This window comes from Pleurodeles waltl, chromosome 3_2 (genome assembly GCF_031143425.1).
Source record: "Pleurodeles waltl isolate 20211129_DDA chromosome 3_2, aPleWal1.hap1.20221129, whole genome shotgun sequence".
NCBI classification, from domain to species: Eukaryota; Metazoa; Chordata; class Amphibia; order Caudata; family Salamandridae; genus Pleurodeles; species Pleurodeles waltl.
Genome location: NC_090441.1, coordinates 153,182,078 through 154,144,914, shown reverse-complemented (window position 1 = coordinate 154,144,914; position 962,837 = coordinate 153,182,078). Strand labels below are relative to the sequence as shown.

Below are 962,837 nucleotides of genomic sequence, written 5' to 3'. Positions count from 1 at the left end.
CCCGTCGCACATTTTACTGCCCGTAATTCGGGCAGTGAAATGCGTGATGGGGCTGTGCCTGGGGGCCCCTGCACTGCCCATGCCAAGTGCATGGGCAGTGCAGGGGCACCCCGGGTCCCCCTTACCGCCAGCCTTTCCATGGCGGTGTTTACCACCATGGCGTGAAGTGAAGACACCACAGGCTGGCAGTTGGGGGGCTCCTGGGGATTATGACTGCCAGGCCGAAGCCTGGCAGTATAGTGAAGGGGCCAGCGGTATGGCCGTGGCTAATGCGCCACAGTCATTATACACTGGTGGAACAACGCCAGCCTGTTGGCGGTATTACCGCCAGTGTGCCGCCGGCCGCCAGGGTCATAATGAGGCCCTAAATCTCCAACACCACATATCCCATTTTTTTCAATGGGGAGATCCTCACATGTGTAAGTTTACGACAGAGAGAGTGGCTTGAAAACGGGGAATACTTACTACTAAATGAGGGGGGTTTAGATAGGACTTGGGAGAGGTTTAGCGAGGGACAGACACCCACCTACAAAAGAGTAAACTTTTTGCAATTCACCAACCATTTCTAAAGTTACTCCAGCCAAAAAGGACCCAAAACATTAGTAAATGTACTCCTCCTAAGACATCGAGTAAATCCAGTGCCACATTTAGCCAGCTTCTGGTACTGCAGCACCTCTCCCCTCAATAGTCAATAATGAAGTCAGGGACATACAATTGACCCCATAGGAAAAATTGTTAAAATACATACATTTATTTAAACTTTTAAAAATATATATACATTTAATTTAATGTCTATAAAAATAAATAAAACTTTTATGATTAAAATTTTTTGGTACATTTCTAATTTAAAAAGAAATTAACTTAAAAAAATAGATTTATTTAAATTTTATGCAGAACGTTTTTGTAATTTTTAATACATAATAAATAAACAAACGTTTCACTTGAGGTATTTTTAAGTGTTAAAATGTACTTTGAATGTATCTAAATTAAATATTTAATTGAATATTACAGTTGCTAGTGCTTTAGCATTTTTTATGTAATTCTGCATTTAAATTAAACACATACAATTAATTTACATCACTATTTAACATGAACAGGTTTTTTTTTTTGTTTATAAAGCTTAATAAATGTTCTACATTTCCCTGTAGTTTACCATAGGAAGAGGTGTGCCGTGGCAGCTGAGTACTCCACCTACATATGAAAAGTTGGTAGTAGTATCTTTACACTAGTAACTATATTTTGAATTAAATATTTAATGAAGTTAAATGTATTAAACTAAAAATATTTTTTTAATATGCACTAAAATCCCACCTAAAGTAAAATGTTGGCATTTACTTATTGTGTATTTAAAATTACAAAACGTGCATAGAATTAATTTAAATTAATGTAATTCTTTTTTTAAAGAAATAGTTCCATTTATGTTTACATCAAAGCTATTAAAATATTTATTAAAATAATAATTATTATTTGTTATATATACATATTTTTACAATAAATTAAATTTATATATATTTTCAAAAAATCAAAATAAATTATCATTTTTAACATTATTTGCTATGGGGTCCTCTTTTTAGTCCCTTCTTACGTTATTTTATATGGGAGGGTGTTGCAGTACCAGTGGTTGGTCGTGAGGTTATACTTTCGTATTCGTATTTATTTGGATGTGGTTTTACATAGACAATTATTTGTCCCTTCACAGGTGCATTCAGAATTTGGAGACGCTCTCTCTTGGGTTTTACCTCCAATCCTGATGAAATTGCCCCTAATTATTTGGCACTGTCGACCTGTCTTTCCTGATGGTCTTAGCAAACCTCATTGTTTTTAATATGCACTAACTCCTTTCACACATTTGTAACCTTCTATAGAAGAAGAAAAAAAAAACGGACTACACCATTATTTTTGAGTGACTGGGTATTCCACATATTTTCATATTCGACTTAATTCATAGTCAGATACCTGCAAGTGCTCGTAACGTCCGCTGCTTTTGAGGATTCTGTGGGCGTCAGTAAGTGGTGCTTTACCACATAATTCTGTCCAACCTGCTGATACCAAGGAGTTTGAAACCAATGAAGAGAATCCCAAGACACAGTAGTTCCAATTTCTGTGTTCCTACGCTATAGATCCTGTGATAAGTCACCTCCAAGTTTTGAGTAGTTCTGCTTCTTCTCTGGCTTTGAGCTACTAGTTCCATTTTCCACTCATTATTGTAGCAAACCTGCATACAGTGTTTTTTTGCTGCTCCCTTAAAGGGATGCAGAAAATTAATATAGGTTTTGTCAGGTCTCTGGCCTGGATGCAGATTACATCCAAAAGTCCGACTATGGTGAAATGCATAATGGGTCCTGGGAGACACCGATCTAGGCCCTAATTATGAGCCTGGCGGGCTGAAAAGGCTGCCCGCCTAACTCCTGCGGTCGTGTTACCGCCTATGCGGCAGCCCTCCCATAGCCCCTATTATGAGTTTCTCGCTGGGCCGCACAACAACATTGACGCCGGTTCATAATAGAGCCGGTGGCAGTGCTGTTGTGCATCGGGTGCACCAGCACCCGTCGCGCAAATCACTGTCTGCTTTGCAAAGCAGACCGTGATTTGCGCGACGGGGCTGGCCAGGGGGACCCCCAGCACCCCATCTCCACCAGCCTTTACATGGCGGTGAAGCCGCTATGTAAATGCTGGAGGAAAGAGGGGTCGTAATCCCCAGGGTGGCGCTGCTTGCACTGCCAAGCAGTCGGACGGCCAAAAAGTGTCGGTCCCGGCGGTCCGACCGTGGCGGTAACACCACGGTCGTAATGTCGCAGTCTGAATACCACCAGCCTCGTAATGAGGGCCCTAGTGCGTGTTCTTAAAAGAGGGCAAATTGGGAAAGATCTTAGCCTGCTATTTGGAACTGCCATTTTGTGCTGGATGCAATATGTCCTCACATAGGAGACCATTCACACGTTCTCTATTCACTCTGCTTGTAGGAGAAATCTCTGCATACACTCCTGGGTAACTCAGGTATGCCTATTATTAGAGGTTGCACAGGTTTCTCGAGCAGGTCAGTGGACACCGCTAACACCACTGCCAAGAGCACAAATAAAAATAAAATTAAAAAAAGTGTCCTCCTCTGTACATTAGTTTGCTGCCACCAATTGTTAATCACAAGATAGCTTAGTGAGGGGACAAGAGGTATGCTCAGCTATTAGAATTGCAGTGTATCCCTAGCCTAGTGGAGGCTGTTTCTCAGGTAGGGTACAAAAGCCCATTGTGGATTGCATCTCTGGCTTCGAGCTTAAAGACTGCTGGTCAGATGAAATGGGGAATTCAAGAAAGTACACAATTATTCTTGAAGGAATGCTGTCCCTACAAACGGCATTAGAGCTTTAGCACAAACATTACTTGAGCCATAGACGTATTTGTATCAGGTCTCTCTGCCTCAGACTTATCAGAATCCAGGGGCCTCTGAGATGGCATGGCTTGCTGTAGAAAGGGAAATAACAGCAAAACACCTGGGGAGATCTTCAAGCATGTGAAAACTCTCTCTCTTTTGATGCCCAAAGTAAATTACTCAAATTTTATGGCAATTGAACATTCTGCTGCTCACTAATGTTGAAGTGGATTCGGAGCACTAGTGAAGTCCAATTTTGAACCAACTCTGGGCCACCAGAAAAGTAAAAGTAACACAGGAACTGGCAAAGGCAGTAGGTTAATCTTTGCAAACTGGTGTGATACTTGCATATTTTTATTGTGAGCATATGCAACAAAATAAAGGGCAAAAAGTGCCACCTTGATCATGGCTGGCCATATGCGTACAATAAACATTTTAAAATAAAACAAAAAAATTAACTATAACATCATTTTTATAGAACAGTATAGTTTTAATGCACATCACAGGAAAATATGATTCTTATTGGGGCAAAGAAAATCTACTTTTGGCTTTGGGTTACAGCAATCTGAAGACATAGCTTAAAAACACTGACAAAACCAATAAAGAATGGAAAGAATAACGCATTGGCAAAGTGTTGGCCCACCAGTGCTGGCATTGAAGTGCGCTTTTTGTTAGGCAGGTGTGCACACGTGATACAGCAAAATGCCAATCATTCACAGTGTGAGAGCGAGTGGCAGAAGTGAACAGGTTCCATGCTGTATGTTGTGGTGGGAGTAAATGTGAATAACAACTGAAGAGACCAGTGGATGAAGAGGGCTGTCCCTAACGTAGTCCATGAATGCATAGATGTATGTTTTTTTTTTTTTATCAATGACGTTTTTGATTTTGTGAGGCTGTCGAGACCAAATGATGGTTGCCATTGGCTCAGATGAGTTGTCCCAGTTTAGTATGTTTTCCCATGGTTTATTCAGATGTCTCTGTAATGATGATTATGCTGTTTGGGTCACTTGTTTTAGGGTACCTCACCCATCGGCTGCATTAACATTACCAGGAACATAGACATAAGGTTGCAAAAAATACTACTGGCAAACTAGAAATCACAAAATTATTGACATATATTTTATTAATATAATAATGTTTAAAGATAAGTGAGTGTTGGAGCAGCACAGGAAAAAGAAAAATATCATTTTAACAAATATAAATAAGGCAGCACAATATTCAAAAAATACAATTTTACAAGACGTATTAATGAATACAAGGATTGCACAGTGGTATTTTTCACATCATCTAGCGCTTTATAGTACATTCTGTAAAAGGTAGTGCACAGGTGACCTACGCCCCTTAATGCAGGATTCCTTTTTTAAAATTTTGTTTCTTTTTTGGTAGTTTTGAGGTTGAAGAGAGTGAAAAGTTTCATTCCATGAACATAAAAAACATAAAGTTGCGGAGCATAATTCCTTTAAAAAAACATGCGTTCGCTCCAGTACATCCAACATACGAAAACAGTTGTGACAGATTCAGACAACCAGCATGCCAGAAATGCATCCTCAAAATAGTGTATCATAGGACAGTGCGTTTGTTTCCACAATGTGGGCAAATGTAGATTTTTTTCAATGATTTTGTGTTGGGAGTTTTGTGACAAAAAGATGGAATCGTGCTCAGATCACATCTAGAGTCCTGACGAAAAGGCTGAGTTTAAACAGCTACAATAAAGCCAATGAAAGTGGGACTATAGGCATTGCCTCTTCTCTCCTTGACAAATAGAATTCACTGGTATCAGCAGCACTGCTCAAAGATATCTAAACTGGAGGGGTGGGGTTGTTGCTTTCTGTACCAATAGTCTCTCAACAATGTCTTTCTTGATAGGTCAGTGTCACTATCCTTACAGCGGGGTCTTGCCTGATAGATGCCAGTGCCTCATCGTGGACTCTCCTGGTAGAACAGTTTCACTGAAGCCTTCCTGTTGCTTAGTATTTCGGTTTGCAGACTGTTCTCTGCTGGCTGTGCCAATGAGAAAGGATCCGTAGGGGGTAGGGAGGCCTTGTGATATTCCTAACCCCATGTGAGGCAGACAGGGACTTCACACTTTTAATTATCATCTACACCTGTGTTCTCTTCTCAGTTGTGTAATAATTAGACTCTAATAATGGTTAAATTACACTGGTGGTTGGAATACCCAAGCTTCCCATTGTATTGATCATTAGTTGTCATGTTTATACACCTGACAATTTTTGATGTCATCTCACCTCCCACTCATCTAGAGGGCAAAAGCATGTCCTGCAGGGCACTGGTCTGCACTAGGAGTGAAGGTAAGATGGAACCGGCTGCCCTGCTGCTTTTATCACATTCATTGCAATATTTGTAAATAAACGAGAGAGATTTAGAAGAGAAAATTATGGAATTTAATTTCCCAATTTCTTCCACTGATGTGGATGAATTGTAAAGCAGAAGAAAGACATACTTTGGGATATTTGTCTTTTACCATATTGTGAGTCTTGCGTCTGAATTGAAGTGTTGGCATGTATTAGATAATTACAGCATAGGAGGAAATACACAGGTGGCTGGCAGTGCCTGCCAAGCTTTTAAATATAACCAAAAACTCACTTGCTTGATTAACAGCCATTAATACCTATGCAATTTTGCATTTTTAAGCTAAAGTTTGTTCCATTGTACCTCAGTTGTACAAATTAAATGCAACAACTCGTCATGTTTAGGATTATAATTAATTGCATGTATATTTTCTACCTCTCAAGCCTGTTTTTTTTATATCTATAAGTGGTCCAAAGTATTTCAGTTTCAAGGTTTACTTTTGAGCGCCCCACTATATTAGTGTTTCTAACATATTTAAATAGGGTTGGTTCTATGACAAAGTAAGACCGGGCAATGGCCAAAAGGAGCACCCAGCTGAGACAATCAATACATGCGCTCTCCTTTATTTGTAGGTAGTGACCCATTGCCTGTGGGAGAGACATTTAAATCATGACCCTTCAGGTTAAGAATAGATTAGAGGTGAAAATTTTACATTGTGGTGCCAATATAAAAAAATAAAAAAAATGCACTAAAATATGTCAACAGCTAAACAAATGTATGGGTTCTCCAAATCAGTTCCACATTTGCTGGCTCCAAGCAAGATTTACAAGCTTATTTACTGATAATTTAAATATTTAGGGACATTATTTCTAAAAGTATCTTATTTTGGTCTCTTAAAAATCTGGCATGACTCTAGACTTTACGGATAAATGCTGGAGAGCCTTTCTCTGAGCAAACTTAGTTATTCTTATGTTTTTTTCAGTTCATCGCCAAGATTTGATGTATACTTTAACAGTAAAACATTAAACAGCCTCCAACCGTACAGAAATCTTTATATTAGCCATATCATGGATATGTCTTTTGATATGAAGGTAGATAACACGAGATATGAAAACTTTTACTGCCCGTGCCAGAACTTCCAAAAGGCAAGGGAAGGGAGCAGCGGGTTGAAAAAGGCACAGATTTTGTCAGAAGTGCATTAAATCCTTGCTCGAATCTGGGAATCTGCTAACCAATACAATCAAAGTGATATGTTTTGAGTGTTACAAGACAAAAGGTTCATGGCAGAGGAACTGTCAGATTATTTCTGTGGCAATTAGACACTATTCTCATTTGTCACTGAAAAGTGAGTTTCCCTTAAATATGACAAAATAATATAATAATTTGTAACGTGTTTGTTATTAAAGATGTTTGCCATTTCATAGCACCGTAAATAGCCGTATATTAAAGGGAAGTTCCGCCCAACATGTTTTTTGGGCACGGAATAGCAAAGAGTACAAAATCACAGATTCAAGACATTTTTTTTTTTCGATATAACATCTGTCAATTTTTCCCGCTTAAACAGCTGAAAGTTAACATTTGGCAGCTGCCATATTCACCCCTCTTTGCTATTCTCAGATGCATTTCAGGTGGTATTTGTTACTTTATATGAATGCTTTAGCATGAGTGCTCTACATAGAGTAACAGACACATTTGCCCCTTTCCCTCTTCAAATGTATCAGAGATGGAGAAAGTCTTACAATGTGTGTAACATGACTTTGGCATAAGGTTAATATTGTTGTAGGAAGATGTTTATATTAGGTTGAGATTTAGTTAGATTTTGGAGTGTAATGTTTTCTCAATATGTGTTTGCAGTTCTTGTTTTCATGTGGAGTCATGGCCTGCCAAGCTGGATCTTCCTATATTCTGTTATTTCCAAATATATGCACATATCAGAGGGTAGCACAGCCACCCGGATTCTTAAACAGTCCAGTTGGGGGGACCAAGGTTCAGAGGAAGGGACTCAAGAACACTTTTAAGGGAAAACACTGGCCATCAGTAAATTTAGGAACACTTCTAAGGCTTTTCAGCTGGAAACATTGTTGTAAATACACTGCATCCTGTGCAAGTCTTTGACTTCGTGGCTCTTTCCAGGCTAAAAAACACCCCAAAGAGAGCGTACCTGAAGCCCTGCCTACTTCAAACTAACACAATTGTATTAAGACATTGACTTGTCCTGAAATGTACAGTGGCGTGGGGAACACCTTTCACTGCTGCTGAACAGTATGGATTAGGAAACTATTCCCATCAGTTAAGACAACATGCTTCAAACCTTGCTAACAAGAACACATATTGCTGCAGCCCTATTTGTACCTAAATTCTGCTTTTGCTTCGTGTTTCTTCGTTCATATTTCAAACGTATGTGTATTTGATTTTTCTGTTTCAGCATTTATTTTCAATCAAACATTTTTTTTGGTGCTTTGTCATTTGGATTAGGTGAGTGCTACCATACTGCCCATGTCTCCTGTTCTCAGCGTCCCTGCAAGTCACTGCTGCTATTGTAAATGTACTCCCTTGTGTGGATCACTTCTGCCATCCTAGAACTTTGCATAAAGATGATTACTTTCCAGATGCTTTTTGGAGCCCACAGCTCTGCACCGTTTGTGGGCTTCTGCTATAATCATTAACCAGCTGTTCACATCCCTCTGTATTGTGAGGATTTGGATTGGATTTTTTTCTGCAGTGCTCTTCTAGCCATTAGGCGCCCACAGCTGCTTGCCCCTATTACAGATATTTAGCAAATTGTCTCCTTATATGATCCATCAACTCGTAATTTCTCACTGTGCGATAGAAATATACCTTTAGTTTACTGCTGAGAAACTGTCCACTATAGAGGATATTTCCCTGCCTCTTCTAAAATACCTAAGCCCTGTGGCTCCTCTCCCAAGTTCCTGAATGAATCCCAGGATAGTACATCTTCAAAAGGACTGTGAATGCCTTATACACACCCAGCAGCTCCTATTCCACTCTGCTGTGAGAATCCTTGAAGATTAACACTGGCAGCATCCCCTCTAAAGCTTTCAAAAGGTCGGTTAGTGAAGTCCCTAAAATCTTAACCATTTCTCTCCTTTGACTAAGTCAAAAATGATTCTGAAGTTGAATTACTGGAAACATAACATGCGAATTAAAAAAACAGAGATCGTTAATTTCCCTTCCAAGTTCATTCTTCTATTTCGGTCATTGATGAAGGCTTGCATAAAGACCTTGACCTGACCTCTTGGAAGGTGTTCAAGAACGCTCTAACCCTGAGAAAGATGAAAAGGAAGTTAAAACAATTATGTCAAATGGGACTTCTCCAATTTAACTTTAATAATCTTAGTTATAAAGTGGAGCAGCATTTTACCTGCCATGGACTTCTAAGGGAGATACTCTGAAAATAACCATAATTTAACTGACGTGGAAAACTATTTTCTAAGTCAAAAAACTATCCGGCAACCCAGAAAGTGTGCTGTTGTACCATATCATTTATATAGGGATTCCTTCCCCTGACAGAGCCGCAAAGAGTTGCAATTTGCATTTGCATCTGCATGCTGGCTGTATCTGCATACTGGCTGTATCCTTGTGTTTAGGGCTTAACATGGTGTTTGTTGTAATTAGGCCTAAATGAGAACTGGGTGTGAGGTTTGGTGACATTTTGTAAACATGGTACCCCCAGACATACAGGGAGTGCAGAATTATTAGGCAAATGAGTATTTTGACCACATCATCCTCTTTATGCATGTTGTCCTACTCCAAGCTGTATAGGCTCGAAAGCCTACTACCAATTAAGCATATTAGGTGATGTGCATCTCTGTAATGAGAAGGGGTGTGGTCTAATGACATCAACACCCTATATCAGGTGTGCATAATTATTAGGCAACTTCCTTTCCTTTGGCAAAATGGGTCAAAAGAAGGACTTGACAGGCTCAGAAAAGTAAAAAATAGTGAGATATCTTGCAGAGGGATGCAGCACTCTTAAAATTGCAAAGCTTCTGAAGCGTGATCATCGAACAATCAAGCGTTTCATTCAAAATAGTCAACAGGGTCGCAAGAAGCGTGTGGAAAAACCAAGGCGCAAAATAACTGCCCATGAACTGAGAAAAGTCAAGCGTGCAGCTGCCACGATGCCACTTGCCACCAGTTTGGCCATATTTCAGAGCTGCAACATCACTGGAGTGCCCAAAAGCACAAGGTGTGCAATACTCAGAGACATGGCCAAGGTAAGAAAGGCTGAAAGACGACCACCACTGAACAAGACACACAAGCTGAAACGTCAAGACTGGGCCAAGAAATATCTCAAGACTCATTTTTCTAAGGTTTTATGGACTGATGAAATGAGAGTGAGTCTTGATGGGCCAGATGGATGGGCCCGTGGCTGGATTGGTAAAGGGCAGAGAGCTCCAGTCCGACTCAGACGCCAGCAAGGTGGAGGTGGAGTACTGGTTTGGGCTGGTATCATCAAAGATGAGCTTGTGGGGCCTTTTCGGGTTGAGGATGGAGTCAAGCTCAACTCCCAGTCCTACTGCCAGTTCCTGGAAGACACCTTCTTCAAGCAGTGGTACAGGAAGAAGTCTGCATCCTTCAAGAAAAACATGATTTTCATGCAGGACAATGCTCCATCACACGCGTCCAAGTACTCCACAGCGTGGCTGGCAAGAAAGGGTATAAAAGAAGGAAATCTAATGACATGGTCTCCTTGTTCACCTGATCTGAACCCCATTGAGAACCTGTGGTCCATCATCAAATGTGAGATTTACAAGGAGGGAAAACAGTACACCTCTCTGAACAGTGTCTGGGAGGCTGTGGTTGCTGCTGCACGCAATGTTGATGGTGAACAGATCAAAACACTGACAGAATCCATGGATGGCAGGCTTTTGAGTGTCCTTGCAAAGAAAGGTGGCTATATTGGTCACTGATTTGTTTTTGTTTTGTTTTTGAATGTCATAAATGTATATTTGTGAATGTTGAGATGTTATATTGGTTTCACTGGTAATAATAAATAATTGAAATGGGATATATTTTTTTTTGTTAAGTTGCCTAATAATTATGCACAGTAATAGTCACCTGCACACACAGATATCCCCCTAACATAGCTAAAACTAAAAACAAACTAAAAACTACTTCCAAAAATATTCAGCTTTGATATTAATGAGTTTTTTGGGTTCATTGAGAACATGGTTGTTGTTCAATAATAAAATTAATCCTCAAAAATACAACTTGCCTAATAATTCTGCACTCCCTGTATGCATGTGTGAGGAAAATATTAATTCCTACATGCAGATACCTACTCCTATTTAGGGATTAAATTAGAACACAACAGTTATCGAAAAAGGAAGAGTCTGGTTTCTAGTACACTCTGGAATGCAAAATGGTTGTAGATTTTTCTTATTCCTGTAGAAACTTTGTTTCGTATTTTAGCTACTTGAACTGAGGAGTTTCCATCAGTGAGATTTATTAGAGGAAGGAAATGTCTAGAGTGGAGCCGACTTAAATTAAAGCGCTCTGGTGTGGTGGTAGGTACAGAGTTTTTGCTGAAGGGAGTGAGAGCCTGACCCTTGCGTGGTAAGAAGAGCTATGCACACGGCCTTGGAAAAAAATATGCCTAGCTACAGGCAGCCGGTGTACGTGAAGGGCTAGACCGGAAAGCAAGGTTTCCGAGTTGTCTCAGAGCTTAGTCTCTGTAGCTTATTAATCACTTGGCCAAATGCCCCTAAGTGTTTCCATTGGCATAATGTTGAAAGGAGAGAGTGCTATGTTGACGGTGGCCTGTACCCTTGTGATATCAGACTTGCAAGTGAAAAGGAACAAAGTTTGGAATGCCAATGATGTGGATCATTCATTGGTTAAAAAATGAAGTAAATAGAGAAGAGAACATAACATCAGTATTGTAAACCCCACAAATTTTGTTAAGATAAGCAATTTCAGGTTTGGGTCTAAAGGTAGGTTTGCAGAAAAACATCTTTGCCTTGAAAGTGAATTATTGATCTATTTATAAGTGTTTGTACAAATGTAGTTTCACTTTTTATTTACCAGCTTCCCCTAACCTCTGCTCACAATGTTATCCCAGGTTTCCTCCCACATAGGAAAGAGTGTCATCAAGAGAGTTTTGAGAGTTTTTCAAAAATAATATTTCGCCCTCTTACCTCGACACCACTCCGGTCTGTGAAAGTGCTCATTTAGGTGTAATGTTAAGTCCACAGGTTTTCAAGGCTTCTTTCCTGTCTCCAAGAACGAAAACAGTTTCTACTCGTGGCATACTGTAAACTAGTCCAAGGCCTCTGATACACAGACGTTCCAAGAGGAAGAGATTGCACTCCATAAGAGGCATACTACTTCGCTCAGCTTGGATCATTCATCGAGAGTTGGGAAATGCTTCTTTCTGTCTGGATTTGGACACCATGGTTTTGGTCCTCCCACAATACCTCTGGGCATGATAACAATAGTGTTTTCTCTCTGTTAGTCTCTCATCCTCACCGTGATGTTCCATCAGTTGGTGGAAGGCAATCATCACAGGACAAAGAGCTGGTGAAAGTACTGATAATAAGACATGTAGACAACCTGCTTTTCTTTTGACAAGATCACATAGATTGGCCCGTCTTCTAAATAATGTAATCTTTTGTCTACAAACTTTGGTATTTTTAATTGGCAACAAAATCTCTGAAGCAGTTTCTCAACAGAATAAAGTTTTCAGATTTATGTAAGTGTTTTTCAGGTTGTATCAAACCACCACATTGTAAAATTGAGTATCATGAGAAGAGAAATTGGATCAATACTTTGTTAAAACATTTTTCTTAAAAGATCTATCTCCTAGGAATGTTCTTGTTCTACCTTAATGTCTCTTTCGTAAAAAACAAAATAAACTCTGCCAGCTCGTCATGTCAAACAGACTTGTTTTTGGATGCTGGGGAAGAACTTCAGGGGTACCTGAAGCATGCAAAAGGAGGATCTTAAAGAAGAGACATATTTGGATAAGTTCCAGATATAATGATAAGAGTTTAATGCCTTTGCTGCAAGTTGGGGGGGATAAACTATGAGGGAGTAATAGTCGGAAGCAGAGTGACTCCAAAAGATAGACTGTGTACATGTGTTGGCATAGAAGTATGACAGGAATTGAGTACTTTTCAAAATTAACAATATTTACCAAGAGAGATACATGAATCGCATAGGTACATCTTGTGGCCACCTAGTGGCTAACCTGGTATTTCGGATTGGACAACAAAACGTCTGGACAGGAAGAGCAATCAATGTCTATAGTTATGAAATGAAATCAAGGACAGGCACTCTGCATATCAAAGTCACAATTTGCCTTAGTGGGTCTGATCAACATTCCCACTTTTTCAGCTGGAAACTTGATCTGTAAGGCAAGATCTGGGTGTCTGACTCTAAGATTAGTCCCACTTGAGTCCATACACTCCCAGCGTTTGCTTTGATCCCTAGATCAATCCTCCATTGTTTAGGGTCTGGATACTTCTTTTGTGCAAATAAACCTAAACACAAGATTCCAGGCCTTGTTTGTGCCTTCTGGGATCATTTTTTGACTTTATGTCAAGTACTGGTAGGCAATTTCTACACCCTCCTGCCAGTACCCCTACACCTGATAATAAACATGCAATGGCTTCCCTTAGAAGAATCCCAGCTAAGCATTAACGTTTTAAGTTTGAACACTTGGGAACCAGAGAGTTTGAGTATGTTGCTGTATAGGAACTGCCATAGATTCCATTGCAGTATCTCTCAGAGGCTGTCAACTTCCTTGTGGGTATGCTCAAAGATGGGTCACATGGAACTGGCATGCATTTAGCTAGTGTTCAATCATATTATCTTATTATTAATCTTTCCCTGCTGGGAAAACTGAAATGTTCTGGTTAGAAAAATATTTCAAATCCTACAGACTGTAAAATTGACTTTCTGTGCTGGTTATAGATGATTTAGAATTATATAAAGTGCCGTGACCAGTAGTTTCCACTCATCTTCAAGGTAAACACCTGGAGTACAATCACTATTAGGATTTTTTTTTAATGTAAAACCTAAAAAAAAAGTCTTGAATAATAAATTAATTAGCTTTTTCTTTCTTCTGCGGTGTAATTTTTTTATACTGTAACTGCTAACTGTATTCAGCAATGAGAAAGTGACAAGAAATAGTGTTCTATTTATTTCTTACTGTCCATATACCTAACTTCCCGACACTGGACCTTTGGACCTCATTCACAAAGTGTTTTTTGTGAGTAAATTTGGTTTGTTCCTAACTTTCTCCTTAGTTTCCAAGAGTAAGGGCCTGATTAAGAATATGGCGGTCCTGGGACCGCCGTACCCACAGTGGCAGTCCGACTGTTGCATCCTCGGTGGTCAGACCACCAGATTTTGAGGATGGTGGTTGGACCGCCATGAGACCGCTGCAACCGCCAGGATCACTGATCCCGCGGTTCGAAGCGTTGTGAAAAGCTGTGGTCAATTATGGCGGTGCCAAAGTCTGCACCACTGTGCTGATCACGACTTGCCTTTCCGCTGACCTTTTCATGGTGGGGAGACCGCCTTGGAAAAGTCAGCAGAAAGGCAGAGAAATGACTACATGTCGTGGGCAGTGCAGTGGGCCCCTCTATCAGTACAGTCAGGATTCTCACTGTCTGCAATAGCAACAGTGCTCATGCCGACTGTGAACGGTGGAGACAGTTGCGGCATAGGCCTTGGCTAACCCTTAGAGCCAAAGCCAATGCCACCGCACTGTCTGCACCGTTCAGCCCCACAGGTACATCATAATACAGTGGTCAGGAGACTGCCAGCTTAGTGGCAGCCTCCCGACAGCTGTATTGGTGGTCCGACAGTCGGACCGCCAAAATCATAATCTCCCCTAAGCCACATATACACACAAAACAATTTGTGGAGCAGGCCTTTGATATGCACACCATATAGAAAATGCCTTTTTGTCTCTTCCAGATGAAAAAGGAAGTATAGAAGAAATACAGTATTTTTTTTTCTCTCTAAGAACTAAACCTTTTCTCACGTTGATGGAGGACAAAAACTAGCACACAAATTGCAATGAGAAATGAAAACTAGGTTCAACTTTCCTGGACTTCATCAGCCACCCTTTAAGCCTGAGCAACCGCACAGCCATCCACACTCTAACTTTCTCAGCCTCTCTTTTGTCTGTTTCGTAACATTCCCAGCCTTCTATTCAGTTCTCTCTAGCCTTCTGAGTTAACTGTTAATCAAGCGAACCTCTAGTCGTTTGATCCAGAAATCTTCTAAGCTTCTGATTCTCCCATTTGGATATTTTAAGGACCTAGCCTCCTATTCATGTGGAGTCTAACCTTCCTAACTTCTCCTGCAACTATTTCTGACATTCATGGCTGTCCCTCTGTCTGTTTCACAACCTTTTCATCCTCCTGATCCCCAACTTATGGAAACACCTATGCTCCTGTTTCCTAGCTTTCCACCCACCCATCATTTAGCCTATGAGGCCCCACATTCAGCTATTTTATAACAATTGTTCTGAGTCCCTGGTCCTCACTGTCCTTAAACATCACCACATTATCAGTCTTTAATTCTCTGTTCTGCTGCAGGTGTGCACTTTAGATGGGGTCCTAGATGCCAGGCCTGCACATTTCACAGTTTAGCACCAGAACATTTGCACATCTGCACAATTTTATAATATTTCACTATACTGGATCTGTGTAGTCAAAATATGGCACTTTAAATAAATATAAACCTTTTCCTTCTCTCACACATGTAGGTACAAAGACATTTAACGTCTAGGGATACAAACAGTGGTCTTCTTTGCTATGCAGAGAAAATGTAGCAAGTGGTCCCGAAATTGTAACCTCGATTTCAGTTGAAAAATGTTTTTTGTTTAAAAGTCCATTAGAAATCTTGGAATTTTTCTACATCGTATGGAAGATGTCTTCAAAGCATCCGTTCGAAGTTGCAGTGCAAAATAGGCGCAATTTAAGTGCCACGCAACAAAAATGCCCTTTTAAGAAAATGTCAGAATCTTCATTGGCCTATGTACTGCGATCACTTGTTTTCTATCAGGGTCTGGACTTTGTAAACCAGGTCTCGCGCTATCCGCAGGATAAGTTGGACATCATGATGTTCAGCCATTTCTATAACAAAGAGGAGAAGATATTGTGAGAATATGACAACATGAACTGTTCTATCTCGCAACCTTCAGTCGTGTCTCGTTTGATGTTCCTGTGGTCAGATTAATTAATATCCACAGAGCACCTCAGATTCAAGATGAGGACTCACTTGCAGAGGAACAGATATGGTTAGGCAGTTCACTTCACAATGATTATATATCCAGGCCAAACACCTACTGTAGGAGTACCAGGGAGAATTAATTCTACATAGTAATTTCTTCAGGAATATCTAATAATACCCAACGTCTACTGTGTATACTTTATGGAATGGCTTCTAGTTGCACATCTATTACCTGATCTTTAACAGGTGGGTAAGTATGTTTACATCAAAAGCTGATATGGATTCAGGGTGACCACTATTAATAAAGCGGAAAGTATGGACCTATAGCACCGGAGTTAGGAGGGGTTATATGTCAGACGTCTGCCTGTGACCATCAAGCCGAAGACAAAAGTTTGGATACCAGAGGCAAAACCTTTTTACCTGCTAAAGCACTTCTATGAGGCATACATGAGCAGCATAATGCACGTCAAAGGACCTCAATGAGGGATGCATGGGGACAATGTGATGCATCTCAAAGGACATTATTGAGGTATACCTGAGGCCATATATTCTATCTCAAAGAACCTTAAGGTGTTCACGAGCCAACGTATTTCACTTCAAAGGACCTTAATGAGGAGGGCATGGACTTCAAGGGCTTTTAATAAGGCATGCCTGAGTCAACATATTCCACCTCAAAGGACCTTAATCAGGGATGCATGGGACAACATGATGCACTTTCAAAAGGACCTTAAAAAGGTATGCTAGAGGCAACACATTTCATCTCAAACAGCCTTAATAAAGAATGCATGGGACAACATAATGAATCTCAACAGCCTCAACAAGCAATGCCTGAAGCAGTATATTCCACCTCAATAGACCATGTTGGGGAGTGCATGGGACAACATGATGCACTTCAAGGGAGCTTAACAAGGCATGTCTGAGGCAATATTTCCACCTTAAAGGCCCTTTATGAAGGTTGCTTGGGACATGATGCACCTTCAAAGACATTGATTTAAGCCATTAATTGGGGATACTTGTGGCTGCATTCCACCTCAAAAGAACCTTAATAAGGGATGCATGGGGAAACATGCTGCACTTCTGTTGACCTAAACAAGGTATGCCTGAGGCACCATTTTCTGCCTCCAAGGACCTTAATGACGGATGCATGGATCAACATAATGCACCTCAAAGGACCTTAATGAGGGATGCATGAATCAACATAATGCACCTCAAAGGACCTTAGCATCGTTTGTGTGAGACAACATATTTCCCCTCTAAGGAGCTTAATGAGGGATACTTGGGACATCATGATGCACCTTGAAGAACCTTTCTAGGAGACATAATGCACCACATAGGACATAAATAAGCGATATGTAGGGTGACATATACCTCAAAGGGCCTCTCTAGGCAATATCATGCAACTCAAAGGCCCTTGAAAGTCGTACAAGGTATGCATGAGGCACCTTATGCCACTACAAAGACCTTACTGGTGTAAGCATGGGGCACCATGATCCATTTTAAAGACCATACGTAAAGTATGTGTTTGGCAACATGATCCACCCATGAGGCCTGCAGTGAGGTTCCTGTTTTTGGCTTCACGTTTCAAAAGCCTGGATCACAGTTCTAAAACTCTTGCAGAATGTTGGGCAAATGTCTTGAAAATAGACCCACCCAAAAAATACACAAAGCAGGTAATTATTCACGGACCCCAGATACCAATCAGAAAGTGACAGGTCTACATATGCAGACAGCCCCCGTTCACATTTGTGACACTACTTTCATGTCTGTGCAGCTTAAATGTCTCTTTTGCTTAAAAATGTTTTTTTCAAGGAACACTCAACAATCAGAGAACCATTTTCTCCTTTTGGAGTTTGTCCATGTGATTTTTATGAATGTGAACCCCTTATAATACAAACAAAAAAATCAATCTTACCATTAAAAAACTTGATTATGTCAGTGAAGTCCATGTTGTTGTCGCGTATAATTTCCCGGTACACCTCCACCAGCGCCAAGGCAATGAAAAGGACGAACTGTGCGGAGGAAATGTGCTTCGCTGCCCAGATGACCTCCCACATTGCAAACACATCTTCATATAGCAGCTCTAATTAGAAACAAACATCAAAATCATGGTTACTTGGACTAATTGACAGCATTCCTTTCATGTAGAAGATACAAAAATATTCCATTGATTACAAAATGTATTCAGTTTCCAACCTTATTCTCACATGACTACCCTTGTCTGTCTGGCTTCCTGAAATGTAGTTCTCCAGCTGGCACCAAATGCATCATCTCTTGGTTTCACCCTTGACACTAACCTCTCCTTCAAGAAACCGACTCCTAAGAATACTAAAACAAAATGGTACCAAGACTTCCTTCTAAAGAAAGTGAAAACTTGCTTACGGTAAACCAACTTCAGAAAAGCATTCCAAGCCCTGGTCCATGTGCAGTCTCCCTAAGGTTAGGTTCCCTAATGGAACTATTCTGACTTCTCCTAGCGGGCCTCATCTTGAAATATGTAGCATCGCATACAAGGCCTCCAGCATCTGCATCACTTCATAGCTGGCAGTGAAAGTTACTACCTCAAGTGGACTACACCTCATCAGAAGCCAGGAAGCTGACAAACTGGAGAACAAAAACTGCAAACAGAGAAAACCAAAAGGCAAGTCTCCATCTATTCTCCCAGGATCTGTGAGAACATCCACTTCAATACCAGGGCTACTCAAAACCTTCTGCAGTTTTCAAAGAAGCTGAAGTCCTACATCTTCAGAGAACCCTACATTGCTACACGATAATATTCACCAATTCGAACACCCTGTTTAGGCCACCCGACCTTGTTAATCGCTTTGTTGCTCTTCAGCTGGGTTCTCTGACCACAAATACTTGTGCACACATACGTATATGATCAAAGCAGATTAAGGTTAGGGCTCAATTCTTCCACCACAAGAGATGTTTTTTTCCAAAGAATCTCCATATTAGTGAGAAACTGATGCTAAAATATGGAACTACAGAAAAAGTCAAGTCTGACTGCTCGAACACCTTCTTATAAAGAACCTCACCTCTTCCAGGACAATTCTTGCAAATGAAGTCACAGTATGTATTTTCCACCCACCCTCTCAGTCTACCTTGTGGATTCTTCCCCTGGCATCTGTTGTCCTGTAACACTGTAACCCTTCAAAGCCTCAGTCTAGGTCATTTAAACGTCTAGTATTGATAGCCACTCCACCCCCTCAGAGCATCATTACTACTACAACTCAGTTGTTCTTGTGGCACTCCCTCAGCCACTAATTAACTGCTGCTACCACGCATGCTATAGATCTGATTACCACCAATAACCTACATTTAGACATCACCATATCCATATGCTTGATTTTGACTGACTTCCCATTCATCTCCGAGATCAGCACACTCAACACATACTCAGCCACTTTACACCATCCTCTATGCTGCACCATAACATGCCTTCTTGTGCAGCTAAGTAGTGAAGAACAACTGTGAGATAGCAACAGTTAGGGTTCTTAGAGACTTTGAGGCTTGTACAAACACTTTTTCCCATAGACACAGAATGGGTAAAAACCTTTGCTACATCTGGCCCTTAAATCCTGATTAATGAAAAGTTAGCGCTGCCTTTGTGTTATTTTTTTATATAATTATATTTTATAGCATGTGGAACATTTCGGAGTAAGATTAGTATAAATACTGGCTTCAACTCTTATATTTTTTCTTCTATGTTTTACAGCATTGCTCTTCCCAAGTGCCTCAGTCACAGGCCCTAATGTGAGTGGAAATATATTGTATTGTGCACCATGTCAGTATTATCTAAGTGGAGGAATGGCTAAGAACCACAGCTTATTGCATCCGGGCAACCAAAACAAATCACCGGACTGCGACGAGCTTGATCACAAGTAGAAGTGGTGAAATGGTGTCATGACTTCGGAGGCGTAGCTGATCTAGGCGTATTATTGTACTAAGACATACTGGATGCTGAAAATCCATTATAACTATTATAATAATAATAATAATAATATTAATATAGCATTGTGCTTGCATTTTGTAATTAAAGACTTCACTCAATTGGCTACTAAGTGAACTTGGCCTAGGGCAGAGGATGAAGATTGTATGGTGTCTGTGTGAGTTCACATTGGATGGTGTTATTGGAATCGTAAGTGTGCTTGTGCACGCGTGAGAGGGTAGATATGCAGTCTACAACCTAGTTGATAATGGAGGAGAGTGAAACAGGACAGCACGCTGAGGGACCACTTAAAAGCTGCTCTAAGGAGAGAGACAGAGCTGAGATTGCTGATTTTTGGGATCCGTGTTCTTAAGCCTAACCATAAAATCAATGCCCCAAACATATATTTTTTCCATAGTAAAGTAGGGACCTCCAGTCTCTGCAGCTCGGTGTGAGGCATGCAGCATTCATCCATGAGACCTATCATGGATGTGGGACTGAAGCTCTACACTGAGGTATCAGTGCATAGGTAGGATCCAGGACTACTTAAGACTGAGTACTGAAGAAATCGGATGTCCGATTATCAATTTGTGAAGATAAGTTTATTCTTCTAAAGAGCAATCCATCAACCTGTACTCTCCCGTACACTCTCATCTCTCACCACCCTCCGCTCCAACCGTCCTTTCACATGCCTCGCTCTCCGTTGCCCCCCAACATTCTCTTCCCTCTCCCACATTCTCAACATCATAATACATACTTAACATTAAAACACAACACACCTTTCCCCTTAAAACTAAATACTAATCAATATATAAATAACGATGAAGAGAAATTGCAATTGAAGAATACACAAAATCTTTAAATAAAAATAAACTAACATTAACTACCAGTAATATTGCATAACATTTAAAAATGCAAGCAATTAGTATTTAACATAATCTGACAATTTTACTGGACAATCCTTGACCCTCAAATGTTTCCTTAATTTATCCCTTAAATATGAATTAGCTAGAAATTCAATTCCTGCAGAACAACTTTTACCCCGCTTCCTGATGCTGTTGATTAGAATCATTACTAGTCCCAATATCTCCCTGAGACACCAAATCATTTTTGGATTTAATATCCATCTCGTTGGCTCTCACAGAATCATCATTATTTTGTATATCCAAGAAACAATTGTCATCCTCAACTACACAAACCTCTTTTTTTTAACACAGGCATCCATGCCATAGCCTGTTTCTGTAGATACCCTACCTCTATGCAAATATACTTCACTCAAATTCCAAATTTTTTCCTCCTTGCTGCCTTGCTATATACTTGTATTACTCTCATGGGATCAGACCACTTCAGAAGTTCCTTTCCATACACATTAGGGGGCATATTTATACTCCATTTGTGCCAAATTTGCGTCATTTTTTTAAAACGCAAATTCAGCAAAAAAATAACTCATATTTATATTTTGACGTTAGACATGTCTAACATCAAAATATGGGAGTTTGCACCATTTTTTAGATGCCTGAACCTACCTTGGGTCAATGAGATGCAAGGTAGGCATTCCCATCTAAAAGATGGTGCTAGCCCCATATTTATCCCTCATGCTAAAGTGATGCAGGGGTGGGAGGAGGGGCTGAATAATGGTGGAAAGTTTGCTTTGCACCATTATTTAACGCCTGAGTCAGACCAGGCATTAGGGGACCTGTGGACCCATGTCCATGGTTAAACACCATGGAATGGGTCCACAGGTTCCCTCCTCAAGCCCCCGGAATACCCTCACCCACACCAGAGGGACACCGGAAGATGGTAAGTAGAGGTAAGTATTTTTTCTTTTAAATTAAAGTGCCATCAGGGACCCAATTTGGGGTCCCCTGCATGGCACAGGGTGCAATGGCCATGCCCAGGGAACACTGATCCCCTGTGCCGGCCATTAGGGTGATGGGCATGACTCCTGTCTTTTATAAGACAGGAGTCATGTGGTATCGATGGTTTTGCGTCAGAAAATGATGCTAGACTGGTCAGAGGCATTTATTTTGCTCCTAACCAGCCTAACGTAATTTTTTGGTGCAAACCCCCCTTCTCCCATTCCCCCACCCGGCTAACGTCATTTTTTTAAATGCTAGCCCACCCTTTGCACCGGCTTGCGCCATTCCATAAATATGGCACCCGGCTGGCACTCAGGAATGGCGCAAGCTGGTGCTGAACGTTTTGATGCAAAACTGCGTTAGTGCTGTTTTGCATCAAAAAGTATTAATATGCCCCTAGTTCTTTTTTTTATACAAACTCCATCTCCTATCTGTATACTACTACCCGATTTTACTGTTTTATTTTTACCTAGGTTTCTCTTCATCCTCTCTTGATTCCTCTTTCCACTTCCCTGATTTCTCTATAATCTATGCTCACATCAGAATTTAAATACTTATTCCTTAGCCACCAAGGAGCCAATTTTGATTCTGGTTTTCTACTGCGCAGTAATTCAAATGGATAACATCCTGTAACAAAACGGCATGGTTCTATAAGAAAGTAATGTAGCCTGCAATGCTTTCTTCCACGGCAATCCCCCTTTACAGGCTAATTGTATAGCTTCTCTAACTACACGGTTGAATCTTTCAGTCCGACCATTGGACTGGGGGTAATAATTTGCAGTTTTCTTATGTTTAACCCCACACCTTAGCAAATAATCTTCAAAAACTTTGCTCACAAACTGAGTTCTGTTGTCCGTAACTAATTCTTTTTGTAAGGAACTCACGTTCCTTACAAAAAATATAATCTAAAAACTCAATAATAATCTCTGAAGTTCTTCAAGAAATTATCCATTAGTACTAAGGCAAACGCTTATTTTATTTTGGAATAGTACAATAAGGACCCAATTTATCCATTCCCAACTTCCTCCAAGGTCCTGGAGCTAGTTCTACAGGAGTAAATTCATTAAAACATGGTTTCATAGATTTTTCACTATTAGCACAAAGCTTACACCCAATTATCTACCGAACTATCCATAGTTGGCCACCAATAAAAATTCACAAATTCTCCTTTTAGTAGCAGACATGACCTTCATGACCTAATTGAATAATGTTATTCTTTAACCGTTTTGGTGGAATAATTTTATTGCATCCAAGCAAACAGAAACCATCATACATTAACTCATCTCGCACTGTAAAAATTCTGTTTCCCCACTCAGCTTTCTCTCCGCAGGCCAACCTTTAGACACGTTCCTGGAGTAGGAGCATCTTCGATGGCTTTGATGTGATTTTGCTTTGGTTTGATGCCATCTTTAGAAATGCTATGACCCAAATACTCTACATCATCACATTTCAACTTGAACTTGGATTCTTGTAGGGTCAAACCCTTTTCTCACAACCTCTGAAGAACTTTCCTTAGATTTGATAAATGTTATTCCTCATCTTTCCCACAGACTAATATGCCATATTGGAATGCGATTGCCCCCTGCACTCCTTCTAAAGTTTCTTTCATCAACCTTTGAAAGACAGATGCTTCACTTGCTAGACCAAAAGGCATTCTGCAGAATTGAAACGGTCCTTCAGGAGTAATAAACGCAGTCTTGGTGGTATGCACTGGCCTGGTCCAGTGTGGAAAACACAGTTGCTCCAGCCAACATGGACACTAATTCCTGCAATTTCGGCAAAGGGAGTTTGTCAATCCAAATTTCATTTTTGAGGCTTTGAATGTCCACACACAATCTAAGGTCACCTGACTGTTTCAAAGGTATGACAACGGGTGACACCCATGGAGAAAATTCAGTAGGTTGAATCACTCCCTTTTTACACAGGTTATCCGACATTTCCTTCAACTACGCTCTATAAGATATGGGAACATTTTGAACTTTCTGCCTTACTCGTACAGCATTATCGAACAAAATTATTTTTTGTTTGAAACCAAGAAATTTCCCTAATTTCCCACAGAAGACATCAGATAAATATTTCCTTACCGTTTCTGTTGATTTATCCTTCTCTATATCTTTGACAGCATACACAGGTGGCTCTGCATTAGGATCAAGTTTCATGTTCAATTCTTGTTGATGAGGCCAACCCAAGATTGGGTCTCCTTTTGAAGCTACGTATATTTTCCCACAAGTCTTTCTATTGTTAAAACTAATGTTGGCCCAAAAATATCCAAGTAAGTCATTCCTGTGACCTTAATAACCTCCAGGACGTATATCCGGCTCCAGTAATTTTTCTTCTTTCTAATTCAGTTGACATAAATCCTTACTAATGATACCATACCATGAACATGAGTCTACCATGACCTTCACATCCTGTCCATTTATGTTGACTACACATTTTTGATTTTTTTTTTTACTTTGGAGTCCTTAATACACAGTACAGAATTTGGATTATATTCCTCTTCACCTTCCTCCTCTGGAACGAAATTGACATCATTTGTAGGCTTACTTTTGCATACTCTGGCAAAGTGTCCTTTCAGTTTACACCGGTTACAATTTTTGTCTATAATAGGACAAGTTTTAAAGTTTCCAAGATGAAAATTGCTGCCACATCTGTAACATATGGTAGACTTTTTTGTTTTATAGTAATTTCAAGGGTTCTTCATTACGGAAAATGTTACTACCTCTAATATCTGGAACAGATTTCCCTGATTGCTCAATACTCTTTACAGTACTAATCGTGGCACTCAGTGAAATATCAATACCCACCCAGAGCCTTTCTTGCACCTTTTTACTTTTTGCCTTCATCATGACCTGATCTCTTAAAACTTGGTCATACATTATTGTTTGAAACTCACATGTTGCAGCAAGAGCTCTAAGTGCAAATACATATTCTTCAATGCTGTCATCATTATTTTGCATTCCTGAATACATTTGAACCTTTCCATAACTATATTAATTTTTTCTATAACAAATAGATAACTATTTCACAGCATAATCAAAAACATTCATGTCATCGGCATCTTCTAGAGATGGTAATGTTTTTAATTCATTCAGACCAAATCCACCTAATGTTTGTTTTTAGCAAAGCAAGCTTCCTTTGGGGTGAACATTCATCTTTTTTTTATTACATCAATATAAGCTAAAACATGGGAAACCATAATTTCCATTCTAGAGGTGGTTCTCCTTTAGTTTGTAGAAATAATGGTGGTGGAGATGTACTGGACATTATAGAACCAGTTAATACTTGAATAATATGCAGAAGATAAAATAAAAATTGCAAGCAGTATAATTCTAAGATTTGCAAGATGTCAGGATTTACTGTGGTAACATGGTATAGTTAATATTGTTCTCACTGGAAGAGTAACACCGTTCGTAGAATAGATGACTGAGACAAATGTGAAAAATACAAAACGGCTGCTCGTTTTCCTTTTGTTTCTAAAGGAAATCAAAGAAGTTGTAGGTATAATTCCTTTCAACAGGCTATAGAAGTAGCTATCGACCGGTGGCCACACCCACCTTGTTTTCTGAAAATTTATAGCATTCACTGTTTAGTTCATGCTGTAGAAAATCCAGGAATCCTTAACAAGGTGATGCTCTGGTTCCGTTTTGATCTATTGCGATCTTGCTGCTCTGCGGGTATCAATGCGTGGATAAGGATTGCTTCTGCTCCCTCTCGTCACCAAACATGAAGAAAGAATGACGTCCGATGATCATTTGTGAAGATAAGTTAATTCTTCTAAGGAGCAATCCATCAATCCGTACTCTCCTGTACACTCTTGTCTCTCACCTCCCTCTGCTCCAACCGTTGTTTCACACACCTCCCTCCCCCTTGCGCCCCAACATTCTCTTCCAGCTCCCAAATTCTCATCATTATAATACAGACCTAACATTAAAACACAAGTACCATGTAGGATATCATCACTGAGAGTGGACTAACTGGAGCTTGAGTGAGACCAGTGTGTGGTTGTGTGGATGTAACATGTGTTTCCCAGACTGTGAAAATGACAGATTTATTTCACACAAAATGCTTGCGCTGAGATGGTGGGTTGACATTGCAAGCAAGTCATTAAGGTTCTGTTCCACTATGCCCCAGAGGAGAGGCTGTTCTCTGTAGGACATAGACATTAACACATGAGAGGAAACTTGCCCTCACCTAGGGAGTACATTCATGTATTGTAGAGTTGTGACTCTGACAGCCATGTTAGTAGAATAAGGAAATCACACCATCTCAGCACAAATTTGAAGGTAAGGTACAAGTAACGAAATAAACAGCAGGTTAAAGCAGTCATTAGCGATTTTTTTTTTAACATACCCTGATACGGTTGCACAAACCAGTATACCAAAGAGACAAGCAGCCCAAGTCTCATGAGCTGCATTAATGTAATTATATGAATTCCTTCTATCATAGGAAATGGGAGCTTGGAGGGGGTTCAACAAGGTGCATTAGTACATTAACCAGTGAATCTTAGGTTGTGATGTATTTACAGTATATTACAGTAACTTCAAGCCATCGAGGGTGGCAGGTGGAGCTCTCTTTGTTCAACGGAATGGCAGTAAAACTGAAGCTACATAAAAGTACCCAAAGAACAGTCTAAACTATTCCAGTGAGATTTGCTGTCATGGACTGGATGGAGTTATCTATGTAACTAAGAAGTGCTGTGCATTATATACACGAGCTACTCGTGAGCCCAGGTATGACAACAGTATTAAAGAAGAAAAGCGGAGGCACTAATGTTAATAACATCACAACAAAACAGCGCAGTGCTTGTCGAGAGCAGGTTGGACACTAACGTTCCAGGCTGGCAAAGCTCACCAGGGGAATCAGAGGGTGAGAGGGACAGATCAGAAAGAAATGAAAAGGAGGCCATTGTTAGTGGCTATAATTTTTGTGAATACTGCATGACGTGATTGATGTAACTCAACCAGTGGTGTTCGTGCATACTGGACACTGTTCGTCTAGCCTTGTGCGATTACCTCTTTTGAAATCGAGCAGGAACCACCGGTAACAGAAGTAGAAGTGAGTGTAGTCTCCATTCTGGTGCATCAGCTCAAACAGCTCGGAGTCCAGAATCTGGCAAAGAGGACGCAGATACAGTGAGTCTTAGTAAATGCATAGTTCGAAGCCACAGTAGACAGTAGAGGATAGTCATTCATTGGGATGATAACCAATGGAAGTTCACAGACCATAGTGAGATTTCAAAAGTGCTTTTTTCATTTATAAGAATCTTTCCCTGGCTCTTCCTATTTTTTGGTTTTAAACAGTCACTGACTTGCCCAGATGCAACAGGTTCCAGTGCAATGCATTTGGTGACCCTTTCCATCTCTTAGGACATGGTTCTTAGGACAGAATATTGGATCTCAGTGAAAGAAAAGGTCTCAAACGGGCTCAGCAGCTGACTTAGGACATCAAACAGATCCCTGGGCAAAGGAAAACTGCACTGTGGCAAGTCTGTGGAACCTGATATTCCACTGACCATACTCCAGCCATACCAGCTGTAAGCGAACAAAGTGGTTCTAAAACGTACTGATTCTCCTTCAGGCTAGGTCGCCCATGAACAGCCACAGACATGCACTGTGATATGACCAATGCAAACTAACTTACCTGAATTAGAGATCGCATGTTGGCGAAATGGGTGTCCATGGCGCCCCCGTTGGGAAAGTTCTGGCTCATTCGTTTCATCAGTTGGGAGAAGCAGCTGTAGGCCAGCTGATCTGTGGATAAACAAGTGTTAGATAGAGGTCTTCTCATTAAACTTCATCACATCTGTCACAGTTGAGTGTGGGTTGGCATGTGAAGGGAATGATGGGTTGCAGCCTTCAGTGAGTGCCCTCAAGAAGACTGATCCCATGCCCTTCTCTTCTCAGTTTTCCACTCCACAGCCCAGATCTGACCATCTCCTCCTCTGCTCCACTAATACTCAACATTTGTAATCTACTTAAGATCAATGGAGAGATTTTTGTAAATTATGATCTACAATGTTTTGTTGCAGACACTAGAAACAAACACCTTAAAAAAGCAGCACGCTCATAGGGAGTATCCATTAATGACAAACATATTGGATGAAAATTGCTTGGCAGTCTACCATATATAATGGTGACCACCCTAAGAAGATACTGGGCCATATTTATACTTTTTGACGCAAAACTGCGCTATCGCAGTTTTGCGCCAAAAAGATTAGCGCCGGCTAACGCCATTCTGAAGCGCCATGCGGGCGCCGTATTTATTGAATGGCGTTAGCCGGCGCTAGCAGACCGGCGCTGCCTGGTGTGCGTGGAAAAAAACCACGTACACCAGGCAGCGCCGGCGTTGGGGAAAATGGCGTTAGGGCATCTTAAAATGGGGCAAGTCAGGTAGAGGCAAAAAAATCGCCTCCACCCGATTTGCGCCATTTTTAACGACGCACAGACGCCATTTACATGACGACAGGAGTCATGCCCCCTTGCCCAATGGCCATGCCCAGGGGACTTATGTCCCCTGGGCATGGTCATTGGGCATTGTGGCATGTAGGGGGGCACAAATCAGGCCCCTCTATGCCAATTTTTTTTTTTTTTAAACAAAAAATTATACTTACCTGAACTTACCTGAATGTCCCTGTGATGGGTCCCTCCATCCTTGGGTGTCCTCCTGGGGTGGGCAAGGGTGGCAGGGGGGGTCCCTGGGGGCATGGGAGGGCAGCTGTGGGCTCATTTTGAGCCCACAGGTCCCTTAACGCCTGCCCTGACCCAGGCGTTAAAAAGAGGCGCAAATGCGGGGTTTTTTGCCCCGCCCACTCCTGGGCGTGAATTTTGCCCGGGAGTATAAATACGACGCATTTGCGTCGCAGTCATTTTTTTAGACGGGAACGCCTACCTTGCATCTCATTAACGCAAGGAAGGCGTTCACGCAAAAAAATGACGCTCATTCCTCATACTTTGGCGCTAGACGCGTCTAACGCCAAAGTATAAATATGGAGTTAGTTTTGCGTCGAATTTGCGTCGAAAAAAACAACGCAAATTCGGCGCAAACGGAGTATACATATGCTCCACTGTTACTGCCATAATAACTATCACTTACGTTACAACAATGTTATAACATTGGACGTGTACTGACCTCTAATGCAGGCCCACACCCCGTCTTCAGCTATGTACAGCTATGTACATACTACCAAGCGATAGAGGACACAAACGGCCTGATTTATAAACAATTAGGGCCACCTTTAAGTCATTTTTTGACGCAAAAATGACATAAAGACGGCGCTAAGTTTATAAATCAGGCCCAAAGTTTTTTACTATTTGCTCTAGACACTTCACCAAGGGCAGAATTTGTAATTTGCAATTACAGGGTGGCCCAATCAGATTCAATGAGTTTTGTAATTGTGAGAAATAAATCTACCTGAAACTATATGTAGTGAAGGGTTCTGGGACATTTGTGGACTGGGAACATTTTCCTACACTTAAATGTGTGCTATTCGTCTCACTCTACAAACAAATCGTTCCTTTGCGAAATGAGTGAATTCTTCTAAATTTTGGGGGAATTGGGTTAATTTGTGTTACATTTTCGGACATCTATTTTGTTGTGTATGGGACTACTGAGAATCCTCTGGCATGCTGCATGATATGGTTCTTTTTTCACTAACCGTTCAATGGTGCGGCTGGTGCAGCGGCACCGATGCCCAGGGATGTGAGTGGGCCAGTGCACCTCCATTTTGCTTGTATTTCATTTAGGGGGGGCATCTACCACGCCACCCCTGCTACTGCACTGGTCCCAGAAGTGGCTTGCATCACTGCGAGAACCATTTAAACATAACCTTTGTTCTGCCGAGTATAGTCATAATATATTGACAAAACATATGAAGTGAGAAGACCACAAATTGTTTTTTTAGATCAATAATGATTGTTTTGTTGGTTTCGAAGACGCTTTCAAAACGATCTATTGCCTAATTTAGACATCATGAACCAGATTCACAATAGTTCTTACTTCCTAAAGTACAACCTAACTCCCTAAAAAAGACATTTGTGTGCACAACACTGCAGTCTCAGCTTACAAAAATAAAGAAAGGTGGGTTTTTGTGTTTACAGGTTCCACTCTGAACGTGTGAGGTGTGCACCTATGGAAAAAGTGCAGCATTCTGAATTTTACGATGAGGAACAGGAATGTGGGCCACTCTGTGATGAAAATGTAGTGCATGGAGGTTTATGATTACCGCTTCTGAAAATGCAATTTATTTATTTCGGTTGATTAGTGCTCTATACAAACAGACGTAACATAATTAATTCAGTTTTTGCAAACCTTTGAGAACAAATGACATACAAAAACAGAGCTTGCATCATTTTTGTGCAATCTGCAAGTCCCCGTGATCAGCACTTCCCAGACTGTCTGGAGCCAAAGGCAAAGTTAAAGCTCCTGCTGTTCGATCACAGACAAAGGGGGTTATTACAACTTTGGAGGAGGTGTTAATCTGTCCCAAAAGTGACGGTAAAGTGACGGATATTCCACCAGCCGTATTACGAGTTCCATAGGATATAATGGACTCGTAATACGGCTGGTGGTATATCCGTCACTTTTGGGACGGATTAACACCTCCTCCAAAGTTGTAATAACCCCCAAAGTCTCCACCCAGGCTTTAGGGACCCAATCAGCTAATGTCTCTAATGCTGACGCCAAAGGGTAGTCTTGGCCTTCTCCTTACTTGGATGTTGAATTAGGGGTGGGCAGTGAAGTCCGCTTCGCTTGTGGAGTTTTTCCCACTCCACGCTTCGCTTAGAGTGAGGAGTTCCGAAAAACTCTGCGGAGAGGAGTTTTTCCCTCTTTCGCGACGTTAAGTTGGCGAGCAAGGAAAATCTTACCCCAGACCACTATACAGCGAGGTTTCTCAATGAGGGCAGTTGTAGATGGTCATTATCACTTGCGCTTTGAAACCTTCCGTTCACGTTGAAGAAGCTGCCACTGGAGTAGAAAATCTACTCGAGCAGCAGAAAAGAAGCAGTGCCCTCTTGCGCTGCGGGTGGTGCCGTTCGTCCTGATTTTTCAGTGCAGGACAAACACCCGGCACCAAAAATCAGTGCGAACAGCACAACCTAACACACTTCGCCGCTTGTGGAACTCCCCGTAGAGTGGCAGAGTTTTTTGGTCACTTTGCGAACTCCGCCCAGTCCTTGTTGGAATTTGGAACACAATAGTTTGCTCTAAGAGCATGAACCCTTACTTTTATATTTCGTCTGTGCCAGGGATACTGATGGGATCTCATTATACGGCCCTACCCTGGAGTAGAGGGACCAAAGTCATCACTCGCCCAAGCAGTTCATCTCCCATCCAGAGTTAAACCAGAACCCTTGACACTGCTGGAAAAATGTTGATCTTGAAGACCGTCTGATCCTAGATGAGGTACTGAGAAAGGCTTTGCTATTGTGGCTATCATGCAAGCTCTACAGGTACCGCAGACAGAGGTCCAGGAAGATGACCCTATGCTCCAAACACAAGACATAAACCCAGAAGGTCTCATTCTCCGTTTGTAAAAAATCCTAACAGTTCCAGTAAAAGTCTTGTTGTCACATGACCACTAGAATCACTGAAACTCCTTAAACTTGTGACGCAGAAAAGACAGAGGCAGGATTGGGCCCAGTAGCACCATCCATCACAGCTTTATCATTTCCGCGAAAAGTTTAATTCACTTATGATTCAATTTCTTTGAAATGACATTGTATTAGAGAATTAGAAAGCCTTTACCCAATGATACGCCAGCATCAGATAAAAATATTCTAACTTTAGTATCAAAATATTTGGGGAATATGCTTGTCACGGTTTATACGGTAAAGTGCTGTAGATAAATTGCTATTTCATTAAAATAACTATTATAGATTGTTTGAGCCCTCGTCCTCATTACACATTCTAAGCATAGAGCCCTTCATTCTGCTGTTCTAGTTTCATAACAAAATGCTACTTTGATTGTTTTTTCACAAACATCAAGTTACATCTATTGAAGTAAATGTGTTCCAGACTAAGCATACAGCTCAGATTTACTAGGATTTGTGTTGCAGTGTTGTCACGTTTGAGGTGCAGCCCCCAATGCAAAATCCTTGTTGGCATTTAGTAAGCCACACAAAGTTGATTCGCATGGCTTGCATTACTTTGCGTAGGGGAAGCCTTACATGGGTGGAGCGTGTGCATTCCAATGCATCAAACCTGTGAATCGTGACGCAAACCCAGGTTCACCAACACAGGTAAACCTGGGTTTGCGCCAAAATGGTTCACCCAACTCGACAGAGGCAAAATAAGAAATATTGTTATTTCTCCTTATTACTTCCTCTTTCAAGGTGTGTTGCATTCTGCATCAGACATAGAAAGAGGACTATGCCTCCAAGCATGGGTGCCTGCATGGTGCTAGACAGCGGACACTCTGCCAGCGCCGGGCGAGAGCTGGAGTCGACCACATCTTAGCAGATATGGTGCATTTCTCTTCTCTCCCTTTCATGCACTGTAGCAAGTTGCTTGCTGCGGCGTGTTGCCTTGCTGCGCAGCGTTGCGCTGCATTGCATGAAAGAAAAGTAAATCTAGCCCCCAGTGTTTACAAATAGTTGGAAATCTACACCTACTGATTTCCATTCTCACATTGGTGCAGATTTCTGACAGGCTTCCTATTATAAATGTTCCTTAACTCCGATGATGTTCTTTAAGAAATAATTTATTGGCAAGATGAATTAACAACAGCCTCCAGCCACAACCGGTAGCGAGCATTTCTCCTCACAGCTGTCAACTGTCACAGGAACAGTTATAGAATGCTGGTAGGAACCAACTGGGAAGACAAGGGGAAAATGGGGAGGAATGGAATGTTACACTTGGATCCCTATGGGCAGGTGGGTACACAATGAAAGTAAGGGGAAAATAGAGAATGTACATTTTATACAAAACATTACTTATGATAAATTACAACACTTCTCCTTCCCATAAAAGACTTTCATAGAATGTTTGAAAGTAATATCCTGTTGGAAAATCAAGTGAGCATGTAATCTTTGTGCCAGACAGGAACTGCACGAGCCCTAGCTCTGCGATTGTTCCCATCATATTTCAATACATCCTTTGGCTTTCCATCCATACCTGAATACTTCTGAGATGGACAATGGGGTGTTAATCTATCCATGCTCCACGTTCTGCCATCCTCTAATGTTACTACATTTTTCTTCACCTCTGTTATTTTTATAGGTTTGGAGAATTTAGATTGTCTGGTAGTTTAACCATTACCCAATCGCCTACATTCCATCTTCCTAACTTGGAACCATGCTTTTGGTCATATCTTTTCTTGTACCCTTCCTGATGTGTTTTGACTTGATTCTTCATTTTATCTCTATGAACCCATTTAGGCTCTCCTCCACCCAGCCAGTTGGGGGTCAATTTGGTGCCTGGTAACCTCCCTTTGAGTGCTAAGAAGGGTGATACCTTGGTAACCGAATTAGGGGTTGTGTGATAGGACCAAATAATTTTTTGAAGTGCTTTATCAGGAGGACTCCTTGATATGTGTGCGGTTTGCATACACTCTTTGATCATACGGTTAACGCGTTCCACCAAACCGTTTGCTCTAGGGCAATACAGTGCTGTTTTGTGATGTATGATAGACAACCTTTGTAAAAACTCACGCATTTCCTCAGAAGTGAATTGAACCCCGTTGTCTGTTACTATAGTGCTAGGCACACCTTCTGTCATGAATGTATCGGTTAAGAAATTCACTAGAGATTGGGTTGTGATGCTGCTAACTACTCTGATGGTGATCCAATGAGAGTGATAGTCCACCAGTACTAACATAAATTTACCAGCCCACCTGGAAAGTTTTAATGGACCAATAATGTCGAGACCCAGTTTATCCCAAGGTTTGGATGGCACACTCACGGGGGATAGTGGTGCGCACCTGGTATTCTTGCTTTTGTCGCTCATGGCACAAGTCAAACAATCCCTGACTTTATTTTCCACAATGCGGTCCATGCTCGGGAACCAGTACGTGGCCCTGACTTAAGCCTTGGTTAAGCTTCTACCTAAGTGACCTTCATGGGCCAAATCCGTAATCCTATCCCACAAGCCCTTCGGTGGTACTATCCTTTCCCCTCTCATGACTTTGTCGTCAACAATACTTAATTCTTGTCTCACAGCCCAAAAATGTTTTAGATCCTGATCTAAGCCATTAGACTTTGGGGGCCATCCTTGGACTATCCTTACCTTCACATTTAATAGAGTATGGTCATTTTCCATGCAAGTGTTCCATTCCTCCCTTGTAATACTAGGGATATCAATCATTAATACAGGCTCTTCAGATTTATTTGCATTTTCCTCCTCCTGTACACATGGTAGCCTGGATAGACAATCCGCTACAGAGTTTTTTATACCAGGAACATATTCGATTTTGAAATTGTAACCTTCCATACCTATGAGCCATTTAGCTATTCGAGGAGTGGTGGTCTCCCTCCCCTTTGTTGAAAATATATAAATCAGAGGCTTATGGTCAGTGCGTACAGTAAATGGTAATCCCCAAAGGAAGTATTTAAAGTGTGAAATAGCCCAAGTACATGCAAGTGCTTCACGCTCTACTGTGGAGTAATTACATTCCGTATCTTTTAATGCTCTGGAAGCAAACGCTATGATTTTTTCCTCGCCTTCCACCATTTGAGTTAGGGATGCTCCAATTCCTTTCCCACTGGCGTCAGTAGTTAGGATGGTTTTACGTCTGGTGTCAAAATTTCCCAAGGAAGGGGCACTAACAATGGCTTTTTTGATAGACTCAAAGGCTTCATGGCATTCCCCGTCCCATTTGAAATGAGTACCTTTTTTTAAGAGGGCTCTTAATGGTGCAGCAATATCTGCAAAATTCTTGATGAATTTAGTCATGTATTCAACTAACCCTAAAAAGGATTTTAATTCCTCCTTATTTGTTGGAGGAGGAGCATCTTTTACAGCGTTGACTAAATCAATTTTAGGTTTAATTCCATGTTTGGAAATCGTATGTCCTAGGTAATCAACTGATTGGACTCCCAACTGGCATTTGTCTTTTCTTATGGTTAGACCTGCTTTTTTGAGTGCTGACAGAACTTCCCTTAATGAGTTGTCATGATTAGTTGTAGAATTACCATATATAAGTATGTCATCTTGGAAGCATAAAACATTCTTTATCCCCTCCAAAAATTTTTGCATGACTCTCTGGAACACTGCAGCTGCTGAAGCAAGACCGAATGGCATTCTGCAGTACCTGTATGCTCCGAATGGAGTTATAAATGAGGTTAAGGATTTGGAATCTTCGTGTAATTCTATTTGGTGGTATGCTGAGGAGAGATCAATTACGCTAAAATGGTTTGCCTCTCCAACTACGCAGATCATTTCATTTATTCTGGGCAGAGGAAATCTATCCACCCAAATATTTGCATTGAGATCTCTTAAGTCGACACAGAGACGAAGACCCCTCCCTCAAGACTTTTGGGTGACTACAATTGGAGCGAGCCATAAAGAACTTTCTATAGGTTCTATTATTTTCTGCTTGACCAGTTTATCCAATTCTTCTTGTAAAGGGTCACGCATTAAATGGGGAATTGGTCTTACCTTATGTATTACTGGTACTGCGTTGTTTTTTAGTTTGATTTTATGTTGGAAATTTTTAAGATGGCCTAAATCATCATTAAATACTTCAGAGAATTCTTCACATAGTTTCTCATACCGTCTTAAGTTCTCTCTTCCTTCCAAAATTGATAACACAGGTTCTTGGCTGTTAGGATCAAGTTTGATTCCGAAAGCTTTTTGGTGAGCCCAACCTAATAAATTAGATCCTTTTTTTGTTAGATAGATCTTTCCTGCAGTGGAACGGTCCTTAAAGGTTATATTCATATTCACCATTCCTACTAATGGTATGGGATCCTTGTTGTACCCCCCAGGTTCTACATCAGGTTGTAAGATAACATACGTTTTGTCCTTAAATTTTTCTTGAAAATTGTTGTAATCGATCAACGTGTAGGGAGAGCATGAGTCAGCATACTTTTTGAACGATACTCCATCCAACACAACGTCACAAGTGGGATAACTACTCCCAGTAGTAGATACTTCACTTACCACTTGGAAAACATATTTGTTAGTACATTCCCCCACATGTCCCACAACATGTACACTTTTTCTTTCATCTTTTAGGTTTTTACATAGTCTAGCATAATGCCCTCTCTTATTGCATTTCCTACAGACTACGGAACGTGCAGGACAATTGATATTGTTGGCTAAATGGTTAAAATTTCCACATCGAAAACATTTTAATTTGTCTTTTCTCTCTTCTTCGAATGTCTTGTTATTGAGAGAGTCTGGAATTTTCTTCCTTTCTCATGTGTCTTGTACTTCTGGGTGATCTTTCACTAAGTGGATAGTGTCTGAATTGTTGTTTTGTTTCATTTCTCTAATGCACTCTTCTGTGTGTTCTATACTTTTAGCTATTTCTATTGCTTCTTTTAAGTCTGGATTTCCTGCTAATAGTTTTTCTTGAATCTTGTGGTTGTTCGTGCAACGAACTAGCTGGTCTCTCATTAAGGAATCACACAATGGGCCAAAGTCACACATACTAGCCAAACCTCTAACCTGCTTCTCTCACACCGTTTCAGGCGTGATCATGAAAAACGCATATGAATTCCTATTTTGCACGTGTAAAACACACATAAATACTTTTGCATGTTACAAAAATGGAGCATGTGGAAGCTGTCCTCATTCTTTCTCCAAAGGGAAATATTTTTCCTCTGGAGATACCTCTCCAACAGCACCCTTCTCCACCCCACACATTGTTGGAAAAGGATTCCTCCTACACTTGAAGCAAATCTCTGACAGTATCGAAGGCGGGAAGGGCTAGGTGAGAAGTTTGTGAATGCCCAATAACATGTATGTTTATGGTTGTTGACAAATTCCAGGGCATTCCCTCCTGGAATTCCCCCTTTGCACCCACAAGAGGCTATTCATTCACAAAGGCACCTCAGGTGGTAAAATCTGCTACATGGTGAGTGTGGATCTAACAATTACAAATGTCCTGTTCTACTCATAAAAATATGTACGTGTGCACGTACGTCAAACTTGCAAGCGCAAATAGCTTTGTGAAAAGCGATTTATGTTATTGTCATACTTCTTTTTAAGCAATATATATTTTTAAACAATTTTCAAACTAAAGAACAGATATTGACGTTGGCACTTCCAGGCAATGCTGCATCAGTGACACACCCTGGAGGATGAGGCTCATTTGTCCTGTCCTATTTGAGCTGAAGAGGTTTTCCAGATTCCCAGTCTGGCAGCATGAATATTTAAAATTCAAAAAGTCTGCCTACGAAATAGCATCCATTAGAAAACCAAAGAAATAACCTATAATGAATACAAAAATGAATTTCAAATTATTTTTATGTTATTATTATAATTAAATATTTCCACTTACCATTGTCCAGAACCACCATAAGCGGTGCAAGGAGGTCACACATTCCTTGTACATAGCCCACTTCTAGATGCTCCCAGACATAGCTGAAAGAATTCAGAGAAAGGCCAAGAGCAGAAAGAGGTCAGTGGGCAGAAATAAACCCTCAGGCTGCTTCACCACTGCTGAGTAAGGTACCCCTTCCCTTACTAACACACTGCTTTCGGCTGCTAGAAGTGGTCGGTCTCTGTGACCATTTCCAATGGAAGTGTTTATACTTTTTTAATATAAAATAATAACAATCAGCAAGCATTGTTGTCATAACACCTACTGTGTGATCTCTCTCCACCGACTGAATACAACATAAACGTGTTAAGGGTCTTTAACATCTCTCTAAATAGGAGAAACTGTGAAGCTGGGATCTGGCAGGAGAAAGAAATGCATCATCCTTTAAGATTTTGGAGGAAACTCTAAGGCCCATATTTATACTTTTTTAGCGCCGCATTTGCGCCGCTTTTTGATGCAAAAGCAGCGCAAACCTACAAAATACAATTCTATTTTGTAAGTTTGCACCACTTTTGTGTCAAAAAATGACGCAAATGCGGCGTTAAAAAAGTATAAATATGGGCCTAAGTAGTTAACAGTCCGCTTACCACGTGGAGCCAGATGCAACATGTAAATTACTCACAAGTGTAAGTTACCTTTGTGAAGAGCCCAGAAAGTCTTCAGTTGAGCGCGGTGGCCAGGAGCCTCCGCACAGCAGTACATGCAATGCCAGTTCCAGCAGGACAAGTTTCAAATACAGAATACAACCAATCTGCCCATTATCTGAGCACTCAGGAGTTAACCACTGAATTTGCAATGATGCGCCCTACATGTAGACTACTATCCAGTCTGGCCTTTCAGTCCTAATTATAATTGGTTAGTTGATTATTCTGATTTAAAAGGTAATACTGAGTAAATAGGTTGGTACAGGGTCTCCTTCCCTTCACCTTAAACTTTATTCCATCTCCCTTTACCCATAACTCTTTATTGCTACCTGTACCCTCGTCAATTGTTTTTTAATCTCCTAATTTTATTTCGAAGATATTTTTGTATCCACAGGTAATTAACTCGAAACAATAACAGCACCGTTTGTAAACAGTTTAAAACTATTGCTGCTCACAGACTAGTTTATTCAATTATATGTGAACATAGACTTTTTTTTTAATCAAGCTAAACATATTTAAAGAAGACAGTTCTCAAATGAGAAAAAAATCAGATTACAGATGGTCTACCTCCATAGTTTACTGTAGTTCAAATGCAGACAGCAATCTGTTGTTTTCAAATGACACAAACATCGATTAGTATCAGGTGATATGGAAGATATTTTGAAAATGGCAACAACACAGAGGCCCATATTTATACTTTTTTTGTGCCGTATCTGCGTAATTTGTTTACGCCAAAGCGGCACAAACTTAAAACATATAAGTGCATTTTGTAAGTTTGCGCCGCTTTTGGGTGAAAAAATGGCGTGAATGCGGCGCACAAAATGTATAAATATGGGCCAGAATGTGGTAAGGAACAACGCTTTTTGAGTCTGACGAGACAGGCAACACCCTCAGCCTGGCGTTTACTGTATGTTTGCACCTGCACATGATGTTTCGCAGTTTCTCCAGGTTGCTCGCTGTGAAATACCAGTAGTTACGATCACATCTCTGGACATCTTTATCAATCCGGTGTAAATTTAAGGCAACTGTGTCCAATAGCTCTATCTGGAAGACAAAATATTGGTGAAGTGGAGCTGAAAGTTAAACTTGGTAAATGTACTAGCCAATCTAGAGAAACAAGGATTTTTAGCAACAAAGCACCCATAGCTTGTAATGAAATGAAAAAAGTTAAAAGCTTTCTGGAAATGTCTTGTTCTCCAGTAAGTGACAGTAAGCGACAGTTGTATACACAAAAGATTGTTTCATTTTAGTTGCCTTCCTGTTGAAAGAAAAGTAGGCGAGGGTGAAATGTTCATTACGCTAGCCAAATCTTGCATAATTTCCAGCATTTAGTATCATGCTTGCTATGTGAATTTCTCGAAAGTCTGTTTTGGTAAAAATTATTTTGGGGAGCACAAGTACCACACAAACGAAAAAAGCACGAGCAGCTGTTGGTCATAACACTTTCAGCTACTACGCCCTTGCATCCAAAATGGACGCAAAGATGTATTTCATGTTAAAATGTAGTGCTTAAAGTCGGATTTGAATTTTTTCCAGAATTTCTGAGGAACACCCCTAGTGAAGAGAAAAAAATGTGATTTCAAAATGGCAAGTCCAGATCATAGCCTGTGGGTCCTAGAATGCAGGTTGTGTAGGAGCACTGACCCAAGTGAGTCATACTTCCTTTGCTGTTCGCATCCTTTGTCCCTCCTGAGTCCGTTTCAGTGCTTAATTTGTGCTTGTTGTTTCCGGTGCTGAGCACCGGCACTTATTTGTGAGGGCTGACGCTTATTATTCTGCCTCAAGCATTTGCTGCGAGCAAAAGACACATATGGGAAAGACGGAAGAAGGAAAAACTAAAAAGCGTCATAAATGGAGAAAGTAGAAAGTTGCGGGATGAGCTGAAGGGGCAGGTGTGGCCGTTAATGGATTGAAGAGGCCCGAGATGGCTTCAGGATTCCTCTGCCTCAGTATTCAGTGCTGGCAGATTTAATTACTGCAGTCTCGTGTTCAAGAGAAGGGCTTTGAGCCCCGGCACCTCTTTATTTACAAATTAAACACTGATCCGTTTACAACATATTTTGGGCCATTTGTACGAACACATTTTCCCATAGACACAGAATGGATAAAATCCTTTGATATATCTGGCACTTTGTTCCTTTTGGCATTAGTAACTCTAGAAGGGCAGTTTGTGAATAGCAATGGGCTTACTCTTTGGTGGATTGGTGCATGCCCCTCTTTAAATTCCTCCCTAACTCTCTCTTAACCCCGCCTTACTCCCCTTTTAGTACTTCCTATTTAGCAGTAAGCATTTCCCATATTTTAGTCACTTTTCTTTGTCTCTCCCTTATTTACTACTAAAATGTATACTTACGTGTGCAGAGATCTCGGCAGTTGGGGCGGTGATCTCTGCATAGAAAAGATATGACAGGCGGAGACCTCCGTCTGTGGGAATATGAATAGCATTTCACAGTGTGTTTGTAGTACTATTGGAGTACTTCTAAACGTACCACAAAATGCAGTTTGTGAGTAGGCCCCAATGAGTTTCTGCAGATACACAAGAAAGGGCACAGTGTAGGGGAAACGTGGACCCATTTCTCCAAAATGCATCAATAATGTTAACATTTAGTTGAGGCAACTTTTCTTCAAACTTGGCCCTTGCAGAAAAAAATCACCCATCATGTGTAGACACCTAAGAGCTGTAGCCGTTCGCACACAAGTGACCGGTAAGTGTGGGTAGGAGGTGGTGATATTTGGACCGCAGATGCTGCTTCCTTCGCCGATGCTGTGGGGCGCTCTTGAGCAGTTTGTCCAAGGAGCCTGCCTGAAACAACTTTTCTTAGGAGTGGTGAGGAGTTTGGAGGTGAAAATGAGGAAAGAGCGGTCTAGTAGCAGTGACGGGGCACTTGTGTGCAGAGTGCTGCCCTGCCTATCATGTCAAACTTCCCATAGTAACAGCTCAACTATCCCAGCCTGAATAAGGCTCTGGAGGAGGCGAGCAGCTCCTGTGGTCCAGCGCGTAAGGAAATGATGAGAACCAATCACGAACAGTGCCTGCAAGGGGGAGAGGCTGAAGTTAAAGTCCAGTTAAAATCTATGGTACATTAGAGGACTGCATAATCACTGTATGTGGTTCAAAACATCTTTCCCATTGGCTATATGCGGACAACAGAATGTGGGATCAGGGGCTCTGTTGCCAGACTGGGCTTCTTCTTCTACAAATAGATGTTTCTGTTCTCATTTATGCAAGCTGTCGGGTTGGATACTTTTGAGCTTCTATTTACCCTGTATGCGTGCATTCTTTCATTGGAACGGATGATTGCCTCTTCCTGCCGGTCCGTGACATCACCCTCAGAATGCACATGTGCTGTAGTGTCCTCTGTACCTTCCTCAGCGCTTCAGGGCTGTAAATCATAAATAGCCACACAACTGCTGGGGTCGGTTTTGCAGCAGTGCTGCAATATCGTCCCCCAGTCACAAAAGCAGTAAGCAGGTGTTCCCAGCCTCCTGGGGCCAGGCAATGCTCTCCCCAAATCCCCTCTTCCCCAGGGGCTGGTCTGAGAAAATTGCCAGGGCTGCTTTGGGTTCCCAGTCCGGCCCTGTTTGGCTCCTTGCTTGACACTACTGGCCTGTCCCAGAGTGATTTAACGAATGCACACAAATTGAGGCTGAAATCATCCTTGCAGCCCTCCCCTTTAGCTTTTATTAGAGGCTATAAGCCAAGTCCTTTTGGAAAGAGCATCTGAATCTGGAGACAGCCTGGATGCTTCCCCGGCCCTTCAGTGACCGACAGCACTCTGAGCCACGCAGCATCTCATCCTGTCCCCACCTGCGAGAGCAGAGGTAGAGATTGCCCACTCAGCCTGGCTCAGGTTGTGGGAAGACGGTCTTTTGCCTGTCCTCTTGCCATAAGGTTGAGGCATCTTGCCAGTGACTGCCATGGTCCTCAGGCGAAGGATGTGGAGCTCAGCATAGCCCAGCCAAGCACTGAGCTCAAGTGACAGAGGGGCATATTTATACTTTTTCACGCACAACTGCGCCAACGCAGTTGTGCGTCAAAAAGTTCACCGCCGGCTAACGCCATTCCAATGCGCCATGCGGGCGCCTTATTTATGGAATGACGTTAGCTGGCGCTGCGGATTGGTCTGAGTAAAAAAAAATGACACACACCAGGCAGCGCCGGCCTATGAGAAAATGGGGGTTGTGCGTCAAAAAACTGGTGCAAGTCAGGTCTGAGGCAAAAATCAGGCCTCAAACCGGACTTGCGCTATTTTGTTTTACGCACAATCCCCATTGACATGACTCCTGTCTTACCAAAGACAGGAGTCATGCCCCCTTGCCCAATGGCCATGCCCAGGGGACATATGTCCCCTGGCCATGGTCACTGGGCATAGTGGCATGTAGGGGGGCCCAAATCAGGCCCCCCTATTCCACTTAAAAAAAACGTTAAAAAATACATACCTGAACTTTCCTTTAGTTCCCTGGGATGGGTCCCCCCATCCATGGGTGTGCTCCAGGGGTGGACGAGGGTGGCAGGGAGTGTCCCTGGGGGCAGGGGAGGGCATCTCTGGACTCCTTCCGAGCCCACAGACCTCTTAACGCCTACCCTGACCCAGGCGTTAAAAAACAGCGCACATCAGGCTGTGCGCCGTTTTTTAAGGCCCACCCCCTCCTGTGCATCAAAATGACGCTGGGGTATAAATAAGGCGCACAGGCCTTAAAGTCATATTTTTGGAAGGGAACGCCTACCTTGCATATCATTAACGCAAAGCAGTTTCCCACTTCCAGAAAATGACGCACATGGTGGAATTTTGACGTCCGTGGGGTCGGGCGTCAAAGTTTAAATATGGAGCAGGGTTTGCGCCGAATGTGCGTCAAAATTGTTGACGCACGTTCGGTGCAAACAGAGTATAAATATGCCACAGAATGTCCTTCAATGAACAGCCAAAGACAATAAGCCAATCCAGACAGCCGTCCGCTTGGAGAGAGACCAAGATTAAAGGAGTCTGCCTCGCTTGACGCATGTAAAGGCCTCACCACCATTGTCCTACTTTGTAACGCGGCTGCCCACCTAGCCAGGCTGCAGGCCCTGCCTCAGACAGTATCCTTTGTAATGCTTTGTCTGCCATTTTGCTAGCCCTTCTCACTTTAGGCCTAACTCCTCAGCCCCACCAGGACAAATCCAACAGAGCCACCTTTTCAACAGTTGGTAATAAGAAAGAGGTAGAAGTCTCCTCTGGTTCTGGTTTAAAACACACTCACAGGATGTGTCAGGATGGACATTACATAACTGTGGACCAATTGCTGACATCCTGTAAATGTATAAAACAGAGCCTGCAACTATATGGGAATAGCTTATCCAGTCACGATTCCTTTACTAACATGCTGGGATTTGTAGTCTTGTTTAAGCTTTTATAAATCCTGGACTACAACTCCCAGAAGGCAAAGAATGTTCCTAGACCACAAGAGCTACTCACACAAGGGACTAGGAAATGTGGGAGCTCTATAAACAAAGATGCACCAGCCAAAAGTCCATGCATGTAGAAATGTGTTTTGAAAGGAAATACAAGTAAGGAGAGACTTGAGAGCTTTAGCTATTATGTGGGGTTTGAGTGAGATGAAACCTTCCACACCCTTCAAAAAAATGCATCATCTCCGTTGATTTCAATGAGCTCATCCTCCATTCCACCCTCCTTTGGGGTCCGATTAACTATTCCTGAAATTATATAAGGAAGCAGACACAACCACCCTACAAAAATGATAATGATGAAGATCATACTGAAAATATTATACATGTACCAGGTCTTGGTCCTTTCCCAATCCAAAACCATGAACAAAGAGCTGGAATTTTAATTTGCAGAACTGCCAATGTATCAGGGAGTCTGTGTTTTTAAGAAAATATATTTTTAATAAGCTATTGAAATCCACCATACATTTTCACCAGAACCACCAGCATGTCTGCATCTCACTTGGATCCATTATGCAGGGCTCTGAAATGTCCCAGGTCCATGCATGATTATCTAATCTTTCAAATGTGTTTCTTTGATTTTTCCCTGCCTGACTATATAATAGGATAAACATGAATACAAGTCAAGAATGCAAAGGGAAAAAAAACACAGAACAAGTATGTTTCTGGTGCATGGAGCATGGCATAAAGGGACTGATTACAACTTTGGCTGAGGGGGTTAATCCATCCCAAATGTGACAGATATCCCGCCCACCGTATTTAGAGTTCCATAGGATATAATGGACTCGTAATACGGCGGGCGGTATATCTGTCACATTTGGGACGGATTAACCCCCTCCGCCAAAGTTGTAATCAGGCTCAAAATGTTTAATGAGTTTGAGGGCTGCTTGAGGAAAATGTGCTACGGGTATTACCATTTTTGTTTTTGCTGCTATCAGTAAGGAATCATAGACTGGATAAAACAGCACAATCCTTTCATATTTATACATCAAAGTTTGAATACTGGGGCATGCCTCTCAACTCCCTCTGGATTGGAGGGAGTCACTACCCTTAGACTCATCTTCAGCTTCTCAGACCTGACCTTGCCATTGCCTGAGTCAAAAGGATGCTTATTAATCTAGCCAACACCTAGTGCAGAAAAACACAGTCTCACCCTATTCCTGGCCAGCTAGTGGCAAATTCTAATCATGGCACTCTTGCCAGTACCTGCCTGCAGTTAAATTTATCAGTGAATTTTGAAATTGTGTGAGAAAACACAATGCTCCACTACCTTTATTGTGATGAATTTGGGAAGATAGGTGCAGAATTGCCAAATGTGCCACCCCTTTGTTTAAATATCGAGGGGCGCAAGATATTCTTCGTTCACTTGTACGAGTAGGTGCCCAGGCATTTCTCTTCTGCTTCAGGGCAGCCTTGACCTCGCCTTGCCCTACTGACTCAAGTGGGTGTCTCTCTTACTGTTTTTCCTGCTAGCTACTCGTTTTGACACGACTCAGTAACTATTCTTTGTTTGTGCCATCTGTTCTATCTGCCCTTGTCACTATGTAACTGCTCCTTTTTCCATCCTTTGTTCCTCTCAACCTCTTTTTGCAGTGTTAGTTTTTCTTACAGCTCCATTTTGCATCTTTGTCACTTCTGTCAGATTTTGCTGCTCCTGCTGGACTTTCTCACGCTCGCCACTGGACATTTCCACTCTTGCTGATTCCTGCCACCCCGTGCTCCTCCCACTCTCCCAGTCCCTACTTAATGGAGGCCGCAGCATGCCTAAGACTCGCCAAAGGCAAGCCCATATATGCCTCTCCACGCGTGGACAGCATCCAGCACCAGGAACCCTGGTCCAAACATCTCCTGCAGCTGCACCGCCAATGAACTCCACCTGCTCAACCACGAACGCTGCCACAAGCATTGCTGACAAGCAGCACCTCAGTCCACGATGCACCCCTTTGCCTGCTCTCATTGTCACTTCACATGCCTCCACATTCCTGCTCCCACTGCCCACACACATAGAGCACCCCTCACCAAGACAGAACTCAAAACCCACACTCATACAGGACCACACACCCATTCTGCACACTTAGACCCAGATTTATACTCTGCACTGAATTATCGTCATTTTTTTACGCTAACTCAGCCCAAACCTAACTCCATATTTATATTTTGACACTAGATTAGTCTAACGTCAAAATATTGGCGTTAAAGTCATTTTTTGCTAGCGGGAAACTACCTTGCATCAATGAGATGCAAGGTAGACAATCCCGGGCAAAAAATTACTCTAAGGCCCTAGTGCCTTATTTATCCTCCCGTGCAAAAATGGTGCACAGGAGGGAGGCCGGCCTAAATAATGGTGCTAAACTTGCTTAGCGCCATTATTTAAAGCCTGGGTCAGGGAGGGCGTTAGGGGACCTGTGAGCCTATTTCATTGGTGGAACACAATGGAAAAAGCCCACAGTTGCCCTCCCCAGGGACACTCCCACCCACACCAGAGGAACAGCGGAGGATGGGGGTCCCCATCCCAGGTAAGTAGAGGTAAATATTTGGTTTAATTTTAAAAAGTGCCATTGGGGGCCCTCAAATGGACCCCCCTACATGGCACTGGGTGCAATGGCCATGTCCAGGGGATCCTTGTACCCTGTGCTGGCCATTGGGGTGGTGGGCATAACTCCTGTTTTTTCTAAGACAGGAGTCATGTGGTATGGTAGGTTTTGCATTGAGAAATGATGCTAGGCTGTCTAGAGTCATTTTGTTTTACTGTAACCAGCCTGATGTAATTTTTCTGTGCAAAACCGCCTTTCCTCATACCGCCACCCCCACCCGGCTAACGTCATTTTCCTTGGTGTTAGCCCACCCTTAGCGCAGGCTTGCACCATTCCTTCAATATGGTGCCTGGCTGGCACTCTGGAATGACGCAAGCCGGCACTATACTTTTTGATGCAAAACTGCGTTAGTGCAGATTTGCGGCAAAATGTATAAATTTGGCCCTTAATCCCTTGCATACTCCTCAACACACGCTTACTCAGCAAGCACTTCACTGAGATTTGGGACCTCATTGGCTCCAATACACTGGATCTCCTCTTCCTCATGGAAACCTTGCTGAGCCCCACATCGATGCTGGTCATCGCCGCAGCCATCTCTATTGGATACAAAATACTGCACCAGGACCAACCCCATAAGCCAGGAGGAGAACTCACCATCATCCACAAAGATGCCATCAAACGTACCTCTTACACTGACCCAGAAGCCACTTTAATGGAACTGATGCACTTCAAGCTTAAGACAGACAGTAAAATCACTATCAAAGGCACCCTCGCTTACCGGCCCCCAGGATCTTACACCCACTTCAGAAACCTCCTCATGGGCACCAAATACGTCATACTCCTAGACTATTTGAACTATCATACTGGAACTTTATAAAAGACGCAATAGTCTTACAAGCACAACATTCAGACCCCACATTACAGTGAAATACATTGGTTGGTGTACATTTTCAATCCCTTTAAACTTGCTTCTAGATCTCTCTGGTGCTAAAGTTGTGACCTCAATGTCCGGACAATGGAATTCTCCAATCCTCAGCAATTGTGGTGATGAAAAGGGGAAATCACATAGGTAAGGATTGTCAAGTTAGGCAACTTAAAAAAAGACCACCACTAAAAGACATTTTGCAAAGACACCTATGTTCTGATTGTATGCTAATTGGTGGCACTTTGATTTGATAATGTTTGCAATTTACTAGAAACCTTAGCTATGTTCAATGTGCCAGATGTACCAGGATAAGGAGTGCACATCCCCACAATTTAGTATATACTTCTTCCTGCAACTGTAGAACAACTTCCAAGAGTGGCATTTTGAAATTAATTCTTTTGACATACTCGTTAAGTAGGCGTATATCCAAGCCTGTTGTTAATGTACCATTTTGACCTTTTTGTTTACTAATAAGTTTAATGAGTATGACCTTATCCCCCTTTCTGTAGCGCTTCTTTCTTGATTGCCGTGTATTCCAATAGAGCAGCACCTGCTTCCAAGCTCAATGGTAGATAGTTCTTGTTTGTTTTGTCCCTGTGTCATGGATGATGTAATGCTAATTTTCTTGAGCTTGATGCAGTACATTTCCTCTATGGTGGACAGTGCCCACTGATTGAAGAGTATTTTATCTCAGGCAATACTTACACTAGATGTCGTTGACAAGTGATGTGTGATTGAGGGGTTATGAACAGAATAAATCGTATAAAACAAAGACGTTTGATAAAAAAATAACAAGACAGCAGTACTCAAAACATAAAGGGCCATATTTATACTTTTTGACGCACAACTGCGCCAACGCAGTTGTGCGTCAAAAATTTTAACGCCGGCTAACGCCATTCCAAAGTGCCATGCGGGCGCCTTATTTATTGTATGACGTTAGCCGGCGCAGCTGACTGGTGTGCGTCAAAAAAAATGACCCACACCAGGCAGCGCCAGCGTAGGGGACAATGGAGCTTGGGCGTAAAAAAATGGGGCAAGTCAGGTCTGAGGCAAAATATTGGCCTCAACCCGATTTGCGCCATTTTTTTTTACTCCCAACCCCCATTGAAATTACTCCTGTCTTAGCACAGACAGGAGTCATGCCCCCTTGCCCAATGGCCATGCCCAGGGGACTTATGTCCCCTGGGCATGGTCATTGGGCATAGTGGCATGTAGGGGGGCACAAATCAGGCCCCCCTATGCCACAAAAAAAAAAGAAAAATACTTACCTGAACTTACCTTAAGTTCCCTGGGATGGGTCCCTCCATCCTTGGGCGTCCTCCTGGGGTGGGCAAGGGTGGCAGGGGGTGTCCCTGGGGGCATGGGAGGGCACCTCTGGGCTCCTTCCGAGCCTACAGGTCCCTTAATGCCTGCCCTGACCAGGTGTTAAAAAATGACGCAAAAACGGCTGGACGTCATTTTTTCAGGCCCGCCCACTCCCGTGCGTCATTTTTGCACAGGAGTTTAAATAAGGCGCACATGCCTTAGAGTCATTTTTTAGAAGGGAACGCTTACCTTGCATATAATTAACGCAAGGTAGGTGTCCACGCTAAAAAATGACGCAAACTCCAAGATCTTTGGCGCTAGACGGGTCTAACGCCAAAGTATAAATATGGAGTTAGCTTTGCGTTGGATTTGCGTAAAAAAAAACGACGCAAATCCGGCGCAAACAGAGTATAAATATGCCCCAAAATGTCAAAGGGTAGGGATTAAGATGACCACGTTCTAGGACAAGAACAAGACAAGATCTTATCGTAGATAATCAACGAGCCTGAAGAGAAGGCATAGCAGTTGTGTATTGAAGGAAGAGTTATTGGGGTGTAATTTGGAACAAAGTTGTTGCCGGGGGATGTAGCACATGGGTATCACATTAAAAGAGAAAAGTAATATACTGTGAGAAAAAACCCTCTTGGCTTTTTATTTAAATTCAAATTTTGGTCTATTTTGAGGAGACCTAGTTGGGTGAGGTAAAACAAAACCACTTTTTTACTTAGACTTTTTGAGGAGAGGGAGGCAGTGGAAAAAAGGGCTATTATGATTTTTCAAAGAGCAATTTTTTGCCACCTTGGTGCTTCGCCATAGGGTCTCTGGAAAAACTATAAACCAACAGCCTGGCTGAAAACTCTGTAATAGCAGAGGATCTGTGATCTTTCTACTTTGGGGTAGATACAGTCCCTGACTCTTGTACTGTTTGTACGCCCTACTCCTCAGGACCCTACAAGACCATGTTTTACGTTCTATATTTTCATCAAAGAAAAGAAAATGTAGATTTACATCTGAAGCTTTTGGGATTTTTCACAATGTTGAAGTAACCCATGTACTTTTAGCCTTTAAACACTTTGTTAATCATGTTTATCTTTATGGAGGGAACTTAATTGATTGCACTGGTATTTCAGCTTCTGTTGACGTTTCTTATACACTACATACACTAAAATAAATTAAATTCCTTCCCTACATAACCTGCCTTACCAAACCTACCATTTCTATCTACCTACTTACCATAAGTACCAACCTGGTCTAATCAAGATAATCATGTGTTAAAATATGTTATGTTTTCCATGACCAGCTGTACTTGGACCATTTTCCTATGACTAGTCCTAGTTGATATCGGAATTCAAATATGTATTTCTTCTTCAAGATGCTCTGCAATGCTTTCGTGCATTTTTCTGGTCTGTAGTGCTGAGTTCTTCTCCCATTGTACAGTCCTAATACACAGCACTTAAAAACAGCTCTGAACCTGATGACCAAAAAAAAGTAATCCTGATAGGGTCTGCCTCCCTGTCATCTGGGCTTCAGGTGACATGATCACAAGTCACTGAATGTATGTCGGAAACAAAACTTCAAAAATACTAATAGTAATATTTCGAGCCATGTATCAGATGGCAAGAGAATTAACAGCATGTGATGTGCAACACATTCTGAAAACAGAATACTACAATAGTAAATGTTAAGAGTTAATAAACATGATAATTCAGTTGCATGTTTTGCACAATTATTCTTCAAATGTCTATACTACATGAGCAGGGTTTTCTTGTTCTTGTACTTCCCCTCAGCATTCCCCAATTCAATGCAAAGGGTCATAAAGATACTAGACAAAACTATGGCCTACTACCAGCACACACAAAGCAAACACAGGAAAACGCTTCAGGTTGTAAAACATTTTAGGGAATACATTAGCATAGTGTCTGTCCACAGCAAACTCATGCTGCACATACCTGGAGGGTTTAACAAGAAATTACAAAGTTGCTCTCCTCACAGCATTGCCTTATGATGAAGGATACATGTTGCATAGGTAAATGGCAGCCCTTTAGTTTCCAAATAAAAAAAAAGGGTCTGCAAATTAGGAAATGAAAATTACCTTATTGATGCACAAAGGGGCATATTTATAGTGCCCTAGCGCCACTTTGCGACACATTAACGTAATTGTTTTTTACGTTAATGTGGCCCAACAAAGCCGAACTCCCTGCGCCTTATTTAGAGAGTGGCGCAATGCATGCATTGCGCCACTCTGTAATCCTTTGCGCTACATTATGCCTGCGCCAGGCATAATGTATGCAAAGGGGGCGTTCCCTCATTGGGGGAGCCGGAAAAATGGCACAAGGAAATCTATGAGATTTCCTTACGCCATTTTTATGGAACTTTTAACGCCTGCTCAAGAGGAGGCGTTAAAAGGAGCCTTCCATTCTTTAGAATGGGGCCTATGTACTCAATAGAATCATGAAAAATGATAATATTTCCCCCTACCCTGCGCCATGGTACCGTATTTTAAATACAGCGCACACATGCTGGCGGTAGGGGGGTGCTAAGGGGCGCAGGGAAATCCACTTTTCATAAATCTGCCCCAAAGTTACTACATTTTAGTAATTCATAGAATCGTCCAAATAAATTAATTAGTCATATCCCTGTACTGTTTTGGTGCATGCTTGATAAAATTTATGAACTGTGATGAGAATATATAATTTTAATAAATCTTCTGAAAAAACAATAACGTACCGTGTAAGATGTAGGACACATGGACGAGATGTCCTCTCCAGTTGCTAGATACTCTAACTGGGAGCACAGCTGGTCCTCCGTCAGTGAATCCTGAGGCTCTGCACGACGCAGAGGTTTGCGCGGGTGGCCCGCTGACATCTCTGTCCGTTCAGACTCTGTGCTTGATTCTTCCTCTGCACCATCTTCGAAGCAGATACTTTGCCCATCATCAATACTGGAAAGAATACCTGAGGTCACAGAGTAGTTGCGAGAGGAAGGAAGACCAGAATCCGGCGAGTCAAATTCCACCGACTGTTGGTCAGCTCCTACGACAGCGACTGTTGCACCAGGGTTTCCTGTTGATGATGGGTCATTGTGACCTTTTACGTCTCTGTCGGGTACATCCATTTCATCTGAAGACATAAACACCTAAAAAAGTATTTTTAAAATAGGTTAGTATATATTGAAATCACATTGGGCCTGATTACAACTTTGGAGGAGGTGTTAATCCGTCCCAAAAGTGACGGTAAAGTGACGGATATACCACCAGCCGTATTACGAGTCCATAATATCCTATGGAACTCGTAATACGGCTGGTGGTATATCCGTCACTTTTGGGACAGATTAACACCTCCTCCAAAGTTGTAATCAGGCCCATTATCTGTAAAGCAGTGATAACGCTGCTATATAAGGTTCCTGCAAAAGTTCATTAAGAGCATCTCTGTTACATGTGCGAATGAGCTAACAAGTACTTCAGCTATTTCAAGATAACAAAATAAGGGGCTGATTTATACTCTTAGCACCGCTTATGAGTCATTTTTTGACGTAAAAAAGGTGCAAACTCACAAAATATAATTGAATTTTGTAAGTTTGCGCGCTTTTGCGTCAAAAAATGACGCAAATGTGGCGCTAAAAAAGTATAAATCAGGCCCTAAGATCATTACTATTGGCATTCAACCATGTTCTAGTTCTTCAAGCAAGAGGGCCACTTTCAAGCATTTTACATGTCAGGTTTGTTTTGGAAAAAGGGCCAATGAAAGTACTACATTCAATGCACACATTTTGGGGGTTGCAACGTATACAACAGGTGCACATAAAGCACCTTTGCAGAATGTATTTCCTACACCATGGTTTAGGATTAGTCAGGGATGTATATACCAAGACTTAAAATGAATTTTTTACATTCTGCAAAAAAAATAAACTTGCCACACATTTCGAAACATCTATGCAGAAATCAGCTGATAAAGATACGTGAATCCCCACAACGGAAACGACAGCTAGGAAACCAGAGAGTTTTAGTCGAAAATGATAACCTTGTTCTACCTGTCAGTGCATTAAAATCTCAAGATATTGCCTCCGATGGGCTAAACTCTTGATCTGATGTGACCTATATGATTAAGATGTAACATACAGTGAGTACAAATCCAAAATCCAACCACATCCTCCACCGTCGCTTGAATTTGGGATAAAAGTCTTCCAACAAATTTTAGATGAAAATTTAAGAAATTGGGTTATTAGTTGTGAAGTGAGTGCTGCACAAGTCATAAATCTATAATTGTGTTTTACTGAGAACCAAGTAGACTTTTGCAGCACTTGACTCCTACGTAGAGGGGGTGGGGTGGGATAGCAATCCTAATTCACTGGCACACAACAACATTCAATACTATGATTGTCTTGCCAGTGTGTTTTCTTTATCCTTTCCATGCGTCGGACGACTACGAGCCATCCAACGTCACGGTGCTCGTGTGCATCGCACGGCCCCCAGCTCTCCTTGCACACGAGCCGGGAAATCCCTGCTAAAAACAGCCCCAGGAGGTGGGGAACAGCCTCCTCACCTCCGACGATGTTTATGGTTTTTAGAGAAATAACAATAAGTGTGTGCGGGACTGTAACGTAATTTCTCGGAAAACGAAAGTAAAATGACTCTTTCTCTGCATCGGTGTTCGTGGGGCTATCTCAGCCCGCTGAGCAACGATCCAGACTGGAAAGATATTGTTGGAAAGGAAAGAATCTCCCCTTTCCAATGGTACCCCACCCAAGTGGATACCTGCTTGGGGATTGCCCAAGAAGGGTGATACCCAAGCAGGGATTCACTCCACTAGATACCGGGGAGGGGGAGGCCCCTTGGGCAAGGGCGTTTGCTCTTCCAGTGTTTTTATACACATTTTCAGTCTTTCTGTCTTCCCCCAACTAGGAGCCAAGGATTAATTTTTTATATACACGTAGGGGTGGGGGCTGCCATACATGGGCACTATAAAGCCCCCACCCCTCCCAACATTTGGCACAGCCCACTAGACACCAGGGATTTCGTTTTTTTATAAAAGAGGGTTGGGACTGCCCACCATGGCCATGCTCCCCACCCCTGTGGAGCCAGATGGGGGCAGCAGCCCTAATCTGCCTCCCTCCCCCGAGGGAGGCAGAAAGCCCACTAGACACCAGGGACTATTTTCTTTGTTAGTGTAGGGGTGGGGGCTGCCCAGAATGGGCATGGCAATGCCCCCCTAAAAAAGGCCACAGCCTTTCTGCCTCCTGGGGCCAAATGGGGATTATTATCCCTGATCTACACCCGGGGGGGGTGAAAGCCCACTAGACACCATGAAAGAAATGCTTTACAAAAAAAGAAGGATGGGGCATAGCCATGCCCTCACCCCAAATAAATGGGGTCAAACACTTTTTGCAGCCCTTGTGGGAGATGGGGTATTTACCCCCTATCTGCCCCCCGGGAGGCTGGTAGCTCTCTAGATGCCATGGTATTACAAAAAAATGAGGGGTGAGGGCTGCCAATACCAAGGCCGTGGCTATGCATCCCACCCCAAATTAAGGGGAGAAAAGTCCTTCTGCCCTCCCACCACCGCCCATCGGAACAAAGCATGTCATCTCAATGCCAAGCAAGAGGACTCTTTGGGGTTTTTATTTTACATATGGGCACAGAGAACTTGGCTAACTCTCAATATTGTCACACTTGCAATGGTGAGTGGTTGCACTTTTTGGACCTGTGTACGCTGCCACCTGGAACAACCTACCAGATCCAGACACCTCTGAAAACTATACATCTGGGGGAGTCCAGGGTGATGTGCTTCACATGCACCCCACACCATTTTCTTACCCACAATTCTCTGCAAATCTCCAACTTTTCCTGAAATCATGCATTTTTCCTACATTTCTGTGATGAATCCGCATGAATCCACAAAATTCCTACCACCTAGCATTGCCCCATCACTACCAATAAAACTTCTGCCCCACTTGTGTGGGTCACATAGCAGAGTCAGCCTAAAAAAATATGGAGGAAACTGCCCTTTTAAATCCGCTTTGGTTCCCCCTTAATTTCTACATGTTTTTGGACCTTCCCTGTTGCAGGCACTTGGCGCACCTACACAAGTGAGGTATCATTTTAATCGGGAGACTGAGGGTAACCCTGGGAGGTAAGAAATTTGTGGCTCCTCAGATTCCAGAACTTTCTATCACAGAAATGTGAGCAGAATGTGTTTTGTTAGTCTACGTTTGAGGTTTGCAAGAGGTTCTGGGTAAAACAACCTTGTGCAAGAGACACAAGTCACACCATCCTGGATTTCCCTGTGTGTCTAGTTTTCTAAAATGTACAGGTTTGCTAGGTTCCCCTAGGTGTCAGCTGAAGTAGGGCCCAAAAACCACTGCTACCCACTTTGCAAACAACAGGTCAGGTTTGCGTGGAAAAATCTGATGTGTCCATGTTGCATTTTGAGCTGTTTCCTGTTGTGGGCACTAGTCCTACCTACACAAAGTACCATTTTCCTCTGAACATGTAGGAGAATGATGGGTGGAAGTAGGTTTGTGGCTCTGTTCATATTCCAGAACTTTTCATCACAGAAAAATGAGGAGAATCAATCAATCAATCAATTTTTATAAAGCACGACTACTCACCTATGAGGGTCTCAAGGCACTGGGGGGGAGGAGAAGGGCCTCATCCAAAGAGCCACGTTTTGAGGTTCTTCCTGAAGATGGTGAGTGATGGGCTTTTTCCGAGGTGCAGGAGGAAGTTGTTCCAGCTCTTTGCTGTGATGTAGGTGTAGGATCATCCTCCGGTGGTGGTTTTACAAATGTGAGGGATGGTGGCCAGGGCCAGCTGGGCGGAGTAGAGGGATCTGGCGGGGGTGTGGAAGGAGACGTGGTGGCTCAGGTAGGCTGGTCCTTGGTTGTGTATGGCCTTGTACGTGTGGGTGAGTAGCTTGAAGGTGATTTGTTTCTCAACTGGGAGCCAATGGAGGGTCCTCAGGTGTTAGGAGATATGTTCTCGGCGTGGGAGGTCCTGGATGAATTTGGTGTGGCATTCTAGACGAGTGTAATTTTTTGGTGTTTCTAGTCGAGGTGCCGGCATAGAGGGCGCTGCTGTAGTCAAGCTTGCTTGTGACTAAGGCGTGGGTGACTGTCCTGCGGCAGTCTGCTGGGATCCATCTGAAGATCTTTCAAAGTTTGTGGAGTGTGTGTCAGCAGGAGGAGGCGACTGAGTTTACCTGGCGGGTCATCGATAGCGAGGAGTTGAGGATGATGTCTAGTTTGCGGGTGTGCTTAGTCTGTGCAGGGGCGGCGCTGAGGGATGTGGGCCATCAGGAGTCGTCCCAAGCTGAGGTGGCGTTTCCTAAGGTGATGAGCTCAGTCTTGTTGGAGTTGAGCTTGAGGCAGCTTTGTCTCATCCAGGTGGTGACGTCTTCCATTCCTGAGTGGAAGTTCCTTTTGGCCGTGTCCGGGTCTTCGGTGAGGGAAATGATGAGTCATCGGCATATGACACAATGTTCATACCATGGCTTCTGATGATGGCTGAGAGAGGGGCCATGTATACGTTGAATAGTGTGGGACTCAGTGAGGATCCTTGGGGGACTCCGAGGTTGACTCCTGTGGGTCTGGATGTGTAGGGCGGGAGACTGAACCTCTGAGTCCTCCTGGAGAGGAAGGAGTGGATCCATTCCAGGACTCTTCCGCAGATTCCTATGTCTTGGAGTCTGGTGCATAGAGTGCTGTGGGAGACTGTGTCGAAGGATGCTGAGAGGTCGAGGAGTATGAGCGCTGCGGTGTGGCCGCAGTCTCGGAGTAATTGCATGTCGACCGTGGCTACCAGGAAGGCTGTCTCCGTGCTGTGGTTGCTGCGGAAACCGGACTGGAAGCTGTCCAGGGAGCTGTTGGCCTCAATGAAATTCCATAGTTGTGCATTGAGTGCTTTCTCCAGTACTTTGGTGGGGTAGGGTAGCAGCGAGATGGGCTGGAAATTTTTGGTTTAGATGGGTGGGCCGAAGGTTCCTTCAGGAGAGGGTGTATTTCAACGTGTTTCTAGTCCTTGGGAAGGTGCCAGTGTTGATGGAGCAGTTCATTGTGTTTCTGACCTCGGGGCGATAGAAGTGCTGGCTCTGATGTGTATAAGGTGTAGGCAGGGGCCCATGGGGGCTCCAGAGTGGGTGCTGTTCATGATGCTGATTGTTTCCTCTGTGGTGAGCGCGGACCAGCTGTGGATGGTCTTGGTGGGTTCTGGGGGGTAGGTCATTCGCAGGTTCCGGTGGCAGGATTTTCTGGGAGGGAGCTGTTGTAGATGTCCTGGATCTTGCAGTGGAAAAAAGTGGCAAGTTTGTTGCAGAGGTCCGGTGACCGGGAGATGCTAGTGGCTTTGGAGGGGGGGATTTATGAAGTCGTTGATGACTGAGAAGAGTTGTGTGTGGAGGAGTAGATGCAATCCTGGAGTGCGTCTTTCCTTGCATTCTTGATGTTTCGGCAGTGGGTGGTGGTTGCAGCTCCGAAGAAGGTGAGGTCTTCGCAGGTTTGGCTGTTCCTCCATTTTTTCTCTAAACGTCTGTGGTATGTTTTGATTCATGGAGTTCGGTGGTGAACAAGCTGGCTTTCTTTGGCCGAAGTCAGCCGGAGGGGGGGCTAGAGTGTTGGCTCATTCAGTGATCCATGCGTTGAGATTGCGTGCTGCTGTGTTGCGTCATCAGAGGGAGAGATTTGGCAAGAGATGAGGTGAGTTGCTTGTTGGTGATTTTGTTCCGTTTCCTGTGGGGGCTCCTGGAGGTGCAGCTGCTGGGTGCAGTGATTGTAAAGTGTATGCAGCGGTGGTTGGTCCAATCTAGGGTGGAGATGGTCTTAATGGTGATCCGGTTGCTTGTGGTGAAGATGGGGCCCAGTGTGTGTCTTGCAATGGGTGTGGGTGTGGAGACCAGCTGCCTGAGGCCGAGGGTGGAGAGGTTGTTGAGTAAAGCAGTGGTGTTTGGGTCAGCGCGGCCCTCGATGTGTAATTTCAGGTCGCCAAGGAGGAGGTAGTCGCCTGACACCAAGGCCTGGGGGTAGCAATGTCTACAATGTCATCCATGATTGCTGGCCTGGGGCCGGGTGGCCTATACACCAGGGTGCCGCGGATGCAGGAGTTGTGGTTGAAGTAGACCAGGAAGTGAAGGTGCTCCGTGATGGTGCATTGTTCGTCTGGGACCGCCTTGACACATTGTGAAGACTTGTGTATGATGACAAGTCCTCTGCCCAGGCGGGAGGGCCGGTCCCTCCTTAGGATGCTGTATCCGTCGGGAATGGCGATGTCTGGTCCCAAGGTAGGGTTGGTCCAGGTCTTGGTAAGGCAGGTGATGTCTGGTCGGGCGGTGTCAATCAAATCCCGGAGTTCGGTGGCATGTTTGTGGAGGGAGCAGATATTCAGGAGCAGGCAGTTGAGGGTGTTGTGGAGGATGTTGGTATCCCTCTGTGTGGAGAGTACCTTCAGCTTGTTGAGGCTGGTGCTGAAGTTGCACTTCCTGCAGGTGAAAGGTCCGTGGGTGTCCTTGGGGGAGATGGTGCAGCAGTTGCTGAGGCGTCTGGTGTTGAGGCGGAGGAGGGTCTCCGTGTCATAAGGGAGGCTGGCCAGGGGGTGGTATAATGGAGATCCAGGCTAGGTGCAGAACGGGTACAGACGAGCTTGCCTTTGGCACCCCAGTGGCGCGCCCCTGCGCATGGCCGCACTGCAAGAAGGGGATGGAGGTGGGGAGCGGGAAAGGGGGTGGGGGAGCTGTCAGCTGGGAGGCAGGAGGGTGGGAAAGGTGTTTCGGGGGGGGGATGGGGTGGGGCTGCAGGGGCCGGAGCGGCACGGGAGGGGGCAGAGGAAAGGAAGAGAGATGGAAAGAAAAGGAAAAACAAGTGAAAAAAGGCAGAAAAAGCAAGAGTAAAAGAGAGACAGAGAGAAAATACTTACTTGTGATGGCCACTAGACCACCATTCCCTGAGAATGTGTTTTGTTAGTCAAATTTTGAGGTTTGCAAGGGACTGCAAGCCACACACGTCACTCCATACTGGATTCTTGTTTTAAAAAATGTACAGGTTTGCTAGGTTTCTTGAGGTGCCTGCTGAGCTAAAGGCCAAAATCCAAAGCTAGGCACATTGCAATAAAAGGGTCAGTTTTCATTGAAAAATGTGATTGTCCACGGTGTGTTTTGAGCTGTTTCCTGTTGCGGGTAAACAGCCTACCCCCACAACTGAGGTACCATTTTTATCAGGAGACTTGGGGGAACACAGAATAGCAGAACAAGTGGTATTACCAATTGTCTTTCTCTGCATTTGCGCCTTCCAAATACAGTGTGTAAGAAAGAAGCCCTCTAATCCACATGCAAATATGGGTACCTGGAAATTCAGAGTGCAAATAACCACTGCTTCTGAACGGCATATCTTGTGCCCATTTTGGAAATACATAGGTTTCCTTCATACCTGTTGTTCAATCTTTATATTTTACCAAATGAATTGATGTATACCTGGTGCACAATGAAAACCCAGCTCATTTATTGGATCTGGGTAACTTGGGTTCTTAGTGAACCTACAAGCCCTATATATATACACAACCAGAAGGGTCCAGCTAATGTAACGATATGGAAAAAGTTACAGATGAAAACGTAGAAAAAAATGGCTGTTTTTTCCAACTCATTTCATTTTTTTTTTTTTTATTTCAACTGTTACTTTCTATAGCAAAACCTCAGATGATCTACACAAATGATCCCTGGCTGCATTGAGTATTTTGTCTACTTTTCAGAAATGTATAGCTTTCCGGGGTCCACCATTGGTTTCACACTCATTTCTGTCACTAACTGGAAGGAGATTGAAAGCATAAAAAATAGGTAAAATGGGGTATGTCCCAGTAAAATCTCAAAATAGTGTTGACAATTTTGGTTTTCTGATTCCAGTCTGCCTGTTCCTGAAAGCTAGGAAGATGTTGATTTTAGAACCACAAACCGTTTGTTGATGCCATTTTCAGGGAAAAAACAGATGCTTTCTTCTGCAGCACCTTTTCCCATTTTTTCTAAAAATCCCAAATTTACCTTTATCCCCGGGATGATGGAAAAAAAAAAGGATGCAATTTTGTCATTGATAGCTTATATGGACAAAAAGGTATGGGGGTCTAAACGTGAACTACTCCAAATAGCCAAAAAAGGCTTAGCACAGGGGCAGAGGGAGACGTAGCTTAGCAGCGAAGAGGTTAAGAAAGGAAAATTATTTTTATCACACACACACACTTCTAAATAATGCGAGTTAAATTGCAAATAAGTACACTAGGTAAATTCAAATACCTTAGGTGACACCCTCATACCACCTTTTATCCCAGCGTCTGCTGAACATAATCCCAATGCCCCCACTTACACCAGAAGTAACATCAAACTATAAGGGTCTGTCTTTACCAAGCCACGGACATCCATTTTGCTTGGCTCTGCGTGGCTTGGTAAAGTTGGAGTAATGCGTGTCGCTGCCTTACGTTACTCTGGTGGGGTGTTACACTCTCCCATGTGTTCTGCAGCATTCCCAGACTTACCAACACTGGCAGACCTGGGCATTCTCCAGAACTGTAGGTCTTCCCACCAGAGGACCAATGAGGAGCAATATCCTTATTTCTCCTCGTTGTTTCCTCTTTCCAAGACCGCTATATTTCATAAAAACAATCCTGCCTGTAATGCGGGCACCATGGCTGCCAGGGTTCCTGAATTAGCACCATGGCTGTAGATTGTGTGCTAGCATAGGCAGTGGATTTCTGTATAGAAATGGCACATTCCTACCCTCTCCCTTTCATGGAGTCAGTGGCAGATGAAACTTGAGGGCCCCCCAAGCAAAGTACATGGGAGCACACTCCGTACCCAGTCAGGAGCTCTCAGACCATGGGCCCAATGCCCTTGCACAGTGCCGGAGGGGGACCCTTGGAGCTCAGAGGCCCCTTCGCAACCAGAGGATGCGGGGGCAATTGTTACGCCACTGCATGGAGCACGGACAAATGTTTTGCTGCGTTGCATGATAAAATAATAAATCTGGCCGTCTGTATGGACATTGTTGTCTGTTTTTTACTGTGAGGTAACAACTTTGTTGATGTCCCAGAAATGATGATGCATTTTAGCCACCAAAGAGATTCAAAGTATGTGCTTGGAGTGACACACGATTTTGCTGAGCTGCTTACTATTTTTACATTGAAGACATGTTAGACTGGATAGTTGCCTGATGTGCTATTTTTTTTAACACACTTTGCATGCCTGAACCTCCACTGTCAGTAGTTAGCAGTAGCCTACTGGCAGATGGATCTGCCAGTGCTTCCCCTTTACTGAGGAGTAAAAACTGCTCCCAGAGTAGAAACAATGACCTAGGGTGGCCTTTTCACATGAAGATCCGGGTGTGAGGTGTGTCACAGATATCAACTCAGGAAAAGCAGCTGGGAAGGGTTCAGAAACCCCATTAGCTTGAAAGGGACTGGGATGATACCTGCTGATTTATAGTTATGTATAAAGGGAGACCTGGGGAAAGGAAGCCTTTTGTTCCGTATGCCATCAGTAGGCCGTTTGGCCACTGCCTAGTGGGAGGGGGAGCTGGTTTCAGAACCAGTTGGTGCATCTGAAGAGGAAGGCACTGCTTATTACCCTAAACACACCCCTGGTTGGCATACTAGCTCCCTTCAATTGCAGAAATACTCTGCCAGGTTGTACTTGCTTAAAAATAATGCAGTGTGAGATCATTTGCAGTAAAACATACAGGATATGCAGAAAAAGTAGGAAGTCTGCCCCATTTTCCTCACTGGATAGAAAGTGTTGAAAGAGGCCTTTCTTCTGAAGTGCCCAGCCGGCCAGTAGCAAATGGATGGCCTCTGCTGGACTGAGTCCTCACGTCTAAGTATTGTTCCTGAGATCCTTAGAAGAGCCCAAGAGGAGCAGTGCCAAAAACTCTGAAAGGTTGCGACTTCCTCAATCAATCAATCAATCATTCGCATTTATAAAGCGCGCTACTCACCCATAAAGGGTCTCAAGGCGCTGGGCGGGGGGGGCTCGGGGGGCGTCTGTGCTCGAAGAGCCAGGTCTTGAGCTGCCTTCTGAAGGAGAGGTGTTCAGGTATGGCGCGAAGGTGGCTGGGCAGAGAGTTCCAGGTCTTCGCTGCCAGGAAAGAGAAGGATCTTCCTCCGGCGGTGGCTTTGCGGATGCGGGGTACGGCTGCCAGGGCCTGTCCGGCGGATCGTAGAGTGCGCGGAGGAGTGTAGAAGGAGACGCGGTTGTTGATGAGTTTGGGTCCGAGGTTGTGAAGGGCTTTGTGTGCGTGGGTGAGGAGTCGGAAGGTGATCCTCTTGTTGACGGGGAGCCAATGGAGTTTTTTCAGGTGTCCTGAGATGTGGTGGTGGCGAGGGATGTCCAGGATGAGTCTTACGGTAGCGTTCTGGATCCGTTGGAGTTTCCTCAGTAGCTTGGTGGTGATGCCCGCGTACAGGGTGTTCCCGTAGTCCAAGCGACTGGTGACGAGGGCGTGGGTGACGGTCTTCCTGGTGTCGGTGGGGATCCAGCGGAAGATCTTGCGGAGCATGCGTAGGGTGTTGAAGCATGCCGAGGTCACCGAGTTCATCTGTCTGGTCATGGTGAGGGATGAGTCCAGGATGAAGCCGAGGTTGCGCGCGTGGTCGGTGGGTTGGGAAGTGCTGCCTAGGGTGGGGGGCCACCAGGAGTCGTCCCATGCGGTGGGAGTGGGGCCGAGGATGAGGATTCAGTGGGACATTCCTGAGATTCAGTGGGACTTCATGGCAGCAGTGGCTGATTTCAAGAGGACTTTGTTGGATACCGTTCTAGATTTGCTTTGCTGGAGGATTCGGAGCACCATGAAAAGACTAAGGGGCATATTTATGACACCCTTGCACTGCCGTTGCATCGTTTTTTGTGGCACAATGGTGGCGCATTCCTTGCAACCAGGTCTGTGAGGCCAGAGAAAGCCACTTTGTGGGGCTTTGAATCGCCTCATAGATTTGGAGTAAGGCAAGGCAGCTGCACTGCCTTACTCTGAGCAAGGGAGGCATTCCATGGGTGTTGCAGTGGGTGTTCCCACGTGGCACCTATGTATTTTTATGCATCCCCAGACTTACCAACCGTGGTAAACCCGAGGATGCGCCAAAACCTTACGTTTCCCCACGTGAGGTAGAACGAGGAAAAATATCTTTATTCCCAATATTTTTTTGTGAAAGTGTCCCTTCTTGCACAAATACAATCCTGCATGCAATGCGGGCACCCTTACACCATGGCGCAAGGGTGCCTGCGTTGGTGCTAGGCAGCCCATTGTGTGCCAGCACGAGAGGAAAGGACAGGAATGTGCTGTAATCCATAAATGCAGCACATTCCTGCCCTTGCTAAGGGGCGCAGAGCAGCACGGCAGTGTCTTGCTGCAATGCGCCACTTTTTCGTAAATCTGGCCCCAAGTCTGAAGGTCGAAATCTTGACAATGCAAAAGCGCGCTTAAGGCGAGGACTTCAGTGGGCGTGAAAATTAAATTGCTTCTGTCCAGAGTTTTTCCAGCCACAACCAACAATTCAGCCAGACCGTGTCCAGTGCCCATGTGGCTTGGAGAGGACATGGTGGATAGAGCCTCCACTTTTTCCCAGCTGCTTTCAGAGGCTAAGGGGCTGATGTAGACCTTGGTGGATGGAAGCCTCTGTCTCAAACGTGACAGATATCCCGTCCGCCATATTACAATCTCCGTAGGATATAATGGGATCGTAATAAAGTGGATCGGATATCCGTCACATTTGTGACGGAGTATTCCCAGTCGTGGCTCCTCCATTGGAGCGGAGGAGCATCGCCCCACTTACATGCCCCCCAAAGCCCCAGAGATAAAAAATAAAAGGGTAGCTTATTACCCTTTTATTTTTCATCATCCTGTCTGGAACCGAGTGTCAGGACGGGCGGGGCCTGCTGAGTGGCAGCAGGGAGGAGTGGTGGCAGAGGGCTCCCTGTGCATTGTTTAAAGTTCACATGTCTCTTTGGCCGGCCGGCCTGTGACAGCTAGCCTGACGTGCACTCTTTAAACCTCTCAGCCCACCTGTCATAAGAAAGCTGGGTTGAGAGCAAGTGCAGGCCTACCGTGTGCTGTGGAGCGCAAAGAGAGGCCACTCCATCCAATGAGGGTGCCGCTCACTTGCTGGTTTACAGCATGTGAGCAGCGCCAGGATTAGTCAAGGGAGTTTGCTTTGGCCCGCACACCGTGCTTCAATCCCGGCAGAAGACATCTTGTGGGAGGAAGACTTGATACGTGCTCGTGCGCCCACATCCATGCATTTGTCCCCCCCTCCACTGTAGTTGCCAGCTGCCATGGAGTATTCCCCTCCACCAAGATCTAAATGAGGCCCGAAGTCACAAAGTATAATCTTTGCCCGGGAGGAACCCGGCTGGTGTAGTCGACCTGCTCTTCATCATGGTCAGCCTAAAAACCACACCTAGGTCTGGGTTAACAGTGAACAATGATTGACACTTTGCTTTTATCTTGGCACTTTTTGTCCTATATCTTTATAAATATCATATTTCCAGTTCCCATTATTGAATCTTTGAAATTTTGGTGTTGGTTTACTCATTGCATTTTCTTCCACTCTGATAAATTGGTTCTGGGATTTTTATTGTGTTGTGTTTTGACTTTTTAACAGCTTTGTAACTGCTGGGTTCTTTACATATTTTCCTAAGTTAAGCCTGTCTTCTCTGTACCATAGCTACCAGGATGTCGTGCCCAGGTTTAACTAATTGATGCTTTACTGTGACATGCTTGTGGTCTTATTGCTTATGCTGGCAACACGTCCACTCCAAATAATAAACCACTATTCTATGCTACAGACTTGTAATTAAAAGTTTCTTTGAACAATGTACTTTACAGTTATCATTACAGTTTGTCAACTTTGTGTGTAATAAGAAGGTCATACATCATTGCTGATCGTGGAATCCCGGTGGATCAAACGTTGAACGTGGCTGTCAATGCTGCTCCCAGATGAAAATTTGGCAAAAATAGCTGAATGAGACTCCTTCTCTCTCTGCTTTACAATCACTTCACAGGCCTTCCACTCTGCCATGACCTTCTGATAGTGGTTGGCAATCAGATCATCCACCTGGGAGAAAAGAAAACTCACAGTGAGTTCCTGCATTAACACGCGTCTTGAGAACATCTCGGGATCTATGTGTCCGGCTAGGGCCAGCAACAGTCGATGGCGGGGAGCAGCGAACACTGCCGATTGGGAATAGCATTTGCAGACATACACATATCTGTCAATAAAGCCTCACCACAAGCAGGTCGAATGTTTTAGGTTTCAGAACCACTGGCTTGTAGAAATAAGGCATCACTGGAAATGGCACCACGGGCCCTTTGGAAATCACATGAAACGCAATCCGGATTGAATGATCCATCCGGATCCGAACGATCACGGGACATTTACATCAATGGCGTCACATAAATTACATGACACTGAGGTCACTGTGGCCAGCCTATACTACATTTTTGTTGATGATGTACACCATAAACAAAAGGCACTTGCACAGCCAATAGGTAAAATGCAAGACCTATTAGCTTTGCCAATGCTTATTATACCACACATACAGTTATAAGGAAGCGCTGTGTACATAGAAACAACTTTTGTAAAGCATTGTAGCTCTTGTTCCTAAACTTGATTAATGCCTCTTTTTCTAAACTTTATTTGGGATGTTTTTTCAGAGTACAGCATAATCATTCAACTAGTACTACAAAACCTTTTACAAAGATAAATGCCACTAAATCCAATACTCCTCTGCATTTTCTAAAGTAAGAATAACCAATTATTGTAGATCAGCACATATCAGAAAGTGATATTTTTAATCTTCACACATAGGTCTCATAGTTTCCTCACAGACAACAGCCCTTATTCTTTTTATTGTGCCCAACTCTACACCATGGGGTCTGCACGGTCATCCTCCTCCCCAGAGGACAAAGAAGTCGAGGTCGGCACATTCCAGGCCTGTGCAGAACCATGGACAGAACCCAGGCCTCCTCTTTGATGATCGGTATTTTTAATGAGCGTGCGAAAAGGGGACCAGGTATTTTCCATTCTATTCATCCCTGTTCAATGGAAACAAGAACATTTGGGAGAAAATGGTGCACTCTACAACACATTTTTTTTAATATATTCAATTATTTTTTAAGAAAAATTTTGTTTTCATTTTCTGATTGCAGCAGCAAGTAACAGAACACACAGCTCAGCTTTTCAGTCTCATGGTAATGATTCATCGAAATCTTTGGCTCAGGGAGCGTAAAATCATTAGCAGGCTTGTAATAAGGTGGCAAACAATGAGTTCCACCCACGTCTCAACAAAGATTCCAGAAAGAGGCGTGAAGGATAGAGCATGGTGTGAACGGTACGCTATGATTTCCCTCATTCCCCTCAATTCCCACCTTTTGTGTACTGTGTGCCCTCAGGGTCTGCCGTCCCTCCCAGCTTGTCCAGCATTTCCCTCCACAATCCTAGGCCTCTTTCTGCGTTCTCATCCCTGCAAACCTGTTGCACCCTCTGTTCTTCTGTGATGGCCCAATCTCAGAGGCCTGAGATATGTCTGACACATCCCATCCAAACAGTCTCACATTCATGGTATTCCGTACACATCGGAAGGGCAACAGCACCGTGGGGGCAGAAGTTTTGCTTTTTGGGGCCTGCGCAACACACTTTAACTTGCCTTTTCCCATTTGTCAGCCACTTGTTGTAACATAAATGGATAATCCTTTGGGGCCCTGCACCAATCCTTGGCGAGGCTCCATTTCCCCTTCAGTCCACCCAGCGGCCTCTTTTCTGTTTTCTGCCCCTGGCCAACTGCATATTGTAGTGCCCCAGCTGGGTGGTACAGCTGGAGGGCAGGGAGCAGGGAGTCCCACCCCAGCCTTTGCCTTGCCAGTAAGATTAGCACAGTGTCTAATTCTTGAAACCTTTCCCTTGGTATTATACAGAACTAATTCTGAAGGACGTACAAGCACCGTTGTACTAATCGCCACCCAGCCCATCAGTGACAGAGGGAGCGTTTCCAGAACGTCATCATTTCGGAGTCCTGCCGTCACTTCTCCCATGTTCAGGTCATCCTGCTCTGCGGGGGTGGGGGGGAGGGGTGAGATACTTGTAAACACAAATATCGGAATGCCTCTAGCTCTAATTCTGGCAGCTCTACTCTGCCCGTCGAGCAGTCCCCCCAGCAGCAACAGCATCATCTTCTTTTTGTTGATGCATAGTCCAGCGCCTTCAGTAATATTGGGATCGAATGGTCCGGCTTACTCAGCAATGTGGAGAAGTGTGGCACAATGGTTAGAGCGGCAGCCCCTGATTCAGAGATCTGGTGCGGAATAGGGTTCAATTTCCCCCCTCTTGGCGAGTCTTGGGCTCAATTCCCTTGGACCAGCTAATTCTCGCCTCAGTGCTTAAACTAATTAATGGGTCGCACTCTGGGCAATAGCTTGCTTAATCTCCACAACCAGTGCTTGGATGCCTGGCTTTACCCTGGGGCTGTCCAGGAGTGGGCACCTCACAGGGAAAAGCCAGGAGGGGTTCCACAGTGGTATGCGTACAGCGCCTTGAGACCCTAATGGGTGAGTAGTGTGCTATACAAGTGCGAAGTTTACAGTTTTTACAGTGTCATATACATACAGTGACACAATATGTGTGCTATGTCCCACCTGCAGTCCTCAGTCCTGCAGCACATGCCTCAGGTGCACTGCCAGCCCAGCGGCCCCATGGCCAAGGTGAACAGGAGCTGGGCTAGGGGGCAGCCCTGCTCCATCCCTTGGGTACCGGCTATGATCTCCAATACCACACCACCCATATGAATCCTCTCCACGGGGCGGGTGTATAGCAGCCTAGTCCATTGTAAGAACGGTGGGCCACATCCCATCTTGTGGAGCAACCTCCATGGATATTCCCAATTAAGGGTGTAGAATGCCTTCTCCATGTGTGTTGCATCTTTTGGGTCATGTGCATGACAAGCGACAACCGCATGAGGTTCATATGTGTTTTCCTGCCGAGCATGAATCCTCTCCAATCAGGCCAGACATCCACAAAATGGAGAGTTGTCATAATCTCCTGTCGTTTAGCTGTCATGCTAGGCTTTGTTCCAAGTTTGGGGGTATGTCTGTCCATTTGGCCATCTTAAACATAGTTCAAATCACCCATCCATAGGAGTGGGGTGTCTGCATATTGGATAAGCTCTTTTTCTACTGCACCATAGAAGTCTTTATCGTCTGTGTTAGGAGCATATACAGGGAGTGCAGAATTATTAGGCAAATGAGTATTTTGACCACATCATCCTCTTTATGCATGTTGTCTTACTCCAAGCTGTATAGGCTCGAAAGCCTACTACCAATTAAGCATATTAGGTGATGTGCATCTCTGTAATGAGAAGGGGTGTGGTCTAATGACATCAACACCCTATATCAGGTGTGCATAATTATTAGGCAACTTCCTTTCCTTTGGCAAAATGGGTCAAAAGAAGGACTTGACAGGCTCAGAAAAGTCAAAAATAGTGAGATATCTTGCAGAGGGATGCAGCACTCATAAAATTGCAAAGCTTCTGAAGCGTGATCATCGAACAATCAAGCGTTTCATTCAAAATAGTCAACAGGGTCGCAAGAAGCGTGTGGAAAAACCAAGGCGCAAAATAACTGCCCATGAACTGAGAAAAGTCAAGCGTGCAGCTGCCACGATGCCACTTGCCACCAGTTTGGCCATATTTCAGAGCTGCAACATCACTGGAGTGTCCAAAAGCACAAGGTGTGCAATACTCAGAGACATGGCCAAGGTAAGAAAGGCTGAAAGACGACCACCACTGAACAAGACACACAAGCTGAAACGTCAAGACTGGGCCAAGAAATATCTCAAGACTGATTTTTCTAAGGTTTTATGGACTAATGAAATGAGAGTGAGTCTTGATGGGCCAGATGGATGGGCCCGTGGCTGGATTGGTAAAGGGCAGAGAGCTCCAGTCCGACTCAGACGCCAGCAAGGTGGAGGTGGAGTACTGGTTTGGGCTGGTATCATCAAAGATGAGCTTGTGGGGCCTTTTCGGGTTGAGGATGGAGTCAAGCTCAACTCCCAGTCCTACTGCCAGTTCCTGGAAGACACCTTCTTCAAGCAGTGGTACAGGAAGAAGTCTGCATCCTTCAAGAAAAACATGATTTTCATGTAGGACAATGCTCCATCACACGCGTCCAAGTACTCCACAGCGTGGCTGGCAAGAAAGGGTATAAAAGAAGGAAATCTAATGACATGGCCTCCTTGTTCACCTGATCTGAACCCCATTGAGAACCTGTGGTCCATCATCAAATGTGAGATTTACAAGGAGGGAAAACAGTACACCTCTCTGAACAGTGTCTGGGAGGCTGTGGTTGCTGCTGCACGCAATGTTGATGGTGAACAGATCAAAACACTGACAGAATCCATGGATGGCAGGCTTTTGAGTGTCCTTGCAAAGAAAGGTGGCTATATTGGTCACTGATTTGTTTTTGTTTTGTTTTTATATGTCAGAAATGTATATTTGTGAATGTTGAGATGTTATATTGGTTTCACTGGTAATAATAAATAATTGAAATGGGTATATATTTTTTTTTGTTAAGTTGCCTAATAATTATGCACAGTAATAGTCACCTGCACACACAGATATCCCCCTAACATAGCTAAAACTAAAAACAAATTGAAAACTACTTCCAAAAATATTCAGCTTTGATATTAATGAGTTTTTTGGGTTCATTGAGAACATGGTTGTTGTTCAATAATAAAATTAATCCTCAAAAATACAACTTGCCTAATACTTCTGCACTCCCTGTATGTTGAGGAGGTATATGTCACTCCAATCTAGGGTACCCTAGAGTGGACATATTGGCCTTCAATGTATGTTTTGAAGTATGGAAGCATAGAATGGAACCCCAGGGGCAAACCAGATTAAAACCACCCGTGGAGCTGGTGTAGGTTGAGAAATATACTCATCCCCTCCACTTTTTCCACAAGCGTCTGTTCCTCTCCATCGGAAAGGTGAGTCTCCTGGAGAAGGACTATGTGAATGCTTCAGCTGCTCAAGAATGACTGAACCTTATGCCTTTTCACAAATGTGTTTAGGCTCTGTACATTCCAAGTGACTATGTAAACAGTGTCCGTCATTCTGTGCTGACAAGTATGGTCCAGGTGTGTCCTAACACCTCCCCAAGGGGCTCCACTCACGATCTATTCAAGCCTATTCTATTCTACTCCGATTCATTTGTGGATACTGCTAACTTGGGTGATCCACTGACTCCTTCGCTAATGCAGATATCTTCAGATCTTGGAGGCTGTTTTCCTTTATGTGGGTCCAACCAATGAGAGTTTCTACCCTCCTCATATGTGCAGATCAGTTTCCTGTACCATTCCATTGCTTGCTGGGGCTAAGGACTTGAGGGTCTCAGTCTTCCAGGCCTCTACTGGCCCTTTCACTACAATGTCACTGTTGCCCCACCACTTAGACCTGCAGGTATGCCACTGGATGCATGTTTCAGAACAGGCCTGTGTAGTGCTCTCCCCTCCCAGTCCTGCCATCATTTTAGTTGACCTGACCACCTGGATCAGGGTCTTAGCCTCCTCTCTCTCGTCTTCTTTTCTTTGATGTCCAATGTTCCATCGTGTCAGACCACCGGGGTTTCCGATTGTGTATTTCTTCGGGTCCTGTGTGTGTGTCTGCCAGTGTAGAGGGTCCTGCATCTCCTTGGGATCCATGTGTAAGTTTCTCAGACTGCAGAGTCGGGTGGGCGGGCCTCCCTTGTGTTTCCATCCTGTCCCAGGCCTCTTCAGGTGATCAAAATATACTTTCTCCACTAGGAGCACTTTTCGCAGGTAAGAGGAGCATTTTTGCATCTTCATGGCTTTCATTTATTATATAGTCAATTGTATTAGCTTTTAAAGCATTTTAAATATTGACCTTACTGTGCAACAATATACCCAGTCGTACCCACAAACATTCTTATGGAGTCCACAAAAAATAAGATGCCAAGCATGATAGATACATATAAATATAATATAAGTGCACAGATTCACTATTAAGCACAGCCAAGAAGCTGAGAAAACAATGAACGACCATTTCAAGGGATGTTAGAATCATCCACCCCAATAAGTGGCACGTCAGGGTCAGCTTTATTGCTGGTTGCGCCCGGTGCAACAATATTTTTGGGCTCCATCTCCACGATTCCCTCACTATTACAGTCCAACAGTGCCCCTCATCACTCGATAGCTCCTCTCTCAAGTTTCATTTGTTTTATCAATCAATCAATGATTGATAGAGCGCGGCTAATCACCTGTGCAGGTACCCAAGTGCTGAGAACATTGCTGATATGAGGGGGCTCAGTTGAATAGCCAGTTCTTGAGTCCTTTCCTGAATTCCAGAAGTCAGGATTAGGTCCGTAGGCGAAGGGGGAGGTTGTTCCAGGATTTTGCTGCAAGGTATGAGAAGAGGCATCCTCCACTGTTGCTTCAGCGAGAAGCAGAGAGCAGGTGTCTGGAGAGTTGTTGGCAGTTCAGGCGATGATTGATGTATGCTAGTCTTTGATTGTGAAGGGTTTTATAGGTGTGGATCAGCATCTTAAATTGACATCTCTTCTGAATGGGGAGCCAGTGCAGCTTCTTGAGGTAGGAGGAGGGGTGAGCTGCTTAATTCTGTATGGTCTGTAGTCTCTTCAGTAGGTATGTGGGGATTCCTATGTAGACTGCATTGCAGGAGTCCAGCCGCCTGGTGACTAGGGTGTGATTGACAGTTGTCTGGTGTTGACAGGGAGCCATTAGAAGATCTTCTGGAGCATGCAAAGAGTGAGAAAGCAAGCGGAAGTGACAGAGTTAATCTGGTTTGTCATGGTGAGCTTGCTGTCCAAGATGATGCCATGCTTACCAGCGTGGACAGTTGGAGTGGGTGTGGGTCCTAGTTCAGAAGGCCACCAGGAGTTGTTCCACAGGGAGGTTTTGTTTCTGAAGATTAGCACTTCTGTCTTGTCTGTGTTAAGTTTTAGGCAACTGTTTTTCATCTAGTCGGCGATGCCCGTCATGCATCTGCAGATGTTGGCCCTTGTGGCGCAGGGCTGTTCTGATAGAGAGAGGATGAGCTGGGTGTTGTCTGCATAGGATATGATGTTCAATCTGTGGGTTCTATCTGATGATGTTGGGCAAAGGGGGGTCATGTAGATTTTGAACAGCTGAGGGATGAGCCCTGGAGGACGCTGCAGATGATGTTCTTGGGTACTGAGGTGAAAGGTGGTAGGCGGATTCTTGGGGTTCTTCCATTAAGAAAGGAGGCAGTCCATTTGAGGGAATCTCCTTAGATTCCAATGTGATGAAGTCTCATGATAAAGGTGTGGTGGGATAAGGCGTTAAATGCCACAGAGAGGTCAAGAAAGATCAGGGCCACTATTTCTCTCCAGTCAAGGAGGGTTCTAATGTTGTCAGCTGCAGCAATCAGATGGTTTCTGTGTTGTGGTTGGTGCAGAATCAGGATTCCAGAAGATTGTTGTTCTCCAGGTATTCTGTAAGTTGGCAGCTGATGGCCTTTTTCAAGGACTTTTGCAGGAAAAGGGAAGAAGAGAGATGGGATAATAGTTCTTGAGTTCGCTGGGTTCAGCGGATGGTTTCTTGAAAAGAGGTTTGACTTCTGCATGTTTCCATTCTTCGGGGAAGGTGGTCGTACTTATGGGTGAGTTGAAAATTTCAGCTACCTCGTTGCTCATCATCTTGCTCCCAAGGTTGAAAATGTGGGGGGGATGTGGGTCCATGGGTGCTCCTGAGTTCATGATGGTAGAGGTGTTTTGGGTAAAGAGCTGTTCCCAGGCGGTGAGCAGGTGATCAGAGTTTGAATCCCTGGGAGCGAGGAGGCTGAGGGTGTCAGCGGTGGTGGATTGAGGTTTCAAGGTTTTTGTAGATGGAGGAGATCTTGTCATAGAAAAAGCCCTTCAAGGTGTTGCAGAATTCCTGGGAATGGGTGATGATGTTTTCGGTGGCTGAGAGGTTGGAGAACTCTGATGATGTTGAAGAGTTCTTTGCTATGTTAGAGCCACTTCGATGTGGTTGGCTAGGGCGCTCCTTTTTATCTCATTCTGTAGTTGGTGTTATTGGTTGAGGAATGACTTGAAGGTGGCTTGGTCTGTTGGCTCCTTGCTGATGCGCCATTTCCTTTCTAGTCTTTTGAAGTTGCGTTTTGTGGCTTGCTTGCTGTGTCTTTTGAGTTTGATGAGCTTGATGGGGCGACAATGCTGTCACATTTGGTGATCCAGATGAAGAAGTTCTTGACAGCCTGTGTTAGGTTGGTTGAGGTGTTAGGGTGGGAGGTGTTGAGGGCGTCGGTCTGCTGACTCTGATACTTTACTCCAGCTGCAGTGTGAGGTGTTGGGTGTCTTGGTGGAGGTGTTTGGGGATCCAGTGATGGTGAAGTGGACTTTGGTGTGGTCTGTCTAGGGAAGCTCGGTGACATGGCTGTACTTGACTCTGACTCTGGCCATGAAGATGGGGTTGAGTGTGTGTCCTGCATTGTGTGTAGGGTCAGTAACTAGTTGGGTGAGGCTGATGATGCTCATGCTTTCGAGGAGATTGGCGTTGTTGGTGTTGTTAATGTCGTTGAGGTGAAAGTTGAGGTTTGAGGTCTTCGAGGAAGATCTACTGTTTAGAGTCAGTGGCGAGTGGGCCAATGAATTTGGGGACTGCATCACAGAAACTGTGGCGTGGTCCTGGAGGTCTGTAGGCAAGGGTGCCTCTGAAGGTGGCTTTGTCATCAGTTTGGAGTTAGAAATTGAGGTGCTCCATAATTGGGGTGGTGTTGTCTGCTGCAGTGATGCAGTGGATGGTTTCTTCGTGGATGATGCCGATTCCACCTCCCTGTTTGTTGAGGCAGTCCTGGTGTGCTGTTTTGTAGCCATCAGGAGTTGCTGTGGTGGTGTTGGGCATGGATGCAAGGCTGAGTCATGTCTCGGTGAGGGAGATAACATAGGGGTGAAAGAAGTGATGGTGTCCCAGATCTTGGTGGAATGCCTGCAGAGTGATCGTGAGTTTAGCAGGATGCAGTGGAGTTGTTTTGAAGCAGTCGTTGTTGGCTTGGTGGTGGTCGTCATGCATGCAGGTGCTTTGGTGTTGCAGGAGACGAGATAGTACTGGCAGGTAAAAGGACCTACCGTAGATCGAGGTGAGGTGCTCCAGGGCTTAGAGCTCAGTGGAGGTGTATCTGCAAGTAGGGGAGGAGTAAGGGTTCCTGACTGGGCATGGTCCAGCCATGGACAGGCACAGATGTGCTTGCTCTTGAAACAAATCATACCAGTAGCACCTCTCATCAGGGGTGATTCCTTCGTAATAGCGGAGGAGCGTTGCCCCCCTGCTCGGTCAGGCAGTGACTGACTGAGCCATGGGAGTCTAGGGCAGGGCAGGGCCATGGCAGGGAGAAGTGGTGGACACCTCAAACTGACATGCACACTTGCACTTCTTCAACCCAGCTGTGTTAAACAACAGGGTTGGAGAAATGGCACAGACTCCCTGTGCCTGAGTGAACATCAAACCAGCTTGCTCAGGCCAATCCTGGTGCTGCTCTCATGGTTGCTTTAGCATGAGAGCAGCGTCTGGATTGGGAGCCTGTGGTTTGTGCCCCAGTGCCAGGAAGATAGGAGAATCACAGAGGCAGCCGGCAGCGGGAGAGTCAGAAAGGTACATTTAAAAAAATGATTTGTAACCCTCCCCACCGACAGTCCTCCCCCACCCCACCCTTGATTGGTGGCAGCCGCAACTGCCTCTCATACCAGTGTAGGCTGTCAGAGCAGTTTACATCACACACACATAGACAATGAATCATACTTGTGCAAATCAGTGGACAGAAAATGGTACATAAGAGAAAGGTGACCACAAGGTGCAGTATTCAAATGCCATCCACACTGGTTGGCGTTTTTAAAGAGTGCTTGGGCTGGAGCAGCACAAACTCAGGATGCAAAACGTAACACAGTAGTTAGCGTTGGCTTTGCTAATAATAATTTATGTCTACCCAAACAAACCCTGTTTATCAACATGAGGATAATAAAAGACTGGGAAAAACATAACTTTCTAACCTGTATCATGTGAATTCATAACTCACTGTGCTATATTACAATTGTAACTTATGAACTGCAAGTAACAAAGGGATTTCCCAGACAAAAGCAGTAACCACCTCAGCTATCCACATAGCATGCGATCTGCAAGGTGCATGTTTTTTGCATCAGGCATGTTAACCCTCTGTGCTACCTTAGATGCTTCAAAACTGCCTTGAGACAAAACTCCGATCCCTCTCCAGAATGCACATTAATCACCAGTGTTATCTTGACATTTTTCTTGTTGCTGGAAAACTGCTGGATATAAAAGGAACTATGCAGTGGGTGTTTTTAACCCATAACAATTTGCAAAACACAATGCCCCCAGCTCAACAATACAATGACCCCGAGTAACAAAACCTGCCCCAAGGAGCAAAACTGCCCCCACCCTTCTAGCTTCGAGGGGAAACGCCTGATGCCCGGGAGAGCCAGTCCGTCCTTAGTAAGGCGACCCTGAGCAGAAGATCCATGAGGAGTTTGCCTATGTGGGTGGTCAATGGACATTCGAGACCTTCACCCATGTCCCCACAAAGCAGCGTCAAAAAGTTCATAGGTAAGTCCAAAGCCATAATTAATTTAATCAGTTTTTATAGCCTCCCTCCAAAACGATTGACCTTGGTCACAATGACACCATATGTGAGCCATTTGTCCCTTTACCCCCACAACCACTTCAATATAGGTCAGATGAACCAAACATTGCATGTAGCTTAACTGGGGAGAGCTACCACTCTAAAATAATCTTATAGATATTTTCTTTGTACAGATGGAGACCTTTGTTGTCCATGTCTATCTATCTATCTATCTATCTATCTATCTATCTATCTATCTATCTATCTATCTATCTATCTATCTATCTATCTATCTATCTATCTATATACACACCCAATACTCTTCATTTACTTGGATTACTAAAACGGTTTTCCATAAGGATATATTGGGGGAGTCTTATCGTCCTATGTTCGGTATTCAGCAATCTACAAATGTAATATCCCCCGCATCAGATAAGCCGCCTTTCAGGATGGATTCGAGTGGGGTGAGCTAGCAGAGTTGATTCTCTCTTTCTGCTGTTGAGCCCAGGGTGTTGGTTTTATATATGTTGTATAAAATCGAGATTCATGTTTTTTTAAATTGTTGAACAATCACTTTCATAATTGTGCTTAGAACTGCAAAATTACTCTCACAGGAGCAATGAATTTTGAGCCTTGATTTGAGCAGTATGCATATATCCACAGACACTAGTGAATATAACATAAAGCTTGCAATTCTGTCATAAATGTTAATGAGTAATTCCATAGCACACTCCAGGAGCAGCCAGATAAGTACCTGAACCCCAGAAGTCCCAGCTGCACAGGATGCAAGTCGAGAGACTTGGGGGAACACAGAATAGCAAAACAAGTGTTACTGCCCCTTGTCTTTCTCTGCATTTTGTCCTTCCAAATGTAAGTCAGTGTGTAAAAAAGACATCTATTTGAGAAATGCCCTGTAATTCACATGCTAGTATCGGGACACCAGAATACAGCTATGTGCAAATAACTGCTGCTTCTCAACACCTTATCTTGTGCCTATTTTGGAAATACAAAGGTTTCCTTGATACCTATTTTTCACTCTTTATATTTCACCAAATGAATTGCTGTATACCCGGTATAGAATGAAAACCCACTGCAAGGTGCAGCTCATTTATTGGCTCTGGGTACCCAGGGTTCTTGATGAACCTACAAGCCCTATACCCCGTAACCAGAAGAGTCCAGCGGAGGTAATGGTATATTGCTTTCAAAAATCTGACATTGCAGGAAAAAGATACAGAGTAAACTGTGGCGAAAAATTGCTATTTTTTTACCTCAATTTCAATATTGTTTTATTTCAGCTGTTATTTTCTGTAGAAAAACCTTGTAGGATCTACACAAATGACCCCTTGCTGACTTCAGAATTTTGTCTACTTTTCATAAATGTTTTGCCTTCCGGGATCCAGCATTGTTTTCACACCCATTTCTGTCACTAACTGGAAGGAGGGTAAAAGCACAAAATATAGTAAAAATGGGTTATGTCCCAGTAAAATGCCAAAATTGTGTGGAAAAATGTAGTTTTCTGATTCAATTCTGCCTGTTCCTGAAAGCCGGAAGATGGTGATTTTAGCACCACAAACGCTTTGTTGATGCCATTTTCAGGGAAAAAACTACAAGGCTTTTTCTGCAGCTCTTTTTTCCCATTTAAAAAAGAATTGTTGTATTTTGGGCAATTTCTTGGTCTCCTTCAGGGTAACCCACAAAGTCTGGGTATCTCTAGAATCCCAAGGATATTGGAAAAAAGGACACAAATTTGGCGTGGGTAGCTTATGTGGACAAAAAGTTATGAGGGCCTAAGCACGAACTGCTCCAAATAGCCCAAAAAAGGCTGGGCACCTGAGGAGGAAAAGGCCTGGCAGCGAAGGGGTTAGGCACACCTCAGCAGAGAATAATCCCAGTTCTTAGAAACTAAATTTAGAGGCAGTGTCTCTTCGAGTAGAAGAGAAGTTTTTCAAGGCATTGTCCTAGAGATCATGCCTTTCAGTGCAGAGATGTATATAGATAGAAATTCCTCATGTAAGATAAGATCAGTGGCTGTTACTATAGAATTTTCTTGAAGGGGCCACGGGGTGAGTGAGGAACTTCTCCCAGGTCACAGATGCAGATCACAGATGTGCTCAGCACCAGATTCCACCTTATCTGAGTCCAGCAAGACTCTGTAAGGCGCTGTGAAGCATTTTGCCCTCACTGACTGGTGCCAGGATTGTGGTCTCGCACAGACACCGTCTTCTTGCCCTTGTCCTTGAAGTAGCTGGCAAGCTATTAAAACCAGACAACAAATCCTGTTGTCCCAGGTATGCGCACTGCCTCCGAAACTCAAGAAACAGGCTTAATATTTATTCACCTGTTAGTACTAGCATAGCACCTAGAGAGTGCACAGTGAGGGTGTTCAGGGATACAAATTGTGATGTTACAATGTTTCTGTTGTTTTCACTCCCTGTCTTGAAATGCTTAGATGCTGTCAATTCTTATCTTCTGTGATGTTATCAAACAATATTGGGTGCACAAGATTCCAAAGTTTTAAAATAACTACTTTAAAATAAATATGTTACAATGCACATTTCACGTCTAGTGATCCTTGAGTATATAACTCATTAATGAACAATTGTTTGGATTATCACTACTTCCTGTTAGTAACCCAGAAAGCCCGGGCCCACCCAGGCAGGCATGCTCAGTGGGTTGTGTGGCACCACAGTAAGCGGCACTGTCACACTCCAGTGTCGATTCATTGATCTAAATTCAGGCATCTGTGGGGGTGGGGGAGGAGGCAAACCTTGTAGAGCTACGACATACACCTAGTTTACGCCACAGCGCTACTTATTGGTGCTAGGCAAGTGTGCTATAGCAGTGGTTCCCAACTTTTTGACTTCTGTGGACCCCCACTTTGTCATTACTGGAACCCGGGGACCCCTCTGAATCTTTATTGGAATCCGGGGACCCCTCCAATGAGTCATTACTGAAAGCTGGGGACCTAATTTGTTAATATTATATAATTTTCCATGCAGTCGCGGACCCCCTGAGGAGGCTTCGCGGACCCCCAGGGGTCCCCGGACCACAGGTTGGGAACCACTATGCTATAGTATTCTGGGTGACAGTTTGTGAAATTAGACGCGCATAGAGATGACTGCAACGAAGAAATCCTGCATAATGAAGTGTGGTTTTGTGAGTTGCATCAAAAGGACCTGGACCGAGGCAGACGGTGAGTGTATTTACACTCCTATATATATATGATCACTTTTTATGACCACTGCGTTGCTTGTACAGAGAGAAAAGTGGCTTTAATTCATTCTTTCTAATTAAGTATTGTATGGTGGTGGTTAGAAATGGCAAACCCATACATCTGATTTCCTCTGAACCACAAAGGAGATAACTTGCCAAATGAGTCCCATGGGGCAGTTGTTGTGTTACGTATGGTTACCATGGTCTCCATGGGCATATAGGGTTGTCCTTGTGTCACTTACACAGCGCTTGGGAGGAAAGCAGCAGTGCCATATCTTAGTAAGTATGGCCCTGTTCTGCCCTCTCCCTCTCACAGAACACAGGAGAGCAACCTCTGTTGCCTTGCTGCACTGGGTCCAATACAGATAAATCTGCCCTTAACTTCTAAGATCTTTGCTTGTAAGGCAGAAGAAAGAACAGAATTTAACTGGGAAAAGGCACTTTAATTAATGGAACATGCATATTTTGGTACGTCATACACCAAAATCAGCATTTTTTCCCAGAAACCTTTAATAGATGCTATTTATCACAATTTATGAGTTTAGACATCTGCGCTTGTGGCTTTCATCGAATGCAATAAATATTGCAAGGTTCTCCATGCCACCTATAATGAAGTCCTTATTCATAAATGAAATATTTGTAGAATATAGTGCCAGCAACATTGGTCAACACTTTGAGGAGGTGGAGGGCTGTGGGCCTTCAAATAAACCTACAAGAAAACATATTATTAAAATAGATCAGAATATGGTAGGATAAAAATACCACTTTCTGGGAGACGTGGGAGAGAACTGTGTTCAATCCAAAGATGCTTTGGAACGTGCCATGATATATTAAACCACACTAGCCAGGTATCTGTGTGAAACATTGACAGGATGGATTACCAATTTACACTAGGGTTTTAGCACACTTTGCAGTTTTCCATAATGCGCATAGCAAGTTTCCATGAAGTATTTTTTTAGCACACCGAGCAAGCTTCACAGCCCAAACTTTAACAGGGTATACAACGCTTATTACACACAATAACTGCTGGTTGCAATACTTTCTTATTACTTGTAGTGCTGATTTCTACACAAACAGGGGCATGCGCAAGGTTCGCATTATCCAGGACACTCGTAACGAAGGCCCAAAAGGTGTGTTGTGGTACAGTGCTCTATGCCTCCCTTTTAAACTGTATTTAAATTCCACATTTTTGTTTTAAATTTAAAGTAACAATCTTACTGTCCTAAGGCACAAAAAATGCACCATTTGCCGCTAACATGCCATAAATCTATAAGGAAGGGTAGCCTCTTACATTGCAGAGTGGTTGTTAAATCATTTCAGCATGGACCAGGTATTTTGGCACAATGTGGCATATTTACAAGCCCCTAGCGCCACCTTGTGTCGCCCTAGCGTCATTTTTTATTTTTTACGCTTAGGCGGCGTTAAGGAGGCCTTTCCCCCGGCACTATTCACATAGAGGTGCAATGCTTGCATTGCGCCACTTTGTAAACCCTCGCACCACATTATGCCTGCGTCAGGCATGCAAGGCATGCGTTCTGACACCAGGAGGATTGAAAAAATGATGCCGTGAGATTTACATTTCACTGCACAATTTTTTCCGTAATTTTTGATGCTAGTGCAGCAAAGCACCACACCAGCAGCAAAAATGTTGACGCTATTGTCCTAACAACCGCCATGGTGCGCCGTATTGGAAATACGGCGCGACCATGGTGTCGTTAGGTAGAGCAGGAGGGACGCAAGAAAAGTGCTGCATCAGGACTGATGTGCCTTTTTCTTTTAAATATGCCCCAAAGTTCTTTACAATTTGCCATTACTGTTCGACTATATCTTCAGAAGAACCCATGTCTAGAGTAGCTGGTCTTAGATACAATGTAATTAAGGTCATGGTGAATGCATGATATTATTCTTTAAATGCACATTAAATGCACATTATACCAGTAAATTTTCCTTTCCCCACAACTTTCAGTTGATTACTTCAAATCCAAGTGCATTATTTATGCATAATGTATTCATTATCAAATCAAATGAAATTCCAGTCCTTTTATAGCACATCATAGCATTCATGTTCTGTTGTGGTTTAGATGTTGCTCACTCTTTAGGCTGAAACAAAAATGTTACCCATTGCTTACAAAAAGGTTTAGGATGCCTGCTTTAGGTAACCAGTATGAACAGCTGCAAGATGCACCAGCTGGGTGACCCTACTCTGAAAATGACTATTTTTCAAGGAACTTGTTTAATAGACCTGGCCCTTTCTTCAGGGTCATTCTCAACCTTTTTTGCTTCCTCCTATATTTGCTCAATTTGTTTTTGTTGACTTTAGGACATTGGGAACTTTACCACTGCTAACTAATGCTAAAGTGCATGTGCTCTTGCCTCTAAACGTGGTAGTATTGGCTTATCCCCATTTGGCATATTTAATTTACTTACAGGTCCCTAGTAAAGTGCACTACATGCGTCAAGGGACTGTAAATTAAATGCTACTAGTGGGCCTGCAGCACTGATTGTGCCACCCACTTAAGTGGCCCTTTAAACATGTCTCAGGCCTGCCATAGCAGAATCTGTGTGTGCAGTTTTAAACTGCCATTTTGACCTGGCAAAATGAACCTTTTCCAGCCCCAAACCTTCCTTTTTAATTCATTTAAGTCATCCCTAGATTAGGCCCGGGCAGCCCTGAGGGCAGGGTGCAATGTATTTAATAAGTTGGAGACATACTTTTTAGTTTTAATGTCCTGGTACTGAAAAGCTCTTAAATTCTTTTTTTACTACTGCAAGGCCTATCTCTCCCATAGGATGACTTCGGAGTTGCCTTATTACAATTTATATGTATAACTGCCAACTGGGAAGAGATCATTCCTTCAAGTTTGGTGTCTCTGGACTCACAATTTAAAACTCTAACTAATGGCGAAATCAGATTTTAAATTGCAATTTTGAAAATGCCACTTTTATTAAGTTGGCATTTTCCTGCCTTAGCCATTTACTGCCAGCAATTACTCTGGTCACATGACTGCGTTTAGTTGGCAGCTGGGCTTTATGTATTCCCCTAGACAGCCACACCCAATGAGAGCTTAGTCGTGATTTGATGGGGATTCCTAGGCAGGATGGGAGGGAAGAGCTGGACACAGCCTCACTTATACCTGAAAAGGATGTGTCCTGTCCACACACAAAGAGCCAAACAACCCCGTAGGCACCTTGGAGCCAGGGGAGGGGAGGCAGGGAATTCCTTGCACTTCAAAGCTACTGTCTAGAAGTTTCTCCCCCCTTCCAGAGTAGGGGCACCAAGGTATAAATAGAGGACCTCAAACACCACCACCTCAGTACTCTTCTGGGCTTGTGGATACGCTGCTAAGTTGGACTGCTGTGTTGCTACAAGGTCCGCCACTATACTGAAATCCTGCTTTGCTGTGCTGACTGGTTGCCTGCTGCCCTCTTGCCTGGGATTGAGAAGGACTGCACCTGCATCTCTCCAACCCAGAACCCAGAGTGATTCCAAGGGCTAGTTGGCTAGGCTCCTGATCTGAAGTCTCAGAGACACTAAAGACTTCCAACCATCATCTTTCTGCACCTGGATTATACCATCTGTGAGTCTATCCCACCAAGTGGTGCCACCCCAGTCCTGCACCCTTGAAAGTGGACCTAAGGTGCTTACCAGTGAAACCGACGCATTGCCTCTGCTGAGCGGTGCATCTCTAAGCAGAACTGACACATCACCTCTTTGGATGAACGCATCCCTGAGCAGAACCGGCACATCCCCACTGCTGTGTGGATTGGGCCAGCTGCAACAGACTCGCATTGCTGCCGTATCCTGCATCCTGGGCCTGACGCATCTCACTTGTAACCACTGGCTGGGCAACGCTTTTCCCAGAGCAACTCTTCACATCCCTCATCAACAGCAGCATCAATGACGAAGCTGAAGCTCTGTACCGCACCTGGACCGTGCATCAGAACTGAAGCATCACCTCGACTGCACAAGCATCCCCAACTTCAGTCTTTGCATCGCAAACCCATCAATGGGATCCTAGGCATGGACGTAACAGGACCTTGCACCGCAGCCTTGCTGCATCTCAGAGCCCATGCATCGTCTTGGTGGTGCAACGCATCTTTGATGCAGACACATGCAATGCTCCACAATCAGGATTTAAGTCCATGTAGCTGGCCCGTGCTCCATCGTAGTCAGCCTGAACTTTTGACTTTGTCCCGGTCTGGTGCAACCAGATATCCCCGTTTGACGCAGTTTGCTTTTAGGTGCTATCCTACAATTTATTCTTTAAAAATTCATAACTCAAGTTCTACTGATTGCATTTTTGGCATTTTGGTCTTGTTTTATTTATTAAATTATGTTCTATATTTTAACCAGTGGGATCCTTTTGAGTTATGTTTCCAGTGTTTTACTGTTTGAAGTGTTGCACAAATACTTTACACATTGTATCTAAGTTAGATCTGACTCCTCTGTGCCAAGATACCAGGCGATTGAGCACAAGTTAATTGTTTTTAACGAATTCCTATTGCATTTCATGTTATCACAGCGTACACACATCACATTTATGTGAATTATGTTTACAATGATATAATTGGTGTATCCATCACAGAGTCATTAATTGTATAATATCACATCAATATCAGTAGGAGTCTTTGGTTCAGGCCTTACAAACATGAACAAACAGCAACAACAGAAAAAAGTAAACATGTGGTGGTGTGGAATCATGCTGTGTTATTATCAGCAGTGTTACAAAGGCTTCCTATCGTATCTAATGTCTTTAAACAGTAAAATCTGACAGTGACATCCGAATAAGTGCAGGGACCTTTAGTAGACTGTATGAAAACGCCATTGGGTGCTAGAGAATGGTGATGCCACATGCCCATGCACGGGCAAGGAGAGGTGCTGACAGGCTGTGGGGGCGGGAAAGAATAGGTCGTCCCGCAAAAAAAGGGAAGGGGGGTTACATCCCCACCATGGTGGACACTAGGGACGGTCACTTTTAGGTGAGTAAGCCAAATAAGAGCTTCCGTGCCTTACCCTGACTAAGATTGTGATTGTTGCTTGACCAGGGGTCACACCCCATTCAACCAGTAACCCAGTTTATAACATTCGACTGATATTTTGCAAAGACACACACTGGCATTTATAGTGATGTAGTTCCCTAGCAGCGTTTGTATATCTATGTGTTTTGAAGTGGTCTAGATGAGAGCGTTAGGTCATGGGAACAGGCCTGGTTGGGCTTGTTGGAGTTTTGCTGTATTTCTGGACTGGTGTTTTCCTTCTACCAATTGAATGTACCGCTGTTCCAACTGTAAATGCTATCCAAATCCTACAGTTTTGCATAAGGGAATGCATCTTTTGTATTGAAATTTGAAGTTGAAAGAAAAATAGTACTGGCAAAACACCTGGACAATACCCAATGTGTTTACCTAAATGGAATCTTTCGAGATTGAATGCTTGATGGTTTCCAGAAGACATGGTGGCATCTACAAGATTGTCTGTAAGAACTATCTTCCAGTTGGCCATGGTATCAGAGTATCATTTCTTTAAGTTGCATTTTTAGGATTTTAGAATATTGACACAATTGTGAGACCACTGTCTATCTCCCAGGTTATGAATAAGGCTGAAGTTCACCTCTCTCATTCTTGGATAGACATCCCTGTCTTGCCTCTACTTGAACAGCTTGTAGTGGAATCAGCTGTTCTGGTGTCTGGAACAGTATACAGTAGATCAGTGTCTCCCACAATGTGTTGCGACCCAATAGTGGATCGGAAGACAATTTTTGGTTGGTTGTGAAAAATCAAAGCAACAAATAAAAATGCCTTTAAATTCTGTTTTTATCTTGTCAAATTTGTTGCACTTCAAAGAGTTCAAATGTCATGTCTTCTGACAAACTGCAACTTTTGTTAAGATGGGAATTGATCTTTACCAACTCTTCTCACTTTGCAGTCAGTAAAAGAAAAGTAGAGTGAATTATGTGACAATCTTGCTGGGGTACCAGGAGAGTGTAAAACAAGTCTGTGGGATGTCAATTTTTGTAACACACAACAAAATATAGATACCTGTAAATGAACTGTTCACATTCAGTAGTTAGGAAAGCAAATATGAAGCACATTTGTTTGTAATTCTGAAGTGGAATGGAAACAAATATTTTAATAAGATCAAAACAAATCAATAAACTTTATTTGGTAATGCACAATTGATACATATTCACTGAAACCTGATTTTCAAACATTAACATTTGTGTGCAATACCGTTTTTTCAGTAAAGCTGTTTGTGCAAATTTTGTGTCTATTTCAATGGAAGATAAGGGACTATCACACAGTGCTTGAATTTCATTTAAAAATTGCCCACTTCATGTCCATTAAAGCTAAGTGGGTTGCAAAAGTTTGTTGTCCTCAAAAATTGGTTTGTAGTTTTAAAAAGTTTGGGAAGCACTGCTATAGATAGTCAATGGAGAATATGTTACCCTAATCTTGATAATTCTGTACCTCTCTATAACATTAGATGCTGAGAAACACCCAATCCTATCAGTGAGTTTGGCCTCTGTGTGCTTCCAACCTACTTACAACCTTTTAATTATTCTGTAAAAGATCCCGAAAATCAGAATGGTCCCCCTTATCTCCAATTTTCTGTTCCCTACTGCAGGGTATGCCATAATCACAGTCATATGCAATGAGGACATGATCCATTTACTTGACATTCAAGGTAGGATGCAAGAAATGTTAACACATGTTTGTGAAGGCCACTTACAACATTTGAGAGAAGACAGTATCATTCCACCTTATGTGAACTTTGACACCAGCAAACCAACTTCTCATGAGTTCTAAGATGACATTTTAAACAAACAAAAAATAGGGTAGATTGTTTACTTTCAAACTTGCTCATCATTCTGGCTCAAACTAAAAACTTGGCAGCACTAAGTGAATTAGCAGCAGATGTTGTATGAGTTCTGTTGCTGCATCTAACAAGGCACGCTTTCTCCTACGCCAACCTATGAATCAGTGGAAATAGGAGACAACAACAATAGGGCTCATGGTGGTACTTTGACATTGCCGATCAACAGAATATTTAATCAAAAATACAAATGCATTATTATTCAAAAATAACTCAGTCATACCAATCACCACAGATTCAGAGAGCAGTGTTGAGCTGTGTTAATATGTAAAAGAGGTCCACAATGCTGGTATGAGTTAGACCACAAGAAGATTTCGAGCCAGCTAAGACAGTTCGAGTTTCTATCTGAAAGATACTGGTCTAGGAATTCCATGTGACACACCATCATTCTATAAAATACACTGACATTCTATATTCAATGACACCTCATATGGCCTACTTGCACCCACCTCCCTTCCTTACAAAATGAAAAACAATAATATGAATCTAGAATGCAGTTTAATGTATACGGACACTGCCCCTATTAAAAAAAAGAAATGGACACATAAGTTAAGAAATAATAGCGGTAACACTACAGTAAATGTGAAAACATTATTCCATATACTCCTTTTAGATGTATGGGCCGGTTACATTTTCTCTCCTGCTTTTGTTCTATACGCTTCAAACCATCATTCTCTCCAAGCCCATGTGACAAGTGACCTCCTCCTAATATTCCGAGACCATCTCTGTTCTCAAACTCATGTGGAAGCATTTTTACCTCTTTAGATTCCACATTCAAGTGATCTCAGTCTTGACTGCATTGTTAAACAATTTTACAACTTTTATAGAGTTTGTATACTTGGAACAATATATTCCCAACCTTTAACTAAGTACCCTTCAGTGCTTTCCTCTTATACTATGGTATATCATGCCTTTCACTATATCTGTATCATTTTCACTACTCCCATACAGGTGAAATACCTTCCGTTGGCTTTCCTTCACTCATCCACCTTGGAGGCAGTATCAGTTGGGTTTCCTATTTTTAAACACGTCAAACAGTATACTTGGAGTCATCATATGGTAAGCACACATCTACATTCTTATCTTTGTGATGACTTTTTCTTTCTAATCTCTCCTATTGTGTCAGGCATCCAGGATTGCCTACTTTATAACCTTATTCAATTTCTCAATCATCCTGTTAGTTTCAGGATGATACAATGCACAATGTTATGCCTCATTTTCTTTTCGTTTCATTTCTTTGAACACAAAAATATTTCTTCTACAAAGCACCTCACCCAGGTCCTGCCAGCTCCGACAATTACAATCTGTTTCTGAAAGATGCTTGGATGGAAAAATTCCACATGACACACTATCACCCTACATTACACACTGCCATTCTACATTCCAATAAATCCTGATATGACCTATTTTCCACAAGATGTAATCATTTTCTATGGCCATAGTAGGTACACAGGCTCCTGAGACCAGTAGTTACTAAATATGATTCATTTGATTATGGAATGCAAAAGTTTGTTTGCATATTTTTAGTGTAACCAACACAGGTCGGTAAAGATTTCACGTATTGATAAATGGCATGGCATCAAATTTACCCTATTGGTACTCATGTTCATCACACCTAAACATTTGCTTTGGTAAATCTTGATTTTTCTTCATATTCTCATACATAATAACTCTTTTTCCAAGTTATCAGGTGGAGTCAAAATGATAATCCTTAATACATTAGGTGTTATTTCCAATCAAGTTATTTGTTAACTGCAGTAACTCCCCACAATTTTGAAGGCTCTTCTGTAATACATTCTAAATGCACATATTCCTGTTTAAGACCTTGATTGGGAGCATCAGTACCTTAAAAAGACCTTGCACGTTGGTTATGTATTTTTATATGGTTCCCTCCCAAGACCTGAAGTGACCAATGGCTGTATATTTTTCCAAAAATAGATATATTTTACTGGCAATTTTGGGAACTACTGTACGGTTATAAGCACAGAGCAAGAAGTGTAGTGATAAAGGTACAGACAACGTTTTTCATAATGTGCGAACAGATTGCAAAAGAGGTGTCACGAACAGTTGCGTAAGATAGTTTCTTTTTCTTTGGAAAGTGACAGGCAATGAAAAGAATGGTGAAGAAACAGATATGGCGTATGATATGAAGTAGAAACAGAGTTCTGGCTGCTGATAGTATCCAAAAAGATTTACCTTTTACAACTAAATTGTTGGTATACTCTAAAGGTGATATCTACAGTCCACAATTAAGCTGAGAAATCCATTAAGAATAGAATCAAGGTGGTCTGTCAAGTCCATGTGCAAATCAAATAAAAAATGTATTGTGATAATTGTTTTAAATAATTACTGTACCCATCAAATAATGCTTCTATTTTTAGAAGATGAAGTTACTATATACAAGATTATATTATTTTACTTTATACCTTTATTTTGAAGTAATGGGTGAGTTAGGTGGGTGGGGTATAGCACACCAGTGCCTCTGTATGAACTAACAAAATAGGCCAGTCAACTGATACAGCATACACATACTAAGAAATCAATGGAGACACTGTAATAATTTTATTTAACAAAAAACACAATCTTACAAAAACATGCATTAACCATGTACAATGTAGTGTCCATGGCTACTCTGTACAAGTATGTACTAACCTTCACTCCATGACCACTTACTCCCTCTATAAAGAAATGTTGGTAACATTGACACTCAGTAGATTGTGCAGAAACAATACAGTGTAGGTAATACATGTTATGTTGGGGGTGCATTCAGAAATGAGAGTGCTGCAAACATCTTTGCATTATTTAAGATCTCTGGTCAGGTTTGGGTATGTCTCAAGCCAACAATATAGGAGCATGAATGTACATTTCAGCCTTCAGTGTGATTTGCCAAATAGGCCATGCTTGACAGAAGCACCATGTTAGGCAATGACTCTGTGAAACACCAACGTGCTGGCACGCGTGACACCCTGTGTAAATCAGAGGAACTAGGTAGTTTGATGTGTCCTTAAGACTATGAGAACAAAACATCCAATGTAAATATTTTTAAAACAAGCAATCTATGGAATTTGGCTTGCAGGAATGCGACTGGAGCATGGAAGTGGAACCAGCCTAGCATTGAATGTGACAGAGAGTGGGTTAGGACTAGAAAATAACGATTGCCCAGAAACACGTCTTAGTACCAGTCCCTCCCAGGGGAGGTTAAGAGAAGCTATTCCACTAGGAAACCTTTTAAAAAAGGGCCAGAATCCTCAGGACAGTGAATGGAATGAAGTTGAGAATGATGCTTGTGGGTTAGTGAAATGGAGTGGTGCTGGGCATCGGGTCAGCGGGATGGTGAATGGGATGAGATAACAGGACAAGAGGACTGGAAGAGGCACAGTATTATTAAAACTGTGAGGGATCAGAACCAGAAGAACAATAACACAATTTTATGTCCTAAAGCATGTGGCATAATGCACTCCCAAACTGCAAGATCGCATCCATGGTGAGTACCTTGATTTTATTTCACAAACTATGAAATTTGGCTGGAAGACATTGTATATCATCAAAGAGGATAGAGTCATTCATTCTAAAGACTTACCCGATCCATCTCCTTTTTAGTTGAACCAAATTTGTAATGGCCGAGTAGAAATGGCCACACCTCTTTCCGGATGTCATTCTGTACTCCACCATAGTACACAAGTCTCAGTAATTCAAGCTCTTTATAATTCTGAAACAAGATATAACAGAAGGGGGTTGATAACAGTGTACTCATTAGTAGCACAGTGCCAGTGCAGTAAATATCACCAACATGTTACTGACACATTGCAGACCAAGAGAAGAAGAAAGGTGGCAGTATTTATGGCAAAGCCAACAGACCTGTCCTTCTATGGCTAACACATAGCCCACCTAGCAATTGAGAGCCAATCGGCAGACCCCGCTCGTCTTCGTGAACTCCTCAAACTATATAGCGAGGCCGAAATACGTCTACGTAAACATGACTACAAATTTTATCTCACGAGACTACACACAGAGGGCGACCGAGAAGGGAGATTATTAGCATGGCTAGTTTGCGAAGAACATCAAAACATACTCATAGGAGCCATCAAACTGCATGATGGCACAATGGCCACCACACAATCGCCCATAAACGAAGCCTTCCATGATTAGTAGCACTCTTGGGGACCCCGCCCCCACCTCTTTGCAACTGCAGGCATTCATGACTGGTGCCCCTGTATCCTGACTTTCTCCTGTATAAACAGCTGCTCTAGAGGAGCCCATCCGGATCAAGGAACTGTGCACAGCTATAGCTCAATCAGCCCGAAATAAAACACCGTGTACAGACAGCCCTCCAATAGAATATTATGCGGAGTACTCCACACATCTTGCCCAACCACTCTTAGAGGTTTTCCAGGAGGCATGGACAGAGGGAGAATTACCGGCTTCACAACGTGAGGCATTGATTGTAGTCTTACCTAAACTGGGACGGGATCTCACAGACGTACGGTCATACCGACCTCTATCCCTGCTCAATCTAGATTGTAAAATACTGGGTAAAATATTAGCAAATAGACTCCTTCCCTTGTCAAGACGTTGGTCATTGAAGACCAAGCTGGATTCATACCTGGCCGCAGTACATTCCTTAACATTAGGTGCTTCTTGCATATAATACATGAGACCCCTCCTGAGGTGCAAGATTGAGTTGCAGTGTCACTGGACATCGAGAAGGCATTCAACACCCTTAGCTGGAAGTTTATGTTCACGGTCCTGCACCATACAGGCTTTGGCCAAACATTCCTGAAATGGGTCAGCACGTTATATACTGAGCCGATGGTCAGGGTGAAAACAGGGCAGCTAATATCGGACAGCTTTCTGATCTCTAGGGGCTCTAGGCAGGGTTGCCCACTTTTGCCACTGTTATTTGCCCTGGCCATGGAGCCCCTAGCCTGTTATTTGCGCTTGCGTGCGAGGGAATGGGGGATCCTAGATATGGACACTTATCACGTTCTCTCGCTCTATGCAGACGACACACTGATATTTCTTAGAGAAGTATATACCTCTTTGCCAGACGTGATGAACTTACTGGATACTTTTGGGGGGCTTTCAGGCCTCAGGGTGAATTGGTCGAAGTCCTGTTTATTTCCTCTGGTCCCGATTCCCTCACACCCTAGGGATAAATTCCCGGAGCATGAGCTGCCCTAGGGTCATGAGTCCATCAAATATGTAGGTTTACAAGTATTCCACACTACAGAAGCTCTTAAAGACGGTAATCTGGGCTGCGCACTTCACTCGATTTGTGGCTCCCTTCCCTTTTAGAGCTCTCTACCACTCTTGCAACTAGGAAAAGTGGCGATAACTAAAATGCTAATATTGCCCAGATTGCTCTACTTTTTTTGCAGCTCTGCCGATATGGCTCCCTAGGAGCTATTTTCGAGAATTGAATGGCCTCTTACTAGAACTAATATGGGGACAGGGCAGATGGCGAGTAGCACTAACTACTATCCAACGCCCACTCACGGAGGGGGGGCTGTGTGCTCCTGATTTTGAACTTTATTATGCCGCAGCACTCCCACATATGTATGGCTAACTGACTGCACACAACAAATACAGGGTGGGACTAATCTGATGTGGATAGCTCAGAAGTGCTGGGATCGATTTGTGTGTTGCGTTCCTCCACACTTACCCTTTAATCCCTACATACCAGATGCCCGGGGGGGGGGCCTACCCTGACAACACAACATGACCTAACCCCATGGACCGACAGGGGAATCACAACACTAGGGGATCTCTTCAATGAGGGGACCACCATGCCCTATGTGGACATCATGAAGCTTGCCTCCTTGGGACCAGTATTCGACGATTACGGCGTAACACATGGGGCGCCAGAGATGTTGAGCCACCGCAATCACCCGTTCTGCACACATTGGTCTCTCACATAGGCCAGAAAATAATTGTATCACTAGTGTACACGGCACTGATCACTTGCACTGGTGCGAACATGGAGGGCGCACTTGCTAAGTGGAATGCTGTCCTTCCACAAAAACTAACCTTAGCAACATGGGCAGGAGAAAGGCGTCACGTACGGGAGGTCTCAAGCACCCCCGATTCAGGTTCACTCAGTTTAACTATACTACCAGGCCTACTTATCCCCCTACTGTATCTCTCGCATGTTCCCCAATTCCACACCTCAATGAACAAGATATGGCTTGACAAAGGCAGGATTTTATCACATGGTATGGGAATGCCCCCTTTGCTAAAGGCATGGCACCTAATTACCGCCCAGATTGCAGAGGCCACGGAACACCCATTGGCACCTACTTCTGATCAAGCCTATTAGGAGTTCGACCCAGAACCAAAAAGGACAAATACCTCCATAGAGTCATTGACTTAGCGTTTGTTTTGCTTAAAAGGCAAATAGCCATGCAGTGGAAGGCACCCACTCCACTGGACACTACTAAATGGTCCCAAATGGTCCTGAGATGGGTAACAACCTAGGACTGTGTTCTACGTTCGTTACGGGAATGGCTCCATCTGCTTCAGTTGGTTCAAAACCCACTTGTAAATGCACAGAGAGTTTCATACCCTACAACCAGTGACGTTACATGACTTTCAAAAGATCCTGATCTGTAAAATTATCCTGAATAGACTAATGAGATCCGAGATTCACACAAATATTCCTAGGAAGAGTAGGCAGACATAGCCCAGATGAAGCTTAAATTAGGGTGAAAGGCCCGGGTAACTAAAAGATTTCCCTAGATTAAGACAGTCGTAAAAAAAGAAGATGTCTCTGAATTTTGTAGGGTTTTGTTTTGGCGTAAGACAATCTTTAAAAAGGCCTTCTTAAGGTTGACTTGAGCCAGGAAAAAGTCCTTAGTAAAGCAGGTCAATACTTCAAGGTTTAAAGCAGTCTTAAAACTACTTTAGGAAATGGATCTTTAGTAAATCAGATCTCATTTGTGTGGCTATGTAAAACCAACTTTAAACTAAAGAAAAGAGAACGTTGAGCTTTAATGCATAATTTGCTATACCCCCATCTCATCTCTCATTTTTTCTCTATGCTAATGAGTTCCTTATATTTTATTATTTCCCTCTTTTTATGTTTCTCATTTGCTATTTTTTTTAATCTCTTGTCTTTTAGTTTGAGCAGGTGCACCACACCCGTTGGGTTAAAAGAGCTGTGTGTGTAATCTATTAACACAATCAAATCCTGGTTGGGGCACCGGTAGAAGAGGGACATGTATTTACAGCGATCTAAGACTCCAGCCTGTGACTATGCTAACCATCATTGTAAAACTATATTACACAAAGAATAAGAAAGGCCGCTGCAAATGTGCAAAGAGATTAAGGACCTCATTACAACCCTGGCGGTCGGTGTAAATGCGGCGGTGATACTGCCAACAGGCTGGCGGAAAAAAAAATGGGATTTTGACCATGGCGGTTAACACACCCACAGAAACCCCAAAACACACCCCCTACACGCACGCTCACACCACTCACACACATACACGCACATATACATGCAGACATGCACACATACATATACGTCACATTTCCCATACACACATTACACCCTCGCATGCATACACGCACTCACACAACCCCTCTACACACTCACACGCACACCCCCATGCACGCACACACCAGACAACATCCCCCCACCCCCCTCCCCTAACGGACAATCACCTTACCTGTTCCGGTGATCCTCTGGGAGGGAACAGGATCCATGGGGGCTGCTCCGCCACCAGCACCCCGTCACTAGAACACTGCCACACCGAATACTGGGACGTAATTCGGTGGGCGGTGTTCTGATGGCGTGGCGGTGGCGGTGGAGCAGCCTCCACTTCACCGCCGACCGCCAGTATGGCTGCTGGCAGCTCTTCGTCCGAAAAAGGGCGAAGGGCTGACAGCAGTCATGATGTGGTTGGCGGAAGACCAGCACTACTGGCGGTCTTCGGCCCGGATGAACCTTGGCGGTCTTAGAAAAAGACTGCTGAGGTTGTAATGAGGGCCTAAGGGGCAGATTTATGAGCTTTTCTGGCAGTACAGCTACCAAAGTTGAGGTGCTCTACTACACGAAAAGGTGCAAGCACAATAGCACCACATCTCATAAAATATGATGAACAGCACCACATCTACTTAGAGATGATATGATGCTGTCTTCTTCTGTTGCTACGCTGGCCTTCTTTAAGGCTAAAAGTACAACATAACTTGCTTATACATATTGTAACACTTTTCCCACTTTCTATATGTGCTGTACAGTACCGAATGCATGAAAAGTAGGGCACATCTGGAGAAACAAAAACATTTCTCCAGCTACATCTTGCCTCAAAGATGTGTTGTTTTTGGCACAAAGCATTGGTCTTAAATGTTAGTAGATAGGGCTTTGCATTAAAACCATGGGCCGTTGCAAAGGAGTGCTCATGTACCACCCATGAGAAGCTTCCTTGACGCAAAGCAGCGCAGATGCTCCTTTGTGTTACTTTAGGGATACTTTATAGCATAACGTTTTTTGCTGGACAATAAAGGCCAAATAACTGTTTGTTCTGGTTTGCTTGCTTTTCTGACGCAAAATGTCCTGACACAAATTGTTAGAAATTCTGCCCTTGCGTGTTTATGATGAAAAAGTGCATTAAAAAGATATATTTTAAGTAATATGAAATTGGATTGTACTTAAGCCAAACCTTTCTTAATAAGTTTCCATTATAAGGCCGAACTGCAGAACTCAGCTGATAACACCCTTACATTACTTATAAATAATAATAAACCTTTGTCACCATGAAGCATCAAATGACTCAATCAGCTAAAGTCATACATTGACACCCAAGCAGTCTTTAGATTTGTGAATTACTCAGTTGCATACATTAACGTTTCTCTCAGGTAGCAGAACCCTAGCATAATGATTTGTTTCTTTCTTCACGGTCTGCCTGTAAGAAAGTCATCCTTTTTGACCTGATCACCCTCATTTATGTGATTGATACTGGTGGTTTCTGACTCTGACTGTGCTCTGGGTTCTGCTAACCAGACCTAGGGCCAGTGCTCTATTTAAAATCTATATGGTAACTAGGCATAATTACAATTGTCATGGCAACCTACCTGTAAGTCCCTAGTATATGGTAGGGCATGTAGGTTTAGAGGCCTAGCAGATTTAGGCCCTCATTACAACCCTGGCGGTCAAAGACCTCCAGGTTTGAAGTTGCGATCGTACCGCCAACAGGCTGGCGGTACAAATCGCCATATTTGGACCGCGGCGCCACCCCGCCGGGACCGGCATGGTTGTCCTGGCGGTTTGAATCCGCCATGCCCTTGGGATTTTGACTCCCCTTCCCGCCAGCCTGTCCATGGCGGTAGAGACCACCATGGAAAGGCTGGCGGGAAGGGGAGTTGTGGGGCCCCTGGGGGCCCCTGCACTGCCCATGCACTTTGCATGGGCAGTGCAGGGGCCCCCAGGCACAGCCTCGCTGCGATTTTCACTGTCTGCCTGGCAGACAGTGAAAAGCGCAATGGATGCTACTGCACCCGCCGAACCGCCACATTGCCGCTGGCTCCATTAGGAGCCCGCTGTAATGTTACGCCGACATCCCCGCTGGGCCGGCGGGCGTAAACCCTGTTTCCGCCCGGCGGCCTAGCGGGGATGTCCAAATGCGCCCGGCAGGTTTGCGGCCGCATGGGCGGCCGACTGGCGGTACAACCTTGGCGGTCGGCCTCGTCAGACCGCCAAGGTTGTAATGAGGGCCTTAATGTTCGTATGTGTGCACTGCTGTGTGGCCTGCTATCAATTTAAAAGCCAGTCTTACTTTGAAGGCTGCTTTTAAATTAAATGTATATGCAAATTCGACTTTGGAATTAAACGTACTTCCAAAGTCTTAAACTACCTTATTTGTACATTATGTCACTCCTAAGGTCTCCCCTTGGTACCCCAGAGGTAGGGTGCCTTATACCTATAAGCAGGGACATTATAAAAGATGCTTTATATGCCCTAGTGAGGGAAAAACTGGCAATTTTGTTTCCCCCTATTGTAGTGCATTTGCTCCATAGGGTAACGTGTGAAATACTTTATACTTTATTAAATTCTAACTAATGCTAGAATGGGACTTATAATGACAGTTAGAATAAATCCAACAACTTTCCATGGTTAGATTTATTAGACCTATCACAGAAAGGTTGTTATAGAACTTTCTGAGGAGCCAAGATCCAGCCTTCCAGCAGATCTTCTCTGAATGGCCAGCCTCTGAGAGCTGAGCCAACCGGTCTGAATGAGGTATGAAGTGGCCTGCATTGAGACAACTGGTCATTAAAGAGGGCATGACAGTTAGGACAGGACACAGGCTCACCCCCTTACCTGCCACCCCATCCAGATGAGAGCCCCAGTAATTAGATTAGCAGAGGGGCTGGCGGGAGAGTGTTGAGGGAAACTTAGCCACACCAGTGGGACGGCTTAGCCAGATCTTAACCTTCAGAAGAAGATTTCTCCATTTTGGATTTTGGAAGAATAGTGCTTTCTGGAAGAAGATGCAACACTTTGGAGGAAATTGTCACACTGCACCCCCTTTGTCAGGGGATGTCACCCAGGGACACTGAATAAATATAGAAGAGCTGCCCTGCAACTTAGATCTCTGACTGAAACTACGAAGAGAAGAAGGACTAACCTGCTGGAATCCTGGCCTGCACCCCAAAAGACTGCACTCTGGATGACTGCCACTGCTGCACACTGGGGAACTACAGCTCTAAGGACTTTTCCTGGATTTCAGAAGTAAAGGAGTGGACTCCCTGAAAGCAACATGCATCATCTCCACCAAGAAGAACCCATCTGACCACCGTCAAATGGGCTTTTAAGGATATGAGAGGTGCATTCTGGGAAACGGTGTCTTAACATCTCAAGGACCGTCTCTGAGCTTCTGAACCCTTGGACTGGTGTTGTGGACTACTGGAGACCTAAAGGAGGACTTCTGGAAGAAGATCCAGAAGTTTGGAGCAACTTTGGGAAAAAAGCTCCTTAAGGCGACTAATCCATCAATGACAGTCAAGCCGCCGAAGTCGAACTGTGACCCAGCCGGCATTTCAGGTTCATCCTGCTGAAGCTCCACAGCTTTTCACCGTCAATGAGACCTACAGGGGTTGATCAGGACCTTGTACTGAGCCAAGCCACCGATGTAGCATCAAAAGCCGGCCTGACAAGGAGCCTCGTCCAACGACAAGAGCAAAAGCTCCAGAAAAGTGACTAAGTCAGAAGGTAAAGACTTGACCAGGCCCTATCGCTTAAGTGTTTCTGACCCGTGAACCATCTCGGTCAGCCTGAAACTTAGACTTTGCTGCGGTCAACTGCAACCAGATGTCCTAAAGTGGCGCTTTTGGCTTTTAGGTACTAGGAAACATTTAATCTTCAAAAATTCACATCTCCAGTTCCCTACATTGGAGTTTTGTCGTTTTGGTGTAATATTAATCATAAAAATGTTTCCTATTTTTATAATTTGGTGTGGTATTTTAATTGTGTTTTGTGTCTTACTTATTTAATGTACTGGTGTTGTTAAGTGCTTTACACACCTGTCTTCTAAGTTAAGCCTGCTCGTTGCCAAGTGTTGAGTAAGGGATTCATTTATTGAGACCTTGACTGGACTTTATATAGTGATTGTGGTCTTATTATTAGTGGTGGGCACGTACCAACCCCTACTAATAAACCATGTTTCAACACTGCCTCTCCCTTTGCTTAGCAGTAAAGGAAACCTGCCCCCTTTGTTTCAGCCAGAGGCGCTTAAAGGGCATATCAGTTAGGGAATGGTAGTTTTCGTTTTAAAAAGTATGGAAACTGTTAATGTAAAAAATAAATTAAAACTAGGGACATTTTTTCCAGTAAATCCTGCTCGTTTCAACCACTGACGTCAGGTTAGCATCAAAAGCCATGTACTGGTAGAGGGGCTTTATTTGTTTTTCATTGATTCTCCTGGTGTTGCACTCTTTGCCTATTCAGCCAACCTACAAAGTGATCGTAAGAGGAACGTGCTCTAAATGGGAATTGTGTAGAGCGTAATTGCCATGTGGAAACCCATTCCACACAATCATAAAAGGTCCAGCATTCGAACAAATAACCCTATTTCACAGACTGGAAAATCAAGCAGGTAAAATCACTGATGGAAAAGAATACATTGTAGCCAGGACCCTTTCCATGACCCCTGCCCAAACCTCAAATAAGTCACGCCTCCTACTCATTGTACATATTTACAACAGCGCCCTGCACACTTTTAACACCTGCCCAAAATATGTGGTAAATGTGTGCATCCAACCCCCGGAAAATGGGATACTATGTGGAATACCGCCAGGTAAATCTGGTACCACGCAGTAATTCTCCATTCTGTGGGGTATACCTAGTAATTGCACGGTATGGGTTATTTTTTACCGCACAGTACTGCTAACTACAGGTGAGGTGCTTGCACGCCCACCCCTCCACCCCCAATTTCCTCCAAGAGCGATGGAGTGCAATTTATAGTGCCTGGGAGAAGATTCACAGGTTTGGGTTTTGCACTGTTTTCAGTCCCTTTATGTTCTAGCTTCTGATGATGGGGGATGACGTCTGCTATATGTGTCTTCATGACATATTGTAAATTGGAAGGATATGCTTCTGGTAGACACATATGTGTGTTTTGACAACAGGTAATTCATTAATTACACTTCAGCTTCAACAAATGGCAGAGAATGCAGGATTCCATCAGAATGTAATATTGAGGATCTTGAAAAAAAAAAACCTTTTTTTAAGTCCGTACCACTAAAATTGTGTGCTTAATGCCGCCATAATTTTAGATTACAATATGCCAATGCTTACTATGCATGATTTTCTGAGTCAGCTATTTCAAAGCATTCAGAATACGGCAGCATAATTTGTCAAGAATTTCCAGGAAATTTGATAGGTTCTTCAAGACTCCCCGTAAGGTGCATTGGTTCCCAGCTTCTAAAAGCATCCATTAGATGGCGCTCTGCTTTGCCCACAGAGCCTATTATAAAACAAGTACGCTGCTGCCTATTTGTTTCCTTCCAAGTCTAAGCAAGCCCTTCATTTTGGCTCTTCCCTCTTGCTATCAGTATCCTGATATAGAAACAGCTAGGTGGGCGAGGGTGGTTAGAGGAGATGGCTGTTTGAGCAGTAGCAGCCCCCCCCCCCCAGCGCCTTGAGACCCTCACGGGTGAGTAGTGCGCTTTAAAATTCCCTGATTGATTGATTGATTGAGGGGATGCTCTTTTGTTGCTGGCTCTATTTGTAATGTCTTTACCTGTGAAAAAAAGAGAAATGTCCTATGTTTAGGAAGGAGTCTTAAAAGTAATCTGTTTTATTAATCATCGTAACTTCTTTTCTGACGCTGTTAGATTGGCACCAATAGGCCTTGGGGTGTTTATTGCAATTTATACGTAGCAACTCAGTTCAACTCATATCTTCCATGTATACATTTTCAATATATTTGGTGAGTGCCCTCCAGAGCTAAACTCAGGAAAGATGGCAAATTTTAGAAGAAATTGAGCAGAAATGATGGGTTCTAGCTCTTGTCCTTTGGAGTTGGAGCATTGCCCCCTGAGGGTTGGATGGGGTGTCTGACACCTGACCTATGGGTAGACAGAGAGATAACTGAGCTAAGTGAAGCCCGAGCATATAATTTATCTCTAACCAATAAAAACATTTACCATGAGTTTCTCAGAATGCATTGTAAGAAAGATGTCAAATTTAATTTAACAAAGGCATTATTGGTGGTTTTTCAGGATGGTGTCCATGCAGAGGTAGTAAGTCATTACTCCAAGTGTGTAGTCTTGGCAGCTCTGTGTCCTGCTTCTTCAAACCAGAGTAGTTTGGCAGCAACATGCTTGTAAAACCTTATTCTGCTGACAAACTCAGGCTGGGTCTGTCAAAAGTAGCATAATTCTCATATTGTGCATAACAAATGAATGATGCAAAAGTATTTCACAATGAAAACAATACTTTGTGCACTAAGTGTTCCAGAGCTACAATGTACAAATTGTGACAATGTTGTTGGCCTTATGACTCTCCTGAGGAATAAAGGTTGTCCCTTTGTCTATCCAGACCAGCCTAATTGCAATAATTAGTACATTTAGAGACAACCATTATAGAGAATATGGTCATTCTTTTCAAAGGAATTCTGGAGGAATGTGGAACAAATGTTGCATTTTATAATTCACATTGCGCTTGCAGAATTTGAAAACAGCGTTAATATTTTAGTGAATTTCACACCTTATGTGCTGGGGCTTTAGAACAAAAGTAAAAGCAAAGTTGTTGTTATTATAACATATTCTTTTAGTTGGCACTATTTCAGATTCTCTTAGAGTGACCTCTTGGCAGGACACCACCCATCAGCCACATATTCTATGTGTTCTGGAGCTTAAAGGAATGAATACTTCTGTCCTTTGTATGCTACAACACCATTTGTTGAAAAGTTATTTCAAGGTCAATAGCGTTTTTGTCAATTATTTATGTCTGGTTGCTTCTTCCATGGATGCAGCTCAGTTACCTTATATGAGAACTGCTCAATTTTTGGTATGACAACCCTCCATGCCAACCCCCATGATTCAGGCGGGAGACTACCGATTTCGAGGCCCGTCTCCTGCCTCCCGATTCCTGCATGCAAAAACCCGATTCCTCTGCAGTCATCAGCCAACAGGGACTAGATCTGTGCAACCTTGGGTACGCACTGACAGTAACCTGCTCCTGCAGGTGGGTGCACAACATGTTTGTCACGCTCTTTATGCCTTCCTTAGCTCCTTTCTGTGCTCCCGACAGTTAAGGAAAAAGCTAATACTTGCATTTCTCATATGTGATCCTGCAGCAGCACACTTTCAAGCCCCATAAATGCCAATAGATCTAATTCAGGCCCCAACAGAAGTCAATGGGAGAAACACATTCTCCCGATTAGCTTTTTTTCAATCTCCCACTTTCCTCTTCTAAAATGTTGGTATGCATGTACAAAAGCTATTTTGTTTTGATTTACAAGACTGCAGATTTCTGGCAGAGTAATTAACAAGTGGTATTATTGTCAAGTGATTGACACTCACTTAATAAATCTCAGGAGGACTGGAAGAGGAATTGAGAATCAAACCCGAGACCTGCCAGTCACTCACTCTGAAATTAGTTGTGTTAACCCACGAAGCTCACTTTTCTAAGACATGTACATGTGTAGCTTCAGACACGTACACGTTGCAATGTCCAGATGAGCAAACTGAAAACCTGGCTGTGATCAACAGCCAGACAGGAGCATCTTTCTGAAATGAAATTCAAAATATTTCACATGCTCATCATTTTAAAGACGGATTTTTTAGAGAGTTGGCAAAAGGGGTGTGATGTCTTGAAATAACTTTGGAAGTTTGGTTCTAAAGTTCATTGGACTGAAGTGTGTAGAATCTGCTTGTTGGTTTTCTCACCCATTCCCCTTTTTAAAGATCTCTGTGAACGTTGTCAAATTAACTGAAATATGTTTGCTATAAATCTATTGGGCTTGATCAGGGCAGGACTGGCCGTAGCGGGCATTGGGTGTTTTCCTAGGAGGTTGGAAGGGTGGGGGCCGGTTTAGTTACTGAGGGCCGGTTTTGCAGCAGTGCTACAAACCCAGGCCCATATTTATATTCTGTTCGAGCTGGGTTTGCGTCATTTTATTTTTATGCAAATCCGGCACAAACTTAACTCCATATTTATATTTTGGCGCTAGACATGTCTAGCACCAAAATATTGGAGTTAAAACAATTTTTTTGCCTGCGGAAAATTACCTTGCGTCAATGAGATGCAAGGTAGGCGTTCCCGGGCAAAAATCACTCTAAGGCCCTAGTACCTTATTTATCCTCCTGTGCAAAAATCACGCACGGGAGGGAGGCAGGCCTAAATATTGGCGCTAAGCCTGCTTAGCGCCATTATTTACCACCTAGGTCAGGGCAGGCGTCAGGGGACCTGTGGGCCTATTTCCATGGTGGAACACCATGGAATGAGTCCACAGGTGCCCTCCCAGACCCCAGGGACACCCCCACCCACACCAGAGGGACAGCGGAGGATGGGGGACCCCATCCTAGGTAAGTATAGGTAAGTAGGGGGTAAGTATTTTGTTTTCTTTTTTTAAAGGGTAGAGAAAAACATCTTCGCTTCCACAGCCACGCGAGAGACACTGAGAGCGAGGCAATTGGAACCATTGGCTAGGAAGCAGTCTCAAAGCAAAAGTCGTCAAAAGTGAAAGCAAGGAGAGACGTGGTAACGTCTGAGAGACGTCTGGTGAAAAGGGGTGGACACGTCAAAAAAACATACAGGTTAAAAAATAAATAATATAATAATAATAATTTTTTTTTTTTAAATATTTTTATTGATTTTATATTTCAAAATATAATACAAATTATTCAATTTGCAACCACAGGATAAACCAATACAACAACTAATATCTAGGTCATTTAACAATCGCACCCCCCCCCAATATGCACTTCACGGAACACTTCAAGTTTTACAGTATCATTTCTGGCTGCACCCTCCATGGGTTATCCTTTATTGTTTATTTTATATAGGCATTCGCTCGTGACCAGTGTGGGCCTTGTTTTGCATGCATGAGTTCCCTGGCTGCCTGAGGAGGGCACCATCTGGATTAGTGTATGCAGATAGCTACCCTGGTTTTCTGCTCCTCACGTGTCGCTGGGACTGTGGTGACGAAAATTTGATGAACAATTATTACTGGAGAGATGGGAGGAAATTATGTGTGTGCGCCACGGTACCTGGGTGCCCTATGAATTTTGTTTCCGTAATGGGGGATGCAGGGGAATTTATGTCGTGATTATCGCGATTGTATGTGCCCCAATTCAAGGAGGCTTCTCATCGTTTTTAGCCTCCAATTTTGTTACCAAATCCTCCCAAGTGGAGCATCCTGTGTGTTGTCGCCCTTCGCGCACCATTCTTTTTAGTACCTGGTATTCAGTGCGAGCCCAGCGTATTATTAGAGAGTACCAGGATTTCAGATCGGGTGCCTTAGGGGCTTTCCAATGCATTGCTATTAATCTTTTGTACATTAAAAAGGCCAAGTCTATAAATTTGTGCAGGTGTCTTTGTTTTTTTGGTCTCTTCCTCAGTCCCAGCAGGCAGGACCCAGGGTCTGCTAACAGTGCAAGTCCCGTTAGCCCAGATACCTCCCCTACCACCTCCGCCCAGGCCGTTTGTATATTAGGGCAATCCCATACCATGTGGTAGAAGGGTGCTGACGGTATTTTGCATCTGGGGCATGTTGGTACTGAATCAGGGAACATGCGCTTTAGTCTTGCTGGGGAAAGATATGTTTGATGCGTGTAATTGAATTGGGTATATCTAAATCTGGGATTCCTTGACACGCCTCTGATGTGAGACAAGGCCTTGGGCCAGTCTTCCAATGGGATCGGGGTGGGGAGTACTGCATTCCATCTACTCCATGCTTTCCCTGCCTGTGCATCAGGAGTCTTGTTGAGGATTCTATATAGATTGGATATTATTTTTGTTTGATCACTGTGTTGAAGAAGCTGGTGGAGCACTGGGGAGGTCTCTGGTTCCGAAGTGCCTATTCCCCATATTCTTCTGATTTCATGACATACGGCATGATATGTCAGGAACTGACCCGGATTTATCTCTGTGAGGGCCTGGAGAGCCTCGAACGTCATTAATTTGCCGTCTTCAAAGCAATCCCCTACTGTCTGTATTCCTGCTTCATTCCACAGCTTTACGGCTTGCATTCCAGCTGCAGTCCCCGCCAATAGATAATTTAGCGGTATGTGTGGGGAGTAAGGAAGCTTATCCGCTCCTCTTTGCACATATTTAACCCAGCACGCATGCGCGGCTGCAAGCAAAGGGTTAACCAGTACCACTTTGGGGGGCTTTGACGTCAGCCAATTTAAAAGGGGGGTCCCGTTCCGCCGAGGCTCTAGGCTCATGGGTTCCGCTTGCTCTGGTCTGTGGATCCAATATTGGACCCACTGAAGTTGTGCGGCAGCATAGTATCTTTCAAAATTCGGAGTTCCCAGGCCACCGTTATCCAACGGGCATTGCAATGTGGATAGCGCCACTCGCGCTCTACCACCTCCCCAAATGAGCTGCAGTAATGCTGTGTTTAAATTGCTGAAGAAACTTTTGGGAATGGTTATCGGCAGGGCCGCAAAATAATATAGGAGCCTAGGTAGAATCAACATGTTAGCAATCGCCACCTTACCCGGTGGCGAGAGCGGAAGCTTGTTCCAAAATTGTAGGGAGCCTTTTATGGAAGTTAGCGCCTTCCCCAGGTTCCCGTCTCTTAAGTCTTCTGTGGCATGATATATGTTTATCCCAAGATATTTAAATGTTGTCGGGCACCACTTTAGGTGCCCTACCTCTGGGGGGTCTTGGTTGTTGGGGGCCCTTTTTGCCAGGGGGAACACACAGGACTTCTCCCAGTTTACCACAAGGCCAGACAGGCCTCCAAATTCAGCCAATAAAGACATTACAGGTGGGATAGCTGCACAACCGTTCCTGATATATATCAAAGCATCATCTGCATATAATGAAATCGTGTGATGTAACCCATTCCTAATAATTCCCCATTCGTGCTCCATGAGGCGTACTTTTGCAGCTAACGGCTCCATTGCTATGGCAAACAGTAGCGGGGATAAGGGACATCCCTGCCGTGTCCCCCTGGAAATCGGGAAGCTATCAGAAATCACCCCGCCTGACTTCACCCTCGCGCTTGGATTAGAATACAATGTACGGACCCAACGAATGTAATTAGGGCCTATTCCCATACGGGCCATCGTAGCCATCAGGAAGTCCCATTCCAGCGTATCAAAGGCCTTTTCTATGTCTAGTGAGAGCACCATTTCCTCCTGTGCAGTCTTGGGGGTGTCTCCTATTATACTCAGCAATCTGCGAATATTTAGGAAGGTGTTACGCTTTGGGATGAAGCCATTTTGATCTGCATGAATCAATAAGTGCATGAGGGGGGCTAACCTATTAGCCAATATTTTGCCTAATATTTTGCAGTCTGTGTTTAACAGCGATAGTGGTCTATAAGATTTACCATCTGTGTGGTCTCGACCCTGTTTAGGGAGTACCACTATCATAACTTCCCTTTGAGATATAGGTAAGCTTTCTTTAGTCCACGCCTCCTGGAACACTCCTAGCAGATGGGATTTTAGGCTGGGTAAATAGGCTTTATAATACTCCGAGGGGAGGCCGTCTGCACCCGGCGCTTTGTTCCTGGGCAGCTGTGCAAGGGCTAGTTCTATTTCTTCTGTTGTTATGGGGGTTTCAATTCCATCTCTATCTGTTTGTGGTAGTTGGGGTAGGAAGGAGTCCGCCAGGAAAGCCTCAAGTTGTGTAGCTGTGCACAAGGTACGTTTAGTGTATAAGTTTGAATAGTAGTTCCTAAACGTCTCGTTTATTTCTACTTGTGTAGTAGCCATCTCATGCGCGCCCACCCGGATGGCACCTATCGGAGCTTGCTGTCTATCCTCGCGGAGTAGCCACGCTAGCATTCTACTTGATCTGTCTCCTTCCGTTTGCAACCTGGTTAAGTAATAGTTGTAGTCGTGGCATCGGAGCCTGCTATCTGCCTCATTATATTTTGAACGCTTTTCTTTGAGGACAGTGCTAGTGATTTCCCCCCATGCTACCGCTTTTTCCGCAATCCTTAGCTCCTTCTCTAGTTTACTAATTTCCACCTGTAAAGAGCGTCTCACTCCCCACGTAGTGGACATGCATACTCTGCGTGCTACTACCTTGTGGGCATCCCATTCTATCGCCCGGGTTGTTGCAGACATAGCGTTTGTTTCCCAATATTGGCCTATAGATTTCCCCAATGTTGCAGCGAATGCTTGATCTTGTAGAGCTTCCGCCTGGAATCTCCAAGTGGGAATTGCCTGACGTGCCCTGCCCCAGTTCAGTGTTACTCTCAGAGGCGCATGGTCCGAGACTGTCTTTGCCAAGTATTCAGATTCAGTGATCAGCGCCCCTATTTCGCGGGTGCCCCATACTATGTCTATTCTTGTGTGGGTGTTATGTGGGACTGAGTAAAATGAATATTCTTTTTGCTCTGGATGGCCTAATCGCCATACATCATAAAGACCCATAACATTTGCCCATTCTTGCAGGGGACTTACGGGCTTCCTACTAGTTGGTGTGCTCGAGTGGGCACTGGTTCTGTCCAATGCTGCTGATGGGGTACTGTTAAAATCACCGCCCCAGATGGCTCGAGGCATGGGGTGGGACAGCAACGTTGGGGTGAGAGTGGTAAGAAAGCCCGAGATGCCACTGTTGGGGGCGTATACCCTGATCACAGCCATTTGTCTGCCGTCTAGTCTGCCCTCCACTACTACGTACCTCCCTCCCTGGTCTATCTTGTGTGCTGACATGAGAAATGGAACTCCCGCCGCTATCCAGATCAACACCCCTCTCGCAAAAGCCGAGTATGTTGTGCCTATCAACTGGCCTCCCCACTTCGTGCGTAGGGCGCGTAGGTCCCCCTCTAGCATATGTGTCTCTTGCAGAATAGCGATATGCACTCCTAGTCTTTTAAGTCGAGCGTGCACTCTAGCCCGTTTGCTCAGCATCCCAAGGCCCCTGATATTCCATGTTAACAATATACTGGTTTTTCATATTATTTCGGGAAGACATCATATGGGGTACTGGGGATGTGTTGCTGTGTTGTGGATCTGGGCTTTAGTGTTGGCCCGCCTGGTCTCTGCCTTTCTGTTGCTGATATTTAAATATAGCGGGTGCAGGTCTATGTTTTGTGCGTTGAGTAATTCCGATTCTTGCATTTCTGCTAAACTGTTAGTCCCCACCCCCCAATTAAACCCCCTATACTACTTACAACTACAGTGAAACTACAAAACTTAAAAGTGTGTGAAATAACTCTTATCCGGTTGGATTTGCATAGTGGGATTCTCATATCGTGCAGATGTGGCTCTTGTAAGGGGCTCACATCGTGCCGCAGACTTAGTCTGCCAATATCGACAGGAGCCCCCCCTTGGCATAAATCCGTTCCCTCTGGCCCCGCCCATCCGCCATGTACCACCTACTTATGCCCCCAATCACTTAGCTTAGTGTTTATATCAAAGATGCATATTGTTGAAGGCACTTTATCCCCACATCTCGGCAGCGTCGCAGAGTCTCTGTAGATTTTCAAGTTTCAAGCATCGTCCCTGGTAGTCTCTCTGGGCCTGAACGAATAGTTTATAGTTCGTCAGCAGTTCTTGGGGTGACCTTCGGCCCACCTAGTTCTCCTGTTACCGTGGATGCGGAGCTGGCTGTGTCTGAGTCCGATCCCAGCTCCTCAAGACCACTGGCAATTGTATTGCGGCTTTGCATGTGTAACGGCGTCTCTTTTAGCACTTTTGCTCTTTCCTCTGCTGCTTGCCAGACATTGGGCTGGCCTCTGGTGCGCCGTTTGGATCTCTTCCTTGCAGCAGGTTTTTGCCATTTCTCGTCCCCCTCTTCGTCCTCCCGGGGGTGTGCAAGGCCCTTGGCGTGGAGCCATGTCCAGGCATCCTCGGGGTTGGTGAATATATGGGTACGGTCCTCCATCACTACCCTTAGCTTGGCTGGGAAGAGCAGGGCATATTTTATGTTCTGTTCTCGTAAGCGTTGCTTGATTTTAACAAAAGAATTGCGTTGGTTCTGCACCTCTTGCGTAAAGTCTGGGTAAGCGTTAATATTCGAGTCTTCATACTTGAACGGGCCCTTATTGCGGAATTGTTGCAATATTGCGTCTCGGTCTCTATAGTTCAAGAACCTGGCAATCAATGGCCTGGGGGACTGGCCGGGGGCCGGAGGTCTGCCCAGGATTCTGTAAGCCCTTTCAACTGAGAAAAACTTGGATGGAGCCCCATTTAACACCTCCTTGATTAGCCACTGCTCTAGGGAGATTTCTGATTCCGGTTGACGCATACTTTCCGGAAAGCCCAGGAATCTCACGTTATTTCGGCGTGCCCTACTCTCCATTTCCTCCGATCTTCTCCAAAGTATCTTCAGCTCCTCGTCCATGCGTTGAATCTGTTTTTGGTTCCCTTGCGCTATTGGAGTTAGATCAGCTATTTCAGCTTCAGTTGTTTTCACTTTTTCAGCTAGGCTTCGATGATCCACTCGTAAAAGATTCAAGTCTTGCGCGACTGCATCAATTCTGCCTTTCAAGGATGACTTAGGGGGTCATTCTGACCCCGGCGGTCATGGACCGCCGGGGCCAGGGTTGGCGGGAGCACCGCCAACAGGCTGGCGGTGCCCCGCAGGGCATTCTGACCGCAGCGGTTTGGCCGCGGTCAGTAGTGGAAAACCGGCGGTCTCCCGACGGTTTTCCGCTGCCCAAAAGAATCCGCCATGGCGGCGCAGCTCGCTGCGCCGCCATGGGGATTCTGACATCCCATACCGCCATCCAGCCGCCAGGAACAGGATGGCGGTATGGGGTGTCGTGGGGCCCCTGGGGGCCCCTGCAGTGCCCATGCCATTGGGCCCCCGTAAGAGGGCCCCACAAAGAATTTCACTGTCTGCATTGCAGACAGTGAAATTCGCGACGGGTGCCACTGCACCCGTCGCACCTTCCCACTCCGCCGGCTCAATTCTGAGCCGGCGTCCTCGTGGGAAGGGTGTTTTGCACTGGGCTGGCGGGCGGCCTTTTGGCGGTCGCCCGCCAGCCCAGTGCAAAACCCAAAATACCCTCAGCGGTCTTTCGACCGCGGAGCGGTATTTTGGAGGGGGGAACTCTGGCGGGCGGCCTCCGCCGCCCGTCAGAGTCAGAATCACCCCCTTAGTGTCCAGTATTGCCTGCAATACTTTCTCGAACTGAGCAGAATGTGCTAGAAGTGTGCTTTCCAGTGACTGTAGGGATGGGCCAGATTGTTGGTCAGTAGGCGTTATCGCTTGGGTAGTTCGGTCTGGGTTCTTGGTTTACTTGGCTCTGCCGGCCATTTTGGCTGTTCTGAGATTACCTCCCAATCTGCACTTTTAATCTTCCTGATTCGATGTTATAAACTTTTACTGAGTTGCCTGGGCATGGAGCGCACATCCGGTGTTGAGGGCGTGAGATTAGGCGGCAAAGCAAAGGGACATTTAGGGGGTCATTCTGACCCCCGCGGGCGGCGGGAGCCGCCCGCCTGGAGGGAGCCGCCATATGGCCGCTCCGCGATCGAAAGACCGCGGAGGCCATTCTGGCTTTCCCGCTGGGCTGGCAGGCGACCGCCAGAAGGCCGCCCGCCAGCCCAGCGGGAAACCCCTCCCCACGAGGAAGCCGGCTCCGAATGGAGCCGGCGGAGTGGGTATGTGCGACGGGTGCAGTGGCACCCGTCGTGTATTTCAGTGTCTGCAAAGCAGACACTGAAATACAAAGTGGGGCCCACTTACGGGGGCCCCTGCAGTGCCCATGCCATTGGCATGGGCACTGCAGGGGCCCCCAGGGGCCCCACAACACAACACCCCATACACCACAACACTCCATACCGCCATCCTGTTCCTGGCGGGCGACCCCCGGGTGTCAGAATCCCCATGGCGGCACAGCAAGCTGCGCCGCCATGGAGGATTCTGCAGGACAGCGGAAAACCGGCGGGAGACCGCCGGTTTTCCTGTTCTGACCGCGGCTGAACCGCCGCGGTCAGAATGTCCTGAGGAGCACCGCCAGCCTGTTGGCGGTGCTCCCGCATCCCCGGCCCCGGCGGTCCTTGACCGCCGGGGTCGGAATGACCCCCTTAGTCTTATTCTGACTTATTATGGCCTGGATATTCAATGACAAATGCTGCAGTCATTAATGGATTCAATGTTCCAGCTATGAGTTCTTGTGGGGCTGTCCTCCGGGCCCACCGGAATATGCGGAGGGTGTAAACGCTGGGGGAGTACACTCGTTTCTTCTTGTGTGGCGGGAGGGCTTGGTGCCAGAGGCTCCCTCAGATAGAGGGGAGAAGTGCTGGGCAGCCGGGAGAGGCGCGGGAGAAATCGCGGGTCAGGGCGATCGCAGGGCGCCGCAAATAAACTGTGTGCAGCTAAGGACAGTCGCGGCAGGGACCCATTGCAGGGGAGTCTAGGGCAGGCCACCCGCCCGCGGTCCAACCCAGCCATCCACTCTGCGTTGGTTGAGTAGTCCGAGCTCCCAGGAGCACGCGATCCACATCCATCTTGTCCTTTTGCGTAAATGGAGAGGTGGGGTGGAGGGGGGTGCTTGTCGTTCCAAGGGTTTTTCCCCTCAGCTTAGTTTTGGTGTCCCCCCCCCCTCGCAGGTGCCCTCCTCACCTCGTTTTTTTTTAAAATTCTGCACCGGGGACCGCCGCAGCCTGCTGGCCCGCCGCCGCTGCGCGTCTTCTTTGCTGGGCCTCTTCTTTGTCCCTCAGCAGCTTACACACGCGGCTGCTGCTGGGCCTATTCTTTGTCCCTCAGCAGCTTACACACGCGGCTGCTGCCGCGGCAAAATTCAAGATGGCGCCCCAGTTCCTCGAGCCGGCTTCACGCGTCCCGGGGCGCCCAGTGAAATCAACCGTGCAGTCCGCTTTTGGACACGTCTCTTCAGCCCTCCCGGCTGCGAGCAGGCGTGTAAGCGGGAGGCGGCCGCGCCCGGTGAGAGCGCGACCGGGGCCGCAGCTCCTCCCGCTCTGCGCCACACCCGGCGCGGACTCGCAAATCCCAGCCCCGCCTTGCCCGCGCACCGAGGGGCGCCCGTGACACAAGTTGGGTGCCCCGGTCTCCCCCGGTCTCCCCCGGTCAAGCCGCCGTCCCGGCCGCCGCTACCAGGCCGCGGGGGGGCGCCTTCCAGGATGTTTCGAGGTAGCCGGGAACGGAGCGCTCAGATCAAGCGACCTTCCCGGCCGCCATCTTGGCTCCTCCTCATATAATAATAATAATAATAATAAAGAAATACTCAAACGCTGAACTGAACACCTAAAAAAAAATATGTCAATTCGAACGACGAAATAAAACACTGAAAGGAAGAACCATTTTTGTTTACCTTCATGTCTTTCTGGTATTTGCTCCAGACTTCTTTCGTCAGGCCTCCGGACGCGTCAGTCGGTTTGTCCGGCGGCACAATGGAGTGGTTCACCAGGGCCGAGAGATGTGTCCTCACTGTGGAGAGGTGGCGGCAGTAGGCGAGCCCTGGGGACCGAAAGAGGAGAAGAACACCTGCGTGAGAGCTGGCACCAGGATCACACGATGAAGCAGCGCGTAGCCGTGCTCTGAGAGTGGCCATATGCACGGCAATCTTTCCCACTCAACCTTCCTGAGTACGGGTGCGCGCGCACATTTAGAGAAATAAATGGATCGACTTTAGTTGGATGAAAGGCTGAGATCGCTTTGCCAAAATTCTAGCTCATGCTAGAAGGCAGCAGAGAAGGTCAAGTTGCTGATACATCGGTATAAACAAGCATAAAGTGCCGACCAGGAAGAATTGATGTTGGGTTTATAAAAACAAGCATTGGCCCAGCCAACAGATATCACTATTTATTTAAAGAACACATTTGCATGTCCTTGAAAAGCTGCACTATGACATTTCCAGAAGTCTGCAGTGGCGTAGGGTGTCACTGAAGGCTCCTTGAGTCAGACACACATCTTTGGTGCTGCTGTACTTTAAGCCACTGATAGCTGTCCCTTCGATCAGACACACACACTTGCGGTAACAGCCTGCAGTGCCTTAGGCCAGTGTGACCCTCTGCACTTTCTGAGTGGGACCTGGGTGTTCCGAGTGGACCTTCTCTGTTTAGTGATATTTTATTATATACATGGTGAGACTCTACAATTTCTTTTAGTGTATTGACTGTATATAGTTGATATATTTTTGCATCAGTTGATGTGCATGGAGATGCAGCTCTGTCTCTCGTGCATGTGAGTGCTCTGTCCTAGTCGGCACCATTGCCTCAGCTTTCTTTCTCGGCTTTTCCAGTCGGGTCTTTGCCCGTGGCCAAGACAAGTCTCAGTAATGAGTGTAGAATCAGACACTCACTGTCCCTTTGAGTGGGGATTAAGGGCCTGACTTACATTTTGACAGACAATCCATCATTCCACCATGGAGACAGAATAAATGGCTCCATCTCCATGGCGGAGGGGCCTTACTCCCTCACAGCGGTTCCTGTCAGTGCATACCGTTGTTTGGTGCAGTGCTGCATCAGCATGACACAACTCCCTCTTCAGCGTGCTTCTTACATTTTCAAAATGAAAATCCAGATACCAGATTTTGTTTTTGAAAATAAAATAAGTAATGCTCCCCTCGCCATTGGAGTCATCTCCTTGGGCAGGGGAAGCATTATTTGCTTTCAATGGTTCCTGCCAGGTTTTGCCTGGCGGTGATGGACAGTAAAAAATAAATTGCCACATGTCCGCCCACCCTGCCCGCTGTGGGAGAGGCTTGGCTATGGCGGTGACAGAGTAACCGCATCCATAAGCAAACATACGGTCCGCCCGGAATCAAATCGGGTGGGTGGACTATTCTGCTTGCGGTGTCTACACATCACCAACACATAAATCGGGCCTTTAGTGAGGTGTGGTTTAGAAGGGATTATGAGGTCTATACTCAATAACGCAGTAGAAAGGAGGTATATGTACTAATGTAAATGCTATAATGACTGTAAGTGTGGATGTGAGGTGATATTTCGAACCCTTTGTTTAGGATGGGTTTTGCAGACAATGTGGTGGTTCCATTGCTTTTCTGATTGGCACAAGAAGCATTTAGGCGGTCATTCTGCCATGCAGTTACCGCCATTTGGCCGCTCCGCGGTCAAAAGACCGCGGCGGCCATTCTGGCTTTCCCGCTGGGCCGGCGGGCGACCGCCAAAAGGCCGCCCGCCGGCCCAGCGGGAAAGCCCCTGCAACGAGGAAGCCGGCTCTGAATGGAGCCGGCGGAGTTGCAGGGGTGCGACGGGTGCAGTGGTACCCGTCGCGATTTTCACTGTCTGCAAAGCAGACAGTGAAAATCTGTATGGGGCCCTGTTAGGGGGCCCCTGCACTGCCCATGCCAGTGGCATGGGCAGTGCAGGGGCCCCCAGGGGCCCCACGACACCTGTTCCCGCCATCCTGGTTCTGGCGGTGAAAACCGCCAGAAACAGGCTGGCGGGAAGGGGGTCGGAATCCCCATGGCGGCGCTGCAAGCAGCGCCGCCATGGAGGATTCCCTGGGCCAGGGGAAAACCGGCGGGAAACCGCTGGTTCCCCTTTTCTGACCGCGGCTTTACCGCCGCAGTCAGAATAGCCCTGGAAGCACCGCCAGCCTGTTGGCGGTGCTTCCGCTGCCCTCCGCCCTGGCGGTCAGAGACCGCCAGGGTTGGAATGAGGGCCTTAATGTTATGCTGATGTGAAAAAAATATATATTTTCCTCAGACATGGCAAACCAAAACATTTAGGCCCATATTTATACTTTTTTAGCCCTGCAGGTGCGTCATTTTTTGACGCAATATTGGCGCAAACTTGCAAAATACAATTATATTTTGTAAGTTTGAGCCGATTTTGCGTCAAAAAGCGGTGCACATGCGCCGCTGAAAAAGTATAAATATGGGCCTAAATGTTTTGCTGACGTGAAAAAAGTATTCACCATTTATTCTGAGGAAGGTAAAGAAGAACCGTGTATGTAGTTTTTGTTGTGGTGAATTGTAGTCTGCAGTATTCGGTATTGACTTCCAGGGTATGCAAGGGTCAAAGTGAGGAAAGTAATTGTGTTTTATGTTGTGCAATGGAATGTCACTGAGTGGTTGCACGAACCTGTTTGGTTTTCATGGGAACAGTTGTTTATTGGGACTGTCGTGTTTAATAACTCATAACAATTATTCAAAAGTGGTGTTACAGTGTTTATGCAAATGGCAACGAGCAATAGGTACCCTGCCATGGGTTTCTTGTGCCTATTTATAGTGTAGAACAGTGGTCTCAAAACTTTTTAATGCCACGCCCCCCCCAGTTGAAAAATAAAAATCACTGAGCCCCCTTTCAGAATTTTTTCTCAATTATTTTATAGAGATGGCAATGTTTAAATATGTCTAGATGTATTTAAACCTTGCACTTAAGCACTGTTACCTTTTTAAAAATGCAATAACATGTCTCTGCTTAAAACAAAATACTGTTATTTGTGTAATGACTCTTTTGACCAGAGCCTGGCTCCCCCCCCTAGGATCACTTGAGCCCCCCTAGGGCCCCCCCCCCCCCCAGTTTGAAGACCCCTGGTGTGGAATGTTCCTGTGCAGATTTTATACCTTGTACTCACTTGTGTGTATGTGATGCTAGCAGAGCGTGAACCCTTGTGGCAGTTCTGGTGGAAACTGGGGTGTTGTTCCAGATTGTGGGTGAATACATAACAAAGGCCTGCTGCCCTCCTTTTGTCTTTCTTACTCTTATTTCTCCAGTCTGAATGATCTACCGGGTGTGCTAAGATCCACCAGAGACGTGGAGCTTATCAGCTTATAGCTAGGAGTGGTGGCCGTCATGGCTTTGTAAATGATGCAGCAAGTTTTGAAGGTGATGCTGGTTGGCAAAGGGAGACAGTGGAATTCCATCAGGATGGGGGTGAATTAGACCATATTTCTTCAGGCACTGGAAGAGATGTACTCTGGGATGTAGGATGCCCAAAGGGTGCCAGGGTGGAGTCTGGGAGGCCAATGGGCAGGACATGTTCACCTCCAGTTGCAAGAGTTTCTTTGTGCACCACAGTTAACATGCTCTTTAACACTCCAAACCTCTGGAGCCTTCTCTGTAAGTTCTATATAAAAGAATACATTTCAAATTAACTAGAGGTACACATAAAATGAACTAAAGATACAAATACAATTCCCAATAGCACAGAATCAGACTATACTAACTGGGTCATTATATGAAGTTGAGCTCTAAAGTCAGCATTTAAGAGTGCCCGTAGATCTATATTGTGCATTGAGAGCGTACCGAAATATTCCAAGAAACTAGAGCATCACGGGTACTAAAGGAACCCACTTTATTTTTGTAAACATTTCCACCAGGCCGACTGGGCCTTTGGACTTCCCCTACCTCTTTAAACTAAACAGTTGTCAGCATTCAGTTATAATGTCTTGTCTACTGGCAGATCAATAGTAAAGTAAACTCACTGGAACCAATGAAATATAAGATACGTTTACACATCACACTGTCTATATGTCTGTGTTCTAGGTTACTTTACAACAGCTAATAGAGGAGGGGAGATAAACAGCAGGTTGAGCCCCCTTCGCGTTGTACACAGAGCATGGGTGTCTATGTGCGTAAAGATTGTGCAAGCACAGAATCAGACATCAGGACCCAATGGTCATAAATTCTCAATGCTATGTAATTAATCCTCTTCAGAATCCATCTTTCATCCAACAATAGACAAGCAACAGACCACTTACAACCATAGAAGGCGCGTGACACAATCTGCTTCTTCATGCTCTCACACAACATCTTCAGCGGGGTTCTGTAAACGAAAAGAGACGGTGAAAGATCACAATGTGCATGTCTTGTACTTTTGTGACAAACATTCACGCTTTATGATAGCACCAGAGCAAAAACCACTAATAAGTAGGTAAATGACAGTGTATCAACATTTGCACAACAAAACTATTCTTAAGAAGTTTCTGTATCCAGTTCCAAGAGGGTGTCAAATTGGCAGAAGTAATTGCATGAGTAGGCACAGCCAATAAGCAAAAGGCTGTCGCAGGATCTTATCAACTGAGCAGGACAGCTTGGCCACTCAAAAGAGGGAACATGCTTCATACCTGCTCCAAAGAAAGGACATGACCCAGGCTTTACCTGCAGCAGAGCACTGGTGGAGGGGATGTCTAGGACTGGGATGGTGAGAATCATGTCTCCTTTGGCCTGCTCAAGGCAGGGACCTTGGGACAAGGTGGACTGGACAAATACCATCCAACGATTCAGAAATCGAGGAGGCGGGCCATGTGGGGAAAAGAGGCAAGAAGGGACATGGATCATGCTCACTCTTATAACACAATTTGTATTTGTGTTTCTTTTTAAACAATATTTTCCTGTTATCTTTTTTTTATCTTCAACTTCATAAAAAGGATTTTTAGAACTTGTGTCACCTTTCTAAGCAAGGCCCTTGATCCAAGGCACATTCTTACAATTAGCCAGGCACAGCACTACAGCTGCTGGGTAGCTAACTTCTGTCTAAAATGAGCACCAGAGGACCCACTGTGTGTGCCGTAGGGTTACCATAGCCTCCTCTAACGGATTCTTTGAGGCCACTGTGGGTTCAGAGTGAATCAAGGGTCATTTGCAAAGTGCCACCAAATTCTGGGTCACTAGCTTGCTTCAAAGTGACTTTATTATTCAGGAGCAAATCCACTAGGAAGCAAATCTAAAGAGAATTGTAGTATAACAAAGGCTGGGCTTAAGTACAAGAGAATTAATCTCTAGAGACCTTTAATGAGAGAAGTCAACCTTGATGGCTGCACAGGACTGCAAACTAGCGTTGGTATAGATAGGTCATTCATTGATCTTTATTCTTTCGAATCTGCCTGCTTTGCCCAATTGATCATCGTATTGTGTTGAAAAACTCTGTATCAGTAGAAAGAATGGATCTTCTTCACAAAGATAAACATACATGTATATATTTACAATTACACCTATGAGTAAGACTCTGCATTTTACTTCTCTTTTGCTTTGTGTGGGCGTATGTGCAGCAGCTCGCTATGCCTGGATGTAACAATGTACCCAAAAATTACAGGCTAATACCACTATTAGATGTGGATGGAAAAGCCTTTGCAAAGGTGCTTTTACAAGAGTTGAAAAACTGGATCACTGATAACAACATCATCCCACTTTAACAGACGGGCTTCAGGCTGAACATCTCTACACTAGACAATGTGATAGCTCTTTCCTACCTTTGGGCCGAAAGCCAATGGAAAAACCCACGGCCCGCTTTATGCTTGTTTAATTGATTACAGCGCATCGACTAGAATATACTTTGAGCTAACCTAGCAGATTGGGCTATACCAAGGCAACTGCTTGCGGCCATTACAGCATTGTATACAGACAATGAGGTCTGGATCAAACTAACTTGTACCCATGCTACTGCAAAAGAATACACTAATAAGGATCGAAAGTTGGCACTGCACCCACCTTGTTCAATCTATATACAGCTGATTTAAGAGCAGAATTCATGAAATGAAATATTTTCTCACCAAAGTTAGACCACATCAAATCACCTAACATTCAGTGCGCGGATGATTTGGTGCTAATGGACCAGACACATATTGGTATGAAGAGGGCCCTGGGTATACTTTATTCATACAGTACAAAGACCCCCTTGTTTGAAAATGCTGCAAATATAAAAGTTTTGTTTTTTGGCCAAAGAACTAAGAAACACCAGCTGAAATGGCAGTGGGCCCCCTACATATAAGCATGACATGCAAATACAATTATTTAGGTGTCTGAGTTTCAGACTCCGGTAAATCCTCCTTGCATGCAAAGGCTGTGAAAGATAAAGCAGCCACAATCATGTTTGCATTCCCCAAACTCAATTATAATCTACAGAGTCCTGTGGTTGAGTGGATTTGCAAAGTCATGGGGATAAATTACTGCCCACCATAAGTTACTAACATCTTGCATTCCCTGGTATACTTGAAGGGACACTAGAGCGCTGCCACACAGCTGCATACGGGAAAGTATTCGGTCTCCCTGAATGATCGGGCGCACATTGATTCGTTTAGAGTTTGGTCTAGTCAAAATGGACACTGAGTGTAAAAAGGACTTACTAGAATATTACCATCAAGAGGCCAGAGCAGACTATGATTCAATGAAAGGAGCGTTGTGTGTGATATTCCAGGATCATAAGAGCAAGTGGTTAAGGTATCTGGGCAGTGAGATAGAAACACTGAACTTGACCACAGAGTGCTTAACCCACCCAGTCGTATCATTACAGCACACAACCTACAAAGAATCTTAAAAGAACAGGGCAAGCACTTATCAAGGGAACTGGATATTAGCATTAAAAACAATTCAGGGGCAAATGGTCTTGACAAATTACATGAAGCCACTAGTTGTCAGCCATATTTCAGAGCAGCCATGGGGAGACAAGCTCTAAAGAACATTCTGCTGACTAGGCGGCTGATGCTTGCCCTATGGGAATACAGGGCCCATTGGAAAAAGGATCCATCAGAACATAGACAGTGTAGGCTGTGCTCATATTCCAAGGAATCCGTGGAACACGTAGAATGTTGCTTCCCAGTTGTGCTCCCTCAGAGGCTTGTGCATCTACGGCCAACTTTTCTACAAGATGGAATAAGATTATGCAAAAAGCCAGTGACACTCATTTTTACACATGAGATCCCAATGAACTAGCACAGTTTGGCAAGTTTTTTGCTGTAGTCGGAAGGCTGTTGCGAGACTCTCACACACCTTCGGGCGCATCCCCTGATTCACTTGAGCCTAAGTGCAGAGTTGGTAGCTCACAGGATCGACACAGTAATTCAGCGATCTGTACCTTGAGTAGCTCGTCCTTCCAATGGTGCTGGCTCATGGGTGTGTGATGCGGTTTGTGACCCTACAGTTTTAGCCACCGGACTTCGCCTGACAACTTGCCAACTAGCACTTTTTGCATTTTATTTTGCACTTTTCTCTTATGCTGGGTCCTGGTGGGCTTTTGTTTTGCATTTGTACTTTAAAAAACATGCTCAACCAACCATGATGCTCTGTCTCGCATGTTTACTTCTCTTGCCTGCAGATCTCATACTATTCGTTTTCAATTTGCTCCCCTTCCTTTGCTTGGGTGATGGCAGTTCTTTGCTTTTGCACTTTGAAAATCATGCTCACCTAGATAGCTCAGCTCTGTGCACTTTGAAGATTACGCCTGCTCTCGCTTTTATGGTTTATGCTTGATGTCTTTCAAACCACCAAGATGCATTGCCTCTTTTGGCTGGAGAGTGCATACTATATGCGCTGCTTTCAAGTATATATTCCACATTTGCACTAGAAAATCAGCCTTGCTCTCTAACCCATCTGAATGGCTATTTCTCATATGTTTTAGAATTTCAGAGATGTTTGCTTCCAGTTGCAAATAGTTTTCCTGATGGGCCTTGGTGGGTTTTGCACTTGCACTTTGATTATTAGGATTGCCTTTTACCTTGCCTGAATGGTTGCGTCAGATGTGTTTTAAATGTCCTGAGATGCGTATTATGTCCTGTGATGCGTATTACCTGCAGCTTACCACCGCATTTTTGTCTGTACGCAGGCGCAAGTAACAGTATGCAGCACTCCCGCATCTTATTTGACCTATGATGCGTCGGACTTTAAATTGGGACTTTTTTTTGGTCTGGAGCTTAGTGTAATTTTTTGCTTCCTTTTATCCTGCATTTTAATTTGTTCTTAATATTCACATTGTGTGGGGGCAGTTTGATGGCATTGTACAGATTTTAAGCAATCTTACAATAATCTATTTACTTACTGACTCTCCATTTTTACTATTCACCATTTCCAAGTGTAGATTTACACCTCAGGGTAGACTTAAGTCTCGATTCCTTCAAATCAGGGGGTGGAGCATCCTACAACAAGATTTATGACTGTAAAGTTACTATTAGTAAATATAAATCACCATTAGTGTATGTACGCGTGTGTGTTTGTGTATAATAATGAACGTAATAATTTGTGCATAATTACATATAAGTTTTTTGTAAGCATTAAAATCTAAATATATACTGTAAGTGCTGATATAATTTAATTCATTTAACATTAGTTCCTATGGGGTGTTATTTTTTTCCCTGCCTCCATTGTTTCTGTGGGACAGTGTTGCAGGACCCAAGGAGTCATGAATACTGTCTATGATGTGCCAGAAAAGATTGAATCCAGTCTAAGACCTTACCCCTGATTCCTGTCTCTTCCGTCCTCGACACCAGGATATCATGACACACGTTGTTGAAGGCTACAGTGAGGTAAAAAAGGAACAGCTTGGTGGCATCACCTTTGTCCAAAAGCATAGATCATTTATTTTGGGCAGCTATTAAGGCTTCATCCATGCCATGTAGTGGCTGGAAACACACTTGAGTTGTGAGTTGCTCTCTATAAACTCTGAGCTATTGTGTTGATTATTTTTCTGCAAGCACAGCACAGAACGACAAAAAATATACTGTATTATAATTGTTTCAAGCCATGTAGTCCAGTGAGGGCTTCTACAGAAAAGGGAGGCTGCAAGTCTTTTTCCAGTTAGCCAACTTACTTATGTGTTTGCTGCTGAATGAAAAATACAGGATGGAAAAGGGTCAGATTTGATAGTTGCCATAATTTTGGATGTCACACCTAGGGTTAGCGATCTAAAATGAGATCCAATGAAAGTGGCGTACCCTTACCCTGCTCTAGTGATAGTATGAGAATTAGTTAGAGGGTCGATTTAAATACCTGAGTGCAATGCTGCACATTCTCAATCAGTCGCCAAAGTCTATAACGCTGGTCAAAAAAATACAAGAAAAGATGGTCGCCACTGCTGGGGTTGGCTAAAGAATAATAGAAGACTATGCATTAACACACAACGCAAATCCCCAAAGGTTCAAAAAATAAAAGCAGGTATCAGGTTTAAGAAATGAGGGTAGATGGTAAGCTCTTTTAAAATAGGAGAGAGAGAAACAATGACTAGCTAAGAGCCTGTAGAAAATGTAACGGTATACAACAATTACAAAATTAGTTCAGTTTCAAAGAACAAGTTATTTGGATAGCACTCTTTCTGGTGGACACTGGATCTAACTACAGATACCTCAACTCTGGAATATTCCTCTGGAGCCAGATTGGATCCAGAAGCTTTTCTTAGCAATACTGCCATGCACCGCTAGGTGGCACAGTGCGGCTCTGTGCTGGATCTGTACTGCCCTGGAAGTGAAGGGGTGGAGCAGCATATCAGAGCCATCCCTGTGTGCCAACATCAGTGTCTTGCTTGACTCTTTCTGAACCCTCAGATGCAGAAAATAGAACAGTGGTTGGTAGTAGTGTAGAGATTTGTGACTTGGGACCTCTTTAGATGGTAAAAAGAAGAGGCTGCTCCACAGAACAGGGAGGCGTGGGGGAAGTGAGGATTAGACAGAAGATCCAGCAGAAGGCGTGTTGCTGAAGGTAAGTAACTTGTTCTTCTGATGGATACTTCTAACTCCTGATTCCTCACTGCTCTCCCGTCTCTCTGTTCTGTCAATTGGTCTTGTACAGGTCTGTGACAGACATCTGTTTCCTGCAGTCGTGGCATGGTTTGAAACCTGTAGTTTTAGGAGGGGGCATTTTTTTCCTTGCACACTGGACTTCATTTTAGGAGACAAAGGGCGGCTGAGGATAGTAGGAGCGAAGCACTGGATCCTTTTCAGGAGCACCGAAAAGAAGGAACTGACAGGGGTGAGGCTAATATGCAGCTCCACTCTGTCTCTTCCGGAGCAGTGCAGAGCTGCACGGCGCAGCACAGAGGAGTATTGTTAGGAAAAGCTTCAGGATCCAATCTGGCCCCTGAGTAAAACTGTAAAGGTGAGAAATTTGCATTTAGAAGTATTCATCAGAAACAGGTGATTAATCTGGAAAATAAAATCCCGGCTATGGCCTCACATGTTGAATACATTATAATAATGTTCCCACATACATCTCTGTATTTAGCCTCATTCCATTTCCTCCAGCCTTATCCTGGTGGATACCCATTCATGGAATTCCTATGATATTTTGGAGAAATACTCCATCACTGATACATAAATGGGAAAAGGGTATGTGATAATTAGGTGAGTAGCGATCTCTGTGTCAGTCTAAATGAGCCTTCAGTACCTTGATGCAGCCATCTTAAGGGTTTAACACCTCTTGGAGTACAAAACAAAGTACACTTAGAGGAACAAAAGGTGATGTGTGGAATGCCTGCAAAATTCTTAAGGACTGCCAATGGCTTGGGGGTACATTACGGTAAATATTTTTTGCCCACTGCATGATTCTAGCAAACATCTGCAAATCAGAATTGGACCTGCAGTAATAGGAACAGTCCCACCTGAACAGGCCAAGCTACATCTGTAATGGTGCACCTTTAATCCCTTATCTCAGTGAGCACTGAGCCCATGACCAGGCATGCCCGCCACACTTAGGGCATCACATTAAACAACCAGATAGTGAAGATATGCGGCCCAAGCAAAGGCTAGTGATTGTGGTTAACTCAAACATTCCATCCATTATGTTTTGCTTTTTGTATGATAGATGCACTAGGTGCAATAGGTTTCGCAGGCGTGGGTCCCATACCCACTGTGCCATAGGGATCAGTCTGCGTTTCACTGATGAGGTCCAACAAGTCTTAAACTGGCCTGGGATCGCTTGTGTGGTTCCATTCAGAGGGAAAGTGCCCAGACAGTTCATGCTGGACTGTTCCTATTGGAGCAGAACCAACTCTGATTTGCACTTTGCCTGTCTCTGTCACAAGTGGCATAGTGTGCAAAAAACAATGGACTGGAATCTGCATTATTACAAATGGCTCAGATGAGATCTTGTTTCATCCGTAAAATGAGCTCACACAGCCACTTTGCATCTGCTATCCTGAACTCAGAGAGAATATATTTTTGTTAATGACTATCTTCTAATTCTTGTAATCTCATCAAAGCCTGCAAATTACCTCATCTGTGCTATGCTCTCCAAGCTGTACAAGCAATGTGGTCTCAATATCATTATCATATTCTGTTTCATTTGCTAACTCCAGACCACTGCATGATGAAGAACTGTGTTACAAAGCTTGCTCTCTCACTCTTCAGGCTAAAGAAAGATGAAGCTGGATCATGCAGTGCACAAGGAGTCCCTTCATCCATGTGCCGTAATATTCACAGAGATTCCCAGGTGTGGCTTACCTGTCGTGTATACAGCTGCAGCAGCTTGGAGGGTCATAGGGGGAGCTGCCGGTGGAGCAGGACAGGCAGGAGGATCCCTGGCTACAGTATTCTGCGAGCTGCCAAGACAGCAAACTGGCACCAAACCCTTGCATTTCAATCATGTCATTGGTGTCTGGAAGGGAAACAGAGAATTAGTCAGAAGACAAGATGCATATAGTGATGCTACCAGTGAACGACCACAGATCCAAATGTGGGCAATAGAATCTTTCCATACAGTTCTGCTTTGTTGTCTTCTCAGCAAGATAGGGGAATATTGAAAGAGTTGAAGAATGTCCAAGATGGCCGGAGAAAGTAGTAAAACCAAAGGAGAATCCTTATGAAAGGATGAGACCGCAGACTGATGTACATACGCCCTAAAGAAAATGTTTTTGATCTAATATCAGACCTGGCAGGCCATACAGGTAGTAATATTTTAAACTTGTGCAATAGACAAACAAGTAAGGCACACCAACTGGAAAAGGTATTCCTGACTGCACAAATACATTCTCTTCTAGCTTTATGGTCATGTGAAGTTCCAATAAACATTCACATCTTTGCTCTATTTCTAAGATACAAATTAGGTCCACTGGCGTAATTGGAGTAATTTGGGTAACTCTGCATTACTCTTTGATGCAGAATTACTGATAAGAATGTGACTATGCCTGCTCATGTTAATAAGAGTAATTTGGGGGGAAACAATCCCACATTTAGTGACCGTGAGCAGACGCTCGTGCTAGCTATTTGTATTCTGTTGCATTTAGCAATATCGCCTAAGCCGAAATGCATCCTTGCATCCATTTTGGATGCCAGGGTGCCTTTTGCACTAAGACAATAGTCCTAGATGCCGGGAGTAAGTTGGGAGGAAAATTCTATATCAATAGCAGATTTAGCACTATATCTTAGTGCAAAATGCCTTCTCAGCCCATTTAGGGTGCAATGGAGGCATTTTGCGATAAACTCTTTGGGTCGGAAGACAGCCACTCAGGTTTTCCTGGCCCAGCGGGAATCTACCCACAACATTGACGCCGGCTTATAATTGAGCTGGCGGAAATGTTTTTGTGAGTTGGGTGTGACAGTACCCGTCGCGCCTTTCACTGCCTGTAATTTAGGCAGTGAAAAGCGAGGCAGGGATGTCCATGGGTGCCCCTGCACTGCCCATGCCAAATGTGTGGGCAGTGCAGGGGCCCCCATGGCTCCCCCGGCACCCCGTCTCCGCCAGCCTTTGCATGTCGGTGGAACTGCTTGCAAAAGCTGGCGGACCTGGGACTCGTAATCTCCAGGGCAGCGCTGCAATGTGGAGGGCGAACCACGACTTTGACCACTGCGAGTCTGGAGGTCGTTGGACCGCCAGATTCCTAATTAGGGCCTTACCGAGGGCAAGAGGCCACTCACACTTGCTATTCGTGTTCTGATGCATTAGCACTATTTCGTAGCGGAAAATGCATTCTGCACCCATTTTGCATTAAGAAAAAGTGCTAAATGCAGAATTACTCTTCTTGTGTAATTATGTGTAGTCGGGCTGAATTTTTAGGTAATTCCACTACACTGAATTACTCGAGTTACACCTAAATCCTAAAATGTCAAACTTACAACAGAAAGGAATCTTTGCTGGGTGTGAAAATCAAAACAAAAATATGAAAGAGAGTTGTTATGTGGCATAAAGTCAGCAAAACAATTCCTGTATAAAGCTAACCAATTAGTTAGAAGATAGCATGACATTTAAAAATGGAGAATTTTACAGATTCGGTCATAGTGACTCTATGGTTATGGTTAGGTCAGTTTCCATTTAATTTTTTATTTTCTGATGCTAATAACTTTAACTCCAATAGGAATCTCCTCTCTCTGCTGGAGATAAAAAAATCACTGACTGAAATTTGATTGGATTGACAGGTTGTCAAAGAACAATTTATGTTGCGGCCACAAGCACCCACCACAGTGCACTGAGCAAGGTGTTAGAGAAAAAAAGATAGTGCAAAATGTTGTGAAGTGAGCATTTAATGATGCTGTGCTGAATATGTGATGGAACAACTAGGTCCTAAACAACTACTTGCCTAAACCACTACTATATATATATTAATTCTAACCAACTTATATATATATATATATATATATATATATATATATATATATATATATATATATATATATATATATATATATAATACATATATTTATATATATAATATATATATATATACATATATATATATATATATATACATTCTAAACAACTAATAAACCATAACAATAAAAAAAAAAAAATTACCTTAAAATTCGTTGTTCAGGCAATCGTTATTCAGGCAAAATCGTTGTTTAGGCAGTAGTTGTTCAGTACTTCGTTGTAGAGACTTTTTAGTTGTTTAGCAGTAGTGGTTTAGGCAAGTAGTTTTTTAGGACCTAGTTGTTCAGGATGTTTCCTGTTGTGCTTTTAGGTGGTGATACTCATTGCTGTAAAATTTTGGAGGTCACAAGCAATACCTTTGCTGTGTGAGTTATGGTTTTCATGGCTGCTATAATTAGGATTAAACACTACTTGAACTCCCAAAGTCTCTGTGGCAATTCATGAACAGATTGTAACAATATGTGAACATTTCAGAGACTTAAACACCATTGATGATAGGTTTGGTTTGAAGGTTGGGTCCTACGGGCATATTTGAACAGCACTTTCGTAGGATGAGGTATGAAAGTACCTCAAGTGGTCTTGATCATTTCTGTTGTCATTCTGTTGCTTATATTCTTGTCTGAGACTGTACTGCCCGAGGAATAGCCAGATCCATGAAGGGTATGTTGAGCAAGAAGTATATTGATTAATGGATGTTGAAGTCTTTTAGATTGTGCAATAAAACAGAGGAATAGGGAGAGTTGTGAAATGTTAAACACAATTGCCTGCTGCTGGCATCACTCTAACCTACTTTAGTCATTTTTTCTTGCTCATGCTAAGATTGGCCACAGGGCATGCCAGTCTCTGACATCGCTTTTTGGCACTCGAGACATGCAGTTGTGAATTATCTTGCTCAGGTGAAAACTGTTTACATTTTTGTTACTCATGAAGGGCATCTTCAAGTTCTCACGGGCTCAGCTCAGGCGTCTGCTTGTATCCCTAGTGGGAATTTTGACATCTGCATACTAGAAATTAGTTTGTACTAAGAGTATACTTTTGAGCCTTGCCTAGACTTGGGGAGCTTGCCTCCTCTGATGACTTCAGGGGATCCCTGGTCGGTTGACTCAGTGATTCATAGACTGTTATTTATTCTTTGTCAATAAATACTTTTAGACTTAACCAAACAAGAAACGCAGTTTTCTTTGACAATCCAAAGCTTGGATGGAGGTAGCGGGTCACCATGATGGACAGTGGTAGAGATTAAATGAGAGAAGAGTGCCGTGCCCAAATGCTCTCAAGGGACCAAAAAGACTTTGGGGCACTGAGCGAATGTGCAAATTAGTTCAGGCTTGTGAACACACACTAATGATGAAGCTGTACTGTCAAAGGTCTGTTACCATATCAGAGTATTCAGAGTGAACTAGTTTTAAGATCCTGAGATCTGAGGCACAAAGGGCCTGATTTAGAGTTGGTTGACGGGTTACTCCGTCACAAACATGATGGATATCCCGTCCACTGTATCACTATTTCCATAGGATATGATGGACTCGTAATACGGTGGACGGGACATCTGTCATGTTTGTGATGGAGTAACCCCATCCACCAAACTCTAAATGAGGTCAAAAGTATGTATGAGAAATGCAACGACGACAGACAAGCATAGACATCCCTTAGACCAGTGGTTCCCAACCTGTAGTCCGGGGACCCCTGGGGGTCTGCGAAGCCTCCTCAGGGGGTCTGCGACTGCTTAGAAAATTAAATATTATAAAGAGATTAGGTTCCCAGCTTTCAGTAATGACTCAGTGGGTGGTCCCCAGATTCCAATAATGATTCAGCGGGGGTCCCCGGGTTCCAATAATGATTCAGCGGGGGTCCCCGGGTTCCAGTAATGATAAAGTGTGGTCCACAGAAGTCAAAAGGTTGGGAACCACTGCCTTAGACAAATGCAGTGTCAGTAACAACTTGAGAAAGACACAACATCCTAAACTTAACAAAGGTCCATCCCTAAATGATTGCAACAGAAAATAAAACATAACACATAAATAATTAGTTCAAAAGAGAAAATATCACCATAGGCCCAGTTGATCGTTTGAAGCACAACTAAAAGAAATGGCCAAGTGATGGATGCCTGACTCAGATGGCAGCTGGTACCCGAGTCAGGGGTCATCCCTGTGAAAGAATGTGTGTAAATACTGCTTTAAGTCATGATAAACACCTCACCATTGAAGGCTTGTATGAGTATGACTCAGAACACCCATGTGCGTTTAAATACTAGGCTGTTATGTTCAGTTGTGGTTAAACAGACAGCTCAGACTAACAGCAACATTTAAAGGGCCTTTTTTGTTGCAGATATGTATTCATCCTTGCTGTGATGCTACTATTTAATATATACTATGCCTTATTCTCACTGTTGTTTGCTAATAATGACTATTTGCATCTCACCCTTCTTTGCTGGGTCTACTCCCTCCTGTCCTTCCATATCTAATTTCCATCACCTGCTTGTAGACATTATAGAAATGCTGACCAAATCAAGGGCAAATGGATGATGGGCATTGGCTCTGTGCTTCTCTTATGGAGTGGCATAATGTCAAGCTCATGACACTATAACCATCTATCGAACATGAACCATACAGCTTTGTCTTGGCAGATATTATGAAGGCATTGAAAAAAAACAAAAATGTAGATTGAACTTACAGGGTACAGGAAAGGATGTAGTCTATGGTCTGCCCTCTTAGGAGCATATAAAACCCTTTCCTATATGTTTCCTTATCTTGAACTCTTTTTGTCAAACTTCACTAGCACTTTCTGGTCTTCGAGGTCACTTTCAGTAGGATTGCCTTCAATGGTACATCCCTTGTGATTACTACTCCTCTTCTGACCCCACTCACGGCACGCAAAAAACACATAGCTGGGTTGCCAAAATGTTAAACATCCTCCTACCTCTTATGGGGGAGGTTTGCTATTTTATAGGCAATCCCCTCGCGCCAAGACAACCGTTGTATAATTTACGATGGGATGTCTTTCAAGAGGACACTAGACATATTTTTACTTGACAATGGAATCATGGATTTCAAACAGGGAAAGCCATGGACCCCTCTGTTTGTATTACTTACTTTAAGAGGGTCATGGCTGTCACGTTGAGGGCTTGAGATAATCTTAACTCACTCAGCAGCAGTAAGACACTTAAGATAATCTCATCGACTGAGCGCTTTGCCCCATCCTTTGTGCTGGAAATTAGGTTGTTAGGTGACTTGGGTGTGAGCCCTGCTCAAGCAACAGCCACAATTCCTTGCAGGGTGAACCACAAAAAGTCACTAAATTAACTTGTGCTTAACCCTGGGTAGCTTGGCACAAAAAGCAGCCAGGCTTAAATTAGAGGCAATGTGTAAAGTATTTATGCAACACAAAAACTGTAATCGAAAATACAACACAGGAAAAATCTCAAATCAATTTAGAAAAATAGAGTAAATTCTATTAAATTATTTGACACCAAAAGGACAGAAATCCAAACAGTAGAACCAAATTATGAATTTTTCGAGATTTTAGTGGAAATAGCGTCAAAAAGCACAAAGCGCGAACTATGGATATCTGGTTGTGCTGGACTGGGTCAAAATCACAAGTTCAGGCCAACTACAATGGCGAGCAGTTCGGCTACAGTCACCAGGTTAGGCCTCCCGGTGTTTTATCTTCTTAAATCCATGCCAAGAATCTCTTTTGTTGTGGAGGGGGCGCAAGGAGCCGCAAGAGTGTTGTGAGAGGCTGCCGGAGTAGCATGAAGAGCAGGCTGGCCATCGCGGAAGCCATTGCTGAAGCTTCACGTTGACAGTACCAGCGAGCAGTTAGTGCTGTAAAGCAAAGGCTTGGTCTGCTGGCGCTTCTTGCTGAATTGCAGTGCGAGTTGCAAGGTCTCGAGGCAAACAGGTCCATTTGCGGTTGCAAAGAGCCCAAAACCTTGAACACAGCTCTCTGAGCCACACCAAGGGTCCAGGACTTGAGGAACACCACTTGGGGGTCAGGGACCCACGTCAGCTGGGTCCAGGTGCTGGTACAGGATGTTGGGAAACCCTTTATGTACCTGAGGCTCAGATCAAGAGGTCAGCAGAGGAACCCTTGGGAGTCACTCTGGTGTCTTGCATTCAAGATGAAGTTGCAGGTCCAGTTCTTTTTCCCCAGGCAAGAGGGCAGCAGAGCAGAAAAGCAGGAATTCAACAAGGCAGCAGCAGTTCACCAATCCAGCAGGGAGGCAGTTCTTACAGAAGCACAACAGTTCTTCTTCCTGGCAGAGAATCCACAAGTTCAGAAGTGTACTGAAGAGCTGGCGTCTGAGGTCCTACTTTTGTACCCTGGTGCCCTTGTTCTGGAAGGGGGAGAAGCTTCTAGACATTGGCTTTAAAGCTAATGGAATTTCCTTCCTCCCCTGCCCTGTCTCCAAGCTGGCTACAGTGAAAATATGGGGTTGTTAGGCCCTTGGCATGAAGGCAGAGCACAGGCTATTCAGCTGCTAGTGGGGCTGTACTCAGCTCTGCCCTGCCATCATGCCAGCAGATGGACAATTCAGGCACACCTAATCACCCTCTTGTGTGTCTGTCTGGGAGGAATTCACAAAGTCTAACTATCAGTTACACCCAATGATGTGACCTAAGGCAGGCTACAGGCACAAAAAGACCAAGGGCAGAAATATGTGAACTTTCAAAAAGTGGCCTTTTAAAAATTGTGATGAAAACCCGATGTTACCATTAAATAGGGCTTTTCATCACAATTCCAAAGACACCAAACATGACAAAGCTTCCAATTGGAAATTACAGCTTATTAAATGTAATAAGGAATCCCTAATGTTATCCTATGGGAGGGGTAGGCCTTATAGTACTAAAAAAAAGAATGTAAAGTTTTTCACTACCAGGACATGTAAAACGTAAATGTACACGTCCAAGCTTTTATTTACACAGCACCTTGTTCTATTGGCTACCTAGGGCCTACCTTGGGGTTGACTGTGGATGGGGTGCAAAGGAAATCAGAAGAAGCATACAATAGGAGGAAAGGTGTGATTATGGATTCAGAGTGGTGATTGGGTGGTTGTATGGAAGAATGAGCTGGTTTGTAAGAGTGAGAGCAAATAGATAGGACCACATCAAGTCAAGGAAGTTAAGCGTAATGTAGTGGTGGTAGTAATGGCACTACTTGGAGCATGGGGAACATGTGCAAAGTTTACAACCCATAAACAGAAGACAAATCTCAGTAATTTAGACATTGAAAATGCCATGACATATAAGTTGGTTGTCAATTCTCTTATAATTATAATTGTAATGCAGTACTTTGGGCCTAGAGTTATTGTGTTTATTCTTATCTGATTATCAAATATATTTTATAATTATACATTTTATGTGAAAATGCTGTTACAGTCTAGTTTAATCCATGCATATCACAATGTTATTACTATTATTATAAGGGGAAGATACATGGAGATGTTATCTATGAGGGTCACCTTGGTGACCAGAGGGTTCTGAGATGTAGTTTAGAATGTGAAGGATGCTGCTGGTAGAGCTGTTGTTGAAAGGCTGTTGTTTCCTCACTGGAGAGGCCTAGTAAATAAAGTGTGACAAGGAAAACTGGACTTTTCTTACACTTTGTCACTGAGTGCTTGTGTGGGACAGAGTGATGGATCATGGTGTGTTGGTAGGTGTAAGGAGAGTGCAGATATGCCATAGAGAGTGTGTATGTGCATGTGTGTGAGATGTGCATTAGTAGGTGTGACGTGAGTGTGAAATATATGTATTGTCTTGATGTACGTCTAATATATTGTGTGTGTATGTATGAGTGGCAGTATTACAGCAAATATCACAGTACAGAGGATCTGATAGAAAGAGATATTTATTCTGGACACACGGTGGCAAGTGGCTCTGCTCTGCATCCTTCCTGTCTGCTCTAATGACTGTCTTGAACACCGAACATTACACAAGCCATATCAACTGTATGCTGTCACACACCACACTTCATGAGACTAGACTCTACCACATACATGTGCACAAATGGGACTGGTGGTGCTTGACTTCTCTGCCTCTTTTAACATTTTAGAATATGCTACATTAATCAAGCATTTTGAGCGGCTGGAAATCAATGGATTGGCACTACAAGGTTGTAAAGACTTCTTGGAAAAAACTGAGTTCATGGTGAAACCATCATCGGCTGCACCCACAGTGCACAAGATACGATACAGACATGGGACCACTGGCACAAGAAATCTGGGTTTAAAATGATCTCATAAGCAGATGTTTCAAAATAATTTCTCTGATGCGATCAGCCTAGGGGGTCAAGGTGTCTTTACCCTGCCCCTTTATACACCATCTCTAAAACTTTTTTAGGTCATGGCGACCAAGTCCCCAAGTCCTGTAACTGCTGCCACCACATTTTCTTCTCAGATGCTGGCAGCCAATCAGAAAACTCTTTGCAGTACCAAAATGTTGGGAGAAAAGGTTCCCAGAGCCATTCAGAAGGCCATATTTTCTTTTATTTGGCTACTACAGGACTCCTGTGGGACCTACCATTCATATATATATATTATTTTTTTTAACTCCTTTTCTCCAAGCACATCTTTATGGTTCAAATCTCTTTATTCGCATTTCCGAAACGAAAAAGGTCAGCAGAGCAGAGAGCGTCGCAACGCTCATCGTGATTACCATATTCATATCGAAAACAATAAACAAACCCAAACAGGACCCCCCTCCCATACCCTGCTCCCAAGGTACTCACCGTGATAAGTCGTATATGATATGACACTTTATTTTCCATCGATAATCATTCTACTTGGCCCTGTAGAGTGTTAGGGGTGGAATTCTAAGTCAAGCTTAAGAGGGTCAGGTACTAAGAGCATGTGAGTTCTCGGAATTCCATTGAGAGTAAGGTAATGTATGGGTGCCAGAGCTCCCTATAGGAGTTGCCTTGCGCAGTGAGAGGAAGTGTAATCTTTTCCATCCCTAGAATATGCCATAAGCGGTGCAGCCGCCCTAGATGTGTTGGAATGTGCACGTGCCCCGGGGCGTTAGAATGTTCTGAAGTGTCGCTCCAAAGGCCAACGTTTCTGACGCCCCCTGCGGGATTTGAGAGGGACTGTGGGTGTGTGAGAACCCCAAGATCGTGTTGGCAGGGAACAGTGGTAATTGCGTTTCTAGATGTGCATCAATATCATAGCAATGTAGCAATGTCCCGGGGGAGCCGCAACCCCTCCAGCAATTTGCACTCTGCATTGGATTACCCTTGTGTAGGTGCACTGGGGTAAGGTACCAGTACGTGACTATCCTGGTGGCGGTTTCGGTACTGGCTGTATTTCACGTGGTGTGTTGTGCCCTGTAATACACCTCCTCCCTTTCCTTCTGTGACAGCTGTCTCCCCAGTTCTGATTCCCACCTCCGTTGGCCTGCTGTTTTACTTGGTGATGTGGCCTGGCGGAGTATGCTGTATAGTTCAGAGACTAGACATCTGTCAGAGGTTCTTGTCACTAACCATTTCTCAAACGGTGTAAGAGGTCTCTGCTCCCCTGGGCGGATGGACTGGTGTGTCAGCCAGTGACAACCCTGGAAGTAACGCATTCTCTCCAATTCGGGTAGCTAATAGTCAGTGCAGAGCTGGTCAAAAGGGAGCAGGCCTTCCTCGTCGAACAGCTAGCACACCGGAGAGACATCCTTCTCACTGCCATGATAAGAACGCCACCTGGTCCATACCTGGTGTAAAATCCACATTGCCCACTATCGGGGTCAATGGGAAGGGGAACGAGGATAGACCATTATGTAATCCCACCTGACCCTACACTTCCATTGTGGCTTTAGTGACAGGGGAGGAGTAAAGACTCCTTAGACGGTGTTTTTTTTCAGGAAGGAGATTGTCTATAAGTGCTGCCGGATACTACCCGATTAATAGTCAGTGGTTCTCAGACTCCTCCCTGCCCACTCTACCGAGTACTGAAGTGGTGTTGCCTGATAATGTTGCAGGAGATTCTGGATGCCCAAGCCTCCTTCACTCGAGGGTCTGTAGCTTTCTTCCCTCTGCATCTGAGAGTGACCATAAGCCCAGACAAAGCAATTAATTTCCCCCTGTAAGCACTGGATCATGACCGCAGAGTGAGTCACCAGTAGAGCCTGGAACAAGAATAGAATCTTGGGCAAAATTGCCATCTTAAGAGCGGCCAAGCCAGGAAACCCTACAATGTTTCCACCGGGGGAGATCCTGCTTAATTTGCTGGAGCAAGGGCCCGTAATTTAGATGTGCAATTGTTGTAACTGAAGAGGCCAGTTGTATTCCCAAACAGGGGATAGACTTAATTGCCCATTAGATTGGATACTTGCTTGCAAGTCACACCACTGTAGCTGGGGACACGGAAAGATTAAGGACTTGTGATTTATGGACATTAACGTGAAACCCTGCCGCCTGTCTGAAGACCTCCAGTTAAGCCAAGAAAGCCGGAGGGCCGAGGTCGGGTTTTCTAATGATGAAGCTGAAATGAAGGTTTTACATTTATTAGTGCTTAAACGTAGTGCTGCAATAATCAAGTGTGACTTTAACCGAACTAATAAAGATTGTACGGGGACAAATGTGCCCTCAGAGTAGTTTGCCAACATTTATAAGCGTGCTTCATATAACGTGATGTATTAGAATTGTACTAGTTTGATATAATCGTAAACGTGTGCCATGATTTGCTTGGTAGAAATGTTTAGCTTAGCATAACTTTAGTGGAGGCTTTGGCCTAGCTGCTGTGTCTCACGGTTTAGATGCTCGTATTTTTCCAATGTGCTAATAAACGTGTATTCTTGCTTGAAGCTGTACTTTTCCAGTGAGACCGTTCACATGCTTATCTTTAAGGTTTCGTGCCAGCCTGGCATCTTCTTTTCCACTCCAAGGTCAATCTGCAGGTGCAGACAATGGACGCTCTGAAAGTGAGTTAATTGATAAAATATGTTGCAACTTACGTTCCCGACTCCAAGGATAATGTATGCTTAGGTAAAAGCTTGAGAACTGTTGTTTTTGATTGGACAATTTGAAGCTAACCTATGAACCCTCCAATGGAAGACCCTACTGGATTTGAACTGTTGTCTATAAAAACCAGGTGCACAAGGAAGAAACGGGCCATTACCATCAGACATTTTGCCTATCCTCTACGATGCCAATTGATGTTCGACGCCATTTTGAGAGACTTTGATGCTTTCTCTAATCGAGAGAAAGAGACTTTAAGTAATTCTCGCCCTAGAGACTTTAACTTTGATTTGTCCCTTTGCATGAAGTAGTAGTTTTATCTTGCCGCTGAGAGGCAATTGCCCTGTCCACCCTGCCCCTTTGCCCCCGTCCCATGCTGATCGGAACCGGTACCCATGCTGATCGAAATCGGTACCTGTGAGACGAAGACTTCCTTGAATGCTGATTGAATTTGGTAAATATGAAAGGAAAATTGGACAATTGCATTGTGTTTCTTTTTAGGTAACCAACTGCTGATTTTTGATGAGAGCCCTAGTTAGGAGTTTTCCAAATTAATGTTGCTAAATTGTTTTTGCATGAAGTCCCACATGCTGATGCTAATTTGAGGTTAGATGAGGATTCATTTGATGCACGATGCAATTTGAGACCTTGTTATGCTGACTAAATGTATGCAATTAGCCCATTACAGATTGTAGTTTTAGTGGTTTGCGTGGCCATTATAGAAGGCATTGTTATTCAGATGCTGCATAGATTGCATCTTTTCCGTCGTTATGGACAGCTATTAATGTTCATTTACATATATCATTTGGTGTTGAGACACATTTACATTGTGCTAGCTTTGTTAATATAGGGAAATAAATTAATTAACTTTGCATACACTGGTGTGGTTATTCATGACCGAAAGGTCATGGTTTCGCCGAAATGTATTCTGGATTAATTGTGAAGCGTTATGTTGATCGGGGAATTGCTTATGTTCGTTATTGATTATTGATTGTTGATTTTGATTGATTACTCCCGAGTACGGAGAGTCCCACTTGGCCAAAAGATTCATCGACCCAAGAGCGTCCAACTACAGGTAAATTGTTAGGCCGGAAACGCTCTATCAGTAGATGGTAGCAGAGGACGGTTTCGCCCTTTGGGACCCCGTACTTTTAAAAGTACATGGTGTTGAATTAACGGTTTCGCCCTTTTGGGACCCCGTACTTTAAAGTACATGGTGTTGAATTAACGGTTACGCCCTTTGAGACCCCACTCGAGAAGTTGAATTAGATTTTTCTTGGGTAAAACAGATTGACAGAATGATGATGGGCTAAGTCCCCCGCGACTTTCCCGGGATCTCGGAGCTTGCGAATGGAGAGAATGGAGGTGTGGAATCGGCGTTGGTGGTACTAGTGACGGTATGAGTGAAGTTAGGATTTTGCGCTTGCACAGCTTATTGCCGCAGATTGTGTGAAAAGGTTGCGAGGATCTTAGAGAATAGCGGAGGTGCGACTCCAAGTGTGAGAGTAGGGAAGTCGTCGAACTTCATGTGCGTGTGGCGCTTTGTGCAGAAAAAGGTCCACGTGGTTGTTGTTGTTGGGACGGGCCCTGCGAGGTCAAGAGACTCCGGAGTATGTTGAAAAGTGTATGAGACACTTGTTTATGTTGTGGTCTGGTCGGTTTAATAGGTTGATCGGGCGTGGTCAACGAGTCGGTACGTGTGTTAAGGGAATGAAAGAAACTTCGACTTCGGGCTTTGACAAATTCTAAGTGCACTAGAATAGATCATTGACAAGTTGAGAGCAGAGTCTGCGGGTCAGATTTGCTTGCGAAAGTGGGGACCGAGAAAGATGGAATAACTGCCGAGGCTAGTGAAAAATCCCTAAGGTCCTGAAGCGATTGTGTTACCCTTCCTGTAGTAAACCGACAGATCTGTTTTATTCTTTTTTTTGGTTGCTCGCGATACATGCTAGAAGTTGTTACGAGAGGAGCTGAGTGAAGGAGGACAAGCCGCGAGGCTTTGTCAGCCGCAGTGTGTGTGAGTGTGACGTCACTAGGAGCCACGCTGGGATAGGATGGTTGCAGAGAAGGGTCGCGCACGGATTGGACGCAGTCCGTGAGGCTCGATTGGAAGGGGAAAGGCAAGCGAAGAGTATTCCGGGAATTAAAGTCACCTATTGATTACAAATTTAGCGAAATAAAAGACGAGAAAATGAAATTTTTTAAGGCATTAAAGAGTGCGATGAAGGGAGAGTCTTACATTAAAGCGAGCGTAGGAGAGGAGACGCCACCCGAAGGTACACCAGCTTACATTGTAATGGAGGAAAAGGGGGTAGCTCCGTGCCTTTGGCTAAAGCAATGGCACAAGCTGACAGAGAAACATGGGAGCGTAGCGTTCCCGATCCATGGGACATTCAATATAAGGATCCTAGAGAATTTGAGATTTGCAATGTACGACATGAAGGTACCTCCAAGGCCAGCACAGTTTGAGGCTCTAGCGATTTGGGAACTAATGGCTAGACAGCAACAGCAAAAGAAGTTCGAGACCAGGATGAGAAAGGTAGAAAAGACACTAGCGGACACTAGGTGGGACAATGCACAGAAGGTGTGGAGGTCAGATGTATTGCAGGGGATAAAATTGTTCCCCGCAATTGCTAAGGAAGAAGAGGCGACAGGCAAGAAAGCTACCTGTAAGACAAATAGGAGGTGTTCCAAAGATAGAGAAGATGAGTCAGATGATGAGGAGTTCATCATGCAATTGCTGAACGACCGTCCACCACCTTATGCAGAGAGTGGACAAGGTCCAAGTACCAGTTCTGCCCCTCGGGCACCGGTACAGAATAATAAAACTCCGAATTCAGAAACGCCATCGGGATCTAAGGACCCGAGTTTACTGTTCACCCCGCAGATACCGCAGGTTAGGAGAATATATCCAGATGTGCCTATATTGAAACCAGCAGAAAATTATCAGCCGCAGGTCCCAAGGTACTACAGCAGTGATAACAGTACGGGAATGATTCTAGACCCAACCGTAATGGGAGTACAGAATGGTTGCAACCCAACATTGGCACAAGCTGAATCAACTCAGTTTTTGATGCCTCAAAAGCAGATGCAGGGGGGGACAGCACATGCTCAGATGACGGGGAGTCAGATGGGCATGCCGGCAATGATGACCCATGGTGTGGGAATGAACATGCCTCAGAACCTGGGGAATGGACAGAACCCAGATGCGATAACCCTACCCATTACTGTAGGTCCTCCGGTACCTTTGTACGTTCAGCCTAACGCAGGTATGAGCAGTCAAGGATCAATGCTGCAGAATGGGACGGAAAGGAGGTGCATAGAAAACACTCCAGAGACAACTCCGATAGCGGCTCAGCCAAATGGATCTGGGTCCTTGATGGAGTTTAGCCCCATATGTGCTCAGTCAACAGTGGTGAGGTCGAGTCCCCCACTGATAATACCGCTATCATCGAGCACTGAGAAGTTGCCGCAACCAGCAATGGCAGTCGATGTGAATGCGACACTGATGGGGTTGAATGCGCAACAGCTAACACAGTGGTTCAACAGTTTGAATTCCACACAAAGCTCAACAAGTGGGAAGGGAAAAGACTACCTGAATAGGGTAAGGTTGAGCATGGAAGCAGAAGAGTAGGTGGAAGGGACTATGGGTGTGAATAGGCTAGAGTCCTACTCGGAAGAAGAGCTGAGGTATCTATGTCCCAGGATTACGAGAGAAGTGAATAAGGTACACAGAAGGTTGCAAGAAATAGCTGACAAAAATGGGATTGAGATAGACAAGACAAAACACTTGAGCAGGAGCTATAGATTGGATTTCGGGACCACAGACTTTGAACACATGAGGTCAGCAGGCATGAAGACGCACCTTAGAGAATTGCTGCAGAGTGCACAAGTGTGGAGGTGCTTAGATAAATGGGAAAGCAGGTGGGCAAAGAAAAAGGAAAAGAAGAAAGACAGTGTCCCAGAGCACAAGGAGAAAAGACAACAGAGTAGTGATGCAGTAACCATGTTACCAATGAGGGAGACAGCAGGGGGAAAATTGATACATGTACCGTGGCACAGAAGCGACATTCAATCCTTTACGGATGATTTTCCCAAACTGAGAGAGAAACCGATTGAATGGTATCAACAGACTGATAGGTTTGTGAAGCTTGCAAAATGTCTTTGGGAAGACCTGAGCACCCTCTTTGAGATTGTGGTTCCGGCAGATTTGTGGGAGGAATGCAAAAGAGCTGTAGGTTGGCCGACAAGTGAACCAGAGAGAGACAGGGATACGGGTGCACCATCACCTATGGTGATGAGCTTGTACTATAAGGTGATTGAGCATTTGAAGACGAAGGTTGCCGCGAAAAATGTGGATTGGCAGAAGATTGATCGAACTGCCCAAGAGGCTAAAGAGTCGATTCATGGTTACTATGAGAGGTTGTTGAAGGCGTTCAAGAACTACAGTGGCACAGAAAAAATAGAGGCGAAGGACATGCTTCATTTTGTGTTCAGATTTGTGGAAGGGCTGAGACCAGAGATAAGTCAGATGATAAAGACGCATTTGATTTGTTGGCAGTCGAAACCTATTGATGCGGTGTTGAATTATGCGAAATACTTTAGTGACGAGATTGAGGTGAAACAGAAAAGGTTGAAAGAGAAAGTGATGATGATGCAGCTTAAAGCAGCTCAGACAGGTTTTCAAGGGTTGCAAGGGTTCCAACAGCAGATACCGCAGCCGCAGCCGCAGCCGCAGCTGCAGGGAAATATGGTGTTTCAGCCACAGGTGAGAGGCAGAGGCAGAGGAGGTTTTGTAAATAATGGTCCGGATTTGAACACTGTTGTGACTCCAAATGGTATGCAGGCAATGAAAAGGGTGATGCCGTGTCACGTGTGCGGAATCGTCGGACATTGGAAACGCGAGTGCCCAATGGTGGTGCAGGAAGGTGCAGGTGTTGGTCAGCAAAACAATGATGTCAATGCATTTCAGACAATGAGGGGACCGAAAATGAGAGGTCCAAACCCAAATTTTCAGACCATAAATCAGCTGCAAGGATTACAGCCTATGCAGCCGCAGCAGATGCAGATGCCCCGTATGCAGATGACGCAAATGCAGCCGATGCAACAGCAGTTACCAATGGTACCTAATCAGCAAATGCAAATACCTTTGGCACCAATGAGTCAGCAGCAAGTGATGGTTCCTCCACAGGTCTCGAGTCAGGTGATGGGTACAAACGGCACAGTACAACAGTTCCCATTACACAGTGAGAGTGGAATAAACAATGTATGGGAGAGTGAAAGTTCAGATGAGGAGGGAAATTGTGTGCTTGCAGCATCCTTGGAAGTTGATCAGAAGGGTCCATATGTGGAGGGAAAAGTTATGGGTCATCGTGTTTCATTCTTGGTGGACACAGGAGCCACACGTTCAACTGTTAGGAGCATTGAAGTACCAAATTTGCCCCTCTCAGGGAGAACAGTTCAAGTGGTGGGAGTAGCAAACAGGTACCTGACGAACCCAATCACAGATCCAGTACCAATTAGCATTGGTAACTACCAAGGGTTACATAATTTTGTGGTATGTGACTCAAGCCCGATAGCACTGTTAGGGAGAGACCTATTGTGCAAATTGGGATGTTCGATTATGTGTTCGTACGATGGAATAAGAATTCAGACGAGCAGTGATGGGGAAGAGGAGGACAGTGTAGAAGGGGACGAGATGGAAGGTGTCGATGAAAATTACCCTCTGATTACCCTTCTTCCGATGTTAACTGAAGAAGATATTCCAGCTGAATTACGGGAAACAGTCGGAAAAGAAGTGTGGGATATGACAGGAAAAGAGGTGGGATTGGTGAAAGGAGTGGAACCAGTGAAAGTGACCGTAAAGCCCAATGTAACCTTTCCTCAGACCCCACAATACCACATGGCACAAGATACCCTTATGAAAGTCGCCCAACTAATTGACGAATTCGTAAAACAGGGAGTACTGAAAGAAGTGTTGAGCAGTCCATGTAATTCACCAATCATGGGACTGATAAAGCCGAGTGGAAAAGTCCGAATTGTGCAGGACTTGAGGAAAATAAATGACATCATAGTCAAATGCTGCCCCGTGGTACCGAATCCAGCTGTGATAATGTTCCAAGTCCCTTGCGATGCCGAGTGGTTCCCAGTCATCGACTTGTCACAAGCATTCTTTTCAGTGCCTCTTCATGAGGACAGCCAATTTCTCTTTTGTTTTAAATTCTTGGACAGGGTCTACAGTTGGTGTTGAATTCCTCAAGGGTTTTCTGAGTCACCGTCAATTTTCAATCAGATACTAAAGAAAGACTTGGAAGCGTTAGAATTGCCATTCGAGTCAGTCCTAGTACAGTACATTGATGACTTACTGATTGCAGCTAAGACAGAAAGTGGCTGCACAGCCGACACCATTGCTTTACTGAACCATTTGGGAAGGAATGGACACAAGGTGTCTCCTTCAAAGTTGCAGTTCTGTCAGAGGAAAGTGAAATACTTGGGACATCAAATAGAGAAAGGGTCACGGAGAATAATGAAGGAAAGAATAACAAGTGTACTTCAAATGAGTCCACCAAAGACAAGGAGGGAGGTGAGGAAGTTTTGGGGGATGGTGAGCTACTGTCGCCAGTGGATTCCCAACTTCTCGACTCTAGCAAAGCCTTTACTGAAACTGACCCAGAAGGATGCATTGGATGAAATTGAGCTGAAAGGAGATGAAATGGATGCTTTCATTGAGTTGAAAGAATGCATGTGCAGGGCTCCAGCTTTAGGTATGCCTGATTACACAAAGGCTTTCACATTGTTTTGTCATGAACGTGATGCATGTTCTCTGTCTGTCTTGACCCAAGCCCATGGTGGCGTAAACAGACCAGTAGCGTATTTTTCAGCTACTTTGGATCCGGTCGCAGCAGCACTTCCAGGGTGTTTGCGCGCCGTAGCAGCAGTTGGTATTAGCCTCACTCAGAGTGAAGGAATAGTGATGGGACATCCATTAACAGTCATGGTCCCTCACTCAGTTGAGATACTTTTGACCCGCTCCCGAACGCAACACATGACTGGAGCAAGACTCACAAGGTATGAAACAATAATTCTGGGCTCACCGAATGTGCAGCTGAAAAGGTGCACTACGTTGAATCCAGCAACCTTGCTTCCTGGTGAAAATGCTGAAATTGAGAACGCTGAAGACGTCGAGCATGACTGCCTTCAGGTGACTGAATTTTGCACAAAACCCCGACCTGACATCAAGGATACTAAGCTTGATGAAAATGACCAAATTATTTTTGTTGATGGGTCATGTTTAAGAGATGCAATGGGAATATTGAAAGCAGGATATGCTGTATGTACTGTAACAAGTGTCTTGGAAGCGTCCTGGCTTCAAGGAGTATACTCCGCACAAGTAGCAGAGCTTGTAGCCCTTACCAGAGCATGTCAACTGTCCACATTGATGAAGGTTACCATTTATACTGATAGTCAGTATGGGTTTGGAATTGTGCACGACTTTGGGCAACTATGGTCACAGAGAGGTTTTCTGACTTCTTCAGGGTCCCCGGTGAAAAACGGGGAGAGAATAAGGGAATTGTTACACGCCATTCAAATGCCAGCCGAAATTGCAGTGGTAAAGTGTAGTGCTCATACAAAAGGACAGGACTATGTTTCCCTGGGAAATGCATATGCGGATCAAGTCGCAAGATTTTGTGCCTTGAACTGTATATTGCTCAGGGATGAATGGAATTCAATAAGCGAGCCAGAGCTTGAACCAGCTGAAGCATTTGCTTTAAAGGTCGTGGATACAATGGACGAACTAAAAGCATTACAGAATAGTGTCAGGGAGGATGAGAAGGCTTCCTGGATTAAATCACAATGTACACAGAGACCAGATGAGTTATGGGTTTCAAATGAGGGAAAATATGTTTTACCAAATTGTCTCTTATCGCAGCTAGCGCGGTTCTATCATGGGCAAGCTCACCTAGGGAGAGATGCCATGATAAGATTGTTCAAAACTGATTGGTTTAACCCCAGATTTCGTCAAGCTGCAGAAGCAGTTTGCCACCGATGTGTCATATGTCAGCAGATGAACCCAGGGAAGGGAACGGTTGTGAACGCGAGCCACATTGGCAGGGCGAGTGGCCCGTTCAGTAGAATGCAGATGGACTTTATTGAGATGCCTGTGCATGGAGGTCTGAAGTATGTGTTGGTGATTGTGTGCATTTTTAGTCACTGGATTGAAGCATACCCCACACGTAGAAATGACAGCCTTACAGTTGCAAAACTATTGTTGAGAGAGTTGATACCACGTTTTGGATTCCCGATCTCTTTAGAATCAGATAGGGGAAGTCACTTCAATAACGAGGTGATAAAGTTACTTTGCGAAGCGCTGAACATTGAGCAAAAACTGCATTGTAGCTATCGCCCTGAAGCATCAGGACTGGTGGAGCAAATGAATGGTACACTGAAATCGAGAATGGCGAAAATATGTGCATCGACAAATTTGAAATGGCCTGACGCATTGCCTTTGGTGTTAATGTCAATGAGAAACACCCCTGACAGAAAGACTGGACTGTCCCCGCACGAAATTCTCATGGGCAGGGCTATGAGACTTCCTGCAGTTCCCGCAAACGCGCTTTTGAATATTACAGATGATATGGTGTTAGACTACTGCAAAGGTCTGGCTGACGTGGTTCGCTCTTTCTCTCACCAGGTGGAAGCAACCACCTTGCCACCGATCCAAGGTCCAGGACACACACTGAAAGCAGGTGACTGGGTCGTGATAAAGAAGCACGTGAGGAAGTCGTGTCTGGAACCCCGTTGGAAAGGCCCTTTCCAAGTGATCCTGACAACCACTACCGCTGTGAAGTGTGCGGGAGTTCCCAACTGGATTCACGCCAGTCACACAAAGAAAGTGTTGTGTCCCACAGATGAGGAAGTTGAAGCGCTGAAACTGCCAGTACCGGATAACAAAGTGCCGAGCGCTGAGACAGAGCAAAACAGAACTAGAAGCGAACAGGCAGAAATAGTCGAGAGAGAAATATTCTCTGAAGACGAAGAAACAGATTCACTTGGGGAAGACCAAGGAGAAACCTCAGACAGCGACGAAGAAGTTGAAGGCAACAAAGAGCCTGAAGCAGCTGAAGGCAACAAAGAGCCTGAAGCAGCTGAAGGTAACAAAGAGCCTGAAGCAGCTGAAGGTAACAAAGAGCCTGAAGCAGCTGAAGGTAACCAAGAGCCTGAAGCAGCTGAAAGTGACAAAGAGCCTGACGAAAGCAACGGTGACGAAGGGCTCGAAAGAGGTGAAAAGGCAGGAGAGCCTGATCAGAGGAGGGCTTTCCCAGAAGCAGACGGTACAGAGAGGGAAAAGGAAAACCTGATTGACTCCCCAGAAAGAGGGGACAAGGGAGAACAGAACGAAACTGTTCAAACTTCTTCAGAAGAGATCGCAGGTCCATCAAATGGACATGGTGCAAAGAAAAGACAAAGTAGATCGCCAGTAAAATTAGGAACTAGAGAAAAATTGAATGACGAAGGGCCAAGAGTGAAAGAGAAAAGAAAAGAAGTGTCTGTCGTGGTACCAACCTCAAGTGAAGGAAAAGACTTGGCCAAAGAGGCAAGTACCAGTGAGGCAGAGTCAAAGAGAGATGCAAAATTGAAGAGGAAAAGGATACCAAACAGGAGATATTCCGGTCCAGAATGGGCATATGTAGTCCATGACGATTGGACTGACGAATTTGTATCTCTCAGCCTCGAGAACGAAGAAGAAGAGATACCAATAGAAAAGAAAAGTTTTATGGACACTGTTGATTGAAAAGCTGGTAAATGACATTGCTTGCTATAATATAACGTGATACAACCAGCTGAGACATTGCTAAACCGGATGAGACATTTGCTAACCTGATAAGACTTTTTGAAAACCTGATTGACTCTTAAACACGATTTGAGACAACGTGCCAACTGAAAAAAAAAAAAAAAAAAAGAGAGTGAGTTATTGAACTTTGAAAAAAAAAAAAAAAAAAAAATATGAGTTATTGCCGAATTGAGACTGAGTTATTGACTGAGTTATTGCCGAATTGAGACAAATGCTGCTAACCGATAAGTGACTTGGCTCCTGAAGAAGACTGTGTGAACATTGCGCTCGTTCAGCTTTGTAACTGAATTGCTAAAATCGTTTCTTTTATAGGTGCTTCTAGCTCTCTGATTCTATACAGATCATGACGCAAAACAGTAGAAAGAAATATCGTAAATATGCGTGTATAGGCTTGGTAATTGCATGTGTACTAATAATAATGGCAATAGTGCTTGGAATGCATGGTAAGGGTGAGAATGAGAAAATTGATGCTTCTACTTTTGCTCCTGTTACTGTCACTGAACTAACTGCACTAAAAAGACTAGAATTAGATGAGAGACACTTGCATGATAAAAAGGAGCTTTCGTATAATGTTTTCTATCGCTTGCTAACAGAATATGTTGAGACTATGGATGCGAAAGATTGTTATGTGTGTACACAGATACCGACATCGGTAACGGAAGGGGTGACTTATCACCACATGCCTCTTACATATGGGATTACATGTAGTATAGTGACTTCTAGATTTTATGGTCAAACTAACATACAGTATTTTTACTCAAATTATGATGTTACTTTTACATATGTTCCTATAATCACGCAGCTTAGCCAGATTGCTAAAGATTGGGATGCTAAAATAATGAGGGAATTTTTCGAGCCAATGCAACCTTTTGAAACAGCTCACGCTCATAGGGAGAATCTTACCTGCTCGCTATCTGCAGTAGAAATAAGCTTTTTAGATCGCACAGATGATAGAAGGGCACACATGAATGCGAAATTAGAAAAGGAGCTACATAAGAGGACTTCAGTAGATAATTATGCTTTTGCTGCAATAAGAACACAAGGGAGAATAGCTTTAGATGCTTGGCATGTAGGGAAGTTTTGTATATATCGAGGTGAATCTTATTATGACAACATTTTTGTAGGAGCGAGTGAGTGTAAACATACGTTTATCTTTAAGGCCAAATGGACATTCATGCTGAACGGACTTGACCCTGTCATACCGGGTGTATATTACATTTGTGGGCATAATGCCTATTATCGTCTTCCAAAAGGATGGTGGGGGAGATGTTATTTGGGTATAGTGTTCCCAAAGGTTTATCAACTGGATGACCTATCGATGATTCCAAAGACATCTGGATCGCATCGTATCCAGAAAAGAGAGACTGCAGCTGCTGTGGTAGGAGATATATTTGGAGCCATGATTCCTTCATTGGGAGTTGTGTTGAATTCCATCAAAATAAGAAAGTTGTCTACTATAGTGGATAACATGTTGACAAAGTTTTCAGGTGCTATAATCCTGATGGACGCTGAACTTGCAGCGGAAAGAGCTATAACTCTTCAAAACAGGCTTGCCTTAGACATTCTTTTAGCAAAGGATGGCGGCGTTTGCAAAATGCTTGGTGCACGACACTGTTGCACGTATATTCCAGATAACAGTGCAAAGATTAAAACAATGCTTGCTAACCTAACAAAAGAGAGTGCAGATTTGAAGGAATTGAAAGAACCAGGAGTGTGGGAGAAAGTTGGAAAGGGAATTGCGTCAGTGGGAAGTTGGCTTGGTGGCATATGGAATGGAATATTACTAAAAATAATACAGGGAATATTAATAGTACTGATTTGCATTTTTGGAATTTGGGGAATAAAAAGGGGAATAATAATGATCATGGAAAGAATTAAAAGAAGGAAGGAAGAGAAAATGATGAAAAGAATGGCAGAAGAATACAAAGCAAGAACAAGGGGAACTAAAAGGCAGAGAGAACTGACAGAATTTTAATGGAATAAAATTTGTGGGAATGGTTTTGTGTGATGACAAGTAGTCATCAGAGGAGGGATTGATGAAGCTGAAATGAAGGTTTTACATTTATTAGTGCTTAAACGTAGTGCTGCAATAATCAAGTGTGACTTTAACCGAACTAATAAAGATTGTACGGGGACAAATGTGCCCTCAGAGTAGTTTGCCAACATTTATAAGCGTGCTTCATATAACGTGATGTATTAGAATTGTACTAGTTTGATATAATCGTAAACGTGTGCCATGATTTGCTTGGTAGAAATGTTTAGCTTAGCATAACTTTAGTGGAGGCTTTGGACTAGCTGCCGTGTCTCACGGTTTAGATGCTCGTATTTTTCCAATGTGCTAATAAACGTGTATTCTTGCTTGAAGCTGTACTTTTCCAGTGAGACCGTTCACATGCTTATCTTTAAGGTTTCGTGCCAGCCTGGCATCTTCTTTTCCACTCCAAGGTCAATCTGCAGGTGCAGACAATGGACGCTCTGAAAGTGAGTTAATTGGTAAAATATGTTGCAACTTACGTTCCCGACTCCAAGGATAATGTATGCTTAGGTAAAAGCTTGAGAACTGTTGTTTTTGATTGGACAATTTGAAGCTAACCTATGAACCCTCCAATGGAAGACCCTACTGGATTTGAACTGTTGTCTATAAAAACCAGGTGCACAAGGAAGAAACGGGCCATTACCATCAGACATTTTGCCTATCCTCTACGATGCCAATTGATGTTCGACGCCATTTTGAGAGACTTTGATGCTTTCTCTAATCGAGAGAAAGAGACGTTAAGTAATTCTCGCCCTAGAGACTTTAACTTTGATTTGTCCCTTTGCATGAAGTAGTAGTTTTATCTTGCCGCTGAGAGGCAATTGCCCTGTCCACCCTGCCCCTTTGCCCCCGTCCCATGCTGATCGGAACCGGTACCCATGCTGATCGAAATCGGTACCTGTGAGACGAAGACTTCCTTGAATGCTGATTGAATTTGGTAAATATGAAAGGAAAATTGTACAATTGCATTGTGTTTCTTTTTAGGTAACCAACTGCTGATTTTTGATGAGAGCCCTAGTTAGGAGTTTTCCAAATTAATGTTGCTAAATTGTTTTTGCATGAAGTCCCACATGCTGATGCTAATTTGAGGTTAGATGAGGATTCATTTGATGCACGATGCAATTTGAGACCTTGTTATGCTGACTAAATGTATGCAATTAGCCCATTACAGATTGTAGTTTTAGTGGTTTGCGTGGCCATTATAGAAGGCATTGTTATTCAGATGCTGCATAGATTGCATCTTTTCCGTCGTTATGGACAGCTATTAATGTTCATTTACATATATCATTTGGTGTTGAGACACATTTACATTGTGCTAGCTTTGTTAATATAGGGAAATAAATTCATTAACTTTGCATACACTGGTGTGGTTATTCATGACCGAAAGGTCATGGTTTCGCCAAAATGTATTCTGGATTAATTGTGAAGCGTTATGTTGATCGGGGAATTGCTTATGTTCGTTATGTATTATTGATTGTTGATTTTGATTGATTACTCCCGAGTACGGAGAGTCCCACTTGGCCAAAAGATTCATCGACCCAAGAGCGTCCAACTACAGGTAAATTGTTAGGCCGGAAACGCTCTATCACTAACACAACCAATACATTATCTGCGTAAAGGCTAAAAGTGTGTTCCGCCCTACCAAAAGTGGCCCCGGTGATAGGATTGTTGCGAAATCATTTAGCCATTAGTTCCATGAAGAGGGCAAATAACAAGGGCAAAAGGGGGCATCCCTGTCGTGTGTGCCTACTTATATTAAAGGCTGCCGATGAATGTCCGTTCACCCGAGCTGATGCCCTTGGGCAGCCAAAGTTGCTGAGGACTCATGTGCGAAAACACTCACCAATGCCAACGTGGGTCAGCGTTGCCTCGAGATAGGGCCAGCGGACCTGATCACATGCCTTCCATCCCAGTCTGGCCAGTTAGGGCATCTGCCCGCTCGGTGGAGAGCCGAGACGTGCATGCCACTGTAAGGTTTGGTCCTCCCGGATCTAACTGCTGCCCCGTCTACAGCTCTTTATAAAAATCCCGAAAGGTGGATGCAATGAGGCTGTCTCCCAACATTTCTGAACCATCTGGGGTTTGGCGAGAGTGTACCCCCACTGCCTGCTTCTGTGCTCTCAGTCTGTTAGCCAACAGACAGCTACATCTGTCGCCCCCCCTATGTAAAATGGATGTTGGAACCGCAGTGCAGCGTATTCGGGCTTATCCAGGTCAAGACCCGCCAACTGTGCGTGTGCTGATTCCAAATCCTCGGAGAACCCGTACATTTGTGTATGCGCTCAAATTCCTGCACCTGCTGGGTTAAGCATTCACGTTTGTCCCCACGAAGTTGGTTGTCTGCCCTAGAGATGGCAATGAGCTTCCCTCGTATGATGGCCTTTAGGGTGTCCCAAATTGTGGTGATTGAAGTGTCAGCCGTGTCATTTATTTCTAAGAAGTCAACTGTTGCCTGCTTGACCATGTCCACCACCTCTTGGCTTCTGTATCAGGGTTTCCCGCATTCTCCATGACCGGGAGGGACATTGCACCGGGGGAAGATCGAGAGTGAGGGATACTGCAAGAGGTCTGATAGGGAATGTGGCTCGATCTCTGATGCTGTTGTTAAAGTCTGAAGTTCTATTGTCCCCAGAAAGTGGTCAAGGCGGGCATATGTTTTGCGGGCGTGGGAGTAGAAGGTGTAATCCTGCATTTGTGGGTCTTGCTCATGCCAAATGTATTTTAAACCAACCTCTGGTAGCCATTGTGCACGTTTTTGTGACAGGGCCCCAGAGTTTCCATAGTGCTGCGCTGACTTATCTAGTTCATTGTTGAGTACTAAGTTGAGGCCCCCCCACCCTCCCTTGAAGTACCATATTGTCTTGGGTAGGCATCACCTCAGTCACCGGCCGGCGTAAGAAACTTTATTGCCTGTCACCTACACTGACAGTGTGTGCTAACAGCCTACCTTTAATTTCTGCCACTTTTTGGCCCCTACCTTGCCACAAAAGGCACGGGAGACCGGTAGAGCTACACCCTCCGACTTGGTAGGAGCAGATGAGAAGAATTGTTGTGGGAAGGCACAGGACCTCAACCTCTGCTAATCACCAGCAATATGATGCGTCTCCTGAAGGAGGCAAACATCTACTCAAGATTGGTCGAGATAGGTATGGCGTTTGTTCAGATTATTGAGCCCCTTTACATTAAGAGTGAGGACCTTTAAGGTTGTGTGCATATCACAACGATACGAAATAAGCAGTGTGGTCCCGGGGTGGGGAGGGAAGGGTCCCCCGCCTCTCCCCATGATGCTCACCCTGGCTTGTGAAGGGCCAATGTGTGAATGTGTAAACGATGGAGTGCAGCCACATATACTCTGAGTACCCCCCCACCCCAATAACCATAACAACAACAAAGATTAACAGAAGCAACATTGTCTATGGGCTTGAAGCCCTGAAAGATAGGAATGTCCCTCTGGGAATAAAGTGTGCGGGTCCGTACAGTGTCTCATGGCATTCCTGGCCTCCGCCCCGACCCTCTCTCACCTGCCTCGAGTGGTACTGCTGTCTCAGGAGTCCCAACGGCACCACACTGCATCAATATAGACTGGGTCCCCGGAGAGTATTTCCAGGACCACTCTCCTCTCCATCGCTATAGTCTCCGGGTCAGGCCGTAGCCCTCCCGGTGTAGGTTTCTGTCTCTGCCAGCGTGAGCATGAGTACAGGCTTTCCAGTTTTGGGGGCTGGTATTTTGTCCCCCGTCAGTGGATTCCTTCATGTCAAGCAACTGGCAGGCCTCCATAAGCGATCAGATTTGGTGAAGTTTGCCGCCCAGGCGAAAGATGATCTGGAACGGATGCCCCCAAGAGTAGGAAATACCGGTATTCCGCAGGTGAGTGGTCACTGGACGGAAGTTGCAGCATTTTTGCAAGGTGATGGCCGCTAAATCCTGGTACAGCATAGGGATATGTCCTTTAAAATGTATTGGATGAAGGTCCCGGGCCTTGGGAAGTATGCATTCCTTCAACCGAAAATCATGGACGCACACCTATATGTCTGCTGGAGGGGCAGACTCTGATTTAGGTAGGCCTACTCTGTGGCTCCTGTCTAGTTTTATCTCCTTGTCCACTGGTGCTTCAAGTCTGTGAAGGAAAAGGTCCCTGACATATAGACCCAAGTCTGTACCTTCGCCTCTCGAATGTGTATGTTGTTTCACCTCTGCAGATTTTCCAAATCCTCAGCCTGGGCCTGTGAGACAATTTTTTCCCGAAGTCCGATCACCTCCTGCTGTAGCTGCTCAACTTCCTCGCCTTGGCTGGCTTCATGATCCTCGAGGGCGGAGACCCTCTCGCCCACCTCCTCTAGGTCTCAGCGGATATCTCTGAAGTCATTTGATAAGTCTTTTTTGCCCGCCTGGAGGTCATCACATAGAGATGCAAACAAGGCCTCAAAGAAGGACTGGGTCACTGGCCCTTCCATGTCTTCAGCGTCCGGTGGATTCTCTGGAACGGCGGTCGGTGGACGATCACCAGGTGAGCCTCCGGTCGGCTTGGTCAGCATGTTTTTTTGGGAGCAATTTTCTTCACCGTACCTGCCACCATGGCCATTCGGTCCGCAGGGGCACAATCCGAGACAGCAGCTTTCTAAACACCTCTCTCTGTAGGTTGGGCCCACCCTCAGCAGTGAGTTCGTCACTGTGTTATGGACCGCTTCAATGCTTGCTAGTGAGAAGAGGTAAGGGCAGTGTTACCCAAATGCCCCCTGTAGGAAAGTACCATTTTGCCTGGCATGTTACCCCCATATTTCACTGTATATATGTTGTTTTAGTTGTATGTGTCACTGGGACCCTGCCAGCCAGGGCCCTAGTGCTCATAAGTGTGCCCTGTATGTGTCCCTGTGTGATGACTAACTGTCTCACTGAGGCTCAGCTAACCAGAACCTCAGTGGTTAGGCTCTCTCTTTGCTTTCCAAATTGTCACTAACAGGCTAGTGACCAATTTCACCAATTCACATTGGCATACTGGAACACCCTTATAATTCCCTAGTATATGGTACTGAGGTACCCAGGGTATTGGGGTTCCAGGAGATCCCTATGGGCTGCAGCATTTCTTTTGCCACCCATAGGGAGCTCTGACAATTCTTACACAGGCCTGCCACTGCAGCCTGAGTGAAATAACGTCCATGTTATTTCACAGCCATTTACCACTGCACTTAAGTAACTTATAAGTCACCTATATGTCTAACCTTTACCTGGTAAAGGTTGGGTGCAAAGTTACTTAGTGTGTGGGCACCCTGGCACTAGCCAAGGTGCCCCCACATTGTTCAGGGCAAATTCCCCGGACTTTGTGAGTGCGGGGACACCATTACACGCGTGCACTGTACATAGGTCACTACCTATGTACAGCGTCACAATGGTAACTCCGAACATGGCCATGTAACATGTCTAAGATCATGGAATTGTCACCCCAATGCCATTCTGGCATTGGGGAGACAATTCCATGATCCCCCGAATCTCTAGCACAGACCCGGGTACTGCCAAACTGCCTTTCCCGGGGTTTCACTGCAGCTGCTGCCAACCCCTCAGACAGGTTACACCCTCTCCCTTTGGAAAAAGGTGTCAGGGCTGGGGAGGAGTAGCCTCCCCCAGCCTCTGGAAATGCTTTGATGGGCACAGATGGTGCCCATCTCTCCATAAGCCAGTCTACACCGGTTCTGGGATCCCCCAGCCCTGCTCTAGCACGAAACTGGACAAAGGAAACGGGAGTGACCACTCCCCTGACCTGCACCTCCCATGGGAGGTGCCCAGAGCTCCTCCAGTGTGCTCCAGACCTCTGCCATCTTGGAAACAGAGGTGCTGCTGGCACACTGGACTGCTCTGAGTGGCCAGTACCAGCAGGTGACGTCAGAGACTCCTTCTGATAGGCTCTTACCTGTGTTGCTAGCCTATCCTCCTTCCTAGGTAGCCAAACCTCCTTTTCTGGCTATTTAGGGTCTCTGCCTTGGGGAATTCTTTAGATAACGAATGCAAGAGCTCATCAGAGTTCCTCTGCATCTCTCTCTTCACCTTCTGCCAAGGAATCGACCGCTGACTGCTCTGGACACCTGCAAAACCGCAACAAAGTAGCAAAGACGACTACTGCAACCTTGTATCGCTGATCCAGCCGCCTTCTCGACTGCTTTCCTGGTGGTGCATGCTGTGGGGGTAGTTTGCCTCCTCTCTGCACTAGAAGCTCTGAAGAAATCTCCCGTGGGTTGACGGAATCTTCCCCCTGCAACCGCAGGCTCCAAAAGACTGCATTACCGGTCCTCTGGGTCCCCTCTCAGCACGACGAGCGAGGTCCCTGGAACTCAGCAACTCTGTCCAAGTGACTCCCACAGTCCAGTGACTCTTCAGTCCAAGTTTGGTGGAGGTAAGTCCTTGCCTCACCACGCTAGACTGCATTGCTGGGTACCGCGTGATTTGCAGCTGCTCCGGCTCCTGTGCACTCTTCCAGGATTTCCTTTGTGCACAGCCAAGCCTGGGTCCCCGACACTCTAACCTGCAGTGCACGACCTCCTGAGTTGTCCTCCGGTGTCGTGGGGCCTTCTTTTGTGACTTCGGGTGAGCTCCGGTTCACTCTTCTTCGTAGTGCCTGTTCCGGCACTTCTGCGGGTGCTGCCTGCTCCTGTGAGGGCTCCCTGTCTTGCTGGACGCCCCCTCTGTCTCCTCACGCAATTGGCGACATCCTGGTCCCTCCTGGGCCACAGCAGCATCCAAAAACCCTAACCGCGACCCTTGCAGCTAGCATGGCTTGTTTGCGGTCTTTCTGTGTGGAAACACCTCTGCAAGCTTCTTCACGACGTGGGACATCCATCCTCCAAAGGGGAAGTTCCTAGTCCTCTTCGTTCTTGCAGAATCCACAGCTTCTACCATCGGGTGGCAGCTTCTTTGCACCCTCAGCTGGCATTTCCTGGGCATCTGCCCACTCACGACTTGAGTGTGACTCTTGGACTTGGTCCCGTTGTTCCACAGGTACTCTCGTCTGGAAATACATCGTTGTTGCATTGCTGGTGTTGGTCTTCCTTGCAGAATTCCCCTATCACGACTTCTGTGCTCTCTGGGGAACTTAGGTGCACTTTACACCTACTTTTCAGGGTCTTGGGGTGGGGTATTTTTCTAACCCTCACTGTTTTCTTACAGTCCCAGCGACCCTCTACAAGCTCACATAGGTTTGGGGTCCTTTCGTGGTTCGCATTCCACTTTTGGAGTATATGGTTTGTGTTGCCCCTATACCTATGTACTCTCATTGCAATCTATTGTGACTGTACATTGCTTGCATTGCTTTCTATTGCTATTACTGCATATTTTTGGTATTGTGTACATATATCTTGTGTATATTTGCTATCCTCATACTGAGGGTACTCACTGAGATACTTTTGGCATATTGCCATAAAAATAAAGTACCTTTATTTTTAGTATACCTGTGTATTTTGTTTTCATATGATATTGTGCATATTACACCAGTGGTATAGTGGGAGCTTTGCATGTCTCCTAGTTCAGCCTAAGCTGCTCTGCTAAGCTACCTTTTCTATCAGCCTAAGCTGCTAGACACCTCTTCTACACTAATAAGGGAAACCTGGACCTGGTGCAGAGTGTAAGTACCCCTTGGTACTCACTACAAACCAGGCCAGTCTCCTACATTGGTTGTGCAGCGGTGGGATAAGTACTTGCAACTACTTACCACTTTGTAATTTTGTACTTTTCATAAGAGAAAAATATACAAAACAAGTTCAGTGTATTTACACCTAACCAAAAAGTTTTGCTTTTCTTCTCTTACTCTATTGCTAAGTGCTGAAAAGTACCTCTAAAACTTTCAAAAAGTTCTTAAAAAGTTGAAAAAGTTTTTTTGCTGTTCCTTAAAAAGTCCTGAAACTTTTTCTTTCTTTTTCTATCCCTTAAACTCTTTTCTATCATGTCTGGTACAGGTCAAACTCTGGATCTGGCCAGCACAGCTTATGACCACCTTAACTGGAAAGGTGTAAGGAGTCTCTGCATTGATAGAGGTTTAGGGTTAGGGAAGAATCCTTCTAGAGAATTGTTAGTTAATATGCTCATTGAAAATGATAAGGCCTTAGCTGGCACATCAGGTGAGAGATTAGCAGATGGTTCACACTCTGATTCTGGGGTAGCCCCAGCAAAAGTGTCAGATGAGAATCTTCCCAACCTGCCCCTTAGCAGGCCACCTAGCATGGCTGGTACTAATGTGAGCTCTCATCACAGTAGGGATGTCATTCCTTTAGGCCAGGTTGTTAGAGTGCCATCTGTTAGGGACAGGTCTCCCTCTGTCCATTCACACCATTCTTCTGTGTCTAAGCATGCCCAACCCATCCACCCTGATGACAGAATGTTAGAAAGGGAACTCAATAGATTGAGAGTGGAAGAGTCCAGACTGAAGCTGAAACAGCAACAGCTGGCTCTAGACAGGGAAACCTTTGACTTAGAAAAAGAAAGGCAGAGGTTGGGGTTTGGACCCCATGGTGGCAGCAGCAGTATTACAGATAGTAATCCTGTAAAAGAGCATGATTCTAGGAATCTGCACAAGATAGTTCCCCCTTACAAGGAGGGGGATGACATTAACAAGTGGTTTGCTGCACTTGAGAGGGCCTGTGTTGTACAGGGGGTTCCTCAAAGGCAGTGGGCTGCTATCCTATGGCTATCTTTCAGTGGAAAGGGTAGGGATAGGCTCCTTACTGTGAAGGAAGGTGATGCCAATAATTTTACAGTTTTAAAGAATGCACTCCTAGATGGTTATGGCTTAACCACTGAACAGTACAGGATCAAGTTCAGAGAAACCAAAAAGGAGTCTTCACAAGACTGGGTAGACTTTGTTGACCATTCAGTGAAGGCCTTAGAGGGGTGGTTACATGGCAGTAAAGTTTCTGACTATGAAAGCCTGTATAACTTAATCCTGAGAGAGCATATTCCTAATAACTGTGTGTCTGATTTGTTACACCAATATCTAGTGGACTCAGATCTGACCTTTCCCCAAGAAGTGGGAAAGAAGGCAGTCAAATGGGTCAGAACAAGAGTGAACAGAAATGTTCATACAGGGGGTGACAAGGATGGCAAGAAGAAGGATGGTAAGTCTTCAGACAAGGGTGGGGACAAATCTAAAAATGAGTCTTCATCAGGCCCACAAAAACACTCTGGTGGGGGTGGTGGGCCCAAATCCTCTTCTTATCAAGTAAAGAAACCATGGTGCTATTTATGTAAAGTAAAACGCCATTGGACAACTGATGCCAGTTGTCCAAAGAAAAGCACCAAGCCTCCCACCACTACAACCCCTGCTGCTACACCTAGTGCTCCTAGTAATAGCAGTGGTGGTGGGAGCAAACCTACTAATAGCCAATCCAAGGGAGTAGCTGGGCTCACTTTTGGTAATTTAGTTGGGGTTGGTCTTGTTAGGGAGACCACAGAGGCTGTGTTAGTCTCTTAAGGTGCCATTGATTTGGCCACCTTGGTTGCTTGCCCCCTTAATAAGGATAAGTACAAGCAACTTCCCCTAATAAATGGTGTTGAGGTTCAGGCCTACAGGGACACAGGTGCCAGTGTTACCATGGTAATAGAGAAACTGGTCCACCCTGAACAACACCTACTTGGTCACCAGTACCAAGTGACTGATGCTCATAACAACACTCTTAGCCACCCCATGGCTGTTGTGAATCTCAACTGGGGGGGGGTTACTGGTCCAAAGAAAGTTGTGGTTGCCTCAGATTTACCTGTAGACTGTCTACTAGGGAACGATTTAGAGACATCAGCTTGGGCAGAAGTGGAGTTGGAGGCTCATGAAGCAATGCGGGGCATTCCTGGGCATATTTTTGCTTTGACAAGGGCTCAGGCCAAAAAGCAAAAAGGACAGGGTGACTTGGATCCTGGAACAATGGACCAAGTGCTCCCTAAAGCTAGGGTTAGTAAAGGTAAAACACTACCTACTATCCCTCCCTCTACAGTAGATTCAACTTCTGAGGAAGAAGAATTTCCCCCCTGTGCAGAACCTTCACCAGAGGAGCTGGAAGCAGACACTGCTGAGCTTTTGGGTGGAGGGGGGCCTGCCAGGGAGGAGCTGAGTGTGGCACAGCAAACCTGTCCCACACTAGAGGGTCTAAGACAGCAAGCTGTCAAACAGCAAAATGGGGATGTCAGTGACTCTCACAGAGTTTACTGGGAGGACAACCTCTTGTATACAGAGGCAAGGGACCCAAAACCTGGAGCTGCCAGGAGATTGGTTATTCCCCTGCAATACAGAGAGTTCCTCCTAACTCTATCCCACAACATTCCCTTGGCTGGACATTTAGGGCAGATGAAAACATGGGATAGGCTTGTCCCCCTGTTTCATTGGCCTAGAATGTCAGAGGACACAAAGGAATTTTGTAAGTCCTGTGAAACCTGTCAAGCCAGTGGCAAAACAGGTGGCACTCCAAAGGCTCCCCTTATTCCACTACCTGTGGTTGGGGTCCCCTTTGAAAGGGTAGGGGTTGACATAGCTGGCCCCCTTGACCCTCCTACTGCTTCAGGCAATAGTTTTATTTTGGTGGTAGTGGACCATGCCACCAGATATCCTGAAGCAATTCCTCTAAGGACCACTACAGCTCCTGCAGTGGCAAAGGCCCTCCTGGGAATCTTTTCCAGGGTGGGTTTCCCAAAAGAGGTGGTATCAGACAGGGGTAGCAACTTTATGTCTGCTTACTTAAAGGCCATGTGGAAGGAATGTGGTGTAACATACAAATTCACCACACTTTATCATCCACAAACAAATGGACTGGTTGAGAGGTTTAACAAAACTCTCAAAGGAATGATAATGGGACTCCCTGAAAAACTCAGATGGGATGTCCTGTTACCTTGCCTCCTTTTTGCTTATAGGGAGGTACCCCAGAAAGGAGTGGGCTTCAGCCCCTTTGAACTCCTATTTGGGCACCCTGTAAGAGGTCCTCTAACACTTGTAAAGGAGGGTTGGGAACAACCTTTAAAAGCTCCTAAGCAAGACATAGTGGACTATGTACTTGGCCTAAGATCCAGAATGGCTGAGTATATGAAAAAGGCCAGCAAAAACCTTCAGGCCAGCCAAGAGCTCCAAAATCAATGGCATGACCAGAAGGCTGTTCTGATTCAGTACCAACCAGGACAGAAGGTGTGGGTCTTGGAGCCTGTGGCCCCAAGAGCACTCCAAGACAAATGGAGTGATCCCCACATTATTGTTGAGAAAAAGGGAGAAGTCACCTACTTGGTTGACTTGGGCACTGCCAGGAGTCCCCTTAGGGTGCTCCATGTCAATCGCCTAAAACCCTACTATGACAGGGCTGATCTCACCCTGCTCATGGCAACAGATGAAGGACAGGAAGAAGAGAGTGACCCTCTCCCTGATCTCTTCTCTTCCACAGAGCAAGATGCTCTAGTGGAAGGTGTAGTTTTGGCAGATTGTCTTACTGCTGAGCAGAAAGACCACTGCATAAATCTCCTGGGTCAGTTTTCTGAACTCTTTTCTACTGTGCCAGGCACCACTTCTTGGTGTGAGCACACTATAGATACTGGAGACAGCTTGCCTGTCAAAAGTAAGATCTATAGGCAGCCTGACCATGTCAGGGACTGCATAAAACAAGAGGTTCAGAAAATGCTTGAACTGGGAGTGGTTGAGCACTCTGAAAGTCCATGGGCCTCTCCTGTGGTACTTGTACCAAAACCTCATTCCAAAGATGGAAAGAAGGAAATGTGATTTTGTGTGGATTACAGAGGTCTCAACCAGGTAACTAAAACTGATGCTCACCCTATACCCAGGGCAGATGAGCTAATAGATACACTGGCATCTGCCAAGTATCTAAGCACCTTTGATTTGACTACAGGGTATTGGCAGATCAAGTTATCAGAGGATGCTAAAGCAAAAACTGCATTTTCGACTATTGGAGGGCACTACCAATTCACAGTAATGCCCTTTGGTTTGAAAAATGCACCTGCCACTTTTCAGAGGTTGGTGAATACAGTCCTGCAAGGGTTGGAGGCTTTTAGTGCAGCATATCTAGATGATATAGCTGTCTTTAGCTCCACCTGGGATGATCACCTGGTCCACCTGTGGAAAGTTTTGGAGGCCCTGCAGAAGGCAGGCCTCACTATCAAGGCTTCAAAGTGGCAGATAGGGCAGGGAAAAGTGGTTTATCTGGGACACCTGGTAGGTGGAGAACAGATTGCACCACTTCAGGGGAAAATCCAAACTATTATAGATTGGGTTCCCCCTACAACTCAAACCCAGGTGAGAGCCTTCCTAGGCCTCACTGGGTATTACAGAAGGTTCATAAAGAACTATGGCTCCATAGCAGCCCCTCATAATGACCTCACATCTAAGAAAATGCCTAAAAAGGTATTGTGGACAGCTAGCTGTCAGAAAGCTTTTGAGGAGCTGAAAAAGGCCATGTGCTCTGCACCTGTCCTAAAAAGCCCTTGTTACTCCAAGAAATTCATTGTTCAAACTGATGCATCTGAATTAGGGGTAGGGGCAGTCTTATCACAACTCAATTCTGAGAGCCAGGATCAACCTATTGCTTTTATCAGCAGGAGGTTGACCCCTAGAGAAAAGCGTTGGTCTGCCATAGAGAGGGAGGCCTTTGCTGTGGTCTGGGCACTGAAGAAGTGGAGGCCATACCTGTTTGGCACTCACTTCATTGTTCAGACAGACCACAAACCTCTACTTTGGCTAAAAAAAATGAAAGGTGAAAACCCTAAATTGTTGAGGTGATCCATATCTCTACAGGGAATGGGCTATACAGTGGAACATAGACCTGGGAGTACCCACTCCAATGCAGATGGACTCTCCAGATATTTCCACTTAGACAATGAAGACTCATCAGGTCATGGCTAGTCTTATTGTCCTTCGTTTGGGGGGGTGGGGTTGTGTAGGAAAGTACCATCTTGCCTGGCATGTTACCCCCATATTTCACTGTATATATGTTGTTTTAGTTGTATGTGTCACTGGGACCCTGCCAGCCAGGGCCCCAGTGCTCATAAGTGTGCCCTGTATGTGTTCCCTGTGTGATGACTAACTGTCTCACTGAGGCTCTGCTAACCAGAACCTCAGTGATTATGCTCTCTCTTTGCTTTCCAAATTGTCACTAACAGGCTAGTGACCAATTTCACCAATTCACATTGGCATACTGGAACACCCTTATAATTCCCTAGTATATGGTACTGAGGTACCCAGGGTATTGGGGTTCCAGGAGATCCCTATGGGCTGCAGCATTTCTTTTGCCACCCATAGGGAGCTCTGACAATTCTTACACAGGCCTGCCACTGCAGCCTGAGTGAAATGACGTCCACGTTATTTCACAGCCATTTACCACTGCACTTAAGTAACTTATAAGTCACCTATATGTCTAACCTTTACCTGGTAAAGTTTGGGTGCTAAGTTACTTAGTGTGTGGGCACCCTGGCACTAGCCAAGGTGCCCCCACATTGTTCAGAGCAAATTCCCCGGACTTTGTGAGTGTGGGGACACCATTACACGCGTGCACTGTACATAGGTCACTACCTATGTACAGCGTCACAATGGTAACTCCGAACATGGCCATGTAACATGTCTAAGATCATGAAATTGTCACTCCAATGCCATTCTGGCATTGGGGAGACAATTCCATGATCCCCCGAGTCTCTAGCACAGACCCGGGTACTGCCAAACTTCCTTTCTCGGGGTTTCACTGCAGCTGCTGCTGCTGCCAACCCCTCAGACAGGTTTCTGCCCTCCTGGGGTCCAGCCAGGCTTGGCCCAGGAAGGCAGAACAAAGGACTTCCTCAGAGAGAGGGTGTTACACCCTCTCCCTTTGGAAAAAGGTGTCAGGGCTGGGGAGGAGTAGCCTCCCCCAGCCTCTGGAAATGCTTTGATGGGCACAGATGGTGCCCATCTCGGCATAAGCCAGTCTACACCAGTTCAGGGATCCCCCAGCCCTGCTCTGGCGCGAAACTGGACAACGGAAAGGGGAGTGACCACTCCCCTGACCTGCACCTCCCCTGGGAGGTGCCCAGAGCTCCTCCAGTGTGCTCCAGACCTCTGCCATCTTGGAAACAGAGGTGCTGCTGGCACACTGGACTGCTCTGAGTGGCCAGTGCCAGCAGGTGACGTCAGAGACTCCTTCCGATAGGCTCTTACCTGTGTTGCTAGCCTATCCTCCTTCCTAGGTAGCCAAACCTCCTTTTCTGGCTATTTAGGGTCTCTCCTTTGGGGAATTCTTTAGATAACGAATGCAAGAGCTCATCAGAGTTCCTCTGCATATCTCTCTTCACCTTCTGCCAAGTAATCGACTGCTGACTGCTCTGGACGCCTGCAAAACCGCAACAAAGTAGCAAAAACGACTACTGCAACCTTGTATCGCTGATCCAGCCGCCTTCTCGACTGCTTTTCTGGTGGTGCATGCTGTGGGGGTAGTCTGCCTCCTCTCTGCACTAGAAACTCCAAAGAAATCTCCTGTGGGTCGACGGAATCTTCCCCCTGCAACCGCAGGCACCAAAAGACTGCATCACCGGTCCTCTGGGTCCCCTCTCAGCACGACGAGCGTGGTCCCTGGAACTCAGCAACTCTGTCCAAGTGACTCCCACAGTCCAGTGACTCTTCAGTCCAAGTTTGGTGGAGGTAAGTCCTTGCCTCACCACGCTAGACTGCATTGCTGGGTACCGCGTGATTTTGCAGCTGCTCCGGCTCCTGTGCACTCTTCCAGGATTTCCTTTGTGCACAGCCAAGCCTGGGTCCCCGACACTCTAACCTGCAGTGCACGACCTCCTGAGTTGTCCTCCGGCGTCGTGGGACCTTCTTTTGTGACTTCGGGTGAGCTCCGGTTCACTCTTCTTCGTAGTGCCTGTTCCGGCACTTCTGCGGGTGCTGCCTGCTCCTGTGAGGGCTCCCTGTCTTGCTGGGCGCCCCCTCTGTCTCCTCACGCAATTGGCGACATCCTGGTCCCTCCTGGGCCACAGCAGCATCCAAAAACCCTAACCGCGATCCTTGCAGCTAGCAAGGCTTGTTTGCGGTCTTTCTGCAAGCTTCTTCACGACGTGGGACATCCATCCTCCAAAGGGGAAGTTCCTAGTCCTCTTCGTTCTTGCAGAATCCACAGCTTCTACCATCCGGTGGCAGCTTCTTTGCACCCTCAGCTGGCATTTCCTGGGCATCTGCCCACTCACGACTTGAGTGTGACTCTTGGACTTGGTCCCCTTGTTCCACAGGTACTCTTGTCTGGAAATCCATCGTTGTTGCATTGCTGGTGTGGGTCTTCCTTGCAGAATTCCCCTATCACGACTTCTGTGCTCTCTGGGGAACTTAGGTGCACTTTACACCTACTTTTCAGGGTCTTTCCGTGGGCTATTTTTCTAACCCTCACTGTTTTCTTACAGTCCCAGCGACCCTCTACAAGCTCACATAGGTTTGGGGTCCATTTGTGGTTCGCATTCCACTTTTGGAGTATATGGTTTGTGTTGCCCCTATACCTATGTGCTCTCATTGCAATCTATTGTGACTGTACATTGCTTGCATTGCTTCCTATTGCTATTACTGCATATTTTTGGTATTGTGTACATATAACTTGTGTATATTTGCTATCCTCATACTGAGGGTACTCACTGAGATACTTTTGGCATATTGTCATAAAAATAAAGTACCTTTAATTTTAGTATACCTGTGTATTGTGTTTTCTTATGATATTGTGCATATGACACCAGTGGTATAGTGGGAGCTTTGCATGTCTCCTAGTTCAGCCTAAGCTGCTCTGCTAAGCTACCTTTTCTATCAGCCTAAACTGCTAGACACCTCTTCTACACTAATAAGGGATACCTGGACCTGGTGCAGAGTGTAAGTACCCCTTGGTACTCACTACAAACCAGGCCAGTCTCCTACACCCCCTCGCCTCGCCCCTCAGAGGCCTGGCTAGCTCATGTGGCCTACAATCATTATCTTGACCCAGCAGTCTTCAGTGAGCTCTGCATGGGCTCAGGGACAGTCCCCATGTGCACTTCCAGCTTTGTTGGGTTAGTATATCCACTTGCCAAATCTCTCAGATGACCCAGTGGGCTGCCCCCCTCATGAGTGATCAGGGTCCTCCCTGGTCTCGCCAGCAGATTACCTGGTTTCCACACTGGCCCGGCCCCCAGTGCCCTTGTGGAGAAGAAATGCCTCAGGGAGGTCGATGTCTGGGGTGTGGTGCGCTTCTCTCTGATGCGATGCTAGGCAGAGGCGTGGCAAGCTAAGTGTGGACCGTGGGGTGGGCAGCGCTTCCCTTCAGAGTGAGTTGACTCAACATTTCCTTTCTCCCCAGTTGTTGCATCCACGGAGAGGGCCAATGTGCTCGGGTCTCCAAGCGCTCCATCTGCTGTTGGTAATAGGCCTCCAACGGGGAGTTCGGGTTCTATGGGCGCCAGTGGCAGTATGGGCACCTCTCTGGAGGTGCCGTCCACGCTCACCTCTCTTGACTGCCTGGAGTTCATGCTTTCTCTCACAGATAGCTATCCAGTTCTTCTCCAAGGGCCACAGGGCACTCAGCATTAGGAACCATCCCCTGTTGCCCTGGTGGATGGTGTCCCTCTCCCCACTGAGCAAATAGCAGCACTCTGGGATTCTCTGGCACCCCTCAAACCCCATGTCGGTCCAGTAGCAGCACAGGGGATTACAGACGGCAGGGACCAGTCCGCGTCTGGAGGCTGTTGCGCAGGGCCACAGAAACATATTGTTGTAAGGCCCCAAGGGCTGGGTGATTGCAGCCTTCTCTGTATGCATGACGTACGTGCACAGGATCGCTCTGCTCCGCCCCGCCTCGAGTTCATTCTGAGCTTACTGGGCAGCGGTACAGGAGGGTGATGTTGCATTGGTGTTCCAGCCTGAGAGGGAGAGACAGTCAGGCCAGTCTCAGCCACGTTCAGCGTGCCAGCCACCATTTTAGTGTTAGTAGACTCTGCTGCCTGTGCGTGCCTTTTTCTGGGGCCGTCCTGCAGGGCCAGTGGTCTCTCCAGGCTCTCCTCACGGTGCCTCACCGTCTCCAGTATAGATGGTGAGACCATGGGTCCGCTTAGCGTGACAGGCAGGCCAGTTAACAGGGCCAGATTGATGGCAGGTCCAGAGCAATAGAGAAGCAAGTCCAAACCGCCCACCATCTTGGCCATGCCTCCAAGCACATCTTTAAACACAATTTTTTACAAAAGTACGCTTGCTGAGTAAAGTTGTAACTTTCTGTCAAATTTGGTGTAATTCTGTCCCTTTTTTTATGTTTCAGAGATAAAAGTTACGTATGGGAATTCACATGGGATATCACATGGGATATCAATATTTTAGGACCACCCACCACCTTTTTCTTTACCTCCACCTCATGGATTTGTGTAAAACCTCCATAAATGAGGGGAGGTGGATGAACATTTATTGGAAAGTTAAGTGAAGATTTGTCAAACTGTCCCAAAGTTGTTAGCAAAACAAAAACCGGTCCTCCTTCGCACATTTTTACACATAATCACAATTACAATTGGAGTAAATGCCCATTGCTCTCTGCACTCTGCAGAGAGGCCAAGGACTGGATAAGCATGTATTTGAACTTCTTTATGACCCACTGACAGACGTTGTGAGAAATCCACACAACATTCAGCCTGAACTCCACAGCTCTCAGTCTTGGCCCAGTCACAATCTGAACTCACACAGCTATATAGCAGTGACCCTTTTCTTGTACTACAAATGAATAATATGTTGCAAGAAAAACCGCAGAAATTATCTATCTTGGAAAATAAAAATACTCTTAGGAAATGAAAGAGTAAGTAAAAAGTAAAATGTGAAATGCAAGTAGAAACAAAATCACTGTTCACATGCTGAGGGCATTGTTTGTCTTTGCTAGGTGCAGCTGTTGCATGTGGTGGGGCACGAGGGGGAAGGGGGCAGGACATTTACAAATGTGGCATTTGCTCCACCAGATCCCACTGCCTCCCCCACCCTTAGCAACACCACCACTACATCCTTTCCCCCCTATTTATCCATCCCTCTCTAACTAAATTTCATCAGACACTACCTGACTGCTCTTACCAAAAACAAACTCTCTTCAACAAAAAAGGCCCCTTCCTTTCCTCATATAACAAAGACTGCAAATAGAGGCTTTCTCTGCCAGTGTCTGGCAGAAATAAGAGCCTCTAGCAGTGAACTAGAAACCCAGTGCTCTTTGAGATGTGTTTCCGGTTCACTGCCTGCCAGAGGCGGATCCTCCGCAAACACAGAGGAGTGTTGCCCCCCTGCTCAGCGCCAGCAAATGAAAAATAAAATGATAAAAAAACAGTTTTATTATCATTGTATTTTTCATTTCAGACTGAGCTATGCAAGTCTAGGGCAGGGCAGGGCCGGGTCACGGCAGGGAGGAGGAGTGGTGGGCACTGTAAAGTGCGCATGTCTGTTTGGCCAGCCGTCATAGGCCACCCAAACCGACATGCACACTTACATTTCTCCAACTCGCCTGTGCCTGAGCGAGCGTCAGTCCAGCCCGCCCAGGCTAATCCCGGTACTGCTCTCATGCTTGGTATAGCATGAGAACAGCATCTGGATTGGGAGCCAGTGCCCCAGTCACTGCTGGGAAGAGAGGAGCGATGGAGGTGGCTGACAGCAGGATCGGGAGATCTGCAACTCTGTGATGCAGGAGTGCAAATGTCGCCCTCCTTGCCTGGCCTGTCTGGAACGCTTTCTGTGCTCAGACTCCCTTCATTGGCTCCCATCGGTTTCAGGCACATCCTGTGACCAGCAATCACTTGCCTGCCAAGTGGGAATTCACATATGCGCGAGACCCAGGGATATCTTAAGGATTTTGGGAGCCATAGGCCAAATGTATTTGGGGGACCCCTATTTGGAACAGATTTGAATTTATGATCCAGTTTCAGCTCTTTAATGCCCTCTTTGGCCAGGTCACTGGCAGTGCACAGGCCCACTCGTTCCAAAGTCTAAATGTATTTACATCTAATATTCAGGCACAGTGATGTGGTTTTCAATATTTTAACAGAGCAACAGCTCAGTAATATTACTGCAAATAATCTCCGTGGCACCCTTCCAATTCTCATAAGTGAGGTACTGTTTTGATCTAAAAGAAACGTTTTTTATGGATGCTGCATGAAACATAAACACAACATTTGTCTGCAAAATGTTTGTAATAGACTCTCAGACATCACCCACATTTAAAATAAATTAAAGGAACTGCGATTTAAAACAATCTGTTAAAGAATTAATCAAGGTTATCAGGGTAAGACTCTCTCCAGAACAGAGCTGGCTCTATCAGGGGCCCCTACAAGGCTGGGGCCCTTGGCCAGAGCCTACTTTGCTCGTACCTCAAAAGTCTCTGGCGAGACCGGCCGTGTCCCTTCAGGTATGTACGATGAATATATGTCATAAGCGCATCCTGTGGACATCCTTTCATGATGAGTTTACATGTCTGAAGGGCAGCCAAAGGGTTAAAGAAGAGCCCCTTCTAGTGCATTTAAAGGGCTGAAATTGAACAAGGAGCCTCAAAAAGAAACTAGCATGGCCTTTATTCACTCCCTGCCTATTGATCTTATGTCAAATAAAACTATCATCCATGTAGTACCTGGAAGCCACACAAGACAGGATGCATTACTGACTTTGATGGAGATGCCAACACCACAGCACCAACACACACCTAAAAATGCTGGCACGATGAAAGAGAAGGAGGGGAAAACAAAGAACGGGGAAACACTTTGGATACTGTGGTAGGGCCACAGCCACAATGCCACTGAATTATGGAGACAAGGGGGTGCAGCCATAATTTAAATGAGAGTGGGCATGGTGTGAGTAGTTACCCTCTGAGCTCCCCACCTAAGGTGCACTTGCACAGGCCTGAAGCGTACCCCCATTTTATTGGGTCTCATTAACAGTACCCACATTAGGTACCAAAGTTGCAGCATGATGCACAGGGCGGATGGACTTGCTGCCACAGAGATTTCACTTATTTCAACACTGTCTTTGATTAAGTAATAGCCTCAGGCCTTAGAACACAGTTTCAGTTGTTGGGTGATGGTCTCAGTTCTTGGAGCACATCCTCACTTATTTGGCGTGAATCACACACCTTGGAGTACATTCTCACTTACTGGTTGTGAATTACATGCAATAGTTTCATCATTTGGTGTGAGCCAGACATCTTGGTGTCGGTCTTATTCCGCCATTGTCCTGCTTCAGGCATGACTACTCCTTATTGTAGGGACAGTCAGCCAAATATTAAAATAAATAACGGATAGAGGGGGACGAATGAAAAGAGGGCGTGGGGCAACACAATAGAAAAAATAAAACAGGGCTGATTATGAAAAAACACAGGGCCTCATTTACAACTTTTTGGCACAGGGCAGCACAACAAGACTGCTGCACTGCCCTGAGTCAAAAGGAGAGGGCAGGAATGCACCGTGAGATATGGCATATTCCTGTCCTTTCTGCCTGCACTGGCACACAGATTGGTGTCTAGCACCAACACAGGCACACTTGCACCATGGTGCGAGGGTGTCTGCAAAAACAATCAATGGAAGCGTTTCCCTCTTTCTGTGTGTGCTCCCCTCGGGAGGCGTAAGATCTTGACTCATTCCCAGGTTTACAGATTCTTGTAAATCTGAGAAACCATGGGTATTGCGTGGGAAAATCCACCTCAACACCCATGGAACGCCTCCTTGGCATAGAGTAAAGCAATGCGGCGGTTTGCACTGCATTGCCGGACTCCACATCTATGAGGCCATGCTAAGCCACGCAGAGTGGCTTTGCATCGCCTCAAAGATATGATTGAAAGGCATTTGCCACCGGAGCGCCATAAAAAGTGATGTTCCGGCAGGGCAGGCCTCTTGTAAATGAGGCCCACAGTTTGATAAAACAGAGGAGGAAAACCCACTGAAGCCATAATATGCAGGAACACAAGAGCCTAAAAGACTATACGTGATTGACTTGGAACACACCATGGATTCTTACAGTAAATGAGACAGCCAAGGGACTAGTGATGAAGCAGCTGTGGATGGTGTGCCAGTGCAGAGGAGGAGAGGCAACACAGGGGTATCACCCTCATACAAAATCACCAATGCCTACCAACAAAACATGTTTGCTGTGGTGTGCAGGAAAGGGCAGGGCCAGCCTACGTGGAGGATATGTTATAGCGGTAGATTAAGGGGGTGAGGCAGGAGCCCAATAAAGAATACAGCCCATCAATGATGACACTACCTGGCAGCTATGGAGTGCAGAAATGGTCATTATCTTAAGATGGTGTCAGCAGAAATAACAAACAAAAAGTCGCAGAAAAGGGTACCAAGCATCTAATGGTCTATGGCAGGGAAAGGTGAGACAGCCCACATGCTACAAGCCAAAATCTGAAGTCAGGTGGGGCACCAGCGCTGTAATGTCAGATGAAGCACCAGACTCCAGGCCGGTGCTGAGTACATTAAGTGTGGCCACCGGGAACCATCAGAAGTGGGATAAGTGGATGGTAGCTTAGGTTATAGCATCACCTTGCACAATGAACGCCAGGCTACCCTGTGCTTCTAACCACAAATAATACAGTTTTCTCTATATGTCAAAGTATTCAGAGTTACTTTACAAAAACACAGGTATTGACTTCTAATGAACAGGAATAAAGAGTGCATGATGAAGAAATATTTATTTTGTCATTAGCAACCCAATGGAGGCAGAAAGTGAAATTGAGGTGTCAGCTATTGTGCAAATTGCACTTAGTATTGACCTTAGTCTGCAAGCAATTTTATCAGCAATTGTTTTATCTTGTGATTTTAATGCACAACTAAGAAAGAAGAGTAAAGAGGCCTGCTCTAGACATCACATCACCCTCTCCTTGCTGGAGTGGTCCAGTTCTAATGGACATATCAAGGATGCTGGAGACCTCAGTTCGAAAAAGAACTCTAATTGAAAACAGTAATTGGATGTTTAAAATCAGATTCAAGTCTGCTGAAGTATATAAAGTCAAAACTTTTACAGAATTTCGTTTTGGAAGTAGAGGTAAGTAAAAGTATTTCAGACAAGCAGATTCTTCCTAGAATTGAAAGCGGTCACAACCTACTGGATTGATTCATCATCGTCAAACAAGGTAAATTAAACTGTGATTAATAACTGTAGCCATCAAATATTGTCGCTTTCAGATTATGTCTTTCTGAATTGACTCCCAGAGTTACTCCACAATTATTCTGGTAAAAAATGTACCTCGATGTAGAAGATAAATCCAATGGTGACCAATAACTGGGTCATCAAATACTGTCCCTCTGCAACAAAGTAGCCTTACAGAATTCACTCCTGGATCTACTCCAGAATTAATTTTGTAACCAATTTAACCTAGATGCTGAAGATAATCCAAGTGTGACCAGTAGCTTTGATCATCAAATATTGTCACCCTCAGATAATGTTATGCTTGTGAAATCATTCCCGGAGCTACTCCAGAATTAATCGATATGCTGAAGATAAATCCAATGGTAGCCAAAAATTGAGGTCATCAAATATTGTCTGTTTCAGATAATATTGTCTTCCAGAATTCACTCCCAGAACTACCCCAGAATTACTCTGGCAAGAAATGTAATCTAACTGTAAAAGGCAAATCCAGTAGTGAATAATAACTGTGGCTATCAGATATTGTTGCTTTCAGATGATGTTGTTTTCCTAAATTCACTCCCAGAACTACTCTAGAATTAATTTAATGAATAATTTACTACGAACCTGAAGAGGCTCAATGGCCAATATGACATTGGATCCACTCACTTCCCCCTACAGGGGTGTTTTAAGGCACTAGAACTGAAAAACGCATGACTGATTGGATCATTTGAGAAGGGGAGTAAATAGGAATCCAAGGCAAGATAAGAACGGCAATGGAAGAATGTTTCTAAAACTGGCTGAGTGTTGTGCTGAACTTTTAAGTTGATAAAAAAAATTCCGTTTTTTTTAAGGCACAGATTTGAAGAGAAGAAATTGGTATATTCCCTGAAGATTAACTGTTTGTGGTTTGACATGCATTGGAAAAGATAACTCATTCAGAGTCAGCATTGTGTGGAAAGTATGTTAAATGTAGTTTAAAAGAAAAATAAAGTGAATTAATGCTTCAAAAAAGAGATGTTATGATGGGGAATGATGAATGGACTATGAAAGGATAAGCAAAAACATGCACTGGGGTGGCATTCAAGCAAGTTACAGAATGTATGTATGGGTGGTTTTCAAAGTTGATGTTCTTCATACTAGATCCATGGTAGGCGATGACATGAGAAACATTCATTTGGCGGTCATGACACATAGAAACGTGTAGGATGGACAGCCCAGTTTAGAGCAAGATCTCCATTGTAATTTCTGCCATAATCCTTTCTGTGTGAGACCACATGGAAAACCCTGCAAATGCCCCCGCAGTTCTGGGAGAAACATCAAGTGTGTCAAGTACATTTCTTGGTGCAAATTTCCCGGACCCACATTTGGCCTTCAAGCCTGAAAGTATCCAGGGTGTATTAGCTAGATAGGAGTTGGAAAAAGGGCATAGTTTAGAGTAGTGGAAGGAAGTCATAAGGGATGGGTTGAAAATGGATTGTGTCCCATCAGTCACCAAATACATTTTTCACCCACTGCAGCATCCAACATGGAGGTGAGAGCCATCACAGCTGAAAATATGAAAATATGGCAGGAATCTCTAAAAGCAGCACACAACCCTGCAAAGTGGCCGAGGAGCTTCTTCACAACAGCAGGATTCTCTCAGTACTACCAAAAATGTTTAATCAAGCCCATCACAGGGTGAAACTGCAAAGGGCACCCCCCGTGGTTGTCCACGGCTGACTGCGGGTAACCATTGAGAACTATGGACAGTCAAAAAAACGTTATCAACCCAACATCTGTAAAACTTTCTTAAAACATATTCCGTTGAGGCATTTTTCTTTACTGCAACACATTTATTTTATATGTTGAGAAACAAAACAAAAAAAAACATCTGGCGTCAAGAGCACATCTGGAAAGCCTGACATTTATTGAGAAACTTTGCGCGAAACAAGCTCATCACACTCGATTTTCAGCTCACCCCATGAGATCAATTAAGGTCAATGATTCTTTTTATATGAGATGTTGTGGGGTTCATTCGAAACCGCCTGTGTCCATGCTTATTAGTGAAAACACATGTTCAAAGTAGATTCCTCACTCATTAGTAATCACACACATTAAAACAATGACCTGCTTAATAGTAAGGACATGTTGGTGGAAACTTGTAGGTTCCCCAGTGAACTTGCATAGTTAATGGTGAAATCTGTACACAGGACTGGACCACTCTAGAAGTTGTGTGCACCCCTCATGATGTGAATACAATAAAGGGCTCAACCTTATAGGCAGAGAATTTGGAACAGAGTGCTATCTTGTTGAAGGGGAAATAAACATGGATGGGACACTAATCAGCAAATTTGTAAAATTGGACAATAATAGATAGTATTTAAATTTTTGGAAGTGTCTCTTGGAGTAGTGAGCCAGAATATCTCTGTTTCTCCTATAATAGTTCACTATTGTGTACAGATTTACACCATTGTGATGCAGACATGCGTATTAGTAAAAAACTCCACACTAACTGCTAAGAATAAAGTAACACAAAAACAATGTAATTGTTGGGGAGGAAGGGTAGAATATGGACCAGTAACAATTTCAAGCAGTACATGCACAATCAAGTCAAGGTATAAGCGACATAAAAACCGCAAATCCTGACTTAAAGCGGGCCTTCAGCCAATCAATTGAAGAAAGCGCAATCTAAACGTGGGTGTGTCAAATACTAGTAAAGAAAATGTATTAGAAACAAAAACAAGCACAGGCACACGAGCATGCAAAGCAAACATGCCAAGAAAATGAAAGGAGAATGAAAAAATGCTCTTCACCTTAATTCTTCAGGGAGGGAGCTGAAGGAACGAGGGTTTAACACGACTTCTCATTGGATCAAATAAAAGGAGAAGGAATACCCAAGCAAGCAGCAATTTTGTGTCCCTTTAGATTGCATTTTTTCGAAGACCAAAAGAAAATGTTTAAGAAACAAACAATAAATAAATAAAATAAATGAATGAATGCAGCTAGCAGAACCCCACAGGACCTAGGCTCTGAGATGAAAGGTACGGAATAATTGAAGAATTATAAGTGAACAGCATCTTCATCTTAATAGTCAATTTATTTGAAGTTTTGGTCATTACACATCTGCACCTGTGGCCACATGCACAAGTCAAGCATGTTGCAAAAACGTAAAAGCAATGGCAAGCAAACCAGAAAACAACAGTGCTGACATTATGTGCGAAAAGTGTGTTTTTTAACTTGGCTATAAACTCTTAAACACTAGTCTAAAGGAGGCTAACATAGAACTACACTATATTTTTAACAAAGTATTTTCTTAAAATGTTTATCCCTGGGAATTTAGATGTGAAAATCTTGCTTCTTTCCCTTGCTGTGTATTCATCATATATCATTTACGTTTAACAGGCACAATATATTGTAACTGAAAAGGGATATTGATGATTCAGCTTTGGTGGAATTTACATTTCTAATTTGATTGTCGAGATGGATTAAAGCTAATTCTGTCTAAACTAATTGGTCTGTTTTCTTTAATACAATGGTTCTGGTATCCCCTTTCATTCTCTTTTTCCTCCCCACTCAAAACTCCTCTTCATGCCCACTGTCATTTTTTGTATTTTAATATGGCCGGCCCCTATTGAAGTCTACTTGCGTTACCCTCTGTCGTCTGGTCTTTCCTCTGTCCCATGTTGCCATTTTTGCTGAATGCATGTTTTAATTTTTTTTGAATACGCTTGATTATTTTATTCCCTGTCTTTATCCCATATCTGACCCACTTCTTCTTCCCATCACCAGCGCTTTGTTTTCCTCGTTACTAGTTTTTTGTCTCTTCTTCTTTCCACCTCTCCCACTGTTCCTCTTGTCAACTTTGATCACAAAAGAAATAGAAGAGAAACTGTTTTAACCCAACATCTTCTATTTACTATTCTATTCTCCTCTCTCCTCATCATTTCCTGTTTTTTTGTTGTGACTTTCAATGTCTCCTTTATAAGCATTTTCCGAAGGTTGGAATTTTTTCATCTGTTTTACTTTTCCTAATCTCGAACAAGGATTTGAGGTTAGTCTGTTTTTCAGCTCAATGGGCACTATTTAGTTAGGAATTTCATCTGTCTGGGTTCAGTGGTGTGAGTTTCTGCAACTCGGAAATTCGTCAAGATGACATCCATCCATATTCAATACATTTATGACTGGCAGTCCATAAATGAATGATACTTTCCGTGGCTGGTGAAGCTACTATGACAGAATGCTGTGCTAAGGGAGGTAAAATAATTTCTTAATTTCGAAATGATCGCTTTTTGGTCCAAAAGATGCTTAAGTGAGGTAGCTCACTAGTTAATGACCTAATGCTAATTTCATCACTTTTATGCCTTTGTATGCCCAACACCTCCTTCAACTAACTCAAGCCTCTTTAATGGCTACGTCGGATTATCCTGATGATAAAGAACAATGGCTAACTATACATTGAGAAAATCCTATCTCTCTGTTGTGGGCTCTGCCAAGTAATTTAATCTGTGTAAGGCAATCTTAATGAGCAACAACAGATTCTTTCTTTATAGTGCAAATTGCAATTAGCATGCATTTCCGAAAGATTGTAGGGTCTACTCTTTGTTTCAGGCTCCATGGAAGAGTATTCTACTCTTTTGCATCTAAAACAGACAAGGTGCAACCTCCAGTGCAGGCATTTTGACCTTGAGCACCACCAGGAGCCCGTGGTCAGCCCACCTCAGCAGACTTTCCAGACTTTCCAGACAGTAGAGGTGATATTTCCACTGAATAAAGTCTGAGCTGGGGAACTGATGTGTGCACCATGCAATATTGTAAAGCCGATCCTTTGTCATATTGACGCCCGTTGCAAGAAGTTTTTGGCTTGGGCAATATGAGCCAGCATTTAGGATCAAGCAATGATCCGGCTATTCCCTTGTGGTGTTACTAGAGTCATGCAGGTGCCTGGGAATGCCAAGGTAAAGGCTATAGGAACCACTCAACCTGCAATGGATCAACTTGGCAACAGATTTCACCCTGTGCTCGAATCTCCTATTGAGGGACATCTACTTCATGATACTTGGTTGGGAAAAATAATGAGGTTCCAGAAGCTTTTGAAGGCCTGGGTGTTAACGCCAGCTTTCGATTAGCCTGAGCTCTCTCACCTTTTCCTCCTGGTTGTCACAGCACCAAGTAATCCTTGGGCACAGACGTGCACTATACGTTTTCCTAACATAACAGCTTCCCCACAGGAGAGTGGGAAGAAATGCTTGACGGATGGAGAGTTGCCGCCCTGTGACGTCCAATGAGTTACTGAGAGATTTCTGTGCTCCCCACAAGGCAAAATGGCGACTTGAGTCCAATTTTCTCAGGAACGAAATACATTTAAAGTGTTGTTGAACAAAGTGTGAAGCAATATAATGGAATCTGACTTGGAGGTTTATTACAATTGGCTTAGCAGCATCAGTGTTGTGGATCTCACAGAATATGTGCCAGAATAATTTTTGTGAGTAAAGAGATATAAATTCTTCCTTTGAAGTAAGAAAGCTTTGCAGATCTGTTCAGCCTGAGGTCTCTTTGGTGTTGTTGCCAAGATAACTTTACTTCCAGTTCATATCAAAATGTTTATTTCTGGAACAAATCCATAAAACTTACAATACCTCCAGTTGTTGATTGTCGTTTAATTTACCTGTGAGGGCAGTTTTGGTTCTAATCAATTTTAGGCATTATTTACAAACATTTTTGTCTAGCATACGATGCCTTACTCAAATTGTTTTGTGAATCAGTCCAGTCATTAATTCGGTGAATAAAGATATGGGATAAATTTACTGACCAATATCAATTTTTTATTATGAACAGAAGTGGCCTCCTTCTAACAGTATGCAGTACTTCTTACTGAACATTTTTGGGGTAATTATGATCTGATAAATGAGCGTAATGTCTTTGGAAAAGACAATCACTCTCCATTCCTTGCAGGATCTGCCAGCGCGGGTGAACAATTGATCAATTTTTTGCTGTTTGATCAGGCAGAGTAAGAGCATGACATCCCGCTAATTGCTTTAAAGTCAGATTTCAGCCTACTGGCTGAGATTTTGATTTGTTGAAGGTAAAGAGGGAGTATCAACCGGGATGTTAAAATCTCCTAAACTAGTTATAGTTGTATGTTCCAAAATGAATTGAGCTATTACATTAGGCATCACCAGTGTGAACAAGGCCAAAAGAAAGTGCTCCATCTTTGGGGTTGAGATAGAATATTATACTCTTATCACTTTCACCTTCACAGGTGAGCTTTACGCACTACGCAAATTGCGTCATCCGTTTACTGTTGACAGACGCAAAGGAATACTGACAAAACTGCTACATTGACTGACTTCTCAAGATGTGAAACTCTGCTAGTCAGAAATTCTTTTCATGTGACATAGCGCCACGCCTGTGAGTTCCCTTCTGTGGGTAGATGCAAAGGGATACAGGAAGGACTGCAGCATTGAATGAATGTAGAATGCTGACACTCAGTAATTACTGTCAAGTGACAGTGCTCTTCCTGTGAGTCTTCTGCTGAGGTGGACAGTGAACATATGGCACGGGAGGACCTCTCCACTGCATGTCCTACTTCTCTGTGATAACTTCCTCTCTTTGCATCATAGTGCTCGTCCTGTAAGGCCCATTATTATGTTTCCATCAGATGGTCTGAAGCAGCCCATGTTCCTTCCAAATAAGTATAAAACTTAAAAAAGGATGATGGTTATTAGCAGTCTTCACTTATGGCTAACATGCTTGCTCCAGGAGCTGAGTTGAAACATGAGATCCTAAGTTCCATTATAGACTGGTGTTTTCACATAAGGCAACTTGAAATGTGTACCTAGGGTTGTCAAATGCTCCACTGCATGGGGGACATCTCACATGCCCTGTCAGGAAGTCCCCTTTCACTTCTTTATACGGCTTTCACTGTAACTCTTCCACATTGTGTAAATATGCTCAAAACAATGACTATAGGTTTTTGGTCTACATGAGACTAGCGTTTACAGCAAACCGGTCTGACTTTTGCATTTGAAAGGGAGCCAGGGCTATTCTCTTCCTTCTACCTAAAAGGAGGATCTATTTACCAAATAACAGGCAAAGAAAACAGGGCATTAGTGTTTAATGAAGTAGAACTTCCACTTTGGAGATATACATTTTTTCTTTGAAGTAACAAAGCTTTTTTTCTATAGAGTTTGGGGGTGACTTCCTCTGATGATGCATTTTTGTGCAGTTTCACAAACATTTAGTATACCACTACCTTGTGTTTTATAGGCATGTAATGACCTACACAGCTTGGACCAGCCAATGTAATTGCTGGAAGTCCTGCCTTCCAAACAGGAAGTTTAGGCTTCATAAATTGCCTATAGGAGGAATGTAGCCTACCATGGATAAAATTACAAGAAATTTGGTAGCAAGGTTATGTATGATTTACACTGTTGCTTGTAAATGCAACCTGGCATTCGCTTCAGAGTGAACAACAAAGCCTTTTATACGGAGAGTCAAGCGGCATTACTGATTGCCATCCAATGTACGCTGATACAGCAATATTGCCATTTTGAGTTGAGGTTTGCTTTATATACTATTTCCTTCACACAACACTGATTTTATCATACATGTTGTTTTAGTCTGAATTCTATATTTTTAATTCCTGCAGTAATTCTTCTCCTGCAAGTGGTATTTTTGGTCTAATTAGTGCAAACTTCCCTAGAGAAATGTACGTTCAAGAATTTGAAGAACTTTTAATAAAGTACTATCAGAAAAATCAGCAGAAAACTTTGGAATTAGAGCAGGTCTCCATTAAGCAAGCCAAGCTTACATTTTAGTTGCCATTTGGTATGCATTTTATGACTGAAGGGCCAGACAGAAACTGTGCAAAAGTGGCAATTTTCGTTTTGAGCAACTAGACAAAGTTCTAGATGATGCCATTCAAAGTTGAACAAATGTGATGTGCAAAACTACCACCAAAACAAAAACTGGTGCTGAACTATGAACAGATCATACCAATGAAAACATATGGTCCAAAATGACATAGGAGGCAAAAATTGGTATTGAATTTTTGTTCAGATATTTCATTAAAGCCATGCAACTTCACAATTTTGTGTATTCAGTTCGCTGAAGTAGTAAACTCGGCCTTGTTAAAAAATTTTGCTTTGTCGAAACTTACGTTCTTCAACTTATTAAAATGCCAAGTTTTGCTGTAATTGTAAACTGAACTAAACTTCAGCGGATTCCTAGAAATGGAGGTCACTGTATGAAATTCCAGGCGTCTGCATGTTATGTTAGTTCATTCTCTGAACTGCATACTCAGCTTGCTCAGCAGAGTGCTGAGTTTGAGAAGCCTACTCCATGAGACCCTACTGTGAAGACCTGCCATGAACAGGCACTAAGTGCTATCTACTATTGACTCTTGCTTTGGAAAGTCACACAACAACACAGGGGGTGACACCCACATCTTGGGCTCAGGTCCCAACAGGGGCTGATAGCGGGCATGAATTACCAAAAGGATGCCAAGTTTTCTTATTTTTTTCTGCTTAAAGCATGATCTAGACTAGCTGCATGTGGGATATGATCCAAGGAATCTTTCCGAATGGCCTTATTATGGGTAATTGCTGGCCTACACCATCATCTTCCTCTTAGCATAGATTTGGAGAAGATCAAAGGACAAATTGCATACATTTGCTCTGCTTCAGTGCAATAGGGTTTCAGTCCTTGTACACTGACCGACCAGTTCAAAAGTGGTATGTACACCGACAAACCAGCTAGTGCTGAGGAATACCCAACCGCTTACCTTAACCTTCAAAAGTGCTTCAAACTTTTACATAGTCTTTATATTTAAGATGGTTGGGACAAGCACTACTGACCTGACTGGACGTCTTACGAACTAATATCAAAGTACCCATCTTCAGCCTAATATTAAACCTTTTGGCCCTAGGTGAAGAGATGGAGGGTAATTGATCCTGTGCCCCAAAAAGTGAGTAAAAGGATTTTAATATTTTGCTTCAAGTATAAAAGTAGAGCACTGATTAACGTATTATAAAATCCACAGTCCAAATATTAAAACCACTATATAAATGTAATTATAGTTTTAAATTAAATTGTAAAACCTGTCCTAATAGTTTGGTTTATTAATACAAAATATTCTGTACACAATGGCTTTGCGAGAATTTGGGGGATGCCATATTTGGATTGATTATGAAGTGTAAAATTTCAACTTAAAGTAAGTGGTGGGCTTTCAGGTTTCTCAGTAAAACACTGCTAGGCCTTTGGAGGGTTCCCAAAAAGTTCCTTTCAGAGTCTAAGTAGGATCACTCCATTCAATTCTATACTTTAATGCTTTTTTGATTGCCCAGGTGCTGTGTAACAAATGTAACATCCCCAAGCTGTTCGATCACCTTGCTGGGACTGAGCTGTGGAACTGGTGGGTTTAACTGATTTCCAGGAGGCTAATAATACCAGCACTGTTGCCGTGATCGAAATGGTGGGTTGCCAGAGCATTGCAAAATTTGGGATCAGGGAAGGAGAGGGTAGGGGAGGGGTAACAACCTTTCATCGGATTGGGTGCTGTGAGGTTCCGAGAGCAGATCATGGACAGCATGGCGTGTAGCCTATCCTCTTCTTCCTCGTCATCGTCAACAGAGGCGGAGCGACTGGCACTTAAGTGGTGGTAGTTAATTGTGACTTCTCGAAGAGAATAAGTAAAAGGAGCATGAGAAAAATAAAAGATGTGGGTTGCTAACGTTGTTGTGACAGCAAAGGTGAATACAACAGAAAGTAATGTTCACAATTCAGGAGCAAGTCTTTCAGTAATACAGAGAGACGCTTGTCTTGCTTCCCATCCACAAATCAACAATAATATAAAATAGAAAGTCCAATTTCCCAAGACGTTAAGACCTCGCTGAAAGATTTAATATCTGAAAACCTGTGTACAAACAATTCAGAATTACTAGACGGTATGTTAGGAAATCAATACATTTTTAGGCATTACTCGCTATGTCTGCATATATTTTCTATTTGGACGAGCTCAAGGTGTCAACAAGACTGAAACATGTAGACACACAATGGAGTACTCTATTAGCTTTGCAGCTTGTTAGCGACATCACCACCATTTGCAGCTGCCATGTAAACTGGTCCTTCAGCTCAAAATATGAGAGAAGTTGCTAAAAGAAAATAAGAAGCCATCCTGCTATCACCTTTAGGGGAAACTGGGGCAGGTTAAAAGATATGATACTGTGTGTCTACTGTAAACATTTCTGCAATGTAGGTAATCAAATTATGATTTAAAATCCATAGTAACAGTCATTGTAGTATCTAAAGGCCCTGAACATAAAAAAAATGGATTTGCGGCATCCTTCTGAGGTCAAAATCAAGTTTGACTCCAAAGTAGTTTACAGTGGAAGGAACAATGCTGTGTCCTAGCAACAATGGGGCTTCTATCTGTAGGATTTTAGGGCCTGATTTAGAGTTTGCCAGAGAGGATACTCCACTGCAAGTGTGGCGGAATACCCTGCCAGTCAAATTGATGGTCTGCTTGCTCCATTTGAGTCAGGCAGACCGTCAAGTTTTTCGAAAGTGGTTGCCCTGCTGGCTCTGCCATCTTAAACTGTACACCCATGGCCCAAACAACTTGCCACCAGAGATGTGGAGGCATTAGACACTCCTTGTTTAGAGTGGTCAATTTAATGTACTTTGGGGCTGCCAGGGAGATCCTGAAAAAAAAATTAACATGACCCCACACCCTGAAATAAAACTCCCAGGGTGACAGGGCCATTAGTGGTTTTTTTTTTTTCAAAAATAAATTCCTATTTTGGGTGTTTGTTTTTGGAAAACAAAACAGTTTACTGAGTGATCACTTAAAACATGGCAGCAGATCAGAGGAGTTTACAGCGCTTTCACTGCCATGGTGGCAACTCCTCTGAAGGTACAAAGATCTCTGCAGGTCTAACCAAAATCTCTAAATATGGTTGGCGTTAGTCCGGCCAGGGTAGTGGATGTAATTACATCCACCCCCTGATGCATGGCAGGCATCCTGCTATAGTCTAAACCAGGTTCTTATAGCCTGATTTACTATGTGGTAGACACAGTACTCTGCCAGAAATGTTGGACAGTCATATTGCTGACATGAAGTCTTCTTCTTTGAAAGATGTTTCCTTCAGACGAGTCGCTGTAGCAGCAGCTTCTCTGCAGGCACAGAGATCTCTGTAGACCCTTAGTTATGGAGCATCTGAGCTCCAGCCAGCCTTTGGTCCTTCAGTGATGAATCCCTGTCAGACATGGCAATGTTCTGAGGTGCTCTTGATATAGAATTAAGGGCCTGATTTAGAACTCAGTGGATAGATTACTCTGTCACAATGGCAATGGATATCCGGTCCGCCGAAATCTAAAACCCATTGGATATATTGGGATTTAAATTTCGGCGGACGGGACATCTGTGCCCTTTGCGACAGAGTTCTAAATTAGGCCCTAAGTTTCATATGCATAGCTATGACAGCTGAAACACTTTATTGATCAGAAAAGAGGACATGTTAAATGAGAGGAATACCTTGAATGAAAAGCCGTCTGATCAATTATATACTGAGGAATGGAGTAAAATTTTGGATATCACCATCAAAATGACTAAAGATTTGCCAGCAATCTGCATGATACAGCATATCAGCAACACTTATCATGGACTTGTGAATCTCTTTGAGTTAGGTCTGTTTGAATCAGAGAAATGCTGGAAATGTGGTATCAATTTATCCAACTGCAGGCATATTTTTAAATAAAGCAGTGACGTTTAGGAGGGTGGCAATGAGCAGACTCGTGGATTATTTGTTAAGTAGGTAGTGTTGTATCACACTGCTTGAGTCGTCTTCACTTTTTTTAATTGTATTATAACTTCATGTGTTTTCCAACCAATACACTGTGTTGTTAATATGAAGCATATGATGCTGTCTCGAGGTTTTGATAATATCCTTCCATGTAATTTTATACTGCTAACTTTAATACTGTACTCTATTTATGACTACACATATAAAACAGTAGTTGTCAACAGAAGAAATAAATAACAAGATTATTGAAATTTGATTATTTTCCATCTAAGCTGTCAAAAGTCCCACCTGATGCAAGCTCTGCAATCTTCACAAAACTTGAAGTTAAGAGATCAATTTTAGAAAAAAGTCCCCCAAAAGTAGGCTTTGCAGGATAAAATCTCAGCACTCCCCCTCTTTTATTAGGTGATTTGTCTCACAAAAATGTGCTATGCAGAAAAGTGCCTGATAGTCTATCTATGAAGCAAAGTCTTGTGTCATGGTCATTGTGCATTTAATTTGTTATGTACGATAAAGAAAGCAAAATAATTCCTTTTGAGTTTTGCACTTTACTGACTCTGATCAAAGTCTCTTCCATCAGAGCAGTGGTGAAGAGTGGTGAGGGCTGAAGGAAAACGCCAGTGGATTCGCTTCCCGCTCGTTGCACACAAGGAGATACAAACGATAGATTTAATCATAACTTTTTCCAGCTGTGAAACCAGAGTAGATGCCAGGTAACCACACTCCATGCCAATGAATGAGATCTGTAGGTGCTAGACTGCTGTGACTGCCATCTTAAGATCTCAAAGTGGGAATCAGATCCGTTCTAGTTCAAACTTCCTAACTTATGTTCTTGGGAAACAAGCCCACTGTTAACTAGGACATCAACACTGAGTGATTTGCCTAAGCTTTATCATGCTCATAGTCCAGCCATCATTAATGCAGAACTGTGAGGTGAGATAACACAAGAGAATATGCTCCCAAACTGAAGCACAGAAAACATGAAGGCTCAGTGTTAAAAAAAAGTAGAAGAAAGCAGGTAAGCAGATATTTCTGCATCAAATTGTTGGTCTTTCAAAATAAAAACCGAGTGATCGGATGAAGGGTAACAACAGGTGTGTGATGAAGTGATGCTGGGCAGATTTCCACTTCATGGTTTCAGAATACCTGCTGCTTCCCACACTAAACACATTACAAATCTAGGGAGCTGCCCAAAGACATAAATGCCTATCCTTAGGAATAATATTTGACGGTGTTTGCTAAACGTCCAAACAGAAGCCAAGCTAATATAAATAATGTGATTTGTATGTGCTGCAGATTCAGCAGTAGCCTTTGTGTTTCTATTTCTACAATTCTATTCCTTCACTTAAGAAGCCTTGTCTGGAGAATGTATAGGTGTGTATGGGTATTTATATACTGCTTAGCTGTAAAGAAATTGAGAGCTTTATAAAAGAAAAGAGTAAAATGTGAGTTCAAGTAAGACTCTGCTGGTGTCCGTATGGAGAAGTTGTCACTTCTGGATGAGGTGGTCCTTGAAGAGATGGGGCTTCAGCTTTCTCCTGAAGCGGAGTAGTAAAGGTGTTTGTTGGACCTGTGTTGGGATGGCGTTCCCTATACTTAATGCGTATGAAGATAAAACATGCTTTTCCTTCTGGCATTTCTTAGTTTAAAGCATTACAATGTCCTGGCTGCATGTGCTGCACTCATCTCCTTAAATCTTAATCTTGTCTCCTAGTCAGGGAGGTGTGGTGGAGGTGACAAGTTTGAATTTAATGCAGTATATGTCATAATTTCTCAGTGCAGATGTGATTTAATGGTGTGAAGTGGGTCTTGGGACCTCTGCAAATAGGGCTTTGTCATTGTTTAGGTGTGATCAGATCATTGTCAGGACAGGAATGGTGAAAGTTTGTTCTGGGAGGTATGCATTTCCAAAAGTGACAGGCAGTGCTCACTATTTGTGTCCTGTTCTGGACATTGAAGCAAAGGCTACTGTTGCTGTGGAATTCAATGGATTTGGTGCTGTTTGCAATTTGGGCAGGTGGGGGGCGGGGTGGTCCTCAAGGTTCATTACAGTGAACCACTCATCTACATGAGCTTTGCATGACTTCATTTGCAATCATGTAGGACCCTGATGTGTGTTTTCATGGGGGTTTAGTTTCAAGTACGCCTTTGATCTCTATGGCTGGGTGGTGGAGAGCCTGTTCGTTAGTTGGCTAATGTCAGTATGGAATGAGATCTTCTGTTAGAGCTCTGTGTGAGCTGCATACTGGTGAAAGTGGATTTTCCTGCCACTAAGCAGTATGCCTTGGGGTTTCCTGAAGAAATTGAAGATGACAAGTGACAGAATGAAACGGTGAGGTACACTGTAGGTCACCGGGATGTATTCTGTTCTCTAAGGAGTAAGTTGGATGAGTTTGTATCTGTTGTTTCTCTCTGTGCCACATTGTGTTGTGTGATGGAATCTTGATGGGTCACTCTGGGGGCAGGTGTTGTTCTTCATTTGATTATGGTGTTGGTTTGTGACTGCTCTCCCAGTGATCTTGCTGTAAAAAGGGACGTGGGTGATTAGGGCTGAGAAGTTATCGAGATTGCTTTTTGTCAATTGAAGAATGAATGATCTGTTTAATCTTCAAGATATGGGAAGGGTATTTTCTGTTCATCTGTACCTTGAGCGTTTCAGTAGTGATGGATTTCACTGTTTAGGATGGGGTAATGGTTTTCTGAAAGGATGAGGCTTACACAACGTTAAGGAGGGTAGGCAAACTGTTGAGAGGGACACGTGTGCTCATTTGGGTGAGTGTTGCAGGTTGGGAGAGGTGGAGTACATAGCATGGTGGACTCAAAGTTTTCCTAATCTTGCCTGTGCAAGGTTGAAATGAAAACTCTAGAGAGGATGGGTTGAAATAAGACAATCGCTGAAGATCTTCAAGAGGGCTCTGCTTCTATTTGTGGTTGTTTGATGATGTTAGAATAGTATGTTGCTTTAGGTTTGGTGTTGACGTTTCACTTTATGGAATGAAATGTTTTCAGGGCTGTGATCTCTGGTTCTTCCTGCAGTGTCGGTGGGGTAATCAATGAATGAACAGAAGGTTTGTTTTGAGGGTTTTGGATGGCTGCACTGTGCTGTTTGAAATAGATGAGGAGTAGGGTGATGACAATATGGTCTCTCATGTGTAGGAAAATGGGGAAATCCCTTCTATGGTATTTCTGAAGGATACATCATTCATATTAATATTTATGTACACTCACTTTCTGTTAGTCCAGAAATTAGAATAATTGTATGACAAACGCTAAGTGATATTGATTGATAGAAACCAAACTTATTGTTCAGAACAGTAAATCAAAGAAAGAATGTGCATCTTTAAAGTGTGTTAAAAAGCACCCGAATGAAGCAATAAGTCGGTCCACAGCTAAATTATTCTTGAAATTCTGCTTGAATCAAACCCCTATTAAAAGTATTGCAGACACAATTGAAGGACTGAAAAGAGGAAACAAATAGTTTACTGTTTGGATGTACTCACTTTCGAGAGAAACAAAAAGTATGTAAAACCAATGTCCCTAGCAACAGAGCTGTGCACTTTTAAACCCCCCTGCAATATATGCAGTGTCTTGTTTTTTAAAGGATCCCCTACATTAAAACACAGCAATCAATGGAATAAACTGGATGGCTTTGTTTTTATTCTAAAATATATTTATTTAGCTGTGAGATTGTATTCTTTTGCAAATCTGCAATTTAAAGTGAAGGCAAAGCTGACTATTGAATTTGAAAACAAACTGAAACCTGAGTTTCAATACAAATATCAAAGTGATATTGGCTTTCTCGAATATGTATACACACCCTGTAGCTAATCTATTCATGCATTAATTACTTTATTTATTTACAGTATTTCTAAAGCACTTGATTGCTGCTGAAGGTATCCTGGTATTAAAACCCTGAGATTAGAAATGTCTTGAAGAGCATGTAATCCTTGGTTGCCTGGAGATTAGAAGGCAGAGAGTTCCAAGTGTGAGCTACTTGTTTTACAGAGGCACAACCCCCTGAGGGGTTGCTTTTTTCACCCCAGGGCCACTTAATGTGAGCTGCCGAAGAGCAGAGGTAGAGAGAACCATGTAAAGATCGACTTGGAAAGGGGTATGAAGGTTTTAAAACACACCTAGAGGCTCCTACAGATATCTGTTCAGGCAGGGAGGCAGTGAGGCTTCCTAGGATGTCCTAGGATAGAGAGATCTTGGGCAACTTAAGCAAGAGGAGAACTTAAGTAGTACTCAGCCAGTTGAAGATGTTACAAGGAAGCCCAAATACAGGCCATTTGCATAATCCAGATGAAATCCAGGCACCACGTGCAGGATATTAACATTCAAGCTCTGACACACAAAAGAAAGAAGAAACCTTAGAGGCCTGGGTTTAAAGAGATACTTCATCATCAATGTAAACTCCCAGAATTTTCCTCAGTCTTTCAGGGGTCAAGCAGTGAACCTAGCAAATATGGTCGCCAGGATGAAAACCAAATGAAGGAGGGCAGGTCCATGAAGCACATCTTCCATTTTGCCAGAATTAAGTTTTGGGCAGTGTAGAGTCATCCAGTCGGACTCGGGCTACTGCGAAAAAGCAATCTGAGGTGAAGTATTTTTCCTTGTGCACTGTGGGTTTTGAGGAGGGATTTCAAGTTATCTCAAAACGCCAAACATACACATCGAAGGAAAATAAATTGCAAACATTCATGCACAACACTAGATGGCAGAAGTGTGCAGAACATGTGATCTACAGCAGCACTTGCTGCAAAACATTATCTTCTGATTATACTTCTACCTGAAGGTTCCTCGCCTTTTGAATGGATGCCACAGCAATATCCCATCACAAGAGATGGGTTTGTAGCACTTAACAAGCAAAATGGCCATGCCTTCTCTTTGCCAAAATCAAGTAATAGTGGTTTACAAAAGAGTGAAAAGTAGTCAATATTGCAATGCCACAAATCTCTGCCATGAGAACAGCACTGGGGGTGCAGATGTTGAAGCCTTCGCTCTAGTGGAATGCACACGGATTCTGGAGGTTGCTTCTTAGCAAGGGACCACCATACTCGTAATGAGGGCCTCTGTCTCCATGTTAGACTCACTGCAGAGACACCACTGCAGAGCCCTCCTGTGCTAGCCTGCATGCGTGACCAGCGGAACACAGGAAGCCAGCAGACCTAACAGGCGATGAACCGACAGGTCTGGAACGTAAGCTCCCTCCCGGAACATCAGAATCATATTCTAAACGTCCCAGATCTTCTGAGGAAGGAATGCTCTCAAACATGTTGTATCCAGTACTGCCCCTATGAAAAGGAGTTGGTGAGAGGGCCACAGATGGGTCTTGGGCAGGCTGATAGAAAAGCCCAGGTTGAACAGCAGGGACACTATGACCTCAACTGGTCTGACACCAGCTGCACTGATGCCGCCTTGAGCAGCCAATTGCTGAGGTAAGGCAAAACTGAGATCTTTCATCTGCAAAGAGGTGCCACAACCACTGCTATCACCTTCCTGAAGACCCGGGATGCGTATTTTAGTTTGAACTGGAGGACCGCAAGGTGGTAGGGATGGAGCCTACCATAACTTGCAGGTACCTCCTGCGTGACTGCAGAATCAGTACATGGAAAGACACGCCCTGCAAATCGAGGGACACCATCCAGTCTTCTGCTTTCAGTGCCTAAAGTACCTGAGCCAGGGACAGCATCTTGAACTTTTCCTAGCAAAGTTAAAAGTTAAAGAACCTGAGGTCTAGGATCAGACACAGACTGCTGTTCTTTTTGAGAACCAGGAAGTAATGGGAGGAGCACCCCTTTCCAATATTGTGCTCTGAGACCAATTTCAAAGCTCCTGTTTGAAACCTGGCCGCCACCCCTTGTTGCAGAACCCAAAGGTAATCCACCGACTGAAGTGACTGATTGGGAGGGATTTGAAGAGGTGCTGCCTGGAAGGGTAGGCATTATTTACATTTTATAATTTGTAAGACACACTGGTCCATTGTTATGGCCTTACAGACCAGTAGAATGGCTGATAACCTCCCTCCATCTCTGCCATTAAGGACGAGGAGGAGTTGGAAGAGGGTTGGTGGGCCAGTTTACCTTTTGGCTTCTATCTGCCCCTATCTTACTTAAGAAAGTGATTAAGCTGCTGTAAGGGATGGAGGGATGGGGGGGAAAGGGGGGTTGGCACTGGTAAAAATGAAGCCATTGGAGTATCCACAAAACTTCCGATACTGCCTGTGAAATTCACAGGCAGGCAATGCAATGCCTAAAAACCTGGCAGTTGCTCAGTCAGTCTTGAAACGGTCCAGGTTTGAATCTACCTTGTTTGACTCTTTTTACAGTCACAGAGGTGTTTGGCCAAAATATAGAGTTTTTCATACAATGGTACATAAATATTGTGTCAAATATAGCATTAGTACACATATTGTGTGACAGGATATCATTGTCAATAATATTGTTTTTTAATATATGATATTGTTTTAAATCATATTGTCTTACTTAATATTCTTTACTTCAATATAGTTGTAAAAATATAATAACATTTGCATTGTAAATTAAATATTTAATTGATTAATAATCATCTAAATTGTTTAATTGTTTAATAATTATTCCATGTATATAAGATCAATGCATTATTTTTAATGTATGTTTACATTTTTTAATTTTGATCAATTATTTTAGTGTGCAAAGTTTTCTAAATGACTAATAGTTTTATATTAATGCTAGTTAATTTTGAACTGTTTACTAATTATGTAAATGATTATTATATATTTGTTATTTTTATTGTTTTAATTGTTGGATTAAATATGTATTTTACAGTACTTATATTTTTTTTAATTTTTGTTAGTAATTTATATTTTAGTAGCAGGTTTTTAGTTTTGTAAGGGAACAGGGTTGGGAGTTAAAATAAAGTACAAATAATTTGATTTTACTGGTAATTCATTTTTTAATTCCTATCTATTTAATGTATGGTTAATTGTGTAAATTGATTTATTTTGTATTTGTTCTATAATGCATTTTTTACATTTTACAGTATATTTAAATGTTTATATTCTGTTAGTAATGTATATTTTAGTAAAAGGTTGTCGGTTTTGTGCTGGAATTGGGTGGGAAGGTACTAAAATTAAAGTTGTTTTTAAATTAATTGTTAATAATGTTTAATTCATTAATTGATAATTAGTTATGTATCTTTTTAATGTTGGACATAGTATGTACATTATTTGTTTCATTTAATAAGTTTTTTTGAAAACCTATATTTTTTATTTACATTTTTGTTTTAGTTAAAGTAATATTTTGAAATATTTTTTGTTTTATTTATTATGTAATTTATCTTTCTTGGTGTTTCCTGTTTGTCTGTGGTAGGGAAGTACAATTTCTTTAAATTTACTATACTTGTTTTAAATTTTACTATGAATTTTTATTTGCTTGCTCTTTATAATGGGTATATTTGATTTATAATATAATTTTTTTAAAATTTTATTTTAGGTATTTACACGTTGTGTACAAAATGATTTGGAGGTGAAATTGTATTTGTAGTCTCTCCAATTCCTATATTTGCTCTCTTCTGCTGAGAGTGCTAGTCACTGCAAATGAGCCCACCCACCCGAGAAATAATCTAAATGAGTTCTGATATCGGGCAAAATGGCACACCACCAAGCCTTTTCAAATTAAGAGCCTGTTTCAGAATTTGACGAATGGGTTACTCTGTCACAAACATGACGGATATCCTGTCCGCCGTATTACTATTTCCATAGGCTAAAATGGGATAGTAATACAGCGGACGGGATAGCCATCATGTTTGTTATGGAGTAACCCCCCTTCCAAAGTCTAAATCAGATCCTCAATTTTTATTGAGAGTGCAAGTGCAGAAAAACCACCCAATGTGTTCTCCCCTCCTCAGGCCTTGTTCTGGAAAACAAGGCCCAAGGTTGCTGAAACGCGTTGGATTGCTGGTAAATGAATATTTGGTAATGATGTCTCCTTTAACCAGGTTTTAGTTAAATAAACTCAATCTAAGATCTGTTTAGAGATATAATGCCAGAGATCTCACACTGGGCAAGGCCGTGCATCAACTAAGATTAGATTGCAAGGAATTGTAATGTTTGGTATGAGATAGTAAAGCATGGTGCTTACCTAAGAGACAGCCTCAGTAGGTGGTAGAGCCTGCTATAGCTCACGGAGTAAGATCTTTTGCTTCAGGGGATCAAATCAGGGTGCTGGCCACGGTCGGGTAGTGAATGGTGCTCGCTCAGCAGTCACACTAATGCCCGGTTGTAGTACTGTGATGATTACTGTGATGATGTAATACATTCTGGTGCTGGGATGTGAGTGGGACCATTCTTGGAATGTGGATGGTGGAAGTGTTGGAGAGTTATTGTATGAACTGAAGATGCTCTGGATGTTCACTGGCTGTGCTGCTCCACAACCGTGTAGCCTCTACTAATAAACCAGTACTTATCTTCATCCCGTGCTCAGAGTACTTACTACACCGGTTTAAATAGCAACTAGTTACTGTGCACATGATCAGTGCAGAGGAATAGACTAGACTTGTTTGTAATAAGGCCAATCAGAAATCCAGTGCTGTCGTCACTGAAATGGGGTTGGCTGGGGTGTGGAGGTAGAGAGGCAGACACAGCAAACACACAAACAAACAGCAACTAAGATCAATAGTTAAAAACACAGTATAATGAGATAAAACATTGAAATAAAGTACTGGCAATAGAATAGAGCCCACTTAACAAATACAAAGTGTAAAAGGTAAACTAACAATACACAAAATAAAGGGATTCACTACTGGTTACAGAATAAATCGAGGAACCTCCAGATACCAGCAGGGTCCAGAACAGCCAAGCTCATTCGAGGTTTATATATTCCCTAATTCCTCTGCACACGCTAATTTTAAAAATCGTATCAACATAATTTCCTTAAAATGCTAGAGTACATGCGGGAAAGTGAAGCATGAGATGGCCACCCGCATTGTGTTTTCAAAGGCAATCTAGTAATTTCCGTTCCACCTTTGAGGCTCAAATAGTCCTGACTAGATGGGAATGTCAACAACATGGATAGTAGGGTAGTGGAACTCAATGCATAGGTATATCTATGCCCACGGTTAGTAAATATCTAATGTAATTGTCAGCACTTATACCAAGATGCCATCATCAATTTCTAATCTTTCACTCATCGTACAAATAATGGCTATCCCTTTGAGAATGGCCATTAATTCACAAAGTTTATCTACAGTGATAGCCATTGGCTTCAAACTTTATAATTAATATGATCTAGAATTAATATATGGTTATTGCCTGAACACCCAGTCAATTATGCTAGATATTTGCTTATACTTTATCTGTGGACTCAAGCTGCATGAAAGGGCACAAAAGTTGGAGAAAGTCTGAACTGCTATGATGAATAGAACAAAAGCAGAATATTTATTGAGAATTAGTCCCATTATTATTTATTGAGAATTAGCTGAGATTTAGTCCAATGACAATAATTATTTACCATGTGTTATGTAGTCTGGCAGCCCGGAACAAATGATATAATGGATGTGCTACTTAACTAAAGTTGAACACTGCAGCCTGCCTCGCGAGAATTGTTGTATTCAAGGAGATCCTAGTATTTTGTATGAACTAGCCACACTTTTGTATGCTTGTCTTTTGTGATGTTTTGAATCTTCAATGCTGTTTCAGAAACAATCTAAAAACAGGCCTTGATTATGAGTGGGTTGTTGTTTTCCGACCCATGCGTAAACCTCTGTCTGCACAATGGGTGGGAATTCCAAGTTGGGTGGTATTTACTGTATCAGTAAATTACAAGAGCCCGTATTACAGATCGGATGCACTTTCCATGTTTGCGCCACGGAGCACCTTAAAGCAGCTGCGCCGGGTGCAAACGTGTTAAGTGCACCCTATCAGAAAGAATGTGCTGCCCTTGGGGCAGCAGTGAACTCACGCTGCCCCAGGGCAGCGCCTTCACGAGAAATGCGTAGCAGCTGTTTAAATGTTGTGCCGGGTTTCTCTGTGCAGGTGGCAACCCGCCTGCACTAATAAAAGGGATTAGAGATTCCCTTGCAGGTGGGTGCAGTGCGTGACTGCCCCTGCCTGCAAGGGAATGTCCCGGGGGGTCCCAGGTACCACCTCTCATACCTTTAGAGGGCTGAATTTAGAACCACCTTTTTGTGGTGCACTTTCAGGGCACCTTCTAAACACATGTTTGCCTCTGCACCCACATTCGTAATACAGCGCGGGTGATGACGCAGAAACGAAGGTTTTACATTTATTAGCGCATAAACGTAGTGCCGCAATAATCAAGTGTGACTTTAACCGAATTAATAAAGATTGTACGGGGACAAATGTGCCCTCAGAGTAGTTCGCCAACATTTATAAGCGTGCTTTATATAATGTGATGTATTAGAATTGTACTAATCTGACATAACCGTAAACGTGTGCCATGATTTGCTTGTTTGAAATGTTTTAACTTAGCATAACTTTAGTGGAGGCTTCGGCCTAGTTGCCTTGTCTCACGGTTTAGATGCTCGTGTTTTTCTAATGTGCTAATAAACGTGTATTCTTGCTTGAAGCTGTACTTTTCCAGTGAGATCGGTTCACATGCTTATCTTTAAGGTTTCGTGCCAGCCTGGCATCTTCTTCTTTGCTCCAAGGTCAATCTGCAGGTGCAGACAATGGAAGCTCTGAAAGTGAGTTAATTGGTAAAATATGTTGCAACTTACGATCCCGACTCCAAGGATAATGTATGCCTAGGTAGAAGCTTGTGAATTGTTGTTTTTGATTGGACAATTTGAAGCCAACCTATGAACCCTCCAATGGAAGACCCTGCTGGATTTGAACTGTTGTTTATTTAAACCTGGTGCACAAGAAGAAAGCAGCCATTTTGCCATTACAGCCATTACGGCCATTACCCATCGGACATTTTCCCATCGGACATTAGACATTTGCCATTACCCGCCATTTGCAGGACATTGCGGCCATTATGGCCCATCTTGCCGACCTCGTCATTTTGCCATCTTCTACGATGCCAATTGATGTTCGATGAGACTTTGATGCTTTCTCTAATCGAGAGAAAGAGACTTTAAGTAATTCTCGCCCTAGAGACTTTAACTTTGATTTGCCCCTTTGCATGAAGTAGTAGTTTTGTCCTTTTATCTTGCCGCTGTGAGGCAATTGCCCCGTCCACCCTGCCCCTTTGCCCCCGTCCCATGCTGATCGAAACCGGTACCTGTGAGACGAAGACTTCCTTGAATGCTGATTGAATTTGGTAAATATGAAAGGAAAATGTACAATTGCATTGTGTTTCTTTTTAGGTAACCAACTGCTGATTTTTGATAAGAGCCCTAGTTAGGAGTTTTCCAAATTAATGTTGCTAAATTGTTTTTGCATGAAGTCCCACATGCAGATGCTAATTTGAGGTTAGATGAGGATTCATTTGTTGCACGATGCAATTTGAGACCTTGTTATGCTGACTAATGTATGCAATTAGCCCATTACAGATTATAGTTTTAGTGGTTTGCGTTGCTATTATCGAATGCATTGTTATTCAAATGCTGCATAGATTGCATCTTTTTCGCCGTTATGGACAGCTATTAATGTTCATTTACATATATCATTTGGTGTTGAGACACATTTATATCGTGCTAGCTTTGTTAATATAGGGAAATAAATGCATTAACTTTGAATGAACTGGTGTGGTTATTTATGGCCGAAAGGTCATGGTTCGCCGAAATGTTTTCTGGATTAATTGTGAAGTGTTCTGTTGACCAGGGCATTGCTTATGTTCGTTATTGATTATTGATTTGATTAAATTGATTACTCTCGGGTGAAGAGAGCCCCACTTCGTCAAAAGATTCATCGACCCAAGAGCGTCCAGATACAGGTAATTTATTAGGACGGAACGCTCTATCAGTAGATGGTAGCAGAGGACGGTTACGCCCTTTGGGACCTCACTCGGGAGGTAACGGTTTCGCCCTTTGGGACCCCACTCGAGAGGTAACAGTTTCGTCCTTTGGGACCCCGCTCAAGAGGTATATGGTGTTGAATTAGATTTTTCTTGGGTAAAACAGATTCACAGAATGATGATGCCCTAAGTCCCCCGCGACTTTCCCGGGATCTCGGAGTTTGCGAATGGAGAGAATGGAGGTGTGAAATCGGCGTTGGCGGTACTAGTGACGGTATGAGTGAAGTTAGGATTTTGCGCTTGCACAGCTTATTGCCGCAGATTGTTTGAAAAGGTTGCAAGGATTTTAGAGAATAGCGGAGGTGCGACTCCGAGTGTGAGAGTAGGGAAGTCGTCGAACTTCATGTGTATGTGGCGCTTTGTGCAGAAAAAGGTCCACGTGGTTGTTGTTGTTGAGACGGGCCCTGCGAGGTCAAGAGACTCCGGAGTATGTTGAAAAGCGTATGAGACACTTGTTTTATGTTGTGGTCTGGTCGGTTTAATAGGTTGACCGGGCGTGGTCAACGAGTCGGTACGTGTGTTAAGGGAGTGAAAGAAAACTTCGACTTCGGGCTTTGACAAATTCTAAGTGCACTAGAATAGATCACTGACAAGTTGAGAGCAGAGTCTGCGGGTCAGATTTGCTTGCGAAAGTGGGGACCGAGAAAGATGGAATAACTGCCGAGGCTAGTGAAAAATCCCTAAGGTCCTGAAGCGATTGTGTTACCCTTCCTGTAGTAAACTGACAGATCTGTTTTATTATTATTTGGTTGCTCGCGATACATGCTAGAAGTTGTTACGAGAGGAGCTGAGTGAAGGAGGACAAGCCGCGAGGCTTTGTCAGCCGCAGTGTGTGTGAGTGTGACGTCACTAGGAGCCGCACTGGGATAGGTGGGTTGCAGAGAAGGGTCGCGCACGGATTGGACGCAGTCCGTGGGGCTCGATGGGAAGGGGAAAGGCAAGCGAAGAGTATTCCGGGAATTAAAGTCACTTATTGCTTACAAACTTTGTGAAATAAAAGACGAGAAAATGAAATTTTTTAAAGCATTAAAGAGTGCGATGAAGGGGGAGTCTTACATTAAAGCGAGCGTAGGAGAGGAGACGCCACCCGAAGGTACACCAGCTTACATTGTAATGGAGGAAAGGGGGGTAGCTCCGTGCCTTTGGCTAAAGCAATGGCACAAGCTGACAGAGAGACATGGGAGCGTAGCGTTCCCGATCCATGGGACATTCAATATAAGGATCCTAGCGAATTTGAGATTTGCGATGTACGACATGAAGGTACCTCCAAGGCCAGCACAGTTTGAGGCTCTAGCGGTTTGGGAACTAATGGCTAGACAGCAACAGCAAAAGAAGTTCGAGACCAGGATAAGAAAGGTAGAAAAGACACTAGCGGACGCTAGGTGGGATAATGCACAGAAGGTGTGGAGGTCAGATATATTGCAGGGGATAAAATTGTTTCCCGCAATTGCTAAGGAAGAAGAGGCGACAGGCAAGAAAGATACCTGTAAGACAAACAGGAGGTGTTCCAAAGATAGAGAAGACGAGTCAGTGGATGAGGAGTTCATTATGCAATTGCTGAACGACCGTCCACCACCTTATGCAGAGAGTGAACAAGGTCCAAGTACCAGTTCTGCCCCTCCGGCACCGGTACAGAATAATGAAACTCCGAATTCAGAAACGCCATCGGGATCTAAGGACCCGAGTTTACTGTTCACCCCGCAGATACCGCAGGTTAGGAGAATATATCCAGATGTGCCTATATTGAAAACAGCAGAAAATTATCAGCCGCAGGTCCCAAGGTACTACAGCAGTGACAACAGTACGGGAATGACTCTAGATCCAACCGTAATGGGAGTACAGAATGGTCGCAACCCAACATTGGCACAAGCTGAGTCAACTCAGTTTTTGATGCCTCAAAAGCAGATGCAGGGGGGAACCGCACATGCTCAGATGACGGGGAGTCAGACGGGCATGCCGGCAATGATGACCCATAGTGTGGGAATGAACATGCCTCAGAACCTGGGGAATGGACAGAACCCAGATGCGATATCCCTACCCATTACTGTAGGTCCACCGGTACCTTTGTACATTCAGCCTAACTCAGGTATGAGCGGTCAAGGGTCAGTGGTGCAGAGTGGGACGGAAAGGAGGTGCATAGAAAACACTCCAGAGACAACTCCGATAGCGGCTCTGCCAACTGGATCTGGGTCCTTGATGGAGTTTAGTCCCATATGTGCTCAGTCAACAGTGGTGAGGTCGAGTCCCCCACTGATGATACCGCTATCATCGAACACTGAAAAGTTGCCGCAACCATCAATGGCAGTCGATGTGAATGCTACACTGATGGGGTTGAATGCGCAACAGCTGACGCAGTGGTTCAACAGTCTGAATTCCACACAAAGCTCAGCCAGTGGGAAGGGAGAAGACTATCTGAATAGGGTCAGGTTGAACATGGAAGCAGAAGAATTGGTGGAAGGGACTATGGGTTTGAATAGGTTAGAGTCCTACTCGGAAGAAGAGCTGAGGTATCTATGTCCTAGGATTACGAGAGAAGTGAACAAGGTACATAGAAGGTTACAAGAAATAGCTGACAAAAACGGGGTTGAGATAGACAAGACAAAACACTTGAGCAGGAGCTATAGATTGGATTTCGGGACCACAGACTTTGAACACATGAGGTCAGCAGGCATGAAAACGCACCTTAGAGAATTGCTGCAGAGTGCACAAGTGTGGAGGTGCTTAGACAAGTGGGAAAGCAGATGGGCAAAGAAAAAGGAAAAGAAGAAAGACAGTGTCCCAGAGCATAAGGAGAAAAGACCACAGAGTAGTGATGCAATAACCATGTTACCAATGAGGGAGACAGCAGGGGGAAAATTAATACATGTACCGTGGCACAGGAGCGACATTCAGTCTTTTACGGATGATTTTCCCAAACTGAGAGAGAAACCGATTGAACGGTATCAACAGACTGATAGGTTTGTGAAGCTTGCAAAATGTCTTTGGGAAGACCTGAACACCCTCTTTGAGATTGTGGTTCCGGCAGATTTGTGGGAAGACTGCAAAAGGGCTGTAGGTTGGCCGACAAGTGAACCAGAGAGAGACAGGGATACGGGTGCACCATCGCCTATGGTAATGAGCTTGTACTATAAGGTGATTGAGCATTTGAAGACGAAGGTTGCCGCGAAAAATGTGGATTGGCAGAAGATTGATCGAACTGCCCAAGAGGCTAAAGAGTCGATTCATGGTTACTATGAGAGGTTGTTGAAGGCGTTCAAGAACTACAGTGGCACGGAAACAAAAGAGGCGAAGGACATGCTTCATTTTGTGTTTAGATTTGTGGAAGGGCTGAGACCAGAGATAAGTCAGATGATAAAGACGCATTTGATTTGTTGGCAGTCGAAACCTATTGATGAGGTGTTGAATTATGCGAAATACTGTAGCGATGAAATTGAAGTGAAACAGAAAAGGTTGAAAGAGAAAGTGATGATGATGCAACTTAAAGCAGCTCAGACAGGTTTGCAAGGGTTGCAAGGGTTCCAACAGCAGATACCGCAGCCGCAGCCGCAGGGAAATATGGTGTTTCAGCCACAGGCGAGAGGCAGAGGAGGCTTTGGGAGTAATGGTCCGGATTTGAACACTGTTGCGATTCCAAATGGTGTGCAGGCAATGAAAAGGGTGATGCCGTGTCACGTGTGCGGAATCGTCGGACATTGGAAACGCGAGTGCCCGATGGTGATGCAGGAAGGTGCAGGTGTTGATCAGCAAAATAATGATGTCAATGCATTCCAGACAATGAGGGGACCGAAAATGAGAGGTCCAAACCCAAATTTTCAGACCATAAATCAGCTGCAGGGATTACAGCCCATGCAGCCGCAGCAGATGCAGATGCCCCGTATGCAGATGACGCAAATGCAGCCAATGCAACAGCAGTTTCCCATGGTACCTAATCAGCAAATGCAAATACCTTTGGCACCAGTGAGTCAGCAGCAAGCGATGGTTCCTCCACAGGTCTCGAGTCAGGTGATGAATACAAATGGCACAGTACAACAGTTCCCATTACACAGTGAGAATGGAATAAACAATGTATGGGAGAGTGAAAGTTCAGATGAGGAGGGAAATTGTGTGCTTGCAGCATCCTTGGAAGTTGATCAAAAGGGTCCATATGTGGAGGGAACAGTTATGGGCCATTGTGTTTCATTCTTGGTTGACACAGGAGCCACACGTTCAACTGTTAGGAGCATTGAAGTACCAAATTTGCCACTCTCAGGGAGAACAGTTCAAGTAGTGGGAGTAGCAAACAGGCACCTGACGAACCCAATCACAGATCCAGTACCAGTCAGAATTGGTAACTATCAAGGGTCACATAAATTTGTGGTATGTGACTCAAGCCCGATAGCACTGTTAGGGAGAGACCTATTGTGCAAATTGGGATGTTCGATTATGTGTTCGAACGATGGAATTAGAATTCAGACGAGCAGTGATGGGGAAGAAGAGGATAGTGTAGAAGGGGATGAGATGGAAACTGTCGATGAAGAATATCCTCTGATTACCCTTTTTCCGATGATAACTGAAGAAGATATTCCAGCTGAATTACGGGAAACAGTTGGAAAGGAAGTGTGGGATATGACAGGAAAAGAGGTGGGATTGGTGAAAGGAGTGGAACCAGTGAAAGTGACCGTAAAACCCAATGTAACCTTTCCCCAGACCCCACAATACCACATGGCACAAGACACCCTCATGAAAGTCGCCCAACTAATTGACGAGTTTGTAAAACAGGGAGTACTGAAAGAAGTGTTAAGCAGTCCATGTAATTCACCAATCATGGGACTAATAAAGCCGAGTGGAAAGGTCCGAATAGTGCAGGACTTGAGGAAAATAAATGACATCGTAATTAAATGCTGCCCTGTAGTACCGAATCCAGCTGTGATAATGTTTCAAGTCCCTTGCGATGCCGAGTGGTTCTCAGTCATCGACTTGTCACAAGCATTCTTTTCGGTGCCTCTTCATGAGGACAGCCAATTTCTTTTTTGTTTCAAATTCTTAGTCAGAGTTTACAGTTGGTGTCGAATTCCTCAAGGGTTTTCGGAGTCACCGTCAATTTTCAATCAGATTCTAAAGAAAGACTTGGAAGCGTTAGAATTGCCATTCGAGTCAACCCTAGTACAGTACATTGATGACTTACTGATTGCATCTAAGACAGAAAGTGGCTGCACAGCCGACACCATTGCCCTACTGAACCATTTGGGAAGGAATGGACACAAGGTGTCTCCTTCAAAGTTGCAGTTCTGTCAGAAGAAAGTGAAATACTTGGGTCATCAAATAGAGAAAGGGTCACGGAGAATAATGAAGGAAAGAATAACAAGTGTACTTCAAATGAGTCCACCAAAGACAAGGAGGGAGGTGAGGAAGTTTTTGGGGATGGTGAGCTACTGTCGCCAGTGGATTCCCAACTTCTCAGCTCTAGCAAAGCCTTTACTGAAACTGACCCAGAAGGACGCCTTGGATGAAATTGAGCTGAAAGGAGATGAGATGGATGCTTTTATTGAATTGAAAGAATGCATGTGCAGGGCTCCAGCTTTAGGTATGCCTGATTACACAAAGCCTTTCACATTGTTTTGTCATGAACGTGATGCATGTTCTTTGTCTGTCTTGACCCAAGCCCATGGTGGCATAAACAGACCAGTAGCGTATTTTTCAGCTACTTTGGATCCGGTCGCAGCAGCACTGCCAGGGTGTTTGCGCGCCGTAGCAGCAGTTAGTATCAGCCTCACTCAGAGTGAAGGAATAGTGATGGGACACCCATTAACAGTCATGGTCCCTCACTCAGTTGAGATACTTTTGACCCGCTCCCGAACGCAACACATGACTGGAGCAAGACTCACAAGGTATGAAACAATAATTCTGGGTTCACCGAATGTGCAGCTGAAAAGGTGCACTACGTTGAATCCAGCAACCTTGCTTCCCGGTGAAAATGCTGAAATTGAGAACGCTGAAGACGTCGAGCACGACTGCCTTCAGGTGACTGAATTTTGCACAAAACCCCGACCTGACATTAAGGATACTAAGCTTGATGAAAATGACCAAATTGTTTTTGTTGATGGTTCATGTTTAAGAGATGCATTGGGAATCTTGAAAGCAGGATATGCTGTATGTACTGTAACAGGTGTCTTGGAAGCGTCCTGGCTTCAAGGAGTCTATTCCGCACAAGTAGCAGAGCTTGTAGCCCTTACAAGAGCATGCCAACTGTCTACATTGATGAAGGTTACCATTTACACTGACAGTCAGTACGGGTTTGGAATTGTGCACGACTTTGGGCAATTATGGTCACAGAGAGGTTTCCTGACCTCTTCAGGGTCCCCAGTGAAAAACGGGGAGAGAATAAGGGAATTGTTACACGCCATTCAGATGCCAGCCGAAATTGCAGTGGTAAAGTGTAGTGCTCATACAAAAGGACAGGACTATGTTTCCCTGGGAAATGCATATGCGGATCAAGTCGCAAGATTTTGTGCCTTGAACTGTATATTGCTCAGGGATGAATGGAATTTGATAAGTGAGCCAGAGCTCGAACCAGCTGAAGCATTTGCCTTGAAGGTCGTGGATACAATGGATGAACTAAAAGCATTACAGAATAGCGTCAGGGAGGATGAAAGAGCTTCCTGGATTAAGTCACAATGTACAAGGAGACCAGATGAGTTATGGGTTTCAAATGGAGGAAAATTTGTTTTACCAAATAGTCTCTTATCGCAGCTAGCGCGGTTCTATCATGGGCAGGCTCACCTAGGGAGAGATGCCATGATAAGATTGTTCAAAACTGATTGGTTTAACCCCAGATTCCGTCAAGTTGCAGAAGCAGTTTGCCATCGTTGTGTCATTTGTCAGCAGATGAACCCAGGAAAGGGAACGGTTGTGAACATGAGCCACATTGGCAGGGCGAGCGGCCCGTTCAGCAGAATGCAGATGGACTTTATTGAGATGCCTGTGCATGGAGGTCTGAAGTATGTGTTGGTGATTGTGTGCATTTTTAGTCACTGGATTGAAGCATACCCCACACGTAGAAATGACAGCCTTACAGTTGCAAAACTATTGTTGAGGGAGTTGATACCACGTTTCGGATTCCCGATCTCTTTAGAATCGGATAGAGGAAGTCACTTCAATAACGAGGTGATAAAGTTACTTTGCGCAGCGCTGAACATTGAGCAAAAACTGCATTGTAGCTATCGCCCTGGAGCCTCAGGACTGGTGGAACAAATGAATGGTACACTGAAATCAAGAATGGCGAAAATATGTGCATCGACAAATTTGAAATGGCCTGACGCATTGCCTTTGGTGTTAATGTCAATGAGAAACACCCCTGACAGAAAGACTGGATTGTCCCCGCACGAAATTCTCATGGGCAGGGCCATGAGACTTCCTGCAGTTCCCGCAAACGCGCTTTTGAATATTACAGATGATATGGTGTTAGACTACTGCAAAGGTCTGGCTGACGTGGTTCGCTCTTTCTCTCACCAGGTGGAAGCAACCACCTTGCCACCGATCCAAGGTCCAGGACACACACTGAAAGCAGGTGACTGGGTCGTGATAAAGAAGCACGTGAGGAAGTCGTGTCTGGAACCCCGTTGGAAAGGCCCTTTCCAAGTAGTCCTGACGACCACTACCGCTGTGAAGTGTGCAGGAGTTCCCAACTGGATCCACGCCAGTCATACAAAGAAAGTGTTGTGTCCCACAGATGAGGAAGTTGAAGCGCTGAAACTGTCAGTACCTGATAACAAAGTGCCGAGCGCTGAGATAGAGCAAAACAGAACTAGAAGCGAACAGGCAGAAATAGAGGAGAGAGAAATATTCTCTGAGGACGAAACAACCGATTCACTTGGGGAAGACCAAGGAGAAACCTCAGACAGCGACGAAGCAGCTGAAGGTAACAAAGAGCCTGAAGCAGCTGAAAGTGACAAAGAGCCTGAAGAAAGTAACGGTGACAAAGGGCTCGAAAGAGGTGAAGAAGCAGGAGAGCCTGATCAGAGGAGGGCTTTCCCAGAAGCAGACGGTACAGAAAAAGAAAAGGAAAACCTGATTGACTCCCCAGAAGGAGGGGACAAGGCAGAGCAGAACGAAACTGTTCAAACTTCTTCAGAAGAGATCGCAGGTCCATTAAGTGGACACAGTGCAAGGAGAAGACCAAGTATATCCCCAGTAAAACTAAGAACTAGAGAAACGTTGAACGACAGTGAAGGGCCAAGAGTGAAAGAGAAAAGAAAGGAAGTGTCTGTCGTGGTACCAACATCAAGTGAAGAAAAAGACTTGGCCAAAGAGGAAAGTACCAGTGAGGCAGAATCAAAGAGAGATGCAAAATTGAAAAGGAAAAGGATACCAAACAGGAGATATTCCGGTCCAGAATGGGCATATGTAGTCAATGACGATTGGACCGACGAATTTGTATCTCTTAGCCTCGAGAAAGAAGAAGAAGAGATACCAATAGAAAAGAAAAGTTTTATGGACACTATTGATTGAAAAACTGATAAATGACATTGCTTGCTATAATCTAACGTGATACAACCAGCTGAGAAATTGCTAAACCGGATGAGACATTTGCTAACTTGATAAGACTTTGATAACCTGATTGACTCTTAAAACCGATTTGAGACAACGTTGCTAACTGATAAAAGACTGAGTTATTGCCGAATTGAGACAAATGCCGAATTGAGACAAATGCTGCTAACCGATAAGTGACTGGGCTCCTGAAGAAAACTGTGTGAACATTGCGCTCGTTCAGCTTTGTAACTAATTGCTAAATCGTTTCTTTATAGGTGCTTCTAGCTCTCTGATTCTATACAGATCATGACTAAGTACGCTACACAAAACAGTAGAGTGAAATATTGTAAATATGCGTGTATAGGCTTGATAGCTGCATGTGTACTAATAATAATGGCAATAGTGCTTGCAACGCGTGGTAAGGGTGAGAATGAGAAAATTGATGCTTCTACTTCTGCTCCTGTTACTGTCACTGAACTAACCGCATTGAAAAGACTAGAATTAGATGAGAGACACTTGCACGATAAGAAGGAACTTTCGTATAATGTTTTCTATCGTCTACTAACAGAATATGTTGAGACTATGGATGCGAAAGATTGTTATGTGTGTACACAGATACCGACATCGGTAACGGAAGGGGTGACTTATCACCACATGCCTCTTACATATGGGATTACATGTAGTTTAGTAACTTCTAGATTTTATGGTCAAACTAACATACAGTATTTTTACTCAAATTATGATGTTACCTTTGTATATGTTCCTATAATAACGCAACTAAGCCAGATTGCTAAAGATTGGGATGCTAAAATAATGAGGGAATTTTTCGAGCCAATGCAACCTTTTGAAACAGCTCACGCTCATAGGGAAAACCTTACCTGCTCGCTCTTAGCAGTAGAAATAAGCTTTTTAGATCGCACAGATGATAGAAGGGCACAAATGAATGCGAAATTAGAAAAGGAGCTAAGTAAGAGGACTTCAGTAGATAATTATGCTTTTGCCACAATAAAAACACAAGGAAGAATAGCTTTAGACGCTTGGCATGTAGGGAAATTTTGTATATATCGTGGTGAATCTTATTATGATAACATTTTCGTGGGAGCGAGTGAATGTAAACATACGTTTATCTTTAAGGCCAAATGGACATTCATGCTGAACGGACTTGACCCTGTCATACCTGGTGTATATTACATTTGTGGGCATAATGCCTATTATCGTCTTCCAAAGGGATGGTGGGGGAGATGTTATTTGGGTATAGTGTTCCCAAAGGTTTATCAACTGGATGACCTATCAGTGATTCCAAAGACGCCTGGATCTCATCGTATCCAGAAAAGAGAGACCGCAGCTGCTGTGGTAGGAGATATATTTGGAGCCATGATTCCTTCATTGGGAGTTGTGTTGAATTCCATCAAAATAAGAAAGTTGTCTACTATAGTGGATAACATGTTGACAAAGTTTTCAGGTGCTATAATCCTGATGGATGCTGAACTTGCAGCGGAAAGAGCTATGACTCTTCAAAACAGGCTTGCCCTAGACATTCTTTTAGCAAAGGATGGCGGCGTTTGCAAAATGCTTGGTGCGCGTCACTGTTGCACGTATATACCAGACAACAGTGTGAAAATTAAAACAATGCTTGCAAATCTAACAAAAGAGAGTGCAGACTTGAAGGAATTGAAAGAACCAGGAGTTTGGGAGAAGGTTGGAAAGGGAGTTGCTTCAGTGGGAAATTGGCTTGGTGGCATTTGGAATGGAATATTACTCAAAATAATACAGGGAATACTAATAGTACTAATTTGCATCTTTGGGATTTGGGGAATAAAGAAGGGAATACTAATGATCATGGCAAGAATTAAGAGAAGGAAGGAAGAGAAAATGATGAAAAGAATGGCAGAAGAATACAAGGCAAGAACAAGGGGAACTAAAAGGCAAAGAGAACTGACAGAATTTTAATGGAATAATATTTGTGGGAATAGTTTTGTGTGATGACAAATAGTCATCAGAGGAGGGATTGATGACGCAGAAACAAAGGTTTTACATTTATTAGCGCATAAACGTAGTGCCGCAATAATCAAGTGTGACTTTAACCGAATTAATAAAGATTGTACGGGGACAAATGTGCCCTCAGAGTAGTTCGCCAACATTTATAAGCGTGCTTTATATAACGTGATGTATTAGAATTGTACTAATCTGACATAACCGTAAACGTGTGCCATGATTTGCTTGTTTGAAATGTTTTAACTTAGCATAACTTTAGTGGAGGCTTCGGCCTAGTTGCCTTGTCTCACGGTTTAGATGCTCGTGTTTTTCTAATGTGCTAATAAACGTGTATTCTTGCTTGAAGCTGTACTTTTCCAGTGAGATCGGTTCACATGCTTATCTTTAAGGTTTCGTGCCAGCCTGGCATCTTCTTCTTTGCTCCAAGGTCAATCTGCAGGTGCAGACAATGGAAGCTCTGAAAGTGAGTTAATTGGTAAAATATGTTGCAACTTACGTTCCCGACTCCAAGGATAATGTATGCCTAGGTAGAAGCTTGTGAATTGTTGTTTTTGATTGGACAATTTGAAGCCAACCTATGAACCCTCCAATGGAAGACCCTGCTGGATTTGAACTGTTGTTTATTTAAACCTGGTGCACAAGAAGAAAGCAGCCATTTTGCCATTACAGCCATTACGGCCATTACCCATCGGACATTTTCCCATCGGACATTAGACATTTGCCATTACCCGCCATTTGCAGGACATTGCGGCCATTATGGCCCATCTTGCCGACCTCGTCATTTTGCCATCTTCTACGATGCCAATTGATGTTCGATGAGACTTTGATGCTTTCTCTAATCGAGAGAAAGAGACTTTAAGTAATTCTCGCCCTAGAGACTTTAACTTTGATTTGCCCCTTTGCATGAAGTAGTAGTTTTGTCCTTTTATCTTGCCGCTGTGAGGCAATTGCCCCGTCCACCCTGCCCCTTTGCCCCCGTCCCATGCTGATCGAAACCGGTACCTGTGAGACGAAGACCTCCTTGAATGCTGATTGAATTTGGTAAATATGAAAGGAAAATGTACAATTGCATTGTGTTTCTTTTTAGGTAACCAACTGCTGATTTTTGATAAGAGCCCTAGTTAGGAGTTTTCCAAATTAATGTTGCTAAATTGTTTTTGCATGAAGTCCCACATGCAGATGCTAATTTGAGGTTAGATGAGGATTCATTTGTTGCACGATGCACGATGCCATTTGAGACCTTGTTATGCTGACTAATGTATGCAATTAGCCCATTACAGATTATAGTTTTAGTGGTTTGCGTTGCTATTATCGAATGCATTGTTATTCAAATGCTGCATAGATTGCATCTTTTTCGCCGTTATGGACAGCTATTAATGTTCATTTACATATATCATTTGGTGTTGAGACACATTTATATCGTGCTAGCTTTGTTAATATAGGGAAATAAATGCATTAACTTTGAATAAACTGGTGTGGTTATTTATGGCCGAAAGGTCATGGTTCGCCGAAATTTTTTCTGGATTAATTGTGAAGTGTTATGTGTTATGTTGACCAGGGCATTGCTTATGTTCGTTATTGATTATTGATTTGATTAAATTGATTACTCTCGGGTGAAGAGAGCCCCACTTGGTCAAAAGATTCATCGACCCAAGAGCGTCCAGATACAGGTAATTTATTAGGACGGAACGCTCTATCACGGGCGCAAAGACAAAGTGATTCACCAACTTGCATGGAGCCACTCCCCTATGAAATGGGGGAACGCCCTCTAATGTTAGCGCTGGCTTTGTCTGTGCAACAGCGCTATTAGTATTACAAAAAGGGCTGCATAAGCATCTGCAACACCTTGTGCAATACCAAAGTGCCTTGGGGCGCTAAAAGACGGTGCAAGCGCCCGTTGCATCCCCAGGGCATATGTGTGATACGGCCCCAGGTATGTTAAATATCTCAATCTTCATTAAATGTTAGCAGGTCAAACCTGTTAGAATTTAACAAGGGAAAACTCTATGGTATTTACGGTACTTGCGGAGTTTGGTGCTGTTATTACCAAAATCTGCATGTTATTAAAAAAAACTCATACTAGGTCTTATTTATTGCACCAGAATAATAACATACCCTAGGATAGCATTATTTTTTAGACGCAATAAGAAGCACCTGGATTCCGACAAACTCTGAATCAAGGGCACAAATGTCATCTCTGTACATGAATGTCTTTCTCTATAGTTTTAAGGTCTCTGTTGGGAAAGTTGGCCACTCTGTTGAGTTGCTTCCACCATGTAGGTTAGAACAGCATCACTGTATCAGAGGGGGCCGGGGAGTCAGCCATTATCAAGATGGGGTCTCCACAAGAAGTGTTAGAAAAGCATCAAACGGCGCATTTAATATGTAGTTTTGAAAAAAAAATTGAATTGAAGCTCATAAAACAATAAAATACTCCAAGGTCTACCACCTCTGCCAGCATGATTATCCCTCTGCAGCATCAAATATACGAGGATGCCGGTCAGAAATTGTATGCCCACCGAAACATTGGATGCAAAAAGGATGTTTTGCGCACTGTAGACGCAGTGAACATCTAAAACAGTGTGCCTGATGCATAGAAAGGCCATAAAAGTATGTGTACTGAGGTAAAACATATTTTTAGAGTGCTTTCTCAGGCGACATGAGGAACCATGAGCCAGAAAATAAAATACCATCAGAATTTCAGTCAACATATGCCAGGATGCTGGTTATAAGCAAAGCCATCGTCTTTGAAAATTCAGAAACTCTAACTGTAGATCACCAGAAGAGGTAAACATAGGAGCGATCGCCTCTTCCATACAGGCTTTATCCCACAACTGGCTAAGACTATCAGAAGCCACTTCACAGGGATCAGGATTCGACAAGGCCTGGCACTGGTCACAGTGGAAAAACTCACTCATGAAGGAGATGACACAAACAGCCTATCAGAAGCCAGCGTGGTCCTGATGCAATTCTGCTACAAACACTTGTCAATTTGTAGTACCATATCCCCGCATGAAAGCTCAAAAGAGGTGTGTGCTAAGCCCGGCATCCACATCTCCCCAGGATGCAGAAATTCGGAAGCAGCCAGTTTTCAAACTCTCTCTTGAAGTAGATGACATACTGGAGGGAGATAGCCACATCTTAGGTATCTGAGTCCTTCTTCCATACACTGTCATCTATGATGGGCTCCTGCCACCAGGATAAAAATCATCTGCAGAATTAGAAATGCTCACAGTGTTCATGAGCAATTCGGGAGCCCTACCCTTGGGAGCTAACCAACTTGACTTTCAACTTTTTCAAATACTTGACCACATGCTGTTCTCCATAGTCTTGCTTCTATACATAAATAGTCAAAAAAATAAATTTAATAAAGCATGAAAATTGTTGGGTGAGGAGTAAAAGTCACTACCATCAAGACCTTCAGTAATATAGTTAGATCATTATATAACATTAATAATATGCTTAGTTGCCAGCTCTCTAATTTACTTTAGAGCACTTACTGTTATTATGCTTGTGACCAGCATAGATGATCCTGAAGACGTAATCTGTGGCAATCCCTTCATCGAACATTTCCTCCATATCCACTGATTTGTTGGTGCTGTTCCTCTTGCGAAGCTTTGGGAAGACCTTGCCCTACACCAATAGACAATGCTAGATTTAGAATTCACAACCCACAACTCAGAAGCTTCCTAAGAGTGTCATAAGTAGAGGGAAACATATCTTATATTAAATGACATCACATCAGGGTGACAACTAGCGATATGGTTCTGCCAGGGGATGTCCTGTTCCTTTTAGCAGATGTCCCACTTTACTAGGTCCATGCCCCTTTAACCCTGTGTCACATACCCGTGATGACACTCCTCTTTGTGAACCTGTAGAATAGTTGTCACCGTACCCCAACTAAATCATTTTAGCGACAATTAACTTTCTTTCCCAACTAAACCATACTAGAATCTCTACAATTGACACAACGGATTTTGTAGTGAAGTTCATGACCTACCCATCCTAAGCCCGCCAGAGTTTTTATGTGCTGAGTAGGGGTGGCCGAAATGGAGACAGAAAAGAATCTGCGCCTCTTCTTAGTATACGTGCAGATTAGTTTTAATTTGAGAAAACAACAAAATCAGCTCCAGAGGTGGTCTAAAAATGAAGGACAGTGTCTTGATCCAGTCATGGAAAGTTGCCCATGTACAGACTGCGGATGTATGTCACAACATCGATTGAAAAAATATCATCTTGCCAGAACATCATGTGCAGAATGTTAAATACCACTATGTCATCAAGGTAAGTATACATAGGTAAGTGTAGATTTACTGTCCCTAAATCCACTTCTACTTACTTTGAGGATATTTGTATTGCCAAGTTACGCAGATGTTAAGAATAGTAAAGCTGTATTTGTCTACGTAGTTACTTTGAAATTATAATTGTAGTCAGCGTTATACACTCAATTGTCCTACAGTACAATATTAAAATATCAGCATTGTGGTACCAAGTAAACAATCAGAATGGCTGAAGGGCAGTTAGTCAGAAACATTGGGAAAGATATCTGTGTCAGCATTTCTGATTTGGTGCTTGTCAAAGAATCAGAGTGGGTCCCTGAGTGTATGGTCAACCAGCACGTCGACGGCTCATGAATTAAGTATTGCAATGACAGGATAGTGGAGCTAACAATGTTGTAGTAAGTTGCTCCTAGATTCTGACAGTAACTACTCAGTTAACTCAACTTATGAGTAAGTTTGCTCTGTTGCCATAAACACTAAGTTTTAGTCAAAAACAGTTGCCTTCATACAGACTAATTCCTTCGACCTATATATTTATTGCTGTTATCATCAGACACCCCTTAACTTTTCCCTGTTCTGATGAAGACCCATGGCGTCATCGCTTCAGGGGCGAAACACTGACAGTTTAACAAGTGGATTTTTGTCTCCTAATAACCATTATTTGGTTGTACCCTATTAGTCAATTATTTGACTATTTGTACATATTGTTCACTTGCCACTTGTACATATTGTTACGCGCCTTACCATTCTATCACTTTTTCTGCATTTCACTCGTACCGGCCGCATAACTTCACCTTGACTACATGGTTGGATGAGAATATATAATACATTTGTGTACCTAAACAATGTGACTGAGGTAATTATTTTGGATTTCATAAAATGTATTTGCAAAGTAACACATTGTAATATCTTGGACATCTGTTAGTAAGACTTGAGTTTTATATTAACTAACTTATACAAATTGGATACAGACAATGGTTGCAGTATCCACAATTTTCTCAAAGGTTTCTTTTAAAAAAAAGGTTTTGGATGATCCACTGTTTTTGTTACTGTAAGAAAGTTCCCTCTTTCTTGACATGGTTACCCCGTTTTTCTGCCTGATGTTAGTGTGTTTGACTGTGTTCACTGGGATCCTGCTAACCAGGACCCCAGTGATTATGCTCTCTCTCCCAAAACTCTGTATTTCATCCACAATTGGCACATTGGTGCCCCATTATAAGTCCCTAGTATGGTACCTAGGTATCCAGGGCATTGGGATTCCAGGGGATGCCTATGTGCTGCAGCATATATTTTGCCACCCATAGGTGAGCCCAAGAAAAGGGTTCTGCAGTACTGCCATTGCAGTCTGCATGAAAAGGTGCAAGCACCCTTTCACTGTCACTTTTCACTGCATCAGGTCACTTATAAGTCACCCCTATGGCAGGCCTTCCAGCCCAGAGCGCAGGGTGCAAAGTACCTGTGTGTGAGGGCACCCCTGCACTAGCAGAGGTGCCCCATGAACTCCAGACCCATTTTTCTGGACTTCGTGAGTGCGGGGACACCATTTTATGCGTGTACTGGACATAGGTCAATACCTACGTCCAGCTACATAATGGTAACTCCGAACATAGGCATGTTTGGTATCAAACACGTTGGAATCATACCACTATGCTTTTGCAAGCATTGGTTTTGTGATCCCATGCACTCTGGGGGCTCCTTATAGTACCCCCAGTATTGCCATTACAGCCTTCTGAGGTTTTCAATGTAGCCCAAGCTGCTGCCACTTCCCAGACAGGTTTCTGCCCTCCTGTTGCTCGAGAAGCTCAAGCCCAAGAAGGGAGAACAAAGGATTTCCTTTGGGAGAGGGGTGTTACACCCTCTCCCTTTGTAAATAGGTGTTACAGGCTCGGGAGGGGTTAAATGCTTTGAAAGGCCCTTCTTACATAAACCAGTCTACACTAGTTCAGGGACCCCCAGCCCCTGCTCTGGTGCAAAGCTGTACAAAGGAAAGAGGAGTAACCACTCCCCTGTCCATCACCACCCCATGGTTGGTGCTCAGTGCTCCTCCAGAGGGTCCCTGGGTTTTGCCATCTTGGATTGAAGGCTGGCAGGGAAATCTGGGGGGCATCTGAGAGGCCAGTGCCAGCATGTGACGTCAGAGCCCCCTCCTGATAGGTGGTCACCCAACTAGGTGACCAATCCCCCTTTCAGAGCTATTTAGGGTCTCTCTCTTGGGTGGTTCCTCAGACTCGGATTGCAAGACTCCAGCAGGAATCCTCTGCACCCTCCACTTTGACTTCTGACCGAAGAAACTGCATCTGGATGCTCCAGGACCTGGCAAGCTGCAACAAACAAGCAAGACGCCTTCTGCAACATTGTATCCACGGCTCCTTCCAGCAACTGCAACATTTCCCCAGTAGTGAATTCTCTGGCGACAGCCCGTCTTCAGCCTGCATCAGAAGAAAGACTGAATCTTCCTTGGGGTGAAGGAGTCACTCCCCTGCTTCTGCAGGCACCAACTGCATCGACGACTGGCTGCATGGATCCCCTCTCCTGCTGAGTTGTGGTGGATCCTGTATCATGGGTGGTGGACTGAAGTGGTCTGACGGTCCTCATTTCCAGCTGTCCAACTTAGGGGAAGGTAAGCCCTTGCCTGCCAACGCAGGACAGTATCCCTGTGCACTGCGTCCTTTGCACTTGCCAAGGCTTTTTGGCATCCCTTTCACAAGATCTCCAGGCATCTTGAAGCTGCAGCCCCCAGCACTCCATCCTGCGACGCACAGCTTCCTGAGTGGTTCTCCGCTGGCGTGTGAGCCTTTGTCGTAGTGCTGCGTGGGCCTCTTCCTCGACCTTTGTGTCCCCGTCCTGTGGGACTCCTGTGGGTGCTACCTGGGTTTCTGTGAGCTCTCTGTGTTGCTGTGGGCCCCTCTGACTCACTCTCCTGAGTAGAGTCTCCCTGGTCCTTCCTGGTGCCCGGCAGCTCCACTTTCCGCTAACAGCGAGTTTTGCGTGTACCAAGGCTTGTTGGAGGAATCCAAAGACGCAAACTCGACTGCAATCCTCCTTCTGGCGTGGGACATCACTTGCATTCTCCAGGAGCTTGACTGTCTTCTTGGGTGCAGTGCTGACTCTCCTTCGCTGTTGACTCACCTCTTGCACCTTCAGTCTGGTGGGTTGGGGCTCCTCCCCTTCCTGGACTCTGCTGTTCTTCCTGGACTTGGTCCACCTCTTCCACAGATCATCTTGTCCAAGAATCCACTGTTCGTGTCTTGCAGTCTCTTCTGGGTTTTGCATAATTCCTCTTCTCTTCTGTGTGTGTGTTCTGGGAAACTTGCTGTGATTTACACCTGCTTTCCTGGTCGCTGGGGTGAGTTGTGGTACTTACCTTAGGGCTTCCTTAGTACCCCCAGCTCACCTCTACACACTACACTTACCTAGGAGGGGGGCTGACTTTCCCATTCTACTTTTTTAGTATATGGTTTGTGCTCCCCCTAGGCCTATTTCTCTCTATTGTGATTTTCAGAAATTGCACTGTTTTCAAACTGTTTTTACACCTATTTCTGCATACTAGTGTCTATAGTTTGTATATTACTTACCTCCTAAGGGAGTAAAGCCTCTGTGGTATTTTTGGTATTTGTGTCGCCAAATTAAAGTGCCTTTATTTTTGTAACACTGAGTGTTTTCTTTTATGTTTGTGAGTACTGTGTGACTACAGTGGTATTGCATGAGCTTTGCATGTCACTAGATAAGCCTTGTCTGCTCATCCACAGCTACCCCTAGAGAGCCTGGCTTCTAGACACTGACAACACTACACTAATAAGGGATACCTGGACCTAGTATAAGGAGTAAGTACCATGGGTACCCAACACACACCAGACCAGCCTCCTACAGTTACAGTTATTTGTTTTCTGACAGATGGTTGCCAAAAAAGGTGACCTCCTTTGTATTTCACAAATAGAAAACAAAAACAACTTTGCCCATGTCTAGTGCTGTGTTTATATGCATTGTTCAATGGAACATATTTTTCCAAGATCTTGGGAAGTCACTGGTTCAGAGAGTATTGCTCCCCACAATTTAGCACTCCAAAATTTAAACCAGGTGTGTAGAAAAATCTGAGTCCAAAGAGCTTTCAGCTTTTACCAGACCCTTCCCCACACAATTTAGCACTTCACACTAATAGTTCTGGGTGGGACCGAGGTATAGTTCTCCCAACAGATAGTTGGAAAGAGAGCAGATTGACTCTGTGAGAAACTGGGTTGTTGGTTCAGGGGGGTGTGAGCCCTCCTCAAGCAAAGCAACAATCCTTGTCAGGATGAACCACAAAAAGTAACTAAATTAACCTGTGTTTAACCCTCCAGTAGCTTGGATAAAACGCAGCCAGGTTTAACATATAGGCAACATGTAAAGTATTTATGCAGCACACAAACAGAAATAAAGTGAAAACACATAACAAGAAAAAACCCACACCAATTTAGAAAAATATAGTACATTTGAATAACCTATTTAGTACAAAAATGGCAAAAATCCAATCAGTAGAACCAGAGGTGTGCTGGCCGGATACAGGGACCAGCTTAGTCCTGCTGAAAAGATACCTTCTCAAAGTTGCCGCAAAGGGTGCAGTTTGCAGTGGAGGATGCTGTGAGGAGCCAGGGAGTGTTGCAGATGCTTGATGCTGAAATGTGAATTGCAGGCAAGACGTTGTGGACAGTCGTCACTGTAGTGCGAAGATCCTGCCTAGCATTGCAGGCGGTCAAGGGTGGAGTGTTGGTGGTCACTGTGGGCTGTCATTGCTGTAGTGCGAATTAAGGATCTCACATTTGCTGATTGTCGCTGGTAATTGCTGAAGTGTAAAGAGTCAGATCTGCTGGAGCTTCGTATTGGCATTTGTTGCAGGTGGCGAGATCTTGGTGCGAACGGTCCTATTTGCAGTTGTGAACAGCCCAAAACTTTAGGATTTCTCCTTTGAGTTCAGACGAGTGCACTCTGATGCCAACTAAAGGCCCATGACCTGGGGAGGCACCTCCTGCGGGTCAGGGACTCACTTTTGCAGATGTCAGCAGGGCTCAGGCAGGTTCAATTGCAGGTCAATGCAGGTTCAGTTGTATCAGGTCAGTCGGGCCTCTGGAGCTTTTTATGTCCCTGTTACTCTGAACATGAGGTCACTCAGCTGCTTCTTTGAGTCACTTTAGGCACCCAGGGATAAAGGGAACAGGTCTAATCTTCTTTCTCAGTCAGCAGGCCAGTCCTCTGGCAGCAGGACAGTCTTTCTTCTGTAGTATCCACAGGTCCAGAAGTGTACTGAAGAGTTGGTTTGAGAGTCCAATGTTTATACTTGGTGCCAGCTTTGAAACAAGAGAAACTTCTAAGCTTCTCTCCACATCTGGTTCTGGAATGTCCTTCCTTCCCCTGTCCTGGCTCTGAAGCACATGGGGTGACTATAGGCTAGTGTGAAGTCCTTTGTGAGTGCGCTGCAGCAGGCCCTTTGAAGTGCAAGTGTGGTAGGTGACAGCTTCACCCCTCCCATATTGACAAGAAAGTCAATTCTGCCAGCGCCCCATCCCCTTTCGTGTTACTGTCTGGGAGAAATACACAAAGGCCAACTGCCACCTACACCTAGTCATCTGACCCTAGAAAAAGGCCGCCAGTACCACATGATTAGGGCAAGAAAATGCCAACTTTCTAAATGTATCATTGTCAGAATTGTGACTTAAAATACAACTTTACCATAAATGAAGGTTTTAAATTACAATTCCTTAGACACCAGACATGATATTTCTACCTGTTCCCAAGGAAAAGTTCTCACTTATTAAATATTTTCCCATGGGTGAGGCAGGCTTCACAGTAGTGTAAAATGAATTTGTACGTTTTTCACTACCACCCAAATACATTGCACCCTGCCCTATGGACTATTTAGTGTGTACCTTAGGGATGACAGGTGTATTAAGATGGAAGGTTTAGGCTTGTCAAAAGGTTTATTTTGCCAGGTCAAATTGGCAGTTGCGCACAGGCTACAGTGCCAGATCTGAGACATGTTACAAGGGGCTACATAGGTTGGGCGGCACAATAGGTGCTGCAGGCCCACAAACATAATTTAATTTATAGGCTCTGAGTATGTGTACATGTAATGCCACTTCACCAAGAACTTATGCAGGCCCACAAACATAATTTAATTTATAGGCTCTGAGTATGTGTACATGTAATGCCACTTCACCAAGAACTTATAGGTAAATTAAACATGCCAACTAGGTGTAAGCCAATTTTACCATGTTTAAAGGAGAGGGCTCAAGCACATCAACACTGCTTTGCAGTGGTAAAGTGTACAGAGTCCTAAAGCCAACCAAAATGAAATTCAGAAAACAGTAGGGGTGAAGGCAAAACATTTGGGGGTGACACTGAGGAGAGGGCAAAGATCAACAGATTCCCTTGAGCAAAGATTTAGTAGGTCAGAGTTATCATTTAAACAGCAGTTCAGTATACCACATAGTTGAATCACCATTTTAAGGATTCACACATTTTACAGATGCAACCATGTTGTGGAAAGTCACACCAGAAACAGCGGCAACCTTTTTGTGAGGTATACTCTATCATTGGGCAAAACTGAGATGTGTTTTGGTATGCCACAGTTTTGCAGAAGAGCATGCTACCAGCCAAAGGCGTCATTTTCTGGGAAGCCTCAAAACCACACAAAAGCATAATTTAGTGGAAGGCCATGTCACAATGTCCTATGTTTGTGGGAATGCCACAATATGCTGACATTCTGAAAAAAGTTACTGATGATCAACACCACTTTGTGGTGAGTTACACCAAGAAACAAGGTCATCAATTTTTAGGATCCCACATCCTGTCCGCAAGGCCATGATTTTGTGGAGAGCAACAATAACACAGGATGCTTTGACTATGTTGGAGATCCCAGTGCTATTGTTTTAAAAAAGTGACACCCCCACCCACAAATGCTGCCAATTCAGCGATGATGCGGCATGTATCATAATGCTGTTTGTCCTTTTCTCCTGGAAAACAATACATCATCCCCACATTTCAGGGATGTTGTATGGCAACATATTTCCCCACAGTGTACTCACTGCACTCTTGTGGAACCATGAGCCATTTGACCTGATAGGCAAAGAGCTTATGTGTTTATTTACCCCCACTACATTAGTCTAATGGCTTCGTTTCAAGAGCAGAGCACCACTGTTGCATTCAGAGACATGTGCAAACAGACTCCTTTTTAGGTCAAAACCTCCAGACAGTGCAGCTGTCAGGTTTGCTAACAACATCTTGGAGATATTCGGAAAGCTTCTGTGGGAATGCATTTCACTCACTGCTTACCACAGGCTTTGTGGTTTGTAACTCCGATTAACTTGCTTTCTACCTGCTGGCCATATTGTTTTTAGGCTGTCTAACTTGAGTTCATCCCTCTGCTGAGCGTACCCTAGTTACCGTATTCTTCCACGAGTGCTTGCTTTCTGTAAACAAGCCTTTAAATATTGTTCTTATCTTTTCACCTTTGCTGTGCATTCAGAGACAGATGTCAGGGTCTGTCTTCCAAAGGAGCTCAGTGATTACTGACAACCTTGCTGTGAAAACAAAGGTTTTTTTTCTTGCAGAAAACACATTTTAAATGTCTGTAAAGAAACCATACATGTATTTCATAATATATCACAATTAAGAAAGCACAAATGAAGTACATCTTATTGTAATTCTGAAGTGTAGTGGAAACAAATATTTCAATACGATCAAAACAATTCAGTATAGTAGGTGATAACATTTTCACACGTTATCATTTGTGTGCTGTATACTTTTATAAGTAAAACTGTATGTCTGTGCAAATGTAATGGTTGTTTCATTAGAAAATGTGTTCTCTGTAATCTCAGTGTGGCAACACACCATGCATATTCCACATTACGCCACTCCACTCCATACCAATCCACTAAACAACACTCTATGCTCTCCAATCTACACTACTGTATGAAACTCTATACCATTCTATATCAACTTTACAACGCGCCACTCCATTCCATAACACTCCAATCCACTCTACGTCAATCTATGACATGCCACTCCACTGTATACGACATGCCACTCAACTCTCTCTCCGCAAGACTTGCTATGCCACCCCACTCTACTCCACTCCATAAGACACTACTGCACTCTATTCTACGACACACCACTCCACTGTATTCCACTCTATGCCACGCCACTCCACTATACTTTACTAAAGGTCCCTCCACTCTACACCTCTCGATTCTGTGCCACATCACTCTATGGCATGACACTCTATGACACTTTCCTCCACTCTCAGCTACGCCACTCCACTCTACAACACTTTACTCCACTCTATGCCGCTATATGCTACGCCACTGTATACCACTCCACTCTACGACGTGATATGCCCTCCAATCTATGACACTCTACTCTACTCCACAAAACTCTAAGCAACTCCCTCAATGCTAATCCTCGCCACTTCACTCCACTCTACACTATGAAGTACTACTCCACTCTGCCCAACTACTCCACTCTACACCACACTAGTCTATGCAACTCCACTCTATAACACTCCATTCCACCTATGCCATTCCACTCTTCGACATTCCTCTCAATGACACTCCACTCAATAACACTTCACTCAATGGCGCTCCACTCTACGACACTCCTCTCTATGCCTCTACACTTTATGACACTCAGCTCCACTCTATGTCACTCCATTCCATGGCACTGTACTTCACTCTATGCCAGTCTACTCTACAACACTCTACTCGATTCTACGCATCTCTCTTTATGCCACTTTACAACACTCTACACCACGCCACTCTTATCTACGACAATCCACTCCAACACTCTATGGCACTCCACAACACTCAACTCCACTGTATGCAACTCTCTCTATGCCACTCCATGCCACTTTACTCCACACTACAACACCTGGCCTACCTCAACCACCGCCTCACCTTCTACGTACTCAACAGACAACTCTGTTCTTCCCAGCTTGCCCTTGCAGCCATTCCCAAGATCCGGAAAAGCACAGCAGTAGGAAGATCCTTCTCTTACCTCGCAGTCCGAACATGGAATACGCTACCTCTCAAACTCAGACAGACCTCATCACTGAAGCAGTTTAGGAAGGACCTCAAAACCTGGCTATTCGTTTGAGCAGTACACCTGCAAAACAGTGCCTTGAGACCCCACAGGTGATTAGCCACGCTATAGATTTACTGATTGATTGATTGATTGATTTAACACCCTGTGCCTCTCCACTCTATGCCACTCCATTCGAGTCTACACCAATCTACTCCACCCTAAACCACTCTACTCCACTCTATGCCTTTCCACTCTACTCCCTTCACAACACTCCATGACATTCACAACACTCCATGACATTCTATGCCACTTCACTTTATGCCACTCCAAACTCTATGACACTCCATTCTACTCTTCTTCACTATATGCCACTCTACAACACTCTATTGCACTCCATGACACTCTATGCCACTCCATGACACTTTACGCTACTCCATGACACTTCCCCATTACACTCCACAACAATCCACTTTAAGCCACTCCATTCTGCGCCACTCACACTCCACATTCCGCCAGGCCATTAACTTTTAGCCATGCTGAACAGCAGCCACGCTGGTGTATAACATGGCAAAAACACATTGGCAAAGCCAACAGCTCTTGCACAGGTGAGATCTATTGGCTGGAGTAAAGTTGAATAAACAATGTGGAAGAATAAGGAATTTCTTCAAAAGAGTAGTCCCTCACTGTTGCTTTCAGAAAGATCTGCAAAGGCCCTCCTTTGCATGGTGTTCAGGCACTGCCTTTTGAAAAGTAGCAGATTATCAGATCCAGTCTGGATCCTAGCTGAACAATTCTCCCTTGAATAAATGATAGAGCTTGACGGTCCATGATTTTTACAGCAAAATAGGCTCAACACATCAAAACACTTCCCTGTATGTCTCTAGATCCTTGCTCACACATGCCCTTACCTAACTCCGGATATCTGTAAACGGCTTCACTTTGAAATGGCCCAGAAAACTACATAGCCTAGCAAAATACACATAAACCATAGAAAGGTGTTTGTTTGCAGGTCAGGGGCTCCTTACAAAGAGCATAGTTTTCACAGGAAGTGGATACCTTCAATATGGTCAACCTGGGAAAAGATATGGCCATTTCAAAACGTCCATCTAAGTATATGATGAGGACCACCATAATTATTACTACAGAAAACAGCAGCAAAGGATGCGGCATGGACAGAGCCAATGGGCATTAACTAGATTGGACATCAACCAGAGCAGACGTGGACACCAGTTTATTTTCGTGCAATCATTTAAAAGAAACAGTGCGATGCCCCTGGTTCCACATCTTCAAGAAAATGTGGTACAGATGCAAAATTGCTGACTTTCACAATTGTAAAAATTAATCTGTTATATTAGTGCACTGTGCCTCATTTTGTAATATGTTTAATGTTAGTAATATGCAGTCTGGCAGTTCCTCAATTATCCATTATGATCACACCTACTTTTCTGTAATCTCGTCTCAGCTGGACCCCAAACACTGTAGTGATTTAGTTACAGCTCCTTTGTGTTCAGTACGCTCTTCAAATAATATAAATATAATTTAGCTTGAAAAAAGCTACACCTCTCTAGGTCAAAGAACAAGTGACGTTCTCCCTCTGTAAGTGACTCCATGACAGGTGAGTTGGAAGAATAAGTTTATTCCATAAATAAAAGGCTTCATTCAATCACAAGGTAGTAGGTTATCTACAACTGTGGTTCCCAACCTGTGGTCCGGGGACCCCTGGGGGGTCTGCTAAGCCTCCTCAGGGGGTCCGCGAATGCTTAGAAAATTAAATATTATTAACAGAATAGGTCCCCAGCTTTCAGTAATGACTCAGTGGGGGGTCCCAAGCTTCCAATAAAGATTCAGTGGGGGTCCTAGAGTTCCAGTAATGATAAAGTGGGGGTCCACAGAAGTCAAAAGGTTGGGAACTACTTATCTACAAGATTCCCTACATGAACTCTCCACCCCTAACTCCTTTGTCCACAAACTTTACCAGTCATGCAGTGGTATCTTAGGTCAGGATACCAAGGACATGACAAGACCGCTGACCTAAGATATCACAGCGTGCTATATCAAGAACGTAATACCCAGCTATTGATAAAGTCACTGTTTTGCGTTATTACAGATGAAACCTGAGAGAGCTAAACAGAGGGGAGAGAGAGCAATAAGAATGATAGTCCTACTGCAGCATTGGGCAGATTGGAGTACCTAGGCCTGGGCTGAACTACTTTAAATAGAGCAGTGAGACCCATCAAACTATCTCAGAAGATTCAATAGGATTTGTGGGTTCATCCAACGTTCCATAAGATTCCGTCTTCTACAGTCTGTTTTCTGTGTCCAACAGAGTACACAGTAGAGCGAGGATAAAGGATGTAAGTGAACTCAATGTAGCTGCAGCTCGATAGAAATTTCTAGATTTTTCTACATTTGTAATTAAATCTTAAGTGCCTTTTCTAGGGTTGTCCTTCCTGGATGGCTGGGGGGAAGTAACGTACCATTATTTTGAGTACATGACATTTAAGGCTTACTTAATCAACTTCACCTTGTCACTTACCTTCACTTCGAAACCTTTAACTTGTTATTACCATGACCTCAAATGATCCAAGTTATGATAAGTATAGGTAAGGGACAGGTTTAGGGTTAGCGTAAGGATAAGAAAAGGGTAAGAGATAGATTGTGGGAAAACAGTAAATAGGAAGAACCAGATGAGGTAGAAGTGATAATAAGGTAATGACATGTTTAGTGTAGTGTCTTTACTGACAATGTAATGCCAAACAAAACAAAGGCAGTCAACAAGATAGAAGAAATTGTTATACAGATGGTGGGGAGGTTAAAAAATATAAAACAGCCCTCTGGAGAACTGGTCTACCCAGCAAGGTGGGTACCTCTGACACTTAGCGCCTGATTTAGACATTGGCAGACGGGTTACTCCGTAACAACGGTGCCGGGTATCCTGTCGCCGAAATTTAAATCTCCTTATTTCCTTTGGAATTTAGATTTCGGCACACAGGACATCCATCATCATTGTGACGGAGTAACCCGTCAACCAATATCTAAATGAGGCCCTTAGATTTCGAATAAGTCTGAGTGTCCCTTGGAGCACAATTCTTTAAGCAACCATTAAGTCTGATTATTTAGGCTTGTGTAGTTGCATAGGTTCGATTGAACCAGGACAGGAGTGTACACAACAGAAGTGGTTGGTGAGCGGAGGAAAAGAGGGGAAGTGCAGTCTTGATTAAAGATGTGGGTGCACAAGGATGGTAGAAAGCATGTACAGGAAGCAGATATTGGGAGAGAGAGGAATTATTAATGGGTGTTAGGTTTAGACTCAAGCATGCTAATACGTAGTTTTACCTTTCCCCGTTGCGTCCACAAAGGTGGTTCAAGTTGCCCCCGCGGTAACAGTCCATTTTCCAGGCAGGAGAGAAAGGCAAGAAGGTGTCCCCCTGGGGGAAAATGCAGGGGTGGCCTCTGGATCCCATCCTGGCTCACCAGCACCAACGTCCCGCCGTGCTCTGCTGTAGATGGTGAAAAAAGATGAGAGTGAGCACATCTTTCACTGGGGGATCTCTCTAAGAATTTGCATTTAATAATTTGACTAGGATCTCATGCAACCAATCAAGACTTGCATATTAGTGGCAAGAGTAATCCAGCGCGTAATAACTTCCAATCACACTTCAGATTCTCCCTCTGTAGGTATGATGAGGAAACCTTGATATGCGTCAGGAGTATCTATATAATGCACGGGGACCTGGCGTCAAGGAGAAGGTCTGCATTCAGGTTTCCATCAAGTAAGGTCCACTTCTAGATTATTCTGCCGTACACTTTGCAGCTTGAATCATAAAAGCAACATTTAGCTATTTGTACGTTCTAAAAGGGTTGGTAGTTTTCGAGTGGTAGCAGAACCGTGAGCCCTTAAATCTTGTCCATGCCATCGCCCACATCATTGTGCTGACCTACGCTAAGCGTTATTGTGGCTTTTCTCGTTAAACCTCAGGTGAATACTCCACCTGCCTGTGACCTGCATCCTTTCCTTTGTAGTAGGGGTGTGTACTGCACCCCATTTTGGTTCCATCCGAGTTTCCCATCATCAGCTTAGATGGAAACACTTGGAAATTGAATATCATGTATAATTTGTAAGGGGTAAAAGTTTAATTTTATTTCAAAAACTTAAGTCCCTCAAAACAGACCATAATTCACAAACAGAAAAGAGTGCCTTAGAGTAAGCAAAAACAAATAGCTAAACAAAAGGCACCGGTCCAGCCCCACAGTATAGATCCACCAGCAATGGTTTGCAGATGACAGCTGTAACTTGCATCAGGAGGAAGGGGCAGGACGCCCTAATGTTGTTACCTCCACTGGAAGGCAGGTCACAAATGTTATCCAAAGCAGCCGAGTGCCAGATAAACAACAGATACTCCCTAGCCCAGGTGTCTGTCCCTAGTAAACAGGCAGCAAAACAGCGCACAATTAATTCCCTCTGCTGTTTTTTCAGCATCAGTGCATGTTTTCTGCAATATGGCTCCTGGAGGCAAGCTAGACACGGCTGTTTCCAATGCATTTCGCACTGTATCAAATGAGGGCTCAAAAAAGTCCCCAAACACCACTATCATGTAACATGAAAGAGATTAACTGTTCTTTTGAATCTGTAATCAGGTCTGACTACCTCTATGGAGGAAGTCTAAGAGACATAATGTATTTAAAATGTGCAGACTATTTCTGAAGCACTAAAACCAATCTCCAGAGTAATATACTTTTGAAGCACACTGTTGTAGATATGGCAATATTCAAACATACAATTTTCTGCAAAATAATACAATTTGCTGCCACTTCTGTAAATGGCACCGAAGGCTGCAGCATCTTAAACACTCAAGTAGTCAATTGTCGTGCTCGTGAAGAAGTGGGGATGTAATTGGAATGGTGGATGAATATTATCAAAACATTGGGTCCATCAGGCATCGCTGGGTTGAGGAACTTGCAATTACATAGATTTGACACAAAATTCTAAGAGGTCGCTTAACAGAAAGTATTAAAAAGATTCAGGATCACCTGCTACCTACAGAAGATCCTGATCTAGAACCAGCATGGAAATTGTCAGATGAGCCAGCAATCAGAGTTGTGCTGATAGAGGTGAATTTCTGGGCACAATAAGGGACCGGAGGAGGTTGGCTACATATCAAAAATTAAACAAGATCTGTGAATAAAGCTAAACTTGTTCAAGATAAAAAAGACGACGAGGTCATCATAAAGGGAAACATTTAAAGAAAGAAAGGACGCAAAAGGACTTTTAGGCGTGGGTGTAAGATGCACAAGAGCAATACTAAAACGAGTCACAAGTATGCTGTAAGTGCAATAAGTGGACATTTTGCAGGGGGATGTAGGTCAACACAAAGTCACAAAAAGTAGTGTCAGCACATCTAAGTCTAAGCAAAAAGAATCTGAGGATTCAGACGGTGAAGATTATGTGTTGCTTGAAGGCGACAAGCGAGAGCAGATGGGGACGGTGGAACAAGAAGAGATGGGTGGAATTGGGGGTGAGGGAGGGGTAAACTAGGAGGGTGTCAATTGTCCAGTCAGGATAAATGGACAAAAGGGGAGGATCATGGTATGTTGAGGTTCTACATATATCTCAATATAAGAAGAGTCCTGTACCTTTACAGAAGTGGAGAAGTTGAAAGAAAATCCGCAAGTTCAGCTGAAAGAACAACGCATTCGAGTATCTACCTACGGGGCTTGTGTACAGAGATGCTAGGGAAGTTTGAAGCAGAATTGTTATTTGATGACAGTTTGACAGAAGGGGCAGTATGTAGTGAATAATGGAGGCCTGTTGGGTTGGGAAGAACAAGGGGAACTGTACATGGTGTGAGACCCCAATTTACCCCACAATGTACTATCTAGACCACAGGTGTTAGTAGTCAACCAGACAGGAGATGAGGAAACAAAGATGTAAAGTGGATAAAGAATTACCCAAAAAGTATTCAGTGACACCCATGGGAAGTTGGAAGGGTTCAGACATATAATAATCTTGAAGGAAGATGCAATAAAAGTGCACAGAAAGTTTGGAAAGTGCCCTTGGAATGGAAGAAAGATTTAAAAGGTGAATTGGAAATATTAAGAAAACTAGACATAATTAAAGAAATAGAAATTTCTGAGTGATTGGCTCTAGTGGTTTTGGCGCACAAGTCAGACAAATCAAAGTCTGTGCATCGACTTGCATGACCTGAATCAAAACAATTGGGTAGACCGCCAACCACTCCTGAACATTACAGAGATGATGGTCACCGTAAGAGATGCTGGGGTGTTCCGCTCACTAGAAATGTCAGCAGCTTATCCTTGACACTGCATCACCAGTCTCAACATCGCACCTGATTTGTCACCAGTGAGGGTGCCTATCACTATGAGCATTTAGCATTTGGTTTGCTTTCGGCATCCACAGTGTTGCAAAGAATTATAGGCATCGTTTTTAAGGGTGTTCCCAGTTTGGCATTCTTTCAGGAGCAACCTAATGAAAGGCTGAACATTGGATTAGAGTTTGCTTGAGATGGTGCTGAGTACCTGGGGCATGATGTATCACAAAAGGGGAAGAACCTAAAGAAAGTTAGCTACGAATGATCGAAGAACCACCATGCAGAACCAATAAGGACCAATTAAGGTTGTTCCTGGGGCTAACAGGATACTTTGCCAAATGTCCTCCTTACTTTCTGAGTAAAACATCAGCCTTAAATGAACTTATGAAAAGGAATGTGAAATACAAATGGAGTGGGGAATGTGAGGATGACTTTAATGAGCATGTGGAGCTTACACTGTGCGCCATGGCTGAGACTGCTTCCATGTAACAAGGGGCAAGATGGCGCATGCGTGAAGCCCGCTGTTGTGATGCTTCTGCTCCTCTGTTTCAACCATGTCACAATGTTGCAGAGGCCCAAGGCACTACCTGTAGTGCCAGTCGCATGAGAATCCCTTCTGGACAGGTGCCCAGGTTGCTTTGATTCCTGCGCTGACTCTGCACTGAGTATACTCCCAGAAGAATCACACTTCCTTGCAGCACGCTACATAGGAACCTCAAAGGCGGTGGAAGCGTGCAGGACTTCATGACCATATGGCCTCATGAGCAGCCACTCGTATTGTGGTGAGAGATACAGTAGTTGAAGTACGGGGGACAAGCCATAGCAGTTTTCCAGTACAGCAGATGGCGTGGGGGTGACATGATGCATGGCAACCTTTATGTTGAGTGGAGGTGGCAGTAGCATTGAGTGGAGTGAGGAAGAGATAGTGAAAGCTCACCGGGTATTTATGGCTTTCTAAGCATCACGGCACCAAGGTGACTCAAATCTAAGGGCTCACCTGTTTGGACCCATTAGGAGCCCCTTCAGGTGCTGGGAACTCTGGATGCATTGCAGTGGCTGTCTTTGTAGCAGCGGGTGCGGCTTGTGACCTCCTGGGGTACCCATGCATAGTCCTCAAGCCTGTCTCACATATACCCGACCTCTCGGGCCACGCACTGAAGCACCGTCAAAGGCATCGACTACAATCTGTACAAAGGTGCCAAGTCACTTGTAATGTTTTCTTCAACTCTGCAGACAAGTGCACAACTTACTTTCCAGGGACCAATGAAGCAACTCTCAAGGGATATTACTGTAAAAGCTCATGGCTGGGCAAAGCCACAAGGGGAACTAAGCACCACACCCACACAACTTCTGTCTCGATGCCGGAGACTAAAAGCTTTGAAGACCAATGGCAGACTAGCAGATTGACACAACTGCTGCAGGAAGTGAATGCTAAATAGCTAGGGGCCCTTGTATCTGGCAGCATCTGAGATCAGATGCAATGAATTCAGTCTTAATAGTGTCAACATCAGATTTGTGTCCAGATAGTCTTGACATTGATGAGGATAGACAAGCAAAGGATTTAGCTAATAAGCTTGCTGTCGATTCAGTGAAGGTCTCCGCAACACCCTCTCTAAATCTTGTCCTTCAGCTGTTCCCCAAATCTTGACTTTTCAACCTTGCCAGCATCCCCCGAACACCCCCATTTGGCGCTGCTACTATGCCCAAAAAGCTGCCAATGTATCCTATGTTTAGTGTCCCTGGTTCTGAGGGATCACTGAGGGAGGAGGTTGACCTAGTGACTGATCAGATCATAACCGAAGATACAGGTGAAGCTATGGAGAACCCCATCGACTCATGCCCCGGTCCAACTTCAGCAGCTCTCATTAACCCCATGGAGAATACAGCTCCTTGAAAAGGAGTGGAAACTCTGTATGGGAACGGAGATCAGTCATTCGTGGACCCTAATCTTCTACAGACCCAGCTTCCTGCCACGGACCAAATGTCTCTGCCTCATATGACACAATCCCTGTCAATTGAAGCAATTCTATAACAAATACTGGCTGAAATCAGGGCCAGATCAACATTAACCTTCAGCTACTCACCTCACGGGTTACGCAACTGGAGCAAAGAGTGTCTGATCTACAAGATTTTAAGAACAACCAAGACTCTACGGCCCTCATTCTGACAGAGGCGGTAAATGCCGCCTACCGCCACGGTGACAGCCGCCACAAGACCGTCACCGTTTGGCGACCAGAAGGCTGGCAGAATTCCGGCGACGGTCATGGTGGCTGACAGCGGTATGGTGGCGCTGCTGCTGCACATCCCGTCTCATGCCGGAGGACCCCCTGCAAGCAGGTAGGTCGGGTGCTCCGACAGGGGAGGGGGCTGGGGGCTGTGTGTATGTTTCTGTGTGCGTGCATGCGGGTGTGGTGCGTTTGGAATGCGTGTGTGCATAAATGGATGTGAGTGTGTTTGTATGTTGTGATGTGTGAATGCGTGTGTGCTTGTATGTATGTCAGTGTGTGTGGATGTGTGTGTGCATGGATGTATGCATACAAGGGTGAATGTAGGTATGCGTGTGTGTATGCGTGTATATGTCTGTGCGTGTAGGTGTGTGTATGTCGGGGGTGTCGGAAGTGGGAAAGGGAGGATTCTGGGGAAGGGGGGCGGAGGAGGCGCCTATCAGTGCCAAGGAAGGAATTCCCTGGCACTGATAGTGCCTACTGCCATGGTTTTCGTGGCAGTAAAAAAGCCACGGAAACCATGGCGGTGGGCGGGGTCATATAACAGTGGGTGGCCAGGTGACAGCCGCCAGGCTGGAGACTGTAGTCTCCAGCCCGGCGGTCATTACGGCCGTGGCGGTCAGTGTGGTATATTGGCGGTTTGGCTTTTGCCAAACCGCCAATGTCATAATATAGCGGTATGTACCGCCAGCCTGTTGGCGGTACAACCGCCACTATAACACCGACCGCCGGGGTCATAATGAGGCCCTACATCTCTAAAACTTCATTCAGAACTCACCAAATTATAGTTGAAACTCCAAGAAGTTGAAAACAGGTCTCACCGTTCCAACTTGTGACTTGTTGGGATCTCCAACGGTCAAGAAAACTGCCAGACTCTTACCAAATGGTCTCAGATTTAAATGTTGAGCATGGTGCTCCTGAGACAGCAGTCAAGGACATGGACCTCAATATTACAGAGGCAGACCTTGTTCCAGCATTCCAGTCCCCCAAGTCCAACTACCCACGAGCTGTCTTAGAGAACTTTAGCAATTTTCATGTGAAAGAATGGATTTTGTCCATTGCAATAAGGGGTAAATCATACCGTACCCCAGACAATTACTCTTTCAGATTTTTTTGGGATACGTCTTTATCCGCAGCATGGCACTGCGAAGAGTTGAAATCAATGACAGATAGCTTGAAGTATCAAGGGGCACCAGCAGGGATCATCCAACAGTCAAAACTAAAAGTCCTCTACAAGGGCCAATCTCAGATTTTTCACTCTGTGGAATAGGCCAGGGTGTTTCTACAATGTATTCAAAAGTCTTATGTAGGGGGGTTGTCGGACATAATTGACTTGGGCAGCTGTAAAAATACCCCTGGTCTTTCAATATGCATTCAGATTCATACACTGTGCTAGTCCAGATGCAGCTCACCCTTTTGCAAGCCACTCTGGTATGTTGGTGAGGTGATATAGCAGGCCACACACCCCTTTTCTTTCTATTCCAGTACTTCAGATATGGGTGGTTCTATTTTATGTGTGTACATACGCATTCAATACTATAATTATTGATTCAATTCTGATATCAATACTCTAACTTGTTCAACTTCATGTCTCCATATATCTCTTGCGATGCTAAATTACCTCATACCATTATTATTTTTATTTAGTTCATTCTCCTTGGTTGATGCTAGCGCAGACCTAGGGAGCCCAATCTCTAATAAGGGATGGTAAGCATCGCAACCACTTACAATTTTGTTTGATTCACCATACTTTATTTTCATAAGTGTGTATTGATTATTCACTGATTAAGGGTGACTACCACTGTTATTTGTTGAAATTGTGTGTGTTTTTTTTCTCTGCGTTGTCCACTGGCACTAACTGTTGTGTGTCTCTTTGATTATATGCAGGGCGACTGTACTGACCAACTGACTTAGACATATTTTGTCTTCTACTCTGTAAGTGACTATTAATGCACCCGATTAATGTCTGACACATAGGAGAAGTAGTTCAATAATCAAAGACTGTTTTTTGTGGGTCCTGAAGAAGCGTCACAGGATCACTTTGTGACCAACCTCAGACGCGAAACATGTTGACCATGTAGGATTAGGTTAACTACCTTCCCTAATTATAGAACGTTCTGGTACATTATTTCCAGTTAACATTCTTAAATCTCTGTTTTTAATCTTGGCCTGAACCCTTTCTCTATCACATTAAAATAATGGCGTAGGTTCAGAGCTAATTTTAAACATTCTGTCTTGTTTTCTACACTCTCCATTTCTTATTTAGTTTTTCCAGACCCGTGTTGTTAGCAATCTTACTACGGTTGAGTGCCACCCAGAATGCTGGGTTGCCCGCCAGGCATTGCAGCACCAGTCTGGCGAGGAGTAAGCCCGATGATGATACTGGTCACCCAAGTGGGTGCTTGAGGGCTCTCCTGAGTATACTCAGTATGAACATTGGTTGCCTTATTTTTCTCTTGTATGGAACAGTGCACTTATATTGATATTATAGGTTAAACTAGGGAGACTGTGCACTGGACCAGAAAATCTCCCAGTCCCTACTTTGTTTATAGATATAGCAGGCAAGACTGCCCCAATCATCCGAAGTTGCAGTCACCTGAGTGCCATGTCAGGGCACTCATTTAGAGGAAGGCTATTTAAGGGGAGGGAAGGTGGGCACTCATCAGTGGGTGGTGCTCCTGGGACAGGAGGGACTGTGGCGGAGGGGTAGAGTCACTGTAGGTCAGAAAGATTCAGGTAGAAAAGTTCAAAAGTGTTTTTTTCTCTTTGAATTTGCCATTGATGTGTTGATGTAGCATGTTTTTTGCCATGTGAGGCCATAGGAGGTCTGGGAAAGGGAGATCAAGCTTTCAAGGAGTTCAGAAACTATGCTTGCTAGGTGCTTGAGGATAGTTAACTGTAACAATAATGGCATTAATAATCACACCAAATTTAGGTCTATTTTGGCTTTGCTCAAGCCATTGAAAGCGCAAATTATTACTTTGTTGCAAAGACCCACCTCTAAGCCTCCGCTAAACAACCCTGGCCCTGATTTATACTTTTTGGTGCAAAACTGCACTAACGCAGTTTTGCACCAAAAAGTTTAGCACCAGCTTGAACCATTTCTGTGCACCAGCTGGGCACTATATTTATGGAATGGTGCAAGCCGGTGCAAAGGGTAGGCTAGCGTAAAAAAAAATGACGTTAGTCAGGTGTGGCTGGCGGTATGGAAGAAGGGGGTTTTGCACCAAAACATTACGGTAGGCAGGTTAGAGTAAAAAAAAAAATGACTCTAACCTGCCTAGAGTAATTTTCTGATGCAAAACCATCCATACCAGTCATGCCCACCACCCCAGTGGCCAGCACAGAGGACCAGGGTCTCCTGGGCATGGCCATTGCACCTAGTGCCATATAGGGGGGCCCATTTCAGGGCCCCCAATGGCACTTTAAAAAATAAAATAAAATACTTACCTGTACTTACCTATACTTACCTGGGATGGGGTCCCCCATCCTCCGCTGTCCCTCTGGTGTGGGTCCGGGTGTCCCTGGGCCTGGGGAGGGCACCTGTGGGCTTATTACATGGTGTTCCACCATGGAAATAGGCCCACAGCTCCCCTAATTCCTGCCCTGACCCAGGCGTTAAAAAATGGTGCAAAGCAAACTTTGCACAATTTTTTTACCCCTCCCGTGCTTGATTTTAGCATGGGGGGATAAATATGGTGCTAAGGCCATAGAGTCATTTTTTGCACGGGAACGTCTACTTTGCATCTCATTTACGCAAAGTAGGTTTCCACATCCCCAAAATAACTTTAACTCCATAAATTTGGCCCTAGACAGGTCTAGCGCCAAAGTATAAATATGGAGTTAGTTTTGCACCGAATTTGCATTAAAAAAATGACACAAATTCAGGGCAAAACAAGTATAAATATGCCCCCATGTTTCCCTGCATCTATTTCACATGCTCACTATGCATCCGCCAGCACTGTAGTAAAAGGGGGTGGCAGTCCTGATTTTGCAAGATCTTTTGTGTGAGGGCACAGTGGATTTTGGGGAGCCTGAGGTCTGAACGTTCAGCTCATCCACCTTATTAGTTATTTTGGTCCTATCAAAGATGATGATTCCTCTCTTAGTGAAGTCTATAATTTTATCCAGTCACATGAGGGACTCGTAGTATTGGGGGGGATTTCAACATTATCCAGGATATCAAACTGGATTGCTCAGGTATTAAGAAGCAGCAAAATAAGCAGAGGTCATTAAGTTTGTTGAGTAAATTGTGCAGCAATTTCGCTTTTTTGGATCCTTGACGGGCCAATCACATGCAAGGAAAAGAATATACTTGCTTCTCAAAACGTTATAACTCTGCCTGAGAACTGATTTCTTTTTGATCTCCCATATGTGGAGTAGAATCAGTTAAGGTATATTACTGAATCCCTTTTCGGACCATTCAGTCCCTTACGTTGAGGTATCTCCGAGGGATCCGAGGCCTGAATGGCCTCGTTGGTGCCTTGACATATCATCATTAACAGAAGAAAGATGGGTTATGATTATGATCTACTATAGATGAATTTTTCAAACGAAATAAAGGCTCAGCTTTTCAGTCTGGGGGTGCTTTTACAGTATTTATACAGGGCGAGGCGATTTCCTTTAAAGGTTAGATCAATAAACTTAGGAGGTAACAGGCTGCGGCTCTACAGCATGAACTCGCCTAGCCATGGTCCAAACACTGATAACTAAAACCCCGGTCCAACAAGTGGGCCAAAAAATAAAAGACTGTGTAGGAAACTGTCAATCAAATACTTGTTTTCAGAATTACTATGAGGAGAGTGAGTATGTAGGGCGCTTTTTGACATGGTCAGCTAAGAAAAAAAGGAAGAGCAAAGTTATCAAAGCAATCTATGGCGAAGCAGAGAGCCCAATGGTAACGGAAACCAGATCTGACAGGAAAAGTTTTCTTTGACAACTATACAAGGTTATACCCTCTAACTAATAGTTCTTCTCTTGAACATATTGAGGAATTTTTGCATTCCATTCAGCTACTGGTGCTATCTAGCGAGCTACAATCTACTGCCACAACACCTATTTCTTTGGCTGAAGTAAGAGATGCAATAAAACCTTCCCACAATGTTAAAGCCTGAGGGTGTGATGGCCTACCGGCCGATACCTATGAGGTATTCGAAGCCCAAGTAGCTAATGGCCTGATTACGATCTTGGCGTAATGGATTACTCTGTCACAAATGTGACGTATATCCCGTCCACCGTATTACGATCCCATTATATCCTGCGTAGATGGTAATATGGCGGATGGACTGCCAAGATCATAATCAGGCCCTACGTTTTTATTCATTTTCTTCAATGAGATTCTTGAATGGTGTAATTTACCCACTTCATTTATGGGAACAGTGAATATTAGTTTCCTGAAAAAAGATAAGCACCCCTGACAAACCAGATTCTTATCGCCCAATTAGCCTTCTGAATAGTGACTACAAAATCTTCACCCAAATCATTATGGCCAGGATAGCCCTCCTATCGTAAACTTTGGTCCATCTAGACCAAAGTGTTTTTTTGCCTGCTAGGTTGATCTCATCGAACACTAACTTCTTGCTGAAGGCGATTGACTCCAATAATATTACAAAGGCAGGTATTTTCATGCTTGATGCTGAAAAGGCCTTCAATCAGTACAATGGGCTGTCCTGTTCACCATATTATTGAACTTCGGCTTTCCTCTGTAAATGGTATGTTTATTAGAAAATCTATATAAGAAGGCTCAGGCTAAAACTATAATCAAACGGTGGGGTGTGTCACTATTAAAAAAGGCCCAAGGCAAGGGTGCCCTATGTCACCCATTATGTTTGCTGTTTATTGAGCCCTTGGCTGCTGCATTAAGGCAAGATTTGCAGATGAGGGCTCCCATTCTGAGCGCACTAAAGATAAAACTCTTTGCAGCTGATATGATTTTATATCTGCCCACCGAGGAGCAAAATATTCTCAATCCACTGGCCAAAATTCAGGCTTTTACGAATATTGAGGGCTATAAAATCAATCACGCCAAATCTGAAGCCCTCCTCTTCAACAGTGCCCCGGCAGTCTAACCCACCGCAATGAGACCTCACTATTTTAGTACTCTTGCCAATAGATACCTAGGCATCCTTGTTCCACAAACCTTTTCAAATCTATTCAGACTAAATGATACCACCACCCTTAACGAGGTGCATGGGTTACTACTTCAGTGGCTCTCCCTGCCGCTTACTATTATAGGACGTGTAGCTTTAGTCAAGATGGCTATTCTTCCCTATTTGTCTTTATTTTTTCAAATTTCATGATCAAAATTACCCAATCTTTTTTCAATGAAATTGATCCAAAGCTTTGTCACTTTTTATGGCAAGGGAAGAAACCTCATCAATTTGACGACTTTACAGTGGAATGTTGAAGGCGGAGGAGAAGAGTTAGGTCTCCCGCACCTTAATAAGTACTATCAAGCTGCGTTCCTCGACTAGCTTGTTCATGCAGCAACTATGAGTATTCATTCCGATTGCTTCTATCTCCGGCAGATGTTACGAAAGGCCGATATCGAGCTTCCGGTCTTTTGAAAAATACTGAACGCACTTGATACAAGCTAACTCGCATTTTGGGCCATATGTACGAATACATTTTCTCATTGACACAGAATGGGTAAAAACCTTTGATACATCTAGAGCTTTACGCGGGCTGACTCACCTTATTCTTTAATAGAGAGAAAAGCTCTTGTGATGCAGTAGGGAGTGCAATATTCTGAAAGGTTTATATGGAGTACAGAATTCAAATTAGGGACAGACCATAAACCTCTTGAGGATTTATTCAGTGCAAAAAGGGAGAGTGACTTTATGCATAGCCAAAGGGCAGTACAGTACCTCCTGGAATATGGTCCAGGAGCAAAATATTTTGCTGCAGATTTTAGTCACGGTTGCCAATGTGTGGAGATGAATGTGAAATGGAGAAAAGGAGACAGGAGAGATGCTATGTGAAGTGAATTAAATCAATGTGGTATCAGGTGGACCCTTTCAGGAGGAAGAATGAACAAAAGTGTGGGTAAGGATGAAATATCTTGTAATTTCAAAGATTACCTAATGGAAGGGTGGCATGTGGCCACATCTTGGGAGGGGGGCTTAATGATTGCTAAACATGGAGATAGGCAATTTGCACTATGGCAATCCTTTTTAGGGTCCATTAGTAGGGATTTTGTATTGCTTTGACAACTGTATTTTGCACATATTTGTCATTTTAGTATGGTATACCTGACGATTGCCATGTGGGACAGCTTATGAATCAATACAGTAGGTCTGAATTGCTTACGGTGACCAGCCAATGATAACGGTTAAAGGGTTGATGATTTATAATGAAAAGTTACAACAAAGGCAGTAAGCCTGACATATTGATTGTGAAAAGCATAAGTTAAAGTCAATAGGCATTTAAGAATAGTTTTTTATTAGTGTGTATTAAACCCCGCAGACAGGTATTTGGTTACGTGGAATCTTACAGTTTACCATAGTAGGGAAGTTTTTTACTGCTGGTTACTCCCGCTGACAAACTATGGGTATAGAAGATGTGTACTGTCAGAATCCTTGTTAGGCTGTCTTACCAGATATTGTATTTTGCTATGCCAACTATGATTCTTTATACTATGTAATTTTATGACTGTATGCTTGATGGTTGCCTTGTGAGAAAGCTTACGCTCAGTACAGGCGGCCTCAGTTAGTTATGGTGATAAGCCATTGATAACAGCTGCAGGCCTGATTGGTTCACAAGGATAAATATTTCTTTTGCCATACCGCTGATCTGTTAATTATGAAAAGTTAGAATAAACACATTAGACTTCACATATTGATTGTGAAAAGCATATGTTAAAATTAAGTGGCATTTAAGGTTGGATTGTTATTTCTCTGTATCAAATCCTACATATAAGAATTTTGTTACAAAATATGTCAGATTAACTTTGTATCAAATTATTTTGGTGTTAGTTACTGCCTCTGACACACCATACAGGGGAATTTTGACCACTGCCTACTCCTAAAAATGTTTCTGTGAACATTCTCAAAAGGGAGTGTTACCATCAATTTTGAATTGGTGATAGAATATAAATGTTTTTAGAACCACATTTCAGTCGCAAAAAATGAATAAATATCTAAAGGAATCCATATTTGGAAGTGACACCCTTAACAAACCCCTTCTACGTTTACTTAGACCATTGAACAATTCAGAAAACCTTTTTCAAATTGTTAATTGGGTTTAGTACATTACAATAAGCATTTTAGCAGTCAGAACCCTTAGATTTACCCAATTTGAGGGTTTGCGATTGTAAAAACAATTTGTTCATCAGGCCCAAAGTGTGTACACTACTCACTAATTATTCAAGTTAGTGCATGTCCAGGAGAATGCAAAGTATGGACGTCATTTAGGGGTCACCAGGGTTGAAGCTGTGACCCCTGTCTTGCCCCTTCGAAGCCCTGGCACCAACTTTGCGACCCCTGGCCGCAGAGGTGGCAAAATCAGTGGCAAGATAACATGGCTGGCTCTACACTCCTTATTTTCTGCCTGTTTCTCATTACTCTAATAGTAAATAATGTTCCACTGTTCATTATAAGTGTAATATAAAATAAAGCACCCATAGCTGGAAAGGGACTTTTGGAGGCAACTGCTGTAAGTAAAAAATGGTTTAAAATGGATTCTGTGTGCCTACTTGCAGATGGAAAGTGTGTATGTGTAGCACGTGTGTGTGTGTGTTTGTGTGTAAATCAGTGAGGAAGTCTGTCTGAGATTGAGGCCCAGATTTAATATTCTTTGCTGCAAGTCAACGCTGCACCACCAAAGTTGCTTCACAGCTTTGCATCAGAGGGAAAGAGGAAAATTAAGCTATATCTACCACAGTGTGTTGCATTTTTTCTTTCTCCTTGCCTTGGAGCACTTTTGGTAGTCATGTGCCAAAGCATACACCTTGCGTCATGGTGCAAGGATGAGTGTCTTCTCTGAAGCATGGGTTTTGTACTGGAAAGATTCAGTTCCAGTACACAAACATTTCTCCTCATTACGCCTGTCTTGAGGAGGCGTAAGACTTTGCTGTAAATTCCTATCTACAAATATTTGTAGGTACGGATTGCCACAAACCCCAGGGCTGGTTGCATGTAAACACCATTGGAATGCCCCCTTGGCGCGAAGTAACGCAAGCAGCACATACCGCAACTTTTTCTTACTTTGGGATATTATCCAAAGCAAATCCTGATTTGCTTTGGTTAGTAAATCCCCCCCTCACACACTTTGCGTCACAAAAGAGATGCAAACTCTGCGCAAAGCATTCGTAAACTTGGGCCTAAGTGTCAGTAAGTATGAGTGAATGAGAAAAAGTGAGATTAAGAGTGAATGTAAGTGAATGAATGAGAATAAATAAGAATACGTGTAAGGGGCTGTAAGACTGTGAGTGAGAATGAATGAGTGAGTATGAGTGAGAGAATATGTGTGAATGAAGGATCATGTGAGCAAGAATGCGATGTGATGGTTGCCAGTTTTTCATTGGCCCTGGGATACTGAAAGTAATTTTGTTTTATAGAGAGACCCAGGGCAAAAGACTGGTACTGGAATACTTGCAGCTATTCTGAGCATGACAGACACCTCTGCAATAATACTGGAACTGACACGCCAGGGATAATTCTTGGCATAAACTGCCCCAATGGTAAAATACTGATACTGATACTGAGTTAATTCATGGCATATAGGGCACCTGTGGAAAAATACTGGTCTACTTGGGGAAATTCTTGACATGTGGACATGGTGGTCATTCCTAGCATAAAGGTGGACAACCCTTGCACACGGGAGGGTGGCAACCATAACAAAATACTGGCCCTGACATACTGAGGTCATTTTTGAATAAGGCACATCTATGGTATGTGGACGGGATTAATTGCAGAATTCTGGCACAATGCAGTAATGTTTTGACAAATGGGGCACCCACATCTCATTTAGACAAAACTGTAATAAACTCTTAAAGATCGTCAGGATTAATTGGCTTGGCATTCCATTAAAATATTTGAATATGTAATGAGTTCCCTTTTGGGTCCTATTACACTGTAGCAAATATATATAAAAACTTTGCTTTAAAATGCACAACTTCACCCCATTCTTTAAAAATAATTCTTGCAGGGGTGGAGAAACCTGCTGGGAGAGTTCTGGCTTACTCATTTTGCTCACCCACTTTAATTAAAGACAAGCATTTCGCCCCTGAACTCTCAAAGATCAAGTCAGCACTATAATGTAGTTGGTATCTAAAACAGATATATGTCTGTGTTATGCTGATCAAGCAGTTAATATGGAACTTCAGCGATATCAATTGTTGGGATGTTCGGTCATATAATATGGCTTCCTGAAAAAAATCAGGATCAAGGTTTATATGATGGTACTTCCTGTGATGTCATTAAGGCCAAAGGGTATGTAATGTCTCTTAAGCTACCCTTGCCATTTTGTTGAATCTACACCCATGAAGCAAAGCTCAGTAATAGAGACAGGCAACCGCTGCTTACTCTTTCTGAGCTATACCGTCTGCAGCTCATAAACTAACGCAAAGCAATTCTGTTAAGGGTAAGGCTTAAGGCTGTGTAATCAATAGGCGCATGGCTGTCCCCTGTGGCATTTTAAACAGTCCTAAGGATTTTTAAACTGGGAACTTTGTAAATCTGAACATCTTTTATCATTTATATGACATAGTGTTTATGCAACAGGATAACATCATTGATTCACATTCTAGGCACACACGAGTCACTTTATCTCTCCTTGGAATACACCTTGGCAATGCACCCCTCCCTTATACTACAAAAAATTTAAGTGGTGAAACAAACTACTGATGCAGAATTTCAGAACAAACATATGGACTCGGTGGCCTAGTGAAGATGCACCAGAAACAAGGACCTGCTGACATAAAAACATAGAGCCTGATTTACAAAGCTTTTTTGTGCTTGCAAACGGCTCAATTAGCAGAATCAGGGCCGTGTGCCGCAGCAAAAGAAGCCTCTTTTATGTACAAACCCTATTTTGTGATTTGGTAACCTATTACCGAATCGCAAAATGGGTTTAGTATTAAGAAAGGACGTGTTAAGGGCGTCCCTTCCTATTAGCGACTCGCACTGGGATGTAAGAATGTTTACACAACCGAGGATTTTTAAACGTTAGTCTGTAGCCTTCCCTAACCTTGCCAGGTAGCACCTAGATGCTTCCGGGTATTTGTTGTGCTTTATAGATATGACAGTCAAATCAAATCAAATCAAATCAAATTTGTGACACACTGGGAATCGCTAAATGTGTCTGAGACACATTAGTGCATCACTGTTTGTGATTTCGTAATTAAGAATCACACCGATTTGCAATTAGGAAAACGACACCACATTTCTTTGTACATCTGGTCAATAGCGCCTTATGTATCAAAGGGTCTTCCCCATGCTGTGTTATTAGAGAAATGTGCAGTCACTGATGCCTAACGACTAATGCTGCCTAATGTAAGTCTACCTAGTGGACATTTACAGGTAAGAGCTACCTACATGCTCTCCTATGGAGTGCAGCTGTCATATGAGTGAGTGTGAGAGTTGAGGTGATAAAGGGGTTTACCCGGGAGGCATAGAGGTAACGAGGTGCTCTCATCTCACCCCTCTGAATGTCTCAGGGGCATGCAATGGTGTATGAAAAAGAAATGAAAAAGTACTCACGCTTCTGGTGACAGTGAATGCAGACGATCTGACTGATGGGCACCACCAAAGCATAATCCCAGAAGACACTGAAATGAACAAAAAAAACAGTGAGTGTCCAGAGGTACAGAGTGCTGAATGAACCTACCATCAGTATCAGCGGGGCTTGGGAAACACAAGGGAGATGTCTCACTGCTATGTTCCTCAGCCTGTAACTCTTTAGAACAAGAGGCTCCAGAGAATGGGAAGGGGAAAAGGGAAGGGTTGTGGAAGAGGGCAGGATATGGCTAGGACCCCAAACCTGCACCTGAGTCTCCAGAGTCAGCATGTCAATGGAGCAGGTCCCCTGTTAGACCTGTTGGCAACACAGGAGAGAGCACATGAACATCCCCTTGGTGTTGGGCAGGACTCTCTTTTTCGCAGGGAGTACTCTCATCTCGTCTCTGTGCGGGTCTGGTGGTGCTATGGAAGCAAAGCGCCCCCCCATCCCTGAAAATAGCTGTAGTCTCTGGTTCACACCGTTACATCGTCTGACCACTGCATCACCTGGCCACTGTGTTGCCTCCACTACTAACCCCTACACCACCTCCACTGCACCTGCCCACTACATTACTAACTACACTATCACATCCATAACTAACTACATCACCTCCACTGCTAACCTCTGCATCACCTCTACTACTGACCACCACATCCCCTTCATTACTAACCACCACATTACCTCCGCTACTAACCACTACATGACCTCCACTTCTAATCACCACATGAACTCCACTTCTAACCACTACATCAACTCCACTACTAACCACTACATCACCGCCACCACATCACCTTCACTACAGCTACAGCCAGTAGGGAGGTACTGTGTGTGTGGATATGCTATTTGAGAAAGGGTAGAATGTAGTTGCTTACATAGCTTGGAAACTAAACTTGGATGACAGGTTGTTGGATTTAGGACCCTCAAAGTAAGCGTCTAGAGTGCATGGCCTTGCCTCTGCAAGCTTTGTCTCCATTCGCCTCTTGGCCAAGTCTCTATGGAGGGGCATCATCCCCCAATGGTAGAAAACATTGCCTTACAATGGGTTCCTGTGACTCAGGAAAAACAAGGAGTCTATGAAGGGTGGAATCCAAGACTTCTCCCTCCAACTTAATGGTCTCTTAAGGTCTCTCATGGCTGTTTCCTTCAGAAGCAGGTAACCTTGAGTACACTGGAGTGGCCCAGTTTTCATTCAAAAGTATGAAGCAGAAGTTATTGAACCGAGTAGAAATTGGAAACTTTACCATACCCATGTCCTTCAACGTAAGATCAGTATTTACTGCAAAGCTCTTCTGAGGAATGACCCTCCTCCCTACCAGTTGTGGGTCACTACTGTTAAGGGCTATCCTTTTCACCACTCTTGCTCCCCCAAATACAGGAGTTATGCTCCTTAAGGTGCTGGCTGTTCAGACTTTACCATGGTTTCTTCCACCCATAACCATATCTCTAAGAGCAGCTACATAGATCTTATTCACTACTTATTTGTGCAGATATGCCATGAACTCAGGTTCTTCCTCTAACTCTCACATTGACATGAGTAAGATTTCTGTCCCCCCACACACTCCCAAGAGAACACTAACTACCTGAAAATGCAAGTTAGAAACTTCACTATTTGAAGAGTTCTCCCCGTGGACCAAGTATCTCTAACACACCTCCATGTACCTCTGAAAAATTGACTGCTTTCCTCCCTTAAGTATCACATCTTGAAACCCAAGGAGATTTGGGGACCTGCTTCCTTTCAATGTTTTGGGAACTTTGGAAGGCCCCAAACTTAGGTAGGCTGCTAGGAACTCTGGGCCTGATTTAGAGTTTGGCGGATGGGGTTAGTCCATCACAAACGTGACAGATATCCCGTCTGCCTTATTACGATGTCCACAGGACATAATGGAATCTTAATAAGGCGGACGTGATATCTGTCACGTTTGTGATGGAGTAACTGCATCCTCCAAACTCTAAATCAGGCCCTCAGTCTGAAAATGTGCTCTAACTGAGGTGCATTCCTCTGGATTCAGGCTGACTAGCCTGCCAGTTGACTAGCCTGCCAGGTGTCTTTGCAAAGTTGTAAGTGCCAAGCAGCTTTCCATCAGCTACATGTTAATGTACCTCTACTAAATAGATACACAGAATGTTCCCTGCAGGAATCAGAGGTTCACATATGCCAGATTATGCTTGCCTCAGCACTTCAGTAAGGTCAGGTCATGGTCCAATCAGGGAAGACCTCCTATAATGTCTGGTTACTATGCTTGGTACTGCAGCAAAGTTTTTCTAAAATTCTAATCTGGGGTCAGACGAAACATTCCAAAAAGAGGTGCTTTGATCTGTGAGCGACTGGGCCGTTTCTGGGATGCTGAAATTACAGTGAGACCCAATAATCTACCCACTAGTACCACCTCAGTGATCTACCTGAGGCATGGTGCAACTGAGGTCTAAAATGCTTTGGGAATGTGTGGTCTAGACTGCCATGATCTGAAGTGTTTCCTCCATTTAGACAGGAGTGTTGGAGGATGTGGGAGAGAGGGATGTGGTCAGCAGGGGAATGAAGTAGACATGTGGCCATCTGCTATGATCCTTCCCCAGTAAACCAGTTTGTACACGGTTCCTATTTTAGCAATCCTAGGTGGAATAACAGGTGCCAGAGACCTGGCAGGGATGAGGGGAGGCGCGCCTTAGTCTATTTATGTAAACAGGTGGGGGTGGATTAGGCCTTGGCTGGCGCTGCCACCTTCTTGAGGGAGCTGAATAAGTAACTCACTATCAACTGCCAATTGGGTCTAAAACTGGCTTTGTCTTTGTGGCTGCTGAAGGCGCATGAGCCTCTGGGGAGCAGCCTGGCGACCAGGTGATAAGGGCTCACCAGCAGAAGAGGTAGCAGAGCCTGAAGGAGTATCCGGTGGTGCCTCTAATGCTCTCAGTTCTCCCAGACTTGAGTAACCCTTTCCACAGACCACTGTGCCACTGGTTTATCCATAGACCCTCGGAGCAATTGGCTTGTGTGGGGGAGGGGATGCAAGGTCTGTAGGTGCGTTACAGTGACACATGCTTGACGGAGGGGGACCTGAGGCACCTTCCTTGTCAGGTGTGAGTGTGGGTAAGGTGGGCCTCACGGGCTCTTGAGCAACAGATAGACCAGATTTTAAGATTGGATGAGGCAATGCAGAAGCAACAACTAGGACTGCGAGAGTATGACTATCAATGGACTCTTGTCAAAAGGTGGAGCCTTGAGGAGTGGGGGAAGGACCATGAGGATTTGGATGGCTGTGAGGTGACTGACCACAGTAAGAAGTGGAAACTACGGGAGATGATTGGGGGCCTTTAGTGATCTGCGCTAACCCGCTTTAAATGGGCTTAAAAGGGGTGAAGAGTCTGTAAAATGGGTGTGGCCTAAGATGCGCAAGTAGGAATCCTATCCAAGGGGTGTGGCCAATATAATTCTGGGCGTGGCTTAAAACATCCAGAGAAAAATCTTGTGCTGCCCACAGTACCACCCAACTAGTATTGGTGTAGCATATCACACAGTAACAAATATGCACCTAAACCAAGCCAAACCTATTGTCTTTGCCAATGCTTGCTGCCAGTATCAGACAAATGAGTCAACAACTGAATACTTAGACTGAAAAATGTTTCAATTTGGAAAATATGAGTAAATTAAACATTAGAAGATCTGTGGAAGGTCCAATAGGTCCAATAGTCTTCGGAGTGTCTCCAGCACTCCCTTTCTTACGGTCACACTACTGTCCTCTGCAGTCTCACTGTTACACACCTACTCCCTTTTCTCCCTACATATATGTGAACTCTTCCATTTGCATATTTCACACCTCATCTATTTCCTCTTCAGCACCCTCTTTTCACCCTCTCCTGCATATATATCCTTGCGTGCACTTCCTTGCATCTCCTTCACGTCACCACTCCCACACACACTCACCGGTAAGGCACTGCATTTACTTTTACTTTCACACTGTCAGTATTCCCAGTACTGTGCACCTCCTTCACACACAATCCTAATTCCAATTGGCACACATGACCATTGGTTTGTGAGATATGCAGAGAGGCCAAGAGTTAGAAAGAAATATATTCTGAACCCCTTCATGACTCACCAAAAGGCTCTGGGAGCTCAGCCTCAACTGCAGACCTCTCTAATGTGGACTGCTACAAACCCCCACCCGCAACCTGAACTCAAAGAGACACCTAGAGACAATGTTAATATGATGCAAGCAAAATAGTGCAAATGCACATCATCATTGAAACACCAAACACTCTTTGGTAATGCAAGATTGAATAAAAGAAGTCAGATGTAAACAGCAGCAAAAACGCTGACATGGCTGGTTTTTACATTCATTGTTCACCCAATCAGTGTGTTTAGGCTGCAACGTTAAGGACATAATTATAAGAAAGGGGTGTGGCCAAGATGGCGACCGGAGCGGCAGCATAACCTGCAGCTCCGCTCCCGGCCGATTAAAATCTCCTGCAAAACGCCCATCTCCGGTCCTTCGGTGGTGTTTTGACCTTCGCCAGTCGAGTGCGTGACCGAGGAGGAAGAGCTGAGGGGGCTTGGAGAGGTGGGGCCTGCGGCGCGGTCGTGCGCCCCTGCTGCCGGGAGCGCCAGACACCATAGCAGAGACGGAGGGGGGGACTGGCTGACTCTATCGGAGTGTGGAGGTGCTGAGCTCCGCTCCTGCACGTAGACAGAGCTGCGCAGGGCTGCGTGCAGCCACACGGGGACGACGGACTCCGAGAGCGACCTATCTGCGGTGCAAAAATCCATGGTTGGGCGCGTCCCCTTGTGCGGACCGGTGGCCATTGGCTGTGGTGAGGTGAGGTGCAGCGCGGAGGGGCTGCGCTGCGTAACCGAGCCGAGGACAAAGGATTTGTGGTCTGTCATGGAGATGCTGGGGCCCTGAATTGAGTGCGTACAGCCCCATGCCCCCGTGCCGCTTTGCCCTGGAGTATGCGACAAGACACTCCTCATGATTATGGGCAGGCAGAGTTGACCCCATACGCCAGTAGCGCAGCAGTGCAGAGCCTGGAGACACCACGCGGCCTCACAATTGTCGAAGTGGGCCACACCCTGGGATTTGCCTTAGCCATTACCTGCCAGAAAGGGGTCCAGAGGAACAAAGGTCATGATATAAGGTGACGGGACCCTGTTGTCACTGTAAGGGGTCGCTGACCAGGGTGCTGGAAGTCCTCACCCCACGTTGTTCCTCTGGGCTGACGCACACACGGTGGTCCTGGACAGTGGGCCCTCCTCAGGGGACCTGCTCCACTGTCATAGGGGTCAAATGGGCAAGCCAAAGGCATCAAGAGTGAGCACGGGGTCCATGGACACGCCGGATGCCCCATCTAAAGAGCAGGACACGACCTTTCAGGCACTGCGGCAGATGGAACTTACTCTGCGCAATCACACTTCGCAGTTTGAGAGGGTGTTGCAGGCCATTGTGGACACCAAAACCACCCTGGAATCGAAAATCAGTGAAGTAACAATGGATGTCAACTTACTCCGGACCGACCATTGCGCGCAGGCTGACCGAGTTGCAGATGTGGAAAAAGACCTGGTTGAGCTGTCCCCGACGGTTAGAACACTACAGGAGAAGATGCTGCATCTGTCGAAAGAGGTGGACGGGCTGAAGCGCAGGGCCGAAGATGCCGAGGGCAGATCGAGACGGAACAACATCCGCCTAGTGGGGTTCCTGGAGCGGGTCGAGGGCCCTAATGCTGAACTGTTTGTAGAAAAATGGCTTGCAGAGACTGTCTTGTGGGACAAAACCCCAAAATTCTTCTCGATTGAACGGGCCCACAGAGTCCTGGGCAGACCACTGCCACCAGGAGCGCATCAGTGTCCCATGATAGCCAGCCTACTTAATTATCAGGACAGGGACCGGAGGTCACGGAGGAGGGCTGGTCGTCCCCCAAGGAGAAATGCAAGCGTGGTTCACGCTCGGGGATCAAGCCCACACCGGAGCAAGTGGTGGAGGAGCGCTCTTGTCTAATATGGGAGGCAACGCGATTTGTGGCCGACCCCCCAGCGGTGATGTCAGATCAATTGGACACTGAACCTGAACACGAGTCCCGCTCTGAATCTGCGTACTCCCTCTCGGGTTCGATTCTCACTCCACGCTCGGCTGATGACATTTAAACTGCACCCCTCGTTCCGGCATCTAGACATCCCAAGATGTGATGTGCCCTCGGTCTTCCGCGCGACTGGCTGTGGGTGCCAGTGTTGAACCAGCGGATGCGTGGTGCTGGACATATGGCACACATCAGGGGCCTCCCCCTCTGGGGTACGGAGCAGCGGGTCGAGCGTGACCATCCGTAGGGCTGGGAACCTGAACCCCCAGAGTTGGCCTACATCATCCGCGCCCCACTCCATATGGACCTGTTCAACCTTATGCCTGCTTGCAGGATCTGTTTTGCTCTTGCACATTCAGTGCTATTGTTTAATATTGCTGTTCTTGTTTCTACTTTTTCGTTGTTTTTCAATGGGGTTCTCCCATTGTTCTTTCATGGGTTTGTTTCATCACTGCCACACATCACACTTATCCTAGAAGGCGGCGAGCACGCTGTAGGCTCTTGGGGGCGAACACGTCGGGGTGGGATGTTCTGGATGCTCCTAAGGGGTCATCATGGGCTGGGCTCCTTGCACTCCCCCACCAGCTAACCTCTCCACATTTCTATGACCTTACAAGGACAAACACACACCCATGGGTGCTTACATGGAATGTGAGGAGGATGGCGACTCCACGCAGGCGACAGCGCATACACGCATATCTGAAACGATACCAGGTGCATTTTGCTATGCTTCAAGAAACACACCTGTCAGATGCCACTCTAGACAAAATGCGAATAAACTGGAAAGGGCAATTGTTTGGCACTGTGTCTTCGTCCTTTGCCTGTGGGGTAGCGATCTGGATCGCCCTAGGGGTGCCCTATGTGGTCGCCCGCACGCAGATTGATCCTGATGGCCGATATGTGGTGCTAGAGGGTAGCCTGGATGGTGCACCACTGTCACTAGTGGCACTATACACTCCCAATACTAATCCACACAGCTTTGTACATACATTATCAGCGGGGTTACTCCGAGATCTAGCAGTAGATAGTATCTGGGGTGGGGACTTTAATTGCGTCCTGGACAATCACATAGATAGGTCCTTCCCACCACTTCCGACTGCCCCGAGCAGCCAGATCTCACGCGAACTGGAGGCTTGGACGTTGAAAAAAGGCTTGTGTGATGTTTGGCGCTTAGGACACCAGACATAGGCCCTCATTCTGACCTTGGCGGGCGGCGGAGGCCGCCCGCCAAAGTCCCGCCGTCAGGTTACCGTTCCGCGGTCGAAAGACCGCAGCGGTAATTCTGACTTTCCCGCTGGGCTGGCGGGCGGTCGCCTTCAGACCGCCAGCCAGCCCAGCGGGAAAGAGGCTTCCACGATGAAGCCGGCTCGGAATCGAGCCGGCGGAGTGGAAGCTGTGCGACGGGTGCAGTTGCACCCGTCGCGTATTTCACTGTCTGCGCAGCAGACAGTGAAATACATGTAGGGGCCCTCTTACGGGGGCCCCTGCAATGCCCATGCCAGTGGCATGGGCACTGCAGGGGCCCCCAGGGGCCCCGCGACCCCCCCTACCACCATCCGGATCTCGGCGGTCCGACCGCCGGGATCTGGATGGCGGTAGTGGGGGTCGGAATCCCCGCGGCGGTGCAGCAAGCTGCGCCGCCGCGGAGGATTCAATGGGGCCGCGGTACACTGGCGAGACCCCGCCAGTGGTGCCGGTCCGACCGCGGCTTTACCGCCGCGGTCGGAATCCCCATTGGAGCACCGCCGGCCTGTCGGCGGTGCTCCCGCGGTCCTCCGCCCTGGCGGTCAAAGACCGCCAGGGTCAGAATGAGGGCCATAGTGTGAATATTCCTTCTACTCCCCTGTCCACAGCTTACACACCAGAAAAGACATGATCCTCACATCGCCGGCAATGGTACACAAGATACGAGCGTCGGATTATCTGTCTCACACCATATCAGACCATAGCCCGCTACGCGCAGTACTGGGTTGGGGGAGACCACGCACTCAGATCCCCACATGGCGCCTGCAGGTAGAAGCACTATCTGACACCCCCTTCTGTACTGACCTTGCCCAGTGCTTATCCACCTACTTCTCCCTGATTGATAATCCAACATCCCACTGAGCAACTGAGTGGGATGCCCACAAGGTAGTGGTGCAGGGCCACTGCATGGCTGCTTCAGTGGGGGTTCGGCAGGTATTGGTGAGAGAGATTGCGAGGTTGGAATCCAGGTTGCGTGAGGCGGAGATTACAGTAGCAGGTAATGAGATGCCAGTGGAGGAGCTGCAATCGTTGAGAGCCAGTCATAGAGAGGCAGATACCAGATTGAGCAAACAGGACTCTAGACATTATATGACACGTCAATACGCGGAGGGTGATAGGGAAGGCCGCTTACTGGCTTGGCTTGTTCGACAGACTACTCAGCCCTCGCCCATAGGCGCAATCCGTTTACTCTCAGGGTCGATAGTCAATTCACAAGTAGAAATTAACGAAGCCTTTTATACCTATTACCGGTCCCTATACTCGCCCCTTCCTCCCCGCCAGCAGAGCAAATGGTTGACTTTTTAATGGCCGCCCCCCGGAGACTTCTGCAGACCGCACAGGCGGACGCATTAGATGGCCCAATTGGTATAGAGGATATTTGTCTAGTGCTATCACAGATGGCCCGTAACAAGGCACCTGGGTTGGATGGACTGCCAGTGGAGTACTTGATGTCTCAAGCTAATCACCTTTTACAGCCATTGCTTTGAGTGTTCAATGAAGCATACGATAGGGTGCAATTGCCGGACTCGATGAACGAAGCTCTTATAGTTGTGCTTCCAAAACCCGCCCGTGACCCTCAGGATGTTCGATCATACCGCCCTCTCTCCTTGCTCAATTCAGACGGTAAGTTGTTGGGGTAAATCTTCGCAAACAGACTCCTTCCCTTTTTGCCACATCTGATCCATGAGGATCAATCGGGCTTCATACCCGGTAGAAATACCTTCCTGAATATCAGGAGACTACTTCATATAGTACACACCAACAACTCCTAGTCTCCCCCCGGTGCGGTGGCCCTGTCACTGGATATAGAAAAGGCGTTTGATACGCTGAGCTGGTACTTTCTCATTGGTTTGTTAGAAGCGATGGGATTTGGCGCAGGATACATTAAATGGATCAAGACATTGTATGCCAAGCCCACGGCCCGCGTCAAAATGGGGCAAGTCATATCAGAGTCCTTCCCAATAGGCAGGGGCACCAGGCAGGGCTGTCCGCTGTCTCCCCTACTTTTGGCAATAGCCATGAAACCACTGGCTGTCAGACTACGCATGCGGGCACATATGTGGGGCATCCCAGAAATTAATACATATGATATTATCACTTTGTACGTGGATGACGCCCTGATATATTTGCACGAGCATGCTATCTCCATGGTCAGAGTGATGGAGAGACTTGATACTTTTGCAACCATCTCTGGCCTATGGGTCAACTGGTCTAAATCTTGCATTTTCCCTCTCTCCCGCGCACCATTGGAGCTCCGCTTGATCCTACGAAATTATCAACTACCATGGTGCCACTCTACTATTAAGTATTTCTGTGTACAGATATATCACTCCGCAGATGATCTTAGGGAAGGCAACATAGACAGGGTTCTTCGTTCAGTCCGCGGCTCTTTACCATTCTGGGTGCCTCTTCCTTTGTCACCTATGGGGCGGGTGGCCATCGCAAAAATGCTCATCCTCCCGAGATTTCTATATTATTTCACAGCACTCCCGATTGTCCTGCCTTGCTCATTCTTCAAGTCCCTGCAGTCAATAACGACTGACCTATTATGGGGCAGGGACAGACGTAGAGTAGCGCTGTCCATAGCACAATACCCACTGAAGGAGGGAGGACTAGGCATGCCCAATCTCGAACTGTATTATGCGGCCGCCCAACTGCAGTGGCCGGCCTCATGGCTTGGCGAGACCCCCTCAGCAGAACGTACAGTGATAACGAAAACACTAGCGCCACTCTCAGTGCTAACTTGGCTGTTAGACGGATCATGCCGTTCACCACAAGGCTCCATTTCGCTAGAGGTAGCCAAATCATGCTGGCAGCGATATCTCCATGGCAGAGGCCCCCAGACGCAATACTCTCCTTTGCTCCCATGGACACAATTACCTAGGGCCCATGCTCTGACAAAGCACCATGACGTGTCTAAATGGCGCGAAATGGGTCTGGTGAACATAGGAGAGTTCTACGTAGGCTCCACACTGAGATCTTTTAGTGAGCTTATGGCGACTGTAGGAATTCATGTCGGCGCCTTCTTAACATACTGCACAATCAAACACTTGCTGGGCGTCACGTGGGAACAGGGTAGTGCTGAACTGCAAGAATCACAGCTGCTTACATTGATTCTCTCGGCTGGAAGTAGAAGAGGTGCAATTTCAAGATTATACTCGACATTATTAGCTCTGTCTGCCCCGAACAGACGCACGCTAAAGCCTGATGGGATGAGGTACTCCCATCCCCCCTGTCCCCATACGCCTGGACGGCAGCACTATCTGCTGTGAAAAATGTTTCTCGCAACACTAGACTCCGTTAAACTCAGTTTAATTACGTGCATCACTCTTATTTGTCCCCATCCCGCATAAAATGGATATACCCTGGATCGAACCCGCTACGTCCCAGATGTGCGCACCCATCAGCAGATTTCTACCATATGGTGTGAAAATGTTACCCATTAGCCACAGCCTGGCAACATATTACTGACACCATAGCTGATATCACAGATCATACTCTAAATATAGAACCTGAGTCTTGCCTTCTAGGTCTGCGCCACCGAGCCAAAGGGGACAAACAGTTACACAGATTTATCTATCTGGATTTCACAGTGTTTAAGCGCTTGATAGCAACTCACTGGAAGGCTCCACACTCCCCGGGATATACCAATTGGTTGCGGGACCTGCTGCAATACTCCCACGCGGAGGCTCAGACACTAAGCCAATTACCATACAGAGGGCTGGCCCCGGGAGGCTCTGAAATATGGGATGCTTTTATTGGTAATATGGAAGCCAAGAATGATACGTACCCACCTTGAGCCTTATGTCTATTTCATGGTACTGAATAGACAAATAGTCTCCTCCTACCCAGTGTCGTTTGCACCTCATCAGAGGTAACCTGCATGCCCAACCCGCCATACATTATTAGGCAGCAGCAAACACCGCACACATAGGACTCTAATTACAATATTACCTGCTCGTAAAAGACCTGGCCACGTTGAGGCTAAAATGGCCCCCGACTGACAAACTTCCCCACATATCTAGGAATACGAAATAGATCACTAATGAGCCCCCAATAAATAAATAAATACATCACCACGTCCCCTATACCAGACATGGATAAATCTCGCCGCCCCACACGCAATACAACCTCAATAATCGTTACTAATGTGGCACAGTTCATTGTTATGTTCACATGGCACATCAATATGTGTATCTCACTGTATGGGTTTGTATATATGTACATGATTACCTGCCTTTGTGGGCGACTGTTCCTGACAATCTCTATTATGTTCAATAAACAGATTTAAAAAAACAAAAGGACATAATTATAGGACCATTAGGACCCCGTTTCAATAGTCGATTTTAATCACTGCCAGATCTGAGATGTGGAGGGAACTGGCCCACTTAAAGCCCTGGGTCTCACAAAGCTGGACACAAGGAACACTTCCGGCCTAACCTAAGAATATCAATGGGTCACAATATCAAGGACAAACTAACAAAATAAAAATATTGCCAGGTAAGTATGTCTAGAATAACTATACCTAACTCAACATATATTTACCTGCTTAGTAATATATCTGCACGGAATATAGATGTGGAGTTACATTTAGTAAATCTATAGTTCCCAATATTCAGTAGTACAATCCTCTGAAAAGAAATAAAATCTTTCCACACAGGGCTCGAAGGGCGCATGCCTCGCCTTCCTAGGCAATGGGTGACAACAGGAGTTGCAGAGAGACTTTGAGATGTGTACCAGCAAAGTTGCCAGGAATGGCAAGCAAGAAAAAGCGTCAACCTCTATTTGAACCTCACCGGAGAGGGCAGCAGAGTCTCCATCAAGACTAGCCATTTCACATGAATATTTGCAACAATTACTCAAGAAATCAAAGAAGAGGTTGGCACAATCAGGGCTGACATCAAGAACTCCCCAAAGGAGATGCAGCAGGACAATACCAGGCATGACATTAGAATTAATTACTTAAAAAGCACTTTAGATACAAGGTCCAAGGAGATCCATCACCTGACCACTAGAGTCTTGGCCCTGGAGGAACATTAAGACTATCTAGCTGTTAAGCAGGAATCAATCAATCAATCAATCAAAGAAATTTGTAAAGCGCGCTACTCACCCGTGAGGGTCTCAAGGCGCTTCGGGTGGGGGAGGTGGTCCGATCACTGTTCGAAAAGCCATGTCTTGGGGTTTTTTCTGAAGAGCAGGAGGTCTTGGGTCTTGCGGAGGTTGAAGGGGAGGGAGTTCCAGGCCTTTGGGGCGAGATAAGAGAAGGATCTGCCCCCTGTGGTGGTGTGTTGGATGCATGGGATTGTGGCGAGTGTAAGGTTGGTGGATCTGAGATGGCGGGTGGGGGTGTGGAAGTTTATTCTATTGTTGAGGTAGGATGGACTGGTGTTGTGGAGGGATTTGTGTGCGTGGATGAGGATTTTGAATGTGATCCTTTTGTCTATGGGGAGCCAGTGGAGGGATTTGAGGTGTGGTGACATGTGTTTGTGGCGGGGGAGGTTCATGATGAGGCGTGAGGCTGTGTTCTGGATTCTCTGGAGTTTGCGCTTGAGTTTGAGTGTGGTGCTGGCGTATAAGGCGTTGCCATAGTCTAGCCTGCTACTGATTAGTGTGTGAGTGACGGTTTTCCTGGTCGCTGTGGGAATCCATTTGAAGGTTTTTGAGGAAGACTCTGACAACAGATTAAGAAGTAATATTATCAGAATTTTAGGTCTGCCTCAAGGAGCTGATGGCTCAGACTTGCATGCCTTTATGCAAAAGCTGCTTCACTACATTCGCAACTGCCCAGACAACCCTCCCATTTGCCTGGACCGAAACAAATTTGGGAGGGCAACAAAGACAAAGAGGCTTATATCAATGTTTTGACCCAAGTTCACTTCTTTGAGGAAAAAGAGGAATTAATTACCCTGACTGAGTTATGAACACTGAAGACACAGGCAATACCACCACCTCAGTAACCAAGAAGCATGTCAGCCTTCAATAGTTAACTGTGAACAGGAGCTGGAAAAACATTTCTCCATCTACCAGACATTGAGAGATCTAGACATGATGTGATCAGGGAGGTGGAGAATGGTGGAGCAACAGAAGATGGTTCCCTGATCAAAAATGGCCGTGGCTGGAGGGGAGGTTTTTTGAGGGTTGATAACATTTCAGGATGTTCATCACTGTCTCACACGTACCCTAACAAGGGTTTTAATTTTGTTTGGGCTGATGCTTCAGGTTCAATTTTATGACCCTTTTGTTCTAAAGGAGGCGATGTGGGGAGAAGGTCAACACATTTGAATAGTAACGATGGTGAGTTGCTTATGCTTCCAACTATGGACTTTACCTGGGTGCCCAGAACATGGTACACAAGCACACAGCAGCACACCCTAAATCATGAAAAAAGGTAAAGCAGTCATGATTAACAAGGGCTGAAAATCATCAGCTAAAAGGTTGATGGTTCTGAACGTTTAAAAAACTCCAGGGGCTGACGTGTTTGCTGCAGGAGACACAATTACTGGCAAAGGATAGACCTCGAATGAAATCAGAATATTTGCTGATTCAAAATTTTTCCTCCGTGGGAAGAAGGCAGGGATTGCTATCTTTTGCAGCCGTTTTTTTGAGGGGATGGTGAATACAGTACTTCTTGACAAGGTAGGGAGAATGCTAGGCACAGTATTCTAAGTGGGCACAAGAGACTATACCATAGTCAACCTAAATGGCGCCAACACAAACTAGGAATCATTCCTCAATCATTTTATAGGATAGCAATCTCCACAACACTGAGCATACTCAAGATGACTTATTTGTGGGTGAACCCGGTAATGGACCCAGTAAAATATTGATGGGAGGGATACTATCTCGACCTGCCTTTGTTAGTGGCTTGTAGAGATAGAGCTAATAGAAATAGAACAGGAAATCCATCCAAACAATGTAGAATTCACAATCTAGTCTTCAGCCCACAAGACCTACGTACATCTTGATCATTTTCTTATAAGAACCAGGTTTAGGGAGAGGTTACGTGTATGGACATTGGCTGTATCGTATCATGCCTCAATCGCGCTCATGATTGACATGGTGGTGAACATTAATATATCGCTGGGTTCATGGCTAGAGTAATTTCTCCTACATGACCCCGCAGTTAGTGCAGAGGTAGGGGAGGTGATAACAAGATATTTAAGTAAAAACAACATCCAATATGTTACCTCCACCTCTCTCTGTGATTCAAGGAAAATCTACACTGGGGGCATTTTCATCAAAGCTGCAGTGCAATATAACATGGTCCAAGCTGCTGCTGGCTCCGCACTGGAAGCATCACAAACTGAAGTGGAGAGAGGCATGAAAGGACTGCCTCAAATAAACTAATCCTTTTGTGTTGCTAAAGTTGCCCTAAGTGGGAAGGGTATGTGTTGTAAGTATAAACGACGGAACATCAGGAAAAGTACAAGAAGAAGATTTATTCAGGAAATAAACAACCCAAAAGGAAACGGCTGCTACTGGGCTGCCAAGCAATCCAACTGACACAGAATCATTGTTAGTGCCTGGAACATCAGCATCAACCAGGCTCCAGAACGTGAGTCTTGATGTCACCAAGGTTCCAGGCCCAGCATACACATGCTAGGAATAGACGTAAAACATTTAAGATCACAACAGTATGCCCAGATGTGGGTCCCTTGCTCACTGTGCCACTGGATTCAAGTTAGACTGGCTGATTAAGGGTGATACCCTGAAACCGGTCCCAGGATGCTTGTTTCCGGTCCAGGGAGGACCTGGCCTGGCAGTTCGGGCTGAACAGGGTCAAGATGGATTTGCATATGGTTAGGTCCAAACTGGGGTGGCATGGTGAGCAAAAGAACAATGGATTAAACCCAGATCTGTGACTGGGGGTGAGTGTTTGAAAAGTTTACACACTCCGTCCATCATCCTTTTGTGTTGCTCAAATAAACTGGCATGAAAGCTTGGCACTCATGACTGAGCTTAAGGCTCTATATCAGGACAGAGCAGAGTACACCCTTTTCAGAACAAAACCAAAATATTGTGGTGCTGGCAATAATGTGAGAAAAATGATGGACATCCAAATAGGACTTAAAAGATAATTGATAACAAGGGGGGCATGTCCCTAAATTATGAGACGAAAACAGAGGCCGTTAGGACATTTTATCAACAGCTTTAGTCCAAGGAGGAGGTCCCCTTCAATGAGATCTTGTCATAGCTATACAGAAACTGGCACTACACGCTGCCACTAAAACAGGGGGAGGCCATGGATGAGCCTAGCACTAAGCAATATATTTGCACTTGCATTATAGGCCTTTGCCGAGGCTATACTTGTGAGAAGCCCTCCTAGTCCACCTGCTGCCACATGAAGACCTACATAAGCTTATAAACATTCCTGTGGAATTCAAAGTCAATAAAATATTTGGGGGGGCAAAGTGGTCACAGCACATGTAGTCACCCTGAATTACTGTACTCCTTCTCCAGTACATTTGGAAAGACTTTAAGCCCAGCTTATGAAGGAATTTTCATGGCTAGCAGGATAGCAATAGTTAAAATGAAGACTCTTCCCCAGATCCTGTATATATTCCAAACTATGATACGCCTGCGCCACCCTGGATCTCAACAGCTCCTAGACCTGATTAATTCTTACAATTGGAAAGGCAAGGCCCTGTGAATACTCAATAAACTGTTGTATAGTTTTTTACCAATTCCACATATTATAGCTTAATACCAAGACTACATGACAGTGCTTGCCGCTTTGCACATAACACGCAGGCTAGTAAAAACCCATTGTAAAATCATAACCCATTGCTATAGGACACTGGATAAATTAGCAAATTGGAATACGGATAGGAGCAATCACTGCATACAAGAATGTGAGGACACAAATACTCTGCTACACATAATGTGGTTGTGGCCCAAACTAGGCAGAGTTAGTGAGGGATGGGAAAACAAAAGATCAACAGAGCCTTTGCAGTCCAAGTGTTGATGAATCCAAATGTACTTCTTTTGGGTCAATGCTTTCCCTCAGCCAGATACCACATATCTGTAAGAGGAAAGCACTAGTTATGGCTTTACTGGTGGCAACCCAAGTAATCCTGGCATAATGGAGAAAAACACTTTACCCATATTGCAGGCTTGACTAAATAAGTTATGGGTCATTTTAGCCATGTAGAACATCACCCTTTCCATGGATAACAATCTAATAGAAATTGAGACAAGCTGCAACCGTTTCATGAGACTTTTGGCTTGTGAATACAAGGAACTACTTTGCACTATGTATTTTAAGGTGTTGCGGCTTGTTCCAGTGGAGATTTCCCAAGTTATGTCGCAGTATAGCTTTTAGTTATTACCACTTCTGCGAGATCTTTAAATCAAATCAAATCAAATCATTAACATTTATAAAGCGCGCTACTCACCAGTGCGGGCCTCAAGGCGCTAGGGGAAAAAGGGGGGTTATCGCTGCTCGAACAGCCAGGTCTTTAGGAGTCTCCGGAAAGCGGAGTGGTCCTGGGTGGTCCTGAGGCTGGTGGGGAGGGAGTTCCAGGTCTTGGCCGCCAGGAAGGAGAAAGATCTCCCACCCGCCGTGGAGCGGCGGATGTGAGGGACAGCAGCGAGTGCAAGGCCAGAGGAGCGGAGGAGGCGGGTGGGGACGTAGAAGCTGAGGCGTCTGTTGAGGTATTCCGGTCCCTTGTCGTGGAGGGCTTTGTGTGCGTGGGTGAGAAGTCGGAAGGTGATCCTTTTGCTGACTGGGAGCCAATGCAGGTGTCTCAGGTGTGTGGAGATGTGGCTGCTGCGGGGTACGTCGAGGATGAGGCGGGCCGAGGCGTTTTGAATGCGTTGCAGGCGATTTTGGAGTTTGGCTGTGGTCCCGGCGTAGAGGGTGTTGCCATAGTCCAGGCGGCTCGTGACGAGGGCGTGGGTCACGGTTTTTCTGGTGTCGGCGGGGATCCAGCGGAAGATCTTGCGGAGCATGCGGAGGGTGAGGAAGCAGGCGGAGGACACAGCGTTGACTTGCTTGGTCATGGTGAGAAGAGGGTCCAAGATGAAGCCGAGGTTGCGGGTGTGGTCTGTGGGGGTCAGTGCGGTGCCGAGGGCCGTGGGCCACCAGGAGTCGTCCCAGGCGGACGGGGTGTTGCCGAGGATGAGGACTTCCGTTTTTTCAGAGTTCAGCTTTAGGCGGCTGAGCCTCATCCAATCTGCGACGTCCTTCATACCCTCTTGTAGGTTGGTCTTGGCGCTGGCGGGGTCCTTGGTGAGGGAGAGTATAAGTTGGGTGTCGTCGGCATAGGAGGTGATGATGATGTCGTGCTTGCGTACGATGTTGGCGAGGGGGCTCATGTAGACATTGAAGAGTGTCGGGCTGAGCGAAGAGCCTTGAGGTACGCCGCAGATGATCTCGGTGGGTTCTGAGCGAAACGGAGGGAGGTAAACTCTTTGGGAATGGTTTGCGAGGAAGGAGGCGATCCAGTCCAGGGCCTGGCCTTGGATCCCGGTGGAGCGGAGGCGGGTGATTAGGGTGCGGTGACAGACGGTGTCAAAGGCAGCCGAGAGGTCGAGAAGAATGAGAGCGACTGTTTCACCGTTGTCCATCAGGGTTCTGATGTCGTCTGTGACTGAGATGAGGGCGGTTTCAGTGCTGTGGTTGGTTCGGAATCCGGTTTGTGAGGGGTCGAGCAGGTTGTTGTCTTCCAGGAAGGTGGTCAGCTGTTTGTTGACGGTCTTCTCTATTACTTTGGCTGGGAAAGGCAGAAGAGAGATGGGGCGGAAGTTTTTCATGTCGCTCAGGTCAGCCGTAGGTTTCTTTAGTAGAGCGTTGACTTCGGCGTGTTTCCAGCATTCTTTAAAGTATATTTCCAGCATCTTTAAAGTATATTGTCGTCGTTGTCCTTTTATAATAGGCCACTACTAATAACTTCCTATAGTTTTAGTTTGTTCCTAGGGATGGGAAGGGGTTAAAGTGGGATATTTGATTTACACCAAATGTGGAATTTTACTGCTGGAACAGTTCTTTGCTAGCCAGGCGGTGGTAGGCAATGGTATGTGTCAATCAGAATCTCTGGCTGTCGTCTTCGTTGGTATTACACCTTTTCTATAGTTTAGAAACTTTGGCAATCCTGTCCAAGACCATACCGACTCTGTAAGTCAGAGTCACTCACAGCCCTCTCCACAAACATAATCCCTTTTTTCTAAGGTGGAATCTACTCCTACCTACAAGCATCTCAAACATAAGACTTCTTCTCTAGTGGTCCTAACTACGAGCATTACAGGCAAAAATCTTTTCTCTACTTTGGAGTCTTCGACAGTCCCAACTACAAGCATCAGAAACATAAGATATCATTTCCTCTCTTGAATGGCAACTTCAGCGGTTCTGTCTACTACGAGCATCACAAACATGAGACCTCTTCTCTAGTTTGGAGTCTTCAGCAGTCCCACATGGAGCTGAGTCCAATGGCATCGCACAGGGGTGCGTCCAGCACCCTGGGAATGCGCACTGTCTGCAAAGCAGACAGTGCGCATTCCCAGGGTGCTGGGCATAGGCCCCCCTGTGGCACCCAGCACACCCTTACCGCCAGCCTTTCCATGGCGGGATGACCGTCTTGAAAAGGCTGGAGTAAGGTGAGTTGTAATCAGCCAGGCTGCACTGAGTTCAGCACCGCCCTGGCTGAGTACACCTCAGACCGCCGCTACCCCATCGGAAACAATGTGAGTCGCGCAAACAGTGGTCTCCTGCCGGGTCCGCCCACCAGGTTGTAGTGTGGTGGTTGGACCGCCTCAGTTGTGGCAGTCTAACCGTGACCGCAAGGCCTGAGGTCTTTGGACCGCCAGCCTCGTAATGAGGCCCTTAGTCATATCTACAAGCATCACAAACATAAGATGTCTTCTCTCGTTTGGAGACTTCAGTAATCCTATCTACGAGCATCAAAACATAAGACCTTTTCTCTAGTTTGGTGTCTTCAGCAGTCCCAACTACGAGCTTCAGAAAGATAAGACCTCTTCTCTAGAGTGTAGACTGCACCATTCCTATCTCCAAGTACAACAAACATAATACCTCTTTTCTCGTTTGTATTTTTCAGTAGTTCTGTCTATGAGCATCAAAAACATAAGATCTTTGCTCTCATTTGGTGACTTCAGTAGTCCTATCTACAAGCATCACAAATATAAGTCCTCTTCTTTAGCTTGTATTTTTCAGTGGTACTGTCTACGAGAATCACAAACATAAGACCTCTTCTCTGGGGTGGAGACTTCAGTGGTTCTTTCTATGAGCATATCTATTTTCTAGCTACAAGATCCCACCCATGAGCATTCATTTTCCTCTGCCTCAGATATTCTGGAAGTCTTGTCTGGACACTTTACTGCTTCTCTAACTATGAGTTTCTAAAACGGTTATTAATATATTACCTTTTCTCTAGTTCAGAGTCTCCTAGAGTTCCATTCATGAGTTGGTTCGGCGTCCACTTTAAAGTCAAATGTTCGGCAGACTGATGCAAAGAGAGGTATCCAGGAAGTGCTTCCATATCTTCTTTCTTTGGTGTAAGGAACAGAAAACATAAACACTGCATTAAAGATTGATTTGGCATATCACAATACATTGATTGTAATCAGGCAAGAATGTCAGTTTGAACTGGCAGAAGGGCAGCATTTCAATGCTTTTCTAGCAATAGATTAACATCTGCATGTTTAATATCCAACATAACAATTTGGTGGCATTTCTTCATTGGACCAACCATTAAAGAAAAACACTCCAATAAATAATTAGTGCAGCCATGCCTAGTGTGTACTTCACAACTCGATAGAAATATCTGCAATAACTCATTCTTAATTGTATGCACTCATGAGCTATTAATGCCCAAGAGATCAAAGGGACATTGACTGTCTAGTGAAGGGTGCAAAAAGATTATCCATAAAAAGAGCAAAGTACTTACCTGTAAGAAATACTTGAAACCCATTCAGACAGAGGCATTTTTTGTAACCTAGGCGATGATTCATATCTTGGAGGTATAGATACTCTGTTGCAACAGCAAGAATGTGGTCCACTTGCCAAATGTACATGCAGGCAGACCTCAGTTTTAATCACTGTGGAGATTACTCTGTCCCTGCTGTGATTAAACACCCCGACAACCCTGTGGATAAAAGGCCGTCAAAGGAAGACCTCTCATTCCATCCCCCTGATTTTAATGGGAGGATTTAGATGTGAGTTTTCACTGCTCGTCACTACCAAGAAAACCCTGTCGGTAAAACTTCTAAATGCTCCCCTCACCATGGGAGAGCACGGTATACTGTGGTTCCTGTCAATGCTTTAAGAAATGACCATCTGCTCGGTGTCCACTTCTCAATTTTGTGGGTGGCACCTCCTTAAGGTTGACAGTGTAATGTACCCTATCTCACTGACAGAGAAACAGCCCGCCCGCCACAGTATAAATCAGGCCTGCAGTTCTTAGGGGCGCTTCGCTCGCTGTCAACTTTAATTTCATCTTATCAAGCAACAAAAGAAACCATCGTTTGACAAAAAAGATGTTATGAGCTTTGAATGTAGCTCAAGGAGTATTCTTCTCTCCAGTTTCTGTTTCAGGTGAGTGTGCGGTTAAAACTGCATTAATTACTGAAAGGTAATGCAGACTTGAACCTTCAAAAAATTTCTATCTAAATGGGATCATACTCAGCAGTAAAGGACGAGGTGGGTCTTTATTTTGTTTCTTATGGCTTGCTGGTGGCACACCTTCCCCAGTGAAGATGGAAATGAATGAATGTGTAGAATAAACAACAGATTCTGACAAAGTAACTTTAGGTCTCAGACCTGTAGATATAAGAGGTCAAAACAAAGGAGAAGAAAGGTAGTCAAACTTCAGGCGGTTGTGGCCTCTCTCCCTCATCCTTTGCACTGAACATTGATTTTCTTTAGATCACCCTTCTGCTAAGTAGCTAGACAAGGGCTTACACCAAAGAGATCAAGGCCATCCTCTCGCACTTCATGGATAACATGCTCCATTATATTGGACAGCCACATGTTGATAGATTGTGTATTATGATGTTCATTATGGCACTCATCAGCAGCTGAATATTCCATGCAGTTGATAGTGGAGGTGAGTACTGGCTCCAAGCACTCGTGTGCAGAGGACACACACATGGTGACATTAGGTGAAGCCATGATCTGAGCAGGACACAGTTCTTCAGTGCAGACATCAGTGCAGCATCGAGTGAGGGTGAGGTCTATGATACATGCATGCTCAGTGCCTCAGGCGTTACGTAACTCCATATGGCTTTTCTCAGATTGTTGGAAAGTACCCTAGGGATACTTGCTTTTTGAGAAACATTAAAAAGAGGCATTGATTTCTAAGCAGCCAATCAGGGGAGTACAGTTTAAGACGTATGCTGATTTTCTGAGAATATCCCATGAGTTTCGAGTCCCCCTAGCGCCTGGGCTAACATGAGAAAAGCAAAGATAACTTTTGGCTTTAAAAACATGTGACACGTCGGTGTTATTCCCCTCTCAAGAGCTCTAAAATTCCAGTGATGCCCCATAACATGAATATATTTGGGAGCCAGTATACAGCAGGAGGGCACAACTCCTTTAGAAATCTAATTTGCAACAACCCTGGGGACACGTGAGAATTAGATGCGTAGAAGAAATTCCATCCTATTGTCTATATCAGGCAAACTGCCAATCATTTAAATTATTGTGCTGCCCAAATTGCTAGCTGTTAAAGGCAATCTCAACTATCACCTCATGTCTACTCATCGCTACACCTAAATCCATGTTGTTGTAAGTGGTATGGGTAGAAAATGCAGCACAGATAGTTATATGGAGTGATACTTCCACATGTTTTTGAGGAAATATCACCCAGCACAAGCTTGAGTTTTGCTGGGTGTGGGAGCACACCTGGTAAAACCAAATACTTTTCTGCACACAATTTCCATTTTCTAAAATTAGCCGGAAAATGTGTGGGGAAAAGGGCCCTGAATTTGGGATTCCATACAGCAAAGACTCAGTAATTCTTAGAACAAAATGTTATTTCCTATTGTGAGCCAAATACTCAAACTGGGCTGTTACTAGGTTGGTGATATGGTTGGAATTAGTACCAAGGAAGCAAGTACTGCCCTCCCATGTTACCAGCCAACTCAAAACAAAGGTCATAGAGTTTCAATTCAGTCCCTCAAACGCTGCAACCCAATGCTCCCCCACTACCATATTTTAGGTGGCCCAGTTCTCATGCTGCAGTGTTGTTCCAGGTTATTGGTGCACCTTCCACAGTTGGAAGTGAAGTCTGCAGCAGCACCACAGAACATAGGAAATGGACCTAGAGCAAGGGGTAGCGTCCCCCAGCTGGAATTGATTCTGTGGAGAGCATCTACTAGGAGCATGCATGTATGTATGTATATAGTATTTCTATGGTTCAAACCTCGCCAAAAGGCAGAGCGTGCTGGGCAAGGTCAAAGACAACCATAAAGTCAACAAACAAGAGGAGATGAAGCTGGGCTGTGGGTGCTTTAAGCTGTGATGTAATATTCTTTATAGAGGAGAGTCTTCAACTCATTCTTCAATTGGAGCAGAGTTGGGGGTAGCATGAGATAGCTTGGAGGATTGGCAGCAAACACTTTTTTCCCATGAGTTGAGTGGTTTTGGGTTGTTTACATTTGAAAGACAAACAGAACTATGATGTTAAGACAGGTTATTCCTTGAAAGACTCAGAGTATTAAGCTCAGATTTAATACAAAACCACATGCTGATAGAATTTGCTTTCCAGGGTAACCGAGACCACTGGAATTTTTCCCATCAGAAGAGTACGCCACTGATCTCAAGATAAAGGTTTCGAATTACTGATGAGTAAACGGGAACCTATTTAAAGCCAACCAAACACACCTACTTAAAACTCCAGAGTCATAAATGATTGATGAGCACACCAGCTCTGTTATAATCTCACTGTTCTGTGAAGGAAAGACCTGCACTGCCAATAGAAACAATAGCTGTGGCCTTTGGCCAGATATGCCCATCCTGCATGTCAATACTTGCAATTCAGTGCTTCTACGCTGAGGCTGTTTGGACATTGCCTGCAGGATTAGAGTCTGTGATCTAGCCTCTCCATTTGGGATGACCAATGAAATTCGTCGTCAAAGAGTCAGCTCATTTTGTTTGCAAGGGTGGTAGCACTGTTTGCAAGGAAAGTAATTTCGCAAAATAGAAATTAAATCGTACTCTCCAGGCATTATACTTAGCAATAAGGTTTAGGATACTTTAACAACAATCATGATGATTCCTTTGAGTTTGAAAAAATAATCACACTTTTAAGAATAGCTGACCTTAGGGACTGATTTAGAGTTGGGCGGAGGGGGGTACACCATCACAAACGTGACAGATATCGCATCCGTCATATAACAATTCCATTATAGTGTATCAAACCTGTAATACGGCGGATGGAATATATGTCACATTTGTGACGGAGTAACACATTCGCCAAACTCTAAATCAGTCCTTTAGTTTTTGTTCATTAAAGCACTGATTTTGCTTCAGCACCACCTGAGAAACTGACAAGGGGAACTGAGTCCCTGCACCATTACTCTAGCACAAGTGACAGGACAGTAACAACCCTTTGCTTCCCTGTTCTCAAAAACCTGATTAAAGAAAGTGGATTATTGTTTGATGTAGGTGGTTGCCCACTGCAAGGAATAATAACATTAACTTGTTAAGGTGAATCCCAAAAGTCACTAAATTAACCTGAGCTCAGCTCCTGGTAGCTATGACACAGAGTGGGGGGACTTAACTTAAGGCAATGTGTTAAGTATTTATGTAGTACCAAAACAGTAAAGAAAGTCTATAAACAGCAAACATAAAAAATAGAGTATATTTTCATAAAAAAGAATGACACCAAAACAATTAAAAAAATCAATAAGGGGAACTGGAGATATCAATTTTCAAATTTTTATGTAAAAACAGAGGCAGAAATCACTAAGCGCCCATGATGGTCTATGAAGCAGATAAAACTGGGACCTAGGAGCGATTTCAGGCTGACCACGATGAAGCACAGTTTGAATACACAAGGAAGGTTTGTCCAGGTCAAAGATTTTACCTTCTGATTTTCTAAGCCCCAGCTTTTCAGGGTTTCTTGAAGAGCTCATTTGGATCACATCTGCGATTCCCAGGACTTCAGGAACAGTACATAGGGGCCAGGTCACACTTCAGCAGAGGCTACCAGCAGAGTCAGTCCAGATCCAGTTGGTACCGGTCAACTAGTCACTTCATTCAAAAAGGCCTCTTGTAGCTTGTTGTGTCCCTGTAGTCACACAGAAGGTCAACCAGCTGACCCCTGGAATCCAATTATTTGTTCTGGGTACAACAGGAAGCAGGTGCAGCCCTTCAGGGCTCCTCTCTAGGTAGAGGAAACAGGGCCCAGTCCTCTTCTGATCATCCACGTGTACAGTAAGTGTTCTGAGCAGGGTTCCCTGTAGTGCCACATTTAAGGTTTCCATTAGCCAGGGGGTAAGGCTGACTCCTGCTCCCTCCGTAACTAGTGGGATAAAATTTCCTATAGGTAATTCTGCCCACCTTATAAGCAGTTCCTGGTTACCCTGCCACAAACCATCCCAGAGAGCACCTTACTCCTAAAATCCAAAATGGAGGAACCCTAAGACTTATGTATAACCGTCCACCAAGAGGTTTGTCCAGAGATATGAGCCCTCCTCTCCCCGGTGTGCACTCCAAACTGGTTGTGGGGACAGCCTCCTTCCAACTGGGTTTGAAACTAGCCTGGCTAGTGTGGGCCTGCAGCATTCTTCCTCCCAGGTCTCTCCTTACAGTAAACTATTAGTGGGTAGGTTTTGCCTTTGTCCCCTCAAGTTAATGAAGTCCCTGAAACCTCCCCAGCTGTTCTTCTTGAGTCAATAGGGTTCACATGCCCCACACCTAGCACACTCTGACACCAGACCTAAGCCATTGTCCTGCTCTTGGAGACGTTTTCAAACTTCATTCAGGCTGGCGCAGCTGCTAGCTGGGCAGCTGCTCTCAGGCTAATGCAAATTAGCCTCCTGGTGCGTCTACAAGTTACTTTTCCTAACTATTTAATAAAACTCCACCCCCACCAAATAATTGAATTTTAATAAAATAAGGATATGAAATACTGAGTGTAAATGACTATTCTAGTCTGTCAAAATTTAAGATTACATTTTATCATCTGTAGTTTAACACTCTCTAGGATTCAGCTACAGCCTTGTCAGTGAATATAGTTTTTAGGTGCTAATCAGTGGAGGAACATACTAACTTTACTTCTGAAAATGTTCCACTTCTAAATCTCAGGAACCCTCCCTTGTGGGCAACAAGGTGTACTTAGGTGTGACATATTAATATTTCAAAGGAGGGTTTCCTGCCTTTGAGAAAGGGTTATTTTGACAGATTTGACAGCATGTTTAGGCTGCTACAGTCAGGCTACACATGGTAGGCCTGAGGCCATATTTTACAGTCCCATTCTAGAAGGCACAATAGGTGTTGCAACCCACATGTGCCATTTAACATCCTGGCCCTGAGTGTATTTACTATACTAAATACTAGCGATTTGTACGCAGGTTAAATGTCGATCCAGAATAAGCCAATTTAACCCCGTGTAAAGGGACTGCACAAGCATGTTACTCTTTTTTTAGCAGGAGACAACTGCACGGATTTCAAAGTCCATGAAAAGTAGGTTGCAAAAAAATCTTGGGTACCCATGCAGAAATGGTGGATTTGCTTTACTTGAGTAATGGAGGCACACTATCACACCAAACAAGTTCATGTACTTTCTTGATGTGATCTGGATTTCTGGTGAATGCATTGCACCATGCTGGTCTTATCTGAGCAGTTTCCCAGATAAGCAATACTAGATGACAAAAACAATTAATAAAGAAATGTTAATAAAAGATGGTGTGCGCTCGATTGCAGAGCTACCTAAATGACTCCCTTTTTGACCATCAGAAATATTCCATGTTATGACATGAATAAAAATTTTACATTCTCATACAAACATAAAACTTGATCTAAATTAGCTAAGAGCAATGCTTCACCCTTTTCTGTCTTGTGTTAAATTGGTGCCTTCAGACTAAATGTAAGCTAAAACTCCTGCACTTGCTTGGTTGCTTTACAAGATGCCGGATGGCGCAAAAGGCAGGAAATTGAAGACAGAACTGGCATTTGTACAAGGAAAGGCTTCAATTTGTTCATTCAGTAAGATGAGTTTGAACAGAGAATTTGGGGCCATATGTACGAACACATTTTCCCATAGACACAGAATGGGCAAAACTGTTTGGTACATCTGGCCCCAAATCTCTTAAATGTAGGGATAGAAAATCTCACCATTACATTTTACAAAATGAACTGATATATTTAACATCACTAGAGATGTCTTTGACAAGTTTCTTCATAAAAGATGAACATTCAGGGGCAGCTGGCCAAGATACACACCTTTATTGTTTGCCAAACCTCTATCTCTAGCTCAGAATCACTTGGGGAACCAACATGAGGAAACACTTACCTAGAGCCTCGGTATCGCAGGATGAACGAGGTTACAATGACAACTTGCTATCATGTTTGATGTTCCATTAACTCGCGGATTCTGGGGAACATGAATAATTCGAGGAAACTGCTCTGTTAAATGGGTTGTGTTGCTTTCAAGCTATGTTGTTTTATGTTTCTCATAATATATGATATATTGAAGTTAGGAAGCGTGTGAGAAAAGACACATTAAGAGGGCAACAATCACAGAAAAAACACAACACGCAGGCAGTGAAATCCTATAAAGGTGTTTGGTGGAAGAACATATTGATAGTTTCATCAAACTAGGGAGCCCTGCAGAGCTTTAAATAATTTTTGAAAGAGCAATTCCTAAAAGCCCAAGCTTAGAAAGCTTGCAGGCATTGGGCTTCTTAGATTTTTAAATATTACAACTCTTTAGATTTTTTGGAGTGAATGACTTCCATTGTAAAGTGTGGATGTTAATATTGTGGCACCAGTTGGAAGACTTCTCCCTTTAGCATTTCCAAATCTAAGATCAAAATGGGACTAAGGCAGATATTGAGGGTAAAGTGCTACGGTAAGCGCTTTCTAATTCATTAAGGGGCATATTTAGTGCAGCACCACTTTTCTTGCGCCCGTTAGCGCCCGCCCTAATGCCACCATGTGTGGGACGTATTTAATATACAGCGCACCATGGCGGTAGTTAGGGAACTAGCGTCAGAACCTTTGATGCTAGTTCGCCGCTTTGCAGGATTAGCAAAACATTTGTTGACACTAATCCTGCGAAGCACCCAGAGGTACATTGAAAGCAATGTGAGCCTCCTTTTGATGCCTGCTCTGAGCAGGCATTAAAAGTGATGAAAAAATTGACGCAAACAAATCACGTAGATTTCTTTGTGCCATTTTTTCGGCCTCCCCTCAACGGAGGAACACCCCCTTTGCATACATTATGCCTGGCACAGGGATAATGTAGCACAAAGGGTTGCAAAGTGGCGTAATGCATATGGTGCAGCGTTTTTGACCATCTAACGCCACATTAGCGTAACAAAAATGTGTTGTTAGAATGGTACTAGGCCCTCTTAAATCTGGGCCTAAGTATTTTAATTTGTAGCTTTTATTTTAGATTTTGTAGCTCTTTCCAAAGCACTTTAACAGTGGGTAAGGGAAGAACTGTAGCTGGTTGATGAGGGACAACTCAAAGAGTTCATCAAGCGTGTGTACTCAGAGCAAGTATTACTGGCCTTTGTAGCATATGATGCTTTGCAAAAGGGCAACACTGGAGGTGAGGCCTCATCAAAGCAACAGTGACAAAAGATGCATGTATGGTAACCTCAGTCAAAGTCAGAATCTGAGCAGTAGCTATTTTTGTGTGTGAATGGCAGGGCCTGCTGCAGAATCTGCTAACTGAGAGCTACCTAATGGATGCAGCCTGGTGACAGGAACCAGCAGATAAAGTGAGATCTCCAAATCATTAACAAGAAGCATTGACCTTTCGGCAGCCATGGAGGAGAGTACAGATTAGGGAATATCCCATATGTCACATTCACCCAGTTCCAGAGCTATCTTGAAGAAAGGGAAACTAATTCATCCCAAGGCTAGAATTATTTGTTTTATGGTATGATTCTGCACCCCAGTGAACACCTGACATATCTGGACTGAAGAATGCTAAGGCTTGTGGAGCGTCTGCATTCATTGGACTGTGGCAAGAGTTGGAGGAGCACTTCTAAGACACACAGTTCTAGTATTCTTTCTTCTTCTTCATCTTCTGTCCTTTCAGTAGATGTGAACAGCAGCTTTGGAACTGACTGGTCTTATGTATGTGGGCTTCCAGTGACAATATGCGAATAAAGACATTCTGAGATCTTACACAGACAGTATGAGAAACAAATTCTAATAGTACACAACCAGACTACACACCGTGAGCCTGAACCACAAAGGTATTTGTGCCAGTAAATTTTAAATTGGTGCCACACACCTTCCTTGTTGACACCACATTACCATTCACATTTGCCCCTAACCTATACATTCGTTTTGGTTCCCAACCTCAATCCTCCTTTATTGCCATATCATTTGAATTCTGTGTTTTAGAAATTACATATAAGAGCTCTCATTGTAACTAATCCTGCAGGGTTTCCCTTCTGAATCAAACTCCTCACGACTCACCAATTTCATAGTCATGGTTAAAGTGGTTAGCCCATATTAACATTTCTGATGAGGAGGAAAGGAAAGTACAGTCTTCCCACTTTTGGGGTATTCAATTTGTTGCCCCTCAAGGTTAGGGTTCACTGATGGGCAAGAGCAAACTCTTCCTTATTTACATGGGCACATGTTCCAAAGTTTATTTGACAGCATAAAGGACACTTGATTTCCTCAGCCACTGCAGTGTTTACGGTTAAGCCTTTTCTATGGGGCAATTCTAATGGTGCCGCAATACTCCCACCGGATAATCCATTATATAAGTCACTGGATATCCTGGCCCTTATAAATCAAACTATTCCCCTTAGAAATGAACAGAGATTGGTAAAATAAGGAGCTGGTGTCTCTAGGTTAGATTTCGTTTTATGTTAAATTCTTGATTAAAACATATGTTTCAGTTTACCGATCACTATGAATGGATCCATGCAAAGCACAATTTGCTTATACCATAATTTGTAAGACTTATTTTTTTTAAAAATCTCAGTAATCAGTGATGTAGTGTCACTCAAGATATCGAGCAGCAAATTGTTATGTTTGTTGCAAAGCTACTTCAACAGTGAGAAACCCAGATCTGAATGACAGTAAAACACAGTGAATTGAATTTTCAGAGTGAAACAACACTAACTTAGTATAAGTAATTTATTCAGAATTAAACAATTGTTGGACACATACCAAGTGGCAATTAAAACAGAGGTCTCCAGGTTGCAAGGGGAGCACTGAAGCCACTGTTCCTAATTCTCCCCTCTCTTAAACTGTCGTGTAAAATGGCAGCATCACTGGGGGGACTGCTGAAAAGGTTCTGTTAACCCTTAGGGCCTGATTTAGAGTTTGTTGGATGGGTTACTCTGTCACAAACATGACGGATATCCCATCCGCCGTATTATGATGTCCATAGGATATAATAGACTCGTAATATGGAGGACGGGATATCCGTCATGTTTGTGACGAAGTAACCCGTCCGCCAAACTCTAAGTCAGGCCCTTACTGTCTACCTCCAATTAAGGATGGATGGTAGACGTAAGTAGATGCCCTCTTCCTATTTTGCCAGTTTTTAAGAGTCATAGGGTAAGATGTCTCAAAGTCGGTGCGAGATGTGAAATGCTAATTATTGCTGTGACGAGCTGCTGACACTATAACCAGCTCCATGGACCAAGAGGGCTAGAAATCAAGAAAAACTGCACCAAATTCTGCAGGCAACAGGATACACCTACAGAGGAGTACTCCTAAGTACTTCCTTTTCTTCCATTTAAAAAAAGCTTTGATTAGTACAGAAGAATAAATGATAGCTTCATAAATATTTGAATGAGTTACCAACAACAAAATATTGATTAATGTATTTAGTTAGTTACTAGGTACAATTATTCTGCCCTTCAGAACGTTTACCTCTGGTAAGAGCCTTCTCTCTGAGATGGTTAGAAGCTCACTGCTTTATGGTACAATAATAATAGACTCATCAGAGCTGGTATGGCTTTTACACCAAAGCAGGGAGATGAGCTCAATCCCTAAAGAAGTCTTACTATATTTGTACAGTGGTTGATTTATGCAGAAGGCCACAGTGTTGGCAAAAATATTCAATTAAGTCTTTGAACAGTAATGTTGAGATTGTTCTGATACCACAGCAAGATCTAGGATGTGAGTTTCAGGAGCACCTCCTACACTAAAATGGTGTTGGATTTTGCATCACAGCAACAAAAACGACGATCCATGGTTCAAGTACAAGAGAATAGAGAGCAAGATTGTAACTACAAACCCAAGGGATACACGTAACTTGGTAGAGGATTAAATCATGCCAAGCAGTACAGGGTAAGATGCAGAGAATCCAACACGAGTCACAGAGCAATGTATCCTGCAGCATAACATGGGGTTGACTCAATCATCCCTGGAGCCCCTTCCAATTGTGGTCGAACAGTGAAGAACAGAGGTTTTTTCCTACAGATTTGATGATTTCATGGAAGCAAACAGTGACAGGATTCATATGTTTGCATACTGTGAACTTTTCCACATTTTATCTTATCCTACAGTCTGCGTCGAATACACATTTAGAAGCTGGAGTTGGTTCCAGAGAGGCAACTGGTTGTACATATCAGTACTACTGGCTTCCTGTTAGAAAAGGTTGGGAGTCATGTCAATCCAAAGAGGCCAGGCAGCCATGACCAACATGGACTATGTAGACCATATGGTCATGATCCGCAAAGACATGCAGGACTATGTAGAGTATGCAGTCATGTTCCACAGGATTATGTAGACCATGCAGTCATAATAGACAGGGACTATGCCGGCTATGTGGTCATGCTCCACAGAGATTATGCAGACCATGTGACCATGTGAACAGGGACTAAGTAGGCCTTGTGGTCAGGTTTCACATGACTGTGTAGATCAGACAGCCAGGATTCAGACGAACGATATACTATTTCATATGGTCATGATTCACAGGGACTATCTAGACCATGCGGTCATGACACACAGTGTCCATACAGGACATATTGGTCATGTGGCCATGAGCCACAGGAGATATGCAGTCCATGGAGCCATGGACCACGGGGACCATGTGGACCATGCAATCATGATCCACAGGAACTATGTAGACCACAGGGGCAATGTAGTCATGATGTTGCCCTTGTGGTTATAATCCACAACTGGCCATACAGGTCAGATAGGCCGTGTGTCCAAGATTTACAGCAGTAATGCAGACCAAGTGGCCATGAGCGCAAAAGGCCACGTGGCACAGGTGTTCGCGATCCACAGGGGACATGTAAGCCATGATTTCAATATCTATAATGCCAATGTAAGGTAGGATTTCACCATCCACAGGTGCAATGTATGCTCGATCCACAGAAGCCATACAAAGTTATGAGAACAGTGGTCAATTAGGATGTTTTTTTTCTGGAAACACTTACTGGTTGCACAAGCACATTGTTTTTGCCATAAAGCAGGTGAGTCCTTGAATTCTGGTGCAAAGACTCCACATACTCTCTCGCTGAGGCTGCAAATTTATCATCTGACGAGCTGCCACTGGACTGCCGTTTCTTGATCTGAAAGATACAAGGAAAGACATCTGTTACTACCAAGCACAATGTTTTCAATGCTAAAAAATTATTTATGTGATGCATGTTTTTCGCGACTGAGGCAAAGGCAAGTACAGACACTACCATGCCTTCACATAAATTAACATATGTTGGCATAATGCCATTTGGTGGCTGTCTGCTCCCATCCCACCCTGGCACCGCCCACGTATTTTCATGTATAGTAATTTACCGGCCTCGCTCACAATCAGAACCAATAGGCATTGAGCAATGTCTGTTTTTTGATGATGTCAGATTTAATTTTGAGATCTATTTTGACATCATTCACCAGATACCCCTTTTGACTGTAATCAAGGCACAGATATAACTAAACTCGCAGTAAACCAGTAAAATACTCATTTGAATTTCAACAGATCACTGCAATCAGTAAAATCAAAGTAACAGAGAACTGGAAATGAACTAGTGTGACCATATTTTGAGAAGTAAAAACCGGGGCAGGCGAGACAAGTCTCCTGTGCTTGTTTTTTTAATAGGCCCCCGGTTGGGCCAGGTCCCAGGGTCATTGTTAATTTTGTGTGGGGAGCATCATGGTCTCCTCCACAGCCCTAGGGATCAGCCCCTCCCCAGGGCTTCCATTAAAATATATTTGGGGATCCCATGGCCCCCCAATCCGAGGAACACTACCTCCCTGGGCTTTTGATTAAAATATATGCGGGGCCCCACAGTCCCCACATCCCTGGGTACCACCACCTCCCCAGGGCTTTGTTTTAAATATATGTAGGGGGCCCGTGGCCCCCTTGTACCTCAAGGACAACCGCCTCCCTGGGGCTTCAATTTAAATATATGAACACGTACAGGGAACACAGATTAAAGATTTGCTTCAGCAAGCAGGAGGCTGCTGTTAAAGCAATGGCACTGCCAGGGAAGACTTAAGGCCTCCCTCGCCATGCCAGATAGCCCGTAAAGGGCATTTTCTAAAAAGAAAAAGAAATAGGTATTGCGGGGGAGCCCCTGAGGGCTCCCTCGTGGTCTCAGACAGCCCATAAAGGCCTAAAAATAATTTTTTAAAGCAATATCTCAGTATGAAGGTCACAGGCCTTCACACTGAGCGTTGAGGGTTCGAGTCCAGCTGGACTTTTTTTTAAATACAAAACTGTAAGGCTCATACTAAAAAGTAATCATAATAACAAATACATTTTTCTTTATAATTTGTCCAGGAATATCTCATTCTAAGTATTTCATATATCAAAGCCTAAAAAACTATCTCTTTCCCTCTCACTCTCTTTCTCTCTCTGTCTCTCTCTATCTCTTTCAATCTTTTATCCACTCACACACCCACTCAGACATTTACGCACCCACCCACAGACCCACCCACTCAGACACTCACGCACCCTCTACAGACCCACTTAGACTCTCATGCACTCACTCTCAGACCCATTGACACCCTCATGCACCCACTCACAGACGCGCGTACGTAATGACGCACCCACTAAAACAATGATGTACGCAGTATCATACCCAGACAAATACTCTGACAGCCACTCTCACCCCTAGATACACCCTCTCATACCGATTCTCACACCCAAAGAGGCAGCGGCCATCTCCCGCCATGCACGGCCAAAGGGCCATGCACAGCATGGGGTTGGATGCCTATGGGGGTCGGCTACAGGGACTATCTGCCATCCACCCCTTGCGTGCAACCCCTACTGCACACGGCGAAGGCCGTGCACGGTGCAACGTTTGGTGCTGTAGGGGCACCCTAAGGTAACTATAACTCACGCCCTCACCATGCACAGTTGTCTCATCAATCATTTTATTGCAAATGTTGTAGTGTTAATATGAAAGATGGGATAGAAGATGTCATGTATGATATAATAATATGTGGAGTATTTTGCTGTGCATGGTGAAGGCGTGAGCTATAGTTACTTGAAAGAACTGTAATTATAACGGCTGAATTTTTTATGGTTTTGTACGAGTAAATTCAGAACCTAACTATAACGTCCCTGTGACCTTTGTTTTTTTCAGTGAGTATATATATATATATATATATACATACACACACACACACACCAACTCATGGGAATAACTTACATGATTTATCTCTTTCTATCAGGCAGCACAGGAGGTCAAATATCAATGCGGCCTTCTAAATGTGTGGCTATGTATATATAGTCATATATATATATATATGAATATGAATATGAGTAAATTGTTACCGGCATTAATGTTTTTGATTGTGTTTGACTGATTTAGATAACTGATGTATATAATTATTAACACTTTTTGTTTTGCCATACAGAAACTACGATTACCAGAATGCAATGTAATTAGTAATGAAGTGGCACTATAAATAGGATTCACCATAGTAACAACATGTGAACTCAAAGAAGACCAGACGGTCGAAACGCGTTGTTCTTTTTTGTTTTCAAGTCTTTAAAAGAGTAATAAAAACGAGAAGCTTTCCCTCGATGGAGTGCACTGCTAATTCTTGATATAAATTAATTCACATGGGATCGGCTCGCCCACAGATGTAGCACCGGTATTGTGAGAGCGCGGTGCCTTTGAATTGGAGTCGCTTTCATTTCGTCATATATATATATATATATATATATATATATACATATATATATATATATATATATATATAGTCATACATTTACAAGGCCATGTTTACATAAGGTTAACTCTGGCGGGACCTCCATCCTGAGCTCCTCTACTTTCCTCCTCACTCTGTCTTCCGCCTGCTGCTAGGACCAGTTGTCCTCCTCCTGTGCTCCCCAAAATTAGGTACTTAATTGTCACTTTAAATGCACCCACGGAGAACAAGTGCACACGTTTAATTTCTGCTTTGCAGAGCGAGTTGACATTTGTCCCAAAAACCGGGACATCTGTTGAAAATTAAGAAAACAGTTGTGACATCCTCTGAAAGCTGGGACTGACCCGGAAAATCCGGGACTGCTGGTCACCCTAAAACGAACGCCAGGTTAGGATTGCAGGATGTGTCAATTGCTTCCCCCCTCCCCCCCACGCCATATGCAAATCAGCCTTGATCCTGCTCCAATAGGAACAGTCCAAACTCCAGCCTCAGCTCCCAGGTGAGGTCCCCCCGAACCGTGTGTTCTGAGCCACACATGCTGTTCCTCTGTACCTAGGTTTTTCGTGATGCAAGCTTTTGGACTGTGCGTTTTTCGTTTATGTAGGTAATCCATCGACAAAGCAGTGACATCTCTAAAAGAGAAATTTGGGAAAGCACACATTGGACAACAGGAAAAGCTATGGGCCTCATTTACTAAGTTTTGACACAAGGCTGGTCTGCAAGCCTTTTCGCTGCGCTGCCCTGCGCCAAAACAGAAGGGCAAGAATGCACTATACCTATAAGATACGGCGCATTCATGTCCTTTTCCTCTGCGCTGGCGCACAAATTGCTGCCTAACGCCAACGGAGGCACCCTGGCACCATGCTGCAAGGGTGCCTGCGTTGTAGGGATGATTGTTTATGTGCAAGAAGGGACACCTTCCTGCACATAAACAATCATTAATGACGTTTTCCTCTTTCTTTGTGTGCTACACAATGAAGCATACATACAAAGAGGAAAAAACGGGGAGAAATATTGTTATTTAACATTAACACCACCCCTGAAGTGGCATAGGAATCTGACGCATTCCCAAACTTGTAAATCTGGGAATGCGTCAGATTCCATTGGATTCCATGGATGGTTGCATAGTAACAACCACAGTAACACCCATGGAATGACCCTTTCACGCAGTGTTATGTGTGAAAGAGGTCCACCTTTACAACTGAAAAGCCATGCAAGGTGGCTTTGCGTGGCCTTGTAAATATGTGCTGGTACACTGCGCCAACAGGCGTGAAAAAAATGATGCTTTAGTGGAGCAGTGTGACGCTAGTGCCTCGTAAATGAGGCACAATACATTTTAAGTGTATTTGTTAGAAACGTTGAAATCTGACTTTGTGTACGTTTGTATATATCCATAGAGGTATATTTAGAAATAGGTATATTCACACATACATACATACATGCAAGGTCAGATTAAAAAATGTTAAGCAAACAACACTGCTTTGCAATGAAAGGTATTTGGATAATTTAGTGTATTAGGCAAGGTGTAATGTGTTTTTTCCTGTCACCTTCCATACACATTAGGCTGCTGTGGTCGTAGAGAACAAGGAGGTGTGGGGGCCGGTATGTCAAAGAAAGCACCCTCTCATTGCTTAATTTGAGCTGGTGCTCTGCACACACACTCAGTTGCCAGCACCAGCACTGATGACAGTATGCCACCTGCTGGTGTTGACTGTCTAAATTAGAGATGAGCACAACAACAGTTGTTTATTAATTAAAACATGTTCAAATGACAAATACCTGCCCCCAAAGCCATTCCTATAGCTGTGAAAGCCAATAATATTCTAAATGATCACTCTCGTAGGAGTGCGACGGTAAGGAGATGTGTTGGTAGTGCTGGCAGGGCAATATGTGGTGCAAGCTGCAGTGGCCTCCTGACGAGGGTCCTGGCACTTAGGGCCTCATTCTGACCCTGGCGGTTGAAAACCGTCAGGGCAGAGTGCTGCGGAAGCACCGCCAACAGGCTGGCGGTGCTTCATGGGCAATTCTGACCGCGGCGGTAAAGCCGCGGTCAGAAAAGGGCAACCGGCGGTTTCCTGCCGGTTTACCCCTGCCCCAAAGAATCCTCCATGGCGGCGCTGCTCGCAGCACCGCCATGGGGATTCCGACCCCCTTCCCGCCATCCTGGTCCTGGCGGTAAAAACCGCCAGGAACAGGATGGCGGGAACGGGTGTCGTGGGGCCCCTGGATGACCCCCTTAATGTTTTACAAATTAAGCACTGCCCCCTCTCGAGAAGCTGTTGCAGAAGCAGCTTCAGCTCTCGCAATTGACTTGCCAGCTCGTTAATATTCAGTTCAGGGTCTTTAAAGTTCAGTGTAGCGATGGGCCTGACTCTCGCTGCTCATTGGTTGAGCGGTTCTCTACGGTTGCAAGCAGCTTCTGGGGGAGGGATTAGTGCTGCTCGCACAGACACACCCACTCCAGAAGAAGTTCACACAATTCAAGGGATGCACAAGCTTTGCCCGCTGACAGCTCGCGACTCCCTGGAGCATGAGAAGTCCTCCCTATGCCACAAATAAGTAGAAAAAAACATAAGAAGCCAGCAGCTTCATCTAGCAAGTTAGGTATTGGGACAGGGGGTGATCAGAGCATAAAGAGTTTCCAAGTGTCACAGATGTAGTGAAAGGAGCCTAGCAAGAATTCCATGGACCTCAATGCAAGAAAGGAAAATGGACCACTCTGCTCCTGGTCCGGGTAGTAAAAGAGGTCCATCAATCGATGGGGGACAGCGGAGCCCTCCTACCCTTGGTGACACTGCACCTGCTGCAAGGCAGCCCCCAAGAACAATACACTGTTAACAAGAAAAGACAAACACTTCCTCCTTTCATTTCAAAGATTTCCATGCAAAAGTACGTAAACATTGCACACATACCTAGCTTGAAGTGAAAGCTCCACCCACCTCCCAGCAGTCAGGCAACAGTAAGACAAACAAACCCCAAGCGGTTGCCACATTCCTCTCATCGCCTTTTGTGTATTTACAGTAGTGCACCTGTTCTTTTTCATTTCTTACAGGGAATTGTGAGTTGTTTCTGAGCAATCACTAATTGAACTCATTCATTGAATCAGTCATTGAAATGTCACCAGCAGATGTTGCCTCTGACAGGCTGGTGCAGTCAAACACATCCATTTTATAACTGCTTGTCCGAGCCTCAATGACAATCCGAAGTTCTGTAACAAGATGGCGCCCATGCAAAGCAGGAACAGGAGGGGTGCACCCAGTCAGAGGTTAACCACAGGTCGACTTGTGGCAGAAATCTTCCAGTTCCTGACCAAGAAACTGGGGCTGCGCCGGAGCAGACCTTGACAGTGCACCCTAAAAAGCAACACATAACCTGTTTACAGTGCAGGGGAAAACTCATGCCTGCTCCATGAACAACTAATAAGTGTAAGAAGGAGAGGATTTTTTAATCCACGTGGGGGGGGGGCCTTCCTGAGGTCCCCATGCTCTTCTCCCAAGTGGAGCCCCAGACACTGCATAGTCAGTGCATCTGAGATCAGCATCTTTCCCTCTGCACCCACATCTGTAATATGGCACAGGTGTGAATGCAAATAATTCTCTTATTTGCAAGGGAGCTACAATGCATAAAAACAAACCCCACCACTGACATCGCACTGGTGCACAGTTACTGCTGGCAAGACCCATGTCACAGGAGGGGCAACCCAAGTGTCTCTGTCTCCTTCTGTAATGCCAACGTGTCCTGGGGGTGCAAAAAACACATTTTTGTTGTGCCCAAGGAGGCACTTTGTAGAATACAACCCCTAGTGTTTATGCAAAGCGCTCATCTGAGACAAGGGATCCTATGGGTCAGTTTGCCTCTGCCCTACTGGGAGAGTGTGTTGCTCCACGGTGGGTACGTGTTATCGAAATCTATACACACATGACTCCGACTGTACACCTGCATGGGTCCTATCTCATCACTGGCAAGCCTTTTGCACACTGCCATTTTCAGCCCTGAGGTAGTACAAAGCTGCTAGGTAACTTTCTAAACATTTATTATAAGCAGTCCAGGCCTTTTCTAGGTAACAGGTTTGTCTAGTTTTAGTCCCTCTTTCTCTTGTCACAGAGACACCTAAGGATCTGGGGGCCCTGTGCCAAACGTATTGTGTGCCCCCTGTTTGGAACAGCTTCGAATTTATGATCTAATTGCAGCTCTTGGCCGGGTCACAGACACCGCACAGGAGCACTCATCCAAACTCTAGGTGTGTTTACATCTAAAATTTAGGGATAGTGACATGTTTTCAATATTATAACACAGCAGCATGTCACTGATATTACTGCAAATAATCTCTGTGACACCTTCCCATTTTGAGAGGTCCTTTTTTGATCCAAAGAAGAACCTTTTTTATGGATAATTCATGAAACATAAACACATTTCTCTGCAAAATGTATGTTATAGACTCTGACACATCACCCAACTCAAAAATAAATGAAAGGGAAACGGTATTTAAAACAATCTGTTTAGGAATTATTGAAGGTCGTCGGGGCAGGACACTCTGCAGAGCAGAGCCACCTCTATAAGGGCCCCCCTGAAAGACTAGGGTCCTGGGTCTACTTTGCCCATACCTTAAAACATCTCTGCCTTGTCACTGCTAGACATAGCAACACATTACTGAACAGATCCACGTGACTGCCAAGGGAGGGCTGGCTGTAGGTTTCCCTGGGAGGCTGGAAGGGTGGGGGCCGGTTTTGTTACAGGGGGCCGATTTTGTAGCAGTGCAGCAGTTTTTAAATGCAGAGCAGAGTTCCTTGTATGTCCAACAGTTTTCAGGCAACCATAAAAGTGCTGAGATAACTCTGATGACTAATGTACCTGTTGGAGAGAGATTGGGGTTTTGTCTAGGGGCAGTTTTGACTCATCTAAGGTAGCACGGGGTTAATATACCTGCTGCAAATTATGCAGATTACAGAACAGTATTTTATGTGCATAGCTCAGTGTGATACTGCTGTTGTCATAGAGCTCCTTTTGTTACCGTGCAGTTAATAAATTACAATCATAATCTAGCACTGTGACCGGTGAACTGCCATCAAAGAGCTATATGCAAACTGCATGGTGCAGGTTAGAAAGTCATGTTTTCCCCAGTCTTTGATCATCCTAATTTTGCTTAAAAGGGTTTGTTTGGGTAGAAATAAATTGTTATTAGTAAAATCATACCTAACCACTGTATCACGATCTGAATCCTGAGTTTATGCTTCCCCAGACCAAGCGCTCATAAAGTGCCTACCAATATGGACATGTGAATCCTACCCTGGTATTGCCCCTTTGTCTTATGTAACATTTTCTGTACACCAATTCACACACATTAATTGTCTCTATATGTGTGTGACGTAATGTGCTCTAACACTCTATACTGGTAAGAGAGGCGCTATAAAACAAATGAAGTACATGTGAGAGTGGCGCTATGGAGAGATGAGAGGCTCTGTTAGAGGACAATGGTGAGGGAATCATTGAAGAGCCCCAATGAAGACTGGCGTATGATAGAGCGTTCCGTACTAATAATTTTACCTGTGTTTGGACGCTCTTCGGGTCGATGAATCTTTTGGCTAAGTGAGACTCTCTTCACCCGAGATCAATCAATTTAATCTAGTCAATAATCAATAACGAACATAAGCAATACCCTGATCAACATAACACTTAACAATTAATCCAGAATACATTTCGGCGAACCATGACCTTTCGGCCATGAATAACCACACCAGTTTATTCAAAGTTAATGAATTTATTTCCCTATATTAACAAAGCTAGCACAATGTAGATGTGTCTCAACACCAATTGATATATGTAAATGAACATTAATAGCTGTCCATAACGGCGGAAAAGATGCAATCTATGCAGTATTTGAATAACAATACATTCGATAATAGCAACGCAAACCACTAAAACTATAATCTGTAGTGAGCTAATTGAATACATTAGTCAGCATAACAAGGTCTCAAATTGCATCGTGCACCAATGATTCCTCATCTAACCTCGAATTAGCATCTGCATGTGGGACTTCATGCAAAAACAATTTAGCAACATTAATTTAGAAAACTCCTAGCTAGGGCTCTTATCAAAATCAGCAGTTGGTTACCTAAAAGAAACACAATGCAATTGTACAATTTCCTTTCATATTTACCAATTACAATCAGCATTCAAGGAAGTCTTCGTCTCACAGGTGCCGGTTTCTCGATCAGCATGGGACGGGGCAAAGGGGCAAAGTGGACGGGGCAATTGCCTCACGGCGGCAAGATAAACTACTACTTCATGCAAAGGGACAGTTCAAAGTTAAAGTCTCTAGGGCAAGAATTATTTAAAGTCTCTTTCTCTCGATTAGAGAAAGCATCAAAGTCTCATTCAAAATTGCATCGGACATCAATTGGCATCGTAGAAGATGGCAAAATGACGAAGTCGGCAAGATGGGCCATAATGGCTGCAATGTCCTGCAAAATGGCTAAAGGCGGGTAATGGCTGTAAAGGGTGCAAAATGGCTCGTAATGGCTGCTTTCTTCTTGTGCACCTGGTTTAAATAGACAACAGTTCAAATCCAGTAGGGTCTTCCATTGGAGGGTTCATAGGTTGGCTTCAAATTGTCCAATCAAAAACAACAGTTCTCAAGCTTCTACCTAGGCATACATTATCCTTGGAGACGGGTACGTAAGTTGCAACATTTTATGCCAATTAACTCACTTTCAGAGCTTCCATTGTCCGCACCTGCAGATTGACCTTGGAGCAAAGAAGAAGATGCCAAGCTGGCACGAAACCTTATAGATAAGCATGTGAACGATCTCAGTGGAAAAGTACAGCTTCAAGCAGAAATACACGTTTATTAGCACATTGGAAAAACACGAGCATCTAAACCGTGAGACCAGGCAACTAGGCCGAAGCCTCCACTAAAGTTATGCTAAGCTAAAACATTTCAAACAAGCAAATCATAGCACACGTTTACGATTATGTCAGATTTGTGCAATTCTAATACATCACGTTATATAAAGCACGCTTATAAATGTTGGCAAACTACTCTGAGGGCACATTTGTCCCCGTACAATCTTTATTAGTTCGGTTAAAGTCACACTTGATTATTGCAGCACTACGTTTAAGCGCTAATAAATGTAAAACCTTCATTTCTGCGTCATCAATCCCTCCTCTAATGACTACTTGTCATCACACAAAACTATTCTCACAAATTTTATTCCATTAAAATTCTGTCAGTTCTCTTTTCCTTTTAGTTCCCCTAGTTCTTTCTTTATATTCTTCTGCCATTCTTTTCATCATTTTCTCTTCCTTCCTTCTCTTAATTCTTGCCATAATCATTATTATTCCCCTTTTTATTCCCCAAATTAAAAAGATACAAATCAGTACTATTAATATTCCCTGTATTATTTTTAGTAATATTCCATTCCAAATGCCACCAAGCCAATTTCCCACTGAAGCAATTCCCTTTCCAACCTTCTCCCACACTCCTGGTTCCTTCAATTCCTTCAAGTCTGCACTCTCTTTTGTTAGATTAGCAAGCATAGTTTTAATCTTTACACTGTTGTCAGGTATATACGTACAACAGTGACGCGCACCAAGCATTTTGCAAACGCCGCCATCCTTTGCTAAAAGAATGTCTAGGGCAAGCCTGTTTTGAAGAGTCATAGCTCTTTCTGCTGCAAGTTCAGCATCCATCAGGATCATAGCACCTGAAAACTTTGTCAACATGTTATCCACTATAGTAGACAACTTTCTTATTTTGATGGAATTCAACACAACTCCCAATGAAGGAATCATGGCTCCAAATATATCTCCTACCACAGCAGCTGCGGTCTCTCTTTTCTGGATACGATGAGATCCAGACGTCTTTGGAATCATCGATAAGTCATCCAGTTGATAAACCTTTGGGAACACTATACCCAAATAACATCTCCCCCACCACCCTTTTGGAAGACGATAATAGGCATTATACCCACAAATGTAATATACACCTGGTATGACAGGGTCAAGTCCGTTCATCATGAATGTCCATTTGGCTTTAAAGATAAACGTATGTTTACACTCACTCGCTCCCACAAAAATGTTGTCATAATAAGATTCACCACGATATATACAAAATTTCCCTACATGCCAAGCATCTAAAGCTATTCTCCTTTGTGTTTTTATTGCGGCAAAATCATAATGATCTACTGAAGTCCTCTTACTTAGCTCTTTTTCTAATTTCGCATTCATTTGTGCCCTTCTATCATCTGTGCGATCTAAAAAGCTTATTTCTACTGCAGAGAGCGAGCAGGTAAGGTTTTCCCTATGTGCGTGAGCCGTTTCAAAAGGTTGCATTGGCTCGAAAAATTCCCTCATTATTTTAGCATCCCAATCTTTAGCAATCTGACTTAGCTGCGCTATTATAGGAACATATGCAAAGGTAACATCATAATTTGAATACAAATACTGTATGTTAGTTTGACCATAAAATCTAGAAGTTACTATACTACATGTAATCCCGTATGTAAGAGGCATGTGGTGATAAGTCACCCCTTCCTTTACCGATGTCGGTATCTGTGTACACACATAACAATCTCTCGCATCCATAGTCTCAACATATTCTGTTAGCAAGCGATAGAAAACATTATACGAAAGCTCCTTCTTATCATGCAAGTGTCTCTCATCTAATTCTAGTCTTTTCAATGCGGTTAGTTCAGTGACAGTAACAGGAGCAAAAGTAGAAGCATCAATTGTCTCATTCTCACCCTTTCCACGTGTAGCAAGCACTATTGCCATTATTATTAGTACACATGCAGTTATCAAGCCTATACATGCATATTTACAATATTTCACTCTACTGTTTTGTGTAGCCATGATCTGTATAGAATCAGAGAGCTGGAAGCACCTATAAAGAAAACGATTTAGCAATTTGTTACAAAGCTGAACGAGCGCAATGTTCACACAGTTTTCTTCAGTAGCCCAGTCACTTATCGGTTAGCAGCATTTGTCTCAATTCGGCAATAACTCAGTCTTTTTATTTTTTTTTTTTTTTTTTTCAGTTAGCAACGTTGTCTCAAATCGGGTTTAAGAGTCAATCAGGTTATCAAAGTCTTATCAAGTTATCAAATGTCTCATCCGGTTTAGCAATGTCTCAGCTGGTTGTATCACGTTAGATCATAGCAATCAATGTCATTTATCACCCTTTCAATCAACAGTGTCCATAAAACTTTTCTTTTCTATTGGTATCTCTTCTTCTTCGTTCTCGAGGCTAAGAGATACAAATTCGTCAGTCCAGTCGTCATTGATTGCATACGCCCATTCTGGACCGGAATATCTCCTGTTTGGTATTCTTTTCCTTTTCAATTTTGCCTCTCTCTTTGATTCTGCCTCACTGGTACTTTCCTCTTTGGCAAAGTCTTTTTCTTCACTTGGTGTTGGTACCACGACAGACACTTCCTTTCTTTTCTCTTTCACTCTTGGCCTTTCTCTGTCGTTCAAATTTTCTCTAGTTCTTTGTTTTACTGGTGATATACTTAGTCTCCTCTTTGCACTGTGTCCACTTGATGGACCTGCGATCTCTTCTGGGGAGGTTTGAACAGTTTCGTCCTGTTTTGCCTTGTCCCCTCCTTCTGGGGAGTCAATCAGGTTTTTCTTTTCTTTTTCTGTACCGTCTGCTTCTGGGAAAGCCCTCCTCTGATCAGGCTCTCCTGCTTTTTCACCTCTTTCGAGCCCTTCGTCACCGTTACTTTCTTCAGGCTCTTTATCACTTTCAGCTGCTTCAGGTTCTTTGTCACCATCAGCTGCTTCAGGCTCTTTGCTACCCTCAGCTGCTTCAGGCTCTTTGTCACCTTCAGCTGCTTCGTCGCTGTCTGAGGTTTCTCCTTGGTCTTCCCCAAGCGAATCTGTTGTTTCGTCCTCAGAGAATATTTCTCTCTCTCCTGTTTCTGCCTGTTCGCTTCTAGTTCTGTTTTGCTCTGTCTCAGCGCTCGGCACTGTGTTATCAGTTACTGGCAGTTTCAGCGCTTCAACTTCCTCATCTGTGGGACACAACACCTTCTTTGTGTGACTGGCGTGAATCCAGTTGGGAACTCCCGCACACTTCACAGCGGTAGTGGTCGTCAGGACTACTTGGAAAGGGCCTTTCCAACGGGGTTCCAGACACGACTTCCTCACGTGCTTCTTTATCACGACCCAGTCACCTGCTTTCAGTGTGTGTCCTGGACCTTGGATCGGTGGCAAGGTGGTTGCTTCCATCTGGTGAGAGAAAGAGCGAACCACGTCAGCCAGACCTTTGCAGTAGTCTAACACCATATCATCTGTAATATTCAAAATCGCGTTTGCGGGAACTGCAGGAAGTCTCATGGCCCTGCCCATGAGAATTTCGTGCGGGGACAATCCAGTCTTTCTGTCAGGGGTGTTTCTCATTGACATTAACACCAAAGGCAATGCGTCAGGCCATTTCAAATTTGTCGATGCACATATTTTCGCCATTCTTGATTTCAGTGTACCATTCATCTGCTCCACCAGTCCTGAGGCTTCAGGGCGATAGCTACAATGCAGTTTTTGCTCAATGTTCAGCGCTGCGCAAAGTAACTTTATCACCTCGTTATTGAAGTGACTTCCTCTATCTGATTCTAAAGAGATCGGGAATCCGAAACGTGGTATCAACTCCCTCAACAAGAGTTTTGCAACTGTAAGGCTGTCATTCCTACGTGTGGGGTATGCTTCAATCCAGTGACTAAAAATGCACACAATCACCAACACATACTTCAGACCTCCATGCACAGGCATCTCAATAAAGTCCATCTGCATTCTGCTGAAAGGGCCACTTGCCCTGCCAATGTGGCTCATGTTCACAACCGTTCCCTTCCCTGGGTTCATCTGCTGGCAAATGACACATCGATGGCAAACTGCTTCTGCAGCTTGACGGAATCTGGGGTTAAACCAATCAGTTTTGAACAATCTTATCATGGCATCTCTCCCTAGGTGAGCCTGCCCATGATAGAACCGCGCTAGCTGCGATAAGAGTCTATTTGGTAAAACAAATTTTCCCTCATTTGAAACCCATAACTCATCTGGTCTCTTTGTACATTGTGACTTAATCCAGGAAACTCTTTCATCCTCCCTGACACTATTCTGTAATGCTTTAAGTTCATCCATTGTATCTACGACCTTCAAGGCAAATGCTTCAGCTGGTTCTAGTTCTGGTTCACTTATCAAATTCCATTCATCCCTGAGCAATATACAGTTCAAGGCACAAAATCTTGCGACTTGATCCGCATATGCATTTCCCAGAGAAACATAGTCCTGTCCTTTTGTATGCGCACTACACTTTACCACTGCAATTTCGGCTGGCATTTGGATGGCGTGCAACAATTCCCTTATTCTCTCCCCGTTTTTCACTGGGGACCCTGAAGAGGTCAGGAAACCTCTCTGTGACCATAGTTGCCCAAAGTCGTGCACAATTCCAAACCCGTACTGACTGTCAGTGTAAATTGTAACTTTCATCAATGTAGACAGTTGGCATGCTCTTGTAAGTGCTACAAGCTCCGCTACTTGTGCAGAATAGACTCCTTGAAGCCAGGATGCTTCCAAGACACCTGTGACAGTACATACAGCATATCCTGCTTTCAGTATTCCCAATGCATCTCTTAAACATGATCCATCAACAAAAACAATTTGGTCATTTTCATCAAGCTTAGTATCCTTAATGTCAGGTCGAGGTTTTGTGCAAAATTCAGTCACCTGAAGACAGTCGTGCTCGACGTCTTCAGCGTTCTCAATTTCAGCATTCTCACCAGGAAGCAAGGTTGCTGGATTCAACGTAGTGCACCTTTTCAGCTGCACATTCGGTGAGCCCAGAATTATTGTTTCATACCTTGTGAGTCTTGCTCCAGTCATGTGTTGCGTTCGGGAGCGGGTCAAAAGTATTTCAACTGAGTGAGGGACCATGACTGTTACTGGGTGTCCCATCACTATTCCTTCACTCTGAGTGAGGCTGATACCAACTGCTGCTACAGCGCGCAAACACCCTGGCAGTGCTGCTGCGACCGGATCCAAAGTAGCTGAAAAATACGCTACTGGTCTGTTTATGCCACCATGGGCTTGAGTCAAGACAGACAAAGAACATGCATCACGTTCATGACAAAACAATGTGAAAGGCTTTGTGTAATCAGGCATACCTAAAGCTGGAGCCCTGCACATGCATTCTTTCAATTCGATAAAAGCATCCATCTCATCTCCTTTCAGCTCAATTTGATCCAAGGCATCCTTCTGGGTCAGTTTCAGTAGAGGCTTCGCTAGAGTTGAAAAGTTGGGGATCCACTGGCGACAGTAGCTCACCATCCCCAAAAACTTCCTCACCTCCCTCCTCGTCTTTGGTGGACTCATTTGAAGTACACTTGTTATTCTTTCCTTCATTATTCTCCGTGACCCTTTCTCTATTTGATGACCCAAGTATTTTACTTTCTTCTGACAGAACTGCAACTTTGAAGGAGACACCTTGTGTCCATTCCTTCCCAAATGGTTCAGTAGCGCAATGGTGTCGGCTGTGCAGCCACTTTCTGTCTTAGATGCAATCAATAAGTCATCGATGTACTGTACTAGGGTTGACTCGAATGGCAATTCTAACGCTTCCAAGTCTTTCTTTAGAATCTGATTGAAAATTGACGGTGACTCCGAAAACCCTTGAGGAATTCGACACCAACTGTAGACTCTGTCTAAGAATTTGAAACAAAAGAGAAATTGACTGTCCTCATGAAGAGGCACCAAAAAGAATGCTTGTGACAAGTCAATGACTAAGAACCACTCGGCATCACAAGGGACTTGAAACATTATCACAGCTGGATTTGGTACGACAGGGCAGCACTTGATTATGATGTCATTTATTTTCCTCAAGTCCTGCACTATTCGGACCTTCCCACTCGGCTTTATTAGTCCCATGATTGGTGAATTACATGGACTGCTTAACACTTCTTTCAGTACTCCCTGTTTTACAAACTCATCAATGAGTTGGGCGACTTTCATGAGGGTGTCTTGTGCCATGTGGTATTGTGGGGTCTGGGGAAAGATTACATTGGGTTTTACAGTCACTTTCACTGGTTCCACTCCTTTCATCAATCCCACCTCTTTCCCTGTCATATCCCACACTTCCCTTCCGACTGTTTCTCGTAATTCAGTTGGGATATCTTCTTCAGTTATCATCGGAAAAAGGTTAATCAGAGGATATTTTTCATCGACAGTTTCCATCTCATCCCCTTCTTCACTGTCCTCTTCTTCCCCATCACTGCTCGTCTGAATTCTAATTCCATCGTTTGAACACATAATCGAACATCCCAATTTGCACAATAGGTCTCTCCCTAACAGTGCTATCGGGCTTGAGTCACATACCACAAATGTATGTAACCCTTGATAGTTACCAATGCTGACTGGTACTGGATCTGTGATTGGGTTCGTCAGGTGCCTGTTTGCTACTCCCACCACTTGAACTGTCCTCCCTGAGAGTGGCAAATTTGGTACTTCAATACTCCTAACAGTTGAATGTGTGGCTCCTGTGTCGACCAAGAATGAAACGCTATGACCCATAACTCTTCCCTCCACATATGGACCCTTTTGATCAACTTCCAAGGATGCTGCAAGTACACAATTTCCCTCCTCATCTGAACTTTCACTCTCCCATACATTGTTTATTCCATTCTCACTGTGTAATGGGAACTGTTGTACGGTGCCATTTGTACTAATTACCTGACCCGAGACCTGTTGAGGAACCATCACTTGCTGCTGACTCACTGGTGCCAAAGGTATTTGCATTTGCTGATTAGGTACTATGGGAAACTGCTGTTGCATTGGCTGCATTTGCGTCATCTGCATACGGGGCATCTGCATCTGCTGCGGCTGCATGGGCTGTAATCCCTGCAGCTGATTTATGGTCTGAAAATTTGGGTTTGGACCTCTCATTTTCGGTCCCCTTATTGTCTGGAATGCATTGACATCATTGTTTTGCTGACCAACACCTGCACCTTCCTGCACCACCATCGGGCACTCGCGTTTCCAATGACCGACGATTCCGCACACGTGACACGGCATCACCTTTTTCATTGCCTGCACACCATTCGGAATTACAACAGTGTTCAAATCCGGACCATTACTCCCAAAACCTCCTCTGCCTCTCGCCTGTGGCTGAAACACCATATTTCCCTGCGGCTGCGGCTGCGGTATCTGCTGTTGGAACCCTTGCAACCCTTGCAGACCTGTCTGAGCTGCTTCAAGTAGCATCATCATCACTTTCTCCTTCAACCTTTTCTGTTTCACTTCAATTTCGTCGCTACAGTATTTCGCGTAATTCAACACCTCATCAATAGGTTTCGACTGCCAACAAATCAAATGCGACGTTATCATCTGACTTATCTCTGGTCTCAGCCCTTCCACAAATCTAAACACAAAATGAAGCATGTCCTTCGCCTCTATTGTTTCCGTGCCACTGTAGTTCTTGAACGCCTTCAACAACCTCTCATAGTAACCATGAATCGACTCTTTAGCCTCTTGGGCAGTTCGATCAATCTTCTGCCAATCCACATTTTTCGAAGCAACCTTCGTCTTCAAATGCTCAATCACCTTATAGTACAAACTCATCACCATAGGTGATGGTGCACCCGTATCCCTGTCTCTCTCTGGTTCACTTGTCGGCCAACCTACAGCCCTTTTGCAGTCTTCCCACAAATCTGCCGGAACCACAATCTCAAAGAGGGTGTTCAGGTCTTCCCAGAGACATTTTGCAAGCTTCACAAACCTATCAGTCTGTTGATACCATTCAATCGGTTTCTCTCTCAGTTTGGGAAAATCATCCGTAAAAGACTGAATGTCGCTCCTGTGCCACGGTACATGTACTAATTTTCCCCCTGCTGTCTCCCTCATTGGTAACATGGTTATTGCATCACTACTCTGTGGCCTTTTCTCATTGTGCTCTGTGGCATTGTCTTTCCTCTTTTCCTTTCTCTTTACCCATCTGCTTTCCCATTTGTCTAAGCACCTCCACACTTGTGCACTCTGCAGCAATTCTCTAAGGTGCGTTTTCATGCCTGCTGACCTCATGTGTTCAAAGTCTGTGGTCCCGAAATCCAATCTATAGCTCCTGCTCAAGTGTTTTGTCTTGTCTATCTCAACCCCGTTTTTGTCAGCAATTTCTTGCAACCTTCTATGTACCTTGTTCACTTCTCTCGTAATCCTGGGACATAGATACCTCAGCTCTTCTTCCGAGTAGGACTCTAACCTATTCACGCCCATAGTCCCTTCCACCAATTCTTCTGCTTCCATGTTCAACCTCATCCTATTCAGATAATCTTCTCCCTTCCCACTGTCTGAGCTTTGTGTGGAATTCAGACTGTTGAACCACTGTGTCAACTGTTGCGCATTCAACCCCATCAGTGTAGCATTCACATCGACTGCCATTGATGGTTGCAGCAACTTTTCAGTGTTCGATGATAGCGGTATCATCAGTGGGGGACTCGACCTCACCACTGTTGACTGAGCACATATGGGACTGAACTTCATCAAGGACCCAGATCCAGTTGGCAGAGCCGCTATCGGAGTTGTCTCTGGAGTGTTTTGAATGCACCTCCTTTCCATTCCACTCTGCACCATTGATCCTTGACCGCTCATACCTGAGTTAGGCTGAATGTACAAAGGTACCGGTGGACCTACAGTAATGGGTAGGGATATCGCATCTACGTTCTGTCCATTCCCCATGTTCTGAGGCATGTTCATTCCCACACTATGGGTCATCATTGCCGGCATGCCCATCTGACTCCCCGTCATCTGAGCATGTGCGGTTCCCCCCTGCATCTGCTTTTGAGGCATCAAAAACTGAGTTGATTCAGCTTGTGCCAGTGTTGGGTTGCGACCATTCTGTACTCCCATTACAGTCGGATCTAGAATCATTCCCGTACTATTGTCACTGCTGTAGTACCTTGGGACCTGCGGCTGATAATTTTCTGCTGGTTTCAATATGGGCACATCTGGATATATTCTCCTAACCTGCGGTATCTGCGGGGTGAACAGTAAGCTCGGGTCCTTAGATCTCGATAACGCTTCTGAACTCGGAGTTTCATTGTTCTGTACCGGTGCCTGAGGGGCAGAACTGGTACTTGGACCTTGTCCACTCTCTGCATAAGGTGGTGGACGATTGTTCAGCAATTGCATGATTAACTCCTCATCCTCTAACTCCTCTTCTCTCCTTAACTTTTCCTCGTCCTCTCTATCTTTGGAACACCTCCTGTTTGTCTTACAGGTAACTTTCTTGCCTGTCGCCTCTTCTTCCTTAGTAATTGCGGGAAACAATTTTATCCCCTGCAATACATCTTACCTCCACACCTTCTGTGCATTATCCCACCTAGCGTCCGCTAGTGTCTTTTCTACCTTTCTTATCCTGGTCTCGAACTTATTTTGCTGTTGCTGTCTAGCCATTAGTTCCCAAATCGCTAGAGCCTCTAACTGTGCTGGCCTTGGAGGTACCTTCATGTCGTACATCGCAAATCTCAAATTCTCTAGGATCCTTATATTGAATGTCCCATGGATCGGGAACGCTACGCTCCCATGTTTCTCTGTCAACTTGTGCCATTGTTTTAGCCAAAGGCACGGAGCTACCCCTTTTTCCTCCATTACAATGTAAGCTGGTGTACCTTCGGGCGGCGTCTCCTCTCCTACGCTCGCTTTAATGTAAGACTCCCCCTTCATCGCACTCTTTAATGCTTTAAAAAATTTCATTTTCTCGTCTTTTATTTCACAAAGTTTGTAATCAATAAGTGACTTTAATTCCCGGAATACTCTTCGCTTGCCTTTCCCCTTCCAATCGAGCCCCACGGACTGCGTCCAATCCGTGCGCGGCCCTTCTTTGCAACCAACCTATCCCAGCGCGGCTCCTAGTGATGTCACACTCACACACACTGCGGCTGACAAAGCCTTGCGGCTTGTCCTCCTTCACTCAGCTCCTCTCGTAACAACTTCTGGCATGTATCGCGAGCTACCAAAAAAAAAAATAATAATAATAAAACAGATCTGTCGGTTTGCTACAGGAAGGGTAACACAATCGCTTCAGGACCTTAGGGATTTTTCACTAGCCTCGGCAGTTATTCCATCTTTCTCGGTCCCCACTTTCGCAAGCAAATCTGACCCGCAGACTCTGCTCTCAACTTGTCAATGATCTATTCTAGTGCACTTAGAATTTTGTCAAAGCCCGAAGTCGAAGTTTTCTTTCACTTCCTTAACACGCGTACCGACTCGTTGACCACGCCCGGTCAACCTACTAAACCGACCAGACCACAACATAAAACAAGTGTCTCATACACTTTTCAACATACTCCGGAGTCTCTTGACCTCGCAGGGCCCGTCTCAACAACAACAACCACGTGGACCTTTTTCTGCACAAAGCGCCACATGCACATGAAGTTCGACGACTTCCCTACTCTCACACTCGGAGTCGCACCTCCGCTATTTTCTATGAAGTTCGACGACTTCCCTACTCCTACACTCGGAGTCGCACCTCCGCTATTCTCTAAAATCCTCGCAGCCTTTTCAAACAGTCTGCGGCAATAAGCTGTGCAAGCGCAAAACCCTGACTTCACTCATACCGTCACTAGTACCGCCCACGCCGATTTCACACCTCCGTTCTCTCCATTCGCAAGCTCCGAGATCCCGGAAAGTCGCGGGGGACTTAGCCCATCATCATTCTCTCAATCTGTTTTACCCAAGAAAATCTAATTCAACACCATATACCTTTCGAGTGGGGTCTCAAAAGTCTAAACCGTCCTCTGCTACCATCTACTGATAGAGCGTTCCGTACTAATAATTTTACCTGTGTTTGGACGCTCTTCGGGTCGATGAATCTTTTGGCTAAGTGAGACTCTCTTCACCCGAGATCAATCAATTTAATCTAGTCAATAATCAATAACGAACATAAGCAATACCCTGATCAACATAACACTTAACAATTAATCCAGAATACATTTCGGCGAACCATGACCTTTCGGCCATGAATAACCACACCAGTTTATTCAAAGTTAATGAATTTATTTCCCTATATTAACAAAGCTAGCACAATGTAGATGTGTCTCAACACCAATTGATATATGTAAATGAACATTAATAGCTGTCCATAACGGCGGAAAAGATGCAATCTATGCAGTATTTGAATAACAATACATTCGATAATAGCAACGCAAACCACTAAAACTATAATCTGTAGTGAGCTAATTGAATACATTAGTCAGCATAACAAGGTCTCAAATTGCATCGTGCACCAATGATTCCTCATCTAACCTCGAATTAGCATCTGCATGTGGGACTTCATGCAAAAACAATTTAGCAACATTAATTTAGAAAACTCCTAGCTAGGGCTCTTATCAAAATCAGCAGTTGGTTACCTAAAAGAAACACAATGCAATTGTACAATTTCCTTTCATATTTACCAATTACAATCAGCATTCAAGGAAGTCTTCGTCTCACAGGTGCCGGTTTCTCGATAAGCATGGGACGGGGCAAAGTGGACGGGGCAATTGCCTCACGGCGGCAAGATAAACTACTACTTCATGCAAAGGGACAGTTCAAAGTTAAAGTCTCTAGGGCAAGAATTATTTAAAGTCTCTTTCTCTCGATTAGAGAAAGCATCAAAGTCTCATTCAAAATTGCATCGGACATCAATTGGCAACGTAGAAGATGGCAAAATGACGAAGTCGGCAAGATGGGCCATTATGGCTGCAATGTCCTGCAAAATGGCTAAAGGCGGGTAATGGCTGTAAAGGGTGCAAAATGGCTCGTAATGGCTGCTTTCTTCTTGTGCACCTGGTTTAAATAGACAACAGTTCAAATCCAGTAGGGTCTTCCATTGGAGGGTTCATAGGTTGGCTTCAAATTGTCCAATCAAAAACAACAGTTCTCAAGCTTCTACCTAGGCATACATTATCCTTGGAGACGGGTACGTAAGTTGCAACATTTTATGCCAATTAACTCACTTTCAGAGCTTCCATTGTCAGCACCTGCAGATTGACCTTGGAGCAAAGAAGAAGATGCCAAGCTGGCACGAAACCTTATAGATAAGCATGTGAACGATCTCAGTGGAAAAGTACAGCTTCAAGCAGAAATACACGTTTATTAGCACATTGGAAAAACACGAGCATCTAAACCGTGAGACCAGGCAACTAGGCCGAAGCCTCCACTAAAGTTATGCTAAGCTAAAACATTTCAAACAAGCAAATCATAGCACACGTTTACGATTATGTCAGATTTGTGCAATTCTAATACATCACGTTATATAAAGCACGCCTATAAATGTTGGCAAACTACTCTGAGGGCACATTTGTCCCCGTACAATCTTTATTAGTTCGGTTAAAGTCACACTTGATTATTGCAGCACTACGTTTAAGCGCTAATAAATGTAAAACCTTCATTTCTGCGTCATCACGTATCCTGGTGCTCTGTAAGGTTATCATATATTATTGTTCAAAGATGGATACAATTAAAAATATAATGAAAAATGTGTTATAGAATGCACCGTTTTTGTTATTTGTTTTCCAAATTTTCTTGGGGTGGGAGGAGAACTCCCCCCCACACACACACAAGCCCCATTGTAGTGACCAGGTTCACTTGCTATGTACCCTATTGGGGTTGGTCTGAGAAAGCTTGTCAGGACTGGTTTGGGTTTTCAGTCCGGCCATGAAGATTGCCACCGCGTGCTGTGCTCTTCGATACTAGGCAGCTAATAATCCTGTCCTGACTTAATGGGAATCTCCATCAATCAGAGACCTACATCTGAATCCTGGCATTCTCACTAAATTCAATTCTGGGATTGTAGGGCCAAGGTGCCTGAGAGGGGGAATATGCGCTTTACAAATGTTACAAAATAAAAAATAAATTAATTCCAGGCAAACCGCTCTGTCTCCTTTATTGAGAGTCTGCTTATAGATGTGTTTTTTTTTTAATTGTGTTTACAATTTGAAGACAGACTTTCATGTGGTGAAAACAAAAGGAAACTGTATTAAGTCATTTTAGCTAAAGGGACTAACTATCTGATCCATACCCGAAGAGTGATAGAATGGTATTTTTTATATCCCTCTTCTCATGTGTAGTTGATATTGAAAAAAGCATAATCGATTCATGAGCTGTGTCCTTGTCTAAGGTCATATGGCTGCATTGTCAGCCATAAGGTGAAATCGCCATCCAAACAAATAAGGAAATGGATTGAAGTTAGATTATGAGGTCAGGGGTTATCAAGACCTTAGAATTACTTGTATGATATACTTGCTAATGGGGGCTTTCAGCCAGCCCTCCTCTTCCATTTGTCTCTGGTTGTGTCATTCATATTTGTCTTGCTTTGTTTTGCAAACAGCTTGGGGCGATGGGTCAGCCCACTTTAATAAATGCCTAACATCACTGTGACTACATTCTGCCCTTTCACAAGGAGCAGGGGGTATTTTCTTGCACCCTTCTTGTGTATATATTGCGTGGGTCATTGAACCACAGTGACCGACAACGAGTTCCTAGTGCCATACCAGCATTTATCTTCTTGAGGGCCTTCATTCACACCTCCAGGGCTTGCCCAATATGTACACAAGCTTTATTGCTTTCTGATGCCAAAGCTTGCCTTTGGATATTGTTTCCCTGCAGGACTCTGAAGCAGCCTTTCAGATGGATACTCGGTGCTTGCCAGGGGTGTGGTGAGATCCTTTTAATACAGGATGTTAAGTCTACAGCACACACAGAGTGAATCACTGACTCTGGCCTGGAGTCTCCCAGCCTCCGTCTCTCCACACTTCTTAAACACCACTGTGTATCTCAGACAAGCCCTGAGGGCTGCGCACCTCAGTGTCTAACTGTGGGCTTTCTTTACGTTACTTCGATAATTTCAGGGGCCATTAAAGGACACATCTGGCATGTAGCATAAGTACGTTTCTTCCTATGTGCTATTTGGTATGTTTTGTAGTTTTGTGAAAATATTGTGTGTTGAATGAGGGGATGGAGAGGTCGATCTTCTTACGAGCAAATAAAAACACTGCCCGATGGGGTGAACTTTTGTACCAGATTTGATCTAACAGGTTGAAAAAGCATTCTTACCAGTGACTGACAAGCAAGGATGCACATTCGCGCCTGTTGATGGAGATTCTTGCTCTGATTGGTTAGTGTTATTGTTGGTGCAAAATTTCACTCCGCTGGTGCTAGTTTGACCCACGTGTCACTTCCACCAGGAGATTTTGCTTCCAGTAGTGTCCTGGTGATATAGGGCCAAGATAACAGAACATCACATACGAAGTGGGTATGTGCTGCCCCGTGCCTCACACAATCTTTTGTCACACTGGTGGCAGTGAGTATTCATTTTGGCTGCACTTGACGTGACAGCTGTTATTCCAAGTCCCAAGTCCAAGTCCCCTCTGTGGGGAGATACAGACACTGGCCTGGAATGTATGATACTGACTGGTTCACCCTTGAGTTATGGGGATTACACGCTTTTTTTCCTCAATAGGGAATAACATGTGGTCCTGGTATTACCAAGTTTCAATTCAGCATGTTTTTCTTCATTCCAAAGGATACAACAGGCCCAACTCGGTACACATTTCTAGTTGTTGGAGTTGGAAGGCGGCAGGGGGTAGCGCGAGGGCATCATCATACTGAAGCATGAAGGTGTGGGATGGGCCCAGGAGCAGCCCTAGCTGCTCCTCTGAAGGCTTTGGGTCCAGTGTTGCAGGGCCCTAAATTATTGGGTCCAGAGTTTGAGAATACTATAATTCTGGTGCAGGAGACATTTAGCCCTGATTTATACTTTTTGGTGCAAAACTGCACTAACACAGTTTTGCACCAAAAGGTTTAGCACCAGCTTGCACCATTTCTGTGCACCAGCCGGGCACCATATTTATGGAATGGTGCAAGCCGGTACAGAGGGTTGGCTAGCGTGAAAAAAAAAAATGACGTTAGTTGGGTGAGGCTGGCGGTATGGAAGAAGGGGGTTTTGCACCAAAAAATGACGTTAGGCAGGCTAGAGTAAAAAAAATGACTTTAACCTGCCTGGAGTCATTTTCTGATGCAAAACCATCCATACCACATGACTCCTGTCTTAGAAAAGACAGGAGTCATGCCCACCTTCCCAATGGCCAGCGCAGGGGACCTGGCCACTGGGCATGGCCAGTGCACCCAGTGCCATGTAGTGGGGCCCATTTCAGGGCCCCTATGGGCACTTTAAAAAGAAAAAAAATACCTTTACTTACCTACACTTACCTGGGAAGGGGTCCCCCATCCTCCACTGTCCCTCTGGTGTAGGTGGGGGTGTCCCTGGGGCCGGCACCTGTGGGCTTATTCCATGGTGTTCCACCATGGAAACAGGCCCACAGGTCCCCTAACGTCTGCCCTGACCCAGGCATTAAAAAATGGTGCAAAGTAAGCTTTGCACCATTTTTTGACCCCTTCCCCCCTCCCGTGTCTGATTTTTGCCCAGGAGGATAAATTAGGCGTTAGTGCAGGTTTGCAGCAAAAATATAGTGCCGACTAGCACCATTCCTAGACGCCGGCCGGGCGCCATATTTAAGGAATGGCACTAGCCGGCGCTAAGGCCCTGTTAGTGTCCTTGGAAAGGACGCTAAGAGGCGTAGGGGGAACCGGGGCTTGTGCACCAAAATATGGCGCTAAAATTGCCTTTAATCAGGGTAGCGCCATTTTCTGGTGCACAAGCCCCCATGGACATGTCTCCTGTCTTAGTAAAGACAGGAGCCATGCCCACCACCCCAATGGCCATGCCAGGGGACGAATGTCCCCTGAGCATGGCCATTGGGGCCAGCACCCAAGTCAGGGCCCCGAGCGGCGTTGGACAGAAAAAAAAAATAGCTACCCGGACTTACCTTCGGATGGGTCCCCCATCCGTGGGTGACCTCCTGGTGTGGGTGGGGGTGTCCCTGGAGACAGGGAAGGGCAACTGTGGGCAATTTCCCTGCCTACAGGTCCCCTAACGCCTGCCCATACCCAGGCGTTAAACAATGGTGCTCAGCAGGCTTAGCGTCATTATTTAAGGCCCCCCTCCTCCTGTGTGTGATTTTTGCACGGGAGGATAAATAAGGCGCTAGGGCCTTTGAGGCATTTTTTTGCCCGGGAACGCCTACCTTGCATCTCATTGACGCAAGGTAGGTTTTCACTGTAAAAAATGGCGCTAACTCCATAACTTTGGCGCTAGACGGGTCTAGCGCCAAAGTATAAATATGGAGTTAGGTTTGCGTCGAATTAGCATAAAAAAAATGACGCTAATTCGATGCAAACAGAGTATAAATATGGGCCTTAGAGTCAGTTTTTGCCCGGGAACGCGTACCTTGCATCTCATTGACGCAAGGTAGTTTTCCGCAGGCAAAAAATGACTTTAACTCTAATATTTTGGTGCTAGACATGTCTAGCGCCAAAATATAAATATGGAGTTAAGTTTGAGCCAGATTTGCGTTTAAAAAAATGATGCAAATTCGGCGCAAACAGAGTATAAATATGCTCCCAAAATCTTGTAGTTGCCTAGTTCAGTATTCCCGGTTTACCATCGGTGAGCTCAACAATCGTGCACACTGACTGGAGGTTGACTTGTGCACACTCACTGGGGGGTTGTTGTCATGTAAGGTAAGGTAAGGTGGAATTGCTGAGCACTGCTTGTCACCCTTGAGAGTATCCAGTCACTGAGTAGGTGAGAGTAGGTGTGTGGTGAAGCTGACCCCGAGTACAGGCAGTCTTGTTGGTCCCGCAAGAAGACTATTTGAAAACCCAGGGCTTCAGCTTCTTGCGCAATTCAAGAAGTAAGGAGTGGGCCCTGATGTGTTGTGTGAGGTTGTTCCAGGATTTCGTGGCTTGGTAGGAGAATGATTGACCTCCAGTTATGCTTCTGTGGATGTGGGGTGTATGTGCAAAGTGAGAGTGATGCTGAGTGAATTTGTCTAGTGGTTTGGTTGAAATGAAGTCGGTGATTGAGGCATGCGGGCCCGTGTCGTGTAGTAACTTGAATGCGTGTGTTTGAACTGGCAGTGCTTCTGGCTGGGACAGGAGTGATGTGGTGTGGGTTTGGCGCTGGAGGTCGAGGCCGAAAACGGTGGTGGCGTTTGGGATGGTTTGAAGTCTGTGAAGAAGATGGGTTGGGATGCCGGTGTACAGGGCATTGCAGTAGTCCAATCTGGTTGTGATTAGGACCTACGTGAAGGTATGTCTGGTGTACAGTGGGAGCCACTGGAAGATTGTAGAGTATGTGGAAGCATAAGGAGGTAACAGCGTTGACGTGGGACTTCATGGTGAGGCTTGTGTCCACAATGAAGCCTAGGTTCCTAGTGTGGTCAGCTGGGGTGGGTGTAGGTCCGAGCTCGGCAGGCCACCACGTGGAGGCACAAGGTGAGCTCTTATTCCCAAAGATCAGCACTTCAGTTTTGTCTGTGTTGAGATTGATGCAGTTTTCCTACATCCAATTGGTCACGCTGATCATACATACTTTGAAGTTTGTCTTGGTGGTGAGAGTGCCATCGGAGAGGACGAATGTGAGCTATAGGAGATGATGTTGATTCTATGGGATCTGATGAGGTTAGCCAGAGGTGTCATGTACATGTTGACATTAGACCTGAGAGCTATAATCTCGGGCTGAAGGAGTTCAACACTGCAGTGCATATTTACATTATTGTTAGAAATGGGGTCTTTGGTTGACAGTCAGCTTGCCCCCTGTTCAAGCAAGGACCCTCACTCTAGTCAGGTTAAAAGAGAATCACCCTCAGCTAACCCCTGCTTACCCCCTTGGTAGCTTGGCACAGCAGTAGGCTTAACTTCAGAGCGCTAGGTGTAAAGTATTCGTACCAACACACACAGTAACTTAATGAAAAACACCACAAAATGACACAACACCAGTTTAGTAAATTAGGAAATATTTATCTAAACAAAACTAGACCAAAACGACAAAAATCTGACATACACAAGTCAAGTTATGAATTTTTAAAGATTAAACTAAAAAATAGCGCTTAGAAACAAAAATGCTTCGATGAGATGTTAACACGGCGTCGTGACGGAGTCGTTCCCAACAAGCCGACACCAGCGGCGCCGGACACGGAGTCGTGTAGACCCCCAAGTACAGTACCTTTGGTGAAGAGTGAAAACAAGCCGATGCGCCAAGTCGGGGATCGCGGCATCTGTGCGAAACGTTGAATCCGTGCACTTCAAGCAGCATCTGTCACGACGTGGTGCGGCAACTTCCACGGAGTTACGGACTTCAGCGGGGCTGCAGCAGCGTCGGGCCTGCGAAGAGCGTCGCGTACCAGCGAAGGTCACGGCGTCGGGTGCAGGCGGCGTCACCGGATTCAGCAGCGCCATTGGTCCGGAGTCGATTTCCTTGGATTTCCACCAGCTTTCCTTTCAAGGGCCCAGGGACTGGATAGGGCACCACTTGTCAGAGCAGGAGTCTCTCCAGAGACTCCAGGTGCTGGCAGAGAGAAGTCTTTGCTGTCCCTGAGACTTCAAACAACAGGAGGCAAGCTCTAAATCAAGCCCTTGGAGATCTCTTCACAAGATGGAAGGCACACAAAGTCCAGTCTTTGCCCTCTTACTCTGGCAGAAGCAGCACTGCAGGAAAGCTCCACAAAGCACAGTCACAGGCAGGGCAGCACTTCTTCCTCAGCTATCAGCTCTTCTCCAGGCAGAGGTTCCTCTTGGTTCCAGAAGTGTTTCTAAAGTCTGTAGATTTGGGTGCCCTTCTTATACCCATTTTAGTCTTTGAAGTCACCTTTCTTCAAAGGGGACTCACACCTACTTGTGAAATCCTGCCTTGCCCAGGCAAGGCCTCAGACACACACCAGGGGGTTGGAGCCGGCATTGTCAGAGGCAGGCACTGTCCTTTCAGATGAGAGTGACCACTCCACCCCTCCCTCCTAGCAGAGATGGCTAATCAGGAAATGCAGGTTACACCCCAGCCCCCTTTGTGTCACTGTCTAGTGTGAGATGAAAAACAACCCAACTGTCAAACTGACCCAGACAGGGAATCCACAAACAAGGCAGAGCCACAAAATGGTTTAAGCAAGAAAATGCTCACTTTCTAAAAGTGGCATTTTCAAACGCACAATCTCAAAATCAACTTTACTAAAAGATGTATTTTTAAATTGTGAGTTCAGGGACCCCAAACTCCACATGTCCAACTACTCTCTAGGGGAATCTACGCTTTAATCATATTTAAAGGTAGCCCCCGTATTATCCTATGAGAGGGACAGGCCTTGCAACAGTGAAAAACGAATATAACAATATTTCACTGTCAGGACATATAAACCACATTACTATATGTCCTACCTTAACCATACACTGCACCCTGCCCTTGGGGCTACCTAGGGCCTACCTTAGGGGTGTCTGACATGTAAGAAAAGGGAAGGTTTAGGCCTGGCAAGTGGGTACACTTGGCAAGTCGAATTTACAGTTAAAACTGCACACACAGACACTGCAGTGGCAGGTTTGAGACATGATTACAGGGCTACTTATGTGGGTGGCACAACCAGTGCTGCAGGCCCACTAGTAGCATTTGATTTACAAGCCCTGGCACCTCTAGTGCACCTTACTAGGGACTTACTAGTAAATCAAATATCCCAATCATGGATAAACCAATCAACATTACAATTTACACAGAGAACATATGCACTTTATCACTGGTTAGCAGTGGTAAAGTGCTCAGAGCTAAAAAAAACAACAGCAACAGGTCAGACAAAATAGGAGGCAGGAGGCAAAAAGATTGGGGATGACCCTGCATAAGCAAAGAAGTCCAACACGACCCCCTATCAGCTTAAAGCCAGGGGAGAACAATCAATACCTTGATGTACTTCCCTGATTGGGGCGATAGAACAAGGACCCAGGCCCACAACAGCAGGGACATGTTCCAGTTCTACGCCTTCCTGACTCCAGTTGGATCCCTCTGTTCATACTCTCAGGGCCCACTAAGCTAACCCATGGGGAACCCTTCTCCACATCTGCAGACACCATCTGTGCAGCACCTAACTTTACTTTGCTCACAGATGTATCCCAATGGGCAGATAGTACCACCAGGGCCAACACAGTGGTGTTGCCCACTCCACCCCTGGGGTGTGACTCTTGTCCCCCCCCCCCCGGGGCAACTCTGTCCACCAGGACAGCAAGCCACGGTGGCCCCGGACAACTGTCAGGGATGAGAGCCCGACCTCAGGCCTCTCCAACCACTGTGACTGCGGAGAGTGGGGGGGCGGTAGCCCCAGGTGCCTGGCACCCTTTGACCACTCTCTCTTCCACCAGGTCAGGGATGACAACCTGACCCTGGTCCTCTCCTCTGGGGCTCTGTACCCTCCCTGCAGAAGCGGCACCCCCAGAGTCAAAAACTGTCAGGGTGCTTGTAGAAGCAGTCCTGCACAATTCTTCCACCAGTGCAGGGCTGTTAACCTGCAACTGGTCCGCCAACCTGGGGTCTGTACCTTCAGGTTGGACCAGGGGTGAGGCTTTCCTTCCCCTGCCCTCCCTTCTGGGGTCCTGCACCCCCCAACTAGGAGTGGCCCCCTCAGAAGACAACATGGGATGGGCACTGTTAGCAGTAGCCCCTTCGTCCAGGTCAGGGGGGACACCCTGAACCTGATCCTCCAGTCCAGGGTCTGTACCCACAGACTGGACCACCGCCTGGCAACCCACGACTTTCTGGGGGGCATGCCTACCCCCCACCAGGTCAGAGTTTACCCTCTGAATCTGGTCATCCAACCCAGAGTCACCACCCTGCAGTTGAACCACTGCCTGGCGCAGCAGGACGTCCTTGGGAGCACACCTACCCCCCATCAGGTCAGAGTTTACCCCCTGAACCTGATCATTCAACCCAGAGTCACCACCCTGCAGTTGAACCATTGCCTGGCACACCAGGACTTCTAGGGGGGCACACTTACCCCCCTTAAGGGACACACCATCCCCAAGGGCCACACAAGAGTCTGGCTGGCGCAGGTCTCCTGACCTCTGCCCATTTGACAGAGTCTGGATTACCCCCAACCCAGAAATGGTCTTACCAAGGTCATTCATGGGGGGCTCTGCTCTCAGAACTGACCCCTGACCCTCCAGGTTCTCCACTGGGGTCCGCAACCCCCTCTCAACCCTCTGTCTGGACTTCTGCACCCCCTCACTAGGAGTGGTACTGCCAGACACCTGAACTGGTGGGACGCTGGCTACAGCCGCCCCCCCCAAGTTCTCCTGACACTGTGGGGTCTCCCTCAACAGATGGCCCTATGTTACAGGCTAGGCTCCCCTCCTGGTGTTCCCTCATGGAACCCTCCAGGACCTGGGACCGGATCTCGGGCACCTTGGGCCTCAACCCATCCCCATTCCCTCTCCTCTGAGACTGGACATGGGGTCCCTCACCCATCCCACTACACTGGGACCTACCTGGGACACTACAATCCTTCCCTACCTCACCTGGTTGGGAACTACCTAGACCACTCCTCTCAGGAGCACCCCCAAATGCCTCTTCAGACTCTCTGGTACTCACCCAGAACTCTGCCTCCATTGTAAGCTCCCTGGGGTCAGAGAACTCACACTCCACCTGGTGTTGTCGTAGCTCTGGAAAATAAGGACTAGACATATGCTCTCCAGCAATTACATCGCTCAGCCCCTCACATGAATTAACCAAAGTAGCCTTCACCCAACCATCCAGTGACTCTGCTTTGAAAAAGCACCCCACATCACCCTCCTGAGACTGGTGAGACAGTACCTGACTGTCCCTGACACTCAACCCACTCTCTTCTGGGATGTCTTCATACTCTATAACCAGGACTTTTACCTGGGGGGAACCCCTCTCCCTGTCACTCTCACCTAGAGTCAGTAGAGTGTCCTTCCCACCAGTAGGAATATGACTCCCCATGCCAGTTCCCCAATCCACCTCAGGGACCCTGTGCATCACTGGAGCTACCTCATACCCCTGAACCTCCTGGCGTGTGCTAACTACCTCCCTCAAGTAGGGCACCACATCTCTGGGCATGTGCACTTCTTCAGCAGCACTGGATATAAAATTGTTGCTGCCACCATTCCAGCTGGACTCAGCCCTTATGACTTCCAGCTCCTTCATTTTAAGCTCATAAGCACAAATCTTCTTTTTGATCTCTAAGTCCCTCCTCCTTTCTTCCAACTCCTTCTCCCTTTGCATCCTCAACTCCTTGAACTTCAACCAGCGAGCCCTTTCTGCCTGTCTGTCCTGTAACTCTTCAGGAGTCAGACCCTTGGATGACACCCTGCTACCCCTCCAGGGGACCCTCCCCCCAGGCGTAACAGGTACCTCCACTACACCACTGTGTATCCTCTGCACTTCCCCACCCACATTCTCCTCCTCTGTGTGCCCTCCAGCCTCCTTGACTGTCTCCCAGGCCCTCTGTGCCTTTTGCAGCTCCCCCTCCCTGGTGGAGCTCTCAGTGGGACAGTCAAGATCTTTAAGGAACTGTTTCAATTGAGCAACTGAGTACTCCTTCAGTTTCTCTATTTCAAACACAGCTCCAGCTGTTGCATCTCCAGATTGAGGCATGATGGTCACAAGTGCAAAGTTCCAAAGGCAGAAAATAAGTTCCCAATGAAGTAAAAAGAATCCGTCAAGGGATCAGCAAAATCATGGAAGTAGAACAAAAAGGAGTCCTTAAGAGAAAAAGCAAAAGATCACCAAACAAGTAGTATGTGGTCACGTAGTGGTCTGCACTCAAAATAGTAGTGTACACTTAATTACTGTATGTCAAGTACAAATACAAGTCCAAATCCCAACCGCTGATCACCAATGTTAGAAATGGGGTCTTTGGTTGACAGTCAGGTTACCCCCTGTTCAAGCAAGGACCCTCACTCTAGTCAGGGTAAAAGAGAATCACCCTCAGCTAACCCCTGCTTACCCCCTTGGTAGCTTGGCAGAGCAGTAGGCTTAACTTCAGAGCGCTAGGTATAAAGTATTTGTACCAACACACACAGTAACTTAATGAAAAACACCACAAAATGACACAACACCAGTTTAGAAAAATAGGAAATATTTATCTAAACAAAACAAGACCAAAACGACAAAAATCCGACATACACAAGTCAAGTTATGAATTTTTAAAGATTAAACTCAAAAATAGCGCTTAGAAACAAAAATGCTTCGATGAGATGTTAACACGGCGTCGTGACGGAGTCGTTCCCAACAAGCCGACACCAGCGGCGCCGGACACGGAGTCGTGTAGACCCCCAAGTAAGGTACCTTTGGTGAAGAGTGAAAACAAGCCGTGATGCGCGAAGTCGGGGATCGCGGCGTCTGTGCGAAATGTTGAATCCGTGCACTTCGAGCGGCGTCGGTCATGACGTGGTGCGGCGACTTCCACGGAGTCGCAGACTTCAGCGGGGCTGCAGCGGCGTCGGGCCTGCGAAGAGCGTCGCATTCCAGCGTAGGTCACGGCGTCGGGTGCAGACGGCGTCACCGGATTCAGCAGCGGCGTCGGTCCGGACTCGTCCGGAGTCGATTTCCTTGGATTTCCACCAGCTTTCCTTTCAAGGGCCCAGGGACTGGATAGGGCACCACTTGTCAGAGCAGGAGTCTCTCCAGAGACTCCAGGTGCTGGCAGAGAGAAGTCTTTGCTGTCCCTGAGACTTCAAACAACAGGAGGCAAGCTCTAAATCAAGCCCTTGGAGATTTCTTCACAAGATGGAAGGCACACAAAGTCCAGTCTTTGCCATCTTACTCTGGCAGAAGCAGCACTGCAGGAAAGCTCCACAAAGCACAGTCACAGGCAGGGCAGCACTTCTTCCTCAGCTATCAGCTCTTCTCCAGGCAGAGGTTCCTCTTGGTTCCAGAAGTGTTTCTAAAGTCTGTAGATTTGGGTGCCCTTCTTATACCCATTTTAGTCTTTGAAGTCACCTTTCTTCAAAGGGGACTCACACCTACTTGTGAAATCCTGCCTTGCCCAGGCAAGGCCTCAGACACACACCAGGGGGTTGGAGCCGGCATTGTCAGAGGCAGGCACAGTCCTTTCAGATGAGAGTGACCACTCCGCCCCTCCCTCCTAGCAGAGATGGCTAATCAGGAAATGCAGGTTACACCCCAGCTCCCTTTGTGTCACTGTCTAGTGTGAGATGAAAAACAACCCAACTGTCACACTGACCCAGACAGGGAATCCACAAACAAGGCAGAGCCACAGAATGGTTCAAGCAAGAAAATGCTCACTTTCTAAAAGTGGCATTTTCAAACGCACAATCTCAAAATCAACTTTACTAAAAGATATATTTTTAAATTGTGAGTTCAGGGACCCCAAACTCCACATGTCCATCTACTCTCTAGGGGAATCTACGCTTTAATCATATTTAAAGGTAGCCCCCGTATTATCCTATGAGAGAGACAGGCCTTGCAACAGTGAAAAACGAATTTAACAATATTTCACTGTCAGGACATATAAACCACATTACTATATGTCCTACCTTAACCATACACTGCACCCTGCCCTTGGGGATACCTAGGGCCTTCCTTAGGGGTGTCTGACATGTAAGAAAAGGGAAGGTTTAGGCCTGGCAAGTGGGTACACTTGGCAAGTCGAATTTACAGTTAAAACTGCACACACAGATACTGCAGTGGCAGGTTTGAGACATGATTACAGGGCTACTTATGTGGGTGGCACAACCAGTGCTGCAGGCCCCCTAGTAGCATTTGATTTACAGGCCCTGGCACCTCTAGTGCACCTTACTAGGGACTTACTAGTAAATCAAATATGCCAATCATGGATAAACCAATCAACATTACAATTTACACCGAGAACATATGCACTTTATCACTGGTTAGCAGTGGTAAAGTGCTCAGAGCTAAAGAACCAACAGCAACAGGTCAGACAAAATAGGAGGCAGGAGGCAAAAAGATTGGGGATGACCCTGCATAAGCAAAAAAGACCAACAATTATCTTTTCCTCCTCTTCAAAATCAGTTGTCTTTATGGGGGGAGGTAACTCACCAGCACCTTTTTGATAGCCACAGATCCTCTGCTAGAGTGACACTAGTCAGTCCCCTTCTTCTTGTCAGTGATCCGCATACCTTATGAATGTGGCCTTCTGTCATAGGGTCATACACATTCTCGACTGACCACCTCAGAAGATGCTACAGAGACTTGGATTCTGCATTAACTGATCACACAGTGTTCATGGACCCTCTTAGACCGGAGTGGCTCCTTCAAAACTCAAAATGTGCAGGAGATTGGATTGGCTATTCCAGGCCATAAGTTCTGGGGTTCTCGATCAGTACAATCTTTCTCTACATTCAAGAAGGAGCTGTATATGTGTTTCTGTTTAGTGCTGTGTTCGTCTGTCCACACCTAACTCTATGTTGATCCTGCTGAAGGCACAAAGGGGCATATTTATACTTGTTTTGCACCAAATTTGTGTCTTTTTTTTTACACAAATTCAGTGCAAAACTAACTCCAAATTTACACTTTGGCGCTAGACCCATCTAGCGCCAAAGTTATGGAGTTAAAGTCATTTTTTGGACGTCGAAACCTACCTTGCGTCAATGAGATGCAAGGTAGGCGTTCCCATGCAAAAAAATACTCTATGACAGGAGTCATGTGGTATGGATGGTTTTGCATCAGAAAATGACGCTAGGCTGGATAGACTCTTTTTTTTTTACTCTAACCTGCCTATCATTTTTTGGTGCAAAACCCCCTTCTCCCATACCGCCACCCCCACCCGGCTAACATAATTTTTTTTTTACACTATCCCACCCTTTGCACCGGCTTGCACCATTCCATAAATATGGTGCCCGGCTGGTGCTCAGGAATGGTGCAAGCCAGTGCAAAACTTTTTGGTGCAAAACTGCATTAGTGCAATTTTACACCAAAAAGTATAAATATTCCCCAAAGTACTTCAAACTCTCTGAAGAAAGGAGCTTTCAGATGCAGAAAATGTTGACTGTGTGCACAGAGTGTCAGCGCTAACTGGAAAGTGGCTTCATTTTTCCACTGGACACACTGTGTGAGACGTATGAGTATAGCCAAGAAAGGCTACATGTCCCATAAAGCCAGAGGACTCTCATGAAGCTTGCAATGTTCGTTGAAATCATGAACTCTTATAGGTTCCTTGTGGTCCAGAGTATCTTTGGAGGCACTCAAGATACATAGGGGGTTATTCTAACTTTGGAGGAGTGTTAATCCGTCCCAAAAGTGACGGATATACCACCAGCCGTATTACGAGTTCCATAGGATATAATGGACTCGTAATACGGCTGGTGGTAAATCCGTCACTTTTCCGTCACTTTTGGGACGGATTAACACCTCCTCCAAAGTTAGAATAACCCCCATAGTTGTGTGATGTAGCCAGAACCTTGACGTTGGAGTTTTTGAAATTTTGCAAACTATCATTATCTTGAAAAGTTAATGAAAGACAACTTGATACAGAGAAGTATTTTTATCATTCAATCATTTACTCTTTTGAACACTATTTTCAGGAGTCATCAGTTGAGGATCATGAGCTTTGATAACATTTCCTAAAGAGGAACATATGGTACTACGGCATCTATGTAGGTGGAGATGTGATTGCTTGTTGTTAGGTGAACTCTATAGGTGAACTCTATAATTATAAAGGGGATTTCTCATGTTGCAGTTAATTAACCTAACACGTTGAAAGTAATGCAAATCTCAGAACATAGTAGTATAATTCTGAAGGTAGTTGTCCATACTAAGTAAGAAACACTAATAACACAGAGTACACCTGACATATGTTACAAAGTTTATATAGCTTTTCAGCTCTAGGAAGACACAGAGGCCCTCATTACAACCCTGGAGGTCGGTGTTAAAGCGGCGGTAATAGCGCCAATAGTCCGACGGTAAAAAAATCGGGAATTGGACAATGGCGGTTACCGCCATCCAAAACCGCAGTTTTCACACACCGTCCGCCAGGATGGTAACGGCTGCTGGGCTGGAGACTTCGGTCTCAAGCCTGGCAGCCATCACATTCCCACCCTCGGGATTACGACCCGGCCTACTGCCATGGTTTCCGTGGTTTCTGTACTGCCATGGCGGTAGGCACTATCAGTGCCAGGGAATCTGTTCCCTGGCACTGATAGGGGTCTCCCCCGGGCCCCACCCCCTACCCAGAGTCCTCCCCCACCCGCTCCTGCCCCCCGCACATATACACACCGACACGCGCACCCATATACACACATGCACACATGCATACCCACCACCACCCACGCATGCACACATACATACTCACATGCCACAACATACACCAACAGACCTTGACACACACATGCATCAACACACAACACTCACAATCACTCATTCATGCATGCATTGACTCACACCTGCATGCACGCATCCCAAAACATACACCCACCCACCTCCATACACACAACACCCCCTCTCCAGTCGGAGAACCCGACTTACCTGCTTGCAGGGGGTCCTCCGGCTGGAGAGGGTCCGCGGCGCTGCGGACAGCAGCAGCGCCCACCAGCAGATCACCGCCAGGCTGTCTCATTGCTCATGATACGGTCGCCGGTGTTTTGCTGGCGTGGCGGTGCTGCTGTCAGCAGCGCCGCCTTACCACTGACCGCCGTCATGACCATCGGCGGTGTTCCGCCGGATTTCTGGTGGTATATCGCCGGCGGTCATAATGCGCGTTGCCGGATGGTAGCCACGGCGGCGGTATGTTGGCGGCCGTCGCCGTGGTGGTAGGCGGTCATTACCGCCAATCTTGTAATGAGGGCCAGAGTTTCATCAGACCATGTTAGAAATGCAGAGATTGTCAAAAGATCAAAAAACAGTCAAAACAATATTACTACTAAAGGTTTCCCCTTATCTTTATATATTAACACCCCTGCAGTGCAACCCAACCCCAGCTGCACCAGCAGGCACAGAAATCAAGTGTGTCTATTTCTCTCTTTCTCCTCCTACCCCATGATGCCCAAATAGCTCAGAAGCTCCACTCATGTGTTAGCTTTTACAGAGGAAAAGTAAAACATTATTCTACATTAGCCATATCTTTGAATCTGAACTCCACTGATGGACTGTAAGGCAATAGCTGAGTTAAAGCAATTCATAACAATCAAGGACTACTTATGGATAACCCTATCATAAACAGTGTCCAAACAAAGGATACATACCCCTAAAGCAGGCCGCTTGCTGGGCGAGGAGTCCTGCCGGCTGTGTGCACCGTGGATCCTGTGCCGCTGCACTAGCTCATCAGCAGAAGGATCTGTCCAGAAGTGATCGGCCGTCTTCAGCTTGGTATATTCAAATGTGCAAGGTCCGACTGGGGACAGAAAAGAGTCACCTGGTTATCCCACAGTGAAGTAGGATCTAATTTTTAAAAAAATCAAACCATTTTTTACCAGATGGGCCAGTCAGATGCCTAAACCCAGCTGCTGCCTCATTATTCCAGACCTCAAAAGACATTAATGAAGGATCTGAGGATTTAATCTCACACCTCCACATAGTTGTTGAGGACACATGCTGGTAGACATTTGGCTTTCACTGGTTTGGATGATTCACTCCTAACTCCACACATGAACCTTTTGTTACATGTACCCACATCCAAAGTGGTCCAGTACTACCACATGATGCAATGCAGTGCTTTACAGAAACCCCAAATAAAATAAAATACACAATCTTGTATGCACAATATATTTGGACAACAATCCTACAAAGTTATCTGCAGCTAACAGTAAATTAGCAAATTTCATTGGGTAGCAGAGTGATATTTTTGTGTCTTTTGCAAAGGTTAAGATAACAACTTTCAAGATCCACTTATTTCTAATTGCAATCTATATTAGAGTAAAACAGGATATACTGTGTGTCACAATAACCACTATTGCTCTAAAGGAGACTTTGGGCCCAGTCGTGGACAAATTGACCAGCGTCAGATTGCCAACAAAGGGTATGGGAATTGCTAAGTTTGAATAATTTATCATGGCTCCATTAGTAGGCTCACATTAGGCAAACCTGGACTGAAATCTGGATTAATTCAGTTTGTGCAGGCACAAGTAGTATAAATCACTCTACAATGGCTGATTAAAGAGTGGTACTACCAAAAAATAAAGTCCGATGACTGCATGATAATAACTTATCATAGTCAAGTCTTGACAATATAAGGGCTTGCACAACTCTTTTGCATGCAGAGAGATTTGACAAGTGCAAAACAGGTGGCTGCAACATTGCTGATATGGTTTGGAAATGACAAGGTGTCATCAAATATACTTTTAGGGTTCAAGCTGCCTGAGTGAGAGATGGAGAGGCTATCAATCCTTCAAGCCATCAGTCTAGAAACTAAGGGCCTGATTTAGATATTGGCTGACGAATTATTCCGTCACAACATTGACGGATAGCTCATCTACCGAAATCTAAATCCCATGATAGTTTAAGGGATTTAGATCTCGGCAGACAGGATATCTGTCACCCTTGTGATGGAGTAACTTGTCTGTCAAAAGCTTAATCAGGCCCTAAGTCAAGGGAAGCTTGCTGAAGGTTAGGGCCTCTGCCTTGTTTCCATTCAGCTTCAAATGTTTTCTTCATTTAATAAACTACCACTGTCGTGCAATTTTGAAAATTCATCTTGACCTCGTTTACCTTTTTTATATGAATACCACTATTTGAGTGTCACCTGCTGAAGATTTCAGTATAAATCCGAAAGATCGCACTACTGTGACCGATTACGATACATAGATGCTGAAATGCGTGGGGCTGAGGGATAAACCATATGGTACCCCACAACTGAAAAAAAAGAGATTCAAAGGGAGGTAGAGTAACAGATTATTCTTTATCAGATAGGAATGATTCAATTCATTTTGAGGCATTGCCACTGTTGTCAATGTAAAAGCAGGCAAGTAGGGTCTCATTTGAGATGGTGTCAAATTCTGCCAAGAGGTTCAAAAGGCCCAAGGTGGCAAAGTCTCCTTGGTCCTTGGTCTAAGATCATTTTTAAGTATTCTGACATTCCTAACAGAGCTGTATCAGTTCTGTGGTTAGGCCTGAAACTAGACTAGGATGCTTCCAGTACAAAGTGGTGTTCAGTATATTTGCAAGAGGTATGTGTTAGTTCGAAATTAGACAGATCAGAAGTGTCGGCTGAAGGTTTTTACAAGAGAGGCCTGCATAGATGACTGGTTTTCAGGTTGGTTATGAGTGACATTTCCAGTGCTTAATTTGAGTTGGAGGTTTATGGTGCTTGGCACTGGCATTGGTACTTAATTGTCGCACCAGCACTTATGACAGTCCACTGGCTGTGATGGTGCTGTCTGTGTAATTTTAGAATGAGCACAACAGCAATTGTTTAGTAATTCTTTACACAATAAAAATCATTAATACCTGCCTCCCAAGCCATTCTTATACTTTGAGTGGCCTGGAAAATGTCTGACTTGTAGAAGTGTCTTGGTCAGTAGTTGTGTTGGTACAGTTGTTGGCAGTGCTGACAGAGGTAATGGATGGTTGTTGGAAAATGGCCCTCTCTGAAGGGTCACCCCAAACCTTTTGCCTTCCTCCTCCTCTTTTTCAGCCTTCGTTTTTGTTGGCTTTAGGACTCTGGGCACTTTACCACTGCTATCCAGTGCTAAAGTGCAAGTGCTCCTATAAAAAATGTGTATGTAATTGGTTAATCCATGATTGGCATAGTTGATTTACTAGTAAGTCCCTAGTAAAGTGCACTAGATGTGCCCATGGCCTGTAAATTAAATGCTACTAGTGGGCATACAGCACTGATTGTGCCACCCACATACGTAGTCCCCTAACCATGTTTCAGGTCTGCCATTGCAAGGCCTGGGTGTGCAGTTTTTACTGCCACTTCGACATGGCATTTAAAACTATTTGCCAAGCCTTAAAACTCCCCTTTTTCTACATATAGGTCACCGCTAAGGTAGGCCCTAAGTAACCTGTAGGGCAAGGTGCTATGTAAGTAAAAGGCAGGACATATACGTATGTGTTTTAAATGTCCTTGTAGTGAAAAACTCACAAATTTGTTTTTCACTACAGTGAGGCTTGCTCTTCTCATAGGCCAGCATTAGAACTGCCCTTATATACTTTTAAGTGGTAGATTCTGATGTGAAAGGAGTAGCCCTATCATGTTTAGTATGGCCAGAATGGTATTAGAAAATCCTGCTTACTGGTGAAGTTGGATTTAATACTATTATTTTAGAAATGCCACTTTAAAAAGTGAGCATTCCTCTGCACTTACTGCCTTCTGTGCTTTACAACCTGTCTCCAATCCACGTCTGGGCTGTGCTGGTTGATGCTGGTTGACAGCTCACCTTGTGCATTCCACCCAGACAGCCATAAACACAGGACACTCAACCACATCTGCGTTCATCTGCATACTGAATGGGTCTCCCTGGGCAGGAAGGGTGGAGGGGCTCTCACTTACACTTCAAAGGCTAGTGGCCTGACACCGCACAAAGGACTGATAACCCACCCACAGGGATCCTGGAAGAGAGGACTGGGTTGACCTTGTGCACTTCAAAACCACTCTTTGAAGTTTCCCCCCCTTCAAAAGCATTTTTGTATATATATACTGGGTCTCTGACCCCACCAAATCAGACACTTCTGGACCTACAACTGGCCTCTGTCAGAGGCACTGCCTGGTTACCCAAAGAACTCATCTGGAATGATTTGCTAGAAGGACTGCTGCCCCCTCACTCTGCTAGAAGGACTCTGCCTTCCTCCAAAAGTGCTCTCCAAGGGCTTGGACTAAGCTTGCTTCCTGTTCCCAAGTCTCAGGAACATCAACGACTTGAACCATCTCCACCTGGACTCTACAAGCTGTGAATCTGCCCTGCCTTGGAAGTGGGCCTAAGGTGATTAACCTTCTGTGGTGTTCTTCAGAACTGTTGTGAAGCAACGGAAAGCCACACAAAGCCTCCCCATGCAGCTGGCAGCCTCACCAGACTCCACGTTGGGAAGCGGGAAGCCACACAAAGCCTTGCCGCGCAGTTGCCAGCCCATCGGAACTGATGTACAGAGACGCCAAGCCTCGCAAAGCCTCATCGCACAGCTCCCAGGGATCAACGCTAAGTGACACCAAGCCCTGCAAAGCCTCACCGCAGAGCTTCTTGGAACTGACGCCGGGCGACGCAAAGCCTTGCATAGCCACGACCCTCAGACCGTGCACCAGAACTTAAGGTACTGTGTTCAGCGGGCCCAAAAGGGCTCTATTGCGGTCAGCCTGAACTTGTAACTTTGTCCCGGTCCAGAGCGACCAGATTACCACAGTTGGCGCTTTGAGCCTTTATGGACTGTTTTCATCTAAATCTTTAAAATTGCACATTTTAGGATCTACTTATTGGATTTTTGTCATTTTGGTCTTATTTTATTCAGATAAATACTATCTATTACTTAACCTAGTATGGAGTAATTTTTGTGGAGTTTTCACTGTTACTGTTTGAGTTATTGCAGAATTACTTTACACATTGCCTTCTAAGTTAAGCCTGCCTGCTCTGTGCCAAGCTACCAGAGGGTGAGCACAGGATAATGTAGGTTGTGTAGTGACTTACCCTAACTAGGATTGTGTTTCCTACTTGTACAAGAGTGTATACCTCTGCAACTAGAGATACAATTTCTAACAGTGGTGCAAGCTGCAATGGCTGACAATGGAACTGGCACTTCTATTTTTTCACAAATCAAGCACTGGGCATTTCCATGGATTCAGACTAGATATGAGTGACATTCTACTGCTAAATGTGTGACATTTTTGTGTGACACTTTCTAACAAGCAACATCAAACAATGGAGTACATGGAAAGACATAACTATCAGAAATTAGTTTTCATCCTTGCCTTGAAACTGCTGTAAAAACCTAGCAAAATGGATGTCACTGACTTAATTTGTGATTAATATACTTGCTGGAGAAATCTGTGTGCGGTCTAGCCACAGGTTTGACACATCATGAAAAAGTTTCATGCGCCTACTGCAAAACAAATTAGGTTGTAGATGTGTATTTTATGCAGACAGCTCAGCGGATTACTGCTTCTGCTGCAGAGATCCTTGTGCTACCTGTAGATTATAAATTATACTCTTGCCATATAGCTCACTGAGTTATTAACTGGCATCAAAGCACTGCATGGAGACTGAAAGGCATAGGTGCAGTGGGACAGTGGGAGAGCACCTGTCTCCTTATTCTGGAATCTGGGGGCAGAAGTTGATACCCAGGCTCATGATATGGCCCAAGCCACATGGTACCAGGAGGAAAATAGTTCCATGCAGATTAACATACTACACCCGCTGCCTGGGTGCACTCTGTAGCACTAGTAACTAGTAGTTATGCAACTGGCACTGGACTGCACGATGATTCCAGGTTGGAGTGGCATCACCCATCTGGGCAAGGCAGCAGGAGAGACAAATAGCCCCTCATTATGACGCTGGCGGTCTTAAGACCACCCAGCCACAGTGGCAATCCGACCGCCGCCAATGTGGCAGTCCGACATCCGCAATTACAACCATGGTGGCTGAACCACGGTTGGACCGCCAGCACCGCCACTTCTCCTCCACTGGAGGGGCTGGCAGTGCTTGCGGTCCTAATCTGCCAGGGTAGCGATGCAAGAAGCGCTGTCCGATGGATTACGACCCCCTCTCTGCCAGCTTTTACATGGCAGTAGCACCACCATGTAAAGGCTGGCAGAGACATGGTGCAGGGGTCCCCTGCACTGCCCATGCACTTGGCATGGGCAGTGCAGGGGCCCCCATGGCTAGCCCATCGTGCTTTTCACTGTCTGCTTTGCAGACAGTGAAAAGTGCGACGGGAGCTAGTGCACCATACGCAACACAACATTGCTGCAGGCCCAATTATGAGCCGGCATCAATGTTGTGGGATATTTCTCGTTGGGCCAGCAGGAAACTCGTAAAAGGGGCCGCGGGAAGGGGGCCGCACTGGTGGTATCCTGACTGTGGGACATCGGCAGACGGCCTTTTCCGTCCGCCGAAGTCTTAATTAGGGCTATAGTCTCCAAGACATTGGATCACATCTTGATGGAGTTGAAGAGTCTTCTGTAACATGAAATGAAAGTGTAAAGCTGAAGAGCTCTTTGATCTGCTGTCAGTGACCAGCCAACTTTTCAATGATGTGCCCAGTGACCTACAGCAAGTGCCCCTTTTAGATTGGCCATGTGCTATGAAACCTGGTCCTCATACCAGCTTCTTGTGTTTCATTCAGTGCTTAATTTGTGCTAGTTGTTTCCGGTGCTGAGCACCGGCACTTATTTTTGAGGGCCGGCGCTTATTCTTCTGCCTCAAGCATTTGCTGCGAGCAAAAGACACATATGGGAAAGACGGAGGATGAGAAAAGCAAAAAAGCGTCACAAAGGGAGAAAGCAGAAAGCTGAACGAGTGAGATGAAATGGTAGGGAGTGGCTGTAAATGGATTAAAGGGGCCAGAGATGGTTCAGGATTACTCCTCAGTATTTCGTGCTCCCACATTTAATTGCAGCAGCCGCGTGCTTAAGAGGAGGGCAGTGGGCACCGGCACATTTTTATTTACAAATTAAGCACTGGTTTCATTGTGTCTTTTCTTTTGCTCTCTACTTCTTTCTCCTCTCTCCAAACGTCTTCGTGCCTCTTTGCAATACTCTAGTTTTCATTTACTTTGCAGCGGTGGGGTGTAAGACCCCCAAGACATGATTCCCAACTCTTAGCTGTTGGTTTTACACTTAAGTGAAACAAGACTATAATGCAGCATCCCACGAACCGGTCAGTGCAATCCATAGAAACACTTCGACTCTACAATATATTTGTGTTTCTAAGGTATATTGACATGAGAATTCATAAACAGGTTTTTTGGTCTGGAGCAGGATGGCACACGGGGAGAGAACCGAAGGCAGTCCCTCTCCTCTGTTACTGTGCACCAGATAAAGTAAACAAGCCGGGTCCAGGCTGGGATGTGGTATCCATGGCAACCATTCACTGCTTCTCAACATGGGCCCACCTCAAACTCTGATGACTCTGCCTGGGGCAGCCAAGCAAGCTGCTGAGTACCACAACTCTGACAGCTGTGATACCTCATCACAGTTAACTCAAGACCTTTAATTGTGCGCGAGTAGATGGTTTCTATTTTAAACAGGCCAGGATGTCAAGGAACCTTAGCAAGGGACGAAGACTTCAGGGATTTTCAGTTGCTTCACTAGTGGAAAAAACTCACGCACTGGATTATTGGGGTTGCTGATGCAGGAAGGAAAATACACCGCTTCGGCCTCCTTTATCAGAAGTTTGTATATGACAGCTGTTGTCCATATAGTTCTCTCATATCAGAGGCACAGTTCTCCCTTCATTTTCTCTCCGGCTATTAGCAGATTTATCAGTGCTTAATTTGTAAATAAAAAGGTGCCGGTGCCCAAAGCCCTCCTCTTAAACACGCGGCTGCTGCTATGAAATGTGCGAGCACGGAATACTGAGGCAGTGTAATCCTGACGCCATCTCGGGCCTCTTCAATCCATATAAAGCCACTCCCTCCCCTTCAGCTCACTCTGGCAGCTTTCTGCTTTCTACCTTTGTGACGCTTTTTCGTTTTTCCCTTCCTCCATCTTTCCCATATGTGTCTTTTGCTCGCAGCAAATGCTTGAGGCAGAAGAATAAGCCCCGGCCTCAAAAATAAGTGCCGGTGCTCAGCACCGGAAACAACAAGCACAAATTAAGCACTGGTTTTTATCTCTGAGTGACGTTTCTTAGTAAAGCAGGGTACGATGGATTTACCTAACCGTTTCCTTCTTGCTTATAGGGTTGATTAAATTAAGCAGAAGCTATTCACACATTATAGCTGTTTTTGCTTCAAGTATCATTGTAGGTTTATTGAGTTGTCAGTACTCAAGGGCCTAAGTTCAAAGTATTAAACTTGTGATGAAGTCGGGTCTCTCCCGTCCTTTTACGAGTGGGCACGGATTAAAAATGCTCTTAACAAGTTCTGCTGATAGGTGCGGCCGCATGGTCCTGCCAGACTGAGGGGAGTGAACGCTACAGAGTCATCACTGGTAAAGACTGGTCCGGCGTATGGACCCCTGGTCCAGAATAGGGTCGCTGGTGAGCTGTAAGAGTCCTAATATGGACATGGCTTCCACAAGATCAATGGGGCACGATCAATGACATTGAAAAGGGACACTGTCTAAGGGACATAGAAAAGGGACACAAGATGAGCAGTAGCCAGATGGTCATCCTAGTGAAGCGGGGCCAGTGGAGGAAGAGAAGGTCCCGAGGGGACAAAGGAGGAAGAGCATTGCCAATGTATAGAAAATTTACTTCACCTGATTTGTGTGCCAAATCCTCTGTCCTCATCCACAGGACACCCCACAGCAACATACACATGTCTGAGTTTTCATTTGGCAGTCAGTTGCATTTTGGGAGCCAAAGTGCTAATCACCTCATCACCCACAGATCAATAGACCTGATTCCGGTGGGAAACTCCCGAATTTTAAAGCCCCGAATGGGTTTATTTTGGGTGCCTTCAGCCTACAATCTCCTTTGCTTCAATGTAAGCCAGTGGAGAAAATCAATTCCCCCGATTTCTTTTCAAAATCTCCCTCTTACCAGCTTCAAAATGTTGGCATGTATGCATTCACCATAAACCAAATAAACCAGTGCTTTGGATGACAATGGCTTCACGAGCACAGAACTGTGCTGGACTATGGTATCCCTGTGACAAGGAGTCACCTTTGTAACCTTATGTGCTCACCTGAGAACAGAAATCAATCTGCACCTTGAAAGTTGTGTGTTCTGCTTCCTACCATTTACTTATGTTATAGGAAAAGAATCCAAAAAGTAAAAAAAAAAAAAATAAGAGAATTGAGATTTACATTGATACTGTAATGAACACATTTATGGAAGGCTGAGCTGTCAACTTTTTAGGGTCAAGCCTGCGTGTGCATGCGCTTGCGTCTCGTATGCGAGACGCTCTTGTGTTCAGTAAAGGGCTTGGAGCCTGCCTGTCGCTCACCATTGGTTGGTTTGCGTGGCACTCTTCTTTACAGCCTCGTAATTCGTCAAGGCACGCCTAGCATCATTTCCGTTCCTCTGCGTGGAGCAGGGATCCACCACTGATTGATTTCAAGTTAATTAGTGCCCGACTGCTGCTCCCAAAGGTGATTGAGATACTATTTTGTTCTGACTTCCAGTGCGCCGCAAACAGAAGGCTTGTGAATGGCCAAAACGCTCCCAGCAGGACAAACAAAATTGCACAGTTTTATTTTTTAAAGCTACGTTTATTTTATTTTTGTTCAGTCGTCTTTTCTCAGTTTCAACTCATGTTTTTTTTGTTTTTTTTTCGCTCGTGGGCGCTGTTGTCAAAAGATGACAATTAACTAGTTCAAAATATGCGAGACCCATTGCATTGCAAATGCTTGTTTACTGTTGCAATTTAAGGAGCTCCGAATCTTCACCCTAAATCCAGGAGGGAGCAGGGCGAGGACACAAGAGCCGAGGGCATCCCTGAACCTGGTCCCAGAAGTGGGCACTACATTAAGGCATTTATGGGGTACAAAATAATGGAAACCCCGATGGTCGGCTGCTTGTCACTCAGACAACAGTTTCTTCGGCCGAGGGCTTTAACAATCATTGGATCATACAGAGGGACTGAGACAGTACAGGGATGGGAACCTACGACCCCGTTCATAAAGCCATTTTGTCCACCTATGTCTAATTTAAACGCACAGATGGCTCTATTTATGGGTGGAAAGTCTTCAGTGGTGCCTTTGCACTTGTCATCCCTTTAGCTCAAGCTCAATATTACCTCACAATATTGCTGTAAATCCAGGTGGGAAGGGCAAAAGAACAAATTTGGTAATCTGTCCATGGAGGAAATGAGGCTTCCTATGAAGAAGAAATACTGTGCCACTGCACAAAAGCAAACTCTGCATGCAGAATTAATGTTGTTGTGCAGTAACACTGTGCCCGTACATCGCAATTACAAGTTAAAGCCCACAGAATGGGGAATAACCATGTGGGAGTGGTCTTACCGGTCATTAAACATCATGTAATTCCACAAAGTTTCCTGCATAGAGCTGCCACCTGCTCTGAGCAGGTGATAGATCAATGGAGGGATCTCTGTGCGAATCAAGGGTGGACGCGGTGTGCTGCGTAAGGGAGGGAAGGGGAAGTATTCTTTGATCCCCTGCTGCGGACAAAGCCTCATGGGATTCTCCCGGGCAGAATTACCACCTGCCAAAATCGGGTCTGGTGATCCAACTGCTGAGAAAACCGGTTACAGTAACACCGGCCAACACGGGACGAGCGAATTCCATATGGAAATCAAGCTTTACCTGACTTATCAGTATCAGGGTCTTCTTGGCACGGGCAGAGCAGGCTAATGCAGTTCAGTGCGAGAACGACAGATACGCATCTCCTATGCTGTGTAATCAAGGTATGGTAGTTGATTGATGCATCGGCCTTGATGAAGCAGAAAATGAAGGTTTTGATTTATTAACGCATAAACGTAGTGTGAAATAATCATGTGTGACTTTAACCGAACTAATAAAGATTGTACGGGGACAAAATGTGCCCTTAGAGTAGTTTGCCAACATTTATAAGCGCGCTTTATATAACGTGGTGTATTAGAATTGCACTAATCCGACATAATCATAAACGTGTGCTACGATTTGCTTGTTTGAAATGCTTTAGCTTAGCATTACTTTAGCGGAGGCTTTGGCCTAGTGGCCTGGTCTCACGGTTTAGATGCTCGTATTTTTCCAATGTGCTATTAAACGTGTATTTCTGCTTGAAGCTGTACTTTTCCACAGAAACTGTTCACATGCTTATCTTAAAGTTTCGTGCCAGCATGGCATATTTTCTCTTTACTTCAAGGTCGACTTGCAGGTGCGGACAATGGAGGCTCTGAAAGTGAGCTAATTGGTAGACAATGTTGCAACTTGCGTACCCATCTCCAAGGATAATGTATGCTTAAGTAAAAGCTTGAGAGCTGTCGTTTTTGATTGGACAATTTGAAGCTAACCTATGAACCCTCCAATGGAGACCCTACTGGATTCGAACTGTTGTCTATAAAAACCAGGTGCACGAGAGATCATCGCGCCCATTACCCGGACATTACGCCATTTTGTAGACTTCGTAGCTATTATGGCCCACTTTGCTGCGACGCCATTTTGAGAGACTTTGATGCTTTCTCTAATCGAGAGAAAGAGACTTTAATGATTCTTGCCCTAGAGACTTTAACTTTGAAATGCCCTTTGCATGAAGTAGTAGTCTTACCTTGCCGCCGTGAGGCAATTGTCCCGTCCACCCTGCCCCTTTGTCCCGTCCCATGCTGATCGAGAAGCGGTACCTGTGAGACGAAGACTTCCTTGTATGCTGATCGTAATTGGTAAATATGAAAGGAAATTGTAAAATTGCATTGTGTTTCTTTTAGGTAACCAACTGCTGATTTTGATAAGAGCCCTAGCTAGGAGTTTTCTAAATTTATGTTGCTAAATTGTTTTTGCATGAAGTCCCACATGCCGATGCTAATTTGAGGTTAGATGAGGATTCCATATGTCGCACGATGCAATTTGGGATCTTGTTATGCTGACTAAATGTATGCAATTAGTTCATTACAGATTATCGTATTAGTGCTTTGCATTGCCATTATCGAATGCCTTGTGATTCAAATGCTACATAGATTACACTTGTTTCGCCGTTATGGACAGCTATTAATGTTCATTTATGTTTATCATTTGGTGTTGAGACACATATATATTGTGCTAGCTTTGTTAATATAGGGAAATAAATTCACTAACTTTGCAATAAACTGGTGTGGTTATTCCTGACTGAAAGGTCAGGGTTCGCCGAAATGTATTCTGGATTAATTGTTAAGTGTTATGTTGATCAAGGTATTGCTTATGTTCGTTATTGATTATTGATTTCAGGAAATTGATCGATTAAGAGTACAGAGAGTTCCCACTTAGTCAAAAGATTCATCGGCCTAAAGAGCGTCCGAACACAGGTAAATTATTACTACGGACCGCTCTATCAGTAGATGGTAGCAGAGGACGGTTACGTCTTTTGGGACCCTGTACTCTTAAAGTACATGGTGTTGAATTAACGGTTACGCATTTTGAGACCCCACTCGAGAAGTTGAATTAGATTTTTTTTGGGTAAAATAGATTGACAGAATGATGATGGGCTAGGTCCACCGCGACTTTCCCGGGATCTCGGAGCTTGCTAATGGAGAGAACGGAGGTGTGGAAACAGCGTTGGCGGTACTAGTGATGGTATGAGTGAAGTTAGGGTTTTGCGCTTGCACAGCTTATTGCCGCAGGGTGTGTGAAAAGGGTGCGAGGGATTTTTTTTTTCTTTTAAAGGATAGCGGAGGTGCGACTCTGAGTGTAGAAGTAGAGAAGTCGTCGAACTTCATAGAGATAGCGGAGGTGCGGCTCCGAGTGTGAGAGTAGGGAAGTCGTCGAACTTCATGTGCGTGTGGCGCTTTGTGCATAAAAAGGTCCACGTGGTTGTTGTTGTTGAGACGGGCCCTGCGAGGTCAAGAGACTCCGGAGTATGTTGATCCATGTTGTGGTCTGGGCGGTTTAGTAGGTTGATCGGGCGTGGTCAACGAGTCGGTACGTGTGTTAGGGAGTGAAAGAAACTTCGACTTCGGGCTTTGACAAGATTCTAAGTGCACTAGAATAGATCATTGACAAGTTGAGAGTATGTCTGCAGGTCAGATTTGCTTGCGAACGTGGGGACCGAGAAAGACGGAATAGCGGCCGAGGCTAGTGAAAGGTCCCTAAGGTCCTGAAGCGATTGTGTTACCCTTCCTGTAGTAAACCGACAGATCTGTTTTAGTTTTTGGTAGCTCGCGATACATGCAAGAAGTTGTTACGAGAGGAGCTGAGTGAAGGAAGACTAGCCGCAAGGCTTTGTCAGCCGCAGTGTGTGTGTGTGACGTCACTAGGAGCCGCGCTGGGATAGGTTGGTTGCAGAGACGGGTCGCGCACGGATTGGACGCAGTCCGTGGGGCTCGTTTGGAACGGGAAAGGCAAGCGAAGAGTATTCCGGGAATTAAAGTCACCTATTGATTACAAATTTTGTGGAATAAAAGTGACCTATTGATCATAAACTTTGTGAAATAAAAGACGAGAAAATGAAATTCCTTAAAGCATTTAGGAGCGCGATGAAAGGGGAGTCTTACATCAAAGCGAGCGTAGGAGAGGAGACGCCGCCCGAGGGCACACCAGCTTACATTGTAATGGAGGAAAAAGGGGTAGCTCCGTGTCTTTGGCTAAAGCAATGGCACAAACTGACAGAGAAACATGGGAGCGTAGCGGTCCCGATACATGGGACATTCAATATAAGGATCCTAGAGAATCTGAGATTCACGATGTATGACATGAAGGTGCCTCCAAGGCCAGCCCAGTTTGAGGCTCTAGCCATCTGGGAATTAATGGCTAGACAGCAACAGAAGAATAAGTTTGAAACAAGGATGAGGAAGGTAGAAAAGACACTAGCGGATGCTAGGTGGGATAATGCGCAGAAGGTGTGGAGGTCAGATGTATTGCAGGGGATAAAATTGTTTCCAGCAATTACTAAGGAAGAAGAGGAGACAGGTAAGAAAGCTACCTGTAAGACAGACAGGAAGTGTTCCAAGGATAGAGAGGACGAGGAAAAGTTGAGAAGAGAAGAGGAGTTAGAGGATGAGGAGTTAATAATGCAATTGCTGAACGACCGTCCACCACCTTATGCGGAGAATGGACAAGGTCCAAGTACCAGTTCTGCCCCTCCGGCACCGGTACAGAACAGTGAAACCCAGAGTTCAGGAGCGTCATCGGGGTCTAAGGACCCGAGTTTACTGTTTACCCCGCAGATACCGCAGGTTAGGAGAATATATCCAGATGTACCCATGTTGAAACCAGCAGAAAATTATCAACCGCAGATGCCAGGGTACTACAGCAGTGACAATAGTGGAGGAATGGTTCTAGGACAAACAGTAAGGGGAGTACAGAATGGTCACAATCCAACAATGATACAGGCTGAATCAACTCAGTTTATGATGCCTCAAAAGCAGATGCAGGGAGGAAACGCACATACTCAGATGACGGGGAGTCAGATGGGCATGCCGGCAATGATGACCCATAGTATGGGAATGAACATGCCTCAGAACATGGGAAATGGACAGAACCCAGACGCGATATCACTACCCATTACTGTAGGTCCACCGGTACCTCTGTACAGTCAGCCTAACTTAGGTATGAGCGGTCAGGGATCAATACTGCAGAATGGGACAGAAAGGAGGTGCATAGAGAACACTCCAGGGATAACTCCTATAGCGGCTCAGCCAAATGGATCTGGATCCTTGATGGAGTTTAGTCCCATATGTGCTCAGTCTACACTGGTGAGGTCGAGTCCCCCACTGATAATACCTTTAACATCGAATACTGAAAAGTTGCCGCAACCCTCAATGGCAGTCGATGTGAATGCTACACTGATGGGGGTAAATGCGCAACAGCTGACACAGTGGTTCAACAGTCTAAATTCCACACAAAGTTCAGCCAGTGGGAAAGGAGAAGACTATATGAATAGGGTCAGGTTGAACATGGAAGCACAAGAATTGGTGGAAGGGACTATGGGTGTAAATAGGTTAGAGTCCTACACGGAAGAAGAACTGAGGTATCTATGTCCCAGGATTACGAAGGAAGTGAACAAGGTACATAAGAGCTTGCAGGAAGCAGCTGACAGAAACGGGGTTGACATAGACAAGATGAAACACTTGAGCAGAAGCTACAGGTTGGATTTTGGGACCACAGATTTTGAACACATGAGGTCAGCAGGTATGAAGACACACCTTAGAGAATTGCTACAGAGTGCACAAGTGGAGGTGCTTAGACAAGTGGGAAAGCAGATGGGTAAAGAGGAAGGAAAAGAGGAGGGACAGTGCTACAGAGCATAATGAGAAAAGACCACAAAGCAGCGAGACAGTAACCATGTTACCAATGAGGGAGACAGCAGGGGGAAAATTAATACATGTACCATGGCACAGAAGCGACATTCAGTCATTTACGGATGATTTTCCCAAACTGAGAGAGAAGCCGATTGAATGGTATCAACAGACTGATAGGTTTGTGAAGCTTGCAAAATGTCTCTGGGAAGACCTGAACACTCTCTTTGAGATCGTGGTTCTGGCAGATTTGTGGGAGGATTGCAAAAGAGCTGTAGGTTGGCCGACAAGTGAACCAGAGAGAGACAGGGAGATGGGTGCACCATCACCTATGGTGATGAGCTTGTACTATAAGGTGATTGAGCATTTGAAGACGAAGGTTGCCGCGAAGAATGTGGATTGGCAGAAGATTGATCGAACTGCCCAAGAGGCTAAAGAATCGATTCATAGTTACTATGAGAGGTTGTTGAAGGCGTTCAAGAATTACAGTGGCACGGAAACAATCGAGATTCCTGGATTAAATCACAATGTATAAAGAGACCAGACGAGTTATGGGTTTCAAATGAGGGAAAATTTGTTTTGCCAAATAGTCTCTTATCACAGCTTGCGCGGTTCTATCATGGGCAAGCTCACCTAGGGAGAGATGCCATGATAAGATTGTTCAAAACTGATTGGTTTAACCCCAGATTTCGTCAAGCTGCAGAAGCAGTTTGCCATCGATGTGTCACTTGCCAGCAGATGAACCCAGGAAAGGGAACGGTTGTGAACGCGAGTCACATTGGTAGGGCAAGCGGGCCTTTTAGTCGTATGCAGATGGACTTCATTGAGATGCCCGTGCATGGAGGTCTAAAGTATGTGTTGGTGATTGTGTGCATTTTTAGTCACTGGATTGAGGCATACCCCACACGTAGAAATGACAGCCTTACAGTTGCCAAGCTATTGTTGAGGGAGTTAATACCACGTTTCGGATTCCCGATCTCTTTAGAATCAGATAGGGGAAGTCACTTCAATAACGAGGTGATAAAGTTACTCTGCGAAGCGCTGAACATTGAGCAAAAACTGCATTGTAGCTATCGCCCTGAAGCATCAGGACTGGTGGAGCAGATGAATGGTACACTGAAATCAAGAATGGCGAAAATATGTGCATCAACAAATTTGAAATGGCCTGACGCATTACCCTTAGTGCTAATGTCAATGAGAAACACCCCTGATAGAAAAACTGGATTGTCTCCGCACGAAATTCTCATGGGCAGGGCTATGAGACTTCCTGCAGTTCCCGCAAACGCGCTTTTGAATATTACAGATGATATGGTGTTAGACTACTGCAAAGGTCTGGCTGACGTGGTTCGCTCTTTCTCTCACCAGGTGGAAGCAACCACCTTGCCACCGATCCAAGGTCCAGGACACGCACTGAAAGCAGGTGACTGGGTCGTGGTAAAGAAGCACGTGAGAAAGTCGTGTCTGGAACCCCGTTGGAAAGGCCCTTTCCAAGTGATCCTGACGACAACTACCGCTGTGAAGTGTGCGGGGGTTCCCAACTGGATTCACGCCAGTCACACAAAGAAGGTGTTGTGTCCCACAGATGAGGAAGTTGAAGCGCTGAAATTGCCAGTGCCTGATAAAACAGTGCTGAGACAGAACAAAAGCGAACTGAAAACGGACAGGCAGAAGCAGGAGAGAGAGAGATATTATTGGAGAACGAAGAGTCCGACTCACTTGGGGAAGACCAAGGAGAAAGTTCAGACAGCGACGGAGAAGCTGAAGGTGACAAAGAACCTGAAGCAGCTGAGGGTAGCAAAAAGCCTGAAGCAGCCGAAGGTGACAAAGAACCTGAAGCAGCTGAAAGTGATACAGAGCCTGACGAAAGTAACGGTGACGAAGGGCTCGAAAAAGGTGAAAAGGCAGGAGAGCCTGATCAGAAGAGGGCTTTCCCAGAAACAGACGATACAGAAAAAGAAAAAGATAACGTGATCGATTCCCCTGAAGGAGGGGACAAGGCAGAGCAGAACGAAAAAGTTCAAACCTCTACAGAAAAGGTCGCAGGTCCATCAAATGGACATGGTGCAAAGAGGAGACTAAGTATATCACCAGTAAAACAAAGGTCCGGAGAAGGTTTGAACGACGGAGAAAGGCCAAAAGTAAAAGAGAAAAGAAAAGAAGTGTCTGTCGTGGTACCAACCTCGAGTGAAGAAAAAGACTTGACAAAAGAGGAAAGTACCAGCGAGGCAGAATCGAAAAGAGAAGCAAAATTGAAAAGGAAAAGGATACCGAACAGAAGGTATTCCGGTCCAGAATGGGCATATGCAGTCAATGACGATTGGACTGACGAGTTTGTATCTCTAAGCATCGAGAACGAAGAAGAGGAAGAGATACCAATAGAAAAGAAAAGTTTTATGGACAGTGTTGATTGAAAGGGTGATAAATGATATTGCTTGCTACAATCTAACGTGAAATAGACAACCAGCTGAGACATTGCTAAACCGGATGAGACATTTGCTAAACCGATAAAGACTGAGTTATCGCCGAATTGAGACAAATGCTGCTAACCGATAAGTGACTGGCCTCTTGAAGAAGACGGTGTGAACATTGCGCTCGCTCAGCTTTGTAACTGAATTGCTAAATAAGTTTCATTTATAAGTGCTTCTAGCTCTCTGATTCTATACAGATCATGACGCAAAACAATAGAAAGAAATATTGTAAATATGTGTGTATAGGCTTGGTAATTACATGTGTACTAATAGTAATGGCAATTGTGCTTGGAATACGTGGTAAAACTGAGAATGAGAGAATTGAGGCTTCTACTTTTGCTCCTGTTACTGTCACTGAACTAACCGCATTGAAAAGGCTAGCACTGGATGAGAGACTCTTGCATGATAGGAAAGAGCTTTCGTATAATGTTTTCTATCGCTTACTAACAGAATATGTTGAGACAATGGATGCGAAAGATTGTTATGTGTGTACCCAGATACCGACATCAGTGAAGGAAGGGGTGACATATCACCACATGCCTCTTACATACGGGATTACATGTAGTATAGTAATGTCTAGATTTTATGGTCAAACTAACATACAGTATTTTAACTCAAATTATGATGTTACCTTTGCTTATGTTCCTATAATAGCGCAGCTAAGCCAGACTGCAAAAGATTGGGATGCAAAAATTATGAGGGAATTTTTCGAGCCAATGCAACCTTTTGAAACGGCTCACGCTCATAGGGAAAATCTTACCTGCTCGCTCTCTGCAGTAGAAATAAGCTTTTTAGATCGCACAGATGATAGAAGGGCTCAAATGAAGGCGAAATTAGAAAAGGAGTTACATAAGAGGACATCAGTAGATAATTATGATTTTGCTGCAATAAAGACACAAGGGAAAATTGCTTTAGATGCTTGGCATGTAGGGAAGTTTTGTATATATCGAGGTGAATCTTATTATGACAACATTTTTGTAGGGGCGAGTGAGTGTAAACACACGTTTATCTTTAAGGCCAAATGGACATTCATGATGGACGGACTTGACCCTGTCATTCCAGGTGTATATTACATTTGTGGGTATAATGCCTATTATCGTCTTCCAAAGGGATGGTGGGGAAGATGTTATTTGGGTATAGTGTTCCCAAAGGTTTATCAACTGGATGACCTATCGATGATTCAAAAGACATCTGGATCCCATCGTATCCAAAAAAGAGAGACCGCAGCTGCTGTGGTAGGTGATATATTTGGAGCCATGATTCCTTCATTGGGAGTTGTGCTGAATTCCATCAAAATAAGAAAGTTGTCTACTATAGTGGATAACATGTTGACAAAATTTTCAGGTGCTATAATCCTGATAGATGCTGAACTTGCAGCGGAAAGAGCTATGACTCTTCAAAATAGGCTTGCTTTAGACATTCTTTTAGCAAAGGATGGTGGTGTTTGCAAAATGCTTGGTGCACGACACTGTTGTACCTATATACCTGACAATAGTGTGAAAATTAAAACTATGCTTGCTAATCTAACAAAAGAAAGTGCAGATTTGAAGGAACTGAAAGAACCAGGAGTGTGGGAGAAGGTTGGAAAAGGACTTGCTTCAGTGGGACATTGGATTGGGGGAATTCGGAATGGAATATTGCTAAAAATAATAGAGGGAATTTTAATAGTGATAATTTGTGTATTTGGAATTTGGGGAATAAAAAGGGGAATAATAATGATTATGGAAAGAATAAAAAGAAGAAAGGAGGAGAAAATTATGAAAAGAATGGCAGAAGAATACAAAGCGCAAACTAGGGGAACTAAAAGGAAAAGAGAACTGACAGAATTTTAATGGAATAAAATTTGTGGGCTTAATTTGTGTGATGACAAGTAGTCATCAGAGGAGGGATTGATGAAGCAGAAAATGAAGGTTTTGATTTATTAATGCATAAACGTAGTGTGAAATAATCATGTGTGACTTTAACCGAACTAATAAAGATTGTACGGGGACAAAATGTGCCCTTAGAGTAGTTTGCCAACATTTATAAGCGCGCTTTATATAACGTGGTGTATTAGAATTGCACTAATCCGACATAATCATAAACGTGTGCTACGATTTGCTTGTTTGAAATGCTTTAGCTTAGCATTACTTTAGCGGAGGCTTTGGCCTAGTGGCCTGGTCTCACGGTTTAGATGCTCGTATTTTTCCAATGTGCTATTAAACGTGTATTTCTGCTTGAAGCTGTACTTTTCCACAGAAACTGTTCACATGCTTATCTTAAAGTTTCGTGCCAGCCTGGCATATTTTCTCTTTACTTCAAGGTCGACTTGCAGGTGCGGACAATGGAGGCTCTGAAAGTGAGCTAATTGGTAGACAATGTTGCAACTTGCGTACCCATCTCCAAGGATAATGTATGCTTAAGTAAAAGCTTGAGAACTGTCGTTTTTGATTGGACAATTTGAAGCTAACCTATGAACCCTCCAATGGAGACCCTACTGGATTCGAACTGTTGTCTATAAAAACCAGGTGCACGAGAGATCATCGCAGCCATTACCCGGACACTACGCCATTTTGTAGACTTCGTAGCTATTATGGCCCACTTTGCTGCGACGCCATTTTGAGAGACTTTGATGCTTTCTCTAATCGAGAGAAAGAGACTTTAATGATTCTTGCCCTAGAGACTTTAACTTTGAAATGCCCTTTGCATGAAGTAGTAGTCTTACCTTGCCGCCGTGAGGCAATTGTCCCGTCCACCCTGCCCCTTTGTCCCGTCCCATGCTGATCGAGAAGCGGTACCTGTGAGACGAAGACTTCCTTGTATGCTGATCGTAATTGGTAAATATGAAAGGAAATTGTAAAATTGCATTGTGTTTCTTTTAGGTAACCAACTGCTGATTTTGATAAGAGCCCTAGCTAGGAGTTTTCTAAATTTATGTTGCTAAATTGTTTTTGCATGAAGTCCCACATGCCGATGCTAATTTGAGGTTAGATGAGGATTCCATATGTCGCACAATGCAATTTGGGATCTTGTTATGCTGACTAAATGTATGCAATTAGTTCATTACAGATTATCGTATTAGTGCTTTGCATTGCCATTATCGAATGCCTTGTGATTCAAATGCTACATAGATTACACTTGTTTCGCCGTTATGGACAGCTATTAATGTTCATTTATGTTTATCATTTGGTGTTGAGACACATATATATTGTGCTAGCTTTGTTAATATAGGGAAATAAATTCACTAACTTTGCAATAAACTGGTGTGGTTATTCCTGACTGAAAGGTCAGGGTTCGCCGAAATGTATTCTGGATTAATTGTTAAGTGTTATGTTGATCAAGGTATTGCTTATGTTCGTTATTGATTATTGATTTCAGGAAATTGATCGATTAAGAGTACAGAGAGTTCCCACTTAGTCAAAAGATTCATCGGCCTAAAGAGCGTCCGAACACAGGTAAATTATTACTACGGACCGCTCTATCAGCCTTTATGCCATTAATGGCTAACTCCCATCTAGATTTCATTCATTACAGATCAGGGAAATGACGAAGGATCCTGTCTGTCAGATATGGAGGGCCAGGTTTACAAGGACCTAGCGCCTCTTTGCGCCATACTAGCGTCATTTTTTTACACTAATGTGGCTCAAGGAGGCAATTTTCACTGTGCCATGTTTACAAAGTGGCGCAAGCATGCATTGCGTCACTTTACGACCTCTTGCGCCACATTATGCCTGTGTCAGGCATAATGTATGCCAGGGGGGGTGTTCTGGCATTAGGACGCCTGCAAGAATGGCGCAGTGAAGTCTACAAGATTCGCTGTGCCACTTTATGTGTCATTTGTAACGCCTGCTCAGAGCAGGCGTTAAAATGACGCACCCATTTTAACCTACGGGCCTGCTTGCACTTAGCTCCACTAGCGTAAAAATATTCTGACACTATTGTCCTAACGACTGCCATGGTGCGCCAGCATGTCATTGTATACTTTTGTTGAATATCAGAAGTTATCAAAAACACAGGGATGTGTTTATTTCTGTCTTACCGCAGATGATGTACCAGGACCCATTACATCAACCTTCCGGCCCTAGCCTAGCAGAGACACACACTGTTAGAAATTGGGTCTCTGGTTGGCAGAGGTATGCACCCTGTCCAAGTAGGGACCACAATCCTAGTCAGTGTAAGTCAGATACACAACCTAAATTAACCTGTGCTCATCCTCTGGTAGCTTGGCACAGAGCAGTCAGGCTTAACTTAAGAGGCAATGTGTAAATTATTTGTGCAACACTTAATAACAGTTACATAGTGAAAGACCCCACAAAAAGACTCCATATCAGTTTAGTAAAATTGAGAATATTTATCTGAGTAAAACAAGACCACACAACAAAAATCCATTAAGTAGAACTCAAGATATGATTATTTTAAAGATTAAGGGGCTTATTACGACCTTGGTGGAGGGGATTACTCCGTCCCAAACGTGACGGATATCCCGCCAGCCTTATTACAAGTCCCATTATATTCTATGAACTTGTAAAATGGCGGGCGGGGTATCCGTCACTTCTGGGACAGAGTAATGCCCTCCTCCAAGGTCGTAATCAGGCCCTAAATGTTCAAACAGTGCTTAGAAGTCACTAGCGGTCAAAGGGTTACTTGAGGTCACGAGGGACCTGTGCAAATCCAAAGTTCAGGCTGACCACGATGGAAGGTAGGCCAGCTACGGAACCCACACAGGGACCGCTGAAACAGTATCTTGATGATGCAATGCTGCAGGGCTAGTACTACCTGGAAGGATACTGCCATAATGTTTAGCCAGGGATGCCAGTCACAAGCCCAGTAGCAATGCTGTTCTTGAAGTGCATTAGGAAGAGTCTGCTTTCTCACCAAATAGTCTCTCACCATCAAATTACATATCCATAACAGAAGCACGGATGCTTGCGCTAGATAACTGATGGAGTAGGCTATAGTGCTGGTCAAGCTTAGACCACATTTGAAAATCTGTTTGATTGTTTCAATGCCAGTAAAGAGGGCCAGACTGCCTGAAACAAAGCTTTGTGCCTGGAGACTCACGTCATTTGAACTTAGGGTCCAGCATTACTCTAGGGAAAGCAAAGGGATTCAGTTTCACTGACGATGCTTGAACCTCCAAACTTTCTGAGCTCTGAGAAGAGGGCCAGCAAGAGACTGTTCCTTATTACAATTTCTACCTTCTCTCTAGCCACCCAAAGGATTTCCCCTGATTTCGAAGGTTGAGGTGGCACTGAATGCCAATGCCTTAGAGAGTGGTGGTGTGGAGGCCAGAGCCTGTTGAGACACAGAGTCAGGTGACATTCCGGACAAAGCTGATGGATTTGCCTGGTCTTCAGGATCTGGCCAACACTTTGGGAGTCAGAAGAAACTTGGGCGGGGGAGGAAAGGCCTAAAAAGGGGCAATAGAGCCTGTACTAAATGATGGCTCATCAGACAGAGGCAAAAATTTCAGCTGAAACTTTTTGAGAAAAAGAATTGGCTCAGAAGAAGAAGAGGAATAATTCAGCATCACTAAACAATATCACCAATTCAAACAAAAGGTCCCTGGACCGGAGCGCTTTTGTTTAGGACGAAGAAGACTAGTCTATTCAATGGTGTTTCTTGTGTGGTTGGTTGGAGGACCCTTGGAGTCTCACTACCCATCAGAAGGCTTACATGAGGGACAGGTTTGAAATCTTAGGAGGTGACATTCCACCGAGTCTGCCAAATATGTGTTGTTAGTTGCCTTGGGGGATTTGGTGAAAACTGTAGGCAAGCCCTGGAACTGCATCTTCAAGGTGCAGAGAAACAGGAACTGAAGCCAGAGACCAAGGCGATGCCATATATATTCTGGTGGACAAAGCAAAAGAATTGTAGTCATGTGGTGTCACCTTGTGGTGCTGGAGAGCTATTGCTAGAGAAAAGAGTTTCTGGATGTACCTAAGGGATCTGCTGGAAGAGGCACCCATAAGAATCTCTCAGCTAGGCTGGTGAGTAGGAGACAATTGCTAACCTGTCAGCTCTACTACGCAACACCAAGCCCCCGTTACACACTGAGGAGCATATTTATACTCTGTTTTGCTGGATTTGCATCATTTTTTTTTAAGCAAATCCGGCTCAAACATAACTCCAGATTTATATTTTGGCGCTTGAAGTTGAAGTCATTTTTTGCCTGTGGAAAACTACCTTGCGTCAATGAGATGCAAGGTAGGCGTTCCCGGGCAAAAAATTACTCTAAGGCCCTAGCGCCTTATTTATCCTCCCGTGCAAAAATCACGCACAGGGGGAGGAGGGGTCAAAAAATGGTCCGAAGCTTGCTTTGCACCATTGTTTAACACCTGGGTCAGGGCAGGCACTGGGGAACCTGTGGTCCGATGTCCATGGTGAAACACCATGGAATAAGCCCACAGGTGTCCTCCCCAGACCCCAAGGACACCCCCACCCACACCAGAGGGACAGTGGAGGATGGGGGACCCCATCCCAGATAAGTATAGATTAGTACATGTAAGTATTTTTTTTAAACTGCCATTGTGGGCCCTGAAATGGGCCCTACTACATGGCACTCGGTGCAATGGCCATGCCCAGGGGACCGGTCCCCTGTGCTGGCCATTGGGGTGGTGTGCATGACTCCTGTCTTTCCTAAGACAGGAGTCATGTGGTATGGATCATTTTGCATCAGAAAATAACTCTAGGCTGGTTAGAGTCTTTTTTTTTCACTCTAACCTGCCTAACATCATTTTTTGGTGCAAAACCCCCTTCTTCCATACCGCCAGCCCCACCCGACTAACGGCATTTTTTTTTACGCTAGCCTACCCTTTGCACCTGCTTGCACCATTCCATAAATATGGTGCCCGGCTGGTGCACAGAAATGGTGCAAGCCGCTGTTAAACATTTTGGTGCAAAACTGCTTTAGTGCAGTCTTGCACCAAAAGTATGAATCAGGGCCTGAGAGTGCTCTGCAAGTAAGAATGTTTGTAGTCGCCAATTATGTCTCGATGTGTGTCGGAGGGACCAAGTACTGTTTGATGAGCCACTTGGGTGCTGCTACCCAGGATGTGCAGAGCAGCTTAAAAGGTACTTTTCTGCTGTAAAGTGAGCATAGCACAGGATTGAAAATTCGTGATTTCGTGGTCTGACTTCTTTCGGTCCAGAAATAGTTTGCCTTAGTGTCAATTGTTTGTAGACTTTTTAAATATATTTTTGTGAGGCCTCTGTAACTGGAATTACAAATGTCCAAAGTACTGAGATCAAGATTGCCAATTGTATGTTCCTTATCGATAAGGGAGACAAGTGGGAGTGACTTGCGACTTTATGAATTTGGGACTGGATGTATAGGGTTCAGTTTAACAACACTCTGAAGCTACAGGCCTTTACTCACTGCATTGGTTCTCTGTTTGGAAAGAGTATTGGAGGAAGGAGTACAAGGAAAGGGGGCATGAAGAGGAGGTAAATCTCAGAAAGCTAGTATGGCTTCCAATATGGTTTCCACACGTGCACAATTTGCATTTATTCCTATTCGTTCCATACAAATAGCTAATGAGTCGTTGGATTAATGTATTCAAATTGTCATGAGTCATAGATAAAATGCCCTACTTCACATGCATATATACAGAAGCTGGCAAAGGAAAAGGCATGCCTTTTGGAGCACAGAGGCCCAGTGTGGTGATCCTTGCAAATAACTCAGTTTAAGGTTTCCTTTTCTGCCATTGGCACATTGGGAAGATTTATATTTCAGGCATTTACATACATAGTAGAGAACGTCTGCATCCCTCTTCAATGATTCCCAGTTCAGGGATATCACAAAGTATTTGTAAAGTTTTGACGTTAGAAATATTTTTCATTGCAACTGGAGCAAATAAAGAAAATATAAAGTGAATTACAGGCAGGGATCATTGAGGGTCCCTGCACTCCGGAGAAGCATGTTTATACATTAGCCTGCTACTGTATGGAAATGGGGCGCATTTGCTGGAGGCCTGAAGCAGTGAGCTGTTGTTTGAATAATTGCGGCCCTGAAACTGTCATAAGGAACTGAACGCATATCTAGAAATGATAACGGGTATGCAAAGTTCAGCATCTCGCTTGAACAATGAATCACCAGAAGGTCCACAGAAACAAGTGTCTACGCTCAGCATAGTTATCAGAAAACCATATGAATTATTCCCTGATGAAGAATGCATGAAATCTCAAATGGATGAAACGTGTTGCTTTTCAATTTATCAGACTTCATGTGCACTTATTAAAATGCTGTATGTATGCAAATGTGTGCTGAGCAGAAAAGAAGTTCTCTGGGGTATTCACTTCCGTATTACACCTGTCTGTTCATAAAAGGGATGTGTGGAGTTTGCAAAATGTTCTCTAGAAAATATATGTAATTTGCACAACCTTACACGTATTCGAATAATACACATATCTTGCACAATAAAGTCACTCAAGATACCGAAAAGAGCCCAGTTTTAGAAAAAAAAATATCTTGGTTAAGGAGAAAATGTTTCTCATCCAAGCATTTTCTACTTGAACTAGTCTCTCTTCGGGAAAATCAAGGCAAATTAAATTTTATGTGAAATGGTGAACATTTTGCATATTTTAGAAAATTAGAGAATAACCCAAAGTTACTCTGGCAATGGCGGTGTGTACATACCATGATACACAGAAGTGTGCAAGTGGGAAGGAGATGGTGATGTTGGCAATGGCGGTGTGTACCCACACTGAGATAGGGAAGTGTGCAAGTGGGAAGTAGAATGTGATGTTGGCAACGGCGGTGTGTACACACCGTGACACAGGGAGGTGTGCAAGTGGGGAGTAGAATGTGATGTTGGCAATGGTGGTGTGTACACACCGTGAGATAGGGAGGTGTGCAAGTGGGGAGTAGAATGTGATGTTGGCAATGGTGGTGTGTACACACCGTGAGATAGGGAGGTGTGCAAGTGGGGAGTAGAATGTGATGTTGGCAATGGTGGTGTGTACACACCGTGAGATAGGGAGGTGTGCAAGTGGGGAGTAGAATGTGATGTTGGCAATGTTGGTGTGTACACACCGTGAGATAGGGAGGTGTGCAAGTGGGGAGTAGAATGTGATGTTGGCAATGGCGGTGTGTACACACCGTGAGATAGGGAGGTGTGTAAGTGGGGAGTAGATGGTGATGTTGGCAATGGCGGTGTGTACACACCGTGAGATAGGGAGGTGTGCAAGTGGGGAGTAGAATGTGATGTTGGCAATGGTGGTGTGTACACACCGTGAGATAGGGAGGTGTGCAAGTGGGGAGTAGAATGTGATGTTGGCAATGTTGGTGTGTACACACCGTGAGATAGGGAGGTGTGCAAGTGGAAAGTAGATGGTAGATGGTGATGTTGGCAATGTGGTGTGTACACACCGTGAGATAGGGAGGTGTGTAAGTGGGGAGTAGATGGTGATGTTGGCAATGGCGGTGTGTACCCACACTGAGATAGGGAAGTGTGCAAGTGGGAAGTAGAATGTGATGTTGGCAATGGCGGTGTGTACCCACACTGAGATAGGGAAGTGTGCAAGTGGGAAGTAGAATGTGATGTTGGCAATGGCGGTGTGTACACACCGTGAGATAGGGAGGTGTGTAAGTGGGGAGTAGATGGTGATGTTGGCAATGGCGGTGTGTACACACCGTGAGATAGGGAGGTGTGCAAGTAGGGAGTAGAATGTGATGTTGGCAATGGTGGTGTGTACACACCGTGAGATAGGGAGGTGTGTAAGTGGGGAGTAGATGGTGATGTTGGCAATGGCGGTGTGTACACACCGTGAGATAGGGAGGTGTGCAAGTGGGGAGTAGAATGTGATGTTGGCAATGGTGGTGTGTACACACCGCGAGATAGGGAGGTGTGCAAGTGGGGAGTAGATGGTGATGTTGGCAATGGCGGTGTGTACACACCGCGAGATAGGGAGGTGTGTAAGTGGGGAGTAGATGGTGATGTTGGCAATGGCGGTGTGTACACACCGTGAGATAGGGAGGTGTGTAAGTGGAAAGTAGATGGTAGATGGTGATGTTGGCAATGGTGGTGTGTACACACCGTGAGATAGGGAGGTGTGCAAGTGGAAAGTAGATGGTAGATGGTGATGTTGGCAATGGCGGTGTACCCACACTGAGATAGGGAAGTGTGCAAGTGGGAAGTAGAATGTGATGTTGGCAATGGCGGTGTGTACACACCGTGAGATAGGGAGGTGTGCAAGTGGGGAGTAGAATGTGATGTTGGCAATGGCGGTGTGTACACACCGTGAGATAGGGAAGTGTGCAAGTGGGAAGTAGAATGTGATGTTGGCAATGGCGGTGTGTACACACCGTGAGATAGGGAGGTGTGTAAGTGGGGAGTAGATGGTGATGTTGGCAATGGCGGTGTGTACACACCGTGAGATAGGGAGGTGTGCAAGTGGGGAGTAGAATGTGATGTTGGCAATGGTGGTGTGTACACACCGCGAGATAGGGAGGTGTGCAAGTGGGGAGTAGATGGTGATGTTGGCAATGGCGGTGTGTACCCACACTGAGATAGGGAGGTGTGCAAGTGGGGAGTAGATGGTGATGTTGGCAATGGCAGTGTGTACACACCGCGAGATAGGGAGGTGTGTAAGTGGGGAGTAGATGGTGATGTTGGCAATGGCGGTGTGTACCCACACTGAGATAGGGAAGTGTGCAAGTGGGAAGTAGAATGTGATGTTGGCAATGGCGGTGTGTACACACCGTGAGATAGGGAGGTGTGCAAGTGGGGAGTAGAATGTGATGTTGGCAATGGCGGTGTGTACCCACACTGAGATAGGGAAGTGTGCAAGTGGGAAGTAGAATGTGATGTTGGCAATGGCGGTGTGTACACACCGTGAGATAGGGAGGTGTGTAAGTGGGGAGTAGATGGTGATGTTGGCAATGGCGGTGTGTACACACCGTGAGATAGGGAGGTGTGCAAGTAGGGAGTAGAATGTGATGTTGGCAATGGTGGTGTGTACACACCGTGAGATAGGGAGGTGTGTAAGTGGGGAGTAGATGGTGATGTTGGCAATGGCGGTGTGTACACACCGTGAGATAGGGAGGTGTGCAAGTGGGGAGTAGAATGTGATGTTGGCAATGGTGGTGTGTACACACCGCGAGATAGGGAGGTGTGCAAGTGGGGAGTAGATGGTGATGTTGGCAATGGCGGTGTGTACACACCGCGAGATAGGGAGGTGTGTAAGTGGGGAGTAGATGGTGATGTTGGCAATGGCGGTGTGTACACACCGTGAGATAGGGAGGTGTGTAAGTGGAAAGTAGATGGTAGATGGTGATGTTGGCAATGGTGGTGTGTACACACCGTGAGATAGGGAGGTGTGCAAGTGGAAAGTAGATGGTAGATGGTGATGTTGGCAATGGCGGTGTACCCACACTGAGATAGGGAAGTGTGCAAGTGGGAAGTAGAATGTGATGTTGGCAATGGCGGTGTGTACACACCGTGAGATAGGGAGGTGTGCAAGTGGGGAGTAGAATGTGATGTTGGCAATGGCGGTGTGTACACACCGTGAGATAGGGAAGTGTGCAAGTGGGAAGTAGAATGTGATGTTGGCAATGGCGGTGTGTACACACCGTGAGATAGGGAGGTGTGTAAGTGGGGAGTAGATGGTGATGTTGGCAATGGCGGTGTGTACACACCGTGAGATAGGGAGGTGTGCAAGTGGGGAGTAGAATGTGATGTTGGCAATGGTGGTGTGTACACACCGCGAGATAGGGAGGTGTGCAAGTGGGGAGTAGATGGTGATGTTGGCAATGGCGGTGTGTACCCACACTGAGATAGGGAGGTGTGCAAGTGGGGAGTAGATGGTGATGTTGGCAATGGCAGTGTGTACACACCGCGAGATAGGGAGGTGTGTAAGTGGGGAGTAGATGGTGATGTTGGCAATGGCGGTGTGTACACACCGTGAGATAGGGAGGTGTGCAAGTGGAAAGTAGATGGTAGATGGTGATGTTGGCAATGGCGGTGTGTACCCACACTGAGATAGGGAAGTGTGCAAGTGGGAAGTAGAATGTGATATTGGCAATGGCGGTGTGTACACACCGTGAGATAGGGAGGTGTGCAAGTGGGGAATAGATGGTGATGTTGGCAATGGCGGTGTGTACACACCGTGAGATAGGGAAGTGTGCAAGTGGGGAGTAGATGGTGATGTTGGCAATGTGGTGTGTACACACCGCAAGATAGGGAGGTGTGTAAATGGGAAGTAGATGGTGATGCTGCAATAGGTGGGACTTGGGAATGAATGTCAATCCACCTACGGAGAAGAGCAGTTTTAGAGTTGCATTAATCTGACATTAACACGCAAGTGTTATTAACTATATTTCAATCATCCTTAGAATCACCACAGCTAGTGTAGTCCTGTTTTTTAAAACGGCTAATGTTGCCATCTTGCTTCATGACACCCGTGGCGTAACTAAGGCCCCCGCAGCCCATGTGGTGCGGGGAGGCCCTGAGCTCCAGGGGGCGCCCCTCAGCACAGCACCTGGCCTGAGTGAGGGGGGAGGGAGCCACCATGTTCTTTGCAGGAGGGCCTCCTTCAGTTTTGTTATGCCACTGCATGACACATGAACTTTTATTTCTAGGCAAGCTGAATTTCGAATGCTGTTGAACACGGTGTTCTAGTTCTTACTCTTTCATGAGAAGAAATGTTTTATTTTTGTCACAATCATGGAATGTCATAATTGGAACTGAATCCAAGAAGCCACGTGCAGAATACAGGCTTGTTCATGCATCTCATTTTGCTGCAGATAATGTAAGTTTGAAGGTCGCAAAGAGAAGTTGTATTTGTAGGATCCTGAGAAGCTAACGAGCCTGTGATTGTATCTTTTCATTATAGCCTTATTGGTTCTTTTCATGAGAACTGTGTGTAGATGTAGCAAATGTTAGAACTGTGTGATCTCAGCTACTGCAGAGTAGATTACAGTTCAGAATGCACGGAGAAGGGCTTTGTCATTTCTCTGATGGAGCTCAGAGCAGAGGAGGAGCTTTGTCATTTCTCTGATGGAGCTCAGGGCAGAGGAGGAGCTTTGGAATACTCGTGTTATGGGAGAACTGACTTTACTTAAATCTTTCCTTTGAGGCGACTCTATCCAAGTGTGTCCTCTTTCGTTGTGACTTCGAACTTCATATTAATGGATCAATTCATATATTGATTACTGATTGATACTAACTTGACGATTTTACCTCTGTAAACGTTTAAACATAATAAACCTTTATGGTTTGAAACCTTAACCACTCTCTGTCCTCCTTGTGGAGACTAATGTGCTTCATGTTATTTAAATGTATTGATTTGTGGAACAGATTGAGTTTCAACTTTCTATTAATGATAGTCCTGAAATTTGCACATTTCCATAAGGTAAAGACCTAACACACCCATTCATTTACACGTGTCACAAGATTAGGTAACTGAGCAAAATAAAATGGGAGTTTGAGCATTTGTGTCCCACTGTAGTTATCACTCATACACATGTGTAAATTTTGGTGCATGGCATCTCCCATAGAGTACACATCAGTGGTGATGAGAGGTGCTGGACCCCAATCTGCTGCCATAATGTTGGCAATGTGATGCCGCAAGCAGGTGCACATGCCAACTGCATGCATCGATATCACTCTCTGTTTCTCCAGTTTTGCGGGAAGAGGCATGACCCTCTGTGTTGTGTCCCATCAAGGGACACTACACATCGCCAGACCTAGAGAAGAAAGGTCCAAGACAGCTACACTGAGGTCCTAACCGGTGCATCTTTGCTGAGCAGGCCTTCCTGCCTCTTCATCTGCAGGCTAGAAAGAACCAGCTTGACACAACAAGGAACATATAGTGTAGGATGCCAGCCCACCCCACGGCCGAACCAATAAATCAGCCCTGGGCCAAACCCTGTCCACCCCGGCACTGCCAGGGCACTGCTGATCCGTTCGGTGTAACTGAGGCTGTGTCCTTTACGGTACTGTGATGTCCTTGGTGCTGCATCTAGACAGACCTAGACAGTGATGCTCCTGCTGAGTGAGCTGTCCTGCCTTCCTCTTAACCAGCGGAGGACCAGCTAATCAAGAAGAAGCAAAAGGTTAGACATGTAGGTTCCTGCTTTAGTCTGGTACCCAACCTGCTCTGCTACTGAAACAAAAGAAGGACTGGATCCTGGTCCTCCCTCCATCCTACACAACAGAGGAGAATCTGCCTCCCTTGGCAGTGCTCTGTCCCGACACTGCCCTGTCTTGGTGCTCCTTACAATGCTAGTGGTGTGACGTCAGCTTGGCCACCACTCCGAAATAAATAAAGCTCACTTTGGATGGCGCAACCTGGCCTCACATAATGCGGGTGGGGTAAAAGACTGATGGCCCTGAAGGGGAGCAAGCACTGAAAGCTCTAACCCCAACCCACCAGGCAAGGATGGCAGCCGAGGGGGGGCAAGGTGAAGAAGGAAGCTGCCTGGGCCTGGCACCGCACAAGCACAGCAGCTCCTTTCCAACTGGTATCCCAGTTCCGGTGACCGGCAGGCCCCATACCCGCACTGCAGCTCAGCATTGGTAATGAGCCATATCAACACCTCGGGGGCACTGAAGTCACATAATTAGGGTGGCACTGTACCTATTGAGCCCTACAGCTGGACCACTGCTGCCAGGACCACCAGCATAGACAGCCTGCACAGGCTGCACACACTGATAGTACTTAACTCCCAACAAAGGAAGACCCTTGTTTCTCCCAGTGTGGCATTATATGTAAGGCACTCTAAACTACGCTGAAGCCAGTGGTGTAACGAAACTTGAGGAGCCCCCCCTACAAAGTACCTGGAGGGCGGCCCTCCCCCCAGACCCAGTCAGGGGGCTGCCACCCGTGCACAGGGTACTGTGCTGAAGGCCCCCCCTGGAGCTCGGGGGCCTCCAGGCACAGCGGGGGCTGTGTGGGCCTTTGTTAAGCCACAGGATGAAGCCTTCCTTATATTGCTGAAAGGATGTCTGGCATGAAACCCCCTGAGCGCGGTGAATGAACCGTTCATCCGAGATGAGAAGGAGAGAAGCACACCTCAACTGACGTCACACTCCCAGCACTTGGGTAATGGAGCCCCACGCCTAGGTCTAACAGCGCAGCACCCTACATGAGTGGTGGTCAGAACAGACAACATCAAGGTAGCCAGTGGGCCCCACCTCTGCCAGCACTGGCTATCTGGTCCCCAACTCCACCAGATGCCTTTTCTTCCCACACCTGATGTACACAGACAGGCAAAGAGGGGACAAGTACCTGACTGTAAACTAGACATAAGGAGGAGAGAAGGGAGGCCAGCTGCTGAAGACTGCCCCAAGCACATTCAAACCCACACCTCCTTATTAATATTATTCCAGTCCTGTAAAGCATGCAGCTACCCAAATGGGTTTCCCAGTGCTGAATCTTACGAAGCGAAGCACCCCTACACTAAGTCCCTTAGAAAAGCCAGGTCTTTAGGTCCTCGAGAAAGGCCATCAAAGACGGACTATTCCGCAAGGTCTCTGGCAAATCACTCCACACCTTATGGCCGAGACAGGCAAACGAGCGGCCGCCCATCCGCGCTCAATTAATTCTTGGTACTTTACACAAGGACTGCGAAGCAGATCGAAGCAAACGAGAGGGCTGGTCCTTATGTACCCATCCGCACAAATGAGCCCCCGTTCTTGTCACAGGGACCTTGCCAGCGCTAACATCAATTAATGAAGCCTGGTTAGTCCAACCAATTAGGAGAGCTAAAAGGGGCATCACCTGAAGAGAAGAACCCTGTGTTGGCCTCTGATCAGGCTTGTTCACATCTATAGACCTCATCACCACATTCATATTGTTCGCTGTTAATGCATCCATCGGCCCACAGACAGACAGGCCACCATCGGAAGCGCCAGTTACTTTTTAACACAGGCTTCGTGAGAGAATGAAGAGGAGGTCACCTACACATGCTCTGGAGTTTTTTTTATGCCTGGTTTTCCTTAGCGTCTGTCCAGACACCATCACTGGGTCCCTTTCATGCAATGAAGCACCAATGCACTGAAGGGGCTGAGGATATTGATCTATCACAGACCCACCACGATCCTACTACTATCAAGGAACCTCAAGCGTGCCAAAAGACATCTGCAACTTACAGCTTAGTTTCCAGGCGTAAAAAAGACACGACCAATGGAAAGAACTACATCACTCTATGTGTTCATATGTCCATTCACAAGATGCCCAACCCATGTACAAGGTGCAGTGTTTGTTACACCTCTCCCAAAGGATGGTTTCCTATGTGACAGTTTCTCCTTTGCAATGACCTGTTCCATCATGAAGCGAGATTCATCCATCATCAGACACCTAGACGGCACCGTTTTCCACCTGAATGACTATCCTACCACATGAGTACACCCTAATTATGGGAACATCATTTGGATCGAGATACTTTATACATGCTGATGTTTCAATAATGTAGCAAAGCAAAGACGTTTTAGCCCTTTAAGATGCTGCAAATAAACGTTGAGCTGTACACCAGGCATCTTTGCCATTTCTTTGGATTGGCCTGTTGTGCACCTTTCCGCAATCAACCACCATTTGCAGCAAATTCTAGACATGATTGTGAGGAGATGCCTGGCAGTGTGGTATTGGTACTAACAATGCCACTGGTATGTCCTCCTGATAGGTGAGCATCAAGGAAGAGAAGCCTGTGATACAGCATCTGTATCTGTTTTCCCTCTGTGACTCTTGGGAGGTGTCTCCTCATAATCAAGACAACCATGGGTAGGGGCTATGGTGTCCAACATTGCTGCTACCGTTGTCCAGTGTAGATATCTAGGCCCATATTTTTACTTTTTTAGCACCGCATTTGCGCAAAAGTAGCATTTTTTTACGCAAAAGTAGCGCAAACTTACAAAATACAATTGCATTTTGTAAGTTTGCGCCGATTTTGTGTCAAAAAACGACGCAAATGTGGCGCTAAAAAAGTATAAATATGGGCCCCAGTGTACAGCTAAACTTCTATTAACAGCATTCCAGAGAGATAGGACTTATTTATTTTGCAGCATTGTTAGGGTGCTCTTGCCTTCATCCCGCTCTTCTCTGCTGGAGGGAGGCAATAGAGGTTACAGTTTTTAAAAGAGGTAATAGAACCTACCACAACTGCTATCGGCCTATTGCCCTTAGGAAGGATTTTGGTTTCCAAACTTGAGGACTGCGCAACATAGAGTCGAATATTGCCAGAAGTACACCTTGGGTTTCGGGCAGTTGTAGGCACAGTCGAACAGTGACTTAACCACCATCTCATAACTGGGAAAAAGGTCAGTGCTAAGAGAGGATCTATCCATATGGCATTTATGGACCTTTCCTCTGCATTCCAAATTATAGGATATTGTGAAGGGGCTAGGTATTGACAAAGCACTGAGTGACTTGCTATGTCGCATGCACTTGGACACGTCATCTAGGATTCGTTATGGCACCAAAGGTGAACTTTCTCCTAGTAATAAACCTACTCAAGGCGCTCGCCAAGGCTGTATGATGGCACCCTTTTTGTTTTTATTGTATATAAATGGTCTAGACAAACACCTATACAGAGCCGGTAAGGATTTATCCTCCCTCGAAAACTGCTCAGTGTCAGTACTTTTGAATGGAGATGATGCAGTTTTAATTGCAAGAATGGCCAACGGGCTCCAAATTTTGCTTAATGTTTTCAGATCTGTTATGGAGGATTTGGGTCTAAAAACAAATCTAGGGAAAACATTTGTTATGAGTTCCTGACCAAAGAATCTGGAAGCCAAGGCTTCTTTCACTAACAGAGCAGAGGTATAAAGGTACATAATTTCACATATTTAAGTGTCCAATTCGATTCGGCACCAAATTGGGATCCCTTGGTCAAACATAGGGCACTCCACTTGCAGAGGACCACTGAGTCTACATTTCGCTTTGCATCTAGATTGGGCCATAAACCAATTAAGAGAATATGTATAAGAGCAAACGCGTTGCAGTTGGCTGTTATGGCGCAGGGATCTAGGGATATGCTCGCAATGACCAGCACCAAAGGGAGGAAAATGAATTCTTGTCTAAGGTGCTTGTTGTGCCTCAGTCTTCCTCTACCCCAATGTGCCATCTAGAGTGTTGGATGGGAGACCTGGAGGGAAACATTAAACTCACCCTCTGCTGCGCTGGTTGACGGTCTGTGGTACGCCGGGAGCAAGGCTTCCAAGGTTGATCATTTTTGACAGTCTATCTTTAGACAATGTGGCGACCATACCGAGACTTATGTATGTGAAAACAGCTTTTATTAACCCAGGGTTCTTCAAGCTCTTTTTTAACCTTGAAAGCATAAGAAAAGATTCGAAGTCCCTGGTGATGGAAGCTTTTTTTAATCTCCAACAGGAGTCTCACTTGTGTAAATTTGGTATCACAAAGTGTGGAAACCACTATCAATTGATAAAATTGGTAATGGGCTGAGAAATCTAATTCACTTTAACTCCCAACCCTCAGTATAGATTATTTTGCACTCAGCTTCGTTGTAACACAAGTCATTTTTAGTGGCTTCCCTCATCCAAGGGTCTTGGTTTGCAGACCTACCAAAATGACCCCGTGATGCAACAGAACAAAGTACGGTCCATTTTATACTCTTCTGTGTACTCTATAGGACCATTCGGCAAAGTTTTTTAGTACTTTAGTATTTTAAAGGATGCTAATATCAGACAGCATATAGCAGAATTAGTGTTCCTGCAGCAATTGAGTTCCTCTAGGATATGTGTGGCAAAACTGAATTTTATTAGAAGTGCACTGACTTCGAGTAAATTATGTAAATTGTTTTCATGCTGTCAACGTTTATATCAGACTAATTGTTTTTTTTCTCATGATACTGAAGAAAGACATGCTATGTTGTTTTTTGTGCTTTTATGGTTTGTTGTAAGCCCAATAAAGCTGGATTTACTGACTGACTGCTCCGTTGTGCAACTGGATGCTGGCATTTCAAAGCCACCGCAGACTCAGCAACACTCACCAAATGACATTCAGAGAAGTCTACCAACCTTACACCACCGGAAGTGACCCACATGGGATTCAGCAGCAGCTCACTGACAGTCTGACGCGTATCCTCATAGCAGCCCCAGCAGTCCTACAGCAGTACTGCTACAGCCTCTAAATCCCATTCGCAGGTCCATTGATGCTCTCAAAGGAAATGGGCACAGGGGACAAACGGAAATACATAGATGCTGCATCAACAAGGCCTTATACATGACATCACACCTTCATGAGCTAACCGCGGGCAAAGAATAGCTGTTCAATGGCTGTACGTTGTGTTGATTTGATTCAGTCCACTGTGCTTTCCCTAAAATACTCCATTAAAAATACACAGCAACAAGGCTGGGAAAGTGAGCCAAGAAAGCTCATCCACGGGCCATCCAGCCCAATCAAATCTTCAGGTCAAACAAAACCGGAAGTTGCAGGGTAGGTTACAGGAAATGCGGGCCTGTGTGCTAAAATGCTCTCATCCTCACAGTTAGGAGGGACTTTGAAGATAAAGAGAGAACACAGGTTGTCTCGTGTATGGAGTCGGAGCCAAACACTGTCACTTTTCTGCTTCTTGAAAACACTTCACACTCTGTCAGTTTCTGCTGATAGAAGCAATGATATTCAATTATGTGAAGAGCATGGCCTTCAAAGCAATCCACCAAGAGAAGTCAACAAAGCAAGGGAACAGAACTCCAACTATACAAAACCCTTAGATTTCCTGAGAAGGAGAGAGGTTTAAGAGCCACTGGGTTAGAACCCAGGAACAGAGTCAGACACTCTGCAAATGACCTGCATCCCAAGCAAAGCTCAGCTTGTGCATGCCCATAATTCATAATGCAGACATATTCTGCCTAGTGTGTAGCTCACAATCACTGATTTGTGCAATCCACAAATGTGTGTGGATGCATATTTTGTTCCATGCACAACTCGCTCTAGGCACAAGATAATAAATAAAGTATGCAGTTGATTTTTTTTTTAAACTTGCAAACATTAAAAATTAGCACCAAGGAAAAGCACAATTTAATTGTTATCATATTTTGCTCACAAATAGAAAGCAAAGACCTATGCTAGAAAGGAAAATAGGCTTTCGTATTATGTAAAACCAAAAACTATCAGCTTACAGTTTAAAAGAAGCTCTTCTGTTTGTTCATAGTCCGGAACTGCTAGGCTTGTGTGAAATGAATGAAACATGAATGTATCTGTACACACCTGAAATGTGTGCTACTCATTTATACATGGGTACATATCTCACTCCCAGCAGCATCACTACATATCCTGCTTTTAAAGATCCCCCGAAATCTAAATTTAAAAATAAATCACTGAACAATACAGACATACATGCTTACATACATTCATATATTGTTGGAAGTTCCCTGCTGAAAGACACAAATGCTGATACAGAAATATGCGGTAGTCACATCCCACCAAGTCTAACTGAACTTTAACTACACGTTTTTCTTTTTTTTCCTTGACTCTGTTTAGAATTTTGCATAAACCCTTTCGCAATTGTGATTGCAATGTTGACCGTATTTTTCATACCTCAATCAAAATGAATATACATTGCCTATATATTATATATATAAAAACATACATATAGCTACTGTTGTAATTTATCGTAAGTAATGTTTTGTATAAAATGTAAATTATCTATTTCCCCCTTCCTTTCATTGTGTACCCACCTGCCCAAAGGGATCCAAGTGTAACATTCCATTCCTCCCCATTTTCCCCTTGTCTTACCAGTTGGTTCCTACCAGCATTCTATAACTGTTGCTTTGACAGTTGACAGCTGTGAGGAAAAATGCTCGCTACCGGTTGTGGCTGGAGGCTGTTGTTAATTCATCTTGCCAATAAATTATTTCTTAAAGAACATCATAGGAGTTAAGGAAAATGTATAATAGCTACATTCACATATACATAAATATATACAATTTGATTGGCTTCCTCGCTTCTCCTTTGATTGGTCACTCACACAGACACCAGTTCATGCAAAACGGATGAAACAAATGGAAATTGGCTGGTCACACTCTGTGTTCCTTTCCGGATGTGAATTACCACTCCTTGCCATCCTGACAGCACCTCTAGGCCAGTAATGCTGCTCTATGTAATACAGGCACATTAAACACCCACATCATTCAATAACCCCAGTTTCTCTATCCAAGACAACAATGTGTCCCACGAGTTCACAAATACAATACCCCTCACCCCCTTTTCCGGCTTGAAAGAGTACACAGAAGCTTGTCTTACCCAGAAGAGAAGCCAGGATCGAACCACAGACTGGATCAGCCATCAATGATTCCTTCTCATAATATTTGCTGAACAGAAAAAAGAAACGCATATTTTGAAAATGTAGACTTTCTTTGAATAAACAATGCGTGTGGCAGCAAGCAAGATGGCAGGCCTATGATAACTGATTTCATTAGCATCTTATTTGGGGCACCGATTAAGCACAGGAATGAGGCATGTTTTATCAATTGGTCCAAGTGACTTCAACCTATTCACCATTCCTGGATGGACAGGTATGTCGGTAGCGACTGGATCAAAATAGAACCACTGGCAAAACCAGCAGAAGCTTCTTATGTGAGCAGCAGCCCTGCCACATTGAGCAGTCAAGGCATCCTGAGCAGCCCACCCCATGGGCTGGTCATTGACCACTGCAGCTGGTTTGAGCATCCTCTTGGCATATTAGAACTGCATACAGGCGGGGAGTTGCACTGGATCATGTTTGGTGAATGAAGCTGAAATCGGAAAACAGATTAAATACAGTGGCAACCTGTCAGAGGGTGGCAGCACTCTACCTTATTCTAGAAACAAGACCGATGGCTATAAATTGGCACAGGGATATTGATGGATATTCCATGTCTTAGTATAATATTAAAAATTGATGATATTCTTTGGGTTGGATGGACACTGCCTCTCCTGTTGCACAGATAATTGTCAACAGGTTGCTTATCGTCTTTGTGCCTGGCACCATTTTCTGACGAGCACATGGTTTACTGCAGATGCTGAATAATGCTCATGGGTAACGCAGCAGAACATTGTGTCAATTCGGACCTATAACCAGCTTGAAGGTCTGTAACCTTGGCTAGCTAATAGCCAAATGGGCTTGCTAAAGTCCAGCAAAATTCAATGTTTGGCCCCATATGTTGTCGAAATTCCATCATGGGAAACCTCTCACAATAACCAATTTCCCAAAGTTAGAGAAAGTGGAATGAAAAAATGCATCTTCACAAAACAAATCTTTACAGTATTTTTTGCTGATGTGGTCCACACAGTACACATAAGGGACACAACAGGTTTTGGGCACAGAGCATTGATTATTCATCATTGTGACCTAGTGTGCAGTCTTCAACGGGCAATTCATTAGATTCAAGAATCCTTCTAGCAGAAAAAATGCATGCATGTAAGTATGAGTGTATGTCTTAGAAAGTGGAACTCTAGTTAGCAGAGGTATACACTCTTGGCAATGAAGGCATGGCAAGAGGACGTCCCACTTACGCCTCATGGCCTCAGGTAGGTCTGCAATCCTACCCTTCAGATTCTTGGTGAACTTTTAACTAGACCATTGGATTGAGGTTGATAGGGTGTGGTGAACTTGTATCTTACCCAACATGCTTCCCACATGGACTTCATGTATGCAGACATGAAGTTAGTGCCTCTGTCAGACACTTTCTCTTTGGGGAAACCCCACATGGGTAAAAATCCACATCAAAGTTCTGGTCACCACAGGTGCAGACACCGTCTTCAGAAGGATTGCCTCTGGGTAGCATGTGGCATGGTCCAGCAAGACCAGGATGACCCTGTTACCTAGGGCTGTCTTGGGTCCCAATGGACCACTGGCGTCGATGCCCACCCTTTCAAAGGAGGTGCCAACGATGGGAAGTAGGATCAGGGGAGCCTTCAGCTTTTTTCCCTGGCCTGGCAGAATTGATCTGAGGCTGTCTTAATTCGGGGCCAATAGAAGTGGACGGCAAGCCTGGCGAAGGTCTTTTCTTGCCCTAAATGTCCTGTCAGGGGTATGTCTTGAACCAGACCAAATAGGAAGGCTCAGTAACACTGGGGGGGCACCAACACACATGCTGCCACAGCACCCAGAGCCTTAGGCTCACTATATAGATCATTCTCCCAGTAGATTATGTGATCTCCAGGGGCTTTACCTGCTGCATGGGCTGAGACCTGTTGCCTCAAGCCCTCAAGAAGGGGACACTCCTTCTGAGCTTGGCAGAATTCCTCCCTGGTGGGCCCACCCTCAACTTGCCAGCCAGTAAGCTCAGGTAGGTCACCTAGGGTGGCAATGTCCTCCTCGGTTGGCTCAAGGGCCTCCTCCTCAGGGACCCCGTCATCCTCCACCGCGGGAACTTCAGGGACTGGTTTCCCTGTGTGCCCTGTCCCTCTCCTTGGCAGCTGTCTGGGCCATTTTCCCAGGTTCCAGACACCCTTGACTCCCTTCCTGGGCAGCCATGGACCATGTGGTCATACAGACCCACTCATGCAACCCCATCATCTCCAAGTGAGACCAGAGCTCTGACTCCTTCCAGGTAGTGTGCTCCAGGTCATTGCCTAACAGACAATCTACAGGCATGGTAGGGCTCACCGCAACTTGCAGAGAACCAAAGACCCCTCCCCCCACACTTGACAGTTGTCATGCTGGATCCTGTCTCACCCAGAGCCACCACCCGTTGCCCATTAATGGTGACCCACAGCCTATACTTGGAAGTATTGGAAGGCATGTGGGCTTTTGGCACCAACTCTGCATCCCCAAGGGACACTAGGATTACCTCTGTCTGTTCCCCCAAACTATCTGGGACTACCTCCTCCCCAAGCACTACACTAGCCAACCCAGGTGTCTACCCACCAGTGGGGGGCTGTGCCCTCTTTGGACATTTGGAGTCCACATTAGATTGACCATACTTGGAGCACTCAGCACATTGGGGAACCCACCTTCCTGTCTTGTGATCAGAGAGCCCTTTCTTCTTAGGATCAGACTGGTACTAGTTAACACTACTCCTTGGGAATTATTTTGGGGGACTTTAGAGAACTCCTTATTTTTAACCCCCCCCGTCTTTCTTCTGTTGGGAACCCTGACCACCTTTGTGGGTGTCCTCCTGAGATTCCATTTTGGACACTCAGGTGCTAGCCCAGAGGTCTGCCTCCTCAGCAAGTCAGCTTACTGTCAAGTAGGTGCTGGCGCAACTCTGTAAAACAAGTACTAAGCATGTGCTCTCTCAGGATTTGAATTGTACAACCCAATAGAATCACTGACTTTGCACCCACCCATTCAATGTCTAACTGGAGTAATAAATGAAATCTACCCAGGATAGGTTGGGGAGCTTTTGACTGTCCTTGAATCTCTGGTGATACTTCTCAGGGGTCAGTCCAAATTTGTCAATCAAAATGGCTCTTGTGGGAGTGTACTTGGTCTGGTCCCCAAACTCTAATGATAGAAGTGTGTCCCTACCAAGTGTTGGCATGTGTTTCCACAGGCCCGCCCCCCAGTGCTCTTCAGGAACCCCCAAGTACCTTTAGTGCAACTCTATAAGCAGAAAAACACTTGCTAGTGTCATTTCCCACCACATAACTGGGCACCAAGTCCTTGGATATACAAACCTTCTTAACTCCAGCAGGTACTGTATGAATGCTGCCACCATCACTCCAGCTCTTTCAGACTTAGTTCATGAGACAATAGAAGTTTCTTCTCAGCCAAGGCCCTTCCAGCCTCAGCTTTCCTCTCCTCTGCCTCCATTTTTAGTTTTGCCAACTGCAGCCTGAATTCTCTCTCCTCTCCTCTGCAGTCAGGCCGTGACTTGAGACACTGCTTCTTTCCCTCACAGGAGGCAAAAATCCAGGGGTGTCGTCCTCAACCGCTGATGGCTGTTCCTTGAAAGTCATTCTTATGCTCCCCCAACTCACCATGCTCCTTGGAGCGGAATTCTGCCCAGGCCCTCAGAGCCTTTTGGTACTCTCCCTTCTTGAAAGCTCCATGGGCAGCTTTGCAAAAGCCGTCCAGCTGGGTAACTGTGTATTCCTCCAGCTTAGCCAAGTTAAAGTCCCTAGCTCCACTTGTGGACCCAGCGAGGGACATGATGTATAGGATAAAAGATGCATAGCAGGGAATATTGCTTCAGAAAAATTTAAATTGTCTTTAAATGTGGGTAGGTAGTGTATACGTAGCAATGTATGGCACTGCACAAACAAAAGTCCTATCCTCACCGCTGATCACCAATGTTAGAAATTGGGTCTCTAGTTGGCAGAGGTATACCTTGTCCAATGACGAACCCCAATCCTAGTCAGGGTAAGCCACTACATAACCTAAATTATCCTGTGCTCGCCCTCTGGTAGCTTGGCACAGAGTAGGCAGGCTTAATTTAGAAGGCAATGTGTAAAGTATTTGTGCAATAACTCATACAGTAACACAGTGAAAACACCACAAAAAGTACTCCACACCAGTCTAAAAAATAGATAATATTTACCTGAATCAGATAAGACCAAAACGACAAAAATCCAATATCCACAAGTCAAGATAACACTTTTTAAAGGATTAAATGAGTCTCAATCCTTTAGAATCAGTGGTTGTATCCTTTTAACACACAGTACCTAGGATGTGTCAAAAATAACGATGCACGGGGGTCGCAGAGGAGGAGATGCTTTGAAAAATAAGGTGCTGTGTTGGACTTGTCAGCGTGGCACAAATGATGTGTAGTTTCTTTCCACACTGCAAGATGATGCATTGATTTCCAGGAGCGCAGCCTTGGTTCCTCACTACAATGCGGAGATATTTTGACCCACAGGGACGATATGTTGAAAATCCTTGATGCAATGGTAAGAAGGAGCAGGTGCTGTGTCAATCCGGTAGGCGATGCGGCGATTTTACAGCCACGAGGCAGGTGCTGCGTTGATTTCTGCCGGCGTTGTGTCGATTTTCCGACACACAGGGATTTTCTTTTCTTCAGTGAAGTCTTTGTGGTCCTGAGACTTCAGAACAGGAGGGAAGCTAAAAGCCCTTGGAGAGCACTTGTGGGGAAGGCAGAGTCCTTCCAGCAGAGTCAGGGGTCGGCAGGGCAACACCAGATGAGTTCTTTGGGCAGCCAGGCAGACCCTCTGACAGAGTCCAGTTGTAGATCCAGAAGTGTCTGATTTTGGAGGATCAGAGACACAGTATATATACCCAAAAATGCCTTTAAAGTGGGGGAAACTTCAAAGAGTGGTTTTGAAGTGCACAAGGTCCCCATTCAACCCAGTCCTGTCTGCCAGGATCCCTGTGGGGGGTTATCACTGGCCACTGGCCTTTGAAGTATAAGTAAGAGCCCCTCCACCCTTCCTGTCCAGGGAGACCCATTCAATATGCAGAGGAATGCAGATGTGGCTGAGTGTCAGGTGTTTGTGGCTGTCTGGGTGGAATGCACAAGAGGAGCTTCAACCAGCACAGCCCAGATGTGGACTGGAGACAGGCTGTAAGGCACAGAAGGCAGTAAGTACAGAGAAATGCCCACTTTCCAAAAGGGTCTTTTTAAAAATAGTAATATGAAATCTAACATCACCAGTTAGCAGGATCTTCTAATACCATTCTGGCCATACTAAACATGACAGGGCTACTCCTTTCAGATCAGAATGTACCACTTAAAAGTATATAGGGACAGTTCTAATGCTGGCCCATGAGAGGAGCAGGCCTCACAGCAGTGAAAAACTAATTTGTGAGTTTTTAACTACCAGGACATGTAAAACACATAAGTACATGTCCTGCCTTTTACTTACTTAAAAAGCATCCTACCCTACGGGTTACCTAGGGCCTACCTTAGTGGTGACCTATATGTAGAAAAAGGGGAGTTTAAGTCATGTCAAGTAGTTTTAAATGCCATGTCGAAGTGGCAATGAAACTGCACACACAGGTGTACTTATGTGGGTGGCACAATCAGTGCTACAGGTCCACTAGTAGCCTTTAATTTACATACCCGTAGCACCTCTAGTGCACTTTACTAGGGACTTACAGGTAAATGAAATATGCTGATTGAATGGAAGCCAATGTTACCATATTTAGGGGAGAGAGCACATGCACTTTAGCACTGGTAATCAGTGGTAAAGTGTCCTAAAACCAGCAAAAACAGGGTCAGACAAATGGAGGGAGGCAGTCAAAAAGTTGGGGGATGACCAACCTAAGGCTGTCAGATCTAACAGTATGCATGTATGTATGTATGTGTTTATGCATGTGTGTATGTATGCAGATTTTTATATTGCAAATGTAGGGCCAGATCTTCAAAGCTTTTTTGAGGTTGCAAACAGCCCGATTCACTGGTGGATCACTAGCATGGGTCCATCATCTGGAATGTTATGTGTGGGTAAGGAATGCACCAACAGACATAACAGTGCAAGGAGATATGTGGGGAGAGCCTGTGTCAGGTGTCTGCACTGTTAAAGTTTGCTTTAGAAGCCACAGGCACCTGTGTTTCTGAGGGCCTATTATCATAGACGCTAATGGATAATTCTTCAATTTGTGGTGTAAGTGCTGCAAATAAAAATCTTGGATGAATCTAGTTCTGGAGTGCGATCCTCAATATTGCTCCTACTCCAAAGCATTGAGCCATAGGTGTCTCTTTGTTCATCTGGCACAGATAGTCTTCTTTTCTGATAGAATTTAAAGTATGCCCTATAATAAAAGCTTATTTTTAAAAAATGTTCAGTGATACAGACCTCCATGGCAAGTAGGGGCAGACAAGCATGCCGCCTCAGCAAGAATTCAAAGGTAATGCGAGTAGCATGGCAACATTTCAGCCATGCCAAAACCAATACATGAAGTAAGAAGTCATTCCATAGTGGCGCGTACCTGTTGTTTTCCACAATGTACTGCACAATCTTGTCCAGCACCTTCTCTATCAGGGCGGTCCGCACCCATATGTGCTTCAAAGCCTGAGGGGTCAGCGTCGGGGCCTTGCTTGCCGTCGATCCCTGACGTTTCAAGGATTCCTGCCCGTTCGATAGAGGCTTCCTGAAAAAAGGAAAATGTGAAAATATGTTCAGAATTTCCAGCAAAGCTGTTATTGTATTTCATAGGTTGGTGGCTAGATGTAGCTAACATTAGATTCTGCATGTTGGAGATGTGGACACACTGGTTGTGGCATAATACACACACTAAGGGCCTATCCCTTTTAAAAGAACCATTTGTCTAAACTCTGGAACGAGATGAGAAGGCACACAGCGGCAAACATTCCACTTAATGCAAAAACTGCATCAGCAACATGGTACGTCAGATATCCCAACATGTCCTACCACACAAGAAGAAGGCTTTCCAACTTCTAAAGTATCTAAGGAAGTAAGAAATCTTGGAATTACCATGGAGTCCAAGTTATCAATGAATGACTAAATGGACATCACTGATGGTGCTAATATGAGTATTGTGGGACACTGAAACTTAGTTTAATGAGAAACTCATTTATCGCTTGATTGATCATATGCATATTTATGAGGCTATGCATTGATATACCCTGTCCTGGTCTCTTTACCACCTCACGTGGGCAGACGTACATTGGTGTACTGGATTACAGTTGACAGTGACTACATAATAAATGCCAGTTTCCATAGATGTTGCGTTGACTGACTGCACCTTGTACTGGTATTTGCACCAACTAGTGCAAACACAATAGCTGTGCCATCTTGTGCAATTCCACAGCACTGGTGCACAGTTTACGCAAAGTGTCTTCTGGAGCCTGCTAGCCTGAAGCTACTACTTTCATGCTGATTCTCATTACAGGCTGATAATAGCCATGACTGGTACTTCATTTTACATATTGAGTCGTGAATGACAACCACAGTCGCACTCCCTCGTGTAAGTTCCAGTTGACACCTATTGCATTCTAGAACATGTTACTTACCTTGGAATTGTCTTTGTTTTTTTTCTTCTGGATAAATACTGCCCACTATCCAAAAATATAAAAGTTCCAACCAGTTCTGGGAACAACTATTTATATGTAAGAGGTCAACTGGAAAACATTAAACGTGGCCATGTTCAATAACATGAAATCTAGAGAACTCAAGCAAAAATGTGTTAACTGGTTTTTATATAGCGCTACAGTAGCAGCTGGTAGCTCTTCAAAGCGCTAGGTACAATGTGCGTAGTGGACTGGAATACTGTAGTCACTATTCCAAATGCCATGCTAGAACTGGGTGCAAAAACTGCCCGTGGAAATACCGTTTATATATGGTAGCAGGTCTTTTCCTGCCCCTGATACCAAGGTGTGCGCCGTGCAATGGGGACTTCTGTAAAGAAGTGACATTTGCAGCTGTTTTTAGGTCAGGCCTTTGAAACAACTTTGGCTATTTCGCCAGATCATTGCTTTTCCTAAAAAAAATTATATACAAAATATACATCCACAGAGCGGCTTTTGGCCAGTGGCGTTCAGTCAGTGGTCTGGTAAACTGTAATTCACATTTTGTTTCTGCCCATCACAGCAGGTAGCATGGGCAGCGGGTCAGCCCATTTCAGCTAATGGTTCTCTTGAGTTTGAGTGACTGCATTTTGCTTATGCACAGTGAACTGCCACCTAAACGTTTTTTTCAGGGCCATGGCTAGTGGGTCAACAACTCTTTTGTTTTTGTTATAAACGTTTTTATTTTAGGTTAAGCAATACTTTTTTCGTTTTTAGGTCGTGCATGCTGAGAGACATTTTGTTTACTTACAGTGGGCTTAGAGCCCACCCCATTGATTGTCATCACTGTCGGTCTCATTTGCTGTTTCTATTTTTTCAGCGATGATGAAATACTAAATGCCGATAAGTACTACTGGAACGTCCCGGCACAGGTGTCACCAAATTTTACACGTCGTGACCAGCAGGGAGCGCAGTTGGTGTCGTTGCTGGAATACCTCCAATTACGGGTCTTAAATGGAAGGATCCCGGGGGACTCTCCACCAAGCCACACTGTCCATGGCCCCAATACAAGGTCTATCCTAGACTACACCTTAGTTACAGTGCCTCTGATCCCTCTGGTACGGCAATTTAAAATAAAATACACCACATCCAGTGACCATTCCTCCCAAACACTCAACCTAAGGCCCTCCGTTCCTGTGCATCAACATGCCCTGGCACAAGCGGGCTCTATAGAGTCGACAAGCTTGAAGAGACTAGGCTGGTCATCTGACACAATCGAAGTCTTATCTTTATCTGCAAAGTTGCAGATGCTGGAGAGCCTCAAAATCCACTGACACATAATGGACACCTGGGAAGATTTTAGAGAGAAAATATTGGACCAGCACACTGTCCGCAACCCATCAAGGGCAGTTCCATGAATCAGCCAATCCACTTCGGCCCGCCTTTCAAAGCCAAGCTACCTCCTCAAAAAAGCTCAAAGGAAGCTGGCGAGACGTTTGAAGGCTCGCCCACGCAATCAGCTCTTTTGGGTACTACTGAAGAACTCTAAGAAAGATTATAAAAGGCAAATATGGAAAGAAAAAGACGAAGGGAAGAGCACTTTTTGGTTAAAACTAATACATGCCGCAAAAGAACAAGAACCCAGGGAATGCTGGGAAATCATTAACCATCTCAATACTCGAGGGAATTTATTAACAACTCAAACATCCCAGAAAAGGACTGGGTGAGCTATCTCAAGTCAACTTTCTCAATGAAGTGCCTTCCCTGTGGAAAAAACCCAATTGCCATCATGGACACCTACCTGCAAGGGCATATATCCTCCCACTGGATGACGAGGATATGACTGAACTCACTCTGTCCACTGACAGGACATAGCGAGTACTCCTTAAGGCCCGTTGGGAAGAAGCCCCCCGGGCCAAATGGCCTTCCACAAGCCATCTTTAGGGAAGAAGCAGTCTTATGGTCAGAAGTGCTGACCGCCCTGTACCAGGAATCAAGTCTAGGAGGAGGCATCCCAGAGAGCTGGCGAGGCTCTATAATCAATCCTATCTTCAAGGGAAACAATTCGGGTGACTATAGACTAATTGCCCTTATTGATGTTGAGGAGCAAAAACTGCTCCTCCATGAATTAACAGCATGGTCCGAAAAATATAACATCATTCCACCTAACCAAACAGGCTTCAGGAAAGGGGTGGGCACCATGACAAACTCCTAACAACCTCCTTTCTGGTAGACCGGACGGTGGCACAGAAACCTACATCTTGGCTTCACTAACTTTAAGGCCACCTTCGACCGAGTGAACAGACACCTGCTCTGGAGCAAACTGAAGCTGTGGGGTCTCCCGGCCCCTCTCCTGAATGCAATATTCGCTTTATACTCTGACACATGGGTACGAATAAAAATTGGGGATGGCACGAGGCTCTCAAGGAAAATCCCCACAACTGTGGGTCTGAAACAAGGCTGTGTGCTCGCCCGCACATGTTTAACTTATCCATGGCAGACCTGACTCCAGCTTTGAATGCCGGAAATGTTCAACCCCCCCACACCTGGGTGCGATCTCATTGTCACACTTATTATATGTGGATGACCTGGTACTGCTCAGCTGTACAAAGGTCGGGCTACAAAGATCCCTAAATATTTTGGCCAGCTATGTCCAGTCCAACCAGTAGGAAATGAATGTGTCCAAATCTAAAATAATGTGTGTAGAATGCAGGCACACTTTCAGACCAAGGATGGTTTTAAACAATGTTTCGTTAGAGGCGGTACGGTATTATAAATACCTTAGAGTAATTCTAGATGCCCAGGGCTCTTTAAGTCAACAGAAGACAAATATTGTGCAAAAAAGCCTCAGCATTAATATATGCTTTCTCTCTCCTGGCCAAATGGCTACATGGTCCACCATACTGTCCACTGCTAACAGACATTTCATCCAGACTACTCCCCACACTAACCTACACAAGAGTGGCTGGAAGAGCCCCTGATAGACAAAATCCAGCTTAAGGTATTTAGGCGAGTCTTTAAATTACCAAACACTGCCTCAGCAGCGCAGCTACGCCTTGAATTCGGACTTGTACGTCAAGACTTGGCTGCAAGAGCAGAGGGAGCTAGAACTTGGTATAAAAGCAGCCACTCAGCTGACAAATTGAAAGAGGCACTTTGGCGCACCTTGAAAAAAGACCAGCATTCAGCCTACAATAAGTACCTTCGGCCATCTATCAGCCGACTACGCCTCGAGGATCTGAGGGAGGCAGCTCAGACATATAACTCATTCCTAAGAGGGGTTAACAAATTCTGCTAACTGCTCTCGTCTATTGAAGATAAAGTCAAATTCAGTGCCAGGGCACATGCGTGGATGATCATAAAGCACTATGCCAAATTAGAACCGGCGGCCTTGTCTCTCTACTCCCTACACACCGCACCTGAAACGCAAGCTCATGATAATGAGACTAGGATACCTGCCAACCCTGGCCAACGCTCCGTCATGGAGGAACACTATTTCGCAGCAATGCAGGCACTGTTCATGTCAAAAGGAAGATCTACTACACATAATCTGCACCTGTCTGGGTTTTTTAGACCTTCGAAGAAGGCTCTTTAAGAGGATGTTCATCAACAGAGCCATACAGACTTGCAGGGGAGCTATAGTAGCCTGTTTTAACCCACACGATCCTCAGCTAAACTGTAAGTTTGTCAAGTTATTGGCACACGCGTTGTAACAAAAGGGTTATTCAGGTTTGCTACTGGCAGTAAGGCTCGACTAAAACAGCATGACTTTTGACCTCTCCCGGTTACTCTGATTTCACTCCAATCGCATCTAGATCAACTGAATTAAGGTATTTGTTTAACGCACAAGGTACAACAGCTCCCTCTAATCCCTAAACCTAAAAGCTTTTTTAGATGAGGTCCGTCAGCTTCTGGGGGTCGGGTAAGTCTCACACTTTGGAGTATTTATAAACTTTTTACAATAGGCTTAAACTCTATGGTAGTAACAAAACAATGAGTGTCATTTAAAACACTTTTACCCCCTGGCCCTGTACAAATTTGTATATCTTTTATTATAAACCAAGACCTTTTAGAGGATTTAATTGTGTTGGGTAAGTCAAAATGTAAAATTGGGTCTGGTTTTTTCTCTTAAAGTTTTCTTTCTTTCTTTTTTTCTCTTTTTTCTTATCTTTCTTCTTTTCAACTCAATTCTCTTTTTAAGTACCTTGTGTTTACTACCTAATTTATATTGGTATGCTTTTATCACTTTGTAAAATTGTTATGGTTTTAATTAAATGAAACAATAAATTAAATAAATCAATCAATATTGTGGCGGCTCTTGGGGGTCTAACTTCCTCTAATTAGGTTTGTCCCTCCCCTGGAGCATGGACTCATTACTTGTGTCCTTCGACTGCTCCATTTTCAGGTCCTACTTTTTATTTTTATGTTTAAGCAGTTCACAAGAGTGTGCATGTGTTTTCCTACTGTCTCTCTCATGTAAGTTTCCCCATCTGTCGTGCTTGCTGCCTTTGTGGTCCGCCTCCCAAAACCTTTTTCATCTGGTGCTTCCCTCCACTAGGTTATGCGCTCTCCTGTTCTTGTACTTCTCTGTTATGTACATATAACATTGTTATGTACAAATCGATACTCAATGAGTTGAATTTAAGTAACAACTTTAATATCTGAAGCCAATCATTACACGTCTGCCCCAATCTGGTGTCCGCTGTCTTGTGCCAGCGCTCAATATTCCATATAGAATGCTTAGCTTAGATAGTAACAGCAGAAGACCACAAAGGAGCCCAACACAACATTCTCTCTCTCTGTTTGCCCCCCAGGGAGAAAAATGAGGAGAAATCAAGTTATTTCTCCTCGTGTGGTATCCCCTAGGGAGGCGTAGGCTTTTGACGCATTCCCAGGTTTACAAATCTTTGCAAATCTGGAAATGTGACAACATCCATGAGTGTTGCGTGGGAAAACTCACTCCAATGCCCAAGGAACACCTCTTTGACACGGCGTAGGGCAGGGCAGATTTGCGATGCGTTGCCTTGCTCCATAGCTACAAGGCCATAAAAAGCCACGCAAAGTGTTTTGCCTGCGCCACCGGTGTGTCAAAATTAGTGACGCACCCATGATGCAAGCCACTTGTAAATATGCCCCTATTTGTTCAGGGCTCTAAGTGCAATGTCTTACTTCTAACCACTTTCACAATATATTTGTGATTTTATTGCAGTCTTCGTTGCAATTACGTAATTCTATAGTTTTTTATTCCCCAATGTCAGCTTTCGACTAGTAACATCGCAATTTTGCAGATAAGTCGCCTTTAAATAAGATATGAAATATTTTCACAAAAAATACGAACATAATGAAACTAGATCTCTTAAAGAAGCTTCCACCAACCTTTTCACGCTTAAATAACTACGTTTTCATAATTTGATTAATGATGTGTGTAGACAGGGCGAAGGTCCAGCTGGACTTTGTGTTCGTGTCTGTCTTATAGTTCACGAGTGTGCAGTTTTTCTGACTTAGATCAGCAAACAAAAACAAGCATTTGCAAGGCAACGGGTCTTGCGTTTGCTCGAGTTAGAGCTGTTAACGTTGTAAATTCCTAACTGGACTTTTCTTGCCACTTAAATTGAAAATGAAAAGTAAAACAGTAGTACATAAGCGAGCCGATTCAAAGTGCCACGGCCGCCATGACCATGAGAGCAAATGAGAGACACGAAAAGAAGTTCGCTCACAGTCAAAGGTATCAGCAAGGATGCAAGGGTGATGCATTGTTGGGTCAGCCTCCTTCAGCCATTAGCTTGTGGGTGTTAACTTACTTTAGCTATTGCCTTCAGACTGTGTCAATCACATCTTGGATCAGCGCAGAGGAGCGTACACCTGTGACTTAATTTCTCACTTTATGCTACCAGCTGTTTGGTGTAGGGTCCCACCTACTTAACACGTGGTTCGATTGGAATGCGCAAGGGACTACCTTACATTGGAAAAGTGCATTTCAGCATCACACTTCTGTCAAATTCAATCATGTCTTTCATACATGTATTCTTCATAAAAAGCAATTCTTTTTGTATATGGTTACTGAATATGCATGTCTTTGATGTGTTTTCAGGATCTGAATGCAAGCCTGACCCTAACTTGCCCTCTTCATTGTGCGCTTCTGTTTCACACTGGACAGCCATTTTTGGGTCACATGCTCCAAAGTTACTGACATCTGTTACTGTACATCTGTGATACTGTCTACATGGGCTTCCTGTGCTTCTAACTAAAAAACACCTTCCAAATAAATAACTGAAGAACTGTTTGATGTGCAGCGGAAGGAAATTTCCAAGTACCAATGTCTAGTTAATATTCTAATATGTCTTCGCCTTCTTCTTCCAGAGCATGTGGGACGGGCACTAGAGCTTGGATAATTACTACCATCATAACCTTGTAATTTCAGATTTCTCTTACCCAGAGACAACAAGCACATGTCATTAGACTAGTGAAAGTGGTTCTGCAGATATTTATTTGGAAGCTGAGTACTTTCCCTAGTCTGCCATGCTAAAAGAAAAATCAAAGTCTGTTTTTTGCCTCTGATTGTTTCACAGTTGTTAAAGGACAGCATCAAGGGGACTGCTCTTTCCATAATTCTCTGGTATCCTGCAATTGAGGGGGAAGTGGTGGACGCGTCTGGAATCTCTAACAATGGCTTCAGGTCCGCTTCAGAAAGGACTGACTCAGTGACCTCCGTAGCTAAGGTACTGCAGCCTACTACAGCAAGGACCGGTGTCTGACTCGATGACCGCGGTTGTAACTTACTATTAGCTTGTAGTTTGTGGATACCAAAATAACGTAAATTTACACAAAACTGCATGTTTACCTTTGTGAATCAACCCCACAGTTTTCCTGTCACAGGTTTAAGAAAATAAAATTAATGAAAAAAACTCCAACAAGGAAACTAGGCCACTTAATCCTACTGGGCCTGTAGAGAAATGCCACCGGAGGAGCAGATATCCTCGCGAGGTAGCAGCCACTCTATGGTGACATCTGAATGTTTTTGTACCAGGTGGTACAAGTGGTTACTAAGTCAAAGGTCAACTGCGTCAAACGTAACCAGCTCAAGATGCCAGTCGGCCAGACCTGTTGAAGACGGCAACCAGATAGATCCATTGAAAGCTGTCCATTGTAAGCCCACGGAGGACTTGTGCCCAGTGTGCGTGAGGGATGCTACGCTCTCCGATAGTTTGCCCACTCACTGGTGCATCTCTTTTCCCAGCCTGGGTTGGCACCGGATTCGGTGGCCGCCTGCAGCTCTAGAACAAGGTGATGAAGCATTCTTGACTGCTTGTGTATTGTTGACTGGACAATTACTTTTAGCCATTTGTATATAAACATTCACTGAGTGAGTTAAACAGGGCTGCAGCCTCTGTTTTTATTACTGAGTAATATTCAACCCAATGAACCCATAAAACCTTCTGGAGTCAAAGGGGGTGAGTTATGTGTAAACCTTTCTAGCCTAAACCCACCTCTGCTGTGTCCCAGGTCAGAGAGGGAGCTGGTTAGTGGATGTTTCAGAGATTGTGGCCTTGAGGTTGGAGCTCATGCATTCACCATGTGAAGAGAGGCTACTTTGATCTGGCTACCTCTGTTTCCTGAGATGTGGCCCTCGGTGCCAACCGACACCATTAATATTTGTTCAGTTGTTCCTGATCATTTCCAAAATACCTAGAGCACCCATGTTGCTGATTATTGCTTTCGTAGTGCCCTGCTCACAACAGCGCAGTTTACCAGCATGCACCAGAACTGTTCCTGGTTTGTCTCTGATTACAGCTACCAGCCATAGAAAGATGAATGCATGTGGTATTTATGTATCTGCAGCTGCCCACTTCTTCTGCAAGACTCGCTATAAGGGGCTGCACCGAAAGGTTGTCTGAAGCTACTTCAAGATCTGTGTGGAGGACTCTAATAATATAATTGGACTGCAGAAGGCTGAGGGAGGGTTTTATGTTAGAATATTGTTGCCAAAAATATTGTCTGACATAAATATTGTATCCTAAATATCATTCACCAAAATATTGGCCCTTAGGCACACATTGGGGGTCATTCTGACCTTGGCGGTCTTTTCGCAAGACCGCCGAGTTACCGCCGCGGTGAAGACCGCCGACCGCGGCGGTATGCCGCTGTGCGCATTCTGACCGCAGGGAGCGTTCCGCCGGAAAACCGCCAGCAGCCACACTGGCGGTCGGCGGGAAAGTGGAGACTGGTCAACCTCCACCGCCACGCCAGCAGAACACCGCCCACAGAATTACGACCCACATTTCTGTGTGGCGGTCTTCTGTTGGCGGTCTTCTGTTGGCGGTCACCTCCCCATGGCTCCTGTCACCTCCCGGAGGACCAACGCACAAGGCAAGTTGATCGTCCGTGAGGGGAGGGGGTGGGGGGGGTGTTGTGTGATGTGTGCGTGCATGGGGGTGTGCGTGTGAGTGTGTAGAGGGGGTGTGTGAGTGCGTGCATGCGGGCGGGGAGTGCTGCTGTGCCTATGGGCAATGTGTGTAGTTCGGCGGGTGCGCATGTCGGCATGTATGTGTGCGGGTATGTGTCCCCGTTGTGTATGTGTGTGTGTAGGGGGTGTGTATATGTGCATGTTGGGGGTGTGTGCATGTCGGGGTGCGTGTATGTGCATGTCGGGGTGGGGAGGGGGTTCGTACCACCTCTGGGGGGTGGCAGGGGGGTGGAGGGTGTGGGGGGAGGACTCGGGGGGGCAGTGGGGGGTGGGGGAGACCCCTATCAGTGCCAGGGAAGGAATTCCCTGGCCCCGATAGTGCCTACCGCCATGGTTCGCATGGCGGTTCCCGACCGCCAGAAACCGCGGCGGTAAGCAGGGTCATGATACCGTTGGCGGTCTTGGGTCGACCGCCGGACCGGAGTGCGCAGACTCCAGCCCGTCGGTCATGACCGCCGTGGCTGTCGGAGTGGGGAAGTGGCGGTCGGTCGCGGCGGTGACCGCCGCGGTCAGAATGCCATTTTTAATACCGCCGGTCTGTTCGCGGTCCGACCGCCGCCTCTCCGCCGACCGCCAAGGTCAGAATGAGGGCCATTATATTTTACTAACTCCATTGGGGTGATTTTTAAAAACTATATTTAGGGACACAATATTCTGGTACTATACTGCGAGGAACTGGCTGAATGTTCACTACTATGTGGCGATTCTCAGAAGAGGTGAGTTTTTTGCTTAGTCTGAATGACGAGACATTGGACTCTGTTGGGTGATTGGGCATTCCATACTCTGGCCCCAGATGCAGTTCATTTTCATCTCCCATGGTTGATTTTTGGTCTTGCTCTGTTGCTAATAGAGAATTCGCTGAGTAACTCTGGTTAAAAGCGAGAAGGTATGGCTTGATCTTTGCTGTAGGCATCTCAGCTCCTTCCACTATGGGATTGTCGCGCATCGGCACGTTGCGCGAGCCGAATGTTCGGCTCGGGACGTGCCACGCGGCAGTAGGACGCGTCGCGCCCCGAGCCTTTCCTATCTCTGTCGAGGCCCCAAATTGGTCATGGGGCCTCACTTCTACATTGGCACGGCGCGCCCCCGTTAGTTCTTGCATCCCCCAATCACCTTCTATTTCTTTTTCCTTCTTTTCTGTCGTCCTCGTTTTCTTCCTAACTTATGCTTTCCTTTCCTACCCATGTTTCCCTTCTTTTTCCCAGCATGCCTTCCTTTCCCTTCATGCCTTGGATCCTTATTTAATATGGTACTTTTTCTATAGAATTCTATGACATGATCCCATTCCAATATGGCGACTTTTACTTCCTGTCGGTCACTTCCTGTTCTTTGGGTATATAAGGTGTGTGATTCCTTTTCTCTTTGCGCTGCAACACTTCCTTTGGGTGGTGATCTTCGCTCCAGTTCTTCTGCGTCAGATATTGATTTTCTGTTCCTGTTCCAGCTTTTTCCTGGTTATTTTTGCCTTTTTCTTCTGATTTACTTTTACCTTTGTTTTTGTTTCAGAAGTTCCTTTTTTGAGGTTTTTCCCCTTTTGGGTTTTTTTCCCCTGGGACTCCTTCTGGAGGGCATGGTCTGCCTTTGGCGTTCCCTCCGTCAGCAGCACTGTGGCTACCAGAAAGGTTCGCCCCTATTTGGGCCAAGGCAGAACCTACAAGAACAAGAACCTCGCCACACTTCCAGTGGGCCACAGACACAGACTACGAGTAGGTCGTGACAGGGATTTTAAGATCTATGCTGCAGCTTTGAACAAGACTGGATTTTGACCAAGTCTATTGTTTTCATGATAGGGGTGTCATGATTAAATTTGGGGCTCTCTGTGATGACTGATCATGCTCCAGTGCTTTTCGTCTTTTGTACAGTATGTCACGGGACTATGTGATTGTGGGTGTTATTGAGGAAGCTATCTAGAGTGATCTGGGTGGACACGTGTGGTCTAATGGAAGGATTTTGGAGCAACAAGTATTAATGGAGATATGTTTGTTTCTATTAATTGTTTAATGACTGAAATGTGGCTACTGATGTGCACACGAATATGGTGTATTAATTGCTCGTCAGTGCAACAATCTGAGTCAGTTCACTCATTTTTCCTTCCAATTATCACACACTTATACTGGACCAGACATTTAACCAATCTCAGTACACCACAATCAAGCGCATTGAACTAACGACATGGAGGCAGTCAATTGAAGTCCCAGAACCTTACCAAAAGGGCACCAAGACTAAGAAACACTACACCGATAATAGAAAGTGCTATACATAAGTGAACAAGATATTATAATGTCTATTCAAATCTCAAAAACACAAAATATTTCCACAAATATGTCTCAAATGATCTTTGTCCATCAACAAGCACTTGACGCTCAGCTAACAAACAAGATATAGACTGAAAACTTCAGGATAGACGTCCACCTCCATTACCACCCATTGCCCACTCCCCCCTAAATGGGTGAATGTCACAATTCTGTATTCAGAAATATCGTCTGACATAAATATTGTTTCCTAAATGTTGTGTACAAAACATTGGCCCTTAGGTGAAGATATTTTATTGTTTACTCCAACGGGGTGATATTTCTTTAGAAGATATTTAGGAAAAGATACTCATGTCAGACAATATTCTGACAGCCATTTTATGGTACCAACCCCTCCCCCAACCTACCAAACCAGGATATTATGTGACAGTAACACACCTTGAACGACTGTTTCCTAGGAGATGAATTGTGTTCCACCAAATTATTGAGTTTTCTATACCAATTTAGGAAAATATCAAATCCAGACTATTGAATATCACTATATTGACACTGTAAGTAAGTGTATATATGCATACATAGATATATTTATATGAATATATATATCATCACTGAAAAAACAAAGGTTACAGGGACATTATAGTTTGGTTCTGAATTTACTCGCACAAAACCTTAGAAATTCAGCAGCTAGAGTTATTTCAAGTAACTGTAACTCGCGCCTCCCCATGCACAGTTTTTTCTTCAATAATTTGACTGCTAATGTTTCATTTACAATTATAATAATAATGATGTTATAGAAGTTGTCACGAGTGCTTTTAATATCTAGGGTAATTGGCGAGGGCGCGAGTTATAGTTACTCGAAATAGTATAGTGAGAATCCAGCCCCCGATTCATGAATCTGGGTTCTGTGGATCAACCCATGGATCTGCAGATCTACAGATCTGATGACAAACAAAATAATTGGGCAATTTTTCGCCTGTGAGGGGTCACTGAGGGACCCCTCTATGTGTCATATGTGTGTTTTTACTCACTTTCTCCAACACCTGAGCCTATGTGAAAAACAAAATGGCGGGCACAAGTTTTCTGTCAGGTTGCAGCTAACCAATCAGGACCTTGCTTTTCCCCTGAATTCGTGAATCAGAGAATGAGAGTATCCTAGAATCCGAATCAGCAGCGCTAGATATCTATATTTTTTAAACTCTAATATCTCAGAAACTAGTGAACAGATTTACACCAAACTACAGAAAGCATAATCTGTGGAACAGAATTTAGGTTTGTTCCACATTGGGTGTAATTCCGTTCAGCAGTTCGGGCTGAAAATCCCCATAGACACAGAATGGAGAAGTGACCCCACCTTTATTTCAGCCCCCTTCTCATGGATCACCACAAAACGTTCAAGACAGTAGCTGAACTGACCTAAGTATACGTTTTGAACATTTCATGAAGATTCATCAAGCATTGCCAAAGTTATTGGCAAAACAAAAAACGCTCCGTCTATGAAAACAATTGTCGTAACTATAACTACCTAGTGGCAACTGCCACTAGGTGTATAAATATATATATATTTATATATATGTATATATATATATATATATATATAAAAACTTTTGTTAACTCCACACCTACATACCTTAAGGTATATGTATTACCAAGGTATGGAGATTTGGAGTTAAGATTATCTATATTTACAATATATACTGCGTTTAATCATACAATGGCAATCAATTTTCTGGATTCAATATTTTTGTAGGTCGGTATTCTGCTTTGACATACAACTGCAAACTGGCTTACATTAGCCCATATATACGCACTCCATTCCACTCACCATACATGTGGCCTCTAATGTACAGGAATGCATAACACCCGGCACGGATAGGGTTTAAGCACCACCAGCAGGTGCCTGATCGGAGGCATTAGCAGACTTTAATACTGCAGTACAGCATCAGCGTTTGCCCAGGGGGCAATGTCTGGTGGCATGTCTGAGGCATGATGTATCGGTGTGAGATATGACTGCAATCATGTTGGGGGGGCTGAGGGTACAATACTATCTGAAGGAAATACCACTCCTCGGCTAATGATGTTATTAAATGGAAGTAATACTGGAAATACCCTCAGCCCAGGCATAGGTTGCACTTTCCTGCTCTCTACGCTAGCCTGGTTATGGTGAGCGAATATGCTGCCTGAAGGCCGAAGTGTGGCAAGCTAGGGGCATATTTAGGAAAAGTGGCTCTGCACACAGCGCAGGGCCACTTTTCTTGTGCCCTTTAGCGCCCCCCCCCCTACCACCACCATGTGTGTGCGCTGTATTTAACATACGGCGCACCATGGCGGGGGCAATAGCGTAATTTTTTTTACGCTATTGATGTACTCTGCAGGGGTAGCGCCAACATTTTACTCCTTCAGCGTACATAGGAGCCCATTCTAAACAATAGTGTGCCCCCTTTTTACGCCTGCTCTGAGCAGGCGTTAAAAGTGGCAAAAAAATTTTTTTCGGCCCCTCTAATGGGGGAATGCCCCTTTGCATACATTATGCCTGGCGGAGGCGCAATGTAGTGCAAAGGGTTACAAAGTAGCGCAATGCATGCATTGCACCACTTTGTAAATATGGTGCGGCCTTTTCGGCCTTCCTACGCCACATTAGCGTAAAAAAATGATGGCGTTAAGATGGTGCTAGGGGCTCGTAAATATGCTCCTTAGTATTAACAGTGGGGGACCAGAACACTCCGACAATATATGGTGCCCATGGACATAACCCTGGTTAATGTTTCACCATCTTGAACTGCTAGTAGAATTTACACTATTAAATGTAGAAGAAGTGCCTACTCAGGATAGGAAATGAAAGGGACCACCCCTCATATTAAATAGGTGATAGGGGTAAGAAAAGGGGTTTCTTCCTTTTTCGAAGAGGTGGTATTGTGCACTGTTGTGTAACCATGTAATAGTCAAGTTTCCAAGTAAATAGGAGGCGAAAGCTGTTCAAGCAGTGCTTTAGGAGAGATGATAGTCTAAATCAGGAGAGTCAGGCTGCCTCTGGTGTGAGCTGCAGTGGCTAGGATAGGCTTCTGTGAAAATTTGAAAAAAGCAAACTTACCCATTAGTTAAGTGTCTACTTGGACCAACTATTTAACCAGTAGCTGAAGGGCCTACAATACATTTATAGAATATTTTATTCTCTTTAGGTCTGGCTACGGACAGCTTTCTGTGTTTTGTTACTAACTGTTAAATACATACACTGTCTTACACAATGCTTTTGACTCCTTTGTGTAACATTCTGCCTTACATTGAGCACTTCCATTGCCGTGCATGGCAAACTGTTTTTCATTTGAAAATCCTACTCAATCATCACATACTCAGGGCCTGATTCACAAAGGTAAATTACACTTTTGTGTATATTTACTACTTTTCAGCATTCACAAACTGCATTTGCGATGTACTATATGCATTTGTAGTAACTTACACATTTGCTGTAAGTCCAGCACCGCAAATGGCCAACCACTAGTACTGCAACACCCTCCCATAGAAAATAATAGAGGCAGGGTCTTACTACAAAAGTGTAAATTACTACAAAAGTCTAAGTCACTACAAAAATGCAGTTTGTGAATACCAAAAAAGTAAAGTTACTCAAAAGTGTAAGTTACCACAAAATTGCAATGTGTGAATAGCCCTTTGTAGTAAGGTCTGTAGTGCTACAAAACCTACTAAAAAGAGCAGTTAGTGAATCACGCCCCCTACTCTTTATCTCATAAATGCATTGTTTACAGAAAGCATTCTTTTTTATTTATGTTTTATCTACTGCAGTAGGCCTTAATTAATGCTTTTGTCAAGACTGGAGTGCAAGCCTGATCTTAACACAAATGCCTAATTACTTTTTCATCTTTACACTTCGTAACTGCCTGACTGCAAAACAGCTGTCCAGCCTGCTCTACCCATTCCACCCTCATTGGTTCAGAGGCTGCCTCTCTCATCCTACTGCGAGGTATCTGTTGGCTCTTGGAGCGAAGTAGCTCTTGTGATGCTGTTGCATTGTGCATCCGCTGGGCGCTTTCTACCAGTGCTTAATTTGTAAATGAAAACGTGCCGGTATCCAAAGTTCTCCTCTAAAACACTTGGCTGCTGCACTTAGATGTGCGAGTGCGGAAAGCTGAGTCAGCGTAATCCTAAAGCCATCTTGGGCCCAGTTAATCCATCTACCCCCACTCCCTGCCCCTTCCACTCACTCTTGCAGCTTTTTGCTTTCTCCCTTCGTGAAGTTTTTTCCTTTTTCTCTTCCTCCATCTTTCCCATATGAGTCTTTTGCTCGCATGTAACTCTTGAGGCAGAAAAATAAGTGCCGGCCCTCAAAAATAAGTGCGTGTGCCTCGCACCAGAAACCACTGGCTCAAATTAACCACTGTTCCCTACATGTCAGTCCATCAGCTTTCTTTCACTCGCGCCTGGTGGCCTTCCTACAAATGGATGCTCCTGTTAGTTCTCCTGTTAGGGCCCCCTCACTCAGTTCATTAATAAACACAGGTCTCTACTTGCCATCTCTCTAGAGCATCTCACTCCCTTGGCTTTTGTTCTCCGCTTTATACACATACTACTACAATTAATATTTCCACTATTACCACCATTATCATGATCACCAACATCTATACATTTACTACCACCATTTACTACCACCACCACTGCCATTCCTACCACTGGCACACCACCTCCATCATTATCAACAGCTCCCATTACTACCTCCGCCATCATTACCACCACCATTGTAGTGGCATCATTACAACCACCGACATTATCACTGCCACCCCTGCCATAAACGCCTCCACCACCATTACCACCACCAGCATTACCGCCATCACTACTGCTACCACCAACATTACCATTAGCACCATTACCACCACCACCAGTATTATCATATCACCACCTCCATGGTAGTGGCATCATTACCACCACCATTACCACTGTCGCCACCACCACCACAGTCATTGCCCCAACGTTTGTGCATGTCTTCATTTGAATGCATTACCTACAAAGGTTAGACCCATTGGCTTTGTCAATGCTTGCTTAACAAGCCTCTGACACCACTGCCTCATGTTCTGAACCCACCTAAACACCACTCACACCACCCACTTGATACCACCATTGACTTTTCCTATCAGGTTTACTACCCTTTTACTTCACACTGCAACATCTGCTTTGAACCATGGCCAAAGCACAGCTGGCATCCAGTACTGGGAGTGCTGTCAGTCACTCTGCTTGCACAACCAGTCTGTACTGAAGACCAACTGTTTACATTTACTGCTGTGCACGTGACCTTCTGGTGCGCACCGTGCAAGACTCTGCCCAGTAGGACAACTGAGAAGGTTCCATAATGAGATGATTCCTTTACGCAAAGTGTCTGTAATCTCATGTTCCGCAATTTGAATAGATTATGCATGGATGCTATTTAGGGGTGGCCTGGGGCAGCAGCTGGTGCCTGTGCCTTATCCTTGGGCATCCTTGGCACTGCACTTGGTGTCCCTGGTTCCAGTGGTCATGTGGCTTCGACAAGGGCTCAGCCCTGTGATGTCAAGGAAGGTCCGAGGGTATGCCATGACATGACTGTCCCGTCCACTACCCCTGGCATTTTGTTCAATTCACATCCAAATGTGAACACAGGCAGGTTTGATTTTGCAGTTAAGGCGGCTGTAAAAAATATATTTGGATTCATGCTTTGAATTCTCACATGTTGTATTGATTAATCTCGAGTAGTTTTGGGATACCTTCAGAGAGCAGACCACACATACACACAGAGGATCACTCACACAGACACATATGTTCCTTGGGAAACAAAATATCAATTCCACACTTGTGGCTGTTTTTTTATCCCTCTGATGTTGTCCTTGCCTTTGATCATTATATCTCCTTTCATCTACCCCCCAAAATAAAAAATAATCTCTCTAATTTCTCACCCTCCACTCTCATATGACTATTAGAAGCGACTGCAAATCTTCACATTTGTATAACTACCTGGTTCTCCTACACCTTTGGTTCTTGTCTTACTCTTGTTGAAAACAATGTTCTCCAGCTTCAGGTACACGTTATTAAGTTACTGGCTGTACTATTTATTTAGGTCTTTAATATCAATTGTATTTTTTTCTTGTAGTTGTTAGACCTTACATCCTTGGCGTGGTATTCCCCCAAATATTTTTCCCTTCACTCCTCTTGCTTTCTTAATTCGTTTGTATTGGCTTTAGGACTCTGTGCACTTTACCACAGCTAACCAGTGCTAAAGTGCTTGTCCTCGCTCCCTGAAACATGGTAAAATTGGCCTATTCCTGATTGGCACATTTAATTTGTTTATAAATGCCTAGTAAATAGTACTACATGTACCCAGGGCCTGTAAATTAAATGTTACTACTGGGCCTGCAGCACTTGTTGTACCACTCACTAAAGTAGCACTTTAAAGCATGTGTGAGGCCTGCCACTGCAGTCAGTAGTGCAGTTTTAAACTGACATTTCAACCTGGCAAGACAAACCTTTTGCCAGGTATTAACCTTTTTTTTAATGCTTATAAGTCAGCCGTAAGGTAGGCCCTAACAGCTCCTAGCGAAGGGTGCATAGTATTTAAAAAGTAGGACAAGTGTACTCACATTTTACATGTCCTGGCAGTGAAAAGCTCTAAGTCGTGTTTTACTGTTGTAAGGTCTAGCTCTCCCTTTGGCGAACACTGGGTTACCTTAATACATTTAATAAATGCTAACTGGATTAGGAGCAGTCAGTCAGTCATTAATACTTTACTGAATAAAAATGTAATCTTAAAACTAAAACATGCATGCACAGAGATAATAAGCTAAAACGCTTAAAGAGTCATAACATTCTAAAACTAAAAGGTTAAGGACTTGCAGCATTTCATGACACATTTTAGAAAAGAGCTCACTGTGAAATAGGCGTCATCTCGCTTTAGTAACTGTAAAAAACACAAAGATGGTATACATTGTATAAGATTATAAGTTTTCAGCAAAGGAGAGAAGATGGAGTTCAAAATCTTTTACACCACATCTGATGAAAGTAGATGTAGCATCAAAAGTGCCCCCTGATTTAAAGCACCCCGTTCCAAGACACTTGGGAGTGGTTCATATGATAAGCAAGGTATCATTAGCTGTAGTGATTTGTTTAGCTACTGTCGCTCATCTTATGTCCGCAACAGCCATGTGTGATAATTTGTGTTGTAGGTCACCAGTCCGAGCTGCTACCCACACACCTTGCATTCCCACTTTCACTCTCACCTATATCTGTCCACAGTTATCTAAACTTCTCTGGAGGGATCTGCTACACCCATGCAGCCAGAAGAATGAACTTGTGCCGCACAGATCACACCAGACCAACCATGGCCATGGAGGACAAACCGCAAGGGGCTCCTGATGGCTTCCATGAAATCTGACAACATCAACCTCCTGCACAACAAGCCAACACCCCTGCACCCAGGAGGCTTCATCTTTAGGGACTGGTTTGTACATTTTCAGCTAACTGGCTCAAACAGGTCAATGTTGTAAAAGGTAGCTGTCAGATCAGTAGCAGTGAGTTCTGCCACTGAGCTTCCATGTTCTGTCGAAACTATGTGCCCTTATGTGATCTCCATAAAATGTGGAAACCATGGAACCACATCCCACTCCCCCAGCTTTGCTCAGTATTGTATGTTACTGATTGGGCAAAATATGTACAAGTAGACCAGCAGCTTCTTCTGTGATTGGGCGTGGGGAAAAAGGCATCCCTGCACAATGATGTGGGCACCCTATCATGGGCTTCATTTAACATATCCAGTGACTCTAGGACCAACATGCAGTTCAGTGGACCCACACACGAAGACTGTGATTTGGAAGGTGAAAGCCCATGACTGTAAGGTTGTACCGCCCGAGTGTCCTGACCAGGAATGACGTATCAACCATGAACAAGGTCAGACCAGAAATCAAGGGGCAAGATCCACAAAGCCATTTACAGCTGTAACTATATGTTTATGATTGAAAATGGCTCCATCTACACCTGGGAGATCCCACAAGAAGATATCTGGTAGGTGTAAACAGTCCTACTACTGAGTTATTCCTTGCCACTACTTTGTAACCCAACACAAGGGTGGGGGAGTGGCAGATCAAAGAACTGTTTGCCTTGGGAGTTTGTGACTGCTCACAAGCTTGTGAGTTTGTAGGTATTCACAAAGTCCTCTCCGACGCCTTTACGCTCCTGAAATGGTGGACATTTACTACTGAAAAGGGCCAGATTAGATCCCATCCATGGTTAAAAGGGGAACAGGATACCCCTAAACTTTGTTGGGGTGTAGAGAAAGGGGTTTCCCCACAGGTAAAAAATGTTTTTCCAGCTCACAAAAGAAAAAATGGAAAGAAATGTGCATTTGCACACGGGGCTCCTTTTCCCCAGTGCAGAGTTGAATGTAGCCTGTGCACAACTCAGCCTTGGGGAAATAGCAAATGTCAAATTATATTCCCAGTTGTATATCTGAAAAGCTTTACCCGGTCCAGCATTACAGGTGCCCTACTAGGAATATTTGTTAGTTCCCAAAGTCACACGCTTACTCAAGACTTAATTTGTGAATCAGGCTTAGCCAGTCCATATCAATCTTTGCATCACTGCCCAACCCCCAAGTGGCCCAGGCAGCTGGCACAATAGAAAACTCAGTTTATTTAAACAAACTGGAAGTCCCTTACTATAGTCCACCACATTTTCGGGGGGAGCTCCTGGCCTATTTCCACTTTCCAAAGGGATTTTCTCTTGTCCTTTAAAGGGAGTAAATCTCCAACCATTTCCATAGTGAGAATGGGTTTCAAAACCTATTTGCAAATATTCACAGAAATGTGAGTTCAGAACACTCCCTGGAACTCAAATTCTCAAACATCTATTCCCTGTCACAGGATTTACTCTTGAGTAATATTATGCCATTTACGTGTGAATGACTACCAATCTGGCATCAGATCATGGTGCAGCATGTATTACACTACCTTCCACATAGTAGACAGTGTCCTCCTGGCCACAAATGAAGATGGCCACATGCCCCATGGCCCCATGCCTCCTGATAATGCTGGAACTCCTTTGCTTCAGCCATCCACTGCCTCAAACACTGCCCGCACATCTTCCAAACCTGTATGGCCGGTGCCTACCAGAAGCTCAACCCAACCAAAACAGAATTCCTGTTTTTTTTAAACAAACCTTATTGCATTTTCAAGATATCGGGCCACAATACATAATGCTAGTTTAGTTTTGCATGCATTCCACAGTGTCAGCATCAATAAACATATCATGAGTGATCGTTCTGCAGGATCCTTATTTAACCACGGTCATCAATTTTGATAAATCCATCATTTTGCAATTTTCATGTATCAGAAGTACTGAATGCCAGACACCCTTAAACACACAACTAACATTGCCCATGAACCCATCCTCCCCCCATAGTGCATCGAATGATAGGGCTGTCCTGTTATCGCTACTCCTAGGAGTAGGCAATTGACTGATAGTTATAGGCTCATCTTGCAGTAAGTGGAGACAATCCACAGTCTGCCCTCTCCCCCCATAGTGAGGCCAGTTGAGTTGCTAAGGGAAGTTCTTTAGTCATCATCCACTGGCTAGTCTTCCGGATCCCTCAAGATGCCTACTAGGGTCACCCACGCTTGTGCCGCCGTAATGGAGCCTTTCCCCTTCCTCGCATCCTGGAGTCACACATTCGCCTTGTAGTCTGCCCATTTTCTAAATTCTCTTCTTCATGTATACAAGCTAGGGCCTCTCGGGTTGTTCCAGTTTCTAGCTATTTATATTTTGGCAAGGACATAGGCTAGGCCTTGCAAACAGCTGGTAACTTTATTGTTAGCTGTGTGTGGAAACCAGCCCAAGAGACATTGCTTCGCTATGCAAGGGACCTCCCGCTCTATGCTAGCAGTCAGTGTCTCCATGATGCCCCTCCAATAAGCGACCAATCCTGGGCAGTCCCAAAACATATGATAAAACTCTGCTTCTACCTCTCCACATCATGGACATTCAGCTTCTGCTAGTGGGAAGTATCTATTGAGTTTCCCAGGTGTGAGATACGCCCGGTGTGGGATAAAAGGTTAATGAGCTTAAATCTGGCATCTCTGGTCATCTTAGTGGTATTGTATAAGATATCCTCCCAGTCCCTATCACTTATGGCCATATCAAGATCTGCCTCCCACCTGCCTTTTGAGTAAAGGAAAAGAGGTTTACCCAATAACCCTACCTGACCTGGGTAAGGGAACATAGTATACAACAAAACTGGTCAAAAAGGCTGAGATAAATTATCCAATTTCCGAAAAAAGAGTGATTAATACTCTCTTTGAGAATAATTTCTTAACAGAATTTATTTAAGCATTTTGAAACAGGACGAAGCACAAACACATTGAAAATTAACTAAAAAAAGACGGGATGTCCCAATTATGTCAAAGCATAGCACAAACACCACAAATAAACAAGACATCAGCAATTCAAGAACACATAATGAGAAATCAAAAGAGAGAAATACATCATCTGGAGAATGTCCCAAATTAATTTCCTCACAAAGAGGTAGTGGTTACAAAGATCACTTATGGTCGTAATCCACTCAAATGCTATGGTTGTGGATTCCTGTAGCCACAAATGCCGAACACCTATCCATTTCTTCTTAGGGTTCCCTGCAATGTGTGGTGTAATTCTGGAGGGTCAAATACACTTTATACCCAACCTCGCCGAGATCCACAAAGTGTTGACGCGTTTCGGCCCCTCCAATCTGGGCCTCATCAGGACTACTAAGAGACAATACTGCCTAATAACAAACCAAGAGAAACACAATAAACTTAAGGCCTAAAAAGACTGACGAGTGCCAGAAAATTATAAGTGCAAGCTATGTGGCTACAACAAAGTCTAAAACCCCAACATGCAAAACTGCACAACAAAGCTCCACTCGCGGTGCCCATGTGAGACAAAGATATAACAAGAATTCTGCAAGTGTAAATCATGCACAAATCCCCTTTATGGGCATGAGGTTAAGCATGTAACTGTGTTAACATGCTGCATGGCTAGTGGGTCTATAGCTGTGGACAAAGCCTTATACCTTGGCTGGTCTTCAAGCTTATCTTGGCCCCGGGTCTTCTCGTCCTAAGGAAGTCTACACACACAAAAACTAGAGCAATAAAAATAATAATCACAGTGAGTCCTGCCGCTATTCGTCTCCCGAAGGGAACGAAGTTCTCATAGACGAACCACTTGAGACGGTCTAGCACTGTTTAGATAGCTACACTTACTGCGTGCAAAATGCAGAGGAAGGTCCTTTGATCGGCCGCGTAGCTGAACACATGCAGCGTCCACCCGGCACAGGAGGAAATTCTCCTTTCAATTGCGGAGTGTCAAGACCGGCCGGCAGTAGTGAAAAACTACCATGCACGGCCGGATCGGGAAACTCGCTGTTAAATAGCCGTCACATCACCAAGATGCGTAGGCTTAAAAAGGAAGAGAAGCCCTTCTCGAAAGATTCGGCTGCTTCGGTAGGGTGGAGCCTGCTGATCGGGTAGGACAAAAAATATCTAATCAGAAGGGCATGACAAACGAAGGAGTAGAAGGCCACGTAGTTCTACAAGGAATTCACATTCCAGTTCTAAAAATATGCACCACTGTAGACCCCTATCCTGTATTAAAACCAGATAAAAACACGTAAAAGACTCAAGGAATCGGGGGGTGTAACTACCTGAACTTGTGTGTTAGCTCCAACAAATCAGGGCGGAGCCAACCCTAGGGTGACACCATGTGTGGAAGATGTAGTGTCTAATCAAAACGAACAAGAAGTGATAATACGAGCGAAGGGGAAGAAAAAAAGAGAGGTACAGTTCTACGTTTTCTAAATCAGTGCCCGGAGTTCGTCAATGCCATTTAGCCCTTGGCAGGCTGTTTAATATTTTTCAATTAGCCTTGCTTCCACAATCTCAACAGTTTATCCGTTGTGGATTGTCCATCTGGCTTGGCTTGTACAACAGCCAACACGGCCCATCGAATGTCCTCTGTTGTGTGTTTCAATTCCGTAAAGTGTCCCACCAACGGGGCTCCTCTAGTTGAACATTTTATCCTCGATCTGTGTTGCAGAATCCGAGTTTTGACCAATTGGGAGGTTTGTCCAATATACACTTTTTCGCAAGGACACATAATGCAATAAACAAAAAATTTCAAACTGTAACACTAAAAATTTTGTTTATTGCATTATGTGTCCTTGGTAAAAACTGTATATTCCCACCTGCCTTTCAGTATTGTCAGAAGGGTCCATGATATCCCCTATGTAGCATCTCTAGAGACATGTGATTGCCTTATACGTCCCTGATGCTGTCAGAATATACTTGTAGTAAGATGTACCCGGCGGCTTCATCAGGCCGGTCTTCCAGTGTTTTCGAATGGCCGTGGTGAGCACGTTGTACAATAGAAGTGGCCCTGGGGGTAGGTCATATCTCAGCCATAGTTCTTCAAAGGACAGGTGCACTCCGTCTTCAAAGAGGGCTCCTACTGCAGTCACCCCCGCTTCCCACCAGGCCCACCCCAAATCCCCCCATGAGGTAATTCCTCAAGAAATCTGAGCTGAAAGTCTGGGGAGTATCGGAACCGAATATGCGCCTTACAAAGCTTGGGAGCCCTGAAGCGGTGTATGATTTGGAACTCGGTGGTGTCTATAGCACCAGGTGACGGAAGTCTAAACAGGGCCCCGGCCAACATCGTTGCCTCCGGAGCCATCAGGGGAATATCCCTGCCTGGTGACTGTCTGCTTGCCACCCACTGCGTGAGCCATTGCATCTGTGCTACTAAGTAATAAGCCTCAAAGTCCAGGACTGCCAGTCCACCTCCGTCCCTGGGCGTTGTAGGATAGCTAAGGCTATACTACATTGGCCCGAACCCCAGATGAAACTTGTTTCTATCTTATCCATGGCACGAAAATAGGAGGTAGGACCCAACCTGGAACATCGTGAAACAGTATAGCAGGCTGGCAGAGCTACCATTTTCAGTAGTGCCACTCTGCCTGCTGTCGAGAGCGGCAGTGTCGCCCATAAGGAGGAACTGATCCTAATTGCCCTGCCTATATTTTCCACTAGTTGGTCATCGGGGAAATGGTGTATCTGTCCCCTACATATTGAAAGGAATCAGGCTCCCACTATAAGGCTCCCAAGTCCTCCGGGGGTTGCCTTGGGGTTTGCACTGGGAACAGACAAGATTTGCACCAGCTAACCCTAAGTCCCCATAGGGATCCATAACGGTCCAGCGTAGGGCGGGCTACCCTCACATCGTCCAGGTCATCACAGAGTGAAAGAAGCAGGTCATCTGCGTATAGCGCAATATGACTGGTATAACCTCCAGCCGTGATGCCTCATTACACGGCTCCTGTTTGGGCCTGACATGCCAGGGGCTCCACAGCTGGAGCAAAGAGCAAAGGGGAGAGCGGGCAGCCTTGCCTGGTTCCCCTCTCTACTCCATAGCTCTCTGAGATCGACCCCCAAGTGTGGACTCTAGCAGTCGGATTGGCATAGAGCAGTCTGGTCCAGGATATAAAGTTCTCTCCCAGTCCCATCTGCTCCATGACGCTATATAGAAATTGCCACTCCAGACTATCAAAAGCTTTTTCAATGTCTACCGCTAAGATCGTCACTCTTCCTCCATCATGGGTGCTAGCTCCTACTATCGCACATAGCCGCCAGCTGTTATAGGCTGTATTGCACCCTGGCATAAAGCCCGCCTGATCCCTATGGATGAGGGCTGGCATATGCAGCAGAAGGCATGTGGCCAGAATTCTGCTCAATATTTTACAGTCCGTGTTTAACATTGATAACGGCCTTCGGTAGGCTCGTTTATCATAAGGATCATTTATCATATGGCTCTTTTCTGGGTTTCAAAAAAGGGACTATCATGGCTTCACGAGTGGACTGAGGGAGGGGTTATTCATGTCAACTAATTAGGGGGCCAGTGTCTCCAGGCATGTGGCATAGATTTCGGCGGGCAGCCAGTCTGTCCTGGGTATTTTAGTCCGAGCCATAGCCTTTGTGGCTGCTCCGACCTCTTGGACAGTAATCGCCCCCATAAATGATGTCTGCGTACTCTGGAGTGATAGCCGGAAGGCACAATGGGGTCAGAAACTCTGTTATCTAATCTGCATGGAGTTCCAAACAGAATTCCTGTTATCAAGAATAAGGTCAGTGACATGAACCTTGACTACTTTAAATTCCAGCTTTGACTTAATGCCAGGTCACTTGGACCCGGGACACCAACCTCACCCTCCAGGAACACACTGCCAAAAAAACACAAAGATGACCTCATACCTGTTCTCTCTTGTGAATAAAGTGAAAGTGTTTCCTCCAGAAAGTGACTTCAGAACTGCTGTTCAAACCTTCACACTCTTGCATCTGGCTGGTGGTAATGTCCTGCTCCATGGCCTCCACACCCCATAAGGGCATCATACATGTTGCAGCATGTCTTACCCAGGTCATGACAAAATATGATCACATCACCCCCATCCTGCTGGAACTGCTCTGGCTTCTCTTGCCTGCCCGCACCATCTTCAAAATCAGTGGCATCATTTACAAAGCCATCAAAACTAGAACCCCTAATTATCACGAAGACAAGTTCAAGCTCACCATCTCTGGTGGTTCTTGGCTCACCCGCAGCCAGGACACCAGCAGACTGAAAACAAAGAAGAATAAAAAAAAAGCCCAAGAAAAAGGCAACCAGCATTTTCAATCTATGAACCTAGGACTCGGATCATCACCCCCATATCCATCAGGATCAGCCCATCGATGCTCCAGTTTAGGAAAGAGTTGAAGACGCACTGCTTTAAAGAACACTACTCACGTGCATTAACAGTCCACAGATACCTTTCCTATAGCTCCTTTATGATTGTCTTTGAGCCTGTATAGCTCTGCACTGCCTTTTTGCTAGGTTTGCGCTACAGACATACCATATTTAATATGTATACATACATGTAAGTTGAACTTACATTCACAAACAGCTTTGACAGTCAGGTCTTAGAAACAGGGTGGTATGAAGAACTCAGTAGCCAGAGAGAAAGTAGAGACAGTTCTCAGCAACACTGCTACTACATTTTAAGGGCAAATTACCGGTACTTCCAAGCTTTACCGATATAACTTTGGGTGTGTGATAGCTACAGTTTTAATGGTTCAGAATTGAGTGGTTCTCAGTAAGGACAATAACAGTTTCTCAGCAGGCCTCCTTCTTGCAGGGCTCGAAAGCCATTCATAATTATTCTCAAAAGGACTGATTTGCTTTTTCAATGACAAAGTACTAACACAGGTTTGCAAACACAGTCGGGAGGCCAAGATTTCAATGGGCATTAGCTGAACTCTCTTCTCACCTTTCACATGTTATGTTAAACAAGACTTTTCTGTGTGAAAAGATTCCACAAATTGCACAATATTGACTCGTTTTTCTTAAGCCTGCAACTTTCATGACTTTTCCTATTCCTGATACATGAGCAGTTGTTACTGTCCCAACCCACCAGTCATTCAGAAGCAATGTCCAGTCAGGAAATCTCCAGATTCCAATGTGGCATATTGCCTTGATTAGCCTATTGGGCTGGGGAAGAGTCATCACCTCAGGTATGACTAACATCAGGCTAACATTGTTCCAGCCTGCAGCCTTTCCAGGCACACTGACCTGTTGTGAAATATAGCTGGCTAGATAATGTATTTGCTCCACAGATCTTTATCAGTCAAACAAAGTTAATGTGTCTGTTGCAGAGGCCTGCAAATAACCAAAAAAGCAGTAGTGTGAATCCGACATGACCCATCATAGCCTTCAATTTCACAAAGGGCTGCTATAACAGACTATCCTTCTAAAATGGTTTACTATCTAGATAACCCTGCCACCTTCTCCAATGTGAATTTAATACACAATATTGCCCTTATGTTCTAAAAAGGATCTTAGTGTAAGATCCAAACGTCACTTTGCATAGTGGTCTTTAAAGTCCCTTTAAGGTTTAACCATTGTTCCTTGATACACAGTGTGTTTTTTGCAAATTCCTTGAAGTGCTGGTGTTTTCTCTTTTAAGGCATATCACCCATGTCTAGTTTTGCTAGTATAGTTGCGAGAAAGTTCAACCTACTTGCTTGGAGGTCTACGTTCTGCTATGGAGGTGATGTGGGTCTTGTAGTCTGGGTATTGCAGTCTGGGTAAATGTTTCATAACATGAAGCTTGGATTTTTTCTGCACACGTAGTAATATCTAACAATCCCCCTGCAAGTAAATATTTTCCATGTTCATTCTATTCCAGTGGCAGGTTTGGTGCTTTCTACATTCACCACTCAGAAACATAGTGCTTGTCCAAGCACCAGGGTACCCTCATGGGTGAGAGTGAATTTTACAAATGCACATTACATAACATTTTAGCACATAGATGGTGCCACCTTCTATGTCAAGAGACTTGTGTATGTGAAATGGAGGGGAATGTCTATAGTTCAAGAACTGGAGAACTCTGCAGCATCCAAATGGGAGGTCCCATGCAAGCAGCATCAAAGAGAGAGGTTATCATAGAGCAGGATCTTAGATGCAAATTGTGAAACCACTACTCAGAACCTCAGAGGCCTTGTTGGTGCCTGCACATCTACTGCTCCCCTAACTGGAAATGGAACTTGTGTCATCCGCCAGGCCACAGGCCTGAAATGGACTAATAAAAGGCTCACACAATCATCCATCCCTTAACTTCCCCACCTGCCTTACTTGTGGATATCTGAGGAAGGTCTGAAGAAAAGCACTGTTAGTGCAACCTGCCTGCAACTATGAGGGGTGTATGTGAATATCACAGCCTGCTTTAAGTCCATGCAGTTTTGACTGGTGCTTTTGTTCAAATGTAATTCAACTATCTGAAGGAGGCTGTCTCTATATGTAGTATAGAAAAATGATGTGCACTGTGCAGAGAATCCGAGCAACCCCACGTTGGTTCACAGAGGTAAAAACCAGGTCACCTAATGCTCTAATTTTTGTGGTACCTTAGTTGTGCAGTTAGGCCAATCTTGGTGAAGTGCTGAGCCCTTGTTGTACTCATAGTATCAATAACTGTGGACACACACTCAAAACAATAACTCAAGGCCAATTTACAGAAATACTTCACATTTTTATAAAACTTTTATGACCAAGATCATCAAAATTGGGTAAGTCCTTTTTGTGTTATGATTTCTCAAAGTTTAGCAAAAATAGTCTTTTTGTGCATAATTATGCACCATAGAAATCAAGAGGAGAAAACTATAAAAATGCACATAAAATCAGGCAATGCTTTCAGAATTGTAACCTTCTGGTTTTAGGTTGACGTCATTGAGATGTCCTGTGGGCCAACTGGAGAAGTTTGGATGGGCAGGGCAGACGAGGAGGACCACTTGGAAATGCATTGCACAGGCGGACTTAAAGGTGAGTCCGTTGGGTCCACTTGAAGTGTAGAGGTTGCAAGGTGTTGGGGACCCCTAGAGCATGGTTGGTTTTCCGATGCAAGGGCCAGGGAGCCCTGGTGCAGACCAGAGAGGTCAGCCAAGAGCTGTGCCCAAAAGAGCCTTTGGAACCAGGGGGCAGCTCACTTGGAGGGTGGATTGCAGTTTAGCAGGACCACTCTGTGGGTGGTTCTTGGGTGTCCCGAAGTCTCTCGACTGGTGCTTGCTTCTGGTCCTTGGAGAGACTGGAATGGACTTTTCTTATGGGTGTCTGACTTTGGGGGTCCAGTACCCCTGGCTAATGCACGGTTCTGGCACTGGAGGTTGCAGTGCCACCAAACTTGACACAGTAGCAGGGTTTGTCCTCCGAGTACGTCAGGGAAAATTTGGTCCAGCTGCTGTGTCCGATTTCTTGGTCAGCAGACGGTCAGTGAACTGGACTTCACTGGTTCTTGCTTGCTGGTTGCAGGGAGGTTCTTGGCACTTTTCAGAAGGTTGAAGGTCCTCTGGGGTTTCTAAGAATCTGTCTGACGTCCAGTCAACCCCTCAACGGTGATTGTCGAGCCATAGGTGCAGCAGGCAGGGTTGGGCGCCTTTTTCTTCTTGCACCAGGACTTCTGTTCTCGAGCCTTGGATCTTCTTTGTCGCTGGTCTTCTTATGTCCGTCGAATCTGATCTGCAGGTCTAGGGATTCCCACTAAATACTGTATGTAGGGGGCATTTAGGGGAGTACCTGGTAGTGGCCAATGGGCTATCTACTTCAGGGTGGCTACACCCACTATGTGACCACTTCCTGAGGGGAGCGGTCACATCCATAACCCAGAGTGACTATTTTCCTAACATGCATGATGGAGGAAAATTAAATGAGAGGTCACCTCACCTGCTACACCTGAGGGGTGGTGCAGGCAGAGGGTGGCCCCTCCTCCTAGCCTTTGTACATTTCCCCACCGTTGCTCCTGCCAAAAGTGGGGGTTTGCAATGGAGGCAGCCATCTGCTGCTAGCAGCAGGGCTGGGGGTTGAGTTTCAAGGGCCACAACCCTTTGAAGCTCACAGGCAGGGCAGTGCACATTCCTGGGGAAGAAGGTGTAACACATCTGCCCAGAAAGAGCTTTTTTTTGTGGTCCCAGAGAGCAAAGGGCCCCACCCCAGGGATCCATAATCTTGTCTGGTGATGCCAGACTGGTTGGGACCAGCTAACAATTATATCAGGGCTAGTTAGCTTTGCCTGTGAGGCGGCCCCTGGTTACATTTTGCAATAAATCCAATACTGGTACCAGTTTGGATTTATTGTTCTGAGTTGTTTGATACCAAAGAACGCAGGGTTCAGAGTGGCCTTCATGTAGCTGTGAAACTCGTATTGACCAGTGTCCAGCATATGCATTTAAAATGGCTGCTCTGTACACTTACTAAGTCCCAGGTTTGGCAAGGACACAATAGGGGCATATTGCTCAGGCACCTATGCCCCCACATGCATTATAATGCCTGCCTTAGGCTGTAAGGCCTACCAGAGGGGTGGCTTACCCATATTGCATGAAATGTAATGGGCAGTTCAAACAGGCTGTGCGCCATGTCCTGTTTGCATTTTAGGATTGCACCAGGACACTCAGCCTTCAATGGCAGGGCTGAATGCACTTCGATGCAGGGTCCCTGAGGGTGGCATAATCTGTGCTGCTGCCCTGGGGGTCTACCTTTAGTACCCCATGCCCTGGGTACCTAAGTGCCATTTACTAGGTACTTAAAGTGGCAGCTGAAGGTGTTGCCAATTGTGCCAATGCATCACAACAGTTATGGGGAAGAGATCTGGCCCTTGGAACCTGTTTAGCAGGGGCCCAGGGCACCTACAACGTTTAAACCACATCATATATCAGGCAAAAATTGGGGGACTAACCATGTCAAAAGAGGCACTTTCTCACACCACCACCCCCGCCCCCCAAACAAAAGAGGATGAGACTACCCTTTTTTCTAGTGAGTCTTCATCATCTAAGTGGAAGAACTTGGAATGGTCATCTGTATTGGCATGGGCAGTCCCAATTCTGTATTCCACTTTAAAGTCCATTCCCTGTCGGATATGGACCCCCTAAGCTTCTTTGGGATTTTCACCTTTCATTTGTTGTAGCCATCTGAGAGGCCTGTGGTCTGTTTGAAGTATGAAATGAGAACCAAACAGGTATGGTTTCAGCTTCTTCAAGGCCCAGACCACATCAAAGGCTTCCCTCTCTATGGCACTCAATTTCTGTTCCCTAGGGAGTAGTCTTCTGTTGATAAAAGCAACAGGCTGATCATGTCCCTAATCATTTTTCCAGGCTAGGTCTGCTTCTACCCCCAGTTCTGAGGCATCAGTTTGGATAATAAATTGCCTGGGGTAATCTGGAGCTTGTAGAACTGGAGAAGGACGCATTGCATTTGTCAGAGTGTCAAAGGCCGTTTGACAACTCACTGTCCAGTTAACCTTTTTAGGCATTTTCTTGGAGGTCAACTCTGTGAGGGGGCCACAACGTTGCCAAAATCCTTCACAAATATCCTATAGTACCCAGTCAAGCCAAGGAATGCCCTGACCTGTGTCTGGGTTTTAGGAGCTTCTCAAGCCAGAATGTTCTGAATCTTGGGTTGGGTGGGTTGGACTTGGCCTCCACCTACTAGGTGGCCCAAGTAGACAACCTCTCTCTGCCCTATATAGCACGTATTGGCCTTGATAGTGGGGCCTGCCTTTTGCAGAGCCTCCAGAACCTTTCGTAGGTGGATCAGGTGATCCTGCCAGGTGGAGCTTTAGACAGCTATGTCATCCAAAGAAGCTGTACTAAAGGATTCCAGCCCAGCAAGGTGGCAGAGGCATTATTTAATCCAAAGAGCATAACTGTAAACTGATAATGCCCACTTGGAGTGCAGAATGCCGATCTCTCTTTTGCTCCAGAGGGCAAGCCAATCTGCCGGTACCCAGATATTAAATCATATATACCCAGATATCTGGCTGCCCCCAATCTGTCTATGAGCTCATTAGCTCCTGGAATTGGGTAGGCATCTGTTTTTGTGACTGAGTTGAGGCCCCTGTAGTCCACACAAAACCTCATGTCCTTTTGGACTAAAACTACTGGGCTAGCCCAGGGACTCTCTAAGGGCCCAATGACACCCAAATCCAACATTTTCTTGATTTCCTCTTGGATGCTCTCTCTGACATGGTCTGACTGCCTATAGATTTAGTTTTTTACAGGCAAGCTGTCAGCAGTGTCCACCTCATGGGTACACCAGTCAGTCCTACCAGGGGTCAGAGAGAATAACTGAACATACTGGTTGAGGACTTGCCTGTAAGAAGCTTGCTATTGGTCTGTGAGGGTGTCTGACAATATCACTCCATCTTGTGGGTTGCTGGAGAGGAGAGCGGAGAGGAGATCAGAGAGAGGCTCACTCTCTTACTTCTGTCCCTCATCTGTAACCATGAGCATCAATCAATCAATCAATTAGATACCTGTACAGCACCTTATCACCCCTGGGGTCTCCAGGTGCTGTTGTGGATGTAAGGCTAGGTCTTGAGGTCCTTCCTGAACTGCTTCAGCGTGGGGGCCTGTCTGAGGTTGAGTGGGAGCGTGTTCCAGGTCCAAGCTGCAAGGTAAGAGAAGGATTTGCCTTCAGCTGGGCTCTTCCTGATTCTGGGGATGGCGATGAGGGTGAGGTAGGAGGGTCGGAGTTGTCTGGCAGGGGTGTAGAAAGTCAGGCGTGGTTGAGGTAGGCCGGTCCGATATTGTGCAATGCCTTGAAGGTGTGAGTCAGTAGCTTGAAGGTAATACGTAAGTTGATAGGGAGCCAGTGGAGGTCTCTGAGGTGGGCAGAGATGTGGATGTGGTGGAGGATGTCCAGGATGCGTTTGGCTGCTGTGTTCTGGATTCTCTGTAGTCTTGCGTGTAGCTTCTTTGTGATGCTGGCGTAGAGTGCATTGCCGTAGTCCAGTTTGCTGCTAACCAGTGTGTGGGTGACCGTCCTTCCTGTCTCGTGGAGATCCACTTGAAGATCTTCTGGAGGAGACGAAGAGTGTGGAAACATAACAATGAGACAGCATTGACTTGACGGGACATGGATAGCGTGGAGTCCAGGATGATGCCTAGGTTACATGTGTGGTCGGTGGGGGCGTTATCTAAGGTGGTTGGTCATCCCAGGTAGAAGGGGTGAAGCCCAAAACGAGGATCTCTGCCTTGTCCGTGTTGAGTTTGAGGCACCTGGCTTTCATCCAGGCAGCAACTGCTCTCCTCCCATTGTGAATGTTGCTCTTGGCTGTTGCAGGGTCATCAGTCAGGGAGAGGATCAGTTGAGTATCGTAGGGGTAGGAGATAATGTTTAGGCCATGCTTCTCGACGATTTTAGGCCGTGCTTCTCGATGATTTTAGCGAGCGGAGCCATGTAGATGTGTAAGAGGGCCGGACTTAGTGAGGAGCCCTTGGGTACTCCCTAGCAAGTTTCTTTGGATGCTGAGGTGAACTGTGGAAGTTTGACACTCTGGGTTCTTCCAGTGAGGATGATTGGATCCATTTCAGTGCCTTGCCATGGATGCCAGCATAGTGGAGTGTGAGACTGTGTTGAAAGCGGCAGAGAGGTCGAGGAGGATGAGGGCGGCCGTATCTTTGTGGTATGGCACGGATGTCATGGCTGCGAGGAAGGGCCGTTTTAGTGCTGTGATTGCTCCTGAATCCAGACTGGGAGTGGTCTAGGATGCCGTTTGCCTCGAGGAACTCCGTTAGTTGCATGTTAATTGCCTTTTCTGTCACCTTGGCTGGGAAGGGGAGCAGAGAGATGGGTCTGTAGTTCTTCATCTCCCTTGGGTCGGCAGAGGGTTTCTTTAGGAGTGGATTCATCTCTGAATGCTTCCAGTTGGATGGGAAGGTTGCAGTTTCGATGGAGCGGTTGATAGTGCAGCACAGCTTGGAGGCGATGGTGGTGATGGCCAGGTTAAAGGTGTGATGTGGACACGGGTCTGAGGGTGCCCCAGAATGGATGGAGCTCATGAATTTCTGTGTGTCTTCTATGGAGATAGAGGTCCAGTGGCTCAAAGTCGGCTGCAATGTGGGGTCTGCGGTGGTGGTGCTGGTGGGTGGGCTTTGGTCCTCGAATCCTTCATATATGTCCTGGATTTTCCAATGGAAAAAGGTGGTGAGGTTGTCACAAAGGTCTTGAGAGGGGGAGTGGCTGAGTTGTCTGTTCCGGGGTTCGTTCACGGTCACATCAGTTCTGTCATATTAGGGCTTAAGGCCGTTGACATTAATTATCCTTCTGGGATGTATGGAACTACCAAGGTCAACTAGATAGTTGACCTCCCCTTTCTTTTCAAGTATGGGTTAATGCCCAGACCTCGTCTGTTGGCGAGCTCTAGGAGCCTCAGGCTCTAATACCCAAACTTTCTGCCCTGGTTGGAATTCCATCATAGCAGCTTTTTGGTCGAACCAGTGCTTTTGAAGTTCCTGGCTGGCCTGAAGGTTTTGGCTTGCATTTTCCATGTATTCAACCATTCTGGAACATAGGCCAAGTACATAGTCCACTATGTCTTGTTTGGGCTCTTTGAGAGGTCCCTCCCAGCCTTCCCTTACAAGACTCACTGATCCCCTAACAGGGTGCCCAAACAAAAGCTCAAAGGGGGAACCCCTACTCCCTTCTGTGGCAGTTCCCTGTAGGCAAAAGCAGACATGGAAGTAACACATCCCATCTCTGTCTGAGCTTTTCAGGAAATCCTCCAATCATGCCTTTCAGGGTTTGCTTCAATCTTTCAACCAACCCATTGGTCTGCAGATGATATGGGGTAGTGACCTTGTAAGTTACACCACATTCCTTCCACAAGTGTTTCAAGCATGCAGACATGACATTGGAATCTTTGACTGATACTACCTCCTTAGGGAAGCCAACTCTAGTACAACATACCTAGGAGGGCTTTGGCTACAGCAGGAGCAGTGATGGTCCTAAGGGGAATGGCTTCAGGGTATCTAGTGTCATGATCCACTACCACTAGGATATATCTGTTCCCTGATGCTGCCTGAGTGAAGGGGGGGCAACAATACCAACCTCTGCCCTTTCAAATGGCATCCCAACCACAGGTAGTGGGATTAAGGGGGCCTTCAGGTGGCCTCTTGCCTTGCCACTGGCTTGGCAGGTGACACAGGACTGGCAAAAGTCCTTCACCCTCTGTGACATATCAGGCCACTAAAAGTGATTGACTAGCCTGCTCTAAGTTTTGTTTTGGCCAAGATGCCCAGCTAGGGGAATGTCATGGGCTAGAGAGAGAAGAAGCGTTCTGTCTTGCTGGGGCACACCACCCTCCTGATTGCACCAGACTAGGGGTCTCTGGCTTCAGTAAACAGGAGTCCATCCTTCCAATAGACTCTGTGGGTACACCTGACATTACTCTGTTCTTCCAGTGCAGCTTGCTGTCTTAGGCATTCAAGAGTGGGACAGGTTCTTTGTCCCTGGCACAGATACTCCCTGGAGGTTCCCCTAGGCCTAGAAACTCTGGGTGGTAGGGCCCAAGCTCTGCAGGCTCAGTGTCCTTTGGAAATAACAAGCCCTCTTCCTGAGAAGAGGGGTTCTGACCTGTGATCTGTGTGGAAGCTGGCTCCCTAGTCTTCTAGCCCTTTCTCTTGGAAGGTTGGCCCCCTATTTCAAGGTCCAATACCTCTTTTACACCCTGAAGTTTGCTCTGTGCCCTAGTCTTAACGCAGGACCATTCTGGGGTCCCAAACTTAGCTGCATGGGTCTTCAGTTCTACTTCAGCCCAGGGTGAATGCTCCAGATCATTATCAAACAGACAGTCTACTGGGATGGATGGGGACACACTCACCTCCTTTTGTCCAACTACTCCCCCCCAGTCAAAGGTTACCATTGCTATGGAGTGGGATTTGGTTTTATTGTCAGCATTCGTGGCAGGATAAGTATGCTCTACCAGGAACTAATTTGAGTGGACCAAGTGTTGAGTCACCATGGTGACACTAGTTCCTGTATCCCTCAGGGCTTCTCCTTTTGTCCCATTAATCAGAGAATGCTGCCTGTATTTGTGCATATTACTAGGCCAGGCAGCACAGGCTAAACTTACCCCTCCCCTGTGACTAGTGTTGCCTCTGTTCACTTACATGGTCAGGCCACAACTGTGATCCCATCTGGATGTTGCCCACTGCATTTACTGCAGCAGGGCATTCTTTTTATTTTTACAGCAAGTGTCTCCACTTTGGTGTACTTTAGTTTTGTAATCATGGCACCAAGCCTTGTTGGGATCAAAGTGTCTATCCTTGTACCCACCCTTGGACTGTGAGGAGTCTCTGAGCCCACCTTCCTGTTTAGATTTTTGGGGGCCTTGAGAAGACTATTTGTTTTTATTGTGGATCCCATAGTTCCCTTGGGGGGAGCTTTTTGAGTCTTTCTTTTGGTCTCCCCCACCAGTGGTAGTTTTGGTCACCCTTGTCTTCACCCAGTGGTCTGCCTTCTTCCCCAACTCAAGAGGAGAAAGTGAACCTAGGTCTACCATGTACTGATGTAGCTTCTCATTATAACAATTACTTAGCAGATTCTCTTTCATGAACAGGTTATACAGCCCATCATAATCTTGTACCTTGTTACCAGCTAACCAACCACCCAGCATTTTTACTGAATAGCCCACAAATTCTACCCAAGTTTGGGTCTGGGTTTTTCTAGCCTACCTGAACTTTATGCGGTACTGTTCAGTTGTAAATCCAAAACCCCCAATCAGGGTACCCTTCACGAGGTCATAGGATTTAGAATCTGCCTCATTAAGTGTCAGGAGCATATCCCTGCCCTTTCCAGAGAATAACTTCCACAACAGTGTGCACCAGTGCTTCTTTTCAATTTCCCACCTAATACAGGCACTTTCAAAGGCAGAAAAACATTTGACAATAGTATATCCTTCTGAAAAATATGGGACAACTCCTTTGGTGAGTTTTAGGTTGAAAGGTTTTTCCTTAAGGATTTGTATGCTGCCAACAGAGATGGGTCCAAGGCCCAACTCTTTTTCTTAGTCTCTGTCTCCAAAAGCTGAGCCTCCAGGGACAGGCTTTTGGTCAGCCTTGGCTAAAGTCAGTTCCTCCTCTGTGGGTGCACTAGTGCTAGGGGAGAGAAGTTACCTTCGTACCCATTGTCCACAGTATTATCTTCACTCCCAGAGACCTCATCATCTACTTCTTCTCTGGGGTGTGCTTCCTCATACTGTGCCACTAGAAGCCTACAATTTTCTGAGGTGGCATGTTTCCCAGTATGAATCTTGTACAGCTTACAGAATTTCCTTAACTGGGCATAGTTATATGCCATGTAAGGGGCCAGGTTGAGCTCCTGGTTCTCTAAGTCTGACATGTTTAAGGCTACTAAAGTTGGGACCTTTTTTAAGAATTTGGAACCCTTTTTTACCAAGGCCAATTATTGTAAGGACTTTTAAACTCTAACTCCTGTTGTAGGGACCTAACCAGGGCCCTATCAGTTATTTAAAAATTTGCAAAAAACATAAGCTCAGTTGACAAAAATGCAGTTAAGCTAAAGGCAATTTGGAGGGATCACAAATTGACAAAGTGGTATCAGCAGATTCAAATTCTTAATATCCCAACACTAATACACCAAATGTAGGATGCAGGCTCTCTATATAGTGTACAAGAATGATGTGCACTGTCCAGAGAGTCCAAGTAACCCCAAGTTAGTTCACAGAGGTAAAAAATTTCTCTAATTTTTGTGCTAGCTTGGATGAGCACTTAGGCCAGTCTTGGAGACGTTCTAACCATTTGTTGTACTCACAGTATCAATAAATGTGGACATACACTCAAAAGAATAACCTGAGACCAATTTACAAAAATACGTCAGATTTGTATAAAAATGTTAAGACCAAGATCATCAAAATTGGGTAAGTATTTTTTAAGTTATGATTTTTCAAATACTTGCCAAAATAGTCTTTTGTGCGTAATTACGCACCATAGAAATCAATAGGAGAAAACTTCAAAAATGCAAATAAAATCATGCAATGCTTTCACAATTGTCACCTTCTAGTTTTAGGTCATGTTCATTGAGATGTCCTGTGAGGCAGCCGGAGACGTTCGGGCAGTTTGCAGGTTGAGCAGGAACAGTGGATGAAAGTCTTGGAGTTGGTGCAGGACAGGCGAGGGGGACCACTTGGAAATGCACTGCACAGGCGGACTTAAAGGTGAGTTTGGTGGGTCCCCTTGGAGTGTAGATATTGCAGGGGGTTGGAAACCCCTAGAGGATAGCTGGTTTTCCAATGCAAGGCCCAGGGAGGCGGGGTGCAGAGTAAAAACATTGGCCAAGAGCTATGTGCAAAGGAGACTTTGGAACCAGGGGGCAGGTCACTTGAAGGGTGGATTGCAGGGCAGCATGGCCACTCTGGGGGGTGGTTCTTGGGTGTCCTGAAGTTCCTCGACTGGTGCTTGCTTCTGGTCCTTGGAGAGTCCAGCGTGGACTTTTCTTCTGGGTGCCGGGCGTTGGGGGTTCAGTACACTGGCTATTGCACGCTTCAGCCACTGGAGGTCGCAGTGCCACCAAACTTTGTACAATTACTGGGTTTGTCCTCCGAGTCCGTTGAGGTAAATTTGGTCTGGCTGCTGTGTCTAGTTTCTTGGTCAGCAGCTGATCAGTGAACTGGACTTCACTAGTTCTTGCTTACTGGTTGCAGGGAGTGATGCCTTCACTCTGTAGGGAGGGTATTGGCAATTTTCAGAAAGTTGGAGGTCCTCTGGGATTTCTTAGAGTCGTCCGATGTCCAGTCGACCCCTCAGTGGTGACTGTCGAGTCCTGGGTGTAACAGGCAGAGTTTGGCGCCTTTTTCTTCTTGCAGCAGGACTTCTGTTCTTGAGCCTTGGCTCTTCTTTGTCGCTGGTCTTCTTGTGTCTGTTGAATCTGATCTGAGGGCTAGGGATGCCCACTAAATACTGCATTTAGGGGGAATTTACGGGAGAATATGGTAGTGGCCAATGGGCTATTTACCTTAGGGTGGCTACACCCAATATGTGACCACTTTCTGAGGGGAGAGGTCACATCCCTAACCCTGGTTGACTATTTTCCTATAATGCAAGAAGGAGGAAAATTAAATGAAGCGGTCACCTCGCCTGCTACACCTGAAGGGTGGTGCAGGCAGAGGGTGACCACTCCTCCTAGTCTTTGTCGATTTTCCAGCGATTGCTCTTGCCAAAAGTGGGGGTTTGCAATGGAAGGGCAATATGCTGGTAGCCGCAGGGCTGAGGTCAAGTTCAAGGGCGGCAAGTCCTTTGAAGCTCGCAGGCAGGGCAGTGTGCATTCCTTGGGGAGGAGGTGTAACACCTCTGCCCAAGAAGGGCTTTGTATTCTGGTCCTAGAGAGCAAAGGTCCTCACCCCAGGGATCCAGAATCTTGTCTGGTGGCAGCAGGCTGGTTGGGACCAGCCAGCAAACATGCCAGGGCTAGTTAGTTTTGCAGGGGTCACCTTTAGGGTTGCCCGTGGGCACATTTTGCAATAAATTCAATATTGGTACCAGTTTGGATTTGTTGTTCTGAGTTGTTTGATACCAAGCAATCCAGGGTTCAGAGTGGCCTTCATGTAGCTGTGAAACTCATACTGATCAGTGCCCAGCACATGCATTTAAAATGGCTGCTCTGTACACTTACTAAGTCCCAGGTTTGGCAAGGACACAATAGGGGCATATTGCTCAGGCACCTATGCCCCCACATGCATTATAATGCCTGCCTTAGGCTGTAAGGCCTGACTCAGGGGTGGCTTACCTATATTGCATGCAGTGTGTAGTGGGCAGGTCACACAGGCTGTGTGCCATGTCCTGTTTGCATTTTAGGACTGCACCAGGACAGTCAACCTGAAAAGGCAGGGCTGAGTGCACTTGGATGCAGGGTCGCTGGGGGTGGCACAATCTGTGCTTCTGCCCTCATGGGCCTACCCTTAATACCCCATGCCCTGGGTACCTAAGTACCATTTACTAGGGACTTATAGTGGCAGCTAAAGGTGTTGCCAATTGTGCCAATGCATCACAACAGTTTTGGGAAAGAGATCTGGCCCATGGAACCTGTTTAGCAGGGGCCCTGGGCACTTACAACTTTGAAACCACATCATATACCAGGCACAAAGTGGGGGGCTAACCATGTAAAAAGAGGCACTTTCTCACACTTTCCACCTTTTGTCACAACTTCATAGTGAAATTAATTGTGAGACCTTCCCAACTTCCCCTGTAACATTACATTTAGGTTGTATTTTGTTGTCATCGTTGTTGCAACCTTAAAATGTTTAAAACACACATTCACCTCTAATTATCCAAAACACCCTTGATTTGTAAGTTCCAAGCTCAAACTCCACCTGTACAAAGAAGGTGAAGTTCCCTAACTTTAGTTGAGGCAAGGATTATCCCTTTGGGTTTTCCAGAAGTGATGACTTCCTGATGCAGAATGTCCCAGGTAGGACATGTTCTAGCAAAAAAGTATTGAGAGCGGAGACCACTCATCGCTTTTGATATATAAAATCACCATCGGAGTTGTAAGAGAAATACTTTGGGTACTCAGATGTTAGATTTTGAGCCTTGAAAAAGTCAGTGAGGGCGAAACACGTGTTGGCTGTTTCTGAACTTCTCATATACTTGTTCTAACATGTGAACATGTGGATTTGAATTTCTTTGTGTGACGTTTTGACTTCCCATGACCAAGGATTAAAGTATCCTCTGCAAATCTAATCATCTTGGACTCATTATTTTGGAGTGCCCTGGTTGCCCGTTTTGCTTGCAAACCAGTGAATGTCCAGTAAGAGGGAAAATGACCAGTATGATGCTGCAGGGGGGGTGTGAGAGCATGGGGTCTCTTCCGCGCATGCGCAGCCTTACCTGCCCTCCACCTGCTGCTGCAGCTCCTGCACCTTCTTGCAAATGTCGCTCGCCGTCGCACACGTCTTGCCCACCTTTGTGAAGAGAGCAGCGACCTTGTCGCTCCGCAGGAAGCCGGCGGTCCTGCGTTTCAGCATGTGGAGCAAGCAGGCCTCCACCACCCCTGGAAAGCAACAACGCAACAGTGAATTACAATCCTCGATCAACCATGACAGCAGCGCAGACCAAGAGATTGAAGTACGTCTGGACAGTGGCACCAGATGCTGGTTACCTCAGAAGTCAACTGGCCCATGTTTTATAGCCAACAGAGCAAAGGATGCTGGGAATGTGTAGACCGAAGCTGGTCATAGGGAAGGTGAAACTGCAAGTCCCAGCAGAATGGACCCGGCAGATCTTGGGTCAAGCTCATTGCCTGGTTCAGGTGACAGCTATGGTCTCTCACAGATCTCATATAATAGACCTGAACAGGATGAAGCGCTGAATCCTCCCCAATGGGATTTCAGATTCTGTCTTTCAGGTTAAACATAAATCATTCCAACAGATACATTAAGCCACTGAGATGCCTTCAAAGGCAAAAGTACATGCATACAATAGCTGTGGTCAGGGCCAGTTTAAACACTGGTGGAGGCTGGTCTTTGTTGGTGACCCCAATAGCTTCCTTCTGCTTGGATTCACTCACTACCACCCTCCAACAGTGACCCTCATCTCGCCACAGACCCTATCTCACATGTATTTAATTTATTTTATAGTGATACTCAGTAGGATGTCAGAGCACACAGATTATACAGAGACAATGAATCATAAATGCGTCAAGCAGTATAAAGGAAATCTTCCATACGACAAAGAGAACTGCAAGGTGTGGGAGTCACATATCAACCATACTGCCAGGGAGTATATTTTAAGAGTGCTTGGTTTGGAGAACGATTACTAATAAGGATTTCTTTCTATCCAGTCAAACCCATTTTTGCGACATTAGGCAAATGAAAGACAGGGGAAAAACACAAAACGATCTTACCTATGCCTTACAGTTTGCATGACCCTCTTTGATAACAATTCGTAGCTCATTGTGCTATATTAGGATTATAACTTATGAACTGCAAATAACAAAAAGATCGCTCGACAAAGTCAGTAACCCACTGAGCTATTCAAATAAAATACAAATCTGTGATCTGCACACATCCGCTTTCCAGCAGGAATATTAACTCTCTGCATTACGTTATGATGAGTCAAAACTGCTACGAGACAAACCTTCATCTCGCTCTAGCAGATACAGTAATCACCATATTTATCTTGACATTTTTATTGTTGCCTGAAAATTGCTGGACACATAATGAACTCTACAGCAGGTGCTTTTAAACCCATCAGATACTTTAAAACACAGCGCCCCCACCTGACCTTTGCACCTGGTGCAGTGGCACCAGTCACACTGCCCTATATGCGTGCTAAATCTGGCACTTATTGTAATTCCTAACATGTATAATAAGGAACTCCTGCGTCTCTGAAGAAATATGGCATGTTCCTTCACGCAAGTGCAGAAGAAATAGAAGACCAGTGCACCAAAGACCATGGACCTTAATTTGAGTTTGGCAGATGAGATACTCCATCACAAACGTGACGGATATACTGTCTGAAGTATTACAAGTGCCATAGGCTATAATGCACTCCTAATGTCGGGCACGGGACATCGGCTACATTTGTGACGAGTATCCTGCCCTTCAAACTCTAAATAAAGCCCTGAGTCATGTATTACTTCATCCACATTACAGACCACAGAGTGCCATGAAGCCTAGGTTCACCATAATTTCCTCTGCTAAAGGCAGCCTGAAAATCTTCAGCATTACATTAAATAAATGCAAAAAAATGTCCTGTGCCATATTTACAATACGTCGAGCCCATCTTCCATGCATCTGCTACAAATAAAAAGTTTGGGAGATGCTAAACATGATTAAGTGTTGCTCTCGGGACAACTTTGGTTGCTATGGCTCTGTGTTTAATCCGAAGGGTTTTGGCATAGATCAAACCCCATTATACCCACTTCTCCTGGGCCAATGGGGTTTTGCATTCAGCATAACAAGGTCATTCAACGTTGCACTAGTGTCAACTTCCTGCATAAAATGTTCCCTTGACATACTTTGGCGTTTGCTCTGCTTTGTGGGCACCAGTGCTAAACATTAGTAAATCTGGACCTACATTTCACAGGAGAGATGCACTCTACTGGCCTTTCTCCTACCAAGCATCTTAGACCACATAATGGTCTCTATACTGTGAAATGTAATTTATTAAGTCCACCTTGGCCCTACACGTAATTAGCTCGCTTAAAAAGCTTTTCTCTTTTTTCATTCTACCTTACCATGTAAAACAAGATATATATCTCCTTTTATTGAAGTTCTGTGGATCTAAATAATAGAGTCAAAATGCTAGGTTCATAGAAATTTGAAATCTGTTTAAAAAAAGGTGTCTAAGTTATAAGTGCTGGTGGTGGCCTGAGGGTCCTGGAGACTGAGCTCCACCTTGGCCTGCTTCACTTGCCTTGATTAAATGTGGATCTTTTAAGATTATTCCAAATAATTATCCTATTTTAAATTTTGCTGCACACATCTACTTTCTATGAGTTTTTCTTGGTTTACAACTCAGGTTTTGGGGCGGGGTGTGCAATCGGTGGCAGCTGTTGCCCATTGAAAGTGCTGTGGTGTAATCCTTCGCTTGAGTATTCTGAATGTTAGTCTAAGTGTTCAGCGCTCACAGTCACTTGTACTTAGTCTAACTCTCTCACTCATTCTCACTCAGTTTCATTTACTCACTCTCATTTGCACTTGCAATCACTTTTACTTACTCTACCTCACTCAGTCTCACTGACTCACACATTCCCACTTGCTCTCACTCTGACCCAATCAGTCCCACTCATTCACATTTGTTCTGATTCACTCAATCTCACTCTGACTCACCAGGTCTCACTCACTCTGACTACTCTCTCACTGTGACTCACTCATTCTCACCTAATCTCACTCAGTTTCACTCAACCTCTCTCCATCTCACTCACTCATTCTCACATAGTCTCTCCCAATCGTCTTGATTCACTCGTACTCTTTGATTCAATCATTCCCACTCATTCTGATTCACTCAGTGTCACTGTCATTCACTCATAATCACTCAGTTTCAAGGCCAGCTTGGCCGGACCGGGCACAGGCATTTGCCTGGGAGGCTAGAAGAGTGGGGCACTTTTGTTACTGTGGGGCCAGTTTTGTAGCAGTGCTGAACTTTTAAAAGCACTGTAGAATTCCTTGTAACAATAAAAGGCCAAGATAATTCTGGTGAATAATGTACCTCTTGGAGAGAGTTTGGAGTATTGTCTAGTGGCAGTTTTGACTCATCTAAGGTAGCGCAGAGGGTTAATGTGCCTGCCGCAAAGAATGTGCACTATGTAAATCAGAGAACAGGATTTCTATGTGCAGTGCCCAGTGGGATACTTGTGCACAGAGTTTCTTTTGTTACTGTGCAGTTCATATGTTACAGTCATAATCTAGCACAGTGAGCGATGAACTGCCATCAAAGAGCACATGCAAACTGCATGGTACAGGCTAGAAAGTTATGTTTTTTCCCAATCTTTGAATATCCAATTTTTTCTATAAAGGTTTTTTTGGTAGAAATACATTGTTATTAGTAAAGTCAACCCAAACCACTGTGTTACATTATGAATCCTGAGTTTATGCTTCCCCAGACCAAGCACTCCTAAAACAATGCCACCAGTATGGATGACTTATGAATCCTACACCTTGTAGTCCCCTTTGTCTTATGTAACATGTTCTATACATTGATTTTCACATGTATGATTCATTGTCTATGAATGTGTGTGTGATGTAAAGTGCTTCAACCCCCTACGCTGGTAAGAGAGGTGCTATGAAGCAAACAAAATACATGTGAGAGAGGAGCTATGAAGAGAGAGGAGGCACTGTTAGAGGATGATAGTGAGAGAATCATTGAAGGTGCCCAATAAAGTTTGTCGCATCCTGGTGCACTATAAGGTCATCATTTACTATGCTTTAGAAACTAAAAAAATTGAATATGATATTTGCCAGGGCTGGTTTTGGTTCCCAGTCCTGCCCCACTCATTCTCACTCTACCACACTCATTATCACTCATTCTGACTCACTCAATCTCACTCAGACTCATTCAGTCTCACTCATTTGCAGTCTGCCTCAGTCATTCTCACTCAGTCACATTCATTCTCACTGACTCACTTAGTCCCACTCATTGTGATTCTCCCAATATCACTCTGACTCATTCATACCCACTCAGTCTCACTCATTCACACTCATTCTGACTCAATATCACTGTGACTCAGTCAGGCGTGTCTCCTTCTGGCTCACTGTGGCTATTTGCTGAGTGCAAGGTTCCATCTTAGAGCCCTGCTGACATCATTTACTCTATTGGGAAGGGACAAAAAGGGTCTCAATTTCAATAAACGTAGCGTTAAACGATGCTTGCAAACACTCCAAGCGCAGAACTTTCAAAATTCTCAGGTCGATGTTGAATAGTGCACCCAGTTCAGGTATTTTCTGGGTCTTGTAGTCTGGGTTTTACTCAGACAATTACTTATAGAAGAGACAGAACAGCAACACTGCTCTGCTTGTAAACCACAAGAGGACTGTGGGATCCCAGGCAAATATCAGCTTTACTCTAAGCAGTGAGATATTTTCCTGTATCTTCGGTACTTTGAAGATAGTTTTCTGTTTTACTTTGATCGGGGGTCTGCTAGGGATGGTTCTTACCAGTGCCTGGCCACTTCCCGCCTTTCGCATCTTACACGGTGCGTTGGTGTATGGAGCCGTATGAAAGATGTCTTAGAGGTGATGAGGTTTCTACAGAAAATATTTATCAAGCAAGACGTTATAAAGGAGGGCTGCCCAAAGGTAGGATCCTTGCCAGGCTTTAACCAACATATATGCTACGTTTACTTACAGTACTCTAAATGTAAATGTCTCTGGCCATCCTCAAAATCTAACAAGGATCCATCCTTCAACATACAATGGAAATGTCTGGTCTAAAGGGAAAGGGATCCCTGGTTTAACCTCTCATACCTATACTAACCTTAATCCGGAAGTATTCACTAGTATGCAACTGGGATATCTACTAGAGCGCAACAGAGAAGGGAAGGAGATATATACCTCACTACAGCTCTGAACTGATGTGGACATTGACAAGATATAAACTGGACTGGTGGCAATACCTCATTCAGATCGCTTACGTTTACTCTCTTGTCATAGGAAACAGAGACCTGAAGGTCAGATTTAGGATCTGGGTTTTGGAGCTAGTTGCTAAACTTGAGAGGACGTTAAACCTGAAGGGTAAGGAGTAGCTGGTGTAGATTAAAAAAATAACATATGGGTCATTCAGAGATTGAACAAGATGCCACTAGTGAAAGAGAAGATTCACAGAAACATAGACAGTGCTTAAAACTCTAGTAGGCCCGGGCACCATATGTCCTGTCTAGAAGCTTGGATTCTAATAGATATAAGCTATAAAATAATTGGTTCAACTGTTTAAAGTTTTGGTTGGGCTCAATCCATGTACTTTTTGTCTAAATCACATGTATTCATAAAAAGTTAATATTGTTTATTCTTCATTAATTTACCAAAAGGCAGACATGTTTAAAAAATACCAAGACAAATAGATTTTGCAAGAGATTTGTAACAGATAGTTTTTACCCTGATCACCCCAGCAAGCATGGGTCAAACCAAGCAGTGGGGTGAAGGCCAAGGGTATACTAGAAAAGTTGAAACGTGTATGCCGTTGATGTGCATCCATAAAGAGGGTGATAATCAGGGCACAGTGTTAACCTTAGAGGAATGTATAGATTATTTGAGACTAACTATCCCTCTGGGTAGTTGCATGGTCTTACTAATATACATAAACTAATTTGGCCTCAAGACTGGATGAAGGTGGTATACAGGTTACTTTGTTTTTTAAAAGTCAGGTGACAGGCTGTAGCTTTCAAAAAGCATTAAACAATCCTGCTGAAATCCCTCCGTATCGTGGGCAAATACAGGTAGTCGGTGAATCAGGGATAATGAAAAAATGTAGTTTAGGAAGAACTCGCTCCATTTTGCCCCTGTTGTTATCTGTCCTAATAAATGAGTCCTCTGCAGAAGGATGAGTGAAACACCGTGTAGCCAAACTAACTGCAACAGTTAATTAAGAGACGGACTCAGTTGGAAAAACCATGATGCAATCTAATACTGACATGAAAACAGGAAGGCTCATAGATAATTCAAGAATAAAATCCTCCACCCAAGCAAAATAATGTCACAGGCACTGATACCACTGAGTATAGAACAAGAGAGGAGACTATAGCGGGGTGTGCTAGACAGCAAACAACTGTACTAGACTGTAATAAAGTCAGTAATAAGCAGAAAAAAAGGAATAAGGACAGAGGGGAGGATGAAAACCAGCCAATGGCTATAGTCTTTTTAAACACAGGTGTCAAAGTTAGACACGGAAATGAACATACACAAATGTTATGATAATACATGTAATGAGATGCAAAGCCAAACAAAGAACTAGAAAACTGACTAAGTCACAACAACTTTCATATTTAGGGTTTAATGAAAGGAGTGGAGGCAGACAATGAAAATTACCAGTGTACACAGAATCTTTTAGTCAATGCCTCACCATTCTCAGGTGGGCAGTAGGATCCCAAAAGGCTGATGGAAGGCAGACCCAGAAGGTACACCCCCAAGTCACCTCCAGGTTCTCATTGGCCCTGCTGTGCTTTTTGATAAGATACAATTTTTGTGCCGCAAAGAACCAACCAAGAATCTCTTTGCACCTAGTACAGTGGTTCCCAACCTGTGGTCCGGGGACGCCTGGGGGTCTGCGAAGCCTCCTCAGGGGGTCCGTGACTGCTCAAAAAATTAAATTATATCATCAGATAGGTCCCCAGCTTTCAGTAATGGTCCAGTAGGGGATCCCCAGATTTCAATAATGATTTAGTGGGGGTCCCCGGTTCCCAGTAATGATAAAGTGGGGGTCCACTGAAGTCAAAAGGTTGGGAACCACTGACCTAGTAAATGTAACTGCAAACTGTGAAAGCACATGAAGATGAAAAACATGCATGTTGAATATTTCAGAATAAGAGGTGATTTTGAATGTTTTTATAGATTCTCTGGCGAGATGCTGAAAAAGACGTGTCTCCCATCCAAGAACATCAGAGGCGTGGGATGCTCCGTTGGTTGGCAGACTGTGGGAGCAAGGGGAAGCATACTGCTGAGGCCTGGCTGCCAGAAAAGATGGAACGGTTTCATAATCAGCTCTGTGGACATGAAACTCTTCCTGCAGTATCTGTAACACTGACAGACTCTGCAACTGGTTTGGCATCAGATTTTCTCCTTAAGTGTCCTGAAGAATTGCAGTAAAATGTTCCTGTAAAAAAGTAGGACATCTTTAATTTTGTTGGCGAATTTCACATAGAACACCAGCATGTAATCCAGAATGTCAGCTTCAAGGCCATAAGAGCTCACAGAGTGCAATGAACTCTCATTCTATCAGTGCCCTCTGTAGGTCATCATTCCTCTCCAAGCAGGTGTTCAGCTCCATCCCTCAACTGAGTCCCCCCCTCTTTCTGTGATGAATCCCTTGGCTTCTAGCTCTAGGCGGGGGCTGCGGAGGCCTTTGTTACGCCACAGCCCCGGCCCCCCAGATGGCACAGGTTAGACAGTGTCAGAAAGTCCGCACTATTTGGGGGTCGCTTTTTTCTGCCCAGATTCTTCATCACAAACAGGAAGCATCAGCAGTTACCCGTACGCTCCAGGAGAAACTTTCAAATGCATCAGTGCCATTGTTAGTTTGTGTCATAGAAACAGCCCCGCATTACATTTTTTCACCGAAAGCTACAGAAACACATCCAGTGAAAGCGCCCTGTCACACCTGCGGGGATCTTTACAGGTGGTGGGTGGGTCCCCATCGGACTTATGGAGGCGGGGCCTGCACCCCGAGCAAAGTCTGAAAGATCCCGCGAGTGCCACGTGACAGGGACAAAGTGAACACGTTCACAGGCAGAGAGAACAGGAGGCGGGGGAAAGGAGTCAACATGAAATTACTGGTGGGCGTGCAAGCAATGTGGGCGAAGTTGTACACGGAAAGACTGCGAGTTGTTGTAAAGGTATTGTAGTATTGTGGGGGAGTCAAGTGCACCCGCTTGTGCTTGTCGGTTGGATTATTCTATCAGCACATTTTGAGAGTGCCAAAAACCCAGAAGGGGGCGACCAGGCGCACCCCGGTCCTCTCATTAAATGCAGCAAGCCTGAAATGTAATTCTGTCACCCACAGCACCTGTTGGGATTTTTTCTCTTTGCGCAGATTTAATACGGGCTTTATCATTTTTAGGCCCTGATTACAAGTTGAGCAGATTTCCTGTGCAAAACTTGTAAGTGCTTTGATACTTACTGTGTTCATTCATGGAGAGGCGTAGCTTGGTCAGTGACATGGGGACGGGGATGGAGGGTTCCTTCACATTTCCTGACAGTCTCGTCGACACATGATGTTAAAATACATTCTACCACAAGGGGGCGCACGAGAGGGCTTAAGGGGCAGTGGAAAGGGAAAGGAATGACGATTGGCAGGGGCGCTAAGTTAGAGAAACACATCGTTTTGTGAAATAACAAACATTTTTGAAGCCTTTCCGAAGGAGGGTGTGTGAGCCTTTTTGTCTGTGTGTAAAAATTCCTGGTGAAATGCGACAGACGTCGCACCATACCCGACTGAAAGCACCAACACCCAACTATATCACAAAATACGTTTATTAGGGGGTGTCCCACTCCAACTACCCCCCCCCCCCCCAAACCCCTCCGAAGCTGCACCCCTGCAATCATGAGGGCCCACACTGTTTTACCAGCCGGAAAATCTGGTAAAATTGCTTTGGGAATGGGCTACACTTCTCCCCCTGCCAATCAATGCTGTCTCATTCAGTCTCCCATTCTCCCTCCACGCCCCAAATCCCCCACCCCCCAGCACGCACCCCCCTGCTACCACTCAACCCCCCCCCCCCCCCAAAAAAAAAAAAACAGGGCATGAGAGTTACTCCCTATGGAACAGGAAATGCCACGTACCTATGCAGGTAGTCCCCATTCCGTGGGGAATAACTTGTTTTGCACGGCTCTAGCAGGGTATTGCCCCAAGGTACCCTCGAGTACTGGCCAGTACTTGAAATGGAAAAATAGAAGTGCAGGTACTCTGTACCAGAGGACCTGCTTGTTTATGAGACGTGCCGGTACTCTCCAATTAAAAGTATTACGTTTTTCTTGAGAAGTGCCGGTACTCTCCTCAAAATAAAAAAGTGCCGGTACTCAGTACAGGACAGTACCGGACCATTTAAAGCATTGGTACTGGTGCATCAAGTAACTCCTAATCAGGGCATGTCAGCACTTGTGACGTCAGTGTGTATTAACATTTTTTTCTAAATTTGGTCTCCTCCTGTCAATGCCCACCCAAATTACAATTCCATCTGTAATTCGCTTCCGGTGTGGTCCGCCCAGCAGGGTCGCTGCCTGAGTCCGGGACGAGCCAGGCCAGGTTTCAGTCACACGCACAGATGTATGTAGTCCTGAACATTACCACCACACTCTGATTTACACTCCACCTTGGAAAATGACCAGCCTTTCATGCCACGTGTCTTCCGATCCGCAGAACTGCCTCACACGGCTATAATTTTGTAAATAATAGATTCCTCAAAGTGGCCTTAAGATGCCAAAACATCAAACCTCCCACCTCCGCGCGATGCAGGGCACTGCAGCCAGGCTAGAAGGAAGCCCTGATTTCATCGCCCTGTTCCCTTTGTCCGGCGCCCAAAGTACCTTCAAGACCCTCGTCCTCCCCAGCAGCAAGTGAGGCAATCTGGGGGGTCCAGGGAAGCAGCTGTTACCTCTGGGTTACCCTCTAGTACAGTGTCCCCCGCACCCCACCCCCCACCCCACTGCCCTTGCTATCCCTCTTCTTAGGGAGTCATGAAAGCAGAGGCAGGAAGAGAATATGCGGAGTTCTAAGAGTTCTGTTTACTTCCTATAGTTTCCCCTCCTTACCTCCCACCTAGATCCTCAGCAGCAAATAGGAGTTCTAAGGATTGTTTACTTCCTATAGTTTCCCCTCCTTGCCTCCTGTCTAGATTCTCAGCAGCAAATAGGAGTTCTAAGACTTGTTTACTTCCTATAGTTTCCCTTCCTTACCTCCCGCCTAGATCCTCAGCAGCAAATAGGAGTTCTAAGAGTCCCGTTTACTTCCTGTAGTTTCCCCTCCCTACCCTTGCCTAGATCCTCAGCAGCAAATAGGAGTTCTAAGAGTTGTTTACTTCCTATAGTTTCCCCTCCTTACCTCCTGCCTAGATCCTCAGCAGCAAATAGGAGTTCTAAAGGTTGTTTACTTCCTATAGTTTCCCCTCCTTACCTCCCGCCTAGAGCCACAGCAGCAAATAGGAGTTGTAAGAGTCCCATTTACTTCCTGTAGTTTCCCCTCCTTACCTCCCGCCGAGTTTTAAGAGTTCTGTTTACTTCCTGCAGTTTCCCCTTCATGCCCTCAACCTAGCCCCTCAGCAGCAAATAGAAGGATCCCCTGGGACTGTGGGTGAGATAAATGGGCGACCCTGGGAGGGCAGTGAGAGTAGAAGGCTGCAGGATATCATTCTGCTTGCCATGGCATGTTCTTGAGTTGATAACCAGTACCCACGAGAGATCCCCAAACAATGAGCAGCAAAATGCACCACTACACATCTGCTGAGGAAGGGTGAAGAGATGTGCAACCCCCAAAGACAAGGTGGCCTGCGCCAGGACCTGCTAGAACCCGGCTCTTCCTCGGTCCAGTTAACGCCACTTCGCAAGTGCACATTCTGCTGAATGGAAGCACTCCAGGGGCATGGGGGCCCGCAGTTGGTATATGTGCCAACTGCTGCTGCTGCTGAACTGCTAAGTGAACTGCCCGATGACTGCCTGATGTCGAAGGTGGATTGGGAACCCCAGCTAGCACGAAGAGGAGTCCGTCTTGAAGAGTTCAGACCCGGTCTGGGTCAAAGGTCATAGGCCCCCTGTTGCGCACAGGCCCTTCAATAAAATGCGGTGCGCTCCGCAGCCACTGGGGATGGTTTCGGAAAAGGAGCAACGCCATCCTCCCGCCGTGGCCTGGATGAAGGAGGTTGGCAGCACCATTCAGGACGGCCTGTACACACTTTCCATACACCCCGACGGCCTGTACACACTTTCCATACACCCCGACGGCCTGTACACACTTTCCATACATCTTAACAGCCTGAACACGCTTCCAATACATCCCAACAGGCTGTACACACTTTCCATACACCCCGACGGCCTGTACACGCTTTCCATACATCCCAACGGGCTGTACACACTTTCCATACACCCCGACAGCCTGTACACACTTTCCATACATCTTAACAGCCTGAACACGCTTCCAATACATCCCAACAGGCTGTACACACTTTCCATACACCCCGACGGCCTGTACACGCTTTCCATACATCCCAACGGGCTGTACACACTTTCCATACACCCCGACGGCCTGTACACACTTTCCATACACCCCGACGGCCTGTACGCACTTTCCATACACCCCGACGGCCTGTACGCACTTTCCATACACCCCGACGGCCTGTACGCACTTTCCATACACCCCGACGGCCTGTACGCACTTTCCATACACCCCGACGGCCTGTACGCACTTTCCATACACCCCGACGGCCTGTACACACTTTCCATACACCCCGACGGCCTGTACGCACTTTCCATACATCTTAACAGCCTGAACACGCTTCCAATACATCCCAACAGGCTGTACACACTTTCCATACACCCCGACGGCCTGTACACGCTTTCCATACATCCCAACGGGCTGTACACACTTTCCATACACCCCGACGGCCTGTACACGCTTTCCATACATCCCAACGGGCTGTACACACTTTCCATACACCCCGACGGCCTGTACACACTTTCCATACACCCCGACGGCCTGTACGCACTTTCCATACACCCCGACGGCCTGTACGCACTTTCCATACACCCCGACGGCCTGTACGCACTTTCCATACACCCCGACGGCCTGTACGCACTTTCCATACACCCCGACGGCCTGTACGCACTTTCCATACACCCCGACGGCCTGTACGCACTTTCCATACACCCCGACGGCCTGTACACACTTTCCATACACCCCGACGGCCTGTACGCACTTTCCATACATCTTAACAGCCTGAACACGCTTCCAATACATCCCAACAGGCTGTACACACTTTCCATACACCCCGACGGCCTGTACACGCTTTCCATACATCCCAACGGGCTGTACACACTTTCCATACACCCCGACGGCCTGTACACGCTTTCCATACATCCCAACGGGCTGTACACACTTTCCATACACCCCGACGGCCTGTACACACTTTCCATACACCCCGACGGCCTGTACGCACTTTCCATGCATCTTAACAGCCTGAACACGCTTCAGTGATCTATGAACGACCTGTGACTCGTACAAATTGTAATCCTCAGTGTAACACATCATCATATTTCCCTACACTAATCCACATCTAATCCTTTTTGGGTTCCGCAGTAGCGTGCTACTCGCTGAAAGGTGCATTCACACCTTGTCAGGGGTATTAAGCGATAAATAAGTATAATTGCAATTACATCCTGCACAATGATTTACACACTTGTATAATTTATTGATAATTTAAAATGTGTGTGTGTGTGATGTAAAGCATCCAGACACCCTAATTGGAAGGAGTAGCACTTTAAAAGAATTAATGTAAAAAAATAGTGGTATTTACATTTTTGTGTGTGTAAATACTCGTTCAGACCAATGCATCAGACATTCTTTAAATGCATGCGTATGTACAGCAATTGAAAAAAGTCAAAACCTTGCCTCCAAATCTGTAGCTTCGTTCAAATACTTGTGAAAAGATAACCTATGATTTTGTTTCCTCTAAATTGCATTCTCACCTATGTGTGAGGCTCTGCTAGCTCCCAGCCAGGATCATTCTGCAACAGCAACAGCAGGAGAGCTGATGGCCTATCAAACTCTGTCTTTGTTTTGGGCCCAGCTGGAATTTTAAACGTGAATCCCCCCTCTCCCTGCCTGCACGTTGCTGCTGTGAAGGGAAAACAGACAACTGCATACGCTGCTGTGTCCCGGTGTCCGCAAATTACAACGGGACATTTATTTTACTGGGGCCAACTTCTTGGCAGAGGGGACAGCGTCCACCCTATGAAATTAGTGGGTCCACCTACGTGTACCACCGACTTGTGCCCTAAGCTAGGGTCAGCACAAAAAAGAAACTCACCAATAATTATTTACTTACTGTAAATTAAGTTTTTTTGAAATTGTATTTTATATTTGTACCCCAGTATTTCACTACTGGAGCACTTATAGATACAAGTGCTACTATCATATTTACACATTGTGACAGATGTGTGTTATTATAGGAAAATAAACTCATAAGCATACACTCATCACCTTATATATTATTGGTGTATTGATCTACTTATATATGGATAAATATATATGTGTATATATATATATGTATACATACATACCTTTTTCTAGGCTCCAGCTTGATAGATCACCCCCAAACTTTCCAGACAGCGGCTCAAGTGAGCATAAAAGTGTTCTTGGAAATTTCCAGAAGATTCTTCAATCGGCGCCAAGGGTATAGGCTATTCAAGAAATGCTTTTTCTATAGAAATTAGGTTCTAACTATAACCAGCTAGTGGCGACCGCCACTAGGTAATATATGAAGCCAAATCCATTCAGTCACTTATTTTTGTTTATTTATTTGTTTATTTATGACTGTTTTAAATTTTTAATGTATTAATTTATTTTTCATGCCTCTAGTATGTAAGATACATACCCACTTTATTTTGTGTTGTTTTTGTTTTCATTAATTTATTACTAATATTTGTTTATATTATATAAACATGTATGATTTAATGTATTTGTGATATTTTGTAAGTTATATGTGCATTGAATAGTTAACATTTACACATACATTCTGTACAATCATGTTCATATGCTGTGATTTGTGTTATCATGGTAAAGAGAGACTCATTAGGATTTAGTCAAACACACATGTTATTTCTGTACCTCGCCTTAGGATAGGGGTATAGACTACTTGCGAATACCCCACCTTATTCGAATCAGCTTGTAATGAGGGTGTTTCTGCTCCCTCCATAGACAGCACTAGTACAAACCAGAGAGCGAGCTGCAGGAAGCCACACATGCAGGCATGTGCCCTGCTTGCAGTAAAATGCTGCCCAAAGGAGAGAACAGAGATCATAGGAGGATCACAGAGACCTCGAAAACAGCAGCTCTTAGGAAGCCACAATAGAGTCACCAGGCTGCACCAGTCGAAGGTCACCCGGATGGTAAATAGAGCCCTGGCCCTTAAAAGAATAAGGCAGGGCAGGGCTTCCGTCTGTCTAAATAGAAATACTTAAGAGTGTCCTTCAGTGCATTCCTAATGAGAAGACACATCTGGGGGTCTTCTGTTGGGAATGGTAGTAAATGCATTATCCATTTTCTTGTAATTCAAGCCCTCGTGGTGTCTAACAATATTGAATTACAGGTTAGGCTTTCAGAAAAGGAGGAACACAGAAACAGTTGAAAACACACTTTGCCTAGTACTCTCCTGCCAAATAGGACCAACGGAAAGTTTGAACAATCAATGATAAAAGCAGCTGATTATCAATTGGATCTAAGGGCCGTATTTTTAGGCCCCTAACGCCACAGGAGCATTACTTTCAGTGACGCTCCCGTGGCACTAAGCACAGCGCCGTAGTTACAAGGTGGCGTTAAGCCACTTTTTGTGGTTTAACGCCACCTTGTAAATACGGCCATTTCCCACACAGCACTGTGCGTGGAAGGGTCTTGCAATGGGTGTTGCTGTGGGCATGCCACAGCAACACCCATTGCATTATGACGCTGCCCCAGATTTATGAAATCTCGTAAACCTGGGGCAGTGCTAAAATCTAACATCACCCCTAGGGATGGCGTTAGCAGGACACAACGAGGAGGAATATTTTTATTCCTCCTCGTTTTTTGCTTTTTCTATGTGTGCTGCGTTCTGCTGCACGCATAGAAAAAGGAAAATGCCAGAAATAATTGTTTATGTGTGGGAAGGTGTCCCTTCCTGCACCTAAACAATCATTTAAAAATGACACTTTGGCACTTCTGTGTTTGCTGCATTGTGCAGCACACACAGAGGTGCCAAAGCGCCACTAGTGATTGTTTATGTGCAGGAAGGGACAGCTTCCCGCACATGAACAATCACACCCCTCAACACAGACATCCTTGCACAATGGTGCAAGGATGCCTGCGTTGGCGCTGGCAGCTAAATTTAGCGCCAGCGCAGGGGGAAATGCAGGGATGGGCAGTATTCCCTTAAATGCGGCACAGCGCGGTGCTGCCAATTTTCAATAAAGTTTTAAATTCTATTCAGTGCCTAACCAGCCTGTCCTTCCATTGTAGGGAGAATGACTGTCAGAATGACTTGTGAAGTACTGGAGAATATTGAAATAAAACATTTGCAGATATTGCTTAAAAGCCTTAGCCTAGCCAGGGATCAGCAGCTGGGCACCTGACACCAAGGACTGTCAGGGAGAGGACTAACAACCTGACACTGAGAGTACAACAGTGGTGTTTACTCCACCACACAATCCTAATGGTGGAGGAAATTCAGCCGGTGGGCGCTCCTTCACATTTATCACTTTGTCCAGAGACACTACAATAACACCTGCCTCAAAATCAGGCCCCTGGACCACTAGCCCACAAGGGAACCAAGGAAGTGAGTGAGGCTCTATCTGTCCTTTCCTGGTTACAGCACCTCCTCTCTTTCCTCCCCTCTCTGTCTTTGAGCCAATCTCCTTTCTTACTCTCTCCATCCTCTATCCAAACTCCTAACACATCCCTTCCCTCTACCATGCACTTCTCCCTCTCTACATTTCTTGTTATTCTCCTCTCCACTGCTGCTTCCCTCCCTCCTCTTCTCTCGCTCCCTACACCCTACCACGTTCACTCTTTCTGTCACAATTGTTTCTTCTCCTTCCCTCTTCTTCCCATTTTCTATCTTCTATCCCTTCCCTTCCCCTTCTCCTACCTTTCTCTTTTCCCTCGTCCCACCTTCATCTTTCACTTCTCTCTTTTTCTCCTTCTTTGCGATTTTTTTCGCTGCTTTCTTCTTCTCGCCTCTAGACGCCCGTCCTTTCTCCCTCTCGCGTCACTCTCCCTCCTCCATTGAACTTCCTTTCCTTCTTTTTCTCCTCCTTTCTCATACTTTACCTCTCCCTCTGCTCCATCCTTCCACCTCTCCTCCAATCCCATCACTGTCCCTGTGCTCTCTCCTTGCTTCATACCTCTGCCCCTCTCCTTATCTTGAATGGATTTTCTTTTGGAGAGAACCTGTTGCAAGTTTGACAGTCATGTGTCTGCATGCTTCCTGACACCTGCACATACATGTTATAGGAACCAAGCACTGGCAAAGCCAATAGGTTTTGCCTTTACGAAATCTATTGCTTTTGTCAGTGTTCTTACATGTAGACTGGAGAATGGCTTAAAGTAAAACAAAAAAGCTCCTAATGCGGCTAGACTTTCAGCTTCATAGTGCTTTTTTCATTAAAGCCATGTTGCACAGCAGCATGTGTTGCTGTGCAAGATTGGAAAAAAGGGGAGAAGGTGGCCAATGGTGAGTATAGGTAAGTAATGGGCGGGCTCTAAGCCCCTTTTAAGAATTCTTTTATACAAAAAGCTTTAGCTGACACTGCAAGTGCAAGCGCACTGTAGGTGAAACCTAAAAATCACTGACAAAGTCAATAGCTCAACCTTTTACCTGAAACCTATGATCTCTGCCAATGCTTGTTTAGGTCTGGCTTGACAGTATAGAGCAGTGGGTCCCAACCTGTGGTCCAACGACGGACCGTAGGGGTCCGCGAAGCCTTCTCAGGGGGTTCGTGACTGCTTAGAAAATTTAAAAATATTAACAGATTAGGTCCCCAGTTTTCAGTAATGACTTAGAAGGGGGTCCCGGATTCCAATATTGATTCAGTGGGGTCCCTGGGAACAAGAAATGATAAAGTGGGGGTCTACAGAAGTGAAAAAGTTGGGAAGCACTGGTATAGAGAGCTGTAAGACATATTGGCCCTCATTTTGATACTGGGGGTAAAAACCGCATACCACCACGGCAACGGCCGCCAAAAGACCATCGCCGCGACTACCAGCCGTCCGCCATAATATGACCACAGCCGGATTTCCGCCAAAAGGATGGTGGAAATCCGGCTGTGGCCATGCCGGCGGATGGCAGTGAGGTGGCACTGCTGCCACCAGCAGCGCCACGCCAGTAGACCGCCGCCAGCCGTATTATGATCCAATATACGGCCTGGCGGTGTTCTGCTGGCGGACGCTGCTGGTGGCAGCAGCGCCCGTCCCGTCTCCTGCTGGAGGACACCCTGCACACAGGTAAAGAAGGGTGTGGGGGTTGTTGTGTGTGTGTGTGGGGGTGTGTATGTTTGTGCGTGGATGCAAGTATGTATTGCGTGTTGGATGTGAGTGTGCATGTATGGAGGTGTGAGTGCGTGTATGTTGTGTTTTGTGAATGCGTGTGTGCATGCATGTTTGAAAGTGTGTGTGGATGTATGCATGTGTGGATGTTTGTGGGAAAAGGGTGTGTATGTCTGTGTGTGAAGGGGGGAGTGAATGTAGGGGGAAGTTGGGGGGGCTTTGGAGAGGCGGGGGGAGGGGTGAGTGGAGAGGGAAGAGGGGGGACCCATATCAGTGACAGGGAAGGAATTCCCTGTCACTGATAGTGCTTACCGCCATGGTTTTCGTGGCGGTAAGGAAGCCACGAAAACCATGGCGGTAAGCGGGGTCATAATCACGCAAGCGGAACAGTGACGGCTGCCGAACTGGAGATGTATATCTCTAGCCAGGTGGCTGTTACCGCCGTGGCGGTCGGAGTGGGACATTGGCGGGTTGGCTTCAGCCAACCCACCAGTGTCATAATATGGCGGTAAGTACCGCCAGCCTATTGGCAGTACTTACAGCCATGTTACCGCCGACCGCTGGGGTCGTAAGGACCCCCATTGTTACCAATGTTTTAAATATACATAGAGTGGGCTTTGGTGCCACCCGCAGGAATATTACCCTCTCACCTCATGCTGTTGGTTGTTTTGTGTATTCCTCCTCCTCTAATGAGGTGCTAGCACTGTATAGCATGAAGGATTATTACACACAATCTATGTATATGTGTTCGTCTGGCCATTTACAGAGCACAAGCCTAGAGATAAAACAACTGAGAGCTATACAAGAAAGCAGAGAACAAGGATAATCTTTCCCATAATTAATGGGACAGGTTCTTGACAACCTAAGACTGTTGTTTTTATGTGGTCTGATTATGCCATGTTCTTAGGTTCGAGCACCCCATTTTGGCATCGCCACCACTCAGTTAGCGCCTATGTTCAAACAGGCCAATGTGCAAGAATTTGTAGAGCCCTAAGCACAATAACATTTTGTCAATTGTTGCCCCTTATCCCCTAGCAAAAAGGTCCAAGTTTGAACCATTTTTGTAATCTGGCCCTCTCATATCGTTAAGTGAAGAAATGCTTCTCTGTGGCACCGACAGTGACGTCCTCAGTGATCTGAAGGCCACAAGTTCAAACATCTGTCAGGCAGACTCTGCCTTCCATACTTCTGAGGTTGGAAATGAGTCCCACTAAATTGGGTAATAGTAACATCTACTACATACAGTGCTTAGAAACAGCAGGAGGGTGGTATGACGCATTATATTAAAAAAAGCTATTATTGTTGTAGAATCATAAGGCAGCTACCTACAGTCTCTTAAATGTAGCCCTTGCTCAGCTCTTTAATTGGCTAAGAAGTCAGTGCCTGTGAGAGCTGTACTCCAAGATCTTTATTGAAAGGCAACGCACAAAGTCCAGGGGCATAATTATCACTAGCGCAGCAGGTGCTGTGGCACCAAGTCTTAGTGGTGTATGGGGTCCATTGCACATCAATTATGGCTGCATGTCATGCTCAGCTGGGGGCGAAAGGGGGACATTTTCCTTGCTTGAATCAAAGCCCATGGCATCCTTGTCTGTAACTAACACACACACACACACACACAAACACACACACATTTATGAGATTTGTGTGTTCATAATAGCATTTTTCTGTGGGGCCCCCAAGTACTGTTTGCTCCCCCATCAGTGAGCCAGACAGGGCAGACTTTAGTGCTGGTGGTGTCCTGTGCGACAGTCTTTTTTGGTGCCCCTCCTCCCCTCCACCCCGCCACACAGGACCTCCTCCATGGATTCCCTCACTACCACCCGGAAAAAGTGCCCCTCATCTCTCCATAGCGCCTCTATCACATACATTAATTTGTTTTAAAGCCCTTGTAAAGGCTGGCTTTACTATTCCACTCAGCTACCCACATAAAATATAGCTCTGTTCTTTGCATCACGCATATTAACCCTCTGCGCTACTTTGTGGCGACTCACAACTGCCCCTAGGCAAAATACCGGTCTCTCTCTCTTTATCAGGAACATTAATATCAAGAGTTATCTTGACATTTTAATTGCTTCCTGAAGGCTGGACACACAAGGAACTTTTCAGCAGGTGCTTTTAAATCGCATGCTTCGTAAGTTATTGCTAAACACAGCGCCCCCCTGAGGTCAGCGACCCCCCAATTCAGGTCTGCACTGGTCGCACCGCCCTAAAGCCGCCCCCGGATTCAGAGTTCCTCAAAAGGACCATCTACAAAACAGTCAGACAGTCTACCGGTACAATTCCAATCTGTGAATGAGGACCAGGGATTCCCCTCCCCCCCGAATCGTTTCGACCTTTAAGTAGCATATCCTGCGGCTTCATTCTCATTGTCGTAGGTTATCATGTCAGGGTTTTGTCAGCTCCCTATAAAATCACCTCAAAGCTATGTCATCAATTCCTTTTCATTGCTGCGCCTTGTTCCCTCGGATGAAAATGTCAGAGCGCATCCCTTGTATTCAGGGAGTCTTCATCAGGACATTAAATGGCACATTAGCCTTTATGCTTCTCTGCTCTCGGTATTAATATTTAAAGCGCCGCCTGCTGCGCTCCTCTCCCTTCTACCGCTCTCATTAATATTGCATTTGACTTATGAAAATGTTCCCCGGCAGCTCTGGATGTTTTGCGCGTGTGATTTTATTTCTAAAACCAAGTTATCTGTGGATCGCAGCTAATTATTTCAGCGCATACAAGTGTCAGCCATCCATTGTCTGAGGTATCAACAGGAACAGGCAAAGGGAGCAATGGGGAACCCTGACCTTTGACCTGTGTATCAAAGGCATCAAAAGGATTCCACGGACACGTGTCTGGGTATATATATATATATATATATATATTCACTGAAAAAAGTTACATGGACGTTATAGTTAGGTTCAGAGTTTCCATGCAAAAATTGAAATAGAGATGCTAGAGTTATTTCTAGTAACTAAAACTCGCAGAGGTTCCATGCAAAAAAAAAACATTGAAATTGAGCTGTTAGAGTTTTCTCTAGTAGTTAAAACTCGTGCCCTAAGGTAACTATAACTCACACGGCACATCGCACAGTTTTCTCATCAATAATTGTATTGCAAATGTTGCAGTGATAGTTTTAATTATGCCATAGAAGATGTCATGAATGATTTAATATGTGGGGCAATTAGCTGTGCATGGCGAGAGCTCGAGTTATAGTTACCTTAGGGCACAAGTTATAGTTATTTGAAATAACTCCAACTATACCAGCTCAATTTCTATGGTTTTGTGTGGGAAAATTCTGAACCTAACTATAACGTCTATGTAACCTTCGGTTTTTACCTGTACATTTCTAAGGCATTTTTTCAATGGTAAATCTTAACTATTACCTCCCTGTAACTTTTGTTTTTTTCTGTGAATGTCAATTTTTAATGCAGTAAGGCATTGGCACCCAAGCCCTCGGCTGTGCACGGTGGGGGGTTGGGCCCCAGGCCTGTGGCCAGGCTCTGAACCTAACCCTCCATGTGCAGCCAACCTCACACATGCAGCCAACCTTACGCATGCAGGAAAACTCACACCGCTCATGGCCCTGCGGCCAACCCTCCACGTAAACCCATGAGCGGTTGGTAAGTGAGTGTGAGTAGATGTATTTTTGTTTTCATTGGACGCAAATTTACACGGGGGGCGTGTTGAGACCTGCGGTGGATCTACAGACTGGCCAAAAAATAATGTTTTAAGCTAATTTTTGCCCATGAGTGGTACCTCAGGGGCCCCTTCATCTGTCTTATGGGGTCAAGATACCTCTATACTGACTGCTTCTGGCACTTTTCACTGTTATTCCTCCCCCCACCGCACTGAGCCAATAAATAAAATGGGGGCCCTGACTTTTCCCTCATGTTGCGGCCAACCAATCAGGGCAGTGCTTTGGTTCGTGGATCTGCATTCCTAGATGTACAAATTCATTTTTCCTTTAATAACTCTGAAACTACTGCATGGATTTGAACCAAATAACAAAAAGGGCTCTTTCTGGACGAAGAGTTAGCTTTCTGCTAAGTTTGGTGTAATTCCGTTCAGTGATTCAGACTGTAGTCATGTCTAAATTCCCTATGGGAAATTGCATGGGGAAAGCATGTTTTGTGACCCGCCCCCCTTTTTCTCTGCCCCCGTTTGACAAATCACCCCGAAACTCAAGACAGTAGCTGAAGTGAGTGGTAAACTGGTTTTGAAAATGTTATCAAGATTCGTCAACGGCGTCAAAGTTATTGGCAAAAGAAAAAATGCCTACGGCAACTAGGCTCCAACTATAACTATCTACTGGCGACTGCCAGTAGGTTAAATCTATATTTAGGTATACATTTCACTCTATGCTGCGGCTTCCTTATCCAGTGGTTGCAGCGGCAAAGGCAAACAAAAGGTGAGAGGAACCTAAACTGTGCAAAAATGTAAGGTTTTATTACAAACATTGTGTAGACACAAAACATGCAATGGTGCAAATAAAAAAATACGTAAATCATGGCTGATGCGTTTCAGAAGAACGCCTTCCACTGGGCCTGGGTTACAATCATGGTGGCCATTTTTTATCCACGTATTAGGAACGTTGTCCAACATCACTTTCTACAGCCCATATTTCCACTAGAGGGTGACACACTCATTCTAATGGATTTCCCTGGCATCCATTTTCCAACTTCATCGTCACAATATATATCAGAAACAGCTTCATGTTTTAACGACCTAATTCATTAAAACTCCATTTCTAAAAATCTTTTTCCCACGGTATGTATTCTCAATTACTTCTTACACAACACGGAACACATAAGAAGAATTTTCATGAAGGTATCCCATTTTAATACTTTTTTCTGAGACTAAAACAAGATTATATCCATTCCATGTGTGCGTGTTTTTTTATCCACACCATTAAATGACTGGTATTTAATGCACAATGTCATTTAACGCTCAGTCTATTTCTATGAACTAATGTGTCAGACCCGTTCCGTGTTTTTCTTACGCCAAGGATGAATCCTAAGGCACGTTTGAAGTGATGTGTCCTGGTGCCAAATTGTTGATGCCAAGGTAACCATTGCTCTATAGCCAAGTTGGTAGGTGAAAAGGAAAATTACCCTCATAAAATAAAATTTAAACCTGATTTTGGAGGAGAGAATAGTATTTTAAAGAGTAGCAAAGAAACTATTCACATCCATCATAGTTGATGATTTACCTTATGTGTATGATAATGGGTTCTCGTATCCTATGTACATCTTATACCGCACTTTTTCCAAAGTGAAGTGCCTGTGCATGGATGATTTACATGGGCGAAATATTGCACCTTTTCACAAATAAAGTGCCTGTGCATAAATCATTTACAAGAAGGAATGAGTGTGTACTATTAGTACTATGTATTTCCCATGTCATTTCAAGGGTCTAACTCATGCGCATATCTTCTATACACATGTTTTATATTGCTCTGTTTCACAAACAAAGCGCCTATGCGTACATGATAAGGTGCTAGATGTTCTCTCTAATTAGTTTATTGCACACCACGGTTCCCTGATGATGGCAGTAAGTACTTATTGCACTCCTGATTCTTCACTAACCACAAAGCCCCTACTGATGAATAAAATGTCAAGTGCTCATTCTAACTTTATTATTGAACCTTGTTGGTGCTGTTTATTGCACTGATCCTACTACAAAGTGTGAAACTGAACTTAACTTAACTTAGTCCCTTTAACAGATTATACACGTCTATAAGTAAAGTGCCCGGTGAAGTAGTTCCATAGGCATACTGCACATTAATTCATTGCAATTGTATTTAGGAAAACTATTAAAGTGCTTGGTGTTGCTGTAATTTGTATTAATATTAGGATAAAGTGCTCAATGTTCAATTAAAGTGCCAAGTGATCCATTAATACTTTTTCAAAAATGGGAATTCCTTGTCAGTTTCCTAATATTAATATTAGGATAACGTGCTAAACGCTTGATTAAAGTACCAAATAACTAATAAATATTTTATCAAAAAAAAGGGAAACACCGTATCAGTGTGAGAAGCCCACCAAGATACACATATCTCTCAACTCTGAAATAATGTAATATAGGCTAGTCCAGTGTTGTCCAACCTTTTTATCGCCGCGGACCGGTAAATGTTTGATAATTTTTCTGTGGCCCGCTTGTCCCATTGTGTGACAAGCGGGACACAGAAAAATGAACATTTACCGCCCGCCACAGTCGGGCGGCCCGGTGCCGATTGATCCACGGACCGGCACCGGTCCGCGGCCCGGGGGTTGGGGAACACTGGGCTAGTCCATCAATGTACACAACCATATATTCAAATCAGGATTTCCATCCATTCCTGACCTACATCATAATTGAAAAATAAATAAAGATCAATAAAACATGTTTGCCCGCGAGCCTTCACAATGTACCTTCATGGTTCAAAACCTATGTACAGAAAGCTCCACATCTGTATTGTGTCGCCACATACCTCTGTGCCCAAGGTCAAAATGAATCTTGACTCTTCCCTTCTCCGTTCTTTCTCTCTATCACCCCCTGGGGGATGAGCTTTAATATGTTGGATCTCATAATACTTAAATCCTGGTAAGGAACTCTGATGATGTTCTTCAAAGTGATAGGCCATCGGATAGCGCTTGTCCCCATTTCTAATTGCTCTCATATATTGGAGAATTCTTATTTTCAGTTTCTTGATGGTGCTTCCAATATACAGCTTGCCGCAATCCCATTCCAATACATACATTCTAAAACCCAGGGCCTCCTTCTGAAATGGTAGCAGGGACTTATTAGCTCTGATGATGCACTACTGCACCTTTGAAGGTGATCATGAGGCCATGAGATGAGAGTGGCCTTTGGCCTACCTCTTGCTTACGATTTGGTTACTTTTTGACTCAGTTGTCTGCTTTGGATTCGATGGCTTGCCCCCCTATTCCTGTGATTTTCGGGGCCCACGAGCATCTTGCTCTTACAGTAGTCTGAAAATACTGTGTGTATACATACACACATACACACAAGATGCTAGGGCCTATGTAGTTATAGTTAGGTCAGCCTTTCTATTGAAAATGTTTTTTTGCTAATACATTTGGCTCAGTTCAAAGAATCTGCACAAACTGTTCTAAACAAATCAGCCACTTTGGACTCTTCGTGGCAAGGTTTGTGCAGGCCATTCAAGCAGTGGCCAAGAAAAGAGGAGATGCCAAACGTAACATTTTCAATTTTAACGGTAATAGGATTCTTTGCTCCTGAATTTAGAAAAAACAGAATAACTAAATCAAACTAAACTTGCAATTAAAGTAGGACTCTACTCACAAAAGTGTCTTTGCTCACTTTGTGTAAATCCATTCAGTAGATTTCAGGAAATGTACATTTAAAAAGTGTTCGGATCTAAGCATGAAGAGGTCGTTCTATGCCTGTAGTGGACTGAGTGACAGGCCCTTTAGCCAACACTCGCCACGCACAACCTTTGCCGTTTGGCTATCTGCAGGGACATTTGGGAATAAAGTGTAGTTAAAAACCTTTGGAAATTCACTAAAAAAAAACACAGTTAAAAATGTTGTTATGGTTCTGGTTTAAATTTGAAAAGACTCTAAAACCTCAGAGTTAAGGTATGCAATGCCCACAAAACATGCCATAACTTGTCGGGTTCGCAATGTTTAACTCATCCTTGCTTACCCTTCTCCCAGGAAATTTGCAAATGGGTGCTTTGTGCATGCCTGTCAAAGTGAGTTATGGTGCTTGTGTACGTTGCATACCATAACCAGTAAATTATAGTGGATGTGTGTGTTGCATGTTTGTATCTGTATGGTATGTCTATAGCATGAACATAGCCAAAACGCAGCAGAGCTAGAACCATAATTCAGCTTTTAACTGTGCTTTTTTTTCATGAATATATATGTAGAACAACACTAATACATACCAACAAGTATACTTGAAAATAAATAACACTATATCCATTGTCTCATTGGTAGCGTTAATACTAATGTGGTGAGTAATTCTGAGCTGTAACTGTATACTTCCTGTATAATTACAAATGTCAAATTAAGGATGAGGTCATGAGCACTGGATTTGGTGTGCGAGTTATGGTTTGCAAGGCTGTTGTGCGAATTGTGGATTGCAGAGTTAACCATAACCAGAACATTTCAGTGGTTTCCATTTTAATCAGTAACCATAATCATGCTTTACCTGTGTTGTAAAGATTTTTTTTAAAGATTGTTTTAAAAGATGCTAAGGTATTATGACCTAAGCAAATCATGACTTCACTTTTAACCATGTTTTTTTCATTCTGTATACAGTTGCACTTGCTAACAATATGGGTAATATTTTCCCTGTGGAGAAACCCCTTTCCCTAAACCAATTCAGGAATGTTTCCACCCTGCTATGATCTGTATAGGGGATAAATTGCTGTTCGCGACAGGAGTATGTCTGCGACCATATCCATATGCCATTTTTTGTGACAACCTAAACCATTCTGCATATCTTAGCCTTGTTTTGGGCCCATTGGCCTAATGAGACTAATTATTACATGTGAAAAGTCCAGGACTGGAAAGAGTGTCCGTAGTGACATGAAGTGAGGCAGTGAACCTATACGCATCTGTACCCTGCAACATACCACATTCTGCTCCTTGGAGTAGATCTCCTCACCAGTAATATTACACCATGTCCTTTACATATTATATATGAGGACAAGCACTGACCAGTGTAAATTCACTTTAACGAACATGTAACACAAGTTTATACCAGTGACGTAATGAAACATGTGCGGGCCCCTTGCAGGATATACCTGAGGGCCCTCTCAAGACTGTCATATCTCATTCATAATCATAGCCTGATGGGTGGGCCCTTCTGCAGGGGTCTGTGTTACGCCCCCGGGAAATATTTATGTATCTTTCATACAGCGCTGCGAGCTATCTTGTGTGATAGGAAAAGGGCAGGAATGTGCCAAACTTAATGTAATACAATGCATTCCTGTCCTTCCTTTGCACTGGCACCGTTTTGGCTGCTATGTGCCAACTAAGGGACCCTTTAGCCGTGGTGCAAGGTGCGTGGGTTGCAGACAGGATTGTTTTTGTGTAGAAAGGAACACCTTTGTGCACAAAAACAATCCTCTGAGACTGTTTCCTCTTTCTATGTGTGCCGCATAGTGCATCTCACATAGAAAGAGGAAAAAACGTGGACAAATAAAGAGATTTCTGCTCGTTATGCCTCTCCTGGGGAGGCGTAGCATTTTGACGCATTTCCATGTTTACCAGTGTTGGTAAATCAGGGAATGCACTAAGGCCCATATTTATACTTTTTTGTGCCGCATTTGCGTCATTTTTCACGCAAAAGCTGCACAAACTTACAAAATATAATTATATTTTGTGAGTTTGCGCCGCTTTTGCGTCAAAAAAGGATGCAAATGCAGCGCAAAAAAAAAATCCTTGGGTGGATGCATGGTGACACCCACGCTGCACCCTTGGAGCGGCTCCCTGAGGCAGAGTACAACCAGCGATTTGTACTGAGTTGTGTTACTCCAGATTTATCAAGCCACGCAGGGCCGCGCAAGGTGGTCTTGTCCGGCTTCATAAATGGGACTTGGGTTTTGCGTCGCCCTGGGGCACCCTTGCGTGGCACAAAGGCGACGCCAGGCCTTCATAAATACGCCCCCTGGTTTGCACCAGAGTAAATATCTTGGTGGACGTGCTCTGAGGAAGCGCGGCAAGAAACCATACCTCGGATCGAAGGCAGCTAAACGCCCAGCGGTAATGTCAACAATAAATGCTTTAAACAACAAGAGTCAGTAGCCAATCGAAAGCCTGGAAGAGAAGGCCGCCGCCGCAGTGCTAGGCTCCTACTCAGCAGAAGATGATACATGTCATGTGTAGTCTAATAAACACCGCTGTGAGAGACGTGCGCCGCTCAGGGAGGGGCCGTCGGAGCAAGAGACGTCCCTCAGGCCAAGACGCAGATAGCAACACAGCGCCAAGCGCAAACCAATTTAAGAGGGAGGCCGATTACACCATCATTCATGCTGTCACAATATACTGTCTATGCTAAACTCCCATAATGAGGGTTTGAGGGGAGGGGAGAGAGGCAGGGGGCGTGTGAGTGCTTGGGGAAAGAGGGCCCAGCCACTGGCTCTCCTTGGGAAGGCGAGTGGAGAGGTCTTTGGGCGCGCAGGGCCTGCGCCATGGCGCACCACCCACCAGACTACTGAGCCCTCAAGGCCAGCTGCCAATGAAGAGTTCTCCGCGGGGTGGGGGCGCAGGCTAACTTGGGTGTCCAATTAGGGCCCCTTCCCTCCCAGTAATGACCGCCTGAGGCAGCGGCCGGCCCATCGACGGGGCTCGTTTGGGATTGATGACTGCGCCATGGCGCGCCTTTGATGCGTGCAGCCATTGTCGGCGCCGCGCCGGATGATGGACGGTTTCATTAATTCCTGATTTAAGGGCGCTCGTGCACGTTGCTAATTCTTAGGCTGACGCCTGGGGAGTGCTAAGTACTTTTACCGCAAGTGTTACACCTCCGCCCTCCGGTGCACGGCTCTGTGGTATCATCTTCTGCTACACTTTTTTTTTTTTTTTTTTTTAATTTCCCAAACACTTTTATATATATATATATATATATATATATACATATATGTGTGTGTGTATATTTATATATATATATATATATATATATATATATATATATATATATGTGTGTGTGTGTGTGTGTATATATATATATATATATATTTTATAAATGTTCTTGTAGGTTTCCCACAGCTGGGGAGCACAGTATGGAAGTTCTCTGCTTCCTTCCTTCGGGGTAATAATACACATAGTAGGGCACCGAAGGGTGTAGGCAGCAAAATGGAGCATGCGAGTAGGTGTGCAACTGATGCAGCAAAGTGCACATCGACTGAGCAGCGTGTGCCTGCGAGAAAATACATCTGTGCCTGTGCCAGTCTTGGCAGCGCCTACTGCAGCATTCCGCTGGTGGGAGGGCTTCTTGGATCACTCCCCGGAACCTCCCCTCGAACCGCCATCTGTCAAGCAGGGTGATGCCAGTTCTCCTTAGCTTCGCCTGCTGCCACCCCCGCACAATCACAAAGATGGCAGAGACAGTAATAGGACACTGAACAGCTCTCCTATTGCGCCACCGCAAGGGGCCACCAGATGGCGCCAGACTTCAACAAATGTCCTCAGAAAGCTTTGTTCCCGGGTAGAGGGAGTGCCCGAACGGCAAAATGTCATTGACGCAGATTCAGAGAAACTTTGCCTTGGGTCTGCCCTGCGGTATACTGTGCCTGGGTCCGTAGAATGTTAGGTGCGTGAAAAGAGCCTGAATGAAGGGACGCGGGTGGACAGCCCTTCCTTGCCAAACATGCTGTAGAGTTAGATGAGGTTGCCAAACACTGCACTGCCCTGGCCTTGTGACTCCCAGAGGTTTGTTCCAATGTAAACGCATGCCATTTCGGCTGGCGAGTTCGGCAACAGTGAATAAATTAGGCTTTCTTACACAACCATCCTTATAAAACAAAGGGGAGGGAGCACACTGCCTGGAATAGCAGCACACCAGTCACCCAGGTGCACGGTGGGAAATGCAGTACACGGTACCAGTCACGTCACATGAAAGCCATTAGTAGTCTCCATTCTTGGTGTGTTTCAGGATTGTTTGTGTGTTGGTATGCCAGGCAGTGTGCTCCCTCCCTCTTTTTTGATTGGCTCCTTGATGATCTCTTTGGGATGCATCTGCACTCTGCGAGTGGTCCAGAAACCCAGACGCATGTGAGCAGCATTGCCAGCACCTCCCACATTTAATGTATTACTCTCTTCTGAAGAAGAACAAACATCCAGAAACTCATGTCTAGAGACAGCACTGGCTGAACCGACAATGCCGAGAACCAGTGCCGTAAATGGAAATACAGAAGTGTTGGTACTCGTTGGCCAGAGTACCTATTTGCTCCTGAGAAGTGCTTGTACTTTCCCACTGAATGTATTGCAGCAGTGCTCAGAAGTGCAGGTACTCTCCATTTCAAATTAAAGAAGTGCAGTTACTCGGTACCGGACAGTACCTGCCCATTTAAAGCACTGTTGACTTTCAGCTGAAGGAATGTAATCAAGCACTGCATTTACCACAATGCATTTTGACAATGCTGATATGCCAGGCAGTGTCCACCCTGCCCTCTAGTAATGAGTCTGGTACTTTAGTTTTCCGAATCCTTACATTAGTATTTTATGAGCAATAGAATTTGGAAGCTCTAAAGGGGAAGGCGGTGGGACCTTAAATTGAGCCAGTGGCAAATTTAGTCTAAGTTCTTTCTAGTATTTGGAACACACGATATTCTGTAATGGGAATGAGTCCAAAATAATTTGTTTGACAGCATTATTAAATTACCAGAACTGGTATTCAATTAATTTCGCTCTTAGAGGTCAGCAGAGGTCTGTGTTAATTATGTAAAGTACTGCACAAGCAGGACTGAGCCGTTCAGAATATTTGACAAAGAATGGAAAACGTGTGCAGGCAAGAACGAAAAGCGGCCTTGCAATCGATCTAACATATTGTCTCGGACCCAGGTTAAAAATGAGTATTTGTTGGTAAGATCAGTAGCGTAACAAAGGACCCCGCAGTGCGGGGGGTAAGGGGACCAGAGCTCCAGGGGGCCCCCTTAGCTCAGTGCACTGTGCATGGGCCCTGTGTGGGTCCAGGGGTAGGGGGCTACTTTGCAGGCCCCCCCTCAAGTTTCGTTACGCCACTGGGTAAGATATCTATTTTACCTGTTGGTATGTGTAGTTACAGTTTGGGAGCTCAGTTATTTCAGAAACAGTGAGTCAAAGAGCTGGTTAGGCCAACGGCTCGATAACGTCGACAGGCAGTAAAAGAAAAAACAGAGTTATTGAGAGAGAGCTGCTGGTGTGCTTGTGGCTGTCCAACATCAGCATATGTTTCTGCAAGGTACTGAGTTCATCAGTGGCTGGGCTGGCTAAACTTGCACCAAAAATGCACCCATTTTGGTTTTGCATTGATCAGATTTCGAGGAGGAGCAGTGCTCAAGCAGATTGTATGTGCTGGTTTCCCACTGTTAGTGCTGATATGAAAGCTGAAATGAGTTTGTAGTGTGTGGGTATTTTCACCAGTAGGGATTGGGCAGTGAGTCTATGTTTCTGGGAAGTAATGTTGTACATCTGGAAGAAAAGTGAACAGGGGAAAGGGAGAAAGACCAGTGCTTTGGGTTCACTTAAAAAAAATGAGGAGGGATGGTTCCAAGGAGAAGTTAAAATGCAAAGCAGGGCTGCTTCACAAGGGTTGGTAGAACTTGCCCTTGTGAAAGAGGCACTAGTGCAAGGTGACATAGCTACCCCGACCTTGGTCTGCAGAAGGATATTGCTGTTATGGGTTATGGAGTCATTTGGGGATGTACGGGATCAAACAGGGGGGCATATTTAAGAAGGGTGGCACTGCATCCAATGCAGCACCACTTTTCTAGCGCCCCCCTAACACCACCACGTGGGCACCATATTTAAAATACATTGCACCATGGCATAGGGTAGGTCAATAGTGTCAACATGTTTGACGCTAATTGATGTACTTTGCAGGACTTTCACCAAAAATGTTGGCGCAAGTCCTGCAAAGTACATAGAGGCCCATTTTAATAAATGGTGCGTGTTAGAAATGGGGTCTTTGGTTGGCAGTCAGGTTACCCCATGTCCAAGCAAGGACCCTCACTCTAGTCGGGGTAAGTCACACACAATCCAAATTATCCTGTGCCCACCCCCTGGTAGCTTGGCACTGAGCAGTCAGGCTTAACTTAGAAGGCAATGTGTAAAGTATTTGTGCAATAAATCATACAATAACACTATATAGCACCACAAAAATACACCACAAAGTGTTTTGAAAAATATATAATATTTATCCGATAAGATGCAGGTCAAAACGATTAAAATGCAACAAGTATATGTTGAGATATCACTGTAAAAGTGATCTAAAGTGTCTTAAGTCTATTAAAAGCAAACAAAGGGGGTTATTCTAACTTTGGAGGAGTGTTAATCCGTCCCAAAAGTGACGGTAAAGTGACGGATATACCACCAGCCGTATTACGAGTTCCATAGGATATAATGGACTCGTAATACGGCTGGTGGTAAATCCGTCACTTTTCCGTCACTTTTGGGACGGATTAACACCTCCTCCAAAGTTATAATAACCCCCAAAGTCTCTTTTAAGCACCAAGTACCTGGTTCACGTGAAAAATCTCCGCAATGAACCGCAGAGGAGGAGATGCGTGGAAACAAAGGGGTGTGCGTCAATTTCTGGGGCCGCACACAGTGATGCGTCATTTAGTTTTCACGCAGGGATGGCTGTGCGTCCATTTCCCGCGCTCGGTCGTGGATCCTCTTCGGGTTACGGGATTTTCGGACGCTCCGGGGATGATGCGTGGATTTCCTCTGCTGGCAGGATGAAGTCACAGGAGCTGCGTCGATTCAGTGGGTGTTGCGTCAAATTTTCTACCGCACGGCAGGCGCTGCGTCGATTCCTCTCTGGAAGTCGGGCTGCGTTGTTCCGGTTCGGATGTGCGTCGTTCCGGTGGACCATGCGTCGAATTTCCAGTCACTACGCTGGCGCTGCGTCGATCTTCTCAATGCGAAGTCAGGCTGCATTGTTCTGGTTCGGCGTGCGGTAAAATTGTCACTGCAGTGCAGGCTGTGCGTCGTTTCTGGCAGGCTGTGCATCGAATTTCGCTGCACAGGGAGTCCTTCTTGTAGAGATGAAGTCTTTTTTGGTCCTGAGACTTCAGGGAACAGAAGGCAAGCTCTATCCAAGCCCTTGGAGAGCACTTCTTCACCACAGTCAGAGAACAGCAAGGCAGCAGTCCTTCACAGAAAGCAGACAGGTGAGTACTTTGGGCAGCCAGGCAGTTCTTCTTGGCAGGATGCAGGTTCTGGTTCAAGTTTCTTCTCCAGGAAGTGTCTGAGTTGGTAGGGGCAGAGGCCCTGTTTAAATACCCAAATGTGCCTTTGAAGTAGGGGAGACTTCAAAGATTGGCTTAGAAGTGCACAAGGTCCCCTTTCAGGTCAGTCCTGTCTGTCAGTGTCCCAGTAGGCGGTGTGGCAGTCCTTTGTGTGAGGGCAGGCTACTGTCCTTTGACATGCAAGTGTCAGGCCCTCCACTCTCCCAGCCCAGGAAGACCCATTAAAAATGCAGATGTATGCAAGTGAGGCTGAGTATCCTGTGTTTGGTGTGTCTGTGTGAATGCACAAGGGAGCTGTCAACTAAACCCAGCGAGACGTAGATTGTAAGGCACAGAAAGATTTAAGTGCAGAGAAATGCTCACTTTCTAAAAGTGGCATTTCTAAAATAGTAATATTAAATCCAACTTCCCCAGTCAGCAGAATTTTGTATCACCATTCTGGCCATACTAAATATTACCTTCCTACTCCTTTTAGATCAGCAGCTACCACTCAAACAATGTATGAGGGCAACCCCAATGTTAGCCTATGAAGGGAGCAGGCCTCACAGCAGTGTAAAAACAAATTTAGGAGTTGTACACTACCAGGACATGTAACTACCCAGGTATATGTCCTGACTTTTGCCTACACAGTACCCTGCCCTATGGGTTACCTAGGGCATACCGTAGGGGTGTCTCATATGTAGAAAAGGGGGACTTTTAGGCTTGGCAAGCACTTTTAAATCCCAAGTCGAATTGGCAGGAAACTGCACACACAGGTCTTGCAATGGCAGGCCTGAGACAAGGTTAAGGGGCTACTTAAGTGGGTGGCACAATCAGTGCTGCAGGCCACTAGTAGCATTTAATCTACAGGCCCTAGGCACATATAGTGCACTCTACTAGGGACTGAAATGTACATTGAATAGTCCAATTGGGTATGATTCAATGTTACCATGTTTAAAGGGAGGGAGCATATGCACTTTAGCACTGGTTGGCAGGGGTAAAGTGCACAGAGTCTTAAAACCAGCAAAAACAGTATCTAAAAAGTGGAGGGAGGCAGGCAAAATGTTAGGGGTGACCACCCCAAGGCTGTCAGGTCTAACAGCGTGCCTCCTTTTATGACTACTCAGAGCAGGTGTTAAAAAATGCCTCTAAAAATGGCGCAAAGAAATGTTTTCGATTTCATTGCGCCATTTTTTCACCCCCCTTGCATACATTATGCCTCGCACAGGCATTATGTGGCGCAAGGGGTTACCAAGTGGCACAAGGCACGCAGTATAACTCAGTGTCCTTCCCCGAAATTTAGCTTTAAATGTATCCCAGCCAATACTCTGCAGATTCAGTATTTAATTCAGAATTCTTCTCAAGCCACTGTCCAATATGTCAAATATAACCCGGTCCTTTAATAGGTATATATTAAGTGTCCACTTCCTCATAGGTTTACACATCTGGCTGTAATTAATTTCCAGAATTATTAGGTTGTGCTCAGAGATGGTTTTAGGTGGTCTAAATATCTGCACATCTAGTAAAGTATTTGGGGCCACATGTACGTACCATTTTGCACATCGCACACAGCGAATCGGGCCGTTTGCGATGTGCAAAATGCACTTTGACATGTACCAAACCATTTTTGCGATTCAGTAAAATGTTTACCGAATCGCAAAAAGGGATTGCAAGTCGCAATTAGGAAGGGGGTGTTCCCTTCCTAATGGCGACTCGCAGTCCCATGTATGATTGTTTTGTGACCCCAAATGGTGAGAGCTACATGGGATGGACTTTGAGATTTCAAGCAGCAGTCATAGTATGTAGCTAGTTGGGACCTACAGTGAGGGACTTAATTAAGAGTCCACCATTGGCCTGCAGTATGCGGCACAGCTGTTTCATTCCTGTTCAGTTGTAGTGGGTTGTTTATTGCTTTGGACTGGTACAGTACTGGGTGACAGATGTGACCTGTAGTAGTTCTGTCTTCTGTGAGTGTAAGACAATTTGTTATGTAGCCTGTTTGAACTACAATCATCTCCACAACCTCTGAGTGTTACAATATTAGTATTAGTGAGGGCCCTGGGGTTATCTATGAATTGACATTATTATGTAACACCCAGGCTGGATGTAGGTCAGACCTTCATAACGTACCTGGAACATAGAAAGTTCTGTACTGGTTGGACTGTTCCATATCTGTGGACTGCATACTATAGATTATATGTGATTCTGGGTTCTATCCCAGGGTTATGGGATGATGTCATTATCTTGGAAATAGCCATGCTTTCACCTCTCTTCTTAAGTGTAAACCTTCCAGTGCTTCAAATCTCGGCTGGTACTGAGTCCCAGAGCTTAGCGGCTTGCACAGAGAAGGCATTGCCTCCTTTGTGTTTCTTATAGTAAAGTATGATGCTCCGAGGTGCAAGGCTGGAGCGCAGTATCCTGTTTTGTTTGCATTGCTTTTATTTAACTTGTAGGTGTAGTGGTTCTTTTTCTTTGCAGACTCTGTGGACGGTGAAGAGTGCCTTGAACATTGCTCTTCTAGCTACAGTAAAGTGACTGCAGGACTGGAATCATATGTTCTCCTGGAAAGACGTGGAGGCACTAAAGCGTTTTGGACTTGTATTTTGAGTATGATGAAAGTGGGGACGGCACGGCTGTTGGTATAGTCAAGCTTGGTGATTACAAGGATAACTTGTATCTTTTGGTGGTATCGCAGATATAGGAAGATGCGTCATAGTGTTGTCTTTGTGTAATAGCTGGGACCCCCTGAAAGATGTCACATTGTTGACAATGAGGGGCTGATGGGAAAGCTGGTATGTATAACAAGCTTTGTCTTTGAGGAACGAGTCAATCCCTTTCAGAGCATTTTCATGTATTCTGATATGATGGATTCTTTAAAGCAATGTGTGGTGGTGTCTAGAAGCAACAGGGCAGTCACTCCATTCTTGTCTACTGTGAGTTTAACTAACTACAAATGGATACTGTCTGAGGGCCAAGAGGGCAAGCAGGGGTTGCCAGGCCCAACCATGAGAGTTGAGGCTTTTTTACTTTTGATGTCCCGAGGTCTGCCCTACTATGGCTTCTGAGCAACGGGCCAAGTACCCCTTCAACGCTTCACTCTCAGTAATGAGGAAGATGGGGGAAGTAAAGTAATGCAAATTTCCTGACACTGGTCTTCTGTCGTTGTGCAGGTTCGAGGGGGTCCCCACAGTGGCATTTTCTTCTCCAGTGACAATCCCAACCAGGTCACACTTTTTGCTTGGTCCGGTGATCCCCTCTGGCACATGGGGTCAGCATTTCTTGGCTACAAATGGGCTCTGACTTAATCAGCATAGCAGATTCCTTCACGGCAGCCCCTCCTGGCATATGGGGTCGCCGGCTCACCACCACACACATACTACAGCCCACTCAGCATGGCAATCTGTCCACACAAGCCCCTACTGGAATATGGGGTCAGTGGTCTGTCACTACACACAGGTGATGACCCATTCGGCACAATGATGACCATAACTCACTTCAAGACAGCCCACCCTTGCACACAGGGTCACCCTTCCTCACTGCACACAGACGATGACCCGTTTGGTACAGCTATGAGCAAGCCACATTCCACAGCGATCCTCTGCAATACGAGGGTCGCCAACTCTTTTCTTCCCACAGTACAGCAGCCGTCTCCTCACACCTTGCTAAGGGAGTCCAATCGACAAGATTCCCTACTGGGTCTTGCTCCCTCCAAAACTCTCCTTTTCCTCACAGGGCACTGGTTTTGGCACGCAGGCATGCCCTGGTGCTCCAGAGCAGGTGGTCTTGGATTCCCTGTGTGATGTCCGCTCACCCGCCTGAGAAACTAGTGGGCCTTGCTCCCCCCCCCAGTCCTGTCACAGTCAGAAGTCTTGCAGAGCTTCTCCTCCTCGCACAACTTGACTGACGGCTTTTGAGTTGGCAAGTTTTGTGGTCTCAAGCTCCCCTTCTTATGGTCCATTTCCAGGCACCAAATGTGATTTAGAGTCTCAGTCCTTGAAGTTTATGTTGGGGTCTGTTTCCTTTTGAAGTGCCCACGCCTCTGTCTTCTCTTCCTCCAGAAAGCAGTCTGTCACAGCCGGAGTGACTAGAGTTTGCACCTAGAGGTCAGCCAGTGATATGTGTATCAAAAGGATAGCCCAGGACCTCAGCCCTACACTTTATGATTCTCTAATCAGACCCATCTACTTCCTGAGATTTGCCAAGGCCCCTTCCTTGTGACCTCTCTCTGAATAAAACAGCACCCTCTGAAGTGTACCGGGGAGCCTCCTCTATCTTCTCAGGTGTGTCCTACCCAGCTTACAGGAATGCGGCAATGCACAAATCTGTCTGGGGTGGGGGGAGGGGGAGGTTCTTCCACCTCCTCGCTACATGTTTCACCATGCATCCCTGCGTCTCCCAAAATCGAACCCAGAGTCAGCCATGTACTGCCCCATTCACAGGGACACGTGCACCCAGCACATGTATACAGCATACATGCCCTGTACTACATGCTACATGTATTGGACCACTCACAAGCACATATACACCTAGCACATGCATATACCATACACACACTGCACAGTACTGCATTATCCCTCTATAGTACTATTCACAAGTACACATACACCCAGCACATGTAACCAAACATGCAGTGCACAGCCCTACACACCAAACTGGTGTAGTGAAGGGTTAGCTAAGCACACAGCAGCGGAACATGGAATGAGTGAGCCTGTAGAGCTCACTCCACCGAGAGATAAAAAGGACCGATCACTCCTGCTGATCACTACACTGTACGTTGCCACCATTGTGCTTGTGCTGCCTAACTCCGGGCGAAGGTGGCAGTCTTCCAGCACTACAAGGGTAGCGCTTTGGGTGCCCCTCCCAGTCCAACAAGATTCCAATCTGTGAAACATTCCTATGTCATGGCACACATGAATGATCCGTGTTTGCCTATAACAACAAAAATCATCTTTAGGGATCCAGCCATCATTGCAGTTGGACACTCGGCAAGGGTTAATGTCCATTACCATGAGGAGAACTTTTCCCTCCCAACAGATACAATTGACTCTGTAACTATAACTGGTCTGAATCAGGATTGTTGGTCTGACAGTGTCAGTTTCCTCCATAAACTTGGAAAGTTGAGTAAAACTGTTGTTTCAAATGACTTACCTGTGAATGGATCATTAGTAGTTTGCTGGTTCGGATGGGTCGAGGCTTTTCTTTGTTAGAAGTGGCCTCCAACTTCTATGCCAGCTGAAGCGTTAAACCTGCCATACGTAACAACGGAGTCTAGAACACGGGATACTGACCGCCTCACTTGGGGAGTTGCAACATATAGCCTTTTGTGGCAAAGATGACACACGTGTTCGATACATGTAACATGAGGATTCTCTCATAAACAAAACATAAATCATAAAGAGTGACATGGGACAGGTCTGAGCACTTGGGCTGCCAGCTCCAGCTGCCCAGATTCACACACACACACACACAAGCACATACACACAAATGGACACAATAACATATTCAACACCCAACCATCGCTCACATTACTTCTCACATGCAACTAACATGCTTCCTCTTTACAAGTGTCCGCGTTTTCTCAGAGGTGACTTCAGTGCTGCCTGAAATGGGTTTCTGTGGAATGCATTCTCAACAAAACATCCTCCTTGTTACACCATCTTAATCTCAGTCCACTTAGAGTAATAGTCGTCACACTAGTGGATGTATCTGAGGTGCCATGGGGTTGATCGCTAATTTATGCCATTGTCTCTGTGGGAATTCAGCTGACAGAGCAGGAGAGAGTTTTGGAGGGAGCAAGACCCAGTAGGGAATCTTGTCGAGTGGACACCCTTAGCAAGGTGTGAGGAGACGGCTGCTGTATGGCGACCCTCGTATTGCAGAGGACCGCTGTGAAATGCGGCTTGCTCATAGCTGTACCAAACGGGTCATCGCCTGTGTGCAGTGAGGAAGGGTGACCCTGTGTGCAAGGATGGGCTGCCTTGAAGTGAGTTGTGGTCATCACCTGTGTGCAGTGACAGACCAGTGACCCCATATTCCAGAAGGGGCTTGTGTGGACAGATTGCCATGCTGAGTGGGCTGTAGTACGTGTGTGGTCGTGAGCCGGTAACCCCATATGCCAGGAGGGGCTGCCGTGAAGGAATCTGCTATGCTGATTAAGTCAGAGCCCATTTGTAGCCAAGAAATGGTGACCCCGTGTGCCAGAGGGGATCACCGGACCAAGCAAAAAGTGTGACCTGGTTGGGATTGTCACTGGAGAAGAAAATGCCACTGTGGGGACCCCCGCGAACCTGCACAACGACAGAAGACCAGTGTCAGGAAATTTGCATTACTTTACTCCCCCCATCTTCCTCATAACTGAGAGTGAAGCGTTGAAGGGGTACTTGGCCCGTTGCTCAGAAGCCATAGTAGGGCGGACTTTGGGACATCTAAAGTAAAAAAGCCTCAACTCTCGTGGTTGGGCCTGGCAACCCCTGCTAGCACTCTTGGCCCTCATACAGGATCCATTTGTAGAAACTCACAGTAGACAAGAATGGAGTGACTGCCCTGTTGCTTCTAGACACCACCACACATTGCTTTAAAGACTCCATCATATCAGAATATATGAAAATGCTCTGAAAGGGATTGGCTCGTTCCTCAAAGACAAAACTTGTTATACATACCACTTTTCCCATCAGCCCCTCATTGTCAACAATGTGACATCTTTCAAGGGGTCCCAGCTATTACACAAAGGCAACACTATGACGCATCTTCCTATATCTGCGATACCACCAAAAGATACAAGTTATCTTTGTAATCGCCAAGCTTGACTATACCAACAGCCGTGCTGTCCCCACTTTCATCATACTCAAAATACAAGTCCAAAACGCTTTCGTACCTCCACGTCTTTCCAGGAGAACATATGATTCCAGTCCTGCAGTCACTTTACTGTAGCTAGAAGAGCAATGTTCAAGGCACTCTTCATCGTCCACAGAGTCTGCAAAGACAAAGAACCACTACACCTACAAGTTAAATTAAAGCAATGCAAACAAAACAGGATACTGCGCTCCAGCCTTGCACCTCGGAGCATCATACTTTACTATAAGAAACCCAAAGGAGGCAATGCTTTCTCTGTGCAAGCCGCTAAGCTCTGGGACTCAGTACCAGCCGAGATTTGAAGCACGGGAAGGTTTACACTTAAGAAGAGAGGTGAAAGCATGGCTATTTCCAAGATAATGACATCATCCCATAACCCTGGGATAGAACCCAGAATCACATATAATCTATAGTATGCAGTCCACAGATATGGAACAGTCCAACCAGTACAGAACTTTCTATGTTCCAGGTACGTTATGAAGGTCTGACCTACATCCAGCCTGGGTGTTACATAATAATGTCAATTCATATATAAACCCCTCGCTCTCACTAATACTAATATTGTAACACTCAGAGGTTGTGGAGATGATTGTAGTTCAAACAGGCTACATAACAAATTGTCTTACACTCACAGAAGACAGAACTACTACAGGTCACATCTGTCACCCAGTACTGTACCAGTCCAAAGCAATAAACCACCCACTACAACTGAACAGGAATGAAACAGCTGTGCCGCATACTGCAGGCCAATGGTGGACTCTTAATTAAGTCCCTCATTGTAGGTCCCAACTAGCTACATACTATGACTGCTTCTTGAAATCTCATAATGACAATCAGATATGGGATGATAGAAACAAAGTCCATCCCACGTAGCTCTCCCCATTTCGGGTCACAAAACAATCATACATGGGACTGCGAGTCGCAATTAGGAAGGGAACACCCCTTTCTAATTGTGACTCGCAATCCCTTTTTGCGATTCGGTAAATAGTTTACCGATTCGCAAAAATTGTTTGGTACATGTGAAAGTGCATTTTGCACGTCGCAAGGCCCCAAATACGTTACTAGATGTGCAAATATTTAAACCACCTAAAACCATCTCTGAGCACAACCTAATAATTCTGGAAATTAATTACAGCCAGATTGTAAACCTATTAGGAGGTGGACACTTGATATATACCTATCAAAGGACCGGGTTATATTTGACATATTGGACAGTGGCTTGAGAAGTATTCTGAATTAAATACTGGATCTGCAGAGTATTGGCTGGGATACATTTAAAGTTCCATTTCAGAAAGGACACTGAGTTATACTATCACGAAGCAGGCAGAATTCAAGACTTAGCTGAGCAAATCGTATATTTATCTAACTGTGCTAGAGCTCAAACACACTCACTTAAATAAGGATGAACAGAAGAAGCAAATACAGGCTGGAGTCTCTGTCAAGAAGACAGAATTACTGGGTCATTACAGCTGGGAACAAGCAAGTAGATATGTCGCTAATATGAACCGATATTGTGAATATAGTGATTCAGCGGGAAAGGATTTGACGCAAAAACACCTTGAAAATAAAACGAAATATAATAGAAGGATCGTGAACAAAGAAAGAGTCTGGCTTGGACCGTGGTAGTATAATTCCAGAGCTCTTCTGATTCTACCAGGGGCTTTGTAGTGCAGACATATAACTAATGAGGCAAGGATTAAAGGATATGTAAGGGGACTAGAGATGTCGCGAAACACAAGCGAAGATCAAATAAGCTAGAGATCACCCCAGAGGAGCTCAAACAGGGATTCTGCAGTCTACTACCTGGAAAGGCTATCGGCTCAGATGGCGACCCCTTGAGATATATTTGACTGTTATGACCAAAATAGGGAAACCCCTGCTTTTCTTGATGAGAGAAGCATAGACAGCAAAACTGGTCCCATCTTCATGGAGTGAAAGCAACGCTGACATTTGTCTTTCTGTGTTTGTATTAATCATTCAGCTATTACGGCACTTCAACAGTGTCTAATATTGTGATGTCTTGTACGTTAAGGTCATGTGACATCACTTCCTGGGAAGATCTAGGTCACTTCCTGTGATTTCATTAGGTTCATACAGTATGTGATGTCACTTCTACTAGCCCTAGCATTTCATTGAATCAACGTCCACGGATCTTTAGCTGCTGCGATTCGTGTGGAAATGGGCACATCTGCTAGGAGTCTACGTAAGTCCTGTACACACGAGTGTGCACCATGAAACAGGTCCTTTGCTCATTGCCCTGATATTCTTGTGATGTACGATGCACACGTCGGGTGCAATCACTGCTCTGAATCCTGCCTTTTACATTTCTGTATGTACAGAGTGTATCATGGTGCTTTGTAGATGCCAGAAAAGTGGCTTGATAGCACTATGTAAAACATCTAAATACATACTAAGGCCCATATTTATACTTTTTTAGCGCCGCATTTGCGCCGCTTTTTGACGCAATAGCGGTGCAAACTTACAAAATACAATTGGATTTTGTAAATTTGCACCGCTTTTGCGTCAGAAAAATATATAAATATGGGCCTGAGTGTTTTTGTTTCCTATGCTTCTAAGGCCTCATTGCAGTTCGAATATTTAACGTTACCGTTGCTACTGAGGAATAATTTTATATGCAGGTTGAGGCCTTTACTTCAAGGCTTTCATCACACCACCACCTTCGGACAAGCTGCAGAGTTGAATGCACTTTTAAGGTGGAATCTTACCAAATAGAGGAGCTGTCTGGTTTGCTAAAGAAATCTTGAGGACATTCAGAAAGCTTCCCTGCGATTCATTCCACCCATTGCATAGCATTGGCTTTCTTGTAGGTAGCTCACATTTTCTGGCTTTTTATTTGCTGGTTTTATTTTTGTTAGGCTGTCCATGGTGATCCTGTTCCACCAAGGAGCAAAGCCTTTTCACACCACCTCCCCTTGTAGTCTTCCAGGAGGGCTCCTTTCTGTAAACAGGCCTGAAAATCTTGTTTTATCTTGACACATTTGCTGTGCATTGAGAGACAGGGGTCAAATATCAGGCTCTATCTTTGAGGGAGCTTGGTGTTCACTTTTCTTTCTCTGGCTTTATGTTACGGTCTTGCTGGATATAGGTGGAGGGGAAGGATGTTTTCTAGCACACAACAACATTTAAATAGACTGTGCAAGTACTTCAGAATATATCAGAATTAGGAACACACAAATGAAGCACATTTTTTGTTAATTATGAAATGTGTACAGAACAAAACAAATCAATACACTAGGTGATGCCATTTCCACACACTATTGTCTGCGCGCTGTATAGTTTTATTAGTAAAACTGCATGGTAAAATTGTATCTCTGTGCAAATGTAATGGTAATTTCAATAAAAAAATGTGTTGTCTCTAATGGCAGTGTGCTACTACACCATGCATACTTCACTCTATTTTATTCCACTCTACTTTGTACAACTCCACTCCACTCCACTGCACTGTACTCTGCACCACTCAACTTTATACCATTCAGCACCACTGCACTCTGTGCCACTGCACTCTACTCCACGCTGCATCACTCTATGCCACAGCACTCTATGCCACTTCACTCTACGCCTCTGTACTTTACTCAGTACCACTCTACTCTGTGCTAATGCACTCTACACCACTACAGTCTAGGCCACTCCAATCTACTCTGCACTACTCTACTCTACACCACTCTGCAACTCTGCACTCTACACAACTGCACTCTGTGCCAATAAACTCTACTGCAATGCACTTTAATCTGTAACACGCAACTCTATGCCCCTGCACTCTATGCTAATCCACTGTACACTACTCTGCACCACTGAACTCTATGCCACTGCACTCTACACTACTTTACTCCATGCCATTACACTCTACGCCACTCTACTCTAAGCCACTGTACTCTTCTTTGCACCATTCTAATTTAGGCCACGTCACCATACTCTGAAACAATCAGTTCTACACAATAGCACTCTACTCGAAACCACTGCACTCTACACAACTGTACTCTACCTTACTTCACTCCACACTGCTGCATTCTACTCTGCACCACTGTACTCCACACCACTGCACTCTATGCCAATGCCCTCTACGCCACTCTACACCACTGCACTCTACGACACTCTACTGTCCAACACTGCACTCTCGGCAACTGAACTGTATGCCTTCTATTTTGCACTACTAAACTCTATGCCAGTGCACTCTATGCCACTCTACTCTGCATCACTATACTCTGCAATTCTCTACATCACTATACTCTGCAATACTCTACACCAGTCTACTCTACGCCACTCCATGCCACAGCACTCTACTCTATGCTGCAGCACTCTACGCCACTCAACTGAATACCATTCTATGCCAATGAACTATATGAAAATGCACTGTATGCCACACTACACTACTGCGCGACACTGCAACACTGCACTCTATGTCACTGAACTCTGCACCACTCTACTCTTCTCTACTGCAGTCTGTGCCAATGCAGGCCACGCCACTGCATTCTACTCCACTCTACTCTGCATCACACCACTGCACTCTGTAGCAATGCATCTACACCACTGCACTCTATGCACTGCCCTCTACTGCACTATATTCTACTCTGCACCACTGTGTGCCACTCTACTCTACAGAATCCTACACCACTGCACTCTGTGCCACTCTACTCTACCCTGCACCACTGTACTCTATACCACTGTACTCTATGCCACTCTACTCTGCACCACTCTACTCTGTCCTACTCCACACCACTGCACTCCACTGTGCAACACTCTAATATGTGCCACTGCATTCTACAAGGATGCATTGTATGCTGCAGAATTTTATGCCACCGCATTCTATGTCAATACACTCTGCCACACTCCACACCAATGTACTCTACACCAGTCTACTTTACGCCACTCCACTGTACGCCACTCTGCTCAACTCCACTCTATACCACTCCACTACATGGCACTCTATGCCACACCACTCAACGACACTCTACTCCACTCTGGCCATTTCACTCTGTGACACTCCACACCACTCTGCACTACGCCAGTGACTTTTAGCATGCTGAACAGCAGCCACACTGGTGCAAAAGTTAGCTAAAACTCATTGGCAATACCAATAGCTCTTCCATAGGCGAGACCTATTGGCTTTGCCAATGCTTGTTGTAAATCTGTGGTTTAGTTGTGGGAAGCGGACAAAGGCAGTAAAGTGAGGGAAGCTGGTAGAGGGAGCGCCCTTTCTGTTTGACAACATTTGCAACTTGCACTACAGTTCTTTACCTGTCCACAAGGTGAGCTTGAATGCTCTCTGATTTCCGGCTTTTTTATTTAAATAGTTTTATTGGGATTGGAAGATGTACAGAAAAGAAACTCCAAGTACAACCAGAATGCATAACGGAAGGGTAAAGAGGTTATACATATTCTTGTTTGCAGGACTCTCATTAGTGTGAATAGGTGGATTCTGAGTAGATTAATTCACTGCTAGGATGTAGCAACAGTAGAAACAAAACGTAATACTCCTCAGCCCCTCAAGTCGGCTGAAAGCAGGGGCAGATCCTTTGGGGGGGTCATGCATAACACAGTCATAAATGGGTAAAAAGTTAACTTTTTTCACCTCAGGGCTCTGTGTGAGCTCGAGTTGTCTATGATGTCACCCAGAACCCTCAGATGAAAAACAGCCTTTCATTAGCTCTTCCCCAGTTACAAATCTATATATAATATAGTAATATTAACAAGCAAGTATTTTGTTATGAAGACTTTCTGCATTTGATCTTTTTCTATTTTCACCACCCCTTTGTCTTCCTTTATATCAAATTACCTTTTGTTAGGTCTGGCCTAGAGACAGACAGACAGACACACACACACACACTCACACCCACACACCCTCCCCCCCCCACACACACACTCTCTCTCTCTTTTAATAAGCCCTCTACATCCATTGTTCCAGTTGTTAACATTTTGCATTAGGGAATGGATAAGTCCACCTGGTCCATTGGTTGCACCAAAGTGTAATTGATGGCATTTTGCCTTCTCACATGTGCACAGCTGCCTAAAAAAGAGTGCACTTCATGGACAAAATTGATGCACTTAGCTCGGGTGCAGGGCTGCACCTAGGCCCTGATTTATGCTTTTTCACGCAAACCTGCGCTAACGCAGGTCTGAGTCAAAAAGTATAGAGCTGGCTTGCTCCATTCCAGGACGCCAGCGGGGTGCCATATTAATGGAATGGTGCAATCCGGCGCAAAGGGTGGGCTAGCATCAAAACAATTTACGTTAGCCGGGTGGAGTTGGAGGTATGGGAGATGGGTGTTTAGCACCAAAAAATGATGCTAGGCTGGTTAGAGTAAAAAAAGCTGACTCTAACCAGATTAGCGTCTTGTTATGGTGCTAAACCTACCATGCCACATGACTCCTGCCTTAAAAAAGGCAGGAGTCATGCCCACCACCCCAATGGCCAGCACAGGGGACAAGGGACCCCTGGGCATGGCCATTGCACCCTGTTCCATGTATTGGTGTCCATATCTGGGCCCCTATGGCATTTTAAAAAGAAAAGGTAAATACTTACCTTTACTTACCTGTATCTACCTGGGATGGGGTCCCCCATCCTCCGCTGTCCCTCTGGTGTGGGTGGGGGTGTCCCTGGGGTGGGCACCTGTGGACTTATTCCATGGTGTTCCATCAAGGAAATGAGCCCACAGGTCCCATAACGCCTGCCCTGACCCAGGAGTTAAATAATGGTGCTAAGCAAGCTTAGCGCCATTATTTAGGCCCGCCTCCTTCCTGTGCACAATTTTTGCAAAGGAGGATAAATAAGTCACAAGGGCCTTAGAGTCATTTTTTGCCTGGGTACACCTACCTTACATCTCATTGACGCAAGGAAGTTTTCCGCAGGCAAAAAATGACTTTAACTCAAATATTTTGGCACTAGACATGTTTAGCGCCAAAATACAAATATGGAATTAAGTTTGCGCCGGATTTGCATTAAACAAATTATGCAAATCTGGCGCAAACAGAGTATAAATATGCCCCATAGATTTTTTATATATTTTTATGTTTGCCAGTTTTGTCATACATGCCATGCCACCTGGGCATTCTTCTCACATTGCTTTATACTTATTTTTAACAATGTAGCTGGCAAAGGTGGGAAATTGCTAAAAGAAGCATCAAAAACGTGGGGCATTCACATATTGCTATTCTAAGTGCCCCGCGTGATGGATCCAGGCCCACCACTCACTCATAACATTGCATTGATTCTCTGAATAAAAGAGCATTCATATTAACCATCAAAAATGACATCAGGAGGCATTTCGCATCACTTGTTTCTAGGTCTGACAAGAAAAGACTTAGAAGTGCTGAGAGCAGTGTGGACACCCAATTTCTCTGAATGAGAAGTGGAAAGTGGAATTTTATGAGCTGGACATCTTTGAAGTTCTAAATTTACCTCCTGCCATTGAGCTACAGGGATGAAAGGAGACGCTGACAGACTTCCTTATGCTGCTTGATCACACAGGAATATGCTTTCAGCTTCTGAGCTGCTCCAGGCTCGTTAGCAAGCAATCATTAAAGCCCGTTGGTGGGAGGAAGACAATAGCACAGAATGAACCGGGCCCTTTAACCACTGGTGCATACGATGCTTAGGTTAGCCAAGTTAAAGGGATTGTGTGGTCTTAATTGGCCCACTTTCCCTCACATATAGGCATTGAAAGTGATGGAGGTAAATGAACAGGGGGGCATATTATCTCCTTTGCTACCTATGTTTTTGGATGCCTATAATGGAGACAGTGATCTCCCTGCATAATAATATTCATAGGCTTCCTGAAGATGCCATGGGAGCTTATATATCTGCACATTTGCAAATGGGGAATCAGGATTTCTCTTTTGTGGTATATTTGAGATAGGTAATCATAAACTGTCTTGCTCTCTTTCATTTGCCATATGTGTGTGTGTAGATATGCCTAGTAATTTGAATCAGTTTTGTTTCTGTACTTTAACAAGTTTGACCTTTTTTTCTTATTTTTGAAGAAGCCTAGTATTCCAGTATTTTTCCACCTCCTGTGATCCTCTAGTGTAGACTGTGATTCCTCGAATTAATCGCATTTTCATCACAATGCCTCCAGGACTTGACATCTTTGGTCATATGTTTATAGATTGTGCACTTGATTAATGGGCAACCTTTTGGCAAGGCTTGCGCTATAGAAATGCCATATACATGTGTAGTTGCTGCCTTGTATAAAACTGATGTTTTGCTGTCCTTTCATCCCTGTTTTCCCCTTACACATGGTAGAAGTGTTTGCAAATACTCTCTCTACATCATACATATATTTTAAATATTCATGTAGTTAAACAACAAAAACCAAAGGGCTAAAGATAAAGACGATATAATGATTTGTAGATTCCAAAGACAATAACCCCGAGAAGAGATTCCAATCTGATGTCGTACAATGCATCAGACTGAAGGCGGTCTATTGCAATATAGTGCAATCGTATGCAGAGCTGTGACTTTCTCTATGTTGAGCAATTCTTCTGTCTTTCCTACAGTTTAATTTGATTCCTGTATAACTTGCAAATTACCTTGGCTTATGAGCATTTTCCATGTTATAAAGACCTCTATTAAGCACTTCCAGATGACATGATTTATTTATATATTCAAGTCCACAGAGTATGATAAATCATTATGTTCGCCAGTGCAGTCTCTTTAATTAAGTACAATATTTCCAATATATTGAAATATTTTCAATGCAGTTCACCGTGTTTTGTTTAATTAAGCTCCCGACATGTGTTTTGCACTTCTCGCTGCTCGTCAGAGGAGTTAAACATTTGTTTTTTTAATGCCAGAGCATACACAGTTATATTCGAAGGCTTAGCGCCTTAGGTGTTTGTTGATTAAACAAGCCATTGTGCTAGGAAGCATCTCCCTGGTGTGTTTTATCGAGACTCTAGGAGTCCTCAGCAGAAGCATCTCTAGCCTGAACAAATTAGCAGAATATACCCAGAGAAGACATCCTTTCGCCTTAGGTGGCGGACCATGGAAGCATCAATTTGTCATGTCATGGTCCTGCGGCAAATTCACTGGATATTGGGAACAAATTGTGTCTAGGCTGCGTAAAGTAATGGCAATGCCTCTGGAATGTACATTTAAACAATATTTGCTGAGCATAATCCCCAAGCCAGAACAAGAGCAATCAATCATACATTTTCAAAGTTGGGGCTAGAGCACAGGACACTTTTGGAGAGGGTATGGGATAAAGACATGATGGTGAGGACTACGATGGAGAAAATATGACTGAAAATAGTCAGAAGAGATTCAAAAGCTGCAGAGACATACTTAGTTTAGGGGTGTGGATGTAAGAGTAGTAGCTTGGTAACAACAGTTAACAAGGATGAACCATGCATAGCATCTTGGGCTTCCCTATTTACTAACACGGAATACACTGGGCTTCATGTGGTCCATCTGTCATCATAGGACGTGTCTGAAAGATAACTGTAATTTCTTCAATTTTCTTGTAGCCTCTTCCATGCGTAGCCGTTGGAGCTGCATTGTGCTGTAAACAGTGATGCTTTGTGTGCCGTATCTTTGATCAGGGTCGCTGGAATTATGTGGCAGGAGAGGGCCAAATTACATGGCAGGGTTGACTTAATTATGTGGCAAGAAAAGGAAAATTATGCGGCATGTTGTCTGATTGTATTTGTTAGACTTGGCATCATTGGCATGGTCTCCTCTTACTTTTTGCCTCTACTTCCCAGGTTGTTTCTGTGTACTGGACTCTGTCCTTGCTGTTTTTGTTTGTTCTGCACACTTCATCACTGCTGACCAGTGCTAAAGTGTAAGTGTTCCCTGTATAAATTGTAAATGTACTTTGGCTTATCCATGATTGGAAAATTCGATTTACTACTAAGTACCTAGTAAAATGCACTGGAGGTGCCCAGGACCTGTAAATCAAATGCTACTAGTGGGCCTGCGGCACTGGTTGTGCCACCCACATGAGTAGCCCTGTAAACATGGCTCAGACCTGCCACTGCAGTGTCTGTGTGTGCAGTTTTAAACTGCCAATTCGACTTGGCAAGTGTACCCACTTGCCAGGCCTAGACCTTCCCTTTTTATACATGTAAGGCACCCCTAAGGTAGGCCTTAGGTAGCCCCAGGGGCAGGGTGCAGTGTTTGTTAAAGGTGAGACATGTACTTATGTGTTTTACATGTCCTGACAGTGAAATACTGCCAAATTTGTTTTTCACTGTTGCAAGGCCTAGTAACATGAGGGCTGCCTTTAAATATCATTAAAGCGCAGATTCCCTTTGAGAGCATATAAAAATGTGGAGTTTGGGGTCTCTGAACTCACAATTTAAAAATACATATTTAAGTGAAGCTGGTTTTTAGGTTATGTTTTTGAAAATGCCACTTTCAGAAAGTAGGCATTTTCTTGCTTAAACCATTCTGTGACTCTGCTTGTTTGTGGATTCCCAGTCCGGGTCAGTTTCACAGTTGGGCTGTTTGCACCTCTCCTCTAGACAGTGACACAAAGGGAGCTGGGGTGTAGCCTGCATTTCCTGATGAGCCATCTGTGCTAGGAGGGAGGAGTTGTCACTCACACCTGAAAGGGCTGTGCCTGCCCTCACAGAATGCAGTCTCCAACCCCCTGGTGTGTGTCTGGGGCCTGGCCTGGGCAAGGCAGATCTTGAAAACAACAGAGACTTCTCTGTGAAAGAGGCCTACTTCAAAGGCAGAAAGGGGTATAAGAAGAGCACCCAAAACCCCTGAAAGTCAGATTACTTCTGAAACCAAGAGGAACCTCTGCCAAGGAGAAGAGCTGGAAGCTGGAGGAGGAGTACTGCCCCTTTGCCTGTGACTGTGCTTTGCTGGGTTGGCCTGCAGTAGCTGCTTCTGCCTGAGAGAGGACAAAGACTGACTTTTGTGTGACTCCCCACTGGTGAAGAATCTCCAAGGGCTTGAACTGAGCTTGCCTCCTGCTGTTGTTGAAGTCTCAGGGACATCAAAGACTTCTCTATGCCAGCACCTGGGCTTTCTGCTGAGAGTCCTGCCTGCCAAGTGGTGCCCTTTCCTGTTTATGGGCCCCTGAAAGGTGAAGTTGGTGGAAAAGGACAGAAATCCACACAAAGACTGCAGTGCCGGGAAACTTTTGACGCACCCCCGGCCTCGCGGCTCAAATCAACGCTTCACCTGCATCGTGGCTGGGAGATCGATACAACACAGCTTGAGAAACGACGTGCAACACCCACAGCGGCTGCTGTTAATGACGCAAGCCCACATGCAGCGCGGTTTCTTTGCACCGTGCGACTAGAATTGATTACAACATTGCTAGGCACAGAAAATCAACACAAAGCCTGCCCGAACCCGAGGTGCCCGTCTTGATTGAGGCATCGCTCTCTTGCGGGAGAGAAGAAACGACACACGCCGACCCGACCGGAGGAGGAATAACACCCGTTCTTGCTTGCGAGTGAGAAATCGACTTATCGCTGAACTTTTCCGATGCACACTCGGCCGTGCGGCTTTATTTTGATGGTACCCAGGTACTTTTGTGCGCTAGCAGCGTTCTTACTGTTTTCTAAGGATTTAAGACTCTTATTCTTTTTAAAATTCATATCTTGACTTGTGTATGTTGGATTTTTGTTGTTTTAGTCTTGTTTTGTTTAGATAAATATTACCTATTTTTCTAAACCTGTGTTGTGTCATTTTGTAGTGTTTTCACTGAGTTACTGTGTGTGTTGATACAAATACTTTACACATTGCTTCTAAAGTTAAGCCTACCTGCTCGTGCCAAGCTACCAAGGGGGTGAACAGGAGTTAACTGAGGGTGATTCTCCTTTACCCTGACTAGAGTGAGGGTCCTTGCTTGGACAGGGGGTAACCTGACTGCCAACCAAAGACCCCATTTCTAACAGCATTACTTCATTATTTTGTAATTTTTACACTTGTTAACACTCTCTGGACATAAGTTGCACCTCTCTTTAACGCACAAACATAACAATAAGTAAAAGAAAACTGAGAAGTCAGCCTTTGCAAAGGACCTCTAACTGTCCTGCATCACGTGTCACTGCGATTTTAGTAACTTTTGGACCGTTTGAGATAGAAACAATTTTTTGTTCAAATCTGAAGATTGTGTGGCAGATGATGAATTAGGTGGCAAATGCATCAGATACATAATTATGCAAAAAAACGCTGCAGCCGCACAATTGCATAGTTCCAGTGGCCCTGCCTATGATATGTTATGACAGTGAACTGTTTGCTGGCTTGGTTGTATGGTTTAGTCCAGTTAAAGGCAACCGAAGAACAAAGAATTAAAAACCTGACTATTGTAGTAGCTTGAAGACCATTGGGTATAAAAACATTATGGAGTAATACAAACTCATGTAAACCAGTGTCAAATAAATCTAATTTCTTTCGGGTCGGAAAAGCTCAGATTCTTGCTCGTGCGGCTCAAAGTATTCTTGGCAACCTGTAGTCAGTTTCTAAAGCACTTCGTTAGTTACTCAATTAAAGCAAGCTGGAGCACATCTCTCGGGACTTAAACTCAGGATGGCTGCCAGATCTGGCCTAAATGTTGTGCAGAGAATTGGCAGCACCAGGCCTTGCTCGGGACCTGCTTCCAAGGTTGATAATGCTGTACAGTGATACCTTCATACAAGTGCAAACAGCAGGGGGAGGCCAGTGCACTAGTCATTGTCCAATCACCAATGGGGGTGTCAGCCTCCCTTTTCTTTCATGGTCCTTTCTTCTACAGCAAAGGTGATTTGGAAGTCCAGAAAAGAGTTTCCCCTGACTGACTAGTAAACCCCCAGGGCACATAGCCCCATACAAAGCAGCATTTCATTGACCCAACAGTAGGACTCAGCACATCCTAGTTTAAAGGATAAAAATCATTTACTATTCCAACTAAGGACAAACTTGGACAAAACTCTGCATTGCTTCTAAAAGGAGAAATAAGGCACTAATGACTGAATCGCTGAATGTTTGTGGCAAAGTCTACTCTGCCAATGGTGCCAGCAATAGGGCTTCTATGTGTTTTATTGCTTAAGGATAATACAGACAGCCTGGGCTTCAATTCTTTAAATATTTTGGAGGACCAAAATTTAAGTTAGACGCTGGAAAACAATTGTGAGAATAATGTGCTGTTCTTTACTGTGCAAAATCCAGACTGGCGGAATCCGACACACCCGAATCGAACTGGTCGGTGGAGAAAGGGTAAAATTCCAGCAGTGTGGCCGAATATCTACATTCGTAAATCCAGGTTTACTGAAACGTTGCAAAATGTCTTTGGGAGAGTGCACATTTAAACAGTGGTGAGCACCCACAACCGTATAAGATAGTGAATAAGGGTAGAAGTAACTCCCAATAATTGACGGGGGGGTGTATGAGAAGGAGCCTCTCAAAATATCTTTCCATGGAGAAAGACGTGAAATCTACGAATGCACACTTGTGTTAAATTCACACTTAGGGACATCAGACGACTTTTAGTTCTACGTGCCCAAATGCTGGCACCTTGAGTGTTTATTGCAATTTTTGTTTGGGGTACAGATCTTTGACTACTGTTATTCTTTGTGACATTAAAAAAATAGTATTTTCACAAAATGATGCAGTATCCATGCGGGAGATTATTTGCAATTTTTTGAGACTCAGACCAATCCTCAGGGCAATGGATCCCTTAAGTACCCACTAATTGATGGTGTAATAGTCCACAAGAACTAATGTAATCACAAAGAACAGCCCTATACCAGGATGTAACTGAAATGATAACCGCAACTGTCCCGTGGGACGTTTCTTCTGGTGGCACCTACACAAAATCAATTAGTGGTACCTTGACTGAAGCAAAGTTATCAATCATAGTAGTTAATACAATCAACAAGCCCCATTAGTATAGATGCATTTCTTTTTCATATTTTTTTTAACATAACATAGGCAAAAAAAAACATACATAAAAAGTTTAATCTCATAAAAAGTGCAGATGATGCAGTGAAGGTGAGGTGTGCATACAATTATATACAGTTAAAGAGCAGCATTAAACAAATGATCCCTGGTCGTCTTTATATACAAGTATAGTCATGTTTGCAATCACATTTCATTTAGGCACCAATCTCATTAATTTATGACAAGGGGACCTGATGTCAACGTTTGACCTTTGAGTTATTTGAAGGGCCTCATCAGGACCAGTCATCTTGGGAACATCTGGCTACTTGAAATGCCTTTACACAAGACCCATTGAATTAATGAAGCCTAACTCAGGGTCGGACTGCCCGTAGCAGGCATCAGGCATTTCCCCGGGAGGCTGGACGGGTGGGGGCCAGTTTTGCAGCGGTGAAGGCCAGTTTTGTTACTGAGGGCCGGTTTTCCAGCAGTGCTACAATATCAGCCCCTAGTAACAAAAGCAGCAGTTCTTCACACTTGCAGCCCAACCCCTCCTCGGGCGTTGGTCCGGCAAAATTGCCAGGGCTGCTTTGGGTTCCCAATCTGGCCCGGGCCCAACTGCATTCATACCATTGCAATCACGTCCGGACCAAATCAAGACGAATAGTTGCAAGACTGGTAGTACTTCAAAATGCCGGGACGCGTTTCTGTTCACTGCTGGGTGTGCCTAGGGGCGGATCCTCCGTAATGGAGGAGGAGCATCGCCTCCTTAGTCAGTCAGGCAGTGACAAATAAAATGATAGTAAAATAATGTTATTTTCATTTTATATGTCATTGTCTGACAGCACATCTAGGGCGGGCCGGGCCATAAGGAGGAGGAGTAGTGGGCACTGTAAAGTGCACATGTCAGTGTTACACAGCCAGGTTGCAGAAATGGCACAGGCTCCCTGTGCCTGAGCGAGTGTCAGTCCAGCCCACTCAGGCCAGTCCCGGCACTGCTCTCATGCTTGCTTTAGCATGAGAGCAGCATCTGGATTAGGAGCCTGTGCCCCAGTGATTGTTGGGAAGAGAGGAGTGATGGTGGCGCCTGGAAGTGGCAGGTAGGTACGTTTTTTTTATTATTAATATTTTTAACACCCCCCCCCCTTCGAACGGTAACCCCCCCTGCCCACCACCATTGATCGGCGGCAGCCACCACTGCGAGTGCCAAGTAATGGACGAGCACGAAGATCACCTTTTGTTGGTATGAACACAGAGGATGAATGAATGAATGCACCTTAGTGAGGATAAGGATGAAGGCACTCCATAGAGATTGAGGAAGCAGGCACGTTACAGAAGAAGAATGTACAGTGAAGAGAAGTAGGAGCAAGGCAAGGCAGTTTATAGAAGACGAGGATGAATGCACTCTAGTGATGATGTTGTGGTATGTTACGTGTCTTTGCATAGCACACAACTCACCTAGAGGGTGTTTTGGCACTCTGTGATAAAGATGAAGGCACTGCACAGAGGATGTGAAAGCAGGCACATTACAGAGGAAGTGGAAGAGGGTACCCAGAATGGTGAGGATGAATACTAAGGAGCATATTTGCAACGAGCTGGCGTAGGGAAGGGCTGCATGTATTTGTGCTGCGTTACCCTGCGCCAATCTGAAAGGGCAGAAATGCACTCAGTTTACAAGATATGGTGAATTTCTGTCCTTTCCCTCAGTGCTGGTGCACAATGTGCCACCTACTGCCACGGTGCGAGGATGCCTGCATTGCATGCAGAATTGTTTTTGTGGAGCAAATGGCACCTTCCTGCACGAAAACAATCCTGGGAGATGTTTTCCTCTTTCTATGAATGCAGCACACATTGAAAGAGGAAACCATAACGGGAAATGAAGATGTTTCTCCTTGTCGTGTCTGCCCTGAGGAGGCCTACACTTTTGACAAATTCCCAGGTTTACAGATCCTTGTAAATCTGGGAATGCATCAAAACATGTTGGTGTTGCGTGGAAACACCTAATGCAACGCCCCTGGAATGCTTCTCTGACGCAATATAAGGCACTGCAGAGACTTGCACAGCATTGCCTTACACCATATCTATGAGGCCATGAAAAGGCACTCAAATTGGCTTTGTGAGGCCTCTGTGCCGGCAGAGCGTAAAAAAAAGTGATGCATTGGCATGGAAGAGGGCTTGTAAATATGCCCCTAAGGGCCCTACAGAAGATGCTGGAGTGTGGCCCTGGTTTAGATGCAGCAAAGCTCTCTAAACCCTCCACTGCAGCAGGCCAGCACTGGTGACGCCGGCTCAAGCATTGCTTACCAACAGGACCTCCCCGCTGCTGCAACAAAGGTGGAGAATAAAGTCACCTGGCTCGAAGAAGGAACTTTGCTTTTTATTGCACTCCAGGCTACGCTGACATTTTAAACCTGGTGGCAGATTCACACTGCTCATGAAGCAACAAATCTGGCTTGTGACTCAGAGGCAATCATTCGCAGCCTGATTTACATTCTGGCTTTGTTCAGGAACGTCTGCGGGGGCCTACAAGAGAAGTTTAATAGTTAGGAAGATGTATTTATTCGAGACCATTGCTGCGAGCTCTCTGGAGTAGTGAGTCTTGGCCAGGGACTTTGAGAGCTTCCATTCATCCCAGGCATGACAGGGCTTCAAATATCAATAACCCCCTCCCCGGGACGTAGTTTCTTCTTGGTAACTGGTGAAATCAGTGCTTAATTTGTGAATGTTGTTTCTGGTGCAGGGCACCAGCACTTATTTTTGAGTGCCATTATTTTTCTGCCTCAAACATTTACTGCGAGCAAAAGACACATATGGAAAAGATGGAGGAAGAGAAAAAACAAAAAGCATCACATAAGGAGAAAGCTGCAAGGGTGAGCTGAAGGGGCAGGGAGTGGCTGTAAATGGATTAAAAAGGCCCGAGATGGCTTCAGGATTAAGCTGCCTCAGTATTCCATGTACGCACCTTTAATTGCAGCAGCCGCATGTTTAAGAGGAGGGTTTTGGGCACCGGCACGTTTTTATTAACAGATTAAGCACTGGGTGAAAAGTGGTCAGTTCTAAAGCACCCAACTTCACACACGTCCCAGAGCAAAGGAAAAGTGGGGCCCCTCAGCCTTTTTCAGATGACTTATCTGGGACGTTGGCTCCCAATGCTAAATTTTACACAAAATATAAATGTTTTGGCTTGATTTTTGTTTTTGGTATCACTTCAGCCTAAAAGTAGCTTCGAACTTGATGGAGTATTACGCAAGAACTGTACTCTCAAGCCTCCACTCCTTGGCCCTTTTACAGTGACCCTGCCTTATAAAGACCTAGGCCCTTCTCCCATGGCCTCTGCATGGCCAAGCCCTCCAAGTAATCCTGACGTTGCATGTAAGGGTTGGCCAGAGTAGCTTCAGGTTGTGGAATGAGCTTTGGTAATCATTGCAAAGGTTGAGTAGTTTCTTGAAGAGTACATTTCAGGGAAAATATACAACAAAAAGATTTTGTGGATGAAAGGCTCAGCAAAACCCCACATTTAATAGAGAATTATCTATAAAAAATAATTGATGTAGGACATTCTTCTGTATGAAATTATTTGAGAAAGTTTTGCAAAGTTAATAAAACTTTGCTACTTTCGGCAAGTGCTAATTTGTACCTGTCACAAAAGAGTGGGCAAGTGTTACTGCCTTGGAAAATGTCCAAATGAATCTACTGGTAGAGAGAGCCCCTGCAGTACTGATGCTGCAAGGCAACCACCGGGCACGATGTGAATCTGGCCTCAAAGCTGATGGCAGCCAGTTAGGCTGGAGTGCTTGTTTCTGCAGTCTGACGACAGAAGGAAAGGATTGTATGCGAATTACGTAGAACTAAAAATGGCACTTAGACCTAAAAACCATTCCTCAGAACATGGTATACTTCTGCGTGTTATTCCCAATGGACAACATTTTGGTAGTATATTATGGAGGTACCTGGTCGAAGGGCCCAGTTCTTCCTGGTTCAGCAGATTTCCATTCCACTGGAACTCCTGTTGGGCCTCAAGGCTCTAGTGCAAATTTTCTGTACAGAGCTCCTCATCTGGAGTATTAAGTCTGCTTCTGGAGACAACATCTGGAGTAATTTGTCCAGTTCTGAAGGCCTAATCTAGGGTATTGTGTCTGCTTCTGCAAGCTGTGTCTCGAGTTTTTGTGTCTAGGTTTGGGGCCAACATCTGAAGTATTGCATCCAGCTTTGGGGGTCTCATCTAGAGAAAGGTGTTTGTTTCTGAAGTGGATACCTGAAGTATCAATTTAGCATTGAAGAAATAATTGGAAATATGGCACTGAGTTTTTAGACCATATCTGGGGTATTGTGCCAGGTTTAGGAGGCTAGTTCAGAAGTACTGAGTTTAGTTCTGAACACCACATCTCATGTATTGTGTCCGATGGCAGAGGCCTCATTGGTAATGCAGTGTCCAGTAATTTTGGAGTGATCACCTGGGTATTATGTTTGCTTGGACGCTTGAAGGGTTCTGGAGTATTATGTCTGCTTGGACGGATGACCAGGGGTGTTATGTCTTCTTGGAAGTTTGAAGGGATCACCTGGAGTATTATGCCTCCTTGGATACATGGAGGGATCACTTGGGGTATTATGTCTGCCTAGACTCTTGGAGGGATTTTCTGGGATATAATATCTGCTTGGACGGATCAGGTGGATTACTATGTCTGCTTGGATGCTTGAGGTATCACCAGGGGTTTGATGCCTTCTTGGACGCTTGGAGGGATAACCTGGGGTATTAGGTCTGCTTGGATACTTGAAGGAATCACTGGTGTATTATGTCAGCTTAGGATCTTGAAGGGGTATTTGAGGAGAATATACCCAGTGGAGCATCCACTTTTGGAGGTCTTAGCTGGAAAATGTGTCCACTTCTTGAGGCCACATGTGGAGAATATCTAATCAAGCACTTGGTGTGCAGTACTGAGACCTCCTCAGAGTTATTGTGCCCAGGTCTGGATGCAAGAACTTCAGAAGAATAATGATCAAAAGTAAATGCAAACAAAATGGTGCAAGGTTCGAATGATGTATCCCACAAGAAGAGACTCAGGCCCTCATTTATACTTTTTGGGGCAAAACTGCACTAACGTAATTTTGCACCAAAATGTTTAGCACCGGCTTGCACCAGCTGGGAACCATATTTATGGAATGGTGGAAGGCGGTGCAAAGGGAACAAACGGCGTTAGCCGGGTGGGGCTGGCAGTATGGAAAAAGGGAGTTTTGCACCAAAAAATGACGTTGGGCAGCTTAGAGTAAACAAAATTACTCTAACCAGCCTAGCGTCATTTTCTGACACAAAACCATCCATACCACATGACTCCTGTCTTAGAAAAGACAGGAGTCATGCCCATCACCCCAGTGGCCAGCACAGGGGACCAGTGTCCCCTGGGCATGGCCATTGCACCCAGTGCCATGTAAGGGGGGCCATTTCAGGGCTCACAATGGCATTTAAAAAAAAAATACTTACCTATACTTACCTGGGATGGGGCTCCCTCATCCTCCGCTGTCCCTCTGGTGTGGGTGGGGGTGTCCCTGTGGCCTGGGGAGGGCACCTGTGGGCTTATTCCATGGTGTTCCACCATGGAAATAGACCCACAGGTCCCCTAACGCCTGCCCTGACCCAGACGTTAAAAAATGGTGCAAAGCAGGCTTTGCACCATTATTTGACCCCTCCTCCCCCCGTGCGTGATTTTAGCATAGGGGGATGAATATGGCGCTAAGACCATAGAGTAATTTTCTGCACGGGAACGCCTACTTTGCATCTAATTGACGCAAAGTAGGTTTCCACGTCCCAAAAATTACTTTCACTCCATAAATTTGGCACTAGATGGAGTACTGCGAGTATTGCATTGGAGGGGAGTGCAGTATTTGTATAGCACTTCATACTCATGACAGGGCTGCAAAGCGCTCAAATGTGCAAAGGGTTCTTAATATGAAGAACTCATTTTACACAGAGTGGTAAGTAAATGGGTGAAAAGGAACCTATCACAAGGATGAGCCAACCCAGTAAATAGAATGAGAGATGCCCGGACAGACCACAAAGTAAAAGTACTGGCGAAGAAGGAGTAGAGCTGGAGACCCTTTAAGGGGTTTGTTTCAAGGAAAATACTGAAACAGGCATCTGGGGGGCTGGTGCTGCTCAGCTGGTATCGAGCTCTATGCACCTGTACCCCAAACAAGGCTCCCACCTCCAAGGCCTCTTGTATCTGGACTCCAGGCATCTCTCTGCTAAGGCATGCACGTCAATCATGCTGCTGCTACCCCTGGCTGAGCCTTTGGAGCACTTGGAATTCTCGTTCTTACCCCTGCTGTCAGGGTCATGAAGAAAACAGTGCTTAATTTGTGCTTGTTGTTTCCGGTGCAGGCACCACCACTTACTTTTTAGGGCTGGCACTTATTTTTCTGCCTCAAGCATTTACTGCGAGCAAAAGACACATATGGGAAAGACAGAGGAAGAGAAAAACGAAAAAGCGTCACACTGGGAGGAAGAAGAAAGCTGCAATAGTGAGGTGAAGGGGCAGGGAGTGGCTGTAACTGGATTGAAGAGGCCTGAGATGGCTTCAGGATTTTGCTGCCTCAGTACTCAGTGCTCGCACATTTAATTGCAGAAGCTGCATGTTTAGGAGGAGGGCTTTGGGCACCGGCATGTTTTTATTTACAAATTAAGCACTGGAAGAAAGTGCAGGGACAAAAAAATACAGGATTTCCAAAGTCCTGTTTATCTTCTGTAGATCCACCCCTTGCCCTTTGACATGGGATTGAGTGTGGGACCATGGGGGAAATTGTGATGTCATTTTAGAAAAGGCCAAACCTATGATGCCTATATATGCCAACATTCTAGAATAGGAAAGTGGGAGATTTTGGAAAAAATGGGGAAAACGTATCTTGCCTATTAACTTCTTTTAAAGCTGAGGCGATTTTAGGCGGGAGACAGAAAAAATAAAGCCATTTTGGCTTCAAAATGGGGAGTTTCCCTTGTGAATTGGGTCTGTTGGCATGTACGCATGCCACTTAAAAGGGTTTTGTCAGCTGTCGGTGGCATTCTTGGGACTTTACATCCTGGGTGTGTAGCAGCAACATGAAGTACAATTATTTCGTGAATTTGGCCCTCTGCATGTCGAAGACACAAAACTGGAAATCTGCCAACAAAGTGACACGTGCTTTATTCGCAGCCATAAATCCTTGCCTCCAAACGCCCCGTTAATCACGAAACATTTGTAATAAAATAGTACCTGGTGAGGACAGCCTCAGGAAGATCAGGAGGCAATAAATAAACACTACTGAGGCAGCGCTTTCATCACTTCTGAGTACTGGGGGGCAAGTAATAAAATACAGCGCCTCTTCTGCAAGCACAGCACTGCCAGCAGCAGAGCAGACTGTCTAATTACACAGGATTGATTACAGAAACCATCCGCACTGCCCACTCATGTCTCATCCCTTTCAAAATGGCCGCCGGGTATTCGACCCCCCTGTGAACAAAGATGAGTTTGGGAGAAACCTAAAGGTTTTGTTGTGAGGGCAGAACTTCACAGCAGGTTTCAAGGTTCTGACAGAGCTGTTTAGTGTCGGACTCGCCTTTGTGTCGGGACTTTGACGACAGTGAAGTTGAGGGCGGTGTGTCCGTTTATGGCTCCCTTGTGTGCAATGTTGATTGATGCCTTCTATTCAGTTTGGTGTGTACTTTGTTCTGGATAAAAGGTTTTGTAGTCTAGTCTGCCTCTCTCTGATCCTCGTTTTTGTACTGTTAATTGGCTTAGTGGCGTTGGTGTTTGGGCGCAGGAAGAAATCAGTAAAATGTGCTTTTCTTGTGGTTTATTTCGATTTGTTTTTTTCCTCACAAACGTTATTGCTTTTTCAGGTAGCAGACATTACAGAATAGCAGTTTGCCAACAGCAAATCGGTACAATCAGTTACAAGGCATGGTACATATATGTGCTACAATTATTAAGTTTGTGTTTCTTGTGGTTTGTTTCTAAGTGTGCATGCAAACTTGCTTTTGTGTTTTTTGGGACTTTTTTGGTTAGTGATCTCAGAGTTTGCTTTCCTGTGGGATGTAATTGTGCAAATATATTTGTCATCGAAGGGATTAGTGGCTTATTATGTGGTTGGCAAACTGCTGGTGCATTGGACGCTTGCGGAGACCATGGAGGTGTCACCATTTTTTGGGGGTCTTTTCTCATGAGATTACTCAAACATGACATGGAGCTCATGGTGACCTGGAAAAGACGTTCCTATTGTGTCCTTTGCACATGCTTGATTGTACAAACATGACCTACATATTATGGAGGTCTGAAAGGACCATCATTTCAAGAAGGGGGCTGTGAGCAGATGAGGGGGGTGTCACAATGTTCTGACTATTGAGAAGGGGTCCTTTTAGTTGCACCATTGCACTAAAATGCCTTGAAACCCTTAGAGATCTTGAGGCCTCACCATCTCCTGAGGTGTCCTTTGTTGCTACCAGGTTACACAAACATCTCAAAAAGCTGATGGTGACCCCAAGGTGCTTCTACCTCGTGATTGATGGAGGTACTTTTCTCTACCATATTACCACACAGGTTCCTGCATGATATGAAGGACCCTTGCTCCAGCATTGCGCCAACACACCTTGAAGCTCGGAGAACAGGAGGTTCACACATCTGATGACTACTGAGGAGGGGTCGTCGTTCACTAATACTACATTACACTAACATGCTGCAAAGCCCACGGAGACCAGTAGATGGCACCATCCCTTGAGTGGTATGGAGAACCCATGCAAGCACACTGCACAAACACAGTATGAAAGTCATGAAGGCATCGAGGTGACTCCAATTCCTGGGTGATACTGGGGGGCGGGGTGCTTGCTCCCACATTATTACACATGCATGTCAGAAGGCTTACAGAGATCTTGGGGTGTCTCTATTCCCAGAGGGATTAGGGGTGGGTGAGGGTGCTCTCACATTACTCAATCACGCTATGAAAGTCATGAAAATATTGAGGTGCCTCCATTTCCTGGGTGATATGGGGATTCCTTGCACCCACATCATACATCATACATCATACAAGCATAGCACAAGGCTCGTGGAGACAAGGAGCTGGGCCCATTCCCTGAGTAATATGGGCGACTGCTGCACCCATATTACACAGATACACACACACTAGATCATGGAGACTTTGAGATGGCTCTATCCCCTGGGTGACATGTGACACCCTTGCCCCCATATCACACAAGCATGGCACAAAGCTCATTCTCTGAGTGATATGGGGGACCGCTGCACCCACATCACACAGATACACACATTCTGTGATGGAGACCTCGAGATGACTGCATCACCTGGGTGACATGAGACACCCTTGCTCCCACATCACACAAGCATGGCACGAGGCTCATGGAGACAAGGAGTTGGGCCCATTCCATGAGTGATATGGGGGACCGCTGCACCCACATTACACAGATACACACACATTGGTCATGGAGACCTTGAGATGGCTCCATCACCCGGGTTGACATAGGACACCCTTGCTCCCACATCACACAAGCATGGCACAAGGCTCATGGAGACAAGGAGTTGGGCCCATTCCATGAGTGATATGGGGGACCGCTGCACCCACATTACACAGATACACACACATTGGTCATGGAGACCTTGAGATGGCTCCATCACCTGGGTGACATGGGACACCCTTGATCCCACATCACACAAGCATGGCACAAGGCTCATGGAGACCAAGAGGCACCTCGATTCCTTGGTGATGGAGGGGGGCCTTTAGTCCCACATTGCACAGCCACGCCTTGAAGCTCACGGACACCAGGAGGCGCCGCACGCTCTGGGTGATACAGCGGGGCCCGTCCCTGTACCAGATGGCCGTCTCCAAAGGTCAGGATGCAGCGCCTCACGGCGCAGAGTCCACATCGCGGTTCCCCCAGTAACTGCCTCCCTCGGCAACAGCAGCATGAAATGGAAAGCCGATTAGAGCCGAGGGGCGGAACAGCTAATTGACGGATAATTCACTTTGAACTCACTGATTGCCCTAATGTCTTCTCCGTGTCTAACTCGCATCGCGCTGCAGGCCAGACTGGGCGCGCGCACGGCGGGGCTGGGGCAGCCAGCCCCCGCTCTCATCCCAGATGCTGCTCACTTTACGGGTGGCTCGCGCTGGCATTCAGCTTTGTAATGTCGGTCCCTGCGGTCTCTTCCGCACCCAGGACCTTTGCAGTTAGTTTAATGGGTCGACAAGAGCTGCAATTCACTTGTAAACGCCACGGTGGGATATTCTGATAATGGGCTCGGGGCGATGTAAGTACCGGTTTTTATTCAGCAAATTACCTCACAAAAAGGGTCCGTCAGATGTCTTAAGTGGGTTAAGCATGCGAAAAAGCTGGAGATCTGAATTCTACTCCCGGCTTCTGCACGCGACTGAAAAAAATGTGTGATACTAGGCAAGCCATTTCAGCTCCCTGTGTCTGAAATAGTAACTATGTATAAAGTAAGTCTCCAAATGTACAGTGTATTACCCCAATTATATTATCTGTTTTCATCCCTCATTCCCCATCACATCCCGGTTTCTGTAACCCGACCCCCTGGGTGCCATTCATCACACTGTTCTCAGCCCTGTGATTTACATTCTTGTAATTAAAATGACCTCTTTGAAGCGGTCAACTGTTCCTTGTCCCTAGAGCAGAGGTGTGTGAAATACAAAGAGCTCAGTGGGATAATGCACCTCCCGAGGAGGGCTGCGCTCGTGCTCAGGGCTGAGCATTCGCATATCACTGTTATGGAGAAGGGCTGTTGGGAAACACACACACCTGGCCCTTATTTCCATAGTGGATCATCAGAGTTGAGATTTTTTGGTATTCCAAATATGCAGCGGGGGCACTCCTCACAGTTACAGTCTGGATTCCACTGACCCTCACAAGGGGCACATGTTTGTGTTACTGTTCACATGTAGGTTTTCTAGGTCCTGTTTGGTAATTCAGAGCCCTAGCATAGGGTCAGGGACCAGAAGGACCCTATCTGGTCTTCAGAGAGTCTCACGAGTAAAGCGAGACCCCATATCTGGGCCTGCTACCCTTAGAGTCTACCAACCCGAATGCTTTCCTTGTGGTCAGAATCTTTCGAGGGGCAGAGGCCTGAGGCACGGTGACTGTTAGGGGCGGCCCCTCCATTTCAGTGGAGGAGCATTGCCCCGCCAAAAAAATGCCCCCCATAACAGAAAAATAAAATGGTAATAAACTTTGTTTATTCACATTTTATTTTTCAGGTCCCTGTCCTGAACCAAGTGTCAGGACGGGGCGTGGCAATTGCTGCCCAGTGGCAAAAGCAAGGAGCTGTGCACTTGTTTAAAGTTTGCATGTCCTTTTGACTGGCCGTCTTTCGACGGCCAGATTGACATGCGCACTTCAAACATCTCTAACCCAGCTGTCTTAGGATCAGTGGTGTTTGCTGGTCCTGTGTGTTGGAGCTTGCAGGAGCAGGAGGATGCCACGAGGAGGACGCCTGCAGGTAAGTGACTTAAAAAAAAATATATATATATGTATATGTTGTTATTATTGTGCCACCACCCCAGCCCAGTCCCCCCCAGTAAACGTAAGCCGTCCTCCACTGGTGGCTGGGCTATGCCCTCAAGATCTGGGAGATGGGGCTGCACACATTCTTAAACAGGAGAACCTGCTGACTTTATCAGCCCCTTCTGGGTCCTCTCTGAAATCCCCACTGAGACAAATATGAGTAAACAGATCTGAGCTCCACAGTAGAATTTTAGGCCCTCACTACAAGCCACACATTAAATTGCAATATGTGGGGTAACTGCATATATTGCTGTTATGAGTTTTGTGATTTTAAATATCAGCAGATCAACCCTGCCAATATTTTTCAGTGGAAAAATGCCAGGTATTGACCAGAACAAGCAGATTGTGGCATGCAAAGCACCAAAATCTGTCTGTTATTGCCCATAAGAGAGTAATTCTGTGGTATTTATTGCGCCCAATAAGTTCTGACACTGAGAAGTATTTTATCAGGTGTGATAAGTATCACACCCTTTACCGGCCACTCATAATGGCAGATGCCAGACAACCTCCAAAGAGTGGGGAATGTCCCATCTCCTGTATTATGAGTGCACTCATGATAAAGGCACTCCTAATATGGTGGATGGGACATCTGCTACTTTTAGGCTGGTATCCCGCCCCATCAAACTCTAAATAGACCCTTAGAGACTAGGGTCTGATTTGAGGAGGGCGGTCAAGGGGGGCCCACCAAAGAGTGGTTGATTCTCCAGCTATGCCTCCAGCGGTCACACTGTTCAGTTTTGAGTCACCTGGATGGCAGATGTTCTGCTGGAGAAGGCATCCTTGTCTCTGCCTTAGGGTGTACCATGGTGCCCTGGTGTAGTGTTAAATATGTCAGCCATGGCGGAAGTGCCTCCATATTTGATGAAGACAGCTCAGCTAGAAACTCCTGCACAAAATGTGCCAACGTTCACAGAAAGGTAACTGTTGTGTTACTAATAAAGTTGGGAAACACCCAGAGAATCGTTAAAGAAGCAGGATCTATGGGCACTGAAAAGGCACCGCCATTTTCATGGACATTCTTTAGCCTCCACATTGGGAGTGGCAATGACCTTATCAAAAACTGGCGTTGGTGCCTTTTGCACCGGGAAATCCCCCAAAAGAACCTCCCACCACTGCACAAAAAATCACTTTGAGGGAGAAACCCCCAAGGCCACAACTCAAAATGTATTTGGAATGTCCCCATCAGCTGTACATCCACCATACTAATGGACTGAAATCCTACCAGCAAAACTCAATTTTTCAAATCTCAATATACATTTGGCAAGACGATTAAGTCTATATAAACTATAATTAAAAGCACACCCTTTAAAAAATAGTATTATTATTAAACCGATTGGAGGTAAAAAGTTTCCAGATGCAATCAAAGTTTGCAGTTAACTGTTCATCAAAAAATTGATAAATATATATATATATATATGTATATATGCGTGCAACTCCTTTACGTTGCAAGCGACTACTAAGACAATAGATGTATAATCAATTTGAAAAAAGCAAGTTAAAAGTATGTTTTCTATAACTAATAATGAGGATGAGTAGCTGGTGAACTCTTTTGGCATCAACAGAATTAGGACAAAGCAAAAGCAGGACCGTCACAAGGGGGGAGGGGGGCAGGAAATTAGGCTCCAGGCCCAGCACTTTCAAGGGCCCGCTCTCCTTCAATAACATTTATTTATAGATTCTTAATTGAAATCAAGGCTAATGTCCTCATTAATAATGATACAGCTTCTCTGTGACCAGGCCATTGATGACGATACATTTTTCAAATCTTTGTAGTAGGCGCTGCTTATCACATCTGGACAAATTGGAAGAAGCATTCAGAGGGTCTCAAGTTTTGGCCCCACTATAACTCCTGAAAAGCCACAGTAAAAGTTTCTGAAAAAAACTCTTTCAGAGCCTTACTGTCACACTTACATTTTTCCCTCCCCACTGTGTCCCTTTCTTTCCTGTTTTGAAATGTAGGCACTATTTGTCCAAACCACAAAAGCCGTCAACAGTGCCTAATAGCGGGGATGAACAGCACATAACCTGCCACACACACATTTATGTGGCCAACACCCATTTCCCTTATAACGGTGGTTTACATGAACGAGTGATGCTTTAATGCTAATAGAGGGCACATCTTCCTCAAACCAAAGTTTAGAAGAAATGTCCACGTTGTGCACCCATCTTAGTGATGTTTGCGGGCATGTTATTTTAGCAACTAGGCCTGCTGTCCGTGCCCTTTACCTTAGTCACGTTTCATTTTTTAAAATTTTTATTCTTTTAGAAATGATCACATTTGTGGTGATGTTTTATTTTCCTTTATCTTGCTGTCCTTTTGCTTATGAAAGCCTTTACATTCTTAGCACGACATTCTTTCACTCTGTGCTTTCTTCAAGGCTGCGACAAGATAGAATTGCTGGAACAAGTGGTACATCGCGTCTCTAACATTTCACAAAAACATAGGTATTTTTACGTTGGGACACTTTCCTCAGAACACTAGCTGTTTTAGTATGAAAACATCTCTCTGTCCCATGCATGTTAGAGTGGGTCCAGCCGGATGATGGCTATTGCATGCTGTCTGACTTCGCTACAGCTGCTTCCTGAAACTACCGGTTCACTGTCCTATATGGGGATGGTGTCTCTATAGACGACAGGCTCCTCAACTACTGTCATACTCAAATATGAGGGTTGATGTCCTCAAGGGTGGATTAGAGCTTATCCCACTGTGGTCTAACATAGAATATTAGTAGCGTAAGTAGGAATCACACATCTGTATAGCAACAGTATGGTGGGACTGTTCTTGTGTTTCACTTTGCTTGTCACCATTTTGCTCCTTGCATGTTATATCATCCTAATTACTGCAGTTAATGTTATTTTATCTAGAACGCAGCTGATTCAATAAATCTTATTGAACCATTTCCTGCCTCTGTTTGTCTTTGCATGTGTAAGACGAATGTAGCTGAGAGAAAAGGTTGAGATCTGATCCACCAAGATTTCCCTGATGAGTCACACTGTCATTCCCCTGGTTGTCACAGATCACCACTGCTTTTGGGCATAGGTGAGGCGCTGCTAGCTGGGCAGAAACCGATTAGGCCAACAGTTGTCACATGGTGTGCGATCAAACTCAGTTCCCCACAATTCAGGTGATGCTGCCACCCAAATCCAGCAGCCTCATTGGTACAATGAGAGCCAACGTGATAACCCTAATCAGTCAAGACACATCAGGATTACCTCTAACAGCAACCACAATCTGTTCCTCTAATTCATAGTTAATAAACAACCTACGTGGGATATAAGCCCAAAACCTTTCACTACTTAAAAAATCTTTCAAGCATAAGCTTGCTTAGGAGGTGTAGTCTCTCTTGAATGTCCAACAATGAACTTCATCCCCACAGTTACAGCCTCATCATTAACAAAGCAGAGCCTTAATTCCATACGCTCAGCCTCTATACCGACAATGTTAGCAACAGGAGTCCCCCTATCAAACATGTAGAACCAATAAGAGCACAGTGGTTCCTTTCAATATATCTAAAGCTTTTTTGAATAGTAGCATTTGGTGAACAAATTAAAAAGGATCTTAATCCTTATATTAGATACTGGTTCATAATTCACACACATACCAAACAAGCATTTACAATGCAACGGGTCTCGCGTTTGCTCATGTTAGAGCTGATAGCATTGTAAACTCCTAACCCGACTTTTCACCTATCGGGCAAAAGTGCATTTATGCACATAACCCGAAAAAGTGAAATTAACTATGTAAAGCGCTCGACTTCTGCCAAGCGAGATCGTGCTCGTAAATTAGAGAAAAAGAAGTCCACGAGCCCGATGGAAAACAGCGAGCCTCGCATGTTTTCTGTACTTGGTCGCTGCGCTCGAGTAGGGCTAGCCACCGGAAAAGGCATGACGTATGCGTGCCTTCGACTAATGAGAGCAAGCCCACGAACCAATAAAAAACACTGACGTGTAGTTGACAGGGCTCCGAGCCCTTTTCTAAATACAAAAGCGTCTCGCTGCGATACGCATGTGCGAGCGCATGCAACGCAGGCTCGGCCCTAAAAAGTGATCAAGTGATCACACAGTGAGAACAAACAAACAATGACATTGGATGTATAAACGTCATCATAGCATTGAATCCTGCCATTCCCTCTGCTACCCCGGCACTGCCTTTGTGACCCCTGGCATCAGAGGTGGCAAATTCACTGCCGGGGACACGGTGGCAGCTCGTCCTTGTGGACGTCAGTTGGGGATCCACTCTCTTTGTTTTCTGTCAGTTTTTTATTACACTAATAGTGAAAAATAGTTTACTATTCTCTATTAGTGTAATAAAAATGGAGTTCAGTTACCTGGAATATGCCCTTCCATGGCAGCCGAGGTAAGTAAAAAATGCTTTTAAATGCATGTTGTGTGTGTGCTTGCGGGTGAGAATATATTACATGGCAGAGAGAGTGTATGCAAGTGGGAATTTGTGTGTATGTGTAAATATGTGTGTGTAAGTAAAGGTAGAGGCCAAAGAGCAGGTGATGTCACTGCTGCTGGCATTTTAGTGAACTGACGTCCATGGTTGAATCATCGAAACATAGAGAGCTTCGTACAGGATTAGTCTATAGAATCACAAAACAGTTTGAAAACATCAAATGGTAATTTTGTGGCACCAACTAAGAATCGGGTCAATGGCACTTTGACCTGTGTTGAATTAAAGGGCCATCATTAGGAAAATGGAATTTAGACAATAAGCAATTTTAAGTATAGCGGGCCAACTGGTCCCTAGAATTATGAACTTGATCCATCACCTGGAGACTGCTTGCCAAATCAAACCTGACAATTCAGGCAAAGGAGACCATTACTTCCAAGCTTCCATTTTTTTAATGGAATGGATTTTCAAATTCTAAGTGCACTCTGCCCTATACACTGTAACTGGAGGCCCATTTCTAGAACATACCCCTAGCAAAGGTTTCACAGACAGGTCTCTAGACATGATGAACAGGATCTGTCAAGGTTCAGGGAGGAAGGAGGGCCACCCTTGTTTCTACTGCTCTATGCTGAAGGTGCCACCATTGTTTTGCTTTTAATTGTGTGCTGGGTTGTTTCGTGCCTTTCTACAATCTTATGAAGCTTTGCTTGAGTCCACCCGATAAATGTACCTAACATAACTTGTTAAACCCTTTTAAGTATTCATGGCCATTTGATAAACATTTCCCCTCTGGACTACCCATTCTAAGTTACTCCCATGTAGTTAAAAACACCCAACGCTTGAAAATTGTATGTTTTTTCAGCTGACACTAAACATTGATGCACTATTTCTCAAACACCACAAGGTGCTTTTTCAAAGCATCTATCATCAGCCTATTTGTGCTACAATATTAACTCGAGACTGATGAACGATGATGCTGGTTTGGTTCAGGCATGTCAGAAGCTTTTGTGGGGTCCAAGTCAACACATTAAAGTGGGGCTCCTCACAGGAAAAGGACCTACTTCGAAGTTGTTTAAAAGTGAGCTGCAGGGAAAAAAACAGCACAGCAGATCCAGCATTTGTTGCCATATAGTGCGAGGGGCTACGACCTTGTGATTAATGAGTGGGGGAGCATTGCTGTAAAATCTTAAAAAGATGTTTCAGCACAAGAACTGAGTTGGGAAAAGTGGTGGGTCCTTGGAACACTGACTCCCCCTTCTGACAGGCTTGTTGTGGTTTGATCCAAAAATACCTGATCTTTGGTATGCAAGAGCACATTGATATGCTGCCTCTTTTGCCTTAAGGTTTTTTAAAGGTAATCTTCCAAGATCTTATTTGATGAATGGTCCTTGTTTCTGCCTGAACCGTAGCCCATGTGCCAGACTGCAATACCTTAGTTAAACTCAAAAGAGAGAGGGGCATGAAAAGTTCCTCAAGCTGTTGCCACATACATTGTAAACAAAGTGACAAACAGTGTATCCAGTGAGGCTCTTCATGTCTCTAGTCTACAGCAATATACAGGCTATGGTTTATTTTGACAGCTCTGCCTTTGCTGCCAAAGCCCCAAAACGAGTGAGCTTCCTTTCCCTCTTGAATTGTTGCATCCATTTGAGAAAAAAACATTGGCTTTAGCAAGCCTTTTTTGATCCTTGGTGTAGCTTTATTTTTAGAGGGTTCTTTTTAATAGTCTCAGAAGTTGGTATCTTTATTCTTTGTCAAATAGGCTTGGAGAAACTTTCAAAGGAAGGCTCAGGGCACCCTACATTCCCCCTCACAAACCCATAAAATGCCTGTGGCTCTGAAGGCACCTCACTGACCAGGCTCTGCTCACTGCTAATGGTTACCCAGGTCTACTTGAGACCTGTCTTGCCACTTGGTCCTGATGCCCTGGAAAGACCCATAAGAGAACTATCTAATATATCTGAACTTTTCACATCTTCCCCAAAGATTTTAGTAGGGCATTGACTTTAAACTAAGTGTAAATATTGTTCTCAATTTTTCACCCATTCTGTCTTTTTAGTCCTATTTTACATATTGTGTGGCCTGAGCCCCTAAGTATTTAGTTTTTAACTTGTTTGCAGCGGCAATGAATGGGCTGTGCTTCCCCAGCACCTCTGGGTGAGGCAGGGGCATGATTTAGAGTTTAGTGGATGGGTTACTAAAACGTCCTTATTCTTCAATAATGATGCCTTCACATTCTGGATATTCAGATACTGTTTCTTTAGATCAGTGGTATTCAAACATTTTGATGCTACGCACCCCCAGTGAAAAAAACATTATCACCCCCCCCTCAAATCTTTCACAAGTATTCTATTAAATTGGCAATGCTTAAATATGTGTAGACATATTTACATTTTGAAGTTAAGTTCTGTTACAATTTTAAAAATGCAATCAAATGCATGACGCCAAACATACTATTCTGGTCAGGCAGCCTTACTAAAGTGTAAACGTTTCCAGAGTGTGATTATTAGAAGTGGGGTGGGGTTTTTGAAGAGTATTTTGAGTCCCTTCCTCTTTGACACATACTCCCAGCTTGGATATAATTGACAAAACATGTTAGTGATGGCTCATTACAGAGTGGTTTATTGCCGCTCATTTTTTCAACATAAAACAAAGCCCTGTTATCAGTATAGGGCTTCTTTTGGCCAGAGCCTGTGCCCCCTTGGAATCACTTGAAGACCCCCTAGGGTCGCACGCCCCCCAGTTTGAAGACCCCTGCTTTAGATCATAGCTCAAACGACCAGCCCAGGCTCCAGGCAGACACAACTGACCTAGAGTCGTGAGGTATCCACTGTTTTAAGTTCTTATCATTACATCATTGTCATGACAATACCTTGTCATGGCTATTATGCTATGCAACTTATAAAATCTAACATAGGTAATATACAACAGCTACTCCATCACAAACATGACAGATATCCCATCTGCCTCAGATAAGGGCATTATATTGATTGCCAGTTTCATACAGGATATCTGTCATATTTGGGAAAGACTACCAGTCTGCCAAATTGTACATCAATCCCCAAGTCTTTTGTGAGCTCAGCCGTTGCAAACCATATTGTGAGCCAATCTGCTATTCAAAGATCTGTTGTGATCCACCTTAGGTCCTAATTATGAGTTGCACTGTACTGGGGGTGATTGTATTGCACAGCAAAACTATGCAATTATGAGTAAAACCACTTGGGCTGGGGACTTACAAATGGAGCCAATTTTACTTGGAAAACCATTCAGAATCCTCAGTTCCATGCTGTTTTACTGCATACATTTACCACCTGTTCTGAGTAAATGTATGCGATGGAAGGTGCATGGAGGGAGGTCAAGGGTCGATGGCGAGAGTAGAGGATTGAAGGTGGATTTTATTTTTTGCATGGTTCCCCATGATAGAGAAAAAAACAAGCATGAGAATTTGCTGCTTCTGCCGTGGTCAGGCATTTCCATACTAGGTCCCATATTTATACTTTTTTTGTGCCACATTTGCATCATTTTTTGATGCAAAAGCGACACAAACTGAAAATACAATTATATTTTGTAAGTTTGCACCGCTTTACGTAAAAAAATGACGCAAATGCGGCGTAAAAAAAGTATAAATATGGGCCTAGGTTCATTTGGGTGAAGAAAAGCACTTTGCATGGGGAATTATCATTGCATTAATTTCTCTCCATGTCAATTGTCATCAAGCAGTTAGTGGGTAAACTCTGGATTCTGGCACGGTGGAGGATCACCTTAAGCTTGTTAATAAGGCTCTAGCCACTCTCACTTTTCTTGGGGGTCCTGGAGCAGCTGTGGCTACCAGGCAGTGCCATGTGGGGGTACTGTTGTTTAGCACCGGGTCAGCACAAGACAAAGGGAGGAGCGCGTTTTATGCATGATGTCCCTGACCGTTCTTTAGCACCGGGTCAGCGCAACTAAAGGGGAGGAGCGCATTTTACGCATGATGTCACTGACCATTGTTCAGCACTGTGTCAGTGCAAGACAAAGTGAGGATTGGGGTTTAAGCATGATGACACTGTCTGTTGTATAGTAATGGGTCAGCGCAAGACAAGGGGAACTCCTCCCCTTGTCTTGCGCTTTTTTCGGATGATGGGTTTTACACATGATGGGTTTTACGCATGATGTCTCTGTCCATTGTTTAGCACCAGATCAGCGCAAGACAAAGTGAGGAGCGGGTTTTATGTGTGATATCACTGTTAGGGGGCCGGCAGGGCAAAGAAAGAAAAAGAAATACAACACACAACTTCCAAGCCGGTTCCAGGTCATATAAGAACTGATGTGGGTGTCATGGGCACATCTAGAGTCAGTTGTGGCCAAAGCCCTGTACCGCTAAGACAAAGTACTGTGTTGTGGAGCAAAAGCAAGCAAACATGAATGAATGCACTGATAGTCAGTGGTTATGGAAGGGCTGGCCATTTTAATATAAAACTGATGAACCATTTGAGACAAGAAGCGAAAAACAATTTCATGTAACAACATAAGCTCCTCCACCAGCTGTGCGCCCATCTGCAGGATTTCAGCAAAGCCTCAAAGCAGAGTAAATACAGAGGTAAACACAAGCGTGCAGCAGAGAGATCTCACAGTCACATTGCCACCTGGTTGCACTCTAAAAACTAAGCAAACAATCCTGAAATAGATTTTTTAATACCTGATGTTGTCTCAGAGCCATCTCATGAATTTAGCCTGCTGTTATTTTTGGTTCACTGAGCGAAACCCATTTGTTTTACAGGTGAACATGCAGCCCACGGTTAAAAACAGTGTTAAGCAAACCAGACTCAGCCAGTGCTGGCAGGATCTAAAGCGTACAGGAAAAGTTAGCATCTGCACTCAGAGAGCTGCTATAAGACCAGTAGGGCCAGATCCAAGCAGGATTTCAAGGATGAACACTACGGGCCTCATTTAGATATTGGAGGATGGGTTACTCCATCACAACGGTGAGAGATATCCAATCTGCCGAAATCTAAATCCTATTATTCGCTATGGGATTTAGATTTTGGTGGACGAGATAGGGGTAACCCATTCATCGATATCTAAATAAGGCCCTCAGTAAATGAATTTCACTTATTGTTTGCACATTTATCTTATGTGGTCATCCTAAAAATCTAACAAACACAAATGATGAACAGAATGCAGAACCAATCAAAACATTCACCCCCGGTCACAGATCTGGGTTTAATCCATCAATTCTTTTGCTCACCCTGCCACCCCAGCCATATGCAAATCAGTCTCAACCCTGTTCCCCATGAGAACTGTCCAGCCCAAACTGCCAGCCAGGTCCTCCCTGGAACAGAAACAAGCATCCTGGGACCAGTTACAGGGTATCACCCTTCATCAGCCAGGCTAGCTTGAATCCAATGGCATAGTGAGCTCAGGACCCTCGTCTGGGCATACCCGGCACACTTAGGGCGACAAAAGCAAACAAATACAAATGATGGACAGAATGCAGAACCAATCAAAACATTCACCCCCAGGCACAGATCTGGGTTTAATCCATCAATTATTTTGCTCACAAAGCCACCCCAGTTTGGACCCAGTCATATGCAAATCAGTCTTGACCCTGTTCCCCATGGGAACAGTCTAGCCTGAGCTGCCAGGCCAGGACCTTCCTTGACCCAAAACAAGCATCCTGGGCCCGGTTTTAGTGTATCACCCTTCATCAGCCAGGCTAGCTTGAATCCAGTGGCATAGTGAGCCCAGGACACACGTCTCGGCAGGTCTTTGTGACTGGGAGTGAATGTTTCCATTGTTCAGCATTCCGTCCATCATCTGTTCTTTTTGCTTTTGTCGCTCTAAGTGGGAAAGGTATGCCCAGACGTGGGCCCCGCGCTCACTGCGCCACTAGATTCAAGCTAACCTGGCTGATGAAGGGTCCCAGGATGCTTTTTTCCGGTCAGGGAAGACCTGGCTTGGCATTTCGGGCTGGACTGTTCCCATGGGGAACAGGGTCAAGAATGATTTGCATAAGGCTGGGTCCAAATTGGGGTGGTGTGGTGGGCAGAAAATAATGGATTAAACCCAGATCTTTGTGACTAGGGGGTGAATGTTTGCATTGTTCAGCATTCCATCCATCATCTGTTCTTTTTGCTTTTGGCACCCTAAGTGGGAAGGGTATGCCAAAACGTGGGTCCAGTGCTGATTGTGCCATTGGATTTAAGCTAGCCTGGCTGATGAAGGGTGATACCTTGAAACCTGTCCCAGGATGTATTTCCCCCCAGTCCAGGGAGGACTTGGCTTGGCAGTTCTGGCTGGACTGTTACCATGGGTAACAGGGTCAAGACTGATTTGCATATGGCTGGGGCCAAACTGGAGTGGTATGGTGGGCAAAAAAACTATGGATTAAACCAAGATCTTTGTGACTGGGGATGAATGTTTGCATTGTTCAGTACTCTGTCCATTCTCTGGCATGGATCAGGTCCTCTTGCACCCACATTGAACACTTCTGATCTTGAAGTCTCCAAAGGAGATTGGTAATAGGGACTGCAGAGACAGCACAGCATGTGACGATCCGTGGTTAGTGGTGGGAGAAAGAACGGGGGATTAGTCACATCCACAGATCACTGTCCGGTAGCCTGCGCAGATGCTCCCCATAAACTGGCTTCATACTCTAGACCACATTCCTTACCCAGACGTCCACCCATCTAACTGGGATCTCAATGGTCTGAAGGTACTTCACATGTAAATGGATACCAGTAGATACTAGCAGAATCCCCACCTATCAGGAAAGGTTAAGCGAGGAGTCTCTTAATTCAATGTGATTTCACTTTGCACCCTGTGCTTTTTAACGCTCCTTGGTGCAGGTACTCTCTTAACCAAGGAAACATCAGTGCTTAATTTGTAAATACAAATGTGCCTGTGCTCAAAGCTCGCCTCTGAAACATGCTGCTGCTGCATTTAAATGTGGGAGCACGGAATACTGAGGCAGCATAATCCTGAAGCCATCTCGAGCCTCTATAATCCATTTACATCCACTTCCTGCCCCTTTAGTTCACTCTTACAGCTTTCTGCTTTCTCCCTTTGTGACACTTTTTCATTTTTCTCTTCTACCGTCTTTCCCATATGTGTCTTTTGCTTGCAGTAAATGCTTGAGGCAGAAAAATAAGTGCCGGCCCTCAAAAATAAGTGCTGGTGCCCCGCACTGGAAACCACCGGCTCAAATTAAGCGCCGGTAAAACATAGATAATATTGAGGGTAGCAGGGAAGTGGAAGATAAGATACAAGCAAACGAAATGATCATGACACTCATAATAGTAAAGAGCACAAACAGATTGAATAACGGAACCATATATCTTAGCAGATGACGTGCTTTCACTGTAAATGGAAAAGAAGATGGCCGCCCCGTCTCTAATGGAGTATAGAAGCTTGCCGGCGAGAGCCAATGATAATGCTAGATACACTGATAAGACTTTATAAAATGTTCACGAAAGAGAGAGCTCATGTTTTACCTATCATCCAGAAGAAACAAACATATTTAGAAATTTACCACAACTAATGGGTAAGGAGAGACTGGACAGTAAACAAGGAAGTGTCTTCATTTATGAAGGGTTGTTTGGAAAGTGACTTTCCGAAGACTACCAGAGGGGGTTTAGTTATTGTACTATCTTTGGATAAACCACTTTGGGTTGTATGAATGGATTAATGATCCCTAGGCACAGTTTTTGAATTGGGGTATTGAGAGAGAAGAAAAAGAGCATAAAGTTCAAAATGAGTCGAGAGATCATGGAACGACACAGTGCAACAAGTTATGGTACTTGCCTACAAAGAAAATGACTGACAACATTTTTAATAAAAATCAATTCTCAAAAATAGAGTCCTGATTTCTCCTTTTAAATGAGTGAACTACCACCAAGGAAAAACACCCTGTATGGCCAGTAGACTACATTAACCCTTAGCATAGCGGAGCACTAGTCATAGCACAGGACAAATGCTTAGAGTGCGGATTGCATTTATTTAATACAATCGGAGGGTCTCGTGTGAGTGAGCATTGGCCAGCTTGAGTGTGTGAGATAACTGAGATGATGGTTTTACTTGTGTACCATTTTGGTGGGCACTGATGCGAGTGCATGGATACCCAATCAGATGGGATATTTGAGTTGTGTTAGATGGGTGGAAAGGATGCTGCCACATGTGTTGAGATGAGTGTTTGTTGTTGCTTGGGGGGGGGTGTAAAACCCACATTTATAGCTTCTGCGATCAGTGATCTGACCAGTAGGTGCTAGAGAAGACATTTAGATATTGGCTGCCAGTTATGGGGGTGTACCTTTGGGATCTGACACCCCATTAACCAGTATTTGAAACATTCACAATAATTTTTTTGAAAATATCAAAATTATTAAAATTGTTATGCAAGGCTACCATAGGCAGCATCTATCAGTTATCCCGGATTATATCTCTGATAACTTGTTGCTGACTGTTGTTATGATATAAAGACCCTCAGGCCTGGCTGTCGGGGCTCTCCGAGAGTCTGTCGGTCCAGTGCTGCGTGTCTACCTTGACTGAAAGCAGAAAGGACAGCTGCAGGAGTGGGAATGAGGTTAAGAAGGGAGGTGGGTCTTAGTTAAGGATGACATTTAAGGTATTGATTTTCACATTTGAGTAAGCGAGGCAAGGCCATGTCATGTATAGCTCCCGCATTACTCCTCGACCCCTACGAAGCAGCTGAAAGCAGGGGCAGATGATGTCGTCGACCATACAAAACATAAAACTATAGATGGGTAAAATGTGAACTATGACGATGTTTTTCACCTTGGGGTCTCTCAGAGAAAAAACACATCCGTAATACACCCTTACCCATCTAAAATTCTATATGTAACCATCTTCATATATTTCACCTATTTTCCAAATACTTAAGAGTTTTGGTCTTAGATAATATATTGCTCTTTCCAGGACATTTCAGTAAGATGCTCATCGAAATTTGGCTGAGAGAGTTAACTTATTTGTTGGGAAATTAATATTACTTCAGGTAAATCAGATCAAACCAACCTGGTTGGATTTGGTTTGAAGTAGTATAGATGGCTGTGTCGTAAGAACTAGTCCACGAGTCGAACACTCTTGGCTTGCCTTTGTCATTGCAGTGGGCTGCTCTTCTGCAGTTTCCTTCTCGTTTCCTTGAGCTGTCGTTTTTCCTTCTGTCTGTTTTATAAATGTTTGTTTGGTGTTGAATTGGTTTAGGTGGTTTGATGTGATCCTACACGTGTACGCCATGTTGCTTCCTGCTGTATGCTCTGCTTATGGTGGCTTTTATGTTTGTTCCAGTTACTCTTCAGGATTATGGGTTCTGTATTAGGCTAGGGACAAGAAACATATTTTCCTAGTTTGTTGTCATTAGTGTTGCATTTTGGGGAAGAGGCAGGTATTGAACTTTTTCCCAAAGGTGGAGTGGGCATGAATGGATTGGAAGTGCCTTGACAGTGAGTTCAGTAATTTTTTTGCTTTTTTTAAGAGCACCTTTCCTCTGACTCTGGCTCTGTTGGATTGGGAGGGGGTGAGCTTGAGTTCTTATCTTCTAGATAGGGTGGTATCTCGTTAGTTTTCTTAGTAGTAACTTGGTGGGCTCTTGTTTATTGCATTGTGGGAAATTTGTGTATCATTCTTTGGTTGAGTGGAGATATTCAGTCCCTGGCATGATATTCAGTTCCTGGCATGATATATAGTCCCTGGCATGATATACAGTTCCTGGCATGATATATAGTCCCTGGCATGCAGGTGCAGTATGAGTTGGGCTCCCACATTCTGCACACTTTGGAGCCTTTTGACCAGATGGATGGAAAGCCTAGGTACAGACTGGTAATATAATCTATGCCTGAAACTGCTATGGTTATTTGGGCAATGATGGGAATTGGAAAATCAGTTTGATAATTCTCAGGTGGGGGAAGCATTTTTTGAATTATTTTGTTTGTTTGTGGTATTAGGAAGAAGAGATTGGTGCTCATAGAGGCCGCCCAGGTTTTCTACTGTCTGAGCATGGAGGGGATAGGCTCCCATGAGATGATCGGGAAGCAGAGTATATCTGTCAATTAGCATTGCTCAGGTTTACTCAGGTGGTGATTTCAATTTCATCAGCCTAGTTGTACCACGAGTGACTAAATGAGTGAGTGCAGTTTGCAGGCTCAGGTAAGTGCTGAATGAGTGTGGCAGAGTAGATCCTTGGGGAGGGACTGTGGTGAGAGGAAAGCTGATCTAGGGTGAACTATTGTTTATTTAACAGAAAGGATTAAAAACCACTTGAGATGTTTTTGCTGCCTGAGTTTTTGAGTCTCTTGATTAGGATGTTGTATTAAAGACCATGGAAAGGTCTCTATGGAGATGATGGTAGCAACATCTTTAGTCGCCTGCAAATCCATGTCATCTCAAACTGGAAGTAGGGCTGATTCATTGCTTCTAAAGTGTCTGACCCCCACTTGAGCATCATATGGTCACTGCTGGGAATGGTAAGCCTGATGTCGGTCCATGGTTGTTCCAGTCTTAGGGATATGAGGAGCTGTTTGAATAGTAGTTCAAAAGGCACAACTTTGAATTCTGGCGGCACCAGCCTGTGTTGCAGAGCGATATTATAAATGTCTAGATTAGCAGTGATGAGTCTGAGGACAGCTATGATTTCTGGGGGTCTTGCGTCTGTTGTAGCTCCTGCGCTCTTACTTTAGAGTTTATTAGTAGCTGCACTTGTCGGGGAATGATTGGCAGGAGTCTCTCTGCAGCCTGCATGGTTGTGTTTGGAGGGAGATCAGGGGAGACTCATGAGAGGAGGTTTGCATTAGGCATTGAGGTTTAGTTTGGATTCAACATATTTATAAATGTTTGAGAATTTAGAGCGTTTTCCTAAATTATAGCAAAGCTCTTGAGCATGGACTCAAAGATTTTCCTAGGAGCTCACCATCAGTACTGCGGAATCCCGTCTGGGAATATCAAGTATGTCTGGCCTTGATTAAACCTCATGCCTCTTTCGTTCAAACATACACTTCCTGTCTCATTATTTCACTCTTGTATATTTTTTGCAAACCTGCTTCACTGGCTGTCACTGTTTTACTAACCTTGTCTTCCTACTTTTTCTCCCTCTTCTGTCTTTCTCTCGCTTACTCTGAGTCAAAGTCTGACTACGAAAAATCAGTCCGAGTACAGTGCACAAAAAGAGATACTCACCACCTGCAACCTCGAGCATAAGTTAAGCAATGGTCAGAAATACAACATTGACACTTACTGCTCCCACTTTATCTTCACCAAAGGAGTTGACCCTATCTGCAAGGCCCTCACTCCATCTTTCAATGACAGCCACTTTCCCAGACACCTGGAAACACACCACCATCCTCTCACTCCTAAAAAAACCTTGAGTTAAACCAAAGACTCTGGTGAACTACAGACCCCTCTTCCTCCTCATCTACCTGGCAAGAGTTGTGAGAGAATTTTTAAACTGGCGACTAGCTGGCTACCTCAACCCAAACCATCTCATGGACCGCTCTGACTTCAGACCTAACCACAGCACTGACACTGCCCTCATCTCCACAACCAACAACATCCATAAAATCATTGACAAGGAGGACACAGCAGCACTCATCCTACACAACCTCCTTTTCACCTTTAACACTGACTCCAATCCCATCCTCATGCAATACCTCCACAAGACTAGAATTCATGGACTAACACTCTATTGGAACAGCTTCTTCTTAACAGGACTCACCAAATCAGTTAACCTCACTGTGTACGTTTCCTCCATCTCTAACCTGGCATCCCACAGGGATCCTCACTCAGCCCACACGCTTCAATGTTTACATGGTCCCACTCACCAGTATCGTGTGATCCTACAGACTCAGCATCATTGCTTCTGCAGACGAGACACAACTCCATATCCAAAAACACATTCAGCATCACACAAATTTCATGTCTGAAGTAGCAAAATGGATGAGGAGCAACTGCTTGAACCTCAACTCAGACAAAACAGAAGTTTTGTCTGAGTTGGAAAAGACACCTTTCTGGTCCTCACCCTGGTCGCCCTCAGAACTAGGAATGGCACACAGTCCCTCGAACTCAGCCAGGTACCTAATGATCATGACTGACAATCAAATATTGATGTCTAGACAGGTCAACGGGATCACCTCATTCTATCTCCACACTCTCAAACTACTCAAAAAAGTATTTAGACGGCTCCCACTCAACACCCAAATAGCTTTCACTCAAGCCCACATCGCTAGTAAACTGGATGACAGAAAAACCCTTGTCGTTATCGTTATCATCAGGGCCGGCTTTAGCGCTGTGCCACGCAGTCCGACTGTTTGTTGGTGCTCCCCAATGACCTCCTTCTTCATGAAGTCCCTCACTATCACCCTTTAACAGTGACCCTCAAGTCTCCATAACCACTCTCTCTCACACATGCTTTTCTTTTGTTTTATAGCGCTACTCATCCAAGTGAAGGGTGTCAGAGCACTTTACAATGCACACCCGTTAAACAGAGACAATCAGTCACATGTATGCAAATCAGTGTACAAGGAATGTTACTAAAGAAAGAGGACTGCAAGGTATAGGAGTCACATGTTACCCATACTGGTAGGCAGCATAGATTAAGAGTGGAGAAGTACAAACTCAGAATTTAAAACATACCACCATGCTTGGGGGTTGTTGTTATTAACAAGAATTGATTTCTACCCAAAATAACCCTTTTTGCAACATTAGGACAATGAAAAACTGGTCAACATTCATAATGTTCTGAACTGTACCTTGCAGTTTCCATGCAACTTTTGATGACAGCTCAGGGTTTTATATTAGGATATACATTTATAAATTGCAAGTAATAAAAGGATCTCTCTGACAAAAGCAGTAACCCACTGAACTATTTATTTACATTATATGTACGTTGCAATCTGCATGGTACTGTGCTTTGCGGCAGGCACATTAACCCTCTGCGCTGCTTTATGATGAGTCAAAACTTCCATTCGACAAAACTCGATCTCTCTCCAACAGGTACATTAATAAGCAGAGTTATTGTTGCCTAATATTGCTGAAGGCAAGGAACACTGAAGCAAGTGCTTTTAAGTCTACAATATATTTGGGAACACAGCACCCCCTGAAGTCAGTGCCCAGTGCAGTGGCACATCTCAGCCCTAGAGCTGGTCCTGGTCAGGATCACCTTGCACCTCACTGAGAGAGTCTAGATCAATCAGAATGCAGCAACCAGACTCGCACCCGAACTCCCACTCCACAGTCACATATCCAAACACCTCAGTGAACTCCAATGGCTCCCCGTACGCAAACGTGGTCTCTTTAAACTGCTCACACACAGAACCTATTAGAGCATTACAAAATAGCACTACTGCATACCTGATCAACTGATTAATCTTTCACACACCCAGAAGACACCTCAGCTGGGCCCATCTCCTGCTCACCCACATCCCCACATCAGTAGACCCAGGACTAGCGGACACACCTTTTCTTGCCTGGTCCTAAAGCCTGGAACGACCTCCCCCTTCACGTCCTGGACCTTCGCAAGAAACTGAAGTCCCGACTCTTCCCACTGGCCCCGGGTGACACATGCACCTCACAAATACACATAATATAACTATTATTGCATAAAATTGAATACATTCTCTGTGAGAAACAAAATGTCAGGCAGTACCAGGCAAAATATGCTGTATTCTGAAATGTATTCCCTGATACAGAGGCGCCTAAACAGGTGCTCTCGATCTGCAGGTGTAGTAACGAGACCTTTACAATACCAGCAATAGAACCACCTAGAGCGCAGGGTTCCGGAATACAATAATTACTCGTACAGGGGATCACTCACTTTACAATCAGCCCTGGATAGGGATTCACCCGATTCACCTGGACTGGAGCATCAGTTGCCTCCCTGTGAATCCTAGAAGATTCTCTCACCATTCCTCATGTTAGCCCAAGATACAGCAGCTGAAGAGGCAAGCTAAGTCTGATGACATACTAGTAGTAACTATCCATCACTCCTCAATTAGTTCACCAGCATCTGTGTTCCAAAGTAGTCTATCGAGAAACCTAGGATAAGTTCTATATTTACACCAGATCTAAAGCAGGGCCCCCTGGTCAACACAGCGGAGTAAAGTCTAGTCACTGTATCCATATCCAACCCACTTGGGTTAGTGGCCCTACAGTGGTGATCAGCCTTGGGTTTCCCATTTAGGGTCATACCAGTAGTCCACAGGGTTTGAGTTTCTTTGACACAGTCCTAGATCCAGCTGGACTGGCAAGCTGTGAAGACAGATAGGGACCGGAAGTACCCAGGGAATCTGTTCGCTAGTTGGCTTACATCCTCCTTATGCTGGTACATCCAACCCTAAGGACTCTGCCCTGCCACCAAGACTGCCCTTCTATCTGCCAGAGAATTGTCTGAGAATTCCTTGAGGACAAAATTCCCAGGCACCCATTAACTGGAAATGCAGGTTCAGAGGTCCAGTCTCCACATCACTTCAGAACATTTCCATATCAATCACACACTGTTACACATCAGCAGATATCAACCATTCTTTATCTAGTCCACACCATCAGCCAAGCCAGGCTCATTCTCTACTTTAGTCAAACCAATACTTTGACCCTGTACTAAAATTGCCTTGAACTGCAGTAACGTAAATAAGTATGATTATGTGGTAGAAAGACAAACTGAGTTACTTGGTAATTCACCTGATGGAGCGGAATCTGCCTGTCTCTATGGACCGAGGAAGACACGTGTATGTTGGTCTCAGTACTCTAGTATAGAAGGTGTACAATTCAGGAAATAAAATATGTGCAATATTTCAAAAATATCCTCTACATTTAAATATAGAAAACGCAGGAGAATAAATGAAAACAGTAGATCGGCGTGAATTTTTTATTGCACCTGCAAAATGTGCATTTTTTTAGATTATGTTACACTCTCAAAATCCACAAATTTCACAGCCATAAGATTTAGCACACTTTTCCTCTGCAAGTGGCTGGTATGAGCAAAAAAAAACATGCAGGAGAAATGTTCTCATTGGACCAGACTACTTGTCCGTAAATCATGTCACTTTTGAATGCAAGGGATCACTTAGCCTGCTTAGCGCCATTATTTAATGCCTGGGTCAGGGCAGGCGTTAGGGGATCTGTGAGCCCATTTCCATGGTGGAAACCACGGAATAAGTCCACAGGTGCTCTCCCCAGGCCCCAGGGACACCCCCACTCACACCAGAGGGACACCGGAGCATGGGGGACCCTATCCCAGGTAAGTAAGGGAAGGTAGAGGAAAGCATTAAAAAAAAAAAATTTAAGTGCCACTGGGGGCCCTAAAATGAGCCCCCCTACATGGCACTGGGTGCAATGGCCATGCCTAGGGGACCCTTTTCCCCTGTGCTGGTAATTGGGGTGGTGGGCATGACTCTTGTCTTTTATAAGACAGGAGTCATGTGGTATGGTAGGGATTGTGTCAAGAAATGACGCTTGGCTGGTTAGAGTCATCTTTTTTAATTCTAACCAGCCTAATGTAATTTTTCAGTGCAAAACCCCATCTCCCATACCGCCACCCCCACCCAGCTAACGTCATTTTCCTTGACGTTAGCCCCCCCTTTGCGCCGGATTGCACAATTCCATAAATTTGGTGCCCGGCTGGCGTCCTGAAATGGTGCAAGCCAGCGCTATACCTTTTGACGCAAAACTGCATTTGCACAGTTTTGCGTCAAAAAATAGAAATCTGGGCCTAAATACCTTTAGGTTGCAGCATGTTGGGGGACACTTCTTTTCACATACCAGTCCAGTCTTCAACTGAATCCCCATATGTGCACTATCTGCTGACTCTATTGGTTCCAAAACTCAAGGTTCAGAAGGTTGCTGCAGGAGTGACCTGTAGATTCTCAGTGACTCCAGGTGTTGCCTGTGGGACACATCATAGGTTCTGCAGGACAGCCATTGCTCACACCCAGCAGCACATTGTTTTGAGTATTGCGCAAGCTGGGGTGGTAATTGCTTAGACAATAAAATACAGCAGAGTGCGGTCCGGAGTTTCAGACCTCAGAATGGGGAATATCATGATAAGCGGAGGATGAACTTGCTCGGAATGTGAGCAGTTTGGCAGCACGACTTGCACCTATGCAGGTACACTGCCACGAGGGGTGCAAAGACTGCATCTGCTGGAATGCGGATAGCGCCTCGAAGAGAGGCTGCGTCCGAACTGGCGGGGTTTCGCAAGGAGGATGTGAGTCTTTTTATATGGAACGGATTTTACGTTTGTTTATATCATGCACTACATTAATACACCAGGCCACTTCCATCACGTAACACATAACACACTTGAGGCTTTTTACAGCATGTACCTATTACCACTCCGAACCTACATTAAGAGGCTGCCACATGTAAAGCTAATCCCGGGGTTCTGTAAAGACATAAACAGGCTGTGCAAACAGGCCGAACAGATTAGCATCCTCCCCAGTGTGTGCTGAGGGCATCGTCTGTTGTCATGGACACGGCTTCTGTGATTGCGGCGCGCGCCTTGCTGCAGACTGCACCACCATCCATTTATGCAACCTCCATCCAATAAGAGACGTTTTAAGGCATGAGCAAAGTGGGCTCTGGCCCAGTACCACTGCATTTCACGGGGCCCCCTGATAGAGCCAACTCTGTATTGCAGACTCTTGCCCTAATGACCTCGAATAATTCTTAAACAGGTTGCTTTAAATACCCTTTTCCTTTAATTTATGTCAATGTGGGTGATGTGTGGGAGTCTGTTTGCAAAGGAATGTGTTTATATTTCATGCAACATCCATAAAAAATATTTTGGGCCCAAACAGGGCCTTACATATGTGAAACGGTAGGGGTCACAGAGATTATTTGCAATAATATTAGTAAACTGCTGCTGTGTTACAAAAATGAAAGCACGGGTCACTGTCACTGAATAGTAGATGCAAACACATTTAGAAAAAGACCTAGTGCGCCTGTGCCCTTTCAGTGACCTGGCCCTAGAGGGCATGAAAGAGCCGAAACTGGATCATAAACTAAAACATATGTGGGACCCCAAAATAGTTTCGATCAGGGTACCGAAAATACTTAACAAGTCTCTGCCTCGAATCCCTTTCTTTCTTTAGGGATGATGGACCAAGAAATAGGCCCGGACACCCTTCTCCCCCCCAAATAAAAAACATTTCTGAACCATTGCTTCGCTAGCATCAGCAGGTTAACTTAGGGCCCAATAATATTGGTCTACACTACAACCCCCCTTTATACCGCTGCAGCTCGCCTGCAGGCCTCCTGACGCCCATGTACAAGTCCCAGATATATCCTTCTCATCCATCGGTCCCTGAATAAGCTGCTCACGAGGAGGTCCTGAAAGGCTCAGATCCCTGAATGCCCTGCCCGTCATCATGCAAAGCTCTCATGCCCTTTGTTAGTGATCCACACTTCTCACTGACCAATAGGGGGATGCAAGCTCTCCGGTCTGGAGGCTTCTGTTCACCATCAGGTACTCCTGGAGTGTCCTCACGCTGAGGCCTTCAGGCTTCTACTCTTGTCCAGGTCCCAAAGTTCCCACTCACTCTTAGGCAGGGCCACTGGAATTATGCGGTAGGCGAGGGCCAAATTTCACGGCAGGTTAACTAAAACATCCAGCAAGAAAAGGCAAATTATGTGGCTTGATGCAGCACATTTTGTAATGGTATTACTTCATTATTTGATCCTTTTTAGGGTCGAGCCTGCGTCGCATGCGCTTGCGCATGCGTTTCGCTAAGCGACACGCTTTAGTAATTAAAAAGGGCTCGGAGCCCTGTCCACGTCACATCAGTGTCTGTCATTGGCTTGTGTGCTTGCCTGTTAGAATCTGCTTGATTTCATTAGTCGAAGGCATGCACATGTCATGCCTTTTCCGGTGGATAGACCTCCTCGAGCGCATCGACCAAGTACAGAAAACATGCGAGGCTCGCTGTTTTCTGTCTGGCTAGTGGACTACTTTTTCTCTATTTTCCCAGCACGATTTCGCTTGGCAGAAGTTGAGCGCTTAACACAGTTAATTGCACTTTTTCAGGTTATGTACATAAATGCACTTTTGCCGATAGGTGAAAAGTCGGGTTAGGAGTTTACGTTATCAGCTCTAACACGAGCAAACGCGAGACCCTTTGCATTGCAAATGCTTGTTAAACTTGGTAATACTCTCTGAGCATTAATTGCACCTCAATGGTGCCTGTTTAACATACAAATATAGTAATAAGCAACAGAAAGGTGTGCAGTCCAGCATTGCACAGGGCCTTCCTCTAAGCAGCGATACATGTCATCCCATTTTAAGTAACTTTTGAACCATTTGAGCTAAAAACAATTTTTTTGTTAAAATCTGAAAATTATGCTGCAGATGATGGATTATGTGGCAAATGCAGCAAATCTTTAACTATCTGAAAATCGCCGCGACTGCACAATCGCATAATTCCAGTGGCCCTGCTCTTAGGTTCCTAGCAAAGGTCTTATTAAAGGATATTCCTAATGCCCTGGGTCACCCTTACATCTTCAAGGGTTCACTGCGAGCAGTGTGAAGGTGCTATGGCCCTGATTACATGCTGGGCGGTGCAGTGACCCAGAACTACTGGAGCCGGAATTCCTGTTTCTGGAAAGGACAATGGCCCCTCCCTCCACTATCCGATTATATGTTAAACAGGCTGGAATGGAGAATAACTATACAGACCTGTTTTCCTGGTTAGATTATGTGTACATTTCCTCAGTGCTTTATTTGTAAATAAAAACTTGTGGGTGCCCAAAGCCCTCCTCTTAAAGACGCGGCTGCTGCAACTAAATATGCGAACTTGGAATACTGAGGCAGCGTAATCCTGAAGCTATCTCGGGCTTCTTTAATCCGTTTACAGCCACTCCCTGCCCCCTCAGTTCACTCTTGCAGCTTTCTGCTTTTTCCCTTTGTGACACTTTTTCGTTGTTCTCTTCCTCCGTTTTTCCCATATGTGTCTTTTGCGTGCAGTAAATGCTTGAGTCAGAAAAGTAAGTGCCGGCCCTAAAAAATAAGTGCTGGTGCTCCGCACCGGAAACAACAAGCACAAATTAAGCACTGCATTTCCTAATTCTAGCCTGTATTTGCTCCCATTCAACGTGCACTGAGAAGGTTGTGAATGGGAGTGGGGACCGTGGCAGGTTACGGGGTCAGGTGGCTGCCAGGGGTCTGCCAAATCTTACTGAATGGCTGGGTGGTCCTGCTGGTGCTCCCCCAATTGTGTCACTGGTGTTCAGTGCCAGATTACCAAATAGGCGAAGTAGGCACCGGCCTATGGGCCCCACACCTTTTAGGGGCCCCACGACAAGGGATCTAAATAATATTGATTTGATCTTGAAAGAAAATTACAATCAAGCATTCTTAAATTGTTTCCAAAAGATAGAAAAACTCAAAGGAATGAAAGCTTTACATTAAAGACTGCATAGAGAAAATACTGTATTAATGTAATGTACCTTATTAACAACTTAAAGTACATAAACCATGGACATCAGATTCACATAAGTGTGTCTTTTAAAAGCTCATCTGTCTGCTGTCAGTTTGTAAAACAATTTGGTGCAAACTATGTACATATAATGTTTAGTTTTGTGTAATAAAATTGGTTTATTAAAACTGTTGTTTAGTAAAATTAAAAATGTATTAGGAGATAATTTGCATGGGGAGCCCCGAAATTTCGACTGCCTAGGGGCCTCCACAGGGTTCAATCCGGCACTGCTGGTGTGATGGTGGGATCTAAGCTGTAAAGACCTCGGGCACGGCATGCGCGCCACATACGCTGCTGCGAAGATCACGTTCAGAAGTTAGCAATCAACAGAAACAAGCATTTGCAAAGCCAATAGGGCTCGCCTATGTGAAATCTATTGCAGTTGTTAATGTTTTTCAGCCATGTTTTACATGTTTTACAACAGCGTGGCTGTACTGCATGGATAACAGTAATTGTAAGCCAAAGGGGATTGTAAGAGAAATAAAAGGTATTATTACTATACTATATTACCATAATATAAAAGGAATGGCCCTGCTAAGACTCAGACCCACCAAGGTTGACATTTACCTTAAAAAACAACCTTAATATGAGTAAAAATTTCCACAGTAACAATAAATGTTGCACTCGGCAGAGAGTCAAATACAATAAATAAAGGTATAACATCCACATTATTCCACTTAACACACATTTTCTAATTTAATTTCTTTTTTTACATTTCTTATTTAACACTTACTACTCAAACGTGGAAGATCAATTAAACAATATGCAATATATCATACTTATGTAGCAAATTAGTCCATTTTAACTTTTAAAAAAATCACATCATAAAATGAATCACTTATTTAGAAAATTCATAAAGACAATTCCATCGCTGCAACCACAATCCTGTCAAAGTAGTTCCAACTTGGTCCATGTATGCATCTAGGGTGATGCATCCAAGGAAATGAAACAATTGCCAGAAAAGGCCATGGACTAGGACAAAACAAAGCCAAAGCCTGTTTCAGTGCGTCTTCAATCACTGCTTCTTCAGGGCTACACCACCCTACGTCCTTTGACGTAAAACCCTCGAAAGCAGGTTACAGGAGCATTTGACTCCTTTGAAAGTTTAGAGGTTGCTCTTAATTTTTAACACACAAGAAACTACATTAATAGAGGCTCTTATAACGTGAAGGGCAAGTGTTAAATAAGATATATAAAAGAGAACTGAATTAGGAAATTTGTGTTAAATGGAATAATGTGGCTGTCACACCTTTATTTACTTCCATTGTAATTGACTCTCTGCCAAGTGTAACATTTATTGTTACAGTGGAAATTTTGGCTAAAAGTAAGTTAAAAATTTTTTTTTAAAAGCCGGACAGTAAAAAACAGGCTATGACCAGGCCAGCGTTGGCTGTGTCATAGAGTTTGTTTTTTTACTTATGGCAGGTGTGGGAGGAGCAGCAGGAAGGAAATCAATAGAGGAACGGATGGGGGGAGGAAAGGGAAAAGCATAGGGAGGGCAGAAGAGAGAAGCTCATGGATGAGAGAGCAACACAGAGCGAAAGGGGAAGCAAGAGACAAGCAGATGATTGAAAAAACTGGAAAACATCTGCACTCGTGAACAGTTTAAGCAAAAAGAAAAAAGTAGTTCCCTAAAAGTGAGCAATGGAAGCACACAAGTAAAAAGGCTGTGCTACAGGGGGCGGAAACACACAAGATGGACAAGGCAATCCATTGCATAAGAAGCAAGCAAATGAGAATGACAATAAATTCAACCAATGGTAACTAATGGGTGGGCTTTAAGCCCACTTCTCTGTACACTGACAATATGAAACATATGTATGGCCAAGTCACCTTGCTGTGCTGCTCTGTGGGACAGGGAAAAGGCAGGAATGCACCGTATTTATGGCAATACAGTGCATTCCTGTCCTATCCCCTGCACTGCTGGGCTGGCTATCCCAAACACAGGCACCCTTGCACTATGGTGGGAACAATGAAAAAGGAACAAAAACACCCAAAAACAAAAAGATCTCACTAATGTACAAAAGGCCATGTCATGCCAGCTTTCCTGATAGTTACAGGTAACCTGCATGTAGTGTGTGAATTTTAATTCTGTACTTTCCATTCCATAGCTATCACTTACTTACCTGTATGCAATCTCTGCTCGCTCATGTTTTAGGCTCAGAGCGGTCTCTGCTCCACATCTTCTAAACAATGTTCTGCTTCTTGACAGTCGCTTTTGGTCTCCGGAGTTGTACGGTCCTTTTTACCTGGTTGGAGTCCTTTTTGCAATAACCTTCTTTCATTGAGCTGCCTGCTGTGTTTTTATTACCACCATGTAACCCGACAACCCCGCCTGCGCCAAAAGGAGTTGACGCGACCTGCAGCTATCACTGTCAGGTTACAGTGGAAGAGCACAAAGGCTTACCGTCTGTGAGGGTATCCTGTCTTGTGACTGTACAATTTGCCCCATTTCTTGGCATGCAGATGAGATGAAACTTTAAATTGACTGCACTTGTGTTGTACTTCAGTCTACCCGTTCCCTTCCCCTATGGCGTGCTCTATGGTGCAATACTGTCCCAGGATACCTTGAAAAACCACACCAGTGCATGTGACTTCAGCGCGTCAGCAGCCATTTTGACACATAGCAACCGCATCAATCCCTTGACAATGCCTCACTATATTGTCTACAGTGTGGCCTCAAGAGCACACGACTTTTATCAAACCACACCATCCCTTCTCCCGCAACCACACCTCGGCTTTAGAAGTTTAAAGTACTTTAAATGGAGCAGTAAACTTTGACTGCCCTATGACAGCTCTGCTGCTTATTTATGAAACCCATCCTGACACACAGCTATGGCTCTCTTTCTTGCATCTTAATAACTCTTAGTCATAATTTGCTTATCAAGGACTCTCTCTGTGAACATTTTGTCATCAGTCTTACAGGTGCAGTCCATTCTCTTAGCACACCTCAAACATTCCGGATTACACCTAATTTTAGGTTCTCGTCCCCTCAGCAACCGGGAAGGTGAAGCGCCAGCAGCCCTATGAAGAGTTGTGACATAGATCCACACTTTCTGTCCCATTGATGCTTTAATACCACAATTGGATGCTAAAGCTATCTTCAGCCCTTCCTTGAGTAGGCGGGTTGCCCTCTCTACCAGACCATTGGAGGCGAGATTATACAAAGCGCTGATTCTCATTGTACGGCCCATGTGCCATTTACGTACTGATTGACGTGGATGAGCCCTTCTGAAAAACAGTAGCACTGACAGACCAGCAGAATGAAAGCAGGCATTTTAATTTTGGAGCAGAATCCACACTTCCTTCAATAACTGATGAAGAACTCGTGTTCAAGATCAGAATAGAGGCAACCTGTAGGAGATTTATCCATCCAGGACATAGTGCAAATTCAATTTTTTCAGCCACTCGTTTTCCTGATTCTGTATTCCTGTTATTAAAATGTAAATAATGTGTTATGTGAATGTTGTTCATTTTAACTGTGATGTTGAATTGCCTCTCTTCTTCATAACCTTTTTTTGTTATTTTCTCTGCTTTGTTATAGAAAGGGTGATGGGGAAGGGTGGGATTCGAAATAAAGTACACACAGATACAGTCATCTCTGAGGCTGCAGTCTGTCAGAGTAGAGCAGTGGAAAGCAGTGAAACCTCACAATCATTCAGGACCATGGTTGGAGCGAGCCTTTTCCAACCTACACTTAAAAAAAAAAAATAACATGGCATACTTGCATTCATCTCCACTTCATCAATTTCTTGCACTGCAAAATGATTCATCATTTTGCCGTTTCTTGTTGTGTTTCCTTTGAGACTGGTTTATTCGTCTCAAATGTATACACGTCTGCCGTGTGGCCCAATGTCACGTGTGACTAAGCCAGTCAGCAGACCTGCCAACTTACACGGTGCCACAGTGTGTCACACGATTTCGGTTCCTTTCACATGGTCACCCGGTGAGGAGCTGAAATCACACTGTGCCAGAGGAAACGAGGTGGAAACCACTGCACAAAGTGGTATTCCATCGTCTTTGGAAGCGCTGAGCAGCTGATGTCCATTAAGTGGTGTGAAAACACCCCAGGCATCAATGACAGCCTTGGCGACCCTTTAGGTTGTTTTTGTTTTGTTTTTTGTTTTTGGGAAGGATGTGGGTCTCAGTGACGGGGCAGAGTGACTCTTACGAAGCTCTTAGCACAAGGCCACATACCCTTCAAGGCCACACCCCCTCATCACACGGTGAAATATGTTCAAGTTGGCAGGTCTGAGCCAGTTTTTGCCTTTTAGCCAATAACATATTTTATTGTACGACCCGTACTTTCCCTTTTACATGTGTCATGTAGGCCAAGAATTTCCAGCTTGCAGAGTTCTGCTGGCCAAGCAGCCGAGCTTGGCTGAAGGTTTCACAGGTGACATGGAGGTCTTAGCAGCTATGTGATGTCACTGCTCTAGAGCTGCTGCAAAAATTGATGCATCCATGAATACCACTGTGCTGCACATGCGCAGTGAATGACTGTATCTATGGTTCTTCCTGCTTTGCACAGGTCTGTGTCATGGTCTTATATCTGCACAGTGTCTGTGAGCTCTTTCAATGTGGTCCTGATGGGAGCGCAAAATCAGCCCTTAGAGATCACTGTGCTGCACGTGCCCACTGTGTGCTTGGGATAGCTGAGTTGGGTGTAGCACTGATGCTCGTCCGACCCCCATCTTTGGTCCTCCCACATTGGCCATCAGAGCCACCACTAGAAAGTCTAGAATAGAGTCTCAGCTTTCAGCATGAGCTTGTGAAGAGAATTTGCTGAGTGCACTGGACTGCAGTGATCACAGCGTATGTGCAGGGTCCCGTCCCACAGAACTTGTACAGCACAGTCAGCAGGTGAAACAGACATCCTCTCGCAGGACATGTGACACAGCCCACTTCACATGTGCGGCACTTTCAACCAGGCCAGGCTTTTTGACCACAACTTTTTGGGATCATTTTGGTATAATGTGGGCTAGTGGCTAGAGCTGCTGACTTTGGAGCATGGTGAACCAGGCTCGAATCCCAGCCTCGCCTCAGGTTTGATGCAAAGCACTCTAAATACCATGAGCCATCTTTGTGCAATAAAAAAATAAGTACAATATTAAATCTCAGCATAAAAACCCTGCTCACTAAAAAGGCCTGACTGTCTGAAGCTATCTCATATGACGGCAGACTGCTTCAGAGCTATGACTGGCTTTATGTCCGGGGCAGTTTTATCAAAGCTCTTGGAACAGGGAAAAAGCTCTTCTCAGCCTGCTAGGTGGGCATGGAGGTGGATGTAGGATGAAGGGGTGAAGATGGCACCTTCCAGTGCTCTTGGAGTGGCATGGCCTGAGTACTGAAGTGGGTCCTGTCTTGCACCTTGTGCAGTGTTAGGGGGCTGCAGAGCTGTGCTGCTTCTGCTGGTGATAACTTCCAGGACACCATGAATGGTGCTGAGCATCTTCTGGATGCAGCGGGAATTTACAAAACAGGAGGTAGGTTTAAGTAACTGTCCATAGAAGGTGCTCTGTCTCACTGTGGTAGTGAAGTGATCTACTATAGCAGCATCACTATGTAACAACTCTCTATACTTTCAGGTAGAGCGTGTGATTGCTGAAAACTAAACACACAGAGAACGAGCACCTCAGATATACATGGCCTGGCACTTCTCCCTGTGAGCGGAGTACCTGCCTCGAGTGCCATCACAAGGCACTCTTGTGGAGGATGGATTGTAGCTTCTACTTGACTTCTGTAGAACTGCAAGGTAACCGGCAAAGTTAATATTCTAGTGTTCTCTATTCTTGAAAATTCATGTGTGCATGCTAGAACTATAACACCTTGTGTGTGTCATTCATATAAAGATGCACAACATAGTCAAGTCTAGAATCCTTCCAATTCCATCACAGGCCAACATTAGTAAAATTGAACAAACCCCAGCCTTAGAATAATTTATGGAAATGTTCAAGGAAAACATGACTTTCTGAATATTTCTTTGTATTCCGAACGTCCATTTATACAAGTCTTTAGGAAGCAACTGGTCTTGGTGAAAAAAATTGAGATGGGTGTCCTGGCTCCAGCAACCTTGCATCACTATTGTATAGTGAAGATGCTATGGTCCTCAAGGGAAGCTATACCCAGATATGCAGCGCGGCCACCATCTCTCCAGAACAGGAAGGACTTCATGCCGTTCCGGGGTAGCCCATAGCTGCAATGCTCCGTGTAGCATGTTCTTCACATGTACGCTGCCTGTCCTTCCCTGAAAGAATCTCAGCATGAGCGGATTTGTAGTTTTGCATTCCGTTCTTGACCTACACTAAGACATAAGCAGAGTCTGTAGCGCTTCTTCCTAACACCTTATAAACCAATGAATTCTAATTTGGACCCTGCCCAACTTAAGCTTTCAAGAGCTGGAGAACAGCCTATGTCCTACTAGTGCAATTTATTAAGAAACCTTTACGTGGAACCTTAGTATATTCTGCCTCAGCAAGAACATGTCTACATGAAAGCGCGCTCATCCCGATACCCCGGCTACTTATAGGTCTTCTGCCATCCCAGGAATCACCATTCTTGCATATCTAAAAGGGTACCTTTTACACCATTTAGTAGATCAATAGCATTGTGCAATTAGTGTCAGTTTTATTGACCTGTTATCAAACTATGACTCATTTTGACACTTAATGGGCTGGTTTAACACCGTTAATTACTGGATGCAGGTCCTACGACTTCATACAGGAAGACACAACTCAAAGCGCTTATAACCTCTTTTCATGTTTCCAAAACAGACTTAACTTTGTCTCTAAAATGAGGAGTTTGTATATGTACCATAGAGGCACCTGGGCCTAGTTGGAACATCGTGGTGTGCACTCAAGCAAACGAACAATTGGATTATGGCAAATATTCTCTGAAATAGTGGTATAATTTGGTGTAGGTTCCTTTAATTCTTGTTTATGTTTAATCCTCATCCACTGTAGTGCTTAGCCATATGTGTTCTAACTCTAGAACTTTGGAGGAGTTGGGAGTTGTGCTGCTTTCACTTGAAGACTTACTGTGCTGTTCTCCAATAAACCTTTTGGATTATCTATTGGGGCTCCTCCATTTTGAATTTAACGCTGGCGACAAGAGAAGTGGAGATACTTGCTACGAATTCACGGCACAGGAATGCTATTCTCTTCTTGAAGATGTTTTTTTCCCTCTATTTTGCTTAAAAAACGTGAAATCTAATATAACTGATTTTTGCTTGGAATTCATGATGGTAGTTATTCATGCTCAAAGTATGGCTGTACGAGGTATAGCGTGAACATCAGGTACTTTTCTATTAATTCAATATTTTACTATGGTTACTGTTATTTCGACATCACATCACTCAACCCCGGAGTGGAGTGGTGTGCGAGTTTCGTTCCAGTCGTTGTGTGAAGAATCAGAGCGTGCTCTGCGTGCTATTTGTTGTTGCTTGGCTATAGCTACCGGCGCGCGCAACACTGTGGCATGAGACGTCACGATCACGTTGCTGGGGTCAGGGTTTATTTTGTAAATAAAAATGTGCCGGTGCCCAGCGCCCTCCTCTTAAACACCCGGCTGCTGCAATTAAATATGGGAACATGGAATATTGAGGCAGCGTAATCCTGAAGCCAACTCAGGCCTCTTCAATCCATTTAAAGCCCCTCCCTGCCCCATCAGCTCACTCTGGCAACATTCTGCTTTCTCCCTTTGTGACGCCTTTTCGTTTTTCTCGTCTGCCAGCTTTCCTATATGTGTCCTTTGCTCGCAGCAAATGCTTGAGGCAGAAGAATGAGCGCCGGCCCGCAAAAATAAGTGCCGGTGCTCAGCACCGGGAACAACAAGCACAAATTAAGCACTGGCTGGGGTATAGTAACTGACACCTTCTAGGAAGTTTACGTTAGATATGCTGATACGCATGGCTTTGGAACATTCACTGTCGTGAGCATCATTACAAGCCAATACACACGGCTTGGTGAAATTTGCATAACAATTTGAGCGCATCATAACACACCAATACGCATGGCTTGGTGAAATTTGCATAACTATTTCTGTGCATCATTACGCACTAATACGCACGGCTTACTGAAATTTGCAGAACTGAGTGCATCGTTACTCGCTGATACAAAAGGCTTGGTGAAAGTTGCATAACTGTTTGTGCACATCATTACACGTTGATACTCACAGCTTGATAACATTTCCATAACTGTTTGTGAGCATCGTTACATGACGATACGCATGGCTGGGTAAGTTGAATGACTATGTGTGCGCATTGTTATGCCCTGATGCACATTATTTGGTGAAAATTGCATAACTATTTGTGTGAATTGTTGCAGGTATTCATTTTAACTATGATTGCTTCTACTTATATTGCGTCACATTGGTTAAAATGCAGTTTGATCCTTCCGCTAAATTCCTTCTGTGTAGGGGTGATCCTCCTATTCCGTAGACACAATGGAAGGAAGAGTTTTCAACATTTATGAAGGCGACTGATGGGGACAGGATGGGGGGTGAGAGAAAAAAAAAATATGACTCCATTGTTTAGGCTCAGAAAGGTAAGTAACTTTTAGACCATTGCAGTAAATTTCTACTCAAGAAGGACAAGGTGATCTACATGTGTTTGAGGAAGCTTTAATATGCATGGAGCGAAGGTTTAAACCTACTACCAGCATAGCATTGAACAGGTTTAAATTCTATACTAGGGCCCAACATGATGGAGAGTCATTTGATGAATTTCTTTGCATCTTTAAGAGGATTCTCTATGAACTATAATTTTGGAAATATTGCAAATGATGCTTTGCATCGGTAGCATCTGTTTTTCAGAGGGCTATGTTCTACATTTGAAAGAATATGGAGAGTTTCGTCAAGTGCTCCTAGGATGATATTTTAATCTTTTCCAAGGATGAACAACAACACTTGGGACACTTGAGAGAAGTTATGTAAGGTGCTAAAAATTGTGGCCTGACACTGAAAGGAAACACATGTAAACTGTTCAGGGATTCTGTAGACTATTTGGGACACATATTGGGGGTCATTACAACCCTAGCGGACGGTGTTAAAGCGGCGGTAAGACCGCCAACAGGCTGGCGGTCCTTTTTTTAGTATTATGACCATGGCGGTTACCGCCATGGTCATCCGCCGCTTCACCGTTCCGCCCGCTGGGCTGGAGACCTGGGTCTCCAGCCCGGCGGCCGTCACAATACCGCCGCCGGTATTTTGACCCGGCTTACCGCCGTGGATTTCCAGCGGTAGGAACCGCCATGAAATCCATGGCGGTAAGCCCTATCAGTGCCAGGGAATTCTTTCCCTAGCACTGATAGGGGTCTGCCCCACCCCCCACCCGACTCCCTCCCCTACACCCCCCACCACCCCTGCCACCCCCCAAAGGTGGCAGGGCCCCCCTCCCACCCCGACCCCCAACATCACATAACTCACACACACGCGACACGCACGCAGGCACCACCAACACACATACACACACCAATATACATGTCTACATCCACACACTCAGACACGCACACCCATATACAGACATACACGCACACATCCATACAGACATACATACAGACATACACGCACTCATTCCCAACACACGCAACACACCCGCAAGCATACACGCACTCACACCCCCCTCTACATACACAGACGCACACCCCCATGCACCCACAGAACACACAACACCCCCCCACCCCCCTCCCCTAACGGACGATTGACTTACCTTGTACCTCGATCCTCCGGGAGGGGACGGGAGCCATGGGGGCTGCTCCGCCGACACCACACCGCCAACAGAACACCGCCGCACCGAATCACAGGACGTGATTCGCTGGGCGGTGTTCTGTTGGCGTGGCGGTGGAGGTGGAGCAACCTCCACTTCCCCGCCGCCCGCCAGTATGGCTGTTGGCGGATCTCCGTCGTAAAAAGGACGGAGAGCAGCCAACAGTCATAATACGCCAAGCGGCAAACCGCCACTAATGGCGGTCTTCGCACGGCGGTCCCTCGGCGGTCTTGTTAAAATACTGCCGAGGTTGTAATGACCCCCATTATCTTTTGAAGGTGTTGTTCTCAAAAAGTCCTTGGTGGAGGTTATAGTTAAGGCACCTGCACCTGATAATAATGAGAAATTAGTTTCTTTGACTGGTCTTTGAGAGTATTACAGTAAATTGATTGAACATTTCGCCACAAAGATTGAACCTTTGAGAGAACTGATGAGAAACAATGCTGAGTTTGTATGGTCAGAAAGACAAGCACAAGCTTTGAAGTTGATAAAATCATAAATTGTTAAAGCACCTACAATAAGACCATTTTGTGTGACCAAAGAATGTGTCATAACCGAGGATGCTAGTTTGTATGGGGTGGGATGTGTCCTTTTGGAGAAGTGGTACTGAAGAATGAAATGTGGTAATTGCTACATATACTTTGAATGATACTGAAAGAAAATATGCTGTGATAGAGAATGAGCTATTAGCTTTTGTGTGGTGCAATTATGTGTGGGGTTCACGGTTCACGTTTAGAATGGATCACAAACCGCTGGCAGGGATTTTGTCTCCTGGACGGGGGTGCAATGCTACTGAATGCATTGCGAGAATAATGTCTAGACTCCAGGAGTATTATTTGAAGGTGGAATATGGACCTGGAAAAGGGACTGTCACAGCGGACTGTTTGTCCAGATTACCATGTGTCCAAAAGAAGGATGACAATGAAGATAGGGAAATGATAGCCAGTACAAATGATGATGTAAATAGAACATTTGGAAATTTGAGTGAAAGGATAGCATGGACAATGATTCCTTATTGAAAACTGTTTTGCAATATAAGAGAAATGGTTGGCTAAAAAAGAAGGATATCTCTGCTGAGTTGTTTCCTTATTGGAAGGTCTCAGGGGTATTGCAGCTGGAAAAGGCATGCTATTTAATGAAGGAAAATGCATACCTCCTTGTGAGTTACACAATTACATGGGGGGCACTTAGGTTTGTCATCTATGGAAAGATTAGTGAGAACAACGTTTTGGTGGCCGGGTCTAGGTAGAGTAGTGGATAGGGTAGTGCAAGAGTGTGAAATTAGTGCTAATAGTGAAATGTGCCAAGGGTCGCACCAGCACCCATGTGCCCTGTGGATTGGCCAGAATTTCTATGGCAGAAAGCAGGGTTTGATCTCTCAGGGCCTTTCGATTCTTTACCACAATAATGTAGATTTGCCACGGTAGTGGTGGATTATCACTCCAAGTGGCCGGAAGTGAAGCTGGTTTCCCAAGTTACCACTGTTGCAGGAATTGAGTTTTTTAAAGAACTATTTGCCAGGCAGGGTCACCCTGAAGTGCTCATTACAGACAATGGTGTGCAGTTAAAGTCATATCAAATGGAAAGTTTTCTTAGATTTTGCAATATTGGCATGTTACCATGGCACTGTATGAACCTCAAGGGACTAGTCAGGTAGAAAGATTTAACCATGTATTGAAGGAAAGTATTAAGTGGGCACGTAGCTTTGGAGGAGAGTGGAAAGAAACACTGAGGGAGTAGTTATGGACATGTCGCATTATTCCTCATACTACCACAGAAGTAAGTCTGTTTAAGTTACTCAGAGGAAGGGATCCTGTGTCTAAGGTACGTCCATGGTGGTTTAAAAAAACAAGAAGGGAATGTGAGGAAAAAAACATTGAGGAAGTGGCGAGGAAAGTGTGAAAGAGACAAGGGAGAGTCAAGCAAGTATATGATATCAAGTGGAAAGTCAAAGAACCCAAGTTTGAGGTAGGTGATTGGGTCAGGATTCCCAAACCGGGACCGTCGGCTAAAAGTGTCCTAGGTTTGGCAAAGTAGTCAAGGTAGTCAAAGTCAACAAAAATAATGTGGTTACTCAAGATGGAAAAGTGTGGAATGTAAGAAGAGTGGCAAGTGTAAATACAACAAAGAAGTGATGACAAATGCCCAATCAGAAGATGTAAAGCAAGCTGAAAGTATAGTGTCAAGGATCAAACAAAACTGTCCTTGTAAATTTGTAGATGTTTTTGTAGTGTAAATCGTTATGGCATTTCCTGTTTCTCTCTTCTCTCCAATTCCTCTATGCATCTGTCTGCCCCTCTATTTCTGTCTTTTGAGGTTAAAGGGGATAGATGTGTAATAAGGTTCCTTTAATTCATTGTTTATTTTTGATCTTCATCTACTGTAGTGCTTAGCTATGTGTGTTTTAGCTCCAGGACTTTAGGGGAGTTGGGAGTTGTGCTGCCTTCACTGCAAGATGTACTGTGCTGTTTTACAAGAAATCTTTTGAATTATCTATTTGTGATCCTGTATTTTGAACTTAACAAATAGCCTGCCACCACCTTCATACTGTCAGAATTCTGTCATTTGAAAGACCAGAAGTACCATCCACCTTTATACGTGTTGCCTGTGTAGTGATGGGTTTCATTCCAACGTCTATGGCTAGTTTTCTGGTCTTTCCATGCTAAGGCCTCCTTTTTATTGTCATTTCAAAATCATCCTGATCTGGTGATCTCTGAGATTATTTGTGCCTCAAGACCTCCCGGGTGATTTGCTGTGCTCTATAAAATTTCGATTGACTGATCTGCTCTACACTTTCTCCCCATTCCCAAATATCGCCTTTGCCTTTAGAAATTGCAACTCTTTAAATTTGAAGCAACTGGAACAAAGGGTACCCTTATTCCCATCTCCCTCTTTTTGGCACAGGGTGAGCATTAAGTTATTCTAAATCAGTAGCCGGACTCAGCCCGATACCAGTGCCCATAGTCCAGCAGGACAGAGCCTTCTGGAAGTGTGAATAACACTCAGTACTTTATGCGGTTTTCATTACTTTCCAGAGACTGGGTGAACTTCAGGGATGCTTCTTAAGTGTTATTGGTAATAAGTTTAATATTCCAAGAAACTACTTTATAAAAAGCTAGGAGTATAGGTGTAGCTCTGCAGAACAGTTAAATGTAAAACAATAAGAGGCAAGATGTATCATTTTTAACGTGATTTAATTTAAATCCTTTAATTATCAGATATGTGTCCCTCAGATGTCTCTCTCTCTCTCTCTCTCTCTCTATCTCTCTCTCTCTCTCTCACACTTTACAATAAATAAAACCTGTCCTATTTCATCCATTTCCAATAATTTAACCCAGTGATTCCTGCACTTGCAACCAGTGGGAGATTAAAGTCCAGCAGATCAAGTATTCTGGCAGCTCAGAACTATCAGGCATTAAAGGAGAAAGGAATCCACTTGTGGTAGTTAATCATACCCGGAAGTAAATCACAGGTAGAGCTTCCTCCTGACAAATGAAACTATTAGGCAGAAGGGCCAGCACATTGCAGCTTACGATGACTTATGTTCCCTCGTGGTGGAGCCATGTAAGACGAGGAGACACGGCGGCCAGTGCTCCAAGCACAGGGAATAGTGAGGGAATGCTGAAGAACAGACTGTGCCCTAGTTATTATTGTTTTGTTGGTGAGTAGGTAGGGAGTAGTGGTCAAGGGAAGGTGTCCTTTCTCACCATCTATCCAGAAGGGCTGTCCCATTACACAACATACTCTGATAAAATGGCCGACTGTTCTAAAGCAGAACTAGATGCCGAGATTGCAACTGAGATGCAGAGATTGCGCCCCAGTCATTGCTGTTCATCTGGTGAGTAGTTAGTGAGCAGAACAGGCAATGTGTCATTCATGAAGATCTGATCCAGAAAGGCTGTCCCATTACAGTACATGGTTGGATGGCTGTAAGAAATTGGGTTATTGGTTGAGCGGGGTGGAAGCCCCACTCAGGCAACAACCACAATTCTTGTCAGGGTGAACCACAAAAGTCACTGCATTGACCTGTGCTTAGCCCTCTGGTAGTTTGGCGCAAAATAGTCAGGTTTAACTTAGAGGCAAAGTGTTGAGTATTCATGAAGCACACAAACAGTAATAAAGTGAAAACACAAGACAAATCCCAAACCAGTTTAGCAAAATGTATACATTTTAATACATAAAATGCCACTAGAACAGGGTTCTGCAAAGTCGATCCTGGAGAGCCGGGTCCATGCCAGATTTTTAGCATATCCACATTTAGAAAAATGTAGATTTCAGAAACATCTTTTTTTCTAAATGTGGATATGCTCAAAATCTGGCATGGACCCGGCTCTCCAGGACCGACTTCACAGAACCCTGCACTAGAACAACAAAAATTCTATCAGTAGAACTCGAGCTATGCAATTTCATAGTTTGAGGTAACTATAGTACCTAACTCATGGTCATCTAGTCGCACTAGCTGAAAGTCACAAGTTCAAGTTGACCATGATGGAGTGTTTTCCAGATACAGGGACCAGGCTACGCCTGCTGAAAAAGTTGCCTTCTCAAAGTCTGGCATGGGGAGTCCTGTTTGCGGAGACGGGAGCCATGAGGAGCAGGTACAGCATTGTGGAGGGTTGTTGCTGTAGCACAGAGAGCAGGTTTGGTGACCCCAGCTCTCACTGCTGTAGCACAAAGAGCTAGTTGGGCGTCAAAGACTGTCATTGCTGGAACTCTTCATAGGCATTCACTGCAGGCTGTCATTGTTGTAGCACCGAGATCAGATCTCGTGTTGCCAGTCATCACTGATGGTCAATCTAGCGCAGAGTCGGGTTTACTGGAGCTTTGCACTGGCTGTTGTTTCCGATGGCAAAATCTCAGCACGAACTGACCCGTTTGTGGACAGAAATCAGGATTTCACCTTTCTTCTGAGGAGAAGCCCAACTGGTGCCAGCCAAGGGTCCAGGACCTGGTGAGACACCCCTTGGGGTTCAGCAACTCAGGGTCCCAATTGCTGGTCCAGGCAGGTGCAGTGCAGGAAGTCAGCTGGGCACTTACAGGGAGGCCTCTGGAATTTGTTGTGTCACTGTAGCTCAGAAAGGAGGTCAGCCAACTGACCCACGGAGTCACTTATATTAACCGGGGATGAGTGGAGCAGGTTAAGTCTTCTTTCTCAGAGAGCAAGGCATTCCTCAAGCAGCTGGGCAGTCCTGTGGTACAGTAGAATAACGAAAGCCCCTCCCCTCCAAAGTACATGGAGGTGGCGCCCCCTCCCTGGCACATGACCTACCACTTTCTGAGGGGGACTCCTGGAACTCAGTGGCCACCCCACAATGCAGGGGCTGTGGGCTTATATCACGCCAATTCTCCAGTAGCAGCAGCAGCAGGGCAAACTTCTGGTGGCAAGGCAGTCCTTCTGCGATGCCCACTGGGCCACGAGAGTACCGATGAGTGCCTCACCCTCAAGCTAGTCTTTGTGTGTGGGAACACCCTGTCCAAACCCCAAATCTGGTTCTGGAAAGTTCTTTCCTTCCCCTGTCAAGGTACGAAGCTGCCTAGAGTGAAAATTGGCTAGTGTCAGGGTTTGCTCTGTGTGCTGGAGGTAAGTCCTTTGAATTGTAAGTGGGGCAGGGCACAGCTCGTCCCCCAGTCATCCTGCCTACACCTAGTTCCCTTTTGTCTCACCTTCTGGGAGGAATATACAGGACCCCAACTGCAGACCCATTCACAGCCATGTGACATGTTTTAAAAGGCATCTTTAGTGGGTGCAAAATAAGTGCTGCTGCCCGATGGTACTATTTAATTAACAGGTCCTGGGTACATGCAGTGCCACTTAACTAGGGTCTTGCGCAGAAATTAAATGTGTCAATTAGGTGTAAGCCAATTCTGTGATGTTTGAAGGAGAGAGCGCATGTGGTTTAGCACTGGTCAGCAATGGTAAAGTGCACAGAATCCTTAGGCCAACAAAAACTAGTTCAGCAAAGGAAGGGAGTGAAGGCAAACGCTTTGGGGTGACCCTGCAGAGGGGGCCAAGTCCAACAATGGCCAAGAAGTTTAGGGCAGAACTGAGATGCAGAATAGGAGATTGTGCCCCTGTCTTTATTGCTCAGTTGGTGAGTAGGTAGAGAGTAGCTGTTTTGTGCTTGAACAGGAAAGATGTCAGCCAGTCAGCCATGACCATCTACTACCTAAGGGACATAACATTATCAGGTCAAGTTGGCCATCTGTTTACGGCCAGCTCAGAAAGGAGATCTAGAGATGGGAAAGCAAGCACCAATGCAATCCTCTGGATTCAGTGCGGAAAATGATTCTACGTGGTGATATGGGGTAGTGTCAGGTGGCGCAGAGTGTGATATTGCAGTTATAAAGCCATTGTGTTGGACAGCCAATTACAAATCACTGCTGGTGTCTCACAGTGATAAGTCCTTTATATTTCTGCTCTGTTTCTATTGTGTATGACACAGTTGTTCTTACTGAGGGCTGTTTCATCTTTAATAGACTACTGGTATCTATCAATCAATCAATCAATCGGTATTTGTAGAGAGCGGCTTATCACCCGTGAGGGTATCTGGGTGCTGGTACTTGTAGCAAGGAACCCCGCCTCGTGCAGAAGCCGACCATAGCATGCAAGTCATACTACTTATGGCTGCTGTTGAGTCGCCCGAGTCGTTGTTTGAATAGGGAATTATTACCACATTGGACTTAGTGGCAAAAACCGGAGTAACAGCAATTTGCACCCAGCTCCTTAGAGGCGCTAGTTTAAAAATACGCTCAAATATAGCAGGCGTATGTTCAAAATGCAAAATCTGTATAGGATGTTCAACCGTCACGCAGAAAACAATGAACGCTGCAAAACAAGGCTAGAAGACCACTGAGGGCCAGCTATTGATGTGATAATGCACTTGGGTTACTCAGTTACGAATTACGTCATTAGTCCCACAGGCATTAGAGAAGGGGATTCAGTTCTTTATATATAAAAAACTAAATCTCGCAAGGTTACATGTCCATTTTGTTCTTTTTAAGTATTAATTTTCCAGATCACAGTTTGTGAACATTTTGGGCCCAATCAGGAGTGTCCCATTAATGCCTCTTATAGTAGTTGCTGGGCTCATTGGAATGCTGAACTTAGATGGACAACATTGCTTAGAGAGAGACTTCACCTCTTACAAAGAAGCAAATTCTCCAGGTGGAATACTGGGAAAAACATGTGAAATGGGCCCTATAAGACCGACTTTGCCACAAAATCCCCCAAAAACACATAATCCCCATTGTTTACCCAGTTTACAAACATTCTAAATAAATATGAAATTTAAATTGGAAAATTGTACTTTCCTACAAATCTGTTGGCTAACAAAAAAACATAAGCACACATCGATCAACACCCAGGACTTTGCACAACCTTCACCACTCCAGAGGGTGGTACATGTTCCACTGTTACAAACATCTTTGCATGACCACTTCTACCCCCCCAAAAAATATATATATATTGCACTCGAGCAATGAACTAATACCTGGTCACGTGACAACTCAAACCTGAGATCTAAAATGAATTAAAAAAGCAGGCGTTACACACCTACCCACCAAAAACACCCACGAGGCGACTTACAAAGAAAACATCAAAGCACAAAAAAGTGTAAAAAAAAAAAAAAAAAAAGTAACTTTTTTTTAAACTGTTTCATTAGTATAATTTTGGAAACCACTTTACGGCATTCAAACATACAATAATACCCACTTTTTAAAAAGTATAGAGATTTAACTGAAACGAATCACCACCGCTCCCAATTCACCAAATGGCGGATAATCCTAGTACCTTGATTCTAAAAACCACAAAAATTCGCATTCATGACAGCAGATGTGCCAGATGGAAAGTAGAAGTTTAACCAGATTCAACCCTCGCAATCTTTAAAAACCTTTCCAAGCATTTCAATCTCCATGCAGCAAACAGTGGGCAACAGAATGCTCTGCAGTTTCCAAGTCGTAATTTCCACGCAAGCGTGAAGGCAATTGGTCCAGTTTGCTCTTAAATTTTTCTGACACTGCACTTCCATAAAGTTTTCAAAAACTTGCAAATGGCGCTACAGACTGGGACTACACAGCTCTCAAACAATATCATTATACAGATTGTCTTCTAATTGTTGACATAGCCAATACCCCTACCCAGGCTCCCCACTGATCTGCAAATGCTCTGCCCCCCTGTGTCTTGATTCACTTATTAGGGCAGCAATCTGCAGGACAGCAAGGACATCTTACTTGCATCCAAGTTTAGGGTGAACAGTTTGAGCTCCCCCTGAACAGCAGCCAGAGAGCTTCTTTGTTGTGCAGGAGGTGATAACCAAAAGTACAAATATGGAACAAATGAACAGACCCTTCAACTGGACATATGACCATCTACTAGTGAGGCATCACAGGGTCTGGTGCAGATGTAATAACTCTTAAAGCACAGCTGGTCCCATCAACCACCCCACCAAAGGAAGGTTAATGCTGCATGTCGGATGCCTACGTCGACGCTGAAAGCCTGCAAGAAGATCTCAACACGTACAAAAACGAGGAACATGCAAACAAGTTTACTCCTGGACCACCCTGAAAGCAGTCAGAGATTCTGTTTCACAACGGGCCCTACCGCCAATAAGAAACACACCTCCCAATATGGCGGAGACCAAGCAGGGGCATAGCCTGGTCAGTATGATTGGGGGTGTAAGCTTCAAGTTTCCTAACAATCCCTCTGCGACAGCTTGTTAAAACATATTATATGGGAAGCAGGACATGAGGGGAGCTTAAGGGGCAGTGGAAAGAGGGAGGAATGTGGATTGTTAGGGGTACTTAAAACACAATGTTTTTCAAATGAAGTGACATTTTTAAGGCCTTCAAAACATAGACAGAAAAGAGTGTGTGTATTTTTGTCAGTGAGGGCATGTGATAATCCCAGGTGAAATCCGACAACACTTCACATTACCCCACTGAAAGCACTTGTGCCCAACTATTTATAACAGAATACATTTTTAGGAGGGGTGTAACACCCCAAACACCACCCCCCCTATGGGGCAACGCCCTGAGACCAAGCTATTTATCCTTGCTACTCAGCCTCAGAGTCCGTATGGACAGTTTCTGGAGGTTCAGTCAATATCTCACTTCCACCTTTCTGCAAGGCTGTTTGGTAAATTACAGTTGCCTCTGGTATGCTCCGACCTGTCTGCACACATCACAGACCTCTACAAAATTAGTGCCTCCCTGTTCACCATATGACCCATCAATGCCTTCAAGAAGCTTAAACGTGTCCTCACATCTACTTCAACAACAATAAATGTGATACCAACCTGAACATCTCAGCAAACCCTAAACGCATCCCAGGTTCCTGGCATGCTGTCACCATTGTGTCCAAAGGTGGAGCCTCTGAAAGACTGCAAAGACACAGATACCACAATTGTATTTTCACTGGGTAACAAATCATCTCTAGATAGCACTGCAACTAATCAAGGGTCCCTTGTAGCCCTTGCTGATGCCACCATACCAGAGCTTGGAGAACAGAAGCACCTTTACATAATACTGCAACCAATCAGGGTTCCCTTCTAGCCCCTTGATGGTGACACCCTACCACAGCTCATTAAGCAGGGAACAGAGGAGATACAGCATGTCACATCTCTGAACGTGTGTCCTGTCCAGCAAGCCATAGGAGTTCCCAAGCATCCATCTGTGTATCTTTGACTGTGCTTACACAGGAACAAGGTTACAAAATAGAAAACAAATAACCTGCTGCTGTGTTGCCCCTCCTGGAAATCTCTGCTGAACAATTAGGGACAACCCTGCCAAGATCTGGCAGATGCAAACTTACTGATATAAACAGCTGCTTTTTCATGAGGACCAGAAAGAATAATGTTCTAGGAAGTTTGGGAACTGTCCCATAGCAAACCATCAATTTCCATTTTTATGTATTTTGTTAATTTGTCTTTTTTATTCAAATCTGTTTTCACTTATAATTTCAGTAAAGAAGCCTGAGAATGTACCTCTCGTGCCTACAACCTGGTGATTTTAAGGACTCGTGCTGTGAGGGTCATCTGAGATCTTTCTTGTTTCTGCCCGCAAAGGTGGCATGCTGAAGATGACCGCCTTGAAAATGAAGCAACAAAACATTCAGGGGAACCATTGCTTTCGATGTTCATACTGATGGTCATTCAGAAGCAGGGACACTCTTGGCAAATGAGTTGGAATCAAAAGGTATTCCTGTCCGGACAGCTTCCCCTGGAGTTTCACGCCAGCTATCTGCCCCTGTTGTCTGGGAGAGTCAGCCCCTATTTGAAGATAGAGAATTGACCATTGCATTACCAAAATTGTCCGTCCCTCAACATTTTCATCGGTGAAGCTGGTGCATCCTCTAAGCCAGTGGTTCCCAACCTTTTGACATCTGCGGACTCCCACTTTATCATTACTGGAATTCGGGGACCCCTGCTGAATCATTATTAGAATCTAGGGACTTCCCACTGAGTCATTACCGGAAGCCGGGGACCCAGGCCTAAACGTTGTCAATGTAAACAAAAAGAAACAAGCATTACATCAAACACGTACACACAAATGATAATATATTTTAATTTGCAACCAAATAAAATAAAATAAATAAAAATGTGAATTTTAATAGGAAGATTGGAACTTTACTAATTTCAATTGAAGCTACAAATTGCCCATACTATATTCTAATCCATGCACCTGCACCGCTCCCAGGAATCAATCTGATGATACTAATTTCATTTTTAGCCTCCAATTTAAAGTTCCTTAACATTTACAGCACGTTTTAAAATTTTCAATTGTACATTTAGCCCCTTTATTCATATACACTTTATTAATCTGTTAATATTAGTTGATTTTCTAAGGAGGATTTTCTGAGGAGGCTTCGCGGACCCCCAGGGATCCCCGGACCACAGGTTGGGAACCACTGCTCTAAGCCCATTGCAAACCGTATGGCTTTCTGTGACTTTGCAGTGGTCTTCCCTGGAGTTATGGCTGGTTCCATCCAGATTGCAAGATTTCCTTGAATTCATTTGGCATGTAGTTCAGTAGTAGGCACCATGTTGTTTCAACCATGCCCTGAGTATCGTTGAGTGAATGAGTCCATTTCTCCAAGGCCAAACAATCCCACAACTTCTTGTACCAATCAGTTTGAGACAGGAGTTGTTGGGAGGTACGTCATCTTTCCATTGGCCATTGTGTGGCTGCCCAGAGCGTGGCATTCGCAGTCTGGCCCTTGGGTAAGGTAGTGGGTAAATAGCTTTACAAGGACCCCAAAGAATACTGCACCACAGGAGTCTAGGTAATTTGTCCCCAAAGACTGTGTATCGAATGGGCACTTATTGTGGGGTGCAGAAGACTCTTAGGAAAGGGCCAGTGGCAGGCATGGGCAGTGTGGGCAGCTGCCCAGGGCCCCGTACTCAGCTCACCAACATGGGGCCCCGCACCAGTGCCCGACAGCCAGGTCAGGCACACTTGTCCTTTTCTGTCCCCTGCTCATCTACTTGACAGCTAGTTGTCTTGTTGCAATTGTGCCCACGGGAGCTCCCCCCGTCCCTTGGGCCTCGTTGTTATGGTGTAGCAATGCAAGGCCTAGGGGAAGGGAGCCTCCTATGGTCCCAGTTGCAAGGAGCCACTTTCTGCATGTTTATCCCAATCATGCCTGCTATCGTGCATTATGAGACGCCCATTTTCCCACAGGTTAGTGCCCTAGTAGTTTTCACCCTCATATTCTACAAGCAAACCTCACACTTTCAGCCATTAATGGACTGAAAGGAGGTCCCTGTAGGTAGCTGAGCGAAGGGGCTGCAGCCCTAGAAGGGTCTGGATGAAGCAGTTTCATCTCTATAAAGATGAAAACGGCCCTAAATGTCTCACATTATATGCAAATTAGAGGGGCCTTTCACATTCCTTTTCTGCTTGGGCCCCAAAAATCCTAGAACATGGGCTGCCCTAGGATTCCACTGCACCTGGCAGGGGATTTTTTTTTTTTTTTTTTACAAATCATTGTTTTCAGATGTATTATTTGAAATGGTTCAACTGAAGTAAACTAGGACTACAACTCCCAGGATTCATTGAATTGAAAATGTAAATCCCAGCAATGGAGCAACGTTCCTTGATATCATGGAGTCATTAGAGTAGGTTGACAGACCATTGCACAAGCTAGTGTTCTGGCAGCCACAAAGGGCAGTGGTAGCCACTACCTGTATCTTTTCACCCTCACAAAGGCGGGTACATTTCTAGCCCATTGTCAGACCTACCTACTCACATGGTGCCACTGTGTGTCACACTATATTGACTCCCTTCACCCGGTCACCCGGTGAGGAGCCAATATCACACACATGCCAACCCTCACGATGCAGGCAGGAGACTACTGATTCCAAGGCTAGTTTCCCGATTCCTGCATGTAAAAACCCAATTCCTCAGCAGGCTTCAGCTGACAGGGCCTGGTCTTGTGTGCACTGCCAGTAACCTGCTCCTGGAGGCCAGTGGACAGCAATTGCATAATGTTCTCTTTGCCTGCCATAGGACTTTTTCCATGCTCCTGACAGGTAAGGAAAGAAGACATACATTGCGTATCTAATATCCGATCCTGCAGCAGCAGGCTTGCAAATCCCATACATAACAGTAACCGGATTCAAGCCCCAATAGAAGTCAATAGGGGAAATACATTTTCCCAATTTTGTTCTGGAAATCTCCCATTTTTCTCTACTAAAATGTTGGCATGTATGATCACACTGTGACAAGGAAAACTAGCTGGAAACCACCACAAAGGGGATTTCTAGCTCATCTTTTGATGTTTTGTACAGTCTCCTTTATGGGTTTTCGTGGCCTGGTGGGTGGGCTGGGGGGGGGGACTACGGTATTTCTCTAACAATGGACGGAGTGCTGATCAATGCAAACACTCACCCCCAGTCACAGATCTGGGTTTAATCCATCTTTACTCACCATGCCACCCCAGTTCGAGCCCAGCCATATGCAAATCAGTCTTGACCCTGTTCCTCATGGGAACAGTCCAGCCCGAACCTCCAGGCCAGGTATTTATGGGCACGAGGTTCCCACTCTAAAGCCTCGCCCCCTCCTCACACGGTGACATATTTTATTCAGTTGGCAGGTCAGCATTCTTCATGAGGGTACATCTTCCCCAGGAGGGAGATTCCATTCTCTGTAAAGACAGCGGGGGCGTGCGGCTCCGAACATCGTGACTGTGCTGAACGCCAGCAGACACCTGTCATGGCAGGAAGGGAGCCCTCCATCAGGCCGCCCCTGTCTCCACGGATGTCAATGCTGCACGACGTGACCACCGCGGGCACCAAAGCTCAAGGGAACAGGCCTGAAACAAGAGCCGAGCCTGCTGGTGGTGGAAGCGTGCGCAGGGGGCGTGGGTGGTGGATGCGTCCGCAGGGGGTGGGCAAGCCGGCGCCTGCGAGCTGCCAGGCAGGAAGCGAGCACACACCACCCCGGCTGGGACGGAATCCCCCCAGCTACTTGTGCAGCAAGGTAGAAAGCACAGGGATGGGAGATGCTGAACATTAAAGACTTCCTGGTTGCCATGGAAACCTCGAGGAGGCAGCCAAACAGAAGGCTCACAGTCTCACTAAAGGGCACCACCTCGTAAACACGGTATGCCTGGTCACTGCGCTCATCTGTAGTTTTGCGGTTCTTCGTCCTCACCCTCCCACAAGTGTACAGTCCTGCCTAAGAACCAGCAGAAATTCCTTTATTGGGGTCATTTAGACCCGGCTAGGGCTGCGAATATCACATAGCTCCAGGGCCCATATTAGAGAAGGGCACGCTGCCCCCCTCTGCATCAAGATGCCCCCTGGCATAGACCGGGCCAGCGCGCCCTATTACCATAAATGTGCTGTTCTTTGTATGGGTGCGAAGTCGCATCTGCAGAGCGAACAATGCATCAGTGAATGTCGGACCGGCTGCTTTTTTGTAAACAATGTCTCCGGGACAAGATGTGTCTGTGAGGTGATATCTTTATTACGACATTCTGGTACCAGGCCTGGCCTTTATACTCACATAATCATCTATTTTATTGTATTGTGTTGTGTTGCTGATTCATTAGGCACCACGTGGCCCTGGGAGGGCACTTCAGCGGGCATTCGTTAAAAAGGTGGATATTGTAAGACGCAAAAAGGCGCGAAATAGTTAGCAATGATGAGAGGCGTGGAATATTCATAGTGCCAGCCAGCCCCATGCCAGGCCGCGTCATCTAGGGGAGGAGAGTGACTTCATCAAAGCAGTCCAGAAACAGAGACAAACTTAATTGCCCGGATGCTGTAATGAGATGCTGTTCCCGCCAGTTTAGCAGCGTGATGTGTCGCACAGGGATCGAGTTTGCAGCCATAATGGGATAACGCGTTGATCAGGGATAAACCGGAGGGCGACCTGAGCTCTAATCTCGCTCACTCATCCGGGACCGATGCCCTACGGCCCCGGTGTTGCCTGACGAAGGACTAGCTAACCTCCACAGTCCAAAGCGACCTCAAGGGGCCTATGATACACCCACGGTGGGATTACCTGAGCTCAGGTGAAGCTCCAGCCTTATGTCCCATCGCAAGCTTTGCTGGCTTTGTGGCGGTGAGACCCCTGCAGCAACACTGGGCTCCAAGCAAGCACGTGTGTTGTGTGTGTGTCGGGGGGAGGAGGGGTTTGCATTTTGATCAGGCGTGGCCCGTCCTTTAAGGCGGAGGGGCCACGCCCCCCACCTTTTGCCCCTCATGAAGAGTGCCGGTCAGGCTGAACAAAGGTCAGCCTGACAGACACTCTCCATGTTCAGGTCAGGCAGCCAGGAGCAGACATGCGCAATTTGCGCAGACTCCTGGCTGTCTGGGCTGAACTTTGCTGAGCTGAGGAGGTCACAGCTCCTATGGGCGTAACCTCCTCGGCTCAGCAAAGGTGACTCGAGGCCCTCCCCTGGGTGATGAGGAAAGCATCACCCATTGACTTCGACCTGGGCGCTTCAGGTTTAAGCCCTTAAGCGCGCAGGGCGAGTGTCAATCAGTGACACCTCGTCACAGAGTGGGGTGGGGTCAGCAGTCTCACTGACCCCATCCCACTCTGTGACGAAGTTGGGACTGCTGCCTTCCCTCACTGGCAGTCCCAACCCTCCTCGGACCTCCAAGGTTGAAGGTAAGTGTGTGTGATCTTTTTAAAAAAATGTTTGGTGCGTGCGTGCATGTTTGAATGTTGATGAGTGTTGTTAATGGATGTGCGTGCGTGTGTGTGAAAAAATTAGTGCAAGTGTGCTGCTCGTCCCCCTTCCTCCTAAAACTGCGGCCGCCACTGGTTTTGATGGGGAAGAAGGAAACAGCGACAGGTTATGCTTGATGGGTGTGATGAGGTGAGACAAGAGCAGCCTGCAGAGATTTTTCTGTGTTCACCATTTTCAGGGTATATTAATTACAAAACGATAACTAAGTTGGTTATTTTTAATATTTATGGTCATGTAGAGCGTGCAGCTACCCTCTTAGGGTTTCCCGGTGCTAAGCTATAGAAACAGTAAGGAACCGATTCCCAATCTCAGATAGCCACGTTTTCAAGTTTGGAATGTGGTTAATGTACTTACTGGGTAGATCAGTGTTTCGTCTACTGACGTTTTAACTCATCATCGGGGCGGCCCTTCCGCTTTGGCGGAGGAGCCTCGCCCCACTGCTGAAAGGCAGCAAATAAGGCAGCAAATAGCAGAAAATTAAATGATAATAACAATATTTTATCTTTTTTTTTTCCACGTAGCCAGTCTGCCAAGTGTAGGGACCAGCATCCTCTGCATGAGAGAGGAGGAGGAGTGGTAGGTGCACTCTAAGAGTACGTGTTGGTTTGGCCGGCCATCTTAGGCCGGCCAAACCAACATGCGCACATAGAACTCCCCACTGGAGCTGTGGTTTACAGCTGGGTGGAGACGAAGTCCAGGCTCCCACTCCTTAACTGAGCCGCATTTCAGCCCGCTCCGGCCAATCCCGGAGCTTCTCCCATGCTGAGTAACATCATTGGGTGGGGAGGGGAGCAACACGAGAAGAACAGAGGTGGTGAGGCACACAGGGGCGGCGTCCAGCAGCGGTACGTAAGTGGTTTTATTTTTTGTATTATTCAACCCTTACCCCGCTGCTCCACGCCCTGTCCCTCCAACCATTCCTGGCAGCAGCCGTCACTGCTCATCATAAAGTAAAACAAAAAGTTAATATACCTGCAGCAAAACACAGCGTGTAACATACAGATCATTGATTTGTATTTTATGTAGATAGTTCAGTGGGTTACTGCTTTTGTCACATAGATCTGTTATTTGCACTTCATAAGGTACAATCCTTCTAATATAACAGAGTGAACTATGAACCTACATCAAGGGAAGGCATAGGTATAGAACCTTAATTGTTTTTAATTCTCAATCTTTTGTTATTCTGAGGCTGCTAAAAAAATTCCTTTAGTTAGTTATACATTCTTTTCAGTATAGACAACCACAGCCACTGTGTTATGTCTTAAATCCCGAATTTGTGTTTCGCCAGACCAAGCACTCTTAACATATAATGCCTACCAGTATGGATGCCGTGACTCTTACACCAATTAGTCCTCATTGTCTTATGTAACATTTCCTATACATTGCTATGCACACATTGAATGATTCACTGTTCCTGAATAATATGTGTGGGATGTAAAGTGCTGACACCCTATATTGGGATGAGCAGCGCAATAACATAATGTGAATATGATGAAAGGCTATGAGGAGATGAGAGGTGCAGGTAAAGGGTGATTGCAACAGAATCCACGGAGAAGATGGTCCCAGGAGTGCCAACAAGCACTGGGAGCCACAATGCTAAAGCCGGCTCGCATCACAAGTCTATCAAATACAGTTCCTACCATTGGTCCCATCTGCGAGACTGTGTGACTCTTGTAACCTGGCTGTGTACCAGGTTTGTGTCAGGGCCTGGTCCCAGACAAGAAGCCAGGAAACCACTAATGCACTTATTCACCCACTGGATTGTCAGCCTTACAGCGGTGAACAACATATGAACCCATGATGGACTGGGCTCCAAGCGATCACTTGCTATTCAGTTATACCCAGGGAACCAGTCCAGGAGGAGGTAGGGCCAGCCTTCTAAACGCTGTGATTGGCTGAGGCAACCTCAGCATACCAAGCAGAGTGCTCATAGAAGACATCATGAAAGTCCAACCAGCTTTCAGTCCTTGTTGACGTTAAGCCGCTGCAGCTCTACCATGTTTCTGTGACCATCCTTAATGATGGGTGCACCTTCATCTTTTTGCCGCTACAGGAGACACGTGGAGCGCAATCAAAGCTAAAAGTAAGCTGAATGTATGTTTCCATTATGGGGTCTTTTGCAACAGGCAATACATGAGCAGCAGGGTTTCCGCGCGGTGGGGTTACCATGGAAACACCTCCCGCTCGCCTGCTGACAGGGCCAAGGTGGCCATCTATGTGCACGTGCCATTAAATGGCTGCTGTCCTGCACACATCACCACTGAATGAAAGACAATATACAACAGCATGGTAGACCTCTCTACTCGACACCCAGACAGGATACTTTGGGGGCGGCCCTGCTTCTGTGCTGTAAATATCAAGTCTGGCTTTGATGATAACAAACAACCATGCATTCAACAAGTGAAAAAAAACCTCCTAAAATCCTAATCTGCAAGGTTTCCTCCTGCATGTAGATGTCCACATGTAGCATGAGATCCTGTCAGGGATTCCAACCGACTCGGTGTCAAATGCAGTCCTTGGCTTTCCTTTCACAAATCATAGGTATCGCAGTGGGCTGGGACCACATTTCCCACAATGCACTAATCTGAAAGGCCAAGAGTGGTTACACTGGTGGTCTTCCTAATGTGGGGCAGTCTCTTAACAGTACCTTCAGGCAGTTTTCTAGTACCAGATTTCTGTACTTAAGGACTGTGCTCATCACTGGAACAAAGCCAAAAAAACAAGTTGCAGGAGTAGTTTCCTGGACCTACACTGAATAGAACAGCTTTAAACAGGGGCACTGTCCAGCAGGAGTGTCCAGTGCTGATGCCGGAAGGTGGCTGTATGTCTTGTTGTAAGAGACCTTTGCTCTGGCTTCAAACCTCTTACCCTCTCACCATCTGCAGGGGCAAACACTACCTGACTAGCATAGTCCTTCACATGCCCTCATTGGTCTTTATTCTTGGCATCTCCTTCCTAGATACACTGGTCTTCTGGATCATTCCACTCTCCCTCTCCACATCTGGCTTCCACCTGCTGCTGTATCCCTCTCCAGGAACCACTGTACCCCTCACACCTCTCTGTTGCCACAACAAAACCTCACAACCTCTACTCATCAGCCAGACTGCGAGTGGTACATTTGGCAATTGGGTAACAACCAATCAATTTGTCTATTCCTATGGAATGCTAAATCAGTCTACAACAAAACATACCTGATCAGTGACCATTTCAACTACCACACAACCTCGCCTCTTTTCACTGCTGTTCCTGAGCCCTAAACAGATTCCAAGGGCTCATCAACAACATGAGATGAACTGTAGGAAGTGCCCAGAGGGGTGCAAGATGTGTGTGAGCATGCTGTTTATCACACTGGGGCACTTTGGTGTTACAGAAATGGCCGCAGACACTTGTGCGGCCCCTTCTGAAATACATATTGCACTGGTACTAAATGTGCACCTGCTTCATCTCAAGGGGACCTCCCCTCTTTGGCAGGGGGCTTTGGTCTTGGGCAAACAAGGAAATGCTTTGCTTTTGATACTATACTACAGAAAAGGGTGCACAGGAAAAGATGCTTAAGGAGGCATAATGAGGTATAAACAATCAGTGCACTCATCCCTGCACTGCTTGAGAGAGGTAAAGGTGCTTCCAGGGATTCCCTGGCAACCCCCTGTAGGCAGGTGCAGTCACTCACTGCAGGGGAATTTCTGCTGTCAAAGAGGGCTGGTTGCTGCCTGCACAATGAAAGGCTGCCCGGCAGCTTCAAACAGCCGATTCACCTTTCACTATTGCTCTGTTCACATGGCAGGCACGTTTCACGCCTGCCCTGGGAACAGGGCCTTTGCTGTGATCAGCACTCGGTCCTGGTCTTCCCTGGGTACACAGAGTTAAGGGTGCGCTGCGGGGCAGATTAGGACAGTGTGCCGTATCTATAATGCAGACTAGGCTGCCCTCTGCAGCAGCCATGACATCTCCTTGCACAAATTGTGTCAGTCTCAAAAAGGTGTAGTAGTCGGTCTCCTTTTTATGGGCGAGTGCAAAGCGCTCCGTCCCATTCTGTAATCTATCTTTGGGCTTCCAACCACACCCATGTCACGTCAGTCACTTACATTGGTTCGTGGGCTTGCCTTTTAAAATCCACTTGCTTTCATTTGTGAAAGGTATGCATACGTCATGCCTTTTCCGGTGTTTAGCCCACCTACACAGGACCGGTAAACTAATGAAAACATACCAGGCTCGATGTTTTCAGCATGGGGTCCAGACTACTTCATCTGTTTATTTTCCATGCAGCGCGATTGCGCTGCATTTCACATAGTGCGATTGTGCTGCTTTTTTTTCTTTACAATGCTAATAGCTCTAACTCGAGCAAATGCGAGACCTGTTGCATTGAAAATGCTTGTTTAACAAGTCTCCACAAACCACCCTCACAATGCTCTCTGACCCTCCTTTATTCACTCTGCACTGAACACCTAGTTGTCAGTTTCACAACTGCCCTTAAAGTGATCATACGGCACCCACCTGCTCTGATTCAGCCATTCATTAATGACCTCAATGCTATTATCGGCTAACTGACCCTCCCCACTTACATCTTCTTTGAGCATTTCAACCTTAAGAAATCACAAAAGCCCCTTTCTTGCAATTTCTTTCAGATCACACTATTAGCACTATCCACACTGCCGCCTGCCCTCATGGTATCACTCTTGGCCTCTTAATTATCTCTAACTCAATTAATTATTGCCAACCCACATTTGGCCACATTCACCCTTATCCATCTTACCCAGAAGGTACATCCCCAGTCCCACCACCCAATGCTAATTCTCCATTAAGATCCACCCACTCTCTACTCCCTCCTACCTACGGTGCCTTCACACTGCAACACGGCACTAACTCTTTGGAGGACCTCAATTGCACAATGTGAACTGATCATGATGCAGGCCCTCCTTTTACTTGTTTACTCCATCAAAACCCTGCTTCGAGCGATGGACAGATGTGCTCCAGGATATGCTCGCTACCATGCAGATGGAGGAAGACACTGAGCCCCGCAGATCTCAAAGCCAACTCCCCTGCAGGAAGGCACTCACTATTAATGCAGTGAATGAGGTGATAGACAGTTCCAGGTGTTTTGCCTGAATCGGGGTTGAAGCCCGGAGTCCAAGAGCCTGATTCTAAATGAAGCATTCAAGCTTGTCCAGCGCACGTGGCATCATGGCCCACTAGAGAGGTGCCCCTTTATCATAACAGTGGCAAAATAAAGCCTCAATAGGTGTTTTTAAAGGTTCTAAAGGTAGGCCACCATATTTATGGTGACATTTGAGGAGTCATTCCATCATGTTCTCACTGGTGACTCTCCTGGAAATGTAATACAATTTCCAACTCAAACAATTTCAATAAAGAGATCTCAATATTAGTATTTTTTACTATTTTCAGGCCAGTGCCACCAAGGGGCCATGCTATTTCAATTCAAGAGCTAAAGAAATCATGAGTTGTACTTTTTCTTGTCTAATTTATGACAACTGTGAAAGCAGGAGCGTCTCAATAAAATAATTACCTTTTCATTCCTTCTGTAGCATTGCTCAGTCGCACTAGGCTAGCTACATAAAATAAAAACAGTACTTGCATTTTCTGAGTTTATAGATGCAGTACATCTTCCAGCAGTTCCATTCCTCCCATCAGGCTCACCAGAATAGTGTTTCGGAAATGTGCTACCTAATATCTCACGACTTAACATAGGCAAATATGAATTGCGAATCAATGAATCTGCATTACAGCACAGGGGACTTCTCATTAACAGGTAATGTACCTATGCTCGACAAAATCAAACAATTTAACATGGTGCTCTAAACTGAAAAAAAATGTGCTTGAGTTGCGGGAAGGGCGTGATTTGTCTCAGCTCAACGTTGAAAAGCAATGCCTTCCTCATATCCTTGCCCTGTGGGCTTAGTACGGTCAGGATTTCATAGTTCTTGGGATCTGTTCTCAACCCTTCTTGTGAAATGTATTAGTCCTGAACCATACAAGTACAATGCCATAGTGATAGGAGATGCTATTGGTATATATCTTCTGGGAGATTGTCCAACGGCAACAGCAGACCACTCTTCTGGCCAATCACACATGGTGCCCTCTCTCTTGCCAGGAAAACTCACTGTCAACAGGTGTTTAGACAAAATATTGGAGAACAAAATAACGTGTCAGGAATATTGATGACAAAAATATTGTGAACATAAGTTTCTATAGGTAAGCAAAGTTTTACTATATGTAACTCCTATATAAATATCTTGACCATATATATCTCTTCAAAGTACGTAGATGTGAAGTTAAGAATCTATACTTACTTATGTGCACTTACTTTCTCGATATTTTGCTCCTCAATATTTTTGACACAATATCCTGTCCACAAAATATTTTTGTTTCAGATATTCTGTCAGTGATCCCTGTCAACCACCAAATGTGAGCTAGAGATAACAACAGAACTGACCACAATATTTCTTGTCTGCAACCCACAGAACCACACGACCAATGTTAGGCTCATTGGTTTAAATGTCAGGGACACACTTTATGTTCCTGATAGGGTCGCGACTGCGAGAGAGGTCTCATCATGTCCTTTAATTCTGGTTCCATCCATTCACACCTCTGATAAAAACATAATGCACAAAAACCTATTACAACTTTATCCTCTATGTAAGCACTCCAGCTTATCACAGTTTTCCACCAAGTATGACACTTGTGTTGGAGCCCAGAATCCTCTTAAACGTGCTATTATTAGCTAAAGTGAAAAACAAACACCTGCATTGAGATCTCTGCTCCCCCCTTTAAAGCCAGGAAGGTTGCCACCTACACAGTGAAAGGCAGGCCAGCAGATTCAAAGAGCGGGTCCTTCTTCCGCTAATGCATTGCGCCCAAGTCGCACTGGGAACACCACATTTGCTGTGTGGGGAACAGTGTGTATGCAGAACAGAGAGAAACAGTGCACCACATCCACAATCCAGCCCCTGGTTGTGGGATAGGTTTCCCTTTTCACGAATTCCCATGTACTATTTACTTACCTGTTGATTTTAGTTGACACATCCTTCATCTTTCATGTGTTTTCTTTGTAATTTGTGGCGGGTTCTGTTTTTTATGCCATGTTACATCCAGTTTATCTCTTGTCTCTGAGATATCTCACCTGTAACTGATCAGTGCGCTGTGCTCACCCCCAGCGAGTCCACATCACTGTAATTCTCCGCCTCTTTAAGACCAACCCTGGCTTATGATGGAACTATTGTGTGCTGGTCCCATGTTAAAGGTATCAGAAGAGAGGTGGGATTAGCTTCAGTTTATCAAAGTTCAGCTCTCCAGATTGGCTACTCGGTCCCAACCCCTTCATGAACTGGCCAGTGGAGCGGCCGCATATGTCAAAAAGGGGAACGGGGGACGACGAGAGACCAGGGGATTTATAAAAAAAATAAAAATGAAACCACTTACCTTGCGCCGCCCGCCTCCCATTGCTGTCTCCTCCTGCCTCGTTCCTCTTGTGGTGTTCTAGCATTTGCTGGGACACCAGCGCAGGCTCCCCGGCAATCCTGGCGCTGCTTATATTCTAAACATAGCATATAAGCAACTTCAGGATAGGTCTGAGCGGCAGTGACACAAGTCTGGGGTCTGTGCTGTTTCTCCAGCCTGACTATGTATACAGCAGGGTTTGAGAAACCTGAGTGCGTATGTGTGTTTGGCCGGCCTGAAATGGCTGGCCAAACGCACATGCGCACTTAGTGCACTCTCCCATCTCCCTGTGGCCCCGCCCCTCCCTGCTGGCTGAGCCAGCAGATGAAAAATGAAAAATAAAATGATAGCAAGCTAAAATTTTATTTTTCATCTGCTGGCTCATCTAGGGGGGCGATGCCCCTCCGCCACTGTGGAGGAGCCACCCCTGGAACTGGCTTGTGTCGACTCTGCACAAGTCTATTTAAAGTTGTCATTGCTACAGGGTGTGCAACATCTACATTTCAACTCTGAAGGTAGCAAAGTTTTGCAACACATACACAACTCGCTAAAAGTGAGTTTCAGATGATATTTTATTTTTGCGAAATCTAAAATTTTGATTTTATTCTCATAATTTCACCTAAAAATTTCAAGGTTTTGAATACATTTGCTAGTTTGCAGAGAAGCCACTTTGAAAACCGTTTTTCTTTGCTTCCTTTGCACAGAGTGGGCGAGTGTAGGAACCTCTCTAGTAGCCGAGCTTTTCACTTCTGGATCCTGTGAGCATCAGTTCATCAGTTAAGCCTTCACGCTGTTGATTGGTAAGTAGCCCCAGGGGATACCTGCCCAGAAGTGCATTGTACACACCCTCATTTAAAGATCAGAAGCTTGTGCAGAGCTCTTCCTGGCATTAATCACCTTTAGCACTAATGAGGTGCCCATTTGTAGCTGGTTCTCCCAGTCACATAGAACTTTGTGATATAAATGAATATTTGTGCTCCAAATTGCATTTCTGGGGAACGCCGTGCGCCAGTTTTAATTTTTTGATGAGGATACAGTTTCACCAGCTTTTTAGGGTTGATCCTGCAAGTCTATGCGCTAGCGCATGCGTCTCGTATGCGAGACGATGTTGTGTACAGTAAAGGGCTTGGAGCCCCCCTGTAGCTCACCATTGGTTGGTTTGCGTGGCACTCTTCTTCACAAACCTGTAATTCCTCAAGGCATGTCTGGCATCATTTCTGTTCCTTTGTGTGGAGCAGGGATCAAGCACTAATTGATTCAACTTAATTCGTGCCCATCCACTGCTCCCGACTAATAAAGGTACTATTTTGTTCTAACTTCCAGTGCCCTGCAAACAGGAGGCTTGTGACTGGCAAAAACATGCCAGGCACAACAAAACAAAATTGCACAGATTTATTTTTTAAAGCTAACTTTATTTTATTTTGTTAAGTCGCCTTTTCCACTCATGTTTTTTTTTGTTTTTGCTTGTGGGCGCTATTGTCAAAAAATCATATAATATAAAAAAAATCCTTGTGCAACATTTACTACATTCAATATAGTTTGAATCACAGACCTTACTTATATCTGTTCAGGTATCCGTGGACCAGGGACAAGGTGATGGGGACAAAAGGATTGCACAGGAAGATGAAACAATGGCACCTAATTCAACCACAAGCGTATCCTAATACACATTAAATTATTTGGACACTGCAGAAAATAACCTTACACTCTCGTAAGCAAAAAATGCTTTTTGTGATCTTTCATGCGATATTCTTGCAATATTGGTCTTAAGAAAAGACACACTGCCACGTAGAATTTTGGCAATATTGGCTTTTGCAAAATGCTGTCTTTATTGACCTTAAACCATGACTTTACCATGTATTAGCTTTCTTCACAAATTTCTGTCTGTGAGTTCTTCCACCCATTGCTCCCACTTCCATATCAAAGCAACTATCTGACTCGGTTAGAGATGATTTTCAAGCTAGAAACCTTGTGTTTTACTTTTGGGGCTGTGCATGTCCAAGATGTGTGGTTAACAAATATTTCACTATCAAGGTTGCATCTCCTTTGTTGTGTTAACACCAACACAATGCCACAACAGCTCTTCGGTCGGATCCAAAATACATCTACAGCCTCTGTGGTTATGCAGACCTGAGAAATACAGAATAAATGAATAGATTTCATGAAAATCCACAACTGCAGAATTGATCCCACTTACAATGCTTGGAAAGCACAAAATATCTCAAAGGAGGGCAAATAAAAAGTCGAGAAAGTGAAAAAGGGAATTAATTTCAGTCGAGGAGTATGATGTGTCAACATCTTTGTATTCAACGATGGATGCTCAATGTTGGTCTGTGAAGACCAGAGACATGCCAGTTTTTAAGGATAAATCTGCATACAATTAATCTACACTGTAATCCTTTACAAAACGGTTAGTGTGAAAACCTGGCATGGCTCTGGTTCTCATGGCACAAGGTAAGATGTGTAACCCGTACAACAGGATGTCTTTTACAAATGATGATGTCTGTGCGGCCCAACTCTCTAGTAAATAAATTCTGACTACAAATCAATAAACTGCACTATGGTGCTCTTGAGATTGGTTTCAACTCTATAATTACCATACACAGGGGCTTATTTACAAGCCCCCTGAGCCGTTGGTGCGTTACTTTTTGTGATGCTCCGATGGCGCACAGCGCGGACCCATTTCTACCCTGCATGGCTTTACATGGCCTTGTAGATATGGTGTAAGGCAACGCAGTGCAAGTCGCTGAGTTGCCTTACACTGCGTCGGGCAGGAAGGTGTGCCATGGGCATTCCCACTCAACACCTATGGTTTTTGCCACTGCCCCAGATTTACAACATAGAGTAAATCTGGGGTAGTGCCAAAAACGTATGCCTCCCCAGAGCAGGTGTAACAAGATGAAATGTTTACATTTCTCATCATTTTTTCCTTGTTTTTTACTCCTTCACATTCTGCAGTACACATAGAATGAGGACAACGCCTCTCATGATTGGTTTTGTGCAGGAAGGTGCCCCTTCCTGCACAAAAACAACTGTGTTAACACACAGACACCCTTGCACCATGGTGCAAGGATGCCTGTGTTGGCACTCAGCTGCAGTTTCTGCCCCAGCACTGGCTGAAAGAACAGGAATGCACCGTATCTTGTAGATGCGGTGCATTCCTGCCCTTTCCATTTGCTGTAGGGCAGGACAGCTAAAAGCTTGTGGCACAGTCCTACATCAAATGTTTGTTAATAAGGCCCATGGGCAGTAATATCAGGGTTTCTACAGAGAGAGAGTGAGAGAGAGAGAGAGAGAGACAGTGAAATTCAGAATGATACAGACTACTGTTGAATATTCACTCAGTTATAGCAATGAAACCAAATTAGATTCAACAGCAACCGCATGATGACCAGGGGCGTCTCCTTCACAATGACGAAGAAGCGTCTCCCCCCTGGCTAAGCCAGGAGATGAAAGATGAAACAATATATAATTACCGTTTTCTCTTTCATCTGCTGGCTCAGCCAGCAGTGTGTTTAGGGAAGGGTGGGGCTCGGCTGTGGGAGGTGGGAGGGGGAAGAGGAGGACATTGCATTAAGTGCGCATGTGTGTTGAGCCGGTTATCTCAGGCTGGCCAAACACACATGCTCACTTAGGTTTCTACAACCCAGCTGTATAAACAGCCAGGCTGGAAAAACAGCACAGAACCCAGGCTTGAGTCTGAGCGGCACTCCGAACCACTCAGACCAATCCTGATGCTGCTTTCATGCTATGTTTAACATGTAAGCAGTGCCAGGATTGCTGGGGAGACTGTGCTGGTGTCCCAGCACAAGAAGTCCAGAGGAGCAATGCAGCAGGAGGCGGCGGTGGCGGCGACAACAGGAAAAAGGTACATTTTTGTTTAAAACATTTTTTTATTTATCCCCCCGCATCCCTCCCGTCCCTCCCCCTGCCCCTCCTCTTGAGATTTGCAGCAGCCGCCACTGATAACGACTGCGGCAAGCGTGCATAGAAGTGGGTTATTTGGTTTCTGGAAACCCAGCTTGAAGTCCAAGAGAGTTCCTAATGACATGTCAGTGACAGGAGGCAGGAGGGACCGGATCACACGAGCATCATCACTTTCTAAGAGCTGCTGGCATTCTCTGCATCCAATACATGGATGAGGTCCCGTGCTATGTCGGCGGACAGGCCGATAATTAATAATCCAGTGAGGTTTGCACTTGCTGCAGTACACGAATATCTCTCTCCCTGTTCAGGATTAAAGGCTTTGTCTTCTTTCCAACATCTCATCATAGCAGATGAAGAACTTCTGATAGGAGTCCCAGGCTTTCATCGGATGCGGAGGGAGGCGCTAACGACAGGTTGACAGTGAAGCTAATGGAACATGAGGAGGAAGAGGGCTCCTGGCCAGACTTACTCCTTTTCATTGCTAGTTTCCTTCTAGAACACAGTCAGGCGGAGAGAAGAGGTAAACATCACCCCCTTTCTGAAAATGCAATTAATGTCTCCATAGACCTCACAGTTCCCAGTGTACCCTGGCCATGTCCATGGTCCCCATGCTCCTGCCTCCTCCCACCATCACAAACAAGGGCTCAAAGAGCGACAGTCGTGGAAAACAAACAACACAAATAAACTACGTGGGCTGAAAATTCGGAGCTACTGCAGTTTTTGTTCTTGTAATTTCCTGCAGCACAAACATGAAAACATGGCTGTTTTTGTACATGGGTATTGCACAAGGCTCTGCAGTAAAGTGAGCTCATGCTGTTATTTTACTGTTTACCGGCAAAGGTGCATTTACTTGTTAATATATATGGAACGTCTGCGTGGGCCGTCATCAAGTTTCATTAAATGTTCCTGACTGCAGTGATGTGCATAACATATGAGTTACCATGTCTTGTAATGGTGCTGTGATGCATGCTTAATTAGTGATCTGGACATTTTAGGGCCTTGGACGTAATCCAGGGATTAATTTGTAAAAAATAAGTGCCAGGGCCCAGGGTATTACAAAATGGTACACTGCAGTTGGCACCACTCATGTCACTTTAAACTGCAGGTTTAAGTCAAGGTTTTATAATGTGTTAAGGTATGTTAAATAGTTTAATCCAGTAATTAACTTTGCTTAAAAATACACACACAACGCCACCATGTGGCGGTTTCTCATAAATATGTTTCAGGGTTTATAAATACCTGCCAGTGCACAGCACCAAAAAACACTGGCACAAATTAAGCGCTGTCTAAGTGGATAAAGGGTGGGAATAATTTGCTAATCGCAGCAGGAGGCTGTAGGTAGCTGCACTTTGTGCCTCACTCCATAAACTTATTTTTAAATGTTACTAGGTTTTGACCAACATCAGTGGACTTAAGCGCCTACAACAGCACCATTTACAAATACATTTACAAACCCATACCACTGAAGAGAACTTCCAGCTCCTCTGCAAAGTAGCTTGTAAATCCTGCAAGGCACTGGGCAACGATTCTAGCTAACATACCACTAATGCAAAATGTGTGCCTACATTTTCAGGCATTTTATTTGTAAAATAAATAAATGAATGAATAAATAAATGCCAATAGCCAAAGTAGTTCTTAGGGGCCTGCCACGAGCACTGCTGAATGCCAAATGCCTAAATACTGAAATACTAACGCTGTCTGATCTAAATTGTATTTCATGTCTCTTTCTTACTCCACCACACACTACCTGTCTCTTAATCTCAAGAATATCAACGCTGTATAGTCTTCAATCAATCAATCAGTGACTTCTAAAGCGCGGCTAACCAACCGTAGGGTCTCAAGGCTTGATTTCACCTTATATCTGTTTCTCACTCCCCACTACGCTTTCTGTCTCTTTATCTCATGAATGCCAAGGATGTCTAGTTTTGATTCCAGCTAATGTCTCTTTCGTCCCCCACCCAACACTTGCTGTTTCTTTTATCTCATGACTACCAAGGCTGTCTAGTCTTGATTCCAGCTACTGTCTCTTTCTTCCCTCACCGACACTCCCAGTCTCTCTATCACATGAATACCAAGGTTGTCTAGTCTTTATTCCAGCTCATACCTCTTCCTCCTACCACCTTGCAATGCTTGTCTCTTTATCTAATGAATTCCAGGGCTTCTTGATCTTGAGTCCACCTCTTGTCTCATTTTTTCCATATCTTATAGTTTCTGATTTATTATCTCACTGTTGCATTATCCCTGTTTTTTCCCTATGTCATACGTTCTCTATCTTTCTTTTTCTCATTCCTTTTCCCTTTCTGCTCTGGGTCAAATTCCAAATATGAAAATAAGCCCAGGACCCCAAAAACGAGTCCCACTGCTCCCCACCTGCAACCATCGCCACCTATTGAGAACCACATTTGGCCTCAGGATGTCATTATCCGCCTGCCCAACAGCCTGCTCACCCCTGCTCACCCCTGCTCACGCCTGCTCACCCCTGCTCACCCATGCTTTGGTGAACACTAGGACATCTTGCACAGTTGCCTCAGGCTGTGATGGCTCGCCATGATTAAGGCAAAAGGATTATTTAGAGAGAAGGGACAGCTAAACACAGCCAGAACACAAAGGACAAAAACATAAGTGACATAGGCACAAGTCATCTTTAAATCCCAGTAAGATATGGACACATGAAATAGTAAGAGAGGAGTAATCAGGAGCACACAACAGCATTACTACATCACCAACAACATGGCTTCTCAAACATGAAGGTTGCGACCCTAGTGTGATTGACAGAGGGCTGTGATGGGATAACATGATGGGTCCAGATCAATTAATTGTAAGCCATAATAAAGCAAGGGTGGGTAACATAAGGTCATGAACTTGCTTGTGCCATGGCGAACAAGGCCAGCTTCCAATCTCGAATCGCAGATAAGGCTTCTTAATCGGTGCACACCCTATTGGCCGATAAGTTCCATGATCTTATGTTGTTTTTACGAAACTAACTCACTCTATTGGGCAGCATCGTGCCAGCAGCCACATCAACCCAACTAGCATCACCTAAGCTATTGAGTCAATGCGACAGGTACTGCTCCTTGAGTTCTGGCAGTTCAATCCCAGCATACCACAAAGATGGCACCATTTTAAAAACAAATCACTCCTTCCTTCCTGCGGACATCTACAATGCAAAGATGGGCAACGAAGATCTCCTGCCATTGGCTCACAGTGTCATCAATCTCAACGTAACTCAGTTTTCCTGAAAATTACCTCCCGCCCACAAGCTAAAAAGTGCAATTTGCACCTTGATCTTGAAAATCAAAAACACAGATGCTAATATCCCATCCAATCACCTAAAGGCCCACATCCTACACCCTCAAGTGCAAGAAAAAGGAACTGACAATTTGGTAACCACTGAATTCCAGCTGTACCCACCTTTCTCAGATAGCTTACCTTGCACCGCCTATAAGTGGCCCCAAGTTCTAGCTGTAGAGTGGAGCTGATCAGCCTTGGAAGCAAGCTGTGTCACTACTGTTGAACAGTGTGTGCAAATGAGAAACACTAATTCTGGTTCACAAGGGATGTCATCTTATCCTTTGATTATTTTCATGTTTAGACAAAAAGAATCCTACAAATTGTATTTCTGAAAAAAAACAAGAGAGAAAAACTACTCAATGTTCTGTGTCCAATATTCTGCTGCTTGTTATTAACACAATGCCAGCTGTAACTATAAAGTCCATTACCTCAGACTCAAAGTGACACATCTTTCCTTAGAATGAGGATTTAATTGGATCCACCGGCTACTGAAAAGACTGCATTAATGTATTTTGAGCCGATTTGGCTTTGATGTAAAACAGGCTGTTGAAGCACCAGTCCTTGAGCCCGAGTGGCTTTCATCAGAGGGGCAAGAGAAAGTCTTCTGTCACAGTGTTGTTCAGTCACCATAGGGAACCACAGGATTCAGGATACATTTAGCCGATTAAGCGCCTTTTGTCAAAGAGCAGCAGTGGCATCGCTAAGCCGGATTGGTTTGCAGTCAGAAGACAGTACCATTGATACCTTCGTGTCATCAAAGATGACTGAACTAACAACCTCCATAGGATGAACGTGTCCTAGTTATGAGACTGCAAAGACTCAATTTCACCTGGCCAACAGAATTGTCTGCACCAGATTGTACAGACTGAGCACACACACAAGATATCTTAGACTGAATGATGTAAACTCTTTGGACCTGGGCTGGGACTTAGAGCCCTTGTGGGTTCACACCTATCACACAACTCAAACATACATCACTTTTGTAGAGTGCCACCTGTCAACAGGTAAATGACACCAGTGCCATAAGGAATCCTGGTGGAGCATCAGTTGTTGTTTAATCACAGGTCAGACCTCCCATCCAGTCTTTCTGATGGAAGAATGGATGGCTCCTCTACTCTGGGGAATAAAGATGGGGACCTGAAGCCCTTCTCAAGAGCATCATGAAGACCCTCAAGAAGGCATTAAGGAAGGACTATCCTGTCATCTTCTCAAGTCCTCAAAAGAATGACTATGCCAACACATTGAGTTAGAGAGAATGTACTGTGCAGGCTCCCTCTCACCAGAAAATTAAATAAGACATTTCAGTCTTTGCAGAAGACACCGTGGAGCTTTATTCCATCAGACAATTTAAGAACATGAACACTTCCCCCACTCCCAATGTTTTATAGTTGGGACCAGTGGTCAGGGCACTAACTAACCCAGTCTTATGGTGTGTCACGAAGGGATGTTACAAATATAAAAAAGTGAAGATGTGAAAACACCTCACAGGTGTACCCGGTAGGAGAACTGTTAAATCCGGCAGCCTGCCTGATTTCTCATCATCGGTGGGAAGCTGGGTGAGCGTGCCTGTATCACCTTAGGAAGATCTCCCTTTTGCTGTCCACGGTCTTCCTGCTCAAACACTTGTGTGTATACCTGGGGACAATCATCACAAATCTACTTACTAATCGCACGGCTAGTGTAGCGTCCTCCCCAGCCTGCGTACCCGCTAATGACCATGCAACACACAGAGCCTGGTATTATAGGTCTTCATTCGTCTGTGTGTAACCGCGACTTCAGTCTTCTTAACCAGCATTGGTTGCGTTGTAACACGTCACAGCTCTACGGAGTCCACCAGGAGCCACAAGGATTCCACCACTGCTAACGCATAAGACACTACAGTTAGGAGCAGAATATTTGGCTTCGATCTTCCTGCCACATCAGAGATTTGCTAATGCTTCAAAGGGGAAGGAAAACAGTCCTGCCACTCCCCTTTCAATAGGAGCAGGCCGTGTTCATTGGATGACTCCTCTCCTTCATCCATTCCAACGCCCTTGCCTTGTTTTGCTTACTGGCTGGATTTCCCTCTCATCCAGCTAGCCAAGTTCATAAGCCTGGTTTCCACTCCTACTCTCCAGTGGGTGCCGTAAGATCTCAAGTGAGCTGTTCCACTAATGAGACTTTGCTGTCACCCTTGGGCGCCAAAGGTGATCGTACTGAAAGTAAGGGTGAGGGCAGTAGTACTGAAAAGTCATGAACATCTACATGATACATAAGCTCAGTAAAATCATAGCCAATCAAACAATGTTAAAAAATAAGGTGTCAAACTTACAGGAGTTTTGAACTTGGGAAGGTAAATAGAAAATAAGGGATGTCACTTAAAAGGATGGGAAACGCTTCACCAGGCAATAAGTGTCAACCATGGACCTCTGCAGTGATGCTCTTCAAGGAGGCACCTTCAGTTACACGAGTCAAGTCTGAACTGAGGTGCAAAACCCAAAAATATGTGATTCAGCAAACACCACCTGACGATTCTGCTGCAGGGCTTCAGCAATTGACTGATTGAATTTCAGAAACAAGTGACAACCTCTGCATAGGCCAACAAGCTACACTTGGCTGTCACATGTTGTTTTCATACCTGCTGAGCACAAACTGCTAAGCAACATTGCAACTCAGCTCCAACTCGACAAAAAAAGTGTAATGGCGGTATTTCCATTTATAAATATGAACCATAAGAGATATTTTCAGTATTTTATCTTTCCGTCAATGCTGCCAAAAGTTTAAGAAAAAAAAAAGAAGCAAAATATATTGCTGCCAATATTTATTAGCTGTATTTAACACCGTGAGTGCTAAAAATGAAAATAAATGAAAAACTGATAGATGAGGTGGCAGACACACATAGCTGTATCATTACTAGACTATAAACCATGGGATGCAAGACAGAGAAGAGCAGAAGACAAACCTTCTGCTACCAGTGCTTAATTTGTACATCAAAACGTGCCGGTGCCCAAAGCCCTCCTCTTAAGCATGCGGCTGCTGCATTTAAATGTGCGAACACGAAATACTGAGGGAGCGTAATCCTAAAGCCATCTCGGGCCTCTTCAATCTATTTACAGCCCCTCCCTGCCCCTTCAGCTCATTCTTGCAGCTTTCTCCCTTTGTAACGCTTTTTCGTTTTTCTCTTCCTCCGTCTTTCCCAAATGTGTCTTTTGCTCGCAATAAATGCTTGAGGCAGAAAATTAAGCATGGGCCCTCACTCCGCACCGGAAACAACAAGCACAAATTAAGCACTACCTGTTACTAGACACCAAAGGCCAGTGCTTAATTTATAAGACAAAGAGTGTCGGTACCTGAAGACTCAGAAGCCCACGGCCAGTGCAATGAAATATTGGCACAATGAATAGCATGGCTATGTAGCCCTGAATGCACCTCAGACCTCTTTAATCTTACCCCAGGCCCTCCCTCTGCCTTTATCTCACTCCTGCAGCTTCCTTATTTCTTCCTTCATGACACTTTTCCTTCTTTCTCGTCATCCTGTCTGTGTGTGTTTTCCGTCTTTAGCTCTCAGGAAATGTGCGATCAGGAAAAATAAGAGCGGGTGCTCAGTGCCGTTGGGCCCCAGTGGAAACCACCGGCTCAAATTAAGCACTGCCGAGGGCCCAATTCACAAAGGCACTTACGTGTAGTAAAGTTACTAGCACTCATGGCAGAATCTCCACACAGCGCACTGCAAGAGAGTGGGCAGTGTGGAGATTCCGCACTGAGCGAGGACATTCCGCCGCAAGTGTGGAGACTCCGCACTCAGAACTTTACTACACGTAAGTAACTTCATGAATTGGGCCCTGAGGATCTGGAAGCAACCCTGACTGACATCCGGTAGTGCCATCTCACTTCAGGAGAGGACTAAGGGGGTTATTTAGAGATTGGCGAAATGGTGCATCTGCCAACAAGCGACAGATTCACAATTCGGTGAAACTCCACCCCATTTGGAGGAGGGGGAACCACCTGCTCAGCTGGATCTGCAATCAGAAATCTTTGATCTGATGGCCCATCCGCCAAAGGGTCATGAGGTCACATTCGTCCTGTCCTACTTACGTTGAGGTGACCATCACTAGATTTCTGTATCAGTGACATGGCTGTCCCACGTGGTGGTTAGGAAAACCAGCCACTGACTTCCTACCCAAAGGGAAGAAACTCCACACGCCTAGAGCCCTTGTTATTGTTTTCTGTAAGAACACACTCTAGCTTGGGAGGTCTTGCAGAGAGTGCACATCAAACATGGCGCCCACTCGTCAAAGGACCAGTGCCTTTAATGGAAACACTGCCGCCACAGCTCCACTGAATCTGGTGGGCCACCTGTGAGACTCTAATTGGGGCTCTAAATTTGCACCACTTCAGTAAACACTTCATCCACAAGTGTTAACCCCTAAATTCCCAGTACCATGTATCATTTCATCATTTCATCGCTGGTTGGTGCTTTGGTACCCAGGCTACATACAAGTTGCAACTCAATGTTGTGAACAAGGTGCGCATCACATTTTTGAGTGCATCATTTGTTCAATCGAGGATCCCAAGATGATCATCACTTGAACAGCAGACAATAACCTTTTAAAAACTAGCTTGTGGATGCCAGTACAATTATGATGAACAGATCTTTTTACTGTGCCAACTCCCGTGGTCGGCTCCTGTGCCCTGGGGGGGCACGGGCAGGACATGAAAAACAGCGGATGTCTAACTTGTCTTCATGCTAAAATCTGTCATACCTGTCCCATGCTGACTGTTTCACCTTCATTCCTGAACTGAAAATGACAGGATCCTCTTTGGCAATCGATTCTAGATTTCCCTGAATACAATACGATCAAAAATGTTCCCTTTTTAGGATAATCACCCCCGTAGGATTAGAGGTCTGATAGGTCTTTTGGGAAAGGAAAACTCAAATACAGTTTTTTGTTCTCAGGGTCCCAATTAAATACCCTTAAGCTCCATTGGTCCTCTCAGTGGGAACCAATGGAGTCTGCCCAGGGTGGAAGAGATTGGCTCTTGTCCTCACATCCTGAGGATGGCGCTGACTGTTCGCTCTACACTTCTCAGAGCATTGTGATGACACTCGTTGGCAATCCCATGTCGGTGGCACGCGTATAATCCATTCTTGACAAATAAGGACTTTTCCTAGAGTTCTCCAAGTAGCAACGAAATAGTTCAGGGCCCAAAGCATGAAAAACAAAAAAAATACTCCAACTTTAATAGCTATTAAATTGAGAAACGTGATAGGGGATGGATGGCCTTGTCATGAAAACAGGTGTGATCTGTCCCAGCACTTGTTCCATCAATGCCACAGGACAGCATTAAAAGCATTATCTGGACCACACCTGTGCCATGTATAAGCCTTGTGACACTTTAATCAGCTACAGAGGCCAGGACCTCTGACTTCGTGGGATCACTTGATGGGTCTCTGGGCTCAGTGTGAAGGTAATTAGCCCCTTACTACTTTGTTACTTAATGGAGTTGAAGTGCTCACTTTAAATGGACGTGTTTTTTTCAAATCATCTGCAAAACAATTCAGCTCCCTGTAATCTAAGGGCCCCACTGTTGGTATGTAGCAATAACCCAACCATTGGGAAACAGAGTGCTTTGGATGTCATCATTTACTCATTCATTCATGCATGGTGTTTGAGATGTTGTCACTACACTACTTCATGCTAACAATGGAGTGTGGTGTATTGTATTGTTGTGTCAGGCTTTGTAATGTGCAGCCCAACTCTACAAATCTTGCAGTCACACTGCAGCTTGAGTTCCTATTGTCTGTTCGGGTACGTAGGCCCACATCCGTGTAAGCCATCGCGACTGAAGTCTCCCAACACTGGTTTTCCAAGCACTGGCAGGAGGCCCCTGCAGTCATTCAACTCACAAGGACTTGAAGATTATTCTCTTGGTATAAAGACCAGAGATGCGATCACATTGCTTCATAGTAGCTGTGTCACTTGTGCTCACTCAGTCAAATACCCTTCCTAGCCAATCACTGCCACTAGTGCGCATGCTCGGGCAGCACATGTTTGTGCACTGGTCCACAGCTGCGCACGCCACTTCAGGAGTCACCTGTGCTTTCCAGTATAACCTAGATCTAGTGTTGCTGCCCTCTACTAGTCTCCCCACCCAAGTCTCAAGGATGCTGTCCTCCCCTTCCCCCCAGGCACAGGACCTGGCTGGTGGCAGCAAGTGCAATGCATGCTGGCCTCCCCTCCACCCCAGGCACAGGACCTGGCAGGGGGCAGCCAGTGCAATGCATGCTGGCCTCCCCTCCACCCCAGGCACAGGACCTGGCAGGGGGCAGCCAGTGCAATGCATGCTGGCCTCCCCTCCACCCCAGGCACAGGACCTGGCAGGGGCCAGCCAGTGCAATGCATGCTGGCCTCCCCTCCACCCCAGGCACAGGACCTGGCAGGGGGCAGCCAGTGCAATGCATGCTGGCCTCCCCTCCACCCCAGGCACAGGACCTGGCAGGGGCCAGCCAGTGCAATGCATGCTGGCCTCCCCTCCACCCCAGGCACAGGACCTGGCAGGGGGCAGCAAGTGCAATGCATGCTGGCCTCCCCTCCACCCCAGGCACAGGACCTGGCTGGTGGCAGCCTGTGCAATGCATGCTGGCCTCCCCTCCACCCCAGGCACAGGACCTGGCAGGGGGCAGCAAGTGCAATGCATGCTGGCCTCCCCTCCACCCCAGGCACAGGACCTGGCTGGTGGCAGCCAGTGCAATGCATGCTGGCCTCCCCTCCACCCCAGGCACAGGACCTGGCAGGGGGCAGCCAGTGCAATGCATGCTGGCCTCCCCTCCACCCCAGGCACAGGACCTGGCAGGGGGCAGCCAGTGCAATGCATGCTGGCCTCCCCTCCACCCCAGGCACAGGACCTGGCAGGGGCCAGCCAGTGCAATGCATGCTGGCCTCCCCTCCACCCCAGGCACAGGACCTGGCAGGGGGCAGCAAGTGCAATGCATGCTGGCCTCCCCTCCACCCCAGGCACAGGACCTGGCTGGTGGCAGCCTGTGCAATGCATGCTGGCCTCCCCTCCACCCCAGGCACAGGACCTGGCAGGGGCCAGCCAGTGCAATGCATGCTGGCCTCCCCTCCACCCCAGGCACAGGACCTGGCTGGTGGCAGCAAGTGCAATGCATGCTGGCCTCCCCTCCACCCCAGGCACAGGACCTGGCTGGTGGCAGCAAGTGCAATGCATGCTGGCCTCCCCTCCACCCCAGGCACAGGACCTGGCAGGGGGCAGCAAGTGCAATGCATGCTGGCCTCCCCTCCACCCCAGGCACAGGACCTGGCTGGTGGCAGCAAGTGCAATGCATGCTGGCCTCCCCTTCAAACTACGTCAAGTGGCCTGGGACAGGGGGAGGCCCTTTGTGTTCATTTGTTTGACACAGAGATATGTTTGTGGACATAATGTAGACTGATACTGTCCGCGAACATCAGTGTCGTTTAAAAGATAGTTCTACAATCATTGAGGCCCGCCTTAGGGTTGCCTTCTAAGAACATGGGCAGTGCACTTTTGTCTCTTAAGAGACCGTCCAACAACTTCCAGTGTTTCCACACACAAATTCCAATACCAGAGATTTGGGGACTGGATGTCCTTTCATCCTGATAGCCTGCAGGGCAACTCTACGCCTTCCCTCCGATTCCTCTGGTCCCACTGGAGCTGAGTAAGGCCATTTATAGGTACTTCAGTAGCTGCTCATTGCCCTTTGCTGGCCCCGCCATCTTGGTTCCCGTTGCAGAAGCTCCTTGTGGTATGAGACACTGTTGACCTTTGACCTGGCCTTTCCTCCATCCCTCTTGCCTTCCCTTCAAGCTCCTCACCCTCTTCACCTGGCAGCAAGGAAGTTTCATAGGTTGACTTAATGGACTTGTTGCAGGGAAGTGGACTTTTTGTGGTGTTTTCTGTAGTCCATTTGAGCTCCACTGCTGAGTTAAAAAAGTTGATCGAGTAGTTTTGTTTGTCATAGTCTTCTATGTTACTTCAATGGCAAGTTAAGAACTTGGACACGTCACATGAAGATAAGGTTGATGGCAAAGAAAATGTGTACCTTATGGATGTTTTTAGTTCTTCTGGTATCTTCTCCACTCTTTCCTCACTGAGATTTGTGTGGCAGCTGTTCCAGCTGTGGTCTCCACCTTGAGGGGAGGCAGGTGGTGAAGCAGTGCCTTGAGTGTGGTCCTGAAGGATTGTTCTTGCCAGCAGGAATAGAAACAGCTCTTTCTTCTGAATGGCCCAGTTGCCATAGGATAAAGTGAAGCAGTCAGTCTCTTTGATCAGCCACAATATGAAGTGGTAAGCCTCTCTTTTGTTAACAGCGGTTCCCAGCCCTTAAGAAGAGCCAGATGAGAGCACAAAAACGCACACACGCCCTTGGCGAAAATCCATACAGCCATCCATTTAGAGTGCTCTGATAATATTAAGGCACCATTCTCTTCTCAGGGCCCTATTCCTCAATTGTTTGCACATCTTAGAATCAAGTTGAGCACAATGTTGGAATTGCATTCGTAAAATACAAATCCTATACAATTATAATTTGTTTACTTTCATAATCCACTTGCTCATTTGGAAATACACGTCTGCTTCTTGGGTCACATTCCTCTGCAATAATGACCTACCCTTGGCAGGATTCTTGCCTTTGGGGATTGTGACAGTCCAGAATCAGGGACCTCAATTTCTCCTTTACAGATGTGTGTGGTAGGGCTCTTTCAATAATACAAACATGCTACATGCATAAAGAGACCTATGAAGTTGGGAGCTGAAGACACGGAGATTGATAGAGGACATGCGTGAATGCCATTATCTGACTGCAAGACTGACAGCTTCCTGAAGTACATGGGGATCAATCAATCAGGATTAATAAAGCGCGGCTAATCACCCAATAGGGTATCCAGGCGCCTGCAGGTCCTGAAGGCTTATTCGAACAGCCAGTTCTTGAGGGCCATTTGGAATTTCAAAAGTGAAGTGATGATCCAGAGGGGTGTGGGGAGGCTGTTCCAGGTCTTTACTGCGATGTGAGAGAAGGAGCGTCCTTCACCTCTGCTTCGGCAGATGCGGGGAGAATGGGCAAGTGAAAGGAAGGCAGAGCGTAGTCTTCTCGACGGCTGAAGAAAGTTCAGGTGGTGGTTAATGTCCGCGGGTCCTCGGTTCTATAGAGCCTTGTGTGCGTGGGTCAGCAGCTTAAAATAGGATCTCTTCAGTACCGGGAGCCAGTGGAATTGCCTGAGGTGGGGTGTGATGTGGGTTCATCAGGGAACGCCGAGGATGAGTCTGGTTGCGGTGTTCTGTATGATTTGAAGTCTCTGTAGGAGGTGTGCGGCGATTCCTACGTAGAGGGCAAGAGGGCATTGCCATAGTCCAGGCCCCTGGTGATGAGGGCGTGTCTCGTATGTAGGGATAGCCACTTGAAAATCTTACTTAGCATACGCAAAGTGAGGAAGCAGGCACAGGAGACGGGATTGATCTGTGATTTCATGAGGAGCTTGTTGCCAATGATGATTCTGAGGTTTCTGGCGTGGTTGGAGGGAGTGGGTGCGGGTCCTAGGTCTGATGCTCACCAGGAGTCATTCCATGTATTGCTGCTGTTGCCAAAGATCAGTACTTGCATGAATAATTGCTGGTTTAAATAATTACCATTATTATCATTACACTAATACAGTTTCATGTGCTGATTGTACATAAGAAATCGCTGTTTATTATAAAATACCAACAGCTGTTTGTGTCTACTATTTCTGAGGTCCAAGGTGGTTGCTTGTACACCTACAAATAACCCCTGTGCATAAGAGTTTCTCTGGCAGGGTTGTCTGACTCATAACATTCTGACTCTGGATGAGCCTGACTTGTCATAGGGAAGAGTGAGCGACATCTGTCTGTTCTCTGAAAGGGGTGTGACATTACGCCTTAAGGCTAAGGAACTCTTACAGGGTGTGCCGCCCGACCCCTACATTACATTTTTTGACACAGAGAGGTTTGTTGGGATTCGAAACTGCTTTCTCATGATGCATGGTTTGCAACTGCAGTCACAAGGCCACATTACATCCTGTATTTTTAAGCATGAACTTAAAAACATATCCTTCAGCCCAGGCCCTCTCCCCCAGCTGAAATAAAATCGTTTCCTAGGACCATACAATTTGGTTAAGCAGGGACGCAGGGATGAATCCGAGGTTTTCTAGTTTCACATTGTGTAATTCAGCCACTAGATGGATAGCTCTCACTCCTCTTTGACTCATAGGTTAATGCATTTGTCTTTTCTTCTCGGAGGATGACGTTAGAGCGTGGGTGGCAGGAAGAAGCCACATGAAAGCTCGCTTTGTTTTTGGCTCAAGGGTCAGAGAAGACCTCCATCTGAACCAGGCATCCGACTCAAACCTGCAGTGGCTTACCCACCATCTACATTTTTAGGTGAATATATGAGATAATTGTGACACAAAATGCTCTATCTTGTTTTTTCTTTGCAAACTTTTTTGGGCAGAGAGCCCTCTGAACCCCAGACTCACCTGAAGAAATGTATCTCATTCTCTTCACTATCTTACTCCATCAAATACAAAAGGTATTATTTGTGCCCCACCACTTTCTATATTCACCAGTAGCCACTGATCTCCAAGATCCTCATTTGTGAAATATCACTGTAAGAAAGTGGTTTACTGGTTGAGGGCGGTGACACCCTACTCAAGTAGTATCCACAGTCCTTGTCAGAGTGATGCCACAAGCAACCCCAAATTAACTTGTGCTCAACCCAGGGGTAGCTTGGCACACAGCAGTCAGGCTTAACTTAGAGGCAAGGTGTTAAGTATGTATGCAGCACTGCAAAGAGTAATAAAGTACAAACACAACACAAGAAAAATCCTACACCAATGTAGAAAAATAGAGTAGAATCTAATAAGTAAAACAAGACCAAAACAGCAAAAATCCAATGAGTAGAACCAGAATATGCAGATTTAGGTGACAATTGCACCTAGAAGCACAAAACACCACTCATGGTTATTTGTGGAAGAGTGGGAGAAAGTCATAAGTTGAGGCCGATCATGATGGAGCATGGGTCGTACGCAGGGACAAGGTTAGTCCTGCTGAAAGAGTTACAGTCTCAGTCCAGTGGCAAGAGTTCTATTTGCAGTGGAAAGGGCCCCGAGAAACAGGGAGAGTTTTGCGGGTGACTGTAAAAGTAGTGCAAAGGCTGCCAACATTAGGCACAGGCTTTGCTGTAGTACGAACATCCTTTTGACATAGTGGATGGTTGTGCCTGGATCTTCCCACTAGCGGTCACTGCAGTCGTCAATGCTGCATCGCTGAGTTGATTTGCTGGAACTTCGTGTTGGCAGTTGTTGCGCAAGGTGTGGACTTGCCTTAATAGGCCCATTCACAAAGAGCCCAAAAACTTCTGGGAAGCTCAACAGAGACACAGTAAGGGTCCAGGTCCTGAGAACACCATCTTTGGTTCAGGAACTCACCCCAGAAAAAGGCCAGCTGGGCTCAGGCAGGTCCCATTGCAGGTACAGGAACAGACTGCAGTCAGCTGGACAGTTGCAGGGAACCTCTGGAGCTTGTTATATCCCTGCCGCTCAGAGCAGGAAGCCTGCTGGCTCATCCGTGGAGTCACGTCAGCCTGGGATGAAGGGTGCAGGTCCAATCTTCCTTCCCAACAATCAGGGCAGCAGAGCAACCAAGTGGCAGGGCTGCAGAGCAACAGCCCTTCTGGTAGCAAAGCAGCACAGCAGTCCTTCTTCTGTAGTATCCACAGCTCCAGGAGTGTACTGAAAGTTGGTGTTTGAGGTCAAATATTTATAGCTGGTGCCTCCTTTGACGTGGCAGAAGCTTCTAGAGGTTTCCCTTCGAAGTGTACAGGTTTCCTGCCTCCCCCACCCTGACTCCATGCAGGAGTAAGTGGGCCTGTGCCTAACTCTGCCCTCCCATCCTGCCAGTGATGGCCCATCCAGGCACACATAAGCTCTCTAAAGTGTGTGGCTGTCCAGGAGGAATACACAAAGTCTAACTGCTAACTACACCCAGTCATGTGACCCAGAGACAGGCTGCAGACACTAAATGGCTAAGGTAAGAAAATGCTAACTTTCTAGTGGCATTTTCAAAATTGTAACCAAAAATCTAACTTACTCCATACAAGGGGAATTTTCATTACAATTCCAAAGACACCAAACATGAACTGTTTACCTGTTCCCGTTTGGTTGTTACTGCTTATTAAATGTAATAAGGTAACTTCAATGTTATACTATGGGAGAGCCAGCCTTGCAGTAGTGGCACAAATTTGAGAGTTTTTCACTACCAGGACAGGTAAGCCTTAAAAATACATGTCCTACTTTTTAAAAACATTGCTCTCTGCCCCGGAGGGTTTTTAGGGCCTAGAGATGACTTATATGTATTAACCCGTTCTGTGCCGCAGACGTAATGGTTACGTCCTGCGGCACAGTGCTGCTGTGCCGAGGACATAACCATTACGTCCTCGGCACACAGCCCAGAGGGAGCGCTCTCGCTCCCTCTGTGTGCTTCCCCCCACCCCCCAAAGTCAGGGATGGAAGGGGAAGCCCTTCCCCTTCCACCCCCGACCCCCCCACCTCCCCATAATGACGTCAGCGCGCGATCGCGCGCTGACTTCATTATGGGGATCTCACCGCACAGGAAGCCATTTGCTTCCTGTGCGGCGAGTGGAGAAGAGGTGAGTTCCTCTTCCCAGTGGGTGGGGGGTTTGAGCCAAAGAGGCACCGGGGGAAAGGAAAGGCTTTTCCTTTCCCCCGGTGTCTCTTTGAGCATTCCTGCTGCCCGATCGCGTTGCCCACTAGACACCAGGGATTTTTATTTGTGTAATGATTTTGTTTTGCGGGGAGCGGCCCCTTGGGCAAGGGTCGCTTCCCTTGTGGGGGCAATTATTGACGGCCTACTTTTTAGGCAGATCTGCGCCCAAGGGGGGCAGAAAACACTAGATCACCAGGGATTCTTATATATTTGTTTATTTATGTGGGGGGGTGCCCCCTTGGGCAAGGGGTGGCCCCCCCAAGGGGGCATAGAACTGTTGGCCTTTTCTGCCCCCCTTGGGGGCAGATCGGCCTATTTTGTTTAGGTCCATCTGCCCTCAAGGGGGGCAGAAGCCACTTAGGCACCAGGGATTGTGTGTGTAGTGGATGGGGGGCGGCCCCTTGGCCAAGGGTCGCTCCCCTTTGGGGGGCATGTCTTTTAGGGCCATTTCTGCCCCCCTTGGGGGCAGATCAACCTATTATTTTTAGGCTGATCTGCCCCAAAGGGGGCAGAAACCACTAGAACGGCAGGGATTTTTTTAATGTGTTTATTTTTGTGGGGGGGCGTCCCCTTGGGCACGGGGCGCCCCCCCAAGGGGGGCATTGACCTGTTGGCCATTTCTGCCCCCCCGGGGGCACATGGGCCTATTTATTTAGGCCCACCTGCCCCCAAGGGGGGCAGAAGCCACTTAGACACCAGGGAAAGTGTGTGTGTGTGTGTGTTAGTGGATGGGGGGGGGCATGGGCAAGGGTCGCCCCCCACTTTGGGGGCACATGTACCCAGGCCATTTCTGCACCCCTTGGAGACAGATCAGCCTATTATTTTTAGGCTGATCTGCCCCCAAGGGGGGCAGAAACCACTAGAACGCCAGGGATTTTTTTTATTTGTTTATTTTTGGGGGGGGGGGGCGTCCCCTTGGTCACGGGGCACCCCCCCAAGGGGGGCATTGACCTGTTGGCCATTTCTGCCCCCCTTGGGGGCAGATGGGCCTATTTTTTTAGGCCCACCTGCCCCCAAGGGGGGCAGAAGCCACTTAGACACCAGGGATAGTGTGTGTGTGTGTGTTAGTGGATGGGGGGGGCCTTGGGCAAGGGTCGCCCCCCACTTTGGGGGCACATGTACCCAGGCCATTTCTGCACCCCTTGGAGACAGATCAGCCTATTATTTTTAGGCTGATCTGCCCCCAAGGGGGGCAGAAACCACTAGAACGCCAGGGATTTTTAAAATTTGTTTATTTTTGTGGGGGGGGGCGTCCCCTTGGTCACGGGGCGCCCCCCCAAGGGGGGCATTGACCTGTTGGCCATTTCTGCCCCCCCTGGGGGCAGATGGGCCTATTTTTTTAGGCCCACCTGCCCCCAAGGGGGGCAGAAGCCACTTAGACACCAGGGATAGTGTGTGTGTGTGTGTGTGTTAGTGGATGGGGGGGGCATGGGCAAGGGTCGCCCCCCACTTTGGGGGCACATGTACCGAGGCCATTTCTGCACCCCTTGGAGACAGATCAGCCTATTATTTTTAGGCTGATCTGCCCCCAAGGGGGGCAGAAACCACTAGAACGCCAGGGTTTTTTTTAATTTGTTTTTTGTTTGTGGGGGGGGCGTCCCCTTGGTCACGGGGCTCCCCCCCAAGGGGGGCATTGACCTGTTGGCCATTTCTGCCCCCCTTGGGGGCAGATGGGCCTATTTATTTAGGCCCACCTGCCCCAAGGGGGGCAGAAGCCACTTAGACACCAGGGATAGTGTGTGTGTGTGCGTTAGTGGATGGGGGGGGGGCATGGGCAAGGGTCGCCCTCACTTTGGGGGCACATGTACCCAGGCCATTTCTGCACCCCTTGGAGACAGATCAGCCTATTATTTTTAGGCTGATCTGCCCCCCAGGGGGCAGAAACCACTAGAACGCCAGGTTTTTTTTAAATTTGTTTATTTTTGTGGGGGGGGGCGTCCCATTGGTCACGGGGCGCCCCCCCAAGGGGGGCATTGACCTGTTGGCCATTTCTGCCTCCCTTGGGGGCAGATGGGCCTATTTATTTAGGCCCACCTGCCCCCAAGGGGGGCAGAAGCCACTTAGACACCAGGGATAGTGTGTGTGTGTGTGTGTGTGTGTTAGTGGATGGGGGGGGGGGCATGGGCAAGGGTCACCCCCCACTTTGGGGGCACATGTACCCAGGCCATTTCTGCACCCCTTGGAGACAGATCAGCCTATTATTTTTAGGCTGATCTGCCCCCAAGGGGGGCAGAAGCCACTAGAACGCCAGGTTTTTTTTTAATTTGTTTATTTTTGTGGGGTGGGGCGTCCCATTGGTCACGGGGCGCCCCCCCAAGGGGGGCATTGACCTGTTGGCCATTTCTGCCTCCCTTGGGGGCAGATGGGCCTATTTATTTAGGCCCACCTGCCCCCAAGGGGGGCAGAAGCCACTTAGACACCAGGGAAAGTGTGTGTGTGTGTGTGTTAGTGGATGGGAGGGGGCATGGGCAAGGGTCTCCCCCCACTTTGGGGGCACATGTACCCAGGCCATTTCTGCACCCCTTGGAGACAGATCAGCCTATTATTTTTAGGCTGATCTGCCCCCAAGGGGGGCAGAAACCACTAGAACGCCAGGGATTTTTTTTATTTGTTTATTTTTGGGGGGGGGGGCGTCCCCTTGGTCACGGGGCACCCCCCCAAGGGGGGCATTGACCTGTTGGCCATTTCTGCCCCCCTTGGGGGCAGATGGGCCTATTTTTTTAGGCCCACCTGCCCCCAAGGGGGGCAGAAGCCACTTAGACACCAGGGATAGTGTGTGTGTGTGTGTTAGTGGATGGGGGGGGCCTTGGGCAAGGGTCGCCCCCCACTTTGGGGGCACATGTACCCAGGCCATTTCTGCACCCCTTGGAGACAGATCAGCCTATTATTTTTAGGCTGATCTGCCCCCAAGGGGGGCAGAAACCACTAGAACGCCAGGGATTTTTAAAATTTGTTTATTTTTGTGGGGGGGCGTCCCCTTGGTCACGGGGCGCCCCCCCAAGGGGGGCATCGACCTGTTGGCCATTTCTGCCCCCCCTGGGGGCAGATGGGCCTATTTTTTTAGGCCCACCTGCCCCCAAGGGGGGCAGAAGCCACTTAGACACCAGGGATAGTGTGTGTGTGTGTGTGTGTTAGTGGATGGGGGGGGCATGGGCAAGGGTCGCCCCCCACTTTGGGGGCACATGTACCGAGGCCATTTCTGCACCCCTTGGAGACAGATCAGCCTATTATTTTTAGGCTGATCTGCCCCCAAGGGGGGCAGAAACCACTAGAACGCCAGGGTTTTTTTTTATTTGTTTTTTGTTTGTGGGGGGGGCGTCCCCTTGGTCACGGGGCTCCCCCCCAAGGGGGGCATTGACCTGTTGGCCATTTCTGCCCCCCTTGGGGGCAGATGGGCCTATTTATTTAGGCCCACCTGCCCCAAGGGGGGCAGAAGCCACTTAGACACCAGGGATAGTGTGTGTGTGTGCGTTAGTGGATGGGGGGGGGGCATGGGCAAGGGTCGCCCCCACTTTGGGGGCACATGTACCCAGGCCATTTCTGCACCCCTTGGAGACAGATCAGCCTATTATTTTTAGGCTGATCTGCCCCCCAGGGGGCAGAAACCACTAGAACGCCAGGTTTTTTTAAAATTTGTTTATTTTTGTGGGGGGGGGCGTCCCATTGGTCACGGGGCGCCCCCCCAAGGGGGGCATTGACCTGTTGGCCATTTCTGCCTCCCTTGGGGGCAGATGGGCCTATTTATTTAGGCCCACCTGCCCCCAAGGGGGGCAGAAGCCACTTAGACACCAGGGATAGTGTGTGTGTGTGTGTGTGTGTTAGTGGATGGGGGGGGGGGCATGGGCAAGGGTCACCCCCCACTTTGGGGGCACATGTACCCAGGCCATTTCTGCACCCCTTGGAGACAGATCAGCCTATTATTTTTAGGCTGATCTGCCCCCAAGGGGGGCAGAAGCCACTTAGGCACCAGGGATAGTGTTGTGTGTGTTTTTTTGTTTTTTTTGTTTGAGGGCTGTCCCCTTTGGCAAGGGTCGCTCTCCACGGGGACACACTACTATAGGTATTTTCTGGCTTCCTTGGGGCAGACAGGCCTATTTTTTTAGTAGGCCCATCTGCCCCTATGGCAGAATCCACTTAGGCACCAATTTCTAAATGTTTGATGGTGGGGTGTTTGTCAACTGATGAAGTCTTTGCATTTGTGATAAAAAATGTTTTCCTCCTTTTTGTTCTAGTTCAAAGCTTTTGCTTTATTTGCTGTGGCTCCTTGCGGTTTTGGCGGTGGTTGACCTGCAGTTTGCACAGTTGCATGTTTTAGGTAAGTAAAAACCATTTACTCCAAAGGAGTATTGTTGCCATGCATGAATGACATGTTTGTAGGGGGTGTACTAAATGCAGGATTGTGTGTGAAATTGTCCTTAGGTTTGTGCACAATTATATTTGTTTTGTCTTATTTCTAATTTGCCTTTCTTTCTTTCTTTTTAGTGGGATATCATTGGTGATTGCTGTGTAGTTGCTGGTGAATCAAGCTTTTTCAGGCAAGTGAGCGGTATAGTTTTTGAGTTTATAACTCTTACTAACAAAGCTACACTTTGTTACTTGTCTTACACAGTGCTGGTTGTTGGTGGTGAATTTGTCCAGTTAATTTTAGCAGGAGAGATCATGGCTAGCCACAGGATGACCGCTCAGCAGGTGGTTGGTATGCTTTTTGAGTCACAGTCTGATCGTGACTATGAGACGGACTCTGCATATGAGGCAGAGGAGGAAGTCAGAGATTCTGGCAGTGATGTTTCTGTTGGAGGGGAATCTTCTGATGATGAAGCCACACTCAGTGCAGATGAAGGGCCTGTTTTAGAGGAGGACATTGATGTGCCAATAGTGCAGCAACCTGGGGCTGAAAGGTTTCCCGTTATAAGACCTGATGTCTGGGTTGCCCCAAACATGGAGCAGCCAGAGTTGCATGCCTTTACTGGTCTCCCGGGTTGTAACGCCAATACAGAGAACTCATGGATGATATGTTTTTGGAAGAGATTGTTGAGCAGACTAATTTGTATGCGGAGCAGCATTTGAGGGACAACGCTGCTAGACTTAGGCCACACTCTAGAGCTGCCCAGTGGATTCCCACAAATTTGGAGGAGATAAAAAAGTTTTTGGGTTTGACTTTTTTGATGGGGTTGATAAGGAAGCCGTCACTGGCTTCTTATTGGTCTACTAGTCCCTTGATGGCAACAGCTATATTTCCTGCGACCATGAGTCGTAATCGGTATTTGCTTCTTCTTAGGATGCTGCATTTTGTTGACAATGCATTAGCCTTGCCGCGAGATCACCCAGATTCTGACTGTCTTTTTAAGATTAGGCCTGTCCTTGATCATTTTGTAGATCGGTTTTCGGAGGTCTATGTTCCAGGCAAAGAGATAAGTGTGGACGAGTCTTTGGTCCTCTTCAAGGGTCGTTTGGTTTTTAGGCAGTACATTCCTAGCAAAAGGGCACGATATGGAATTAAATTGTATATGCTGTCTGAAAGTAGGACAGGATATGTGTATAGTTTCCGTGTGTACACTGGTAGGGATTCCAATATTGACCCCCCTGGTTGTCCTCCCACTTTTGAAGTTACTGAGAAAATTGTGTGGGATCTTGGTAGACAACTGTTCAACAAAGGTCACCATTTGTATGTAGATAACTTCTACACTGGTGTGCAGTTGTTCAAGGAATTGTTTAGAGTGGACACAGTTGCTTGTGGCACAATCCGTTCTAACCGGAAAGGCTATCCAAGGGAGCTTGTCTGTAAAAAACTTGAGAGGGGACAGTGCTGTGCCTTGCGGAACCAGGAGCTGCTAGCTTTGAAATTTTCAGATAAGAGGGATGTCTACATGCTAAGTACCATCCATGATGAGAGTACTTCCCCCGTGACTGTTTGGGGCCAGGTTGCTGAAGTGCGCAAACCTGTGTGCATTTTAGATTATAATAAGCACATGGGAGGTGTAGATAGAGTTGACCAGAGGTTGGAACCTTATACTGCTAGTCGGAAGTCTTAAGTTTGGTATAAGAAGTTAGCACTTCACCTCTTCCACTTAGCAACCTTCAATGCTTTTATTGTGTTTAGGGATAGGTCTCCAGAGTCAAAGATGACATTTGTGAAATTTCAGGAGTCAGTGATGGAGAGCTTTATTGTGGTGGAACAGGCCAGAGTTCCTAGAGAAGCAGTGGTGGAGGATGTGGCTAGATTGAAAGATCGCCACTTTGCTGAGCACATTCCTCCCACACCCAAAAAAGACTTTCCAGCTAAGAAATGTAGAGTGTGTTTTCGAAGAGGTATCCGGAGGGAGACTCGAATGAACTGCCCAGATTGTCCTTCAAAACCTGGGCTGTGTGTCGGTTGTTTTAAGAATTACCACACCCAGAAGAATTTCTGGGAACAACCATGAGTGTAAACTCATGTCTGTTTTGTATTTTCATGTGTTCAGTTTCATGGTTAGCATTTCTGCCATGTTCTTAGTTAGAGCTTTTGTGTTTGTAGTTTTGTAATTCTTTCTACTTAGTTAGGGGTTCCTCTGTTTAAAAATAAATAAATGATGCCATTGTGTGTGGAGTGGGGCTTGGCGGAGAGCGTACATATTGACTTGCTGTTGGCTACTGCAACACACTGCCAGCCAAACACCAGTCCACACACTCCCATCAGCTGGTGTGATTGTTGTATCAGGCATGTGGGCGTATGTAGGTGATGGGCCCTTGAGTGGCACTGTCTGTCAATGTGAGTGTTGTAATGTGCTGGGCCCGTGGCTGGCGGTGTGAATGGTCTTGTGTGTGTCATGTATGAAAGTTGTGTAAATGGACTGTAAAGCAGTTGGTGCCTTGTCGCGGCTTTACAGCTCACGAGCTGTGAGTCATTGGTTCAGTTTTTTGCCTTTCAGTTATTAACAGTGCATTTCATTTCTGTGAAAGCTCTTGTTAGTAAAATTTGATCCACTGAACCATCACTCACCCTCGTGCCAAATCCAACCAGTATGTGTGGTAAAAATGACAAAACCTGCTCCGCTGTAATCAGGCGTCGCAGCACACCTGTGACACGCTAGGTGCCTCAGGTGGGACCCCGATGATGAAGCATGCCACCAACTTGGTTGGTGGGTGAGGGGTCTTTTTCACATAACCTAAGTGCGTTTCTTTTCACAATTTTAGTGTTTGGCACATCACGGACGTATGTGGACACATCAAAACGATATATTACAAAACTACCTGTGTTTGGGGGGGAGAGGGCACCTATGTTTTTGGTCCTGTGCGCGGCCTTCATCTAGGGAAACCTACCAAACCCAGACATTTTTTAAAACTAGATACCCCAAGGAGTCCAGGGAGGTGTGGCTTGCGTGGATCCCCCAACATTTTCTTACCCAGACTCCTCTGTAAACCTCAAAATTTGCTTAAAAAAGCATATTTTCCTGACTTTTCTTCATAGGATCACCACTCCAGCACAAAATTCCTACTCCCCAGTGTTCCCCTCAGTCTCCCAAGTAAAATGACACCTCACTTATGTGCGTCCCCAAAGCAGAGTCAGTCTAAAGATGTATAAAAGAATTTGTCCTTATAAACTCGCTGTGCTATCCCCTCTATCTCTACAAGTTTTGGGCCTTATTCTGTTGCAGGCACCTGGCCCACCCACACAAGTGAGGTATCATTTTTATCGGGAGACTTGGGGGAACGCTGGGTGGAAGGAAATTTGTAGCTCCTCTCAGATTCCAGAACTTTCTGTCACCTAAATATGTGGAAAATGCGTTTTTTTAGCCACAATTTGAGGTTTGCAAAGGATTCTGGGTAACAGAACCTGGTCAGAGCCCCGCAAGTCACCCCATCTTGGATTCCCCTAGGTCTCTAGTTTTAAAAAATGCACAGGTTTGGTAGGTTTCCCTAGGTGCCGGCTGAGCTAGAGGCCAAAATCTACAGGTAGGCACTGTTTTCAATTAAAAAATGTGATGTGTCCACGTTGTGTTTTGGGGTGCCTGCTGTCGCGGCCGCTAGGCCTACCCACACAAGTGAGGTATCATTTTTATCGGGAGACTTGGGGGAACGCTGGGTGGAAGGAAATTTGTGGCTCCTCTCAGATTCCAGAACTTTCTGCCACAGAAATGTGAGGAACATGTGTTTTTTTAGCCAAATTTTGAGGTTTGCAAAGGATTCTGGGTAACAGAACCTGGTCCGAGCCACACAAGTCACCCCATCTTAGATTCCCCTAGGTCTCTAGTTTTCAGAAATGCACAGGTTTGGTAGGTTTCACTAGGTGCCGGCTGAGCTAGAGGACAAAATCTACAGGTAGGCACTTTGCAAAAAACACCTCTGTTTTCTTTCAAAAAATTGGATGTGTCCACGTTGCGCTTCGGGGCGTTTCCTGTCGCGGGCGCTAGCCCTACCCACACAAGTGAGGTATCATTTTTATCGGGAGACTTGGGGGAACGCTGGGTGGAAGGAAATTTGTGGCTCCTCTAAGATTCCAGAACTTTCTGCCACAGAAATGTGAGGAACATATTATTTTTAGCCAAATTTTGAGGTTTGCAAAGGATTCTGGGTAACAGAACCTAGTCCGAGCCACACAAGTCACCCCATCTTGGATTCCCCTAGGTCTCTAGTTTTCAGAAATGCACAGGTTTGGTAGGTTTCCCTAGGTGCCGGCTGAGCTAGAGGCCAAAATCTACAGGTAGGCACTTTGCAAAAAACACCTCTGTTTTCTTTAAAAAAATTGGATGTGTCCACGTTGCGCTTTGGGGCGTTTCCTGTCGCGGGCGCTAGGCCTACCCACACAAGTGAGGTATCATTTTTATTGGGAGACTTGGGGGAACGCTGGGTGGAAGGAAATTTGTGGCTCCTCTCAGATTCCAGAACTTTCTGCCACAGAAATGTGAGGAACATATGTTTTTTTAGCCAAATTTTGAGGTTTGCAAAGGATTCTGGGTAACAGAACCTGGTCCGAGCCACACAAGTCACCCCATCTTGGATTCCCCTAGGTCTCTAGTTTTCAGAAATGCACAGGTTTGGTAGGTTTCCCTAGGTGCCGGCTGAGCTAGAGGCCAAAATCTACAGGTAGGCACTTTGCAAAAAACACCTCTGTTTTCTTTCAAAAAATTGGATGTGTCCACGTTGCGCTTTGGGGCGTTTCCTGTCACGGGCGCTAGGCCTACCCACACAAGTGAGGTATCATTTTTATTGGGAGACTTGGGGGAACGCTGGGTGGAAGGAAATTTGTGGCTCCTCTCCGATTCCAGAACTTTCTGCAACAGAAATGTGAGGAACATGTGTTTTTTTAGCCAAATTTTGAGGTTTGCAAAGGATTCTGGGTGACAGAACCTGGTCCGAGCCACACAAGTCACCCCATCTTGGATTCCCCTAGGTCTCTAGTTTTCAGAAATGCACAGGTTTGGTAGGTTTCCCTAGGGGCCGGCTGAGCTAGAGGCCAAAATCTACAGGTAGGCACTTTGCAAAAAACACCTCTGTTTTCTTTCAAAAAATTGGATGTGTCCACGTTGCGCTTTGGGGCGTCTCCTGTCGCGGGCGCTAGGCCTACCCACACAAGTGAGGTATCATTTTTATCGGGAGACTTGGGGGAACACTGGGTGGAAGGAAATTTGTGGCTCCTCTCAGATTCCAGAACTTTCTGCCACAGAAATGTGAGGAACATGTGTTTTGTTTAGCCAAATTTTGAGGTTTGCAAAGGATTCTGGGTAACAGAACCTGGTCCGAGCCACACAAGTCACCCCATCTTGGATTCCCCTAGGTCTCTAGTTTTCAGAAATGCACAGGTTTGGTAGGTTTCCCTAAGTGCCGGCTGAGCTAGAGGCCAAAATCTACAGGTAGGCACTTTGCAAAAAACACCTGTTTTCTTTCAAAAAATTGGATGTGTCCACGTTGCGCTTTGGGGCGTCTCCTGTCGCGGGCGCTAGGCCTACCCACACAAGTGAGGTATCATTTTTATCGGGAGACTTGGGGGAACACTGGGTGGAAGGAAATTTGTGGCTCCTCTCAGATTCCAGAACTTTCTGCCACAGAAATGTGAGGAACATGTGTTTTGTTTAGCCAAATTTTGAGGTTTGCAAAGGATTCTGGGTAACAGAACCTGGTCCGAGCCACACAAGTCACCCCATCTTGGATTCCCCTAGGTCTCTAGTTTTCAGAAATGCACAGGTTTGGTAGGTTTCCCTAGGTGCCGGCTGAGCTAGAGGCCAAAATCTACAGGTAGGCACTTTGCAAAAAACACCTCTGTTTTCTTTCAAAAAATTGGATGTGTCCACGTTGCGCTTTGGGGCGTCTCCTGTCGCGGGCGCTAGGCCTACCCACACAAGTGAGGTATCATTTTTATCGGGAGACTTGGGGGAACGCTGGGTGGAAGGAAATTTGTGGCTCCTCTCAGATTCCAGAACTTTCTGCCACAGAAATGTGAGGAACATGTGTTTTTTTAGCCAAATTTTGAGGTTTGCAAAGGATTCTGGGTAACAGAACCTGGTCCGAGCCACACAAGTCACCCCATCTTGGATTCCCCTAGGTCTCTAGTTTTCAGAAATGCACAGGTTTGGTAGGTTTCCCTAGGTGCCGGCTGAGCTAGAGGCCAAAATCTACAGGTAGGCACTTTGCAAAAAACACCTCTGTTTTCTTTCAAAAATTTGGATGTGTCCACGTTGCGCTTTGGGGTGTCTCCTGTCGCGGCCGCTAGGCCTACCCAAACTAGTGAGGTATCATTTTTATCAGGAGACTTGGGGGAACGTTGGGTGGAAGGAAATTTGTGGCTCCTCTCAGATTCCAGAACTTTCTGCCACAGAAATGTGAGGAACATGTGTTTTTTAGCCAAATTTTGAGGTTTGCAAAGGATTCTGGGTAACAGAACCTGGTCCGAGCCACACAAGTCACCCCATCTTGGATTCCCCTAGGTCTCTAGTTTTCAGAAATGCACAGGTTTGGTAGGTTTCCCTAGGTGGCGGCTGAGCTACAGGCCAAAATCTACAGGTAGGCACTTTGCAAAAAACAGCTCTGTTTTCTTTCAAAAAATGGGATGTGTCCACGTTGTGTTTTGGGGCATCTCCAGTCGCGGCCGCTAGGCCTACCCACACAAGTGAGGTATAATTTTTATCGGGAGACTTGGGGGAACGCTGGGTGGAAGGAAATTTGTGGCTCCTCTCAGATTCCAGAACTTTCTGCCACAGAAATGTGAGGAACATGTGTTTTGTTTAGCCAAATTTTGAGGTTTGCAAAGGATTCTGGGTAACAGAACCTGGTCTGAGCCACACAAGTCACCCCATCTTGGATTCCCCTAGGTCTCTAGTTTTCAGAAATGCACAGGTTTGGTAGGTTTCCCTAGGTGCCGGCTGAGCTAGAGGCCAAAATCTACAGGTAGGCACTTTGCTAAAAACAGCTCTGTTTTCTGTGATGTGTCCACGTTGTGTTTTGGGGCATATCCTGTCGCGGGCGCTAGGCCTACCCGCACAAGTGAGGTACCATATTTATCGGGAGACTTGGGGGAGCGCTGGGTGGAAGGAAATTTGTGGCTCCTCTCAGATTCCAGAACTTTCTGCCACAGAAATGTGAGGAACATGTGTTTTTTTAGCCAAATTTTGAGGTTTGCAAAGGATTCTGGGTAACAGAACCTGGTCCGAGCCACACAAGTCACCCCATCTTGGATTCCCCTAGGTCTTTAGTTTTCAGAAATGCACAGGTTTGGTAGGTTTCCCTAGGTGCCGGCTGAGCTAGAGGCCAAAATCTACAGGTAGGCACTTTGCAAAAAACAGCTCTGTTTTCTTTCAAAAAATTGGATGTGTCCACGTTGCGTTTTGGGGCGTTTCCTGTCGCGGCCGCTAGGCCTACCCTCACAAGTGAGGTATCATTTTTATCGGGAGACTTGGGGGAACGCTGGGTGGAAGGAAATTTGTGGCTCCTCTCAGATGCCAGAACTTTCTGCCACAGAAATGTGAGGAACATGTGTTTTTTTAGCCAAAATTTGAGGTTTGCAAAGGATTCTGGGTAACAGAACCTGGTCCGAGCCACACAAGTCACCCCATCTTGGATTCCCCTAGGTCTCTAGTTTTCAGAAATGCACAGGTTTGGTAGGTTTCCCTAGGTGCCGGCTGAGCTAGAGGCCAAAATCTACAGTTAGTAGGCACTTTGCTAAAAACAGCTCTGTTTTCTATGATGTGTCCACGTTGTGTTTTGGGGCATATCCTCTCGCGGGCGCTAGGCCTACCCACACAAGTGAGGTATCATTTTTATCGGGAGACTTGGGGGAACATAGAATAGCAAAACAAGTATTATTGCCCCTTGTCTTTCTCTACATTTTTCCCTTCCAAATGTAAGACAGTGTGTAAAAAAGACGTCTATTTGAGAAATGCCCTGTAATTCACATGCTAGTATGGGCACCCCGGAATTCAGAGATGTGCAAATAACCACTGCTTCTCAACACCTTATCTTGTGCCCATTTTGGAAATACAAAGGTTTTCTTGATAGCTATTTTTTACTCTTTATATTTCAGCAAATGAATTGCTGTATACCCAGCATAGAATGAAAACCCACTGCAGGGTGCAGGTCATTTATTGGCTCTGGGTACCTAGAGTTCTTGATTAACCTACAAGCCCTATATATCCCCGCAACCAGAAGAGTAAAGCAGACGTTACGGTATATTGCTTTCGAAAATCTGACATTGCAGGAAAAAGTTACAGAGTAAAAGGTAGAGACAAATTGATGTTTTTTCCACCTCAATTTCAATATTTTTCTTTTTCAGTTGTTATTTTCTGTAGGAAACCCTTGTAGGATCTACACAAATTACCCCTTGCTGAATTCAGAATTTTGTTTACTTTTCAGAAATGTTGCGGTTTCTGGGATCCAGCATTGGTTTCATGCCCATTTCTGTCACTGACTGGAAGGAGGCTGAAAGCACAAAAAATCGTAAAAATGGGGTATGTCCCAGTAAAATGCCAAAATTGTGTTGAAAAATTGGGTTTTCTAATTCAAGTCTGCCTGTTCCTGAAATCTGGGAAGCTGGTGATTTTAGCACTGCAAACCCTTTGTTGATGCCCTTTTCAGGGAAAAAACCACAAGCCTTCTTCTGCAGCCCCTTTTTCCCATTTTTTTGAAAAAAACGAAATTTTCACTGTATTTTGGCTAATTTCTTGGCCTCCTTCTGGGGAACCCACAAAGTCTGGGTACCTCTAGAATCCATAGGATGTTGGAAAAAAAGGACGCAAATTTGGCGTGGGTAGCTTATGTGAACAAAAAGTTATTAGGGCGTAAGCGCAAACTGCTCCAAATAGCCAAAAAAAGGCTCTGCACAGGAGGGGGAAAAGGCCTGGCAGCGAAGGGGTTAAAAGGAAGGTTTGGCAAAAGGTCTATTTTGCCAGGTCGAAATGGCGGTTTAAAACTGCACACATAGGCTGCAATGGCAGGCCTGATACATGTTTGAAGAGCTACTTAAGTGGGTAGCACAATAAGCGCTGCAGGTCCACTAGCAGCATTTCATTTAAGGCCCTGGGTACATGTAATACCACTTTACTAGGGACTTATAGGTAAATTGAATATGCCAATTAGAGATAAGCCAATGTTACCATGTTTTAAGGAGTGAGCACATGTACTTTAGCACTGGTTAGCAGTGGTAAAGTGCACAGACTCCTAAGGCCAGTAAAAATGAAGTCAGAAAAAAAAAAGGAGCAAGGCAAAATGTTTCAGGGATGACCACACTAAGGCTGACAGGTCTAATGATCATCTAAAGCAACTCTCTGGACTCTGAGATAGTGATTTCTCTTCTTTGGTAGCACTTCGGAGTCTGAGATTGTTATCCTGTGCCTCAAGTGACCCTCAAGAATTCTGAGACTGTGATCCTTCCTCTACTGTACTCCCTCCACCAGTGTGGTGTGCCAGAATGTTGGACTGTGATATTGCCACTGGGGTGGCTCTCACTGGTCTGAAACTTCAATCCCTCGATTTTCATGATTTTCTGTTCACGTTTACTAAATATTCTGGTTATTATGTTTTTTTTTTAATCTTAGGAAGAGAACATGTCACAGTGAGGATACATCCAGGATGGCTGATGCAACTGTGCACCCTGGCCTCTGGAGTGGGTGGTGTCACCTGCTTTCAAATGAGGAAGGTCTGGTTCCTCATCTTTATGTCCACGTATAGTTGTTGTGGCTCCTTGGATTCCTTTTCCACCGTGAGTGAATAGTCAGGGCAGTGTGTGTTTACACATCTCACCATTCAGGCATTGCTGTCTTATGTTCTTCTCAAAATCTGAGGAATTTCCCCATTTACCATTACCCACACTAAGGGCCAGATTTGCGGGTCTTTCACGCAATGCAGCAAGGCAACTTGTTTTCTTCAGAATATATCTTATGCAAGACAATTAAGGAAAGTTAAGTAAGCATACATCCAGCATAAAATTTATCAAAGGTGGCAATTTTAATGAGGATGTTTTTTTCATAACCTCTTGCAAAAAATTGTAAGAATAACAAAATATATATTTTGAACTATAATAATGCTGTTTAAAAGGTTTAGATCTTCTGAGATGTTTTATCACAGATGGCAATAAGACAGGCACAGAATGCATCTTCATGTTTGTCAACAGTACACTGGAGTGAGCTGAGCACATCTATCCTTAATCCTGGGATGAGCTTCAGTCAGCAGAGGACACTGAACCTCACCCCCACAGATCCCCGGGTCACTCCTTCTTTTGAGTGATCTGACCTGCAGGGTGGTCCTCTTAGAATAGGAGAAGCCATAACAATCAGGGTGCAAGCTGCCAGTGACCTCACGGTAACAGTATGACATTCATGGTATATGAACCTATAGATGCTGCAGAAAGATAGGAAACAGCAGTGTCAGCTCAGACAGCAAGAGATGCTGCACCAGGTGCAGAATGATGCTGATGACATAAATGCAAAACCATGGAATAAAAGATATTATTCTGATGCAAAGAACCTGTGTATTTTCAATGTAACAACTGAACTTATATCAGTATTTGGAGATGGATTCAACACCTGGCAGCAGCAGCTGGCAGAGGAGGTTTTACCACCTCTGCACCCCCTTTGGCAAACTCCTGATGTGGCTATTGTACTACAGTGGTGCCCAAAAATATCAACATGGCAGATATTGCACTAGTTTCCAGGTAGGTTCAGCAAATGGTAAAACATGGAATTTATGGGTATCTATTCTATCTGATCCTGACATAAATGTGGAAAACTGGACTTTGCTTCTACTGCAAAAGGTAGCCCCAAGCCTGAGCTACACATAGCTATGGAACTGTACACCCTTTTCTTTCTTTCAAAATATTACCCAAAATTCACAAAGACATCCACACCAATTAGCAATAATACTTCAAAGACATGAGAAAGCACTGTCTGCTCCAATATAAATTTTCACTTGAGCTCTCAGACCCACCACATCACCCTGCAAAGAGAGATGAGAAGGAAGCAGCACAACCTGGACCACCTTCACGGAAGAGCTCCAACGACTACTCAACATTGACGACTTCAGTAAGCAGTGCTAGGACAACTTGTGTTCCTCAGCAACTAGACCAAGAAAAGCCACTTCAATCACCTAGGGCATTGGTTGGTAACCTGAGGTCCAAGGATTCCTGGGGGTCCACCAGGCAAACTGAGGGGGGGTTGAAGCAACTGTTTTACAAAATTAAATAATATTAAAATTAATAAAGCATATACAAAGAAAGCACAAATTGCAAATATGAACACTTTTTCTATATTTGATTGTGAAACAAAATATTCCAATATTTGAGCATTTGTTTGCTGTGTACTTGTTTCTGGACTTTTGTGTATTGTTTTGAGGTTCAAATTATAGAAATTGCTGAGGGCAGGGGTCCCTTGCTTCCAATAATGACTCGGGGTCCCCAGATTCCAGTAATGATTTAGTGGAGATCCAGAGCAGTAAAAAATGTAAGAACCGATGACCCGGGCATTTGAATGCCTATGTCATGTGTGAGTGCTATCAGAATGCACTTGGCTTCCTGAAGCAAGTGGTGGCCTCAAAGAGGACTGGATGAGAGACTATCTTTGGGGGATGAATGTGGTGGGGACCAGAGCTTTGCAGTTTGGGGATACAGGAGGAACATCTCAGCAATGCATCAAATGTTGGTTGGAACATTTTGAAAGCAGGGGGTTTGCAACATTCAATTGGCTTGACAGCATGGCTCTAGCATTGGTTGGATTTGTGTGCTTTGTTGACAGCAACTGACAACATGGCACAATCCCTTCCTTTAAACCCCCAGCAAGTATGGGGGTGTTCCATGCCCATAGTTCTCAGTTTGGAAAGTGATATTCAGTAGAAAGGGCCTTTGTACCTAAGTTTCTTCTGGTAGCAAAGCCTGTGAATTTGGCTTTGCAAGCGCAAACCATTGGGACAGCTTCCAATTTGGGAATAATGTTGGATAGCCTCAGGGGGAGCAGGCAATGGTTGAGGGGACTACTCCGTACTCCCCTCTACAGTATATGTTAACAAACAAAAAAACATGTTTTTATTTAAAGCAGTAGCTGTCCCTTCAGAGGACATGGGCTGCTTATGAAAAAACGTTTCATTTTGAAAATCAAATGCAGTGATATTAGTGATGGTCCCTTAAGGATCTCCATCCCTGCAGTCTTTTACAGGGGGTTGCAAAATGTGACCTGCCTAATTAATATTTATTACGCCGGTCACTTTGCAGCCACCTATGAATGGCCAGTGCGCAAAGTGGCCTAATAGCCCAAAAGATACATCGCAAATTAAATGCCCATTTGCAAACCAAATTTGCCCAGCTCTGATGTGCAAACGGAAATAGTACCTCAAGCCTCACACCTCCAACCGTTTACAGGGAGGCGCTTGGAGACGCATGAGTTTTTGAACACTCACAAACTTGTGAGCTTGTTGGGGTGTGTAAACTTTCAAGGGCATCCCTGTCCTAGAGCACCACTCCTCACAAGTGAAATAGAGTTACCCTTCCATATCATGACGTGTGCTTGTGAAGTGGAAGGTGCTACTGCGCCATGGTGACCTCAGTCTTTGTGAAGCCAATAGAATCTTCACTTGGCCAACATTGGCATGACATCACTTCCTGTGTTGGGAGATACTAACAAGCGTGGGTGAAATGCCTCTTTTGTCGTGATGACAGTAAAGTACGAAAGGGTAAAGAACAGTACAGGATCCTCCCAACTGTCCAAGAATGAGGACAGATGACTCATCGGTGGTCTTTGTCAGAAGGCATTAGTTGCCCCTATCCAGATGAAAGCCATCTCGAAAAGCGCGGGAATTGCGGTCATTATCTGCCAAGAAATCCTCGGGGGCAGTCCTCTGTCCCGCGCAGCATCCATGATGGATTGGGCAGACATTGCAACCAAGCACAGACTGGCCACTCAACAGGAGGAAGCCTCGAAGATACTCATTAGTTCTTCGTATCTGGCAAATTTCTGAAGCATGCCCAGGCTAGAGGCATTGAAGCACTGTACAGCTTTGAGAGACATATAATGAACTATCTAATATCAAACAAAAATATCCATTAAACAACTCTGTTTATAGCAAGACAAAAGCAGCACACTAAAACATGAACTCATAAACGAAGCAAAATAAACAAAGTTTACTTTTTTCCTATGTTGGGGACTTTATGCAAAAGGAGATCGTAAACTGGCTTATAAATAAAAATAAAAACAGCTTTGCCTAACATGTTCACTTCTGTGAACCTCCTGCGAATCACTACTGAAAAAGGGAGCAACAGGCTATGCCATTTATACGATTTGAATTTCAAAATAATCCCCAAAATACAGCAGAAGTATGCATAAAAGAAATACACTGATTATTTTATTTCAGTCTTAAAAATAAAAAAATGCAAAAATCGAAATTAACTTTAATGGGAAGGCCTTTTCCGAACGTGGAGAAGTGTGGTACAATGGTCAGAGCGGCAGACCTCTGATGCAGAGATCTGGCCCAGGACCAGGGTTCAACTCCTGCCTTGGTGGGTCCTGGGCTCAATTCCCTTGGACCATACCTCTGTACCTAATCTAGTTAATGGGTCCCACTCTGTAACTCTGGGCAATAACTTCCTTAATCGCCACTTGGATGCCTGGCTTCACCCAGGGGGTTGTCCAGGAGTGGGTGCCTCACAAGGAAAAGCCAGGAGGGGTTTATGTGGTACAGCACCTTGAGACCCTAAGGGGTGAGTAGTGTGCTATACAAGTGCAAATTTTACATTTCAAAAGATATGCTAGACTCTAGCAGATCAGTGTTTGCTTTTTTCCTCCTTCTGAAGATATTAACTTAATTTTTAGCCCATCATTTTAAATTCCTTCACATTTACAGTGCTTTACAATTTTCAATTTCTACGTAATTACTTTCTTAAACCGCTATTATCATTTACTTTTGTAAAAGCCCATGAATACGCTTCACAGACCCCATGGGCCCACTGACCTCAGGGGAAGATCCGCTGCCAGGGGCCTAACAAAGCCTCTCCCCCCGCGGAGTGAGTCCGGAGGGAGCACCCCCCCAGTTTCATTACGCCACTGGCTGCTGCAGGCTGTTTTCGCTCCCCCCAGTTTTCTGCCCACACATTCAAACTGAAGCTAAACCTGACGGCCATTGTGTCATGGCGACTTCGCTCCCTCAGTTCTCTGACGTCACAGAGTGTACCTGGTGCATTATGTTCTTAAACTAATGATGTGCTTCTCAGAGTAACCACACGTATTCATGTGCAAGAAAATTGTTCAATTAGCAGAAACCACACACCGTCTGAGCGCGCGCCCGCCCTGCTGAGTTCATTGAACTGACTGCCACGGTCTACGCCGGATTCATTGAGTCACAGCTAATGGGAGTAAATGACTGTAATTCAGGTGGATATTTACAGGTGCCTAAGAAGGCTTAGTCACCCTGGTGATTATGAAGACGCTACAGGTGCCAGCCACCCTCTGCCATCCTGCGTCCCTCTATGTGTGCGCTCAGTTACTTGGCACAAGTGGCAGGTGTGCCTTCCAGTGGGGCAGCCTTCCACATACATGCTCCCTGCACCCTGGGGCGAGGGAGTTCTGACATGCCACAGGTGTGTACCTTTTGCCCGAATTATCATAGTTTATATAAACAATGACGAGTTCTCCTTCTAATACAACACATCAACACCTTTATAAAGACAAACACACACACATATCTGCCATTGTACAGTCAAACTTATTTGTTGAAAGTGATGTGTTGGCTGTACAATCTTGCGTAAATGTACTCCCTTGGTGTTTTGATTGGGTTAGCGGTGGGTTGATACATCTGTCGCTCCTGGGTGGACTCCATCTAAATATCTCTTGGGGGTTTAACAGCATCTCCAGGGGTGGGAGCCTCCCTCACTCCCGGGAGACTCCATACAACAATCTCTATGTGGTTCAACAAAAGGCCCTCTATCACTCCTAGGTGTATTCCATAAAATGCTCCCTATGTGGTTTAAGAACATGGCTAGTGCAATGAACTTGAGGGGCCCCCTCCCGGACTCTGTCAGGAGCTCTCAGGCCCGGGCACGTGGCTGAGGGCCCCTCCCCCGCAGGGGCTGCAGGGGCTAATGTTACACCACTGGGGGAATATGTCTGCCACTCCTGGATGGGCTTCATATGATGCTCCATTGGTGGGTTAACAGCACAGGGCTAAATGCTGGGGGAGGGAGAGGATTATCAGTCCAGAACGCTTCCTCTGTTACACAGTCATCTCATTTATACTTTGTTGCAGCTCCAGAATAATGTTTCAGGGTTTCTAGTGTTGTAGGTTAAATTGTATGGAGGTAATCGAAAGCAACCCTCACCCAGCAACTAGTGGCATGCTTCATCAGCGGGGTGCGCTCCTCGCCGGGCTGGCACTGCAATACCCGACGAGCCCCACGAGGGGGCTCTTTGCTGAAGTTCTTCTTTAAATGGTCTCAGAGACCCAGGGCTCACACTAAATGCATGTGCAAGGTAGACTGGCCAGGTACATGAAGGGAGGGAAGTAAGTGAAATTTAACTAAAAGCCCCTACTAGGGAACCTTTGTTTATGGGGGGGTCTTTGTCAAGATGAAGAACAGCAGAAACCTTGTGGAAAATATCGTTCTTGCACAGATATCTCGCATTTGTGTTCTTTCTCCATGAGTACCTAAGGTGTCCTGGCTGTAACAGATTTTTGGATGAGGTTTTCCTCCATTACTATAGACTCAAAGGGAGATATGTACAGCATCTAAACTAGCACAGTTTTGCATGTTCTGTGGTTTGTGTGTACACATATTTTGGGGATGGCGTAAACAGCCTAACCAAACAGATAGCTAAGCATGGCAATGGAGTGCCATGACGTGCGTCTTCTGTGGCTGTGACCAGAGTTTGCTATGGCTATGCTGTGGCTATGACCTGTCTCTGCTGTGGCTATGACCTGTCTCTGCTGTGGCTATGACCTGTCTCTGTTTTGAATGTGACCAGTTGTGGCTGTGGCTATGCTATGGCTGTGACTTGGGGCTACTGTGGCTGTGACTTAGCTCTGCTATAACTGTGGCCAGTCTCTGCCATGGCTGTGACGTGGCTCTGCTGTGGCTGTGACCTGGCTCTGCTGTGGCTGTGACCAGTCTATGCTGTGGCCAATGACTTACATGACAATTACTTTTTTACGCTGATACCTTGCCCTGGTCACACTTTAGCCTTGTTTATGCTTGATCTTTGAATTTTAAATATTGTATCATATTTGTATCTTGCTTTTGGGGATTGTGTTGGGTAGACGGGTCCCTTGGTTTTCTTATTTTTATTGGTCGACACACTCAGGTCCGCCACAGCTCTATTTGCTGTTTGTGTGGAAAGGGTGCCGGCTCTCACACCAACTTCCTGGTGTGCGCACCGCCATTTTGGATTTCGGTGTGTTAGTTGTTGGCCAGTTATCCTTTTTACTCCTTTATAAGGAGTATGTCAGTATTGCCCTCAACTGTTGATGTCTCAAATCACGTTGTTAATCACTGTCTGAGCTGTGACTTCACTTTACTACCAATCTGGAAACCCCAACATCCTATACAAACATTTCGAGCCCTGCATTTCCATACCCTGGAAAGCTCCAGTACGCATGGTTGAACATGCGCTCCTTAATTAAACATAAGATTGAAACCCATGAGTTGATTCTAACAGAGGCCCTTGACTGCCTTTTTAATACAGAGACCTGGACCAGGGAGGACTCGGGCCATGACCTTTTAGACACCATTCTACTAGGCTATTCCATCTCCAGACGGATCGCCAGTAACGGGTAGAAGGTGGACTTGCTATCATTGCAAGGGATGAGCTTGGCTGCACGCTGGATCCAATATCCCTAAGTATCAAAGGTGGGACAGAGGCAATCTTTTTTTCAGACTGAGGCTCTCGGCCAGAGACACGTTCTCAGGGACCCTAGTCTACAGACCACCTGACACAAGGGCCAAATTTGTCGAATTTTGGGGGCAGACGATTGAACCCTGCTTAAATTGCAAACATACTACAATATAAGGGGATTTCAATTTTCATTTTGATGAACCCTCTTGTAGGGGTACAGCCTCACTGCTTGAAGTGGTGGCAAACTTAGAGCTCTCCCAGACTGTTAGGACACCTACTCATTCCTCGGGGCATAACCTCATCATCCTGAGCTATCAGTTAACAGAGTCCACCCTCTTAGTTGGACGATCATCAAATTATTATATTTAGCATTCCCTCTCTCCACCCTAAATCTAATAAGATCTCTCCAAAGCTCATTACTTGTAGGAATGTGAACACATTTATCCCGGCCAACTTAAAACAAGCACTTCGTTCCTCAAAAGACAGCCTGGTTGCTTCCTTAGGTTTCTCCGCTAACAGCTTACATACTTGAGTTACGTCCTCTTTGGACAATACTGCCCCTTTAAAGACTAAAACCATGACCAGAAATAAATCTTCTGCACCCTGGTTTTCAGCAGAACTTAAGCAAATGAGGCAGAAGTGTCACAGACGAGAGCACAGGTGGATTTCCACTACTAAAGCTGAGGCTAAAAACTCTGAAAAAGTGAAGCAAAAGACTTTGCTGTTGCACAACAGGCAGGTGATTAAATCTGCCATCGTAGCTTTCTTTACCAAAAAAATCAGGGAAGCGAGCAATTCTTCTAAACTAATGTTTAATGAGGTTGAGGGTTTATTGACTCCCCCGTCTCAGAGTCAGGTACCCATCTCTCAATATTTCTGCAAAGGTATGGCGCTCTTTTCCAGAATAAGATTCTGGATATCTATTTCACTTTTGAACTTCCCCTGGAAGGTGGCTCCCTGCCTGCTGACATGTGTTCTACTAGCCACCGGCTCCCATCTCCCTGCAGCAGACAAAGAAGTTACTTCTGAGAGTCAAATCAGGATCTCCGACAGACCTGTGCTCGGCTACAGTATTTCATCTGGCCCCTTATCTCATTGCTGACTTCCTGCAATATATTTTAATGCGCATATTACAATTGGATATTTTTCCTACTTTATGAAAAAAAGCAATTGTCACTCCTATACTGAAAAAAACTAATGCAGATCTAGAACTCTTCAAAAACTATTGTCCTATCGCCGTACTTCCTTGGCCAGCTAAGATCTTGGAAAAATTTATCAACCAGGAACTTGTTAAATTCATGGAGGCACATGGCTCTTTGGACCCCTTGCAGAATGGTTTTAGGCCTGACTTTAGCACAGAAACCCCTCTTGTGGTGGTAACATATAGTATCCGCCACCATGTCGATCGGGGTGCGGCTATTCTGCTAATGCTTGATCTGTCTGCAGCATTTGATACCGTCTGGACAGCACAAATGATTCAACGGCTGCAGGCCAGTGGGGTTGGAGGCTTAGCCCCCCATCTACTATTCTCCTTCCTTATGGATAGAATGCAAATGGTTAGCTGCGGGGGTTTCAAAGTGGAGGCTTTTAGTCTTCCAAGTGGCGTTCCTCAAGGAATGACGCTTAGTTCAACTCTTTTTAATGTTTACATTGCTCCCCTGGCGGTTTTGGTGCGCTCTTTTGGTTTCGAAGTACAGTCGTATGCTGATGGCCCTCAAATTTTTGTATCTATTTCCAACGATCTGACCTTGGTTGCTGAAAATTTCATGCACTGTATCTTTTGCATTAGTAAATGGATAATCGACAACGCCCTCAAACTTAATGCTGACAAGACAGAGGTGTTAGTTTTTGGCACCTAGGAATCAGTTTGGTCTAACACCTGGTGGCCGGGGGAATGTGGGCCTCTTCCCAATCTGGTCAAATCAGCCAAAAATATGGGTGTCGTATTCAACAACTCCCAGAGTTTTGACACCCAGGTCGACTGAACTACGAGCATGTGCTTAAAAATCAACAGAATACTGAGGAAGATTTTTCCATATATCCCTGTGGGTTTACGCCAGGAGGTCATCATTGCGCTTATTACTTCATGTCTAGATTACTGTAACTCTTTTAATCTTAACATCATGTCCAGAGTCGACAAGCTGCAGGTTGTTCAGAAAGCAACTGCTCGCCTCATTCTGAACATTCCTAGGCGTGTTTCGGTCAGTGAAGGTTTACGGGCTCTTAATTGGCTCCCTGTCAATAAGATGATTGTCTTCAAGGCTTTATGTATGGCATTTTTGGCTCTACACCAACAAAGCTCAGAACAGCTGAACTCTATGTTTCAGTGGTACTCCCCAGGCTGACTGCATTGATCCTCCTCTCGTAAACTGGCATATGTTCCCAGATTTCATAAAGCCAGGTGGGAAGGTAGGGCCGTTTTGGTGGAGCTGCAAAGCTTTGGAACACCCTGCTAGCACACATTGCAGCTATAGCATGGGTACTCGCAAACATTTTCCCGGGGCCAAAAACTTTGGTCTGTGATGTGACCGAGGACCACACTTATGCTAGCAGGGTGATGGGAGCGGGGGCCTTATGGGGTGGTGGAGAAATCTGTAAAGTCAGTCCAGGGGGAGCGAAGCATATACACATCTAGTGGCTCTACTGCACAAAATGAAACCAGAAGACCTGGGATTAATCCCAGCTTCCTACTTTACTAAATGATGTGATCCTGGGCAATTGTTTTTCCCTTTCCATCCTTCTTCTTTATTACCACATATGGACCTCAAAAAGCATAGCTTTAGGATGTGCACTGTGTAAATCCTCCTTTTTTTTATTTAATAAACTAGAATGTTGTTCATGTATAATAGAAACCCAGGCCACCCTAACAGTGCACATAACAACTGACTTGCCTCTTTGTTCACCATTGCCTTTGTGGTCGGGGGGATTAATTAATGTTTCTAAATTCTTGTTTAAAAACTATCACTTTCAAAAACATTCTTCTTAACTCACATATAATCTAATGGACTAAGGTGAAGAGGTGCTGCATGTTAATGAAATACACTTTTTTAATTTTGAAGAGACTTCATCATATTTTACACTTTGGATGCAAGATGCCTTTAAAAATGAAGGCTTCCTTAAAAATAAGCGGTGGAAGGCACCCTAGTTACTTCCCTTTTTAACTTCAATGAACCTTAAAATAACTGCTTGATTATTATTTAACATATTTTTAATGTTGGTGCTCAGTGGAGTGAACAGCAGCCGGATGCTGCTGTTAACCAGGGGGCCGCATGTAAAGGTGAGGAGGGCCGCATGTGGCCCCAGGGCTGTACTTTGAGTATCACTGAGCTATAGAGTACCTCTCGGTTTTTAAAAAACAGCTGAAACATGTTATTTAACCTCCATGAGCAGTGCCTCTATCGTATTCCAGAGTTTTTCCTCTAGCGCTTTGATACCTTAAGGCAGGGGTCTTCAAACTGGGGAGCGGGCCCTCCTAGGGGGGACCTCAAGTGATGTCAAGGGGAACGCCAGGCTCTGGCCAAAAGAAGCATTACACAGATAACAGTGTTTTGTTTTAAGCAGAAACATGTTATTGCATTTAAAAAAAGGTAACAGTACTTAACTGCAACGTTTAAATACATCCAGACATATTTGAACATTGCCATCTTTATAAAATATTTGTGAAAAATTCTGAAGGAGGGCCCAATGATTTTTATTTTTCAACTGGGGGGCTGCAGTATTCAAAAGTTTGGAGACCACTGAGGTAGGGTTTAGTGCGCTATACAAGCTCCTAAATGCATATATGCATAAATACATGACTCACGAGTGCCTCATAAAAAGCACACCCCTGCTGACACTGCTAAAAACAAGTGCCAAACACCTACAGCGAGGAGGTGGCTTTAAATTTACTTTTTCAAAACTATATGCATTAAAATGTAGTTTAAAAGTGTTTTAATTGGATAATTGACACTGTTTCTCCATTGCTGAATCACAGACAGAAACTGGAGCGATTAGAACCCCATTAAGCGCTAAAGAGTTAACACGACGGGTCCGTCCCTCGCTGTGGCTGGCGTGGGCTGCACCGACTGGGGCCCTCTTTGTTAGTTTAAGCTGCATCTCACCTCGCGCTGGGCCCGCTGTGGCGCGGCACCTGCAGTCTCGCGCCGAGCACGGGTCTGACCGCAAGAAAGCAACGCATCGCCCACGGGTCTGATTGAAATGCCCCCCAATAACTCCGAGTGACAGCTAGACATGTACAATCAGAGAAAGGGTGTTTATTACAGTGAAAAAATGAATCTTTGTGTATCGTTTGTTCAAGCATTATCCGAACAAAGTAGAAGGCTGTAAATATACAACAACAAAGATTGGAAATATGGCCGTTGTCTGCACCTTCTTGCTGTGAGTTAACTGTCAGTCCACCTTGTTAATGTGTAATATTCAAGATGTGACGAATGTTTCGATTAGAACAAAAGGCTTTCGACAGATTTTAAATATGCTAACCTTTAAGACGGTGGAACGCAGATCTGCATTGCAATGCCTTGGAACCAACTAGCAAGAAAAACAAGCATTGCCAAAGCCAATATGTGTCGCCAATGGTGGAGGTGTGCATGGGGAAGGGCGAACAATGATGGATAACAGGATAAAAAAAAAATGTACCATGAAGTGCCCAGCAAAATGGGAGGGTGGCATGGGGTAGCTGATAAGGAAGATGGCTGCAAGAGTGACGAGCTCCGGCAGCTGGCCCCATGCAGACGGTATCCTGGTGCCCCACCTGGGCAGTCCTGAGTACGGATGCAAATTGTGCAGTCCCAGCAGCATGCAGCGCTGAGCAAGGGGCTGAAAGAGCAAAGGAAGCAAGGCGGCCGCACATCCCCAAACAGTCTAAAAAATAATTAGTAAAAACAACACCGCACGAAGCGGGTGTATAAATAAAAAAACAAAAATCGCTTCCATGAGCGTGTGCCATGAGGGAAGTGCTTCATTACACTGAAGCGTGGTGGGTGCGGCGCTAAGTGAGAAGTGCTGGCTGCATAATGAACTTGCATTCCTTTTTGACGGGAGGATAATTCTGAAGGTGAAAACGAGCCAAACTGGCGAAAAAGCAGTTTGCTGACAATCACATACATTAAATAACACAGCAAGACCACACATAACAGGGGCAGTCTCCATGGGAGAAAACCAAGCAATGAATAGCGGGACAAATACAAGTAAGTACAGGTAAAAATATGCATTTAGGAGAGGTACTACAAAGAACCCATTAAAAGCAACGGGCAGCAATAGGCATGCACTTACTCCACAGAGTAGGTAACAGCGTGTCTCGAAGAGACAGCGCATCCGCTACCTAGGCGAGACCTAACAAAAACCAAAGGCCTGAACCTCGCGCAAATTCAGGAGCAAAATGCACACTGTGTAAATACAACTGAAAACCTGTCTCCCCCTCGGCTTATTAACTAGCCCCTTCTGCCACTTTCTCCCTTAAGGTTCATGCTTGACACTAGCGCCTAGACGCCATTGGCATGAATGCGTGTTACAAATATTAACATTACCTCTAAATCAGGATTAGTGTGAGAGATGGAACGTTCATGTTACGTTTAGTTTAGTTTGGTTTAGTTTTGAGGATGTGTAGAGCGCATGGCTACCCGAAGGCCTCCCAGCGCTGAGGAAGATAACTAGGTAAGAGGAACAGACCTAAACAGGGAACAATACAGTTTTACATTTTCTACGAAAAGAAGATTCTGACATGTCATGATGAAGTTCCAAGGTGAGGGAGTTCCAGACCTTAGCTGCTCTACAGGCGAAGAATCTACCCCCCCCCCATCTAACTTTCTTAGCACAAAAGGAGTTAATTAAGAAAGCTGAAGAAGATCTGAGTATTCTCCGGGGGGGTATAGGAGTGATCATTCGTCTGAGGAAGACTGGACCCTTGTTTCAAAGGGCTCAGTGAATAAAACACATAGCTTTGAAAAGAATGCGTTGTTCAATTGGAAGCCAATGGAGGGAAGCCAAGGCTGGAGTGGCAGATGAATGTCTGGGGGTGTCTGTGAGTAGGCGAGCAGCAGCGTTTTGCACCACCTGAAGTCTCTTTAGACCATGCGAAGGAGAGCTCAGGAGCAGTACGTTCCCATAATCGAGATGTGAAAGTATCAGAGCCTGAGTAAGAAGTCTTTTGGTTGAAAATGGAAGTCATTTAAAGATTTTCCTAAGGGTTCTTAGAAAACCGAAACAGGTAGCTGCCAGTTTCTTAGAATGGCATTCCATTGTAAGGTGCGGGTCTAGCCAAAAGCCCAAGCTTTTTATGGAATCTTTAGGCGGCGGTAGATGCTTAGGCAAGTTCACTGCTAAGGATGGGGACCTAAGTAAGGAAGGATTCCCGACAATCATAACTTCTGTATTCCTATCGTTGAGCTTAAGCTTGCTCTCTATCATCCATCTGGCGATATCTGAGAGACAGGAAGATAAGGTAGCCTGTTCTTGGGTATTCTTAGCAGAGAAGGAGTAGACCAACTGAGTATCATCTGCATAAGATACTAGAGATAGTCCATGTGGCTCAATAATTCTTGCCAGGGGGGACATATAAATGTTAAAAAGAGTAGGGCTCAGAGAGGAGCCCTGCGGCACCCCACAACTGAGTGGCAGAGGTTTAGAAAGAAAAGATCGATCTAGGACTTGAAAGGTCCTGTCCTTCAGGAAGTCAGAGAGCCACTCAAATGGGGTCCCTCAAAAGCCCATCCGAGAGATTCTCTGAAGGAGAATATTATGATCTACAGTATCGAATGCAGCACTCAGAGCCAAAAGGATAATTGCTGCATAGCCACCTGAATCCAAGCGTTGACGGGTGTCATCAGTAACCGCCAACAGAGCAGATTCCATGCTATGCAAAGGTCTGAAACCCATCCGAGTGTGATGTAGAAGATTGTAATCCTCGAGAAAGCCTGAAATTTGTTTGTTAACATGTTTTTCGATAATTTTAGATTTTATCAGCAGAAGGGCAATTTGTCTATAATTGCTCAATGACCTTAGATCAAGCCTAGGCTTTTTTAATAAAGGTTTGATGACAGCATGTTTCCAGTTTTGTGGAAGCTGACAAGAGGTGAGAGAATTATTGAGAATCCTAGTTAGAACAGGCACAATAACGTGTGCGCCGATGATTAATATAGACGCTGGGGCCGGATCAAAGGGAGAGCCTGATTTTATAGTGCGTAGGAGATCGAGAACTAGGTTCTCAGTCAGAGGCTGAAACGCTATGAAAGTGACATTCGAAGGGTCTTGAAATGCCGTAGTGGCTTCTTGTGCGGAGAGGTGGGAGAAGCCTCGTTGAATATCAAGAACTTTTTCATGAAAGAAAGCTGCCAAATTGTTACTGTGCTCCGAAGATGCTTGAATTGGGCTGCAAGGAGAAGGGTCTTGAGTTAATTCTTTAAAAATTGTAAAGATTTCTTTAGGTGCATTGGAGGATTGTTCTATTCTGGCAGCATAGAACAGTCCTTGCGCGGTTTTAATTTCCACATGATAGTCTCTAATTGCTGCCCTATATTCACGTTTAGAGTCATCGTCATAGGTTTTTCTCCATTTCCTTTCTAACTGTTTACACATCTTTTTGTGTTGCCGTATCTTAGGAGAAAACCAAGAGGACTTCTTGGTACGTGCAATGTTATGGACGGTCTTAGCCGGAAGTACATTGTCCAGGGAGTTGGAAATCCACTCATTAAATGTTGACGCCAAGCAAGTCTCACTAATAGTGGAGAACGGACGATGAAGTTCTAAACTATCTATCCAGTTTTTGTGACCTATCTTAGATCAGGGGTGATGGTTGGTAGTGCTAGATGAGGGCTGTGGGGGTGCAGGGGTAGGAGGGAGTGAAAGAGAAATTAGATAGTGATCAGTCCAAACTAGAGGGAGTAGAGGCAAAACCGAAAGGTTTGACAAATTACTAAACACCAAGTCAATGGTGTGTCCTTTAATATGAGTGGGGCCTTGGATCAACTGTGGCAGATCTAAAGCTGCTAGATCTGTCAACAGAGTGTTTGCCAGATTGTTATATTCATCATCAACGTGAATATTAAAATCATCCAAAATGGTGAAGTTAGAGTTCCTACAGGCAAAATCTGATATTAGTTCTGGTAAAGCCTGAAGAAATTTCCTCTCCGGACCGGGGGGACGATAAATTAATGTTCCAGAGAGAGTAAAGGTAGGATTGATTGTAAACGAGAAAAATAGACTTTCACAGTCTGGAATAGACAAACTTTGGGTAGTACAATTTACAGTATTTTTAACAATGATTGCGATTCCACCTCCTTTGGAGTGAGGTCTGTCTAATTGCTGTATATGATAATCATGGGGAAGAGCCATAGCTATATCGAGACCAGAGTCCTCGGATAGCCAGGTTTCTGTTAGAAATAATGCCTCCGGAGCATGATCAATTAATAGTGAGAAAATATGGAGTTTATGTGCAGGCAGGGAACGACAGTTGAGTAGAAGGATTTGGCAACCTCCACCAAAGCTGTTTCGCTGCTGGAATGGGAAATGAGACAAGGTAGACCAGTGAAACACATTGCAATGTATAATAGTGGAGTTAGGATTTAAAGAGTGTATACAGAGGTGAGAAGGGTCCTTCCTGATAGCTAATAGTTGAGAAGCTGAGTAGACTAAGCTTTCGGGAGAGCCCTGGGTAGCATTCCTGGTCCCTGGTCTCGATCGGGCGCAGACGGGCTTGTCTTAGGCGCGCCTTCGGGGCGCCAGCGGCGCGCCCGCTGCGCTGGTCCGCTGCGTGCGTCCGCTGCGCGCTCCCTTCATCAAGCCTGTTATAGTGGGCCGGAGCTGCAGGCAAGAAAGACTAGACAGCCTCCCAACATGGCAGCTCTAGTTAGAACAAGCAGGAGAGTGAAAAATGGTCGTTTTAGTGAGCAGAGGAGTGTCAAAATGCCACTGAACACGGGCATGTAAAAACAGGTTAAAATATCAGTAAAACAATCTCAGTAATATAAGGTAAGTAAGCAACACGAGGATGATGCAAAATTCGTTAGGGAAGGTCAAAATACCTTTAGCCTAGTGATCCTAGTTCTTGTTATGTTCATGTTACGTTCTTGTTACATTTATGTTACGAGCTTGTTACATTGCGTTCACGTTACATTCATGTTATGTCTCGTTATGAGAATCGAAAGTGCTCAAAGAATGTCATAAGAGCTTTGCTGTTTTTATAGAATGTCTCATTGAGCTATCTTTACATGTGAAATAGATCTGCAGTCATTTAGCATAAAACCATGGATGCTAAGGGTCAGTGTGGGTCTGGATAGCCAGATTCATCATTCTTGTGCCCACATCCAGCCTTAGCTGGCACAGCTGGACAGTACATTTCACCAGTCCCTCCAGGGGGCCTGTTTCACCTTACATGCATGAGCATCTTGCGTCATCTCACACATTGCAGAACTGCGAGAAGTTAATTTCCCATAATAACGTAGCTGGGTTCACCTTGCAAAGTTAGATTGATACCCCCCAACACACACACATTTGGGCAGTTATCTTTGCCACGCTTTCCTGCACAGCCATCTTAACTTCAAACAAATGATGTAAATGTAACCTCGCACACTCTATACCATACCTGTGCAGCCAGTTCGTGCCACTCATCTGCAGTCTTCACATTACACATCTGCCTCAATGACCTCATCTCATGCACAAAGGAGCCAGCATCACCTTTCACACCTGTGGAGCCTGCCTCATCTCACATGCCACAAAGATTTACCCTTAACACCTGGGGCAACAGACTCGCCTCCTACACCTGCGTCACTAGCTCCATCTCACACATTGGCACATAGCCTCACCTCACACTTTGATGGCCTCATCTCACACACCACAAAGGCTTACCTCCCACACCTGTGGTAACAGGTTCACCGCCCACACTTCACCACTAGCTGCACCTCACACATTAGCACGCAGCTTCACCTCACACTTCTGTCTGGTGGCCTCATATCACACACCACAAAGGCTTACCTCCCACACCTGTGGCAGCAGGTTCACCGCCCACACTTTATCACTAGCTGCACCTCACACATTAGCACACAGCTCCACCTCACACTTCTGTCTGGTGGCCTCATCTCACACACCACAAAGGCTTACCTCCCACACCTGTGGCAGCAGGTTCACCGCCCACACTTCACCACTAGCTGCACCTCACACATTGGCACACAGCTCCACCTCACACTTCTGTCTGGTGACCTCATCTCATGCACTGGTCTGTGGAACCTCTTTCATCTCACACACCACAAAGGCTTAACTCCCACAACTGTGGCAACAGGTTCACCGCCCACACTTCACCACTAGCTGCACCTCACACATTAGCACACAGCTTCGCCTCACACTTCTGTCTGGTGGCCTCATCTCACACACCACAAAGGCTTACCTCCCACACCTGTGGCAGCAGGTTCACCGCCCACACTTTATCACTAGCTGCACCTCACACATTAGCACACAGCTCCACCTCACACTTATGTCTGGTGGCCTCATCTCACACACCACAAAGGCTTACCTCCCACATCTGTGGTAACAGGTTCACCGCCCACACTTCACCACTAGCTGTATCTCACACATTAGCACACAGCTTCACCTCACACTTCTGTCTGGTGGCCTCATCTCACACACCACAAAGGCTTACCTCCCACACCTGTGGCAGCAGGTTCACCGCCCACACTTTATCACTAGCTGCACCTCACACATTAGCACACAGCTCCACCTCACACTTCTGTCTGGTGGCCTCATCTCACACACCACAAAGGCTTACCTCCCACACCTGTGGCAACAGGTTCACCGCCCACACTTCACCTCTAGCAGCATCTCACACATTGGCACACAGTTTCACCTCACACTTCTGTCTGGTGACCTCATCTCATGCACTGCACTGTGGAACCTCTTTCATCTCACACACCACAAAGGCTTACCTCCCGCACTTGTGGCAACAGGTTCACCGCCCACACTTCACCACTAGCTGCACCTCACACATTAGCACACAGCTTCACCTCACATTGTTGCACCATAGCTGACTTTGCCTTACATTCCTGTGCAGTCAGATTCACCATTCACACATGTGCACCCAGCTTTACTCCATTCGCACCTATCTCCCAGACTGTGCAGCACCTAAGTCCCAGATGCCATCAAAGTACAATTAAAGTGCACTCTGGTGGACACGGTCATTGCATTTTTCATTTCTTTTTTCAGTCTTCACTTAAGCAGTTTCAAAGAGGTCATCTCAAGACGCGTCCCTGTCCTCACAGCTTTTCAGAGGACTTTCACATTGTCAGAGGATACTGACATTGAACACTGCAGAACATTTCAAATTCAAATGCTAAACTACCGAAATACTTGTTCCGGCAAGGGTAACATCTCTGTGAGACCTCTAACTCGGGAAGCACCTAGACAAAGGTGTGCAGAAACTTAACACAGGCGAGCACCATTGTGGCAGATGTATTCCTTCGTCATTTCAGTTTGCAGCCTCCCATCCCTTCATACTGCCAGGATAGAAGTAAACAGTGTACAGTACATTCCACATCTGCACCTGTGCACCCTAGCTCACCATTGTGCATCCTGCCTCAACTTGCACACTTGGGGGCTCTTTTACAATATGTTGGCACAGGGAAGCGCTGCAAGGCTTCTTGCTGCACTGCCCTGCGACAAAAGAAAAGGGCAAGGATGCACTGTATCTGTGAGATACAGTGCATTCCTGTCCTCTTCCAATGCGCTGGCGCACAATTGGCCAACGCAGGCACCCTTGCACCATGGTGTTAGCGGTGTCTGCGTTGTAGGAACTATTGTTTTTGTGCAGGAGGGACACCTTCCTGCACAAAAACAACCAATGGAGGTGTTTTCCTCCTTCTATCTGTGCTGCAGAATGCAGCACACATCGAAAGAAGAAAAAATGAGAAGAAATACATGTATTTCTCCTCGTTAAGCCTGCCCTGGGGAGGCATAGGCTTTTGCCGCATTCCCAGTTTAACAAATTCTTGTAAACCTGGGAATGCATCAAAATTCATGGGTATTGGTGGGAACACCCACCTCAACGCCCATGGAACGCCTCTTTGACGCAGAGTAAGGCAACGCAGCGATTTGTGCTGCAATGCCTTACTCCATATCTACAAGGCCATAAAAAGCCATGCAAAGTGGCTTTGCGTGGCCTTGTAGATATAGGTCTGCAGTCTGCGCAGTGGATGCATCACACATAGTGACACACCGGCAGCGCAAGCGGATTGTAGCTACACCCCTTACCTCTCAAGCACATCTTTATCTCTGACATCTACCTTGCCTGGATCATCTCCCAGAAATCTCATATCTCTCATACCACCACACCTGATTTCACCTCATGCAGTTGTTTTCACCTCCCACATCAGCATGGAGTGCTTCAGCTCTCACACATAGAGGTGGGCAAGCCACTGAAAGCTCAAGCCAGGTTGGAGCAATTGACGAACCCTTATGGCTGGAGGAAATACGAATGGCTATTTCTCAGACAGCCCGCAATACGACCCAGGCACGGATGGCTTGCCGATAGAGTACTATGCCACGTACTCAGCGCATCTTGCCCAACCCATGCTGGAGGTATTCACGGAGGCATGGGAGCATGGAGAGCTCTCTGGCTCGCAGCGCGAGGCACTGATTGTAGTGTTGCCGAAACTGGGATGTGACCCGACAGATGTGCGCTCCTACAGACCTTTATCTCTCCTTAATCTCGACTGTAAAATACTGGGCAAGATTCTAGCGAATAGACTCGTTCCCTCTAGGTAATAACTTAGTTCATGAGGATCAGTCCGGATTTATACTGGGCTGTAGAACGTTCTTAAACATAAAGAGACTATTATGCATCCTACATGAAACTCCACCTACAACACACAATAGAGTAGCCATGTCGCTCGACATCGAAAAGGCATTCGATACTCTTAGCTGGGAATTTTTATTTGCCACATTATACCTCATGGGTTTTGGCCCTGGGTTCCTGAAATGGATCTGCATACTATACACTAAACCGATGGCCAGGGTGAAAACAGGTCGAATAATCCCTCAGAGTTTTTCAATTAGTAGGGGTACCAGGCAGAGTTGCCCTCTCTTGCCTTTACTATTCGCGCTTGCAATGGAGCCTTTGGCCAGCCGCCTATGCTCGCGGGCACAACAGTGGGGGATTCACCACATAGTATCACTCTATACTGATGACGCACTGATTTACCTCAGAGATGTCAGGACTTTATTGCCTGACGTGATGTCTCTTCTGGACACCTTTGGGATGCTCTCGGGCCTTCCAGTCAATTGGTCTAAGTCCTGTCTTTTCCCCCTGGTCCAGTTGCCTGCTCCTCAACGGGATGCACTCCCAGCCCACCACCTGCCATGGTGTCTCGACTTCCTTAAATATTTGGGTATCCAAGAATACCACTCTGTGGATGCTCTTCGGGAGAGCAACTTGGGCAGCACATTTCAGTCCGTGTGGGTTTCTCTCCACTTTTGGGGTTCCCTCCTGCTGTCACATTGGGAAATGTGGCAGTGGGTAAAATGTTGATCCTCCCCAGACTACTGTATTTTTCTGCAGCCGCGCCCATAGTTATTCCCAGGAGTTTCTTTCAAGAACTGAATGGTTTACTATTGGAATTAAAATGGGGCAAAGACAGACATCGTGTAGCACTGTCCATTCTACAACGCCCGCTCCTAGAGGGAGGTTTGGGTGCCCCAAACTTTGAGATTTACTATGCTGCAGCACAGTTGCAGTGGCCCCTCCGATGGTTGGGTACCCATGCTAATGCAGAAGCGGAGCAGATACGTGCAAGATTAGGTGCGACTCCCATATACGTTTGGCTCTCTGAACGCATACGACTGCTGTTCAAGGGAACCATTTTAATGAAGATTGCCCTCCTCCATATTCCCCCCTAATCCTCATTACTCAATTGCCAGACAGACTCCACTTGATCATGACTCATGATCTCACCCCCTGGGTAGAGGCGGGGATGGAGGCTCTGGGGGATTACTTTGATAATGGCGCCAATATGCCATATGATGCCATAATGGAGCTTACCTCCCTGAACCCGGGCCATTTCCTGACATACCATGCTATTCATCGAGTACTCTGTGCGGCTTGGGGCGTCAGTGCTACGGAGCCATTGAACTTCCCCATCCTTCACATATTACTATCAGATATTGGCCCAAGGATGGTAATTACACTTTTGTATGGTGCCCTATCGGCAACTGCTGCCACACACATGGAGGCGCCATTTACTAGATGGGATTCCATTCTCCCCAAAATATGAAGGGTAGCTCTCCAACAAGTGAGAGTGTCTCCTAATCCTAGATGCTGCTATACACAGTTTAATTTCATTCATCAGGCATACTTATCCCCACAACGCATTAAACGTATGTTCCCAGCCTCTACCCCCAGATGCCCGCAGTGTGGATTTGATGAGGCAGGTTTTTTCCACATGGTATGGGACTCCCCCTGCTGTTGAGTGTGTGGCATGGTGTTGCTGCTGAAATTCCTGACATAAAAGACTGCTTGTAGGCCCCTACCCCAGAATCCTGCCTACTGGGAATCCATCCTAGAGCCAAACAGGACAAGTATCTCCATAGAGTCCCTGACCTAGAATTTATTTTGTATAAAAGACAAATTGCTATGCAGTTGAAGGCGCCTCTGCCGCCGGAGATTTCCAGCCGGTTCTGAAACGGGCATGGGCGGAAGCACGTGTGCTGAGATCCCTCCGTGACAGTAGCCCACTGCGCACAGCATACGAAACTTGGGACACGCTTGTGGTGAAAATTGAAGCCAAAAATTATACTTGTCCACCCTGAAGAAGTTAACATCAAGTATGATCCCATATAACACCTACTTCCCCTTCTCCCCGGAACAAAGGGGTGCCCATAGCGGCCGTACTCATTCACATACATTAACAGTTCACATATTGGGACATTTTGGGCGGACCCCTACCCGATGGAGATTATGAATGTTTGTCCTCATCAATGGTGGGCTTGGATCACTCCGGGCCCCCCATAGCTTGGTCTTTGGTGCCCCTGTGTCTTTGTCTCTCCCGAAGCCTAGTCATGTAACACCACACCTGCTTTACTCACTTCCAACTTTGTACTAACATTATTGCCTGGGTATTGTAATAATGAGTGTTATCTGCTCCTCCTTCGATTGTATTGTGGACTGTGATACAACTGTGTACTCCAGTGTACTGTGAGAGTTTCCCCCTGAATATGGGTCTGAATCGTCCCGTGATGCAATCCCCAATACTGCGATTGTTACTGTTGAAGTATTATAAATCAATAAAACAGATTTTTTTTTTAAAAGCCAGGTTTGAGCAGGATGCCTGGCTCTGGTCCAGCTCAAGGCCCCGTTGGAACCCCGAGCCCACAACGAGCCGAGGTGTCTGCATGTGCCAACCATGTATCATCAGAGGCCAGGTTTGAATACCAGCATATCTCCCTGTAACGTATCATGTGTCTCTTGTAAAGTGCTGTTTTGTCCTTTGGCAAGTTCTGTGCTGTGTAAAACTGCCTAAAATAAAATGTGGATTTTGCCTTTCACCCAGACTCCAGATCTCATCTTCCAAGAATTAAGGATACAGTACTAACCTTTGATGTCAGGAAGAGGTATCAATGTGGTGGCTGAATTGCACAGTGTGAACCTGGAAAATCTGTAATCAATCTTGGCTTCCTTGCTTGACCAAACTGTGTGATCTTAAGCAAATGCTTTATTGCACTGAATCTCCTTTTTGTTCACCATCATATAAAACAGGACCTTCAAATACGTGAGTTTAGGATGTGCACTGTACAAAAAAAATCATATGTGTTGCGTTTGATTTTACAGCCTCCAATATTGCTCCATTTTATAATAAGAATCTAAGCAACAATTACGGTATTCGTGACAACTGAGTTACCTCTACAGCATTGACATTGGGCCGGAATGTTTCTCAGTTCATGTTTAAAAAGGATCACTTTTAATAATTAATTTTCAAATAATCTGATGTACGAAGGTGGAACAGTTCTGCATATATTGTAGCAATACACCTTCTTGAATTTTGAAGACACTTTACTATGCCCCAGCTTGATGTTTGTTGCATGATTCACATGCCAAATATTTCCAGGGCTCTGCTTGTGCCGGGGCTCTTAGCTCGGCTCGGCTCTGTCTCGGCTCTCCCTGTTAGTTTGTCGGCTCGCCCACCTCTAAATGCACAGCACACTTTTGTGACAGCTGCAGTGTCACCCTCATCGTCAGCTGTCGGCTTCATCTCCCACACCTACACATCACGCTTCACCTCCTGCGCATCCAGCTCCCCGCTCACGAGACTGCGCCAGCTGTACTTCCCACATACGTGCTTCATGTTACACGTCTACGCGGACCACATGCCTGATTCACAAAGGTAAACTTACACTTTTGTGCAGAGCTTCCTAGCCAGCCACAGCAACTCATGCGCCTCCGAATCTGTGCTCTCACAGCGCAGCTTTCTGACTGCAACACACTCACATCACAGTGACAGTGGCCTTTTATTTTCTGGTTTTGTTTCATGCAGTTAGTAGGGAACCTCCCTTAGTGCACCAGTTGCTATGCGTGTTGTTTGGTTATCTGGCAGCTGTGGTCCCTTTGTACACCGGGTGCTTTGAGGTAAGCGTGCCAAATTGGGTTTATTGTTGTGTCACGAGCCCCAGAGTGGATTATGTGTGTAAAGCTTAGTGCAGTCGGGCAGCATTGCCTTGCCATCCAAATCGTTACTTCATGCTGTGTGGGTGTGCGAGGGTGTGATATTTTCTGCTGAGCAGTGATTGGCTGCTGCGGTTGAACAGCATTGTTGTGTCATCTTTGTGACGTGTCCTGCTTTGTTCGCTGCACGCAGGTGTGAGGTGGTGAGTCTGCTGTGTATTCTGCCGCACTGTGGTCAGGTGTGGGTTTGTGGCTGACCTATTTGTCCTTGTTTTATGCTGCGTTGACACCGGGAGTGTGTGTGCCACAGAGTGGTGTTGTAGGCTTTGTCTTGCCATCTCCGTGGCCTTTTTGGCCCTCCTTTGTTGCTCTTGTGGCGTGGGATGGTTTCGTGTAGGGATGGCTGATGCACAATGCTGCAGTTAGTACCCGCTGTGTGATTGTTGTGTCCCTGGCTCTCAGTGTATTGCAGTTGCTGACAATGTTTAACATCCATAGAGCAGGTCTTCTGTGTTCATTGGTTATTAATGCTCCCTGTGTATCAAGTGCCACAATTAGCTTGCTATGAATCATTAAATAGCTGCACATTGTTGCCTCGCTGGCCCTTTCATATACGGGAGCGGTGGTTGTTCCACCCTGTAAGCAGCAGGTCCTTTCACTGCAGGGGGAACATGTTTCAAGCTAAGCGGCTTTCCTAGTGCTTTCATGGAATGCTGTCCCTCTTTGGGCGCTACGTGGAGCCTAGCGTTAGCAAACTGTAGAAAGCTTGCACTTGGGCAGAGCCAGGCGCTGGCAGGCACTTGACGACACGTCATGCACTTGACGACGGTGCCGATGACGTGGCTCGTGGATATGGGCTGACATTCCACTCTGAAATTCCATGCCCACCACAGGACCCGGACGGTGCCCAGTGTCATGGGCAGAATTAGAACTCCAGCCGAAATGAGTTTCTATCGCGGAGCTCTCCGCGGTGCTGAAAGACTTCTACTGCTGTCTTTCTACGTAGGAGCTCTTCGTGGTTCTGAGCAATTTATTACAAGTATTTCTCTCCAGGGCCTACCAATGGTTCTGATTAGATTTGGATTTTAAAATGTCCCTGCCGTTCTGAAGCGTTTCTGTTCCAGAGCTAGCCCTGGTTCAGAACTACATCTATTTCCAGAGGTTTTTTTTATGTGAGGCCGTATCCGTGGCTCCGAAATATTTCTATTTCTGGAGTCTTCTTGGTTTAAAAACTGTTTCTATTTTTAAACATGCGTGGTTAAACTGCTTCTGTTTAATTTTCATAAGCTATCATGGTTCTGAAGTCTTTGCATTTAGTATATATCCGTATTTCTAAACTTTGTCTCTCTGGCTTTGAACTGCCTCCATTTTAGGAGTTATCAATTGCTGTGAACTATTTACATATTTGGAGCTCTCTGTGGTACTGAACTATTTCTATTTTAGGAGCTCTGTGTGGCACTGAACTGTTTCTATGTCAAGAGCTCTCTTTGGTACTGAACTGTTTTTATGGCTGGGAACTCTCTGTGGCGTGCAACTGTTCCTATGTTAGGAGCTCTCCCTGGTACTGAAATACTTCTATGTTAGGAACTGTGGGCCAGATGTAGGTAGGTTTCCTTTTGCGTGTTGCAAATTGCGAGTCCCAGCGACTCGCAATTTGCAACTCGCAAAAGGAATTGCAGAAAGGTGTCTCAGACACCTTCTGCGACTCGCTATGGGGTCGCAAAGACCCACCTCATGAATATTTATGAGGTGGGTCGCAGTTTGCGACCCCATAGCGAGTCTAGGCACTCACGGGGATGGTGGCCTGCTGGAGACCGCAGACCACCATGTCCGTGACTGCTTTCTTAATAAAGCATTTTTTTTTTTCTTTTTGCAGCTCGTTTTCCTTAAAGGAAAACGAGCTGCAAACAGAAAAAATACCGAAACCATTTGTTTCGGTTTTTTCAGAGCAGGCATAGGACCACTGCCTGCTCTGAAAACATATTTTTTGTTTGCATTCACAAAGGGGAAGGTGTCCCATGGGGACCCCTTCCCGTTTGCGAATGAGTTACCATCCACTTCAAGTGGATGGTAACTGCGAGTTGATTTGCGACCGCTTTCGCGGTCGCAAATCAACTTACATCGCGGTGCGGTCGCAAATAGGAAGGAAACACCCCTTCCTATTTGCGAGTCGGAATCACATTTTGCGAGTCGGTACCGACTCGCAAAATGTGATTCTGCATCGTGTAAGGGCTTTTGCGCCTCGCAAACGGCGTTTTTCGCCGTTTGCGAGGCCAAAAGCCTTCCTACATCTGGCCCTCTCTTCGGTATTGAACGCTTTCTATTTCAGGAGCTCTCCGTGCTACTGAATAGTTTCTACGGTACGAACTCTCTGTGGTACTGAAAAGTTTCTATGTTAGAAGCTCTCCTTTGTACTGAACTGCTTCTACGTTAGAATCTCTCTGTGGTACTGAACTATTTCTGTTAGGAGCTCTCTGTGGCACTTAAATGTTTCTATACTAAGAACTCTCTGTAGTACCGAACTGTTTCTATGTTAGGAGCTCTCTGTGGTACCGAACTATTTCTGTTAGGAGCTCTCTGTGGCAGTGAAATGTTTCTGTGCTAGGACCTCTGTGTGATACTGAACTATTTCTATGTTAGGAGCTCTCTGTGGTACTGAACTCCTATTTTAGGAGCTCTCTGTGGTACATAAATGTTACTATGTTAGGAGCTCTCCGTGGTACTGAACTGTTTCTATTTTAGGCGCTCTCTGTGGTACTGAAATGTGTCTATGCTCTGAACTTTCTGAGGTACTGAACTGTTTCTATGTTAGAAGCTTTACATGGTACTGAACTTTTTCTGTGTTAGGAGCTCTCTGTGGTACTGAACTGTATCTTTGGAGCTCTCTGTGCAACTGACCTTTTTCTACGTTAGGAGCTCTCTGTGGTACTGAACTGTTCCTATGTTGGGAGCTCTCTGTGGTACTGAACAGTTCCTATGTTGCGAACTCCCTGTGGTGCTGAACTGCTCCTATTTTTGGGAGATCTCCGTGGTGCTAAACTCTTCCTATGTTGAGAACTCTCCTTGGTAGTGAACTGTTTCTATGTTAAAAGCTCTCTGCAGTAATGAGTTCTCTGTGGTATCAAACTATTTCTTTTAGGAGCTCTCTGTGGTACTGAAATATTTCTGTGCTAGGAACTCTCTTTGATGCTGAACTATTTCTATTTTAGGAGCTCTCCGTAGTACTGAACTGTTTCTATGTTAAGAGCTCTCTGTGGTACTGAAATGTGTCTCTGCTAGGAACTTGGGGCCATATGTACGAACACTTTTTCCCATAGAAAACAGAATGGGTAAAAACATTTGCTACATCTGGCCCTTACTCTGGTACTAAACTGTTTCTATGTTAAGAGCTCTCCGTGGTACTGAACTGTTCCTATGTTGGGAGCTCTCTGTGGTACTGACCTGTTCCTATATTGGGAGCGCTCTGTGATACTGAACTGTTCCTATGTTGAGAGCTTTCTGTGGTACTGAACTGTTCCTATGTTCGGAGCTCTCCGTGGTAGTGAACTCTTCCTATATTGGCCTCCTTGGTAGTGAACTATTTCTATTTTAACAACTCTCCGAAGTAATGAACTGCTTCTAGGTTCAGAGCTCTTTGTGGTACTGAATTGTTTCTATGTTAGGAGCTCTCTGTAGTACTGAACTGATTCTTTGTTAGCTCTCTGCAGAGCTGTTTTCTTTAGGTGTTTAGAGCTCTCTGTGAACTCTTTCTATGTTAGGGACACTGTGTGGTACTGAACGGTTTCAATGCTAGAGGGTCTGTGTGGTAGTGACCTGTTTCTATGTTAGGCGCTGTTTGTTGTACTGAAAGGTGATTATGTTAGGAAGCTCCATAGTACTGAAACACTGCTATGCTAGGAGCTCTTTGTGGGACTGAACTGCTTCAGTATTAGAAGCTCTCTGTTCTACTGAACCATTTTCATTTTAGGAACTCTGTAGCTCTGAACAGTTTCTATTAAAGGATTTCTCAGTGGTACTGAGCTGTTGCATGCTCTGTACTCTGCTAAGGCCGGGAACATAAAGTACTGTCAAACATGGGTGAATACTCAAAATAAATGAAGTTGATGTAGAGTTGTCTCTGCCACTCCGTGCGTTGCTCTAAGATGTTGCGTAGGGTAAGGATCTAATCAACACACCTCCCGCCTGACAGACCCCAGCCTGTTCTACTCTTAACTGCATGTACGCAGCATCCGAATTGTGCTGCATAATAATTTTTGCCAAGATTCTACTCAGGATTGACAGAAGGGTGATTCCACACCAGTTGCTATAGTTTGTTAATGCTCCCTTCTCTGGATCCAAATAAGGAATCTCTATGCTTCATCACCACAAATCTTCCCCTAGAATTAGTGTTTGACTTAGGTCACCTATGACTCTGAGCCAGGGCATTTAGGTGGTCATTACGACCCTGGCGGTCAGAGACCGCCAGGGGTAATGTAGCGTCCGTACCGCCAACACGCTGGCGGTACGGAGGCCCTTATTACGACCGCGGCGGCCCAAATGAGAATGAGGAGTAAACATTATTTAAAGTTATTACTCCCCAGCACCCACTAAACATAATGAGGTTGTAATTTTCATAGGTGCTCATCTGGGTTTCTAATTTGATGATGAAACAAGGAAGGTAGATCATCAATGAAAAAAGGGACATTGAGGGCTCCTGGGTGGCTTTGAGTAAAGTATACTCCTCCAAAAGTGGGAAAGATTCCTTCTGAGTGGATTTTCAGAAACACTTGTAAGAATTGGCAGAGGGAGCAGTTATTATTACAATGGTCTTCTTCTATGGCAGGGGCACAACACTGGATAGGTACAGGGCAGGAAAGGAACACATAAAAGCATTTATGTGTGCCTAGGCTCCTTAGGATTGCGAGATATCTGGCGGGAACAGCACAGCCAGGATGGAGGCTACACATCTTGCCATGGATCTTTCTCAAAAACTGATTATCCCTTTGTAAGTAACACTGTGGGCCCTGTTGTTCAGCAGTCACAGATTGGTTTGATTTCGGTATCGATCATGTTCTGATTTTGGTGGAAATAGCCTTGGGACAAAAAATGAACACATGCATGAAGTGGTGTTGTCACCCTAACTTCCTTAGAGACTTGGGGCTAAATGTATGACCATTTCATTTTGTAAATCTCTAATTGCGATTCACTGTGAATCGCAATTAGTGACTCGCAAAATGAAATGTACAAATGTGTCTGAGACACATTTGGAGATTCCCAATGGGGTCGCAAATTACCTCCCTCAATAATATTCATGAAGTAGGTCATAATTTGCGACCCCCTTGGGAAAGGCCGCACTCACAGGGATGGTGACGTGCTGGGGACAGCAGACCACCATGTCTGTGACTGCTTTTTAAATGAAGCAGTGTTTTATTTAAATGCAGCCCGTTTTCCTTAAAAGAAACCGGGATGCATTTGTAACAAAAAAATGAAGTCTTCTTTTCATTTTTTCTGAGTAGGCAGTGGTCCACAGGACCACTACCTGCTCTGAAAAAATATTTTTGTTTGCATTCACAAAGGGGAAAGGGTCCAGTGAGGATCCTTTCCCGTTTGCGAATGGGTTACCACCAACCTGAAGTTGGTGGTAACTGTGATTGTTTTGCAACCTCATTCACGGCTGTAAAACAATCATACAAGGCGCTGCAACTCGCTATTAGGAAGGGATGCCCTGGGCCTGCACCTTCCTAATAGCAATTCGCAAACACATTTTGTGATTCAGTAATGGAGTACCGAATCGCAAAATGGGGTCTGTATATCCAGAAATGCTTTTTTCTGTTCGCAAACGGCCCGAATCTGCCAATCCTGGTCCATAAACAGGAAATACTATCCCACATTAAGAATATTTTAAAATGAACGAGGATGTAAAGGTGTCAACCCAAGAGGTCTGGAATGCATTCAATGCATTTAAGGGAGTATTTAACGAACGGCTTGTTTCAATTGTGGCAGGTCTTTACACACTGTGCTCCCAAGAAACGTAGCGATCCGAGTCAGAACTGAGGCGCTTTAAGCACAAATATAGACTCTCACTTTCTATCAATCTTTTGAGGAAAATAAGATCCATGAGCTGATCACGGCTAATTATCTCAACCTCACAGGCAGCATCAAAGATAAATGTTCAAACTTCCAGAATAATAAATCTAAAGAGAGGAAGCAGGAAGGGGTGACCCTTTTGGCAGTCTTCTTTGCTCTGCACAATAAGCCATTAGCATACCACATATGTCAAATTTATGGTCAATATTGATTTTATATTTAATCCTGAAGCTCATAGATTCTCCGTATTTGCAGATGATGTTCTCTTGACTCTTGGGAATGCAGCCAGTCCCTTTCCTATATTGACTGACCAATTATCTGGCATTTTTGCAGACATCCGAAGGGATCTGAGGAGGTGGTAATTACTTTATATTACTGAGGATATTATTTTCCAGGCCTTTCAGGTGAGAATAGATCCATCTTTCCTCGAATCCCTGCAGCAATCTGTATTCCATTTCATATGAAGGGGAGCAGCCCAAGAATTCCTATGATAGGTCTCTAGCATGAGAATATGGCTAAACTCGATTTTACTGTCTAGTATTATGTGGCAGAATGATCCAAAACTGAAACAGACAACCTCTGGCTGCATACAGAAAAGACAATTCCAGGAATGGTCCCTTTGGGAAGAGGTTGGCTGAGAAGGGCTGTTAGACCTCCAAATGCACATCTCTGCAAACCTGTTCACAATATATTGATAACATGCAATAACTGAAATCTCATTTGTACATCAATACTTTCCAAACCAGATTCCTCCCCCACCCACACTCTGGTCCCTTTGAAAGGTGGAAAAGGCAGTTGTAGGTTTATCATGGATAAGTTTAATAAGGTGAATATTACATCCTTCACACAATGTAAAGTAGAGTTTGGATTAGATGAAACTGAGATCCTACAATACACCCACTGAGTCACTGGGTGATCAGAGAAGCTGCAATGAAAGACACAACTAATTTCCAAAATTCATTTTCCACACTAGGTAGCTCTATCTAAACTTTGGAAAAACCCATTATGCCCTAAATCCACTTCTCATTAATCTTATAAGCTCATGCGTGTAGAAAGTTTGAAGACAGAGATCTCCACTGAGGAGTCTGAAACGTACACAACAAAATAATGTATAACCCATATTACACCCAAGACAGAGCCCATCACATATTTCTTTGACCAGCCCTAACTAAAACTATCTAAAACTATCCAATATCTGAGGCCTTATGGAAGGAGGTACTTAGGGCAGTCAAAGGAGTGGTGGCTGCCCAGTAAAAGCAGACCCAAGGGAAGCTCTACTGACTTTGAGGGCAGCTCGAAAGTAGTCGACTGAGATGCACCACGTGATCTGGTCGTGCTTCGCTCAGCAAAACTCACAACTGCATCATGTTGGAAAAAGAAAACAGCTTCACCTCTCTCACACACTGTGGAATGCATTGGCAAAGGAAGAGCTTTGTATTAATTTGAAGAGAGAACACATGGAATTTGACATCAGGTGGCAACCTCTATTGAATTATATGTCCATTGGCCATCGAGCCCTAACCTTGACGCCTCGCCTCAGAGCTTTGGTCCTTTTTGCTTGACTCTTTGATCATGTGGCTTAAGAACAGCAATGAGGGCTTGCAACTGGAACATGTGTTTAGATTCACACTAAAGGCGCAATGTGATTGGTTGATGGCTATGCGATTAGAGCAATTTATTGACCCAGCTCTGCGCGAAGAGAGGGAGTTTACAGGGGGAGCATAAGAAAAGTAAGTTAGTCTGTTTTATTTTCTCTGCTCCTTGAAGGGATTTCATGGTGAAACGCTGCATCACCTATATGCAATTTGTATTCATGACTATCCCACGTAAAAATTATCTACCAAAGTTCAATAGAAATGTTGCTTAAAGATAACAGAAATCAAGATTTTTTTTCATTGCTTCTGCTTCAATCTAACGCTTTTCAAAACAATACACACACTGACCTCAATGTGACTTCTTTAAGAATTCTTGTCAAATGCTGTCTCGGGGGAACAAAAGGTTGCAAAAATAATAAAATAGTACTTTACAGCATTCCATAGAAGGTGACTAGGCATCACTCTTGGCACCGGAAGGGTATCTTTCGCTGCCTATTTTATTTATTTTATTTTATTATTTTAAACATGTTGTAATGATTTTAATTAATCAGGCAATAAAGATTCATTAATTCATTCATTCAATGAAAGATGTGTGCCAGTCCTACAAAATATGCACCTGGACAGCTTTGCCCTCAAGATTGCTTCAATTGTTTCTGTAGCTATGGACAAACTAATTTAGTTCAAGATGAGACAAGCACGATGACAAGTACCTTTCTTTCATCTATACAATGAATCCACTTCCCCTCAGTTAACTTTCTAATACTCGGAGCTAAAGTAAGGCCAATACTTTTGTCTGTTGGTTATGTTATGTTACAGAGACTTGTAGAGTGCAGGGCCAGCATTTCTGAACTAAATTCTAGACTTGCTTTTTCCTGTAGGAGCAGTGTCAGTCAGGATGGAGGGGTTAATACCCCCTCCAGTCTCCCCCCCTCTCCCCCCGGCGGCAGGAAATGGCCACCAGCATAAGTGCTGCCTCCCACCATGGAGATAACTCAGCCCTACACTCTTTCAACCCACCTGGGGACACATCGGGGTGAGACAGGGTCTCCAGTCTTGAAAAAGCCCACTAGACACCAGGTCGTCAGTGGATGGGGGGGGAGGGTTGTTCCATTCTAGTGTAGGAGCAGAAACCCCTCATCATGATGGGCATTCTTAACATTTCCTCTGACCCCAGGAGATGGGGTTTGGAAATGGGAGAGAGCACATCCCCTGGCAAAGGCCTAGTTCTTCACAACCTGTCTTAGGGGACACACTGTCTCACCCAATCTGTTCTACCCCCCCCCCCCTGCAGAGTTTGGAGAAAGTGAGCAAGGCGGTACCAGCGCTGACTCCACACACTGGCAGAGGGTATTTCCGCTAGCCGGGTGAGGTATATTGAGTCATTATCTGCCAATGCCCTTGCCTTCCCCACCAGGGGATGAAATGTGTATCTTTGTATTCTGTCAGTAACAAAGAAAAAGGCCACCTTTAGTGTACTGCAGAGATTGTGAAAGAGGGAGGTGCATCATTTGAAAGGGGATATTCTCACTTTATCTAAGACACCACTCAGTATGAGATCATGTGTACAGGTGGCCATACAAACACTGCATCCACCTGTTGAGAATTTTGGATCTGCGGTGTATCATTTAGATCTGACAAGTGGAGTAGCTATTATTGTTGCCCCGGGTTCACTTGCCACCCAGGAAACGTTACTATCCCCACAAATTACTGAAGAGTAAAGGTCAATGCAAATCTTAGGAAGTACGTCCTGCTTGTTTTGCACAGGATCACCTCACCCTTGAGGCCTTACAAATATCAGATATTGGGGAACAAGGCGCATTCCTCATGCTCACATGGCGATGATAGCAGAATAGATTGCCAGTAGCAAAAGTCCTACCATCTAGCTTACCCACGTTTCTGCGGAATGAGGCATGCGTTAGTAAGTGTATCATATAGGACTGGAAAGGGCAAAATCTTTGACCATGTGAACTCTGAACATGTCCGATGACTGTTACATGTCGGCCAGAGGTCAACCGGCATTTGATTTTTCAGCACCCTGTCCTGAACGGAGTGTCAGGACGGGGCGGGGCAGTTGCTGCCGAATGGCAGCAGGGAGCTGTGCACTTGTTTAAAGTGTGCAAGTGCCTTTGGCTGGCCGTCCTGCGATGGCCAGCCAGACATGCGCACTTTAAACATCTCTAACAGCTGGGTTAGAGAAAGCACAGGCCTTCACAATCTTGTTAGCGCTGAGAGAGCCCGCTCCCACCAATCCTGATGCTGCTTTCATGCTGGTTACCAGCTTTGGCTAGTGCAGGTTCCGGGTCCGTCGCACGTTGAAGCCAGGAGAGGAGAGGCAACGAGAAGACGTCCCAAGGTAAGTGCTGTTTAAAAAAAATGATTACTATTGTACCCGCCCACCCCTGCCCCCGTTGTAAATAGGAGCCAGCTGCCACTGCTAATTCACCCTGTCATAAGAAGACAGTCCAGGCTAAAATTGGTCCGTAGACTAACCTGGTTTATTACTTCATAAGGCACTGTGCTGTGCAAGAAAAAGTATAAACAACCGCTGACGTTTTTAGAAGTATGCCGCGTTTTTTTTGCCAACGGACATTTCACCTCCTGCACTGTAGCGCCTACTTGTTTTCAGCACTGGGCCTGGTTCTTGCTAAGCACAGGATCAGAATAAACTGGATGGGCGAGAGACTGAGGGGAATAGTTTAGGTCCATATCTGCTGGAATGGAGCTATAGCGCAGCCGGGAAAGGGATTTATATCACATCTGGGATGAAATCTTATCGGCAACTTAAGATATGTCTGAACTCATGCCTCCTTGAGATGCTAAGTGACGGTCATCTGCAGCATGGAAAGGTCATGACTTATTCTTTGTGCGTGGCATTAGCCCTGACCTTGATTCAAAGTAAACTACAGAAGCTCTAAATTTGTTTATTTTAGTCGACCATTCTTGAATGCTAATCAAGACTTTAGGAATGAGCTCATTATCTGATTTGCATGTGACAAATATTCTGCCAATGTTGTTGTAACTACTTGGTTAGAAACTGTGTAAACATGTGTAACATTGTTCTGTTTATTGTTGCCTGGAACCTTCTGCTCATCCAGTCTGGGGTTTGATGATGTCACAGGACTATGATGGCTGCTTTCCGACTCTTAGAAAGATCCTCCTGGTTGTCGACAGTGGGTTTGCCTGCTTGTTGGGGCTGGTGCTCTAGGTTCTTACTGGTAAGGCAGACAATGGGGCAGACAATGGGGTGTCCTCTAGGGTCTTTATGGTAAGGCAGACAATGGGGCAGACCTTCATATCCTCCCTTAAGGCATGGACTTCGGCCATCTTGAAGTGGTACCTTTCGTTGGTTAGGCAGAACTCGTGCCGGCTAGGTGAAATCCCACAGACTTCACGTCCACTTTAGACTTTAGACCACGTCTGTGCGCCACAGGCCATGTGATTCAGGGTCTTTCCAATCATCACATGGAGTAGCTAGGAGAAGTGGTAGCAGGCTGCAGTTTCTGCAGGCTGCTCGCTGACGACAAATCACCATAGGATGATGCCCATCTCCGGGCAGACCACGCCTTACTGCCTGAAGCCTAGATTGATGATGAGGGCTCAGTGCTTCAAATCACAGGATATATTGTTTGGAACGGAAAAGCTCTTTTGCCAAGCTATGCAGTGATCACAGCTTCTGTTGTGGCAATATTAGTTTAGTAATGTTTCTCCTAGGAAAATACATGACCATCAGTTCTGATGGATTATGCATCCATTTTCATAGAGACAAGATTGTGGCACTGGGCAGGAGTGGATGTTTCAGCCATTGTGACTATGAAAAGGAGCTACTGTTGCTAAATACCTGCTCGAATTTTCTAAGAAGCGTATAAACAATGCTGTTAGTCTGCAACACGAGAGATACTGCACGGAGCACCAAAGTGGGCCAAGAGGAGCCGACAAATGCTGGAGGGATCTGTGCAAGAGTCCAGATGGGAAGGTGTTGGCATGTGTGTGTGTGTGTGTGTGTGTGTGTGTGGGTGTTGTTTCCCATCAGCTGCTAGCACAGCTTTGGCTCAGAGGCCTTGAAAGGAAAGAATTCATTTCAGACCAGCATGTCAGAGGTGTGGAAGACTACAATAACAAACTCCAGGGAACCCCCTACATTGGGTTCTGCAGCCCACAGACTCTACAAGGCTGATCAGTCAGGAGGACAATCACTTAGATAATTGTGCTTCTGAACTGTGCATTGGTCTCTCATACCAAGTGCCTCTTATGGCTCTGAGCTGTTTACAAGTGCATGATTTAATTATATTAAGCATGAAGTACCACCATGAACTTTCACTTTGCTCAGCCATGAACTACGGAGAGTAGCTCTGCCATCTGAGTTAATTATTTTGTCAGAAGTGAATTAAAAGTTCCTCTTTCACAGAGCACCGAGGGACATATTAATGAGGGTAGTTGCGGCACGCACCACGCAACATCGTGCATGCGCAGCGTGAGCCCAAAATACGATTTATGAAGCCACACAAAACCACATTGCATAGCCCTGAGTGCCTTCATAAATCTGGAGTAAAGCAGTGCAGGGCAAATCGCTGTGTTGGTTACTCTGCCCAAGGGAGGTGTTCCATGGGTGTCGAGCGGGTGTTTCCATGCAACATGCATGGATTTTGATGCATTCCCAGATTTACCCAAAGTGCTTGACCTGAGAATGCTCCAAAATGCTACACCTCCCTAGGTGAGGCGTAACAAGGAGAAATACCTTTATTTTTCTTGTTAGTTCCTCGTTCTATGTGTGCTGCATTGTGCAGCACACATAGAAAGAGGAATATGCCTCAGGGGATTGTCCTCCTTACAACTCAGGCACCCTTGCACCATGGTGCAAGGGTGCCTGCACTGGTGCTAGACAGCGAAAACAGCATCAGTGCAGTGACAAAGGCAGGAATGCACCGTCTTCTTTCAAATATGGCACATTTCGTCCCTTTCCATGTGACACAGCGCAGCAAGGTGACTTTCTGAGCTCTATCACTTTTCCATAAATATGTCCCTGAATGTAGTAGCTGGTATTTGTGTACAAAAGCATTAGCTACCTCTGTGCTAGATAAAACTGGTTACACTGTGGATATAAACTTCCAACTTGAGCCACACCATCCCTGTAGAAATTTCAAATGGTTCTAATAAATTACCAAAGATTAGACCACGTCTGGGTGCCAGGAGTCTTTGACACTATAAATATTTTTCCTATAATCAGTTCAGAGTTTGACTGACCTTTCTTCAGTTACCTAAAAAGCATCAATAGCACCAATGTGTTGAAGCATTTCTTTTAGGTGTGATAGATCTCTCCAAAAGAGTCCCCTTGTAGGTACAGCTACTTCTCTATATCTCTGACTTTGCCCCATTGGCATATAGAGTACTCCAGGGATGCTCCTGTCTGTGCTCACATTTACTCAACATGTAGATGTGCGGAAGAACATTCAAGATGGGATGGAAGCAGTTGCTACCTGGATGAAGGAGAGCTGCCTTAAGCTAAACTCCGACAAGACTAAGATCCTCATCCTGCTACCCTCCTCCTCGGCTTGGGACAACTCCTGGTGGCCCTCAACACTTGGCAGCCCCCACCCCTACAGACCACACACACAAACTTGGCGGCGTCCTTGACTCAGCACTCAACATGACAAGACAGGTCAACTCCGTCGCCTCCACCGGTTTCCACACCCTTCGACTCCTATGCAGGATCTTCAGACGGATCCCAAGGAACTGCCATAAAACCATGACACACGCCCTGATCACAAGCAGACTTGACTATGGCAACACCCTCTATGCTGGAACCACTAAGAAGAACCTGAGCAAACTACAACAAATCCAGAATGCCTACGCCAGACTCGTCCTGAACATCCCCCATCGAGAACACATCACAGGACACCTGAGAGACTTCCATTGGCTCCCCGTCGAGAAGAGGATCAACTTCAAGCTCATCGTACACGCCTACAGGGCCCTCCACAACCTTGGACCCGGTTACCTCAACCACCACATCACCTTTTACTCCCCTGCCAGACCTCTCCGCTCCTCCCAGCAGTCGCTCGCCACCGCACCCTGCATAAAGAAGTCCTTGGCTGGAGGTAGATCATTCACATACCTTGCGGCAAAATGTTGGAACACCTTACCTCTCCATCTCAGACAGTCACCATCACTACCTCAATTCAGACAGGACCTCAAAACCTGCCTCTTCGACTGAACCCACATCTTGAGACCCAACAGGTGAGTAGCGTGCTCTAAAAAAGTCTGATTGATTGATTGTTGGGCCCACTGGTCACCCATTGCTAAAGGTCAGTGCACAAAGTCCTGGTTCAAGAAAGGTCTGGGGATATCTGCACTCTGACCATGACCCCTCAAATAAGGTATCTGGAGCAAGTGATAGCTTAGAGTTGCCTACTCTGAGTCTACTCAGATTACATTTCCACCAGAGCCTATTTTAACACAGTTACAGGAACATTTGTGCACTGTAGTTTCATCTCATTGCACGGGAATTACTATTTAATCACCATGTAGCAACACTGTATATGACATCAATGTGAACTGAGATTCTTTTCAAACATAGAGGTCATGCTCCATCTTTTTTTTTATCTCAGACATTTGCAATCAAAGCTGATGACTCCTCCCACTTCTGAGAGGGCTTTTGTTACTTTAACCAACATGACATTTAGGTTTCTTTATGGTAACAGTGTGTAGCTTGGGTACCACAATTACATGAGCAGATGTTTCCAGACTGTTCAGAGTGGTGCAACTTGCCTTGTAGCAAACACCAAACATAGGGGGCTCGGTTCTACCTTAAGGCAACATCACTAGCTAATGTGTATGTGGCGTAGGTGCTTGCCAAATGTAGACTCTGCTTTTCTTGATTTTCAGATCCTTAATTTAAATAAGCGATGACATATAATTAAATGAGTCTTAATTATTGTTTCTCCCTAGCAAAGTACTCTGAAAAGAACCTGGGACTCTCATGCATGCAGTGTGAAATGCTTCTTCATCGAGTGCACTCCGATCTAGGGAAAACTGTCACATGAGTTTGTGTTTCTTGCCTTTGATGCACCCCATAACTGATATTTTGTCCACATTATGAGAAAGTAGGATACAAGGGGTCATGCTGTTATTAAAATTGCATACTGTTAGGTAAAATTGTTGGGTTTTAGTCACATCTCCCTAACACAATGTTAAAAATGAAAGAATATAGTGCAGCTATGAGGACTCTTTCTATGCATCTACTCTCCAACATGTTTTGACCTTTACAAAAAGGCAGTTCTGGTCTCAGGCATTAATCAGGAGTTATGGACCACTGCGAATCAAGACTAAATTTCCCCAACATCAGCAATGTATATAAAATTGAACAGAAAAGTCAACCTGGAGCACTACTCTGACTGTTGCTGCAGCCAGGACCTCAGTACATGGATCGCCTGTTTTTCTTCACACGGCCGGTTGCTTCCTGAGGACTCGTATCGATAGACTTTGGGAATACAGAGAAGGATTGTGTCGTTGATGAAAAATGGACTTCGTACCATTTCTTGAACAGTTATCTGAACTCTTCTAAGACTTTGGGTTGTTATATTATGTTATGAGCTATCCTGTACCACAACAGGAAGCATTACTAGAATAGACTGTTGCAGATATATGTATAGTTGCCATCCACTAGGTATAAGACTTCTAGTACACACACATGAATTGTTTAGGATAAGTAAGGAACAGCAAAACATTAATTTTGTAGAAAATATAACTTGGATTCCATAAGGGAATGTAACGAACTTTGAGGCAGTTATTCAAAATAAAGAAAGAAGGTCTAGTTTGTATATATTTGAGGTAGTCATCCTTTGTGTGTTTAGTTTTCAGGAATTAACAGTTTCACATCAAGGTAGAGAGAGTTGGTTTCATTGAGATATTGCTAAGGGTATATCCATTCACTATTGTGGTTTAGCCTTGACATACCCTTCAGACACCCTTAATCAACAGAAGTGATAAGTCAGAGTGGTGGAGTCCAGTGTCCCTGTTATCTCTCTTTTCTTGTTCCACTTTCTCAGTTTCGACCACTCACCATCAAATTGCTATATATATGGTCATTGGTGGAGGTAGAGAGAGACAGAGAAAAGCATCACTCCCACTGGATTCCAAGCACTAAGGTTGGAGCATCTTGGCAACAAAAAGGGAAGGAGATGCACACAAAGGGAATCGCCTCTTTCCCTAACAAAAAGGAAGGGGAGTTCTGTAACAGATGCAGATGTGGGCGGTGCAGGGAAGTGCACCAATTAAATGCACAAAGGGGAGGAAGCAGGTGATAACATAGAGGGGCGGATTTTGTGACAGAAACATTCAAAATGTCTTTGTAAGACAGACACAAAGGAGTGAGGATCCTGTGATGAAAACTAAGGAGAAGATCTTGTGATGTTCACAGAGGGGAGGGGTTTCAATGACAGACACAAATGTGAGGGATCCGATGATAGATACAAATGGGAGGGATCCAATGTAGACACAAATGGGAGGGATCCGATGATAGACACAAATGGAAGGGATTCGATGATAGACACAAATGGAAGGGATCCGATGATTGCCACAAATGGGAGGGATCCAATGACTGTAAAAAATGGGAGGGATCCTATGATAGACACAAATGCAAGGGATTTGATGACAGATACAAATGGAAGGGATCCAATGATTGCCACAAACGGGAGGGATCCAATGATAGATACAAAGGGGAAGGGTCTGATGACAGATACAAAGGGGAGGGATCCGGTGATAGGCACAAATGGAAGGGATTCGATGATAGACACAAATGGAAGGGATCCGATGATTGCCACAAATGGGAGGGATCCAATGATAGATACAAAGGGGAAGGGTCTGATGACAGATACAAAGGGGAGGGATCCGGTGATAGGCACAAATGGAAGGGATTCGATGATAGACACAAATGGAAGGGATCCAATGATTGCCACAAATGGGAGGGATCCAATGATGATACAAATGGAAGGGATCCAATGATTGTCACAAATGGGAGGGATCCTATGATAGACACAAATGCAAGGGATTCGATGACAGATGCAAATGGAAGAGATCCGATGATTGCCACAAACGGGAGGGATCCGATGACAGACACAAATGGAAGGGATCCAATGATAGACACAAATGGAAGGGATCCAATGATTGACACAAATTGAAGGGATCCGATGATAGCCACAAATGGAAGGGAACCAATGATTGTCACAAATGGGAGGGATCCAATGATGGATACAAATGGAAGGGATCCGATGACAGACACAAATGGAAGGGATCCGATGATAGATACAAAGGGGAAGGGTCTGATGACAGATATAAAGGGGAGGGATCTGATGATAGACACAAATGGGAGGGATCTGATGCTAGACATGGAAGGGATGCGATGACAGATACAAAGAAGGAGGCCGATGATAGCAATGGGAGGAAGCCAATGATAGATACAAAGGGAAGGGATCCCATGACAGATACAAAAGGGAGGGGTCCGATGATTGACCCAAATGGGAGGGATCCGTTGACAGATACAAAAGTGAAGGGTCTGATGACAAATACAAATGGGAGGGTCCGGTGATAGATAAAAAGGGGAGGGATCCGATGACAGATACAAATGGGAGGGATCCGATGACAGATACAAAAGGGAGGGATCCAATGATAGACACAAATGGGAGGGATCCAATGATAGACACAAATGGGAAGGGATCCAATGATAGGCACAAATGGAAGGGATCCGATGATTGACCCAAATGGGAGAGATCCAATGATAGATACGGGGGCGATGATAGATACAAGGAGGGGGTCAGATGATAGATACAAATGGGAGGGATCCGATGATAGACACAAAGGGGAGGGATCCAATGATAGGCACAAAGAGGAGAGGATCCTTTGAACGACACAAAGAGAAGCGTCTTTGTGTAAGAGGCACAAAAGATGGAGCATGGGGTGTTCCTGTGAGGGGTACCAAAGGGAGGGACGCCCATCCTGGATCCCTTGGAGAAGGGGTCCTGTGACATGATTTGGGGCAGCTGATGAAATTACTACGAGCACGCAGGGGTCTAACCGCATAATGATCTCGAAGAATTACAGATGCAAAGCAGTGGCAGCTCTTGGAACCGTGTTGTGAGAATCAATAGTCAATTATGTCCCAGCAATGAATTACCTGGTATTAAGGTCAAAATCAATTATCATCAAAAATGACTCTAACTTCATCTTACTGCCAATATTTTAATTCTTTTCTGCTGTTTTTCTCGAGGGCTGCAGTCTTGGTAGGGTGCAATTAAACTGGAATCAAGATGAATCGCCCCTGCCTGACACACAGCATTTACATCAGGGAAAGCCTGAGCATCTCCAGATTTATAAAAAGGACTGTGCTCAGGAGCTGTTTCTTGGCAATAACAGAGCAGAGGAGTAAACTCAAAGGGTTAATGCATCCACCCCAAAATCCATGGAGACTTCCCCTACAGAGTGAGTAAACAGTAGAATACCCTAACTAACCCATTGAGATGTGTGTTATTATAGGAGTAAATGTGATCTAGGTTTACCCTTGTATTGATAGGTTTAGGAGGCAACAGTGAACATGGCCTGGCGGGTGGGATAACTGATCGGCACCCCGTAGAAAAATCTGAATGATCTGATGGTCTGCATGGGGAGAAGCTGTCTGGTAAAGTGCTTTTTGTGAGAGTAACCGATCAGGTGGGTGGGTGGTTGACTGGATGGATGGATGGACGGATAGATGTTACTTCAAGTCTTCCTGGGTCAGAGCATTCTTGGGTTGAGATGGAAGTTTGGAAGAGAGAGAACTTAGCGAGGACCCCAATAGTGAGGCAGGTGTGCTGTACTCTGCAGGGGATGTTCCTGGAGAAAGGCTTCCACCTCCCACGATGGGACGAAATCTAGGAAGGATGCCAAATGATGGACAAGTGTGATCAAGGTTCCGTCTGAGCTATTGTGTGATGGCGTGATAAAGTGATCCCCCTCTGCGATTCCAGAGTACAGGATAACTCAGACGTGGCAGGTGAGGCAGCACTAAGAAATCAATCAGACCAATTGTAAGTGGACAAACATAAAGGTAGTAGTGCGGCCAACCCTGTGGGTGAATTGGCATGGGGCAAGTCCCTCACTTGTCCAAGTTTGGTGCAGTCTCCTGTTCTCGTGGCTAATCAGGCACCAGCCCAGATGTTCCTAAAAGTAGGCGTCATGAGTAGCCCATTCCGAGTCATATCCACGCAGAAGGGACACAAGAAAGCATTTCCCTCACTATGAGTCGCTGACACGTCGTCTTACCAATGAGGCAGTTCCTCTCCTCCCTAGGGAGCTCCCATAACCACAGTAATGGATGCCACGCGGCCTTGGGTGAGGAGCCCAGTGAGAGAGACAGCTCTAGAGAATTCAAACACCGCACATTTCTTGCCCTGGAAAGAGACATTGTAAGAAATGCCCCCAAAGGGTAGAGATGGACTAGAAACTAATTTTACTCTCTCTAGCGGAGCACCCACAATGCCCTTGTGGCATACTTCACAAAGGAAGGCAGGCGACAATCTTAAGTATCATATCACCCTTTAGTGGAGTAGGCCAAACTCCAGACTTACTAATAGGAAGATGTGGGTGGTGCAGGGATCAACAATTCATAAAGACAAGGGTTAAAAAAATAAAGACTATAGGGTCGAATTTAGGGTTATAACAGCAGTAAAAATGAATTTACTGAATATCTCTCAAAGAATACTAGAAGAGTGGAAACGCGATACAAATAAGTAAGACTTTTAATTAATTTAAGCAGAAGCCAACAGAGACAACTATTTGCACAGAAGTCAAGGGAAACACACCTAAGTTTGTCTGTAACTGTGGAAAAGTAAAAAATAAAATATCAGCCTCAAGAGAGGTATTTTTTAACTAGGCTCTGAATTACATTGTGGAATTAGCCTGGTAGAAAAAGCCTTTGCACTGAGGAAAGTTCTGTTGGAGGTCAACCCTCTTCGTGGGAGGGAATCTCAGAGCTCCAGCAAACATAGGACTAGTACACAGAACAACAAAAGTTCTGCACAACATTGAGGTACTTCTAGTATCAAAGGCAGGATGCTGCATCATCAGATGTACCTGAAAGCCCGAATGAGCTGAGTCTTCTAGAATGGGTTTCACAGAGTTTGCTTCTCTTCAGGGGGCTACGGTCACATTCTGAGGTCAAAGATGTTCCATGGCCCGGATCAGGAATGCAGAAGCTTTGGAAAAGGAACAAGTCTAAGAAGTACATAGTGGACTAAGCTGAGCTATTCATCAGACTATTACAGAGTTTTGACCAGGCCAAACTTCTGCAGGGTTGGAATTACACATTGGGGTTTACCACAATTTTAACCATCTAAACCAGGTTTAATTGTGTAGAAAGGTGACTACAATTTAAGGAATCATCAGGCTGTCACCTTATAATCAAGAGCACAGTGCGTGGCGTTGGCCAATGCCAGCAAGGACGTACCAGCGCCTCTCATGCCTCCTTTGCTAACTAGGAATTTGAGCTGGAAATGCTGCCTCTAGAGACCTTCCCACTTCTCTGTCCTCCTAAACTATGCAGCTGACAGTACTTGTAGAACTTGGCAACTGGGGCTCCAAACATCAAACAGGCAAATGCCATGAGCAGTATGTAGACTACCCAACAGCACCTGGGGGTATGTTCAGAAGATGCCCTTTCCAGCTCTCAAAACTGGTCTGAAGACCTAAAAAGACACTGGTGCAAGCGAGAACTCCTCCTCTGCATCTTGTTCAGGGTATCACAGGTTACATCTTTCCTAAACTTGCTGGCAGATTAGTGAGCACAGCCCTGCATTTTTATAGGAACTATTTGTAAGTTGATGGGTGCATTTTCAGAGACTTGGGGTGCCATTCCTTTCAACCAGCATTCTGCTACATTTTCACCAGAGTGGTATTCCCGAATCACGTGAGGTCTGTTGTGCGGCTTCACAGTGCACATGCCCCAGTTATTTTTAATTTCAAGCCACCTCCTGGACTCTCAGGCTATGGATGGCTCTGTTCCCCTACTCTGCTAGAAGAAATGCATGTTCGGCAGCCGAAGGGGGCAAGCACGCCTGACTGATGTGATTAGGCTGTTGCAAGGTCCCAAAAGACCCCGAGATATTAGAACCCAACAGTTTCTTCCTGATGGCCTGCACAACACAGAGGGACACCGCCTTCTTCAAGGCAAAATGTATTCCGAGGGGCTGTGGAAACATAACATAATATATAATTTCTTTAAAAAAATAAAAAATAAACTAATTTTGATGCAGGTATTCCAAAACGGCATGTTTTCACCTACCAAAGATGGGATACGTCTAAGTCATTACCAAAGTATGGGACAGGTGTACAAACAACGATCCGCAAATCAGAGTGTGCAATTTGCACACCGTTTTACACACGAGAACGCTATTTACAATGTAATGTATGCACTAATGGGTCACATGCCAAGCTGTCTATTTGCAGGCCATTGTAAAAACACCTGTCTAATGAATAATAATTAGGAAGGTCACCATTTTCAGTCATCTTTGATTGGCTGTCAATGCAAGGATGGAGACCTCCATCCCTACATTAGCATTCCCAAATGAGAAACATTTTTAAAGCAGCCAGTGAGAGCAATTCTGGCCTCCGCCTCACAATTGTAACAAGGTGAGAAGTGGCTACTCGCACCCTTTCCTTTATCCTTTGGAGAGCTTGTTGGATACAGTGGCTCCAGAAACCAAAGAGGCTTCGTGCTGGTCCTTTTTTAGGTCGAGCGCACAAGCGCTCTGACGTGCTGTAATCTGTGAGCTTTTAATTACGCACACCGCACGCCCATCCCTATTACTCGTTCTTGGGCTTGCCTTTCAAAAATCCTTTGTTATCATTGGTAAATGCTTTACGTTTGTCCCTTCTTGAGGGAGATTTGTTAACGTCTTGGCCACCGACCCTGTTACATGGATAATTGCACGTTTGCCGATACGTTTGATTGCGAGCAAACTTCTTTTTCCTTTTGTCTCTCCTTCACGCTCACGCTCATGGTGGCCATTGCACTTTGGATCGGCTTGCTTATGTCAACTGTTTTACTTTTCATTTTCAATTTATGTGGCAAGAAAAGTCCAGTTAGGAATTTACAACACTAATAGCTCTAACTCGAGTAAACGCGAGACCCATTGCATTGCATATGCTTGTCATAAAGTGTGGACGGTTTCTGAAGTACAGAGGGTGGGTTTACTTTCAAAGGGGAGTTCCTGCCAGCAGAGGTCACCTCTGCTATCTTAGTTTGGGCTGGATATAGCTCCTGAGACTTACTGGAAGTGAAATCAGGCCGCACAGTCTTTTGATTATCTCACTGTGTGGTGAATGAAAGTATGTGGCACATTAAAGGGGAAGTAGGGATTGGCGACGGAGACTGAGGTACCCACCAGTGGCCCTGGTGCATGGTGAGTCAAAGGCCACCAAAGTCCACCTCTTTGCAAAAAGATTTTGCATGTTTTCTTTTCACATTCCTAGTTGTTGACCCAGTTTTATGTCAGATTAGCAAACGCATAAATTGAGCCACGAGGTATCGCGACCAGAATATCGACACGTCAAGAATATATGGGTATGAATTGACTAGTTTTATCTTGACATTTATGTAGATAACAATATATATAAAATCAATGAACATATATGGGAGTCATGAACAGTGAACCAATATTTACCCATGTACACTTTCCTTCACAATACTTTGTAGTAGATATTCTGGGCATTATATCTTTGTGACACGATATTTAGAAGTCGATATTTTGGTATTAGGCCCGCCGACCGCGCATACACACAACACAAGTCGTCGTGTACATTTCAGTCGGTACAAACATAATCATTTGCGACATTCTCCAAGCACAGGAAATGACGTGCACCGGCTCTTCTTGGAAGGGACCCGCCCCTTCCAGGCCCCAGGATATTTAATTGACGCCTAATTGGCTGCGTCGAATGTCTGTGACACAAGTGAGCTGGAGACCACTGCGGAGGCCTGACGTACAGAGACCAGTTTGTATGCAGACTGCATCCCTCTCTGCCTCTTCTAATGCCATGAATCAAAGGATGCTGATTTTCACTGTCAGCATCACAAACAGCCTCTCAGAAGCAAATCTATATTCAGAGGAACGCATGGGTTTAAAGGGTTGTTCAAGGAGCTTCTGATGGTCTAATCGTGGGTTCAAAAGTTCTCATTCACACGGTAAATCATTTAAATCTCAGAGGAGAAAAGATAAAAATATGCAACTAAGATTTAAATCAGAGAGCGACTCACAGACGAATAAACTGAAAGAAAGCAGAAACCAACCCACGACAATCACACGTACAAGGAAGCAATTGGTCAGATGCATGCGCCGAAAGAGAGGTTGATACTAACACACACACATGCAGGTAGGCAGCAAATTACATACACACCAGCGATGGCTAAAGCGCACACACACGCGCGCACGCGCACACACATTCAAGCTACCATACAGTCAAATACTTACTCACAGGGGAAGGCGAGAATATAAAAGGCAGATAAACGGACACGCACACATAGAGGGAAACTGCCAGACAAACACACATACAGCCAACACACCACTTACGTATGGAAGATGCATGTCAACAACTCATACTCCCAGCATGCACTCACCGAGGGTGGCAGACTGCCAAACATTTATATTTTAGTCAAACACACAGAGAAAGTAGACACCACACACACTAAAAAGTGCAGGGAGGCTGTTTGCCAGACATGTAGATATATGAGGTTTGCTGACAAAGCCAACACACACCCACATACAAACCATAACACACACACGCAGGAATGCAGCCAGACATACACAAGCACATTCAGATAGGTAGCCAAAAACCATGGACACAAAGACACACACAAACAGGAGCGCAGTAAGTCAAACACAACACATTTAAATCGGTAGCCAAGACACATGCACACAAACACACACATATGCAGGTAGACAGCAAATGACATACACGCACCAATGATAGCTAAAGTGCGCACACACACACACATGCGCACACATTCAAGCTACCATACAGTCAAATACTTACTCACAGGGGAAGGCATGAATATAAAAGGCAGGTAAACAGACACGCACACATAAAGGGAACTGCCAGACAAACACACATACAGCAAACACTCCAAGTACGTATGGAAGATACATGTCAACAACTCATACTCCCAGCATGCACTCACCGAGGGTCAGCCTGCCAAACATTTATATTTTAGTCAAACACACATATAAAAGAAAGTAGACAGCCACACACACAGACACACGGACACACACACACACACACACAAAAGTGCAGGGAGCCTGTTTGCCAGACATGTGGATATATGAAGTTAGCTGACAAAGCAAACACACACCCACATACAAACCATAACACACACACGCAGGAATGCAGCCAGACATACACAAGCACATTCAGATAGGTAGCCAAAAACCATGGACACAAAGACACACACAAACAGGAGCGCAGTAAGTCAAACAAAACACATTTAATTAAATCGGTAGTCAAAACACATGCACGCAAACAGACACACAAACAGGAATGCAGTCAGCTGAAGACAAACAAATTCATGTCGGTAACCAAAACACACACACAAGCACATGGCGCATGCTAGTGAAAGCTCACATACTGGAAGGCAGCCAACACACTAGAAAGACAGACACAGGGATTCAGAGAGCACAACTATCTCAAGAAATCTTAGTTTGTATTTGGAGGCAGAATGAATCTGAACGCCCCCTCACTCGAGCAGGAGCAAACAATGCACACTATCTACACTCCGAGTGTAAGCAATGCTAAGGGGGAGCGGAGGGTCAGGCCACAGTGTTACCACCCCTGGGGTGGGCTGCGTAAAGGCTGTGCTTGCCTCAGACTCAGGACAACACTGGCAACCGCAGTGCAGAGGATGTGTTTGCCCTAGGAACAACAGCCTCAAGCAGGGGGTGTGCAGAGGCCGTTATCCTGAGGGGTGTGCGAGGTGTGCAGAGGCCGTGCTCCTGAGGGGTGTGCAGAGGCCGTGCTCCTGAGGGATGTGCAGAGGCCGTGCTCCTGAGAGGTGTGCAGGGGCCGTGCTCCTGACGGGTGTGCAGAGGCCGTGCTCCTGAGGGATGTGCAGAGGCCGTGCTCCTGAGAGGTGTGCAGGGGCCGTGCTCCTGACGGGTGTGCAGAGGCCGTGCTCCTGAGGGATGTGCAGAGGCCGTGCTCCTGAGAGGTGTGCAGGGGCCGTGCTCCTGACGGGTGTGCAGAGGCCGTGCTTCTGAGGGATGTCCAGAGGCCGTGCTCCTGAGAGGTGTGCAGGGGCCGTGCTCCTGACGGGTGTGCAGAGGCCATGCTTCTGAGGGATGTCCAGAGGCCGTGCTCCTGACGGGTGTGTAGAGGCCGTGCTCCTCACGGGTGTGCAGAGGCCGTGGTCCTGAGGGATGTCCAGAAGCCGTGCTCCTGAAGGGTGTGCAGAGGCCATGCTCCTGAGAGGTGTGTAGAGGCCGTGCATCTGAGGGATGTCCAGAGGCCGTGCTCCTGACGGGTGTGTAGAGGCCATACTCCTGAGGAATGTGCAGAGGCCGTGCTCCTGAGGGGTGTGCAGAGGCCGTGCTCCTGAGGGGTGTGCAGAGGCGTGCATCTGAGGGATGTACAGAGGCCGTGCTCCTGACGGGTGTGTAGAGGCGGTGCTCTTGAGGGGTGTGTAGAGGCAGTGCTCCTGAGGGGTGTGCAGAGGCCGTGGTCCTGAGGGGTGTGCAGAGGCCGTGCTCCTGAGGGGTGTGCAGAGGCCGTGCTTCTGAGGGATGTCCAGAGGCCGTTCTCCTGACGGGTGTGCAGAGGCCGTGCTCCTGAGGGGTGTGCAGAGGCCGTGCTTTTGAGGGATGTCCAGAGGCCGTGCTCCTGAGGAGTGAGCAGAGGCCGTGCTCCTGAGGGGTGCGCAGAGGCCGTGCTCCTCACGGGTGTGCAGAGGCCATGTTCCTGAGAGGTGTGCAGAGGCCGTGCTCCTGAGAGGTGTGCAGAGGCCCTGCTCCTCACAGGGGTGCAGAGGTCGTGCTCCTGACGGGTGCACAGAGGCCACGCTCCTGAGGGGTGTGCAGAGGCCGTGCTTCTGAGGGATGTCCAGAGGCCGTGCTCCTGAGGGGTGTGCAGAGGCCGTGCTCCTCACGGGTGTGCAGAGGCCGTGGTCCTGAGGGATGTCCAGAAGCCGTGCTCCTGAAGGGTGTGCAGAGGCCATGCTCCTGAGAGGTGTGCAGAGGCCGTGCTTCTGAGGGATGTCCAGAGGCTGTGCTTCTGAGGGATTTGCAGAGGCCGTGCTTCTGAGAGGTGTGCAGAGGCCGTGCTCCTGAGGGGTGTTCAGAGGCAGTGCTCCTGAGGGATGTCCAGAGGCCGTGCTTCTGAGGGGTGTGCAGAGGCCGTGCTCTTCATGGGTCTGCAGAGGCCATGTTCCTGAGAGGTGTGCAGAGGCCGTGCTCCTGAGAGGTGCGCAGAGGCCGTGCTCCTGAGGGGTGCGCAGAGGCCGTGCTCCTGAGGGGTGCGCAGAGGCCGTGCTCCTGAGGGGTGTGCAGAGGCCGTGCTTCTGAGGGATGTCCAGAGGCCGTGCTCCTGATGGGTGTGCAGAGGCCATGCTCCTGAGGGGTGTGCAAAGGCCATGCTCCTGAGGGGTGTGCAGAGGCTGTGCTTCTGAGGGATGTGCAGAGGCCGTGCTTCTGAGGGGTGTGCAGAGGCCGTGCTCCTGAGAGGTGTGCAGAGGCCATGCTCCTGAGGGGTGTGCAGAGGCCGTGCTCCTGAGGGGTGTCCAGAGGCCGTGCTTCTTAGGGGTGTGCAGAGGCCGTGCTCCTGAGGGATGTCCAGAGGCCGTGCTCCTGAGGAGTATGCAGAGGCCGTGCTCCTGAGGGGTGTGCAGAGGCCGTGCTCCTCACGGGTGTGCAGAGGCCGTGCTCCTGAGGGATGTCCAGAAGCCGTGCTCCTGAGGGGTGTGCAGAGGCCGTGCTCCTGAAGGGTGTGTAGAGGCCATGCTCCTGAGAGGTGTGCAGAGGCCGTGCTCCTAACGGGTGTGCAGAGGCCGTGCTCCTGACGGGTGTGTAGAGGCCGTGCTCCTGAGGGGTGTGCAGAGGCCGTGCTTCTGAGGGATGTGCAGAGGCCGTGCTTCTGAGAGGTGTGCAGAGGCCGTGCTCCTGAGAGGTGTGCAGAGGCCGTGCTCCTGAGAGGTGTGCAGAGGCCGTGCTCCTGAGGGGTGTTCAGAGGCCGTGCTCCTGAGGGATGTCCAGAGGCCGTGCTCCTGAGGGGTGTTCAGAGGCCGTGCTCCTGAGGGATGTCCAGAAGCCGTGCTCCTGAGGGGTGTGCAGAGGCCGTGCTCCTGAAGGGTGTGTAGAGGCCATGCTCCTGAGAGGTGTGCAGAGGCCGTGCTCCTAACGGGTGTGCAGAGGCCGTGCTCCTGACGGGTGTGTAGAGGCCGTGCTCCTGAAGGGTGTGCAGAGGCCGTGCTTCTGAGGGATGTGCAGAGGCCGTGCTCCTGAGAGGTGTGCAGAGGCCGTGCTCCTGAGAGGTGTGCAGAGGCCGTGCTCCTGAGAGGTGTGCAGAGGCCGTGCTCCTGAGGGGTGTTCAGAGGCCGTGCTCCTGAGGGATGTCCAGAGGCCGTGCTCCTGAGGGGTGTTCAGAGGCCGTGCTCCTGAGGGATGTCCAGAGGCCGTGCTTCTGAGGGGTGTGCTGAGGCTGTGCTCCTGACGGGTGTTCAGAGGCCGTGCTCCTGAGGGATGTCCAGAGGCCGTGCTTCTGAGGGGTGTGCAGAGGCCGTGCTCCTGAGGGGTGTGCAGAGGCCGTGCTTCTGAGGGGTGTCCAGAGGCCGTGCTTCTGAGGGGTGCCCAGAGGCCGTGCTCCTGAGGGGTGTGCAGAGGCCGTGCTCCTCACGGGTGTGCAGAGGCCATGCTCCTGAGAGGTGTGCAGAGGCCGTGCTCCTGAGAGGTGTGCAGAGGCCATGCTCCTGACGGGTGTGTAGAGGCCATGCTTCTGAGGCGTGTGCAAAGGCCATGCTCCTGAGGGGTGTGCAGAGGCCGTGCTCCTGAGAGGTGTGCAGAGGCCATGCTCCTGAGGGGTGTTCAGAGGTCGTGCTCCTGACGGGTGCACAGAGGCCACGCTCCTGAGGGGTGTGCAGAGGCCGTGCTTCTGAGGGATGTCCAGAGGCCGTGCTCCTGAGGGGTGTGCAGAGGCCGTGCTCCTCACGGGTGTGCAGAGGCCATGTTCCTGAGAGGTGTGCAGAGGCCGTGCTCCTGAGAGGTGTGCAGAGGCCGTGCTCCTCACAGGGGTGCAGAGGTCGTGCTCCTGACGGGTGCACAGAGGCCACGCTCCTGAGGGGTGTGCAGAGGCCGTGCTTCTGAGGGATGTCCAGAGGCCGTGCTCCTGAGGGGTGTGCAGAGGCCGTGCTCCTCACGGGTGTGCAGAGGCCGTGGTCCTGAGGGATGTCCAGAAGCCGTGCTCCTGAAGGGTGTGCAGAGGCCATGCTCCTGAGAGGTGTGCAGAGGCCGTGCTTCTGAGGGATGTCCAGAGGCTGTGCTTCTGAGGGATTTGCAGAGGCCGTGCTTCTGAGAGGTGTGCAGAGGCCGTGCTCCTGAGGGGTGTTCAGAGGCAGTGCTCCTGAGGGATGTCCAGAGGCCGTGCTTCTGAGGGGTGTGCAGAGGCCGTGCTCCTCATGGGTCTGCAGAGGCCATGTTCCTGAGAGGTGTGCAGAGGCCGTGCTCCTGAGAGGTGCGCAGAGGCCGTGCTCCTGAGGGGTGCGCAGAGGCCGTGCTCCTGAGGGGTGTGCAGAGGCCGTGCTTCTGAGGGATGTCCAGAGGCCGTGCTCCTGATGGGTGTGCAGAGGCCATGCTCCTGAGGGGTGTGCAAAGGCCATGCTCCTGAGGGGTGTGCAGAGGCTGTGCTTCTGAGGGATGTGCAGAGGCCGTGCTTCTGAGGGGTGTGCAGAGGCCGTGCTCCTGAGAGCTGTGCAGAGGCCATGCTCCTGAGGGGTGTGCAGAGGCCGTGCTCCTGAGGGGTGTCCAGAGGCCGTGCTTCTTAGGGGTGTGCAGAGGCCGTGCTCCTGAGGGATGTCCAGAGGCCGTGCTCCTGAGGAGTATGCAGAGGCCGTGCTCCTGAGGGGTGTGCAGAGGCCGTGCTCCTCACGGGTGTGCAGAGGCCGTGCTCCTGAGGGATGTCCAGAAGCCGTGCTCCTGAGGGGTGTGCAGAGGCCGTGCTCCTGAAGGGTGTGTAGAGGCCATGCTCCTGAGAGGTGTGCAGAGGCCGTGCTCCTAACGGGTGTGCAGAGGCCGTGCTCCTGACGGGTGTGTAGAGGCCGTGCTCCTGAGGGGTGTGCAGAGGCCGTGCTTCTGAGGGATGTGCAGAGGCCGTGCTTCTGAGAGGTGTGCAGAGGCCGTGCTCCTGAGAGGTGTGCAGAGGCCGTGCTCCTGAGAGGTGTGCAGAGGCCGTGCTCCTGAGGGGTGTTCAGAGGCCGTGCTCCTGAGGGATGTCCAGAGGCCGTGCTCCTGAGGGGTGTTCAGAGGCCGTGCTCCTGAGGGATGTCCAGAGGCCGTGCTTCTGAGGGGTGTGCAGAGGCTGTGCTCCTGACGGGTGTTCAGAGGCCGTGCTCCTGAGGGATGTCCAGAGGCCGTGCTTCTGAGGGGTGTGCAGAGGCCGTGCTCCTGAGGGGTGTGCAGAGGCCGTGCTTCTGAGGGGTGTCCAGAGGCCGTGCTTCTGAGGGGTGCCCAGAGGCCGTGCTCCTGAGGGGTGTGCAGAGGCCGTGCTCCTCACGGGTGTGCAGAGGCCATGCTCCTGAGAGGTGTGCAGAGGCCGTGCTCCTGAGAGGTGTGCAGAGGCCATGCTCCTGACGGGTGTGTAGAGGCCATGCTTCTGAGGCGTGTGCAAAGGCCATGCTCCTGAGGGGTGTGCAGAGGCCGTGCTCCTGAGAGGTGTGCAGAGGCCATGCTCCTGAGGGGTGTTCAGAGGTCGTGCTCCTGACGGGTGCACAGAGGCCACGCTCCTGAGGGGTGTGCAGAGGCCGTGCTTCTGAGGGATGTCCAGAGGCCGTGCTCCTGAGGGGTGTGCAGAGGCCGTGCTCCTCACGGGTGTGCAGAGGCCGTGGTCCTGAGGGATGTCCAGAAGCCGTGCTCCTGAAGGGTGTGCAGAGGCCATGCTCCTGAGAGGTGTGCAGAGGCCGTGCTTCTGAGGGATGTCCAGAGGCTGTGCTTCTGAGGGATTTGCAGAGGCCGTGCTTCTGAGAGGTGTGCAGAGGCCGTGCTCCTGAGGGGTGTTCAGAGGCAGTGCTCCTGAGGGATGTCCAGAGGCCGTGCTTCTGAGGGGTGTGCAGAGGCCGTGCTCCTCATGGGTCTGCAGAGGCCATGTTCCTGAGAGGTGTGCAGAGGCCGTGCTCCTGAGAGGTGCGCAGAGGCCGTGCTCCTGAGGGGTGCGCAGAGGCCGTGCTCCTGAGGGGTGTGCAGAGGCCGTGCTTCTGAGGGATGTCCAGAGGCCGTGCTCCTGATGGGTGTGCAGAGGCCATGCTCCTGAGGGGTGTGCAAAGGCCATGCTCCTGAGGGGTGTGCAGAGGCTGTGCTTCTGAGGGATGTGCAGAGGCCGTGCTTCTGAGGGGTGTGCAGAGGCCGTGCTCCTGAGAGGTGTGCAGAGGCCATGCTCCTGAGGGGTGTGCAGAGGCCGTGCTCCTGAGGGGTGTCCAGAGGCCGTGCTTCTTAGGGGTGTGCAGAGGCCGTGCTCCTGAGGGATGTCCAGAGGCCGTGCTCCTGAGGAGTATGCAGAGGCCGTGCTCCTGAGGGGTGTGCAGAGGCCGTGCTCCTCACGGGTGTGCAGAGGCCGTGCTCCTGAGGGATGTCCAGAAGCCGTGCTCCTGAGGGGTGTGCAGAGGCCGTACTCCTGAAGGGTGTGTAGAGGCCATGCTCCTGAGAGGTGTGCAGAGGCCGTGCTCCTAACGGGTGTGCAGAGGCCGTGCTCCTGACGGGTGTGTAGAGGCCGTGCTCCTGAGGGGTGTGCAGAGGCCGTGCTTCTGAGGGATGTGCAGAGGCCGTGCTTCTGAGAGGTGTGCAGAGGCCGTGCTCCTGAGAGGTGTGCAGAGGCCGTGCTCCTGAGAGGTGTGCAGAGGCCGTGCTCCTGAGGGGTGTTCAGAGGCCGTGCTCCTGAGGGATGTCCAGAGGCCGTGCTCCTGAGGGGTGTTCAGAGGCCGTGCTCCTGAGGGATGTCCAGAGGCCGTGCTTCTGAGGGGTGTGCAGAGGCCGTGCTCCTGACGGGTGTTCAGAGGCCGTGCTCCTGAGGGATGTCCAGAGGCCGTGCTTCTGAGGGGTGTGCAGAGGCCGTGCTCCTGAGGGGTGTGCAGAGGCCGTGCTTCTGAGGGGTGTCCAGAGGCCGTGCTTCTGAGGGGTGCCCAGAGGCCGTGCTCCTGAGGGGTGTGCAGAGGCCGTGCTCCTCACGGGTGTGCAGAGGCCATGCTCCTGAGAGGTGTGCAGAGGCCGTGCTCCTGAGAGGTGTGCAGAGGCCATGCTCCTGACGGGAGTGTAGAGGCCATGCTTCTGAGGCGTGTGCAAAGGCCATGCTCCTGAGGGGTGTGCAGAGGCCGTGCTCCTGAGAGGTGTGCAGAGGCCATGCTCCTGAGGGGTGTTCAGAGGCCGTGCTCCTGAGGGATGTCCAGAGGCCGTGCTTCTGAGGGGTGTGCAGAGGCCGTGCTCCTGAGGGGGTGCAGAGGCCGTGCTTCTGAGGGATGTCCAGAAGCCGTGCTCCTGAGGAGTGTGCAGAGGCCGTGCTCCTTAGGGGGGTGCAGAGGCCGTGCTCCTCACGGGTGTGCAGAGGCCATGTTCGTGAGAGGTGTGCAGAGGCCGTGCTCCTGAGAGGTGTGCAGAGGCAGTGCTCCTCACGGGTGTGCAGAGGCCGTGCTCCTGAGGGGTGTGCAGAGGCCGTGCTTCTGAGGGGTGTCCAGAGGCCATGCTCCTGACGGGTGTGTAGAGGTCATGCTCCTGAGGGGTGTGCAAAGGCCATGCTCCTGAGGGGTGTGCAGAGGCTGTGCTTCTGAGGGGTGTGCAGAGGCCGTGCTTCTGAGGGGTGTGCAGAGGCCGTGCTCCTGAGAGGTGTGCAGAGGCCATGCTCCTGAGGGGTGTGCAGAGGCCGTGCTCCTGAGGGATGTCCAGAGGCCGTACTTCTGAGGGGTGTGCAGAGGCCGTGCTCCTGAGGGATGTCCAGAGGCCGTGCTGCTGCGGAGTATGAAGAGGCCGTGCTCCTGAGGGGTGTGCAGAGGCCGTGCTCCTCACGGGTGTGCAGAGGCCGTGCTCCTGAGGGGTGTGCATAGGCCGTGCTCCTGAGGGATGTCCAGAAGCCGTGCTCCTGAGGGGTGTGCAGAGGCCGTGCTCCTGAGGGGTGTGCAGAGGCCATGCTCCTGAGAGGTGTGCAGAGGCCGTGCTCCTAAGGGGTGTGCAGAGGCCGTGCTTCTGAGGGATGTCCAGAGGCCGTGCTCCTGAGGGGTGTGCAGAGGCCGTGCTCCTGAGGGGTGTGCAGAGGCCAGGCTCCTGAGGGATGTCCAGAGGCCGTGCTCCTGAGGGGTGTGCAGAGGCCGTGCTCCTGAGGGGTGTCCAAAGGCCATGCTCCTGAGGGGTGTGCGAGTTGTGCAGAGGCTGTGCTCCTGAGGGGTGTGCAGAGGCCGTGCTCTTGAGGGATGTCCAGAGGCCGTGCTCCTGAGGAGTGTGCAGAGGCCGTGCTCCTGAGGGGTGTGCAGAGGCCGTGCTCCTGAGAGGTGTGCAGAGGCCATACTCCTGAGGAATGTCCAGTTGCAAGCAGAGGGTGTGCAGAGGGCGTTCTCTGGAGCGGTGAGTAGAGGCCATGCTCTTGAGGGGTGTGTAGAGTCCGTGCTTACCCTCTGTCTCAGGAGCACCAGCCTCAAGCAGGGGGTGTGTAGAGGCCACACTCCTGAGAGGGTGCAGAGGCCATGCTTGGAGGCGGCTATATAGAGGCTGGGCTCCAGAGTGGTGTGTAGAGGCTGTGCTTACCCTCTGTCTCAGGAGCACCAGCATCGTGCAGAGGGCGTGCTTGGAGACGGCTATGTAGAGGCTGGGCTCTGGAGTGGTGTTCAGAGGCTGTGCTCCTGACGGGTGTGCAGATGCTGTGCTCCTGAGTGGTGTGTAGAGGCTGTGTTTACCCTCTGTCTCAGGAGCACCAGCATCAAGCAGAGGGTGTGCAGAGGGCGTGCTCTGGAGGGGTGAGTAGAGGCCGTGCTCTTGAGAGGTGTGTAGAGTTCGTGCTTACCCTCTGTCTCAGGAGCACCAGCCTCAAGCAGGGGGTGTTTAGAGGCCGAGCCCCTGAGAGGGTGCAGAGGCCATGCTTGGAGAAGGCTATGTAGAGGCTGGGCTCCGGAGGGGTGTGTGTAGAGGCCGTGCTTACCTCAAGCTGAGGGATGTTCAGTGGCCATGTTTACCTCTGACTCAGGGAAAAGCACTGGCACCAGCTGCACGCTGAGGGATGTGCAGAGGTCGTGCTTACCTCTGCCTGAGGGCCAGGGACAAATGCACCAGCTCCACGTGAGGGGTGTCCAGTGGCCATGCTCTCCCGTGCTTCTGGGCACCACTGACTGGGCTCACAGTTGAGGACTGTTGAAAGGCTGTGTTTGCCTCTGCCTTGGGTGGTGGAGGAAGCATTCCTGGTCTGAGCACTGTGCATCCCTGCTTACCTCTGCCTTCCTGCAGCACTGGCACCAGCATCAGGCTGAGGGGTATTCAGTGGCCATGCTTAAACCCACCTCATGACCAGAGCACACTAGCACACTCCGATGTGAGGGCTCCTGCTTACCTCTGCCTTCACGCAGCACCAGCACGGTTCCCCGGTTCGTAAGTGTTCAGAGTCATGTACAGCCTTTGGCTCAGGACAGAGACGTTTTAAGTCATGGGGAAGAGAGCATAATTTGTCGGTGATTGCCAGTGGGAGGGCACAGCACTTATTTTTGGGGGCCGGCACTTATTTTTCTGCATCAGGCAATTTCTGCGAGCAAAAGACACATATGGGAAAGACGGAGCAAAGAAAGACGGAAAAGCATCACAAAAGGAGAAAGCAGAAAGCTGAAAGACTGAGATGAAGGGGCAGGAAGTGGCTGTAAATGGATTAAAGAGGCCCTTTAGAGGCTTTAGGATTATGCTGCCTCAGTATTTAGTGCTCGCACATTGAATTGCAGGAGCCTCATGTTTCAGAGGCGAGCTTTGGGCACCAGCACCTTTTTAGTTACAAATTAACCACTGATAGGGAAAGTGGGTTTTGTTCCAGGGCCCCAGCCTTTTAAGGGCCCCCTGATAGAGCTAGCTCTGTTCTGCAAAGAGTCTTGCCCTGATGACCTTGAATCATTCTTAAACAGGTTGTTTTAATTACAGTTTTCCTATAATTTATTTTTAATGTGAGGGATGTGTGAGGCTGTTAAAGACAGTTTGCAGAGAAATGTGTTTTTTTTATGAAACTTCAATAAAAAAGTTACTTTTACATCACAACAGAACCTCAAATATGATTAATGGGAGGGTGTCACAGAGATTATATGCATCAATATTAGTGAGCTGCTGCTGTGTTACAATTTTAAACACACATCACTATCCTTGAATATTAGATGTAAACACACTTAGAATTTGGACAAGTGCACCTGTGCACTGTCAGTGACCTGACCAAAGAGGGCATGAAAGAGCTGAAACTGGATCATAAATTCAAAGCTGTTCCCAAAAAGGGCCCCCAAATGACGTTTGGCTTAGGGCCCCCAGAATCCTTAAGATGCCCTTTCCTCAGGACCAGATACACTGCGATGTCTCTTTTCCAGTGCTCATGAGAGCTGCATCTGAAGTTACGCTAGAGACATCAGTGCAGTGCTGGAGAAAAAGGTATACACAGAGGTTGAAGTCAGGGCGGGTCTCCTGGGAACTGAGTTCCAGTACTTCGTTATTTAGTGTTAAGTCCGTCCGGTGTCTTTTCACAGTCCTAGTACGTTCCTTTTTCAGTTGAAACATATTTGCTTTAATTTTATCATTACACCTTAATGCTTCCTTTTAAGGTACTATGTTCCCTTGAAGTCCTGCTGCAATGGGCAGCATCTAAACTGTAACCTTCATCAAGAGAGTAAAATAAAAACATAATTTATGTAGGTTCAGTCTTTCTCCCAGCTCCCGATCTTCTACTCTTGCCCCAGACTACCAAACCCCCTTGCACAACCAGCTATTGCCTCCTGAACTCCAAATCATATGTTCTCCATCCTTTTCTCAACAACCTCCTTGCCTCCAACCCAGTGCTTAATTTGTGCCGGTGGATGCATGTGGTGGGCGCCGGCACCTCTGGAATGATCTCATCCAGAGCAGGAGAGAAAACAAGCATTTGCAATGCAATGAGTCTCGAATTTGCTTAAGTTAGAGCTATTAGCGTTGTAAACTCCTAATCGGACTTTTCTTGCCACATAAATTGAAAATGAAAAGTAAAACAGTTTCACATAAGTGAGCCAATTCAAAGCACCACAGCAAGAGCCTGAAGGAGAGACACAAAAGGAAAAAGGAGTTTGTTCGGAGTCAAACATATCAGCAAAAGTGAAATTAGCCATTAACAGGTTCGATGTCCAAGGCGGTAGCCAAACCTCCCCAAAGATAACAAAGGGTTTTTGAAAGGCAAGCCCATGAACGAACAATAGTGATGGGCATGAGGTGGGCGTGGTTTAAAGCCCAAATAGATAACAGCACGTCAAAAAAGCAGCGCTTGCCCGCTGCTATGCTCAACCAAAAAAGGGAAAAAAATGTAAGAAATATAGAGGAACAGTGGCAAAGGGAGAAGTGAGGGGTAGAATACACCGATAAAGAGAAAAGACAGGAAGTCTCACCTGGTGACAGAGAGAGGAACGAGGTATAATAAAAAAGAGGTAGTCTTGCTATTCAGTAACCTTATATTATAAAGCTAAGGTCATACACAGTTTTGTGTGTGACACAAAATGAGCCAAACTCAAAAAAGCCCATTGCCCACAGCGTCCCAAACACACTCATAAGTTATCTCCAGCTAAATAGTATATGTGAAAACCAAAAGCACCCATTGAAGAATGGAATATGTCATGACAACATAGAAAAAGGCTGTAACCTGCTGCTAATGCCAATGGGCTTTGCACCGTAAATAAAATCAATACATAAACCAAGAGATTCAGGTTGGTTGCGGAGAGCCTATGTCCTAAAAACCAGCATCACACATAAACCTTTCACCCTGCCAGTACACTGCGTTTTTCAAGCACCTTCAAACTATCCCATCATTTTCAGTGATGAGTAATTTAATAGAAAGGTTTGATGATGACTAATGTTGCACGCAAGTCTCACTTACCACACAAGGCGATGATGTGACTGCTGTCTTCATGGACAAACTTCCTAGTGACAGCTTCTTCCATTATCTGTTTGACCTATAAAAAAAGACAGACAGCTTAGCTACTTTAAATTTAAAAAAAACATTCCCAGCCTGGTATACACAGCAGAGAGATAGATTTCAGATAAGGGTGCTTGACGTACTGTCACTGCCTGCTGTAACATTACTTAGTATTCAGTTTTGCCTTTCTTCCCCCACCTCCTTCACCACTCAGAGTTGCATATTAGTTCCACAGACTTTCCAACCATTGTGCAAACAATTTGATTATATGAATTACACCTTGAAGATCCCAAGCCTTTTTCACATCCCCTTTTATTTAGAACCACATCTTCACTCTAAGATAACAATTTCATCACCTTCGTTTAAACCGAGGGGCATTTTGGTGTCTCTGTTATAGCTCCATTTCCCCTCCTCTACTATATGTGTATTTCTAAGGAGTTACTTGGCCTGTATCATATCCTCCCATCGTCTCATCTCTTTCAAACAATACATGTATACAATATACATTACATATAGCCCCTTTAATATAGAGCTCTGTAAATATCGCATCAGTGCAATCACATCTGCCTTCTCCTAATAGGAAATGAGTGGTTCGATTTTTCAGAGGAGACAGTATTGTAAGATCAGAGTTGCAGGAGTATTCTCCAAACAACATTTCCTAGCTGGATTTTGGCACCCCTGTTGAAAGAGCTCCATGGTGGTTAACCAGCCTATCAATTTACTTCTAGCTCCACTTAGATTTCATGCTGGATGTAAAAGCTTAGATGTAAGGTATATGTAATAAAAATTACCCCAAATATGAAAGAAGCCGCTCTTCCGTGGACTGAGCCCCAGCCTTGCTCCAAGTGAGGTCATTAGGTGTGCACCCAACACAGTACTGGGCAGATTCGAAAAGTCTCAGATTATTTATGCCAAACCCTAGTCACAACAAACTCCACAATGAAATTTATGTTAATATGATAGACAGCCCTTTGGCCGCAATCCTGCACAAAATCATGGTGGGATATAAACAACTGGGCAGATTGAAATTCTGGAGAACTATACATCTGGCGTTGTCCTAACTTGCCATAGACTAGCATTTGTCCCCAATGACTTCTGCACTCAGGGTCACATCAAAGCAGAAAAAGAGTACAGCGGGCTCATGGGGACATGTGGAGCCTGGCCCATTGGGTACATCTACCCAAGATGAAAGACTTCATCCACTGAAGCACTCGTCGATCAGCAGGAGACAGGGAATTAGATGGTTCCAGAAGGTGACTCTAGGGCTTGGATACCTTGGTTTCTGAGGGACCTACGTATGTAGGAACAGAACCAGTCATGCTCGCCATGAAGTGTTGTGAGGAATGTCTAAATTCAATGCATTTTCACAACAGACTAATGTATTTAGTGCTCACTCCACCTGGGACTGATGTGATAAATGCCTTACCACCATTCAACCCCATCATCATCTAATATGGCCCTATGATGGAATGATGTGTGGAGTGCCTCATCACCATTCATATCCTCCACTGTCTAATGTGTTTTTTCCATAGGCTGATGTGATGAATGCCTCAACACCATTCATCTCCACTGCCTAATGCTGTCTTACCATGGTCTGAGGTGATGAGTTTCAATCTACCATTCATCCCCACCCGCATCTAATGTGGTCTTACCATGAGCGATGTGTGGAGTGCCTCACCAACATCAGGAACCTTACACTTTTCTTCAACTTCAGCGTCATACCCCAACCCTGCCCTATTCCACAGCACCATAGTCTTGTAGGAGCTTCCTTTGGCTTCATGCTCCTTGCCTCACCTCTCTCTCTCCCACAATGCAGTGTCCCCCACCTCCTCTTCTCTGTCACCAAAGTGGCCCTCACCTCTCCTTCTCCATCGGCATCCTGACCTTTGCTTCTACGTGTCCATCCACGCCATGGTCTTCATGGCTGTCATCTTTCCCTCTCGGTCAGTATCGTGGCACATCCCTCTCCCTCAGCCACCCGGCCATCCCCTCACCCTCTCAGTAAAACCCTTGGCCTACACATTTCTGCTTTCTCAGATTCATGCCCTATCCTCTCACGCCCTTCTCTTACAAACAACACCAAGATCCTTTCCTTACAATCTCCATCAGCATCATGGTCATCTTCTCTACAGCACCTTGGTGTGTGCCCCTCTTGCTTCATCTCACCATTAGCAGCATGGCACCTCCCACATCTCTTCTCGTTCTCCGTACCTGCCCTCTCCCTCATCAATATGGCCCTCTATTTCCCCTCTTTCTCCGCGGTTTGGCCCTCCTTGTGGGTTCACTTTCCCCTCACGCCTCATGATATGTGAACACAGGTGTGTTGACTGTAAAGGTCCCTGTTCTTTATCACTAGTAATACACAGTGTCAGCGTGTCATGAAAAATATGATCACCCTGCCTGATTAATTCATATAAACATAAAATCTAGACAACTGTTAAGAGGATATATTGCAGCCGAGCTGTCATCTGCTACTGATTGTTTTCATAAAAATATATGACCATGCCGTAAAAGTGTTTAAAAAGGCTCCTACCAGGCGCAGTGATGGAAGAGAGAAGGATGCTAGCCATGACACAGTCACCAGGGAGAGGCAAGTGAAGCTCTGCAGGGCTGGGGGTATTGGTACCTATGTGAGTTTTTAAACCGCCTCCCCTTTGTAGAGGCCTGCAACCCAACTATACTACATCTCTCCTGAAAAACTAGGTAAAGGTGGTAGATATACACATACATTACACGCATTGGTAGCTCCTCTGTAGTTGAGGTTGAGCCCCTAGAAGCTAAATCTGCCTTTTGTTTTCCCACTATGGCCAGCCAGTAATTAGTATGTAAATAACATGATCGAGGTGTGAATGTGCTCCCAAGAGCAAAACAATAGGCTGACCTGAACTGACAAAAACAGCCACTATGAACTTGACAGAATATGCAAGTGGAATTGGGAGGATCCTTTTTTACATTAAATTGCCAAGCCCTTCGGAATGTCACATCCTGCTTGACAGGTCTGCTGGGGCTTTTAATAGAACAACTGCGGTGCACTTCAAAGAGGGCTTCCATGTCACTGACAAATGTTAGCTGACACTTGGGCAGGGCCCTTTTGTGGTCTTCTCAGCCAGTTTGGCCCCAATCGTAATTTTGACATTATGGTGTCATTAATGTCACAGCCTGTTTGACAGGTCTGTTAGAAGTACATATAACATTTAGGGTGTACTTCAAAGGAGGGAAAGAGAATGCCAAAACAATTTGTGTGAATCCACTGTCTGGTCACTGAAAGTTCGCCTTTAATATACCAGACTTTTGTCTCAAGATTGTTGGGAATACCGGGACTGCTTAGCACTGGATTTTAGTGTTAGATGTGGGAGGACAAAAGAACTACCATGGTACACTCCCTACACACACACACACACGTGCACACATGCACGCATGCACGCACACACACACACACACACACACATAAACACACACACCCAGCCCTCAGAGCCCAAGTTTAGTGTGACCGAAGACTTTGCCCATCCTGCAAATGCACAAAATGGGTAGGATTAGCCTACAAACCTTTAGCTCATGGGTTATGGCAACCCCAGAGGTCATTCTCACCCACTAGCTGGTGCCAGGCATAAATGTGCCATCCCCAGGCACCCACTTCAGAAGACCCCTGCACCTCAGGAAGATTAGAAGAAGACTGAATCTGCTGACTGCAACCAGAGAAGAGCGCTGGAGTATTGGACCTTCACCCTCTTGTACCCAGGGAAAAGAAGTGGACTCCAATGTTCATAAGGCTGACCTCCTGTGAAAGCTACAGGGACACAACAAGCTGCAAGAGGCCTTTCCTGCAACTGCCCAGCTGACCAGTGGCAACTGGACCTGGACTGAACTCTCCTGTTGGCATCTGTGTGCCACACTTTGAGCCTCTAAGTGCTTCCCCTGAGGTCCTGGGAGCTTTAGAAGTGTACTGCTGGGGTAGATTAGGATTAAAGCAATAAAGTCAGAAGATAACTGAGGATGGACCTGGTTAGGGTATCCGACCCACACTCCAACAAAGTCAACATCAAATTGCTCTTAGGTCCTGGTATACCATGACTGTTGACTGTATCATTGCCACTTTTGGTTTCTTTGCACTTTTTTTAACCTTCATATTTCCGAATCCCTTTATTGGATTTGTGTCATTTGGTGACATTTTGTTTATGAAATTTGACTCTGTTTCCAATTCATTTTGGGATTTTTACTGCTTTACATTTCAACTTTGTTACTGTTTTAGTACTGCATAAATACTTCACACATAGCCTCTAAGTTAAGCCTATCTGCTCTCTGCCATAGCTACCCAGGGGTTGAGCTCAGGTTTATTTAGTGACTTGAGTGGTTCACCCGGATAATATTACTTGAAGGTACTTACCACCTTCAACTAATAATCCAGTTTCTTACAGTTCCCATCAGGAATTTTGGGATGAGGTTCAGAACACCAGAAAAGCTGCTGGATGAAACGGTAATAAATCTAGGACCTCACCACCAATCCCTCCTCTTTCCTCATGGACACAGAGGCCAGTTCTTTCTGTATATTTCTCTGAATTTGGTGTAAATCAATTAATCAATCACTCAATCACTAGACTTGTAAAGCGTGACTTGTAGTTTGGTGAAGGTATCCAGGCACTGGCAGGGTCTCAGTCGAACAGCCAGGTTTTCTGCATCCCATGGAAATCTTGTAGACTTGGGGAGGTCTTGAGGTGCAGGAGGAGGCTGCTCCAGGCTTTGGCTGCAAGGTAGGAGAAGGAGGGTCCTCCTGCTGTGCTGCATTGTATGTGGGGGCTATGGACCAGCGCAAGGGAGGCAGTGCAGAACTGTCTGGAGGGTTTGTGAGATCTCAGGGGGTGGTTGATGTAGGCGAGACCGGAGTCATGCAGGGCCATGAACACGTGGGTGGGGAGCTTCAGCTGGCATCTCTTCTGAACCAGGAGCATGTGGAGTTTTTTGGGTTGAGGTGATATGGGTGCGATGAGGGAGATCCAGGATTAGTTTTGCTGCAGCGCTCTGGAAAGTCTGGAGTCTTTGAACTAGGTGGGCCTCAATCCCACGTACACGGTGTTTCTATAGTCCAGTCAACTGGTGCCAAGGGTTTGGGTAATGGTACGTCTCAAGATTTGAAGAAGCCACTTATTTGAGAATGTTACATAACATGTGCAGGATGAAGAAGCAGGAGGATGACACAGTGTTGACTTGGTAACTCATGGTGAGCTTGCTGTCCAGGATGGTACCAAGATTCCTGGTATGCTCAGCTCAGGTTGGAGTGTGCCTCAGTTCTGTAGGTCACTAGGAGGCATCCCAGGGGGAGCAGTCGCTGCTGAAGATCAAGACTTCCTTCTTGTCTGTGTTGAACTTGACGCAGTTATTTTTCATACAATGGGTGATGTTGGTCATGCATTGATGGAAGTTGGTTTTGGTGGTGATGGAGTTTTCAGAGAGGGAGAGGATGGGTTGAATGTTGTCGGTGTTGGTTGAGTCAGTGGGATCTGACTATATTGGCAAGTGGGGACATATAGATGTTGAAGAGGGCATACAGAGTGATAAGCCTTGAGGGACTCTGCGGATGATTGGTTTGGGTTTGGAGGTGAAGGGTGGAAGGTGGATTTGTTGTGTTCAGTCAGAGAGGAAGGAAGCAATCCACCTAAGGGCCAGTCCTTGGATGCTTATGTTACGAAGTCTGGCGATGAGCATGTGATGGGAGACGGTGTCGAAGGCGGCTGAACTAAAGAATTCCCTTTAAGAATGTCTTAGCTTTGTAAACTGTTTAAGGTTGAGTTAGAATATGTTGGAAATTACTGGTTGAGGGGGTGAAACCTTATTTAAGCAGCAACCACAATCTCTGTCAAGGTGAAAAACTAGCAAACCCCAAATTAACCTGTGCTTAACCCTCTTGTAGTTTGGCACAAAGCAGTCATGCTTAGCTTAGAGGCAATATGTAGAGTATTTATGCAGCACTTCAAGCAGTATTAAAGTGAAAACACAAGAAAAATCTCACAGCAATTTAGAAAAATCAAGTTAAATATAATACATAATTTCACATAAAAATGACAAAAGTCCAATCAGTGGAACCAGAGATTTGTCATTTCAAAGTCTTAAGTAAGAATAGTGCCTAGAAACACAAGCAGGGAAAGGCTGCAGGCTGTGATGTGAATTCCTGTGTTGGGTATGCGGCGCACACTTTCTCCAATGCAGAGTCTTGCAAGGCGATACACTGTGCTGCGTCAGTTCTGCTGGGCATTTTCAGACTTGTGACTTAAAATGTTACTTTATTATTAAAGAGGGGTTTAAGCTACAATTCCATAGATACCAAACTTGGAATTCCTATCAGCTCCCAATTGAAAGTTATCACTTATTAAATGTAACAAGGGAATCCATTGTTATGCTATGGGAGAGGCAGGCCTTGAAATAGTGAAAAATGAATTTAAAGAGTTTTTCACTATCAGGACATGTAAAAGTTAAAAGTACACGTCCAACTTTTAAATACACTGCACCCTTCCCTCTGAGCTTTTTAGGACCTACCTTTGGGTGACATATGTATTAAAAAAGGAAGCTTGATGCCTGGTAAAAGGGTTATTTTGCCAGGTTGAAATGGCAGTTTAAAATGCACGACGGCTGCAATGGCAAGCCTGAGACATGTTTAAAAGGCTACTTAAGTGAATGACATAATGAGTGCTGCAGGCTCCACTAGTAGGGTTCAATTTTCAGGCCCTGGTACATGTAGTAACACTTTACTAGGAACTTACAAGTAAATGGAACCCACCAATTGGATGTAAGCTAATTTTTTTTAATTTTAAGGGAGAGAGCACAAGCACTTTGCACACTTTATCAGTGCTGACCAGTGCTAGAGTCATAAAAGCTAACGAAAACAAGTTCAGAAAATAGGAGGGTGAAGGGTAAACGTTTGGGGATGACCCTGCAGAAAGGGCCAAGTCCAACAGCATGGAATCTGATTGGCTGTTTAGAGCAAAGCATTTCACTCTGCTTGCTACTTTGTTCTGTTCCATGATCTCAGTGAACTGTTGTGCAGCTCACTGACATTCTAGAAAATATTTTCTTTGGGCCAGGAAGGGGCAAGATAGAAAACTACACACCTCAGAGGGGACTGGTGTGATCCTCATAAATCAATTTTGAAGAACTGCTTAATTTAATTGAAGAGTTTGCAAATAGTCCACAGGTAATATGAAAATAGTTTTTTCATCGCACGATTAGGGTGAGATGGCATTAATGCTTGCTGTGCTGTGATCCTGTAACCCTAACCGTAACCTTAACACTAACCAGAACTGCACTGGAACTAGTGTGCACATGGTATGGATCATGCCCTGTCCACAATAACAGTTGATACCAATAGGTAGAAATATATTTTTTCAGATTGCTTATAACTTTGGTCCTGCATGAAGAATATCACAAAGTTTTCCATTGAGATCTTGGTGTACGGTGTGGCCGGAGGCAACAGCCAATTTACTGCACTCAGCAGTACTTGTGATGGGAAGACTGCTTGCAGAATATGGCCAAATACAATGCCACATAGTGTACTAGACTATGACATGAAGATTATTGACCCAGAATATGGTTGAAAGCCATTTCCTGGTCTCAGTACGTTTTGGGCACACCTGGAGGGAAAGTCTAAAAGATGCTTGGGGAGTGGGAGGACAGTCAAGGAGAGGACAATGGTTGAGATCCCACCTCTCGACCTAGCAGTTCATTTACATGGGTACCTCCAAAGTTCCCTATTCCTTGCAGAGTTCACTGGGGTTTCAACTTGTCTCCTGTCATCTGCAACCTCTACATGAAGTCCCTTATGATTCCGCTCACTGCTAACAGCATCAAAGTTGACTAACATGCTAATGACACACAACTCTACTTGAAAATCTTCACCAGACATCTAGGCCCTCATTACGACCCTGGCGGACGGTGCAAAAATGGCGGTAAGACCGCAAACAGGCCAGCGGTCATTACCGCCCCATTATGACATTGGCGGTTTGGCATATGCCAAACCACCAATGTCCCGCACGGTCCGCCATTGCGGTAATGACCGCCAGGCTGAAGACAACGTCTCCTGGCTGGCGGTCGTCACTAGTCCACTGGGGGTATCAGGACCCCGCATACCACCATGGATTTCGTGGGGTTTTCAACCGCCACAAAATCCATGGCGGTATGCACTATCAGTGCCAGGGAATTCGTTCCCTGGCACTGATTGGGGTCTCCCCCTCCCTCCTCCCCTGCCCAGAGTCCTCCTCCAACACCCACGACCCCCCTACAACCCCCCACAGGTAGTAGGACCCCCTCCCACCCAACCCCCGACCCCCATTGACACCCCCTTCACGCACGCTCACCACTCACACATATACACGCGCACATACATGCACACATACATACACGTAACATTTCCCCTACACACATTACATCCCCTGCATACATACACGCACTCAGACACCCCCTCTACACACTCACACGCACACCCCCATGCACGCACACAACACTCCCCACCCCCCCTCCCCTAATGGACGATCACCTTACCTGTTTCGGTGATCCTCCGGGAGGGAATGGGATCCATGGGGGCTGCTCCGCCGGCAGGACCCCGTCACTATTCCGCCGGGGGTATCAGGACCCCGCATACCGCCATGGATTTCGTGGGGTTTTCAAACGCCACGAAATCCATGGCGGTATGCACTATCAGTGCCAGGGAATTCGTTCCCTGGCACTGATTGGGGTCTCTCCCTCCCTCCTCCCCCTCCCCAGAGTCCTCCTCCAACACCCACGACCCCCCTACCACAACCCACAGGTAGTTGGACCCTCTCCCCCCACCACCCCCACCACCCCCCACCCCCATAGACACTCCCAAACATACCCCCCACACCCCCTTAACGCACGCTCACACCACTCACACACATACACCCGCACATACATGCACACATACATACACGTTACATTTCCCCTACACACATTACACTCCCGCATACATCCACGCACTCACACACACCCTCTACACACTCACACGCCCCCCCATGCACGCACACACCACACAACACCCCCCCCCCACCCCCTCCCCTAACGGACGATCACCTTACCTGTTTCGGTGATCCCCTGGGAGGGAATGGGATCCATGGGGGCTACTCCGCAGCCAGCACCCCGTCACCAGAACACCGCCACGCCGAATACTGAGTCGTATTTCGGTGGGCGGTGTTCTGATGACATGGCGGTGATGGTGGAGCAGCCTCCACTACACCGCCGACCGCCAGTATGGCTGCTGGCGGCTCTCCATCCAAAAAAGGGTGGAGGGTCACCAGCAGTCATAATATGGTTGGTGGAAGACCGCCAACACTGGCAGTCTTCGGCCCGGCAGAACCTCAGCAGTCTTTGAAAAAGACCGCCAAGGTTGAAATGAGAACCCTAATGCCTTAAACATTACCTATACCTCATACAGACCTGGAAGTCAAGCACTTCACTTCTTGGGAAGACATTCTGCATCAGAACCTGCAACCTGCCAAGAGAAGCTGCCTGGCTTCCCAAAGATCTCATCTGGACTGCTTTGCTCTAAAGGACTGCTGCCTTGCTGTTGCCCTGCTGCCTCGCGAGCCTCTGGCTCTGCTGAGAAGTGCTCTCCAAGGGCTTGGATTGAGCTTGACTCCTATTTCCTGAAGTCTCAGGGCCAAAAAGACTTCATCTCTGCAAAGCAACTCATTGTTCAGCGAAAATGGACGCATAGCCTGCTGGAATCGATGCAAAGCCTATCCAGGCACACAAAAATCACTGCATCGCCGAACTGGAACAACACAGCCCGGCTCCCCGATTGGAGATCGACGCAGTGCCAATGTTGCGACCGGAACTTCGACGCACGGCCCACCGGATCGACGCACCGCCGAGCCGGAACGACGCAGCCCAACTTCTTGCAAGAGGAATCGATGCAGCACCAGCCAGATTGACGAAACAGCTGTGACTTCGCTCCACATGTCCAGGATTTCCACGCATCGTCCCTGGGCGTCAAAAGACCCCGCATCGCAGAAAGGATTCAAGCCTGCGCACTAGAATTCGACGCAAAGCCCTTGCCGTGTGGAAAGGAATCGAGGCATCGTCTGTGTGTGCCCGGAAATTCGACACACACCCTTCGTTTTCCATGCATCTCCTCCTCTGTAGTCTTCGTGCATGTAATTTTGACGTAAATCAGGTACTTTGTGCTTGCAAGAGACCATTGTTGCTTTTAAGAACTAAAGACTCTTTTTATCATTTCAAAAGTGATATTTCAATGTGTACTTATCAAACCTTGATCGTTTTGACCTGCATTTAATCAGATAAATATCTTATATTTTTCTAAACCTATGTGGTGTCTTTCTGGTGTTCTCACTGTGTTATTGCATGATTTATTGCACAATTACTTTACATATTTGCCTTCTCAGTTAAGCCTGATTGCGCAGTGCCAAGCTACTAGAGGGTGGGCACAGAATAATTTGGTTTGTGCGTGACTTACCCTGACTAGGCTTGTGATCCCTATTTGGACAAAGGTGTATACCTCTGCCAACTAGACACCCCTTTTCTAACACAAGTGATCAGCGGTGAGGATAGGACTTGTATATGTGCAGTAACATACAATAGCTTGGTGTACACTACTTACCCACAGTTGAAGGTCAACTTGATTTGTATTCTCTTTTCTGCAATTTCGTTTTTCTGCAAATCAGTTTGATCAAATCCTCATGCAACATGTCTCTGGCTGGGTCTCAAGCAGGAGCTGGAGAGTTTGATCTAGCCAAGCTGGAGACATACACTGTCAGCCTGCTGAAAGGATTCTGCAAGGAGATGGGAGTACCTACCCGGGGTGCCTCCAAGAAGGAGGAGTACCAAAAGGCACTGAGGGCCTGGGCAGAAGCCCGTTCACAAGAGAATGTTGAGGTTGAGAAGCCAGAGGATGGCCCCTCAGAGGATTTGCCATCAGCAGTTGGGGATGTTAGCCCTGGATTTGTGCCACCTGGTACACCAGGGAGTAGTCTCTCTAGCCACGGCCTGACCGCAGAGGAAAGGATGGAGGAGAGAGAATTTCAACTACAAATGGCAAGATTAAACATGGAGGCAGAAGAGAGGAAGGCTGACAGAGAAGCCAAACAGGTTGCAGCTGAGAGGGAAGCCAACCAGGCTGCAGCCAAGGCTGAGAGAGCTTTGGTAGAGAAGAAACTTTTGTTGGCTCATGAACTGAGTCTCAAGGAACTGGATATCAAGGCTAGGCAGTCTGAGTCCAGCAGTGATGGTGGTAGCATACATGCAGGACCTGCTGGGGACAAGAAGGTTTGTATACCCAAGAATGTGGTGCCAAGTTATGTGGTGGGAGATAACATTGATAAGTGTTTGGCTGCTTATGAAGTTGCACAAAGGGCTCATGGGGTTCCTGAAGAGCAATGGGGGCAGCTTTGTGGGGATACGTGCCAGTTGTTGGGAGGGACACACTCCTCACATTAGATCCAAGGGATCAAAACACATACTCACTCATGAAAACCGCTTTGCTTGCCAAGTTTGGGCTGACCTCTGAAAAGTACCGTCAGAGGTTCAGGGACAGCACCAAACTCTCCACACAAACTTGGGTAAGATTTTTTGATTTGTCCAGTAAGTCACTGAATGGATGGGTGTAGGGCAGTAAAGTAGATGACTATGTGGGGTTGTATAATTTGATCCTGAGAGAGCATATGCTCAGTGTTTGCTTTACAGAGTAAGCACCTAGTTGACAGTAAGGTGACTGACCCTAGGAAGCTTGCTGAGGAGGTGGACCTCTGGGTTAGCAGCAGAGTGTACAAAAAGGTATCTGGGGTGGACACCCACAAAGGTGGTCAGGGTTCCCATCAGAAGAAAGAGGAGGGAGAAAAACCTAAAAATAAGGAGTTCTCAAAAGGCCCCAAAACAATTCCCGGGGGTGGGGGTGGTAACCAGTCCCAACCTGAGCCTGAAAAAAGACCAGGGTACTTTGATAAAAGGGAAGTTTGTACCCAAATGCTTAGAGTGTACCAAGTTTGGTCACTACAAGGGCAACTCCAAGTGTCTCATGCGGGCACAGCCCCCCACTGGAGGGCAGACACCTGGGTTGGCTAGCGTAGCGCTCAGGGAGGAAGTAGTCCCAGATAATTCTGGGGAACAGATAGAGGTGTCCCTAGCATCCCTGGGAGATGAGGATATGGTGCCAAAAGCCCACATGCCTACCAATACTTCCAAGTATAGGCAGTGGGTCACCATTAATGGGCAAAAGGTGGAGGCTCTGCATGACACAGGAGCCAGCATGACTACTGTTAGGGGTCAGCTGGTGTCAGCAGAGCAGGTCATTCCCAATACATCCCACCAGGTCATGGTCGCTGACAATCGTTAGAGTCACCTGCTGGTCGCTCTCATTCCCTTCGAGTGGGAGGGTCTTTGGTACTGTAAATGTAGCTGTGAGCCCTGCAATGCCTGTAGATTGTCTGCTAGGCAACGACCTTGAGCATACTACCTGGAAGGAGGTGGAGCTCAGGTCTCACCTGGAGATGTTAGGTTTGCCTGAACGGGTCTGCATGCCCACACAGTCCATGGCTGCCCGGGAAGGAAGTCAAGGGCATCTGGAGCCTGGAACAATGGCCCAGACAGCTGCAAAGAGGAAGAGCAAGGGGTGCAGGAAAATGGTCCCAGACATTCCCTCGGTGGTTGACGGGGTCCCAGAGGAGGAGCCAACTGGGGAGTACATCGCTGCCCTGGGTAACCTGCCTAAGCTTGCTGTCTGGCAAGTTGAGGGTGGGCCAACCAGGGAGGAGTTCTGCAAAGCGCAGAAAGAGTGCCCCATTCTTGAGGGTTTGAGGCAACAGGCTGAGGCCCAGGCAGCAGGTGAAGCCTCTGGCGATCACCATATCTATTGGAAGAATGATCTCCTTTACATTGAGCCCAAGGTACCGGAAGCTGGGGCAGCACGTGTGCTGGTGGTCCCCCAGTGCTACTGGGCCTTTCTCCTGGGGTTGGCTCACTACATCCCCCTGGTGGGACATTTGGGGCAAGGCAAGACCTTTGCCAGGCTTGTCACCCACTTTTATTGGCCCTGAATGTGGGTAGCCTCAGATGCTTTCTGTAGGTCCTGCCCAACCTGCCAGGCTAGTGGGAATACAGTGAAAAGGCTCAAGTCCCCCTGATTCCACTCCCCGTCGTTGTAACCTCCTTTGAAATGGTGGGCATCAACCTCATTAGTCCCTTGGACCCCAAAACTGCCCTAGGCAAAAGGTTTATCCTGGTTTTGGTGGACCATGCCACCTGTTATCAAGAGGCGATACCTCTAAGGACAGTGACTGCACTGGTGGTAACCAGAGCTCTGATGGGGATATTTACCCATGTGGGATTCCCAAAAGAGGTTTTGTCTGACAGAGGCACAAACTTCATGTCTGCATACATGAAGTCCATGTGGGATGCGTGTGGGATGACCCACCGGTTTACCACCCCATACCATGCTCAATCAAACGGGCTTGTAGAAAGGTTCAACAAGACCCTAAAAGGAATGATCACAGGCCTACCTGAGGCCGTGAGGCGTAAGTGGGAAGTCCTCTTGCCATGCATTCTCTTTGCTTATATAGAGGTGCCCCAGAAAGGGGTGGGGTTCAGCCCCTTAGAACTTCTCTATGGGTACCCTGTCAGGGGACCCCTAAACATAGTAAAAGAGGGGTGGGAGAAAGCTCCCTGGATCCCCCCCAGGATGGGGTCAGTTACATGCTGGCCCTCTGAAACCAGATGCAACGCTTCTGGAAACAGGCCAAGAGCAACCTCGAGGCCAGTCAAGAGGTGATGAAACAATGGTATGACCAGAGGGCCACCCTGGTAGAATTCTCACCTGGTGACAAGGTATGGGTAATGGAGCTAGTAGAGCATAGAGCTCTCCAGGACCGCTGGACTGGCCCATTCAAAATGAAAGAGCGGAAGGGGGGGCACTTCCTTAGTGGTGCTCCATCAAAAAAGACTGAAGCCTCATTTTGATAGTTCAGAAGTCAGCATGCTTCTGGTGACCGATAGAGTATGGAAGAGGAGAGTGAGCCTCTACCCCGACCTCCTCTCTGCCAAAGAAGGTGATGGGTCAGTGGAGGGTGTCAATCTCTCTGAATCCCTGACCCTAGATCAGAGAGGGGACTGCTACGAGTTACTGGAGCAGTTCTCTTCCCTGTTTTCCCTCACCCCTGGACTCACACACTTGTGAGTCCATGACACTGACAAAGGAGACAGTCCCCCTGTAAAGAATAAAATTTACAGAGTGTCAGATAAGGTGAGGTCCAGCATCAAGGACGAAGTTGCCAAGATGCTGGCTCTTGGGGTAATAGAGAAGTTCATTAGTCCCTGGTCCAGCCCAGTGGTGTTGGTTCCCAAGGCTGCTGCTCTTGGTGCCAAGCCAAAGCTTAGGTTCTGTATGGACTACCGGGGTCTCAACTCTGTCACAAAGACAGATGCTCACCCCATCTCCTAAGCTGATGAGCTCCTAGACAGGCTAGGCCCTGCCAAGTTCATTAGTACCTTTGACCTCACATCAGGGTACTGGCAGATCGCCTTGACTGAAGGGGCAAAAGAGAGATCAGCTTTTTCTATTCCTGAGAGTCATTACCAGTTCCAGGTCATGCCCTTTGGACTGAAAAATGCTCCTGCTACTTTCCAACAGTTGATTAACGGGGTCCTAGCCGGCCGGGATGCCTTCTGTGCAGCCTATCTAGACGACATCGCCCTATACAGTTCCAGCTGGGAGGAACACCTGGTCCACCTCAAGGAGGTGCTTCAGGCCCTGCAACAGGCAGGCCTGACCATCAAGGCCAGTAAGTGCCAGACTGGGCAGGGTTTCGTGGTGTACCTGGGACACCTAGTAGGTGGTGGCAAGGGGCAGCCCCTCTAGGCCAAGATTGAAACAATCAAGGCTTGGCAACCACCTAGAACGCAGACAGAGGTGAGAGCCTTCTTAGGTCTCACCAGATAGTACAGAAGATTTGTTAAGGGTTATGGCACCATAACAGCCCCCTTAACAGAACTCACATCCAAGAAACAACCTAGGTTGGTGAATTGGACAGAGGCTTGTCAGAACGCCTTTGACTCCCTGAAGGAAGCCATGTGCATGGCACCCATGCTCAAGGCCCCTGACTACTCTAGAGAATTAATTGTGCAGACAGACGCTTCAGAGCATGGCATAGGGGCGGTCCTAGCACAGCTGAATGAGGAGGGCCTAGACCAACCAGTAGTCTTTATTAGCAGAAGACTATTACCACAGGAACAGAGGTGGAGCGCTATTGAAAGAGAAGCATTTGCTGTGGTCTGAGCACTGAAGAACTTGAGACCATACCTGTTTGGGACTCACTTCCGGGTTTAGACAGACCACAGACCACTCAGATGGCTCATGCAGATGAGGGGTGAAAATCCTAAACTTTTCAGGCGGTCATTTCCTTACCGGGAATGGACTTTACGGTGGAGCATCGCCCGGGGAATTGATCACGCAATTGCTGATGGTCTCTTTAGATACTTCCGCCTTAGCGACGAGAGCTCCCAAGGGGTTGGGTAGCTCTCCCCACTTTCAGCTGGGAGGGACACATGTTAGACCTGACAGCCTTAGGGTGGTCACCCCTAACTTTTTGCCTGCCTCCCTCCACTTTTTTTTACACTGTTTAGGACTCCACTGCTAATCAGTGCTAAAGTGCATATGCTCTCTCCCTAAAACATGGTAACATTGGTTCACACCCAATTGACATATTTGATCATTTGATCTACTTGTAAGTCCCTAGTAAAGTGCACTACATGTGCCCAGAGCCTCTAGGTTGAATGCTACTAGTGGGCCTGCAGCACTGGTTGTGCCACCCACATAAGTAGCCCCTTTGTCATGTCTCAGGCCTGCCATTGCAATGCCTGTGTGTGCAGTTTCACTGCCACTTCGACTTGGCATTTAAAAGTACTTGCCAAGCCTTAAACTCCCCTTTTTCTACATATAAATCACCCCTAAGGTAGGCCCTAGGACACCCAAAGGGCAGGGTGCTACGTAGATAAAAGGCAGGGCATATATGTGTATTTTATATGTCCTGGTAGTTAAAAACTCCTAAATTCGTTTCCCACTGCTGTGAGGACTGCTCCTTTCATAGGCTAAGATTAGGGATATCCTCATAAACTGTTTGAGTGGTAGATCCTGATTAGAAAGGGGTAAAGAGGTCATATTTAGCATGGCCAGAATGGTAATACAAAATCCTGCTGACTGATGAGGTTGGATTTATTATTACTATTATAGAAATGCCACTTTTAAAAAGTGAGCATTTCTCTGCACTTAAAATCCTTCTGTGCCTTAAAGCCTGTCTCCAATCTATATCTGGGCTTGGATGGTTGACAGCTCCCTACTGCATTTCACCCAGAGAACCACAAACACAGGATGCTTAGTCACACCTGCACACATCTGCATACTGAATGGGTCTTCCTGGGGTGGAAGGGTGGAGGGCCTGACAAATTTCAAAGGACAGTGGCCTGCCCTCACACAATGGACTGCCAAACCCCCTACTCGGACCCTGGCAGACAGGATTGTACTGAAAGGGGACATTGTGCACCTCTAAGCCACTTTTTGATGTCTCCCCAACTTCAAAGGCACATTTGGGTATATAAACTGGGTCCCTGACCCCACCAACTCAGACACTTCTTGGGAAGACATTCTGCACCAGAACCTGCAACCTGCCAAGAGAAACTGCCTGGCTGCCGGAAGGACTCACCTGGACTGCTTTGATGTAAAGGACTTCTGCCTTGCTGCTGCCCTGCTGCCTTGCGGGCCTCTGACTCTGCTGAGAAGTGCTCTCCAATGGCTTGGATTGAGTTTGCCTCCTGGTTCTTGAAGTGTCAAGGCCAAAAATACTTCATCTGTGCAAAGAAACTCCTTGTGCAGCAAAAATCGATGCACAGCTTGCCAGAATCAACCCATAGCCTGTCCAGCGGCAAGAAAGTCACTGCATCGCCAAACCAGAACGACGCAGCCCAGCTCCCCGAGTGGAGATCGACTCAGCGCCAACATTGTAACTGGAACTTCAACGCACCGCCCACGGGATCGACGCACTGCTGAGCCAGAACGATGCAGCCCGACTTCCTGCGAGAGGCATGAATGCAGCGCCAGCCGTGCGGCAGAAATTCCGCTGCATCACCTGCCGGATCGACGCAACAGCTGTGACTTCGCCCGCATGCCCAGGATTTCTACGCATTGTCCCTGGGTGTCAAAAGACCCCTATCGCAGAGAGGATTCAAGCCTGCGCATCGGAATTCGACGCAAAGCCCTTGCCGCGAGGAAAGGCATTGACGCACCATCTATGTGCACTCGGAAATCCGACACACATCCTTCGTTTTCCACACATCTCCTCCTCTGAGACTTCGTGTGTGTAATTTTGACGCAAATCAGGTACTTTGTGCTTGCAAGAGACAATTGTTTCTTTTAAGAACTAAGGACTCTTTCTATCATTTCAAAAGTGATATTTCAATGTGTACTTATTAAACCTTGATCGTTTTGACCAGCGTTTAATCAGATAAATATCTTATATTTTTCTAAACCTGTGTGGTGTCTTCCTGTGGTGTTCACACTGTGTTATTGCATGATTTATTGCACAAATACTTTACACATTGCCTTCTAAGTTAAGCCTGACTGTTCAGTGCCAAGCTACCAGAGGGTGGGCCCTGATAATCTGGATTGTGTGTGACTTACCCTGACTAGACTTGTGATCCCTATTTGGACAAAGGTGTATACCTCTGCCAACTAGACACCTCATTTCTAACAGTGGGTATTAAAGGTGGGGTTCTTCATGCATTGCATTAAAAAAGGCCACACCATATACCCTAAGCATGCTGGATAAATCTAAATACAATTAAAAGGACCATAATGGAGTTAGACTATATAAGAGGTTTAACCAGATCAGTAGTTTTGTAAAGGCATACTCGAATGTGAACAACAACTCCCTGACTTTAACAAGAAAATGTTATCTTAAGTATCCAGAAATGGAACGTTTCATGTTGATTTCATCTGAGTAAAGAAGACACAACCTCACTGCATAGCCTTCCATCCATACACCACACAAAAAGACTGGTTCAATGCTTACCAATGCCACTAGGCTATTTCAGTGTCACCAGCAAGGCCTTTGACATCATTAAGGTAACAGCTCACTACATTGACCATTCCATTACCCCAACCATTACCATGATCAACTTGCCATTACTTTGGAAGGATAGAGTTAGTGTTCGGTCTCCAAATTAAGGTAATCAGAAATCAAGGTAAAGATCATGATCAACGGTATCACTAAAGCCCTGCATGAATTCCGTCTAGAAATCACACTTAATAGCCCTGTTTACGAATGCTAGAGGGTTTAACAACCAACCTGGTGCAATATTACAGAAAGCGCCCAGGGGGGATAATGGGCATGTGCGCCAGCTTTGTTCACCCCTGTGGCACTTTGGTATTACAGAAAGGGGCAGCAGATGGTTCTGCAGCCTCTTCTAATACACAGGCCGTAATACAGATAGCACTGGCACACATGTAGCACCAGTGTGGCCTCATGCTAATGAGAGAATCTCTTTACCTCTGCGCCCCTTGCCGTATTATGGACGCAAGTGCAAAGGCAAAGAAGCTGTCAAGAGGCACACTGAAAGTGTGCCACAAAAAGAAGAGTGTCCGCGATGGCAGCCCTCTGAAGGGAGGTAGATATCTCCTTGCAAAAGGATCTCTAATCCTCCCTTAAAGTGCACAGAGCAGTTTTGAAGCAGCTGCTCCGTATTTCACTTGAATAGGCTGTCCCAAGGGCAGCATGAGTTTGTGGCTGCCCTGGGGGCAATGCAGTTACTGTAATAGGGCACACTTTCCCTGTTTGCACACAGCGCACATATTTAAAGGTGTACTGTGGTGCAAACCAGATAAGTAGGTCCTACATGTAATAGGACTCTTGGAAGCAACAGGAAGTTCAACTCAAAGGAAGACCCTCGTCCTGAAAGAAATGTAAACTACCCATCCCATACACTTCTACTCACTAGAAGCATCTGTCTAGGAAATAGCAGCAAGTCTTGATCCTTGCCTTCTTTAGCAATATCATAGGATTTCCTCATTTTAGGGCAGATTAGGACAATGGGGACTCCTATTTGGGTGAATTATGGCCTGGACCCCTGGCTCACAAGCCCCATCTTACCTTCCTCACACTCCTGCAACATGTGTCTGATACACCCACTTCTACTTACCACCCACACTATCTCATACAATCACCCAACACCCGCATATATGCAACCAAACAACAGTCAATACCCCTCTCACCACAGCACACACAGTGAAGACACACTACACTTCTACAGTTCTGCATGACACTTCATGCTAATCAACTAACATTCTACAATCTTGCAAGCATATCATACATCAACTCTACTCATTACCTTGGCACCATCTTCATAATTGAAACCTGGCTATCGCCCTGCCACACATCCTCTGATGTCCTCTGTGTCCTGGTTCCGCATGGGTACAGCATTCACTGACAAATGTAACAAAAAAGGTGGAAGTAAAACTTGGCATCCAAAGATCAACCACGCAGACTCCTGCCACATGTATCCAACACAGTGCTTAATTTGTAAATAAAAACGTGCCGGTGCCCAAAGCCCTCCTCTTAAACACGCGGCTGCTGCAATTAAATGTGCGAGCACAGACTACTGATGCAGCGTAATCCTGAAGCCATGTCGGGCCTCTTCAATCCATTTACAGCCGCTCCCTGCCCCTTCAGCTCACTCTTGCAGATTTCTGCTTTCTCCCATTGTGACGCTTTTTCGTTTTTCTCTTCCTCTGTCTTTCCCATTTGTGTCTCTTGCTCGCAGTAAATGCTTGAGACAGAAAATAAGTGCCCGTCTTTAAAAATAAGTCCCAGTGCTCTGCACCGGAAACAACAAGCCCAAATTAAGCACTGATCCAACAGTTCCTTCATGTGCATCTCCTGCTGATTAGCGCAGCCCAGACTGACACCATCGCCTCTGTCTACTGTTCAACCAGCCTAGCTCCAGTCCTTCCCCTCCCATATCTCCTAATTCATCATGGTTGCTGAAGAAACTACTTTAACAAGTTTGCCCCGGAACTTCAGTGTTCTAGTGGTCACAAGAAAGGAAGCAATCCTTAAATGTTGCAAATGTTGTAGTGGAAATCCACTGGCATCCAGTAAAAAAAAGAGTGCATTTAAGGCACTCTGGCCCTCATTATGACCTTGGCGGGAGGCTACAGCCGCCCGCCAAGATCTGACCGCCGGGCGGCCGCCAATGCAGCCGCACCCCTGCCGCGGTCATTATGAGATCCCCGCCGGCCCAGCGGGGATCTCGGCCGCAACATAGAAGCCGGCTCCAAATGGAGCCGGCGGTGTTGCAGCCATGCGACAGGAGCAGTTGCACCCGTCGCGCTTTTCACTGTCTGCATAGCAGACAGTGAAAAGCTGCATGGGGCCCTGTCCATACCAGTGGCATGGGCAGTGCAGGGGCACCCAGGGGCCTGCGACTCCCTGTACCGCCAGCCTTTTCCTGGCGGTTCAAACCGCCAGGAAAAGGCTGGCGGTCGGGGACTCGTAATCCCCTGGGCAGCGCTGCAAGCAGCGCTGCCCTGGCGGATTGTCACCGCCGGGGCAAATTTGGCAGGAAACCGCCGGCCCCGGCGGTGCGACCGCGGCGCTACCACCGCGGCGCTACCACCGCGGTCGTAATCCCCTCTGAAGCACCGCCAGCCTGTTGGCGGTGCTTCAGCCAAAACAGCCCTGGCAGTCTTGGACCGCCAGGGTTGTAATGAGGGCCTCTGTCTGGCCCACATTGCTCTGCATGGAGCAGGACCAGAATACCTTACAAGGAAATTCAGGTGGTATAGTCAAAAAGATTGTTGAGATCAGCCGCCTTAAATTCAGTTTCTGTTCCAAGAATCAAGAAAGCTTAGTGGGGCGGTCATGGTTTGTCTATTCAACTAGCCAACTCTGGGACAGACTCCCTCTGTATCTTAAAGACCGCCCAATTTATACAGCTTGCAAAAACAGCTAAAATCTTGGCTGTTCTCTCTTGCATTATCATTTCATCGTTTCTACGGCTCGGTTTGACTCAGGGGACGTCAGCGCCAAGACACCCAAAGGCATTCCTGCGCTTTAGAAAACACCAATCAAAGTCAAATCAAAATCTTAACCTACAAGAAACTGCTGAGATCAAACAGCGTGTCACTCTACCACACAGCATAAAAGCATCCTGTGTACATCCAGCTCACAGCCATGCCCTTTAATGTTCTCTACTCTAGACTTGATCACAGTAAACAAGCAAAATCCAGCAACCAACAACTCCGAAGTTTAACGAAACTCGCCTTCAATCCAACACACCTAACACTGGTGCCGCCCTCCACAGCACTCTGCTGTCCACGCCTGACACTCATGCCACAGACACAACCAACTCATGCAAAGCCAATGCCATCCGCACCATGATATACAGAACAATTCACAGGGAGTACGCATGCCATCAAAAGCCAGTAGAATCAGTGGTTTTGGTTACAGCTGTGGAAAGACACCCCATAGATCTGTCACAAAACACCACATCCGTGAAGTGCATGATGGGATATACACCTTCACAAGGAATGCAGAAATATATTACACTGGGTGATGTTTATCACTTCCACGCTACTCCACATCAGTAATGTACAGTAGGTGATGTGTATCACTGAGTGACACTACACCACATCAGTCGGGTACAGTCAGTGAGTTTTAATCACACCCACTCTTCATAATATCACTGATATACAGCACGTGATTTCATCACTTCCTCACTACACCACCTCAGTGGTGTACAAACTTTGGTGGTTCTCACTTCTTCATTACACAACGTCAGTGATGTACAAAGTGTAATGTTTCTCACTCCCACACTGCACCGAGGTGTAGAGGGTGTGCGGTTTCTCATTTCCTTCGTTATACTACATCAGTGGGATGCAGAGTGTAATGTATCTCACTTGTACACCACACCGTGTCAGTGGTGTGTAGAGTGTGAGGTTTCTCACTTTCACACTGCACCACGACAGAGGTGTGGAAAGTGTGGTGTTTCTCACTGCCACACTAAGCTGCATCAGTGGGATACAGAGTGTAATGTTCCTCGCTTCTACACCACACCGTGTCGGTGTTGTAGAGAGTGTGATGCTTCTCAGGTCCACACTACACCTGGTCAGTGGTGCAGAGTGCAATGTTCCTCGCTTCTACAACACACCGTGTCGGTGTTGTAGAGAGTGTGATGCTTCTCAGGTCCACACTACACCTGGTTAGTGATGCACAGAGTGCAATGTTCCTCGCTTCTACAACACACCGTGTCGGTGTTGTAGAGAGTGTGATGCTTCTCAGGTCCACACTACACCTGGTCAGTGATGCACAGAGTGTAATGTTCCTCGCTTCTACACCACACTGTGTCAGTGTTGTATAGAGTGTGATGCTTCTCAGGTCCACACCACACCTGGTCAGTGATGCACAGAGTACAATGTTCCTCACACTGTGTCAGAGTTGTAAAGAGTGTGATGCTTCTCAGGTCCACACTGCACCTGGTCAGTGATGCACAGAGTGCAATGTTCCTCGCTTCTACACCACACCGTGTCGGTGTTGTAAAGAGTGTGATGCTTCTCAGGTTCACACTATACCTGGACAGTGATGCACAGAGTGCAATGTTCCTCACACCGTGTCAGAGTTGTAAAGAGTGTGATGCTTCTCAGGTCCACACCACACCTGGACAGTGATGCACATAGTGCAATGTTCCTCACACCGTGTCAGAGTTGTAAAGAGTGTGATGCTTCTCAGGTCCACACCACACCTGGACAGTGATGCACATAGTGCAATGTTCCTCACACCGTGTCAGAGTTGTAAAGAGTGTGATGCTTCTCAAGTCCACACTGCACCTGGTCAGTGATGCACAGAGCGCAATGTTCCTCACACCGCGTCGGTGTCGTAAAGAGTGTGATGCTTCTCAGGTCCACACTGCACCTGGTCAGTGATGCACAGAGTGCAATGTTCCTTGCTTCTACACCACACCGTGCGGTGTTGTAAAGAGTGTGATGCTTCTCAGGTCCACACTACACCTGGACAGTGATGCACAGAGTGCAATGTTCCTCACACCGTGTCAGAGTTGTAAAGAGTGTGATGCTTCTCAGGTCCACACCACACCTGGACAGTGATGCACATAGTGCAATGTTCCTCACACCGTGTCAGAGTTGTAAAGAGTGTGATGCTTCTCAGGTCCACACCACACCTGGACAGTGATGCACATAGTGCAATGTTCCTCACACCGTGTCAGAGTTGTAAAGAGTGTGATGCTTCTCAAGTCCACACTGCACCTGGTCAGTGATGCACAGAGCGCAATGTTCCTCACACCGCGTCGGTGTCGTAAAGAGTGTGATGCTTCTCAGGTCCACACTGCACCTGGTCAGTGATGCACAGAGTGCAATGTTCCTTGCTTCTACACCACACCGTGCGGTGTTGTAAAGAGTGTGATGCTTCTCAGGTCCACACTACACCTGGACAGTGATGCACAGAGTGCAATGTTCCTCACACCGTGTCAGAGTTGTAAAGAGTGTGATGCTTCTCAGGTCCACACTACACCTGGACAGTGATGCACAGAGTGCAATGTTCCTCACACCGTGTCAGAGTTGTAAAGAGTGTGATGCTTCTCAGGTCCACACTACACCTGGACAGTGATGCACAGAGTGCAATGTTTCTAACTTCTACGCGCCACCACACCAGAGTTTACAACACATGTAAGAAATTAGATGCATCAACGAATTGTTTTCAATAATTCTTCTCTGTTTCCAATGTACCCATTAGTTGTGATGCATATATTTTCATTACTAAATACATTAACCGTAACTTTAAGAGCTATTCTTCTTCGACTAATTAAAGCAATTGGCAGTTTCAGCTGCCTCAGTAATGCATTAACATCACCAAATGCCCAATTACTGATTCGAAGGAACAGCTCTTCAATTAACCACGCTAAAAGCCAACTCTGCCTGCAAAGTACAGTGGTTAGAACTGTGAGCGCGGATGGGTGGAAAAAACAGTAAAATAAACCAAAAAAACGGAGATTACTCAAAAACAACACAAACAAAAATTCGAAGACTTACACTCGCACAAAAGAAGCTAATTTTTCCTTGCATATTCCACATCACTGAAGCTGGATGTAATACATTTTGTTTTATTTTATTTGACCGTCCTCTCATTCGGTCGGTGGCTCAGGGGAGGACAAAAACACTCCTTTGTAAGGTGTGAAAAGCGCACTTATTGGAAGCAGCAAGTATGGCTCACATCCCTGGTATCATTTGGCTCCCTGCAACCCCTACAGACACCCTAATACCAAAAGCTAACCCTCGCCTCATACATTCCACCCCTACATGTTCGCATGCTCTTCTCCTCATTCACCTTCAGTGACGTGAACAGTCTTAGTTTAAGACTTACACTTACTCATGCTAAACTCCTTCATTTCCGGAATCGAGCAGCGCACGCGTGCACGTCAACTCACCAAAATGTGAGGTCATCACAGGTCACGTGACTCCGATTACATCACAGGAAGTGATTCCAGGGAGGCGTCAGTATTACCTAAGACATCAATGACATCACAGGAAGTGATTCCGAAGAGGTGTCAATGTTACCGAAGACATCAATGACATCACAGGAAGTGATTCCAAGGAGGTGTCAATGTTACCGAAGACATCAGTGACATCACAGGAAGTGATTCCAGGGAGGTGTCTGCATTATCTAAGACATCAGTAACATCACAGGAAGTGACATCATCCAGCCTTTAACCTCGGGGACATCGCTGAGAATGACGCCACATCTTTGTCTCTGCAGTGCAATCTCTATGGTGCAGTGACCAGCACTCTGACCCTTATAAACATTAAAGGAGGCTTCCAGTGAATGATGTCACAACAGATCTCAAAACCCCTGCAGATGTCATCACACAAAGCAACATTCTAGAATGCTTATAGTTAATTAATGTTAGTGATTGTGGGCTGGTTATGGGAATGATGGTGCCAGGGGATGCAGTGGAGAAGCCCGGGGTCACAGCTGCGACCCCTGGAGACAGCTAAATGAGACCTCGATGGACACTGGAGTCCAGTGCACCCCAACCATGACCAGGGCTGCCCCTCGTTTCTTTACTTAAAACATGTTCACCCTCTGCTCCTGTTCTTATGTTCTTCCCAAACCACTGTGACTAATTAGAACTCTATCTGTTTTCCTTCAGCAACTCTAAACAATACAAAAATTGATTATCAGCCTTCTCAGCCCAAGCTGCTTTGAACCCTCTGTATAAGGGAGGATAATTGGCTTTCAAGGCACCGGGAAAATTGATCCTTTCATACAAATGTGCACAAAGTCATGCACTGACGCAGCTGTTATACGTCATCCACGTTGCATGCCAATATGTTTGTTGTCATACACTCCCATTAGTATCCTGGGTGAAGAGGATGGGTCCCTTTGCCCACGTCACACATTGTGGTAGCCATTCTGGCTAAATGGCTGGGTTTTCTCTCTTGCACTTTTAAGAGATCTGTCATTCATGAGCAGAGGCTGAACTGAATGCAATTGAGTGGGCTTTCAATAAACATCTGTTATTTCAGTTTCAAAAGACTAAAGGGTAAACGAGCATTATACAAATACACTTCTTATATTAAGAATACCCACTCCCCTTAAAGAACTTGCACCTAACAATTATTGAAACCTACACCGAGCCAATGATTCATTTGTAAATCCAGAACAATCATCATCTCAATGAGAGCACTTCCCATACCACCCATCAGCTGCAAGGGCCTGTCACTCACGTCTGATGGATACATCTTTAAAAAAAAAAACATTGATGTACAGACATATATTCTCTATTGTAGTCAAATTAAGGAAGTGTCAGCTCTTTAAAACCCAATGCCCGGATTTAAACAAGAAGGTAAACCCAGCATGAATTTGCCCTTACGAAGGGAAGCTTGCCCATGACAAGACATCCCTGAAAACTCTCCATGAGCAACTGGTTGAATTTATGATCAAATTCAAAGATCTACAGGTCTGCGTAAGGTCACTACTTTTGCACAATTAACAAAATCAGAATGTAAATTTACTCCAGAGGTCAAGTTTACATGGCTCTACCATACTGAAGGGCCTGGAAGCTCTTCACAAACTACAGGGGCTATTCACGAAGATGACTTACATTTATGAAAAATTTACACGTGTAGTTTACTCTTACACTTTTGAGTAACTTTACATTTGGATTTGTAAATAGGCAAAAGTATTAAATGTCATGATTTTCTCTTTCTGTGTCAGTGCTCAGAAGTGACCGAGGTAATGTGAAGCTCTATACAAAAAAGACTAACTAAATACATTTCTGCAGGTGTATGAGGACTGCACACAAACCACATGTGACTGATCATGTTAAAGCTATGCCAAAACAAGTTGATAAAAAAGTCACCAGAGTGAGACTGGTGGCAGAGTAAAGTGGTATAGAATAAGCAGCCAAACGTCAAAGTGTCAAAAATACAGCTAGACTCCCACACATTGTTAAAGCAAGCAGCTATACCAGTAAAACGTATTTGTCACTGAAGATATCACACACAAATAGCACAGAGAGACAACAAATGTGCAGTCTCATCCTGCCTCACAGTAAACACATGATTAACAATGTTCACAAGGACCCTGAAAAATATTATCCAGTAACCAGGCATGGACCAAGTCCTAGATTACTTCCCAGTCAGAGGAGACACAAACTAGTAGTAAAACAAACTATGTGAATCCCACCAGTACTAAAAGGCTTCCACTGTCAGGCGTGGAAACAGCAAAGATATTCTTCACAGGACACAGTTATCTATATATCATATGAGATTTGTTACTAGCACCCTCTGCACTAGTGACCTCCTGATCCAGTCATTCCAACTTCTGTAATTAAGCAGTCTATAAAAAACCTAAACCTGCCTTTAATCTACAGTCCCAATAGATGGCTTGTGACTGAGGGTCCGATGATTCCAAGATCTGGCGGGCAAGTAATCACTATGTTTTTACTCATTTTCGATCTGTGAGCTGACCATGCAACTATCATACAAGTGCAAAGTGGCCAATTTATAGGATTCACAGAAATTCTATCTTATGTACATTAACGAGGAATGATTTCCTCTCCAGCTTCCACTAAAGGCCTCCAAATGCAGCAATGGAGCCTTGATGATGCCAGCCGACCTCCATCCTTGCATGTGCAAAATGTTGTGATAGCAGCCCCTGCCCGTTAAAATCACACAACCTGTTATGGAAACAGGCATGAGGCAGATGGGCATCTGTGGGAGCAATCACAGGTTTCAGTGATTACTGAGTGCTCCCTTCTCCCTCACCCTGATGCATACAGCTCACATTCACAAAATAGCTTTTACTTTGTGAATGGCTATCATCTCCTTCAAGGTTTCGGTATACTATCAATAGTTTGCAGCGGCAATAGTGATTGCAAACCAATTATACATATCATTTTGAGTTGCAATGAAGGGAGAAATGATGTGCTTGCTGCCTGTTTTCATTATGATTAGGCTATTGTATTTTAGGTTGAAACCTATAGTAACTGATAAAAACCAACCAAAAGGGAAACTGCCCTCATCACTGTAAACATATAAACACCAATAAACACCTGCACCACCACAAACTAAAATGCCATTCAAAGAAATGAAAATGAGAACAAAAGAGTCATTTTTATTTCTTTCTGAAAGGACCAGCACAATGTGATATTGTTGATCAAGGCAGCAAGACTGGTCTAAGGTTATTCTGCATGTGTTTTGTTGTTTAGGGATGTCACTAAAAGATTGTTTCTTCAACCTTTTGTTTCCTTTTAGTGTGCTTGGATTAAAGGTGTAAAGTTTAAAAGCACGTTTTATGTCTGATCCAATTATTGTATACACCATAAAAAAATCTGGAAATATTAAAATCATATTTGATCTTTTGTCAGTGTTTAATTCTTTCACTGTTTGGTGAAAAGGCTGGCTAATAAAATGTTTGTCTTATATGAACTATCACCCTTACCTATAGAATGGGTGAACCCTTTCATACATCAGGCCCTTTTTCTAATAAGTCAGTAATGAAAGCAGGTGACCTGCCACACACTCCAGGATTTAAAAATTTAGTGCAAGGTGTGGTGACAGGTACCTGCTGAAAGAGTGCTGTCACTATGCATATGGAATTGTGGTGAATACATGACCCAAGACTTTCCATATGCCAACAAGATTGATAGCTGCAAAGCGTCCCATTGTTATGGTTGATACCTTCAACTAAGCCAGCGTTACATCGAACTGCATTTTACTGCAGAGATCTTAGGTGCCGAATAATTCATGGCTACAAATCACAAGGTACTGTGCTGTTAGCAGGATTGACCACCCCTACTATATCATAATATTCAGTAAGGAGTAGGTGAATGACTCCCAATTGTGTTCAGAAGTTTGTTTATTAAAACATCTGTATATAGCACACTTCCTTTTTTGATCCATTAATATCCCTGTAAACCAGAGAGAGTCCTGACAGAGTGGGGGGGGGGGGGGGGTAGTGAGATGTGGGATAGGGTAATGAGCTGAATGAGAGTGCAGTACGCAGTTTTTCTATGCTTAAACAGTCTAACATAAGTCCATTGAGAAGACACCACATGGCCAGTATTACCTATCCTTTAAATTAAATATGTGCAAAACCCCACTTTTATTTTGGGGGTTAGGCAGCTGAATAAAGACTAATAAGCACTGGTTGCTAAAGCTTGGAAACAATGAGAAAACATTACTGAGCACCACATGAAATAGACACTGTCAGCAGGACAGTTTACTTTTTCAAGGATGCACAACGTGGTGATTATTAGATGCAAATCCATTAGCAACTCGAAATGTACATTTAGTGCACTCCTGCTGTGCCAACTGTGCGCACAGCAGTCTCTTCAACTGCACACTCCTTTAGGACATCAGATCCAAAATCATCAGTGCCACAAAAACACACTGTGGCCAAATGGCCAAAACTATCTTTGAACCGTGTTCTAAATGGTACATGCTTGCAGAATATCTCTAAGACTTGGACCGAGGGATGGGTTCACACTAGTCAAACACCCCCCCCCCCCCCCACCCATTATCATCTTTTAGAAGACCTAGAGACCTCTGTTCAGGTTAGCACCTGTGATTCTCAGCTTTCCAGCTTTCAAATGGCACATCTCACAAACCTCTGTTCACCCTCCACCCCCCCCCCCCCCCGCATAAGAGATACAAACTCATTTGTGGACCTCTCAAGGGAACCAGCAAAGAAATCAATAGCATGCATTCTGTCTGAAAACAACCTTTAGATTTAGATACCAACAGGGAACAATGTGTTGTATTACTGAATATAAACCCCCGGAATGTGGTGGTACATGAGTATTGAGGACAGGGTATTGATAGATAAAGGTACATCTAAGTACCTTGAAGGTAGATTGCCATGATACATATGTTTGGAATTAGAACATCTGGAGTTTACTTACATGTCAATATTTATTTTTGATCTTTTGTCCTGGATATTGAGTCCCATTGATATTCTCATGTCAACATTCAGGGTGCACACCAGGTAAATATTGTGACATCCATGCATTCCAATGTGACTTGGAGCACATTTGTGCATTCAGCAGCACTCATACGACTGGCAGAACCTTGGCGTAGAGAGCGGTGCTCATAAGACTTGCTGAGCCATTGCATACTAAACAATACTTAAAGCCTGGGACCACCCTGGAACTTTAAGCACAACTCATAGTTCTCAAAGAACCCTGGCATACTGAGTTGCACCATCACACTGGGCACAGCCTGGCATACTGATCAGCCCTAGTCACACTGGGCACAATCTGGCATATTGAGCAACCCCTCTCACACTGGTCACAACCTGGCATACTGAGCAGCCCTAGTCACACTGGGCACAACCTGGCATACTGAGCAGCCCCTGTCACACTGGGCACAACCTGGCATACTGAGCAGCGCCTATCACACTGGTCACAACCTGGCATACTGAGCAGCCCTAGTCACACTGGGCACAACCTGGCATACTGAGCAGCCCTAGTCACACTGGGCACAACCTGGCATACTGAGCAGCTCCTGTCACACTGGGCACAACGTGGCATACTGAGCAGCCCCTCTCACACTGGTCACAACCTGGCATACTGAGCAGCCCTAGTCACACTGGGCACAACCTGGCATACTGAGCAGCCCTAGTCACACTGGGCACAACCTGGCATACTGAGCAGCCCCTGTCACACTGGGCACAAACTGGCATACTGAGCAGCGCCTATCACACTGGGCACAACTTGGCACATTCAGCACCTCTCACAGGACTGGCAGCAGCTCTGTCTCTTAATTAGCTCTCACAGTACTGGCAGCACACTGGCATTGCAAGCAGCACTCATAGCACCCTGGCGCATTCAGCACACCTCCCTGGTATATTTAGCAGCATCACAGGATACATAATCAGCACTGGAATTTTATTGAAGTCATATGGAGCAACACTCCTAGTACTCCCAGCACATTGGCATACTGAGCAGCGGGAACAACCTGCAGTTCAGCACTCGGTACTGGGATACCCTGAGATAAGGCTGCACTGTGATTTTATTGACCACAACTTTAGCAGCTCCCAGATTCTATTGTGCCATATCGAGCGGGACTAAGGGCCTGATTTAGATATTGGCGGATGAGTTACTTTGTTACAATGGTGACAGATATTCTGTGTGCTGAAATCTAAATCCCAAAGAATATAATAGGATTTAGATTTTGGCGGACAGGGTACCCATCACTGCTGTGATGGCGTACCCGTCCACCAATATCTAAATCAGGCCCAAAGACTACAGAGCAACACACAGTACTTGCAACACCTTGGTATTTGGTGCAGCACTCATAGCTCCCACAGCACACTGACATACTGAGCAGCACACATAATACTTGAAGAACTTTGGCATATCGCTCAGCACTGGGAGCAGCATGAATTATCCAGCAGCACAGTGATATTGTTGGCAGCATCCCATAATATTTAAGCTGCTTACATAAATACGTTGGCAGTTCTCCGGCATACAATGCTAGCAATTTTTGTTGTTTTTTAGAGCTTGGCATAATATTACTTGTATTGATAGATGTAATATTTGCATAGCAACAACTGGAGAGCACTTTTTGTGGTTAAGGGCAATAGCTCCTTCAGAGAGTCAATCAATCAATCAATCATTTGTAAAGTGCACTACTCACCCGTTAGGGTCTCAAGGCGCTGAAGGGGGGGGGACTGCTACTGCTCGAAAAGCCAGGTCTTGAGGTGTTTCCTGAAGGTCAGGAAGTCCTGGGTCTGTCATAGGTGAACCGGGAGGGGGTTCCACATCTTGACAGCGAGGTGGGAAAAGGATCTGCCGCCAGCTGTGGTCCGACGGATCGTAGCTGGCGGGTGGGAGTGTGGAAGGTAAGGCGCTCGTTGAGGTAGGCAGGGCCTGCGTTGTGGAGAGCTTTGTGAGCGTGGACCAGGAGCTTGAACGTGATCCTGTTGTTGACGGGAAGCCAGTGTAGGTCTCTGAGGTGAGCTGTGATGTGGTCGCGGCGAGGGATGTTGAGGATGAGGCATGCGGAGGCGTTCTGTATTGTGAGTGAATTAAGGAATACCTGAGTTCTGAGAGAGGAAGAGGGATGTTATTGAGTTATGATTAATTGCTCCTTAAAGAGATACATCTTCAATTCTTTAATAAGCTGGAGCAAGTTTGGAGTGGTCATGATCAATATAGAGATGTTTGTTGTGGACCAAGGCTGCATAGCTGGAGAAGGTCTGTTGTATCTTTTTTCTTGTTTGCATTATTAGTTGCCAGCCTGATGGCATCATTGATGCAGGAGAGTCGCCAGAGACTTTGAGCTTGTCAGCCCGATTGTCGGGAATGGGGATGTGGGTCATTCCAGTTTTGTAGATGGTTTTGAAGTTGGTGTGAGCCGGAAGGGCATCCAGTGGAGCTCCGTCAAGGTGAGGGTGATGTGGTCATATGTAGTCAGGTGTGCTTGAAGAGCGTAGTGTGGAGTGTAGGATGCCCTGGGGTGGGGGCAGTGAGGAGTCTGGGCTGTTGGGTAGCAGGGTATGGCCTCTATCCAGGAGGCTTGAATGGGAGTTCTAATGCCATTTACTGAAAGGAACTGTTTCATTTTCTTGAGTGGAGAGAGTTGGAAAGAGGCCATATTGGTTTCCTGGTGATGTTTTTTCTTAAAGAAGCAGCCAGAACTCAGGTTGAATTTGAGTGACTTGGTGTTGTGTGAATGTTAGGGTTCAAATCCATCCATGTTCACTGAGCCAGGTTTGGACTGGAGTTTGTTTCTTGTTCTTGGTGAATAGAAGGATGCTGGTTTCGGTGAACTTGGGCTTCAGGGATGCTCACCAGCAGAAAAACTGGGACTTCGATATACCTCATGACACCGTATCCTAAATTTATGTTACATCTACAGGCTTGTGATTTATGACAGTAATTTTCTCTTCTGAGGCGCCAATTCTCTTGTGGGTCAAACATTTATTGGCCCGTGCATCAATGTTCCTATTGGACACACAATTTTCTGATGGTCAGGCACATTTATTTACCACTGCAGTTGGATAATGCTACTGTGTGCCCAGCAGACATTGAAGCATCAAATTATTTCAGCCGTTTCTTGCCTTTGTATTTTGAAACATGCATTAAACTGTGCTTCTTGGACTCAAACTGTCTCTTGAATGTATGTGTCCTTGCAAAGCGCATCTACTCTCTGTGATCTAGAAGCTGGTGCACACCCTATAAATTAGGTAAAATTATCCCAGTTTACACCCTGCATGAGCAATATTTAAATGGAGAGAAGAGACCAGGTAATAAAGATCTCACCTCTAGCATCCCGAAGTGCAAAGTAGAGTAATGCGAGGCCACTATGGTTGGGTAGGAAAAGCAGCAGCCAGGCATCATGGGACCAGCATGCTTGCTTTTGAGAAAAGGTGGTGATGACTGGACTGGCCACCATCAACCCTTGGCAGCGTAAAGTGGAGGAGAAGCTAAATCCCCTTATGGAGGTCCTGGGGAAAATGGTAGCCGGCTATAACTTGGTGGAGAGTTGGACTACAGTTTCAACAATGCAATGGACCATCTGCTTTTGGGCAATCCCTCGGAGGGCCCAATGGCCAGTGCTTCTTCAGTTCAGGTAGGTACTTTTTACCTGTGGTGGGCAGGGGACAAGTGCCACAAGTTCAAGAGAGTCTAGTCTTGCCTTTGGCTCACAAAGGGTTCCCTCTTGCTGGGGGAATCAGCCTTTGATCCTGGACGAGTCGCAGTTGAACAGTTCCAGGAAGGTTGCCATAGGTTCAAGGTATCACGCTTTTGGTTTGTGAAGGTTCCTCTTGTCATCAATCTAGGTCTTCTGCTGTCCTTTCTTCACAAGTTGTACCAGAGATTCTGGTGCCAAGGGTCCCCTTACATACTAGATTCAGGGACATTCGGGCCTCCCCACTGAAGTGACCACATCCAGTGGGGTGTGGCACTTTACTTTTTCTACTACTACTACTACTTTTTCTACTACTATTCTGCCACTTTTCAAAATGGCAGAAGTCTTCCTTGGTGGTACAGACCAGACTGCCAACCCTAGAGGTGTAACTAGCCTTCTGGAGGTGTACGCCTCCTGACTAACTAATTTTCCCACCTGCCCAGGTGCAAATGAACCTGGGGCATGGGGAGGACCTTGTCCTCCACTGGGGGACATCCTGATTGCATATCAGAGGCGGTGTGCCCTTTGAAGCTCACCACCTTGAAGTGCCACTCCATCAGCTTTCCTGGGGAAGAGCCGGACTGACTCCTGGGAGTGTTCACACCTCTGCCCAGGGGGTCAGGATCCTATTGTGTTTGTAGTAGCTGTGAGCTGGCAGCCAGAGCACAGGAAAACTGGGGCAACACAGTGGGAAACCTCTAAGGTTGCTTTCTGGGTCCAGGTCGCATCACCCTTGACAAGAGATATGCATCAGGGGTGAGAAGACACGTTGTTTGATACCAAACATGATCTACTTTAGCATACCCTAATTGACCTAGCAATCTCAGGTTTGCCTGGTGCCAGCCCATGTTATCCTATGGACCGCTGGTCACTCCATGCAGCTTTTTATGGAAGAGGCCACTACAAGGAGGTATAAATGTGCACTTATATGTCCACTCCTTTAATAAAATGCAGCCTGCCTCCTGGGATCAGGAGGCCTTCCCTAAGGTTGACTGACATTTATAAAGGATAGTGCCTTCGCTGTGCCACACATGATGTGGGCGTGGTCCAGTTCGAGCAGTTTGCACTGCTCCTGCAGTCTGCAATGGCAGGCCTGCTGTTAGTAGTTTACGTGGGTCACTCAGGGTGGCACAAACAGTATTTCAGGCCCTGGTGACCCCTTTAACACCTATGTTCTGAGTACCACTGGTACCATATATTAGGGAATTATAAGGCAGTTAAAGTGCTTGCCATTTAGGGATACCAGTTCACACTTACCAATTTCGGGAGAGAGCACTGGCACTGGGTCCTGGTTAGCAGTCTCCAGTGCACTTTCAGAGTCATAACCAACAGCATCTAGAGCAAAACATGTGGGGGTGACCATCTAAAAAGGGAACTTTCCTACAAAAACCCACAATGCAACGGGATGAGCAGCCATACTCCCAATATATCTGTGTCACACAACAGAAAGATTCTGATAAACTTCCTTAAACCAAAGGCTAACAAAGAATATTGGGCCAGATGTACGAAAGGATTTTACCCATTCTGTGTCTATGGGAAAAAGCTTTCGTACATATGGCCCATTGTGAGGTATCGTGCATTGGCATCGCTGGTGGAATTTACCACTTCAATAAAGGTAACTTCAGTTTGAATTAGGTGAGTACCTATTTTGTGTGTGGTAGACCAGTGAAAATGATGGTTATGTGTACACAGTGTAAGGGACCATTCAAGGGCACTACAATAACTTCAGATTGTGTCAGAGATGCTATTCCCAAGGGTCATCAGACACTCTGCACCTCCTGCCCTGTTTAATGTCTTCCACAGCTGCCGAAGGTGATCTTGCAAGCAGCGGCCAGCGTTAAATCCCAATAATGTAAACTCATTTTGGAAGAATAAAGGTGTGAAAGTCTTTCCTCAGTTTCTATGTTTAATTCCATGGGCCACTAATCACATGGGCCCATATCACTAACTCATTTCTAAAAGTGAGACCCATACTGCACTCAGATCTGCTTCTATGATTTGAGTAGATTTTCTACACAAAGTTTCCAAGGATTCGACAAGGTAATTTACACAAGTCATTGACTGAGATGCACACTTAGGGGGTCATTCTGACCCTGGCGGTAATTACCGCCATGGCGGAGGTCGGCGGTAGCACCGCCAACAGGCTGGCGGTGCACCGCTGGGCATTCTGACCGCGGCGGTTCAGCCGCGGCCAGAAACGGAAAGTCGGCGGTGTACCGCCGACTTCCCGCTGCCCTTGAGAATCCTCCATGGCGGCGGAGCGTGCTCCGCCGCCATGGGGATTCTGACACCCCCTACCGCCATCCGGTTCCTGGCGGTTCTCCCGCCAGGAACAGGATGGCGGTAGGGGGTGCCGCGGGGCCCCTGGGGGCCCCTGCAGTGCCCATGCCAATGGCATGGGCACTGCAGGGGCCCCCGTAAGAGGGCCCCACGAAGAATTTCAGTGTCTGCTTTGCAGGCACTGAAATTCGCGACGGGTGCAACTGCACCCGTCGCACCTTCCCACTCCGCCGGCTCCATTCTGAGCCGGGGTCCTCGTGGGAAGGGTGTTTCCCGCTGGGCTGGCGGGCGGACTTTCGGCGGTCGCCCGCCGGCCCAGTGGGAAAGCCAGAATGACCGCCGCGGTCTTTCGGCGGGAACCGCTTGGCGGGCGGCGACCGCCGTCCGCCGCGGTCAGAATGACCCCCTTAGTCCTGAAGAATGACTGCAAGAGTAGGTGTAGCAGACACATTTATTAGCACATTAAACTTTTTTTTCTTTTTTTCTGTAGAAGGAAAACATTTTCCTGATTGAGGAAGCCCTTCGCCTAAGTCCCTTGAAATACAAGGGCTCTAGTGAACCTTTTAGCGCTAATTTTCTGCGGTAGTACATTTGGCCAGATTTAAGTGGATCCTTAATCTGTGAACCAGATTCTGCCATTGGTGAACCTACGTGGTTTTCTGCTCATCTAAGTTTTTTTTTTTTTTATGAGGAAAAATACCTGTGAATTGGGCCTGTGCTTTTAATGGTTATGTTACATTTGCAACCTGGGCAATGGCCAACCGGAACATAAACTCTAGTTGCTTGCCTGCTTCTTCACTAAACTAGAAATTAAATTACCAGAGATTCTTGTGTTTCCTGGTAGGTGATTTCAGTACCAGAATCCACAGGCAGTCGGTCTGCAGTGACTACTCGATTGTACTAATGAATATCGACACCAACAATATTGTGGTACAAGAATATCGAGGGCAGAATATCGAACAACAAAATATCAAAAGATAACTGGATAAATAGAAGTATAGAATTAGTATTCCTTACTCCAAATCTACGTACCTGGAAAATGTATGTTCCATGTAGGTACATTTATGTGGAGTTCACTGTACAGAATCTAGGCTTACTTACGTGTCGATGTTTTATTTTCTATATTCTGTCCTCTATTCCATATGTCATCGATATTGTGGTTTCGATATTCAGAGGGCACACCTGGCTATTTAAGAGAGATAAAGAGTGCGTGCTTTGGTGTATCTGAACCATTGATTTCAACCAACGATGTCACAGTACATTGTAAAGAGCTGCATCTGCTTGATACTAGCCGCAGGCAGAGGCATCTAAATTGCAGCTTTATGTCTTCGCATTTGTGGATTTAGCTTGTTTTCCATGTTTAAGTGATCCCTGGAGCAGAAAGTAACCATCTTCTGAAAGCACTAAGTTGGCACTTTGCCGCAGGTCCCGTACATAGCTAAGTAATGAGTTAATTGGAAAGAGCTCTCAGCTGCGGTTACCATGGCATTATGCAAATGTACATTAGAGGACCTAGGTTATCAATTCTTTAAAAAGTATAGGAAAATGTGCTTCTCTATATGGGCAGGATAGTTAGAACGTCCATAATTATGAATAGCTGGTCTCCAATATTGAGATTTCTATATTCGTAGAGTCTTAGGTCATCCCCCCACCCTCCAAGTAGGCCTATCAGTGACACTTCTGCTGAGCTTAGAATGAATGCCCAGATAAAAGTCAGTGACGAGAGATGAGGAAAGTTCAAAGGGCTATATGTACAAAGATTTAAAACAGCAATTTCCTACTTGTGAATTCCTGCAAATCGCAATTAGGAAATCGCTATTTCAAATGTATGAAACTCTTTTAAGCTTCATTTCTGATTCCTAATGGTTCACAAATCGACCTACCTCATTGCTATTAAAGAGATAGGTAGCAAATTACGACCTATTAGGAATGATAGCATCACAGGGGTGGTTGCCTGCTAGGGTGAGCCGACCACCATGTCTGTGTTTGCTTTTTAATAATTGTTTTTAAGGAAGCCTGTTTTCCTTGAAGGAAATTGGAATGCATTTAAAAAAAGAAAATGAAACGTTGAAGCTTCATTTTTTAAGAATAGGCACTGGGATCACTGCCTGCTCTTAAAAAATATCTGTTTGCCATCCTCAAAGGGGACCCCTTCCTATTTGCGAATGGGTTACCACCTCCTTCAAGGAGTCGGTGAAATATGAATGTTTTGTGATGATAATTCAGTTGCAAAACATTCATACATCCCATTCAGATTCGGTATTTGGAAGGAAGGCCCTAAACACGCCCCTTCCAATTACCGAGTCGCAAACACAAACGGCAATTTGCTATGGTGTTACATAGTCACAATTAGTGTTTTGTACAGATGTAAAAGTATGATCTGTACATAATGTCCAAAATTATTTGCACGGATCATCAGACAGTCTATGGTTTAGGCCAACCTAGCTGAAGAAAAATCGAAGTGTGCGATCCAGCCCGGCCCAGGAGCTTTGCCACTTTCTGTTTAACAATGGTGCCGCACAAGAGGCTCTATCAATTGTCTATGCACCACAGTTGTGGAACTATTTCCCTCCAGATCTCTGGATTACAGTACATTTTCTTCAGTTTTGAGAAACTCAAGGCCTGGATCTTTTTTTCTCCAATACTCCGGAACAACTTCAGACATTGTCAGAATGTCAAGATTTTTACAGGTTGTAGTGTGGTCTCCAACAACACCATGGAAGTGGAACAGGTAATGAAGGTGGAATGATGGGGAGAGATCCTATGAGAAACAGACAGGCGCCATGGCCACAGTGAAGTACACATAGAAAGAGGAAAATGCCTCTCTGGATTATTTTTTGTGGAGGAAGGTGTCCTCTCCAGCACAAAAACAATCCTGCATGCAACGCAGACACCCTTGCACCATGGTGCAAGGGTGCCTGCATTGGCGCTAGGCACCAAATTGTGCGCCGGCGCTGGCTGAAAGGACAAGGATGCACCACATTTCATAAATACGGGGCATTCCTGTCTTTTCATGTTGGTGTAGGGCAGCGCAGAAAGTTCATTTGCGGTGCTGCCCTATGCCAATCTGTTGTATGCCCCCTAGTGTGAGTGGGCTGATCTGGTGAAAACAAGCTTACTGAACCCAGATGCATTAAATACTAGTGGGGTGGCATGGATATGAAAAGAAAGTAATGCTCTGCTGTAACTTCATTGTGAAGCGTCCAAGAAGAGATCCTTGGGAAAGAGCTGGGAGACAGTCACAGGGCAAGGACCACCTACTCACTCTTACTTGACTTATGGCACATATGGCCCACCCTAGACCTGCTGATAACTCGTGTGAGTACCACGGAGAAGGCAATAATGAACATCCAGTGTCTGTCAATGGAGCTCAGAGATCCCTGTGGGGTGAACCAGCTTGAGGTGTATAAGCTTGTTTGTTTTTGTCAATCTAGCACGATGTTGCCGCTGGTGTGGCATGAAGCTCTGTTGTCTGTGCACATATGGATAATATTCAAAGGTGACTCCAAGTCATCAGGAAACTGTATTCCAGTTCTGGCTGCCATTAACAACCCATTGATTTCTAGGAGTGTAGGGCCTCTTTCACTTCACCTGAACCAATCAGGCTATATTTCGAGATACCAGTGGTTTGAAGAAGGGAAGACTGAACAGGAACGAGGTGTCCCTGATGACATGAGACCACCTGGCCATGGGACGCATGGATCGAAAGAGTGTCGGATGTTCTGGCCTAAGCGTAGATCATAAAGAGGTGGAGCATGTGGAGGTTGGTAGCAGCAAGGGGGGTGCTTAGGTTAAAAGTATGAGTAGGAAACTTAAAACCAAAGATATTGTTTTATTTCATTTATTTGAGTTTGTTAAGGGCACTCTTAACAGTGAGGGTGTCCTGGAGCCGGATGCGGGTACTGGAAATGAGGATCCTAAGACATTATGAAGGTCATTAAGACCCCGGCGGTAGGTTGGCCACAGTACATGTGCCTACCGCCACGTACATACCGCCACATTATGACATTGGCGGGTTGGCTGCAGCCGCCAATTTACCATTCATACCGCCATGGCGGTAGCAGCCGCCAGGCTGGAGATATCAATCTCCAGCCCGGCCGCTGCTATGGTACCGGCGGCGGCATTTTGAGCCAGCCTACCGCCATGGTTTTCGTGGCAATAGCAATGCCACGAAAACCATGGTGGTAGACCCTACCAGTGACAAAAAATGTCTTCCCTGTCACTGGTAGGAGGCTCACCCATCCCCCCAAAGACTCCCCAGATGCCCCCCACCCCCTCCACCCACGCTCAGCCCATTCTGATCCCCCACTCCCCCATACACGCACACACCCGCAGACACGAACCACGCATACACCCACTCACTCACACTGGCCTACACGCATTCATACACACATTCACACTGATATACAGACACGCATTCACATTTCCATTCTTACATGCATTCACACACATTCATACACCCACACAAACAACACTACACACACAGACGCATTCATGCACACACTCACACATTCATGCACACAACCTCACACACACACACACAACACCCCTCTCCCCTGTCGGAAGCCCAACTTACCTTCATCCAGCTAGTCTTCCGTCAGGGAACGGGACGGGGTGCTGCTATCACCAGCAGCGTCCGCCAGCAGAACACCACCAGGCTGTTTCATATGTCATGATATGGCTGGCGGCGGTCTACTGGCGTGGCAGTGCTGGTGGTAGCAGCGCCACCTTACCACCATCCGCCAGTATAGCCACGGCCGGATTTCCGCCCTTATTGTGGCAGAATTCCAGCTGTGGTCATAATCTGGCAGATGGATGGATGCTAAGGTGACGGTCTTTTGGTGGCCGTCATTGCAGAGGTAGGCTGTTTATACTGCTAATGTCATAATGTACACCTATATGATGAAGAGCCACACCACTGCAGGGGAAGAACTTTCTGTATGCTGTAAGGTTGCTTTACCAGATGCCTCCCTGTCACGGGGGTGCCTTGTTTCAGCCTGGGGCTTTCAGTTGACAAAACTGCGCATTCTAGGAGTTGTGGTCCTGTTAATTGACCAATGTGCCAATCAGCTCAAGCATGATTGCTAAAAATGGAAAACGGAGAACAGGAAAGGTTAAGTTTGATGACCTGGTAAATGACCTGGAAGATCCTTAATAGGCTGTGGCAGGTAGTTCATTTGGGGGGGCAGACAGCTCACATGACAAAGATTAGTGATGTCCTGCAGGAGAGTTGGCTTGTGGTGAGGCTGTGTTTGAATTATTTAGGAATATGATTTTCTAGTGTGAGACTTTCTACAAAAGCCACTTCTACCTGTAATTTCAAATGAAACGTGCACATTGTTTTGCAAGCAGACCTGCGAATGCAAGCAATTTATAAAGGGTGAATGTTCACTCTGAAACTGTCCTATACAGCATGTGCAGATCTCTTACCAGAGGCAGCAGTTGTGTGTTCAGTGCAAGGGGGTGCTGGTGAATTTAGACATTGCAAAAGGCACCCGAGTTTGCAACTATTCTCCAACCCATTCGTATACTGGAAACTATCACAGGTTTACTCCTGGAAAGGATAGGAGTAAATCCGTGGAAGGAATGGAAAGGTCCCCTATAGCCCCAAATATTTTGCAATGGGGAATCATGGGTATCTCCACATGGAAGGAATTATTCTCCGTCCATGGAGAAAGGTCTAATTTCATTCATACAAATGATTCTCACCTACACAACAGGCCAAGCACAATTACACACGTGGACGCAGATACCCCTTCACATGAATGTAATCTGGAATTCAGTTGACTGTTTCAAGGTGTACTCTTGGACAGGTTTGTAAATTACTGATATTTCTAAATTTGATTAATGCAAGGAAGTAAACCTGTGAGTGCCACAATGTGAAAGGCAATCAGAGCCCAACGCGTAAAGTTGTATGTTGGACCAGACGGATGAAGTGCCTCTGTGGCTTTTGATATCACCAATCAATGGCCTTCCTTTAATTGAGAGATAGTAATGTCCCTCATAATGTTCACACTGCTTTGTAAGGGTCAGTACTGCAGTGATCCGACTTGCCACATCACCAAGAAAACTCCCTTGAAAACTTTTCTGTCTCTAGTAGAGGAGAGAGGGAGGGTGGATCCCTGGCTCAGTATCATCATGGTCAGTGTTTCAATGCTCAGTGATGAGCTTTAATGGGAGAAGCTCTTGCAGTCTTTATGTGCCTCTTTTGGGATAATGAAACAGACACACCTGATAGCAATTATTCGTGGGCTAAAAGCACTGGACTGGGAAAGTTTCATTGATAACGTAGTGAGGTGTCAAAATAACAACTGTGTAAAGACATCTAAAGCCCCATCCTGCTTTGAACAATGTTACCAGGCCTGGCACCAAAGATAGTGAATCGCCTGGCATCCGCACTCTTCACATGGCCACCCAGTGAGGAGATCGCATTGTACGGTCGTGTAGGCGCATGTCATAACCCTGGTGAAGCGGTGAGCTACATCCATGAAGGGTAGCACTCTACACTGTGTGGGAGTGGGTGGTTGGAAGAACATTGCCTTTAAGTGTGGGCCATGTTGGAAGTGTTCTGAGGACTGGCCAGAGTGATGCTCTTATGGCCACTGTGTCAAGGCACGTTAATAGGACCAAGAAGAGCGAGAGGTACAGCACATGCACTTTACATAAAATGTATTCTTCCTCTGTCTGACTGTGTAGGTCTTGAATTATCAGTGCACTGGAGACAAGCGATCATGGCAGAACCTCTGTGTAACCCCGCAGGAGCGGGAGAAGAGGGAGCCATAGATATTCAACCAACCATGAAAGACATAGCATGAGTCCCTCTGGAGCTGACAGGGTATATTACCCAGGCACAGTCAGACACAATCACAGAGAAGTGTTCTTTAGAACTATTCATAAGCGACAGAGGAGTGCCCAGTAAGAGTGCATTTGATTACAGAAGCATTCCCCTAGTGGATGCTACGATAAGGGGCAGCTGGCACCGATGCTGCAAGGTCCAATCTGGGGTGAGAAAAGGAGCCTGACCCAGATACAGGCGACCATGGAAAGACCCTAGAGTCGGTTAGTCCATGGCGTAAGCAACAGGTGTTCAAAAGAAATACAACAATGGTAGATATCTAAAGAGTCTTCTCATGATCAAAAGGGGACTCCTCAAACATGTACAGGTTACAAAGAGCCAGGCCCCCAAGTCACAAAGAATCTACACAAACACAACAGACAAATGTAACGTGCCACAAACCCACCGGCTACAGCCTAATACCCAGCATGTACAATATAATTCACCCCTCTGTCATGGACATTTGTTAGTAAGAAGAAGGTTTTAGAGTTTGCTTGCTGGGATTCACCTCGAGCTGCAAGGATGCCACCAGACTCTGCATGCCACAGTCCATCCGGTAGGAACAGCAGAAAGGGGCAAAGCATTGTTGCAGGCTGCTATGATCAACATTGTATAGTGTCCATCCAGGAGCAACAGAGGAGCAAGTCCAGGCAAACTCTGGGTATAGGCAGTCAGGATAGGGTCCACCCGTGGACAGACGGCGGATCAGTCCACATACATACACTGGATACAAGCGGATAAGGTAGATACCCTATAGGGCCAACCTGAATATGACAGAGGAGCAGTCCAAGGGTATGTATTAGTTACCAGTACTTCATATGGTCCACCCAGGAGTGGTAGAAGAGCACGAGGAGCTATCCCCGGCATGCTGTGGCTACAAGAAACCAGGGCAAATGTCTTAAGGTCATCAATCCTTGAGCCACAGGGCCTGGCGACCCACAGACAAGGAGCAGCTGGCAGCAGGACAACATGCAGAAAATCAATCCAGTGAGTCCTTTATCCAACCCAGCAGGCAACAGGGCAACAACAGACAAGGAGTCCAGATGTGTCCTTGGAGAAGTTCAGTAGTCCTTCTGACATAGGTTCAGTCCCAGTTCCAAAAGTGCTCTAAAAACATGGGGGCAGAGACCCTGTACCTATACTCCAAAATGTCTTTGCTCAGGGGTTGACCTCAAAGGAACACTTTTAAGTTTAACACAACACCTTTCAACCCAGCCCTGGCTCCAGACACCAGTAGGGGGTAAATCACCTAGTGTGTGAGGCAGGGACACAGCCTATACATATGTAAGTGTGCCCCGCTCCCTCTCTCCCAGCCCAGGAAGACTATGGTTATGCAGATGGATGTAGATGCCGCTCCTGTCACACCTAGTCCCTCCTGTGTTGTGCCGGTCTGGAAAGTAAGCACAAAGTGTACCTGTCACTCAGCCCCAGGAGTGGACTGGAGTCAGGCTGCAAAGCACATAGAGTTATCAGCACAGAGAAATGCCCACTTCCTAAAAGTAGCATTTCTAAAATAGTGATGTAAAATCCACCTACACCAGTAAGCAGGATTTCTCATTACCATCCAAACATACCAAACATTCCCATGCTACTCCTTGCAGATCAGAAATGACCACTTAGACACATATAAGGGAATTCCCAATGCAAATCTATAAGAGGAGCAACACTCACAGTTGTGAAAAACAAAACAGGCTGTTTGTCACTACACGGACATGTAACACATAAAAAATGATGTCCTACATTTTACATCCACAGCACCCTGCCCATAGGGCTATTTAGGGCCTACTTTAGGGGTAACATAGGTGTAGTAAAAAGAGAGTTTAGGCCTTGGCAAGTAGTGTGATTTACCAAGTCAGCGTGGCAGTAAATTGTGCACGCAGGAGCTGCAGTGAAAAGCCTGAGACAAGTTTGAAAGGCTACTTCTGTACGTGGCACAATTAGCGCAGTAGGTCCACTAGTAGCACTTAATTTACAGGACCTGGGTATATGGTATACCACTTTACAAGGGACTTACAGGTAAATTAAATAAGCCAAACAGGTGTTTTAGGGGAGAGAGCACATGCACTTTAGCGGTGGTAAAGTGCCCAGAGTCCTACAGCGAACAAAAAGAAGGGTCAGAAAAATAGGAAATAGACAAAAAGTTTGGGGATAACCCTGCAGAAAGGGCCATTTGCAACAGGATGAAAGCCACCAGAAAAGAGGTGCAATGCAAGGCCTCCATCCTCCCCTCATTGTTTGTGTTGAGAAAATTGCCACATGCTTTATTTTTTCACTCCTGCACCGCTCAGCATTGACGAGGTGTTAATCAAAGAGAATAACATGAAGTTTGAGATATTTTATTGAACAAGTCTAACATGCACAGAAGTTGTCAATGCATGAGCAATACACGACGAATGATAATATGAGACCACACAACCTCGAATACAAGTTACACCAAGACTACCGCTATATACACCACAACTAATAAAAATATTTCATAAACTTCTTTGCAGTAGAATCAGGACTACTGCGGCAGGGGTGAGAGAACGACTGTGTTCTGGTAGGAATAAAGTTCTATCGAAAACACCCGAGTGTGTACTTTTAAATCTGTTTTTTCGAGTACATTTGACTTGGCGTTTTGATATATTTTTTGTTTTCTTGCACATATCCTAAATCCTCTGGGGGCCCCGCAGCCAGCCCTGCTTCCACTTTTCAACCACTTAATTCTGTCATCGCTATTCTGTTTTTTAAAGTACATTCCTCATTCTTTGCATCCACTTTACTCCCAGTCACACTGCCTTAAATGTCCCATTACAGAGCTTGGGGCTCTGATTGCTGATCAATTATTTACAGAAATGGCTTTTTCTCGCTGCGCTCCGTGCTTTTGCTGCCGGCGTAAATAACAACACGGAGTTACTATTTAGGCTTTGGTGGACGCAGTACCAGTCACTGTAATTTTTCTGAAGCACATTCAACCTCTTGCCATAAGTGCCACACAAAAAGGCGCACTTTCTAAAAGTTCATGGACGTTAATAAGGGGTGGCATCGCCCACCGCTTGCTTCCGCATTGGCACCTCGCTACCAGACCTGACAACTCACACGGTGCTACCGTGTGTCACACGCTTTCGGCTCCATTCACACGGGCACCAGGTGGGGAGCCGAAATCACACGGTGGCAGGCAAGGCGAGTTGGAAACCACTTCAGAGAGTGGATTTCCACCTCGTGTTTTGAGGCTGCAATCAGGCAATGTCCATTAAGGGGTGTAAAAACATGCAGGGACTATTACCAGAACCTTTTGTTCTGGAGGAAGTGGAGGTATTTGGGGTAGGGTAGTGGAGCAAAAGGCCCTCTTGGGACATTCAAGGCTAAAGCCCCGCCCCCTCCAAGGCCACGCCCCCCGCCTCACATGGTCGATTTTGTGAGCAAGTTGGCAGGTCTACAGTGCTGCTGGGTCTCAGGGATCATGAAGGCAGCAGCAGTAAGAGAAAGTTAACAGAGCTCAAAGGGCGAGATGTACAAAACATTTTACCAGTCGCAAACGGCCTTGTAAAGTGCTTTTCGCCATGTACCAAAGGCAAAATGTAACTCGGTACTTGTTACCGAATCACATTTTTGATTTTGCGATTTAGTATTAGGAAGGGGCGTGTTTAGAGCGTCCCTTCCTAATACTGAATCGCAATGTATGTAGGACTGTTTTGCAACCAGAATGTGGTCGCAAAACGTTTGCAGATTACCACCAATATCAAACCGGTGGTAAGCAATTCGCAAACGGGAAGGGGTTCTCATGAGGCCCCTTCACCCTTCATGAATGGGGGCACCAACATTTTGCTTACTCTTAAAAAATGAAACCACCACTACATCCTGTGCTGCAATATTTTTTTTAACTGCTTTATTTAAAAAGTAGTCACAGACGTGGTGGTCTGCTGTCCCCAGCAGGCCACCATCCCTGTGAATGCCAGCCATTCCCAATGGGGTGCAAATTACGACCTGCCTCATGAATATTAATGAGGCACATCCCTGGCGGCCCATTTCCGAAATTGCAAACAGTGTCCCAGACACTGCTGCACATCAGATTTTGTGAGTCGCAATTTGTGAGTTAGAAAATCTGACGGTCGTACATCTGGCCCTAAGAACCGTATTTACTGCCTGTAGTTTACCCTCTTTGCCCTTGAATTAGCTCCTCAGCAGCAAGTAGAAGACAGCTGAGTGTGAGATCAGGTGTCAGCCCTGTGATGCCGCCACGGTCAGAAGTAGGTGATGTCACTTTCAAAACTACCCCTATTTGCTGATTCAATCTTCATGGGCTCCAGAGATTCATTCAATGTCCATCTCTCACCTCCAAACTGTTATCTTGCGTAAGGTTTTTGTAGAATATCCCAGCCTCTAAATCCAGTTCTGTTCCCACCTATCCAGTCTCCTGATTTCTGCACAATCCAGCCTTGGATCCCTCATTAGCAAATGAGTGATTCCTCTGGGAGTACCCGATGCCCTTGTCGGATCGCTAATGCTGCTGAAAGGACTCTCTTAGTACTACCAGCAGTATCGTGGCCCCTCCTCAACTATTGTGTCATGGCTGATCAGGCCACTGCGCACATTACCTTATAACATTTTATTCCCTCTCCTAAGATCTCATCCATCTATCAGATCACATAAGTATGTAAAAGGCGTTTATAGCGTGTGAGTGCCCTAAGGTGTCTTGGTGCTGAAATCTAGGGTTGAAGCCATCAGATCAGAACCTATTTGGCCAGACAGACCAAAATAAATCCAGGTTTTAAGCTGCTTCCTAAACAATTGCAGATTTTGACTGCATTTTAAGTTCAAAGGGCAACAAATTCCAGAATTTGCAAGCTGAGCTGGAGAAGCTTCTACCGCACCATCGGGCCTTGTTGATTATCAGGATAGTCACTGTTTTGGCTGAACTAGACTGAAGGTTGCAAATGGAGGAGAATACCAGTAGAACATCTTTCGGAAATGATCTGGGCCACGGTTACACAGTGCTTTGTGAGCCAGGCAAAGCGCTTTGAACTTTCAAGAATCCAGGAAAAAAAGTTCTCATTTCTCAGGCTCTTCTCTCTTTCTGCAATAATTAAATAAGTAACTAAGTAATACTGCTTCAAGTCTTCGTTCCATCAATGGACTGACTATACCCTGGCCTCTACCACACAAGCCCACTAATTTGATCCTCCCATCAGCCTTCAAAACCTGGATGCAGTTGAAGTTCAGTAAAAGAGAGGTTAACCTCTTTGGTTTCAAGAGGGCCTTAAATTATCCAGCTAAATTCTAACTCTTGACTGTCCTCTGGAAAGTTTCTTACCTGTTGATAAGATTCTCAGTCTAGGAATTGTTATATATGAGGAATTCGTTTTTGACCCCTAAATTAGTTACGTAGGCAGCCCATTCCCTTACATGTGCCGAACCAATGAACCATATGTAACCTTTAGTTTGACCCCAACTTTCTCCCAAATCTACATACTCAGAGTCACACTTTATTAAAAAAAAAAAAAACTCTTTTTTTGTTGATTTTCATGATTACATGTTATTAATTGTGCAAAAAGAACTTTCATCTTGGTTCTGAAGACCAACTGAGAAGTTCTGAATCAAAGCTTGATAGACAATAGAGAGTTTATTGAGGAAATATCCAGATGGGTTTTGTTGGCTTTCATTACTGCAGTAGGGTTAGCTTCTTTGCCTATGACAAGAAGTAGAAGATGAAAAGCTAAATGAATAGGATGGAGAATGTTCTGCAGCTGCTTCTGGTCTTCTGAAAACAGGGTCTAACAATGGATATCGATTCATCAAAGTGAAAGCAAGTGGAAAGCACATCTTGTGCTCTTTGAACCCCTGATGACATCATAGGTTTGATCCCCCCATATACCACCCTTCACTACTCAATAAATGAGAAGATAATTTTAGGGCAAGGTAAGGAAACTACAGGTAGAAAACTCTATTTACTTTCCGCCCCAATTTCTACATTTATGACCCCTGAGCTCAGAGGTAGCTGGATGATCGTTAAGCATAGCAAGGGGATGGCATCCTAAGACATCCCTTGCAGAGGAGTGCAGAGCGCGGCAGCACTTGCAGCGGGTATATTTGTCACTGTTAAAAGGACAGAGCCACTGAAAGTCAATGTGTACAAAGGAGAAGATTTGTATTTCACATGCTTTAAAATATGTATTTATTAATGTGTTGCTGTACAGCAAACTTTCACTAGCTAGTACCTTTGTGCTCAATAATAGATGTTTATTCTTCCCCTACTCAATTCTACTCCTTTTATTAATCTATTAATCTAGTGGCAGTGGTTATTCCCCATTCACTATAGGCAACATCAGAAGTCCGAGTCTCAGGGGCCCCACTCCGACTCTTTATTAAAGTCAAAAGTGTTCCAGCACCGAAGTACTATCTGACAGGCAAGTGCCAGTCTTGGAATAATCAGTTTTACCTGCACCAGAAGGATCCGAGCGACTGGAGTCTCTGAGCATGCTCCCTTCATAGGTGCTGAAGCTGCAGTGGCTGTCTCCAGTGAGTGTTTCACACTCGCAGCCCAGCAGGGCTGCGGTCGGGTGTCCTCAAGTTCCTTACCCGTGGTCCTGCAGCAGCAGTGACCAGGGGGAGATCCTCCTCCGATTCATCTATATTAATGTAAGGAGGATGAAAGGCTGAGTGGACCTGCTGGGATTGAAACCTGTGACTATGGGGTCAAACACTGATCCTTCAATGGACACATTAGTCTATTGACTCACCAGGTCCGGCTTTGGTACAGTTAGCTGGTTAGAATAGCACAGAGCTACAAAGATGTGATAACAACATGTCGTTTTCAGCAGCCTATGCTCAGCAGTATTTTGGATGCCAACAAGGTATGAAAGAAGCTTGTTTGGAGGACTCAGATAAACACAGTTTCCATAGCGGTATCCTGAATAGGTCCAGCAGGTCTATCATTTCAGCACAAACAATGAGTATGTAAATAAATGCCACATAGATACTATAGAGTCAATGAAACAAAGGTAAATTTGATTGTAATCATAGGTTTATGGGCAAATGTAACTTTTTTATGCCTGCCAATAATTCACAAAGGGATTCCTGGCAGTAGTAGAACCATTTATGGGGCACAAATACTCTGCAACGACAGTAGTGGCCTCTGCATTTGTAAATTCCTCTAACTGAAATATTTGTGGCATTCCCACACTCCCCTCGTTCCCCTTTCCACCGTAAAAAGGATTTACTCCACCCAAAAGGTGAGTAACTAACTTTTCGAAGTAGGAAAGGAAAATGGATCAGCCCCAGATTTCCTGCAGGTGTAGCAGAAGGGGTCCCTCCAAAGGGAAAAAATATTTTCCTAGTGGAGAAAAAAAGTGCTTTTGCACACGAGATCGTAATCCTGTAATGGATAATTCATGCAGCAGAGCTAGGAGCCCACATGGAAACCTGCCCCTAGTTCAGCTGTCAAGATGTAATCCTGGTGATGTTTGTTATTAGCATAAGAGCCAGAAAGGTAAATTCAAGGGGAGATTTCTGCCCATAGTTTAATATTTTTCTGTGAATCTGGCCCATTTTATTGTATGTAAATATATATTTACAGATGGACCCCCTGGGCCAGGGTTGGACATCACTGGTACCGACGAGAAGTGACACAGTCAGTGACAACTGGAAGTTAAAGGAGAAAGTGAAACTGTCAAAAGTATCTGTAAGTCACTTGTGGTGGCATCAGATTCAGTCGGCACCGGCCAACTTGTCTCCATGGAATCAGCCCGGAAACTAGAAATTAATAATATTTTGTATTCTTGTTTTTTCTGTAGTTTTTGGAGTTTCTTTCCAGCTATTTTAGAGAGCTTGATGAAATATAGACACCGAAAGCCCAGTTGGTGAAGAAGGGGGGCCCAGTTTGATACCCTTCATTCACTGCTTCCAGTGGTGTGGGCTATAGTTCAATGCATCCTGGAAAATGTATGCTTTCAGATGCTAGTGAATTACCCAGCAACCAGACTCCTGGTATTATATGGCCTCAACGTTGGGGGATGTTATATTTTCATACTGCCTGAAGCCTTTCCAAGATCTCCCTCCATATTGAGAAGGCTGTGAGTCATGTGTGTATAGGTTTTTGCCAATTACTGTATTATGGCACCAGAAGTACTTAAATGGCTCCCCGGTGCAGAGTGTGAAGGACTGTTGGAAGAGACACAGCTTCTGGGTTCTGGCAGCCATGAAAGGCACAAATAAAGCGATGAGCTGTATTTGGCGCCCTGTCCCGCCCGCATTCAACTGAAGCCTTGTCACTTACAAGGCCATCCAGTCTGAAGCAAGCACTGGCAAAGAGAATAGGCCTGGAGTTGTCTGCCAGCCTTTTAGATTTGTCAATGTTTGTTTTGTTTTATTATGGGTTTGGTAAAACTTTATTGTTGGGGCACAACCGGACACCTACCAATATGAAAACAAAATCAATTTTTTGTTTCAAATAGCATAAATTAGTAGTAAATATTGTGATCTCAGGCACTGAAGGGGATTACTTTGTGTGTAGATGCGTTCCTTGTGAAAGAGCAAAATGTCATTACTCACAGTGAAGTTAGCCAATGACTGAACTGGGCTGCCCATGCTGTACGCTGTTGTGGGTGGAATCAAAGTGGAATGACACAACAAAAGAAGAGAGATTGAAGAGGGCTGGCTTGAAGCTTCTATGAGTATATTATATATACAATTTTAGTAAAATCAAAAGGCCTTATCTAATACCACACCCAACAATAGACCATCCTTGTAACAGACTGTCCATTTGCAGTCAGCAAAGATGAACCTATCATATAACTACATTGCAATCCTTCCTTACTTCATTTCAGAAAATAACTTAATACAGCTGTGTTTTTGCAGAACCCATTACCGGCTGCTTACTGAGTAGATATGTCAACTTCACCTGTCATTAGGTCCCTTCTTCTTGCCATTGCTGTCTTTTCACAGCAGCCTCCCAAACTGCCTTGCCTTTTCACTATCTAACCTAGCTAGGCCAGCTTCATGTGCAGATTGATGCAAATCTTCATGGTAACGCAGAACCTCATATCTATGTATTTTAACAATGCGACCCTGGTAATCAGTGGTCTTTATAGCCTTAGTAAAAAATGAAATCAAGTATATACTGCAACCACCCACCCTTTGCCATGTCTTGCACTCTACTGCTTTTCTGGGATGGAATAATGTGTTAAAAAGCATAGGCAAAGCTAGTAAGCCTGGCCTTGGCTAGCTTGTAAAAGGGTTATATTTTTTACTTCAAGAATATGTCACAAAAATAAAAAGAAAATAAATGAAAGCCTGCTGTCACTAAATGTGGCAACCATATGCCTGAAATGCAAATTTTAAATATAAAGTGTAACCATTACAAACAACCTCGTTATAACAGAACAAGTGATTCCTAGCAGGCAGGTGTACTTAGAGCAACATAAATAATTTTACTTTGATAGTACATCACAGCAAAATATCATTCTTATTGGTGCAGAGGAAAGGTACTATTGGTTTTCAGCGTCTGGAACGGGAAGACCTGGGGCGCCTAGGATTTGAAGATTGAAAAAAAAAGAAGTGTCAAAGTGGAGTATTGGCTCACCAGCCTTGGCACTAATGTGCTCTTTTTAGGCAGATGTGCACAGGTGAAAAGGCAAACGGGCATCAATTAGGAGTGTAAGACAACAGCTAAAGTGGGCTAACCCATTGTGCCATGCTGTATTTGTGTTAGGCGTAAGCAAAATGTGAACAACAGATGGACAGGCTAATGGATGAAGTGGAATTATACAAAGCCACTTTATGTATATGTATGCATTCTTATTTAAGAACTTGAGTTCCGACATGAGTCTGCCAAGACCTCTAGCTATCTCTACGCCAGACAAGAACCAGGGGCCATATGTACGAACACTTTTTCCCATAGACACAGAATGGGTAAAAACCTTTGCTACATCTGGCCCTAGATCCCTAAGGAGACAATGGCAGCTTTTTTTTAGCCACAGTCGTGAACTGCGTACTGGGTGTCAAACAAGGTTATGTTCTAATTTCTGCAATTAAAATGATCACCTAAAATACTCCCCCTCTCTAAAGCCTTTGAAGTGAACTCTCAGCATGGGGACTTGCTCTAGTAACTTCATACCCCTCCATACACAAATGTGTGTGAAACTCTATGATGTAAAATAAATACTTGTGACAAGTGGTAGGCCCTTTCCGCTAGGAGCAAGGCCAATAGGATACATGTTTGACAATACAAAAAACACTATTAGCCAAAGGCAAGCTTAAAACCCACTTCATGTACAACAGACCCATTCAAAATGTTTTCTTCAATGGCCAGTATTGAGTTCAACTGCATGTTGTATTTTTGTTAATTGTTTATGTGTGTTAGGTTATATGTTATGAGTTATGGTGTGTTTTGTTCTTTATTCTGACTTTTATCTTTGCGGTTGTTATGTGCTATGTCATTAGTTGTGTTTTGTGCATTGTATCTTGTCAGAACCCTGTTCAGAGGGCCACAGGCAGGCAGGAACTAGTGGGCCCAACCATGGGGCATTTTCCTCCTGATGTCCTGGGCCCGACCTACGGAGCAAATTCCCCTTCAGCACTGGACTCTCAGTGATAGCGCAGGTCAAGCAGTCCAAGGTTTCTCGGGGTAGCAGGAGGGTATATAGGGATTCAAGCACAGGTTGACAACTCAAAATACGCTCAGCAGCAGCAATAGATGATTGTCCAAATACTTGCTTTAATGAAAAAAGGAGTATTAATACAAAAACACAAAGTAACATACAACATTCACAAACAATACACGCAGTCAACTTAGGTCAGTGCTCTAGTGTTTCATAGGTGGTTTCCTGAGCCCCAATCCACTCTCTCTAGTGACGGTGGTTATTCACCATTCACTATAGGTGGCATCACCTTCAGGAGTCCCACTCCGACTCTTTATTAAAGTCAAAAGTGTTCCAACACCGAAATACTATCTGACAGGCAGGTTCCCCCAGGGCCGTCTGGCCCAACAATCGGTTTTACCTGCACCAGCAGGATCCGAGCGACCGGAGTCGCTGAACATGCTCCCTTCATAGGTGCTGAAGCTGCAGTGGCTGTGTCCAGTAAGTGGTTTAGGCCAAAGGTAAGTTAAGCACATGCCAGCAGAACTTTAAATGTGTGAGCCTTTAAGCCTCACTACAGTGACACAGGAAAAAGGCACGTTCAATCCTACTGATCACTACATGGTATGCTGTTCCACCACACTCATGCTACTTAACTCCTGGTAAAGGCAGTGCCTTTCACTACTTCGAGAGTAGAGCTTTGGGTGACCCTCCCGGTCCAAAAAGACTGTGTTTTGTAAGACAGGCACATGTTGTAGCACACACACATGATCCATGCTCTCCCATGACAACAAAAATCGCCATCAGGGATCCAGACATCATTACAGTGACTCAGAGCACTGGTGCATGTCCATCACAATGTTGGGGACTTTTCCGTATGTGTTGTGTTGTTTTATGTTATGGAGATGTTATGGAGATTTGTCCATGTTGTGTTGTTTTATTGGTATAGCACGCATTTGACCTTTACTGCGGGTTTGAGGCAATGTCGGAGTTTTGGTATCTTTATGTCATGGTATTGAGGATTCCTTCACTGAAAATAGAATTCCTAGTTGTTGAGTTGGTTGCATGCATGTTGTAATGGTGAGTTGTGTTTGGAATATGTGTGTGACCAGAAGTCTTTACTACTTCGGGTATGTGTCCTATAGGTAGAATGGTATGCGCACTGCACTAGGTAGCTGAGAACATGGTGTCTTGTTAGGAGTGGTGTTATGTTTTTAAGACATCACGTAATGTCTATTTGTAGAATGTTTATTTTTTTAAATCTCATGTGTGGTTCATTGGAGGATAGTTGAGCTGCACTGGCCTCCAGGGAGCGTCACAGAGGTCCTGTTGGCATTAAACTTTATAACCGGCCCAGTGTGTACGTTGACTATTGGCCACAAGTGGTCCCGCATCTGTTTCAATCAAGTTCATAATCTCCCTTAGACAGATCTCCACTATCATTTTTAGTGATTTTACAATCACTACAATAATCATCTACCTACTGTTATCTATAGGGAGTTCATTAGCATTTTAACTCCAGTCCTAAGACTTTAAGGGAAGTGCTTCATGGTAAGATGTGGTGGCTTATGCTGCTAACCTTGCATTGTGAAGACAGAGCCAGCTTTAGGGCAGAGCGACTAGTGCAGCTACCTTTGGTGATTCTGGGCCTCATTTAGAGTTTGGTGGATGGGGTTACTCTGTCACAAACATGATGGATAGCCTGTCTGCCATATTGCGATTCCATTATATCCTATGGAAATCGTAATACGTCGGACGGGATATCCGTCACGTTTGTGACTAGTAACTGTCACCAAAGTCTAAATCAGGCACTCTGTGGAACTTCAAACTTCCTTGTGTCCATCAGTATAAGTCAACAGTAAAAATGTCAAAACAACTCTGGTGATTAATGTTAATGCTGGTGAGAGATGGGAGTGTTCTCTACTGGCAGTTCTGACTCATCATAAAGTAGAACAGAGGGTTAATTTGTCTACTGCAAAGAATGTGTAGCATGCAGTTCACAAAACTGAGTGTGAGTGAACTATCAATAGCGCTTAAAAAGTTAAATAGATGTCAAAGAGGAGCTATAGAGAGATGAGGAGCACTGTTGGAGAGTAGTTATGAGGGAATTCGTGGAGAAGGAGGTCGGGGAAGTCCACAAAAAAAGACTGTTGCACCAGGTGCCACCAGCGCTACAGTCTGCCTTGAGTAAGGAACAAAGTTCAGATCGCTGACTTGGCTCAACATTGTGTGTTTTGCAGTGGCGGCTCCTCAGTTATGGCGGAGGATCCCCCCCCCACACCAGCTCCCACCAGCAGCTGCAAATTGATAATTAAAATGATCATTAACAATGTTTATTATCGTTTTTATTTTTCAAGGGGTGGGGCCTTAGGGATGATGAGCACTGAGGGGAGTGGTGTGCACTCCCCTCAGTGTGCATGTGTGTTTGGCTGGCCATCTCAGGACGGCCAAACACACATGCGCACTGAACTCTCTCCAACCCGGCACTGTGTTGCCGGGTTGGAGACAGAAGGCCCAGGCTCCCAGTCTGCCTGGGAGCGCCAAGCCAGGGCGCTCCGGCCAATCCTAATGCTGCTGTCATGCTGCCAGCCGCATGAGAGCAGCGTTTGGACTGGCCGCAGGCTGGGAATCCTATGCTTGTGGTGAATGATGACGGAGGAGTGGCGTTGCGGAGGCGGCGAGTCAGGTAAGTTTTTTTAATTTATTTGTAATGGTTTATTGCGCCCTCCGCCCCGCCGCTTTGCCTACACAGGAGCCGCTCCTGCTATTTTGGGGGCAAATAACTAAGGGCCAGATGTAGGAAGGCTTTTGCGCCTTGCAAACGGCGAAAAACGCTGTTTGTGAGGCACAAAAGCCCTTATGCGATGCAGAATCACATTTTGCGAGTCTGTACCGACTCGCAAAATGTGATTCTGACTCGCAAATAGGAAGGGGTGTTCCCTTCCTATTTGCGACCGCATCGCGATGTAGAGTTGATTTGTGACCGCGAAAGCGGTCGCAAATCAACTTGCAGTTACCATCCACTTGAAGTGGATGGTAACTCATTCGCAAACGGGAAGGGGTCCCCACGGGACCCCTTCCCCTTTGTGAATGCTCACAAAAATATTTTTTCAGAGCAGGCAGTGGTCCTGTGGACCACTGCCTACTCTGGAAAAAAAACGAAACAAAAAGGTTTCGGTATTTTTTCTATTTGCAGCTCATTTGCCTTTAAGGAAAACGGGCTGCAAAGAGAAAAAAAAAACTGCTCTATATAAAAGCAGTCATGGACATGGTGGTCTGCTGTCTCCAGCAGGCCACCATCCCCGTGAGTGCCTAGACTCGCTATGGGGTCGCAAACTGCGACCCACCTCATAAATATTTATGAGGTGGGTCTTTGCGACCCCATAGCGAATCGCAGAAGGTGTCTGAGACACCTTTCTGCATTTCCTTTTGCGAGTTGCTGGGACTCACAATTTTCAACTCGCAAAAGGAAACCTACCTACATCTGGCCCTTGATCTTTATGTGCCAAAAAAGTTAAACTGTGTAACATAGGCTGGACTGTTAGAAACGGCTCTAGTGCCCCTAGGCCAGATTTACTGTATAAAAAGGTCTACGTTAATATTCTGGTATGGAGATGAATGTGGTGAACTTACAGCGATATGGTGCAGGGTCACTGCTTTGTCGCATTTCTTTCAGCCACCTATTTTTTGTGGGAAATTACCCTAAATGGCACAAAGAGAAACCAGGCACCCTCGCAGAAAGCTGCTGAATGGCCCCCACAAGAGATGCATGCTCACTGCGGATAAATGTGCGAGGGGTGCGCTGTCCTGCAGAGCAGCAGGCACAAACACCAGCAGGAACCCCCTTCAAGGTACATATCCGAGCAGGAGCGACGCGGCTAAGCCCAAGGAGTGCAGCCGCTAAAAGCAGACCCGCCAACGCTTCCGAAAACCAGCCCGGGCCCCCAGCGAGCCTTTCTTCCGATATAAAAGAAAGTGTAATTTTCTTTCATGCCACCCTCCGCGCCACATCGTACAAAATAAACCAGGATTTCTATAGTTACAAAAATAGGCAGTACGCATGAAATGGGTAAAATGTAATTTTCTAAGCGCTATTCTTAGCTCGTAATGATCTAGACACGGAAGCCGTTTTTAACTCCGCAAGCTGTGCTGACGTCAATACCGTCACGGTGCAGGCCGTCGGCGCCATGACGTCATTAGGACGGCGTACTTCACGCCTTGCGTCAGAGGGCGACTAACAACAAGGACCAGAGGAGGATTGCGTAGGCAAAATGGATATTTCTGAAGCCAAAAATTGCGTTATTATAGCTGTCTCCCGCCTGAAATTGCCTCTGTTTCAATAGGAGTCAATGGGGAAAATTCATTCCTTTTTTTTTTCTCAAAATCTCAGGCCAGCTGCTCTAAAATGCTAAATGTATGAATAGCAAGATTTTCTCTCAAGATCATCCTCTGAAGGGCAGAAATTGGCATGCAAATTTACCACCATTTGCCAGTAACAGCATAATAATGAATAGAAGTGATCAACCCTGCACTTAACCCCAAGAAAATCTTATAAATAGCATTTCATTCCATCGAGTTTTAGTTCATATGGGATATTAATGGAAGGGGCGTATGACGGACAAACTGGTACATCCTCTGCCTTAAAGTAGCAATCCAGCTCAAATATTACATAGTTTAATAGTAATTAGTTCCAGACCCTCCTTCAGTGTTAATTCATGAGACATTAATGCTTCAAACACCAATAAAACGTGTCTGTTCCTTCCCCCTCCACTCGTTCTGTTTTACTAAAGATAAAAGACCAGATATTTCTGGTGTTGGCCTGATTAATGAAAGGGGAGACGGTGTAATGAATTAATGAAGAAGGTTGGACTTTGTGTAATAGAATTACTGATAATTTAAACATTATTTCCTCACCCCCTTCCTCGCTAAATTTCTTACATGTGAGGCATGCCAAAGCAACGACTTAAGATATAATGCAATACACCTCTAATACCAAAGACAGAAATTTCTCACCATGTTAGGTCATAGCACAGAGCACATGTGAACCAAAAACATCCTTCATATCAACACCATTCTACATAGCAATTAACAAAAGTAGAGGGATTAGCCCAGGTGGTTGCCATGCAAATTTCTGAAATAGATACGTCTTGGAGGTCTGCTTAGGAAGCAAACATTGGCCTTGTAGATTTGCTCGAATACCTAGCGGGCAAGGTATCTTAGCTACTTCCTAAGCTAATTAAATCTAAGTTCTTATTCAGCTATTTAGAATAGATGTTTACCACTATTTTTTTGGCTGAACCAAAGCAGATAAACAAACTGTCAGATTGCCTGAAACGGGTTACTCTTTGGTTATAGCTCTCTTTGCATCCATATCATGGAGCATTTGCTCCTGCTGACTGAGAAGGAAAAAACTCAGGTAAAATGACCTTCTGCTATAAATTGAAACGTCAGAAAACTTTAGGAAAAAAGGATGGGTCTACCCTAAGAAATATCCTTTCCTGAAAAATCCTGATCTAAGTATGCCTACAAGAAAAGGAACCCAATTCTCGTATCTTACAGATGTATTAGCAACTAAAAAGAAAGTTTTCAAAGTAAGTATCTTTAAATCCACTTCCCCTACGAGTTCATAAAGAACTCCTTCTAAAACATTCAAAACCAAAAGAAGCTCCCAAGATCTAAGTGAAGGTTTCATATAAGAAAACCCCTTTAAAAGACAATTTTTTGAGTGATCAGCCTCTGAAATTTCACCCAAGATTCCCTGAATGCTTTAAAGGCTGGCAATTGAACATTGTGCGAACAAACTTTCAACCCCAACTCGAGATTGTCCTGTAAAAAGGACACAAACTGGGCTAAATTGACCTATAAAGGATCTATCTAATTATCATTATTACTCTAAAAAGAAAAAGATCTCTAATGTTGAGACTGACCTCAAAGTTGAGCCTCGTCTAGAATTCTGAGAAGCAACTGCCAGCTTTACAGAAAGCCCTTTCTCCCTCCATTTTCCCTTTCAATTGCAAGGATCTAAGTGGAGATGTCTCAAAGTACCGGCAGCAGAACCGAGCAGCTATCATTTCTGCAAGTCTTCATTAGGTTCAGGACAAGAAAACCGGAGCAGTGGGCCCATATTCGAGCTACTAACACCACTGAGGCTCCCTTTTCCGTCACTTGAACAGGAATTTTAAAATGGAAAGGAATGGGGTAAATGCGTAAAGGAGGCCTATTGGTCAAAGACAGGTAACACATTTATCCTCCAGGATCCTTCTTCCTTTGGAGCAAATCATTGGAAGTAGAGCATTTTCTGTGATGTTATGCCGGAACATTCAGAGACTCCTTGATATGAAGAGCTTGTAGACAAATCACATTCTTCTGTAGCCGCAGAAAATATGATTGGTTACCTCTGATAAGAGTCATGATTGATCCCTCTTCCTCCCTAATTGCTTATGGTAGTTTTTACAATTATATTGTGTGCTCTTATCAGAATGGTTTTTCTTACTAGAAAAGAGAAGAAACACATCAAAGCCTGACAAATTGCCTCAAGTTCCTGCCATTTGTCAGGCTGGTGAGGTAAGGGCTACTCCCCTGTGCTGTAGGAATAGGTAGGATCCAGCCATCAGCACAGTTCATGACTCATCTCTTGAGAAAGAAGGATCATTTGATTGAAGTCCTGACGTATAAGAACACAAAGATGAAGTATGATTTTGCACTTGGAACCTGGCCCAAGGGAACCACAAAGAAAGTTGCATCCACATCCCCTTGAATTACCTTAAAATTCCCTTTTCTTCGTCCAATATGCTCTCAGACTAATAAGTGAAATACAGTACACCTGTATGTCACACCTATTGATGCCACCTAGAATCTAATTTGTTACCAAAGAGGAATTAAACAAAAAGCTCTAAAAGAGACATAACCAACCATCTTGGACATGCAAAGACCAGCTACCTCTGCTACCAAGCCTTGTTATTTGTTCACCTCCATGAATGGGAAGTGAGGGCCACCCTAGGCCTACCACGACTCATAACCATTAGTTCACATGGATTGAGAAATCCAGCGTTCTGCTCGTGCTGCTCCAACAGACCTCCAATCTGGAAGTTGCAACACAAGGAGAAGGAAGTGAACCCAGAGGAGCTTTGAACCACTTCCCAACATGTCCAGAGGTGTCATGAAAGCAGGAAGGCCCACTAGCAAAGCTCCCATCCAAAAACAAGCATTCCTCATATAATCTATAATGAGGAAAATTGGATGAGGAGTGTTAGACCTGACAGCCTTAGGGTGGTCACCCCTAACTTTTTGCCTGCCTCCCTCCACTTTTTGGACACTGTTTTTGCTGGCTTTTAGACTCTGCACACTTTACCACTGCTAACCAGTGCTAAAGTGCATATGCTCTCTCCCTTAAAACATGGTAACCTTGAATCATACCTGATTGGACTATTAATTTACTTATAAGTCCCTAGTAATGTGCACTCTATGTGCATAGGGCCGGTAGATTAAATGCTACTAGTGGGCCTGCAGCACTGGTTGTGCCACCCACTTAAGTAGCCCCTTTCCCTTCTCTCAGGCCTGCCATTGCAAGGCCTGTGTGTGCAGTTTCACTGTCACCTCGACTTGGCATTTAAAAGTACTTGCCAAGCCTAAACCTCCCCTTTCTCCACATATAAGTCACCTCTAATGTGTGCCCTAGGTAACCCCTAGAGCAGGGTGCTGTGTGGGTGAAAGGCAGGACATGTACCTGTGTAGTTTACATGTCCTGGTAGTGTAAAACTCCTAAATTCGTTTTTGCACTATTGTGAGGCCTGCTCCCTTCATAGGTTAACATTGGGGCTGCCCTCATACAGTATTGAAGTGGTAGCTACTGATCTGAAAGGAGTAGGAAGGTCATATTTAGTATGGCCAGAATGGTAATATAAAATCCTGCTGACTGGTGACGTTGGATTTAATATTACTATTCTAGAAATGCCACTTTTAGAAAGTGAGCATTTCTTTGCACTTAAATCTTTCTGTGCCTTACAATCCACGTCTGGCTGGGCTTAGTTGACAGCTCCTTGTGCATTCACTCAGACACACCCCAAACACAGGGTACTCAGCCTCACTTGCATACATCTGCATTATGAATGGGTCTTCCTGGGCTGGGAGGGTGGAGGGCCTGCTCTCACACAAAGGACTGCCACACCCCGTACTGGGACCCTGGCAGACAGGATTGAACTGAAAGGGGACCTGGTGCACTTCTTAGCCACTCTTTGAAGTCTCCCCCACTTCAAAGGCACATTTTGGGTATAAAACAGGGCCTCTGCCCTACCTCATCAGACACTTGCTGGAGAACAAACCTGAATCAGAAACTACATCCTGCCAAGAAGAACTGCCTGGCTGCTCAAAGGACTCACCTGTCTGCTTTCTGCAAAGGTCTGCTGCCTTGCTGTTGGCCTGCTGCCTTGCTGAACTCTTGTCGGGCTGTGAAAGTGCTCTCCAAGGGCTTGGATAGAGCTTGCCTCCTGTTCCCTGAAGTCTCAGGACCAAAAAGACTTCTCTTTTTCACTTGGACGCTCCGTGCGCCGAAATTTTCGACGCACAGCTTGTTCCGCGGCGAGAAAAACGCCGCACACCGACGCTGATCGACGCAACGCCTTCGGGACGACCGTACCTTCGACGCACGGCTTCGCAAGGACAACGCCGCCCGACCTCCAGAGGAGAAATCGACGCGACGCCTGACGTGAGATCGTACTTTCGACGCGCAGCCCCGCAGAACGACGCACAGCCGGAAAACAAGCAGGAAAATCCACGCACAGACCCGGGACATCTGGTAATCCCCGCGATCCACAGAAAGAGACTGTCCGCGCGCCAGAAAACGACGCACGACTTCCCCGCGTGAAAAATAACGACGCAAGTCCGTGTGTGCTGGGGAGGAATCGACGCACACACCCTTTTTCCACGTATCTCTTCTTCTGTGGCCCTCTGAGGAGATTTTTCACTCCAAACCAGGTACTTTGTGCTTGAAAGAGACTTTGTTTGCTTTTTAAAGACTTAAGACACTTTATATCACTTTTCAGTGATATCTCTACAAATTCACATTGCAACTTTATTCATTTTGACCTACAATTATCCTGATAAATATTATATATTTTTCTAAACACTGTGTGGTGTATTTTTGTGGTGCTATATGGTGGTATTGTATGATTTATTGAATAAATACTTTACACATTGCCTTCTAAGTTAAGCCTGACTGCTCGTGCCAAGCTACCAGAGGGTGGGCACAGGATAATCTTGGATTGTGTGTGACCTACCCTGACTAGAGTGAGGGCTTTTGCTTGGACAGGGGGTAACCTGACTGCCAACCAAAAACCCCATTTCTAACATTGGTGATCAGCGGTGAGGATAGGACTTGTATTTGTGCAGTGACATACAGTAGCTAAGTATTTCACTACCTACCCACAGTTGAAGGTCAACATGATTTTTATCTCTTTTTGCAAATTCGTTTTTTTTCCTGACAATTTTCAAAAACTAAATCCTCACTCAACATGTCTCTGACTGGGTCTCAGATAGGAGACTTTGACCTAGTCCTGTTGGATACATATACGGTCAAACAACTAAAAGGATTCTGCAGGGCAATGAGGGTACCCACCCAAGGGGCCTCCAAAAAGGAGGACTTTCAAGTGGCACTGAGAGCCTGGGCAGAAGCCCATTTAGAAGAGGATGATGAGGAAGAGGAGCCAGAAAATGCCCCCTCAGTGGATTTGTTACTATCTGTGGATGGTGTTACCACTGCAATTGTGCCCCCTTCCAGACCAGAGAGCAGTGTCTCTGTGCAAAGCCTGACCACAGAGGAAAGGAGAGAGGAAAGGGAGTTCCAATTGCAAATGGCAAAACTGAAAATTGAGGCTCAACAGGAGGAAAGAAAGGCAGAGAGAGAAGCTGAGGCTGAAAGAGCAGCCAAACAGATTGAAGCTGAAAGAGCTGAAGCTGCAGCTGAGAGAGCCTTGGCTGAAAATAAACTGTTATTGGCTCATGAACTGAGTCTCAAGGAGCTGGATCTCAAGGCAAAGCAGTCTGAATCCAGCAATAATGGTGGCAGCATACTGACAGGACCTGCTGGAGAAAAGAAGGTTCGTATACCCAAAAATGTGGTGCCCAGTTTTGTGGTGGGAGATGACATAGATAAATGGTTAGCTGCTTATGAAGTTGCACTAAGGGCTCATGAGGTTCCTGAAGGGCAATGGGGGGTAGCTATGTGGGGTTATGTACCGCCATTGGGGAGGGACACATTTCTCACATTGGATCAACCTGATCAAAACACATACCCTCTTCAGAAAGCCACTTTACTTGCCAAGTTTGGGCTGACCCCTGAGGGATACCGTCAGAGGTTCAGGGACAGCACCAAACAAACCACACAAACATGGGTAGATTTCTTTGACTTCTCCAGTAAGGCACTGAATGGATGGGTGCGGGGCAACAAAGTAGATGATTATAAAGGTTTATATGACTTGATTCTGAGAGAGCATATGCTTAATACTACTTTTACAGAGTTGCGCCAGCACTTAGTGGATAGTAAGCTGACTGATCCCAGGAAGCTTGCTGAGGAGGTGGACCTCTGGGTTAGCACCAGAATGTCCAAGAAGGTACCTGGGGGGGACACCCACAAAGGTGGTCAGGGTTCCCAACAGAAGAAAGAGGGGGGAGATAAACTTACAGATAAAGAACTCTCCAAAGGCCCCCAAAAGAATTCCCAGGGAGGGGGTAGCAACCATTCCTTTTTCAGATTTGGGAAAAAGCCAGGGACATATGATAGGTCAGGAAAATCCAACCCCAAATGCATGGAGTGTTACCAGTATGGTCACTATAAAGGCGACCCCCAGTGCTCCAAGAGAGCACCGTCCACTACCTGACAGACACCTGGGTTGACTAGTGTAGCGCTCGGGGGGGAGATGGACCCAGATAGCTTTGGAGAACAGGTAGAGATTTCCCTAGTGTCCCTGGGAGAAGGAGAAATGGTGCCCAAAGCCCACATGCCCCAAAATACTTCCAAGTACAGGCAGTGGGTCACCATTGATGGGCAGAAGGTGGAGGCTCTGCGTGACACAGGAGCCAGTATGACTACTATCAAGAGTCAGCTGGTGTCAACAGAGCAGATAGTCCCTAATACATTCCACCAGGTCATAGTCGCTGACAATCGTGAGAGTCACCTACCGGTGGCTCTGGTTCCCTTTGAGTGGGGGGGGGTCTCTGGTACTCTGAAAGTAGCTGTGAGTCCTGCCATGCCTGTAGATTGTCTGTTAGGCAATGATCTTGAGCATACTGCTTGGAAAGAAGTGGAGCTCAGATCTCACCTGGAGATGTTAGGGTTACCTGAGTGGGTCTGAATGACCACACGGTCCATGGCTGACCGAGAGGGAAGTCAAGGGCATCTGGAGCCTGGAACAATGGCCCAGAGAGCTGCCAAGAGGAGGGGCAAGTGGCGCGGGAAACCGGCCACCGAAGTTCCCGCAGTCGTTGACGGGCCTCCTGAGGAGGAGGCTCCCGAGCCAACTGGGGAAGACATTGCCACCCTAGGTGACCTACCTGAGCTTGCTGGCTGGCAAGTTGAGGGTGGACCCACCAGGGAGGAATTCTGCAAGGCGCAGAAAGAATGTCCCACTCTGGAGGGTCTGAGGAAGCAAGCCTCAGACCAGGCGGCAGGTGAAGCCTCTGGCGATCACCACATATATTGGGAGAATGATCTCCTCTACAGTGAGCCTAAGGTTCCGGCCTTTGGGGCAGCGCATACGCTGGTGGTCCCCCAGTGTTACCGAACCTTCCTACTGGGTCTGGCTCACGACATTCCCCTGGCAGGACATTTGGGGCAAGGCAAGACCTTTGACAGGCTTCTCACCCACTTTTATTGGCCCAGAATGAGGACAAACTCAGATAAGTTCTGCAGATCTTGTCCTACCTGCCAGGCCAGTGGTAAAGCAGGAAAAAGGGTTAAAACCCCCCTGATTCCACTTTCTGTTGTTGGCACCCCCTTTGAAAGGGTGGGCATCGACATTGTTGGACCATTGGACCCCAAAACTGCCTTAGGCAACAGGTTCATCCTGGTTTTGGTGGACCATGCCACCCGTTACCCAGAGGCAATCCCTCTGAGGACCGTAACTGCACCGGTGGTGACCAGAACTCTGATGGGGATATTTACCCGTGTGGGATTCCCAAAGGAGATAGTGTCTGACAGAGGCACTAACTTCATGTCTGCATACATGAAGTCTCTGTGGGATGCGTGTGGTGTAACCTACAAGTTCACCACACCCTATCACCCCCAGTCTAATGGTCTTGTGGAGAGATTCAACAAGACCTTGAAAGGAATGATTGGTGGCCTCCCTGAGGCCATGAGGCGTAAGTGGGACGTCCTCTTACCATGCCTTCTCTTTGCTTACAGAGAGGTCCCCCAGAGGGGGGTGGGGTTCAGTCCCTTTGAGCTTCTCTATGGGTACCATGTCAGGGGACCCTTAAGCATTGTCAAGGAGGGGTTGGAGAAAGCTCCAAAGACACCCCCTCAGGATGTGGTCAGCTACATGTTGGCCCTCCGCAACCAGATGACCCACTTCTGGAAAGAGGCCCAAAGTAACCTTGAGGCCAGTCAAGAGGTAATGAAACGCTGGTATGACCAGAAGGCCACCCTGGTAGAGTTTCAACCTGGAGACAAAGTGTGGGTAATGGAGCCAGTAGAGCCTAGAGCTCTCCAGGACCGCTGGTCTGGCCCATTTGAAGTAAAGGAGCGGAAAGGGGAGGCCACTTACCTAGTGGACCTCCAAACCCCTAGGAACCCCCTAAGGGTGCTCCATGTTAACCGACTAAAGGCTCATTTTGAGAGGTCTGAGGTCAACATGCTTCTGGTCACAGATGAAGGAATGGAAGAGGAGAGTGAGCCTCTCCCGACCTCCTCTCTGCCCAAGAGGGTGATGGGTCAGTGAAAGGGGTCATTCTTTCTGACTCCCTGACTCTGAACCAGAAAGGAGACTGCTATGAGCTGTTGCAGCAGTTCTCCCCCCTGTTCTCCCTTACTCCTGGACTGACCCACCTCTGTGTTCATGACATTGACACTGGTGACAGTCTCCCTGTGAAGAACAAAATTTACAGGTTATCGGATAAGGTGAAGGCCAGCATCAAGGAGGAGGTCTCCAAGATGTTAGCTCTAAGGGTTATCGTGAAATTCAGTAGTCCCTGGGCCAGCCCAGTGGTGTTGGTTCCTAAGGCTACTGCCCCAGGTGCGAAGCCAGAACTCCGGTTCTGTGTGGACTACCGGGGTCTCAACTCAGTCACACGGACTGATGTTCACCGTTCCCCCGAGCTGATGAGCTCGTTGACAGGCTGGGCGCTGCCAAGTTCCGGAGTACGGTTGATCTTACTTCAGGGTACTGGCAGATCGCCCTGACGGAGGGGGCTAAAGAAAGATCCGCATTTTCAACCCCTGATGGCCATTACCAATTCCGGGTGATGCCGTTTGGATTGAAAAATGCCCCCGCTACCTTCCAACGGTTGGTTAACGGGGTCCTAGCTGGCAAGGATGCCTTCTGTGCAGCCTACCTGGATGACATAGCTGTCTACAGTTCCAGCTGGGAGGAACACCTGCTCCACCTCAAGGAGGTGCTTCAGGCCCTGCAACAGGCAGGCCTGACCATCAAAGCTAGTAAGTGCCAGATTGGGCAGGGTTCCGTGGTGTACTTGGGACACCTAGTGGGTGGTGGCAAGGTACAGCCACTCCAGGCCAAGATTGAAACTATCAAGGCCTGGCAACCACCTAGAACTCAGACTGAGGTGAGAGCCTTTTTAGGCCTCACAGGATACTACCGCAGATTTGTCAAGGGCTATGGTACCATTGTGTCACCCTTGAAAGAACTCACTTCCAAGAAACAACCTAGGTTGGTGAATTGGACAGAGGCTTGTCAGAAAGCCTTTGACTCCCTGAAGGAAGCCATGTGCACGGCCCGTGCTCAAGGCCCCTGACTACTCCCAGGAATTTATCGTGCAGACAGACGCTTCAGAGCATGGCATTGGGGCAGTCCTAGCACAGCTAAATGAGGAGGGCCTAGACCAACCACTAGTCTTTATTAGCAGAAGGCTATTACCACGGGAACAGAGGTGGAGTGCTATTGAGAGAGAAGCTTTTGCTGTGGTCTGGGCACTGAAGAAGCTAAGACCCTACCTGTTTGGGACTCACTTCCGGGTTCAGACAGACCACAGACCCCTCAGATGGCTCATGCAGATGAGGGGTGAGAATCCAAAACTCTTGAGGTGGTCCATTTCCCTACAGGGGATGGACTTTACGGTGGAACATCGCCCAGGGGTTTACCACGCCAATGCTGATGGTCTCTCCAGATACTTCCGCCTTAGCGATGAGAGCTCCCAGGAGGTCGGGTAGCTCTCCCCACTTTCAGCTGGGGGGGACACATGTTAGACCTGACAGCCTTAGGGTGGTCACCCCTAACTTCTTGCCTGCCTCCCTCCACTTTTTGGACACTGTTTTTGCTGGCTTTTAGACTCTGCACACTTTACCACTGCTAACCAGTGCTAAAGTGCATATGCTCTCTCCCTTAAAACATGGTTACCTTGAATGATAACTGATTGGACTATTAATTTACTTATAAGTCCCTAGTAATGTGCACTCTATGTGCATAGGGCCGGTAGATTAAATGCTACTAGTGGGCCTGCAACACTGGTTGTGCCACCCACTTAAGTAGCCCCTTTCCCTTCTCTCAGGCCTGCCATTGCAAGGCCTGTGTGTGCAGTTTCACTGTCACCTCGACTTGGCATTTAAAAGTACTTGCCAAGCCTAAACCTCCCCTTTCTCCACATATAAGTCACCTCTAATGTGTGCCCTAGGTAACCCCTAGAGCAGGGTGCTGTGTGGGTGAAAGGCTGTACCTGTGTAGTTTACATGTCCTGGTAGTGTAAAACTCCTAAATTCGTTTTTGCACTACTGTGAGGCCTGCTCCCTTCATAGGCTAACATTGGGGCTGCCCTCATACAGTATTGAAGTGGTAGCTACTGATCTGAAAGGAGTAGGAAGGTCATATTTAGTATGGCCAGAATGGTAATATAAAATCCTGCTGACTGGTGAAGTTGGATTTAATATTACTATTCTAGAAATGCCACTTTTAGAAAGTGAGCATTTCTTTGCACTTAAATCTTTCTGTGCCCTACAATCCACGTCTGGCTGGGCTTAGTTGACAGCTCCTTGTGCATTCACTCAGACACACCCCAAACACAGGGTACTCAGCCTCACTTGCATACATCTGCATTTTGAATGGGTCTTCCTGGGCTGGGAGGGTGGTGGGCCTGCTCTCACACAAAGGACTGCCACACCCCCTATTGGGACCCTGGCAGACAGGATTGAACTGAAAGGGGACCTGGTGCACTTCTTAGCCACTCTTTGAAGTCTCCCCCACTTCAAAGGCACATTTGGGTATAAAACAGGGCCTCTGCCCTACCTCATCAGACACTTGCTGGATAAGAAACCTGAACCAGAAACTACATCCTGCCAAGAAGAACTGCCTGGCTGCTCAAAGGACTCACCTGTCTGCTTTCTACAAAGGACTGCTGCCTTGCTGTTGGCCTGCTGCCTTGCTGAACTCTTGTCTGGCTGTGAAAGTGCTCTCCAAGGGCTTGGATAGAGCTTGCCGCCTGTTCCCTGAAGTCTCAGGACCAAAAAGACTTCTCTTTGTCACTTGGACGCTCCGTGCGCCAAAATTTTCGACGCACAGCTTGTTCCGCGGTGAGAAAAACGCCGCACACCGACGCTGATCGACGCGACGCCTTCGGGACAACCGGAACTTCGACGCACGGCTTCGCAAGGACAACGCCGCCCGACCTCCAGAGGAGAAATCGACGCGACGCCTGCCGTGAGATCGTAATTTCGACGCGCAGCCCCGCAGAACGACGCGCAGCGGGAAAACAAGCAGTAAAATCCACGCACAGACCCGGGACATCTGGTAATCCCCGCGATCCACAGAAAGAGACTGTCCGCGCGCCAGAAAACGACGCACGACTTCCCCGCGTGAAAAATAACAACGCAAGTCCGTGTGTGCTGGGGAGAAAACGACGCGCACACCCTTTTTCCACGTACCTCTTCTTCTGTGGCCCTCTGAGGAGATTTTCCACTCCAAACCAGGTACTTTGTGCTTGAAAGAGACTTTGTTTGCTTTTTAAAGATTTAAGACACTTTATATCACTTTTCAGTGATATCTCTACAAATTCACATTGCAACTTTATTCGTTTTGACCTACAATTATCCTGATAAATATTATATATTTTTCTAAACACTGTGTGGTGTATTTTTGTGGTGCTATATGGTGGTATTGTATGATTTATTGCACAAATACTTTACACATTGCCTTCTAAGTTAAGCCTGACTGCTTGTGCCAAGGTACCAGAGGGTGGGCACAGGATAATCTTGGATTGTGTGTGACTTACCCTGACTAGAGTGAGGGCTTTTGCTTGGACAGGGGGTAACCTGACTGCCAACCAAAAACCCCATTTCTAACAAGGAGGTAATGACTAGGGCATATCACCACATCACTTCACCATTGATAATCCCAGTCATGCTTTGACCATGTTACACCTCATTGGCTCTGGTGCCTATAGGGTGCTTGTGAAAAACCCAAATAAACGGGTTCCTCAGTGCAGATCTGATTCTATCACAGGTGGGTTGGAGAGTAGTCTGTTGGTGTGCTTAGAAGGCAAGTCAAGTGCACTCCTAACCTAGTAATACCCTTTGTTGTTTTGCATAGGGCCTTGAAAATACTAGTGTATGTATGTTTACATTCATAGAAGTTAAAGCTGTTGTCTGGCTAGTTTGGCTACTGGTGATTGCTAGGTTATATGTACCGGGTTCAGCATGTGGTTGTATGTTTGCCGGGGCGGCTCCTCCATAAGAGCGGTGGAGCGTTGCCTTTTCACCAGCAGCGGCAGCTGCAAAACCTTTCAAAGAAAAGGATAATAAACTATGTTTATTATCCTTTTCTTTAAAATGGGCGGGGCACTGGGGTTGACGTGCACTAAGGGGGAGTACTTCACTGCGCATGTATGTTTGGCCAGCCATCTCAGGCTGGCCAAACACACATGTGCACAGTTGCCGGGCTGGAGAGAGCCTGCACAGGCTCCCAGTCTGCCTGGGAGCGCCCTGGCTGGGCCCTCCCAGCCAATCCTGATGGTGCTCTGAGCAGCGTCAGGATTGGTGCAGGGCAGGCTTGGAGCCTGTGCCTGGAGCGACGACGTGGGAGAGAGGAGGGACGCGCGGCGGAGAAGCTAAGTTTTTAAAAATGTTACTGAAATAAATTTAAATGTATTAATGCCCCCCGTGCGCCGCCACGCCCCCAGGAATCCCCGTGAGGCACTACTGTATGTTTGCCCCTCAGCTCTGTGTGGTATTGTTCACAATACCTTAGCAGTGTTGCAGTGCATTCTGATTGTCGTGGCTTGTATTAATCTTTATTTCCCCCTCTTTTTCCCCTCATTTTCAAGGCCCTAGCAGCACACTGCGCTAACGAAGCGTCATTTTTTTTTACACTCTGGTGACGCAGTCTGCCGGCCCATATTTGCAAGGCCACGCAAAGCCATGCCTTGCGTGGCTTTTAATGGTCTTGTAAATATGGTCCCTTTCACTTTGTGTGAAAGGGTTGTTCCATGGACGTAACACCCATGGAACCTGATGGAATCCAATGCATTCCCAGATTTACAAGGCTGGGAACGCATCAGATTCCTATGCCACCTCAGGGGTGGTGTTAAAGTGATGCAACAGGAAGAAATAACATTATTCTGCACCACACACAGAAAGAGGAAAACACCATTAAGGATTGTTTATGTGCAGGAAGGTTTTCCTTCTTGCACATAATAAACAAACATCTGTGCAACGCAGGCACCCTTGCAACATGGCGCAAGGGTGCCTGCGTTGGAGCTAAGGTGCAGTATATGCACTTTCAAAATGACACAGCGCGGCGCAGCAAGCTGGCTTGCAGCACCATGCTGCATAGTCTCCTTGTAAATGAGACCTTGAGTTGAATGTTTATCAAAGTTACTATTAGCGTATGGCCTCCTGGAATCCAAGCTATAAAAGAGACCAGGTATACTGAAATTCAGGTTCCAAATCTGAGAGTCTGGCCTGTGGTCAAAGAGGTGAGTGGTGTGCTGTGTATGGAGCATAATAATGTTATTGCTCAACTCAATTGGGCTCTCTTTACCAATTTCAGAAGGATAAGAGTCTTGATTTGGCCCTCCCATGATTCATGACATTAGCTTGCAGGTTACACACAGACCTCCAACGTATTTGGCTCAAAAAGTAAGTGCCTTTCACAGCCTAAACCTGTAGATTTATTCCTACGTTTGGAGTTTGCTATCTAAAACATGAACATTTATGACACGTGTAATTTTCATGAATCCACTTCGCAAAATTTAGTTATTGCGACCTTCCTCTAATTGGGAATCTGTACTGGTCAATCGTGCAATTGATCATTTGCATAATTATCACAGGGAAAATATTTGTTACAGGGAAAATATTTTGCCATGTGAAGAAACTACTTCCCCTAGGATGTGTTTTGTCTTTCTGTACGGGCACTTACTCCTGATTTTCAAATTAAAACATTTGTGTGTGTTTTCAGTGTGGGAATAGACCTGCAAGTTATGTGAACTGTTTGTAGATGTTGCCCTGCTTCTTCAATGTGGCCAAACCTTACATGTTCATTGTCACGCCCCAACTCAAACTTAGCATGGTGTAAAACCTGCTATGCTTGCAGACGTTTCACTGTCATATGTGGACTTTACGCTCGTACGTTTAAATCAATCCTGAATCGGACATTCGTGATGTATAATTAATTGTTACAAATTGCTTTTTAGAACGCCTGAGTGCCACTTAGGTCTAAAAAAAGACCGCAAACCTTAATACTTTAGCTATGAACTCACAAAGGAAGTCTAAGTACATGTAACAGCGGTACTACGCCTTTTCTGAAACAATCCAGTCACTGGAATCAGCCTCTTAGTGGAAGAGTCCAACGGCAGGAATCAACCTCTTAGCGATAGAGTCCAACTGCAGGAACCAGCCTGTTAGGGCAGGCCAACAGCAAGAACCAGCCTGTTAGCAATAGAGTCCAACAGCAGGAATCAACCTCTTAGCGATAGAGTCCAACAGCAGGAATCAGCCTGGTCGTGGCAGTCACACAGCAGGAATCAGCCTATTAGCAGCAGTACAACAGCAGGAATCAGCCTGTTCGCTGCAGTCACAAAGCAGGAATCAGCCTGTTAGTGGCAGTACAACAGGAGGAATCAGCCTGCTAGCAGCAGTCACGCAGCAGGAATCAGCCTGTTTGCTGCAGTCACGGTAGCAGGAAACAGCCTGTTAGCGGCAGTACAACAGCAGGAATCAGCCTGTTAGGGAAGGCCAACAGCAAGAACCAGCCTGTTAGCAATAAAGTCCAACAGCAGGAATCAACCTCTTAGCGATAGAGTCCAACAGCAGGAATCAGCCTGGTCGTGGCAGTCACACAGCAGGAATCAGCCTATTAGCAGCAGTACAACAGCAGGAATCAGCCAGTTCGCTGCAGTCACAAAGCAGGAATCAGCCTGTTAGTGGCAGTACAACAGGAGGAATCAGCCTGTTAGCAGCAGTCACGCAGCAGGAATCAGCCTGTTTGCTGCAGTCACAGTAGCGGGAAACAGCCTGTTAGAGGCAGTACAACAGCAGGAATCCGCCTGTTAGCGGATGTATCGCAGCTGTAATCAGCCTGTTAGTGCCAGTCACGCAGCAGGAATCAGCCTGTTAGCGGCAGTATAACAGGAAGAATCAGCCTGTTAGCAGCAGTCACGCAGCAGGAATCAGCCTGTTAGCGACAGTCACGCAGCAGGAATCAGCCTGTTAGCAGCAGTCATGCAGCAGGAATCAGCCTGTTAGTGGAAGTCACGCAACAGGAATCAGCCTGTTAGCGGCAGTCATACAGCAGGAATCAGCCTGTTAGCGGAAGTCACGCAACAGGAATCAGCCTGTTAGTGGCAGTACAACAGCAAGAATCAGCCTGTTAGCAGAAGACACCCAGCAGGAATCAGCTTGTTAGCAGCTGTCATGCAGCAAGAATCAACCTGTTAGCGGTAGTCATGCAGCAGGAATCAGCCTGTTAGCGGCAGTCATTCAGCAGGAATCAGCCTGTTAGCGGCAGTACAACAGCAGGAATCAGACTGTTAGCGGCAGTACAACAGCAGGAATCAGCCTGTTAGCGGCAGTACAACAGCAGGAATCAGCCTGTTAGCAGCATTCACGCAGCAGGAATCTGCCTGTTAGCAGCAGCCACGCAGCAGGAATTAGTTTGTTAGCAGCAGTACAACAGGAGGAATCAGCCTGTTAGCAGCAGTAATCAGCCTGTTCGTGGCAGAGTCCTCAGTGGTAATACACCTTTTATTGGCACAGTCTAATAGCAGGAATCAGGTTTTAGCAGAGAAGACCAAAAGTGGGAGTCAACCTCTTAGTCATGGAGTCCAGCACCGGGAAGCAGCCTGTTAGTGACATAGTCCAACAGCAGGAATCACGTGTTAACAGCAGCGTCACACAGCAGGAATCAGACTGTTAGGGACAGAGTCCATCAGTGATAATACAGCCTTTATTGGCACAGTCCAACAGCAGGAATCAGTCCAATAGCAAAATAATTAAAGAACAGGAATCAGCCTGTTAGCAGCAACAGAGGGAATAAGCCTGCTAGCAGCAGAGTCCACAAGAGGGAATCAACCTGTTAGTGACATTTAATAGCTAGAATCAGCCTGTTATAATAGAGACCAGCATTAGATATCAGATTTGGGGCCTGATTTACAGTTTGGCAGATGAGGCTACTCCGTCACAAACATGATGGATATCCTGTCCTCCATAACAGAATCCAATTATATCCTATGGGAATCATAATACGGCGGGTGGATATCCGTCACATCTGAGTAACCCGTCCGCTAAACTCTAAGTCAGGCCCTAAGTGTTTTCTCAAGTATTCTGGGGGACCTGGGCAAGACATACTTTGGGGGTTCCTGTCCAGTACAGCTTTGCATTGTATTACCTACTTTTTGCTAATTCAAGCCCCATAATGCTAAACAGTATTTAACAATACATTAGAGAGTTGAGATGGAGAAAAAAGTAGATCTGAGATAGAAAGTTTACCTTCCCAAGGGGAGGCCATGGAAGGTGGGGGCCCTGGGCAATCGCCCACTTTGTGCATGCCTTAAATCGCCTCTGATTACATTGCTAGCGGCACAGCACTACTGCCAGTAATGCGCTCCTGCCCCCTCTGTAGCAGGACCTTTAACTGGCAAGGTTTTCTATCATTGGTCCCATTTGATAGCAAGGCCTCTGACTGGCATGTTGGCTGTCCAGTCACAGCTCACAGACAACAGCTGTCACAGATTTTCTTACAAAGTTCATAAAAAAGAAATATGTCTAAAAAACAATTCTCCAAAAGACAGGGGAGTTTTCGTTTTTGCACGCCATTTTACAGTGAAACCCTCTTTAAAAGGTGCAATTGGTAGCGCACAGCAGTTGTAATACTATGCAACATGTCTAGGAGCTAGCCTTGAAATGCGAGAATTAACTTGTGGATTGTTTTTAGCTGGGAGATCATACTTCCTCCACCAGGGTAAACCGACTGGTGGTGGAACTGTCATATGATATGATAACCACAGCGCCTTTTCAGCATGGTGGAATAGCGAACATTTCTAGTAATCCGATTAACCAACATTTTTACCCGCTCACTGCACTCTGGCAGCATCTAAAGGAGGGCTTGAGAGAAGAACAGCAGGAGTTCAGAGTTTACACTTTTCCCTGCAGGACAAAAGTATTGGTTGCTGCAGAGAGGAGTGGTCACAGGTACCCTTTTCATCACCGGGTCTTCTTGCAAAGTGACAGAAGATGGTGAGTCAGTGGCCATCATCTCAAGGACATCTGGAGCTATAAAAGGCATGAGTCACTGCTCTCTCTCCGAAAGCCTTGCAGTGCAGAGGCAACACACACCTGCCCATCTTCTGCTTGCAAATTGTGCAGGGGATGCGGCGCAATCAGGAGATGTGACGACACTGTTGTAAATTGTCAGGTGAAGACACACATGAGTCTACCATGGCAGAATTGTGAGGACGCGCAATTATCACTTTTTGTGGGCGCTATTTAAGGCGCTCAGATGCCTAAAGTGTGAATTTTTACACTGCGGTCTCGGACGTTTTCAGGTTGCCAGGTGAGTCTTCGGAAAATCACAGCCATGTTTAAAGTTCTGTGGTAATGAAAAACCCTCCAATTTTTTGCGAATTTGCTTAAACCTTGGGAGAGTTCATCAGTGAAATTATCTTCCCCAAAAAATATCATGTGAAAGTGACACCACATGGAAGTGTCTTCAGAATTTAGCACTTAGGTTTTCCATTAGTAAGAAACTCAAAACCAGGTTTTGTCTGTCCATGGTTGTCAGCAAGCGCTTTTTGCGGCAAATGTTATTTTTGGGTGTCTCGATACTGATGATGCCACGTGAAATTTGAAGCACTGGTTAGCAGCTGTAAGCATTACATTGAGTCTCGGATAACAAAGGTCCTGATTTAGAGAGCAGTCACACAGAATCCACAAAATGTACCATACCTGGCACCAGTGATATATTTACCCTATTTAAGCATAGGAGGGTGGAGATGCCCTAACCATGGGAACTCCATCGGCTCTGTCCATCTACTGTGAGAGGAAACTCCTAAAATATTGGTAGTTAGGATACACCAAATGACCATGATTGGTATCAGAAAAGCTCAGGTGTGGAACCATGATGCATATTGACTCCTTTAACTAAAGCATTGATCTGAGAGAAAAACAAAAGGTTAGTGTCTCAGATTCTTGCCAATCTGGGAACTGGTAGATAGAAGCCCTGAGAGGGGACAGCAGTTAAATAATGGAGAGACAGTGTTTTGTCCTTCCACCTCTTCAAAATGCTAGTTGTTCACTATTGGCTGAGTTTGAATAGAAGCTTTTTGTGTGTATTAGGAGGACTCTGGTGGTACAGCCTGCATATATAGACGAGGTCAAATATTTCATCAATGAATTTGTAATTAGAGTTTGGTGGCTTGATGTTGTGATAAAGGAATGATTAGAGGTCTAGCAACCATACATCGAGTGACAAGTAGATCGAGGTGGCATTTTCCATGCAGGTTAGGTCAGCAAAGTAAAGAGGAAAAGTAGAAAAGGGAGAGGATGTGGCATAACTGCCAGAGCTGCGAATCTTAGAGCTGGGTAACTATGTTCAGGCCTCGATGTCGGCTCATCATCCATGATACTGTGCAAATCACTTAGGGTATGATTTAGATGTCAGCAGAGGGGAATACTCAGTGACAAATATCCTGTCTGCCATATTACAATCCTATTTTATTATATGGGGATTGTGATAAGGCATGCAGGATATCCTTCATGTTTGTGACAGAGTATTCCCTCCTCCGACATCTAAATCAGGCCCTTAATCTCCCCATGCTTACCAAAAAAACAAGCATTTGCAATGCAATGGGTCTCACGTTTGCTTGAGTTAGAGCTACTAGCATTGTAAATTCCTAACTGGACTTTTCTTGCCACATAAATTGAAAAAAAAAGTAAAACAGTTGACATAAGCATGCCGATTCAAAGTGCCACGGCCACCATGAGCATGAGTACCAAGGGCCCTGTGGCCAGGGAAGGTCCTTAAGGGCTGCAGCATGTTTTATGCCACCCTAAGGGACCCCTCACTCAGTACATGCACACTGCCCTGTAGCTTGTGTGTGCTAATGGGGAGAAAAGCCAAAGTCTTGCCCACCAATCACTGCTTGTGGCATAGGTAAGTCACCCCTCTAGCAGGCCTTACAGCCCTAAGGTAGGGTGCACTATACCACAGGTGAGGGCATAGATGCATAAACACTATGCCACTACAGTGTCTAAGTCAATTATTAGACATTGTAAGTGCAGGGTAGCCATACTAAGTATATGGTCTGGGAGCTTGTCATTTTGAACTCCATAGCACCTGCGGGAAAACAGGGCTGATTGCAGAGGCCCCCTAACTTTTTGCCCCCATTTTCCACTTTTGGCTGGTGTTTTCCTGATTCTGATGGTGCCCTGGGTACTGCTAACCAGTCCCAGGGCCTGTGCTCTGTGTAAAATGGATATGCAAATTAGGCTAATTATAATTGGCTAAGTTAACCTACCTATAAGTCCCTAGTATATGGTAGGGCATGTAGGTTTAGGGACCACAGCATAGCTGCTGAGGTGCCCAGTGTCATTTTAAAGGGAGGCCTGCCTTGCTGGCTGCTTTTAAATTAAAGTTATATGCAAATTCGACTTTGGAATTAAAAGTCGTTCCAAAGTCTTAAACTACCTTATTTTTACATATAAGTCACCCCTAAGGTGTGCACTATGTGCCCCTGGGGCTGGGTGCCATGTAACTATAAGCAGGGACTTTATAAAAATAGTTTTATAAGCCCTGGTGAGGTAAAAACAGCCAAATTCGTTTTTCCCTCATTGTAGTCAATGGCCTTCATAGGCTAGAATGGGGAGACTTTATTTTAATTTTTAAAGTCTCCTTAAATGATGCATACCAAGAGTTTGGTATCAAATTAATTGTTGTAATAAATCCCACAACTTCCAGTTGTGGGATTTAATATAACTTGTTCAGGTAAAGAGTTTTAAACTTTACCTGAAAAGTTGCCAATTTCAGCCCTGCATTGTTTTTGCTGCTGTGCTCTGATTGGCCAGCCTCTAGCAGCCTAGCCAGGCTGCCTTGATGAGGTGTGAAGTGGCCTGGCTTCACACAAAGGAATGTGCCTGTGGGAGGGAATCTCCTCTCAGCAGATGGAGAGGCAGGAAGGGGGAGGGCTGCCAAACTGGTCTTCAAAGGAAGATAAGGACATTTGGAGCAACCAGCAACACCCCCACATCCTGCAACCCCAGACAACTAGGTGCCCCCTTGATTAGATTAGGAGAGGGCAGGAGAGGGGTTTGTTTATGATTTTTAGCCACACCAGTGGGTGGGCTCAGCCAGATGTAACCTCCAAAAATCAGATTCAGCCATGATGGATTTGTGGAGAATGTTGCCTCCTGGGATTGATTTTTGCCACACTTCCCAGGAAGTGGTCATCACAGGGGGAAGGACCCTGCACCTGATTGGAGAACCAGGACCCCCCTGCTTTTCACCCAGGAGCAAGGATAAAACTGGCAGACCTGCACCCACACCTCAGTTCCCTACCACATCCAACTACGAAGAACTACAGAAGAAGAAGGACTGCCCTGCTGGACCCCTGGCCTGCACCTGGAAACTGCACTCAGAAGGACTGCACCAGCTGCACACTTGGGCTTCACCACAAGAAGGACTTTGCCTGGTTTCAACTGGTTCAAGGAGGGACTCCCTGTTTGCTACAGGTGAAAAATTGCTAACCAGAGTCCCCTGCACCAACTCCTGAAGAAAGCAACCAGCTGACCACTGTCCAGTGGCCAAAAAGGAGTTTGTGCCAGGTGCATTCTGGGAGTTGTAGTCCGCACCCCCCAAGGACCATCTCAGAACTTCTGGACCCTTGGGGTGAGCTGTGGACCTCAAAAGAACCTTAAAAGGACATCTGGGAGAAGCCCCAGAAGTTTGGAGAAGTTTGGAGAACTTTTGTAAAAAAGCTCCATAGAGGGACCAACTAGCCGCGGCAACTCTAGCCGACTTACCTCAACGCGACCCGGCCTGATTTGCTGGTTCGTCCCGGTAAAGAAAATCTCAGAAAAAGAGACTAAGGGGGTCATTCTGACTCCCGCCGGCCGCGGTAACCGCAGGGCCGGCGGGAGCCACCAGAATACCGCTGCGCGGTCAGAAGACCGCCGCGGTTATTCTGGGTTTCCCGCTGGGCTGGCGGGCGACCGCCAGAAGGCCGCCCGCCAGCCCAGCGGGAAACACCCTTCCATGAGGATGCCGGCTCCGAATGGAGCCGGCGGAGTGGAAGGGGTGCGACGGGTGCAGTTGCACCCGTCGCGATTTTCAGTGTCTGCATTGCAGACACTGAAAATCTTTGTGGGGCCCTGTTAGGGGGCCCCTGCAGTGCCCAAGCCATTGGCATTGGCACTGCAGGGGCCCCCAGGGGCCCCACGACACCCCATACTGCCATCCTGTTCCTGGCGGCCGAAACCGCCAGGAACAGGAGGGCGGTATGGGGGTCGGAATCCCCATGGCGGCGCAGCAAGCTGCGCCGCCATGGAGGATTCCCCAGGGCAGCGGAAAACCGGCGGTACACCGCCGGTTTTCCGTCACTGACCGCGGCTGTACCGCCGCGGTCAGAATGCCCATAGGAGCACCGCCAGCCTGTTGGCGGTGCTCCCGCGGTCCCCAACCCTGGCGGTCTCGGACCGCCAGGGTTGGAATGACCGTCTAAGTCCGAAGGTAAAAAGTTGACCGGGACCTTCCAGCCAGCGTATCCGAGGAGGGCTCCAGGGACGTCGGATCAAGATCCAGGTTTACCCCGGTCGAAGGATTTTCACCTTGAAAAAGAGACTAAGTTCGAAGGTAAAAATCTCCACCGAGGATTCCCGCATCTGAAGGGCTCCAGGAGGTCGGATTGGACTGGCAGGTTCGTCCCAATGAATAGAATTTCTAAAAAAAAGAGACTAAGTGGGAAGGTAAACTTTTAACAGAGGCCTCCCACGGCCTGTAGCCGAGCAGGGCTCTATCGCGGTCGACCTTAAACTTTGACTTTGCCCCGTTCGAGGTGCAACCAGATGACCCGATTGGCGCTTTTTGTTTCTAGGCGCTAAAAATAAAATAAAATCTTTAACAATTCATATCTCCGGTTCCCCTTATCCGATTGTATTCGTTTTGGTGTCATTTTAAAGAAAAAAATATAATCTATTTTTATAAATTGATTTTGGATTTTTAAACTGTTTCCTGTGTTTTATTTAATTACTGTTTTGTGATATTTGAATGCTTTACACTCTGGTGGTCATTCTGACCCTGGCGGTCTTTGACCGCCAGGGCGGAGGACCGCGGGAGCACCGCCGACAGGCCGGCGGTGCTCCAATGGGGATTCCGACCGCGGCGGTAAAGCCGCGGTCGGACCGGCACCACTGGCGGGGTCCCGCCAGTGTACCGCCGCCCCATTGAATCCTCCGCGGCGGCGCAGCTTGCTGCACCGCCGCGGGGATTCCGACCCCCCCTACCGCCATCCAGATCCCGGCGGTCGGACCGCCGGGATCCGGATGGCGGTAGGGGGGGTCGCGGGGCCCCCGTAAGAGGGCCCCTACATGTATTTCACTGTCTGCTGCGCAGACAGTGAAATACGCGACGGGTGCAACTGCACCCGTCGCACAGCTTCCACTCCGCCGGCTCGATTCCGAGCCGGCTTCATCGTGGAAGCCTCTTTCCCGCTGGGCTGGCGGGCGGTCTGAAGGCGACCGCCCGCCAGCCCAGCGGGAAAGTCAGAATTACCGCCGCGGTCTTTCGACCGCGGAACGGTAATCTGACGGCGGGACTTTGGCGGGCGGCCTCCGCCGCCCGCCAAGGTCAGAATGAGGGCCTCTGTCTCCTAAGTTAAGCCTTGACGCTCGTTGCCAAGCTACCAAGGGTTGAGCTGGGTTTAATTTACTGAGACCTAACTGGACCTAAGTGGAGGTTAGTGGCCTATTGATAAGTGTAGGTACCTACCTGCCCTTACTAATAACCCATTTTCCAACAGCACCATAATGACTACACTGAATACTGGGAAGTTTGGTATCAAACTTCTCAGCACAATAAACCCACATTGATACCAGTGTGGGATTTATTGAAAAATGCACACAGAGGGCATCTTAGAGATGTCCCCTGTATGTTAACCCTACAGCTAGTGTAAGGCTGACCGGTCTATGCCAGCCTGCCACTTCCAGACGGGTTTCTGACCACATGGGGTGAGTGCCTTTGTGCACTCTGTGGTCAGAAATAAAGCCTGTCCTGGGGTAGGTGCTTCACACCTCCCCTGCGGGAACTGTAACCACTGGTGGTGAGCCTCAAAGGCTCAGGCCTGGTGTTACAGTGCCCTAAGCCACTCTAGCCAGTGGAGATGCTTGCCCTCCAGATGAGCCCCCACTTTTGGTGGCAAGTCCAGAGGAATATTAAGAAAAACAAGGAGTCACCCCCTCAGCTAGGACCACCCCTAAGGTGTCCAGAGCTGAAGTGACCCCTCCTTGAGAAATCCACCATCTTGCATTGGAGGATTAGGACCAATAGGGATAGGGATGTGCCCCCCCTCCCCAGAGGGAGTGGGCACAAGGAGGGTGTAGACACCCTCAGGGACAGTAGCCATTGGCTACTGCCCCCTGACTGTAAACACCCCCCTAAATTTAGTATTTAGGGGCACCCTGAACCCAGCTCTTCGGATTCATGACAACCTCAAGAAAGAAGGACTGCTGAGCTGAAAACCCTGCAGAGAAGAGGTGACAACAACTGACTCGGCCCCAGCCCTACCGGCCCGTCTCCTGCTTCAAAAAGCTGCAAAAGAAGAAGCAACGTGTTCTGCAGGACCAGTGACCCCTGAAAAGCCTCCAGTGGACTGCCTGGAAGACAAAGAAACCATCTTTAGATGGACTCTCACCTCACTCCAGAAGCGTGAGTCCAACCTACTCTGCACCTGACGCCCCCAGCCCGTGTCCAGAGAAACCAACTAGCCAGAGAGGATCCCCAGGCGATTCTGACTACGTGTCCACCATGGGCTGACCTCTCCAGACCCCCACGGTGACACCTGCAGAAGGAATCCCGAGGACCCCCCTGACTGCGACTGCCCAGGATGAAGATTTCCGTCGCATGGAGAAGCACTGCACCCCAGCCCCCAGGCCTGAGAGAAACTGACCACCAGTGCAGCAACGACCAGCAGACGGCCCTCACCCTTGCCCAGTCGGTGGTTTGCCCGTGGAGCCCCCCTGCGTCCTGTCTGCAGCGCCTAAGTGACCTCCATAGAGTTCTATTGAGAACTCGACACCCTGTTTGCACACTGCACCCGGAAGCCACTGTGCCGCTGAGGGTGTGGTTTTTGTGTCTACTTGGGCCCCCTCCAGTGCTCCTCTAAATCCCCCTGGTCTGCCCTCCAACAACCCAGGTACTTACCTGCCAGCATACCGGAACCAGAGTACCCCCTGTCTCCATAGGGGCCCAAGTTATTTTGACTCCTGTTTGACCTCTGCACCTAACCGGCCCTGTGTTGCTGGTGCTGGGTGTTCTGGGTTATTTTGAACCCCCAACGGTGGGCTACCTATGCCCCAGAGATTGAGCCCGTAAGTTTGTTACTTACCTCGAAAACTGTACTTTACTTACCTCCCCCAGTTACTGTTGAAAATTGCAGTGTACACTTTTAAAATAGTTTTTTTGCCATTTTAAAGAAAACTGAGTTGTTGATTCAATTAAAAGTTCTAAGTATTAATATGCAAAGTACCTTTCATTTAATGTACTTACCTGCTAAATGAATCTTATAGTTCTAGAAATAAATTAACAAAAGAATATTTTTAAACATAAAAGCCTATTGGTCTCGAGTTAAGTCATAAGTGTGTCTTTTCACTTATTGCTTGTGTGTGTACAACACATGCTTACCACTACCCTCTGATAAGCCTGACTGCTCGACCACACTACCACACATAGAGCATTAGTATTATCTATTATTGCCCCAGTCCAAGCCTCTAGGGGAACCCCTGGACTCTGAACACACTATATCTCATTTTGATATAGTATACACAGAGCCAGGTCCCTACACTCGGGGGCTGTAAATATGGTACTTTGTTTAAATGAGCAGCTCCTAATGGGTGACGTCAGTCCTTTCTATAGTGTCCTGCTGTCAGCTTCTAATAACTTGTCCTTGTCGCTTTCTGTGGTCACCCATATAATTGTATTCTTCACTGTAGCTGCGTTTACCACTAGGCCTACGCCTAGTGTTGCAGTTGTATATGTACAGTGTATATGGTCCTCTCTATGTCTGAGTCTAGTAGTTAATACTTACTGTATGTTTACCACTGTGCTTGTGACTACCACTCAGTCCGTGATGTGTCTGTGTCAACCACTGTGTTTGTGTTACCTTCGGTTTCTGCATCGAGCACTGTGACTATATTCCCCTGTTTGCCTAACACTGTGTCTATGCTCCTCTATGTGTTTACCACTGTGTCTATTCTCTCTGTGTTTACCACTGTGTCTATTCTCCTCTCTATGTTTATCACTGCGCCTAGTGTTTACCGCTGTGTCTAGTCTAGTCTCTGTGTCTGTGTTTACCACTGTGTCTAGTCTACTCTCTGTGTCTATGTTTACCACTGTGTCTATTGTCGTGTCTTTTTACCACTGTGTCTATTCTCCTCTCTCTGTTTACCACTGTGTCTATTCTCCTCTCTGTGCTTATCACTGTGTCTATTCTCTTCTCTGTGCTTATCACTGTGTCTATTCTCCTCTTTGTGTTGACCACTGTGTCTATTCTCCTTTCTGTGCCTATGTTTACTACTGTGTCTATTCTCCTCTCTTTCTCTGTGTTTACACCTGTGTCTATTCTCCGCTCTGTGTTTACCACCGTGTCTATTCTCCTCTCTGTATCTGTGTTTACCACTATATCTATTCTCATCTCTGTGTTTACCACTGCGTCTATCCTCCTGTCTGTGTCTATGTTTACCACTGTGTCTATTCTTCTCTCTGTGTCTGTGTTTACCACTCTGTCTATTCCCCTCTCTGTGTCTGTGTTTACCACTATGTCTATTCTCCTCTGTGTTTACAATTGTGTCTATTTTCCTCTCTATGTTTACCACTGCATCTATCCTCCTGTCTGTTTCTGTGTTTACCACTGTGTCTATTCTCCTCCCTATGTTTATCACTGTGTCTAGTGTTTACCACTGTGTCTATTCTCCTCTCCGTGTTTACCACTGTGTCTATTCTCCTCTCTGTGTCTATGTGTACCACTGTGTCTATTCTCCTCTCTATGTTTATCACTGTGCCTATTCTCCTCTCTGTGTTTGCCACTGTCTATTCTTGTGTCTGTTTACCACTGTGTCTATTCTACTCTCTATGTTTACCACTGTGTCTATTCTCCTCTCTGTGTCTATGTTTACCACTGTGTCTATTCTCCTCTCTATGTTTATCACTGTGTCTATTCTCCTCTCTGTGTTTGCCACTGTATCTGTTCTCCTCTGTGTGTGTATCACTGTGTCTTTTCTCCTCTCAGTGCTTACCACTGTGCCTATTCTCCTCTCTCCGTGTCTGTGTTTACCACTGTGTCTATTCTCCTCTCTGTGTTTGTAACTGTGTATATTGTCTTCTCTGGGTTTACCACTGTGTCTATTCTCCTCTCTGTGTCTGTGTTTACCACTGTGTCCATTCTCCTCTCTGTGTTTACCACTGTGTCTATTTGCCTTTCTGTGTCTGTGTTTACCACTGTGTCTATTCTCCTCTGTGTTTACCACTGTGTCTACTCTCCTCTCTGTGTTTACCACCGTGTCTATTCTCCTCTCTGTGTTTATCACTATCTATTCCCCTCTCTGTGTTTACCACTGTGTGTATTCTCCTCTCTGTGTCTGTGTTTACCACTGTATTTATTCTCCTCTCTCTGTTTACCACTGTGTCTATTCTCCTCTGTGTTTACCACTGTGCCTACTCTCCTCTCTGTGTTTACCACCGTGTCTATTCTCCTCTCTGTGTTTATCACTATCTATTCCCCTCTCTGTGTTTACCACTGTGTGTATTCTCCTCTCTGTGTCTGTGTTTACCACTGTATTTATTCTCCTCTCTCTGTTTACCACTGTGTCTATTCTCCTCTGTGTTTACCACTGTGCCTACTCTCCTCTATGTGTTTACCTCTGTGTCTAGTCTCCTCTCTGTGTTTACCACTCTGTTTGTGTTTCTGCATTGAACAAAGTGACTATGTTCCCCTGTCTGCCTACCACTGTGTCTATTCTCCTCTGTGTTTACCACCATGCCTGTTCTCCTCTATGTGTTTACCACTGTGTCTAGGCTCCTCTCTGTGTTTACCACTGTGTCTAGGCTCCTCCCTTTAACGTTGTGTCTTTGTTCTCCGCCGTAATTCTGTTTACCACTGGACCTCTTTCAGCCATTGTGTTTCTGTTTACCACCCTGTCTATGTGTGCCTCTGAGTCCAGTACCTTCTCTGTGTTTCTCACTGTGTCTACCACTGTATCTGGGAAGGAAGGATGGAAAGAAGGGGAGAGGGAGGGGAAGAGGAGGGGAAAAGGGAAAAAGGGAGGGAGGGTCTGATGTCTGCATTGGAGTACTTGAGGGTGGTCTAGAGGAAGGTGTAGGGTCCTCAGTGATTCGTTTTGGGATGGTTTTGTGGTGTGGATGAATGACAGAAAGAGATAAAGGAACATCAAGGCCAGGAATATAAAGCTCAAATAAGTTCTGTTTATGAGAAAGTTTGGGGGCGTGTATGTGCTTAGGTTAGGGTCGTTGCCAACCTCCAAGGAAAAATGAAGGTCCCTGGAGGGAGGGCAAGTCTGAAGGCTTTAGCACTTCGGGGCATATTTATGAGCCTCTTGCTGCTGCTGCATTACATTTTGTGATGCAACAGTGGCACAAACCTTGCACTTTTATCTATGAGGCCACACAAAACCACCTTGCTTGGCTTTGAATGGCCTGATGGCTATGGAATAAGACAAGGCAGCCCAAACCACTGCATTGCCTTACTCTGTGCAAGGGAGGTGTTCCATGGGCATTGTGGTGGCTGTTCACACGCAACACCCATGGATTTTGACGCATCCCTAGGTTTACAAGAGCTCATTCCCAGGCGAGCCGCAATGAGGACAAGTACCTTTATTTCTCCTCATTTCTTCCTCTTTCTAAGTGTGATGCATTCTGCAGCACACATAGAAAGAGGAAAACGCCTCCCAGGATTGCTTTTGTGCAGGAAGGTGTCCCTTCCTGCGTCAAACAATCCTGCCTACAACGCATGCGCCCTTGCACCCTGAATTGGTGCAGCGGGAAGGGACAGGAATGCACTGTATTGCTTAAATATGGCATCTCCTGCCCTTTCTCTTTCATGTGGGGCAGTGTGGCAATGTGACTTTCTGCGCCAAAGCCTATAAACATGGGCCTTAATGGGTTGATTTTTACATTGTCTTATATGATAATAGTAAATACACAACTGTGACTGTTAGGCATTTTAGAAACAAACCGCTTTCCCCCTGGAATCCTCATCTAGAAGGGAATCAATTAAGCTTCCTGGAAGATGTGAAGCCACACGTGAATATTACTCATGTAGAAAAGTAGCCTAGCACACAGCACACTTTTTCTGATGCTGTGGTAGCTATGAACAATTAGAGTTGCTAAGCATTAGTGGAGAAAATGCTTTTTAAATGTCTTTCTGTTGATTTTTTGTGGCGACACATGTGGAGCAATCAAATTCAAAGCCCATTAGACCAGCTGATGGAGGGCTGCTTCCGATGGCAGAGTGCAAGGAAGCAATCGGTGCCACCGTAGATGTAGAGGGCCACTCAATGACAGTGGGGCCCCTGGGGAAGATTTTACACTGACGTCCTCTCAAGATGGCCCCCTTCCAGTACTCAGGCACAGACGTACGCTGTACGCAGTGTTTCTGCCAACTGAGTTTCGAGTTATGGGTTATAGGCAGCGGTGGCCGCTGCAAATGTCAAGTGGGGGAAGAAACGGGGATGTGGGAAACAATTAAAAAAATTAAAAAGTTACCTTTCCAGCAGTTCCCACTCACTCCTGCTGCCTCGCTCCTCTGCTCCTGATGGTCGGTGTCCCAGCATTTGCTGGGACACCAGCACTCGCTCCCCGCAATCCTGGTGCTGCTTTCATGCTAGACGTAGCATGAAAGCAGCGCCAGGATTGGTATGAGCGGCTTGGACTGACGCTCAGACACATCCCTGGGGTCTGTGTAGTTCCTCCAGCCAGGCTGTTCAACACAGCCGGGCTGGAGAAACCTAAGTGCGCATGTGTGTTTGTCTGGCCTTAGACGCCTCTCCAAACACACATGCGCACTTGGGCGCACACTCTCCTCTTCCCCCTCCTGCCTCCTGTAACCCAGCCCTGCCCATCTTTGCACTGCTGGCTGAGCCAGCAGATGAAAAATAAAACAACAGTCAACTACCGTTTTGTTTTTCATCTCCTGGCTCTTGGCTCACCACCCCAATGGCCAGCACAGGGGACAAGGGTACCCTCGGCATGGCCACTGCACCCAGTGCCATGTAGTAGGGCCTATTTCAGGGCCCCCAATTGCACTTTAAAAAAAAACAAAAAAAGAAATACTTACCTGTACTTACCTATACTTACCTGGGATGGGGTCCCCCACCCTCCGCTGTCCCTCTGGTGTGGGTGGGGGTGTCCCTGGGGAGGATACCTGTCGGCTTATTCCATGGTGTTCCACCATGGAAATAGGCCCACAGGTCCCCTAACACCTGCCCTGACCCAGGCATTAAATAATGGTGCAAAGCAGGCTTTGCACCATTATTTGACTCCTCCTCCTCCCGTCCGTGATTTTAACATGGGGGATAAATAAGGCCATAGAGTCCATTTTTGCACAGGAACACCTACCCTGCATCTCATTGACGTAAGGTAGGTTTCCACGTCCAAAACATGACTTTAACTCCATAACTTTGGCACTAGACCGTTCTGGTGCCAAAGTATTCATATGGAGATAGTTTTGCACCGAATTTGCATAAAACAAAATGATGCAATTTCAGCGCAAAACAAGTATAAATATGCCCCAAAGACCTACCTCAGCGCAACACCCGTCCACGTTGCAAAGTGTCTGTGTCCAAAACCCCCATGTGGTGCTGCTGTCCATAATGACACCTGCTGCTTGGTTCTCACTTAGGCACCAAAACAACCAGCACACAGCCACATGCCATCTGATCTGGTCAACCTTTCTTGCTCCCAATGCCATGGCACCAGACACCACCTTCACCCTAGACTTCCACAGAAAACCAAATGAGATGGAAATGGTCTCTGAAAACAAGAGTCCTCATCTGCCTTCAAAATTTCAAATAAGTCTTAGTGTTTTTTTTTACTTTGTGTTGTCTGATGACTGGCCGCTAGATACTGGAAATCGACTGCAGTGGTGATGAGCAAGGGACTGGGTACCATGCATGAAAGTACAATCTTCTTTTCCCCTCTCCTCATGTCCAACTTTGAAACCTTTCCTCTCTTCCTGTTATTGTCATGCTTTATGTAGCAGCATGGCATGGAGCTTCGCTTTAGGCAAATGCTAACTGGAATAGCATGCACTGCTTTCAGTACTGGCCACTGGCTCCAGCAGCATGTCCCAGTGAGCCAGTGTCCAGTCTGAGGCACTTCCTTATGTGGGCACTGTGTATGTGGACTTAACTTCAATAGCTTTTGTTGCACAGCCACCACTGAAAAACACATGGCCTGTTAGTGATTTTCAGGCATGTCACCCCTCTGCAGCACCTCCATCCAACCCCTGGCACTTCTTTGAGCTCTTATCTGTCTATCTGTCTGAGGGCAGGCCCTTCCTTGGGTCTCTAAACGGCTGGCCCTTGTGTTCATGCTGATGCTCCAGCCTTAATGCTCCCGTCCATGTTGATGCATCCCCTCACAACTGCCAATGCCACCGCTCAGTGGAATTACAGGTGTGACTAAAGCAACTCTGCTGCCAGAGCCGGGCACTAAAAGCATGCTCCCCTCTCACTCACACACACACGGACCACAGCCTGCTCCTAAAAAATGAAAAGAAAACTTTTTTTTCTTTCTCAAAGCATCCTGTTTTCCTTTAAGAAAAATGGGCTGCATAAAAAAAAGATTGCTGTATTTAAAAGCAATCACAGATATGGTGGTCTGCTAACCACAGCAGGCCACCATCCCTGTGATTTTTGCTATTCCAAATGGGGCGCAAACTGAAACCTACCTCGCAGAAAGTGTAAAACACTTTAGCACATTAGTGTTTGCGACTACCAAGTAGCGAATCGCAAAAAATTGCTAAATTTTGGTAATTGCAAAAGCTAATTTTAGCATATCTGGCCTTTTGACTGCAACTCATGTTTGCACTGATGATGTCCATGTGGTAAATGTTCTATGTGTGTGACATGTGCAACAGAAGACTGCCCTACTGGGTGTAGGTTGCATCTGTACCGCATGAGGGAAACCGTGCATTGTTGGTGCTTGCATTACATCTGTTCCACATGTGCAAGAGAAACTTGCACAGCTAATGTGGTACATGCTGAATATATTTGCAAGTGACGCTTGCACTGCAGTGTGAGTGAGGGAAGCTTGCACTGCAATGTGAGTGAGGGATGCTTACACTGCAGTGTGAGTAAGAGGAGATTCCACTGCAGTGTGCGGGAGGGAAGCTTGCACTGCTGTGTGCATGAGGGGAGCTTGCACTGCAGTGTAAGTGAGGGAAGCTTGGACTGCAGTGTGAGTGAGGGAAGCTTGCACTGCAGTGTGAGTGAGAGGAGCTTCCACTGTAGTGTGAATGAGGAAAGCTTGCACTGCAGTGTGAGTGAGGGAAGCTTGCACTGCAGTGTGAGTGAGGAACCTTGCACTGCAATGTAAGTGATGGAAGCTTGCCCTGCTATGTGAGGAAGGGAATCTTGCACTGCAATGTGAGTGAGGGAAGCTTGCACTGGAGTGTGAGTGAGGGAAGCTTGCACTGCAGTGTGAGTAAGGGTTCTTTGTAAGGTAGTGTGAGTGAGAGGAGCTTCCACTGCAGTGTGAGGGAGGGAAGCTTGCACTTAAGTGCGTGTGGGGGAAGCGTGCACTGCAGTGTGAGTGAAGGAAGCTGGCACTGCAGTGTGACTAAGGGTTGTTTGCACTGCAGTGTGAGTGAGAGGAACTTCCACTGCAGTGTGAGTGAGGGAAGCTTGCACTGCAGTGTGAGTCAGGGAAGCTGGCACTGCAGTGTGAGTGGGGGAAGCTTGCACTGCAGTGTGAGTCAGGGAAGCTGGCACTGCAGTGTGAGTGGGGGAAGCGTGCACTGCTATGTGAGGAAGGGAATCGTGCACTTCAGTGTGAGTGGGGGAAGCTTGCACTGCAGTGTGAATAAGGGTTATCTGCACTGCAGTGTGAGTGAGAGGAGCTTCCACTGCAGTGTGAGTGAGGGAAGCTTGCACTGCAGTGTGAGTCAGGGAAGCTGGGACTACAGTGCGAGTGGGGGAAGCGTGCACTGCTGTGTGAGTGAGGGAGGAGAACTTACATTGATAATGTTTTTGTTTTGTGTGATTAAGAAGTGCCGGTGCTGTGCCTACTTAACGGGAAGGGAAACATGCATGTACACGTGCAGGAGGAGTGAAAGATGCCATATGTGCAGGAAACAAGCATGCACAACTGCTGGCTACGAGCTACATCTATGCGCTACTCAAGCCACGAACATATTTTCAATACAGAAAGGCCAAAGCGATTAACATTGCTAATGCTTATCTGACTTCTGTTGGCTCGCTTTAGTGCCTGATGGGAAAATCCTTTCACCTGCTCCCCCCACCGGCCCCTGCCATAGAACACAAACTGCGAGCGTAAAAAAGCACATATTTCAAGATTTCCTCGTTTAACTGCACACCGACGACCAGGGTCTGTGGCTCTGCCAGGCCCTGTAAAGAAGGGATGGCCCTGAGGTAGGAGGATCCCCCTCCCCCGCGTCTCACCTCCCCGTGCGTGCGTCAAAGCGCACGTGCTCTGGCAGGGGGCGCCGTCACGGTTAGGAAGGGTTTTCCCTCTCATGGGCCCTGACCACGGACAGCTTTTAGCCAATAAAGCCGGCTTCCGCAGCTGATCAGGAACAGTTAGCGCATCCCTGGGAGCCGGTTGTCATGGAGACTGGATGAAGGCGGGTGGGGGATACAGGAGACAGAAGGAAGCGAGTCTCGCGCACCGCTCGCTGCCAGGAAGCCCGTGTTAAAGCAGGAGGGGCCCTGTTGGAAATAAGGGGTTGGGCTGCAGGCCCTGGCCTTCATGGCAGACGTATGTGAGCCACCATAGGAAACATACTCCACAATAATCTAACCCTTCGCCCTGAAGCTCCCCTGGTCCCGGAATCAAGATGCAGGCAGAGGTCACTGGTGTAGTATATGAGAAAACACCCTTTCCTAGCTTCCACGATTAAAAAAAAATGCTTAGAATAACAACACCATTTAAAGTCAATTCTTTGAGTTGACAGCCTAATGTGATCTTGGATCTCTTGTCTTGCTTTGCTGCTGTCGAATCAACTATATTAAAACACCAAACGATCATGTTTTGTAACAGAAAAGTCCAGGTCTGGAACCAGGATGTCCAGGTGGGGAAGAGCGAGGTGGCAGCAGCATAACTGTGCCTACCATATACTGAAAGGCCCCCAGTAACTCTCTTTATGCAGAACAAAACTGGCATGTTACCGCATAACACTGCCCAGCTTGCAGGACAGTGCTTAATTTGTAAACAAATAAATAACTAAATTCAGAGGCCGAAAGTTTTTCTTAGGAGGCAGCCACCGATTCTGCCGAATGCCAGGGTTGATGAATACCAATGAGCCTACTCTGGGGTCCACCACATGCCTCTGTTTTCCATTACTTCCTAGTTCTGGATCTATTTCTTGCGGGTTCCTTTTCACCCCACCTTACCTAGATTACCCAGATTTATTTTCCCCCTTACTTGTCCATTTTCTGCCTTTCTCTTTCTTGTTCTAGGTCACAGTCTGATGACAGCGATGCTAACATTTTAAAACTGGAAAGCGAGAGAAAAAAATTCCCTTTAAGTTATATTAAAGCAAAGGCAGTTTTAGGTGGGAGATGGTTAAATAAAGCTATTTTGGCTTTAAAAAGTTAGAATCTCCTGCTGAACCGGGTCTGTTTGCTCGTATATGATGATGAAAACGGAGTCCAGGTCACCTGTCACCAAAAACGAGTGCTGGTGCCCACCAGCTGCAGCCAGTGGCACAAATTAAGCACTATTCAGCTCTTCTCCTAAAAAGTAAAAACACCCTACATGTTTGTATTATTCACGTGGCTTATAGTGCGCATATTATGAACTAAAATATATTTGTTCTTTTCCACATAAATTCGCAGACAATACAGTGGGCGAGTGGGTGAGGCCGGTAAGGAGAGTCTGTTGGCAGGAAATGGGGCAAAATTCCTTCATTGCTTTCTGGAAGGAGATGAGGTTTGGAAGGGATCTTAAGAGGAAGCTCCTCCCACATACTTCTGAATTTGGCACAAGGGTGTGTAAGGTTTCCCATGGATCCCTTCTCTTCCATGGTCTTTTTATTATCTACATTGGACCTTGGAGTTAGTTTCGGCTAATCTTTTAAATTTAGTTGACTTTCACAGGAAGTCGCTGAAGCTGTCTTTGGAACTCTGTGTTGCTGGTACTGTGTGGCATTGGCATAGTTCAAGATGGCCTTGATTATAGCGCCTTCTACTAGGTCATGAAACTCATGGTGGGTGGAGGGTGCGCTTCTTCGATTTGGGCACATTTGGGAGAAGCCTCTCATGGACACGACTCCTCTATTTTAGAGCTCTAAGTTGTCATTTAGTTAATATAAATAACTGTTTAAAAAGATTAACATTGAAATTGGGGTTTCATATTCTGAAACTAAATTAAAATGATCATTTATGGGGCCTTCTATCTATTTTTACATTTCTTAACAGATGAGTTACTCCAGGGCCCTCCTCTTTACCGTGTTCTTCTCTACAAACTTTACGTAGCACCTACGTCTGTGTGTTCTGCTGCTGTACCGCCCGCCCTGAAAGTGGGAGGGCAGGCCTGGTGTTGGACCAGGAGGCAGGAGTGGGATACTGAATACTGTCCTGTCCTCTTCTGTCCAGCCTATTAACATGCATGCATGTCACCTGCGGGTTTCCAATCAACTGACCGTGAGCTGCCGGTCGGATAGAGGCGTGAGACTCTATAGTCCATTGCCTGCCCTTCTCCCCCGAGCATGACTGTTCAAGAAGAAGGGATGGGTATGGTGCTGCCAGTCCTTCTCCTCTCCACCACCTCGCCACTGCCCACCCATCTCAATCCAGTGGGCGGCAGGTCAAGGTAGACTTCCTGGGGCATGACTACCAATGGGATGGGGACAGTAGTATTCCATTACCCTCACCCTTCCACCATAGAGTCCTACCCTTCACTCTTAGCCTAATTGACAGTGAGGCACCTGTGGAGCAGGCGTGTTGGTGAGCCAGGGAGGAAGGGGTTAATTCTGCTTGCCGCGACTTCCATGCGCAATTCACAGGTCTTCCCTGCCAGTCTGATTGACGGTGGGAGGGGGCAGGATTAAACTGGCACTAGGCTGGTAGCAGATCCTTTCAGGAATGGCAGCTTGGCTGAAGTGAAAGTGGTCCTGGAACTTGAGGACTACGAATATGAGACCCCTGGACTGGCAAAGGCAACAGTACAGCAGAGGTTCTGTCATGACTAAGGTTTCACAGGTGATAGTCTGGTGTTGAGACTTATGTGATGAAATATAATCTCTTGGGAAGTATTGCTCACTATCCATTTCAGTGGAAGTACTAAGGTCCCTGTCCAGATGATCCCCCTGAACAGATGAGGTGGAGGTGACAAGATGCTTGACAGAGGTTGCAGGAAGGAGTGACTGGACCGCAAGTTGAGGCAGTGACCATAAACCGGTGAAATAACCCCCACTTAGAGTTTGAGCTGAGTCCAGCCTACACATTTCTTTATGGTGGTCGAGCTTTGGGGCATCGTCGTGGCGCTACAGATATTTAGTTAGATCCGGATATCATCAACATGGGAATGGGCCTCTGCAGTGCATGAAGGGGACACGCTAGCTCTGGTTCTCACTCTAAGGTCTGGTTCCATGAAGTAAGAGACACGGGTTGATAGCAAGGTAAGAGGCGTCTGTGGCCGCCTATTGCTTCTTGAGTAGGGTATTGCGGTGTCTATGTTGAAGGCATTCAGCACAGTTGTAAAGTCCAGAAGGATGACCAGGGAGAGGGCTGCTTTGTCTTATATGTTGTCTCAGACTGCATTCCTATTACAAACTTCTCTCAGCCACTCATTAAAAGCCATTATCTCCAGTCTGGGTAACAATCACATGGGCCCCTTCCCTTGGAAAGGTTCCCTTAGGCTTACAATGGGGAAGCACATCAAGAACCAGAGACCTATCTACAACTTCAGAGGTAAGCCATGTGTCTTTTTGCAAACTCTCCCCTTTCTGCCCATACAGTGCAGGTCTTGGGCGAGCCTTGGTAGTTCTACCAGCATGAACACTTCTCTACCATGCATGCCTTAGTTGACCATGAAAATAAGCCCTTGCTGTTAGGGTGCACTTTGTAACCCTTGTGCATATGGCTTAGACAGACTGTATACCTAGGAGCATTGTTTGGCATAGGAGGTACAACTGCAGTGCTTCCTATGTGTATTGTCTGGGACTGACCACAGAGACAGCTTCACTGGTTATTTATTGTTTGTGGTACTTTTCAATAGAAGCAACTTTACATCTGGAAGCATTTGACTCGCAGTGTGGGTGCATGCAATGAGTTCATAACATCGGATGTTGGGCTGAGGGCTGTGATATAATTAGAATGATGTCTGCTGAGTGGGAGAGTGGTAGCTGAAGTTTGATGAAGAATACAGCTGGCTGTATCAGGATGCCTGACTCTATTCGGTATTCTGTTGAGGCCATCTGGCCTCAACTGTTCCAGGACAGTACATGTTTAAAGTATAACTGCGATTCTCCTTTGGCTACTCATGGTGAGGTCCTCAGTCTCCAAAAATGAAGGCCAGAAATATTGGTGCCAAAACATTCTTGTAAGTGGAATTCATGGCTGAAGGACAGACTTGGAATGAATGATTACTGATGAGCTGTCAGGATCCATGTTGGGTATCACTTAGAGAGAGGTGTCATCTACAGATGGTACAAGTGCCAGATGGAGGGAAATAATAGAGTGAATGAGGTATCTGAATATGCACAGATGGTTAGGGAGTTCTTCTGACAGACAGTAATAGTTAAGGACAAGCTACAGGCTCTTGGGTATCCAAACCTATTAAGGTCAGTCTGTTCACTACATAAGGTTTGTACACACTTGAATTAACTGCACACTGCAGGGGTGCCAGGTAACATGCTGTTTGACTTTAGTTTCTTCAGGCAGTTCACCGCAGGAACCGTGGTCTGGGAGACGAGTTAACCCCTCACAACTCCATCAGCACTGACTTCACTCCTGAAGACATGTTACTCCATGCACCCGATATTTTTGCTATTGATGACCAGGGGGGTCTTCACCGAAGGGTGGGAGAGACTCAAAGAGCTGGGTGGGACTTGTTCCTTGACACCCCTCTTCATTACAGAGAATGCCAGACATGACGACCGACATAACACCGATAGTGTCCCGCACTATCACATTATGACATGGAATGTCAAGGGCATGGCACCCTCAACAAAATGCTGTAGAGTATATACATACTTTAGGTGCCGACATGTACATGTAGCTATGCTTCAGGAGACACACCTCGCGGCCTCTGAGTTGATCCGTCTTAGGGCCAGGCGGCGCGGCCAAACATATGGTACTTCAGCATAGCGCGGAGGTGCTTATTTGGATAGCCCCGGGAGTCCCCTTTGCGCTGACCACCCGGAGAGTGGACACAGATGGCCAAAATGTTATTTTAGAGGGCCTATTGGACAGCGCTCCACTTAACCTAGTGGCGATATATGTGCCTAATAATAATCTGGCAGGCTTCTTTGATATCCTTTGGGATCCACTACATCCTTCAGTTTGAGGGGGTGATTTTAATTGTGTCCCAGACCTGCAACTGGATCGTTCTTACCCCCTTTACCCTCAGCCATGAGCATCCATACATCTCACCACTTTAGTCAGTGGTGCACACATATGCCCGTGCATGTCGTATGGCACATGGGTCACCCACATGACCGTGAATATTCGTTCTACTTGCCAGTTCATGATTTATACACCTAGATTGATATACTTTTCTGTACTGATCAGACTGGCCCTCTCATGACCCAGTCGGACTACTTATCACGAACATATGCGGACCATAGCCCACTGTTGTCGACCCTGAATTGGTGCAAACAATGCCCCGCCATACCTACCTGGCAACCTCAGCCTGAGGCACTTTCCGACCCACCCTTCTGCGATGCACTGTCAGGATGCCTCAAACAGTATTTTGAAGTGCATGCCGTCTCTGCTTCCTCCCGAGCTACAGAGTGGGACGCGCTCTAGGTAGTGGTCTGTGGCCACTGTATGCTGGCCTCTTGGGGCATTCGACGGTAGTTAGCGAAAGACCTCTCTAATATAGAACACAATTTATGGCTGATGTAGATACAAGTTGCAAACCGGCTGGAGTCGCCTTCCTTGATGACTTCGTCAGCAACGTGAACGTCGTAACGAGGCAGAATTCACCTTGAGTCGCCATGATTTTCAGAAATGGATGGCTACGCAGCATGCCCACGGTGATCGCTCGAGTATACTACTTGCCTGGCTTCTCTGGGAGGAACACCGCAGTGCTCCTGCTATGGCGATTCACATGGCTGATAGCAATGTGGTCAATTCTCAGGCACAATCAATGATACATTATGGGATTATTATCGGGGGCCATATGCGAAACCTGTAACCCCACATCCAAACTGCATTCTTGAGTTTTTAGCTGGGACATCTCTTCCCAAACTTTCAACCACCGAACTGGATGCCCTTGAGGAATCCATTCAAGCAGACGAGATTTGTGTGGCCGTCTCCCAAATCACCTGTAACAAAACTCTGGGCACAGATGGCCTACCGATTGAGTACTATGATACCTTTTCCTCTGCCGTTACACAGCGCCTCTCTGAGGTATTTCAGGAGGCACATGACTGAGGTCAATTACCGGACTCACTTAGTGAGACCTTAATAGTGGTCTTACCCAAACTGGGTCGCAATCCCAAAGATGTTAAGTCGTACAGTCCCCTTTCAATATTGAATCTCGATTGTAAGATACTGAGGAAGATTCTGTCGAACTGACTGCTTCCTGAAATACATAAGCTAGTCCATACTGATCAGTCAGGCTTTATACCAGGCTGTAGCGGCTAATCCATAATACTTCACTGGATGCCCTTGATCAGGTAACAGTGTCAGTGGACATCGAGAAGGCCTTTGACACTTTAGGTTGGGGCTTCTTTTTGGCTCTCACAGACATTGGGATTCGGACCTCGATTCCTGAGATGGGTTTGCACATTTTATGCAGAGCTGCTAGCTACAGTAAGAACAGGCCAGGTGATATCGGAGAGCTTTGGTGTTCAAAGGGGAACCCATCAGGGATGTCAATTGCCACCGCTTATCTTTGTGCTCATAATGGAACCTCATGCCTGCCACCTGCGCGATCGAACTGGGGCCTGGGGAGTTCCAGAATTGGGCTCCCACCATGTAATTTCCTTGTATGCGCATGATGCCCTCATCTATCTTCACGATGTGGGAGCCACACTCCCTGACCTCATGCAACTCTTGGAAACGTTTCGTGATGCTTCTGGATTACGGGTCAGTTAACCCAATTCGTGCTTGTTCCCTTTGGCACCACATCCTTCCTCAAATAGGGGAATCTTGACTGATATGCGCCTCCACTAGAGCTATGAGTCCTTTAAGTTACTGGGAGTTAACATTTACCATACAGTGCAGGACCTTACTTGGATAGGGTGGTCGTAGGTATCCATAGCTCCCTCCCATTTTCGCGGTCATTGCCTCTGTCTCCAGTGGGTTGGGTTGGGTTGCGGTGTCCAAGATGCTGAAACTACCCAGATTACTTCTTTGCAGCACTACCTATAGTGGTGCCGCGAGTCTTCTTGTGGATGCTCGACGGCCTGCCCTTGAACTTATATGGAGCGATGGCCATCGCAGATTGGCCCTGACCAAACTCCAGAGACCAATGACAGAGGATAATTTTGAATTGTATTATGTGGCAACACAATTGCAATGGCCGATGGCCTGGCTATCTTAGACTGTCTGTCAGTAATTGCCTTTGGTCCAGGCGATCTTAGGGGGAGTCAATGTGTATACTTGGCTGTCAGACTTACCTGGTCCACACATTTCACAACAGATGAGGGTGGCTCACGCATGCTGGCATCGTTTTATGCACTCCAAGGAACCCCACATCCCATTCTCATTGGATATTCCAATATGGGATATACCTAAGTTAAGGGGAGTGATACGAGCTGTCAACCGAGTTATGTGGATGGATGCGGGGTTACCCAAGCGGGAGACTTATACCTAGATGGTTCCCTTAAGACATTCCAGGATATCACTGAAATGTGCACTATTCCACCCGGCCAATTTCTCACCTATTATACACTACTGCACGCCATGCAAATTTCCTGGAGCGCCACGGACAGGGAACCTCCAATATCACAGGTACTACATACCATAGTTCTGGCTGGGGGCACACGACACACCATCATCACCCTGTACACAGCGCTCCATGCGAGTGAGCCAACTCTCAAGTTGACTGCATGCACTAAATGGGATGCAGTGTTACCGCAGCCACTGTCTACCATAGAATGGACCAGAGCTCTTCAGATGGCAAAAGGGGTATCCCGAAACCCTAGATTTTGGTTTACACAATTTAATTATGTCCATCCTGCCTACCTAGACCCTCATTGTATCTAACATATGTTTCCCTTACTCTCTCGTGGTTGTCCACAATGCACCTTGCCATCAGTGGGATTTTACCATATGGTATGGGAGTGCCCGGTATTACAATCCACATGGCCAGGGTCACTGAAACTGTAACAGAACTGACTACACATCCCCTGCCTCTTACATCCACCTCTTGCCTACTGGGTCTTTGCCCCGCAAAAACAGCGATAAATACCTCCACAGATTCATTGATCCTGCTTTTGTACTATTTAAAATGAAGGGTACCTCTGGTGTGGAAGTCTCCGGCATTCCCATCTGTTCAGCAGTGGCTGCACGATCTGCTAACCTGGGTGCGTGCAGAAGCACACTATATTCAGTGGCTACATGTGAATGGAATTATTCGTCTTGGTGGGAATTGCTTGGTGAACCTGGTATTAAATGTTGAGGCCAAGAATGATCTCAATCTGCCATGAAAGTAGGGATACCCTAGGACACCTGCTTTTCCCTACTTGATGGGAAATTATTATTCCCCTTTGCTCAATCTGCTCCCAACCACTGGTCAAGTCCATTGACTCCCTCCTCCTGGACACCTTCTCTAACCCTAGATCACAGACGATCCCTCCCTCCACACCGTATATAGTTCCATGAGCTTGTTGTTTTATACATACCTGTTTATTGTTACTCTATTGATAACGGCGATCACATACTTGTTCCTTGGGACTGTATCCGAAGGATAATTGACAAACTACTGCTTTAATGCACACTGATATGAGCCACCTGTAGCGGTAATTTATTGTCTACTGATCTGATATTACCTAATGTCTCGGATGCCACAGATATACTAATAAACAAATATAAAAAATGAAAAAAGGTCTGGTAGGCTGCTTGTCCATGGAAGAGGAACAAATTCTGAGGGACAAATCAAGTGAAAAAGGTGGATTCTGCTCTTTAAAAGGTGTTTTCAGGAATCTGTGTAGACATGGGGACTGGCATTTATGGGAATTATACAGCCCAATCGCTGATCACCGATTCCAAGAATCTACTTTCTGCTTTTCAGAATGATTCAGGGTGTCTTCCGTTATTAGAGGATATGGATGGCCAGATAGAATTTCATCATGATATTTTATTTGACATCAAAAGGTCATTGGCTCTCACAGGTGGAGCTCTCCTGACAGCTAGGAGAAACCGGTACCTTAAGGTTCCAGGTCACATGGTGTCGAATTAGAGGATGCGCTTCATTGAATTTTCAAGGAATGGAAACATCTCTCTTCCTTCAAATATCATTGTTCAAGAAGTTCTAATTTTTCAAGGCCAAAATCCTCTTTTAGGAAGCAGCAGAATGAAGATCAGCCTGCTGAATGTTCTTTCTGCAACACATGCAATTTTGTATGAGAAGCACCTTTAAAGCTAGTGAGGTCTAGCACAGGATTCTTCACATAAACCTAGATCAGTTATTAGTAACTAGATTGTTTTGGCTTTGTGGGAGCACAGAAAGAGCTCGCATAGATTCTGACCACTCTCTCCCATAATTTTACAATATGGTGTCCTTCGAGAAGACGCCATGAATTACTCTTACTACGCGTAACAGCAGTCATTGGCTGTTACCCTTTCTAGAGCCCAGAGGAGACAATGTGAATTACTCTCTCCCATAGTTTTAAAGTCTGGTTCCCTCCAAGTAGACATTTAGAACTAAACTTGCTACAGTAATGGGTAGCAACCTACATTCTTTATAGAGCTTAGGATTGGAGCTCAGGATCAGCACTGCAAACTCCTCTTAGCATGGCTAAGTATAGGCAAGTAATGAACAACGGGAACGCATACCGGAGGTTAGGTCCATCATTTAGGACCATGGACTGAATTGTAAGTACGCGCTGATGTGTTTTTTTACCAATTTGTGAATGCATATTCGGCATTCCTTTGTCTGGGCATGACTGGGTGTATGTTTAACGATTGGCTTTTGAACTACTGGCTACTTTCCTGCTATTATCTTTTTGTTGATGATACCTGAGTAAATTATTCTCAGCTATTTTGATTCACTATATTATTGTTGCAGTCTGACTGGATGCTTGTGGTTGAGCTCACTACATATTTCTAAGTTGATATTGGTTTATGAATACTATGTTCAGCGTCCTTTCTAGTCCTGTTTTGCGCTTTCCATGGAGCTACATCTCTAAGTTGGGGATGGTAAGCATATTTTTTTTATATGGTTTCACTTGACTACTCACTGTATTAATTCGCACAATTGATTTTCACTTAATTTGGTGCAATGTTTTTCTTATTATTGTCTTCTAGGGCGACCCTTTTTCGTGACATTATCAGTTGATTAAATGTGACTGTTTTTCATAATTGTTAATCGGGGAAGCTTATTTTTGGTCCTGATGAAGCGTTGATGGATCCTGATGGACCGCTAGACACAAAACATGTCGACCCCATATTAAGAGGTACCACAGAGTTTGTGGTCCTCTTGTTGTGCTTTGAAAGTTGTTGAGCATCATACTCATCTTTTACTTTCATTTTTGTTTTTAACCTTGGTCTTCATTTCTTCTACACTGATTAAATTTATGATGTGATTTAGAGATGAACAACCAATTTTAAAAATTTTCTTCTGGCTCTCCTATTTGTACTGGCGGTCGGTATAGTCCACATCTATTAGTCACCATAAGAACAATACGGCTTAGAGCCCCCATTTGGGGAGCCCGTCAGGCATTGCAGTGCCGGCCTGGTGTGGAGCATTTCCCGATGATGATGCCAGTCATCCATTGTGATGCGTGAGGGCTTTTGCTCCTGATTTATTAGGTTCCCTAGACCCCTTTTTTGTCTGTACTTGGAACAGTGTACCTTTGTTTTATTCATTACTAAGTTGGGAGACTGTACACTGGACCATCAACCTCCCGGTCCCTCCCCTCCTTTTTGTTTTGATAAGTATAGGCAAGTGTATTATGGTATTTAGAGGTAAAGATGATCATGGGATAAAACCCTTCTTTAAATCATACTTTTTCTGCACAGACAATGGCAAAACACTGACAAGTCATCATTTCAGCATGCCAATGTAGCATAGGGTTGCTGAGATCCATCAGACGTTCATCGTTCCATTGTATACATTATCATCACTATTATAGCCTTATAGCCCACTGTAGTGAAGTATACCCACCATTAAAGGCCCGCTCCAGTGTTATAAGTTGAAGGCGAGGGCTTTTAACAAGGTAGCAGGCCTTTAATGGCCAGTATACCCCAGCTATGGTGGGCCACAGGCTATTAGAAAGCAGAATGTTCTAACTAGTAAAACAAAGGCCTCAAAGAGCCCAAGGGGGTTGAAATCCCCTCGGGCTTTGTGAGGCCTTTATCAAAGCAACAGTTGTGAACACAAACATTGGAATGATGGATCTCTGGGCTTCTACCAGCCATTAGAAGCCCGGAGCACTCCATTGTCTCCAATGAAGCACTCAACATTCCAGTGCTCTAACTGATGCTGAACAAAGAAATCCAAGAGTACCACCTGATGCTCAGTCAACCCCTTCTACCACACCACCTCATGAAATCATGAAAGACCAGTCTATAAATTGTGATAATCAGTGATCTAGAACCAGAGAGAAGTTACAAATACCCCAGACTCTGCCCTTACTCCCCTGGCACACAGTGTCAGGTTTGCAGCAATGACTGAGTCGTCGGCTGAAATGGATATTCCAGACACTGGGCCAACAAGATTGGAATCAATGAACACCAGATGTTGGCACAATATCAGGCAACCAATGCAGTGAGAAAAGTTTTTAACCTCTACAGTTTCAATGCTCCAAAAAATATTGTAGATGAAGTGTCTTCTATAAGAGGGCCACCACCATCATCAGCAAGTGATGAGTGAGTGAGTGCTCCTGCAGAAGTGCTACTATTTATAACTACCTAATAATAACATTCTCTGTAGAGTCTGAAAGAGAAAACATACTTGCAGAGGAAATGGAAGAAGTCGTACAGGGTGGAGCCTGGGTGACGCCAGCATATTTAAATATAGCAGATAAGAAGCCGTGAACAAGCCCCCGGGTCCTAAAAAGCCAGAGGTCGCAGTGCAACATCAAAATCTTTTGTAGATCAAATGCACTTAATTTGAAAGAAGAAAATCAATTTTTCGTCACTGCCATTCCATGCTGGCAACCTTCCCAGGCCACGAGAACCAGGGGAAGTGACTAACAACTTTGCTTGTCCACAGCAATACAGTTTATGTTCTTTCATTTAAAGAGCATTCTCTGCCACAACTAAAACTCAAAACTACACCTGGGGAAGGGATTTTTGACTGATCAGCCTAGGGAGAGAACACAGAGTCCTTACAGATTATGCTATCGAAATATTGCGTGCTAAATATCGTGCTATAAAATATTGCAACCAGAATATTGACCAAAATCTTGTGAAAGTAAGTATATGAGGGTAACTATGAATTTACTATGCTTCACTCTATATCTATGTACCCGGGCGATACATACATATCTTCATGATACGTAGATATGGAATTATGGGCCAGATGTAACAAGAATGCATTTTGCGACTCGGAAATAGCGATTTTTAAGAAATCGATATTTCTGAGTCGCTAAAATCCAATGTATAAAATTTGCGATTCGGTAATAGCAATTTCTTAAAAATCTCAAATGCTATTACCGAATCACAAATTGGAATACAGCCCCCATTTGCATCTATGGGCCTGTCGGCCCATATTTGCGAATATTTTGCATGTCCCAAATTGCGAATTCCTAACTGCAATTCGCAATTTTGGGAAATGCAAAGTCCAGGGTGCTGGGGGCCTAAGGCCCCCTCTGCTGCACCCCAAAACATTTTTTAACAGCATGTAAGGTGCACACATGCCAAAAAGGCATGTGTGCTTTACATGTAAATTTTAAAAATGCTTTTTAAATGCATTTTTTTAATTTGCACAGGGTTACCACCAAGTTCAACTTGGTGGTAATAGCGATTCCTTAATGCCCAATTCGCATTAAGGAATTGCTTCATACATGTGCTTTAGAAATCACAAATAAGGATTCCTTATTTGTGATTTCTTATTTAGAGAGTCGCAATTTGCGATTCTCTAAACGGGGTCGCAATTTTAAGGAATCGCTATTTTAGCGATTCCTTAAAATTGCATTCAGAATGCCTTTGATACATTCTGAAAGGGCTTTTTGCATTCGCAAACGGGCATTCACACCGTTTGCGAATGCAAAAAGCTTTGATACATCTGGCCCTATGAATAGTAAATCAATGAGGGTGGAGCTTGGAGCTGAGCCAAGACGGCTGCTTGAATGTGGAGCTCCAGTCACCATCAGGCCGATGAGAAGAATCGTACCTGTTAAAAGACCCTCAGCCTGGCAGATTCACTTACATGATGCCGCGCGTGGCTGGCTGTGCCGGGGAAGCCGGCCTGGGTCATTATTGATATTGTGAGTCTGGGGGGTGCGAAGCGGTGTCAAGCAGGTCAGAGCCCCAGCCACAACAGAGACTACCGGCAAGCCTTGGGCTGCGCCTATGCCCGGGACACCATGTTTCACTCCCTGGGGTGGGAGTATGTATTATCTCACTGGCAGGATGGGTCTCAGCAACTTCTTTTTGAGAATGAATAAGCTGCTATGTAGAGGCCGCACTGCCAACATCTGGATTCATGGATACCTCTCCCGTTCCTTTAACATTCTGCACTGTACTCAGCAGAGATGCACACTCCACCCCCCTGAATTTTGCTCTTTCCTTGGAACCTCTGGGATTCCTGGTAAAGGATCGTCACTGGCAGCGAGGGTTGATCTTCACGAATGGGCAGCCGACATTATCACCATATGCAGATGACATCCTACTTTTTAATCAATGCCCCACGTCCAACTATTGCCAGTGAGCCAGAAAACAGTGAATTTTAACCCCATGTCTGGCTTCAATATGACTTAGAGTAAAACCAAAATGTTTCCCTTGACACCAACTACGGTGCCGGTTAGCCCAGTCTATCTCCTTACTTGGTGTTACGCTAAGTGATAATGATGGACCGGTAATTGGCAAACCAAGGGCCTGATTTGGATATTGGCTGAGGGGTTGTTACTCCGTCACAATGGTGATGGATATACTGTCCGCCAAAATCAAAATCCCATTGTATCCTATGGAAGAGTAACCCCCGCCACTATCTAAATGAGGTCCTATGTATGCAGGATGAAGTGCGTTTGATCTAAGATGTAGAGCTAAATGTGCTGTTGGGGTGGACTCCCCCCCAAATTACTCCCAGCATCTAATGCTATTTGTTTAGAACAAAATGGATGTGCGGATGCATTTTTTATTCAAAAAGTTGTGCTAAATGCAGCCCAAAATCCCTTTGTATCCTATGGAAGAGTAACCCCCCGCCACTATCTAAATCAGGTCCTATGTATGCAGGATGAAGTGGATTGAATGCATTGTTGATAGCTGAACAAACATGCCTTATTAAACTGGTAGTGCTCTGCCTCTGTTTGCCAAAATGTGATAGGATGCTTTACAATATGGTATGTGAGCGCATGTCTATATTCGACCACATATGGATGATGTACAGGGATCACAGCTTTGTTACCATGAGTTTTTTGTTTCCGATGAAATACAATAAAGAAAATATTTAGCATACAAATATTTTTACTAATTTTTTTTTAGTTAAATGAACTTTTTTTTACTTTTCCCTATGCTTTACAATAGGGAGTCTCTACAAGATAGGGTGGAAAGTTCCCTAAGGTAAAATATAGGAAAATATTGAAACGTTTATTAAACTTTATAATAAATGAGTTTAAATATACTTATGCTTACAAATAATGTAAAATCATTTATTTATATGTAGAATAAAATTAAAAGTGCTACAACACTATTAACTTAATTTTAAATTAGATCTTTAGTTAATGTATATATGTTAAATTAAATTAAAATTATTTATCTGAAGTTTAAAATAAAACATGTTATGCGTTAATAGTGAACAAAAAGTGATGTATAGAATGAATTAAAAGTAAAGTAACTATATTTTAATAAAACTTGAGGTTACATTAATTTATACATTCAAAATAGGTTGTTTACAAACTCTTTCTTCATAACTGTAGTGGGTCACATTACACTCATTATATGTGTTATCAGAAACCGCAAATCAAATGGACCATACTTGTTCTTCCCCTGAAAAGGGCAGATTTTCCTGAGCCCACCTTTGAGTTGTACCCATTTGGTCACTCAAGCCCATTGTGCTTAATACTGGCATTTGTCTCGCCCCACGTCTGCCACATCGTGGAAAAGGCTGATGTATTTAAGACTGATACACTTGCCAATCTGTATCAAAACATTGCATGCCCCAGTAATGGAGCTCCCACATCAGGGAGCACCTGCTGAGCCTGGGAATCGCTATTGTGAAACATCCCTGTCTTATACTCATCCAAACTCCCACTAGGAACAACCCTGCAGTATCCTTCCTTTCCTGAAGAGCCCGGGACCCTGGATCCACCCACCAGAGTGATGGAGGGCACAAAGGGATGCATCACAAGGTTATTAGGGTTCCACTGGCCTACAGGGCAATCAAGTAATTCCCATTTGCACTTTTGGGGCTTTTTTTTGGCTGTTTGTGGGCCTGTTTTATGGTCTGCTGGGTCAGTTTTTACTGTTGATTTCCCTGATATCACCACAAAGATTGCGCGCCGCAAGCACAAATCCATGCAGTCTTCCTGCCTTGCACAACACTTACACAGCATGTCTATACACGTTCAAAACTGCCCTAATTTGCAAACATGGGTACCTTTTTTATCTATCTATTTCACTACTCGGGGTCACTTTTGTTTTAGTGCCCGGGCCTATTTTCAGTTTCTGTGGCCCTTGTTCTATAATTGGTTTGATGGAAATTGAACAGATTGTACATTACTACCAATATAGAAATGGTACGGATAAATAGATGAAGAATAGTCCGATGACAAATGGTCGTTTTGCTGTCTGCAAAACTGTGCTCACATCAGCTAACTATAGTCATGGCCACTCGAATAATGCGATTGCACGGCTGCAGCGATTTTCACATAATTATAGATTTGCGCACTTGTCACATAATTCATCATCTGCCACATAATCTTCAGATTTTAACAAAAAAAATGTTTTTAGCTCAAATGGGTCAAAAGTTACTAAAAATGCAAGGACACGATGCTGCATGGTGGAAGGTCCTTGCAAAGCTCGACGGGCCACCTTATGTTGCTTATCACTGTATTTACATGTTAAACAGGTACTAAAGAGGTGCAACCAATGCCAAGTGTCACCATGTTTAAAAATGACAAAATAATTAAGTAATACTAATACAAAATGTGCCGCATTGTGGTGCATAATTTGCCTTTTCTTGCCGCATTATTTACTAAGCCGTGCCTCATAATTTGTCCCTCTCCTGCCACATCATTCCAGAGGCCATGAATACAGCAAAGACTGATACATTTCTCCACATAATGTAAATTGCTCCAATGCTGTTGCATAGAATGGACCTCAGTAAAACCATGCAGTTAATAGGGGTTGGAGGCCTCAGGCTGGTATTATGCTGTTGCCAGGGCTATGTCCAGGAATTCTAGATTTCTGGCAAAACATCAGAGAAGAACGTCGTAACATGATGGTACATGTAATACCAGCCAGCCCCTTGATCATACTACTTGGGCACGAGGCTGATGTCCCCAAATATGTGAGAAGATGTACTGCCCTTTTGCTCCTGTTGGCAAGAAGACAGGCGGAGATCGGCTGGTGGGTGAGGCCCCCACCATGGGTTGGAGGACAACCTCTTCTGCAAAACCAATACTGTGACATATGCAGTGCTGATAACAGAAAAAAGTAAGCCCAATGACATCTTGGATATCTCAGTGCACATCGGCAAAGCTCAATGGAGACTGAAGAAGCAAAAGTTGCCATATACGTTGGATTGGCTTTACCTGAGCAGATTGTCAGACCGCTTGAGGCTGCTATGCCTTCAGTGTATCTATTGTATTGATAATTGATCTACTCTCTTCTCTGATCTCAGGCTATAATACAAATATGTGATAGGTTGCTTTACAATATGTTATATGAGCGCATGTCTATATTCTACCACATATGGATGATGTACAGCGATCACAGCTTTGTTACTATGATTTTTTGTTTTTGATGAAATTCAATAAAGAAAATATTTAGCATACAAATATTTTTACTAATTTGTTTTTGTTAAATAAACTTTTTTTAAACTTTTCCCTATGCTTTACAATAGGGAGTCTCTACAAGATAGGGTGGAAAATTCCCAAAGGTAAAATTTAGGAAAATATTGAAAAGTTTATTAAACTTTATAATAAATGAGTTTAATTATAGTTAAGCTTACAAATAATGTAAAATCATTTATTTATATGTAGAATAAAATAAAAAGTGCTACAACACTATTAACTTAATTTTAAATTAGATCTTTAGTTAATGTAGATATGTAAAATTAAACTAAAATTATTTATCTGAAGTTTAAAATAAAACATGTTATGCGTTAAACTGAACAAAAAGTGATGTATAGAATGAATTAAAAGTAAAGTAACTATATTTTAATAAAACTTGAGGTTACATTAATTCATACATTCAAAATAGGTTGTTAACATACTTTATAATTAAATGATAAATATGTTTTATTTTTTAGGCTGTTAACATTAATTATATTTATTTATATTTTTAACAATTTTAAGTAATTCAATGTACCATTGTTTCTAAAGAGGTTTTGATTTAGGTCTCTACTGCCATTATTTTCTATGGGAGGGTGTTGTAGTACCAGTGGTCAGCCCTGTATAATGCTGGACTTACAACTGTTTCTTTTTGGCAGTAGTAACTTACACTTGTAAATTTGGCTCCACTCCCGGTTCCAGGGGGTGGAGACGTACAGGTTTACACACTTGAGTAACTTTACAATCACATTTTGTGGATAACCAAAAGTAGTAAAATTATTCAAAAAAGTTAAACTAAACTACACAAAGGAGCAAGTTACCTTTGGTAATAGACAAATATGAGTTTCAGGGCCCTGAACGGGGACTAAAATCCACAGACCCGGTGAACTGCCACCATCCCACTGCATGCAAAGTCCCAATTCCGATCCCAGTTGCACAGAAATCCCTCAGACATTTAGGAGTCGTCACAGGGTGCCCGTGGGGCAGTGCGGCATCCTCTCGGGGGAATTTGTCCTTCCAACTTTGAACCTGCCCCTTGCGTAGGGTGACCAGATTTTGGAAACAAAAACTGGGACATCTCATAAAAATAAACGAAGGACTACAGTTTCACAGCATCCGAGGGGCGGAGAATGGCAACGCTCATCATCAAAGAAACTGACAAACAAGGCACTAAGGGAATACATTAATTGCCAGTTTTAAACCCAACACCCCCCTCCTCCCCCAACTTCTCTTCTGCCTTTAATGGAGAAAATAAGGAAACTCATTAAGATAATGAATGTGTGAGAAAGCCCGGGGCGAGGTGGGTTTTGCCAATAACTGTGAGCTTCATTTTTACAACAATCCAATCTGCCTCAGCATCTCATGGCTGACGGGAAGCTCTGAAGGCAGAGGGCAGCAGGGACCCATCAATACCCTGCTGAATTGTTTTGAGTGGCTGGGTAAATAGGTATTGAATATCATATACTTGGGCACTGTAGAGAGACGGGGCACCCTGCCATGCTAACCTCTACTTGTTATCACCCACAGTATGCTGAATTACACCATTGATGCACTTGGTTGATAAAGTAAACTTCAGGGAAGGCGGCGTTGAGACAGAGACAGGCGAATTCACTCCTACAGGCTTATGCCTGTATTTTGGGTAAAAGTTGGACTCTTTGGAATTAAAAAATAAGTCAGGAGTTCTCCTGCCACTTCAGGCATGGCATAAGAGTCCACAGTTCTTCCACTGAGCACTCACTCAGGAAAAGTGCTCCCATGGCGGACAAAAGGGGCGGTTCAAGGAGACGCTGAAGGCTTCCCTGAAGTCCTTTGAGATCAACATGAACCATCAATGGACAAAACACACTGGTGTCCGCGTGCAGTCAAGTAAAGAACACTTTATGCACCCATACAGACTGGGCCAGCAAGAGTGTTGAGATGCCCTTGGCAGAAATGCTGATGTACGCCCCTTCCCCCTTTTGTGGGGACACACACACACACACATGCAAACATCCAGTGTGCGCGCACACACACACACATGCAAACGTCCAGTGCGCGCGCCCACACACACACACACATGCAAACATCCAGTGCATGTACACACACACATGCAAACATCCAGTGTGCGCGCACACACACTCATGTGCAAACATCTAGTGCGTGCACACACACATGCAAACATCCAGTGTGCGCGCACACACACTCATGTGCAAACATCCAGTGCGTGCACACACACATGCAAACATCCAGTGCACGCACACACACACACATGCAAACATCCTGTGCACAAACACACACACACATGCAAACATCCAGTGCACGCACACACACATGCAAACATCCAGTGCACAAACACACACATACAAACATCAAGTGCGCGCGCGCACACACAAATCCAGAGCCAACTCACACATAAAGGACAACAGAGCTTAGAATACGCTCAAACTGAAAATGTTTTTTTTTTAAACTGCAAGTTACCTTGGGTTTCACATTAAAAGCATGAAGCGTATGTAGATTGTCTCTGAGTAAATAAAGTTCCCTCCTTGTAGTTCTTTTTTAAGGGTATTGTTTATGTGTTCACTGTAAGGAATTCCACACAAATCATTAACTTGTTTGAACAAAATACAAGCAGCATCTTTTCTTCACTCAGTGACAGCATGAAGGTTTCTATGGATACGCACACGTGTCTCAGTAGCAGACTTTACCTGTTCATTGAGAACCAACACTGAAATAAAAGAATCAAGCTAGGAGAAAATTGTTTCCTAGCCTAAAATAATTTTTTCACTCCTTATCTCCTGAGACCCTGCAAACCTCTGGTTGTGCCAAATCATAGGGCTGGCACTGGTGCATTTGCACTTAAAAATATATTTTATTCTTTTCTCTACAGTCAAAGTATTTTTCCTCCTCAGAGATGCTCCTTCCCTTACACACTCATAAAAACTGGGATATTCACTCCTCATTACTGAGCCCAGGATAATTTTAATTACGCTGGCGCAGAATTACTGTTAATTACATGATTACGCCTGCTCATGTATTTAAGAGTAATTTGGGGGAAAACAGTCCTACAGCGAGAACACATTTAGGGGCAGATTTTTTAAAAGTGGTGCTGCCTCTAGTGCAGCGCCACTTTCCTTGCGCCCCTTGGCGCCCCCTAACGCCAACACGTGTGTGCCGTATTTAAAATACAGTGCACCATTGCAGAAGTCAGGGGTACTGGCATCATACTTTTTTACGCTAGTCCGGTGCTTTGCAGGATTAGCGTAAAAAATGTTTACGCTAATCCTGCAGAGCACCCAGAGGCCCATTGAAAACAATGGGAGCCTCCCTTTAACGCCTGCTCTGAGCAGCCGTTACACAATCTCTTATATTTCTTTGCACCATTAATCATACTCTTCTTGCATGATTATTCATAATCTCGTGGATTTTGTTTGTGTAATGCTGCATGATTATGCCACACTGAATTACATGCATTATGCCCACCCCTGCTTGTTACTACTATGAAACTACATTCATTCCTGCCTTGATAGGACTAAATGCATTAGCATATCTGGGTAGGAAACTATCTGCAAAGGTTTTGTGAATTCCCTGAAGAATGCTACATTATTTAACAATAACAAACCCACTTTTCCAATTTGCTAAACCATCAATTTGCTTATGTGGCCATCACCCAATCAATTATTCACACTGCCGATTAGAAGTCTGCCCATAGCATTGTCCTTTGCCCAGGCATGTTGACTACCCAAGAGTGGATAGTGAGCAACTATCTGACACTAAAGGCCAGTAAACTGAATATATACAGATTGATAAACATTAATGCAGAGGCCATAAACTCATTCTCTCCCATAGGCCTGGGGGTGATGCCCCTGGTATCTTCTACCACCTATAGCTTTGGCTCACTTAACGTCCTTGGCAGAGTCCTCCATTTTGCTCCTTAGAAGATTTATAACCAACTGACTTCAGCTTGCATACTCTTGCATCTAGACCAGTGTAACATCTTGTACCAAGAGCTTCCAACTTATGCACCAAAGAATTCATAGAGCATTCAAGCTCATTCAGTCTATGGACCATATTACTAAAAGTGCCAAGTGGTGCAACGGGCATATGTGCCCACTTTGTGCACCTCTGGGGCACTTTGGTATTATGGAAGGGGCTGCAAAGACTTTTGCGTCCCCTTCTGTAATACAGATAGTGCTGGTGCACATGTAGAGCCAGCCCTGTCTCAAGAGAGCGTTCCTTCATTTGTGTGGGGGTGTAGCCGCAGGCAAATGCGGTAATCTCTCTACCTCTGTGGCCGTACCATATTATTGACGTGGGTGCAACAGCAAAGAAGCTGTCAAAGTGCAGAACAAAAAAGTGTCAGTGCACCCCCTGCTCACAACCCTCTGGAGGGGAAAAAGGAGGTTCTATGAATCCCCCAGTTATCTACTTTCTGGTGGATACAGTCACTCACTGCACCCACCTGCAAAGGAATCTGTAATTCTTTGTCAACTGGCGGGCGGGTTGCTGCTTGCACAATGAAACATGGAGCGGCTTTGAAGCAGTTGCTCTGTATTTCACATGAATACTCTGCCCCCAGGGCAGCACGAGTTCAGTGCTACCCTACGGAGAAGCATGTTCAATGTAATAGGGTGCACTTTCTCTGTTTTGCGCAAATATTTAAATGTGCGCTGTGCGCAAACAGGAAAAGTGTGCCCTATATGTAAGAGGACTCCTGAAGATTTATCACCTGAAAATGACTGATAATGCTTCATTGCCCCACAGACAGCAACATTTGTTGCCCAGGGCCACAGAGTTAAGTTCAAAGCACTGTGCATTATGCAGAGAGTTTTTACAGCATAGATGGTGCCTGCCTTTGCGGTCATTCATACGTCCATCAATTCCAGCTCAATCTGTGGTCCAACTCCCATGTGATAACTCACATTCTTCGTATCCAACAGGCATGGAGCGGAGGGAGGGCTTTATTCCTTCTTGGCTCAAGCTTGGAATGGCCTCTGCCTTTAAGAGCCACCAACATCTCCTTACAGTTCAGAATATTCCTTAAAAACCTTTATCTTCTGCTGATCCGTTCTCCATATCGATCTCTCCGTTTTCTCACCTTCCTACTAGTGCCAAGAAGCCTCCGGGATAAAGTTGCACCTTATATGTAAGTAAATAAATAAATGCCCTAGGGAAAGAAGTTGCTGACACCAAAAATCCATCATAGTAGCAAAATTTTAAATTGAGCAAATCACCACTTCTCGTGGTAAAAGCTCACCATTCCTGGTAATTGAATCAGGTATAGTGTTTTCCCAGTTATTTTCACCTTAGTGCGTAAGTAACACTGTAAACCAGGTAGACTATGGTTAAAGCAGAAATAAACAACATTTATAAAGAAAAAGGCTTGGGCGAACGCAAAGGTAGTAGTAAGAACGCCAAGGAGGAGGCACAGGAGGATGGATTGCGCCTAGAGGACAAAGAAATCAAGAACGAGGCACCCGCTACTGGGGCAGGCACAAAAGAACAGCGTAAATTAGACGTGTGATGTGCTCAGACTTCACAGGTCCTTTTACCCACCCTCAGGATACCTGTCAGAAGAATATCTGGATCAACTACTTGTGAAATGTGAGTGTTTTTCAGAGCTTCTAGTGAGTATTTTAAAAGAGGAGAACATCAGCCTAGATTGCCTCTATTTATGTCACAGGTTTCACTTGTAGGATTTCTTGCTCGCTAACCTGAGCTGCGCTTTGCTGATTTCTTCAGCCATCTTGGAAAGCTTGAAAGGTGGAGTAAAGAACTTTACCATTGATTTTAACTTAGGAAATGTAAGAAACAATTCACATTTTTTTACTACGAGTATTTGTAAGCCTGCCTTGACTAAGTTACACTTAAGCTTGGAGTAGCCTACTACTGCTGGTAGAAAATCCTTTGTGAATGAGGACTGGATGTTCAGGTGTAACTCCCATCTCAGACAGAGGTAGGACACAACTACTCAAGGGGAGGTCTTTGTGAATCAGTGCTAAAACATGTAAATAATGGATGTGACTGGGCTTAAGACATATCTTCTCTTTCTATCCTCACGCTACGGTTACCTCTTGCTCCCCCGGCATCAGCTCTCCAGCTCGCCCTCTAGGAATCATTTACTACGTGGCGTTCTTTTGGTGATGGAGTTTTCTTTTATGGCTCTGTAAAAATGCTGTGAACACTGGACCCTCCCTTGGGTGTGCTGTAAGAGGTAAATCCAATCATGGGACTTTCCGCGTGACAGAGCCCCCATGTCACTTTCAAGAAACCACCACCGTAAACCATTGCGTTTTATGGTTATGGCTATAATCTCCCATTTACAGAGGGTGCGAACAGAAAGATAGGTGTCAGTGAAGAGAGATTGGAGGTTTAGCTTCTGTGTAGTGTGAGGCAAGTAGTAAAGCGGCGTTATTTTGATGTTAATGTTGTAAGTACCAACAACTCACTGAGGCCTCAAAGAGCCTATTCACAGGAATGAGTGAAGTTTTAAGTCTCATCCATGTAGTTGTTTGGACTTCCCAGTGTTGTTTGTTGGAGATGTTTTTAACATAGAATTTTTGCATTGTTTTTCTACCACGAACTTACTTTTAGTTGGAGCTTGTTTTCTACCACTAAAGTTTTCAAAAAACATTTACAGATCTGCAGAGAAAAAAAACTTTCCAACTTCTTGCAGTCCTGATAAGTATTCAGAAATACGCCAGTAGGTACTGTACGGATTAATATAATATGGCATGCTTAAAAACCGGGATTTAAAAGGTTTTATAAAGGGATACATGTCTACAAAATGTAGAGAGGAGGCAAGGAAAGCTGGTGTAATATTTGGACAAGTAGCAATGATCATCAGCCAGATGGAGGCAAGTGGATCAGCATTCATAAGTCTCGGGGTGCAAACTTCTCAGCATGTCTGAACACCATTATTAGAGTCAGACTGGCCTTCATCCTTTCCTTTACTGGACAATAATGCATGGAGCTAAGCCCCAGGTCATGTATCCTTACTTCCTAAAGACTGAGGTATAATAGCAGTGGAGCGCTTGATCATCCATCCAAAGGACCAATGGTTAACTTGGGAAATATGATCATAAATTTGAATTAGCTATTGTTCACTGTCCTTAACAATACTATTATTTATCCTAAAGACCTATAATGAACACTCTTGTGAGACATAATCATGTCTCAAGAACCAATCTAGAGGATATCACCATACATGGTAGGTTCCAGTGATTCATTCACAGCCATGCAAAACATGAGGCCAAGGACCAAATATTAGCATCCCTGGGAGATATGACCACATGTCCAAAGGAACTATGGTCATATGAGAGATGATCATACATCCCACATCTCAATAATTAATGACTCTGAGAGATTTGATCACACTTCCTGCAGACCTACGTTTAACAGTCATGTGAGATCTGATAATACATGCTACGGGTGAATGATTAATGTCGCTAGGGGATACCACCACACTTCTCAGGGATCTAGGATTCCTGGTCCTGGGGAACATAATCACACTCACCAATGATCACTGATTAATACTCCTCCGAGGTATAATAAGCCATCCTATGGACCAATGGTTAACAGCCAAAAGAGGTAATATCATACACCCTACTAAACAATGGTCATCAGATTTGGAGATGCAGTGATGCCTCATAAGCAGCAATCATGGAAGGTATGATCACACATCCAAGGGATGGGGATAATGATGACTCTACAAAGCCAGACACCAGTTTATGAATAAATGAATACATATGGCCGCACAGTGCAACTGAATCATCACCAAAGGACCCAGGCACAACCAGAAAAGCAAACACCTCCAGAGATCACAATAAATGACTACAACAGAGACAGCTGATGTTTGCATTAGATGAGAAGTCATGGAACAAGAAGAAATGCAAAACCGAGAGAGGGTAAGAATGAAGGGAATCAAGGAGTTACTCACTGTGGTCCCCTAGATTTGAAGGGAATCGTCTTGCTTTCTTAGATCTGTCTGATCCTACGATTGTGCTACAATCTCCCAAAATCTACGTCAGATGGACAGAGATTTAAGAGCAAGGCAGTAAGACTTGGTGTGACTGAAGTGAAGTTTAGAACTACAAGCCTCCTCTACTTACAATAAACAGCTCTATGTCAATACAAATGTTGATTGGTGGAAGGAAGATATGCTTTGAGGTTTGATTGGTGGTCATCCCTGATTTGCTAACATTGTGTCTGGCATCACTGGTGTGGGGCACACTGTTAGATCGTGCCCTTTTCACCATTTCATGGTGCTGCAGTGAGTGTTCTTCAGGCTTGTGAAAAGATGTAAAGTTGCAGTACTAATCCTCTACGCAGAGTGGTAGTGGTCATCGGGCGTTCTTGTGATGGTGCTTTGTGTGGGTCTCTGGTCTCTTGCCTCTTGCAACCCTTCACCTCCCCTTGTAGAAGGATACTTGGCTCAGGGCTGCTCCTGTGTGCAGCTTTGAATCTGTGAAAAAATTGAGTAACTATAAAAAGGGAACATATATCAGTTTGTGTGTTTTTGCATCATCATATATCCGTTTGTGTGTTTTTAATATTGCCATATATCAGTTTGTGTATATCACTCTGAGAGCTACAATTAAGCCTGTGCTTCTCCCCTGACACCAAGGAAGTAGCCGGAAAAATACAACACCCCCCACTTTGAGCCACATGGAACGAAATGTCCTAGCAAAGTGAGAGATCCTGACTCTTTGTGGCCAAAAACTGCACTACCAGCATTGACTTCTTTCATTGATGTACTCTCTCCTTTTTTCCTTTCCATCTTTCTTTCCTACCATTTATTTCTTTCCTCTCTTTTATTTCTCCTCTCATTTTATTTTTCCATCTTTCTTTTGTTCCATCTATTCTTCTTTCAGGTGTCTTTCGAGCTGTCTGTCCTTGTTTATATTCATGTTAAATATTTCTTCCTGGTTTCCATCTTTCCTTTCCTTAGTTCCAGTCTCACATTCCGGTTCCTTCCTTTCTTCTTATCCTCTTCCTGTCCTTCCTTTGCCCCTTCTCTTTTCCCTCTTTATTCTCCAATTCCCCCCATTGGCCAATTCTTTTTTTTTTCTTTCACCGCCCTTCCACCCATCTCTTATCTCTTCTTTCTGTTGTTTCATTCTATTTTCTGCTTTTTTTCTCTCTTCCCATTTTTATGTTTCTTCCTTTTTTTCTTATTGCTACCCCTTTTTCCAAATTTCATTCTTATTCCCCTTCTATTATTTTACCCTCTTCCCCTTCTCTCCTTCTTTCCATTGTCCTTTTGTGCCTACGTTCCATCATAGTTTCCTTTAACATTCCTTTTGTGCCTACGTTCCATCCTACTTTCCTTTAACATTCCTTCTTTCTTTTCCTATTTGCATTCTTCTTCCCTTCCTTCAAGCGATTTCATTGTATTTGCCTCTAACCTATTTTCCTTTTATATTCAAAACATTTGTTTTCCATTCTGTCACAAGTTTAATCTTTTTTTAATTCCTCCACCTCTTCGCCATCCCACAGTTCACCATAATTCATTCTTCCAAAACTTTATAGGTCTTTCCATCTGCCTTGCAATGACCTGCAAGCCAGAGATGTAAGCTAAAATGCTCTATAAAACAGTTTAATCTGTCCCAGGTACCCCCGCTCAAGCTGGCGTAGCGGGGGCCTCCCTCTGCCCTTGCCTGACACCATGTAAATGACAGCTACACATCCTAGTGTTTATTCCAGAACTGTTGTTGGTGCACACGGTCTTCTGGGCTGTGTGAGGTCCTGTATCCTGCCTGTGTTTATGATGGTGCTGTGCTTGATTCATTGGTGTCTCCCCCTAAATCGTTGTAAAAATATAACAGTGATGCCTTTAGAGGAAACAGCATCAAATACCATATAATAATGTAGTGTTGCTGTGTATGGGTTTTATTTTTATAAAACAATGTATTGGTTTTTACTAAAGTGCAGAACCACAGGGAATAAAAATACATTACAGTATTGTATTGCTTGGAGCTGCATTGAGGACAATGGAGTGGCTCGGGGCTAATAACGGCGGATATAGGCCCTCTGCTCTTACATTTGAATGCTTGTCTTTCTGTTGCTCCCTTTTTAATTTAGAAAGTTCTATCCTCAGTGAGCTGAATGTTCTAAGAGCCTTATAGCCCGTGTGCCACAAGATATACCAGTTGTTAAAGGCCCTCTCCCTCGTCATCGCCTCTAACTAGTGGCTTGGGCCTATAACTAGGTTTCAGGGCCATTAACAACCAGTATTGCCCTCAGCAGCATGCTAGAAGACTATAATAGGAGTGGATCAGTCGGAGCGTAACATTATCTTCCAAAATGCATTTAGCAATATTTAATGTACGCTGTACAGCTCTAGATTCCAGTAACCAGGAGTGCGTTTCCCCTTTGTACATATACGCAGTGCATTTCTGGTTACCCCCTGGAGGAGGGGCACAGATAAGTTACCATTCTGCTTTTCTCCAAAAGCCAATCCCCGTCCTGATTATGCAGGTTCCCTAATATTCAGGTGTTTCCAGGCCTCCTTGCTGTGATACACAAGTCCACGTTTCTGGCCACCCCCTCTATCGTTGGTGTGTATAGAGGTTTAATATCTCCCCTCTGATACCATATACAAAGAAGCATGCAGCACTGGCTGCTTTGCCTATGCCTCACCGAGTTACTGGCAACAGGTCAGAAAGGTGCTGCAGGAAGAGGGTGAGTATTCCTTTAAGAGCTCATAGGTGGTACTGCAGACACTCTGCTTCTTCTGGCCTGTCTTGGTAAGGGCAGAACATGGCATCCATCACATGTGCCCCGGCTCAGGATGGTGTGTACAGGCTTGAGAAAGTGTGTAATGCTTTTGTGGTGGTGCATGCTTTAGGGTCTCCCATCCCAGCCTTCAAAAAAAGGTGCATTGGCCTTTGCCTGTGTTGCTTATGGAGCTGTGTGAGATTCTCTGTGTGTCACCCTCCTGCACTGTGGAAAGTGTCTCCGAGCTGTAGCTTGGCGGTGGTGTGTACACTGGGTGTTCTTTGTCTAAAGATGCAGTGTGTGGTTCATCAGTTTACTCTCTCTTTGCCTCTTTGTCTATTTTAGTGGTGCTGTTCGTGTGTTCAGTCTTGCCACAAATAAAACCTGCAGCCAGAGGCTATCGCAGGGCTGCTGTTGCTGTGTGTTATTTGGCAGAACACACACTCTGTTCTTTTCAATGCATCTGCATTGGGAGCTCGCCCACCCCCTGCAGCCAAGCTAAAGGAGAAGCCGAACTCCAGGCATATCTAGCAGCTGCTGCTGGCTTTTGTGGGGCTCTGATGTCCCCTTGTAGAATGTAAGCCTGCAGGCTACACAGGACCATGAGCACATCAGTGATGAAGGAGAGTATGCTCCAGTCTGCCTCCTGTGATATTCTCCATGCACAACTCTCCTTTCTCAAGGTGTCAGGTGTGTGCAACAGAAGCACGTGGTTCTGCCAGTGACCTGCCCATCCTTCCATAGAAGGCCACTGTCTCCTCTAGTGCAGAGGGCACCTCTGCCTCGACACTGTGGGCTCGGCCAGACTATTCTTTGCAGCTTCATATACTTTGTCTTCTTCCTTAAATAGATTCATACATGCACCTTTATCATAGCCTTCTTCCACTGCTTTCTTCAAACCTTACAAATACTTATTTATTTGTATTTATTTTGTTGTTATAGTTAATATACTAATGATAGTTACACCCCTGGGAGATCCTGGGCAGAACTGTGCCTCCTGAGTGCCTTTTGTAAGTGCGCACTAGTGATCCTTCCAGCGGAGCATGTCAGATGACAAATCAGGCAGACGCTTATCCGCCAATTTCTTGTCACTGACTACTACAGGAGCAGCCATCATTAGTGCACCAGGTCCAGAGGCACGTAGGCCCATATTTATACATTTTGACGCAAATCAGCGGCAGGGCAGATTTGCATCAAAAAGTTTACTGCCGGCGAACGCCATTCGAACGCACCAGCCGGGCACCTTATTTATGGAATGGCGTTAGCTGGCGCTGCAGCCTGGTTAGGGTAAAAATAAATGACTCTAACCGGGCAGCGGAGGCATAGGGAAGAATGGGGGTTGTGCGTCAAAGAATGGTGCAAGTCAGGTTAGAGTCAAAAATATTGACTCAAACCTGACTAGCGCCATTTTTTGAAGCACAACCCCCATGGAAATGACTCCTGTCTTAGCAAAGACAATGGCATGTAGAGGGGCCCAAGTTAGGCCCCCCTATGCCACTTAAAGAAAATAAACTTACCTCTACTTACCGTAGATGGGTCCCCCCCATCCATGGGTGTCCTCCAGGGGTGGGCGAGGGTGGCAGGGGGTGTCCCTGGGGGCAGGGAAGGGCACTTGTGGACTGCTTCCATGGTCAGAGACCATGGAAATGAACCCACAGGTCCCTTAACGCCTGACCTGACCCAGGTGTTAAAAAATGACTCTAAACTGGTTTAGAGTCATTTGTTAAGGCCCTCCTCCTCCCGTGCGTCATTTTTGCACGGGAGTATAAATAAGGCGCAAAGGCCTTAGAATCATTTTTTGCCCTGGAACTCCTACCTCCCATCTCATTAACGCAAGGTAGATTTTCACAGTAAAAAAATGACTCTAACGCCATAAATTTGGTACTAGATGGATCTAGCGCCAAAGTATAAATATGAAGTTAAGTTTGCGCCGGATTTGGGTAAAAAAAAAATGACACAAATCCGGCATAAACAGAGTATAAATATGCCTCATGGTCCTGGGGTGCAAGAAACCCAATGCACCACAATTTTGGCTATCTTTTACTAACTGACAATGGAGCTGGGGTGGGAGGCATTTTACTCGCTTGAATTACTCTTCCCACACTACTGATGAGTTGAGGCGACTTACTTCTGGAAACTCCAGAGTAAGGGCCACATGTAGGAAGCATTTTGGAGGTTGGAAACGGCCCACAGACCACTGCCTACTCTGAAAAAAATGAAACGTCATGGTTTCATTTTGTTCTTTTTTAAACACATCTTGCTTTCCTTTAAGGAAAATGAACTGCAATGAAAAAAATAGCCAACATGGTGGTCTGCTGACCTCAGCAGGCCAGCATCCAAATTGTGACCTACCTCATTAATATTCATGAGGTAGGTCTATTTGTGACCCGCTCTGAATCCATTATGAAACTCAGAAGAGTTTCATGCATTAGGAATACCGATTTCCTAATTGCGATTCAGAGAGAATCACAATAAGGAAATTGGTATTCCTAATGTTAGTACATCTGGCCTGAAGTTCAGAGTAAGTCACACCTACTCACTAAAAAACTCTTTTGATTCAGGCCACCTTGCGTCCCAGTGCATTTCTAAAGCACTAAACCAACACCCTGAAGCTGTATCAGTTTAGATTGTGCGCTAGAAAGGAGACTGAGTGACTGACTTACTCATTCATATTCATGTATCTATACGCTCCCTCTAGCACTGGGGAGGAAGAGATGCCCTAGACTGACTGGGATCATCACACTTAGCCCCACTCTGACTGGTTTTAAACTCCAGCCAGAGCCTGAGGGGCCTCGGAGGCCATCACTGGACGTGGATCAATACAAGGCCTGTTATTGAAACTGAATCCTGCAGCTCGTTCCAGCTCCTGCAGTTAATGTTGCATAAGTGACATCTGAAAAAATAAATATAAAGTCACCCGCAGGGCCCTGGGGAAAGAATCAGAGACCTCTGTGCTCCAGACACTACCTGAAATACAGAGAGTGCTCACCAGATCCACAAGTGTAGAGAGCAGTCAAAGGATCCAAGCATACAGAAAGCTCTCACCAGATCCAAGTATACAGAGAGCGCTCGTAGGATCCAGGTATGCAGAGAGCTCTCACCAGATCCAAGTATACAGAGAGCGCTCGTAGGATCCAGGTATACAGAGAGTGCTCGTAGGATCCAGGTATACAGAGAGTGCTCGTAGGATCAGGTATACAGAGAGTGCTCGTAGGATCCAGGTATACAGAGAGCGCTCGTAGGATCAGGTATACAGAGAGTGCTCGTAGGATCCAAGTATACAGAGAGTGCTCGTAGGATCAGGTATACAGAGAGTGCTCGTAGGATCCAGTTATACAGAGAGCGCTCGTAGGATCCAGGTATACAGAGAGTGCTCGTAGGATCCAGGTATACAGAGAGCGCTCGTAGGATCCAGGTATACAGAGAGCGCTTGTAGGATCCAAGTATACAGAGAGTGCTCACCAGATCCAACTATATAGAGAGTACTCACAGGATCCAAGTATAAAGAGAGTGCTCACCAGATCCAAGTATACAGAGAGCGCTAACAGGATCCAAGTATACAGAGAACACTCACAGTATCCAAGTATACAGAGAACACTCACAGTATCCCAGTATACAGAGCGTGCTCACCAGATCCAAGTATACAGAGAGTGCTCACAGGATCCAAGTATACAGAGAACACTCACAGTATCCAAGTATACAGAGAACACTCACAGTATCCCAGTATACAGAGAACACTCACAGTATCCCAGTATACAGAGCGTGCTCACTAGATCCAAGAATACAGAGAGTGCTCACCAGATCCAAGTATACAGAGAGTGCTCACCAGATCCAAGTATACAGAAAGTGCTCACCAGATCCAAGTATACAGAGAGTGCTCACCAGATCCAAGTATACAGAAAGTGCTCACCAGATCCAAGTATACAGAAAGCGCTCACAGAATCCAAATATATAGGAAGGCACTCACCAGATCCAAGTATGCAGAAAGCGCTCACCAGATCCAAGTATACAGAGATCGCTCACCAGATCCAAGTATACAGAAAGTGCTCACCAGATCCAAGTATACAGAGTGCTCACCAGATCCAAGTATACAGAAGGCACTCACCAGATCCAAGTATACAGAAAGTGCTCACCAGATCCAAGTATACAGAAGGCACTCACCAGATCCAAGTATACAGAAAGTGCTCACGAGATCCAAGTATACAGAAGGCACTCACCAGATCCAAGTATACAGAGAGCGCTCACAGAATCCAAATATATAGGAAGGCACTCACCAGATCCAAGTATATAGAGAGCACTCACAAGATCCAAGTATAAAAATAGCACTCACAGGATTCAAGTATACAGAGAGTGCTCACCAGATCCAAGTACGCAGAGAGCACTCATAAGATCCGAGTATCCAGTGAGCCCTCACCAGATCCAAGTATACAGAGAGCGATCACAGAATCCAAACATACAGAGAGAGCTCACTAGATCCAAGTATACAAAGATCACTCACCGGATCCAAGTATAGAAAGATCGCTCACTGGATCCAAGTAGAGAAAGATCGCTCACTGGATCCAAGTATACAGAGAGTGCTCCCCAGATCCAAGTACACAGGAAGCAGATCACATGAGTCTCACCAGTGCCAGACAGTATTATACTGATGCTGGTCAATTTGCACAGATTTGAAGCAGCAGTTGCACCTATCAACGCTTACAAATTATCGTTTCTTGCACGGGCATCTCACTCCTAGTGCCGCTTGTACCCTGCGCAGCAGCGCGCATGTAGAACATGTACCCTGAGGAGATGCACACTCTCGGCATCTAAAGAGAGAGGAGCTACTCTATTTCATACGTAGTCTGAATAGAGATATACTATGTCACCCATACTACGAGCAAAGATGCTCTATACCATTCATTCAATGAGTATAGCTACACCACGCTTTCATACAATGAGTAGAGCTACACCACGCTTTCATACAATGAGTAGAGCTACACCACGCTTTCATACAATGAGTAGAGCTACACTACGCTCCCATACAATGAGTAGAGATACACTACGCTTTCATACAATGAGTAGAGCTACACCACGCTTTCATACAATGAGTAGAGCTACACCACGCTTTCATACAATGAGTAGAGCTACACTACGCTCCCATACAATGAGTAGAGATACACTACGCTTTCATACAATGAGTAGAGCTACACCACGCTTTCATACAATGAGTAGAGCTACACTACGCTCCCATACAATGAGTAGAGATACACTACGCTTTCATACAATGAGTAGAGCTACACTACGCTTTCATACAATGAGTAGAGATACACTTTGGCATCTGTACAATGAGTAGAGAGAGATACACTACCATCCTATACAATGAGTGGAAATACACTACGCTCCCATACAATGAGTAGAGATACACTATCGCGTCCGTACAATGAGTAGAGACACACTACGCTCCCATACACTGAGTAGAGATACACTACCCTCCCATACAATGATACACTATGGCATCCATACAGTGAGTGCATGTATACACTATGCCCTCTGTGAAGTGAGTACAGATAACCTACACTCCAGTTACAGAGAGCATAGCAACCCTACGCTCCCAACCAGTGAACAGAGCTACGCTACACCCTTCTTACAGAGAGGACATCTACACACTGTGCTCGTACACAATAGAGCTATACTACGCCCCCCTACAGTGAGTAAAGCTGCACCGTGACCCATCAGGCAGCGAGACCTCTAAACAGAAGCACACAAGACAGTGAGTACCCTGCTCTATGCCCTCTGGCCAGTGAGTACACTGCCCTATGCCCTCTGGACAGTGAGTACACTGCTCTATGCCCTCTGGACAGTGAGCACAGCTGCACTATGCCCCTCTGGACAGTGAGCACAGCTACACTATGCCCTCTGGACAGTGAGCACAGCTGCACCATGCTCCTCTGGACAGAGAGCACAGCTGCACTATGCCCTCTGGACAGTGAGCACACTGCTCTATGCCCTCCGCACAGTGAGCACAGCTGCACTATGCCCTCTGGACAGTGAGCACAGCTACACTATGCCCTCCGCACAGTGAGCACAGCTGCACTATGCCCTCTGGACAGTGAGCACACTGCTCTATGCCCTCCGCACAGTGAGCACAGCTGCACTATGCCCTCTGGACAGTGAGCACACTGCTCTATGCCCTCCGCACAGTGAGCACAGCTGCTCTATGCCCTCCGCACAGTGAGCACAGCTGCACTATGCCCTCTGGACAGTGAGTACACTGCTCTATGCCCTCTGGACAGTGAGCACAGCTGCACTATGCCCCTCTGGACAGTGAGCACAGCTACACTATGCCCTCCGGACAGTGAGCACAGCTGCACTATGCCCCTCTGGACAGTGAGCACAGCTACACTATGCCCCTCTGGACAGTGAGCACAGCTGCACTATGCCCCTCTGGACAGTGAGCACAGCTACACTATGCCCTCCGGACAGTGAGCACAGCTGCACTATGCCCCTCTGGACAGTGAGCACAGCTACACTATGCCCTCCGGACAGTGAACACAGCTGCACTATGCCCCTCTGGACAGTGCGCACAGCTGCACTATGCCCCTCTGGACAGTGAGCACAGCTACGCTATGCCCTCCTGGCAGTGAACACGCCTACATCATGATTTCTGTACAGCTAGTACGGCTGCTCTGTGCCCTGCATAAGATGCTTTAGGGTACCATGATAAAACTCCCAGACACAAGGTCAGGTCATCAGTTTATTAGAGTGAAGGTCAAACTTCCCTAGGACACTGTCTTCTCACAGCCCCTGGGTGGAGGAGGGCGCCAGAAGGAGTGCTTCCTCCCGGTCTGTCACAGATGATGGTGTTAAAATGATACTGTCCCCATGGGAGAGGCGGGAGGCTGTATCTCCTCTGATTGTCACTTCAGTGCGCACGTGTCAGTGGTCCAGGAACCGGCGCAAGAGCCTTCTCGGTGCTGGAAGTAAAGCTGTTAAAGTTCCTTTCTCCCTGTGCTCGGGCCATGCACCGGGGCCTTTGGGATTTATCGGTGAGTGAATGATTAGATAAAAATGTATGGGATGAATCTGGGCTGCCCATGGGCAGACCTGTCACCCGAATAAAAATGGCACCCTGCACTAAAAAAACCCACCTTATCACGGTGTAATTAAAATATAAATTAATTTAATTGAAAAATGCACTAACCGGGTCCCACGCTTTAGTAGATAAAGCCATCGCAGAAATCACACAATGTTGAGGTGTAGTCTGATTATAACCATGTGGTCAGTGATGGACCCGTGTCCATGATGCTCGGCTGAACCCTGACATTTCCTGGACATGTGGGGGACCCCTTGACTTTCATTCAGCTCTGAAGTTCAGGCTGTTTTCTAAGCAGATGCCGCACCAGAGGTGATCCCTTCCAGTAAAGGTTTTGACAAATTACGTTCGGTTCAAGTGGCCACGATGTTGTTGTGGGGCGGGGGGGGGGGGGGGGGGGGGGCTGTTCCAGGGCCTGCCCTCTCCTTTGGAGAGCACTTCACCAGTATCTGCACAACTGTTACCACCAGTCTTAAGAGGAGGGCTGGCTTCTATCTCACGATGTAAACAAGCGACATGCCTAAGGCAACGTCTATCAATGTTTTTCATGAAGAAGTTTCTAGCAAGACCCATTCAGCAGCGTCGAGCTGCTTTCCCTTATTAATTAAAAACGCTACACAAGGTCTAATTAGAATGTTGGAAGCTCCATTGAAGACAGTGGAGTGGCTCAGGGCTAATAATGGCTGCTATAGGCCCTCTGCTTCCCCTTTTCTCCCTTTTTAAACTGGAATATTCTACCCTGATATTCTACCCTCAGTGGGAGGAATGTTCTAATAGCCTTGTAGCCTTCCTGCCCCAGGCTATACTAGTTGTGAAGGCTCTCTCCCTTGTTATAGGCCCTCCCCTGCAGCTCAGGCCTATACCTTGGTTTAGGGCATTTAACAATCAGTATAGCCCTTAGCAGAGGGTTACAGAGCTATAGTATAACAGTGGAATGCTCTTTCGTGAGCATGGCTTAGACTTTTCAGAATTATTCTCATGGGCGGCTCCTTCCCAATGGCAAAGCAGCCTGGTACTCTTAGCTAAACCAGGAGATGAAAGATAAAACGTTATTTAATTATTGTTTTATTTTTCCTTTGCTGGTCCAGGGTGTTCAGGGTGGGGCGGGGCTGGGCCACGGGAGGGGGAGAAGTGGAATGCACTAAGGGGCATATTTATACTCTGTTTGCACTGAATTAGCGCAATTTTTTTTACTCTAATTTGGTGCAAAACTAACTCCATATTTATACTTTGGTGCTAGGCCTGTCTAGCGGCAAATTTATGAAGTTAAAGTCATTTTTTGGAAGTGGAAACCTATCTTGCCTTAATGAGATGCGAGGTAGGCGTTCCCATGCAAAAAATGACTCTATGGCCTTAACGCCATATTTATACTCCCGTGCAAAAATGGTGCACAGGATGGAGGAGGGGTCAAAAAATGGGGCAAAGCTTGCTTTGCCCCATTTTTTAATGCTTGGGTCAGGGCAGGTGTTAGGGGACCTGTGGGCCTATTTCCCAGGTGGAACACCATGCAATAAGCCCACAAGTGCCCTCTCCAGGCCCCAGGGACACCCCCACCCACACCAGAGGGACAGCAGAGGATGGGGGACCCGATCCCAGGTAAGTACAGGTAAGTATTTTATTTTATTTTTTAAAGTGCCATTGGGGGCCCTGAAATGGGGCCCACTACATGGAACTTGGTGCATTGGCCATGCCCAGGGGACCCTGGTCACTTGTGCTGGCCATTGGGGTGGCGGGCATGCATCAGAAAATTACTCTAGGCAGGTTGGAGTCATTTTTTTACTCTAACCTGCCTAACGTGATTTTTTGGTGCAAAAAACCTTCCTCAATACTGCAAGCCCAACTCGATTAAAGTCATTTTTTTGCCACCAGCCTACCCGTTGCACCGGCTTGCACCATTTCATAAATATGGTGCTCGGCTGGTGCACAGAAATGGTGCAAGCCGGTGCTAAACTTTTTGGTGCAAAACTGAGTTGGTGCAGTTTTGCACCAAAAAGTATAAATCAGGGCCAAAGTACACATGTGTGTTTGGCCAGCCATCACAGGTTTCTACTCAGACCCCAGGGTTGTGTCTGAGCGGCAGTCAAAGAACTCAGACCAATCCTGGTGCTGCTTTCATGCTAGGTTTAGCATGAAAGCAGCGCCAGGATTGCTGGGTATTTTTTATTTGTTTTATTTTTATTTAGCCCCCCCCCGTCCCCACTCCTCCCCCCACCCCTTGAGATTTGCGGCAGCCGCTGCTAGTTATTCTGCAACTGTTGTGGGTGCCATTCTTGATGAAGGTACCACCCTTCCCCAGTGCTACATTTCTTGTTTGCGGTGAGCGCGTACATCAACAAAGATAGTGCCAAGTGCCTTTATTCATGGCTGTTGCAACAGCTTACCAGAGCAGCTATGTTTCAAGCGGTTACAGGACAGAGGTGAATTATTAACGAAAAAGCAATAAAGATGTTTTATTGAGGCAGTTCTGCGTATTTTGTGCACGGTGGAAAACACCCACAATGAATCTCAGAAGGTCAATTTAGAATCCACTCCTGTTTCTCAAGTTGGCACTCAAGAGTCCTGCAATTTCCCGTCTCTGGTTCTCACTGAGAGGGAGAGTTATAGTTTTTGCATTACAGGCAGCGTCATAAAACTAGGATTGTCCTTTGGGGGTTTCTTGGACGTTTTCAAAGCACAATTGAGTCTGTGAAACTGTGGTGCCCCGCACAGTCTTGCTGCAGATGTGCACCACTGATTTCAGAGATTTCATGGAAAAAAACATTTTGTCCTATAGAACCAGAAATGTACCCTGCCCTGGTCTGCTGCCATGGACTCTCTATCAAGAAACGTCTCAAGTCAAAGCTCTGAGCTGCAAGGATGGGCTTCATCAGAAGTCACCAAGATGGTTTGCTTCTACCGGTGACAGGATGCTTAAGCCTGGTCTCCATAAAGCTTTTTGTCACTTAAAATTGGTTTAGCAATAGATCAATTGGGTTACAAGGTTCAGATGTCTGGAAGACAACATCCGAAAACTCAGTGTTGGTTGGAAAACTTGCCTCATTCCAGTGGTTTATGATGATAGCCACTGGAATTATGCGGTGGAGGGGTTAAATTATGCGGCAGGGTTGAGTAAATTATGTGGCAAAGAAAGGCAAATTATGCAGCATTTTAGGGCACACTTTATGATAGTATTACTTCATTATTTGGTCATTTTTATGGGCAAGCGCAAAGCGCTCAGTCTATTCAGTAATCTCTCTTTGGGCTTGAAACCACGCCCATGTCACATCAGTCACTTGCATTGGTTTGTGGGCTTGTCTTTTAAAATCTGCTTGCTTTCATTTGTGAAAGGCATGCATATGTCATGCCTTTTCCGGTGTTTAGCCCACCTACACAGCACCGGTGAACTACTAGAAATGCACGAGGCTCGATGTTTTGAGCCTGGGGTCCGGACTACTTTATCTGTTTATTTTCCACGCAGCGCCATTGTGCTGTATTTTACATAGTGCGATTGCGCTGCATTTTTTTTTCTTTACACCGTGAATAGCTCTAACTCGAACAAATGCGAGACCCGTTGCATTGAAAATGCTTGTTAAACTTGGTAACACAATCTGGCCATTGGTTGCACCTCATTAGAAGCAGTTGTAACACCCAAATATAACAACGAGCTACAGAAAGGTGACCAGTCAACCTCTGCAAGAGGCCTTCCACTGTGCAGCAGCACGTGTCGCTGTGTCTTTACAAACTTTTGAGCCGTATGAGCTAGAAACAATTTTTTTGTTAAAATCTTCAGATTATGCGGCAGATGATGAAATATGTGGCAAATGCGGCAAATCTACCATTACGCAAAAACCACTGCAGCCTCACAATTGCATACTTTAGTGGTCCTGCTTGTGATGCGCAGACTTTCCAATGCCAATGGACTAGCACCCTCTTTTGATCTGGGAGACCCACTAGATTAACTCAAAGCAAACGCAGAGTGGAGCGATCACCGCAGAGGAACCATAAATACACTGTAGGCTTGTGTTTTTAACATCAATAAAACACAGCAGGCACTTTTTTGCAACAGTCTAAGAGCTCAATATTTAGGGGCAGATTTATGAATTTTTGGTTCTATGCAGCAAAGCAACCAAAGTTGTGCACAGATGTGCGTCAAAGGGAAAGAGAAAAACAGCACCATATCTTTGAAGATAGGGCGCTGTTTCTCTCTCCCCCAGGCCTGGCGCCATTTTTGATTCCATGCACCAACATACACCCACTTTGTATGTTTGCTGTACAGTGCGGAACACGGGCAAAGTCTGAAACGTTTTCAGAAAAAAATCCTCTTCTTAAACCTTACATCTACGTCAAAGAGGCATTAGATATTGGCGCAAACCCCTGTCTACCAATGTTAGCAGATATGTATTTGCACCAAAAGTCATGGGTGATTGCATGGGAATGGCCTTGTAACACCCATGTAATGACTTCTTGATGAAAAGTATTGCATAGCGCTACTTTGCATTAATTTTCAGCACAAATCAGGATTTGCGCTGGGCAGTAAATCCCAACAAAATATTTTCCCCTTAGACATGCCAAAAAGAAAAGCCAGTTGTAGGTTTATTGCGCCAATTTATAGTCGACAGCCTCAAAGACTGCCCTTCACACTTGTCTTGTAACAGAGAAGTATCCAAAGAGTCCAGCAGCCTCCACCCCTCATGTGCAGTGGCCCTGGTAGGCCAAGTTACAGATTCCCTCAAAAACCTTAAACATCACAGTGTTGTATTACTGTGCATTGTCGGGTAACAACATTACAGAGCTTGAATCATCCCACAGGGATTTGTGAAAAATTGGTTTTCTCCTCACAAAGGGACTTGTTAAGAGTGAGATTCGTGTGTGAGTCAATCTGTTTACAGTGGAAGGGCGTGGGAGTTTCACAGATGGAATGCCTTGTGTGTTTGGACACATCTACAAGCGTTAATGTTTGTGGATATTCTCAGACTGGTCTCTGACATCCTTGTACCCTGGAGAAGGTCTCAAACTTACTGTTGACAAGGACAGGTGTAAATCCTTTTTCCAGGGTGGGAAGGGTAGTTATAACACCTCACAAACTGTCAGGGCTGTAAGGGAAGATGTTTCTCTGCTGTGAAACATATTTTCCTCAAGGAGAAAAAAGAAAACTTTACCAAGTGTATATATTTGCTCATGCAAAAATAAAGTTAAAAAACGTTTTCCAAACGCCTATTGCATCAGCAGAACAGCACCTGACCAAAAAATTGTGTCCTAAACATCCTTTAGAAAAATATTGTCTCATGGAAGTTAATAACAGAAATATATATCTAACAGGACCACGTTTTTGTAAGTCATAATTAGGACACAATATTTATGCCCAACGCCATTTCTTCTGAGGGTGATGGTCTGGCATCAAGTTGACTGTCACTGGTTTCCAGCGGGGCACTTCAGGAATTCTTTGCAAGAAAATTGCAAATCTGAACCAATGTGAGAGCATAGACCTGCAGGAGTAGATTTGCGACTTTCTTTAAGACTTGGCCCAGAATTCATAAACAAAATAATTAACCAAAAAACACCCACTAAAAGTGTTTATATTAGGCTTCAAAACTGGGTCATGAAACCAGATTGGATACACCTTTAAAATACATAATAATCCGTGTTGTGACGGCAAGAAGGTTCAGATCTCCAGCGCACTCTAAAATCCTTGAAGCTGATGTCCCAAGATGTGGCTGGGGGAACCACAGAGACCTGAAGAGATTGTCCTTCGCCCGACACGGGGCTTCCGGGTCAGAAGCAAGAGACACCCTTCATTCACTCAGAGTCAAGATTAACTTCTGGGAACCACCCTAACCCCCTGACAGAAGAACTCCCATAGGTGGGTTCTTCTGTCAGGTTGCATGGCTGACCGGCCAGTGCTCGGCTGATGCAGGGTTGCAATACTTTAAACCCACACGCGCTGAGAGTATCCAAAAAAAGGAAAGACTGTTGGGGTTGTTGAATGTTGATGCAGCTTGATAACAGGCTTTGTACCAAGGTAAAGCACTCCACACTAGCACTCAACAAGAAAATTATAATTCCTAGAAATTCTTGAGCTCTCACGTTGTTTGGAGATGGTGACTTACCTCGTAGCCAGTTGTGCTTTCATGTTGCTGCAGCCAGGGCCTTACTAACAGATTCAATTTTTCTGCTCAAGAGACTATTAGAGGGCAGCTTGTCTTTCAGAGAAGTATTCTGAAATCAAGTCATGCTGGTAGGAAAACATACTTTGAACTCTTTTCAACATTTGACTATTAGTATGAACTTTTGAGAGATTGTTTCACATTAACTCTGAGGTGACTACTTTAGTATACATATATTTATGTGAACAGTACAAAACTATAAAAGGTGTTTCTCGAAAGTGTGTGTGTGTGTGTGTGTGTGTATATATATATATACTTATATATATATATAACCCACGCTGTGAGGACTGGTTCGGTCCTCATACTGTGGGTGAACCCTGTCGGGCCCAGACCAACACTATCCTTGTGAGGACTGGTGCTTTCTGAGGACCTGTCCCCGTAGTGTGTTTAAGTAGTTTTGAGCGACTGTATCAAAAATCTAAAAGTGCAGTTATATTTGCCTTGGTCCGCTTTGTAACCTTCCATACTATCAAAGCGCGTGTGGAGTTAGAATAGTAAATACACCCTTCATTAGGGTCAACGGTCGGTCCCCATAATTATAGGTATGCTATTTTTTATGTGTGTGTGTGAGCATGTGTGAGTGAGCGTGTTTGTGTGTGTGTGTTTTGCTGGTAGTAGGAACCATGGAATATCAGTGACTGTTACCTTACGCCTGTACACAGACCAGTTAGGCACTAACTCCATCATCTTCAGAGAAGGCACAACCTTGAAGCAGAAGGTTGTTACCTTATCAATTGAGCAGGAGGGTAATTTAACATTAAAGTTGCATTGATTATAGTCATTCGTGCTTCACTTGCAGAATTATCATTTTCACCTTAAGAGCACAAAAGGTGGGTTATATGGAGATACCCCTATAATAAATCACATCTTTTGTTGGTTAGATGTGGGTAGAAACAATAGATTAATAAAGACACCTATTTCTCTTTAGAAATCCAGGTTCACCTGCCTACACCAGTGCCCAGCAGAGTGATGGGTCAGAGGGTGATGGCCAGTGTCCCTGTTTTATCTCTTATCCCATTTACTTATCGCGTTATCAGCGCTGGCCCACACATCCCTATTGCGTGTGGTTGATGGTGGATGCAGCGAGGGGTGGAAGAGTGCATCACCCATCGTATTCCGAGTAGAAGGTTAGTGCTTTCTGACATCTCCTGACCACAGTACTGTTGGGTACCTAAAAGCCAGGGTCATGCTCTGTTTTTCCAGTTGTGGGGAGGCAGCCACCTTCATGCCTAGGAGCCACTGGACATGCCAAGCCATAGCCATGAAATGACCAATTTGGGTGCAATTCTAGGCAAACCCTCGTCCAAAAGTAGTGCCTGAAAGTGCTGAGCAGAACTATACAGGATTGCCCCCTAAGTAAGTTTGGTGGAACATTATTTTGCCTTAGAAGCTGGTGGTTTAGCAGGCTCACCCCAGGCGATGAATTATTTTTATCATACTGTAGAAAATGGTGACTCTCTAAAGTGTGTTCGACAAGCAACAATAGCCAGGGGGATTTCAAAACATTCTACAGAAGTTGGGGGGTTGTGATCTGTATTCAGTCTTGGAAGGCTGTGGAAACTGTTTAGAAGGTTAGAATATGATACATTGTGGTCCTATTGTAGTGTGGTTGGTTTTACGTATCCTTTGCGCGTTAGCTTCAGGCTTTAGGCCTTTGTGCACTTTGCCCTGGATGTATTTTATTCATTTGCTGGCAGCTTAAAGCCTCTGTGCACTTTGCCCTAAATGCTTTTTATTAGGCTTCGTACTGTTATTTTTCAAATAGCCAGTTCTACGGTTTTGTTTTTTATTCATATCACACTGTGTTGCCTACTTCAGCACTGGAGTTCCATAACACATTCACTCTGTGCTTCAGTCAAGGATACAGTCTGGTACATTGCCGATAGACGTGGTAGGAGTTTAGACTTGGCATTCCTTCGTAGGGACATTTTGTGATCACACTGACATTTTAGTTATAAAATCACTTCCTTGTCCCAATACACGCAAGAGGGAGATTCCGACCAGGGAACCACAACTAGACGCTGACTGCCTCGTTGCAGATGCTGAACCAGATCACAGGCCTTTGCTCAGGTATGAGGGCTGATGTCTCCCCAGTGATTCGGAAAGGCAAGCTAGAAGCTTAACATGCTGTGCTCTAAATAGAACAAGCAGAGGGAGAGTAGAAACTGTTAGGCACTATGATAGCTTTGTTCATATGTTTTACTCTCCTGGTGACTATTTCAATCCTACTGTGTTGTATTGTTCTGGTTATTGCGGCTCACGCCTTATTATCTAAAATACAGTCGTTTTATTAAAACATTATATAAAACTTATACTGTCTTTGTCATTTGTATATGAGATCATATTGTAAATGAGAGAGTTGGTTTGGATCTGAGTGACCACGACTTCCCTGAGAAGTTCCAAAGATGTCATGCGCTCGGCTGCCCAATCATTTCTTCCCCGTGGGAGAAATGAGGCACTGCTAGTTAGCCGGAGCAAAAACCGGATTTAGGGTGACAGAGTTCCTTACACGTGGGTCAGACTCAGTCCCCCACACCGTTATCGATCCTGCTGCCTAGAAATCCAGTAGTTCATTTAGGATAATGAGAGCCCACGCGACACTATGAGTGAGCCGCACCAAATGAGATGTTTCATCGCATGCCACAAGTTGGATAGAAAGTATAATTGTATAGTTACAATTGGAATAGATAAGGAGTGTGGAACATAGAGGAGACAATAACAGATCAAGGCAATGCAATACAATGATCTCACAGGTGCCACACTGAATCCTGGGAAGAAAAGGCCGGCGGTGCACCCGAAGCATCTGCACTACTTGGCAAAGGCTTCACACCTTTGGAGGACGCACTACGCATTAGCGCTGGAATGCAAATCAGGAAACTACATTTCCCATGAAGCCACAGAACTGTTATGATGTTTGAAAATGGCAGCTGCTACCTGGAAGTTATCAAGTATACGTTTCCTCGTGGTTCAGAGCACCCATGGCAGGCAATTGAGATACTTTGTTGCTGCAAACAAAAACTTGTTGCCAGACCCTATGAAAACTTTGTAGAGTGTTTACATTTTGGAAGCATGTTTGAAGCTAAAGCAGAATACAGAGAAGTATTCAAATACATACAATTGTATTTTGGATATGACCTTCCAATACTTAAACTACTGGTTCAGAGATATTCTTGAAGAAGTATTAATTTATATCCCTTGCACATTTGGATACTAAGCTACCTGAGGAGCAGGAAGGGTTCTCTTCTCTTTAAAAACTGTTGATATTCGTCATTATGCATATATTGTGTTTAAGGTCGTGCATATTGCTTATTTACATTACAGTTTAAGGAACATACATGCATGTATATCAGAACCTGAGAGCAGGTACTGACAACAACACACAGTAGAGAAAGAAGTGAGATTATGCAAAACCTAAATAGTTATTAATTAGAAATTGTTTGTATTCAGGTACAAGAATGTCAGTCTCTCGTCAATGGTTGAGACAGTGCGAGGCTTAGAGATATTCTGGAGGTACATGATTTGCTATAGAAATGTTAGATGGCTCTATACACAGAAAATATATTAATGCTGTCTTTAGACGTCCACTAACACCCAGCGAAGGTAGGTACCAGAAGAACAGCCATCAGAGTGGTGATTCTCTCTCTCTCATCTCATCTCATTTTCACTGGGTCTACTACTAACCCACATACTCCTGGATGGAGAAGTACAGAAAAATACATCGCGCCCGCTGCATCCAGAATTCAGGTTTGTGTTTCTGATACTACTCTAAACAAGGTTGGGGGCTGCTCAGGTATCCAAACCCACCCCTCAGTTTTGCTGGTCTGTTGTGACCCTTTAAGCTTGAACACAAACTGTCCCTTCTGTAACACAATGCGTGTTGCTGCCTATCTTAAGTCACTTCTGGATTTGGCCTCCTCAGGAGAGTTCCTTCCAATTGCTCAGGATGTCCACATCCTGATGCCACCCATATCTGGAGGACCCAACACGAGTGGGGGTGCCAAGGATCAGCACCTCTGATGGTACTTTAGAATCTGCATCCTTACAAGAGGCTCTCAAGACCAAGTGAAGAACTAATGAAGTCATCAGACAGGCCCCAGGCATTCCCCTTCTTCCACCTGGACCACTGTGCATTCACTTGCTCCGTGCTGACAACCAGGGCCTTGCCAGGCACTTCGTAAGGGCACCCACCAGTTTCTAAGGGATGCTAACTGCTATCCATCCCCTTTCTGGGCTGTGTACAACACTACCATCTAATGAGTCCAACAGGAAACCACACTACACATAGGGCTCTCTCACCGACATGACAATGATGTACGCCTCAGCCCTAGTTACAGCAAGCACTCAGCCATTAATACTGTAAGGCAAGACCCTTAAACCTATATAAAGTAATATTTGTAATGGGTGAACAGACATTTACTTGTAATCCCAGGATGATGGACCACAGCTGATCCCCCACCCTGCCTGCATCACATCCTGCTCGTGCCCCTCACATCAGTCCCCTCGACCCCACTTTGTACAGCGCTCTGCTCCCAAGCTATGTTTGTTCTTTATAACCCCCTGGCAAACACACATGTATGTGTTCTGAGGCAGACTGGGTCAGTTGACATGCTCTGCTAGTTTTGGCCCAGTATGCACACACTGTCAGTGCACATCAGGTCCCATCGTACCCACATTTCCATTTCCACACATACCCAGTGGATAAATAGTGCTAATTTACATAATGTGCCTCAATATAAGTGATTTGATTTCATAATACCCCATTATACAACCATTGGCAGTTTTCATAATAACCTCACATGCACAGTTTCCAAAATGTACCAATTGGTGTGCGTTGTCAATTCTCATAATGACTCATTTAGCCCACATTGCAGTTTTCACAGTGCCAATCAGTTTTATTACTAGTTTCCATTACAGATGCTGCCTGTTTTCTTAATGACTGTCTGCACACATTACATGTTTCCATAATTCTCTGGCTCAAACACACGTTATGAGTTTTAATAAAGTTGCCCGGTACACCATGCCCATTCCCATCATGCCCTTCGACAGACACATCCAGCTCCTGTAGTCAGCCTCAGCACACTACCAGCTTACATAATGCCCTGGCGTAAAGATCTTACCAATGTGCTCTAGATCTTTGGGGCATATTTATACTCCATTTGCACCAAATTTGCATCATTTGTTTGACGCAAATTTGGCGCAAAACTAACTCCATATTTATATTTTGACATCAAAATATTGGAGTTTGCACCAATTTTTAGATGCGTGAACCTACCTTGCGTCAATGAGATGCAAGGTAGGTGTTCCCATCTAAACAATGGTGCTAACCCCATAACCCCATATTTATCCCCGTGCTAAAATGACGCACAGATGGGAGGAGGGGCTAAATAATTGTGCAAAGCTTGCTTTGCACCATTATTTAATGCCTAGGTCCGACCAGACGTTAGGGGAGCTGTGGACCCGTTTCCACGGTTAAACACCATGGAATGGGTCCACAGGTGACTTCCTCAAGCCCCAGGAATACCCCCACCCACACCAGAGGGACACCGGAGGATGCGGGACCCCATCCAAGGTAAGTAAGGTTAGTATGGGTAAGTATTTTCTTTTTAATTAAAGTGCCATCGGGGCCCAACTTGAGGCCCCCTACATTGCACTGGGTGCAGTGGCAATGCCCAGGGGACCCTGGTCCCCTGTGCTGGCCATTGGGGTGGTGGGCATGACTCCTGTCTTTTCTAAGACAGGAGTCATGTGGTATGGATGGTTTTGCATCAGAAAATGATGCTAGGCTGGTTAGAGGCATTTTTTTTTACTCTAACCAACCTAACGTCATTTTTTGGTGCAAAACCCTCTTCTCCCATACCGCCACCCCCACCTGGATAACGTAATTTTTTTATATGCTAGCACAACCTTTGTGTCGGCTTGCGCCATTCCATAAATATGGTGCCCGGCTGGCGGTCCGGAATGGGGCAAGCCGGTGCTAAACTTTTTGATGCAAAACAGTATTCGTGCATTTTTGCATCAAAAAGTATAAATATGCCCCTTAGTGTGCAAACAGTTTAAATAATGCCCCTTAACACACACGGACAGATCCTAGAATGTATTAGTATCTGCCCAGCACCGATGTACCAGTTGCCATGATAGGCACAGGCTACTCAGACCATATATGATGGAATCCGGAGAGCTACTCATCACGAAGTGCCAGTTTCCAAAACACTCCTTGGTGCACGGGGCTGTTTTCTATAATGCAGCAGAATGCACAAATTGGCAGTTTTCTCAGTGTCCAAGAATGCAACTATTACCAGTCTGTAGGATACATTGTCAGTGTCCTTAATGCACCTCAGCGCACATATTGTCAGTTTCCATAATGCTCCTCATGACGCAGTGCCAGTGCTTATAATGCCCCTCATCACACATTGCCAGTTTCTATGATGCTGGATGCAGTGTCAGTGCCCATAACGCCCCTCGTCACACATCACCAGTGTCTATGATGCTGGCCATGACGCAGTGTCAGTTTCTTCAATGTGGCCTAATCCACATTGCCCATTCTCATGCAACAACCTGTACCTATTGCAGGACAGCTTAGGGATGTCAGTCCTGCCCATCACTCAACGCGGTCAGCCACAGAACAACAGACCCTGTTTGGGGGGGGGGAAGGGGGGGTGCACCTCTCCCTAGATAAACAACCATTGCTTGTGCACCAGCTGCAGGCCTTGCTGAAATGGGTACACAACAGACTGACGCCCCAGCCCACGCTGCCCCTCTGCCAATAGCGCCCAGACTCGCTGTAAGACCTGAGGTGGGGGGCAGTCAACCGTACAGATAAAACAGCTGAAGTGCTGCTGTGAACCCTGCCTGCCTGTCCTTGTGCCACCACTGGGGGGCGCTCACGCTTCTCTCACCTCACTACATGTCTGCTAACCCTAGGTCGTCTCATTAACATTAGGGTGTGAGACATGAGGGAGGATAAGAAGCTGCACCATGTTAGACTGGATCCTAGCAGCGTTTTTAATGTAATTAGAAAGGAAATGGGAGCGCAATACAAAATATAATTTAAAATGAAACACGCTACAGTAGAAAAGATGTTTTCCAGTTCTGATAGTCACCCTGTTCAACAGCCCCCCAAGCAGACACACCCAAAGTCAACACTGTGAAGAAGCCGCGTGGACCCCTAAAGGTGCCAGATGTGGTGAGTTCCAGTTTGTTTAAACGTCAGAGCTGATACAGGGATGTCCAGTTGAGATATTTCAGTTCCAGAAGACATACCTTTGTAGGTGTGACTCAACAGCAAACCTGTTACCTTACCTTGTGGACCAACAGGAAGAGAGCTTTAACAAGCACTACTGCGAGAGGGGCTTGTCTCCGCCCACATCTTCATAACCTAGAGTACATCATTTGATCAGGGAGAAGTTGTGTGCTTCCACTGAAAAAGAGTGCTTATTTTAAACTTTTTGCATTGTGGGAAAATGTATGCTCAATAAAGCAGGGCTGAGTTGGTTATGGTGACAAGCCAATGATCAATGCTGATCCATTTATTATGAAACACTTTGACAAAGGTAGAAGGCCTGACTTATTTATTGTGAACAACATATGTTAAGCCCAATAGGCATTTAGGGTATATTGCTATTACACTGTGTTATACTATGAAGACAAGTATTTTGTTACATGAAAACTCACAGATTACTGTCATAGGTAAGAGTTTTGGTGGTGTTACCGCTCTTGATAAACTCTGGGGATTGAAGATTTCCATTCTGATGATTATTTGTTATGCCCTCCTAGGAGAGATAGTATATTGCTTTACCAGCAGTAATTTGTACATATTTTTAACTTTAGCACAAGATGCTTTATGGCTGCCTTATGAGAATTTTGATGCTGAACACAGTAGCACGAGTTGGCAATGGGGAGAAGCCAACGATAAAGACTTTACAACTGATCAGTTTATTGGGAAATGTTATATCAGATAGCATAGATCTTATCTATTTATTATGAAATATCATGAAAATGGCAGTAGGCCTCACTTATTTATTGTGAAAAGCTAAGCTACCGACACTATGGTGGTCACTAGTACTTTGGTGGACGGAAACATCCATTCACCAAACTCCTGACAAGGAGACCACCACGGTGCTAGAAGTCTCCCTAGTGGCTCCATTACAACTTTCCCACTGAGCTGACCAAGGTTTCCGCCAGTCAGCCCAGTGGGAAAGGCACTGCAGGATTGTTCCGGGCTCATAATTGAGCCAGAGGCCATGCTGCCGCACACAGGGTGCACCAGCACCCTTAAAATGCACACTGTCTGCACAGCGGCCCCCTGCACTTGCTCTCTGCCCGCCTTTTCATGGTGGTCAGACCGCCATGAAAAGGCTGGTGGAGAACAAGGTTGTAATCAGCACGATGGTGCTAACTTCACAACCGCTGTGGTTGATTACAACCACGACCATCATCATCTCGTCAGGATCACTGATCCTGGCAGAGACGACGTTTTTTTTTGGTGGTCCGACCACAGAACTTACTTTGACAGTTGGACTGCTAAAGCTGCAGCAGTCTGGACCACTACTGCAAGTCTGGCGGTCTAGTGACGCCAGACTCGTAGTTAGGCTCTACGTCTTTGTTGGTGGATAAGTATTACACTTTGGTAAATCCCTTAGATGAGTATTTTGTTACATGGAATCTCAGAAATTACTTTCGGGTGGGAAATTTGCACTGTGATAATCCTTATAGGTTCTTTTTTGGAGGGTTTTTAGATTGTTTTTCCACCTGAAATTGTGTATATAAGTGTTTAACTTATACATATATGCTTAATTATTGCCTCTTGGAAAGGCATGTGATAAATGCTATAGTCCTGATTGGTTCATATGGGAAATGTCATGTCAGAGGCCATATACCTGATCCTTTTATTATTAAAAGTTATGTCAAAGGATGTAGGTCTCACTTAGTTATATTGAAAATTCTGTGTTAATTCCAACAGATTTTTAAGGGTGGATTGTTATTGAACTCTGTTTAAGGCCGTAGACAGGTATCTTGATAAATGGAATCTCGCATATTACCGAGGTAGGCAAAGGTTTTGGTGTTCGTTATCTACTCTGACAAACACTGTTAGAATCCTTGTTAGGCCTCACAGAAGGGGTTGTATATTGTTCTGCTAACATAATTTGGTGCACATTCGGAATTTTATGACAGTATCACTGATGGTTGTCTTGTGAGAGACTTTGGCCCTCATTCTGACCTTGGCGGGCGGCAGAGGCCGCCCGCCAAAGTCCCGCCGTCAGGTTACCGTTCCGCGGTCGAAAGACCGCGGCGGTAATTCTGACTTTCCCGCTGGGCTGGCGGGCGGCCGCCTTCAGGCCGCCCGCCAGCCCAGCGGGAAAGAGGCTTCCACGATGAAGCCGGCTCGGAATCGAGCCGGCGGAGTGGAAGCTGTGCGACGGGTGCAGTTGCACCCGTCGCGTATTTCACTGTCTGCGCAGCAGACAGTGAAATACATTTAGGGGCCCTCTTACGGGGGCCCCTGCAGTGCCCATGCCAGTGGCATGGGCACTGCAGGGGCCCCCAGGGGCCCCGCGACCCCCCCTACCGCCATCCGGTTCCCGGCGGGCGGACCGCCGGGAACTGGATGGAGGTAGGGGGGGTCGGAATCCGCTCGGCGGCGCAGCTAGCTGCGCCGCCTTGGAGGATTCCAATGGGCGGCGGTACACTGGCGGGAGACCGCCAGTGTTGCCGGTCCGACCGCGGCTTTACCGCCGCGGTCGGAATGCCCATTGGAGCACCGCCGGCCTGTCGGCGGTGCTCCCGCGGTCCTCCAACCCAGCAGTCATGGACCGCCAGGGTTGGAATGACCACCTTTATGCTCAATATTGCATGCCTGATTTGATTATGGTGCCAAGTTGTAGGCCAGTTGGGCCCGAGGTCTGATTTGGGTCATTGGGATAAGTTATGTCAGACACCATAAGTCTGACAAAGTTACAAGAAAGGTAGGAGTCCTGACTTATTATTAAAAGTATAAGTTAAAACCAATTCTGTTTTAAGGGAGAATTATCACAGTTAGAGCCTGTAGACAGATTACCCTGGGTTTTTGGTGTTGAGTACCCTCTCTCACAAACCCAGGGGGTAGCAGATACGTCTACTGATTTTCCTTGGTTAACTTTAATAGGATGGCCTGATTGTTAGAAATGGGTTAGCTGGCAGTCAGTTTACACCCTGTCCAGGTAGGCATCCTCACTCTAGTCAGGGTAAGGAAGTCACACTCTGATAAGCCCTGCTCACCCCCTTCGTAGCTTGGCACGAGTAGTCAAGCTTATCTTAGAGGCAATGTGTTAAGTATTTGTACCCCCATACAGTAACACAGTGAAAACACTACAAATGAACACCACAACAGTTTCCAAAAATAGCTAATATATATCTAAGAAAAACAAGACCACAATAGGAAATATCCAACATACACAAGCAAACGTATTATTTTTTAAAGATGAAATCCCAATTAAGCGCTTAGAAACGAAATAGCTCCAACTGGTGCTATCAGGGCATCATGATGGCACTCGTGGGGGAGCGCGGCACTAGTCACAGAGTTGCATGGACCGCAGGTACAGTGCCTTAAAAATCGAGGCAGAGTTAAAGACGTAGCTCCGAGTCTGGGAGTTCGGGCGTCACTGGAGATGGTGCAACATCGGTTCTGTGCTGCTATGCTGCAGGAGAGGTGTCAGTTCTTTATGGAGGTGAGGCATTGGTTCCTTGCGGAGGCAGCGGAGGTGAGTCGGTGGCGAGGCGTCGATTCCTGACAATCCAGCGGGGTCGATGAATTCAGCAGGTCAAGACGTGATGAGGAGACTTCAGAGGGCCGCGATCACACCACAGGGCCACAGGGGTGGCGGAGTCGGATGTCACAGACGTCGGTGACATGCACTCAGGACTCACGATGTTGCAGGACTTCATAGTCGCTGCAGCGGCGTCAGGCCAGCGGCACTGGGTCTTCGGCATCAGTCACGGTTGTTGCACTTCAGCAGGGACCACGGCTTCGGGTGCAGGCAGCGGCACAGAGTCGGACAACGGCACTGGTTCTGGAGTCGTCCAGAGTCGATGTGCCTGGTTCCTCTTGGTTTTAGCCCAGCTTTCCTTCCCCAGGGGCCAGTAACTGGAGTAGGCACCACCTGACGAGTCCGGGTCCTCAGTATGACAACCCAGGGCCTGGTAGGTGAAGTCTTTGTTGTCCCTGAGACTTCTTAACATGAAGCAAGCTCAGGCCAAAGCCCTTGGAGAAATATCACAAGCAGGATACACAGAAAAGCCCAGGCTTTGTCCTCTCCAAAGCAGAAGCAGCAACTGCAGGAAAAGCACACACATCAAAAGGGTAGTACTCCTCCTCACAGCTCTTCAGCTCTTCTTCTTGAGAGAGTCTCCTCTTGATCCAGAAGTGTTAGGAAGTTGTAGTCTCAGAGGCCCAATACTTATACTCACTGCTGCCTTTAAAGTAGAAAAATTCCAAAGGAAAGTCTTTGTAAGGCACAAGACACTGCCTTTCCTGCCAGGACCCCAGACACACTCCGGGGAGTTGGAGACTGCATTGTGTAAAGACAGGCACAACCCTCTTCAGGTGCAAGTGTCAGCTCCCCCTACTACTTTTACCAATGAAGACCCATCAGGATATTCAGGGCACACCTCAGCTCCCTTTGTGTGAGTGTCTAGAGTAAATTCACAAATAGCCCAGCTGCCATCATGACCCAGATGTGTATTCTAGAAGACATGCATAGGCACAGAATGGTTAAGCAAGAAAATGCCCAATTTCTAAAAGTGGCATTCTCAAACACACAATTTAAAAAACACTTTCACTAAAAGATGTATTTTTAAATTGTTAGTTCAGAGACCCCAAACTCCATTTCTCTACCTGCTCCCAATGGGAAATTACACTTAAAAGATATTTCAAGGCAATACCCATGTTAACCTATGGGAGAGATAGGCCTTGCAAAAGTGAAAAACAAATTTGGTACTATTTCACTATCAGGGCATGTAAAATGCACTGGTATATATCCTATCTTTTAAATACACTGCACCCAGCCTATGGGCTACCTTGGCCCTACCTTAAGGGTGCTTTACATGCACTAAAAGGGGGGGTTTGGGCCTGAAAGAGGGTGCACTTGCCAGATCGAATTGGCAGTTTAAAATTGCACACACATACACTGCAAAGGCAAGTCTGAGTCATTTTTACATTGCCACTCATGTGCGTGGCACAATCAGTGCTACACGCCCACTAGTAGCATTTGGTTTACAGGCCCTGGGCACACATAATGCACTTTACTAGGGATTTACTGGTAAATCAAATATGCCAATCATGGATAAACCAATCACCAATACAAGTTAGACAGAGAGCATATGCACTTTAGCACTGGTTAGCCGTGGTAAAGTGGCCAGAGTCTTAAAGCCAGCAAAAGCAGGTCAGAAAAAATAGGAGGAAGGAGGCAAAAGGTTTGGGGATGATCCTGCAAAAAAAAGGCCCAGGTCCAATGATGGAGACATTTTTCCACCAGGCTAATCAAATAAATATATAAACAAAACATACATGCATACATATATAGATACACATACATACATATGTGCACGTAGCAGGGGTTGTTTTATGTGAGCTCCCTTCTGCCATTTGTCTGTTCAGTTATCATTCACATTCTGCTTCTGCCAATGACAGGATACAGCTTGGTGCAATAGGTCTGCCCATTTCAGCCCTCTGTTGCCCTCTGAGAGGCATAGTTTTGCCTGATCACATGTACACATCTGCCTGAAATTGAGTGTGCTTTACTGCCAACGCTTGGAGGGGCTGTCTTTTAGTTTTCCATTTTCACCTTTTATAGGTCCTTTTTCATTTCTTTCATTTGCCATTTTTTATTTATTTTTAGAACATCCTGCAACTACCCAGAGAGTGCTACTGCGTTGCTTTCTGCTCATTTCATCTGCAGCGTGCTGTATCCTGTGGCCAATATGGAAACACCATAGTGTGTCATTATTTTACCATTGCAAGATGGCTGCCTTTTGCATCTGTGCTGATATATATATGGCTTGATCAGAATACCAACAACTTAACAGTGATCAGTTACACCCACAGCAAGTAGTAGCGTTCCACAAGGTAGCTAATGTTTGCTTCTAGCAATTTGCATTTTTTTTCAGGAACCCTCTCCTGGATTTGGCTGGCTATCTTCATTTCCGATCAAGAAATATAACGTTGCTGATGAAGGTTTTTTTAATCCTTTGTGAGTTTTTTCTTCTAACTTGAGTCCTTCAAAGGAGGCACCTGACACGTTTCACAAATATAGTTCTGTGTAGGGTGGTACTGTGCCTACTGGGAGAAGTTGTTCTTTCTTCTGGCTATCAAGAATAATAGTCAGCAGACTTTTACTGCACCCAGTCCTTGACAATGCCGCATTTATGATCATTATGTTGGCTATCTTGGATCTGTACAACAATGATGTGCTATTGTAGCAAGCTGGGTCTGTATATACTATATCAAAATGAGATTTAGGGGCTCATTATGAACCCCAGCGGTTCAGCCCGCCAAGCCGGCGGCAGCGGAAAAGACCGCCACCGGCATGGGGGTCTGAACCGCCATCTAATAAACACAAGGAGGGCCCGCTACTGCCAGGCTACCGCTGACAGGCAGCCTGACGATGGCGGATTACATTATCCAACAGGGCAGCGCTGCAAGCACGATTTACGGGCAGTGATCTGCGCGACGGGTGCTGCTGCACCCGCCGCACTGAGGCATTGACTGGAGCCGTCGGCAATGTCCCGGCCCAGCAGAATGTACGTAATGCGGCCGGCGGGGTTTCAAGGGGGCTGGCGGTCTATGGAAAGCATGAACACGGCGGTGTTTACCGCCGTGTTCATAATGACCCCCATAGTGTGCACAGAGTCCAGGGGTTCCCTAGAGGATTGAAGAGGCAATAATAGATAATACTAATGCTCTATTTGTTGTAGTGTGGTAGAGCAGTTCAGCTTATCAGAGGGTAGTGTAAAGCATTTGCTGTACACACACAAGCAATAAGAGAAACACACACTCAATGACTTAACTCCAGACCAATAGGGTTTTATATAGAAAAATATATTTTGTTAATTTATTTCTAGAAACACAAGATTCAGTTTGCAGGTAAGTACATAAAATGAAATGTACTTTGCATAGTAATACTTAAAACTTTGAATGAAATCGACAATGTATACAATTTTCTTTAAAATGGCAAAAAACTATTTTAAAAGCAGACAGTGCAATTTCCAACAGTTCCTGGGGGAGAAAAGATTGAACAGCGTGACAGGTAAGTACACAAATTACAGTTCCTATCACTGGGTTTTAGGTAGTCCATTGTTGGGGGTTCAAGTTAACCCCAAGCACCCACCACCAGCAACATGGGGCCGGTTGGGTGCAGAGGTCAAAGAGGAACCAAAGTAACGTTGGCTCCTATGTAGACAGGGGGGTACTCGGATCTTTGTCAGCCAGCAGGTAAGTACCCACGACTCAGATAGCAGACCAGGGGAGATAGAAAGAGCACTGGAGGGGCTCCAAGTAGGCACCAAACACACCCTGTCAGTGGCACAGGGGCGGCCGGGTGCAGGGTGCCAACAGGACGTCGGGTTTGAAATGTAGATCAATTGGAGACCCCGGGGATCATTCGGAGGCTGCAAGCGAGGTCGGGGGGTGGGGCTGTCTCTGGCACACAACTGGTCGGATAGGGCAGAGGGCCGCCTGCTGATCGATGCTGCACTGGGGGTCAGGATCTCCAAGGCCTGGGGCTGCGGGTGCAGTGTGTCCATTAGGCGTCGGATATCTTTGTTCGGAGCTCTCGGTCAGGGGGGTCCTCTGGATTCTCTCTACAGGCATCGTTGTGGGGGCTTGGAGGGGTCAACCCAGGGTTGGCTCTTGTTCCCAATCGCCTGGGGACACTTTCTTGCTGGGTGGACCACCTGGACACGGGCCATGGGCGTCGGGTGCACAGGGGTCAGGGTTCATGCATCCGGAGTGAGCCCTTGGTAGAAAGTTTCTTTGGGACAGAGCCGCTGTCCTAATGAGTTCTTGGTCCTTTTGGGGTGCAGGGCAGTCCTCTGGAGTTGGCAGAGGTCGCTGGGCCCGCTGGATGCGTTGCTGTTCTTTTTGCAGGTTCTCTGAAGCAGGAGACAGGCCGGTAGGGCTGGGGCCAAAGCAGTTGTCATCTTCCTTCTTCTCTGAGGAGTTTCAGCTCAGCAGTCCTTCTTCTTCTTTGTAGGTCACCAGGAATCTGGTGAGCTGGGTTCTGGGAGGCCCTTAAATTCTAGATTTAGGGGCATGTTAGGGTCAGGGGGCAGTAGCCAATGGCTACTGTCCCTGAGGGTGGCTACACCCTCCTTGTGCCCACCCCCCTTTGGGGAGGGGGGTACATTCTTATCCCTATTAGTCCCTCTCCTGCAAACCAAGATGGAGGATTCTGCAGGGAGGGGGTCACCTCAGCTCTGGACACCTTAGGGGTGGTCCTGGCTGGGGAGGTAACTCCTCCCTGTTTTCCTAATTTTCCCTCCGGACTTGCCACCAAAAGTGGGGCAGTGGCCGGGGGGCAGGCATCTCCACTAGCTGGAGTGCCCTGGGGCACTGTAATCCGAGGCTTGAGCCTTTGAGGCTCACCGCCAGGTGTTACAGTTCCTGCAGGGGGAGGTGTGAAGCACCTCCACCCAGGACAGGCTTTGCTTCTGAACACAGAGTGCACAAAGGCACTCACCCCATGTGGTCAGAAACTCGTCTGAAAGTGGCAGGTTGCTACAGACCGGTCAGTCTTACACTAGCAGCTGGGCTAACATACAGGGGGCATCTCTAAGATGCCTTCTGTGTGCATTTCTCAATAAATCCCACACTGGCATCAGTGTGGGTTTATTGTGCTGAGAAGTTTGATACCAAACTTCCCAGTATTCAGTGAAGCCATTATGGTGCTGTGGAGTTCGTAATGACAAACTCCCAGACCATATTCTCAATATGGCTACACTGCACTTACAATGTCTAAGAATGGACTTAGACACTGTAGAGGCATATTGCTCCTGCAGCTATGCCCTCACCTGTAGTATAGTGCACCCTGCCTTAGGGGTGTAAGGCCTGCTAGAGGGGTGACTTACCTATGCCATAAGCAGTGGTTTGTGGGCATGGCACCCTGAGAGGGGTGCCATGTCGACTTAGTCTTTTTCTCCCCACCAGCACACACAGGCTGCAAGGCAGTGTGCATGTGCTAAGTGGGGGGTCCCCAGGGTGGCATAATACATGCTGCACCCCTTAGAAACCCTGCTTGGCCACAGGGCCATTGGCAACCATGGGTACCTTTTACTAGGGACTTAACTGTGTGCCAGGGCTGTGCCAATTGTGGGAACAATGGTACAGTTTTACGGAAAGGACATTGGTGCTGGGGTCTGGTTAGCAGAGTCCCAGCACACTTCCAATCAAAGTTGGCATCAACACTAGGCAAAAGTGTGTGTGTGTGGGGGGTAACCAACAGTGGCACTTCCCTACAGCCATGCACAATATCATTCCAGGAAGACTATTCAGTTTGATGTTTTTTGAGTAGCCATCATGAAATGTTATTGTGCATAGTGTACTACTGTTTGAGCATCCAACACAGCCAATTTGTTACTTCTAAACGTCACAGCCATTTTGTTATTTTAAAATGATACAATATGTACAATACTGTTCCAAGGCGGTTGACCGCTGCTATGTATTTTTTGTTTTTTATTACAAGCATATGCCCAGCAGGTTTAGGTGGTGGCATTTTTTCTTTTTTCTATTTTCATTATTTTAATTTATCTTGTTTTTGTATGTTTTATAGTGAATGAGTAAATGGGTGAATGCAAGACTAAAAGCGTGTGTGAATTAATGGAGGCAAGAGTCGAGTAATAGAGTGCATATATGATGAGTTACTGAGTGACTGAAGAGGCACTTTCAGTTACAGGCTGGACCTACTGGCATTGCCAGTGGTTGTTCTCATTATTTAGAGCATGTTCCGGTTAAACAATTTTCTTTTTCTTCCTTCCTCCAAATCAGCTCAAGGTTCTGGCGATAAGAAGACAGTTTAATACATGAATCTTGAATTTATGCTCAACTGCACTAATGAGGTAACACTGTAACTAAGTAAAGCAGAAAGGCCCTGTTGAACACTGATGGCAGACATATAGCTGGAGATGTCAAAGGTTCACCTTGCGGACTAAGTTAATCCTAAATCCCAAGGATAGCCATGGTGTCTAAGGATGGCCATAGTGTGTAAACTCATTTGTGGAGTCTAAGAATTGAGCTGAAGTCTAAGCACAGTCTTGGAGTTTAAGGACAGCCCTGTGGTCTAAGGACAGCCTTGGAGTCTAACAATAGCCTTTGAGTCTAAGGATTACCCTGGCATCAAAGGATAGCCTTGGAGTCTAAGGATAGCCTTGTGGTCTAAGGGTAGCCCTGGAGTCTAAGAATAGCTCTGGAGTCTAAGAATAGTCCTGGCATCTATGGATAGTCCTGGAGTATAAGATTGTCCTGGAGTCTACAGATAACCCTGGAGTCTGTGGGTAGTCCTAGAATATAAGGATGGCCTTGGAGTCTATGGATAGTCCTTGAGTATAAAGATAGCCTTGGAGTCTAAGGATAGCCTTGGAGTCTAAGAATTGCCATGAAGTCTAAAAATACCTTGGGAGTCTCAGAATAGCCCTGGAGTCTGAGGCTAGCTTTGGAGTCTGATAGCCCTGACATCCACAGATAGCCTTGGAGTCTAAGAATAGCCCTGGAGCTTAAGGAGAGCCCTGGAGTCTATGTATAGTCCAGGCGTATAAGAATAGCGCTGGAGTCTATGGATAGCCTGGAGTCTAAGGATAGCCCTGCTTGGAGACTAGGATAGCCCTGGAGTCTAAGGATAGCCCTGGAGTCTAAGAATAGTCCTGGTGTCTATGGATAGTCCTGGAGTAAAAAGATTGCCATAGAGTCTATGGATAGCCCTGGAGTCTATGGATAGTCCTAGAATAAAAGGATAGTCTTGGAGTCTATGGATAGTCCTGGAGTATAAGGATAGCCCTGGAGTTAATGGATAGTGCTGGAATCTAAGGATAGCCATGGAGTCTATGGATTGTCCGGGAGTATAAGGACAGCCTTGGCATCTAAGGAGAAGACTGGAGTCCAAGAATAGCCTTTGAATCTAAGGATAGCCCTGGAGTCTAAGGATAGCCCTGACATCTAAGGATAGCGTTGGAGGCTAAGGATAGCCTGTGGTCTAAAGGTAGCTCTGGAGTCTAAGGATAGTCCTGGAGTCTAAGAGTACCCTAGCTTCTATGGATAGTCCTGGAGTATAAGGATTGCCCTGGAGTCTATGGATAACCCTGGAGTATAAACATAGCTCTGGAGTCTAAGGATAGCATTGGCGTCTAAGGATAGCCATGGAGTCTAAAAATAGCTCTGGAGTTTAAGGATAGCCTTGTAGTCTGAAAATAGCCCTGGAGTCTAAGAATGTTCTTGGAGTGTATGGATAGTCCTGGAGTATAAAGATAGCTCTGGAGTCTAGGGGTAGCCTTGGAGTCTAAGAATAGCCCTGGAGCCTAAGAATAATCTTGGAGTCTGATAGACCTAGGGTCTATGCATAATCCTAGAGTCTAAGGATCGCATTGGAGTCTAAAGATGGACCTAAAGCCTAAGGGTAGCATTGAAGTCCAAGCATAGTCCAGACTACTTTAGATATCTCTGTAGTCTAAAGACAGCCCTGGAGTCTTATGATAGCCGTGGAGTATAAACATAGTCATGGAGTCTCAGGATAGTCCTGAAGTTTAAAGATAGACCTGGAGTTTAAAGATAGCCTTTAGTCTAAGGATCACCATGGAGTCTAAAGATAATGTTAGAATCGGAGTTTATCCCAGGAGCCTCAGGGTAGCCCTGGAGTTGTAGGATAATCCTGGAGCATAAGGATAAATGTGGAGTCCAAGAACAGCATTGAATTCTGAGCATAGTCCTGGAGCCCTGGGGGACGGGATGTGGTGTTACAGCCAGAGCTGTTGAATTTGGAACTGGGGAACCAGTTAGTTTTGAGTCTCAGCATTGGCTCAACATCCTTTGATTCTGGGCAAATCACTTAATCTCTCAGTGCCTTAAAAACACAAATCTGACCTTATGTAATATAACTGGTGCCCATGTAAAACACTCCAATGCTCTTGGGCTGGGATTGTACTATATAAAACTGCAAAAATAATAAATAAGCATATCTCTGGAGAGTAAGCTAGCTTAGGAGTTCTATGGTAATCATGGAGCCTAAGGATAACCTTGGATTCAAAGAATAGTTGTGAAGGCTAACAAAAGTCCTGAGGCCTAAAAATAGTTGTGGAGTCCAAGGATAGCATTGGAATTGTAAGAATATCACCGGGTTTAACGGTAGCTCTGGTGCCCGATAAGCCTGGGGGTCTAAGGATAGCTCTGGAGCCTAATTATAATCCTAGAGTTTTGAGTATAAGGATAATCCTGGAGTTTAAGGAAAGCCGTGAAGTCTAGAGATAGAACCTAAGGCTAAGGATATTCCTGGAGCACAAGGATAGCCCTGGAGTCTAATTATGAACCTGGAGTTTATGGCAGACCTGGAGGTCTTAGGATAGCCCTGGAGTCTAAACATAGGACAGAAATTTAGGAATAGGCCTGGAGCATAAGGAGAGTTAATGAGTCTAAGGACAGTCCTGAAATCTTAGTATAATACTGGAGTCAAATGGTAGTTCAGAACCCTATGGATAGCTCCAGAGCCTGCGGATGACACTGAAAGAATATCCCGGGCATTGGTAGATAGCCCCAGAGTCGAGGTATAGCACTTGGGCCAAACTATCATTCTGGGCTTAAGGTTTGCCCCGGATCACAGTGGAGCCTACGGATAGCTCTGGAGCCTAAGGATGCCCAAGGATATACCTGGTTGAAGGACAGTTGAGTCTATACGGATATCTCTGTAGTGCTATTGAGTAAAGTGCTGTGCAGTGAAAAAGTACAGTGCTGTGTGGTGTCCTTGTATTATACACTACAGTACTGTGTGGGGTTTATGTAGTGCTACTGAGTAAAGTGCTGTGTAGTGTCTGTGCTGTGCAAGAGTATAGTGCTGTGTGATGCCCATGTATTGTTATATAGTACTGTGTGGTGTCTGTGTAGTGATATGGGGTACCCTGCTGTGTGGTGTCTGCATTGTGATGTGGTGCACAGTGATGTGTGGTGTTTGTATAGTGATATGGGGTACCCTGCTGTGTGGTGTCTGCATTGTGATATGGTGTACAGTGATGTGTGGTGTTTGTATAGTGATATGGTGTACAGTGATGTGTGGTGTTTGTATAGTGATATGGTGTACAGTGATGTGTGGTGTTTGTATAGTGATATGGTGCACAGTGATGTGTGGTGTTTGTGTAGTGATATGGGGTACCCTGCTGTGTGGTGTCTGCACTGTGATGTGGTGCACAGTGATGTGTGGTGTTTATGTAGTGATATGGGGTACCCTGCTGTGTGGTGTCTGCATTGTGATATGGTGTACTGTGCTGTGTGGTGTTTATGTAGTGATATGGGGTACCCTGCTGTGTGGTGTCTGCATTGTGATGTGGTGCACAATGATGTGTGGTGTTTGTATAGTGATATGGTGTACAGTGCTGTGTGGTGTTTATGTAGTGATATGGGGTACCCTGCTGTGTGGTGTCTGCATTGTGATATGGTGCACAGTGATGTGTGGTGTTTGTGTAGTGATATGGAGTACTGTGCTGTGTGGTGTCTGCATTGTGATATGGTGTACTGTGCTGTGTGGTGTTTATGTAGTGATATGGGGTACCCTGCTGTGTGGTGTCTGCACTGTGATGTGGTGCACAGTGATGTGTGGTGTTTGTGTAGTGATATGGGGTACCCTGCTGTGTGGTGTCTGCATTGTGATGTGGTGCACAGTGATGTGTGGTGTTTATGTAGTGATATGGGGTACCCTGCTGTGTGGTGTCTGCACTGTGATGTGGTGCACAGTGATGTGTGGTGTTTGTGTAGTGATATGGAGTACTGTGCTGTGTGGTGTCTGCACTGTGATGTGGTGCACAGTGATGTGTGGTGTTTGTGAAGTGATATGGGGTACCCTGCTGTGTGGTGTCTGCATTGTGATGTGGTGCACAATGATGTGTGGTGTTTGTATAGTGATATGGTGTACAGTGCTGTGTTGTGTTTATGTAGTGATATGGGGTACCCTGCTGTGTGGTGTCTGCATTGTGATATGGTGCACAATGATGTGTGGTGTTTATGTAGTGATATGGGGTACCCTGCTGTGTGGTGTCTGCATTGTGATGTGGTGCACAATGATGTGTGGTGTTTGTATAGTGATATGGTGTACAGTGCTGTGTGGTGTTTATGTAGTGATATGGGGTACCCTGCTGTGTGGTGTCTGCATTGTGATATGGTGCACAGTGATGTGTGGTGTTTGTGTAGTGATATGGAGTACTGTGCTGTGTGGTGTCTGCATTGTGATATGGTGTACTGTGCTGTGTGGTGTTTATGTAGTGATATGGGGTACCCTGCTGTGTGGTGTCTGCACTGTGATGTGGTGCACAGTGATGTGTGGTGTTTGTGTAGTGATATGGAGTACTGTGCTGTGTGGTGTCTGCACTGTGATGTGGTGCACAGTGATGTGTGGTGTTTGTGAAGTGATATGGGGTACCCTGCTGTGTGGTGTCTGCACTGTGATGTGGTGCACAGTGATGTGTGGTGTTTATGTAGTGATATGGGGTACCCTGCTGTGTGGTGTCTGCATTGTGATGTGGTGCACAATGATGTGTGGTGTTTGTATAGTGATATGGTGTACAGTGCTGTGTGGTGTTTATGTAGTGATATGGGGTACCCTGCTGTGTGGTGTCTGCATTGTGATATGGTGCACAGTGATGTGTGGTGTTTGTGAAGTGATATGGAGTACTTTGCTGTGTAGTGTTTGTGACGTGATATGTAGTACTGTGCGTACTGTGTGTTTTTCTAAGCATCTTTATGAGGTTGCTTTGACATTAAGAACGCAATATGCCCGCCAGCACGTGCCAGCCGCGATGACACCGCAACCCAAGCAGTAATCGCACCGCTGCCCTTGGAAGTATTTTGTACACTTTGGATCAGTTCAGCAGTCAGGTTCTGCACAGTTTATAAACATAGAACCCAGAGGAACAAAAAGCCACATTAGTAGCAGCCATGCAGTGAACTCTGCAGGGGAGAGGTCCTTTGCAACCCTTGCCCTGGTACACTAGGCTCTATAACTCAGATTGTTCATGTACCTCTCTGTGTTCCCCGCTCTCCCATCACTCACATGCACAAATGCGAATGAGAAGGCCAGTGCTTGTGAAGGGGTGCGGCAAGCCACCGATCTAACACCTAAGCCCTGTACACTAAGGTCTACCTGCAGCGTCTGCAAGGCATCCATGAGACCTCCCAGCCTGCCGCTATGGGTCTCCTTCGTAGCCCACGTGCCTCTTCTCGCTGCAGAATTGCAGCCTCGGCTCTGCCCCACGTAAGCGTCGCCGGGCGCCAATGGCTCGCCCCGGAAAATATTCCCGCCTTCCGGTGCATGGCTATCAGTCTGCGGACCATCAACATTGCTAAGTCAATGAAGCGGTTTGTTGCGCTCACTGCACGCTTGCACTTACATAGCCCCAGCATGCCGCTCGCCATGTTATATAGATCGATGCGGCCCGTTCAGTGCTTAATTTGTGCTTGTTGTTTCTGGTGCTGAGCACCGGCACTTATTTTTGAGGGCCGGCGCTTATTCTTCTGCCTCAAGCATTTTCTGCGAGCAAAAGACACATATGGGAAAGGCGGATGAAGAGAAAAACTAAAAAGCGTCACAAAGAGAGAAAGCAGAAAGCTGCAAGAGTGAGATAAAGGGGCAGGGAGTGGCTGTAAACGGATTAAAGAGGCCCGAGGTGGCTTCACTACTACGCTGCCTGAGTATTCTGTGTTGACACATTTAATTGCAGCAGCTGCCTGTTTGAGGGGGGCTTTGGGCACCTGCACCTTTTTATTTACAAATTAAGCACCTGGCCTGTTATTTCACCGAGCCTGTCCGTGACTCTAGCCAGAGGTCCCAAACTTGTGAGCAGTTCCAGAATATGTGTGCCATAACTGCTTTAGGCTCCATTCATCGTGGACAAGTTGATGCAGATCCTGGAAAGATCCTGTGGAGTCTCGCCGAGGTGAGGTAGGCCCTTTGCAGTATCTTGGGCTGGATGTAATGGAACCAGGCATTGCAGGAGACCTGATGGGGGTATATATGGGCCCTGTCCCATTCTTGTGTCATTTACTGCCCATGTTCACCTTTAAAGCCCTACAGAGCGCTATTAAGGGGTCTTGTGATGGGTGTGAAAGGGCCTGAGTAAGCCATGTTATCAGGCGGGCGGGGGCCATCACCTATAGTATGTATCTGTAATGTGCCACCGTCTTACGAGTTCTGCCACTAGTCGGCCATAGGCTAGAAAGTGCCCTGCTGGGAGGTCTCTGTCATCCCTGAGCTGGTCAAAGGGGACCAGCATCCCATCCTGAAACAGATCTCGCAGGGTGCCCAACACTCGCCTCCCACACCCCTACTCGCTCACCTCAGATCAGCTCATGAAATGGTCTGATAGACCCCAGTTGCGTCCCCAGTGCGAATTGAGCCATATTTGGCATGATACATAAACCCCTTTGGAGACTACCATGGGTTGACTGCAATAATCCACTGGCCTGGTGAAGTATCGCCCCCGCGGCAGGAAGGCTTCTTGCACTATCCGTTCCCGTGGGGTCCGGAGGCCAGTCCCAATTTGTCTACATAGTGACATTCCAACCACTGAGTAGAACCCCGGAAGCTGTGCTGCCACGTAATAATGTTCAAAGTTATGAGCTCCCACTCTCCCCTTATCCACCGGGAGCTGCATCTTGGTAAATGCTATACGATGTCGCCCCTTGTTCCACGGGGAAGCCCCCCCAACATTTTATGTCACATACGAAAAGTGCTATGAGGGATGCTCACCAGGAGATTGTGAAAGTGATATAAGAGACGAGGGAGTATCACCATTATTGATAGGGACACCCTGCCCTGCACTGGGAGCATACACCAAAATGCAATCTGAGGTCGAAGGGATGGCACAGCCCTCCTGAGAATGCTATAAATGATGTTGTGGGTGGTGTGATAGATCTTAGGGCCAGATGTAGCAAGCAGTTTTGCCCATTCTGTGTCTATGGGAAAATGTGTTTGTACATATGGCCCTTAATGCCTAGGTAACGAAAAGTGTGTGGTGCCCAGCAGAGGAAGCACGCAGCCACACTGAATCGCTGCGGTGGGCATTCCATGTGAATTGACAATAGACAGGTTTTGGACCAGTTAGCTCCTAGTCCCGAGGAGGCATGCTACTCCATCAGTATACTCACAGTCTCATCAATGCCGGCTCGTACATCTTTCACATAGATCAATACACTGTCGTCATGCAGTGAGACAACTTACATTGACCCTTTTAAGGGTACACCCCAGGCCTGACCCACCTGTTGGAGCCCCTGTGCCAATGGCTCAATCGCCAGCGCGAATAGCAATAGGGAAAGGGGCCACCCCTGGCGGGTGCCTCTACTGACCCAGAAGGACGCCGAGACATATTGCACTATCTTTACTCATGCTGTGGTCTCTGAGTAGAGGAAATCTTACGAGACTTTGCAGCCGGCCATCAATGTCCATTTTGGTCAGTACTTCAAACATGTACTCCCAGTCGACGGTGTCAAATGCTTGTTTCAGTTCGAGCACCATACATGCCGCGTAGGGTCACCGTGCTGGTGCCGTCTCCAACACACGGTAGAGCCTGTTGATATTAAGTCTCATGGATTGGCTCAGGATGAACCTGCTTTGGTCCCAGTGGACCAGATGTGGGAGGTGTTTGAGTAGTCTCACAGTAATAACTTTGCTGAATATTGTGTAATCCATTCCTAACATTGACAAAGGTAGATGGAACATCATCTCCAATGGGTCCCTCTCTGATTTCGGAAGGGAGAGTAGTAACACCTCACAGAGCATCAGAGGTAAGCACCCCGCAGTGAGGGCAGCAGTATAAATTCTAACAGTTTAGCGGCCAATAGCGCCTCATACGCTTTATAAAATTTGATAGGGAACGCATCTGATCCCAGGGTCTTGTTTATAGCAACTCCCTGAATGGCACCTCTGATCAACTGTTCCGTTAGCGGGTTAAGTTCCTCTCTCCCTATCGGTTCAATGAGTGGCAGTGTAAGTGAAATGCAGAATTCTTGGATCTGGGCCTGACGATCCACCGGGTGATCATAGGAGGAACGGTAGTGGGCGGTGAATGTCAGTGTATCTCAAATTGGTTAGCGGCAAGCTGCATTGGGGCTATTGCAGTTATGGGGTAGGTTTCTAGTGCACTTCTCCTCAACCATGCCAACAAGTGACCCGGCTTATCACCCTCAGCATGCATCCTAGCATGATATGCTCTATAGTCAGGACACCTCAGCGACTCAACGAGTCAAGCCTATTGTTCCCACCCTTCCGTTAGAGCTGGCCTCTGCAAGGTCATCGCGAGCAGCAGTTTGAAGGGCTCCCACTGACGCCTCCATCTGGGTCAAATTGCAGTCGAGGGCAGCACCAACACTCATTATATGCAATGGCTCCTAAACACCACTTTCAGTGCTTCCCATTCCATCAACCTAGTGGTAGATCTAGTGCCCCAGTTGTCAGTTAGGTTGCAGGACAGGACAGTGCTAGTCAAATCCCCGGATCCTCCAGTGCACTGGGTTGTAGCCATCAAGTTGGTACTGGCCGAACAGGATCTCCCCACATGACTTAGAGCTGGAGTGGGTTATGGTCGGACAAGGTCTTCCTTAAATATCCAGCCCTTGCAATTTTTAGCTTGGTGCAATGGTGACCAAGAATGCGATCTAGATGCATGTGAAGTTCATGCGGCAATGAATGATATGAATACTCCCTGATGTCTAGGTGTAACGTGCGCCAACTATCCACTAGGGACCAGTGCATAAGCTACTGGGACAGACAGGTTGCAGCGGCCACCACAGGCTAGGTCAGCAAAGGAGGGTGTGATAGGTATAGTTGTGGGTTCAGTACACAATTGAACTCCCCACCTATGATCCAGTATATAAGTGCCCATATGGTTTATATGCTGGAATGCATGCTGTGTGTTGTCCATCTAGTGATATGGAGTACTGTGCTATGTAGTGTCCAGGGATGGTTCCATCGCAATGGCAAAGGAGCGTCGCCCCACTGGCTGAGCCAGCAGCTGAAAAATAATGCAATATTTTGCTATCGTTTTATTTTTCGTCTGCTGGCTCAGCCAGCATGTGCAGGGAGAGGCCAGGGTGGGCTCTGGGAGAGGGGAGAGGGAAGGGAGAGTGGAGTGCACCTAAGTGCGCATGTTAGTTTGACCGCCCATCGTAGGCCGGCCAAACAGTCATGCGCAGTTAGAGTTCTCCAACCCGGGTGTGTTGGAGAAACTGCACAGGCACCCATTCACTGTCTGAGCAGCATACCGAGCCGCTCAGACCAATCCTGATGCTGTTCTCATGCTAAGTAAAGCCTGAGAGTAGTGCCAGGATTGTGTGGGGAGCCTGTACTGGTGTCACAGGGACCAGGAGCGGCTCCTCCACTAGGGCGGAGGAGCGTCACCCCGCTGCTGAAAGCAAAAAAATAAAAATATGGGGATCATAAAAGTATTTTGCTATCCCTTTAATTTTATTCTTTCGTAGGTCAGATGGTGCCAGCATCCTCCATGTCAACAAGTGGAGTAGGGCTGGTGGTGAGCTTCTAAGTGCACATGTCAGTTTGGCCGGCCGTCTGAGGCCTACCAAACTGACATGCGCACTTAGAGCTCTCCACCTCGCTCTGTTGCATAGCCGGGTGGAGACCAAGCACAGTGTCCCACTCCCACCCTGAGCGGCATTTCTGCCCGCTACGACCAATTCCGTTGCTTCTTTCATGCTGTTTCATCTGGATTGGGTGGGAGGGAGGAAGAAGACGAGAGGTGGTTGGAGCGACGTAACATGGAGGCGGCAAGTACGTTTTTTTTTATTGCTCCCCCCGCTATGCGCAAAGTCCCCCCCCACCCATTCCTGGCAGCAGCCGCTACTGGCGTTTACACAAGAAGCCTAAACTAAAACGTTCTTTATTTTTCAAACATGAAACGGGGATAGTGTGAAAAACAAAATCCGTTTTAGCATTTTTGGATTACACAAGTAGCAAAAACTGTGAAAAATCGGTCTGCTCTTTTTAAGTGGTATTTGTGGTCTGTGGTTTTCTTTTTAATATAGCTATGCATTATCTAAGTGGATTTGAACACAATACGTATGTTACATATGGTTTCACAAGTTTCATAGCTTCATGACCAACCTGGTACAAAATTATTTCTGTTATATGAACTGGAGCAATATCTATTCATTCCATTCTGCGTGCCCGAGCAATAAAGATGGTGCTTTCTGCCCCCAGAGGTCTATTCTGTCTGCACCGGTGGGAAGAGTGCTGTGGTACGCGCTGTGGTGACCTTTCATGTCTGCACCGGCGCAAAACTCCTCCCCATTCTCCTGAGTCTGTCGGAGCGAGACAGTGCACGTAGACGCGGTGTTGGTGTGCAATGGAGAGAGGTGTGGAACTGACCCCCCCCCCCCCGCATCTCCGTCAGCCCACGCAGTGGTGTAGAGCGCCGGGCGTCCTTCCACCTGGCCTCTGTGCACACAGTGATGTGAAATGAACTAGTCTGTAGTGGTACACATTGGTGTAGAGCTCCAGGCGTCCTGACTTCTGTGCGCACAGTGATGTGAAATGAAGTAGTCTGTAGTGATACACATTGGTGTAGAGCGCCGGGCGTCCTGACTTCTGTGCGCATAGTGATGTGAAATGAAGTAGTCTGTAGTGCTCTACAATGGTGTACGGCACCAGGTGTACTTCCACCTGGCCTCTGTGCGCACAGTGATGTGAAACTCTGTAGTGGTACACATTGGTGTAGTGCGCCGGACGTCCTTCCACCTGGCCTCTGTGCACATAGTAATGTGAAATTAAGTAGTTTGCAGTGATACACATTGGTGTAGAGCACCAGACAGCCTTGCACCTGGCCTCTGTGCACATAGTGATGTGAAATTAAGTAGTCTATAGTGATACACAATGGTGTAGAGCTCCAGGCGTCCTGGCTTCTGTGCGCACAGTGATGTGAAACTCTGTAGTGGTACACATTGGTGTAGAGCACCAGACATCCTTCCACCTGGCCTCTGTGCACATAGTGATGTGAAATGAAGTAGTCTGTAGTGGTACACATTGGTGTAGAGCGCCGGGCGTCCTGACTTCTGTGCGCACAGTGATGTGGAACTCTGTAGTGATACACATTAGTGTAGAGCGCCAGGCGTCCTGGCCTCTGTGCGCACAGTGATGTGGAACTCTGTAGTGGTACACATTGGTGTAGTGCGCCGGATGTCCTTCCACCTGGCCTCTGTGCACATAGTGATGTGAAATGAACTAGTCTGTAGTGGTACACATTGGTGTAGAGCGCCGGGCGTCCTGACTTCTGTGCGCACAGTGATGTGAAATGAAGTAGTCTGTAGTGCTCTACAATGGTGTAGGGCGCCGGGTGTACTTCCACCTGGCCTCTGTGCACACAGTGATGTGGAACTCTGTAGTGATACACATTGGTGTAGAGCGCCAGGCGTCCTGGCCTCTGTGCGCACAGTGATGTGGAACTCTGTAGTGGTACACATTGGTGTAGTGCGCCGGATGTCCTTCCACCTGGCCTCTGTGCACATAGTGATGTGAAATGAAGTAGTCTATAGTGATACACAATGGTGTAGAGCTCCGGGCGTCCTGGCTTCTGTGCGCACAGTGATGTGAAACTCTATAGTTGTACACATTGGTGTAGAGCACCAGACATCCTTTCACCTGGCCTCTGTGCACGTAGTGATGTGAAATTAAGTAGTTTGCAGTGATACACATTGGTGTGGAGCACCAGACATCCTTGAACCTGGCCTCTGTGCACATAGTGATGTGAAATGAAGTAGTCTATAGTGATACACATTGGTGTAGAGCTCCAGGCGTCCTGGCTTCTGTGCGCACAGTGATGTGAAACTCTATAGTGGTACACATTGGTGTAGAGCACCAGACATCCTTTCACCTGGCCTCTGTGCACGTAGTGATGTGAAATTAAGTAGTTTGCAGTGATACACATTGGTGTAGAGCACCAGACATTCTTGCACCTGGCCTCTGTGCACATAGTGATGTGAAATGAAGTAGTCTATAGTGATACACATTGGTGTAGAGCGCCAGGCGTCCTGGCTTCTGTGCGCACAGTGATGTGAAACTCTGTAGTGGTACACATTGGTGTAGAGCACCAGACATCCTTCCACCTGGCCTCTGTGCACATAGTGATTTAAAATTAAGTAGTTTGCAGTGATACACATTGGTGTAGAGCACCAGACATCCTTGCACCTGGCCTCTGTGCACATAGTGATGTGAAATGAAGTAGTCTATAGTGATACACATTGGTGTAGAGCTCCGGGCGTCCTGGCTTCTGTGCGCACAGTGATGTGAAACTCTATAGTTGTACACATTGGTGTAGAGCACCAGACATCCTTTCACCTGGCCTCTGTGCACGTAGTGATGTGAAATTAAGTAGTTTGCAGTGATACACATTGGTGTGGAGCACCAGACATCCTTGAACCTGGCCTCTGTGCACATAGTGATGTGAAATGAAGTAGTCTATAGTGATACACATTGGTGTAGAGCTCCAGGCGTCCTGGCTTCTGTGCGCACAGTGATGTGAAACTCTATAGTGGTACACATTGGTGTAGAGCACCAGACATCCTTTCACCTGGCCTCTGTGCACGTAGTGATGTGAAATTAAGTAGTTTGCAGTGATACACATTGGTGTAGAGCACCAGACATCCTTGCACCTGGCCTCTGTGCACATAGTGATGTGAAATGAAGTAGTCTATAGTGATACACATTGGTGTAGAGCGCCAGGCGTCCTGGCTTCTGTGCGCACAGTGATATGAAACTCTGTAGTGGTACACATTGGTGTAGAGCACCAGACATCCTTCCACCTGGCCTCTGTGCACATAGTGATGTGAAATGAAGTAGTCTGTAGTGGTACACATTGGTGTAGAGCGCCGGGTGTCCTGACTTCTGTGCGCACAGTGATGTGGAACTCTGTAGTGATTCACATTGGTGTAGAGCGCCAGGCGTCCTGGCCTCTGTGCGCACAGTGATGTGGAACTCTGTAGTGGTACACATTGGTGTAGTGCGCCGGATGTCCTTCCACCTGGCCTCTGTGCACATAGTGATGTGAAATGAACTAGTCTGTAGTGGTACACATTGGTGTAGAGCGCCGGGCGTCCTGACTTCTGTGCGCACAGTGATGTGAAATAAAGTAGTCTGTAGTGCTCTACAATGGTGTAGGGCGCCGGGTGTACTTCCACCTGGCCTCTGTGCACACAGTGATGTGGAACTCTGTAGTGATACACATTGGTGTAGAGCGCCAGCCGTCCTGGCCTCTGTGCGCACAGTGATGTGGAACTCTGTAGTGGTACACATTGGTGTAGTGCGCCGGATGTCCTTCCACCTGGCCTCTGTGCACATACTGATGTGAAATGAACTAGTCTGTAGTGGTACACATTGGTGTAGAGCGCCGGGCGTCCTGACTTCTGTGCGCACAGTGATGTGAAATAAAGTAGTCTGTAGTGCTCTACAATGGTGTAGGGCGCCGGGTGTACTTCCACCTGGCCTCTGTGCACACAGTGATGTGGAACTCTGTAGTGATACACATTGGTGTAGAGCGCCAGCCGTCCTGGCCTCTGTGCGCACAGTGATGTGGAACTCTGTAGTGGTACACATTGGTGTAGTGCGCCGGATGTCCTTCCACCTGGCCTCTGTGCACATAGTGATGTGAAATGAACTAGTCTATAGTGATACACAATGGTGTAGAGCTCCAGGCGTCCTGGCTTCTGTGCACACAGTGATGTGAAACTCTGTAGTGGTACACATTGGTGTAGAGCACCAGAAATCCTTTCACCTGGCCTCTGTGCACATAGTGATGTGAAATTAAGTAGTTTGCAGTGATACACATTGGTGTAGAGCACCAGACATCCTTGCACCTGGCCTCTGTGCACATAGTGATGTGAAATGAAGTAGTCTATAGTGATACACATTGGTGTAGAGCGCCAGGCGTCCTGGTCTCTGTGCGCACAGTGATGTGGAACTCTGTAGTGGTACACATTGGTGTAGTGCGCCGGACGTCCTTCCAGCTGGCCTCTGTGCACATAGTGATTTGAAATTAAGTAGTTTGCAGTGATACACATTGGTGTAGAGCACCAGACATCCTTGCACCTGGCCTCTGTGCACATAGTGATGTGAAATGAAGTAGTCTATAGTGATACACATTGGTGTAGAGCTCCAGGCGTCCTGGCTTCTGTGCGCACAGTGATGTGAAACTCTATAGTGGTACACATTGGTGTAGAGCACCAGACATCCTTTCACCTGGCCTCTGTGCACGTAGTGATGTGAAATTAAGTAGTTTGCAGTGATACACATTGGTGTAGAGCACCAGACATCCTTGAACCTGGCCTCTGTGCACATAGTGATGTGAAATGAAGTAGTCTATAGTGATACACATTGGTGTAGAGCTCCAGGCGTCCTGGCTTCTGTGCGCACAGTGATGTGAAACTCTATAGTGGTACACATTGGTGTAGAGCACCAGACATCCTTTCACCTGGCCTCTTTGCACGTAGTGATGTGAAATTAAGTAGTTTGCAGTGATACACATTGGTGTAGAGCACCAGACATCCTTGCACCTGGCCTCTGTGCACATAGTGATGTGAAATGAAGTAGTCTATAGTGATACACATTGGTGTAGAGCGCCAGGCGTCCTGGCTTCTGTGCACACAGTGATGTGAAACTCTGTAGTGGTACACATTGGTGTAGAGCACCAGAAATCCTTTCACCTGGCCTCTGTGCACATAGTGATGTGAAATTAAGTAGTTTGCAGTGATACACATTGGTGTAGAGCACCAGACATCCTTGCACCTGGCCTCTGTGCACATAGTGATGTGAAATGAAGTAGTCTATAGTGATACACATTGGTGTAGAGCGCCAGGCGTCCTGGCTTCTGTGCACACAGTGATGTGAAACTCTGTAGTGGTACACATTGGTGTAGAGCACCAGAAATCCTTTCACCTGGCATCTGTGCACATAGTGATGTGAAATTAAGTAGTTTGCAGTGATACACATTGGTGTAGTGCGCCGGATGTCCTTCCACCTGGCCTCTGTGCACATAGTGATGTGAAATGAAGTAGTCTATAGTGATACACAATGGTGTAGAGCTCCAGGCGTCCTGGCTTCTGTGCACACAGTGATGTGAAACTCTGTAGTGGTACACATTGGTGTAGAGCACCAGAAATCCTTTCACCTGGCCTCTGTGCACATAGTGATGTGAAATTAAGTAGTTTGCAGTGATACACATTGGTGTAGAGCACCAGACATCCTTGCACCTGGCCTCTGTGCACATAGTGATGTGAAATGAAGTAGTCTATAGTGATACACATTGGTGTAGAGCGCCAGGCGTCCTGGTCTCTGTGCGCACAGTGATGTGGAACTCTGTAGTGGTACACATTGGTGTAGTGCGCCGGACGTCCTTCCAGCTGGCCTCTGTGCACATAGTGATTTGAAATTAAGTAGTTTGCAGTGATACACATTGGTGTAGAGCACCAGACATCCTTGCACCTGGCCTCTGTGCACATAGTGATGTGAAATGAAGTAGTCTATAGTGATACACATTGGTGTAGAGCTCCAGGCGTCCTGGCTTCTGTGCGCACAGTGATGTGAAACTCTATAGTGGTACACATTGGTGTAGAGCACCAGACATCCTTTCATCTGGCCTCTGTGCACGTAGTGATGTGAAATTAAGTAGTTTGCAGTGATACACATTGGTGTAGAGCACCAGACATCCTTGAACCTGGCCTCTGTGCACATAGTGATGTGAAATGAAGTAGTCTATAGTGATACACATTGGTGTAGAGCTCCAGGCGTCCTGGCTTCTGTGCGCACAGTGATGTGAAACTCTATAGTGGTACACATTGGTGTAGAGCACCAGACATCCTTTCACCTGGCCTCTTTGCACGTAGTGATGTGAAATTAAGTAGTTTGCAGTGATACACATTGGTGTAGAGCACCAGACATCCTTGCACCTGGCCTCTGTGCACATAGTGATGTGAAATGAAGTAGTCTATAGTGATACACATTGGTGTAGAGCGCCAGGCGTCCTGGCTTCTGTGCGCACAGTGATGTGAAACTCTGTAGTGGTACACATTTGTGTAGAGCACCAGACATCCTTTCACCTGGCCTCTGTGCACATAGTGATGTGACATTAACTAGTTTGTGGTTATACACATTGGTGTAGAGCACCAGACATCCTTTCACCTGGCCTCTGTGCACATAGTGATATGACATGAACTAGTTTGTGGTGATACACATTGGTGTATAGCGCCGAGCGTCCTTCCACCTGGCCTCTGTCTACACAGTGATGTGAAAATAAGTGGTGTGTACGGTGGTGTAGAGCACGGGCAGTCCTTCAACTTGGCCTCTGTCTGCCCAGTGTGTGAAATGAAGTAGCTGGGAGTGATACACATTGGTGTAGTATGCAATGGGAGACCAGTGTACAGTGAGTATAGTGTTGTCCACTGGAATCCAGTAGTGTGCAGTAGTATATGTGAAGTGCAGTGGTGTGGCATATAGTGATAAACAGATGTCCTCAATACCACAGCAATGTGCAGTGACTTAAGGAGCTGGAAGATGGTATGCGGCTGTGTGTATTGGTGTACCACAGTGAACACTGGTACATGGTGATGTGCAGCAGTGTACATTGCCAGTCAGTGTTATACAGATGTGTGCAATGGTGTACAGTGTCAGTCCTAGATAGCCGTTTGTAGCAGTGTACAGTGTCACGCAGTGCTAAACAGATGTGTGCAGTGGTGTACCACAGTGAAATCTGGTACATGTTGATATGCAGCACTGTACAGTGGCACACAGTCATGTGCAGTGGTGTACACTGGTACATGGTGATATAGAGCTGTGTGTAGTGGTGTACTGCATTGAAAACTAGTACATGGAGGTGTGCAGCAGTGTACAGTGCCACACAGTGCTACACAGATGTGTGCAGTGGTGCACCGCCGTGAACACTAGTACATGGTGGTGTGCAGCAGTGTACAGTGCCACACAGTGCTACACAGATGTGTGCAGTGGTGCACCGCCGTGAACACTAGTACATAGAGGTGTGCAGCAGTGTGCAGTGTCACACAGTACTTGCTATACAGATGTGTGCAGTGGTGTACCACAGTGAACACTGGTACATGTTGACTCGCAGCAGTATACAGTGGCACACAGTGATGTGCAGTGGCGTACACTGGTACATGGTGATATAGAGCTGTGTGTAGTGGTGTACCACAGTGAAAACTGGTACATGGAGGTGTGCAGCAGTGTACAGTGCCACACAGTGCTACACAGATGTGTGCAGTGGTGCGCCGCCGTGAAAACTAGTACATGGTGGTATGCAGCAGTGTGAAGTGTCACACAGTACTTGCTATACAGATGTGTGCAGTGGTGCACCGCCGTGAACACTGGTACATGGTGGTGTGCAGCAATGTGCAGTTTCACACAGTACTTACTATACAGATGTGTGCAGTGGTGTACCACAGACAACACTGATAAATGGTGAAGTAAAGCAGTGTGCAGTTTTACACAGTACTATACAAATGTCCGGTGGTGTATCACTGTGAACACTGGTACATGGTGGTGTACAGCAGTGTACAGTGTCACACAGTGCTAAACAGATGTGTGCAGTGGTGTACCACAGTGAACCCTGGTACATGTTGATATGCAGCAGTATACAGTGGCACATAGTCATGTGCAGTGGTGTACACTGGTATATGGTGATATAGAGCTGTGTGTAGTGGTGTACCACAGTGAAAACTGGTACATGGAGGTGTGCAGCAGTGTACAGTGCCACACAGTGCCACACAGATGTGTGCAGTGATGCACCGCCGTGAACACTAGTACATGGTGGTGTACACCAGTGTGCAGTGTCACACAGTACTTGCTATACAGATGTGTGCAGTGGTGTACCACAGTGAACACTGGTACATGTTGATATACAGCACTGTACAGTGGCACACAGTCATGTGCAGTGGTGTACACTGGTACATGGTGATATAGAGCTGTGTGTAGTGGTGTACCACGGTGAAAACTGGTACATGGAGGTGTGCAGCAGTGTACAGTGCCACACAGTGCTACACAGATGTGTGCAGTGGTGCACCGCCGTGAACACTAGTACATGGTGGTGTGCAGCAGTGTGCAGTGTCACACAGTACTTGCTATACAGATGTGTGCAGTGGTGTACCACAGTGAACACTGGTACATGTTGATATGCAGCACTGTACAGTGGCACACAGTCATGTGCAGTGGTGTACACTGTACATGGTGATATAGAGCTGTGTGTAGTGGTGTACCATGCTGAAAACTGGTACATGGAGGTGTGCAGCAGTGTACAGTGCCACATAGTGCTACACAGATGTGTGCAGCGGTGCACCGCCGTGAACACTAGTACATGGAGGTGTGCAGCAGTGTGTAGTGTCACACAGTACTTGCTATACAGATGTGTGCAGTGGTGTACCACAGTGAACACTGGTACATGTTGACTCGCAGCAGTATACAGTGGCACACAGAGATGTGCAGTGGCATACACTGGTAAATGGTGATGTAGAGCTGTGTGTAGTGGTGTACCACAGTGAAAACTGGTACATGGAGGTGTTCAGCAGTGTACAGTGTCACACATTGCTACACAGATGTGTGCAGTGGTGCACCGCCGTGAAAACTAGTACATGGTGGTATGCAGCAGTGTGAAGTGTCACACAGTACTTGCTATACAGGTGTGTGCAGTGGTGCACCGCCGTGAACACTAGTACATGGTGGTGTGCAGCAATGTGCAGTGTCACACTGTACTTACTATACAGATGTGTGCAGTGGTGTACCACAGACAACACTGATAAATGGTGAAGTATACAGTGCTACACAGTGCTATACAAATGTCCAGTGGTGTATCACTGTGAACACTGGTACATGGTGGTGTACAGCAGTGTACAGTGTCAAACAGTGCTATACAAATGTGTGCAGTGGTGTACTATCGACAACACTGGTACATGCTGATGTGAAGCAGTGTACAGTGTTACTCAGTGCTTTACAGATGTGTGCAGTGGTGAACCACCTTGAACACCAGTGCATGGTGTGTGCAGCAGAGTACAGTGTCACACACTGCTATACAGATTTGTTCCATGGAGTACCACATACAACACTGGTGCATGGTGGTGCACAGCAGTGTGTAGTGTCGCACAGTGCTACACAGATTTGTGCAGTAGAGCACCACCGTAAACACCAATACATGGTGGTGTGCAGCAGTGTACAGTGTCACACAGTTCTATACACGTGTGCTGCTATGAACAGTGTCACACAGTGCTAGACAGCGGTGTGCAACAGTGTACAGTGTCACTCAGTGCTAGGCAGCCGTATGCAGTGTCACACAGTGCTATACAGATGTATGCAGAAGTGTTCAGTGTCACACAGTGCTATAGAGATGTGTGCAACAGTGTACAGTGTCACACAGTGCTATACAGTTCTCTGAAGCACTATACAGTGTCACACAGTGCTAGACAGTCGTGTGCAGCCGTGCACAGTGTCACTCAGTGCTAGACAGTTATGTGCAGCTGTACAGCTGTGCAGTGTCACTCAGTGCTAGACAGTTGTGTACAGTGTCACTCAGTGCTAGACAGCCGAGTGCAGCTGTGCACAGTGTCACTCAGTGCTAGACAGCCATGTGTAGCGGTGTACAGTGTCACACGGTGCTATACAGGTGTGTGCAGCAGTGTACAGTGTCACACAGTGCTAGACAGCGGTGTGCAGCAGTGTACAATGTAATTCAATGCTAGACAGCAGTGTGCAGCAGTGTGCAGTGTCACAGTGCTATACAGATGTGTGCAGCGGTGGACAGTGTTAGTCGGTGCTAGACAGCCGGGTGCAGCAGTGTACAGTGTCACACAGTGCTATACAGATGAGTGCAGCGATGTACAGTGTTAGTCCTAGACAGCTGTGTGCAGCGGTGTACATTGTCACTCTGTGTTAGACAACCGTGTGCAGCTGTGCACGGTGTCACGGTGCTATATAAATGAGTGCAGCGGTGTATAGTGTCACACAGTGCTATACAGATGTGTGCAGCGGTGTACAGTGTTAGTCGGTGCTAGACAGCCGCGTGCAGCAGTGTACAGTGTCACACAGTGCTATACAGATGAGTGCAGCGATGTACAGTGTTAGTCCTAGACAGCTGTGTGCAGCGGTGTACATTGTCACTCTGTGCTAGACAACCGTGTGCAGCTGTGCACGGTGTCACGGTGCTATATAAATGAGTGCAGCGGTGTATAGTGTCCCACAGTGCTATACAGATGTGTGCAGCGGTGTGCAGTGTTAGTCAGCGCTAGACAGCCATGTGCAGCAGTATACAGTGTCACTCAGTGCCAGCAGCCATGTACAGCACCCCTACCTCTCTCTTCACGCTCCACAGCAGTCGCTCCTTGGTCGAGTCCGACGAGCAGCTCATGGCGGCGGATCCGGGGGTGGCAGCGGGGGCTCTGCCGGCGAGCTGCTCACTTCACGGGAGGTCCGCCCGAGGCGCCCCCTGGGTGTGCAGCTCCACACAGCTCTCCTTCGAGGATGAGCCTGTACAAAGTATAGCCCCTCGTCCCAAAGTGAAGTGCAGCCCCCTCAGTACATCTCCCTCTGACCCCTGGTGACGTGCAGCTCCTTAGCACAGCTCCTTTTGACCCCTGGTAAAGTGCAGCTTCTGAGCACAGCTCCCTCTGACCCCTGTGTGCGGTGCAGCCCCTCAGTACAGCTCCCTCTGACTCCGGGTGAGGCACAGCCACTCAGTACAGCTCCCTCTGACACCTCGTGAGGCGCAGCTTCTCAGTGCAGCCCCCTTCTGACTCCTGGGTGGGGTGCACTCCCCCCGCACAGCTCTTTCTGTCTCATGGGGGAGATGCAGCTCCTCAGTACAGCTCCCTCTGACGCCACGGTGAGGTACAGCACCTCAGTAGAGCTCCCTCTGACACCTGGTGAGGCGCAGATCCTTAGAACAGTTCACTCTGACTCCTGGGTGACGTGCAGCTCCTCAGCACAGCTCTTTCTACCTCATGGGTGAGGTGCAGCTCATCAGCACAGCTCTTTCTACCTCGTAGGTGAGGAGTACCCCCCACCCCCTCGGCACAGCTCCCACTGCCTCTCAGGAGACGTACAGCACCTCAGCCCAGCTCCTTCTGCCTTGAGGTGCAACTTCTCGGCACAGCTCTCTCTGACTCCTAAATGAGGTGCAGCTCCCCCGCACATCTCCTTCTGCGTGAAGTGAAGCTTCTCAGCCCAGCTCCCTCTGCCCCCCGAGTGAAGTGCAGCTCTTCACACAGCTCCTTCTGTCTTTCGGTTGTGGTGCAGCTCCCCAGCACAGCTCCTTCTGCCTCCCGGGTGTGGTGCAGCTACCCTCACATGAGGTGCAGGTCCCCAGCATTAGCTCCTGAGCACAGCTCCCTCTGCCCCCCGAGTGAGGTGCAGTTCCCCGGTGCAGATGCCTCTCCTCATGGGCGAGGTGCAGCTCCGCACAGCTCCCTCTGCCTCGTGAGTATAGCACAGCACCTTCTGCCTTCCGGATGAGGTGCTGCTTCTCAGCCCAGCTCCCTCTGGACCCCCGGGTGATGTACAGCTCTTCACACAGCTCCTTCTGTGTTTCGGGTGTGGTGCAGCTCCCCAGCACAGCTCCTTCTGCCTTTCGGATGTGGTGAAGCTCCAGCACAGCTCCTTCTGCCTTTCGGGTGTGGTGCAGCTCCAGCACAGCTCCTTCCGCCTTTCGGGTGTGGTGCAGCTCCCTTCCCACCTCCCTCTACCTCCCTAATGAGGTGCAGGTCCACAGCAGTAGCTCCTCAGCACAGCTCCCTCCGCCTCCCCGAGTGAGGTGAAGCTTCCCGGGTGCAGTTGCCTCTCCTCATTGGCGAGGTGCAGCTCCGCACAGCTCCCTCTGCCTCGTGAGTACAGCACAGCTCCTTCTGCCTTCCGGATGAGGTGCAGCTCCGCACAGCTCCCTCCCGATGAGGGGCAGCTCCCTATCCCCCCTCTCCCTCTCCTGCCCGGCGCAGCCCCTCGGTGAGCTGCAGCCATGGAGCGCTTCTACCTCTGACAGCGAGCGATGCCCCCTCCCCGCCACAGCTCCTGAATGGATGTACTGCCGGGGGCTCCGCCCACCCCTCCACTGACAGCTGTCCCTCCCCCTCACTGCCGGGGGCTCCTCCCACCCCTCCACTGACAGTTGCCCCTCCCACTCAGTGCCAAGGGCCCTCCCACCCCTCCACTGATAGCAGCCCCCCACTCCTCCAGAGTCAGCTGCCCCTCCTACCCCTCCACTGACAGCAGCAGCTCCCCCTCACTGCCGCCCCCCCTCCAGTGACAGAAGCCCCCACCCCTCCAGTGACAGCTGCCCCTCCCGCCCTTCCACTGACAGCAGCCACTCCTCCTCATTGCCGGGGCCTCCTCCCACCCCTCCACTGACAGCTGCCCCCCCCCTTACTGCCGGGGGCTCCTCCCACCCCTCCACTGACAGCAGTCACTCCCCTTCACTATCGCCCCTCCCACCCCTCCACTGACAGCAGTCACTCCCCTTCACTATCGCCCCTCCCACCCCTCCACTGACAGCAGTCATTCCCCCTCACTGCCGCCCCTCCCACCCCTCCACTGACAGCAGTCACTCCCCCCACCCCCACCCTCCAGTGACAGCAGCCCCGCCATCTCCTCCCAGCCAGCGACCCCTCCATGGGCAGCAGCTTCTCTCACCCCTCCACTGACAGCAGCCACTCCTCCTCACCGGCAGAGCCCCGCCCCTTTTATTGCCCCCCTCCCCCTCGCGTCCCCTCCCAACAAGTGCCAGCCGCCCCTCCACTCCCTCTCCCTGGCAGGAGCTCCTTCCGACTCCCTCAGTGATATACGCCCCATCCACAGGCCCCAGGGACAAGGAAGCCCCTCCAAACCCCTCAGTGCAGCACCCCCCCCCCCCCCACTTCTCACTGTCAGAAGCCCATCCCCACTAGTACTGTCTATCTTTACCCACTGGCAGGCTACCCCCCACCCCCTTTCTGTCACTAACAAGAGCCCTTCCTGGCATAAGATCACCCCCTCCACACACTGCCAGGGGCCCCACCGGGGCATCTCCACGTTGAGGGGCCCCTCCGCCTACAGTGGCAGGAGCCTCTCTGCTGAGAGCCAACTAAACTCTTGCCTAAGAGTCAGGGGCCCTTGCAGGGACCGGGGCCCCTACATCACATAGACACACACCCTATGGCCCACAGATGTGCAATAAAACATTCAAGGTTGGTCTTTACCATGTCTACACTTTGACTTCTTGGAGTTTTGACGCCTTCACACGAATAAAACGTGTTTGGGCATTTTGCAACCCAAAAAATACCAAGTTGCAGTAAGTTAACTCCGCACCACTATCAAATCTTTTTGCCAGCCTTCATGTTTTTAAATGTGATAGCAAACAAGTCACACTCAGAAACACGAGGGTTGTTCAAATACACACAAAACAAAAGGTCACGTGCAACATAGCGTGAGGCGTTGTTTAAATGTAACAGCAAACAACAGGTCATCGCAAGCACGAGGGGCTGTTTCAATATACAGGAAAGAGCAGGTCGCACGCAGGGGCCCTCGTCATCGCCAGGTACTATAGTGCACACGTACGAGAAATGTGCACAAGCTGCAGTGACGTAACGAAACCTGAGGCCCCCGAGGCCTCCTCCCCCCCCCCCACCATCACCCCCCCTTCCACCTGTAGACCCAGTCAGCGGCCGGCAGCCTGCGCACAGTGTACTGCGCTGAGGGGGCGAGGGGGACTGCAGCTCGGCCCCACGCACCGCGGGGGCCTTTGTTACTCCACTGACAAGCTGGTGCAGCAAAGACCTGCCTCAAACGCTTTTCGTGAAAACGGGGTTTCATTCTTACCAGGCCATCGATGAAAACATCGGATGCCCTAACTTTATGGTGAAGGGCTACACTCCATCCATGAAGTATGAGGTTTCCATGATGCTTGCGCTCAACCAATCACAAAGCGTCCCATTCTCCTTATTGCACGGGCCCCTTATTCTTCTGTTCATTAGGCCAACCCTCAAAAGAAGTGGGGTGAAAGTCCCTAGGGTTATCCGCAGTCGTCTGCGACTGGTGAATGTGATTGACAGTTGTCTCTTCCTACCAGGGGTCGAAGTGCATTAAGAAAGTATGGGAACTGTGATGCTGCATGCAGTGGGGCGGGGTCAACGTGTAGGGGCGGGGTCAGAGGTGTGGCTAAAAAAACAAAATATTCTCCTTCAGGTAGCTACATATATAACTTCTCACAGATTAAATGAAAAGAATAACAAAGTTAAATTAATCAGTGGTAAGTGCACTATTGTGTGTTATGAAACCTCTAGTAGTTAATTCACTGAGAGGTCTGTGTGTAACCAGAAAGCCAAATAATGAAACCTTGGTTGATGCAAATGAGAATTGTGACTTGTGTGTTGTTAGTGCTACGAGGGCCCAGCCTGTGACAGGAAGCACTGAGAAAATGTGTCATTATGTTAAACTTGCATCACAGGCAGTATAAAACAGATTGCTCGAAACGTGCAAAAAGGTTTTGGATCAAACTTTGCTTAAAAAATATAGGTTTTAGTAATACCCAGACTGCAGGTAATGATTTATTTTGATTTAACTGCCCTGAGAAGCACACACTGCACAGCTGGTAACTCCCTTGCACTACCAGTCGAAATAATGCGATTCCATCAATTAAACCAGTACCGGCTCTCAAGCCCCCTTTTCACTTGCAGATTAACCAGTTGCACGCATTTGCATTTCTTTTAGTCGAGGAGGCACCCTGGCAAGAGGGCCTGTTTATTGTTAAGGTGCCTGCCCTCCCTCTGTCTCACAGCACAGGAGACTCCCTGGATGAAACTTAAGCTGAAGCACTTGCTCGATCAGAGTATACCGTCCCGGAACGTTTTTTTTAAAAATAAGAAGTAGGGGAACGTTTTTTCAGAAATTAAAAAAGTAGGGGCATGTTGTGCCCCTTCGATCCCGCCCACTTCGACCACTGCTTCCTTCCCATGGCTGACCACCTGGAAGATAATGCAGAAACTAGGCAACAGTGCTTCTGACCCGCCCACCGGTGGACTGCCTGGACAGCAGGAAGTCAGTGTTACCAAGATGGAAGCCGTGTCCCGCCAGAGCCATCTCAAGTCACTGCCACAGGTTTAGCAGTGCAGTCTCTGGCCCATGTTGAGGTCGAAACTGGACCGTAACAAGTGTTAAAGTGACCACGTAATGTGGACAGGACTACTGTAGGTGTAGCGAAGTGTGGTGGTGCCAGTGTTAATCCACACACATTGGTGAATTCAGAAGTTACTAGCCCTTACATACACACTTAGGGCCTGATTTATGAAAAGTGGCCCTGCATCTATTGCAGCGCCACTTTTCTAGCACCCCCCTAACGCCCCCATGTGTGAGCCGTATTTAATATACTGTGCACTATGGCAGAAGTTAGGGAACTAGCATCAGAATCTTTTACACTTGTTCCGCACCTTGTAGGATTAGCGTAAAAAATTCTGACGCTAATCCTCCAAAGAACCCCGAGGCCCATTGAAAAAAATGGCGTGCTTCCTTTTAACTCCTGCTCTGAGCAAGCTTTAAATGTGCTGAAAAAAATGAAGCAAAGAAATTTCTTAGATTCTTTGCACCATTGTTTTGGCCCCTCTAACGGGGGAACCGCATGGTGCAGGCATAATGTAGCGCAGAGGGTTACAAAGTGGTGCAATGCATGCATTGCGCCACTTTGTAAATCTGGCGCAGCAATTTTGGCCTCGTTGGGCCACGTTAGCATAGATTGCCCCTAATGTGGCGGGAGGAGGCGCTAGGGGCACTTAAATCAGACCCTTACATTTTACTGAAGTGCTTTTTTTTGCAGACGAATTTCAAACTGGACCATAAAAGGATGTGAAATAAGTGAGCAGTTCAAAATTAATGCGTAGGCGTGGGGTGGGGGGTGGGGGGGCAAGAGGGAAATGAAAGTAAGGGAATGAGGAAAATCATTTCAGGGTTTCTGCTGAGTCACCCGTGTCCAGTTTGCACTGATTTGGCCCTGTCTTGGATATTTGAACTTGAGATCCAGCCTTGCCCTCTGCTATCCCAGATTTTGACCATGTACCCGACCATCCATTGTGTGGTGGGTTCAGACAGGTAGAACATTATTTCTTCACAGTTCCAGAATGATCCTATTTCTTCTCAACAATTCATAGTGAGGACAGTTCACCAGGGACTTGGACAATCCTTCTGTGAGGTCACAAAGACCTTCTTCTGCGGTTGCAAGATTCCTTGTCTTCAGCCCTGGCATCAGAAGGAGGGCATTGCTTCTTGCCATGGTGACGAGTCTCTTCTCTGAAGGTGGGCAGGATCTTCAGGCATGGATCGAGATCTTTGGAAAGGATGAACAGACCAGAGTGGTCCACTGGATTAAAGTTCGCCAACACTAAATTAAGTTTTAGGAAGGTTTATGATATTGCTATGTTCCTGTTTTTGACAGGACGCCCCGGCGCTGGTTGTCAGCTGCCAGGATGAGCCCTAGTCATTTAGATTCCTTCTCCTGGGACTTTGCAAAGGTGGATTTATTCTGCATTGTGAAGTCGTCTTTCCACGCTTTGCCTACCGGCTCGTTCCTGTTCATTTCAAGCACTTTATGCCGTATTAGATAGGTGACATTTGGCATCTGTTCAGAGTGGAGTTGAAGCCAATGTCATATTCCAGATGAATTGTTGGAAAGTCTGCCAGGAGCATCAGAGTTTCTGCCTTGTGCTTTGATTTTGGCTGGGTTTCTGCTCCATATGGATTTGGCTTCCTATTTTGGCTTAGATGGCTCAATCAATGTATAATGAGCAGCAGTGATTGTGCCAGTCGGCAAATATTAGAATGGCATTCAAAGTAGTCTGCAATTTTGAATAGGCTTTTGTACATGAGTGGTCCATTTTAAGATGTTGCTCTTAGGCATGAAAAAGTGTCTACTTCTTCAAGCCATGCATCTCCAATGGCAAATGATGTCTCCAGTCTGATTTTTCCTAAAAACTACTGTCTTTGTTTTTTGTTTGTTTATTCTGAGTCCATTTAACATGTATTATTTTTCCATTGCTCAAAGTTAGGCCTGGGGAACTCTGGGTGTGCAGCCAATCAGGACGCAGTTGTCCGCACACAAAGGGTGCAGGTATCTTAAAGCTCTCTATCAAGGGGACTTTCTGGGAGGCTCTCAAGGCCACATCATATAGGTCATTGTTGTAAAGAGAGAACAGTACATGGGCGATTAGGCAGCTCTGTTTGACCCTGCATTGAATGGTCAATTTTCTGCTGAATAGTAATTTTGATTTGTTTGTATTGGTTTTGATGGGATAAAGCATTTTTAGCAGTGATATCAGGGATGGGTCAAGGCCTGGCAGTGATAGTTTCGTCAATAACCTTAGTATTGGGACTAATTCGAAGGCTGTAGCAAAGGCCAGAAATGCAATGCAAAGAAGCAATTGTTTTCAATGTGCTGTGTTTATGGATGATATGCAGAAATTCAAAGACCTGGGCGGCTGTTGAGAGACCTTCTCTAAGTCCCCTTTCAATCAGATTGTATGTGGTTTATGCTACAGTCCAGTATATTTTGTCCTTGAGCAGTACCTTTGTGTATATGCTGTAGCCGAAGTCAATAAGATCCATCAGTCTCTATGACTTTGGGTGTTTTTTGCTCTTTCTTGTAAAGAGGCCTGATGATCCTATTCTACCAGGGTATAGGGCGAGTTCTTGTGTATGAGACTTCTTGAAAAATTGTGGTTCAAATTTTTTATTCCCATTCTAGAGAGATTTTAAAGACTTCAGGGCTCCTCCACGAAGATCGCTTCACACACAACCTGATTGATTCTTTGGACATCACAGGTTAGTTCATTTGGGGGGGAGGATGGCTTACAAGCTCAGTGGCTGTACAGTTTTCTTGACTGAAATTGGTATTGAAATGACTTATTTAAATGTCTCCTGAGACGTTACACCCCCCCCTCCATCGTGTTCCTTCTGGCACTAAGCCCTTCACCAATTGTCTTCCAGAAGTTCCTGGAGTTGTTTGTTACTGCTGCTTGTTCCAGGGCATTAACATGTTTTTGAAATGCCTTCTCTTTTTTTACTTTTTATTAGATTTTAATTTTTATAGTCTCATCTGACCATTTGAATTTCCTCCACGGGGGCTTTTGGGTGGATTAGAGCTTTCCGTTCCTTCTTAATGTGTTTAGAGACATTGTCAAACCATGGCATGCTGTTCATTATTATTATTTTTGCAAATCTTGGGATGCTTCTACATGGATGTCTGGACACCAACAGTGTTATAATGTTCAAGAGATTTTGAAGTGGCCAGCCAGTTTCTGGATCGATGACCACCCCTTCCAGTGTCATAAATGTCTTTAGGACGTCTGGAACTTTTCTCCGCTCCTCTAACGTGGTTTCTCGGGTCTAGTTCTATTTCACTCTCACTTTGGTACTGATGCCCATGAACTGTTCAATTCATGAAACCACCAGTGCTATTTTGTGCTCCCACCTTGCTCACTAATAAAGAGGCCTCTTGATAACCATGAAGGTGCCCATGGTGATATTCGTCCCAAAGACAAAAATGCCAGGAAATGTCGGTAGGATCAGGCAGCACCAGCAACTACGCCACGGCCTCCACCTGGGCGAGACACACCTGCACGTCAGACACCGCGGGTCATATTTATGGCCATGTGATGCTGTGCTGCGTCACACAGAAAGGGCAGAAATGCACCGTCTTTAAAAAATAAGGCACATTTCTAGCTTCGTCCCTGTTCTTCTGCTGTTTTGCCAGCCTAGCACCAATGCAGGCCCCCTTGCACCATGGTGCAAGGGTGCCTGCATTGTAAGGACGATAGTTTTTTGTGCAGGAAGGAGCCCCTGTCTGCACAAAAACAATCCCCTGAAGCATTTTCCTCTTTGTATGTGTGCTGCAGAATGCAGCTCATATAGAAAGAGGGAATGATCCTATGAGAAATATATATTTCTCCTCATTACACCTCACCTGGGAAGGCGTAGCATTTTGGGTCATTTCTAAGTCTACCACTTCTGATAAATCTGGGAATGTGTCAAAATCCATGGATGTTGCGTGAGAACACCCGCGCTCCACCCATAGAACGCCTCTCTGGGGCAGAGTAACAAACTGCAGCGATTTGCGCTGTGTTGCTTTATGTAGGAAGTTGGCTCTGTATGTGCTATTTCAAAGTAAGGAATAGCATGCACAGAGTCCAAGGGTTCCCCTTAGAGGTAAAATAGTGGTAAAAATAGATAATACTAATGCTCTATTTTGTGGTAGTGTGGTCGAGCAGTAGGCTTATCCAAGGAGTAGTGTTAAGCATCTGTTGTACATACACATAGACAATAAATGAGGTACACACACTCAGAGACAAATCCAGCCAATAGGTTTTGTTATAGAAAAATATCTTTTCTTAGTTTATTTTAAGAACCACCGGTTCAAATTTAACATGTAATATCTTGTTTGAAAGGTATTGCAGGTAAGTACATTAGGAACTTTGAATCATTTCAATTGCATGTATACTTTTCAAGTTATTCACAAATAGCTATTTCAAAAGTGGACACAGTGCAATTTTCACAGTTCCTGGGAGAGGTAAGTTTTTGTTAGTTTTACCAGGTAAGTAAGACACTTACAGGGTTCAGTTCTTGGTCCAAGGTAGCCCACCGTTGGGGGTTCAGAGCAACCCCAAAGTTACCACACCAGCAGCTCAGGGCCGGTCAGGTGCAGAGTTCAAAGTGGTGCCCAAAACGCATAGGCTATAATGGAGAGAAGGGGGTGCCCCGGTTCCGGTCTGCTTGCAGGTAAGTACCCGCGTCTTCGGAGGGCAGACCAGGGGGGTTTTGTAGGGCACCGGGGGGGACACAAGCCCACACAGAAATTTCACCCTCAGCGGCGCGGGGGCGGCCGGGTGCAGTGTTAGAACAAGCGTCGGGTTCGCAATGTTAGTCAATGAGAGATCAAGGGATCTCTTTAGCGCTGCAGGCAGGCAAGGGGGGGCTTCCTCGGGGAAACCTCCACTTGGGCAAGGGAGAGGGACTCCTGGGGGTCACTTCTGCAGTGAAAGTCCGGTCCTTCAGGTCCTGGGGGCTGCGGGTGCAGGGTCTTTTCCAGGCGTCGGGACTTAGGTTTCAGAGAGTCGCGGTCAGGGGAAGCCTCGGGATTCCCTCTGCAGGCGGCGCTGTGGGGGCTCAGGGGGGACAGGTTTTGGTACTCACAGTCGTAGAGTAGTCCGGGGATCCTCCCTGAGGTGTTGGTTCGCCACCAGCCGAGTCGGGGTCGCCGGGTGCAGTGTTGCAAGTCTCACGCTTCTTGCGGGGAGTTGCAGGGTTCTTTTAAAGCTGCTTCTTGAAACAAAGTTGCAGTCTTTTTGGACCAGGTCCGCTGTCCTCGGGAGTTTCTTGTCGTCGTCGAAGCAGGGCAGTCCTCAGAGGATTCAGAGGTCGCTGGTCCCTTTGGAAGGCGTCGCTGGAGCAGAGTTCTTTGGAAGGCAGGAGACAGGCCGGTGAGTTTCTGGAGCCAAGGCAGTTGTTGTCTTCTGGTCTTCCTCTGCAGGGGTTTTCAGCTGGGCAGTCCTTCTTCTTGTTGTTGCAGGAATCTACTTTTCTAGGGTTCAGGGTAGCCCTTAAATACTAAATTTAAGGGCGTGTTTAGGTCTGGGGGGTTAGTAGCCAATGGCTACTAGCCCTGAGGGTGGGTACACCCTCTTTGTGCCTCCTCCCAAGGGGAGGGGGTCACAATCCTAACCCTATTGGGGGAATCCTCCATCTGCAAGATGGAGGATTTCTAAAAGTTAGAGTCACCTCAGCTCAGGACACCTTAGGGGCTGTCCTGACTGGCCAGTGACTCCTCCTTGTTGCTTTCTTTGTTCCCTCCAGCCTTGCCGCCAAAAGTGGGGGCCGTGGCCGGAGGGGGCGGGCAACTCCACTAAGCTGGAGTGCCCTGCTGGGCTGTGACAAAGGGGTGAGCCTTTGAGGCTCACCGCCAGGTGTTACAGCTCCTGCCTGGGGGAGGTGTTAGCATCTCCACCCAGTGCAGGCTTTGTTACTGGCCTCAGAGTGACAAAGGCACTCTCCCCATGGGGCCAGCAACATGTCTCTAGTGTGGCAGGCTGCTGGAACTAGTCAGCCTACACAGACAGTCGGTTAAGTTTCAGGGGGCACCTCTAAGGTGCCCTCTGGGGTGTATTTTGCAATTAAATGTACACTGGCATCAGTGTGCATTTATTGTGCTGAGAAGTTTGATACCAAACTTCCCAGTTTTCAGTGTAGCCATTATGGTGCTGTGGAGTTTGTGTTTGACAAACTCCCAGACCATATACTCTTATGGCTACCCTGCACTTACAATGTCTAAGGTTTTGTTTAGACACTGTAGGGGTACCATGCTCATGCACTGGTACCCTCACCTATGGTATAGTGCACCCTGCCTTAGGGCTGTAAGGCCTGCTAGAGGGGTGACTGACCTATACTTGCATAGGCAGTGAGAGGCTGGCATGGCACCCTGAGGGGAGTGCCATGTCGACTTACTTGTTTTGTTCTCACTAGCACACACAAGCTGGCAAGCAGTGTGTTTGTGCTGAGTGAGAGGTCTCCAGGGTGGCATAAGACATGCTGCAGCCCTTAGAGACCTTCCTTGGCATCAGGGCCCTTGGTACTAGAAGTACCAGTTACAAGGGACTTATCTGGATGCCAGGGTCTGCCAATTGTGGATACAAACGTACAGGTTAGGGAAAGAACACTGGTGCTGGGGCCTGGTTAGCAGGCCTCAGCACACTTTCAATTGTAAACATAGCATCAGCAAAGGCAAAAAGTCAGGGGCAACCATGCCAAGGAGGCATTTCCTTACACTTTACTCCAGATTTATGGAGCCACTCAGGGCCACGCAAGGTGGCCCTGCATGGCTTCATAAGTCTCATTTTGGGCTTGCGTCACTCTTGCGCCATGATGCGTGGTACAAGAGCTATGGATGGGACTCATAAAGCAGCCCCCTGGTGAACTGATGTGTTCATAGTAGATCACATACAGAGTAGTTCCCACCCTCAGACACATCGGCATGTAACATTTTGCAGGCATGTGCCTTTAGTGATGCACAGCCCCAGCGAGACTTCTTTACATAATCCCTCTCATTGCTATAAAGCTAATCTCCTGATTGGATTTCCAACACATTGTCATTTCACAATATAATCTTCATTTGAGCAATCCCCTCAGAATGTTTCACTTACTTTTAAGCTCATCAGAGGAGCAGAGCTTTAACAGGAAAGCCTCCGTGATCAGGACCCACGTCCCCCAGGGTCTTAGACTGCAGTTGTATAATCTAAGATTCCCAGGTCAAAGGATGCTTAATAATACGAGCAGCTAATAGGGATATCTCCCGTGCGAACTCAGCCCCCCACTCGGCGCCATCTTGGAATGGGGCTAATTTAGGAGGCCCTGGTTTACACGGCCATAACAGGGAAAGCATTGTTTTGTGATATACCGTCCAGGTTGCTCAAATTCTCCTCCTTGTAGCCTTCCAGGTCATTAGTGTGAGTTTTGGAAAGCTGTCTCTCTGGGCCGCACATCTCTCCTCCACGAGGAAGATCCTATTTTAAGTAAAAACAGGACAGCAAATTCTGGTTACAATTAGTCTTGTCAGTCACTTTAATTGTCTCCCCAATTAGGAGTGCTTTATTAATGAAGAATGGAGCCAATTTAATTGCATAGCTGGATCGAAAGAGCCGGGCAGGGCATGTAGCTTTTCAGGGTAAAACGTATTTCGTTGTGGAAAGTTATTTTCCTATGTTTTTCTCGTGCATAATTGTGCGTTGCATAAATTGTATAAAATATTTTGAAGTAGAAAAATGTCTTTTGACTGCATCCCTATATGTAACAGCCTTTTTATCAGCATTTTCTCCTAAGCTTCTCGTATCCGATGGCCGAGATCTCACTGTTAGTTTCTTCAAACCCAGCAAATTGCAGGGCGAAAGCAGCGTCAATGTCCTTATTCGGTTTTTAACAGGTATAGTCTATTTATTATTGACTTAAATCAGTATTGAGGAAATACTCTTTTTGTTTACAGGTCTCTTGCAGGGCTCCTATTGGATTTTGATGACTCCCAGATTCTTCCAGATTATAGAGCCTCTGACTTGGAAGGTATTAATTGGCCCCAGCTTGGACTAATGATGGAACCTCTTTTCAAACTAATTCACCAACCAGGAATTCATCAGTACAGGCTTATGTGTGACCCACGACGATAACACTATGTCGGGATGAATGTCCTTGCACTTTGTGTCCGCCTAATGTTTATTGATTTACTGGCCACCTCTGTGCTTTGTTTTGCATGAATCCGACAGCTACTGGCCCCTATGAGTTGCTCAGATTCGTGTTTTTGCTCCCCTAGTGGAGCACCTGGGCCTGCACGATATGGTGTGCAACCAATCTATGCCCGACCACGCCTAATGGTTACTCCTCTACTCACACCAGGCTATGGGAGATTGTGGATTGCTGGCTGGCTGAAATACTAAGCAGGGGTCCAGACCTCCAGCCCTGGAAGAGGGGTTACTGATGACCCAACTCCATGTAAAATCAGTCACCAAACCAATGTCCAGTAAGCAGCATGCAGATATTCTTAGGCTGAAATCCAGGTGAGTCTTTATTTAAGCAATAGAAGAAACTCCAGCCACAGCAGACACTCCAGTCCAACAACTAACAATCATAGTTTCTCTTGCACACAAATATTCTAATCGGAACACAAAGATAGAACATGCCATATGCCAACAGGGGAGAAAAATACATTGAGGGTGAATCATTATTTAACAAAATGCAAGATACAACACACCTTCTTCCCTTACATATGTTCAGATCCCACTACCTCAATCCTATTGAAATTCCAAATGTGACCATCATCCATTCTTGTCACCCCCTAGAAAACCTTAGTCACTCTGTACAGTTCATTAAAATGCAAAGCACCTCATCTTTTCCTGGGCAATTTGATTTTCACAGTCTTCCCTCTAACTGTCTTAGGCTTGACAGCTTTCTGACACCCATAATTTTCTTTCCTTCTTGCCTGCATCAGTTCCTTTATTTCCCTCATTCTACTCCCTTGATCATGACTGCATACCATTTTACCATTGTAACCTTTCACCCAAGGATGATTCACGAGAGTGTTGAGATTCAGTATCCTAAACAGCAAAAATGGACCAACACATGTGATCATATCAATCAATCAATCAATCAGCTGTTTTAAAGCACGCTACTCAGCCATAGGGTCTCAAGGCGCTATGGGGTAGATCCTCAAGATTCAGTCGAAGAGGCAGGTCTTAAAGTCCTTCCTGAATTGAGGGAGTGATGGCGATCATATAAGGTGTGAACCCATATTCCTCCACCCTCTTCTTCACCGCTTGGCAATTTGACTAGTTTCTTTAAGCATCCTATTAAATCTCTCCACCATTCCATTACTTTCAGGATGGTAGAGAGAGCACCCTTTGTGTTGTATGTCCCTTTCTTTCAAGAAATTCTCCATCTCTATGGAAGTTAGTTGTAACCCATTATCCATTAGGATACATTTAGGATTTCCCTACCTACCAAACACATCAGCTAAAAAATAATCACTGCAGATGTGCTAATCTTGTGTGACACTCCAATGTCTGCCTATCTTGACAGCATGTTCATGGCAACAAATAAATATTTACTTGTCCTCCCTGAATTTAGCGGACTAACAATTTCTAGATCTATTTTATCCCAAACCTCACTCAGAATTACTGTGCACTTCATGGAGGCAGTCCTCACCTTCATGGCTTTGTCACTCATTTTACATTCCCAACAATCTCTTACTACTTCCTGGATTATTATGTCTATTCCTGGCCACCAGTATGTGCTCCTGAGCATCTCTTTGGTCCTGCTTATCTCTTGATGCCCCTCATGCGCCAAATGTACCAGCTGATCTCAGACACCTGAAGGTGGGATTAATTTAGTTCCTTTTGGAACAATACTATTTACCACAGACATGTCATTAAAAACTCTGGCAAAAGTAGGGAACTTCTTGACACTTCCTGCATTCCCATCACCAGAGAGTATAATTTGGCGAATCTGAATTAGCTCCTCACCCAACTCCAATCCTTGTATCCATTCCTTTTCTGACACACATCCTTGTGTTACACTACAAATCTTGACTCCATCATCCTTCCACTATGTTCTATTCTCATGTTACAGACAATCTTAAGAGGCAGTCTGCTACTCTATTTTCAATTCCTGATCTGAGGGACACTGAAAATTGAAAGTCCTGCAGACCCACCAACCACTTGCATATTCTCAAGGAGACACTATTCAGACCCTTCTTGTTGGACACCTCTTGTAATTATTTGTGATCAGTTTGAACCAAAAACCTTACACCCCACACAAAGTGGCAGAATTTCTTTATGGTCCAATACTCAGCTACGGCCTCTTTCTCAATTGTCGAGTATCGCTGTTCCGCTCCTATTAAGGCCCTGGAATCGAAGGTTATTGTTACTTACTTACCATTTTTACTCTGTCTCAACACAGCTCCCAGTCCTTTATCACTAGCATCGGTCACTATCACACTTGGACTACCAGGTATAACACTCTTTAACTTCTGCACTGCAGGGTTTTTGAGTGCCAGTTGGTAATCTCCTTTATCTGACTGATTGTGTGTGTCTGAGGGCTGGCTGCTGATGGGTGTGAATGAGGGTCTCCTGATGATTTCTGAGGGCCAGTTGAGAGCATCCTAAAATAGTTGAGGTCACCTGAGGGCACGTTGATGGTCTTTCAGAGACAACTATTGGCCTCTGACGGCCAGCTGTGGGTCTTTGTGGGCCGGCTTAGAGTTTCTGAACTTCTACTGACAACGAATGAAGGTTAAATGTGGCTTTCCAAGGGCCAGATAGCTGTGTCTCCAGGCCAACCAGATATCTTTAAAGGATAATTTAGATTTGTTGATACTGTTAATCTCCAAGGTTTCTGTGGATCAAGTGATGGACCATGAGTGCTGGCTACACATGCATGTGGACCATGTAAGATGGGATGTGAGTATCAGAGGGCCAACCTATGGCCTGTGATCTAGCTGCAAGACTATGCGGGCTAGTGGTGAGTGTCTGAGAGCCTGCCGACAGTCTCTGTGAGAGTCGTCAAGTATGTCTGAGGGCCAGCTGATAGCATTTGAGACCTGGTTGATGTCCTCTGATTGGTGCTGGGGGTTCTAAGAATCAGGCATGAGTATCAGAGGGTGAGCTGAGGATCTCAGAGTGCCAACTGATGACCTCAAGGGTCCAGATGGTTGTCTGGACTAGTGAAGGAGACTGTCTGTGTAACAGCTGAAGGTGAGTGAAGATGAGTGGAGGACCAGCTGTGCATCTCAGTGGACTAACTGGGATTTTGTGAAGGCCAGCTGTTGTTCTTCTCTGAGGGTTTTTTCAGGGTTTCTGAGGGTCTGCTGGCTCAGGACCAGCTAAGGGTGGTCGAGTGTTTGTGAGACTATGCCAGGGGCATATGATGGGCACTGGCTAGCACATGAGATGTCGGACACCATGGGCATTGACTGGATATGCATTAATTCATAGGCCATTTTGTGTCCTTCTCAGTAGGGCGTCTGCCCTCCTCATAGTCCTGAATCTGTACTACTTTCTGGTGTGTGATCCTAGGATGATTCTTTCTATGGCCTGATCTTGCACTGTATGTCTGCGGCATTCAGGATGGTCTCTTATTCCTTTTTGTTCTGCCTGCTTGTGGTTTATAGGGTACAGCTTTGGCATGGTTTTCTTCTGTTTTTGGAAGTAGAGTTCTCAGGCTGTTCACCTTTCCCCTTTCCAATCTGAATTTTGTTCTTTACCTTGAGTTTCACACAGCTCTTCCTTGAGCCGCGCTCTTTTTAATATCAGTATTACTTGTCTTCTTCATCTCACCCGCTTCTTCGGCTTGTCTCTCAAGTCATACGAAGACTGCATCCAGCTGGTGCATCAACTTCACAGGGATCCAGCTGCTTCTCAACATCATGCATTACTCGCTGCCCTGATGTTCTCAGCTGGATGAGCACCAACTGGCTGAAGCTCAGTACGGATAACAAGCCCTGCATGCTTTCAAAACCCTCAAGAAATGACTGTCACACTTCCACCTAGCAGTAAGATTAAAACAGGTTCACTGCATTATCGTCCTAATCTTAGTTTATGGGACAGAATTATGGATCTAGAGCAAAAAAAGGTTCACAACGTGAGACAAATCTGTGCTTGGAGCATTGCACCTTAATTACTGCAGACAGATTCTCTATGTGCAGAGAAAACGGTCAAATCAGGGGTGTCAAGGTGAACCTGAGACCTATCAAGAAGCACATCTTCAAAATCTAGTGTCATATGCTTCAATCAATCAATTGCATTTATAAAGCGCGCTACTCACCCGTAAGGGTCTCAAGGCGCTGGGGGGGGGGGGGTTGGGGGGGGGGGGGGTCAGGGCTCGAAGAGCCAGGTCTTGAGCTGCCTTCTGAAGGGGAGGTAGTCTTGTATGGCGCGAAGGTAGCTGGGAAGAGAGTTCCAGGTCTTCGCTGCTAGGTAAGAGAAAGACCTGCCTCCGGCGGTGGCTTTTGCGAATGCAAGGTACGGCTGCCAGGGCTTGTCCGGTCGAGCGTAGGGTGCGAGGAGGAGTGTAGAAGGAGACGCGGTGGTTGATGAGTTTTGGTCCGAGGTTGTGCAGGGCTTTGTGTGCGTGGGTGAGGAGTCTGAAGGTGATCCTCTTGTTGACTGGGAGCCAGTGAAGTTTCTTCAGGTGTCCGGAGATGTGGTGGTGGCGGGGTATGTTCAGGATGAGTCGTGCGGCCGCGTTCTGGATTCGTTGAAGTTTCCTCTGCAGCTTGGTGGTGATGCCGGCGTACAGAGTGTTCCCATAGTCCAGGCGACTGGTGACGAGGGCGTGGGTGACGGCCTTCCTGGTATCGGGGGGGATCCAGCGGAAGACCTTGCGGAGCATGCGGAGAGTGTTGAAGCATGCCGAGGTCACCGCGTTGACCTGTCTGGTCATGGAGAGGGATGAGTCCAGGATGAAGCTGAGGTTGCGTGCGTGGTCGGTGGGTTGGGGAGTGCTGCCTAGGGCGGGGGGCCACCAGGAGTCGTCCCAGGCGGTGGGTGTAGGGCCGAGGATGAGGACCTCCGTCTTCTCTGTGTTCAGTTTAAGCCGGCTGTCTGTCATCCAGTTCGCTACTTCCTTCATGCCTTCGTGTAGTCTGGTTCTTGCTGAGGTGGGGTTGTTGGTGAGGGATAGGATGAGCTGGGTGTCGTCTGCGTAGGATATGAGGTTGAGTCCGTGTTTACGTGCGATGTTCGCCAGGGGGATCATGTAGATGTTGAAGAGGGTGGGGCTGAGGGAGGATCCCTGGGGGACGCCGCAGATGATCTCCGTAGCTGTGGATCTGAAGGGGGGGAGGCGGACTCCCTGAGTTCTTCCGGAGAGGAAGGAGATGATCCATTCCAGGGCCTTGCCTCTGATGCCGGCGTTGCTGAGGCGACGTATCAGGGTACGGTGGCAGACTGTGTCGAATGCTGCAGAGAGGTCCAGGAGTATGAGGGCCACGGTTTCTCCTTTGTCGGTCAGGGATCTGATGTCGTCCGTGGCTGCGATGAGGGCGGTCTCTGTGCTGTGGTTAGCTCTGAAGCCGAACTGTGAGGGGTCGAGTGAGTCGTTGGTTTCCAGGGCGGTGGTGAGATGAGCGTTGACGATTTTCTCAATCACTTTGGCGGGGAACGGTAGGAGCGAGATGGGCCGGAAGTTTTTGAGTTCGGTGGGGTCTGCTGTTGGTTTCTTTAGGAGGGCGTTCAGTTCGGCGAAAGTGATCCAAATTCACATCCCTACATGGCACTGAAACACCAAGTGCCAGAATGACAAGAAACTGGCGCAGTGCAGGGCTGTGCCAAAATTAGCAGCGCCGCACTGCACCAGTTTTGAAACACAGGGATGCACCGTATTTACAAGAATCTGGTGCACCTCTGCGTTTCCCCCTGTGACGGCACTAAATTAAGCAGTGTGCGCCAACACAGGCATCCTTGCACCATAGTGCAAGGGTGTCTGCGTTGAGGGGTGTGAATGTTTACGTGGAGGAAGGTGTTCCTTCTTGCACATAAACAATCAGCCATGGCATTTAGCTTTTTCAATGTGTGCTGCAGAATGCAGCACCACAGAAAAAGCAAAAACGAAGAGAAATAAAAGTATTTTTCCTCATTGCGCCATGCTAATGTCACCCCTGGGGTGGTGTTAGGACGTATTAAGCCACAAAAAGTGGCATTACACCTCCTTGTAAGTATGAAGAAGTGGTTAGCTCCATCAGAGCATCACAAAACTTGACGCTCTGGTGGTGCTAGGGCCTTGTAAATCTGGCCCCAAATATTCACTTCCACCAAAGAATCCCACAGTAGCTTCTTACAGTCCTACAATCCTTCTGTAGCAGAATTCTAGTGAACCATAACATGGCAACCACAAGCAGGAGGCGTGACTGCCTATGGACTTAGACTATAAGAAGTATTAGATGATGCACTGAGAGAGACACCTGGGTCCAGGCAACAAGCTAGAAAGGTATCTATCGTTGTGAAGAAAGTTTGCTGAACACCTCAAAGTACCCAAGTGTAGGAAAGTACCCTCTTTTTGGCATGTTACCCTCAATTTCTGCCTGATGTCAGTGTGCTTTTGACTGTGTCACTGGGATCCTGCTAGTCAGGACCCAAGTGCTTATGGTTTATGGCCTGCTTGTCAGTGTGTTTGACTGTTTTCTAAATTGTCACTGATGTCCTGCTAATCAGGACCCCAGTGCTCATGCTCTCTCTGTTTCCAAATTTGTCACTACATACTGGTAACTCAGTATTTCACTTCAAAGTGGTATACTGGTGCCCCCTTATACGTCCCTATTTTATGCTACCTAAGTACCCAGGGCATTGGGGTTCCAGGGGATCCCTATGGGCTGCAGCATTTCTTTTGCCACCCATAGGGAACTCATGTAAAGGCATCTACAGGACTGCCATTGCAGCCTGTGTGAAATAGTGCATTCACTAGTTGTCACTGCACCAGGTCACTTATAAGTCACCTATATGTCAGGCCTTCATACCCTGAAGGCTGGGTGCAAAGTACCTGTGTGTGAGGGCACCCCAGCACTAGCAGAGGAGCCTCCACGTTGTCAAGGCCCATTTTCCCAGAATTCGTGAGTGCAGGGACACCATTTTAAGTGTGCACTGGACATAGGTCAATACCTATGTCCAGTTTCACAATGGTAACATCTAGCCATGTAAGGTGTCTAACAATTGGAAATTGTACCCCAATACTGATTCCAGTATTGGTTGCACAATCCCATGTACTCTGGGGGTTCCACAGTGGACCCCCAGTACTGCCCTACCAGCCTTCTGAGGTTTTCCATGCAGCCCCAGCTGCTGCCACCTCACAGACAGGCTTCTGCCCTCCTGGGTCTTGAGCAGCTCAATTCCAGGAAGGCAGAACAAAGCATTTCCTTTGGGAGAGGGGTGTTACATCCTCTCCTTTTGGAAATAGGTGTCACAGGCATGGGATGGGTATCCTCCCAAAACCTCTGCAAATGCTTTGAAGGGCACATATGGTACCCTTCTTGCATAATCCAGTCTACACCGGTTCAGGGACCCCCAGTCCCTGCACTGGCACGAAACTGGACAAAGGAAAGGGGAGTGACAACTCCCCTTTCCATCACCACCTCAGAGGTGGTGCCCAGAGCTCCTCCAGAGTGTCCCTGGGTTTTGCCATCTTGGATTCCAAGGTGGTGGTGCACTCTGGGAGCATCTGAGTGGCCAGTGCCAGCAGTTGACAACAGAGACCCCTCCTGATAGGTGCTTATCTGGTTAGGTGACCAATCCCTCTCTCAGGGCTAGTTATGGTCTCTCCTCTGGGTGTTTCTTCAGATTCGGATTGCAAGACTCCAGCGGGAATCCTCTGCATCCTTTACTTCATCTTCTACCGAGAGATCAACCGCTCCAGGAACTCTACAAAAGTGCAACAAAGAAGCAAAGTCAACTTCTGCAACATTGTAACTTCAGCTTCTGCCAGCAACTGCAACAGTTTCCAGGTCGTGCATCCTCCAAGGACTGTCTGTCTTCAGCCTGCACCAGAAGAGCCAAAGGAATCTCCAGTGGAGTGATGGAGTCACTCCCCTGCTTCAGCAGGCACCTCTCTTCAGCGACGACCGGTGGCCTGGGTCCCCTCTCCAGATGACAGGCATGGATCCAGCAACATGGGTGGTAGACTAAAGTGACCGCAACAGTCCCAACATCCAGCTGTCCAATTTTGGTGTAGGTAAGAGCTTGCCTCCCTGCGCAAGACAGTACCCCCTTGCACTGCCTGACTTGCAGTTGCCAAGGCTTGTGTGCGACCTTCCACAAAGTTCTTCATGCACAGCATAGCTTAGGCCCCTAGCACTCCATCCTGTGATGCACAGCTTCCTGAGTAGTTCTCCGATGGCGTGGGAATCCTTTGTGTTGTGCTGCGTGGGCCTCCATTTGCACCTTCTTTGTCCCTGGGCTGTGGGACTCCTGTGCCTGGTCTTTAGAGGGCTCTCCAAGTTGCTGAGAGCCCCCACTGTCTCTCCCTTCTAGGTAGAGGCCACCAGGTCCCTCCTGGTCCCGGACAGCGCCATTTTCCACTAACTGCGAGCTTTCCGTGTGCCAAGGCTTGTTGGCGGAATCCAGCGACGCAAACCAGACTGCATCCATCCGGCGTGGGACATCTTCTGCACCAACCAAAAACTCGCATCTATCTTCTTTGGTGCAATACTGACTTTGTCTTCTCACTGGTGGTTCTTCTTTTGCACCTTCATCCTGGATAGCAGGGGCTCCTGTTCTCCCTGGACTCTTCAGTGCTTCTTAAACTTGATCCCCTTCTTCCAGAGGTCTTCAGGTCCAGTAATCCATTGTTGGTGTCTTGCAGTCTCTTCTGGTTCTTGAATAATTTTCTATCACGACTTCTACTGTGTTTTAGGGAACTTGCTGTGTTTTACTCCTGCTTTCCTGGGGCTCTGGGGTGGGGTCTATTACTTACCTATGGTGTAATCGAACCGACGTTCGCATTCCCCTATTTTAGTATATGGTTTGTGTTCCCCCTAGGCCCATTGCAACCTATTATGATTTTCACTGTTTGCACTGTTTTTTGACTATTTACTTGCCTGTTTTTGGTTACTAGTGTATATATTGTGTGATTTACTTACCTCGTAAGGGAGGATAGTCTCCAAAGTATTTTTTGGCCTTGTGTCACTAAAATAAAGTACCTTTATTTTTGTAACACTGAGTATTTTCTTTCATGTGTGTGACTACAGTGGTATTGCATGAGCTTTGCATGTCTCCTAGTTCAGCCTTTGCTGCTCTGCTACAGCTACCTCTAGAGAGCCTGGCTTCTAGACACTGACTACATTTCACTAATAAGGGATAACCGGACCTGGTATAAGGTGTAAGTACCTTTGGTACCCACTACAAACCAGGCCAGCCTCCTACACCAAGACACAAGACAAACTCTCACCAAATACAGACTGGGTGACCGCAGACTGGAAATAAAGACCGGCCAACATAGTCCATACCACAGACGCAGGGAGGATGGAATCAAGTACAATGTGAGAAATAGAGACTGAGAGACGCTTTCTCCAATATCGTCCCACTTCAGTACATATCTGTACACTTTTAGGACACAGACCTCTACACACTGTGCAAGGAGAAGAAAGTATTTTCTATAAAAACAGAAGAAGGACTTCACAATCCTAAGAGACCTGCCCCAAACAGAGGAGAGGACTCATAATCATTCTATGCACGACACCAGACAAAGCAGTGTGCATAAGATATGGACTTTGAAAAACTTGAAACTGAAATAAGCACAACTGCAAAGAGTGTAATGTCTAATGTATTTACATTTTTACTTTAGCAACGCCTATCTGACTTGTCATCTGAAAAAGTGCCTCCTATTGTATTGACTGGAATAAGGTTGGGTACTTAACAATCACTGTTATTTAGGGATAAATGGGCTACAACATGGTGATTGATTGGCATATGAGAACTGCCTGTTGTACGTCATTGGCAATGACTGACTTATGGGGGTACTTGGGGCCTGCATTTCATAGTATGCATAGTAATACTACAATAGTGTAAAATGCTGTTCACTAACCTACATGTAGAGGTTGAGGCCCCGGCCTCTCCTATATTTTATGTGTGGAGATCTCCATCCTGACTTTAACTGGTCTGGTCTGACTTTAACTGAGATTTAAAAATACAACATGCAATGTCCCCCAGTCCCCAGGTGGTGTGAGTGCAACCTGAAAGAGAAAAACAAACCAACAAAGTGGCTTGGACCCAGTGTGCACTGCGAAAGGCGACTATATGCTAGTTTGTCAACGTTAAAAACAAAACATCAAATGTTATTCAAAACAGAGTATATATGTCATTACATCATAATCTGCTAAGAATATTAGAAAAAAGATCCATCAGAACATAAGAAATTAATGCTTAAAAATCCGTTCACATGTTACAGAAAATTCTTCCATTATGCGTGGTCCATGGTTTGCAAAAACACCTGATGCATTTGGGGACCAGGTGTCCCTTCTTCAGGGGTAGTTCTAAGTAAAACAGTAGAACAAAAGGAGAAAATAGGAAACAAGGAGGGGTGTTAATCACAATCTCATATAATGAATGAAAAACTACTTCCAACACTTCACAACCATGCGACAATGTGCCAATCCGGTGGCCAAAAGCTATAGAACTTTTCTTATATCAAATCATACTGTGAACTTGGGAACAGTACAACCGCCATCGAGTACCCAACGTGAAAAAGAAGAGACAAAAAAAACAATGAGCGTGCTGCTTAGAAAACGCACTCATGATTTAGAGAAACGTCTACCTTGATGAAGGGGTTGTGTCAATGCAGTAATTACAGTAAACAAGAGAACTCATAGTGGATAGTGCACCCGCTCAGTAGCGTAATGAAACTTGAGGGGGGCCCGGCAAGGTACATGGGAGGGGGCCTCTGGACTCAGTCAGGAGCTCTCTGGCCAGGGCACTGTGCTGAGAGGGCCCCCTGGAGCTCAGAGCCCTCCCCCGCACAGCAGGGAGTGCGGGGGCCTATATTACACCACTGTACTCACTCCCTACTTAATGAACGGCAAGACGTGGTTCCGACGGTTTGTAGATAAGTAGAGAAAGAGTTGTGGTCATAATGTTTAGGGAAACATAAGTGATATCATGTCAATTCTTCCTGGCAACAAAATATTTAGGATGAGTATAAGTAGATCCATTGTGGAGCTGCAGGTCCAATGCTAAGTATTAATTTAAACTTTCTAGCATTCTAGAACAACAATTTTCAATTCTATTAAGGTCATGAAGGGGAGGATTATGCCACGGCGTGCGAGTAAATCAGACATAGCTCTTGTACATTTGGAGCGATTCCAAGCCACCGCAAGGCAGATGTGAGCACAAGTAGTTTTGCAACATATTGAGTTCGGCAATGGAGAAGATATATCTTGCTTAACCCTCCTTTAATGCTACTGTAGAACATATTGAACTACTGCGACCTTGTTCACAATAACCGTTTGGCGTTTTATGCAAATCAAGTGATGGTCAACTGGGAAGATATTGGAAGATAGGACCACAGTCTCTGTGTAGTGATTTTTTAAATAAAGTACTCTATATTTAGTTGTCTGTCCTGAGGAAGGTGGGTGACCGGATGGTCATGTGGCACCGAAACGCGTGTCGGCAGACAATTGGATTGGACTTATTCTTTTTTTATCTCCCCCTGTTCTAATTCTCATATATCATGAATGGAATTGCCCCATTCCTGTGACGGATGGTTCTGTTTACCAGACTACACAAGATTCATTGAGTAGACTATTAAAAAATGTTTTAGAGAATCTGGAGTAATCACTACAAGCTGTGAAGAACAGCAACATGTAGATCATGATATGCATTTGTGTATAATCTCTCTGTTGGTTTGGGGGAGGGTATTTATATCTGTTTTATCCGATTGTTATTGATTTCTGGTTTTATTAGTGAGCTAGGTGTGTGATTAGTATGAATGATATGCCTTATGGTTATTTAGGGAGCGTCATAGTGGGGTCCTACAATTGTATAGTATATTACGAATGGCGATCAACGAATACAATCAATAACATTATTAATAAAAAAAATGTTTTTGTGATCATCTGTTTTGTTCCTTGAATCCTGTTGCTTAAACGTCGAAGGAGGGATTCCTTTTTTAGGAACCATTTTTGGAGGTGGGTTGGTACTTTTCTAACTTTTGTTTGGTTTCCCTGTCCCACTCCTTGACCTTCTTCTACCAGGGAGCCCTTTGGACATTGTGAAGATTATGCAGTCTCCTCCTTGCTTTACTTGGGTTGCAGCCACCTAGGAACATGTTGTTGAGTCTGGCATCATATGGAAGAGTCTCTGACTATAAAGCCCTGGACCTTGCCGGTAGGTATTTTACCTCTGGATCCACCATTATTATTTCCAAAAGAGTAAAAGTGATTCAAAACAGAAAATTTCCCGGTCTTTTCCCACAAAATCCAAACTCTGTGGTTTTTCCTGCTTACACGCTTGTGGAAACCAAACGAGAGACTTCAGAGATTCCTGTCTGGTCTATAGTTTATCTCTCTCTGTTAAGTCCCTACAATCCACTCTCTATACCTGCTCTAGCCAGATAATTTCATTTGATTCTGTCTCAAGCTGCTACTGATGTATCGAAATTTGGTGCCCATTCAGCGAGAGGTGCTATGTTCTTCAAATCCTTCCAGTTAGGCACACGCTTACATGATATTATGCACATGGCAGATTGGGATTAGATTCTGCATTCAAACAGTTATCTTAAAAATCAATAAGCAATCTTTTTTCGAAGATTGTTGAACAGCTTTAAATTTGCATAATTCAAAGCCTCCAGTCTTGATATAGAGTCAAAACATTGTAGCATTTGTGAACAAGAATTTTCATTTCTATGAAGGACACAGAGGTGATGATTATCCCACCCTGTTCTTGTTTAATCAATAATTGATTTTAATGAAAAATGTATGTACTGTATTAATATGTTACCCCTGTTGTCTGAGACAAATTGGCAATTATGTCTTGTCTCTTCAGTCGCAGACTGGAAACAAGAATGAAAGTGTACTTGTGGTTGTCAAGATTCCCTCCCAGCAACAAACAGGAGGGGCTATGGTGGCTGTCATGGTTTCTTCATATAAATACATTCTAAGTGAATGAGGGACTCCCATCCTGGGGGTAGTTGTTTGTATGAACTATGGAATATGTTGTTTATTGTATCTTGTTCACTGTTATTGTTCCAATGTGGCAGGTATTCAGTTTAAGCAAGGAGGAGGTTGCATTACCAGAAGCTTTGATCCATACTCGGAGGCTAGGTCCTATATCTCCCACCGTCATGACTCATACTCAGTGCTTAATTTGTGCTTGTTGTTTCCGGTGCTGAACACCGGCACTTATTTTAGAGAGCCAGGGCTTATTCTTCTGCCTTAAGCCTTTGCTGAGAGCAAAAGACACATATGGGAAAGACAGAGGAAGGGAAAAGCAAAAAAGCGTCACAAAGGGAGAAAGCAGAAGGCTGCAAGAGTGAGCTGAAGAGGCAGAGAGTGGCTTTAAATGGATTGAAGAGGCCCGAGGTGGCTTCAAGATTACGCTGCCTCAGTATTTCGTGATCACACATTTAATTGCAGCAGCCGCATGTTTAAGAGGAAGGCTTTGGGCACCTGCACGTTTTTATTTACAAATTAAGCACTGCTCATACACTATAATAAATCACCTGCTTTCTACTAAAACAATATTTTCAGGGTCATAGCTAAGTTTGGCCCTACTGTCCTTTCAGGGAGTGCTCCTGTAGAACTACATATCCCAGAAGGTGTACCCATTTCTCAAAATAAAGATTCAACACCTTCCTTCTAACATGGACTTTCAATTACAAAAATGCCAGAGGTAACCAAAGTGTAATCAAACACTCTTTGATCCACAATTACATGACAAGATTGACCTGTTGTCCCAGGCATTCCCCTCAACAGCCTCTTTTTTTTCTGCTGTGCAGTTAAAAGAAGGGCAAGGAGAGGAGTACAGAAAGTGGCTCTCAGAATAATGCGACTTTCTGTTCCATTTGCTGCCATCATGACCCTTAATACCAGGGCCTACAAGAGGGGTGAGTGTCAAGGACACCATAGGACAAGACACAGGTAGCAGCTGCTGTTCCCTTTTCCACTACCACTGCAGCTGCTGCTCTTTAGGGTCTGGCCTGGCATTGTTTAAGGACAGGAGGCTGACACAAGGACTGTGAAAATAATGACAAATAGCTGATAGCCTAAGTAGTTCATTGCAACATCATCTGAGTTAATACTGAGGGATGGTCTTTAGCCTTGCATGGAAATGCACTGTTCTGAGCACATTTGATCAAATTCCAGGAGCACAAAAAACGTATCATCTAAATGGTATCCCTTCAGATAGTTGGTTCCAATTTTATTACATACCTGGACACTGCTTTTCTTAAATTCTTAGTTCAATTTCCCCTCACAAATGACAATTCAAAAGCAGCACACCTCTTGTCTAGACCTGTTGTTTACAAATGTCTGATGGGATACACACACAGTAAAACAACATCCAGGCTTGTGGTGTCTTGGCGATGTCGCAATTTCGGGTGGTTTCATTATGTATCATATAGACCTCCTGCAGAGACGTGTTTCTGACCTCAGACACCTTGTGATAGGCTACATGGCTGCCTTCAGCATAAACTGTGCTCATAAATACTTAATTCTATATAGTTGCTTAGTCTTGTACAAGAACCCTTGATGATGTATATACAAAATATGATTCTGAATGAGGACATATTCACAATAGGAACATATTTTAAAACTATGTAGATTAGTGCTGTGAGTTACATAAGAAACGACTGACACTTGGCATTGATGCATGTCATAACAATCGTGTGCCACATAATATAAGTTATGTTTTTGGATCTATCTGTATTTGTTTAGATTTGATAACTATGCATTACACGCTGGGACAATTGGGATTCCTATAAATTACCAAATATGTAAGTGCATTTACAAAGCCAACTAAACAACCGAAGCATCTATGAACGGCAACACATACAAGCAATTCTGATTTTTGGGGCTATTACATCTTTTGATTAAGTAAGTAATCATTTTCTATGAACTGCACCGTTTCCAAGTCTACATTTGGTTCGGCACATTAATATCATAACTGTTTATACAACAATATGAAACTACAGTGAAATCAATGTGTATATATCTTTGGTATAACTGTGATTATGGATTTGACAGCTATAGATGATGGAACTAAAAGTGGATTGCACCTCTTGCAACAAAATATGGCCTCAGCTTATGTTTGTGGATTAAAGTTTACTACAGTATAAACCTCACTTTCTAATATTGTTTTAATTTGTGTATTTGCATGTTATATGTTGATGACCATCCTGAAGAAGTTCACATTGAAGGGGAACATGTTGGCTGGAAAAATATTTATGAATGTGCAAAAATAAAGATTCAGTGAACTGATTCAGTAAAATGGGATACCCACGAGATGTCTTTCAGTGAGCAGCTCAAAATGTGATGTTGAACTGTGTGATATTTGATTGGAGCATCCCAGCAATTTGACATTTGACAAAAATATTGTGTCCTAAAGATGGTCTAGTATATCACTCCATTGGAATAAATATTACACAATCCACGCCCAAATGGAGCAATATTTTTGCAAATGATATTTAAGCTAGACAATAATTTTGCTATGAATATTCTGACATACAGCACAAGCTGGGACCCCAGCCCTCCTGCTGTTACCCGCATCCAGCTTCCCCTCCCATTTATGTATTATTTCATGCAATTCACTGATTTTCAAGCTTGCAGTTTTGCCTTTCCTCTCTGTACTGCATAATGTTTCCAGTTGTTTTCTACCATCTAATTTGCAATCTATGTCATAATGTGCGTGTGCCTAGAAGCAATTTTGCTCTCTAGTGCATAATACAAGTAAAATAAACATACACATTTCAAAGATAACTTGAGTCTCTAGGGCCATTCCTGAGAAACTAACAAGTAGATACATTTTCTGCAACTAGTCTACAAATCTGAAAGCTACGCAGATGGAGTACCGGTACATTCAGACGCCAGCAGTATCAGCTAGCATTGGTACAACCAGGTAACTTACTTGATTCAACCACAATAGCCTTCTGAATGTGCCAGGACTGGGTGAGAATTGTTTGTGTGCTGCACCCTGTAGTTGATACAACACTCTTCTTGGTTTTGCTTTTTGGAACAATGACTATTAAAACCTCTTCGCTCATTCTTTCTTGTTGGAATTATTTGTTTTTACTAACTTGTAACCCCCCTGTTGATCTTCCCCTTCTTGTTTCATTGTTCTAATTAAATTGTTCGAATTTAACTTAAACTTGATGTGGAGTTTCACGTTCTCTAATGATTCATCTAGATTGCTGCTTGGTTGCTCTGTTATACACAACACCTTCGTGCACTTTTTAAGAGGACAGCCTGTTCTCTCAGGTCAAACTACCATAGGTAAGCCAGGGTTGCTCACACTGGACCCTGTTTACTATCGGTGTGAGCAGTGTGACAAGCCGGTCACAGCCTACATCAGTGCTGTGGCCCCTCTTCACCATAACCTGCAAGTCAAATGTTCTCAATGAACTTGCATTGTGTCTGACAATCCTCACAATTAAATATAACAGAAGTGATTCCTGATATCAAAATGACTACGTTTCCTGTTTTTTGTTTTAGTTTATACAATCCTTTACTTTGTTTGACAAACTTATTTAATTTCTTGAATTAAAGCGTTTTAGATTTCGTCTAGATAGATCAGACGGCCGTATTAGCCAAATGTAGATTTGATAAGTGATTAAAGAAAACATCTGGGTCATTCCGAGATGTGAAAATCCCTATCTGGTGACAGCTATGGATGTACCGGTTTGGGAAAACAACTTTTATGTGTCCCCCATTTTAAGTTGTATGACATCACATCATGAACTATAATTTCAACATCCCCATATTTTAAGGAAGATTCCAATTAGTGTAGATATTGTTATGAGGCATCTGGCATGCCATTATCTGCACGTCCTTTTGAACACTTCTGCGTAGCCCTTTTACGCCTCAAGATATTTTTGAAGTGGGCGCCGGCAGACGGTGAGCTCCAAGCATTTCTACAGATGATCATCTCATGATCAGTGTGAAAGTGAAAACACTTTGTACGAAATTGCTTCGTTTAAGAAGTTGTTGGTGGAAACGATAACAAGAAAATTGAATAGATTTTTAGTTTTTTGGTAATAGACAGATTTGCCTCCTTGTGTACGAGTTATTTACTACATCGTGCTCTGCTGGTAAACAGAATGCACCACCAGAATTTAGTTCGAATGCCAATGCAGAGATCTGTGATTCAGAATGGAAACATATTTGTGGTCCTTTGTATGGTATTCATGATTGATCTGACAGTAGGAGGATGCAGTATTGCCAAAGTTAACATAACCATTGCTCATTTGCACAGAGTGCTTCAAAAGGTAGACAGGTGTGGGATAAAAAAAGGTGATGGGAAAAAATGTTTTATTTCATTCAAATTTCAGGCCTGGGGTATTTGGGGTGATCATCTGGAGGTTTCATATCACATCTTATATGTCACATTCTGATGTAAAAATGGCCCTGTAGGCAGTTTGTTGAGTTTCTTATTGGGATGAAGAGATCAGGCATATGGAATTTATAAGCACATTGATTGCACAGTCTCTGATTATGGCAGAATGTGAATTGTAGAGATCTGTAATGAGAGATGTTTTAGAATACAGATTGCCCTCACACTCATAAGATCTATACACCTGTAGCAGTTTTAATAATATATTTGTTAGAATATGAGGATGTGCTAAAATGTTTATTAAAGAGATGCAATTCTTAGAGTGTTAAGCTTTTGTAGCATATATTCTTTATCTGCCTAGCTAGTTCTATTCAGACATATTCTCACACACAGAATAAAGTGAAGTATTTAATTGCCCAAGATGCAATACTGAGACTGTATCTTTGCAGCCTGGCTTAATTAAAAAAGAGAAAACAAAAATGTGCTAATGTAATAAGTTTGGATGTGTGACAGGCACAAATGGGTTCAATAGGTACAAGGCTTTCATGGGACTTGCTAAGTGTCATTGAGGAGAGGGAAAAAGAATGCATCAGACTGGCTGCTAATCCGGGGGATGCTTTGATTCGGATAGAGTGCTCTTTTGTGGGAGTCGCCAAGACAACACGATTTTAATAATCAGTTCAGACACTTGCGCCGGGTCCGTATGGCTACTACAGCGCCTATGCTTACGCTCTCTATTCTTTAATTCAAGGCACTGGACTATGAAATGTCATCCTTTTCTACTGTATTGTTTGGATTGGCACTGAAAGCTCTGCTTAAAACATCTCTATGTGTGATCCATTACTTAGGGGGATTATGGTTGGCGACATTGAAGTTGCTGCCATCACTGATGATAAACTGATAGCAAGCCGGTCAATTTGCCTTGTGCAGTGCTCGCTGGTGAAATCTCATGAACACCCCTTGTGGCACTACTGTCCCTTCTATATCGCTTGGCGACTGGTGCACCAGACACACTGTGGACAAGGTGCAACTTGTGATTCCTGTTGCCCAGTTGAGGCATGCAGTCTGTCTCCTTTTTCTCATGCCAGGGTCTATTTCCGCACCTGCTCTCCTTTGTTGCCCCACATGCCATGTTATGTTTATGGTAATAGTAACAAAAACAAAAAGAGTTTGTACTCTATTCACCTTAACAGGATCACCCCCTTAAGCACTTAAGCAATTTTAAATGGAAAGGTTGATAAGTATGCATTTGCCACTGATAAGACACCCACAGTCAGGCCCTACGGGCAACCCTACGTAGTTTAAATAAGAAATAACCAACTATCTTAGTATGCCAGGCTCCTTGGCCAAGCAACACTGTGGACAGTCGAAAGCCTCCAGCCAGGCCTTGGAGCCAAAGGTCTGCAGGCAGCCACGCCCCACTGTGCAGGCCTTCCACAGTGTGCAGCGGAGTTGGTGAAGAGCCTTGCACCCATTCCACCCCAAGCCTGCAAACCCTGCTCCACATGATGTTTGACTGTGCACTGCAGGGGTTAGTGACATGGTCTGGATTCTGGGCAGAGAATGTGTAGAGCCTTCTGCTGGAAAACAGTTAACAGTGCAGAGGTCTTTGGCCAGGCCCAGTGGCCTTGGAAGCATGGTCTGATCCCCTGCAGCCACCCGACCACAGATGTGCAAACTTTGCTGCTCTAAGCCCTGTCCCCCATCACTTGCCGGCACAGAAAGGGTGGGCCCCCACGCTGTCACCTCCGGTCAGGCCCTGCACAAACCCTCATCATGCAGGCAGGCAGCCAATTCACACTGCCTATGCCTTCGCACATGCACAGCAGAGTTGAGCGTGCGCCCTGGTTCCCTACACCCATTCCACTACAGGTATGCAATTCCTGCTGCAGACCACCTTTGGTCATGTTTAGCGGCCCCCCAACACTGCACAGGTGGCCAAACCTAGCTGCGCAAAGCCTGAGCAGTGAGAGTTGGCAATAGGGCCTGGTCTTCTGCCAGATTATGCCTCTTAACCTGAGCCCAAACACACCCATTTCCAAGATCAAAAATAAAATTACTAGATCTGCTAACAGGAATTCGCTCTACCAAAAAAAACGACTAGATGGAAAATTGCAGACCTACCTTCCTTTGCCTAGTATTGGTGGAATTCGATTCAATCTGCACTTTCCTAGAACTTAAACCTAACTTGACAGCAATTAACTTTGGTCCTCACCTCTGGAGCTCTTATGGAGTGCACATGCTGACTGTCTTGGCAAGCAAACTACCCCTGTCCTGAAAGAAAAGACCTCTAAGCACAGCAGCAAAAAAGAAGTATCCAAGCACCCTCAACTCTATGCAATAAAACCTCCTCTGCCATTGAAAGAGGCATCTTGTTCGTGTCTCTGCTTACCACTAACCCTACTTACCCAAATGCATCCTCAGTCAACGAGCCTGTTTCTTCCACTTCATCCAACCCTCTCGCACCGATCCCTCCAGGCTCTCACCCACTCATCAGCCTTCCTTACTACAAGCATGGACTCGTACCCTACTCCAGTGGTTCTCATCCTTTTAAGTTCTGTGGACCCCCACTTTACCATTACTAGAACCCGGGGACCCCCACTGACTCATTATTGGAATCTGGGGGCCGCCTGCAGAGTCATTAGTGGAAGCCGGGGACCCCAGCTTAAACATTGTTGATGATTGGAACTGCAAAATAATACACACAAAAATGCAGAAACAAGCATTCATCAAACAAGTACACAAACGATAACACATTCTACTTAATTTTCAAACAAATATACATAAAAAAATAATTTGAATTTGAATAGGAAGCGTTGGAGCTTTTCTAAATTATACTGAAGCCACACGTCACCCATAATATATTCTGTTTGATGCACCTAAACTGCTCCCACGAATCATTCCAAGGATACTAATTTAATTTTTAACTTCCAATTTCAAATTCCTTGAGATTTACAGCATGTTTAAAATTTTCAGTTGTACATTTAGCCACTTAATTTATATACACTTTATTAATCTGTTAATATTATTTAATTTTCTAAGGAGTCGCGGACCACCTGAGGAGGCTTCGCGGACCTCTAGGGGTCCCCAGACAGCAGGTTGGGAACCACCGCTCTACCCCATCCTTATGTTTACTCCTACACTGTGTTTCCTAAGAACATTTCTACGTGGTATTAATGTGTCAATAATATCCCCTATCCTTATTGTGATGGCTCTCTTCATAATGTTTTGATGTCTTATATTCCTGACAGTGCTTCAATGAAAATCGTTTGATTCTAAGAATCCTTGTCAGCAGGAATCAGAGAAAGAAATTGCTTCATCATTTGTCAGGTGCCTAAAACAGTTTACTTCTGCAAATGCAGCGGTGCTCGGGCCCCTGAGGGGATCAATCCGCTTAACGGATTACCTACTCTAAAATCTGCTAGTTTTGAGTGTTTAGGAAGGTATATTAGTTGACATGGAGTTTTGTTAAAGTATGGGTCAGTTATGGCAGAGTGTCGCAAGCTACTGAAGAAATCGCTTGCTTCTCAATGCCCTTATCTTGAAAAATTACCTGTTTGGTAGAATGAGAGTTCAACAAACAATTAAATAGTTAAAACTGGTAACAATTCCGTAACTGACACAATAGAAGTGATATTTTGTGATTTGATACTTCAACAGCAAGGTGGAACACCAGAATAGTATTTGCTTCATGTATAGGGCTGGAAGAAGAAGAGTTGCAGACCCTACTAATTCCAAAAATGTACATTAGGGAAGGACCAAATTATGTGGCAGGATTGAGCAAATTATGCTGCAAGAAAAGGCAAATTATGTGGCATAATGCGGCAGATTGTGTGATAGCATTTCATTATTTTGTCATTTTAACATTTCTTAACACTCTCTGGCATAGGTTGCACCTCATCAGTTCCAGTTTAACACCCACATATAACAATAAATGGAAATGTGACCAGCCAACCTTTGTAAAGGGCCTTCCACTTCGCGGCAACACGTGTTGCTGCGTTTTTAGGAATTTTTTAACCATCTGAGGTCCTGAGATGATGCCGCAGATGATGGATGGATTATGTGGCAAATCTATAGTTATGCGAAAAGTGCCACGGCTGCACAATCACACAATTCCAGTGGCTCGTATATAATATAGTTTAAGCTGTGCTTAATTTGTAAATGAATGAGTGCCAGTACCCAAAGCTGTGCTTAGAAGCCGTGGCTGGCGCTATTGAATGTCAGCACGCTGAGTACCAAGGCTGCACAGTCTTGATTCCACCTAAGGCCTCTTTAATTCACTTTCAGACACCCCCTCCCATTTACCGCACTCTTGCAGGTTCTTCCTTTGTGAAATTCTCACGGTTTTTCCACCTTTCCCTTCCTCCTTCTTTCCTCTTTGTATGTTTTTCCTTCTCGCTCTCTGGAAATGCCTAATCAGGAAAAATAAGTCCTGGTTTCCAAAAATGAGTGCGGTGGTTCCAGCGGCAGCCACCACCTCAAATTAAGCACGCAGTGTATATATGTGAAGTATAGAATTATTTGCATATGTTTAGAAATCATGATTGTGCATTCAATGTATTTATTACCATGAAAATTAAGAATAATTTTAATCATAATATTCAGCTTAAAAATCGTGCCTATACCTAAAAGTTTAATAACAGGGATATGCATTCTTGTTTCACTGCACTTACCAAATAAAAAAAATAAAAAAATCTATAGAAAAAAGTTTGTGCTTCTTTGTTAACCCTGTCACAGGACTGCATTGCCAAGCAGGGAAGAAGAAAAATTCCAGGTCAGCTGCAGGACCAGTAGGTGACCTTCATGGCTTCAAGGACTAAGGCATCCTCAGCTTACCCAACCCTCTGGCCTTTAGCCAATACATTTGGAACATTGCGCTACAAAGGAAATAGTTTTGGGTCCTTTAAAAAACATAGGTCCTCATTTACAAAGTTTTGGCGCAGGGCAGCGTCACAAGCCTTTTTACGCCGCTGCCCTGAGTCAAAACAAAAGGGCAGGAATGTGCTGTATGTGCAAGATATAGCGCACTCCTGTCCTTGTCCCCTGCACTGGTGCACACATTGCTGCCATGCGCCAAGCACCTTTATGACGCCCTTGCACCGTTCACCATTGTGCAAGGATGCCTGCATTGCGGGGATGATTTTAGGCTACTTAGCACCCTTGCACCATGGTGCAAGGATGCCTGCATTGCGGGATGATTGTTTTTTGTGGAGAAAGGGGCACCTTCCTGCACAAAAATAATCACAAGAGCCGTTTTCCTCCTATGTGTGCTGCAGAATGCAGCGCACATAGAAATAAGAAAAAACAGGGAGAAATAATGTTATTTCTCCCTGTTGCACCACCCTTACGCCACCGCTGGGGTGGCATGGGAAGCTGATGCTTTCCCAAGTTTACAAAACCTTGTAAATCTGGGAATGCGTCAGATTGCATGGGAACACCCACAGCAGCACCCATGGAAAGCCCTTTTCATGCAGAGCAATGTGTGTAAAGGGGGCCATATCAAGGCCACGTAAAGCCAGGCACGGTGGCTTTGCGTGGCCTTGTATATAGTGTCCTGCAGCCTGCGCCGCCTGTGCGTCAAAAAAAGTGACGCATCGGCGGCACAGGCCGCTTGGAAATGAGGCCCATAATCTAGGGGGACACCCTCATCTTCTGTCCTCCACCCCAGCAGCTGGCCTCGCTCAGTACAGTATTTGACTGTTACTGAAACATTTCTTTTAACGCTAGGCTCCTGCCCTGCTCCTCAGAGAATAATTAGGTAGTCCCGTGTACACAGGTTGGCATTGATTACTTTCTGCATCGGAAGAGAAGCACTGGCGACATCTAGTGGCCAGAGGGCGAACTGATCAAAGTGTAGGGAATTGAACATATTCAATGTGCGAGGAGTAATTTATCGTTTTACCCGGCTGCATTACAGCGCTGTGTGAGCCACATCTGCAGTGTGTTTGCCACTTCCCATGAAGCAGCAGTGCTATAGGAAAGAGACACCAGGGCCAGTATGCAGAGGGACCGCTGTCTGCTGCCCTCCACTCCGTCCCAGATGCCCACAGCTGCCACTCACACAGTAGAAGCAGTCCTACACGGGCTGGCAGAGGGCTTGCATTGCCCTGTAGGTCTCAAAGAAGGAGAGAAGGGTCTCTTTGTTGCCTCCTTTTACTGGCTGTTATCACAGAATTGTGTGACATTGACACTAACAATGTATTAGGGATTCACAGTTACAACACCTGGCACGTTGCTTGGCTTTGCAGGGAGGGGGTCGGGTGACAAATATTTCGTGCTTTTGAGCAAGAGTGTCCATAACAATCGAATCTGCTGTCGCAAACCCTCCAGCAGGGGGAGTAGCTTGGTCAGTACGATTGGTGGTGGTAGGGGGCTTCAGATTTCCAGCACTGGCACACAATGTTTAAATACATTAGATGACAAGCAGAGCGCACAAGAGGGGCTTAAGGGGCAGTGGAAAGGGAGAGGGATGTGGTTTGGTAGGGGTGCTAAGTGAGAGAAAAAACATTATTTTGAAAAATAACAAATATTTTTGAAGTCTTTCCAAACAGAGAGAAGGAGAGTGTGTGTGTGTTTTTGTCTGTGTTCCTTTATGAAATCCGACAGACACCTCACCATACCCGACTGAAAGCACATGTACCCAACTATTTATCACAAACTGCATTAGAGCAGGGGTCTTCAAAATGGGGGGAGGGGGCTGGGGTGCCCTGGGGGGGTAGGGGGGTGGAGCCTCAAGTGATCCCAAGGTGGGTCGGCAGGCTATGGTCAAAAGAAGCATTATGCAGATAAAAACTCTTTGTGTGACTCAGAAAACAATTTGTTGCATTTTTTAAAAAGTAACAGAACTGCAATGTTTAGTCTAGACAAGTTTAAACACTGCCAACTTAAAAGAATAATTGTGAAAAGTTCTAAGGGGGTGCAAAGATTTTTTTCCCCCACTTGGGGGGGGACGCGGCATTAAAAAGTTTAAAAACACTGCATTAGAGGGTGAAACATCCCAAACCCCTCCCCCCCCATGCTAAGTCCCTACCCTCCAGACACCTTTGCTCATTTGGAGTCCTAACTGCACATATCCCACGCATTCAGAAAACTATATGTAGTATTGTGACCTTCTCCTACAGCGCAAAACAATGTGTTTCTACACATAAGGACCTCCTCCTCACGACTGGATTTCTTTTCACAGATTCCCACTAGGTCCCAGGCTTGGCTGGTCTCCCACCTGCTGAGTGCAAGGATATCCGCCCGGGTGAGAGGGCACAGTACAAATGCACATAACATAATATGAAAACATGTGAGGCACATCCGCACCTCAGTTTCTGTTTTCTACGGCACCCAGGTGAATAACCCATTCATTGGGAGGAGAAGCAGAAATATTTGAAAACTACCTGCATGCACTAACTTGTTGGTAATACAAACCTGGAAAGAGAAAGGCAGTGTACATGAATGCTCCACGGCCAAAGTTCAGTGAACTTTTGCATTTACACAAAGGAAGTAGGAATCGCACATTGCAACAAGCTATACTAATAGACAAAGTAAATGGGTGAGACTGTGGTGGAAACGAGAGGGCATAATGGTACGAAAAGTGCTTCGAAGCCCCGTCAGGGATAGTAAGTGCTATATAAATACAATTACTGCTGGAAAACACGCTTTGACAAAAGTGGATGGACAGAGAAAATGCATTGAAAAGCAAAAAAGGATGGACAGACATGATAATGTTCCAAGTCTGATGTACAATTTCAGCCGGGTTATTCACAAGCAGTGTGATTCATGTGGATAGAGTGGGAATATTAAAATAGAAAGACTGAGAAAAGAAAAGGGATAGGGGGCTATTTAGAGGTTGGCGGAAACAATACACTCACTGTACATCAGCAAATGTCCTTTTCCACCAACAGTATGGTCCACCCTTTCTTTGTTTAGAGGTAGGGGGAGCCCTGAATTTCTGACTTCTGATTCCTAGCAGGCCATGGCTTCAGGAATGACCTATCAATAGCCCCTCTGGTATTGGACCATCAGCTTCAGTGTGTCTCAGTGTGCTCAGCCTGTGAAGGGCATGCTCCAACACTGACTTTTCCTGCCTGGGTCTGCCATGCAAGCCACAGCTGCCCTGGGAATGAAAATAACAACAATGTCCCTATTACGCAGGCGACAATTGTGCAAAAGTGTATTGTTCGTTATACAGGCCAATGGTGGGCCCAGCAGTCCTAGGTTAGCAGTGCCATTATGATCTAGGTATGTTACCATCCTTAGCATCAAAACAAGTGTTAGTTGTGATAGGGAGGCTGGAGTAGGGTCAATTTTAAGGACATGAGACTGTTATTTAGGAGTGAGCCTGGATTACTGAAAGAATATGTGCGTGACACTAAAGAAGGATGGCATTCAGGGTTGGGCTGGCCCATAGGGCAATCAAGCAGTGCTTGAAGGGCTAATCTAACCAGTCAGTATGTCGACCAGATTTCTGGCTGTTTGTGGGTCTCTTTTACAGTCTGCTGGGCAGGTTTTTAGTGTTGATTTCCCAGATATTACCACAAACATGGATTGCAGCAAGCTCAAGCCATGTAGTCTTCCACACCTTGCAAAACACTCATACACCAAGGCCCAGATTTAAGAGAACCTAGCGCCTCCTTTTGGCAGATTAGCAGCATTTTCTATTACGCTAATGTGGCCCAACGAGGCCAAAATGGACACGCCAGATTTACAAAGAGGTGCAATGCATGCATTGAGATAATTTGTAACCCCTTGCACCACATTATGACTGTGCCAGGCATAATGTATGCAAGAGGGGCGTTCCCCTGTTAGGGGGGCTGAAAAAGCGGCGCAAAGAAATCTAAAAGATTTCTTTGTGCCATTTTGTGCGACATTTATAACTCCTGCACAGAGCAGGAGTTAAAAGGAGGAACATCATTTTTTTAAACGGGCCTCAATGTGCTTTGCAGGGTTAGCATCAAATATTTTGACACTAATCCTGCAAAGCACCAAACTAGCTTCAAAAATGTTGACGCTAGTTCCCTAACTCTTGCCATGGTGCGCCGTATCTTTAATACGACAAACACATGGTGGCATTGGGGTGCTACGGGGCGCAAGGCAGAGCCATTTGTCTTAAATCTGCTCCCATGTCTTTACAAGGTCCTCTACAGAGCCCCAGAGTGCATGGAATCATACAACCAATACTGGCAACAGTATTGCGGTATGATTTTGACATGTTTGATACTAAACATGCCCAGGTTCGGAGTTACCATTATGTAACTGGACACAGGTAGTGAGTGACCTGTGTCAACTACACAGGTAAAATGGGTTACCCGCACTGACAAGGTCCAGTGTAATGGAGCTGGAGTTCGTAGGGACACTTCTGCTTGTGCAGGGGTGCCCTCATACACAGGTACCTGCTCCCTGCCTTCTGGGCTAGGAGGGCCTACCATAGGGGTGACATAAAGTGACCTGGAGCAGTGACCTGTAGTGAAAGGGTGCATGCACCTTTTCACGCAGGCTGCAATGGCAGGCCTGCAGACACCTTTTGAATGGGCTCACATGGGTGGCAAAATACATGCTGCAGACGGTGGGGAACCCCAGGTGCCTCAATGCCATGGGTACCTAAGTACCATTTACTAGGGGCTTATATGGGGGCACCAGTATGCCAATTGTGGGGTGGGCAAAGTCCTAAACAACCAAATTTAGAGAGAGAGAGCACAGTCACTGGGGTCCTGGTTAGCAGGATACCAGTGAACACAGTCAAAACACACTGATAGCAGGCAAAACGTGGTGGTAACCATGCCAAAAAGAGGGTACTTTCCTACACCATGCTCTATTTTCTGTCCCAGTCCGACCCTGATACCATTCTGCTGCTCCAGCATATGTCAGAACATCAGCTGAGATCGTGGCAGGCTATGTTAAGGTATGTGGATTTGTAGAGCTCGGTTAATCTCCTGTGAGGGTATCCAGAGGCTGAGTAGGGCAGGCCTGATGGGGTAGGAGGAGATCATGCTTGCTTTGTCTAGAAGAGCCCTATCTTGAGATTCCTTCAGAAGTCCACGAGGGAAGGGGAGGTTCTGAGGTGTTGCTGGAGGTCGTTCCAGGTCAGGAGGAGGGCTTGTACTTGATATTGCCATGGGAATTTTTTGAAGAAGGGAGGTCCCTATAAGCTGGAGGAGTAAGGACTCCACCAGAGCTGGAGACTGGAGTAGGCTAAATGGGAAAGGACAAGACCTGAAGGTTGGAGGCGAAAAAGGATTAGGCAACACACAGAGGGTACAAAATAACTATATGCAAAATGTGTACAACAGAACAGCATTTTACATATAAATCTAGCTGGAAATGTTAAAGTATTAATATTCTGCTGTTTATTAATTCAAAGGTCAATATAAAAAGTGTAGTAAAACTTTTGAGGTTTTTTCTGTAGTTTTTGTTGTTACCTCTCCTCTTGCCTTCTGACTGGAAATGTGCTTCTTTCACTGGAAGCTCTGGTACCACCTTCCCACTCTCTCCAGTACGTGCCACACACTGGGTAAAACCCCGTTACTTCCTATATGAGCCACACATTCTCTTTCTTTCAGTGTCCCACTGAGGCTCACACTCTCTTTGCTACAAGGTTTTTTGAGTCCATTAGTAACCCTCCCCCTCAGGTGTTCTGAGAAAAATATTGATTTAAAAATATAAGATGACAGAAATATTGAAAATGTAATGTCATGATGCACAAATATCATGATTCTCAAATATCGTTGACAAGAATATCATTTTGAAGGTAAGTAAAATCATTTAAAGAATACTGATATTTTAATATCATTTTCAGGATTATAGTTGTTAAAAATATTATTTTAATTATTTAAATGTGTTTTAGTTGATTGTATTAATTTCATGTGTTACTACTGTTTATATGTTTTAGTTTTTGTTTAAAATATAGCTTGTAATTTTAAGTGATTCAGAATTTTTTATTTTAATTTTTTATAGTAATTTATAGTGTAGCGGGTTGTTGGGTTTATAGGAGGGTGTGAAGTTAATTGGGTTATAATTAATTATGAATCATTCATTAAATTGTATTTAATTATGTAATTGATATATATTATGTAAATTAGGTACACTGATTATTTTCTTTAGATGTTATTTGCGGGCTGTTGGGTTTGTAAAGGTATAGGGTAGGAAGTCAATTAAGTAATAATTAGTTATCAATTAATTAATAATTGTTACCTAATTATTTAATAGATTTTTGATTGTGTAATTTATGGAATACTTATTTATTTTACTTATACTTTATTTGCAGGATGCTAGGTTTTTAGGGGCCGAGGTTGGGAGGTTAATTAAGTAATAATGAACAATTAATTATTAACTGTTAATTATTTAATTGATTTTAAATATGTAAATTATGGAATATCTATTTTTAATTTATATTTTAGATAGAGCCTGTTTGGCTTGTAGCGGGTCAGGGGTGGAAGTTATTTAACAAATGAATAACAATTATCTATTAATTGATAATTATTTTATTGAATATTACTTTTGTAAATTGATTAATAGTTTTTAGTTTTTTGTTACATATATATATTTTGTTTTCATGTTAATTAATATTTTTTATATTAGGAGTTTAATATTTTTCTACCTTCATGGTGTTACTTGTATATTTCATGTATGTGAAGTACTTTCTATACTCTTGTTCAGACTGCATTAGGAATAGTAAAATTTAGCATTTCTACAATTTCTCTACTGTTGCACTACTTGCAGTGAGAATAGTAACTTCCACCCCTCCAAAATCCAACACTTTCCCTATTGTTGGAGTGTCTGGAGTGGGAACAGTAAATTTTACTCCTCTGAACTCCCAACACTATCCCTACTATTGTGCTGTTTGGAGTGGGGAATAGTAAATTGCCCTCCTTCCAAGTCCAACACTTTCCCTACTGTTGCACAGACTGGAGTGGAAATAGTAAATGTAACCCCTCTGAAGCCCAAAACTTTCCCTACTGTTGTTTAGACTGGATTGGAATAACAAATTGATGGCTACAGTTATGTTTGTTTGAGCACCATTTGGATTGGGTAGTCCTTGGTTTATGTTATACATAACATATGTAAGGGCTGTGTCAGCTTCACTCTCTATCCGTGATCAAGGCTACGGCTAAAATGCGTTAGGGAGAGGCTATGATGTTCAATAAACTGTGTTGAAGCATCCAGGAGTGTCTGAGTGGTCCTGCTGTCGGGGAGGCTTATGGAGTATATCTTTGTATATATATTTATATATACAAATATTTATTTTGCATTTTATCATTTACATTTAATCAATTCTTTGTAATATTTTAAAATTAAATTACTATGATAATATATATATTTTATAGTAATGTTTAAAATATTAACCAAAATAATATAATGTAAAATGAACAATTTTATTAATTATGTTACACAATATACACGTATATATTTAAACAGAAACTCGTATATATATATATATATATATATATACATATATATGTATATTTATTATATGTTTATATAAGTATATATTTATATGTATATTTATATATAGTATTAAATAGTAGTGGAATTTACATCAAATTAAATGTATATGTTTAAATATTTAACTTTTACTACTTTAAAGTATCTAACAAAAATCAATATTTTTTGTATATTTTTCGACAATATTAGTGTCAGAAATATCTTTTATCCGATATTTTTGTACTTACCTTTATTAGCGTAGGAGCACGACAGGGGGGTAAACCATATTTTGTGACACCCAAATGCTCCCTCCAGTACTGCAGGCTGCTGACCAGCTCACCTCTTCCCACTGCCTTTTCAGTGTGCACCCCGCCCTCCATGTTATTGCCTCGGCTCTCCTTTTTCGTGCTCAGTGGGAAACTGTGCCCAATAATCTGAAACTAAATCATCTTTAGACGACAAACTGAACTGACAAATGTTCTGCTGATATTGTAGTATCTGTAGTAACATTTTTTACTATGATGATGTCATCACAAATATTTTCTGCACGATCTTACAATTTCCATTTGTTATGAATTTCTTTATTACGATTTTGTTTTCTCAATTTCCTCCCTAGAAGCTGACAAAACTAGGAAGATGAGTCATACAGAGCACAATAGGACACGAAAACTGGAACAGACTACACCGAACAAAAGTACAGATGAACAACAAAAGAACAAAAGAACAACAAAAGAACAAAAGAACAACATACGAGCAATCATAAATGATAGTGTACGGCACATGATTTGTCTGTAAGTAAACTGAAATGAATAAACACAAGCAAAAGATATGGTAAATGGACTTGAATAAGAATACATCGAAAGGCAGAGAGAAAGGCAGGAGTGGGTTTCAAGAAGCATGGATTAGTGTGAGAGCATTAATACAAAGCCAGAGCTTGGTAAATACACGACCAGAGCTCGCATGTTCCCTAGGTCCAGGCATTAGGAGCTCATCCAGTCCAGGTTTTTGGCTTTGCATTCTGGGACTTACACACTGGATTTTATAATGGGACAAACAGAAAAGCCTGTCCCATAATCAGAAGTACAAACCTGGAATGGTTGAGCTACTCAGGCATGGGCCTGGGAATATTAAGAGTTTAATAGGACTAAGGGCCAGACGTATGAAAGGGTTTTACCCAGTGCTTAATTTGTGCTTGTTGTTTCTGGTGCTGAGCACCGGCACTTATTTTTGAGGGCCGGGGCTTACTCATCTGCCTCAAGCATTAGCTGCGAGCAAAAGATACATATGGGAAAGACAGAGGAAGGGAAACACGAAAAAGTGTCACAAAGGGAGAAAGCAGAAAGCTGCAGGAGTGAGCTGAAGGGACAGGGAGTGGCTTTAAATGGATTAAAGGGGCCCGAGATGGCTTGAGGATTACGCTGCCTCGTATTCCGTGTTCGCACATTTAATTGCAGCAGCCCCGTGTTTAAGGGGAAAGCTTTGGGCACCGGCACATTTTTATTTACAGATTAAGCACTGGTTTTACCCATTCTGTGTCTATGGGAAAATGTGTTCGTACATGTGGCCCTGAATAATGGGAAAGACAAAGAAGTGGACAACAGACAGGGTTTGGGAAAAGCAAGATTGCATTCTTAGGCACAGGAAATACAGGAAGAGTAGATGAGTACCGAGTAGCACAAGCATGCCAGACCCAACTAACTACCAGGGAAAGCAAGGGTATTATAGAGGGTAGACAGGCAGCTGGTGCAAATATTGGGAACAAGAGCTCTAGGTTTCCATATCTCGAGCTTGAGTTGCCCATCCAGTATTTCTTTGTATTCTGGGTTTCGTAGTACTAAATTCATAATGGTGAAAACAAGACTAGATATGTTAATAACATATCCTGCCTGAATTAGAGATGCTCATGAATGGCATAGGGAATAGCAAGGATAAGGGTCTTTATAATACAGCACAATGAATCTGAAAAAAACTCTGAAACAAAGTACCGTAAACCAGAAATCTAGGCAGGAATCCATAAACAGAAGGAGCTTTAGCACCAAAGCACACGGGCAAGGTGTGCCATTGACACCAAGCACTATACAAAGCCAAGTTGATGCAGTGTCTCCATCAGTGCTTAATTTGTAAATAAAAGGTGCCCAAAGCCCTCCTCTTAAACATGCGGCTGCTGCAATTAAACGTGCAAGCACAGAGGCAGCATAATTCTGAAGCCATCTCGGGCCTCTTCAATCCATTTACAGCCACTCCCTGCCCCTTCAGCTCACTCTTGCAGCTTTCTGCTTTCTCCCATTGTTACACTTTTTCGTTTTTCTCTTCCTCCGTCCACAGTAAATGCTTTAGCATTAAAATAAGTGCTAGTTCTCAAAAATAAGTATCGGTGCCCCGCACCGGAAACAACAAGCACAAATTATGCACTGGTCTCCATAGGTAAGAGTGATGTGAGCACCAGGATGTGTGAGCTCAGCAGAGTTACAGAACAAGCAGCTCAGGGGTAGCTCACGTGCAGGCAGAGAGATATGAGAAATTAGCCCAATGCTGGGAATCACAGCTCTGCATAGGGTCTGAAAGTTGCACAAGAACTAGGGGACGGAAGGAATAAGGGAGTCAGAAGGCATAAAAGGGGGGAAATGGAACAAACAACAGCTTGGAGCAAAGACGGCAAAAGTCAGGAAAGTTTGTATTTATGCATCGGTGAACCTGAAGGGGTTAGGAAACAAGAGTCCATATGAACATGAAATTGGTAAACAGATTTCTCTTGGTAAGTACCTTTCCAATTCCCTATATCATTCAGATGTTGATGATGAGCCTGTCCAAGCCCTCCTCACTTTTCAGGTTCCATTGCCCCAATTGGCAGACTCCCTCCTTTCTGAATATGTGGTCGGCATTTTCTCATTACTTTGGCTTTTTTTTGCATTTTGAGTCATCACTGTGCATTGTCTCTTCAGTTACTCGATACTCCCGACCCCACTCAGTGAGTGGAGGACTCTCCAGGCCTCAAATTCTAAGGGTCTCATTACGAGTGTGGCGGTCACAGTGGCGGTCAGAACCGCCGCTGATGTGACAGTCTGAATGCCACATTACAACCCTGGTGGTCAGCCTGCCAGGGAACTGCCAGCTTCACCAGGATCTATGATCCTGGTGGCCTGGCGGTGGCGTAGATTGCAATCCGCCAGGATTATGACCTTGTTTTCCGTCAGCCTTTTCATGTCAGAAACTCATATTAACACCAGTGGGGAGGTCGCCACGTAGGCGGCAGCCAACCTGTTGGGAGTTTGGCGGACCAAACTCATAATGAGGCCCTAAGTCTGATATTGTCATCAATTCCAGCGGATAAAGGCTTCTTCGCATCCTTTGTTACATTACCTCAAGTCTCTGCCATCATTCCTTCGTGCTTCCAGAAAGTGTCTGTGCCACTTGTGTTTTCACATTTTTAGCCCAAGACAGCCTTTTTGCCTAAGGGATGGGGTAATAAGCCACCTCCATTGCCAAGGTCTGATTTTGCACCACCTTTTGGACCGGACGTCTCTTGGCTTGCTGGCAAACTGCCACTGCTGCACTGTTCTGGGGTCAAAAATCATTTCCCACAAACAGAGTCGCGTGCATAGTATTCCACTATTTTATCATCAGAATCAGCATACTCTTTTATTTTATTTGAGCAAGAAACAGAATTGTTTTCCTCCAATTAAATCAAATTAGATCTTCTTTTTTGCTTCATGATATGTAGTGTAATATGCTGACACCAATTTACACAGTGTTAGCTTCTATTTTCACCTTTACACAAGGCTATCTCCAAACCTTCTATGACTACCATATTCCATTGTTCAACCATCCCATTGCTCTGAGCATAGTAAACCAAGCTTCAAATATATTTGAAAAGTCTGCTCAATAAAACCATTTGTGCAATCTTGGGACACCATTGTCACTAATACTGATACTAATTCCAAATTTCTTGAGTGTTGAATTAAGGGTCATGTGAGGGCCATATGAGTAGTAGTCTATGGCCGCAATGTCAAACTTCGATACTACAGTTAAAGTACCATATGGTCCGTGGATATTAAAGGCAATTTTTTTCTACTGTTCAGAGAGTCTTTTTATTATTCCCTTATGACAAGTAATGTATTTTGAGACTTATCACTCTAGACTTATGGAATGCATCTACACACATTTTTCTCTGCGCATCTAGCTAACCCAAACCATCAGAAATCAGATTGTATTATTCTTTAGTATCACTCATTCTCAAATGTCCTTCATGGCCCTTTGTCAACACTCTTTGACATATCCTTACTAGTAGCACCAAACATTATGCTCTGAACAAAATATAATTATCCCAAGATAATTCATTGATTACAGAAAAATCCAGTAACTTCTCTTCCTCCACCCATATACTCTTTGTCCATAGCTGTTTTAAAAAATATATATATCACTTTGCTTAAAACATAATCCTTTCAGAAACTCTGACACATTTTCCTCTTGTGATTCATCCTTCAAATGAGTGAGCGACTGAGGTAACATCCTATTACCATCATCTATTTCTTCATTGGCTGATTTTGCCCCCATCCTTGATGGCAATTAGCTGCAGCATTTCTCACTCAAGACGCATGTTCTAAACAGTAAAAATACTTTAGAGGTTTCATTTGCTATCTAGCTATCCTGGATGTGGCCCTTCTGGCACTTTTTGTGGTAAATAAATGTAGCAAAGTTACATTTACTGTGTGGTCACCCCAGAGTTTTCACCATTTTATGGACCATACTTTGCCGATATTGGGGTTCCGAGCACTTCCACAGACCCAGTATACATTATTTGCTAGAGTAAGTGACTCTGTTCTCCAAAAGACAATGGACTGGCCTTTGGAGAAAGGAAGGCAGTGGTATTATCAACAACTGGACACTTAACATGATTTAGCCAACTGGGAAAGGCACAGAAACAGAAGAACTGAAAACCAAAGACAGCCTTCATGTTATCTATTGTCATGTAGTGATGCCACATTGGACCTACAGAAAATCTGCTCTATTTATTCATGGGGACATCTTAGACTTTCTGGTTCTTGACCCTGACAAATGGAAGAGATCTCTAGTCAGGGATGTAGTTTAGAGAGAGCCAGAGCCTCCTCTGATGTAAGGAGTTAGCCATTTCGGATTTAGGGTTTCTGGGAATTTTTACACTAAAGCAAAGAGAAAGATAGTACTGCAGAAGGAGGTGGGCATAGGATAATACAGTAGAGAAGATTAAGTAGGGAAACCTCCAATCAATGGCTAGTGAACAGTATAAAACTGGCAGCTCACCACCACCACCTCCTCAGAACATACTGGACCTGGAAACCCTACATCAGAATCAAAAGGTCCTATTGTAAGAAAGAAGACTCAAGGACTCCTGACTCCCACTGGCACCCAGGGCCTGGAACTGCTCTCAAAGGGTCTGTTTGCTCCACAGGCAGAAAAGTAGGAGGACAAGTCCAGGGCCCAGCTGACCACAGAGTACTGGGGCCAGTAGAATCTCTACAAATACTCCCTATGGTAAAGTATAGAAAAAAGTAAAAAAGTATTACATTAATTTTGAATTAAATCTTTAAATATTTTTTTAAAAAATTTAATTTAATTTAAACATACATTTCCACCTAATGGAAATTTTATCATTAGACATGCATTATTTGAATAATTAAATAAAGAATAATTAAATAAAAGTATTTTAATTATATTTTAATAAAAAATAATATTATAAACATTTTTTAAATACAAAACAATACTTTCATAAAACAGTAAATATGTAATATTAGTCTTTAACATCAGATTGTATTCATTTATATTTTTAATTATTCTAAATAGTTTATTTAACATTATTTCCTATAGGGCTTTATTTTAAGGTGAGGATGTTGCAGTGCCAGTGGTTGGCCATGTGTGGAACTAGATTTACTTCAGCTCTGAGCTGGAGTAATTTACTACTTTTTTGGGTCCCCTTTTGTCTATAGTAACTTTAGAAGTGTGGTTTGTGAACAGCAATATGCTTACTCTTTTGTGAGTGCATACATGTCCCTCTTTAAACCCCGTTTCACTCCTCCATAAGCCGCCCCAATTTAGCAGAAAGCATGCCCCTTTTTCCAGTCACTCCACCTGGTCATGCCAACATTTACTATTAAGCAGAAAACTTACATGTGTGACAATCTCCCCATAGAAAAGGCAGGAAGAGGTGAAGGTTTACACTCAAAAGGTTTGTGAATAGCATTTTTAGTATGTTACTAGTGCTATTGTAGTATTACCAAATGCACCAAAAAATGCAGTTTGGAAAGACGGCTGCACGGTTTCTATACTGCTCTTTTTGCAGAACTATAATTACATTGCCAGAGGTTTCTCTACACATCTGGAATTTAGTTTCATTGTTTGTAAGAATGTTTTTGTTTTCTATAATTTGGAATGAAGAAAGAGAATCTAAGCCAGTTTGAGAATACAATACTAACACATTTTGTTGAAACATCTGCAGCAGAATACAGGGAATTAGAGGAAGAATTAAGTAGGGATTGTCGGGATCGGTATCTTGTTGTTCTGCAAGGCTAATAGAATCCTGAAGTTGACATTTTATTGTACGTCAGATGGAATGTGACCTCAGACATTTTTTCATCTAAGCAATTTTTATTCTTTGTTGCAACAAAAACTGCTAAATGGAATTACACCAAAAGTGGCTTTCAATTTGAATTTATCTTGTTACCTTTTACATTCGTCTTGTCTTGTTCTGCTCATATAAGCTTCATTACCATACCTGTGCCTTGCTGCAGTTGCCATTGAGTGAGAAGGAATGACCTCCAGGAGACAGGATCTTTAGCATGAACTATAGCAGTTTTTTCTAAATTAGTAAGGATTCCCAAGGATAGAATAACCATTGGTAGCCAATAAGAATGCTTTGCCCACAGGAATTTGTGGATAGAAGTGTGGAAGCTGCCTTGAAAAGAGTCAATGTGACTGCTAGTTATGCACCTAGAACATGTACAGTGAATTCAGGGTCCACACAACTTTTGCCAAATGGGTGGAATTGAGAAGAGTGTTATTCAACATAGAGGGTTTCTTTCGGAGGCCAGAGCTCAGGGAATGAAAAGTCATTTGGATGTCCTGTTATCACTGCTAAAAGCTCCAATTGGCCAATGGCTTCAAGCACAAAATCACATAATCATCCGTGCGTGCCCGTGGGGGTTTGGGCACCAGGACCTGCGGTCAGCGCGTCCTGCCAACCCCAGACTCTGCTTGAAGTGGGTTCACTGCCTGCAAGGGGCTGGATGCTGGGTATAGTCACAGACAGGAGCTGTGGCCAACCCCAAGCAGAGCATAGCCAAAGGCCTTGTGCAGGATGGGGTTGGTTGCCCACGGGTGTTGCATACTTGAGGATTGTGATATTTCAATAACACATTTTGCATCGAGTGATGAAATCAGTCTTTGTTAACCAACCTATATATATATATATATATATATATATATATTTTTTTTTTTTCACTTACAAAAACCAAAGGTTACATGGACGTTATAGTTCTGAATTTAATCGTACAAAACCATAGAAATTCAGCAATTATGGTTAGAGTTATTTCAAGTAACTATAACTCACTCCCTAAGGTAACTATAACTAGCACCTCCATAATGCACTGTTTTTTCTTCATTAATTTGACTGATAATGCTTTATTTATATTTTTAATTACGTTATAGAAGTTGTCATAGTACTGTAATATCTGTGGTATTTAGCATTGCATGGCGAGGGCGCGAGTTATAGTTACCTTAGGGCGCAAGTTATAGTTACTTGAAATACCTAACTATAACTGCTGAATTTCTATGGTTTTGTACGAGTAAATTCAGAACCTAACTATAACGTCCCTGTAACCTTTGATTTAAGTGAATTTCTATGTTTTTTAAATTCTATTTCCTAACTATAACGCCCCTGTAATATTTGTTTTTTTCAGTGAATTTCAATTTTTTTTACGATAAAGTAATTTTAATTACTATATGTTGATGCAACCACCGCCGCGTCTTGTACGGTCGAAGGGTCTGTCTCTTTGGGTGTGAGAATAGGTGTGAAAGGGTGTCTCTGAGTGTGCGAGTGTCTGTCTTGGTGTGAGAGTGGGTGCATGAAGGTCTGAGTAGTTCTGTGGGTGGATGTGTGATGTCTGAGTGGGTCTGTGAGTTGGAGCATCAGTGTCTGAGTGGGTGTGTCAGTGTCTGAGTGGGTCTCTGAATAGGTGCATCAGTGTACAACTGGGTCTGTAAATGGGAGCATGAGGGCCTGAGTAGGCCTGTAAGTGGCTGCGTGAGGGTCTAAGTGTGTCTGTGAATGGGAGCGTCATTGTGTGAGTTTGTGTTTGAGTGTGTGTGTCAGTGTCCGAGTGGTTATCTAAGTGGGTGCATAAGGATCTGAGTGGGTCTGTGAGTGGATGCGTAATTGTCTGAGTGAGTCTGTGAATGGGTTCATGAGGGTCTGAGTAGGTTTATGAGTGGATGAGTGAGTGTCTGAGTGGGCCTGAAAGTGGGTGTATGACTGAGTAGGTCTGTTAGTGGGTTCATGAGTGTCTGAGTGCTTCTATAACTGAATGATTTACTGTATGAATTAATCTGAGAATGTCTTTTTTTATTTTCTCACCGGCATTCACAAATTTGTCTCAACATTACGTGCAGGGGCTGCTCTGAATGTTGCAGCATATTCACGAATATCACACAGCAGCTGCAACTTTCTGGTCAGGTTGTGGCCAGCCAATCACAGCATTCCTGTTGTCGCAAACATTCCTAAATTTGTCGCAATAATCACAAAAACGTCGCAACAGATCCACGGCCCTAGATATACAAATTCATTTCCCCTTTAATATCTCAAAAACTACAGAAGAGATTTACACCAAATATCCAAAAGCATAATCATTTACCACAACTTACCTTGCTGCCAAATTTGGTATAATTCCGTCCAGCGGTTTGGGCTGTATTCATGTTCAAAACTCCTATGGAAATTAACATGGGAATACATGTTTTTTACCTCCCCCTCCCTTTTTCTCGGCCCCCACTTGATGGATCACCCCGAAGCTTCCCATGCGCAACAAGAATCATAGACAAACTTTTTATTGGAACATTTTGTGAAAATTCGTAAAATACGCAGGTCAAAAAATGCATTTTTAATAGAAATATGTTTTTAACTATAAATACCTACTGGCGACTGCCAGTAGGTTATATATATCAAACCAAGGCCCTTTCAGGGTTAGAGTGACGCATAAATTATGCAAAAAACAAAGGAGAACTCTGGGAAGTTCCCAATTTTAGGTGGAGAGCCACGCTAGATAATGACAAAGTATATATATATATCTACTATTTGCTTTTTCTCATTTATTCATGAAAAGGACACAGTTCCATTCACAAAACATACTATTTGTTCCCTTCAAAATCATAATCAAGCCATGAATGGGCACTTAATGCATTTAGAAATACAACACAAGTGTTAACAGATGGATTTACTGTTAAGATTAGCCTACATGGGTCCACATTTCTTCATCCATGTTCAGTCCCCGCGGGGTCTTAGTTTGCATTTCAATTATATAACACAATTCCAACTGTCTTAATCAGCGAATGATGCTCACTTCAGCTGCTTTGTAGAACGTTTTGGAGTGATCCGTTGAGCTGGGGCTGAGAAGAAGACGGGGGCCAAAAACCTTTTCCCCCATGCATTTTTCCATAGGGATTTTGAACAGGAATAGCGCCTGAACAACTGGACAGAATTACACCAAATTTGGCAGAAAGGTAGCTCTTGGTCCGGAAAGCGCTCTTTTTTTGTTATTTGTTCTAAATCCTTTCAGTAGTATTTGAGAAATTAAAGAAAAAACAAATTTGTTCATATAGGGACGCGAAGGATCCACAAACTCTCTCCATCTCCTGCTGAGATCTGATTGGCTGCCAACACTTCAACAAGGAAGTGTTGGCAGCTATCTTGGGACTCTGCTTCAGCCGAGTTAAAAAAAAAGGATTTAAAAAAAAGAAAAGACGCCAGGGTAGGGTCACCCTGAGCCTTGGCCCAGGGGTCCTGCACAGACCCCGCAACGGCTAAAAAGCATTTATTTAAAAAAAAAATCTTGTGAAAATCTGAAGATGGATGCATGGATTTGTCCGAGATTTTTTTTTTTTAAAAGGGCGGTCTCCCACCCTTTTCTTTTATTTTGCCGCTAGGGGAGCCAGATCCCAATGGCATCAGTGGCTTTGAAAAAAAAAAGGAAGGGGGTGCGCAGGCCCCCCTCCTAGGTCTTGCATTAGCCCTGATGACCGCCACCTTCCCAGGGTGATTACAGACAAATATGAGGGGGCTGCACCCACCCGTGCCCCAGGGACCACAGCCTCCTTGGGGCAAAAAAGTAACTTGATATGGGGGAGGCCCGTAGGGCTGCCCCCAGAACTCCGGGGACTGCCACCTCCAAGGGACTAAAGATTAAATTAACATGGGGAAGGGCTGCACCCCCCCCACCTCCCAGCCCAGGAGACTGCAACCTCCATGGGGAAAAAGATTAAATTAACACAGGGGGACCCAAGCAGCCCTCCTGCATCCCAGGAGACCACCACCTTCCCAGGGCTGAAACAACATAAGAAAGAAGGTCCAGTGCGGACCCCCGGACCCATGGACCACCATCTCCCCGGGACAAATTTCAGATGCTGGAGGAGGGCCCACCTCATGGAGCTAATAAAGGCCCTGGGGACGGCAAACCCCCTAGGGTGGGCTCCTGCTATGTCCCAGTGTGCCCACCTCCGGGACATAGCTGTTTGCTGTGACTTGGCAGGAGCTTTGACAGCTCCCACCAAGTCAGAACAAACACTCCTGTTCCAGCAACTGAGAGCTGTCAAGCAGCTGTTGCTTTCTGGAGGCGGAGGTTTCCTCTGTTTCCCTCCTTATAGACATGGGGACAGAGAAACAGAGGAAACAATTGTTCTCACAGGCAGGGAGCTGCATATTTAGCAGCTCCCTGTCTGTGACAGCAATGCCACCTCCTACAGGAGGCAGGGAGCCGGCTGGGAGCACAGGGCCTTCAGGCTTCCCCCGTGGTCCCAATGCACACTGTGTTCTTTGTGGGGCACCCAGGACAGATGGCCGGGATCTGAGGTATGGGGTTATTGGGGTGGAAATCTGTCAGGGGAGGTGAACCTCGCGGTCTCCCCTATGAAATTGTAGTGGTCCCCGGGGCCAAAATCAGCAGGGGGACGCGCGGTCCCATTCCCTTCACACTCACCATGCACTGTTAATTACCCCACAAATTACAGAACTCATGACATCTTTGATAACATCATTGATATTATCAATGTAATATTTGCAGTAAGATTTTTGACGAAGAAACTGTGCATGGTGGGGGCGCGAGTTGTAGTTACTTTACGGCACAAGGGCACAAGTTATAGTTACTTTAGATAACTCTAACTATAACAGGTGAATGTCTTTGGTTTTGTACGTTTAAAATGTGAGCATAACTATAACGTCCCAGTAACCTTTGTGTGTGTGTATATATATATATATATATATGCACAAACTCTGATCAGTATTATGCATTATAAAAATCCGATTGCAGTAAAATAATGGACTACTTTCACTGATATTGAAGGAGACGTGCATAATTAATCATTTTACAAGAATTCTCAGGTGTAAATACTCACATGTGACTACTCATCCCAGAATTCACTATGAAAATCATGGTGGCAGGAATGTAAGAAAACAACAGACTAAACCACTTGAGAAAGACGATATGTCGAAACGTGTTGTGCAGTTGTTAGAAATGGGGTCTCTAGTTGTCAGTCGGTTTGCACCCTGTCCAAGTAGGGACCCTCACTCTAGTCAGGATAAGGGAGATACCCGCTCAGATAATCCCTGCTCACACCCTTGGTAGCTTGGCATGAGCAGTCAGGCTTATCTCAGAAGCAATGTGTAAAGCATTTGCACATAACACACAGTAATACACTACAAAAGGACACCACACCAGTTTTAGAAAAATAGCCAATATTTATCTCTATAAAACAAGACCAAATACGATAAAAATCCACCATACAGTAATCAATATATGAATTCCTCAAGATTTACTCAAAAATACAGTTCCTTGAAGTCGATAGCTCCACCTGGGGCTATCACAGCGTCGTGCTCAACAAAACCAACAGTTCAGGCCAGCCGCGGTTACGTGGGCTAGCTACGGTGTTGGGAAGATCTGCAAACAGTACCTTTGAATTGCAGGGCATTGTGATCCTCACGGGGAGCTATGGAGAGTGGCGTTGTTGGCATCGCGGTGTCAGTTCTGGAGTCGGTGCTGGGGTCATGGGGCCCTTGGAGTCACACACCTTGTGAATTGCGCACCTTGTGAATCGAACTCCGGGCTGATGAAGTCAGGAGCGCTGCGGGGATGGCGTCAGGGCTGCGGAGCAAAGCAGGACGATGCGACGTGCGGGGCCTATATGTCACGGTGCAGGCAGCAGCTCGGTGATGGCATCCAGCGGCATCAGTGAGACTACGGCTGCGGTGTGAAGCAGGGCGGTGCGATGTGCAGTGTCGCCAGGTCACGGTGCAGGCAGCAGTGGCGTCATTGCTGAAGCGCTGTCGTCGGTAAGCCCAAGCCTGCAGTGCAGGACGGGACTGTGCTTCGTGACCCTCACGAGCAGTATCCACAGGCCTGGTAACGACACTGGAGTCGATGGTGCTGGCGTCGGTAGACCGGGGCTGCCATGCGGGATGGGACGGTGCTTCGTGTACCTCATGAGCGGTGTCCACAGGCCCGGTGCAGGTAGTGGCGCCGGGGTCAGCAAGAGCATCGTCATTGGGGATGCCCAGGCTGCGGTGTGAGCAGGTGATGCCAAAACTGCGGGCCCACAGGTCACGGTGCAAGCAGCGGCTCAGTGAGGTCGTCTGATGATGGCATCAGAGAGACCAGGGTTGTGGTGCGAAGCGGGGCAGTGCGGCTCCATGCGGCGTCAAGGTCATGGTGCAGGCCAGCAGTATAGTTGGCGGCATCACAGTGTTTTCTCCTCTTGAACAGCACAAAATACACAGTTCCCAGTGTTGCAGGTCGAAGAAACTGAAGTCTTTGGTGTCCCTGAGACTTCCAACAGGAGGCAAGCTCTACCCCAAGCCCTTGGAGAACTTTCTAAAGCAGGACACACAGCAACGTTCACCCTTTGCACTCTTTTCAGGCAGAAGCAGCAACTGAAGGCCAGTCCAGCAAAGCAACACAGCAAAGGGACAGTACTCCTCCTTCAGCTCTTCAGCTCTTCTCATTGCAGAGGTTCCTCTTGATTCCAGAAAGATTCTAACAGTCTGGGGTTTTGGGTCTTCTTCTTATACCCCTTTCTGCCTTTGAACTTGGCAAACTTCAAAGAAAAGTCTCAAGTGTTTGCAAGATCCTTCCTTGTCCAGGCCAGGCCCCAGACACACACCAGGGGGTTGGAGACTGCATTGTGTGAGGGCAGGCACAGTCCTTCCAGGTGTAAGTGACGACTCCTCCCTCCACTCTAGCCCAGATGGCTCATCAGGATTTGCAGGGTACACCACAGCTCTCTTTGTGTCACTGTCTAGAGGAGAGGTGTGAACAGCCCAACTGTCAAACTGACCCAGACGGCGAATCCACAAACAGGCAGAGTCACAGAATGGTTTAAGCAAGAAAATGCCTACTTTCTAAAAGTGGCATTTCCAAACTCACAATCTGAAAACCAACTTCACTAAAGATGTATTTTAAATTGTGAGTTCAGAGACCCCAAACTCCATATTTCTATCTGTCTACAAAGGGAATCTGCGCTCTAAAGTTATTTAAAGGCAGTCCCCATGTTACCCTATGAGAGAGATAGGCCTTGCAACAGTGAAACCCAAAGTTGGCAGTATGTCACTGTTAGGACATAGAAAAAACACCAGTACATGTCCTACCTTTTAAATACAGTGCCAGGGGGCTACCTAGGGCCTACCTTAGGGGTGTCTTACTTGTACCAAAAGGGAAGATTTAGGCCTGGCAAGTGGGTACACTTGCCAGGTCGAATTGGCAGTTTAAAACTGCACACACAGACACTGCAGTGGCAGGTCTGAGCCATGTTTACCGGGCTACTTATGTGGGTGGCACAACCAGGGCTGCAGGCCCACTAGTAGCATTTGATTTACAGGCCCTGGGCACCTCTAGTGCATTGTACTAGGGACTTACTAGTAAATCAAATATGCCAATTATGGATAAACCAATCAACAGTACAATTTACCTAGGAAGCACTTGCACTTTAGCACTGATTAGCAATGGTGAAGTGCGCAGAGACAATAAACCAGCAAAAACAGACCTGAAAAAATAGGAGGAAGAAGGCTGAAAGTTTGAGGATAACCCTGCAAAATGGGCCATTTCCAACAGGAGTCTTACGTGTTGTGTCTGCAGAAATAAATTAAGTTTATGAGGCTCCCAGGAGTGCAGTGCTTTTTTCCTGGATGTACAATTTAAAGGGTTTTGGTCTTAACCCTTCTCCTGCACCAGCAGCAAGAGCGCATCGCTAATAAGACCTGCTGGTTTGGATGGGTGTGTGTGTATATATATATATATATATATATATATATATAGATCCTGTAGCCCTAGAGGACTAATCGTAGACTGGAATGCACCATCCTCAAGTAATGCATAGGTAGTTTGTTATTTTAGTGAGTTCCCAAACAGTTTTCACTTCACCTTGGATGGAAATACAAAAGATATCCAATAAAAATATATTCTAAAGTTTAGTTAGGGGTAGGACAGGATGGGTTGGTTAACAAACTCTCAACATGTGAAGCCAAATGAATAATTAAAATATCACCACAATGGTATAATTCTTTTTAATACTTTGTTCATTAATCACTTTCATCTCTTTTGTTGTGCTTTTATAGTTGTATCCATTCATATAGATTACACACGTATAATCCATTAATGTTATTAGTCTTCAAAACTATATTGTATTAGTGAGTTCCCAAACTGTTTTTCAGCGCCAAGATGCCTGTGGGTGAACGTGCACTTTACAAATACACATGTTATGTTATGTTATGTTTTCACCCTGGATGGGTACACAAAAGAAATGCTGTAGTATATATAGGATTTCATCATTTGATGCAAAGTGAATGTGTGCATGTGTGTATGTATCTATAGATAGATAGATATCTAGGTGCACAAATAATTCGCAAATTCTCCTGTTCTCGTGCAGAGATCTGATTGGCTGCCAACACTTCAACCAGGAAGTGTTGGCAACCAATTCAGGACTCAAACTCAGCCGATATGTACATATATAAAAAAAAAATAAAGGAGGGGGTACAAGGTCCCCTCTCCTGAGGCTCTTATGAGCACGGGAACCACTACCTCCCAGGGGCTTAACTGATATTAAGGAGGGGGCTGTGGGGAGCCCCTCCATTGGGCTCCAGGAGCCCCGAGACCACCTCCTCCTGAGGCTTTATTTAAAAGCAGAAAAGAGGCCACATGGACCTCCACCTCCTCCTGAGACTTACAAATGCCACTACGGACCACCACCTCTCTGGGACTAACTAAAAAATTATGTGGGGGTGCATGGACCCCCAGGGCCCCAGGGACCACCACCGCCCCAGGCCAAAATAAAAAAAAAAAAATGGAAGGGGGGGGGGCATGTGGCCCCCCACCGGGTCATGTATGTCCCCAGGGACCATGATGTCCCAAGGCTGGCCCGTGTCAATCAAAGGAGGGGGGCCGCACCCACCCCCTCCTGGAGCAATTATTGGCCATGGGGATAGTCACCCCGCTGGGTCCGCTCCTGCTATCTCCTGAGGTGTCTGCCCTCGGGAGATAGTGGTTTGCTTATGCTTGGCAGGAGCTGACAGCCTCTGCCAAGCAAGAGCAAACACTAACTCTTCTTCCAACAAGCTCTTGCTGGAAGCAGAATTTTCACCTGTTTCCCTGCTTGTTGCCATGCGGGCAGGGAAACTGATGAAACAATTGCTCTCACACGTAGGGATCTGCATTTCTAGCAGCTCGCTGTGTTTAGGAGCAGTGCTGGCTCCTGCAGAAGGTGGGGAGCCGACTGGGACTGCAGGGGCCTTGAGGCTCCCACCATGATCCCCAGTGATGGACACTCAGTGGGGCCAGGGCACCCAGGTACTATTGGCTTGGCCCCAGGGGATGGGGTCTCTGAGGCTGTATGTGGCTAGGGAGGGGGGCCACACAATCCCCCTCCCACTTTAAAGAATGTATTTGGCCCCTGGACGTGGTGATCCCCAGGGTCCAGAGGGTCGGGGGTGTTCACACAGTCCCACATAATTTTTAAGTTAGCCCCGGGGAGGTGGTGGACTCAGGCATACGTAAACCCCAAGAGTGGGGTCCATGCGGCCCACCTCACTTTAGTATATTTGATGCCCTGGGGAGATGGTGGTCCCGGCGCCGAAGAAGTCCATTTCAGGGGGGGTCTGCATGCCCCCCCCCTTAATGCAGTAAGTTCCAGGGTGGGGGTGGTCCCTGGGGCTCATAAGAGCCTCAGGGGGGACCTAGTGCACCCCCGTCCTTTATTTATTTTTATTGATATTGGCATGCCCCTGGGACCTGGCCCACCTGGGGGCTTTATTAAAAAAAGCGCAGGAGCCCACAAATTTGCAGCAATTTTTTTTTAATGCTTTTTTTTTTACCTTACTGGGGTCCCGGGGGACCCCACACACCAGGGCTAGGGAGTCAAGGTATTTCTACCTTGCCCCTTTTCTTTTCTTTAGCAAGGCCGTGCGTGGCACAGCGTTGACTGCTTAATGGGGTGTTGGCTGCAGGCTCGGCCCTGAGGCCAACCCTGCCATATACTACTGAAGGCTGTATGTGGTGCAGGGTTGGGTGTGTATAAGGTGTAGGAAGCAGGGCCTGGCCACAGGCCAGGCCCTGCGGCCAACCCCCGCTGCACACAGCCTTCGACATGCACGTGCAGGGTTTGGTCCATATAGGGGGTTGGCCGTAGGGCCTGGCAACCAATGCCCTGTGACCAGCCACGCACAGCCGAAGGCCATGCATGGTAGTGGTTGGATTAACAAACAGCAATTAAAATTACTTAACGTTAAAAAAAACATAGCAATTCACTGAAAAAAACCAAGGTTACAGGGAAATTATAGTTATGAAATAGAATTTAAAAAAACATAGAAAGTCAATTAAAAAACCAAAGGTTACAGGGATATTATACTTAGGTTCACATTTGATTGCACAAAACTATAGAAATTCAGCAGTTGTAATTATGGTTATCTCAAATTCCTATAACTCGCACCCTAAGGTAGGTATAACTCGCACCCTTGCCCTGCACTGCTAAGTACCCCACATCTTACATTACTGATGACATCTTATATGACATAATTGATAATATCACTCTAACATTTGCAGTAAAATTATTGAGGAGAAAGCTATAGTGGGGGCACGAGTTATAGTTACCTTAGGAAATGAGTTATAGTTATTCGAGATAACCATAATTATAACTGCTGAATTTCTATGGTTTTGTGCTAGTAAAATGTGAGCCTAATTATAACAACCCTGTAACCTTCATTTTTTTAAATAAATATATGTATATATATGTGTGTGTATATATATATATATATTTATATATTTATACATTTTGCATTAAATGATGAAATCAGTCTTTGTTAACCAACCCATCCCATCTAGCCCCTAACTAAACTTTCTGAGCACCAAAGTGCCTTTCTTATGGACAGATTTAAGAAAAGTGACCCTGCATCCAATGCAGCGCAACTTTTCTTGCACCCCTTAGCGCCCCCCCCAATACCACAATGGTGGTCATTCTGACCTCGGCGGTAAAAGGCGCCTACCGCCGGTCAGAAATCCTCCATAATCCCGCCGCGGTCGCGGAAACCCGCCATGGTCATTCTGACCCGCAGAAGGCAAACCTCCGAAAATCCGACCGCCACAACAGACCGCCAGACCAGCGGTCGGCGGAAAGGTGGAGGTGACCAAACCTCCACCGCCACGCCAACAGAAATACGCCCATGCCATTACGACCCACGAATCCACGCGGCGGTCATTCAAACGCGGTATTCCATTGGCGGGACACACCGGCGCGGTCAGAATACACACAAACGAACAAAACTCACCCACATTGGACGATTTGAATCCCACACACCTGATACACATACACACACCACTCCCACACACACAATACAATATAAAACACCCACCCACATCACCCACAAACCCCTACGCTTAAAAATTCGTAAAGAAGACAAGAGCGAGACACCAGCATCCAAAACATAACAGCCACTCAACACCATCACCCACACACTATCCACACACAAAACAACACACACCACCACACTCAACTCACTTAAATACACATACTCCACCCCACACATCATACACACCACCCCATGGCACCCCAAAGACAACCCCGCTTCACAGACGAAGAACTCAGGGTCATGGTGGAGGAAATCGTTCGGGTAGAGCCCCAGCTGTTCGGCACACAGATACAATACACCAGCATTGCCCGGAGGACGGAGCTATGGCAGAGGATTGTCGACAGGGTGAACGCAGTGGGACAGCACCCCAGAAATCGGGAAGACATCAGGAAGCGATGGAACGACCTACGGGGGAAGGTGCGTTCCATGGTATCCAGGCACAACATCGCCGTGCAGAAGACTGGCGGAGGACCCCCACCTCAACCCCCACAATTCACATCATGGGAGGAGGAAGTCTTGAACATCCTGCATCCTGACGGCCTCGCAGGAGTCGGCGGAGGAATGGATACTGGTAAGTTGAAGCTTCAATACTGCTTCCCCCCCACCTGCATGCCAAATCAGACCCCAACCCTCACCCCCATCCTCGAACCCCACCCTCACCCCCACCCCCATCCTCACCCCCACCCTCACCCCCACCACCATCCTCACCCCCACCACCATCCTCACCCCCACCCCCAGCACATCTATTCCCCGCCAATGTCTCACCATCACAACCCACACATCCCAAAACCTAGGCCTGCATGCGTCCACTAAGCATGGACACCCATCACCAAAGCATGCCCAATGCTTATACACATCCCCCCCACAAGCCACCCTCACCAAAGCCCCCACACACGAATGCCAGCACTTGGGGACACGGGAACCCACAGATACACCCATATGCCACACATTGAAACTATAACCATACCTCTATACCCCTGCAGGACCCGACCGTCAACACACCGCGGCGGAGGGGCCAGAATTATCCACACCCCCCACCCAAGAGGCCGTCAGCGATGACAGCAGCTCTGTCGATCTGGACACCGATGACCAGCCCGGACCATCGGGGACCTCTGGACAGTCGGTTCCCCTCACACAGGCACAGGCCACTATAGACCCTAACCCCTCTGGGAACACCAGCACAGCTCCCACCCAGCGGGCCCATGCCTCTGTCTCCAGGGCGCGTCAATCTGCGGTGTGTCTACCACTACAGGGCACCCAGGATAACCCACCACCCCAACAACAACAGGGACCTGGGGGCAGTGGTAGTGGGCACACCGGCCAGGGGGCAGAGGCCCAGGGAAACAGGGCAACTCGGCGGGCAGCTGTGCGACAGGGGGGGGAGGAGAGGCCCAGGGAACCCACTCTCCACGAGGTCCTCACCACCATCATGGGAGCATACAACCGCTCCCAGGAGACGATGGCGACGGTACTGGCCCGGTTCCAGGAGATCCAGGTGCTGCAGGAGGAACACTATCGGGGGTACAGGGAGGACATCAGAGCCATCAACACCACCCTGGTTACCATGGTAGGGCTGCTGCAGGACCTCGTAAACAGCAGGGCGGACACTGAACAACACCCAAGGGCCCCTGCCACTAGCCTGGACCAAGAACAGCCATCCACCTCCGCCGGCGCTAGTGGACAGGAGGCCCCCGCACAGCAGCAGCCCACCAGACCCCCACCTCCTGCAGGAGAAGAACCACCCCGCAAGAGGGCCCTGAGATCTCGCAAGACAGAGTAGGATGTCAAGACCTCCGCCAGCAATGGATACCACCTGATGTCATCCCACTGTCCCACATTGTCACCCTGTCCATCCTTGAACTGCCCATGCTCCATCTCTCCACAGGCCTCTGGACAATGCACCTGTGTGACTGTTACTCTGGACTCTGCCATGGACATTCCTTCACCATAGCCCCCACCCACTTGAAACCACCCATCCCATTTTGAGCACTTCAATAAACACCTATTTTGCACCAAAATATCAGGAGTCTGGCTGTGATTTCAATAGATTGTAATTGACATGACAGTGCAAATATGTCCTTGTACATGGTGATGTCAACAAACAGCTGCCACAAAGCTGTAGTCCATGGGGAAACGAAGCACAGGACTCGTAGTGGGGACCCCAGATCTGAAATAGGGAGGGAAAAGCCAAAACTCAGTCATCATACACTGGGGCAAATAGACAGGCAGCAGAGATGCTGCAGAGTAGTTAACATTTACTAAATTATCTTTGAAATGTTACCTGTGTCCTATTGGAAGTACTGTTCAATGATTCTGTCCCTGTTGTCTGTTTCAGCCCCGTCGTCTTCCTCCTCGTCACTCTCCTCAGGTTCCACCGCTGCCACAACACCACCGTCTCGACCATCCTCCTGCAGGAAAGGCACCTGGCGGCGCAAAGCCAGGTTGTGAAGCATGCAGCAGGCCACGATGATGTGACACACCTTCTTAGGTGAGTACATTAGGGATCCACCGGTCATATGCAGGCACCTAAACCTGGCCTTTAGGAGGCCAAAGGTGCGTTCGATCACCCTCCTAGTACGCCCATGGGCCTCATTGTACCGTTCCTCTGCCCTGGTCCGGGGATTCCTTACTGGGGTCAGTAGCCACGACAGGTTGGGGTACCCAGAGTCCCCCACTAGCCATACACGGTGTCTCTGTAGCTGTTCCATCACGTAAGGGATGCTGCTATTCCTGAGGATGTAGGCGTCATGCACTGACCCTGGGAATTTGGCATTTACATGCGAGATGTACTGGTCAGCCAAACACACCACCTGGATGTTCATTGAATGGTAACTTTTTCTGTTCCTGTACACCTGCTCCCTGTCTCTTGGGGGAACCAAAGCCACATGGGTCCCATCAATGGCACCAATTACGTTGGGAATATGTCCAAGGGCGTAGAAATCACCCTTCACTGTAGCCAATTCGCCCACCTCAGGGAAAATGATGTAGTTCCTCACGGATTTCATCAGGGCAGACAACACTCTGGATAACACCTTTGAAAACATGGGCTGAGACATCCCGGAAGCAATTCCCACGGTTGTCTGAAATGACCCACTTGCCAAGAAATGTAGTACTGACATGACCTGCACCAGAGGGGGAATCCCTGTGGGTTGGCGGATGGGGGACATCAGGTCGGGCTCCAGCTGGGCACACAGTTCATGGATAGTGGCACGGTTAAGACGGTAGGTCAGGATAATGTGGCGTTCTTCCATTGTCGACAGGTCCACCAGCGGTCGGTACACGGGAGGATTCATCCGTCTCCTCGCCCAACCCAGCGGACGGTGCCTAGGAAGGACAACATGGAGCACACAGTCAGGCAACCCACAGGTACGTACTCACAGCTAGCACAGTATACGATTCTCTATGCAGTGAATGGCGTGTCTGAGTGGCTATGCAAGGCCTAGGCCTGTGTGACGCAGTTGAAATTGAGCCATGTGGGCCCTGGAAATGGCGGCTGCCTGACCTGTGAAGTGTGACAATGGGATGTGAGGTCAATGCGCTGGCGTGGCACACCGCGGCGGGCGGCGGGCGAAGACCGCGGCGCGAAGCCGCATTGGTTAACATTGAAGCCTATGGGTTTCAGGAGCCAATGGCGAAGGGCGCCGGCGGTGGCGGGACGCACCGCCGCGGTACGCACCGCCGCGGACGTGACCGCCATTTTCTATCTACTTATCCACTTGCGACTTGAACTTTCACAGGAGAGGACCTATACTGCAAGTGTTGCTGAGACCTCGGTCTGGAAGGGACAATGGCTGCTGCGACTGGGGAAAGGGCCCCTGCCTTCACTGGAGAGGAGTTGGAGAAACTTGTGGATGGGGTCCTCCCCCAGTATGCGCTACTCTACGGTCCTCCAGACCAACAAGTGAGTTTAATTCAATCTGGATTTGGGGCCACTGGCTGGCTTGGGGGCCTGGCGGGGATGGGGGGCATGTTGGGGCTGGCGGGGGGCCTGGCGGGGGGCCTGGCGGGGGGCCTGGCGGGGATGGGGGGCATGTTGGGCCTGGCGGGGGGCCTGGCGGGGATGGGGGGCATGTTGGGCCTGGCGGGGGGCCTGGCGGGGATGGGGGGCATGTTGGGCATGGCGGGGGGCCTGGCGGGGGGCCTGGCGGGGATGGGGGGCATGTTGGGGCTGGCGGGGGGCCTGGCGGGGGGCCTGGCGGGGATGGGGGGCATGTTGGGCATGGCGGGGGGCCTGGCGGGGGCCTGGCGGGGATGGGGGGCATGTTGGGGCTGGCGGGGGGCCTGGCGGGGGGCCTGGCGGGGATGGGGGCCGTTGGGCCACTGGAAAGGAAAATGCTGAGTAACTTGAACGTGGTATTTCTCCCTCCCTGTACGTGTCACATAGGTCCGCGCCCATGAGAAGATCGGGATTTGGCGTGCCATCGCCAAGGAAGTCCGGGCCCTGGGGGTCCACCATCGACGGGGCACCCACTGCCGCAAGAGGTGGGAGGACATCCGCCGCGGGACCAAGAAGACCGCCGAGTCTCTGCTGGGGATGGCCTCCCAACGTAGGCGGGGTGCCTGCCGTCAACTGAGCCCCCTGATGTTCCGGATCCTGGCGGTGGCCTACCCTGATTTGGATGGGCGCGTGAGGGCAGCACAGCAGACACAAGGGGGTGAGTACAAGCATTATCTACTCTGTTGTCGCGCAGTGGAGGTGTCTGGGTGGGGGAGGAGGGCTGGGGGTCCCCCTAGGCCAGGGCGATATCTGTAGGCTGGGCACCCCCGTAAGCCCCTGTGTCCCCAGCCACCACCCTCAGTAGTTTGTCAGTACAGCCATCCCTGGGCCGTGTCATCCATGGGTGCAGTTGTCAACTCTAGGCGTGTAGGCCATGTTCCACGGAATGCGTAGCGTACCCCAAGTGCGCAACTTAGTGCAGGGGGCATCTGTGTCTGTCATGTCCGCTAACTGTACCGGAGATCCATGTACTCAATATGCCTTTATTTCTCTCTCCCCCCCCCTTTTTGTTTGTCTTTCTGTGCTTGTGTGCATCAGCATCATCAGGCGGAGGAGAAGTGGCATCGGGGCAGGAGGGAGCTGCATCTCACATGGCCCAGGAGGGCCATGCCACAGAGTCAGACTGGACCAGTGAGACGGAGGGCGAGGGGAGCTCCACGACGGGGACGACTGGAGCCTGCAGCGACACGGACACGTCCTCGGAAGGGGGCTCCCTTGCGGGGGTGGCACCATCCGTGCCCCCCGCCATTACAGGTACAGCCGCCACCCAGCGCACCATCTCCGCCCTCCCAGCAGCCCCTCCGCGTTCGCCCCGTGCCCGCTCTGCCAGGAAGCCGGGCATCTCCTTCGCCCCAGGCACCTCAGGCCCTGCCCCTGTTACCCCCGCTGCCCTCAGTGAGGAGGTCATTGACCTCCTCCGAACGCTCATTGTTGGGCAGACTACCCTTTTGAATGCCATCCAGGGGGTGGAGAGGGAGGTTCATCGCAGCAATGCGTACCTGGAGGGCATTCATTCGGGTCAGGCTGCCCATCAGCGATCGTTCCAGGCTCTGGCCTCAGCACTGACGGCAGCCATTGTCCCGGTCTCCTGCCTGCCTCTACTAACTCCCTCCTCCCAGTCTCCTGTTCCTCTGCCTGTCCCACCCACACCATCAGACCAGCCTGCACACACCTCAACACCCAAGAGAAGCTCATCCAAACATAAGCACCACAGATCACGCAGACATTCACACACGCAACATTCCGATGCAGACATGCCAACAGTCACTACCACCTCTGTGACCCCCACCTCCTCGTCTCCCTCCTCCCTCCCTGTGACGTCTACACTCACACCTCCATTCACCTCACCATCAGCCAGTGTTTCCATCACCAGCACACCCTCCACTCCAGTCCGCACACGTGCAGTCACCACCCCCACTGCCATTTACACGTCCCCTGTGTCCTCTCCCACTGTGTCTGTCACCCCCTCTTCCACACCACACAAACGCAGCCACCCACCCACCCAACAGCCATCCACCTCACGACAGCCTATCCCTCCTGCACCTGCACCCAAAGACAGCAAACGTGACTCACCTACAACCACATCCTCTCCCTCCACTCCCATTCCCACTGTACCTACCACTCTCCATTGTCCCAAGAAGCTCTTCCTCGCCACTACTAACTTCTTTCCTGACCCTGAGCCCCCCCCTCCTTCTCGTCGGGGTAAGAAGAGCACCTCAGCCACCACCAGCCCTGCAGCCCCCTTGACAAGGGTGCAGAGGTATTGGAGCCCGCCAGCCCGCATGTCTGGATCTTCGCCCAGCAGCAAGGGGACAGCCAGCCCACCCCCTGGGAAGAGGAGCAGAAGGCGGAAGGGGCGCCGCAGGAGCCCGCCTTCTACATCCCCCCGGACACCACCCAGAGACAGTCACCAGCCACAGCTCCAAAGGGAGGAAAGGGCCACAGGCCGACGACTAAGGAGGGCAAGGGCAGCAAGTTGGAGAGGTCAGGCAGCAGGCCTGCTGCCCAGGAGGAGCCCACAACCCCCATAGCCGCTGCCCCGGGAGGAACCGGCACAGCTGCCCCGGGAGAGCCCACCAGCCCCATAGCCGCTGCCCAGGGAGGACCCAGCCCAGCTGGCCAGGAGGGCCCCACCACCCACAGCCCAGGTGGGCAGTGAAGGAGCACCATCCCCGCTGCCCAGGAGGGCACCACCAGGCATTTAGCAGTTGGCCATAGACCGCCCGCCGTCTCAAGAACCGCTGAACTGGGCCCTTCAAGGCAAGAACCGCTGAACTGGGCCCTTCAAGGCAAGAACCGCTGAACTGGGCCCCGCCGTCTCAAGAACCGCTGAACTGGGCCCCGCCGTCTCAAGAACCGCTGAACTGGGCCCCGCCGTCTCAAGAACCGCTGAACTGGGCCCTTCAAGGCAAGAACCGCTGAACTGGGCCCCGCCGTCTCAAGAACCGCTGAACTGGGCCCTTCAAGGCAAGAACCGCTGAACTGGGCCCCGCCGTCTCAAGAACCGCTGAACTGGGCCCCGCCGTCTCAAGAACCGCTGAACTGGGCCCTTCAAGGCAAGAACCGCTGAACTGGGCCCCGCCGTCTCAAGAACCGCTGAACTGGGCCCCGCCGTCTCAAGAACCGCTGAACTGGGCCCTTCAAGGCAAGAACCGCTGAACTGGGCCCCGCCGTCTCAAGAACCGCTGAACTGGGCCCTTCAAGGCAAGAACCGCTGAACTGGGCCCCGCCGTCTCAAGAACCGCTGAACTGGGCCCCGCCGTCTCAAGAACCGCTGAACTGGGCCCTTCAAGGCAAGAACCGCTGAACTGGGCCCTTCAAGGCAAGAACCGCTGAACTGGGCCCCGCCGTCTCAAGAACCGCTGAACTGGGCCCTTCAAGGCAAGAACCGCTGAACTGGGCCCTTCAAGGCAAGAACCGCTGAACTGGGCCCTTCAAGGCAAGAACCGCTGAACTGGGCCCCGCCGTCTCAAGAACCGCTGAACTGGGCCCCGCCGTCTCAAGAACCGCTGAACTGGGCCCTTCAAGGCAAGAACCGCTGAACTGGGCCCCGCCGTCTCAAGAACCGCTGAACTGGGCCCCGCCGTCTCAAGAACCGCTGAACTGGGCCCTTCAAGGCAAGAACCGCTGAACTGGGCCCTTCAAGGCAAGAACCGCTGAACTGGGCCCTTCAAGGCAAGAACCGCTGAACTGGGCCCTTCAAGGCAAGAACCGCTGAACTGGGCCCCGCCGTCTCAAGAACCGCTGAACTGGGCCCTTCAAGGCAAGAACCGCTGAACTGGGCCCTTCAAGGCAAGAACCGCTGAACTGGGCCCCGCCGTCTCAAGAACCGCTGAACTGGGCCCCGCCGTCTCATGAACCGCTGAACTGGGCCCTTCAGGGCAAGAACCGCTGGCCCTTTGGCAGACGTGGCAGGGCAGGATCTATCTCGGGCAGGGCTGCAGGATGTCCTCTGGCCAACTTGCCTCCTCCAGTGGCAGTGGGGTCTGTTATGGACTGTATGGACTGTGGCTTTGCTCTCCCCAGGATGGCCCAGTGGGCAGGCCACCCACTGTATGGACTGTTTGGACTGTGGCTTTGCTCTCCCCAGGATGGCCCAGTGGGCAGGCCACCCACTGTATGGACTGTATGGACTGTGGCTTTGCTCTCCCCAGGATGGCCCAGTAGGCAGGCCACCCACTGTATGGACTGTATGGACTGTGGCTTTGCTCTCCCCAGGATGGCCCAGTGGGCAGGCCACCCACTGTATGGACTGTTTGGACTGTGGCTTTGCTCTCCCCAGGATGGCCCAGTGGGCAGGCCACCCACTGTATGGACTGTATGGACTGTGGCTTTGCTCTCCCCAGGATGGCCCAGTGGGCAGGCCACCCACTGTATGGACTGTTTGGACTGTGGCTTTGCTCTCCCCAGGATGGCCCAGTGGGCAGGCCACCCACTGTATGGACTGTATGGACTGTGGCTTTGCTCTCCCCAGGATGGCCCAGTGGGCAGGCCACCCACTGTATGGACTGTATGGACTGTGGCTTTGCTCTCCCCAGGATGGCCCAGTGGGCAGGCCACCCACTGTATGGACTGTATGGACTGTGGCTTTGCTCTCCCCAGGATGGCCCAGTGGGCAGGCCACCCACTGTATGGACTGTATGGACTGTGGCTTTGCTCTCCCCAGGATGGCCCAGTGGTCATGGAGTCCCCTCGTGGATCTGGCGTCGTGTACTCAAGTGGCTGAGGTGCCCCCCCTTCCCTTCCCCCTGAGGTGCCTGTCCTATTTTCTTTCTGATGCCCCTGCAGTGTTCTCTCCGTGGAGTTCTTGTCGTGGGACTGGGCCTTGCCCCTTTGCACAGGACCCCTGTGATCCACGGACAGTGGTTGGACTACATTTAGTAGCTGTATATATTTTGTACATAGTTTATTTATTTATTGGGATTAATGGCGTACATATTTCAATATATCTGCCCGTTTATGATCTCTTCTTTTGGTCTTTGCATTATTTCGGAGGGGGGTGGTTTGTGGGTTGTGACAGTGATCTGTGGGAATGCATTGATGTGTGTGTTGTAGTGGGTGTGGGTGGGTGGGTGTGTGCCGGTAATCTTTTCCCTCCCCTGTGTCGTAGGTGCAGTACTCACCGATGTCTTCCGCGCCGCCGGGCGTGCTCCTGGTATATGAGGAGGAATAGGAGTGCGGGGATGACCTGTAACTCTGGCTCCATACTGCCGGAATCTCGCGTGGAGTGCGTAGAGGTGAGCGTTTTCCCGTTCGTAGTCTGTTTCCGCCGTGTTCTTATCGGCGGTGCTCCCGCCCCGGAAAAGGTGGCAGATTGGTGGGTTGTAATAGGGTGGGCGGTACTTTGTCTGCCGCCGGGCTGTTGGCGGGAACCGCCGCGCTGTTTGTTTGTACCGCTGTGGCGGTCGGAGTGTTAAGTTGGCGGGCTGTGTTGGCGGTTCCCGCCAGGGTCAGAATTGCATATTTTAGACCGCCGGCCTGTTGGCGGCTTGGCCGCCGCTTTATCACCGACCGCCAGGGTCAGAATGAGGGCCAATGTGTGCGCCATATTAAAGATATGGTGCACCATGGCAGTAGTTAGGGAACTAGCGTCAAAATTTGACGCTAGTTTAGCGCTTTGCAGAATAAGCGTAAAAAAATGTACGTTAATCCTGCAAAGCACATTGAGGCCCATTATAAATAATGGTGTGCATCCTTTCAACGCTTGCTCTGTGCAAGCGTTGAAAATGCAGCAAAAAATGGTGCAAACAAATCTTTTAGATTTCTTTGTGCAATTTTTTTGCCCCCCCTAACGGGGGAACAGCCTTGTATAGATTATGCCTGGCTCAGGCATAATGTGGCGCAAGGGGTTACAAAGTGGCTCAATGCATGCATTGCGCCACGTTGTAAATATGGTGCAGCAATTTTGGAAACCTAATGGCAAATTAGCATAAAAATAGACGCTAACGTGGCGCTAGACCTTCTTAAATCTGGGCCTAACTGTCTTAGATGAACAACAGAATTTTTGCTAGTTAACTTCTGAACTTGAAGAAGGTCCCACTTTGTCTCAGTATGGTATTTCTGAGCTGAAAAGGACCTGCTTTCTCTGAGGAGCGAGTGGCCCTCGCTAGGGATGCCTGTAGAACAGCTTATACAGAAGAGCTGAAGTTGCCTCTCTGACGAAAACATGTCTATTCAAGACTTCAATACACTGTTCTGATTATTTTGAAATGGCCAGACTTTGTGATGAATGATATAAAATGCAAAAGTTATCATATAACTTCTGTCAAACATTTACTAAAATACACCACACATTATAAATCACATTTATAGATATATGTGCATAATTGATACTCTACCAAACTATAATAAAGCAAAGGGGAATGTCATTCATATTAAATCAATACTAAATACAGCGCGCATGCATAAATTAAAAATGTGAACTCAGATATATGAATATATGAACTGTAATAGGGGTACATAAGCAAAAAACACCAAGATCACATCAATAGCGAATTGCTTCTCCCTAGGAAAACCTGCCCTCTCCTAAGTGTAGTAAGAGTTGTTAAGTGCCCAATGCACAATAATGACTGAGCTGACATGAACTGAGTATATTTAAGAGGAAGGTCAAGTAACAGCTGTTAATAACCAACGGCATGAGGGCAATAAATCAATCTACAATTGCAGTGAACTTTATATGGCTGCTCTGTTCAAAAGCATCAATTGCACTCATTATAGATAGTCTGGGGCCTTCACAGAGTTTTCCTGAAATAAAGAATGGCAATAGCTTCTCTGTTGATAGTGCTTGTGGTGGAAGCAATCAGAGTGTATGGACAGAGCTCCAGAGGGACAGCCCCTTGTTGCTTTTACTGCTTTCTTATGAAAATCAATACAACCCCTTCTCTGTGAAAATGAACCATGTGCCCTGGAGACAGTTATGTGCACAAAAGGACGCCTAAGTGGATTCATCTCTGCCACATGATGCGATTCTAGGAAATAACATCTCGTGTTGCGCCCCCCTGCCTCTATTTACAAGGCGCCATCTGGGTCCCTGTGCTCACTTTGGATGTCGGATGCCAACGAGATTCAGATATTTCCGCATCAGATGTCGGGTACCCCTGACTGCCATCACTGATGGAGCACCTCTGCAGCATCCCAGAGCGGTCTGCATCTATGACCTCATCCGCATGGGTTTACACTCTCGGGGACAAATGTTTGAGATTTTGGCGCAGGTCACCTTGCTGCGCTGCCCTGCGTCAAAGGGAAGTGGCAGGAATGTGCTATATTTAAGCAATAATGCACAATCCTGTCCCTTCATCCGGCTCTGGCGCCAACGCAGGGACCCTCGCACCATGGTGCAAGTGTGTCTGCGTTGCATGCAGGATTGTTTTGTGCAGGAAGGTGACGGCACACGGACACAATACATTGGGCTTTACCTATGCGGATTAAAACAATTTACAGAGTCTCTGGACAAGAGGTGGAACTATATTCATTTCCTAAAAGTGTCGATGGCTACAATCTTTTTTCAGCTTTATTGATGTAGTACAAAAGTGAGGAAGGGACTCTTTACATGTCTCTCTGTTTGTAGTCACTCAGCCTGTGACGTCTCAGCAGCGTCATCAGAGCCTGTGACTTCTCAGCAGTGTCACCAGGGCTAAAATCCCAAGCACACCTGCTGACTCTACATGTGTTATTTCTATAGAGGGCGAACCTAGCCAAAGGCAGAGTACAACTGTATGTGGTCAGTGACTCCAGTGTCTGTGCTAGTGATGTGGCTGAAGTGTTACGCATCATTCATGGTCCTTCACCTGTTTCTGATTGTAGTCTGTGTGTATAGGCTCTCATTTTTAGGGTTGAGCGCAAAGCGCTCCGATCCAGCTGTAATCTCTCTTTGGGCTTCTAAACACGCCTATGTTACATCAGCCACTTTCATTGGTTCATAGGCTTGTCTTTTAAAATCCACTTGCTTTCATTAGTGAAAGGCGTGCATACGTCATGCCTTTTCCAGTGTTTAGCCCTCCTCGAGCTCACCGACCAACCACTGAAAACATACGAGGCTCTGTTTTTTCCGTATGGTTTCTGGACTGCTTTTTCTCTTTATTTCGCAGCGCGATCGCACTTGGTTTTACACGGCACGATTGTGCTGGTTTTTTCCCCCAATTTAATGTGGCAAGAAATGTCCCCATAGGAGTTTACAACGCGACGAAATGCGAGACCCGTTTCATTGTAAATGCTTGTTTTATATTGTTGTAGAGGTTTGCCAAAGGGGAGCAGATCTATGCCTTTCCTTTCCACACCATAAAAATCAAGGGGGGGGGGGTGGATCCGGTGACTGATGTCACAATATGTCTCAAACCCCAGATAATTATCATCAAACAATGCAAGGTTCTTGAATACCTACTGCCGGAAAGGATAAGAGATGCAGGGCTTGGGATAGAGAAATGTGAGTCTTTCTCTATAATGGATGCCTTTTTAAGGGTTATTAATTCGGTCCATTAGACACAAGCTTCCATTCTTGTCTACAGGGCAACAACCTGTCTCTGTTCTGAGTGTCACAGGTTCACAAATGCATGTGTTCCATTATCCTTATGATACAAGTATAATGCGTACCATTCATCAGCCACAACCTTGGCATGTCTTATTGAGAACTAAGCTGAAGACTTCTAAAGGATGTGCATTCAAATTGACCAGACAAGATGGATCCCACCCCGAGCCCCATTGGAGATCTTTTCTGAGGAGATCATACAGCAGACTCCATCTCTGACAACACAAGCCAAGACGCCAAAGATTGTCTCTGACTCAACGTTTTCCCATTCAGAATCCCTAGGCTTTGCGGGAGATTAGTACTTGTGATTTCATGGTGAGTTCCACCAAAGACTGCAGGTAGGGATTTTACAGTGCTAGGAATTGATGTTTGGCACTCTGCAACTAAAGAGGCTTCTAGGACCAAAGAAAGTCTCCCTGCTTGCCATGGTCAACTTTGGCTGATCTGCAAGATTATGTCATAGCCAGACTGGACACTGACAGCAACAATAGGCCATTGATCTTCCTCAATACTAGCGGCTGATATCTCTATTCTCATTACCACTTTAGGATTTGTGTTTATGCCTGTGACAGAGCTCCATTTCTGACAAGGTCCGTTGGAAGGCTTACCAAGGGAAACCAAGTCCTGGGAAGAGGCACCATCGTCTCCCGTACAAGATCTATGTACGCCTTGAGTGGAGTTATTATCATAGGGGTACCTGGGCCTCACGTCACCTTTTGCTCAGATCGTATTAGGTCGAGAGGGCACCTCTAATGAATATCCAGTGGAAGTAGAATCAAGAGCCCCAGGATACTGCTGATGTGGAACAAGTTTAGGACTACAAGACACTTCAGAGCCAGGGGATGCAAGTTTAGGCTCTGGTGGGCACCTTGGAGCACAATCTAGTGTTATGATTGTGAGGCACCTGTGAATTTTCTCTAGTGGAGTCCTTCCCTAATTATTGAGTTAAGCTGGGAAAAATGGTCCCCAGTCACCTTTTCTGAGCAGTGGACTCCTGTGGATTTCATTGAGCAGTGAATCCAAAAATAAAAAAACACCAAAATACAAAGTTCTTCAACTGCCTAAAACAAAAGATAATCGCAGAGCAGAACCACCCTAGGTATGTTCGGGACGCAATGACTAGTGCCACAAGCACTGCAGGTCAGTTTCAGGAAACTGGCCTTAGCACAAACAATATATTTCAACACTAAACATCAAAGGTACTGGCGGATGCAGAAAATTGTGAAATTTCTGTATATTGGCCCAAGGAAGGGACAGAAAGTATTCACAGAGAAGTAGATACACTTCAAGTACATATACTCTACTGGCCAGGTTCTTCCTTACAAAACCTATGTAAAAAACTGACTGTTGATTAAATAATACCTGTGAGATTTATTATTTGTGTACATAAACCCAGGTTCTCGCCCCATTCCCTCACATTTATTTTTGTTTACAGCAATAATACGCAGCCAAAACGGTATCGCCACAGAAAGGAGGCAGCAGCCTTACACTTTTATTGTATGACCCTTGAACTCCTAAAAACATGTTTAAAGACAAGGTGCATTACAACCTATTGCACTCATGCAAAGACTCCAGTCGATCCAGAATACAGCCGACAGATTGATCCTCAACCTACCCAAGAGAGCCCACATCACCGAGCACCTGAAAGACCTCCACTGGCAACTAGTCCCGAAGAGAGGCCAATTCAAGCTCCTAACCCATGCCCATGAAGCCCTCCACGACTAAGGAACTGCCTACCTGAACCACGGGCTACACTTCCACCATCACTCTAGAAACCTCTGCTCCGCACACCTTGCCCTCGCACAGATCCCCTGCGTATGCCAGTGCCGAACCGGAGGAGGCTCCTTCTCCCATCTCGCCGCCAAGGCCTGGAACACCCTCCCCCTTCACCTCCGCACCTCGCCCTCGCAGACCGATTTCAGGAAGGGTTTAAAGACCTGGCTCTTCGAATGAGACCCGCGGCAAAGCCCCTGGATGCCCGCGCAGGTAATAAGCAGGGCTATATAAATACTTGATTAATTGACTTTCGAGTCTGTCTAAGCTGATCTCTCACAGAACATATCCAGTATCGGGGCCCTCAGTAAGGACAACTGATAGGAAGTGCTAAAAAAATCCTTGAACAAATTCGACTTCTGATTATTACGAAAAGCAGATTCTTTAGATCCTTCAATGAGTGTTTAGTAATAAACCCTGATCTTATATACCTATTGTACAGATCAAAGTAACTTCATCCTGTGAAGGTAACCCCTTCACAAAACTTGTAAGTCACAGAAGAAAGTTCTCCTTACAGCTCATGCTATAAGGTAGCGATAAAGCATTTTCCTGAAGCTACTGACAAAGGGAACTGAAGGAAATTTTGTACAAAACCCCCCTACCATCATACTAATGAACCATAAAAAGACAAAAAAAAGGGTTCGTTGTAAAAAGATGAGAGAGTCCGATATGGAAAAGCCAATAAGGAGCAGTAAATAACACAGAAAAGCAACAGAGGTTCATGCCTGGTGAGACTGTCAAAAAGGTAACAAAGAATGTAGGAGATATAGTGAAACACATACCAGATTGGTGGTTGGTTGATTCTGGACAATTGGCATGATTTTGTGCTCATGCTAGTTTAGTTTATCTGACGTCCCAGTTTCTGACCTCAGATGCACCTTGTCCAAGTGCTCGAGAGGTTAAAGTTGGAAACTAGCTTTCTCAGCCGAAACTAAATTGTTTACATATTAGTTATTCGTGAAGGCCATCTATTTCTCATCAGCTCAGCTACACCCCTGCTTGCTTTCTTGTGTGAATTTTATCATGTGATTAATACTAAAACAGTGTGTTTAGTAGGGTACATATTTGAAATCCCTTATATCAGGGGGCCCTTACCTATACAGATGTATGGGGCATCCCTTGTTTATCTCTGTAATTCACTGAGCAATAACTTTTGCCATACATGCTTTCAGGCTCATCCAAAAACGCGAGACACAACCATGGGCGTGGCAGAATTTTTTTCAGTTGGGGGGCTGGGCGTCCCGGACTGGTTTTGGGGGGGGGCCACGGCCGTACTAGTGCAGGCAGCGTACCACTACGGTGGCCATAGTGGTACGCTGAACTGTGAGCCTGCGCACCAAGCTGTACCTAAATCCGGAGGGGGGCAAGCATCCCCCCTTCCCCATCTCCCCCACACCTACCCCCAAACATTCATGGACACAACCTTTTTCAACAACGTTGGAACGTTTGCCGGGAACTGCATAAAATTGTCTGGACTCTGTGATCAGACCTGGACTGAACCGCCACTCATCAAGACAATGTGACAAGATAACACAGAGGATTCTCTATGTGGAGCTTAGATGGAGGACATCCAGTTTTTGGCTCATCGATCAGGTCAGACAGTTGTGCATTATTTCATTTTGAACTGCGATTGTGCTTCCTGATTACACCTTAGGTACATATTTCGTTACTGTAATAATGGAAAGGTCATCTGGGCAGGTGATGAGGGGAGTCCCAGGGGCTAAGCGGTACAGGTGTGAGCCTAGAGTAGGAGGCCAGGGGACAATTGTGAACATCCTCTTAAATCTGCCTCCTAGATAGCTGGCGGTGAAGAGCTGTAAGACCTTCCCATCTTACCCAACTTCACATCTTACCCTATTTTTCCCATCCCCTTCACAAGGATAAATTGTAGCAGACGGTGAGAAGTGTATTCCGTGGTTGTAAGTGAGAGTATATTGGGCGAAATGGAGCAGAAGAATCTAGACTGAAATGCCCCACCTAGAGTGGCTTCTATCACCAATATGGCAGAAGCAAGTGCAGGAATTTGGATAAAGTGCCCTAGTAATGATAAAAAATAAGTCTTTTCCAGAGGAAGGTACCTTAGAAAGCTAACATAATCTTCAGAAAAGACCAAAGCATCCTAAAATAAATCCACCACTGAGCAATGATTGCCCTTCCTGAATTAGATGGTGAAAGCCACAAAACATGAGCAGGATTCTCGGGTGAGGGGTATTACGAATATAGACAAGAAAATGAGATATTAAATTAGCCGTATATAGGACAAAATGATACCTTGTATCTGAGTAGAACAGCCTTTTTGCAACCAATGATTAATGATATCACAGACAAAAACAAAGAAAGAGAGGAGAATTTATTAGATATTTTTAGTTTCGAGATTGCGTCATGATATGCAAGAGTTGCTTTGTTGAGTGAGTCCAGAAACCGTATAGCTCTGGCCACTGGGTATGCTGACCGTGTGCAAGTGGGAACAGCTCACTTAAGAGGAGCACAAGCAAGTGACAGAACAGTAAACAGTAGCTTATTTACTACCACCACTGACATGATCTCAAGCAGTGTCTCATTGTTTTAAAACATTGCCAGAAGGGTAGGGAGTGGCTTTGGACTTTCACACAGGATTCTCAAAAGCCAACTGCAGAACGAAGGGCTCAGGACATTGAATGCACGCACCAATTTGATAGAGTAGTTCAGTCTTCTAATGATGTCATTGACAAATATAATGACCTCTCCCATGTTCAGGCTTGTACCGTTTCTCTTGTACAGTATCCTGGCCCTGGAGACTACCCACGTTGTCACAGGAAGGGAGAACAGGTCTCGAAGCCAACATCACCATCAATGAGATCCTGCAGGCAATGGAAGACCTACAAAGAGGCAAGACCCTATGACCTAATGGCTTGACAATTTAATTCTACGAAAGAATGGGCAGTAAACTTACCTCCATCAAATGTTCATGGAGGCACTAAAATAAGAGATTTTACCATAGGATCTCTGGACAGCAGCTCTAATGGTGGTCCATAAGACTAGCATTTGGTGGGGGCAACTGCTTGTCCCTCCATAACCAACAGGGTAAACGTTCTGATGGGTAAATTTATCCTCTTTTGTAGCAATTCCTGTTTGACCTACTGCAAACAAACCCACAGTGCCCCTCAGTCACTAATTCCAAAATGGAGAACCTTTTCTTCTGGTGTGCAAAGCCTGGATGCCCACCCAGAGGTGTGGTCAGGGTAATGAGCAGCCCCTTTTCTGTAGTCACTCCAAACCAGCTATAGGGGCAGCTTCCCCCCCACTGGGTTTGGTGCATGCTTCAGTGGGAGGGCAAAGGAACGGGCTTGTTCAGATATCATGTGACATCTACTTGTAGCAGAGGAAACCCCTTTGAAGTATTTTCAGGTAAATAAATTTCCTGGGCATCGCCTAACTTGTCTTCCTCCCTGTTGAACAAAACACCTTCCAATACCACACCACTGTGTCTGCTCTGGAAGGCTCATTCACCAGCTGGGTGAGAGGTGGAGGTTAATACAAATTAGCTTCAAGGAGATTCAAGCAAGGAAAAGGTAACTTTCCAAAAGTCCCCTTTCCTTAAAATATATTAAAACCCCAACTTTCCCATTAAGTTTGTTTTTTTCTAGCTGGTCCCTGGCCTTAGATAGCAGAAAATGAATTAATATTTAATGTTGCTTCCTAGTATTTCTCTATAGGCCAGCTAGCCTTCCTACAGTTAAAATAGCTTTTGGGTGCTAGTCACTGTAAGGACATGTTAACACTTCCTCCTTTCAAATGCCATGTTCCCTGCCTTGTGGGCTACAAGGCCTACATAGCAGTAACATTAATATTTAAAAGGGAGTTTTTCTCCTGTCATAAATGGTCATTTAGGCAGGTCAATCTGCAGTTTTAAAACTAGGGTTCAATTTCTCCCGCCACACTAATACAGAATAGTGATGTACTCCATAAGTGACATTTAACTTTTCATGCCATAGTGTAGTTTGGGAAACCACACATGGTGGTCTTATGGGAAGGTTGAATATGCCAATTAGACGTAAGCCAATTATGTGAAAATCTTGCTGGGTGACAGGTGTGTGAAATGAAAGGCTGTAGGATGTCATTTCTTTGTTACATGCAACAAAATGTCAATAATTGTAAATAAACTGTACACATTCAGCAGTTGGGAAAGCAAAAATCAAGCACAATGTTTTGTAGATCTGAAAGGTGATAGAAACAAATATTTTAATAGGACTAAAACAAATCAAGACACTTTACCTGGTGGTACACAAATGATAATATTTACTAAAACACGATTCCCAAAGAATATCATTTGTGTGCAATATAGTTTTATCAGTAAAACTATATGTCTGTGCAAATTCTGTGACCTTTTCAATGGAAAATGTGCTGTCTTTAAAAGACAGTTTGCTACTATACAATGCTTAAGTTACTTTAAAAAAATTGCCCACCTCATGTTCATTAAAGCTAGGTGGATCAGGAATGTTTGTCATTCTAAAAATTGATCTGTGGTTCTAAAAAATGTGGGAACCACTGCTATATGTCATTATTTATGAACCCCTTTAAATATACAAGGACTCATGGTAATGGCACATGTAGGGCAAAATGGTATGGTGAGATTCACTTTGATAAAGTTAATAAAAAATGTATTTTTGGAACTATTAAGATTCCAGTGGACAGTAAAAAAGCAGGTCTAGGTGCCTAAGTAAAACCTCTAACCACATATGTACTGTAGTTCTCAATTGCGTCGATAAAGATCTATCACAGGAATCATCCATCAACTTAATGATGTAACCTTCTGGTTTCAGCACCGCTTCTGGAATGCCTAGTTGCAGCCCTACTTTATTCGGCATGGTTGAGATCTGGAATATTGAATAACGTTTGACTGCAATGTCAATGTCAAAATATCATGACTACAAAAATATTGAGGAAGGAACTACTGAGGGTAGGTATATGCACAGGACACATATTTGCACCCTTAGGACAAACTAAAATTTTAGACAACTCAGTAAGTCCTGGCTATTTGGCTAATCAACTGGACCATCCCAGTGCATGGATACCCTCACAGGTGACAAGAAGCGCTCTACAAATCTACTGTTTGATTGATTAAGCTGTAGCAATCACAACATCGTCACCTTCAATTTCCATTCACCTATTAATGACAACACTTAAAAGACAACAAAAACCAACAACATCAAACACTCGTACAGACTATGGAGAAAACTAGATATCCAGCAACTTAACTTCCACCTTGAAAAAAAAACAATAAACGTGTGGCCAAAAGACATGCACACCTTCTACAACTGTGCCTCCACTGCACTCGACAAAGAGATACCAACAAAACCACATCTAGAGTTGCCCATAAAAAAAACGCCACATGGGTTAATCACAACATCAAAAAGAATGAAAACACAACTGAACATATTACAACACAAGTGAATAAAATCAGGACATGAAACAGACAAAAGTACACTACAGCCCTGTAATACAGCCTACAAAAGAGCCATCACAACCACAAAACGTCACCACTACTCTGCCTTTGAGTGCCTGTTTGGTCTCCCATTCTGGTGTCCATAAAATTAGGCCAATCACTGTCTCCGCTTGACTTTGCAGAAAATGTCAGCATCATCATTGACAATAAGATCTTGTTTGTTACAATGATTGATAAAGTCTCTAAGACATGCTTTCTTCTTTTAAGAATACTCAGAAAGATTGTCCCTCTAATTACCCTCTCTGCAAAATCGACACCCTGTACATGATCAGGTCCACCCACCCAGCTCTCTTCCTCATTTATCTGGTTTTCATTGGTTGCAGAAAACATACTGAATTTAATGCTGCCTTTTTTGTCCACAGAGCTGGATATGACACGGGCCTTAAGAAATCAATTTAAGCTGTATAATCCACCTCAATATCTTTGTTTCTGCTCAGCCAAACGTCACCTCAAAAAGCACAACAAGGTGTTCAGCCCTTCTCGTCTCTTGCCTCCAAACTGGGGAACAACGTACCGATTGCTCTTAAATCAATCTCTGATCCTGAGACCTCAGGTAAAAATTTGAAACCTCCATGTTTGTCAAATTTATTCCACCCCAGGCAGTCCTACACTCATATCACCCCTTAGCACAAGGACAACCTCAAGATATTTGCAGCACTCTATACATTTTTAACACAACAGCTATATGACTCTTGGAGGTTTGGTACCTGGATATTGGGTTATGCAAGTACCTATCTTCCGAATTGACTTTGGAAAGGGAGGTCACCATGCAGGAAATGATGGCAATAGTTTTGCAACCTCATATGAGCAAGGCAACACTTCCCTGATGAAATTTTATAAGAGGCTCACTAGCGCTATCCAGAAGCTCACTAGGTCTATCCCAGCACCAATGCTAACCATGTCAGTGGAAGCTAGAAGTGACAGCAAATAGCCACTAAATTTGAGGACAACATCGATCGGTCTGATATACAAGGAGAAAAAGGTAAATGATAGCTACTCTTAACATCCTTTCTCAATACTCAATAGCAAGATGCACATTTCAGCAAAAATCCAGGTCATTGGGTTACTTCAGATTGTGCCTGACTGGACACATTCAGATCAATCCAGATTCATGTTTCAAAAGTCAATCAGACTTAAGCTATGCAGCCATCATAATAATATATAATATGTGTGGAGGGGCAAAAACAAATTGCCTTATTATTATAAAATGTTGAAAAAGTCATTTGACTTAGGTGACTGGCCTTTCCTGTTTTTATTTTGGGAAAAAATTTAATTTGGACCAAACTTGCCATGGGTGAAATTATTATACAACGCCCATTAGTCAAAATATGGGTTAACATAGACAATTCAAGAACTTTTACTATGTACAGAGAGGCAAAGCAAGGTCTGTTGTCCCCACAATTGTAGAATCCCTCACCTGCTAGATCTTTAAAGATGTCCTGATCAAGGAATGTGGATGATGTCAAGGCTGGAAGAAGAGAAAGTGACTATGCATGTGACATACTACTGTATAGTGCACACTCAAATAATTATTGATGACTGTCTGCCTAAAATCTACTGGAGATACTCAGGATTTCTTTTGAATTGGATGAGGTCCTTGATTTTTTCCCCTAACACCAGATCCTGCATCCAAAATGCAATAGGGGTTGGGCAGTGGGCTTGACCTCGGTCCAGAATCTGCCCCCAACCTTTTGCATGAGCCCAACCCCAATGCGCATGACCGAAGGTTGGTCACAGGGCCTCACTTGTACTCAAGCTCTGCACCATCCCCTCCATGACCACCTAACACACAACTTTCTCAGCCATCAGCCCGTTACAACAATGATTCACTGAAGGGTCTTTTGTTCAATGATGTACAGCGGCCATCTCGCCACAAGTGACCTACCGCCGCTGCCCCATCCTTCGGGTGAATACAAGTAAAAAAGACAATGACATCCTTCAAAAGTGTTTCACTTCCGAAAATCCAATTTCTTTTGCATTTTTGGAAAGCTTACAGGCAAGCTTATAGGAATCCAAGCATCGATTTAGGTAGTTGTAATACTGCTCGTTCTCAAAGCCTATAATAGCACACTGTCAGAATCTTTGGTTGATATCATTAGTAATTTAAACAATGTAATTTAAAGATAATCGTAGATGTCATCAATGATGTCATTTACCATGCCATGGGTGGTGCAATATGTGAGGTCATAAGCACTGCATGATGGGAGTGCAAGTTAAAGTCAGTTCACTAAACTATAACCGGCATATATATCAGTGTTTTTTGGATTACTTAACATTAGCTCGTGTCTCATTCCAATACCGAACTATAATGTTCCATTGACTATTGCTCACACAGCAACAAGAAGGGTGCTGGGAGAGCCGGCTAGGCCGCTGGGGCCATAGGTCTCCCAATGCAGTCTCAACGGCAGCATGAGTTTGGGCTCCTCACACTGCCTATTTGAAAAATTAACAAAAGACATGGCAGCACTCCTATATGAAAATAAAAAAAAAGATACGAAAGACAGGAGGGGGTTCCCAGCCCTGTCATTATTTTTTTTTAAATGGCAGCACGGGAGTGGGCTCTCTGCACTCTTAAGTTAAAAATGATAAAGAAAATGGCAGGATGCGAGTGGGCTCCCCTCGCTGCCTTAAAAAATAAAATAAAAAGGGCATAGCAGTGAATATGAAATTATTGGAGTTGCTGTATTCACTGCTTCTGCCAAAGAGAGCCTCATAATTCCCTATAAGGGCTTTGCATAGTCATTTTTAGTTCATGGGGATGCCCCATAAAGGGGCTTTTGCACCACCAATCGTTTTTTCAAATATTGGTGGGTGACTGCAGGAAGGGCAACAGCCCCCAAGCAACATTAAACAACAGTAAGTCTCCTGGGTCATTTAATCAGTCAACCGAGGAGAGCTTTGCATATGTTTTTGAAAGCACTCCCATCACAATGCACTTCAGCTGGAGTACAAGGCCCTCTTGTGGGTCTTTTGTTATTGGCTGAAAATGTTAAACGAAAGACTCAGAGACATACTGGTTTTATTTTTATTTATTTTTAATTACAATATGAGTATTTCTTTTAGCAACTTTTAAAAAAGCCTCTAAGACATATTTTTTAATTATAATTTCCTTAAACATTTTGATAATAATCACTGTTGTTAAACATTGCATAGTGTGCATTACTGAATTATAATTTTTATTAAAAATGTAGTTGATTTTTGGAGAAAGATGATAGATATGCTTTTTATGTACTGATATGCTTATCCCTTGATAAAGCCAATAGGCCCACTTTTTAAACTTTGGTGTTTTGACAAAGTCAGTAAGGCTGCCTTTGTGTGGCCAGGACCTGCGAGACAAACTACACACTACGCCTGCCAGAAGGCCATGTGCTGTAGGAAGTAGGGTGCCTGTAAGGGGTTCGCTAAGGCCAGGAACAGATCAAAGATTGTACACAACACACATTTCGCAAGGCCACAGGCCGAGCATAATGGAGGTCTGGGGGTAGAGGGCGCTTGTAGGGGGGTAGGGCACAGGGCCTGGCCACAGGCTAGGCTCCGGGCCCAACCTCATGTTGTGCTTGTGTGGCATGGGGTTGCTTGTCTGCAAGGGGCTGGACGCAGGAGCTGGCTGCAGCCGAAAGTCTTGCATGGCAGGAATTGGCTTCTCGTGGTGAGTTGGACCCAAGGCCAACCTTACACTGTGCTTGGCCAAAGGCCGTGTGCAGCAGGGTGGTGCTTGGCTGCGTAGATTAACTTTACGTATGGTAATAAAATATTACTTTACGTAAAAAAAAAACTGAACAAAATAAAGGCTAAAGTGATGTTATTGTTAGGAATTGTAATTATATTTTACTTTTCATTCAAAAAACTTAGGAATTCACACAAAAGACAAACGGTTCAAGTAATACTATAATATAGTATAGCAATATGTGAAATTACATAATTAATGACAACACTGTGCATGGAGGGAGAACATGTTATAGTTACTTTAAGGCACGAGTTATAGTTACTAGAGATAACTGGTGAATTTCAGCGTTTTTTACATTGTTACTGAATTTTTCATCTGACTATAACGTTACTTTAAAGAGCAGGTCTGTGTGACTTCACTTTACGTTGCAATTTAAACAATAGGGTGGGAAATATAAAGCAAACCTGATAGTTTGACTTAGAATTCCGCCCACTGGAGGGTGATGAACTGTGTTTTAAAATAATGCTTGGTGAAATCAAACCCACTTGGGACAAAACAAAATGTGCAGGACTACTTTTACCAACATGCACTGGCTGTAACTCACTAGAGGCCCACTTCAGGGAGTATTTAATGGATGATCATGTGCCTGCAATTAATTTTGATGGTTTGCCTTGCATTTGGCCTGTGATCAAGGACAGTGATGTCCGAAACGCGTTAGGCCTAAAGAGAAGGGTTTCTGGGTTTGTTATCGGTTTTGCTGCATTCCAAAATAAAATGAATGGAACCTGTTGGGAGCGCACCTTCGTTTGGGACAACTCTTTTCTGTGAATATATATATATATATATATATATATATATATATATATATGTATATATATATAAAAAAATTATTTTCTTTTTTTAAACCAAGAACTTCATTCAAAAGTAACTACTGGTTTTTGTTATGAATTTCTCATCGAGGAACAATGATGAGGGTGTCTTTAAATTGATATGGATGCCGATGCGGCCCTGCCGCTGAAGAACGCCTCAGTTGCTTGGGGTCTGGGTGCGGTGACAAGGATTTCAAATATACAACAGTTTGCCACAGAGAGAAAGAACTGGTAAAAAGTAAATTACGGAAAAACCTGTTTGAAAAAATATGCTGAATGTAATTGATGCATGTATTCCTTTTAACATGATGTAAGAATAATATTGGATTGAACTATCAATGACTATAATCAAATTATTGAATTAAGGAATCGTGTTAACAGCAATCACGTTTGAATATCTTACAGGTGAGAGACATGTGACTATTAATACCAGAATGCAATATAAATAGTGTGATGGCAGGAAGGAACAGACGATACCACTTGAGAAAGACATGGCTGTCGAAACGCGTCGTGGGGTCTGAAAATCTGTCTGAATAAATGAAGCTGTCATGGAGCCCCCAGGAGTGCAGTGCCCTTTTTGTGTGATGATATATATATATATATATATATATATATATATATATATATATATTTTTTTTTCTTTTTTTAAACCAAGAACTTCATTCAAAAGTAACTATTGGTTTTTGTTATGAATTTTCACAGGTAAGTAAAGTGTTCAAACCTGTGCGCTTTTATGCATAATGAATTCCTATGGAAGGAGAAGTCAGTGATGCATAAAAATAGTTACAGTCGGTCTCGGGGGTTCACATTCAGGATTCGAAGTTGTAGTGGGCCAAGGTCCAAAGCACTTTGGTAGTTCTCTAGCTTTGCAGTACATGTCAATGTGTTCCAATTGTTGTTGGATCTGGTCCTTTTTTCAGGGTTATCCCCAACCATTTTGCCTTCTTCCTCCTATTTGTGGTGGCACTGTTTTTGTTCGCTTTAGGACTCAGCACTTTACCACTGTTGACCAGTGCTAAAGTGCAAGTGCTCCCTGTCTAAATTGTATTTGCGATTGGTTTATCCATGATTGGCATATTTGATTTACTGGTAAGTCCCTAGTGAAGAGCATTATGTGTGTCCAGGGTCTATAATTCAAATGCTACTAGTGGGCCTGCAGCATTGATTGTGCCACCCACATGAGTAGCCCGGTAAACATGACTCAGACCTGCCACTGCAGTGTCTGTGTGAGCAGGTTTAAACTGTCATTTCGACCTGGCAAGTGCACCCACTTGCCAGGCCCAAACCTTCTCTTTTACTACATGTAAGCCACCCCTAAGGCAGGCCTAAGGCAGCACCATGGGCAGGGTGCGGTGTGTTTGTATAGGACACGTAATGGTGTGTTTTACATATCCTGATAATGAAACACAGCGAATTTAGTTTTTCACTATTGCAAGGCCTATCTCTCAAATATCTTTTAAGTGTAATTTCCCATTGGGAGCAGATAGAGATATGGAGTATGGGGTCTCTGAGCTCACAATTTAAAAATATATATTTTGGTGAATGTGGTTTTTGAATTGTAGGTTTGAAAATGGCACTTTTAAAAAGTGGGCATTTTCTTGCTTAACCATTCGGTGCCTCTACCGGTCTGTGGAATACACGTCTGGGTCAGGATGACAGTTGGGCTGTTTGTGCATTCACTCTAGACAGTCACACAAAAGGAGCTGAAGTGTGCTCTGCATTTCCTGATAGGTCTTCCTGAGCTACAGTGGTGGGAGGAGCTGACATCTGCACCTGAATAGGGCTTTGTCTGTCCTCACACAAAGTGGTCACCAACCCCCTGGAGTGTGTCTGGGACCAGGGCAGGGAAAGGCAGGGTCTTGTGCACTACAAAGACTTCTCTTTGAAGTTTGCCTACTTTAAAGACAAAAATGAGTATAAGTATTGGGCCTCTGACCACACGTAGTTAGAACACTTCTGGACTGATGACATTCTTCCAGGAAGAAGAGCTGGATGATGTAGGAGGGACTGCCACTCTGCTGGTTGCTTTGTTGTGCTGGCCTGCTGCATGCTGCTTCTGTCCTGGGAGTGAAAGGAGTGGGCTTTGCTTTCTGCATCCTGCTTTTCAAGGTTCTCCAAGGGCTTGAACTGAGCTTTCCTCCTGTTAAGAAGTCTCAGGGCCATCAAAGACTTCACCTTCCATTGCCTAGGCTATCTTGCTGAGAGTCCTGACTTGCCAGGTGATGCCAAATTCAGCTCCTGGGCCCTTGGGGGTGAGCTCTGATGCAGCCAAGAAGAAACCAAGCACATCAACTCCAGAGCGACTTCAGAACTGGCGCCCCTGTCTGACTCCACGTCGCTGCCAGCACCGGAGCCATGGTCCCCCCTGAATGCAATGACCATGACCTGCAATACAGTCCCAACGCCACCGCGCCTCTACAGTCCTGCCACTGTGAGAGTCCCAATTACTGTGTCACCGACATCCATGACACCCAACTCCACTCCAGCACCTGTGGCCCTGTGGTGTGATCTCAACAACTTGAAGTTGATGCCTCACATCTCGACCTGCTGGATTCATCAACCCCGACTTGTCATAAGAGGTGGCACTGGGGACCTAGTTAGAAGGAACTCAGTGAACTTTCAGTCGAAATCACATCAGGTACCAGGCAAAAAATGGGGGCTAGCCATGCCAAAAAGTGTGTTTTCCTACAGAACACAAAATATGTTATAACTTATGGTAATTGTCTGATAAAAAAAAAAAGGAACATTTTTCAAGGGTGTATATGCAGGAAGCTAGAGATTTTAAAAGTAGCGTGAATATGTTACTAGGGAGCCAGATTAAGGAAAATGAATGCCAAGATACACTGGAGTTAGATGATGGTGTGAAGTGTTGATTGTGTGTGACAAGTCAGGAGAAATGGACTCTAAAATAAATGTTGAAGTAAGCCATATTGTCTGCCAGAATGCATGGTGGAAGTGTGTGATGTGAAGATTGCTTTGTGGGTGGATTCTTGTTCACTGTATACCCTGACTGATAGACTTGGTGTAGTTTGGGAAAGAAAAGGTTATTAGAAATGGATGTGAAATCGGAAGGATACTGTTGAGTGAAATTACAGATTTTGGGGTACTTCCAAAAGGAATTATGTTTTAAAGGAAGGTGTGCGCTGGGTTGAATTTATATGGTGGAGACGGGAAGAACTCTGTTGGGACAGCATGAACAATGAGCATTATGCACAGTGCTGGATTCCAATAAAAGTGAGCAAATTTTGGTGTTGAGTCCGGATAAAACGCAAAAGTGCATGCAAGAGTTTCCAAGATTGTCTGGGCAAGGTCTTAGGTGCTTGAAAAAGTTTATGCATAAAAAAATCTAGAAGAAAGTAGCTATAGTGCCCAAAGTGCATAAGGTACCGCTTATTTTAAGGGATTCACTGAGAGTAGAATTGAACAAGTTGTTAAAGAATATTATTCTTGAACCAAAAGAATCTTCGGAATGGTTGTACCCTTGGTAATGGTCTGTAAACACAATTGGACGATCAAGATGTGTGTAGATCTTAGGGATCTTAATAACAATATTTGGCTAGATCATGATCCTCTGTCTAATATTGGTGAAATGTTAGCAGGTGACAAGGGTGGATGGTATTATTCTACACTTGACTCGTTACATGCATACCATCAAATACCACTACATACAGATTCTAGACATTTATCTTCATTTGTTACACCAGAGGGGGCATTACGTTTTATTCAAAATGCCATTTGGGCTGGCATCCGCATCAGCGGTTTTTCAACATGTTATGCAACAACTGTTGGGAGGACTAACAAATGTGAGTTTTTTTTTTTTAGGATGTCATATTAGTATGTGGTACAAACAATGAAACCCGTGACAGTTTTTTGAGAATAGCGTTTCGTATTCTGGAAGAGTCAGGAAGCATTGTTGAGATTGACAAGTACAGGTTCACAGTCAATCAGGTGGAGTATTTAGGACATACCATTTCCTATGAAGGAACAAGACCTAAGACTGACTGATGAATGCTACTAAAAGAGCTCCTTACCCCCAAGACAAGGATCAACTTAGATCTTTCCTGAACTTAGCGGAATATTGCGCCTAATTTGTGGATCATTTTTCAGACAGAGTTCAGCCCATGACAGCAGTGATGAAAAAGAGGCAAATTGGATGCAAGAGTGTCAATGTGCACTCAAACCATTAGATTCAAAATATCGCACCATTGTGGGCATTGATGCTATCATGCGCCGTTTAGGAGCTGTCTTAATGTGGTCTAACAAAGACTGCGAAAGAGTTGTAGCTTTTGCTTCCAGGTGGTAATAGGTGAGGCAGCATGTTATTCCACTATACAGGAGATGTTAGGATGTTGGTGGGGTGTTCCAGTATTTCTGGAATTATGTGTAGGGTGCAGAATTTGATTTGAGGATAGATCGCAAGTTGAGCTGAGTAGATTTGTTCACCACAAAGGGGGTTGGCAAAGCATCACTACAGATTGTTAAGTGGTTATACAAATTGCATGAATTTTCAATTTTTACTAAATGTTCCAGGTAGGTATTAGCAATGCCAATCCTGGTTGCTTATCTTGGTTGCCAGTGTAAGACAGGGTATTTGAAGAATAGGATGAGGGGGTTGTGGTGGATGTGAAGTCTACCTGTTTGAAGGCAATATCACAAAGTGAGTGGAAACAGGCTATGGCGAATGATGCAGTAATGCAGAAAATCAAAGTTGGTGGTGCAATGGTGGTCTTCAGATTGTGATGAAATTTCTGTAGTAATAAAGTCAGTATGGTCCTAATTGTTTTACCTAGGTGGAATACTAAGGATGGGTGACAGGTTTTTAGTGCCAGTGGGATTACAGGAAAGATTATTGGTGACACTCCATGAAGACATAGAGGTATGTCTTTTATCAAAAGGTTAGTCCGGACAGATTTTTGGAGGCCAGGAATTGATCACGATGTGGAAAGATTTGTAAGGAGGTGTGTAAACATGTGGCAAAGGAGACGCCAGTAGTACCAATAGATTTTCCTGAGAGGGCATGGTAGAAAGTGGCAATGGATGTGTGTGACCCATTTGAGTTAGCTAGTGCGGGCTAGACCTATGCCATATTCCTCATAGACTATTACTGTAGGTGCCCTGCGATGAGTTTGGTGATGAGGTCAAATCCAAATAAGTGATGAAGGTTTGTGAAGAGATATTTCAGACTAAAGCATATCCAGAGGAAATGATCATGGATAATGGTCTACAGTTTGAGTCAGAGTGTTATCTAGTTCGCAGTGGGATAAGACATAGGAAAACGGCGATCCACTTGCGAATGGTCTGGTGGAGAGGTTCAACAAAGTGTCGGGTGAGAATGTTCAACTGTCATTGCAAAATGGGATAAAGTGCAGAGAGGAAATCAAAAGGCTGACATGGAGCAACAGTATAACTCCCAACTCTACCACTAAAGCATCACCTTTTGTTTTATTGAAGGGTAGGAAACCAGGCACAAACAAGGTTCTGGGATGGATGTGCAAAACCAAAGCCCAGAAAGTTATTGAGATGAAGTTACAAAGAAAGGTACATTTGAAGCAAATGAAGTACACTTAGAGAACGATAGACTTGTCAAAAAAAGTGAATTTTAAAGTGGGAGACTATGTGTCTGGTTGTTTGCAGGAGCGGCTCATCAAAACGCCCAACACCAATGTGGGTGTTGAGAATAGTAAAATATACTTTGGTGTTGGAGATGAGAAAATGGAATAAGACAATTGTTTTGCAGTGTGGAGAAGCAGAAGTGAACAGCTGACTAGAGGCTAAGGTCAGCTATCATCACCATGTGGACAGACCAGTGTGGCAGAACAATTGTAACGGCAGAGGAGCGGGCAAGAAAGGTAGTTACTGGATGTAGAGCAATAGCTGTGGCAGATTTACACAAGTTGTGGCTAGTTCGCAGGCTCAGAAACGTGAAATCAGGCCTTCTTTTTCTGTTTTGACACTCAGGATTGATGCATTACCTGGTTATAAAATGGCAGCACCATTATTGTGTGGTATTACCAGGTGTATATGTGCACTGGTAACACTTATAGAGATGGCCAGGTAAATGTACTTAATCACACCTATACAGCGTGGATTTTAAAATGCGGAATCACTAATATGTTGGAGGCTTATCGCACCCAGCAAAGCCACAACCAGTCACGTGGAGCTAAAAAGCAGACTAAGGGTCAATTTAATGCTACTGGAGGAGAAATATTTGGTAAAATAAGTAAATCGCAGGGGTGCAACTCATCACAACTGCGGAGACTATACTGATGAGTCTATCTAAGAACTAAGGTAAAAAATGACTACTTGTATAATAGAGGAACTTGCATTTTCTAAACTGAGCATGGTCATGGCACTGGAATTATGCAGTTCAGATTTGTTTTCTACCTAATTACAGGTTGACCACACTTGCCACGTAAATTCCCATCTGCTGCACAATTTTCAGATAAAAAAAAAAAAATCTTAAATAGATTCTATTATGTATACACCATATGAAGATTTTTAACAAAAAAAATATGTTAACTCAAACAGATCAAAGGTTACTGAACAAAAAAGTGCCACATGTTGTGCAGTGGCAGACTTTGAGCAAAGGTTAACCGGTTACCTTTCAGTTGCTGATTGTCATTATCAGGTGTTAAGCTGGTGCTAACAAAGTATAGCTTTTACTCAGACAGTATCAATGTGTGTTAAAACGATAAGATAAAGTAATACTTCTCATACAGAATGTCTCACATTCTGCCACATAACTTGACTTTTCTTGAGGGGGGCGTGGCCAGCCGTGCAAAATGGCGGAAGGGTTTTAAGATCGCTCCGGCCAGACACCCGCGATCCTGCTGAGTCCGTCGCCATCACCGCCTTGGCAGCAGTGCTTCATTTGTGCTTGTTGTTTCCGGTGCGGGGCACCGACTCTTATTTTTGAGGGCCGGCACTTATTCTTCTGCCTAAAGCATTTGTTGCGAGCAAAAGACATGTAGGAAAGACGGAGGAAGAGAAAAACGAAAAAGCGTCACAAAGAAAAATAGTAGAAAGCTGCAAGAGTGAGCTGGAGGGGCAGGGAGTGGCTTTAAATGGAATAAAGAGGCCCGAGATGGCTTCAGGATTACGCTGCCTCAGTATTCCGTGTTCCCACATTTAATTGCAGCAGCAGCATGTTTAAGAGGAGGGCTTTGGGCACCGGCACCTTTTTAATTACAAATTAAGCACTGCTTGGCAGCACTAAGCTAACTTGGTCCGACTAGTGGACACGGCAGGGGCACATGAGCTGAAATCGCGACTCCCTGCGCACAGGGAACGCAGCTTATGGGGATAGCTCTGCTGGAGCCACGAGGCCGACAACCAGGTGTGGACGGCTGTGGGCACAGTGATGGTGACCCTGGCACAGAGAGTGCACTGCCTGCTTCTTCCCCGCTAATGGAGCGGCCAGTCTCCCTCTGCAACTGCTGAGAACGCAAGGATGAAAGGGGATATGAGGGGCCCGGGGGCCTGAGATGTGTCCACGGCACGTGGCACCACTGCAGAGGGTGAGAGTGGCTGCTAAGCAGGGTTGGGGGCACTGCCCACGGAGGAGAAGGGCACGCTACCTGAAGAACTTGCCCACTACCGTGTCTCATCCCCTCCTGGTTTTCTGTTCTTTTCCCCCTTCTGCCCATCGGGTATGTAGTGTCGCTGACCGGTGACGTAACCGATCAGCCGACATATCAGTAAGAGGGGTTGCCTGAGTGCGTTAGACTCAGGTGATGCCCGGATGTTGGAGGGGTTTTCCCCCTCCGTAATTGTAGAATGTGGTTTACCCCGCGGCCTGTGGCCCGGGGGTATAAAAAAAAAAAGAAGCCGTGGTCGGTGGGCAGTCGCAGTGGCACCACGGCCCGCACGATACACGCCGGACCGCTGGTGCACGAAACTGGGCCGCACCCGACCACGCGGTCTAAAAACCAAATCAGCATCCGCGTTTGTTTCTTCCATTCGCGCGCATCGCGCTACCGTGTCGGGGACGGTATCATCCCTCCCGACACTACATTGGCGACGAGGGCAGCGGCTCTACGTGGCAAAGATCGCCCCCCCAGCAGCCGCTATTCACGTGGTGCTCGTGCGGGGGGCGCGATTTGGCACATGACCCAGGCACATCAAAGCAGCGGCCGCACTCCACGCGGTGCTCGTGCCGTTCCTGTGGTCCCCTTCCCCAAACTGCCATCCTCTTAGCGGCTCCTCCCTCCTGGCTCCCTGGATCAAGCCTAACAACCACGTAAATCAAGGACTCTGCACTCTTATGTGGGATCCTAACTTTTGACCACAGGATCCCCACCCACAAGGCTGCACCTGAAACATAAAGAATAGAACCGTGAGTACTGTGAAGCCCGTACACCCTGCACCAATAGCATTTAGCAAAAAAAAAAAAAAAAAAGGGTAAAATAACGCCTGTCTGCACCCGGGTCCATCCAGCCACCATGTCTGCTATCCCCCCAGTAGAGCCGTTCATCGTGGAAGGGGCCCCTTCTGCTCAAGCACCTAGATGGAAGGAGCGGGTAGAAAGAGTACTACTCTTCTTCGAAGCCACCAAAGTAGCAAATGACCAGAAACGCGCCATGCTCATCCATATAGGAGGGAGAGACATATATAAGATATCCAAAAACCTCATGGAAGATGCCCCAAAAACGCACGCTACGCTAATAGCTGCATTAAACAGGCACTTCGAGCCAATGGTCAACACTGACTATGAGAGGTTCATATTCAGGCAGGCTAGACAACAAACAGAAGAATCACTGGATGCATTCCACATGAGGCTAAGAGAATTAGCCAGCACCTGCGGGTTCAATGATGAGACGGAGGAGGTGAGGGGAAAACTCATCCAGGGATGTGCCTCCTTAAAGCTCAGGGAACGCATTCTAGAAGAATCCGGAAAGCCTTTGCCGGACATCCTGCAAATGGGGCGTACGAAAGAACTATCACAGGCTCGCGCATCCCACATGGAGGCAGCCTTACAGCGACCCATAAAAGAAGAGACAGCCAATGAGATCATGGCGCCCACGAACAGATCCAAACAACGGCCAAACAAGACTAAGACCAGGCAATGTGGATACTGCGGGGGAGTCCCACACAAAACCTCGGAGTGCCCCGCGAGAGGCAAGATATGCTCCAGCTGCGGAAAAACAAATCACTTTGCAAAGGTCTGCAGGTCCAGAAGAAGTAGAACTGGGAAACCACCCAAACCAAAAGTACAATGACTGAAAGTACAACGTCCAATAAGTCAGAGCCTGGAAGTGACATGGACGATGATGAGACCATGGTACACGTAGTTCATGCCCTTTTTAAAGTTAAACACACCCACTCGCGGCAGGCCAAACTGCCAAGGTGCCAGATTCGAATGGGCACACATGAGACAATTGCAGTAGTAGACACAGGAGCGTCCATCAATCTCCTAGCAGCGGAGGAGCACTGCCGGATGACACCGACCCCAGCGCTAACGAAAGCAAGTGTAAAAGTCTATGCATATGGACAAAACACCCCACTGGCCCTGATGGGCATGTTCCGAACCACCCTCACCCACGGTTCGCAGTCCATCCCAGCAAAGGTCTACGTGACCGAAGAAGGACATGGAATGCTACTGGGCTGCAAGGCTGCTGAAGAGCTGGAGATAGTCACGTTTGCGTTCAGCATCCATCATGAATCCATGACAGACTTACTGGCGAAGTACACGGGGATATTCAAAGGGATTGTCTGCCTCCGAGATCGTGAGATCAAGCTCCATATCGACGAGACTGTACAGCCAGTAGCCGTCCGGCATCGACGAGTCGCATTTCACCTCCGACCACAGGTGGAAAGAGAACTAGACCACCTTGAAAAGGCCGGCATCATCGAAAAGGTCTCAGGACCCACACCCTGGGTCTCACCCATTGTGGTAGCCCGTAAACCCAAGCAACCAGGGGAGGTCCGCATATGTGTGGACATGCGTCTCCCCAATGCTGCCATCAAACGAGAAAGACACCTGACCCCTACCATTGATGACATTTTAGGAGAGCTCAGTGAATCTCGATGGTTCTCAAAGCTTGATCTCCGGTCCGGGTACCACCAGCTGGTACTAGCGAAAGACTCCAGGTACATCACAACTTTCTCCACACACGTAGGGCTAAGGAGGTACAAGCGACTGAACTTTGGGATATCTAGTGCCGCAGAAGTGTTCCAGAACGTCATCCAGGAACTGCTGGCCGTCCTGCCCGGAACCATCAGCGTCAGCGACGATATTCTTATTCACGCACCCACCATTGCAGAACACCACTCTCGCCTCCAGAATGTCCTGCAGCGCATCCAAGATTCCGGACTCACCCTGCACCGCCACAAGTGCAAATTCCTCAAAGACAGGATACAGTTCTTCGGCTACACCTTCTCGGCAGATGGCGTTGCTCCAGATCCAGCCAAGGTAGAGGACATCAAGAACGCGTCTCCCCCCCACAAGCGTCACAGAGGTCCGAAGTTTCCTCGGCATGGTCAATTATTGCGGCCGCGTCATTTAAGACTTGTCTAACCTCTCCCAGCCCCTGCGGAGGTTAACAAAAGCCCTGAACCCTGAGCCGAGGAGCAGGCAGCTTTTGAAGCTATCAAGGAGGTCCTATCCAGCAAAACCACTTTAGTGTACTTCGATCCAAAAAGAAACACGAAGAACGCCGTTGACGCAGGGCCAAAAGGATTAGGTGCTGTGTTGCTCCAAGAACAAACGGAGGGGATGTGGTCCCCAGTCGCATATGCCAGCCGATCGCTCACCGAGACTGAGCAGCGATACTCTCAGATAGAGAAGGAGGCCATCGCTGTGCACTGGGGCTGCAAGCACTATCATATCTATGTCTATGGCCGTCCATTCATTGTGACCACTGACCATAAGCCCTTACTCCCTCTCTTCAATGGCACCGCCTCCAAGCCTCCGCAGAGAATAGAGAAATGGATGTTGCAACTGCAAGACTATCACTGCCAGCTAGAATACCGCCCAGGATCTGAGAACCCAGCAGATTACCTATCAAGGCATCCCCGAGCAGCGTCGGCTGCTGAAGTTGAGGAGGCCCGGGAGACCGAGGAATACGTGAGGTACGTCATGGATCGGTCCCGACCAATGCCCATGTCAATGGACGAAGTTGTGCAGGCAACTCAAGATGACGACTGCCTCCAAAAGGTCCTTGCAGCCATGAGAAACAACCAGTGGCATGTCTTAAAGAAACAATTGCCATTGCTGACCCGAGAGTCTCAACACGTCATTGGGGGTCTGTACAGCATCAGGAATGAACTCACTACGGATGCCGAAGGGTGCTTACTGAGGGGTACTCAACTAGTCATCCCGTCGGCCCTCACAACCCGGGCCATCGAGTTGGCACACAACGGTCACCAGGGTATGGTCAAGACGAAAGGGCGGCTGCGGTCAAAAGTGTGGTTTCCCCTCATGGGCGAATACGTTGAGAAATTGGTGAGATCTTGTATATGGTGTCAGGCCACGGGGGAACCGAGCAGGCCCGCCCCTATTGAGACTGAGCCCTCCCCAGAAAGGCCCTGGATGTCCGCTAGCCTCGATTTCGGGAGCTTACCTGATGGTCGCCATACCATGGTCCTAATAGATGATTTCTCCAAGTACCCGGAAGTGGAGATCATTTCGGCCCTCATGGCGGATGTTGTGGTATCGGGTCTAGAGAAAGCCATGGCCACTCATGGTTTGATATCTGAAATCAAGACAGACAATGGTCCGCCCTTCCAGAGCCATGAGCTAGCGGAGTATCTGAGCGTTACTGGCACCCGTCATTGACGAATCACTCCCCGGTAGCCTCAGGCCAATGGTGAAGTGGAGAAGTTCATGCGAACTCTCAATAAAGTGATACGCATCGCCGTTGTTGGTGGTCAGGCTGTGGATTATGCCATATTCTCTTTTCTACGCAATTACCAACAAACACCTCATTCCACCACGAACAGGGCACCGAGTCACGTTGCATTTGGAAGGGCTTTTGCAGATACCATTCCTCATCACCCCTCGTGGGGCCCACCTGCACTGGATCGTGGTCACACTCAGGACAAAAGGCATGCGACCAATTAGCGGGCCAACTTAAGGCGGAAGGCTGCTCCGTCTGACCTCACTATTGGGGATCAGGTGTTGTTGAAGCACGTTTTGCCAGGAAGTAAGTTCCGCACGCCTTTTGACACTACCCCATGGACCATCTTTCATCGAAATGGATCTGCTGTTGTGGCTCAGCGGGAAAGTGAGACTGTCACCCGCAATGTATCCTTCTTCAGGAAATACTATCCTATGGGCGAGGATCCCAGGGGCGAGCTGCGGGGCGAGGAATCACTGTCGTTACCAGTTGAGGAGGGCGGTTCAAATCCGTCGCCAAATGTTCACCGAGATGAGTTGCCAGGTCCGACGCAGGGTCACCTGCCGAGCACCATTTTTGATTCGTGTTCGACCCAGAGCCGGTCAGCGGCGACCAAGTATAACTTACGTAACAATCCTTGCCCTTCCACTCGTCTGCGTGACCATTTCTGCGAAGTGTGAATATTTACCACGCCATAGTGTATTGTTTGTTTATAAATTTTTGGAGGAATGTAGTGTCGCTGACCGGTGACGTAACTGATCAGCCGACTCATATCAGTAAGAGGGGTTGCCTGAGTGCGTTAGACTCAGGTGATGCCCAGATGTTGGAGGGGTTTTCCCCCTCCGTAATTGTAGAATGTGGTTTACCCCGCGGCCTCCGGCCCGGGGGTATAAAAATAAAGAAGGCGTGGTCGGTGGGCAGTCGCAGCGGCACCAGGCGGTCTAAAAACCAAATCAGTGTCCGCGTTTGTTTCTTCCATTCTCGCGCATCGCGCTACCGTGTCGGGTCGGTATCATCCCTCCCCGACACTACAGGGTACACGCGGGGCCTCGGGCGAGCGGCGGTCCCTCCTCTCCAACTATAGCATGCAGCCCTAAGGTGCGACAAAACCAGAGCTGCACTTACTTCCTACCGTGCCCCCAGTGCAGTGGTCCAGTGCCTGGCATAGACACATATAGGAAAGACGGAGGAAAGCAAAAAACTAAAAAGCGTCACAAAGGGAGAACGTAGAAAGCTGTAAGAGTGAGCTGAAGGGGCAGGGGCTGGCTTTATGTGGATTGAAGAGGCCCGAGGTAGCTTCAGGATTACGCTGCCTCAGTATTCAGTGTTCACACATTTAATTGCAGCAGCCGCGTGTTTAAGAGGAGGACTTTGGGCACCGGCACCTTTTTATTTACAAATTAAGCACTGGTCCTGGGTATGGCCACCACTACAAAGAGGCACTCGGTGCAGCAATATTTAAGACGGTGGGAAGTACAAAAGCTTTTTTGCAGGAGAAACATGCGATGAGGGGGGAGGAAGTTGGTCTGCAGAGGCGATGGAGAGGCCAATGCTACTGTACTACATACTCTGGTTTCGCCTGGAGGGCCTTGATCTGGATTTGCCCTGGAGTCCCCCTTTGCCCCCTGAGAACAGACGTTGACCCGGAGGGCAGATATGTGTTGGTCGAAGGCCTCCTGTATGGCGAGGCAGTGTTGCTGGGCAGTATATACTACCGTAATACGGCACAACCAGTCTTCTTTTCCCGACTCTCCGCAATACTAACACACTGGGCTGACATCCCGTGGATACTAGGTGGTGACTTTAAATGTGTAATTGATCCACAACTGGATCGCTCACTCTCTGGCTCCTCAGTTGAGTTGGCTGCTACACTATTCTCACAGTGGCTTCAACACTGGCCACTACTGGATTGCTGGAGATCCCCATACCCGAATGCTATTGATTACTCATAGTACTCGGCTGTGCACAACTTACATGTCTGACCAGATAGCATCTTATGTGTCCCGCCAACCCGCCTAAGAGCGACAGGGGCGCAGTACTTGGGTAAGACCTTCTCTGACCACAACCCAATGTAACTACAGTTAGAATGGGGTGCCGCCTGGCTGCCAGTACCCTTTTGAGAAACTGCAGCCGGCCCTGCTAGAAAATCAGGCATTCTGTGACGTGACAAACGAAACACTGACACACTACTCCACTGAAAATTGGGGCACATTTAGTTCTATGCTTACCAACTGGGAGGGTATGAAGATAGTGCTACATGGCCACTTTATCCGCACAGTTGTAGGAGTGACGGCAACAATACACAGAGGCCGGACACAAACCGAAGAATCCATGAAAACCCTAGAAGCAACTGCTAGGGACAACCCTGCAGTGCAGGCTGACCTAAACACAGCACCGGATATACATACACAATTAGTGGAGGAACTACGCTGTGTCAGCTTCAAGCTGTATCAGGCCAAAATCCATGCTGAAGGCGACAAGGTTGGTGGCCTGGTTACTATGTAGTGCTAACCCTCCCGCGCCTATTGCAAGGATCCACATATCTTTAACAAAGCTTGCCCTTCAACAGGTCCAAATACGCAAAGCATTCACAGCAAATTATAGCACACTTTATGACCCCTCCCCCTGCCCCACAGATAGCCCGGCAGGACAACATACGCGGGTTCCTAACACCATTAGAGAGAGAAGATCTCAATAGTCCTCTCATGATAGAAGAAATTAGGGGGTCAATCTGAGGCACAGCCACTAATAAAACACAGGGACTAGATGGGCTCCCAATTGAATTTTATAAAGCATAGGAGCATCAAGTTGCCCCTAAATTAATCAAACTTTATCAAATAGCAGCAGACGAGGGCTGCCTGCCGCAGAGTATGAGGGAATCACTACTGGTCCCCCATCTAAAAATGGATAAGGACCCGGAGGATCTTTCCTCTTACTGCCCATTTTCCTTGTTGGGTTCAAACTATAAGATTCTAAGCAAAATCTTAGCGGGCTGCCTATATGGGCCCATGAAGCGGTTAGTGCACCGGTACCAAAATGGGTTGATTCCCGGGCGATCCACTATGCTGAATATCCATAGACTACACAGACTGATGGATTTGGCTCCATCCCACTGGTCAATCGCTGCATGCCTGGTATTAGATCTAGAGAAGGCATTTGACACAACCGAATGGGACTACCTCTTCTCCACAATGACAGTGTTTGGGATAGTGGGGGAGACGACAGGCACTGATACCACTACTGTATGTAGACCCACAGGTGAGGGTCAAGATAGGTCAGTGTGTCACCTCTCTGTTCCAGGTAAAGCGGGGATACGGCAGGGATTTTATGGTTCAAGGTACTTCTAACATGTGGAACTTAAGACAAAGTCCTCCCAAACAGCCAGATTTATTATGACATTAGCTGTGAAGTTCTGCATTAAATATGTATTATTGTTCCAAATTAAAAAAATAGTCTTTTCTTCAATAATGAGGCTGTAATCCGATGAAAAGTATGAAATGTAATATTTATTAACACACAAATGAACCCGGAATGTGCAGACTCGTTCTTCTATTAGTTTTGAAGAACAGAATTAACAGAACATCAAAAGGTATCAGATCATAATTTAACAATAGAGAAACTGGCAGCAGGGAGTTTCAAAGTTAGATTTAAAATTGTATTAAATTCCAAGTAGCATGCACTTTTCGGTGAATGTGATTGGTCCATCTGAAAGTGCATCCACAGAACACTCACAGCTTGAATTTGGATTCTTTGGAGACAGGCCGAATGTGGCACTTATTCTTTGGGTGCCCAAGCTAGAATATTTCCCAAAGGCACTGCTGGCTGATTAATTTTAGAAGAGGGAGTGGCAAATAAGCGCATAGATTCCCTGTCTCCCTTCCACAAGCACACTGATGCATGCGCACTTACAGCAACCCATGCGCAAGCACACCAGACATACAAATACACTCATGTGTACACACACACACACACACTCTCTCTCTCTCTCTCAAACATACACACACACTCAAAGGAGTGCTTACCTGGGGACCAGAGGGTGGCAGAAGAGAGAAGCCAATGGCTCCTGGGTGCAGCTGCAGGCAGGCAACAGGCAGAACCTCTCACCTCCTCTCACTGGCTATCCTTGTTGTCAGTCAATGACAGGAGGACCTTTTCTAACTCATCACAAGGAGGGGTCGGATCAGTGAGACCTGCTTAGCCCATTCCACTCTGCGACGAGTTGGGAAAAGGGTGGTGTGAGGCCTCGCTGACAGCCAGCCTTAGGCACTTCAGGACGGTGACCTAAATCACCCAAGGCTATCTGATGCACCCCATGTTCTACCCCACAGGGCCTTGGCGGGCTGATGATTTCACTGCCTTCAGGGCGGTGAGATCTTCAGCCCAGCACACATTAGCTCAGGTTGCAAGGCACTGGTGAATCAGTGCATGTGAAGTGCCTGGGAGCTCAATCTTGACAGGATGCGTCCTTCAGGCCGACCTTTGCTCAGCCTGACAGTCACTCATCATGCACAGGAAAAGGGGTCGGAGCCCGAAGCACGCACTGAAGGATTGCTCCTGCCCAAGGTTGGCATTTCACCAAGTCATAAAAAGCAAGCACAAATTTGCATTCGCAATGATAAAGAAGATAGACTCGTGATCTTTGCCAAACAATAAATGAGCTGATGCGGGCGGCTGCGTAACTCTTGTGAAGTCGCCAACTCACTTTGCCCACTGTGGTGTGACTCCTTGGTAATCTCGGGTCATTTAAAACTGTACAAGCCGCTTGATGGGACTGTGAAATAAGTGCAGTGACAGATGGGGGTGCAGACACTGGAGAAAGGCATTTCTTGGGAGAAGCTTATGTAGCGACACTTGCGTGGCAGCGGCCACAGACGGCGAGATACTCGAAGGGGGTAAAAAGAGTTTGAAACTTCACCACTGATGTAGCTGAGCAGGCAAGACACCTACAAACTGCTGCTCGCATGTATATTTATTTTCTGAGCAATGAACAGAGCAATCTCATAATCCCAAACACTTTGCTGACATCTTGTGCTCACAATTATCAGGCGAAGAGGCTCTTTTCTGGCAATAAATGCAGATTTGGCATCCTGCAAGTCGTGCTGTGGAAGAGCCTGGATACAGAAGGCTGCCCAGAGCACCAACTACCAAGACAACTTGAAGGGAAGACTGAGAAAAGACAGGTGTACAATGTCCAGTGTAGGAGTAGGACAGCTGCATCCATCAAGGAACTGATAACTTTGGCAAATGAATAAATAGCATCTACATAAATGGTAATCGCTTTAAGCAACTTACAGATGAGAACCGAACTAGAACTCACGCTGAGAAGTGGCACTCTAGAGCCTCTCGGAAGCAAGACCCTCAATACTACGCTGTACAATGGCATTTTTTGCTTCGTCCCTTGAATTTCTACTAGTTCCCTTCGCCTAACCATAGATTCCTCATTTCATTACAGAAAAGCTCCCTCTCCACATCGATTACACTGGGTGGATTGTTATATGAAATAGAATGCATGTCCCCAATTACTTAACTATGGCAGTCTATCCTCTGGAAAATGCTCAGTTGGAATGAGGCAGTGTGAAATAATGTACACTGCATCTCTTGAAGGCTGTGGCGGGTATCTGAAGTGTCTTCATGCTGTCGGTGGCTGAGGCATCTCTCCAACAAAACCTACTTTGAAGTTTACACTGGTTTCTTCGTGGGATTTACACCTTCTAACACTGGTGCCCAGCGTGGTTGAGAAGCCCTTCTTGGAGGCTCAGGTGCTGGTGTGCTTTCATCATCCACTAAGAGTGAATGCTGTAGCATCCCCTAGCCATTTTCGTTTTCAAGATAGAAACCTCAGCCTCCCTGGATTACACTGTGTATTTCAAGCAACCACTCCATTGAAGCCCAACCTCCGGTTGTTCTACTCAGTGTTTTGCCAAATACTTTAAATACCGGTGCTACTGAGATTACTAATTGGGATACATTGGGTTTGAGCTCTTTCACATTAGGCCCGAATGGTGCTGTGTGTAAGTGCGGGCCACGTCTACTTACACCCAAGTAGCAGTCCTGCACTTGAGCATTTATCAGCTCTACCCGTGCCCAGGAGTGTCAAATGCTCTGGTGCCAGTGATAAGACTTGTGTGTCGACTCATAACCGGGAGGTTTCCACCCTGGAAAGAAAGCTTGAGCGCCATCCTGTAGCTGTGAAGATCCCATTCTTTGTGGAGTTATCTCGGCCACAGTGGAGTAACGTGACACGTTTGCTGGCATCACATTGTGTCTGCAGCATTACATGCATGCAGTCATCAAGTAGAGTGTGGTGACCTAACAACCATTTACGAGAGACTGCAGTTCTCCGTCCCTGGATACACGATAATGGTTGTCTACAGAAATCTAACTGTGTAACTGTCCAAGATTAAATGGAGGTCAATGGATTCATTTCTTGAGGATACTACTTAGATAAACAGTTGCTGATAGATTCCTGGTTAAAGGACTGAGGCACAGGTAAGCTCGGAAGACACTTATTGGTTCTGAGATTGTTGGTTATGACTCTTTTAACCTGTTCTGAATGTCATATGCATGACTCCAATGTACGCTCATTAGCAAATTGTGGCAGTATTCTTCATAGGAGTGTTTTGGTATTCAGTTTACAGGTTACATTCGGGTACAGTATGGCGTGTCGGATAGCCGGTTGGCTGCCCGTGGGGCTGACTCGGATGTCTGGGTGGGCACCGGGAGAATTTCTGCACATGCCCCAAGGGTATATCGAGTTGAATACGCAGTCTCTTCATGGTCTTTCCACAAGCTCATTTGTAACTATCTTGGTTACATTTTGCAAAACACTGTACCATGTAGAATGTAACAGTGTCTCAATTTCTCCTCCATTCTTCGCAGGCAAAGTGAAAAAGGTCTTCAGGCGCTATGCCAGAGTACGAGAACCTCCTTGAGTGCGGCGAGTCGGACTTTTCTTCCGCTTCGCAGTTTGGGTTCTGAAGGTCAAGAGGTCTTTAACCATCTCCCCAAGCTCAGCTGCATGGAAGAGCAAGGTGTGAACAAGAGTGAAGTCCACGTAAGAAAGCTTGATGTACACTACCTTCTAAAAGTGACCACGACCATTGAAAGATGTCAACTTTGGAGGAGAGCGCAGAGCTGTGGAGCGACAGTTGAAAATTATATGATAGATTCACAAGAATTAGCATCCCCTGCTAGAGGAAAAAGACAGGGACCAGTTTATGTTAGGTGCAATAGTGACAAGGTGAGACATGACTTTTGGCAGAAAGACATCCCCAATTTGAATGGAGTTTTGTTTATTTCAAACACAACTAAGCAATCTATAGCTTGTGTGAAGGAGATCCACAAAAACAATGGTCAACAGAGAAAGTGCCAAGCATGCAGTTACAGAAGGCACTCCTAAGAGGGTCCTCAAAGGTAACACTACTAATGTAGAACAACCGATCATTTTGCTAACATCCTATTTACTGCTTGGAAGGCACTGTGCAAGCTGTTTGGAAGAATAAGGCATTATGCAAGCAGTATGAAAAAAAACTGCACCATGGGAAAAACTGTATGTCAAAAAAGTAAGAAGGAAAAGGTTAAGCCAAATATTATATTATTTTTGTGCCATAGTCTGCCAGTCGAACAAATAGTATGAGATCACTGCCTAAGTGGGAGTGAAATTCATGTGGTCTCCAGATTATGGCAGAGAGGACATTGGGAGCAGTGTACCACGAGCACCTACCTAGTTTGCAGAGTTTTTATCCCAGAGTCGTCCACCTTATTCACAGATGCCTGTTCAAAAGAGACTGGGAGCTGTGCAGAGACGAGACAACTGAAAGGTGAAGATGAGAGGACTATCACGTCTATGTTGAAATGTTTAAAATACCCAGAATTAAATTATTCCCTTTCTGAGAAAAAAGCGTTCAGCACATTTTATGCAGCAAGGACGTTGCAGGCATTGTTATGGGCCTAGCAGAGTTGTGATTGACTAACCATAAGCCTCTGAGGGAAGTGTTCATCCAAAACAGCACTGATGCAGCATCGAACAGAACATGCAAGTGGGAGGTTTCACTGCAGAAGTTAGATTTTTATGGAATGCATATTTCTGCAGAACACAACTGTGACAAACTGCTTCTCCAGATCAGTCAAAAAAGATGGCTTGGATTTGGGAGAGGGTACTTACGAGGAGAAGGAAGAATTTAAGGAGTATTTAGTCTTGGATGGTGCCAGGAGAGAAAACAGAGTGCTGGTGGCTGCAGAGTCGGACATTGAAGGACTGCTGGTCAGGTTGAGGGAAGGAAGGAAATCTAAAGCCAGTTGTGGCAAACAGTGCAGAAAGTCTTAGGCCTCAGGAAAGAGCCAAATATGATGGACTGGTATTTAAAGGCACCATAGTACTGCTGCGTGAAACACAGGCAAAATTTGATAGAAATGGTGCATTAAGACCACTTAGGGATCCGCAAAATGAAAGAAAGGCCTGGTTTTGCATAGTTTTGGATGTGCAGGTGTAGAGAATTGTTAGGAGCTGCATGGAGTGTCTGTATTGAGACAGGATATGTATGACCAAGGTTCTGCCCATGACTGTGAGGAAGTTGTCGGAGACGCCTTGGGGAGGGATGGCTCCGGACATCGTGGGACCAAACGTAGACACTGAAGGGTTAACATTATCTCATTGTGTTAAATGACAGTTTCTAAAGGTAGCCAGAGAACTATATCACGAGTGGGATCGAAATGTGCAATGTAACTAACATCTTGAGAGAGGTGTTTAGTAGAGAAGGCTTGCCCAACACAATTTTGACAGAGTACGTCCTCCAGTTAGTTTGGTCAGAGATGGTTAATTTTTAAAGAACAGAAAATAAAAGGGGCATTCGGCATACAAAAATGTGCACATTATCTCCCTGACGCAGCTAGGATGGCAGAATATATGTCCACAATTACTTAAATTTCTTAAATAAAAAAGTTTTGGTCTAGGCACCATTTCCCTTACCTCTTTTTCTCCATGGCTCTATATTTTGTACAGGTGGCAGAGGCTGAGATGAAAAAGGAGCACCATCCACAGTCTCTTGAGGGGAGAGTCTATTGTAATTGGTAAAAAAAAAAAAGAAAGTTAAATTGCAATTTACTTTTAAAGAAAGTTAAATGTTGACCAAAGAACGAAGTAAAAATGAATAGCTACATTATGGAGTGACAGACGTGTGGTTTTAAGAACGGGCAGAAGTTGTGGTAGTTGTGTTGGCAGACGGTGCATTGTTAACAAAGGAGAGGGGACACTGGACTAGAGGAGACAATAGACACTGATGTGTTAAGAATGGGTAGGACACACTATGGAAGAGACCGCTCACTTCAATGTTAAAAATGGACACCACCAAATATGGTAGCACAGATAGCAGGCACTGCAGTGTGAAGACTGAAGTGGCAACCTTGAGGCAGAAGCTGCAACAGACATTTCACTGCTAACTACCACCACTTTGCCTATCCAGAGATGCTGCTATGTTATGAATGGAGAGGTGAGGCTGTGGGAGGTAAGAGGAAAACCTCAGAGGCAAGGTTGGTTGATGCAATGGCAGACCCGCTTGAACAGAGCTGAACTTACTTTTAATCTGCTTCACAGACAGTAATGGCAAACACTCAAGGTGCTTTTCTCAAATGTTCAAATTACATGTGTAATGTACAGCTGAGGAGCCTGCAAAGAAACGAAACTGAAAGGCAGCAGTTAAGTTAACCAGTCTTCCAACAGGGTGCAAGTCTTCAGCACTGCAGCTATAACCGCTATGGGGACACATCCAACAAAGCCTGTGCGCTCGTAAGCAAACTTTAAGCGAATTCTAGTCCTATTCGTTTATTACAGGATACTAGTGGTTACACATACAAGGATACAAGTTTTAACTTACTGCAAGTTTTTTCTTTTGTGTTGGCGAAGTCTCTAATAATTCAGATATTCCATCAGTGCTCTTCAATGGGGGGACACGGTCCACAGGGGCCAACATAAGCAGCTCCTCAAACAGTGAGCCTGAAGGTACGGCAGTCCATAAAAATCAAAAGGCAACTCGGTTATTGCTACGGTTATCTTTACTAAAATGGAGTATGAACAGCATGAAGAGTGCCAACAGGCAGCCCATGGCCTGCACATCTCCTTAGTGTGGACCCAACCTATTATTAAGTGGTTACTCCCTCATATTTAGTGGCCACATTTTACAGCTCGAGGTCTAGGGGCTTGCCCGGTACTTGGAGACTCTGCTTGTGTTCCTGAGCTGTCCCCCTGGTAAAAGACTGTTGCAAAGACGATGAAGGTGCAAAGCATAGATATTATTACTGTAATTAACACAATCTCAGGTCCTATTGGGGCCAGGGGTAGAAGAGGGGAAACTCATGCCACGTGTCTTTAATGGAAGATACTACTGAAAACTACTCTAGACAACATGGCAGTCTCTGGGAGTGGAAGCACAGGGTCTCATATATCCACTGAGGAAACCCCCAGGGGTGGTGGGCCCCTGGCCACCCTCTAAATACAGGGAGGGATTTTGTTTGTACTGAAAATGATAGTATAGATGTGGACATGTATCTTCATAGGCCCCCCCTCTGCCTTCAGATCTCCAAAGAGTGAGTGGAGCAGTGCAATCTATAGTTCAAGTGTGGGGGTGTGGTACAATCAGAAAAACAGAATGGCAGCAGAAACACCAGTTCCTTGTGTGTGGGTTGCATGTTCTTCTGTGCATGCACTGTTGCCACCCAGGTAGGAGAACACATTTTTTGATAAAAAAGATAAACACTTTCTTTATGCCACTGGTGCCACCAGTTCTGATCCATGTAGCAAAAACATGAGCATTTCTACCCTCCAACAATGTGGAACTTGTAATGTTATTCAACGCCCAAGGAATGCTGGCTCAGACCACTAATCGCCCCCGCCCTGGCATAATTAGGCATTCGAAACATTTGCAAATCTGGTGTCTTACTGTGCCCAGTTTGTCTTTTTTTACACGGTCTAGCAAAACACAGGAGACATCTTCTCCCTCTTTTAAAATGTTACTATGATCGTCCCCTTAGACAATTTTATAGCAAACAGCCAAACATTTAATTTCAAGTAATTAAGATTCCATTCTGACCCTAACAGAGATGATGCACAGCATGTGAATCTTGAATATTTTCATGCTGCACAACTATAGTCTCTGGCCTTCCAACCGTAGCTGGGTCGGACTCTAACAGGAGTCCGCTCCATGCACTTGCATTCCTGTGCACATGACAAGCGTCAATGACACAAGTGGGAGTCAACCAACACCGAAGGCAACAGCCTAGCACTCAAAAGGCAGAAACAGCCTGGAAAGACGCTTCACTAGCAGCTGAGGAAATTGCACAGTTCAACCTACTTTGGCTGTTTTTCCGCTTTTGCAGTTGAAATCAAATGACATAAATAACAAGTGTGGGCATTTCTGTTGGATAATGCCTGGTTAGGCTTAGGCCCAAATGGGAAGATGCCCAGTTGGACATCACCAACAAATGGCCTGCACTATGCTCAATATTATAGTAGTTTCTAGTATAGCACTGATGTAAATACTTTGCACAAGTAAACACATTTTAAACATTCTGGAAGACTGGTTTAAATATTGGTGTTATGCATCTGCAAAACAACTGGACTAGTGAAAGGCAGGGAAAACCAATCTGAGCCCAGATAGGTCATTGCATTAGCTCAGGTTCTATTCTTCCACAGATTTTCAGAAAATGGCTACTTATGAACACTGACTTCAGTTTGTCAGCTTGGAGCTCTCCACTTGAGAGAAAGGATTGTACAATGTAGTCCCCTTCGCCCCCATCAATGTCTTAAGCAGTCTTCCTTGTGTTAGACCAACACCGAGATAAACATTGATAGTCGCTGCAAGATTGGTCAAAGGCATCAAAAAGGCACCTGTGTTTCATGATCTCAATAAGTTAAAAGAAAAACAGTCTTATCAGCAAGGATTTTGGCCAATGAGACAAGTTAATTAGATGGTTCCAGTCATAGGCAGCAGTAACTTTGCTGGTCCCAGAGGTACCGTCCCAATTCAGAAGACAATGCACCTAGAAGCCAGAAAGCACCAAAAGACTTTGATTTGGCACAAAGCCTGAAGGCTGCCAAAATCAGCCTTAGAGTTCTAAAATAGGTGCTGTATAGGTGATTTCACCTCCTCTAAAATAAAACTTAAAAAAAAGTCAGTGGCTGTTAGTCTCTATGAGCAGACTGGTGGCTGAGTTGTCTATCATCGTATGTGCTGTATCTCTTTACGTGGATCCGGCGCACCCGATCTCGAAGCTCCAGCCCTTCATCCTCCTCGCTATGGGATGCCTGGCTTCGACTGCGGCTGGTAGCCTCCAGTAGGGAGTTATCCGGTACTCGAGGGCTCTCATACAGCAGAACATTCAGTGTTTCCTCATAGATTCGTGCCTCAGGAAACTCCACCTGGGGATGACAAGACAGCACATTTCATTATATTGTTATTTTATTTATTTTACAGGTTTTATTAAACTCAAACCAAGCCTCAAGCTCACTGGGGCACGTTATCAAAAAAATGGGAAAAAAAACAAGGGAAAAAAAAAACCTTTCAGCAACAATTTTCTAAAACAATAACAAAACAATTGTTAGTTAAAAAGAATTTTAAAGCGTATATAGGTAGAGAGTAATACTAAGCAGAAACATTGTATACTTTAACCCTTGTATTACATATCTGCATTAAAAAAAAGAAAGAAAAAAAAAAAAAAATCAGCAGCGGATGAATGTTCATGTCCATAACTATGGGAAAGATTTATATCATCTAATTATTCCAAGGATCTAAGAAAATATGGAGCAATGGATACTAGTATTAGTAGGAGGCATTAACAAAGGCTAAGGCAGGAGACAAGGTAAAGCGCTGGGGTTTTTTGTTGGCACAAAATCCCTGTAAACTACAGACGGGGCATAAGGGGGCATGGGAACTACAGTTAAGAAGGCAGAAAGCCAATTTGGAAGGTGGGAATAACCAGGGGACTAAAGTCAAAAAGGGTGCGAGATGACAACAGATCAAGAGACGTTTCAGTTGTTACTTAAATTCAGACAGAAAGCACACAGACAGGGCATGTGATTCAAACTGTATTTTTTTTGCTGACTTTCCACATTTTACAACTAGTAACCTAGTCAGGAAAATAAAAATAGCCATGTTCAAGATACTGTGACAAGAAGGCATCTCGGATGATTGTACACACCTGCCTCAAGGAAAATTATGACAAAGAACAAGAAGGGGCTGCCCCACTGGGAAGAAGACAATAGCATAAAATACCAACAACTGTGCAATTCACAAATGAGACGCCTTTCTCACTGAGCCCTCTAGCTTCAGCAGATGTGATGCGGCAGACGTTTGTGAAGAATGAACACTGATTTGGTTTGCTAGTGTTGCGCTGAAGATAGCAATCACCATCGTCATGTAAAAATTTGCACTCTTCATCCTCATATTAAAAATGGCAACTGCCAACCTCATGTTAACATTTGCAATCGCCTTCCGCATATTAAAAAGGGCAATCCCCACCCTCACATTTAATATGGAAATCAACATCCTCATTCAAAAAAAGAACATTCACAATCCAGATAAATGCAGCGTCTCTAGATGCAACGTAATGCCATATTGGATGGAATGTTATGAATATAATGTAAAGAAAATAGGACTCTAATACCAAAACAATGAATACCTCAGTAAAGAATTCCTCGGACACTCCTGGTTAAAATAAAAGTACATTTATTCCAACAAGTAAGTCCTCGTCCAATGCGTTTCAGGCGTAGCCTTGAACACAGGTACTGCTGAGATGCATTGGGAGATGAATTACTTGTTGGACTAAGTATACTTGCATTTTCACCAGGGGTGTCTGAGGAATCCTTTTACTGAGGTATTTGTGGTTTTGATACTTCAAGGGCGACCGGAGCCCAACTCAGACTGCTGCATTTTAGCCTCCGACTGTTGCGGAAGTTTTTGTGTACGTATATATATTTATCAGCCTTCATCACAGATGGCGAGGCGCCATTTTCAAACAGTATTTACAAATGTGTGTAACACCACATGATATAAAAAGTGAAAACAGACTAGCTATGTCTCCCGTATGTTGTTAATAATCACAATCACAAATTAATTTTATTTCATGTATAATAAATATACAATCATGTCATATAATGTAAATTATGGTACTACAATAAATCAACCTTTATATTTTCCAAGATACATACTACCACAAAACCATCGTATTTCATTAAACAGCGTGTGGTGTGAAAGTAACACAACAAAAAACAAAAAAAACACTGTTTATCCAAGTGGACAATATCATAAGGGAACGTAACATTCTTAAAAACAGAACAAAATCTCAAACAAGACCAAAAAAAATCAAATCTAGTACAATAGGCATAACCAATCGTGATAACACATCATGTATCTAAACACTAGGTTCCTTAGTGAGTTGCCTCTCTCACGACATACACAATCATTTGCGTCCAAATAAAAAGTATCCTAAAGGAATATATCAATTTTAAGATCAAAACCTTTACATTTTCTAAATGGACTTGAAAATAAAATTAAAATTACAATTGGAATAGAATTAAGCCCAAGGAGCATATGTAGCAAGTTATGATGACATGACTGTTGTTGCACTGTGGCATAATACTTCCTAGTCAAAACTAACATACATGTGAAAAGGTTGCAGGGAGGCCCTGCATGTATACGCCCTATGCTACAAACTAAATGCAGATGTTTATACAAGTTTTCCTCAATGTTGAGACCCCATGGTGCTCTGGTGTTCACTTCCATTACGTATTTTGCTTCAAGCGGTCGCGACTTTTTCCCCCTATCTCCTCCTCCAATGTTGGTCGCAACAGTATCAAGTACACAAAAGTACACAAAAAGTTAGCCCTGCCACCTCACTACCATGCACTTCCTCAAAGTGATGGGCCACTGGATATGTTCTGTCATGATTCTTGATAGCCCGCAAATGCTGTAGGATTCAAAGCGGCAGCCAGCAATCCACAGATAGATATATAGCCCTCTGGCGGTCGCTTGTGGGTAATTATAGTCAGGTCTGCGTTTCCATAGGAACAGCATATTTTGGTTTGCTTATAACACTGGTGCAACTTGACAAATCTTCACAAAGCTTTCCAATAAAAAATAAATAAATAAAAAGTTAACTCACCTCAGCTCATTCCTGAAAACATACAGGATGATTTATCAAGCGGGCTGAGAAAAGAGCGGGGTACTAAAACACAAAATCCTCATGCCTTTTTTATAGACATTTTTGTACAACGTTACTGCAAAAACTGTACAATGAAATATACCAATTTTGGCAGGAAGCTTGATCTTAGACCAGAAAGCGCTCAATAGTTTGTGAGAACTGAGGGATCAAAAACATTTGTATATCTGGATGGCTGGGTTCGGGGGGCTGCTCGCAAGAGTCCCTCAAATCCAGTTTCAATAAATAGAATGTTCTGATTTGCCTACGTTTTTTTTTAACCTAGCGCCAACTCACTCCCACAGGAGTAAAGCTCCTGCGAGAGTGAGTGCTCCAATTGGCTGACTGCAACATGAAGACAAATGTCCCAGGCAGCCATTACAGGACTCGGGTACTTAGTCCCCTGTCCTGAGTTTGTTTATGAAAAAAGAAATTAGAGGGCATGGTAGGTACCAAAGCAAAAAAATAATTTTAAAGCTGCAATCTTGTGGAACTCCAGTGGGACTGCGGCATTAAAAAAAAAAAAAAAAAAAAAAAAAAAAAAAAGAGGGGGCATGAGGAAGGGCATCTGCTGGTGTTCTTTTTTACTTTAAGTATTACAATATTTGAGGATCGGGCGTGAGAGCCCCCCTCCCAAGCCAGAATCTCTGCTGGGGCCTGGGGCCAAATTAAAAGATATGGGGAGGGGGGGGGATTGTGTCTCCTCCCTGCGCCTGTAATGCACTCCAACCCCCTGGACAAGCTCACTAACTGTGAGCCAGGAGAGCCCACCGGCCACCGCTGCCCCAAGCCTAAAAAGGCCCCCGGGATCGATCTCCCTGAGCCGTCACTTAATTATGGGGATGGGGGCCTGAAAAGGCGCTGGGGACCCCATCCCACAGGTCGTAACATAGCAAATAGGAAGGGGCATGCAGCCCTCCTTGTCCTGTTAACCTTAAAAAAAAAAAAAACATTAACAAAAAAAAACACACACACACAATTGTAAGCCTAGCATTACAGCTTACAGTTCAAGATGTTGATGTGAAGCATCTTTTCAGAGTCTGACCAGAGGACTCTTGTTGACAAATGATGCATGTGAGCTCCCCAGCCCTTCACAGAGAGATCTGCTGTTGGTATTATCCTTTCTGATGAAGGGTGAAATGGAAGGCCCATGTTAAGATTTGTGGGGCACTTCCAATATAAAGAGTGTTTTTGAACAGGGGGGGGGGGGCGTGGCCAAGATGGCGGCGGCATAGGACGCTCACAGACGAGCTCCGCGCAGGGCCCGAGCAATATCCTGCAAAAATATCCACTAAGGGAACTATATATGCACAGGGAGTCCCTGTGAATACGCGGATCGAGGTGAGACAGACCGGTGGTGCCTGCGGGGGTGTAAATTGAAGCACCGTTCCTCGTACGGCGTCCGTAACCGACGCCTACAAAAAACAAAGATGGCGACCCGACCAGCGGAACCGCCAATCCCAAGCGGAGTCTACAGCCGGATTCCCACCGGCAGTTTAGCGGCCAGCCTGTCCGGGCCGAAAAGAGAGAGTGCCTGAGTAGCGTACCGGCGTGTGCACGATTTATCGTCTCGGCACCAGACGGTTATCGTGCCTCCGCCGGGAGAGAACGAGGCGCTGATGCGGCCTGGATCAATGCGGTAGGTGTGCTGCGGCTGTAGAGAAAACGACGCACGTGCCGTGGGGCAGCCCGCTCCGCATAATTTTCTTATATAGAAGGGCTGCTTGCCTTTCCTCCTCGCTCCTCTGCCGGCTGCACACGCCTGTGCCGAATTAGGGTCCACTGAATCCCCGGCCCTGTACAAAACATCCAGAACAAGCTGCAACCCAAGAACACTGTGAATTGCGCAGCGGAGAGCAAAATAACATATTGAAACGCTACAACTACATTTTCAAATCATCCTTAAAATACATTACAAGTACCGAGATCAGCACTTTTCTGCCTATCTAAAAGATATCCTAATAATCACGCATGGCACTACTTAACCTGGGCATTGCCAGTGCACAACATTTGGATAACATCCTGTGCGGAAACATCTGGGTGTTTATTGATACACCCTTTAAATATCTGAATGACACAGTGACACGCCCAGGGAGTCCCACAAAACTATTAGTCGCTACACCGTATATGAAACAGTGTTATAACAAGACAATCACTTGTAGTGGATCAACAACAAAGGTAAAGCACGCAGATATAACTCTCTCGCTCACTGCCATCATGAGGAAATCGCGACCCAATAAAACCACCAATGAAACCATGGCCACAATGGACAATGACTCTTCGGAACCACTATCACAAACTGAGCAGCTTTGCGCCAATTGGAAAATACATTACAGCGCCATCTTGAAAAATTTGAGACAATTGTACATGCAATATTAGACACCAAAACCTCACTAGAAACCAAGATTGATACAGTCTCTTTGGAAGTCAATCTACTGAGAGCAGATCATCGTAAACTCGCCGAGTGGGTTACTCAGGCGGAAGCAATCACTCAGACTGTACAACCAACTTTTCAATCGCTACAAACACAAGTAGCATCCATGGAAGAAGAACTCAATGTCCTTCACCGCAGAGCGGAAGATGCGGAAGGCCGCTCGAGACGAAACAACATCCGTTTTTTTGGATTCCCCGAACGCTCTGAACAACCTAACGCAGAGCTATTTCTGGAAAAGTGGCTCAAATCCACAGTACTTATCGAGAACGTCCCACCCCTGTTCTCCATCGAGAGGGCCCACCGAATACCGGTTCGACCACCTAAAGCAGGTGCCCCTCCACGCCCTCTCATAGCTCGCCTCTTGAACTTTCGCGACCGGGATCTGATCCTACAATTATTCCGTACCAATGGGCCTTGGCACTTCGAAAATATATCAATAACAGCATACCCAGATTACACAATGGAAGTGCAACGGAAAAGGGGCTCATTCATGACGGTTAAACAACGCCTCCGCGGTCTACAAATCAAATATGCTCTTCTTTACCAGCAAAACTTAAAGTCATAGACCAGGAGACAACCCATATCTTTCAATCACCCGAGGACGTATGGACCTGGCTTCACGAAAAGGGCCTGGTGATAGCGGCGGCGGAGGAGGAGAAGGAGAAGGAGGAGGAGGAGAAGGAGACAGACACATGGATCACACCGAAGCCGAGACGTCGTCACAGGAAACCAGTTAAAACCCGTCCAAATCAAGAACTGGTAGCGGCGGAACGTGATCAAGCAGTAGCGGCAGCCATACGCTGTTGTAAGAACCCCTTTAACACCCTTCGCTCGGAGCACACACAAACATCAGAATCGGACTCTGACTCTGAGATCTCTGAGACTGGCAGCAATAAAGCCCCACACATCACGCCTGGCTCAGCGGATGACATTATCTGACAGACAATAGCAAGCCACGGAACATTGTATTTCACCGCCATCTATATACTCCATCATAGAACGCCCGGACACCCTTGTGGGCACTGCTTAATTTGATCCTCTCTTCTTTATTGCATCAATCATCAAGGGCCCTGTAACGGGGTATATTTTCACTAAAGCTTGTCCACACCCCACCAAGATGTACCTTTGGACACGTTGTTCATTGAGACAAAGAGACACTCGTTACTTGTTAACACATATTGGGCGGCACAACATATAGTTGCGGCCCGGTAGGGATTGTTTTCACTGTTGGGGATTTTCCTCTTATTTTTTTTATACGTTTCACCATGCTCCTTAATATGCACTTTTGTACACCATCGTAGCCTGAAATACTGGGTCACATCCTCGCAGATGCTCACACACATGCATGCCCTTGAAAGTGTAATGTGCAAGTGTGTTATATTGTCTGTAGTACTTTGCTTAAAAATTAAGGAATGATGTCTCACACACAACGACCGACTCAAGACCAACAATACAGAATCATGACCTGAAATGTCAGAGGTATGGCAACATACATTAAACGATATAAAATACACTCATATCTCAAACGTCACATGGTACATATTGCACTGCTCCAAGAAACGCATCTCACAAAAGCTGAATTGATGAAGGTACGATCTCGCTGGTGAGGTCAAATATATGGTACTGTCACATCAGCATTCGTTTAAGGTGTCCTAGTATGGTTAGCTCCTGGTGCTCCCTTTGCCCTCACCTCCCAGACAATAGATAAAGAGGGTAGGTTAGACGGCGCACCCATCAACCTAGCGGCTGTCTATGCTCCAAATAATAATCAGATCCCCTTTATAGACTCCCTCACACCGGCCCTGTTTAATGACCCACTTGTACCTACGATCTGGGATGGAGATTTCAATTGCATTATGGATCCACAACTAGACCAATCTCATCCCCCAATATCGTCAGCCCCCCGGGCTGAGAAACACTCGCCACCTCCAGACCTGGAGTACACACGGTCGATTAATTTTTGTATGGTGATTGAATCATCCCCAAGACCGTGAATACTCATTCTATTCTCCGGTACACGACCTCCGCACCAGGATAGATATTTTATTTAGTACCACCAATACTGGTCCCCTTTTGAACCACGTAGAATATCTCGCAAAAACACATTCTGACCATAACCCGCTAACGGCACTCATGTCTTGGGGCATACCACGGCCTGCTATACCCACCTGGTGCCTGCAAACAGAGGCCTTACTAGATTCCCGTTCCACGAATCACTGTCAGACACTATTCGGCAATATTTCTTAACAAATGCTGACAGCTTCCTACCGCGCAACAGAATGGGAAACACATAAAGTGGTAATTCGTGGGCACTGTATGACCACAACTTGGGGAGTAAGACAAAAATTAACTCGTGATCTTATTAAGATTGAACATGACTTGCATCAAGAAGAAATACACGCTGCGGAACCCTCTGGGTCCCCTACACAACTACGTGAACTCAGACGACGCAGACATGAAACAGAATCCACTTTAAGTCGTTATGACTATCGCACACGCATGGCTTTACAACACGCTCAGGGAGATCGATTGGGTAAGGTGCTTGCCTGGCTCCTCCGAGAAGTGAATCATAGAACACCAGCAATGGCCATCCTGTTACCAAATGGACGCATGGCCACGTCACAGCTCGCAATAAATGATGCTTTTCGCACTTACTACCAACGGCTTTATGAACGCCCATTTGACTTGAACACGGAAAGAGCATGCAGCTTTTTTAAAGGGGTGCACCTTCCTAAATTGTTGGAAACACAACGCAATATCATAGAAGAACCCATACAACTAGATGAACTAGCGGCCACGGTCAAGCAAATGGCTTGTGGCAAGACTCCAGGCACTGATGGCTTGCCCATCGAATATTATGCCACATATCCAACCAACCTCTACCCCCGATTGATAGAAGTCTACCAAGAGGCATTTCAACAGGGCTCCCTACCACACTCCATGAGAGAGGCTCTTATAGTAGTGTTACCTAAACCAGGACGCAATACGTCTGATGTAAAATCATACCGCCCTTTATCGCGACTTAACCTAGACTGCAAGATTCTGGGTAAGATAATTGCTAACCGCTTGTTACCTGTAATGCATTCTTTGGTGCACTACGACCAGTCAGGCTTTATACCAAGCCGCACCACATTCATAAATATCAGACGTCTCTTACATTTAACGCACAGTACACTGTCAGAGGACATGTATCGTGTAGCGGTCTCTTTGGATATAGAGAAGGCCTTCGATACATTAGGATGGGACTTCTTATTTGCTTGTCTGGAAAAAATGGGATTCGGTCCTCGCCTATTGTGCTGGGTTAGGACACTATATGGAGAACCACTAGCAAGAGTAAAAACATGTAGGGTAATATCGAACTGCTTTAATATACAACGTGGCACACGGCAGGGATGCCCCCTATCGCCGCTGCTGTTTGCTTTAGCAATGGAGCCCCTGGCGTGCTATCTACGCTCCAAAGCCGAAGCCTTGGGCATTTGGGATTCCCAGAGATTCCACGTGGTGTCATTATATGCGGACAATGCCCTTATATACACCTCAGAGATGTGCACTCCACGCTTCCTGAACACGAGCACTTTACTTTCGCTTTTTGGCACAGCGTCAGGACTCCAGGTTAACTGGCCTAAACGCCTTGCTGCGAATAATACACGATTACAGTGGCAATACGACACTTTCAAATATTTAGGAGTACACATATATCACTCAATCAAAAATCTCCTAGATGGCAATCTAACCAAAGAGCTAACATCTGCCCGCACATCCCTCAATTTCTGGCAATCACTACCTTTATCCCCAATGGGCAGAATAGCGATATCTAAGATGTTAATTCTACCCTGGTTGTTATACTACTTCTCAGCTCTACCTGTTGTGGTGCCACGTACCTTCTTCAAATCGCTAAACAGTTTATTATTGGACTTAATATGGGGAGACAAACGCAGCAGAGTAGCATTATCTGTACTCCAGAGACCGCTCCGTGAAGGGGGCCTAGGCGCCCCACACTGAGTCTTACTACGCTGCAGCTCAGCTACAATGGCCAACCACGTGGTTGATTTCTCCACTCCACCTGGAGACACGTGACATAACAGACCAAGTGGGTACCACAACACTATACCCGTGGTTGACTAGCACTAGGATGGGTGGCACTATCACGACTCCACTGCTAAAAACGGCACACACATTATGGCATCGTTACTTATACCCTAAACACTCACCCACTCCATACTCTCCGGTAATGACGCTGAGGGATATACCTGGAGCACCACAGAATATACCAACCCAGACACAAGCACTATGGGTAGATAAGGGCATCACACGAATGGAACACCTTTTTTCCCCGATGGTGTACTTAAATCTTTCCAAGATATGATTGCTGAATACAACATTGCGCCAGGACAGTTTATCACCTATTACACCATAATACAAGGTATACGTCACATATGGGGTATACCGAACCACCTGCCTCTCTAGTTTTACACGCCATACTATCAGCGACGACAACTAAACGCATGATCTCATCTCTATACACAGCACTTCATGCACAAACGGATACCCCACTACAAACAACACATGAAAAATGGAATACGGTGCTACCAAACCCACTGACAACACCAGAGTGGAATTCTAGCACTGCGCTCAGTAAAGGAGATCTCTTGTAATGCCAGATTTAGATTTAATCACTTTAACTATATACATCAAGCACACTTAGACCCCTAACGCCTCAACCGTATGTACCCAACACATGAACCCGTTTGCCCAAGATGCGCAACATCCCCAGTGTGATTTTATCACATGGTATGGGATTGCCCGAATTTACAAACGGTTTGGCATACAATCATTGCAATAATTACTGAAATAACAGATTGTACCCTACCTGCAACACCGTCCCTCTGTCTGTTAAGTATTCGAACCAAAACAACAAAAAAAGACAAATACCTTCACAAGTTCATAGATTTAGCACTTGTGCTATTTAAGCGCAGGATAGCCATGGCATGGAAATCCCAAACACCCCCATCAGTATCGCAATGGCTGAAAGACCTTCTGTTATGGTCCGAAGCAGAGGCTCATCACTTACAGTGGCTCCGGACACAGGGCATAACAAGCTCAGGGGTGGAATAATGGGAATCATTAGTTCTGAAGGTGGAAGCAAAAAATGACCTACACCCACCATGAGCGGAGCCCCCCGCTGGTAGATACACACAATCACTATATATTTACACACACAACCTATACATTTACACACATACCCAGAGAACAGAACGCAAATGGAAATAGGCCCGACTTTCAACACCTGCTACTCATACTACGATTCGGTTTTTGTTATATACATGACATAGCATGACAAATGAATAATGCAATATATGCATGGTGACTGTTAATTTTCTCTTTTCCTTTTTCTTTATACTTTATTTTTGAATATATGTAATTAATTTTCCATCTTCTTTTAATCGAAACAGTTTTACAGTTTTGTTAATACAAAAAAAATGTATGTTTATGTATTCAACAAGTTACATATCAGACAGGAAATATACCACAGTAACATGTGAACCATTTGGATTCCTTTACAACTTGCTTTATATGCTAAGACAAAACTTATAGCTTGATAAGCAGTAACAACGTAACACCATGTTGTAATGTATTGATTGAATTTAAATATGTGAAAATTAATAAATAAATATACAATTTTTTAGTTTTTTTTTTCAAGAGTGTGTTTGAACAGTCATGTGACTTGGACCATGAACAGGTCTAACTCAGAGCCTTCAAAAGGGAATTAGGTCTGTGCTGGGTGACATCAAACCTAGCAGAGAATTGTACAGCCTGACATGACTGACTGCCTGGCAGAGAAAGATATTCGCTGTGACTTGGAGCTTCACTCCTCTGTCTGCTGAAGGATACACCTTTCCCGAACTGTTTGCCCATTACTGCCAGCCCTAACCTGTGAAACAGACTGATGCAGATGGATGGATGTCCCTTCGCCTCGTCTCCTGATGGACTTGATGAGCATTGGTGACCTGTCATTTCAGGACGACTGCAACTGGTGGTAGGCACTTGGTGAAACTCCAGGGTGCTGGCTTGAGGCTAAATTGAAGCACCTTGAAGGGTTCTTCCCCAAACTCAAGGACATGAAGCACATCCAGGTGCGAAAGAATGCATGCAATCTCCGTGACATGTCCTGGTCATTGGCATTTGCCTCCATATCAGATTTCAGGATCCTAGTGCAAGGGCTTGCTGTAACCTTAGATGGATAGGAAACTGGTGTTGAAAAATCCATTGTTGACAAGCCTGCCGTTGATAAGGTCGAAGGATCCAATCCCGGGCTTCCCTTCATGAGGTGGCACGTGGACTGGGTAGTTGTCAACTATTTTGTCGAAAGGAAGACATTTTCTTTATCGCCCACAATAGTAACAGATATCCCTGGTGAGGGCAACAGTTCAATCACGGCATCAAGGGAGCTGTGTGTTTATGCACTTTTTGTGCAGGCTGGTGTTTGCTCTTCCGGGAGTGTTTTCCTGGGAACACTACAATTTTTTCCTCTAAGCAAGTGGCTGCAGGCCCCTTAGGTTGAAAGTTGAGCTCCTGAAACTCCAACTTTTTGTTTTATTCCGCTGACTTTGTGGAAGCGCTTGGTGTTGCTCTTTTTACTGAATCATCCCAAAATGAGGGCACATTTCCCCTGCAAGAGGGTGTTTCTTTTTTTAACTCCGCAAATGCAGTGTCAACCTCCTCTCTCTATCCTTTAGAGCAGGGGTCTTCAAACTGGGGGGTGTGCCCCCCTAGTGGGGCCTCAAGTGATCCCAGGGGGGGCGCCAAGCTCTGACCAAAAGAAGCATTCTAGAGATAACAAGGCTTTGTTTTAAGCAGAAACATGTATTTGCATTTTTAAAAAGGTAACAGTAATTAACTGCAATGTTTAAATAGGTCTAGACGTATTTAAACATTATCAGCTTAAAAAAATATTTGTGAAAAATTCAGAGGAGGGGGCAATTATTTTTATTCTTCAACTGGGGGGGGGGGGGTGCAGCATTAAAGAGTTTGGAGACCACTGCTTTAGAGTCTTGGAAGGAAAGGCCTTACATATGTTGCAACGTGAACCTAGTGCATTGGATAAAGGCATTAAACATGCTGCTAAAGTCGGTCATCTATACAGATCTTCTACTGTCCAGAGTAATAGCAGGATTTGAAAAGAGTTTTTTTTCCCCCCTCTGTCAGCCATGAGGACACTACGACAGAGGAGAGGCCTCCCTGGCCCGGAAAACAGAGAGTTTCTACAAAATTATCCCTAAAACAACATACAGCACTCTGAAAGCTTAAGATAGGGCTAGTGACTGCATAAGGTCACTAAGAGGTTAGAGCTGAGCTCTTCTCAGGGACTCCATCACACATGATGTGTGGTGGAAATCTGAGCAATGTAGGAGAGCTGAGCACTTCCACTTCATTGGCTGATGTCCGGGTTGATTCAAAGGAAGTGGATGTGCTACTGAAAAAAACACTGTTGTTGACGCCTCGGGCCATTTTAACACTGCCACTACTACTTAAAGTTACCGGGGATTCCCAGCCTGACAATGGGGAAGGATTCATGTGCATTAATATATGGAAGGGCCAATGCTGGAGAAAGTCTAGCAGACCTGCTGAATACTATCGCTGTGCCTTTACTACGAGTCAGCTACTCAGAAGGATGCCGCGCCCAAGAGAGAATGTTTGCCAGCTTCAAAAAACGTACTCGCTTGATAAGAAACAATGTGTTTCTTTGCAAATCCTTAAATCAGTCAAAACCAGAAATAATTTAACCTTGTGCTTTTTGTCTTACATGGGACCTCTGGAATGTACTGCAAAACACATTAGACTCATACCTTCTCTCGCCACTTTCTGCAAAGCTTTAAAAGTGGAGGTATGGAAAGTTTTTCATTAGAAACCATGTTTTTGTTTTAATTTTACTTGTGATACGGATATATAAAAAATTTTTAAGTGCAGGATAAAGTCATGTAACATTAGATTTTGTGGAAAATAATGCATGGAAGATCCACTTTTGTGAGGATTTTCACACGAAAAATGTTTTTGCTCGAAAATTCTTCTGAAAAAGGAAGCTTTTCCTTTGACAAAGTTTTGCAAACTTCTTAACTTCAAAAAGTTCTAGAGATTGTTATAGGGCAAAGATGATCTCTATTGGAGAACTATTGAAATTATAATCTTGCATTCCTTCATTTTAAGGACATATCAAATGAAAAACATCCTTCTCAAAGATCTTTTGTTACCTGAATCTATTAACACGACTCTTAACTATGTTCTTTTCTATCCTGTTCATCTATTTCAAACGTTAAAAAGAATACTGTACTTCTGATTAGGCTGCATTTTGACAAATCAACCTTGTAGTTTTGTGCTTGAAGGCCGCTTCAGTGTATGAAACCGTTCCTCATTTACTCATCCAACCCATGTGTATGAAATGCAAGAAGCAGGCCAGGTCAGGTACCCATTTTGAAAAAGATGCATCCTGTTTTTTGTTTTGTTTTTAATTTATTCATAATACATTTCAACTAGCATGCAGAAATTTAGAAACATAAACCAACAAAAGTAGTGACAGTGAGTTCACATATTTTGCTGATACATAATATGGCCTGCTGAGATATCATTTATTATCCCCACCCCACAGTTTAACTAAAGTCTTGTTACAACACACAGGTAGAGCGCATAAGCATTGAAATTTCAATTGGCAATGGCTACAACTGTCAGCACCCTGCCAAGGGGGCAACTAATCCATACCAGCACTCCTATAATGACTTACAAGAACTGGGTATCTCTGAAACAAGATGCATTCTGGACCTATCATTTAAAAAAAATAAAAAGAAGTTCTCTACTAATGCCAAGCACAGATATGCTGGCTCATTTGTGTTCCCCGCTGGTCGTCCTTACCTTAGTTTGCTTCTTTTCAGTGGCGTAGACGATAGAGGTGCAGCAGACCTCGGCCAGCTTCCTCCCCTGTCCGTAGAAGGACCAGCAGCAGATCTCATCCCCAATCACATCCTTAATGAACAGCACGCGCCCATTGAAGCGCAAGGAAAGCTTGTCAAAGAGCTCAATGTTTTTCAGCAAATGATCATCAGAGTTGCTTTAACAGAAGAAAGAAAAATCACATCAGGGGTATCAAAAAGCTGATAGAGTCGATGCAAGGTCATGGGCAGAGGAACCACTGAAAGAGGTCAGCAATTCTGAAAACACCCCTAATTACTATTGTACTGTCTTGTAAGAGTAAAATCAGTTTTGGGTGGGTGGGGGGGAGGGAGGGGGAGGTTTGGGGAGGGGAGTATAGAGGAGTGCAGACACACCCACAGATTTTGAGATCAGGTTTGCAAAATAACTTTATTCAATGGCAACTACACTGCGGGAGGGGTCAGCAGAATTTAGGGTGAACAACACGTCTAGAAAGGTGTTCAGTTGCATAAAGAAAAAACCTATCTGCCCTGTGGTCAGAATTCCCAAAGACATTTGTTAATTCTAAAACGAGACTCTCACCATCACTTTGTCAGCAAAGGCCAATATATAATTTGTGGATAAACATCTGCGGTGCATAAATCTTAAATACAATAACAATGTTTATGGCAACAATGCTCCTGTTTTATGTTTGTGTTTATTTTAACAAAGTCCTTTTATTGTTTATGGTATGTGTAATCTAACTAGTGAAAGCGTATAAACTCATTCTTCTAAAAGAAAAGTTGGGCATTGCAACAGATCAGATTGGTTATGCACTAGGATAATTCAGGAAGTGATGTCAGTACCACTGTAAAGGCATTCAGTTGTTCACTGGAGAAAAGTGTAGAGTTGGAAACAGAAGACCAGTGAAAGCTGAAGTTCGCAAAAGTAGAAACACTGAATGAAAAGTTTGGAACTACAGACTACACTCAAAATCTCAGTGGTGGGGAAACAAAAACAAAAAAAGCATTCAACTAATGGGTGGAATATCTGAAAGCCACTGGATTACAGGGCTCCACAGGAGAAGGGTTTCACCATGAAGATCTGGAAGGATGTGTGGACAGGGTTGAGGTGGACTCTGTGGAGCAGATACTTTGTTGAGTTCCTTTACTATGTGACTCAGATTGTGGATCAAGGCAGACTGACTGCAATCTACCTATACTTTGGGAAATAGTTTAACATCTACACTAGATACTCCTAAACTCGTCAGCATTGTCAGGGTGGTGAACTGTATTCCTAAATAGTCAAGAGACAGGCAACAAAGAGATCACTCTCAGACGGAAGGAGGACACTGGAGTGGCAACTAGGATTAAACCCGAGCAATCCTCTTTAATGCCGTGGTCAGTGAGAGCAGAAGATCTGCAAGGGAAAAAAAAAATCTATTTGCAGTCAGCATAGATTGGATATAAGAAAGAGCAGAAATAACTGGGAATTACTTTAGAAACGTTGGAAACGTTAGCATGGAGGCCACGGTGATTCGATGCAAAGTACAGACTTTAGAGTGAAGAAACCAAGGAAGCACCATAAAATGAGGGCAATGATCTTGGTTGGGGGTGGGGAGGTGAATGCTATAAAATAACTTCAAAGTACGTAAACTGTGATAAAGCAGGAGAGGAAGAAAGGGGGCTGACTGCATAGAAAGACTCATTACGGTTAAAAGATAGCGTGCTATGGGAGGAAAAGCTATGGGAGGGAGCAGTGCAGCTCTAACATAAGGAAGGCCTTTACAGAAATGGTGGTACATGCTAGTTGCAGAAATGTGGGAGCCTAGGAGTAGTACAGTAAAGACTGCATGGTAGACTAGAGTTGATGGTCTGAACGCAGAAGGGGAGAGTAGATGCGCCTGCTAGTCAAGTAGATGAGCTTGGCCACTATTTTTCAACACTAGTATTAAAGTATATTCTACCTAAATTCTATATTTAGATTGGAACGACCAATGCACTCGAGTATACTTCAAAATCTACAATTCACACTCAACCACCGCTTTGTCACAGCATATCGGTTAGAAAAGTGATGCATTCAAATGAAATCTCTTACTGAGCCAGCCGGCATACTTCAACTTCGGTGCTAACTGGAAACAATCCTGAGCAATGCAAACCTCAACCCAGAGGTGCATTCATACTCAAACAGCATTCAACGCTGCACCATGGGGACAGCCTTGCCCAGTCAACTAGGGTACAATGAAGTATGCTTTCAAGATTCTTATGAACTAAGAATACTTTCCAAGCACCTCAAACAGTGCCACCAAAATCTTACCATCATTCTCTTCTTTCGCAGTTTTTAACACCAAAACGAGAGAAAATGGTTGCAAAATCTCGAACAAACCATTACTGAAAAAGTAACGCTGTCCAATCCACTGCAGCCAGCAAATTAAAGACCGATCCATAACTACCCCCTTGATTAGCAAAATCATGAAACCAGCAGTTACTCTAGAACTCTAAGCATCCATAGAATCTAAGTCAATTCACCATGACAGGCAATGTGAATTCAGACTGGGGAAAGAGGCAGAAACAGCAACTTGTGACATCCGAGTAGCTGTGTTTTCTTCAGTGGTGGGAAGTTGTTCAGTAATCTTAAACCTCAGCTGGTCTCCACTCTATGACACTGTGGCAAACAAAACATTACTCAACTATAGTAAATGGTCAGGAGTCATCTGAATGTCTATCCAATGGTGTCTCTTTATCTAGTCAAACCATAACCAGTAACTCAACGTGGGTGCTTCATCAAACGGTGAAACCCCTCACATGCGGAGTCTCGTAGGTCCATCTGATCTTGTAATATCAAACTCAAAACAAATTATATGCTCACGCTATTCAACTGCATATCCAAGTGAGCAGTCCTAAGGAACTCTGCAAGATCATCACTAACTGCCTGAAAGATGTGCATTAATGAAGGGAAAAAAGTGATCTCAGCCTGATGGACGTAAGTCTTCAGAATTGGACTCTTGGGTCAAAGCCTTCACATCAACTGCCCAGATAGAAAGGCACACAATTTCCTTCTAAAGCAGTGAAAAGAAATGTCAGACTATGGTTTAACCCATCTTTCCTTTGGTCTTTATTATTCCACAGCAGCAATCTGAAATATCACTTTCCATCTTGCGTTGCTTAGAAGGGTAAGCTCACTGATACAGCTTCCTGATCACATCACTCTGATCAATGCGTTGGCACGTTCAAGACTGCACTACTGAAAAATCAAGTAGGGTCAACTGAAAGAAATCGCCTCAAATCACTCCAGCCCTTAAATAATTGCATGGGCTTTCTGTGGTTTACAATACGTCTAGTCACTGAAAAGACTCAAGGTGGGGAATCAGTATCATCAGAACTCAAGTTTGGAGCACACTGGGTCAAAACACGAAGAATCAATACCCTGACAGCCTAGCCTGACAATCCAATATATTTCACTTATGTATGTATGTAAGTATGTATGTAGAGCAAGAACCTAGCCAAAAGCAGAACCCAGCCAAAAGAAGCAGCAACGAGTGATGGGAGTCATAGCTGGAATCTCAGAGAAGGGTACTGTTACTGCATTGTGATCTAGTATTCTTTAAAGAGTTGCAACATCAACTCTTTCCTAAATTGGAGAAGCGTTGGGGCACTCCTGATGTACATGAAGATGTTGCTTCAAATCCTGAGTATGTAGATGGAAATGGCCTGCTTGTTTTTCTGTTTCACACTTCTTAGTCTGCAGTCTGATGGTGTCATGGCTGCAAGTATACTGGGAACCACCAACTATTGTGGGGCTTGCCTGCAAGATAAGCGTGGGTACTGGTTGCGATGTCTTTGTTAGTGATGCAGCTGGTTTTGAGGATGGTGCGAGCTGGCAAGCGGAATAGATGGACTTTTATTAGGATAAGGTGATGTGATCACATTTCTTCAGTCCCTAGAAGGGAAGTGCTGCAGCATGCAGGATGTCATTAGGGATGGTGGGGGACAATTTGGAGTCTAGAAACCCATGGAGAAGGGTGTTACCATCATCCAGATGTGAGAGTTAGAGGATTTGAATAGCAATACTGAAGTGCCTTTATGGAACAAAACCTTTCACTTTCTTTAGAAGAGAGTGCTTGTATTAGGCCATCTTTTATTTTTTCACAATGTGTCCCTGACAGCAAACATTGTGAATCCAGGTTATTCAGTGAAAGTTGGAGTTTGAAGCCGTCAAAGTTCATGTTACTGAGACAAGTTTGCACTATTTCTTGCTTGTTTTTTGCAAATAACAGGCATTTCCTCTTGGTGAGGTTAGGCTTCAGGTATGGGCTGGACTTGCAGGTCTGCATGAGTTGTAGATAGTGTTTGAGGTGCTGCATGTATGAAAAGGAGGAGACTTTCAAGCAGAGTTGTGAATCATCATATTGGTGAATTTTACAGCTGTTATCTAGAAGTAGAGCTCTAAGGACCTCGCAAGGTTAAATATAATGGAATAGTATGGAAGTTTAGGAGAGTTTATAGGTGATTTTTTGGGGTTCTGGGGGTACCCAATTGAATGATCTGGTGTTAGTTGGAAAGGCAGGAGGAAAACCAGTGAAGGACACAGAGTGAATCTCCTTTCGTTTCTTATTATTTGAGATCATTTGTGGTCAGGAGAGTGTAATCAGCAATCCGTAAGGCAAGGTGTGATTTGAAGACAGATTTGTAGGTCTGCAGGAGATGGTTAGCATTAATGTGATCTTAGAAGTGAATATAGACTGTTTCTTTCGATGATCTTGGTGATGAAGGGTAGGTAAGTGATGGGCCGATGGCTGGCAAGGTCATCAGGGTCTACTGTAGGTTTCTTCACGATTGGAAATATCTGACCTATCATTAATAGTTCATTTTATAAAGGAGTTTTTAAGATATCACTTTTAAGATTGGTTAGCTCTCATAATTGTGTAATGCTTTTTTAAGCCAAATAATGTAAAGGATTTTTTGTTTAGAGTGGTTATATTGTTTGAATGTATGTAAATTGATTTTATAGCAGGCAATAGTTTTAATTAACTATGCTAATAAACTTGACTTGACCTATCATAAGAGCTACTGGGAAGATGCCTTGAATGAGGGAGACATCGACAATGGTGAGTACTGGTTGGCCTCCCAGGAGAGAGCAGACGATGGAAGAGTGTAAAATATCTTCATAGGCAGTTGCTTTGAAGGAGCGGAGTATGCCAGTGAGATTTGCGAGAGAGAACGCTTTGAAGGATGACCGTTGAGGATTCTATAAAAAGGCGTAAGAATAAGAGCGGAAGCAGGTTTGGCGTTCAGCTGTATTTCTTCATTGAATATGTTGGTGACACTGCACTTGTCTGCGGAGTGTGAGATAAGATGTTGAAGCAGGATGTTGATGCACTAATCATTTTCTTCAAGAGTGTTCTGCTTGTGTTAGTGGCATGCTATGCCTCTCATTTATAGTGTTGGTACAGTACTTTAATTTGGATGATGTGATAAGCATTCTGCTTGATGCACATTTAGGTTTCATATTGGTGGGTCATCAGGAGTTCTGTTTTTATTCCATTTAATTTCCTGTGTGAGGAGAGTTTGTCAGAGCGGTCTTTAAAGTAACAAGATGCCGAAGGTTTAGGCTTGCACTTGTATGTTTTAGTTAGAGTGTGGATGTTCATATAGTTTTCCCAAAAAGTGCTCAAGTCATTTAGACGGGTAATGGCGCTGGAAGTGGAGTTGGCAGGATGAGATATGTGTTCAAGCATTAGGTCTGGTTTGTCGATTGAGAAGTGTAGGAAGTTGGCTCTGTATGTGCTATTTCAAAGTAAGGAATAGCATGCACAGAGTCCAAGGGTTCCCCTTAGAGGTAAAATAGTGGTAAAAAGAGATAATACTAATGCTCTATTTTGTGGTAGTGTGGTCGAGCAGTAGGCTTATCCAAGGAGTAGTGTTAAGCATTTGTTGTACATACACATAGACAATAAATGAGGTACACACACTCAGAGACAAATCCAGCCAATAGGTTTTGTTATAGAAAAATATCTTTTCTTAGTTTATTTTAAGAACCACAGGTTCAAATTTAACATGTAATATCTTGTTTGAAAGGTATTGCAGGTAAGTACATTAGGAACTTTGAATCATTTCAATTGCATGTATACTTTTCAAGTTATTCACAAATAGCTGTTTAAAAAGTGGACACTTAGTGCAATTTTCACAGTTCCTGGGGGAGGTAAGTTTTTGTTAGTTTTACCAGGTAAGTACGACACTTACAGGGTTCAGTTCTTGGTCCAAGGTAGCCCACCGTTGGGGGTTCAGAGCAACCCCAAAGTTACCACACCAGCAGCTCAGGGCCGGTCAGGTGCAGAGTTCAAAGTGGTGCCCAAAACGCATAGGCTATAATGGAGAGAAGGGGGTGCCCCGGTTCCGGTCTGCTTGCAGGTAAGTACCCACGTCTTCGGAGGGCAGACCAGGGGGGTTTTGTAGGGCACCGGGGGGGGACACAAGCCCACACAGAAATTTCACCCTCAGCGGCGCGGGGGCGGCCGGGTGCAGTGTTAGAACAAGCGTCGGGTTCGCAATGTTAGTCAATGAGAGATCAAGGGATCTCTTCAGCGCTGCAGGCAGGAAAGGGGGGGCTTCCTCGGGGAAACCTCCACTTGGGCAAGGGAGAGGGACTCCTGGGGGTCACTTCTGCAGTGAAAGTCCGGTCCTTCAGGTCCTGGGGGCTGCGGGTGCAGGGTCTTTTCCAGGCGTCGGGACTTAGGTTTCAGAGAGTCGCGGTCAGGGGAAGCCTCGGGATTCCCTCTGCAGGCGACGCTGTGGGGGCTCAGGGGGGACAGGTTTTGGTACTCACAGTCGTAGAGTAGTCCGGGGGTCCTCCCTGAGGTGTTGGTTCTCCACCAGCCGAGTCGGGGTCGCCGGGTGCAGTGTTGCAAGTCTCACGCTTCTTGCGGAGAGATAGCAGGGTTCTTTAAGGCTGCTTCTTGAAACAAAGTTGCAGTCTTTTTGGAGCAGGTCCGCTGTCCTCGGGAGTTTCTTGTCGTCGTCGAAGCAGGGCAGTCCTCAGAGGATGCAGAGGTCGCTGGTCCCTTTGGAAGGCGTCGCTGGAGCAGAGTTCTTTGGAAGGCAGGAGACAGGCCGGTGAGTTTCTGGAGCCAAGGCAGTTGTTGTCTTCTGGTCTTCCTCTGCAGGGGTTTTCAGCTAGGCAGTCCTTCTTCTTGTTGTTGCAGGAATCTAATTTTCTAGGGTTCAGGGTAGCCCTTAAATACTAAATTTAAGGGCGTGTTTAGGTCTGGGGGGTTAGTAGCCAATGGCTACTAGCCCTGAGGGTGGGTACACCCTCTTTGTGCCTCCTCCCAAGGGGAGGGGGTCACAATCCTAACCCTATTGGGGGAATCCTCCATCTGCAAGATGGAGGATTTCTAAAAGTTAGAGTCACCTCAGCTCAGGACACCTTAGGGGCTGTCCTGACTGGCCAGTGACTCCTCCTTGTTGCTTTCTTTGTTCCCTCCAGCCTTGCCGCCAAAAGTGGGGGCCGTGGCCGGAGGGGGCGGGCAACTCCACTAAGCTGGAGTGCCCTGCTGGGCTGTGACAAAGGGGTGAGCCTTTGAGGCTCACCGCCAGGTGTCACAGCTCCTGCCTGGGGGAGGTGTTAGCATCTCCACCCAGTGCAGGCTTTGTTACTGGCCTCAGAGTGACAAAGGCACTCTCCCCATGGGGCCAGCAACATGTCTCTAGTGTGGCAGGCTGCTGGAACTAGTCAGCCTACACAGACAGTCGGTTAAGTTTCAGGGGGCACCTCTAAGGTGCCCTCTGGGGTGTATTTTGCAATAAAATGTACACTGGCATCAGTGTGCATTTATTGTGCTGAGAAGTTTGATACCAAACTTCCCAGTTTTCAGTGTAGCCATTATGGTGCTGTGGAGTTCGTGTTTGACAAACTCCCAGACCATATACTCTTATGGCCACCCTGCACTTACAATGTCTAAGGTTTTGTTTAGACACTGTAGGGGTACCATGCTCATGCACTGGTACCCTCACCTATGGTATAGTGCACCCTGCCTTAGGGCTGTAAGGCCTGCTAGAGGGGTGACTGACCTATACTTGCATAGGCAGTGAGAGGCTGGCATGGCACCCTGAGGGGAGTGCCATGTCGACTTACTCGTTTTGTTCTCACTAGCACACACAAGCTGGCAAGCAGTGTGTCTGTGCTGAGTGAGAGGTCTCCAGGGTGGCATAAGACATGCTGCAGCCCTTAGAGACCTTCCTTGGCATCAGGGCCCTTGGTACTAGAAGTACCAGTTACAAGGGACTTATCTGGATGCCAGGGTCTGCCAATTGTGGATACAAAAGTACAGGTTAGGGAAAGAACACTGGTGCTGGGGCCTGGTTAGCAGGCCTCAGCACACTTTCAATTGTAAACATAGCATCAGCAAAGGCAAAAAGTCAGGGGGCAACCATGCCAAGGAGGCATTTCCTTACAAGAAGTCTTTGAAGTGTCTGAAGGTTTGGTGTTTTCTTTGGGTTAACTTCGGTTTGATGGTAGGATACTAAGCAGGGACATAGGGATGGCGAGGTATTCAATCCGGCCCAGGGATAGGAGGGGTGTGCACTGGCTTGTAGGTAGTGTTGAGAAGACTAGGTTGAGGATGTGGCTTTTGGTGTGCACTGATTGGGCGAAGTGTTGTAACACGCTGTCGATAAGGTTGAGAAGGGCGTCTTTTTAAAAAAAAAAAAATTATCTGACTACTTATACAATGTAGATCTCAGACAGTGTTTATACTATGCACCTAATCTTCAATTGCATTTAGTCCATATGCAATGTTATTCTCCAATGGTCAATGTGCAGCATAAAATTAATATCACTGATGGTCTCCTACTGGGAGCATAATGTACTTCTCAGATGGCCCATACTACATATACAAATCACATTTCCAGTGGTCTGTATCTGACATACAATACAGTATAGTGTATCTTTGATGGTCAATACCTGCAATAATCCACAGACAGACTGACATACAATGTACATGTCTAATGGTATACATTGGGCATATACCATGTATATCACATGTCATCTAGGCAGGGCATAAAATACACATCCTCTCAGATAATCTCCAACTGTGCCCAAGATGCTGATTTTTCAAATTCTATTATTGGAAAATGGTGCACATCTCTGGTGTCTGATGTCCTTACACTTGGCATGCAATGCAAATCACAAACAATCAATACTAGGCAAACCATGCATAACCCTACTGATCTATAAAGGGCATACACTCCACAAAGATGATGGCATTTAGTGTCTACAGAATTAATAGTTAGTTCTGAAGAAGTGAAAATAGCTCTGAGCTATTGATTACATGCAACTTTAATAAAGGATACATACCTGGTGTAGGAATATTTATTGTTGCTCCTATTATACAGTAACTTGACCACAGGCTATAAGAGAAAAACGAGAAAGTAAATCATGAATTTTCTAAGGAATTTTATTTGTGATCAGTTTCAGTCTGGTCAACAGGTCAGCAGTTCCAGGTTCACCCAAGTACCTGGATAAATTCTGTCTGGTGGTTTATCAGTCCCAGACTATTATTAGGATCTGGATTTAGACCGATTTATGCTACAACACAAAGGGCTCTAAATGGTACCTAGACTCAGACGGGCAGACAATTCTAAGTCTTTCTTGTCCTTTATCAAACACAATTACTGCCTAATACCAGCCTTCGGTCTGGCTATACTATGCCCCCCACAGATAACTACTGAGAATTCCTCACTCCTTTCATGTGTCTAGTACCTTCCAGGTTAAAGAATTTCAGATCTACAACCTGTCTCTATATGAAAGTGCACAGCAGTTGGATACCTTACATTCTATGCTATATTAAAATAATTTGAATTTTAGGAAGCCTGCCATTAGTATGCCCTTGCAGAGGTGTTGGTCTGTGGATGCATGCCGGGCACTGTTGCAATCACTAGGTCAGAGGAGTCAGATTTTTCTAAAGGAAATAACCCAACATAGTTCAATTCTGGTTCTGACCTCTAGAACTGCTCCTACAAGTGACTGCCTCTAGCCCCCCTCACTCTCTCTCAAGGTGTCTGTTTCAAGAGACCTTGATCTAGGATCTGATGCACACCAGTTAAGGTTACAACATTCTTGATGCAGTGGTCACGTACCACTTCTCACAAGTATCAATCCTGAGCTATCTGAACTTTTTAAACAGAAATGCTCAAAAAAAAAAAACATCAGCTGTTGTGAATTTTAATCAAGAAGAGGTATTGAATACCAGATTGTAGTAAAGTGGTTGCAGATGAAAATAAGTCCACACGGAAGAGTTATCTCCAATATTTAATTCCAGGTTTCTTCTTGAGATAAAAGGAACTCCAACCTCATCCTAGGCATCAGTACTTCCCAACAGTCCAGCTCAGAATGCTCTCACAGCTCAGAAAGAATCTAAATGCCACAGGAGGGGATGGAATATACCATACACAACAAATATACTATACGCAATACCGTAACACCAAAGAATGTGAAATACAACCCAACACTAAAATAATACAAAATGATACCACCTACAATATTATTAGAAGCTATGTACAATACCAAATACAATACTAATACAGCACAATACTACACAACCCCCCTCCCCACAAACTATATTACAACAATTCTGTTCAAATTCCAAATACGCACATCAAGTTTGACAGCCCCCTTAAACACTTTAACAACCTCATGTACTGGACTAAATTGTGAAATGCCAGACTTGCGTCTTTCTGGCAATTTAACTTTAACTTTGTCCCCAACACGTACAACACATTCTTTCACAGACTTACGAACATCATATATTTCTTTCCTCCTACACTGATGATATTTGTCTTTCTCTTTAGCATTCTCTTTGATGACTTCTTCATCTGCACTAAAAGTGAGATGTTTCCTAAGCCAAGGAGGATTGATTTTGGTATATGGCACACGCTTCCTAAACAACAAAAAAGGAGTCTGGCCTGTGCTGGAATGTGGTGTGAACCTATACTCCTCAACTTTTCTTTCCACCAAACTTCCCCACTGAGCCCCATTGCATTTAGTAAATTGAATAGTTTCTTTCAAAGTTCTATTGAACCGTTCCACCATCCCATTCGTTTCTGGATGATAAAGTGCACATTTTGTGTGCACTATACCTCTTGAGGATAGAAAGTCACACATGTATTTTGACGTGAATTGAACTCCATTGTCAGACAAAATCACCCTAGGATTACCCTCCCTGCTAAAGACTTTAGAAAGGAAATCTACTACAACCTTTGAAGTTACTTCTGAAACAATCAACACTTCCGGCCAGCGAGAGAGCAAATCCATAAGCACTATAACATACTAGAATACGATCCTGAAGAAATGGGACCCATGTCAATAGCAACCTATTCCCAAACTTCTTTGGGAATTTCTTTTATTATTAACGGCTGAGTTCTCACTTTGAGTGCTTTATCTGCTAGGCAACACTCAATACATTCTCTGACTCTTCTTTCCAAAGCTATGTCCATACCAGGCCACCAATACGATGCCCTCATCCTTTCCTTCGTTTTGCTTATTCCCTGATGACTAGAATGTGAGAGATCAAGAAGATGTTCACGCACGGAACACGGTGGAATAAGCTTGTTACCCCTCAACAACAATCCCTCATGCAACCACAACTCATCCCACACCTTTTTGAAAGGAGAGATTGAAACATCATGGTCATCTTTCAAATTTCCAGACTCTAGCAAATTTATCACTTTAACAAGGTCTAAATCCTTACCCAACTCTTCACGCCATTCACGTTCTGAAACACACCAATCAGTTATAGCACAAACTTGCACTTCCTCATCCGACCACCACGATGAACAATTGAAATCGTCAGATGCATCATCAGATGTTAAACGAGACAGTCTGCCGTAATATTGTCACACCCAGGAACATATTTCACAGTAAACTGATAATCCTGCAATCCCACGACCCACTTAGAAATGCGGGAGGACACACTATCTAAACCTTTCTTTCCAAATATTTCTTGTAGAGGTTTGTGATCAGACCGTACTTCAAAATCAATTCCCCAAAGAAATTGTTTGAATTTCTTAATTGACCAAAAAATTGCTAAAGCCTCTTTCTGTATGGTGGAATAATTAAACTCTGCACCACGGAGAGTGCGGGATGCGAAGGCAATAGTAATTTCAGTTCCATTCTTTAGTTGTTTCAGCACACATCCCAAACCTTTGTCTGAAGCATCTGTTATAAGACAACACGGAAGACCAGGTTGAAAGCTGTTAAGCGATTGCGCAGACATCAAAGCTTTCTTAAGGTCCTGGAATTCCAACTCACAACTCGCAGACCACACTAACTCAATACCTTTCCTAAGCAATCATCTAATAGAGCTCGTTCTCCTAGCAAAACTGGGAATGAACTTAGCATAGAATTCTGCCATACCTAGGAACACTTGAACCTCTTTTTTACATGTCGGTGCGGACAACCCTACAATTGAGTGCACTAAATCAGCTTTTGGCTTAACTCCATTATTCGAAATAACGTGACCCAAATATGTAATTTCAGACTGAAGAAATTTACACTTATCTTTCTTCAGCGTAATACCCTTAGATCTAAAAATTAAAAGTACATCTCTTAGCTTCTTAATATGTTCCTCACGTGTGTTTGTGAAAACCAACACATCATCTTGAAAGAAACAAACACCTTCCAACCCCCCTAAAATGTCTTGCATAAGTCTTTGAAATACAGCAGCTGCTGAACATAAACCAAAAGGCATACGGTTGAATTTAAAGACACCAAAGGGGGTGATAAACAAAGTTAAAAGTTTAGAGTCTTCAGTCAATTGTACTTGATGGTACGCCGAGGTCAGATCCAGGGTGGAAAAGAACTTTGCATCTCCTAATGAAGTTATCATTTCATTGATATTGGGCAATGGAAACCTATCCTCAACGACTTGTTTGTTCAGATAACGGAGGTCAACACATAGTCTAACGTTACCAGATCGTTTAGTTGCCACAACTATGGGAGCAATCCATTGAGCTGCTTCCACTTCTTGAATAATGCCAGAGTCTTTGAGTCTTGCAAGTTCCAGTTTTACTTTTTCTTTTACACGCAAAGGGACGTTCCTCACCTTGGAAACCTTTGGTTGAGCATCCTTTTTCAAAATTATCTGATGTTTATAGTCCTTAATGCATCCCACATTGGAATTGAATACATCTGGAAATTCATTCCATAGTTGATGGTCAAGGTCAGAAATTTCTTGTATAAGAACCTGCGGTACCGCATTGGGATTTAAAATAATTCCCAATTCCTTTTGATGAGGCCAACTCAGAATTATATCTCCGACAACTGGCACATAGACTTTACCAGTGATTTCTTTCCCTTTGAAATTAATGCTCGCATTGAAGTATCCTTTCAATTCTATAGGTTTGCCCCCATATGAATAAGGTACTAAATCTGGTGACATTAAGTCCACTTTACCTTCAAAAAGTGATTTATAATCTTCAAGTGAGACAAGAGATAATTTTGCACCGGAGTCCATCATCATTCTGACAGAAATTCCATTTAACATGACCAGATTTTTTGGGTACTCCCAATAGACAGTAGAAATACAGTTAACATCATTGACTATTTGGAAAACAAAGGTTTGATCTTCATTGTCATCAGTCACTTCATTGATTTTCATGTTACCCTTGTTTGTAGATTTACAGGATTTAGCAAAATGACCCTTCTTGTTGCATTTGTTGCACACAATATGAATAGCTGGACAGTCTTTGAAATTTGCTAAATGAGAAGGTGAGCCGCATCTAAAACAAGTTGTTTTAGATTTGTTTTTCATGCCTGTAAAATTCTTAGGTTTTGAATCAATTTTGTTTAACAATAGAAAAGCTTTGGATTTCTTTAAAGTTTTAATGCAGGATTCCGAATGTTCAATTTATTTGGCAACCTTCAATACTTCATCAAGAGTGGGATCACTCTTGGACCATAAAGCTTCCCTAATTTTATCACTTTTGCATTCGAACATAAATTGATCACGTATACGTTCCTCCATGTTAGCTCCAAAATTGCATAGTGCAGCAAGTTTACGGAGATTCGTTATATAATCTTCAATTGATTGTTCATCAAATTGTTTGCACTTCCCAAAATAAAATCTTTGAAGAAGGATAGATACATTGGGCAAAAAATGCGTGTCAAGACGAAGAAGAGTTTCCTCAAAATCATTCAAGGGGGCATCACCAACAGCTCCATCTAAGTTCGACCCAGCAGGTAGATTATCTAATATTTCTTGCCCCTCCGCACCTAAACAATGTTGGAGAAGCGATGTTTTCCTTTCTATTGATAAGTTGGTTCCGCAAACCTTTAAATATGTAAGAAAAACTTTTTTCCATTTTGACCAAGGAATTGTGGGTTCACCAGGAGCAGATAGGAAAAAAGGAGGAGGCGAGATGTTTTGCATATCCAAGAGAAAAATAGAGCAAAGATAAATAATACAAGAAAGGAAAAAATGTAACACACCGTGACAGAAGGGAACAAATAATTAAAGCAAATAAAACTTATGCAAAAACACACTGCATGACAAAAAAAAATGTTAATAAGTAATATTATTATTAACTGTTATAATTATGGTAAAATGTTACATTTCTATGACAAACACTGTTTTATAATTAATAAGATTTAATACAGCACACGCACCCAGGTTACCATTAACGATATACCCTGAAAGTATTAACAAGCCTAAACTCGTCTTGTACAGCATGCGAGATAGAGAGAGACACGCGAAAGAATTGTAGCACACACGCGTTCAAGTTAGTTTGAATGCAGACAAAATATTGAAACGCGCGTAAGCGCGTGTTACAAAGCATACAAATGCTGATCATGCACGCGAACGAGACGTTCTCGTTGCTAGGATATCGCGTGCAGCATGCGATTGCCTCGGAACAACAATGTGAAACACGATCGTGTTTCTTTTTAAAGTAACGCTGTGCTGGGGCAACGTTTACTGAAAGACAAACGCTTACCATAATAAATAAATGAGAAAAGTGGCAAAGAACGCAAGCAACCACTAAGTTAATAGAAATGTTAATAAAAAGAATAAAATATATAAGGGTAAGTAAGAATAAATGAACAGAAAGAGGAAAGAGGCTACATACTAAAAGAAATGTTAGGAAAGCCCTTAAAAACATAGAACAAAAGGAAATAATAGTCCAGGGTGGAAAAATTAGGCAACAGTAACAGTACCTCAGATTAGAAAAAGTAATAGGAAGGTGAAAACCACAATCCTATAGCCAGGAGCGAGTTAGAGTTCCTTGGAAGACAGGGTTTCTTCACCAGGATCGTCGCCAAAATGTAGTAAAGTGGTTGCAGATGAAAATAAGTCCACACGGAAGAGTTATCTCCAATATTTAATTCCAGGTTTCTTCTTGAGATAAAAGGAACTCCAACCTCATCCTAGGCATCAGTACTTCCCAACAGTCCAGCTCAGAATGCTCTCACAGCTCAGGAAGAATCTAAATGTCACAGGAGGGGATGGAATATACCATACACAACAAATATACTATACGCAATACCGTAACACCAAAGAATGTGAAATACAACCCAACACTAAAATAATACAAAATGACACTACCTACAATATTATTAGAAGCTATGTACAATACCAAATACAATACTAATACAACACAATACTACACAGATATCTAGGGTAAGCTGCTCCCAAGCTAGCTGTTTAAAGACAATTATGTGGAGACTGCAGGTCTGAATGAAGCCAATAAGGCAGCCAAATAACCAACATTTTCCAGGCTAATGTGCATACAAGGATGTAGGTGAACGAAGGCGGGCCGCTGCACTGCTCCATTTGGATCTCAGTGCAACATCTGACACCGTTAATCACAGTACGCCCCTCCTAAGACCTGCAGGAATGGGAATTCAGGGCAATGTGTTAGCCTGGATTAAATACCAATATAGGCCAAAATTACACCCTCTAACGTCAGGTGTGCCATAGGATTCCATCTTGAGTCCTCTACTTTTTAACGTATATGTGAGACCTCTGGCAGACATTGCAGAGAACCGGGGCCTTACACGTTTTTCACATACTGATGATACAAAATTGTGGTATCCCTGTCGTCCAAAGATAATCAGAATGCTGCCACCTCGCCCTCTTGCCGCTTACAAGTGTCGGAATGGATCACCCCCCCCCCCACTCTGTTCCTGTTGTAAAAAACCTGGGTGTCTGGTTAGACCGGGAACTTACTATGAACCATTAGGTTACCAAGGTAGGAGCCACATGTTTTGGTATTCTGAAATGGCCTAAGAAGATCCGTTTTCTGTCTCCCGACCGTGGCTCACCGTACTGTAATTCAAGCCTTAGTTACCTCAAGGCTGGATTATGGGAATGTCTTATATCTCTGGGTGACAAAATCTTCACTCGCCTCCAAATGCTGCAAAATACTGCTGCACACTTCCTCCTGCTTCATCCTCCTAGGTTTACCAGCCCTGCCTGCTAAAATCTCGGTACTGGCTGCCCATTTAGCAGAGGGAGAGCTTTGATCACTCGTTATTCACCAAATGGCCCTCTGGGGTGAATTTATCGCAAGCCAGCTATGATCCTCATAATAGGGAGATCTCGCCAAGGAGGTCATGCCTTCACCTACCTGGGACCTAGACTTTGGAATGATCTCCCTGGCTGTTCCAACAAGCTGGTTCGTAAATTATAGTCCTCGAGTTCCTTGGAGTACGGTTAACGTAATCTTGCTAGTGTTGGGAAACTATTAATATTATTATTATTATTATTACTATTATCATCATTAAGGCTGATGTGCATACAAGGAAGTTAGCCAAAACCAAATAATGCACTCAGGGCTTGCTGTAGCTCAAGTCACCACATGCTTTATCGAAGGTAGAGCAGCTAATGCAGCAAGCCTGCGCGCAGGAAGGTATCCGTCAAACACAGATCCCCTTTAAAACTTTATCAAGGTTGCAAGGGATGACAAGCACACCTCAGACACTCAGTGCAATGCTGCCAAGGTTCACCATCTGTAATCATAAATTTAGAGGACAACACCCGATGTGTCAGTAGTGTTCACTGTGGGCATTTTGTGATCAGAGGAACACAATACTAAAATGTGTGTCTGTTCAACAGGCAAGAAAGGAACAACTGAACAGACAAGGTATGTTTTTTTACATCACATGGCCCAATTAAATGCTTCCGCTGTGTAGGACACCTCCCTGACCGGAGCAATAAGGAGGCAAAAATCACTGCTTTAAGCACCTCCATGACTTTTATGAAAATTGATGCGAAGAAACCCCAGACTCTGCTCTTCAGATTCTATTTTCATTTTCTTTTATACAGGGTTGTGTGGGTGTAAAGCAATGTGTACCATCGTGCAGAACCTTCAGAGCATCACGGGTCAGAATATATGTAAGAGGAAGAATGTGGAATAATCCTCCAAGCAGCAGAACAGTTATTTAACCAGTGGAAGGATGGAATCTGCTGGTGCCCACCCTCGCCTGAGGCATGGTGGCAAAGTCTTAGAGAAGAATCTAAAATGTCCTGAGAAGTTTGAAGTGGTGATATCAGCTCTACAGTGAAGACTAGGAAAGAGCTAAAATGTAGGAGCATATGATGTAGTTGAGTCTCTGGGATAGTAGTAACTGTTAGAAATACCGAGCAAAGATTCAAGGGACAAGTAAGATGTTGACCTGGGCACCGCCCAGTTCATGGTAGCAAACTAGTAGCAGTGATGGAATAGGTATCGCTCAGATAACTCTTAAAAGACCTCCTGTGATGATATTGTTGTTCCTACCATTTGCGGTCAAGATTTTCCAGCGTCGTGAGTACTCTGTAGGATCAGTGACACAGTGGCACCAAACGTTTAACCAGCAAGAACTTTAAAATGGAGATGGATTATTGAAAGTGAACCACAGTTGGCTTGGGCTAGGCTAAACAATGTGCGACACACCAAGTTATGCAGAGCCATGGGGCAACGTAGTGTTTCTCTACGGCAGAAACACTCAAATGTCGGGCTTTTTTCAACATCATGGGACTTGGCAGAGAGATGAAGGGTATTTAGTGTGCTTCCAGCCCCAGCAGATACTGTACTTAGCTGCACACCCACCGCTCACTACCAGCCTCAATGCAGATGGTGTGGAGAGCCAGTCCAAGGGATGGAGGAGGGGACTTGTCAGCACACTCCTGGCCCTTTGGCTGATGGTTCCTGTGAAGTTCTCAGGTATTGCACTCTACAGTTGGGTGCTCTTCCTCACAGTTCCTTTGGATACACCCCATAATTCCCAGACACTCATGCAGTACAGCAACTACAAACACAGATCTCAAGGGACAGTTCTTAGCCAAAGCTCAAGAGACACAACCATGCAATCGAGTGTGCCCCTTGTTCAGATCCCACAATCGACCACATCAGTTGTTACTCCATACACTTCTTACAATGAGCTAGTGGACTGTAACTGTATATGTATTGGACATCACAAGTCAAAAAGCTACAAAACAACAAGGGAGTCTCCCAGGGAAGCTATTATGAGCAGCAAGCTGAATATAATCGCATCTACCGGGACTGCATGGGGAATCACCGTTTTATGAATACCACCTTGTTATACAAGAATACATGTATTCCAACAATAAATTCAGGGGTAGGGGAGAGTGACTCTCTCAGAGTGTGTACACGTCCTTCTGCAAGTGATGCAAATAAAATGACATCCACCAACCTTCAGCCTCTCCACAGCCTGGCAAGGAAAAAGTACCCACAGGAATAATCACATTAGTAGATAAGCCCTGGCCCAGTGAACTCCAGCACTCTGCAGCAGAAGCTAGAGAAATGTGAAGCACCCTTGTCAGTGGTCTTGAAAGTGAAAGGGCGACAACAAAACAGATACGCCCGTCGTTTTGCTAAATCTGAGCATGGTGGTTACAATCTGGGAGCCCTTTGGGGGCCTTCATTAGAAGAGTGGCATATCCAACGATGCAGGTGATCTAAAAATCAATCACAAAGCAACTGGACCATTCAGAGGACAGGCTGACTTAGTTAGGACTGCTGCTGAATCCACCAAAGAGCATGGGCTACTAGGAGAGATGGACTGGATATATACAGAAGTACGGCAGCGAGAGGGTTTATATCTCTGTAAGTGAAAGTTGGGGCTAGGGATTATGGGCAGGGTAAGATACCTGGCTGTACACTGACCAGGATTATCAGGGATCTCGCCCTCGTAACAATACCGTTAGTTTCTGCTTGGCAGATGAAACACTGGTATTTGAAAAGGAGGCTATACTTAATAATTTGCCCAATTGTATTCATATTTACAAATGTTTAGGTTTACAAAACTCACAAGAGCACATGAGTCAGTATATTGAGAGTGATGTAGTGGGGTAGTTTGATGCTGCTTCTCATTATCTTGCCCTGTTATGTTAGAGGGAATATGTGCACCAAGAAAAGGGATTTGAGGAGGGAAGGTTCCTGGTACTGATAGACTTAACAGTGAGGTCTATAAAGAAGCCATCAACCAGCTGGCTCCTAACCACAAGATTATGTGAAGATGCAACCGAGGGTGGGTCTCTGAATTTTCTGCTACAGAGGTGGTTATAATGATCATTCTAAAGCCAAAGAAAGAGCACTCGCTGTTCTAGCTCTAGGCCATTATATCACTCCAAACTGACAATGTGTTTGCAAAAATAGTGGACAGCAGACTTAAACCGCTCATGCTCCTCATAATCCTCAATGAACTATCTGGTTTCATTCCAGGTATTTTTTTTTGTTTTTAAGAATAATTTGCAGTTTTGTTATGTCTTGTGCCATTGTATAAATTGTGAGCTTACTGAGAAGTGGAATTCTTGGATGCCAAGAAGACGACTGATTCACTTGAGTGGTCTATTTTTGAAGTGATCCGGCAAATGGGAGGTTGGGGCATATTTTCTTTCATTATTCACCTCACGTTATGACTGTTCCAGCAAGTCAGAGTGATAATGGCAATACCTTAACTGATGCATTAGTAACTAGAGGAACCTGGCAGGTTTCCCAGTACAAAGCCTAAGCGCTGATACTGCAATTGAATTAGTGTGCTACCCGCGTCAGCATATTTCTTATGGGGCTGACTATCAGTTGCACGTTCTTCCCAATGTCCCACTATTGGGCAACATTCTTTTGCTTGTCAAGGAGTCATGTGCAGGGGGTTCTGGTGCGTCTCTGGTTTGCACATAAGCTGGATGTTTGATGTAACCTCTGAGTGAGAGCTGAATTTTCCAAAAATATTCAGGGGTGCCTCAATGACTGTGGGTGCATGCCAGTTGAAGAAATTCTTAACTTTAATTATGGTGTGGCAGCTGAGATCTTGGAGAATCAAGTTTGCAGAAAACCCACCCAGGTCAGATGCTCATGTTGATGATGTGAATAGCATCTGCCTAGCATGGTATAAGCTTGGTGCTATAGCAAGACTGTATAGGGCCTGGTCTGTGTTTCTTCATTTGTGATATAACCGAGTCATACAATTTAGCACCAAAAGAGCCCACAGATGTGCTCTCTCGCTATGCAATTACTGATGTTTAGAGACCTATTCCCTGGAGATAATTTATTGCTGCTGTAGCTTTTAGGGAAAAGGGTGGCACCTCGTCCCCTTTTGTTAATTTTGTACTATACTCAAAAGAGCGCAGTGAGAGATCCATTTAACAATCCTCCCAAGGTCTAGTTGATTACTCTCTCCTTAGTAATCTTTTACAACTAATCGATAGTACGCATTTTGTTCCCGAACTCTCACACAAGGTCCTTCCTTCCAGTATGAAGGTTTCATCAGTTACAAGGGAGGGTTTGAGCCTTGATGCAAGTTACAAGACATCTAATGTGCAATGATCTTTCTTGCCATTAAACAGAATTTATTTTATTGAATATCAGACACAAGTTACCCATTTTCGATTCTTACTTAAGGCATACTACAACTTGTGCGATTAAGGAAATTCTCACCTTCATTGGATGGTTTGAGTTTTTGCTGCTCTTAAAAACAACTCTGACTTCCTCCAAACAACATGGGTATGCTACTTGATAAATGAGTTTTGATAAATGTATTTTTCCAATCTGCATAGACGACATGTCACCATGGTAAGAGTAAAGCCAATGACTGCAGTTCTATTTACCATGAATGCGGCCTTAGATACTGCTATAGAGGGATGAGGACTGATTATTCATGCAATAATTTGTAGCTTGGCTGTAAGTTTCCCTTTTCTTCTATGCCTACCTGCTTTTCAGTTTGCCTGCGCGTGTGAATGATAATTTAATTGCATTCTTCCCAAAATGTGGCTTGTTTGTTTTATCACGTAAACTATAAAAAAGGTATTATTGTGCATCTCGTAAGACTAATTTTCTCTGCGTACCACTGATGTATCTATTTAGCCGGTCACCCGAGTATACTGAAGGAGCTTTGGCTGCAAAATGATACTTTAGTAAATTCCAGTAAACAAAATTAAATGTATGTATCCATTTTGAGACAACCTTAAAATATTACTTCACTATTATAGTACATATTGTAAACAAATCAGATTTCAGAATCCTCACAAACTTTCATACTCCTGCCAGCAGCCTTGAAAAAAAAAGAACTCAACCCCTGGCAAAGCATATAGGTCTGGCCTTGGCAAGCTGGCATAATGTTTTTAATTTTTTTGTTTGTGTTTATTGCAAGCGTATGCAACAAAAAGAAAAAGGGAACAACATGCTAGCTCCTACACGTGGCGTCTATATGTTTGCAATGAAAAAAATTTAATTGAAAAAACACACTGATTTGGCCAGTTTACTGAAATAAGAAGCATTTCAGTTGTGCCGTGGATTACATTATTGTTTGTAAGCGAGAAAAAAGAATAATGACCTAACTAAGCTCTCAAATCACGGGCAGCTAAATTTTATAATGTCACTTACCTATTGTATGACAACAACTTTAAAAAAAGAGAGGCAAATTATGGCATTCTGTGTACCGGCAAAATAAATAGTGGTAATTGAAAAATAAAAAATACATTTCAAAAACACATTTTGAACCAGCTTTTGAACAGAAATTAACTATTTTTCGGTGGATATAAACAATGCACGCAGACTTTGTGCAATCAGACAAACTGAAAGGAGACAATTGGTAGAGTGGGCTGACCCACTGCTCAATGTTGCATGCTGCTGGACAGTGAAAATCATATATATATATATATATATATATATATATATATATATATATATATACACATATATACACACACATATACACACACACACACACACGTAAAGCTGGCTCAAAGGCCAGACCTAATAAAATAGTTTTATTTCTAAAGATGCATATCTCTATGCCAAAGAATTAGCAATTCTAGCACTAAAATAAATGACCAAAACAAAGGCCTACCGACAGTCGTCCTCATAGTTTAAACTTGTGTTTAAGAATAGTCTATAAAACTTGACATATATACAACACAAATACTGAGGCATGAGAAATGGGTGGAAATATTATAGAGCAGAAATAAGCATGAACTTTGACACAACTTGGTAAAAAGAACTAACCTTGGTAGATGATTCGATTAGTTTCTCTTCCTCCTTTGGAGATGTGATGATAGGGATGTTACATACTGGAGAATACGTTTCTTTCTTGTCCTAAAAAAGTAGGAAACAGTGGAAAAAGATGTAAAGTTAACCCAAAAGCGCCGGACTGGAAAACAAAGCATGAAGCCAGGAAACCAAAAGGATCGAGGGCAAAAAGATAAAAAGCACAAAGCCAGGAAACCAAAAAGCGCAAAGCCAGGAAATCAAAGAAGAGCAGGGGACGGAAACCAAAAAGAGAGGATAGAAACAAAAAATGAAACAAAAACCGGCTCTAAAATGTGGATGATACATGCCCTCAAAGCATCAGCTCCATAACAGAAATATAGTGTGGCCAGCTGAAACTGGGAGGAAGCAGGCCTCTGAAAAACATGGCAGCGGGGTCCCTCAATTCTGAAACTTGATAAAAGTTTGTTTGGCTGGCAGTATCTTAGTACATTGAGAGAGGTCAACCTCGCGTATGTGGCTGTTGGCGTGGCTACGAAACATCAGGAATGTGGCCTTAGGCAGAGCTATAAAAGGACAGTGTGACCCAGGCACATGGTTCTGAATTGTGAACCAAGCACGTAGTTTTAAATTGTGCACTCTCTATTTCATTGGTAGCCTGCGTAAAGCGCCCAACACCGACATCTATGATATGGCCCTGGTATTTTAGTGCATAAAAATAAAAGTTCGAAAGCATGAATCTTTGAACTCCTGATATTCTGTTAGATATTATTTAGTAAACTGCATTTTATAAATAAAATTACTTTTACATTTGAACCAGGTTTTGTTATTTTAACATTTGAAATTTGAAAATTGGCTACATTCCAGGGAGTCTCAAGAATCATTGTGTGTGTGACTACTCAGAATAAACTAAAAGTGATCTGCCCACATAAAAGAGAAATGGTACTGCAGAAGCAAAATCATCCATTAATACAGAATAAAATCTAGGATGGGCCCGTTTATGGACAGGGACACACTTTATCAAACACTGACTCAACAAAGAAGCGTGTCACTTTTTGGCAAAGCAGTCCTTTTGGCATTTTAGTTAAAAGTTAAACTTTTTTGAGGTATCTACCTCCACCAGAGCCAAGAGCCTCCAGTACATCTCCAGTGCTCTGAACAGGGCATATTCAGCGATGCAATACTGGCTGGTAAATACTGTTCAAAGCTGCAAAATGAAGCACATTCTTCCAGGCAAACCTTTTTAAAGTTTGACCTCGAGTCTGCAAAATCTTCCCCATGACTATTCACTGGCTACCCTCAAGTGAACTGTTTATCCCTCCTTCCCTCGCTCCCAGCGTGTTACCATCCACCCAGCCATTCTTTCTCCAAGATTGTGAAATGTGCCTCTTCACCATGCACCAACATTCAAAGATCTACCCTCAGTTACTGTAAGGCCAGTGATCAGGCAATGATGAACACTACTGCTTTACCACCGCGTTCGATGCCAGCACGCTGCAGAGAAGCACAGTTCTCTTACCTGTAAGGCTGCCTTGCACATCTCCACAAGACCCTGGATTAGATAATATTTTGCTTCTGCCATCAGTTCTTTGATCTCCTGTCCAGTGTTTGGAAGTGTAATAGTGTCATCTCGCAAGTAGTTCAAAATGGTTCCGAAATGTTTTCCACAGCGATCTATAAGAATCCAACCTAAAGTAGGAACAGTGTGACTGGTTACTTACTTACTCTGCATTCCTTACTAAGATCTAGGACATACATATATATTGTTAATAATGGGGGGGGGGGGGAGAAGAAGAGAGAAGAGAGAAGGGAGAAGGGAGAAGGGAGAAGGGAGAAGGAGGAGAAGAAGAAGAAGAAAGAAGGAGGAGAAGAAGAAAGAAAAGAAGAAAGAAGGAGGAGAAGAAGAAGAGAGCAGGAGAATAATAATTTGCTAGGTTTATATGTGTTCTCAACTCCATTGTTTTTATTAAGGGTTCACAATTTTATGCCCTTACGTTTTCATTAATTCGTGAAACTACTGCAATAGACAGCTATTGGGAACGAATAAGTCAGAGAGAGAGAGAGAGAGAGAGAGAGAGAGAGAGAGTGTGTGTGTGTGTGTCTCATTATAGTTAGGTGTCGTAATATAAAAACTGTTTAAAAAAAAATGAAATTTATCAGTTCTAGTTTCCCGAACTAACTAGAATGTGCACCCTCTCACATATTATCACTCGTGACATGTTAAATGTCATCACTGAGGACATCAGTGATAACACAATAGTCATAAACAAAACACAGTCTCAAAGTGTACACATCTGTGTTGAAAGCAGGGAAATAGTGCAAGCCATTGGAGCAAGGGTAAATGTGCATTTTAATGGCTATATGGTGCACTGTTTAAAATAACAAAAGTTTGAGCTGAAAAAAGTACTCAGTGTTCAGGGCTGATGGCACCTAATGTGCATTCCAGAGGTATATTTGAATCTAGGTTGTGGTTTGAAGTCAATGTATGTTCTAAACATTCTGTGCGTAAAGGCAAAGCTGCTACTGACAATACTTTAACTACCAGTGGATATCTAGGCACATGTCCATATTATATAGTTGTAATACAGTGGTACAGGCAAATTTTATTAACTGTGCATGTTTATTTCTAGAACTTTACTAAGGGTTTCCAGAACTGCAGATGGAATAATGTAGGGGTGTCACACTTAGGAGATTGTGTATCTCATATTTGTGCTGTAAGGGTGGCTCTAAGGTTGCATGCCATGATGCCCATATCAGGAATGTGTGTGGTGTATTTGACTAAACTACAGAACGTTGTCCATAGGGCCCAACAGAAGGTGGTTTTACAGTGGCAAATGTATACGTGTCAACCTCTTCATTAAAGACTGGGCACGTGAAGTCTTTTGAGGGTAATCCTAGTAAGGTGAATAGAAAAATGTTCATAGGTGTAGCAGGTTGAATGGCTTCAAGACTACAAACCCTATAGGACAACGTCACTGATAGTTGATGACATCACTGATTACATCATTCTATGTAATTTAACATGTCATGAGTGACACTGGGTCTTGTGCAGTGATTTTTTTTTTTTTTTTTTTTTTTTTTTTTTTAACTATTTTGTCCCAGAGGGAGGGGTTCCCACTGGGAAGTGTCATGGGTTCAGGGCAACTCTACCCTGCCACTTTATATGTTTTCTAAACTTCTGGTTCAGGACAAGAGGATAGAATCCCTGAGTCCTGTAATGGTTGCCACATGTTTCTTCATGTTGCATCCAGCCAATCAGATCACTCGGTCCTGTGGGGGGAAAAAGGCATCTCAACGAAGATCACTCCATTTTTTTATTTTATTTTTGTATTACAGTAACGCTGGACTCCAGCAAAAAAAGCGAACTGGATTTATACCAAAAAAAGCATGCCTTCAAAGTGAAGTTCTAATTTTCTTCCCAATTTTGTCTAATGGTGTTCAGCCTGTTTTCTGTATCTGTTTCCCAAATTTCCCATGGGAGCCAAACTCCACACCATGCACTGCCAAAGAACGTATGGAATGGGAAGTTGAGTGCCTGTGTTGGGTTGGATGCAGGACCGGAGCTCAAAAACAAAATGAGAAGTGGCATAAGAGGTCAGGGAGGGGCTACCCTGATCCCAGGGATGTGATTATAGGGGTGTTTGAGGGACAGAGAGGTTAAAATTATTTTTTCACCACACACGATATTGGCGAATAAGCTGCGATGCTCAGCGCGGCTCCAGTGTAACATTGTGACAAATTCCCAAATAAGCCACACACAAAAATTCAGACTCGTTCAAGCACTAACTCAGTCATAGATGCACTCAAAGACTCATGCGCACACTCAGACCCACATACAGACTTGTGAGGGCACGAGTTATAGTTATTTGAAGTAACTATGACTGCTGAATTTCTATGGTTTTGTGCGAGTAAATTCAGAACCTAACTATAACATCCCTATAACCTTTGTTTTTTTCAGTAAAATATTATATATACACACACACACACACACACACACACACACACATTTTGCTACACTGACAGTTAAGGGAAAAAGAGCTAGATATTGTTTTTCTGGTAGTGTCTTTGTTTATCAGAGCCACTGTTGAAAACTCTTACATTTACCAAGTATGAAAAGCCCCACAAAAATTCAACTAATGCCAAGATAGTGCAATACTTCAACACAAGTATACAGGGTAAGGCTCACTAAACAATGTGATGCAATTTACTATTGTTAAAATCCACAATTCATGCTCAAGCAATAATACATTCTGGAAAAAACAAAGATTTTGCTTAAGTTCACAGCTAGCATTAGAGCTACCGTTTTTATGGCAAGCAAAGGTGAGCATACATTTTCTGCTAAACCGTTGCTTCAGGGCATGGCTGGAATTAGAGGAACTATGCAGATATTAAATAAGATTCGGTGTCCATTAAGAATAACAACTGCTTGAGTAAAACCTTCTCTCGAAATGTGGCTCGTGTTTGTCTTACTGATAGAGTTGTTTTTGTGTTGTACGAAACCTACTGTGCATTTATGTGCTGAGCTCTTTAAAAACTTGCAGCTAGCACTGCCAGGATGGTGTAGATGGTTAGTGTAGTCCAGTGTATATTTAAAGCAGTTAATGGGGAGGGCTAAATCTCTACTAGCCATTGTTAGTGGTAATGTGCACATAGATAAATAAGCCTGCCCAAATAATCTCACCTTCTTTGTCGGTCAGCACTTCCATTCTCCCACTGAACATAGCCTTCAGCATGGTGTCATGTCTTGTAAGCACCTGCACGGTGGTGTAACACAAGTAACCACCGACGTTCAAGCGCACATACTTATTACCGAAGCTTCCAATCCCTTTCATGCTGCAGGATTTTGGCTTGGCACCAGAGTTCGGGCACAGGGCACTAAGACAAGTGTCTCCAGACATATCCTTCTGTAAATAGATGACAACTCTGCAAACTGAAGGCTTGATGTATGCCGCCGTGGTGGTTGGTCCAAAGTGAAGCCAGGCAACTCTGAGTGAGATCAAATGGGCTGAAGCTCACATAGCACCTTGGACAAACAGATAATCAAAACAAACCAGGTAAGGGTTAATTTCAAGGCTCAAAATTTTGCAAGGAAAAGGACATGGTAATACTCAACATCACTACAAGGAAAAATAACATTCACCAAATGCTTCAGTTCAAAATTCAACATAATATTTCTGAAGGCTGGATTACTACCAGGAAAAAACAGAATGAGGTTATGCTGTGCATGCTCCGATTTTTGTGGTTGCTCAAATTAAGTAGAAGGTAGACTAGACAGTTTAATAGGGTCCCGGAAAAACGAAACCGAATGGTTTCAATAAAATATGCTTAAACATAAGTAGTGAATTTAGTAACGGAGCTTAGAATGAGATTACACTAAAGAGCAAAACTAAATGGTGTTATCCTAAATGAGAAAAGGGAGTTTATCCCCATCAAAATTTAAGAACAACACAGGAAGTGTATGACTGTTAAACTTATTTAGGACACAAAACAAAATACACTTTGCTTTTGAAAACTAGGTCATTATTTCATGTTACTCTTTTCACAATGCCTTCCAAATGTTAGTAACTTACTTTCACAATCTCTAACATTCATGTTAAGAACATAAAAGAGTTAACCTTCAACAGTAATAAAATAATATTTTACTGGTCTTTCTCCCCTTCTAGACATTGTAAAATTATCTCAGACAAAATAGGAAAGCTTGTTTAAAGGGTGCAATCAGTGTAGAGGAAATAAATACTAAATAAGAATTCTCTTTAACCAGTATTGCATCTTTAGCAATTATCAACAGACAGCACAGAATCATTCAGCAGAAGAATCCTTTAAAAATAGGAATGTAACCATACAGTGAGTGTGGCACATTTTTGATGCAACATTCTAAATATGTGGTACATAGAACTCCAAAAACTACAATTTCAGCAACAAACTTGAGTTTCTTTTTCATATTTAAGGTTTTCATCTTGCATTAAACGTTATCTAGTTCCTTGGTCCTTAGGGTTCCTACGGTTCAGTTTGTCTTAGTGCTACCTTTAATGAATGTATTTTTCTGAATACCAAACTGCGTGCAGGACTAGCAACGTTCCCGGTTTGTACCGATATTTTAAGAAGTGCTCCAAAACCACTGGAGCAGGTCCATAAATTGTCAAAATCAGGGGTGCAGGTCCTGTCGGGATCAAGAGAAAATGGTCTAGGCACTAGTAAAGCAAGGTGCAGAATTAAGCGCTGATAAACTAAAGCAACTAGCACAGACACTGCCTACACCCACCCAGGCACGTGCCCAAACCAAAGACGAAGAACTCCAAAAATAAGAGAGGAAGACAGAGAGACAGCGAATATTGTGTTTCTACTTGTTATCAAGGTCAGCGATCTGGTACGACGAAGAGAAGCGTGCACCCGCTGCACAGAGCAGCTCTCACACCATGGCGCACAGGGTGTGTGCAGAGGGAGTGCCACCTACTCCACTTTGTAAACCCTTCATAGAACAGCAAAAGGGGGACCTGATTACCTTACAAGAGCCCCAATGATGCTATAGAGGTGGTAACTGTCCTGCTCTTGTGTGTTATGCGTGCTATCGAACAAGGCACGCCTTGCTAAAGGCCCGATGAGCCGCGCCGCCTGCCCGAGCGGGTACCCGGCATCTCCTTGCTGTGTCTCGGACTAGATCTAGAGCCCACACAACCCACTGGACCTCGCAGACCTGGGCACGGGGGGGGTGCCTTTCACCCGTGATGATTCCCACTCCCTCTCAGTAAGTTACACCGTGCCAGTGCCCCTACTCCGCTCCGGGGAGCCGCCAGAGAGGGGCGGGGTACACATCCAGCTCTGGTGAACCCTAAACATATGGGATGGAAGGGAGGGAGGGGGGGGGGGGGGCACGGGCCTGTGAGGCAAAGAGCGCGGGTTCACGCCCCGCTGCACTTCACAGAGGCCCCGGGACAGCTGAGGTGGGGGGCCGGGGAGGGGGTCCTAGCTAACTCTGGGGGTGGGGTACCTGTCCGTCCTTCTCTAGGCGCTCATCCCGATCCCATGAGCTCATTTCCTGCTTCTAGGTTCAGTTCCAGCGACCTAGGGCATGGACATAGAAAGCGGACTCGGGAAACGGTCATAAAGAGCGGACTGGGAATCGCGAGACTAGAGAGCGGAAAGGCCACGGATCCTAAAGCCTAGACTGTTTTCCTGCAATACTCGGGAGGACGAGGAAGAGTGAGTCCTTTCTCTCTTTCCACGTTGCCGCGCACACCAGCCAGTTCCGGTGCCGCGGGAAGTGACGTCAGTAAACAAGCTGTCTCCGTGGCAGCGGGCCGGGCTGGACTGAAGTGGGGAGCCGGGGAGCCCGGGAGCCGGCTAGGGAACAGGTGAGATGAGGCTCCAGGGATGCAAAGGTAACACTGGAGGGTGCGTGACCGCAGCCTTCTTTTTAAAATGTGCACAATCGGACCATGCAGGTACCCTCTGCCAGCTGATACCCCCACCGTTGCCTGTTTGAACTCCCCCGCTTCACAGCTAGCCCACCGGGGCACTCAAAAGTGTTTGTTTTTTTCTTTACAGATGAGGCGCAGTGACAATATGTACTGTATCCTTCTGAGGGCTATAGCATACCTGTCAAACTGTTAATTCTAAAAATTATAAGAAGGTGAAGGGCTGAAGAAGAGTTATTTGGAGGGTGGTCCCATTCAAGTCTACGGAGACCCTTTGTCAGGAGGGTGAATGCGTGAAAACACTTTGACAAGACCCATGGACGAACTGACAAGCGTGCTGTACATTACTAGGCAATAGGTTACTCTGGCATCATTTTACACACATCTTTCACTGTTTAAAAACGTGGATGCAATCAGAGGACTGTAAAGACACTCATTCTAAACTGTATAAAGCATGTAACAATTTATATTCTATACCACAGGTAGCTTCGCGAGAATTCGGGAGGAATTAGAGAAAAGATTGGTGCAAAAAAAGCAATCAGGCGAGGATGTCACTAAGCAGGACAGTGTTAGTATAACAGACACAGGGGTGGCAAGGAGCAGGTAAGCGAAACAAGTTAGGACGGCAACTGAGTAGACGAATAGACCCAGCAAATGTACTATGAAAGAGAAGAAGAATCAGGGCTGGACAGGCGGGACCAGAGTAGAATGGGATTGGAAAGGAGGAGTGTGGGCACCATGAAGTACTGCAAGGGGTGAGGCGCAGATATGGGCGGCTAAAAGCAGTACAAGGGAAAGGGGCAAGTGAAGGCAACAATCAAGGGTGTCGTAACTAACTAGGAGTGACATGCCAGAGCACGAGAGTACGTGAAAGCAGGGCGATGGGTAGGACAGCAGGTAAGAGAGACGAGAAACATGGCAAGAGGAAAGGAACATGCGACGACAGCCAATGGGTGGGAGGGAGTGAGTACACCAGAAGAGGGTGGTATGAAGCAGGGCCGGGGGAAAGCGAGAATGTGTAGGTGGGCAATAAACAGGACTAAAGAAAGATAGCCGACAAGAGTTACAAGACGGGAGGAAAGCAAAGAAGACTGAGAATGGCAAGAAGTAGAGGGAGGAGTAAAGAGCAGCCAGGTAGAGTGGCAAAAGCCAGAGGGGGAAGTGACAGGTGATGATTGTAAGAAGCACAGCTGAGGAAAGGGAGCGGGCAGAAGCAGCGAGAAGCACCGCTTAGATAATGAAGCAACTGAGTGTGTCCAGAAACAGGGAAGGAAGAAGTGGTAGGAAGCAGAGCTAAGGCAAAAGGGATCGAAGAAGGCGCATACAGGAAGGCAAGTGGAAAGATTTGAGAAGCAAGTATAGTTGCCAGGTTTCCCAGGTCCATGTTAAGATGACCAGAAGTTCTGAACTAAAAACTGTGACAGCCATTGGCATAAAAATAGGACTGAATGTGTGACTTATATATATAAATATATATATATAACTGGACAGCCATATGGAACACACCACACTATAGCCAAGAAAGTCTAATTTTCATGCTACCAAAACACACAGCTCTGTAGTATGAAAATTAAAGACTCCCTCGGCCATGCTCCAGTGTGTTGCAATGGGAGCTTTGTTATTCTGGCCTCGGGTGATGGGCTGCGCAGGGGTTTATTCGTCCCCCATTAAATCCTGCTCTGCTGCCTGAATTAAGCCAGGCAGCACAGCAGGAGAGTTTTTTTAAACAATACTCTGTCAGTGGTGTCATGAGAGGGCTGGTGTGAACACAGTGCCCAGTGATAAATGTGCATGCCCCCCTGACCCTCTCCCAAGACTGGGACATTTGTGTATTTTTTGAACAAGTGTTGGAACACCGGGACAGTCATCGGAAAACCGGGACTGTCCGGGCAAATCCGGGACATCTGGTCACCTTACCACATGTGATGTGCCACTGCAGTTCAGTTTTTTCCTTTGAATTCTGGGACTTGTAGTCCTGTTTTACAATGAAAATAAACAAAACAAGTTTCAGTATTCAAAGAAAAAAAACCTGGATTAGAGCAGCACATCATGCATAGACCTGGGAAATCTGACAGGGCTGATTAAGGGAAGTAGCAGGGGTGGGCAACAAACAGTAGGGCAAGGGGGCAGAGAGACGGTTAGATAGACAGTAAGGGCTAGATGATGGAAGCAGATGGCATGAGCGAAAATCCGGACAAGTGAAAGGGAACAGGACGGAAAGGAAAAGGGGCCAGGTGGCAAGAAGCAGAACATGGGGAGTGAGCTGATCAGGGTGCCATGAAGCGTGACAAGAAGAGTAAGAATCTGTACAGAGCAGATGAGGGCAGTGACGAGAAGGGGAAGGAAGCGACTAGCGGCATAAGTAAGAGGGGTTGGGAACGACAGTATTAAGCAAGGGAAAGTAACAGCTAAATTGGACCAAAAGCAGGTTGGAGCTTGAGGTGGATTAAGAGGCAGAAAGCAGATATAGGTTTGTAGAAAGAGGACAAAGAATGACTGTGCGATGATGGGGAGAAGGAAATCTGTTAAAAGAGGTGGCCATTCACTTAGCAAGACAATTAGGAGTAAATAACATATTGGTGGAAGAAAGGTTGTGAGAGGACAATTGGGTGGAGACAGTGCTCAGTTCTTACTGTTGATCACTTATTTCTGAAGGGCTTGAGTTCACTAAGCGTCAATCTGTGATGGACTGTGTAGTCAGCAAATGTATCTACTTTTGCAAGTACTCAACAATGTCTCTGGTTTTGTGTGCTCCACAGCAGTAGAGAATGATACTTTCGCTCCTCCATCCTTTTAAAGTGCAATATAAAAGTGGCATATTTAACATGTCCAACATTTTCAGGTTTTAAGATGCAGCTTGTGACAGCAGCACTTTTGATCCTTGCAACAAGCCTAACTGCTTTGCATTTTTTTGCTCAATATGGGATCCAAGATGTCACATGTAGCCCTAGTGGACGGTTTCACCCTTAAAAGGGAGCAACATAGGCATGTGCTTTTAAAGGATGGTCAATAAAGTTTTGGTAGGCAGCCCCTAGCATGTTTTGTATAAAAAATATGATCATAAGATCCCCTTAAGCCGATCAGAGCATGTCACCTTGAATACAATAGGTAGTCACATAGACCTCTAGTAGCAACACAGAGAATGCAAAACTACTGCCAAGACAACACATATGAGCACACTGCTACTGACTGAGTCACTTAGCCATAGGCAGTGGACCAAAGGGTGTGTCATTTTGTCCTACATCCTGAATTCTACAGTTTGAATACTCCTTTTACTGGGATATGTTACCTTTGTGACTTTGGGGTGAATGGTGCCAACCCCTGTCCCATTCATCATCAGGATTTGGATACTTGTGAAGGAAAGCGATCAACTAGCAACTCACCGAAACCTACAAGACCCCATCCTCCTGGATCCCTCCCCGTCCGGATTTCAAGCTGAACACTGCACCGAGACAGCCCTGATTGCAGACACAGATAATATCCGAGCCCTCCTAGACCTCGGGGAAACAGCAGTCCTCATCCTCCTTGACCAGTCTGCTGCGTTTGACACAGTCTCCCACCACATCCTGATCAACAGACCACCACATCGGGATTCAAGGAAATGCCCTCAAATGGATCGCCTCTTACCTCACCGGCAGAACCCAAAGGATCCTTCTCCCACTGTTCACCTGAGATGCCCAAGAAAATCATCTGTGGAGTTCCCCAAAGACTGTCCCTCAACATCACTCTCTTCAACACCTACATGACCCCCCTGGCCATCACAATCAGATCACACAGCCTCAACATCATCTCCTATGCCAACAACATACAGCTCATCCTCTCACTGTCCAAGATTCCTCCACCACAAAAGCTAACGTCCACAGACGCATGATGAACATAGTGGACTTGATGAAGGGCAACTGTCTCAAACTCAACACCAAAAAAAGGAAGTCTTCGTCTTTGGGAACAACACCTTGCCATGGACTGTCACATGGTGGCCGGCAGAGTTCGGCACCCTTCTCCCACCCCAACAGACCATGCCCACAACCGCAGCATCATCCTGGATAACAAGCTATCAATTAACTAACAAGTTGACTCAGTCTCGTCCGCCTGCTTCCACACCCTTCGCACGCCCCGCAAGATCTTTAGGTGGCTCCCAGCATACTTCAAAAGGACCCTCACTCAGGCCCTCATCACCAGCAAGCTGGTCTACAGAAACACGCTCTACGTAGGAATCGCAGCACGCCTCCTGAAGAGGCTCCAGACAATACAGAACTCAGCAGTAAGACTTGTACCCAACCTCCCCAGAAGGACCCACATCACACTCCATCTCAAGAAACTCCACTGGCTTCAGATTCAGAAAAGATGCCAGTTCAAGATGCTGACTGCTGACTCACGCCTGCAAGGCCCTGTACAACTAACGACCAGCATACATCAACAAACGCCTGACCTTCCACCAACTGACCAGACACCTCCGATCAGCTTCTTCCTCCCTCGCAGACACCCCAGGGATCCCCCGAGCCAACAGTGGAGGATGCTTCTTCTCACACTTGGCAGCCAAGGCTTGGCTCAACCTCCCCCTGCACCCCAGGACTGCACCATCCCTTCAGCGATTCAGAAGACAACTAAAGATCTGGATGTTAAAATGATCATACCTCTACGCACTAGCATAGAGCTCCAGCGCTTCAAGACCCTTTCGGGTGATATGCCGTTCTTTATAAATGTTTGATTGGTTGTTTGAAGAGTAAAGGCTAGCCAAAGATGGTAGGTGTTGGCTGGAGAGGGAAAATTGTTCCTCAGCACAGGAATTTTGAGTGTCTATTCGCACACTGATCAGCAGTTTCACTATTCAGCCAGAACAGACTGATTATTTTGTACATTATGGCAATCCTTTAAAAACATGTGGAACCCTATTTACTGAGTTAGTAAGGTAGTTGAGTCTTTTGATTTTTTTTTTTTTTTTGCCCTGCTCATAGGCTACTAAAAGAATCAACCTAAGAAGGCAGACTTGAATTTCTGGGTTGCTATAGTAGCAAAAGGTTTAGCTCTCCACACTCCCATGGTGCTCTGCAAATATCTCAGACCCGGTGATATCAAATCAGAAAAGCTATTTTACTAGACACAGTAATAATTTTTGGCGTTAATAAGCGATACAAAAGGTACTTTCCATCTGGAACTGAAAGCAGACGAGAAGTCATTAACGATTATTTGCTATTTAGTTTTGTAGACCATAAAGCATTTTTTTCCCCTCTTTTTTGCTATTCTGCACTTTATGCACTCCCCGGAGGCATCCGCAGCATCCTGTTTACTCTTTTCTTTGGAATGGTTCAGAGTAGCATGTGTATTGTGCCTGTGGGCATGTACCTGTATGTGTTTGTTGTAGCATGTCTTCTCTTAACAATTACATTTTTTTCTTTTTACTGCTTTTCTCTGTGATGTGGTATAGCTATGGCTAAAGACGCCCTGAGCGATGCAGGACTGCACTTTGATGAGTTAAATAAGCTACGAATTTTGGACCCAGAAGTCGCACAACAAACAACAGAACTTAAGGAGGAGTGCCGAGACTTTGTGGACAGTGAGTGTTTATCAGAGACTCAAGTGTAATTATTTTATTTGACTATGGTGTTTTATATAGTGCCACCATTTCTGCTTCTGGCCACTTCACAGCACTGGGTTGAGCCTGTGTTGTTGCGCATCAAGAACATTGTCATTCAGGGGGCTGGTGGGGATCTGGTTTGTTTGTGACACAGTTGATTCCTAACAGCCTGCTCAGGCCGACGTTTAAGTCCCTGACGTTAAGGAAAGAAGGATTGTTCTCCCTTAGTGATGTTTGATTTACAATCACCAAAAGTCTGTCTGCTGAAATTCATATGGAAAATATTGCATCTGATTCACTACGGAATGTTGCAGTTAACAACACCTGACTAGATAATACAGTGATTGAGATTCATCAACCCAGCAGTTTGAGGATGTAAGCATTTCTGCAACAATACGGTATGCTAAAGTAATATCGGTCTGAGTCTTGGAGAGTGGAGCAACCTATATTTAATTTGTAGAATAGTGACAATCATTCCCTAACACTGAGCACATTTGTATGTCCTTCTTCTATAGCTGCTTTATATAGAGTGGGAAGATAGCCAAGCTGCTCTTGTAACTCAAGATAGGTTGTACAAGAGCCAGGAGCGCCATAGATCAGTCTCCCATTGTTGAAGCTGTGAATCTGTGATTGATCTCTCCCTCGTCTTACATTGTTTTCTTTAGTCTCCAAAAGGTAATATGGAGTTGGGGGTTTGCACTTACCTTTTACCTCTTTGGCTAAGTGCCACCACCTGATCCTCCTTTCTCAGGAGAATTTAGCTGGCCTACTTTGTCCAAAGTAAAAGCATGCAATGTGGCGGGGCCTGCAAAGAACAAGCAGCCCTTCTACAGTTGTGTTCTTTTAATACAAGGGAGACCAGGTTATGCTTCTTGTTAATGATGATTTACCTAGTTAACTATTCAATGACAAAGTTAAAAACTTTGGGTTAATATTAGCCTATGTTAATGTCTCAGGGCAAAAATATAACAATATAGATGTAACCAACACTTGTATCCAGTCAATCAGAAATGAAAAGAGATAGTCTGTCATCTGGATGAAAGGTCAATCTCTAAGAAAAGTTGTGCAAGGCTTGAGTTAGTTTGGAAATGATCCCTTTCCTTAGGTAAAGGGTTACTTTGAGTTACTCTAGACATCTGCACAATAGTTGCAGTCACTAAACCTGGATGAGAATCTGCATAAACCAAGATTTATTAGAAAATAATAATTTGGCGAGAAATAACTTAGACATATTATGGTGTCTGAGGTCATAAATGTAGTCTGAACTGACCTGAACAAAAGTTTTCAACACCGCAGAAAAATATGTGAGAGAGGGTTAACCCACACCAGCTGTCTCACCATTTTAGTGACAGTGGAGTAACTATACACTTCTGCTCCCAGATTCCACCTACTTCGTGTATAATTTTGATTGTCTTCGGGCCTATAACCCTGTACAGTGCTCAGCTGCCTTTTGGCTAGATTTGCGCTGTATAAATAGCTCATGCATGCATAGTACACAAATCAGAAGCACAGTAGCTCCAGCCAGTCTGCTCACCATCTTCATATCCTTGGCTCACGAGGTACGTACGTATCTCCATTGCTGCTATTTCTTATTGTGTACTACTCCTCCTCTAGCTGTACAGTGTTTTTAAAATTTTTAAAATATTTGCTATTTTTGTCCATTGCAACAATACTTCCAATGTGAGGCTCGTCCATGCAGTCACTCCTGAATATGTGAAATATAAAGAATTCAGCATTCTTAGTCCCCTTATTATAGGCAAATATTTTATGATTGTCTACGTCTAAAATCTGTTCCCCAATATCTTCCTCCCATTTTGCTCTAAGCTGAAGTGACATCTGAGGAAAATCAGCATAGAGTGCTCTGTAAAGTGATGAAATTGCTCTGTCCCCTCAACCAGCAAATTACGTTTATTTAAGGTAGTAGAGTTGGGTGGGCTCCCAGGGAATCCTTCCAATGTAAGATGTGTTCTCTGGTTGACTCAGCATACACCAGAAATGGACCCTCTGTACTCCAAGCTCAACTTTAGCCTCTGTGTTGGAAATGGCCCTTTTTGCTGATTTATCCCCAAACTTTCTGCCTTCCTCTTTCTACTTTTCTGACCTTCTTTTTGTTGACCTTAGGACTCTGGGTACTTTACCGCTGTTAATCATTGCTAAAGTGCATGTGCTCTCTCCACTAAAACATGGTTTGACTGGCCTACACCTGTATGGCATATTTAATTTACCTGTAAGTCCCTTGTAAAGTGGTATACCATATACCCAGGGCCTGTAAAATAAATGGTACTAGTGGGCCTGCAGCGCTGATTGCATCACCCACAAGGAGCCTTTCACACCTGTCTCAGGCCTGTCTCTGCAGTGTCTGCGTGGGCAGTTTACTGCCACATTCACATGGCATTTCAAACTACTCACCAAGGCCTAAAATCCCCTTTTACTACACCTAAGTCACCCCTAAGGTAGGCCCTAGGTATCCCTATGGGCAGGGTGCTATGTAGGTAAAAGGTAGGACATGTACTTTTATTTTTTTACACGTCCTAGTAATGACAAACAGTCTATTTCATTTTTCGCTATTGTGAGGGCTGCTTCTTTCCGTGGTTAGCACTGGGAATTCCCTCATATTTTTAAGTGGTAATTTCTGAATTGAAAGGAGGAGCATTGGCATGTTTGGTATGTTTGCAATGGTAGTGAGAAATCCTGCTTACTTTTAGAAAGTGGACATTTCTCTTTGCTTATAACTCTTTGTGATTTGCAGCCTGACTCCAATCCACTTTTAGGGTAGAGTGACAGTTACATTTGGTACATACTTTCCAGACAGCCATCACACAGGAAGGGTTGGATATGACATGGTTACATCTGCATACTGATGGTCTTCCTGGGCTGCAAGAGGGAGAGGGCGTTCACACCTTACATGTCAATAGGCTGTGTTCTGCCCTCACACAAAGGGCTGATTTAACCCTGACCGCTGCCTGGAGCCAGTGCTGGGTTGAAAGGGGTTGTGGTTCTCTTGAAAGTGTACATTTGAAGTCACTCCTTACATCAAAGACATTTTTTAGTGTAAGTACCGGTCCTCTGACCCCATGTTTTCAGGGCACTATTGGAACTGGGACTGAACCTAAGGGGTTGTGGTTCTCTTGAAAGTGTACCTTTGAAGTCACTCCTTACATCAAAGAATTTTTTTTGTATAAGTACCGGTCCTCTGACCCCATGTTTTCAGGGCACTATTGGGACTGGGACTGAACCTCTCTCAGAAGGACTGCTGCGCTGCACAAAGGACTCATCTGGACTGCTCTTCTGTTGTTGTCTTGCTGCCTGCTACTTGCTGGGTGGCCTAAAGGAACTCACTTTATTGCTTTTCTGTTTGTTGTCCTGCTGCCAGCTGCTTCCGGATTCTGTTTTGCATGGACACTGTAGTGCTACAAGGAGATATAGCCCTTAAGACTGCTGGTCTACCTACCTACTGCTCCCTACCCTGTGCTTCCCACTTAAGCTTTCTCCCAGGAGCCTAAAGTTGTGTTTCTGGTTTCTAAAAGTACAGTGTGCTGCATTTTCTTCTTTCTGGCAACGAGCGCAAAATGAGCGGCTTATCTTTCCCCAGTGTGTGCGGAGTGCACACTGGTCCCAGTGAAGAACTGCCCGTCAGAGTCCCCCTTCAGAGCAGCCCTCCAGTGAGGAAGGAATAAAAGGGCACGCGAGGGAGTAGGTTTAGGCTTGGCTAAGTGAGGAAGGACACGCCGGGACCGGCATATCCCTGAAGTGACTTGCGCCAGTGTGGGCGTGAGCCTTTGAGCCTCCATCGTTGGTGGAGGACTGACCGAGGAGTGTGCCACAATGTCCACACTGTCCCAGCTCTGCTTTCCCTTTTTGAGCCGTGAAGTGACGGCGCTCAGCCATCAAGAACTCCCTGTGGCAGGGCCCATCCCTAAGAGAGCAACAGTGAACTCTACCCCCGAAAGTATGGCCGTCCCGCACTGTCCTGCGAATACCTGGATTGCCCTGGGGGGCTGCCTCCCCTGCTTGCAAGAACAGAGAGCAGGAGTTCGGACCTCCAAGGTCTTGCAGAAACCTCCACACTCCCCATCACGGACACCCGGTGTTCGACAACTACACAGCGTGTTCGTGGGCAGCTGCTCTGCTACTATTGCCCACAAGGGCCGGTCATGGTCCCCGCTGGGCTATACACTTCTGCTAAAGGGACATGACCTGGTGGCCACAGAGGGCTCCATGGTCGCCCAGCTTTAGGAGGTGTAGTTCTGGCCCCTATCCAGATGAGCTTGTACTTTGGGGAACAATATGAGCCTAGGAGAGGGCAAGTGTTTGGCGCCCTAAGGCTATCTATCATAGGTTTGTGCATTGCTGGTACTGAATATGTAATCTATGTCACCCTGCCATACAGACTTTTGTTTTTTTGCACACCTATGCTGATTAGATAGTCCCCATTGCTTGGCAACCGAGATGCCTTCCCCCAAGTCGGCCCCGTTTGTATAAATATTTACTGATATAGGTTGCTGTTGCTAATACCCTGTCTTGTCCAGGACAACGAGTATCATCAGAGTGTTTATGAAGTCAGTGTAATATGCAACATAATTATGATTGAAGCCTAATACGCAAAGTTTTTATGATCCATGTTATTTGGACCTGTGGTATATGTTACCATATAGAAACATATTTTTATATAATCTTGTGTGCAGTCTCTTTTGTGGTGTATTTATTGTGTGGCTGGTGTGACATTGTTTCACAAACGCTTTACACATTGCCTATGGGGATACCAGGGGGTGAGCGCAGGTTATCTTTGGTGTGTAATTTTCTTGCCCTGACTAGAGTGGTGGGTTCTGCCTGGTTTAGGTGCAAACCCTAACCAACCAGAACCCCCATTTCTAACACTCTGCAAATGTTGTAAAAGCATCTCTCAATCAAAGGGGGTGATGTATGCTAGTCCTCGGCTGTGAAGGGCTTTGTAGGTGTGAGGTGAAAGGAGGAAGGTAGACTCTCTGAGTTCTTCCGGAGAGAAAGGATTCAATCCATTTGAGGGCGTTGTCTTGGATTTCGATCTGATGAAGCCTGTTGATCAGGGTGTGGTGGTAGATAGTGTCGAAAGACGCCGATGGGTTGAGGAGGATCAGGGCGGCCGATTGTCCCCAGTCGAGGATGGTTCTGATGTCATCCCTGGCGATTATGTAGATAGCCCATGCTCATCAACCCCCCTATCCACCTTAAGACTCTCATCTCATTTTACATTTTATAAAAGTGAGGTAAATCGCAGAGTGTAGTTTCAGATGGAAAAGGCACCCTCCTAACTATTCACTTTGCTGGCATATTCCATACTTTGAACATCAGGGACATTAAATACTGGACCCTCAGTCTATCTGTTTGGAAACCAACTGTGACTCCAAAGGCTCAGTTTCATGGCATCCACCAGGCAGGGATGTCTACCAGTTAGGCTGGTCATCAGACTACCCCAGGTGTTGCACCTGCGAGGAAAATAACACTCCAAGTCTGGCAAGAACTAGTCCACCAAGCAAGGGTAAGACTGGACAACTTTGAATTCCTTAAGGTGGACTAAAATATACCGGAAGATAATGTACGACCAGTATCAATGAATATTGATCTTGCCCCCCCATACCTCACCTTCTCCCCATAAAGGCCTAGGCATTGTAGCTACATCAGTATATTCACTATCAGTACTCTTCACATTAAGGACAGGGGCAGAGAGCATGGAACACTGCACACCCTCCGATACCTTACCAGCATTTTATAATATAATATCCCATTGATCGTGTGTAATGTGTATCACACAATAGTTCAGAGAGTTGGGTTGCCATTTCATCCCCCATTCTTGCAGTTCGTTCACTGCACTTCTGGCCAAAGCTCCAAAAGGAAACAATAGCGATGTAGACCAATTAGTTCACAGGCTCAATATCGTTCCAAACTTGTCCAGTATCTGCAGCCTACATGGGGTGTTCTCTCAGGGCCATCTAAGCAGACTAATACTTCATCTGCATATAATGACATTCTATGACACGTATTCACCATCTTAATATTTTATGCAGACACCTCTTTTCTCAACACTCCCTCCAGTGGTTCTATAGCCAGTGCAAGTAGGAGAGACAACAGTGGGCAGACATCTGGTACTGTGCCCCAGTTTTCCGATATCACCCTACTTATTCTCACCCTGGCTCTGATATCGATGTATAATAATCGAATCCAACTCATGAATGTGACACCAAAAATATATATCCCTGTTATGTCGAGAATAAATTCCCATTGAGTAGTGTCAAATGCTTTAATGCTTTTTACGCTGTTGAGGGAGCCACAGCATAATCCTTCTTCTCCATCTCAACAAAGAAGTTAACATCAGCCAACCTATGCAGATTTGCTGTAGTGCTTATTTGGGGAACAAAGCCCAATTGGTCCAAGCATGAGCTTTTGGTACTACGCCGTATGATTTTAAACCAACTTGCAATAGTTGCCTTTAAATAGAATAGCTTGCGTCTTCCCATACTCTTATCTCCCAAAATTAATTCTAATCCCCTAGCACCAGAACTCTTCTTGGGACGCAGCTGTGCACATACACATTTATTATTATTAATAGTTAGTTATTTGTTCAGAAATAAACACATAGATCCCTTCTGAATACGTGACCTCAATCTAGAGAGACCATTTTCTAAGTGATGCTTCATCGGTGACTTTTGAAGAAGGAACAATACTTCCTTTCCTGTTTTTCTACTCCCTCTGTACATCTCAACTTCTTCATCCTGCATTGTGTTAGATTGTTTGACCATTTTCAGGTAATCCGATAAGGCAATTCAAAATCTTTCTGTTAATTAAATACTTTTAGGTGGTCTGTACATCCCACGAGCCACTATTAAAGATACTTGATTGCACAGATATTTCTTTGACTACCTTTCATGGTTTTTTTTAATACTAAATGCATCATTTCTTCTAGGATAAATTTATGAATGCTTTTGAATGGCATCTGATCAGATTTATGAGGTGTGTTTTTTTTTTTTTCTAGTAGGTTATGACAGCATTTTCTTGGGCTGTCGGCAGTTCTTGCCTTTATTTATTTATTCTAGCATGGTTTTGTGTTCAGTAAGAAACTTCTGCATAAACTATGTGTACAAGGAAAAGAGAGCAGATGATTTTCAAAATAAATAAAAAACGTCAAACTGATCCAGACATTAGAACGATGCCATAAGGCCAAAGCCGATCTATGTAAAATAGGACAGCAATAAACAAGATCATTTTCTACTTCTCTTTGTTTGAATAACTTGTATATAAACCAGAAGATATGATTAAGAATGAAATAAAATGAAACTGCTATTAAGAGAGCATACATGAGAGAACATAAGCAGGATTGCTGGAACAAAGTTTACAATGTGGACAATAGCATGTTAAATCTATTAAGGCTCTTGTGGGTGAGGAGCACAAGATAGTCTCATAGAAATAATTTGATTTGTCGATAGACTATCCAGGGTCAGTCTTCACACGTGTGGAAGAATGTATCTTTGAAGAGCCTACATATGCAAGATATTGTGAATAGGCATTAATGAAGTCTGTTAATGTAATGAAAGGAGGAAGAAGTGGTTGATGTAAAGTCTTATAAGGGGTATAAATGGGAGTAAACATTCATTTTCTAAGTGTAATATTTTAAGTTTTATAGTCACAAACAGTTAGGAGCGCACCTGCCTAACATCCCAGCAAATAATCTGCCCCATTGCATCATGATAAATGTAGTTTCCTCAAAAAACGAACTCAGTTACTTTTAAATATTTCACCTCTAAGTAGGTGCAGCCTTTGCTGTGCATCTCTGGACACATGTGTTTCTGGGTTAATCCCTTCTTCAGCAGAGAACAAATTTGCGGGGTGCTGGAAATGCTGCCATTAATCATCCGGTTTCAATACCTCTTCACTGGCATGCAGTGCCTGCTCCAGAGCTCGTCAGCCCAGTGGCTCAAGGGAGCCTTTTTAAAGTCACAAACAGTTAGGAGCGCACCTGCCTAACAACACAGCAAATAATCTGCCCCATTGCGTCATGATAAATGTAGTTTCCTCAAAAAACGAACTCAGTTACTTTTAACTATTTCACCTCTAAGTAGGTGCAGCCTTTGCTGTGCATCTCTGGACACATGTGTTTCTGGGTTAATCCCTTCTTCTGCAGAGAACAAATTTGCGGGGTGCTGGAAATGCTGCCATTAATCATCCGGTTTCAATACCTCTTCACTGGCATGCAGTGCCTGCTCCAGAGCTCATCAGCCCAGTGGCTCAAGGGAGCCTTTTTAAAGTCACAAACAGTTAGGAGCGCACCTGCCTAACATCCCAGCAAATAATCTGCCCCATTGCATCATGATAAATGTAGTTTCCTCAAAAAACGAACTCAGTTACTTTTAAATATTTCACCTCTAAGTAGGTGCAGCCTTTGCTGTGCATCTCTGGACACATGTGTTTCTGGGTTAATCCCGTCTTCAGCAGAGAACAAATTTGCGGGGTGCTGGAAATGCTGCCATTAATCATCCGGTTTCAATACCTCTTCACTGGCATGCAGTGCCTGCTCCAGAGCTCGTCAGCCCAGTGGCTCAAGGGAGCCTTTTTAAAGTCACAAACAGTTAGGAGCGCACCTGCCTAACATCCCAGCAAATAATCTGCCCCATTGTATCATGATAAATGTACTTTCCTCAAAAAACGAACTCAGTTACTTTTAAATATTTCACCTCTAAGTAGGTGCAGCCTTTGCTGTGCATCTCTGGACACATGTGTTTCTGGGTTAATCCCTTCTTCAGCAGAGAACAAATTTGCGGGGTGCTGGAAATGCTGCCATTAATCATCCGGTTTCAATACCTCTTCACTGGCATGCAGTGCCTGCTCCAGAGCTCGTCAGCCCAGTGGCTCAAGGGAGCCTTTTTAAAGTCACAAACAGTTAGGAGCGCACCTGCCTAACATCCCAGCAAATAATCTGCCCCATTGCATCATGATAAATGTAGTTTCCTCAAAAAACGAACTCAGTTACTTTTAAATATTTCACCTCTAAGTAGGTGCAGCCTTTGCTGTGCATCTCTGGACACATGTGTTTCTGGGTTAATCCCTTCTTCAGCAGAGAACAAATTTGCGGGGTGCTGGAAATGCTGCCATTAATCATCCGGTTTCAATACCTCTTCACTGGCATGCAGTGCCTGCTCCAGAGCTCATCAGCCCAGTGGCTCAAGGGAGAAGGGATTAACCCAGAAACACATGTGTCCAGAGATGCACAGCAAAGGCTGCACCTATTTAGAGGTGAAATATTTAAAAGTAACTGAGTTCGTTTTTTGAGGAAACTACATTTATCATGATGCAATGGGGCAGATTATTTGCTGGGATGTTAGGCAGGTGTGCTCCTAACTGATTGTGACTTTAAAAAGGCTCCCTTGAGTCACAGGGCTGACGAGCTCTGGAGCATGCCAGTGAAGAGGTATTGAAACCGGATGATTAATGGCAGCATTTCCAGCACCCCGCAAACTTGTTCTCTGCTGAAGAAGGGATTAACCCAGAAACACATGTGTCCAGAGATGCACAGCAAAGGCTGCACCTATTTAGAGGTGAAATATTTAAAAGTAACTGAGTTCGTTTTTTGAGGAAACTACATTTATCATGATGCAATGGGGCAGATTATTTGCTGGGATGTTAGGCAGGTGTGCTCCTAACTGATTGTGACTTTAAAAAGGCTCCCTTGAGCCACTGGGCTGACTAGCTCTGGAGCATGCCAGTGAAGAGGTATTGAAACCGGATGATTAATGGCAGCATTTCCAGCACCCCGCAAACTTGTTCTCTGCTGAAGAAGGGATTAACCCAGAAACACATGTGTGCAGAGATGCACAGCAAAGGCTGCACCTATTTAGAGGTGAAATATTTAAAAGTAACTGAGTTCGTTTTTTGAGGAAACTACATTTATCATGATGCAATGGGGCAGATTATTTGCTGGGATGTTAGGCAGGTGTGCTCCTAACTGATTGTGACTTTAAAAAGGCTCCCTTGAGCCACTGGGCTGACGAGCTCTGGAGCATGCCAGTGAAGAGGTATTGAAACCGGATGATTAATGGCAGCATTTCCAGCACCCCGCAAACTTGTTCTCTGCTGAAGAAGGGATTAACCCAGAAACACATGTGTCCAGAGATGCACAGCAAAGGCTGCACCTATTTAGAGGTGAAATATTTAAAAGTAACTGAGTTCGTTTTTTGAGGAAACTACATTTATCATGATGCAATGGGGCAGATTATTTGCTGGGATGTTAGGCAGGTGTGCTCCTAACTGATTGTGACTTTAAAAAGGCTCCCTTGAGCCACTGGGCTGACGAGCTCTGGAGCATGCCAGTGATGAGGTATTGAAACCGGATGATTAATGGCAGCATTTCCAGCACCCCGCAAACTTGTTCTCTGCTGAAGAAGGGATTAACCCAGAAACACATGTGTCCAGAGATGCACAGCAAAGGCTGCACCTATTTAGAGGTGAAATATTTAAAAGTAACTGAGTTCGTTTTTTGAGGAAACTACATTTATCATGATGCAATGGGGCAGATTATTTGCTGGGATGTTAGGCAGGTGTGCTCCTAACTGATTGTGACTTTAAAAAGGCTCCCTTGAGCCACTGGGCTGACGAGCTCTGGAGCATGCCAGTGAAGAGGTATTGAAACCGGATGATTAATGGCAGCATTTCCAGCACCCCGCAAACTTGTTCTCTGGTGAAGAAGGGATTAACCCAGAAACACATGTGTCCAGAGATGAACAGCAAAGGCTGCACCTATTTAGAGGTGAAATATTTAAAAGTAACTGAGTTCGTTTTTTGAGGAAACTACATTTATCATGATGCAATGGGGCAGATTATTTGCTGGGATGTTAGGCAGGTGTGCTCCTAACTGATTGTGATTTTAAGTTTTATATTGAAGGTCCTTTGTATGGAAATTAATTGAAGAGAAGCAATATTCACCAACAAAAAACTTTTTTTTCTTTCTTTAGTGAACCCAACTGTATTATATGAATTATCCAAAATGTGCTGTGATGATAGAAATAAAGATTATGGGTGTAAAATGGCCAAGCATGGCAACAAATGTGACATAAGTAATAGCTTTGTGTCTTCAATGATTTGTTTGTGAATCAGATGGTAATCTGTTTTCCCTAACTGAAATGTAACTTCACGCATGCAGAATTGTCTGTGGAACATATCACATTGCACTCAGACTCTTAGTCACACCTCTCCATTCTACCAATTTTTAACTGTCTCGACACATGCCATAAGTCTGACTCAGTTTGATACTGAACTACTAAATAAACTACAGTGTGGTCGTACATCCAGCTCTTTGAAGACTTCTTTGTCTTAAGTTGACATTGTCATGCGCAGGAGACCGATTACTTCAAGATTTTATTTCTTGGGTTTTGATTTTTTTTTTCTTTTTTTGAGAATGATACGGTATTAGGCCTTGTGTCTAGTTCGGTTCATGGAGCAATGATTGTTTACCGAGCTGTATACGTGGTTGGTTATCTAGTTTACTACCTCTGTCCCATGGTTTCAGGTATTATTGAAATCTAATTGACTCTTGAAGGTACTCCTTTTTTATGCTTGAAGCTTCCTTCAAAGGTGGCAATGATCAATAGTGAAGACTTACTCTGGGTAATAGTAGTCGGTTTGGAACTTTGCTGCAATATGACGGTAACCACACTCACCATCAATATCTAGTCTGAGCTAAGCTATAGCTTTTAAAAATACTAGATCTTTGTTTATGCTGAGAATCTAACGCCTTTGGGGGCTGAAGCAGGATGACAAATACAATTATACTAATTAAGTATTAAGATGTTCTATGCAAAATAACTTTGGCACCAATGGTCAGTGGTGTCCGATGGATAAAGAATCAGAAAACCTTGGTTCCATGTGGGGAACACTTGGATCTCAGGTGTCTTTACAATGGCTTTGTTCACGGCTATCAAGTCAGTCAAACCTAAAGATGCCAGACAGAATGTTAACAGTGTATCAGTTACACTAACAAACATCTGCTCTTTATCTTGCGGAGTACCAATGATAAAGATGGTAGAAAGGTCAATAGTAGGGTTTTTTAACCTAACAGACAAGAATTTGCTAAAATATCATATAGCACAAAATGTTTTAATACTCGAAGTTTCACCACCCAATGTGAAATTGCATTCCCACTAACATACAAATGAGCTTTAGAATGCCAAAAACTGGTCTAAAGTCAAAGATCCAGTGCCCACTTAACAGGGTTGCTGGATTGTATTGCTGTTGCTAAGTAAATAATCATGGTTAAACCGAAACCCATTTACTGCACCATCTGCCTCCCCCACCACTCTCCCCACCCTCCAAAGTAAAAATTACAAGCAGCAGGACTACTGTTGCTGGCAATGGCTAGACTCCTCAGTCGATGTTCCAGGGCACCAAATTTGCAGGCCTTTGTCTTATTATCAATGGATTTTGGTAAAACAAAATACTGAGGTGGCTGGGGTACACATTGCACTTTGGTCATCCACCTGATCCAACAGTGCTGGTTAGGAATCAGGAGCCTGACATTTAAAGTCCAGTCACTTCTTTAAAATGTAATGTCTTTGTAAGGGGCAACTAGTGTCTGTCATCCAGATACCCACCTGGAGACTATAATGAAAGGAGTATATGTCTGTCTCAATGGCGTATGGGTGATAGTGGCTCCCATATTGTGAACAAAAGGTACCAACAAGACCCAGTGTTTGAGGCTCACCACAGTTGCAGTCCTGTCATATCTCCAGCAGGTCATCAGCTTTTTTTCAAAGCTGACGTCTTCTGTTGTGCCAGGGTTATCTCAGTTACAAGGGCCCTAGGCTTCTGGGCAGCTCACTTCCATGAGACAACTGAGACAACCGCCTGACTGGCTTCAGTCAGCTGGATCGTGCCCTTTATCCTCCTGATTAGGACACCGCTTCTCTCCATGCATCAGGCAGTACATCTTCCTTTTATTCCAAGGCAGAAAACAACAAAATATAGCAGTTTCTATGGCTTCTGGGAGTCATCAATCAGTGTTGGAAGCCCTGTTACTTCAGAGGTGAAGACAATGAGAAGCAAATTAACCTTCTATTGGTAAAATAACAAATGAAGCATCCCTCCTGACCCTAGTCTAAGTGCGCACAGTATAACCATGAATGTCTTACGAGGTGCTGAAGCCATTCTGCAGAGGAGCTGAGGGATATCTGAAGACAGGGATACGTGGCACCTGCATAAGCGATGTTAGCTGATAGACTCGCCTTGTCCAAATATTTGTTTAATTCATTTATATTTTTATACAGCATATTAAGACCAAATGCTATCTGCAGGCTTTACATAACCAAATGTTGAGAAGGTTTCTCTTACACAGAATAAGATGCTGTAATAAAGGCTGATACAAAATCCTTATTGGTGTAAGGACAAATAACTAAATGTTAATTCGTAATAAATATCATTAGTGAAATAATTGGTGAACAAGTGTGTTGAAACAGGGACTAGAGCAAAGTAAGGTTGATTAGAGGGATTGATATAAGGTAGAAGTAGTGCTTGGAAATCCTGCAGGGTTTAAAAGTGTGTGGAAGTGTTAGGTGGTGTGAGGACTAGTATAGAGGGAGGGAGTGCAAGACGTGGAACTGATAAAATGCAATCTAGTTACCATATGTAAGACGACAAAAAGATGTTAAAAAAAAAAAAAAAAAAAAAGTAAGAGAGAGGTTTAGTTAGAATTTTGTAAGGCAGAAAACTTTAGTTCTTTTATAATGCAAGTATGCAGTTAAGTTAAACTAGCAACGGCAGAAAGGTTTGGAGCTTGGATGAAAACTATAAGTAGGGGGTTGACTCATAAGCTGGATAATTAAAGAAAGCAGAGACAATTTAGATGGCTATGACACATTTGAGTTTCAAGCTTTTTCGTAAATGAAAGTATATGATTTCTTCTTTGAGTTAGTACCCAAGTGTTGGAGCAACAGGTGAGAAATATTGATTAGCAGCTGATTGGTGCAAGAATTATTTTGATTCTAGCCAGAAAGTGTCTTTGCTTCTCAGAGGTTCTTTGCCAGATGATATTTTTAGTGAGTTGTATAGGTATTCTGGTTGTTTTTCATGGAGTACCTTGACAATAATGCAGGCCGTGTTTAATGTAATCTTTACTTCCAGTGAGACGCAGTGCATTTCTTTTAATACCGGGGTGATATGATCAAATATGTTTGTACCAGAGACAAACCTGGCCTCTGAGTGAACAACTGCTTTAATGGCTCCAGGTTGGCTTTAGGTGCTCCAATCAGAGTTGAGTTTCTTAAATGTGAGAAACCACAAGGAAGTGAACAACTAATATGAAGTTAGAGCCTTTCCTCAATTCTTTGGATTTCACAAGAGTGTGCAGCATTTCTCGGTTACACAAACTGTTTGTGTGATGTGGAAACACTATGAAGAGTTCTTATCAGGTACAATGGAGTATCATATGTATATTGAGGAATTATGATGTGACCTTTTACAAAATTACATTCTAAGTGGCTCCATGTAAATGTTAAATAGGGTAGGTACTAAGATGAACCCTTGATGGACAACACATGATCAGGAACAATGTGAGAGTTTGAGTGGCCAATTCTCACTCTTAATGCTTAGATTAAAAAGCCACGATTCTCAAGATGAAACAGTCCAAGATGAGAAAACGTCGGATCCATACTAATACTTGAATTGTAACTGGATCGCACCACTGGAAAATAAGTGTTCACGTGAACTTTCCACTGAGTGCATTAGAAGAGCAGCCGGCCCACGCAAGTTCAAAATGTGTTGCCTGATCTGTAATAAGAATCTAGACACATATAAGGTACACAAGACAACTGACTTGCCTTTTAGTTTACTAATAGCATTATCATGAGGGCGGTGGCAGGAATGCTTCTCAGTTCATGTTTAAAAACACTCCTGTTTAATAAATAATCTGTATGCAATGATATCTGAAATACTAAGGTGAAACACTTCCGCATGTTAAATAAATACAGCTTTTTAAATTTTAAAGACACCGTGTCATATACAAGGTTAGGTCATATTCAGACATGAGGTTTGTTGCATGATTTACATGCCAAATATTTTCAGTATTCGGCTTGTACATGAGTTCTTAGAGACAGAGCCGACCCTTGGCTTAGCTGTGACTCGGCTCTCCTTGTTAATTAGTTGGCACGTCTACTTCTAGTAAATAGTCAGTTTTAGTTGTAACATAAATTAGAAGTATGAAATTGATGAATGGGTCATGGTCTCAATTGTATAGAAGGTAAAATAAGTAGTACAAATGATGGTATCAGTTGACTGCAGTTTATTACACATTATTCTGAATAGATAATTTAACTTGTCGGACTTTGACACCACAATATGAGAATGTTTTGCGCTGCTACTGACACGTCCTTATAGGGACACACCTTAGCAGATGGCATGCATCGGAACGTGGCTGGTTTTGATAGCCATCTGTCAAAGCTTTTAAGTCACTGCCTGGCACCTAGAACTAGCACTTGCTGTCTGTCACTTAGGAAGAGCTAGTTCTCATTAGCAAAGGGGAAAGTTTTACATGGATCTATTGATAATGTCTTGCAGTTTCCCTATTGTCACATTGGGTACAACGTAGACTACTTTCCGGATTACACTTAAACTTCCTACTATTTCTTTTCACTGTCTCATGAATCCTATCTCTTTCTTCTCCAAGATGCCTTGTGCTCCTAGTCTAAATAAATCATTCTTTTCACTGTAAATATTCTTTTGGATTTGAGAAAGTCACTCTGGTCTTCTTTGCAGTTATTTGTGTTGTATTCTATTTAAGTCTAGACTGACTCAGTCAGAACATGTTTACCTCTTTGCATGTCCCATCCACAGTCCACTTTCCTTTCTATACCATTTTACGGAAAACATGCTCAGTCTAACCCTCTGTGACCTCAGTATTCGTTGCAAACTATCTAATACTTCGTGTTTGCAGCATTCATTGTAGACTGTTTCTCATTTCACACAAGGAAACCGTACACCTGGATCACACAGGAAACCTCTATTGTGTGCTGCCAACTGCTGCACTCAAACCTTGCCAGTACCGTGCACAGCATTGGGACTCCTTTGGTTCAAAGGTAACCTTCAGTGACTATCCACATCAGAGCCATTCTAAAGGTCTACTGATCAGCTAGCTACACATTCTTACTATTTCTTATAGAGACACATTGATTACCAAGTGACCTACTGTGACATGTCATTATGGAGTCCCAATTCTTTTTTGCTGGTGACACATTGTGACCTATACATTTGGAGACACATTGTACAACTAGTGACACATTGGTGTAGTTAGTAGTATAGTATTTGAATGGGGAGCCACTTAGTAATTTTGCAACTGAAGATCAACAACGTCACATGTTGATATATTTGTGGACAAGGCTGCTAAGTGGCAATGTGTTGTCACCCCTTCAGTCAGTTTTGACTCTTTATGAAGAAGCACTTGACATAGTGGTGTATTTTGGCCCCACCTATAGCGGTAAAAGTGAAACCTTAAGTCTTAGAATACAAATTTCACTGGCTTGAAAAAACAAGTGTAAATGGTGGTGTCACAGATGGCAAGAGATGACTTGGCAAACATTGGTGGGAGTAGAAGCCGAGAGAGCTTTGCCAGTGCTACATGATGATTGAGCTCTCACCATACGTTGAAGGGCTCTTGGCATGATTCAGACCACCATCTTCCATCTCATCTACAGGCCTCCTGGGCAAAACAAGGACTAGATTAATGAAATCCAATATCTCCCCACTACCTCATCCATCTAACATCCTCCCATCATCCTCTTGGGAAACTTCAACATCTCAGAACACACAAGGCAAAAAAAACAACAAGGCACTCTCCTTGTCTCATCAATGCACTCAAGATGGTACACCATAACACACTCAAAAGGTCACATTCTCGATCTTGTCTTCTCAACATTAACAACAATCGACTGCAAACCACCTTCCCACTGGAGCAGACCGATCACATTGCCATCCCCATTTTCCTGCTGTGGTCCTACTAACAGACCAAGGTCAACACAAAAGAGAAGACCAGACCTTCCTCGTTGACAATCAAGTGTTGAACTCATCTCTCACCCTTTCAGCTCCACGCCCAAAGCCAAAACCATTGTAAACAACTTGAACATTTTTTTTAAAGCTGTGTGAACGTCCACACCCAAGTGCAACAAGCAGGAGAAAGGCAAAGTCTGGTACTCCAAAGATTTTGCTGACAATAAACAATGGACTTGACCCTGCTGGATAGACACTACTTCCAAAATGAACTCCAACCTTAGAGCAGGCTGATAACCTCTACTTGCCAAGCAATCGAGAGATAAGAGCTTGATGGTAATGATCTACAACCTGGAGATACAGACCCTTTACACTGTATCCAGAGAGCTATCCCTCCCCCTCAACACACACATCTAGTAGGTTATTGTAAAAGCACTCTCACAGTGCCAACTGGGATCTGATTTCCTTCCCACTCTCTCCCTGCTCCACCTGAGGCCAGTCTACTCTGTTGGTCACATCTGCTTCTCCACCACACGGGCAGCCTGCAAGGCTCCGTCCAGTGAAAGAGGTGTTGTAGAAGATTTTAAGTTGCAGTGTTACTTTAAAACTGTTCTATGCACAGATATGGCTTTGAAGGTGTTGGGATGGAGTGTCCCATACATGGTGTACAACCGTGTTCCTCTGCCCTGATACCTAACTGCCTGTATATGATGCTTGATTTTTGCCCTGGAGTCGCACTAATCTAGCGTGCGCAGAGGCAATGGCATTTCCCTGAAGTGAGAAGGGCCTGGGCCTGTCCAGTGACCTTGAGGGGCGCACCAAGTGTGCGCTCATTTACTGACAGTGGACTGCTGTCTCTATCGTGGTGTTAGCATATAGACAAAGAGGTGGTTGCAGCCTACAATGTTTTGAGAATCTAGTGTAATCAGACCTTTTTAGATGAGCCACTGGAGAGAAGGCCTAATGGCCCACTCATGTAAATTTAGGACTTAACCTAATCCCTTTCATCCAAAGTGCATGTTCTGCATGTTTGTGGGTGTAGCCTGAGTGGTACATGCATATTGTGTTTGAGTGAGCAAGAGCTATGGAGGTCAGTGGAATCAGTTTTTGGATATCCCTGGCCTGGCTTTGCACACAGTGGAAGTGAGCTGTTCTGGGACAGTCAAGGTGTATTTCTCACATTCCTGAAACTGGTGGGGTGAGATGTAGACAGTGAAGTAAACAGAGTGGAGACAGGTCTACTTTTAGTATTTCATTATGCTTTTTGCTTCGTAAGGAGCTGCTCATTAGTATTTCCCAACACTGCCATTTGATGGATGGTAGGGGCGAGGGGTGGAGCTGCAGACTCTGTTGTGCAATATGATGAAACCTTCAGGAGAGAGCTGGTATTTTGCCTTTCCCTGATTACTTCTTTTGTTGGGTTGATGACAGTGAGGTAGAGAGACTTCACACCTCTTTGTGTCTCTGTTGTGGATGTTGCTGGCTGGACACTAGTCTGCTGTGAGAAGTATCACTTTATACAAAGGCTGTGTTTGAGAGCAGCCTGGAAAGGACACCTCAATGGAGGACCACCCTAAACCAGTTTACGGTTCCAAACTTTGGATCCACATCTTGTTTCTGACTTTTGTGCCTTCAAGTGGGACCTCACTAACCCACTGGTTCCAAGTCTCCTCTGACAAGGAAAAAGATGCTAAGCAGAGTACATAGAGGGCTGTCTGACATCCGGTCTCCCAGAGGTGAGGGGACATCACTTGAAATGTGGACCTCTGCCTAGAGGAGCTGCAAGCATGTCATGGAGTGCATAGAAGCCTACCTGCTTGCTTACGGAGGGTTGGTGCCTGCCAGCCCTGCAGGTGGAATATCTGTCCAGGAAGGAGCAGGATGTCTGGGACAGTCTGAAGAGAGGACTGTTGAAACTGAGGGCAGCGTGGCTGCAGTCTTGCTGTGCCAGTTACAGGCAGGGAATGCAGTTTCGTGACTGCAGTTGCAGAGGCCTAGACAGGGTTGTGATTGTATGCCAACATCAGCCTGTATGATAGATTGATAGATGCTTTCTTTGCATAGTTACTTAAAACCATTGTATTATAACCATGTTCACAGTTTCATACATTACTAAAAGAATTATCAAATTCTGTGCTACCATAAAATACATTTAGCGTTTAATACTTGGTTAATCTAAAAGCATTAGTCGGCTACAGTTCCGTATGAGAAGGGATCTCAAAGCAGGTTGCCTCACTGAGTTTCATATTGGCCCCTCTGCTGCTTTTTTGTTATCGGAGTTAAAAATTTGACCAGTTGACAGTTCAACCTTAGGTCTCCTGGGGCAAAGCATGCCAGCACAGCTTGCCTCCTTTTTCGGCGGCCTCTATCATTTTAGTAATTTTTTCAGTAGAGCGTTCCTTTCAGGTGTGAGTTTTTCACAGGTGCAAAGCAGGTGTTGAAGGTCTTCAAGGCCAGACCACACAGGCAACAGGTGGTATTTGCTGGATCTCTTAGCCGTGGTGTTGTATGAGGATGGAACTGCCAGCTGAAGATGAGCCTGTGTGAAGTAGTAACTACCAGCTGAAGGAGGGAGGGAGGGAGGGTGTGTGTGTGTGTGTGTGTGTGTGTGTGTGTGTGTGTGTTTGTGATTTGTTTTTTTTGCAACTAATAGGTGTTGTTACTGGTCTGTGCGTAGCCATGCCCATATGGGGCTGCAACTGCCCATTGCACCTGGCCTGTAGCTATCAGAGTAAAGACCAAAGTGTGGCCTGACCCCAGCAAGAACTTGCCAGCCCCTGGACCCCGCACTAGACCACAAAGCCAGAGACACTCACCATTGGTCCTTCAGGACGACTGCTGCCGCCGAAGGCACACCATTGTGCAGATCTGCAGTGCCTAAGGAGGAGAATAGAAGAGTTGCCATCCAACATGCCACCTCTCCAGTAGAGGGTGCGTAGGTATGTTTGAGCACCAGACGGCAAGGCCAACTTGTGAGAGACTGATTCCATTTCATTGTGGTAGGAACTTGAACTGAGACGGCACACATTTTTGGGGTGACTAATGTGCACCTGAGCTGTATTCACTAAAGGTAAGGTACACCTAGAACCAGGAAAGGGCCTAGATTGGTGTGAGAACAGGGAGGAAGTGCGATGCCGACCTGAGTAGTACCCAGAGACACTAAATTATTTTATGTTGATGGTCGTGTGCAATATCACCTTCTAGTGTGAAGCAGAACATATATAGTAGTAAATATAAGCATGGGCTGGACGTTCCGTAAGTGAATTTCTGAGCTCCGAGTGAGAGCACCTCTACACTGTCTCCCTGAGAAGCCTATGACTGATTGCCATAGTTACCACTGTGAAAGAAAATTATCTCTCCTGACTACTTGAAGTAAACATATTTATTATGGAAAAATAGGTAAAAATACTGTCTTGCTTTGGAGCAATACAGAACTTCACCTCACCAACAAATGAGCACCAAATGTAACCCCCTCCTGTAATTTTCCCAACTTTTTCCCCAACTTTTATACGTATTTTCATATTGGCAATTGAAGCAGCATACACTTAACAGAACAGAAACTTTAGATAGCAGTTCTAACAGGTGACTCAGATCCTATTGAGAAGAACAAAAAAGGACCTTGAAAAAGGTACAGCAGTGAATATTTCAGATGCGGATCTAGTTTAATTGAGAATTTTCACGTTTTAGTACCTGGCATTGAAATGAGGCTGTTAACTTCAGAGAACTCCCGCACATTAGTATCACACAGGCACACAAAATGGCTGCAGGTTATTCAACATGGTGGTTGGTCTAAGAAATTAATCATTAGAAAACACCAAGAGTCAAAAAGGCGTTGTACTTAGCACATTTTGTAGAGCTTAGGACAGATCCCTGAAAATGTCACCCTACGTAAGTTTGTCTAACTGTTCATGGCACATATACAGCTGATTTAACAAGTCTTTAAAGTCCTGCATTTTAAGAGGAGAAAATGGGTTTGGCATTTCCTTTTAACACAGGATTGTAGTCCGTGTTGCCAACTGTATGTGTTTGAACACTTGATTACATTTTTCTCCATATACAAGTGGGGAAAACGTTCTCTATAAACTTCCGTCTGGAATTTGATAGTATGTCACTTATGCCCCATTACAGGTAACCAAAATATAAAAAATGCCAATTTTAATTGTAAATTCATTTTTCAGAAGTAGCACATGTAGCTGGGGGCTGATTTGCAAGATCAAAGTGCCCAGATGATAAAACACCAGTTATCCATAGCCCTCAAAATAAAACACAGCAGGGGAACCCCTCCAAAAATATGAATTTCCTACACAAATAAAATGCTGCAGGAATCCATAGTCCTTCAGTGGTCTTGATAGATAAGCATTATAATTGCTGAAATTTGAAATATGTGATATAAAATGTGTTTCTTTTTTTTTCTTTATTTAAAAAGGCTATATGTTTTTTGTACTAACAAAATAACATTTTCCTTCAGAAATAGGACAGTTTCAAAAAATTGTTGGAGGCTTAATAGAACTTGTGGATCAACTAGCAAAAGAAGCAGAAACTGAAAAGATAAAGGTAATATTGTGCAACCTTTGAAATGTGGGGGTGATTTGTCTCATATGTTCTAACACTGTCCTTGAAATGAGCTAGGGATCAGTCTTGTGCATGCAGCAGGTATTTCTGGGATATGCTAAAGATGCCTATTCGTGCTTGCCAGTGATATCCTTGAGATGTGCTGTGAATGTGTGTCCTATATTCCATTATTATTATTCTGAAGATGTCCTAGGAATCCACCTGATACTTACAAATGCTGTGCTGTGTATACGTCTCCTGTGTACCAGCAATATCCTTGAGATGTGCTGTGTATTTCTGTTGTAAATACTAACAACATCCTTGAGGTGTGCTGAAGATGTTTCTCCTCTGCACCAGCATTTTGGAGATGTACTGCATGTTCATCTTATGCATAGCAATTATATCCTTGAACTATGTGGGGAAGCCACCTCACCCGCAGGGACAATATCCTTGAAATTTGCCGGTGATCCTGTTCATACATACCAATCGAAGAACTGAAATTACTCAAACATGCAGCGGCTATATCCCATGTATACTAGTGATATCCTTAAGATGTGTTAGATATCTGTGTTGTGTGTATCTGTGATTAGGCAGTTCCATGTGTTCCAGTGACACCCATGCATTTATTTTGGGGCCCGCTTATACATATTGATGGTATCTCTGAATTAATTTTGCACCACCTCACCCAACTTTGCTCCAAGTGTGATCGGCTGCTCGTACCAACTGCTTGGCCAACATGGAGCACTGGATGAAGACGTTTGGGTTGGTTCTTAGCAGAGCTGAAAATCAGTGGTAATATCCGAAAAAGTCAGTTTGAGGACGCTCACCGCCAGTTTACTTTTATTTGTTGCCAAGGAGTGTCACCTATTTTTTCCAGAGGATGTTACTCCTTTCTTCTCTACATCAAATGTATGCAGTCCTGTGAGATCAGTGAATCACACTTGATTATTTTCCTGCCAGCAAAGACCCGCCAGCTGTTACTACTTTTACACATGTTTTAAAAATAAGTTAAAGGGATGCAAATAATACCCATGGCATTTGGTCATAATATATACACATCTTACTTTTCTTGATGCATATACATACGTTATGTTACTTTGTATGGCACTCACCTGGTTCCTTAAATCCTCCAGTATCTGCACCTTCTTTAATCCCCTCAGTATTAGTAAAGTTTATTGTAATGCACACCTCTTCTTCCTAGGGAGTACGTTTTAATTCTGGGACAGGTCCAACACCAGTGTTTAGGGTCTCCCCCTGTGGTTCGAGAGGAGTTGCTTAACTCAACGTCTCAGACACAGAAATATTTTGTTTGCTCTGCTTGGAGGGTGGGGGGTGGGATTGTGGGGGAGAGGGGTCGCACAAACACAGCACTTTATGTGGAATTTGTTGCCACAGTTTAGGACACGTTTTTGTACTTATTGTGGACACCAGATGCAACATTAGTCATAGCTCCCCTTTCACCACATCCTCCACAAGAACCTGGAGTTGTGCCTCACTAAATCTGTACTTTCTAATTCTCTCGGGAACCATTCTGGAAAACAGAATCAGGATAGTAAAGGGGTGCCTCCTTTAATATGTGGAATAGAATGGATTTTAAAACCCACAAGATGGTTCCCAGATAGTAAACGTTTTAAAAATGGCTAATTTTAACAAAGAGCTCTAACTAATATTCCAGGAAAACACCCTCCCTTTCACTGTAATTGGGAAGGTAAGCACAAAATGACATACATCCTGCTCTTATATGTCATTTCCTGCAGACCTTATGTTTCCAGTTTGCATGCACTATTAACAGCGGTAAAAGCACATCCAGCAAAATTGTCACATTGGGTCCCAGAAAACCCTGAATCACTTGTTTTTTCCAAGTCCACAGCCGATTCCCCCAGTTGTTGACAGTAAAATTGGGTGAGATTTTACTGCATCTGATTTATCGCTACATTCGTAATAAGGGCCCTAGACCACATCCAACCAGCCCTTACGTCCTGTACTGGCCTTTAGTGACAGTATGGATTGAATTCAACTCCCTGTGTCTATTGCACAGAGAGTTTTGTGTATTGGCCCCGAAAACCACAAAACCTGGGTCACCCAATATATCTACTCCCTCAGCCGCTGATCCAAAAATGGCTCTCATTATTTTGCAATCAAACTTTAACTGAATTTCATGAAAGTTCCAGACCGCTGCTATTTAAGGGGTTCCTGAGGATTGCTACATCTACTGGAAAACAACTTTTCAGGAATTCTTGCCTCTGAAACCACCGATCGAAGATAAAGGGCAAATAACAGTGTCTTAGATTTACTGCTTTGGCTTTCACCATAGACCACCATGGCTTTCTTTCCTCTATATCATTTGGCCACCTTTGCCAGTATTGTATATATGTGTGTGGTATTTGAATGAAACAAACTTAGCCCAAATGCAGGGCACTCTGTGCAGGGTCAAAGGAAAATATAAAGTCAGTGAATTGTGAGTAGTCCTGGATTCTGAGAGTGGAGGTGGGCTGTTACTGCTTTTTTATGTAGTCTTCGTTGAATAGATGTGTCTTCAGCTGTTTCCTAAAGTCGATCAGCGGTGGGCCGGTCCCGACTGATACCAGGAAGTCTTTCCTGATCAAATTTGCATAGATGGAGAAGGCTTGATACCTTGTGTTTTTTATTTTGTGCTTCTTTGCCCCAGTCTAATGGTGTCAAGGCAACAGGCGACAAATAGGCCCATGAGACGATGCGTTTGTCAGTCCATATAGGTGGGATGCTGGTTGTGATAGCTTTGTAGGTGATGCAGTTGGTTTTGAGGATAGATTGCCAACTGATACAATGCGTAGCACTTTGTATTGATAGCTGTGATCAGAGTGGTGACCTGACATGACTAACAATATCTCCGGAAGCATATGGCACCGTACACGCTTCCAAGCACCAAAGCATCCTCACCTCTATTTATGTGCTGCTCTACAGTCAGTATTTTAACCTTGACTCAATGTCTGGTACCCACCTACCTTTAACAAGCGTAAAGTCTAACAATGGCGTATGTGAAGAACCACAGTACAGCTGGGTTGATATAGCAACACAGCTAGTAAAAAGCACCATAACTCATATTCATATATTTTCCACTGCTTTCTTGATACTAGTGTACTGTGTAAACTATTCACAAGAATTGTATCAATTTATGAGATGGAATGTTTATTATTTAGTTCGACATATAAAGAACTGCTTTATTAAGAATACATTTTATTTATTTCAAAAAAATATCTGGCATGCTCTTCGTCAGAATGCTGATGGTATTCAACTATACCTCAGTCTTCAGCTAATTAAATTCATAAGCTCGGTTCATACCCGGACACCAGACAAACATAGATATCCACACCTTCAATCCCACCCGCCCATTCTGAGGTTAGTCTCTTTAAGGTTGTCTCCCTCCCTCACCAAGCCCAGAGCTGGCTCAACAGCATGAATTTAGATGGCTTCTCAGTGTGCAGCCTGCCTTGTGCAAATCCCTGGGATTTTACAGTGATTCATACATTTCTGTCAACAATCCTATGAGAAGGGACGTTGTGTAGCTTTGTTCCAAAGCAGTCCATTGCACAAAACCAAGCTATTGCTCTCTCAAAACAGCTTATTTTCCACATTCCTGCCCCTGTCCTATTTCACATCGAGTACAATGCCTATTTAACAGATCTTATTGTATCAACGCGTGTTCTCATAGACACATCGGTAAAGCCTTTTCATATATCTGGGTCTAACTGCTAGACTTTTGGATAGTATTCATCCCATGACCAGTGTGAGTTAGGAGGTTGTGCCGGTTGACCCTGGGGCCCTCTCGAGCTGTTGTGGCCTTAGTTAATAGCTAGAGCTTTTCCTTTGCAAAAGTGTCTGGGGGGGGGGGGCAAAGAATGCAAATGTAGGGCCTCTGGAGTCACCTCTGTCCTGGACCAAGCTGATAGGGAAAGAGGGGCTCGTGCCCATCCAGTGGTTATTAGAGGTGCCTCAGCCTAAGCTCTAAAAGATGTTATGGTTCTGCACTAGTATCAAGTGATGTACGCCCCTGTCTGAAGCACAAGCCATGTCATGTGTGGACAACATACATTTTACGCCAGCTTTACCAAGCGGAGAAAAAGCGGTGGTGGGCAAACCTCCACAAAAAATAAGTAAAGCTAGATTACCAACAGTTCGGTGGAAATCTACCAAGTTGGTACAGGGTCTGCAGCAGAATTGTTATGAGTAGAGATGCTAGGACTTCAATCTGTATAGTTTGAAATTGATGCTGGATGTGAAAAATCCTATAATGGCTTCACATGAAGTAGAAGAGGTGAGGGTGCTCCATCAGTTGTGCGATTCTGTAACAAGTCACCTTGAGGTTAGATTTGTTGCGGGACTGAGACTTACGAGTAACATAACACAGGGTGGTCATTGCACGGAATCTCCTTCCCTCAGGACTGGCAGGAGAAGATAAGTAGCAGAATTCAGAATAGCATGGGACCAACTGAATGGCGTTGTCAGGGTTAGAGGTGTTGCTGAGTTGGGGCGTTTAGTAGAATCTGTCCAGCTGGCAAGGTAATGGCCAAGGTTTATGGACTGGGTGGACCTTGCCGGGTATCGCGGTCTCTGAAACTGAGTCTTGCAGTGTTTGAAGCATTCCCATAGGACAGAATCCAGGAGATGGAACTCGCTTCTGATTGTGTACCTTTGGAAATCCAAGATCATGAGTTGTTTCTTTATCTATTTTATTCTTATTTACATATTCCCCTTAGAATACTTCTAATATCCACCTGAAAAATGTAAATAAATCATTTTGTGAATGAGGAAACGCGTTACTCGGAAAGTCACAATCAGGTGGCATTTTGTAACTGGTGTTTACTTACACTTTGGACTGACCTGGCGAGTTGTGATTAGGTTTTAGATAAAGGGAACGCAGCTGTTATTTCCAACAGTACTTTGTTCCATGATACTAGCTATCACTGTTTATTTGCCGCATTGAGGGCCAAAGGCTCCTTTCAAATGAAACTTATTCTGTTTTTTAATCTTTAAAAAATGACTGAGGTAAGGAACTGTGCATACTGCAAGAGACTTATCACAACTGTACGCCACTGCAAAGGCATGCTATGAAACTGTATTTTTGAACTTGTGTTTAGCTTCTGACCCATTTATGTCCTCACAGGCAATCGGTGCTAGAAATCTGCTGAAATCTATAGCAAAGCAAAGAGAAGCACAGCAGCAGCAGCTCCAAGCTTTGATAGCAGAAAAGAAAGTGCAGCTAGAAAGGTGAGTGGAGTCCAGAATGAGCAGAGGAACTGGGGTGCTTTTGTAGGATGCTGAATCAGTTCATCTGCTGGTGTCAGCAGCCCCCTCTCCCCTGGTCTCCCCCAGGGCTAGAGAGTGCAATAAGGATAGTCTGGATCCTATGTAGGCTTGTATCATTGAGGGTTTTTACCCTTCATCCGTGAGCCAGCAGAATTTACAATACACAAATAATGCATGACTCCTGGACCATTGCACTGTGTGCTTTATCATCCTTGCGCGTCCCAGAGAAAAGGAGGAAATTTACATTGGTTAATTGCATCCCACTGTTGCTTGTATTGATGGGATTGTCATATTTTTTCTATGCGTGCCAGGACTGTCCGGAGGCAGACACTACAGATTTGGAGTAAGAGTTGCAGAGATTGGATCTGGAAACTAAATTCCCGTTTTTATTGCAAAATCTGTATTCAATATTCAAATGTTTAAACAAAAATCTAGTCCCCTAGTTAGTCTTCACTCATTTCTTGGACAACTGTCCTCAGAGCTGCACATTGCAATATCCTAAACTCTTTATGGGCCTTATAAACAATATTCAAAATGGCCCCCACCTCAGTAATTCCATGGTTGCGGATGGAGGCACCACTCCTACATCTTTTGTACATAATTTTGAAATACATGCACCAATTCATTTTAATCTTATGATGAGTGAAATATGTGAAAAAGTATACACTGCAATGCGTAGTAGGAAAGAAACTTTCCTTGTGATAATCCAGGTCTCACGCAGCCATGTGGAACTGTTCTCTATAAAAAAAAAAAACACCAACTTTTAACATTTGTTTTTCTTAGGAAAAGTTTAGAATAATATGCGGCAAGGTTGTCCACCATTGGTCAACAAGGGGTGGTTTCTGGAAATTTCTGGTCTTCTCCAGAAAATAATTTTCTCTGTTAGTGTTGAAAACTGGGTGGTTTTTTTGGGGCTTCGGGGGTTGAGCTGATCGGCAACAGGCATCTGTTTTCTTCTCTTGAGGATCCTTCTGTCTGTTTTTCAGGTATCGCATTGAGTACGAAGCATTGTGTAAAGTGGAAGCCGAGCAGAATGAGTTTATCGACCAGTTCATTCTTCAGAAATAACAGAATGACATTTGACACAGAGGACCGAGACCATTTCCATGCAAGACTTCACAGGGATGTGTGGCGGGCCAACTCCCTCTGGATTCTGTGCCCGCACCAGTGGCTCTTGTTACCTTGAGTGCATCCGCTGGACCTGGAAGGTCACTTATGGATCACCAAACACAGGCCTTTGGAAGTGAACATGTCTGTTTTTAACCAGGCAGTCATTGGGCTCCATGACTAAGCGCCCATCCTCCCATCTTTGCTAAATCATATGGCCTTACTGAAGAAAATTGAAAATAAAGCCATTCCCCTATAATAAAATGCCCAGAAGTCTAGCAGTTACTAGCTCCATAATCTTAGTGCAGTTTCAATTCCAGTCCAGTGCTTGAATGCTATACAAAGAACCTTAGTGCATTTTGAGTTGCATAAATTAAACTTCGCTCTATATTGCTAGTTTGTTTATAATCCAAGTGTTTACAGCTTGAGTGTGCTTTTTATTAATTAACTGCAGAGTACATTCTTCTTAATTTGCATTTTAGGTTGTAGCTGCTAATCTGTTGTAGGTGTGATTGTGAACTGAAAGTATGCTTCGTACCCCAAAGTCATTAAAGTTGCCTTTCTTTCCTTTGTTATCCAAAACTGTACTCAAATTCTGTTAGGATTGTGTTGTAAACGCAGGCTTTAAACAACTCTGATGGTGTGCTCCAAGTCAACCACAGCTGTGTTGGCAAAATCTGAAACACAGTTTTATACGCAGCTGGGTTCGCCGTCAAACAGGGAAAGACTGCAGTGACATTCCAGAAGTGGTCTGGAGACAGGACATCAGGCTGGTGCCTCATCAGCATCTCAGAGTTCGGACCCTGGGCTTGAAATACTCAATTCTCTCGTTGTTTTCGAAGTCTTTTTCTAAAGTTGATTTTTTTGGACCAAAGTATGCGGGGCTTCTGGCCTGCACATTGCTCCGAGGCCCCTTCTATCTGTTTGAAGTGTACAGTACTTTTTTGATGCAGTCAGATAATAAATTATTCTTGTTACTTTAGGTGTGTTGTGTATGTTAGTTATTTTGTGAAGCTTTGTGTAAAACTTGTTAATAACGCTACTGCTGGTGGGAACCGGACATTTATGGAATGTTAAAGCGTCTGGAACTTTTTTTCTGGTGCACCCCTCTGAGTTGCCAATAGCCAATCCATTAACTAAGCATTATTGCCTTCTGCTCAGGGCATTAACTGTGAGGTCGTTAACCCCTCTTAATTGCCTGACATCAATTATAGCAGAAGGTGATGGTGCCTAATGAAGGGAAGGGCTATAACTGCAGCTAACTCGGCCTACTGAACTCATGCATGTAAACGCCCACGGGCTCTGTGTATTTCATATCACAACCAGCAAGCTGTACTAGTCACTGCCAGCATTCAGGCAGACAGAGCCACCCTCTGCATTCCATGTACGCCTACAATAGCTAGGGCTGTGTCCTGCACAGTGCATGCTTCCCACTGATTTCTGCACTGTGTATGGTTAAGGAAGAGAACTAGGCAAGATGCTGAAAGAAACTAGAGCTGCTTTCCATACCTCTGCAGGCGCAAGTAGATGTTTCTCCCACAGTTACCTGCATGCTTCACATCAGAGAAGTTGTGAATGGGCCTGGCTCCAGGGAGATTCGGCTGGGGGCACAGTGATGCCTAGGAGCCTGGCTGCTGCTGCTTCTGCATGGGATCTGAAGCTGAAAGTCAGCTTTTCTGACTTCTCCTCAGTATCTGACATTGGTGCCTCCGATGGATTAGGAATAGGTCCTAATCTTTCTCAAAGGCTCTTTTACAAAAAGCAGGGGGTGGGAAATAGTGAAACAAGGGAGCCAGGTCAGAACCAGCCCTGCCTCCAGGTGTAACCCTTAACACGACTGAGAAAAGTCTGCTGAGCAGTGCCAGGTTGCTTGGCTAATCAGCAGCAGTCTCTTACACCACTATTTTTGCCAAGCACCCCCCCCCCCCATTAAATATGAACATATTGGACAGAAAGGCTTTCTAAACCAGAGAGGACAACTACATATTGGAAACATTGGACTGTTTTATTATTTTCTATTTCCATTATCTATCACTGCTTCTCTCCATTCTCAAATCTCAGTACTCTTCGATTCTCACAAAGACATAGGCTTTGGCTTGGGGACTCAGTTTATATGAGAAAAGCCTTCCTCTAAGTTCTTCACACTCCAAAATCAGCCTAGTCCTTGACACCCGTGTTTGTCACATGGCGCTCGCTGTACATCACACGCTCGGCATCTCAAACACCATCAAAAAGACCCAGAACAGCTAAATTGTTAGAGGAAGCAGG

The 962,837-nt window shown here is 45.3% G+C and overlaps 3 protein-coding genes across 8 annotated transcripts; 1 reads left to right on the top strand and 2 right to left on the bottom strand.

Moving 5' to 3' along the window:
* Positions 1-13,712: 13,712 nt before the first annotated feature.
* On the bottom strand, positions 13,713-775,437 carry SGSM2 (small G protein signaling modulator 2). 2 transcript variants are annotated; one of them, XM_069227029.1, is made up of 24 exons: positions 773,741-775,393; positions 604,750-604,825; positions 389,937-390,099; positions 348,930-349,091; positions 342,359-342,426; positions 303,986-304,134; positions 266,191-266,325; positions 254,023-254,147; positions 234,318-234,385; positions 217,401-217,564; positions 204,234-204,366; positions 176,010-176,147; positions 121,454-121,607; positions 114,011-114,075; positions 109,652-109,797; positions 88,321-88,449; positions 63,904-64,086; positions 50,745-51,152; positions 38,727-38,851; positions 37,122-37,204; positions 27,320-27,429; positions 26,692-26,788; positions 17,802-17,969; positions 13,713-15,792 (listed from the first exon to the last, which is right to left on the bottom strand). In XM_069227029.1, exons 1-24 carry the CDS (start codon positions 773,795-773,797, stop codon positions 15,704-15,706), a joined length of 3,195 nt encoding a protein of 1,064 aa, XP_069083130.1. In that variant the 5' UTR covers positions 773,798-775,393; the 3' UTR covers positions 13,713-15,703. The 2 variants fall into 2 exon arrangements, with proteins under 2 accessions (XP_069083130.1, XP_069083131.1); XM_069227030.1 differs by lacking the exon at positions 176,010-176,147 and having other exon boundaries at positions 13,764-15,792; positions 773,741-775,437.
* A 98,680-nt stretch (positions 775,438-874,117) lies between these two features.
* On the bottom strand, positions 874,118-926,771 carry TNFAIP1 (TNF alpha induced protein 1). Of its 3 annotated transcripts, XR_011202018.1 has the most exons (8): positions 926,629-926,771; positions 924,322-924,663; positions 921,160-921,329; positions 919,659-919,748; positions 906,517-906,569; positions 897,166-897,361; positions 879,607-883,050; positions 874,118-878,451 (listed from the first exon to the last, which is right to left on the bottom strand). XR_011202018.1 is itself a non-coding variant. In XM_069227024.1 (7 exons), the coding sequence occupies exons 2-7, from the start codon at positions 924,536-924,538 to the stop codon at positions 882,814-882,816; spliced, it is 963 nt and encodes a 320-aa protein (XP_069083125.1). In that variant the 5' UTR covers positions 924,539-924,663; positions 926,629-926,771; the 3' UTR covers positions 874,118-882,813. The 3 variants fall into 3 exon arrangements, 2 of the variants coding, with proteins under 2 accessions (XP_069083125.1, XP_069083126.1); XM_069227024.1 differs by having other exon boundaries at positions 874,118-883,050; XM_069227025.1 differs by lacking the exon at positions 926,629-926,771 and adding an exon at positions 926,143-926,452 and having other exon boundaries at positions 874,118-883,050.
* Positions 926,772-926,822: 51 nt separating this feature from the next.
* On the top strand, positions 926,823-961,551 carry IFT20 (intraflagellar transport 20). 3 transcript variants are annotated; one of them, XM_069227026.1, is made up of 5 exons: positions 926,823-927,019; positions 932,481-932,609; positions 954,094-954,179; positions 959,320-959,423; positions 960,449-961,551. In XM_069227026.1, the coding sequence occupies exons 1-5, from the start codon at positions 926,998-927,000 to the stop codon at positions 960,528-960,530; spliced, it is 423 nt and encodes a 140-aa protein (XP_069083127.1). In that variant the 5' UTR covers positions 926,823-926,997; the 3' UTR covers positions 960,531-961,551. The 3 variants fall into 3 exon arrangements, with proteins under 3 accessions (XP_069083127.1, XP_069083128.1, XP_069083129.1); XM_069227027.1 differs by having other exon boundaries at positions 926,837-926,992; XM_069227028.1 differs by lacking the exon at positions 926,823-927,019 and adding an exon at positions 927,544-927,658.
* Positions 961,552-962,837: the final 1,286 nt, after the last annotated feature.

Coding starts and splice junctions, on each gene's coding strand:
- SGSM2 (XM_069227029.1), bottom strand. CDS start 773,797: ATGAGCTGCTCGTCGGACTCGACCAAGGAGCGACTGCTGTGGAGCGTG. Junction 204,367..217,400: donor TGTGGACGCAACGGGGAAAG/GTAAAACTACGT, acceptor CTATTGGTGTAG/GGCAAGGTCTTCCCAAAGCT. Junction 109,798..114,010: donor GTCACGCGCCTTCTATGGTT/GTAAGTGGTCTG, acceptor TTCGGTCCCCAG/GGCTCGCCTACTGCCGCCAC.
- TNFAIP1 (XM_069227024.1), bottom strand. CDS start 924,538: ATGTCTGGAGACACTTGTCTTAGTGCCCTGTGCCCGAACTCTGGTGCC. Junction 919,749..921,159: donor TGTGCAAGGCAGCCTTACAG/GTAAGAGAACTG, acceptor CTACTTTTTTAG/GACAAGAAAGAAACGTATTC. Junction 883,051..897,165: donor CTGAAAAGAAGCAAACTAAG/GTAAGGACGACC, acceptor TGTCATCCCCAG/GTGGAGTTTCCTGAGGCACG.
- IFT20 (XM_069227026.1), top strand. CDS start 926,998: ATGAGGCTCCAGGGATGCAAAG. Junction 927,020..932,480: donor GAGGCTCCAGGGATGCAAAG/GTAACACTGGAG, acceptor GATGTGGTATAG/CTATGGCTAAAGACGCCCTG. Junction 932,610..954,093: donor GTGCCGAGACTTTGTGGACA/GTGAGTGTTTAT, acceptor ATTTTCCTTCAG/AAATAGGACAGTTTCAAAAA.